The sequence below is a fragment of the Myotis nattereri genome (assembly GCF_964212035.1).
Source record: "Myotis nattereri genome assembly, chromosome: 13".
Lineage (NCBI taxonomy): Eukaryota > Metazoa > Chordata > Mammalia > Chiroptera > Vespertilionidae > Myotis > Myotis nattereri.
The window spans coordinates 15,944,174-17,069,919 of record NC_138088.1 but is presented as its reverse complement, the minus strand read 5'-3'; the positions used below and the strand labels follow the sequence as shown (position 1 = coordinate 17,069,919).

The window sequence follows — 1,125,746 nt, the reverse complement described above, 5'->3', positions numbered from 1 at the left end:
GTCATTTCCATGCGGCACGAGTCTCCTCCACTTTTAGAACTTTCTCATGCAAATTTTTCTTAAACACTTTTCTGTAGCTGATGTGTTCCTTTCCTGGTTGATTGCTATAAGGAAGACAGGTGAAGTCTTCATTTACATCTCCTACCAAATAAACGAATGGTCTGTTGGCCAAATCCAGATTTCAAACCTGTTTCGGTTGACACGCACCATTTTAATCGGAAAGTTTTAACATGAAAGGGAATCTAGCCCAGCCAGGGTGGCTCTGTTGGCTGAGTGTCATCCTGTGTACCAAAAGGTTGCTGGCTCAATTCCTGGTCAGGGCACATACCTGAGTTGCGGGTTTGATCCCCTGTCGGGGCAGGTACAGGCAGCTGATCAATGTTTCTCTCTCACATTGATGTTTCTCTCTCTCCTTCCCTTTCACTAAGTATGTCCTCAAGTGAGGATTAAAAAAAAAAAAAAAGAAACCTAGATTTCAAATATTTCCTTTTATTATTATTATTGATTTTTAGAGAGAGAGGAAAGGAGAGGGAGAGAGAGAACCATCATTGTGAGAGCGAAACATCAGCTGTCTCCAGCATGCCCCCTACGAGGGATTAAGCCAGCAACCCCGGCATGCATTGAACCAGGAATTGAACCAGCAACCTTTCAGTTCAAAGCATGATGCTCAACCAATTGAGCCATTCCTGCCAGGGCTCAAATATCTCTTTCTTTCTTTTTCTTTTTCTTTTTGTTGTTGTTAATCTACTCCAGGATATTTTTTTCATTGATTTTCTTTTAGAGAGTCTGCAAGGGAGGGAGGGAGGGAGGGAGGGAGAGAAAGAGAGAAACATCAATGTGAGAGAGACACATTGATTGGTTGGTTGCCTCCCACACACGCCCCAACTTGGGCCCGAGATCAAACCTGTAACCCAAGTATGTGTCCTTGACTGGGAATCGAACCCATGATCCTTCCTTGCACAGGCCAATGCGCTAACCACTGTGTAACACTGGCCAGGGCAGGATTCAAATATTTCTTAACATTTTTTGTCCTTAGGTTGGTCTCTCCCAGAAGCAGACCCTGAGACAGGCTGCAGTTGCAATTAGTGGATTTGGTAGGTGACCCTAGGAAACTCCAGTTAGGGAGTGGAGAAGTGGACAGGGAAGAAAAGGGAGGAGGGCATTAGAGTAAGTTGTCAAGAAAGTTACCATCTGGGCATCTGGAGCTTAATTCTCCTGGGGATCTTGGGGAAATAGTACTTTGCCTAAGGGCAGACGACACATTTGCCTCCCTCATTGCTGGGTCCTCAGCGTCCAGCGGGGTGCTTACTAGCAAATAGTAAGTATTCAATAGACTTTTGTTGAGTGGATGATGCCAGCTGGTGGGTGATGGAGGAGGGATTATGAGAGCTGTGAGAAGCAGTGCTGTGCAGGATGCCACTGGAGGTAGGCTGGTACTTAATGTGGCTTAGCTGCCTACCAGGTTGGGGGGCGAAGGGCGAACGAAATGAGGTGGCTGAACTGTTGCAATTAGACTGTCTCCCTAAAGGCCTGCACTTCTACGCGTCTCTCAGGGTTTGTTAAGTCTTGCATTCTACTCTCCCTCAAAGCAAGCCCTCTGGGTTCGTGCCGATGCCAACAGTGCAGCCATTGCACTGGGAATCACTGCCCAGGACGGCTGTATCCCTCAGGGCTCAGACAGTGCAGACCATCCGCTGGGCTTCCTAGCCCAGATCCAAACCGCCACCCAAACCCCTACCATGACCCTGCTCAGGACTCCCTCCCTATCCTAGCCCAAACCTTTGCTTTGGCCCCAATACCCATGCTGATCTTGATCACAATTGCTTTTACAGCCCTGGTGCCAATCCCAACTTTGATTCCCTTCCTGACCCTAACCTTAGCCCAGATACATCGAAGCTTCTGATCGGAGTGCATTACACATCTGTACTTTTATTGTTGTTGTTACTTATAAATCTTTTATACATATTATTTTAGTTGACATTTACAACTCTATGTAATTATCCCCATTTTACAAATGAGAGAACGGAGACTCAACGTGGAAAATGCTCAAGGTCACACAGCTAGTAAATTGGGGAGCCCAGATCAGACTGAGGTTTTGCAGCTCTAAATCCAGGACTATAGGAGTCTGGGTTACTGAAGCCCCAGATTTAGGTCTCCATTGCCCTTGTGGCAAAGTGATCCTGGATAATCAAAGACCTCAGGGTACTAATCATAGCGGTGATAATAATAATGGCCTTAACTACTGGGCAATTTCTTGGTGACAAGCAGAAATGCTAAGAGTCATTTCATACATTATCTCATCTAATCCCCCCCACAAGGCTACAGGGCTCTGTAGCCCCATTTTACAAATGAGGAAACCGTGGCTTATGGAGGTTAAGTAAATTGCCCAAGGTCACACAACGTGTAAGAGGCAAGCCAGAGTTTGAACCCAAGTCTCTCTGACTTTAAATGCAGTTCACCTGAACCTTTACGAAGAAATGGCATGGTGACAGGAAGCGGCTAGGAGCATGGGTCTTGCAACCGTGTTCCCACCATACCTTTTGAGCCGTAGTGCCAAATTCCAGGGTATGATGCTTGATTACCAAAACTGGGTCAAAAATGAGTCAAGCCTTGGTCGGACTGACTCACGGTGGTGTCTCTTAGCTCTAAGGAGACAGGAAGCCGGCTGCCAGCTGACCACTGCGGGGGGATGAAGGTCCCAGAAGCACCCACCACAAGCTCTGTGGCATTGACACATGGAAACCCATGCGCCTGCCAAAGAGGAGGCCCAGCCTTTAGACTCATTTGAGAAATAAGACCTGCCAATCCTCACTTATTCCTCCGTACTTAGCTCTATCCCCTAACAGGGCTCTATTTTGATCTCAACTTCTCTGTCTTTCATTTCTGACTCTCACACTATCCCTTTCCTTTGTGAATAGGTTTCTTTGTCTCCTCCTAGCCCCCATCCCCATCTCCGCTCATAACTTTTTAAAAAATATAATTTTATTGATTTCAGAGAGGAAGGTCGAGGGAGAGATAGAAACATCAATGATGAGAGAGAATCATTATCGGCTGCCTCCTGCACACCCCCCGCTGGCGATCAAGTCCACAACCTGGGCATGTGCCCTTGACTAGAATTGAACCTGGGACCCTTCAGTCCGCAGGCTGACGCTCTAACCACTGAGCAAAGCCAGCTAGGGCCGCTCGTGACTTTGAATATCTTTGCAGCCACCTTCTCATGCCCAGTGCTTCTGAGTCGCAATCTCAGCGCCTGGTGGATCCCTGGTGTGATGGGATTCCCACACCCTTCCCTTTTTTTGGCAATTATTTTTTTGGGGTAAAATATATACAACATAACATTTACCATTTCAAACATTTAAAAATATTTATTTTTTTATTGTGGTAAAATAGACATAATATAAAAATCTACTTTTTAACCATCTTTTTTTACTCCTCACATGGGGATATGTTCACTGATCCTAGAGTCCTAGGGAGGGAGAGAGAGAGAGAGAGAGAGAGAGAGAGAGAGAGAGAAACATCGGTTGCCTCCTATACAAGCCCTGACTGGGGATCGAATCTGCAACCTTTTGGTGCACGGGAGTACACTCCAACCCACTGAGCCACACCTTCCAGGGCATACTTTTTAACCATTTTAAGTGTATAGTTCAGTGGCATTAAGTACATTCACACTGTTATGCAATCATCACCACTATTCATTTCCAGAACTTTTTCATCATTCCAAACGGAAACTCTGTACTCATAAAATATAACTTCCCCCCTCCTCCCCTCCCCCTCAACTCCTGGTAACCTCTATTCTACTTTCTGTCTGTATGAACTTGCCTGTTGTAGGTTCCTCCTATAAGTGGATCATATAAAGATCACAGTATGTTAGAGCATGTATCAAACTTGCATTCCTTTTAAAGGTTGAATCATATTCCATTGCATGCATATACCATACTTTGTTTATCCATTCACCTGTCAATGGACAGTTGGGTTGCTTCACCTTTTGGCTATTGTGAAAAATGCTGCCATGCATATGGGTGTACAAGTATCTATTTTCAATTGTTTTGGGCATATACCTAGGAGTGGAATTGCTTGATCATATGTTAGTTCTATTTAACTTTTGAGGATTTGCCAAACTGTTTTCCATAATGGCTGTACCATTTTACATTCCCATTATCAAGCAATGCACAGGGTTCCAATTTCTCCTCATCCTCACCAATACTTATTTTCCATTTTCTTTTGTAATATCCATCCTAATGGGTGTGAAGTGGCATGTGAGTAATCTTCACCTGAGGATATGTTTATTGACTTTAGAGAGAAGAGGGGGCGGGGAGGGGGAGAGAGAGAGAGAGAGAGAGAGAGAGAGAGAGAAAGAGAGAGAGATTGGCCATTTGCCTACTGCATGCGTCCTTGACGGGCTCAAACTTGCAACCTAGGTATGTGCCCTGACCTGAAATTGAACCTGTGACCTTTAGGTTTACAGGATGATGCTCCAACCAACTGAGCCACCCAGGCCAGGCCTGAGATCCCTTTCGAACACAGAGTTCCACAGTCCAAGTGTCCCAGACTTCCAGGGTCTGCTCCTCCCCTGGCTCTGAGGATTGGCATTTCCCTGTGGCAGAGAAGCCACCATGGCTGATCAGCAGCCAGCATGCTTCCTCCTCCTGTACCCTCTGGTCTCTGTTTCACGCTCTGAAGAGCTGCTTTTCTCTTCTTTTTGCTTACGGAAAATTGGACTAAAAAATAATACAGACTCTGGGAGGAATGCAAATTCCATTTCTTTAGTTCTACAATCTTCTGGACTCCTTTTCTTTTTAAAAAATATACTTTTATTGACTTCAGAGAGAAAGGGAGAGGGAGAAAGGGATAGAAACATCAATGACGAGAGAGAATTATTGATTGCTGCCTCCTGCACTCCCCCTACTGGGGGTCAAACCCGCATCCTGGGCACATGCCCTTGACTGGAATTGAACCCTGGATCCTTGAGTCCGCAGGCCAACGGTCTATCCACTGAGCCAAACCAGCTAGGGCTGGGCTCCTTTTCCATGTAATCTTCCAGACTAGAGACAACTGTGCTGACTCTAAAGGGACCAAATTTATGGCTTTGACCTGCCACTGACACCAGAACTATAATAGCATCCAGAACCTTGGGCAAAACTTGGCCTCATCAGGACCCAGGGGAACCACTTATATTTTAGCTACAACCCCCATGCTATTTGAATCAAGCTTCCCTCTAGCCCCTTCCTCTGCGGAGGCTCATATTCAGTGGGTTAGGTCTGTAAGAGAGATTCTGCGTGTGTGATTCACCCCTGCATGAGCCTCATGACTCCATGAGGGGAACTCGGAGACCTGGAATTTTGGTCAGGATTCCCTGTTCATATTCCCAGAATCCAGGCTCTCTGGGGCAACATTTGTTTATCTTGTTTAATACTTACATCCTCTCCACGGACTTCTGATGTCAAGAGCATGGTACGTCAAGCCGGCCCCCATGTCCTCAGACATCCTGGGCTTTGTTTCAGCTCAGGCCTCATCCTTTGCTTAAAGGCGCCTGATATAAATTTCTTTTTCTTTAAAAAAAAATACTAGAAGCCCGTTGCATGAAGATTCGCGCAATAGGCCTTCCTTCCCCTGGCTGCTGGCACTGGTTTTCCTCCGGCACCGGGGACCCGGCCTTTGGTCCAGCCACAGTGGAGAAGCCAAACCTCTTCAGTCTTCAGTCTTTAGTCTTCAGCCTTCACGCCACGCCTGCGTATGCAAATTAACCGCCATCTTTGTTGGGTTAATTTGCATAGTCGCTCTGATTGGCTGGTGGGTGTAGTGGAGTGACACCAGTTTGCATGTTTCTCTTTTTTTAGTGTAGATATATATGCATTTGCTTGAATAAACACACATTATCTCTTTTATTTTTATTTTATTTTTATTGATTTTAGAGAGGAAGGGAGAGGGAAGGGAGAGACAGAAACATCAATAATGAGAGAGAATCATCGATTGGCTACCTCCTGCATGTCCCCTACTGGGGATCGAGCCCGCAACCTGGGCATGTGCCTTTGACCAGAGTCGAACCCAGAACCCTTCAGTCTGCAGGCTGATGCTCTATCCACTGAGCCAAACCGGCCAAGGCTAAGTTTCTTTTTCTTCAGCCACTTTTGTCTTCTGCAAAAGCAGGTGGAAAAAAGTCCCTCTGCATTCCACATAAGAAAAAACAGAGGCCGACAGAGGGAAGTGACTCACCAAGGCTCACAGATGGAGTCAGCAACCAAACGGGGAATGGGGCTCCATTCTCTGACTCCGAAACCACAGCCCTCACCACGGGCAATCACCTCTTCCCCAAGAAGAAGCTCTCAGCTCGTGCTCAGAGATATGGCCTTTGTACTTGACAGGTGCCACTGGGACTGGGCAGTGGAACTCTCTACCCTCAGTCTTCCCACTCTAATCCATGAGACTATTGGCCTTCAAATATGGGTTTCACGGCACAGTCCTTTAATGGAACCTTCTAAGGCTCTTCGTAAAAGCAAAACATCACCCTGAGAGTCTGGGAAAGCAAAGACTCCTAACGAATAGGAACAAAGACAGCTGTAGGAGTACTAATCTCTTCCTGTGCATTGCCACTTCCCCTGTGTCTTCTCATTTCAATTCTTACCCCCACTCATGCACCCAGCCCCAGGGGTTTATCATTCCCCCACCCCCTCCAGCTCAAGCCCAAAATATCTTACTCTACTTTACTCACTCTTCTTGTGGTGGTGAGATGTGATGGTGTGAGATGATACAAAATCTACATGATGAGATACGTGAGGTGAATGACATGGGCATTGTCATGGAAAGTTAGGCTGCTACTGACTGGACCGTAAGGGTTACTTGAACACAGGCACTGTGCTACCTCCACAATCAATCTGATAAGAGGGCTATTAAGTGATAATAGATGGGTAGCATACACAGTGTGGGGACTCTAGACAAAGGATGATTCCCAACCCAGGTGGGATGAAATGGGACTGCCTGAGATGTCATCATGCTACTCAGAATGGCACATAATTTAAACCTCATGAATTGTGTGTTTTTTCAGGATTTTCCATTTAATGTTTTTGGACCATGGTTGACAGCAGGTAACTGAAACTGCACACAGGGAAACTGTGGATAAGAGGGGGACTACTGTACTTTGGTTACCTCTGTATCTAAAGCCGCATGTGGCATCGTACACTGTTGGTCTTTTTGTGACTGGGTTATTTCACTGAGCGTAATGTCCTCCGGATTCACCTATGTTGTAGTATGTGACAAGCTTTCCTTCCTTTTTAGATGGAATAATATTCCACTGTATGTACAGACCACATTTCACTGAGCCATGTATCCGTCAATGGATACGTGGGTTGCTCCACCTCTTGGCTATTGCGTATAGTGCTGCTATGACACGAGTGTGCAAATATCTCTTTGACTCTTTTTCAGTTCTGTTGGATATATACTCCGAAGTGGGATTGCTGGGTCATTTGCAAGTTCTACGTTTGTTTGTTTGTTTGTTTATTTATTTATTTATGTATTTTTAGGAACTGCCATCCTATTTTCCATATTGGTTTGCATCATTTTACATTTCCACCAACAGTACACAAGGGTTCCAACTTATTTTCTGTTGTTTCTTTCCCCCTAAAGTAGCCATCTTGCTTAATGGCTTTTAAAAAAATTATTTTTAATGATTTTCTTTTTTATTGAACTTACTGTGGTGACATTGGTTAATAAAATTATATAGGTTTCAGATATAAAATTCGATAATACGTCATTGTATTGTGTGTTCATCATCCCAAGTCAAGTCTCCTTCCATCACCATAGCTTAATGGCTTTGTAATTGTTTTATGTATAGTCCTTTTGTCTCCTTTATCAGATTTTAAAGTTTTTCAGGGCAGGGATCTCAGGGCCTAGCACAGGGCTAGGCATGCCTTAGGTATTTGAAAGTAATTTTTAGTTGATTGAATAAAATTAACTGTTTGAACTGAGCTCAATCCTTTTACTTTTAGAACTTGGGATAGAATTTTCTTTACGAATAGAAGAGGCTGACTGCTGTGAGGCAGACTGTATACATCTTCGGACACAGTGCATGAGGAGAACGTTACTGTTGCTTTCTTCTTGACTAAAAATGCTAATCGTGGTCATCCCATGAGCAGCTCGGTCCACAGTTGTTGGAGGTCGGTCCCACCCTCCTTGCAAAGGGATGATGCTCTGGAACTCCAGCTCTACTCAGATGGAAACAGAAGAAACTAGGGAACAAATAAGAAGCTTGAGAAGACTTTCTTGAAGCTTGGAAAGGGGCCAGCACGGGAGCTGTGAGGCGCTCTCACAGATAGAAAGGTACTAGCAAGTTCGGGTGTTCTCAGTTCTGCTGGGTTCTCACCTCTACTCAGTTTCTCCCAATTTTCCTGAAGTTTTAGGAAGCCAAGTTCTCCTTCACTGCCATGACTTTGAGCGTTATCTGATTCTCCAAACTCAGTCTCCCTATGGAAAAGTCCCTTGGTTAGCTATCCATTTGGCATTTTAAAAATGAAACTATCGCTAGGATCTAACAAAAGAACAAGTGTAAAGGTGCTGAAGCAATTAACGTTTGGAGATGAGATGCTTTAGAAAAGCCGCCCCAGGGCGGCTGGGTTGGCACAGGCTCTCAGGCGTACATCCCTGACTTGATTCATTCCTGTCTGGGAAGCTCTGCCTAAAAGTTGGTCTTCCAGCTCTGGACCTTTTCCACCTCTATGTTCACCTCGTGGAGTCATGCGGCTCCTACAGGGTGGAGTAGACACCCCAATAGAGAGAAAGTTCCTAATGGCATTGGCCATTCTCAGGTGAAAAAATCAACCAACACTCCTTACATATGCATTGGCTGTGATTTCCCTCACACTTATTTGGTGGTAAGCATCCTGGACCCAATGAACCAGAATTTCTGAGGAAGTAACCTGAAACGCTGTATTTTTTAAACCTTCAAACCAGGTGATTCTTATCATCAGATAAGGCTGAAAAAAATACCATTAGTGAATGTTTCTTATTACAGAATCTGACACCTACCTACTCGACAGGGTACTGTTTTTTCCTCAGGAAGGGGTAAAGCGATAACACTGTCATAGTGATTATCAACACAGCGTGTGGAGTCAGAAACCTGGGTTTGACCATAATCTCTTAGAAACTCAGCTTCCTTACCCATAAAGTGGGGAATGACATTGCATCTCCCTCAAGGAGGATTAAATGAGAAAATGCATCCTGTTACCCAATGCCTGCCCAATAAAATGCATGTTCAATAAGTAGGTGCTGCCCTACCTGGTCCGGCTCAGTGGGTGGAGTGTCAGCCTGCAGACTGAAGGGTCCCAGGTTTGATTCCGGCCAAGGGCACATGCCTGGGTTGCAGGCTCGATCCCCAGTAGGGAGTGTGCAGGGGGCAGCCAATCAATGATTCTCTCTCATCATTGATGTTCCTAATCTCTCTCTCCCTCTCCCTTCCTCTCTGAAATCAATAAAGATAAATTTAAAAAAAAATAAGTAGGTGCTATTTTTATTTCTCCACAGAAGAACCCTCGGGCATCCCCATCATATAAACAAGGGTGAATAATGGTTGTGAGAAAGGAAGACTAGACGTTGATGGTTCCACACAGACATATGAGCATAACCAGAAAACCCAGTGATCACTTCTCTGTCTAGACCCAGCAGACACAACTGTGGCTGGCTATATTAAGCAAAAGGAAGAACGTTTTTCTCAAAGTCTGACTTGAACTGGGCACGCTTTTTAAAAATATATATATATTTTTTATTGATTTCAGAGATGGAGGGAGAGGAAGAGAGAGAGAGAGAAACATCAATGATGAGAGGGAATCATTGATTGGCTGCCTCCTGCACGCCCCACACTCAACCACTGATCCATGTCGGCCGGGCTGGGTCCGCTTCTTGAAACTCACCCTGCGTGTGCACCTGTGAATGTCGACAGTGTATTCTCTGGTCACTGCCTTGCTGATGGCAGGACGGGCCTTCTTTTCCTAGCCACTATTCTCTGCAGGGCCCGCGTTGGAAAGCAAGCTGGTTATTCTCTTTTTTAGTCCCCGTCACGCTTCCCAACAGGAGCCTCCTGGTTAGATGACTTACATCCTATTCCTTCCACTCACTCTGCGCACACACCTATCACCGGGCCCCCTGCTGTGTCCTTGCTCCTTGTATCCACAGGCGTCCATCTATTTGGTCCTACGGCACCTTCCAAAACTGCTTGAAGTAAAAAGCACCTTCTGCAGGTGGGTGGGAAGCAGGAAGAGACGGGAGGTGGGGATGGAGAGTGACCAGGAAGGGAGGAGTGAGGATTCAGAATAGGAGGAGAGAGGGTGGAAATGTGTCATGAGGTTCCTCAAAACCGGCGAACTCCGATTCTCATCATTTTCAGTGAATGAACTCAGATGATTCACTTCCCTGTATTGGCCTTCTGTTTTCCTCTCAGTGTAATGGAAAGGGAAGTGCTTGCACTTGCTTCTTTTATTTTATTTTATTTTTAATTTTTATTGATTTCAGAGAGGAAGGGAGAGGGAGAGCTAGAAACATCAACGATGAGAGAGAATCATTGATTGCCTGCCTCCTGCACACCCCCTACTGGGGATCGAGCCTACAAACCCGGGCATGTGCCCTTGAGGAGAATCGAACCTGGGACCCTTCAGTCCACAGGCCGACGCTCTATCCACTGAGCCAAACCAGCTAGGGCTGCACTTGTTTTAAAGACAGAGTAGCATATAGAATCCAACTTTGGAGAGCCACGAGCACATGAAATTATACATCATATGGGCTATGAATGTTACGTTGGTTTTCTTATGAACAAGTTTTTTAGAATACTAGCTCCTGGCTGAACATATTTCCTTAAACGTCCTTGACTTCTTGGCACTTTTTGGAAATCCACCAGTTTCTGGTTTCCCATCCTAGCCCTTGGTACCCCCTCTACCTTCCAGTTCAGCAGCCATTGCCATCCAACATGGTAGCTTGGGCTCGGAGCAAAAGTTCCAGAGCCTGGGCCTAGCTTTGGATTCTGGTGGGGACTTAGAATTCACAAAGTCTGGAAATCCATGACCAACACTCCTTTAAGGTAACACGTTCCTGACTTAGGGAGTAACTGGGTTTAGGTTAGGGACCAAAAAAAAAAAAAAAAAATTTGACCAAATCTCCAAATATTCGTGCAGAGATCTGGCTAGGAATTGGGTCAGAGATGGTGAGGAAGAGGAGGGTAGGGAGCATGGGCTAAGGCTGGAGGGCTGAGACAGAGCATAACCTCAGGGAGCAGCCCCTGGGGCTCGTTGCTGTCCATGAGTAAGGAGGCAAGTATGTGGCTTCCCCGCCCCACTCTTTCCACAGGCCACTGGGGGCCTAGCAGCTTCCCTATCATGTTACATGCCCAGACCTGGCTTTTAGTGCTGCTGCCAGTGAGAACAGCATCTTCCTCTCAGAACGAAATAGGCAGGGAAAAGGAGTCCTCAGACCCCAGGAAGCTGGGTGACCAGCATTCGGTGCCTTCTTCCTAACCGCAGAGGAGTCTGTCTGCTCCAGGTGTAGGGAGGAGAGAGAAGAGCTTCTGGCCAGTGAGAAGGGAGAGGAGAGGCAGGGAGTAGGAGCTGGGGCTGCGGGGGCGAGCAGCACATGCAGCTGTCCAGTTGCTGGGAACTGTTTGTTAAGGACACAGCATCCCCACTTAATCGGAATCCTGAGGTGGACTCCAGAGAATGCCCCGGGTCTTCTGGGTCAGTATAGCCATAGTCAGAAAGGTGAGGCAGCAGGCACTCGGGGTAGGAATTACAGTTTATAAAGTCCATCCTTCTGTCTCTAGCATCTGGAACGATGCCTGGCACACAGTAGGTCCGTGATAAACATTGAATGAATGAATGAATAAAGGAATGAAGAAATGCTTTCATCACACAAGCCTGATCTCATTTAATCTGCAAAGGAAGGCACAGGCAAGGCAGGCATTGCCTTGTTTTGTGGATGGGGAGCTGAGATCAAGAGTGTAAGGTCATTCATTCTCTCTGTAGTACCACGCGGAACATTCTTGGTATAGCATCCTGTGACTCCATATGAACTTCCTTTTGGGTCATGCTGGTCAGAAAATAGCCCTTCAGGGGAGGAAGTGGAGGGTATGGGTGGGGAGTGAAAAAAAGAAAAGAAAGACAATAACCCTTCAGGGGAGGAAGTGGAGGGTATGGGCGGGGAGTGGGAAAAAAAAAAAGAAAAGAAAAGAAAAAAAAATAACCCCTCAGGGACCCAGTTTCCTGGACACAGCCTCAGGACTAATTTCCGACATCCTCGCCCTCCTTGAACACCTGGCATCTGCCTGTTCTTTTACGAGCAGCTCCGGGAAAGGGGGCCCTCCATTGGTCTCTGTGGCCACATCTGGCTTAGAAGGTCTGGACCTCTGAGAGCCAGGGGACTGGTAGCTTTCCTCTGGGAGTCAGGAACAGAATGAAGTCACACACATTCAGTTCCTTATTCTCTCACTCTTGACAGCAGTGTCAGATAGCCTAGATCACCACACTAGTTCCTGGATCTCAGGCAAGCAACCAACTCACATTGCACACCGCAAGGGCGTCCCGGGAGTCAGAGCCCAGCGTCCCAGGAGTGTTTCTGGAAGGAGCTCTCCAAGGCCAGCAGGAGGGCTCCCCTGAGCTGCAACATCTTTCATCACCTGGCCCTCCCCTGGCGGCATTCTGTCTTGTACCCCTCTCTTCTGGAGGAAGTGCGGTAGCGAGCACAGGAACAAGGATCAAGTTCTAATGATCCTTGCTGGCTTTGCCAGTCATCAACTATATATCTCCTCTCCACCTCATTATTCTCATCTGCAAAATGGGAATGTCTCCTAATACATCATAAGGCAATTGTGAGCTTAAAGAGGATTTGTTGCAAAGTGCTTTTTAGCACAGGACAGAAACAATGCCAGTATTTTTATTTTTTTTTATGGCAAAAAGAAGAGAGAGAGAGAGAGAGAGAGAGAGAGAGAGAGGCAGAAAACTTCCAAAGTGCCCCAGAGCTCTCTGTTTCTACTTGTTCACCAATTCATTCATAAGAAAGCACCTATGTGAACAAGGAATGCACAAATGCCGAGGGAGAGACAAAGATAGTTAAGATGTCGTTTCTGTCCTTAAAGGACTGAAAGACTAGCGCAGACTGTGCACCAAAAGACGGACACAGGGATTTCAGAGAGCTCAAAGGTCACAGAGTGGAGGGGAAGTTTTGTGAAGAGTTGGAGGCCCCAGGATTGTTCAGCCAGGTGAGGAGGCCGCACAGGGAAGGAAGGAGTAGAGGGGTGTCATGCTGGCTGCATAACGGTCTCCAAGCCTCTTTGTTGGGGAGGAAATGAAGTCATCCTGCTCTCAAAAATCAGCATGACAGCCTCCAGCCAAGTAATCTGGAGTCATGGGAGCTGCCGGGGAGCTCTGTGAATCATGGCAGTCTGCTGGGAATTTCCTGATCACTAACCTGAGTTTCGGGGTAAGTCCTAGGGCTGCAACATCCCTGTTTACATTTGATCACGTTTATTTACAATTAATGGACTCTAAATCCAAACAGAACATGTCACCGTCTTCTGGAGGAAGTAGTGAGGCCGCTCTGAGACTATTAGCACTCTGACTCAGTCTGTCTTCCCGGAGGCTGGCAGCTTCGCCCGGTTAGCCGGGCGTGCAGAAGAACTCTCTCTGGAGGACGGTGGGTCACCTGCCTCCCTGTAGCTCAGTGGTTCTCAACCTTCTGGCCCTTTAAATACAGTTCCTCACGTTGTGACCCAACCATAAAATTATTTTTGTTGCTACTTCATCACTGCAATGTTGCTTCTGTTATGAATCGTAATGTAAATATCTGATATGCAGGATGGTCTTAGGCGACCCCTGTGAAAAGATCGTTCGACCACCAAAGGGGTCACGACCCACAGGTTGAGAACCGCTGCTATAGCTGGATGGTTAACTTACACTTTCTGCAGGCAGAGGCTGGCACCCTGAGACCTCTGGCTGGAACAGAGCAGAGAGCTCTGGCGCTGTCCCTGCCCTCCTCCACCTGTCCCTGCCCTCCTCCACCTGTCCCTCTCAAGTGGACCCAGACTGAAGGTCCAGGTTTGCCAGGCAGCAAAATGCTGCAGGTGTAGCAGGGAGAGAAACCAAGTCTTGGGTGTGGTCTTGGGCCTCTAGTGAGTTTACAGGGACTCAGGCCTCTTGTCTCCCATCAGGGGGGACAGTCTTGGTGGGTAGGATCCAAGTGACCCCAAAGCCCAGGTTGGGGGTGTGTGTTGTCGGGGGGGGGGGTGGTGGTGGTGGTGGTGAATGAACCCCAGAGTCGCCACTGTGCTCCTTCAACTATGCCAGAGGGATATGTACGTGTGCATGTGTCTGTGTACAAAACTCTTTGCCTTGTACAAGAAGAGCAGGCTGAGTCCTTTATACCTGGTCAGTCGTACTGGAGGTCAGTCTTACCTGACAAGCAATTACTTTATCTTATTAGAAACAATGCCCTGTGATGAAGTAGAACACTAAACAGACATGCATTTGAAAGTCTGTCTTTTTGGGGAATGGATGATACAAAGATGTGTTTTCAAAAACTTACACAGTGTTAAATAAATCTTTTCTTTCTTGCCCTCTAGTTCCCCAATTCCTCTCCTTACCGGTGAAAACGGAACGTCCTACCCCTTTACAGCTCACTGTCTATATCAATAAGACTTTACTATTCCATTGTCTGTGTTAACTAACTGTACGCTGGCCCAGGCATATACATGGATTGCTCAGTCCCACCGTGTGGTTCAGTGGTTGAGCTTCCACCAATGAACCTGGAGCTCAGGATTTGATTCCCCATCAGGGCACATGCCTGGGGCTCCATCCCCTGTAGGGGGTGTGCAGGAGGCAGCGGATCAATGCTTTTCTCAACATTGATGTTTCTATCTCTCTCCTTTCCTCTCTGAAATCAATCAAAATCTATTTAAAACAAAAGAAAATCAACAAATGGATTGTTCATTACAGGAACTTCCTGAAAGACCCATCAACACTTCCACAGAAAGAAAGCATCACCAGTTTGGGCCCTAAGACTTTGTTTTCACACTCCTACAATCTTGTGTCACGACCCTAATCTAATCCTTATCAAGCCCTCGCTTTCTTTTTCGCTCGCTCCCCCGCCAAACAAGGCCTCACTTCCAAAGAATGCCCTTTGACCAAACTGCAAATCCTCAATAAAACCCGACCTCGCCTTCCCCCTTCCTCATGCACTACCAGACTCGCTCCCGAGGTCTCAGCTTGGTCTTATCCGCTGGGTGTGCTGATAATTTTGGGGAGAGCCGGCATTCGACATAAGCAGCCTCTGTTACCAGTGTTTCGTCTGTGTTTTCAGCGAGGACGTGACATACGCACTTGCACCCTGAGAAAAAGACTCCACAGCCCTGAGACCTGCGGCCCGTGCCCGGTACCCGGGGTCCTCACGCACCCTCCCGGGCAGGTGGAGGACCAGGCGGGGCGGCTGGAGAGGAGCGGACCTCGGGGCCTGGGGGGAGGCATCATGGCTCCCGGGCGCCCCTCCTCTCCGCAATCGGGTGTGTGGGTGGGGGTGGGCTGCCCCGGGCGGGGCCCAGGCCTGGGGATGTAGGTGCCGCCGTATCAATCAGCTCAGACCCGGTGCGTCCCCACCGCGCTGCTGCTCACGCTCCGTCACCGTCGAGGAAACGTGCAGGGTCCGGGCGGCGGGCTCCCAGGAAGGGAGGGGGGTGGGGGGGAAGGGAGTGGACGGGACGAGCCGGGCCGGGGCGGGGCCAGCGCCTGGGCGGGTCTTAATATACAGCCCGCGCCTCACAGCGGGGAGACCGGAGCCCAGAACCCGGCGAGCAGCACCGCGTCCACCTGTCCGCGCCGCCCGACCCGCGCCGCTGCCGGTGAGTGCAGCCGCCCCCGCCGCGGCCGGAGGATGCGCGCCCCGCGCCTGCGGCGTCCCTTCCCCGCGCCCGCTGCCCGGCTGCGCGCCGTCTCCGCTCCGCGTGTCCACGCGTCCCCTGCGGGTGCCGGTCCCGGCGGTGCCGAGCCCCTGAATCCCAGGGAGGGGAGACCACCGCGGGCTCGCCTCGCAGGTGACCCAGGGGCACCACCCTGCGCTGCCGCGACCCGCCCGGCGCGCTTCTCGCTCCTCGGCTCCTCCCTGACTTCTCCTTCCCGCGCAGGCCGCTGCCCGGAGCCCCAGCCTCGGCACCATGAGAATCCCGCGGGCGTGCCTGCTGCTCTGCGCTCTGGTCGTGAGCAACTGCGAAGTAAGCGGCGTCCCTGCTTTGACTCATGGCGGTGGGAGGGGGCTTGCACGACCCCCCAGAACAGCGCCAGGGGAAGGAAGGGGCTGGTGGGGAGCTGGTCCCCCCCCGCCCCCCGCCCCGGGCCATTCCATCCACTGCAGGGCCAGACCCTCCGGGTTAAGGGGACAGGTGTGGCCGAGGGGGCCTTGAGAACCAAGGGAGTTGCAGGCTGGAGAGGAAGAAGCCTTTGCAACGGCCCCAGCCTGTTGTCACCTGATCTGTGAAGCTTGCTTGAGTCAAGCCACTTCTCTTCTCTGGAAACCCATGATCGGCCTTCCATTTGAGGGCTAGTTAGATAGGACCGGGGTGAGGAGAGAGGGAGCTGTAGGGAAGGATGAGTTTTGGGACTGGGGCCAGTTTATCCACACCCTGAGGCCCCCGGGGTGTGGGGCCTTTGGTGACCGTTCCCCTCCCCTTATCTTTTCCAGGACAGCCATGCAGAATCTGGTGCATGTGAGTATCCGTCCCTTGCACAATATCTGGCTGCACAAACATCTTGGAGAAGCCTCGGGAGACGGCCCTTCCCTGTCCCTGATGCAGGGCTGGCTCCCCCGCTTACCTCCTCCCTGCTCCTTGCTTACTCACCCCCGCCTTTGTGATTTTCAGCAAGCTGTGGCTGTCTGAATGGAGGAACATGTGTGTCCTACAAGTACTTCTCCAACATTCATCGATGCAACTGCCCAAAGAAATTCCAGGGGGAACACTGTGAGATAGGTATGGAGATCCTACTCTGTCTGGAAGGAGGAGGGGGCACAAGAGATTTGGGGGCAGGGAGAGATGAGTTGGATGCAAGAGCAGGCAGGGGTAGGAGGTGGAGGTGGAGTGGGGGGGCATCATCCCTATGCAATGTGATAGACACATTGCATCCTGCCAGCACACCTCCCAGGATGACCTCGGACCCTAACGGACCTAGTGATAGACGGCTGCGCCCTCAGCACTGGGAGGGCAGAGTCAAACACATAAACACACATTGTCTTGTAAGCTGTGGCTGCACACATGCGAAGTGGGAGGGAAGGAGACCTTTTCTAGTGTCTTCTGCCAGGCCTGAAGTCACTGAGGCCTGGCAGGATCTCTGAAATGCCTGCCTGAACCTCCTCCTCTTTCTGATATTCTCTCATCCTCAAATCCTTCCATAGATACGTCGGCCACTTGCTACCAGGGAAATGGTCATTCTTACCGAGGAACGGCCAACACTGGCTTCACGGGCCGGCCTTGCCTGGCCTGGAACTCTGCCAATGTCATTCTGAAAACGTACCATGCCCACAGACCTGATGCCCTCCAGCTGGGCCTGGGGAAACACAGTTACTGCAGGTGAGGTGGGGGCAGCAAGCACCTTCCCCATGGCCTCACAGAGCCCTTCTGAACACGCCCTTGTGCTCCCAGAGTGCTGGCCATAACGTGAGAATAGCCAGGCCTCTGGTTGAGTCTTTCTTGGAGGGGAGGATGCAGGAAAGACATTCTGTGTGGAAATGACACCCCTCTCCTGTCTGTGTTGCCAGGAACCCAGACAACCAGAGAAAGCCCTGGTGCTATGTGCAGGTTGGCCGAAATCAGCATATCCAAGAGTGCATGGTGAACGACTGCTCTGCAGGTGAGTGTCACCAACCTGTTTATGATAGTGGGTGAAAGGGGACACATTCATATACCCCCTTATTCCATCACAGGAGGGATGAGGAGGGAGGCTTGCCTGGCCCCCCAAAACTGGGAGGTCAGAGGATGAGGAGAGGGACACTTTATCCTACCCATCTTCCTAAGACACCCCTCTCTTTCTCCTCCAGGAAGAAATCCTCCTGCAAACGCAGGGTTTCAGTGTGGTCAGAAGGCTCTGAGGCCCCGCTTTAAGATTGTCGGGGGAAGATTCACCAACACCGAGGAGCAGCCTTGGTTTGCAGCCATCTATAGGAAGCACCGTGGAGGTTCTGTCACCTACGTATGCGGTGGCAGCCTCATCAGTCCTTGCTGGGTGGTCAGCGCCACACACTGCTTCATGTACGTCCCTCTGTCTCTTCGCCCTGGCCCTCCTGCCCTACCCCAGACACATCCCTTTCGCCTTCCCGGCAAAGGATTTCACTTCAATTCTACCCTCTTAAGCCCTTTCTTATGGCTCAGAGCCTTGGGGACGAGTCATGTTCCAAGGTCACTGTGGTGGGAGGGCTCGGAAGTGACAGGACCTCCTTTCCCACAGTAATAACCCAAAGAAGCAGGACTACATTGTCTACCTGGGTCGGTCAAAGCTTAACTCCAACACACTGGGCGAGATGAAGTTCGAGGTGGAAAAGCTCATCTTGCATGAGGACTACAGCGCTGACACGCTTGCTCACCACAATGACATAGGTGCGTGGAAAACCCTCATCTGCCATCATGATGATGACCCAGAGAGGAGGGGTTCAAAAAGAGACTCAAGTGGGAGGTTGAGGTTGCAGGGGAACTTGAAGACCCTACTTTACACAACAAAGGGAGCAGTGGGCAAGGGTTAGGGTGCTCCCCTGTAGAGTCCCTGAATGTCCAAACAGGTAGCCCTCCCTGGGTGGCAGTGGCCCTGTGGGCAGTGGCTTAGACTGGGATGCCCCTTCCTTTGCTGGAGGCAGACTCTGTCCCAGGATAGAGAACTTTGACGGAGGATGGGGCTGAATTTCAGCCCATCTACCTCAGTCAGGGCTTTTTGTAGGAAAAAAAACCCCAGCACCCTTGTACAGCTGTATGCAGTAGCCCTGGCTGCCCACGCCTTTGCCCGTGGCTGGAACAAAGCCCATGAGGCATGGGACAAGGGAAACTTGTTTCATCCTACCAGCACACCTCCCGGGATGACCTCTGACCCTAACTGACCGAGGGATGGACAGCTGCTCCCTCAGCATTTGGAGGGCAGAGATGGTGACCACCTGACCAGGTGGTGATCTTTCCCCTCTGACCTCTTCCCCTTCCCCCAGCCTTGCTGAAGATCATTTCCATCTCGGGCCAGTGCGCACAGCCATCCCGGTCCATACAGACCATCTGCCTGCCCCCAGTGAATGGGGATGCTCGTTCCGGCACAAGCTGTGAGGTCACTGGCTTCGGAAAAGAGAATACCTGTAAGTGACCTTTGGGGCTGGCTGAGGGGTCCTGGGGGAGTGGTGTCAGCTGGAAGTGAGCGCAGCTTGATTAAGGGAGGACTGTGGAGATAGAGAAGGACCATCGTGGAGGTAGCAGATAGGTCCAGTGTTGGAGTGGGGATCACTGTTTAGGGAATGATGAACCATAAAGGTAAATAAGTGGAGGGTGAGGGGCTATAACTGGGCTAAAAACTCAGATTTGGGTGGAAAAAGAATAGGGGCTTTCCCTGGTGGGAATACTTTTTGGTCCCCTCCCTGGCAGAGGGTCCCATTAGAAGGGCTGGGCAGACACGGCTTAACATAAAAGTCTCCATGTTTCTTCGATCTAGCCGACTATCTCTATCCAGAGCAGCTGAAAATGACTGTGGTGAAACTGGTTTCCCACCGGGAGTGTCAGCAGCCCCACTACTATGGCTCTGAGGTCACCACCAAAATGCTGTGTGCTGCTGACCCGGCGTGGACAACAGATTCTTGCCAGGTGAGAGTTCTAAGCATCTCTCTCCATGATCCCCACCTCTCTCCAGGGCTCCTGAGCCTCGGCAGCCAAAGCCACAAGAAGCCAGAATCAGGGGCTCAAGTTTTAGGTTTAAACCAATTCTTACGTTTTTACCAAACACTTGTCAGCCTGTCTCTGTGCTAGGCACTTCAGGTGGGGGGAGAGAGGAGGACTAAGAAGAAACAGTAGAAAATAATATAGCTCAGTATTCAGAGTGTGGTGTTAATGATAAATGATCAGACGTTTAGTAGAGGGAGCTGAGTGCCAACTAGATGGTCACGGAGGGGAGGCTGTAAAGAGAATGTGGCTCAATAGGGATTTGAGGAGGCAGAGGGAAGCCTGGAGAGCATTTCAGTTGCAAGATACAAAAATGAGAGTGAGCACAGCATATTCCAGGATGGGAGAGAGATAGGGCCTGGGACTATCGGTGGAATAGTGGCAGATAGTAGGGCTTTGAAAGCCAACCAGAGGATTTTGAACTTGATGTGGTAGGAAATGGGAGTCACTAAGGACTATGACTTTGGAAAACTCTCCCGTCTATCTTGGGTATGATTGGGTCGTAGGATCCGATGGCCCCCTTCCAGGGCTTTAGAAAAATCACATTTTATTAATCATTAACTTCTAATTAATTAATCATTAATTTCCAGCTTCTTCCAGGGCTCACTTTTTGTGTTTTTGGCTTAACAGGGAGACTCAGGGGGGCCCCTGGCCTGCCCCATTCAAGACCGCCTGACTCTGACTGGGATTGTGAGCTGGGGCCGCGAATGTGCCATGAAGGACAAGCCAGGTGTCTACACGAGGGTCTCACACTTCCTGTCCTGGATCCGCACTAACACCGGGGAAGAGAATGGCCTGGCCCCCTGAATGGCCTAGCCCTCTGGGGGCCCCCAGGGAGCCAAGGGAGGAGAGGAGCACCACCCACTCCCACGCTGACCGTCATTTTTGCAGTAGCTCCATCTGCACCAGCCACACGTAAGGAAGAGACTGAGGAAGATAGGCTCTGCAGAGATGGTTTTGCTTGTGCTGCCCACCAGGGTGAGCAACAATGGCTTTATCCGCAGGTCCAGGACTGGGTGCTGGATGCCCAGATCCCCTCTGGCCAGGATGGAGGGGTGGTCCTGGTCCAAGATGGTACTGACCAGTAGTTTGTCTTTTTCTGGATTAAAGCCTTCTGGAGATAAACATGACATCTTCTATGCATGGGAAGGAGAGGTAGCTCCCCCAACAGAGGGCATTCATGAGGCCTATTATTGGGAAATGAATCATTTCCCAATTAGGAAGTGTAACAGAACTGAGGTCTCTTGAGGGAGCTTGGTCAATGTGGGAGCAGTGGTTTGGGGAGCAGGAACATTAATAACTTGAGGGTAGGGCTCTGACATTCCATGAATGTATCAGGAAACATTATCTATGCATGTGTATATTTGCACACTTATGTTCAGGCTGTGAGGAGTCAGAATGAGTAAGAGCTGGTGTTCCTGTGTCTAATTGTAAGTCTAGATATTTCCCTAAACTGTATGGACTGTGATGCCACATAGAATGACCAGTCAGGAGAGGTCACGGGTCACTCCTGGGGCCTCTGGGTCTCCCATGATGCCTAGGAATGTATCATTCTGGGCATGGCTCATGACCAGCATTACACTTTCAGTTTCACTCTCACATAAATGTCCCTTCCTTGGACAGTTATCCCTTCTGACCTTTCAGCCAAATGCATCCAATCCTCACTGAGTGGGGTGAGGACCACTCCTGTACACTGAATATTTAATAATTATATTCTGCTATTTTTATTTATATCTATTTTTATAATTTTGAATAAAGGTGATTAATAAAATGTGATTTTTCTAAAGACTTTCGTTCTTTCCCGGTGTTGGTATGGGAGGGAGTTGGGGAGCAGAAAATGATCATGGGGGCATGTACCGCAGAGTTTCTTTGGGGGGCTGCATCTCTGGAGTTAATGAGGCTTTGGGAAGTAGCTAGGAGAGTTCTAGGTTAGGCCCTCCATGGCACAGAGGTACAAAAGGAGTTGTAAGCCAGGGACCCGCAGCTTGGTCAATGGTGGCAGGCTGGGTATCAACCCCCAATGCCCTCCTTGGCCTGATGCTTTTGCGCAGTGCACGTCTTATACATCTGCATGGTGATCCTCTTTAGTATTAGTCTCACCATATTCTCTGCACTCTGCCCCCAACAACCCCAGAGCTGACCTCAACCAAGCAGAACACCTGTATGAGTGAAAATTATTGATCCAAAACCCAGCTCGGCTCGAGTCTGTTGGCATTCAGGGAACAGAAAACATAACTGCCCATTAACTGTGTGGGGCTGGTGCTGAGTTTTCTCAATCTGTTCATGGAGCTCATGACCTGCCATTGCAATTCCTACGATCAGGTGGCTCAGAGTCTGACGCTGGTTGGTATCCTAATGGAGGTGAGCATATATTTTGAACCAAACATCAGCTTCTAAAGAACTAGAGTATAGAAGGCAGGCTGGGAGATCGGGTTGGATGCCCAAATACTGGAGTTTCCAAGCGGTGTTAATGGGTTTGGCAGTGTTTCTTACCCAAGTCAACTGAGAGCCTTTTAAAAAAATATACGTGCCTGTATTCCACCCACAGAGATTGTGATGCAGGTCAGGGCTCGTGCCAGGCTGTGTGGGTTTGAAAAGCTCAGGTGTTTCCGATAAGCACCTGAGTGAATATCTTTTGGGGGCAATTGGCCAGATTATGTGAAGTGCCCAGTAAATTCAAGATGTGGCCAGTGTGTGTTCTCTGCATAAACAGTTTTCTGCGTGGGGTTTGGGGGTGCCAGGTCTCCTGGGCTCCCTAGGGTCCCGGGAGGGCAAGGATCCAGAGTATTCAGCTTTTTGTTTTTGTTTTTGGAAAGTTGGCTGATATCTTTATTGCTTTGGGGGTGGAAGGTGCTCAGGAGCTCTTGGTGGGGCAACGCTTCCTCCTCACCTTCACGGGTTTCTGGCTGCACAGGGTGCAGCTGGCCCTATGCATGGCGGCCATGGGCCGATCTGGGCAGTGATTGTTCCTGTGGATCATGTGCTGGGCCCTGAGTTCTTGTCGATGGTGGTCCGCATGTAGGAGATGGCCAGTTTTCACTACCCGATTCTCCACTTTATGACGACCACACCTTTGCCGTGGGCTGCAGGCTCCACGCCCACCGTCTTGTGGTGAATCACCCTGTTATAGTGAAAGGAGTTGTGGGCTTTCAGATTTTTGGGTTCACATCTGCTTGTTCCTCTTGGTCAGAAGCTGATGGACCATCCACTGCAGGTGGAAGGAAAGCGCCCAAATATTCAGTCTTTAATCCCCATAATCTAGCATGTTGTCCTATTCAGTAAGATGTAGTGGTTTCAGAGCATGGATTTTGGAGTCAGGTGGCCAGGACTGGAATCCTGGCTCTAACACTAGCTGTGTGATTTAGGAAAGAATCTTAACCTCTCTGTGCCTCTGTTTCCTCATCTGTAAAAGAGGTAATACTATTTCCCTCCTGGGATTATTATAAGGATTCATGAGTTCATAAATCTCTCAGCATAATCCTGGCACCTAGTAAAGGCACAAAAATAGTGGCTATTATTGCAAAGCCACTTAAATTCTTGGGGAACTGAATGGACCCCACTCCCCTCTACCACCCTAGGATTGCATTGGTGTGTTTTGGGTGAGCTGAAACACACCAATGCAATGTGAGGAGAGAAAAGGCGTGCTGTGAAGCTAAGGGGCCCAGCCCAGACTGAGTTGCTGCTCAACCTCTGGATTCCCCCCCAGGGGCCAAGAAGATCCTGTTCCAACATGAGCAGCTCTAGCATCAGGGCTCACAGGCACTGAAAACAGGAAGCGTGAGCTCCACTGGTTGGATTGAGCAATGACACTGCTAACTCTCTTCAGACCATTTCCCAGCCACCACCCCGACCCCCAGCCAGCTGCTGCCTCTTCCCTGAATTGTGAACGTCACTCAGGGCTGGCAGACATCAGCGACTCCTCCACAACCAGTTTCATGGCTCCAGATACTACCCTGTCCCTCACTGTGGGGACTGCCTCCTTCCAGCGCTCACCATGCGCTGGACACTGTATTAAGTTCTTCACGTATTGTCTGGTTTAATCCTCACAAAGATCATAGAGGGAAGGTGTTATCATTGGCCCCATTTACAGTAGAGAAAATGGAGGCACAGAGAGGTTGAGGGACTTGCTCAAGGCAATGCAGCTGGCAAGCGGCAGAGCCAAGTGGCTGTCTGCAGAGTATCCAAGCCAAGCACTGTGACATCTGACCTGTCAGCAGGGCCCTCTTTCCAAGATCCCTACTTCAAGGATGTTGGGGGTCCAGGGTAAGTGTATCAGAATTTCAAGCCCCTACCTAGATTATAGTTCTTTCCTCTTAAAGGAGACCACACTGAGCCACCAGTTTCAAAGGAAAACCACCTTCTCGAGCTAACCTCAGCCTTTTTTGTTGAAATCTGATTTCATTGAAGTGGTTTCCGTTTTCACCAGAACTCCTCCTTCTGAAATATTCTGTAGACCATTCCATTATCGGGACTCAACATGATTTCCACTTACACCCTGCGTTCCTCAAACCAACCCTCCACAACCACCACATCCCTGCGTGCACCCCTCCAAACTCATCCCCGGTGAGTCCACCTTCTTCCCTAGCAGAAAACATTTGAGCCTTCCCTTTGAATCAGGCACGGTGAGAGATGTTGCTGAGCTGTTTTTAAAATAACAGTATTATTTTTTAAATTTAAAAATAAATAATTTTAAAACCACAAAAAAAAAACAGTATTTGCCCTGGCCGGTGTGGCTCAGTTGGTTGAGCATTGTCCCATGTACCATGGAGTCCATTCCCGGGTTGTGGCCTTGATCCCCAGTAGGAGGCAGCTGATGGATGTTTCTCTCTCTCCCTTCTTCTCTCTCTAAAATCAATACAAACATGTTCCTAGCCGGTTTGGCTCAGTGGACAGAATATCGGCCTGCAGACTGAAGGGCTTTGGGTTTGATTCCGGTCAAGGGTTGTGGGGGTCTCCAGTAGGGGGCATGTAGGAGGCAGCTGATGTTTCTATCTGTCTCTCCCTCTCCTTCCTCTCTGAAATCAATAAAAATATATTTAAAATAAATAAATAAAATGATTATATTATATAAAAAAATAAAAATCAATACAAACCTATTTGGGGGGAGAAAGTATGTATAAAGTGCGTGGAATGATGATGAGAAAGCAAATAATTTTGCCTTGGGAAGTCAAGGAGGATTTTACAGAGGAGGTGGTATTTTACCTTGGTCTTCAAAGATTCAAAGGAATTTGCCAAATAAGGAGAAGAAAGGCATTCTAGGCATAGGGAAGATCATGAAGATGTGAAAATGCAAGGAGTTCACAAGAAATGATGAATAAATTGCTGTGGTAGATAAAAGAGTTTGGGGAAATGAGCAGGCAGAGAGTGTACGTGTGTGTGGGAGGGTGGGGGTAAGGGGGGTAGGAGATTGCTGGTAAGGATCCTTAGGCAGGGCTTGTATTCAGTAGTAAGCTCCAGCACTACTCAATCACTGAATAGCAGCTGCCCCAAGGTTCCCTCTATGTTGTCCCCTGCCACCCAGCTTCTCTGCACTTCTTTGGGATCCAGCAATCACAGAGTTAGTGCCTGGCAGGGGCCTCTGAGACCCCTCTCTCCTCCAGCTGCCATCAAAGTGTTGGTGCTTCAAAGTCCTGCTAGTAAAATATTTAGAATATCACCTCTTGCCCTCAGGTACTATTTCAAAATCTAGAAAGTTAATTAACGTTAGGAGTCATAAAAGGGTTTTGTTTTTTTCTTTAAAAATTTCCACTCAATTGTAAAAGTAACTATAAATGTACAATGCTTCCACAGCATTCCACAGTCACTGTTAACATTTTTGGCTTCTTGGGTCTCCTTTGCAATCTCAACCTCCTCTGCTTGATTCTAAATATTGAGTCCCCAAGGTTTGATCCTACACTTTGAGGAAAGAGTGAAGAACAAAATGGAGTCACTATAGTCAAGCCGTTAAATTACTAAAATCAAGTAGGCTGAAGCATGAGGAAATTATTCTACTCTTACTGCAACAAGCCTGGAAACTTAAACTTTTAAACTCTCCAATTATGCCTGGAGATGATCTCTCTCTCTCTCTCTCTCTCTCTCTCTCTCTCTCTCTTATCTCTATTTGTCTCTGTATCTCTATCTGTACCTATATGTACATCCATATCTATCTCCTATAGATAACCCTCTGATTACCTTTTCCCCCCAACCAAACATCCTATATAATAAAAGGCTAATATGCAAATTGTCCCCTTGGGAGTTTGACCCACCAGGAGTTCAACCGCTCGCTATGACATATGCTGACCATCAGGGGGTGGCGCGAAATGAAGGAAGGCCCCGTCCGGCAGCCAAAAGGCCCCAATCGGCCCTGATTGCCAGCCAGGCCTACGGACCCTACCCATGCGTGAATTTCATGCATCGGGCCTCTAGTATCCTATATAATAAAGAGCTAATATGCTAATTAGATGGAACAGTTGAATGACCTTGCAGATGACCTTCCAGATGAAGCTGGGGCTGCAAGGGCTGGCTGAGGCAGCCGGGGCTGTGAGGGCCGAGCCCCTTGCACGAATTTCGTGCATCGGGCCTCTAGTTTCATATAAAAACCCATTAATATACAAATTGTAATCACCAACAGCATCCACATAGCAGCGAAGGAACAGGGAACATGGCAGAGTATGACAGGGGAAGGAGGTTTTCAGGGTCCCTACTGTTTCCCATGCCTGCAATCTCTCTATTACCTGTGAGAGCATGAGGTCTTAGCAGAGGGCAGATCAAGGCAGCCAGAGGCAGTGGGGCCCTGATGCCAACACAGACAGAGCACCGTAAGCTGCTCTACATGCCATCTCCCCATAGTGGCAGCCTCCAGGGAAACCCAGATCCAGTAAGGAGGTAACAAGAAGGTGGTTGTGACTGAGAGCAGAGTCAGCATCATTCCTCAGCATCGTGCTGATCACACGTTTAGAAACAGAGTTTTCCAGGGGCTGCTGGATTGAAAAAACATAAAAACTGTTCTGGGAAAAGGACAGAAATTGTATCCGAGTTTACCTTCTAACCCAGATTCCTTGTGACTCCAGAAAGCTGGGTGGATCTACTTAGATGTTTGGGAAGGGAAAGAAATGACCGAGCCTTTGGCCCAACAGGGCTGGAACCATTGACCAGGAAAGCCTCAAGGCAGGCCAGGGAGGTCTGTGGGAAGAGCTCTGGGCCAATGGTGCTTATATGGGAGCATGGTGACACAATGGCCTATGTGTGGAAGAGAGAAAAGGCACAAGTTAGAGAGAATTAAGAACTAAAGTACCTGCTTTTTATAGGCCTGGGCTGTAAAGGTGAGATAATCCTTCTGGACTGAGGCTGGGAGAGACCTGAGGCCCGATCTTTCCTCAGGGACAAGTTTGACAGGCCTGAATGTAGTTGACAGCCCAAGTCCTCCAGATGGCCCCACAGGACTCTCCAGGAGGCCTGACTGTCTCCTCCAGATGTGTCAGGAGACTGGCCATAGTCCTAGCTGGGCTCAGGTAGGGCCTGGAATCCCCCACTTGGACCCCAGTTAGATGCAGCCCATGGAGCTCTCCAGGAGGAGGCCACGGATGCAGCCAGGGAGCCCCAGGCCCTTGACAAGGATACAGTTGATGGGGAGGCTGCTGCTTAGGGTGGGGTCCTGGTTCTCTAAGGCCTCCAGCCTGTCTGTGTCGTTGTCCCAGTTGATATGGAAATGGGTCACCCAGGGATTCGTGGCCAAGATGTTCCTTTGGAGCTGAGAGAAGTCTGGCTTTGGGGGTGGGTTCTCCCGCAACTCTGGGTCAGAGTACTCGTTGACATAGTAGCCCACACCGGTGAACTCTTGGCCACGGGAGGTGCAGGTGACAAGGACCACAGTCACACCAATGGCGTCAGTCTCAGGGATGAGGGATGCCCAGTAGAGCTAGAGAAGAAGTAGGGGCCAGACCCTACCCAAGCTAGCCAGCCAGGAGCACAAGGAGGCATTACGCACATTTGCATTTTCAAAAGATTTTTCATTTCAGGTGTAAAGAAAGGGTTGGTGGTGCTGTGGGGAGGGGTGGAAGGAGAGATCAAATCAGTGGGGGAGGCCAGTTGGGAAGCTGTTGTGGCAGTCCAGACAAACGTTGATCTACTTAGATGTTTGGGAGCATTGGCCTGGAAGAGGAACGTGTCTCCTGGCTGGGATAGGACAACCAGCATGGAGTCTAGGATTTGATCAAACTCCTCTCAGCTGAGCCAACATAAATGATCTTCCACTCTAGGTCTTGGCCATTGCCTCGCCAGGTCCCGGCTCAGTCGAGGCTGGGGCCAAGCCCACATCTGGGTCCTATGGGTCAGCGGACAGCGTTGCCCACGGAACCTCCTGCCGTCTCTGTTGGTGGACTGAAGTGCCTGATGACCTTTAGAAGGACTTGGGAAACAAGGTCACATGACATTTATTATCTAGGCCTTCCGGACAACCTGCAAGATTTTCATCCTGGACCAATTTAGAAGCTAAGAATGCAGGACTGATTCTTCTCAAGAGCGCACCTTTTACTGTAAGAACTCTCAGCTTTTCCTTCTTCCTTGGAACACCCTGGGCACTGCCTAGTTGCGTTTTTGGGTTGCAAACACTAAGGCTTTCGAGCAAAAGCCTCCTGACTCTTTTGTGCTCTGTTGACAACCTTCTCCTCTTTTCACCCTCAACTTCTTCCCACAGTCTCATTCACACCCAGGCTTAAATTACCACCAATACACAAATGCTTAGCTCCAGCCAGACTTTTCCTCTAAACTTCAGACTCTTATTTTTCATCGCCTACTTGCCACCCCCTTTTAGCCGTCACACATAAGGCACCTCAAACTCAGCCTGCCCCAAACTGGCCCTGTCTCAGGTGCCAACCTGATGGACTGCTTTCATCACTCTGTCTCAGGTGTTGACAGCACCTCCATTCACATTCAGAAATCTAGGAGTCATTCTGATGCTTCTTTCCGCTCACCTCCTCGTTCCATCCATTACCAAGTCCTGACAATTTGCCGAACATCTCTTGACGTCATCCATTTCTCTCCATTTTCACTACCGCCGTCAACGTTTGTCCGGACTGCCACAACAGCTTCCCAACTGGCCTCCCCCACTGATTTGATCTCTCCTTCCACCCCTCCCCACAGCACCACCAACCCTTTCTTTACACCTGAAATGAAAAATCTTTTGAAAGTGCAAATGTGCTTAATGCCTCCTTGTGCTCCTGGCTGGCTAGCTTGGGTGGGTCTGGCCCCTACTTCTTCTCTAGCTCCACTGGGCATCAAGCTCTCCCAGTCTTGCCCTGCTCAGCTATTCTCTCCCTGGGCAGTCCCCCTCTCACCACAGCGCCCTGGTTCCTGATGTTCCTTCTGTCCGGGACTTTCTTTCTGACGTTCTTTAACTAGTTAAGTTCCTCCTCTTGCTTCAGAAATCATTTCTTCAAGGAAGACTTTCCTAGGTTGCCCGTATCTATATAGAATCCTGCTATTTTGTCTACAGTCTCATTATAGTATAAGACGATTACCTCTTTGATGCTCTGGTCACTGTTGCAATTTTACCTTTGCTGCATCATTACTTGATTAGTGTATGCTTTCCCTCAGCAAATTGTAACCTCAGTGAGGGATAGTGTGTTTTTCACCACTGTATCCCAGCTGATGTCTGGGGATGGGGTCTAGAATAAGGCAGGCATCAAGTAAATATTTATTGAATGAATGCATCCTGATGTATTTCTTTCCATTTGTTTCCTCTGTCTGCCTATTTTTACATAGCTGTGTTCACACTTTCTAGATAGTTTTGTATCCTGTCCTTATCCTCTGACTATTTTGTCACAAGTGTTTTCCTATGGTATTGCAAATATCTCCAAGCCTTAGGTACACAACATAGTTAATAATAACACTCATCCAACCTACCTTTCTGAATGGAGGCATCATAGATAAAGTATGCGAACGCTCTAGTGCACATATGAGACACTATTTGCATTTAAAAGAAAATGTGGGTGAAGTTTGTCCCTGGTGCCCTCTCCATCCTTGGGCATTTTTTTTCCAGTGCCCTTGCTCTGCTTGGTCACCTAGTTAAGGTCTAAAATAACTCATTAACTTTAATATGCTACCAGTCCAAGGAGGTTTGCATTTTTTTTAAAAGGCTTCTAAAGGAAGGGCACTCATTCCAAGCTGATGAAGTTTGGGGGCTGGGAAAGCACTCAGAATATTAATTTATCATTAATTCGCCCTTCACTCAGTCATGTAACAAACACTCATTGAGAGTTGGTCATGGGCCTGGCACTGTGCTGTGTACTGGGTGTGGAGACAAAAGCCCAAGTCTCAGTGGGCTAAAGGTCAAGTGGGGGAACAGATAACTAAGTGATTACGGTGAGAACGTTGCTATGAGGAAGATGTGCAAGATGGTCATGGAGGGCTAAGAGCACATTCTGCACAGAGAAAACAGCATGTGCAAAGAGGTGATGAGGCTGGTGGGATTGGTGAGGCTACAACCTCAGGGGCTAGAGGACCTGGAGTGCCACACGAAGGACTGTAGACCTTATTGTGATGGGGAGTCTTTCAAAAGTTTGGGGCGTGTGGCAGCAGTGTGAAAGGGTGGTTAAAGGAAGATTCTCAGGCCTAGATGAGACTATGGGCAGAGAATATCAGTTCAGAGACTACTACAGTTAGCCAGGAGCTGAAGAGTGTCCGAGCCTGGGCACTGGCAGGGAGGTAGAAGGGGAGGGTACAGATGTGGGCAGATTTTATGGAGACAGAACAAACTTGGTGCCAGGCTGAGGGTATAAGGAGAGTATCATTTGGTTTAGCCTCCTGGCTTCAGACAGATAGGATACTGCATAATTTTACAGGAGTTTTCACCATAAGTGATTTTCCTAAAGCCATGTCTAGTAGGTCGCTGATGAATCCAGAGTTACTACAGGTGGACTTTTAGGGATCAGTATCTACAGGGCAACCCAGACCTGCTGAGGACCTCAGTGACTCTATCCACTCAGTTGGAGAACTTCCCTGTCACCATAATCACCAAACGACGATGTCATCCAAACTTTCAGGGGTTCATGTTTTTTCTTTTAAAACACCAGGTCTGTGACAGTGGTTCTGACTCCAGGAATTTCTCCAAAACCTCCCAGTTCTGCTATATATTGTCAGTAAATTAGTGGATTGGCCTGTGGATGATAAGGGGATTAGCAGGCACTAGATCTGGTTAATTGGCTTCTGGCTTCCTGAGAAGTGACTTCCGTATGAAAGTGAAGTAGATTTTGTAAGAACTCTGGTGCTGGTACTGGGGAGTCCAGTCCAATCCCTTCAGCCCCCTTTTCTGTGATGTGCAAATTGACTTTAATTTCTCTTACAGACAAAAACTGTCTCTTTAGCCCTCTCTCCAGAGCATGTGTATAAGCTGGTGTCACTGCGGTTGGTAAGCAGGACACAATAGCTCCAGTTTGGCTTTTCCCATGATTAGCTTGGGGACAAGGGTCAGCTCCAACCTCGGGTTTTCTCTTATTCCTCACTCACCTGCACACCCTTTACCACCAGAAGCTGAGAGGCTCAGCCAGGGAAGCTTTAAGCTCTTGAGTGCTGGTGGGTCCTGCTGGGGCTGGATATATATGTGACGCTAACAGCTTTGATCAGATAACTTGTCTTCTCCACTGGAATTTGGACCCTGTCCCTGGCCTTAGAGGGCTATTAGAATTATGCCAGGATGCCCAGTGGTGAGCTTATCAGAAGTTCTTCTTTGACAGCCCCTTTCTTTTTTTTTTTTTAATTGATTGATTTTATTTTTTATTAAAAATATATTTCATTGATTTTTTTACAGAGAGGAAGGGAGAGAGATAGAGAGTTAGAAACATCGATGAGAGAGAAACATTGATCAGCTGCCTCCTGCACACTTCCTACTGGAGATGTGCCCGCCACCAAGGTACATGCCCTTGACGAATTGAACCCGGGGCCTTTCAGTCCATAGGCCGACGCTCTATCCACTGAGCCAAACCGGTTATGGCAATTGATTGATTTTAGAGAGGAGGAAGAGGAAAAGAGAGAGAGAGAGAGAGAGAGAGAGAGAGAGAGAGAGAGAGAGAGAATTTGTTGTTCTTGTCACTTATGCATTCGTCAGTTGATTCTTGTACATATGTGCCCTGACTAGGGATCAAACCTTGGCATGTTGGGACGATGCTCTAACCAACTGAACTACCCGGGCCAGGGCTGACAGCCCCCTCCTTGTAGCTCCTTCAAGTCAGGATTTCCTCAGACACTTACCTCAGCCTTTTCTCCTTGGTTGGACTCCTTCATGGCTAAGAGGATGAGGAAAAAGGATGGAGACACAGGGTGGGATAAATACTTTGTTTAGAACATCAATCGGAAATGGTGATTCTCCAAGTATGTTTCTCCAATGGGCAACTTCAGCATCACCTGGCACTCGTTAGAAGTGCAAATTATCCGGCCCCACGCTAGAATATTAAACAGAAACTCTAGAGGTGGGGCCCAGCAATCTCTCTAACAAGCCCTCCAGTGATCCTGTTACGTACTCAAGTTTGAGAACCACTGATCTGAGTTGATTCTCAGGCTTCAGTATAATTCTGAACCACCCGGGAAGCGTCTTAACCATAAACTGGCTAAACCAAGCTGGATTGGTGTCTGGGAAACTGTATTTTTAGCAAGCTCCCTAGGTTGAGAATGATTGATCTAAGGAATTCACCTTATGCCCTAACTGGTTTGGCTCAGTGGATAGAGTGTCGGCCTGCAGACTGAAAGGTCCCAGGTTCGATTCCAGTCAAGGGCATGTACCTTGGTTGTGGGCACATCTTCAGCAGGAGGTGTGCAGGAGGCAGCTGATTGATGTTTCTCTCTCACTGATGTTTCTAACTCTCTATCCCTCTCCCTTCCCCTCTGTAAAAAATCAATAAAAATATATTTTTTTAAAAAAGGAATTCACCTTATCACTTACCTGAGTCAACCGGGGAGGGCTGTGGAGATGTCTCTCCAAGTTCCAAATGCCACCTGTATCTGAACCTCTGGGGAGCTTGTTAGAAAAGCAGGATCTGAGGATCAGATGTATTGAATCCGATTCTCTGGGCCTGAGGCCCTGGCCTCTACAGTCCGAGTTCTCGGGGTGATTCTTATGCATGTGAAAGTTTGATAACCTGTGAGCAACAGATTGGCAGGTGTTCTTTTTTTAAAAAAATTTTTAATACATTTATTATTGTGCAGCACCAGTTTTCCACTGATAAAAACAACGAATACATAATATAAAAACAGGTAATGAGTCATAGTGAAATAGATTACATTAAAATCAATAAATTTTACCAATGGAAAATGCAAATGGGACAAAGGTTTGTAAGGTGTTCATTGCCTAGAAATAGAAGCAATTCAAATATATTAAGAAAAATTAATACAAATATAGATGTTATAAGTTGAGTCTACCTAGTGTGCAATTATGCCATGAGAAGGGGGTCAATTCTCCGAGTCCAGGGAATGTGATAGGAAAACACGAGGAAGCCGCGAGTCACAGATGTGCACACTCGAAAAGCTCACCCAGTCCTACTGGTGCCAGAGCACATGGCCAGGGGGAGCGTGGAGGCTGGGCTGGGTCCTTGGGAAAGTTCTGGGCAGCAGCTCTCCAGTGGATCCCCACACCAGCAGCAGCTATTGCGCTCCCACCCTGAGAACAAGCAGCGAGGTCACATGAGCCCTACTGGGTGCAGCCAGGACCTCAGAGTAGCCTGAGATTGCTCCCATGTGCGGTGGCCACGAAGGGAGCAGAGCCCAGGCCACCTCCCCAAGGTAGATGCTTAGAGGTGCGCTGACTCTGCACAAGAGCAACTGGCAGCCTGGACGCCACTGACCAGCGCTTCTCGCTCGCACCAGCGTGGGCGCACACCCGGGTCCCCTCTGGTCCCGCAGCATCTGCAGGACTTGGTGGGGACAGGATCCCTTAGAGATCCAGTAACTTGTAGAAGTCCTCATCGCTCTCATCCCAAGGCGTGCAGGAGGAAAAGAGGGCCTCGAAAGGGCTTCCGGGTGAACGCAGCTCTGTGTATCCAGGGGTCACAACAGGGTCGGGAAAGAAATTGAAGGTATAGGGGCCCTGAGGCCCAACTGTGTCCTTGGCTGGAGCTGGAGCTGGAGCTGGAGCTGGAGCTGGAGCAGGTGCTGCGAGGACCACGCTTTGGGCACCCTGCTCAGGGTCCCACCAGGCGTGGATGGAGCTGAAGACTCAGGGTTCTGCTGCTGGGAACTCTTGGAAGGTGCTGTCTGGAGGGGGGCTGCAGAAACCTGGGCCAGCGCGGTGCAGGGAAGCGGCGGGGAGCACTGGGCCGGTGGGGAGCACAAAGTGGGCTGAGAACACTGGCTCCTCAGGGAACACACGTGGGGAGTGCAGCACAAGCCGGGCAGGAAGCACTTGGCGGGCCAGGAGCACAGAGCCGGCTGGGAGCACTATGCCGGCAGGAAGCACAGGAATCTCCTGGGGCGCAGGGCCCGCAGGCACAGGCTCAGGTGCGGGCGCGGGCGCAGGCTGAGGGGCGCAGACTCCCGGTTCCTGGGGCGCAGGGCCCGCAGGCACAGTCTCAGGTGCGGGTGCGGGCGCGGGCGCAGGCTGAGGGGCGCAGACTCCCGGTTCCTGGGGCGCAGGGCCCGCAGGCACAGTCTCAGGTGCGGGTGCGGGCGCAGGCTGAGGGGCGCAGACTCCCGGTTCCTGGGGCGCAGCGTGGGCTCCCTGGTCTTGCTGCCCGCGCAGTCCCTGCAGCCTGCGCTCTTTGGCCCTGCGGTTCTTGAGCCACACCTGCACTTGGTCCTCCTGCAGGTTCAGCCTGGCTGCCAGGGTCTCGCGTTCCTCGTAGGTCCCGTAGGGTTTTGCCTCAAAGAATTCCTCCAGGACCCGCAGCTGTTGTGCGCTGAACGCCGTGCGCTGCCGCCGCATCTTCTTCCTCTGGGCGCGTGGGGACAGCCGGGAGCCGGTGGGAAACCTGGGCTCTTGGATCCTGGATGCTGTGGGGCCCTCTGTGTTTGAGGCTCGGGCCCCCAGGCCTGTATGTGCCGCCTTAAATTCCTGTTAGTCGATTGGCAGGTGTTCTTCATGATGGCTCACCTGAGGAGTTTTAACAATGACCTCGGACGTGCTGGGGCCCCGCCTCCAGAGAGTCTGATTTAATTGGTCTGGGCTGGGGCCTCCATGTTTTTCACCAATCATCCCCCACCTCCACTCAGGTGATTTTACTGTGCCGCTAGGGTTAACAATCATCAGGTAAAAGGATGATGCGGATCTGGGAAGGGTCAGGAAACGGGAGAAAGTGAAGGGGTGCCAAGGAAATAATTGGTGGAAGTCTGTGTGGGAGGCTGGTTAGAAATGTCAAGTTGGAAGTCCAGAGGCGATAGGAGGGGCCCCAGATGGGAGAATAAGTAGGTTAGCTTGAGTGGTGTGGAGCTGGTGTAGGAACAGGGTTAGTGTATCAGTTCCCTACTGCTGCTATAACAAATTACCACAAACTAAGTGACTTAAAATAACACAAATGTATTATTTTACAATCCTGGAAGTCCAAAGTGGATTAGCAGGGCTGGGCGCTTTCTCGAGGCTCTAGGAGAGCCGCTGTTTCATTGCCTCTTCCAGCTTCTAGATTCTAGAATCTAGAAGCCACCCACGTTCTTTTGGCTCATGACCCATATCACTCCAACGTTTGCTTCTATCATTACATCTTCTCTCACTCTCACCCTTCCATTTCCCTCTTATAAGGATCCTCTTATACATCGTGATTACATTGGCCCCACCCAGATAATCTAGGTTAATTTCCCCATCTCCAGATCCTTAACTTAATCACATCTGCAAAGTCCCTTTTGCAATGTAAGCTTAGCATATTCACAGGTTCCAGGAGTTAGGACGTGGCTATTCTTAGGTGTCATTATTGAGCCTACCACAGCCTGCCCTCTGACCCCCAAATATTCACATTTATCTCATATGCAAAATACACTCCATTCCAACAGCCCTCTGAATCTCAACCTATCAGAGCATCAACTCAAGGACTAAAATTTCACCTAAATCCCATCAGCTCAAAAGCTCCAAATCTCGCCATCCAAATAATCTAAAGTATGAGGGAGGCATTGTATGTGATCCATCCTGAGGCCCATTTAAAAAAAAAATCCTCAACCGAGGATGCATTTTTTATTGATTCCACTAGTAGAAAGAGAGGAGTGGGGGAGAGAGAGAAACATTATTGTGAGAGCATAACACTGATCTGCTGCCTCCTGAATGCACCCTGACCAGGATGGAACCCACAACCTGGATATGTGCCCTGGTTGGGAATGGAACCCGAGACCCTTCAGTGCACAGGGTAATGGTCTAACAGCTGAGGCAGACTGACCAGCTGGGCCCACTCTCTCTCCATCCGTGAACCTGTGAAATTAAAGAAACAAGTTATCTGCTCCAAGGGACAGGCATCGGATAATAGATCTAGACATTCTCATTCTCATTCAAAAAGGGAGAAAATGGGAGGAAAGAAGAAGTCATTGGTCCCTAGAAATTTCAAAACACAGCTGGGAAAACTCCTTAGGTTTCAAGGCCTGGAATAATCCTCTGAGGCTCTGGGCTTGCCCCCTTTCCTCTCAGAATCACTCTTCCTTTTTCTTGAAGGGTAACTCCTGTTTGCAGTTGAGTAATTTTATCACCCTGCTTCCTGCCTGTATAGAATGTTGGGAGTCTGACAGCCTTCTTTCACTTTGCCTTCTCTCTGTCCCTTTCAATCCAAGCTGGCAGTGTTTCTACTGCTATAAAATTGTTAAAACCTTGCGGGTCTCCCATGCATGTCACAGGCATTCACTCCCCACAGATTTTTCCTGGATGATCCCATCTTTGTTCCCTGGATTCTGCTGAGATGGCTGTAGGATCCATGAGTCACATGCTGAACCTCTTCTAAGAGCTCTCTGTGTGAATGAATACTCTGCTCTTTTTATCCATACAAGGCATAATCAAAAAGTTGTCCAGCCAGCATGAAGATCTCTCTCCTCTCCCTTCCTTTCTGTGAAATAAATGAAAAAAACATATTAAAAGAAAAAAGTACCAGGAGTGAGGGGTGCTGCCCAACATGACACATCTGTGATTATATTGGGTCCGCCTGGATAACCCAGAATAATCTTCTCACCTCAAGATATTTTACCTAATTTCACCTGAAAAAGTGCCTTTGCCATGTAAGGTAACATTCATAGATCCCAGGGACTAAGATGTGAACATCTTTGAGAGGCCGTTATTCAGCCTACTATCATTAGCACAGCTTAATAGGAGTGGAAGTGGTTGCTACAAGGACAGTGAAGGTCAAACAGAGGTCAAGACCCCCAGTCTAGCCCAGCAGGCATGGCTCAGTGGTTGAGCATGGACCTATGAACCAGGAGGTCACGGTTCGATTCCCAGTCAGGGCACATGCCTGGGTTGCAGTCTTGATCCCCAGAGTGGGGCATGCAGGTGACAGCTGATCAATGATTCTCTCTCATCATTGATGCTTCTATCTCTCTCTCCCTCTCCCTTCCACTCTGAAATCAATAAAAAAAAAATACTTTTTTAAAAAGATCCCCAATTTAGAGTCCAGCCTCTCCCAGGGCTGGGTTGGCCACCTCTGGCCAGCTTCGGGAAGCCCTTTGTATGGCTGAGATGTTTGGTCAACTCAGTCTGCCTTGGGGTCAGCCTGCTATTGGTGCTCCTCAGGCCTTGCGCTTTCCCCTCAACTCACAGAGGAGATGGGAAATACATTTGTTGAGAGCCCACCAAGTGCCTGGGAATGTGGGGCCTTCAACCAAGCCCTCTGAGGAGGGCTGTGGCTTTGTCTACTGAGTTACTGCGAGATTCAGGCCCAGGTGGCTGGGTCCTCATGGGTGGAGAAGGATGAGGAGGAGAAAAGAAAAGCTGTTAGACAAGCAAGGAGCCCTGCACTCTCGGTTCCTTCCCCAAGGCCTTGTTCTAGGACTGGGACTCCCAGGTCCCTCACAGAGCCTGTGCTTCTTAGCACCCAGGGCCAGGGTGGTGGTCCCTGCACCCCAGTGGCTAGCTAACCTCCTTTTGGGGCAGGCAGATGTGTCATGTTGGGCAGCACCCCTCACTCCCTGGCACCTACTTGGTGACTCAGACTCACAGGTAAAGCCCAACCTATGGGAAATGACTAAGCCCTGGGGAGGGAGGAGGAAGCCTGAAGCTGGACCTAACCCCCTCCCCTCCCTTAGATTTCTTAAGGGGCTCTGCAGGTGACAGCGTTCCAGGGGTGTCCCACAGCCTCTGCTTTTACTGTGTGTGTGTGTGTGTGTGTGTGTGTGTGCGCGCACACACACAGCTTAGGACATTTGGGGATAGTAGGCATGCTGGGGTCTACCGGCCTTCCCCCTTGTCATCTCTGTTCTCCACCATCTCCTACTTTGCTGCCTTTGAAGAGAGTCAGAAGTTTGTTTCCTGCCTCAGTGAGTCCATATTCTTCAGTATGGGAAGTGGACTTGGGACAATGGGGAGCACTCTGCAGACTGCACAGACTGGACGCCTGATACTAAATTACAAAGGCTCCATTTAAAATTCACAATTGGTCTATCTGTGGAAGGTTTGATAACTTTAAAAAACATTTTATTGCTTTTTTATTTTTTATTTTACGAGAAAGAGAGAGAGAGAGAGAGAGAGAGAGAGAGAGAGAGAGAGAAACATCAGTTTGTTGTTTCACTTAATTGTGTATTCTTTGGTTGATTCTTGTGTGGGCCTTGACCGGGGATCGAATCCAAAACCTTGGTCATTCGGGACACACTCTAACCAACTAACTGAGTAACTTGACCAGAGCCTAGTTTGATAACTTTTAAACTTTGTTCCATTTGCAAGTACTATGCAAAGTGAAAGAATACTGGGAAAGAAGAGAAAAAGAATCCTTTTCCATGTTAGTTCTGAAGCAGTTCCTAAAGTTAGCTATTGACTGGACAAACGATGGAGTCCCTATTGGACGGGAGGCACTGTGCTAGGTTCCGGAGACCTGGCTTGGAGCAGCACCGTGTCCTTTTAAAAAAAAGCAGTGGAATGACATTGGTTAATAAAATTATACAGGTTTACTCAGGGAGGCCTGCCTGGACATGGTGCTATCCACGCTGAGGCGTGAAGGGTAAACTGGGAGCTAGCTGGGGGAGGGGAAGAAAATTCCAGGCACCGGGAACATAACAACATGTGCAATGACCGCAGGGGCCATAAAAAACTTGGCCACTTCCCTGGCATTGAAAGCAGTCGCTAGGTTCGGAGTGCTGAGTTTGGTTGGAGTGTTGGAAAAATAAAGTCGGAGAGGTACGGTCGGGTCATTAAGTGTCTTACAAGCAAGTTTAAGGTCAGTTAGTGGTCACTTTGAAAGAAGGTGTAGAGCCCTGGGGGACAGGGATTAATAACAACGCTCAGGTACTGGAATCGCTCTTTTGTGCTAAGCACTCTAATCCTTTTACATGAGTTACCTCACTCAGTCCTCCAACAAGCCTGCGAGAGATTTACTCTCATTTTTCTCTATTTTATGAGTGAGGAAACGGAGGCTCGGAGAGCTTAAATTCAGTGGGAAATGCTACAGGGTCACGCAGGAAATAGTACAGATGTCTGGGCACACAGCTAGCCCAGGGCAGAGCGGGTTTGGGAGAGACACCTGCTCGGCCCTCAGGGGAAAACGGTTTGTCATGATTGGGAGGATGCTACTGGCGTCTAGTGGGTAAACAACATCCCACAGTGCACAGCAAACAACGGCCTGGCCCCAAATGCCAATAGTGCCGTGGTTGAGAAATCCTGAGGTAGAGAACAAGCTGAAGAAGGCAGGCACAGGGGGGTCGCCGGGGCGTGTGCATGAGCGTCTTGGAAGACACGGGGTCAGCTGTAGCCAAGCCTGGGATGGACTCAGCACATCCTTCTCCCCGGTTCCTGCCACTCCCAGCCTTTAGCGTACAGAGCAAGCAGTTAATGAGTCAGCCTGGAGTTATAATTCTGAAGAGCTTCCTGTCACTTAGGCCCAGGACTGTCACGGGGTACTTGCCAAGATGGTCACCTCCTTACAAGTGTATTCTGACGGGACAGGGCTCCCAGCTCTGGTCCTGCGGACACATGGTATCTGAGCCCAACATTTTGGGTCCATGCATAATGGCAATGAATGAGAACATCCAGCAACCAAGAGCCCAGAGACCGAGAAGCATGTTGGTAACTCTTATTGCCCGAGTCTGCTGTTCTCACAAGTCCCTTGGTATCCCTCTGCCTGGGCCGGGAGAGGACGTCTGGAGGGCTAGCTGTCTGCTCACTGGCTGAGCACACCAGCGAGGAGCCCTCACTTGCCTTTCTACCTATGATCTCCAGAGCGGGTGCAGATCTCTACAGGAAGTACATAAAAGCTCATCGGATGCGGCACAGGCTTGCCTTAATTTCCAGGATTCATTGCGTGGAGCACTTGGATTCCTGAGTGCTTTCCATTCTGCAGACTTCTGGGTCTTTAGCTGAGCTTTTAACTCTTTCCCTCCTGGTTCTTGTCTGGCTCTCTGGTTTGACCCTTGACACGGGTGTCTCTCCTAATTGGGTTTTTCAGCACGCCCTGTCCTGGGCCCTCATGAGCCATCAAAGTCTTGCCTCGGCCTTCCCTCTTCTGGTGTTTTGTTTTTCCTACAGTCCAAGGCCTGAGAATAAGGAGAAACTGTCCCTAGGGCCTAGGATCTAAGGAAGAGCCAGCTTTTCCTACATCTGTTAGAGTGAAACTCTTTCAACATCCACGTTACCCAAAGTGTCCACATGGACGTTTTGTGAGATGTGAATAGCAGTAAAATGGGACAAAGGGTTTTGTCGCCAAATACGTTTGGGGACTGCTGTGTGAGGTTAGTTTCTTTCCTATAACAGGACTTTCCAGAGCCCTTGAAGTGCTCTGGACGGGATAAATTTCCAGTGAGGGGGTAACCCCTTGGAGCCAGATGTATTAGTAACCAGATGAACTAGTAACTCTTCAGATTTTAATAAGGTGATATGGTGACTATGCTATTTATTCCATAGCATCCCCAGCAAAGTGAGACAGGCCCTGTAATCATACATTTTCTGCAGCAAAACATATGAACATTCGCACTAAATAGGTTAAATAAAGAAAATGAACAAGTACACATCTATTCAGGTCAGGTTTTGCCCTGCAGTTTATGAAAACAAACAAACAAACAACCGAAAAACACATTGTTTTTAGGACTTTTTAGACTTCAACATTGTGGAGAAAGGATTGTGGACCTGTGTATGATATCCCCCAAATATATCTGACCACAGAACCCCTTTACCAGGGGCATCCAGCAGGACTAGCATTCTGTAATCTCTTTAGGACGCCCTGAGCTAGTAGTCTACAATGCAGCCTTCCCAAGAGTTGGAACGCCCTGCAGTCCTCGCCAGCCACCGCATTAGCCTTATCATCTCCCGGGATGAGCAGATGAGATGGGGACTTTGACAGTTGAACAAAGAGGAAGAGGTTGAGAGCACTGAGCACTGACCACAAATAGCCGATCTGGTTGGGGAATCACGATGCTGCATCAGGCCTACGTGCAAAACCGGCCTGAAGGCGAAGAGCAGTGCGCTCATGTGGCTCATTGTTTCCTTCTGAGCTTCTTCACATTTCTCAAGTGTTTTTTTTTTTCCTCCTCTATTGTTTTCTACTGGAAGGAGTTGCCGTGGTGAGTGGTGCTGAGGAAGGGAGGCAGGCCCAGGGGTGATGCTCATCCTTGAGGGCAAGACGCCGAGGCCCTGGGCAGACAGCCTCTGGTCCTGGCCTCGGTGTCCAGCCCAGAGCTGAGGTGGGCTGGGCGGGGTGGGGTGCACGCCCAAGGCCAGTGTCTCCTGGGTCAGGAGGAGGATGTTGAGTTTCTGGAGGACTTCCAGGAGGACTTCCTGCTCTGACAAAAACAACACAAACACAGGAAAACACTCAGGGGCCTACGGGGAGGGAAGACGGACTGAAGGGAGACTCTGGGGATGAGGCTTGTGCAGAGAACAGCCAGGGGCTGAGCGCCTCCCTCCCATCACCCGGCTAGTTCCTCTGGCCAGCGTGGGAGCATTTCTCCACGCGGGGGGAGCGGGGGGGGGGGGGGGGGGACGACAGGTTGAGATCTGGAAGGGAGGAGCAGTAACTTTTGAATCTTCCCTCTTCTTCTCCACTCTGCACTTGGTGTAATATTTCTCGGAGGCCTGGTCCACGGAGGGTAAGGGTTGGCAGTGTGGACTAGGAAGGCCATTTGCAAAAGGCCTCAAATACAGACCTTAATGTTTGGGGTTATGTGTCCATCCCAGAACTCCATAGCCTCACTCACGGGACCAGCAGAAGGTATGCCTCTGCAGCTTGTCCCATTACCAGACCATGCCCACTACAGAATAGAGGGCTATAAGTTATCATTATTTCCATACAGCTTATGAATTGTGCCATGATGTTGCAGTATGTGTGTATGTGTATAGCAGAGGGGTGGTGTTACAAGCTTTAACTTACTAAGTATAGACATTTGAAGTAGACCACAGTTTTAGCAACTTTGTTTTGACGTTAAAAAACACAAACACATCAGGCCCATTAAAAATGGAAGCAGTAACATATTTTTTAAAATAATAAAATGAACGTATTCCTGCCCTATCTGCACCTCTAAGAAGGATAAGGGAGCTCCAAGTAGGAGGCCCAGGGAGCCTGTGTCAGCTGGGTGCTTGGACACAGAGCTTCAAGGACAGGTGATCAGGCCTGCGCTGGGCTCTGTGGAAGCCCGTTCGTGACTCCTAGTAACTCTGGTTTCATATGCATCGCTCTAGCGGCCTCTGCTGGGCTGGGGGTGAAAGGCGATCAAGGATGAAGACCTTGTTGTGGAAAGGGAATCCAAGAAGACAAGCTCAAGGTCATCCATGCCACGCTTTGGGCTTAAGAAATTGTTCTGTTAGTGGTGCTGAGGAAGGGAGACAAGTCCAGGCCTGAGGGCAAGATGGCTGAGCCCAGGGAGAAAAATATATGCTGCTGTTGTGTAGGGATTAATGACCCAGTTTCTTCTCTTCTGCTTCCCGCCTCCATACAGAGGCCATAAAGGGCCTGGCCTCTCCGAGGCGGGCAGTCACCCTCCTCTGCAGCTGGTTGGGTCACGAACTCTCTGAACCAGAGAGAGGGAACAGGAAGGCGTGCTGGGGCCTCCTGTCCACACTCGAGTTCTCGGATCCCAGCTTTTACGAGGGAACCTTGTTCCGGGGGCTGCGGGAGCCTTACCCAGACGGGTAATAAAAGTGCTTCTTCTTGCCCATGTGGCCTTTCATCCCTGTGAGGTAGACGGCAGCACTCAGGCCCCCAAACCCTTCTCCGAACAGATTGGTGACCAAATGGGTCCCAGTGACTCTCTGGGATAAAAATAACCGGCGGGAGCCCACAGCCTGGTGCAGCTGCCATGGCCAGTGGCGGGGGCTGGTCTCAGGTTATTGGGAGAATAGAACTTTTTGGTCTGGCGAAGGCTCTCTTCAGACAGACAGGCTTTAGTTGTCACGAGGAAAGCAGTTTATGCTCCCACGGCTTGCTTTCCCGCTTCGCCCTTGCACAGTTAAACGGTAGGAAAAGCAGCTTAGTTTCATATAGACTAAGAACACTTGTGTTGTGTTGCCCTGGCCAGGGTTGCTCAATGGTTAGAGTGCTGGCCTGTGCCTCGAAGGGGTGTGGGTTCGATTTCTGGGCCAGGGCATGTACCTGGGTTGCAGGTTCGATCCCAGCCCAGTCAGGGCACGTGCAGGAGGCAACCAATCGATGTGTCTCTCTCACATGGATGTGTGTCTCTCTGTCTCTCTCCCTCCCTTCCACTCTCTCTGAAAAGCAATGGGGAAAATATCCTCGGGTGAGGAGTGACCAAGAAAAAAAAAAGAACATTTCTGGGTGAAGTTTGGGGCCCTTAAGTAGCTAATGGTAGCAGCCTCCCCAAGTTCTGTCCCCTTTCTCTTGTTTTTGATGTTGCCAGGCCTGTGGAGGACTGTGGCAGAGCCAGCCTTTAGCTCCCTGAGGCAGGTGTAGGAGTTCCTGAAGCAGGTCCTCCTCCAGTCCGGTCCCAGGCCAGCCTGGCTGGGTGATTGGCAGGTCCTGGTCGTGGTTGTGGATTTCACAGGACAGACATTATGGCTTCACTACAGGAGGGCGGTTGTTTTTTTTCAGTCAACAGTAAAGAGGAAAAGCAGATTTGTAACCATTGGAAAAGCTCGGTCTGTGTTTAGGAATCAGGCTTGCTCCGGCGGAGAGAAACTGGATTTGTTTGAAAAACGAGCTTTGGTCTTGCAGTCAGAAGAGTAGCAGAAAAGTAAAAGGGAACTGAGGGGCATACATGTTTATCTATTTATTGTAAAATAAAACGGAAAACCCCATACAAACAAAATGTATAGCTGATTGATTATTTTAAGGCAAAACTGCCCAGGTTAAGGCATAAATCTTTGCCAGCCTCCCAGAAGCTTTTCCATGTACCCGTCCCAACCACAACCCCTGCTCTCCTCCCAAAGCAACCTCTAGTCTGAATCAAGATGGATATTTGGGAGGACATGGTGGACAGATAAACCCAAGCTAACTCCTTTTAACAAATGGGCTCACAAATAAGGAGATACTTCAATTGTTCTTGGATCGGGGAGGTGACTAAGGCTGGAGAGATTTATCAGAGGATGAGAGGCTGGATCTCAGCAAGTGAATTGCTTTTTTTTTTTGGAGACAGGAAGGGAGAGAGAGAGAGAAACATCGATGTGAAAGAGAAACATGTGCCCTAACCGCGAATTTAACAGGTAACCTCTTAGTGCATGGGACACCGCTCAATCAACTGAGCCACACCGGCTGGGCAAGGTCAGGACTTTTGTTTGTTTTTTCTCTTCTTTCTTATTTGCAGGTGAATTGCTTTGATTCCCTGAGAGTGAGCGCAGACCCAGAAAAGCAGGCCCTCTCCCAAACAGACCGGGAGGAGATATGTGCAATGTCTGAAGTTAGCAAACGGTTACTATCTGGAATGTACAGGAAACTCCTGCAGATCAATAAGAAAAAGACCAGATATCCAATGGAAAAGTGAACAATGGAGAGATGAGGAAAACAGAAAGGAAATCAGAATGACTACCCAGTGTGTAAAGAAAAGCCCAACTTCAGAAGTACTGTGAGCAATGCAAATTAATGCACTCTGTTCATAGGCAAAAGTTAGACAAGTCAGATATTACCTACCAGGCCTCTAGTATATGATACATAAGATGTGTGTGCATACACGTGTTTGATTATATATGTGTGAATTTTAAAGTTTGGAAGAATTTATGCCAGCATGTTATTATGTGTGATTGGTTCTCTTTTTTCTTTCATATATTTTTATTGATTTCAGAGAGGAAGGGAGAGGGAGAGAGAGATAGAAACATCAGTGATGAGAGAATCATTGATTGGCTGCCTCCTGCACACCCCACACTGGGGATCGAGCCCAAAACCCCGGTGTGTGTCCTGACCAGGAATCTAATGTGACCTCCTGGTTCATAGGTCGATGCTCAACCCCTGAGCCACACCGACTGGGCTGGTTCTCTTCTGTATACTTGTTCGTATTGTCTGAATAGTTCACGATAAAAATGTGTGAGTGTTATAATAATGAGAAGACAAGTCACGGGGGCTGCCTGAAGGAACAGGTGCCAGGTTCAGAAGACACCTGACGTCTGGCACAGAGTCCAGCCCCCACTGGGTCCTAGGCTCATCCTCTCCCAGGGCCCAGTTCAAACCCACTCCTGGAGATGAGCAACTTGCCTCTCCCTCTGCCAGGTCCACAGTCAACAAGAATCTGTGGGCCTGCAGGTGCTCAGGGGCAAGCATGGTGCTGCTATTCGTGGTCAGAGAGCTCTGAGTGTGTTCACATGTCTGCCTGTTACTGTGCAGGTGTGCAACTGCACAGCATGGACTCTCTGTATCACTGACAGTGTTTATTTTCCCTTTCCTTTTAATTTTTAATATTTCTTAATTACAAAAGTTATTAATATACTTATTTGTACTGTAACAAATACAGAAGATATGAATGTACAAACAAAATATAGAAATCTTCCATATATGGCTCAAGGACTTTAAAAAAATAGACTTTTTTTTTAAAGAACAGTTTTAAGTTCACAGACAAATTGAGTCGAAGGTACCGAGATTTCCCAATTATTCCCCACCCCCACTCACTCACAGCCTCCCCCGCTATCAACATCCCACACGAGAGTTGCACATTTGTTACAACTGATGAACTTATACTGACGCATCATTATCGCCCAAGTCCTTGGTTTACATTCGGATTCACTCTTGGTGTTGTACATTCTATGGGTTTTGAAAAATGTATAACGTGTATCGATCATTTTCTTATCATACAGAGAAGTTTCACTGCCCTAGAAATCCTTCGTGCTCTGCCCATTCATCCCTCTCTTGTCATTTTTCACATCAGCACTGTATATGTATTTGTCATTCTCTTGAATGGTTACCTAGTATTCCACTGAACTATGTATTATAATACGGGCATCTGCTAAAACAAACGATGCATCCATGAATGCACTTGAACCTATATCTTAGTGCAGTTATGCTATTTTTGTAGGATAGCTTCGTTCAGCAGGATGACTAAGTCACACAGTATTGCATTTAGCATTTTGATAGAGGTTGCCCTCTAAAAGCATTCATTCATTCAACAAATATTTATTGAATGTTGTCAGACGTTTATGAGACCCTGGGAATTCAGCTATGAATAAAACAGACAGGGTTCCTAGTGGCGGACATTATCACTAAACAATCACACAAAACAATATATCATTGCAATTGTGGTGATTTCCCTGAAGGAAAAGAACAGGGTTGTTGGGGTATGTAGACAGAGGGGCCTCATTTACACTGGGTGCTCAGAGGCAGCCTCCAGTAGGCTGGGACTTAAAGAATGAATAGGAATAGGCCAGGAAGACTGGGGGGGAGGGGGGGGGCAGGGGCATGACTGGGAGAGAAGGAGGCTTTCAGACAAAGAGAAGGTGTGTGTGGAGGCCCTGGGCCAGGCTGCCCTTGGCCCTGTGGGCTGCCTGATTTACAGTCTCCCAGAAGAGCAAGGAGGGTTCTATTTCCTGCGCCTGGGAGACCCCCGATACCGAGAGGTGCGTTCTCCCCTCCATTCTATGACTCGGTGACATCCTTTGATTGTGGTCATCCCTTGATTTTCAATAAAAGCCCTTTTGAGACGTGTGGGGAAGCTCACTTTGAGACGGTCAGATTCAAAATGCACATTGCATTTACTTCACAACATTAACCAAATTCCCCAAATCCCCATGCATCCCGGCGTTTCTTCTATTTTAGGACTTGAAGAATGAGAGAAATTTCCTGTCTCTGCAAAACCAATTTGTTCATCTAAAGCAAACGGTGCTTGCTCCATTCAGCTCACATTCCTGGAAGCTCCCTCTGGGGGTCCTGGGTCCTGCCTTGTTCGACCCAGTGACATGCAAGGCCTGGGAGGGAGGAGGGAGGGAGAGTGCGGGGGAGCCGGGCTTTCAGATTCAGGCTTTCCAGTTCCACCCTCCAGGCTGTGGGTGCTGTCACGCGGGACCAGCCCTCGGTCTGCGTGTCTTGTTGGGGCTCCCACAGTATCTGTGACAAAGCTGTCACCGAGAGCCCCCCACTCTGTTCGATTTTTCCTATTTGTGCTCAATAAGTATTTATCAAATAGACAGTGAATGATTATTAGAAAACATCCAAATTTCAGTACAGGATTCAGTGGAATGCTCTGAAAGTATCAAAAGAGAACGAGGTAGATATATATGTACTGATATCGCAAAGATATCCATGAGCTGCTAAGTGCAAAAGGCACGTTACAGAGCACACATAGTAGGGTCCTCTTTTCCTTTTTCTTTTTTTTTCTTTTTATTTTTATTTTTTAAAAAATATATCTTATTGATTTTTTACAGAGAGGAAGGGAGAGAGATAGAGAGTTAGAAACATCGGTGAGAGAGAAACATCGATCAGCTGCCTCCTACACATCTACTGGGGATGTGCCCGCAACCCAGGTACATGCCCTTGACCGGAATCGAACCTGGGACCTTTCAGTCCGCAGGCTGACGCTCTATCCACTGAGCCAAACCGGTTTCGGCCTCTTTTTCTTTTTAAATATTGTATACACACCTATACACATACATATATGGAAGACAGCTGCTTTTATTTACGCGTTTCTGTATGCTCTGAATTTGTTACAGGGCTCCATGTGCTACTTTTGTAATGAAAATGAGTGAAGAGTGAAGGAACAAGGAACTTCTCAGAGTTCTCAGAGGGGTGAATGGAGAAGGAAATTCAGTTCGTAAGTTCCTTCCTCTGACCTATTTCTCAAGTCTGAGACCTGTTCTTTCAACTTATCATCGAACAACCATAATAAAAACATTCCCCCTAAGACAGTGGTTCTCAACCTTCTGACCCGTTAAATACAGCTCCTCATGTTGTGACCCAACCATAAAATTATTTTCGTTGCTACTTCATCACTGTAATGTTGCTACTGTTATGAATCGTAATGTAAGTATCTGATATGCAGGATGGTCTTAGGCGACCCCTGTGAAAGGGTCGTTCGACCGCCAAAGGTGTCGCGACCCACAGGTTGAGAACCACTGCCCTAAGAGTTCCTGGTATAATAAAGAAAAAACAAGCTCAGAACAGGCTGTTCCCATTTTTTTTTGGAGGAAAAAGGTCTGAAAGAAAGTGGCTGATGGGCTAACCCTGGGTGTGCGGTGGATTAGGGAAAACCTCTACTTCTGTTGCTTGACTATTTTACAATATGCATATGTTTCTTTTACTGTCAGACAATAATGAAGGCTTAATTTTATTTTTCACTATTTCCATATGTCCTTTTATTTTATTTCTATTTTTTTATTTTTAATTAAATCTTTATTGTTCAGATTATTACATTTGTTCCTCTTTTTTCCCCCCATAACTCCCCTCCTCCCAGTTCCTGCCCCACCCTCCGCCCTCACACCCCACCCACTGTCCTCATCCATAGGTGCACGATTTTTGTCCAGTCTCTTCCCGCATCTCCCACACCCCTTTCCCCCCAAGAATAGTCAGTCCATTCCCTTTCTATGTCCCTGATTCTATTATGATCACCAGATTATTTATTCACTTGATTCTTAGATTCACTTGTTGATAGATGCATGTTTGTTGTTCATAATTTGTATCTTTACCTTTTTCTTCTTCTTCCTCTTCTTAAAGGATACCTTTCAGCATTTCATATAATACTGGTTTGGTGGTGATGAACTCCTTTAGCTTTTCCTTATCTGTGAAGCTCTTTATCTGACCTTCAATTCTGAATGATAGCTTTGCTGGATAAAGTAATCTTGGCTGTAGGTTCTTGGTATTCATTACTTTGAATATTTCTTGCCATTTCCTTCTGGCCTGCAAAGTTTCTGTTGAGAAATCAGCTGACAGTCGTATGGGTATTCCCTTGGAGGTAACTGAGTTTCTTTCTCTTGCTGCTTTTAAGATTCTCTCTTTGTCTTTTGCTCTTGGCATTTTAATTATGATGTGTCTTGGTGTGGTCCTCTTTGGATTCCTTTTGTTTGGGGTTCTCTGCGCTTCCTGGACCTGTAAGTCCATTTCTTTCACCAGGTGGGGGAAGTTTTCTGTCATTATTTCTTCAAATAGGTTTTCAATACCTTGCTCTCTCTCATCTTCTGGCACCCCTATAATTCTGATGTTGGTACGCTTGAAGCTGTCCCAGAGGCTCCTTACACTATCTTCATATTTTCGGATTCTTTTTTCATTTTGCTTTTCCGGTTGGGTGTTTTTTGCTTCTTTGCATTTCAAATCTTTGCCTTGATTCTTGCGCTCCTCTGGTCTGCTGTTGGGAGTCTGTATAGTATTCGTTATTTCAGTCCGTGTATGCTTAATTTCTAGTTGGTTCTTTATCATAACATCGAGGGTCTCATTAGATTTCTTGAGGATCTCACTACATTTATCGGCGGCTTCTAGACAATTCTTAAGAGACCTTAAAAGTGTGGTTCTGAACTCGATATCCTCCATTGACAGTTTTGTCCTGTTTCTTTGTCTCCGCATTTTTTATGCTTTCTTGGTGCACCCCCTAGTGGTCTTTGTGCGCAGTCTTGTTGTAGTTAAGCCTTGATTGTTGTCGGCAATACCGGGGGTGATTTGACCTCCAGGCTAACTGGCTAAGAGAGTCCGCTGTGTCTGCAGTGGGAGAGCTTCTGTGCTGGATCTCTAGGGCGGTGCTAATCTAGCGTTTGCCTGAGGCTATCTGGCAAATGGCTCTGTGCAGGGCTTGGGCGGGGCGGGTCCCAGGGGATCTACAGGGTGGGCGGAGGGAGCAGTTATGGCTGCTCTCAGTTCCGTCCCTAGGGGCTCTGCCTCACAGAGTCCCAGCAACCGCTGCAAACCTCGGAAAGAAAGCTGCCTTCGAGTTCCGACCGAAGCCAGACAGTCCCGCTTCTCCCGTTTGAGTCTGGGTCCCTAGAGACTCGCCCGGATCTGGAGCTCAGAGTCTGAAACTCCCTCCCGATTGAAAACAACAACCGCGCCCTCCGCCTCCAGCCCGCTCCACGTGCACTCCGCACCTTAGTATTTCACTTCAGCACTGCGCCTCCTCTGAGTCTGGGTATGATATTCTCTTTCTTCCTAGTTGTAGAATTTCCACTCAGCCAGCCTTCCTGTGGTTCTGGATGATGTCCGTTCCGTCTTTTAGTTGTTTTTTGAAGTGGTTGTTCGAGGCAGCAATCTCCGGCGTTAACCTATGCTCCTCAATTAATATTTTCCCATATGTCCTTTTAATTTCAGATTTATTCATTCGTTTAACAAATGTTTATCGGGCAACAGCTATCAGCCTGACACGACATAGGAGCTTTCCTTAAGGAACTCACAGCCTGGTGGGAAGACTCACAAGACACAATGTGATGTAAGAGGCCGTATGCCTCAGGGCAGTCCAGGCATGAAATTATGAGGCATCCCCCTGGCAGAGGAGATATTGCTTATACCCTGAGCCTTGAAGAATGAGAGGAGTTTGCCATTTGGAAGAGGTGAGGAAGGGCGTTCTGGAGAAAGAGAATACCTCGTATAAAAACACCTTTAATAAAAATATGGAGGAATAAAAGTCGGTGTGGCAGAAGCAGAGGGGACATGGGGGGAGATGAGCTGGAGAAACAGACATCCTAGAACTAGCAAGAAGCCTTTGAAGAGCCTTGTATGAGATATAGGGCAGGCATTGTTGCCCCAGCTAATAGTTGAAGAAACCGAGTCGCAGAAAGTTTTAATGACTTGCCCAAGGCCGCAGAGGGGATGAGCCCAAGTTGGAAGATAGTTCTAGGGTGTTTATGCTTCTGGACCAGGCCCCATCCTTAAGAGCCTTCTGATGTGCTGGCTTGAACCCCTCCAAGTTGCTAGCAAAGAACAGGGCCATCCTCACAGTAGGCTCTGACCACACTGGCCGCATTCTTGGCACACTCGTGGACCAAAACCACAGGGGAGCTTCCTCCAAGAGAGCTTTTCCTAGAAAAGGGCATGCACACACTCAATCTTGACGTTGGTGGGCACCCCTCAGAAATGATGGAAGAGGCAGATTCCTGGCACCCACCTGTCCTGGGGAGCCACTTTCCATTCTTGCTGTCAGCATGTATGTGGTACGTGGGCCACCCAGAGATCCATGGAAGTAGGAGGATCCTACATCTTCCAGAGCTTTATGATGCTGCATAGAGGCTTTGGAATCAGAAAGATGACTCTCAAACTCACTCTAATGGCTAAGATGAAAATACTGACAATTCCATGTGTTGACAAGGATGTGGAGCAACTAGAATGTTTGGCAGTACTTTTAAAGTTAAACATATTTCTACCTAAGAAGAATGTCCAGGGCAGTACTATTCAAAATGGCCTAAAATTGGAAACAACCTAAATATTTATCAACAAGAGAATGGGTAAATAAGTTGGGTGGTGCCCTAACCGGTTTGCCTCAGTGGATAGAGCATCGGCCTGTGGACTGAAAGGTCCCAGGTTCGATTCCGGTCAAGGGCATGTACCTTGGTTGCGGGCACATCCCCAGTGGGGGGTGTGCAGGAGGCAGCTGATCGGTGTTTCTCTCTCATCGATGTTTCTAACTCTCTACCCCTCTCCCTTCCTCTCTATAAACAATCAATAAAAAATATTTTTTAAAAAATAATAAGTTGGGTGGTATCTTCATAAAATGGAATACTATTCTGCAATAGAAAGAAAAAGCTGATATAACCATGTGGATAAATTCTAGATACATTGTATTGAGCAAAGGAAGCCAGATATAAGAGAATGACCCCATTCATAGGAAGTTTAAAAATACGTAAAAAGGATCTATGAGAACAGAAGTCAGAATGTTGGTTACTTTGGGAGTGAAGGGTAGTGAATATTTGCTGGAAAGGGGCATGAGGGAAGTTTTGAGAGTGATGAAAAAGCTATAATCTTGATCTGAGAGGTGGCCACGTGGGTGTATACATATAAAGGGTATATAAGCGATAGCTCAATAAAGAACCCAATTCTACCATTGGGCAAATCACTTAACATTCCTGTTCCCCTTGCCTTATCTAGAGAACAGAAATAATAGTACCCCTGTCATGGGTGGGTTTTTTTTAAAAATATATTTTTATTGACTTCAGAGAGGAAGGGAGAGGGAGAGAGAAATAGAAACCTCAGTGATGAGAGAAAATCATTGATCAGCTGCCTCCTACATGCTTCACACCAGGGATCGAGCCCACAACCCCGGGCATGTGCCCTGACTGGGAATCAAACCGTGATTTTCTGTTCATAGGTTGACGCTCAACCACTGAGCCATGGGTAATGGGTAGTTTTTAAATTAAAATTTTATTTTATTGTGGTAAGAACACTTAACATGACACTATGCCCTTAACAGATTTTAAGTGTACAATACAATATTGCTAACTATAGGCACAAAGCAGATCTCTAGAACTTATTCCTTTTGCCTTATTAAAACTCTAAACCTGTTGATTAGCAACTCCCCGTTTCCCCCTCCACCCTGTCCCTGGCAACCACTGTTCTGCTCTCTGCTTCTACGAGTTTATTTTGTTTTTTGTTAATCCTCGCCCAAGGATATTTTTTCCGTTGATTTTTAGACAGAGTCTATGGAGGGCAGAGACAGAAAGAAACATCGATGTCAGAGAGACACATCGATTGTGCCCCTACTGGGGCCGGGGATCGAGCTTGCAACTGAGGTACATGCCCTTGACTGGAACTGAACCTGGGACCCTTCAGTCCGAGGGCCGACGCTCTATCCACTGAGCCAAACTGACTAGGGCTATGAGTTTGTTTTAGATACCTCATATGAGTAGAGTCATCTAGGATTTGCTTTCTGTGATTGGCTTATTTCCTTAGCATAATGTCCTCAAGGCTCAACTGTGTTGCTGCATATTTTTAGGATTTTCTTCTTTTTAAAGGCTGAATAATATTTCACTGTATGTATATAGTATATACTATATACCACATCTTCTTTATCCATTCATCCTTCCATCTACATTTAGGTTGTCTCCACATCTTGACTATTGTGACTAGTGCTGCCATTGAACATAGGAGTGCTAATATCTCTTCGACATCCTGATTTCAATCGCTGGATCGTATGGTAATTCTATGTTCAATTTTTTGAAAAACCGCTACACTGTTTTTGAGAGTGGCTGCACCATTTCGCATTCCTATCAACAGTACACAAGGGTTCCAGCCTCTTTGGCGTAAGGTGACTTTAAGTGTCAAATGAGAGAGTGCACAAAAACCTTAGTCCAAGAACCTGAAAAATGCTAAGAGTTTAGTAAAAGTTATTCTCACCGTGGGCGCCTCACCCACCGCCTACTCCACCAGGAGCAGGCCCTTCCCGCCTGCCTCACCCTGAAGGAGCAGCTCCACCTCTGATTGATGTCAGATCTGCAGGCAGCGCCTCCCGGCCCCGCATCACGAAATGCTGGTCACATTCACAGAATCCACAAGACTCGAGTGACTAGAAAGGAGCCTCATAGAATTCTGAACAGGAAGCAGCAGTGGCAGCTGATAATCTGTGACCTGAATATAGCCATCCATTATCTCACTGTGGTCTCTTGTTTCCCTGACAGAGGAAACGCCCACGACTTTCTTGAAGTTATTCTAAACACTCGGTTCCTTGTTTAGCTCTGGCAGGATAATGTTACCCCTGGGCACTCCTGTGCTTTGGGCCGTGGCCTCCCTGCCAGTCTGAGGTTCCCAGCTCAGCAGCCAACGTGTGGGGTAAATGTCCCCTCTACTGGGGGCGGTGGGGGGGGGGGGTGGCGTGCAGCGACAGGAGCTTACCAGGAAAGAGGCCACCAGTGTCTAGAGCCATTGGACGAGAGAAGAAAACAAACAAGAAACCTTAACGACAACACCCACTTTTTGTTCCTCTTCAAGAAACCAGCCGGGCAGAACTGACATGCTGGAGACAGGGTGTCACCAGTTTTTTCTCATCATCGCTCTCCTCTTTTCCACGCCATCTCCAGTGGCTTCTTTTTTGGTCCTATTCTTATCAGGGAAGCAAATCTGCCCTCCTGATGGATCCGCCCTCCAAGCGAGCGGCAGAGTCCTAGGCCCAGGTCTGAGGTTTGAACAGGAACGCCCTTTGACTCCTGGGCTCGTAAAAGTCAGGGTCCGGGAGGTCTCAGCCAAACTGCGAATTTGCATTTGGCGGCTTCTCTCCCTGGCCCCTCTCGGCCCAGCCTGCTCTCTCGTGATACCATATCACTTACCACTGCAGCTGGGGAATCATTCCTTCTGAAAGACTGAGGATCGCATGTGTTAACCTCTCTCGGAATACTTGTATTTTAAAAGAGAATTTGAGCTAATAATGCTAAATCGAAGGACTGCATCTCTAACTGACGGCTGAGGAGCTGTGTTTGGCAGGGAGGAGGCCTCCCGGCTCTCCCTGGCCCCCTGGTGGCCATCACTTCCCGGTCAGTTCTGCGGAGGAAGATGACACAGCATGACTAGTTTTAAAAGACTGTGGTTTGTGTTTTTCTGCAGAGGAACAGAAAGGTGGAACTCCTGCAATTTGGTCAGAACAAAATGGGGAAGATGTCAACGCAGGTGGCCGCAAAGCCCAGGAAATGTGTTCAAAACCCGCTCTCACAGGCTCAGAGCTTGTGCCCAGGGTCACCCAGGGGCTCTGAGACGCAGTCAACACAATACCAGATGTGCAGGGGCGAAACCAGCCTCTGAGGGCCCGTCTCTGCCACCACCTAGTCCTGAGCAGTCTTGAACCTCTCCAGGCCTCATTCCGTTCAGCTGAACCATTCCAGGCAGGAGGAATGCACTTTGAGATGTTGACAGTGGTCCTCTCTGGGTGTGGATTACAGGTGAATTTGGTTTTCTTCTTAGTGCCTGGATCAGTCAGGGTTAATCAGAGAAGCAGAACTGCTAGGAATGACAAAGAATAAGAGGTTTATTACAGAGCTTTTGTTTTTTGTTAATCCTCACCTGCGGATATTTTTTTTCCATTGCTTTTCAGAGAAAGTGGAAGTGAGAGAAGGAAGGGGAGAGAGAGAGAAACACTAATGTGTGAGAGAGAGACATTGACCGGTTGCCTCCCGCCCCCACCCCCGCCCACTGGGGGCGGGGATCAAACCCGCACCCAGAGTACGTGCCCTCACTGGAGTTGAACTTGCAACTCTTCTGTGCGCAGTCCGACACTCTCTAAGCACTGAGAAAACCAGCCAGAGCTATTACAGGGATTTGACGTTACACAACTGTGGGAGCTGGTTAAATAGCTTGTGTGACCATTGCTTATGCAAGAATGACTTGGTGTCCTCGAGGGTGCCCTGGGGCCTCCATCAGTCTCCCACTCGCTCCAAAACCTCCAACTTCAAAGATGTGGGTGACCCACAGAAGGAGCTGGGCTCTTTGTCACGTAGGTAAACACACATTTGGTCCAGGAGTTAAAAGCTGAAGGATGAGACCTGAAGGTGGGAACTGAAGGAACTATGCCCAATTGATGTCTAATGCCAACAACATGAGCCAGCAGATCTGAGACAATGTGTGTGAGCTGCAACTGTACCTGACTCTGAACTGCCTTTCTGAGCATGAACATGACTGTTTTGCTTCTGCCCCCCAAGTCTTGTGCAAAGTTTCTTGTCGCCAACTCTAACCCAGAACCAGACAAGGAAAGACATAGTTCCAGTTTAGCTAAATTGACATAGTATAAATCTACCATGATTCCTTTCTGTATTTGCCAAACATTTTTCAATTAGCATAAGTTACATTAATAACCATGAAAAGAACTTTAAAATGTTCCTAGAAGATCCAAATAGCTAATAAATATATGAAAAGATACTCAATTCATTAATCATCAGAAAAATGCAAATGAAAAGCACAATAGAACATCCCTACACACCCACCAGAATGACTAAGATGAAAAAGGCAGACATTAAATGTTGGTGTGGACATGGGGCAACTGGCACTCGCATCTTTGCTAGTGGGAGTGTGATTGGTACAACCACTTTGGAAAACTGTTTGGCAATATCTACCAAGGTTGAACATATGTATACCCTGTGATAAGTGATTACATTTCTAGAAAAACATATGTTCACCAAAAGACATTTGCAAGAATGTTCATAGAAGCACTATTTTTTAAAAAATATATTTTGTTGACTTCTTACAGAGAGGAAGGGAGAGGGATAGAGAGTTAGAAACATCAGTGAGAGAGAAACATCCATCAGCTGCCTCCTGCACACTCCCCACTGGGGATGTGCCCGCAACCAAGGTACATGCCCTTGACCGGAATTGAACCTGGGACCCTTGAGTCTGCAGGCCGATGCTCTGTCCACTGAGCCAAACCGGTTGGGGCGCACTATTGTTTTTTAGAAGCACTATTTGTAATAGCTAAAAACCAGAGACCATTCAAATGTCCACCAACAATAGAATGAACAAATAAATCACGGTGTATTCACACAATGGAGTATTATACAGCAATGGGGCAAATAATCCATAATTATATACAACAATAAGGATGCGTATCATCAATAAAATAGCAAATAGAAGAAGGTAGACTCAAAAGAGTACATACTTATTATTCCATTTATGTCGAGTTCAAAAATAGGAAAAATTATAATCTATGCTTTTAATCTATGAATAGGGATTACCCCTGAGAGATTAGGGGCTGGGAGGAATCAGGGGGCTTCTGGGGTGTTAGTGATGTTCTGCCTTTTTCTTTTCGGTGTTGGTTACACGGGGGTGTTTGCCTTTTGAAAATGTATGGAGCTGTATATGTATGATCTGTGCACTTTTCTGTATATGTTATACTTCTACAAAAAGTTAAAAGAAAAAATTAGTAATCCCTGGTTTAAGGAACTTATAATCACTCATTATATCACAAATTGAGGGGATCAGATGCAATAATGCACATTACAGGGCTTGGAGGAGAAAAACACAAGGATTATAGGGTGGGGCAGAAGTAGGTTTACAGAGTTTATTCTTGTATAATTATTTATTGTATTATTTTCCATACAAACAACTGTAAACCTACTTGACCCCATCTTGTATATAGACAGGAATATAGAGAGAGAATAGAGGGGGCTGGGTGCAGGGGGTGAGGGTGGAGGGATTGAGCAAAAAAGAAAAAAAAAAAAGGAAAAAACTCACAGACACGGACAACAGTGTGGTGATTGCCGAGGGAAGGGTGGTGGGTGGGAGGAGCAGGCGGAGGGTATGGGGGGCAATAAATGGCGATGGAAGGAGACTTGATTTGGAGTGGTGAACACACAATCCAATGTACAGATGGCGTATAATAGAATTGTACACCTGAAACCTATATAATTTTATTAACCAATGTCTCCCCAATATATTCAATAAAAGATTTACCAGTTATCATATCTTTTTTTCTTTCTCTTTTTGTTTTAAGAGAATGCATGTGACTGTGTGTATGGCAGGGCAAGCGCTGGTTAGTGGGAGGTGAGAGGAAGGGCAGGTTTCCTGAGTCCCTGTTAGCCTCTGCCACGGTCTGCCTGGAGGTGACAAGCTTTGGCTCTGCTGGCCTGCTTCTCGCATGACCAAGCGGGGAAATGTTACTGTCCCCCGAGTCCGTCCCTTCATTGGCTGCGGGTGATTCTCCAGCCCCTGACAGTCTGGCTGCGCCAGATAACAGGAGCTCCTCTGAGCTACAGAAATGCCATTGAGTCCAGCTCCTGCTCTGCTTCCCTGGCTCCCACAACACAGACAGTCAGCCTTGCCCGTGACTGTCGCTGTCCCCAAAGCTCTCTCCTCATCAGCAGCCGCAAGAAAGACCAGGATGACAAATTCAGCAAGGGGTTACCTGGCAGGCGCAGGACAGCAGGAGCCGCATTCATGTCGCTCTTCAGAGTGATGCCCCGTCTGCACTTCTAGGCTCATCGGGGCAGTTGGTTCTTTTCTTGACGCCAACACCTGCACTAGCACCAGCTGCAGAGGGGAAGAACCCACAGTTCTTAAACACCCGCACTGGACAGAGGCCCAGGATCACAGCAGAATCTGACCCCGATGATACCACCGGGGAGAGTTAATTGAGTGCCTACTGTGTGCTTGGCATGACGCTCCCAGCAAGACACCCGAGCCTTTTGGAGACTCAGGCAGGAGCAGAGGGCTCAGGACTCAGCCAAGGGCAGATTCCCCGAGCTAGACCTTTTCTGGGGCAAGAGAAACCTGAATAAATGATGCTGGATGACTCATTCTCGCTCTTCCTAGAAGCCCAGCCAACCCCAGATTTTACTCTACTAAAATCATGGTAAACCACGCACAAGTGTGTAAAGAGAAGTCTGGAAGAACAGCAACAGGGGGCATCTTTGAGTGGTGGATTGACATTGGTATTTCTCTCTTTCTTGTGCTTTTTAAAGGCAGCATATATTATACTTAACATGGGGTTTTTGAGATCAAACACAGGTTCAAACCTCAGCTTTGCCCCAAATGAACTACGTGAGTTTGGGCAGGTTACTTCACCTGTATGAACTTTAATCTCTGTATCTGTGACTTTAATCTTTATCTGCGGATGGAGTTAAACCTACTCCATAGGGATATTAGCAAGTTTGAATAAAAGGAGTCACATTACGTGTTTCAGCACAGTGTCTTATGGGAAGAAAATACTCCATCAATGGGAGCTGTTACTGTTACATTTCTATACTGTTTTATTTTCAAAGAACACATATTCTAAATAAAGAAAAAAGATTTTTTTAAAAACAAGAAAAAATAAGGCCAGCCATGAAGGGAAAGAGAGTTTGAAAGAGGATATGTGGATCGTCAGGGGGATGTGGGCAGGAGGAGGGAGGGACTCAGCCATGGAGTGGCAGCCGAGAAGTGGACAGCGAGCCTTTTATTTCGGGGTGTGGGGGAACCTAGCTGAGGAGCCATTTCTGTAGGCCTTGGGATACTGACCCCAGCACCCCCAGCTAGGACACAAGAGCAGTTGTCCCAATTAGCTTTACCCTGGCAACATCCCTAATTCTCAGGGCATCCTCGGGCACACTGGCCACTGAGGGTTTCACTGTGACCTGGGTCCAGGGTGATTTGACCAGCTCAGCACAAGGCTGGAGTCCTTTCCTCTCCTGTTCTGACGCTGTGTCTGCGAGCACCACGCGGACGCCTCTAACGGGAGGCCGTTGGGGATGTTTCCCTTTAGTCCCTGGTGCTGGGAATGCCTTTTCCTTTCACTGACATTCACTGCCATGACATCATCGAGGTAACTCCAGAAAAGGGACACAGTCCTCAGGGGTGACGGCCTGTCCCCCCCTTTCCGGGGGTTGTTCTTTTTCCTTTAAGAGGATGCTGGCTCAGCTCCCCAAGCCTGGCGCTCAGCACACGCCTTGGGTTTTGCCTTTGGTCAGGGTGAGCCTGCCTCCTACCACCGCGGCCGGGGCACACATTCTCCCATATTTGGGAGTAAGCCGGAGGCTCAGCCGCATGTGGGTTTCTGTTTAAAATTCCAAAGCCAGCAGGGCGTTTATTATCCATTTCCTCAAATCCAACTTGCTGTATAGCATGAGTCAGACTCGGATAAGCTTCTTCCCGGGGAAGTTGTGTCAGTTGGGTAGTGGATGTAATTAAACAAGGATAATGTTCGCCGGCCTTAGCTTCAGATGAATGCAGAGGGAAACAAAATCTGCATCTTGAGTTTACAACGTTCCTGCCAAGATACAACAACTTCCCCAAGTCTCCCTGCTCAGAGAAAGCACTCCAACATTAATGTCACTCGTGGGGCACAGGGGACCCCTCGATCCACACTCTCCTTCCCCAGGAATGGGTAATGAAGATAGTAGGACTCATGAGGGGAAACGTGTAGGTTCTGTGTATGCAGAAGGTATTTGTGGGAGAGGGGTTACCTGTTAGCAAATATTAATGAGGGTTATTGTATCTGCTTTAGCCACCATCGCCCAGGCCAGGTGGCTGAGGGGAGAACAGGTAAGATTTGAGAAGCGCTGGGGTGGGTGCCTGGCTTATGGCGCTTTCACACCAGGCAGCCCTTTGGGAGGTGGCTCCAGGGAGCCAGGAAGCAACAGTAAGGCCCCAGCTCAGGAAGGGCTGACGGGGTAAAGGTCCCAGCAAGGAAGTTAGGAAATGAGGGGTGAGTAGAGGGGCATGGGAAACCCACAAATTCTATTGCACACTTTAGCCTAGACAAACCCTTTCCACAATCATGGAAATCAGAAAATAGGAAGTTAATTCTGGAAAGGCCATTCAGTCCATCCTCTCCTTAGAGGCAAACAAACTGAGGTCCACCCAGAGAGGTTGAGTGAGTTGCCCAGTTCACCCAGCAGTTTAATGGCAGAATTGAGACTACCAGGCCTCTGTCCAGGAATGACAGGAGTTAACAACACTGGCCCTTCCTGCAAACATCTATGCGGCTGTGCCTTTCAAAAAAAAAAAAAAAAAAAAAAAGCGTTGCCCTGACCGGCTTGGCTCAGTGGATAGAGCGTCGGCCTGCGGACTGAAAGGTCCCAGGTTCGATTCCGGTCAAGGGCATGTACCTTGGTTGCGGGCACATCCCCAGTAGGGGGTGTGCAGGAGGCAGCTGATCGATGTTTCTCTCTCATCGATGTTTCTAACTCTCTATTCCTCTCTGTAAAAAAATCAATAAAATATATTTTCAAAAAAAAAAAAAAAGTGTTGATTGAGTTTAGAGAGAGGAAGGGAATGGGAGAGAAATAGAGAAACACCAATGAGAGAAGCACCCACCCGCTGCCTCCTGCACGCCCCCTACTGTGGAAGGAGCCCACAACCCGTGCAAGTGTCCTGACCAGAATCTTGGTTCCTGGGTTGATGCTCAACAACTGAGCCACATCCGCCAGGCTCTGCCTTTTCCAATATGACCTCTGCTCAGGGTGTGAGAAGCAACGCTAAACCATACCTGAGACAGTATATCCTCCCGTCACTCAGGCCCCTCCCAGCTTCAAGAGCACAAATGATTTCAAAATGTACATTTTCTTAACTCCAGGAAAGAGCGTGCTCAATTTTATATCACTGAGATTCAAAGCTTATTGCTAACGAGCACCGCTTCTGGGTTAAAGGAAAACAGATTTGCAAATGTTCTTTTAACTCTGACGGTGAAGAACACCCCACGCCCCACCCCACCCCTACTGTAACCCGACAACCAAGGGGTCCAGGCTGCCTGTCACCACTTGAGCCAATTAAGCAGAGACAGGGTTAAGTCATACATGAGCCTTTATCTAATACCGGCAGCATGAGAGAGCAGCAGGCCATCCACAAAAATCTGCTCTGCCCACCCCCTCCCCATAAGCCAGCTGCTTATATTGGGTAGAAGGGCAAAGCTTATGTGGGAAAGTAGGAATTACAGGAATGACAAGTGGGCAAGGTATAATGGTTACAGGCAATAGGGCTGGGGGTTGCAACGGGCAGGTGACTCCGGGACTAGATTCTTTCAGCCAGGAGTTTGTAAATCTTTCCATAATGACAGGCAGTTCTTGGAAAAGGAGGATGGACTGCATTCCGATGTTAGCTCCCAGGTCCCAGGGCATACAACTCCCAGGCAGGTGAGAATGTGCTTTCTCCAGTCAGAACAGAAGCATCACCGTTAACAGAGCAGGATTAATATTTCTTACAATTGTAGCTAGTATTCTATTTCTGCCCCCTGACAATATCACCTTCCCCTTGAGCAAAGTATTTGAAATATGTTTAATTTGGGGAGGGCATTTCTTTGTGTTTTTGTCAAGTGCTCCTTCTGATGTAGGTCAAAGCATTTTGTTTTTCTTAAATGTGAGATTGTATTCTTTCTGCCCAAATAGGATGGAAAGGACTTTTCCAAATAAGGAAGTTTTGCTGGAGTGTGTGTAGCCCAGGCAGCAGCGTTGCTGGAGTCCTAACTTAGTCAAACACAGTAGCTCTACTAAGCCTGCAAGCATTTACAGACTCATTAGCCCTCTGCACAGCTAAACCACTGGGGGTCAGGGGGTGCTGCCAGCAAGTAGTTGTGGCAACCAGGGACACACAAAAAAATTTGTAGAGAAGGCAAAGTTTGGCTTTGGCACACCTCTCCTCTCCACATTCCCTCCTTCCCAGCCCCCAAGAATCGGCTCTCTCTCCAGAATAGAATGAGGATGCTCTGATTCTTTGGACTCAGAGAGATTTGAGTTAGAAATCTCAGCTCTCCACACAAAATCTGTGTGACCTTCATTAAGTTACTTAATGTTTTGAGACTTTTTCTTTTTTTTAACAAAAACAGATCCAGAGACAGAGAAGCATCGATCAGACTGTCAAACCTCAGAGGGAAGGTAGGGGACGGTGGGGGTCAGGGGGAGAGATCAACCAAAGGACTTGTATGCATGCATATAAGCCTAACCAATGGACACAGACATGGGGGGCGGGGTGAGGGCATGAGTGGGGTTTGGGGGTTGGGGGGGTAATGGGGGGAGAAAGACACATGTAATACCTTAATCAATAAAAAAAGTTAAAACAACCATCACAGTTAACAGAGTGTTTATCTCATGGAATTATTAGGAGTAAATGATCGAATAAATATAACATAGGTAGTATGTTCTAAATTCCCCTTTTTGGGTTCTAAAATTGCTCCTTTTCTATCCCTCTTTCATTATCCCCTCCATTATCAGAACAATTTAGTTAGAAACAACTGTCCTAACCAGGGGTTAAGAGGAAAGTGTGATATAAAAGTAATTTGTGCTAAGGTATGAGTGACTACAATAAAAATTTATTAGTTCCTATGAACTTCTTACTTATGTAACCAGGATGTTGTAAGCAGGAAGATTTCCTTGTGTTAAAAGGGACATATTTTCTTTTACAATGTCCCTTAATTTATACCACTATGCCTTACTCCACCCATCACCAGAGCCTACTCAGCCTCTTAGGGTGAGAAGAGGTAAGTGTTCCCTAAGAGTCTATAGAATTCTAGAAACTTGCTAAATAAGACCATTCTTTTCTTTTCTAGACAGACGAATGCTAATCATATTATTTTTTAAAAAATCCTCCCTGAGCATATGCTTTTTATTGATTTTAGAGAGAGAGGAAAGGAAAAAGAGAGAGAAATATCAATCAATTGCTTTGCATATGCGTCCCCACCAGGAATGGAATCTGAAATCTAGGTATGTGCCCCAATCAGGAATCGAACCTGAAAACTTTCGGTGTGCGGGACGATGCTCCAAACCAACTGAGCCACCCGGCCAGGGCTAATCGTGTTATTTTAAAAACTGTTGAAAACACATACTCTCTTAGATTGCTGAATTCAGATCATAATATAGTGAGAATCTTTGACAGAAGTTTCTTACCTGAAGGACCAAGTCCTGTCCTCAAGCCCATACCCAAAAAGAACAACACTTAACCCCAGACCAGGAAGATCTTAGGATAACCTTGATGTGAAATGGTGGCATCACTTTGGAAAACAGTCTGGCAATTTCTCAGAAGGTTAAACATAGGGTTCACATGTAACCCAGGAATTTCACTCCTCGGTAGTACCTAAAAGAAATGAAAACGTATGCGCACACAAAAATTTGCACACTAATGTTCATAGCAGCATTATTTACATTAGCTAAGAAGTAGAAACAAGCCAAATGTCCATCAACTGATGAATGAATAAGCAAATGTGGTACAATGGAATTTTATTCAGCCAGAAAAGGGAATGAGGTACTGATACATGCTACAACATGGGTGAACCTTCAGAACATCATACTACATAAAAGAAGTCTGACACAAAAGGCCATATTTATATGATGCTATTTATATGAAATTTCCAGAGTAGATGAGTTTATGGAGACAGGAAATAGGACTGAGGAGAAGAGGGGTGCATTGTTAATGAGTATGAGGTTTCTACTTGGGGTGATAAAATGTGCTAACATTGATTGTGGTGATGGCCGCACAACTCTAAATATACTGAAAACCATTGAATATACTGAACACTTTAAATGGGTGAATTGTATAGTATATCAACAAAGCTGTTACACACACATACGTAAAAATAGCCTTGAGTACAGTAGTTGTTGCCTTGTAGGTACTTACAAGTTGGTTGGTTAAAAGGCCACAGGTCTCCTGAGGTCTGGGAAGTGGCTCTGGTATCCCACCTGCAGATCCCAGTGAGGGGCCACTCGTTGAATCCCAATGGGTCAGAGGAGCCAGGGTGAGGACCTCACAAACCCCTCAGCACTCCTGTTCTGACCAGAAACATGAATAGAGCAGTAGAAAACAGGCCGGAAATGGCTTCTAGAGTACGTTTTAACAATCATTTCTAGCATTGCTGCTGCTTTGTATTAAAAATCTAATTTCTCTGTAAGCCCTATAAATAGAATAAGCCTTCTTGGAGGGATATCATTATTTAAGATTGGAGCCACAAGAGAAACCACGTAATTACTAATTCTACAGGCAATGAATTAAAATGGAATGTTCAAATCAGCTGTAGGGAGATGAAACAGAATCTTTGGCAAGATTCTAGATTATTAAAATAGTTATTTTGCACTAAAACAAAAAGCCCTAAGGGTAAAAAATTTTAGCTAGAATTGTTTTGCTTCAAAGATCCAAATGATCACCCTGCCCAGTTTTGCTCAGTGGATAGAGCATCGGCCTGCGGACTGAAGTGTCCCGGGTTCGATTCCAGTCAAGGGCATGTACCTTGGTTGCGGGCACATCCCCAGTCGGGGGTGTGCAGGAGGCAGCTGATCGATGTTTCTCTCTCATCAATGTTTCTAACTCTCTATCTCTCTCCCATCCTCTCTGTAAAAATCAATAAAATATATTTTTTAAAAAAGATCCAAAATGATCAATGGAATAATAAAGTAACTCTGTGTAGACAAAAAAAATCTAATATTGTTAGTATTTGTTTTAGGATCAATTTTTAAATTTTTTGTATTGATTTCAGAGAGGAAGGGCGAGGGAGAGAAAAATAGAAACATCAATAATGAGAGAGAACCGAGCCCGCAACTCAGGCATGTGCCCTTGACCAGAATTGAACCCGGTACCCTTCAGTCTGCAGGCAGATGCTCTATCCACTGAGCCAAACCAGCTCGGGCAGGATCAATTTTGGTATAAGTGGTGCCACGGTTTCGTGAATTTTGTTGCCCAGGAAATTCTCTCCTGATTTATAAAACAGAAAAGAATAACTATAGCACAATTGAGACCTAAGTCAGGAGTCTCCATTTCCTCAGTTAATCTAAAACACAGACACCATGGAAGCAGGGTCAAATCTCTATTTTCCAACTTAAAGCATGAATTTATAATGTAAGAATGCATTTAAAGTAGTAAACACACAAAATTAAGGTTGACTTCACACATTTTAAATTGTTTTTAAAATTTCAAAAACAATGTATGTTCATTATCCTATATAATAAAAGGCTAGTATGCAAATAGACCGAATGGCAGAATGACCGGTCACTATGACATGCACTGACCACCAGGGGCAGATGCTCAACGCAGGAGCTGCCCCCTGGTGGTCAGTGCACTCCCATAAGGGGAGCGCCGCTCAGCCAGAAGCCGGGCTCATGGCTGGCAAGCACAGCAGTGGTGGCGGCAGCACTAAAGACTTCTTGGCGGACATCCCCCAAGGGGTCCCAGACTACTAGAGGGTGCAGGCCAGGCTAAGGGACCCTTCAGTGCACGAATGTCGTGCACCGGCCTCTAGTAAAAATATTAAAATGCAGCAGTATATCAATCATTAATAATAGTTACTAACAATTAATACTTATCTACAATTCGCCCAGCAAGAGGTTTAATCCTCACAACAATCTTATGAGGTAGGTAGAATTATATTTTCCTCCATTTTTCAGATAAGTAAACTGAAGCTCAGAGAGGTCAAATAACTTGCCTAAGGCCCCACATCTTTTAAGTGGTATAATCAGGATTTTAAACTATGCAGTTACACTTCAATGTCAATGCTCTTAAATTCTTTTATACTTTTTCTTGTTGTTGTTAGTCCTTACCCTCACCGAGGACATTTTTTCCATTGATTTTTAGAGAAAGTGGAAGGGATGGGGAAAGACAGAGGGAATGAAACACCAATGTGAGAAAGACACATCAATTGGTTGCCTCCTGTATGACCCTGACAGGGGCCGGGTGTCGAGCCTGCAACTGAGGTACATGCCCTTGACCGGAATTGAACCTGAGACTCTTCAGCCCACAGGCTGACACTCTAGCCACTGAGCCAAACCTGCTAAGGCAAGTTCCTTTATACTTTGAGTAAATTTCCCATCAACTTCTCTTATCCTCTTCATCCAAATTAACTATTGTTTTCTGTTCCATACATATTAGAAAGATGAAATCTAATAACTGGAAAATAACTGTTAGCTTTCTCATTAAAAAATTAATGGATCCAGGTATATCACAAAACAAACAAAATTGATTAAATATATAAGTATAATTAATTGATCATATAAATTAAATATATAAAATCAATATATTATAAAATATTCATAAACTCAGATATCAACCCAAGAAATGAAAACACATGTCAATACAAAAATGTGTACATAAATATGTATAGCAGCAGTATTTGTAATAGTCAAAGATTGGATTAATTGAAGCGTCCATTGAGCCGCTGATTGATATAATTGATAAAAATGTGGTATACTCACACATTGGAATATTATTCAGCAATAGAAAGGAATGAAGTACTGACACACCATGAATAACCATAAAAACACCCATTGAAAGAAGCCAGTCACAAAGGACCTCATATTGTTTGATTCCATTTATAAAAGAGCTGTCCAGAATACATAAATCAATAGAGTCAAGAAGGTAGATTAGGGATGCCTAGGACTGGGGGTGGTGGTGGTAGAATGGGGAGTGACTGAAAACAGGTAGTAGTTTCTTTTTGGGGTGATGAAAAAATTCTAAAATTGATTGGTGGTGATGGTTATACAACTCGTTAAACATATGAATAACCATTGAATTGTATACTTTAGATGTATGAATTTTGTATTTAAATTATCCTATCTAATAAAAAGAAACATGGTAATTAGCGTACGTCCGCTACCCTTCCCATTGGCTAATCAGGGCGATATGCAAATTAACTGCCAGCCAAGATGGCGGCCGGCAGCCAGGCAGCTTGAAGCTAACATGAGCCTTGCTTGCTTCAGTGATGGAGGACTCCAACATTCCCCGTCTGCCACTGCCGGCCTCTGAGCTTGCAGTTTTAGAAACATTGTTACAAATATAGAAGCTAAACAAAACCCCAGAAACCTGCTTTCAGCCCGCCGGGATCTCAGAGCTGGAGTTGATACAGTGTTCCGATTATAGAACCCAAACAAACCAGATACCTGCTTTCAGTAGCAGAGGCCTCAGAGCTGGAGCCAGAGCTAAAGCTGGCCCAGAATAAAGAAAAAAAGGAGCAGTTGGGAGCTTCCGTCACCCGCCAGCCTGAAAACAGCCCTCAGCCCCTCACCCAGACTGGCCAGGCACCCCAGTGGGGACCCCCACCCTGAAGGGTGTGTGACCAGCTGCAAACAGCCATCATCCCCTCACCCAGGCTGGCCAGGCACCCCAGTGGGGTCCCCCACCCTGATCCAGGACACCCTTCAGGGCAAACCAGCCAGCCCCCACCCATGCACCAGGCCTCTATCCTATATAGTAAAAGGGTAATATGCCTCCCAGCACCGGGATCAGTGTGACAGGGGGCAGCACCCAAACCCCCTGATCACCCTGCGGCTCTGTGTGTGACAGGGGGCGGTGCCCCAACTCCCCTATCGGCCCTACTCTGTGAGTGACAGGGGAGAGCTCCTCAACCCCCTGATGGGCCCTGCTCTGTGCGTGACAGCGGGGAGCTCCCCAACCCCCTGATTGGCCCTGCTCTGTGCGTGACCGAGGGTGGCGCCACAACCTCCCCATCGACCCTGCCTTGAGTGTGACAGGGGGCGGTGCCCCAAACCCCCAATCGGCCCTACCCTGAGCATGACTGAGGGTGGCATAGCAACCTCTCGATCCGCCCTGCTCTGTGCATGACAGGGGGCGGCGCCCCAACTCCCCAATCGGCCCTGCTCTGAGCCCGACCAGGGGCTGCACCTAGGGATTGGGCCTGCCCTCTGCCACCCAGGAGCAGGCCTAAGACAGCAGGTCCTTATCTCCCGAGGGGTCCCAGACTGCGAGAGGGCACAGGCCGGGCTGAGGGACCCCCCCTTCCCCCGGGTGCACAAATTTTTGTGCACCGGGCCTCTAGTAATTCAATAAAGGTGCTGAAACTTCATGAGAGCGGAAGAACATTGTGATAAAAATCCATTTGTTACTTCAACCTAGAGAATTAATAAAAATATAATCAAGAACACCTTCATAAATTAAGATAGGCTGTTTGCTGCTCACATATGACAAGGTTATAATGAGAAGAGCAAGCAGATTTTTTAAAACATCAAGAAACAACCAGCCACAAAGTTACCTATTGATCAGATAGAGAGAAGAGATAACTTTTACAAGAATCTATAGCACAGCTTTAATCTATTTTGCTTTGGTTCATACTTGGCTTTTAAAGATAATTTATTTAATGTGGTTTTAAAATATAACAAATGTCTGGCAGGGAGGCAAGTAAATGAACATTTCCCTCCTTTTTTGTTTTGTTTTGCATCATTTTAACCAATGGAATGCAGTGAAAGTGACATTGGGCAGGTTCTAGATCTAAGCGTTAAGAATACTGTAGTTAAGCTTTTGGGGAGTCAACGTTATATACAGATTTTTGACTGTGTCGGGGGCTGGCACTCCAAGCCTTGTGTTATTCAAGGGTCAACGGTAATTGACAAGTTTTGTTTTTGTGTTTTTGAGAAGAGTCCTGAACTGCCAGGTAAGAAGTCTGGCTGCCTGCTGGAGAGATCCCATGGGGAAATGACAGAGAGGCCATGTAGACTGAATGGAGAAAGGTGCCCTGCCATTCCAGCAGCTCACCGGAGCCCAGCCTTCCAGCCGTCCTCACCAAGGCCCCAGACGTGCACGAGTACCATCTTGGATGTTCCAGCCTCGTGGAGCCCCCAAAGGACTGCAGCCCCATCGGATGTCACGTGGTCACATGGAGCACAACTGCCCAGCAGAGGCCAACCAATGCACAGAATCATGGCAAATACAATGAAGCCACTGAGTGTTGCAGTGGTGTATTATGTAGCCATAAATAACGGAAATGGATATTTTTGTTTTCTCTAAATCTCCTAATCCCACCGGGGTTTGTAGCCTTGTCTGTGCTTAGAGCTCTTCAGGGAAGAAACTGCTACAGTTCTGCATTTTAAAACCTTTTATTTGGATGTAATTTCAAATTTACAGAAAGAGTTGCAAAATAGTATGCAGAGCTTCCGTTTACCTTTCACCTTGATCCTACACTTACCGTTTCAGAATAATTTGAGAATAAATTGTAGACATGATGCCCCATTACCCTTTAATATTTCAGTTTATATTTCTCCAGTGTAAGGTACAGTTCAACAATCAAAATTAGGAAATTAACATTGATCCAATAACATAGCTAATCTACAATCGCAACTCAAAGCTCACCTGTTGTCTCATGACCTTGATAGTTTTGAAGATCCCAAGCAAATGGCTTTGAGAACTATCCTCAATAATGTTTTTTTGCCTGATGTTTCTTTAGAATTTATGCATTTTGTCAGGAATATCACAGTAGCCATGCTGTACTAGCCCCCAGGCATCATCCGAGGAGGCACATGATATCAGTGTGATACATGGTGGTAACTTTGATCCCTTGGTTAAGATGGTAACTGCCAGGCTTTCCATTGTAAAGTAATTAATCATTATTTTGTGGCGAGAATATTTGAGATCATGTAAATATCTTGTTTCTCATCAAACTTTCACCAGTTTTAGCATCCAATAATGATTCTAACCTGAATAAATTATTACTCTGAGATTACCAAATGGGGTTTTCTAATATGATCATTCCTTCTAGATTTATTGGGTAGGATAAAATTTTTATTTCTCCCTAATTAATTAATTAATATCAATATGGACTTAGGATTTCTCTATTACTTACAGGGTTACAATCTGTTATTAACATTATTTATTTTGTTCCAGACGTGGCCAGCCCCTTCAAGCTGCTTACTGTGTCTTGTGTCCCCATCAGTCTTTGAAAACTTCTTTACTTTCTCATGTTATCAAATGTTACAAACTCATCTTGTATTTTCCCTGTTTCCAGTCTGGAGTCAGCCATTTCTTTAAGGAGCCATGGGTCTTTTTAGTGGAGAATAATATCTGGAAACAAGGATCTAAATCTACTCATTCCTATAGGACTACCATTGCTTTTAGACCCTCTCAGTAAACAGAGCTAGAACACACACACACACACACACACACACACACACACACGTGCACAAACTATGTCTGTCTGTCTAATCAGACTATGAGAATGATATCTCCAACTCCTGTGCAAGCCCCAGAGTCTAATATAGACTTCCTAGTTTCTATATTTGTAACTCCTTTATCTGACCGTGAGAAGTCTGTACTTATTTATTTACTTAACCCCCTGACATGACTACCTCCACCCCTGCCTGTGTACCAGTAGAAAAGCTCGGCCCCAATGAAAAGGAAGAGAAAAGGGTTTTTGTGTTTGTTTGTTTTTTCAATGTATCAGAAGCGTAAGCAATATATAGCAAACATTTATGTATATTCAACTATTTTGACCAAGCATTTTCTTAAGTAACAAAAAGGACATGCAAGTTTGCTTAATACTCCATATATTATCATTAACAAAGATTTTAGCAAACTGGATTTCAGGGGCATTTCTGAAAGCAGTGGGAAGGCTTGAGACGGAACTAGAAAGAGCTGGGTTTAATTTCTGTGTCTAAGACTTACGGTAGTGCAGGAACTTTGGGTAAATTTCCTAACTTCTTTGAAATGCAGTTTCCTCTTCTGTAAAATGGAGATGAATGAAAGACATTATTGATTTTAGTATCAAATGAGACAATGTATGTACATTACCATATCAGAGGTAATTATAAGAATCTTTAGAAAATGTAGTAAAATAAAAATAAAACCAAACCTCTTTTTATAAAGCAAAATGTGTAATGGTCACACAATGGAGAGAAAACAAGAGCTCTCTTGGGAAATATAGTAATACTAGAGGCCCAGGGCACAAAATTCCTTCATTGGGGGCAGGGGTCCTTCACCCCGACCTGCACCCTCTTGCAACCCGGGACCGCTGGCTCCTAACTGCTTGCCTGACTGCCTGCCTGATAGCCCCTAACCCCTCTTCCTGCCTGTCTGATTGCCCTAACCCCTCTGGCTGCCCGCTTGATCACCCCTAACCACTCTGCCTGCCTGCCTGATCGCCCCTAACTGCCTCTGCCTTGGCCCCCGCTGCCATGGCTTCGTCCAGAAGGACTACCAGAAGGTCGTTTGGCTGTCCAGTCTAATTAGCATATTATGCTTTTATTATTATAATTATCCATGATACCCCAATACAATACTATGCTGTTCTCAAAATGAGTTTCCAAATAAAAATACTAAATGTGTACCTAATACTGGAGGGTGTGTTTGGGGGTGGTGAAAAAAGAGAAACAACACCCCTCTTCTTTGGGTAATTTTTAAAAAAATTGATTTCAGAGAGAGGGAGGGAGAGAGATAGAAATATCAATGATGAGAGAATCATCAATTAGCTGCCTCCAGCATGCCCTCTTCTGGGAAAAGAGCCAAAACCCAGGCATGCAACCTGACTGGGAATCAACCATGACCTCCTGGGTCATAGGTCAACGCTCAACCACACTAGCCAGGCTTCTTTGGGTGATTTTAATGCCTTGACCTTCTTCCTAAGCTGGTGCAAATCAGTTAGTATAGTCTTTCTTCCCTCTTCTCAGACCAGGGATATAGATAAGAGAGGGGAATAGCAATCAGGGCTCTTCTGACTGCAGATGGATGAATCCTATTTAACTTAACTTATTGGTTTCTATATTTGGATGGTTGAGGGCAAGCTCTGGCTTTAAGCACAAGTGACTCAGGGGCTCAAACAACAGGCCAAATCTTTCCTGCCTTCCCTTGCTTTGGACCCGGCTTCGTTCAGTGGGTTGGCCTCATTTTTTTTCCTACTCTAGATAGGCCTCTGGGGGAAATGGCTCCAACAACTCCAATTTCACATCTTTCAAGTTTTGTAACTCTAATAGAGAATCAATCTCTCTCTCTCTCTCTCTCTCTCTCTCTCTCTCTCTCTCTCTCTCTCTCCATCAATTTCAGGGAAAGAATTTGATTGCCTCTGCTGGGGTTATGTGCCTACTCTTGAATGGTTGACTGTAATTAAAGAGGTGGGATACTATGATTGGTCGATCCTGGGTCATATTCATTCCACTTTGGTAATAGTGAGGGAAATAATTAGAGAAAGAGGTAACAATAATTAAGAGCCCTACAGGTCATATGAAGTAGGAGAGGTATTCTCTAAAGCAAATGGTGTGTATGTTAACAGAAGAATAGAATAAACATGTTGAGCATTCAATGCGGTAGCTCTCAGAAGGTAAAAGGCAGAGCTCAATATAGATTTTCCTACTTTGGTCTTTTCTGTGTTTCAATTTCTTGGGCTAATAACTACAACTTGCTTAAGCTGGTGATATTTTTTTTTCTTTAGCCCCAAACGACATGATAACATCCTCTTTATTATATTTTCCTTACAGTATTTGAAGTTACTGCTCTCTTTCCAGACCCCTTTGGGTTAATTTTAAAGCCCTAATCAAGTTTCTTTAACTTTTCTAAGTAGCAGATGGCTTTAACCAAAGTCTACATAGAAAAGAAATAAGAACAAAGGCAATGATTTAGGCTTCTCTTATTGATTTATTCTTCTTGACCTGGAGAACAGAAAAGAGATAGAAAGGAAGGGCGAAAAAGGTAGACAATGCATTTGCTCTCTCTTCTTTGGCCTGCTTAGTATTGATGAAGAAGAGGAGTGCTCCTTGGGTGGTCCAAGAGCTCTAAACATCTTTTGGCCCAAGGGCAGATAATGATAATACTCAGGTAGAGTATTATTGTTATTGTCTTTACTTTTTCATAATAGCCATGCTAACAGATGCGAAGTCGTATCTCTATTTTGAGGTGCCTTGTTTGGATCTGTTATGCAGTCAACAAAGAATAGCCGCAAAGAACAGAATCTTGGGCTACTACCGGTCTCAGATTCACCCAGGGTTGCAGGGGCAGGGGACCTACCCCCTCCAATCTATCCGTGCGATCCGGTCTTTGTGCTTTGGGCCCCTTCCTTAATGAACGGTTGGACCTTACATAATATGACAGATAATTGCTCTCTGGGTTTCATCTCAATTCCCTATGGCAACACTGTTAGTAGCTTAATTCAACCACCACTCCTAACTAACCCTTTCTCCTTCCTCCTTCCATTTCAGAGGTTGTAAAAGCAAGCCACTCACTTTATAGCCTCCCAACTCAGCTAAAAGACTTAAGTAGAAGTCTCCCGAGGAGCTCCTAGGCAAGTTTTCCCCTCACTGATAGATGAATAGAAACACTTTAAGAAGAAGTCTCCTTGAGGCAATAAACATTAGGATGAAAAGTCCAACTATCAAGTATGGTAGTTTGAAGATTGAAAAGACCTGGAATCCTTGAAGACCAATCAGCTGAATGAAAGTCACCCACTATCGATCTCCAACCTTCCTGTGAGCACAGTAAACGCCTATTTGTGTATTCTTCCCCACATATTTGCTATTTATCATTTTTCGGTTTCTGTGAAGGATTGGTTCCAGTACCCCCATGGTTACCTAAATCCTCAAGTGTTCAAGTTCTTATATAAAATGATGCATATAAGCTACATAACCCTCCAGTATATTTTAATTAACCTCTAGATTACTTATAATGCCTAATATAATGTAAATGTTACTTATAACGCCTAATACAATATAAATGGTTGTTATACTGTATTGTTTAGAGAATAATGACAAGGAAACAAAATCTGCCCATGTTCAGTACAGACACAACCATTGTAGGCCTGACTACATAGTACAGAGCACACATCAGCAACAATGTAACATTCCCCCCCAAAATATTTTTAATCCGTGATTGGTTGAATTGGCAGGACTCAGGAATATGGAGGGCCAACTGTGCTCTTTATTCCTTTGTATAGATATAATTTTCATCTTGTCTGAATGGCTTTTTTTAACATTCCTTGTATGCACATCTACTAGTGAAAACTTTTTCAGCTTTCTATGTCTGAAAAAGTCTTCATTTTGCTTTCATTTTTGAAAGATGTTTTCATTAGGCATAGAATTTGAAGTTGACAGTTTTTCTTTCTTTCAATATTTTAAAGAGATCACTCTATTAATTTCTGACTTTCATTATTTATAATGAGAAGTCTGATGTTATTCTTATTTTTGTTGCTCTCTATATAAAGTTTTGTTTTTCTCTGGCTGTTTTTTTATTTTTCATTATTTTTAAATAAAAATTCTTTATAGTTGAAAGTATTACATATGCCTTCCTTTTCCACCCATTAACCCCTTCTAGCCCTCCTCACCCCACCCTGCCCTCAGGCCCTCACCACCCCATTTTCTGTGGCCATAGGCCTTGCATATATGCATACAAGGTTCTTGGTTGATTACTTCCCACCCACCCACTTTCCCCCCCCCCCCTTCCCTCCATGCTTCTGTTCCATGCTTCCATGTTTTCTCTGTGGTGTTTTTTTTAAGAAAAATGTTTTTATTGATTTCAGGGAAAGAAAGGGAGAAGGGGAGAGGGATAGAAACAGCAATGATGAGGATCATCCATTGGCTGCCTCCTGCACGCCCCCTACTGGGGACTGAGCCCAAAACCTGGGTATGTATCTTGACTGGGAATCAAACTAGGGACCTCCTGGTTCATGGGTTGATGCTCAACCACTGAGCCACACTGGCCAGGCATATTTTTAAACTTTGTAATAATTGCCATCCTAACAGATGTGAAGTGGTATCTCCATGTGGTTTTGACTTGCATTTTCCTGAAGATTAGTGATATTGAACATCTTTTTATGTACCTGTTGACCATTTGGATTTTTTCTTTAGAAAATGCAATCCCACTTCTGGTTATATATCCAAAGGAAATGAAATCTAGATCTTGACGGGCTATCTGAACTCCCATGTTCATTGAAGCATTATTCACAATAGCCGACATGAAAACAACCTAAGTGTCTGTTGAAGGATAAAGAAAATATGGTATATGTATACAGTGGCATATTATTTAGCCTTTTCTTAAAAAAGAAAATTCTGCCATTTGTGACAACATGGATGAACTGGAGGACCTTATGCTAAGTGAAATAAGCCAGACACACGAAGATAAATACTTCATGATCTCTCTTATATGTGGAATCTAAAACAGTCAAACTCATAGAAATAGACTAGAAGGGTGGTTACCAGCAGATGGGATGGAGGAGTGATGGGAGAAAGGGGGGCATACAGGTCAATCAGGTACAAACAATTATGACATGAATAAATCTGGAGACCTAATGGTACAGCATGGTGATTATAGTTAACTAGAGACCCAGTGCACAAAATTCGTGAACTGGGGGGGGGGGAAGGGGGCGCGAGGCAGGTCCATCAGCCCAGCCTGCACACTCTCACAGTCCTGGACCCCTCAGGATGTTTGCCTGCCAGCTTAGGCCCGATTCCCCCCAGGGGTCTCCAGCAGGCGGACATCCTCTTGCAGTCCGGGACCCCCTCGCTCCTTACCACCTGCCTGCTCGCTGCTCTTTACTGCTTGACTTGCTGTATCTCCCCCTGGTGGGAGAGACTGCAGGAAGACTCCAGGGCATGTCCGGCCCATCTCGCTCAGTCCCGATCAGCCAAGCTAACCTACTGGTCAGAGCATCTGCCCCCCTGGTGGTCAGTGCACATCATAGCAAGCGGTTGAGTGGCCTTAACATATCATTAGCATATTATGGTTTGATTGGTTGAATGGTTGACTGGATGACCAGACACTTAGCATTTTAGGCTTTTATTATATAGGATAATAATGTATTGTATACTTGAAATTTTCTAAGAGTAGATTTTAAGTATTTTCACCACACACCCACAAAAAAATGGTAACTATATGAGGTGATAGATATATTAATTAGTTTGACTGTGGTAATCATTTCACAACATATATGTTTATAAAAACATCATGTTGTAGCCTGGCTGGTGTGGCTCAATGGTTGAGCATCAACCTACGAATCAGGAGGTCAGGGTTCGATTCCTGGTCAGGGCGTATGCCTGGGTTGTGGGCTCAATCCCCAGTAGGGGGCATGCAGGAGGCAGCTGATCAGTGATTCTCTCATCATTGATGTTTCTATCTCTCTCTCCCTCTCCCTTCCTCTCCGAAATCAATAAAAATATATTAAAAATAAATAAATAAATAAATATTTTAAAAAATCATGTTGTAGCCCTAGCTGTTTTGGCTCAGTGGTTGACCATCAGCCTAAGGCAGTGATGGCGAACCTTTTGAGCTAGGCGTGTCAGCATTTTGAAAAACCCTAACTTAACTCTGGTGCCATGTCACATATAAAATTTTTTTGATATTTGCAACCATAGTAAAACAAAGATTTATATTTTTGATATTTACTTTATATATTTAAATGCCATTTAACAAAGAAAAATCAACCAAAAAAATGAGTTCGCGTGTCACCTCTGACATGCGTGTCATAGGTTCGCCATCACTGGCCTGAGGACTGAAGGGTCCCAGGTTCAATTCCAGTTAAGGTCACACACCTAGGTTACAGGCTTGATCCCCAGCCCCAGTAGGGGTGCATGTGGGAAGCGACCAATCAATGTCTCTCTCTGTCAGTCTCTCCCCTTCCCTTCCACTCTGTCTAAAAAATCAATGGGTGAGGATTAAAAAAAACACCACAAAAAACCCCTCACCACATCATGTTCTGCACCACACACACACACACACACACACACACACACACACACACACACGTTTTATTTGTTAATTATACCTCAATAAAGCCGGGGGGCGGGGAAGAAAAGAGAAGAATCACTTTGTTTTCAAAGAGGCGGGGGAAGTGGTTTTGGTTTTGGGTGTGGGTGAACGGTGGGGTGTTGTACAGGCAGCATTCGTCGAAGGGAAGGAAGAAATGATTGAGCCACTGTGAGGTTCCGACGTGGGGACAGTGTGGGGAAGGGGCTGGTCAGGGGCCTACATAGAGAGGAGGCACCTTTGTGGTGAGCTGGGGGGCAATACAGCCTACCAGCTGTAAGTTCACTGGGCTTCAGGCGCACTGGAGTGTCCCGAGCAGGTGGAAGTAAATCCTTAGACACATAACCAATATATAGCAGCGCAAGAAGGAATCAGGCCGAGGGCACAGAAATATGGCGAGAAACAGCCTCCCACCTAAATACAGAACGCAGGTCTTATATCCAGCTCTACCCCGGACCGCCACGTCCACAAACTGTACTCACACGGACAGTTGCTACTATGTCTCAATTTCCCCGTCTGCGCAATAAAAGAGGTTTGTACTTCTCCTTTCCTACCTGCCTCAGAGAATTACTGAGACTGAAAAGATTCTAACGTTTCCCACGTCAGGCGGCTTTGTGGAAAATGACGGCCATGGCCAAAACCCTTCCCCAGTTACTTCTGACTGAGAAAGGCTGAAGTTGTGCATATCTCACAACGTTCCCTCTTATGAGTGTGTCCTTCAGACTAATCGCGTGACGAAGACAAGTGCTGAGCGGGCCACACCAGGAGCAAAAGCCCCATAGTCTTCACCCTCTGCAGGTTATCATCTTGGGGCCGTTTCCCTTTTCGCCCTTGTCGTTGAGTTGCATGAATATTTATTTGTGTCTGACTAATTTAATCACTGTCCCGGAACACGCTCCCACCCCCAGGCCTTACTCATTCTGGAATGTCTGCTGTCTTGCCTGCCTAACCAAATATTATTCTTCCTTCGAGGCTGGACTTAGTTCCGCTGTCCCATAAGCCCCTTCTTACCCTCAGGCCCTTGACCGCTTGGGCTTGAACACGGCATTGTGACTTGGTTCCATGATGGTTCTTAGTCTAGTGCAGGCTGTGAAGTGTCCTTTCTCTCTCTGGCAACGTTCTCTGGATGCTTATGATGGACTAAGTGCTTTGTATTCAATGAGATAAAAAAAAAACACCATTATTATCCTCCTTTTAGAGGTGAGAAAACCCAAGCTTTGTAAACCTGTCAGGTGACAAACTGACACCACATGGCTAAGTGCCCAGCTCTGCATCGGAGGTCCCCATTCTGTGGAGCAAGAGCTGCCCAGATACTGAGGAGCACCCCGCCGTCTCTGCAGTAGACAGGAGAGACATGCACAGTGGCCACACACAATAGAAGGACAATCGTGGTAAGTGCGACAAAGGAGAAAGAATTTGTACAAACAGCTCAAGCCTGGGACTGGTGGTGAGAAGACATAAATGACTAGAAGAGGTGGGTCTAGAAGGGAGATGTTTCAGCATTCTATTGTTATGCTTCTGCTGCTTAAATGACCTCTCCCTGCCCACTTATTATTTTACAATTGTACAGGTCAGAAGTTCTGCAAGGCGTGGCCGGGTTCTCTTAGCATCACAAACGAGGCTGAAATCAAGGTGGTGAATGGACTGAGTTCTGGGGGAAACCTGTTTCCGAGATCATTCTTGTTGGCAGAAGTCAGTTCCCTGCTGCTATGAAAACGAGGTCCATTTTTTCCTGCTGTCCGTGATCAGGGACCACTCTCAGCTCCTAGAGGTGCCTTCATTCCTTGACGGGCGGCCTCCTGCATCTTCACTCCTGCAACAGCTTGTCAAACCCTTCTTGTGCTTCTAACTTGTAACTTCCTCTTCTGTGACCAGCTGGAGAAAACTCTCTGCTTTAAATGGGCTAATGTGGTTAGGTCAGGCCTGGCTGGATACTCTTCCCATCTTAAATTCGATAATGTCATCTAATTACAGAAGCAAAATCCATCACATTCACACTCCAGGGGATTGTACCAGGGGTGAGAAATCTAGAGGGATGTCTCAGACTTTCACCTACCACAGCAGATAAGACTTAGACAAGCAGAGAGAGCTTTCCAGTGAGAAAGAGGGTAGGCAAAGCTCCAAAGTGGAACTCCAACAGGGATTACTGGAGATTGTAAGCACGTCTGTCGGTGACTGCTCCGATGATAATAATAATAGCTCCCTTTACACAGATCCTATGAGAGTCATATGTCACTTTTACAAAGAAAGCAGTTCAGGCAGAGAGAAGGAAGCCACTGGCCAGAGGCCCAGCCCAATCAGGTTGTAAAGTTGGGATTATGGCTTGAGCTCTGGGTGACTCTCGCTCGTCTCCTCTGCACGGTTTAACCCACCTGCCTGTGGGTCTGGGTGGGAAGCAGAAGGTAAGTTGGTCAGAGGTCAGACTGTGACGGGTATTGACGTGACCATGTGTAACGGGTGCCACAGAAGATTTCAGATGGTGCATGTAGGAACGGAGGGGGGAGGGGTGGGGAAGCGGGGAAAAGAAGTGGATATGGATATGGATGGAGGGGAACGCATGGTCTGGGTGGGCAATGGGTAGAGTATGTCCTCACTTAACGTCATTGATAGGCTCTTGGTAATTCTGACTTTATGCAGAAGGACCTATAATGAAACCAATTGCACCATAGGCTACTTGATATAAAGTAGAGTTAAGTTTCCATGGCATATTTCTGGTCACAAAAATGTTCCCAAATTTCTAAATAGAGACCCAAACACCTGTAATATTAAGCATTGAAATAAATTTGAATTCTGCATACATTTAAGAAAGATTAATAAAAACAAGTAAGATAATGATTTTCCCACCCATTCATTCCAGTTTAGGTTGCAGGGGGCTGGAACCTATTCCGGCAGCTCAGGTGCAAAGTAGGTACCCACCCTGGACAGGACAAGATCCCACTGCAGGGCGCACTCGCGCATACAGCATGCTCACTCAGACCGGGACAACTTAGACCCGGCAAGTCACCTCACTTGCACATTTTTGGGATGTGAGAGGAAAGTGGAGTACCTGGAAAAACCCACACAGACTCAGGGAGAACATGCCAACTCCACACAGACAGTGGCCCTAACTGGAAATTGTTCCTCGCCCCGCCCCCATCAATGTTGTAACAGAACAACATTAAATGAAATGATGTCATTCAAGGAGGTTAATATGGCCAGGCAGGAGGAGCCTGGATTAGAAGACTGGATATGTTGCAGTTAAAAATACTATCACATAAGTATATGATCAGCAAAGTGGAGGCAGAGTGAGGATTACAGGGAAAAAAAATCACATATAGTTCCATCATTCAAGTGTTACTCCATTGGTCCCCCTTACCCTTGTGTTCTAAGATTGCCTGAAACCATGAATAGTACTGAATCCTCGACTATGTTTTTCTTATACACACCAATGATAAAGTTTAATTTATAAATTACACAAGATATTAACACTAAGTAATAATAAAATAGAGCAATTATAACAATATGCAGGGTGGGGCGAAAGTAGTTTTACAGTTGTTCGTATGAAAAATAATACAATTCTTGTAAGGATACAAGAATAAACTCTGTATTTCACATGTAACTGTAAAGCTACTTTTGCCCCATCCTGTACTGTAATAAAGTTATGTGGCCTTTCTCTCTCTCTCTCTCTCTCTCTCTCTCTCTCTCTCTCTCTCACAATATCTTACTGTATTTTACTCACCTTTCTTCTTCTTTTTATTGTTTAAAGTATTGCATCTCACCCTTCTTCTTGTAATGATGTGAAATAATGAAAGGTACACACGATGAGATGAAGGGAGGGGAATGAGAGGTTATTAAGTAAAATAAGGAGTAGTTGAACTCAAGCACTGCGATACTGTGACAATCCATCTGACAACCTCCACAGCTACTAAATGACAAAGGAGTTGGTAAGGATACAGCTTGGATACGGTAGACAAAGGGATGATTCACATCTGGGTGGGACAGAATGAAACATTGAAAGAATTTTTCACACTGTTCAGAATGTCACACAATTTAAAACTTACAAATTGTTCGTTTTTGGAATTAAAAAAAAAATATTTTGGACCTGCAGTTGACCTTGGGTAACTGAAACTGCGGAAAGCAAAACGGTGGAGAGGTGGGCGAGACTGTTGTATCTCCACGTGAAATAACGAGCAGAGAAGACAAGCGTGGGAGCCGTGGGAGGACGAGGCAAAATTTCTATTAGTTTTGATGAGGGTCTCCACAAGGAATGGAAGTTCCTAGGTAGCTGCTTAGTAATTAAAAGTCGGTCCCGGTCAGACCTCGGTTACCTGCTCTGTCACTAGGGCCAAGTCATGGGTGTGCAATCAGTGTAGTTACGCGGGACCTAGAGCTTCACATTGGGGTCTAAGGCTCTGCAGTCACTGTTTTGATTCTTTATAATTTTATCTTTGAGTATTTCAGAAGTCCAGTGGGATAATGGAACATGCACTTGGAGCCTCATCTTTTGCTTAGTCCTGTCTCCAATCATCTCCCTTGGATGGGTTTTCATCTGCTTGCTTGACCCCACCCCCGTCCAGTGACCACTGCTGCCCTCTGTTCTGTCTGGGGGCAGGGTTCCATGTGTGCTGCCCATGATGTCTAGGGGTGAGGCAAGAAGGGGGCCATTCTCAACCCAAGCTCTCAATGCCCCAGGATGAGCCTCTTGCCCTCCCTCCAGTGTGGAGGTTGCAACACCTTTGGAAGTCACCTATTTGTTGTGGGTTGGGGAGGCAGGCCTGTAAGGAGGGGAGATGCCTGGCTTGGCCTCTTTGTCCCTAACAGGGAACCTCATGTCAGTCCAGCAGCTGGCAGGATGGCTCTTCAAGCAACCAGGCATGGGCCACCAAGTTCCTGTGGGGGGTCTGTATTTACCACAAAGGTATTCCCCTGCCCAGGAAGTGCCACATTAAATAGCAAATAAAAAAAAAATACCATAAAAGCCCTGGTTAGTTTGGCTCAGTGGATGGAGCGTCAGCCTGCAGCCTGAACGATCCTGGGTGCGATTCCGGCCAGGGGCACATGCCCGGGTTGCAGGCTCAATCCCCAGTGGGGAGCGTGTGGGAGGCAGCCAATCAATGATTCTCTCTCATAACTGATGTTTCTCTCTCTCTCTCCCTCTCCCTTCCTCTCTGAAATCAATAAAAGAAATATATTAAAAAAAATACCATGACAGGTTGAGAGAGAGAATACCAAAGAAAGGAACAAGGTTTATACTGTAGTATCTTTAACAGTACCATTTCCCTGCTTTTTGAACAAGCGATCCACATTTTCATTTCGTACTGGGCCCCACAAATTGAGTAGTTGGCAATCTTTTTTGTTTGTTTGTTTTGCTAATCCTCATCCAAGGATATTTTTCCATTGATTTTTAGAGGCAGAGGAAGGGAGAGGGAGAGGTAGAGAGAAACACCAATGTGAGAGAGACACATCGATTGGTTGCCTCCTGCATGCACCCTGACCAGGGCCTGGGAACCTGCAACCAAGACACGTGCCCTTGTCTGGAACCAAACCGGGGATCTTTCAGTCGGAGGGCCACCACTCTAACCACTGAGCAACCGGCTAGGGCCAGTAGTTGGTAATCTTAAACAAGGGGTTTATACAGTGCCTAGAATTTAGAAAGTACCAAATAAATGTTATTTTAAAATAGAGTTATAGAAATACGTTGCCTATAAGGACATGAAAGCCATAACAAAAGAGTGAAAATAAAGGAAAGGAGGGTTGGGTTTGGATGAAAAAGGTAAAGCGATTAAGCAGTACAAATTGATAGTTATAGAATAGCCACAGAGATGTGGATTATAGCGTAGGGAATATAGTCAATAACACCCTTATGAATATGTGTGGGGCCAGGTGGGCACTTGGGCAGTCGGGGGGGGGGGGGGAGGGACCATTCTGTAGGATATGTGATTTTCTGGCTGCTTTACTCTACATCTGAAACTGATACAGAGTGATGTTGAATGTGAATTGTAATTGAAAAATTAAAAAATGAATAAAAAGTGAAGGTATTATGAAAAGGAAAAGTACAGGATTTGACAAATGCACAGCAGAAAAGGGATATATATTACCAGGTAAAAATAACTTCAGAAAATACACAGAACAGCTCACACATAGTTTAGCCTTTTGTGAAATGTGGGCCCTTGAGAAATATTTTCATTTGAATTGAGCATCTTCTGCTTGGAGGTATTAGTGAAAGTGTTTCACTTTGGAATGAGGAAGCAAGGGAGGGAGAGAATTCTGGGCGAGGAAGACATTTAGAAGATGTCTTATACACTGTGTGCTGTGAGAGCAACCTGTAATTTGATTTTATCTATCAAAATGTAAAACGAACATACTTTAGCATTGTCACTTCACTTCTAGGTATCTGTCCTAGATCAATACGACATGTGTATAACATAGAGGCAAGTACAATGGTGGCCATGGAGAATTGTTTTTTTAAAAATATTTTTATTGATGTCAGGGAGGAAGGAAGAGGTAGAGAGAGATAGAAACATCCATGAGGAGAGAGAATCACGGATAGGCTGCCTCCTGCACACCCCACACTGGGGATGGAGCCCACAACCTGGGCATGTGCCCTGACTGGGAATCGAACCCTGACCTCCTGGTTCAGAGGTCAACGCTCAGCCCCTGAGCCACCCGGCTGGGCCAGAATTGTTTTTTAATAGTGAAAAACAGAATCCAACCTAAATGCCAACTACTGGGAAATTGTTTGATTTCATGCAATGAAATACCATGCAAGCCCTTAAAAAAAGAATGAGGTAGAAAGATAACCAGGGTATTTTAATGAAGAGGAAAAAAGATCGAGTTCCAGGAAAATGTTTAATCCCATTTATTTTGAAAATATATATGTACACACACACACACACACACACACACACACACACACACACACACACACACACACACATAGACAAAGGTCTACAAAGCAACCCACCAAACTGTTAATAGTATCCTTGAGGAGGAGAGTGGGTGGAGTGTCTGTGAATGAATGGGACGCTCATGTTCCAGTCTGTGCACTTCTGTTGTTTGCATGTTTTTCTAAAAACGTTTCCACGTCCTGCTAAGAGGGAACGGAGTATTTTGAGGGCCTCTAGTGAAGGGAAGGTTGGGAAGGGGACGACCGGACAGACCTGTGGCTCCCGGGTCTCAGCCCACTGCAGCCAGCGGGAGGTGAGGCCCCGCCCCCTGAGGTGACTCCGCAGAGGGGCGGAGTTCCGCGGAACCCGGCCAGAGGCGGCCCGGGGGCGGGGCCACCGATCCCGCCGCACGCCCGCTCCCACCATGCCCTTATAAGGCGCGCCCGGCGTTAGGGTTTGGGAATCCAGTCGCCATCCCCGCGGCGCAGCCCGATCCCAGGCCCCTCCCTTGGGAATGGGGGCGGGGCTGGGCGGGATCTCGTTGGCGCGGGGACGGGGGCGGAGCATCTCGAAGTCGGACCAATAGGAGTGGCATCCCGGGTCTGAGCGGCGATGCCATTGGGCGCGACGACGCGAGGCGGGGCGGGGCGCCCGTGAGGCTGGTAACGCCGAGGGAAGCCCGGACTCTAGTCGCGGCTCAGAGTCCGTCTGTTCGCGGGTCTCCGGCCCCGCTGTTCCCAGTTAGTTCTCTGTAGCCCGCGGTTCGCCGCCCCGCTCACCGCCGCGATGCCGGTGTTTCACACGCGCACGATTGAGAGCATCCTGGAGCCAGTGGCGCAGCAGATCTCGCACCTGGTGATCATGCACGAGGAAGGCGAGGTGGACGGCAAAGCCATCCCTGACCTCACCGCGCCCGTGGCCGCCGTGCAGGCGGCCGTCAGCAACCTCGTCCGGGTGAGCGCGCTGGGCCTGGGGTGGGGAGCGGAACCGGGCGGGAGACGTTCCCGGTCCGCCTGGAGGCTCCCCTTTGCCCACTCGCAGCCTGTGGCTTTGCACCTGGGCTTTGGAGCCAGACGGCCACGGGTTCGAATCCAGACTCCCTCGCGCTGTGACCTTGAGCATGCCTCTGAGCCTCTCTGGGCCTCAGTTTCCTCATCTGTAAAATGGGGTCAATCATGATAATGCCTGCCTTGGGGGTTCGTTGTGAAGATTCAGCGAGGCGGCATTATAAAGTGCTCAGCACAGCGTAGGAGCCATACTAAGTGCTTAATAAATGGTAGTTATTTGGCTGAGGGATGGCCCCTTTCACGCTGAAGCAGGCTGTCGCCCCTCACGCTGACAGCCGTCCTCTCGGCTCCGTCTTAGGCCTCCCCTGTCTGGCCTAGGGGCTGAGGGGCTCCCCTAACTAATTCCTTCCCTTTCCTTCCTGGGATTCCAGCGCCACGCCGTTCTCCTTTTTAATGCTTCTGCCCCTGACCCGGGGACCTGCCTCACCCACCACCCTTCCTTCCCCCGTGCTCCCTGCCGCCGGCCCTTTTGTCCACTTGTCTTCCTGGCTGCTCATCCGTCTGTCTCCTCCTCCCTTCCCGGGCATTCTCCTTCTGCTCACACCCCTGGCACTCTCAGACCCCGTGTAATTTCTTTACGTAGTAATTCATGGCCACGAACTAATCCCTTTCGCGGAACCCTGCTGCTGCCTTTCATTTCGTACCCTCCCCTGGCGATTTCCACGTAGCTTTACCTGCTGTCAAACGGCTTCCTCCCATTGGGGCCTCTCCCGACTCCGGGCCCTCCTCTCCCGACTCCGGCCCCTCCCCCTGGCGGGAAGCAAGATGGAGCTGCTGGGAGAGGCCTGTGGAGTCTGGGACCTGCGGGGCCCCTGCCAGGGAGCAGGACCGGGGTCCCCGCCCCCCCAGTCCAGGCTCTCCCGGTGGCTGCGTGGCGCTGCAGGGTCTGTAGAGCACAGCTGTGATTCACCGCAGGTGATTCCTGCAGAGGCAGAGCCACCTCCGAAGCAGGAAAAGCGGTGCTGAGACCAGTCCCCTCCTCACACACACCCCTTGGGCCCAGCACCCTTTTCCTTCCCACCCTGGCTGGCGAGTCAGCCTGCTGCTGCCTGTGAACGACGACTTGACCGGCTTTGGGAAAAGTTCAGTCTAGGGGTTGAGCTCTGTAAATAGTGTGTCAGCGTGGCTGGGAGGCAACTGCGGGCCTGGGTGGGGCTTGGTTACTTATCTGATTAGAGCACTTGACTGCACTAGAGGCACTTCAGCAGCTGAAAGTCTTCACCAGTTTTCAGGGGCCCCTCATCTGTCCACGGCAGTTGAGGACACGGGGAAGTAGGAAGACCTGGAGGAGACACTGTTGACCAACTTTCTGACCTGCCTTCTGCAGAGATGTAGCCGGATTCTCTGCAGTAAGCATATGTTCATTCAGAATGTCTAGTTCTACATTGTTCTTTTTTATATATATATATATATATATATATATATATATATATATATATATATATATATATATAGAACCAATTTTAATCTTAAGACTCCAGAGTACATTCCTATGTGGTGTTGTCTAACATGGCTCCATTCCAGGCCTCCATTTTTCAACAAATAGGAGACAATGTAAAGAGACAAGGTAATAGTGTCCCTCCAAGGAGTACTTCAGGAAATGAAAGCTTAAAACCATATGTTGCACTTGGAACGGAGCTATTGTAGTCTAGGGGTTGATATCTGGTTAGGCTATTTAGAGAAAAGTTATTTATGAGGTTCAGTGCATGAATTAATAAGAATTGAGTGTCTGCTGTATAGGGAGCATTGTAATAAGTCAGTGGTTCTCAGGTTGGGCTGTGCATCAGAATCCCCTGTGGGGCTTTTTAGAAATAAAGATGTCTGTCCATCTTCCACCCATTCTTACTGAGGAGCTTTCCCAGGGGGTTGGGTAAAGACCTTTGTATTTTAAAGAAGCTCCATAGGTGGGTTGAGATTCACTTTTAGTCAGGAAACACTGTAATAAATACCGTGAGACAAATATGAAGGAATAAGACTGACCAGTTATAAGCTGAAAAAAAATTACATGTATGTAGTTACATACTTCCAAATACATACAAAATAAAGGACCTGAGATTGGTGGTCGATATGAATTAGAAAGTGGGGAGAATTGTGGTGACAAATAGTCAGTCATGAACAAAAGATACTTGTGAGTAAGTCACTTCCAGGTTACACCAAGTAGATTGTCTGGATTAGCTTCGGAGGCAAGTTGGAGAGAAATTGGAGAGGGTCAGTGCATGACATACGGGCAGTGTAACAGAAGACCTTATCCAGTAAGATGAACAAAGAGTGGGAGAGAGGAGGAGAATAGAGTGAAGGAGATATAGGTTGTGTTCTGGGGAACCAGAGGACCTACCCGTTGCTTGTTATTACCAGTGTCACCTGTGGCCCTTACGTCTGTGCTGCTGCGTATTGTGATGAGTGGTGTTCATGTGTCAACGTCCCAACCTGATCCCAACTTGATTGTTTCTGGAGAACAGGCCTCGTTTGATATTTCTTTATGTGCTCCTCAGTTCTTCCCCACACACAATGGCTTCATAAATATTGTTGAAGGAAAGAAGGAACTGTGGGATAAATTAGGAGATTTTAAAAATTGGTTGATCATAAAGAAAATGAGGGCCTGGATTTTTTAGTATGATGGGGAAGATGGAGAAGGAATTAGAAGTGATATCTATTAGAAACATAGAATAATAAGAGGCATTAATAGACCTTGATAATAGAACTCAGGAAAAAATGTGGTATCACTGTAAAATAATGAAACAGATTTTTAAATAAATATTCTGGAATTTATATCATTCAGGTTTCTTTCAGTTACCTTGGGAGGTTATGTCCTTATTTCACTGCTTCTGTTTGGGAATTCCTTACGGGTTATATACATAAATATGTCAAATCCGTCTTGTTTTATTTTGGTCATGAAAGTTTTTTCCAAAGTGGGCATTCCTTAGCCCTACTTCATGGACCATTCTTGAGTCTAAATGACTTTTGGATATTTCCAAAATTAATATTTATCAGGTGAAAATGAAATTCTCAATTGTTAAGCAATCATCATCCATTTATTAAATAGGTTATTTATTGAGACCCTTTTTAATGTCAAAGCAATAAGTTGATACTGGGCAGAATAAGTATAATATTGGACTGGAAGTCCAAGGTGGCCCTACGGAAGTGAAGGAGCAAGGAAGTTCAAAGAAATGTGACATTACTTTTCAGGAGAGCATGCGGAAGGCTTCATGGAAGATGTAACATTTGAACTGGTCTTAAAGTTAGGTGGGATTTGAACATTTAAAGATGTGATAGCAAAGGTGTTGCAAGTAGAAAGAACTACCCAAATTGAGACTCCGAGGACCAAATGTTGACTTAGGGCACCATTAAGGTAACTCTTTCTTTGGGCTAGACTCATTTGGATTTGTAATTTCATGTATATTTGTTAAACAAAAGTAGTCTGGTCACTTTACTAGTAAATGCATAACTATCGCAGCTGAGTCATTACTTTTACTCCATTCTTAGGGAGGGGATAGGATGGGAATATTTATTTACATGTTCCTTTTTCAACTCAGGAGCCTGAACAAGATCATTGTTTAAAGACAATTATATGTAATTCACGTAACATATAATTTACCCATTTAAAGTGTACAATCAGTACAATCTAATTTTAGGACAGTTTTGTCCTCTCAAAAAGAAACCTCATACGCATTAGCAGCCACCCCCATCTCCACCTCTGGACAACCACCAATCTACTTTCTGTCTCTCCATAGAGTGTGCCTAGTCTGGCCATTTCATATAAATAGAATCATAAAATGTATGTCCTTTTGTTTCTCACTTATTTCTCTTAACACATTTTCAAGGTTTATCCATGGTGTAGTAAGTATCAAAACTTCATTCCTTTTTGTTGCTGAATAATATTCCATTGTATGGAATAAGGCCATTCTAAACACTTGAGAGTGATTCTGATGTACTAATAAAACAATTTTTTTCTTAATACTTTCCCGTCCTAATTTTACAGATGCTGTAGGTCAGAGAAATTAAGCAACTTGCCCATAGTGACACAGCTAGTTAGTGATGAAGTTTAGGCTCAAGAAGAGAAACTCTATTTCTTTTACTGTGAACCCTGTGCTTTGTTCACGCTACCATTCTACATCCACTTAGAAAAAAGTTGTGAACTATTAGTGGCATTTTTCTACCTAGAATCAGAAGCAAGAGGAATGCTGTTGGTGAAAGAGTTTCCATTTGTCTTAGCCCTGGCAAGAGTGTCTGTTTAAAGCCTGGTTTTGGCCTGGCCTGTGTGAAGGGCCTATATGAAAGGAATGATGTGAAGGTAGGGTTCTGTTTCAGCGACATTCAATTTCAGAGCATTTCTTTCTTTTTAATTAAGAAATAAGAGTAGGTACAGGTCAGCACAAAAGAATTTATGCCTGCAAAACAGATAAAGGCTTTTTATAGTGCATATTGCTGCTTAGCTTGAAGCCTACTAGAACTAAATAGCATTTAAAGAAGGTTTGTGGAGCCTTTGGGGAGTCATGAAGTTTCATTTGAAAAACTTTGTCTCAAGATCAAAAGAGATATAAGAATGGGACAGATGTGAACTTTGTTTCCATAATACTTAATATTTATTCATGTGATTGATAGAACAGAAGAGTTTTAGAGATTTTATGTTTCTATAACTATGTTTATAATTTAATGGAACCCTGATTTAAATATTTAATATATCTACACAGTAGAAAGTTGGGCTTTTCTAAAGATGTTTTATTTTAAGTATGTTTTTATTGATTTCTTAGAGAGGAAGGAGAGGGATAGGAAGATGAAAATATTGATGAGAGAGAAACATTGATCGACTGCCTCCTGCACACCCACTACAGGGGATCCAGCCTGCAACCCGGGCATCGAATAATCGGTGACCTTGGTTCCTGGGTCCATGTTCAACCACTGAGCCATACTGGCCGGACCTAAAGCTATTTTATAAGTAGTACTGGTATAACACTAACAGGACAAAATAAAAGGCAAAAGTCCTAACTATCAACCATAATAAGTTGGTTTCTTCTGTTACAGTCCAGGAGTAGGGGGAACATGAATGTAAATACTTTCATGGGTTGGGACTTATTTGGATTTTAATATTTCTTGTATATTTGTTTAACAAGTAGTCATTTTATATGCTTTTAAAATTACTGGTCATTTATATTTGTATAAGATGCTTATGTTTCATATGTATCACAATTGAGAGGGTCATTATTTTAAAAGACTTCTGACAACTTTCTGGTCTTTTATTGCATGTTTAAGAAGGGGGTAGGGTGGGAATATCCTCATCCACAGTCTACAGGCCAGCATACTCTCTTGTGACATTCATCAAATCTGGTCAGCGTTTGTCTTCTCCACTAGATGGTAGGTTCCTCCGTTGCAGGGACCATATCTGTTTTATTCATCCCTCTATTTCCAGTGTCAGGCTGGTCATACGTGTGCAATATAACTCTCTTTTTCTTTTTTACTAAATGAATATATAGTGTTTATTTTTTAGGTACAAAATGTTGTAATAGGAATTTTTGTGCAACAAATATTTCCTGTCCCCAGCTTTCAAACATCTGGTATAGCTGAATTTGAGCAGTCTCATCAAATTTATAATGGGCTTTGTCTGAAACAAGTAGAATATATACTAAGAGGGAGGAATGAATGGCCGACTGCCCATTGTTTGAGATAACAGAAGTGTCCAGGCTATTCTGGGTTGTGGTTCTCTGTTTCAGAGTCATTTCAGCTATGCAGGCCACTTACTAAATTCATAACATGAGAATATGTTCTTCCTGTCTGAAAGTGTCATTAGGATTTTGTCTTTTTAAATTGGGAGTCTCTTTTTACAGTTTAACCATTAGACCAAGCGTTGATATAGTTAATTGAACCCCTGCTGGTTACAGTGTGGTATCATACTATGAGCCATGAATTCCCCATTAAAAGGCCTTTATTTACGTGAACCCCATGGCAGGAAACAATGATATCATGAAGTTGATCCGCTGCTTTTTTGCTTTCTGGTTGATCTGGGCCCAGCCTTTCCTTTGAACCTTATGTCATGGTCATGACAGTGGGGTATATTTTTACATTGTAAGCCAGCATTAGATCTGTATCGAAATAAGTAGTAGTTTTTAATGAGCAAATGTCAGAGATTAGCAAGGTTTCTCTCTAAAACAATGGAAGGACTTGCTGAGGAAGGACTTGTTCTATTAGTTCATGTTGCTTTCAAGAAGGTCTTCCCTTAATTCGTCCCTATATATAGACAAAACTAGAAGAAAACATAAATGTAAGGCTTTTTTAAGCCGTCAGTGCTATGTAGTATAAATACTTCAGAGTGAGCTTTAAGGAGTAAAGTTCAAATCTGTAATAAGACTCTGAAACACCCAGAGAAGAATTTGATATATTGGTGAAAGGACCTCCTATTGGAGGCTTTCATTTCCCTTGTACTCTAAACCTTCTAGAATTCTTGCAATATAGGGTGTCCTGAAAAATGTTTACACATTTTAACAGCTAATAACTCGCCTAATTTTCACTCCTTTTCAGGTTTAACTGATTTGAAATAATGGATGAAGCCAGAGTAAGCTTTGAACAAAGAAAATTTGTTCTAAAGTGCCATTAGACGTTTAAAATATTTTTTTTTATGGGGAAACATAAAAGATAAAGTTTACAGTACACTACTGGTAACAGTCAATGAATTGAGGGCGCACAAACACCGAATGAAATGATTATTGGTGTTTGTGATTCCATTGCTTCGAGTTATCAGCAGTGCCTAGACCAGAATGGCCATTAATTTGAAAACAGGAATTGACAAAAAAATTATTTATTTCTGTAGATTCTTTTAAATTTTGAAAACGAACTATATGTTAATAAACACTGACTTTATAATCCTTCAAAGTGTGTATACATTTTTTTTGGGACACCCTGTATGTGCTTGGGTATATTGGGCCACATAGAAATGATAATATAAGTTTGAATTTAGGTGGCTGCTTCTCTGTTTTATCAGTTATTTTAGTACTTGTTCAGTTTCATTAGGGATGGTTTTGGAGAGTGAGGCTGTCTTACCTGTTTCTTCTTAACAATTTACCAAAAGGTTTATTAGGGAAGGAAGTTGAGATTAATATGTAAGTAGAGAATTTTTGTTCATTTATATTTTTATCATTACAGTGTTTTATCTTTCATATAATACTATAATGATACTAAAATAATACAGTATTTTATTTTTGACTATTATAAAAGTTTACTTAACAAAAAGCTCCCTATGAAAATGTATCTGACCTGATTTTTATATTTTAGTAAAACAGGTGATGTGGAGAGGGGACATGTGGAAGCTGTTGGCTTTTCTGGTGAACACAGCCATTCTTCATAACTCTTTCCAAAGCTTCTAACATGATGATACTGTTTTCTCATATTACCACCCTTTCAATATTGTTCTGTTGGCCACTAGTTGCCATCTCCACAAGATTCATAAAGGGATCATATCTCTTCAATATTTTTTGGGCATGTCTGCCACCATTTAATTTCAATGATAACTTCTTGACCAAAAATATTTTTAACTTGAGAGAGTAAGCTTTGCTTATGGTGTCTATTTAGTAAGCTCAAAGATTCCTCCAAACGTACAGTATTTTATTGAATAGTGTATTGTTAGTAATGACTTTTTGTCATGCTTAGCCTTCATTGTCTTCCAAAAAGAATAAGATTTTACTTGTTACTAACTATTACATTTTCATTGTTGAAATTAGAGAATCTATTTTTAGGCACAGTCTCAGTGTTTCTCAGTATTTTTCAGTGTGTTTGAAGTTGATTTGTCTTTTATTCTCTTTGTCTTTTCTCTCCAAACCAATCTATGTTTCCTTGGATATAAATCCAAACTTAACTATATACAGATGCACTAGCTTTTATTCTTGTTCACCATTAAATCCCTTCCGATGCTCCCAAAATGGTGGCAAAGTAACACTGACACTCTCCCAGGACCAAACTGGAAATACAACTAAAATACAGAAAAGCCACTGTGAAAAATCAGTTGAAGACTACCTGGAGAGAACCCTGATAACCAAGAATGGAAAGTGGAGACGCATAGAGACTGGTAGGAAGTGGGGAGATGCAAAAGGGGTGGCTGGGCTCAGACAGCAGCTGAAAGTCCAGAGGGATATCTCAGCTGTGGGAGGGTCCCAACTGAGAACTCTGGGGTCTAAATCCCAAGCTGGGCTCCCCAGCCCAGAGCACCAGAGCTGAGAAAGGTGCCCACATAACATCTGGCTGTGAAAGCATCAGGGTTGCTATCTGCCAGTGAGAGATGGCTGGACATATAGGAGCCCTCTTAAAGGGCCAATGCACAAAAGTTTGTGTGTAGCCACTTACCTTAGGCTCTGGCAGAGGGAAGGCACAGTGAAGTGGAGCTGTGTGAGGAGAGTCCCAGGTTGGGGGCTCTGCGGTAGGAGCGCAAAGGACAGTCACCCCAGTTTCCTGTGCTGAGTCATTCCCTCATGCTGCGAGGACATCTTTCTCCTATGGACCTTTGCAATCCAGGCGGTTTTGGCCTGGGGGAAAGGCAGTTGCTACACCCTATTGGAAGACCTCTTGCCTCACCCTGTGGTCAATAGCCTGAGGCTACCCAGCCAGCATGGCTCAATGGTTGAGCATTGACCTATGAACCAGGAGGTCAGGGTTCGATTCCCAGTCAGGGCACATGCCCAGGTTTCAGGCTCGATCCCCAGTGTGGTGTGTGCAGGAGGCAGCTGATCAATGATTTTCTCTCATCATTGATGTTTCGATCTCTCTCTCCCTCTCCCTTCTTCTCTGAAATCAGTAAGAAAAATTAAAAAAAAGAGAATAGCTTGAGGCCAATAAAGGCTGATAACTATCAGACTGCAGAGAGAGGGTCTCTGGAGGCTTTGAGTCTTTGCCTGACCTAATCCTGGGCCCAGGGCTAGGAAAAGACAACCCTGGTCCACATCTTATACTTTCCAAAGGCATCTAGTCCCAGGAGAGGGAACTACAAGCTGTGGATTGCTGATAGCCCCAAATAGGGTACACAGGGCCAGGCAGAAACAGCATCTGATTGTCCTGCAGCAGCTTTACCATGTCAATGGCCTGTCCTGGCTCAGGCTTCAGACTTTGCTAAAATCCCTCAAATAAGCAGCAACTGACATCAGTAGCCCAAACTATCAATAAAAGGCCCCAAATTTTATAGCACTACAGGCCTACCTCAAAAACAAAGAAAGAAAAATAAGAAAAATCAACAATAAACTATTTAACCCTACAACTTAAAGAACTAGAAAGAGAACAAGAAAAGCCCAGAGTAAGTACAAGGAAGGAAATAAAGATTAGAGCATAAATAAATGACATAGAGACTAAAAAAAAAAAACCAACAAAAACAAAATATCAATGAAACCAGTAGCTGGTTCTTTGAAATGATAAACAAGATTGATGAACCATGAGCCAAACTCATCAAGAAACAAAAAGGGAGGACCCAAGTAAATAAAATCAGAAACAAAATTGGAGAAGTAACAACTGATACCACAGACATTCAAGGGATTGTAAGAAAATACTATGAACTATATGCCAACAATGTGGATGAAATGAACTAACTCCTAGAAAAATACAGTCTCCCAAAACTGAATCAGGAAGAAACAGAAAGCCTGAGTAGGCCAATAACAACTGATGCAATAGAAGCAGTAATCAAAAAACTCCCAGCAAACAAAAGCCCTGGTCTGGATAACTTCACAGGGGAGTTTTACCAAACATTCAAAGAAGAACTGACACCTGTCCTCCTCAAACTATTCCAAAAAAATCCAAGAGGAAGGAACACTTCTAAGCTCTTTTTATGAGGCCAGCATTATCCTGAGTTCAAAACCAGATAAAGACACTACAGTGCAAGAGAATTACAGGTCAATATCCCTGATGAACATAGATGCTAAAATCCTCAACAAAATATTAGTAAGTCAGATCCAGTAATATAGTAAAAAGATCATACACCATGACCAAGTGGGATTTATTTCAGGGATGCAACATTGGTACAATATTCATAAATCAATAAATGTGATACATCACATAAAGAAATTGAAAGAAAGAAACTACATGATCATATCAATAGGTGCAGAAAAAGCATTCAACAAAATCCAACACTCATTTTTTTAAAAAAAATATTTATATTGATTTCAGAGCGGAAGGACGAGGGAGAGAGAGATAGAAACATCAGTGGTGAGAGAGAATCATTAATTGGCTGCCTCCTGCATGCCCCATCCTGGGATCAAGCCGGCAACCCCAGAATGTGCCCTTAACCGGAATCGAACCTGGGACCCTTTAGTCCGCAGTCCGACGCTCTGTCCACTGAGCCAAAACAGCTAGGGCCCAACACTCATTTTTTATAAAAACTCTCAGCAAAGTGGGAATAGAGGGATCATACTTCAACACGATAAAGGCCATATATGACAAACCTACAGTGAACATCATACTCAATGGGCAAACACTAAAAACATTTCCCCTAATAATAGGAGCAAGACAGGGATGTCTGCTTTCACCACTCTGGAAATACAATTAAGATACAGAAAAACCACTTGAAAATCAACTGAAGACTACCTGGAGAGAATCGGATAACCAAGAACAGAAACTGGAGACTGCATAGAGTCTGGTAGGAAGTGTGGAGATGCAAAAGAGGTGGCTGGGCTCACACAGACAGCAGCTGAAGGTCCAGAGTACTAGAAGTCCTAACCATAGCGATCAGACAAGAAGAAGAAATAAAAGGAATCCAAATTGGAAAAGGGGAAGTAAAACTCATTATTCACAGATGACATGATACTGTATATAGAAAACCCTAAAGACTTCACCAAAAAACCACCTGATTTAATAAATGAATTTGGCAATGTAACAGAATACAAAATTAACACCCAGAAATTGATGGCATTTTTATATACCAAAAATGACTTCTCAGAACAAGAAACTAAACAAACAATCTCATTTACTATTGCAGTAAAAAATTAAGATAATTAGGAATAAACTTAACCAAGGAGATAAAAGACTTATACTTGGAAAACTACAGGACGTTGAAAAAAGAGATAGAGGAAGATATAAACAAGTAGAAGAATATACCGTGTTCATGGATTGGTAGAATTAACAGTATGTCCATACTACCCAAAGCAATTTACAGATTCAATGCAATCCCTATTAAAATACCAATAGCATATTTCACATAACTAGAAAAAATACTTCAAAAATTTATATGGAACCTAAAAGACCATGAATAGCTGCAAGCAGTCTTGAGAAAGAAGAACAAAGTTGGAGGGATCATATTACCAAATATACTACAAAGCCACTGTAATCAGAACAGCCTGGTACTGGCACAAGAATATAGATAAATGGAACAGAACAGAGACCCCAGAAATTGACCCAAACCGTAACGCTCAACTAATATTTGACAAAGGAGGCGAGAACATACAACGGAGTCAAGACAGTCTCTTCAATAAATGGTGTTGGGAAAATTGGACAAATACATGCAAAAAAATGAAACTAGACCACCAACTTATATCACATATAAGCATAAACTCAAAATGGATAAAAGACTTAACTGTAAGTGGTGAAACCATAAAAATCGTAGAAGAAACCATAGCAGCAAAATCTCAGACATCTTTCTTAGCAATATGTTAGGGATACATCTGCTAAGGCAAAGGAAACTAAGGGGAAAATAAACAAATGGGATTACATTAAACTAAAAAGCTTCTGCACAGCAAAATAAACCATCAGCAAAACAAAAAGGGAGCCTACTGTATGGGTGAACATATTTGGCAATGATACATTTGATAAAGGTTTAATATCCAAAATATATAGGAAACTCATACAACTTAACAAAAGGAAGACAAACAATCCAATTAAAAAAATGGGCAAAGGACCTAAATAGACAATTCTCTAAAGCAGGCATATAGATGGCCAAGAGACATATGAAATAACGCTCAAAGTCACTGATCATCAGAGAGATGTAAATTAAAAGGACAATGAGATACCACCTCACACCTGTCAGAATGGCTACCATCAACAAATCAACAAATGACAAGTGCTGACGAGGATGTGGAGAAAAGGGAATTCTAATACACTGCTGGTGAGAATGCAGACTGGTGCAGCCACTGTGAAAAACAGTATGGAATTTCTTCAAAAAATTAAAAATGGAACTGCCATTTGACCCAGTGATCCCACTTCTAGTAATATATCATAAGAAAACTGAAACACCAATCAGAAAAAAATGTATGCACCCCTATGTTCATAGCAGCACAATTTACGATAGCTAAGTTCTGAAAACAGCCCAAGTGCCCATCAGTAGGTGAGTGGATAAAAAAGCGGTGGTACATTTACACCATGGAATACTATGCAGCAGTAAAAAAGAAGGGTCTCTTACCCTTTGACACAGCATGGAGGGACCTGGAGAGTATTATGCTAAGTTAAATAAGCCAGTCAGAGAAAGACAAGCATCACATGATCTCACTCAGATGTGGAATCTAATGAACAAAATAAACTGATGAACAAAATAGATTCAGAGACATAGAAGCATAGAACAGACTGTGGAATCTCAGAGGGAAGGCAGGGGAGGGTGGGTGAGTGGGAAGAGATCAACCAAAGAACTTGTAAGCATATATGCATAATCCATGGACACAGATAAAGGGTGGTGAAAGCCTGGGGCAGAGGTTGGGGCTGGGCTGGAAAGGGTGAATGAGGGGAAGAAAGGGGACATATGTAATACTTACAACAATAAAGATTGAGCCCTAGCTGGTTTGGCTCAGCGGATAGAGTGTCGCTCTGCGGACTCAAAGGTCCCAGGTTCGATTCCGGTCAAGGGCATGTACCTGGGTTGCGGGCACATCCCCAGTAGGGGCATGCAAGAGGCACCTGAATCGATGTTTCTCTCTCATCGATGTTTCCAACTTGCTATACCTCTCCATCTCCCTTCCTCTCTGTAAAAAAAAATCAATAAAATATATTTTTTAAAAAAACAATAAAGATTGAATAAAAAAACACACCCAAACTCGCAAACTCTTTAATTCATGTTCCTGCTCAAGAATTGCAAAGAAGCCCTAGCCAGTTTGGCTCAGTGGATAGAGTGTTGGCCTGAGGAACAAAGAGTCCTGGGTTCAATTCCAGTCAAGGGCACATGCCCAGGTTTCAGGCTCGATCCCCAGTAGGGGGTGTGCAGGAGGCAGCCAATCAATGATTCTCTCTCATCATTGATGTTTCTATCTCTCTTCCCTTCCTCTCTGAAATAAAAAGATATATATATATATTTTTTAAAAAAAGAATTGCAAAGAAAAGTGAGAAAACTCAATCTGTTAAAATACCCCAAGACTTTCTCTGTCATGTGCTGTTTAGGGAGCCGTGGTCTACTTAGTTAATTGCTGTTTTAGTAAGTGTGGAATGAAACAAGCTCAAAATGGGTTAGGTCCTGAAAGAACTTCTAATCTCAACATACTTATTAAAGATATTGGTTTTTTAAGTTGATTAAATCTATTTAACAGTGTGCATTATGTGCAGACAAAGGGATAGAGTATGATAAAGTAATAGATAAAAGAAAGAAACTCGTATAATTACACATAGCAGTTGGGCATTAATTGCCTTCTTTCCAATTCCTCAGTAAGAGCTTTATAGATACTGTGTTTTTGCATGCTGGATCAACAGTTTGGGAATGATTGACTTGATTATGGTTTTTCTTGCCCCTCACTCCCTACTCCCCTAGGTTGTCTCCCTAAGACTTGGTTTCTGGAAGGCAAGGACTGGGTTATATTCTTGATGTTTCTGGTACTGTGCTCATGGAATTCCTTCCACAGGTGTGTTGTGTTTTGCTACTTACCTAACCAGCTAGTCATTCTAGCTGGTTACTAATGTTGTAGGGCCACAACATTAGTAACAAAGAAACAGAATTTCCGGAGGATGAGGCCCAGACATCAGGATTTTAAAAAGATTCCCAGGTGATTCTAATGTGCAGCCAAGGTTGAGAGCCACTGTTCTAGGCTATTTCATGACAGTGAGGCCAGCTCATTAATCTTGCCTCCATTGGAAAGTATGGTGATTATTTTTTCCTGCCCTCAAATGTTACTACTATATGCAAATGTCTAAGTGTTGGTTACATACTTGAACTTTTAGATTTCAAAAAATTCTTTGTTACTTCTGTCAGAAGTCAGTTTATTGGATTGATATGACTGTGGGAAATGTGTGTGTGTGTGTGTGTGTGTGTAGAGGGAGACCGGTGGTGAATCTTAGAACTAAAAATGTTTTACAGATATTGTAAGTTGCAGAAAATAGAGTCTGTGGCCTTTAGAGAATTTCCCACTGATAAGATTTCCAGTTGAATTAGTTTTAAGGGAAAAGTGGCTGAATTTCATTGCAACTGGCCACAATCCAAGTCAAAGTCATTCCTTCTTTAGAAATAAGCTTAACTTATTCCCACAGTAAGCTTTCTGTGAAAAAAGAGCAATGGCACATTTGTTCTTAGAGTTGGGGAGTGAGGGACCTCTATTTAGCTTGCCTATATTTCCAATCTTCTCTCTGTCCTCCTCCCTGCAGAATTGGCTCATCTTTTATTTGTAAAGTGGATAACATGTTTTTATTCATACCATTGAAGTAGATAAGGATATGTGAGTGGGTTAATAAATCTTAACTTGTATGCATGCATATAAGCATAACCAATGGACATAAGACACTGGGGGGTAGGGGAGGCCAGGGGATTGTCAAGGGCGGGGGAAAAAAAAAGGACACATATGTAATACCCTTTGTAATACTTTAAGCAATAATAAAAAAAAAAATCTTAAATAGAAAAATATCTGGGCAAGTCACATGTAAATTCTCACCCTACATCTTTTCTCCTCAAATAGTAACATTAGATATTAAACTCTAGCTATGCACATATCTAGATTGATAGTAAGGTATATAAAATATCTGGCCTCAATTGTTAAAATACAGATGAAATTTATAATCTTACAATGATTTATGTTATTGATATCCTCTCCACCAATGAAATTATTGCAGAATTTAAATTATTCATTTTATTTTACTTTTTAAAGATTTTGTATTGATTTTTTTTTTTTTTTTTTGTTTTTTTTAGAGAGAGAGGAAAGGAGAAGGGAGAAAGAGAAATGTGTGTGAGAGCAAAACCTTGATCGGTTGCCTCCTGCATGACCCCTACTGGGGATTGAGCCCAAAATCTGGGCATGTGCCCTGATCAGGAATCAAACCAGTAACCTTTTGGTGCATGGGATGACACCCAACCCTCTGAGACACACTAGCTAGGGCTAAATTATTCCTTTTATTTTATTTTATTTACTTATTTATTTTAACTTTTTTTTTTTTTTAATTTCAGAGAGGAGGGAAGCCAAAGAGAGAGATGGAAACATCAATGATGAGAGAGAATCATTGATCCGCTGTCTCCTGCATGTCCCCTTACTGGGGAGTAAGCCTGTAACCCAGGCATGTGCCCTGACCAGGAATTGAACCCTGACCTCCTGGTTCATAGATCGAGGCACAACCACTAAACCACGCCAGTTGGGCTAAATTATTCATTTTAAAGGGTTGTGTACGAGTGCTGTAAATATAGTTTTTATTCCTTGGAGCCATGGAGAAAATGTGAGTGGGTCAGCAGCAGAATGAGCAGGTGGTGGGCCCCATAGTTAGGAAAAGACCTCTGAGGGTTGGCCTCAGCTGCCCTCTTCTTGTGGTACTCCAGGCACACGGCGGGGCGGGGGTAGGGTAGAGGGAGCGGGGAGGGCGTTTCATTTCCTCCAAAGCACAGAGCTTCTGTGGGTCTTCACATCTGCTATTCCCTCTGCATGAACTACTCTTCTGTACTTATTTACTTGGGTAATTTCTAACACTCTACTTTCATATTAAATGTTAATTTTCTAGGGACACCTCCCTGACTCTACCTCCAAAACTAAGAGAGGTCGCTCTGTCATATGTTTTCTATAAATGTTTTAATTGTGCCTATCACAGTTGTTAGTTATTACTTGCATGATTGTTACTTGACATCTTTCTTCCCACCAGAGCCCCAGGGCCATATATTGGCTCTGCTGTGTTTGCCCCTGAATTTTAAGCACCCATCAAATGTTTGGTACATAGCAGAGTCTTGAGGAATATTTGTTGAATGAACAAATGGGAAGACCATTTGCTGCTTATTTGGAAAATATCTATCATGCTGTGGATGAATTTTGATGAAATCTAATTGCCCATTAGGAAAGTAGCTATAAATCATTGCTTACCACAGGGCATTGCCTGCAGTAGGACTATTCAATTCATGTTTGCTGAATGAATAAATTCTAGGTAGAGTTCTAAGGTACAGATTGGAATAATTCTTCTTAACACAATATTATACATAGTATGTAAGAATAAATAAAAATATAATGTGGATTTAGAATTCTCTATTCATTTTGATCCTTTGCAAATAAATGGAATAGCCAACTTTGGCAATATGCATCTAGTGTGAGTTATCAAATAACAAAGTCTGACTTTAGATATAGATACAAGGTAAATTAGCCTACAAACATGACAAGAGTTTTGGGAAGCAGTAGAATGTAATGGTTAAGAATAAAGACTGTAGAGCTAAACTCCTTGGGTTCAAATCCCACCGTTGATCGACATCTGCAAGTTATGTAACATTGGGGAAATCATTCAATTTCTATTTCTCACGGTCCTCCTCTGTAACACAAAGTGAGTCATAGTACCTGACTCATAGTTTATTATTGTGAGGATTAATGAGTTCATAAAAATGTTTAGAACTATTCCTGACACATAGTTAAGAGCTCAATCAGTGTTAGACATAATAATATATTTTTCCATGATTTTAAGCCATATTTTAAATGTTAGTCTAATGAAAAGGCAGTGTTGATTTTTAAAAAATGTCTAAGCATAACTTCTAACTTTTATTCAACAAGGCAAAGTGCCAGTGAAAGCTTTCAGTAGGATTCCATATGTTGTGGAATATACAGTTTTACCAACTGCAGGGAAAATATCACTCACAGTTTGGGTGCCTGCGCCTTTGATTGCCAGTTTCTCATGATCAAAATAAGACGTTTAATTCTTTGTGGATAACTCCTTTGGCATAAAAGTGTATCCTTTTTATTCTTTTCTTTTTTCAATTTAGAAGTAAGAATTGGGGACTTAGGATTTGGGATTTTATCCTAAACATTCATTGTTCTATTTTCTAAAAATGAAAAAAGCTCCACAAACAAACAAAACAATAACAGAAAACTGAAGGGGTAGTCACACCACTCACCAATAATAAGAAGATGAAGTCAGCCTTTCAGGTAGAGTTGAGAAGTATGATGCATTTGTGAAATAGAACTCATCTTATTCTGGAACAGCCAAATTAATTGAACACATATTTAATGACTACATACTATGCCTGATCCTGGATGAGCCTGGTATCTCTTGCCTGAAGGAGGGCTAGAATCCCTTTCATGTGTGCTATTTACATAGGAGTAATAGAGTTGAACATGATGGTCAGGTGACTGTACCTACTAGTTTGGAAGGTATACCTATTATTGCTAGCCTTTCAGTGGTTTTCTGGAAATTTTTAACATACATATTGATCTTCAAAGTCTTCAATAAATTAGCATCTTTTTTTTTAATATTTTATTGAACTTTTACAGAGAGGAAAGGAGAGAGATAGAGAGTTAGAAACATCAATCAGCTGCCTCCTGCACATCTCCCACTGGGGAGGTGCCCGCAACCCAGGTACATGCCCTTGACCGGAATCGAACCTGGGACCCTCCAGTCCGCAGGCTGACGCTCTATCCACTGAGCCAAACCGGCCTCGGCAATAAATTAGCATCTTTATTGTCTTCCCCAGTAATACAAAGATTATAAAATATTTCTAATTCATTGTCCCCTTATATATGTTTGTTTAAGATTTTACTTTTGTCTTGATTCTTTCTTCTTTGAAATGTAAGAGAAATGACCTTCCTTCTTGGTACATTTCCTTTCTTCCTGGAGTCCGTCCTTCACTAGTATCTTTAGTGGGTCTTTGGGGGGTACACACTAAGTTTTGTTTGTCTAAAAATATCTTCATTTTCCCCCTTTTTTTGTAATTTCATTGGATATATAAATATAGGCTGATGGTAATTATTTTTCCAGCACTTTGAAGATATTGTTTCAGTGTTTCTGCATTTAAATCAGCCATCAGTCAAATTGTTGTTTTCCTGTAGATTATGACTTTTCTCCCTGGGGTTTTAAAGATGTTATTTATCTATCTTGGGATTTTTTTTGGGCTCCCTGATTTTGAGAGTTGACTTTTTTTTTTTTCAATCCTAGAAAATTTTTAGCCATTATCTCTTTGAATTTTTGACTCATCTCTCATATTTTTCACTCCCTTTGGAACTCTACTTAGAAAAATCTTGGACTTTCTCACTCTCTCTCTCATTTCTCTTAACAGTTTATATTTTCCATTTGGTAATTTCTTCAGCACTTCCAGTTTGCTTAAGTATTTTAATTATGCAAACAAACTCACTTTGACATGCAGGGCAGAAGACCTAGAATCCTTATCAAATCTAAAAGATGTCAGCAATGCTGCTCTTGAAGTTGTATGTTAAACAAGTCATACCCATACCTTTTTGATTTCATATGGAAGAAAGAAAAATTGAATGCAGTGGCTAGTAGTATGGATCTACCAATAGAGATCTTGGAATAAAACAGAAAAAAAAAATAGCAAGTTGAAGCAGGAGTTCGAAGGAAGGTCTATAACAGTGGTTCTCAACCTTCTGGTCCTTTAAATACATTTCTTTATGTTATGACCCAACCATAAAATTATTTTCGTTGCTACTTCATAACTGTAATATTGCTACTGTTATGAATTGTAATGTAAATATCTGATATGCAGGATGGTCTTAGGCGACCCCTGTGAAAGGGTCGTTCGACCGCCAAAGGGGTCGCGACCCACAGGTTGAGAACCACTGGTCTATAAGGAAGGGCTATACTTGTCCTTGAACTCAGGTATGTCAGTGTTTTTTAATCATTCCAATATGTATTCCAAGCTGGAATGAACAGATATCTGTGCTGTTAAGATGTTGTGCAAAAACAGCAGGGGGCTATGTTTAGAATAACCCCATTTTATGTAGTCCTATATGTGAAAGAGCATACACTAAAATGTGGTGGGGTTGAGTGGTGGGATTTCAGGTTAAGTTTTTTTTTTCTTGCCACAATTCACTTTTTCTCCCTACCAATGAACATGTACTACTTTTTTATTTTTTAAATATAATCTTATTGATTTAAGAGAGGAAGGGAGAGGCAGAGAGAGAGAGAGAGAGAGAGAGAGAGAGAGAGAGAGAGAGAGAGAGAGAAACATCAATGATGAGAGTGGCCTGCTGCACTCCCCCATCTGGGGATTGAGCCTGTAACTCCGGCATGTGCTCTGACCGGGAATCAAACTGTGACCTCCTGGTTCATAGGTAATTGCTCATCTACTGAGCCACATTGGCCGACCAACATATACTACTTTTGAAGTAGAAAAGATAAGTCCAGTATTTCTCCACATCCTTTTGTTGATATTATTTGCACTATTCTCATAGCTGGAATTACCCGTCCTCTCTTGTTAAAATGGGCCCAGTGTTTATGTCATCTTCTCAATGAAGCACTTTCCAGGCTGCTCAGGTGCAATTCATCTCTCCCTGTGCTGCGTTTCCATGAGGCTTGACTGTATTTCTTATGAGATATTATCATGACTTAGAGCTACTTGTGTGCATGTCTCTTTGTAGCCCTCCTTCCTCTGACCCCAGCCCACTTCCAAATTTGAGTTCTGGAAGGCATGCTGTGCTCCCGTAGAGTAGGGTTTCTTTTATTTGATAGAGACAGCAATGTTGAACTGCAGCACTGCAGTTTTTCTCTTTGTTAGAGCAAGAAAAGATAGATATAAATTCTGAGTCACAGTCAGCAGAGTTATTTTAAAATTCTGAGGGCAATGATATATCTATGTATGCCAATGAATACTCTTTCATAATTTGAAAAGGTTGCTGAAAATTCTCTAGGGTAAAAGGAGCCATAAATAAGTAAACATCATCTCTAAAACTGCCCTTTCTATTGCATCTCTAAAACCAAAACAATGAATGCTACATATATACCAGAAAACTCTTCTTTTTGAACTGGAAGCTCCAACCTGGGCTGCTTGTTCTAAAGTTTCCATAAAAAGGCAAATTCCTCAATTAGTCTACTGCAGTCATGTACTGTACTGATGGCACTGAGAAATGGGGATGTAAAATAACCGGTCCCCCCTTCTTGTCTGGAAATTGACTTTTTAAAAATTATGTTTGCCAGATAAATAAACCTTTTGTCTTTTGTAAGTTGTGTTCTATTGATCTTTCCTTCCATGTATTCTTTCTTCTCCTTCCTTAAAGCTACTAGATTAGATTAGACTTTAATATTATCCCTCATTGGTAGTTAACTACTAATCTCTCACTCCCATTCATTGCTGCCAAGAAAAATCTTCTAAGTACAGCTCTGATCTCAACATTTTCTTGCTCAGAAACCTGTACCATCTCCCATTGTCTTCTGAATTAATCTAAATTCCATATATTGAATATATTTTACATGTAATATTGTATAAATTTAAGGTATGGTTCTTTGATACATTTACGTATTGTAATATGATTGCCATTGTCGTGATACTTATCATACATAATTATAGTACGATATTGTTATCTATCTTATTCTAGCTCTTGAGGGCTATCAAATTCTATCCTCTTTCTATTCTTATTTCTCCATGGAGTGGAGACATCAGCAGACTATATCTTGTCAAATTTTTTACTGCCTAGGAGCTAAGAATAGTGTTTTCATTTTTAAATGTTTGAAAAAAATCAAAGGAATAATATTTTGTGACACATGAAATGATATAAAATTAAAGTTTCAATATGCATAAATAAAGCTTTATTGGTACACAGCCATGCCCTTTCATTTACATATTTTCTATGACTGCTTTCGCACTACAATGGTGTTGAGAAGTTGTGACAGATCATACGGACCACAAAGCCTAAAATATCTACTGTTTTCCCCTTTATAGAAAAAGTTTCCAACCCTGGACCTAGAATCGTACATTTATAAAATTAGAAATAGACCTCAGAGATGTTCTTTATTTTTTTTAAATATATTTTATTGATTTTTTACAGAGAAGAAGGGAGAGGGATAGAGAAGGTAGAAACATCAATGAGAGAGAAACATCGACCAGCTGCCTCCTGCACACCCCCCACTGGGGATGTGCCCGAAACCAAGGTACATGCCCTTGACGAGAATCGAACCTGGGACCTTTGAGTCCGCAGGCCGACGCTCTACCCACTGTGCCAAACCGGTTAGGGCCCTCAGAGATGTTCTGATCCAAATCTCTCATTTAAAAAATGAGAAAATGTATTCTCAGACATTCTCCTCCTTTGGCAATGGAAAAGCCAAAATCAGAATCCATGGCTGGTCCTACCTCATCATATGGCCCCTCCCACAAAGCCCAATGAGACTGTTTGGTGTTTCATGAACTCTAGTCTGCCTTACTTCTATGCACATATGCATTTCCTTCTTCTAAGATGCCTTCTTCCCATCAGAAATTTCATCCAGGATTTAAGGCTCAGCTCAAATACTAAAGACTGCCCTTATCTCCAAAACTGGTTGAGCTCTCTGTCCACCAACCCTCATTAGTGCTGCTTTACCTCCCTATTGGCACTCATCAGAGTCATATATGTAGGCCTGAATCTATTCCAGGCTGTAAACTTCCTAACTGTGCATCTTTGTGTCACCTGCACATGGCCTTCCACACAGAATTCTCAGGACATAATTTAAAGAATGAGTTCATCTAAAGATGTCAGTATACAAGCAATGCCTTCAAGATCTGTGGTTTACTTTTCTTCTATTAAAAAAGAAAGAGAAATAAAAATACAATACCACTAACATTTTTTGTGTGATCAGCTATACAGAAGAATTCATAGGGAGTTTACCCATACCATACCCACCTAGCAATTGATGAAGTATGTACACCCTGGAGAGAGAACTTGGATTTATCCTAAGGAGGATTACCTAATTGTGTGGTGATTATTTAAGCCTTCACTATATTTATTAATTACTAGGCTTATAGAAACTTGCCTGCTTAGGTAGGAATTCACACTTTCAAATCAAATTCAACAATGAAAACCTTCCACATTCTCAGTCTCCAGGGATTCTCTGCTGTTATGTCTTCCATATAAACTCTAAGTTTGGAACTGTTTCCGTTTATGAATCATAGACTTGTGGTGCTCTGTAATTAATATTAGGATTTAACTTGATATTTAGTAAGGAGTAAAGACAAAAAGATTACAATTACAATGTGTATGTGCTTTGCCAGCATTGTCTTTAATACTTTATTTATTTACTAGAAGCCTGGTGCACAGATTCATGCACCGGTGGGGTCCCTTGGCCTGGCCTTCGGGGATCGGGCCAAAACCAGCTCTCCGACATCCCCTGAGGGGTCCCGGGATTGCAAGAGGGCGCAGGCCAGGTCGAGGGACCCCACCAGTGCACGACTGGGGCCGGGAAGGGACTCAGGAGGTTGGCCAGCCAGGGAGGGACCATGTCCGGCCTGTCCAGGACATGTCTGGTCTGTCTAGCCCAGTCCTGATCAGCCAGACCCCAGCAGCAAGCTAACCTACCAGTTTGAGCGTCTGCCCCATGGTGGTCAGTGCACGTCATAGCTAACGGTGGAACGGTCACTTAGGCTTTTATATATATAGATTTTTTAAAAATATTTTTATTTATTTCAGAGAGGAAGGGAGAGGAAGAGAGGGATACCTGGTAGAAACATCAGTGATGAAAGAGAATCATTGATTGGCTGCCTCCTGTACACCCCCTACTGGGGATCGAGCCTACAACCCAGTCATGTGCCCTTGACTGGAATCGAACCCAGGACCCTTCAGTCCACAAGCCAATGCTCTATCCACTGAGCCAAACCAGCTAGGGCTTTAATACTTTCTTTAAAAATAAAATGAACAAACAGAAAACTAGATGAATGGATTCTCTAGTACAGTGATGGCGAACCTATGACACGCGTGTCAGAGGTGACACGTGAACTCATTTTTTTGGTTGATTTTTCTTTGTTAAATGGCATTTAAATATATAAAATAAATATCAAAAATATAAATCTTTGTTTTACTATGGTTGCAAATATCAAAAAATTTCTATATGTGACATGGCACCAGAGTTAAGTTAGGGTTTTTCAAAATGCTGACATGCCGAACTCAAAAGGTTCACCATCACTGCTCTTGTAATTCCTTCAATTCTGATTAATTCTGTTTCTTCTTTTTACCCAACTGGGAGTCGGTTATCTAAGATGGTGGAGCCAGAATTGATAATGGGTTTAGTTGTCTGTGGCCACTGTTCAACATCTAGGCTGCAGGATTGATATTTTGTATTAGTTAGCAAAGGAAACAAAGGGAAATAAACTTACACTTCTGTAAAAGTCTTTCTCCTGATTATACCAATCCATGTTACATGAAGAGCAGTGATGAAATATAGCCTGTAAAAGGCACATACAACTGGTATTGCTGGGGATGGTTGGTAGCGTTTTGTTTGTTTTGTTTGTTTGTTTGTTTGTTTTCTCTCTACATCTTGGCCAGTTTGGTCTGAATATGCTGCAGCTGTTCTCTTATTTCACTTTCAGCAAGTTTGGAACTGAGTCTGCACTCAGCTCATATGTAGTCACATTGAACTGCTTGAAAAGAAAGTTAAAAACATTAAGAAAAGCCTAACCTGCCCTAACCGGTTTGGCTTAGTGGATGGAGCGGCAGCCTGCGGACTGAAGGGTTCTGGGTTTGATTCCGGTCGGGGGCATGTACCTTGGTTGCGGGCACATCCCCAGTCGGGGGCTTGCGTGAGGCAGCTGATCGGTGTTTCTCTCTCATCGATGTTTCTAATGCTCTATCTCTCTTCCTTCCTCTCTAAAATATCAATAATATAACCTAAGGCAAAACTTATAGGTCTTATTTAGTATAGGTATCATAAAACAAGAGGTTTTCTTTTCTTTTTCTTCATCTGTGAGCAATTTAATTGGCAGTCTTAATCATTTGACAGGTTAATATTACAGAACATTGAATTTCCATTTCTGTGTTTGATTTTGCTTATAGCCCTAACTTAATGGGTTAAGAGTGTCTATTTACAGCCTGGAGCCAAATTATAGTTACTACGCTGAATAACCTCCAAATAGTAAGCAGGATGCTTTTAACATTAGTAACAACACTTAAAGACTTTTGCCATTGGGTTACTTCTTCAAGTTTTGACCACACCTATTGAAAAAAGAAAAGAAAAGTTACATTGTTGATCAGTCCTGGTTGGATTTTAAAAGCTAGTTGCCAGTCGTGGCCAGGTTGACTTAGTTGACCATCCCTGAACAATATCAGTTAAGGAACTGAAGCACCTTAAGCCCTAGTGAGCTTATCTGATACTGACTGGACATCTTCCAGCTTCTGGAAAGGAAAACCAGAACTAGTGGATATCAGTTGGTTAGACTGCGAGCTGGTGGTTTATATTTGCCTTTTGTGAGCTTGAACCTTTTCTTTTCCTTCTTGCCATCTGGCAGTTCCATTGAATTATAGAATCACACAATATTTTAGGACAAACCTTTAGATATCATTGAATCCCTCTCGCCCATATAAAAAAAAAGATACAGTGAAGTGGTGTAGGATTAGAACATAGTTGTGTGCTGAAGATGACACCACAATGTGAGTGATTTTAGGCAAATCAGTTAATCTCTCTGTGCCACTGTTCTTCAGATGTAAAATGAGATAGTAATGGTACTTACAAGGATTTGCCCCTGACTTGTAGCATGTGCTCAAAACAAACAAACGAACAAACAAACAAACAAACAAAAGGCCAAACCACATTTTTTAAAGGAGGAAGTGGAGGTCACAAATGACTCAATGCATTGCAATGCAGAGGGAAAGAAAAAGGAGCTGTTATTTAGCAATCTTCCTGGCCCAGCTTTAGGTGATTTATATATTTATTGCATCCTTTAGTTCTGGGAGAGATTTTACTTTTCCCATTTTACTGATGAGGAAGCTGAGACTCAAAGAGATTAAGTGATTTGCCCAAGGACACAGAGTTTGTAATAGCAGAGCAAGGGAGATACATTTCAGAGCCCCACATCTCTTCCCAACACTCCATGTTACCTTCCAGAACAGGATTCAGGTCTCAGTTATCCTAAGATAAAAATGAGTTGCTTTTTAAAATTCATTTTCAAATTGGTTTAGAATTATTTTTTCTATAGGGACGATGTTACAAATGGTGGTTACACACGCAGGCAAAGCTACATTGTAATTGAAATTCAGCTCATTTGTGAATTAAGACTGTTAAGAGAAAGTGTGTTTGCAATTCTAGCTATTAAAGCAGAGAAACAGGAACAAAAAGAGTACATTTTAAATTCTGTGGCATGATAATGCTTTGAGAAAAGCAGACTTGGTTAGAGGACAGTGAGGAAGAAGATGGAGACTGTTTTGATGCTAGTGGAGCCTTTGGGATACTTTGAGGGACCAAACATTTAAGGTACTTGATGACACTTTGATGGTGTGTCAAGCACATTCGCATGCATTATTTCCTTATATCATGTATGAGATAGATAGGGCAGGTGATAAAGTTGACCTAATTTTCCTTTGCAATATTTAGCTCCCTTTCCGCGCCCCCCCCCCCCCATGTTTTTATTCATGACTACAGGCCTGGTGCACAAAAATTTGTGCACTCGGGGGGTCCCTCAGCCTGGCCTGTGCCCTCTGGCAGCCCAGGAGCCCTTGGGGGATGTCCACTGCCAGCGGGGACCAGGCCTAAGCTGCAGTCGGACATCCTTAGTGCTGCTGAGGAGGCGGGAGAGGCTCCCGCCATCACTGCTGTACTGGCAGCTGTCTGCCTGGCTTGTGGCTGAGCAGAGATCCCACCAGGGGGCAGCTCCTACATTGAATGTCTGCCCCCTGGTGGTCAGTGTGTGCCATAGTGATCAGTCATTCCCAGTCATTCTGCTGTTAGGGTCAATTTGCATATTACCCTTTTATTATATGCCTGGTGCATGGGTGGGGGCTGGCTGGTTTGCCCTGAAGGGTGTCCCAGATCAGGGTGGGGGTCCCCCTGGGGTGCCTGGCCAGTCTGGGTGAGGGGCTGAGGGCCATTTTCAGACTGGCCATAGCCCCTTCAGGGTGAGTGTCCCTGCTGGAGTGCCTGGCCAGCCTGGGTGAGGGGCTGAGGGCCGTTTTTAGGCTGGCCACACCCCCTTCAGGGTGGGGGATCCTGCTGGGGTGCCTGGCCAGTCTGGGTGAGGGGCTGATGGCTGTTTGCAGGCTGCCAAGCCCCCCAGCGGGGACCCTCACCCCATGAGGGTGTGGCCAGCCTGGGTGAGGCGCTGATGGCTGTTTGCAGGCTGGCCACAGCCCCTTCAGGGTGAGTGTCCCTGCTGGAGTGCCTGGCCAGCCTGGGTGAGGGGCTGATGTCTGTTTTCAGGCTGGCCACACCCCCTTCAGGGTGGAGGGTCCTGCTGGGGTGCCTGGCCAATCTGGGTGAGGGGCTGATGGCTGTTTGCAGGCTGGCCACACCACCTTCAGGGTGGGGATCCCTGCTGGGGTGCCTGGCCAACCTGGGTGAGGGGCTGATGATGTTTGCAGGCTGGCCACAGCCCCTTCAGGGTGGGGGTCCCTGCTGGGTTGCCTGGCCAGCTTGGGTGAGGGGCTGATGGATGTTTGCAGGCTGGCCATGGCCCCCAGCCACCCAAGCTCCCAGTGGAGGCTGGCTGGAAGCAGGTATCTGGGATTTATTTATCTTCTATAATTGAAACTTTGTTGCCTTTAGCAGAGGCCACAGCCGGCCAGGGCAGGTGGGAAGCTTGGCTTCCTCCGTCGCCGGGGCAACCAAGCCTCCTGTTTGTTCCAGCTCCATGGCTGCTGGCCACCATCTTGGTTGGGTTAATTTGCATATAGTTGCTCTGTTTGGCTGATGGGCATGGCTTGTGGCATAGCGAAGGTATAGTCAATTTGCATGTTTCTCTTTTATTAGATTAGATTTTTTTCAAAAGCCTGTGGGAGCCCAGCTATTCACCATAATAGAGTTACAAAGGATTCATGCATAGCTGTACAAAGAAAGAATGACAATGAAAGAATGAAGGTCTTTCTGAGTTAATTGTGTAAGAATAGAAAGAATAAGAATGCTCTGGCTGGCATGGCTCAGTGGTTGAGTGTCGACCTATGAACCAGGAGGTCATGGTTTGATTCCTGGTCAGGGCACATGCCTGGGTTGCAGGCTTGAGACTCAGTTGGGGGAATGCAGGAGGCAGCCAATCAATGATTCTCTCTCTCCCTCTCCCTTCCTCTCTGAAATCAATAAAAATATACTAAAAGTAAAAAAAGAAAGAATAAGAATGGAGTATTTAAAGAGTATATGTGGGCAGGTATGAAAATGGTAGAATTAAATGTTAACCTATTTTATTATCTGTATCATTTTACTTATTTCAGTTGGCACTTATTTTCTGAGCATTTCTTATGCGCTAGTCACTGTGTGTCCTAGCTGTGAGGGAAAAAAATAGTTCAGACCCTACACCTAAGGAATTTATTCTCTACCTGAAGCATCTACTAAAGATTACATTGAGGCCGCTCTCCCTGGAGCACGCCCATGCCTTTCTTCCTCTTTTCTTGGGTGTGAACTTTCTTTTTCCTAAACTTGAAGGATCCCCACAAGACTTGCAACCAGGGAAGCAGCACATCCTGTGCTAACCCCCTGAACCGGTCTCCAAGGCCCCCTATTCTTTGACTTTTCAGTGAGCTCACAGCAGCCCCACCTTGGCTCACTTCCGTCACTGTGACTTCTCAGTGAGTCAACACAGCCCCATGTGGCTCACCTCTTTCCTATAATGTTTCTAGAGAGCCAAACAGAGCACTGCCTAGGTTCTCCCCTGTTGCTTCTTCTATCGTAAGCCCTTCCTTTGTCTCCGTGTCCCCAGTTTTAATAAACATACTCTCAAAAAAGAAAAAAAAGAGACTATATTCTGATCATGCAATAATCTTTTCATCTCCACCAGTATTTATGATTATGCAATAGTTATTTAATTATGAAACTAGTGGAACTAATATTGAGTTCCCTTTTAAGTAATCTTTTTAATAACTAAAAAAGTTTTAAAAAGTAAAGGAAATTGAGTGAAAAACAGTTCCTTTATTTTCCCATAATTATTGCTTGAGTTCCTGTCACTGAAGCAGAACTCAAGTATGAAAATTGGGGGACCTCTATGTTCTTTTATGCAGCATTTTCTTATGTATGTTTGAAACCAAAATGGAAATCACTTTAGGGTTTGATATACTGTACACACATGTAGGACTATTTGTCATTTAACAATGTATCACTTGCAAGTTAGGAAGTGTACCTGAAAACACAGGAAGGAGAGTCAAGAGGCTTGGATTAAAATGCAAGTTCTGCAACTTTCTTAGAGCAATAACCTCTCTGAGCCTCATTTCGAAAGTGAAGAATTGGGATTCAATTGCCAAATTCTTTTTCACTCTGAAATTCCCTGTGAAATGGAAGGAGCCATACCTTGTGCTCCATTGGGGAGAATTGGGGAGAAAGTGGGTGGTGGAGATCAGTTCCCTGTGTTGATGACCTGCTTTGTTGTTAAATTGGTGGCCACTCATAGCACAAGTGTAGGTGGCTGTGAAGTCTACAGAAGAATCCCGAGTTGAGGGAGAGAATGAATATTTGCAAGTTGGAGGCCTGCCCGACTATCTTCATAAACAGGGATCTGGTGAGCAAGGCTGTTCTGCTAACATTTATCCAGCCTTAATTGATACACTCCATCCCATGTTGAGTTAGGATAAACAGCTGCTGCCCAGGCAGTTTAACACTAGTTCTAAGGAAAGTATGTTGCATCAAATGAGCTTACTTGACATTAAAATTTGTCACCGACAAGGTTCATCTGCTGTTCAACCCATTTGTGTTCACATTGTTGTACATTTCAATTAAGTTTTAGCAGTTGGTCAAAATTTGAGCATTTTAGGCACTGGTGGTGTCTTATTACTTTACTAGAGTCCCGATGCACAAAAATTTGTGCCCCCCGGTGGGGAGGGGCGGGTCCCTCAGCCCGGCCTGTGCCCTCTCGCAGTCTGGTACCCCTCGGGAGATAACGACCTGCTGGCTTAGGCCTGCTCCCGGGTGACGGAGGGCAGGCCCAATCCCTAGGTGCAGCCCCTGGTCAGGCTCAGAGCAGGGCTGATTGGGGAGTTGGGGCGCCGCCCCCTGTCATGCATAGAGCAGGGCGGATTTGGAGGTTGCGATGCCACCCTCAGTCACGCTCAGGGTAGGGCCGATTGGGGGGTTGGGGCACCGTCCCCTGTCACACTCAAGGCAGGGTCGATGGGGAGGTTGCGGCACCACCCCCTGTCGCTCACAGAGCAGGGCCCATCAGGGGGTTGGGGCTCTGTACCCTGTCACGCACAGAGCAGGGTCAATCAGGGTGTTGGGGAGCTCCACCTGTCACTCACAGAGCAGGGCCGATCAGGGGGTTGGGGCTCTGTACCCTGTCACGCATAGAGCAGGGCCGATCAGGGGGTGGGGCGCCGCACCCTGTCACACACAGAGCCGCAGGGCGATCAGGGGGTTGGGGAGCTACCCCCTATCAGGCACAGAGCAGGGCTGATCAGGGGGTTGGGACGCCTTCCCCTGTCTTGGGACGCCTTCCCCTGTCACGAACAGAGCAGGGCAGATAGGGAGGTTGTGGCCCCGCCACCTGTCACACACAGAGCCACAGGGCGATCAGGGGGTTTGGGCGCTGCCCCCTGTCATGCTGATCCCGGTGCCGGGAGGCCTCGCGGCTCCGCTGATCCCAGTGCTGGGAGGCATATTACCCTTTTACTATATAGAATAGAGGCCTGGTGCACGTGTGGGGGTCGGCTGGTTTGCCCTGAAGGGTGTCGTGGATCAGGGTGGGGGTCCCCACTGGGGTGCCTGGCCAGCCTGGATGAGGAGATGATGGCTGTTTGCAGCTGGTCACTCACCCTTCAGGGTGGGGGTCCCCACTGGGGTGCCTGGCCAGTCTGGGTGAGGGGCTGAGGGCTGTTTTCAGGCTGGCGGGTGACTGAAGCTCCCAACCGCTCCTTTTTTTCTTTTTTTTCTTTTTCTTATTCTGGGCCAGCTTTAGCTCTTAGGCTTGGCTCCAGCTCTTAGGCCTCCGCTGCTGAAAGCAGGTATCTGGTTTGTTTGGATTCTATAATCGAAACACTGTTTCAACTCCAGCTCTGAGATCCCGGCTGGCTGAAAGCAGGTTTCTGGGTTTTGTTACATATTTGTAACAATGTTTCAAACTGCAAGCTCAGAGGCCGGCAGCGGCAGGCGGGGAATGTTGGAGTCCTCCGTCACTGAAGCAAGCAAGCCTCATGTTCCCTTCAAGCTGCCTGGCTGCCGGCCGCCATCTTGGCTGGCAGTTAATTTGCATATCGCCCGGATTAGCCAATGGGAAGGGTAGCGGACGTACGGCTATTTACCATGTTTCTCTTTTATTAGATAGGGTAGATTATTTACCAAGCATATTGTTGATACATTTTATCTATATTTTCCTGATTATGAATGCAATGTGTACTTATTTCTTTTAAGAATCTGGAAAGTACAGAAAAAGATTAAGAAGAGAATAAAAACTCATCTGAAATTCTATTTTCCATGTTGTATTTCCTTCTAGTTATTTTTTCAATATGTTTAGGGGAGAGTGGGATGTGAAATTATTTTTTATTAGTGAAATAGCTGAGACATAAGTAAAATTTCACATGACACTCAAGATATTGGGGACCTTGCCTAATGTACTGTGCTAATTAGGACTGAATCCTTTTGCTAAATCAGGTGGCACAAACTCAGATACCTGCAGGGCCAAATAGGTAATAAATGATTCAGGCCCATTGTAGGACATTGGGGAGTGGTAGAGACTGTGGAAAATGGAAAAATGCAGGCCCTGATTGAAGAAAAATGCTACTATCTCCAGCTTATTGTTGTCATGTGGAAACAAGGCCTAATGTTATTAGATCATCCTGATATTCATTAAAATCTGGAAATTTTTATTTCTTTTTAATGTGAAATTTTCCATTAAAAAAAAAATACTGTACAACCCTGGCCAGTAGGGGGGTGGCACTCAGTTTGTTGAGTGTCGTTCCATGTGCTGAGAGGTCGCTGGTTCGATTCCTGGTCAGGGCACATGCCGGGGTTGCGGGCTCAGTCCCCAGTGGGGGAGTACAGGAGGTAGCCAATTGACGTTTCTCTCTCATTGATGTTTCTACATCTCTCCCTCTCCCTTCCTCTTTCTAAAATCAATAAAAACATTAAAAAATTAAAGAAAAAATACTGTACAGGTCAAACAGAATAGATGTGGGCACTTGTTCAATGCACTGCCATTTTGTCATTCCTGACATAAATACTTCTAAATCTTTCTCATAGTTCTCACAAGAAGAGCACTTTTATAAGAGAAAACATTTAGAGAGGAGTTGGATAAGGGCTTTTTAAGAGAGGCTTCAGGAACTTTTCATTCTGTATAAACGCCGAGAGGGTGGCCCAGTGTAGGAATGACACCCAGACACCCACAGGAACTGGCAGCGACACGAGTGAGTGACACGATCTGGATGTGAAGGGAGTGATGCAGAGAGTATGCAGGGTGGGGCAAAAGTACGTGCACAGTTGTGAGTACTCGAGACAGCGTTTATTCTTGTATCATTATTTATTGTATTATTTTCCATAGGAACAACTGTACACCTATTTTTGCCCCACCCTATATTCCCCCTATGGGACATTTGGGTTCCAGCCAATTGTTTCCTTGTTGGAATGCAGATCTAGTGTGGCCAAATCTTTTGCTATTTCAAGATATGTCAGGAATTTGGATCTCTGTGAAATTTTTTTATTAAAAAAAATAAAAAGGGACGGAGACCAAACAAAAACCACCCTTGGCCCAAATTCTGCACAAAAGCCAAGTTTCCAATCCCTGGCCTAGATCACTGTCTCCCTACGTATGTTGTACAAATTTCATCATAGGTTAATAGTTGTTAAGAAATTAAGAATTCTGGGTCAAATGTATTTAGAAAATGGTGGATTAAACAAAATGAAATAGATTTCCTGACTGCAGGCTATCTTAGATCCTTAAAAGTACTAACATGCCTTGTAAATTCCTATGAGAGAGACATAGTTTATAGACTCGGCAATTACAGAAGCAGCCCTGTCTCCACTCATTTTCCTCACTGCCCCTCTTGTCTCTGAGAAGATGGGGCCTTTCTCCTGGTTAAGGTTAGTCTCTCTACCTGCTCTCCAGATTCTGTCCCTGCCTTTTCAGGAACCTGACTTCACAATTAGTGTCTAATTTCCTACCTTCTTCCCTTCAGCCTGTCAACATGCTTGGTTTTCTTCTGTTTAAACAAAATAACCCTTTTCTTATGCCATATGCAAAAATGAACTCCAAATAGATCATGGACCTAAATGTAAGAGTCAAAATGATTAAATTCTTAGAATAAAACACAGGGATAAATCTTCATGATGTTGGGTAGGCAAAGCCTTCTTAGATATTGAGTCCTGTGCCCCATAATGATGTTTTTTGGTCAATGATGGACCCATAAGATTAAATTTAATGGTGGTTCCATAAGACTATAATGGAACTGAATTGCCTTTAAGAAATGGAAGGATATGTGGTTCAGGAGGAATTTTCTTTTCTGTGGGGCTTGGCAATAGATTGATTCCCTCTCACTCAGCACCTCAATTTTGCATGCACAGATGGTATCCCAGTCAGCCAGCCACTGGCCTGTTTCAGACAGAGGAGCCTGTCCCCCGTGCTACGTATTTAGAGGGCGCTACAGCCTTCCAGATCAGCGTGAGGGTCTTCAGAATATAATGCTGTAAATTCTTGGCTGAGGATCTCAGAAGCTATACAAGGACGCAGGTCCACAGGAGCTGCCTCAGCGAGCATTAAGTGCCACTTTAGTGAAAGCTTTCTGTGGTCGTGTGGAGCTCCTTTGTCCCTGTACTTTGTGGAAGTCTTTGATGGAAAGCACAGATAAGCTTTATTTCTTCCATCAAGTCAATGCCAGACAGGGTCAATGGAACCCAAAATACGTTTCCCAAGTCAAAATATTGAGTTCTCAGTCCCACGCCCTTGCCATGTTAAAGGCTCTTTTGATTTTTTATAAATACCATGAAGTTCCTCAACCTAACCACGGCTGCCATATGCAGCAGCCAGAACCACACTGCCATGACATACCCCTGTGTTCCTTATCTCTCCATCTAAACGTCTTATTCCTGCTGATCCTCAGGCCACCTTTCACTGCCTCCTGACAGTCACGACTAAGGTGATCTACGCCTTACCCCGTCAGGTTCTCCCCGAGATTTCAGCCCACATCCCTGTTCATGGGGCAGCATTTCCAGCTTTGATGTTCCATTCTGACCCTGTCGGGAGGAGGCAGGGGGACGTCCACAGTCGTGCACAGTAATGCCCTACCATATGGCCTAGGTGTCTGCATACGATGAAATCGCCTATGACACATTTCTCGGAAGTATCCCCCTTGCTAAGGGATGCATTAATATAAACCAAAAATTGATAAATTGGACTTCATTAAAATGAGAAGCTCCATCAAAGTGAAAAGACAGCTCACAGACTAGGAGAAAGTATTTGCAAAAGACAGATAACCTAATTAAACTATGGTTTAAGGATCTGAACAGACATTTCTCCGAAAAAGATATACAAATGGTCAATAAGCACTTAAAAAGATGCTCAACATGAGCCCTCAGAGATGTGCAAATCAAAATCACAGTGAGACACCACTGCACTGGAATGGCTATAATGAAAAAAACAACAACAAAAAACATAAGAAAGGACAAGTGTTGAGGATGTGGAGAAATTGGAAACCTCCTGCATTGCTGGTGGAAATGTTAAATGGTTTACAGCCTCTATGGAAAACAGTCTGGCAGTTCCTCAAGCTGTTAAACAGATTTACCATATGATCCAGTACTTGTACCCCTAGATCTAAACCCGAGAGAAATGAAAACATATATCCACACAAAACCATGTACGGTAATGTTCATAGCAGCAACATTCATAAAAGCCAAACAGTGGAAACAATCCATGTCCGTCAACTGATGAATGATGAAGAAAATGTGGTATAACCATACAATGCAATATTGTTTGACAATAAAAACCACTGATGTACTGATGCGTGCTTCAACATGAAGAAGCCAATCACTAAAGACCACATATTGTATGATTATATTTATATCAAATCTATAGAGATATAAAGTAGTTTAGTGGTTTCCTGGGGCTGGATAGGGATGGGGAGAGGTTGGGAATAAATGCGGGGGTGGAGGGGTGCGGGTAGGGGGTGGGGACTGCTAATGGGATTCTTTTGGGGGTGATGAAAACGTTAAAAAATTATGATGGTTGCACAGTGCTGTGAATAGACTAGAAATAATTAACCTCTCTGGCCTTTGACATGGTTGGCGATTCTTTCACTTTCTTGAAACTCTCTATTCCTTTGGCTTTCATAACAGAGTTCTACCATTGCTCCTGCCCCTCTCTCAGACATTTCCTTCTCAGCTCTTCTCACCAGCTTGTTCTTCCACCAGCTGCTTATCCATTCATGTTGTTTGGTTTCCATTTCATTCACTGTCCAAGGCTTTTAGAACTATCTGATTGCTTGTTACTTTTCAATCTATTTCTTTAGTCCAGGCAAGTAAACTGAGGAACATTTACTTATCTCCATCTAAATATCGCATAGGTCTTAAAGTAGTTTGCCTCTGAGATCTGGCTTTCTTTTAAATTGTTTTAAATTGATTTTAGAGAGAGAGGAATGGAGAGGGAGGGAGAGAGCGAGAGAGAGAGCAAGCGAGAGAGAAACACTGATGTGAGAAACATCAGTTGCCTCTGGTATACACCCTTATTGGGACTGAACCTGCAACCTGGGCGTGTGCCCTGAATGGGAATGGAACCAGTGATCTTTCAGTGCACAGGAGGATGCTCAGATCTGGCTTTCTTAAATTACCTGTACTACCAAGTCATTTGAGTCAGAAGCCTGGGAAATCATCTTGATTTCTCCCTCACCCTCCATATGGAGTGAATGTCATGTAGATGATCTCTTACATTTGCCCTCATATCCATGTATACTGCTACTTTAGTTCATCTTTAGTTTATCTTTCACTGCCTCTAAGCTCCTTGAAATGAGGGCCCACGTGTGTTTTCTTCATCACTGCCCGTAATACCTGGCACGGTATGTTATATAGATACAGGGCGGGGCAAAAGCAGGTTTACAGTTGTGAGTATGCAAAACACGGAGTTTATTCCTATGTTATTATTTATTAATTATTGTATTATTTTCCGTATGAACAATTATAAACTTAATTTGCCCCACCCTGTATTTGTTGATTGAATAAATGAACTAACAAGTAAACTTGTCCTCCTAGTTATCTTCCCTCTGGTCTGTTCTTGCTGTATATTTCTTATTGAAATGCAAACCTAATAATATCTTTTGCTTAGAACAATTAAATGATTCCCACTGCTCTGAGAATAACACTTAAGCCCCTGGCATACAAAGCCCTCCTTGATGTGGCCCCTTACTGCTTCTCCAATTTTCTCTCCTTTCCTCGCCTCCTCTTTAACCTGTACCCAGTGTTCCAGCTACATGGATCTGTCTTCCCTGAACTGGCCATGCTTTCACATATGCTGCCTTACTCCTGGAGAGCTCTCCGTTCTTTCATGAATCTCATTACTCCTGGAGAGCTCTTTTTAAAAAGTATATATTTTATTGATTTCAGATAGGAAGGGAGAAGGAGAAAGATAGAAACATCAATGGTGAGAGGGAATCATTGATCGGCTGTCTCCTGCAGGCCCCTTATTGGGGATTGAGCTGCAACCCAGGCATGTTCTCTGACTGGGAATTGAACCGTGACCTCCTGGTTGAGGCTCAACCACTGAGTCATGCCAGCTGGGTGTGGAGAGCTCTTATTACCCTTCCTAGAGTATCTTCTGTGAAACTCCTCCTACCTCACTGATGCAGAGCTGAATCTTGCATGTCACTCTCTTAAGCATGTGTTACATGTGGTGTAACATGATTTGTTTAAGCATTTTCTTGTCTGTGAAGGGCAAGGACTGAATCTCACTTATTTTTGTATCCCCAGTCACACACAGTGTTGCACACAGTGTCTACCCCATAGAAAGTATTTGATTAAGTGAATAAGTTGGAAATCAGAATAGGTTAAGAGTTCTAGTTTTTCTGGATATGTGGCTTTTTAAACACCTGACTTTGGTATACCATCTGTGAATGATACACGAACGGTACCAGTGAGGGAGTGGATGGATCACAAATCCATCATCACTGCAGGGCAACAATCAAAAGTGTTGCTGATGGTGGGTCATATACATTATTCTTGTATGTCCCAGGTATACTACTGGACACAGCTGCATATAAGAATGGCTGTTTAGTATAATGGATTGATCAGCCTAATACTTAATGCCATAAGAAACATTGATTTGAGCCAAACTGAGTACAGGCAGATGGGTGACATTCCCTTATCTGGTCACAATCAATTGGCCTGCAGCTTTAACTGTAAGTTAGTCTTACGTTTTCATTATTTGTATCTTCTTGTCCATTAAGAACTTCTGTTGATTACCATCTCCCTGCCACCCATGTAATATAACACTCTATAGTTACCACTTATATGTACAAATTGGTAACACAAGTCCTCCCTGCTGTGTCTTGTCTTCCTGTTTTCTTACACTTAGTCTAGCTAAGGGAGTCATCTATATTAACCTAAATTTTAGTCTGGATTGTGACTTGAACTAGCCAAGCTTTTTTTGCTGGAAAGAAACCAAATCTCTCTACATCACTGAATCAAATCTAGTAGACTGTGATGAAAGGAGTAACAAAAACATCAGAAGACAAGAGGCCTCTCACATAGAATTTTGAACTAAAGTCACATATGGAACAAAAGATATTTAAATTAACTACTGAACAAAGTAAGAGCTCTTCAAAGGAAACAGGGCTTTCTGCCAAGCCCCTAAAAATGCCCCAGGCCTGTTATTCATTCACACCATTATTTCAGTTTAATGTCTAAGGATGCTTTATTTCTTATCTCATTCTCTTCCCACCACCTAGTGGACACATAGTTGGCACTTGTCCCTTTATTGAATTGAATGGGATTGGGCGTCATGAGTTAGAGGCAATTCTTTGAAGAAGAAAATAAAAGAAATAATTTTAGCAGTGAATAGAACCAAGAAATTTGAGTTTCAGCAATGGAATAAAGTTTGGAAAAAATAAAATATATCTACTATAAAGTCAGATTATTTTGCAAGGGTTATTTTTAAATGCTGACCTGGAAAACTTGCGTAGAACTTAGACTATAATTAAGACCTGTATGTCATTCTTTTTTCTGTATGTGTTTTTCTTTTTTAATATATATTTTATTGATTTTTTACAGAGAGGAAGAGAGAGGGACAGAGAGCTAGAAACATCAGTGAGAGAGAAACATTGATCAGCTGCCTCCTGCACACCCCCCATTGGGGATGTGCCCGCAACCAAGGCACATGCCCCTGACCGGAATCAAACCTGGGACCCTTCAGTCCGCAGGCCGACGCTCTATCCACTGAGCCAAACCGGTCAGGGCTGTATGTGTGTTTTTTTCCAAAAAATATTTTTATTGATTTTTTTAGAGAGAGAGAGAGGAAAAGAGAGGGAGAGAGAGAGAGGAGAGAGGAGAGAGAGAGAGAGAGAGAGAGAGAGAGAGAGAGAGAGAGAGAGAGAGAAACATCTAGGTGAAAGTGAATCATCAATCAGCTGCCTCCTGCACACACCCCACCAGGATCGAGCCGGCAACCTGGGCATGTACTCTAATGGGGAATGGAATCAGCAACCTTTTGTTGCATGGGACTACATCCAATCAACTGAGCCACACTGGCCAGGGCTGGTATTTTTTGTTTGTTTGTTTTTGTTTTTAATCCTTTAACATATACCCGCCCCCCCCCTCCCCCCCCCGCCCAGAGAATCAGATTTATTTTAAGGTTAAAAAAATCAGGCACCTACTTCAGTTTAATTTCACATTCATAAAACATATAGATAGAATATATAGGAAGGGAGATCTTTTAAAATTTGTATTTATTAATCATTTTATATGTCTTGTTCCCCAAAAGAATTTGAGGTAGTAAATGAGGACTTAAGGTAGAAAAGATAAATTTATTTATTTAATCCTCAGACCAGGATATGTTGAGAGATAGAGATAGAGAGAGAGAGAGAGAGAGAGAGAGAGAGAGAGATGGGAGAGAAATATTGGTTGTTTGCCTCCCATACGTGCCCTCATCAGGGATTAAACCTGAAACATATGTATGTGCCCTTACCAGGAATTGAGCCCCTGTATAGGACTACACTCAAACCAACTGAGCCACACCAGCCAGGGTGAAAAGATAAATTTAAAGGTGCATTTCCTTTGTCAAAGAGCTAAATGAAACTTGGCCCACTCACAGTAGATAAGTGAGACAACACCTAAAGAGATCACATAGTGTAAAGAAATATTTGAGTAATTAACATGGTTTATTTACAGTCTCATTGCCATTTAGTAGCTTGGCCAGAACTAAAACCAAGTCACCAAATTCCCATGCATGTGCTCTTAACATGTATGTAGCAAAAACATTTGGCTTAACCAGCCAAGTGTTTTACTTACCTGGTGCTCAACAGGTTTAAGAAGCATTTGTTAAGATTATAACTGACCTGTGCGTTTGCAGAGTTGTAGCCTATTGTAGGGATCATGTCTTCCCCACACTGAGGCTGATCCCCAGGAATAATGTCCTTCCACGAATCATGAAGATTCCTGCTCTCTAACAAACAGCATTTTGTGAGTTAATCCCTTTTAAAACTGTTCTTTTCCTCTTATTTGGAAGAGATGGGTGCTGTGGGGAGAGCGGAGGACAGTGCGTTTGTTGTGATCTGGCTGGTGGCCGAGAAGCGTGAAGCTTTGTTTCTGGCTCTCCTAGACAGGCTTGCTTGCCATTGTTCACAAAAAGAAGAAGCTTTTCTGGTCCTGTGTATATTTAGAAACCCAGCTTATTTGGAAGTTCTTGACTTGATACTTCAGTGCGTGAACACTGATTTGGAAAGAACTAGGACAGAGGATGATAACTTTTGAATAAATGGGCAGGTTAAGTTATGTAATTCTCTCTGCCTTGACTTGGCATTCAGCCTCTCATAGGCTGATTCAGCGTGTCCTTCCCAGCCCTGCCCTCTGCGGAAGCCACACCCACCTGTCTTTCTTGTCAAGTCAATCACATGCTTAAACCACCGGAGCCTTTGCCTGTGTTCCTCTTTCTGCTTGGGCTGTCTGATCTCTCTTCTCTACCTGGCAACTTTTACCTTTCCAGGCCCAGCTCCCCCTGCCCTCCCCTCCCCCCATTTTTGTGTGTGAAGATACCACATAGCAAAGGCAAAAAAGAAGGATAATCTAGCAGCTGTGTGAAGAGTACATTAGAAGGGGGAGGGGTCTGGAGGCAGGAAGATCAGTTTTAGGAGACAAAGTCCCGTAGACCTGAGCTGTACAGTATGGTAGCCTCCAGCCACAAATGGCAATTTAAATTAAAATTAATTGAAAGAAGCCAATCTGAAAAGGCTCCATACTGTATGATCAATTGTATGGCATTCTGGAAAAGGCAAAACGATGGAGACAGTAAAAATATCATTGGTTGCCAGGGGTTTGGGGGCAGGGAGGGGTGAATAGGCAGAACACAGGATTCTTAGGGAAATTCTCTGTATGAGACCATAACGATGGATACATGTCATTATATATTTGTCAAACACTGGAATATACAATACCAACAGTGAACCGTAATGTTAACTATGAACTTGGATGATTACGTTGTGTCGATGATCGGTTCATCAGTTGTAACAAATACCACTCTGGTGGGGGATGTTAATGTGGGAGGCTTTTGATGTATGGGGGCAGAAAGTGTAAGGAAATCTCTGTATCTTCCCTTCAATTTTGCTGTGGACTTAAAACTGCATAAAAGAATGAAGTTTAATTAAAAAGAATTAAAATTAATTAAAATTAAATAATTCAGTTCCACAGTTGCACTAGCATATTTCAAAGTGTTCAATAGCTACATGTGGCCAATGGCTACTGTGTTGGGTAGCACAGTTTAAGTAGAACGTTTCCATCACAGCAGAAAGTTCTGTTGGATAACATTGCCAAAAATTAACTCCCCAAGTGAAATTTGCAGTCATTCCACATAGTCATGTTTTATGTGTTGTGCCTTGAAACCTGGGCCAGTCATTGAGCCTGACCTATTCTAGACTGAGTGTATTGGAGAGGAGAGTGTTTGTGGATACTCTCACTGGAAGTATGAATGCAACTTAGAATAGTAAATCAGATTTAGTTCCCATCACTTGGGTATCTTTCTATTATCTATTTCTCTTTCCCACTTACTGTCACTCTTATAAGAGAGATATAAGGTAGTTAAATAAGACTAAAGAACTTATATGCATAACCCATGGACACAGACAATAGTGGGGTGAAGACCTGGGGAGTGGGGTGCAGGGTGGAGGGGGTCAGTGGGGGAGAAAAGGGGACATCTGTAATATTTTCAATAATAAAGATAATTTTTTAAAAAGTAATTAAATAAAATTCATTCCTTAGTAATTCCCTTAACTGGGGTCAGAATATTTGTTTTCACAGTTCTGCCTGGTATATGATTGTTTTATCAAGAGCTTTTTATTTCTTTCCCTCAGTCTGCTCCCCAACCCTTACCTCAGTCTGTCCAAGAACAAGTCCTATTAATTCTGTCTGCTTCCCAAAGAAGTAATTCTCCATTTTCACTTTCAAGTCTTGTTTTAAGTCACTATCGTCTCTCTCTTGGGTGATTGCAATAGCCTCCTAACTGGTCACCCTGCTAAGATCACTTGTCCATACAACAAGGAAAATGACCATTTGAAGAGAAAAATCAGATCATGCCAACCTCTCCTTTAGCACCCCTGCTTCCTGTTGTGCTTAGAAAAGATTCCAAACACCTGAACCTGGCCTAAAAGTCTCTTTGTGCTTTGTGACCTAGCCTTGCCTTCTTACCCAACCTTGCCACCACACCTTCCTCCTCACTGGCCTCCTGTGGTTCCTTGAATATACCCAAACTTTCCTTCCATGGGGCTTTTTTCCCCCCTCTGGATTGTTCTTTTCAGCCTCTACATGTGTGGTTCCTTCCCAGCTTCAAAGTCTCAACTCCAATGTTACTTCCTCAGAGAAGCCTGCTTTGTCTATTCTTTCTAAGGTAGGCTCCCTCTACTCCATTCTATCGCATCATCCTTATCATTATCTGGAATGATTTTGTTTATTTATTTATTTACTTTTGTACTTGCTGTCTAATACTACTAGAATATCACTTTTATGAAGGCAGGAAACTTATTTTTATTTCCTATTTATCCCAGTACCCAGGGTATGTTTAATAAAACTGAATAACTGAATACTTTCTAAAGAAGACATAAGAAGACCCTTATCTGGTTTGGCTCAGTGGATAGAGCATCAGCCTGCAGACTGAAGGGTCTCAGGTTCGATTCCGGTCAAGAGCACATGCCCGGATCTCGGGCTCTATTCCCAGTAGGGGCATGCCGGAGGCAGCCAATCAATGATTCTCTCTCATCGTTGATGTTTCTATCTCTCCCTCTCTGAAATCAATAAAAATATATTAATAAAAAAAGAAGACATTAGAAAAATTCATTCTCTCTCTCTTTCTCCCTCCCCCCTCTCCCTCCCCATTCCTCCCTCTCTTCCTCTCTCAGTATATGTGAGTGTCTAAAATAAAAGGACCTTCCATGTATCTAAATGTGAATCTCCTAGGCCCTTTGTACTTAGTATGAGCTAGTGATTATTTCTGAACATCATCTTTTACTTCATGAAATCATGGCCCACAGCTTTTTACTATACTTGATCTTAGCCAAAAGGCAGAGAAGCGTTGGTTCACAGCTTTTTGAATGGTTGATTTTAGTTGGGGAATCTAGTGAACAATACATCTGGAAATATTCTGTCATGTTTTGATCTGAAAAACTCTACCGAACCAGCTGCTGATTTAAAAGGCTTTTATTTGTATACAGATAGTCTATTGTCTACAAAGCACTGGCTCTTACACAGTGTAATGTGTGTTGCTCTTTCTGAGATATTAACTTGAGAGAAAAAACTTGTATTTTTTATTAACTTAATGCATGACTTGTACTCTCTGAGAATAGTTTATTGTGTTTTTGCCTTTAGCTGCTTTACTGTGCATTTAGGGATTTATCTTTTCATTTTCATCTTTAAACTCAATCAAAAGTTAAATGGTTAGATAGTAGGATTGAGATACTTTCCATTCTGAGCTTAGAAAATTTTACAGATTTCTGCATTAAAGTGGGGTTTATATTTATGATTTAACAGTCTTAGGTAGCTTTATATTGATAGAATTGGTGAATTTCACCATTCACTATATTGAACTTTACTTTTATAATACTTTACAGTATATGTGATATAGTGAAAGGGAAATGGACATCTAAGTCTTACATAGGGATAATTTTGAAGAAGGTAAGTATGTGTATCATTTGTGGTATAATAAATACATGTGCACAGACACACAATCTGGTTAGTGTGACTTTTAATATTTCAATATTTTTAAATTTTTTGGCCATTAGCACTTAGAACAGTGGTTCTCAACCTGTGGGTCGTGACCCCTTTGGGGGGCCGAACGACCCTTTCACAGGGGTCACCTAAGACCATCGGAAAACACATATATAATTACATATTGTTTTTGTGATTAATCAATATGCTTTAATTATGTTCAATTTGTAACAATGAAAATACATCCTGCATATCAGATATTTACATTACGATTCATAACAGTAGCAAAATTACAGTTATGAAGTAGCAACGAAAATAATTTTATGGTTGGGGTTCACCACAACATGAGGAACTGTATTAACGGGTCGCGGCATTAGGAAGGTTGAGAACCACTGACTTAGAAGATTTAAATAAAATGACATACATCCTAAAATTATTAGGTAGAAAATATTTGTATCTAAGAAACCAAGAATAACATTTTAATATTAGTTTAAATTTTTATATGTTTTTAAAAAAAATTGATTTGAAAGAGAGAGGAAGGGAGAGGGAGAGAAACATCAATGAGAAAGAAACATTGATCAGCTGCCTTCTGCATGCCCCCCACTGGGGATTGAGCCCAACCCCAGGCATATATCCTGGGAACTGAACTGTCAACATCTCTGTGCATGGAACTACACTCAACCAACTGAGCCACACCAGTCAGTGCTTGGTATTAGTTTTTAAACTAAAAAAAGTCTTTATTCACATTCCAGAAAATTAGAAAACAGGAAATATAGATACAAATTCACTAAAAAATTTCACAAGAATTAATAAAACCACTGGTAACAGTATAAATATTGTTTTATACTCTTTCACTGTTTTTCCTTATACATATGGATTTTTTGGTTTGTTTTGTTCATAGTATATTATTTTTTATTTTTCCTTTTAAATAAAATATAATGTCAAATTTTCCCATAGTGCTTAGTCTTAATAACCATTGTTTTAATAACCCCACAGTATTCAAGCTAAAAATATATCTTAATTTACTTAAGTATTCCTTGTTGTTGGATAAGTTATTTTAAAAACATTTTGGCTTTCATAACTAACATGATAATGAATACTTTTGTGAATATTGTTATTACCATATTTGATATTATTGCTAATAGGGTATATTCTCATAAGTGGAACTCCCAGATATGACATTTTTTATGTTCCTTAACACACACTAACAAATGATTATCTAAAGAGAATATACCAACTTATATTTCCACCAGTAGGGTGTAAAACTATTCCATTGCAGCATTTAGCATTATATATTTTTTTCTTTTTAAGTTGATCTTTAAAAAGAATTAGGGGAAAAATCTGCTGATTACTAGTGACGTTGTGTACTAGTATTTTCATATGTTTGATTTCTAATTTCAGAGTCATAATTCCATCACATATTTTTCCCAATCCAATAACATTCCCCCCCCCCCCCCCCATAAACACGTTAGCCTACCCACCTTGATTCAGGTACTTTGTGTGCTTTTTTAGAGACAAAGCAATTTGTCAGTTAAACACACACACATCACCCTATATATTTCAATGAATTTTTTTTCTCTGTGCTCAATGATGCCTTCAAAGTAATTACTCTAGAGATGGTTTAATACATTATGTTTGTACTTCAGATTGTTATCCAAGTGTGTTGTGGAAGCACATATGGGAGAAATCTTGATAATTGTAAAATATTCCAAAATTTTCTTTGAATTTAATTACTATAAAGTATATAAATATAGTATAAAGTATACTATACAGTTTTAAATATGGTTTACCAAAAGTTTTTAAAGTCTGAGAATTTATATTAAAATTGTGGCTCTCTTTCCTCTCTAGGTTGGGAAAGAGACTGTTCAAACCACTGAGGATCAGATATTGAAGAGAGATATGCCACCAGCATTTATTAAGTGAGTAATTAAAGTATTCTTTTGTTGCTAAGAAGAATAATCCTCTTCTTAGGAAGAAAAGTAACTGTTCCAGTTATATTTTAAAATATAATACTGTGTTTAAAATTGAAATTTCAATTTTTCATCTTTTAACACTTAGGTTTCCTACTGCTGATTTTATTCATTTGTGTTAGGCATTTTAAACATTATTATTATTTTTCAAAACCACTGTATTTGATGTTTATTTTAATTTTTTTTATTTTTTGATGTTTATTTTTAATTATTTTTATTTGAGAGATAGATAGATATTTGTTGTTCTACTCATTTATGCTCATTTATGTATTCATTGGTTGACTGTTGTATGTGCCCTGATTGGAGATTGAACCACAGCCTCGGCATATCAGGATAATGCTCTAATCAACTGAGCTACTTGGTTAGGGCAACATAATTATTTTTAATAAAATCATGACTTCTGCGTGTTGTTTTCGAGAATGAAAAGGATTCAGAAGCATTCTGATCTTAGCATACATAATAAGCCTGAATTATATACTGAACACCTTTGCTTGGAGATAGGGAATAAATGTAAAAACCATTATTATATTTCAATAGCATTTTAAATTTGTTATATTTATATATCACCTAATTCTCTTACAAATAATTTTCAGACATTCTGGCCTATCCTGCATAAAAGCAGAGATACTAACTTTTGATTAGTTAAAACTTCCCAGGTTCTTGCTTATATTGGCTTTGATTAATGGCTTTGTTCTAAATGGCAGTCAAGTCCTAAGTAAAAGTAAAGGTTGATGCATAACAGTTATTTTATTTCTTTTTTTAAAGATTTAAAATAAATTTTTAGAGAAAGAGGAAGGGAGAGGGAGAGAGAGGGAAACATTGATGTGAAAGATTGATTGGGTGCCTCCTGCATGCCCCTACCAGGGATCGAGCCCCACAACCTAGGCAGGTACCCTGACTGGGAATTGAACTGGCAACCTTTTGATATATAGGACAATGCCCAACCAACTGAGCTACACTGGCCAGGGCCCATAACAATTTTTTAAAAAAGTAGAGCCTCTGCGAGTCAATAAGAATGAGATAAGTATTCAGTTACAAAAAAGGAAGTCAGACAATATCCGTTGTTGATGAGGATGTAGAGCAATTGGAACTCCTATATACTGCTCTTGGGAATGTAAATTGGTACAGACACTTTGAGAAAGAAGTTTGGTATTAACGAAGGAGAAGATAGGAAATTCCACTGTCAGGTATGTTCCCTAGAGAAACCCCTGCACACTAGGATCGATATACAAAACTATTGATATTGACAGTGTTCATGATGATCCTTTTGGTCTATCTACAATTGAATGGATAAAAACAATCATGGTGTAGTCACAAATTGGAATATTAATCAGTAATAAAGGAATGGGAATTTTTTTCTTTAAAGTGATTGATATTATGTTTATTTCACCTCAATTAGAATAAAAGAGTAAATGAATCTCAAAAACAATTGAGAGATATGAATGAATTATTGATAGCTAGATAGATAATGAGGTTCCATTTATTTAAAGTTCAGAAACATTGTAGAAATAAACTGGCATGTTAGTGATGTCTGTTTATTTGGTAAAATGATAAAGAGGAGTAAGGAAAAATGATCATAAAAGTCAGAGAACTGGTACCTCTGGGAAGAAGAAAGAGGGTTGTACACAGGGAGAAGCACATAGGGGCTTCTAAAATGGTAATAATGTTCTATTTCTTGACTTATAGTATTGAGTTGTTTCGACTTATAGTGTTGAATTGTTTTGGTTTGTAGTGTTGACTTACAGTGTTGGATGGTTGTGTTTTTTTTTTTGTTTTTTTTTTTAATATATTTTATTGATTTTTTACAGAGAGGAAGGGAGAGAGATAGAGAGTTAGAAACATCGATGGGAGAGAAACATCGATCAGCTGCCTCCTGCACATCTCCTACTGGGGATGTGCCCGCAACCCAGGTACATGCCCTTGACCGGAATCGAACCTGGGACCTTTCAGTCCGCAGGCCGACGCTCTATCCACTGAGCCAAACCGGTTTCGGCATGTGTTTTTTTAAATAACTATTATATTATACATATGTTTTGGGGCATTTTTTCTGTATGTATGTTATACATCACAGTTTTAAAGTGAGATGTGTTTATTTTTATCCTCCTTATGTTCTATTATTTTAATTGAACAGATGCAAATTTTCACCCTTATGGATGTCTTCATATTTCTAACTTACTTAAGTGGGTGTTTCTACAGAACTATGTTTCTGTTAATTCTGCAAAATATTCATGTGTCAAAGGTACCAGAAGCATCTGTTTTTTTGTAGAACCTGTTTTGTGGGAGTATCTTTTTTGCGGGGGAGGGGGGTATCTTTTTTTACTTGCTTGTATTGACCTTGGTGACCTCCAATGTTTCTTCTAGTTCTAACCAATGTGAGTGTACTTTGGTTATGTGCCATTGCATCAGCATAGTAATATTAAGAGGAATCCTATGCTGTCAGTAAACATATTATAATTAAACTTGCGTTTACCTTACCTTAAAAACACAGCCCCAGCTTGTACCCATTTGTCTATCACTCTCTGAAAGGTATAGAGCATGGTGAGAGTGTACAGGGGATTTTAATGTCAGATGGGTGGTTGGACTAGAATCTCAGTGGTCGGCAAACTCATTAGTCAACAGAGCCAAATATCAACAGTACAACGATTGAAATTTCTTTTGAGAGCCAAATTTTTTAAACTTAAACTGTATAGATAGGTACATTGTTATTAACTTAATTAGGGTACTCCTAAGGCTTAGGAAGAGCCACACTCAAGGGGCCAAAGAGCCGCATGTGGCTCACGAGCCACAGTTTGCCGACCACGGGTAGATGATCCCACAGAAAGCTCTTTCAACCTTGATATTCAAATCTGAATATCATTTGATTAGTAAATGAATTTCTTTAGTAAACTCATTTCTGCTCACTCCCAGAGATATACCTGTGAAATATATAGTGTACTCTCATAGGCTTCTTTGGGAACTTAGGAAAATTAAGGTGTGTGCCCTAATTGTGATAACATCTTTTACAAACTAGATAATTTTAAAGCAAAATAAATTGATCACCCTTGATGGTAACTAGGACACCAACCCCTTATGCTGGTAATTGGTAATTTATTTTCTTCTTTCTTTATTTTAAAAAAATCTTTATTGTTGTGGGTATTATAGATATCCCACTTTTTTCCCCCATTGCCCCTCTCCACCCAGTCCCAGGACTTCACTATCCTATTGTCTGTGTCCATAGATAATGCATATATGCATATAAGATCTTTGGCTAATCTTTCCCTGCCCACTCCTCCCTTCCTTCTGAGATTTGTCAGTCTGTTCCATATTTCCATGCCTCTGATTCTATTTTGTTCACCAGCTTATTTTGGTCATTAGATTTCTTATTCATTTATTTTATTTTTTAAATTTATTTATTTTTTGTTTATTTTGATTTATAGATTCAATTGTTGATAGATATGTATTTATTGCTTTTTTAATGTTCATATTTTTTATCTTTTTATTCCTTCTTCCTCTTCTTAAAGAATACCCTTCAACATTTTATGTAATACTTGGTTTGGTGGTGATGAACTCCTTTAGCTTTTTCTTGTCTGTGAAGCTCTTTATCTGACCTTCAATTCTAAATGAGAGCTTTGTTGGGTAGAGTAATGTTGGTTGTAATAAGTCCTTGCTATTCATGACTTTGAGTATTTCTTGCCACTCCCTACTGGCCTACAACGTTTCTGTTGAGAAATCAGCTGACAGTTGTATAGGTGCTCCCTTGTAGGTAACTAATTGCTTTTCTCTTGCTGCTTTTAAGAGTCTCTCTTTGTCTTTAACCATTGGCATTTTAATTATGATGTATCTTGGTGTGGACCTCTTTGGGTTCCTCTTGTATGGGACTCTCTATGCTTCATGAACTTGTAAGTATATTTCTTTCAGCAGGTAGGGGAAGTTTTCTGTCATTATTTCTTCAAATAGGTTTTCGGTATCTTGTTCTCTCTCTTCTCCTTCTGGTACCTCCATAATGTGAATGTTGGTATGCTTAAAGTTGTCCCAGAGGCTCCGTATACTATCTTCATATTTTTGGATTCTTTTTTCTTTTTGCTCTTCTAATTGGGTGTTTTTTTACTTCTTCATGTTCCAAATTGTTTATTTGATCCTCTACTGTTGAATCCTTGTAAATTATTCTTTATTTTAGTTAGTGTATACTTAATTTCTGACTGGTCCTTTTTCATGTCTTTGACATTCTCAGTAACATCCTTGAAAGTTTCACTAAGTCCCTTGAAGTTCTCTTTGAATCCCTTAAAGTTCTCATTGAGATTCTTGAGTTACCTTATAATTATTGTTTTGAATTCTGTATCCAGTAGTTTGTTTGCTCCCATTTCTTTCATTTCTGACATGTTTCTTTGTCTCTGCATTTTGGCTGCTTCCCTGTTTGTTTCTATATTAGGTAGAGCTGCTATGTCTCCTGGAATTGGTAGAGTGGCCCTGTGTAGTAGGTGTCCTGTAAGGCCCAATGACTCAGCCACCCCAGTCACCTGAGCTGGGCACTCTGCGTGTGCTCTTGTGTGGGCTGTGTGCACAGTCTTGAAGTTGAAACGTGATTGCTGTTGGTGTCACTGGGAGGAATTGATCTCCCGGCCAATTGGCTGTGAGGACCAGCTGTGACTACAGTGGAAGAGCAGCTATGCAGGAGTCACCCCTATGGAGCAGGACTTGCTTCAGTGGGGTTTTGGTGCTCACTGAGTCTGCCCCTTGAGTGTGTCGCTTGTGGATGTATAGAGTTCTAGTCTGGTATGGTCTGAAGCTTTCCACCAGGTGCATTGGCTCTGGGGCCTCCTGGGAGGTGCAAAGTCAGCCACTACCTGGGGCCACCTGGCAGGAGCTACAGAGAGGTTTGCAGATGGCTGCTACTTGTATTGGGCTGTGAAGTGCCCAGGTGAGGCCCAGTTGAGAAGCAAGGCAGGCTGGTGTTAGTGCCAGGTCTTGGGCCTTTTATTGATAGTTTGGGCACCCTGATTCCCATTGCTGCTTGTTTGAGAGATTTTTAGTAAAATCTGAAGCCTGAGCCAGGATAGGCCATTCATATGGAAAAGCTGTTGTAAACAGTTTGGGTGGGGCTGAAAACAACTTGGTTGGGGCGAGGTTTCAAGGAATCATCAGAGCAGAGTGAACAGTGTGAGCCAGGCTGATGGAGACTCAGATACTAGTATGGCTGCCAGTCAGCTCTGCAATGGGGGAGGTCCTAGCACCTGAACATTAACCTCTGTAAGGACCCCCATCTGGAAGAAAGCCACCCCCGAATTCTTGCCGGGATGCTAGACAATCTAGTTCCTCCCTGTATGTCCCTGGGTCCCCCAAAGCCTCCCGGCGCTGGAGCTCAGAGTGATTGAGTCCGAGTAAGTTTGTGCACAGGCCTTTTAAGAGGAACACCTAGTCTCCAGCAGCCTCTGCATCACTCAGCCATAATCCCCGCTGGTTTTTACAGTCCGAAGTTATGGGTACTTCTCTTCCCAGCTCTGGGAACCTGGCTGGGGGTCTGGTGTGGGGCTGGGACCCCTTGCTCCTCACGGGAGGTGGGGGCCTCTGCAGCTGAGATAGCCCTCCCAATTAAAAAAATGGCACATGTGGATGTTGGACCAGCCTGTTCCGTGCCTCCTCCCCTACAACCAGTTTCAGTGTGCTTTCTTTATTTCTCTAATTGTAGGACTTCCAGTTAGCCAGCTTTCAGCAGTTCTGAACGATAGTTGTTCTTTATTTTAGTTATACTTTTGATGTGGTTGTGGGAGGCGGTGAGTACCGGTGTTTATTTATGCTGCCTTCTTGGTTCGCTGGTAATTGATAATTTAAAGAAAATAATTAAACATTTATCCTGCTTTTCCAAAGGTTCCTCAAAAAATTAAAAATAAAACTACCATATAATTCAGTAATTCCACTTTTGGATATTTATCCAAAGGAAATGAAATCACTGTCTCAAAAAGATATCTGCACCTCCATGTTCATTGCAGCATTATTTACAGTAGCCAAAACATGGACACAACCTAACTGTGCATCAATGAATGAATGGATAAAAATTTTATATATGTGTAACATATACACTTTATATTATTTGTATATATGTGTAATATTCAACCATATTATTATTCAACCATAAAAGTGAAGGAAACCCTGCTGTTTGCAACTACATAGGTGGACCGTGAGGGCATTATCTTAAGTGAAATCAGAGACACACATACTGTATGATCTCATTCATTGTGGAATCGTCAAAAAACCAAAAAAACTGAAACTCATAGATACAGAAAATAGATTGGTAGATGCCAGAGGCCCAGGGTTGGGAGTGGATAAAAGGGTAAAGGTGATCAGAAGGTATAGACATCTAGTTATAAGAGAGATGAGTCTTGGGGGTGTAATGTAATGTGTAATATGTGATGTGACTGTAGTTAACAGTACTGTATTTTAGATTTGAAAGTTGCTAAAAGATCTTAAAAGTTCTCATCACAAGAAAAAAAATTGTGACTACCCTGCCTTTTCTATACAGACTTTATTTCACTATAGCCTAGTAGCTCTAATTGATGGAGGAGAATTCTAATCAACAGGTGTGGAAAAAATGACAGAAAGTCACCATTGTACAACTTCTAAGGAGACTATTGGTTTTGGTAAAGATCATTAATGGATGAAACCATTTAGATCAGTGGTTCTCAACCTTGGCTGCACATTAGAATCACCTGGGAATCTTTTTAAAATCCTGATTTCTGGGCCTCATCCTCTGGAAATTCTGTTTCTTTGTTATGGGGTGGGGCCACAACATTAGTAACAAAGAAACAGAATTTCCGGAGGATGAGGCCCAGAAATCAGGATTTTAAAAAGATTCCCAAGTGATTCTAATGTGCAGCCACGGTTGAGAACCACTGATTTAGATGCTTTAACCTTTATCATTCCATGGGGAAAACCCTGGTCTCCTTGGGAAAACATTGGAAGGGGAAAATTGCGTTATGATAACTGAAAAATTTAAAAATACATAACTTAGTATGCTATACTCTCCAGAGTACAAAAAAACGATATGACTGGTTGTTAAACAAAGTTTGGGGCATATAAATATTCTGCAATTTAAAACATGATCATTGTTAATGCTATTCTTGTTTTTCTTTAGAATGCAAAATAAAGCAGAAAATAACTTAAATAGATGCCGTGACTGGGAGGGGGAGGGCACAGAGAGGGGAAAACAGATGGAAACAATTAATGACATCCTTGGAATTGTTGAGTAGGACATTCTTTTGGGCTGTTTGGTTGATGTTTGAAAGTTTCCAGGGCATGATTGACTGAAGCTTCCTCGGTCATCCAGTTTCACAAGGATTTCTAAGTATATGCTTTGGCAACACTATAGAATAAAATAAGCCCTGGCCGGTTTGACTCAGTGCATAGAGCGCCGGCCCGCAAACTGAAGGGCCCCGGGTTCGATTCTGGTCAAGGGCACATGCCCAGGTTGCGGGCTTGATCCCCAGTAGCGGGCATACAGGAGGCAGTCGATCAGTGATTCTCTCTCATCATTGATGTTTCTATCTCTTCCTCTCCCTTCCTCTCTGAAATCTATAAAAAATATTAAACAATTAAATAAAATAAGTTTGAAACATTTATTCTTAGATCAGTCTCTACTCCTAGAATGTTAGAATGTTAGGGCTAGAGAAATCAGAAGACTTGTGCTCTATCGATAAATTTATACCTAAGCAATCTTATATATATTTAGATATTTTTTAGGGAAAGATATGACATTTTCAGAATTTTTGACATTTTCGGGATTTGGGGGGTCCCAAAATCAAATCATGGTCTATTTGTGTGGCTAGCAATTAAGGGAATGTTTGAATGTTGGAGAATGTTTTAGTATCAGTGAAAGATTATATAGCTGAGTTGTAACCGTTGACGAGGGACTTCCATGCTTGAACAATTCCTTATTGTAAAAGTGAGAGCCATTTTAATATAGAGCAAGATTTGCATTGTCACAGGAAGGTTTCTTGGGGAAGCAAAAGTTGTCTAATCGCTGAGTCCCCTGGCAGATAGAGTTTACAATTTACTAATTTTACCCAAGATTGCATTAATAGCCATACTGTTGCTCAAAAGGTGTAGGGTTGCATGGCAATTGCCATAGAAGTTGCCTCAATCTCCAGACTCTAGGAATACTATACTATTAAAATATTGGCTAACCTTGCCCTATAAGAAGTTGTTTATTCTTTAGAGACTGTCAGCAGGAGATTCAGCTACTGTACTCCTATTTGCCTTTTGCTCCATTGTCGTCTATCATCATCATCATCAGACAACAGCAGTAATATGTCTGTGCAATTGATTGATTAATGGGCTGGACGCACTGTTTAATTAAATATTTATTGATTAATTTCTGTGTGTTTAGCATGCTAAGTGCTACATATAGCAGTTCTTATCTGTATATTATGAAAGATCACTGGTAAGACATATTACAAGTTATTTATTAATAGTAATAAAGGGCCAAAGCTTGTGAATACTTTACTTTTCTGAAAAGTAAATTGAGCATATTCAAAGTCACTTGTATAATAATATCCCTCTCATTTTTGATCTCGAGGTTTTTTTCTTTTTTTTTTTTTCTTTTAACCTTTCCTGAAGTAAAATATATCCACTGGCTTTTATTATGCTTTCTTTTGTGGGAGAGAAATTAGTGGAATTACAGTTATTGTGGTTGGAAATTGTGCATAATCCCAGGTACACTCATGGGGGTATGTCTCATGTGAGTTTTACTCTTCTATGTATCATAGAGGAACAAAGGTGGAAAACTGCTGCTGTAGAGAGATTACTAAAAAATGCTTGAAGAATGTCAAATGAAAGAGCTGCAATCTAGACTAACTTAGAAAGAGTGCTGTCACCGTAGGGAGGAACAGTAGAAAGGGGCTTCATGCAGGAAGTGGGACTTGGGACAATAGGTGTAGGGAAAAGGAAGATGCTTTGTGTGGGACAGTTGTGGGAGAAAGGAAAACACTCCTAGTGTCATGAGCCAGTCATGGGGCCTGTGAGGGGAGGAACAGCCATGTTGGGAGCATAGGAACTAAGCTTAAATCGGTAGGTAGGCTGGGCCAGGTGAGGAAGGCTCTTGGAAGCCAGGCAGAGGAATTTGGAATTGGGCAGCAGAAAAGCTTTGCAGTTTTGTTGTTGTTAATTCTCATCTGAGGATATTTTTCCATTGTTTTTGTTTGTTTGTTTGTTTTTGTTTTGTTTTGTTTTTTTAGAGAGAGTGGAAGGGAAGGAGGGAGAGAGAGAGAAAAAAACATAGATGTGAGAGAGACATATCGATTGGTTGCCTCTCACACATGCATTGAACAGGGAGCCTGCAACCCAGGTAGGTGCTCTTAACCAGCTCTGAAACCCAAGACGCTTCTATAGGGTGTCCCAAAATTCACGCAAGAAGTAATTTTGATAGAAAACACAGGTTTATAATTAAAAATTGTAAATTTTTTATTGATTCATAAAGTATACAGTATAGGGTTATCTATGGAATAGCACATCGGGTAAATGGCCTCCACGGTTTTGCTGGCACATACTCAAAGCCGTGGTCTTCATTGGTCTTCATTGTCCCTGCTCCTGGGCCATAATTGGTAGTTGGTAATGCTTATCAAATTGAAGAGATTGAAATCAAAGGGCAACAGATATTAGAATCTGATTCAATAAACCAAGTAAAATTAGGCTTTTATTTTTTGTTGTTGTTGTTAATGCTCACGCAAAATTCAAATCTTGCGTGAATTTTGGGACACCCTATATGTGCAGGCCGACACTCTGACCACTGAGCAACTCCAGCCAAGGGCGCTTTGCAGTTATTGAGCATTAGAATGACAAGGTGAAAATGGTTTTCCAGGAAGATTCATGGCCAAATACAGGATGAAATAGGTGCTGGTGAAGGAGAGGAGGCCGTATATCAAAACAACCAGATTCATTTTCTGTCGGTGTGGATTTGTGTCAAATTGATTCCTTACAGATAAAAAATGTTTATGGCAGACTATTTGCCTTGGAAAAATTGCTGTTGCAGTATACAGTGGAATTTTGTTATTTCTGCAGAAATGGATAAGGAAGGCAGTTCTTGGATCTCATCCAAGGATGTTCAGTATCTGAACATATGAAAAGGCGTCACTTGTGAGGTAGTTTTGTGGTATGAACTTTTCAAAAAGGGCATAATGCTCTTTGTATGTTGGCAGGCAAATGACAGAACTCTGCCTCAGTGCTGCTCTGAACAGTCTGCTTGAAACCATCAGAACTTTGATTGATTCGCCACTTGGACTATTTTTGAAAAATATTGTAATGTCTAGGCCTATTGAATAAAAGAATGTTCTTAAAATACTCCGTGAAAAGGAGTATGTACTATTGGCAAACTACATGATTCTCATTAATCATATTTTCTAGGAAATTACCTTGTTTTAACCTTTAAAACTTTCTTAGTGTAGCACAGTTACAGCATATATTTGTATGAATTTACCTTGACTGATATTCATGTACGAAAAAGAAATTTGAAAAAGATTAAAACATGTTTATATTTTATTTAGATCTCTTTTGACTTAAACTAGTAGAGCATTTTTAGAGCACCAGTCTTTATATTTAGCTTTTTCTTTGCTTATGATCATTAATGCTCAGAATAATTTGTGATGAAATTTGTATTTTTAGACACTCTTCTCTGTGAAAGTGCCCAGAATATCTTTTTTTAGAATTCATTCTTAGATCATACCCCTCAATGCACTTTGCTTGTCTGGGCCTAATGGGTGATTCTAATGTTTTTGTTTTTTCAACATGAGTTTTTTTGTGTGTGGTCCTTTTCATTGGCTATCTTAAGAGAACTTTGTCTCCTAATGTAGATAAATAAGTTTCTGTGAGACAGTCATTCAGATCTGCCAGCTGACTTGATGCATTTGTGACCTAGAGGAAGCACTCAAAACTTCAGTTAACCTTGAACTTGCCACATTAAACATACTTGGGCACTACTGTTTTTCACAGACTTTCTCTCACAGTTCGGGAGCCCTTAGTGCTGCTATGGAGGTGGGAAAGGCTTCCTCCACAGCCGCTGTGCTTGCCAGCCGTGAGCCCGGCTTCTGGCTTAGCAGCGCTCCCCCTGTGGGAGCTCACTGACCACCAAGGGGCAGCTCCTGCGTTTAGTGTCTGCCTCCTGGTGGTCAGTATGTGTCATGGTGACTGGTTGTTCCACTGTTCAGTCAATTTGCATATTGGCCTTTTATTATATAGGGTATTTCAATATTTCAAGCTTTATGTTCAGTCTTCCTTGTTTTTAAATAAATATATTTTAGCCCTAGCTGGTTTGGCTCAGGGGATAGAGCGTTGGCCTGTGGATTAAGGGTCCCAGGTTTGATCCGGTCAAGGGCACGTGCCCAAGTTGTGGGCTTTGTCCCCAGTAGGGGGCATGCAGGAGGCAGCCAATCAATGATTCTCTCTCATAATTGATGTTTCTATCTCTCTCTCCCCCTCTCCCTTCCTCTCTGAAATCAATAAAAATATACTTTTAAAAAACATATATTTTAGGTTCTTAATTTTGCTCTGAATCCTACATGTTTGGAAACAGCTATAAGTAATTTAATAGTTGTTCAGCCCTAAATATTTTTTAATTTTGATTGCAAATTCCTCTTTAACCATATGCATTATTTAGGAGTGTTTTATAAAGATTTCAAAATTATTTTTACTATCTTTTTATTGTTATACTTCTAATTTAATTGCATTGTGCTCAAAAGGCAATAGTTGGTATAAGAGCAACTCTTGGAAATTATTTTGCAACATAATAAGTGGTCCATTATGATAAATGTTCTATATGTGCTTGAAAAGAAAGTGAAATCTTTTTTGCTTTTGGGTATAGGGTTCTTTTAATATTAATTAGGTCAGCATATAAATATTACTTATCAAGCATTCATAGACTTAACCATTTTGTCTGTTTGAACTCTCAGTTTATGATTGACATATATTGAAATCTATAATTGTAGATTTGTTCGTTTTTCATGTAATTTTCAGTTTTAAACGTATTTCAAAGCAATAAGTGGTTATAAGTTTGTGATTTTCCTGGATCCTAAATTGTGTTAATTATTTTGTTGTTTATTATTCTTTTTTTAGAATGACTGACTATTGATTGATGTTAGCTTACTTGTATCTCCAGATTTTATTTTTTTTAAATCCACATCCTAGTTTTTGGATGTGGTTTTTCCTTATAAGCAAAATATCCTTTATAAGCAAAAATATTCTCTCATTCCACTTCATTTTGTGTTTAGGTATTTATACCTCTAACTCATTCATTACATTCTGTTGTAGAACAGTGATTGTCAATTTTTTTCAGCATAAAGACCTTCAAATAAGAATAGTGAGGTTTTTTTATTATTATTAGTTGATTAAGAATGTTTAAGAACAAAAGATGCAATGAATTTGTAATGTTTTAAAATAAATTTTTATTTTTATTAAGCACAATAGCATCAACATACATTTGAAAAGTACTGGCATCTGTAAAACATGCTTGTTTATACGCTCCTCTGCTTCTGCTATAATAATCCTAGCATGAGGTGGAGGGAAGACCATAGTTGCCAATGGACATGTAGGTAGCAGAGTTCTTGATTGAACCTTCTTCCTTTACAGATGCCAGATTTGAACAGGAGGTGAAGGAAGTAGGAACAAAGACTAGGACTAGTCATTAAGGATTTGAAGGATTCAAAGGTTGTGACTCATACTCTACCTTTCAAATAAGCTGCCTACTAAGACTTGAGGAGCATATAGCTTTGGGCAGCAGTGACACTTTAAACTCTCTCCTTCCCAGCACGCTATTTACCTTTAGGTATCTCTTGGCTCAGGCAGAATCTTGTTTTGTTTCACTGGCTGCATAATCTTCTAACGTCATCTGAAATAAAGAATTTAGTGAGCCTGTATTGTTTGTGTTTGTTTTAGGTTTGTGATCTCAAATGGACATGTCCTAGCATTGCCCTTAAAGGGTTTTGACTGTTTTCAGAATGAGTCATTGTGCTTTTTAATTTCGGTTTGGGGTTTGAAAAAGCAGAGTCCTATAGTGTCACAGAGTTAGGACAGGGTAAGAAATTATTGGTGGATGAGGCCTGTAGGATCCTAAATCTAGGGACATGGAGCTGGAGCCGCACGTTTTGGTGTCATCACGGTGTGCACATGGAGTTGGTGCCTTGCTCTTGCTGCTTGGCACTAGATTAAAGTGGGTCGTGGTACTCTGTTCCTGACTCCCTCCTAAACACTAACTGCTTGTGGCCTTCGCTCAGGTTTCTAGGTGACTAATGGCTGAGGATCCTTGGCCTTTTTCAAAATGGCAACACCAGGAGCAAAGCACATTGACCAGCACCGGGATACCACAGAGTGAATTTACTTTAGCTATTTTAAAGTAAAGTTTGTGCCAAAAGGCAAGTATATTAAAAAACAACACTTTATTTTTACATATCTCTCTAGTCTTTTGACATCTTCACATATATTGTTATTATTATTTTTTAATCCCATGTATAAACATGGTAAGATCTGAGGATAGAATGAATGGATTGCACTCTGGGTTCCGGTACTCCCCATAGAGGCAGGACTTCCTGGTAGAGGGAAGCTGGAAAGCAGTTGCTGATGCTGGAAATTTCACTAGAGCTCATTCCTCAGGCTAACAATTTAAATACTTAAATACTTAGTGAAGGGAGAATTTTTGAGGCTTCAGGAGTCATTTTCACTTATCAGACTGTTGGCTGATGGTAGATTCTAAGTAAAGGGCAGGTTTGAAGGCCTGCCCTTCCCCTCATCCCCTGGCCTCTCTCAGGCATAATACTTAAGTAGGGCCTGGACTTTAATAAAGTCATAGAGAAAAAGAGTGTCTTGAAAGAAGATGTTTATTATGCAATTAAAATGATTAAATGTAAACACACACACCATCATATTTGCAGTGGTTCTCAACCTTGGCTGCACATTAGAATCACCTGGGAATCTTTTTAAAATCCTGATTTCTGGGCCTCATCCTCGGGAAATTCTGTTTGTTATGGGGTGAGGCCACACATTAGTAACGAAGAAACAGAATTTCCAGAGGATGAGGCCCAGAAATCAGGATTTTAAAAAGATTCCCAGGTGATTCTAATGTGCAGCCAAGGTTGAGAACCACTGATATTTGTGACCTGTTTTGGCACTTCATTTTTTTTAAAGATATGTTTTTATTGATTTCAGAGAGATAAAGGGAAAGGAAAGAGAGATAGAAACATCAATGATGAGAATCCCCTACTGGGGATTGAGCCCACAACCTGGGCATATGCCCTGACTGGTAATCCAACTGTGACCTCCTGGTTCATGGGTTGATGCTCAACCATTGAGCAACACCAGCTGGGCTTGGCACTTCATTTTTAAATATGATGGGCTTTGCAAACTTGTAAGTGGTCTGGGCTTCTCTTGATCTATGAGAGACCCTGCCCAGATGGGAAGGGAAGTCTCAACAAGGTTATGGAGAGAGCAGGATTGGACCTTACAGTCAAGTTTGCCTGCCCAATAATTATGCCAGGGCCAGCCTGGTTAGAAATGCAGGTGCTGCCCTTGCCTGGTAGCTCAGTTGATTAGAGCATCGTCCTAATAGGCCAACATTACGGTTTGGGTCCCCAGTCAGGGCACATACAAGAATCAACTAATGAATGCATAAATGGGTGGAATAGAAAATTGATGTGCCCCCCCCCGCACCCCCCCCCCCCCACCTTCCTCCCTCTCTCTCTTTAAAAACAAACAAACAAAAAAGAGGTAATGGTGCTGGGTTCAGTGGCTACAGTGGGGAAAGCCTCACCTTCCAGCCAGTAGTGTTCTCTTTCTTCTTCTGCCTGTTTACTTCCAGTCTCCCGGGTGCTGTCTGGGCCTTGTGTGTAGGATATGCTGGTGGCCTGACCATCTCTCTTGAAATGACAGGTCCCAAGATGTAAACCCCTGCTACTCTGGGTGTGCTCCAGGGAACCTGATGTCCATGGAATCAGATTTTCAGGTGTTCTATTCCAGAGTACACCAGTCCTTCGCTAACAGAATTTTTTTTTTTTTTGGTGTGTGAGATAGTATTTATAACCCAAATGTCTATACTGTCTAAGGTTAGGTTTTATTAATACAGGGACTTTGATATAGGATAGTTACTCCCACCCCCAACATATTTTGGGGGGTGGGGTGAAAGTATTAACTTGTTGACTGTTTCAGAAAGTTTTTCAGATTGATTGATTGATTGATTGATTGATTAATCCTCATCTGAGGATATTTTTCCATTGATTTTTAGGAAGAGTGGAAAAGAGAAAGACAGAGAGAAACATTGATGTGAGAGAAATACATTGATTGGTTGCCTCCTGCATGTGCCCTGACCAAGGGCCGGGCTGGGGAGGAGCCTGCAACTAAGGTATGTGCTCTTGACCGGAATTGAACCTAGGACCCTTTGGTCCACAGGCTGATGCTCTATCCACTGAGCCAAACTAGCTAGGGCAGCTTTTCAGATTTAAATTATGGAGCAGTGTATATCTAAGTAGGTCCATGAGACTGTCTCCTTTATGTTATTTTGTCCAAAGCTCTCTCCTTTACTTGACTAAATCAGTGAGCTGGGATATGCTGATTGATATTTACAGAAGCAGACTGAGATAGTTTGGCTTCAAGGTGAGTTACCTGTATATTGAATAGTAGACTGCTCTCCTTTGTTAAGCCAGGACCATTACTAATGCATGTGTTACTTTTTTATAGAAAGGACTCTTGAGTTGTGGGGGAAGGTGGGACGGAGGGAGGGAACGGGGGGGGGGGGGGCGGGAAGAGGTGGGAGGAGAGAGAGAGAGAAAAAATATTCCATTGGAAAAATAACTCAAAGTGATGCTGTGAAGAGAATGATGTTTATAAGTAGGTCTGAGCTTCTGAGGGCAGGAGCAGTGCTCTCTTCACCTTCTCCATCACAGCTTTCCTAATCTTTCAGGTAAAAATACTACTCTCACTTTTATGTTCCTTCAACACATGCTGAATATACTTCTAAATACTAATTTGTATTTGTTTACATGTATGTCTCTGCCTAAGGTGGTAACCCCTTAAAGCTAGGGACTTAAAAAAATCTATTTCCAGGACTCATAACATGTAGTATGTGCTCAATATGTTAGATGAACAAATACATGAAAGGGCCCTAACTGGTTTGGCTCAGTGGATAGAGTGTTAGCCTGCGGACTCAGGGTCCCGGGTTCAATTCCGGTCAAGGGCATGGTTGTGGGCACATCCCCAGTAGGGAGTGTGTAGGAGGCAGCTGATCGATGTTTCTAACTCTCTATCCCTCTCCTTTCCTCTCTGTAAAAAATCAATAGAATATATATTTTAAAAAATATATATGAAAGGATTAAACTAAATGAATTTAAAATTAGTAACTTATTTCTGGATGCAGTCTAGAAGAATGTTTAAAAATGACTTGTGGCGGCCTGGCCGGCATGGCTCAGTGGTTGAGCGTCGACCTACAAACCAGGAGGTCACAGTTGGATTGCCTGTCAGGCCATAGGCCCAGGTTGTGGGCTAGATCCCCAGTGTGGGGCATGCAGGAGGTGGCCGATCAATGATTCTCTCTCATCATTGATGTTTCTATCTCTCTCTCCCTCTCCCTTCCTCTCTGAAATCAGTACAGATATATTTTTTAAAAAGACCTGGCTACTTCTTCTGACCTTCTCCTTTTAAAATAAAATGACTTGTGGCAATCTTTATCATCTGTAGATTTGTTTTCTGTTTTTAATTTTTTTAAAAAATATATTTTATTGATTTTTTACAGAGAGGAAGGGAGAGGGATAGAGAGTTAGAAACATCGATGAGCTGCCTCCTGCACACCCCCCAATGGGGATATGCCCGAAAGCAAGGTACATGCCCTTGACCAGAATCCAACCCGGGACCCTTCAGTCCGTAGGCCGACGCTATCCACTGAGCCAAACCGGTTACGGCTGTGGATTTGCTTTTCCCCTTGTTTTTCTTAAATAAAAAATTTAGCATAAGGTTGTTTCTTGATTGGTGATCATTGAAGTCACATGGAACTGAATTTGGAACCTTTACATCTCTTAAATTGTATCAAGTTATACCATGTGGTAATTCTTAGAAGAATGGATTAGTGGATTATGAGTGAGCATATTTCGGGTCCCATGAGGCTGTCTTTGGTCCATTGATCTAAACCATAAGAATTTTCTATTAATTTTGGTTGAAGATTCAAAGGCAGAGGGAAGCCTAGTCAAGATATATAATTATTTAGGAAACAGATCTTAGCTCTGCTGTCAGTCTTTAAAATGATTTTTAAAAAATTCAGATTTGTGTTAAAAAGCAGAATATCACTTTAAGAAGTGAGGCAGCTTTAGTGTTTATATAAAATCTCATTTTCCACAGACAACACAGACTCCTTCCTGTTTCTGACTACTGGTTAGTCATGGTGGGATTTGTTTGGCTTTTATGAATGCTATTAAATTTTAATGTACAGATCAGATGTCTTATTATAGGGAAAAAATGGTGCAGTGTCTATTTTGGCCCTATCATTTTATCACACAAGGGAACCATTAGAGGAGAATCAAATTGATTCCTGCAAAGCTTTCATCTTTCTTTGTTGTTTCCTTTCTCTATGATGACTACTTATTTTTTGTTTTTCCCCAAATTTGAAACACTTATGCAGTGACTAGATCAGCCGTGGGCAAACTACGGCCCGTGGGCCGAATCCGGCCCGTTTGAAATGAATAAAACTAAAAAAAAAAAAAGACTGTAGCCTTTTATGTAATGATGTTTACTTTGAATTTATATTAGTTCACACAAACACTCCATCCATGCTTTTGTTCCGGCCCTCCGGTCCAGTTTAAGAACCCATTGTGGCCCTCGAGTCAAAAAGTTTGCCCACCCCTGGACTAGATCCTTACAAATAGGTGTAGTGCAACAGTTGCATTCTATGATGCTTATGTTTGCTTTAATTTCATCAAGATTCCTGTTATCTGGAAATAAAATCAAGTTTGTTACTTTTTAAAGTTAATTTCTATGGGCCAGGTGATTTCATGATTGCCTGTAACCGTTGAAAATTCACTCTTTCATTTAAGTATTTATTGAGCATTTATTATGTGTCAGGCATTGTAGTCTATGAACACATTAAGGAACAAGATAGACAAGGTCCTTGCCCTGCTAAACTTATAGTCTTGTGGGAGATAGTGAAAATTAAACTGAGAGGGTATGATATGTCTCATGGGAGCACATAAGAGAGGTACTCATAGATTTAGGATAGTTTCCTCAAGTATGAGGCCTTTAAAAGTGGAGTCTAAAAGAACAATTAGGGGTTAGTCAAGTAGAAGAGGGGAGAGAGAGGTGTTTCAGTTGGAATGGCTATAAAAAAACCCGAAGCAACAGATAAGTGCTCTCCAGCTAGTGGTCTTTAATGAGTGGTTGGCTATTCTTAAAGGACTTCTGAAATGCTTCTCTGGAATATTTTTAAAGTTTTCATTTAAACATTTTTAAATCATAACTTTAGTTATAAAACATATATTTTCTGCCATATGGTATACTATATACATGTGTTAAAAATGTTTTCATGTAAATTTCGCTCATTAATTTATGGAAAACATCTGCCATAATCATTGTCGAAGCCAGTCCTTGAATGCCAAACCAAATTTACTTTTTTAAACTTTATTTTTTTTTAAGTTCTTGCTTCAGTCAATTATCTCTTAAAGATCTTTAAAGAGTAAGGAAAAAAAAGTATTTTTCTATTTACCCACATAGTTACCACTTTGTGCTTTTTTTTTTTTTTTTTTTCTGTAAATCCAAATTTCCATCCGGCATACTTCTTCTTCTTCCTGAAGGACTTCCTTTAACATTTCTTATAGTTCAAGTCTGCTAGTGATGAATTCTTCCAGCTTTTGTATATCTGAAAAAGTTTTTCTTTCACATTAAACTTTGAAATATATTTTCTTTGGGTATAGATTTTGACAGATTTCCTCTTTCTTTGAGTACTTTGCTCCACTGCCTTCTGGCTTGCATTATTTTCAAAGAGAAGTTTGTTGTTATTCTTATCTTCATTACTTAATGCAGCAATTTTCAACCTTTATTTTTTTTTTAATCTCTTGGCACACATAAATTAATTACTAAAATTCTGTGGCACACCAAAAAAGATGTATTTTATTCTTGCTGATCTGACCCAAAAAAAGGGTATAATTTTGATTCATTCACACCAGATGACAGTTGTGTTGGCTGTTTTTTGTTTTTGTTTTGTTTTTTTGACAATCTAAGGGAAAAGAGGTCAGTGCCCCTGACTAAATAGTCAGGTATTGCATGTTTTAAAATTCTTGTAGCACACCAGTGTGCTGCAGCATATTGGTTTAAAATCTCTGACTTAATGGGTACAGAGTATTTTTCTGAGGTGATGAAAAAGTTTTGACACAAGAGAGAGGTGGTGGTTATTCAACATTGTGAATACACTCAATGCCACTGAATTGTACCCTTTAAAACGACAAATTATGTGTTATGTGAATTTATATTGAGATTCTATTTTGGTCTTGCTTATTGATGAGGGTACATTGTTTTCATTACACACTACGTGATTGAGACTGTGAGGAAACAGGCACTCTAATCCACTGTGCTAGGAATGTAAATTAATAACGTCTGTGGATGGCAGTATGGCATTTGTCAAAACTAAAAGTCTATACTTTTGACTTAGTGATTCTATTTCTAGACTGTCTACTACAGATCTATATATTTAAAAATGATATGTATTCAAGGAGATTCATTGCAGTAGGCTAACAAATTATGGGCTAGTTATATAGCTGTATAAAAGAATGAGGAGGCTTTTTATGTATTTTTATAAGAACATGTCCACTGCAGAGAGTTTTGTGTAGTATAATATTGTTTGTGTAAAAAAGGTGGGTGCCTATATTTTGGTTTCTGTATGCATAAAGTATCTTTTTTTTGGAGACTACAGAGAAAACTCTTAATATTGGTTGCAAGTAGATGGAATTAGAATGCCTAGGAGATTAGATAGTGGAGGGAAGATTTTTTCACTGTATGCCCTTTTATTTTTATATATGTGTTTGTGTTATGTATGTGAACATACCTATTAGGTAATTTAAAATTACTAAACATTTTAATTTAAAAATGAAAGAGGAACAGTAAACAACCAGTTCTCTCTAAGAGTGATTTAAAAGCCACCTCAGTTCACTGATCTTTATTACGTACTGCCTCATGGCTCTAATGTTTGTGACTTAGCTTAGTAAAGTATGCATTTTTGAGAGTCAGAATAGTGTTTTTTGTATCTTTAATATGCGTACCTATAGAGTCCATAGCTCAATGCTTTTTATTTAGTTGACATTCATGTGTTGGTTTAATTTAGTATTTTTATACTTGTGGAATTTCATTGATTTCATTTGATCCTCAAGACCACACTGTGAGTGAGCTTTTATTTGCATGTCACATTTTCTATGTTTTCAAATAAGAATGTATAATTTTGCCCTAACCGGTTTGGCTCAGTGGGTAGAGCATCAACCTGCAGACCAAAGGGTCCCAGGTTTGATTCCGGTCAAGGGCACATGCTCAGGTTGTGAGCTTGATCCCCAGTGGGGAGCGTGCAGGAGGCAGCCAATCAATGATTCTCTCTCATAATGGATGTTTCTATCTTTCTCTCCCTCTTCCATCCTCTCTGAAATTAATAAAAAAAATATTTAAAAAAAGGAATGTATAATTTTGACTAAATATTTTAATTTTAAGAGACTTGTTCCATATCTTTTTAAGTTATAAAATGATAACATAATGGGTTTATTGGATATGAGATTAGAAGAGATGATCTATCAGATCCTTTTCAACTCTGAATGGATGGGTGAATGAATGAATACATTTTAGTAGTACATGAGGGTCAAGGAAAATACTTGGTTTATGTACTTTGGGTTCTTCTTTTAATTGAACCCCTTCTCCTCCCCCCCAAATAACACCCTATGTTTGCCTGATGAGATCATCTATATTATTAAACTATATTAATATTAAGCTATTAAAAACTGGTTCAGTTATTAATGCCAATGACATTTTATTTTATGTTTTAAATATATTTTTATTGATTTCAGAGAGGACGGGAGAGGGAGAGAGAGATAGAAACATCAATAATGAGAGAGAATCATTGATTGGCTGTCTCCTGCATGTCCTCTACTGGGGATCGAGTCTGCAACCTGGCATGTGTTCTTAACCGGAATCAAACCTGGGACCCTTCAGTCCACAGGCTGATGCTCTATCCACTGAGCAAAACCAGCTAGGGCAATGACATTTTAATTAACAACATAGTTTTTTAGAACTGTTTTCAAACAGCCCAGTGGATTTGTCAAACAAATCCATATAGCTGGATGAATGAGAAATTTATGCATCACTTCATAATTTTCCTTTGTGTTTTCTCCTATTCCTTTGCTTTTCTGATTATTAAATTTCACTTAACACAGTGCTTTGAACAATTTTTTTAAGATGCTAAATCTGAAACTGTTGTCAAGGATTTCAGCTCTTGGTGTAGTGTCTTTTAATGGCGGTGTGTATAGGTGAGGAATAAGGAAACAAAGGAGATACAGAGACATAGCAACCTGAAGTAAAAGGTCTGAAACATTTTCTCATCATTTTTTGTTGCCAGGAAATATAAAAAACCAGGCTTAATTAGTATAGTGAATAATAAATGAATGATTGTGCTGCACTTAATGTATATGTAAGCTAAAAACTTCTATTATAAAATAGTCTTGGCTATTTTCCAGGTGGAAAAAAAATGTGAATTTATATCCATTTACATTCTTTGTATTTACATGTGATATTCTCCTGCTTCATTTTGCCAGTGATATTCTTTCTATTTGCATGTGATGTTCTTCTGCTTCATTCTGACTCCCTATTCCTTCCCACAGGGTTGAAAATGCTTGCACCAAGCTTGTCCAGGCATCCCAGATGCTTCAGTCAGACCCTTACTCAGTGCCTGCTCGAGATTATTTAATTGATGGGTCGAGAGGCATCCTCTCCGGCACATCGGACCTGCTCCTCACCTTCGATGAGGCTGAGGTAGGCAATCTTAGGCCCCTGCAGATTTCTTTCAGACAGAAGCCTTGCCTCAAAGATAATAATGGAGGATTGATGCTTGTTTAGAATGAGAAAATGTTGAATGGCTACACATCTGAATGACTATTGTTTTCTACTTAATTGTTCACTCAGTTGACTACTCTGAAATATATTTCCAGGTTCGTAAAATTATTAGAGTTTGCAAAGGAATTTTGGAATATCTTACAGTGGCAGAGGTGGTAGAAACTATGGAAGATTTGGTCACTTACACAAAGAACCTTGGACCAGGTTAGTCATATCCAATTTTTATATTAACATTTTTATGGATTGTCCATGTTTGATCAAGAGGAAAAGGCACTCCACCCTATTTTTTGCAAAAGATAGGTAATGATGCATTAGGCTTTTAGGTGTCTGTGCTTTGTTGTTGGAGCTAATGCTGTGCTTCTATTGAGTAGATATCATTGTCTATGAAAGCTGACTCTGCTTTCTACAAATCCTGGCCCTGTCTAGTGAATTAAACTAGACATTGCAGATGTTGCTGGAGAATGTAGGAAATACTTTTCTATGGCTGTAATGCTTAAGGCCACCCTGAACCCTGGCCTCTCAGTTCCACACTACACAGCATTCCTTCACTGTCTGCCAGCTGGCCTGAAGCTCTTTATGACCTCTTAGCTTGCTAATTAGCCCGCCTACTATTATGAATTCATGCCCTAGCCCAAGGCCGCATAATGTAATCAGACCTAGAAGGAGAGAAGAGCTACTGTAGCTAAATCTCATTTTGAAATGACTGTTTAGTCATCTGAGAATTGAATATTCAAAATACATGAACAGATACCAGTTTTTGATGTTTTAGACATATAACATGAACTTGAAGGTTCTTGGAATGTGAATGAGACCAATGACAAGACACATCTGATGTTTAACTTGTAAAATTCTTGCATCTTCTGTAAAATGATTTTTAATTTGATTTTAGAGAGAGAGGAAGAGAGAGGGAGAGGGAGAGGGAAAAGGAGAGGGAGAGAGAGAAACATTGATGTGAGAGTAAAACATTGATGGGCTGCCTCCTGCACGCCCCCTACCTGGGATTGAGCCCACAACCTGGGCATGTGCCCTGACTGGGAATCAAACTGGCAACCTTTAGGTGTATAAGACGATGCCCAACCAACTGAGCCACACTGGCCAGGGCTGTTAAATAATTTTTAACTAGCAGTATTTGCATGAGGTTCTGGTGCAGTCATTCTGAGAGCTTATGGCAGTTAAAAATGTCTCTGAGCCATCATTGAAAAGATCACCAGGAGATGGCTTTAGAGCAGTCCTCTTTTAACTTTCTCATAGCACCAGAAAAAGGTTTCATTCCTTCAAATGAAATCTTCTGCAGAATCCCAATATATAAAAGACAAAAATGGAGCTACCCTGGATGAAGAAGGGGCTATCCCATCTTTTCCACCCCACCGTTCCCACCTTCCTTTGGTACCCCTTAAAAAGCTGTGAAACTATTTAAGAAATCTTGAGAACAGCTTGAAAAATCAAAGCTTAGAGTCACATCACCTTCAAATAATACCTGAAGTCAACAGAAAGTGCTAGCAGGCTGATTCCAAAACACCAGATGCTTCCAAACGCTGTCATCACTAATATTATTTTTATAATATTTGTATTTCTAATTGTAAAAGTACTACATTCTTATTTTGGACAAATCGGAAAGTACAGAAAAACATAAAGATGAAAACAAAACACATTATTGTAGTTCTTAAGATTTTTTTCAGTCAGTAGATTCTTAGTACCAGGCTCACATGAGATTCTTACCTACATGGACACACTGGGCAGATGCATGGTGTGAAACCTGCATACGTGGTAGCCAGGCAAACTGGTGACTCTATTTTTTACAAATATATATCTATTCACTTGAATACCTTTTTATATTTGTGAATGTACTTTTGCCAAACGTGAAAATTATGTCACATTTAGTTTTACATTAAAAAAACTACTTTTAATGAAAAAAATAAAGTTGCATTAAGTTAGAAGTGTCTTAAAAAATTCTCTACCATAAACGCTAGAGTTCAGCGTAGTGTCTGTTGTTTAAATAAGTGAGCTTTCATAGTAATTCATAGTGGATTTAGGCTCAGAAAGCCAGACTCTGGGTTGTTTCATTGCTCACCCTGCTTATTCCTTATGCCCCAGGAATGACTAAAATGGCCAAGATGATTGACGAGAGGCAGCAGGAACTGACTCACCAGGAGCACCGAGTGATGCTGGTGAACTCAATGAACACCGTGAAAGAGTTGCTGCCAGTTCTCATTTCAGGTATTTTCTGCCTGTACTTTATCTTATGGGGAAAACATTTTATCATATTCTAGACTCTGATGTTTGTTTTCTTTTGCTGCTTATTTGCATGTCCTTCTGCTTGGGGAAGAATGAGACCCGGTGGGTTGGGTATTACCGGAGGGCTGCAGCTGATTATTCCTCTTCTCCAATGCTCTTCTTTTCTCCCTTTGTTTGAAACGGCCCTTTCTGTTGCCTAGTTCTGCTCTCCTGAAGCTCTTTTTCTGGGAGGTGGAATCTCCTCTAGAAACTCTAGTCTTGGATGTTTGGATTTTGACATCTTTATTTGTATTACAATAAAGCAGTTAGGAGATGGATTGGATATTATAGAGCACTATACGATAAGGAAGTAAACCCAGAGTCTTTTCATTGTTGGCTAACACAGGTTTTTTTGTTTTGTTTTGTTTTTAATAGAAAGTATTTAACTTTTCTTTACATTAGAGAGCTGGTGGTCTATGCCACCTGGGGCCACCTTCCCATTGGGCAGAGTCCAGAAATGCAACATGGTGACTCTTCTCTAAACTAGCAACAGAGAGCTGTACTTGTCAAGCAGCTAGTACGTAGCAGGTTATGTAAGTTATCTTAGTCAAGTTGTGGGTTAGTTAGTTTAACTTGCAGAGGGCAGCTTTATTTAACATTTTTTATGAGGCATGCCACTGTGACCCCGGGCTACTGCTTTCCTCCTTTGGCATTTCAAGTAGAAGCTAAATGGGAGATGCGAGTGTAAGAGTTCAAAAGCCCTCACATGAGCTAGAAAACAAACCTTTGTAATTAGAGTCTTATAATCTCCATGGAAATATGTTTTTGAGGCCAATAACTGTTTGATGTAGCAGACAGGCTGTTGGGAAGAGGATTTCTAAGCTGGCTAACTCAATAAAGTGTTGATTAGTCTTTGTTTTTACAATTTTAATTATTTTATAGGAGAAAATTCTTTTCCTCCATTGCTTCCTATTATTATTATTTCTTCTTCACTGTTGGGGGTTAGAAAGTCTCTGCTACATGTTGAGAGAAATCCTGGAAGATAAACTGAACTCCCATTAGTACTGGGGGCAGCAGCATTCTCTAGTTACAATTTAAGTAACTGTTTTCATCTTGTCCCATTAGGTTTGTGTTAGCTGGGGACCGTGCTAGGGCTGGGATGCCAGCTGATTTAGAAGGATGTTGGGTATTTTGTGATTATAGGTCATCAGCATGTGCATGTTAAATTAGTTCCCTGATCAAGTTGTGGTGATGTTTTGTACCTTCAGTTTTCATTACAGTAAAGGTTGTGATATTGGAACTTTATTGGCACATTTGCAGTGTTTTCTTTCTTTCTTTCTTTTTTTTTAAGATCTTAGAAGCCCAAAACATGTGTTCAAGGGGTGGGAACATTTGTGTGAATATTGTTGTACAGCAAAATTCAATTCCAACCTCAGTTTCTGATCTTTCGTTTATTTTTTACAGCTATGAAGATTTTTGTAACAACTAAAAACTCCAAAAGCCAAGGAATAGAAGAAGCTTTGAAAAATCGCAACTACACTGTAGAAAAGATGAGTGCTGAAATTAATGAGATCATTCGTGTATTACAACTCACTTCTTGGGATGAAGATGCCTGGGCCAGCAAGGTAAGTTTTATTGGAGGAGAAATGAGCAAAAGCCCAAATTCTCCCCTCCTGGGGGTTTGTCTCACATTTTATCTTGTAACTATGTGTAACATAAGACTACTCAGATATTATGAAAGTAATATCTTCTTCCCTTTTGTTTCATGGGTTCCTTGCTGCTTTTGTAAATTTCCTTTGTTCCTAGGTAGAACAATAAATAGGTATGTGGGGTGAAAGCTGGTTGGAGGCTGAAATAGGTCGCTTTTCCCTCAGGCGAGAGTCCCATGATTGGGTTTGTGGAGGAATTCTGGTGTGGTGTGTGCTCCCTGGGGTGGGAGCCCTGCCTTTCATGTGGGCGGTTGTTGCTAGGTAACTAAGAGACTTAATGCATCTATGACTGGTTTGTATGGAAAACTTTTCCTAAGCCAACCTTTGACCCAGAGAAATCTACAGAGAAAACTTGGCATTTCTAGGTGTGTGCCTTCATCATTCCAGTTTTCCTCAGGAAAGCTTAATTAAAAGATTAGTTTTCACATTTGTCAGTTCGTGTGAGGGGTCCCTTCACTCTTTAGGATTTAGTCTAGAATTTCTTCTTGGACTCCAAAAGGGTTGGTGGGTTCCCTCCAGAGCCGAGCAGCAGTAGTTTTGTGTGGCTGCTGCTCTGGTCTGCCTTTCCCTATCCAGGGACTATTTTGAGGGAACAGAGATACTTGGGTTTACACTTTCCGTGTAGGAACCCAAGAAACACTGTCTCCAGCACCCAGCTTACCCACGTGTGACCCAGATGTGGTCTCCAGGGCCACCGAGCGGGCTGGTAGCCAACTAAGAGGGCATTTTGTAGTATGGCTTCCATTTGGTGCCCAGTGGGGCTCTTTGTCCTCCAGGTCACCTATGAGGTAAGGTCAAAACTGGGGCCTCAAACTAGAAAGTGAATCTAGATATGCAGAAGAAGCTAGTCAGCTTATCCAAGTTATGGATTTGTTAATAGAGGCACGAAGTTCTTGAACAAGGTCTAAGACTGTATTTTAAATCTGTATGGTAAAAGCATTTTAATTTTACTTAATTTTGCATATTTGACAGCTTTCACTTTCCTGTTATGACATCTTTATGCATCTTTTTTGTTTTTCTTGTTTGTTTTATTCTTTTTTCTCACGTTTAGAAGGTAAGCTTTTTGTTGCCCTCTAGTTTTCTTTCTTTCTTTCTTTTTTTCACTTAAAAGAGAAAAAGCATGTCTGAGGTTGTTTGTGCTGTGTGCCATGCCTTATTCTGTGTGCCGGTGTGTAACACTGTGCTCGAATATGCGTCAGATTGTGATTTAATATGGGACTCAAGGCTGTGCTGGGCAGACTGTTTGACTCGAGCTCATCTTGCGTCTTTGGGGAAAGCAAAAGAAAAGGCATTCCTATGGGAGTCAGGCTTTCTGTGTTCCAGTGAGTGCTTTCATTCTTTGAGCGGGCTTCTGAGAACTGTCCTGGCTTAGTCGTTCCCACTGACTTCATTTGAGGGCAGGCTTCCCCATGTAGCCGGGTGACCCCTACGTTACCTGTGGACCCTGATCTTCGGAAACTTCCAGCTGATGTCATCTCTATCATCAGTCTCCTTTGCAGGCTCCGGCATTTTGCTTTTGGAGATGTGCCGTTATGGTGCTAAGCCACAATGAAAATGGGTAGGCCAGAGAGTTTAGATGGGGCATCTGTCCTTCACAATAATCCTTGTCTTCAAAAGGAGAAAAGGAAGGTGTATCTAAAGTTTTTCCTGACTTCAGTCCATGGCTCACTGCATGTTCTGCTGTCTGATCTTTGAGTCAGTCATCATTCTCCATGACCTCGTAGTCCCATAACCTAATCTCTTTCCTTATTCTCTCTGCTTTGCTTCCGGCAGAAGAGAAATAGTAAAAAGGAGGAACAGGAATTGCAGGCTTATCTGTTTTCAGAGGGGAAGAGCCAGCCATCATTTAGTAAATAAGTGTTACTGAGCTTTTTTTTGTGTGTGAGTGTTGAGAGCTACTTCTTTTAAAAAAAAAAAGTGGTCAGTTGATTGTTTCAGGATGAGGATTAGACACTTAGGGAAATGGGATATACAAGGGCAGTGGGCCTGGGGTCCACCGTGGAGTCTTGTAGCTGCCTCAGTTTTATGCTGCTCTGGAAGGAACCAGGCTGTTAGGATGCAAAACCAGCAGAGTGAAAGAAAAGAAATAAAATTAGTTCAGCCAAAAGAAGCCCAAGTACATAATGACATCAGAACGAGCAATAAATGTTTATTTGTAATTTCATTTTGTCTTTGTTATACATTTACCTGGTTCAAAAAGCAAAATGCTATCAAATGTTATATATGACAGATCTCACTCATAACCCCATTCCCATTCACTCTCCCTCCTCTTTCCCCCTAAGAGTAATAATTTTTATTAGTTACAAGAGTACTTAGGAAAAAGAAATTTTACCTTGAAAATGGAAGTTGGTAACTTGGGTTTTGGGTATGTTTCCGTTTTAGCAGCATTATGCATCTTACATTGCTCTGCTGTAGGCAGTGGATTAATCAGACCTATTGTCTGTCTGCGACCCCTGGCTTCCTATTCTGTTTAATGCACACGGTATCTTTTACCTCCTCTTGCCCCTACCAATAAAGAATTAACTTTGTCTTACCATACTTGTTTCATGCTTCCCTATTGGTGCAGCTTTCTCCCGGAAAGTGATGATTCCTCTAGAAAAGTGGGGGAAGAAGTAAGTGGAAAAAGTTCTTGGTAAAAGCACATCTTGCTAAATAAGTTAAGATTTTAATGAGGCAATAGCTGATCATTTTACCTCCATACCTACATTCAAAATGCGTATTTACAAACTTAAAAATACCTCGACTTTAAATACTTAATTTTATTGTTGTTTTTATTTTTTAAAATTATGTTCTTATTGACTTTAGAGAGAGAGAAAGGGAGAGGGAGAGAGAGAGAAACATCAATGAGAGAGATACATTGATCAGCTGCCTCCTACACGTTCCCCATTGGGGATCAATCCTGCAACCTGGGCATGTGCCCTGACTGGGAATTGAACTGGAGACCTCTTGGTGCATGGGACAATGCTCAACCAATTGAGCCACATCGGCAAGGGCAAAATGCTTCATTTTATTTTGAGAGTAAAAATTTCCCCCTTTTTAAATCAACAATTATCTGATAAGTGATCATTAAAAATTAGTTTAGCATTTTTCCAGGGAATACATTATGAAACACAACAGTTTATGAGTTAAACAATTCTAATTCAACCCCTTTAGCAATCTATATATATATATGTTTTTTGTATTTTTATTACTTGTATCTTGGTGCATGCGGAGAATCAAGAGGAAATGAGAAAAAAATTTAAAACCTTTTTATTACTAAGAATTTTTGAGCCCACATAGGTACTCCTGCAACTGTGCCTTGGGTCATTAGATACTGTTACTCAGAATTAGTTCCTGCGGTGAGGCTCCTCCCACTGAGGGCCTAGGCTGGTGGTGCTTGAATGACTCAGATGTCATACACGGATTACTCTGTTCTTCCAAAGAAGGAAACTTGGTTAGAACATGCAATCTTCTAATACTTGCCCTTACTGCAGAGCATTGGGATTTAAGGGTTGATTTTTATTTCGTTTTTGAAAAAATAAGGCTGCATGTGAGCTTTTTATGAGGCTTCTAGTGTTTTGTTGTAGGAGCTAATACAACAAAAGATTTATCTCTTGGAGTTGGAGATCAGTAATTCATCCAGGCATTTATGATATTTTGTCCCCTCTCTGTGAATAGGAGAAAAGACCAAAATGTTAAAGGAATTGAAGTTTCCCTTCTGATCCAAGTGATCTCTAGTTGGTATTCTGACTGTGTGCTCATAGATGGCAAAGAGTTTTAGAGCTGGGGAGGTACCAGTAGTCTTAGAGATGGGGAGCTCAAACCTGTGAGGGTAGCTTGCTTGAAGTCTCAGGGCTGGACAGCCTTCTGCCATTGCTTAATGCAGTTTGTAAGATTTTATTCTACTGCCCAGTCTCTTCTTTCCAGAAACATCTTTGAGTAGGAAGAGTAGGATGGGGAGGTGTTCATGCCAAAAAGGGAAAGTAGGTTGGGCAGTGAAAGAGAGGGGATCCTTAGTCCTGCATTTACAGTTTTCAAGAGCCTGTGATTGCAGGACCGTACTTTCCTACCACAGTTCCTCTTGATGGTCTGTAAAAGGAACTCAGTGGTTCTTAGTACTATTCTGTGTTACTTAGTTCTAACTTGAAATTAAATTTCAGGACTGTTTCAGTTCCTGGGAATGTATGTAAGAAGGAGCTCTTTTAGGTTGCTCTTCCACCCCTTGGTATGTGGGAGGAGTGCCAAGGCACTGTGGTTTTTCATTTAAAACATGAACTCATAAGAGTTTTACAGTAAAAGGGACCGTGGTGGGAGGGGACCAGCTGTTGCTGAAGCTGCGTGACTAGATTGGCCGTTTTTACACCCACTCTTAAAAAAAAAGAACCAAAGAACTCAGAGAAGAGATCATTGGAGACTTTTCTCTTTCCCAAATTTGAGATTTTACAGAGACGATACTCTAATGAAGGTGCCGTTTTTTCTCTTCTGTGTCATACCCAGATTGTATCCTAGATACTTAGATTTACATGACAAGGTCTAACTGAAGGCTTTGGGTACACAGTATGGTTGACCACAAGGGTTATGATTATTTCCATCCTTTATAAATATATCTTTTTAAAAATATATTTTTATTGATTTCAGAGAGGAAGGGAGAAGGAGAGATCGAAACATCAATGATGAGAGAGAATCATTGATTGGCTGCCTCCTTCATGCCCCCCATTGGGGACTGAGCCCATAACCCTTCAGTCTGCAGGCCGACGCTCTATCCACTGAGCCAAACCAGCTAGGGTTATAAATATATCTTAACAGTGACTTACAGTCCCAATTGTTCAGTGAATTTGCTTCTATCACATCCAGTGTTAACATACTTACGTTGCTTATGACAGAATTCTGTCAATCCCACAATAAACACTGCCCTTCAAAAGAAATATGTATGAGATTCTGGGAGATTTGAATATTTGTTCCCACAGACATTTTTCTTTTTAATGGCTATGGCATTAAATGTATTATGTTTAAAATGATGATTTAAAATTCTTTCCTAGAAAGAATTTAAGGTAGCCCTTTTAGTGACTGTTTTAAATCTCTAAAATTGTCTAAAATTTACGCTACTAAAAATTTTGGTAACTAACTGAAATCCCCACTTTAAAAATGCAACTTCATTTTAAATTTGCCATTGATTCTTTTTAGGGGGAAATGAGCATCTCTTAATTTTAATTAAAAAATATTTTTATTGATTTCAGGGAGGAAGGGAGAGGGAGAGAGATAGAAACATCAATGATGAGAGAGAATTATTGATCGGCTGCCTCGCTGCCTCCTGCACACCTTCTACTGGGGATCAAGCCCTAAATTCGGGCATGTGCCCTGACTGAAAATGGAACTGTGACCTCCTGGTTCATAGGTTGATGCTCAACCACTGAGCCACACCTGCCAGGCTTAACTTTAACTTCTTGATGTCATATCTCCCACTGAGGAGAAAATTACTCACTTCCTGAGAATGAGAGTCTTTCCTTGAAGTGTGGTAGCCATGCACACTTTATTAGGGAGGGGAAAAAAGCAATGATATTTTAGGATAATAGAGCAAGTCCAATTTTTTCCATTGTGTTTGAAATCATTTTTGGGCAATGGAGAATAAAAGCAGTCATTCAGGTTAGTGAGAGTTATTAATTTGATTCTAGAGCTTATTTCCTGGGCAGTACTAATCAAAGTCAAAATCGACAAGGCAAAGATTGCTGAGTATAATAGAAGGTTAGTAGATTCTTTGGCCACTCTCTTTGTTAAAAGAAAAAAAGCCTTGAGCTTCATGTAATAGAAAATAATGACATTTGATGTTGATGAACCTGAGATCAAATTGGCTTTCTAGGACAGAAGAGCCCCTGTTTCTCAATTTGTAAAATTAAATTACATTTAAATTTGAGGTTCTGTGAAGTAATGAGGGAAAAATGCCTCCAACAACCTAGAATGCAGGAAATGCTGAAAGTATTTCCTAACTAGTAGCCCTTAAATGCTAGGATAGACACTAAAAAGTTTTTCTGAACATTGTTTTCTCTTGAATTTAGATTTTTGAAATGTAATAAATATTATTTTCACTGAAAATAGGTGGAGAAATGGTTATTAATAGACTTTAAATTATTTTTACATGGATGCAATATCTCTTCTTCAGAGTGTGCACATACTTTCTAGGTGAGAGCTTGTGAATTTTTTAAAAAAATCTGTCTCTAGACAAAGTCCTATAACTTGTGTTAGACACTAAAGGCTATCTAACTCTAAGGAGATGCCTGAAATACTCTGAAAAGATATTGATTTGGGCCACACTAATTTGGAATTAAGCTAACGTGACCTTTGTCTTACTCTTGAAGGCAGGTTTGCTGCACAGGTGAAAGTAGAACGAGATAGAGGCGAAGCAGGCATTTAAACCATTTAAGAAGCAAAGCACTTTAAAAATGCCACCTGTCTACGTGTATTAATCACAAATGGATATTTGTTATGGGGTGGGGCCACAACATTAGTAACAAAGAAACAGAATTTCCGGAGGATGAGGCCCAGAAATCAGGATTTTAAAAAGATTCCCAGGTGATTCTAATGTGCAGCCAAGGTTGAGAACCACTGCTGTAAGCCTTTGAGTGCTCCCAGCCGTATTTGTGCTAGTGCCTGGTCTTGTTTGAATTGGAAGTGGGGGTGGGGAGGTGCTCCTGGTGCCCCCGTGTGGAAAACAGGTGGTACAACACCTTTAAGAACCCAAGTTTTGCAGGACTGTAAATTGAAGTTAGGGATATGGGGTATTGCCTAGAATCTCAGAGGTTAACTCTGTGGCTTGGTGAGTGAACGAAAGGGAGATAGGCTGTGTTTTAAAGTGTAAGAGACTTGAGAGATGGTTAGTCTGTCACTTGTGAGGATGGATACATGGGTATTGGTTATATTGTTCTGTGCATTTTTCTATATTTTAAAAACGTTATTAAAATATATGTATATTTTTCAAGTGACTAGTCTGTCGTCTCACCTTCTCATGCTATGTCCTGGGAGATCTTATGCTAATTTTGTTAGTCATTGTGAATCGTGTTGTAAATGCCCGTCGAGACCCACTTATTTCATCCTGCCTTTCTTCCAGGTCAGGGATGTAAGGGAGTTAAGGATGAGGAGTGGCAGGGAAGGCCGGAAAAATGCTTCTCTCTTGCATTACATTTAGCGGTTTATTTGTGGAATTAAAACTAAATTGCTTGATTAACAATTTTCATTTATTTTCCAACCAATAATTCCAATTATTTTAGATTAATTTAATATAGTAAAACATTACCCAGTATGTGTGTATTTCAAAACAAGATGTAAAGGACTGTGATTTGTGGCACCACATGCTAATGAGGCTTCCCCTGAGCTGAGCGGGAGGGCCTGGCAGAGCTGCAGTAGGTGAATGTTGACTAGTGGGAAGGCTGATACTGAGGCATGTGACAACAGGGCTTTTTCCTGCTGAGACATTAAGCATTTTTTGGCTTGAGCAATCTTACCAGTTTTCACAGTTTAGCACTAGGGAGGGAGGTCAGCAAACAATAGAATTAACTGAAGAGTTGCATGCAAGATGCTGCATTTTGACAGAAATAAGCGTTATGGTGTGATGAGAATATTTTTAAGGCTTTGTAGGATTACCTTACCTCTAGTGTCTGTTAATGCTGTCACTTCTCTGTCTTACGTTGTGCCATGGTATCTCAGTTTTTGCGAATGAAATAATTGTGGTATTTCTCTTTGAAAGGACACTGAAGCCATGAAGAGAGCATTGGCCTCCATAGATTCCAAACTGAACCAGGCCAAAGGTTGGCTCCGCGATCCCAGTGCCTCCGCAGGTAACCCTCTGGTTGTACTTTTCAAGTAGATACAAGAAAAAGCTAAAAACCAAGCAGACAAAAGACAGTAATCTTCCGAGACTCTCATAATCCCGAGATAACTACTGCAACATTTAGGGGCATATACCATTCAATTAGTTTTGACTAATTGAAGCGTTACTAGGTCTTAGAAGGATGGAGGACATAAACTAATCAACTCTTATCATGGGGAATAAACCGAGCTGAACTGGGCATTCTTCGAAAAATTCTTGATTCACCACTTCGCTGAATCAGAAAGGTAATTATTTTGAATAAAAGCTCTTCTCTTCTTATTCCCTTAGGGCATATTTCCGTTTATGTCAACAAAGTACTTAATTAAGCAGATTAAATAATGATGCCAATAAGAATTGGAAACCAAAGTTAGCTTATATAAAGATAAGCCCCAAATAGTTTATTGAGCTAGGCTTTATGGATTTTCTCATCTAATATTTATTCAGTTTTAGATAAACATTTGAGTGAATGTGAAAAGCCTAATGGAGGTTGGAGGTGCTGAGTACAACTAAATGGTTAGAGCCTATTTTCATCATCCATATTCTTACCACAGGCTGCTTTTTATCTCCAGATGGCTATGGTTCCAAGGATCTTTTTCAGCAGGATCTGTGGTTGTAGGGCACTGCTTGGCGATTAGCTATCAGATGTATTGTCTTCTGTTCATCTTGTCGTTTGAAAGCATCTGTTCTTTCATGAATGAAATGACTTGTAAAGCATCCTCTCTAAATAATTAATGTGTTAACAATGTAGATATTGAATCTCTCTTTATTTTAGGGGATGCTGGTGAGCAGGCCATCAGGCAGATCTTAGATGAAGCTGGAAAAGTTGGTGAACTCTGTGCAGGCAAAGAACGTAGAGAGATCCTGGGAACCTGCAAGATGCTAGGGCAGATGACTGACCAAGTGGCTGACCTCCGAGCCAGGTACAGTTCCTCCGCTCTTACCAGAGCAGTAGTCGGTCATAGATAGTATCTCACTCCTGACGGATGATTCAGAAGCAAGTCTATTAATTTTACTGTGTTGTCTTTGGCTAATAAACAAAATGGTCATTATACTCTATTAATTCTTTGGAGAGTGACGTGAACTTTTCCTTCTTTAGCTTGGTCATTTCTAGGCTCTTTTAAGTTTCTGTTTCATCATTATTCATTTGTTTTCTTAATTCTTTTACCCAGCTCAAGTCTTGGCTTTTAGAACTTTTTCTCCTATACATTAAATATATATACTTTGCTATTAAGAAAACTCAGTATAATATGTATGGGTTTTTTTGGGGGAGCTCATACATATAGTTAATGAAATTCTAAAAGATCCTAATTGTTATGGAATTTTATAGTATGGACATTGGGGAAAAAATTAAGTAACATGAGAAACTAGTATAGATGAAGTTTAATTTTGCTTCAAGAATGTCATGAAATATCTTTAAAAAAAATATCTGTTAATGATTTCAGAGAGGAAGGGAGAGGGAGAGAGAGATAGAAGCATGCATGTCCCTCACTGGAGATTGAGCCCCAAACCCAGGCATATGCCCTGACCACGAATCAAACTGATAGGTCAGGTTGTCATGAAATATCTTGAGATAATTGGAATATGCAGGATTGCCATACAAACAGGCCTCAGAAACACTCTTTGACATATTGCACATCATTACACCCGGTCTCAAATATATTTACATAATAGATTTAAGAATACAGTTCTTAAAGGAGTAGTTCTTAACCTTTTTATGGACCAACATTATTTTTATAATCCACTGAAAGCCATTAATCTCTACCTAAAAAGTGCATGTAAGCAATATTACATATACTTTCCAGAGGTTCACTGATCCAGTGTGGCCTGGAAGCTCCAGGGGCTTCAGGTTAAGAGTCTCTACCTTGCAGGGGGTGGGGGAAGAAACAGCATGAATAAATGGTATTATTGAACTCAGTGAGCCTTTTTCTCCTGCTGCGAAGCAGTCTCCCCTGTCACGAGCATGACAAGAACTTCATAGAAAGGACAAAAAGAAGTTCTGTCCCCATTCGGAGAAATGCCAGCGCATTTGAAGAGATTCTGGCTCTTCTGATTTCTCACTGTTGGCTCTTTTGTCTGCAGCCTTTCACAGTGTGGTAGACAGTTTTCACTTGGAATTCTCAAGTACACAGTCGTATGTGCTCAGAGAAAGATGAATTTGAGCAAGAGAATGAGATAGTTGCTCATGGGATCAACCATTAATCTGTTATGGGCCCAATTCACAGTGGAGCCTACAATATCCTTTCATGATGAAAGACTAGAAAGCTATCTCCCTGTCATTCTTTCTTAAATGTGCCTCACTATTTAACATTTTAATGGCTAAAGCTCAGTAAGTTTCCTCATTCTCTGATTCTGTCACCTAGGGCTTCTAGTTGGTAAGTATATATTTTCCCCCCATGGGGACTCAATAAACTTTTATTTATTTATTTTTGTTAATCCTCACCCGAGCATATTTTTCCATTGATTTTTAAAGAGAGTGGAAGGGAGAGGAAGAGACAGAGAGAGAGAAACATTGATCTGAAAGAGACACATCATTTGGTTGCCTCCCACAGGAGCCCTGATTAGGGCTGGGGATCAAGCCTGTAACCGATGTACATATCCTTGACGGGAATCGAACTCGCCCTTCAGTCTGTGGGCTGACGCTCTATCCACTGAGCCAAACCGGCTAGGCTAACCTTTTAATTTTTAATGAAAAAAAACGATATAGCCCATAAATATTTTTACTTTTTCAAAGTTGGACTCATACCAAAAAGGTTCCTCATCGTAAATTACTGGATTTAAAGAAAAGAAGCAAATTAAATTGTGACCAGTATATTCCTAAAAGTCTTGCACTCCTCTGCCATGTAAAGGGAAGCATCACTTATAAATACAAGTAAAAGGTATAAATGCCTTTTATATACCTTGCAATAAATACTGAGTTTATACTTAAAGTATAGGTATAGATGGAAAATAAGATAAATTTATAAAGTGGATAGAAAAATGAGTGGCAGATTCATACTATTATTAAAGGAAGCAAATATGTTTTGGATTTTATCCTAAAATCAGAAACTCAGGTTAGGACAACAAATCATCCCATTCTACCAAATGACAAATTTGTGACCCTAACACTGAGCTTACCAGTCTGGGTAGATTACAAAATCTGAGCTGGTAAAAAGAGGGAAAGTTTTACTGTGTTATGAGTTGGAAAGTGTCTGCCAAGGGAAAAGAATTTTTCCCTTTTACCAAATAATTTTTTTTTGGTAGTAGTACCATATCACTTCTTAGGAAAATAGCAAAATTAGTTCTTTAGAAATTTGATGGGAAACAGTGGTTTCTCATCACCATGTGCTTTTTTCCCTCAGTACTAACTATTTTTGATATTTATATATTGCATAGGAGTGGAAGGCAGATATTCAAGATTATCATTAGGTTCATTATAATAATAACTAGTGGCCTGGTGCACGAAATTCGTGTGTGTGTGGAGGTGTGGCATGTCCCTCAGCCCGGCCTGCACCCTCTCCAATCTGGGACCACTCGGGGGATGTCCGACTGCCGGTTTAGGACATCCCTCTCTCAATCCAGGACCTCTGGCTCCTAACCGCTCACCTGCCTGCCTGCCTGATTGCCTCTAACAACTGCCCTCTCCTTCTGGCCTGATCGCTCCTAACTGCCTCTTCCTCGGCCCCACCACCATGGCTTTGTCCAGAAGGACGTCCAGAAGGTCTCCCGGTCTAATTAGCATATTACCCTTTTATTAGTATAGATAGAGGCCTGGTGCACGGAGGGGCCAGCTGGTTTACCCTGAAGGGGGTCCTGGATCAGGGTGGGGGTCCCCTTGGGGGGGCGGGCCTGGCCTGGGCGAGAGGCCTGGGGCAGTTTGCAGGCCGGCCATGCCCCCATTGGAGTGGGGGGTCCCCCCTGGGGGGCATGGCCAGCCTGGGCGAGGGGCTGAGGGCCGTTTTCAGGCTGGTCACACACCCTTCAGGGTGGGGGTCCCCACCGGGGGGCATGGCCGGCCTGGGCAAGGGGCCGAGGGCCATTTGGGGGCAGTTTGCAGGCTGGCCAAGCCCCGGCTTTGTCTGGAAGGATGTCCGGAAGGTCTTCAGAAGGTCTCCTGGTCTAATTAGCATATTACTCTTTTATTAGTATAGATGACAATTCAATAATTTAATAGTTATATATGTGTATTGCTCTATTACCAGAATGTTTTCAAATATGTCTTTTTGCTTGAAGCTACTTTGTTTGATAAGCAAGGGCACCCCTCATTTTATAAGTTAGAAAACTGAAGCCTGGAAGGTTACACATCACAAACACGGTTCCTCAGGTACCAGGAAGCAGAATGTGAACACAGTTCTGTTTGGCCCCAGGATGCTCTCAGTAACACTACGCATGCTGCCTCCGGAAACAGTTTCAATGTGTGCTTGCCCATAAATAAGACAATCTAATGCGCTGTTTATTTCTAAAGCACTCATTACTATGGTAACAAAACCCTCCATAGCAATAAGATCGCAGGCACATTTTCCCCCTGAAGTTTAGAGTTGATTATGTAATCCCCACCAAGAGGCGAATCATTACTATCAAAATCTGCAGGCCTGGTCTTTAAAATGGTTATGCAGCTCCACAAAGCTAATGTGTATTTTTAAAAACAAAGGAGAAAGTAGATGGTTTGGGTGGTTTGTTTATCTCTGTATTTTCTTGGGCTGTCTCAGACTTACTGAAGAAAAGGACAAAGACAAGCGTGTTAGCAGAAATGACATGTCCTGTGTTTTTACTGACATTTTGCTGTTAAGTATCGGAGAGGGTGCCATGACAGCATCTGTCTGTTTTGAGTAGAGGACAAGGAGCCTCGCCTGTGGCCATGCAGAAAGCCCAGCAGGTGTCTCAGGGTCTGGACGTGCTCACAGCCAAAGTGGAAAATGCCGCCCGCAAACTGGAGGCCATGACAAACTCAAAGCAGAGCATTGCCAAGAAGATTGATGCTGCTCAGGTAGTAGTGATGATTTTTAAGAGGGGTGGGAATAAAAGAGAAAGAAATGTACCGTAAATATCCTCTATCTACCGCTCCCTTCTCCCCTCCCTCCCTCTCTCTCAGTTACTGTGGGTGGATAATGGATGTTTGTAAGTGATGATTAATTTCCAGCAGTTACCAATGATAACACCTCTCCTACTAACACAGGTTTAGACTAATATTTATGTATATTTTGATAAACATCTTAATTTTGAATACTTCAATTAGTTAATAGTAAGCACTCTGAATACCAAGAGAATCCCAGTTCCTGGTATAGATGACAGTGTATTAAAACTGTTCCTCTCAGAATTCGCAGCTGTATTTGGTCACAGCAATGTTAAGGGTTAAGGTTTTCTGATACTACTGTACTGTAAAAAGTTTGCATTTCATAGAGAAACACAAATGTTTGAGAAACCAAAGAATTAATAAGGTGTGACTAATTCAAAGATGAGATAAAGCTTGTAAGGCTATTTTATTCTAATGACAAAGGGAAAAATTATTTTTTAAAAGATGAGGATTGATTTGATTTTACCTGAGCTAGGAATGTGTGTAAAACAATTATGATCAGCATTTCAAAAACCATTCCTGGTTGCCTTGTGATTGCTTGGGAAATGTTTCTGATGGCCTTGCTAAGTGTGCTGTGATGTGGCTTTTGAGTGGGTCCCATTGTGCTTCTTTTCCACGCCTGTGTGTGTAGAACTGGCTGGCAGATCCAAACGGTGGACCAGAAGGAGAAGAACAGATTCGAGGGGCTTTGGCTGAAGCTCGAAAAATAGCAGAGTTATGTGATGATCCTAAAGAGAGAGATGACATTCTACGTTCTCTTGGAGAAATCGCTGCTCTGACTTCTAAATTAGCAGACTTACGGAGACAGTATGTATTTAATTGTTTAAGTTGCCCCTTTATCTCTCTCCTTTCCCCCTAAGCACATACACGATGCTCTTCACTGTGCTCTCATTGATTCTGTGTTACGTGACTAAGTTAGATATTACTCTGTTTTTGCATGGACACCATTGAAGTTTAATGATTTATTGCTGATCATATAGTTTTAAATTAATTAATGATGGTAAGAACTCCTTTTTTGAGATCTATATTTTCCATTTTTAAGGTAGGACTTTTTCTGCTAGATAGTGTTTGTGACATACCTGTTTCCTGGGTATATTAATTATTGTATGTAGCTATGGAAATTAATTTTTGTATGTAGCTATGAAAAGTTCCCTGGGGTGAGAGGAGAATGGGGGGAGGCGTATGAAGATTTTTTTCTTCCTTCCTGAGAAATGTCATTTCTTAAGCAGCAGTTACAAGAGATCCTTAAATACAGCTTCTGTTAAAGGCTTTCATGGCATCTACTTTTTAAAAAAAAAGTTAGTTTAAAAATATATATTTTTATTGATTTTATAGAGAGAGGAAGGGAGAGGGAGTGGGAGAAACATTGATGTGACAGAAATATCGATCAGCTGCCTCCTGCATGCCCCCTCCTGGGGATAGGTCTGAAACCCAGGCATGTGCCCTGACTGGGAGTCGAACCAGTTACCTTTTGGTGCCTGGGACTATGCCCAAGCAACTGAGGCACCTAGCTAGGGCAATGGCACCTACTTTAATTATTTAAGAAGTGTTGCTTTTTCCTTTTAATAGATGTTTTACTCTCTTAAAAATAAAACCTGTAGCACATGCTAAAAAAACAGATTCAGCGTCAAAAGTATAAGTTGCTTCTTTCATATGTCAGCCCTCCAGCCACTTCCCTAGGGATAACCATAGTCCAGTATCTTGTGAGATTCTGTTTTTCATGTTGCATTTCCTGCTCTTCCCTGAGAGCGTGCCTAACCCTTTTCCAGTGAGAGATGCTTTAGCATTCTCTCAAGTCTCACACTAACTAAGGGGGCACTGTTGGCTGAGAAAGCAGACTCTTGCCTAGGATCATGAGGTAGGACGTGGGTGGGATCAGGGTAGACATACTTTAGGCAGAAGGTTGTGATAGAGATCAATTGAGGTAACAGCTGAAATTTGATTGTATATCAAGCCCAGTCATTTGAGGATCTCTTCTTTAGGCCCAAGTTTTGAATTATTTAGGTTAGGAAAATGCATTGTAATTTGTAAAATACAATGTCTATACAGTTAGGCCAATGATCATTAAACTTAGCCCATTGTTATAGTCTGTTTACATTCATTAGATTTTAAAATATTCAAAATTGGAGACTCTATTCTTAGCACCCTAACACAAGTCCATATACATACATAGCAGGCACTCATTAGTGTTTCTTAATAATAAGGAAAGAATTAACGGTAATGGTGATACAACAGATCTATTACTATGTCATACATAACATACATATATGTGTACATATACATACACACATACACATACATCAACGTGCCTTTATAGGTAATTCGGTATAGCCTGTTGCTGCTATGCTACAAGAGTGTACAGCATATTACTATACAAAACAACGTGAGATTAAATTAAGCACAAGAGGAAATGATACGATTAAGAGATACGGTAAATACGAGATGTATGAGGCTGCTGCCAGCGAAACAAGGCATACTGTTTTATAGCAAGCTTTTTTTAATGCTTTTTTTAAAAAAAACTACTACTAGTTCTATAACTACTTCAACTACAACTACACAACAAGTATGGATACTTGGGCCCACCTAGTTCCTCAGGGAACTAGTGTTTTCAGAGATGACAGGCTGAAGGGATAGCTAACGCAGTGACGCAGTGACGACTGATTGAGCTCAGCTTACCAATGGGTGTTCTTCATTGAGCTAAACTGATCCAAACTTATATTTATTGTCTTTACTGGGACAAAACTATCTGAATTTAGATGATTAATTTCTTAGTTAAGGGCCAAATAGATAAACTACTCTTCTTTCAAACCAAGTTCATAATTATTAGCAATTTGACATCTCATTAGCATTTGTATCAGCAATTACATCATCGCAATGTAAATAGTGTCTGTGTGGGACAGAAAGGCTGTTTTTTCTCTGCAGGGGGAAAGGAGATTCCCCAGAGGCCCGAGCATTGGCCAAGCAGGTGGCCACTGCCCTACAGAACTTGCAGTCCAAAACCAATAGGACTGTGGCCAATAGCAGACCCGCCAAAGCAGCGGTCCACCTTGAGGGCAAGATTGAGCAAGCACAGCGGTGGATTGATAATCCCACAGTGGACGACCGAGGAGTCGGTAAGGCCATCAGTGCACTTAACCATCTTCAGACTGGGCTCAGTGAAGATAGGCAAGTTGTTGATAGAGATCCTGTATCATCTGTAATTAAGTGCAGAAGGGCTTCTTAGCTACTGGTGAGTGAGTCATTCTACAGTAACTCCATTTCCAATGTAGCTGATAAGATGTCTGTGATTTAATCAAGAAGCATTAGTGAATAAGTAATTTTGCTATGGGCAAATAGAAAGGTCCTCAGATTGGAAGTGCAGTTTTGAACTAATTATTTTCAGTCTATGTATACTTCCATTTTATCGTATTTCTGTTACAAGAGTCCTTAGAAACTACCCAGTTAAATATAATTTTTGAAAATAGTAATAGACACTTAACTACCAAGGTTATTTTCAGTTAGGAGGGCTTCTTTATCATATAGTCACTAGTGGAATTAATAACCTGAAATTTTCACTTCTGGGAGATTTTAGGAATGGACTTATAAGAATTTAGGTCATATTATGACAACAAGCGCTGCTGAAGCTGAAAGAGCTGTTTACTTCATTTGCTGTATTCATTGGATAAAAAGATAAATTTTTAAATTGGCGATTCCCAGTGTTGGGGAATCGGGCAGATATATAATTTATTGGTGAAAGAATAAATTGGTTAATAGCAAACTTTCTGAATGACAATCTGATATTATGTGTTAAGAGCTTCAAAAAAGTTCATACCCATTGACTCAGCAATTGGACTTCTAGGAATTTACTCTAATTAGAGGTGTTTCTAAGGAGTTACATACAAGAATGTATATAAACAGAGTAAATGCTAAATAATAAGTAAATGGCCAACTAATTATGGTTAGTATTATAAAATATTACATAGATTTTAGATCATGATTTTTGAAGAATATTTAATGAGGTGGACAATGCTCATCTATATATATAAAAGCCTAAGTGACTGTTAACGACCAAACGACTGGAACGACCGGAACGACCAGATGACTGGCCACTAGCTTTTACGTGCACTGACCCAGACCTTGCTTCTGGGGCCCTGACAGCCCCGAATCTGGTTCACCCACACCCTAGACCCAGACAGGAGGGAAGTGGGAGGAGGGAGCCTGATTCCTTGCAGAATCGGCCCTTGGTTAGCTTGCTGCTGAGGCCAACCTCCCACGGTCCCTCCCCCTGGCAGGCCAGCCCTCCTGATTAGCCCTGATCACCAGCCAGGTGGAGGGACCCACCTGTGCACAAATTCGTGCACTGGGCCTCTAGTGTTAAATAAAAAGAAGCAGCGAATAAAAGTTAATGTATAGTATGACTTCTGTCTTGTAAAGGAGAAGTGTATGTGAAATGTGTATGTGCAGAGGAACATGCAATGCATTAAAAACACCAGATGGATATGTTCAAATATCTCAATCTGTGAGTGATGGATTATGAGTGGTTTAACTATTATTTATACTTTTCTGTACTTCCCCATTTTTTTTCTATTTTTAGAGGGGAAAACTCAATAAATATTATTATTAAAAAATAAACAACTTACCAGATGGCACTGCAGTTGCCCTCTCAGCCTTTGTGAGTTTCAGTGTTTTCCTCTCGGTCCAGGTCAGGCTGCCATCCGAGGGCTCGTGGCCGAAGGGCATCGTCTGGCTAATGTCATGATGGGGCCGTATCGCCAAGATCTTCTTGCAAAGTGTGACAGAGTGGACCAGCTGACCGCCCAGCTGGCTGACCTGGCTGCCAGAGGGGAAGGGGAAAGTCCCCAGGCGAGAGCGCTGGCATCTCAGCTCCAAGACTCCTTAAAGGTAGAACTCAGGATCACAAAGCATTCCCTTTCTTATGCTTGCTTACTGAAAAACGAGGGAAGGAGAATTTTTAAAAATATATAATTCTTTAGTCTAGGGAAAGTGAAAAGAGTGTGACCAAGGAAGTAAGGAAATTCAGAGCTTATTAGGAAATAGCTCACCAGTTGCTTCGTGCAGTGGCAGTATCGTAGCTAATGAGGTATATCTGAGGCGCCATTATTGCTCATTAAAAAGCTCACCAGTGGGTGACAGCAACTAAAGTTGTGTTTACCGTTTTACTCAGTCGAGAGCTATTTTGTAATATTTGCTTTATCCATGTGTCACCTGTACTTTTCAGTCAGTATTTATCTTCAAAGGGACTCCTTTTTTAAACAAGTAAGTTTATTTAAAAGAAAACTTTTTAATCTTGAAATTGTGAGCTTGATGAGCTACTTATATTTTCTCTATGTTTTTATTGATTTTAGAGAAAAAGGAAGAGGGAGAGAGAGAGAGAGAGAAACATCGATGAAAGAGAAACATCTCTCCACTGCCTCCTGCACACCCCCTACCTGGGATCCAGCCCACAACCTGGGCATGTGCCCTGAGAGGGAATTGAACCAGTGACCTCTTGGTGCATGAAACAACACTCAGTCCACTAAGCCACACTGGCCAGGCTTCTCTAATATTCTTTAAAAGAAACACATAATTATTAAAATAAAAATATTATTTTATATAACATTTAAAATTATCTCAGGTATCACCAGCCAGTACATGCCACCCACCTTGAGAAACTGGGGTGATTGAGACTCTTTGGGTAAATATAGAAAACTTAGATTGGACTGTGATAACTGTGTTAAAAGAGCATTTGTTGACTTCTGAGAATTCTGTTCTTTAGAAATGGATACATGCATTGGTTATCGATTATTTCTAGAAACTCAATTGAAAAAAATGTATAAAAATATTCCCATTCTTGATTTCTTTACTCTTAATGTAAGAAAAGGCTTAGAAATTTGACACTGCCTCCACAAATCAATCTTTATAGTTACTGCAGTCCTTATCAGGCCCCTGCAGCGTTGGGAATGGTGAGGAATTCTCTCTCTCCCAAGCCTTTGGGCTCAACCCCATCATTCTCAGTACCATTTCTTAGAGGCCACCAAGAAAGGAAGTAAGATTTCTTGATTGGGTAGAACAGTCTCTAGGGAACTGTGGGCCAAGTTTTACCTCTTCTACTATACACTAATTGTTTAGAAGGCAGGATTCATATCTTATACCTGTTTCATGCTAGCTCAGTATAGTTGATACCCAACAGCTGTTTATTGAATAAAAGACTAAATGAATAAATGAATGAATGTGTCAGTGAAGCGAAGGCATCGGCAGATGTGCTTTTTAGATATTTTTGGAAATTTTGATTTGTAAATAATGTTTTTAAGGATCTGAAAGCCCAGATGCAGGAGGCCATGACTCAGGAGGTGTCAGATGTTTTCAGCGATACCACAACTCCCATCAAGCTGTTGGCTGTGGCGGCCACTGCACCTCCTGATGCACCCAATAGGGAAGAGGTGAGTATCTAAAGTCTTCCATTTCTTCTGTTGCTCAACCCGCCCCCCCACCCCCCCCAACACACACACTTATTTATTAATGATTTGTTTGTAAAGGTAAAATGTTTATATTGTCCATCAGGTTGGGATACTGTGGGTGAAGGGTGGAAGAATAGAAAAGGGAAGGTCCTGCCACCTCTTCTTTCAGTCACCAAGTGTATCAGTTAAGAATGTCTTTAGGACATGTCTTTAGTTGTAAGTAGTAGAAAACCTGACCATCAGAGATGCAAACAAATGGGTTTTTATTTTCATCACATAAAAAGAGGCATGGAGGTAGGTAGCATTGGTATTGATTCAGCAGCTTGACACCATGAAAGCTGGTATCTCTGTGATTTTCTTGGGTCTTTTCTTCATGGTGTGAGATTGCTGTTGCAACCCTAGTCATCATGTTCAAGGCAAGTACGAAATGAGGGATGGGAGTACTCCTGTCGCAACCACCCCTCTCTTAAGGTGCTCTGTTCTCAACACAGAAATCAGGGTGACCTTTTAAATCATTTGATGTCATTCTTCTACTCAAACCCTTTTGATGACTCCTCCCTGACCCAGAATGAGGCCGAAGTTCTTAGAACAGTAAAGTCGGTGATGTGCTGGTAGACTAGCTCTGCAGGGAAAATCCCCCAAACAAAAAGCTCTGATTTGTAATGTTTGTTGTTTCCATGATGTAAATACTCCCATCATGGCTGTTGCAATGTGACGTCACGGGAGGCACAGTTGGGAGGAGATGGGCACATGGTTCTGGTTTGCTGGTGTGAGCCTCAGCACACCACTGCGTCTGGTCCCCCTTCTGCTCTGACCTTAGGTGGTACCACTCTTCTGCCTCATGCTCTTCTGTCAACATTGAGCTCCTTGCATTGTATTCCAGTATTCCTTGTTTATGTTTACATGTTCTAGCTTTGGGGCCTTTGTATTTGTTCTCTCATCTTCCTACATAGATCACTACTATCTGGTACACGTATTATTCATTCATTATTTTCAGCTTTCCTCTGGGTCATCACCTATAATGGCAACCCCACGTCCACTCCTGGGGATTTCCTAATCGTCATATCCCACTTTCCCCTTAGTGTTTATCAGCATTTGACATATTTACCTTATTTTTTGTTTGTCTATCTCCCTCACATTAGCATGAAATTCCATGTGGGCAGGGAGTGTATTTTGTTATTACTTTATTCCCAGTCTTAGAACAATGCATGGCACAGAGTTGGGAACGAATGACTGACTTATTGACTGAATGAATGAATGAAGTAAAGGCTGTCCTAGGAATCTTCCAGGAGACTTTTGCTTATGTCTCATTGGCTAGAACTCTGTTACATGGCTACCCCAGATGCAAAGGAATCTAGGAAAGCAAGTATTTGGTTCTAGCATCTAGTATTAGCAGCAAAGGAAAAGGGGTTAGGTCAGGCACCCAAGACAATGCAGAACTGGTGGGTGAAGGTTTGTGTTATTATTTGTTAATGATCCCCATTTTTTTCTCCAGGCTAGGTTACTGGACGTTTATAAAGCTCATGGTTCCCTCAGGCTGGGATGATTTATTATTATTTTTATTTCAGACATCTCTGAGTTTTATGCTAGTAGATCTAACTACTGTGCCTACGGGTCCTCTCCACCTAGATGTTTCATAGGTACCTTAGCACGTTATCCTTCTGTTCTCTCTCTCTCAGAAATTTGCGAGTCACCATTGACTGTTTCCTTCCCATCATCTTCCCACATCAGTAAATTAAGACAAGCTATTTCGATTTCACAAGTATTTCTTGAATGCTTTCCATTTTCCACGCATGTTGCCACAGCCCTAGTTCTGAACCTCGTCCCCTGCTGCTGTATGGCTGGCGCTCAGCTCTGGTTGGTCTTCCTTGAATCAGTCACTAGGCCACCAATAAAATAAAAATACAGATCTGACCCTGATATTTTCCTGCTTAAACCCTCAGTGGACCTTCCCTTTCACAGAGGAGAAAGCCAGAGCACTATGATCGATATACCGATCTTCTACCAACCCCTGCCTCACAGACCATGCCCCAGCAATGCCTGATGGCTTATAATTTCCTGAATACTCTGCCCTTTCTTCCTTCCATGTCTTTGTCCTTTCTGTCTCTCTGCCTAATTATCTTCTTTCTTATTGTTTTTCAGTTAATTCCTATTTATCTTTGATCCCAGTATCCTTTACTTCATGGATAGATTAAATGCCTTTCCTTTTACTTCCATGATATCAGTGCTTAGCTTTATTATTACTGCACATGGCACACTCTATTATGAATATCTGCTTATGGGCCTTTTTTACCCCACTGGAATGTGAGCTACTTGAGATGCAGAAATTTTGTTTTATTCGTCTTTGTATCTTCAGCACCTACTCCAGTGTCTGGCACATAGTATGTGCTGGGTAAATTTTGATTGAGTGACAAGAACAGCAAGTGAAGCAGTCAGTTGAATCAGAGGGAGCAGCAGACATGGGCTGGGGTCGAGATGATCAACCAACGTTGGCAGAAGCCCTGTAGATCTAGGGTGTGGGAGACCAGCCAAGGAAAGAAACAAGGACTGAGGCCAGGTAAGGAGACTAGGAGATCAGAGATTTAGGGAGAGATTTTGAGCGTTAAATGGCAAGAACCCAGGTAGCTGAGTCCATACAAGAGGCCAGAATGGGGAAGAGACTTGATTGGGTAAACCCAGAATGCTGGCAATGAGATGGGAGCCTGCTAGTGAACCAGGAGACCTGTAGATTGCCTGCCAGAACCAGAGCTGCTCTCCAGGTGTGGGCAGGTAGACCCCAGGGAAGGCAAAGAGGAGGACGATTCTGCTAGGCAATTTCTGACATGCTCTGTGCAGTGTAAACCTGACCAATGACAGAAGATCCTTTGTCCCTTTATCTAAGTTAAATCATCCCCTTCATAGTATGCAACCTTGCATAATATCTGTGTCAAAAGAGAAGTTGACTTTTTTTAAAATGTGAGAGCTGAAAGAACAATTCGGTAGATTGTTTTGCACTTGGGATAATAAAAGTCAGCGTCCTTACCCCTGGGTCAGGCCTGATTGTGAGCCAGCTATCATTTCTCCTGTGGAGGTCAGGGCAGAGTTTTTACAACATTAATGGTAACTGATCTAGGAGGGATGCTGGCCTGAGGCGCTGGAGCTTGGTTTAAGACTCCGTGGATCTTCTTGCCTTTTAATATACCCAGCAGCCTGCACTGGAACCTGGAGTGGGTTTGTCTGTCTTCTTCAAACTAGGATAAGCCTTTTGAGAACGGGGATTATTTAAATCTTTACATTCTGTGAACCCCTCATTACAGACGACACAGCCGAATGTTCTGTTTGTCCTTGGTAAGCACTGATTGAACTGGAATTCACGGGCGTGTGATGTAGCAAGGCCAGGACTTGGCGTTGACTATCGTGTTGCTCACTAGGGTGTGATGTCATCACTGAAGTCTTTGCTCGAGTAGTTGCTGTCTCTACTTAAAGAGAGACTCTTTCTTAGGCTGCCAGACCCATTTTATTTAAATGAATTTTCTTAATGTCTTTGTTTATTCCTCAAGGTGTTTGACGAGAGGGCAGCGAACTTTGAGAACCATTCAGGAAGGCTTGGTGCCACGGCCGAGAAGGCAGCTGCTGTTGGAACTGCTAATAAGTCAGCCGTGGAAGGCATCCAGGCTTCAGTGAAGACAGCCCGGGAACTCACGCCCCAGGTTGACTTTTGCTCACTTTTCATTATTTCAGTCTCACCTTATAGTACTCAGTAATGCAGGTTAACTACAGGACAGTCTCCATACATTTTGAGCATTTACTGTAAAATGTTATGAAGAAAACACATACCCACAATATCACAATTGTTTTTGTATTGCTTGAATTTTTTGCAATGATAATAGATTAGTTTTGAAAGTAGAAAAAATTAATAAAGTCCCCCCCCCCCCCTTCCCTACACACACTCATTCACACTTAGAGAAATATTCGGATAATCTTGGGAACTTAGTTTTGATTTTAGAGCTTATGCCTTTCCGCATATCCCTGGGAGGGACTAAAAGAAAAAGTCATTTGTGTCCATAACTTGTTTTCTTTTTTCTAATTAATCATATAACCAAAATATAGCTAGTATGCTGTAAGCAGTATACTGGAAGAGTGGGAACAAAAGAAAACAAATTGGACAGGAATTAAAGTTCTAACAGGTAATAGGTGTTCTTAAAAATATCAGTTCAGCATCATTTAGTGTGATGTTTGTGTATTTTTCCTTCTAAGCAAATTATAGAAAACTCATTACTAGTTTTTCATTCGTTTACTCAGCAGATATTTGCTGAATGCCTCTGATACATTAGGAGCTGGGCTGGGCTTTGGTGCTAACTTACAGGGAGAGACGGGGAAATAAGCACGTCTTTTAATTGTTCAACTTTTGCCCAAATGGCATGTTAACAAGTTTCATTCTCTTGAAAAGTCACACTTCTCCAACTTTTAAAAAACCTCCCATAAAATATGAACGTCTGATTTTCTTTAAAAGCTTCCATGAGATATGGAATATAAAGCACAATAGGTTTTCTGTATAAAAATAAGATTTCTAAAAAAGAGAAACAGAAAACTAGACTTCAGACACTGACTTTGGAGCAAGGACTTTGGAGACAGATCTGGACATAGAATCTTCTGTGACCTTGAGTTTCCTCATCTGTAAAATGGAGATAATTCCGTCCTAATGGATTGTCCGGGGTTGGGGGGTGGGGGGAGAGGGTGATAAGAGGATGAGTGTGCAGCCTGTAACTTACAACTTACCGCATGCTCAGTAGACGTTAGTCCCTTCCCCCAGTGCCATCAGTGACTGCGTGCGAGCTCTTGAGCCAGTCACTTAAGTTTTCTGAGTCTTGGCTTTTCCAACTATAAAATGAGAAGTACCTGTCCTGTCTCTAGCACGAGATTGTGAGGGTTTAGTAAGATAATAGTTGTGAAAGCACTTTGTTAACTGTAGACAGTTTTTGTGAATATTCATTAATGAGTTTTGAGTAGTGTTTAGTATCTTTTTCTTTCTTTTTTAAAAAAAATGCTTTTATTTATTTATTTAAAATGTTTTTTGGGTTTTTTAAAATGGATTTTTAGAGAGAGAGGAGGGGAGAGGGAGATAGAAATATCAATGAAAGAGAAACATCAACATCAACTGGCTGCCTCCTGCATGCCCTCTGTTGGGGATTGAGCATGAAACCCAGGCATGTGCCCTGCCCGGGAATTGAACCAGTGACCTCTGGGTGCATGGGTCAACACTCACCGACTGAGCCACGGTGGCTGGGCAGTATCTTTTTCAATGGTGCTTTTGAAGATGAAGGGCTTAATAGCCCTTTTGTGTATATTTTGAGGTATCAACTGAACACCCATTTACTTTGTCACTTTTTAAATTTCTTAAAATCAGGCAGTGATAGGAAAACCTTTTGCCTGGGGAGCTATTTATGAGACCAAACCTAATGTGTTCAGGCTGAAGAGACCTCCTGATTTTTGGCTTTATAGTGCCACCTGCAGGGAGAGAGGAGAAGGCTTCGCTGAGGGCTCCTGTTGGAGTGGAAGGGTGCTCTGATGCTTAAAGGTGGTTTTGTCATTGCCAGGTCGTCTCCGCTGCTCGCATCCTGCTCAGGAATCCTGGAAACCAAGCTGCTTACGAACATTTTGAGACTATGAAGAACCAGTGGATCGATAATGTTGAAAAAATGACAGGTAGAGTTGTGTGCAGAGTCCTTGTCTAATCCATGGAGTGAGTCCTGAGCAACCTGAGCAGGACCGGTTGTGTTTCTCGGCTGTAATTGGATAAAGGACGGTCATGTGCTCGACAGTGTACTTGGCCCTGATTAAGGCTGCGCAGCGGCGGCTTCTCATTCAAGCCTTGCAACTTTGTCTGAAGAGAGACTCTTTGAGTCCCTTTTATTTTAATGCCGCCCTCCCGGTGTGATGTTCATTGTTGCAGCTCCTATCTTCTCTTTGAATAGTGTCTTTGCTCGGCCTGAGCCCGAGTTCGGTTTCAGAGGCCGGGAGGCGGTGTTTGTGGATACAGTAAGTGTCCCTGTCATTTTCAGTGGGTTCACATTTCAAGGAACCACAATAGCTACCATTTAATACAACTTGTCTCAGAGTTTCCTCCAACTTATCCACTACGTCGTTTTTGAAAAAAAGGAGACAGCAGCACCTCCAGACCTGTGCCTGCGCAGTGGCAGTGGCACCTCGGAGTCTTCTTCACTCAGTGGAGGGAGGGATAGGCGAGGAGGGAAGGGACGGATGTAGGCTCCCTGCCGCCCTGCAGAGCCTGCTGTGACGGGGTCCGGGTCCGTAGCAGCCAGAGATGAAAGTGGAGCTGCTGAGGTGCCTGAAGAGAGGTAACAGACACGAGAAGCAGGCTGTGAGGGTTATTGGAGTCCTCCCGTGGCTCAGCTGGGCCACTACACGCTGCCAACAAGCAACAGATGGCTGGGGCGTAAGATGGGAGGGAGAAAACGTTAGTAACAGATAATGTGGCGAAGGTTTCCGACGCAGTCCTTGTTTCCTCCCGAAGCCGTCGCAGTTCTGCTCGTCTGCGGTAGACAGGAGGCGGCCAGCGGCCACTGTTGTGTGGATGCCGTGAGTCTAGGTGGCCGCCTGGGCCACATCTCTGGGTTTTTTACTGTGGTATTCACCTGGAAGCTTTGGATTGCGTAAGGAGGACGTTGAGCTGAAGGAGAGGATTCTGGGTATTGTGCTTTCACATAAGAAACTTGGACAACAGGGTTTTGGAGCCTCAGTTCTTCAAAATAGAAACTAAATTGCATTTCTGTTCTCCTGACAGGGCTGGTGGACGAAGCCATCGATACCAAATCTCTGTTGGATGCTTCCGAAGAAGCCATTAAAAAAGACCTGGACAAGTGCAAAGTGGCCATGGCCAACATTCAGCCTCAGATGCTGGTCGCTGGGGCAACCAGCATTGCTCGCCGGGCCAACCGGATCCTGCTGGTGGCAAAGAGGGAGGTGGAGAACTCTGAGGATCCCAAGTTCCGGGAGGCTGTGAAGGCCGCCTCCGACGAACTGAGCAAAACCATCTCCCCGATGGTGATGGACGCAAAGGCCGTGGCTGGAAACATTTCTGACCCCGGTAAGCAGGGTGCGGGGCGGGCCACTCAGCTGAGAGGTTGGTCGGGAAGCAGACAGGTGGTGAGAGGATGGGGACCTTCCTGCCATCACATACAAAGTCTGGGAGCAACACCTACCGATTCTTCGTCTGAGAATGCTGGGTTAATCCTTTCCTGTCTACGATAGTACTGGACAGGATACTTTCTGCAATACTGGTAGTTTTTTTGTAAGCTAGTTTCTCTGCACTTGATAATGTTGCCTGACTAACATAGCGCCTGGCCCTGTTTAGTCATTATTTTGGAAATTTCTCAAAAGATACATGATCACCAATCTACCAACTGTTTAGCTTATGTAACTGGCATCATTTCTCTTCTGCTTCTCTTAAAATGCTTTTTCTCTGTAAAAGGTTCTCTATTTCTGTCAAATCTGGAGGGCTTACTTTGACCTTTGGTTCTCCTGGTTCTACACCAAAAAAATCAGGGTTTTCTTTCGTTGAATTACATCATATTTTCATCACTCCTATGAAAGGTGTTACCACTCCTTTGCTTGGAAACATCTGAATTCCTTTCTGTTCCGAGCATCCAGTGTTTCCAGCCTTGTCTGAGTAGAATGTAGTCATCCCTAGCCCAGGCCGAATCCTGCTGGTATCCTCAACCCAACATCACTACAGACATGCTCGGTTTCCTAAGGGAGTTTCTAATAGTTTGAGTAGATTCCTGAATTCCAGGTAACCGGACACAGTTAGTAGTAGCAACTCAACATAGGGGTTAATCGGCTGAGTGCCAAGTGCAGCAAAGGAGCAGGGAGAAAGGTGAGAAGTGCTGCTGGGAATGTATGCTCAGTCGGACACTGTTATCTCCCCTCGTCTGAGTGGGGCAGACTTATCTCATAAGAGAAGTGACGAACACCAGCTGAGCCGTGTTCACGCCCAGGAATGTCCTGAGTGCGTGTTAGTTGTGCAGGCAAGAAGGCGTCCTGAGCTCTACGGGGAACCGCTGTTCATTGTGACCCTCTGGCTGGGAGGCCCAGGTCGTCCGCCGGGCCTCACCTCCCTTCCCCTCAGCTACTGCCTGCAGGGCTTACTGGCAGCTTGACATCCAGCCTTTGTTCATGGAAACCAGTTCTGCTGCTGGACAGACAGTGCTCCCGGGCGCTGACCTGCCCAGCTGAGAGTGAGGGCGTCTTGTGTTTATAGGCCTGCAAAAGAGCTTCCTGGACTCGGGATATCGGATCCTGGGAGCTGTGGCCAAGGTCAGAGAAGCCTTCCAACCCCAGGAGCCTGACTTCCCACCTCCTCCGCCAGACCTTGAGCAGCTCCGCGTAAGTAACCTCAGAGACGGGAGGGCTGAGCTGCAGGGTGTGGGGCTGCAGCAAGAGAAAGGCAGATTGTGTTCTGGGGCCTCAGTCACCAGGGGCCCTTGTTTAGCCTTTGCTTGAATCTTAGCGGCACCGCTTGGTTTTCACTCCTGAGTCTAGTGGAGTCCTAACCCAGTGCCCCCGCATGGTGTGCGTGGGTGGGCGGGACTCCGGGGGTTGGCCTGCTGCGATGGGGCTTTGCGGGGCCTCACGGGAGCCAAGGAGCTGGCTCGGTAAGTGTGGATGTGTTGAGTGAAGAGTTAGTGGGGCAAGTTAGTGGGTGGGGAAATAGTCTGCACCTCGTGGTGAGGTTTCAGGTGTGCCCAGTTGATAATGGCAAAACTGAGGTGGTTACAGTCTTATGTAGGTTCTTCTTCCAGCGGTTCTCAACCTGTGGGTCGCGACCCCTGAAAATACATCCTGCATATCAGATATTTACATTACGATTCCTAACAGTAGCAAAATTACAGTTATGAAGTAGCAATGAAAATAATTTTATGGTTAGGGGTCACCACAACATGAGGAACTGTATTAAAGGATCGCGACATTAGGAAGGTTGAGAACCACTGTTACTTGACATTTTTAGTAAAAAAGCAATACAATCCTTTTATTATTAAAAAGGTTTTACCCTCCCCCCAACTATAATTTAAAATCTTTTGATGTTTCCCAAAGTACAATGAATTTATTCCTCTACAGGTAAATGGTCTAGGTAGGAGGAGGTTGGCTGGGCATTATCTTGCAGATGCAAATTCTAAAATCAGAAATAGTGACTATATTAGACATTTACTCTGATAGTATTGAAAATAGCTTGACTTTGGGAATAGCTTATCAAGGCATTAATTTGATTTACTTTCCCATAGTTAATGTCAGTAAAAGATATAATTTTCTGAGTTGGTTGAGGACAAAATTGGGTCACTGGGCCCATAGGTCAGGAATAGTGCTTCCCTGGCCTCCAGTGCTTCATTTATTCCTTCCAGCTGGCTGTTGGTGGGTGGTTAGGGCCAGGGATGGCTATTCTGGGATGGCTTTTTTTATTTTTATTTTTTATTAATTTCAGAGAGAAAGGGAAAGGGAGAAAGATAGAAACATCAATGATGAGAATCATTGATTGGCTGCCTCATGCACGCCCCCTCCTGGGGATCAAGCCCATAACCTGGGCATGTGCCCTGACTGGGAATCAAACTGTGACCTCCTGGTCACACTGGCCAGGCTGGGAGGGCTTCTTATGCGATCAATAGAGTCATGACATTTAGAATCAAGAGGTCATTTGGTCTAGCTGCTCCTCATTATCCAAGGAGAAGTTACTTGCCTATGCAGCTTCTCCTCAACAGAGTCAGGGCCAGCTCTTAGAGCTTCCTTGAGAATCCTTAGTCTGACAGTGTTGTGCACACCTCCCTGGGATATGTCCAAAACAGTAGCTGCTAGCTTTTTGTGGAGGAAGAAGAAAGAACATGTGCTTCTGTTGCGATGGAAGCAGGTGGTCACTGTGCTCAGTGTGGGTGGTCTTATGCGGAATGCATGTGGGTGGCTTTTCTGGGGATGCTCTTTAGAGGAAAGGAAAGAATTCCAGGGGGGAGTCGTTCCTGGGGCTTTACTTACAGCCTGGCAATTCTTCCTTAGCTGACAGATGAGTTTGCTCCTCCCAAACCACCCCTGCCTGAGGGGGAGGTCCCTCCGCCCAGGCCCCCACCACCAGAGGAGAAGGATGAAGAGTTCCCCGAGCAGAAAGCCGGGGAGGTGATTAACCAGCCAATGATGATGGCTGCCAGGCAGCTCCACGATGAAGCTCGCAAATGGTCCAGCAAGGTAAGTCCTGAGGCTTTTCTTGTGGAGAAAGGATGAGGAACTGCGCACAACACCCAGAAGAAGAGTCTGCTTGGGAGTCACCCCCTCTCTGTGTTGGTTCCTGTTGTTGGCCATAGTGTGAGCCTCTTCTTCACTGTGGCTTAGGGAGATGCTCCTGGTGCCTGACGGTTTCTCCTTCTAGCAGCGCAAGGGAGAGCGGGGATGCCTGTGGTAGAGGAGACAGTTCTGTACAGTAGGGTGTCAGGTGCCTCACCCTGGGTATATGGCGTCTTTTAAAAAATGCTTTTCTCTCCTGGGATGGCTGAATATTTTAGATGCTCTTGCTAATGATCATCTCTCCAAACATGAAACTGTCTCCTGTGGGCTCTGCTACAGCTGGATGCAATGTTGACATTTTCCCTGTTTTTTCATAGAAGCAAGTAGATTGTGTCTTAGGAGCCATGTCTCTTTCTCAGAATCCTCTCACCCCTCAACTCAAGACAGCTCCAGGCTAATTCCAGCTCAGCCAACAGGAGAGTGCACATATTGATGTGGTTGGTGGAAATGTGGGTGTTACAGCAGTCATGCCCCGTGAATAACTTGGGCCTCTTTCCCCCTAAGTGATGAAAAGTGAGTGGTAGCTTTTCTAGATCAGAGCTAAACGTTGTTCTCACCTTGCAGTGACACGTAGTCCTAACTCAGTTCTTAACTCTCCCTAACGTGACCCTCGATCTTTATTCCAGCATCCATCTGCCTTGTTCTTTTCACGCCCTCAGCCGGCTCAAGTTCTCGTACTGACTGTTGTTCCCCAGGGTCAACATGCAGCTGATCTTGTTTTTTTCAGGCTGTTATTTAACTCTGTATTTTTCTGAACTGTTAGTCTGAGCCCAGGTTCTAAGAAGGAACGGCCTTGCGGGTGTTGGACCTGACCTGTGGCATTATTTGTAATTGTATCTCTGCATCTGGGGCATGCACTCCCCTGGGACCACTCACGGGATGTCCGTGCACATGGGAGGGGGTGTGGAGTGACAGTGAAGGTTGGTTTTACTCAAAGATTTTAAAGCGAATTTAAATTACATTGCATTAAACCCAGATACATTGTGCAACAGAACACAAAGTACGCATGAACTGTAGAGATAAAGATAAAACTTGGGGCCAACAGCATTGGCTGTCACATGTACTGCGCTTTGCCATTTGTGGCCAGAAGTCCTTAGGTCTGGCTGTCTCGGCAGGTTTGGAGCATCAGATCGCTGGCTTTGAGCTGTGTGAAGTCAGGAGCTGCTTGAACTATGTGTGTTTGGGGTGGTGGTATGTGTTTGTGTGTCTGTTTATCTGTCTTTGTTCACGTTGGGACTCTAAGCCCCAGAGCAGTGAGCTGGCCTGACCTCTAAGGCCTGGGGATGGATGCTGGTGGAGACCGAGTTTAGGTGACAGGATTTAGATGGTACCTGAGTCCACGTTTGTCCGGAATCCTCCAACTTTGTCATCACCTATGAGACAGGTTTCCTGTGCAGGATAAGGCCTCAGGAGTGATAACAACCTCAAATAAAACTCCACACAGACTCCTTCTTCCTTTTGTGAGAGATGTTTGATGCAATGAATCTGTGCTCACTGTTTTTCCTATAAGTGGTTCTGCTTGGTTGAGGCAATTCCTTTTCTTCCCCCAGCCTATTGTCAGCATCGGATCTTTCGGACTCCTCCCCTGGCCCTTCAGAATCCCTGTCCCTGGTAGTAAATTCATCCTCTCCCCCTCCTGGCTTCTGTTCTCTCATGGGCACCAATGGTGGGCTCCTCTGAGCTCAGCCTGGCTCAGTTGCCAAGTCCATATATTGTCTTACCTATGAAATATGTAAATTGAGTGTGGAGTGAGTGAGAAGCCTATTTAGCAACAGGAGAGATATAGGCTGTACCCACAGACCGGCTCTCTGAGTCAGTGCCAGCAATGGACGCATGTGAGATTGTGAGAGCATTGCCTCTGAAGGCCTCAAGGAGATAGAGAGCTGGTCTGGAGGGCGGGCTTTCCCTGTGATGGAAGGCTGGACCAGGTGTCTCTGGACAGTAGGGAACTTGATGCGTCCTTTTCACTCACCACTGTGTTTGTTTTCTTGCCTCTTTCCTAGCTTGCTGTTCATAAAAATCAGTTAAAAAATATGTTTTTATTGACTTTTAGAGAGAGAGGAAGGAAGAGGGATAGAAAGATAGAAAAATCGCTGAGATAGAAACATCACTGATTGGCTGCCTCCTGCACGCCCCCTACTGGGTTTGGTGCCTGCAACCCAGGCATGTGCCCTGACTGGGAATCAACCAGCAACTTCTTGGTTCGTGGGTCAATGCTCAACCACTGAACCACACAGGCCGGGCTGATGTATCACTTTTAATTCTGGGACTTTTACCTCCAGAAGGAAATATTAATCCGCATCTAGCAGCTGCAGAGCTGATCCCAGTCACTTCCTGTGTCCTGGAAGATGTTAAACATCACCCATATGGGCCAACAGGGTGTTCACTTCACTCTGCTCCAAGCCACTTGTGTGACTGAATTTACTTTTTCTCTCTGGATTCCTTTTAAAAGCAATGAGCTATTGTTTAATTGTTTGGTTCCTGGAAAATATTCTGACTTGAGAATTATTCTTGGCAAGTTTAATTTCAGTAGTAAGTGTATAAAAAAGGATGCTACTTGCTTTCGTAGTATAACTGTTTCTCTGGAAACCCTTTGCCACTGGTGTGAGTCTCCTTCCTTCACTCATGTGAACAGGGGGCTTGGGCTGGTACTGGAGGCAGGGATTCCCCTTCCACGAGCGTGGTCCACCTGGCTCCTGGAGAACATGCCGTTTCCTCTCCCGTCCCAGGGAAGCTTTGGTTACTAAACCAGCTGCAGCCAGTTCCCCAAGTCCTGCTGCTCTTACTAACACTGTCCCTGTTTCTCATCCTTCCTGCCATCGACAAAGCCGGGTCCCCCAGCCGCTGAGGTAGGTATAGGTGTTGTAGCTGAGGCAGACGCGGCTGATGCTGTTGGGTTCCCTGTCCCCCCTGACATGGAAGACGATTATGAACCTGAGCTGCTGTTAATGCCATCCAATCAGCCGGTCAACCAGCCCATTCTGGCCGCGGCTCAGTCATTGCATCGGGAAGCTACCAAGTGGTCTAGTAAGGTACTGGTTAGCACCCCCAGTTGGGGCTGCTCCCTATGCATCCGGCCATGTGCAGCCTTGACACATTGCATCACTCGTGATCTGTGCGGTCCTGTGAGTCTGGGCAGGGCCAGCATCTGTCTGCCTGCACCTTGTTAGGACTGGCTTCACAAGTTTAATAGATCTGCTAATGCCAGGTTAAGGGGCTTGCATTTATGTCTGAGGGCTAGAGAGAGCTGGGGCACTTTTTGAAAGGATTCCTTTTTTTTTTTTTACCAACCTCCTGGCCACTATGGGAAGATTATAGCCCTTGGGCAGCCATGGCAGCGCCTCTCAATGATTTGCAGGTCAGGAGCCATTGTAGACCATTAAGAGGTCACCTTGCATGTCTCCCCCTCCCGCCACTGGCCTTTCACTGATGCACTGGTGGCTCGGCAGAGGTGGTCACGGTGAGAAGCAGCTTCATTATGGCAGCTCTCTGGGAGGGCTGCTTGCTGCCCTGCACTTGGCTGAGGGGCCGCTCTGGCCTTAATGGGAACCCACAGGGAAAGGGGCTTTGTTGATTGCTTGACCAGGTTTCAGTGGGAGGGGCTGGAGTGGGAACAGAGAGCCCTCAAGGCTACAGGACAGGCAGCAACAGAGCTTTGGCCTTGGAGACTGAACCAAAGCTAGTGTGGGGTGTGCGGGTGTGAGTGATCACTTTTTTTCTCCTTGAAGGTCGCATGTTGCAAGAAAGGGTTTGAAGAGTGGTGGGTAATAACTAACCCTGGCACTGCACTGTCTTCTAACAAGGTCATGGAGTCTTAGAATGACCCCAGGTCTGCTCTGGAAGAGGTGTGCCCAGTCGGCCTTGTCTAACACCCTGTTCTCAACTTCGCATACCTGCGTTCTCTGACCTCAAGTCCTGCCTGAGATGTTACACACCTTCTGGCATAAGTGCTCCTCCGCGCCATGGTGCCTGTGAGGTCCGGCACGAGCACTGCCGTGGCCTGGTTTGTGTATGCCTCACTGCATCGCATAGCGACAGAAAAGCATGAGGGGAAAAAAGAGTACGGCCTGGCCTTTTGGGGAGTTTGAACAGTGCAGTTGTTATTTTTGGTTGTTATTAGCCAAAAGAGAGCCTTTTGAGGACACATAAAATAAATTGGTTACACATTTCTTTATTGACCCAGAGGGTTTTAATGAACCAAAATGCCAAATCTGAGATAAACTGCTGTTAGTTGGAGTGGGGCTTCCATTTACAGCTCGACTCATGATTTTATTTTCCTGATGCCTCCTATGGCATCTTCTTCGCTGAAGTTTTCTTTAGTTGCAGCCACCTACCTGAGGGGATGGAAGAATTGATTATTGGCCTTTCTTAATGTGAAAAGTTAAAATAATATGTTCCCTAGGCCCATGGTCGGCAAACTGTGGCTCGCGAGCCACATGCGGCTCTTTGGCCCCTTGAGTGTGGCTCTTCCACAAAATACCACAAAATGCCACATGTGGGCAAGCATGTACAGTGCGATTGAAACTTCGTGGCCCATGCGCAGTTTGCTGAGCCGCAGTTTGCCAACCACTGCCTTAGGCTAACAGGGCAAACAAGAGGCAGTAGAGGGAGGGTAGGAACAGTCTAGGTCACAAAAGACATCTTTTTTCATCGTGGCCGATCATGGTTACTGGGTTTTAAATTCTGGTTTGGCAGAGACAGCCCTTGGCTGCTCTTTGTAACAAGGGCGAGGATGAATTCAGCATCTGGGATGGCTCCTCTGTATTTTTCCCCTCAGGCCAGTTCTACTGCTTCTCTCCATGGAAAAGGAATGCCTGTTTAACCAACCCCGTGTCCCCGTCCCCATTTCATTGACATGATTAACCTGGAGATGCTGAAGTGCTTGTCTAGTGCTATGCCTGGGGCGCACACGGGGCCCTTTCAGACTAATTCCCAGTTCTTCCCTTTTCAGCCAGGTGGTCTCTCTCCCACTCTCTCTCAAGAGTGCTAGGGTGAGTGCCCTGGCTCGCTCTCTGTCTCTCCTGTGCTATCCATGCCCCTCAAGCACAGTCTCTTTATCTTCTTCTCACCTTCCAGAGGACTGCTGGAGCAGCAGGCTCCCTTCTCTTCTCTCTGTGCTCCTACTGCCTTTCCTCACGTGGCCAGAGTGTGGGCTGAGCTCACCCTGTGTATTTGCCTCTCTCTAGGGCAATGACATCATTGCAGCAGCCAAGCGCATGGCTCTGCTGATGGCTGAGATGTCTCGGCTGGTAAGAGGGGGCAGTGGTACCAAGCGGGCATTGATCCAATGTGCCAAGGACATCGCCAAGGCCTCAGATGAGGTGACTCGGTTGGCCAAGGAGGTTGCCAAGCAGTGCACAGATAAGCGGATTAGAACCAACCTCCTACAGGTACTCAGGAGTGTGTGTGTGTGTGTGTGTGTGTGTGTGTGTGTGTTGGTGTCAGGGTGGTGGGACGTGGGAGGGAGAAAAGCAGGAAAGAGAAAAGTGGGTGAAGGAGGAGGAGGAGGCACGTCAGAGTGGAAAGATGCAGCGGAAAGGGGAAATACAATGTGTGTTTGGGAAAGGCAGATTCAGGGAAGTTTATTTCCTAATCAAATGAAAGAATCTCAATGCTTCCATTTCTGGACAAAGGGACTATACTGATCCTTAGAAGGAAGCAGGTGGCATCCTGCTGCTAATTTATTGAGTGCCTTCTGCACGCCAGCCACTGGGAATACAGAGGTGGACAAGTTTTGTCCTCAAGGAACTTGCAGGCAAGAAAAACACTAACTAAACATTTGTTTTCAGGTGTGCGAGCGAATCCCAACCATAAGCACCCAGCTCAAAATCCTGTCCACAGTGAAGGCCACCATGCTGGGCCGGACCAACATCAGTGATGAGGAGTCTGAGCAGGTGCGTGCCTGCTGCTTCTGGCTTCTGGCCAGCAGTGTCTGTGCCACTTCTTAGCGATGTAATTCTGCTTTGGGGAGATTTTACCTGCGAATTGAGTATTCAGTATGTGGGGTGGAGTCTTCACTTCTCTCTGAAGGGCATCTGTGTTGGAGACACATCAGAAATTTGGAAAGTAAATGAAGCTCTTGTGCGGCTTTGGTCATTTTACAGGTGGGAGGTGGAGGCCTAGGAGGGTTCAGTGTCTGAATCCGTTGCAGTGAGGACTGGACTCATTCTTTTCCTCCCTGGCTCTCCTGAGCCTCCAGTGCCTGTCCACTCTGGCCCCACTGTAACCTTCCGGCTGGAGAGGATGTCTGCTCCTGGCTCCCTGGGGATAAGCACCTCAGGGAGGACGCCTCGTGTAGGCTTGCCAGGGTCCCGTGCTGACCCTGGGGTGACAACTCAGAGGAGGTGCTTTTCTTTGACAGATTGAAATAAGGATGGCGGGAGGGTTCCCTGCAGCCATGCTTCTTGTTTGTATCCTGGCAGCCACTTCTTGGAGTTGTCCTCCTTCCCTGCCCCCTGGAAATGTGGCCCAGGTCTTTCAGAAAGCCCCCAGTTAACACCTTTTTCTTCCTGTATCTCCTCTCTAGTAGGCTCTGCTGTGAGCCAGATCCCCAGCTTCTTATGATAGGTAGCACGTGTTTTGTTGAACTGCTCAGGCCAGCTCATCATACACTGGGTGTGTAGGTGGGACTGAATTAGGCACTGTATAGGGTAGTTTCAAAAACAGACACAAGCCCTCCGCTTGGGGAACTCACAGACAGCTTGGGAGACTGCCTCTGACCTCTAGGCCAGAGCCGAGGCGAGGGAGATGTTAGATGAGACAGTGCCAGGATTCTGCCTTCACTACCATGCCGTAACCCCAGCTCTCCCCTCTCTCTCTCTTCTCCCAACCATGGAGCCAGATCTTCACCCCTAGCTTCCATGTACTCTAGGCAGGTGTGGGCACTGGGCTGTTTCCTCTCATGTGGTCTCTTCTGCCCCAAGAAAAGGAAGGTGAAAAACCAGGGAAGGATAAGGCTCAGAGTTTCAGCCTTATTTAAATAACCAGCAAAAATGTATCTTGGGAATATCTACTGTGTTCTATTAAGTAGTCCAATAAAGAAAGATAGAAACTGAACGAGGTAGAAAAACACAAGACTGCAAGCTTATCCTGTTGTGTGAGATTGGTTGGCAAGTCTCCGACCGCTCTTGGCCTTAGCCTCTTTGTTGACCAAGTGAAAAGATCAACTTTCAAGAATTGCAGCCTATTTTAGTTATGCCTCTCAGAGCCTACGAACTCTGATTGCATGTACAAATTTTGCAGATGTGAGCATTTTTCATAAAATTGCAGGTTCTGTGGCTCAAAAACAGTTAAGAATTAAAAAAAAAAAAAAGAATTAAGGGCTAATGGATTGGTAAGTTCTCTGACTTGCTATGGTAGAGCACCAGTGTGATTGATCCCAGTCCTGTAAGTCTGTGTATGTAGAAGATGTACTTAACTAGATTTTCATGGATTTGTAAGGTAGTTGGTTTGTTCATTTAATTATTTTTTTTCATTCATTAGTTACATATTTATGAAATACCTCTATGTGACAGGCACTGTCCTAACACAGAGGACAAGTGTGAACAAAACTGACACAAATTTCTGTCCTCATGGAACTTAACTTTTAGATAAAACAGATAAAACCACGTAGGTAAAACGTGCAGTACAGCAGTTAGAGATAATGGGTTCCATGGAGGAAAATGAAGAAGGAATTGGAGGATGAGGACTGTTGGGAGTTGGGAAGGTGATTTAAAATAAGGTGAGCGGGGAAAGCCTCACTAGGGTGACAATCGAGTGGCGTCTGAAGGAGCTGAAGGTGAGCCATGGGAGACCTGGAAGAGCATTTCAGTGGAGGGCACAGCGGGAGCTGGAGGCGGGAGCTTGTTGGAAGGTCAGGAAGGAGTATACACTAGAGCAGGGCTCCTCAAACTACGGCCCGCGGGCCACATGCAAATACAAATATTGTATTTGTTCCCGTTTTGTTTTTTTACTTCAAAATAAGATATGTGCAGTGTGCATAGGAATTTGTTCGTAGTTTTTTTTTAAACTATAGTCCGGCCCTCCAACGGTCTGAGGGACAGTGAACTGGCCCCGTATGTTTAAAAAGTTTGAGGACCCCTGCACTAGAGGCCTTTGGAGGGTATAGTGCACAGTGAGGGGCCAGTTTTGGAGTCTTTTTGGTGATTCGGCTATACCAACAGTGACGTGACAAGTACGGGGCCTGCCAGGAGCAGGTCAGGGAAACGGCAGTCCACTCCTGGCTTACGCCGGTCCTGGAGGCAGGGCTGCTGCGTCAGGCACTGAGTGATGGAGAGGTCCTCTTCCCTTGCAGGCGACGGAGATGCTGGTTCACAACGCCCAGAACCTCATGCAGTCTGTGAAGGAGACTGTTCGAGAGGCAGAAGCAGCTTCAATCAAAATTCGAACTGATGCTGGATTTACACTGCGCTGGGTTAGAAAGACTCCCTGGTACCAGTAGGCACCCGATTGAACCTGGTTGGCACAGAAACCCCTACTAAACAGTATGAAAATGATCTGAGCTCCAGGAGCCACCCAGAATTGCTGGGGGGTTGAAAGCCACTTCCTGGCCTGATATAACAGAAAGGAATGGGGCCTCTTCACATTAGAAAGCATTTATTCTCTTGTCATGGACACTGAAATGTGTCTGCATCCTCAAACAATTATACTCCTGCACATGCTCCCAATAGGCAGACTGGGTTCTAGCCCATGGACTTCACATAAGCTCAGAATCCAAGCGTGAACACTAGCCAGACACCCTGCTCTGTCCTTGTTCCCAGGGCACAATGCCCTGCTTCCTTTCCCTGCTCCCTATTCCGCCCCCAGGCTCCAGAGACCCAGGGCCCAGGCAAGTCAGTTAAGAAGGAATCACTAGGCCTCCAAAATTTGTTTTGGGCTTTCCATGTTGCTGCTGACCTGCTGGTGTTCCCTGGCTGTGCTTCCTGGACCCTTCAGAGTGAGCCTCACTGCTGTAGGGGAAGCTGGCCTCTGGGGGAGCCTCAGTGTATGGGTCCTGGATTCACTTCCTACCCCTCCACGATTTACTCCTTCTAGTTTCCCACAGGATAAAATCAAACCTCAGTCTGTCGGGAGGAAATCACAGAATCACGATTGTCTTCTCCGCGCTCCTGAGCAATGTCTGTGCTAGGGAAACCCCTCGTCCCTATCCCCCTGCTATGGCCAGCCAAGGCAGCCACCCCATGAACACACTGTGTCCTGGTGCTCTCTGCCGCGGGAGGGGCGTTGGTGCCGGGAGTCGCTCTGCCCATCGTCCCAGCAGGGCCACTCCCAGGCGCTTCATGCTTTGTCACTGCCGGCAGAGGTCTGTGCTGAGGCCTTATCATTCACTCTTAACTCGTATTGTTCTGAGCTGAAATGCTGCACTTAATTTTTAACCAAATCATGTCTCCTATCCTTGCTTTTATATTCTTGCCCCACCCTGCCTAAACAAGATTTTTAAAGATATATGTTTGTTCTTCTGTAATTTCGAAAAGATCCTGTTTATCCTTTTGAAATTCAGTCCTAAGAATTGGTGCTTGCCCCCCAGGAGTGTTTAATGGACAGGCAGTCCTGTCTGAAGGACACTTCTTACCCCAGGGAGAGTGAGTGGTACTTGCAGACTGCAATTCTGGCGCTTTTGGGGATGAATCAATGGGAAATAATCCTCAGTAATTTCTATCTCCCTCAACCAACTACAACCAAGCCCCTTGCATCCTCTGCCCCTCCCAAGTCCTAATGTTCAGGAGAGTAATGGGTAAAGTATTAAATCATCACCATAAGTTTCCTATTAGCAAATGAGAGAGAAGAGCTTTTCCTCTTTTGCTTTTATTACTGCGGTCTAAGCATCCCCAGCACACGAAAGCATGTTTCTCCCCAAAGCCAGAACTGGGTGAGAAGAGGAGGAAGAACCCTTGCCTGAATCCAACGTGGTAGATCCCAACATGGAATGTGTAAGACCTGGTACTGTACACTCAGGCTTCCTCTATTTCCTATTAACTGATGAAGATTATTTTCAAGGCCCTCAGCATATTTGGATAGTTGCTTACCTGATATAAATGCAATATTAATGCCTTTAAAGTATGAATCTATGCCAAAGATCACCTTTTGTTTTACTAAAGATTACCTAGAGGAAATAAAACTTCCAGTTCTTCCAGTGTTTTGAGACACTCGTTTACCCTTTATGCCAATGTGCTTTTCTCTAATATCAGTGCTCAAGACACAGTGAAGCAAATTAAAAAAACAACACGAAACAACAAAAAACCCCCAAATGATTAGACATCACCACTAAAACTACATTTATAAGCTAGGATTTGTTATATGCAAATATTTTCTGCCTCTTCTTTTGTTCTGTTTAAAACAATAAAGTGCATTTGTATAAATAATGCTTTAAATGATATTTTAGCAAGAACTTTTAGGTCAGGTTTCTCCTTAGTTTTGAAAAACAGCCAGTGGAACTAATCCTCAAGCCTAATGTTGTGCTGTAAGTAGTAGAAACCAGCAGTATGTTTACTTAACAAAGATCTGTGCAATGAAGGACACCTTTGGGGATTATTACTAGGAGCAAAAGTGACAGAGGTTAACAAAAGGAGGAAAGCAGCAGGTGATGCGAAGTAGTCTGCCTCATTTTAGACGATTCTAGCTATCCCTGGAGACTATCACCATCCCCTAAGGAGCTGAAGGTGTTACATGTGCAGGACTGTTTGTCATATTCCTCCTGCGGGAGGAAGCACTGACCAAGAGTAGGAGCCAGGTTCCTGGAGGAGAGCTGGGCCATCACTGTTTTTGTTTGATTTGCTAGGTCTGAAAGGGGTAAATATCATTAAAAGGCTATAGTTAGTGTTGCTTCAGCTTAGAAAAGTTACTGAGTAGGGAGGCAGAGTCTAGCCTGCTTGAGTCCACAGGAAATGTCCAAAGCTACTGAATCAGCTCAGCAGTATCTGAAAACAGTATTCATGGTCTCATTTTTGCAGTTCACCCTGTGTTCATTGGTGCTGCCTTCCTGCTGTATTATAGGTTAGTCATTTTCTCAAATCAGAATACCCCGAGGGCAGTGAGACAAATGTCTTCCAAAGGCTCTTCTCTAGTACCACTTAAGGAACAAACCCATCACATGAATTCCCTTTGATTAAAAGGATGGTGACTCCCTTACACAGAAAATGAGCATCTACTTCATTTGCTCTTAAGATACACTCCTTTAACAATTTAGAAAGCAGAGACATTCTGGGATGAGCTAGAATTCTGAGCTTGAAAAATAGTCCAATACTACTAAGTATTACTGCATCTTTGTTATTAGTACATGGTGGTAGGGAGAAGCAGCTTTGATCAATCTGTGGCCAAAAGGGTGATGGGTGATGTGTAGAGAACGTATGCATGACGGTTAACACACCGAGGTTGAGAGAGGAGCACTGGAAGTGCTTTGTAGCCACCTTCACACCGGGTGCGACAGAACAAAGTCTCATCAGGCTGTGCTTGCTCTGACGCTGCGACCTGCCCCTTTGAGAATGCTCATCAACAGTCAAGCTAAAAAGTCAATTTGTTGCTTTCATCTTTTTATTGACAGTATAGCCAGAGCTGGAGGAAGGATTTACTGGGTTCCATCAAATCAATAAATACAATAATTTAATTGTAAAAGGAAATAGTCTATTTGGAAATTTTACCAGAAATTGCTAGAGGCAAGGGACTCTTGGCATACAATCTGCTTGTATATAAGAGGAGACAGCACAGAAAGAAAATCGGACACCGGGTACAGATGGCTGATTAGGGATTCGGCAGAAAGAAAGCAAATGAACTGATTGTTCTTTTGAGGTATGAACTTTGTAAAACACTAAAAATAAAAAGTAGTTTAACTGGGTAGCCAACATTAAGCAAAGGGAATCAATATTTGGCAACATCTTGATTTTAGCTGCCAAGCTGATGATGCTACCCGGGAAATTTTTTTGTTGTTAATCCTCACCTGAGGTTATTTTTTCCATTGATTATTAGAGAGAGTAAAAGGGAGGGAGAGAGGTGGAGAGAGAGGGAGGGAGGGAGGGAGGGAGGGAGAGAGGGAGGAAGGGGGGTGGAGGGAGAAAGGGGTGGGGGAGAGAAACACTGGTTGGTTGCCTCCTTCATGGGGCCGGGGATTGAACCTGCAACCCTCTGATGCTTGGGCTGACTCTCTAACCAACTGAATAACACTGGCCTGGGCTCTAGAAATTTCAAAGTTGCAAAAAGTGACTTTTCCTGCTAGATGAAAGGTAGGCTGGGTGCCCTAGGCAGGCAAAGGTAAGAATGTTGCTGTATATTGGCCTCCCTGCACCAGCACCAAACACTAGTCCTTGACAGCAGAATTGGATGAGTGTCAGGGCTACCTTTAACATAAAGGAAAGGGAGGTATAAGCTGAGAAGAATGGAAAGAATGGAGTCATAAGAAGAAATCTAATAGCATAGGTAAGGACAAGGAGGAAAATATGAAGAACAAGCACTTATATCTTAACTTTTAGCCTTTCTCCATTCTTCATGTCTAATGCGGCAAAATAACTGGGCAAGGACTACTAAGTCAGTGAAGCTGAGTGGAATACAACTGTAGACTGGCAGCCGGCCATGATGACCAAAGGGTTTAAATGCTACTGAGGATTTTACTTCTGTCTCACTATGTTCTCCTACATGATTTGTCCGTACAGCAGAGACATGTAAGTATTCCAGTGACAATTACATCAATAGTTTCAGGACGGAAGCCATTGACTAATGCTTTGAGAAACACACAATATGAAAAGGGAGTTCCCCTTGAAGACAAGGGACACAGGCAAATTCAACCCTTTAAGAACAACAACACATAGACACAGACAACAGTATGGTTATTTCCAAAGGGAAAGGGGGGTGTGGGAAGGAAGAAGAAGGTTTAGAGGGAATAAATGGTGATGGAAGGAGATGTGACTTGGGGTGATGAACACACAATACAATACACAATATACAGATGATGTAATTATAGAATTGTGCACCTGAAACCTATATAAATTTATTAACCAATGTCACTTCAATAAATAAAAAAAGTAAAAATAAAAAGATGAAAGACCATAGTGAGGCAGGCATATTTTCCTCCTTTTGCTGATCTACAGCATGAGGCCTTTAGGCTAACTATGGTTTAATTGGTGTTGGATAAGCCTTATAAAACATGAAGATGGCAAAGGTTCACTTACATTCTTATTTTACTACTTTAATTTATTTAAAATCTCAAACACTTGTGCTTGCAATAATTTCCTAAAAGCAGTAGTGTTCCCTTATATTACCTTAATAAAGCATTTGCCCCTTTCATACAAATGATTTTTACTGTGCTAACAGCTGAACCAATGGTGCAAAACTGAGATGGTACTTACTGCAACAAGGTCTCTGTAAATTAAAATCTGCGCTTTACATAGAAATCTTATTTATAAAAAATACAATACCAAGTACAGTGAGAATGGAGCGTGGAGCAGCAGTGCTCCTTGCCAGGGCATGTGGAGGTGGCTTCTGCTACAGTGCTTGCTTAATGGCACAAGTGAAAAGCTGAATAAGGCAAACACTTGAAGAGGCAGTTTTTTTTGTAAACTTCTTGGGGTGGAGGGAATTTCCTCTTGGAACAGATGCTGATTTGGGATGGCTAAGATCAGGTGTGATATTTGGCTGCACTTGACACATCACATTACAGATGAAGACAGCTGCTGGCTGAGACCAGTTCACTTGTTTTAGGAGAGAGGTTATCACTGTAGCCTTCTGCCTTTACTGTTACAATGTGCAACCTCCAGCTGGTGCCCCCTATGGAGAAAATCACCCCCAAAATCTTCCTAAGTGAGAGATACAAAACAAGCTAAGTTATTAAAAAATTACCTTAGCTTAAAGCTCCTTAAGAACCCTACATGGAGCACTAAGCAACTCTGTTAGCGGTGTGTAGCTCACACAAATGCTTTAACTAGAATAAGTATTCCCACCCACTTGGTACCTCATAGTAATAAACTATAATGACACTGAGAAAACAAACAGATCTTGAAGGATTTTGGCCTCTTCTCATGTCCTCACTTGGAACTTTCCAGCTTTTGTGACGTATTTGACTCCTTTAAATGGCTTGTATTTCTCCCCATACATGTCCAAGCGGTTTACTTTTAAGCCTGTGTCAAAAAGAACAGGTGGGAAAAGAATACATTATTATCCTGGTCACATCAACCAATACAGTATTTGTTAACAGTGAGCACTACACAGTAAATCTGACAGTAACCATGTCCCTAATACCACTTGGAAACAATATCCCTTCTACCATATACAAATTACAGCATTGTGGGGATATTATTCAGTTCAGATTCCCTTGTGGGCAAGGAATGGCTTTTAAGGTTAAGTCTACTTTCTGAATGCAGAACTCCTTTGGTGCTTGAATCAGGGTTGGGGTACAGGAAAACCGTGTGAAACAGGTGATCTCTAAAATCACTGTCCCTGAGAGGTTGGCCCCATAGCAATGTGAAAGGCAAACTGGAGCTATTCTTTCTAGAGAGGGAGTGTTACCCTTCTAAGCTCCTAGTAGCTGACCTCAGCAAAACTCAATTACCCTTAAACACAAATCAAATTTATCCTTACCTGAAATAGCAAGCTGCTGGATCTTGAACTGTATGTTGAGGCTTGGATTTTCTTCTGGCTTGGGTGCTCCAGACTGTAAATTCACCAGTCCTTTAAGACTTGGGAGCTTTTGTGGAGTAATTTTCCCCACATCCCATGTTAGTACCTTAAAAAGACATGAAAAACAAACAGTCTGAACCATTTAATAAAGACAAATGTTCAAAGACACCATAAACTTTTGTACAAAATGAAGCACAGTGTCTTGGAAACAGGAGGCCTGGGACCTTCACCGAGCTCACCACTAATCAGTTCTGAGAGTCTAAATGGAGAGTCAGCAGAGAACCAACATTAGTTGAACATTGACTTTTGGATATAGCACTGTGCTTAGCACTACCTGTATGTTATCTTATAGAAGCCTGTGATGTAGATTTTGTCTTTTTACAAATGAGGAAATTAAGGCTCAGAGGTAAAATGATTGCTCAAGGTCACACAGCTAGATAGGGACAAGGCTGGGATTTGAATCTAAGGCTATCTGATTTCAAATGCTCTTTCTACTATGTCACATTCACTGTTTCTGTCTGAGCCTCAAGTTTATTTTTGTGTAAAATGAGAAGACTGACCTAAACTGGTATTTTAAACGTTCAGCTGTGGAACCCTTTGTTCAAATGAAATCTATAGCGTGGAAGCTCAGTAATAGATGAAAAAGAGAAGCTGGTTTGTGAAGGGCCAGGCATCTGAAGCCCCCCTTCGCTTCTCAGGCCTGTGTGGTTCTTCAAATCCTTAGGACTACATTAGATGATCTTTAATATTCTATGATTTTATTTAAAAATATGCCTTTTTGCCTGGCTGGTGTGTCTCAGTTGGTTGAATGTTGCCCCATGCACCAGGTCACTAGTTCAATTCCTGGTCAGGGCACATGCCCAGGTTGTGGGTTTGATCTCGAGTAGAGGGTGTGCAGGAGGCAGCCGGTTGATGTTTGTTTCTCTCTCATTGATGTTTCTATCTCTCTCTCTGTGAAATCAATAAAAACATATTTTAAAAAAATATGCCTTTCATTTACCAGGCAGTCCAATGACCCTGCTGTTGAAAATAATATTTTTTTACCCAACAAGGAAGCTGAGAGAAAATCATCTTTTGCAGTTTCTCTGAAGACCCTCTACTAGAGGCACATTTATGTAGGGTGAGGACGCGGTTTTCCTAGCCAACACCCCCTGTGGAAAAGTATAAAACAATGCTCTTAAATTTAAAAAAAAAAAAGAGAAAGATCTAAATGATCAATTTCTACAGTAAATGTAACAATAGCCTATATATCTTCTTATAGCCACACAATGTTTTTCTCTTTTTAAAGAGCTTTTATATCTTCTTCCTCATTAGAGAATGAGTGCCTGGATTATCAATGGATGAGCAAAGGTGTGCACACTCTGAGGGGGACAGAATGAGTCTGTTCTGTTCTGAGCGGCAGACGCAGTATTTCCTTCACAGCCACTGGCAAAAGCACAGCACAGTATGCTCTCTATGTTTTGTTAGGAACTTTAGTTTTAACCAAGACTCTAAGGCAGGGGTGGGCAAACTGTTTGACTCGAGGGCCACAATGGGTTCTTAAACTGGACCGGAGGGCCGGAACAAAAGCATGGATGGAGTGTTTGTGTGAACTAATATAAATTCAAAGTAAACATCATTACATAAAAGGGTATGGTCTTTTTTTTTTTAGTTTTAGTTTGCCCAGGGCTGCTCTAAGACCTTCCCTCTAGCCCCTGCCCCAAATCACAAAGTAAAGATTGCAGAAACACGCTCACTCTTGATTTGAGGTGGTTATACCTTGGTAACTGGATCAAATGTATAGCTGCCTTGTGTTGGCGTCAGGTTCATATTCAGCACAACTTTTGGCATGTGAACTGTCACTGTGATTCCTTCAATAGTTTTTCCCATATTCTGCTTTGGTCCAATTGTAATATCAAATCTGCCACAAGAACTGTTCTCCTTAAAGCTGATGCTATGTTTCACATACACTGGTATTGCCACTAGACTAAAAAGATAAAGACACAAAAGCACAGACACACATAATTAATGATATGAGACAGCTCAGGAAGTGACCTTAAAACCTCAGTCCAGGGTATCTACCCTGCCTCTAAGTTCACTATAAGACCTTATACCCCTAGAAGTGCGGATTCTGCATCTGCACTGGGGGTGGGGGTGCAGTGAGTATAGCACATTGTTCTGGTACCACTACACTAGGAATTATACAATTTCTGAGGAGTAAGTATACAAATCAAGATAGAAATCTGAAACTTAATTATAGTATAAACAATTGTGGCAAATAGCCCTAGTTTAAAGAAATGAATTAAGATCTATAGAAAGATAATTTACCATTATGCAAACTAATTAAGCAGTTTGCATGTGGTAAGAGCCAAGAAACAATTCAAATCTCTGCTTTTGAGTCCTGTCCTGATGCTAGCTAAATAACTTCTGATATTTTCTAGGGACAAACTAGCTACAACCCACAACACTAAATCATTCATTTAAACCCCAGTGCAAATTAATTAATTAATTAATTAATGGAAATAAACCCCAGTGCATAGAAGAGTGACTTGGAGCCAGTTAGTTGGGGAATGTCCTGGGAGCTATAGGTAGGTCTGTCTCCTTCTGTCAGCCATGAAGTGTATAGACCATAGTAAAATTATGGCGTGGGTTCATGGTTTTACTCAAATTATACAGTTATACAGTCCCAAATGCTTGCTCTCAGGTACATATTTTACTATGGTCTCATTTACTACTAGTCTATGCTTAGATTCAAGGTACACTGATTATTTTAGACACCTATTTTCACCAGTTCTTGGTTCTCCTGGTGAACCATGGCTAAAGGCAGCAACGATGAACTCAAGAATCCAACTATCAAAATGAAAAGTCAATTCTATTAAGCATATTGATACATGATGGCGGTATCTGGTTGATCAACATACTTTTGTGAGCTGACCCGATATGATATGAGTCGGAAATTTCCATCTGGAGGAATAAATGACAAAACTCTTTCGGATTCCCAACGTTTGAACCGGATGCAGGGGTGGAAGCTGACATCATCTAGCAGCCTGGGGTTCTGCCAGGAAAACAGAACACAACCACCATATTCATAGAGCAAAAGGAACTTGGCAACTCTATTCAGATATGAGAAATTAATATTCTCCCTAAAGATAAAGCAGTCATGGAAGAGTTTGTTATTACGACCACATCATAAGCATAGTTTTACAACGCTCTCAAGTTTGCAAATATTTTATATAATTATTTTACTTGAATCTTAACTATGAAGTAGAAAATCCAAGAGTTTCATTTCCATTTTATAGATGAAAAAACTGAGGTCCAAAGAACCCAAGGTCAGGACAAGTTAGTGGCAGAGACTGAACTGGAACCCAGTTTTCTTGGTTGTTCTTAGTGGCGTGTCATGCTGAGTCTAAAATGATGCAAAAGATTAATGCCCTTGCACACCAGCAAAACAAATAATTCAATGAAATCAATGCTGCAGAATTGCAGAAGCCAGCTAGCCATTTAAGCTACTTCTAGCACACCTAGGCAAAGACCTCTCCTCAGCCTTTCCATACAGGCCATGCTCATCACGTAAGCTGGTGTCCTGGTAAGCTGTGCTAGGATTACTTCTGAGATAATCTTTTACAATCTAAGATACAAGACTGTCTCAGTGTTTATCATTTCATTTAGTGCTGCATATGTATTAAGCATGCAAGGAGCTATAGGACAGGTGAACAAAACCTACCATGAACCCACCCCCCTCACCCCCCACCCCCAGCCCAAAACAAAAACAAAAAAAAACCTACCATGAAAGAAAGGGAAAGGTCAGGCATTCCGGATAACTTAATGCAAGCATCAATGACCCCCTGAATTTCTGCAAAGACTGTAGATCCTGAAGAAAGAAAAAAGGTGATAACATCATCGGATCTGCGTTTTTATGAGTTATCACTGTGTTGAAGTGATGGAGACACCTCCTGGGTGTCAGATATACTGAACCTCTGCACATCTATTATCAGACCAGTGGACAGAGATCCATTACATTCAGCGTCTTCACTGAGTGCCATGGCCCATACCTGACACAGGCTGGAATACGATAATTCTAAGGAAAATCAAACCTGTCTACATCTCTATGGAGTCAAACTTGTAAAACTGCTGGATATGAAGTTAAAATATTTTTCACAGAATTTTAAAATGAGGCAAGTTTCTCATGAAATGGACTAAGCTACCTGTTCACTTTTAAGAAATAGGAGCCATTATTCTGCAATAATACAGCTATTTTCTGTATGATGGAATTTTATAATGAAAAGGGTACTCACTAAAGAAAAGATACTGGTTATAGTTCACAATAACGCAGTTTCATACCAACTAGCTGTGCTACCGTGAGCAGCTTACTTAACCCTTCTGAACTTCAGTTTCCTTAGGTCTAAAATGTGAGGGTTGGAGATGTTTAAAATGTTTGTGCTCTAATACAGCACTGTTGTTTTGTCTGGGATCTTTACTAGAAATACTGCACAAAAAATAGCAGCAAAAGCACGGTGTATGGTAGAAGGACAATAAACGTTAGAATGAATAAATGGCAAGAGGAGAGGTGTACAGGGTAATAATCAGCTTAATGTAAGACAACATAAGATCTGATTTACAAAGATTGGCCGATCTCAACTAGTGGTTATGAAAATTATATGTAATCTCTGAGCAAAATAAATTTAAACCTTAGTCTTTCCACTGAAACTACACTGCCAAGGGATTTCAATTTTCTCTTCAGCTTATGTCAGCTGAACTGTTTTTCCCCCAATAAGACCACATGCACACAATTACCTGATTTATCTATAATTGCATCTATTTCTTCAACGACATCAAAATAGGCTTCATTATTTGTGTACTTTACTCCTGCCCGGCGCCATGGGATGTTGGACAGCTGCCCAGTGGGGAGTGTGTCCCCAACATTACTACTGCCTAGAAACCGGAAAAGAGAAAGCAAAACTAATGCATAAAATGGTCAACAGAAACGCTATTAGCAGGAAAAAAAAAAAAGAATATTTTAGCTGCTTCTTTAATGTTTGGGTTTTTCTTCACTGAAGTTGTGGATGGTTTCTAGAATTGCTGGAGACATATTCATACCAACATGATCAAATTTCTAGAAGACAGAAATAGGCCGTGTGGTCCTCTATCTGCCAAACCAGCTTAAATTCATTTACTTATCTTTTGCTTCCTGTGTGTTAACAGTAACCTAACCTAATTCCAGTGGCTCAACAACAGACTCTCATCCTGCTGCCACTGATAAAAAAAGAGGATGGTTGTTTCAAAACCTTCTGTCGATAAAATGTCTCCACTGAGAATACAGGGTGATAACTAGGTCCTTTGGTATTCAGCTTGGATTCTACATGAGATGCTGCCAAGCAGGCCTCAGTGGAGTAACTGCAATGAAGAACATACTCTGGCCTTTTTCCATTTTAAGGTCAGCACACCCTTTTGGCTAATGTTCAATATCTGGCTAATTTCCTGGTAAACTGACATAGGTTTGAAAATAAATCTGGTTGTCTTAAACATATATCCTTGAACTTTTAAATAGTTACCAATATGGTTAATTTACATTTCCAATTCAAATGTAGTACATGCTTAACAATAACAACACCTTTCATTATGACTATATCACCTACAAAGTATGTGATGAAACTGCTTTTAAAAATCTTATACTGTTATTTGTGTATTTCAATTTTAATTTTTTTTTTTTCCCAGTTCTCTCCCATCCAGAGTATAAGTTTTAGGAAGGAGCACAGACACGCCATCTTATCTTTCCTTGAATTTCTCCTGACATTCAGCCTTGTACAGAGGATGAATAGGAGCTATGGAATGAACGGTTTCTTATAGGCCTCTCTCACCCACTTTAGATTAGTGCACTTGGCGAGGCATTTACAACGGTGGACAGTAGAGTTGGAATAGCACATAACATTTCATAGAAATCTTTCTCTAGAAGACTTTAATTTTTTTCAAAAGAATATTGTCATCTGAATGTACCTAATTTCTAGCCCTAATGAAGAATTAAATCAAAATTGGAAATTTATAACACAAGTACAAGGTCCACAATGCATGAGATATCATAAATAGACTTAATTTCTTGTCTTTCTGTCTTAACACATCTTTTTCATGTATAAATGAGCTGCCAAAGGGAGCACTTGCATGTATAAAACAAAGACCTGGAGGAGACAGTATATACTCTGTGGTAGCAAGTCTCACATTTTCTACACTTTATTGATTGTAGGGTAGCAGCATATGCCAGTTTTTTAATACTATTTTTATTTTTGTCTGGTTTTATTGAGTTATAATTGACATATAACATTATGTTAAGTTTAAGGTATATGATAGAGTGATTTATGTGTATATATTGCAAAATAACTATCATAGTAAGTTTCATTAACATCCATCATGACATTTGCTTCTTTAGAATTAACTGTGATCATTTATTTAGTCTTATTATTTAGTATTAAGTAATAGTAATATTATTATGGTTTTGTAGAAAAACCTATAATAAAAAGTAATAACCAAGAAGTTCTTTAGCATGTAAGACTCAGCAAAATAAATAGATTTTTAAACATGAAAGGAAATATACATCCATTTTAAATTCATCAAACTTTAATTCTGGCCAAATTGGACTATTTTAAGGATCTGCCAGATCATAAGAAATGGTGTTGAGTTGTTTATAAGGTTTTAGTTGCTCAATTCCTAATAAAGTGTATTTTCGCCTCACCTGTAATAGAGTTGACGACAGAACGGAGAATTGTTGGTGGTTTAATCAGTTCTTTCAAAATATTAGATTCAGTAGCCAGTGGAAATCCATTGTCTAACATTTCTTCCAAGAGCTCATACACTATGACCACATTATCCTTAATTGCAGCCTCTGAACACTCACCAAAGTAGTCCTGATAAAATACCACGGAAGGAATGAAGAAAGGCTTGCTAAATACTTTTTGTTCTGAAGGGTAAACTTACAGTTGCGTAATTCAATGAATGTAAAACAAAGGGGGAAAAAACCCTTTGATAGTTCTATATAATATTTTCTTAAATTTCTGGATTGAATTGAATTTCTATTACATATTATTCCAGAAAGTTCAGTGAAGCATTAAACGTGAACTATAAACTCCCCTTGTCCCGATTAGGTACCCCAAAACACACAGATTAAAGTATTTGGCATATTCAGTAAAACGAAAAAAATAAAATGTGAACATCAGATTTCATGACCAATAAAAATCTTGGGAACACTCAGAGAACTGTGTGTGGAAAGCACCATTGTTTCCTGATGACATAATTTATAATACATATAAAAAATAAGGGTTCCATGCCAATGAGAGTTTTCTGTTCTCCTGAAACAGTGAATGGAGCAGCCATGTGTGCTACTGTATACCCTACGTAAAATGGTTTATGCATGGTTGAAGACAGAGAGAGAGGGACAGTAGGACAGACAGCACAGCAAAAGCTGGATAGTTAAAAAATATAATAATGTGTCCCCCCCAACTATCTTGGGTAATTTAAGTTCAAAGATAATGAATAACCAACCTGAAAAGTGTCAGCAACTCGATGTAGGAATTCAATTACAAAGAGAGGTGGCACTTCAGTCTGTATGACAGACACAAAGAAGAGCTTATCCCTATAGATACTGATGAGGTAGTGGTGAGGTGTTGAAATGACAGGTGGTACATTTTCAACATCAGCAGCTTTCTCTTGAGCTTCAAAGAAGTAATCACAGACAGACTGGCTCACAACACTCTTCCAGTGCTTCTCTAGAAATATGTCACCGGAACAGTTTATGAGAAATAGACTGTGGATCATTTTCTGGGGGGAAAAAGTTTAAATTTAGTATACATCAAAGGTATCTTTATATTATCCTGACACCAAACCCAGAAAAGGCAATACAAGAAACTATAGACCATTATCATTTAAGAACATGGAAGCAAAACTTCTAAACAAAATACCAGCAACTAAATCCAGCATCATAAAAAAATACTATACTGATATACCTTGACCAAGTGCGATTTGTTCCAAGAATGCACAGATGGTTTCAACATATGAAAATCAATTAACACAATACACAGTATCTATACTAATAAAAGGGTAATAAGCTAATTAGACCAGATGTCTTTCAGATGCCTTCTTGACAAAGCCACGGTGGCAGGGACAGAAGTAGAGACAGTTAGGAGTGATCAGGCTGGCAGGGGAGAGCAGTCAGGGGCGATCAGGCTGGCAGGCAGAGTTGGTCAGGGGCGATCAGGTAAGCAGGGGAGCAGTTGGGGCGATCAGGCAGGCAGGGAGGTGAGTGGTTAGGAGCCAGTGGTCCCGGATTGCAAGAGGGATGTCCGACTGCCGGTTTAGGAAGCAAAACTCCTAAACAAAATACCAGTGGGATTAGGCCTAAATTGGCAGTCAGACATCCCTGAGGGGTCTTGGATTGGAGAGGGTGCAGGCTGGGCTGAGGCCCCCCCACCCCCGTGCACGAATTTCGTGCACCGGGCCTCTAGTTAGAAACATAAAATACCACCCAATAAAATTTCCTGCAATGATGTATATGTCCTGTATCTGTGCTGTCCAATACAGTACCACTAATCACATGTGACTAATGAACACATGAAATTTGGCTAATGCAACTGATGTACTGAAGTTTTAATTTTAATTAATTTTAATTATATGTAGTTAGTGGTTACCATATTGGACTGGGCAGCAAATGTGCTGAACTTATAATTAAGAGAAATAGTTGAAGGGTATGCTTCTTGTATAGTTAGAAGCCAAAGTGTGTTCTAATAAATTATTTAGAGCAGAAATTATATTTAAAGTAGCTGACATATGTTCTCTTCTTCAACCATTTATCTTATAGAAAGAATAGTTCACATGTATCTGTGGTATTCCATTGCTTCAATATACCCTAAAAGACTGCTGTTCTTGAAACAAGCAACTTTGAAGTTTTCTTTATTTTTAGAGGCCAGATTCCTACTCATCGTTTTAAGCTGGTGAAAAATTCTTTCCAGGAAAAGTTTCCACCAAAGTTGCTTTCATTGGCAGTAGTTCAGATCTCAGAAGAATACAGCTCGTTAAACTGGCCATCTGGATTTATTGTTATCCTTAGTGCTGAGATGAAAGCATAACACTTTGTAGCTTTCATTAGTGCTTAGCTTAAACACCCATTTTAACCTTCTAATATACGAAAAGAGAGCTTATTTCCTGTATCCATATTATGACCAAGGGCCTAATGCATATAACAATTAAATAAATATCACTTGCAGCCTGTTTCTTCCGCTACTTACTCTTTTAGTAGCTGCACTTAACTTCTTTTATTATTATTATTATTATTATTTTTTTTAAAATATATTTTATTGATTTTTTACAGAGAGGGAGAGAGATAGAGAGTCAGAAACATCGATGAGAGAGAAACATCGATGAGAGAGAAACATCGACCAGCCGCCTCCTGCACATCCCCCACTGGGGATGTGCCCGCAACCCAGGTACATGCCCTTGACCGGAATCGAACCTGGGACCTTTCAGTCCGCAGGCCGACGCTCTATCCACTGAGCCAAACCGGTTTCGGCTTCTTTTATTATTTTTAAAAACCTCCTGGGAAAAGCTACACACACACCACCACCACAACTATCTTTTTGTTCTTAGTGACTTTGAGCCAGAAAACAGAATTCTCCCAGTTATTTTAAAGCCACCTGAGAAACTGTCTTCAGAGGCAGTCCCATCAGAGCTTTGCCTACAGCTTAAATACTTCATAAATCCCCTTTACCAAATGTTGGACATACTCATCCTGATGATACATAATCAGTGCAATTACAATAGTCAAAATATCCTTGGAGGAGAAAAAAGAAAATGTATTCCCTCTATATAGAACAGAATAAAGGCATGGAAGGCAAGAGAGGCCTATCCAAGGTGAGAGAATGAGGCCAGAAAAGAATCTGGCTCACCTGATTCTCAGCCAATATGTTGACTGTTTATACACTCAACAGGTAGTTTTGAATGTTTTCTATATAAATAATGGGGAGACAGGGGTGAACAAAATACAGTCCCTGAACTTAAGTGTTTAGAGTTCAACAAAGAAGGCAAAAAGCTCAATACAATAAGATGTAAATCCTATTATGACAGGGGAAATGCAGTGTACTATAGAAATTTGCGAGGCTTTACGGTGAGAGAGAACACAAGATAAAGAAATCCAGTAAAATTTAGCAACTTTAGAAGGTGAGGGGAATGGTGAGATGAAATACGCAGAGATGGGTTCACTTTGTCCTCAGGGCAACGTCAAATCATTTTTATGGTTTTATGCAGGGGATTCATACAATCCCATTTACAGTTTTAGGAAGATTGCACTGTGGCAAATGCATAAAAGGGAAACTGGCTATTGTGAGACCAGATGAGAGATGAGTTATGGTTGTAGCCTGAACTAGAATGTTGACAGTAGGGATGGAGTAAAATAAAAAGAGAAACATTTTGGTTTGAGCAAAGACTGGGGAGGGAGAAGAGGAGAGTATGAGAGGGAAAATGAGGCATTGAACCCTAGTTCTGTAAGATTAGACCCAATTCTGGTTATATTTGAATCAAATAGACAGATGCAAAAGATATATGGGTCTGGTGCTCCCAAGAGAAGCCGAGTTGGAAATAGATTCGTTTAATAATCATTTTTGTTAATGGGAATTGTAATTCTAAGGAGAATAAAACTACAAAGAGAGAGTGTGAATTGAAGAGAGTCTGTGAAAGGAACTCCAACATTTGAGTAGCAGCTGGGTCAAGGAAAAGTGCCTAAAAAAAGAATATTTGGATGCGCTCTCCCTCCTGGGAGTCAGCCGCACTTTTTCCTTCCCCTTCTTCTTCCCCCCACAGGCATTCATCTCCTAAACGCTAAGGGTCCCCATGAGACTTGCAACCAGGAGAGCAATGGGCAGTGGCACCTCATCCCGGACTAACCCCCCAAACTGTCTCCAAGGCCCTCTCTCTCTGACTTTCCTGTGAGCTGGTATCAGTTCCGCCTCGGCTCACCTCCTTCCCATCTGTTCTAGAGCCAAAGCACCCGCCTAGCCTCTCCTGTTGCTGCTTCTATCCCAAGACCCTCCTCGCTTCACTGTCCCATTTTAATAAACATACTCTAAAAAAAAAAGGATAACAAAAAAGCAGAGAAGGTAATGGTTTTTTAGTAACAATAGTGTGTTAGTGTGTTTCCAGAAGAATGGAGTTTTAAACATTGTAAATGGCACAAAACAGTTCAAGCTACAAGAACTGAAAGTGTTGATTTAAGTTTCTCAACTTTCTTTTCATTATTACCTGCTAAAGGAGCCTTTTCAGACTCCCCTTCTATCATACCCCTCCCCTAGAAAGTTTCAAACCACAAGTATATACTGTATATTTCTTTATGTACTGTTGAGATATCTGTGCTTTATAAAAAGAATATGATTTTTTCTTGTCCCTACTGAGAATATATAATTTAACACAGAGAGGATGTTGATGATCTTATTAAAAGCAGTTTCAGTGACAGTTTAATGGAAAACTGGAAACCAGGTATACTGCAAAGGGCTGAGGAATGAGAAATAAGTAGCAAGAAGTGGGAAAACAGAGATAAGGAGAGCAGATGATACATTCAAGAACTCTAGCTGTGAAGGAAATGAAAGGACAGGCAAATAAATGGGTGTAGCACATAAAGCTAAGGAAGAATATTTTTAAATTGGAAAGAAAAGGTGTGAGCAGAGGGGGGAAGGCTGATGATGTAGGGGAGAGAATAACTAAAAAAAGAAAGAAAACCCTGTAAAAGTAGGAGAGGATGGCATTGGTCAACTAGGTGAAAGGATTTGTTTTCCATAAGGAGAAGGGACATTTTTTCCTCTTTAAACAAATGGGAAGAAGGTTTACATATTTGGTTGCAGGAAGACGATGGCTTTTATTTTCTCTGTGTAACAGGAAGGAAGGTAATTTGCAGATGGAGAGAGAATTCCTCTTCTTTACAAATACCATTTCCTACCCACGAATTGAGATACTACTGAGCACCTTACAAGTATCTACCCTGCAGGGAACTCCAATAGGTGAATGCTTCTTAGAAACACTGTAAAAATCCCAAGATTCAATATGAAAAGCTAATCTGATTGCAAAGAGAGCTTTCCTACTAAAGATACGTTAAATTTTGGATAATTCTTCATTCATCTCATTTCTCCACTTTTCCTATGGTTTCATGTCCTCCCTTCTTTCGAGAACGAACACTTCCATTTGTCATTTTGAATTGTTAATGCTATACATTGGTTAACTGGTTTTCTGCACCGAAGATAATGGTGCAGCCGGGTCAAGGAAATGGTGCCTAAAAAAAAAGAATATTTGGGCCCAAACCGGTTTGGCTCAGTTGATAGAGCGTCGTCGGCCTGCGGACTGAAGGGTCCCAGGTTCGATTCCGGTCAAGGGCATGTACCTTGGTTGTGGGCACATCCCCAGTAGGGGGTGTGCAGGAGGCAGCTGGTCATGTTTCTAACTCTCTATCCCTCTCCCTTCTTCTCTGTAAAAAAAAAAAAAAAAAAAAAAAAAAAAAAAAAAAAAATCAATAAAATATATATTTTTAAAAAAGAATATTTGGACGCATTCCTAAAAACAAACAAACCTCAAGCTTTTCAGGAACCTTGCCTGCCGGGAGCCGGTCCATGCTTGCTGTTTCAAGGGACCTGGCATATATGGCATACTGTTCTTAATATGTTTGCTCACCTTCTTGGCACTATGTGTTTTAACCAAGGTCTCTGAGAAAGGTTGTTTCCCCAGGTAGGGATTTTCCCCTGAAGTTAGGGAGGGAATAAAACCTCTTAACTAAGTGCCAGGCGGGTAATTAATCACTTTAACTATGAACAATCATGCTTAAGCTACATAATCTTTACTCCCTGGAATGGAGATAAGAAACGGCCTAACCTTTGGAATAGAGATTGATAGGATTGGAATCAACTGGTATAAATACAGATGTAACAAGACAGAACTTAGAAGACAGAACTTAGAAGACAGAACCTACACAGAACCTAGAGACAGAAGAACTTCGCTGGAGAGAACATGGCAAAAGATCCTGGACAGAAACTGGCAACAGAACCTAGAGACAGAACCTAGCGAGAGAACATGGCTGAAGAACCTAGAGACAGAACCTGGCTACAGAACCTGGATAGAACATGGCAAGAGAACCTGACTAGAACCTGGTGACTGAACCTGGCTGGAGAACCTGGAGAACCTAGCAAGAGAACATGGACACAGAACCTGGCTGGAGATCCGAAGCAGAACCTCTCTGGAGATCCAGACCAGAACTTGGCTGGAGATCCTGGCTAGGCTGCTGATCAACTGAACGCTGTCTCTGTGTCCTTCCTTCTTCGCGGACTCCGTCTACGCCTTTGGGAACCCCTGGACCTGTTGGGGTTGGACCCCGGCACTTGCCCACCTCCATAAGCGTCTGTTCCGTGCTCCAAGGGAAGAAGGTCACGTCTGCACCGGCAGTCTCTCCATTCAGTAGCCGACTCTCTAACTTCCTAATCCTCAAATCCAGCCACCCGGCCTCAGACTCCCACGGGCTCCTTGAAACCCTGGCAGCATCTCTTGTCCCTGATAACATTCCCCCAAACAAAACCAATACTTCTTACCCTATTACTACACGAAACTCCACCTGCTTTGTTCTCACCTTGGACGTCTCCTTCCGGCTCACTCCCCATGCTTTCTTCCTGTTATCCTTCTACCATCCCTGCCTAAACCACCGTCGCAAACCCGATACACCCCAAGTTCCACAAAATTCCTCCTCCTCGTGCGAGGGCTCCCGATTTTATCGAGGCACCACCTTCTTAACCACGTACGCTCTCAGCTTCGGCTCCAGATCCAAGCCCCATCTACCAAGTGCGAGCAGCCACACTGGCCATCGATCTCGCGTACTCCTCGCCACCTCCTGCTTAGGTTCCCACCACCTGTCAGTCTTCGGGGCGGCAACACCCTCCTCACTGTATTCCCCGCACCTGGCGCCTCCAGGCGCCACCCTCTATCCTAACAGGATGTGCGCTCAGGTCTGTCCCGGGTTTGGTTCTCCTAAGCAGAAGCCTGGGGCTGAGGTCCGAGTCGTCGGTACTCCAGCTCACGGTGGGTGACAAGACCTTCTTCCCGCGCCGGAGAACGGAGGGCGACCCCAATGAGCCTGAGCCGCTCGGGCCTGGAGCCTGAGAACACAGGGCTGTAGGGGCACCGTCCCTTCCGGCCCGGCTGGCAAGAAAGCCCGGAAGGCCAGGAGGGAGATCGCGGCCCCGGCCCGCAGCGCGGGAGACGCTCCCGCAAGCCCAGGATCGTCAGCCTACGCCCCCGTTTTCCAACCGTCCCCAGGACGCAGACTCCCCGCCCCTCACACTCACCCCGACACCTGGGCCTGTCAGTGATTCGGCGCCGGGTCCTTTCCGCACCGGGACTGAGGCAGCGGAGTAGGCTGTGAGGACCCCGCCGTTGGAGTGCCCAGTAGATTGCCTGACTGACAACTTCAAGGAGACCAACGAGGTCTACAGATTTGGAAAGGTTAAGTAAGCGGGAAGGTGTTGAATGAGAAGAAATACATCTCTTGAGTTTTAGGGTTTAGATTTCCCGAGATTTCAGAAGAATGAGGGGGTTTCGCGTTCCTGGACTCAGGCGCTCATCCGCAACCTAACACAATCTGAGGGGGGACGGGTTGGCCCCGTACGAGGAGGGGCGGGACCAGGAAGGGGCGGTACTAGCCGATGGGTGGAGCTGAGGGGTCGAGCCAATGATTGCGGGCGGGAGAGGCGTGAACTGGGAGGAGCCGAGAGGGAGGGGTTTGTAAAAACGGAGGCGGTGTTACGAGGCGGGGGCGGTACCGCAGCGCCGAAGGGGTGGGGCGCACGCTGGATCCTAAGTGGGGTGGGAGCGCGAAGATGGCCACGGCAGAGGAGGAGCCGAAGCCCAAAAAGCTGAAGGTGGAGGCGCCGCGAGCGCTGAGGTGAGCGCTACCTGCGTGGGGTGGAGGGTGGCGGCGCCGGCCTCTAACCGGGGCCTACGTGTGGGTTGCACTGGGTGGTGGCCTGGCTGCCGGTGTGGGGCCAACGCGTGGATGCCGCTCTTCGGGGTGCAGCCCGCATGGCCGCGACCTCTCGCCGCGTGCCCGCCCCATTTGGCGGAGTCGCCTCCTGTCTGGGAGCGGCTCCAGCCGCCCTTGGCCAATCAGAGCGCCGGCAGCGGGGGCCGAGCCGGCTGTGGGCAGGCTGCGGGCGCCACGTGGGAGTCCTCCCGCCTGGGCTGCGGAGAGTCCGGAGAACCGAACCGGACCAGAGCAAAGTCACATGCCGCCGCCGCCGCCTCTTTCCTGGGGTGTGACGTGGAGGAGGCCCAGCGAGTTCCCTGCCCTGGGGCAAAGACAGAATTGTTGGGGGTTTTTCGTAAAAGGGAGACTCGGCTTTGCTTTCCTTACACACTCTGGACGCTGGCGCTTTTGCAGAGTCTGCCAGCGACCCAGCCCCAGCCGCCGAGGCTTGGTTGCGGGGTGAAGGTTGGGGGTGGGAGCGGCATTTAGCTGAACGGATAGGAAAGGCTGCTTTTCCTTCTTTTTTTTTTTTTTTTTTCTCTCTCTCTGCATTTGTTGGCTTCAGTGAGGACAGCCCTGGGCCTAACACCTGCTTCACATGTGATTGATGTTGCAACTTTTACTTACAAAAAATTGTTAAATATTCCTTCGTATAAAGGGCAGCGTGCACAGCCCTTGGTGATTTTGAAATGTTCATTGGAAGGCAGTGGTTTTTCTAATTAAAAACAACCATATCAAATTGATTTAAAACTATCGGGACAGTCCTCATTATACAAGAGGAATCTCATTTCTTCCAACATCATTTCCTTCTAAAAGAATGGATCATTCGTAATGGAAAAAAGGGCACGTACTGGCCCAAATCGAGGCCAGTGCCTTGTGGAGGAAAGGGGCCACGTGCTAACCTGACAAGCGCAGGGGAAGCCTGCATGGCAGTTTTGCAGACTCAGACTTAAAAGTAACCACAAAGGGTGGTCTGAAATTAAACTTCAGCTAAAAGCAGTTACGGTGGGTAGTTACGTCCTAGGCCGGTATCTTCACTGACAAGGTCAACCTTTATCTGTCTTTTTGCATCGACTATAATAACATACCCTTTGAAATGTCTGGGTAACTTGTAACTTCCCTTTTTCTGGACCCCTTGGGGCACAACCTAATGTGCTGGGCGGCAGGACAGATACCACAAATTCCTTCATTGTTATCATGTTAATTGGTCCTGCACCCACCTAAGTATGTGTCTATCATTTTACTTTTTATCCAATCCCAGGGGTTTCCCTGCTCTGCTTTCTCCTGCCTCTCTAGTCTATCACCAGTGGATTTCAAGTAACCCACCTACATCCCTTTCCTTTGATTGCAATGTATAAACACAGATGTAACCAGCCCATTCTTCGGAGCATTATCTCAGTTCATTGAGGTTCTGCTTCCCGGCTCAAATAAACTCACAAAAATTCTTTACAGGTTTCAATGTGTTTTTTTTTGTTTTTTTTTTTTTACGTTAACAGCCTTTAATGTATTTCTACTACCTTCAAAGGGTTAGTGTCCCTACCTTGTATGAAGAAAAGAAACCTTTAAGAAATCAGGATATTCTTTTTTAAGCTTTCAAACTATAGCGTAAAGCAGCGATTTTCAACCGGTGTGCTGCAAGAAGTTTTAAAACATGCAATACCTGAGTATTTAGTCAGGGGCTCTGATCTCTTTTCCCTTTCATTGTCAAATTAAAAAATGACAATAGCCAGCACAGCAATAGCCATCTGGGTGTGAATGAATCAAATTTATACGTTTTTTTTTTGTTTTTTTTTTTGGTGTGCTGCAGAATTTTAGTGATTAGTTTATGTATGCTATGAGATTGAAAATCTCTGGAGTAAAGAAAGCAAGGGATTTTGAATCAGACCTACCTTGGTTCAAGGCCTGTGCTTTCCCTATGTGGTCCATTCCTAGAGTACTTACTGTCTTAAAAGGCACCTCCTCCACAAAGTTTCCTTTTTCCAAAGTGGAAATCAGATGCAACTTTTCTCTACTTTCCTACTGAACATACTGCTTTTAAGTTTTCCCTTAAGTGCATCATTTTCAAAGTGCTTTCCTATTTTACAGATGAGGAAATTAATGCCAAATGAAATAGTTAAGGAACTGAAATATGAACCCAGAGCATGTGGGTGCAAGTTTATTGTTGTTTGACTCCACTGTACCTACTTTTATGAGCCACCCAAGGTGCTTATACATCAATAAAACTAATGATAAACAATGTTTAATACTTAAGTATGTTTGTGCTAGGCACTGTTTAAGCATTTTACCTATTTTTACTCATTCAATCCGCAACAACACTACAAGGTAATTACCGTAATTATCCCTATTTTACCGAGCAAGCATAGAGAAGTTAAGTAATTTATCAAGTCACCTATCTAATAAGTGATGGGGTTGGGATTTTAATCCAGAGAGTCTCATTCCATGTCTGTACTCTGTTACCAGGCTATACTTATTAACTTAAAGCAATTTATGCAAAAACCCTAAATTGTTAACTCAGTTTTTGTTTTTTTGTTATTTTTGCCCCCTTTTTTTTTGTTAGCATACAGAACTTTTTATGTTGAAATAGGTGGGCATCTGATACAAAATAATTCTTAAATATATATATATATGTCATTAGTGTCTATTTCAAATTTGTGAAAGTCCTTAGGCAGCTGAAGCTCATTTTATACACTATGTCCTTAGTGCCACCTGTAGACTTGAAGTTAAAATATTAGACACTTGAGTATTGGGACAAATCTCTTAATTTTGTGTGAAGACCTTTTGGGATCGGCTGCTCCTACTTTTTTTGTTTTTTAAATATATTTTATTGATCTTAGAGAGGAAGGGAGAGCGAGAGAGAGAGAGAGAGAGAGAGAGAGATCAATGATGAGAGAGAATCATTGATTGGCTGCCTCCTGCACGCCCCCTCCTGGGGATCAAGCCCGCAACCCAGGTATGTGCCCTTGGCCGGAATCGAACCTGGGACCCTTCAGTCTGCAGGCCGATGCTCTTTCCATTGAGCCAAACCGGCTAGGGCTGCTCCTACTCTTATTATATTAGTTTGGTTTTAAGTGTCACAGTGTGATAAAGCACTGAGTGATTAGACTGCATGCATTATCTATGATGACTTGTTTGACAGTTCAGGGGCTAGCTGCCACTTTCGGTGGATTTTTAAGGAGAATGATTTATAAAGTTTAAGCATAGTTTAATGTGTAGATCAGTCATTGGGGAACAAATTTATGAGATATATTTTTAGAGATCAGGGAAAGAGGATTTAGGCCTTTGTGAAAATTTCAGTTAGCTCTGAAATAGGGATTTTCAACCGGAGGACATTTGACATTGTATGGAGTCATTTTTGATGGGAGGTGCTACTAGCACATAGTGGGTGGAGTTCCAGGATTTTGTTAAACATCCTATAGCGCACAGAAAGTTCCCTATAACAAAGAATTATCCAGCCCCAATTGACAATAGTGTTGAAATAGAAAAAACTTTGCCCTAGGGAGAACATCTGACAAGTGTAGCCTTTATTTTTCTAAGTTGGGTTGCTTTTCAGGTTATAGCAGCTACTGAAGTTCCAAAGAAATAAACACTCTAACATGATTTCACATTGGGTTTGGGGAACAAAAGGGAACATTAATTGAATGCCAGACAGTATACGAGGGACTTTATGTATACTTTCTTAATTGTTCCAGCAACCTGTGAGGTAGGAGTAATGATCCCCATATTACAGCTGAGGTATTTAGAGCTGAAAGAAGTTGAGAAGCATTTTTGGGAACTGCTCATTAGATGAAGATGTTCCACCAATATTACCTATATTTAGGTCCTCTTAGTTTTCTTTTCTCTACTTTGGAAATCTCATCCAAGTTCACTTCTTTAGCGGTCACCTCTAAGAGGATACGGTTTCTTCCAAGGCTTGTTCAGCACATGCCAAGTCTGTTCTTTGAATCAGTATTTCAAGTGACTGCTATTTTTATCATGGCACTAAACATTAGGGACCTATATATAGAGAGGTAAGACCCAGGTTTCATCCTCCTGGTGGAAATGAGTGGGGTTTGGGAAAATGGTACCCGAGGATAATGAAGGATGACAAAGAGTTAACCAGGTGTGAGTAGGGTGCCTGGCTTTGTAGGAAAGTTTGTTTTGAGGTAGAAATGGAAGATAGCTGCTCCTTGGGAAGCTACAGATGATTTGGTCTGACTTGTAGCAGAAGGTGTATGGAGTCCCGACATTGTACTGGATGCTTTCACATGTGTGAATATCCTTTAGCTCTCAGACCAATTTTACTATTTACTAAATACCTCCTTCTGAGTGGCTTGCTGCCACTTCAAAATCATATATGTCAAACTAAATTAATCTGTTGTCTTACATCTGCACCTTCATCCATGGTTCCTGCATCTGTTAATGGCACCACTAACTTGTCTTTCTCCAAAGTTTGGAACCTAGATACTTGACTCATTTTCTAGTCACACAGAATTTTCTAAGTCTTCTTCAATAATGTCTCAGAAATGCCTTTCCTTTTCAATTTCTGCTGCCACAACGATTTTAGACTTCATCTTGCTTGGACTTTGTATTGGCTTCCTAACTAGTCTCTCTACTTCCAGTCTCAAGTTCTGTCTAATCTTTTTCAGGCACAACTTTACTTACTCATCATCCTATATAATAAAACCCTAATATGCAAATTGACTGAACAGTGGAATGAACTGATCGCTGTGATGCACACTGAAGTGCTTGGAGCCCAAGGAAAATGGGAAGACCTCTAGGAAAAAGAGAGACATTGGAAGCTGTGTTTCTGCCCTGGCTGGTTTGGCTCAGTTGGTAGAGTGTCAGCCTGCAGACTGAAGGGACCTGGGTTCGATTCCAGTTAAGGGCACATGCCCCGGTTGCAGGCTCGATCCCCAGTAGAGGTCATGCAGGAGACAGCCAATCAATGATTCTCTCTCATCATAGATGTTTCTGTCTCTCCCTTTCTGAAATCAATAAAAAAAATTTTTTTTAAAGAAAAAGAAAATAAAAAAGAAAACTTTCTGATTTTAGGTCTAGGCCTAGACTAAATAAAACATGAGGCTGATATGCTCCTTTTTACCTGGAATATGGCTTTACTTCCCTTTTCATCAATTAAAATCCTGTGTGCAAAATGTTCACAGTTAAGTAGGGAAAAAAAAAGAATCAAAATAATAAAGAGCATTCTGGTCAGGATGGAAACCAGCAGAGCAGTGATTTAGAGCATGTCTTTGGAATCTGACATCTGGTTTGACTCTTGGTTTTTATTAACTGGTAATTCTAGGAAGCTTGCTTACTGACCCCATGCCTCTGTTTTCTCACCGATGAAAGGGATGTAATAATAGTACCTACCTCAAAAGATTGTTGAGAGGATTTCATGAGGAAATGGTTATAAAATTGGCACATAGTAAGTCTTCATACGAAATATCTCAGGAGACTTTTTCCACTTTCCTGTTAGCTGCTATTATGGAGTACTGTTTATTCTGCTTTTGGCTCCCCACTCTGCTCTAAATGCAGCAGTTACAAACTCAAAAGGAAAATGAAAAGATGTAGATATTCTCAAGAACAGGTAAATATCTTCAGGGACTGAAATGGAAAGGAAATTTACAGTTAGACGTTGGGTTCAGAGGCTGGTAGAAATAACTCTGTGCAGGGGAACTGGAGTTAGACATTCTGGATGAAACTGGGAGCTGGGCTGGGTCTGAATGAAAAAAAAGCTGAAGTCTTCCACTTCCAGCTGTTGCTTTAAAAAGCTGTGGACCTGAGGTGGTGACACAGTGGCAGAACTGCCAGATGGCTCGGAGTTGGGAACTGTAGTATCTCCACTGTCACCCGGTACAACAGCACCGAGCTTGGAGATAGCGGGCTCTGGAAGAGGGAGGGGCAGCTTACTTCAGGAAAAAGGAAGGGAAAGTTTGAGCTTACAAACATATGAGGAAGACCATTACTTAGACAATAACACAAACACCAGAAGATAAATTCACTCAAAACCTAACCGAATTACTAGAGCAATTTCAAAATGACTTCAAGTATTTTAAATATCTTTAAAAAGATAAAAGAAGTAATAGCCATTAAGGAACAACATGTTATAAATAAAAAATAGGTAGATATGAAGTAAATGGTGATGTAAAAGAAAATAAAAGTTACTGAAAATAAAAAAAGTAAGATGGTTAAACTTTAGACCAAATATATTTGAAGGGAAAGTTAGCAAATTGAAAGATAGTACTGAATAATTCACCCAGATGTAGCACAGAGGAATAAAGAGAAATTAAGAGATGTGAATGTAAATTGAGAGGCTCCAACTTAATTTAACTGTGGGTTCCAAAAAGAGGAAATAGTGTAAGTGGTGGAGAGGTCATATCAGAAGACATGATGACAGAATTTTTCAAAAATTATGAAAGAACAAAGCCCTCATGTTGAAAGGTTATTTTAGGTATATAGGAAGACAAAAACAAAAAATCCACACTAAAACTATAGGAATTTCAATCATAATTATATTAACTGGAGGCCCTGTGCACAAAATTCGTGCATTGGGGTGGGGGGGGGGGAGAGTGTCCCTCAGCCCAGCCTGCACCCTCTCCAATCTGGGACCCCTCGGGGGATGTCCGACTGCCTGTGGGATTGGGCCTAAACCACAGTCGGACATTCCTCTCACAATCCGGAACAGCTGGCTCCCAAACACTCACCTGCCTGCCTGCCTGATTGTCCCTGACTGCTTCTGCCTGCCAGCCTGAGCACCCCCTAACCACTCCCCTGCCAGCCTGATCGATGCCTAACTGCTCCCCTGCTGGCCTGGTCGCCCCCAATTGCCCTCCCATGCTGGCCCAGTTGCCCCCAACTGCCCTCCCCTTCCAGCCTGGTCACCCCCAACTGCTCTCCCCTGCAGGCCTGATCGCCCACAACTGCTCTCCCGTGCAGGCCAACTTGTGGCTGTGGTCACTGCCATCTTTGAGGGTGTGACAATGAGCATATTCCCTCCTTATTGGCTGTGGGCACCACCATCTTTGAGGGTGTGACAGTCAATTAGCATATTCCCTCCTTATTGGCTGTGGGTGCCACCATCTTTGAGGGCGGGGCAGTAATTAGCACATTCCCTCCTTATTGGCTGTGGGTGCTGCCATCTTTGTGACGGTGTGAGCATCAATTAGCATATTCCCTCTTTATTAGATAGGATGTATATAAAAAGAATCTGAAAATTTAGACACCAAAAATTTAATAGTTGCTCTAAATGGAAGGATTGAGGTTATTTTTGTTTTCTTTTTTTTGTGTGTGTGTGTTATCCAATTTCTCTACACAGAATATATAGATTAGGGCTCTTGATTTTAAGCTGGAGAAACTTGATATACACTGAATACATAATTTGGCTGAGTATGAGTGGCTAAATATCATAGTTAAAGAATGTACCTCTGAGATACTAAGTAAATCTGGAACTTCGTAAAATAAGTATTATGATTTTGTAATAGGTTGTAATCTTTTCATTTATACGTCTGAAATTCTAAAAGCTCTGTAAACTGGAAGTTTTTAAAAAAGTGTGAGGTGAATTAATTTGATAGCAAAACTTGAACTGATACAAGGCTCTTTGTAGTATTTGTCTGACACAAATGTATATGTTTTGCTCTAGAAATATTAGTCTGTTAGTGGTATGCAGCATGAAACCCACCTGGGAAGTTTGCAAAATATACAGTATGTGTAGTGTATTATCTTCTTAAAATCAGCAGATTTCTGAATCCCATAAAATTCTAGCCCCAAACACATCTTGCCCCAGTAATTCAACAAAAGGATTGTGGACCTTTATTAAAAATTTAAATAGTCAGCTTTTTACAGTTTGCTGTTATGCAGGAACAACAATTTTTCATTAGAGTCAGTTGCTAGTATTTTCCTACAGTTACCATTATACACTTCTGTGATACTAAATAGATGCTTACTTCAAAGAGCTCTTCTGGCTAGCTCTATCATAGTACTTGTACTGGTTATGTCATTGAGTTATTAGGATTATCTTCCTCTATAATAGTAACTGACTAAGGCAAAAAGTTCTTTTTAACTCTTAGATTTGAAGATTTGGAAGGCTTATTTCACTAAAGTGGCCTCATAAACTGAAGTTTCACATAGTGTTTGAGATACATTTTAAATATTTTCGAAGGCAGATTCAAAGTTGTTGCCCATAGATGTTTTATTTCTGATGTGTGTGTTTGTACCTTTTTGTACTTGTAGCTTCCCACAATTGCTTTAAAAAATGTGTTGATCTAGAAAGCAGTGAAATTACCAGTAGCTTTCAACATAAGAACATCTGAGTTTTTACTTACATTTTTGTTTTCATTGATTGCCTGCATTATAATTTCAGCATATTTTCTAAAATAGAATAAGAAAATATATGTACAGCAATTATCATGTAAGAAATTCTTACCTTCTCAAGGTACATCAGCAAGCCACATTTAGGTTCTAGTAAGCCCTGCTATTTTGCAATGTTATTTGAATATATAGGATAATAGATATGGAGGTAGCCCCTGTGATTATTGATCACTTATAAAATTAGGGATTATCAGAAATGATACTGAAGTGGTTGTTTGCTATTTGCTTTCTAGAGGCGGAGGTGGTGCATCACTAGTAGAAGCATTTCTAAATCTCTAAGAGTCTCAATTACCAGCATGACTGGGGAGTCCAGCCATATATGACTCATTCTAGAAGTACATATATTGCCTCTATTGCCCTCTGGCATTGGATTCATTTCTCACACAGGCCATCCCAAAGTAACAAGGAAGATGGTATTTCTCAGCCCCAGGCCAAAACTCTCATGAGCACAATAGAAGAGATACCAGTTTTGAGAATACTCTGGTCCCACATACTCACCATTGAACCAATTATTGTGTCAGGGGTGGGGATTTGGGTCAGACTTAGATATATTGTCATTGCTCATCCCGTGTGTGTGTGCATGGCCATTGTGTGGGTGTGGGTGTGGGTGCTGGTGTATGTGTGAGCCAGTGGATATTATGTATATGGGGGAGTGGATAGATGTTGAGGGGGGCACTCTGATCACCAACTCCACTGACACCAGGACCTTACAGAGTGAGGGAGGGGGTGTCATTCCCTCAGCAAGAGAAAAGTCCATTATTGCCTGTATAGGAGATGTTTATGAAAACAGTGTTCCCACTCAAACCCTCATTCCTGAAGGTCCAGCCTAAGTCTATCTTTCCTTATCACTTAGTCTGTAAATGGCTTCTTCTCTGACTGTTTGTACTTTATACTTTGCATTATTGCTACATACAGTATTTGCATGTCGTGTCTCAATTGCTGCTGCTTAAAGCCAAGAAACCAGTTGAATAACTCTTAGAGGCTCAAGTAATAATTACTTTATTGCAACATAACAGGCTCTGAATTTTTGTTACAAGAATGAATTCTTAACTCTTTAAAGATGTTTTAAGGTTGTTTGTAGTACTCCTTGGTTCAAAAAGATTTCATGTATTAGCTGTAAATTTGTTTAAGTTTTTATTGATTTTAGAGAGAGCAAGGGAGAAACATCAATTTGAGGTTCCATTTATTTATGCATTCATTGGTTGATTCTTGTAGGTGCCCTGACTGGGTATCAAACCTGCAACCTTAGTGTATCTGGATGCTGCTCTAACCAGCTGAGCCACCCAGCCAGGGCCTAGCTGTAAATTCTTATCAATTCATAAGAGTTGATAGAATCTTATCTGAAAGTACTTCATGGTTCTTGGACCTTCATTTTTCTTGTTATGTGGAGTGAGTGTGTGTGCAAAATAAATCCAGTACTGGAGGACGGTAAAGGCAAAAGATACACTTCAAGATTGCATTTCTGTTCTTGTGAAATAGCTTCTTCTCTCTTTGTACTTTATACTATAGTGAGCATTGCCTATAATAATCATTTCTTGCATTTGTGTTCTCCAACAGCAAGAGTTCAACCACCTGGCACCAGCAAGCCAAACACTAAACATCAAGAATTGCAGTGAAGAAATATGGGCTATTTTATTATGAACCAGAGGCCCGGTGCACGAATTTGTGCATGGTGGGGTCCATTGGCCTGGCTGGTGATCGGGGCTGATCGGAGCCATCTCGCCTAGTCCTGATGGGGGCTGTCGGGGCCAGTTGGCCAGGAGGAGGGACTGCGGGAGGTTGGCTGACCAGTGAAAGGGTCTGCGGGAGGTTGGCCAGCTACGAGGAGGGACTGTGGGAGGTTGGCTAACTGGGGGTGAGAGACTGCGGGAGGTTGGCCGACCGGGGGGAGGGACCGTGGGAGGTTGGCTGGCCATGGGAGGTTGGCTGTGGGAGCACACTGACCACCAGGGGGCAGCTCCTGCTTGAGTGTCTGCCCCCTGGTGGTCAGTGCACGTCATAGCTACTGGCCGGTCGTCCAGTCATAATGGTTACTTAGGCTTTTATATATAGACTGGAGGCTTTGTGCACAAAAATTTGTGCACTTGGCGGGGGAGACGGGGGTCCCTCAGCCCGGCCTGTGCCCTCTTGCAGTCTGGGACCCCTCGGGAGATAACGACCTGCTGGCTTAGGCCTGCTCCCAGGTGGCAGAGGGCAGGCCTAGTCCCTAGGTGCAGCCCTTGGTCACGCTCAGGGTAGGGCCGATTGGGGGGTTGGGGCACCGCCCCCTGTCACACTCAAGGCAGGGTCCATAGGGAGGTTGCGGCGCCACCCCCTGTCACGCACAGAGCAGGGCCCATCAGGGGGGTTGGGGCTCCGTACCCTGTCACGTACAGAGTAGGGCCCATCAGGGGGTTGGGGAGCTCCCCCCTGTCACTCACAGAGCAGGGCCGATAGGGGAGTTGGGGCACCGCCCCCTGTCACACACACAGCAGGGTGGATCGGGGTTAGGGTGCCGCCACTGTCACACTCAGGGCAGGGCCGATGGGGGGGGGGTTAGGGGTGCTGCACCCTGTCACACACAGAGCCGCAGGGCGATCAGGGGGTTGGGGAGCTCCCCCTGTCACGCACAGAGCAGGGCCAATCAGGGGGTTGAGGAGCTCCCCCCTGTCACGAACAGAGCAGGGCGGATAGGGAGGTTGTGGCCCCGCCCCCTGTAACACACAGAGCTGCAGGGCGATCAGGGGGTTGGGGAGCTCCCCCCCTGTTACACACAGAGCAGGGCGGATCAGGGGGTTGGGACACTGCACCCTGTCACACACAGAGCTGCAGGGCGATCAGGGGGTTGGGGAGCTCCCCCCATCAGGCACAGAGCAGGGCTGATCAGGGGGGTGGGGTGCCTTCCCCTGTCACGAACAGAGCAGGGCGGATAGGGAGGTTGTGACCCTGCTCCCTGTCACACACAGAGCCGCAGGGCAATCAAGGGTTTTGGGCGCTGCCCCCTGTCACACTGATCCTGGTGCCGGGAGGCCTCGCGGCTCTGCTGATCCCGGTGCTGGGAGGCATATTACCCTTTTACTATATAGGATAGAGGCCTGGTGCATGGGTGGGGGCTGGCTGGCTTGCCCTGAGGGTGTCCTGGATCAGGGTGGGGTCCCCACTGGGATGCCTGGCCAGTCTGGGTGAGGGGCTGAGGGCTGTTTTCAGGCTGGCGGGTGACTGAAGCTCCCAACCGCTTCTTTTTTTCGTTTTTTTAATTTTATTCTGGGCCAGCTTTAGCTCTGAGGCTTGGCTCCAGCTCTTAGGCCTCGGCTGCTGAAAGCAGTTATCTGGTTTGTTTGGGTTCTATAATCGAAACACTGTTTCAACTCCAGCTCTGAGATCCCGCTGGGCTGAAAGCTGGTTTCTGGGGTTTTGTTTAGCTTCTGTATTTGTAACAATGTTTCAAACTGCAAGCTCAGAGGCCGGCAGTGGCAGGCGGGGAATGTTGGAGTTTTCTGTCACTGAAGCAAGCAAGCCTCATGTTCCCTTCAAGCTGCCTGGCTGCCGGCCGCCATCTTGGCTGGCAGTTAATTTGCATATCGCCCTGATTAGCCAATGGGAAGGGTAGCAGAGGTACGGCTTATTACCATGCTTCTCTTTTATTAAATAGGAAGATAGTGCTACACAGGAGAACGGAGCTTAATGCTGAAAAGCCCAAACTCCCCTGTGTAGGTTACAGGCTATATAGGGCAAATCACAAGACACTGTAGATTAAGAGTTTCAGGGTCATACTGGGAGCTAATTGGTCAGTGGTAAGGTATCCTTCAGGTCTTGACAGTTTTGAGGTCTGCTCCAGTGTCCTTCTGACTGGTTTCATGGGAAAGTAGCCAGGTGTTCATTCCACGTTAAGGCTCTGGAGGTGAAACAACTTAGGTCAATATGTTATCTTTAGCCTTCCAGAGAAGTCCAGTCTTTGTGACCCTTGGTCTGGTCCAGGGTACTGTTTGCTGCTGCCCTGGGGGTTGCTGATTATCCAGGGGAAAAGCTAGATCTCGGAGGGGTATATACAGAGAGACGATTTCTATAGCTAGGCTTTAAAGCTAAATTTAATCAAAGTTAAAAGGATCCTTGGTTTGATTTGACCATGGGAAAATTCCCTCAGAATAAATATACATAAGCAGTAATATTTTATTAAGGCCCCATGGCCAGTATTTTTCCTTTTTTTTATAAAAATAATAGTAGAATTGCTTATTTGGCGGGGGGGGGGGGGGGGGGGTTCCTTAAAGGGTGAGTTTACAAAGATCTTAGTGACATATCAGAATAATGAATCTTTTTCCTCTGAGTTAGCAAGTTCTTAATTAGTAAGGCTATTTGATATGTAATTACAACTCCAAAAGCATTAAAAGTTAGTATTACTGGTCTTAATTTTGTAGTATATTGTGTAACACAGTGTACTATGTAAACGATGGGTAATACTATAAAATGGTCTTTAAAGAAATTTGTTTCTATTGACTCATCCAAGAGAGGTCACTTGAAAACAAAATATATCAAAAGAATCAAATTCAGATGGGTTAGGTTTTCTCGAATTCCTTTAAGTTTGATATAGCAAAATAAACTGTGTTTTTTTTTCTCTGAGCCATAGAGCTGAACTTTGAAGAACCATGTAATTTTTGACTCAACAAATTGAAATACAAGAAAATTATCTCCTTTAAAAATAAACAGTTCAAATGTTTTATCTTTGAAGTTAACCACATTAGAGATTTGAACATTTTCTTGTTTTATAGCTATGACTGAGAAAGTCTTAGATTCTTCCTAAAATAGAGTTTTTCAGAAATTGTTTTTCCTGGACAGAGCTGAGATTTAGTTATCGTTTTGAGTTCTTAGTTTTGTTGAGGATTACAGCTGTTAAACTGTGGAAGTGATGCAGATTTACACCCTTGGTCTGTCTCTGTTCTCACACACTCAGTAAGAACTGATTATATTACATTTTAGCATGTAATAGTATGTTGATAAACATTAAAGTATGCTGACAAAATTCTACTTTGTCTTGTTTGTTTTACTTAGCGCTTGCTTATCCAGATGTATCGAACTGGATTGTTTCATTTTGAAATATTACAACAAAACATAGTTACATTATGAAATTCAAAGTAGTACTAAATTATTGTATTAAAAATAGTATTTTAGAAAAAACAATTTGTCTTTTTTTTTGTTGGGGAGGATAGGTTCTTCTCTGCATGGTAGGTTTGACTTCTTTGGGTATATTCATTCCTTTGAATATCATAAGGATGCTCTGTAGAGAAATATATAAATTTCTAGACTTACACTCATAGATCTTAGAATTGGGAGGGATCTTAAGTTACCTTTGCCTAGCCTCCTACATTAGACAGGGATCCCTTTAGTACTCTTCCCCGATTTGTGTAGCATTCCTCCTCTAGAATCAGCACAAATAAGGGAGGAGGAGTACATTTTTTCATTAATGGAAAAAAAACCCACATACCCCACACACATATCTAAGACCTTTGATCTCATTTCTATGTGAAGCTTAAATAAACTACATTCCTGAGAGAATTGTTGGTATCCTACTAACATGTTAGACTTGTTGGTCACATTCAGAGCTTTTAAAATGATTTCTTGTTGGCTAAGATGTTGCTTCTTTATACTCATAAAACAGGTTAAAGTATTCTTTCCTAGCCGTTCCCTTTGAGAAGCTATTTTGGTATTTCCAATGACAGTGAATGCTGGTGGGAGTGGGGGTAGGAGCAGAGATGGGAGGAGATGGCTAAGAATGTAAATTCACAGGTAGGGTGGGACCTCCCAGAGCTGAGGTTTCCTGCAAATCATGGAGTGAGGGGTGTGAAAACAACAGCAAATTTCAGTATCAGCCAGATGTGGCTTTCTAATGGTAGTTCATAATTTTATAATTTCATGTGATTTTTGAAAACTCTTTGAACATGTTTTAGATTCTTTAGATTGGATTAATGCTTGATTGGATACTAAAAATCAGAATCTAATATTTACATTGCACAATTGAGAAGAGTGAAGGCCAGTGAAGTTAAGTGATATCAATCAGATAACACAGTTATTTAAAGCTATTAGATATCTGAGGTGAGATTTGATCCCAAGTGTATAACTTCCCGTTATACTATGCTCTGGAATGAGAAATGAAGTATCAGTTTTATTTTTTTATTAAAGACTAGAGGCCTAGTGCACGGATTGGTGCAATGGTGGGGTCCCTTGGCCTGGCCTGTAGGGATCAGTGGACTTCCACGCCATAGCATCCTGGCCTTACCTACCACCTCGTTGCGCTCTGGGTCCAGACTGCTGTCCAAGTCTATCCCTCACAGCACAAAGCACAGCACAAAGAAGTGCGTGAAGCAACAGGAGGCCAGGGAGGAGCCTGAGCCCCAGGCACTGTGCCACTCCACTCATTGGGACCCACCCACTGCTGCTGCAGCTACCGCTGCTACTCTGCTGCGGTCTGCATGCGCCCATCCTAGGGTGATACCTGCGCCCATCCTAGGGTGATACCGGCGTGCCCAGGAGCGTGCAGCTGCCACTCGTCATCACAGCCTCGCTCCTCTCCTCCTGTGGCTCTGGAGAAGCAGTCGAGGGCTTGCGCCCAGTCAGTACGCATGCTGGTCCCAATCCAGGTCTCGGTCCAGATGGGGGAGAGGTTCCCAGGGAGAGTGTCCGTGGAGAGGCTCACACCACCACAGCTGCGCTCGCCAACCATGAGCCCAGTGTCTGGCACCCGATGGTCAACTGAGCAGTGCTCCTGCTGTGGGAGTGCACTGACCACCAGAGGGCAGCTCCTGCATTGAGAGTCTACCCCCTGGTAGTCAGTGCGTGTCATAGCTGCCGTCTGGTCATCCAGTCGCTTAGGCTTTTATATATATAGACTAGAGGCCCGGTGCACAAAAATTTGTGCATTCAGTGGGGAGGGTGGTCCCTCAGCCCGGCCTGTGCCCTCTTGCAGTCTGGGACCCCTCTGGAGATAACGACCTGCTGGCTTAGGCCTACTCCCGGGTGGCAGAGGGCAGGCCCAATCCCTAGGTGCAGCCCCTGGTCAGGCTCAGAGCAGGGCTGATTGGGGAGTTGGGGCGCCACCCCATCATGCACAGAGCAGGGCGGTTGCGATGCCACCCACAGTCACGCTCAGGGTAGGGCCGATTGGGGGGTTGGGGCACCGTCCCCTGTCACACTCAAGGCAGAGTCGATGGGGAGGTTGCGGCCCCACCCCCTGTCACTCACAGAGCAGGGCCTATCAGGGGGGTTGGGGCTCTGTACCCTGTCACACACAGAGCAGAGCCAATCAGGGGGGTTGGGGCTCTGCCCCCTGTCACTAACAGAGCAGGGCCCATCAGGGGGTTGGGGCGCTGTCTCCTGTCACGCACAGAGCAGGGCCAATCAGGGGGTTGGGGTGCTGCCCCCTGTCACGCACAGAGCAGGGCCCGTGGGGTGGGAGTTGGGGCGCTGCCCTCTATCACCCACAGAGCAGGGCGAATCAGGGGGTTGGGGCGCCGCCACTGTCAAAGTCAGGTCAGGGCCGATGGGGAGGTTATGGCTCTACCCCGTCACAGAGCAGGGCCCGTGGTGGGGGGGGTTGGGGTGCCGCACCCTGTCACACACAGAGCCGCAGGGCGATCAGGGGGTTGGGGAGTTCCCCCCTATCTGGCACAGAGCAGGGCTGATCAGGGGGTTGGGGCACCTTCCCCTGTCACGAACAGAGCAGGGTGGATAGGGAGGTTGTGGCCCCTCCCCCTGTCACACACAGAGCGGCAGGGCGATTAGGGGGTTTGGGCACTGCACCCTGTCACACTGATCCTGTCTCTGGGAGGCCTCACGGCTCTGCTGATCCCGGTGCTGGGAGGTATATTACCCTTTTACTGTATAGGATAGAGGCCTGGTGCATGGGTGGGGGCTGGCTGGTTTGCCCTGAAGGGTGTCCTGGATCAGGGTGGGGGTCCCCACTGGGGTGCCTGGCCAGCCTGGGTGAGGGGATGATGGCTGTTTGCAGCTGGTCACACACCCTTCAGGTTAGGGGTCCCCACTGGGGTGCCTGGCCAGTCTGGGTGAGGGGCTGAGGGCTGTTTTCAGCCTGGCGGGTGATGGAAGCTCCCAACCGCTCCTTTTTCTCTTTTTTTAAATTTTTTTATTCTGGGCCAGCTTTAGCTTTGAGGCTTGGCTCCAGCTTTTAGGCCTCCGCTGCTGAAAGTGGTTTCTGGCCTTTGTTTACAATGTTGCGATCCTGCTGGCCTAAGCCGGGCGGACTAAAGTGGGTTTCTGGGGTTTTGTTTAGCTTCTATATTTGTTACATAGTTGGTTAGAGTTGCAGGTCAGAGGCCTGCAGCGGCAGGTGGCAGGCGGGGAACGTTGGAGTCCTCCGTCACTGAAGCAAGCAAGCCTCATGTTAGTTTCAAGCTGCCTGGCTGCCGGCCGCCATCTTGGCTGGCAGTTAATTTGCATATCACCCTGATTAGCCAATGGGAAGGGTAGCGGTTGTACACTAATTACCATGTTTCTTTTTTAGTAGATAGGATAAGAATAACATATTTAACGAATATGTCAAGCACTTTAATTACTTTTTCTTATTGGTCCTCACAGGCTAGCTTTACCAAAGGAAATAAACCCAGGGAGGTTGTGTCTCTAAGTAGTGGGCTCCCATTTCACACTTTGGACCTCTGACTCACATTTCTTGATGTTTATATTACACTATGAAGATACAAATTGAGAACTTGTCATAGTGAATTTTGTACATGTTAAATAAGCACACTGTTTAAAGGAAATCTGTGGGAATGTGTTTAGTAGTCATGTTTAGAGTTATGTCTTTCATATTCTTTTATTCACACACATGTAGTTTTCTCTCTCAAGAATAAATATTTCCTTGTGGAATATATTTAACTAGAGGCCCAGTGCACAAAAATTTGTCACTGGTGGGGGGGGGGGTGAGGGTGGGGCGTGGTGTCCCTCAGCCCCACTTGTGCCCTATCACAGTCTGGGACCCCTCGGGAGATAACCACCTGCTGGCTTAGGCCCGCTCCCCGGGTGGCAGATGGCAGGCCCGATCCCTAGGTGCCTGCCCCACCTCCCCGGGTCACGCACAGGGCAGGACCGATCAGGGGGTTGGGGCGCTGCCCCCAGTCGCGCACAGGGCAGGGTCGATCGGGGGGTTGGGGCCCCGCCCCGGTCACGCAGAGGGCAGGGCCATTCCTAGGGTTGGGGGCGTGGCCCCTGTCGTGCACAGGGCAGGACGGATCCGGGGGTTAGGGCCCCGCCCCGGGTCGCACACAAGACACCTGGGTGGGCCGGTGGATCACTGCTGCCCTGCCTGGCCACCCCAGGTCCGGTCACACATGTGACCCCCCCGCCCAGGATCGCAGATAACAGGCCTGGATGGAGGCTGGGCAGGCGGGATGGCGCTGTCCCATCCTGCCTGCAGTATGCAAATTAGCTGCCATCTTTGTTGGTGATTAATTTGCATATTATGCTGATAAGCCAATGGGAGGCATAGTGAAGGTATGGTCATTTACCATGTTTGTCTATTATTAGATAGGATGGTATGTTTGGTAAATGGGTTAATTTATTGAACTTGAACTTTGAGCAGATTGTGTTTTCTAATTAAAAGCCTTGGGCAACCAACCTAGCTGTTTTGACTCAGTGGATAGAGCGTCGGCCTGCGGACAGAAGGGTTCTGGGTTTGATTCCAGTCAAGGGTAGTACCTCAGTTGCAGGCTCCTTTGGGTGCATGCAGGAGGCAATCAATCGATGTGTTTTTCTCACATTGATTTTTCTCTGTCTTTTCCCTCTTCTACGCTCTCTGAAAATCAAAGGAGAAATATCCTCCGGTGAGGATTAAAATAAAGGAAAGCCTTGGGCAACCAATTTTGCTTATATTTAGGAGTTAAAATGTTCCAGTTAAGAGGATAATTTCTAATAAGCTTTAATTTACTTTGGAGATTTTGTACTTTTCCCTGATATTAATATCTTGAACCTTATGACTTTAGCATTATAATAATTATATGAGATAACCATTACTGTTCAGGGAGTTTAATGTACCCAAGATTACACAGTTAAGTGACAGAGGTAGGAGTCAAACCTGAATCTGTCTTATTTTAAGGTTTGTAATAATTAGCTGCAATGCTCAGGTATTGTATAAAAACAACAGCAACAGGAATCAACAGTGATTTGTATGATTAAAAAAATTTAAGTAGGCCCTTTATTTCAAAAAACATTCCTATGTTATACATGAAACAATTACTAATGATCTTCTATACTATTTGTAATTGAAAAGTCCTACAAAAATGTTCTGCCAGATCTGAGATGGCAGAAATGAGAATTTTTTTTTAATTAAAAATGACCTACAGTCACAATTAACCTTGGACCTTATACAAAAATTTTTAAAAAGTAACCTTTTTTTAAAGAAATGATGAAATATTCAGTTAGCCTACTCTTAAGAATAGAACAACAACATTTTATTAAATTCAACTGATATAGGTATCCCCTGCTTTTAAAAAGTTTATACCACTTTGCTTTTATGAAAGATCACATTAGTGTCTGATTTTTGCTAACTGAAAGAAAGCCAAGAGGATTTTTACTTTTACAAAAACAGGTGAAAAGCAAAAATAGCATTCAGGGTTTGTTTTGCAGTGAGCTGTGATAGAGGCAGCATGTGCTCTGAGCAGTGAGAGTGGCCCTATCAGTGTCCTTCCCAGAAACTACACTTAGCATCTCAGCATCAAGCCACCACAGACAGAATCCTGTCTGTGGGCCTCTCTGCTTTCTCTTGATTTATTTTGTACATCCTTTAGCAAGATGTGTCCTAAAGTAATTGCTTCTTCTTTTTAGTCTGTTTCAGCTTATGAAAGATTTCATAGAAACACTCTACTTTTTGGATAGCAGGGAAACCTGTATTTAAAAACCTTACTTTTATAAAACTTGGTAATCACAGGAAAAGAAAGTAGGGGGAGGGAAAGTAGGGGGAGGGGATTTGTGAACAGAAAGGGGGAGGTAAAAGGAAGTAGTAAAAAGGAAAAGACTCAATTCCTCTTAGCTATTTCTGATTTCTATATAACTTTCAATTTCAGGACATCTCCGCTTTTCAGCTTTTTACTCAGCTCTGAGGTGTGTATGTGAATTTGTTGGAAACTTGTTACTATGAGCTGTAATACCCATGGACTTTTAGCGTGGTATAAGAGAAGAGGTTTAGGTTAGGAATCAGGCCACTTGGGCCCTTTTTAAGTTTTCTGTCTAGATATGTGTATGCACTTGTAATCAGTATAGACTAAAATGCTTTCCAAACTATATCATGAATCAATTTTGGGTGTAGCACAACTGGTATTTTCTAAAAAGAAAGTAGAATAGGAAATATCAGTGCATTACATATGGTGAAGGCAAGAATTGCGTTGTGAAACATTGTTTCAGTTATGTAACGATAGAATATTGGATTACAATGAAAAGGTATTTTTCACAGTAATTTTGGTTTTCTATCCAAAAATTTAGTGGCTTCAAATAACCATTTTATTAGAGTTCATAATTTGTGGATCAGGAATTCAGACGTGGCTTGACGAGTTTATTCTTCTGCTCCATGTGATGTTGACGAGGATCACTTGGAGGTATTGAGCTAACAACAGGTTTAGCCTGGAGGGGTCAAGTTGTCTTTACTCACTTGCCTGGTGCTTTGGGGAAGATGGCTGAAAAGCTTGGCTCAACTCACCATGTAGTTTGAGGACCTCTCCATGTGGCTGCTGTAGTTGGACTTCTTATATGGCAGCCCAAGGCTCCAAGAGCCCAAAACATGAATTGGCCGAACTCTTAAATGCTAGCCTGCAATCTGGCATAGCATCACTTCCACTATACCTTATTGGTCAAAGGAGTGACCGGCTAGCCTAGATTTAAGGGGAGGGGTCATGGACTCTTGTCTCTAAGAAATAGTGACCATTTTTAAATTCCACAATTAAGGCAAAATAATTTTGAAAGAGACGACTGAATTATATATCAAACATTTAATTCTTCAATTAGTCTTTGAAAGATGATTACTTTTTTGAAAATCCTCACTCAAGGATATGCTTTACTATAGAGAGAGGGGAAGGAAGGAAAGGGAGAAAGAGAGAGAGAGAGAGAGAGAGAGAGAGAGAGAGAGAGAGAAGGAAACATAGATATAGGAGAGAAACATCTATTGGTTGCCTCCCTTATGTGCCTGCACCCTAGTGGGGGGATCAAACCCACAATCTAGGTATGTGCCTGACTGGTAATCGAACCCGCAACCTTTTGGTGCATGGGCCTGAGCCACACTAGCCAGGGAGAAAGGTGATTTACTTTTAATAATTCCTTGCTCATTGGAAAAGTGTCTATTTTTTAAATTGCATTTATTGGGGACACTGGTTAACAAAATTATACCGGTTTCATTGAGGTGCACAATTCTATAACACATCATCTGTAAAACGTCTGTTTCTGGTTTCAAAGTTCAGTGTTTAATTTAAATATGCATATTTTCCATGAAATATTGAGAGTTTTAGGTTTTTAATGAAAATTATTTAAGGTTTAAAAATTTCTATGGAGTGTTCTGTGGAGTGTTAAGTTTACTACCTAATGCTACCTAGAAAGTTTATTTGGCATACAAAAGGAACTACGTACCTTCTTACATGTCTGAAGATTACATTTGGATATAATTCCTCTCTTTACATACAAGCAAGCTGAGACTGTTATGTTTATGTTGAAATCTGAAAGAGTAAGAAATCTGCTCCCACCTCCCATCCTGCTCTTCAGTAAAGAAAACAAAAACATTATAAGTTTTTGTTAAAAGTTCTCGTCACAAGAAAAACAATTTTGTAACTATGTATAGTGACAGATGTTAACTAGACTTATTGTGGTGATCATTTTGCAAAGTGTGCAAATATTGAATCATTACATTGTACATCTGAAAATACATAATGTGATATATTAATTTACCTCAGTTGAAGAAAAAGAATTCATCTACTCTTACAAAATGTATTCCCTGTGATAGAACCACAAGGATTAAAAAAACAATGCCGATTTCTGAATATCTGCCCATATTTGGAATATTAACAGCAATCTCTTAAGATATAAGCAAAAAAGATGTATCTTGTCATACACCGTGGCTATTGAGAATCCCAAAACTTAAAGCAGTATCTCAGTTTAACCTCTGGCTTTCGTTGGGCTGTTTGTTTGACCAGCTGTGCTGCTGAGTAATTCTCCTTTGCCTATGTTTGCGGCAAATGTTCTGTTTGTTAGGTAAACCACATTCATCTTAAATGTTTCTCTATCCCAAGGTGTTTTCCCCCCCTTTGCCAAGGAAGACATGAAGATAGTGAAGTAATAAAAAATTTTGTCCTTAATGTCTTCATGCCTAATTCTCACATATGTAATGAATCATTAGGAAATCTGCATTTCAACCCACTCCACAGCTAATAATCCTTCTGTTTTCACTAAATACTACATGATCCCATCAAGTAACCACAGAGTAAAGTAATCTCCACTGACAGTACTCCATAATCTTAATTCCACTTGATTTGGATTGTCTGTTGTGCTATCTAAGGAAAGATACTTCAAAGACACATAATCTCAAATACCACAGTTTTGGTAGGCTCTTTGCACATCTTTCCCTCCCATGTTTCCCAGTAAAACAGAGACTACTATCACTACCAGCTCCACTACCATCACCACCACATAAACATCCTAGTCTTTCAATTTTAAGTATCTACTCATTGCAGAAAAACAGTCTACCCTATTTCCTTAGGGCGGGGCTTTGCTCTATATATGTCACTCTAATTCTTCCTGCATCCAATTTAAGGTCTCTTTAGGCAGATTACTCAGTGCCTGTCTTGGTCCTGTCCCACAGATTTTGAGAGAAGATGGGCCTCAACCAATGTAGTAGAAAGAAGATGAGACCTTCAAATCTAGGTTGATCCTCATAAGTGCTGACTATGGGATTGTTGGTTCCTGTTATTACAGTCTTAGAGTAAAAACAAAAATAAAAACATTGAATAAAAAAACTTTTTTAGAATTAAATCGCATCATTTATAAAACAACCCAGTAGGAATGAATATTTCTTAGGACATTTCTCAGATAAAACTATATTCAATTTGAGAGCGTATTTATTTTTACTTCTATTTAGAAAATGGTATGTACTAGGAGTTAGAAAAAGAATATACCCAAACACTATATAAGTAATTTGTTATTATATATATACTAGAGGGCCGGTGCACAAAAATTTGTGCACTCGGCGGGGAGGAGGGGTCCCTCAGCCCGGCCTGTGCCCTCTCGCAATCTGGGACCCCTTGGGAGATAACGACCTGCTGGCTTAGGCCTGCTCCCGGGTGGCAGAGGGCAGGCCCAATCCCTAGGTGCAGCCCCTGGTCGGGCTCAGAGCAGGGCCTATTGGGGAGTTGGGGCGCCACCCCCTGTCATGCACAGAGCAGGGCAGATTGGGAGGTTGTGATGCCACCCTCAGTCACGCTCAGGGTAGGGCCAATTGGGGGGTTGGGGCACCGCCCCCTGTCACACTCAAGGCAGGGTCGATGGGGAGGTTGCGGCGCCACCCCCTGTCACGCACAGAGCAGGGCCAATCAGGGGGTTGGGACGCTGCCCCCTGTCACACACACAGCAGGGCCCATCAGGGGGTTTGGGGCTCTGTACCCTGTTATGCACAGAGCAGGGTCGATCAGGGGGTTGGGGAGCTCCCCCTTGTCACACACAGAGCAGGGCCCATCAGGGGTTTGAGGAGCTCCCCCTGTCACTCACAGAGTAGGGCCGATAGGGGAGTTGGGGCACCATCCCCTGTCACACAAGGAGCAGGGTGGATCAGCGGGTTGGGGCGCCGCCCTCTATCACCCACAGAACAGGGCCAATCAGGGGGTTTGGGTGCTGCCCCCTGTCACGCTGATCCCAGTGCCGGGAGGCCTCGAGGCTCCGCTGATCCCGGTGCTGGGAGGCATATTACCCTTTTACTATATAATATAGAGGCCTGGTGCACGGGTGGGGGCCGGCTGGTTTGCCCTGAAGGGTGTCCTGGATCAGGGTGGGGTTCCCCACTGGGGTGCCTGGCCAGCCTGGGTGAGGGGATGATGGCTGTTTGCAGCTGGTAACACACCCTTCAGGGTGGGGGTCCCCACTGGGGTGCCTGGCCAGCCTGGGTGAGGGGATGATGGCTGTTTGCAGCTGGTAACACACCCTTCAGGGTGGGTGTCCCCACTGGGGTGCCTGGCCAGTCTGGGTGAGGGGCTGAGGGCTGTTTTCAGGCTGGGGGTGACTGAAGCTCCCAACTGCTCCTTTTTTCCTTTTTTCTTTTTTTTTTTTATTCTGGGCCAGCTTTAGCTTTGAGGCTTGGCTCCAGCTCTTAGGCCTCCGCTGCTGAAAGTAGGTTTCTGGCCTTTGTTTACAATGTTGCGATCCTGCTGGCTGAAGTCCGAAGGTATTTGTTATATAGTTTCTTAAACTGCAGGCTCAGAGGCCTGCAAGGCAGGCAGGGAACGTTGGTTTCCTTAGTCACTGAGGCAAGCAAGCCTCATGTTAGTTTCAAGCTGCCTGGCTGCCGGCCGCCATCTTGGCCGACAGTTAATTTGCATATCTTGCTGATTAGCCAATGGGAAAGGTAGCGGTCGTACGCCAATTACCATGTTTCTCTTTTATTAGTGTAGATTTTTTACAGTGGAATCTTTTGTGAATATCTGTGGTTTCAACTTCTGAGTCTTGAAAGGTCTTGATAAATAGTTTGTAATTTCACTGAAGCCTAAATTTGATTCACATAGCTTGAATGGCTGGGGTGTGGGAGGAAATCTCCTTAGCGTGATAGTACATTTAGCCACTTGGTACTTACTCTGTGCTCTTATCTTGCACAGTAGTAAGAAAGATGTGTTTTATTTTCTAGAGCAATAACTTTTTTGATTTTGACAGAAATGAAATGGTTGAAATTTTAAAAAATAAAGGGGTCCAAGAAGTGGTTCTAGGTCATAGGAATCTTAGCTAAATTAAAGGCAATAATGGCAGATTCATTGGCCGATCAGATTTAATCTGTGAATGAGCATATGCTATCTTATATAATAAAAGGCTAATATGCAAATAGACCGAATGGCGGAACTACTGGTCACTGTGATGCACACTGACCACCAGGGGGCAGACGCTCAGTGTGGGAACTGCCCCTTGATGGTCAGTGTGCTCCCACAGGGGTAGCACCGCTCAGCCAGAAGCTTTGAGCTGGGCGCAGCGGTGGTGGTGGGAGCCTCTCCCAGCTCTGCAGCAGCACTAAGGATGACCTAAGCCAGCAATCGGACATCTCCTGAGGCTCCGGACTGCGAGAAGGCTCAGGCTGGGCTGAGGAACTCCCCCCCCCCCTTCCCACAGCATGAATTTTGTGCACTGGCCCTCTAGTATGGAAATAAAAGAAGCAATTTATGAAAGTATTTCATATGGTGCTCCCACTAATCAGAAAGCTGTCACTAAATCATTATATCTTAGTGGGTGGAAGCATAGTGTGGTGTTCTGGAATTTGGATATTTATAGAAGTCTCAGACTTACATCAGGCTATCTTGGACTTACTCTAGTGACACTGTGTATAATGGTAATTAGCCCCAGTTCTGGAGTCAGACTACCAGACTTTAGATTTCTGTTCTGTAATGTATGGCTTTGCAAGTTATTCAACCTCTCTGAGCTTTAATTTTTTCATCTATAAGATGGTGATAATAAAATATCTCCTGATAGGGTTGTTGTAAATTTAAGTGGGGTAGTGCTAGAAAGATATATAGCATGCTGTCTGGCACATATTAAGCACTCAGTAAGTTTTACCTATTTATTCTACTTATATTTGTACCTGCTAGCATCTGACAGCTGAGATAGAATAGTTTGCTTATTAGGGTGTTGTTCAAAGGAAACTGCATATACATTCTGGACACCCATTTTTAATATATCAGAAAACAGCAGGTATGCCGTAGCCAGGTAGCTCAGTTGGTTAGAGGGTCATCCCGATAAACTAAGATTGCAGGTTCGATCCCCGGTCAGAGCACATACAAGAATAAACTAATGAGTGCATAAATAAATGGAACAACAAATCAGTGTTTCTCTCTTCCTTTTTCTCTCTAAAATCAATAAATAAAATTTAAAAAAATTAAAAAGAAAACAGTAGGCACTATAGAGTAAAAAAAACTAGAAAGAAAAACCTGTTTCACAGTGTCTACCTCCATCCCTGACTTCTCTCAGAACTCCAGTCTTCTGAGCCTCTCTGTTGCCTTCTCCATTTATTGCAGTAAATAGCAGCACCATTTACCCAATTTAGTCCAAAATCTAGGAGCTACTCTTGATTCCTTTCCTTCCTTAGTTCCCCATTTCTATTTCATCAGCAGATCCTGTCATTCTACCTCCAAATGTCCATCTGTTTCTATGTCCATCACTATCTTCATGATTCCAACAGAAGTGTTTGTCATCTGTATTATTACAACAGGCTTCTAATTTAGTCTTTCTGCTTTCATGCTCCTGTATTCCATTCTTCATACTATAACCAGGGTGATCTTTTAAAACAAAATTAAATCATGTCATTCCTTTGTGTAAAACTTAATTATGGTGGATTCTTGTCATGGTTATAATAAAATCAAAATTTCTTAGGCTTATAATAGCTAAGATGATCTGCTTCTTGCTCTGACCACAACCTTTCTTCTCTCCCTTGCCTTTTTTCACACTGGCCTTCCACTTACCATTTTAGTGTTGTCTTTTAATGCCCTTCTCCTACCCGGCTCTTGTCATTTAGTTCTCTCTTGCTGGAGGCCTTCCCTGACTACCCAAATCTGAAGGAGAATTTCTCTACTTTGGTCTGCTGGTTTTTATTCTCTGCATAGCACTAATGATCATTTGATGTTCTTATTTGTTTGATTATTCATTTATATCCCTTCAGTAGAATGTAAGTTCTATAAGGGCAGTATATTTAAAAAAATAATGTTTTTATTGATTTCAGAAAGGAAGAGAGAGGGAGAAAGAGATAGAAACATCAACGATGAAAGAGTTATTGATCGGCTGACTCCTGCACGTCCCCTACTGGGGGTCGAGCCTGCAACTTGGGCATGTGCCCTGAAGGGGAAATTGAGCTGAGACCTCCTGGTTCATAGGTTGACACTCAACCACTAGCCAAATCAGCTGGGCTGTTTTTTAATTTTTTAAATCCTCACCTGAGGTTGTGTTTTTATTGATTTTTAGAGAGAGAGGAAGGGAGAGAGAGACAGAGAGAGAGAGAAAGAAGGAGAGAAAGAAACATTGATGTGAGAGAGAAACATCAATTGTTTGCCTCCCATATGCACCCCTACCAGGGGGATCCATCCTGAAACCTTTTGGTACAAAGGAGACACTCCAACCAACTGAGCCACCCAGCCAGGCAGTACACGTTCTTGATTGTTGTTGAATATCTATCTAGTGTCTTGAGTAGTAGGGTAGATGCTCATTAAATATTTGTTGAGATAATGAGTGAATGATTGTTAAAAGCTTGTTTGTGAAGTACCATACATCAGCCCTATGGTGAAGTAAAAAGAAGAAAATCTTTTGTGTAGAAAACATACTTCATAAGATTACCAACAATATTTTGGGAAGGGAGAGGGAAAAGGAAGGAGAGAGGGAGGGAGGGAGGAAGAGAGAGAAAGAGAGAGAGGAGAAAATTGATGTGAGAACAAAACATCTATTGCTTACCTCACACACAGTACCTACCAGGGATGGAACCAGCAACCTTTCCATTGCATATGACAATACCCAACCAACTGAACCACACTGGCCAGGGCCCTTCATACATTTTTTTTTTTATTAAAAAATATATTTTATTGATTTTAGAGAGGAAGGGAGAGGGAGAGAGAGAGAAACATCAGTGATGAGAGAGAATCATTGATTGGCTGCCTCCTGCATGCCCCCCACTGGGGATCGAGCCGGTAACCCAGGTATGTGCCCTTGGCCGGAATCGAACCTGGGACCCTTCAGTCCACAGGCTGACGCTCTATCCATTGAGCCAAACCAGCTAGGGCCCCTTCATACACTTTTTATGTTAAAACTAGTAGCCTGGTGCATGAAATTCATGCACATTAAAAGGGAATTAATTAGAGGAAATATTTTAATATTGCTATTTGCCCTTTTTCTGTAATAGAAATGTGAGAGATGAAATTAATAAAATGTATATGAAAAATATATAAATTTATTAATAAATAAACAATAACAAAAGAATATAACAACAGAGGCATGATATAAAAATGACAAAAACATGATATAAAAACAAAAACATGATATAAAAACAACAGTGATGCAAACAATGACTGATGAAGTGATTAAACTTATTCTAATATCTCCCTGTACACCACATTAAGAGTGAAAACACTTTCAGAGTGCTTGACTAATTTCCCTTGTGCTGATGTATTTAGAACTTTAACTTTAATGTCACATGCTCTTCAAACTCGAGAGAAAGCAACATATAACTGACCATGTGCGAAAATTCGTTCAGGTAGGAATATGCCTACTCTGTCTAGCGTTTGTCCTTGTGATTTATTAATAGTCATCACAAATGCTGGCATCACGGGAAACTGTCATTGAATCAATTTAAATGGGAGGCCAGTGTCAGATGGGGACAAATAAATTCTTGGAACCAGAACAACCTCTCCGTCTGCGGATCCTGTTAATACTTCAGCTTTTTACAGAGAGGAAGGGAGAGAGAGAGTTAGAAACATCGATGAGAGAGAAACATCAATCAGCTGCCTCCTGCACACCCCCTACTGGGGATGTGCCCACAACCAAGGTACATGCCCTTGACCGGAATCGAACCTGGGACCCTTCGGTCTGCAGGCTGACGCTCTATCCACCGAGCCAAATCGACTAGGGCAGGTCATAATCTTTTGATAATAAATCTGGTACCATTACAAAGACCCCATTTACTATTAAGATTTCTCAATAGCATGATTATTGCACCCACTTTCAATTTTAATTTATGACACGGCATTCCCAAAGGAGTAATACTATTAAGAAATTCGATGGGAAAATTTTCCTTTTCAGCATCATCTGTGGAATCAATGGAATCATCACTCAAATATGTGTGAAAATCTCCATTGAGTATATCCAAAATTTCTTCATTTAATTTTTGAACGTGCTCATTTTTTTTGGACAAAGAATTGCACGTTTAGATATATTTTCAATATTATCTATAGATAATATTCCAAAGGAAGCTTCAATAATAGATCCATTGCAAATTATTTCACAGGGGATTTCAATAATATCCATTCCTAAATGAAAACTGCTATCAAGTTTGCCATCTCCAAGTTTTACTAACTATTCACTATAAGCAGAATCCTCTGATCTCATATTTGTTGTAAGAGACAACTTTCTGAAACATCCCCAAACATTGCAGTACTTTACACTCGTTTGTACTATGGCCGATCACATAGCATGCGGTACAATACTGAGACATTGTCGAAAATCTCCTCCAAGAAGGAGAACTTTCCCACCAAATACAACATTCAAATTCATAATTTCTCTTAGTAATCTGTCTATGGCGTTTATAGCATGACTGGATGCCATGATGCATTCATCAATAATGAGAAGTTGGGCATTTTTAATAGTTTTAGCAACTTCACTGTTTATATCTAGTCTAGAAATTGAAGTTTCATTTAATGGAATTGGTCATTTACACTGGGAATGAAAGGTTCTTCCACCGAGAAGTGAATTTGCAGCAATTCCTGTAGATGCTGTGGGTACAACAGTACCACCACAACCTCTAATATAATGTATTAAAACTTTATTGTGGGGAGCCGCTACAGTATTTTGAACAGATTCAAGCCTTGGACTGATGAGAGGGCACAGTCCTCTCATTGCCACGTGCAAGTCCCAGCTTGGAGGGCAGGGCCCTCCCAGCACAATTGTAGCTAACAGCTATAGTTGTAAGCTTGAACCAGTGGTCCAAACACATAGCCCCACATGCCTGAGTGATGTAGGCTTGATAGAGTTCAGGTGCATGTAGTTGAGTAGGATCGAAACCCATGAGAACGTTGTAAACATCTTGGTCATGCCCTTACTTTGCCTCCTGGCATCCGCTATAAAATAAAGACAGGGCTGTGGGCATGGTCGCTGTCTCAGAGAAGCAGCGTCCCACCGAGACCCAGCTTTCATTCTCTTGTCTGTCTTTTCTAAGCCTTTCAGCCACCCCCACTCAGGTTCACCCTGGGCCGTGCTGGCGCAGCACACTTTATAAAGATATGCTTCCACGCTCTGAGGGCGAGTTCCTGCCTCAAACCTCGCCCTTACCGGAAACAGCTCCGGGAAGGGTGCAGCCTTTTCCAAGACAACCCCTGCAGGACTTTCTTCCAGTTGGTCGTGCCTCGGGTTGTGATGTTCCACCTAGGGTTTTTATATAAGTAGTTGTCCTTTTGTAAAATAATAGTGATATTCAGTTGTATAATTTAAAAATATGTTCATGGCAGCATGAATAATTGGGAAGCACTGTTATCCTGTACTTTTAGATGGAGGTCTTTGAGTTTCAGAGATTTGTAGTTCACTGCAAATAAAGAAGTACTGTGTAGGTGTTCCTGGGAGGGAGTTTTGCTAAGAATTCTTACTAAATAAAGTTCAGTCAATCAAATATTATATTCTTCAAATTCTCCTGGTAAATAAATTGTCGGGTTCTATTTAAAGATTATATTCTGTTAAAGTGAAATGTGACATAAGTATCCACAGATACTAATTAAAGGAAGTAAAAATAGTAGACCTCTAATAATGTCTTTTGGGGAAAAGAGTTAATACATTGAGCAATATTTCTGTGAATAACCTTATCCATAATGAAAGCTAACTAAAATTACATATATTTTATTACCTTAGAATTGATCAACTTTAAAAAGAACCCAATATTTATTAAGATATGAGTGAATGTTTGTTTGTTTTTTTTCTTTTCATTGTCCAATAAAACTGAAAGAGACCTGAGATGCCACCTTTACAGACTTCCTGTGTTTCAGATAAGGACACCGATGGTCAAAGGGCATAATGTTTTTGGTAGTTTTAGGATTATAATTTCTATCTCCTTATTCCCAGGCTCCTAAAATTCACACTGTAACATACTACTTATTTTAGGGAGATAAGGCTTAAGAAATTTCTCTTTTTGGAGTATGATTTAGGTTGTTTTAAAATATTATTTCAATCAGTATTTTAATTCACATGAAATGAGATATATTTTTAAATACCATGCAGGGAAGAAATTCCACATTCCGTGTTGTGACAGCTGGCCTCTGAAAGGCTGTGTGAAGCTCTAAAAGTGGCATTTATGCTTTTAACTTTTGTCAAGTTAAGATTTAAAATTAACCAAGAAAATAATAGATATTTTATTTTTGTTATTCCTGTCTTAAAGAATCTTTAAACATGAAAAGACGAGACATTTATAAAGTAAGTCTAATTCCTCTAAAGATGATAGTTTTGAAGGTTTTGATTTTTTAAAAAAGTGTTTTAATAAAGAGTAGGAATAATTTGTGTAGTTTTAAATCATTTCATAGAGATAATTAAAGTTTAATAGTAATTACAAAAATTTGTGCTAATAAAACTAATATATAGTGGAAAATTTATAAGCTAGATCAATTTAAATAAGGTAAAAATTAGACATAATTTCAGTTTCTGGAGAAACCAATAATAACATTTTGGTGTGTTTCTTACCAATCTTTTTTGTGTGCAATTATAGTATGTATTTTTTCTTTTTAACAAAGTCAAGATCATTCTCTATATTCCTTTTGTTTGTTTTGCTTTTTTCATTTCATTGTTTTTTTCATTTTTTTCATTATATCATGAGCATTTTTGTACATTCTTAAAAAGTTTATGGAAAGATTTTATAATAGCTTCATAACATGCTTATGTAATTTATTTAACCGTTCTGTTTTTGGTTATTTAGGTAATAAATTTTTTACTATTAATGCTGAAATGATTAACTGGTTTTACATATCTTTGTTCACATTGTTCTATTTTACATATGATAGTAGCCTAAAATGGAATTGGTGACATTGCTGAGAAGCTTTTTAGAAATGTACTAATTTAAACTCCCACATAATATATGAAAAGGCTGTTTTATTGCACCCTTAACAACAAATTGGCTGTGTTTGAACAGGACTTTGTTATTATTTGGGGGCTTGAAGCATTTGTTGAAAAGATTAGTATGGTGGGTCCACATTTGTTATGCTCTCCAGAGGCACTTAACTTTTTTTTTAAAAGTATTTTTTAATTGATTTCAGAGAGGAAGGGAGAGGGAGGGAAGGAGGGAGGGAGGGAAGGGGAGAGAGAGAGAGAGAGAGAGAGAGAGAGAGAGAGAGAGAGAGAGAGAGAAAGAAAGAAACATATATCAATGATGAAAGAAAATCATAGATTGGCTGCCTCCTGCATGCTCCACACTTGGGATGGAGCTGCAACCCAGGCATGTGCCCTGACTGGAAATGGAACCATTCAGTGGTTCTCGTCCTTCCTAATGCCATGACCCTTTAATACAGTTCCTCATGTTGTGGTGACCCCCAACCGTAAAATTATTTTCGTTGCTACTTCATAACTGTAATTTTGCTACTGTTATGAATCGTAATGTAAATATCTGATATGCAGGATGTATTTTCATTGTTCGCAACCCACAAGTTGAGAACTGCATAGGTCGATGCTCAGTCTGAGCCACACTGGCTGGGCTAGAGGCACTTAATTGTTGAAATTAGCAACCTATTTGTTTTTATAGCGGCAGACTAACCACACAATTAGATAAAGTAGATAGAATATTTACTTATCTTCCCAAGAGCAAACTGTTCTCTTTGGGTCACACTTATCCTGGTTCAATTATTTAAATTGTAAAAAAGTTAATGATGGATAAAAATTTCAATTGACTGCTTTTCCCTAAACTATAGAGAATAGGGTTGAAGTAAATTGCTTAAAAAATTGATCAAAAGAGTTTAAATAGTAGTTGCTCAGTAGGGGCATGTGTGTGTGTGTGTGTGTTTTGGGAAAGACTGGTTGGTAGAGAGGATAGGGAAAGATTAGAAAAAGAACATGACTGAGGAAACAAAGTTGCTGTGAATAAAAAGAACTTCTGCCTTTACCTGGAAAAAAAATGTCTTTACTTTTGTCTGTATGTGATTGACTCTGAAAGAACAATTAATTACACATGAGCCTGTTTCCTGAAATAACATTCTTATGCCTGTACCTATCAAAATGAACTGGTACCGAAATACATTTTAAATAAACATTCTGCAAGTTGTGTTGATTATGTAAAAAATCACTTATAGTTTTAAGTTAAATGTAAAGTGACCCTTAACAAAAATAAGTTTTTTTTTGTTTTTTTTTTACCACCCAGAGTGGCTCAGTTGGTTGTGCATCATGCTATGCACTGAAAGATTGCCGATTCTATTCTGGGTCAGGGCACAACTAGGGTTCGATCCCTGGTTGGGGCATGTGCAGAAGGCAACAGATGCATGATTCTCATTCTCTCTCTCTCTCTCTCTCTCTCTCTCTCTCTCTCTCTCTCTCTCTCTCTCATTTCTTCCTCTCTTTAAGCATTTCCTTGGGTGAGGATTAAAAAAAAAAAGTTCTTTTTTAAAACTTTGAATGTGATATGGCTTTCATTTGATCAAATATTTGAATATTGCAGGTCCTTGTCTTCTCTTAATGACATAGAATTTAGTATGTTTGTTAAAAAATAAAGTTTTAAGTCTAGCTGTTTTGGTACAAAAAAACTTTATTGTTAAAAATCAAAGTGTGAGTTATAAAGTATGTTAGACATGAGCAAAGTGCATTTTAATTTTCTCAGGGCCAAGTTCGTGTTAGCTTTCATGTCATGCTTCCCAGAGATGTAATTTTAACTAGTCTGATAATAAGAAAATAATCACACCATGTGCCAAGAACTCTATTAGACACTTTATTAGAATTAAGTTTTAATCTTCGCAGTGCCCTGAAAAGCATGGGTAAACTGAGGACAAAGTTCCAAAACCAGTCTAAGATCATACAGCTAGTAGGAAGTCAAGCAGGGGTTAAAAAACCACATGTCTTGCTACCTTTACAACCTTGCTACATAGCAGGATCCACAGAAAAGAAGCAAATGATGCGATCTGGGTACATAAAGAATTGCAAAATCTTGGGTACATAAAGAATTGCAAAATCTTGGCCACAGAGATCTGCTGCGTCAAACCCTTGTTTTAACAAGATCCCGCATGTGATGTGTATGCATGTTAAAGTTTGAGAAACACCATACTATATCCCCTATTAAAAGTAATGTTGAAGTTTTGAAATCTTTTCTAAGGATTATTCTTGGTTTTTACTTTTAGTTCCATGGGTTATCAACATTTTCCACAAGAGGGAGAGGGAAACTGTTGAATTAGTCAGTGTCTCTACCACTACAAATTGCTATCCTCTTTTTTTTTTTTTTTTTTAATTTGATTCAGATCCTGTGGAAATCCAGAGGAGCAATTGACTAATTCTGTTTGTGGACAGTTGGTCAAAGTCTCATCAGCCAAATATAGCTCTGTTTTTAACAGCCATTCCTCATGGGCCCAACGTGGCAGATTTAGAGTCCATGGCTTCATTCTGGGAAGGCATTTCCCAAATTAAAGGGAGAAATGCTTAAAAGAAAGCATTTTTGAAAGAAACTTAAGATCTTTTAGAATGTTTCTTACTTTAGATGATTAGCAGACCATCTATACACTGGTATCTCTACTAATTTCATTTTATGAACATAATTATTTGGTCACAGGGGCAATGATAGGTAAAAAAGGCAAGGCTAATTTAGACAGTAGAACAGCACTTTACACTAGAAACATAATGCAAGATGCATATAATTTTAAATTTTCTAGTAGCTACATTAAAAAAGTAAAAAGAAACACTTTAATCTTAGTAATATATTTTATTTAACCCAACATAGCAAAATATTATATCAACATGTAATCAATATTAAAAGATATTTTACATATATTTTGTACTGTCGTGAAAAAATATGGTATGTATTTTACATTTATATTGTCTCAATTTGAGAAATTTTCAAGTTAAAAAGTGAAGTGTAGTCCAGTGAAAACCAAATTGTGTTTAATGGGAAAATATTTTACATTGCTTTGGTTTTAAAATGTAAACTAATTAAAATTAAATAGAATCAAAAATTCAGTTCTTCTGGTTACACACAAGGCACATTTCAATATCACATGTTGAGTTGTGGTTCTGATGTAACTAATTTCGGACCTATGGAATTGATCACCATCCTAATAGTCAGTGAATGAATGCCATTGGGGGTTGGAGTCTGTTAATATAAATATTATTGGAGAATAAAGAGGGAATCAAGGAAAGCTATTTAGGTCAGAAAGCGTTTACTGAGACCACCTGCCCCCTACCCGCCCCGTCCTTCCCGCAGTTGGAATTAATTTAACCTGCCTTTTATTGGTGGTTCAGGATCAGTTTCTGAACCCTTTATCCCCACTAATTGTAAGGTTAGGGCCAGTAGTGAGGGTCTTTCAACTTTTCCTATGGCATCAGAGGGCTGCACACTGTTCAGAAAAGTGAGGTGATCTGACAGTTCAGTGTGGCCAGCAGGATGGTCTGAGTGGGTTGTTTGGTGAAAAGGTTTTAAACTTTATGTGTGTACCTGGATCACCAGGGGACGTTTGTTAAAAATACCAGTGTCCGGGCCTCACCCTCCTCGATCCTAATCACACAGTTTAGGGTCCTGGGCACTTACATGCATATTACAAAAGCAGCTCTAACTGTTTAAGCCCAAGAGCGCCTGGGGACCATCGCGCTCCGCACTTGGCTCCACAGGCTGCGAGTTCGAGTTTAACCTAAGGCGCGCCGCCTGGCCTTCGATTCCCCGCTGAGCTGTCAGGCGGGCTCTGCGGGCAGGTGACCCACCGCCGAGCACTGCCCCGCGGCGCCCCGTCTCAGGTCCGTTAGAGCAACCTGCGCCCGCCTAGGTGGACCGCGGCCGTGACTGACACACCGGTGGCCTTTCGGGCAGCCATTTTTGAGGCGCGCACCCGACCTCACGTCCCGTTAGCTGGGAGTGGGGGGAACGCTGTTCCCGGGGCTCAAGATGGCCACGGCGCCCGCGTGCCAACCGAGCGCGGGCGGGCGGCCCGGGCGTCTGGCCCCTCTGCGGCCGCGGGCCCGGGGCGGGGCGTCCCCTGCGGGCGCGGCCAATCAGCGCGAGGGCCCGGCGGGCGGGGGCGGCGCCGGGGTGTGTGAGGACGCGCCGCGGTCGCTGAGTGCCGGAGCAGGAGCAGTTGCTGTGGTACCTGCTGCTGCTGCCGCCGCCGCGGACGCGGAGCATCGGACGCGGGCGCTGCGCGCGGAGCTGGGACGTGAAGCCATGACGTCCGTCAGGTACGGAGAGGGCGCCGCCCGAGCCGCTCGCCTGCCGGGTGGTGGGACCCCGACTGCCGCCCCTTCGCCCGGGTGGTCCGCCTCGGGTGGGAGGTCCTCTGCACTTTTCATTCGAGCATTTCTGCTTGCCCCAGAAGTTTTGGGGGTCGGTGGCACTTGGCGGGGTCTGTCAGCCGCCGCCCCCTGGCGTGACCCACGCCCAGATCCCAAGGTTGGAGGCTTGCCTGTGTGTGTAGTGACTTTTCCATGAAAAACGTGGCTCCCTCCCCCACCCCCGGGGAAGCGTGGCGTGCTCCCGTCTGTCCCTGCCTGCAGGTCACGCCTGTGACAGAACTTCATCGCGGCCTTGGGCGGACCTGCAAAGTTGGCCCTTCTCCGGGGCAGGTAGATTGCCCCCAGTGATGAAACCGCGCGTCCCTAACGTGTTTGCTTCTGACGGGAACGAGTGCGCGGGGAGGCGCCATCTGTTTACCTGCTGGTGGGAGCCGCAGGTGAAACGCGTGTTGTCAGATAGTAGGTCTACAGTGAAAGGTAAACACATCCCCCGGCGGCTCCCCCGGAGCTCTGAGGCTCTTGTTAATGGCGATGGGGTATCGCCCTGCGTGTATCGCTGACTGAATGTTTAACTTACGCTAATGCAACTATGTCTAAAAGGAGGTAAGTCACGTTATTTGCTCAGTGGTCTGACCTCCCTCTTTTAGAGTAGGCCCTGGCCTTCACTGTCCCAGAGAAGGGGAGGCCCCAGCACAAAAGTGAAGAGAATAAGTTAGTTTGTTGTTTTTGTGTTTTTGTTTTTGTCTGAGCTTCCAGCGCCTAAGTCCTGGCGATTTAACAGTTTCTCTTTGCTTATTGTGACTACACAAATGTAAGAGATGACTCAAGAACCTGACCCTCAGGTAAGATAAGGTAGCATTCAACGGTGCTGAACTCGGATGCAGTTTCTCTTTCTTAAATTGCGTAATTCGGAACTAACATAGGCAGAGAGTACTTCATTATGCAGGAGAAATTCAGGTGCTGAAAGGTTTTGCAGTGCATATAAGGCCAGGTTATAAGGCTAATAGCATTTTAGGATGAGTAAAGGAAGTGCTGTCGAAGCAGATTAATTTCTCCTTTCCACCGCCACGCCCAGCATGGGAAGCTGCTCTTCATTAGGTTGTGGATCAGTGACTTTCTATATTAAGAATCATTTCTTATGTAGGCTCAATTGACCATTGTCTTCCTGGCTACTCTTAATTGGAAAAACTCCCAAATATAAAGCGTCTGCTGCTTGGCAAGTGGCAACAGGCTGCACCTTTTAATGAAGGGTTTAATGGTGGTTGTGTTCAAAAGACTGGTTTAAAGGTTGATGCCAGCCTTATTTGACTTGTGAGAGGATAGGCAACTGCTAATAACCTTACATTTATGCTGTTTCTTCAGCTGTTTGCCTGCATTTTACATAGTGTTGATCTATAGTGACGTGACTTAAAGATTTTCAAGTGTTATCCAAACCACATTTTACAACTGCGGAAACAGACCAAGAATAGTTGAGTGCCGTGTGCAAAATCAGTTAGTGGCAGAGGTAGGAATTGAATCCAAATATCCATGATCTAGTGCAGTGATGGCGAACCTATGTATTCATTTTTTTGGTTGATTTTTCTTTGTTAAATGGCATTTAAATATATAAAATAAATATCAAAAATATAAGTCTTTGTTTTGCTATGGTTGCAAATATCAAAAAATTTCTATATGTGACACAGCACCAGAGTTAAGTTAGGGTTTTTCAAAATGCTGACATGCCGAGCTCAAAAGGTTCGCCATCACTGATCTAGTGCTCCTCATGATGCCTTTATAGACAATATATTATTTAAATTTTCTGAAAAAGCTGCTTCGATGGACAAAAATATAAAGTATTGTGAGAGACAACTGTAGTACCTCTTTTCTTTCCTCTTGTCTTCTAAGGAGCTTGATGATTTAAGTTCAGGCGTAGGCAGGGAGATTACTGAAGTTGAAGCCACTATGTATGTGGTGACAGTTTTGAATGAGTTGATAATCCCTGCCAGTTCCCAGTGAGAACTCATTTAATGCAGTTATGTCATACCTTAGTTTTCACACCATGTTAGGCATGTTCCCATTTTATGTCCAGTCTAATAGCCCAACAGATATATGCTATCGACCTGCTTTTACTGGTAAGGAGAGTGAACTAGGTCACAAGTTATCAAAATCTAACTTCATGTTCAGTGCTCTTTTTTACATCACACTTAAAAATAATTGTTGCTAACTATGTGACAGAATATAGAACTGGAAACCATTGAGGACCAGTGTCAACATACCTGGGTTCTGGTTGAGAGCCTTTTCTTGAATTACTGTTTTTTCTCTTTTTTTCCTCTTCTCTGGACATTTGTTTAATGATATACTCAGTGATGCTGACATTAATATGTATCCCACAGTGTTCTTGAGTAGGTATTCAAGTGCTTTTAAATTTTAAGGCATTTTATAAATGCCTCCTTGTTAAAAGCAATTTGAGCTCTTAGAAATGGTGTCATCTGAAAATAAATGTTGAAATCTTAAGGTTTTTTTTTGTTTTTTTAAATATATTTTATTGATTTTTTACAGAGAGGAAGGGAGAGGGATAGAGAGCTAGAAACATCGATGAGAGAGAAACATCGACCAACGCCTCCTGCACACCTCCCACTGGGGATGTGTCTGCAACCAAGGTACATGCCCTTGACCGGAATCGAACCTAGGACCCTTCAGTCCGCAGGCCGACTCACTATCCACTGAGCCAAACCGGTTTGGCGAAATCTTAAGTTTTTAAACATGAAGGACACTTACCTAATTCCCTGACTTTATAGTTGAAGAAACTGAAGCCAAAATTTGTTTGCATTTATACAAAATAATTGCATATATCTAACTAGAACCTAGATCTCTAGACACCTGGTTCAGTGCCCTTTCCAGGGTAGCACTCAACTATTAGGAATTCCTAAGTAATGATTTAAAGCAAACGAGTTGTGTGTGTGTGGGTTTTTTTTTTGTTTGTTTTTTAAACTTAAGATCTTTGAATGAATTTGGCTGGAGATACAGTCTCTTTGAACTTTTATTTGTATTCTACTTCATCTTTACTAATGAAGAATCCAATTATCATTGAATAACTGTTATACTTTGTTATCAGACTCCAACTGGTCTTAATTTGGGAAATGATAGAACATATTTGTAAATTGATGCTTTTGACATTTTTAATTGGCCCAGTAGGAAACTTGATACTTGAGTTAAATTCAGGAGACAGGAAAACGTAGAATGAGAGGATAGAAGAGAATTTCCTAGTTAGGCAGTGGTAGAGCTTAAGCTAGAATTTATCAGCCGTGGGCAAACTACGGCCCGCGGGCCGGATCCAGCCCGTTTGAAGTGAATAAAACTAAAACAAAAAAGACCGTACCCTTTTATGTAATGATGTTTACTTCGAATTTATATTAGTTCACACAAACACTCCATCCGGCTTTTGTTCCGGCCCTCCGGTTCAGTTTAAGAACCCATTGTGGCCCTCGAGTCAAAAAGTTTGCCCACCCCTGATTTAGGCCATTTAGAATTGAAGGTCAGATAAAGAGCTTCCCAGACAAGGAAAAGCTGAAGGAGTTCATCACCACCAAACCAGTATTACATGAAATGTTGAAGAGGAAATAAAAGGTCAAAAATAGGAACAATAAAATGGCAATAAATGCAACAATTGAATCTAAAAATCAAAATAAATGAACAAAGAATCTAATGAACAAAATAAACTGATGAATAAAATAGAACCAGAGGCACAGAAACATGGAACATGGAATCTCAGAGGGAAGGGAGAAGGGAACCAGGAAGAGATTAACCAAAGAATTTACATGTATTACCAATGGACACAGACAATAGGGTGGTGAAGGCCTGGGGTGGGGTGGGAACCAGGTGGAGGGAGGCAATGGGGAAAATAGGAGGAACATCTGTAATCTCAACAATAAAGGTTTAAAAAAAAGATCTTAGCTCAGCTCTTCTGACTCCTACTTTATGCACTTTTCACTGAGCAACACTATTTCAAAACACCCCTATGCATATTGCCCTTCCCCCCCTAACATCAGTGTCTAGACTGGTTTTGGGCATTGCTTACAGCTTGAGTTTGTACCAGGCAAGACTGGGAAAATGAGGTAGGGAGACAGGGAGAGTGTTTGCTCTAGAGCTGAGGAGCCCTATTCTTTGGCCTGCCCAGACAGGTCAGATTTGGTCAAAGACTATTCTGGGACTCGACATTACTGTGTCCTACACGATGATTCTGGAACCACTTCTGTGGGTTGGCCTACATCGGAAAATTTATGTGGGATGTGGGTGGGGTCCTGGGGTATTTTTCTCCTAACACTCAAGACTTTGAGGTGCATCCAACAAGATCTGCCAACCCACTGAGATGGAGAACATTCCTATGAAGACTAAAATTTGGCTAAGTTTGAAACTGCCTTTATTGAGCTGTTTCTTTAGCGCCTTTAAAACAGAATTTTCAAGCTCATTTCAGGACTTGTGTCTTTTATAAGAAATGAAAATTTCAATTACTGCACAAACTTTTATGTATAGGACTACTTAGTGAGGCAAATGAACTTTTAAAATAAAATGAAATTGTTTTATTTATGAAATACTGTATTTTGAAGAACTAAAACAGGAATCCTTTTACAGAACTGTGCAATGTTGTCAGCTGTTAATGCTTATATTTATAAATAGGTCATCTTTGTTTGAAAAGCATACAAGGTTTTCTAACTCCAAATCTTCCCAGCCACAGTATTGCTACATTAAGCAGAACTGTCAAAGATAAAACAGAATCAAAATGATTGTCTAGACTGAATGTTAACCCTTTCCTGTAACATTGGTTAATAACATCTCTTTACCTCTTCATACTTACTTGTTTTATAAATTGTTATTAAAAAACTATTATAATACCCTCCTAGGTAGTGAAGAGTTTAAACCATTGATGTTACTTTCTAAATATCCCATGAGGCCTATAACTATATACCTAATTACCTCATGGAAAATTATTTCTGTGCCTGTGAATGGCAGACTCAGTGAACAGACTGTGTTTGGGTTGGGGGTGGCATGCATTAGAAATATTTATCTAAAGTAATTGATTATTATAAATGACTGTTAGGTAACTTTTATTTATCTGAAATGCTGAAAAAAAATTCTCTTTTGAATTTTTAATTTTTTACTAACAATATTATGTTTATCACTTTATTTTTCTCCTCTTGAATTTTAACATTATTTTTATGGCCATATTCATTTAGATATTTTTCTAGTATGAGTTACATTAACTGCACAATATCTGATCTTTATTCTGTGGAATGACTTTTCTTTCCTCTGGTCAATTCCTATAAGTTATAACATTGCTTAATTAATGGAACATTCTGTTGGTTTCAGGCATTTAGCTTATCAGTCCAGTGATCACTTTCTAATATTCTAACCATCAATTTTTAATAGCACCAATATTCAAGTGTATCTGACCAGATTTAGAATTGGGTCTCTCCTGATAACCTTCAGCCTTTACTCTCTTCCCCAAATGTGAAGACTGGCATGTTCCTTGGAATCAGAGTGTTCACTAAAAAAAAAATTAAAAAAAATACTGTAATAAACCATAAGCATGGATTCTTATTTTCAAATAGCAAAGCGAGCTTATAAGTTAGATGACCACATGTCCCAGTTTACCCAGAACAATCCTGGATCATACCTGTTACTCTGGCATAATTATAAATAGCTCTTCCTTTACTCTCAAAAGTGTCCTGTTTGGATAATAAATCATCTAGTCACATACTTATATACTATAATCATTTGTTATAGTAGATTTGGGTTGTTGAAATGTTATTTGAAATAGGACCATAAGACAAATATATATATACATATACACACACACACACACACATATGTATTTATCTATAATATACATATACATACATATAATTATATATCATTGGTCATTTTATTGTATTAAGATAGTTCTGAGTGTCTAAATGTAGTATATTGAATAAGAAAGCACGTGCTTTGAAGTTAGGAATCATTTGTCTTCTGACCTTTGGCAGGTTATAAAACTTTTCTGAACTTTTTATTTCTGTTAAACGGAGACAATAGCAATACCGAACCAATAGAATTATTGTAAAGATTTAAAGGTGATAACATATAAAAATGTTTTATAGCTTCAAATTCCTATGTAATTGTGAGTCATTTTTATGCCACACATGTGCTCCTGAAAATTGGATTTAAAATGAATAATTGTATCTAATTTAGGGGAACTTGCTATCTAACAGAGAATAGATAGTCTTTTAGAAGTGTTTTACTGTAATGGGGAGCAGGAATAAGAGCAGCTGGAGATATATGTGGAATTAAGAGGGGCTGAATTTCAACATATTTGTATGCTGAAAAGAGTGATCCAATAGAAAACAAAAAAATAGATGATGCTGGACAGAGGGACATACTCCTTGAGTATGCAAGAAGGCATATGATCTAGAATACAAATGGAAAGATTGGCCTTAACATAATCTAAGGAGCACAAATACGTCTCTAGTCGTTTCACTTAAATTATACCGTTGGCTTTTTTTTATTTTTTATTTTTTTAATGTATAGTAGTGAAATCACGGATCCCAAGTTCACTGAATTTTGGAAAAAAATTTTGTGTAGATACCACCTAGGTTAGCATACAAAACATGTTCATCTCCCCAGAAAATTCTCTCCTGCCTCTTTTTAATCCATCCCACTCCCTGTCCCACCCGGCAACCATTTTCTTTTTTAAAAAAATCTTCATTTTGAAACTATTATATATGTCCCCCACTGACCCCTTCTGGCCCGCCCCCCATTTTCTCCCCCTACCCCAGGTCTTCACCATCCTATTGTCTTGTCACATGTCTTCATTGCTCCTGGATATATGCTTAGGACTGGAATTGCTGGGTCACATAGTAATATTATGTGTTCTTTTTTGAGGAACTGACAAATTTTTTTCCAAGCCGGCTGCAGCATTTTACGTTTCCAATAGCAGTGTGTGAGGAATACATTTTTGCCTATACTTGTTATTTATTGTCTGCCATTCTTTGCTGAGAGATTCTTTGTGCTTGTTGAGGCATATCTTCAACACTCATTCTGCTTACAACTCTGCCTTAGCCTGCATTTCCTGCTTGTGCAGGGCCTTATGCTCAGAAGGTATTGATTAGGGCTCTTTCTGGGCTTGATCGTGCCCATAGTCCTGGGCACATGTACATGGCATTCTAGATAATCAGGAATATGCCGAACTTTTCAAAACCTTTTATGGTAATCTCATGTCCCCACCAAGAAGATGGAGTTTTTAGTAAGATGGTTGTTGATGAGAGAGAAGAATCACACATGAAGCTGAGGTTTCTGGATTTAAAAAGAGAATGATTAGCCCTAACCGGTTTGGCTCAGCGGATAGAGCGTTGGCCTACGGACTCAAGGGTCCCAGGTTCGATTCCGGTCAAGGGCATGTACCTTGGTTGCTGGCACATCTCCAGTAGGGGGTGTGCAAGAGGCAGCTGATCGATGTTTCTCTCTCATTGATGTTTCTAACTCTCTATCCCTCTCCCCTACTCTCTTTAAAAAATCAATAAAATATATTTAAAAAAAAAGAGAATGATCAGTGTAAGAGTTAAGGACACTCGTTATAGTATTTCTTCTAGCACCATAAGTATAACTAAACATTTCTACTGTTCTGAGGGCCAATCAATATTAACATATTAATATATAAGCAATTTATTTCTCCAGGTCTTTTTTTTGTTTGTTTTTTACATATGCATAACTTTATTTATTTATTTATTGGTATTTTATTTTTTTTCAGTCTGCAGGCCGATACTCTATCCACTGAGCCAATGTATTTTATTTTTTTTAATACCTTAAAGTATTACAAAGGGTATTACATATGTCTCCTCCCCCCCCCCCCCCCAGGTCTTTTACTCTAATATTTATTTCAGTGTGCAAAATTTGTTAAGTGTCCAAAAAAGTAATACAATATAGGTTTATGTTGGCTGGAGCCCTGAATTATGAGACTTTAAAAAATTACACCTCCTCTCCACAAAAAAAAAGTCATTGAGAATCTTTTATGCTAGCATATATTCCAGGAAAAAGGCACTGCTAAGATTTGCAACAAAAATAGTAATTCCAGTATGGCTCAGTCATAGTTTTTGGCCATAGTAGACCCCATGTTGTTCACATCTAGTAAAGCAAGAAAAAAAATAAATGCTTATTATATAGTGCCTTCATCATTTAAGAAGGGTAATACATATTATTTACTGGCCTGGACTCTAGTTTATATGTGCTTGCATTTAAGAAACTATCCATTTTAAAGAATTAGTGTTTGTAATAGAGTTCATTTGTCATATTACAGTGAAGTCATACAGTAGTTTGTCAATTATGTACAATGATGGAGAGGAAAACATTACATGAGTAGTTTAAAATCATTTGCTTTTATAAATTATTGAGTAGTTTTTACTTAACTGACTATATGAAGACACCTTTTATGTGCTACTTTAAGTTTAGACCTTCTTAGACAGCCACTGCTTCTGCAATAGTTTCTACAGAGGCTTTGAACCATTGCAGCTTGACAGCATCTCTCTTGCAATGCAGGACAGTAGTTAATGTCTAAATTCTTCTTCTTTTGTCCTTTAGATAAGAAGCTCTGAATCACATTTCATACGGTTTGCTGAAAAGATTGAGCAATTATCATCTAGCAATATATGTTTCTTATTGTAAATTACTAGAGGCCCGGTGCACAAAAATTTGTGCACTCGGGGTGGAGGGGGGCCCCTCAGCCTGGCCTGTGCCCTCTCGCAGTCTGGGACCCCTTGGGAGATAACGACCTGCTGGCTTAGGCCTGCTCCTGGGTGGCAGAGGGCAGGCCCAATCTCTAGGTGCAGCCCCTGGTCGGGCTCAGAGCAGGGCCGATTGGGGAGTTGGGGTGCCGCCCCGTCATACACAGAGCAGAGCGATCGGGAGGTTGTGATTCCACCCACAGTCACGCTCAGGGTAGGGCCGATTGGGGGGTTGGGGCACCATCCCCTGTCACACTCAAGGCAGGGTCGATGGGGAGGTTGTGGCGCCACCCCCTGTCATGCACAGAGCAGGGCCAATTGGGGTTGGGGCATTTCCCCCTGTCACTCACAGAGCAGGGCCCATCAGAGGTGTTGGGGCTCTGTACCCTGTCACGCACAGAGCAGGGCCAATCAGGGGGTTGGGGTGCAGCCCCCTGTCACGCACAGAGCAGGGCCGATCAGGGGGTTGGGGCGCCGCACCCTGTCACACACACAGCCGCAGGGCGATCAGGGGGTTTGGGCGCTGCCCCCGTCACGCTGATCCCGTTGCTGGGAGGCCTCGTGGCTCCGCTGATCCTAGTGCTGGGAGGCATATTACCCTTTTACTATATAGGGTAGAGGCCTGGTGCATGGGTGGGTGCCCGCTGGTTTGCCCTGGAGGGTGTCCTGGATGAGGGTGGGGGTCCCCACTGGGGTGTCTGGCCAGCCTGGGTGAGGGGATGATGGCTGTTTGCAGCTGGTCACACACCCTTCAGGGTGGGGGTCCCCACTGGGGTGCCTGGCCAGTCTGGGTGAGGAGCTGAGGGCTGTTTTCAGGCTGGTGGTGACTGAAGCTCCCAACCGCTCCTTTTTTTCTTTTTCTTTTTTATTCTTGGCCAGCTTTAGCTTTGAGGCTTGGCTCCAGCTCTTAGGCCTCCGCTGCTGAAAGTAGGTTTCTGGCCTTTGCTTACAATGTTGCGATCCTGCTGGCTGAAGCCGGGCAGGTTTCTGGGGTTTTGTTTAGCTTCTATGTTTGTTACATAGTTGCTTGCAGCTCAGAGGCCTGCAGCGGCAGGCGGGGAACGTTGGAGTCCTCCGTCACTGAAGCAAGCAAGCCTCATGTTAGTTTCAAGCTGCCTGGCTGCCGGCCGCCATCTTGGCTGGCAATTAATTTGCATATTGCCCTGTTAGCCAATGGGAAGGGTAGCGGTCGTACGCCAATTACCATGTTTCTCTTTTATTAGATAGGATAATATCACAGCAAGGTAGGGGTGACATGAGGACATGAACTTCCATGTCCTTGACTGCTCCAGGACTTGCTCCATGCTCTTTAATAACTTTCAGTAGTTGCGTGACTTACTAGTTAGAGAGAGTTAATTATTATGTCAATTGAGTATAAAACTTTGTTGTAAGAGGTCTTCTTTTTTTTAAGTATATTTTATTGATTTTTTACAGAGAGGAAGGGAGAGAGATAGAGAGAAACATCGATGAGAGAGAAACATCGATCAGCTGCCTCTTGCACATCTCCCACTGGGGATGTTCCCGCAACCCAGGCACATGCCCTTGACCGGAATCGAACCTGGGACCTTTCAGTCCGCAGGCCAGTGCTCTATCCACTGAGCCAAACCGGTTTCGGCTGTAAGAGGTCTTTAAAAAATCATTAAAATTAATTAGATTGAATCATTGACTGTTGAGTATTAGGGAAAAAAAAATCACAGGATCTGGTTTCTTGTTATATTTTATTTCATCTGATTTAAAAGTCATCATGCTTTCTAAATGGCTTTGTGCTACCTCTAAGTTGTTGTCCTACATGTAATAGGAAAATAAAGGGTTTAATAAACTAGTATGTTAGGTTTATTTTTCATGACAAGGTAAAGATATGTTTATTTGTGTGCATTTTACGCATCACCTTTCTTTCAGAATTATTTCTAACTTGTGCTTGTATTTTGTTTTTTAGTGAAAATATTCTCTTTGGAATGGGAAATCCTCTTCTCGACATCACTGCTGTAGTGGATAAGGATTTCCTTGATAAGTAAGTGTTAAACTCTTCATATGTACTGTGTGAAGCATATCTAAAGAGAAACTGCTGAAAACTCTAGAATTGAATTTACTCTGTAACACCTTTAATTGGAGAAAAACTCAGGTAATTTAAATCTGTTTATTGCAGTTGTACTATCATTATTTGAGTGTTTGACCACAATTTTCCCTGGGAAAACTTGGTACATTTGTTCATCCCTATTGTTATTTTCATTTAAACTTTATTTTTTTTATTCTTTGTGAGGAAGAAGTATATATGATTTATCTAATGATTTAATTTCCGATATTCAAAATTAAAAAAAATTCCCAAAATTTAAAAAATTAATGTTAGTGGATCATTTCACCCCAAAACAGCAGAATATACATTCTTTTCAAGTGCACATTGAACATTTTCTAGGATAGACACATGTTAGGATACAAAACAAATCTTAATAAATTTAAAAAGATTGAAATCATCAAGCATCTTCTCTGACCAAAAGGGTATGAAATTAGAAATTAATCACAAGGAAAAAACTGAAAAACACAAAGACATGGAGACTAAATAACATGTTACTAACAATGAATGGGATAACAATGAGATCAAGGAAGAAATCAAAAGCTACCTTGAAACATGAAAATGAGAACACAACATCCCCAAACCTCTGGGACATAGTGAAAGCAGTTTTAATAGTAAAATTCATAGCATTACAGGCATACCTCAAGGATCAAGAAAAATCTCACTCTAACCGGTTTGGCTCAGTGGATAGAGCGTCGGCCTGCGGACTGAAGGGTCCCAGGTTTGATTCCGGTCAAGGGCATGTACCTTGGTTGTGGGCACATCCCCAGTAGGGGGTATGCAGGAGGCAGCTGATCGATGTTTCTCTCTCATCAATGTTTCTAACTCTCTACCCCTCTTCCTTCCTCTCTATAAAAAATCAATAAAATATATTTAAAAAAAACCCTCAAACTATCTAACTTTCCACTTAAAGGAACTAGAAAAAAAAACAACAAATTCCAAAGTGAGTAGAAAGAAGGAAATAATAAAGAATAGAGTAGAAATAAATGAAATAGAGTCCAAAGAAACAATTCAAAAGATCAATGAAACTAAGAGCTGGTTCTTTGAAAAGATAAACAAAATTGGCAAACCTTTAACCAGAGTCATCAAGAAAAATTGAGTGAGGACCCAAATAAATAAAATCAGAAATGAAAGAGGAGCAGTAAAAACTAAGACCACAGAAATACAAAGGATTGTAAGAAAATAACTACAAACATCTATATGCCAACAAATTGGACAATCTGAATGAAAAGGATAAATTCCTAGAAACATACCATTTTCCAAAACTGAATTAGGAAGAATAAAAGTATTTGAATAGACAGATTACAACTAGTGAAATTGAAGCGGTAATAAAAAAACTCCCAACAAATGAAAAGTCTTGGACTGGATGGCTTCACAGGCAAATTTTACCAAACATTCAAAGAACTAACTCCTCTCCTTCTCAAACTATTCCAGAAAGTTCAAAAGGAGGGAAGTCTCCTAAGCTCATTTTACGAGGCCAGCATTATCTTAATTCCAAAACCAGAAAAAAATACGACAAAGAAAAAAAATTATAGGCCAATATCCCTGATGAACACAAATTCTAAAATCCTAAACAAAATGCTAACAAATCAGATCCAGCAATACATTAAAAAGATCATACACCATGATCAAGTGTGATTTATTCTGGGGGTGCAAGGTTGTCACAATATCTGTAAATCAGTAAACATGATATATAAACAAAATGGAGGATAAAAATCACATGATCATATCAATAGATGTAGAAAAAGTATTTGACAAAATCCAGCACCCATTTTTGATAAAAAACCTTGGTATAGTGGAAATAGAAGGAACATACATCATTCTCAGTTGGCAAAAGCTAAAAGCATTTCCTTTAAGATGAGGAACAAGACAAGGATGTCCACTCTTATTCAACTGATAAATGAATTCAGTAAAGTAACAGGATACAAAATAAATATCCAGAAATTGGTTGCACTTTTATATACCAATAATCAACTTATCAGAAAGGGAAACTAAGAATTCTATCACACTTGTATAATAAAAACCTAGCAATAAATTTAACCAAGGATATAAAAGACCCATATTCAGAAACTTACAAGACACTGAAGAAAGAAATTATAAAAGATACAAATAAGTGGAAGCATATACTGTGTTCACGGATGGAAAGAATTAACATCATTAAAATGTCCATACTTCCTAAAGCAATCTATAGATTCAAAGCAATTCCTCTCAAAATACCAATGGCGTATTTTACAGAATTAGAACAAGTATTCCAAAATTTTATGTGGAACCACAAAAGACCTCAAATAACCACAGCAATCCTGAGAAAGAACAAACTGGAGGAATCACACTACCTGAAATCCAACTATACTACATGGCCATGGGAATCAAAATAGCATGGTACTTGCATAAAACAGACATATCTACACTAATAAAAGAGAAACACGCAAATTGGTCATCACTCTACACCCACCAGCAATCAGGGCAAGTGTGCAAATTAACCCAACAAAGATGGCCCCGTCCATAGCGGCCAGACAGTGCTTCGGGCTGCTGGGGGCCTGATGGGAGACACAAACCCACAGGGGCCGAGGCAGAGGTGGTTAGAGACAATCAGGCAGGCAGGGGAGAGCAGTTAGGGGGATCAGGCTGGCAGGTGAGCAGTTAGGAGCCAGAGGTCCCGAGGGTTCCCAGATTGGAGAGGGTGCAGGCCAAGCTGAGGGGACCCCCCTTCCCATGCGCGAATTTCGTGCACCAGGCCTCTAGTCTATATATATATATAAAAGGCTGAGATCTGCTGGTAGGTATGACGCACACTTACCACCAGGGGGCAGACACTCAATGCAGGAGCTGCCAAGTGACAGCAACTTTGCACAGTGCCCTCTTGCACTCTGGGACCCCTTGGGGGATGTAAGACTGCCAGTTTTGGCCTGATACCCACAGGCCAGGCCGAAGGACCCCACCTGCCGGAGGAACCCCGCTCACTCCGCAGATGCCCTTTGAGCCTCATTGCCACCCCAGGTGTGGCCGGCCTTGGAGGTATCGCAGGAGGTTGGCTCCAGGGTGTGTCTGGTCCATCTTGCTCAGTCCTGCCCCACCGGCCACCTTCTAATTAATTTACTTTCAATGTGCATGAATCCGCACAGTGGGCCGCTAATCTTATCTAATAATAGACAAACATGTAAATTGACCGTCCCACTGTTATGCTCACCAGCCAATCAGGCGGGTATGCAAATTAACCCAACAAAGATGGCGGTTAATTTGCATACGCAGGTGCAGAGGGAAGACTGAAGGCTCCGGCCGGAGCAGTGAAGGCTGAAGACTGAAGAGGCTTCACTTCTCCACTGAGGCTGGAGCAAAGGCCTGGGTCCCAGGTGCTGGAGGAAAACCGGTGCCGGCAGCCAGGGAAAGGAAGGCTTATTGCACGAATGTCTTCGTGCAATGGGCCTCTAGTAGGTTAATAAAACAGAATAGAGAATCCATAAATAAGCCTTATGGTCAATTAATATTTGACAAAGGAGACAAGAACATAAAATGGGGTAAACATAGTCTATTCAATAAATGATGTTGGAAAAATTGGACAGGTACATATAAGAAAATGAAATTAGACCATCTTCTTACACCATGCACAAGAATAAACTCAAAATGGATTAAAGAGTTAAATGTAAGACTCAAAACCATAAAAATCCTAGAAGAAAACATAGGCAGTAAAATCTTGGATATTTTTCCTAGCAATATTTTTTCTGATATACCTCCTCAGGCAAGGGAAAAGAAATAAATGGGACTATATCAGAATAAAAAGTTTTTGCACAGCAAAGAAAACTATCAACTAAAAGAACACACTGAATAGGAGAACATATTCACCAATGATACGTATGATAAGGGGTTCATATCTAAAAATTATAAAGAACTTATAAAACTCAACACCAAAACCCCCAAACTATCCAATTAAGAAATGGGTAAAGGACCTGAATAGACACTTCTCCAAAGAGGACATAGAGATGGCCAATAGACATATGAGAAGATACTCAACATCACTAATCATCAGAGAAATACAAAATTAAAACCACAGTGAGATATTACCTCGCACTTGTCAGGATGGCTGTTAGCAATAATTCAGCAAACAAGTGTTGGGGATAACATGGTGAAAAGGAAACCTCCATGCACTGTTGGTGGGAATGTAGATTGGTGCAAACACTATCGAAAACAGTATGAAGGTTTCTCAAAAAATTAGAAATGGAACTGCCGCCCTAACCAGTTTGGCTCAGTGAATAGAGCGTCAGCCTGCAGACTCAAGGGTCCCAGGTTCGATTCTGGTCAAGGGCATGTACCTTGGTTGCGGGCACATCTCCAGTAGTGGGTGTGCAAGAGGCAGCTGATCAATGTTTCTCTCTCATCGATGTTTCTAACTCTCTATCCCTCTCCCTTCCTCTCTGTAAAAAATCAATAAAATATATTTTTAAAAAAATGGAACTGCCTTATGACAGAGCAATTCAACTTATGGGTATATATCTGAAGAAATCCAAAACACTAATTCGAAATACTATATGCATCCCTATGTTCATTGCAGCATTATTTACATTAGCTAAGGTATGGAAGTAACCCAGGCGCCCATCAATAGATGAGTGAATAAAAAAGCTGTGCTATATATATACAATGGAATATTACTTGGCCATAAAAAAGAAGGAAATATTATCATTTGTGACAGCATGGATGGACCTGGAGAGCATTATACTATGTGAAATAAGTCAGAGAAAAACAAGTGCTGTGTGATTTCACTTACATGTGGACTGGAAAGAACAAAATAAATGAACAAAACAGAAACCGATTCATAGATACTGAGAACAGACTGATGGTTATCCGCGTGGATGGGATTTGGGGGCCTGGACGAAAAGGTGAAGGGATAAAGAAGTACAAATTGGTAGTTACCGAATAGTCATGGAGATACAAAGTATAGCACAGGAAATACAGTTAATATTGCAATAACTATGTATGGTGTCAGGTGGGTACTTGAAATATCAGGGCATCACTCTAAAAGGATATGATTATCTAACCATCATTCTGTACACCTGAAACTAAAACAAAATAATATTGAATGTAAACTGTAATTGAAAAATAAAATAAAAAAAGAATGAAGCCAGACAAAAAGAATACATAGTGTATGAATCTATTTATGAGACTATATGAAATTCATTTTAATCTATACAGTAATAAAACAGGTAATTGGTTTCACATGCATTGACCAGGATGCGGTGGAGGGTGGGAAGGAGAGATTGCAAAGGGACAGTTGAGAGCTCTTAGGGGTGTGTTTCTTATCTTGATTTTGTGATGATTTCATGAGTATATACATGTATTAAAACTTTAAATATACACAGTATATGGTATGTCAGTTTTAACTCAAAGCTTTATAAATAAAAAAAAAATCAATTGAACTTGAGTTCATGGATTTAAAGTTTGCTTAATGTGAGATATTTTTTCCAGGAAGTCAACTAATTAATAGTCACTATTTTATTAAAATTACTAGAGGCCCGGTGCATGAATTTGTGCACCAGTGGGGTCTCTTGGTCTGGCCTGTGGGATCAGGCTGAAACCAGGTCTCTGACATCCCCCTAGGGGTCTAGGATTGCAAGAGGGCGCAGGTCAGGCTGAGGGACCCCACTGGTTCACAGTTGGGGCCGGGGAGGAACACAGGAGGTTGGCCAGCCAGGGATGGACTGTGGGAGGGCTCCAGGGTGTGTCCGGCCAGTCTCGCTCAGTCCTGATCAGCCAGACCCCAGCAGCAAGCTAACCTACTGGTTGGAGCATCTGCCCCCTGGTTGTCAGTGCATGTCACAGTGACTGGTCGACTGTCTGCCCTCTGGTGGTCAATGCATGTCATAGTGAGCGGTTGAGCGGCCTTAGCATATTATTAGCATATTACGCTTTCATTGTTTGAATGGATGACCAGACGATCAGACACTTAGCATATTAGGCTTTTATTGTATAGGATTTATTAAATTTATTCAGGTGACCTTGGTTAATAGGATCATATAAGTTTCAAGTGTACATTTCTATGATTCAAGATCTGTATATTGCATTATGTGTCCACCACCCAAAGTCAAACCATCTTTTATCACCATATATTAGGCCCTTTCCACCTCTCACCTCCCCACCTCCCACCTCCCCAGCCCTCTGGTAACCACCACACTGCTGTCTGTGTCCAGAGTTTTAGTTTTATATCCCACATATAAGTGAAATCATATGGTTCTTAGTTTTTCTGACTTATTTCACTTAGCATAATACTCTCAAGGTCCATCCATGTTGTTGCAAGTGGCAGTATTTCGTCTTTTCTTATGGCCGAGTAATATTCCATTATCACATTTTTTGTTGTTAATCCTCACCTGAGAATATTTTCCCATTGATTTTACAGAATGTAAGGGAGGGGAGAGACACAGACAGAGAAACATCGATGTGAAAAATGTATCTGTTGGCCGTTTGTATGTCTTCTTGGGAGACGTCTGTTCAGGTCCTCTGTCCATTTTTTTTTTTTTAAATATATTTTATTGATTTTTTACAGAGAGGAAGGGAGAGAGATAGAGAGTTAGAAACATCGATGAGAGAGAAACATCGATCAGCTGCTTCCTGCACACCCCCTACTGGGGATGTGCCCGCAACCCAGGTACATGCCCTTGACCGGAATCGAACCCAGGACCCCTCAGTCCGCAGGCCGACGCTCTATCCACTGAGCCAAACCGGTGCTGGCCCTCTGTCCATTTTAATTGGGTTGTTTGGTGTTGAGTTTTATGAGTTCTTTATATATTTTGGATATTAAACCTTAAAATCAAGTATCATATAAAAATACAAAGAGAAAGTACAAAATTTGAAATATGTATAACTAGTGTTACTATTTTGATAACCTTTAGGCATATCTTAGCTTATGTAACCTATTAATATATGTTTGTGTTCATGGGATAATACTATGTTTAGTCTTAGGTAATTCATTTTCACTCTACACTGTGGTTTTGGATGTTTGTTTTTAAAAGTTCATGCAAATGTGATCAGAATGATTATGATCTGGCAGCTGTGTGCTAACACTACTGGGCACTTAAATAGTTTCTTTGTTTTATTAGCTGTTGATCCTGAAATGGCCAACTGAAGTTCTATTTTTGTGGGGGGAGGGAAGATTTTTTTTAACTTTTAACAATGATTTTTACATTTATTACTTGGAGTCTAAAAAGAAAGCTTTTGCATCCTATTCATAAAAGGTAAATGCTTTCCCTAAATTTCTTCCAAAATATGCTTGAAAATATTTCCTATTATTTCAATAAACCATGTTTAGCTTACATTCCAGACAATGTTTAGATAACTGTTTTGCATTTGAAGTCTGTGAATTATCCAGGAATGGTTGCTAGGTATTATAAAAAATGAATTAAATATATGCTTATTAATATCTTACACTATGAGAACGAGTTAACTATCGAAATTCTTCTGAGAAAATATTATTTTGATTCTGATTTTTAATGTATTTGGCATTTCTGATAGAAACTGATCAATATAACACTAGTACTAGTTAAAAAGTAAACTAGTATTAAAGGTTTTTGAAGGAAAAATGTTGGTCTTTTGCTGCATCTTCTACCTCTGCTTTTACATTTACCCCATTCCCCATAAGTGCTGTTTTTCCAGAAGAAACCATTTTAAATTTCTATTAGCTATTTTTTCCTGGTATCTATCTATTTCTAGGTAATATACTTAGACATATTGCTATGGTGTGATTTTCATAAAGGTGATTGATCGGAGAGGCAAAGGATAGAGTTCCTTTAGTGTAAGGAAAGGATACAATAACATGATTCCATTAGGATGACTTCCAGATGAGAGGACAAAATAGCACTTCCTGTGGAAGGACACACTTGGTCTTCAAGTCCCTATGGGATGAGATCACCTAAACTGGGTAATGATAGAGATAATTCCCCCTGACCTTCTGAGAACTTTAGTTTTGTCATTCTTACAGGGATTTTTATATTCTCTTGATGGTTTTTGAGTTTCCAATTACTTACCTTCTTACTGACCAGGTTCTAGTAACTGGTAAAAACCCCTGATCATTCCTGAATGTTTACTGTATGATTAGGTGAATTGAAGGTTAATTTTCCATGTCTGCCATCTACCTCACATTCTTAAATGTAGGGGCAGTCTGAGTACTCTATGTAGCTTTTTCTTGGCTTGTCAATTTTAGATCTTATATATTGACTGCCTATTTTGATACCTAAAGATTTAGCTCTTTCACCTACCACCACTTCTTCATCTTCTCCTTCTTCAACTTTCCTATCTATATTTATAAAAGGCTAATATGCTAAGTGTCCGACCATCTGACCAGTCACTATGATGCACACTGACCACTAGGAAGCAGACACTCAAAACAGGACCTGCCAAGCTGCAGTGACTTGGCAGCGGCGGCTCTCGGGTGACGCACCCTGAAACCAGAGCGGAAGGAGCCCGATTCCTTGCAAGGCTGCATGATTCCACCTTTGTCTGTGGGTTATGTTGTTGCTGGGGCACTGTTGGCCCCGAATCTGGTTTACTGCACACTTGTGTTTGCGTTCCACACCCTGTATGACAGCAACTTTGCAGAGTGCCTTCTCACACTCTGGGATTCCTCGGGGGATGTTGGAGAGCCAGTTTCGGCCCGATCCCTGCAGGCCAGGCCGAGGGACCCCACTCACTACACAGATGCTGGGGAGGGACCGTGGGAGGTTGGCTCCAGGGTGTGTCCTGCCCATCTCGCCCAATTCCGCCCTGCTGGACACCTTCTAATTAATTTCCTTTCAATGTGCACGAATCTGTGCACTGGTTTACTAGTATTATTTATTACATTAAAACAAGTCATTAATCACTGTGAACGAAATTGTGGACTGTGATTACATTATATGTATGTGATACACACACACACACACACACACACACACACATTTGTTTTCCTTACAGTTACTTGCATCCTCTGTTCATTTGCACCATTTTCTATATGGGTTCAAATTTTCAAGCCACTCTTTAAATCTATCACCTGCCTTTCTTCTTCATCCCCTTTCTCTGTTCCTCGAAATCATTAAGTCTATCATCCTCTTTTCCTCAGGTGACCTCCCTTCCAGGATTCTCTGTCTTTGTGCTCTAAACTGAACTCTTTGTGCTGTTAGACTTATATCATTCTTCCTGGAACTTTATTTTGACTTTCTACTGTTTGGATCTCTTGTTTCCTGCATCTCATAGCCTTTTTACTGGTTTCTTGTTTGTGTGTGTAGTATATCCTTCAGTAGCATCCTAAGAAAAAGAGTGCATGAGTACATGTATAGCACATTTTTTTGAATCCTTGTGTATATCTGATGATCCTTTAAAAAATACCCCCTCTCCTCCCGCACACCTTATTGCTTGGTTAGTATAGAGTTTTCTTTGAGAATTTTGAAGGCATGTGTCATTGTCTGCCAGCATGGTACACATCTTGTTATATTGTATATCACCAGTTTTGTTTTGTTTTTTTCTCTATAGAAGCTTGTAATATCTTCTCTCTCTCTTTTTTTTTTTTTTTGGTCCTTGCTATTAGTAAGTTATTATGTAACATTTTGTTCTTGTGTTATGAGTGTAGTTTTTTTTTCTGTCTAGACATATTAATCAGAGATAGTTTTGTTTGGTTTTTGAAGGTTTTTCTGTTTCCTACTTTATATCTTTTCTGTGGATTGCTTCTTTTTGATTGTTTATTGTGGTCTTTCTCATTCACAATGGAGACTTTCCTCCAATATTTAAGGTGACCTTTGACTTGTCACGTGTAAGGCTAAAACATTAAAAAGTTCATTCCATTTATTTGCATAGGAATAAGATAAAGTCTAAGAGGATATGTTTTAAACTCTGTCATGAGAGGGTAGGGTGGCTAGAGTGGGTACTTCTATTTCCACATCTATACATATAAAGAGGTAATATGCTAATTGTCAGTTATGGTGTCCCAGTAATGACCAATTTGCATATTGACAGACCAGCAGGAGGCTGCACATGCAGCAAGGGGCAGGCGGCTGGAACCAAGTTCCTGGGGGTCTGAAGAGAGTGCCTGACAGGAGCCCGGACTGCAAAGAAGGAAGAGGGAGTGGCCATGGGGAGCTCTTCCAATCCCCCTGCATGGACACCCTACTTAAGCCCCTGCACCCCAGTGGGGACTGACGGACACCCTACCTCAGCCCCCGCACCCCTGGGAGGACAGGGAGTCTGACCGGACAGGGATAAGACCCAGCCTTGGGGGTAGCTGCAGCCCGCACCTTCGACTCCCGATCTCTTCCCCTGCTACCCCTGCCAGGGGCGCCCACAACAATAGCATGCTGGCGACCAACTGTCAGTGCCCCTGAGGTTCCCCGGGGCCCACGGCCTGTCACTGCCGGGCCCCCTCCGCTGGGACTGAGCACGCCTCTCCTCCCTACAACTCCAGACCTGGGTGGAGGCAGGCCTGAGCGACCCCCTAGGGTCAGACCCTCCCCGCCACCCCCACAGCAGCAGCGCTGCCTTTGCAGCGGAAGTGCGCTAAACCTCACTGGGGGCACGGCTAAACCCTCCCTCCTAGCCCACCTGGCTCCACCCTAGCTGGCCCCCACCCTGCTCCAGGAGATTGGAGCCCCGCCCTGAGCAGGTACAGCTGCGAAACAGCCACATACAATTTAAAGAATGGCGTCAAGCGGGAAGGTTTGACAGTTACTCCCCCTTTGGCCTCGCTGCCCCCCTAACGCCCTGCCCCCTGCCAGTGCCTCCAGGGACGACCACCGCTACAGGGCTGCTGGCCAGAGCCTGCCTCTCCAAGGTCTGCGGAACCCTCTGCAAAGCTTCCATAGCTACAGTCCCAGGAAACAATTATGCCCTCCTCCCCTAATCAGCACCTGCTACCTGCGAGGGTACCGTGAGCTTAAAAATAACAATCCCTTCCCATTCAGACATCACTTACTTGATGAAACATTGCTAGGTTTATTAGCTCAGAACCTCCTCATGACAACCCAGTGAGGTAGGTGGAGAAGAGATTACAGTTCCCATGGTATATGCATATGTATTCAGAAATGAAGCTCAGAGAGGAAAAGTGTCAAGACCACTGGTTCCCAAGGTGCAGCACATGCCCCAACAGGGGGGAGGGGCAATTGATTTTAAGTGGGGCAATTCGAGAATGAGTTAACAGTGAATTTTTTTGTATTTCTTATGGTTCTAGGGCAGGGGTGGGCAAACTTTTTGACTCGAGGGCCACAATGGGTTTTTAAACTGGACCGGAGGGCCGGAACAAAAGCATGGATGGAGTGTTTGTGTGAACTAATATAAATTCAAAGTAAACATCACATAAAAGGGTACGGTCTTTTTTTTCAATAGTTTTATTCATTTCAAACAGGCTGGATCCAGCCCGTGGGCCGTAGTTTGCCCATGGCTGTTCTTGGGGGCCTCATCTACAGCGTATCCTACATAATAAAAGGCTAATATGCAAATGACTGAACGGTGGAATGACCGGTCATTATGATGCGCACTGACCACCAGGGGGCAGACACTCAATGCAGGAGCTGCCCCCTGGTGGTCAGTGTGCTCTCACAGGGGGTGCGCTGCTCAGCCAGAAGCCGGGCTCACGGCTGGCAAGCACAGCGGCAGTGGTGGGAGCCTCTCCCGCCTCCGTGGCAATGCTAAGGATGTCTGACTGATGGCTAAGCCATCAGTCGGACATCCCCCCAGGGCTCCTGGACTGCAAGAGGGTGCAGGCCAGGCCGAGGGACCCCCCTGCCAAGTGCACGAATTTTGTGCACCGGGCCTCTAGTTTTGTAATATTTAAGATTTTTATAACAATCCTGAATTGCTTTTATAAATTTTAAAAATGCCTTAATAAAGTTATCACTGTGTAATAATAATTATTGTTGAGTAACACATTACCTCAAAACTTGGCTGCTGAAAACAACAAACATTTAGTATCTCGTACAGTTCCTGATGATCAGAAAGTTGAGTGTGTTATAGCTGAGTGGATCTGCTTTAGGGTCTCTAATTAAGTTGCAGCAGTCTGTTGGCCAGGGTGGCGATCATTTCAAGGCTCAATTGTGGCTGATAGATTTGCTTCCCAGCTCACTCATATTGTTTGTTGGCTGGCCTCAGTTTCTCAAGAATTCTTGAACTGAGGTCCTCAGTTTTTTACCTCGTGGCTCCTCTGTGTCCTAAAAACATGACAGCTGTTTGCTGCATTGCCAGTCATTTGAGAGAGTGAAAGAGTAATTTTTCCTAGATGGAAGCTGCAGTCATTTTTATAACCAAATCTTGGAGGTGACATGCCATTATTTTTGCCATAGGCTTGCTACTATTCATACTTTGTATGATGAGGGTGGGCAGTACACATGGATGTGAGAAATGGAGGCAGGGGTCTTTGGGGGCCAGAGGACAGACTGTGATAGCCAACCTTCAAGATAGCTCCCAATGACCCCCTCCTGGTGTTCTCTGAGTAGTCCCCTCCCACATTATACCAAGGCTGATCTAGTACATTACCAGTGACAAATGGCAGAAGTGATGGTATGCTGCTTTAGAGGTTAGGTTGTAAAAGACTGTCTTCCGTCGTGGGTGCTCTTTTACTTGTTCATATACTCGTTCACTCTCTCTCTGTCTCTTTATCGCCTTCTTTTGGGTTACTCGTTCTGGGAGAAGCTAACTGCCACGTCCTGAGGACATTCAGGCTCCCTATAGAGAGGCCCGAGGCTGGAGATAGCAGGCCTCTGGCATGCAGCCAGTGAGGAACCAAGACTTGCCAATAACCATGAAAGTGAACTTAGAAGTGCATTCTCAATCCTCTGCTGAGCCCTAAAATGATTGCAGCAACCTCATGAGAGACTGTGAGCCAGAAAACTCAGTTAAGGCACTCCTGAATTCTTGACCATCAGATACTGTGAGATAATGACTATTTATTAATCTTCTAAGATATGGATGAATTTGTTACAGTGCCAGAGAACATTCATGCATGAATTGAAAGTGTTTTTTGTTTTTTTTTTCAAACACACATTCACCCATCCCATACCTCTCAATATCTCATTGGAAGATTGATATGAATGGGTTGGGCTTATTTACTAATGGGAATTAATTGTGGCTTGGTTACACTAAAAGCCCATTTTGTGTGTGTGTGTGTGTGTGTGTGTGTGTGTGTGTATGTTGACCCCTGATATTAGTGTCTGGAAGTTTATTCCCTAAGTCTTTAATTTCTTTATAGAAAAGTCTTCCAGTTTCCTTTCTGAAGGTATTCTGAAGAATAGAGCCAGGCTGTTTTAGCATTAGAGCTGGCCAGGAAAAGGGGGCTACAGGTACCATAATTAAATTGGCAGTTTCATCTGTCCCTCCCTACTTCTACTGTTTTGCTGGTTGTTCCTTAGTTCAGAGATCCTTTTGTTTGGTTTCTCAAGAGAATAGCCCTCTAATTTATTTTAGGAATTGTAAGTTGTGATGGAGAGATGGTATGCAGTTCCCTCACTATTAGCTCCATGTCTTACCTGTTATTTTATAACTAAAGCTTTACAATAATTCATAAAGTTTGATAGGGCAAGTTCTTACACTTTCAATAGTTTTCTTAGTTATTTTTCATTTTTTTGTACATAAATTTTAGAATGACCTTGTCAAATTCTACAAAAATTCTATAATTTTGTTTAGAATTGTACTGCATTTGTAGATTAATTTAGAAACGTGGAGATTTTTATCATGAGTTTTTAAAATGTGTATATATATATTTCTCCATTATTTTAGGTATTCTTTTATATAATTCCCTAGTGGCCCAGCGCGTGAAATCGCGTGCAGTAGGCTGCCCGCCACTTCTGTGGGAGCTGGTGGAAGCCACTGTATGCCCACAGGGGTGGCGGGAGCGATGCCACTTCTGCGGGAGAGAGACGGAAGGGAGCCGCTCCATGCCCTTGGGAGGCGGAAGCGAGCTGCCACTGCCTGCGGGTGCCGGGAGGGAGCTGCTGCTGCCCATGGGAGCTGGGGAGGGGGAAGGGACTGAGAGGTACTCCATGCATCTCCTGGTGACCGGTCATGCGTGCAGCCCCGCCTACCCACGCATGCTTGCTGCGCACGCAGCCTCCTGCTGATCGGTTGTTATGTGTGAGGGCATGATGACTATTTGCATATTAGCCTTTTATTATGTAGGATTAACACATAGGTGCTAAGTACATTAAACAAAATGGTTAGGTTTTTAAATATTTATATGTCTTCTGTAGTGATTATTGCTAAATTTATTAGCTTCAAAAATTATAAAAACAAATGTTTATTTGAGAAAAATTCAAACCACATAGAAGTGATTAAAGTAAAAACAAAATCTGTTAGTTACTCTATCATCTCTAGTTTTGTACACTAGAATTTTCTGTGATGGTAGAAATGTGTATCGTACTGCCCAGTATGGTAACCTAACCAGTAGTCACATTTAACTTTGAACATTTGAAGTGTGGTTGTGTAACTGATGAATTTAAAATTTTTTTTAAAATTTTAATTAATTTAAACTTAAATAGTCGTATGAGATTAGTGGTTACAATATTAAACAGGGTAGCTTAGGTCTTATTGTATAATTTTATCGTTTTCTTCATATATGTACATTTTTGATTGGTTTATTCTAGGTATTATACTATAAAAATAAAGTTGTTGCTATAGTGAGTACAATATTTGTTAACAACATTTTCTAGATTATTGCTAGTATTTGGAAACAATACAGAATTTTGAATAATTGCTTTAACTTACCTTGTGACCTGCATTAAAAGAAAGATGGTTGTGGGTTATTTTGATTCTCTCTTTTAGAATACTAGAGTCTTACAGTTTGAAATAAACTGATACTTGATTTTGAATCTTTACATTATTTCACATATTAAATGATTAGTCTTGAGTTGCTCTGAGGCTTCCTCCAATAAGACCTAAATTATGGATACTAAATGATCATAGAGTCATTTATGAAGTCTTTGCTTTGCCCTAGATATAATTAGATGGTGGTCATTATAGATTCTTTGTTATTGAGACCTGACTTTGAATATTAAGAAAAATGGTATTCATAAGGCTTACCTAAACATGGATTTTTTTTTTAAACTGATTTTAGAGAGGGAGGGAGGAAGAGACATAGGGAGAGAGAGAAATGCATTAATCGGTTGCCTCCTCCTGTATGCAACCTGACCGGGCATAAACCTGAAACCTAGGTATGTGCTCTGACCAGGAATCAAACCTGAGACCTTCTGGTGCAACAGACAATGCTCCAACCAACAGACAATGCAGCCACACCACCTAGGGCAACATGGATTCATTTTTAACAGTTCATTGAAGCTTAGTACAGATTTTTTTGGAGCACCTGCTTTGTGATAAGCATGTTCCCAAATACTGGAAATACAATGTTGAGTCAATTTCTTGCCTTTAGCATCTAGTAATCTAATTGAGGAGACATAAGTAGAAAGAAGTCACTTTATTACTGTGGCATTATAGAATAGAGGTTAATGATGAGTGTTCTCTGAAGCCACTTACAGTTGTGTGACCTTGGCTGTGTTTCTTAATCTGTGGAAGCTCAGTTTCCTTTTGAATAAATTAGGAATATTATAATAAGGATATTAGAATATGAATATTATAATATGAGGTATGAATGAGATAATTTATGGATTTGCCATATGTTAGCTAATATTATTTGGCTACTAAGGAATTAGAATGTTTCTCATGTCCTTGTTACAGCCAGTAAGTTAAAGTAGGGGGATGATATGGTTGGATTCACATTTAGAATTATATAAATCACTGTGTCTACAATAGGTCAGTGGATTTGAGGAGATAGATTAAAGGAAGCTGTAGTGATAGACCTGTTGAGAGATTTTAGGTAGGGTAGAATGGTTGGGAGAAAGTTCAGTAATATTTTAGTGTTATAAAGATAAGACTTAATGATTGATTTAATGATCAGAGCAAAGGACTAGGGATGATATTCCAACTTTGGGTTTTAGTGACTCAGTAGATGGTGATACTTACAACTGAGGGATTATGGGTGAAGGACATGTTAAAGGAAATAGAGAAGTTGAGGTTAATTTTGTTCATGCAAGATATTGGGAGGGGGTCTGGGTAAAAAAGGTGAAGGGATAAAGATGTACAACTTGGCACTTACAAAATAACCACAGGGATGTAAAGTACAGCATATGGAATACATTCAGTAATATAACAACTATGTATGGTTCCAGGTGTTTACTAGAATTATCAGGGGAATCACTGATTAATTAAATTATACAGTTATCTAACCACTATGTTGTACATCTGAAAATAATATAAAATGACATTCAATGTCAACTGTAATTAAAAATCAAATAAACTAAGTTGAAAATAGATCCTCTAGTCTGCTGTTGGTAGTCTGTATAATATCCTCTATTTCAGTCAGTTTATGCTTAATTTCCAGTTGGTCCTTTATCATAACATCGAGGGTCTGACTAGATTTCTTGAGGATCTTACATTTATCGGCGGTCTCACCAGTCTTTTCGAGGGTCTTACTAAATTTATTGGCGGCTTCTAGAAAGTTCTTGAAAAACCTTAAAAGTGTGGTTTTGAACTCTATCTCCAGTAGTTTGCTTTCCTCCATTTCTGTCATTTGTGTCCTGTTTCTTTGTCTCTGCATTTTTTATGCTTCTCCGTGTTGATAAAGTGGTTTTCTGTGCTAAGTATCCTCTAGGGCCCAGTGGTTCAGCGTCCTCAATTACCTGAAGAGGACACTCTTGGTGCACCCCTTGTGGTCTTTGTGCACAGTCTTGTTGTAGTTAAGCCTTGATTGTTGTAGTTAACACTGGGAGGGAATGACCTCCAGGCCAATTGGCTGTGAGAATCAGCTGTGTCTGCAGTGGGAGAACTTCTGTAAATCAAGTCAACGATTTGAAATACGAAGAAGCAAAAAAAACCAAAACACAAAACACCCAATCGGAAAAGCAAAATGAAAAAAGAATCTAAAAATACGAAGATAGTGTAAGGAGCCTCTGGGACAGCTTCAAGAGTACCAACATCCGAATTATAGGGGTGCCAGAAGAAGAGAGAGAGCAAGATATTGAAAACCTATTTGAAGAAATAATGACAGAAAACTTCCCCTAACTGGTGAAAGAAATAGACTTACAAGTCCAGGAAGCACAGAGAACCCCAAACAAAAGGAATCCAAAGAGGACCACACCAAAACACATCATAATTAAAATGCCAAGAGCAAAAGACAAAGAGAGAATCTTAAAAGCAGTAAGAGAAAGAAACTCAGTTACCTACAAGGGAGCACCCATACGACTGTCAGCTGATTTCTCAACAGAAACTATGCAGGCCAGAAGGGAGTGGCAAGAAATATTCAAAGTGATGAATGCTAAGAACCTACAACCAAGATTACTTTATCCAGCAAAGCTATCATTCAGAATTGAAGGTCAGATAAAGAGCTTCACAGATAAGAAAAAGCTAAAGGAGTTCCAAACCAAACCAGTATTATATGAAATGCTGAAAGGTATCCTTTAAGAAAAGGAAGAAGAAAAAGGTAAAGATACAAATTATGAACAACAAATACACATCTATCAACAAGTGAATCTAAAAATCAAGTGAATAAATAATCTGATGAACAGAATGAACTGGTGGTTATAATAGAATCAGGGGCATAGAAAGGGAATGGACTGACTATTCTTGGGGGGTAAGGGGTGTGGGGGATGCGGGAAGAGACTGGACAAAAATCATTACCTATGCTTGAGGACAGTGGGTGGGGAGTGAGGGGGGAGGGTGGGGTGGGAACTGGGTGGAAAAAAGAGGAACAAATGTAATAATCTGAACAATAAAGATTTAATTTAAAAAAATAGAACAAAACCAACAGTCCAGTGGATTTGACAATGGCATGTCAATATTGACCTCAGCTACGTAAATCTCAGTGAAATGATAGGGACAGAAGCCAGATTAAAATGTATTTAGATTTGCATTTCCCTGATTGCTAGTGAGGTTGAACATCTTTTCATATATCTATTGGCTGTTCTCATGTCTTCTTGGGAGAGGTGTCTGTACAGGTCCTTTGCCCTTTTTTTTGATTTGTTTGTTTGTTTGGTATTGAGTTTTATGAGTTCTTGATATATTTCAGATATTAAACCTTCGTCAGAGCTACTGTTTACAAATATCATCTCCTGTTTGGTTGGCTGCCTTTGTTTTGTAGTCAGTTTCTTTCACCGTGCAGAAGCTTTTTAGCTTGATATAGTCCCATTCATTTATTTTTGCCTTTACTTCCCTTGCCTTTGGGGTCAAGCTCATAAAATGTTCTCTACGACCAAGGTCCATAAGTTTGGTACCTATGTTTTCTCCTATGTGACTTTTTGTTTTGGGTTTTATACTTAGGTCTTTGATCCATTTTGAAATAATTTTTGTATCTGGGGACAAACTGTAATCAAGTTTCATTCTTTTGCATGTGGCTTTCCAGTTTCCCAGCCCCATTTATTGAAGAGACTATCTTCATTGTGTGTTTCTGGTTCCTTTGTCGAAAATTATCTGCCCATTATACATGTGGTTTTATATCTGCACTCTCTATTCTGAACCGTGTGTCTGTTTCTCTGCCAATATCATGCTGTTTGATTATCGTAGCTCTGTAGTATAATTTGAAGTCAGGTAGCATGATACCTCCAGTTTCATTCTTTTTTCTCAGGATTGCTTTGGCTGTTTCGGGGCCTTTTGTGGTTCTATACAAATCTGATGATTTCTAGTTCTATTTCTTTAAAAAAAATCGCATTGAGATTTTGATGGGAATTGCATTAAATCTGTATATTGCTTTGAGTAATATGGCCATTTTAATTACGTTGATTCTTCCAATCCATAAATATGGGATATTTTTCCATTTTGTTGTGTCTTTTTCAATCTCTTTTAATAATGCTTTGTTATTTTTCATATATAGGTTCTTTCACATTCTTTGTTAAATTTATTCTTTTGGTTGCAATTGCAAAAGGACACTACAATATACCACCCCACACCTGTTAGAGTGGCTTTTATCAACAAGACAAGTAACATCAAGTGTTGGAGAGGTTATGCAGAAAACAGAAACCTCATTCACTGCTGGTGGGAATGTAGACAGGTACAACCACTATGGAAAACAGTTTGGCAATTCCTGAAAAAATTAAGAATAGAGCTACCATATGACCTAGCAATCCCTCTCATGGGTTTATACCCTAAAAACCCAAAAACATGTATTTGCAGATATATGCACCCTGTGTTCATTGCAGCATTATTCATGGTAGCCAACCATGAATACAACTCAAGTGTCCTGCGATAGAGCATTGGGTAAAGAAGATGTACATATACACAATAGAATACTACTCAGCCATAAGAAAGGATGAAATACTGCCATTGGCAACAACATGGATGGACCTTGAGAGTATTATGCTAAATGAAATAAGTCAGTCAGGAAAAGCTAAGAACCATATGATGTCACTCATATGAGGGATATAAAACAGAAACTCATGAACACAAACAGCAATGTGGTTGCCAGAGGAAAGGGGTTGGGGGAAAAGGAGGTCCTAATATATGGTGACAAGAAAAGATTTGACTTTGGGTGGTGGGCACATGGTGCAGTATACAGATTTTGTAACATAGAAACCCACACCTAAAACCTCTGTGATCATATTAACTAATGTCACTCCAATAAATTCAATTAAAATGTATTTAGAAATAAATGGGAAGTGTCATAATAAAATGTACTAATTCTCTTGATGTGGTCCAAGAGCCAAGCAGTGACATCTCACACCTACCAAGTTTTAAAAAATTTCTTTAATGAAAATATGTGGCTAGTCATTTGGAGTAATTATCACCTTTTAAAAAATAAAAGCACAGGGAAAGAAGAATTTAAGAATACAAGGAGTATAATTCTATTTGTTTAGGTTTAAATCTAGTTTAATTCTTTTTATTCCCAGCTTTCTCTAATTGCGTTTTAATCCTCATCTAGTTTACTAATGAGAATTTAAGATACTATTTTCATAATCCTTGCTATTATTTTCATTTTAACCCTGAGGTTTACTCTTAATCTGTTTCTTTATAAACCTCTTAAATTTTAGCTTCCGTTTGAAACATTGTTGTGGTGATTAACACTTTGGACTCCCTTTTCTTCCTCCTTAGTATGTTTTAATCAACCTTTATTTTTTAATTGCAAAAGCCAATTAAACAAGTTTAAAATTTTACTGTATATATGCTGTCTACCTAATTGATTCTGCCAATTCTGTACAATTTTGCAGAACACTATTAGGATTCTTGGGACTACGTATTAATGTTTGTAGATTTCTAGGAATTTTTGTTTAATTCTCTGAAGGCAATCTTAATTGCAGGTATTTACGGAATAAATTTTTTCACCCTATTGTATAGCAAGTTCTAGCTTTGCATTAACTACCTGTGTGACATTGGGTAGGGCATTTCAATTATGACTGGGGTGTTTCTGGACTTTATAATCTCATAAAGACCTCCAGCCTGAAATTCTGTTACGTTAATCTCCAGGGAAAAACCACGTTTGAATAACTAGTGTTTGTTTCAGTTTCTTATAAAAGGCCCAAACTTTATTTTATTATACTACTAATGTTCTAGCGTATCATAATAGTTACCTATAATGTATTAATACATTTTATATTTGTTTTCTAATATTAAATTGTAAACCTAAATGACAATAGCATTTTCCCGTTGCCTGTGGTGGGAATGCCATTACTGGATTTTATTCTTTTTTGCTTTAAGCATGTCTTCCCTAAACAGCCCAGGCAGGGTTAAGGAAAGTACTCCTCTTTGTCCTCTCCTCTCTTCTCCTCTCTCTCCCCTCGCTTCCTTTTCCTGTTGCTGTCAGTATTTATTCAATAACGTATTTAAATTAAATTTATTTTAAGTTTTTATTTATTTTTATTTATTTATTTTTTTAAATATATTTTATTGATTTTTTACAGAGAGGAAGGGAGAGAGAGAGAGTTAGAAACATGGATGAGAGAGAAACATCGATCAGCCGCCTCCTGCACATCTCCCACTGGGGATGTGCTCGCAACCAAGGTACATGCCCTTGACCGGAATCGAACCCGGGACCTTTCAGTCCGCAGGCTGATGCTCTATCCACTGAGCCAAACCAGTTTTGGCTATTTTAAGTTTTTATATAAGAAAAGTTTTGAACTACTCTTTGTTGACGGCTTACATGTTAATTGATAAATGTAAGTGAAAATTATATCCAGATGAGCTGATGGGAGTGTATGTGTTTTCCTTCTGGTAAATCCAGACAGAAAAAAGTTTAAGAACTACCACTATCCCTTTTTGCTGTCTCTGTGTTTTTTTGTTTTTTTTTTAGGGACTATGCTCATGTTTGAATCAAAGAAATGGATATAAAAGCAGAACATCTATCTAATCATGTATTTAGGAAATAAAGCCCAACTTAAAAATAGGGTATGCTCTGTATCATTCTGGGAAAGATAGAAAATTGAGGTATACCTTTCTACTTTCTGCTAAGTTTAATTTTCTCTTTGAAGTTTATGAATATAAAACATCGAATGATCAGAGAGTAAGTTAAAGTGATAAAGGGATTCAAAAGGCTCTATATATTCTGTTCTGCCAGCCAGCAGTAAGGTTGGTATAATAGGACATACTAAATGAAAATGAAAACTATAATTATAAACCCACATTTAAACATTTAACTGTATGTTTCAATGAAAAACAGCTCCATTTCATTAGTAAGGATTATGGTCCTGATGGTATATTTACCTTTACATTTGTAATTATAATTTACTAGAGGCCCGGTGCACAAAAAATTTGTGCACTCGGGGGGGGGGGGGGGTCCCTCAGCCCGGCCTGTGCCCTCTCGCAGTCTGGGACCCCTCGGGAGATAACGACCTGCTGGCTTAGGCCTGCTCCCGGGTGGCAGAGGGCAGGCCCAATCCCTAGGTGCAGCCCCTGGTCGGGCTCAGAGCAGGGCCTATTGGGGAGTTGGGGCGCCGCCCCGACATGCACAGAGCAGGGCAGATTGGGAGGTTGTGATGCCACCCTCAGTCACGCTCAGGGTAGGGCCAATTGGGGGGTTGGGGCACCGTCCCCTGTCACACACAAGGCAGGGTCGATGGGGAGGTTGCGGCGCCACCCCCTGTCACTCACAGAGCAGGGCCCATCAGGGGGTTGGGGCACCGCCCTCTATCACCCACAGAGCAGGGCCGATGGGGAGGTTATGGCTCTACCCCATCACACACAGAGCAGGGCCTGTGGGGGGGGGGGTTGGGGAGCTCCCCCCTATCAGGCACAGAGCCGGGCTGATCAGGGGGTTGGGGCCCCGCCCCCTGTCACACACAGCCGCAGGGCCATCAGGGGGTTTGGGTGCTGCCCCCTGTCACGCTGATCCCGGTGCCGGGAGGCATATTACCCTTTTACTATATAGGGTAGAGGCCTGGTGCATGGGTGGGGCCGGCTGGTTTGCCCCGAAGGGTGTCCTGGATCAGGGTGGGGGTCCCCACTGGGGTGCTTGGCCAGTCTGGGTGAGGGGCTGAGGGCTGTTTTCAGGCTGGGAGTGACTGAAGTTCTCAACCGCTCCTTTTTTTCTTTTCTTTTTTTTTTTTTTTATTCTGGGCCAGCTTTACCTTGAGGCTTGGCTCCAGCTCTTAGGCCTTCGTGGCTGAAAGTAGGTTTCTGGCCTTTGCTTACAATGTTGTGAATCTGCTGGCTGAAGTCTGGCGGTATTTATTACAATGTTTCTCAAACTGCCCGCTCAGAGGCCTGCAGTCGCAGGCGGGGAACGTTGGTTTCCTCCAACAATCCTCCGTCACTGAGGCAAGCAAGCCTCATGTTAGTTTCAAGCTGCCTGGCTGCCGGCCGCCATCTTGGCTGACAGTTAATTTGCATATCTCGCTGATTAGCCAATGAAAAGGGTAGCGGTTGTACGCCAATTACCATGTTTCTCTTTTATTAGTGTAGATAGTCTACCTACTTTCAAAATGAACTTTAAGCAGTTGTTTTTATAGCATAACTTTACAATTGTAAGTGTGAACTATTTCTGGTGTACATTTTTTAAAGGTGTTTGATCAAGTTTTTATTCTCTTACAAATAACCATCTGTAAATATGGAGTTTATTTGTATAAGCTTTGGAAAGGTATTTAAATTGCCTGGAAGAATAAATCACCTCTCTCCAATAGTGACCTTTTTCTGATTTTCAAACTAAATCAATATTCCATTTTAAAAATTAGAATATTATTCTTTAAGGCAGCGGTATAGAACAAACGAACATACACATAGGCATGTGTAAAGAATTGGGCCTTGCCCAAAGAAAGATCTTGCCTTTGCTTTGGGCTTCTGGGAGGTAATCTATATCGTCCATGTAGAAGCATCTTTTTGTTTAGGGTAGGGGTTGGCCACACCCAGTAGTGTGACCAGTTATGTGAACTGGGGTGAGGCTTTGGGTGATATGGTATCAATCCACCTGGCGACCTAGTTAAACCACTTGGGCAGTCAATTGATTAACCATGCTTAGGTAATGAAGCTCCAATAAAAACTCTGGACACTGACTGAAGTGCAGTGAGCTTCCCTGGTTGGCAGTGCCATATTATCACATATCGACAATATGCCATGTTGATGCCAAGAGAGTCATGCATCCTGGAAGCTTCGTATTTGGAACCGTCCCACACACGGCCCTCCCTGTATGAGTCTCTTCCCTTGGCTGATTTTGATTTGTATATTTGTATCCTTTCCTTGTAACCTGCAACCATGAGTCTAATAGCTTTCAGTGAGTTCTGTGAGCCCTTCCAGTGAATTATTGAACCGAGGGTGGTTTTGGGAACCACCTGAACTTGCAGCTGGTGTTAGAAGTGAGAACCGTCTTGATTACTGTGTCCTCAAACCTTGCCATTTTATACAGGCTAGATTTCTATGTGGGCAAGAGTCAAGGTAGAGATAAGGAAAATAAAATTGAGAAAAACCTAGTAAAGATGAAGAAGAATAAAGGTAATTGAGATCTGATGCAAGGTTACCTGGTTTGGGGTAGGGGGGAATCAGATCAGAGAAAAAAATACTATCGGAAGAGTGACTGCTTGTTTGAGGTTAGAGAGCTAATTTGCCTAGAGAATAGTTCAAAATGTATCTTGGAAGTTCACTGTTGAGGACTTGGAGGTGTACTGTGTGAATTAGGAGAATAAAATCTTCCTTTTGGTAATTTGATCAAAATCAGGCTATCCTTGCCTGCTTCTTCCCTCTGTGGACCCTTTGTTCAGCCTCCTTCACTATTCCCTTCACCTTCTTATCCTGAAACTTTAAATAGGAAGGCTGTTTATGGGGAAGGAGCAACAAAGGGAGATATTATGGGGGAAGGGAAAGTTGGGGAACAGATAAAAGATGTCCTTTTCTTGACTGACTTATTACTTCCTCTTTTGTATGAACAATATATACTTCAGTTTTTTTGGAAAACTTAATCACACTGCAAACAGTTATTTTATTTTGATTTGCTTACTGAATTGTGAGGTCTTTAAGCCAGACATGTTTGCTATTTCTCACTAGCCAGCTAAAGAAAGAAAGAAATACTGATCGAATTCCTGTTGTATTACGTAAAAATATTTTGATAAAGAAGTACTTTCTGACTCATTAAGTTAATAATTATGACTTTTTATTGTAATGTTAAATAAAACTGACAAATCGCTCTTTTAGTGGACTCTAAATAACATAGTGGGTGTGATACCTATCATCATCCATTTTAAAAAATACATGAATAAGCTTTTTTTTTTAAAGTTTAACAAAACCTTTTTTATATTATTGGGGTGACATTGGTTAATAGGATCATATAGGTTTCAAGTGTAGATTTCTATGATATAATATCTGTATATTGCACTGTGTTAAATAAAACTCTTCTTTAACATTTAAAATTTTATATTTTTTCTGTTTAAATTTGTATTTATGTTATGCTTTTCCTCACCAGATTTTATCCTTATGTAATGTATTTTTATGTAGGAATTATATTTTGCATGTAGTGTTTTATGAAAGTAATATATTTTATGCATTAAAGCCTTTATGCGTATTGATCACCCTGCCATGGCTCTTCACTAAAAATAGGTATGTAGATTGAATTTAAAAAATATCTCCTAGTCATTCAATTATAATTAGCATGTAGTTAGTAAAACAACCTAAATGTATTAAAATGTTGTTAAGTAATTATGAAACAGAAGAAAATGAAGTTATTGGAAATGCGTCTTTTGATGACATGGGTGAAGCTAATCTTTAATTATTTTTAGTTAACCTTTTGTGGATAAATAGTACACATTGCTGCAATAAGACAATGTTCAGCATCATTTTATTTCCCTTTTTCCATTTAGAGGTATAAGTGCTGAGAAAAAAGTTGATATAATTAATTGGAGGGTAATAGACAGATTTTTGTTTCAGCTTTGTCACTTAATTATTTGAACTGTATCATAAAAATTATTTTTATTTATCAGCTGGTAATTTGATTAGGTTCATCCTCAATTTTGTTGGAAGCAAAGTAGGCCCTCCCTCCCACAGCTGCCAGCACCGGCTTCCCTCTGGCACCCTTGACCCTGGCTCCCCTCCAACCGCCAGCAGACACCCAGAACCCGGGCTGCCCTCTGGCCGCTGGCAGGCACCTGGGACCCAGGCTTCCCTCATAGCCCTGGCTTTGTCAGGAAGGTCGTCTGGAAGGACGTCCAGTCTAATTAGAATATTATGCTTTTATTATTATAGATTAGAGGTTGGAAGCCAAGAATTAGAAACCACCTGACTTGGTCATTTATTAGAGTCATTAGAGACATGCAGTTCTGGGATGTGTATCAAAATTGGCTTTATTAAGGCTTTTTAAATAACTAGTAATTATGTCTATTGGTTTTTTCTTATAGTTGTATGCTGACCTTAACAGTTCAGGAGGTGATGGTAAAAGTTAAATATTGTTAATTTTAAAATGCCTTTGACAAAAGGATTCTTTTTTGGATAAAATGTTTTTATCAAGTACCTTAAATTTGTTTTAATTACATTCATTCAGTTTAAGGCCTTGGAACCTTTTTGGCAAAATTGTTCTTCATTGTCAAACCAATCAGATTTATTTTCATGATAGAAAAGGTCTGGCCTCATTTTCCAGTTCAAATTAATGGCTTGATTCTGTTTCTGTGACAACCATCTTTGATATTTAATCCTCGATAGATAAATGGAAGAGCAAGGAGCCTTTTTTTTTTTTTTAAGTTTGTTTCCTAGAAATAAGGTGACACTTGTCTTTCCTGTTTCTTGTTGTTTTTTTTTCTTTTTTCTTCCTGTTTCTTATTGGAAACTGTCTTACATTTGTTTAACAGGATTTTTTTCTGAAAAGTAATACATTCTCTGGTGATGAATATGGGATGAAAGAGAGAAACTGTTTAAATAAAATTGCAACCAACTTCTGCCCCATTCCATTATGTGTCTGCAAATAGAACACACTATCACAGTTCCCCATTTATAATTTCTGGCTTCATTTTTTATAGAAATAATGTATAAAACAGGAACTTTGTAGTCAGTTTGTGGTATTAAAGAAGGCTTTGTGGACAAAGTATGAATCATTCCTAGTTTAGTACTTCAGAGATTTTTACATGCTATGCAGTGAATATAGATCTATTCAGGGTGGGTGATAGATATGATTTTCTTTTTATTTAGTCGGTTGGAGGGGAGCCAGGGTCAAGGGTGCCAGAGGGAGGCCGGTGCCGGCAGCTGGGGGAGGGAGGGCCTCCTCTTGCACAAATTTTGTGCATTGGGCCTCTAGTTTATAGATAAGGAATTTGAGACGTAAAGGGGCGAAATAATTGCTTATAGTCATTAAGGCAGTAAATGGTTCAATCAGAAACTTCAAAACTTACTTTTTCTCCTGTGTCACACTATCTAGTACATAGTCAGGCATACAGTAGATGTTACTGTGTGTTTAATGAATGAGTAACTGCACATTTAAAAATATGTTTTACTGAATTTTTAGAGAGAGAGGAAAGGAGAGAGAGAGAGAGAGAGAGAGGGAGAGAGAGAGAGAGAGAGAGAGAGAGAGAGAGAGAGAGAGAGAGATTGATAGCTGCCTTCTGCACACCCCCTACAGGGGATTGAGCTCACATGCTGGGCATGTGCCCTGACAAGGAATTGAACCAGCAGCCTCCGGGAGCATGAGACGATGTTCACCCAACAGAGCCACACTAGCCAGGGCGAGTAACTGCATATTTTTAATGAACTCTTAAATACTTACCATTGTAGTGGCTTCTTGAATTTGACCTGTTAGATCAGTAACATTATAGATGATTCACTACAGAAGAATATTGAAGATATCTTGTGTTGTCAAAGCATGGTCAAGTCGATTTCTTCAATTCTTGTGGTGTGTGTGGACATGACTAATTGAACAGCAAAGAACTTGGGCATTTTTAATGTTTTACAGATTAAGACAGAGACCTATAACAGTGTGATAGTACTTTTTTGATAGGTGTCAACTATTGGCACTATAATTAGATGTCTATTAGTCAAACGTCTTGAATGTTAATATGACCACTATATTTTTGTTCTGTGTTACAGGTATTCTCTTAAAGCAAATGACCAAATCTTGGCTGAAGACAAGCACAAGGAACTGTAAGTGCATTAAACTTGATATTGTACATAGTTGACCCTGTCAATGGAGTAGATGTATATAAATAATCTGATCTTTAAAATTATATGAACTATAAAGAAATAATTAACACCATGACTTTAATCCTCATAGGATTAGGATATTTATACTACATAAGGGTAACAGGAAATAATTGTTCCTGTATGCACATTCAAATATGTAGTATTGTATTCCATAATTGGGAAATATGTCATTTCATTTTCTTTCCCTAGATAAAATATTAAATTGTCACTGTTAACTTTTGGCTCTTACTTAATTGACTTCCCCTCCTCATGCTTATGATAGAGAAATATATATTTTTTTCTTTTGCTGCCTTATGAAAAAATGCCTATTCCTTATTTAGCATAGGTAAAGCATCTTAAAAGGTTTGAAATGTGAATAAAATTTTCTTTTTAAAGATTTAATGTTCTTAGGGTTCTGTCTTTCAGATAAAAACAACTTTATATATGATTCTGGGATTTTCCATCCCTATTTTGCTGTCCTACAGTGGTATTTTAAAAATTACTATCTCACAGGAACTGTGAAGTTTTTAATTAAGAATTACTAATTTGGGAGTTCTTTAAATTCACCTTACCTTAACCTTTTTAGTATCATTAGACTGTCTGAGAGGGAAACTAAAAATATTTTGTATGTTTCAATTTTCTAGCTTGGCAACTCAGAAATGAATTGACCCAGTGCTGTAAGAAAATTTTGATAATCTTGTTATGCAGCTACCTCATGTCAAATAATACTATAGAATTAAGAATTTGAGGAATTAGAGGCTAACTCCAGATTGAACCACACTTGATAATACTGTAATCCTACCTTTTCCATGGGGGATACATTACTAGACCCGCAGTGGATGCCTGAAATCACAGATAGTACCAAATGCTATACATACTATGTTTTTTTTCATACACACACACACACTTGTGGTGAAGTTTAATTTATAAATTAGACACAATAAGGTTAAAAATAAAAACTAATAAAATAGAATAATTATGACAACATACTATAATAAAAGTTATGTGAATGTGGTCTCTTTCTATCTCATTGTACTATACTCACCCTTCTAATGATGATGATGCGAGATAATACAATGCTTATGTGATGAGATGATGTGAGGTGAATGACGTAGGCATTGTGACATAACAGTAGGCTGCTATAAGGTTTACTTGAACCCTAGCATTGTGTTACCGTGACAGTGGGTCTGGTAACCCAGAGAGCTACTGAGTGACTAACGGGTGGGTAGATCTACAGCTTGGGTACATTGGGCCAAGGGATGATTCACGTCCTGGGTGGGATGGGGCTGGACAGCATGAGATTTTGTCATATAACTCAGAATGACACGACATATAAAACTTATGAATTGTTTATCTGGAATTTCTATTTCTATGACTGGAAAAAATAACAATGAAATAAATTCTAAATTCACTAAATTTAAAGTGTTAATTTAATAGACTTATCTATTACAAGATGAACTTTTTCAACTTTATAGTCATAATGGTGAACTAAGTAAGCAAATATAATGTATGTCTAAAGGTTGAGAGAGCACAATTTTATTTATTATTTTTTTAATCCTTACCCGAGGATATATGTTTTCTTAAAAATTGATTTTATAATAAGAGGGAGAGAGAGAAAGAGAAACATGGATCACTTGCCTCCCATAAGTGCCCTGACCAGGGATTAAACCTGCAACTTAGGTATGGGCCCTGACCAGGAATCTGACCTTCAACCGTTGGTGTATGGCTGATACTCCAATCAACTGAGCCACCTGGCCAGGGCCACAATTTATCTATATCTATATATCTCTATCTCTATCTCTATCTCTATCTCTATCTCTATCTCTATCTCTATCTCTATCTCTATCTATCTCTATCTCTATATCTATCTATGAATGAGAGAGAAAGAGAGAGAGAAACCTCATGAGAGAGAAACATCGATTGGCTGCCTCTTGCACTCCCTCTACTGGGGTTGGAGCCAAAACCCAGGCATGTGCCCTGACCAGGAATCAAACTGGTGACTTATTGGTGCCTGGGCTGATGCTTAACCATTGAGCCATACTGGCCCGGTGAAGTCTTCCTTCTTAATAACTAGTACTTACATAGCAAGGTTGTTATACTTATTAGCATTGTGACTTAATTGATTTGGCATTAGTTGATTATCTTTGTTCTTGTCACTGCTGGCTCTCTGCCTTGTCATTTTTGACCTATACACTAAAGAAAACTCTCAGTTGATTATGCCTGCCACTGCAACACTAGCCCTTCATAAGAGCTACTTATAAATAATCTCATTGTGTCCTTACAATTAAAATAGCCAATATCTCTGTGCTCAAGACTAAGCTTTTTAAAATATAATGTCTGTATAAATAAAATTTAATTCTCCAGTTACTAATTTCATGCTTTATTTTCATAAAACATTATTGCTTCTAAATGCTAATCTGTTAAAGACAGTCTTGATTCATCATGATATTGCAAAAAATGCAGTGACACCATCACATTAGCTGCGTTTTGAAAATGTACCTTAATTCTATGTGTATCAATAAGACTACAGTAACTCTAATTGTCTTGATAATGCTTTATATATTAAATACTAACTGTGTTTTTATTTAAAATATTCTTAGCTTCTGAAACGTGGTGATTCAGATTCCACATACCCTTAGTCACCCTTGCTTTACAAATATACTTGTTATTTGTCTGGGGCAGACGGATGGCATTGTGACATAACAGTAGGCTGCTATAACGTTTACTTGAACACAAGCATTGTGTTACCGTGACAGTGGGTCTGGTAACCCAGAGAGCTACTAAGTGACTAACGGGTGGGTAGATCTGCAGTTTGTATACATTGGGCCAAGGGATGATTCACGTCCTGGGTGGGACGGGGCTGGACAGTAACGACAGTATCAGTTGTCTCTTTAGCAGGAAGGTTTTTCTCAGGTTCTTGTTTTCTGATCTACATACTGATGATCCCAGGGTGATTTTAAGTAGGGAAAGCTAAGCAATTTGTGGTGGGATTAATATGAAACTATGTAATTTATACTGTGCTCTTTATGTGGTCCAGTAATCAACTAATTTCATTAGTCTTCTATAGATTTTCTCAGTCTATTAGAGTTTTAGTTTTTGAATGGAGTAATTTAAAATAAATTAGTAAAACATCACTTTTCATTCAATAAATATTTTCTACCCAGTTACCAGGCGCTATTTAAAGAAAAGATACTGACTTCATTTATAAATGGAGACTAACTCTTCAATTTAATATTGCTTCACATTTAAAAATGTTCATAATTGAAGATTTTGTAATTGTGGGGTCTTCCTATTGGACATATTTACAGTTATGGAACCATTTTGTTTCCATAAATTTCTGTTTGTTTTATGAATAGCTAAATTGTATATTACCTTGAATGAAGATTAAGATAAGGAAAGTTAAAAGTTGGCTGGAGTTAGGGACAAATACCAAATGTAATATAAATAAATTCAGAAGTATCCCTGCCACTTAGCACAGGCTGAGTAACTTGATAGCTGAGGATTTTTTTTTGGTTTGCTGTACTATATAAGGCATGGGGAAGGCCTCTTTAAAAAAGTTTCATGTTTATTTACCTGACTTTTTAAGATAGCTGCCAAGATAAAGAATGAATTTTTATAAGCAGTGTACGCTATTGTAGATATGAGGTGTATTTTCTCTTCAGATCTTGAATGAATTCTCTTTTAAAAAATATATATATATATATTTATTGATTTTAGAGAGGAAGGGAGAAGGAGAGAGAGAGAAACATCAATATAAGAGAGAACCATTGATTGGCTGCCTCCCACACATCCCACGCTGGGGATTGAGCCCGCAACCTGGGCATGTCCCCCAACCGGGACTCAAACCATGACCTGGTTCATAGGTCGATGCTCAACTGCTGAGCCACGCTGGCCAGGTGAATAAATTATCTTTTTTTAATGTCAGAAAGTAATTATTTTTTTCAGAATTATCCCTTTAAGTTTTAAAATTTTCTCTTGTATTATATTACATTTCAAAATTTTGGGGTCAATTTATGATTATTACAAAATGGGAGAAAATAAATGAGTTATGCAAGGGGAATGAATCCTGAGTATTAGAAAGGACACTGTTAGACCTTAATCTTTGGTTCAGTGTAAAAGAATTATAATTTTTTTAGGGAACAGTGCCCAACTTTTAAACTAGCAGGGGAGATTTACAAGTATTTAAGTATGTTAAGAGCAGTTTGGTTTGAGATAATCAGTAACATCTGATATGCTCTTCTATCCATTATTATTAATTTTGTTACTTAGCAGTTCTTTGAAAACCTCAAGATTGTTTTGTAAGAATAATATAAGGACTGATTGCTTGTAAAGATAATAGGTTTTGTTGATGGTAAAATGTATTTGCTTAATCAAAAAAGGGGAAAACAATCTGGCAAGCAGAAAGTCAGAATTGAAGTAACGAACACCTAGTACCAGCAAGGTTAAATGGTTATTATTTTTCAACTAGAGGTCCAGTGCACGGGCTTAATGTGTCCAGCGGGGATCGGCCTGCTGTGGGAGCACCGCTCATCCCAGTCAGGTGAGCGGTGCTCTGACCGTGGGAGTGCACTGACCACCAGGGGACAGCTCCTGCGTTGAGTGACCAGTGCGCGTCATAGTGACTGGTCAACCAGTCATTCTGGTCATTCCGCCTTTCGGTTGCTGTGTGTGTGTGTGTGTGTGTGTGTGTGTGTGTGTGTATAAATGAGATACAGTATTCTAAATATCATAACCATTTTTTAATGGTCTCTTTCTTAAAGGCCACTTTTTCATATCTTTTAAATTACAGAACTTTGAATCTAGAAATGAACTTTAGAACTAATATCTGTAATTTATAGTGAAATTCACAGTAATAAAGTGACTTGTATAGGTTGCACTTTAATGACAAGTGCTGGACCAGAACTCAAGTTTCCTGATTCCCATTTTAGTGCTTTTACTGTTATACCAGCCGTTCCCTAAATATGCAGTGATTTTTTTTAAAAAATACTTTTTTCTTTTTTACTCACATTTTCTTGAGCATTCAGAATCTTTATCATTGACATCTTTGTCACCATTAGAACCCTTTCTTCTAGAACACAACAGTTTTTTTAAAATCTAAGTTGTTTGACTACATGTATGATGTTTTCTTTGGAAATTTAATCCTAAGCTACAAATGCCTTTTATATGAGAAACATTTTTTAATTGATTTTTATATATAGTCTGATCTTACTCTGATCTTTGTAAGATAGCCTTTATATTGCTTTTAAAATTAATCTTTATAAAGCTTTGTATAATAATAATTACCATTTTTGCTAGTGAGACTGTGCCTCCAAGAACTAAATTTGTGTTTGATTTCTTTGCTTCTTTTTTACTAATACCATTACGTGAGTACTGTGAGAATTCCAAACTAGCATTGATTGAATTCATTTCAGGCTTTTATACATATTCCATAAATGGTTCTCAAGTAACCAGAATTCATCCTTTTTGTTGAACTTTTGGCTGTCCTCTCACTTGAAAATTCTAGGATTTCATAGTTTTTTTAATCGGTTATACCTGGATTATAAATCTTCTGAAAGGTTTGCTTCAATATTTTATTGTTTAAAAGAAAAGTATTAACCCTGTCATAAAGGACAAGAACTCATTACAAGAGATAATTTTAGGATTCAACTAGATCTTATATTCATGTATACATGATAGGTGAATGAAAAATATTTGTCATTAGTGGTAAATCTTAAAACCCTTTGAAGAAATTTGTGGTGCCTTGTCTTAGCATTAGAAAAAACTTAGTTTATATATGAGTTTTGCCATGGACTATAACCTTGATGTATCTGTTAGGATTCAATTCTGCTATGAGTATTAAGAAATAAGGAATTTATTATAGGAATTAAACCTTTTTCAATTGTGGGAAAAACTAGAGAAGTAAAGGCCCAAAAAGGATCAGAGAAAACTCACTAACCACTTCTGGTGTAGGTTAATGAATTGGAGCTTTTAAGAAGCAGCTATGCATGTCTGCAGGACCTGTGTTACCACCTGTATGGGTTTTCATTGACAATCTGGTGATAGGCCTGGGCCTGATTGGAAAGGTGAGCTGGAGGTAGAGTGGGATAAGTAGGACAAACTGCCCATCCCTTTATGTCTGTCTTTTACTACCTTTGACAGTTAACTACCTTTGTAGTGAAATGGCAGCTGCTTTACTTGCAACTCCCAAATTGTATACAACTTTATCCTGTGGCTAATCCTAACCTGAAACCATATAGGGAAGGAAATTCTGGGAAATGTAACACAGTATCAAACTATATCGTTTAGTTTAATCACTTAATCTGAATGTAATATCCTTATTTGTAAAATGGTGATACTTCTATTTTATTTCATTAGGGAAAGATTAGATGAAATTATATATATGAAAAAGTTTTGAACTGTAAAGAATCATGCAAAGATTTGTTGTGGTATAGGTGTTTGTGAGTACGATGATGTTTATAAAAACCTCTTGAACTGGCTTCTGCTCTTGGAGAAGATGTCTTTCAAATGTCATTGTGAGATTACATGAGTGCTTTGCTATTTTATTATCCATTTAGCAAATGATTTATTTAATTAGCTGTTTTTCTTTAAGTTAACTCACTAATCCATGTGGGTATAGTTTGAGTTTCTAGCATAAAATTCTTTAGAAACAAAAAAGGATAATGGTCTTATTTGCCGTCTCCCTCTTTGATTTTGTCGGGGAGTGGGAAGGGTAAGGTGTTACCTGGAACTTTATTCAGAGCTTTGCAGTCCATGTGTAGTTCATTGATTTTTTTGCAGTGAACAGTTTACTTGACAGTATTTCACTATGTGATATCTGTGGGGTGAATACTCAGTGGGATCAGTATGGAACGGAGAGAACAGAAACGCTGACTTATTTTTCTCCTGGTTCTAAAACAGGCAGGAATATTTGGAGACTGAAACTATGACAGACATCTGCCTGAAAAATAAAGTGAGGGAATGCTGACACTGTCCCTATCCCCTGAAAGATTGAATTAGACTTTTGGAGGATTATCTGGATTTGGGAGTTTGGGGAAAATTTTAGTATCTATTAGCAACTAATCTAATCCTTGAAAATACTTTCTCTACTGAATATAGTTATTGATTTCTTTTTGGAAAGTATTGAGCAATTAAATAACACTTATGTATTAAAGAACAAGAGAAGAGAACATTATTTTAATTACTTTCATGCTCTAATTTAATTTTCACAGCATCCTTTTGAGGTACATATATACTTCCGTTTTATAGAAAAATTGAGGGTTGGAAAGGACTTTAACTTGTTGTATAGTAGAAAAGGATAGACTGTGATTTAATTTTAGATCTTTTTTGTTGCTTTTTACTTAGACTAAGTTCAGTGACTTCGGAAAGAATATTTTTTACATTTTTGGAGGAATGAGATTTAAAACAAATATACCTACTTCACAAAGTGTTTGAAGGTATTTATGATGGATATTACATTTTATAAGCTTTAATATGGTTTACTAGAACTGTGCCCTAGTTTGTAGGTAATACTGTGTTTTTGATGGCTAAGGTAAAATCTTAGAGGATACTCTGAGCTCACGTTGATGAATCCAGTATTTCCAACAGGCTAGGTCTTTTCTTGAAGTTCTGTGTTCAAAATTTATTCTTTATGGTGCTAGCTCCCTCTGTAGAACTTCATTAAGATTGCAACCTGACTTTTTCAGTTATTTAGCAAAGTGATTGAAACATTATCTAGAATAGATTTTAAAATTTTCTTTTAAATTTTGCTTTTATGTCTTAATCACTTTCTAGTGTTTTTCTTATGAAAATATTATCTCCATAAAAGTGTTTCACTTTGTATATACTAAATGTTAATAGCATATATGAAGTTAGACTACTTTCTTCAAACATTCCTACTACTTTAATGCTTTATTTGGGAATATCAGGGAGACTTGTGATTTCGAGGTCTGTAAGTCTGTGTTGGGTAAGACCACAGGAAGTGGAAAAAAAGCCTGATGGAAAATTTCGGGGAAAAATATCCTTTTGCAGGAGTGTGGATGGTTACTTCTTTTACCATTACTTTATCTCTGTTCTTTCTCAAACTATTTTATATTTAAATATTAAATTGTATAATTAGCTCTTCAAAGATGTTTTCCCTACTAGAATGAAGGCAGAGAAAATGTGATAAGGCTTCCTAGATGGAATTTAGAAACATGGGCAAGCTCATGTCAACCATAAAACTAGGGACTATGTACATAACATAATAATGAGGATAGGCAAGAACTAGGATCATGCATGAATAATCTTTTAAACAATTTTGTAGGATAATTATCTTTAAATCCTTTGTTAATACTAAACATTTATTATATTGTTAAAGTATGATATAGTTTACATAAGCACTGGCATACATTATTGTGACACAAAGAATAAGGATGATTCTTAGTCTTTTTATATTTGTTGACTTTGATACATGAGAATCATTTGAAAGAATGTGATCGAACCAATTTTATTAATATAACAAATCCATCCTTTGTTATTTTTAAAACAAATATTATCCTCTTGAAATAGTAATATTGTTTTCCTATATCAGTAAAATGTTTGTATCAATGCATAAGTATTTTGTTGGGAGTTTTTATAGTTTTTATCTTTTAGTCAGTTACCTTTTCACAATCTTTAAGGATAACTAGCTCATCTTCCATTAGTCTCAGAAGAAATCTGGAGTGGACTTCCTTTACATTGTTATTGGCTACTTAATTCCATGTCATTTTGAATTTGGTTTAACCTATGTGTCACATGGATAGTAGTACTTTCCAGTGTTAATACTTTCTTTGTTATTTATTTAAAGTTTTCTTTATGTTAACTTAAAAATTAGCCTCATCTTATTAATAATGAATTTTAAACATTTACTTAATTATAAAAGTATAAAAATAAAAACATGTTTGCCACTTAAAATTTCTCAAATACAAATTGACATCATGTGCTTTCTGATAAAGGACACACTATCATGTGTGGTATTCCTACCAAAAAAACAAACAAACAAACAAAAAAAACACGGGTCTGTTTGTTAGGGAAAATCAGAAAAACCCAAATTCAATGAAACAGCTGGCCTGTACTCTTTAAAAGAGTCAGTGCTGTGAAATATAAAGACAGAAATATTTCCAGATTAAGAGAAACCAAGGAAAATAACAGGTAAATGTAATCCTGAGGGGAGGGGTGTATTATGAAGGATGTTGCTGGCAAAATTGAATATGGACTATACATTAGGTAATAGTATTGTTGCAATGTTAAATATCCTAAATTGATAAATGTACTGTGGTCATGAAGTGGTCTTATTTTTAGGAAATAACACTCAGGTATTTGGAGGTAAGTGGTGTTAATGTCTGCAACTTACTCAAATGGTTCAGCAATAACTAAGTGTAATAATAAATAGTATCCTATATAATAAAAGGCTAATATGCAAATCGACCCAACAGCAGAATAACTGGTCGCTATGATGCACATTGATCACCAGGGGGCAGATGCTCAGCGCAGGAGCTGCCCCCTGGTGGTCAGTGTGCTCCCACAAGGGGAGCGCTGCTCACGACTGGTGAGCACAGTGGCATTGGCAGGAGCCTCCCCTGACTCCGTGGCAGCGCTAAGAATGGCTGACTGATGGCTCCTGGACTACGAGAGGGCGCAGGCTGTGCTGAGGGATCCCCCGAGTGTACGAATTTCGTGCACCAGGCCTCTAGTATGTGTATAATGAGAGAGATAAGTCAACTTGTATTATAATGCTAACTATTAAGTAAATTTAGGTGAAGAGTATATAGGGATTATTTGTACAATTCTTACAATATCTTTGTAAATTTTAAATAATTTCAAAATAAGTTAACTATGAGTCTGTTAAGTTTGTTTATTTACATTGTTCTTTAGATTTTACATATAATGAAAACATATGGTCAGTTTTATTTTTTTTATATCTAAGTTATCTCTTCATAAATATAATAAAATCTCACAGCAGATTCCTTTAAGAAAATCAGCTAGACTCCTAAGTTATAAAACATTGCCTCTTTCATTATTCTTTAAATATTACCAACTTAAGTTTTTTTTTGTGTTTTTTTTCTTAGCAGAGAACAAAAGGCATTGTTTTTCTCCAACATTTGGGTAGATTTTTTATAAGTGCCTCTAATTCTAGCAGTCTTCTAGTGTTGGTGATAAATTTGGAATAATGTCTGTGACTGCCCTCTTATAGGGGTCTGGATCTGGGAGAAATTTTGGGTTAATTAGAATTTTTTTTTAACATTAATTATTTTTAAATCCTCACCTGAGGATGTTTTTCTATTGATTTTTAGAGAAAGTGGAAGAGAGAGGGAAATATGGAGAGCAATATCGATGTGAGAGAAACACATCGATTGGTTGCCTCCTGCACATGCCCCAACCAGGGCCCAGCCAGGGAGGAGCCTGCAACTGAAGTATGTGCCCCCCCCTTTTTTTTTTTCATACATACATACATACATATATATCCACCTATCCTATATAATAAAGGAGAAACATGTAGGGACCATCCCTTCGCTATGCTCACCAGCCAATCAGGAGTGAAAATGCAAATTAACCCGACAAAGATGGTGGGTTAATTTGCATACACAGGCGCCAGGCAGAGAGCAGAAGCGGGAGAGCCGGCAGCTTGGGGGGATGTCGCTCCCTTGGTCGCTCCTTCAGTTGCTCCCTTGGGGGGATGTGGCTCCCTCGGTTGCCGGGCGGAGAGCACAGCAGGAGAGCCGGAGGCTTGGGGGGGGGTCCCTCGGTCTCTCCCAGCGCGGGGAGCACCAGGAATTCTGGGAATAGTAGTTCTGAAGGCAGCCCCAGGACTGGAAGCAGAAGCCCAGAGCATGGGGAGCACCAGGAATGCTGGGAATTGTAGTTCTGGTGGCAGACGGGTCTCCTAGAACAAGGGTCCTCAAACTTTTTAAACAGGGGGCCAGTTCACTGTCCCTCAGACCGTTGGAGGGCCGGACTATAGTTTAAAAAAAAACTACGAACAAATTCCTATGCACACTGCACCTATCTTATTTTGAAGTAAAAAAACAAAACGAGAACAAATACAATATTTGTATTTGCATGTGGCCCGTGGGCCGTAGTTTGAGGACCCCTGTCCTAGACACTAGAGCAAAGTGAGCCTGGAGCAAGTTACTGTTGCAGTGGCGGATGGAGGGAAAGCAAAGGTGAGAGACATACGTAAAATCAGAGTGTCTAGGAAAAATTAAAGGGAAGATATCCTAAAACTTAAGGAAATCTCCACCAATGAAGCAAAGAAAAAAAAATGCCCCTATTATTCTGTGAGCAACAAACCAAACTGGGTTGGGGGTCTCAGACAATTCGCTCATATGATTTCAAAGACAGACAGAAACTCCCGGATTGGAGAGGGTGCAGGTTGGGCTGAGGAACCCTCTCCCGCCTGCACGAATCTTCGTGCACCGGACCCCTATAAAAGGCTAATATGTTAAGTGTCCTTCCCTCCATCCAGGTAATGATGTCACATAGCAACACCTGGCTTCCTCTCTCTAGCAACAACTAGCCTCAGGTGGAAACACTTTACACTGTAACCAAATGTCTGTGAAGCGTTTTCCTGTGCCTCATCTCATTTGATCCTCTCAGAAATCCTGGAGTAGGTAGATAAGAGACTCAGTGGAATCCTATTTTCTTTTCATTAGCCAGAAAACGGAGATTTAGAAAGCTTAGAAACTTGACCTGACTGAAAAGAAGTAAGAAATGGTGGACCTTGAAAATGACTTCAGGTTTTCTCACTGTGCAGAATATAGTCAAACACTGCTGCAGTTAAATATTTTACCCTTTGTTCTCCCTGCATGATTTACAATAATAATCTGCTTCCTGTTGATATTTACTGTTGTGTTGCTGACAATTACCTGAAAGAGAAGTTGGGGTGTTTCACTGGGCTGGAAAAAGTTTAGCTAAATCAGAAAGCAGGTCTAATTAACACATTGTTTGCGGGTAGTTTTTAATCGCGCTAACAGGTGGCGCGGGCCATTTTTGCTAATTTTTTGCGCAAATGGCAACGTTCAGTAAAATTACGATAACTTTAGTTTACGTATTTATACGTTACCCGCATTCTACCGCTAGTCTATAAAAAACGTATTAATACGTGTCCCGCGCTCTACTACCGGTCAACGTAAAACATACAAGTAAAACGTATAAATACGTTTCCCGCATACAATGTGTTAAGCAAGTTTATTTTATATCTATAAAAGGCTAAGTTGACTCACACATGCGCAATACATATAAAGCTCTTGCTGGTGCCAATCGCACGCGTGTGTTTCGATCTGTCATTGTCGATCGTGAATTTGGTTGGCACTTCTATTATAGGGAAAGGGCAAATAGTGATATTAAAATATTTCTTCTCATTAATTTTCTTATAATGTGCATGAATTTATGCACTGGGCTACTAGAGACAGAGAGAGAGAGCATGTATATATATTTTAGTGGCCTGGTGCACAAAAATTTGTGCACTTGGGGGGGGCGTCCCTCAGCCCGGCCTGTGCCCTCTCGCAGTCTGGGACCCCTCGGGGGATGACCACCTGCTGGCTTAGGCCCACTCCCTGGGGGACCGGGCCCAAGCTGGCAGTCAGACATCCCTCTGGCAGCCCGGAAACCCTCGGGGGATGTCCACTTGCCAGTGGGGAGCAGGCCTAAGCTTCAGTCGGACATCCTTAGCGCTGCTGAGGAGGCGGGAGAGGCTCCCACCACACTGCTGTAGTGGAAACTATCAGCCTGGCTTGTGGCTGAGCAGAGCTCCCCCTGTAGGAGCACACTGACCACCAGGGGGCAGCTCCTGCATTGAGCGTCTGCCCCCTGATGGTCAGGATGTGTCATAGTGACCAGTCATTTCCAGTCGTTCTGCTGTTAGGGTGAGTTTGCATATTATCCTTTTATTATATAGGATACAGGCCTGGTGCACAGGTGGGGGCCGGCTGGTTTGCCTTGAAGGGTGTCCTGGATCAGGGTGGGGGTCCTGCTGGGGTGCCTGGCCATCCTGGGTGAGGGGCTGATGGGTATTTGCAGGCTGATCACACCCCCTTCAGGGTGGGGGTTCCCACTGGGGTGCCTGGCCAGCCTGGGTGAGGGGCTGATGGCTATTTGCAGGCTGGTCAAGCCTCCTCCAGTGGGGACCCTCAACCCATGGAGGTTTGGCCAGCCTGGGTGAGGGGCTGAGGGCTGTTTTCAGGCTGGCCACACTCCCTTTAGGGTGAGGGGTCCCCACTGGGGTGCCTGGCCAGTCTGGGTGAGGGGCTGAAGGCCATTTTCAGACTGGCCAAGCCCCCCTGATGACGGAAGTTCCCAGCCTCTCCTTTTTTTCTTTTTTATTCTGGGATGTATTTACCTTCTATAATTGAAACTTTGTAGCCTTGAGAGGAGCTCAGAGAGGGCCACTGCAGGCAGGAAGCTTGACTTCCTCCATCACTGGAGCAACCAAGCCTCCTGCTCACTCCAGCTCTGTGGCTGCCGGCTGCCATCTTGGTTGGGTTAATTTGCATATAGTCGCTCTGATTGGCTGGTGGGTGTGGCTTAAGGCATAGCAAAGGTATGGTCATTTTGCATGTTTGTCTTGTATTAGATTATATATATTGTTTAGATTATATATATTGTATTAGATTATATATATTGTTTTTTTTTACAGAGAGGGATAGAGAGAAACATCGATGAGAGAGAAACACCCATCAGCTGCTTTCTGCATGGTCCCTACATGTTCCTCCTTTATTATATAGGATAGGTGGATATATATGTACATGCCCTTGATCAGAGTCGAACCTGGGACCCTATGGTTTGCAGTCCGATGCACTATCCACTGAACCAAACTGGCTAGAGCAGAACTTTTTTATTTTTAAAAAATATGTAGTAGATGAGGGCATAAACTTTCAGAACTAATCAGGAGATTTATATACTGTTTGTATTATGATGCCTTTGTAAGTTATAGACACCCAAAACAAAATGACAGTCTATAAATGGAAACTTTTATTTAGCATAATAAATATGGAGGTGAGGGCTGGTTAATTGGTTGGTTAATTCAGTGCTTCAGGAACATCATCAAGGAACCCTGGGTCTTTATGTTTTTCTGCTTCCCATTTCCGTTGTCTTTTAGGCTGAAACTTTTCATGGTTACAAATGGCTATTGCTGTTCTTAGAGCTCTGATATAGTTGAGAATATCTAGAGACTTGCAGAAAAATCTTGTGGTCTTTTTTAAGAGCAAGAAGAGCTTCCTCAGAATTACCTCAGCAGATATTTCCTTAATTTATCATTTCATCATATTCCCATTCCTAAACCAGGGACTGGCAAAGAAAATAGAATTATCATGATTTCTAATCAAGCACCATTCCATAGGCTAAAGCACAAAGCCTTCTATTCTAATAACTGAAGAAAATTTGGAGTTCCTTTGGAAAAGGGAAATGGCTGTTGGTTTGGGAACCAACAGTGTAATACAGTGTTTAAAATAAAGCATTTTATTTTATTTTAAACATTGTAAGTTCTGTCATACAGATTTCCTTGGAAATACAGTGATCAGGGCCACATCTACAAACTGCCTGAGTGAAAGACTTCCTAAAACTATCTTCTGGTGTAATCTTTATTTCTTATTACTGTGCACATTGAAAAAAATTAAAAAATTTTAAATTAAAAAATTTAAAATTTAAACTCCTTCACTGACAGTAACCAAGATATAAAAATGTGTGAAATTTAGTGAATATTTTTTAAAGCATGGAAGATTTTTGTTATCTTCAGATTTGAAAGGGGATATACATACTTAGGTAGCCCCATGGGAAATATTACTTCCTTTTGTCTTGACATAATTTTCAGCTCCTCTTTGATTTTATCCTTAGCAACACAGCAGGGCACTTTTTAAAATAGAATTTTTTACTATCTCTAAACCAAGGAAGGTAGAAAAATACATTCCGAAAAATTGTATGCAGTATAAACAGCTGCTTTGGTTAATGCTTTGGTATTTAAGAGGAGATGTTGCATATTTTTAGGGGATCACAATGAGGAAGCTGGTCACATTTCTACTGCCTCCTGAAAACATTATGATACAGTTGTGCTCAGCATAACAATAACGAAGTTTCCATTGATGATGGACCGCATGCACGATGATGGTTTTATATATTCCCATCTAATAATAGACAAACATGGTAATTGACCGTACCTTCGCTATGCCTCCCATGGGCTAATCAGCATGATATGCAAATTAACTGTCAACAAAGATGGCGGCTAATTTGCATACTGCAGGCAGGGCAGATCAGTGCCATCCCACCTGCCCTGCCACCATCCGGGCCTGCTATTTGCCACCCGGGGCAGTGGGGCAGAACAGCGCCATCCCACCTGCTCTGCCTCTGTCCAGGCCTGTTATCTGCGACCCGGGGCGGCTGGGCAGGGTAGCAGCGATCTGCCGGCCCGCCCGGGCGTCCCGTGTGCGACTCGACCCAGGGCAGTGGGGCGGGACAGCGTGGCTCCTCTGCTACCCTAGCTTCCTCATCATAGCTCCCTTGGGGTCCTAAGCCTTTAGTCGGACATCCCCCAAGGGCTCCCTGGCTGCCAGAAGGATGTCTGACTGCAAGCTTAGGCCTGATCCCCTGGGGAGTGGGCCGAAGTTGACAGGTGGACATCCCCCAAGGGGTCCTGGACTGCAAATGGGCACAGGCTGGGCTGAGGGACCCCCACCTACTGAGTGCACAAATTTTTGTGCATGGGGCCTCTAGTATATATATATAAAGGCTAATATGCTAAGTGTCCCTCCCACCGTCTGACTGCTCACTATGACGTGCACTGACCACCAGGGGGCAGATGCTCAACACAGGAGCTGCTGAGCTACAGTGATTTGGTAGAGGCAGTTCTCTGGTGACTCACCCTGAAACCAGAGAGGAGAGAGCCCAATTCCTCTTGGGGCTGCACGATTCTACCTTTGGCCATGGGTTATGTTGTTGCTGGGGCACTGTTGGCTCAGAATCTGGTTTACTCCACACCCTGTACTACAGCAACTTTGCAGAATGCCCTCTCGCAGGCCAGGCTGAGAGACCCCACCTGCTGGAGGGATCCCACTCACTCTGCCTTGGTGCCGCCCCAGGAGTGGTCGGCTTGGGAGAGACCGAGGGAATTGGCTCCAGAGCAGTCCCACCCCACCGGCCACCTTCTAATTAATTTCCTTTCAATGTGCATGGATCCATGCACTGAGTCACTAGTAACATTATAATGGAGCTGAAAATTTCTATCACCTGGTAACATTGCAGCCATCTTAACATTGTAGCACAACACATTATTCACGTGTTTGTGGTGATGCTGGTGCTAAAAAAACCCCACTGTGCTGCCATTCTTATAAAGGTATAACACACATTGCCCTAGCTGGGTTGGCTCAATGCATAGAGCGTTGGCCTGTGGACTGAAGGGTCCTGGGTTTGATTCTAGTCAAGGGCACATGCCCCAGTTGCAGGCTTGATCTCCAGTAAGGGGCATGCAGGAGGCAGCTGATCAATGATTCTCATCATTGATGTTTCTATCTCTCTCCCTTTCCCTCTCTGAAATCAATAAAAATATATTTTAAAAAAATAAAGGTATAGCACATACAACTATGCACGGCACATAATACTTGATAAGATAGTAAACAACTATGGTACTGGCTTATAGTATAGTATTTACTAGACTATACTTCTTTCATTATTTTATAGTATATTCTTTTTACTTATAAAAAAGTCTTGTAAAACAGTATGTTGTGTTACACATATTGTGTTTACTGCATCTCTTGATTATATTGTTTTCATTGTATGTGAAGGTGAGTGGTGTGCCTGTGAGTGCTGATGTAAAGGCAGCTGAAGAATTTTTGGAAACTGTAGATAAGCATATCAGTAAGCACACACTGCCAGTGTACTACAAGAGCAATAAGAAGTTTTGGATGACCCAGTTTCTCTTTCAGAATGTCCTCTTGAGTTGCTAGGTCAGTGAAATGGAGAAGCACTGTTGTTAGGTTAATAAGATGCCTTTCAAGATTTTGCTTATTGTTGATAATGCTCCCAGACATCCTCCTTTCCATGGTTATCTTCATCCCAATATCAGAGTGGTGTTTCTGCCTCCAGACACCACCTCTTTGATCCAACCAATGGATCAGGAGTTAGAGCAGCTTTTAAGCCCTATTATCTGAGGGGGACCTTTGCCCAGGCTGTTGCTGCAGTTGAGGAAGAAACTGAATACAATTCTTGAATGATTACAACATCGATGACTGTATACAGAACCTTGCTTGGGCTTGGGATGATGTCACCAAGCAGTGTATGAATGGCATCTGGAAGAAGACACTCAAGAGGTTTGTCCCTGACTTCAAGTGATTTGCCAAGGATGAGTGGTTGCAGAAATCAACGAGGCTTTGGTTGAGATGGCAAACAACTTTAGCCTGGGTGTGGGTGAGGATGACATTGAGGACCTCCTAGAGGTGGCTCCTGAGGAACTAGATAATGAGTTGTTGGAACAGGAGTGATAGCTGAAGAAGAGGCAAGAGGAAAGGAAACAGGGGAAGAAAAAGAAGAATAACCTTAAAAAAATTAACAGTGAAGGGTTTAGTAGAGGTTCTTACAGATTTGAAGAAGCTGCTTAAAAAGTTTGAAGTATGGATCCCAACACTGAAAGGTTTTCATTAATAGAGAAATGCTCACAGTGCATTATCTGCTTAAAAACAAATCTATGATGAAAAAAAGAAATGGACACAGATAATAGTGTGGTAGAAGGCCTGGGATGGGGTAGGAACTGGGTAGAGGGGGGAAAATGGGAGGTCTCTGTAATACCTTCAACAATAAAAATAAATTAACACCCCACCCAAAAGAAACAAATGAAGCAAACCACATGGACATATTTCTGAAAAGAGTGACACCTCTTCAAGAAGAGCCTGGCAGGAAGAAGGCAGGCATTGTTATCATAGGAGAGCTCCATGCGTGTTATTGCCCCTGAAGACCTTCCAGTGGGACGAGATGTGGCGGGGGAGGGGGGGGATGCGGAAGACAGTGATATTGATGATCTGTGTAGGCCTAGGCTAATGTGTGTGTCTTAGTTTTTATATATTTTCTATATATTTTTATTGATTTGACTTCCTCGTTCATAGGTCGGTGCTCAACCACTGAGCCACACCCAGCTGGGCTGTGTCTTATTTTTTATTTTTATAAAATATATTTTTATTGATTTTAGAGAGGAAGGGAGAGGGAGAGAGAGATAGAAACATCAATGATGAGAGAGAATCATTGATGGGCTTCCTTCTGCATGCCCGCTACTGGGGATCGAGCCTGCAAACTGTGCATGTGCTCTTGACTGGAACCAAACCTGGGACCGGGCTTAAAAAGTAAAAAATAAATAATTATACAATCAATTATAATTAATATAATTATTAATGATAATTAATGTAAATGTTAATCATAATAATGATACAATTAATTATATAATTAAAATAACTATAAAAATAGAAAAGATGTTATAGAATAAGGATACAAATAAAGATAATATTATTGGCCGAAACCGGTTTGGCTCAGTGGATAGAGCGTCGGCCTGCGGACTGAAAGGTCCCAGGTTCGATTCCGGTCAAGGGCATGTACATGGGTTGCGGGCACATCCCCAGTGGGAGATGTGCAGGAGGCAGCTGATCGATGTTTCTCTCTCATCGATGTTTCTAACTCTCTATCTCTCTCCCTTTCTCTCTGTAAAAAATCAATAAAATATATTTAAAAAAAAAAGATAATATTATTGTATAGCTCTACAATGTATTTGTGTTTTAATCTAAATGTTTTACAAAATAGTTGAAACATTTAACAAATTTTAAAGTTTATAAAGTAAAGAAGTTATAGCAACTTAAGGTTAACTTATTGAAGAAAGAAAAATATTTTTTTATAAATTTAGTGTAGCCTAAGTGTATCTGTTTATAAAGTATGTGGTGGTGTATGGTACATTCACCACTCACTCACTGATTCATCCAGAAGAACTTCCATTCCTGCAAGCTCCATTCATGGTAAGTGCCCCGTATAGGCGTACCATTCTTTATCTTTTATAACACATTTTTACTGTACTTTTTTATGTTTAGACATATTTAGATATACTTACCGCTGTTATAACGGCCTACAGTATTCAGTATACTGGTAGTAACATGCTGTACAGGTTTTTAGCCTAGGAGCAATAGGCTGTACCATATAGCCGGGGTATGTAGTGGCTATACCATCCAGGTTTGGGAATATATACTCTGTGATCTTTGCACAATGATGAAATTGCTCCATGACATGTTTCTCAGAATGTATCTCCATTGTAAACAATGCATGGCTGTATTGTTGTGTTTTGGTTTAAAGTCTTTAATAGTTGGGGGAATTTTATTCCAAACTGTTATAAATTATTACTCAGTTACTTGTTTGGAATTATTTTACTCAGTCACTCAATAACAGTAGCATTAGCTCTTCATAAGATGAAAATATTATCTCCTATCCTAAAAGGTATAGATTAGCAATGGATGAAAGAGATGATTATAGGTCCAATTCACCTTGAAGAAAGAATAAAAGTAGAATTGAGTAATCTCTGGAAAAAGTAAGATTATAGTAGTGTCTAATTTAAAATATTGCTGGAAAATTGGTAATTTTTAGCCTCTCTTCAGTACTTCCATATTGTTTTTAACTCTTATTGTCTTTCGCATCTTTTTTATTTGTTTTCCTTGTTCATTGTAATTATGCTCTCAGGCATTAGCATAGTCTAAATTTATTGTTTTTCCTATAGGAAATCTCATCAGATATTTAAAAATGAATAAACATTATTTAGGGATAGAAACTGTCATTTGTATTCCTAGTACTTAGTAGGCCTTTATATTTGTTGATCAACTTGAGAACTTAATTTTACTGTCTTCCATTATAAATGAGGGGACTTTTGTTGTTCTGAAATTTGTGATCTATAAAAAGTATGTTCTAAAATTACATATATATTTTCATAATTGTTTTAACTGGGAAATATACCTACATTGTAAGCTACAGAGAAAATGGGTTTATATCTTTGAATGTTTGTGCTTGCTTTCCATTGTATACATAGCGTAACATAGTATGTGCTTAACCAGTAGTTATTGGAAAAATATAATTTTAATTATAATTTTAGATAAAAGGGCATAAAAATATACTTTTTGTTGGCTTCAGTATTTTGATCCTGCTGTTCTTCATTTCACCTTTAAGAATCTGTTGTAAAATTTACCAAAATAAATAACCTCACCTTATTTCTAATTTTGTCTTCAGTTTATGTTCCTTTTCATTTGTTATGTTTACTTAGCTCATAAAATTATGACCTAAATTATGTTTTTATCATTATCAAACACACTATTAGGATTCAGAAAGCTTTTATTGTTAATAAACCTTGGGATCAGTCTTGCTGATCATGGTTGATGATTTAGACACACCTATTGAAAGCAAAATCAACCCTAATACAAACATGAATAACAGATACTATCTTTTGTGAGGATTATGTTCATATCTCATCCTCTTCATTGAACAGTATTTATAGATGTAGTACATGAAAAATGTTATTTTTGTATTAAAAATTCACACTTTTTTAAAGCTAAGACCACAAGGTTAAAGTACTGAGGAGATTTTATCCTTAATGGCATTACAAAAATGGTTAACATCACTGTAATAAAAAAACAACGCCTGCAACTTTGGTTCAGTTTTCAAGTATATACTTGGTTGCTAATCAAGATAGTTTTCATTATTCATTCATTCTACTTTATAATAATTCCCTATTGTTGTGCAGTTTTTCATAGATGTACGAGTAGGGTAAATGTAGAATATTTTACAACTTAGGTGATACCCACCAGATGGTGCTATTTCACCTGTTTTGTCTGTGAAAATAAGGAGGATAAATGAATATAGAATTTTTAAAAGGCGTATGGAAGATCTCCTTATATTTTGGGGGCATAATATTTAGGAGGTGGAGGAGCTCAGTGAAAAGAAATATTCAAATGTAAACTTATATTCAGTACTGTATGTTTATCTTAATAAAGATATTTCCCTAAAAGGAATATTGCTAGAGTTAACATGGCAGAAAACCTTCTATTTAGTTTACAAATATTAAACAGATATCATTTTTCAGGTTGACATAATACAAAGCCTATTAACTACCTTAGCATGAAAAATGTAATTATTCATAAAAGGAGATGTGTATTACCAAAATTTATGTTTCAGTTTTCTTTAGATTTTTAAATAAACAATGCTAACATTATTCTCAGAGTTAGTGTTATTTACAGATTAAAGGGAAACAGTTTGATTATTTTATGTGCTCTTGAATATTTCCCAAATAAAGGAGAAAAAATTAGGCCTGAGTTCATTATTTACACAGGAAAAAGATGATTCTTCTAAATTAATTTGTATATTAAAGAGAAAGCAACTATATGATACACTATTCATTTAGATACTGCAGTTGAATGACCATCAATTATATAAAATGTCTAGCTAATGAAATATACTTTTTCAGCGAAGTGTGAAAGGTTCAGTCAGAGTTTCTAAGATTTTAATGTACTTACTTTTCTGATCTTATCACTCTGTTGTGTCTGAGTATGAGATTGAAGAATAAAGGTATTTAGGTACTGTTAAAATTATTTGCCAGAGTCACTGTTGATTCTGCCAACAATGATATTATTGCTATGTGCAAAGTCAGAGGTTAAACTTGCTTTTATTTCTTACATTTGAATTTTTCCTCTGGAAAGGTATGTGTATTACTTTGAATTCAGTTAATGAAACATATCTTTATAGACAAATATATAGAGAATAGATTTTCTTGTATTTATAAATGAATATTTTAATCATAATCATATTAACATTATCCTCATGATACCCTTAAGATTATGAATGACCATATTGCTTTATTCTAACTTATTTCATGGTATTTGCCTTTTTAAAAAAATTTTGTATCATAGTTTTAGAGTATATATCAGGTCTCTTCTGTGAGAGTATAAAGTTCTTCCCGCTTTGCACTTAGCATAGTACTTTACATTTAGTAGATGATCTGTATGTGTTATATAAAAGAGTCATTTTTGTCATGCAAAGTGTTATTACTAGTGTTATGATATAAAGGAAATTATTTAGATAGCCTTTTCTCCTTGTAGGAATTTTCATAGTAACAAAGAGTATTCTACATTGTTTTTATCTTATGCTTCTTTCTGAAATGGCTTTTTATAGTTGGTTTAAAAAAGAACATCTCACTGAAATCTCTTAGAATCATAATAGTGGAGCATTCTTCCTGGTGAAGATAAGCATATTTTCAGTTTTTTTAACTTTAAAAATATCTTGTTATCTGTGTGGTTTCATGTGGATATTGAAAATTAGAGCTGGTCTAGTCCAGCAGTGCTCAAAGTGTAGGTCAGGGCCTCTTTGGCGGAGGACGGAGGGGGTGGTGTGTGACTTTTTCAGGGGGTCTGAGTGGGCAGAGCTATTTCAAATTGATACTTAGGCATTGTTCACCCTTCTCTTCATTCTCTCCCGAATGTACATGGTTTCCAGAGGTTATATGACGTGATAGTTTGACTACCTAAGCATATGATAATCTAGCTGTCTTCTATTAAGCTAGACATTAAAGAGATTTGCAAAAATTATAAAACAATGTGACTCTTATCACTAATTATTTTTTAGTTTGGAAATACAGTTATTTTTCTAAAATGTTATTTATGTTGACATTTAATGGTTCCATTATTTAAAAATAATAAACATTTAAGATACTATGTTTTAATTTCTAATATGGCAACCAGGGATAGATATAAAAGCTCTTTGAAGTACTCAGTACTTTTTTAAGTGTAAAGAGGTCCTGAGATCAAAGCATTTGAGAACTTCTGATCCTAATTCTTTATCTTCATTTAACGGATAAGGGTATTCTGAGGTGGTTTAGTCAAGTACATTCAGCCAGTTTTTGGTTTTGGTACTTGTAGCACTGACTTCTGACTGCTTTGATTTATTTTACTAGTGTTACACTTTTTAGATATTCTCTACCCTAATACCGACTCCGAGCTCCTTAAACTGTCTTTTAGTTTCATATTTTAGCTATATGAAGTATATGAGTACATTGAGAATATTGACCTGATTTTTCAGCTACAAAAAAATGGTGTTTTTCTTTTTAAAACACACACACATAAAATGTCTAGTATAACCTTGCTATAAAGTATGCACTAATCTAGCAGGAAAAGAGAATTGATACATGAATAGTGTAGTCTGAGGGCCTCTTATATTTTAGAGACTTTTTTTTACTGTCTTCTCTACTTTTTTTTTCTCCCTCATCAACAATAAAACATTGGTTACAAGCTTCCCTGGACAATTATGGCCGTCTACTCATAGAAGAAAAGGGTATTCTATTCTTAGGTTTCAAAAATTAAGAAGATAACAGTTCCATATTACTCTTTTGGTTGATATGCATTCTCACGTTGAAACTCATGGTTGGTAGGGTGGATGCTAAAACATTCCCTCCTTTTTTATAATTATTGAAGGAATTTAAAAGCATGCCATGGAGAGGCATTGAAAACCTGGATAGTTTAACTTGAATAAAGAGAATCAGGATATGTATGATAGCTTTCTTCACTTGAAGGGCTTCCTTCATATGGGAATGAAATTAGATTTATTGATTGAGTTGTGAACCGTCAAGGATAGAAGACAAGTAGGTGGATGCCAAAGACTAAATAATTTTAGCTCAGTAAAGGAAAACTTTCTAGTAGTAAAGAAATAAAAAAACAGAATCAGCTTGTTTTGGAGGTATGAGATCCCTTTCTCAAGAAGTGTTAAAGTGTATATCAGATTACTTAGTAGGAATGTTAGGAAATGAATCAATGAGATATGGTTAATTAGGCTAGATCAGCGGTTCTCAGCCTGTGGGTTGCGACCCTTTTGGCGGTTTGAACGACTCTTTCACAGGGGTCACCTAAGACCATCCTGCATATCAGATATTTACATTACGATTCATAACAGTAACAAAATTACAGTTATGAAGTAGCAACGAAAATTTTATGGTTGGGGGTCACAACTTGAGGAATTGTTTTAAAGGGCCAGAAGGTTGAGAACCGCTGGGCTAGATGACCTTTAAGATTCTTTCTATTATTATATATCTGGGTATACTTATTGAAAATAACTTGTTTTACTGATAAGAGTTTATTTTTAAAGGGCAGTGGTTTAGCAGAGATATTTCATTTTTATACCAACTAGTCAATAAACCTGAAGACTTTATGGATCTGCGGACTTGCCATGGGTAGTATAATCGATTCTCCTAGAAGGAGTGTGTGTTTTGTTTGTTCCTTTTCCTGCAAGCCATTTGAAGTGATGATAGATTGGTAGTAGGACTTTGAGGAAAAGGGGATGATACACATTAGTAATGAAAGTATATTTTGAAGTTGTACATTGAATAAATGATATTTTTAACAGAATATTTGCAGAGAAGAGGGAAGGATCTAGTCTAATATTTTAAACTCTTGTTTCTTGGCATGTGAGAGGGAAATACATGTTCTTATTGTTATTACAAGTAAATGGCTTGTAGCAAAATACTGGGATTTATTTTCATTTGCTAGTGGGTGTTTTTTTCTGTGTCTATGCATGTATATATATATATATATATACATATATATATATATATCACTTATATTCTTACTACTTTCAAAAGAATTTGAGCTCTTATAATGTCTTATTGTGTATACACACACACACAGTTTTATTCATCAGATGTTTATTGAAGGCCTGGCATAGGAGTTAAGTTAAATTACTACAGAGTTTAGGTAGGAAATGGATGAGTGAAATGAGCCAAGTTGAAGCAATAGATATGATTAATACATAGATCATACTTCTTTTCAAAATAAGATTCCTGGCACTGTAGACTCTTGCCATCACATACACAGTGTAAATAAGGTTGCTGTATATAGTAATTGAACCAGAGAACTGAATGAAAGGGCTTCCTGGTTAACCAATTATTAAACAAAATTAACTGATTGCCCCATTCTTCAAGTATGCTGATGTTTTAGTTAGAAATTAATTTAGGTATTTATTCATTTAACTAGAATATTTATTGATATTCTACTCTTAAGGCCTTACTATAGGCATTGGGTTCATAGTGGCAGACAGTAATTTCCTTTCACTCATAGAGTTTACGGTCTAATGGCGAAGACAGATTTGAGGATTAAGTTTCTTATTCAATACGTATTTCTAGTAAAATGTAAAGTAAAAAAGCTTAGAACTTGGAGTCTAATAACTTGAGTTCTGATTTTGTCACTATTTTTCCAGTTAATGCTTAATATTAAATGTTTATTGTATATACTACACCGGAAATAGATTTTTTTGAAAGTGGACTTCCTTTTCTTTCTTTTATTTGTTTTTATTACTTTTTTGTTAATCCTCACCTGAGAATATGTTTCTATTGATTTTTTTTTCTTTTCTTTTTTTTTTTTTTAGAGAGAGAGAGAGAGTGGAAGGTAGAGGGAGAGACAGAGAGAAACATTGATGTGAGAGGCACACATTGATTGGTTGCCTCCTGCACACACTCCTACCAGGGCTGGGGAACCTGCAACTGAGGTATATGCCCTGGACTGGAATCGAACCCAAGACCCTTCAGTCCGTGGCCTGATGCTCTATCTACTGAGCTAGTCCGCCTAGGGCAGAAATGTAGAGATTTGTAAGACATAACCCTGCCCTGAAAAAATTCAGTCTCCAGGATTACAGGCAGGCAATAATAGCTAACTGTCATACAGTATGATAACTGCTATGATAGAATTACCTATAAAATCCTACAAGAGCAGTAAATTCCTCTAGCTGTGAGGGATGTAAGAAACTATCTCAAAGAGCTGATTTTAAGCTACTCCTTGAAGGATGTGAAAAATTAGTTGGGAACAGAGTATGAACGTGAACAAAGGAGGAGTTACTTCTATGCCCCCAAAAGAGAGATCTTCATGGACACAGAGAAGCATGAATGGATAAGGTGTATTTGGAGAATGATGAGGTATTACTAGTATATGGTTTGGTTAAAACACTACATATGTCATAAGAAGCTACATGTATAGGTTGGAGCCAAATTGTCAGAGGTCTTATAAACTAGGCTGAAGTTGTTGGGTTTTTATCTAAGAGGTCCTTGGGAACTGTGGAACATTTTTAAGCAGGCAAACATAGTCTGCATTTTACAAAGATATTTGATAGAATACAGGATTAAGTGGAGAGAAATTGAGGTTGGAGGTGGGTATTTTAGTTTGAAAACTCTTCATAAAAGATATCAATAAATTAATGAGGATCTCTTATAATAAAGTAGTAGTGACTATAGAATACAGGGGATTCAAAATATAATTCAGAGGATTTTAAAAATCCTTACCAGAGGATATGTTTATTGATTTGAGAGATGTGAGAGAAACATCGATCGGTTTCCTCTTGTGAGCGCCCTGACTGGGATTGAACCTACAACCTGGCCAGGGCAAATTGACAGGATTTAGTGACTACAGTGGGGACTTGACTTACGAATTTAATTCGTTCTGAGACCGAGCTTAACTCAAATTACTCTATCAACTCAATGCAAAAAAATCGGCCGAGAGACAGCTGGTATCTCAAAAAACTCGTTAGTCGGGACACTCGTAAGTCAAGGCCCCACTGTATTCAGTAATGAGAGAGTACATCCAAAATCCAGGAAGATTTTGAAGTTTTTTCTTTGGAATCTTTATATATAAAGGGTAATGATATTGACTTTGAAAGGAAAAGCAACATTATTGGGGAAAGTCATGAATTTAGTTTTGTGATGTTGAGTTTGAAGGAGTAAATCTAAAGGAATGTTGGAGATATTTATGTTGTAAGTGAAGGAAAGAAGAATTAGGACAGATAGCTGTTAGGTATGTCATTAAATCTCTTAAATTCTCAGCTCATTATTTATAAAATATGGGATGTGGAATCAATTTTTCTGATTTTGAAATGTTTTAGTTATCACAAATTCTAAATTAGTGGTGCAAAAGCCATAATAATTATGGCTATCCTATCTAATAATAGACAAACATGGTAATTAACCGTACCTCCGACATGCTTCCCATTGGCTAATCAGGGAGATATGCAAATTAACTGCCAACCAAGATGGCGGCTGGCAGCCAGGCAGCTGAAGCAAACAGGAGGCTTGCTTGCTCCAGTGAAGCAGAGCCTGCCGCTGCTGGGCTCTGAGCTTGCACTCTAAGAAACAATGTTGCAATTATAGAACCTAAAAAAACCCCATGCTTTCAGCCATCCGGCTGAGCTGGAGTTGCAACAGTGTTTCAATTATAGAAGCCAAAAAAACCCAGATACCTGCTTTCAGCAGCTGAGGTCTCAGAGCTGGAGCCGAGCCTCAGAGCTAAAGCTGGCTCTCAGCTCCAGTGACAGCCATAGAAGGTAAATAAATCCCAGAATAAAAAAAAAGAAAAAAAGGAGAGGTTGGGAGCTTCAGTCACCCGCCAGCCTGAAAACGGCCCTCAGCCTCTCACCCAGACTGGCCAGGCACCCCAGTGGGGACCCCCCACCCTAAAGGGGGTGTGGCCAGCCTGAAAACAGCCATCAGCCCCTCACCCAGGCTGGCCAAACCTCCGTGGTGTGAGGGTCCCCACTGTGGGGGCTTGCTCAGCCTGCAAACAGCCATCAGCCCCTCACCCAGGTTGGCCAGGCACCCCAGAGGGACCCCCACCATGAAGGGGGTGTGACCAGCCTTCAAACAGGCATCAGCCCCTCACCCAGGCTGGCCAGGCACCCCCAGCGAGATCCCCACCCTGATCCGGGACACCCTTCAGGGCAGACCAGCTGGTCCCCACCCATGCACCAGGCCTCTATCCTATATAATAAAAGGGTAATATGCAAATTGACCCAAACAGCAGAAGGACTGGGAATGACTGGTCACTATGACACACTGGTCACCAGGAGGCAGACGCTCAATGTAGGAGCTGCCCCCTGGTGGTCGGTGCGCTCCTACAGGGGGAGCTCTGCTCAGCCACAAGCCAGGCTGATGGCTGCCAGCACAGCAGTGATGTCGGGAGCCTCTCCTGCCTCCTCAGCAGCGCTAAGGATGTCCAACTGCAGCTTAGGCCTGCTCCCTGCTGGCAATTGGACATCCCCCAAGGGCTCCCGGGCTGCCAGAGGGATGTCTGACTGCCATCTTATGCCCAATCCCCCGGGGAGTGGGCCTAAGCCAGCAGGTGGTCATCCCCTGAGGGGTCCCAGACTGTGAGAGGGCACAGGCCAGGCTGAGAGACTTCCCTCGAGTGCACAAATTTTTGTGCACCGGGCCTCTAGTTAATAATAAAAATTGATCACATTAGCAGAACCACTGAATTATTTTTATATTTTCTTAATATTACAAAACTGTTATATAAAGAGGCTATGAAAAGTATGCAGCCAGAAATAGAGCATTATTGAGATTGGTCAAGCAGTTGATAAAGCTTGTAATTGTTATGTATTTTCACATTCTAAATAAATATTTGCTTCATACCTAATTTTGTATTCTGTTCCTGAAGGAGAGTTCCCTAAATTGTAAAAAATTCTGTCCCACAAAACCTAGTTCAATTCCTCATAGGGAACAAACGCTATGATTTTTTTTTTTTGTATAAGTATTGAAATAGGTAAGTCAAATGACAGTGAAGCATGTACCATGTTTCATATTATGGTAGAAGAAGATAGAAATAAAAAATTTGAAATGAACAGGAGGAATTGGAGGGTTTTAGTAGCTATAGAGGGTTTGAGTGATAGTATCTTCCCTTAACACTTTCATCAGATTATTTGTTACATGGCTGTAGTAGTCTTGACTCTATTAATGATAAGTTTCTTCATTAATGTTCTTTAGAAATTTGAATTGTAAAGATTTGATAAGGGGGAAGACGTGTCAGCCAATGAAGAACAGACAGAATCCCCCTGTTGTATAATAAGGAAGTTAGACTGGTTTCTGTCCTGGATTCCTTATACAGAGTTTCCCAAGTGATGAAAGTATCTTTGTTATTCATGAGCTGTTTGGATCACAGGTGCCATGAGTATCATGCTAAAGAGGTAACTGTTGGTGGATCCTTGAAAGCTTCAGGAGGGGCTGGTCACCCAAGAAGATGAAATTATGTGATTAGAAGGTTGCATTTTGGAGCCAGCTCAACTTCTGGGAAGTAGGCTTGGAGATTTGAGTTCTGTCCATCATTGTAATGAAACCCCAATAAAAACTCTGGACACTGAAGCTCAGCAGGAATGTGTCTTGGTCTGACTCCAGGAGCAGAGAGCATGGAAACTCTGTGTGCAGACCTCACCTTATTTGTCTCTTCATCTGGCTGTTCTTGAGTTGTATACTTTATAATAAAACCACAAGTATAGTATTTTCCTGAGTTATGTTAGACATTGTAGTGAATTATTGAACCTGAGACAGGTAATGGAAACTCCCATATTTGTAGGCAGTCAGTCAGAAGTGTGGGTGGTATCTGATGTGATAGAGTCATTCTTGCGGGTCTGTGCTAACTCCTGGTTATTAGAGCCAGAATTGAATAGTAGTACACCAGTTGGGTTTCGAAGGGAATACCCCCAGAAAGACAGGTTTTAAAATTAAGTGCTGAATTATTGAACACAATTTAGGACATGGTAGTTTGCAGTGCTAAAAACAAAAACAAAAACGTTAACAGACAACTCATATTTGAGACAATAGATGTTCAGCTTCATTCATAAGAGATGGATCATTTCATTTTTTGGCCTTCTATGTGTTGCAGTGTTTCATTATCAGGAAATGTTAGTCACCCATTTACATGTTGGAATTAAATTTGCATACACTAGAAAGTCCGAAATCACAGTGACATAAACAAGATAGAACTTTATTTTTTAAATTTTATATATATTTTTTTTATTGAAGGGAAAAGAGAGAGAGATAGAAACGTCAATGATGAGAGAGAATCATTGATTGGCTGCCTCCTGCACTCCCCCCACTGGGGATCGAGCTCGCAACCTGGGCATGTGCCCTTGACCAGAATCGAACCCCGGATCCTTCAGTCCGCAAGCCAACACTCTATCCACTGAGCCAAACCAGCAAGGGCAAAACTTTATTTTCTTTTCATGTAGAAGTTTGGAAGTAGATAGTCCAGGTTGTGTAACAGCTTTACAGGCATTAGGAATCCAAGCTCTATTTTCTCTATGCTGGCTTCCATTTTCAGGGTCATTTATAGTGACTGTTACTTCAAGACATGTTAGGTCTTGCACTAGGTCCTGTCCTTAGAGCAGTCTATAAAACAGACCCAGTCCCTGACCTTACGGAGTTTATAGTGAGTGAAGAAGCAGCTTGTAAAACTGAAGGTTTGGTAGGCATCAAATACTGGCTTCTCTTAGGGAAGGGTGGAGGCAGCTGAGGAAAAGGATGCTTTCTGAATAGACTAGGAGCAAAGTAATGATAATTATGATGAAAATAATCAGAGAATTGTGAGTGAATTTAAACAAACAGCAGTAAGATAATCATACAGTATGCTAAAGGAAAGAAAGGACTCTACCTAAGATACAGAGCTTTCAGATTCCCCGTGTGCTCCTTCTGGATCTCATGCTCCCAAATCCCCTTCAGAGGTAACCATTCTCCTGAATATAGAGCCCTCCCCCCCAAATATTAAAATTTTTTTATCTGTATAGTTTTACCATAAATGTGTTATTTACTTTTGCTTGCTTTTAACCTATATAGTTTTGTATGTTTTCTATGACTTATGCTTCTTAGTATGTGTAATTGTCGTTAATTGATGTTCATTGTTGAGTAACCTGCATTCCATTGCATGAGTATACATCATTTTATTTTTCTACTCAGTTGTTGGACATTTATGCCATTTCCAGGTGTTTTGTGATTATGAACATTCTTATATGTGCCTCCTGTTGTACATATGCAAATGCTTACTTAGGGTAGTACTTATCAAAATACTATCAGCACCATCTCATAGCAATAAATACATTTTACATTGCAGTGCGCTCCACGCGCACACATACACACACACACACACACACACACACACACACACAAAACACATACACAAACACATCCACCCCTACAACTGAAACTAACATTTTATGGAATAGTGCTGAGTCTTACATAGTCTTAATAAAATAAATATATAACAAAGTTAATGACAAGTAAGATTTAAAAGTCTCCAAAATGAAAATAAAAATGAATGTTTTAAAATATTTTGTTTTGGAAAGACATATAATATTAGACATTTTTATGATGGATATTCTTACTATTCATAAATTCAAATCACTGCATACAAGGAGAATGCAACATAAATATTTGATACACTGTTGGCCTATTGTTTTCCTATGTTTTTAAGTAAATCAAGGTTGAAATCCTTGTTCATACTAGTATGTTGTTATCAGTGGTAATATGTCCTTTCAGCTTAGCAATAGAAATTTCTTTCTGGTCCTAATCTAAAAAAATTTTAATCTGTTTGGCCATCAATTTTACTGTAATCATGGATTCAAGGTTAAAAAAATGTATCTTCTAACAATGTTTTTCATTAATATTTCAGATTTCAGAAATTAATCATGAAATATTTTATACAGAGAAATAAGATTTACAACATATCTCATTTAGTTCAAAACTTTTCATTAATAATGTTCTCTTCAGTAAGCTTGGGAACATATAGTAACTAGGGTGTTTACTTCTAAGTGTTATTTACTATAGTATTAATATCTTTTGGCATCATTGGGTATGTCTGACACATTAAATATACCATTATTTGTTCTCTATAGTTTCACATTTATTTCTTTGAAAGTATTGAAATAATCGATTAAATATGCCTATTGTGTTCCCCAGTTTCAACAGTATTTGCCAGGTGAGATTTCGATTCACTTGAATAAAAAAGGATATCTTGCCAGGCAGGGTGGCTCAGTTGGTTGGAGCCTTGTCTCATACACCAAAAGGGGTTTGGGTTTGGTCCCTGGTCAGGGTGTGTATAAGAGGCAACTGACTGATGTTTCTCTCTGTCTCCCCCTTCCTCTCTCTCTCTCAAATCAATAAAAACATATCCCCGGGTGAGGATTTTTAAAAAAGAATATCTTATTCCCACATTTCATACTATTCTGTGTAGTGTTTTCTTAACAAACAATAAATGCACTTTAATATTGTATTTTTTTGTGGGTAGTGTTAGCTCCACTCTCTGAACAAAATATGTTAGAAAGTCGGCTGTTCACTGAGTGTTCTCTCATTACATCAGCAGCTTTTATTACATTTTACCCCTGGGAGTTGGTGGAATTTCTGTGCTAAAGCTTTATTATATAAAAAAGTGATTCTAACCAACTCTTTGTTTTAGTAGTCTTCTGATTTTTCAGAATAATTCCGCTCTTTTCCAGTTATATTTGCTGCTCCATCATTTATAATAGCTGTAAAATTTTTAGTTTAATTATTGCTTAGAAATGCATTTTATAATTATATAACCATATTTAAACCAGTTATATGAGAGGTTAAAGTTTCTAAAATGCAAGAATCTTAAGTTGGTCTTCCCACGTATATCTGACATAAATGGAAATAATTTCTATCAAGTTGGGTCATGAAATTTATGCCAGACTAAAACTGAGAAATACTTTCTTGCTCTTCTGCAAGAGTATAGATTTTACATAATAGTGTATTATCACTGAAAGATATAGCTTTTAATTTATTAGTGCTTTTATTTAAAAAAAAATACTCTCAAGAAAATACATTTTCTGTCTCCACAATGCTCAAAGAAAATGTTCAGTGGCTATGTGAGTCATTTTCATTTGCCATGAGTAAGGCAACTAAAAGATAACAAGGACTTAAGCGAAGAAAAAAAAACCCAAACAAACCACCACTCATAAGTCACCGACAACAGTGTGGTGATTACCAGAGAGGCAGGGGGAGGTAGAAACGGGTAAGAAGGACGAATGATAATGGAAGGAGACTTGACTTGGGGTGGTGAACACACAGTACAGTGTACAGATGATGTATTATAGAATTGTACACCTGAACACTATATAAATTTATTAACCAATGTCAACCCAATACATTCAATAAAAATTTAGAAAAAAGAATGACTAAGAATTGAGCTAACTGTATTTTTTCTTGCTCTGAAAATATTTTTAGGAATGGAGAGCATGGTGTTTTCCCAAATCTTTTTACTTTTGAAGGTTTTAATATTTCATTTTCAAAATACCACTACACTGTTGGTGGGAATGCAGATTGGTGCAGCCACTGTGGAAAGCAGTATGGAGTTACCTCAAAAATTTTTAAATGGAACTGCCTTATGACCCAACGATTCCACTTTTAGGAATATATCTAAAGAAACTCAAAACACTATTTTGAAAGAATATATGCATCCCTGTGTTTATTGCAGAGTTATTTACAGTAGCCAAATTTTGGAAGCAGCCCAAGTGCCCATTGATAGATGAGTGGGTAAAAAAAGCTGTGGTACATTTATACAATGGAATACTACTCAGCCATAAAAGAGAAGGAAAGCTTACCTTTTGCAACAGCGTGGATGAACATGGAGAGTATTATGCTAAATAAGCCAGTTAGAGAAAGTCAAGTAGCATATGATTTCCAATATATGTGGAATCTAATGAACAAAATAGACTAACAAAGTGGAGACAGACTCATGGATACAGAGAACCGACTGACAACTGTCAGAAGGGTGGGGATTAGAGGCTGGATGAGATTGGTGAACAAATAAAGCAAAGAAAAAAAAAGGACTCATGGACAGACAGTTTAGTGAGTGGCAGAGGGAAGGGAGAATGGGGGGGGGGGTAAAGGAGAGATAAATGGTGATGGCAGGAGACTTGACTTAGGGTGGTAAACACATAATACAATATGCAGATAATGTATTGTAGAATTGTACACCTGAAACCTGTGTAATTTTATTAACCAACTAGAGGCCTGGTGCACAAAAATTTGTGCACTCGGGGGGGAGGGGGGGGTCCCTCAGCCCGGCCTGTGCCCTCTCGCAGTCTGGGACCCCTCGGGAGATAACAACCTGCTGGCTTAGGCCTGCTCCCGGGTGGCAGAGGGCAGGCCCAATCCCTAGGTGCAGCCCCTGGTCGGGCTCAGAGCAGGGTCGATTGGGGAGTTGGGGCGCCGCCCCCTGTCATGCACAGAGCAGGGAGATTGGGAGGTTGTGATGCCACCCTCAGTCACGCTCAGGGTAGGGCCAATTGGGGGGTTGGGGCACCATCCCCTGTCACACTCAAGGCAGGGTCGATGGGGAGGTTGCGGCGCCACCCCCTGTCACTCACAGAGCAGGGCCAATCAGGGGGGTTGGGGCTCTGTACCCTGTCACGCACAGAGCAGGGCCAATCAGGGGGTTGGGGTGCTGCCCCTGTCACACACAGAGCAGGGCCCATCAGGGGGTTGGGGCACCGCCCTCTATCACCCAGAGCAGGGTCAATTGGGGTTGGGGCGCTGCCCCGTCACACACAGATCAGGGCAGATCAGGGGGTTGGGGCGCCACCCTCTATCACCCACAGAGCAGGGCCGATCAGGGGGTTGGGGTGCCGCCACTCTCACACTCAGGGCAGGGCTGATGGGGAGGTTATGGCTCTCCCCCGTCACACACCGAGCAGGGCCCGTGGGGGGGGGGGGTTGGGGAGCTCCCCCCTATCAGGCACAGAGCAGGGCTGATCAGGGGGTTGGGGCGCCTTCCCCTGTCACGAACAGAGCAGGGTGGATAGGGAGGTTGTGGCCTCACCCCGTCACACACAGAGCCACAGGGCGATCAGGGGGTTTGGGCGTTGCCCCCTGTCACGCTTATCTCGGTGCCGGGAGTCCTCATGGCTCCGTTGATCCCGGTGCTGGGAGGCATATTACCCTTTTACTATATAGGGTAGAGGCTTGGTGCAAGGGTGGGGCTGGCTGGTTTGCCCTGAAGGGTGTCCTGGATCAGGGTGGGGGTCCCCACTGGGGTGCCTGGCCAGCCTGGGTGAGGGGATGATGGCTGTTTGCAGCTGGTCACACACCCTTCAGGGTGGGGGTCCCCACTGGGGTGCCTGGCCAGTCTGGGTGAGGGGCTGAGGGCTGTTTTCAGGCTGGGGGTGACTGAAGCTCCCAACTGCTCCTTTTTTTCTTTCTTTTTTTTTTATTCTGGGCCAGCTTTAGCTTTGAGGCTTGGCTCCAGCTCTTAGGCCTTGGCTGAAAGTAGGTTTCGGGCCTTTGCTTACAATGTTGTGAATCTGCTGGCTGAAGTCCGGTGGTATTTGTTACAGAGTTTCTTAAACTGCCCGCTCAGAGGCCTGCAGCCGCAGGTGCAGGCGGGGAACGTTGGTTTCCTCCGTCACTGAGGCAACCAAGCCTCATGTTAGTTTCAAGCTGCCTGGCTGCCTGCCGCCATCTTGGCTGACAATTTGCATATCTCGCTGATTAGCCAATGAAAAGGGTAGCAGTCGTACGCCAATTACCATTTTTCTCTTTTATTAGTGTAGATGCCACCCCAATAAATTAAAAACACACACAAAAACAGAATACCACTACAAATACTTGGGGTTTATAATTTTTATTAAATTTTTGCATAGTATTTTCAATATTTACCCTTATAGATTCAGCAACTGAATTTGAATATGCCTCTTTAATTTTTACTTTCTCATTTAGAATAGATGAATTTATTTAATGTCAGTTTGCTTTTCTTTAATGTTCAATTGTTGTGAACTTGAAAAATGTTATTCTATAATGTATTTCAGAAGATTTTTTTTAAAAGCAAAACAGTTGACACTTTTAGGCCCAATGGATAATAGTTGTTTCAAACATTTTGTAACTACAATGAATTATGCTAATATAAAATTACAGTGTATAGTATTAACCCTTTTATTATAGTGATGATAAAAGTTGTAGGACTTCCTTTTAGCTAGATTTCAGTTGATTCTGAAATATGGTTGTTTTATATTTTAATTGTAACTTTGATATGGTTGTGGGAGGTGGCAAGTGCTTCATTTACCCATGGAGCCATCTTGACTGGTAATCCAAACTTTTAAAAAAATATATTTCTTTTTATTGATTTCAGAGAGGAAGGGAGAGGAATAGAGATAGAAACATCAATGAAGAGAGAGAATTATTGATCGGCTGCCTCCTGCACACCCCACACTGGAGATCGAGCCCACAACCCAGGCATGTACCCTGACCAGGAATCGAACTGTGACCTCATGATTCATAGGCAGACGCTCAACCACTGGGCAACACTGGCCGGGCATACTTCTTTATTTTAACAGCCTTAATTTGGTACTTTATTTTTCTAGACATTTGTTTATTTGTCACTGAATGTCTGGTGCTAGGATTTCAGAGGTAAGTAAGACAGCTTATGCTTTTGAGAACTCATAATCTAGTGGGCAACTAATGAACAGTCACAGTGGAGATGTGGAAGCAGTTTTGAGGGAGTAAAAAATTCTTTGGGTCAGGGAAAAGCTTCACAGTGGAGATGGACTTAAGCTGATGATGGAAGAAGAGTAAGATTTCATCAAGTGGAAGTGGCAGAAAAAACATTCTGACATGGACACGAAAAAGACACGGAAGCCTGAGTGCAGCTTATTTATTAGTTTTGTCTCCCTGGAGCATTTTGTAAGTTGTATTGAGTATTCTGAAATGACAGAAAAGCAGGCAAGGGATCACTTCATGTAGGGTGATACTAAGGAGATTAGAGGATTTTAAGCATGATGCATTCAAGTTTGCAGTTTTGATATTATCCTAGCTGTACTTTTGGCAGATTTGGCATGAGCTGATTATTTTGATACTAGAGGCCCAGTGCACAAAAATTTGTGCACTCGGGGCGGGGGGGTCCCTTAGCCCGGCCTGCGCCCTCTCATAGTCTGGGACCCCTCGGGGGATGTCCACCTGCTGGCTTAGGCCTGCTCCCTGGGGGATTGGGCCTAAGCTGGCAGTCAGATATCCCTCTGGCAGCATGGGAGCCCTTGGGGGATGTCCACTTGCCAGCGGGGAGCAGGCCTAAGCTTCAGTCGGACATCCTTAGTGCTGCTGAAGAGGCAGGAGAGGCTACCACCACAACCACTGTACTGGCAGCCATCAGCCTGGCTTATGGCTGAGCAGAGCTCCCCCTGTGGGAATGCACTGAACACCAGGGGGAAGCTCCTGCATTGAGCGTCTGCCCCCTGGTGGTCTGTGTGTGTCATAGTGACCAGTCATTCCAAGTCATTCTGCTGTTAGGGTCAATTTGCATATTACCCTTTTATTATATAGGATGATAGTGAATTAATAGGAAAAGAAATTTGGAATGTTGTCTTCAAAGACCTTCATGAATATTATCTAACCTTTCTTTATAACCTACTTAGTGAAGAAGTTAAAGTTTTGGAGAAAAAAATAGTTTGTGAAATTATTTTCATTTTCAATTATAGTTTACTGTCAATATTATTTTGTATTGATTTCACAAGTAGAGCTTAGTGTGTTTTTGAAAATTTTAAAAATTTAAATTTTTTCAAGGTTTAATTTCCTCAGATAATTGGGCAGAAATGAAATCTGGTTTCCTGGGCCGGAGCGTTTTATTTCCAGTGCAAAGACTGTCCAGGCCTGTCTTTCCATCTGCCATGTTGACTGGCAGAAGTTGAGATGATTGCTGCATGATTTTTGGGTATTGAAATGAACAGATATGGAGAAGAGCCTTTGGATGACCCATGAACAGCTAGCATAAGCTAGAAAAGATCTTATTGTTTTAAGCCACTGAAATTTTGCAGTTTAATGGGACTTTACCTGACCTGCATTCATTGATGCAATCAGCATATCAAAGCAGTTTTAGCTTAGAAATAAAATGATTTCAGAAGGAATTGTTGAAGTGTAAAAATTTATAGAAAAACATTACCTAATTTAGAGATACTGAAACCACAATAGTTCATGTACATAGTAATGTAAAGTTTTCATACGATATATACATTATGAAATGAGTTATTGCAAGTACCTATAAGAAAGTCATTTTGAAAGAATTTAAAATTACCCTTTCTTTAATTTGTTAACATAAATACAGCTAGTGTGACATTAATCCATTACAAAACTGGGTAAAAATTGAAGACAATTCAATTTCATAGGTCACTGAATTTAATCTTACATTTGACATTATTTAAGTATTTACATAATACGGAACCTAAGTGGCTCATTTGTACTTTGATAGTCCAAGTTCCAAAGTAACTATATGTACATTTTAAAATAAGTAGTGTGGTGATATTAATACTTATCTGAAAATATGACTTACTGTCAATTAATAATTTATTGATATCAATTAATAGCCAATATCATTATTATCCAATATCATTAGAATAATTATCCTATATAATAAAGAGGTAGTATGCAAATCTGAAATCATTTAATTCAAAGTTAGTTGGGAAAAACTATAACATTGAGTTCATAATTCAAATTCTTAATTTTGAGGAACACTTAAATCACCACATCGATAAGAATAAAATCATAACAAAAGATCACATTACTAAAAATTTTCAATTTAATCACTCCAACACACAAGATGGCCACCCCCATGTGGTCAAAGATGGCCACCCCATGTGGACACAAGATGGCCAGCAGGAAAAGGCAGTTGTGGGTGATCAGGCTGACAGGGGAGGGCAGTTAGGGTCAGTCTGGCCGGCAGGGAACAGTTAGACGTCGATCAGGCTGGCAGGGGAGTGGTTAGGGGGTGATCAGGCTGGCAGGCAGAAGCGGTTAGGGGCAATCAGGCAGGCAGGCAGGCAAGTGGTTGGGAGCCAGCAGTCCTGGATTGTGAGAGGGATGTCCGATTGCTCATTTAGGCCCGATCCCGGTCCTAAATGGTGCAGGCTGGGCTGAAGGACACCACCTCCCCCCGTGCATGAATTTCATGCACCGGGCCTCTAGTATCACTATAAGTAATTTAATTTTATGACAAGACATTCTCATGGTGTTTTATAATCATAGTTAATTATGGATGAATAAAAATCATACTACAAATATACAAACCAATATATGCTTAAGATTATTATCGTTTACTTATAGTGAATTAGATTTCCACACTAAGTAATCCCTATTTATTTAGGTAATAAATTTAAACTATATAAAAAAAATGCAGTGTAACTTGTACTGTAAATAAACTATTAGCAATGAGTTTCACAGTGAGAGCTGGTAGTATATGAATTATTCACTGCAAACTTATTTTCTATGTATCATTAGCATGTAAGATAATGAACCTAATTACCATGGCTTTAAACTCGGGGGGAGTTAGCAATTTATGTGTAGAACATTCCGGAAGGCTGTAGTTACCACCCACAAGGGTATTGAGAGAACTAAAGGCATTACTTCTTTACTCAGCTTTGTTGCTGCGATAATCTTTCTCCTTACTTGCTTCTTCATTGGTCAGTTTGTTTTTTATTTCTTTTTTATTTTTAGTGTAAGACTTAATGGGATTTTCTTTTCCTTGAATACCTTTTAAAGGAGTTATGAGATATATTTAGTATTTTAATGAGTTATTTTAGTGTAATTTAGTGTTGTAGGTAGACAAAATATTATTGGGAAGTATTTTTTCATTTACTCTCATGAGCTAGCATCAACTATTATAGTAGATTACCATAAATAGTCTAATTACTTGAAAAATCTTGGTTAAAAGGTTAATAATCAATTTTCTCCTTTTAACGGATCTAGACTAAAATGATTTACTTTCAAAGTACTTGGTATTAGCATATGGCCCTTTCTAATTCATAATACTGCATCTCTGTTCTTATTATAAGGTTTTGATTAACTTCTTGCTTCTGTAGTGTAAAATATCTGTAATCTATTCTAATTAAAGTTGGTAAATCTACAACTGCTTCAATTATGCACTAATCAATTATGCACTAATTTAATTCCACTTAAGCAAGGTATAGTACATCATTAATGGATTTCAGACTTAATACAACAGATTTAGCAATAATCAAAATTTGAAGCATTTTATTTAGCTGGGGAAAAGATAAGGATCATAATGTCAAGTAATTCACATATCAACTCTGATAAACTAAGAGTTTCAGCTCTTTAAAAATGAAGGGTTACATCTGCCATTTATGTTCATTGTTGAGTGCTGTAAGCTGAGATGGTACTTTTAATAATATCTTTAATGTATTAGTATCATAGTCTACATTTTTCTTAAATGTTTCATTTTTTTAATGTTAAAAACAAAATTTTTATAGCATGGCTGTTTAACATATATCATAAGGACATACCTAAATTCATTGTTTTTCAACCTTTTCCTTGTCATGGCCACACAGAATATTTAGTAGTAGTTTGTTTTGAACATGTAAGTACATGCTCAAGTGCATTTCCCCAGAATTATGTTAAAGAAATAGATTATTACATATAATTAAATTGAAAATTTTTAGTAATGTGATCTTTTGTTAACGATTTTATTCTTGTCGATGTGTTGATTTAAGTGTTCCTCAAAATTAAGAATTTGAATTATGAACTCAATGTTATAGTTTTTCCCAACTAACTTTGAATTAAATGATTTCAGATTAAATTTCATTACTCTCTTTTAATCCATATGCTTATATTATTGGGAATACTGCCCAGCTTTCTTCTGAATAATTTAGTATTTTTTGTATTTCTTTATAATAATGTTCTAGATGGGGTTTTTCTAGGTTGTGAAGACTGTTAAATGCATTTTAACCTTTTGAGAAAGTTATTTTTGGTAACAAGTTTCAGGGTACCCCATGGACCTGTGATCCATTATATTTCAGGGACCCTTTTTAAAAACTCAAAGGTAAGGTATGCACATGGTTAGAAATCAAGTAGAACAGATGGTCTTGTAATGAAAAGCAAGAGAAATCCTGCCCCACATTTATTTACTTTTGCCACTCCCCTAAAGGTGCTCACTTTTTAAAAAATATATATTTTTATTGATTTCAGAGAGGAAGGGAGAGGGAAAGAGCGATAGATATACCAACAATGAGAGAGAATCATTGATCGGCTGCCTTCTGCACTGGGTATCGAGCCCACAACCTGGGCATGTGCTCCTACTGGAATTGAACCTGGGACCCTTCGTTCCATAGGCCGACACTCCATCCACTGAGCCAAACCAGCCAGGGCAGGTGCTTATTTTTAACTAATTCTGATTTGAATGCTTACTGTGGTTATCTCTAGTAACATAGGATTGTTATTTTTTGATATTTCTGCTTTTCTGTCTATTAGCGTCATATGCTAATTAGATCAGGTGTCCTTCCAGACAACCTTCTGGATGAAGCAGTGGCTGCAAGGGAAGCCTGGGTCCCGAGTGCCTGCTGGCATCCAGAGGGAAGCCCGGGACCTGGTGCCAGATGGAAGCTGGTGCCCGCAGTTGTGGGGAAGGAAGGCCTACTCTTGCATGAATTTTGTGCATCAGGCCTCTAGTGTTCTATAATTAGATGAATCTTCATTTCACAAAACCTTTACCTTTTCTTCACCCTTCCTAGTTTTGATTACTGTTTCAGTTCCAAAATTGGTTATTTTGTTTTTCCAAATAATAAAGGGAAACATATATTTCATGTTTTATTACCTGTGTTCCCTATCCTCTCCTAGAAGCAACTACTTTCAACACTATTAGCTTCTTCCTTCTGATATTACCTTATTTGTAAATAATATGCTTATTCAGTTTTTCTTGATTAAACAACTTTAGATGTTATCTATTGACCTTTTTATGGCAATTTGGGGTTCATATTATATATGTAACTCTTGAGTTTTGAAAAGTTATATAATAATTTTGGTTAATCTATAAACAATCTATACTCAATATTTACATCATAATGACCATCTAAGTATTGAATAACAATGCATTATATTACATTCATTTATTTTAATTTTGTGCCATATTATTAAATGTCTTGCTTATTCATTTGCTTCACTTGCTTATTCATTCTTATGTGCTAAATTGCTAATTTCCCCTTCTGTTTGAACGGATCTCTCAGGTACTGTTCATTAATGTTTTTCAAGTCCTTAAATATAGGTCCAAAAGCTTAATTAATATATTTTTCTTGGAAACTTTTCTCCCTCAACCCTCTATTCTGTCAGAGTTTTTTGTTTGTTTTTAACTCTCCATAGCTCTGATCCTGTGACTTCTCTTTATTGTTCTTTTGTTGGGTAATTTGCCTTTTTTGTTTGTTTTCCTTCTTAGTTTATTCCCTTGTTTTCCTGAAGCATATCCTCCAGGGATTCTTGAAAAAGAATGGGTGGAAAATAAACTTTTAATACCTAAAATGTCTTTATTCTACCTACACATTAGATTGGTATTTCAACTAGGTGTGGAATTGTAAGTTGAAAATACTTTTTCCTCAAAAGTTTGAAGTGTTTGCTTTATTAGTAGCCAGTGCTGCCCATGAGAAGACTGATGTGCTGATTTTGAACTTTTTTATGTGACCTATTTTTTTTTTCTTTGAAAACTCTTAGAAAGAAATCTTCTCTTTACTCCTGGTATTCTGAATTATCTTTATGTGATTTTTCTTGGCTCTTATTTTTATTGTGCTGAGCACATTATTATTACTTATAATCTGGAGTGTACATTTTTGTTATACAGTTTTGGTAATCTTCTCTCTACAATTTTCTCTGTCTCTCTAAAACTGGGAATTATTTTTATTAACCAATTTCATATTAATGAACACATTGAATTTTGCTTGTTTTTCACTACCAAAACTACTCACTTTGACCATCTTTTTACATATGCTTTTAAAAAATTATGCTAGAATGAAAAGGAATACACATTTTAATTTTTGAGAGATGCCAACTTTACTTTCATAAAAATTGTATTAGTTACTTATGATAGGGTATAATAGTGTTTATTTACATAAGTTACCAATGTGATAAGTGGAAATGTGACATTTAGCAGTTCTAATATACTTTCTTTCCCCTGATTATAGCTGAGGTGGAGAACATTTGATTGCACTTCAATCTCATTTGATTGCACTTCACTTTGTTGCATTTCACAGATACTGCATTTTTTTTTTTTTTTTTTACAAAGTGAAGGTTTGTGACAACCCTGTGTTGAGCAAGTCTATTGGCAACATTTTTCCAATAGCATTTTCTCACTTTGTCTCTGTGTTACATTTGGTAATTCTTGCAATATTTCAGACTTTTCCATTATTATTGCATTTGTTATTGTGATCTGCCATTAGATCTTTGACATAACTGTTGTAATTGTTTTAGAGTATTACAAACTACACCCATATATGACAGAAAAAAAAAATCAATAAATGTTGCATGTATTCTGACTGCTCCATCAACCAGCCATTTGCTCTGCTTCTTTTTTTTAAATTAAATATTTATTGTTCAGATTATTACAGTTGTTCCTCTTCACCCCCCCCCCCCCCATAGCTCCCCTACACCCGGTTCCCACCCCACCCTCTGCCCTTACCCCCACCACCAACTGTTCTCATCCATAGGTGTACAATTTTTGTCCAGTCTCTTCCCACACCCCCACACCTCTTCCCCCCGCCCCCCGAGAATAGTCCACTCCCTTTCTATGCCCCTGATTCTATTATAATCACCAGTTCATTCTGTTCATCAGATTATTTATTCACTTGATTTTTAGATTCACTTGTTGATAGATGTGTATTTATTGTTCATAATTTGTATCTTTACCTTTTTCTTCTTCTTCCTCTTCTTAAAGGATACCTTTCAGCATTTCATATAATACTGGTTTGGTGGTGATGAACTCCTTTACCTTTTCCTTATCTGTGAAGCTCTTTATCTGACCTTCAGTTCTGAATGATAGCTTTGCTGGGTAAAGTAATGTTGGTTGTAGGTTCTTGGCATTCATCACTTTGAATATTTCTTGCCACTCCCTTCTGGCCTGCATGGTTTCTGTTGAGAAATCAGCTGACAGTCATATGGGTACTCCCTTGTAGGTAACTGAGTTTCTTTCTCTTGCTGCTTTTAAGAGTCTCTCTTTGTCTTTTGCTCTTGGCATTTTAATTATGATGTGTCTTGGTGTGGTCCTCTTTAGATTCCTTTTGTTTGGGGTTCTCTGTGCTTCCTGGACTTGTAAGTCTCTTTCTTTCACCAGGTAGGGGAAGTTTTCTGTCATTATTTCTTCAAATAGGTTTTCAATATCTTGCTCTCTCTCTTCTTCTGGCACCCCCATAATTTGAATGTTGGTTCGCTTGAAGATGTCCCAGAGGCTCCTTACACTATCTTCTTATTTTTGGATTCTTTTTTCTTTTTGTTTTTCCGGTTGGGTGTTTTTTGCTTCTTCGCATTTCAAATCTTTGACTTGATTCTTGCGATCCTCTAGTCTGCTATTGGAACTCTGTATAATATTCTTTATTTCAGTCAGTGTATCCTTAATTTCTAGTTGGTCCTTTTTCGTAACCTCGAGGGTCTTACTAAATTTATCGGCGGTTTCTAGAAAATTCTTGAAAAACCTTAAAAATGTGGTTTTAAACCAGCTGTGGGCAAACTACGGCCCGCAGGCCGGATCCGGCCCGTTTGAAATGAATAAAACTAAAAACAAAAAAGACCGTACCCTTTTATGTAATGATGTTTACTTTGAATTTATATTAGTTCACAAAAACACTCCATCCATGCTTTTGTTCTGGCCATCCGGTCCAGTTTAAGAACCCATTGTGGCCCTCGAGTCAAAAAGTTTGCCCACCCCTGTTTTAAACTCTATATTCAGTCGTTTGCTTTCCTCCATTTCTGTCATTTGTGACCTGTTTCTTTGTCTCCGCATTTTGGCTGCTTCCCTGTGTTGATAGAGTGGCTTTCTGTGCTAGGTGTCCTATAGGGCCCAGTGGCTCAGCCTCCCCAATTACCTGAGGTGGACACCCTTGGTGCACCCCTTTGTGGGCTTTGTGCACAGCTTGATTGTTGTAGATATCACCGGTAGGAATTGACCTCCAGGCCATTGGCTGTGAGAATCAGCTGTGTCTGCAGTGGGAGAACTTCTGTGCTGGAGACACCCTTCTGGGGCAAGACTTGCTTCAGTGGGGCTTTGGTGCTCACTTAATCTGCCCCCTGAGTGTGTCCCTTATGGATCTGAGTTGTAATCTGGATGGTCCCACTCTGACCACTGGGTACACTGGCTCTTGGATCTCTAAGGAGGTGCTAATTTAGCCTCTGCCTGAGGCTACCCAGCAGGATCTATGGAGTGATCTGCAGATTCCTCTTCTTTGTTTGGGATTTGGAGGTGCCCAGATGAGGCCCAGCTATGAAGCAATGCAAGCTGTTGTGGGGCCTTGGGCCTTCTTTTGGAAGTTCTGAGTCTCTGACCCAGCTGCAGTTTTTTAGGTAATTTTCAGATTGCAAAGGGCCAGGCCTTTCATATGAAAAAAGCCTCTGGGCACAGCTTGGGTGGGGCGGGGTCTCAGGGAATCAACAGGGCGGGGCAAACAGCTATGGCTGATCCTCAATCCTACCCTAAGAGACCCCGCGTCTCAGTGTCCCAGTAATCACTGCAAGCACCTCTGAGAGAAAGCCGCCCTCGAGTTCTGCCTGATGCCAGACAGTCCAGTTTCTCCCCATATGAGTCTGGGTCCCCAGAGACTCGCCCGGAACTGGAGTTCAGAGCAGTTGGGAGCTTGAGACTCCCTCCCGATTGAAAAAGACAACCGTGTCCTCAGTTGCCAGCCCTTTTCCACGTGCGCTTCCGTACCTCTGCACTTTACTTCCGTATCTCCTCTGAGTTTCAGTGTGCTTTTCTCTTTCCTTCTAGTTGTAGAATTTCCACTCAGCCAGCCTTCCTGTGGTTCTGGATGATGTCCGTTTTGTCTTTTAATTGTATTTTTGAAGTGGTTGTATGAGGCAGCAATTTCCGGTGTTTACCTATGCTGCCATCTTGGTTTCTCTCCATTTGCTCTGCTTCTACCCCTCTCCTCTGGCCTCCCTCCCTGAGATACAACAGTAAAAATTAGGCTAGTTAAAAATGGCATTTAAGTGTTAAAGGAAAAGTCACATATCTCTCACTTTAAATAAAAAACTAGAAGTGATTATGCTTATCGAGGAAGGCATGTCGAAAGCTGAGATAGGCCAAAGGCTAGGCTTGAACCATATGGTCAAGTTGTGAATACAAAGTAAATATTCTTGAAGGAAATTAAAAATGCTGCTCCAGTGAGCACATAAAAGATATGCTGATAAGGACCAAGTTTCAGTGGTCTGGATAGAAGATCAAACCAGCCCCATTTCCTTAAGCCATAGCCTAATCCAGAGCAAGGCCTTTTTAACTTTCTTCAGTTCTGTGAAAGCTGAGAGAGGTGTGGAAGCTGCCATAGAAAAGTTTGAAGCTTGCAGAATTTGGTTTGTGAGGTTTAAGGAAATAAGCCATCCCTGTAACAAAAAAGTGCCAAGAGGAAGCAGCAAGTGCTGATGATGTAGAAGCTGCAGCAAGTTATCTAGATCTAGTAAAGATAATTAATGCAGGTAGCTGCACTGAACAACAGATTTTCAATGTAGAACAGCCTCATATTGGAAAAAGATGCCATTTAGAGCTTTTCATAGTTTGAGAGAAGTCAAGGCCTGGCTTCAAAGGACAGGCTGACTCTCTTGTTAGGAGCTAATGAAGCTGGTGATTTTAATTTGAAGCCAGTGCTCATTTACCATTCTGGAAATCCTAGGGTCCTTCAGAATTATGCTAAATCTACTCTGCTTGGGTTCTAAAGATGGAACAACAAAGCTTGGGATGATAGCACAGCTGTTTACAACACAGTTTACTGAATATGATAAGCCCATTGTTGAGACCTACTACTCAGAAAACCCCCCAAAACATTCCTTTCTAAATATGACTGCTTATTAACAATGTGCCTTGTCACTCAAGAGTTCTGAGGGATATGTAAAACAAGATTAATGTTATTTTCTTTCTTAAAAAAATATTTCATTTTAGAGTGAGAGGGAGAGGGGTAGAGATAGCATCAATGAGAGGGGGACTGATCAACTGACTCCCACACAGTCTCACACCCTCCTCCTTCTCCCCTCCCCCAACCCCTCCCTGGGATTGAGCCTACAACCCAGGCATGTGCCCTGACCAGGAATCGGCTGGTGACCTCTTGGTGCATGGGTCGATGCTCAACCACTGAGCAACACAGGCTTGGGGGTTAACGTTATTTTCATGCTGCAAATACAATGTCCATTCTGAAGCCCATGGATTAAGGAGTAAATTTGATTTTCAAGCCTTAATAAGAAATACATTTTGTAAGGATATAACTGCCATAGGTAGTGATTTCTCTGATGAATCTAGGCTGTTGCAGAAATTACCAGGCGACCTGAAAACACACAATCAGTACTCGGAAGATTCAGGAAAAACTCTTTATTTGCAGATGCACTAGTGTGTTGACTCATGGGAGTCATTCTCCAGAGCCCGAGTGATGAATATGGAGGAAGCTTTCCCTCGGTTTCTTTGTCTCCCCAAATATGGACCAAGCCTCCAGACTTTTCGCGGGCTTTGCAGTCCCCCATGGGTGGGGTTACACCCAAAGGCCTGGCCTGGCTGGTGCCAGCGCTACTAACCCCTCCAGAGGTTGTGTATGGTTCATGGTTTATGGCCTCTGTAAAATGGGAGTATTCCGGGAAACAGGTTCTGCAAGGCTGGATCAGCTTTACAGATAAGAATGGGGCTTAATTATACTAGCAAGAATGTGCTTCAGAATACTGGTTATTGGCACAGATTCAGATTGCTAGGCCCCCCTCCCCCAATCGTCTTATATTCCCCCTCCGGCAAAGTAAGTTGAAAACTTCTGGAAAGGATTTACCATTCTAGATGCCATTATGGACATTTGTGATTCACAGGGAAAGGTCAAAATATCAACATTAATTGGAGTTTGGAAGAATTTGATTCTAAACCTCATGGATGACTTTGAGTGGTTCCAGATATCAGTGCTGGAAGTAATTGCAGATGTGGTGGAAATAGCAAGAAAACTAGAATTAGGAGTGAATCTTAAAGATGTTACTGAATTGCTGCAATCTCTTGATAAAATTTTAATGGATTAGGAGTTGCTTTTTATGAATAAGCAAAGCAAGTGGTGTCTGGATATGGAATCTGCTTCTAGTGACAGTGCTGTACAGATTGTTGAAATGACAACAAAGGATTTAGGATATTATATAAATGTAGTTGATAAAGCAGCAGGCAGGTTTGAGGGGAATGACTCCAATTTTGAAAAAAATTCTGCCGTGGGTAAATACTATCAAAACAGCAACTCATGAAATCATTCATGAAAGGAATTATTTGATGCAGCAAACTTCATTGTTGTCTTATTTTAAGAAATTGCCACCCCGACCTTCAGCAACCACTACTCTGATCAGTTAGCAGACATCAACAGTGAGGCGAGACCCTCTACCAGCAAAAAGATTATGACTTGCTCGCTCAGATGATGGTTAACATTTACCAGAAAGTATGTTTTTTAAATACAATGCTATTGCATACTTAATAATTGACTATAGTATAGTATAAACATAACTTTTACATGCAGTGGGAAACCAAAAAATTTGTGTGACTCTTTTACTGCAATGGTCTCAAACTGAACCATTACATCTCCAAGATATGCTTGTATAGGCCATTTGTATTCATATATTTTGAAATGGCTACTTTTGTACTCATTGTACAGGCAGAACTTTTTGGCCATTTTCTCCTACATTCTTACTCTGATATTGGTCTTTACAATCAGCGTTCTAATGGGGAGAGGCAGCATGAGAATCAGTACAAGGGTCAAGGAAATGATCTCTGTTCCTTTCGGCTGAGAATGTCTGGCCGGAACCATTCACTTCAAGCTTTTCTCCTGGTTTTGTCATTTTCAGACAGAAGGATTGTTCTCATGCATAAGTGCACCAACCAAATGGAGCACTGAGAGAAAACCTTGCCATAGACATGAGATTTTAACCTCAAAATCAGGTTTTGACTTTTCACCTTATTGTTTTCTCAGAGAGATAGAGGGTTGGGTGCATAAGGCAGAGGGAGGGAGAAGCTTTGAGATTCTACTACTTGAACTTCAAATTCTGGTATGACACTCCAATATCAAATTAGATTTACTTTTTTGAGAACGTTTATTTCCAGTTTTTATATTATTTTCTCTTACCAAGACATGAAGGATAACAAACCAACATGGAATGCATTTGATACTGATGATAAATAGGTAGTTTCATTCATTGATTATTCATGTATTCATTCATATTGTATTAGTCTTCGTGGATATAGTAGTGACACTCTACTTGCTCTCATGGAACTTACAGTCCCACAGATTGGTAGGAGTCTAGTTGATAAACCATGTATTTTGTACTTCTCAACAATAGAAGGATTGACTGATTCAGAAAAACTTTTGAATCAGAGACAGGCTTTTAAAAAAATTGAATGTGATATTTGCTTGTTTCTATTTTTATAAACACATTTATTAGCTTTTGATTTTTAAAAGTAGGAGAGAGCAAAATGTCTTGGCAGAATGACCTAATATGCTATTCTTATGAGTTCTTCAACTGTTGCAAAACATCAACATTTAATAAGGGGTTTAGCAAAGAAGATTAAATGTTATTTAAAACATATGTTATAATTGACCTCATGGCTAAATGGCCTGGTTCAGGAATCCATGAATTATTCCAGGGGAAATTCTTATATAGCATAAAGTTTTTTGTTTTGCTTTTTCTTCATGCTGAAATACTTGATTGTCACAAATACTTCACAGGAGAATTGAATAAGAATTCAAAAAGTCATAAGAAAAAGGGAAACTTTTCCTTTTTACTGTTTTCACTAGGAAGTAGAATACATTTTTAGTGACTGGCTATGCTTTATCATGGAAATACAGTTGGGTAATTTAGGCCTTCACAAATTTGATTTCATTCTGTTTAGTGATGGATATTAGTAAACTGAATGAGATGGGGGGAAATTAAATAATAAAGGAACTTTCAAACTTTCAAGTAGTTGTGTTCTACAGTTTGTAGCAAGGATTTTCTTGTTTTTGTATTTTCTTATGAGATATTTACACATACATATATGTACACATAAATATCCATAATCAATAGGAAGGATTGATTTGTAGGTTCTGAAACATGTAAATGCTGTTTTACTGTGTCTCTTCTTCATGTTGCTTTTTTTGGTGCAGTGTTAAATTTTTTGAGATTTATATGTGCTAACTTATTTTTTATGTATGTACATAAATTTATTTTCTATTTAATAGCACTGTATGAATATGTCACAATTTATTCTGATAAGTTTTTCATTATTAGAAACACTACTACAATTAAAGTTCTTGTAGTCATCTGTTTATGCCTATATGAAAGATACGCTACGGCTGTTCTGTTCAATACACTAGCTACTAGCCACATGTGGGTATTTAAATTTAAATTAATTAAAAATAATGAAATTCAGTTCCATGCTTGCACTAACCACATGTAACTAGTGGCTAATGTATTGGGTATTGTAGATACAGAATCCTTTTATTATTCTAGAAAGCTTTTTAGAACAATGCTGCCTGGGATTTGTGCCTGTGTGTGGAATTTTTGGTCATGCACATCTTACACTTATTGCTGAATTGTTTTTGCCAGCGGTATCTGAGCCTTCTCTTTCTCAATTGTCTTGATAAGAATTGGTGTCAATAGAAATTTTAAGTTATTTCTGTTTTAATAGGTGTGAAACATATCATTGTGGTTTTAACTTGCACTTTAAAAATGTCTGAAGTTTAGCATATTTTTTATATGTTTATTAGAGGCCTAATGCATGAAATTCATGCAAGAGTAGGCCTTCCTTTTTCCGGCTGCTGGCACCGGCTTCTCTCTGGCACCCGGGACCCGGGCTTCCCTCCGTCTGCTGGCAGGCACCCAGGACCTGGTCTTCCCTTGCAGCCCTGGCTTTGTCTGGAAGGTTGTCCGGAAGGATGTCTGGTCTAATTAGCATATTATGCTTGTATTATTTTAGATTTGCTTAAAAGCTCCTCTTTTATGATTGCGTCTTCGTATTCTTGCTCATTTTTTTCTATTGAAATAGTTAAAATTACTAATTTATAGAAGTTATTTATATTTTATGGATACTAATTATTTGATTGTATTTGTTGCATATATCTGTGTCCTCTGTGTGACTTATATTTAATTTGTGGTGTCTTTTGTTTCATACACATTTTTAAAAATTTGAAGGAATCCAATTTATAAATCTTTTTGTTTATGCTTTATGGTCTTAATGCATTGTTTAAGAAATTCCTTCCTACCCCAGAGTCAAAGAGTTTCCTATATGTGCTCTATAGAGTTCTTTCACTCAATTGAATATAACATTTGTGTATGCTGTGAGGTAGAATTTGAGATTTAATTTCTTTGCATACAGATAGCCTGCAATGTTTTGAATAGTTCACTGTTGTATATTGAGTTTTCTGTATATGTGTGGGTCTATTTCTGGGCTTTAATGGTTCCATTGGTCTGTTCAGCCCTATACCAATGTTTCATCATATACCAGTTTCCTTAAAATAAAAGAAAGCAATGGTAGTTAGGTCTAAGTCCTCCCCCCAAATTACCTTAACTGATGATAAGCTAGAGGAATGTAATTCATAATGAAAAATACTAGAGAATGATTTTAGTACAACAAGCAGAAGTGAACAAGAGCATTTTTTTGTGTGTGATGGTATTTGAGGATATCTTGGCTTAATTTTTGAAGAGTGGAAAAAAAAAGGATGATAACTTGAAAGTCAGACACTTTCAAGAGGTAGATTGAAACTAAAACTTTTATTTTTTAAATTTTTAAAAATATATTTTATTGATTTTTTACAGAGAGGAAGGTAGAGGGATAGAGAGTTAGAAACATCAATGAGAGAGAAACATCGATCAGCTGCCTCCTGCACACCCCTTACTGGGGATGTGCTGGTAACCAAGGTACATGCCCTTGACTGGAATCGAACCTGGGACCCTTCAGTCTGCAGGCCGATGCTCTATCCTCTGAACCAAACCTGTTAGGGCGGGGCTAAAACTTTTAAATCTAATGTTCACTTTAATGGCTTTTGTTTTCTTCTGAGATACAGCTGAATCACTACCAATTTTGTAAATTGGTTTTGTGGTTTGGCCATTGTATGAAAAGAATTATTAGTAGTCATTCTTGTATGAGTAGTAATTAAGCAAGTGGATATTGGAATTGCACGGCCTGCCCAATGATCTGTGATTTGGGGCTTGTGAATAGGATACCCATAGTACCCATCCATAGTAGTAACTTTACAAAGTGCTTGCTACATAAAGCACTAGGTATCTGGCAAAAATTAAGAGCATAGTGTTCCTAAAGTAACTGGACGGTTGTTGAGAGAGGGATGAGAGGAGATGTAGACAATATCTATGTACATATGAATAATAAGGAAATGGATTTTGGAAGAATTATTAAAGACAGAACAATGGAAAACTAGCTTGTGTTCATACAGCAGCAAAAGAAAATGGAAAACACTGTCAGATAGTTACCAGTTTAGAACACTAGGTGGTGCCATTAGCCTAGACTGCTTATTTGATATCTGCAGGCTGAGTAGCCTCAGGGTAGAAAGATAGAAAGGCAAGCATAAATTAAAAGATTGGTTAGGAATTGCTTGTGTATTAAAGTAAGAAAGGGTTAGGTTATTTTATTGAGTATATTTCAAAATATTATAGTTCTCGATATTTTCTCTGTCAATTTTTTAAAAATTTCCTGTTTTAAAGCAGTTTATCAACAAAAATGTTTTAAAACTAACTGTATTTCTGATTTAAAATGAAAAAAAAAGTATTTAGAACCCTGAAGATAACTGAAGTTTTCATGTTAAATGATGCAGTCAGAAGGAACACATTTTAATAAGCTATAGTAGCCTTACCCCAGATCAGTGAATAACTCCATTAAACTTTCTGAAATACTGAAAATAGTGCCTTGATTCCTGTTAATATTTTATTTTTAGATTTCAGATTGAGAATAATTAAGTACATGATTTGATTTTTGAAGATGATTCATGCCATTGAAATTTTACTGATGGGTGCATTGAATAAGTGACAAATCCCCAACTCAAACTAAGTTAAGCAGAATGGGTATTATTGGGTCATATAATTAAAAAGATCATGGTGTGGCCCTGGCCTTTGTTGTTTAATGGTTCGAGCATCGCCCGTGGACCGGAGGGTTGTGGGTTTGATTCCCAGCCAAGGGCATGTACCTCAGTTGCAGGTTCATCTCTGGTCCCTATTGGCGCATGTGAGGGAGGCAACCAATGGATGTGTCTCTCTCATGTTGATGTTTCTCTCTCTCTCTTCTCCTCCTCCTCCTCCTCTCCCTCCCTTTGTCTCTCTCTAAAAAATTAATGGAAAAAGAATTCTTAGGTGAGGATTTAAAAAAAGAAAAAAAAAAAAAAAGAAAGGTCATGGTATGGCTGATTTCTGGTGAAGCTTGATCCAGTGGCTCAAATGTTATTTGGACCCCTTTCAAGTCTTAACCCAGTTTCTCTTAGTATTGGCTCCTTTTGCAAATAGGTTCTCCTCTCCTGGAGGTAGGGTAGCTGTCAGCAGCTATAGGCTTATATCCTTCTCACTTTTTTGCATCTGTTCTAGTGGCTCAAAGAAAAGTTGTGATATTAGATCATATATTAGGTCTGTTTGGCTTGGCTTGGGCTATATACCCTACCCCTGTAATTGGAGATAGAGTTAGCACTGCTGGAAATTTATGGATTAAGAGTTTTGGAGTGATGGTTCCCCAAAAGCAAATTCATTATGGAAATAAAGAATGGTTGTAAAATGACAGTTGTTTCTTTAAGAAAGTTGTCTTAACACTGTTTAGATTTTTTTGATGTTATTTCACTAAAATTTGTTTTTACTTTAATCTCATCTCTGCTGGTTATTGGTTGTGTGTCTTCTCAGAATTCATTTTTTCATTGGCAAAAGTGGGGACATGACACCTATTGATATAGTATTATGATAATGAAATAAGATAATATATGTCAATAGTTAGTATAGTGCCTGACATATATTAGATATTCCAGAAGTGTTAGCTTGCCTCTAAGCATGGGTATTAGCAAGGCACTTTTGAATTTTATCAAACTTGCTGCATGTCCTATTAGTCTATAATCTCTGAATAAGACAAATTTAGTACCTTTATAATGGTAAGTTTTAAAATTATTAATTTAATTTATTGATTACCACTTTAATTGCTTAAAATGACAGTTGATAAATATTGTCCTATTCATGACATACTGGATTTTTATACTTGCACTGAAGGTGCGGATTTAGCTCATGCAAAGTTTTTGTAATTAATCTATGCTGGGAATTATACATTATATTTAAAGACAGAAATAAATATAGTGAAACTATGATAAATGGTTTTATTGTTTAAGGTAATAATAAAAACTGCTTCATATGTTTGAAGAATAGAAAGAAGTTGGCAGCAAGAAAGAAAGATGAATGATTAAATGTGGCTTAAACTTGTTTTTTAATTAAAGTGCTTCATTGCTATGTACAATATTCAGAAATGTATTTTAAATGTAACATTAATTTTCTAATTACCATTCATCTTTATTAGAAAATACTGCTTATATTTATCATATTTTTCACCAACTATAAGGTTTTTAAATCCATTTAGTTGTGTGTAATATCTAGAAGAGAACCTCCATAATGATTTTTATTTATTATTATTGTTATTTTAAAATATATTTTATTGATTTTTTTACAGAGAAGACGGGAGAGGAAATAGAGAGTTAGAAACATCGATGAGAGAGAAACATCGATCAGCTGCCTCCTGCGCACCCCCTACTGGGGATGTGCCCGCAACCAAGGTATATGCCCTTGACTGGAATCGAACCTGGGACCCTTCAGTCCGCAAGGTGATGCTCTATTCACTGAGCCAAACCGGTTAGGGCACCATAATGAGTTTTAAACTGAACATTAGATAGTTGGTAACCCACATTTCCAATAACTAGCAAATCACATGAAACTCTTGATAGTGATGGAATTATCCTATCTAATAAAAGAGAAACATGGTAATTGGCGTACGATCACTACCCTTCCCATTGGCTAATCAGGGTGATATGCAAATTAACTGCCAGCCAAGATGGCGGCCGGCAGCCAGGCAGCTTAAACTGAACATGAGGGTTGTTTACTTCAGTGACGGAGGACTGCAACATTCCCGCCTGCCTTGCCGGCCTCTGAGCTTGCAGTTTAAGAAGCATTGTAACATATAGAAGCTAAACAAAACCCCAGAAACCAGCTTTCAGCCGGCTGGGATCTCAGAGCTGGAGTTGATACAGAGTTTCGATTATAGAACCGAAGCAAACCAGATACCTGCTTTCAGGAGCGGAGGCCTAAGAGCTGGAGCCTCAGAGCTAAAGCTGGCCCAGAATAAAAAAAAGAAAAAGAAAAATGGGAGCAGTTGGGAGCTTCAGTCCCAGCCTGAAAACAGCCCTCAGCCCCTCACCCAGACGCGCCAGGCACTCCAGTGGGGACCCCCATCCTGAAGGGTGTGTGACCAGCTACAAACAGCCATCATCTCCTCATCCAGGCTGGCCAGGCACCCCAGTGGGGACCCCCACCCTGATCCAGGACACCCTTCAGGGCAAACCAGCCAGCCCCACCCATGCACCAGGCCTCTATTCTATATAGTAAAAGGGTAATATGCCTTCCAGCACCGGGATCAGCGGAGCCGAGAGGCCTCCTGGCACCGGGATCAGTGTCACAGAGGGCAGCGCCCAAACCCTCTGATCGCCCTGCGGCTCTGTGTGTGACAGGGTGTGGCGCCCCAACCCCCTGATCGGCCCTGCTCTGTGTGTGACAGGGTGGGGTGCCCCCCCCCCCCCCCCACGGGCCCTGCTCTGTGTGTGACGGGGTAGAGCCATAACCTCCCCATCGGCCCTGCCCTGAGTGTGACAGTGGCGGCGCCCCAACCCCCTGATTGGCCCTGCTCTGTGGGTGATAGAGGGCAGCGCCCCAACCTCCTGATCCGCCCTGCTCTGTGTGTGACAGGGGGGAGCTCCCCAACCCCCTGATTGGCCCTGCTCTGTTCGTGACAGGGTACAGAGCCCCAACCCCACTGATGGGCCCTGCTCTGTGTGTGACAGGGTACGGAGCACCAACCCCCCTGATGGGCCCTGCTCTGTGCGCGACAAGGGGTGGCGCCGCAACCTCCTCATCGACCCTGCCTTGAGTGTGACGGGGTGGTGCCCCAACCCCCCAATCGGCCCTACCCTGAGCGTGACTGAGGGTGGCATCGCAACCTACCAATCCGCCCTGCTCTGTGCATGACAGGGGGCGGCGCCCCAACTCCCCAGTCAGCCCTGCTCTGAGCCCGACCAGGGGCTGCACCTAGGGATTGGACCTGCCCTCTGCCACCCGGGAGCAGGCCTAAGCCAGCAGGTCGTTATCTCCCGAGGGGTCCCAGACTGCGAGAGGGCACAGGATGGGCTGAGGGACCCCCCTCTCCCCCGAGTGCACAAATTTTTGTGCACCGGGCCTCTAGTTTTCTTTATAAAATAGCATAGTGGTTTAGTAAATCATTATTTGATTAAGGCATGCTTAGATGTGGCTAGCTACAAGCAATGATATATTGGTATCTTTTATTCAAAATTGATAAATATAAATGTAAAAATAATAAGTATTTTTGTTTTTAATCATTTTCACTCTATAAAATTTTGTCAGCAAAAATAAATGTATATCATGCCAAAGGATGTTTTAAACTGATTTGGCCCCTCATTTTATTGTTGGTTATTGTATTCATTATTCTGTACTATGTTTGTGTTTTAATTGCAGTCTATTCATTTGTTGCAATTTATTTTTAAGAATATTGTATTACGTAGGTGTAAAAGCATTAAGAATATGAAATGCTGATAAGGAGAAAGGTATTAATCTGATGGTGATTAAAAGTAGAGCAATTTTTTAAAAAATTTAAATGGGTGAAAAATTGATATGCAGCAACAGGAATTATTTTGAAGACAAAACCAGTGATTGAACATAGGTGCCTCTGCCTGAAAGAGCCATTGCTAGTGGATTACACCTATGCATACTTACCATATAAAAAATTAAAGTGGAGACATTTGAAAATATGTATTAACACATTTAAAGATAATTGCAATAAATATATGCTAGCATAAGTAATATATTTTTTGTGAAAAATAGCTATATTTACCAAACCAAAAAATATAGTGAAAAGAGTGGTATTGTTTTACCTTTTTGCATATCTCTTTAATAGCTGACTTGCTAGAAGGCAGTTGGAGTCTCATCTGCTTCTGCATTCAACCTGTTGCAATATATTGTTCTGATTAAACTATACAAATGCAGAATGGCCTCACTCATATGCGTAGCTTATAGCATGCATAGCTAGTAAAGCACAGAAGTACCAAGGACAAATTTAGTTGATCTCTGAAAACACGTATGTTAATATCCTAGATCTAGTACCATAAAAAATGCTCAAAACAGAAATATACAGGCATTCATTCCATTAGTCACCAGAGTGATGTCATTACATGTTATATAACCTCTGGAAAACTTTGCTGTACAGTTATGCAAGAATAACATTGTAAAGGGCACATAGTTTTAACCTGTGGATTCCCTGAAAGAATTTTAAGGACCCTTGTGAGCTATAGACCACACTTTGAGGACTGCACTATTGAAAGTAATCATTAAGAGACATTGGTAGAAAGTCTTTTGAATTTATAGCAGAATCTGAGCATCAATATCAGATGTCTGTTCACCTTATGTTGAAAAGTCCAAGAGTTAGAGACTTTGAAGTCTAAATCAATGCGTAGGCACTGTTGATCAAACTTCTCACAGTCAGAGATAGTTCTGCAGGGTAAGGTCCTTTAAATCCACATAATTCCCAAGTAAGTGGCAGGATGGATAACAGCTGCTAAAAAGTTTCTTATGACTTGTGCAGAGATCATCAAGAAGAGAAATGATCTCTCATGACTCATTTTTAATGTAGAAAAAAATGAAAACATCTTAGAGAAAGAATACCGATGGAGTACATGTACCAGTAAGTTAGAAATAGAGAATAGCAATGTAATCTTCTATTCGATAGGACTATGTATATAGGGACTAGACACATTAGATTAAGGAACAAATGGGACGTTACCAGCTTATAAGTAGTGGCTTTTGTACTGATAATTTTTCTTAGTATAACATATATTTATCCCACTATCAAGTTGTAGAGATTTTTGATACCTTCATATTAGCAGTTCAGGTGAGGCATGGAGATAGGACAGACCTTGATTAATAACTTGCAGTAATTTTCATTTTGAATGTTGGAAATTTTAGTCTAACATTACAGATAAAGCACTTTAGCCGTTTATGTTTTCATGCTTTGATGTTAAAACAATTACTGTTTTTTAGTTTTTATTTAGGCATATTTTAAGGCAATTTTTTGTTTTATAATCTTTTTATTAAATATAGCATATAGGAATTTTTTCTTCGAATGAATATTAATCTTCAGGATTATTTACTAGAGGCTCGATGCACGAAATTCGTGCAAGGGATTCGGCCCTCAGAGCCGCGGCGGCTTGCTTCGGCCCTCACAGCCCTGGCTTTGTCCGGAAGGATGTCCGGAAGGTCGTTCAGCTGTCTGGTCTAATTAGCATATTATGCTTTTATTATTATAGATTTTATTTTACATTTTTAAATCTTCAAGTACATACAGTTTAGTTTCAGGTGTACAGCATAGTGGTTGGACAATCACTTTACAAAGTGTTCCCCCTGATATTTCCAACACCCACCTGGCACTATATATAGTTCTTACAGGACTAGTATTATTGACTGTATTTCCTCTGCTGTACTTTATATCCCCATGACTATTCTGTAACTACCAATCTGTACTTCTCAATTCTTTTACCTTTCTTACCTAGTCCCCCAACCCCCTTCCCCTCTGGCAACCATTAGTCTGTTCTCTGTATCTAAGTCTGTCTCTGTTTTGTTAATTTTTTTTTTAGATTAACATATATGTGAAATCATATGATATTCGTCTTTCTCTGACTGACTTATTTTACTTAGCACAATACCCTCTAGGTCCATCCATGCTGTTGCAAATGGTACAGCTTCATTCTTCTTTTTAGGGCTAAGCAATATTTCATTGTATATATGTACCACAGCTTTTTTATTCACTTGTCTATTGATGGGCACCTGGGTTGTTTCCATATCTTGGCTATTATAAATTATGCTGCAATAAACATAGGGGTCCATATATCCTCTTGAATTAGTGTTTTGGGTTTCTTCAGATAAATTCTCAGAAGTAGAATTCTGGGTCATAAAGCAGTTCCATAGTGGCTGCACCAATCTATTTACATTCCCACCAACAGTGCATGAGGGTTCCCTTTTTTCCACCTCCTTGCCAATACCTGTTTGTTGATTTATTGATGGAAGCAAATCTGACAGGTCTGAGGTGATATCCCATTGTGGTTTTAATTTGCATTTCTCTGATGACTAGTGATGTTGAGCATCTTTTTATGTCTCTTGGCCATCTGTATGTCCTGTTTGGAGAAGTGTCAATTGATGTCCCTTGCCCATTTTTTAATTGGATTGTGAGTTTTTTGGATGTTGAGTTATATGAGTTCTTTAAAAATTAAGGATATTAACCCCTCATTGGATGTATCATTGGCGAATATCTTCTCCCATTCAGTGAGCTGTCTTTTCATTTTGTTAATGCACAAAAATATTTTAGTTTGATGTAGTCCCATGTATTCATTTTTTGTTTGTTTCCCTAAGGCAATTTTGTTTTAAATATATCATTTGTTTTTCTTTCTAATAGTGTTTATCAGAATTATAATTATTTGATATGACTAAGACAGTTGGTATTGTCATATTAGCTTAAAGTTCTCTTTATAAGTCCAGCAAAAAAATACTTTTTTTTGTTTTGTCTTTTTTTTTTTAGTAGAAACCAACTGCACTGCAAATCTATTGATGTTAAATTATTTGCTGAAATTTAACATACAGGGAAGCCTTAATTATTCAGAATATACTTATGCTATGATGTGTAGATGATTTGTTTACTGTCTTTAATGTGACTCAGTCAAAATATTTATAGATATTTGCTTAACTGGAAAGTATTGCTAATATCTTTTGCATTTCTGGATGTTACATATAAAATAATTTTCCTTGGATGTGGAAAGTTTTCCATTTCTCTTTTCTATTTCTTCAGTTTCTATGAAAAATGCAGATATAATCTTTTTATGACATAAGGGGAGTTGAACAAATGTTATGAAGCAGCATTAGTTACTGGAAAGTGTTTGCTTATCAGCATTTACATAATTTTCCAACAGTAAAGAACAGATTAAATAGGAGGAAAGATGATTGATTCATACATTGACACTTTAATTCTTACCTCATATAAGAGCCTTCTTGCGCACAATGCTTCCATGACACTGTTCTGCTCATTCCTACCTTGGGACCTTTGCATATGTTGTTTCCTCTTTCTGGAATGTTCTTTCTTTTAGTTCTTTTGGACTTCTTTCCATTCTCAGTTCAAATGACACTTCTCAGAGCACTTACTGATCCATATCTGCAGTGACTGTGTCCTTGTTTATTATCTGCCTACTCTAACTGGACTGATAGCTCCTTGAAGGCCGGAGCTTTGTCCTTTGACTTCTGTATCCAGCTCCTAGGAAGTGGTTGGCACACAGTAGGACTTTAAATATTGTTGTATGAAGGAAGGTTATATTTAAACTAGAGGCTTGTTGCACGAAAAGATTCGTGCAATAGGCCTTCCCTTCCCCTGGATGCCAGCACCGGTTTTCCTCCGGCACCCGGGACCTAGGCCTTTGCTCCGGCCAGAGCCGCCTTCAAGCCTTCGCTGCTCCGGCCAGAGCCGCCTTCAGTCTTCCCTCCGCTGCTTCGCACCTATGTATGCAAATTAACCGCGATCTTTGTTGGTGGTTAATTTGCATATCTCGCCGATTAGCCAATGGGAGGTGTAGTGAAGGTACGGTCAATTACCATGTTTGTCTATTATTAGATAGGATAGTGTATGATGAAAACACAAAAAATATGCCGCATTTTATAATCCTGATTATAATTAAAAAGATAGTATTATAAATGCTTAATGTTATAGCCCTCAAATAGTGATATTTTACTGCTCCTTGTTGTGTTTAATTCCAACGACTTTGGTAGAAAAGTCTACTACTTACAGAGATTTGCAGTTATATCATTTTGTTAATTATTCCTATGTAATTACTTACTTTATACAGCTTTAGCCAGCAGTTTACAAATAAACTGAGATCAGTAGGGCTTCCTGTTGCTCTGAGTAGGACTTCTTCCACCCATGTCCAACTTTAGTCTGCCCACAGTCTGGAGTGTACCTCTTGTGAGGTCTTCATAGTGTAGATCCTCTCTGCTACAAATTATTGGGCTTTTGCCTTAAGCAAGCACAGTGGTATAATTAGAAGAAGTAGATAGTACAAGAGAGGAGAGGATTTTAAAATGGATGAAACAGGCATTTAAGTGAAAGTGTGGTAATTATGAAGTTATGCAGCCCAGATTCTCCTTCAAGGAAGAATTACAGCCCAGCTGTGGGGAGGTAGGAAGCTTTCAGCTTTCAGCACCTTCAAGATTGGCCTCTGCTGCGTAGAGTCTCCTTGCCTAAGGTCCCAACCTTCCCAGGGCAGCTCTCATCTTGCAGTTTATCAAGCTGGAGCTATAATGGCCCAGCCATTTTGTTCATACCTGAGACAGATTCAGACAAGTAGTGTACCTCCAGCTATCCCTTCCAGGTTGCCTGAGGCTTTGTGAGGCCTGTATCAGAATTTGCCTTCCTGCTTTGCAATCCTGCTTTTTCCCCTTTCTTCCATAGGGGCTGATCTCTAATAAGCATCTTGTGCCCAAACTGTTTCAGTGACAGTGATTTCAATGATTTTGATCAACATTCAAATCAAAGCTCTGTTGATTTGGAAGCATTCTCTCTCCAGTGACACGGCAGTTAACTCCATGACAAAGGCCCCTGGAGCTGGTACTACTTTGCTGCTGCAATAACTCTTGCTTGGAAACTTACAAAAAGTGATGGCTCATATTAAATGAGTAGAGATGATAAGACCCGTATGGCAGATAGTGGAGCAAGGGATCAAAGGCTCAGAGAGGTGAGCATGTTAGAATGGATCTACTGTATAAGACACTGTTTATCAATAACGTGATGAGGAAATGCGATAGTGAGCACCAGCATCATAGAAGAGTCTCAATAGTGACTGCTTACTGTAGATAGGGGCTGATGGTAGAAGATGCTTTTATAAAACTGGACTCTATGGTAGCAAAGTGGCTGATAGGACTGTGGAATAGTAAAGGCTCAGGAACAGCATTTATCTGTCAAGCAAGGAGGGTGTATCATATTAGTTTTCTGTTGCTGCTGAACAAATTTGGCAGCTTAAAACAACAATCTATTATCTCATAGTTCTGCAGGTCAGAAGTCGGTACAGTGTGTCTCACTCAGCTGGTTCTCTGCTTCAGGATTCACGAAACTAAAATCAAAACATTGGTAGGACTGCATTCCTGGGGGGGCGGGGGCGGAGCGTGTCCTAAGGATGAATGCTCCTACTCTCATTCAAGTTGTTGGGCTGAATTCAGTTGCAGTTGTAGGGCTGTGGTCCCTGTTTGCTTGCTTTTGGTTACATGAGTGTGTTTTAAAAAGATCTCTGTTGTACCTTTGCTTTCTGTTTTATAGTTTTGCTCTTGTTTCCTTCCTTTTACTTCTTTGGGTTTCTCTATTGTTCCTTTTCTGATATCTTAATATGAACACTTAGCTCACTCATTTATAGCTTTTTTTTCCTTTTCTAATATTTGCAATTAAAGACTATACATTTTGCTCAAAACACCTTTTGTGTTCTACCATCAAGAGTTTGAGAGATAGTGTTTTAGTTATCATTCATTTCTAAGTATTTAAAATTTTACTTTGGATTTCTTTTTGACCCTTTAATTATTTGGAAATTGTTTTAAAATTTGAAATATGGGTTTTTAAAGAGTTATGTTTATTTTGTAAATGTAATTGCACAATGTGGCTAGAGAACAAGTTCCAGGCGATATCTGCACTTAGAAAAATTTGAAATTATGTACCAGTATATAGCTATTTTTGTAACATTTTTATATGTACTTAATAAGAATATACATTCTCTTATTGTTGGATGAAGAAGTCCATATTTTCCATATGTCATAATGAAGCATGGTGGCATTCATGCTTGGTGGGAATTGCTGTCTAATATTTTAACCCTGCTGACTTGGCTTCTGTCATTATTTTCTTGCTAAAATAATAGAAAAGTTATTTTGATTTTCTGAATTATATAAATCATCCCATTTGATTGAATACCCTATTGATTGTAATTTGAATACCCCATTGGTTGTGGTCATACTGGTTTTAGAAAACACGTTCCTCTGTACCTGGAGGCCAGGACTACACAATTACTCTAAATTGCCTCAGTGGCTCCAGATAATGTGTTTCCGTTGACTCAGTGGTCCCAAGACCCGAGGGCTCCAGATAATGCGTTCCTGTCGACTCAGTGGTCCCAGGACCCAAAACTATAATTGATATTTGTAGATAACTAATCAACTCAATCTAGCTTCAGTAACAAACTGCTTTTTGGCAAACCAGGTTCCTCATTCCAAACCCTGAAATGTAATCAATACCTTTGTGATTTTTGCCTATATATATATCTGGTGTTGGGGCTATTTAAGTACCACGAGATTTGGAGAGCGAATTGCCCCCTCGTAGTCCCGGCTTTGAAATAAATGTGACTCCTTTATTCGACTTCTTGAGGCGTCCTTGTGTGATTTGGGGGGTACATTACAACAGTATGATTCACACGAGATTTGGCTTGTTAATTACTTCTTGAGTATACTTTTTTGTTTACTTGTATTCTAGTTGTGATGCTAGATTTGTCAGTTGCTCTTTCAGATTTATTTATTTTTGCTTAATATTTTTGAGATTATTTTATTAGGTGCATATACTTTTTAAATTACTATGTATACTGACATATCCTTATATAGTGACCTTTCCTATCTTATTTAATATCTTTTTATTTTAAAATAGATTTTTATTGAGTTCAGAGTGGAAGGGAGAGGGGGAGAGAGATAGAAACATCAATGATGAGAGAGAATCATTGATCGACTCCCCCCACTAGGGATCAAGCCAGCAACCCAGGCATGTGCCCTTGACTGGAATTGAACCTGGGTCCCTTCAGTCTATAGGCCAACGCTCTATCCACTGAGCCAAACCAACTAGTGCTTATTTGATATCTTATTTTAAAGTTTATCTGATAATAATTACAGTTAAACTTCTTTCTTTTCATTAACATTTGACCAGTATACCCTTTTCCTCCTTTCACTTTAGAACATTAGATGTATTTATGCTTTTGATATATCTTTTATAATAACCATTAATGGGGTTTTTAATCTAATCTTAAAATCTTTCTTTTAGAATAATTGTGATTTAAATAATTTGTTTGTTCTGCTTTTCTCTTTTGTTCTCCTTTCTTGCTTAAAAAAAAAGTGTCTTTTACCCACAGCCTCATCAACAGAGTTGTTAACTTGTGTGTGTGTGTGTATGTGTGTGTGTGTGTGTGTTTATGTGTGTGTGTGTGTGTGTGTTGCCAGTTTGGTCACTAAATAATAATGTTTCAGCCTACCTCTAATTTGTATATATATTGTTTTTTTAATAAGTGAAGTTGAGGTTCTCTTAAAAACATTTGCTTGCCCGGCCAGCATTGCTCAGTGGTTGAGCGTTGACCTATGAACAAGGAGGTCATGGTTCGATTCCCTGTCAGGGCACATGCCCGGGTTGTGGGCTTGATCCCCATTGTAGGGCATGCAGGAAGCAGCTGATCAATGATTCTCTCTCATCATTGATGTTTCTCTCTCTCTCTCTCTCTCTCTCTCTCTCTCTCTCTCTCTCTCTCTCTCTCCCTTCCTCTCTGAAATAAATAAAAAATATTAAGAAAAAACCCCAAAACATTTGCTTTTTTAAAACAGTACAAATCATTTGAAAAAAGGAAACAAATAAATTGCTTTTTCTCTTTCTATGAAATGTCTGTTCGTATCTTAGTCTTCTGTATAATACTTCCTTTTCTGGGCAGAATGATGTTTTTATTGATTTTGGGGGAGCGTTTTGTACATTAGGAACATATGCCCTTTGATATATGAGTTGTAAACATTTTTACAAGAGTATAATTTTGATTTTTTTGGGGTAATTTCTTTTTTTATTGTTATATAATAGAATTACTTCTTTAAAGACTTTAAAATTCAGATTTTTACTGTTAAACATTTGATCCATTTATAATTTATCCTCATACACAGTATGGGATGTAGATCCCACAGTATATTTTTATAACTGATTATTCATTTATTTCTCTCACCTTCAAAAATATGTTTTTATAGGTTCTTTTTAATGAATTTCCACCACTGTGTCCTCTTGCCACATTTTTTACTTGCTCTTCCTACTGCATGGCAACTACTCTTGACAGAGCTTACAATCTACATTTATAGTTGTTCCATACCATCATTGATTACTACATCTTTTCTTTATTAATTTGCAATGTCTGCTGAGTATATTTGTCTTCGAATTTTACTGAAAGTTAAATGCTATTTTTATTTCCCTTAATTTTTGCATGGTTTCCAATAGGAGGAAGAACGTATTTCATGAACATTAGAAGTTATGGTCACAAGTTTCAAACTGAGAGTTGGGAGCATTTTGAATTAAACCATGCCTTCATTTTCCTTTTTCTCTGTATAGAATTGAAATATTTAGAGTTGCTCAGATTTGAGTGATCTTATTCCTCTCTTGGGGTACTGGCTATCATAAAACCAGCCTACTTAAAGCAGACATTTTTGGGTGCAGAGCTATTCTAAGTCTCAGTAGTGTGTTTCATTTTTGTTTTTTGTCAAAATTGCCTTTGTAATTTCAAGGCAATGTTCCATTGTCTTCTAGCTTTCAATGTTGCTATGGTGAAATCTGGTGTCATTTTGATTCTTGATCTTTTGTTTTAAACATTTGTTTTTTTCTACAAAAAGTTGTAGTCTCTTCATCCTGGTAATGTTTTTGCATGAGTCTATTCTGATCCATTTTGCTATACCCATTGGTGGGGAATTCTTTTGATATGGATCATGTCCTTCAGTTCTGAGAACTTTTCTTAAATTGTGTATTTGATTTTTTCTTATTTTCTTTTCTCTCTTTTTTGTGGGGAACTCCAATTATTTAGATATTGGACATCTTAGATTGGTCCATCTAAGATTTTTTTCTCTTCTACTTTTATACTCTTGAAAAAAATTTATTTCTACTGTCATATTCATAATTTTAAAGGGTTCTTTTTTTATTCTGATACTCTTTTTAGTAGCATTCTTTCTTGTTTCATGGATATAGTATCTTCTCTCATTTTTCTGAGGATAAAAATAATAAGGTATTTTTTTTCTCAAGCTGTTTTCCTGATGTGTGTCTTACTTTCCTCCAAGTTGTTATTTTAAATTTTGGGGGTTTTTGGTTTCTTTCATAGTAGAGATTTTCTTTAAATGTCTGGCAGTATTTGCCGCTGCTTAATTTTGAGAATGGGAAATTGAAAAACAATAATTGCCTGGGTAGGAGTTGTCAGCTGTTTGTGTCACTATTAAATGATCTTACTGGGCTTTTTGTAGCAGTATTCCATGTTGATATCATTACATTGTTTCTTAGACTAGATCAATTGTTAGGTTTCTTTTCCAGCTTTCTGGATTTTGGAGCCAAGAAGGAGAAGAATATTGGAGGTCTCAAAGTTTAATGTGTCAACTTTCAGTTAATCTTTATGTTTTCAATATGTTTTTCCAACTCTCTTTTTATTTTCTCTAGAAAATGGACCTTTGGTCTTCTGCCTGGATGAGAATGTGCAGACTACAGGCAGGATCTGGAAGTCTAGCTGCTTCTTTTTAAAAAATATACATATTTTTATTGTAGACAGTATTATAGATGTTCCCCATTTCTAACTGTTGCTTAAATAAACTTTTATGCCCTACTTTTACTCTCAGTCCTAGAGATTCCTAATACCAATCAGTATGGTGTCTTTGGGAATATAATTAGTTGCTTCCGAACTTTCTTCTACCTTTCTCCACTGCTGTTTAGGATTTAACTTTCTTGAGTCTGTTGAGTTAATCATTACTCCTCACTCTGTTTTCCAGTACCCAAATTTTTGTCACTCTGTTTTGTTTTTTTTCCCCTGTCATTTTTGTCTTTGATAGTAGTTTTAGTGGGGTACAGGAGGAATCAGAAGTTCATGCATGTATTCAGTCCTTTGGGTTTTACTGAAAGTCTGAGACATAGTTTGAATTCTTGCTTTTATATTATTTGTGTATCTTTATTTAGATGGTAAGTTATTGCATTCTATAATTATATTTTCTAGTGAGATATTCAGTTGATCAGAATTGAGATATTAAGGGTTACAAGAAGAGTTTGCCGCCTAACTAGTTTGGCTCAGTGGATAGAGCAACGGCCTGCAGACTGAAAGGTCCCAGGTTTGATTCCGGTCAAGGGCATGTACCTTGGTTGCGGGCACATCCCCAGTAGGGAGTGTGCAGGAGGCAGCTGATCAATGTTTCTAACTCTCTATCCCTCTCCCTTCCTCTCTGCAAAAAATTAATAAAATTTATTTTTTAAAAAAGAGTTTGCCACATTGGTACATATAATGTTCATTTGAAGCATGTAAAGAAATTGATGACTTGTGTATTTTTGTATGCAGTGCATGAAAATTGTGTTGATTTGATGCTTCACTTTTGATCCAGTTGATATTATACTTTATTTTTTAAATTTTATTATTTTTTTATTGTCTAAAGTTTTACATATGTCTCCTTTTTCCCCAATTGAACCCCCCCCCCCCCCACCGTGAACCCTTGAACCATTTGCACCCCGGGCAAGCCCCCACTGCCCTAGTGTTTTGTGTCCATTGGTTATGCTAATTTTATACTTTATTTTTTTAATCACCCATATGCTTTATGAGAAGCTGGATTCTTCTGCACTGTCATAGGCTGAATCTAAGCCAATCATGGATATTTAATTCCCTTTGCCAGTGATTGATTTAGTAATATGTGTCCAATAACACTGAGAAGTTTGGCAATCTGTCTTCTAATCTTTGGACATTAGATAAAGTGAAACTTTATTGCAGGTATTTTAAACTGTTAAGGAACAAAAGTCATCACAGTAAGGATGGCACAGGGAAAACCTGGAAAGAAGTCAGGCCCCTGGTGATGTTGAGTCATAAATTAGCTAATCCTCAAGCTGCTGTAGCTCTGAATGTTTTGTGACATGACATAATAACTCCTTTGTCATAGAAAACCAATCAACTTAACCATTACTTGCAGCTAGTTAAAAAAAATCCTAAGTAAATAAACATCCCAAGGCTCAAATTTCATAAATATTAAAGCTTAAAACTGCAGGTTTTTGAGAAGTGGTTCTTGTTTTTCACTAAAATCAGCTGAATTGGAAATTTATATCATTTTTTTTTAATTCTTGTTGTCTTTGACGGTGACTTGTGTGGATCTGACATTTTAGTTGTTTAGATAAACTGGTCATTTCAATTTTTTGTTTTGGTATGATTCAGGTTGAACTGACATTTTAATAAATCTGGCTCCTAGGACTGATTAAAGAAACAGCTTATTTCTTGAAATCTGTACATTTTCTTCATGAAATAGATTTTTTTTTTTTAAATCTGTGGCTTGTCTTGCCAAAGCTTTAAAAGCATATGTTTTTGATATGGTGTTACATTTTTAATTAATATTTTCTATGCAAAGGTGACAGTTTAAAAGGTTGTTTTGTTAGTGGTTTATCCTTAAAAGTAAAGGGCATTTGGTTTTATTTTACAATAGAATTTAATCTTACATGTTTTTTGTTAAAGTAATGTTAACCAAAAAATCTCTTACTGAACTATTTGTGGTGAGCTTTTTAAGGATGTTTAAGATTTCACATGCAGTTTAACTGATCACAGATGAAGTTGTAAATTAATACCTCATGAGCGTATTTGACTGCAGGGCATTGTTTGTGAATCAAAACTGCTTTGTTCTGTAAACTGTGAAAGAGGTTTAAGCATATGGATTAAAATTGCATGGTGATACCAATGTACTTATGAAAAGACACTGTAGTTGGATCATTTAAAATGTACTAAAATATTATGAAGAGCCATCAACTGTAATAATTCCCTTAAGCTTTTAAAGGTTGTAAGATTTATTTTTATTCCTTTGTTGGATTTAATCACCTTAATAAGAAACTGTTTTGTTATTTTTAAAGCTTTATATAGTAATAAGAACAATCATTGACACAGTATGGTTATGAGAATAGCTAAAGTTTCCCAGAAAACATGTATTTTTACCGAAGTGTTCACAGTTGTGTCAAATATATACATAAGGTTTTTTCTTGTTTACTTTGTCACTCTCTTACTAGAACCTAAAGAATGAATAATTGCTCATTGGTATCTTCTAGTATATGATTATATAAAATTTACGTTGTTTAGTGTAAAATCAGGTTATTTTGCTGTTATTTTTGTTTTACAATATATGAAAGTCACCTGGTGTAGAATGTACTCTTCCAGCCATTATATGTGAGAATTATCTATTGAAACAAAATACCAGATAATAGCTAGGTAAGTCTTGTTCTGGAAGATAGTAAATTAGAGGAAGCAAAAGCAAGCTTGAATTACCTTACTCCATAAGGTGAGTACTAGATCATGCTGAAGAAAATGTTGTTGGGAAGCTTTTGGAATGTCACCCTTTTAAACCTCTTCACATTCTTTGAAAACTTTGGTACCTGTTTTACAAATATTATATTTTCTATCTTCTTAGTTCTCATGCAGAAGACATTTCCAGCACCAGTTTTCACACTTCCTTAAACTCCTCTATTTAACTACCTTTTTCTACATTCCACTTGAGCAACCGTCTTCTCATATTCTGAACCTAGTTCCTGCCCAGAACTACTTTAAATAAAAAGTCTGTATCAGCTTCCTGTTTAGCTCCTTCCTATCCTATTTTCACAGTACTCTCTGAGTGGCATGGTCAGTTATTTCAACTACATTTTACCATTCCCTTCAATTCTCTCTTCTTTTTGACCCTGCCAATTTTCTGAATCTGGGTCAGTTTAATTGTGTGCCTTGCTTCATGACTTTTTATCACAGTTAACTTTGTCATACTAGACATTTTCAGCCATCTTTGATCCTGCTCCTTAAACCTTCATAAACCTCCTCCAGCTCTTATTACCATTTGAAATGGATCTCCAATCTCATCCCTCTTTGCTTTCATGTTTGTTGCCTGAATCATCATCTTTTGCATTAAGTACTACAGCCCTCTCTTAATCTGGCTCCATTTCTCCAGTGGTTCTCTCCACCTTTTTCTATCCCAACCACACTAGAGGGATTGGATCTCATCTAACCATCCCCCCTTTATTTAAGAGCAGTTCCCTTCAGTAGTATTTCTCAATTGATGCGCCAAATCTTCAGGGTCTGTGTGTAGCATGTATTTGGTTTTGAAAACACCCCAAATGATTCTTTTCCTTCTTTCGTCCTAAAGGGCCTATTGCAGGAATTCCTAGTTCCATCCTCTATAGTGCTATAGGAGTCATCTTTCCGAAGTGTGCATTCATTCACTTGACAGATGTATAGTCACTTATTTTTGCCATGGAGTAAGAAAGATGAGTGCTAAGGTATTTGCCTTTGAGAAAAATATTAATGACACAGTACATCTATCACTTACTGGAACTTATTATTAAGTGCTAAGTACTTCCTGTAATTTTCCTTATAGTAGTTCTTCAGTGTGGATACTGTTAGTCCCTGTACAGATGAGTAAAGTGAGTCCCAGAGAATTCTGAGTAGTCACACAGCTAGTAATTTAATGTGATATGTTATGAAAAATACTTGAAAAGCACCTCTGAGATCATAGATGAGAGATATCTTAGTTTGAGATTAAAAGATTGACAGTTAAGATAGGCTTCACAGAAGATGATGCCTTAAACTGAATATTTAAAGACAAACTATGAAGTTAGTTAAACAAAGAAAGTGATGCACATGTAGGAAGCTTGTTTGCAGCATGGTTATACTTGTGGACAGTCTTTGCAAAAGATGTGCAGAGATGTGAGAAATAATTTTGTAAGAACACCAAAATATTACTGAAGTGCATAGTGTGTGAGTTGGGGCATTGAGAGTTATTTTAGTAGATATAAAGGCATTAAACCAGGTTGTATTACGTATATGTATATCCTGTTAAGAAGTTTAGATTTTTTTTAGTAGGTGATGGAAATGATTTTAAGTAGGAGAACTAATTGATTAGATGGTGTAGATGATGGAATAGAGCCATTTTGCAAATGACCTGTTAGCCCAAATAAGAAATGAGGCCCTGAAATGTGGCAATGAAATTGAAGGGGAAAGAGGTAGAATTCAAGGCTATTGGGATGTGGAATCAACTAGACTTAGTGGTGTAAAAAGTGAATGAGAGAAATGATTTTTCAGGTTACTCAGCTGGAAAGAGTGGCTGTATCAATCTGAGATAAAATATATTAATAATGATATAGTACATAATGTAGGACATCCTTACGGCCTTAATAGGCTCTGAATAATCTACATAAGCTACTTCTTAAATTGTCTCCTAGATTTTTATTGAAATGTATTGTTTAAATATCTTGACCAACTATGGGCATTGAGACTTTCATTTATCAGGCCTTAATTGAATGGCCAAGGGCCCACTTACATTCTGGGTCCTGAGAGGAGGTACAGTAGAAGTTCTAGAACTTACCCATCTAGGTGAACCTTTTAGTTTAAACAGTTTCTGAACTCCGAGTTTTCATATTTTCCAGCACTGAAAACAAACTTTTACTAGAGATTCTGTAAATCTGTATTGTGGCTTTAAAAAAAAAAAAAAGTGACCATGATATATAGAAGTGAACTTTTAAAACTTTACTGTAGATTTATTCACCTGAAAGTTGCATTTTTTAAAATTTTTGCCTAAATTTGTAAACTATTAAAATAGTATAGTGAAGTTGAGCTGTACTAGAGGTAAGTAAAGGTATCTTTACATGCCTTTGTAGTGAAACCTTGATAACTAGAGGTTCTCCTAAAAATGTATGCACACTTTAACAGCTGATAACTCACTTAATTTTCACTCCTTTTCAGGTTTAACAGATTTGAAATAATGGGTGAAGCCAGACTAAGCTTTTAACAAGGAAAATTTATCCTAAAGTGCCACTAGACTTTCTCTTATGGACACATAAAAGATAAAGTTTATGGTACAAAACCGGCAACAGTGGGTGAATCGAGGGTCCACAAATACTGAACGAAATTATTCTTGAAGTTTGTGATTCTATTGCTTCACTTTATCTGCAGTGCTGGACCAAAACAGTCATCAGTTTGAAAACCGGCATTGACAAAAAAAAATTATTCATTTCTGTAGGTTCTTTTAATTTTTAAAAATGAACTTTGTGTTAATAAGCACTGATTTTATATTTTATAATCATTCAAAGTGGGTATACATTTTTTGGGGATACCCTGTATTAATATAGTAGTAAATAGGATCTAAAATGGGTAACATTTCTTTTTTTAAATCCATGGAAGTTATTTTGCCTTAAATTATTGAATAAATTATTTATATGAAAAGGAAGTTATGTTTTATAAGCATGTATTGCAACTGATTAGGGGAGGGCGGATACTTTGAAGATTGTCAGTAGGTTGGAAATGAAAATATCAGAGTGAAGCAACACACACTTGATTGTTGAATTGAACCATAATAATGTTGTAGCATAAAGCCTGGATTAAGCCAATTTATTGCAATTCAAACACCACACACACACACACACACACACACACACACTCCCCTATGTAAACAAACATACATTCACTGAAGTCTTTCTTATGGATGCTTCCATAAACTGCGTATCATTTTTCTTATGATTCTTGCTTTACATATTGCAGATATTTGTTGAATTGAACTAAATAAACATTGCACCTCTGAAAAGTATATGAAGATTAAGTCTAAGTAAACATGTCTTTTGAACCATGATGGTTGAAATTACTTAAAATGTACACTTATTTAAAAAGTAGCATTATTCTTATTGATTGATGAAACAATACATTAAAAAAAATGAAAAAGTACAAAGATCATCCAGTAATTCTATCATGCATAGAATACTCCTGTTATCATTTTTGATTCACTTCCAACTAATTTTTCTGTTAAAAATGGCCCTAAAGCCTGGCCGGTGTGACTCAGTGGCACATGCCCAGGTTGCAGGCTCGATCCCCAGTAAGGGGTGTATAAGAGGCAGCCATGGATGATTCTCTCTCTCATCATTGATGTTTCTATCTCTATCTCCCTCTCCCTTCCTCGCTCTGAAATTAAGAAAAATATTTTTAAAAAGGTACTACATTTTTTTTTTTTCAAAGAGATGAGTACTTCAGGAAAGTTGCTATCAGTTTACTTAAATTGGTACCTTTCAAAAAAGTTGGCTCTGAAGTGGTCTCCTATAGTGAATCATATTTTGATGACTTTTAAAAGCCTCCTCTCTGCTGAAAATAAAGGAAAGAATATTCTCCTTTTGTGGAAAAAGGAGAGAAGTAGAATGTATTATGTCATAGTACACCTGAAAATTGATGCATTTCTGTAGATAGATGCACAATTGGTAGTATACACTTTCTTAAAATATTTTTACACTCAGGATTCTTGGTTACATGTGACAGGAAACCTAAATATCACTGCTCAGACTAAAAAAGGAATTTAGTAACTCAAGTCACTAAACTGTACTAGTACACACATACAAGTATGGGTACAGTTGGGCCTTAGGGAATACTAAATCAAAAGACTCAAAAGCTGTCAGGCTTTCTTTCTTCAGTTCTTTCCTTTGTCTGTCTCGGAGAGTTATCTTCAGTTTGCCAGACTGCGTTTTTATACTTCTTCCTTGTTTTACTTTGACTTACTGTGCCTGTGATGGTCTTGTGCTAGCTTTTCTTCTTGCTCATTTGAAAAACTATTAGTACTGTTGATTAGTAATTTTAGATGTTTTTACTTTATTTATATGCAAAATAAATATCCAGAAAAAGATAGTTTGGTTTAATATTTTTATAAAATTTACTATGTATTTCACTGTTTTTCCTCATAAGAATAATCTCAAGTGAAACAACCGTGACTTGATTCTCATTTGTTTAATGGGTGAGAACAACTTTTCATTTTACACAAAGGACCGATAGATAAATTTTAATATTTGTGACCAGTATTTGTATCCTACGGTATTAAAATGCATATATGAAAGAGATTAGTGTTTTACCTAGAGAATGAGAAAAAACTACTTTTATGTGATTTACTAAGTTTACCTCATTTTTGCTGAATGCTTTAAAAAAACACTTTACATTGTTCCAGGTTTTTTTTTCTTGCTGATCACTGAATGTGCTAAATGTGTTTTGTTAAGGTGACCCTTTACGATTGTTCTTATAGACTAAGAGAGGCACTGAATTTCTAATATTGTAGAAGAGATTATATTTAGCTGTTGGTATTTCAAGTTAGAACACTTCATTCTACTGTGCCTTTAGTTAATGAGTCATCTGGAGAAAATGGGCTGCCTCTTGCTTTTAGGAAGAGTGTAGCAAATAGTAAGTTAAACGCTGTGGGAGATTTTCTGCCAAATAAACTTAAAATGGAAAATGTTTTGTAGTACATTTTATTGCCCATATGTAAAATATATGCTAGAGGATATAGAAGCATTGTGCTTATTATTATCTTCAGCTGATAAAAACAAAGAAATAATAATACTGATGTCAGATGTAACAAAAAGAAAGCATTTTCTGTTAAAGCATTCTGTATATTTTTATGAGTTATAGACAAGTGGGAAGCCAGGGTAAACTCTATAAAATTCTTTTATATACAGTTACAGAAGAGTGGTCAAGTCTTAATGATAATTGTCAGTAACTGGGATAAATATTGTGAGTATTAAAGTATTGATTTAAAAAAAATCAATATTACATCTGCTTAATTTTTCTCTAATATTTGTTGTAAAATACACATAAAATTTCCCATCCTGACCATTTATCAAAAATTTTGGCCCACTTGTGTGGCTCAGTGGTTGAACGTTGACCTTTGAACCAGGAGGTCATGGTTCAATTCCCGGTCTGGCACATGTCCAGGTTGCGGGCTTGATCCCCCATTGTGCGGGGTGCAGGAGGAAGCCGATCAATGATTCTCTCTGGTCATTGATGTTTCTATCTCTCTCCCTCTCCCTTTCTCTCTGAAATCAATAATAAAAATATTAAAAAAATTTGAAGACCTAATTGACTTTATTTCATGAATTGAGCAGAATCCCCTCTAATAACTAGAAGGGCACTCCCCCATCTTAACCATTTTTAAGTGTATAGTTCAGTGGTATTAAATACATACATACTAGTAGTGCTGTGCAACCATTACTGTCATCCATCTCATAACTCTTTTCATCTTGTAAAACTGAATCTCTATACCCATTAAACAGTAGCTCCTCTTCCCCCCTTTTCTTCAGCCCATGGAACCACCACACTACTTTTTTTTATCTACGATTTTGACTACTCTACATATCTCATGGAAGTAGAATTATACAGTATTGTTTTATTTTTGTGATTGGCTTATTACATTAGCATAATATCCTCAAGGTTCATCCATGTTATAACATATTTCAGAATTACCTTTCTTTTTAAAGCTAAATAATATCCCATTGTATGTATATACCGCATTTTGCATATGCATTCAACCGTCTATGAACACTTGAGTTGCTTCCACATTTTAGCAATTGTCAGTAATGCTGCTGTGAACATGGATGTACAAATATCTCTTTGAGACCCTGATTTCAATTCTTTAGAGTATATACCACAAAATAAAATTGCTACGTCATATGGTAATTCTATTTTTATTTTATTTTTTTTGAGGAACCACTATACTGTTTTCACAGTGGCTATACCATTTTACATTCCAATCAACCATACACAAAAGTCCCAATTTTTCCATAGCTTTGCCATCACTTGTTATTTATTTATTTTTTATTGTGTTACTTCCCCTGCCGGGTAAGTATTTCCTGGTTTTTTTGGTTGGTGTGTGTGTGTTTTATAGTAGCCATCCTAATGCTGTGGGTGTGAGGTAGTATGTCATTATAATTTTCATTTACATTTTCCTAATGATTAGTGATATTGAACATTTTTACTTGTGCTTATTGGCCATTTGTATATGTGCTTTGGAGAACTGTTTATTCAAGTCCTTTGCCCATTTTTGAATCAGGCTGTTTGGTTTTTTTGTTATTGTTGTGTTTTAACAGTTCTCTCTCTATATTAATTAATGCCTTATGGGGCATATGGTTGAAGTCCAGTTTATCTATTTTGTTGTTGTTGTCTGTGCTCTTGGTGTCATATCCAAGAAATCATTGCCAAGTCCAAGGTGTTGAAGCTTTTTTTGGCTTATGGTTTCTCCGAAGAGTTTTATAATTTTAGCTCTTAAATTTAGGTCTTTGTCCATTTTGAATTAATTTTTGTATATGGTGTTAGGTTCTAACTTCATGATTTTGTGTGTAGATAATCCATTCTCTTCAGTACCATATGTTGAAAAGACTGTCCTTTCCCTATTGGATGGTGTTAGCACTGTTGTCAGAAATCTCATTGAGTATCCATGTGAGGATTCATTGCTGGCTTCTTCCTATAAGCCTGTCTTTATGCCAATGCATACTGTTTTGACTATCGTAGCTTTGTAGTAAGTTTTGAAATCAGGAAGTGTAAGTCCTCAGCTTTGTTCATTGTTTTTTTTTTGTTTTTTTTTTTAAGTTTGTTTTGGCTATTTGGGGTCCCTTGAAATTCCATATGAATTTTAAGACAGGTTTTTCTATTTCTGCAAAAAAAAAAAAAAGTCATTGGGATTTTGATAATGTGCTAAATTTTATGATTGTCTTTGTTACTGAGTATATAAGTTAGTATGAAAGCTTCATAATATTAGAAATATTTTGATCCATAATGAAGGATCTGTTGACCTCAAATGGGAACTGTGAGAAGCTATACAACAGAAATAACTCTCTTCCATTCCTCTCAGATCTAACAGAAGCTCATGGGTTAACCTATATGATTTAGAAGGGAGAAAATCTATACCTACTGCTTAATTTGTACTGAGCTTGAACATCATTCACATGCTGTATGATGTCATCATTACTATTGTAAATAATAATATTTACTGACCTGCTGCTGGTAACTCTTCCCTTTAACTTCTAAGAACTTGCACAGTGTAATATCCTCATCAATGAAATTGAGACCCATGTATTATTTTCTTCTATTTCTACTTGTACTCCTGACCAGTAAGGTATGAAAATAGCAGTGGGAATTATTTGTATTAGGAAAAATGAATTCTGACTTGTGTAGCATCTTCCTTTATTACCCTGAAAACCTTGCCTTTCTAACTTGGACTGACCAAAGTTAGAAAGGATCCAATGCTTATGGAAGGGTGTGGGAAACCACTGTATAGTAGGAAGTGTGGATGGAGAAGAGGGTGGGAAGGGTAGGAGAAAGAGCATAGAGGATACATTGGGATGTTCTCTGTTTCACACATACTGCAGTAAATTTTCCAGGGAATGACTGCATGTCCATTAAAGAAGGCAGGGTTTGCATTAGGGTGAAGAGACCTGTATATCGGGTCCAGCAACATCCTGCCCTTCCACCAATGGATAAGAACAGGAAGGCAGAATGACCTGATATCAGTCTAAGAGGAAAGGCCGCAGTCCAAGAAACCTAATATCTTTATTTCTCAGTCAATTTTTTGTTATCTTTGTCCTCATTTCAAAAAAACAAAACAAAAAACAAATGTAGAAATTATTTGAGAGTTGGCAAAGCATGTGGGAGATACCAATTCTAATTTTGGCTATTTTTTAATATTATATATGTCACAGTGATTGCAAACTTTAATTTTCTCATCTACACAATATTTTGTTCCTCCTTACTTGCAGAAATGAGTTGCACTAACATGAAATAAAGTAAATCATACTGAAAAAAATAGGAAATTTTGAAGTCTTAGAGTTCAAATTTTTTATGCAAGATGTCTATTTGAAGTAAACTTGTCAGGTCTTCCTTGGGCACAGAAGACTATATCGCTAGCACCATGAACTGTGGAATTTTTTCCTTTTTCTCAAATTTATAATAAATAAATTTATTTATTTATTAAACTACCTATCTATCATCCACCTACCTATTGACCTACCTATCTAGAACTATTGTGAGCTTAGTGTTACCTGCTATTCCAAGATACCAGCCCTTTCCTTGTTTTATTCATTTACAAAGATCATATGGAATACTAGAGGTACAGTGTACAAATTTGTGCACAGGTGGGGTCCCTCGGGGTGGCCTGTGGAGATCAGGCCCAAGCTCGCACCTCCAGCCTTGCAGCCCCAGCTCACACCCCCAGTCTCGCACCCCGCTTTGGCCTGGTACCGCCCCCTCACCTGCTCTGCTCCACCATCCCACCTGCGGGGCGATTGATCCGGGCCAGGCCCCCCAACCCTGCTCTGTCAATGCCTGGGAGCTGAGTGGTGGCCCCACCCCCTGCCAATTGGTGGGGCAATTGGGCTCCTGCTCGCATTGGCCTTGACCTGGCACTGCCTGCTCAACTGCTCCACTATCCCGCTGTGGTTCCGCTCTCATCGGGGCCCATCTGGGCCAGCAGCGCCTCCACTGCCACCTGTTGCCAGCACCACGTCACTGAAGCCTGCTGTGTCTGCGCTGCCCCCTGGTGGTCAGCACTCGTCATAGTGAGCGGTCGAATTCCAGGTCGAACTCCCATTCAAACTCCTGGTCAAATGACCGCCCGAGGGGACAATTTGCATATTAGGCTTTTATTATATAGGATACGGGGAGGGGAATTTGAGCTTTTTGGTTTTGCCTTAGTAAAGCCTGTATTTTGGTTCTCCCTGCACATGACAGTGAGGATATAGGCCAGTTTCTGCCATGGGAAGATGGCACCTGTTGTGAAGTCTCTGTCTTTTCTGCGAGTCTCAGAGAATCATTTCTTCGCAGTGAAGTGTGTCCTGTGGCATAACTCTGTGTCCTTAATCATAGAAATTTTGGAATATTGGAGAATCAGTCATGTTTGAGAGATTAATTAATTGATCTCTTCATTCAGCATTTATTTAATGAATGTGCTTATATTTTTGATATCTTAAACTCAAAATTTCCAAAACTAAACCCTTAATCTATCCCCCCAAACTTGCTCCATCTGCAGCCTACTCTGTTTCACCTGACAGCAACTTTACCCTTCTGGGTTGTTCAGGCTAAAAAACCTCAGAGTTATTTTTGATTCTTCTTCTTTTGTCATAGCACATGTTCAGTCTTTCAGACATCTTACTGAACCACCGTTGAAACATATCCTGAATCCAGTAACTTCTTATCTATACTGCTACACTTCTCTGCTCCCCGCTTTGTGCCTTTGCCTGCATTTTTACAGAAGCCTTTTAACTAGTTTCTCTCTTTCCACCTATTATATTCTTTTTAAAACCATCATCCGAGGATATGGTTTTATTGATTTTAGGGAGGGAGGGGGAGATAGAGGCTGGGAGATGAGAGAGAGAGAGAGAGAGAGAGAGAGAGAGAGAGAGAGAGGGAGATAGATAGATAGATATGAGTTGCCTCCCATATGCGTTCCAACTGGGGTTGGAACCTGCAGCCCTGGTATGTGCTCTGACCAGGAATTGAACCCGAGACCTTCTGTGTATGGGACATCACTTCAACTAACTGAGCCACACCAGCCAGGGCCCTATGTTATATTAGCACAGCAGGCAGGTTGACTTTTTAAAAACAAATCGATTATGACTGGTAAAAATAAGTAAGGTACAGATATGGTAAAGAAAGGAAATATTTGCAGTTGGAATGATTGTATTATTATAAATCTCAAAAAATATCAAGGGAAAATAATTAGAAACAAGAACATTTACTTGGTGGGAAGTTATAGATGATAGAGCCAATGTATTTTTTATACTTTTCTTTGTACAAAGAGTCACAAGTGATAAATCAACAGCAGTATAAACAGAATACAACCATATATCAAGAGACTAGTACAAGTGGGGCTTATTCCAAAATGAAAGTATAGTTTAGAATTAGGGAGTCTATTAATATGATTTAGCATGCTCCCCTCAACTGCTTCCCAGAGGGTTTCTATAGTTTGCTTAGCAACTCCAGACCAGCTAAAGTAATGAACTCTCCTATCTGGAGGCTGAACCACACCTTCTCAAATGAGGTCCGATCTTTTATAAGTTCTTCCTTCCTGGGGTTCTCTTTAGTCAGCCCTAGAAAACCATATAGAGCTTTCTTATATCTTACAGATATTCTTTTCACAGTTAAAAAATTCTTATATGTTAAATTTCTCCTATTTAATTTGCTGTGTGGTTTTAATTTTCTGTTTGGACCCAGACTAATATACCATATTAATAGATTTTTTGATAAATTTTAAATGATTATTTTCATAGATACTAAAAATGCATTTACAAAATTCTACATTCATTCTTCTTTTATTAACTTTTTATGAATTGAAGTATAACCACAGAAAAGTATGCAAATCATAAGTGTACAGCTGAAAGAATTACCTCAAAGTAAACATACTTGTTTAACCACCATCCAGTTCTAGAAATAGAACTTGGCCAACAGCCCAGAAGTACCCCTGGGCCCCCTTCCCAAAAGGTATCCACTATCTTGACTTTTATAACACCAGTGATTAGCTTTGCAGTTTTTGAACTTTAAATAAATGAAATCGTAAGTGTATATTTTTTGTCTCTGGCTTCTCTGGCTCATCTTTGTTTGTGTTACTTATCCACATTATTGCATGTAGTAGTAGTGCTTTGTTCCTTTTTTCTGTGTCCTATTCCATGGTATAGATCTATCACAATTCACTTTTATATTCTGTTGATGGATATTTGGGTTGTTTCTAGTTTGGCTTTATTACAAATAATCATAGTAATGAACATTCTTGCATGCATCTTTTGGTGATCATGTGCACACAGTTCTGTTGGAGTTATAGGTAGGAATGGAAATACTGGGTTACTGGGTATGCGTGTCTTAAACTTTACTAGATACTGTCAAAAAAATTTCCAAAGTTTTGTATTCCCATCAGCAGGGCTGAGAATTTCAGTTCCACTGGTTGTATTCAGTTCCATTGATTTTTTTTTTTTTTTTAGGGAGGGAGGGAGGGAGGGAGGAAGGAAGGAAGGAAGGAAGGAAGGAAGGAAGGAAGGAAGGAAGGAAGGAAGGGAGGGAAGGAGAGATGAAGGAAGGAGAGAGAAAGGAAGATAGATGTGAGAGAGACCCAGGCTGGGGATTGAGCCTGCAACTGAGGTACATGTGCTTGAACAGGAATTGAACCCATGATCCTTTGGTACCTAGGCCGATGCTCTAACCACTGAACAAACCAGCTAGAGCTGGATATACTTTCTTTTTTATTGCATGTTTAAATTCTCTTTTCCCATTTTTCTTTCTTTTTTTTAAAATATATTTTATTGATTTTTTTACAGAGAGGAAGGGAGAGGGATAGAGAGTTAGAAACATCGATGAGAGAGAAACATCGATCAGCTGCCTCCTGCACACTCCCCACTGGGGATGTGCCCGCAACCAAAGTACATGCGCTTGACTGGAATTGAACCTGGGACCCTTGAGTCCGCAGGCCGACGCTCTATCCACTGAGCCAAACCGGTTAGGGCTCTTTTCCCATTTTTCAATTCGGTACTTATTTATTTTTTTTTTTATCAATTTATAAGAATTCTGTATATATTCAGGCTGTGATCCATTTTGATTGGTAAATGCCTTCTCTGACACAGAATTCCTTTTTCACTCTCTTAATGGTATATTTTCATGAGTAGATGTTCATTTTAATGTGGATACTCTTTTTGCTGCCCCTATCTGTTTTTACTCTTTGGATAATTTTGTCTATGGTTGGTTTTTATTTCCTTCTTAAATGTTTGATAGAATTCACTAATAATGCTATCTAGACCTGGAGGTTTCTTTGTGAAAATATTTCACTAAAAATAGTTAAAAGGCCCGGCCAGAGTGGCTCAGTTGGTTTAGTGCCCTGTGCACCCAAAGGTTGTTGGTTCTATTCTGCTCAGGGCCCATACCTGGGTTGTGGGTTTGATTCCTGGTCAGGAAGCATAGGGAAAGCAACCAATTAATGTTTCTCTCTCCCTCTCCCTCTTTCTCTCTTTCTCTCCCTTCTCCTCTCCTTCTCTCTCTCCCTCTTTCCCTCTTCTTCTTTCTCCCTCCCTCCCTTCTTCCCTCCCTCTCTCTAAGCATATCCTCAGGTGAGGATTACAAATAAAAAGGGTTTTTTAGTTTTCCACTTATTCCTTTATCAGCTTTGGTAAGATTTGTCTTTATAAGTATGGGTACATTTTGCCCAAACGTTACAATATATGGGCATACCCTTGTTTATAATATTTTTTGTTATCTTTTAAGATGTATGGATCTGTGGAGATGTACTCTTGCATTTCTGCTAATGGTTATTTGTTCCTTTTTTTTTTTTTTTTTGTAAGGGTTCATCAGTTTTATAGCCTTTTCAAAGAACCAAGTTTGGCTTTGTTGTTCTACTGTAGAACATGCTTATTTTCTATTTCTACATATTCATCTCCTCTCTTTGTTATTTTCTATTTTATTTTGCAGGGTTTTTTTTACATTCTTGCAATGGATGCTAGACCATATAAAAACAAATTTTTGATACATGGCCAGAAAGTTTGCATAAAGTCAGAATCCAATTTACAAATTGATAAAAATAATTGCCAGTTACATCAGAGTCCAAGTCCTCCTTTCTTATATGTAAACAGCTTCTAGAAATCAGGAAGAGCAATGATTACATATTAAGAATGAGCAATGTCTGTGAACCGATTATGGATAGAAAAGTTAATAGTAATGGCACTTAAACATATGAAAGGATGTTTATTCTCTCTCATAAGAGGAATTTAAAATAAACATATTATGATAATTTCTATATATTATATTGAAGAGGTTATAGAGAATAGGTACTTCCATAATATGGGGAGGTTAAAATTGCCACAGTCTCTTTTAAGGAACAGTGTGTATGTTATTTAAATCAAAATCATAAATGCCTTTGATTTATGAATTATATGTATGGGTAAGGATGTCTGTTTTCATATTTCCTGTAAAGACAAAACAAAAAAATAGGCAAAACCTAAATGTTTATTCTAGAGATTAGGTTGTAGCTGTACAATGAAAACAATGAAGCCACTAAAAAGAGGTAAGCTATAGGTGTTGGTTGTTATGGAATAAGCTTTGAAAAGGATTGTTTGCTGAAACATATATTTTATTAAAATAGTTTGTGGGTAAAATGTTTGTGTTTTGTATATGCACAGTGAATTTCTGAAGTGCCTAACTGTATAATGTTTATGGAACTGTGTTTCATCATGTTTATGGCATTGTATTGACTTCTGGTGTTTAACATAGGCTATTGACCATTTTTGTATTTTCTCACTTATATTGCAAACTCAGAAAATAGAAGATATGGACCATGCTATATGCACATTATGTGCTCTATACTGCCTGGCATAGTACACACTCAATGTTGTACAATAAATATTTTATGAATGCAAAATAGAATTAGTTCACACACATTTGTTTTACAGTTTCAGAATCTGTTGCCACATTACCTTTGATAATCTTTTTCATAGTCCCCTATGATAGATAGGTACAATCATTATTTTTATTTACATGTTTCAGAAGAGTGAAGTGAGCTCACATGAATAAGTAACTTCTTTTAAGTAGAGGTTGACAAACTATAGTCTGTGGGTCAAATCTTCCCCATCACTTGTTTTTGTATAGTCTATAAACTAGAATGGTTTTTATGTTTTTTAATGATTGGTTAACAAAATAATATTATTCCATGGCATGTAGGTTATACTAAATTTTAATGTCATTGTTTGTAATTAAAATTTGTTAGAAGACACTCGTGCATGTTAATGGTGTATTATCTATGGCTGCCTTCCCACTGTGGCAATGTTGAGTAGTTGCTTCATTCACACTGTCACTTGGCACACTACACATCTCAGTGATATAGTTGTAATTCAGTAATGTTTCAAGTGTTGTATGTATTGCTGTGTCATAACACTTTAGATGTTATTACTAATCTATACCTATTATGTCAAAACAGAAAAGGGGACTTTGAATCTCATAGTGTTAAGGGAGAGTGGACCGTGGGTTATTTTATTACGTTCGATGGTAAAACATTTGGCTTAGTATGCTCTATTAAAAGAATACAATAATTGCCATTACCAAGTAAGCACTTGTAGTATTCCAAATTCACAAACAGCAACTCTCATAAAAATTAGAAAATTTAAAATATACTATCTCATCACAGCAGAATTTTTTTTTCACAAACACAAAAAAAGTGAAAATGAGGCTGCACCCCAAGTGAGGTTTGGGGTGGCCCATTTGTTAGCCCAAAGATAGCCTTTTACCAGTGGTGAGTTAATTATAATGTACTAGAGGCCTAGTGCACGAGATTCGTGCACTTGGGGGGGTCCCTCAGCCTGGCCTGCACCCTTTCGCAGTCTGGGAGCCCTCGGGGGGTGTCTGACTGATGGCTTAGGCCCGCTTCCCGTGGGGAGAGGGCCTGCCGTCAGTCGGACATCCTTAGCCCTGCCACGGAGGCAGGAGAGGCTCCCTCCACTGCTGCTGAGCTCGCCAGCCATGAGCCTGTTTCAGGGCTTCTGGCTGATCGACGCTCCCCCTGTAGGAGTGCACTGACCACCAGGGAACAGCTCCTGCGTTGAGCGTCTGCCCCTTGGTGGTCACCTCGTGTCATAGTGACCTGTTGTTCCTCTGATCAGTCAATTTGCATATTAGCCTTTTATTATAAGATTATATTGTAGTAACTGAAGAAATGTGTTCAGACAATAAATTTAAGACTATTAGCTTTTAAGAATTGAGAACATTGCTGGCAACAGCAGTAGTCAATTAAAGAAGATAATGACTTTGAGTGATTTTCCTTGTCTCTGGATGAGTCCACAGATGTTTACTGGTGCTGCTCAGTTTTCATTTATTCAAAGAGGTAATGCCAAGTTTCAAGTAACTGAAAAATTAGTCTCCATGAAAAGTTTGTAGAAAAACTGCAGGCAATATTATTTTCAAAGAAGTTTAGATAACGCTATTTTAACATATGTAGTCTGAAGTTAAGATGTAGTTAAGGTGAGTTATAACTGATGGTGGTCAAAATATGTGTGGAACAAAGAGTTAATTGGACACATTTACTAAGTTTGTGAAAATGTACATTTTAAGCCTATGATTATTGTATTATTACAATTAAAAATTATAGGAAATATTTGTATCTGTTACTTGTTATTCAACTGGTAATATACCAGACGAGATCGGGCGCGTTCAGGGTGGTATGGCCGTAGACTCAACTGGTAATATAAACTGTGAGCTTCATTTGATCTCATGAAGAGATAGTTCCATATGTTTTTATCAGAAATTTGAGCTATTTGGCTTGCTCTATCACTTATCAGTTTATTACAATTTTTTTGAGCTCATAGTTAAGGTTCAAATTTTTCTAGACAAAAAAAAAAAAAAAAAGCTCCAATAACTTTTTTTGAACATTGAATGACTTTGAAAATTACCTTTTGTTCCTGTCTTTATATTGTTTCTTAATGATATAATTAATAGTGTTTCCTAATTGGGAGGAAAAACAGCTGTTATGTGTGAAACTTACACTATGCTAGTCATTTGACAGCAACTAGATGGAGTTTGAATTACAAGTAATATCAAACTACTTTATATATGTCTCATTCTGTCAAAAGTTAAACAAGAAGTGATCTCTCCCTTCCCACATACATTTGTAACAGATATATATTCCAGGCTGAAACTGCAGTATTTTTCAGACCCTCATGGAAGTGCAAAGGAAACTTAATTTCAAAATCCTCTAACCAGTGCAGTTGAGGAGCCTCCACCTAACCTGTAATTTACAATGTAGTGACATACTAGAAGGCAAATATCAAGAGACTACTATTGTAGAATTCTATAAATGTCTTCTAAGTGATAATATGCTCAATTCAAATCATATGCATGTGGATTGATACCAGTATTTGGCAGTACCTATCTGTGTGAAAAGTCATTTTCAGAGTTGAAACATGTAAAATCTTATTACAAATCAATGTTAACAGGTGAACATTTGTATTAATTTTTGATAGGGAACAGTAACTTTGAACACCAATTAAATGAAATGTTATTAACCCCCAAAGAATTACCCTCTTATCAACAGACCTGAATTACAAAAAACCCTCAAAATTATTCAATTATATTTTAATTTCATCAGCAGTTTTTTTTGAAATTTGTTTTCTCTCTTCTTTTATAACTACCTAATATTAACTGCAAAAGATACATTTTCAGTTTTTAAAAAAATATAAATTAAGCCATTTATTCCTTTCAATAGCTTTCTGAGAGTTTATTATTATCTCTGGAGAATTTAAAGCTGGGGAAACATCTTTCATAAAAGTATATTTGTAATCTGAAGCCATCACCCAGTATTCTTTGGTTAAGCAATACAAAGGATATTGACAGTTGTTATCTGGTTGCTAATATCTCTAAAACCATTGTAGACTCATTATTTTAGAATTAAGTTCTATGTTTTTATAATTGAGCCCTAGTGTTTATTTTTATTTTATTTTTTTATTCCCTTTATTTTGCTGACTTGGGGCTGCTTTTGTGCTTTGTCTAGTTCTTTACAATGCAATGTTAGGTTATTTACTTGAGATTTCTCTTGTTTCTTGAGATAGGTCTGTAATGATATAAACTTCCCTCTTACTACTACTTCTATTGCAGAGTTTTTTTGTTTTGTTTGTTTTTGTTAATCCTCATCCGAGCATATTTTTTTCCCATTGATTTTTAGAAATAGTGGGAGGGAGGGGGAGAGACAGAGAGAGAAAAACGTCGATGTAAGCAAGAGACATCGATTAGTTGCCTCCTGGACCTGTCCCTACCAGGGTTGCGGATCAAGCATGCAACTGAGGTACATGCCCTTGACCATAATTGAACCCGGGACCCATACAGTCCTCGGGATGATGCTCTAACCACTAGGCAAAATCTGCTATGGCCCTAGTGTTTATTTTTGAAGTTTCCTTTTATAGAGCATTTTTGTCCCTTGGCACTTTTGTCCTGAATTACAGTTTCTTTTTTCTTTCTTTTTTAAAAAAGTCTGTTTATATTCAATGGGATTAAAAACACACCTACTTTTAGAGCAGATTTATCATCTACCCTTCAGGCTGTTCTTTAACATGGAGCTCTTAAAAATGAATATCTTAAGATATTTCCCAGATGTTTTAAACTTCAGCACACTTGTGGTTTTCTTTAGTGTAATCTCTGTTGGTAGTATTCAGAAGATGAAAGAAAACATCTCTGCAGTATCTAAACACTTTTCACATTGATTTCAATGTCTTATGCTGCAAAGACATACATAAGATAAAACTTTCATACTGACGAATTTTCAAAATCCTTGCTTTTAAAAGATGTTTTTATAGCTGTAACATTTAATTAGTTGGTTAATGGGTTATGCAGTAGATTTTATTCATAACTTACTAAAGTAGAGATTGAGAGTGTTTTGCACCAGGTATTTTCCTAAATGTTGGGAAGTTTGAACATAAAGTTTTAAAGATGTCAACAATGTAGTTTTTCATAAGAGGATAGGTGAATCGATATTCTCTGCAAAATCAGCAACTAAGTTATTCGTCTACAATTATAAAAATAGTTGGTAACATTTGAGTGCTTATTGTCTTCAAAGCACTGGCATAATTCTCACAACAGAGTGGTATTGTCTTGTATTAAGTGAAAGATCAGGAGTTATTAAATGAAAGAGTGAAATAGTAGTGCACTGCACACACACACACACACACACACACACACACACGAGTGCATGCACACTCACATCCTTTTTCCTCATCTTGAGCCTATTGTAGGGGAAGCATTTAGGAGCACCTCATCTGATCTCAGTTGTTTAGAAACAATTTGATTTTGTTTTTTTACCATGTAATATCATATCTAAGTGTTAACCTAAAATTTATATCTTATAGCTAAGTTTCTAATAACTGTGTTCTATGTTCTTATTTTTTTTTAGTTCTTTTGCCTTCGTTTTTTACCTAGTGTTCAGTAGGTATCGGGACATAGGCAAAATCCCAATCAATGTCAAATTCTTTTTAAAGATATTTGAGAAAAACTAAGGATACCTTAGGAAATAAAAACTCAGAAAACCTAATCTCAAATAATTTAAATTACTTGTCCAATGTCAGACCAAACAATTTGGTGAACATGAAATTTGTCAGGTCTGTCTTGACACAATTAACAAATGCTTTCTACTCTGATGGATTGTAATATGAAATCATATTTTGATCATATTAATATCAAATTTGTCTTATATGTCCTTAGTAAGGAATTTGGCAATGCTGGATATTCCTTCCTTCCTTCCTGAAGTCTCATTTTATCCTGGTTCTCCTTTTTTGGGAGGTGGGTGTTTGTTTTCCTTTCTTTCTGCTAGAACCTTTTCCTCTTACATGTTGATATTCCACCCACTTCCACTCTTTGGGTTCTTCTCCTGGGTCTGGGCATGGATTTCTTTGGGCTTACTTTATTTGGGGTTTCTGATCTTCTTAAGCCTGTAGAAGTGTGTTTAATCAAATTTGGGAGGTATGAAGACATAATTTATTCAAAAAAATTTTTGCACTTTTTTTTCTGTCTTCTTCTGGTACTATGATGTCATAAATGTTAGATCATCTAGAGTTATTCCATAGATGTCTAAGTCTTTGGTTCATTTTTTGAAAATCAGTTTTGCCTGTGATGTTCAGATTAAAACTTTTTTATTGATCCGTCTTCAGGTGTAGAGTCTTAATTCTGTCTTCTCCATTTTCCCACTAAGCCTATCTAGTGAGTTTTTTTTTTTTACTAATTTTTTATTTATTTCTTTTTATTTTTTTAAATTAAATTTTTATTGTTCAGATTATTACAGTTGTTCCTCTTTTTCCCCCCATAGCTCCCCTCCACCCGGTCCCCCCACCCCCCCACTGTCCTCATCTATAGGTGCACGATTATTGTCCAGTCTCTTCCCGCATCCCCCACACCCCTTTCCCCCCAAGAATAGTCAGTCCACTCCCTTTCTATGCCCCTGATTCTATTATAATCACCAGTTTATTCTGTTCATCAGATAATTTATTCACTTGATTTTTAGATTCACTTGTTGATAGATGTGTATTTGTTGTTCATAATTTGTATCTTTACCTTTTTCTTCTTCCTCTTCTTAAAGGATACCTTTCAGCATTTCATATAATACTGGTTTGGTGGTGATGAACTCCTTTACCTTTTCCTTATCTGTGAAGCTCTTTATCTGACCTTCAATTCTGAATGATAGCTTTGCTGGGTAAAGTAATCTTGGTTGTAGGTTCTTGGCATTCATCACTTTGGATATTTCTTGCCACTCCCTTCTGACCTGCATGGTTTCTGTTGAGAAATCAGCTGACAGTCATATGGGTACTCCCTTGTAGGTAACTGAGTTTCTTTCTCTTGCTGCTTTTAAGAATCTCTCTTTGTCTTTTGCTCTTGGCATTTTAATTATGATGTGTCTTGGTGTGGTCCTCTTTAGATTCCTTTTGTTTGGGGTTGTCTGGGCTTCCTGGACTTGTAAGTCTATTTCTTTCACCAGGTAGGGGAAGTTTTCTGTCATTATTTCTTCAAATAGGTTTTCAGTATCTTGCTTTCTCTCTTCTTCTGGCACCCCTATAATTCGGATGTTGGTACTCTTGAAGCTGTCCCAGAGGCTCCTTACACTATCTTCGTATTTTTGGATTCTTTTTTCATTTTGCTTTTCCAGTTGGGTGTTTTTTGCTTCTTCGTATTTCAAATCTTTGACTTGATTCTTGCGATCCTCTAGTCTGCTGTTGGGAGTCTGTATAATATTCTTTATTTCAGTCAGTGTATGCTTAATTTCTAGTTGGTCCTTTATCACAACCTCGAGGGTCTCACTAGATTTCTTGAGGGTCTCATTAAGTTTATCGGCGGTTTCTAGAAAGTTCTTGAAAAACCTTAAAAGTGTGGTTTTGAACTCTGTATCCAGTAGTTTGCTTTCCTCCATTTCTTTCATTTGTGTCCTGTTTCTTTGTCTCTGTATTTTTTATGCTTCCCTGTGTTGGTAGAGTGGCTTTCTGTGCTAGGTGTCCTATAGGGCCCAGTGGCTCAGCCTCCCCAATTTCCTGAGGTGGACACTCTTGGTGCACCCCTTTGTGAGCTTTGTGCACAGTCTTGTTGTAGTTAAGCCTTGATTGTTGTAGGTATCACAGGGAGGAATTGACCTCCAGGCCAATTGGCTGTGATAATCAGCTGTGTCTACAGTGGGAGAACTTCTGTGCTGCACACCCTTCTGGGGCAAGACTTGCTTCAGTGGGGCTTTGGTGCTCACTGTGTCTGCCCCCTTAGTGTGTCCCTTATGGATCTGAGGAGTTGTAATCTGGATGGTCCCACTCTGACCACTGGGTACACTGGCGCTTGGATCTAAGGAGGTGCTAATTTAGCCTCTGCCTGAGGCTACCCAGCAGGAGCTATGAAGAAATCTGCAGATTCCCCTTCCTTTTTGGGGGTTTGGAGGTGCCCAAATGAAGCCCAGCTGTGAAGCAATGCAAGCTGCTGTGGGGCCTTGGGCCTTCTCTTGGAAGTTCTGGGTCTGTCTGGCCCAGGTGCAGTTTGTTAGATAATTTTCAGATTGCAAAGGGCCAGGGCATTCATATGCAAAAGCCTCTGCCACAGCTTGGGTGGGGCGGGGTCTCAGGGGATCAACAGGGCAGAGCAAGCAGCTATGGCTGATCCTCAGCCCTGCCCTAAGGGGCCCCGCGTCTCAGTGTCCCGGTAATTGCTGCAAGCACCTCCAAAGGAAAGCCGCCCTGTAGTTCTGAGTTCTGCCTGCTGCCAGACTGTCCAGTCTCTCCCCGAACAAGTCCGGGTCCCCAGAGACTTCCCGGAACCAGAGTTCAGAGCAGTCGGGGGCTTGTGGCTCCTGATTCAAAAAGACAGCGGCGTCCTCAGTCGCCAGCCCTTGCTGCATGCGCCTCCGTACCTCTGCACTCCACCTCCGCAGCTCCTCTGAGTCTCAGTGTGCTTTTTATCTTTCCTTCTAGTTGTAGAATTTCCAATCAGCCAGCCTTCTTGTAGTTCTGGATGATGTCTGTTTTGTCTTTTAGTTGTATTTTTGAATTTGTTGTGGGAGGCAGCAATTTCTGGTGTTTACCTATGCCGCCACCTTGGTTTCTCTATCAAGTGAGTTTTAAAATTTCATTCATTCTATTTTTATTTGGTCTTCTCTGCATCTTCTGTTTCTTTGCTGATTCTTTCATTTTTTTTTCCAGATATTTCAAGAGTCCCAGTACTTTGTGATTCCCAGAGTTCTCCTTTTTGGTCCTCTAGCCAGAGACATGGCACTTTATTTTCTCAGTTCTGCCAAGATTTCCATGACTGAGCTGATGTCTGGCTAAGTAGTGGGAAGATACAGAGAGAATAGTCTAAATTGAAACTTATTCAGTGAATTCTTAAACTCATATTAAATTATTCAGTTCTAGATGTTTATTTTATTCTTTTTATTATAATTTCAACTCTGTTGAAATGCTTCATTCTTTTATCTAGTTGATGCATCCTTTCCTTTGTTTCCTTAAAAATATTAATTATGATTATTTTGAGATCCCTTTATTTCCAATGTCTGAATCGTTTCTGAAACTATTTCTTTTGTTTTGCCCCTTTTTTGTCTAATTATTTTGCCTCTTTGTATAACTATCAGTTGTTTTGCTTGCCAGACACTGTTTATTTAAGAACTGTAGATCCTTCAGATTTTATCTTCTATTAGAGTGTTCACTCTTTTCTTTATGAGGCAAGTAATCAAGGATTAAGGTAGGTCAAATTTGATTTTCAGTTTTGATAGACTCCTACTGTTTGTTTCTAGAACTTGACCCTCTAGGACTTTTAATTGAGATCACCAGGTCTTGTCTCATCAGCTCTGAAACAGTCCACCAGAACAAGGGCACCAGTACTGCTCCAAGAGTTTACAGCTTAGTTCTTTATCCTCCTGCCCTGCCCACCTTCAAAATTTGGCAAATATCTCAAGTGGGAGACTGACCTTATGTCAGCATAGGCCCTCAGTTTCCAATTTTATCACTTTAGTACTTTGTAATGGCTGAAATCCCTACTTTTTTTTTTTTTTTTTAACCTTGGTCTCCACCCCCATTCTAGTATTCTGCTTATACCAAAATCTGAATTTTCAGCTTCTAGATGTAATCAGTATAGATACATGTCCTCTCTCTCGGTGCTTAAGGGTAAAGTGTCCATGTATCTACACTTCTGCTAGGACTTTCATTTCTTGCCTATTATGTTTTTAGTTCCTTTTCTCCTGGTTTTTGTTTTGTAATAAGCACTGCCTGACTAGGAGAACTTTCTGCTTTTCAGGTGATTTTGGTTAACCTTCTTAGCTTTCCATCCACTTTCAGAATTGAGCAAATGTGTTATTGGGCAAACCATATGTCAAATGTTTGCAATCCCCGATATGTCAAATTTTGTCTCTCTAACCCCACGTTACTGACTATAAATTTGGACAGGTCAAACAAACAGTTGCCAGTTCTGGCCTTCCCTCTAAACAGTTCTCACCTCCCTGGGAATGTATTCATTTGGTCCTTGTTGCTTCCACAGCTCTTTTGTACCTTTAATGATTGTAATTAATATAACTTTTCTAGTTCTTGCAAGCAGGAATTCTGGCTGTGTCCCTCTATATGCTACTCAAAATCAAAAATTCCATATGTTATGTTTTGAGAAGATATTTAAAAGTTTTACTGCCTCTGATTGTGATTTTTTTTTAAGTTTGGTAGAGGAAAAATAATTGTTGCTTGAATACATTTTCTGCATATCTGTTAGCATATGTTTCTAGAATTTTTCTGTGATCAGAGAAACTAAGGCCCCATTACAAACCATGGATTCTGTGATAGGAATAACAGCTGAAATCAAACCAATAATGAAGGAAGGAGGTATAACTTAGGTTTTAGAACTGACTATGGACATACAGATGGCATGTTAGATTTACCAGAAGACTACATAGCTCGTTTTGAAAACCCTTGTCCTGCAATATTTCTCTTCTACTTATATATGGCTTTTTCCTTTATATTTAAATGTAAATGTCAAACAATTTTATTATTTAATGAAAATTGTAAGTTGGTTTAATAAAATTTTGTTGTGTGTTTTTATAATGGGTAGAAACCTAATGCACATATCATGCATCTGAGTTTAGGTATAATTCATTTTATTTTAATAATCTACTAGAGGCCCAGTGCACAAATTTGTGCACGAGTGGGGTTCCTCAGCCTCGCTGGCGATCAAGGCCTATTGGGGTGGGTGACTGCGGGAAGTTGGCCGGCCATGGGAGGTTGGCTGTGGGAGCACACTGACCACCAGGGGGCAGCTCCTGCATTGAGCATCTGCCCCCTGGTGGTGAGTGCGCATCATAGTGACTGGCTGACTGGTCATTCTGGTTGTTCCGACATAAGGGTCGCTTAGGCTTTATATATATACAGTGGGGCCTTGACTTATGAGTTTAATTCATTCCGAGACCGAGCTCGTTAAGGAGCTCATTAACTCAAATTACTCTGTCAACTCAATGCAAAAAATCGGCCAAGAGACAGCTGGTATCTCAAAAAACTCGTTAGTTGGGACACTCGTAAGTCAAGGCCCCACCTACTTATATACAAAGTGCTTGTCAACAGTATTTTTTATTGTCTCGTGCAAAAACTTCATTCATTTTCAGTGTTATAAATGGGAACACTTAAACCTTTTAGTCATTTTAGAATTGAATAAGGAGTTATCTAAGTAACACATGCTTAACTGCTTTCTTATCAAAGAAAATGAAGTTAGAGGTCGGAGCAATACCTTTAAATTACAACCCTTATGAACTAATAGCTTAACCTCAGTTTTGAATGACTGTTACTTTTTCCATCTTTTAAAAATATGCTTAAATGTAAACACATGTGGGATATGTTCTTTTGGCTTTTATCAAACTGACATTTAAGTGAATTTTTTTTTTACTTCACTAAACATTTGTGGTAAAAGATTTCAAAGCTTTGAATCTTACAATTTGCCTATGGATCCCCCACTCCACCCCCGTGTTATTATATTAGCATTTGGTCTTAATAACTATAACCTGTTTAGAATTAACTGATTTTTTTTCATTTATTATTTGTTTAGATAAGTTCAGGAAAGAACTTCATCAAAAACACGACTTGGCAGTTATGAATGCGTTCTTAAGGGAGTTAATTTTTTTTCTTTTAGTTTTACTCTAAAAACTTTACTTATGTCTTATATCTTTCTTTATGAAATACTCAAAATTGTTGATGTTTGTTTCTGTGCTGTGGTGATGTTAGCGCAGTGTGAGATATTCTTTATCTACTGATATATGCTGAACTCTAATTTTCTCCCCAAGACTGGAATAGGAAAGGTTTTTAGTTACTGTGAAAGTGGAAAGCAATTGCCCTAAGAATAAACTAGAAATTGTAGAGGGTGGTTTTGCGTACATTTTCCTGTTCATAATTTTTCTTACATCTTATTTATAAGGACTTTTTGATTTAAGAATTATTGGTGCTTAGTTATAGAGTATAATAATAAAATCTTTCTCATTTCAACTAGTATTTACATAATATCAGATAACTAGAAAAATTACCATTATACTTTAAAAAGCTATTTCTGTTCTTTAATTTTCTCCTTTTTTATTCTCCTTTTTTTATTATCCTTTTCTTATCTTTTTGCTTTTTAGAATGCATCTTCTGAATGCATTAACTTAAAAATTATTAGTCAACAACTCTCTTTTATTAAAAAGTATTTGTTTAGTTTCAGGCCATAAGGTTTTTATTCTAAATGTTCTTATATTTGTTGTATATGTTTTTAACATTTTCTTAATTATTGGCTGGATCTTTTTTAATATGTCCCAGGTCTGCCACTTGTAAAAGGGAAACTCATCAAAAGTCACTTAAACTGGGCTTGGAGAATAATAAATATGAATTTTCTCAACATTCTTGAAACAAGGGACACAAATATAATCACATATAACCTGTACCATTAAAATTGCTAGGAGACAATATACTAAGAATTCAAATTTCTTATAAGTAGAGGAAGAAATATCATATTCCAATAGAACTCTTATTGCTTCTGTCTGTCTGGACCTTAGGAGAGTAGAGGTGAATGGGAGGCTTAAGAGACTGTGAAAAAGAAGGGAGATATGGAGAGTGTAGTTCAAGATCAGACACAATCACTCCTGAAAAGAAAAAGTCTAACACACAGGTCTCAGACTTGTGTTTTGGACATAGAGCAGGATCAGGCAAGCCCTCTTTTCAGTATATTGTCCCCAGTCTACTAGTATTCTAGTTAGCCTGTTTTTTGCCCTGTAAGGAGCTTGTCCAGTAGGAGCCCTGAGCTTTGTCCTGTACAGAGCAAGGGATCTCGCTGGAAGAGAGATACATAATGGAAAAGGAGGTGACAAGAAATGAGGTAAGACAATAGCTTTGGATTGTGTTGGATTAATTGAACATATCAATAGTAACCCCCAAATCAAATGACTTCATAGACATAAACTTTATCTTCTGAGAAAATTTTCACGGAAGTATTACAAATAAAAGCATGTTATATATGCAACCTATTCCAAAATGATTTGGAATAACTAAATATTTATGTATCTATAGAAAAATGAAAAACCTGCAAAAATTGGTGATCTTGGCAAAAAGTGTACAGGTGTTCTCTTATTCTTGCAGCCTTTTCATACTTTGAAACTAATTTCAAAATTCAAAGTTTAAAAATGAGTCACTAAAATTCAAAATTTGTGCCTTTACTTAGAAAATTGGGGTAATTGTTTTGATCTTTAGGATTATTTTGAGTTTCAAATGTGGTTTATGTATGTCTCTGTGTGTCCGTGTTTATGTCTTTCTGTGTAGGTAGAGATGTACATATGTATATACATAAATGCAGAGAGGGACAGATTGTTCTTTGGAATTTCCTTAATTGGTTACCTAGGGGTGTGTGTGTGTGTGTGTGTGTGTGTGTGTGTGTGTGTATGTATTTAAAAAATAAGATATATTGAGGTATAAGCTATATGGAGTGAAATTTATTTTTTTATGTGTACAATTCATGAGTTTGGACAAGTGTATACAATTAGTGTAACCATCACCAAAATAGAATATTTCCATTGCCCCTCAAATTCACATTTCTTTATAGTCAGTTTCTTCTCTCCCCTAAGCTGCTGGCAGTCACTATTCTGATTTCTATTCCTGTAGCTTTACCTTACCCAGAATGTCAAATGAATGGGATCATATTTTATGTAGCTCTTTTATGTCTGGCTTTCTTTAACATAACCTAATATTTCTGAGATTCAGTCATGTTCTTGAATGTATTCGTTGTTTCTTTTCATTGCTTAATAGTATTTCTTGTATGAATGTACTACAATTTGTTTATCCATTCACTAATTGAGGGATATGTGGGCTGTTTGAAGTGTTTGGTGATTATAAATAAGGCTTTTATAACCCGTCATGTGCCTGAGTTGTCTTGTAACTACATGTTTACTTTTTAAAGAGATTGTCAAATTATTTTCTAAAGAGGCTGTACCATTTTCATTTTTATTTTATGAGCATTTCAGTTGCTTTACATCCTTTTCAGCACTTAGTATTGTTAGTTTTTTAAGTCATTCTAATAGATATATCTCCATATGGTTTTAATTTGGATTTCCTAATGAGTAATGATATTAAAAATTTATGCTTATTTGCCATCTGTATCTTTTCTTTGTTACTATTAATATTTTGCCCAATTTTTTATTTTGAGAGTTCTTGATAATATTCTGGATAGTATAACCTTCTCAAAGTTAATAATTTTAGTAAAAAGTATTTCTATAACAATAAGTCTATTTTAAAAATAGTTGATCAATTATGTTTAAGTCAGAAATTATGAACTGTGCTTTTGTATCCTTAATCACTGTGACATATTCAGACTCTATATCATAGGATGTCAGACTTGTCAGGGATTAATTTTATGTAATATGAAAAATATCATTGCTGTTAAGTCAGTGTTTTTTAGGAATGTCAGAAAATAAGTATTTCTAAAATTTCATATTCAATTTCTCATATTTATATAACCTTGCCATTTGTCTTGCTGATTTATGGGTAATTCGTGGAAGGTTTAAAAAGGTATTTTGGAAGAAATTATTTAACCAAAAACCAAATGAAGATAGGAATTCAAAATGCTCTAGATTTTAAAACCTTTAAATCTTACAAATTGAACTAAACCATACTTGGTCCTCAGATTATGGGAGTAAGACTTACTTTTTCATTCAGATCCTTATGTGTGGATCTCAGTCAGTGGAATTAAGAGTCCTGTGATTATTTTTCTAAGGTATGGTAACTATACATGGTTATATTAGCATCTTCCAACAAATATTGTTTTTTTTCTTTTTATTGAATTTATTGGGTGACACTGGTTAACAAAATTACACAGGTTTTAGGTGCATAATTCCATAACACAACAGCTGTACACTGTATTGTGTGTTCACCACAAGTCAAGTCTCCTTCCATCACCATTTATCTCCCCTATTCCTCCTTCTACCTCTCCCCATGTCCCTCCCCCAGGCAATTACCACACTTGGCTGTGTCCATGAGTTTTTTCTCTCATTTTAAAATTTTTTTTGCTCAACCCTTCTACCTTTGTACTGAATTCCTCCCACCCCCAACCATGGGCATCTGTCAGCCTGCTTGCTATCTATGAGTCTGTCTCTATTTTGTTTGTTAGTTCATTTTGTTCATTAGATTCCACATATGAGTGAAATCATATGGTACTTGTCTTTCTCTGACTGGCTTATTTCACTTAGCATAATGCTCTCCAGATCCATCCGTGCAGTTGCAAAGGGTAAGATTTCCTTCTTTTTATACCGATTAGTAGTATCCCATTATGCAAATGTAGCACAGCTTTTTTATCCACTTACCTACTGATGGATACTTGGGTTGCTTCCAAATCATGGCTATTGTAAATAATGCAGCAATGAGCATAAGGGCACATATATTCTTTCAAGTTAGTATTTCTTTGGGTAAACTCTCAGAAGGAGAATCACTGGGGTCATAAGACAGTTCTATTTTTAATTTCTTGAGGTAAACTCTGTACTGCTTTCCACAGTGGCTGCATCAATCTGCATTCCCACCAACAGTGCACAAGAGTTCCCTTTTCTCCCCGTCCTTGACAATACTTGTTGTTTGTTGATTTAATGATGATAGCTATTCTGATAGATTTGAGGTGATATCTCATTGTGGTTTTAATTTGCATATCTCTGATCATTAGTGACACTGAGCATTTTTTTCATATGTCTATTGGCCATCTGTATATCCTCTTTAGAGAAGTGTCTATCCATTGCACATTTTTGATTGGATTAGTTGTTTTTTGTTTGTTTGGTTTTTTTTTTTTTTTTTGGTGTTCGAGTTATATAACTTCTTTATAAATTCTGGATATTAAGCCCTTATCAGATATATTGGTGAATTTATTCTCCCATTCAGTGGGCTCCCATTCAGTGGGTTGTCCTTTGATTTTGTTTATGGTTTCCTTTCCTGTGCAAAACTTTTTAGTTTAATGTAGTCCATTTGTTTATTTTTATTTATCTTATTTTTTATTTTTGCCTGGAACTATATAACAGAAAAAATAACCCTGGTCAGGTAGCTCAGTTGGATAGAGTATTGTTCTAATATGCCAAGGTTGTGGGTTTGATCTCCAATCAGGACACATACAAGAAGCAACCAACAAAGTGGCACAACAAATCCATGTCTGTCTCTGTCTCTGTCTCTCTCTCTCTCTCTCTCTCTCTCTCTCTCTCTCTCTCTCTCTCTCATCAACCAGTAAAACTTTTGCTATGAGAAATGTCTGAGATTTTACTGCCTGTGTTCTCTTTAGGGTTTTTATGGATTCGAGTCTAACATTTAAGTCTTTAATCTATTTTAAGTTTTTGTGTAGTAAGAAGGTGGTCTAGTTTCATTTTTTTTTTGCATGTTATCTGTCCAATTTCCCCAGCACCATTTATTGAATAGACTATCTTTACCCCCTTGTGTGTTTTTGCCTCCATTGTCAAATATTGACATAAAGGCATGGGTTTATTTCTGGGCTCTCTATTCTGTTCCATTGATCTATATATATATTTTTAAATTTATTCCATTTCTTGGGGTGACTGGTTAATAAAATTATCATCTGTATATTGTATTATGTGTTTAACACCTCCAGTAAAGTCTCCTCCCACCACTATTTATCCTCTCTTCTATGTCTGTTTTTATGCCCGTACCATGCTGTTTTGATTACTATGGCCTTGTATAGTTTGATATCAGGTAGCATAATTTCTCCAACTTTGTTCTTATTTCTCAAGATTGCTGTTGCTATTCGTGATCTTTTGTGGTTCCGTATAAACTTTTAAAATATTTACTCTAAATCTGTGAAATATGCCAGTGGTATCTTGATAGAGATTGCATTGAATCTATAGGTTATTTTGGATAGCATGAACATTTTAATGATTTCAATTTTTCTACCCATGAACTTGGCATATGCTTCCACTTTATTGTGTCTTCTTCGATACTTTCTTCAGTGTCTTATAATTTTTTGAGTGCAGGTCTTTTACGTCCTTGGTTAAATGTATAATTAGGCATTTTATTCCTTTTTGAAGCAATTCAAGGAAATTGAATAGCAAAAAATTCTGAATTAAACTCCAGTGACACTTATTTTTATTTAAAAGTTATCCTTAATAAAAATGGTTTCATTTTCAAGGGGGGATAAATGGTGATGGAGGGAGACTTGAGTTGGGGTTGTAAACACAATACAGTATACAGATTATGTATTGTAGAATTGTATACCTGAAACCTGTATAATTTTATTAACCAATGTCACTCAATAAATTGAATTAAAAATTTCTATATTTGATCATTTGATCTGATACCTTTTCTTGTGCACATTACCCCTCTGAGGAGGTTACTGTGTCTCCAGAAATTTAATATTAAACTAGGATTAAAGACTAGTATTTAGTCACAGTTTTGCCTACCACATTAGTGTTTGAAACCTTCTCTACTTCCCTGTATTTTACTTTTCTTATCAAAAGCAAAGCATAAATATAGATATAGATAGATAGATAGCCATCGTATTAATTGTCAGGAATTCTAAATTGTTTATTAGGTATTTAGTAATTTGTGATATGAGAGTGGAAAGCATTACTTAGAATTTAAATTCCCCTATACACTATCAGAATAAATACTAAAACTTCATTAGAAATATACAGTATATTGTTTTTTGCTTTTTTCCATAAGATTAGTCCGCAAGAAATTCTGAATTAAACCCCAGTGATACTCATTTTTATTTAAAAGTTACCCTTAATAAAAATGCTTTCACTATAAATTGAAATAAGCACATGATCAAATTGTAGAAGATTAAAGGGAACAAATCTTGCCTCATTCCAAAAATTCCCTAAGTGGAAATATTTTTTTTGTGTGTGTTTTTTTAAAAAATAATTTTTTTAATTTTAGAGAGGAAGGAAGAGTGAGCGATAGAAACATCAGTGATGACAGAGAATCATGGATTGGCTGCCTCCTGCATAGGGATTGAGCCTGCAATCCGGGCATGTATCCCTGACTGGAATCGAACCCAGGACCCTTTAGTCTGCAGGCCAGTGCTCTATCCACTGAGCCAAGACAGCTAGGGATGGAAATGTTTTTGGTTTGTCAGTCAACCATTTAGGATTTTTCTTTGTTGCATATTATTTTTCTTCTTTCCTGTATCTCCTTTTCAAATACCATCCAACCAGTTATCCAAAGTACAAATCTCAGAATTGTCATTCCTCTGCCATATCTTCTATTTGCAGTTATTTATCACATGCTATGTCTTTAACATCAGAAATGATTCCTTAGCTTGATCACTTTTCTCCAGCTGTTAGCTCAGTGTCTGATCTTTGGTATGAACTATTCTAGTCAGGTGATCTACCTCTTTTTTATTATTTTTTTTTATATAAGTATAGTAGGTATACAATCTTATATTTGTTATATTAATTTCAGGTTTACAATAGTGAATTGACATACTTCCTTTCTTTATTCCATCCTGTCCTCCAAACAGTGCTATCATCATTTAAAAACAAACAAACCAGCTGCCTTTCACACTAGTAGTAAACAGATTTTAATAATTCCTAGTTGTCTTCTGAATAATGTCTAAATTTATTAGCCTGGCAGAGAGAACAACCTATCCTTTCTTTGTCAGTTTTTACTACTTTTATTTTGACCTACATTTTAGTCTGTGTTTAACCTGATTCTCTGAGTATGTCATGTCTTTTTTATTTACCTTCCTGAATAATTTTTCTTCCTTATCTGTCAAATTCCAGTTCCAGATGTTAAACTTTCCTTGCCTGTTTCATTCAGAATCACTTACTTTTCTGCTTTATGCTTTTTGTTTGACTTTGTTCTATATATATATAGTTCTTTTTAAATAATTGTATGGAAAGTGGCTATGTTCTTCCATTATAAAATGAAGTATACTTAAAAATGTTTTTATTACAAAATAGTTTATGTGCTTATTACACATTCAATAAATTTATATAATATTCCTAATTGCTTCTAATTTGGAGCTAACCACTGTTAACACCTTGGTTGTAATCTTCCCGGTTCTTTTTAGTACACGTATATACTGGGTAATTTTGTTTGCAATATACATATGTATATTGTAATTTTGTTGTATTGTATTGTGCAAATATTTTCTCTATGCAATTAAGATTGCAGGTCCTCATCTCTGCACTAAGGCAATTGATCACTCTCTGTTTACTTTGTCATTCTCCCCCTTTCTCCTCCAATCTCTAATGTTACTCTTAGCTGTTACCTAGTTAATAAAGTAATTAGAGAACTTCCTGTGATTACCCAAACCATCCACCTACTAGTATATGTATCTGTGTCCCATGTACTTTGCTTTTCTACTGTTATTACATTAGTAGTATTAGTGGTAGATAAATATTGCTGTCAGAGTTCTGAGCAGGTTTGCTAATTGTGTTCATTGGCATCTCAGGTTTTACAGATGGAACCCCAAGGCAATTTGAATATGCGACTGGCTATAACTCCCTTTTCTCTATCCCAAATCTAACCATCTTTGACTTTATCTTTTTTTATATACATATATTTTAAAGTTCTGTAAAATGTTTCACTTGAATAGCAGGATCTACTACAAGTTTTGAAAATATTTTCAAGTCTGAAATCTTCCTTGAATATTCTACTCACATCCTCGAGACATGTAGTCGGGAATACTGACTTGTGATCCACATTAGTAAATGCCATCTAATGTGACCCTTATTCCAGTCAGTGTCCAAAGTCCCCTGGCTGAGGGTGTGTAATAGGAGGGGTGTACATGGATCCTCTTGTATGAAAAGTTACATGTATATTAACTATGTATATATTTTCCTGAAGAGAAGTTAGCTTTTATCAGATTCCAAAATAATGAGGTATCAAAGCTTAAATCATCTCTCTCTGTGCGTTTATTTGTCAGATACAGAAATTGTCACCAAGCGACTTGCCTATAATCATACAACCCAATGCGGTTTCCTGATTCTTTAAATTATAAACCGTTAGTCCTCATAATATGTAAAACTTTTAAAACTTATTAGAATATACATTTATAAAGATTTTAGAGAGCAACACTTAATGTAGGAAAATATGCATTGCTTATTATGAATTGTTTTTTCTAACTTTAGTTGATTAATAATGATTAATAATGGAAAGCCTATATATTTTAAATTCTTATAATTGTACATTTGTATAATAAATTTCTTAAGTATGGGTAGTAGCAAAGTTTTTTATACAATATTTAATTCATTTATGCATCATAATTATATAATTAAAAATTCCACTAATTGCAATTTAATGTGCTTCTAATCAGAAATTTGCATTGTGACAACTGACATATGCTAACTTACTTTTTCTACTGTGGTTTCCTTACAGGTTTAATGAACTTGTAAAAAAATTCAAAGTCGAATATCATGCTGGTGGTTCTACTCAGAATTCAATGAAAGTGGCCCAGGTTGGTTAATTCTTTTTTTTTTAAAGTTATAAAGAAATAGATTCAGACTGATTCTAGACTTTTGGTCATTGCATAATTGTTCCAATCTATATTTTGTTGCTATTGAATACTTTTGTTAGTTCTGAATTAGGATTTTATAAGTCATTTTCCATCTAATCAACAAAAATTATTTTAATTGGTATTTTTTTGGATACTGGTAAGTTTGCACATCTTTAATGTGTTTATTGTTTATTTACATTTTTTCTTTCTTAATTGTCAGATTCTTTGATTATTATTTTTTGAATGTTCATGTACTTGTTTGTAGAAATTCCTCATTTGATAGCTTTTTATCCTATAAATTGAAAGGATTATTTGTACTTTAACTCTTCTAGTGGCTTTTACTGTGCTGCAATGTTTAGTTTTTTTTAATATAATTAAGCTTTATGGCTTCTGCATTTCATATAGTGCTTAGGAAGGACATTTCTACTTTGTGAGCTCAGGTTAACAGAAAAGGGATAATGTATTAGTTCACTCAGGCTGCCATAATAAAATACCACGGACTGGGTGGCATAAAGGAGAAATTTATATTCTTATAGTTCTAGACTTTAAGTCCAAGATCAAAGTTCCATCAGGGTTAGTTTTTGGAGAGGTCTCCTTCCTGCCTTGTAGATGGCTGCCTTCTTACTGTATTTTTCATGACCTTTCTTCTGTGCCCACATGGAGACAGACATCTCTTGTGTTTCTTCCTCTTATGTAGACACCAGTCCTATTGGATAAGGGCCCTACCCCTGGGACCTCATTTAACTTAATTATTTTCTAAAAGGCCCTATCTCCAAAGAAGTCACTGGTTTAGGGCTTCAACATATGAATTTCAGCGTGGAGACTCAATTCTGTCCATAACTGATACCTTTTTTAAAGCCTCAGTCTATCAAAAACACATTCTAATACCTCTTCAGTTGTTTCTCTTTCTAGATCTGGGAGACTATTAGCTGTCCACTAATAAATTCTCTCCTTTCTTGAGCATTTTCATCAATCTCTACCTTTCCAAAGTTTATTGCTTACATAATTAATATCATGACCTTATTGGATTTCTGGCTGATACTGTTCTCATTAATAAAATAATCATTGTCCAACAGTTATTATTTTACAATTTTTATAATATTCCATGTGCATTGTAACAGTGTACTCTAGTAATGCTTTATTTATTCCTATCTTTAGCAAGGAAGTATATGGAATTCAAAGTTTTGAGTGGCTCATCCAGTATTTTTATCTTATTAGTAGTTGTTTTATCTTATAAAACAACTAAGTAAGTAGTTTTATCTTATTTTTGTAGTTGGCCTAATTGCCAGACTAGCAGTCTTTCTTCGATATCATAGGGAGAGCAATTCAGTTCGGATCAGCTCAGCCAATATGTACAAGAAATGTTCTTTTTTGTTTTTCCCTTTTCTCCCTTTATTTCTTGTCATTTATTAAATTTCTACTGTGTTCCAGGTAGTCTGTTAGATGTTGGTGATGCAAAAGCTAATAATCTACTTGGCCCACACCGTTGAAGCGTTTATTGTAGTGAAAATGTATCTGGGGATGGGGGTATAGGGATGGGGAGAGAGAATTATAAACTATTAAGTATAATATAATGTTGTAGGAGCAACCCTCTCTATCCCTAGAATACAAACAAAAAATTTATAAGAACCAGAATAAAAATATATCTGTACTCACATGATATATATGTGATTTCTTCAGTTTCTGGAAACTTGAAGGCAAAACTGTGTATCTTCCTAAGTACACCTCCAGTGTGATGTTCTAGTCCTAGTTGACTCACAATAATTCCCATTTTCTCAGTAAAATTTTTATCTCATGTCCTAGATTTTAGGAAGTTTTACATTTGAACTAGGAAAACAGATACCCTGAATAACAGTGTTTCTCTACCCAACTTGAACCCCACTCCCCACTATAAGACTGGCTTATCAGTCTATTTCCTAAGATTTTTTTCCCCCAAACTTTTTGTGAAACCTTTCAGAGACTGTCGTAAGGAGGCAAGAGTAATGTTAGATTTGTTCTAGATTTTTTTTTGCTTTAAAGGCAAGCAGTTCTCTTTTTTTTTTCTGTTTTGTATATTAGCTTTTAAAAGTTTTACTGCCCACCACATATCCATTAGGATGGTTTCTATCACATAAACATGAAATACCAAGTGTTGGCAAGGATGTAGAGAAATTGGGAACCTTTATACTGTTTGTGGGAATGTACAATTGTGTAGCCACTGTGGAAACAGTGTGGCTATTTCTCAGACAATTACAAAAGAATTACTATCTGATCCAGCGATTTCACTTCTGAGTATGTTATGGACTGAATGTTTGTGTCCACATATTGAAGCCCTAACACCCAATATGATCGTATTTGGAGATGAGGCCTTTGAGAGGGCTACTATGGCTAAATGAGATCATGAGGGATCCCCTTATAAGAAGAGACACCACAAAGCTTGCTCTTTCTTTGTGTCTCTCCCTCTCCCCCTTTTCCTCCCTTCCTCTCTACCACATGAGGATAGAGTGTTCTCACTAGGGTCTGAACCAACTACACCTTGATCTTGGATTTCTCAAACTCCAGACTGTTCGGAATAAATTTTCTATTGCTTTAAGTGATCCAGTTTATGATATTTTGTATGGCAGCCTAAGCAGACTAAGACAGGTTACATACTCAAAAGAATTAAAAGCAGTATTATTCACAATAGCCCAAAGTGTTCTTCAGTGGATGAATGAATAAACAAAATATGTGTGTGTGTGTGTGTGTGTGTGTGTGTGTACACATATACCCATATATGTATGTATACAGTATACAGACACAATGGAATATTATTCAGCCTTAGAAAGGAAAAAAATTCTGACATACTACAGCCCTGTAAGAATCTTGAAGGCATTAATGCTAAGTGAAATAAGCTAGTCATGAAGTACTTAGTCAAATTCATAGAGCTGGAAAGTAAAAGGGTGGTTGCCAGGGGGTGGCAGGAAGGGGAAATGCAGAATTACTGCCTAATGGGTAGAGTTTCAGTTTTACAAGATGAAAAGAGTTCTAGAAATCGATAGTAGTGATGGTTGTAAACAATGTGATTGTACTTAATGCCATTGTACTCATATAATTAAAAATGATTAAAAAGGTAAATGTTGTGTTATGTCTGTCTTAGCACAATAAAAAATAAAAAATAGATTCTAGAAATGCTTCAGTAGGGAATGATATCAGCCTGATGCATTTATAGATTTCATTTGCTTATTCAGCAATCAGAGAGGCAACATAATGAGAGTATGGGCTTGATCTTGGGATCCTGATAGTCCATTAGAACTGGGTTTAAGTTCAATCTTTGTCACTTTACTGGCTGATCAATTTAGTCAACTTTTTGGGGCCTTTCATATTTAAATGTGGGGTTAAAAGCTTACCTCAGATGGAAGTTGTAAGGATTAAAGAGATAATGAATGTTAAAAAAAATTATAGTACTTTCAAAGGAAAGTTTGGAAACCACTAGGGTTGAAGGTCATGGCCCCCCCCCCCCCCATTTTTTTCTGAGTTTTCTTTATTTTAACAAAACCACATTTACCCATTCATGGACAGTACAACCAGGTTTGTGGCTCTCATCCACTTAAAAATATTTACTAGTATTTCAATCTAGCCCTCAGTTGAACATCTTGTTTAACTTTTAAGTTCTTCTAATATTTTGAGAGTACTTTTCCTTTCCATCTGATTGATGAGCCAACTACATAACTGCCAAATTGTAATTTATGACTAGGATAACCACACAGTTTGAAAAATATTCTTTTAGAAGGAGAATTTCTCAGATTTTTCATTGGCAGTAATTAACAGGAAGAACTGATTCCATTGTACGTAAAGCAGATTGTGCATTGTACATTGAGCATCTGCTATGTTTTAGTCATTGTGTTAGGTAATAACTGGTAACCTAAGCTGTCCTGTCTAAATTTTGAGTAAAGTCTGAAAAAAGTATTTAGAGCCTTAGAGGCAACAATCCTAAAATAGCCTTGGTTGTATCTAATGTGGTGAATGAATGAGGACATTGAAATTGGCTTAAAGCTGTCCAAAAAGTCTAGGCAAATACAATAGAAAGGAGTTGACAGGGATAGCCCACCAGGGATGGTACTGGGTTTTGTTAATGTTAATGTGTTTGATTGGATGTTTTGGAGTCATTCTCTTCTTTTCTTATTCATTTGAATTATCCTTCACCCCAGAAAACAACTGGATTACAGCTTTCCTCTATTACTCTAATTACTGAAAATTTTATCCAAATATTGGACAAAAATATTAGTGCAATAGAAGTATACTAGTTGAGTGTCTGTGAACTGTATATCTAAAATAGAACAAGATCCATAATAAGAATTCAGTCATCATTCAAGTATTCATATAAAATTTAATTCTATAAATTTTGTTGCTATATACCATGTGTAATATGTGTTTTCTGTAATATATATTTAAAAAATATTAAATTCTTATAGAAAGATAAGAAAAACAAACAGGATGGATGAAATTCATAGATAGTAAATGGGTAGCTTATAAGAATTAGGCAAAACTCACAGGATATTATAAGTATATATAATAAATAAGCAACTAGTTTGAGAAACAGGCAAACTTGACAAGATGTGTTAAATATTAATAGCAAGTAAGTGTGTAACCTTTAAGACTGCTAAAGATAGCATAAAGAAAAACTGTTGTAACAAACAAGATTATTACTCATAGATAGAACAGAATGGAAAGATCATATCATGATCATGTACCACTGGGCTGACAGTTACATCACCTTCAAATAGATCACTCATTAGTAACAGTATGTTCTAATTCTGGCCCCACATGCACTGTACCCAGTAAAGGAAATTAAAACCATGACTATTCAGCAAGCTATTTTCCAAGCTTTAACATCCTTGCTTTTGAATCTCTCCCAGAAAGCAAGTGAGTACACTTCTTTGTTCCTAAGCACTAGTTATGTGCCCCCTTTCTCATATTGTGACCCTATTTTCATTACCACACCATCATTATCAGGAAAAGTTGATGAGGTGGAGAAGAGGCAGGACATTTGAACATTCAAGTAGCATGGTCCTTATAGTACTTGATTGCACCCTAAAGTATTAACTTACCCAGCTCTTTCCTTTGCTTCTTGCTGTGTCTTAAGTGGATAAATCTGTGATTTCATATCTTAATTTGGTTGGTAGGCCCTTTCTGTTCTGTGACCTCTAGGATAGCTTGCTTGCTTATGTACATGGAGGCTAACAGGGCTTCAAGGTAATTCCCCCATACCACACCAGGATTAGATAGGTTTCTCCTTGTTCAGTAATTTAACAATAACTACATGGTAGCTATGGAAAAATATGGAGAGATATTGAAAGGGAACATTATTTGAAAAAGTTATCATCTCTATGAAATATGAACTGAAACTAATACGGAAAGTAAAGGTCAACACTTTACAATGTAAAGCTAATTCTATCAGATCTTACCAACAATCATACTTTGATATATTAAGTGATGTGGCAAATTATGTCAGCAAGAATTGTTCCCATTAGCTCGTAGATATTTTTGTTTTGTTCTTTTTAATGAAACCACAGGCAACATAAAATAAAATATTGTGGATATCACATCCAAATACAATTCTAAACTCTTTTTCATCTGCATATTTGACAGAGTACAAATTTAAATTTTGGCAAATTCCATTCAGTGTAAACTTCTTAATGAAATAAAAAGCTATTATCTGCTAAATATCCTGCACACCTTATATACCACAGTGCGGAAAGGGGGTGTGATCTGCTTACCTGTGATATTGATGCTTTCCTAGTGAACGTTTTGGTCACTTTTCAATTTTATCAAAATGTATAGATGTACTTAATGTGATTTTTTTACTTTAAAGATATGGAGGGAGATAGCCTTCTTGGGCATGTGCCTAAACAATGGCTATAGTTGTTGCTGGACTTAGCTAAGATGTTGGCAGTAAGATATTTTTTAAACGTGAGACAAGAAGAATGTCTTTGTCTCATTTGGTAATACATAAAAGATGAAAATGGAGAAAAAGATTACAGTAAAACAAATTTATATGCCATTTCTTCTAAAGTATCGATGACATACATACAACAAACAAATGACTCATTTCTTTGTGTAATATGATTGCTTTATAACTTAAGTGGGGGGAAAGGTTATCACAAAAGGGCAGGCAAGTTAAATAAAACTTTCTCAATTTCTTTACTAGAATTGTAACTTATTTGGAATCCAATTTTGACAGCACAAGTTGAAATTACTAAGGTGCTTCAGAGTGTTTTGAAATGATATTTATTTTAGAGATGGATAGCATATATAATGAATCTATAAACAGAATCTATAAACATGATTGATAAAAAATTGGATACCAAAACAAGCATTTAGATTCATGTTAGATGGTTATTTTGTAGAGCTAGAAACTAATTCTTATATATCTAAATACCAGCTGTTGCTAATAAGTAAAATCCTAAGTATTCCGTGCTTAAATGCTTTGGTTGGAACAAGACTTAGCTTGATGTCATCACATTTGGAGTAAAAGCAAGAATGTAGACTTGATAAGAGCAGAGCTGTAAGTACAAGTGAAATGTACATTTAACTATATTATTTTACCACACATAAAAGAAGGATGTCCTAATGGGTCTAGTCCTAATGGTAATAGTTCAGAGAAATAGTATTGGAAAAGAATCACAAAGAGTAAAAATATTATATTATTTTAAGGGACAAAAAGAAAAATGTTATTTTTTACTAACCATTGGTAATATCTGTTTAATCCAATTGTACTTACTCTTCTTTTCAAAAATCTTACATTTATATATCTTTAGAATGCACATATGGCCTATAAAATTTAAATATCCAATAAAGAGTTAAGTAAAGTTCAAATAAGTTGCTGTATGCTGTATGTATTGTAACAAAAGAAACATTAATAACAATTGTTATATTTTCTCATACTTATTTAATTAGTCCTACTTTTCATTATTAATAATTACCACTATTAATGGTTTCTATTGTTTTGTTCAAATAATAGCATTTATGTAACAGAAAAATAAATAATACAGAATCTATATATATAAAAGCCTAAGTGACAGTTACAACCAGTTGACTGGTTGCTATGACAACACACTGACCACCAGGGGCAGATGCTCAACACAGGAGCTACTCCCTGGTGGTCAGTGCACTCCCACATCCCTCCCCCTGGCTGGCCCCGATAGGCCCTAGTCGGGATTGGGTGAGACAGCCCCCATCATCCCCAATTGCCAGCCAGGCCGAGGGACCCCACCCGTGCATGAATTCGGTGTTGAGCCCAGCTGGCGTGCTTAGTGGTTGAGCATCGATCTATGAACCAGGAGGTGGCAGTTCAATTCCCAGTCAGGGCACATGCCCAGGTTGTGGGCTCGATCCCAATAGGGAGCATGCAGGAGGCACCTGATCAATGATTTTCTCTTCTTATCATTGATGTTTCTCTCTCTCTCTCTCTCTCTCTCTCTCTCTCTCTCTCTCTCTCTCTCTCTCTTCCTCTCAGAAATCAATAAAAATACATTAAAAAAGAAAAAGAATCGGTGTTGAGGTGTTAAGTGTATAAAGATGGCATACCATTGCTGTAAATATGAACATTTACAATAATATATTTCCTTAAATAAATCAGATTGCTTTCCAGTTCTGTAATAATAGTATTTATTCATATTTATTGACAACTAGGGGTTTAAGTTTTATGTAACATTTGTCAAATTAAAAATTCAACTTAAATCAAATGAAATGTTCATCAGATAGATTTAACAGTGGTTCTCAACCTTCTGGCCCTTTAAATACAGTTCCTCATGGTGTGACCCCCAACCATAAAATTATTTTTGTTTCTACTTCATAACTGTAATTTTGCTACTGTTACGAATTGTAATGTAAATATCTCATATCCAGGATGATCTTAGGCAACCCCTGTGAAAGTGTCCTTTGACCCCCAAAGGGGTCGCGACCCACAGGTTGAGAACCGCTGGATTAACATAATTAGTATAATAAACTAATATTTGAGAAATTCCAGATATTTAAATATATTGGGTAACCATAAAGTAACATATTTGTGAAGCATTTATATAAATATGTCATGTGCCTTAAATAATGAAAAATTTTAAAACTTTAAGTATATAGACTAGTACTTATTTAAATTATTTTAAATGGGTCATTTTCCCTTCTCAAAACTTACAGATGCAACCCTACCCTGAGGAAAATTTTACTAAATGTGAAAGATAATAGTCACTAATAATATAGCCAGTGCTACATTTTTTTAAAAGCAGTTACTATCAATTCTTAACCATTTCCTTTATGCCCCTAAGGGATGAATCTTAATTTTATAGCAGCACTGGCTACAAGTAATGTACAGGATTTGGGACAATGTACAAAGCTTCTGATTTGACAAGAGCTTATACTTTTGGAGAGACTGAGTAGCAGGTAGAGAAGCAAACTTTGCTCTTGGACTCTGACACTTAATTAAACCTGACATCTAAGAAGCAGTGGCAGATTTATACTTTACCATCATATTGGAATCAGTAGGACTCCTTACATTTTTTATTCATTTTAATTGTTAAACAAAACACATTAGAAAATTGAAAAATAAAGGGGAAAATGACAATCTCATTTTTGTTTTCTTCCAGTAGTATTTGAGTAAATGTGCATATTTACATAGTTCTAGAATTTTATTTTTATTTATTTAAATTTATTGGGGTGACATTGATTAATAAGATTACATAGGTTTCAAGTGTACATTTTTAAATACATATTCTGTATATTGCATTGTGTGCTCACTACCCAAAGTCAAATCATCTTCCATCACCATATACTTGGCCCCTTTTACTACCCCTCACATTCTTCTCTCTGGTAACTACCATGCTGTTGTCTGTGTCTATGAGTTTCAGTTTTATATCCTACATAGGAATGAAATCATATGGTTCTTAGCTTTTTCTGACTGACTTATTTTGCTTAGCACAATTTTCTCAAGGTCCATCCATGTCCCAAATGGTATTATTTCATCTTTTCTTATAGCTGAGTAGTATTCCATTGTATTTATGTACCACATCTTCTTTAATCATTTATCAAAGGACACTTTGGTAGTTTCCATGTCTTAGTCACTGTGAATAATGCTGCAATGAACATGGTGTGGAGGTGCATATATCTTCACAAATAAATGTTTTAAATTTTTCGGGTAAATACCTAAAAAAGGGATTCCTTGGTCATATGGTAACTCTATTCTTAATTTTTTGAGGAACCTCCATACTGTTTTCCATGGTGGCTATACCAGTTTACATTCCCACCAGCAGTGAATGAGGTTTCCTTTTTTCCACCACGTCTCCAACACTGGTTATTATTTGTCTTGTTGATAATAGCCATTCTACCAGGTGTGAGGTGATATCTCATTGTAGCTGTGATTTGCATTTCCCTAATTGCTAGTGAAGTTGAGCATCTTTTCATATATCTGTTGGCCTTCTTGGGAGAAGTGTTTGTTCAGGTTGTCTGTCCATTATTTTTATTTTTATTTCTTATTGGGAGAAGTGTTTGTTCAGGTCCTCTGTCCATTATTTTACTGGATTTTTTTGTTTGTTTGTTGTTGAGTTGTATGAGTTCTTTATATAATTTGGATATTAACCCCTTGTTGGAGCTGTCGTTTACAAAATAGCTTTTCCCATTCAGTTGGTTGCATTTTCATTTTGTTGGTGAACTCGTTTGCTGTGCAGAAGCTTTTTAGTTTGATATAACCCCATTCATTTATTTTTGCCCTTACTTCCCGGAACTGCCTTTGGGGTCAAATTCATAAAATCTTCTCTAAGTCCAAGATCCATAAATTTAGTACCTATATTTTTTTATATGCAACTTATTGTTTCAGATCTTATATTTAGGTCGTTCATTAATTTTGAATTAATTTTTGTACATGGAGACAAACTAGTCTAGTTTCATTCTTTTGCATGTGGCTTTCCAATTTTCACAGCGCCATTAATTTATTTTAAATATGTTTTTATTTATTTTAATATATTTTTATTGATTTCAGAGAGGAAGAGAGAGAAATATCAATGATGAGAGAGAGTCATTGGTCAGTTGCCTCCTGTATGCCCCCCATTAGAGATTAGGCCCACAACCTAGACATGTGCCCTGACTGGGAATGGAACCCTAACCTTCAGGTTCATAGGTTGATACTCAACCGCTGAACCACACCAGCCAGGCTGTGTGGTTTTTACTGATTTTAAAGAGAGATGGAGAAACAGAAACATTAATGTGAAAGGGAAACATTGATCGGTTGCCTTCCATTATACATGTCCACCAGGATCAAACTTGCAACCTGATTATGTGCTCTGACTGGAAATCGAAACAGTGACCCCTTGTTGCATGGGATGATGCTCAGCTGAGTCACACACCATCTAGGGCCCCAGCACCATTTCCTGAAGAGGCTTTCTTTTCTCCATCCTAAGTTTTTGGCTCCTTTGTAAAAAAATTATTTGCCCAAACACATGTGGTTTTATTTCTGGGCTCTCAGTTTTGTTCCATTGGTATGTGTGTCTGTGTTTCATACCATGCTGTTTTGATTATCGTTGCTCAGTCATGTAGTTTGAAGTCAGGTAGTGTGATAGATCCAGCTTTTTTTGTTTTTTTCTTGAGTATTGCTTTCACTATTTGGGGTCTTTTGTGGTTTCATACAAATCTGATAAGTTTTTGTTCTAGTTCTTTAAAAAATGTCATTGAGATCTTGATGGGGATTGCATTAAACCTCTAAATATGGGTAATATGGATATTTTAGTTGTGTTGATTCTTCCATGAACACGAAATATCTTTATTTTATTGTGTCTTTTTCAGTCACTTTTAATAATGCTTTAAAATTTTTACTATGTGGGTCCTTCACATCCTTTATTAAGTTTATGCCTAGATATTTTATTCTTTTTGTTCCACTTATAAAAGGAACTTTTTCATTTCTTTTTCTGAAATTTTGTTGTGAGTATATAGGAATGCAGTGGATTTTTCTTTGTTGATTTTGTATCCTGCAACTTTATTTCTTTATTGTTTCTAATAGCTTTTCTATATAAAAATTCTGTCATCTGCAAAAAGTGACAATTTTTACTTCATTCCCAATTTGGATGCCTTTTATTTCTTTCTCTTGCCTGATTGCTCTAGCTAGGACTTCTAGTACTATGTTGAGTAAGAGTGGTGAGAATGGACATCCTTGTCTTGTTCCTGATTTTAGAAGAAAAGCTTTCAGTTTTTCTTCATTGAGTATGATATTAGTTGAGGGTTTGTCATATATGGCCTTTATTATGTTGAGGTACTTTCATTCTATACCTATCTTATTGAGTGTTTTAATCATAAATGGATGTTGTATCTTATCAACATAGAACTTAACATTTTGCTGCTTTTTTTTTTTTTTAAGTAAATTCAGTTTGCATCATGTAGTTTTACAGATCCACCAAAACACAGTCTTAGGGAAAATAATGTAAAAATAGTATTCCAAATAAAGGGAAATGGACTAAGGATAGTATATTTCTTGAGCACTTGGGTGTGGTGCTCAGTTCTGGGAACCATATATTTTAGAATATATGACTTTGGGCAACTTCGTTTAGTCTTCCTGTGCTTCAGTTTGCTCATTTGTACACTTGTGGGAGTGTGAGGGTAAAGTGTAAAATAAAGATATGATAGTATGCACTAGTAGGTAAAGTGCTGGCACATAAAAGTGTTATGACAATGTTATTGGGTTTCAGTGTGATAATTAGCATCATTAAAATTGTGATTTAATTTCTTAGTATTTTAATGAAATTTTTATATGAAGTAGGTGATGCGCATTGCTAAATTGCACTGGCCAATTCCAGTTTCAAAATAGTCCTGTATTTGGATTCCCAAACACTTCTAAAGTTATTTTTAGTTGTATATTTATGAAATTGCTGCTCTGCCTACTGTGTCTTCTCAGAAGCACAGAATTATGGTTGGATTTTAGATATCAGCATATGTTCATTTTGTATTGTCATTTCATACAACTTAAATCTCCCAGTACTCTTCATCATCCTTTTGATTAAAGATGAAAGTATGTCTACCACAGAATTGAGTGAATCTTTTGATTTAATATTATAAAAATATTTTTGTTTTTCAAAATGTAACACACACATTTTTGTTAAAGTATGCCCACAAGTTCTTGGACATTTCTTTATTTAAAAGGTGGAGTCTAATTTCCCTGCTCTTGAAAATGGGTCAAACTTAGTGACTTGCTTCTAACAAATAGAATGTGTGGCAATGATGGTATGCTGTTTCTGAGGCTAGATCATAAAAGGCATTGTTGCTTCCACACAGTTGTCTTCTGGAACACCTGTAATGGGAACATCTACTGCTGTGTCATAAGGACAGTCAGCCTAGGGAGAGCCCCAAGTGTGGAAGAACTAAAGCTTCCCGCCATCCCAGCTACAAAAATGCTAGTCATGTGCAGGAGCCAGCTTCAATCAAATCTTCAGATGATTGGAGCCCTGGTCAACTTACTCACTGCAACCTAACCTGGCTCATAAAATCTGCCAGATTATGTTTCTTGTTTTAAACCACTATGTTTGGCAGCAACAGATAATTAATATGCACTGAGTCCAGAATTTTCAATGTACCAGAGAGTATATAGTGAAAAGTCTGGATTTTTTTCCTGTGCCTATATTCCACTTGCCCAGTTTCTTTTTTTAATTTAAATTTTTTTATTGTTGACACTGTTGCAGATGTCCCTCATTTTTTCCCCTTTGCCCACCTCCACCCAGTCCCCTTCCCACCATCCCCACCTCTGGCCCTCCCCACACTGTTGTCTGTGTCCATGCGCCATGCATGTATATTCTTTAGCCCATCCCTTCACCTTCCTTTATCCAGTCCCTCTAACCCCCCTTCCCTCTGACATTTGTCAGTCTCTTCCATGTATCCATGCCTCTGATACTATTTTGTTCATCAGTTTATTTTGTTCATTAGATTCCTCATATTAGTGAAATCATATGGTATTTGTCTTTCTCTGACTGGCTTATTTTGCTTAGTATAATAATCTCCATGTTCACCTATAGGGTTCTTTTTTACAGTGCATATGGTATAAATGTACCACAGTTTTTTTATCCACTCATCTACTGATGGGCACTTGTGCTGTTTCTAGATCTTGGCTATTATAAATAATTTGGCTGTGAACATATTTTTTCTGATTTGCCAAGTTCATTTTATTAGATGTGATTCCTGTAATGGGTTTCTTGTGCATGCTTTCAGAAATACTCTATCCCTTTACAACTCTATCCCTTTATGTGCATATATATATGCATATCCTATCTAATAATAGACAAACATGGTAATTGATTGTACCATCACTACGCCTCCCATTGGCTAATCAGCAAGATATGCAAATTAACCCAACCAAGATGGCGGTCGGCAGCCACACAGCTGAAGCGAGCAGGAGGCTTGCTTGCTCCAGTGATGGAGGAAGCCAAGGTTCCCCGCCTGCTGCGGCCTGGCTCTGAGCTCCAAAAGCAACAAAGTTTCAATTACAGAAGCTAAACAAACCCCAGATACCTGCTTTCAGCAGGCCGTGGCCTCAGAGCTGGAGCGAGCAGGAGCCCGGCTCTCAGCTCCAGTGATGGCAATAAAGTTTCAATTACAGAAGGTAAATAAATCCCAGAATAAAAAAGAAAAAAGAAAAAAAGGAGAGGCTGGGAGCTTCAGTCACCAGCCAGCCTGAAAATGGCCCTCAGTCCCTCACCCAGACTGGCCAGGCACCCCAGTGGGAACCCCCACCCTAAAGGGGGTGTGGCCAGCCTGAAAACAGCCATCAGCCCCTCATCCAGGCTGGCCAGGCACCCCAGTGGGGACCCCTACCCTGAAGGGGGTGTGACCACCTGCAAACAGCCATTAGCCCCTCACCCAGGCTGGCCAGACACCCCATCGGGACCCCCACCCTGATCTAGGACACCCTTCAGGGCAAACCAGCTGGCCACCATCTGTGCATCAGGCCTCTATCCTATATAGTAAAAGGGTAATATGCAAACTGACCCTAACAGCGGAAAGACAGGGAATGACTGGTCACTGTGACACACACTGACCACCAGGGGACAGACGCTCAATGCAGGAGCTGCCCTCTGGTGGTCAGTGCGCTCCCACATGGGGGAGCTCTGCTTAGCCACAAGCCAGGCTAATGGCTGCCAGTATAGCGGTGGTGGTGGGAGCCTCTCCTGCCTCCTCAGCAGCGCTAAGGATGTCCGACTGCAGCTTAGGTCTGCTCCCCGCTGGCAAGTGGACATCCCCAGAGGGTTGCTGGGCTGCCAGAGGGATGTCTGATTGCCAGCTTAGGCCCAATCCCCCCAGGGAGCAGGCCTAAGCCAGCAGGTGGTCATCCCCCGAGGGGTCCCAGACTGCGAGAGGGCACAGGCCAGGCTGAGGGATCCCCCACCCCCCGAGTGCCCAAATTTTTGTGCACCGGGCCTCTAGTATATATATATATGTGTGTATTAATATATGTTTTGTGTATACATATGTTACTCTAATATGCACAGTTTTATATCTTGTATTTATTATATTGTGGAGATTGTTCCATATCAATACAAAATTGATCTGGCTAATTCTTTTTCATGGTTATAATAGTCCATTCTATGACAATATTGTTTGTTTAATGAGTCCCCTAGTTTTGGACATTTAGATGGCTTACAAAGTTGTTTCAGTGATTATTTTAATATACATGTTATTTTTTGTCTGTGTAAATGTATCTTTATAATTTATTACTAGAAATAGAATTGCTGGCTCAAGGAGCACAGGCATGGCAAATTTTTATAGACGTTTCCAAATTTGTTCACATAAACATTTTACCAATTTTTATTTCCACCAGAACTAATGAATGCAGTTGCTTAAATATATTCTCACTAATTTAGATATCCAGTGTCCTTTACCAATATGAAATGTAAGAAATAATATCTCATTTAAAGTTTACATTTACATTTCCCTGGAGGCATACATTTCCCTGGAGGCAATAGAATTACTGGGATTAAGTGAACTATTTTCCATTAGAAACAAATTGCCAAATTAGCTAAAAAGAGATAGAAGATCTGAATGGGATAATGCTCATACAAGAAATAGAACATCTTATCAAATGGCTTCCTCTCCTCAAGAATAATAGATAGTCCTAGATGACTGCACTGGGAAAATACTCCAAACCTATGAAGAGCAGATAATTCTAAGTCATTCAGCATCATAGAAGAATAAAAACTTCTTTTTTTTTTTTTTTTCAAAGTGGTCTCACATTGATACCATAACCCAACAACGGTAGCAGAAAGAAAAATATATAAGCAAGCATAAAACAAATAGGAAAAGTATAGAGTAATACTATTCAGGACTATTGTAAAAATCCCAGATAAAATATTTGGTAATAGAATCTAGTACCACTTTAATAATAATTAGTGACAGAGTTGGGAAGTACGGTTAATTCTGAGAATGCAAAGATAGTTCAATATTATAAAATCTATTATTTTGGTCACCTACCAATAAAACAAGAGACAAATAGGATCTTCACTGAAGATGCCAAAAAACCATCCATTCATGATAATATAGATATATATTTCCTTTAACATGATAGAACCTATTTCTCCAATGCCAGCATCATATTTTATTGATAAAATATGGAAATAAAATAACACTATCTTTGTTGATTCTGTTGTGGAAAATCTCAGTAGAATGAAGTGAAAACTGTTATAAACAAACTATAAATTAGCTGGATTTTAAATTAAAATATTGAGGCACTTAACTTAATAGACTAACCATAAACCTCATTTACATTAAAAAACCAAAAGATAAAATACCTTTTGGACAGATAATTGTTTTTATTCCTGTTTTCTGTAATCTCTGCCCTCTACCCACATTTATATTTTCTGTTTCTATTTAAACTTTTTTTTTATCTTCCTCTTGTTTTTATTTTTCTGTTGTCTTTCTTTATTCTCCCATTGCCATGTAATTTAATATATTCATTGTTTTGAGCTATCATAATAATAATAATAATAATAATACCAGAAACATTATAGATCACAACATTACAATGAATACAGAAAATACAGCTTATTTTACATATTAATATTGTAGCTTAAATTGCAAAGTACAAAAATAAGCTACTTTTTGGCTTACTTGGGCTTTATACAGATGCAGGAAAATGCTTAAAATTTAATTTTATATACCACAATGTGTTTTAAACAATATAAGAATCATGCTTCTAGATTTAAAAACCACTCTTGATTTTTTTCACAATATGATACTCTTTTTTTTTTTTAGTATATTTTATTGATTTTTTACAGAGAAGGAGGGAGAGGGATAGAGAGTTAGAAACATCAATGAGAGAGAAACATCGATCAGCTGCCCCCTGCACACCTCCTACTGGGGATGTGCCTGCAATCCAGGTACATGCCCTTGACTGGAATCGAACCTGGGACCTTTCAGTCTGCAGGCCGATGCTCTATCCACTGAGCCAAACCAGTTAGGGCATAATATGATACTCTTAAATAAATAGAGTGATAAATGATTATACAAGTCATTTTACTTCAATTGAAATAGCAAGGCCAGCATAATTTGTTTCCCAGAAGAATAACAAAATAAAAATCTTGGCAATTCTGTATAATGTTGACTTATATTTTGATCTCTTTAACTTCAAATCGTTTGTTGCCATTAGCTGGGTCATATTTTTTGTTTTGCTTTGATAGTAATTTTGCTAATGTAAAAACCCCTGTACAATGTGATTAGTAATGCTGTAGTCCATTAACCTGATGCTGTCTTAAAAATTATTGATAACAATATAAGATGAGGGGTGTGCGTAGTTATGAAAGGTCCTCCTAACATTATATATCTTTTTATTTAAGTACAGTGTATACTGATGTTGCTTCTATCACCATTTTTTTTTTTAATGGCATAGCACAAAGAACTGTATTATGATGGTGAGACTATGAAAAGGTAAATTTATGGTTAGTTTCCAGATCTGTTTTAGAGTTTATTGCCATCTGGTCTCTTTGGAGACTATTATAATTATCCATGGGAATGTTTTCAGCACACACAAAAAAGCATGGTTTGTGTATTGGCAGAAAGTAAAAAATACCAGTGGTTTAAACCATATGTAGTTTTCTTAGAGTTAGGAAGGGAAATGAACTGAAGAACTAATTGAGAATCAACAGTAGTGATGTGGTTTTTCTCAATTTTGTCAGAATCTGTTCATAATGAACAAAATATTGCACAACAAGAAAAACTGAGGGTAATAGAAATCCCTCCATTTGGCATATTTTATTTTCATTTTAATCAGATAAGTCTTGGTGTGAATCTTAGAAACAGAATGAGGAATATATATGTCAAGTTTGAGGACTTTTAGAGACAAAAATATATTCTTATTAAAATAAATCTAGAGTTGGACATTGGAAGAATACAAACATTATTTTAAATAATTTTATGTGTGTCATGGACTTATTTATATTGCCCTTAAGAAGTAGAAGTAGTTCACAATGTTTCTTAAGCTTAAGTTTATTTAATAGTAAAAGGATATAGACAAATATCTTTTCACTTTCCATCCTAAGAATTGGGGAGAGGTCTATAAAAAATGAGATGATACATAAAAAATTGAAATCACCTATTTTTATTCAGCTGTTTTAAAAGCAAAATGCCTGGAAGGCTGGGAGTTTACAGGAAATTTAAATTTGTGATTGAGTATAAGAAATGCATTTGTGGTTTAAAAAGAAATACCAGCATGTCACATTAAAGTTATGGTATATACAGTATTGTAAAGTTAGCAGGAAAATGTATTACATCAGGGGATATGTTGCACTTTAGAGAGCTAGTGTGGGGATGGGAATGAAGGATAACCCCATGGAAGGCATGAGCATTAATAATCCAGTCAGAAAGGAAGAATTTTGCTGTCTCCCATGTAACATAAAACAGATGTTACAGTCTATTAAAAACCTTCTTAACTAAAATGAATGTTTACATCACTGGTCAATGGGAGAAACATGAACAATGGCAATTTAATGATTTTGAAAATTTATTCTGCTTGTCAGTTAATACTGGTAGTAGGGAGGGTGAAGGGAAGCTTGCCAATTTTTATTATATTTTTTTGATATCTTAATTTAGAAAGCTGAAAGGCAACAGTAAACTATATTAAGTTTTATTTATTATGTTTTACAAATTTAATGTTTTCTTTCTCAAAAGTTGAAAAAAGAAAAACCTCACAAACAAAATGATATTTGGAAACTGTGAGTCCTGGTTTAAGTATATCTTAAAGTATAATTAGTTAACTTTAAATGAATGCTAGAAACATTGTTAAGTGATTGGCAACTGAAAATAGACATGCAGAAAGGGCCACTGGGGATGTTAACACAAGGTCCTAAATATCTTTTCTTTTTTTTTTTAACATATTTTTATTGATTTCAGAGAGGAAGGGAGAGAGGAAGAGAGAGATAGAAACATCAGTGATGAGAGAGATCCATTGATCGGCTGCCTCCTGCACGCCCCCCACCAGGGATTGAGCTCCCAACCCAGGCATGTGCCCAGACTAGGGATCTCCTGGTTCAAAGGCCAATGTTCAACCACTGAGCCAAGCTGGTTAGGCTCTTTTTCTTTGAAGATTTACTTTTTTCAGTATTTTTTCCATTAAAAGATTTAAGTATCATTTACGTACAGTTAAATTGACCCTTTGAATGTATAGTTCTGTAAGATATGACATGCACACAGTCATTTAACCAATAGTAGAAACAAACTAGAATAGTTCCATCACCCCAAAACTTCCCCACGCCCCTTTGGCATTAGCCTTTCCCCCACCTTAGCTCCTAGCCATCACTGCTGTGTTTTTGTTGGCAGAGACAGTCCTCCTTGCTTGATGTGCCAAGACTGTAAGGCTTCTGAGTGTTCTTTTTCCTGGGACATTTCCGCGTGTTATTTATATAGCTTAAGATATGAGGTAACTGCCTCTACCAAGATAAAAAGCACACTTTGTTACTGTTTGCTATAAAATTTGTGGATTCCCTAAGTTTGATGTTCCTCACCTGCCAATGTAAACCCAGTACATACATAGCATCTAAGTGAACCGTATCATCTCACCTCCATAGGACGTGGGGCAAAGGGAACGCGTACAACTATGCTTATGTTCTTGCGCCTTGCCATGAGTAATAAACTCTTTGACCCAGGAGTCTCGTGTCTTCTGTCCTCATCCATGAATTAGTAACAGACTTTTGTTGTTAGATTTTAAACAGAGTAATATCAAATCCCACATGTTCTAGTTTTCTGTCTTTATTATTTTGTCTTTTCTTGTGGTTCACATTGAGGAATCTAGCACCTGGCCAAAAATCTATGTGTGATTTTTTTTTTTTTTTTGTCCAAAGGTTTACTGGGTGGTCTTTATGTGGGAAAGGTGTCTTCCCTACACCAGGGTTGGTGCAAAGCCAAGGCATTTCAGTCTCTGAAAGGAGTTGCAGTCAAGCACTCAGCCCCCCTGGCCAGCCATGCTTTTACTAAACATATGTATGTTCCTAGCCTAAGCATCTTCATAGCTCTGTCCCTTCTACCTTCCTCTGGATCCAGGGTCAAAAAACTGCAAATTTTTTTTTTGTTGTTGGGGGCTTCCTTGGTGGTGAAATAACCCCTACATCTGTGCTGATCCGCCTGATCTTTGACTATTTATTGTGAGGGACCTTGTGGGGAAATGGAACTGTGGGGAGCTGTCACTTTTTCTAGTTTAGCCTCTTATACTGCCACATTTAAGTGTTGACTGTTACTTTCATTTTGGCTTGTGTTCTTTAAAAAATTGATTTGAAAGAGAGGGAGGGAAGGGGGAAGAGAGAGAGAGAGAGAGAGAGAGAGAGAGAGAGAGAGAGAGAGAGAGAGAGAGAGAGAGAATGTGCCCGACTGAGATTGAACCTGCAACCTTTTTGGTGCACGGATGATGCTACAACCAACTGAGCGACCTGGTCGGAGCCAGTGTAGCTCTTTAATCTAGCTTTTTTTAGTTGCCATAAATGCATATGAAATTCATCCATTTTGTTGTGTATCATTCAGTAGTTTGTTCATTTCATGGCTGAGTAGCACTTCATCATATTGATGTAATGCTGCTGTGTCTATCCATCAACAGTAGAGGGATATTTGGAATATCCAGTCTGGGCTATTATGAATACAGCTGCTATAAATGTTTGTGTGTAAGTTTTTGTATTAAAATACATTTTTATTTCACTAGGATAGGGATTGATGGGTCATGTGGTCAGTGTGTGTTTAACCTCACAAGAAACTGCCCAACTGTTGGCCAAAGTGGCCATGCCATTTTACATTCCCAGCAGCAGTTAGTGAGAGCTTTAGTAGCTCTACATTCTTGTTAGCACTTGGTATTATCAGATTTTGTTATTTATCCATTACAATAGGGGTAGAGTTTGTAGCTCATTATTTTAATTTACACTTTTCTAATGATGTTGAATGTGGGGTGATTTGGGGTTGTTTGTTTTGCTATTTGTAGAGCTTCTTTGGAGAAGTTTGTTCAGATATTTGCTTCTTTGAAAAAATTGAGTTGTTAATTTTCATTATTATTGAGTTTTGAGAATTCTTTATATATTCTGGATACAAATCTTTGATTTTTATCAGACCTGTGACTTGTAAATATTTTCTCCTAGTCTGTTCTTATCTTTTCATTTTCTTAACAGTATCTTTCAATGAGCAGAAGTTCTTAAAAATTTGTTTGTTTTTATTGATTATGTTTTTGGGTGATACCCCAAAACTCTTTGCCTAATCTAGGGTCAGAAAGATTTGATACTGTATTTTTTTCTAGAAATTTATGTTTTACTTTTTATATTTTGAGTTAATTTTTGTGTATGTGGGGTGAGGTATGGAGTAAGGTCTCGCATCCCGCTTTGTCTTTGCATATCCAATTATTCCAGCTAGCTCTCTTTCCTAAAGTCTTAAATTGCTTTAATTGCCTTTGTACTTTTTTCAAAAATCAATTATATGGCTGTATTTCTGTACTCTGTATTCTGTTCCATTGATTTGTATGTTTGTATGCTGTCCTGATTAGTGCAGCTGTACAGTAACCCTTGATGTGTTTTTTCTGTTTTTGTTTTTTTGTGGTCTTTATAATCATGTTAAATTGAATCTGGAAATGAAATTATTACATTTCACAGGTTGAAAAATGTTTACATTTATAATCATAGACATCTATACATTTTCACAATTGAATTTTGATATAATGTACATGTTAGAAATTATGTATCAATATGGAGGAAAGTGCTTTTAATTTACAGTTGAGTTTTGAAATAGTAACTAATATGTAGAAAAAGTAAATAGGTGGAAAAAGGAAAGCTTATACATCTCATTGTCACTACATTTTTCTTTTAAATATTTTTATTTTAATGAGACTGTTGTGGTAGGTGGTTTAAATTAAATAGGTCTTCACAGAGAACCTAGGACAAGGATTTTAGAACAAAAGCCTGTTTAGGAGATGTAGGTAACATGGCCAAGGGTAGCAGGGGCTGATTCAGTGAAGACAGTGCAGCTAATAAAAGTTAAGTCACTACCATTATAAGTTACTGGAGCCTAATTAATCTTTTGGGAAAATTTTGAGAAGAATCAGTATCAAATTAGTCTCAGGATTAACTCAGCATAAGTGTGAATTTATTTCCTGTTATTGGTTGTGGATTGCAGTTCAGCGCTCAGGTTGACATAGCAAGTTTCAGCAGTTCAGAGGAAAAGCCCCCAGGCTTAGAGAGGAAGATACTAGCTCAGCCGTGGGCAAACTACGGCCCCTGGGCTGGATCCAGCCCGTTGGAAATGAATAAAACTAAAAAAAAAGAGACCGTACCCTTTTATGTAATGATGTTTACTTTGAATTTATATTAGTTCACACAAACACTCCATCCATGCTTTTGTTCCGGCCCTCCAGTTCAGTTTAAGAACCCATTGTGGCCTTCCAGTCAAAAAGTTTGCCCACCCCTGCACTAGCTGTTGGTCTAGAGACATACAAACATTGAACCAGACTGTCAAACCTCAGAGGGAAGGCAGGGGGGAAGAGATCAGTCAGTGAACTCATATGTGTATATGCATAACCCATAGACACAGACACTAGGGTGGTAAAGACTTAGGGGAAAGGGGGTGGGAGAGGGGAATGGGGAGAAAAAGGGACATATGTAATACTTTCAACAATAAAGATTTATTTTTAAAAAAGATACTAGCTGATGGAAGTAATCTGGAGCAAGGGGAGAAATGGTTAGGCCCACAGGATATGGGAGGGGCACTGACAACATCTGATGCTCTATGACTTTTAAGTGCCTTTCCTGGATTATCCTAAGTAACTTTAATCAAATGTACACTTGAAACTTATATAATCTTAACCGATAAATTTAATAAAAAATTATTCCAGCTATATTTTTTAAATAAATCAGATATTTTCTATACTTATGCTTATCTCTACTTTTTATTCATAAAGCAGCTTTAACTTTTTGTTTATTTACCCCTGTTGTCATGCTATCTAATTACCTAGATGAGCTTACTAACTGCACACTTGGAAATATTATAGGATATTCCTTCTTTAGATAATGTGTTTTAAAATGTTAAATGAGAAGAGAGGCTATATAAGATGGCATATAAGTCTATAAGTCATTTTCAGTATCTTTAGCCATAAGAGAGATGCAAATTAAAATCACGAGAAAACACTGCACATATATTTGAACAGCTAAAATTTAAAAATGCTGACAATAGCTGGTGAGAATGTGGTATGACTGGATCTCTCATACATTGCTGGCAGGAATGTAAAATGACACAGCCACTCTGAAAAATAGTTTGGCTTTCTCATAACATACATTTTTATATGACTCAGCGATCATTTCTGAATGTTTGTTACAGAGAAGTTAATACTTAAGTTCCTGCAAAAACCTGCTACACAAATATTTATAGCAGCTTTATGATTGCCCTAAATGGGTCGACGCTCTAACCACTGAGAAACGCCAGCCAGGCCATGATTTTTTTTTTTTTTTTTAAATAACAAGCAAGGACTTAAAAAGCTAATTGCATGAAATAAATTTGTAAGCAATTTCCCCTCTTCATAGAATTCCAGGATTACAAATATAAATAAAATAATTTTATTTTTAAAATGATCCACTTTGTAGACTGAATTAGAGGACTCCTGATTTCTTCAGAATTCTGTTCTATAAATTGATATTTTTGGTAGTCATCCATTTCATTGGCATAAACAATCTCTTCTGCCTATACTGTCCTTTTCCTTCATTTGACCAATTTGTACTCATTTTGTATGTCTCAGCTTAAAAGTCACTTTCTTAGGGCGGTCTTACCTCTGACACTCTTCTTTTCCCCAAATCTGGGTTTTGGTGCAACTCTGATCTGCTACTATAGAGGGTTGGATCAGTTTATAGATGTACAAAGTGACCAAATAATGGGCAAGTTAAAAACACAGCTGAAGCAGTGTCATTTGGTATATAAAACTTCAAAATACATCCTAGACCTTAAATGTACAATAAATTATTCAAAACATGAGACCACCCAACCTATTCTAGTGATATTTAACAGTGATATATTTGTAACTGGTAGAAGAAGAATCACTCCCTAGGTACAAGATCAATTGCTGTTCATTTTATTCACCTGAAGATAAATCACTTTCACAGATTTTGCAGACTTCTCCTTTTCCTGAAAAAATGATTTATTAAAGTGGAGTTTTCTTTACTATATCAATGCTGGCCTACTCCTTTCATTTATAATATATCTTCTGTATTGAAGGAAGCCAGAGGGCAAGAGTAGTTTTGTCTCTTCTGCTTTTTATTTCATTGTTATTTTTAAATCAGTTGATGAAATTTCTGTTCATTTTGAAGGGCCATTTTTCTCTTACATATGAGGGAATTTAAACTGTTTGAGCTGGTATGAGGGTTTTCTATTATTATAAATTGTCTTTAGTTTGATTTTAAAATACATATTGATTTATATGCATTTTGTAGAATTTTAGGATTCCACTCAGAATTCAACTCAGAAAAGTAGTGTTTTTGGTGGGTGTGAAGGGAAGGAAGGTACAGAATACTGGCTAAACATCTAAGAAAATGTTTTCAATGTTTAATCATCTATCTGCATTTTGTATCATTTATATACTGTGAGAAAATCTCCGTTGTTCCCTATATTTCCATATCCTTTCCTACAGTTTGAGTAGTGTGACAGTTTTCATTTTTGTACCTAGAGCAGGGGTGGGCAAACTTTTTGACTCGAGGGCCACAATGGGTTCTTAAACTGGACCGGAGGGCCGGAACAAAAGCATGGATGGAGTGTTTGTGTGAACTAATATAAATTCAAAGTAAACATCCTTACATAAAAGGGTACGGTCTTTTTTTTTTTTTTTTTTTTTTAGTTTTATTCATTTCCAACAGGCCAGATCTGGCCCGCGGGCCGTAGTTTGCCCACGGCTGACCAAGAGACTTTTCATTTTAAAAATATTTTCTAACCAGGTTTCAAATTATGTATTTTGGGAAATCTGAATGATACTATTCAAAACTATAAACAAATAGATCTTTTATGAAAATGAAGGCATATATACCATTTGCTCTGATGAAATGAATAGAATTCTGGACTGTTCTGGAAAATCTAGGATATATAGTTTCAGCATATACATATAGCATTTGGATCCACAGATAGATCAGAGGATCGGAGTAGTCAAGAAATAGAAATTCAGTAAGAATATATATAAAATTGGGTGAAAACTGAGGAATAGTTGCTATTTGTGGGAGAATAGTTTTCCAAACCATGCACTTTCTTATTGTTTTAATCATATGTATAACTTGCTGTGTAGTACCCACTTTAAATAAGTAATTTTGAAAAAGTAAAATGGCTGGCAAGTTTATACAGGAGCAATTTATTTAATGAATATTTAATTATTGTACAATTACAAAGTATAATTATACCAGGAATAGTATGACATATAGAACATTGAACCTTGCCTTTCAAATATTTTGTAAGAGAAACTTCCACAAATTACTTCCCTAAGAAAAACTTCTTAATGATTGTTAAGACTAATTCTGTTCACTAGACATATATCCTCTAACCCAGTGATGGCGAACCTTTTGAGCTCGGCGTGTCAGCATTTTGAAAAACCCTAACTTAACTCTGGTGCCGTGTCACATATAGAAATTTTTTGATATTTGCAACCATAGTAAAACAAAGACTTATATTTTTGATAATTATTTTATATATTTAAATGCCATTTAACAAAGAAAAATCAACCAAAAAAATGAGTTAGCGTGTCACCTCTGACACGCGTGTCATAGGTTCGCCATCACTGCTCTAACCCATGCCCATTCTGGATCTCTTGCAATTTCTTCTGAGTTTTAGAATCAGCTTGTTAATTTCTACAAAGAATACAGCTTGGATTCTGATGGAGATTAATATGGGTAGCATTGGCCATGTTAACAGTGTTAGGTTAACGATTTAATGATTTATAAATGTTTAATGATATATAAACATGGGATATATTTTTCATTTATTTAGATCTTTAAATTTTTCAACAATGATTTGTAGTTTTCAGAATATATGTCTTTCCTTGTTAAAAATGTATTCCCAATTATTTTTTCTTTTTGAGGTTATTGTAAATTAAATTTTTTTTTAATTTTACTTTTGGATTGTTCATAGTAAGTGTATAGAGAGATACAGTTGATTTTTAAAATATTGATCTGTATTTGCTGTAGCCTCTCTGAACTCATTTAGATGTAATGTTTTTCAGTGGATTCGTTAGCATTTTCTAAATATAAAACAGGTCATCTTCAAATGAGGTGGTTTTATTTCTTTTCCCCCCAATTTGAAAGATTTTTATTTATATATTTTTTCTTGCTTAATTGCCTTAACTAACATCTCTAGTATAATGTTGAAGAGAAGTGATAAGAGAAGACATCTTTGTCTTGTTTTTCATCTGAGGGCGAAAGCATCCAATTATTCACCATCATGTTTACTGTGGGTTTTTCTTAGATGTCTTTTATCAGATTGAGGAAGTTCCCTTCTGTTCTTAGTTTGTTGACTGTTTTAATTTGAAACTATGTTAGTTTTTGCCATATGCCTTTTCTGCATCTGTTGTGATTTTTTTTCTATTCAGTTGATATAATATATTACATTTATTGATTATGAAATTTAAACCAACCTTGCATTACTGGGATAAATCTCACAAGTCATGGTACTTAATCTTTTTATGTGTTGCTAGATTAGTTTTTGTTAGTATTTTATTGAGGATTTTCCCATCATATTCGTAAGAGATATTGTTCTAGAGTTTGTGATTTCTTGTGATTTCTGTGTCTGGTTTTGATATGGTAATACTGGCCTCATTAAGTGGTTTGGGATGTGTTGTTTTTTTTTCTACTTTTGGGAAGAGTTTGTGGAGAATTTGTATTAATTTTCCTTTAAGTGTTTGTTAGAATTCAGTGGTGAAACCACCTGGGTCTGGGCTTTTCTTTATGGGTAGGTTTTTGAGTACTAATCCAATCTCTTTACTTGTCGAACAGGTCTATTCAGATTACCTATTTATTCTTGTGTCAGTTTCAGTAGTTTGTGTCATTCTAGGAATTTTTTTTCCATTTAATCTAACTTACCTAATTTGTTTTCTGTGTCTGTTTAGTTTAATATCAATATAGCTTCTTCAGCTCACTTGTGGTTATTTGCATGATACATCTTTTCCACTCTTACTTTCAATCAATTTGTACCTTTTAATCTAAAATGTGTCTCCTCAAGACAAACATAAATGTCTTCTATGTATAATTAGAATTTTTCATGTAAAAATGTGAAATTCTTCCTATTTTCCTGTTTGCATGGGATCAATGTATTATTCCATAAAACGTCATTTACTCATTATGTAAAATCCAGCTTGAGTTTAGTAAGGTCTTTGAGAAAATCAGTTGAATACGCTTAAGTTTTATTGCATTCAAAAATTTGTTATCTAATGAGTCAAAAGTTCATGTTTACTTCCCTTATTTTTCTGCCATGGTACATACTACGAAAACAAGTAAAAATAGTGATTTCTAGGTCTATGACTGTTTGATTTTAATTGAATAATGGATGTAGTAGTTACGTTTTATAAGTTTATTTTCTGGCATGGGGAAATAAGTATTAAATTTAAACAACTTTTAAATTAAGCTTATATACCACTTAGGTTTTTCTCTGAGATTAAAATGTTATATAGTTTATTGCCATATAGAATTGCATGCCATTAATGGTATTGATAAGGGTTTTACAATTATAAAACAGTGTAATTATAATTTGGGTGGACCTCATCCAATGTAATTGATTAATTAGCTTGTAATTAATACAAGTTAAGTCTAAATTTTCACTGATTTCCAGCTTCTAATCAGTCTGACTTGAGTTGTTTCTTATATATTTTTTCTAATAAAACCTCTTAAAAGTGGGAAGGAAGTACTAAAATAACTTAAATGCAAAGTTAAAGTGTTTCATAATGTAAAAAAGAGAAATTTTGGTTTTGAAATGTTCACTTTATTTGGTTGTGTGTGTAGAGTTCTATGGGGACTTAAAAAAAATGTTTTTCTGAATTACAAAGGGGAAAAAAAGCCATAGAACAAAAATAAAGTTTTAAAAATGCTTTAAGCCCCAGCCAGTGGTTAGAGTTTTGGTTCGTGCCCCAAAAGGTCCTGGGTTCCATTCCTGGTCAAGGGCATATACCTGGGTTGCAGGTTTGATCCCGCCCTGTCAGGCAGGTGCTGGAGGCAACCAATTGATGTCTCTTTCACATTGACATTTCTCTCCCTCCCTCCCTCTTTTGCTCCCCCCTCCTTCCCTCCCTCCCTTTATTTAATTGATTAAAAAATATATATCCTCAGGTGAGGATTGACAACAAAACATGCTTTCAATCCTTCTGCAAGGAAGATTTCTTTTTTAAAGAAATCAATCTTTTAATATATATATTGTACAAATTGGGGTATAAATTGTAATAAAAGCATCTAAACCTTTGTCTTTGGTTAGCGTCTCTACTGAACGCTAGTATCCACCAGAAGTTTCATACAGGAATAGGAAAAAGTGAACTCATCATTCTCTTGAGCATCTGGAATAAGTTCCAGCCAGAGGCAAGATAGTAATTTTTACCTCCTTATTACTAGCACAAATCCTGTGCTGCCCTGACTGGAATCACATGCATAGCCTCATTAACTCTCATAGAAATATTCCAGTATCTGTGAATTTTTTTTTCTGGAAAAATTGCATCATTATGACGCCTCTACACAATTCCTTTATAAATGGTAAAAAACTGTTTCTGTCTTTAGAATGCCTGTTTTTTATTTGTTTCCGTATATACCTGGGAGTTTAATTGCTAGGTCATTGGTAAATCTACATTTAACTTTACAAGGAACCCCAAACTGGTTTCCACAGTGACTTCACTCATTTACGTTTTACCCAGCAACGTAGGAGGGTTAAAATTTTTGCTCATCCTTGCCAACTCTTCCCTCCCTCCCTCCCTTCCTCCCTCTCTCCCTCCCTCCCTCCCTCCCTCCCTCCCTCCCTTCCTTCCTTCCTTCCTTTTTTAATATGGCCTACTTGCTAGGTATGAAGTAGTATTTCATGTACTTTTGATTTGTATTTTCCTACTGAATAATGATATTGAACATCTTTTTAAATGCTTGGTCCTGTGTGTATTTTCTTTAATTGAAATGTCATTTCAACTTATTTAACCATTTTTTATTTGGTTATTAGTCTTTCTGTTTTTAACCCAGAAATACCTTTTAAATGATCAGATCCAGGATTTTGCTTGATTTAATGGTTATTGAAGCAGAGCCACATTTTGACCTTTGAAGTTCTCTATTATTAGTCTCCTTTCTTATAATTACGTGAATATTATCAGCAACTCTGGACTCTCTATAGTTAAAAAGCAGTGTCCTTTTTTAAATCTTTATAGTAAACTATACAGTATTTTATGAAGTATTTAATTTAGAACATTTCCATTTAGTTCTTCATACTCCAATATACAATTGCAAAAAAAAAAAAAAAGTTGAAATTTTCTCAATTGATTAACTAGCTTCATTGGTTAATGCTGAAGTAATTGCTGGTATTTGTTTTCTCTGTTGTTTACTTTTTTCTCTCCTTAAAAAATATTGCTTGCTAGAATTTCACAAACATTTACCAGGTTAATGTGTCAGTTGTAAATTAGATACAAAAGTGTTTCTGACAGTGAAACTTTTTCTTTGAGACTAAAGGGATACCAGATTGCAATCAACATTTTTAGGTATTTCAAATGTAGAGAACCAAACAAAACTTAAGGTTGATATAAATCAATGTGCTAGAGGCCTGGTGCATGAAATTTGTGCACTTGGGGGGGGGGTCCCCCAGGCTGGCCTGTGCCCTCTCTCAGTGCAGGGGCCCCACAATTGATCACCCCAAAGAGGTAGGCCCCTCCCACCCATCCAGGGCTCCTCAATGGATTGCCCCAAAGATGTAGGCTGGAGCCGGGGGTCCTGCCTCAATGCCTTGCAGAGCCGCAGGACCCCCAGAACTTGCCGTGTGGAGGTGCTGGGCCCCACTTCCTCCATGCCGCGAGAAGACGCGGGACTTCCAGGCCTCGCCATGTGGAGCCACCAGGACTCCCAGGCCTCGCTGCACAGAGCCACCAGGACTCGCCTCCACGCTGTGCATGCAGCATCAAGTCCCTGCCCACCCATGCATGCCTCGCCGCTCACGCAGCCTCCTGGTGATAGATTGTGACAGTGTGATGGCATGAGGGCGTGACAACCATTTGCATATTAGCTCTTTATTATATATAGGATATTGTTTTTCTGCTTAGGTTTTGTAGATTTTTAAAAAATAGTAATTCTGCAAGAAAGGCAAGAAAAATTTGCTCTGGAAAATTTGAAACTGCATATGCATTTTACCCTCTATTACATTGTATATTCTATAAATTCTAATTGGTAAACCCCAATTATTGTTGTACTAGGCTGTGCGTTCAGAAAATGTACTAAGCTGATAATAGGCACAGCAATTACTGTCTGTAAATATGAAGAGTTCAGCAGCAGTTGAAATCTAAAATGGTTATCAAAGAATGCTTTAAAAAGTTTTTGCCTGGGAACTCTGAAGCTGGCATTTTTAAACTGTGGTTCACGAATTATCAGTTGGAATGGAGGGAGGATACATTATCTCAAAAGAATTCAAAACTTAAAAAATAATAAAGAAGCATTGATTTAAAATGTTGATAAAGGCCTCAGGGAATCCTACTACATATACAATTGATCCTCATTATTTATAGATTCTGTATTTGCAAGTTCACCTACCCTGTAAAAATTTATTTGTAAATCCCAAATCAGTACTCAGAGCATTTTTGCAATTATTCACAGACATACGTAGAGCAGCAAAAAAGTTTGAGTTGCCTGATGTGCAGATTACCATCTGAGGTCAAACAAGGCAACACTCTGCCTTTTTGTTTCAGCTCTCATACCATAAATAAGTGTCCTTTTGGTGGTGTATTTAGTACCATGTCTTTCTGTATTTTGTGCCTTTTGTGGCCCTCAAGCATAGTGTTGAAATGCTGTCTAGTGCTCCTATAAGGAGCAACACACATAAAACAAAGTTATGAATTGATATTGATTGGTTAACAAAAATCTAACCAAAGGATTACAGGAATTTAATCCTGTATTTTTCTTAGGAACAGTGGTTCAGTTTCACAAATTCAATGTTCATGGCAACTTTGTGCAACACAAATACCATGATAACGAGAATTGGCTGTAATTGGTAAGAGCCAGAGAAACCAATTCAGTTGACCTTTTGAAGTCTTTTCTATTTAAACGTAATATTTCTTAATTTATATTTTTGTAAACATATACTGACATTAAAATAGGCTAGGCATCTTTTATGTCTTAATATCACATCAGATGCTTCTAACACAACCACGATAGATGCTATTGATTTAAGTGTTATTCATATTTACACTTTCTAGCTCTGCAAGAGTTCACTGGTCTACTTCACAGTTCTGTCTTAAATGTTGTTATTGTTCATCATACAGTATATTAGAATATGACATCTATGGCAGTGGTTCTCAACCTTGGCTGCACATTAGAATCACCTGGGAATCTTTTTAAAATCCTGATTTCTGGGCCTCATCCTCCGGAAATTCTGTTTCTTTGTTATGGGGTGGAGCCACAACATTAGTAACGAAGAAACAGAATTTCCGAAGGATGAGGCCCAGAAATCAGGATTTTAAAAAGATTCCCAGGTGATTCTAAAGTGCAGCCAAGGTTGAGAACCACTGATCTATGGGGTATTGATACCATTTAGACTGAGGTTAGCCATTTTATCTAAGGGCATACTAATTCATAATAGATGAAAAGTTAGAAGCGGGTCTTTTTCTTATAAATATGCATACTTGACTGTATTCATTGAATCAAATTATATTTTTTATTATTCAAAACTAAAGGAATTTGAGGTTCCCTCTTTCTAACAAGATGGAGTAACAATACTGGATTTACTCTCCCATCTCAAAAACCACATGATCATTTCTATAGATACAGAAAAGGCATTTGACAAAATCCAACATCTACTTCTTTTTTTTTAATTATTCTTTATTGATTAAGGTATTACATATGTGTCCTTATCCCCCCACTCCCCCACCACCCCTCAGTTTGTACCCTCAGCCCCCCTAGTGTCTGTGTCCATTGGTTATGCTTATATGCATGATATAAGTTCTTGGGTTGATCTCACCTCTTCCCCCCACCCTCCCTTGCCTTCCCTCTGAGGTTTGACGGTCTGATCCAGGGGTCCTCAAACCACGGCCTGCGGGCCACATGCAAATACAAATATTGTATTTGTTCCCGTTTTGTTTTTTTACTTCAAAATAAGATATGTGCAGTGTGCATAGGAATTTGTTCATAGTTTTTTTTAAACTATAGTCCGACCCTCCAGCAGTCTGAGGGACAGTGAACTGGCCCCTGTTTAAAAAGTTTGAGGACCCCTGTACTAGACACTGGGTTAAAAATGTGTTTCCACAGTTCATTAGGCGTGAGTTTTAGGAGAACCCAGTAATCTGCAGGCTCATGGTCTACAGATGATGGCCAATTTCCTGTCTGTGATGGACTCCAAGCTTTGAGCTCCAGGCTCTATGTTGCTTCTCAAGGCTCTCATCCTTCTTAGATCAGATTATGTTCCCATAGGTCAGTGATGGCGAACCTTTTGAGTTCGGCATGTCAGCATTTTGAAAAACCCTAACTTAACTCTGGTGCCATGTCAGATATAGAAATTTTTTGATATTTGCAACCATAGTAAAACAAAGACTTATATTTTTGATAATTATTTTATATATTTAAATGCCATTTAACAAAGAAAAATCAACCAAAAAAATGAGTTAGCGTGTCACCTCTGACACGCGTGTCATAGGTTCGCCATCACTGGCTTAGAGGTTACCCATTTACAAAATAGAAATACATTCTAGAAAGTTGAAGAATATAATTGATAGGTGAAAACACTATATTTTACACTGCTTGCTTATGGAAATGTGTCCTTTTATTTGTCACCTGAAATGATTAACAATAAACGATGTCAAAGAAATTTTGCAGTGAAAATACTACCTTATGAAACAGAAGACTTTTCTGATGTGGGGGACAAAACTTCAAAATATAAAAGCAATTTCATGATTCTGATAATTATTGTTATATAACATGTTAACATTAGGGGAAGCTGTTTGAAAGATATATGGGAATTTTCTGTAGTATATCTTTAACTTTTGTATAAGTATAACTTATTTCAAAATAAAAATTTAAAAATATAAAACAACTAGCTCATTGTTAGTTTTTAAAAATAAACTTTTTATTTGGGATTAGCCAAAGACAGACACAGTGTGGTGATGGCCAGAGAGATGTGGCGTGGAGGAGGTAGGCTGGGTTGAGGTGGGCAAAGGGGCGATTGGGACATCTGTAATAGTGTTAACCATAAAAATAAAGTTAAAAAATAACTTTATTTGGAATAATTTTAGATTTATAGAAAAATTTCAAAGATAGTACAGAATTCCCATATAATATTCATCCAATTTCCCCCAAGTGTTAGTTTATTAATTAAAAAAATCATTTTCAGAGTGCATTTAGAAGCATTGAGTATAGTCTTCATGCTAACTCTATTTAAACAAGTTTTACCATTTAACAATTTTAGTACTTCTTACTTTTGCTTTTATTTTTGGAAATTATTTGACTATAGAAATTGAATAAATGGAATTATATATTCTCTTTGGGAAATCATGTCACAAATATCTTATTAGTATACTGTTTTACATAAAGCATACTTAAAGCTTACATAAAAACTAATTTTTTTCTAGCATTTATATTTTTTATTATCAGAAATTTATTAAGTTTTATACATATTTATTGAGTTCATCTATATGCAGGGCATATTTTCTAGTCATTATAAGGGACTCATCATGTCTACATCTACATTATTTTCAGTTTCTATTCCAATTCTCATTTTCCTTTGTGTTTATTCAGATTTTTCACAATCTCTTATCCTACTTTACCCTAATCTTAGCAAGTGACCTCATATTCTTCTCTGTAAATATAAAGGAAATTATTGGATATCAAGTACTTAACTTCTCTCCCCATTGTCTTGAAACATGTTTACGTAATTTTGCCTTTTTAACTCTATTCCATTTTTTCTTTTCTCTAGAACTTCAAATTTATTATCCTTCCCCACCTTCCCCTCACTGTCAGATGTCTACCGTAGATAGAGTAGAATATATTCATTATTACCAGTGCTGTACCTCCAACTTATTCTTTATTCACTAACTGCCATGTGGAACCTCATCCTTATTTCTCTTTGAAAACATTTTTTGTTGTTGTTGCAAAAGACATTAATAAAATAATTGCCAAATCCAGTGGCCATTTAAAAATCTGGGGCCTACCTGATCCAATTAAGGTTGTTTCATCTATTACTCCCTCAATTTTGAAACTTTCTTCATTAGCTTTCAGGAGAGATAGCACTTTTTCTTTGTTCTTTTTTTGTTTGTTGACTCTTTGAGTCATCCTTTCTCTGTATCCTTCACTGGCTTATCTTTCTCTGTCAATTTCTCATTGTTGTTTTTAATCTCACAAATTTTAAAGATTAAATTACATAAAATGCAAAAAAAGTGGGTAAAAGACATCATAAACAAAAGGTGAAATAGAAGAAAATATCTGCAAGATATATCAAAGAGTTAATCTCTCTAGTATATAAACAGACTTGACATCATTAAGAAGAAAATGAAAACCCAACTGAAAAAGTAGACAAAGGATATGATGAGTAATGATTTACCATATGACCCAGCAATTCTAGGCATATAGCCCAAGACAAATGAAAACATATGTTTACGTAAAAAACTTGCACATGAATGTTCATAGCAGTATTGTTCATAATAGCAAAAAAGTGGAAACAACCCAAATGTCTATCAACTGCTGAATGGATAAACAAATGTGGAGTATTTATATGATAGAATATTGGCAATAAAAAGAAATGAAGTACTGATTCATGCCACAATATAGATGAACCTTGAAAACATTATGCAAAGTGAAAGAAACCTCTCACAAAAGTCCACATATTTCATGATTCCATCTCTGTGAAATGTCCTGAATATGCATATTTATAGCTGCAGAAAATACATTAGTGGTGCTTGTGGCAATAGGGGTTTTGGGGTATGATGGCTAAGTGATGAGGGGTTCTTTTAGTGTTGAAAATGCTCTAAAATTGATGTGGTGATGCTTGCACACTCTGAGAATATATTAAATGCCATTGAATTTTAGACTTTAAATGTGAAATGTATGGTATGTGATTTGTATCTCAACAAAACTATTATGTTATAAAATATATGTGCACTGATTTGTTTAATTCTTTGAGTGGACCTTTAACCCATATGTGAATTTTACTATAATACATTGGTCATTTTGCAAACTTTTTGTTAATTAAATTATGCAGATTTTGCAGATGTAAAATTTTATATCACTACTAATCTCGAGAAAATAATCTTTTATGTATTGGGGATCTCATCATGGTGGATAAGAGTTTTACCCAATTATAATTTTCATTTGAAAGCTCAAATTTTATTATTAGCAATAAATCCTTACAGTTATTTTTGTAAGTGACAGGCTTACTTTTTCATTTTCAATAAAATGTCTGCCAAATACCCAAGTCTGAATAATTGTCATTTGTCTGTCAGTCATTTCTTTTTTTAAATAAAAATAGTTTTTCATTAAAAAAAAGCAGTTCATATAAAAACTCAAATGCACAAGTACTTTTCCTCAGGAAACCATTGTATTTCATTCATACTTCCCATTTCCCTACACAGGGTATTTAAAAGATGTGTATTTAAGTGTTATATTTAATAAAAATCAATGATTTTTGCTGCTTAAAAAAATTCTTAAATTGGTATCTTTTTAATTTGAAAGCAAATGTCAACGTAGTGAAAATGCTAATGACATCTTAATATTATTGTGGAAATTAACTTGACTTTGTGGATCCTCTGAAAAGTTCTCAGGACCTTCCAGGGGACTGCAGACCTTTCTGTAAGGTCAATGCTTTTTCTCTATTCATGACCTCTTTCTGGAACTACAAACTTGTATTTCCAGTGTTTCAGTAGATATCTCTAAAGATTTATTTGCAAAATTCCATATGTTCAAACTTAACTCACTGTTCTCTGGCTTTTTACATTGTACTTGCTCCTATGTTCTTAAATTATCTTTCTCTCTTAATGACATAACTATCCATTAGTCATCCAATTACATCATAGTCAGACTAACCTACACTCTCCCTCACCTAGTTAGTCCCAACTCTTGTCCTTTTTGCCTCAAAAATTTTTTTCTTGCATATTTCCTCCTTTCCGCAAAATTCTTAAGGTTGAGATCCTTTTCTCTTTTTCTGTAATACCACATGGCCGTGTTCTGTCCTGGTCCTCTTCTTTTTTAAGAAGTATTTTTCAATAACTATGAAGTGTCTTGGATTTCACCCCACTTGCAAACTAACCAACTAGTCTGCCACAGTTTTATAGGTGTTGATAGAAGACTGGAACCTACTGTGTTGGAGATAAAGGAATTTTTTTACTCAAGCACAACAAGCAGCACGAGTTTCACATTCCCAATGGTTCAGATTGCATCCCCATCACTCAGGAGCAACTTGGAGGTTGATGCAGGTGGAAGCTGTGCTTACAGAGTTTGCATCACAATTGATGAATCCTGAATCTAGAAAACCTCAGTCTTTAAAGGTGGTTTATTGGAAACCTGCCTAACCTTTACAATGAGATAAAGCCAGTATTTTTAACTAAGGATGTTTGATATATAAATATCCTTAAAAAGAGAAAACAAAATCTGATAAAGATTCACAGAGACATCTTAGAACTATGGCAATTTTCTCTCATCAGTTTGTTTGTTTTCTGAACATTTGTGCCAAAGTTATCTTTGTAAAGTATATTTTGTCATGTAACTCTCTAATCCCAGCCTGATTTTCAGTATTATAGATTACTTCTCTTTCATAAAATATACTATTATGGGCTGCATGTTTTACTGATTCCCTGAGTAAGCCAGGGACCCAGTATCCCTCCGTTTTTGCCCTGCATATTTATCTGTGTATAATTTACTTTTATTTTTCTGGTAAAATATTTAACCTTCAAGAACTGGCCTATTTGTCATTTTCTCTTTGACTTTTTCATAACTCCCCAAACTTCCTGATGCTCTCAGAATATTTTGTATGTATCTCTATTGTAACACTCATTGAACCTGAATTGTTTCTATGCTGCCTCCTGCATGACACTGAGAACTCCTCAAGGTCTTATTCAAGATTGTATCCCTCATAGAGTACTTTAGATGTTAAGAAATTAATAGAAGTGTGTTGGATTAACAAGTGTATAATTTTATGGTGGGTGCCCAGTAACATTTTATTTTGATGACATTGTAACTGAGCCATTGATAAGATTATCCTTGAACTCTCTGAATGTAAATCTTTTTTCCTAAAATAATTCTATACATTTTAGAATTATTGGTCTTTTGCAAACTTTTTGTTCTGATGTTACTGTGTAATTATTTTATGTTACTGTGCAAAAAATAAATGTTTATTGTCCATTGCTGTTATTTCATTGTGAGAATAGATACAGGTGGGCTAAGTATGGGCCCATCAGATAAATATTTGACTAGGAAATTGTCCTTTGAGTCACCTGGCCTCACAAACCAGCACTCAGGACTATGATACAGTTGTGACCAGTTACTTAAACTTTGTGGATAGGAAAGCTCAAAGCTTAAATAAAGTCTCTTACTAGAGTCAATTAGGAGGGGCTATAATGGCATAAGCATCTCAGCAGTATGAAGAGAATGACAGAGGGGGCTTTTTGAAAGACCTTATGCCATCCTCACTATGAACAGCATCAATAATAGCTTCCTTAATGCAGATTTGAAAGCCATTAAAGATTGCTCTTGTAATTGCAAAGTGCTGCAGATTTTCTTTAATAGGTACAGCCCTCTCAGTATTTTAAATTCTTAATTCTTTACTTACATTAAAGGAGTATATGTATGATTGCCTATATCTGTGGACATCACACTATGAAGCATCAGATCATTATGACAACCTTGCCCATCTTTTTCTTCAGATTTTTGAGAGTGCTTCATCCATTAAGGATACTGACTTCCCCCAACCCCCTGCCACATGCTCAACTTTTTTCCTGTATAGTGAGTGATCTTAAGTTTATATCTAGTTACAACTATCAGTACTTCCTTTATATTATTTGGCATTCTTGTCATGGTTAGGAAATCTGTTTTAAAGTTATTAAAATAAGCTGAATTTTCTACCTTTCTGAGTGGTTTATTTTTACATTTTTGGTTAAAGTATGAGGGGAAAGAATACTCCCCTCAATGGCTATATACTTATCCCAGTGCACTCTATTCAATAATTCCCTCTTCTGTCATCTCAATGAAGTGTCATCTGTATTCTATACTCTTTTGTCATTGATACTTGGGTCTGTATTTAAACTTTATTTTTTTCTGTTGATTTCATAATACCTGGTAGTAAATCCTTCACTCTCCCCCCATCATTATTATTCACCTTTTTCATGATGTATTTTCCTATCATCCTCTCAGGTTTAAGGATCATATTGATGTTTTCAAAATATCACATTGGAATTTATAGGTTCATTGAGGAGAAATAATATTTTCATAATAATATTTTAGGATAAATGTCTTTTTGTCTTACATCAAGATTTTAATTCTCCATTTTGTTTATGTGTGTGTATTTAAATTTTTTATTGTAGAAAATTTCAAATCTACATAGAAGTAGAAAGAATAGTGTAATGAACTCCATGTACTAATGATCTAGCTTAAATAATCCTATCTAATAAAAGACAAAAAGGGTAATTAACTGTACCTCTGCTACGCTTCCCATTGGCTAATCAATTTGCCATATGCAAATTAGACACCATCCGGGCTGGGTGTAGCCATGGGCGGCAGGGCTTAGGCAGCGTGATCGCATCACCTAAGCCCCGCCAAAGCCGGGACCCCCGTGTGCCGCCTAAGCCCCGTGCACCTAAGCCCCGCCCCCAGCCAGGACCCCATGGTGATCCCAGAGCAGGCAAGTGCAGAGGGCAAGCGGCCCCCAGGTGGGCCTGCTGCTGGGATCGCCTTCCCAGAGCATACAAATGCAGAGGGCTGTGGGCCCCCAGGTTTGCCTGCTCCTGGGATGCCATGGCGATCCCAGAGCAGGCAAGTGCGGAGGGCGGCGGGCCTGCTTTTGGGATGCCATGGCGATCCCAGAGCAGGAAAGTTCCCACAGGCAGCACCCAGCAGGGCCTGCCCCGGGTCTCTGAAGTGATCCGGTGATCCATGAGCAGGAAAGCGCAGCCTGCAGGCAGCACCCCACCCTGGCCACTGCTCAAGGGAGAGAAAAACACACAGTGGAGGTCAGGAGCCTGAGAGATCAACACAGTTAACATCTGTCATCTCATATACATACAATAAGTGAAATAGGAAAAGAAGTTTTTCCTTGTGCCCTAGCCGGTTTGGTTCAGTGGTTGGAGTGTTGGTTGACCTGAAAACTGACAAGTCACAGGTTCGATTCCGTTCAAGGGCACACATGGACCTTGGTTGCAGGCTCAGTCCCAGGCCCTGGTTGGGGCACGAGAAGGAGGCAACCAATCTATGTGTCTCTCTCACATCCATGTTTCTCTGTCTCTCTCCCTCCCTTCCACTCTCTCTGAAAATCAATGGAGAAAATATCCTCACCCGAGGATGAACAAAGAAAAAACAGTTTTTCTTTATAATGAAAACTCTTAGCATTTATTCTCAGCAACTTTCATATATATAATCATCATGTTGTATATTACATCTCCATATTTTTTGTCTAATAAGTTATTATTGGTATATGAGAATGTTCATTTTAGTAACTGAACATCTTACCTAACAATTATTTCTAGTACTTTTTTACTGTATTCCCTCCAGTGACTATTACAGAAGAGTGGTTCAACCTTGGGCTTTTTTTGTAGAATGTCTAGATTTTAAGTCCTGGGTCCTCATTTACCCTTTCTTTGCATCACTTTCTTCATCTGTGAAAGGGAGAGTAAATGAGTTATTTTCCATAATATGCAGAAATTAAGTATGTTTTTTTAAAAAATTCCCATTTCATTTGTAGACTGTGACATTATGTTTTCGCCTTTATAATATTTTTAGTGCTTTATATAATTGTATAATATAATTATACTGGTCATGCACTGTTTAATAATGGCAGCCATAACATGAATCCTTCAATATTATTAGTAGCTAATATTTATTGAAGTGTTATTTTATTCTTGTGTTATTCTGATTTTATTCTCATTTTACAACAATTAAGTATGTTTTAGGAATATGGTGAATAATCACCAGAATAAATTTTTGGTATCTGTTGATCTCACTTATGAGGTCTATGGGGATGTATTGATATATTAATAAGATGCAATTCATTAAATACATACTGTTATCTACTATAGGAGGTCAAGTGCTGGGGATGCATTGATGAGTAAAACATGAAAATCCCTGCTTTCATGGAGCTCATATTTTAGTGGGAGGGAGAAATATAATGAATGTGGTATGTAAACAAATTAGAAGGTGTTAAAGAAAGGGAGTAAAAAGTAGAAGTTTTGTTGTGGTATTGGCAATGTTGGAACAAAAAGAGCATTTTATTTACAATATTACATAGGGTGTGTGGAACAGTTTTGTTGAGAAAATAAGACTTAAGTAAAGGCTTTCAAGATGAAGGACGAGCCACAGGGTTTAAGGGGATGTCTGGTATAGTAGAGATGTCAGCATTTCCTAATAGAGCACAGGCTTGGCATGTTTCAAAATTTTGCAAGGAGTTAAGTCTGCTTGGAGCAGATTACCAAGAACAACAGGAAATGAGGTTAGAGAGGCAATAGGAGGTAAGGAAGAGTGGCTTGTTTCTGTAGGGCTTCATAGACCTCATAAGGATTTTTTGCTTTTTACTGAGTGATGTGGAGAGCATTGAGGGTTTTGAGTAAGGGGATGATAAGCTCACTGACTTGCATTTTAAAGGAAAATGCCAAGAATGGAAGTAAGGAGATTAGGAAGTGATTGCAACAGTCCAGGTAAGAAGTCTTAATAAGTTGAATGGGTAATATTAGTGGAATTACTAAAAAGTGGATGCAAAAAAGGTTAAAATCTGGAAATAATTTTAGGATAGAGCTACTGGACAAGAAATATTTTTTCTTCTACCCTTCTAGGTTCTTTGGCTGGTCTAATAATTAGATGGTCAAAAAAATAAAAATAAGCTAGATTAACAGAAGAAAAACAAATTTTTAATTCCACATGTATAGGAGCCCTATAAAAATATGAGACCCAAAGGCAAGTCAGGCAGTTGAGGCTTTTGTGCCATCCTGAGCTAAGGAATGGGATAGGGGTCTGATAGGGGTCTGGGGACTTAAAGAGGAGGCGGGTAATTCACAAGACAATAAGAAGTACAGATGTTTGGTAATTAGTTACTTGCCCAGCCATGTAGATAGGTCATTCAGATAACAGCTATCTCTGATAATAGTTCCCTTCCTGAGTCAGGCCCCCTATCTAAATTCTTGTAGGTGGTAGGGAGAGGTAACAGTTTTTCTTGATTTGCCTGGGTCTTGATTGCCTTCTACTTAAACTAATCCACATGCTGAAGGGGCACATTTGGGGTGGTACATTTTGTTACCCTTCAGAGCTAATAGCTTTTTCAAAGGACTGGATGTGTGTGGGGTGAATAATATTTCCCCAACGTATCTCCTTATTGCTTCTTCTTTATTATACAGGATAAACATACCTTTATGTATAGTAACAAAAGTGATCCATATTTAAATTCAGTAATTTCACTTTCTTGTTTAAAACCCTGCAGTGGCATCCTGTTGCACCCTGAGTAAAAGTTACTCTTCTTACCATACCCAACAAGGTATGCATGATCTGGGACCAGCATATTTTTACAAACTTACTTAGCTACTCTCTATCTTCCTCACCATGCCGTAGCCACACTGATTTTCACATTTTTTAAATATGCCAACCCTCTTAGAATCTTTGCACTTGGCTCTTCTTTCTTTTTTTCTCCAACCACAAGCTCATTCTTTGCTTGATTAGCTCATTTGAATATTTTTGTTTGTTAAATATCCTCAGGCCTATTCAAAGTAGACTCTGTCCTTGCACCTCTTCACTCCCCATTGTCCTCAGCCATTTGTTTTTTTCTTCATAGTGCTTCTTACAATTATTTTATTTCTCTGTTTCATGTTTCTGTTTTGTTTGCTTTATATTTTGTTTTGTGTGGAATCTCCATTAGATAGAGACCATGTGTGACTTGTTCAAGACTGTGTTTCAGTGCTAGCATAATTTCTGGTCCATAGAACTATTCATTAAATACATTTAGATTGGATTGACTGACTAAATTAATAAACAAAATATTTACATTACATGCTACAGTAGCAGAGCTGGACATTACATCTTTCTTAGATTTCAGTTAAATCTAATTATTCTTATATTCTCCTTCCTTAATCAGTCATTGCATATTGCTTATTGTAAGATGGCCATAAGTGATTCTTTATCACCAGAAGAATATTTCCTCATTGAAATCCATTCAGCTATTAACATCTAGGTAAATTCTTATTTTTAGCAGATTACCTATATTCATATAGTTATACTACCTGTCATGGAAATGTATCAAAGAAATGTGAAACAGTAGCTTTAAAGATGTCCTCTACCCACACTCTGTTTTTCTCTTAAAGCTATTACCCTAAAGGAAGAAAGGGGGGAAAAAAGAGAAATCTATGTCGTGAGTTCAGGTTTACCACAGTAAGTGTTTAAGATAGGGCCTTGTTACCATGACAACTGATGCATGGATTTTAAGTGGAAATTTTTCATCAGATGATAATATTTTGTAGCATCCCTAGTCTCTTAGTATAAAATTGTTCTTTGTCAAATTAAAAGAATTCTGAAAACCCCTGTTAAAATTAATTTTTAAATGTTTTTATTATAAATTTTTCAAGTCACTTATTGATTTGATAATAAACATTAGTTTTCTAATCTGTACTAGATCTTTGCTTAAATGGTAAATAAAGTGGTAAACAGTTTAATATATTGGGAGTTTTGGGCAATAGAAAACGACCTGCCATTTTATAGATTCCTTTGCCCTACTAGTAAATGCTTTCTAACTCCAGTGGAGGAAGGCTGTTAAGCTTTAAGTGCTCTGTCATATTTGCAGGCTTTTATAGTAGAAAAGAACAGCAGTGAGCAATGATGATGGAAAATGATGGCAGGTAGACTTAAAACATCATAAAGCACAGACGATTGTATGTAATGCCTTGAATTGAATCCTTTTTTCAATGAAATGATGAACCATATGTGCCACCCTTATGGACCCTGTAAGAAGAGGAGAAGAAATGTGCCCTAATGCTAACTGTGCATGAAATTGCAGTGTTAGGAGATATTGACCAGATGTTTCAATCTCAACAAATAGCTTGTTATGTGACTGAGTGAAAATATCTTTGCTGCTTTGATCACATACACCTTGAAGGAAGGGCTAATTTAATAGACGCTGTCATAGTTTATCATTGTCAATAAACTTTGACTTGACCTTTGCCTTATATTTTTGATGTTGCTTCTAATATGTGTGTATGGGCAGATGTTTACTGCCTTTAAGGGATTTTGCTTTTTATAACACATATGCTAAAAACAGTAAAAGAGAAGGATTTTTTTTCTCCAATTTTCTCTTGTTCTTTTGTATTTAATAAGCATGTTTCTTTGTAGATTTTGTAGAATTTCTGGGTGAATGCAGCTGAGTGACATTCTTACTTCTAAAGACCCACTTTCTTACTATCTTCACCTCTATGTCCCAGTTTTATTTGGCCACAATAACTTATATGGTGATTTTTTTTCTTATTTTATATTCTGTTTTGTGTTGTTTTTTTATAGCTTGAACTGATGGATCTCTTACAAAATCATCATAATTTCTTGACTTTTACAATTAAGGATAATGATAGCTAGAGAAACGAAGTTACTTACACATGACCACAGTCATATTTGATGATACTCCTTCCAATATGATTTTCTTTATTTCCCTTTCTTTCCTCCTATCTGGAGTAATGATTGAGAATTTACTTTATAAAACCATACAGAGTTGAGCTCTGCCACTGACTTACTTTCCTCACCCATGAAATTGGAGTAGTGAGTATTTATCTCATGTTTGGTAGTTCAGATTAACTGGGGTAACATAGTAAGTAAAGGACTAGCATAATGCCCAAATTATAGTAAGTACTTGCTAATTTACCTCCTAATTATATTGTCCTTTCTAACTCATCTTCAGCTAATTATAGTGTTAACTTCGCTGAACCTTTTATTTATATTTAGTTTTAGCACAATTTTTTTCTCAAATTGTCAGGGGGAAATGTCTGGAGTATAATGAAAAAATGATAAAATAATTCTAGAAGTGATTTTGAAATTGTGATAAATATGTGGATTAATCATATGTCCTCTAAACAAGGGCAGCCATTGCTACCAGTAAGTTGAAGTTGCTTGAGGGTATAGGAAAGGAAAGTTTTCCTCGACCCTCTTAGTATCTCTGAAAGTTAAACTGACAAAGCATACACATTTGTTTAATGTAAGTTTTATGCAACACAGGAGCCTTCATAAAGAAATGAAGACTCAGAGAAACAATTTGACTTGAGTATTTTTATGCTAGGTTTGGTGAAGAGTGGGAAGTCTTGTAGAAACATGATAGGTCAGCGGATGAGGCACATAGAGTAAAACTGGGTGAACTTTTGTTAGGATTCTCATGTCCCTTTGTCTGTAGGATGAAGATATTCTCTTCCTCCAGGTATGGGGGCGGGGGGGGGGGGGAGTACTTCCCACATGAGGATTTTTATGAGCTGCTTCAAGGGAGAAGTAAAGGGGAGGTCAGAGTACCTTCCTGCTTCTGCATTTCCTCCGTTTGTTTTTTTTTTAACCATTGTGCTATAATTTGGAATAGTGTGTCCTGATCCCCATTAGTATATTCCTTTATATATTAGAGCATTTCACTCTGTAAGGCAATTTAACTGTTTCAAATAATGTGAAAATGGTATCTATTGAACTCTATTTCTAATAAAAAAAAAATTTCTAGAAGGTTGTTTTCTTTTAAAAATAAGATCAGATTTCTCCTTAAGAAAACTCTTTGTATTCCAACCTAAAAGAAAGACTCTTTTTTTGTGTATAGCAAGAAACAAAAAGTTAAAGTTGGCATGATTTTTTTAAATCTTGGGAGAACATAGAAGAAGAAATAGAAGAAGAATGTATACAATCCATTTTTGATAGAAATCATGTTGCTTAAAGGCTTCCGATGAAAGTCGGTTTGAATAAAAACCTAAAGCATATTTGGGTGCTATGCTAATTTTTATCATCTAGTTTTGGAGACCTTTGGAAATATATCTAGGCTACTTATGGTAGATAGCTAAGAAACTAATTGTGTAACAATTGCATTTTAAAAACATAACTTACACAGCATTTTTAAATTTGGATAAATACCTTTAGTTTAAATGGTTTTATTGGTTCATTCGGTGCAATCCTATATACCTGTTAATCTTCTGCTTAAAAGGAAAAAAGGCTTCCTCCCTGGCTATATTCGTGTTCTCCATGTATGTGCCTTTTCACCTTTGTTGTGGGTGCCTTAGTCCCTTTTAGGAATCTGGTGAAATCTATTGAATCCTCTTCTCAGAAAAGTACATCAGAGTTTCCTTATAATTCCAGGGAATTCATGGATTCCCCTGCTTCCTCCCACACATGCCTTGACCTGATAGTGGCCCATAGGTCTCATGCAGACTACAAATCTTCTTAGAAGATAAAATTCAAACTCCTTAGTATTCTAAATATTTAATAGTTTGCCTTAGAAATAACAATAAAATAGTGTTTTTGGTACCCACATAATTGCATTAGTGGTAATTATAACAATAGTTAAAATATATTCTGTACCAACTTTATGCCAGGTTCTATGCTAAAACTTTAACCTGGGTCATTGGTTATATTATTCATATCTCCAAGTGACATATATTCAGTAAGCATTTATTGTGTGTTTTAGAAAATACTCTATTTTTAGAATACAGATTTAAGGAAGAGATTATAGCATTTTGACACTTTTCTTATTCATCTTCATTCATTGCATTTGTAAGGTACCAAAATCCTGTGTGGAATACTGAATTTACTTTCAGTTCTCTAATTCCAATAGCCTCATTTTTTTGCTTCTGAGCCTCTTTGTCATCCTTCTTCCTCTGAAAATTAACTATCTCGCACAAGATCTACCAGGTCCCTTAGTTTCTACAAGTTTCAGCATGGCCACAGTTTCACATATATTCCTTAGGAAATTTCTTTGGCCACTCCCCAAAGTCTAACATATGTGCTACTCTCATGTGCTGATATATATATCACACACCCTGGGAATAGATTAGATCAGATCCAGAAAAATTGTGTAGGATGAGAAGAGCAGGTAATCCTTGGATCCAGGCCTATAGAACACTAAGGGATCAATAAAGAAAAGAAGCCTACAAAAGAGCTAGAGAAATGCTGCTCTTTTTTTAAAAAAAATTTAATGTTTTTAATATATTTCATTGATTTTTTTACAGAGAGGAAGGGAGAGGGATAGAGAGTTAGAAACATCGATGAGAGAGAAACATCTATCAGTTGCCTCCTGCACACCTCCTACTGGGGATGTGCCCGCAACCCAGGTACATGCCCTTAACCGGAATCAAACCGGGGACCTTTCAGTCCACAGCTATCTATTTTTTACTACAATAATATTCAACAAATGGTAGATGATCAGAAAATATTTATGCAGTGAGTTTAATGAGATTAGACTAAAACGTACTTTATATTTTAGTGCCCTGATATTATCATCATCATCAGTACTCTTTAACAGACACTTTGCATACATTATCTTACTCAATTCTTACTATAATTCTACAAGAAATATAATCTCTAATAGACTATGTAATTTACTATCACAGGACAAGATGAACTATCTGTGTCCTAAAGTTTATCTTTCTACTAGACCAAAATTCCCAAAATCTTTTCTGGAAACTAGATGTGAACAGGTATTTAACAATAAAAATAACAAAAGAACCATTGTTGGTATAATAGTAGGAATCTTGGGAACCAATTTTTATTAATAGTATGTTTGCCAACAGGGGAAATGGAGCAGTTTTGGCAGGAAAGGAGCATAGCATACTAGTTATTGAGGGAGAATGGATTCTTAATAATATTTATAAAAATCTTTGTGTTCCACCGTCTCACTTGGGAGCACAGCAATCCTTTGAAAGAACCAATCCTTTAAGCTATGTGATAGATGCTATTTTCCTAACCAACTACTTCACTTACGATTTCCTCACCACCCTTTGCAATCTGTTTGTTGCTGTTATTACCCAGTTTTGACATTTAATCTCTTTCAGTTGTGCTCCAGTTTTTCTGAAACGCCTCATTGGATTTCTGATATAAAATTTCTTACGTTTGGCTTATCTTGCTATTATTTTAGTATCTAGGTACCATTCTTCAGCATTCTATTATGAATTGAATTAAAGTATATACCATTGCTTTAGAAGTGACTGTCGCTTGAGCATCATTGTCAATTATATTGTTCTAAATATTCCATTTAGGTGACAAAGAGGAAATTCATCTGGCAGATGAAGTTAATATTAATAGAAATATTTCCATATGTGGTTAAAGACTCTTGATGTGAAGCTTAATATGATATTTATTTAGCTCCATTTAATTTCAGTTATAAATTATCTTCCTGCCTGCCTGCCTGCCTTCCTTCCTTTTTTTCTATATTCTTATTGATTTCAGAGAGGGAGAGGGAGAGATAGAAACAATGATGAGAGAGAATCATTGATTGACTGCCTCCTGCATGCCCCCTACTGGGAAACGAGCCTGCACCTCAGGCATGTTCCCGTGACCAGAATCGAATCCTGGACCCTTTAGTCTGCAGGCCAATGTTCTATCCACTGAGCAAACCAGCCAGGCCTCTTCCTGCTTTCTTAATGAGGCCTCATCTCTCATTATCTGACTCCTTTACTCAAAAACCTCATTTGTGCCCTTCTACATACAGAATGCTCCCTAATTTCTTAAAGTGTCATTTAATGATCTGGCCTAGATCTACTTTTCACATTAGTCTGTTCCCTCCCACATTGTGCTCTGTCATTATACTCCTAATAGTCCTTTATTTCTCTTTTCATTGTTTTTTGTTAACATTATACTCTTTTACTAGTATTCCTCAACTGTGTGCTAAGACCCTTGGGTGCTTTAGCAAATCCACATTGAGTCTGCAGGTCATGTCAAAATTTCTAGGAAAACATGTGACATCTATTAGGTTCAACATTTGAACCACTAACTGCAGATTTTTCTGTTTTAACATTGCATTGCTACTTTCCTCTTGGTGGTATCAGATACTTTGGAAAACTGGGGTTTGGGTAGCTTCTGTGATTAAAAAAACAAAACAAGTACTACACAAAAATCATTGTGACACAGCAAATAAGAGTGGTGCTGACCAGTCTGATTCCAAGTTTTGAGAATTTTACAGTGCGCAATAGGCTCTCAATTATTAGGAAATAAATACTAGATTGTTTGGAACTAGCTACTTACTAAATAGAATTTATTTTACCTTAAGAACACCATGATAAAATTCCCAACAGGAGAGGAGGCATGTGCTGTGTGCTGTGCCTCTACTTCCAGTTCACAGCTATTTTTGAAAGTTACACCCATCTTTCAGAGACTAGTTGATAATGTCACCCATCTCTGGATGCCTTTTCTGATCTCCCTTCGCTTATATTTAATTGCCCTCCTGAGTGTTTCCTGGTGGTATTCTGCCTTTACTATTGCTTTTAAAGTTGAATTCAACTAATTTCATGTATTTATTTAAAGTAATCAATTATTGCTGTAGTTTTCTTATTCATTAAGTTAGGTGTAGTTACTTACAGTGTAGTGAGAACCCTTTCATTCTCTGTATGAAAGTGACCCAATTATAATAATAGGTATCATTTACTGATCTTAAGTACATTTCTTGTTAGTCTATTTCTAATTCTTAAAACATGCTCCCAAGATCATAGGTTGGATTATCAACATTATATTTGAAGAAATTGGGATTTATCACTGTTGGTTTCCAGAACACTGACACACCTCCTAACCTTTAGCTATTCTAGTTCCTTTTTCTTTTACTCTTGCGTATAGAATCAGCTTTTTGGTATCTTCAGAAATCCTGTTGAGATTTTGATTAGTGTTGCAGTGAATCTATGAATAAATTTGGAGAGAATTGCTATCTTAAGAATATTGAGTTTTCTAATTCACGCACATAGTATCACGTTATATAGTTGGTGGTGGGTTTTTTTAGTTGTTTTTTTGTTTTGTTTTTTGTTTTTGTTTTTTTTGGTAGTGTTCTGTGTATAGGTCTTACACATGTTTTCTTAAATTGGTCCCTTTATGTTTCAATTTTTGATGCTATTGTAAATGACATTGTTTTCCTAATTTTCGACTATTCCTTGATAGTATATAGAATTACATTAGATTTGTGTACAGTGATCTTAAATACTGAGACTTTGATAAAGTCACTTTTTAATCCTAGAAAATTTATGTAGATTCTTATGATTTCCTTAAACACGCACAGATTGGTGTCCTGCCAAAGCCTCAAGAGCTACTTTATATGGATTTCAGCTCATTCCTCTCTGAGACTCTTTTTCACTTTATCTCTGGTCCCTCATTTCAGTGAGAATGCCAGGCTCCGTTTGGTTTCTTCCTCCTGGCACTGTAGCCTGAAAATTGCCTCCTGGCAGATAGCCTGCATGATGTCAGGGCTCACCTTGTTTTCTGTCAGAATCATAGTCCTGCCCTGTCCAGTGTCTGAAAATTCTATAGTTGTTTCCTTTTAGTTTTGTTTTTTAAGTATACACAACACAAGAGTAATTCTGGACCTTCTTACTCCCTCAGGGCTAGGATAGAAGTTAAAGATGGGTATTTAAAGATGTACTCTACATACCTAAACAAAGAGAGGTTGAGCAATTTCTTTTGGCTAAAAGAAGGAACATAACAAGAAGCTTTGAACACGATTGCATCTCTTTCCTGGAGAATTTGAAAATGTGCTTGTGTCTTTGTATTATGGTCACTGTCATTTTCCTCTAGTAGACATGCATTAAGTGTTTATTGATTGGATGTCAGAATGGTCAAAAACAGATTGCTTAGGTGTTGGTAACATACTATGTTGGAGGTAATGTTAGACATGTACTAAAATTTTAACAGAACTATTAGCAGATTAATTTATAAACTTTCAAAAAAGATTTTTTAATCTTTCAACTTTCTTGAAAACATCCTTACTTTCTCAGCTAGGTTATTAAGTGCTTTCAAGCCATGAGCATGTCTTCTACTTCTTTTATGTGTCTGCTTTGGCTTACTAAACTCTTATTTTAAGTTGACTAACTTTTGAGGAGAAATCACTGATTAAGAGTAAAAGTCTCACATTTTGTCAGTGTCCTAGATATCAAAAATAGCCAGAGTATTTAGACTTTCTACATGAACAAAAGTAATGTGTAGAACAAGACATATTCTTGGCTGTTATGTCTGTACTTTTCGTATGTCTTAAAGTATTTAATTTTCAACAACTTTATGAGGTGTATTTATATATATTTTTAAATTTACAGATGAGGAAAATGAGGCATAGAAATGCCCAAGTGACATTCTTACTTGTACAGCTAGTAAGTGGCAGAGGCAAGATTTGAATCCAGACTGTCTCAATATATTGGTGTACTGGTTAATAATGCGGATTTTGTAATCAAAGAAAACACGATAATTTCAAGAGAAACATCAAAAGTGCTTTATTCAAAGTAATGTCCATCGCTAGCTACACATTTCCCCCATCTTTCAGGTAATTTGTGGATACCATCCCAATAGAACTTTTCTTATTTGGGGGCAGACCATTCAGAGACCCAATTTTCCACTTCTTCGTATATTTTGAAGTGCTGCCTCAGAAAGTGCATGTGCCATTGATCAGAACAAGTGATAATCTGAAGGAGCAAGGTCTGGTGAATATAGTGGGTGCTTAATACTTCCCAAGCAAGATCTTTTAACGTGTCTTTAACTGGTTTTGAAGTGATGGTGTGTCATCATGAAGCAAAATTACTTTGCGTGTCTTCTGGCACATTCTGGTCGGTTCACGATTGAAGTGTGGTTCAAATTGATTATTTGTTGTTGGTAGCCATCAGTTTTAACGGTTTCACCTGGTTTTAGAAGCTCATAATACACCACACCTTACTGATCCCACCAAACGCAGAGCAGTGTCTTCTTTCTGAAGTGATTTGGCCTTGCAAAGATGTTGATGGTTGACCTGGATCCACCCATGATTTTGTGCATTTGGGATCCTCAAAATAAATCCACTTTTCATCACCAGTCATAATTCGTTGCAAAAAAGACTTTCTTTCATGCCGTTGAAGCAACATTTTACTGGTGACTTTTTGGGTTTTCATTTGTCTTTCGTTCATTTGATGTGGCACCCATTTTCCTTCCTTTAAAAATCTTTTCCATTGCTTTTAAATGATCAGAAATGGTTTGCTGAATAACGTTTAATCTTTCTGCAAATTGTTTTTGAGTTTGACAGGCCGATCTTCATCCAATAATGCTTGTAATTGTTGGTCTTCAAACTTTTTCGGTTGACCTGGACGTTCTTTGTCTTTCACATCGAAATCATCACTTTTAAAGCGTTTAAACCAGCGTTCACATGTATCTTGAGATGGAGCATGTTTACCATAAGCTTCCCGAAGTATACAATAACTTTTTCTTTAAAATAAAGCAATGAATTAAAACTTCCCGCAAATGCTCTTTTTTTTGGCACAAAATGCGACATTTTTAAGCGTAAAAATATCTATGATGTTAACACCTTCAGCAAATTTGACATATGAAGTTTTGAAGCTTGCTGTCAATACAACAAAATAGCATACGTATCAGATCACTTATATACCAACACATGTGTAACTCCATCTATTTAAAAAATCTGCATTATGAACTGGTACACCTAGTAGATGCTGGGCTTTTAATGATATTGCTATACTACTTCTATTGGGAATTGCTATTATTTTTCTGTATCAAGCCATCATTGCCCTAAGGTCTATTTGACTTTAGATTCTGAGTTTTTAACCACTGTGCTCTATTTCTCTCCCCAAAAGTAGTATAATAAGATTTTATGTGATTGTTATGTCAAATTTGTTATCATAAATGGTAGTACAGGATTGGAATTCCATTCATAACAGCCACAGTTTCTAATAAGGTATCTCTTTTATGCCACTATCTACAACAGAATACTGAACTATGGTGTACCGTTTTCTGACACATTAAAATTATTTATGTTCCTGTTTTTCAGTGGATGATTCAGAAGCCACACAAAGCAGCAACATTTTTTGGTTGCATTGGGACAGATAAATTTGGGGAGATCCTGAAGAGAAAAACTGCCGAAGCGCATGTGGATGCTCATTACTACGAACAGAATGAGCAGCCAACAGGAACTTGTGCTGCATGCATCACTGGTGGCAACAGGTCAGTGTAATTCCCAGGGAAGCTTATACTAACTGGCTATTGCAATACTGGTAAAATCTGAATTCCAATCTAATTTTGGAATTTAGATCTCTCGTTTATAATTGCTTTTAATGTTTGATAAACTCTTCCTTATATCATTTTTTCTTTTTCTTTTAAATTGCCCTTGTTGAACCTGCTGTGGTCTTCATGTGGTATAGTGGAATGAAATTTTTGAGATTATCTAATCTAGCATCTACTCCCTATAATTAGGATCAGAGAAGGAAAACATTTTATTCAATGTCTTATAGCAAGCATTTTGCTAAACTGGGATTAGAAAGAAATGTTCTTTTCACCATATCCTGAGTTTGGATACATGTACATATTCATATGTATTTTTAACGTATACAATATTATGTTATATCCAGTCTCATATGAATTAGGTCACCTAAAGCATTTCTAGCAAATAGTCATTCATCCATATTAAACAACTTTAGTCATGGGTAATGTACCACTCAAGAAACAACCCATTGCATTTCTATACAATTTTACTTATTAAAAATTCTTTTGTAAGTGACCTTTGAATATATACTTCAGTGCCTCCCATGCATTGGTTGTATTTGTGCCTTTTGCAACTACATGGAGGTTTTCTTTTAGTACATTCATACATCGCTGACAATATTGTTACCATATTACTCATCAGCAAGGGAGAAATAAAATAACTTTTCTAACTGTCATATTCTTAGAATCACCAAAGCTGATCTTTTTTAAATAGTGATTCATTGGATATTTTATGTTCCTTATAGCTAGAAGTATTTAGTCTGTTCTCTTCCATTTCTTGACTCCCTTCCTTTCCCACCCTTTTTATTTGCCTCTTTCTCTTCCTTTATTTCTTCCCTTCTCTCTCTTCCCCTTGGTCATTTCCTTTTTTTTAGTTCCTTTTATTTTTGCTCACTCTTTGACTTCCAGAAAATGTATGTTACATATCTGACACTATTATGGCAGTAATCATTAAATAAATAAAATATAACTTTCAAAAATAGAGTGCCAGAATCTTCCAAACCTTCTTATAACTATATTTTTTATGTATAAAAAAGTTATGATTTTGCCCTGACCGGTATGGCTCAGTAGATAGAGCATCGGCATACAGACTGAAGGGTCCCAGGTTTGATTCTGGTCAAGGGCATGTACTTTGGTTGCGGGCTCATCCCCAGTGGGGAGTGTGCAGGAGGCAGCTGATCGATGTTTCTCTCTCATTGATATTTCTAGCTCTCTGTCCCTCTTCCTTCCTCTCTGTAAAAAATCAATAAAATATATTTTTTAAAAAGTTATGATTTTAAGGTTTCAGTGAATAAACCACTATTGTTCAAACATATTTGAAATATACTTATTTAAACCTTTTTGTTTTTTAGTTTTTCTAAAACCAACATTAATATGCAGGTGCAAAGACAGAAATGGGTCAAGTTTTGCCTCTGATACCACTCAAGCTAGAGCAAAATTGAGAAATTATTTTTGTATGCTAAAGAGCAGTATGATAATATTAGGTTTCCCAGATGTTAACAGCTTGATTTATATACTGATATTATAGTTATGTTGCTCAGTATTGTGCAGATAATTTTGGAAATTTGAAACTGAGGGAAACCCTCCCTATCTAATTCATTATCCAAATTGTGGAACCTAACATATTTGGATAAATTGTTTTAGATAGGGGTGGTAACTCTCAGTACCACTATCCAAAACACAGGAATCAAAGAGTTTAGATAATGCAATAATTTTCTTAATCCAAGTTCTCATTCTCCAAACTCTGAACCAAACACATTTGGATAGTAAGAATACTTGTATTTTTCTTTTGGAGAAACTGAGTAGTTTCCTATCAAAGAGTAGTTTTATTATCAAAATAGAGTTTAGTAATTGATACCACAAGTGTTTGCTTTTATTTAGTAACCATTTTTGTCAAAATTTTGCTAAAGACATGATTACTTAAATATGCTGTATAAATCAGGATTAATTATTCTGATTTTGTAATATAGTTATTTGCATATAAATATATTGATGCATATTACTCTTATTTTCATTCATCTAATTGAACATAAACAAATATTCTCAGTAGTCAGTTGGCATATGAACAGAAATATGTTTTGGAAGAGAATTGATTTACTTTTTTCTTAACAAGAGGAACCAATCATATTACCACAATCTTAAGTAATGAGATGATATTTTATTTGTGAGGATTTTTGTACCGTAACTACTATTGATTACAAAAGTGGAAAACTGCCGGGCTGGTGTGGCTCATTGGTTGAGCATCAACCTATGAACCAGGAGGTCACAGTTTGATTCCCTGTCAGGGCACATGCCTGGGTTTTGGGTTCTATCCCCAGTAGGAAGCAGCTGATCGATGATTCTCATCACTGATATTTCTGTCTCTCTCATCCTCACCCTTCCTTTCTGAAGTCAATTAAATATATTTACATATATATATATATATATATACACACACACACACACATATATATATATTTAAAAATTAACAAATAAAAAAGTGAAAAACTGTCAAGTTATTTTCTAAATTCTGAGGAGGAAAAATATTTTTATTAATTTCATATGTAATGTAAATAATTATTAAGTTTAATTGTTGAGCAATAATAAAAAGCTATATGAGGCACTTGTAGCAAGATTTTAAATGTAGTATCCTGCTTAGATTTTTCTACTGCAAAACTGGACCAGGGCAGGGAGGTTTCAACTGTAGAAACTAATTTAAATTTATTCCATTCATTAACATTTAATGCTTGGCAAATTAATTTCACATAGTAAATATAGTCTTTATATGTATTTTGTAAAATTAATCCCATACTTGGCTTTTAAAGCATTAGGTTAAAGAAGAAATGTATAGTGTATTGATACTTAAAAACTGAAGTTTTTATTTGAATTTTTTTATGCATAATGGCATTATAGCTTTGTTTCGTTACTGCATTTTGAACTATTAAAATGTAGACAGTAGATAATCTTAGCATTTAAATATTAAAAAGAAACTTAAATGCCAGTTTCTCAAAATACCAGGTGGTATTTAGAACAAGGATTAATATCTCTGTTTTTCTCACAGGCAACATAGAAGTCTCAGGAGTTCTCAAAACAAAATTCATTTTATTTACATTTATTAAAATCAATATACAACAGTTCTGAAGAAATAAAATATAAGTTGCAAAAAATATTGTTAATTGACTGTATAGAAGTATATGACAAGTTTGCAATAAAAGGAATAAGTTGTATATCTGGGCCAAAAATCTTACTTTGCTTTTTGTTGTTGTTTTAGGTCCCTTGTAGCTAATCTTGCTGCTGCCAATTGTTATAAAAAAGAAAAACATCTTGATATGGAGAAAAATTGGATGTTAGTAGAAAAGGCAAGAGTTTATTATATAGCAGTAAGTATTTACCTAATTCAAATTTCCGGTACATGTTTACACTATAAATTATAGTTGTTAGCTGATGTAAATTTTTAAATAATTGTCTTTTACTTATCCTGCAAATTACCCATCTCAAAGCATATGTTCACTATTTAACATGCAGAATAGTAATATGATCATTCTATGGTAACATAATTTGTATTATTTACCTTCAAGTCTACCTCTTTTGGGATACGTTATACATAGATATTTCTTAACCAAGTATCAAATTCCTGTAAAATCTGTTTCTTAAGGTCTTTTGAAGTAATTCTGTGAATTTACATTTTATATTTTTAGGCTACTTCTGAATAATGCATGCATTGTATGGAGAAATATTAGTATTCTAAATATTCACTGCAAACAGTTTGAGCTTATTTACCTAAAAAAATCCTAATTGCTATTTATTCCATAGTAATTATCATGATACCTTTTAATTTAATATTTCAGAAATATTGATTGTGACAAATCTCTTAAATCTGGGAATAAGGGCAGCATGTAATTAGAATTATTAAGTCTTCTGACATGAAAGTAATTGGTTAAGAATTTATTTCTAAGATAAGACTGATATAAAAATCCTCCTGAATTATTCACCCCATGAATATTTTGTTTTTATATAATCTGAGTTAAATGTGGCTGACCAAAAATAAGTAGATACCTTTGAAAAATTAAAAGTACCTTATAAGCATATAATATATGATTTTGATATAACAGCCTCTGCCACTCACTACCTGATCTGTGAAACTGCTGGTAACACGTGTAAAAAATTGATTTTCTAATAGGAACGTGCTTATTGAAAATATAATTATTTCTTTCAGTCTAGTGTTAATGTCTCTTACAGCATGTTTATGTGCACTGCTGTAGGCTTTACAAGGTTGTTATTGATTCCAGTGTATAGCAAACCCTACCCCTTTATAAATGTCAAATGCTTACATTGAGAGGATTATTTAGAGGAAAGACATTTTACCTCTTCTGCCAGTATATGAGAAAAACATTTCAAAACTAAAAAATTTTCTCTGTTAATCATCTTCTATTTCATTTTATTTTGCAAAATGTTCTCTTTTTTTTGTTAATGTCTTGGTAGCATATTTTTGTAGTGAAGGTTTTTAGGGAGATTTATTAAGTATTTCAAACCACCTTACATTTGAAAGTCTGATTTTCAAAGAGTACATGATTTAAATTGTGACATTAATTATGTTATATTATTTATATTGGCTATGATATATGACAATATATTATGATGGAAAAGTATTTTAACTGACAGTTACAATTGTCTCTATTTAAATGTATAGTAATTGGACCCCAGATCATGAACTAACTTGGAAACAACTCATGTTTTAACAGTTATGCACATGTAAGCCATATTGCCAAGTGTGAGTGAATGGGGAATTTTTATAGCAGCATGGACCTAACTTGCAAACAAGTCATAGTTTCAGCAGTTATGTACTATAATGTATCTAGCTACCTTAGGGTGAATGAAATTTTTGTAAGAGTATTAACTATTTATACAAGTGCTATTTTGTATAAAGTACGGAGTGATTAGTTTGGGACAAGTTAATAAAGAAAATAGAATTATTCTTGAAACGTGTGTAATGTATTAGCCAGAAACAAATATCAGAATGGATTCTGGTTGATATCTCTGATGATAGCTGTTAGCCTTTAGCTTCTATTTTAACAATTTAATAAAAAGAATGCTCTTTTACATTGCCAGGTAAATCTATAAATTTCTCAGAGTTTGGCTATTTTAAAATACTCCTGAAAATAGTAGACATATATTAGATACCTGGGATGCTGTTACTGTTGGTGGACGTTCAACAAATATTTATTTTGCTAACAACTAAGAGCATAATTTTTATTTATTAAAATCTGTGAAATATCTTCTGAAATGTAATATTACTTTCCTGTAGACATTCTGCAGTTCTTTTAAATCTTTAATTCCCGTTGAGCACAGATCATCCAGTTTAGTCTTTTCTTAGCCTATTTTCAAAACAAAAAATTTTAGATTGAGTAGGTGTAGCTGTACTTAATTAAATAGATGGACTCCTTCCTACTTTTAAGTTCCATAGAATCAGCAGTCTTCTCACATCATCATTTTAAACTCCTGAGGTTTTAACAAGTTGAATTTCTGGGAGCCCTTTAATTACAAAAAGTTCTTGATCTAAGGAAGCAACTCAATATGTCTATTCAACAAGTTTCCAAAATTAAGACATCTGCCTGCATTATATAAAACTAGAGGCCTGGTGCACCAAATTCATGTACTCGGGGGAGAGGGGTGTACCTCAGCCAGGCCTGCACCTTCTTGCAGTCTGAGACCCTCAGGGGATGTCCGCCTGCCATCAGTCAGACATCCCTCTTGCAATCTGGGACTCTTGCAGTACAGGACCCCTCACTCCTTACTGCCCACCTGCAGTGGAGGCGGGAGAGGCTCCTGCCATTGCTGCTGAGCTCGCCAGCCGTGAGCCCGGCTTCTGGCTGAGCCGCGCTCCCCTTGTGGGAGCACCTGACCACCAGGGAGCAGCTCCTGCATAGCAACCGGTTGTTCCACCGTTGGGTTGATTTGCATGTTAGGGTTTTATTATATAGGATAAACCAGATCTACATATTCAACAATTCTTCTTCTCCCCACTATTCCAAAAATTAGTAGTGAGCATTAAGATAATTCAAAACTTTAATCATTTTCTTTGTCACATGATGTAGTGAAGCTAAAATGCAGAGTTCACGTCGAAAACTTTCCTGATTTAAAAAAAAAAACTGAAATGGAATGTGCTCCATTCAACGTTCTTCTTTGGTTTAAAATAAAGTGTTGGCATCTATTTTTTTTTCTTCTTCTTTTTTTTTTTTTTTTACCTTTATAACAAGTACACTATTTATGGCATGTAAACTCAGTTTTTTTCATGTTTAAACCAAATTCCTTGTTAGTTGGTGATTAAGGATTACTAGTTATGTGATAGCTAATTACATTTTTAAAAATATAATTCTCAAGATTCTCTTCATCTGAGCAGCAGATTGGCATATATATATATATATATATATTTTTTTTTTTTTTCCAGGAAATATTTCTTATAATAGCCCCCTAAGACTACTATATTTAGGAAAGTTTTATGAACAAGATAGGAAATTAGAGACATTAATTTTTCTAAACTTTGTGTTTCCTTGTTAAGGCAATATTTATGTGCTATGAAAAACAAGAAAATTAGCCCTGGTTGGTGTGGCTAAGTTGTGCATTGAAAGGTTGCCGGTTTGATTCTCAGTCAGGGCATGTGAATTTCAATCCCTGGTAGGGGGTGTGCAGGAGGTAGCTGATAAATGTTTCATTCTCACCTCGATGGTTCATGTTTCTCTCTCTCCCTCTCCCTTCCTCTCTTTCTAAAAAACAATAGAAATCTTAAACAAACAAACAAAAAAATATGAAAATTAGCACTGTGTTTCAACCTCCTCTTGATTTGGAGTAGTTATAATTTTATTTTTGCATTTTCAGTTTTTAAACACTTGCATTCTGTTCTATAACCATAATTCTTACAGCCTCAATTTTACATTTAAATGAGTTAAATGCTTTCCAACTAATTACCCCCATTTCTTTATTGTTTATTTTTATTACCCTCAATTAGCTGCATTTTATCATCAGTTTTTCCCTAAGGAAGGACTCAGAGCTCCTGTGTTCCTGAGTTTTTATTTACTTTTTGTTGCTTTTATATAGGAACTAGTGTCCTGGTACATGGATTCATGCACATTGAAAGGAAATTAATTAGAAGAAATATTTAAATATTGCTATTTGCCCTTTCTCTATAATAGAAATGTCAACCAAATTCACAATCGACAATGACAGATTGAAACACACATGTGCAATTGGCACCAGCTAGAGCTTTCTATGTATCGCGCATGTGCAAGTCAACTTAGCCTTTTATATCTATAGAATAAATTTGCTTAATTAAACCTGCTTTCTGATTTACCTAAACTTTTTCCAGCCCAGTGAAGCACCCCAACTTCTCTTTCAGGTAATTGTCCACAACACAGAAGTAAATATCCACACGAATCAGATTATTATTGTAGATCATGTAGGGAGAACAAAGGGTAAAATATTTAACTGTAGCAGTGTTTGACTATATTCTGCGCATGGAAAAACCTGAAGTCATTTTCATGTTCCACCATTTCTTACTGCTTTTCAGTTGGTTCAGGTTTCTAAGTGTTCTAAATCTCCATTTTCTGTCTAATGAAAAGAAAATAGGATTCCATCGAGTCTCCTATCTACCTACTCCAGGACTTCTGTGAGGATCAAATGAGATGAGGCACAGGAAAACATTTCACAGACATTTGGTTAAAATGTAAAATGTTTCCACCTGGCTATAAAGCAAGTCAGGTTCCTGGGCTGAAGAAACTACAAGGAGGCTAGTCATGGCTAGGGAGAGGAAGCTGGGAGTTGCTATGTGACATCATTACCCGGCACCCACAGCCACCGTTTATCGGTTGGTCTGGCTCTGGGCCGTATTTTATGCCATAGGGTCTTGGCAGCATTGGCTGCGATTTGGTGGGGTGTGGCTCTGGGCTGGTGGTGGGGCCTGTGTCCCACTTGGGAGAAGCCTAGTGTTGGTTTGTCTGTGCCAGATCTGTGGTGATGTTTATTTTTAAATGGCCAGTGTGTGTCATGGCAGCTCCTGCATTGAGTGTCTGCCCCCTGGGGGTCATTGTGTGTCATAGCTACCGGTCGGACGGATGGACACTTAGCCATTTATATATATAGATGACATGTTTGGTGTAATATTTTGTGAAACAAAGTACTCTGTAGGCATTGCTTTATTGTCTTCTAGCATGTTTTATGGGAAATCTAAGTCCAGGTTGATTTTTTTCTTTATTAATCCTCTTTTCTGCTTATTTTGGATTTCTTTTGCTCCTCTTTTAATCTTCTTCTTCCTTTGTCTCCCCACCCCCTGCTATGTGAATTTTATTGAAAAAGGTAAGGTCTCCTTTTTTACCACTGAGTAGTTTTCCTTTTAGCACTGTGTTTCAACCTCCTCTTGATTTGGAGTAGTTATAATTTACTACAGTACCACAGCTTTTTTATCCACTCATCTACTGATGGGCGCTTGGGCTGCTTCTGAATCGTGGCTATTGTAAATAATTGCAATGAACATAGGGGCGCATATATTCTTTCAAATTAGTGTTTTAGGTTTCTTTGGGTATATTTCAAGAAGTGGAATTGCTAGGTCATAAAGCACTTCCATATTTAATTTTTGCGGTAACTCCATACTGCTTCCCACAGTGGCTATACCAATCTGCATTCCCACAAAGAGTGCATGAATATTCCTTTTTCTCCACACCTTTGCCAACACTTGCTGTTTGTTGATTTATTAAGGACAGTCATTCTGACATCCCAACTTAAAGGTTGACATTGTAACATTTTACAAAATAATAAGATCCAATAATATGTTGCCTATAAGACATGCACACAAATAAGTTATGGTAAAATAAATACATACATGTTAAAAATAAATACATGTTAAAATAAAAATATTAGGTTTTAAGTAAAAGGGTGGAAAAAGATATACCATAATATCAATAGTAGAATTTTGCATAGAAATCTATGCATTATTTCTAATAATTCTTTTTTTTTATGAGAAAAAGTTTCCTTACACGTTTCAACTACACTGTAAAGCACAACTTAGCTTGCAAGTTTAGGCTTGTTATAGGAAGAATTTTAAACATTGGAGATGAGTCAGATATTTAAGAAATAGGTTTAACAAAAGCTTTCAGTACCTTGTGACTTATTTTACATAAACTAAGTCAGCTGCATGTGTGTCCTTTTCTTATTCATTGAAAAATTAATTACTACACACCTGAAACCTTTATAATTTTATTAACCAATGTCACCCTAGTAAATTCAATAGAAAGGTAAAAGAAAATGAAATTCCTTGATTTGAGACTTTTCATTTTTACTATAGACTTCTAGTGCTACATAAAGTTTTCTCTAAGCATTGATTTGGCTGCCTCCCACAAATTTTGACATTTCATTTTCATTCAGCTTGTAATACTTTCTACTTCCTCTTTGCTTTCTTTGAAGTGTGTTGTTTCTTTTCTAAACATGGAGAACTTCCTCCTATACATTATAAATTTGTATATTCCTTTCACAGTTCTATCAGACTTTCCTTCTTGTGTTTTGAAACTCTGTTAAGTGCATAAAAGTGTAGGATTGATTATTTGGCCCATTACCATTTATTTATTCCTGGTAATAGATTCTGTCCCAAAATGTACTCTCTGTGTGAAACACTGGTATTAATATAGCCAGTCCAGCTTTCTTTTGACTATAAATGAAAGAATAGTGAATTATAGTTTGTCAATAATTATCTGAGAATATGGGACTTGGAGTTTGAATTTTCCTTTGGTACCTATGCTTGCTTCCTTCTTTCTGTGATTTTTTTTCAGTTCCCATGGTTTATTGTAGATCTTCTTTTTCTCTGTCTGTATTTATGTTGTAACTCCATCTTGGTTTTATCTCTCCTCAGCCTAGAATCTTACCATTTCGTGGAATATAGTTTTTGTGAGGGTATGGTTTCCAAGTGTTACTAGTGTTTGCCTCTGGGATCAAGAAAGGTATGATTACAGGCAGGTGCAGGAATTATAATTTGGAGAAGTATAAAACTTTAGAGGAAAGGAATAGAATTCATACTTGGAAAAAAAGAAGTATTTGTTTATAAAAGACAAGTAGTAATCAGTAATAATTTTTGGGTTTTCTGTCTCTTTGCTCTGGTTGGGTTTTCTACTAAAATTCTTATTGACACCATGAATAATAATTTTTATTAGAACTGTTACTTAGACTCAGTTTCAGTATCTTTATCAGTAATATGAAAGTAATAACTAAAGTACTTAAAATGAAGTGACATAATAAACTGTAAGAAATCTAATCTAAAAAATCATATATTTGAAACTTTACATGTTAAAAAGGTAAAATGTTGAATAACAAATTGTATCATGAAATATACAATTGCTATTTTTTTGGATTTGTTTACCGTTTCACAATATTTACAAGAAGTTATGCTTACACCCCAGCTGGGTTGCTTACTTTTTGGAGCATCATCCTGTACATCAAAAAGGTTGCGAGTTAGATTCCTGGTCAGGGCACATACCTAGGATGTGGGTTCAATCCCAGTCAGGGTGGGTATGAGAAACAACTGATGGATCTCTCTCTCTCTCTCTCTCTCTCTCTCTCTCTCTCCCTCTCCCCCCCTCTCCCTCCCCCCCTTCCCTCTCCCCCTTCCACCTTCTCTCTCTAAAATCAATAAACATATCCTAGGATGAGGATTAAGATATGTGCCTGGCTGGTGTGACTCAGTCGTTGAGCATTTACCTATGAACCAGGAGGTCACAGTTTGATTCCCGGTCAGGGCACATGCCTGCGTTGCAGGCTCAACCCACAGTAGAGGGCATATAGGAGGCAGCCAATCAATGATTCTCTCATCATTGATGTTTATATCTCTCTCCCTCTCCCTTCCTCTCTGAAATTACTAAAAATATATCTAAAGAGGAAAAAAATATGTTTACATAAAACTTAATTAGAAATTATGAAAGATTCTTTTGATTATGCTAAAGAATAATGTGTCATCTGGCATTTTTACCTTTGTCATGAAAAGATTTTAAAGGCTTATAGTGAAAGTGGATGAACTTGTCTTAGAATGTTAACCTATTAGAAATTTGGAATACTATAAAAGGAAATGAAAGATAGCAATGACTATATATATTTGACATTTACTATCCTCCCTCCCAAATTTTTTTTCAGTTAAAGGAATCTTATTAACATATAGACAATTATATAACCTCATTGCCTTAAACCTTATTAGACCATAGAAAAAGCCCTTGTTACATCATCCTTTAAAATTGTGCTATTATAATGAATACTAGTGGCCCGGTGCACGGATTCCTGCACATTCAAAGGAAATTAATTAGAAGGTGGCCAACAGGGCAGAACTGGGTGAGATGGGCTGGACACACCCTGAAGCCAACCTCCTGCAGTCCCTCCCCAGCTGGCCACACATGGGGCGCACCGTGGCTCAAAGGGCATCTGCGGAGTGAGCAGGGTCCTTCTAGCAGGTGGCTCTGCAACATCCCCTGAGGGGTCCCAGAGTGGGAGAGAGCACTCTGCAAAAATGCTATTGCTCAGCAGCTCCTGCGTTGAGTGTCTGCCCCCTGGTGGTCAGTGCACATTATACCTACCAGCTGGTTGGCCAGTCGCTTAGCCTTTTATATATATACTAGAGGCCCGGTGCACAAAAATTTGTGCACTCGGGGGGATCCCTCAGTCCGGCCTGTGCCCTCTCGCAGTCTGGGACCTGCTGGCTTAGGCCCGCTCCCCAGGGGATTGGGCGTAAGCTGGCAGTCAGACATCCCTCTGGCAGCCCAGCAGCCCTCGGGGGATGTCTACTTGCCAGCGGGGAGCAGGCCTAAACTGCAGTTGGATATCCTTAGCACTGCTGAGGAGGCAGGAGAGGCTCCCACCACCACCGCTGTACTGGCAGCCATCAGCCTGGCTTGTGGCTGAGCAGAGCTCCCCATGTGAGAGCCCCCTGACCACCAGAGGGCAGCTCCTGCATTGAGCATCTGCCCCCTGGTGGTCAGTGTGTGTCATAGTGACCAGTCATTCCCAGTCCTTCTGCTGTTAGGGTCAGTTTGCATATTACCCTTTTACTATATAGAATAGAGGGCTGGTACACGGGTGGGGGCCGGCTGGTTTGCCCTGAAGGGTGTCCCGGATCAGGGTGGGGGTCCCGCTTGGGTGCCTGGCCAGCCTGGATGAGGGGATGATGGCTGTTTGCAGCTGGTCACACTCCCTTCAGTGTGGGGGGCCCCACCGGGGTGCCTGGCCAGTCTGGGTGGGGGGGCTGAGGGCTGTTTTCAGGCTGGCGGGTGACTATAGCTTCCAACCTCTCCTTTTTTTCTTTTTTTTTATTCTGGGATTTATTTACCTTCTATGGCTGTCACTGGAGCTGAAAGCCGGCTTTAGCTCTGAGGCTCGGCTCCAGCTCTGAGACCTCGGCTGCTAAAAGCAGGTATCTGGGTTTGTTTGGCATCTATAATTGAAACACTGTTGCAGCTCCAGCTCTGAGGCCCGGCTGGCTGAAAGTTGGATTCTGGGGTTTTTTTAGCTTCTATAATTGCAACATTGTTTCTTAGAGTGCAGCTCAGAGGCCGGCAGCGGCAGGCGGGGAATCTTGGCTTCCTCCATCACTGGAGCAACCAAGCCTCCTGTTCGCTTCAGCTGCCTGGCTGTCGGCCGCCATCTTGGTTGGCAGTTAATTTGCATATCACCCTGATTAGCCAATGGGAAGCATGTCGGAGGTACAGTTAATTACCATGTTTGTCTATTATTAGATAGGATACTAGAGGCCTGGTGCACAAAATTTGTGCACGTGGGGGGGGCTGTCCCTCAGCCCAGCCTGCACCCTCTCCAATCTGGGACCCCTTGGGGGATGTCCGATTGCCAGTTTAGACCTGATCCCTGTGGAATTGTGCCTAAACCGGCAGTCAGACAATCCGGGGCAGCTGGCTCCCAACCGCTCTACTGCCTGCCTGCCTGATTGCCCCTAACCACTTCTGCCTGCCAGCCTAATCACCCCCTAACGCAGGGGTGGGCAAACTTTTTGACTCGAGGGCCACAATGGGTTCTTAAACTGGACCGGGGGGTGGGAACAAAAGCATGGATGCAGTGTTTGTGTGAACTAATATAAATTCAAAGTAAAACATCATTACATAAAAGGGTACGGTCTTTTTTTTTTTTTTTTTTAGTTTTATTCATTTCAAACGGGCCGGATCCAGTCCGCGGGCCGTAGTTTGCCCACGGCTGCCCTAACTGCTCTCCTGCCAGCCTGATTGACTGCTCCCCTGCAGGTCTGGTTCCCCCCAACTGCCCTCCCCTGCAGGCCTGGTTCCCCTCAACTGCCTTCCCTTGCTGACCTGGTCACCCACCTGGTCACCCCTAACTGCCCTCCCCTGCTGGCCTGGTCCCTCCCCAACTGCTCTCCCCTGGTGACCTAGTCCCCCCCAACTGCCCTCCCCTGCAGGCCTGGTAACCCCCAACTGCCCTTCCTCCCCTGCAGGCCTGGTCGCCCACAACTGCCCTCCCTTGCTGGCCATCTTGTGCGCACATGGGTGCGGCCATCTTGTGCAAGGGTGTGACAGTCAATTTGCATATTTCCGCTTTATTGGAAAGGATATATACTTTGTCAGAGTATGGAAACTGATGGATTTTTAACCCTTTGCAGTCCAATTTTATTTTTGGAATTCAAACAGTATAGTCCAAATTAATTGATGGGATTGAATGTTGAAGTTATCTGTCTCACTAGAACTCAGCTGGACGTTGGACCTGCTCCTAGCGCCTGGTCTGTCGAGTCAGCCTCCACTTGGACCAAAGGGGTTAAAATATGAGCTGTTTTATGAATGATGATTTAAGATGTTACAGTTCTTTATAAGACATTTAGATAGAATTCAAAGCAATTTTGGAATTTCTTAATATTTATAATACTCTGACATTATTACATAAGGAGGAGGTAGGATGGTTGAACTTCTTCTGACTTTCCATTTTATCCCTGTTCTAAATTCAATTTTTGAACTCTTGTGTATTGGAATTCCTATTATGTTGGTCAAATCATTGATCACCATTTGACTTTTTCATGGTATTTTTTGCTCAAGTTTTTGATCATCCTGTTCTGAACTGCTTCAATTAAGGATTACCTGTGAATTGGTAATCCTTCATATGAAAAAGTCCTTGCAAGTGACCTTAACTATTGATTTATAAATTCAAAAAATAAAATGAGAAGAAATATATGATTTTTTTCTATATATCTGGAGAATTTCATGTTTGTGTATAATTCCTGACACTTCCTGTACACAAGTCTTCATCATGCATGAGTTTAGAATTTTGTGTGCCAATTTGACACCCCTTTAAGTAAAGCCCAAAACTATGTGATAAAGACATCTTTCTTTAACTCGGATATAATATAGAGAGATATAAGAAAAAGACTGTTAATTATGTTTCTTCTTAAATATTAGCATTAGAGTTCAATTTTTAACTCTAAAAAATTAGCCGTATGTTATTAATGTTCAGTTAGTTACACAAATGAGTATTGTTCTTACTTCTTCCTTTACAGTGACAATCTTTGTTGCTAGAAATTTCTTTAAATGATAGTGTGATTATAGAAATTCGATTTGTATTCATTTCCAATTTGCCTAGAATTGTTTCTTTTTTTTTCCCCCCTCCAGGTAAAGTCTAACAGTATCATTTTTTAGTGATACTAATACTCTGTGATTTTTATAGATAAATACTTTATTCAAGTTGAGCAATTCATTCCTATATTTCTGTAATTTTTCTTAAGTCTTATTTTTGGCAGCTATCTAAAGTAAAGCTCTCTACTAAACGGGAGAGATATGTGGAATATTAAAGTAAGGTTATTTTTAGTTAAGCAGCATAATCTTTCTACTTACTCAGTAGGAGTAAGATAGCATTGGTTAAAGAAGCTTTGAGCTTTAAAGATAAAGATTGGAAGTTTTTGTGTTTTAGACTTGTGGCATTATAATGAAGCCTTGGAATTTTATGTGAAGTTGGAAACCATGCTATGTGCTAATTGCCTTAGAATTTTAAGAAAATAAACATATGTATAGCACTTAGTTGTTAAGACAGTAGGCCCTTATACGGAGCCCAAAATGAATTAACAAACCATCTACTGAAATGTTTCCACTTCATTTATGTTATTTATATATTTCAGACCATACAGCAGTTGCTTGGGAAAATGAACTGTTTACTAAATCTCTTTAATAAACATGATTAAGAGAGGGATAATTTATAAATATTTTGACGGCAATGTACATTTTTACATTCTAGTTGTCATATCTTTGAAATTGTATATAAACTGGACATAAACATTCTAGTATCTGCAGAATTGTATCTATTTTCCAACATTTTACTGTACACATTATAGAATCTCTACAGTTTATAGTGGTTTAACCCATATGTTCTGTTGTCCCTATCCTAAATAAAATTGGATTTAATCTTTTTATAACAGCTTATTGTGATGTCTATTTACCATGAAGTTCACGTGTTTAAAATGTACAATTTAGTGTTTCTCACATGTTTTCTCTGTATCCCTTGAAAATAGCTTCTTGCAGCTATAGGGAACCTTAGGACATATATTATTATTTTCACTGACATTGTCCTAATATAATTAGGAACATTAGTAACTTCTAAATAGTTGAAGACACTCTGAAAGATAGATTGCTGCTTTTACAAATTACATTCTTCTTCTATACATATTTCTGGCACAAGTTTTTCTTTAGTTGTGAGAACTCTTGAATACTTTTCTCTGTAACTCCCATCTTCCCTTATAATACCCTCACCCAAACATCTACTTTTTTGCCCAACCTTCCAACCCTGTTAAACTCTGCTGTCCCGACTAGTCATTTTGTGTATTTTCCTAACTATTCCTTTCTTTTTTCATTTTATAAAGAATTTACAATTACTGTGTATTATTATATTACTGTTATAGGAAGTCCCAATCAAATAAAATATAAAATTTAGAATTACCCACCAAATTTTTAATTTGTTTTTTTTCCAGAAAGATACACATGTAGTAAAGTAAAAGAACACCGTATTCTCTTATTAATTCCTCAAAAATAATTATTTTTATACATATGTAGCTCCTTGTAAGGTTAACATTTATTTGGCAGCTATAATGGAATAAATTGAATTTAAAATATTATTTTACTTGCAAGTGTCAACTAGCATTTCTCAGGTATATTGATATGCTTAGTGTAATGGGTTTTTTTTAATCTATTCTGAGTTTTATACCCTCCTCACCCCCAAATTTATTTACTAATAAAATTTTCCCAAGTTCATATATTTCAAAAAGCTTTTTGCTTATTCATGGAGTCCAGGTCAAGAGCCTCAGTCATTAAAAAAAAAAAAAGAACCTCAGTCATATAGTCCTGACTGGTTTGGGTCAGTGGGTAGAGCATCAGCTTGCGGACAGGTTCGAATCTGGTCAAGGGCATGTACCTTGGTTGCAGGCACATCCCCAGTAGGGGGTGTGCAGGAGGCAGCTAATCGATGTTTCTAACTCTCTATCCTTCTCCCTTCTGCTCTGTAAAATATCAATAAAATATATGTGTGTTTTTTTTAAATCAACAAACTCCTGAATTTAAAAAAAAAAAATACCTCTGTCATACAGTAAATAGCGAATTAAACAGATATATAATTCCAGTTATAGTTCCATATTAGAAATTGTGAAATTTTTGAAAATCCATGCTGGATTTTTAAAACTCTTATGATTGTGAATGTACACTTCCTTTCTTATATCAACCAAGAATTGGTTTTTGTAAAAATGTATTAAAGTGAGGAATCAGACTCAATTGTGAAATGATGTGGTTTAGTGCCAACAGTAAGCAGAATTCTATAAAAATGATCTAAATATCTTTAATTCATTTGATTTCTTCTAAAAATATCTGTATATTTTAACTACTTGAACGTAACCAATGATCTCTTAATGCTTAGTGCTCCTTTATAAATATCTCCTAATGTCATTTTTATTTCATTTTGTAAAGGTGGTCATTGTGATGTGTTCAGGTAGACTGTAGCATTTTCACTTCTTAAAATGAGCTGAATTGGGGCTATACTTTGTGGGAAGTTTTTTATACAATATGTAGGCATTAGAAAGAATTGGCATGTCCACTGATTTATTAATTTCACAGATGCTTCCATAATACTTAGTGTACTCTTGGGTATATTAAATTATCATATCATGACAGCAATCCTGAAACATGCCAGTCTTAAAAAGCCATATTCCTGAGAACTAAAGCAAGGTATCAATGAACCGTATCTGACATGCCATGTTAATTTCCATAACTATCATTACTGGGAATGGTAGTATTTCTAAGGCATGGAGAATCTTGATAAATCTACCAAGTAAAAAGTGGCAAAATATCTACTTTGTCACTAAGTTTCCAGTTATGAAATCTGATTTTTTTCAATCTCAATTGAATCATTTCAGAAATAATGATAAGAACCTTTCCCCCAATTATGGATTATAAAATAGTTATTTAAACGTACAGTACATCACAACACAGTATTTTGAATTCTGTTTTCCTCATGTCTAGTGTCCGTGTTGTGAATGAAAACTTCATTCTGCCATCTCATAGAATGTTTACATATGCACATGATTTTTGCCTTAAGTAGAAAAGAAACAGCTGACAGATACATGGGTTAATTTGCTTTTTAAAATTGCAGCTAAATATTCTGTGATTCTTTGTGCATTTGGGGCTGTTTTCTAGAGAATGAATTTGTCAAGCAACATTTGGAGGACATTGGCCTTTTGTACCCTTTCCTAAATAAACTTAAGCAGAAACCTGTCGACTCAAGAATAAAATATTTCTATGTAAATTCTCACCTGCGAATTATTGATAATGGAAGGAGCACCTTTTTAATCCTTATATCCTCTTTCCCCTCAACATAGCTTTTAGATTGTAGATAAACTTCCCAGCTCAGTAATTAACTGAGCTCAGTCATTGCACCCCATATCATGTGATTTTTTTCTTCAGTGGAATACATTATTAGAGCACTTACACAGCCAGTCTAGCGGCAGCAGCCCAGGCGGCAACAGCAGTGCCATTTTTCACAAAGAAAATGTTGAACAGGAGCCAAATGTTTGGTGGCAGTCTGTTGCTAGGAAATCAAGGTCCTGAGGCGATTAATGACAAAGCAAGCAATAACAAGAAGGCAGAATTACAGATTTAAAAGAGAAAAAAGTGGTTGGTGTTATAATTACCCAAAGAAATCCGCACTCATTAAATTGGCTGTTTTTATGATTGACTTTAATTGGAGGTTAGCTCAGATATTTAGCTCCTTTCCCACCCCTTTAAACACACACAGGCACATAATCTGTAGAACTGCAGACTTGTTTTTCTAAGCATTGAGAGGAGCTTGCCCTGTAATTTGATCCCCACTGACAGATGCATTTTCTATGCTGCCATTTTGAATTAACCTATTGTAGAACAATTTTCTTCAGTCCTGTTGAATAAAACATCCAGTCTGATTACCTAGATGGATTTGAGAGTAAAAGAATGTACTTCTTTTTGAAGTAGATTGTTTGCATGGACTCTACTGATTTTGAACTCTGCCAATAAGCACAATCATTTGTAATAAATTTTCAAAGAAATTTGTGGGGAGAAGGTAATTAGAGTCACCCTTTTATAGTTTAATGTTTGAGCACCTGCATCAAAACAGTATTATTCTTATAAGACAGTGTTATTTTTTCCAATAAGATGTCCATATGCATTAAAAAAATTTTTCTGAATCTTCACTTAGACTTGATATTTTTAAAAATAGAATCTTATCATCAGATGCTTTAAAGCGACCATTCTTCCTCCCCACCTACAGTATTTGTATTACAGGACTCAATATGACTCAAAGCACCCTATTGTAAAAACATTTTTAATATATAAAATATTTAACTAAAATTATTTTAAAATTTGCCTGTTTAATCAATCTTTGATGTGATTTTCAAGAAAAATAGTATTTTATTTGATTTTCTAGGTTTTGATAAAGCATATTAACCAAAAAAGCATTGATTAAGCTTTCCTGTACAATACCTGAGGGAGCATCACAGTTTATTTACCCTTTCAGAAGATTTAAGAATAAAGTTACATAATGCATTGCTCTCCAGATTTCTAATCAAACCTCAGAACAAAAGAGCTAAGCACATTCTATCTGACAATACGCACACACTGCTAATCAGATGCCAATGCCAAGCTGTCTGCTTTGTTAAATACTTAGCTTCCTAGAGGCAGGAAGACAGCTGCTATAAGTATGATGAAATTTGGTAGTTCAATTTATTTTTACTACCCTTGGGCTACAAAGATACTGTTAATTTAGACCACCCCAATTGGTACACTTTAGGGAGTTTTTAAAAGAGTTTGTAATTAAAATGATAAAACATCATTATTACATTGAAGACCTTCTGTAAGTTTTACATTTGGCAGATACCTACTGAGATAACCCCAGCATGTAATTTACAGTGATGTAATGGTTATAATTGCATTTTAGACAAAAAAAAAAAAAGAGGAACTATAGGAGACAAGTGCTTCTTTTAGAAGAGTTTTGAGATCTGCTTCTATTTCATTTAAATCTACTTCTATCCCAGAATTGCCTACCTATAATTGACTGTAGCAGCCATAAACATTAAGATACTATCCTAGTGGTTTTAAAAATGTTATCAATGCAGACACTGCCACCAGGGGGAGAAAGCTAAACTAAAAGTCTTAAACTGCTGGTAATACTTCCACCAAGTAATTGTGCTGCTCAGACCTATATAGTTAACCGCTTCCCCAGATGACTCTGCCTTTGGGGACATGATTCTCAAATTGTATGTGAAATCTGTACAGACTTAACACACTATTTAAATGTAAATAAAATGAAAACTTCCAAGCCTTCTGTTCTGTTGTTTTTAAAGAGAGAGTGCAAATAAGCACTCTAAAGTATTTTATTCTTCTCTTATCTGTCAATCAATTTGAGGAGCTATCCTTCTGAAATTAAATGCTTTAGAATAGATCTAGGATACTGGCCAGCTATATAGCTTAGCTATTAATCACATAGTAGATATAGCATGTAAAGATAGTTTTATTGTCACAACAATGTAGTTTCTGTTTTTTAATATTTCTTTAGTAAACCATTAAAAATTCAGTCTAAACATTTGTGTGAGCAAAGCTTGCAGGTTCCTTCCTTGGAGAATATTTTTAAATGCTAAAAATAGGTGCTTTCTGAGAGGGGTGTTATAAGACAAACAAGAGGGGGCGTGGCTAGAATAAACCCTGTCCTAGCCGGTTTGACTCAGTGGGTAGAATGTCAGCCTGAGGACTGAAGGGTCCCGGGTTCGATTCTGGTCAAGGGCACATACTTTGGTTGCAGGCTCAATCCCCAGCCCTGGTCAGGGCAGGTGGGGAAGCAACCAATTGACGTGTTTCTCTCACATCAGTGTTTCTCTCTCTCACTCTCCCACTCTCTCAAAAAAAAAGGGGGGGGGATATAAAATATATCCTATGGTAGGCCCTGGATTACAGTTGGAGATAATAGTATAAACTTATGTTTAATTTAATATATATAAATGGGTAGATGCAGAAATAATTACAGATATATCTGTATACATGTATTAGTATCCATACATCTATTTTCTGTCTTTGTCCACTGAGAAGGCTTAGATCTGGATTTGTAAATACTATTCTCCAGTAAAAAGATCCAGGGATCCTTGGAGAAATGTCTGATTCTATGGCTGGGGCAAGAAAAATACAACATGAGCACGGACTATCTTGTGTTCTTTACCCAAACGCATAGACTCAATCTAATTATAAGGAAAACATCAGACAAATCCAAACTAACGTTCATTCTACAACATACCTAACAAGTATTCCTCAGAACTGTGCCGAGGTCAAGAAAAGCAAGGAAAGACTAAGAACTGGTCGCTGACAGGAAGAGAGTAGGAAGACAGGGCAGCCAAATGCAAAGTGGTTTCCTGGGCTGGATCCAGAACAAAAAAGGACGTTGGTATAAAAATAGGTGAAATCTGAATTACGTCTGGACTTCAGTGAATAGTAATGCGCCAAGGTTGCTTTCTTAGCTTGGACATATGTACCATGCTAACGTAAAATGTTAAAATTAGGGTAAACTGGGGAGGGGTATATGGAAACTCTCATCATTATGTTTGGAGTTTTTTTCTGTACTTCCAGAAGTATTCCCAAATAATAGCTTTATTTAAAAATAAAATACCTGTGTACCTGTCACCCATATTAAGAAACAGAACATTCGCAGTGTCTTTGAATGTCTGTGTGCCCCTATGATTCCATGTCTCTCTCTACCCCAAAGGCAACCATTTACTTTAATTTTGCAGTTCAGATTTTGATGTCTGTTGTTCTTGCTAGCTCTTACTCCAGCTGCCTTATTTTTGTGTGTGTGTTTGAGCTCATTTTCATTATTTCTTATAATTTCTGAGGCTAAGACGAAGATGGATTTCCAAAGAAAGGATTTCCATTTGAATCTGCCTAAAGCCTGGGGATACAGTCAACCTAGGAACACAGTGAAGTAAATTTTAGACTTAAAGTTTTGTGACCTGCATAGGTAGCATGAGTTCCAGGTCCATAAACTTTCATGAGGATGGGCTTGTAGTTAAATTTTCAGGGAAGATATTTTATTTCCACCCAGCATCAAGTTTGAAACCGGCAAATTTTCTTGCTGATTCTTTCTCCAGCATAATTCTATTCCACTCTTACCCTAAGTATGCAGTTCTTTCAATATTATTTTATATTCGTCTCAGGTGTGCAGCATAGTGGCTAGACCAGCCGTGGGCAAACTACGGCCCGCGGGCCGGATCCGGCCCGTTTGAAATGAATAAAACTAAAAAAAAAAAAAGACCGTACCCTTTTATGTAATGATGTTTACTTTGAATTTTTATTAGTTCACACAAACACTCCATCCATGCTTTTGTTCCGGCCCTCCGGTACAGTTTAAGAACCCATTGTGGCCCTCGAGTCAAAAATTTTGCCCACCCATGTTGGCATCTCCCCTGGAAGACATGTGAGTGTATGCCTACCTCCCCGTATTTCCATTTTTATCATGTTTTAACCAGTGAGTATTCTGTGTCAACCCAATAGATTTCAAAACAAAAAAAGACTATAGACTATTTTGTTTTATTTTAACTCATCATTTGTCGTTTTCAGCAAAAGGACAGTATCATGGTGTCTAAGTCAGTTTCACTGCCGGAAATAGAATCCCTCCTTACGGTTTACAAATATACATAATTTGTTTTTATTTTAAACATAATACATGATGATTACATTAAACTTGAGAAATATAAAGAGGTACAGAGAAGAATATTAAAATCCTCATTTTGCGCTTTTTTGCATCTCTTCGAGTTTTCATGTAATGTGTATCATATTCTATCTTACTATTTCATAATACAATTTTTGTTTCTTAATATTAAATGTTTGCTTAAGTAATTAAATATCCCCCACACTACCCCCACCTAAATATACCTGAGAGTAAAGGTAAAAATCTGCACAGATCAGAGTTATGGTTTATCCAGGAATCCAGTTCTTATGGCATATAAAAATAATTTTGCTAATATTTTTTATTGCAGCATTATTAATAATTGCAAAGTATTAGAAATTATATAAATAACCAGTCATAGGTGTTTTGTTGAATAAACAGATCTGGAGTGATTTCTAGGAGAAAATGTATAAAAAAAAGAAAGCACAAAAGAGCATATATAATGCTACCTTTTATGTAATTAAAATGGAAAAGAAAACATGCGGGAAGGATAAAGCAGAAAACAAATCAGTAATCTACACAGGTTAGAAAAGAATGTGGGATGGATGAGATACGAAAGGGCATGACGCTTCTTGGAATATAGTTTTTGGGATACCATTTTTGAATTTTGATAGCATGTTAATATCCCACTTATTCAAAAGGTTAAATAAAAACAGTACCAGTAAGATAGGGGACTTAAAACTATAAGCAGCCCTAACCGGTTTGGCTCAGTGGATGGAGCGTTGGCCTGCGGACTGAAGGGTCCCGGGTTTGATTCCGGTCAAGGGCATGTACCTGGGTTGCAGGCACATCCCCAGTGGGGGGTGTGCAGGAGGCAGCTGATCGATGTTTCTCTCTCATTGATGTTTCTGACTATCTCTCTCCCTTCCTCTCTGTAAAAAATCAATAAAATATATTTTTAAAAAAAACTACAAGCAGACTGAAACAAATGAACTTTATTGTCAAAAGTAAAAAAAAATACTACAACTATGCTGAAAATAAAAAAGAAGTGGAGGTAAAAAGGAGGAGTAATCCAAGTAATTTATGGACACACTATTGGACTACCCTGTTTGGGGCAGAGTAGGAGAGGAAGAAAGTGTCACAAACAAATCCTGAAGTCTTTTAGTTGGTTTATTTTAGTGGAATGGGAAAACTAATTCTGAAACTATATTGAGCAAATGACTAGTTGGTTGATATTGTGGAAAAAAGGATGTATAAATATAGAATGGGAGAAGACAGGAAAAAACACTGTGGGGATGGATTGGGTTAGACACAGCAGTTCTCAACCTGTGGGTCGCGACCCTTTTGGTGGTCGAACCACCCTTTCACAGGGGTCGCCTAAGACCATCCTGCATATCAGATATTTACATTACGATTCATAACAGTAGCAACATTACAGTTATGAAGTAGCAACGAAAATAATTTTATGGTTGGGGGTTCACAACATGAGGAACTGTTTTAAAGGGCCAGAAGGTTGAGAACCACTGAGTTGGAGGTATCTGTAAATGTATATGTTTATGTGTATCAGTTTATGTGTGTGTGTATATGTGAATATTAATGTGTGTGTGTGTGTGTGTGTGTTTAGCTCTATTGCCAAATGAGCAAAGAAGCAGTCATTCAAATAGTAGTGACACAGCTAGTACCATTTCCCACTCTGTTAGTTTACCAGGGGTGCCATGACAAATTACCGTAAACTTAAAATAAATTCCAGCATAGTTCAGGAGTCCAGAAGTTAAAATGAAGGTGTTGGCAAGGTTGGTTAATTCTTGGAGGGGCAGAGGGAGAATCTGTTCCATGCCTCTCTCGTAACTTGTGTTGCTTGTAATCCTTTGTCTTTCTTGGCTATGGCAAATAACTCTTATATCTGCTTCTATTTTCATATGACATTCTCCCTGTGTGTCTGAGCCCAAATTTCTTCTTATAAGACCACCAATAATTGGATTAGGGCCCACCCTAATCCAGTGTGACCTCATCTTGAATACATCTGCAAAAACCTTACTTCCAAATAAGCCTACATTCACGGATACCAGGGCGTAAGCCTTAAACATACCTTTTTGATGAACAGAATTCAACCTACAACACCCAGTCAAAGGAACCAAGATTCCTCATTGAAATGGCTGGCTCTGGGTGTAGGGCCAAGTAGATACAAGATAGACATCTTATAATGTTACAAATGAAGTACTCAAAACAATAATGGGTGGTTTATCATAACTATATGGGAGCTCACTGGAAGGGTTTCCCACTAGCCAAATCTGGAACAATTTGAGCTTTGAAATAATTAAATACAACAATGAATTATAGACCATTAGGGGGCAAAAAACTTTATGAGACTATACCAATAATAGATGGGAGGGAGAGATAAGAGAAGGTATCTGGCTTACAGTAGAATGCCAAAAGTTGATTGGCAAATGTGGAAGTTGTGCTGGAGTTGGAAAAAAAGTAAAAACAAAGAAAAACATTATTTTGCAGCTACCAGGGTAAAGATTAGGTCTGGCAAAAATCATCAGTGGATACATCTAAGAAGACACATTGATGAGGAACGGGATATTTGCATAGTGTCCCCATAGAACGTTAATCAGTTGTAGAGAAACAGCAGTAATGCAGTGGAGAAGTCAGACAACACCTGACCTGGTGATCAAAATTCTCATCATTACTGAAGGTGAGAGGGCGATTTGTGCTTCTTGGCGAGGTTTCTGAAACGGACACAGCACTACCTATGAAGTATTCTGGCTCAGAATGTATAATTTCAATCTAATCACAGGGAAATAGTAGAAAAATACACACATACATAGAGCAAGACAGTACTAGCAAACACAAATAATAAAGCACATGAGATGAAAACATTAACAGGAAAATCTGTGTAAAGGATGTCTATATATGGGTGTTACCTGTACTATTTTTATTTTGGGGGCTTTTCGTACATTTGAAATTATTTCTTACTAAAAATTTACATAAATTGTCCTTAAGTTGTAAAGGAAAAAATGAGTAGAAAAAATCTTAAAGTGGACTCAGTCTAAGTGACTGTAATTCAAAATATTTAGTTAGGAAAACGATTTTGTGTTCATTGTGAAATGTCATATTACGTTGCCTTTATGCTCCTTACAGCATTAAATTATCTTACTTAGAGTCACCTTGAGACATAACACAAAATTGCAATTTAATATGTAGTTTACACATTATATATAGTTAATATACATTATAAATAGTTATTATAGGTAACAGTTCCATGTAGTTTTTAAATGTATAGTTAATATATAGTTATAACTTGCAACAACAGATCTTAATTCAGTTAATTCTGAACAATTTTTTATATGCATGTAAAAGAATTATTTGAAGATACCTGCAAAATCTTTACACAGGTCACATTATTACTACAATTCATATGTGTAGTAGAAGTAGGGAAGGAGAGAATAAAAATATATCCATCAGCTTTTCTGATCACTTTGAATGCAATATTAATGGTTTTTAAGCCAAAAAAGGTTTCATTAGACAGGAAGAAAAAGGAGGATAAGGAGAACTCACTAAAACAGAGAAAAATTTTTGTGGTCAACCATAATCAATGATACAAAAAGAAAGTTTGACTAGTGGTGTTCTCAAATTTGGAGATTTATAAGAGTGACTTTATTAATACACTAAGAGCAAATACATCTTTTAGGGGCATTCATTTGTTCAACAAATATTAAGAGCTTATCATGTGCCAAATAGTGTTTTAGGCATTCAGTATATAGCTGTGAATAAGGGTCATCCTATAAAATAACGACTGAACGACAAAACGACTGAACGGCGGAACCACTGGCCGCTGTGATGCACACTGACCACCAGAGGGAAGACACTCAATTCAGGAGCTGCCCCCTGGTGGTCAGTGCACTCCCACAGTGGGAGCAGCGCTAAGGATGTCCAACTGATGGCTTAGGCCTATGGTCAGCAAACTGCGGCTCATGAGCCACATGCGGCTCTTTGGCCCCTTGAGTATGGCTCTTCCACAAAATACCACATGCGGGCGCGCACATACAGTGCAATTGAAACTTCGTGGCCCATGCGCAGAAGTCGGTTTTCGGCCTGGGCGAGCCTATTTTGAAGAAGTGGTTCGGAATTGGGGGTGTTGGTCGGGGCGATGGGAGACACGGCGCAGGTGAGCCGCAGGATACACAGTGCAGGGGTAGCGTGCGTGATTCATGCACGAGTTGAGTGAGCCAGTCAGTCTCATTGTGCAGTGGTTAGTGCTAGTCGCGTCTGCAAATCGCGCGTAGGTGACAAAAGTACCTACTCAAAGCATAAAGTTACTTGTATTTTTCCAACCAGCTGCAAATCCTACAGGTATTTTTGTCAATCAATTTAACAATTGTAATTATTTTGTGTTGGTGGCTTTATTATTATAAAATGAAACATCTGCTTAGAGGGGTTTAAATGCCTAACCTTGCTAAATAACTTCTCTTGCTTACAGTTTATTTCCTTCCTTAGCACTCATGACAACTGCAATTATTTGATGTGACTATTTATTTATTTAAAGTTGATCTTCCTCACTAGAATGTAAGTTCCAGAAGGATGTCATGTTATCTCCAGCCTTAGACACATAATAGGCATTCCATAAATATATTAGTGTATTGAACTCATGTTGTTAATACTAATTACTCAATCCAAAATTATTAATTAAGTTAATAACAATGCACCTATACCTATATAGTTTAAGTTTAAAAAATTTGGCTCTCAAAAGAAATTTCAATCATTGTACTGTTGATATTTGGCTCTGTTGACTAATGAGTTTGCTGACCACTGGTCTAGTCTATGGTACATTTATTTGCTTTTATTTTAAGTGGCTTGAAACTGCTGTGTATTTTTGAGTGCATATAGATAGTTTGTAATAATTTTATCACTTCTGGATATGTAAATGTATCATTTTTAAACTCCTTGTTTTCTTATTCTAATTTTTTAGGGTGTGAAAATCTAATTAGGTAGCATTTTTAGAAGAAAAGAGTAAATAAATTGAGTTCTAAATATTTAGACATTTGACTACTCTGGGACCTTTTCAGCTGGTTGTCTCTCTCTTTAAATTGATTTTTTTAGCGAGGCGGAGGGTGGGGGGAGGGTTGGGGTAGGGACGGAGAGAGAAAGAGGGAGGGGAAAAGAGAGAAAGAGAGAGAGAGAGAGAGATCAATTTGTTGTCCCACTTGTTTATGCATTCATTGGTTGTTCCTTGTATGTACCCTGTCTGGGGAATAAACCTGCAACCTTGACATAGTGGGACGATGCTCTAACTGGGCCAGGGCCCTGTTTCTCTTTTATACTCTGCATTCCTGACATTTCCTTTCTCTAAGGTGACTCAGCAATAGCTCCATGTATCTTTCAGTTGGAACTCCTTTGGTTCAATGCAAGCACACTCTGCCCATTAATTAGCAGTCTGACATAGATTAATTCTGCTGATGAGAAAATTAGCAAAATGGATCATTTGTAAGAGTTTATTACTGCAAACAGTGCATCAGAAATGTCATAATCTCATTTCATTAAGAAATTTACATACACATCAGATTTTAGAGTGCTCATTCATGATGAAAGTCTACTTCCACACTGTTTGTGTTTGAAAACATTCAATAGCCAGTCTTGAATTAAAAAATTTAATTAAATGCTTAAAGAATTACAAGTGTTCCTTTCCTTAGCTCTAATGCTAACCAGAGTGCTTTTCTAAACTGCTGAGAATGGACTGAAAAATTCTGCTGAGGGCTGTAGATACTTATCTGCCTAATTGAGCCATCATTTGTTGACATGAGAAAAACCACGTGACCCGCTTTAATGCATTTCTCAGTAACAGCAGGAGGTTAGAATGTAGTTCATCCAAGAGTAAAACCGGCAGCAATATTATTAGACATGTGAAAATAGCATTGGTTATGGAATGGTTTTTAGTAAAAGAAAAATAGTAATATAAAAGCATAATCATATTAACAGTATACGGAGTGACTATTTTTAAAATTATTTTGAGTCAAAATATCTTAATCATTTAAGTTAGTCATTCAATAACTTTATTGATGTTTACAGTTGTTAGGCATGTTTAGGTAATGGTTGACTTGTCAAAATTGATTAGTATAGTATAGGTTAGTGGTAAAATTTGAAATGGATACTATGTCATGGAGTGCTAAAGCAATAAAGTATTACTGACAGTTTTTGAGTAGATAGAAAAGTAATATGATAAAAATTGTGCTGGCCTAGGGTGAGAGAGATTAGTTACAGGGACATTAATTAGGAAAGTGTTAATTCAGTCTAGGTCAAGGTAGGAGAACCTTAACCAAGAAACCAGTAAGAAATCGGGAGAGAAATATACGAGTCTTCGGAAAGGAACGTGTGTGGCAGAGTAAAACAAGTTAGAGGTTACCATCTTGGATGACTTGAGAAAATCAAGGCTCCATTTCCAGAGGAATAAATGATCGTCTAGGAGGTACACAATGAGTTTGATTTAGGACATGTTGAAATAGAAATGCAACTGAGATACCCACAGGTGATCTAAAATGCAATTATAGTTCCTAGGAAGTGAGTCAGAGCTAAAGGTACAGATTTGGAAGTCAGCATATGATGGGTTTGGAAAAGCTTCTAGAGCATTGAGATTACCAAGGAGAAAGAACATACAAAGAATTCCAAAAGCAGCATTTGGGGGAATGCTTCCTAAATGGTGGAGGAAGAAAATAAAATCAAGAGAGGAGATAGAGGATGGTTCTGAAAGGTAAGAGTGCATCACTGAGTGAACCAGCTAATAGACTTGGATATATCACCTGTGACAGTTAAAACAACAAAACACTACAGCAAGATGTGGTCTGGGAAACATTTGATCCCAGTCTTCAATGACTTAAATACTGAAATCTAGAGTAAGTATGTAGAAACTTTTTATCAAGTTGACATTGCTTCCTCTTTGAACAGGGAATTTCAAATGTTGGGAAACATCTGTGGTGAATGTCTTGTGGTACAATTTGTAAACAAGTCTTGGAAAAATAGTACTGTATATGGGTCCATGTTGAACTGAGTTAAAAAAACCATCTTGTCCTTCATGACAGAGAATTTAAGAAGATCTATACCAAAGAGATGGTGATCGTAGGCAGACTACACAGAGTTAAAGAGTGTTGGGCCTGGCCAGCATGGCCTAGTGCTTGAGTGTCAGCCTATGAACCAGGAGGTCATGGTTCAATTCCCGGTGAGGGCATATGCCTGGGTTGCAGGCTTGATCCGCAGTGTGGGCGTGCAGGAGGCAACCGATCAATGATTCTCTCTCATCATTGATGTTTCTATCTCTCTCTGTCCCTCTCCCTTCCTCTCTGAAATCAATAATAATAAGAGTGTTGGATGAGAAAGAAGGTTTGTTTAAAGACATAAGAAATTTTGAGTTATGATAGAGCAGAAGAGTCTGATGGTGCAGTATGAAAAATGATAACTAATGGAAGGAATGAGATCAAAGGCATATAGATAAAGGCTTTATCCTTGGGGGGAAAGTTTTGCTTAATATTTGTGTGTCGTTTTTACTAGATAGCATGTAATTTGGTCCTCACAGGAATCCAGTGAGCTAGGTGAAGTATAATTAATCCATGTAAGAGACAAAAAAAGTGAAGCATCTTATTCCTAATCCCATAGTTAAGAAAATTGAAATATCTTGATGCCTTGTTCTGCACTATAATTATCATGTCTGAAAATAAAGACAGAAAAGATATTTGAAGAAATGATGGCTGAAAACTTCCCAATGTAATGAAAAACATTAATCTACACATCTCATAATCTCACAGAATGTTAACTAGGATAAATGCAAAAACATATAAAGTCAAAATGTAGAAAGACATCGTGAAAGCAGCAAGGGAAAAAAAGTCGTTACGTAATAGCGAACACCAATAAAATTTTTTGCTGATTTCTCATCAGAATCAATGGAGATCAGAAGGCAGTGGGATGACACATTTAAAGTGCTGAAAGAAAAAAAAATTAACAAATAATCTTCTGTCCAACAGAAATATCTCAAAATTGAAGGGGAAATACTTTCCTACACAAACAAATCCAAGATAATTTGTTGCTAACAGGTCTGCCTTACAAAAAGTACGTCCCTGGACTGTGAGAAGGCACAGGCCGGGCTGAGGGACATTCCAAGTCCCCCACCCCACTCCCCAGTGCACAAATTTCATGCACTGGGCCTCTAGTGTTAAATAAAAAGGTTAATATAACAAATTCTATAAATATATATTTCCTCTCTATTCTCTAAAAGACATAAAATTAGTTAACATAGTCCATATAAAAATGTATTGCTGGGTTTATAACTTACATATAGACCCGATATGTATAATAATAGAACAAGAGGGAGGAGGCACTAGAGCTGTATAGGAATAACATTTACATATTTTACTGGAATTAAGTCTATGTGAATCTGAAGTAGATTATTATAGATTAGATGTATATTGTACACCTTAGGACAACCAATGAGAAATTAATTAAAAGTTATAGTTTACTGACTTTTGCAAATAGGTTCAACTGATTTGTGCAAGAGGTACAAAACGTTTCAGTGGAGGAAGGATATCATTTTCAAAATGTTGCTTCAGGAATTGGACATCCATGAGTCAAAAAATGAACTCTGACTTAAATCCCATACCTCATACAAAAATCAAATCAAAAGGGATCACAGAATTAAATGTAAAATAAAGTGCACACTATAAATTTTTAGGGATAAAAACATGGAAGAAAAAATTTTGGACGTAGAGCTAAGCAATTTCTAGTCTACATTGTACTAGAGGTTCTAACCATAGAAATTAACCAAGAAAAATAAAAGGCATCTAGATTAAAAAGGAAGACATAAAACTGATAAGTAAACGTCTATCTGCTGTAGACTGTGTCCCTGCAAATGCATATGTTGAAATCTAATCCTTAATGTTTGGTATTTGGAGTAGGGACCTTTGGTAGGTGATTAGGTCTTGAGAGTAGAACTCTCAGAAGTGGGATTTGTGCTCCTAAAAAAGATTCTCCAGAGAGATTACTTGCCCCTTCTACAACATAAGGACACAGGGAAAGATGGGCATCTCTGAAACCGGAAGTGGGCCCTCACCAAACACTTGATCTTGGTCTTCCCAGACTCCAGAACTGTGAGAAATAAATTCCTGTTGTTTACAAATCACCCAGTCTATGGTATTTTTGTTATAGCAGCCTAACTGGACCAAAACAGTATATTTGCAGTTAAAATTTTGAATATAGAAAATCTTAAAGCATCCATTAAGAATCAAATGAAAGAAGAGAAATGATAAAGATTAGTACAGAAACTAATGAAATAGAAAATGAGAGATTGAAATCTAAAACTTTGCTTTTTAAAAAGATTAAGGAAATAAACTAAGTGCTTATAAGATTCATCAAATAAAAAAAGAAAAGACATACTAGCATTATTAGAAATGAAAAAAATGTTTACTCAGTAAATCTAGGAAGAAATATGGACCAATAAATTTAAAAGTTTGATACATTATGGATTTTCTCACTTATTCATTCATTATTGTCATAGTTGATCTTAGCCATAATCGTGGCTATAAAAATTATTCACAGGGTGATGATTTCCAAATGTACTTTTATAATACACATCTTTTCTGATCTTCAAATGTAATGTTCAACTGGTTACTTGATTATATCCACACAGATATCTTGATGTACATTGTCGACCCTACTTCTCCCTCATGTCTAACACATCTGTGTATATGGCATCGCTGTAGGGTTTGGCTCAGGAATCTCTGGCCAAATTCTAGGAGTCATCCTTGATTATTCCTTTTCCTTCAGGAAGTCTCTAGCTTTACAGTATATCTGGAATCCATTTATTCTTAATTTATAAGCAATTACAATTCTAATTAAGACTATTATTATTATTATTAGAAGGCCCAGTGTACGGATTTGTGCACCAATGGGGTCCATTAGCTGGCTTGCACCCTCTCGCAATCCGGGACCCCTCAGATCAGCCGAAACCAGCAGTCCGACATCCCCTGAGGGATATAGTAGTGTGCGAAGTGGCAGGCAGCCAGGGGGAGCCTGTGCTCGCGCCACTTCCACTCATCCCGGCCCACTGTGCCTGCCTCCACTGCTTAGTGCTGCCGCAGCTGCGCTTGCCAGCTGTGAGCTCGGCATCTGCCACCCCTTGGTCAGCTGAGCGGTGCTCCCGCTGTGGGAGCGCACTGACCACTAGGGGGCAGCTCTTGCATTGAATGCCTGCCCCCTGGCAGTCAGTGCGTGTCATAGTGATTGGTCATTTGGTCACTTAGGTTTTTATATAGATAGATTATTATCTTAATCCTCATCGAGGCTATGTTTCCATATATTTTAGAGAAAGAGAGGAAGAGAGAGAAATATTGATGTGAGAGAGAAACATTGATCTGTTCCCTCCTGCATGCACTCAGACCAGAAATCAAACCCGCAAACTGGTGACTAGGAATCAAACCCACGATCCTTTAGTGCACAGGACAGTGCTCCAACCAACTAGGTCATACTGGCAAGGGCTTATGTTAAGACATTATTTATTTACTCCTGGCCTACTGCAATAACTTGTCTCCTTACTTTTACTTTTTAACTCTTCCCAAGCCATTCTCACCAGAATAACCATAGTGACCTTTTTTTTTTTTTTCTTTAATTCTCACCTGAGGAGTGAGGATATTTTTTTCATTTGAGAGAGAGTGGAAGGGTGAGGGGAGGAGGAGAGAGACAGAGGAGAGAGAAAGATTGAGAGAGAAACATCAATGTGACAGAGACACATTGATTAGTTGCCTCCCACACATGCCCCAACTGGGGGCAAGGATTAGACCTGCAACCCAGATACGTGCCCTTGACTGGGAATTGAACACATGGACCTCCAGTGTGCAGGCTGACACTCTAAGCCAGGGGTCATCAAACTTTTTAAACAGGGGGCCAGTTCACTGTCCCTCAGACCGTTGGAGGGCCGGATTATAGTTTTAAAAAAAACTATGAACAAATTCCTATGCACTCTGCACATATCTTATTTTGAAGTAGAAAAACAAATGTTTTCGGCGGGCCGCAAGTGGCCTGCGGGCCGTAGTTTGAGGACCCCTGCTCAAAGCATTGAGACACACCAGATAGGGCAGGGGTGACCATTTTATTTTCTTTTTAAAAAATATTTATTGTTGAGCACCTTTAGCCCCCATCCATCCAGATCCCGCCCCATCCCTGGCCTTCACCACCCTATTGTCTGTGTCCATGGGTATATATAGATGCATATAAGTTCTTTGATTACTCTCTTAGGGTTCCCCCCTCCCCAGTTCCCTGTGAAATTCATCAGCCTATTCCATGTTTCCATGCCTCTGGTTCTGTTTCATTCATCAGTTCATTTTGGTCATTAGATTCCTTGTTTATTTTTATTTTTAGATTCAATTGTTGATAGATAGTATTTATTGTCATTTTATTGTCTATATTTTTATCTTTTTTCTTCTTCTTAAAGAAGGCCCTTTAATATTTCATGTAATACTGGTTTGGTAGTGTTGAACTCCTTTAGTGTTTTCTTCTCTGGAAAGCTCTTCATCTGACCTTCAGTTGTAAATGATAGTTTTGCTGGGTAGAGTAATCTTAGTTGTAGGTACCTGCTTGTTGTCACTTTGAATATTTCTTGCCACTTCCTTCTGGCCTGCAAAGTTTCTATTGAGAAATCAGCTGACAGTGGTATGGGCACTCCCTTGTAGGTAACTAATTGCTTTTCTCTTGATGCTTTTATTATTATTTCTGTCTTCAACATTTGGCATTTTAATTATGATATGTCTTGGTGTGGTCCTCTTTGAGTTCATTTTGTTTGGGATTCTCTGTACTTCCTGAACTTGTATGTCTATTTCTTTCATCAAGTATGAGAAGCTTTCTATCATTTTTTTCAAATAGGTTTTCAATTTCTTGATCCCTCTTCTTCAGGCACCATCATGATGTGAATGTTGGTACTCTTGAAGTTGTCCCAGAGGCTCCTTTCACTGTCTTCATATTTTTGTCTTATTTTTCTTTTTGCTGTTCTGATTGGGTGTTTTTTGCTTCCTCATATTACAAATTGCTAATTTGATTCTCAGTATTGTGTACTGTTGATTCTCTGTAAGTTCTTCATTTCAGTTAATGTATCCTTCATTCCTGACTGGTCCTTTTTTATGTTGGTGTTCTCACTAAGTTCCTTGAAGTTCTCAATATGTTTCTTGAAGTTTTCACTAAGTTTCTGGAAGTTCTCATTAAGTTTCTTGAGCATCGTTATAACCATTGTTTTGAGCTCTGTATTTGGTAGTTTGCTTGCTTACATTTCATTTTATTATTTTTCTGGAGATTTCTTCTTTTCTTTCATTTGAGACCTGTTTCTTTATCTCTGCAATTTGGCTGCTTCCCTGTGTTTATTTCTCTGTTTTAGGTAGAGCTGCTATGTCTCCTGGAATTGGTAGAATGGCCCTGTGTAGTAGGCCTTTCTGTAGGGTCCAGTGGCTCAGCCTCCCCAGTCACCTAAACTAGGCACTCTAGGTGTGCCCCCTGTGTGGGCTGTGTTTATTGCCCTATTGTTAGTTGAGCCTTGATTGCTCTTGCCATCACTGGGAGAGATTGATTCTCCCAGGGCAGTGGTCAGCAAACTCATTAGTCAACAGAGCCAAATATCAACAGTACGACGATTGAAATTTCTTTTGAGAGCCAAATTTTTTAAACTTAAACTATATAGGTAGGTACATTGTTATTAACTTAATTAGGGTACTCCTAAGGCTTAGGAAGAGCCACACTCAAGGGGCCAAAGAGCCGCATGTGGCTCGCGAGCCGCAGTTTGCCGACCATGGTCCCAGGCCAATCAACTGTGAGGACCAGACTACAGTGGAACAGACGCTGTGCAGGACATGTCCCTATAGAGCAGGACTTGCTTCAGTGGGACTTTGGTGCTCACCAAGTACGCCCCTTGAGTGTGGCAGTGGTCAGGTTGTAAACTGGCGTGGTCTGAAGCTGACTGCCAGGTGCACTAAGTCTGTGGCTTCCCAGGAGGTGCAAAGTCAGCTACTGCCTGTGCCCTGCCTGGCTACAGAGTAATTTATAGATGGCGGCTACTTGTATTGTGTTTAGAGGTGCCCAGGAGAGGCCCAGCTGTTAACCAAGGTAGGCTGCTGCTGCTACCATACCTGGAGCCATTTATCAAGTAGTATGGGCCATGCTGAGGCCAGTTATTGCTTGTTTGAGAGATTTTAGGAAAGTCTGGAGCCAGAGCCAGGACAGGCCATTTATATGGAAAAACAACTGGAAACAGCTTGGGTGGGGCTGCAAATCAGGTGGGGTGGGGTCTCAGGGAATCACCAGGGAACTGTGTGGACCAGGTTGATTGAGACTCAGATATGGTGCCTACCTGTGGGCTTTTTGGGGAGATCTCAGTAAAGGAACAATGATCTCGGCCAAGGCTTTTGCCTGCAAGACAGCTTCCCCCCAGTTCTTGCTCTGATGCCAGATAATTCAGTTCCTCCCTGTGTGTCCCTGGATCCTTTCAAGCTGCTGCCCCAGTGCTACAGCTCAGAGGGAATGCGTCTGTGTAAGTCTATGCATGGGCCCTATAAGAGGAACTGCCTGGGATTCCAAAAGCCTCCTTGTCACTCAGCCACTATCCCCACTGGTTTTTACAGCCCAAAGTTATGGGGACTTCTCTTGCTAGCACTGGGACCCTGGGCTGAGGGGTCTGGTGTGGGGCTGCGACCCCTTCTCAGGGGGACCTCTGCAGCCAAGATATCCCTCCCGGTTACAACCGAGTCTTCACCCCTCCTACCAGTTTCAGTGTGCTTTCTTCTTTAAATCTTATTACCGTGGTCGGCAAACTGCAGCTTGCGAGCCACATGCCGCTCTTTGGCCCATTGAGTGTGGCTCTTCCACAAAAATACCACGTGCGGGCGTGCACGTACAGTGCGATTGAAACTTCGTGGCCCTTCTTGCAGAATTCGGTATTTTGTGGAAGAGCCAGTATTTTGTGGAAGAACCACACTCAAGGGGCCAAAGAGCTGCATGTGGCTCGTGAGCCGCGGTTTGCCGACCACTACTCTAGTAGGATTTCCGTTCAGCCAGATTACAGGTGGTTCTGAATGCTGGTTATTCTGAATGTAGTTTAGTTATAATTTTGAGGTGGTTGTGGGAGGAGGTGAGTGTGGCATTTACATACGCTGCCATCTTGACCCTCCTCTCAGGAGTGACCTTTTTAAAATGCAAGTTGGCATACAGTACTTTGGTGTTTAAATTCCTTGCAAAACTGCCAGTTGCTCCTAGAATAAAGTCCAAACTTCAAGTAAGACTTTCTGGTCACCTATCTAAAATAGCTTCTCTTGCTTTTCCATGAGCTAGTCTCATTGTATACCTTTAGCCCACTCCCAAGCTGTCATATAATCAAGCTTGTTGCCTTAATTATCTTTTCTAATTCCTCCTAGAATGCTAGCTAGATGAGAAAGTCCTTGCCTGTCTTAAAACCATATTATCTCTAGCAATTAGCATAGTGCCTAGTATTTAATGAATGCTCAGTTATGCATCTGTAGAATCTACTTCTTTTTTTGTATCCTCCACAGTGCTAATCACATTGTAAATAGCCAAGTATATATAAATTGATAGATGTTGTATTTCCCTTGATTTTCTTTGTTGTGTTCTTAGTGGGCCTATTTCCTCATTTCTCCTTTCTCTTTTAGATCATATAATGATTATATTTTATTGGCTTTATCTTCAGTTTCATGTGAACATGTTCAAGTGCAAATCTATAGCCAGTGTGCTTTCTTTTGCCCCTCATTATGTGTCTCCTGTATAAAAATTGTCATCTTCATATCATGATCACCTTTTGAAAAACTTTTATATATTGCAAATATTGCCTCATTTAAAAAAAAGTTGGGGGTGGGGAATGTTATGTCTGACTACCCAATTGGATGTAAACTTGATTTTGCTGCCTTGGTACACATTCTGAACCAAAATTTAATTCTAGACCTTGGGGTCAGCATTTTTCCAAATGTGTTAAACTGTAATCCTTTATAAAATGTTATATGTAAAATAATGAGCAATTTGTATGTACTAAAACCTGAGAAAGTTATTACTTTAGCTTTCACCAAAATGACTTAAAGAAAGTGTATCAAAAGGGATTACAGAAAGAACAGATTTATAGTAACTGTCTGATATATGAACAAAATCCCCATGTTCAACTAAAACAGACTTGCCGTAGGCTTTCTAGAGCATAATGCCCTTACCAAGTAGCTTTCAACAGCTTTTTCAGGAAGCAATATTTTCCTTCAGTAAAGGGGTCACTGTACTGTTTTTCCTTTTTACTTCTCCTGTCTTATCTTTTGAGTTCAGGAAGTACTTTAAATTTACAGGCAGCTTTGAAGGCATGAAGCAAGTTCAGCCCCAGAAGTATTTCCTGTTATGGCATTAATCTAATTCCATGAAAGTAGAGCTGATTTTTCATCTGTAAAGTAGATAAAATGCCTAGAGCAGCCGACCATTATTCTGGGTTATCATGATAAAGAGGCTTAGTTTTGACACGAAAGAGTTTATCAGCCTAACCAATGGAAGATTTCATTCTTTTTGTTGAAAGATATATTAATGGATTATAATCTGTCTTGGCTTCCAAAAGAAAGTTCACCTTAATATTGAAAATGTTTACTTAAGTCAGCAAATAAGGGTTTCATATTTATAAAATGTGTGATAGACACTGAGTCAAATAAACATAATAGGGACCTCACATAAAATTAAACCATTTTATGTTTGTTTAATGTTCCAATTAATGTCCGAAATTGAAATAACACATTTGCTTTCATGTAAGCATATATATTTGGTATTAATACTTTTATGTTATTAGGTCATATAAACTCTTCTGTCCACTTATAATATAAAAATAACTTTATCATAACATATATTTCTTTTAATAGTCAAATATCAGAGTTATTTGGGCTTTTTTGTAGACTTATTTTGAATATAATAATATGTACAAACTAAGGGCCCAGTGCATGAGTTCGTGCACCTTGAAAATAACTGTGGGCCACGAGGCTGCAGTTGGCATAGGGGTGGGTCTCGGCCTATCCTCCGTGCCCCCATCTGGCCCCTCCTACCGCAGCCCCCGGTCCCCTGTCTGCTGGCAGCATCGCTCCTGCCATTACTGCTCCCACGCGCTGACAGCGCGGAGCGATTAGGGCCGGCGCTAGCAGCAGGTGCAAGTGGTGGCTGCTGCCACGATTGCCCCTCAGGAGCAGGGTGAGGTGGAGAAGCCCTCAGGGGCGACCAGGGCCAGCAGCCGCCACTCGCACCCACTGACAGCACCGAGCAATTGGGACCAGCACCAGGTGCTGGCAGTGGGTGTGAGCAGCAGCTCCAGCACTGGCAGCGGGTGTGAGTAGGGCTGACACTGGCAGCAGGTGCGAGCATCAGGTGGGACCGCGGCATGTGGGAGCAAAGAATTTTCAGTAACCACCAGAGGCTCGCCCCAATGACAGCTTCTGGCGCCTCCACTCACCTGCTCCACCATCCGACCGCTGCCTAGCCTGTCATGTTCCACGCTCTGCCGCCTGCTGCTGATGCCTGCCATGTTCCACACACGCCCCCTGGTGGTCAGTGCACGTCATAGTGACCGGTTGTTCGGTTGTTCCGCTGTTCGGTCTATTTGCATATTAGGGTTTTATATATATAGATAATATGTAATTCAGAAGATACACATCATCTTTTTCCCATCTCTGTCACCTAGTTCCCCACCAAGCTAAGAAATTAAGATTGCCAAAGCCAGTTTGGCTCAGTGGATAGAGCGTCGGTCTGCGGACTGGGGGGTCCAGGGTTCGATTCTGGTCAAGGGCATGTACCTTGGTTGCGGGCATTTCCCCAGTGGGGGATGTGCAGAAGGCAGCTGATCGATGTTTCTGTCTCATCGATGTTTCTAACTCTCTGTCTCTCTCCCTTCCTCTCTGTAAAAGATCAATAAAATATATTTTAAAAAAAAAAAGAAAAAAAGAAAAGAAAATTGGTATCATTTAAAAAAAAAAAGAAATTAAGATTAATCCTAGTAGCTTGGTATAGGTTAAAGAATTTTTTTATTTGAAAATTGATGCACATTGGACATACACATTGTGGGCGGATCACGAGAATTCTTGTGTTTTCTGTTCTAAGGCTTGTGGCCAGTCACTTATCTGGCCACTGGGTAAAGCGCTAGCAATAAAACTACTGGTCCGCAATGTGTTCACAATGTTTCCTTGAGTAATAAAATTTTAATGCATGCTAATACATTGCATATTTAGTCCCATCAGTATGCCTTTGAGTTAAATGTTGTTATCCAATCATGTTGAAAAATGCAGAAACTGCCCTAGCCAGTTTGGCTCCCTGGATAGAGCTTCAGCCTGGGGACTGAAGGGTCCCAGGTTTAGTTCCGGTCAGGGGCATGTACCTTGGTTGCGGGCACATCCTCAGTGGGCGATGTGCAGGAGGCAGCTGATCGATGCTTCTCTCTCATCGATGTTTCTAACTCTCTATCCTTCTCCCTTTCTGTCTGTAAAAAGCAATAAAATATATTTTTAAAAAATGCGGAAACTAAAGCTCAAAGAGGTTAAATAATTTGCTAAATGTCACCTAACTCAAGTAATAGATTTGGGACTGGAACTCAGGCCCTCATTATGGGTTCATCCAGTAAACATTCATTCTCCAGTTTGTCTCTTATATTTAAGAGAAATAAAAACTTCATTAACCACATACTTCACAATTAATGAGGAAATTAATTAAGCTTTACTATATCCTAATGATAGGATATCTAGTTTCATGTTCACTTCGTTTAACATAATTGAACTACCTATTCATGTTCATATACCAAAGCAAAGACATTGCATTATTATAGATAGGAATATTTTAAAACTTAGATCATCCGAACTTTAAAAATATCTATCCTAAGCAAAGGCATACTGATTACTAAATTTAGAATTAAGGAAACCTGGAGTTTTGTAATGGTTTTACTAATTCAAAGCATAGTTGGATATGATCATCATTTTTCAAAAGAAGGTTGAATACAGTCTGTCCAATCTATCTGAGTGGAGATGTGTGAAGGTAATATGATATCAAATGTTAAATTTATTACTTTAACTGTCATTCATTTAGCGTGCCTAATGTGTGTATCCTATTAATTAATGTGACAGGTACATATCTAAAGAAAACATGGGTGCTGTCTTTATGGAAATGCCAATCTTCTAGGAAGAATAAGATCTATTCCAATATAAATTAGAGTGATAAGTGCTTAGCATTGTGAGGTTTTCCTCAGCTAAGATGTCAAAGTTAACAAGTTAACAGTAATTTCATCACAGTTAATCTTATAGCTTTAAAACTCATGACCTTATATCCACTTTCTGAAAATGCTTACATACACATATACACAAAACAGAGGTGTTAATAAGCACTTGAAAAAAATGCTCAACATCATTAGCCATCAGAGAAATGCAAATCAAAACCACAATGAAATTCAACTTCACACTCACTAGGATGGCTATAATCAAAAGAGAGATAACAAGTATTGACAAGGATGTGGATAAAGTAAAACCCACATGCATGCTGATGGGAATGTTAGCAGCTACTCAAAAGGCTGAGCACAATTACCATATGACCCAGCAGTTTCACTCCTGGGTGTGTGTGTGTGTGTGTGTGTGTGTGTGTGTGTGTGTATGTATGTGTATGTATGTATGTGTGTATGTATATATATATATAAAACGAAAGCCTGTGTCTACAAACATTTGTATATGAATGTTCATAACAGCTCTTACTCATAATAGCGAAAATGTAGAAACAACTAAAATGGCTGTCAACTGATAAATGGATAAATAAAGCTTATTATATCAAAACAATGAGTGTTATTCAGCAATAAAGAGGATGGAGTACTGACACATGTTACAAATGGATAAACCTCGAAAACATTATGATAAACAAATGAAGCCATTTACAAAGGGTGACATATTGTCTAATACCATTTATGTGAAAAGTCCAGAATAATTAATACACAGAGACAGAAGTTACAGTGGTAGTTGCCTAAGGCTGAAATGTTTCTTTTTTTGCGAGGGTCGGCAAGTACTGATGGGTACAAGGTTTCTGTGGGGAGTTAGGAAAGTATTATGGTATTGATGATGGTGATGATTGCATATCTTTGAATATACGTTACTAAAAACCACTGACGTGCACTTTAAATGTGTGCACTGTATGGTGTGTGAATTCAATCTCAATAAAGCTGTTATTTAAACAATCAGATGGTGTTATAGAACTTTTAGACTTTATAGACCACTTTGCACACCTAAGAACAAAGTATCCAAGAAATTGATATATTTATTTGTAGTATTAAACACAGATTTATAGAGGGACACCTTGAAGAAATGTATATAATGTGAAAGTATTATTATTGCTGTTTTACTTATTATTTTCATCAAACACTGGTTTTGTTAGTTTATTCATTCCACTGTAGTCCCTATTGGTTAAATACATTACAGTATTTAGGATGAAACTCAAATGGCAATCCAATGAGGAAGAATCTATATCAGAATGTTATAGATCACCTATCACTTGCCTCTCCATTTCAGGCATATACAACTTACTATCTATTAATATGATCATCTTTTTGGCACTTCATCAGTCCTTTGCCAGTCCATCCAGTGTGAACAAAATGAGCAATATGCCCAAAGTTTATTTATAATTTAGTTATTTAGATCTTAAGACATATTTACCCACAGAAATTAGCCCTTTGTACAAATGCTGTTTAATTTCCTACAATATTCCATACATTTCATGTAGCCAAGTTGAAGCATTAATTAGGTAGAAAGTGGTGGAACTTTAATGAAAGAGGAGGAAGAAAGGTCTCTTTCTTGAGGATAAATCCTGGCCTGAGGTTTTGCAGTTTTAATGGGCATATTTGTCTGTTTTGTGATAATCGCGTACTTGGGAGTTAGTACCCTTGTTCATCTTCTGTTTGATCCCGATCAAACAGCTTATATCAACCTTTAAAGAGTAAAATCTTTAAGTTATTCTCTAGCCTTCCATGTTAAGAAAGAAATGGTTCTCAGTTTCTGGAGTATTTTGAAGTGTTTATTAAAACAAGTAGCAAGGGATGGAGGAAATATACTCTAAGCAGCTTCTCCATCTGACAACAGCTCTCCTATGGCTGTACTATAAACATATGATTTATAATATGAAAAAAAGGAGGTTTGGTCTCTAAAAGAAGCCATTCCATTTAAATCGAGAATTAAGGGTTTTTAGATCCTTTTTCTTCAGCGTCCAGCAGTGAGTTCAGGGGTGATGGTCATTAATATCTAGATCCATCACTTTTCATAAAAAATATGATTTTTTTTCTTGTAATGGTTCATTTGTCTGACTGGTTTATTTCCCACCAGAAATCACGAAATCCATTTCTTGTGACAGTATAATAGTTTTCACAACATCTGATTATAGTGGCACATAAAGAAGATTAAAGATATAGGTTAGAAAAGAAGTATAAGAAGAAATTGAGAATAAACATCCTAGTAGAATTTATTTTTTAAATCCTATAATCATAAATTTAAAAAAATAGATGCAAACAATGGGTTGTAAATAGTTTGTTCAATATTCTCCTAAAGAATTAATTCATTAGATGAACATTTAGTTTTTACACACTTACCCATAAATTTTTCCAAAAAATGTTTTCTCCCTATTCTGACAGGAAACTTAAGGATGTTGTGCACAACCTCTGTTGAAAGACCTTTTGTTAAAATCAGCTGCCCTTAGCTTGCCACACCTTGAGTAATTAGTGATTAACAAGTTAATCACAAGTGTGAATATTATTAATGTATCTATAATTAATTTCTCTATTAACACCTTACATTTTATTATTCATTTCTCAAATTAAGAGTTTTCAAAGTGACAACTAAATGGCAATTATATAATTTTTATTTAATAAAGTAAAACAAAGTGCTGCTGATAATATTGATAATTCTTATATTTACTTATAACATCTTTTCATACCATTCTTTTATACATTTATTTATGTTTATACTATACTTTTTAGATGCCTTTGTGTAAAAGAAAGTGGTTGAAATGTAAAAGAAGCTACTTGGAATGTCTGTAATATCATGTGTCTTCGTATGTTTACACCTGCTTGAAGGAAAGAGTAAATCATTTCCTGAGAACCCCACAGTTGTATAGCTAGTTCCACCTCTGATCTGCTCTGAAGCATTTAACCTCTCTTAACCTTGGTTTCCTTATTTAGAGGAAGTGGCTTTTGAGCCTTACCTAAATCATAAAGTAAGTGCAAGTAATTGTTTACTGCGAATTCTAAGAAAGGGTAATGGAAAATGTCAAGTATAAATGAAAGAGTTATAACTGCTCGGCTCTCTAAGGAATTGCAATTCACTCATTGAACTTCTGTCATTTTTAAAACTTCTACCTTTTTTTTTAAAAGGGTGATTTAAATATAAATACATAAATGAATATATATATATATATATAGTGTTTTGATTTGTTACTTTGATAGCAATTTTGAATTAATTGAAGCATACAGCTTAAACATATTTTTTATTACATTTAAATAGTAGGTTAGCCAAAATCCAGTAAATTTGGGAGTAGATTCTGTCAAGTGAATGCTAAAATGGATGTTATGTACTTTAAAGGGCTTAAACTTTTTCTTATATATTGATTCAAGACTGATAATCTCCTTATTCATTCTAACCACTTGAACTTGGCAGGGTGTGTGTGTGGTGGAGAGAAGAGACAATTGTAAAATTGTTTCATTAACTACATTTGCTCTAATTTATATATAGATTTTGTAAGCCAAAGTATATATGAAAGCTTCCCGTTTCCTCACTTACTGATTTTCATTGAGGAAGCTTTGGGTTTTTGTTTTCTAATGCTTTTCTGAAATCAGATCATCTATCCTTCCAGTAATAATTTCTATCAAACATTCTTTATTATGTTCATGCTGACTATTAAATTAGCATCTATTCTATTTGTATATTTACTTAAACATCCCTTCAGAAGAGGGTAGATTGTCTACAAACTACTCCAGATAGCAGGGTGCTGAATTCAGGTGATTCTTAAGCTTTGACTAATATCCTATTACTGTATCAATTTCCCGACTTAGTTCCCTCATCTATGAAATGGGAATTAATGATAGTACTTACCTTGAAGAGTTGTAAAAAGTCAGTAAAAAAAATTAAATAGCCCTGGCCAGATGGCTCACTGGTTTTGGTTTGATTATCAGTCAGGCACATGCCTAGGTTGTGGGTTTGATCCCCAGTCAGGGTGCGTACATCTCTCACATTGATGTTTCTCTTTCTCCCTCTTTCCTTCCCCCTCTCTCTGGAATTAGTGAACATGAACTCCAGTGAGGATTGAAGAATGAATGAAGGAATGAATGTGCTTAATTTAGTGGTCTAACACATAGCAAATGTAAAAATATAATGATCTAACATAGACCTTAATATCATTTTCTAATACATGGTAAGTGATCAGTACATGATTCACTGTACTTTTAAGGAATCATTTTCTTCTATAAATCTATAGTGCAGAAGAAAAAGTTGGGGGCTTTACAGTTAGATAAGCTTGTGTTCAAATTCTGATTCTGTCATCTTTTATCTATGTGACCTTGGACAACTCTATGTCTCATTTTTCCTATCTGGAAATAGGAATAATAATAATGTTTACTTCATCTTATTAGGAGGCTAAATGAGCAGCATATATGTAATGTCTGGCATATGATAAATATGACATGTCACCACCTCCTCTATATACTTTCTCAGCCTTTTGCCTTGCCTCAGAACATTAAGCAACTTTTGCATAAAACCATGTCCTCTTTTTCCTTGTGATATGCCCCAGTGCCTAGTGAGTGCTCTGTTCACAAAGAAAACAAAGTATATGTTGACAGACTGTTTAGAACTCCTCTTCAGTTTTTTTCTAGAACTAGGCCACTTTAATTGAAAGCTGAAGTTTAAGCCAAGAGTTGTTAAAATCCCTACTCAGGTTTATACCTGATATCACATTCACCCCAATTCAAACTTGTGTATACACTTTACTTTATATACTCACATACAATAATATATACTAACTTCTATAATTGATAAAATGTCCATTTGTCTAATTATAAAGCAGAGGCACACATTCATTGAAAATGTATTGGTATAATCCTCCTACCTAATAATAGAGAAACATGGTAATTAGCCATTCCTCCGCTACCCTTTCGATTGGCTAATCAGGGCAATATGCAAATTAACTGCCAACCAAGATGGCGGCCGGCAGCCAGTCAGCTTGAAGCAAACAGGAGGCTTGCTTGCTTCAGTGACAGAGGAAGCCAGTGACGTTCCCCACCTGCCGCTGCCGGCCTCTGAGCTTGCAGTTTAAGAAACATTGTTACAAATATAGAAGCTAAACAAAACCCCAAAAGCCTGCTTTCAGCCAGCCGGGCTTCAGCCAGCAGGACCGCAACATTGTTTAAATTATAGAACAAACGCAGATCCCTGCTTTCAGCCAGCCAGGATCTCAGAGCTGGAGTGAGCAGGACCGCAACAGTGTTACAATTATAGAACCCAAACAACCCAAATACCTGCTTTCAGGAGCCGATGCCTCAGAGCTGGAGCCAAGCCTCAGAGCTAAAGCTGGCCCAGAATAAAAAAAAAAAAAAGAAAAAAGAACAGGTTGGGAGCTTCAGTCACCCACCAGCCTGAAAACAGCCCTCAGCCCCTCACCCAGACTGGCCAGGCACCCCAGTGGGGACCCCCACCCTGAAGGGTGTGTGACCAGCTGCAAACAGCCATCATCCCCTCATCCAGGCTGGCCAGCCACCCGAGTGGGGACCCCCACCCTGAAGGGGGTGTGACCAGCTGCAAACAGCCATCATCCTCTCATCCAGGCTGGCCAGGCACCCCAGTGGGGACCCCCACCCTGATCCCGGACACCCTTCAGGGCAAACCAGCTGGCCCCCACCTGTGCACCAGGCCTCTATCCTATATAGTAAAAGGGTAATATGCCTCCAAGCACCGGAATCAGCAGAGCAGTGAGGCCTCCCAGCACCCGGATCAGCAGAGCTGCAAGGCCTCCCAGCACCGGGATTAGTGTGACGGGGCAGCGACCAAACCCCCTGATCGGCCCTGCTCTGTGGGTGATAGAGGGCGGTGCCCCAACCCCCTGATCCACCCTGCTCTGTGTGTGACAGGGGACGGTGCCCCAACTCCCCTATCGGCCCTACTCTGTGAGTGACAGGGGGGAGCTCCCCAACCCCCTGATCGGCCCTGCTCTGTGCGTGACAGGGTACGGAGCCCCAACTCCCCTGATGGACCCTGCTCTGTGCGTGACAGGGGGCAGCGCCCCAACCCCCTGATCGGCCCTGCTCTGTGCATGACAGGGGATGGTGCCGCAACCTCCCTATCGACCCTGCCTTGAGTGTGACGGGGCGGTGCCCCAACCCCCCAATCGGCCCTACCCTGAGCGTGACTAGGGGTGGCATCGCAATCTCCCGATCCGCCCTACTCTGTGCATGACAGTGGGCGGCACCCCAACTTCCCAATCGGCCCTGCTCTGAGCCTGACCAGGGGCTGCACCTAGGGATTGGGCCTGCCCTCTGCCACCCGGGAGCAGGCCTAAGCCAGCAGGTCATCATCTCCGAGGGGTCCCAGACTGCGAGAGGGCAAAGGCCAGGCTGAGGGACCCCCCCTTCCCCCCGAGTGCACAAATTTTTGTGCACCGGGCCTCTAGTAATTATATAATTAAAATAATGAGATTGTGTTGGTCTAGGTTCAACCAGAAAAGCAGACCAATAAGTGAGATAGAGACAGAGACAGAGAGATATTAAGAAAGAGTTTAAGAGAGAGATTGAGATTTCAAGGAATTGGCCTACATCATTGTGGAAAATGGCTAAGCAGTCCAAAAACCAGAGGGCATGAAACCAGAAAGGGAAGCTCACCAGCAGGCTCGAACTCCACAGGCATGGGCCAAAGCTATCTCCTACAGATAGAATTTATTCGGTCAGGGAAGGAACCCTCGGCTATGGTTTTAAGGCCTTCCAACTGATTCAATGTGGCCCTCCCCAATTATCCTATACTAGAGGCCCAGTGCACGAATTCGTGCACTGTGGTGTCCCTCGGCCTGGCTGGCAATTAGGGCCGATTGGGGCCGCAGGAGGTTGGCTGGGGAGAGGGGCCGAGAGAGCACACTGACCACCAGGGGGCAACTTCTGCATTCAGCGTCTGCCCCCTGGTGGTCAGTGTGCATCATAGCGATCGGTTGACCAGTCTTTCGGTCACTTAGGCTTTTATATGTATAGATAATAAAACCCTAATATGCAAATCGAACGGTGGAACCATTGGTTGCTATGATGTGCACTGACCACCAGGGGGCAGATTCTCAACACAGGAGCTGCCCCCTGGTGGTCAGTGCACTCCCACTGGGAGGGCCGCTCAGCCAGAAGCCGGGCTCCCGACTGGCAAGCGCAGCGAGGCAGTGGCGGGAGCCTCTCCCACTTCTGCTGCAGGCAGGTGGTGAGGAGCAAGAGCCCTGGACTGCGAGAGGGATGTCTGACTGCTGGCTTAGGCCTGATCCCCAGGGGGAGCGGGCCTAAGCCAGCAGGTGGACATCCCCCAAGGGGTTTCAGACTGCGTGAGGGTGCAGGCCATGCTGAGGGCCCCCCCTCCCCAGTGGACGAATTTCGTGCACCAGGCCTCTAGTCCAGAATACTTCTTTACTGGATGTCAACTGATTGGGACCTTTACCTACATCTTGAAAATATCTTCACAGCAGCGTCTAAATTAGTGCTTGATCAAGTAACTGGAGCCCGTTAGCCTAGTCAGGTTGTCATGTCAAAACATTATCACAGAGGATAAATTTTTATGAAAGAAATAGATAGCAACTTTTAAGTATTTGGTCTTTATTTTACATGAATCGAAATTTTAAACTTTTAATTTTTTAAGAATCTGTTATGTGCCTAGTATCCTGCTGAGAGTTTAAAGGAAATAGAGGTTTGTCTATAAGTTTTTTTCAAATCTTAATATCTTAGGGTTCAAACACTGCCTGAAATTATTGTAAGTATTGATAGAAGATGTAGAACTTGAATTATAAATATGATTTAGATGGACAGAAATGGAGTGATCTGTTCCAGTGTATGATTAAGCATAGATTGAGGCATGGATATGTATGGTGACTAAGAGGATAAAAAAGTAACAATATGAAGAGTACTAGACTATGAGCTTTCTAAAAGTTGTTATTGTATTATTTATCCTTGCATCCCGTGATCTGGCCCAGTAGCTGGGGGAAAAAAGTATTTAACAACCACTTGTTATTTAAGTGGTTAAGTAATGAGCAAAAACAAAATTTAAAATCTATCTGTGTTATAGTGTGATCCATCATAGGCATCCAGATCTGATCGTATTTGGAGTTTTGTAATACATCTCTTTTGAACTAAATCATGTAATTGAACAAGGAATAGTAAATGATTTTTTTTCAGTGTTCTTGCTTTTTATGTATTTAAAATTTATGTTTAGTTATTTTGTGTTAAAGAATTATAAATTCTTTCTGGTTTGGTACCTTTTTTTTTTTTCTTTCCCTCCCTTTTTTTAAATCCTCACCCCAGAATATATTTTTTCATTAATTTTTTTACAGAGAGTGGAAGGGAGAGAGGTAGGAGGAGATAGAGAAAGAGAAACATCAATGTGAAAGAGACGCATGGATTGGTTGCCTCTGCACATACCCATCTGGGGCTGGGGATCAAACCTGCAGCCCTTGACCTGGAATCAAATCCTCGACCCTTCTTTGGTGCACATGCCAGCACTCTAATCACTTAGTAACACTGGCCAGGGCTGGTTTGGTGTCTTTCAGTGAACAAGACATCTTTACACTTTTTCTGTAGAACAAGGCGCAAAGCAACTGAATATAAAAGAAAATTGCTGCCGTTTTATCCTACAGAGTACAAATATTTGTTTGCGAGATTAAAAGTTTATTAGATAAAGGGTGTAAAGATTAATTAACTGTGTTATTTTTTATCTTCCTATCTCATTTGTAGGCTAGTGGTCTATTAATACATAGAAATTGCTTTATTTCCCACTGTTTCCACTTTTAAGTATTAGAAGAATGTCAATGGAACAATTAGACGCCCTTTCTCTTTTATGAGCTTTCCAAAATTTGTAAGAATTTTGGCTCTACTGCTTTTTCCTTTAGTAAAATTAATTTTTCCTGGGATTTTGTGAAAAAAGTAAAATAATAGTTCTAGTGTATGATTTTCTTTTTAATTTGTCCTGATTTTTTAAATATCTAGTCAATTGATGACATGCAGAGATTTCCTTGTGGGGGGTAGAAGGAAGCAAAGAATATCTTACTCTGATGGCTTTTAGTGATTTTATTACTAGAAAAATAAACATTGCTTTATTGTTTATTTTAGTCAGTAAAGTTGTCTGCAAACTAGGTAACAGAATGCAAAGTAGTGTATTTACTTTTCTACTTTTTCCCAAAGAGACAATAAAAGCAGTGTTCCAGTGGAACATTTTTCTGAGTGTTTTTCTTGGGGAGTACTGGTAACTTTTATCACATGACTAGAGCCCGGTGCACACAACATTCGTACACTGGGGGCGGGGAGGGGCCCCTCTCGCAGTCCAGGAACCCTCAGCGGACATCCCCCGAGGGGTCCTTAGCGCTGCCGTGGAGGCGGGAGCAGCTCCCACCACCGCCACTGTACTTGCCAGTTGTGAGCTTGACTTCTGGCTGAGCGGTGCTCCCCCTGGTGGTCAGCGTGCATCATAGCGACTGGTCATTCCACCGTTTGGTTGATTTGCAGATTAGTTTTATTATATAGAATTATAGATATAGTGAAAAATGTTAAGCTGAAATATTAGTATAATTGTTGTTCCTTGAAATGTGACTAAAAATTTCAAAATTAAACCTATTTTTCTGAGGTGACATCCAGATTTTCAGTTCATTTTCATCGAGTGGGATCCCCTTTTTCCAGCATTTAAGCGAAAAGGGTATGTGGGGGTGGAATGGCTAATATAATAGCAAAGCTAGTACATTGACTGTTTGAGTATTTTATTCCATCTGTCAAAGCTTATCTGGGATTAAGAATTTGGCACAAATAGATGTAGTTCTTTTTTTGTTTTCTTTACAAAGAAGTAAATTATAGAACAGAACTGTCCTAAAATAAAGGAGTAAAATGTCAGAAAGATGGAAAGGGGGGAAAAAAACCACATTATTTTTAAAAGAATAGTAATTTAACTCAGTGTGAAAATAATGATTATATTAATGACTATTCACTTACTTTTTCCTGTCTTCGGTACTTTCTGAAAAGGAGCTTGTAAGAACTTGATCAGAACCAATACACTGATTAACATTTTAATGCCTGTTTTGTTTGTTCATGGTAAGCCAGTTATAACTAATTGCTCAGTGTAGATGTGATGTGTTACACAAAAATTAAGCAACATATAATCATGCATGATTAAAAGAAGGATATACCTTACCTTGAACAAATAATCATTATTTTAGTAAATTTCAACTAATAGACTTGTTGACAAGAAAACATGAAAGATATTTTAGACAAATAAATTTAAAAATTTCAAATTAACCTACAATTATCTGCATTTGGAACATGTCATTCGCTAGAATGTGAAAATAGGCAGTCATTCTACTTATCAACAGCTTCTAAAGTACTGAATTTATGATATAAAAGCTTTGTGGTGCTGCCTTTTTCAGAATTGTTAATGATTTGCTGTTTCTTACAGAATTTTTTAACTCAGTTCATAATTGATCAACACATAAATGTGGGAAGAAATGAGGTTAGGCACACAAACTTTATTTTTATTTCAACATTATAAAACCATGAATTTATAAATAGATATGAAAACACACTCCTTTGGATATATATCATGAAATTTATATATTAGAGCTTAATGTTTTTCCAGGACAGTAATAATAATTCTATTCAAGTGTTTTCTAGAACAGTCTCTTGTGGCAAGTTGATTCTGAGAGAACATTTTGATCTTAATTCCAGTTTATGTTATGACTGGCCACAGTTTTAATATGTACATTTGATTTTAACTGCCATATACTATACTTTTAGTGGTTATAATTGAATAGCTCTTAAATAAAAATTTCATTTTGAACAAGTAATAGACAAATTTCTGGTTTGTTTCTTGCCATTGACTATCAAGAACTTTATCCAATTTTTAAGGTTACTATAACTTCTAAAGTTTTCAAAAATGATAGTAGTAATGTCCTCATAAAAAAGGAAGTGTCTAACCCGGCCAACATGGCTCAATAGTTGAGTGTTGACCTATGAATCAGAAGGTCACAGTTCAGTACCCGGTCAGGGCACATGACCGGGTTGTAGGCTGGAACCTCAGGACGTGCAGGAGGCAGCTGATCAATGATTCTCTCTCATCATTGATGTTTCTATCTTTCCCTCTTTCTTTCTCTCTGAAATCAATAAAAATATTTTTTTTAAAAAAGGAAGTGTCTAGGTTTTATGATAAATAAAAATTAGAAACATTTATAAGCCTTGAATTTTAGAGATGTGTATAAATAGATACTTAATAAGATGTACTAATTTTCAAATTGTCCTCATTTTGCAATTATTTTACTTTGATTAATTGGACTACCATATGGACAGGTAATTAGTCTCATGGTAATAGAGATATGTTTAACTAAAATTCAAGCATTCTTATAAATCTTTCTGAAAATCACACAAATTAGGTGATTTCTTAAAGAGTAAAAAAGTTAGTACATTTTAAAAGTATAAACACATGGTATGATTCAGATATTTTATTGAATTTTTTTAAACAAAAAAAGTCTAATAAGCAAATAGCTAATTTGTTCAGCATTTAAGATGCAATTCTATAAGACTAAGAACATGCATCCCATCTCTTTGACTGTGGCTCTAATTACCTCAGTTTGGACTGATCAATATTTGATCTTTTTCCTACTGTGCAAACATGTTACTTTGACTCTGTCTCTTTCTCTTCCTTTTGGATAATTTACAGCTATGTTTGAATGGTTCATTTTGTTTGTTCTCTCTGGCTACAGGCCAGGGGTCTCTTATTAGTATAATGCAGTTCATTGATGTGAATTTGTTGATCTCCTGGGTAGTTTTTCACAAATTTAAGGCAATTAAAAGCTTTTATATGGCATTTCACTTGAAGTTATTAGTGGTCTTTCAGTGATTTTGCTTTTGAAAATTACTTCATCATTTTATGGTTATTTCCTTTCCTTCTCATTTCTCTCCTGTCCCCAACCTATAAAATCCTAGAAAAAAGGATTGAAACAACCATTTCATTGATTAATTTCATAAAAAATAACAACTTATAAACTTGTAATTTAATAACTTAATAATATTTTAATTAACACAATTTTTATAGAACTAATGAAATTTTGGGGTTTGTTTTTATAATACCTGTTTGCTTTAAGCTTATGGATATTCATAATAGAAGCCATAATGAATTTCGAGAACAAGGACAAGAATTGAATCTAAAAATTAGTAATTGCTATAAAACTTAACATACACACATATATTAGACTTTTGGTTTTTAATGAGGCAGAACTCTTTCTAAATTGGAGCTTTATTAATATGTTAAAATTTTCTCATACCTAGCATATGTCCATATTTTTGTTTTGTTTTTTTTAGCTTTTCCAGTGAATGGATCTTTCTTTAGCACATCAGAAATACGAATCCTATCTAATAAAAGAGAAAGATGGTAATTAGCGTACGACCGCTACCCCTTCCCATTGGCTAATCAGGGCAATATGCAAATTAACTGCCAGCCAAGATGGCGGCCGGCAGCCAGGCAGCTTGAAACTAACATGAGGCTTGCTTGCTTCAGTGACGGAGGACTCCAACGTTCCCTGCCTGCCGTTGCAGGCCTCTGACCTGCAACTCTAAGCAACTATGTAACAAATATAGAAGCTAAACCAAACCCCAGAAACCCACTTTAGTCCACCGGGCTTTAGCCAGCAGGATTGCAACATTGTAAACAAAGGCCAGAAACCACTTTCAGCAGCGGAGGCCTAAGAGCTGGAGCCAAGCCTCAAAGCTAAAGCTGGCCCAGGATTAAAAAAAAGAAAAAGAAACAAAGGAGCGGTTGGGAGCTTTCGTCACCCGCCAGCCTGAAAACAGCCCTCAGCCCCTCACCCAGACTGGCCAGGCACTCCAGTGGGGACCCCCACCCTGAAGGGGGTGTGACCAGCTGCAAACAGCCATCATCCCCTTACCCAGACTGGCCAGGCACCCCAGTGGGGACCCCCACCCTGAAGGGGTTGTGACCAGCTGCAAACAGCCATCATACCCTCACCCAGGCTGGCCAGGCACCCCAGTAGGGACCCCCACCCTGATCCAGGACACCCTTCAGGGCAAACCAGCCAGCCCCACCCATGCACCAGGCCTCTATCCTATATAGTAAAAGGGTAATATGCCTCCCAGCACCGGGATCAGCGGAGCCGCGAGGCCTCCTGGCAATGGGATCAGTGTGACAGAGGGCAGCGCCCAAACCCCCTGATCGCCCTGGGGCTCTGTGTGTGACAGGGGGCGGGGCCACAACCTCCCTATCAGCACTGCTCTGTGTGTGACAGGAAGGCGCCCCAACCCCCTGATCAGCCCTGCTCTGTGCCTGAGAGGGGGGAGCTCCCCAACCTCCTGATCGCCCTGCGGCTCTGTATGTGACAGGGTGCATCGCCCCAACCCCCCCGCCCCCACGGGCCCTGCTCTTTGTGTGACGGGGTAGAGCCATAACCTCCCCATCAGCCCTGCCCTGAGTGTAAGAGTGGCAGCACCCCAACCCCCTGATCGGCCCTGCTCTGTGGGTGATAGAGAGCGGTGCCCCAACCCCCACCCCATGGGCCCTGCTCTGTGCGTGACAGGGCGCAGCGCCCCAACCCCCTGATTGGCCCTGCTCTGTGCATGACAGGAGGCAGCGCCCCAACCCCCTGATGGGCCCTGCTCTGTGCGTGACAGGGTACAGAGCCCCAACCCCGCTGATAGGCCCTGCTCTGTGAGTGACGGGGCAGTGCCCCAACCCCCTGATTGGCCCTGCTCTGTGCATGACAGGGGTTGGGGCCGCAACTTCCCCATCAACCCTGCCTTGAGTGTGAGAGGGGGCGGTGCCTCTAGTGTTAAATAAAGACCTTCTAAGTCTTAGAAATGCTATAGCATTGATTAAATTAAAGAAAAATCTTTTGGCTTCATTTATATATATTGGAAATCATTGGTACCATTTCGCTATTCTTTCCCCTTTTTAAAATTGTGTATTGGGGGTTTTTTCCTGGTGTTTGTCAATGGCATAGTTTCTATTACAGTACTTGATTCAACTTGTTTCATTAGTGTACTTAATTATTGTGAAGAAAAATCATCAATAAGAGTACATTTGTGGTAACTTGGAAACAATTTAAAGCATTGGCAATAAGTTTATGAAATGTCATTCATTTATAGAAAGTATTAATGTTTTATACTCTTTATTTTTAAATATTTGTGAAAATAGTGTTTATGAACTTAACTTCATGCGATGTAAAGGCAAGAATATATCATATTGGTTCAGAGGAAATGTCTTGGAATTGAACTATCAGGATATAAATCCAAGTTTTATTACTGACTAGCTGTGTGATCTTGAGCAAGTTAAATTCTAACTTCACTTTCTTCATTGGCAAAATGGGGATGACAATACCTATCTTGTAAGAATAAAATGAGATAATATATGTAAGTTGCTAGCAAAGTCTGTAGCCCACAAGAAACATTTATCAAATGTTTGCTAAGGAGATATTTTTATTATTTGACAGACTCTATGTTAAATTTTATATATGTTTATCCCAAAATTAAGTCAAAGAAATGTCAAAGAGAGAAGCTGAATCGCAATAAAAAATATACATAAAAGAAATAACACATTTAGCAAGTTGTTTATTTGGTTCTTTGTAGAGACAGTTCTTTATAGTTCCTTGGACTTAGAACTATGTACAATGCAACCTCAGAATTTTGAAAAGGTAATTAACTCTTGCATTTATGATTGAGTTATATTGAGTAAATAGCACCTGCCTGTTGCTTGGCTGTTCAGGAACACCTTAGGACAGCGATTTTCAACTGGTGTGCCACAAGAATTTTTAAAACATGCAGTACCTGACTATTTAGTCAGGGGCACTGACCTTTTTTCCCTTGGATTGTCAAGTTAAAAAATGACAACAGCCAATACAACAATAGCCATCCAGTGTGAATAAATTAAAATTACACCTATATTTTTGTCAAATTGGCAAAAAATATATGTTTAGGTGTATCACAGAATTTTAGTAATTACTTTGTGTGCCATAAGATAAAAAAGGTAGAAAATCACTGCCTTAGAAAGCTGACTTATTTATACAAGAAGTATAATGATTTAATTCAAATGATATGGTCAGAAGCTCAAGGTTTGATTTTTGTGACTCATAAGTGACTTTTATTCATGTAACATAGGAAATATTTAACTTTCTTTTTGAAAAATATTGCTTCATCTAAATTAAATGAATATTTCTGAGTGATTTTTATTATTGTGCATTGCAATGACCTGGCTCTGAAATGCACAAAACTATTCTCTGCCTCTTCCTCTAAGCAAATCTTTAAGGGAGAATTTAATTTAAAAATCTTTTTTAAGTCCAAAAAAGGCCTTTTCTTATCTAGCTTCTACTTACCTCTTGCCTGTCTTTATACGGTGTTCTTTGTGTTCCAAAAACACAGGACTTTCAGGTTTATTCTCTGCTAGATCAACATTTCTACCTTCCTTTACCTAGTTATCTCTACTGTTCCACCAGATTTCGTCTGTCATCACTTCCTAACTTGGTCAGTTCCATTTAAAATATTCTCTATCCTAAATCCATGTGGCATTTACAGTTTCAACAACAAATATTAAGTGAGTCCATACTATATGCTAGATGCCAGATATACCACAGGATCAGAAAACCTTGTTTCCAGGAAACTGTCATCCTAGAGAGTCAGGGGAATGGGTAGAGCATAAACAATCCTATCCTATATAATCCTACATAATAAAAGCATAATATGCAAATCGACCAAACAGCCAAACAGTGGAACGGCTATCTGGATGACCATCCGGGACCACGCTATGACATCCACTGGCGCCAGGCCAGCCAAGGCGGGTACGATGCAATTGGTTGGGGGCCCGGCCATCGCCCCACAGAGGGAAGCCCAGGCCACCAACCGACAGGATGCAGCGGATGGGCGGGGTCTCCCTCTGCAAGGGAAGCCCGGGTCCTGGGTGCCAGCAGCCAGGGGAAGGAATGTCTACTCTTGCATGAATTTCATGCATCGGGCTTCTAGTTATATATACACTGAGTGGCCAGATTATTATGACCACCTGACGTTTGTAGGCAAATTAGCTATAATTTCCTGCTGAAGTTGCTAAAGGGCCAGATCACAACATATCTAAGTATCGTTGCTGATCAAGTTCATCCTATCCTGTTGATGGCATATCCCAATGGAGATGGCTTCTTCCAACAAGACAATGCGCCATGCCACGGTGCTCGTATTGTGCAGGAGTGGTTTCAAGAACATGAGGGAGACTTTACCTTGTTTAGGTGGCTCCCACAATCACCAATCTCAATCCAATTGAGCATTTGTGGGATGAAGTTAAAAGAGCCATCAGGGAGCTGGTTCCACAACCATCCAATCTCACAGAACTGGACAGTGCTATTCATCAGGCATGGTGTCAGATTCCTTGCATCACCTTTCCACATCTTGAGGAGTCAATGCCAAGAAGAATCACCACAGTATTGAAGGCAAAAGGTGGCCCAACGACGTACTGATGGGGTGGTCATAATAATCTGGCCGATCATCATAATCTGGCCACTCAGTGTATAGTTCATATATTCAGGTGGCAGTAAGCACTTTATAGAATAAACCAGGGATCGATAAGAGCTTGACTGGCAGGGATTGGGGGTACTCTCTTTTAAACAGGGTACTCTTGGACGGTCTCTTTATTGAAAGTACTTTCGAGAGACGGAAATTATTTCAGGGGTATATCATGCATATATCTGAACCAACAGTGCTAACTGTTCTAGGCAGCTGAAACAGAGAATACAGTATGCTTGATGTTTAGAGGGGAGGGAATGTTTTGTAGCCCTAAAAACAGTGGTTAGCATATAATGTGTGGTCAGTAATTATTTGTTGAATGACAGACTGATATTTGAAACATCGGCCTAGAGCAGAGGTGGGCAAACTTTTTTACTTGAGGGCCACAATGGGTTCTTAAACTGGACCAGAGGGCCGGAACAAAAGCATGGATGGAGTGTTTGTGTGAACTAATATAAATTCAAAGTAAACATCATTACATAAAAGGGTACGGTCTTTTTTTTGAATAGTTTTATTCATTTCAACCCGCGGGCCGTAGTTTGCCCACGCCTGGCTTAGAGCATTGTTTTATTTTCTTTAAAACAAACTATTTATTGCTATTCTTTTGATTGTCTTAAGCCTCTGCCTTTCAAACTAGCTTTAAAAATATCAGGGATATGTCACCTCTTGGACGTAAAATTGTGCAAACTAATTATTAGAGTTTTATCTGAAAACAATTTAATTCAGAAGTCCCATGGTTCTTTAAAATGGATGACCAATAAATTTTAACTTGATTTATCCTCAGACCTCTTGTATTCCCACCACCACCACATCCCAGTTTTGAAGTGATTGCTCTTTTCTGTCATTCAGGAATGGATACTCTGAGGCCTGTTCCAAAGAAAAGTTGTATGTTATCATTCAGTTAGGCTTTGGACATTTTTTATTATTGTCTTATACTCCTGCTAAGGTGATGCAGATCCAGTTTGGTGTATATACCTGTCCTACCAGGCCCAAACAAACAAAAGTAAATAGCTTTCCTTTCCATACTGCTTTCAGAAACACTCATCTACCTCACCTTTATGTGCAGCCCACAGACTAGTGGTTCTTCCCTAACTGCAGAGTTCTTCTGATCAGTTAAGACTTAATGTGGGAATTAAAAGAGTTTTTTTCCTCTTTAAACATACACATATATAGTCTACCTTAACATATTTTATAAAGCAAATTTTCCCAAATTATGTTCCACGGGAAGAGTTTCGTATCCAAATTGCCTAGAAAATGTAAGGATAGGTAATAACTGAACAGATTTTTTGCTGTGGGACAAAACTTATTTTTCACAGGAATTCTTTTTATATCGGAAAGAACAGAACACAGTTTGGAAAACACTAGTACAAAAAGATCAGCTCTTTGCAGTCAAAAGTGAAACATTTTCACTACTACAATGAGGCACACATGAAGTCTGCAAGGTTTTTTGTTTGTGCCTTTTCCTCTGTGCAGTTGTCCCTTCAGGGTGACATGATGTGATGTGGTTGTTCTTTTAATCCTTTTATTCTAAGAATTACGAACAGCTTTAAAAAAAATACTTAAAATAAAACTGTAGTGATTAGTCCTGGTCGTTTCCATTTTACTGAGAATGCCTTTGTCAGAAATTATGTCATCACAATGGACTGTTAGCCAGGAAGTTCTGTCTAGCAGATGAATGAATTAGGAGTAGTGAGTTTCTAATAAAAGACACTATTGTAATATTGAAATACTACTGATGGGGCTGCCAATTTTCTGTCTTTAAATTTATAGAGCATGTTCTGTGATTAAAGTAAGGAATACTTAGAGTAAGTCCTTAGAGTAAACCAACTATAAACTTGAGAAACCAGAAATAGAAAATGATATTTCCTTTTAACAATGCCATTTAACTTCCCAATTTCTCTCGGTTCAGCTGCCAGACACTTGTTCCTTTGTCTCAAAAACTGTTAGCAAAAAAACCAAACAATAAATATACTTTACTCAGCTAACATCTGATTTTATCTGCACATTGATTTCATTTTAAAATTTTTCTCACTGTCTTAGTCTGAATGGTTTATGTAGCCCTCTATTATTATTGTCAGAAGAGAGACTTTGATTTTTTTATTTTGGGAAGGAAAGAAGTCCTGACAGCACTTCATTTAATAGTTTCTTTCCTATTTAAAATGAGGAATATTTCATATACATTTCAGAGTCCTCCCTCAATACTTTTTATTTTTTCTTTTGTAATTCCCATTGCAGTAGCATAATGCCTTGCAAACATGTATTCCCTTTATGGCTGGTGTAGAGCTTTACAGATCCAGTATAATGAATGATGATTTGGGACTCATACATTGTCTAAGTTAAATATAACTCTCCTGCTGTTTCATCTACTTTCTTAGCTATTTGAAGTTACTAATCTTCATTACTCTTTATAATTAATAGTAACTTCAGTATGCATTATCTTATGTAGTAAACATAGAAATGTTTCTGTAATTCTCCCCAAGTCTTAGCTTCCTCACTAATAATAAAATATGTTATCTGTACTAGGGTTTTATTGTACAATAATTACAGCATTTTCTTATGCTATGTCATAGCCTGTTAAGTAAAAATAAATGGGTACTTAGAATGGAAAATGAAATTATCCTGTTGCTTGAAATAGCTTAACTCAGGCTTTATTACAGGTTGCATATGGTATCTGTTAGAACTTTAAACCTATCTTGGTTGTTGAATTATTATGTGGATTAACTTTTGCATTTGAAAGTTCTTGACTTTAAAAGGATATGTCTGTTTTAAATCTTATACAAATACATTACAGGTTTTGAGAACAGACTAATCTCTCTGTAGTGTGTCTTTTTTTATTTGTTGATTGTATTTTTATACCAAAACTCCAAGTTCTGAGCATCAACAAATTTAAAACATTTCTTAGGATTGTATTGTGATATCATTAATATATTTCTTAAATTAGATAAAGTCTGTCTAAATTTTCTTTTAATCCTCACCCAAGGATATGTTTTTTAAATTTATTTTTAAAAACAGAGGAAGGCCTTCGTACCTGAAACTATACTGTACCTGAACTCTAATTGAAAAATTTTAAAAAAAATATTATTAAAGCAAAGAGAGAGAGAGACGGGGGGAGTGGGGGGGGGGAGGAAGGGAGAGGAGAGAGAAAGAAACTTGACGTGAGAGAGAAACATCCATCAGCTGCCTCCTGTATGTGCCCTGACCGGGAATTGAACCCATAACCTTTGTTGCACAGGATGGCATCCAACCAGTTGTGCCATCCAGGCAAGGGTAGTCTGTCTAAATTATTAACCTCTTGTTGGAAACATGAAAAAATATTTTTGACAATTTGGAAAATTTAGAAGTTATACAGTATATTAAGAAAAATCTCTGTTATTATGGGACTCGCAGGAAAAATAAAACTTTTTTAATAGTACATATGAAGAGCTTTTCTAAAATTCTATAGATCAATCTATAGAGTTTAGGGAAATAAAGTTTTGGAAAAGTGTAGAGAGAACACATTTTCTCTTAACACTACCAAATTTTCTGAAAGTAAATTCAATAAGTGACGTATATTTCATATCTAAGTTCAAAAATCCAAATCATTTTGTATTTTGGCCACCAAGTAGTGTGTTATAGTTAAGTCATACTTGAGTCATCCACTTCAGAATGAATGAACAAGATCGTTTCTTGCATTCATAAATGCAACTTTCATAGTATGATTCAAATTTGCTATGATCTTAGGTAGTGAATGTGTCTAATCAACCATCTATCATTCAGTGTGAAATATGTAGTGGTTTTTTACAGCTTACGAAATAGTAGTTGCCCTTCTGAAATGATAAGAATTATTCTTTTTAAAAAATTATTTTTAAGCCCTGACTGGTATGACTAAGTGCTTGGAGCATCGGCCCATGCACCAAAGGGTGGCGGATTCCATTCCTGGTTAAGGGAACATTCCTAGGTTGAAGGTTTGATTCCTGGCCCAGGTAGGTTGGAGCAAGTGTGAGAGACAACCAATCGATATGTCTCTCTCACATTGATGTTTCTCTCTATCTCTATCTCCCCGCCCCCTCTCTCCCTTTCGCCCTTCCACTCTCTCTAAAATAAAAATCAATGCCGGAACCGGTTTGGCTCAGTGGATAGAGCGTCGGTCTGCGGACTCAAGGGTCCCAGGTTCGATTCCGGTCAAGGGCATGTACCTTGGTTGCGGGCACATCCCCAGTGGGGAGTGTGCAGGAGGCGGCTGATCGGTGTTTCTCTCTCATCGATGTTTCTAACTTTCTATCCCTCTCCCTTCCTCTCTGTAGAAAATCAATAAAAATAAATAAAAATAAAAAAATCAATGGGAAAAAAAATTCCTACGGAGAGGATTAACAAAAAAAATTTTTTTAATTGCCTTTAAATGAGAACAGGAGACTAAAACTGATTAACCTTAAGCTTAGAGATAGACATAAAAGAAAGATGATTCCCACATAAAATTTAGGATAAAAACAAGTTTTTATTAGCATATGCATATTTTATGGATTTAAGGATTTGTGATAGTCTCAAAGCTGTCTTTTTTAATTCTAATACAGTGATGACTCAAAATTCATCAAATAAATATGAAAAATTTGAATTAAAAGTCTTCAGAAATTTCTATCTAATGTGATTATTTTATCTTTGTTTATTTTTAAACAAAGAATCTCTATCTACTGTTTACCCATATTTGCCAGTCTTTTGTAGGTTTTCAGTTGTATCAGTACATTTTTCCTTCCTCCCCACTCCCCCAAGGTTATTAGAAGCCTAAATGCAAATCTCTTTGTGTAGTTTATAGCATACATTTAAGGTTTACTGTGTTTTCTTCTTCACCACTAACTTTCAATCCTGGAATAGTCCTTTTTACATCCTTCTAAACCACCTTAATCCTTAAGGAATTAAGAAAAGCATAAATAAAATACTAATAAAACTCAATGAAATGTTCTTGGAAAGAAATTACATTGTTATTTGAGAACATATAGATCCTAAATGTATTTTAAGAGAAAAATCATAAGCAAAACTTCCTAAAAGGATGTTTGCTGAACTTAAAAGGACTGTTGCTTTTATGATTAATCTGAATTGGAGTATTCATATAGACACCCAAAGATTCTTGTACACATGTGTTACTTGGATGCTTCCAAAATTATATATCTAAAGTATTTTTACTAAATGAGCAGTGACTTAAGAAAAATTTCAGGAATATACATAAACTATATTTTATACATGACACTCATCCTGTGTTGTAGTTTTGGGAAATTTTCATCTTTGAAAGAACAGTATGTGAATGTGCATCTGTAAAATAATAATCTACAAACAGTTTAGGGATTATTATTAAGAGAGTTTTACTGTATATTCGTACCCATCATACATTGAATGACTATTTCATGAACTTTTAATCATTTTTATGGAGAGATATAGAAGTTCAAAAGATAACTTACCTTTAAATAAGTACTTATATTTAAATGTCTTGTATGCTTAATTCAGTCCTATTAAAGGTTTAATGTGTGCCTGGTACATTTCTAGGCGCTGAAAATACAGCGGTGACCAACAAAATTAAATTATTGTCTCCAAGGAGTTTACATTTTAGTGGGTAAAGACTTTAAACAAAAAATACAGTATACTAGATAATAAGTGTGGAGAAAAATAAAACAGAAAAAGAGATAAGGAAAGCTGGGGCTGAAAAGAGGGGTTACATTTTCAAATAGGATCATTAGGTAACATTTTAAGTAAAATTTGAAGAAGTTAAAGGAGCCAGAGATTAAGGAGTAAAACAATCTAAACACATGGAATAGATAGTAAGTATAAAGGCTATGCTGGCAGCATAGCATGTTTAAGAAACACGGAGGCTGATAGGGCTGGAATGGAGTGAACAATGGGAAAAGTAGGAGATACCGCTAATGAGAAAGAGCTAAGGGGCATATTACATAAGACTTTACAGGTCATTGTGAATACTATTTTTGCTTTTTTTTTTTTCTATCTTTTTTTTCTATTTTTGCTTTTTAATCATTCTTTTAATTTTCAATTACAGTTGACATAGATTATATATTAGTTTCAGGTGTACACCCCAGTGATTAGACATTACATAATTTACTAAATGATCATCTGGATGTATCTCACGCCCATATGACACAATGCATAGTTATTAGAATATTATTACTATACTAGAGGCCCAGTGCATGAAATTGGTGCACAGGCAGGGTCCCTAAGCCTGGCCAGCAATCAGGGCCCATCAGGGCCTTCTGACTGCCAGCTGAGGCCTCCCTTCCCTGGCTGCCGGCTGGGCCTTTCTTTGTTCCGCACCGTCCCCTGGTGGTCAGCACACGTCATAGCAAGCGATCAATCTCCCGGTTGAACTCCTGTGGGGACAATTTGCATATTAGGCATATATATATTCATATTCCCAATGCTGTGCTTTACATACCCATGACTATTCTGGAACAACCAATTTGTACGTCTTAATCACTTCACCTTTTTATACTCATTTCACCAAACCTCCTCGCATCTGGCAACCATCAAAATGTTCTCTGTGTCTATGACTATTTCTGTTCTGTTTGTTCATTTATCTTGTTTTTTAGATTCAATTGTTGATAAGTATATATTAATTGCCATTTTATTGTTCATATTTTTTATCTTTTTTTCTTCTTCTTAAAGAAGACCTTTTAACATTTCATAAAATTCTGATTTAGTGATGATGAACTCCTTTAGCTTTTTCTTATCTGGGAAGTTCTTTACCTATCCTTTGATTCTAAATGTTAGCTTTGCTGGGTAGAGTAATCTTGGTTGTAGGTCCTTGCTTTTTCATCACTTTGAATATTTCTTTCCAATCCTTTCTGCCTGCAAAGTTTCTGTTGAGAAGTCAGCTGACAGTTTTATGGGAACTTCCTTGTAGGTAAATTTTTCTCTTGCTGCTTTTAAGTTTCTCTCTTTGTCTTTAACCTGTTGTATTTTAATGATGCTGTGTCTTGGTGTGGGCTTCTTTGAGTTCTCTTGTTTGGAACTATTTTTTTTACCCTGAATGAAAAAAAAGCCTTGTGTAGAGGGGAAATGCAACATAACATTGTAGTAGGGTTATTCTGGCTGCTATGTGAACAAGGAGCTTAATGGCTCAAAAATAGAAGTAGGGAGATCAAGTTGGAAACCACTGCAATTATTCAGGTGAGAGATATGGTGGCTTGGACTGGGTTATTGGCAGTGGAAGCGGTGTAAAGCAATCAGGTTCTGAACATAGTTTGCAGATAGATAAAATAGAATTTGCTATTGTATTAGAAGTAAGGTATGAGAGAAAGAAATGAGTCAAGGATGGAACTTCCACTAACTGAGATGGGAAAAATGGGGAGAATCTGGTCTAGTTTTATATAAATTATGGAAAGTATCCTATGGCTAATATAGTCTTTTGTCCATAGTGAGTGAGTGGTAGGTATGATTGACTTAATTTGATATTTCTCTTTGTCTCAGCTTGATTTAGATTTAGGTTTTAATAAACTTATATGTTTATAATGAATGGATTTCTTTTTAAGTTCACTGATTTCATTATTTATGTTTTAAAATGGATTACAAAGCACATAAATGGAAACACAACTTGAAGTTCTTACTAGCATTACAAAAAATAAGCATATATAATGTTTTTTGTCTCACTAACATATTTGTGCACCCTCCCCCTACTTGGCAAACTTGTTTGAAAGTATAGTGTTACACGTTATGTCATGGGTGTACCAGAGCACATGTGTTCAATACAGTTCATAAATGGAAGCAGCTGGTTTCCTGTGCCTTTATGAGATGGTAAGAACACAGTTGAGATCTTCAAACTTCAGAATTCACTGGATTCCATTTCTATCTTGTTTAATCATGCTGTGACTTCAATTAGTACAAATGTGTAACAAGCTACCTGAGTGGCTTAAAATTTTATTTTGTTTTAACAGTTGAAATGCTAAACCTGGTTAATGTTCTTTCCTCCTGCCTTGTCCCAACTCACCCATCCTACCTCTTAAAAAAGAACATTGCACCTTTGGTCTCAGTTTTATACTTGATTCTGAAAAGGCCTTGGCAAGGGGAAAAAAGTTATCATCTCAAAGGGAAAAGCTGAATTCATACACAGGAACTGCAGGGTTACTTTGGCGTTTTACTAGTCCCCTGTAACACTCGCAAGTCCCATAAATACCTAATGGAAAAACAGCAGAAAATGAGATCTGCAGCAGCCTTTTGAGATCGAATTTATGTTGCTGAACAGTTTTTTGAGGCTCAGTGTAAAGGTCAAAAGAAAGTGGATAGATTAAAGTTGCTGATTTTTGCAAACGTAAGGCCACATTTAAAGGTTTCTCTTTCTATAGCAAGAAAATTTCAAGATAAATGCCTTTGCTTCGTTAGCTGAAATGTCATGTCTTTATTTTATATCTGTTACATGAGGCATTTAGTGATTTAGTAGTATTTACATGCACTAAGTAAAATCCTCAGTCCAATTTAATAATTCCAGATAAAGAAACTAATTTATGAATTTAAGATCTTCCCAAGAACCACAAGTGTTAACATGAAGTTATGGGTTATTTAGATCTTCAGGAATTCCCTTGTATCTGATTTTACAGTCCAGATTGCTAGTCATTAATACTTAGAATCATGATGTTACTTAGAATCCAGAAGAATAGAATTCACTTACTATATTTAATGCTGCATTGTATTAAAAATTTTCATGGAAATTACCCAGGTAATTTTATGTTAGAGTAATAATATATTAAATTGATTTTTATGGTAGTTGAGAATTAGTAATAAAACTTAATTTTTATCTCTAGGAAGTGGGATTATGGGCAACTTTTCACTTTCTATTTTATGTTTTTCTCTATTTGAATTATTCATGACAAATATTTATTTCATAAGGACAATATTAATTTTCATTATAAATTTTTGTTTAAAACTATATGTTAAACATTAACTGATCTTGTATTGCCCCAGGTTCACAATTTATATGAAGTTATTGAGTTTGCAATCTCAATTCATTTCCATTTAATATAACATCTTTATGGAACTAGATATAGGTCACATATCGCAGTCACTGACAGCCAGTTCTCAAACCCAGGTACCCCATCTTTTTTCCTTTATACCACATTTTCTCATTATTTCTTACTACACTGTATAGGCAATTTCCTCCACTTAAATTTTTGTATTTTATTACACTGTTAAAGTACAACTATACCTCTCTTCTCAACTGCCTTTTTCCATTCAGTACAGTTTCTACTCAAGGTCCCCAAGTGGTCAATGATTCTGATGGGAGAGAGAGAGAAGGTGGTGGTGTAGCTAGTGGTATTAAAAGGCCCTTAGGAAAGTAGTTAGGGGTACAGTGATGACTCTTACAGAGAGCCTTCTCTCACCTTCGCCTCAAAACAAAGGCTGTGCCTTAACTAACTTATTGCCATTTTTATATTTGAGGCCACCCTTTAGGGACATCTTTGGACTATTTTTGATGTTGAGGTGAAGAATGCAAATAAAATAAACTTTTTAGTTGAAAGTAAATGCTGTTATCTTCAATTACATTTTAAACAATTTTTCTATTCTATTTTATAACTCTAACTTAAGAACATCATGATGTTACTTAGATTTACTTTTTTTTTTAATATATTTTATTGATTTTTTACAGAGAGGAAGGGAGAGAGACAGAGAGTTAGAAACATCGATGAGAGAGAAACATCTATCAGCTGCCTCCTGCACATCTCCTACTGGGGATATGCCCGCAACCCAGGTACACGCCCCTGACCGGAATCGAACCCGGGACCCCTCAGTCCGCAGGCCGACGCTCCATCCACTGAGCCAAACTGGTTTCAGCTAGATTTACATTTTTTAAAAAAATTTTGTAAAATCTGGACTTACTGGAATTTGAAAGATTTTGTGGGTTTTTTTGGAGTTAAGACATTCACTTTTTTGTTTGTTTGTTTTTAATCTTTTTTTAAAATTAAATCTTTATTGTTCAGATTATTACAGTTGTTCCTTTTTTTCCCCCCCATAGCTCCCCTCCACCCGGTTCCCACCCCACCCTCTGCCCTTACCCCCTCCCCCCCACTGTCCTCATCCATAGGTGTACGATTTTTGTCCAGTCTCTTCCTGCATCCCCCACAGCCCTTTCCCCACACCCCAGAGAATAGTCAATCCACTCCCTTTCTATGCCCCTGATTCTATTATATTCACCAGTTTATTCGGTTCATCAGATTATTTATTCACTTGATTTTTAAATTCACTTGTTGATAGATGTGTATTTGTTGTTCATAATTTGTATCTTTACCTTTTTCTTCTTCCTCTTCTTAAAGGATACCTTTCAGCATTTCATATAATACTGGTTTGGTGGTGATGAACTCCTTTAGCTTTTTCTTATCTGTGAAGCTCTTTGTCTGACCTTCAATTCTGAATGATAGCTTTGCTGGGTAAAGTAATCTTGGTTGTAGGTTCTAGGTATTCATCACTTTGAATATTTCTTGCCACTCCCTTCTGGCCTGCATAGTTTCTGTTGAGAAATTAGCTGACAGTTGTATGGGTACTCCCTTGTAGGTAACTGAGTTTCTTTCTCTTGCTGCTTTTAAGAGTCTCTCTTTGTCTTTTGCTCTTGGCATTTTAAATATGATGTGTCTTGGTGTGGTCCTCTTTGTATTCCTTTTGTTTGGGGTTCTCTGCACTTCCTGGACTTGTAAGTCTATTTCTTTCACCAGGTAGGGGAAGTTTTCTGTCATTATTTCTTCAAATAGGTTTTCAGTATCTTGCTCTCTTCTTCTGGCACCCCCATAATTCGGATGTTGGTACACTTGAAGCTGTCCCAGAGGCTCCTTACACTATCTTGATATTTTTGGATTCTTTTTTCTTTTTGTTTTTCATATTTCTTCTTCGTATTTCAAATATTTGACTTGATTCTTGCAATCCTCTAGTCTGCTATTGGAACTCTGTATAATATTCTTTATTTCAGTCAGTGTATGCTTAATTTCTAGTTGGTCCTTTTTCATATCCTCGAGCGTCTCACTAGATTTCTTGAGGGTCTCACTAAACTTATCGGCGGTTTATAGAAAAATCTTGAAAAACCTTGTAAGTTTGGTTTTGAACTTTATATCCAGTAGTTTGCTTTCCTCCATTTCTGTCATTTGTGACCTGTTTCTTTGTCTCCGTATTTTTTTTGCTTCCCTGTGTTGATAGAAAGGCTTTCTGTGCTAGGTGTCCTATAGGGCCCAGGGGCTCAGCCTCCCCAATTACCTGAAGAGGACACTCTTGGAGCACCCCTTTGTGGGCTTTGTGCACAGTTTGATTGTTGTAGGTATCACTGGGAGGAATTGACCTCTAGGCCATTGGCTGTGAGAATCAGCTGTGTCTGCAGTGGGAGAACTTCTGTACTGGAGACACCCTTCTGGGGCAAGACTTGCTTCAGTGGGGCTTTGGTGCTCACTGAGTCTGTCCCCTGAGTGTGTCCCTTATGGATCTGAGGAGTTGTAATCTGATGGTCCCACTCTGACCACTGGGTACACTGGCTCTTGGATCTCTAAAAAGGTGCTAATTTAGCCTCTGCCTGAGGCTACCCCGCAGGAGCTATGGAGAGATCTTCAGATTCCTCTTCTTTGTTTGGGATTTGGAGGTGCCCAGATGAAGCCCAGCTGTGAAGCAGTGCAAGCTGCTGTGGGGCCTTGGGCCTTCTTTTGGATGTTCTGGGTCTCTCTGACCCAGCTGCAGTTTTTTAGGTAATTTTCAGATTGCAAAGGGCCAGGCCTTTCATATGCAAAAGCCTCTGTGCACAGCTTGGGTGGGGCAGGATCTCAGGGAATCAACAGGGTGGAGCAAGCAGCTATGGCTGCTCCCCAGTCCTACCCTAAGAGGCCCCGCGTCTCAGTGTCCTGGTAATTGCTGCAAGCACCTCTGAGAGAAAGCCGCCCTCGAGTTCCTACCAATGCCAGACAGTCTAGTTTCTCCTCGTATGAGTCTGGGTCTCCAGAGACTCGCCCAGAACTGGAGTTCAGAGCATTCGGGAGCTTGAGACTCCCTCCCAATTGAAAAAGACAACCTTGTCCTCAGTTGCCAGTCCTTTCCACGTGCGCCTCCGTACCTCTGCACTTTACTTCCGCACCTCCTCTGAGTCTCAGTGTGCTTTTCTCTTTCCTTCTAGTTGTAGAATTTCCACTCAGCCAGCCTTCCTGTGGTTCCGGATGATGTCCATTTTGTCCTTTAGTTGTATTTTTGAAGTGGTTGTGTGAGGCAGCAATTTCTGGTGTTTACCTGTGCCACCATCTTGGTTTCTCTCAGATTTTGTGTTTTTAAAGAAGTTTGAGGTTCACAACAAAATTGAGAGGAAGCTACATGCATAGCTTTCACCATTATGAAAATCCCCCACCAGAGTGGTTCATTCGTTACAATTAATGAACCTACATTGCCAAGTCATAATCACCTAAAGTCAATAGTTTATATTAGAATTCACTCTTGGTGTCACATTCTATGGGTTTGATCAAATATGTAACATCATAGTATCATACAGAGTATTTTCACTGCCCCCAAAACCCTGTGTTGATCATTAGTCTACTAATTTATTTTGTTGCTTTCATTATTTCCTCAATTATTTTGCTTACTTTACCCCATCCTGACCTCTATGATGGCTTTGTTTTTAGTTTACATTTCTCCTTTGAACCCAGCTAGTTTATATTTCATCTTCTGTTAATACCTTTATCTTGATTATTCTTGGCTTTTTACTGTTCCATGGAAACATGGCAAACTTTGCCAAAATCTGATTTGCATTTTAATTGGTCTGTTGATTCAGTGTAATTCTAGTAAAAGTCCCCTAACAAGGTGTGTGTTTATGTGGTTAGATTGATAAACTGATTCTTAAATGTTTTGGAAATTCAAGAGATAAATAGTATCCAAGACCCTCTTAAAGACAAACAAGATAGAAGAAGTTAAATGCTTGTATATAAAGTTATAGTAATAAAGATATGGTATTGGTGTGATGATAAGTATGAAAGAAAATAGAGAATCCAAAAACACCAACAGATATGATTCCATATTGACTAGTGTTTTAAATTAATGATAAAGGTTTTAAACATGTGCTATTTTCAATAAATGTTTAAAGCTTTATCATACATATATGTATATTCTTTAATCAGAGACAGAGTGATGTGGATTTTTGCTTTGAGGTCAGATCTGAATTTAGGTCCCAGGTCAGTTGTGTACTTACTAGCTAGTTGTCTGAAGGCCTGAAGGCAGTTATTTTTTAACCAATCCAGTTCTTAATTTCTTTATCTGTTACATGAAATAATTTTAATGACAATTAGAAATACAAATTTAATCTGCTAGCACATGCTATGCCCTTGTTATTATGAGTCACAGGAACAATAAATATTCTTTATTCTTTATTAGAACTCATGTTTCACAGATCTGGATATACTAATATTTATATTTAAAACTATGAAATTGCATCTTTTGCCATGGTTGCCATTGGATCTTTTTTTACTTATGTGGAATTCCTATTTCAGAATGGCTTCCTAACCATGACAGTTTGTGTGGTTTTCTATAAGCCCCTGTGTCTTGTTTTCGGAAAGTGGTTTTTTAAACATTGATTATCATAGCATTATGAAAAATTAAAAGCCCTCAAAATCATTAATATTCTTTAAAATAATATAGTTAAGTATATAAAAGGGTTAGCTATAAATATTTTCTAGCAAGTCCTTTTATAGTAATTAAACTAAGTGATTAGAACCTAATTATTGTGCATGCTAAAGATAATATTTGCTATTAAGAATTTTGCTCTTATGTAGATTGATGCTTCAATTTAGGCAGGAATGTTAACTAGAAAAATAGCAAAAATATAGTAGCACTTACTAGATTTTTTTAATATGAAAAACTTTTACATAATTAAAATGATTTTATCCCTAAAATCTGTAGCATTCATTTTATTTATTTTTAAATAATTTTTTATTTTTCAATTACAGTTGCCATACAATATTATATTAGTTTCAGGTGTATACCCCTGTGATTACACATTATGTAACTTACTAAATGATCATCCCAATAAATCTCTCACCCATCTGACACCACACATTGTCATTAGGATATTATTGACTATGTTCCCTATGCTGTACTTTACATCGCCATGACTTATCTATAACTACCAATTTGTACTTCTTAATCCCTTCCCCTTTTTCACCCACCCAATCCCAACCCAGCTCACATCTGGCAATCATCAAAATGTTCTCTGGCCCTGGCCAAGTGGCTCCATTGGTTGGAGTGTCATCCCATACACTAATGGGTTGCAGGTTCAATTCCAAGTCAGGGCACATACCTAGGTTGGGAGTTCAATCCCCAGTCAGGGTGTGTTTGGGAAGCAACCATTCTCTCTCACATTGATGTTTCTCTTTCTCTCCCTCTCTGTCTCTCCCTTCTTCTCTCTCTAAAAAAGGAAGAAAAAAAATGTTCTCTGTATCTAGGAGTTTCTTTTTGTTCTTGTTTGTTGTGTTTTTAGATTCAATTGTTGATTGATATGTACTTAGTACCATTTTTATTGTTCATATTTTTTATCTTTTTTCTTCCTTTACCCCCCCAAATATATATATATTTATTCAGAGAGGAAGGGAGAGGGAGAGAGAAAAAGAAACATCAATGATGAGAAAGAATCATTGATCAGCTGTCTCCTGCATGCCCCCTACTGGGGATTGAGCCTGCAACCCAAGCATGTATCCTTGACCTGAATCAAACCCAGGACCCTTCAGTCCCCAGTCCAACGCTCTATCCACTGAACCAAACCAACTAGGGCTCTTTTTCTTCTCAAAGGAGACCCTTTAACATCTTTATATATAAACGTCTAAGCAACCGTCCGACCGGTAGCTGTGATGCGCAATGATCACCAGGGGGCAGATCCTCAATGCAGGAGCTGCCGAGTTGCGGTGACTTGGCAGCTGTGGTTCTCGGGTGACACACCCAGAACCAGAGAGGAGGGAGCCCGATTCCGGGGTGTATCACCGAGAACCATCCTCTCACAATCCGGGACTCCTCGGGGCATGTCGGAGAGCCAGTTTCGGCCTGATCTCCGCAGGCCAGGCTGAGCAACCCGGGCTGGCTTCCCTCTGGCCCCAGCTTCGTCAGGAAGGACGTCCAGAAGACATCCAGTCTAATTAGCATATTACCCTTTTATTATTATAGATGGGTGGCATGAAATTATGGAACATGTACCAAGTGAAAAGACTCTTGTAGAAAGTACAACCTCAAATTGTCTCCTATTCAACTTTTCTCACCCTACTTTAGAGAATTTATATTGATAGAGGGTCATTTGAGGAACATACAGTCTATCATTTTCTCTAACTCTTTATATTTTAGGCTTGGCCATCAGAAAGCTACTTAGTTGGCCTTTATCCCATCTGCATTACTTTTACTGGGTTGGTTTGATATCAATGTATTAGTTTTTCATTGAAGAATGCTACAATCTATAAACAGTAAATACACTGAACTTGCTATTGAGAAGTTGTTGAGGACAGCATAGTCTGTATTAATCAGTGTTCAACATTTTAAGCACCATATGAGAAGTAAATTTTAGAACCAAATATTTCTCATATGAAAGTGGTATTTTTCATCTCTTCAAGAATGAAAGCCAGGTAACTGGATGTCTTACTTTTTGCTTTGGCTGTCAAAAAATTCAGAACAAATTTAAAGCTAATTCAAGACCCCCCTGTGCTATGTTTCTTTGTTCTCAAAACTTAACTGATTCTGTTATATTCTTCCTGATCTTTTCTTTCTTTCTTTTTTTTTTTTTGTTATCTCATTAATTGGGGAACATTGCAGGGTGTGTATAAACAAATAAGCAGACATACAAGTCAGTGAGCTGGAATTCTAGTGCCTCCTCAAAGCATTAGTTGTGCCCTAACTGGTTTGGCTCAGTGGATAGAGCGTCAGCCTGCGGACTCAAGGGTCCCGGGTTCAATTCTGGTCAAGGGCATGTACCTTGGTTGCGGGCACATACCCAGTAGGGAGTGTGTAGGAGGCTGCTGATCGATGTTTCTCTCTCATTGATGTTTCTAACTCTCTATCCCTCTCCCTTCCTCTCTGTAAAAAATCAATAAAATATATATATATATTTTTTTTAAAAAAGCATTAGTTGTATGACCTTGGACAAGTAGAGCAGTGATGGTGAACCTATGACACGCGTGTCAGAAGTGAAACGTGAACTCATTTTATTGGTTGATTTTTCTTTGTTAAATGGCATTTAAATATATAAAATAAATATCAAAAATATAAGTCTTTGTTTTACTATGCAAATATCAAAAAATTTCTATATGTGACATGGCAACAGAGTTAAGTTAGGGTTTTTCAAAATGCTGACATGCCGAGCTCAAAAGGTTCGCCATCACTGAAGTAGTGCAACCTCTCTGGGCTTTCATTTCTTCATCTGCAAAATGTGCTAATAGATCTGCAGTATGCTGTTAACACGGGAAATAACTTGGAAACCCAATATAGAAACCAATAATAGCAGAATGGATGTGTTCATGCCAATGCCATGGTTGCAGGGAAACTAATTCTACTCAAGCATGTCAAACTCAGACTGTGAGTTTGACATGCATAATCTAGATAGTATTAGAACTAATCTTTTTTCCCTCCACTACAGCAGGGTATTATGTTTTGTAGTGCCCCCCCCCCCTTCGCCATCTTCATAAAGATTTTGAATTTCCCTATGTTGAATAAAAGTCGTAAGGATAATGAATGGATATTTCATTATTCTAGATCAGTGGTTTTCATATTTTCACATGCATCACAATCACCTGGAAGGGTTGTGAAAAAATAGATTGCTGTGTCCCACCCACAGTGTCTGATTCCGTAGTTCTGGTATGGGACCCAAAATTTTTATTTTTAGCAAGTTCCCAGGGACATTGTAGGTGCTGATTCAGGAATTACACTTTCTGAACTATAGCCCGATACAGTGTTAACAATGCAGTTTAGTCAGTTTTCTTACTTTAAAATTATATAAGTTGTAACTTCATATTCAGAAGACAATTAATGTCTAAGTTATATATGATATCTGAAAAATGTAATTAGCATTACAAAGTTTCCAATATTGTAAAGGTTTCATATCTATTGTCAAGGCGTATCTGTATCTTTTTGACTCCTTGTGCTACTGTTGTGAGCAGATAGATGCTAATCCAGCAATAATCGGGGTTGGCTTCAGCAATAAAGAAATTAGTCAAGTGTACAAGCAGTCTTTTCCTTTTGATGTGCTGGCAGCACCTAAGAAGAAAATGTCAAGGTCAATATAAGTGCATTTACTGACAGTTTAGCTCTTTTCTATGACACAGAAAATGGTTTGAAATTTGGATTTTTATCATAGTACGAAACATTGACCTCCGAGAATGTTAAAGCAAAAGCTTTCAGTTTAGTCATTTTCCATTTATAAAGTGACTTGAGGCCTACTGCATGAAATTCGTGCAAGAGTAGGCCTTCCTGCCCTGACCTGTTTGCCTCGGTGGATAGAGCGTCAGCCTGCGGACTCAAGGGTCCCAGGTTCGATTCCGGTCAAAGGGCATGTACCCTGGTTGCGGGCACATACCCAGTGGGGAGTGTGCAGGTGGCAGCTGATCAATGTTTCTCTCTCATTGATGTTTCTAACTCTCTATCCCTCTCCCTTCCTCTCTAAAAAATTAATAAAATATATATATTTTTAAAAAAGAGTAGGCCTTCCTTCCCCAGCTGCCAGCACTGGCTTCCCTCCAGCACCCATGACCCGGGCTCCTCTCCGGCTGCCAGCAGGCACCCAGGACCCAGGCTTTCCTTGCAGCCCCGGCTTCGTCTGGAAGGTCATTCGGAAGGACATCTAGTCTAATTAGCATATTATGCTTTTATTATTATAGATACTTTCATTAAAATAAACAATGCAAACTTCAGAAAGCCAGAACAATTACTCAGAAAAATAGTTGCATTTTTGTCATTCTTGAACTCGGATTTAAAACAACTGTGTCCACCAGTAGATGGAAGAAGTCACTTTTTGCATTCCATTAGTTAACTACTTAAAATCACTTCAAGATAAATATGGCAGAAAAGAACAACCATCTCAGTGTAGGTTCTTAAAGAGCACTTGTGTTCCCTATTACTTTGTTTCAGAGCCTGACCCATGTATTTTATAAACTTTATTATGTTAGACTAGAGGCCCAGTGCACGGATTCGTGCACCAGTCGGGTCCCTCAGCCTGGCCTGCACCCTCTCACAATCCAGGACCCCTCGGGGGATGTCGGGCTGCTGGTTTTGAAAGATGTAGTAGTACGTGAAGCTGCAGGTGGCTGGGGAGGATCCCAAATCTGGCAGGGCGACACGCCACTCCCGCTCATCCCAGCCCCACTGCACCTGCTGCCGCTGAGTCCTGCGTCTGGCACCCATTGGTCAGCTGAGATGCACTCCCACTGTGGGAGCACACTGACCACCAGGGGGCAGCTCCTGCATTGAGCATCTGCCCCCTGGTTGTCAGTGCGCATCATAGCAGCCAGTCAAAGGGTCGACCGTGCTTAGGATTTTATATATATAGATAGAATTTTGTATTTTTAAAGTTTTAGTAAAACCTCATTGAGTTATATGTATCAGAAGGTGTCGTTAGCTGCATTTCTGGCTCACTAAGATTTATCAATTTATTGATGAAAGGGATTCCCTCCTCAGAATATTCCTTCAAATCTATTTTAAAGTAAACTTTTGATATGTACATGTTTATGTTATTAATTGTTTTTATAAATATTATGCAAAAAAGTCAAGTTTGAAAAGTAAGCCAGATGCCCATAACCAGATAGATGGATAAATACATTATGATATATCCATGCAATGGGATATTATTTGATCATAAAAAAGGATATACTACATATTACAACGTGAGTGAACTTCAAAAATTTATGCTAAGTAAAAGAAGCCACACATAAAAGATCACATAATGTATCCTTTCAATTATGTGAAATATCCAAAATAGGTAAATCTGTAGAAACAGAAAAGAGATTGGTGATTGCTTGGGGCTAGGAGTAATGTGGAGTAACTTCTTAATGGGTACATGTTTCTTTTTGGGGTGGTGAAAATGTTTTGAAACAAGATAGAAGTAATGGTTGTACACTATGTGAATGTATTAAATGACATTTTTTCATTTTAAAATGGTTAATTCTATATTATAGGAATTTAACTTTAATTTTTAAAAATCAGTTAATTTAAAACCTAACTGGATTCTAGAATTTTTTAGATGAAAGTGCCTCTCAAGATCATCCACCCAATCTCCTATCTATTTTTCTTTTAGAGAGAGGAAGGGGAGAGAGATAGAGATAGAAACATCAATTGGTTGCTGCCTGCACGTCCCCTACTGGGGATCAAGCCGGCAATCCAGGCATGTGCCCTAACTGGGAATCGAACCGGTGACCTCTTGGTTCATGGATGGATGCTCAGCCACTGAGCCACAGCAGCTGGGCTCCTGTCTATTTTTCATAAATGAAGAAACTGAAGCTCATCAAGATTAAATATATCATTCATGTTTCAAAGTAGTTGTCTAAAATCTAGATCAGAATATGAATATCTGAATTTCTTATCCAGTCATTTTTTAAACTATCACATGCTATTTTTAAATTTTAGGGAGACATGCTACTCCAATTAAAATTTTTAAAATTATCTACAAGAAAATTGCTTTGCACATTTGACCACTTGACAGTTTTTTGTTTCTTCCAACAGACAAGAACACTCAGGGTATAAAAGTTAAATAAATGATCCTGTCCTGCTCAGGGAAGCTAGACGATCTGTTTCAACAGTTGTCTTCAGAGGCATCTAGGAAGACGTATTGAGTGGGATTGAGGGGTGGAGATAGAGAGCAGCAACAATTAAAACAAGAAAATATAGTGCCCTCTGGAAATAGGTTGTCATACTAAATGTAAGGGACTTGTGTTGATTTAGTGCTAGTTGCAGAAAATAGTCAGATGTTGTCATTTCAAGAGAAGATACTAGGAAAGTAATTACATAGTTTCCTTCTCTTTAAACCCACATTAACTTTCCATTTCTCCATGCTCTTTATTAAGAGGAAGCTAACTTTCCGTACCATCTTACATTGGATTTTCTGTTAATATTCTCTCCAACATTCTTTTTGTCTGAGTGGTTGTTTTCATTTCCACTAAGTAGTGTGTGCCTTCTTCTGTACCTTTAATTCAGAGCTCAGAAAAATATGTCCAGTGGCCAGATTAGGCTCACTGCCTTTTCTTGTGAATAAAGCTTTAATGGGATACAACCAAGCTAATTCTATAGCTGCTTCAAGTGCTATAACAGCAGAGTTGAGTAGTTGCAATAGAGATCATATGGCCCACAAACCTAAAATATTTCTTCCAGGCCTTTAACAGAAAACATTTGCCAACCCTTGCTCTTGTTGACTAAGTAGAAGGTGAAGAACAGATTCTAGAGGAGTAAATATCACCAGCAAAGGAAAGGATATAGGCAGATAGAAGATCTGTATATACAAGTAGGCTAGCTAGAAGCCCTGTGTAGTTAGAGTAAGTTTCATGAAGGTCACGACTCATCAAAGAAAATATAGGAAAGATCAATTACCGTCAGATTTAGAGGATTTTTTAGTGCCAGGTCAGGATCTTTAGATGGATTGTTTAGGAAATGAGACATTTAATGTTTTTGAGCAGAGGAGCTTTGCCAAAACAGGAAACCGTTGCAATAGTGTTTACAAAGTAACGAGGCTTGTGTTGATGGGAAATTAATACTAATGATGTATTAATAGGGAAGGTGGCAGAGTTGCAAGTTACTATAGAGTTAAAATTGATAGGACATTAAACATTGGATTTAGAGATAAAGATAATAGTTCTTAGATTCAAACTTCATTGAGCAGAAAAATTAAAATTACTTAAACATATTTGGGAGGTAAAGTGTTTGTTTTTATGCAAAGTTTAAGTTACTAGAGAGGGATTATAATACTACATAGGATCGGAAACAAATGAAAATTGATTGCTAGGTATTAGCAGTAGGAAAGTTGTTAGGGCATGCCGCTGCCATCATCTGGTCAGCGCCCATCTCTTTATGAAATCCTCGCCCCTCTGCTCTCCAGGTTGCCACTCTCTCATTCTCATTCACTTCTGCTTTCTCATGCAGAGTAAATTACCTCTATTTTTTAAATAAAAGAAGCCAAGAAGGGCTTTAGCTTTATCAAATAAAAATGCTTATCAAGGTATTTTCTAGATCCACAGTTCCCAACCTGTGTCCTGAGCCACCCAGGGTACCATTCCAAACTCAGAAGAGTGCTGTAGAATACTTTATCTCACCCGAGTAATGCGCCATTTCAGCATTAAGTTGCAATACATTCCTTTGGGATGATGTCCTATCTTTGAGAATGGTTGCTGTGATTAAAAAGAAGAAGAAGAAGAAGAAGAGGAGGAGGAGGGGGAGGGGGAGGGGGAGGGGGAGGGGGAAGAAGAAAGAAAAAGAGAAGGGAAGGGATGGGAAGGGAGGAGAAAGAAGGGAAGGGGAGGGGAGGGATTGAAGGTAGGAAGGGAAGAGAGGGAGGGAAGAAAGAAAAGAAAGATAAGGCCCTAGCTGGGCAGTTTAGTTAGTTAGAGCATCGTCCCTATATGCCAAGGTTGTGGGTTTGATCCACTGTCAGGGCACATACAAGAATCAATCAATATGAAGATTTTTTTTAAAAAAGAACCAATAAATGCACAAAGTGGAACAACAAACTGATGTCCCTCTCCCTGTCTAAAAGTTTAATCAATTGAAAAAACAAAAAACAAACACCACAAGGCTCCTGTAAAGCAGGTTGGAACAGGAAACAGGGCTGCGCTATTTAATTCAAATCCAAAGCTTGAAGATTTGTGCCATGCCTGTTAGCACATCCCATTATTAAATATTGTGGTTATTTTTTTTAATGAAATAAATTTTTTTAAATTTATGTGTATTATTTTTAAAAAACGTATTAAATTGTTAAGGTTATAGTACTTACTAAGTTGCTTGGACCTGACAAAAAACAGAACTTTTTGGTATTTCTTAGAGCACTATAATAAATTACTTGTACACTAAGTGTGCTGTGAACTGAGAAAGTTTCAGATCCTATGCACTAGAGAGTTGACCAACTCTAACATGAATATACTCTTCCTTTAGCATACGAAAATGCAGCAGTCCTGTTGTTTTCATAGCATGTTAGTTACATGGGAATATATCTAGAGTCTGAATACAAATTTAATTTGATTTTTAAAAAGTATCGGTACACTGTAGACTGTGCTTTGCGCTATAGCAAACATAAAAATAAGGAGTCTTGTCCTGAAGGTTACAGTCAGGTTAGGGACTTAAGACAAATGCAAGTTGCTTATATTATTAAATAAAATGAAATAAATACTTGTGATTATTCATGGCATAATATACATGTTATGTAGTTTCAAAGAGGAATGAGTACATCTGTTGGTGGGAATGCAATAAATCTTTGTGGGATGGAAGTTCGATTTTAAATGGGCCTTGATGGAGGTAAAATTCCAACAAGTAAAAGTAGTGGATATTTCAGATATATATAACAACATAAAGATTCAGAAGATTTATGTTGGGAGAAGCAAATCATTCTATATGATTGAAGCAAGGACATATGCTGTGGAGTAATAGAGGTTACAGCTGGTTTACTATGTAAGTTGGAATATTGTGGAGAGCTTTGAATGCTAGGGTGTGAGGCATTTGGATTTAATTTACTAGGAAAAGAAGAGTGATTAGAGTGATTAATCTGTCAGCAGGATATAGGATGATTAAATCAAGGAGAGAAAGAGGAGGCAGGGAGAGCTTTTGTAAAGGGAATGATGAATTTTGTCTTATGTATTTGTATTTCAAAGGAAATACCAAACTGTATATTGAAATTAAAGAACATACTTCAGTTCAGCATTGTAACTAACAGCTGTAACATAAAACTCAACATTCATGAAAAAAATAAAACTTTCTAATGCTCTTGATATTATTACAGAAAGAAATATTAATAAAATTTCAATATGTATGGGAGTTTATATAATATGCCAGGCATTGCATTAAGCACTCATTTATTTCTTATAATTACCTTGAATAGGTATTATTGTTCCCATCTTTCAGATGAGAGCAATGAGGCCTAGAGAAGTTAAGTAGCCCAAATTCACAGAATTAATAAGGACAACAAGTTTGCCAGCCTGACTTTGACAACCATTAAGATAATGTATTAGTCATTTACAATTACAATGTTATATGATATGTACTACTTCATATCAATGACAGCAATCGAATCACAAGGAGAAAATCAGAACAAATACACTAATGAATGCTGTAATGCTTGAGTAACATGGCAGACTTTTAAAAATAAGTGTACTTGTTTGTTTAAACTCTCTGGTGCTGAGAATTAAGTGAATCCTTCTCAAATCTTTTCATATTATTATAATTTGTCTTAGACATGGCTCTTCCTTTGTTGTTTTTCATATCATTCTTTTTTTTCTTTTTTCTTTTTTTCAGAGAGGAAAGGAGAGGGAGAGAGATAGAAACATCTATGATGAGAGAGACTCATTGATCGGCTGCCTCCCACATGCCCTACCACTAGGGATCGAGCCTGCAACCTGGGCATGTGCCCTGTACCAGGATCAAACCCGGGACCCTTCAGTCCACAAGCCAATGCTCTATCCACTAAGCCAAACCAGCCAGGGCTTCATACCATTCTTGATCTCTGAAACCATTTCCCTCCCACCATGTGTATGCTCCTGAGTTTGATATGAGTCCTATATCCTTGAAAAATGTATCTTGTTAAGAATATGCACTATGTAGGTTGTCCAGTCTAATGGATATATTTCTAATTTATTGCTTTTCAATCTCTAGAATAATGCACATTCACATTTTCCTGATCTTTTCCCCTAGAAATGGACTTCAAGGATACCTCACACTCCCTTTCACTTTCAGCAAAGCTGTGATAAATATGCTCCTATGTGTCCCACCTTCTTTCCACTTTGTCTTGCTGCTGCTTACTACATGCTTTAAGGGGGTTATTTCGGATGGGAGAAAAGCTGACTTCTACATTCATGGTATAGTTAAGATTGCAAGTATTTCAGTCCTTAAAAAGATTAAAATATATGTGAAATGAGTAATTTCATTGATGCTTCCAAAAGCAGCCACATAGGCAGGATGATCTAAGTGAATTATTCTATTCCATTGATGCATTACATTCCATCAGTGGTGACACAAGCGTTACAGCATTCACTGGTGTATTTGTTCTGATTTTCTCCTTGTGATTCTATTGCTGTCATTGATATGAAGTAGTACATATCATATAACATTGTAATTGTAAATGACTTATACATTATCTTAATGGTTGTCAAAGTCAGTATTTTCCTTACAAGCAAATAGAAACTATGTTTTGTCATAATTCGTATTTTATTCCCACTCCTGCAAAAAAAAATACATTTTACATTCTCTGGGAGATTTACAAAACATGTAGACCCATTAAGAGGAAGAATAACTTGCTATGTGGTGGTGTATTTGTTATTTTTGACTTCTAATTTATTCATTCTCTCAACCTCATTCTCTGAGTGGTGTTACTATAGCACCTTTGTTATGGCATGGAAAACAGACTAATTATGTTCTTCAGAACAGACAACTGTGGTACGTCTCAAGGCACGCCATCTGGTACTTTCAGCACTCCCTCATCAGTGCTAGTCTAGGTGTGGTGGGGCTCTCTGGTTGTCCAAATATTTTTTGTTATCACACATTCTTCTTTATTTTCACTTTTGCTTCTATGAATAGTAATTTATATTTACCAAAGTCAGTAAACTCATATTTAGTTTGTTCCTTTTTCAGCCATCTATCTACTTGAAGAATGTAGACTTACTCTCATTAGTTTATCTGCTCTTATTCTCACTGTTTATGCATATCTCTTATTTGTGTAGAGATTTCTTTAAGTGAACAAAATAGTTTTACCTTTAAGCAATTTTTATCAGAAGAATAATTGAACCACGTTACTAAAATTTGAAAAATAAAAAATATTTAAATTATCCATAATTTTTAAACTCAAATTTAACCATTTTTACTTCTGGTGCATTCTCTTCTAATTTTTTTCCTATTGATTTGATGTAGTTTATAACCATATGTTGTACATACTATTTATATATCTTAGGTTTCATTTAACATTGTGTAGCATAAATATTTTCTAGTCTGCAACTTAGTTTTCATAATCAACACTTTTAATATCTTCAAAATATTCTCTTGAGCAGCTAATGGAAATATAATAGAAGCCATGTATACAATTACAAATTTGCTAGTAGCCTAAAAAAAAAGTAAAGAGAAACTGGTAAAATTAATGTTAATAATATATTTTATTTAACTTACCATATCTGAAATATTTCTCATTTCAACAAGTATGATTTTTAACATTTTTAAAATTATACTAAGTCTTAGAAATTGTGTCTATCTTACATTTATAACACAGTTCAATCACTAAATTGACAATGATCAAAAAATAAAATGTAGTCCTACCAAAAAAATAAAATAATGTTTAACAAGAAAAATATTTTGCATTGCTTCCACTTTAAAATTTAAATAAATTAAATTCCTTTTCACGATCATACTAGCCACATTGTATGTGCTTCATTAGCTACATGTGGTTCCTTATATTTAAAGTAGAGTTAAATAAAATTTGAAATTCAGGTCTTTAACACTAGCCACATTTTAAATGATCAGTAGTTAGATTTAGAGTAGGTTTTTATGCCAGTCCTTACTTGACTATTTATTCTTCTATCATTGAATATTTATATATTCCCAGATTTTCAGTGAAAAAAATAGTATGTTGATACATTCATGAATGTATGTTTTCCCATATTTTGGATTATTTCCTTAAGGTAGACAGATTCTCAGAATTTGTTTATGGTTTCTCACGTGTATTTTCAAATTATTTTCTGAAAAAGCAGTGTCAGTTGCACTCCCACCAATAGTATTAAGTTATTAAGTTCATGAACCTTTCTTCACCATTGAGTACTACCATGTTGTTTCTCAAAATGCTAGAGAGGAATATTTGTCTATATATTTATTTCTGTATTTCCCTTTCTCTTTTAATGAAATACTTTTTCATGTTTTTGGCTTATCTATTGGTGTCCTAATATTTGTTTAATTTTTAATCTATTTTTAAAGTTCTTTATAGGCTAAAGTTCTTAACCCTTTGTTATATTTACTATAGTCATTTTTCCTGGGTTGTTGTTGTTGTTGTTGTTGCTCCCCCTACTCCCACTTGTGACTGGAAGACAACCCACTAAAGGTTTTAATTTTTGTATAGTAAATCTTGAGATAATCATCCCCTCCCTAGGCTTGAAAGTCATTCCCACTCCAGAAGTTTGATATTTACTTCTGTTTTATTACAGATTGTCTGTGTTTTTAAAAAAGGAAACTCTTTAATCAAACTGAATTTATGTGGTTCTGTATTCTCAAGGAAAGAAACCAAATTACAAGTTCTTAACCTTCAGTCAAGTCCAATGCTTACCCATTATTTATAGATGAGCCTTAAGGGATTACTGACCCACTCTTGCTGCCACTGCATGTAAAATTTTATGCAGATATGTGTCTAAATAGACCCAAATAGGTTAAAATCCACTGGCCTGAATGTTTCAAAATAATTATCTATTTCTGTCCTATTTTATTCTGATTAGAGTTTTTTCTAAACAAAAGACTTCCCGCCCCCCACCCCCCGCCTATATCACTGTGTATTCACAATTGATCATTTTAAGGCATGGTTACTCTACTAGCTTTATTTTTTTTTGAATTTATATTCTTATACTTCCAAGCTGATAAATATCTAAAATTTATATAGGTGTTTATGTACACACACATACACATCTATTTTTCAGATAATTGTTAATGGAAATAGTTAAAAAGAGTTTGTGCTCTTAAGTAAGGACAACTAAAATGAACCCTAAATGATCACACAGAATTAAGGTAAACACTGGTGAAGAGCAAAATGATCATCTCTCTCCTATTCTTTTAGTATATTAAACAGCTTAATTTCTTCCATTCTCCCTGATAAATCCTTAGAGTGGTTGAATAACAAATCTTTGTATTTGAGATTTCTAAGCATTAGTCTAGCTCTGCTAAAATGGTTCTTTGGCTCTGCCTTAGTCTTTCTCCATCCCTCCTACTCTTGCCTTTTGTTTTGTTTTGTTTTCTATTTCAATGGATAAAATTGTCTCGCTTCGTTCTCAATTTTGATTAACATTATTCAACCTCTAAGTGCTAGAATTCACTCTGCTTTTAGTTGCTCATAGGAACAAAGAGTAGCAAGGTTAACTTGTAGACTGAAATCCCTAACTTTAAAATCACTATATTTTCTTGACTATATAGAGTATTTTTCTAAACTATAACCATATAAACTATTGACCTATTTTTATTGCAAATCTGACACTTGGGGGAAAAATTTTATAATGGTGCTGTTTTTATTTTCGGCAGTACTATAGTTTGGAACATGTGGCCTAGCTAAGGATATAAATCTGGGAAGAAAAATTATGGTTGGCATCAATTTTAAGTCTTTGCACTCTAACAGAGCACAAATCTGAAATTGTTTAAATACTAAATATTTACTTAAAGAAAAACAAGAGACCATTCAAAATGGAATTAATTTAAATTGTGATTTTGCCTCATTTAAAATCTTATAGTTTTTGTATATTGTTTATAAAATTTACAAAATGGAAGTTATACTATCCACATCACAATAATCTTGTGTTGCATTTTAAAGTAAAACACACATACAACATGCACACATTTGGAATGAGGCCAAATTTAGACTCCAGGGGCATACTGTTCTGTACCGTAAATTACAATCAGATGTATTTTAGCACAGATCAAATTTTCAGTCTGAAGTTGGTGAGAAGCCTAATTATTTGACCAGGTTACTATTTATGTAGACCATTCTATGGCTGTCTGTGGTTAATCCACAGCTGGCAGAGAGCTAGCTCTGGGAGGTTTTTATTTCATGCTGGAACAGTTTGGGGAGAGATGTGGGGGAGGGAGACTTTAAACTTTCCTCATTAAATGAAAGACTAAAAAGCAAGTACATACATATTACTATGGAGACAAGATGCTATATAAACTGTTCCTTTTAATTCTCCAAGTGACAGAAATAGCAAAGGAAACAGTTTGGGTGCTCATAGTTTGCAAATGACATGGTAGTTGGTTTAAAAAGTAAGAGGAAAATACTTAAAACATAATGTTACCTAAGACAAAGACTTGTTATCTTTTAGAACAATTGGATATTGGTAAGAATTAATGGATTGGTATTTTTTTATGTTATTGTGATAGGAAAATATTTTATTAGAATTTTATTAGCAATACTTTAAAATAATAAAAGACCATTATAGTAATTTCTCAGCATGTATAAGGGCAATACACCCTTCATTGATAAATCCCAGTACACATGATTCCTGTCACAAAATTAATTTTTAGTATTTGTTTAATATTCAATTTTAAAAATGGAAGTAATAGAAAAACATATTTTTAGAAATATATCCATATTCCTAGAAAAATACAACCTTCCAAAAGTTCAACCAGGAAGAATCAGAAAACCTGAATAGGCCGATAACTACTGATGAAATTGAAGCAGGAATAAAAAAAATTAAAATTTAAAAAAAAACTTCCAGCAAACAAAAGCCCTGCTTCAGACGGATTCACAGGGGAATTTTCCCAAATATTCAAAGAAGAACTAATACCTGGTCTCCTCAAACTATTCCAAAAAATTAAAAGGAAGGAACACTTTCAGACTCTATCTATGAGGCCAGCATTACCCTTATTCCAAAACCGGATAAAGACATGACAAAGAAAGAGAACTACAGGTAAATATCCCCGATGAACATAGATGCTAAATTCCTCAACAAAATTGTAGCAAATTAGATCCAGCAATACATTAAAAAGATCATACATTATGATCAAGTGGGATTTATTCCAGGGATGCAATATTTGCAAATCAATAAATATGATAAGCACATAAACATATTGCAAGACAAAATCACATGATCATATCAATCAATGCAGAAAAAAAGCATTTGACAAAATCCATCACTCTTTTTTGATAAAAATTCTCAGCAAAATGATAATAGAGGGATCAAACCTCAACATAATAAAGGCCATATATGACAAATCTATAGCCAACACCACACTCGATGGACAAAAACTAAAATCATTTCCACTAAGAACAGGAACAAGTGAGAGATGCCCTCTTTCACCATTCTTGTTCAACATAGTTCTAGAAGTCCTGGCCATAGCGATCAGACAAGAAATAGAAGGCATCCAAATTGGGAAGGAAGAAGGAAACTCATTATTCGCAGATGACATAGAAAACCCTAAAGATTCTATCAAAAAACTAATAGTCTTAATAAATGATTTCAGAAATGTAGCAGGATACAAAATTAACACCCAAAAAATCCATAGCCTTTTTATACACCAATAGTGCACTCTCAGAAAGAGAAACTTAAAAAAAAATTCCATTTACCAATGCAACAAAAAAAATTAAGTTACCTAGGAATAAACTTAACCAAGGAGGTAAAAGACCTGTTCTCTGAAAACTACATGATGTTGAAAAAAGAGATAGAGAAAGATATAAACAAGTGGAAGAATGTGCCATGTTCACGGATTGGTAGAATCAACGTCATTAAAATGTTCATATTCACAAAGCAATCTACAATGCAATTGCTATTAAAATACCAGTGCAATTGCTATTAAAATACCAATGGCATATTTCACAAACCTAGAACAAAAACTCCAAAAATGTTTATGGAATCAAAAAAGACCCCCAATAGCTGCAGCAATCTTGAAAAAGAAAAGCAAAGTTGGAGGAATCACAATACCAGATACCAAGTTATACTAAAAAGCCACTGTGCTCAAAACAACCCAGTACTGGTCCAAGAACAGGCATATAGATCAGTGGAACAGAACAGAGAACCCCGAAATCAACCCAAGCCACTATGCTCAATATTTGACAAAGGACGCAAGAGCATACAATGGAGCAGAGACAGTCTCTTCAATAAATGGTGTTGGGAAAATTGGACAGGTACATGCAAAAAAACCACCAACTTACACCATTCATAAGAATACAGTCAAAATGGGTAAAAGACTTAAGATAAGATGTGAAACCATAAAAGTCCTGGAAGAAAAATCTCAGACATGTCTCATATCAACATGTTTGCTGATGCTTCTCCTAGGACAGTGGTTGGCAAACCGCGGCTCGTGAGCCACATGCGGCTCTTTGGCCCCTTGAGTGTGGCTCTTCCACAAAATACCATGTGCGAGCACACACGTACAGTGCAATTGAAACTTCGTGGCCCATGCGCAGAAGTCAGTTTTCGGCCTGAGCAAGTCTATTTTGAAGAAGTGGCGTTAGAAGAAGTGGGAGGTGTTGGTCAGTCGGGCCACGGGAGATGCCGTGCAGGCGGGCCACGGGATACGCAGCGCGATTCATGCAGGAGTTGAGTGAGCCAGTCAGTCAGCAGTCTCATGTGCAGTGGTTAGTGCTAGTCACATCAGCAAATCGTGCGCGGGTGACAAAAGTACCTGCTCAAAGCATAAAGTTAACTGTATTTTTCCAACCAGCTGCAAATCCTACAGGTATTTTTGTCGGCAATTTAAGAATTGTAATTCTTTTGTGTTGGTGGCTTTATTATTATAAAATGAAACATTTTTTTAGGTGCCCTGTTTGACATGACTACAAAGAAGAAGCAAAGAAAAACAGAAGACGAAAACCGTGAATTTAAAGTTGAATTTAAAGTTGAATATAGTTTAAGTTTAAAAAATGTGGCTCTCAAAAGAAATTTCAATCGTTGTACTGTTGATATTTGGCACTGTTGACTTATGAGTTTGCCGACCACTGTCCTAGGGCAATGGAAACTAAGGCGAATATAAACAAATGAAACTGCATTAAAATAAAAAGCCTCTGCACTGCCAAAAACAAAACAAAACCAAAAAAACAACAACACATCAACAAAATGACAAGAGAGCCCACTACATGGGAGAACATATTTGCCAATGATTGATCCAATAAAGGGTTAATTTCCAAAAAATATAGGAAACTCATACAACTTAGCAAAAGGAAGACAAACAATCCAATTTAAAAAATGGGCAAAGGACCTAAATTGATACTTCTCCAAAGTGAACATATAGAAAGCCAAGAGACATGAAAAAACTAGTGGCCCAGTGCACGAAATTCATGCAATTTAAAAGGGAATTAATTAGAGGAAATATTTTAATATTGCTATTTGCCCTTTCTCTATAATAGAAGTGTCAGAGGTGGAAGAAAATTAGTAAAATGTATATGAAAATCTCCCTCCTGTCAGGGAACAGCCTCAGGTCACCCAGCCTGGAGCTGGGAGGGGGGACAGCCTCAGGTCCCCTGGCCCCGGTGCAAGAGCATGACGACCATTTCATATTAGCTCTTTATTATATAGGATGCTCAAATTCACTAATCATCTGAGAGATGCAGATCAAAATCACAATGAGATATCACCGCACACCTGTCAGAATGGCTATCATTAACAAAGCAACAAATGACAAGTATTGTGAGGTTGTGGAGAAAAGGGAACCCTAGTACACTGCTGGTGGGAATGCAGACTGATGCATCCACTGTGGAAAACAGTATGGAGTTTCCTCAAAAAAATTAAAAATGGAACTGCCATTTGATCTAGTGATCCCACTTCTAAGAATATATCCGAAGAAACCCGAAACACTCATCAGAAAGAATATATGCACCCCTATGTTCATAGCAGTGCAATTTACAGTAGCTAAGACTTGGAAATAGCCTAAGTGCCCATCAGCAGATGAATGGATAAAAAGCCATGGTACAGTTACACAGTGGAATACTACACGGCAATAAAAAAGGAGGAACTCTTACCATTTGCAACAGCATATATTGACCTGGAGAGTATTATGCTGAGAGAAATAAGCCAGTCAGAGAGAGAAATATCACATAATCTCACTCATATGTGGAATCTATTGAACCAAATAAACTGATGATCAGAAATAGACCCAGAGACATAGAAGCATGAACAGACTGTTGAACCTCAGAGGGAAGGCAGGGGAGCGTGGGTGGGAAGAGATCAACCAATGAACTTGTATGCATATATGCATAACCTGTGGACACAGAATGGGGTGGTGAGGGCCTGGGAGGAGGGGGATGGGAGCGGAGAGGTTAATAGGGGCAAAAGGAGGACTTATGTAATACTTTCAACAATAAAGATTTAAAAAATAAATACAAAAAAGAAAAACATCTTTTTTTTCTTTTTAAACTTTCCAAAGTTGGCATGAAAGAAGTGCTTAGTCCCTTAGTTGTAAATGAATATTTCAATAGCTTTGTTGGTAACTTTTAAAATAAGTTTCCTTCACATTTTCTAGGTTACTCTTCAGTTTATAAGCTGCTCTTCTCCCCTCTGGTTCCCTCACTTCCTCTGGTTTCGTGCTCTAACACATTGTTTGCAGGTAGTTTTTATCGCGCGCTACCAGGTGGCATGAGCCATTTTTGCAGTTGAATAGATTGATTACCATTATACCTGGAAGTACATACATAATTCACCATTGTATGTGCTAGATACCCAAATTTTGTCCTTTGGAATTCGTATATCTGCATGTTAGCATCCCTTTAGAGCAATAAAAAAGTATAAAAATAAACATATTTATACGTTACCCACATTCTACCCCTAGTCTATAAAAAACGTATTAATACGTGTCCCACGCTCTACTACCAGTCAACGTAAAACGTATAAATACGTTTCCCGCCTACAATGTGCTAATTATTCTCCCTCTCTTGCTTCTTCATTCTTTTTATCCACTAGTTCCTTTTCATTGAAGAGCAAAAATGCTCAAACTTTATTTTGTTTATTTTATAAAAACAACTCTCCCACCCCTTATCCCCACTAAATATATCTTCCTGCTCTTTTCTTCCCTATTGTCTGTTCAAACTAAGAGCATTATCTTCGCAGTCATTTCAATCCAACCAAGTTCCATCACATATAAACTATGACCTGAGGGTCATTTCTTAACTTTCTTATCTTGTCATCTTTGTTCATAAAAGGAGAATAGTAATAGTATCCACCTCGTGGGTTTGATGTAAGGAAAAAATGGTAATAACTGAGTTAATATACATAAAGCTTTTAGTATAGTATTTGGAACACAATAATTCAGTAAGTTTCAGGTGATTTTATATTATTCACCAATAAATCTCCCAAAATAATTTATAACCCTTACTCTTTACTTTCTCATTCCTTCTTTAACAAGTATCTCTTTGTACCTTCATAACATAAGTACATTCTCCTGTGGCTTTTACATCCAATCCCGTGGCTTTTGCTCAGTCCTTTCTCTACCCATTAATCGCATTGCATATCTTTAACTCTCTTCTAGAGGTTTCCCTTGTTCGATTTTTCTTTCATCACTTTTACTGTCCTCATTTGTCTCCTTTCCCCCCTTTATTGTCCTCTTGTTCTCTCCTTTAAAAAGCTATGGGGTCCCAGGTCCATATATGCTGTTGCAAATGGTTGCAAATTTTTTCTTCTATCCCCTAATTTTTGTTCTCCATTCTGTGGTTTGTCCTCTTCTTTTTCTCCATTCTCTTCCTTGGTAATTACAACCCTCTTTACTGTCACCTTCCAGAGCCTTTCTCCTGAGTCCAACTTTCTCATATATATTAGGGGGTCCCTTAACTCCACAAAGAGAGTATAAACACAACTAAACACTCTTTATTTCCATTTAAACCAGGTCTTATTCTGGACATTTTTATTTCTATTAATGGTAGAACCGTATTCAAAATCTCAGTCATCTTCTGACTTTTCCTTTGTCCCTTACATCTTAAACAATTGGAAGTGCAGAATGTTCCCAGGATGATTACCTTTTGCAGAACTAAATGTAGCTTTGATTGACTGTTGCTGAATTTTTGCTGTCCACATTAACATTTCTTTCAATTTTCTTACAAGTTTGTTATTCCATTCTTTCAAGGGAAACTTTATTATCCACGATCCTTTCCCATCCCACCTAACAGACTCCTAATCTGCCCCTCCAGGCCCCTTGTGTTGTTCACATGTCTGGCCTATCCAGCTTTACCATCTATTGTCCGTTATTTATTCCTCCACACACTTGTTCCCCATTCAAACCAATTTCCTATATAAGCATCCACGTCTTTGCTTATGCTTTCTTCATCTAAAATGCGTAGATATATTTTAAAGACTTTTACTAATGTGTCAGCTTTCCTGACATGAAATTTTAATTAAAATATTTTTAATTCAGATCTTCCTTTAAAAAATCAGTTTAGAGCCCTGACTGGTTTGGCTCAGTGGATAGAGTGTCGGCCTGCGGACTGGAAGGTCCCAGGTTCAATTCCGGTCAAGGGCATGTACTTTAGTTGCAGGCACATCCCCAGTAGGAGGTGTGCAGGAGGCAGCTGATCAATGTTTCTCTTTCATCGATGTTTCTAACTCTCTCTCTCCCTTCCTCTCTGTAAAAAATCAATAAAATATATTTAAAAATAAATAAATAAATAAATAATAAAAAATCAGTTTAGATATTAATAAGGTAACAAACTATGATCTTAATAAACTAATCTTTAAATAAATATCATGTTACGTTTACAAGAATATGAAGTGTCTCTAAGAAGTTTGAGGGATCTAATCTGCCTTCATTACTATTTCTCTGATTTAAATGTAATTATTGTCTTGAATGAGACCTTTCAAATATTTTTTCTTATGTAGATATCCAGAAATTCTTTAGTGTTGAGTATACAAATCTAATATGAAATAAGTAATGTTATACTCTGACGTAATGGCACATATCAAACATACAGTACTCATATAATAAACTTTTCTCCTGATCAAATGCTGCTGTTTTCTGCCTTGCATTTTTTACTATATTTTAAAGTGTGTATTATATGGGCTTTTTGTATTTCATGTAGGTTTCTTTTATTCTCACTGAGAGTGACTAGGGAGATTGCATTTCTAATTTTTCCTTCTTTTTTTTCTTTACCCAGGGCTTTTTTCTTACCGTTTCACCAGAGTCGGTGTTAAAAGTGGCTCAGCATGCTTCTGCGAACAACAGAATTTTCACTTTGAACCTGTCTGCACCATTTATTAGTCAGTTCTACAAGGAACCATTGATGAAAATTATGCCTTATGTTGACATACTTTTTGGAAATGAGACAGTGAGTTACTCTTTTTCCTTTTTTTAAGTGCCTGTGCTTTTTGGTTTCTGGTTTGTGTATAAGTTTAGAAATTATATAAATAAAAACCAAAACATTTACATACATATATTTGAGAATTATACAATAGAACTGCCTAATTTTGGAACATTAATTCAATATTTCCAGTATTTCCTTCAGTATATGTTAATTTCTTACATAGTAAAAAAACCTGTTTTTAAAGAGATAGGTTATTGAAGTTTATAATTTACATATAGTAAAATTCACTCTTTTTACCATACATTTCTGTGAGCTTTTGCAAATGCAATAAATCTGACATATAACCATGACCACAGTCAAGATAAAAACCACTGTCATCACTACCCCTTTTAGTCAACTCTTCTCCCCATCCTGAGCCCTTGACATAAACTAATTTGTTTTCTGAACAGTAAAATAATGTTTTCCTCTGAAATTTTCATGGATTAAGGTAAGAGACATCTAGTTTAAAATAAATGTTTTATGAAGTTAAGTAGCTCTTCAAAGTGTGAATCTAATTTAATAAATTATGAGTAAATGCTTATATGTTATACTTTGTATTAAATCTCTTTATTAATAGTATCATTTTTGCTAATATTTATATGTTATATTTGATGGTGATGAATGGAATTGTATTTGAACTTTTGCAGCCTTTTCTTTTTATCAAGAATATACTTTAATTCTAAATTAGTGGAAAATAGTTTTTTTTTCTCACTTAGATTTAGAGCTTTTGTCTAACCTGTATACTTTAATAATCCAGGAAATAGGGAAAAAAGAGAACTTTAGTGTATCTTCATTTGGCCTGGGCAGTATTACTGAAATTTCATGAATCTTGGGGTCTTTATATGTAAAGTAAACATGTTCTTAATTATACCGGAAGTCTATTCTAATTCTAATTCCATGGTTCTAACATAGTTTGGTTGTATTCACTGATTTTGTATCTAAATGAGATCACTGTGTTGTCTTCCTAGAATAACATCAAATTTAACCTGGAAATAATTATTAATGAAATCAACCTGGATGATTTCTAGTAAGAATATGGTATGAATATCTTTAAAAGCACTAACAAGTCAAAGGAAATGCTACATTCTTGATGATTTACAAACTAACTTAATGGCAAGAAGTAGTGGTAAAAGCCTTAAATTCCTATTTATCTCCTAGAAGTCTCATTTGACTAAAATATATCTTTTAGATTTTCCTTATTGCCAGTTTTATTTTCTGAAGGGTACAGGAAGTAACTAGGAAAAGCGCTACTCTAGCCATTTAAATAACATGAAAGAATTGGTCATCAATATGGCAGTCTGAGAATTTGGGGAGAACTTGATGCTTTGACTTCTTCTTCTTTTTTTTTTTTTTTTTTTTTTTTTGCTTTCAGAGAGGAAGGGAGAGGAAGAGCAAGATAGAAACATCAATGATGAGAGAGAATCATTAATTGGCTGCCTCCTACACACCCCCTACTGGGGATCAAGCTGGCAACCCCGGGCACGTGCCCTTGACTGGAATCGAACCTGGGACCCTTCGGTCCACAGGCCGACGCTCTATCCACTGAGCCAGACCAGCTCATTATAGTCAGAAAAGATCAGACTGGCAATACGTAAATAGATGCTCTAGACTAGAGTCTCTAGAGTCTAGACTTTAAGAAGATAAACTTATAAAAACCTTTTAAAAAGCTAAATATGATTCCAAAGAATCAGACTTCAGATGTAAAGACAACTTGAGTGGTTTGAAAACAATCAAAACTTCAACTCTGACTTTCTAATCTCAAATGACCCTAATTAGGGAGAAAATGGGAGGAATATTCAGAAAACATTACAGAGCATGCAGAAAACTTCAATAAGAGCTTCCATTCATTAAACACAGGGAAAAAAAAGAAAGAAAGAAAAGAAAAGATAGAAAGCATTTCTAAAACCAGGAAACAGTGCTAAAAGTTTTACAGAGATATACGAGAATAGAAAAGAATAGAAGCCCCAAAATGATTAGGTTTGCAGAAAATGCTGATGATATAAAAATGGTCTTTACTTAAAAAAAAAAAAAAAAGACTCCAAATGCACAGACAACAACAGAAAAAGTAATTGGACTTCATCAAAATTAAAATGTTTGTGCATCAGAGGACACTTCCTTTTTATGTTTATATATTTTTATTTATTTCAGAAGGGAAGGGAGAGAGAGAGAAAAAGAGAAAAACATCAATGGTGAGAGAGAATCATTCATCGGCTGTCTCCTGCACGCACCCGACTAGGGAGTGAGCCCACAACCCAGGCATTTGTCCTGACCGTGACCTCCTAGTTCATAGGTGATAATGCTGCACCACTGAGCCACACCAGCTGGGCAAAGGACACTTTTAAGAAAGTGAAAAAGACAATCCATGGAATGGAAGGGAAGATTTATAAATAATACATCTGATAAGGAATATCCAGAATATATGTCTTAACAACAAGAAAATAGTCAACCCAATTCCAAAATGATCAAAGAACTTAGTAAACATTTCTCCAAAGAAGATATCTAGCAAGCACATAAAAGATGCTCACCATCACTAATCATTAGAGATATGTATATGAAAGCCAAAATAAGATACCACTTGGCACCCAGGAGGATGACTAATACCAAAAATATGGAAAAACAAATGTTAACAGGATGTGTAGAAATTAGAACCCTTGTGCATTGATGGTGGGAATTGAAAGGCTGCAGGAAAACAATTTAGTGGTTCCTCAAAAAGTTAAACATAGATTTATTCCATTTGATCCAGCCAGTCCATTTCTACTTTATACCCCAAATACCTGAAAACTGGGGTTCAAATACTAATGTTTATGGCAGCATTATTCACAATAGTCAAAAGTTAGAAACAATCCAAATGTTGTTCCTCATTAGATGAATAAACAAAATTTGGTATATACAGTTGATTCTTGAGAAACATGGGTTTGAACTGTGCAGGTCCACTTATATACAGGGGTGGGTTTTTTTTCAATAAATATGAACAGTGCTGCAAATGTATTTTGTCTTATGATTTTCTTAATAGCATTTTCTTTTCTCTAGCTTCATTTATTGTAAGAATACAGTATATAAAACATTATATACAAAATATGTGTTAATCAACTGTTACTGTTATCAGTAAAGCTTCTGGTCAACAATAGGCTATTAGTAATTTAGTTAAGTTTTGGGGAAGTCAAAAGTTATACAAAGATTTTCAACTGCATGGGGGTTTGGTGCCCCTAACTCCCATGTTATTCAAGAGTCACTGTACATACAATGGAATATATTATCTAACCTTAAAAAGGAATGTAATTGTAATACGTGTTACAGCATGAACAAACCTTGAAAACATTAAGTGAAATAAGCCATAAACAAATAAACAACTATTGGATTTTCCTATGGCGAATCTACTTATAAGTGGTACCTAGAATAGTCAAATCCATACAGACAAACAGTAGAATAATAGTTTTAGGCACTGGGGTAAAGAGGACAATAAAAGTTCTGGAAATAGATAGTAGTGATGGTTGCACAACACTGTAAATGTACTTTATGTACTGAATTTAATACTTAAAATGGTAAAATTATATATATATATATATACATATATCACATTAAAAAAATGATTGATTCTACAAACCAGAAAAGTTAAAGTTTGACTGGAACTTGATAGATTATATTAGAACTCATTTTTCCCTACCCAGAAGAGAAAGTGGTAAAATTATAAGCTGCTACATGGCTACAAGTCATGTATGTTTAATTTTTTGGTGGGATTAGTATTCATATGCATTCATTTCAACAGATACATAGTGCTTATTTTGGCAAACCAATAAACAGTGGGTGTATAATATATTTGAGACAATCTGTCATAATATGAATTATAGAATAATAAATATTGGATATAGGGCAATTAGATATATTTGGTGTTTTGTTGAACCAGTTTCAGAAAGCCTGCTGATAAATAGATTTTTAGTAATAAGCCTCAAGGTTTACTCGGAGCTTTCATTCGGATAAAGCTGTATTTACAGATAGTGCAGATTCAGAGAATGCAAATAATGCACCACTTTAACAAATATCAGGTAGGTTCAATGTCAAAATGAGACTTAAAAATTTTAATAGACTGGAAATATCTGTAGAGTGATGAAACTTAATAAGGATAAATAAAAATGTTACTATATTTTATTATAAAAAGCAAGTGTAGTATTGTGAGCTTTATCCCTTTAACCTCATGAAGATTGGGAAAAGAACCACCTGAAAAGATTAGAGGGAATAATACTCAGAGTACACATAGGGCCTGTAACCATTCTTGTTTCACTAGCCAGAGTGGAAAACCTCAAAATTCATGGGGCCTCAAAGTACTTAGAAACTTACAGAGGCAAAATTAGTCTAGAGTAGAAGCTATGTAGTCCTGCCTAACAATATTATTTATATTATATTTTATATAAAGCCTAAGTGACCGGACAACCGGCTGGTAGCTATGACACGCACCAACCACCAGGGGGCAGATGCTCAACACAGGCACTGCCCCCTGGTGGTCAGTGTGCTCCCACAGCCAACCTCCTGTGGCCGGCCAACCTCCCACAGTACCTCCCACCGGCCAGCCGGCCCCTATCAGCCCCAATTGGGACTGGGCGAGATGGCCCCAATTGGCCCAATTGCCGGCCAGGCCAAGGGACCCCACCTGTGCACGAATTCGTGCACCAGGCCTCGAGTTCAAATATAATTGACAGCCCTTATGTAATGGACAAATTCCTTGAAAGACATAAAGTACCAAAGCACACTCACATAGAAATAGGGCTATTTGGATTATGTATCAAAGAAATTAAATTTTTAGTTAAAACCATTCCCACAAAGAAAACTTAAGGACCAGATTACTTCAATGTTGAATTCTACCACTTATTTAAGGAAGAAATAATACCAGTTCTATGAGAGTTATCCCAGAAAGTTGAAGAGGAAAAAACACTGCCCAAAACAAAGAATTAAAAGAGAACTACTGCCTTAGCAGGTGTTGATCAGTGGTTAGAACATCAGCCCATGGTTCCCAGGGTCAAGGGCACATACCTGTGTTGCAGGTTTAATTCTCAGACCCAGTAGGGACTGTTCAGGAGTCAACTAATCAATGTGTCTCTCTCCTCTCCCTCTCCCCCTCTCTACCTCTCTCCTTCTCTCCCTCTTCCTTTCTCTCTTCTCGCCTTCCTTCCACTCTGTAAAAATCAATGGAAAAAATATCCTTGGGTGAAGATTAACAGACACACACACACACACACACACACACAAAACTACTGACCCATATCCCTCATAAATATAGATGCAAAAATTCTTAAGATAGTTTTAGCAAATCAAACCCAACAATATATAAAAAGAATAATGCAGGGTTGGTTAAACATTTAAAAACCAATTATTATAATTCTCCTTAGTAAAACTAAAAAAGAAAAAATATGCTCAGCTTAATAGACACAGAAAAAAACATCTAACAAAATCCAATATCTATTCAGGGTGATAAAACCCTCAGAATACTAGGAATAGAAGAAAACTTGTTTAACCCTATAAAAAACATCCACAAAAATTGTACAGCTAACATTTTACTAAATGATGGAAGACTGAATAGTTTCCTCTAAGATCAGGAACAAAGCAAGGATGTTCACTTTCTTTACTTTTCTTCAGCATTGTACAGTGTGAATAAGGTATGAAAACATCCAGTTTAAGAAAGAAGTAAAAATTTATCAAACACCATGATACTCTGTAAAAAATCCTATGGAATCTACAAAAAGCTATTAGAACTAGAAGTGACTTTAGCAAGGTTGTGGGGTACAAGAAAAATATACAAAAACCAATTATTTTTCTATATATTAGCAACAAACACTCAGAAATTGAAATTTAAAAATACCATTTTTGATACCATCATAATAAATGACATACTTTGAAAGTAATGGATGCTTTCCTTATCTTGATTGTGGTATGGTTTCAGGACTTTATACATGTGTCATAACTTAATCTAATTAGCCTAGCCGGCATGGCTCAGTGGTTGAAAGTTGAGGTCACAGTTAGATTCCGTGTCAGGGCACATGCCCGGGTTGCAAGCTCCATCCCCAGTAGGGGGCATGCAGGAGGCAGCCAATCGATGATTCTCATCATTGATGTTTCTCTCTCTCTCTCTCCCTCTCCCTTCTTCTCTGAAATCAATAAAAAATATATATTTTTAAAAACTTATCTAATTATATACTTGTAATTTGGGCAGATTATTATATGTCAATTACATCACATAAAGCTATTTTTTAAAGTGTATGTACTGTGTGATTACATTTATATAGGCTTAAAAATAGGAAAAATTAATCTAGAGTAGTTCTAATAAAAACTTTCAAAGAACCAATGTTAGAATGAAGAAATACCAACTTCCTAAAGTCATAAAGGGTGTCCACAAAAACTGTTATGTAACCTGCACAGCAATTCTGTGGCTGGTTTTCTAAGGCATTTGTAAAGGGTCAGATTCACTCATAGAAAGTACTCAGTTTTTGTTAGGTGGCGTTAGTAGTTCTATAGGAGTGTTGAGTCCTCTCTTAATTAAGTTCCACTTAACTAACTTGCTTAGATAACATGCAGTCCCATTTGCTTGATAAATATAACAAGTGGGGCCAAGTGAGTGAAGGAAAACTCGTTGCTATTAGGTTATTCTCTGGTATACCACCTTACTTTCCTTCCTACAAAATTGTTTATCAAGAGTCAATTTATTTGTTCCTAAGCCTTTTTATGCAATCTGTCTTCCTTATGTAATTATTTAATTATTATGTAATCTGATAAAATGTGAGTGCAAATAGAATGAAAATTAGTTTAGAGAATTAAGTTTGGGAACAAAACTCAATAAATTCATATTGCTTTTTTTTAAGTTGCTCTTGAATTAGATGTGGGCATGAAAAGTATAAAAGATTAAAGGAAGAAAGAAAACTATAACTGTCTCCACTCATGGAGGGCTTCATGTCTTTAAGTTTTTATTCTGCTGAAACTGGAATTCATAAACTATGAATTATGAATTTAGTTCTACAAGAAAGACACAAACTAAAAGTCTTGAACTTGCTTTAAATATTAGCAAGTTTAAACATTAAACGTTTAGATGTTTTCCCTTAATTTAATCAGTTTGCTGGTTTATTAGCCTATACTGTTCCTTCAGTTTCCTTATACGTAAAGTGTGGGATTTGTGTAAAAATACCAGATGATCTTTCAAATTTTTTCTTATAGTTTAAAAATGATTAAAAACAAAAATTCATTTCCTCACATATTCCATTATTCAGTAACACTAACCGATTTTATTATAAATTAACAAAGTCCTTGTTCTGAAGTCTAAAATAATGTATGGCCTAACATATTAATTTTAGATATTTTTTTCATTGTGAGTGTTAGAGACTCAACTGTAGTGCCTTTCAAGCTAGATTTTTCCCATCTCTCACTCCCTCTATCTCTTTTCTCTGATTTGCCCAGAGTAAAGGATATTCTTCTCTGAAGAATATTGGAAAATATTTGGTGGGGCACATCCTAAGACAAAATAGAATATCACTCCACACGAATATCATTCTTGCATTAATGTAATAAAAACAAATTATTAAATTACGTGATTTACGTTTTTCTTTTTTTTCAATTCTGGTAAAAAAAAAAAATACATACCATAAAATTTACCACTCTTAAGTGTACAATTCAGTGGCATTAACTATACTTACAATAGTTTACAGCCATCACCATTATCCATTTCCAGAATCTTTTCATCATCCCAAACAGAAGCTCTGTATACATATCCTATCTAATAAAAGAGAAACATGGTAATTGGCATACAACCGCTACCCTTCCCATTGGCTAATCAGGGCAATATGCAAATTAACTGCCAGCCAAGATGGCGGCCGGCAGCCAGGCAGCTTGAAACTAATATGAGACTTGCTTGCTTCAGTGACGGAGGACTCCAACGTTCCCGGCCTGCCACTGCAGGCCTCTGAGCTGCAACTCTAGCAACTATGTAACAAATGTAGAAGCTAAACAAAACCTCAGAAACCTGCTTTAGTCCGGGCTTCAGTCAGCAGAATCGCAACATTGTAAGCAAAGGCCAGAAACCTACTTTCAGCAGCGGAGGCCTAAGAGCTGGAGCCAAGCCTCAAAGCTAAAGCTGACAGGGGGCAGCGCCCAAACCCCCTGATCGCCCTGCGGCTCTGTGTGTAACAGGGGGCGGGGCAACAACCTCCCTATCCACCCTGCTCTGTTCGTGACAGGGGAAGGCACCCCAACCCCCTGATCAGCCCTGCTCTGTGCCTGATAGGGGGGAGCTCCCCAATCCCCTGATCGCCCTGCGGCTCTGTGTGTGACAGGGTGCAATGCCCCAACCCCCCCACCCCCACGGGCCCTGCTCTGTGTGTGACGGGGTAGAGCCATAACCTCCCCATTGGCCATGCCCTGAGTGTGAGAGTGGCGGCACCCCAACCCCCTGATCGGCCCTGCTCTGTGGGTGATAGAGGGCGGCACCCCAACCCCCTGATGGGCCCTGCTCTGTGCGTGACAGGGGGCAGCGCCCCAACCCCCTGATTGGCCCTGCTCTGTGTGTGACAGGGTACAGAGCCCCAACCCCCCTGATGGGCTCTGCTCTGTGCATGACAGGGGGCAGCACCCCAACCCCCTGATTGGCCCTGCTCTGTGCGTGATAGGGGGTGGCGCCGCAACCTCCCCATCGACCCTGCCTTGAGTGTGACAGGGGGCGGTGCCCCAACCCCTCAATCGGCCCTACCCTAAGCGTGACTGAGGGTGGCATCACAATCTCCTGATCGCCCTGCTCTGTGTGTGACAGGGTACGGAGCCCCAACCCCCCTGATGGGCCCTGCTCTGAGCCCGACCAGGGGCTGCACCTAGGGATTGGGCCTGCCCTCTGCCACCTGGGAGCAGGCCTAAGCCAGCAGGTCGTTATCTCCCGAGGGGTCCCAGACTGCGAGAGGGCACAGGCCGGGCTGACGGACCCCCCTCCCCACCGAGTGCACAAATTTTTGTGCACCGGGCCTCTAGTATAATAATAAAAGCGTAATATGCTAATTAGACCCAACGTCCTTATGAAGCTGGAGCTGCGAGGGCTGAGGCAAGCCGCCATGGCTGTGAGGGCCAAGCCCCATGCACAAATTTCATGCATTGGGCCACTACTCATATATAATAAAAGGCTAATATGCAAATTGTCCCCTTGGGAGTTCGACCACTCTCTGACGTGCGCTGACCGCCAGGGGGCGGTGCGGGACGAAGGAAGGCCCCAGCTGTCAGCAGGCAGCCAGGGGAAGAAAGGCCCCAATCAGCCCTGATCACTAGCCAGGCCTAGGGACCCTACCCATGCACAAATTTCATGCACCAGGCCCCTAGTTCAACAATAATTTCCCATTCCCCACCCTCACAGTGTCCCTGATTACCACTAATTTATTGTCTGTCTCTATATATTTGCCTCTTGTGGTTACCTCATATAAGTAGTATCATACAATAGTTTTCTGTGTCTGGCTTATTTCACTTAACATAATGTTTTCAAGTCTCATCCATATTATAGCATATATCAGAATTTCACTGTTTATCCATTCATCTGTTGATAGATATTCAGTTTGTTTCCACCTTTTGGTTTTGTGAATAATGCTGCTTTGAACACTGATGTGCAAGTATTGTTTGAGTCCCTGCCTTAAAGACTTTAGGGTATATATTTACAAGTGGAATTGTTACCAGCATTGGAGTTCTTGGGTTCCCCAAGATAGAAATCGAGAAGTTTTGAGACAGATTTTATTAAAGTTAATGCTGGAGTATAAGGGAGACAGCACAGAGGAAAGGAAGATCCTCTGATCTGGCTTCAGGGCTGGCTCTGCCTGGCTGCTTTTATATGCTGGGGACAAAGCGAGCTTGCATGAAAAGGTGGGCTTGTGCAGAAAGGAAGGCTTGTGCAAAAAAAGTGAGCTTGTGAAGGGTTCAGGGAGTGGAATTTTCCATGTCAGGGTAGGGTTACTTCCTCCTTCTGTCCAGTTGCTTGGCAAATATTTTGCCTAAGCTATGGGGCAAAATGTTGGTGTTGCTTATTACCCCCACTCCAGTAAGGTCATATAGTGGCCAAACCTTGATTATCTCTGTGCATGTGGAACAGTGGTTTTGACATCTTCTGGCCACCTGGTCTTAACTTGGCTTCCTGACCACCTAGTATTTTTCCATTCTCAGGTTAAAGTTTCTGTACTATCTCAGAATCACTGGAACATCCTATCTAATAAAGAGGGAATATGCTAATTGACCATCATGCCCTCGCAAGATGGCGGTGCCCACAGCCACAAGATGGCGGCACCCAATCCCCTCAGCCCCGCCTCATCCAGCCTCAGTCCCCCAGTCCCCTCAGCCCTGCAGGGGAAGGCAATGGGGGGCGATTGGGCTGGCAGGGGAGGGGAGTTGGGGATGATCATGCAGGTAGGGAAGCAGCTAGGCGTCAATCAGGCTGGCAGGGGAGCGGTTAGTGGGTTATCAGGCTGGCAAGCAGAGTGGTTAGGGGCAATCAGGCAGGCAGGCAAGTGGTTAGGAGCCAGCAGTCCTGGATTGTGAGAGGGATGTCCGACTGCCAGTTTAGGCCCAATCCCCTGAGGGGTCCCAGATTGCAGAGGGTGCAGGCTGGACTGAGGGACACCCTCCCACCCCCGTACACAAATTTCGTGCACTGGGCCTCTAGTATGATAATCCTATATAATAAAAGGCTAATATGCAAATCAACCAAATGGTGGAACAACTGTTTGCCATGACACACTCTAGCCACCAGGGCACAGACGCTCAACGCAGGAGCTGCCCCCTGGTGGTCAGTGCCCTCCCATAGGGGGAGCTCCGCTCAGCCAGAAGCTGTGCTCATGGCTGGCAAGCACAGCAGTGGTGGCGGGAGCCTCTCCTGCCTCTGTGGCAGCACTAAGGACCCCTCGGGGGATGTCTGATTTCTGGCTTAGGCCCGCTCCCCAGAGGCCGGGCTGAGGAAACTCCCCCCTCAGTATGATAGTAATTCTATGATTAACTTTTTGAAAAACCACCAAATTGTTTTCCACAGCAGCTTCACCATTTTACATTTCTACTGGCAATGAAGGAGAGTTCCAATTTCTCTGCATCCTTGCTAACACTTGTTATTTTCCTTTTCCTTATAATAGCTGTCCTAATGGGAGTGACATAGCATCTCATTGTGATTTTGATCTGTGTGGTTTACTTTTTTGTTGTTGTTGTTAAGCCTCATTCAAGGATATGTTTTCCATTGATTTTTAGAGAGAGTGAAAGGGAAGGAGGGGGAGCAAGAGAGAGAGAAACATTGATGTGAGAGAGACACATAGATTGTTGCCTCATTCATGTGCCCCACTGGGGCAAGGTATGGAACCTGCAACCCAGGTACATAACCTTGACCAGCAATTAAACTTGCAACCCTTTGGTGCACTGACCAACGCTCTACCACTAAGCCACACTGGCCAGAGTTTACTTTTAACTGAAATGTAGAAATGCATAGAAACATACTTATATGTTGACCCAATTAAAAATTCTTGGTAACCTGTTACATTGCATTTTGTACTTTTAAACTGCACATCTGAATTTATTGCTTGGCTTGTTAAAGTTATTTTGAAACTACTTTAGTATATAAATTATTTAGATGTTACATTTTATTTTTAATTTGTTTCTGACATCTTCAACGTTTAAAACATTTCATTTTAGCCACAACCATTTGTTAGCTAGAATCACATGTAATCAGCTTAATAAAGGACATTATAGCCCTAACCGTTTGGCTCAGTGAATAGAGCATCAGCCTGCGGACTCAAGGGTCCCAGGTTCTATTCCAGTCAAGGGCATGTACCTTGGTTGCGGGCACATCCCCAGTAGGGAGTGTGCAGGAGGCAGCTGATTGATGTTTCTCTCTCATCGATGTTTCTAACTCTCTATCCCTCTCCCTTCCTCTCTGTAAAAAATCAATAAAATATATTTTAAAAAAAATAAAGGACATTATACATGCAGGTAATTATATCCATTGATGCCTGCTAATGCAAGCTGCTTTGCAGTCATTACCTGGTAATATGTGACTAAAGAACTTGGTTATTCTTCTTGTTTTTCATTTTTATTAAATTACGTTTTTTGAATAGCATCATCTTGCAAATAGGTTCTTACAAATGGTTCTTAAGAGTAATACCTTTCAAGGTTCCATAATCGCTAGATAATTAACCTGCCAGGATTAAGTACACTCAACTTTGCCTCAGGATGCTTAGCTCTCAAATAAGGTCAATTATCTCATGATAATAACTGCTTTGTCTAGAGTTACCACTTAATTGCACAGTGAAACATCACATCACCAGTACAATGCACTTTAAGATAATTTAAATAGTAAAATACCGCTTGAAAATTAGATAGAAGAATTCAGTTTAATTATTTCATACAGATTAAGAATGATACATTTTAGATAAAACTCCCCCTCATGGACCTAGTATTTTGAATCTCACAGATGATTTCTATTTATAAAGATTATACATTGCTCTGTTTCACTGGTCATTTTGCTGGCAATATTCCCACACTGTACATCTTCTTTCAGGGAAATCAGTTTTAAACCTATTGACCCTACAGATGATTCAGTATGTTAAAAATCTCTACTACATTCCAGGAAAATTGAAATTCCTGGTTCCTTCTTGAGTTGTTTTAACTGTTTGAAAAATATTTATTTTATCAATGAATGAATTACAAAACAATGAACAAATTCTGAAGTTTGTTGTTGTGGTCATTTTTGCTGCTGTTGAGGACAGTGATGTACAGTCTAAAACAGGAATGCTACGTGAAACATCAGGACATTTTGAAAGAAACATAAAATTGACTTTGGGTATTTGAATCCAAGTTTTCTAAACCTGAATAATGGCTCTATCTCCTTATATGTAAACCCTAATCATCTTTTTTTTTAAATATATTTTTTGATTTCAGAGAGGAAGGGAGAGGGAGAGAGAGAAACATCAATGATGAGAGAAAATCATTGATTGGCTGCCTCCTGCATGCCCCCTACTGGGGATGGAGCCCACAACCTGGGCATGTGCCCTGACTAGGAGTCGAACCCTGACCTCCTGGTCGGCACTCAGCCACTGGGCCACACTGGCTGGGCCCTAATCATCTTTTTACAAAACCAGATGGAATAGATTAGCTTTTTCTTCTTTTACATGCTTTTCTGGAATGGGAGAGACTTAATTGACATTTGTTGTTTATACTGTTAAATCTTTCTAATAGCCATTGATTATATTTTAAAAGACAGTATAAAAATGAATAATTTGAAAATAGCAGCAATGCTTCTAATTATAAATAATCATTGATAAACTTTTATCTGAAGTAGTTTGTCAGTTTCTGTACATCAGTTTAATGGAAGTCATTTGCTATTTCAGTATGAAAATCTGTGTAAATCTTTAAATTATATGTGCCCAATATGGATAAGTGCTGTACATACATATATTTTCAATTCAGATATTCTCTCTTTAGTTAGGAGAGTTTCTGTTCTTTGTAAGTTATTATATTGAATTTTTGGAAATACTTTTTTCTCAAGTCTATGCACATTTTATCCTCAAAGAAATTCTTTGAATATTTACATCTTTTTTTCAAATCTAATTCCCTAAGATACATGATTTCTAAACATTTTCAGAGAGCTAGGATCTGTCACTAGATCCATATTCTGACAGAAGAGATGGTTTTTCTTTTCACTGTATTGATACCATTGTAATTAGCTAATCCTAATACATAAAAACCCTGGGACTGTCAGGAGTCAGGACCGGAAGCTCAACTAACCGGAAGTCAGTCCTGCAGTCAGCGCTCTGGTTTGCCGTGGTGACCCAGCACTGACTGTTGCAGCTGCAGGCATGGTGACCCAGCACTGACTGCTGAGGGGGCTGCAGATCAGGCCCAGAGAGAGGCCTGAAGAGAGAAGCAGAGTCTGATCCCTAGCCTCTGTGGCAGCTGTTGATCAGCACTTGCCTCTCTCTTTCTCTTTAGCAGCCACGCCTCCATTTCTCTCCAGGCCTCCATCGGGGCTGCTGATCAGCCCCGCCTTTCTGATCAGGCCCCATTGATAGGCCCAGAGATGCTGACTGGCAGAGAAACTGACCAATCAGAACCAAATCTGGGTGAAGTGTGAGGAGCCAATGGCTGCCTAGGAGGCAGAGCTTTTGACACTGACTGTCATAGAAACTGACCAATCAGAACCAAATCTGGGTCAACTGTGAGGAGCCAATGACTGCCTAGGAGGCAGAGCTTTTGATGCTGACTAGCATAGAAACCGACCAATCAGAACCAAATTGGCCAGCAGGGGAGGGCAGTTGGGGGTGAGATCAGGCTGGCAGGGGAGGGCAGTTAGGGGTGATCAGGCAGGCAGAGGCAGTTAGGGGCTCTCAGGCCAGCAGGGGAGGGCAGTTAGGGGTGATCAGGCCGGCAGGGCAGCGGTTAGGGGGTGATCAGGCTGGCAGGCAGAAGCGGTTAGGGGCAGTCAGGCAGGCAGGCAATCGAGCGGTTAGGAGCCAGCAGTCCCGGATTGTTAGGGATGTCTGACTGCTGGTTTAGGCCCGATCAGACATTGACCAAGGGGTCCCAGATTGGAGAGGGTGCAGGCTGAGCGAGGGACCCGCCCCTCCCCCAGTGCACGATTTTCATGCACTGGGCCTCTAGTCCTCCTATATAATAAAAGAGAAACATGCAAATACCATCCCTCCACTACGCTCAAGCCATGCCCACCAGTCACACCCACCAGCCAATGAGGAGTGAGTATGCAAATTAACCCAGCAAAGATGGCGGGTAATTTGCATACACAGAGCAGAGTGGGAGAGCTGGCAGCATGTGGGGATGTGGCTCTCTCAGTCGGGGAAAACCCAGAGCGTGGGGAGCACCAGGAATTCTGGGGTTAGTAGTTTTGGTAAGAGCCCCAGGACCAGAAGCAGAAGCCCAGAGTGCAGGGAGCACCAGGAATGCTGGGAATCGTAGTTCTGGTGGCAGACAGATCGCCTAGAGCTAGACACAAGTGAGCCTGGAGCAAGTTACTGTTGCAGTTGGAGGTGGAGGGAAAGCAAAGGTGAGAGACATAAGTAAAATCAGAGTGTCTAGAAAAAATTAAAGGGAAGATATCCTAAAACTTCCAGGAAATCTCTACCAATGTAGCAAAGAAAAAAAAAAGCCTTTATTTTTCTGTGAGCAACAAACCAAACTGGATTGGGGGTCTCAGACAATTTGCTCATATGATTGCAAAGACAGACAGAAAGTCCCGGATTGGAGAGGGCTCCCCGATTGGAAAGGGTGCAGGTCAGGCTGAGGGTCTCCCCCTCAACCCCCCCCCCATCCCCCCCGGCACGATTTTCATGCACTGGGCCTCTAGTCTATATAATAAAAGTCTAAGCAACCATTAAGGCGGAGCAACCAGAACTGCCAGTCGCTATGATGTGCACTGACCACCAGGGGGCAGATGCTCAACTCAGGAGCTGCCCCCTGGTGGTCAGTGTGCTCCCTCAGGAGCGCTGCTCAACCAGAAGCCAGGCTCATGGCTGGCGAGCCCAGTGGCAGTGGCGAAAGCTTCTCCCGTCTCCGCGGCAGCACTAAGGAGCAGCAAGCAGGCGGACAGTACGGAGCGAGGGGTCCTGGACTGCGAGAGGATACAGGCTGGGCTGAGGGACTGCCCCTACCCCCACCCTCCTGGTGCACAAATTTCATGCACCAGGCCTCTAGTTATTAATAATAGGAAAGGGGCAAAAGAGGAGGCCAGACATAATAAGCATGGTATTTGGGCAGCTTCAACAGGAAGCTGCAATTCCATACTCCCCAGCTCCATTCCCTACAGATTACTAGGAAGGGACTGAACAAAGGGGAGATGGGCAGTTGAGCAGTGAAGCTGGGGTAAAGGAAGTTGCCTGTCAGTCAAACCTTGGAACAGAGATCATTGTTCAGAGGGGGTGGGCAATGCAAGCTGCCTCGTGGACCCCACCCACAATGGACTGATGGACTAAGCCTGGGAACACAAACTAAACTAGCCTGATACTGGGTTGGACTGTGCCCCGACATGGAGCAAAAACTCTGGACAATAACTTTAATTCTAGTTCTATTGAAATCACAGCTACACTTCTTCCATAATGGACAGAGGGAAATGGGACCTTGGGAACTCGGATTTAATTCCATAGAAATAAAGCTTTCTACAATATCTCATCCTCCCGTGCAAGTGTCAAAATTCTTTTTCTCAGGACATCACAAGAAGCCCACTCCCACCAGCAACCTATGGTGGCGAGGAGAGTTTCCTACTGATAACAGTATCAAGATATTCCCAATGTGAATGTGGGGGATAGGGCTCTATCTAAAATGGTAATTCCTCTTTTTTAAAAAGTGCCTTGTTTCTTTCATTGAAAAATGGACATCACCTTCCTGATACTGTTCATATAGTCCTTTCCATTTTCTCTTTCTTTGCTATAAGCAGTAAGAGAAGTCTATAATATAGACAGATCTGTTTTCAGAGATGATACATAACCCCTCCAAAGAAATAAAAATAAAAACTATGGCACTCTTATAAAATTCTGGCATATTTGTATTATCTGCTGAGGATAACGAAATTTCACTTATTTCGGGTCAATGGCATCATCGGATTGCTGCTTACCTCCTGGATTCAACTTTCTTCTTAGGATCTTTCTGATATACTTTACAGAGAGAGAGAGAGAGAGAGAGAGAGAGAGAGAGAGAGAGAGAGAGAGAGAGAGAGAGAGAAGAGAGGGGAGAGAGGGGAGAGAGGGGAGAGAGAGATTGAGAGAGATTGATTCACTGTAGCACTAGGGAAGCTTGTAAAGTCAGTGCAGTATTGTAAAGATATGCTGCGGGAAGGATTCTGAGCCAAAGGCTCTTTAACTATGTGCTTTGCATCTCCCTTGCTTTCTACTTAACTCTCTCTCTTTCCCTCTTTTTCTCTTCTGATCCTCTCCAACATACCCTTTCTCTCTTACTCCCTTCATGTCCCCCCCCACCCCTTACCAACTACATTGCCTCTCTAAAGATGAAAGGTTTTTAAATCATCCCAAAATTACCAACCATGATTGCTAAAAAGCCCTATAATTTGAAATGGTTTAAATTGCTAGGGAGATAATCCTGTGTTATGCAATAATGCCTTTTCACATTATTTAGTATTTCAATTAATCTTTTTATTTATTTATTTGATTGTTTCAGTTACTGTGCTACAAATTTGTGACTATTTTAGTATAATTTGTCTAGTCTGACATGATATAAAAGTAATGAGTTAATATTTGAAGTTCTTTAATGCACTTAAAAATGTTCTTAATATTGAAATTATTTTATGAATTCGACTAAAACCTGTACATTTACATGATCCTGGAAGGAGCTTCGGTCTATATTTAGAAAATCTGTTTTTTGACTCAGCTCAATTTTTTTCTGTGCTTTTCATCTTTGACATTAGGAGGAAAATTGGCAAAATTTATGTAGGTTCTGTAGATTAGTTAATAGTATTTATCAATAAGTAATTTCTTAGCTTTGTTGATTCCACAATAGTTATATAAAATGTCCACATTTGGAAAACTCCTAATGTTCTTTTTCTGATCCAGATCCAATGCAGTTATCCTTCTGCCTTAGTTTCTTTAATCAGGAACAATTCCTCAGTTTTTCTGTGTCTTTTATGATTAGACACTTTTGAAGAGTACTGGTCATTTATTTTGTAGAATGTCCTTCAATGTAGAATTGACTGATATTTCCTCATAATTAATGTTGTGTTGGCAGGAATATTTATAAAAGCTGTTGTGTCTTTCCTCATATATCAAGATTTCAATTTACTGGTGATATTATTAACTTTGATCACTGGGTTGAGATGTTGACCCAGTTCGTGCACTTTAAAGGTACTATCTTTTCCTTTGTAATTTAATTAATAAGTATCCTGTGGGGAAATACAAGGGAATATAATAATTTTGTTCTTTCATTATATTTTTACCCATACTTTTAGCATGTATTGATGATTCTTGCCTCCAATAATTAATGTGGTATTTGCCAAATGGTGATTTTTCTATTTCCATAATTTCTGCTGTGTTTATTAACTGGAATTCTCTTCGAGGAAGAGCTGGCTCTGGCTCACATTCCTTTATTTTCATTAGCACAAATTAGCAGCAAACTGTATATCTTATATCCTCTTCTTTGTAACATGAACTGTGGCACTATAGGTTCTGTTTGCACCTTAGGTTTTTTTTCTTCTTAAGTATATCTTGGAAATCATTCCACAAAAGCTCATAGAAATCTTCATTTTTTTTATATCTGCATTGTACCCCATTGTGTGAATGTAATATAGTTTATTCAATCACTCTCTTATATATGGACATTTAAGTTGTTTCCAGTTATCACCTTTCCTGAGTTTGGAGAATATCATGAAGTATGGCATCGGGGCTTATTCACCTACATTGGTCCTGGTTTCAACTATGGACAGTAGATTTCCAAATTTTTATCATTTCCACTCAGCCTCTTAAGAGTTAATAGTATAGATGCATATTAATGCTTTGTCTGTATGCTAGACGTAGTACTCTTTAGTATGATATGGTTATTAAAGTCATGGGACCTCTGATCTGTTAGCCAATTAAGCTGTGTGGCAATGACAAGTCCATTTAACTTGTCTAGCCCTAAATTTTCTCATCTGAAAAGTGGTAATAGGCATACTCTGGTTTGTCAGTATTAAGTAAAATATGTGAATATGATTTCAGAAACACAAAGGCTATATAAAAACAAAGCAGTGATATGATTACTCCAATTTTTATTTACTTTTCTCTGTTATAATGCAAAGCAAGTAAAATAGAATCTATATGATCTTGAGCACAGACATAAATATAAAAGAATAAATGTTCTTCACAATTTTCATAATACCCAAATTGTGTGCTTTGGTAAACTAGTCAATATAAAAACAAAATTATTGGGTGATAGATTTTTAAAAAATATAACTGAAATTTTATTTTAGCTTTTTCCTTTTAGTTTAAGGTACTGTCTTAGAGATTTAATGTACTTTAATTTGACAATTTATTTATAGTACATATATGTTGTCAGGCACGGTGCTCTGCACTAGGTATTCTAAAGTCGCTGAGAATGTTAACTTTGCTTTTATATAGTCAGTTAATTATCACAATCTCTTTCCTCTCAATTTTTTCCGGAATAGGAATCTCTAATGTGTTTTCACATATGGAGTTCAGATCCAGACTGGGTATCCCAGCTAATGTGAATAATTTTAAGGGCCTCAATTTTGTGATAACTTTGTACTAATTTAATAAACCCAAGGACTTTGGTTTCTACCAAAAGCATTTTCTCAGCCCTCTTCTTCTCTGGCTTCAATACATAGTGTAGAGAAGGAAAACCAAGGGACTTGAGCTCCCTATTATCAAATTTTGCTACCTAAGAAACAGAAGACTTAAATCTATCTCCTTTTTCTGTATTCAAGAGCTGATCAAAATTTATTTTTAATCCCTTATTCTTGCAAGGGTATTCTAATGTTCATTTAGCAGTATGACTGCTCATAGGATTTGCGTTATTTTCAAGGCCAAATATATATGGTGTTCCCATTCTAGTTTTATTGCTAAAGCACTATTCCTTTTGAGCTATAATGAGTAATTAATATTGAAGCAATGTATGATTTCAGTAATTGACCTGAACAAAATTATTAAACGGAGACATTGGTTAATAGAGTGGATAATAATCATAGTTATTTATTCAAATTAAGATATAATTTTTAATTTGATAATTAGAATTACTTTATTACAGCACCAAGCCAACTTGGATTGATAGTTTTTAGAAAATTAATTCCTTACAACATGAGGAAATATACATTCTCTTTCTCTCAGCATAGTATTAATTCAGAAATGACCTCTTCAGTTCCTACCTCTTCTAGGAGGGATATTCTGAATTCAGAATTCCATTTACTTCATAAATAAACTTCACATTTTTTATGCTGAAGTCAGTATTTATATTGCTTATGTGAAACCCAGAAAAGTACCACAAGGAATACCACAAAATTAACAAAACTTTTTCTCATTGTTGGGGACATTTAGACAGCTACAAAATGGGTAAAAAAGATGGAAACCTAAGCAGTGTTATCAAAACTAAATGGTACTTGGTGCTATTTTTTAAATAACAAATGGAAGTGGAAGAATTATGAGACTGGGTTGTGTTTAAAAATGTGATTTTAATGTGTTAATTTACTGTGCAGCAAGTGGATGGGAAAGCCTTTTCTAGAAATATTCTCACCTCTGTTTCTTTAGGTACTCTCACTTAGATATATATATGAGCTAAGCTCAGGATTTTCATTTATTTTCCTTTTTTCTTTTAACAATCAGGTAAATACCCCTAAGTTGTCACTGATTTGATTATCAAATTCCCTGTAACTCTCTGTGTAGTAGGTAATGTGAGATAGGTTGCTCAGAACTAGATCAATTTCAAGTTAAAGCCTTTAAAAATTACCTGTATTATAAGATAATAGAATGTCTTCAATAAAAAGGTAGAAAAGTAGAAGGGTAGATGGACAAACTGATTTGATTACTTACCTATGGTACCTCTAAATCTTAGGAAAGTAACTAAAAATGTATTTAGTCTTTAATTCAGTGGTTTTTAACCGTTTTTTATCTCATGGCACATATAAACTAATTACTAAAATCCTGTGGCACACCAAAAAATATATTTTTGTCAGTCTGACAAAAAAAAAAAAATAGGTATGATTTTGATTGATTAAAAAAAACAAAAAAAAACAGGAATAAAACAACATAATAGTAATTATCTATTCCTTCTTATTCCAAAGTGACTTTTTAAAAAATCAGGAGCCTATTCTTATATATAAAGATTTCTGTTACCAAGAATTAACCAATCAGAGACAACCTTATTATGCGACGTGACCAGTAAGCTGCAACTTTTTTTTATATAATCTATATATTTATGGTTCAAGACAGGGCATTCACACCAGACAGCTATGTGTTGTTTGTTGTCATTTTCTTATTTGGCAGTTTAGGGAGAAAGAAGTCAGTGCCCCTGACTAAAGAGTTATTGCATGTTTTAAAAGTTCTTGAAGCACACCAGTTGAAAATTATTGTTCTAATTTATTTTATAATGATCATTTAATAAAATGTTAAAAATAATTTATCTTGGAGGTTTATAAGATCTCTATAAATATGGGACATCAAAATAGATAATTTGACAGATTAATGAGTTGTGGATTATGTACTTCAAAGTACCTTTAAGTGATTTAAAAATTTGTGCAGCTATAATAATAATGCATGCTCATTGTAGAAAATGAAAAATAAACATCAAAGAAAACATTAAAATCAACATATTTTGTTTTCTCGCAATTTTTTTCTGTACAGTTTTAACTCTTTATTTTGAAATGATTTCCAACTTAGAGAAGAGTCATAAGAACAGTATAATTAAATTTCTTCCCTATGCTTTGAGCTCTCTCTCTCTCTTTCTTTCTCTCCTCCCCCTTCCTTCTTCCTTTCCTCCCTCCCTCCCATATATATGCCTAACCATAGTACATATTCAAATTTTTCTAGTTCTCTCAAGAATGTACTTTCTAGCCCGGGACAGTGTGGCTTAGTTGGTTGAGCATCGTCCACATGCCTGGGTTGCACCGGGTTGTGAGCTCAATTCCCAGTGGGAGGCATGCAGAAGGCAGCCAATCAATGTTTCTCTCTCTCTAAAAAATCATTAAAAAAACATCTTTTAAAAAGAAAAAAAAAGAATGTCCTTCCTAACTATTTTGTTTTCCTACTCCAAGGTCCAATCCAGGATCATACATTGTCTTTTCTTGTCATAGCTCTGATTTCCTTTCATCTGCAACAGTTCCTTGGTCTTTCTCTTTCATGACAATGGCATTTTTAAAGAACATAGCTAACTGTTCTATATATGTAAAGTTTTAATTAATTGAAATTATTTCTATTATTATAATTTTATATCCTTTTCCCCCACTCACTATTATATTTTTAGCATTTTCTAGTGTCATTAATTGGTCTTCCAATTATCATTTTGGGTGGCTATATAACATTCATTTTCATTATTCTTCTATTGTTTAACATTTTTACTCTTTCTAATTTTTTCAGTATTACAATTGCAGTTGGGCAAACCATCTTTGTAAATAAATATTAATTTTAATTTCTGAATCCATATACCAAGTATTTGCTAAGTGCTTACAACATGGAGCAACAAAAATCCTGCTGAAGACAGCCTTGGCCAGGTTGCTAAATGGTTAGAGCTTCATCCCCATATGCCAAGGTTGTGGATTCAGTCCCCGGTCAAGGCACATACAAGAATCAACCAATGAATGCATAAATAAGTAGAAAACAAATCAATGTTTCTCTCTCTCTCTCTCTCTCTCTCTCTACCTTTCTCTAAAACAAAATCAATCAATAAAAAATATTTAAATTCTACTGAAGAAAATAATTGTCGATCTCTAATTCTGAATATAATTTAGAATGGAAATTTGGAAAATGGAAAATACCAGATAATGAGATTGACAATTTTAACAAATAGAAATACAGGATATCCATTTAAATTTGAATATTAGATGGGACATGTAGTATTCATATTCTAAAAATTATTCATTGCATATCTGAAATTCAAGTTTAACTGGGCATCTTATCTTGTATTTTATCTGGCAATCCTACCAGATTGAGTGTTCAGGATAACATGGGAAAGGTGATGCAAAGGAGTAAAAAAGATGTCTTATACAGAAGGAATGGCTTCATTATGCCATTGAAGCAGGAATGAGTCTAGTTTGTGTGAGTATGCTCCATAAGGATAAAGACTTTGTTTCTTATTTGCTGCTATGTCCCCAACCCCTTAAACATTGCCTATTACTACATATGTAGACACTCAGTAATTATATTCTAAATAAATAAATGAATTTGAATTATGAATAAAACCAGGCCTTTTGGAACAAATGTTACCTGTTATAACTAAGTAGATAAATATCAAATTTCCGTGAGCCCGGAAAACTTGGCAGAAGATTTGGACTTTCTGCTTTCCTTTATTCATTTATTTCATAATAATTCATTGTGTCTACTGTGTGTCAGATGTTGAGGATACTTTAGTGAAAAAGAGCAGACATGGCCCCTACCCTCATGAATTTTAGTGTCTAGTGACAGACATTATTTAATTAAGACAGTCATTAATTTATCATAACAAACAGGTGAATAATACTATAAAGAGAAAGTACTTTGTCCTGAAATCATATAAAATCTATAATAATAAAAGTGTAATATGCTAATTAGACTGGACAGCCGAACGACCTTCCGGATGTCCTTCTGGACAAAGCCGCTGCGGCGGGGGCCAAGGCAGAGGTGGTTAGGGGGGATCAGGCAGACAGGTGAGCAGTTGGGGCCAATCAAACAGGCAGGCAGGCAGAGGTGGTTAGGGGCAATCAGGCAAGCAGGTAGAGTGGTTAGGTGCGATCAGGTAGGCAGACAGGTGAATACTTAGGAACCAGCGGTCCTGGATTGCGAGAGGGATGTCCGACTGCCAGTTTAGGCCCGATCCCTGCAGACAACCCCCAAGCGGTTCTGGATTGTGAGGGGGTGCAGGCTGGGCCGAGGAACCCCCAATATAGTGAGAGTATAATCTTCTATGAGGATGGGGTTATGTTGTGTCTTGAGGGATAGATCCAATTTCCTCTATGAAGTCTTCATTCATTCACCAATTTTCCTCTGTGTTTATAGAACACTTGTTTCTTATACAGCATTGGTTTTTTATTTTTTACTAGAGGCCTGGTGGATGAATTTGTGTATGGGTGGGGTCCAGCCGGCCCGCCACGATCGGACCAGGCCAGCCAAGGGGAGGGGATGTGGGAGGTTCCTGGCCAGTCCCGCCCCCAATCGGGGGGGCATTCATGGTCAGGGCTGGCCCGGGAGAAGGGCCAGCCGGGGGGAGGGGTTGTGGGTGGTTGGCCAGCCAGCCCTGCCCCCTGGTTGAACTCCTGGTCAAGGGGACAATTTGCATATTAGCCTTTTATTATACAGGATGTGGGTGATTGTTTATGTAATAGATTATATATTGTTTGAGAAAGGAGAGATTAGGGTAGGTGTTTAGATTTCCTTTTCTCCCCTGTAGTTTCATGGCTATAACAGGTATAAATAATTTATATGTTGACTCATTGAGATTATAATGGAGCTTTTGATAGCTGTAAAAATGCCATGTACATTTAAGAGACTGTTTCTGGATTCTTTGAGCATCTTGAAGAAGTTTATGATGTGTAGTTGTTATTCTTAGTTTATAGACCTTGAGTGGCTATTTTAGGTCAAGGATAAATGTCCAGTGATTTGCAGTCAGCGAGCTTTGATAACCATTGTCACACATTAACTTCAGTCAGGAGTGGCTTTGGAATCTGCCCTCAATTATTGAAAATCTGACTACTACTTACACCTCACTGCCTTCCTTCTAGTTCATGATGCTGTTGCCACTTGCCTGGTTTATTGCAATAGCTTCATAATTGCTCTTCCCCCTGGCGTTGCCCCTTTGCAGCAACAAGTTATTGGAGATACTAGAGGTTTTTGAGCTGTAGTGGTAACATTACTAGATCCATGCTTTGGTGGCTACCTTGTGTGTATTAGATTTGAATAGGGGCATAGTAAATGTGGGTTGACTTGTTGTAATAGCTAGTAGAGAATCAGGATAGTCCAGCAATCAGTTCTTAAAGACTCTAACTGCCCTTCCCTGCAGGCCTGATCACCCCTAACTGCCTCTGCCTGCCTGATCACCCCTAACTGCCCTCCCCTGCCTGCCTGAACTCGCTCCCAACTGCCCTCCTCTGCCGGCCAATTTCGTTCTGATTGGTCAGTTTCTATGCCAGTCAGCGTCTCTGGGCCTATCAATGGGGCCTGATCAGAAAGGCAGGGCTGATCAGCAGCCCTGGTGGAGGCCTAGTGAGAAATGGAGGCACGGCTGTTGGCCAGGCCGGGAGAGAAAGAGAGGCAAGTTCTGATCAATGGCTGCCACAGAGGCTACAGATCAGACCCTGCCTCTCTCTCTGCAGGCCTCTCTCCGGGCCAGATTTGCAGCCCCCTAGGCAGTCAGTGGTGGGTCGGGTTGCCCGCAGCGGACCCAGTCAGTGCTGGGCCACTACGGCAACCCAGCATTGACTTCCAGTTCGGTCGAGCCTGGTCGTAATGGTCGTTATGACCCTGGCTCTTTATTATATAGATATAGATTATTGTTATTTTCTATGAAAGTTATTTTCAATCTTATCTCATGGCACACACAAACTAGTTGCTAAAATTCTGCGACACACCAGAACATGTATTTTTTTGCCGATCTGACAAAAAGTAGGTACAATTTTTATTTATTCACACTGGACAGCAGTTGTTGTGTTGACTGTTGTCATTTTTTTTTATTTGACAACCTAAGGGAAAAGAGGTCAGTGCCCCTGATTAAATAGTCAGGTATTGCATGTTTTAAAAATTCTTGCGGCACACAGGTTGAAAATCGCTGCTCTATGAAATAACTGAGACCATGGGATGAAAGACACTATTCATTTGTTGTCTTGAATGGAGAAGGAATTATGCGGAGTGAAGATTTATTAACCTCATTTTTAAAAAATAGAAGGCATAGAATTTCATTCTAATAAGTGCAGGCAACAAGGAAATTTAAGTTTCTGCAGCTCCAGGACAGCAATTACTTACATATTGACAACTATACATGTTTTACATGCCCGTTTGCTCTCCTGTTCACTACTGAAATGTAGTTACCATAGCAATGAACACATCACATGGTTCCTGTGCTAGTTCTAAAATAGAGAACAGCAATATGCCATATGAGCTGTGCTTATTTTTTACATAAGGACTGCATATACATCTTGAGGCTATTTCATACCCTTCTCGGTGCAGATAGCTAATCATTGATTTAGAAAATCTTCAAAGTAAAAAGCAATTGGCAGGAGTATATTTCAAGTCCCAAGCCTCTCATGTACTATATTGTGTGCATTCTTTGCCACTGAGCTAAAAGAACAGCTTCACTAGCTTTGACCAGCAGGGACTCTGCTATTGTATATTTAACCAGATATCTTCTATTGGAAAATCAGTACCACTCAGGAGATTTGGCAAGAGGGCATATATAGCATTCATTAAAACATTTTCTCAGTCTATCGACTGATTCTTAACCAATCTTAGTTTTTCTCCTACTGTCTTCTACGTATCAACTTAAACATATATAGTAGTCTGCTTTAGAATCTGAGTAGAGAGGATGCCAGGCACAGCTGGAGGGATGCTGTTAGTTCCTTTTAGAACCATTATTGCTCTGTAAGATTTAAGTGTAGGTTGCACAGCAGTGTATCTATAGAAAAGGACTTCAAATTTCTGTGACTGGTGCTGTCGGTCCCTACTTCTGCTCCACCTTGCATTCTTTAGAGTATGTCGTAGACTGTGAGACCACAAGAAATAAAATAGGAGCTCAGTCAGTCCAAGTGCTATGACATATTAGAGAATGGTGCTACTCTATAACTACTAACATGTATAAAATAAGAAAAATAAACTTCAGTTTGAGCTGCCAGCTACACTACACCTATTGTCACTGGAGCTACAGATTAAAATATCTAAGTATTAACTATAGCATAGAAATAGCTATGCTGTAGATCAGGGGTGGGGAACCTTTTTTTGCCAAGTGCCATTTAGATATTTATACCAACGTTTGCTTAACATAATTCACTTAATATAAATTTATGTTGCTATGAAAAAAACTCCTGGATTTATAGAGTTTCGAGTCCTGCCTGCGGTTGCCTTGGCTGGCAGGGTCAGACCAAATGATTTCCCACCCCTGCTATAGATAGTGGAGGAACCCTGTGCTTCATTTTCCTCATTACCTTCTGTTCTTAATTCAAGTTTATAAGAGGTGAAGCATAAGTCTTCTAATACATGTTAGTAAATTTAAGACACTAAATAAGTACAGATAGATAGATAGATATTTGACTGGCTACTACTCATGGACTTACATGTTGACTTACAATATTTGTGTTTTCCTTTTCATGCCCTTTAGAATTTGGAAACCACGTACTATGGTATTACAAAGTAGAACAAATGACTAGAGATGCTATTGCTATCTTGTACTTAAACCTAATTTCTTGTTTCTTGGTCATTGCTTTAAAATTGGAAATTACAAAAATAGATAATGCAGGAAAAAAATCCTATATAATAAAAGTATAATATGCAAATCGACCAAACGGCAAAATGACCGGTCACTATGACACGCACTGACCACCAGGGGGCAGACGCTCAACGCAAGAATTGCCCCCTGATGGTCAGTATGCTCCCATGAGGGGAGCTCCACTCAGCCAGAATCCCTGAGCCAGGCTCACGGCTGGCGAGCGCAGTGGCAGTGGCAGTGGCAGGAGCCTCTCCTGCTTCTGTGGCAGCGCTAAGGATGTCCGACTGCCAGTTTAGGCCTGCTCCCAGCTCGGGGGAGCAGGCCTAAGCTGTCAGTCTGACATCCCCGAGGTCTCCTGGACTGCAAGAGGGCACAGGCTGGGCTGAGGGACCCTCCCCCCCACTCCCAAGTGCACAATTTTCGTGTACCGGGCCTCTAGTTCTTCCATAATCCCACCATATCTAAAGAGTGAGATTACCATTATTATTAGTTTTGGGTATGTCCTTCTAGATTATTTTTTATTGTAAGAAGTATTTAAAATATAAATGTTAATAAGATCATATTATAATTCTATTTTGCAGCTTTTTACCTAACAAAATACCTAGATCACTTTTCCTGTTAGTCCAGATTCGTTTTCCTTTTGTTTTATAATAGTTGTGTTATTGTATATTTACACCATAGTTCATTCTCCTACTGAGGGCTATTGTGTTTTCTTCTTTTGTTCTTGTAATAAATAGTGCTATGGTCAATATATGTCTGTGTACTTCTGTGCACATTTTCTATAAACTCAATTTCTAGAAGTAGAGCTGCTGATTCTTAGGAAATGAATATTTTAAGTTTTGATAAATTTTGCCAGCTGCAGGTTTCTGGGGTTTTGTTAAGCTTCTATATTTGTAACTATGTTTCAAACTGCAAGCACAGAGGCCAGCAAGGCAGGCGGGGAACGCTGGTTTCCTCCATCACTGAAGCAAGCAAGCCTCATGTTAGTTTCAAGCTGCCTGGCTGCCGGCCGCCATCTTGGCTGGCAGTTAATTTGCATATCGCCCTGATTAGTCAATGGGAAGGGTAGCGGATGTACGCTAATTACCATGTTCCTCTTTTATTAGATAGGATATTACACCGCATCTTTATTATCCATTCATTTATTGCTGGACACATAGGTTGCTTCCATATCTTGGATATATGAGAGGAACTGAATTGTCTGGCTTCAGGGTGACAGCTGGGTGCAGCTTTCTCTGCCATTACAGAGGCCGTTGCTGAGCCCTCCCCCCACAGAGCAGCAGGGAAGCACCATATCTGAATCTCCATCGACCTGGCTAACATTGCAGCCCTGCCCTGGTGATTCCCTGAGACCCAGCTCCACCCAGTTTTCAGACCCACCCAAGCCACTTCCAGAATATACTGTCTGCTACATGATGGGTCAACTGCATGTACAATCTAAGAATGTAATAATATTTGCAACATTGGTTTCAGACCAAATTCTCTAGAATGGTTAGCAGTTACTAGTTTGAATATTGCCATAAAGTAAAAGCAACATGTAAAGTAAAAAGCTACATGTAACAAACAAGAAATTTGTCCTTTCCTGAAATTTAGTCTTTTATGTATCTTTATATTTACTATTGATTTTGTGGGAAATATATGGATATCTTTCCAAGTTATGGTATTATTATGAAAAACATAGCTACTAGAATTTCATATAGAACAGAAAAAATTCCTATCGATAAAAGCCAAATCACAATTTTCCTCATTAGGGTGTCCAAAAAAAATGTATACATACACTTTGAATAATTATAAAGGCAGTGTTTATTAAAATACATTTCATTTTCAAAATTGAGCTATCAGCTGTTAAAGTGTGTATACATTTGGAGGATCACCCTGTATATACTATTCTACAAATTATCAAATCAACAACTACTCACTGGTTACTTGTTTTATTGCTAAGCTCTTAGAAGAAAAAGAGAGAGTGCTAGAATGGTGTGTGTTTTTTTAAGGTACAAATTACTAGTATATCTTCAAAGAGCTTGAGATCTAGCTTGGAATACATGGCATGAGTACATGAACAATTGAAAAATAAAATTAATGATATTTACCTAATGATGTATAAAGACTCCCTCCCAAAACCAAAACAAAACAGAACAAAAAAGTGTCAGTCGCTTCTGTAGTGGTATCATCTGCTAAGGAAATGTTACTGGTAGGGAAGCTTTGACTGTCATCATTTCTAGAGTGTTAAATGAAGAAATCATTTATTAAAAAACTGAATGTGGCCAGTTTACAAGTAGGCAGAATAACTGGTCACCTGAGAGTTTGTGAATTTGTCTGCCGGAATATACTTATTTTCTTATTTATTTATTCCACTGTTTTTGCTAGTTATTTCTTTTTGTTGAAGCTTATTAAAGTAGAATCACCTTCTGGAAATTTTAGCATACTAAATGTTGTCAAATATTAATACACGGTGTGAATAAGCTCCAGATCCTTTCCTCACCTCAGCTTTGGATGGGGAAGGAAAGAGAAAGCGAGGACACAGAGTCTGAGGTCAAGGGAGAAGGTGACCAGTATGAATGTGGGGATAGGGCATCAAAGGTAACCTTTGTACACCACAAAGTTTCATCTGAATATAGACTTTATCTGCCTAATACACATGTGCCTACTCCTCACACCCACTCATTTCACTGAAATTGATGGAAACAGTTAACATATTTTAAGATGTTCACTGTTTATGACTTACATAACATCATATAAAGTTAAACACAGAAGCAAAACCAAGGAATTGGCTTATATGGTTCAGTCAGGAGGAGATGATCATGAGCAGGCTAAATTCTAGAGGTATAAGCTGTAGAGTCTCTCAGCTCAGAGAAAGCCTAAGCTCTCTTTTCGAGGGCTCACCTAATTAAATCAGGCCCACCCTGGATAATATCCCTTTCGATTACTTTAGAGTCAACTGGTCAGGGACTCTAATTACATCTGCAAATTTCCATCGCTGCAGCAACTAGGTTAGTACATGATTGAATAACTGGGGAAAAGAGTTCATCCACACAATCACTAGGGTAAACAACCAATAGTCCACAGCGTAGGCATTGTGTTAGATGATTTCCCCAGCTGTAGGCTACTGTAAGTGTTCTGAACATGTTTAAGGTAGGCTAAGCTGTGATGTCATGTATATTTTACTTAAAATATTTTCAATTTACATTGGGTTTATCTGGACAAGGTTTATCTAACAAATTTTTCTGGATAACTAGCCAAGTTGACATTAAATAAATAAATAAATAAATAAATAAATAAATAAATAAAAGCCATCATGGAGGATTGGGGGACTGGGTGAAAAAGGCAAAGGGATTAAGAAGTACAAATTGGTAGTTACAGAATAGTCACAGAGATATAAATTACAGCATATGGAATATAGTCAGTAATATCATAATGTATGGGGTAAGGTGGGTACTAGAAATATTGGGGGACCACACTATAAAGTATATGGTTATCTAAGCACTATGCTGTACATCTGAAACTGATACAGAATAATATTGAAAGTAAATTGAAAAACTAAAAAAAAACATCATAGCCATTTAGAAATAATTTAAAGTTATTCTTTTCTTAACTCTAATTCACAGAAAAATACTTTCCCCTACAAGTGGTAACCCCACAAATCATTTTCAGTTAATATAATCATATTCCAGTAACCTAGTCACACTCAGAAAGTAAGGTTTGTCACTGGTCATAAAATAGGGTTTAGAACTAGAAGGGTCTCCTTAAGAGGCCATCTGAATCCGTCCCTTCATTTTATAGGTCCAAAATCTGAAGCCCAGAAGGCTGTGAAGTTTATTCTTGTTTGTTTTTATGTAGTAAAAGAAAAGCTCTCGATTAGGAATGCATTTTTATTGACTTAGTCTTTCACCTGAGGCCCTGTAAGTTTTATCTAAGGATGTAGGAGGAAAGCTAAAAGTACTCCATTTGTAGTTCAATTAAACTAGTTGCCACTTTATACTGCTATTATATATGAGAGATCTGGCTATGTAGAAATGTTTCTATATCCAAAAAATACTTAAGATATAAAACTTAAAATCTGGATATTTAATGAACTTTGAAGAGCTGGCTTTATGAGAATGAATTTTGTCCTCCTTGGGGGGTTCAAAACATGTTCTAAGAGGTCTCATAAGGATTAGTGACACAGTTTTACTATTTCTCCATTGCCTTGCCTCCCAACTTTACCTTGTAATTTTTTCATAATGGATCCCTAGAGTTTACCCTCTGGTATGGGGTAGAGTTAGATTTAAGTGAAATTTGGTTGTGAGGTTTTTGTGCTTAATTATTTATACTTGGTGCTTGTGAGAATTTGCACAACCTTCTCTCCAGTAAAGGTCCCTAAAAACTGTTTATTACTTAAATGCCAAGCACTTCTCTTGATACAATGGTGAGCAACATTGTCTAGTAGGAAAGTGAGAGAGGGAAACACCATCCTTAATTGTGGGAAGTGTAAGGATAGTATTCATATTTTTTTTCTTTATGGCCCCTCGCCTGGCACATAGTAGATACTAATAAGTGCTTTTTGAATAAAGAAGGCAGATCTGTTACTTTTAAAGAAATGTGGGCTTTTAAAAATATATGTCAGTAGGACACTTGGTACAGAACTAGGTTAACTGAGACATGCAGAAAATCAGTGAAAGATTCTGATTTGGGGATGGATTCGGGGACTTGAGTATATTGGAATGAGTGTAAATATACTTTCACTGATTAGCGTTTGTTTGTTTGTTTGTTTTGTTTATAGATAACCTTATTTTCCTTGTTCCTCACGTTTAACCTCTGTTTGAAATTAGTGCATCAGTTTGGAATTGCCAGTGACCAAGTGAATATGGCAGATCTATAAAAGAATAGAGAAAATGAGGTCCTTATTATGTTGTTGCATCACTAATTCAAACTTGCAGCTACATGCCAGAATATAAATTAGACCCCTTATCAAATGTGGCACATAAAGTTTTAGGATCCTTTTTAGTATAGTGCATGTGCTTTCAATAAATGCCTGCTTTGGCAAGAAATTAAGTCAGAGTTCTTTGTGTCAAGTACACTTGCATTATATTTTATGCTTTCTAACTTTAAAACTGTCTTTGTGAACCAGGTCAAGGGAAAATTAAATTTGGTTTCTGGGTATGGTTTTACATTTAAGAAATATCTTTTTTTGTTGTTGCTGTTATGTTGTAGGTATTTGTTTTATTTTGTTTTTTCCCTAACACAATTCAGAATCCATACTGTCCTATTTTCCGTCTTTAAAACCATTGAACTCTTTTTCCTACCCACTTAGGCTCTTTGCACATGGTCTTTCTTCTGCCTTGACCTATATTTACCCTATTATTTATATTATTCACTCAGCTAACTCTTAATCATTAAGTCTCAACTTAATATCATTGTCTCGGAGGTTCCTTCTTTGTCCACATCACCAAATTTCAGTAAGATCCTTCTTAGTCTTTTCTGTATTGCCAATATCTAACATAGTCCCTGGAACACAGTAGGTGCTTGGTAAGAGAAAGGATAGTGTAATATATTGAGCACTTAGTATGTTCTAGTCACTATAAAATGCCCTCAGAGAACTTTTTTAAGTCTAATTTTCAAATGGCCATGTTATTTTGTAAATGGTTTCATAGTTTCACTTTAAGGGAGAAATTAGCAATTTTGAATTAAATAAGCATGAAAGATATAAGAATATACATTTATTTATATAAATGTATGTATACATATATCTGTGTGTGGCAAGTTGCAAAGTGAAGTGAATATTTTACTGTGGTTGCTTTCAAGAAATCTTGAAAGCCACTATAACAGCATAATAATTTCCTAACAAGTATGTCTAGAAAACAACCTGTTTCACTTATTGACTTCTCCCAACATCTCTCTGCTGTCTACATCTTTGACTTTTAACAGTTCTTTGCTTAGAGTAAAAAGCCAGAATCTCAGAAATCTCCCAGAAAGACCATTTAAATTTAATGAGCCCATCAAGATTCAGAGGAAAGCCACTTGAAAAAAGAAAACATTGTACAGATGGTCCCCAACTTATGGTGATTTGACTTATGATTTTTTGACTTTATGATGGTACAAAAGCAGTATGCATTCGGTAGAAACCATACTTTGAATTTTGATTTTTTTTCCTGGGTTAGTGATATGCTGTGCGATATATTCTCTTGGGGTGTTGGGCAGCAGCAGCAAGTCACAGCTCACAGGCAGCCATGCGATCACAAGACTAAACAACCAATACTCCACAGCAAGCATGTCAAACTCAAAGGCTAACATGGGCCAAATAAACAAGGTTTAAGTTTATGTGGACCGCAAAAAAACACAAGCTTCAATTTTCATAGAAACGTAGGTTTATTTAGAAAAGTATAATATAAAATAGAACAAGAGCAATGATAAAATTAATGTTTTCTTACATATTGTTATATTGGCTGGGCCGCAAAAATATTCATTGTGGGCCACATGCGGCCCATGGGCCGTGAGTTTGACATGCTTTCTCTACAGTGTAGTTATTGTGTTAGATGATTTTGCCCAACTGTAGGCTATTGTAAGTATTCTGAGCACGTTTAAGGTAGGCTAGGCTAAGCTATGATGTTTGGTGGTATAGGCTGATTAAATTTATTTTCTTTAAAAAAATGTCTCCATGGGTGACATTTGGGTAATAAATTTATATAGGTTTCAAGTGTACAATTCCATAATACATCATTTGTATACCGCATTGTGTGCCCACCACCCAAAGTCTCACATCTCTCTCTCTCTCTGTCACCATATATTTAACACCCTTTACCCTTTGCTACCTTCTCTACCCCCCTTCTCTCTGGTAACACCCATACTGCTGTCTGTGTCTATGAGTGTTTGTTTGTTTGTCTTGTTTGTTCATTTGTTCCTTTCAGTTTTATATCCCACATATGAATGAAATCATATAGTTCTTGACTTTTTACATCTGACTTACTTCATTTCGCACGATATTCTCAAGAGCCATCCATGTTGTCACAAATGGCAGTATTTCATCTTTTCTTATAGCTACGGTAAGTACTATTCTATTGCATATATGTATATCACATTTTCTTATCCAGTCATCTACCAAAGACATTTCAGTTGTTTCCTTGTCTTGGCCACTGTGAATAACGCTGCAATTAACATAGAGATACGAATATCTTTACAAATAAATGTTTTCAGTTTTGGGGGGTAGATACCCAGAAGTAAAAGTCCAGGACCAGATGGCTTCACTATGAATTCTATCAAACATTCAAAGAAGATTTAATGTCTTTCCTTCTCAAACTCTTCCAGTAAACTGAAGAAGAAACAATACTTTTAACATTTTATGAGATCACATTACCCTAATACCAAAACCTGATAAGGATAGCACAAAAAAAGAAAACTCTGATGAATACAAATGCAAAAATCCTAAACAAAATGCATTTTCAACACTTAAATATCTTCAACTAATGATGGCTTTATCTGGATGTTACCCCATTGTAAGTTGAGGAGCATTTTGGGCAGCAGCAGCAAGTCACAGCTCACAGGCAGCCATGCGATTACAAGGCTAAACAACCAATACTCTACAGCAAGCATGTCAAAATCAAAGGCTAACATGGGCCAAATTTTCAAAACCTGAATTTTCAAAACCTGAAAACCTTCTCAAACCCAGGAAAACTAGTAGTATTTCGTCTATTCTCTTTGATAGCCCTGGTGCCCCAGTCCTGTGATTTTCTTAGCACCCTGTAATACATTTTGCTTTTATGCTTTCACTCTGTTTTTCTTCCTAGGATGCTCTTTCAAGGTCCAGCATACAAATCCTTTTTCTCTAACAAACTTCTCCTGACTGACCTAATCACATTTTTTAAAACTCTGAATTTTCTCACCATTTTGGAATATATTTCTCAACTTTTATATACTGTCTTATCATGTACTTGGTCATATGTACATGTATTGGAAGTAGGCTTTTGTGTGTGTTTGTTTTGTTCTTATTCCTTAATTTCATATGTGCCCCACCCATAAAAATCACTTTACTCTTATTTTCCTTAAATTAGATGAAATACACTTTTAAACCTCTTTCCTGCAAAATTAAATATGTCATTATTAGGGTACTTTTCTTTACCTCACCAGGGTTCTTATTGCAAAGTAATACATTCAGGGAATTCCTCTTCCCAAGACCTTATGTCCACAATGGTCTGCTGCATCCTGTGGCATGAGAATCTTGTCCAAGGCTGATAGCTTCAATCTAACTTCCTCTGTTGGATATTTTTCTGTTGTCTCTTCAAGATTGACTTTTTACTCTTTTCCTTCTCTATTCTGTGCCCAAGTATCCTAAGAAAATTGCTAAGTATTAGTAGCATGGAGAGAAAAAGTATATAGACCTTGGGAGGCCCCATATTATTTTTAAAATCCGGTTTTAAAGCCCTGGGAGCCAGAAGGTTGGGTGAAAGTTAGAATGGGAGAGTTAGAGCCTAGAAAGTCAAATCACAGGTCTTAGAATTCAGCCTAGCGACAGTGCTCCAGAAATATTACTGTGTCCTTAACATGTGCTTGTTGAGTTGATGAAACAATGTTGGCATAACTATTACCTAACAACTAAATGAAAAATTATAACAATTCAATATTTCTGCCTACAATTCTGGCAATTTTTAAACAAGTGTATTATCAAGAAAAAGCATAAACCTTGATTTAGCAAGAACAATGTAATTAGACCCTACTTACAATTCTGTTTTTCAGATTAATGAATATGATTAAAATTAAGATGGAATAAAAATTTTAGAAGACAGTTAAGTAAAATCCAAGTTGGATATGGAATAAAGGCCAATTTGTTATTTTAAGTCATGTGGTGCGTATTTCCATATGTTCTAAAAATCCTTAAGAACTTGGCACAAAGTTCTGCTGAAATAATTTCTGCCTTTTAAATGATAGGTGCCTTATCTCTTATTGTACTATTCAGAATCCATCGAGTAAGAAAATGCATAATATAAAAGATAAATTCATAAGCAATTGTCTCCTAGCTTTAGCCATAGAATCATTACTGCAGTACCTTCACTTTCAGCCTAGTTCTATATCCTTCCTCTCTTTCACCTTCTGGCCTCCTTCTGTCTTTATTTCTCCTTTTCATTTTAACCACAATCACTTCTCTATCAGATGGTTCTTGTTTCTACTTCTGAATACATTTAAATTCCATTTATAAAATCATAAATTCTTATTGAATTTATGTTTAAACCTAATGGGATTCAGCAGTAGTTTGAAACTGCAACATATTTATTAAAAGTGGGTTTTAATACCAGTGATGATTCACATTTTCCAACCTCCATATTTTATAATTTGTTTTTCTTGGCAAAGGTTTGTTTTAAGTATCCATGAATAAGGCAAAAGGTTTCTTGAATTTTGGCTTCTAGAAAGAAGGAATGAATCTTTTCCTGTCTCTAAAAAGTTACTTTACCTTTTGCAGAAAGATATAGCAGTAGAAAATAATATACTTAAATCTACTCACTGATTTTAGGCCAGTCATTTTTTTATAAAATCTTTGCATTTTTTTTCTTAAGGGGCCCTCCCTAATAAATAGGCTGTCTGTGGTTGTTAAGGACCTTCCAAAAAATCTTTTTTATGGTGACTGAATTTTAGAGTAGAAAGACTTATGAAAGTGAAATAAGCCTCTCATTTTCAAGTTTAGGAATCTGAGAGAGTTTGTGTCTTGCCCAAAATCACACTAAAACTGAAATCTGAGTTTCTTGATTCAAAGTCCAGGTCTCCATCTTTTTATTTTATTATTTTATGGAACATGGAAAGCAAGCTGATTGTTTGCCTAAAGTTTATTTTGTTTCTATCTTAGGACTTATCATTTGTATAGTACTTTGTTCTTTGAATGAAAATATTTTGTGTTTATCACCTTTTTCTGATCTGCTATCTAAGAATCTTCACCTGTCTTCCTTTTTAAATCCAGTCTGCATACTACTGCTAGATAAATTAATATTTCTAAAGCGTATCCTGATTATGATGCTTCCTTGCTCAAAAAACCTTAATATATTTAAGGTTTAGTTAAATGAGTTAAAATCAGTCTCCTAAGTCATTGCAGACTAAATCTACCTTTCAAATCAATCTTAGTGATTTTCAGTCTGCATAAGATATAAACCTTATGATCCAGCCAAATTGGACCAATTGTTCTCAGGACACACTTCCCATTTTCCATATCTCTGTGTCCTTCTTTATGTACACCTTCACCAAAATTTTACCTGTCTTTTTTGATGTATGACAAATTCCACTTCCACCATAAAATATTTTTTGTTCTTGTTTTCTTTTACTTTCAATTGCAACATCCTGTACCCTGACTTTAATTTTGTTTTCATTTAATTCTTATTTTTTGATTAATCAGATGAGTCTAGCAGAGTGCTATATAACTGTGGATATAGATGGTATCTAATATGTTCATTGGTTGTTAAAATTCTTGAAGAAGATAGAAGGCAACTATTGGTACTTCCTTTAATTGATTTTTAAAAATCTGCCCAGATCATCACAACCAAGAGAAATCCTGCAACTATCATGCCTGTCCAGCACTCAATAGTATCTGACTAATATTATCACAGTGGTTACACAATTTAGGCAGTCCCTATAGAGTAATATATATATATATTTTATTGCTTTGGGGATACTAATAAGAGTGCATATTTTGCCCTGACTGGTTTGGCTCAGCGGATAGTGTCAGCCTGCGGACTGAAGGGTCCCAGGTTCGATTCCAGTCAAGGGCATGTACCTTGGTTGCAGGCACATCCCCAGTGCGGGGTGTGCAGGAGGCACCTGATCGATGTTTCTCTCTCATCGATGTTTCTAGCTCTCTATCCCTCTCCCTTCCTCTCTGTAAAAATCAATAAAATATATATATTTTTTTAAAGTACATATTTTTCTTACACAGTTACACAGAAAATTGTGCCATTTTCTATGGCAGTTGTGTTTACAGATGTTGTGCCTGATAACACCCTCAGTAGTTTAGGGTACAGCTGAAAAACTTTAGATAGACTTGGGACAATTGGCATTGTCTTAGATATGTATTCTGTATCATTTTCTTCTCCAGGATATACCATTGCTTTCTTGAGACTCTTGACTTTCTTTGCCATCCTTTCAAAATAAAAGTAGATTACCATCACCTATTGATTAGCTGGGGATAATGTGAAGGTAGCAGAGCAAAGAGAAGTTACTGATAACTGAAAAACCTCTATAACAACAAAACCACTATGAAGCGTTTGTTGTCCAGATGAAGGTTGTTGACCATGGTAATGTTATAGGGAGTTATTTTGTTTGGAAGTGGAGATGGGAAGCATAGTACACTCCCCTACAGCAGCCCACTCCTGTATCCAGACTCCTCACCTTCTGCCCTACTACCGGGTTCTACTGGGTTGGTGAACGCATCTCATGCCCCCATTGTGTCTAAACCATCTCTACTCTGACTAATCAAGTGGCTTTTCTTGTTTGTGAGGTGCAGTGCATGTTAATTAGAGATGTAACTCATTCCTTTTACAACAGGTTCTCAGAAGTGTTACCACTGCTCCTGACTTCTGTTTCCATGAGGTTCCCTAGATAACTCAGGTGGTTACACTTAACACATGAGATTAACCTATTGTATATAATCCCTCTCTCTCTCTCTCTCTCTCTCTCTCTCTCTCTCTCTCTCTCTCTTTTTGTAATAAGAAAATTTAGTAGTGGGTCTTGAGTTACCCATGTGATGGTGTCTACAGTGTTGTGTACTGCCAGTGAAAAAATGCACATAGAGTACATTGGATATATATTAGCATTTATTTGCTAGAGGCAAAAAAAAAGTTGTGAAAGGACTATACTGGTTATTGCTGGTTATAAGCTCATTTAGACTTATGTTTCTATCCCACATTCAGTAAATTTTCTACATATCTTGCATGTTAGCAAAGTAAAATAGTAGTACTGGTATGTCATAAAATTGCTCTTCGTTGATAACTTACCAAATCCTCAGAGTCAGGATTTTCTGTTTACCCTGTTATTTCATCGATGTGTAGGGTGTTGTTTTATGGTATTTGTTTAGTTATTTTTTTGTTTGTTTTTGCTATTCTTGCTACTTCTATTGAAAATCTATTGGCACTTACCCTTGTTATTATGCTATATTCTATTGTTTGGTATCCAGTTTTGCCAGTCATGTCTGGACTGTATGTATCTTTGAAAATATAATTTAAAAATTCGGAGTAAAATTCTTCCAGGAAAATGATTTCCATGATTATTTGTGTGATACTTGGAAATGAAACAAATGCCAAAATTCTTTATGGTAACTTCCCAGAGCAAAAATATTCTCACAGAGTACATCAGGCCAGCAGCTTACTAAGTTTTTATCCAAATGTTAGATCTCATTCTTGAAAAACCTCAATACTTATAGGTATAAAGATCTTTTACCTTTTTAAATAAAATTCTTTTCAATTAATTATTTTAACGAATTCATAAGAACGTTTATTTAATTCATACTATTGTGAGACACAGTTCTAGATATGATAGAAAACTTAGTTTTCAAGAAGCTCAGAATCTTGGGGAGAAAGTAAACCAGGCAAATAAATTATAATGCATTGTAAGAAATAGCATAGTAGAACACTAAGTTAGTTGACTCTAATCCCAAAATTAAAGTATGAACCACAAGAGATCAAGTCATTGTTAATCTAATGCAGCGGTATTTCTTCTTTGCTTAATGAGAGTGTTTTGTCCTTATCATTTGGTAGATCAGCCAGAATTTATCATCTTCTATGAAGAAAATATGTTGGATGCTTTGAGGATACAATGTGAAAAATGTGTTTCTGCACTAAGAATTTATCATCTAGTAGTAGTAGGGATAAGCTGTCTATACAAGTAACTATATGTTCATAATTGTGATAAGAGAAACCTTTACAAATTGAGCAGAACTCTTCTGTAATGCAGAAAGCCACTTCTGGAGGTAGGGAAAGGAGAGATCATGAACAATTCAAGAAGGCTTTCGTTAAGCAGAAGATGGCTGAACAAACCCTGGAGGGATTGGTAGGATTTTGATAAGGGTAGTTGAAGGATATTGTAATTCACTTAGTGCCTACCATGTGCAAGGCAGCAGGAAGGCAAAAAGCCTGGGGCATGTTTAGAGAATAGTAAATATTCTAGCTTGAGTGGTATCTCATACATGTATGTATAAATATAAAAGCCTAGCCCGGCCAGCATGGTTCAGTGGTTGAGCATCAACCTATGAACCAGGAGGTCACGGGTTCAATTCCCAGTCAGGGCACATGCCCGGGTTGCAGGCTCGATCCTCAGTGTGTGGTGTACAAGGGGCAGCTGATCAATGATTCTCTCATCATTGATGTTTCCATGTCTCTCTCCCTCTCCCTTCCTCTCTGAAATCAATAAAAACATATTATTAAAAAAAAAAGCCTAAGCGACCATTCGACCATCTGACCAGTAGCTATGCTGCGCAGTGACCACCAGGGGGCAGATGCTTCGACCGGTAGCTATGACACACATTGACCAGCAGGGGGCAAACGCTCAACGCAGGAACTACCAAGCTGCAGCGACTTGGCAGCTGCGGTTCTCGTGTGACACACCCAGAACCAGAGAGGAGGGAGTCTGATTCCAGGGTGCATCACCTGAGAACCACCCTCTCGCAATCTGGGACCCCTCAGGGGATGTCGGAGAGCCAGTTTTGGTCTGATCCCTGCAGGCCACCCCAAGGGACCCCACTGGGCATGAATCTGTGCACCGGGCCTCTAGTAAGGAAATAATAAAAGATCAGCCTACAAAGGAAAAGTAGGGGTACATTATGGTGGACCTTTGAAAGTCAGGCTATGGAACTGGAACTTTTATCAAGAAGCAGTAGGTAGCTTTTTGAGCAGAGGCTAATCAGAGTTGATATTTAGGAAGATGAATCTAATGGTCATATACAAGGCTGCATTCAAACTGAGTGACTGGTATCAGAGACTGGTTAAGAGACTAGAGCAGTAATGGAGGCAACAGGTAGTACAGGACTGACTTAGGTTTGTGTTGGTAAGAATGGAAATAGGCTATCAATGTTATAGGCCTTCTGCTTATAAAATGTCCTTGGTAAAACTTGTAAGCTGTTTAATGCATTAAAAAAAAAAAAAGAAAAGAAAGTGTCAAGGTCCTTGGTAAAACTTGTAAGCTGTCTAATGCATTAAAAAAAAAAAAAGAAAAGAAAGTGTCAAGGTGACTCTGGAAGTGAGGCCAAATATCTGATGAGGACATCAAATGAAAGGAGTAAAGAAAATTAACCCAAAAAATGTAAAGGGAAAAGATTGGAAAGTTGATAACTGAATTTCTAGGGAAACACTATGTTTAGGGAACTTAACAAACGAGAAGATAAACAACAGGGAGGTGAAAGAGAAAGGGAAAGAAGATATGCAATTAAAAAGTAGGGAGGAGAGTTTCAAGGAGGGTGGAAAAATTTGAACTCTGGAACATTAATGAAGTCTAATTTCTCATTTATTATCTGTTGGAATTGGAAGTTCCAAACAAGCGAGCTTGCTGTACAGGAGTTAGTAAAATTGACCAAAGAACTGAAGGAGGAAAAATATTTACAATGGAGAATGATTGGCAATACAAAGAAATTGGGAGAGGGATTGAAATTGAACCTCTGAAAGAATAGAAGGAAATGAAAACTCATTTTTATATTTTAAAATAATTATTTTTAAATTTAACACTATGCAGAAATCCTTCTCTCCAAACAGAGATCAAGTCCTATTTAAAAAGGTCAAGAAGAAAGGCTGAGATTGGTAACAAATGAAATAATTTCTGATTTGGATTTATGTATAAGCTAACTTATGATGCTATGTATACAGTAAGTTAAAATTGTTGTTAACAAAATCCCATTTGTTAGCCCAATCACTTTATAATGTTCGGTACAATAAATATGCCAGTATTGATTACTCCTTCTGTGCTTCATTACCTTGAGTTCCCAAAATGTTGATAACCAAACTTATCTTTTGTCATGGAGACTATAAAACACCTATGGGCAAGCACTAGGACTGACTGGATAATGTGTTATCTTAGATTCTAACAAGAGGTTTAAGAGATAGAAAGATAGACATTTCTTGGTTTTAGCTTATAGACTAAGATGATTGGCTCCATTATCAAATGCAGTATGAGCTTTTCAGAAGTATTCAGTATCTTTTCAATTTTATCTCTCTTTCATGCAGCAAGGGGAGGTGAATGATGCTTTCAATTTAACGTTTATTGAGTACCTACCTGTTGGGTGTTTTCTGTCATTCTCTATGATTATTTTTTTAATAGTCTGACTTGTACATTTGGCTGATTTCTTTTTCATGGTCATTAGGTTGTTTTTTATTTGTTTTTTACTTCTTTGTAGTTTCATTGTTTTTGTTTGTTTCTTAAGACACCTGTGTTGATTGTGACTTCCATAGTTGTTCTTGCCACTTCCTTTCCTCTGGATATTGTGAAATTTTAAGTTTGTCTGTATTGGACTTGTTTCTAAATCAGCAGCATTACAACACTGTTCATAATTATTGTGAGTCAACTGTCAAGAGGGAAGAAAATAATACTGGTTACTGGTGATGTTTGGGTAAGACGTGTTATATACATATCCACAGGCTAAAATTCTGACCTGGGAGAAAGTACCCTTTTTTTTCCACTAGAGGTAGGAGACTAGATGCTTTTGTTTTTAATATATTTTGTTATATTAATAAATCACAATATAGACCTGTAAGTTCCTTTTCTAATTTTATTCAGTAACTACTGGCCCAGTGCACGAAATTCGTGCACTCAGCGGGACGTCCCTCAGCCCAGCCTGCACCCTCTCACAGTCCGGGAGCCCTTGGGGGATGTCTGACTGACAGCTTAGGCCCCGTCAGTCGGACATCCTTAGCACTGCTGCGGAGACAGGAGAGGCTCCTGCCACTGCTGCTGTGCTCACCAGCCGTGAGCCCGGCTCAGGGCTTCTGGCTGAGCGGCTCTCCCCCTGTGGGAGTGCACTGACCACCAGGGGGCAACTCCTGTGTTAAGGATCTGCCCCCTGGTGGTCAGTGCGCGTCATAGTAACCTGTCGTTCTGCCGTTCGGTTGATTTGCATATTTGCCTTTTATTATATAGGATATTTTGGACTACAAATGGTACTGGGATTTCCAATTATATTTCCTCTTGTACCTCAAAAGAAGCAGAGACTCAAGAAATAGAGGAGCTTTTGTGATAGGTTCTGAAGTTAGAGTCAAAACAGCTAGAACAGGGGTGGGCAAACTTTTTGACTCAAGGGCCACAATGGGTTCTTAAACTGGACCGGAGGGCCGGAACAAAAGCATGGATGGAGTGTTTGTGTGAACTAATATAAATTCAAAGTAAACATCATTACATAAAAGGGTATGGGTTTTTTTTGTGTTTTTTTTTTAGTTTTATTCATTTCAAACAGGCCTGATCCGGCCCGTGGGCTGTAGTTTGCCCATGGCTGAGCTAGAAACTAGTGCCTTCTTTTTAGCATCTTCTTTTTAGTATTACTCTGCCATATTTCACACCTTATTACCCGTGCCACTTTGCTCACAGCAAAGTTTTTTTTTAAAGCAACAACTGTACCGTATGTTTGACCATTTCTGTATTTTACATATTGTCTTCATTTTGTTTTCACCTTATATTTTTTTAAGAGTTAATTTTGCAAAACTTCCAGAACTAGAATAAGTTAGGGCCATGAGAGTGGCCCCAGAAAATAGGATTTATAGTGTTAGTGATTAGCACACCCTAACAAATTGAGAAGCACTACACATGAAATATCGAAAATATAAAGGATATTGCTGCACATTTGAACTGAGAAAGGAATTATTAAAAAGGCGCTTAACAAGAATGCTGATCTCTCTCGCCTACCTGAAGTCTTCTCTTCCTCTTTTTGTCTTATGTTTGGCACTGATCAGTAATGCTGTTCTCATTGTCCCACATAAACATCTACCTAAACTAATACGAGTTAGTTCTTTATCTTGTCTTTTATTAATATAAATGATATGGGTGGGGTTGTTTTTTTTTTGTCTTGGGGTTGTTTTTTTGCCAGTGAATGAAGGAAGTATGACCCATCAAATGATATACATTTTACTTATCTTAAGACTAGCAGGTTGGAAGGAGTCTGCTCTCCATAGCACCTTTAGTTCTTCATTGGTAACTCCATACAAAAGGAAAAAAGTTTGTTTTGAAACTTATGAACATTCTACTAATACATAACACAGAAGTTGACATCCTTCCATTAGTTTTAAACTTCCTCTGTAAAAGTCCAGTAGTATGATCTCTGTTGAACTATTCAGCTTAAAATAGACAACATATAAATGAATGAGGCTTGGTGTGTCCCAGTAGAATTTTATTTATAAAACCAGGCAGTGAGCTGAATTTGTCCTGCAGGCTGCTGACCCTAGGCATAATGTATTGATCATATTGTAGTAGAGCTTTCTGTTGGTGAAAGTACGGACAAAAAAAAAAGGTAAGATTTTATTTGCTATCTGGAGCTTTCTGGTTGGTAAGACAAAAGACAAGAAAATGTCAATAATATAGGATATGGAGAGTAAAAGAGGGTTTAGAACTGAGCAGAGTTATTCTTCAGAGGGTTTCAAGTATAGATTCCTGGTAAAGTAGAATGTTTATGATTTAGTGCAGCAGCTATGAATAAAGGAACTATATCCTTTATACAATAAGAAATAAAAAGCAGTGTATAGGATGCTTAAGATAAATTGTCAATATTTCTTGTTTTTGGCCTGCTAAGCTTTTTTAAGCTTTAGAGATTGGTTAAATGTGCCAGGATACTTTTGGATCTCTACTGTAAGACAGACTCACACTGAACTTCTGCTAGAAGTAATGTAAGATGGGCCAGATTTATCCTACTTCCTTAAAGAGTGTATAACCAGACAAAATATATAAAATAGCAGTTTTCTGACATTAGACAACAGGTAGCACAGGACAGTGATCCCTGAGAGAAGGGAAACAGATTAGGGAATCCCTACAATTTTCATAGTATTTTGCTTAAACAGGGTTCCCAGTCTGCAGTGCAGGAAGGGGGATCCTAAACTCAGTGGTCCAACTGAATTGAAACAAAGTTTAAAAATGAAGGAGGCCCAATAAAGAATTACTTTTTTTTTTTTAATGAAGAAGGCCAAGATGGCTATAATTTGCAAGAGAGAGTACCAGAGAAGAGACAGAGCACACACACTAGATAATCGGCAGAGGATTCCCTAGCCTCTTCAGCTGAATACTCATCAGCACATGTATGTGAGGAAACTATTGATGGCCAAGGTTAAAACCACAGGAAAATGCAGGTAGGACATCCCCCAAACTCACACAAGGCTGATAATAGTTTGTATCCCCAATAACTAGAGTGGAGAAACCGCTCATAAATGGGACATTTTATTTAGTGTTCAAAAGATATTATATCAGGAGGAGCACCAGGATAGCGCTCGATTAAGGTAGGCTCTCATCTCACCCAACAAAGCTTAAAAATAGCCTGGAAAGGATCAAACTTTCAGGTAACCTAACTGAATTTCAGAATAAACCTCAAAAATATAAGAAATACAAAAAGGAAATTTAAAAAATCTAGTACCCCAAAACGTAAGATTTATAAAGCATCCAGTCAAAAGTTATCAGGCATGCAAGGAACCAGAAAATACAACCCATATGAGAAAAAAAACAATCAATAGAAATATATTTTAAAATGACACAGGTGTTAGAATTATTTGACAGGGATTAGCATTTCTAAACATATTCTGTATTTCAAGAAAGTAAAAGAATGCATAAGCTGGTTAAGGAAAGATATAAAAAATACAAAAAAAAATCCTTCAACTTCTAGAGATAAAAAATGTGCTGGATGAGATTAGACACTGAAGAAGAAAAAATAGTAGTAAGTGATCTTGACAACATAGTAGTAAAAGCTATCCAAAAAGCATTGAGGAGGGAAACCAGCAAACAATAGGACAGCTTCAAGTGACCTAATATACATATTTGGAGTTTAGGGAAGGGGGAGGGAGAACAGAAAAATATTTAAAGTTGATATCGGCTGCAACTGTTCCAAATTTGATAAAATCTATAAACCCACAAATTCAGATGCTCAATGAACACAAGCAGAAGAAACAAGGAAAAAAACTATATCAGGGAACATCATCAAATTGCATGAAATCAGTGATAAAGAAAAAAATTTTTAAAGCAGCCAGTTTTTTAAAGACACATTATATATAGGGAAACAAAGAAAAGAATGACAGCAGTTTTCTCATCTAAAACAATGCAAGGTAGAGCACTAAAAGAAAAAAACTGTCAACCTATGATGCTATATCCACAAAAAAATACCTTTCAAAACTGAAAATGATATGAAGACTTTTTTAGACATATAAAAGCTGAAAGAGTTCATCAGTAGCTGACCAGCATAGACCATTCAAAAACACCTCTGTTCCAAATACTAGCTATAATAATTACCTGCTCTGTGGTCTTGGACATACTTTAATTTCTCTGAACCTTTAGATTTTCATCTGTGAAATTAGAAAAGTACCTATTTTATGGGATTTTTATGATCAATAAAATCAAATGAGTTAAAGAAAATAATTGACATTTGTTGAGTGCCTCATGTGTGCCAAGCACATTATTTCATTATAAATTGAAATAAAATACCTAACAAGAGCCCTGCTACCCTGAGAATGTTCTTATGCTGTCATCTCTCTTCTCTTTCTTCAGTAACTGAAAAACTTGGGTTGTTCTAGAAGTAGCCCAAATAGCTAATCAATCAAATTTTGATAGCGCACTTTTCCTAACTTTGTTTTTCTTCCGTAACCACCGTTAAATATGGTTAAAGGTGGGAATGAACAACTCTTCTTGTGAGGATAGACACATCAGCTAATAAATCACTTTATGAAAGGGTTAAGTATATTCTAAACTAAACCAATTTTTTTGGCTTGTGTTTTGGCTGCTAATGTTTTTTTCCAGTCACGTTTATTGAGGTGTAATTTATATACTGTCTATCTTATTGTTATAGTAAACCTATTGGATACGCTCCATGAGTGTCTTTATAGCTTATACATTGCTCCACAGATTTTTTTGGCACTCAATAAATGCTAAATAATATTTCTATTCAGCATTCTGCAGACGGGAAGCATATGGTAATAAATGTCACAGCCCAGGTTGAAAATCTCCAAAAACTTATGTTATATTCCTTGGAAAAGCCAGTATAGATATTTTTGTGAATGAAATTTATTTTTAAAAGCAGTCTTCATTTACTTTACTTACAAGTTAAAACTTTTCTCACCGAAATAGTACAATATTAAAAATAGTATAATACTAATACAGTCTCCTGAGAAAGTACATAAATAATTTTGTAGATAGCATAAAGAAAAGGTAATTCGTAGTCTGAAGGACAGCATGAGGACATATTTAGAGGTTTAAGCAACATGTCTTCTATGATATATTGTATGAAAAGAAATAAACAGCAGGCAGTTCTTTATGATTAAATATCAGCATGACTTAGAGGTATATCACAGCTACAGCTGTTGCAGACCTTATAATGATTAGATTTTGACTCAATAATATATTTCTCACCCAGGGATTCTAGCACTACTCAAATATCTTATTCTAATCTCAGTAAGGTAACCATTGCTTTGGCATAACGAAACACATTGTAAATTGAAACTAAACTTGATGCCAACAAAGGAATTTTATGCAAAGGATAACATATCCAAGTTTATTTGTGTTGATGAAATGGTTATCCAAAACCCTTTAGATAATATATATCTAAATATTTTTTTCATATTTTGCTCACCCTGTGATTGATCTACTAACCATGCTTGCTTTGATTTGACTTTTATTAAGTGTTGTTGTTTTTAAGAATTAACATCTGGATGAGAAAATATCTGAATTTGGCCATGTTACTTAGGCTCCTCATATATAAAATGTGGATAGCGAATCCAGGCACAGCTTAGCTTGGCGCCTCTGACTAGGAGTCTCTCATAACCACGAGGTCAGCCAGGTCTGTAGTAGTATTGCTGCCGGGAGATGATTCACTTCCAGACCCACTCACAAAGCTCTGTTTTCACTGTTGTTAGCCATGGGCCTCTCCAGAGGGGCACTCACAGCATGGCAGCCTATTTCCCTTAGAGTGAGCTGAGAGAGTGCGGGAGCAAGAGGATGGTTGAACAAAACATTCCATCACTTTTGCCACATATTTGTTAGAAGCAAGTTACTAGGTCCAGCCTACACTCAAGGCGCAGGAATTGTACAAGGATCTGAATACAGTAGTTGGGGGCCATTGGAAGCTGATTTGGAGGCTGCCTACTATACCTATGATCTACAGATAGGACAAATCAGTGAATGTACTCTGGATGCTCTGGAACTCATTTGTTTAAACTACCCAGAGATCTTACCAAGAACTTGAATTCAGTAGGCAAAATGATTTTACAGTTTCACATTAAATATTTTAATTATTCCTAGCAACAATCCACTGAAATAGGTACTGTTGGCCTTGATTTCATTGATATCCTGAGTGACTTGCTCAAGATTACTTAATAGATGAACTGTAAAATTCATTGTAGTCTTTATTGTAGGTCTTCTGATTCTAAACCATTCTGTACCCTTTCCATCTGCCTGTAACTACCTCCTGACCAGTACTATCTGGCACTTAAAGCCACTCAAAAAGAGCATTATACATCTCAATGTGTACACAAACATATAAATTTTATATTACAGAGATATTTTTATACATAGATTTATATGGAGAGAGACAGATAACATTCTTTCACGCCATTTAGGATTTACAGTGTTGCTTCAAATTCTTTAAAATTATTCAGTCAAAGTCTAATACCATTATAAGGTCTGCAGTTGTAGCAGAGGTATAACTCTAAAATAATAGTAACTGTTGGACAAAACTATATTTAGTGGGTTAAAAACTTGTTAGGAGGAGAGATGAACAAAGTAAAACAGCAGAACTGTTTTGGTGGCTCCATTATCCATTGGGTTTTCCCAAAGCTCTGGACTTGTACTGCTTGAGTGAGGACCATGGGGATTCCCAGTGAATTTTCTGCTTCTTCTTGTGTTGGAGAAAAAGTAGTTTATTTTGGATGAATATGTTGCTTTCTGCAGATAGAAGTTACCTTTCTTTGGTCCTGAGTGAGACCATTTTCCCTTTTTATTTCAGTCCATGAAGTTTTAGCCTACTCTCAAGACTCCTGATGTCTAAGATTAAAAAGTAAAGTGGTGCCCTGGCCAGTGTGGCTCAATTGGTTGAGCATCATCCCATGCACCAGGAGGTCACCAGTTCAATTCCTGGTCAGAGCACAAGCCTGGGTTAGGGCCTCAATCCCCAGTAAGGGGCATGCAGGAGCAGCCAATCTATGTGTCTCCCTCATCAATGTTTCTATCTCTCCCTCTCCCTTCCTCTCTCTGAAATCAATAAAAACATATTTTTAAAAAATAACTGGTAACCAATAATTGGAATTGAAATAAGAATACGGATATTATAGTTATAGTTTAATATTGATTACAAATAATTCTACTTTATATATTATAACTGGGATATAATTGGACAAAAAGCAGAGAAAATAGATTTCAATATAATGCAGTAGCTCCCGAAGAAGCAGACTCAGGTTCGGAGGAAGCCGGAACCGGACCCGGCTAGGCCGGCAACATGGAACCGCTGTACCAGCAAACGCACAAACAGGTCCACTAGATCCAGTCTCAAATGGGACGCTGGGAGACAGCAGACAAGCAGTCTGTGCACTTAGTAGAAAACGAAATCCAAGCAAGCGTACCAGATATTCAGCCAGCAAGAATGCCTGGAGATTTTGTCCAGCAAGGAGCCGCCCAACAAAAGACAGAATACCAAACTTCGTGTTGACCAGTTAAAGTATGATGTCCAGCACCTGCAGACTGCTCTCAGAAACTGCCAACATCGGCGATATGCAAGGGAGCAGCAGGAGAGACAGCGAGAAGAGCTTCTGTCTCGCACCTTCACCCCCAACGTGGGATGCAGTGCCCCCTGCGAGGCTGCGACGGCCCCTGCGAGGCTGAGACGGCCCTTGTGAGGCTGCGATGGCCCTTGTGAGGCTGCGACGGCCCCTGAGGGGCTGAGACGGCCCCTGGGAGGCTGAGACGGTCCCTGGGAGGCTGAGACGGTCCCTGGGAGGCTGAACACAGGGACACATCACGGATGGAAATAGCTACATTTTCCATGTGTATGACAAGGCAACAAAAAACGTACACCTATGGATGAGGACAGTGGGAGGGTAAGGGCAGAGGGTAGGGTGGGAACTGGGTGGAGGGGAGCTATGGGGGGAATAAAAGGGGAACAACTGTAATAATCTAAACAATAAAGATTTATTAAAAAAAAAATGGAGTAGCTCCCTCTTATCGGAGGGGAATATGTTCCAAGACCCCCAGTTGATGCCTGAAACCATGGATAGTACCAAACATGCTTTTCTCTCTCTCTCTCTCTCTCTCTCTCTCTCTCTCTCTCTATATATATATATATATATATATATATATATATATATAACGTACATATGTACTATGTACATACTATGTACATATATACTATGTTTATTTATATATATATACATATATATATACTGTTTTTCCCTATGTATACATACTGTGATTAATTTATAAGCTAGTTACAGTAAGATATTAACAAGAACTGATAATAAAATAGAACTGTTATAATAATATTACTATAATGAAAGTTATATGAATATAGCATTATTACGTAAAATAAGAGTAACTTGAATATAAGTACCATGATAATGAGGCAGTCGATCTGATAACCAAGAAGGCTGTCAAGCCCCAGCCTGGTGGCTCAGTTGGTTGGAGTGTCATCCCGTACACCAAAAAAAAAAAAAGGTTGCAGGTTCAATTCCCCATCAGAGCACATACCTAGGTTGCGGGTTCAATCCTGGCAGGGGTGAGTACAGGAAGCAGCTGATTGGTGTTTCTCTCTCTTCCTCTCTCTCTAAAAAAAAAAAAAAAAAAAAATCAATAAACATGTCCTCGGGTGAGGATTGAAAAAAAAGAAGACTACCAAGTAACTAATGGTCAGATAGGATGTACACTGTGATAAGCTGGGCAAAGAGACGATTCGAGTCTGGGCGAGATGGAGCAGGACAGTGCAAGATAGCGCCATGCTACTCAGAACGTCACTCAGTTTAAAATGAATGCATTGTTTAGTTCTGAAATATTCCATTTAATGTTTTCGACCATATGTAACTGAAACTGCAAAAAGCTACACCATGGATAAGGAGGAACTACTATAAAAGAGATAGTTGTCTTTCATACATACACACGAACAAGCACTTGAGTTTCTCCTTTCTTTCCTGCATAATCTGAGGATTATGCTATTTAATAGTGGCTTGCTAATCCCTTTAAATAGCTCTTAACATAAGTATTCCATAGTTTTCATTAACCATGAATTTTAGGTTTTTTTTAAACCTCCATTCAAAAACTGTATTTGGTTGTTGTTTCACTGGAACCCTTTTAGCCTGGTCAGTGAAGCAGTGAGCCTACTGCAAATCCTAAATAGCATGGTGTAGAGGAGCGTCTAAGACTTTAATTATATGTCATTTTATTCACAACACTCAATTCCAGGAAGGAAAAAATGACTTTGTTGTTGTAAAAGACATATGATGTGAGTATCAGTCATTGTAAACCAAAAATGATACTGTATTATAGCATAGACAACAATGGGAACTGATTCTGAAAATGTAACCTGTCTGAGAAGCTGAATAATAGTGAAAGTTATCAAAATGGAAAGAAGTGTTAATGTGAAATGCAGCCTTCCCAGAAATACTCTTCCCTGGCCTGTTTGGTTTTGCTTTTGTTGCTTGTCGCGCATGAATGAAAGTGCTACACTCTCAGGGGAGCAGGGGAGCCTCTGTGTGGGTTGTTTATTTCCTTAGTCCCTCCTCCTCTGTGATTTCTGATGTCAGATCTAAAATGGAAAGCCTGTAAATATAGTGATTATCACATGGATAATCACCTGCATTAGGAACCGCCCTGCTTCTCTATGCTAACCTTCCCTGTTCTCCACGTGACACATCCACTCTGCGGGGGGATTTTAACCTGACTGCTTCATTAGGTTTGTGAAACTCAGTACGTGGCGCCCTGGGGCAGCACAGATGGGGACTTGCTTGTTTTCTTTTCTCACTCTTACTGCAAAGGCACACTACAAAGTCCTTTTCAATTTAGTGTGATCAGTTCACTTGGAATTACTTTTGATATTTGGAATGGGCCTTACTCTGTGCCCACTTCTCCCTCTTCTGACCACTTACTCTTCCATGTCCCGTTTTCTTCCCTACTTTCTGACCTAATGCCTTTTCTTTCTGTCCCTCCATGCAGTGAATCTGAACACTAAAATTCTGCTTAAAATCCTTACTGGGTCAAACTGTTCCCTATGTTGTTTTATTTGTTTTGCTGAGAGGAAAATAATAAATGTTGTTCCATCAATGTATCTGCAGACACCTTGAGATCAGAGGTTAGCTGTGGTGGGAAAGTCGGGGGTGAGATGAGCCATCTGCTTTCTCTAATGGAGTGACTGGGGCACCCGTCCAAGATCAAAGGAAGGTGAGAGGAAGTCAGGAGATAAGATCTTTTTAAGTCATAGAACAAGTGCTTTAGCTTTTCGGTGATAGGGCACAGTTCTGCAAATCTGTGCGAAGGGGACGTTAAGATAGAAAATTGAGTTGACTTTTCTTCAGCATGTCCTTCCTCAGTCAGAAATATGTTAGCACTTGCAATAGTTTACAGATGGACAAGTGTCCTAGTGCCTGGCTCCCTTAAAGAATAATGATCTGACATTTATATGTGTGCCTTGCAATTAGTCAGTTCTGCTATACCATAACAGGTCACAGTTAATTACTTCTTAGGTTTGTATGAGTAAATTTGGACATTAAAAGAGCAATTTAACTACCATATGTGAACTTTGAGTTTTTGTGTCTTAGTGTAATTTTAGTCATACAGATTCTTCATATTTGTCTTGGAGGTCTTTGGGGTTCTTTCATGCCTCTAAAAGTTGCATATAAATAAGTATTTCTAACAGAGCTTTTCGGATATCTTTTTCTAATTTTTTTTATTTATTGAATTTAGAGAGAGAGATATCTATTTGTTGTTCTACTTACCATGAATTCATTGGTTGCTTTTAGTATGTGCCCTGACTGGGGATGGAGGGGTAGAACCTACAACAAGGGCATATTGGGATGACACTCTAACCAACTGAGTTACCCAGCTAGGGCTCAGTTATCATTTTTATATAAGAATTAGCTTGGTGCTCTGGCTGGTGTGGCTCAGTGCTTAGAGTGTCAGCCTGCTCACTGAATGGTCACGGGTTCGATTCCCAGTAAGGGCATGTACCTGGGTTGCTGTTCGCTCCCCACCCCCAGTTGGGACACGTGCAGGAGGAAACTAGTTGATATGTCTCTCTCACATTTGATGTTTCCCTCCCTCCCTCCTTACCTCCCTCCCTCTCTCTATGAAAAGCAATGGAAAAAGTATCCTCAGATGAGGATTAAAAAAAAAAAAAGAATTAGCTTGGTTAATTCTTGGATTGGACAACTTGGAAAAATACTACATTGATATCTTTTGAACTTCATCCTTTTCCTTGATATCTAGGTCAGCAAATATTATTGACTATGTTGTCTACAAAATTCTGTTGTATCATCTACATTACTGAGGCTAAATCGATCACCCTGTGCTTCTCTAGTGAACAGCCTGAGGAGTTATACTTTCAGCTTATCACTTCCTATCAACTTCGGTGTTCAGCTGTAATCGTCCATTTCAAACTTTTTAAACCCTCAAAATGGTTCTTTAACTTTATATTTTATTAATACATGGGACCATCCGTGCATACATACTTTTTCCCCAGTGTTTTCCTTAACATGTAGATAGGACCCAAATCTGTGCTGGAGACATTGGCTGTCTTTCTGCCTTACATGGTTTGGTGCAGCGTTGTTTCAGTTGAGTTGGATCTGCTCACTACTTGGACTCAAATCCCATCCTTCTATTAATATCTCTTGGCAGAGATAATTTTGGAGGAATGTAAGTTAAGATGTAGAGGCTCTTGACAGTTGTCTGCAGTTTTTTTCATTTTCAAGAGGGAAGTAGAGTTGAAAAGTGATATTGCCTCCATTTTCTGTACTAGTCCTAACATTAAAATACATGCACAAAGCAGAGTAGAGAAAGGGAGAGGATTTGGTTGCATAGAAGTGTTTTTGTCATTTGATACCCTGTTGCAACAGCATTATGGTGTATAATAATTGTTCATCAGATTGTACCCTAAAGATGTTTAATTCTAGAAAAACATTGTGTATTTTAATTATATATTTTTAATGTTCAACTTTTGTTACCCTGTCATCTTACATCAAAGTAAAATAGGGATTTATTTGGACTGTTTCTTATAATTTTCAAACAGTCAAAAAAGTAGAAATACTTAATACATCTAGATATAATTAATATGTTGCCATTTTGCTTCACTCTAATTTGTTTAAAAATTCTAAAGTAAATTATAAGTATCATGTCATTTCACCCCTAAATACTTCAGGACTAACTGCTAAAAATTAAGGATATTTTTCTTATCAATTTGTTAATTCTTAATATTATCTAATTCTTAAAATGTTTAAATTTCTTCAGTTGTCCCCAAAATGTCTTTTATACCTGGTTTATTCAAAACAGAATCAAGTTAAGGTCTGTATAGTATTCTTGGTCATTTTCCCCCTCCCACTTTATCATGAAATTGACTTATTGAAGAGACCAAGCTACTTATCCTGTAAAATGTCCCATCTATGGATTTGTCTGTTTGCTTTCTCAGTATATCATTGAACTTGTTCTCCTATTCTCTGCATTTCCTATAGGCAGCAAGTTATATAATTAAAGTTTTGATTAATTCATTAAAAAAAATTTCATCAGGAAACTGTATAGGTGATGCTGGATACTTCATACTGTCTCATAATAGAATATTAGTGACCCCACTATTAATGATAAGTGATATGATCAATCACTGGGTTAAGGTTATGACAGCTCGTTCCTTCCATTATAAATTTATAGTTTGCTCCCCGTGATCAACACATAATCTGTGACATTTTAATTCCATGAAATACCCAGTTCCCCATCATCCTTTCACCTAATGAATTTAGCATCCATTGATGATCCTTGCCTAAATAAATTTCATTAGAGATTGCAAAATGGTGATTTCTCTTAATCTATACATTTACTAGCAGACATTCTTCTACAGAAGAGCTTTCTGAAAGATACTGTTTTAATTAAAAACGTAAGCACCAGGCGTGTTCCATAGGTTTCAAATAATTGTCTTTCTTTGATGGGGTCAAAACACCTGAACTCACTGTGACAGCTACAGTAAAAACATTCACTACATCTTCTTTATTCCAACTTGTGAAGTATGTTGACATAATGTTGCCCTTTTTTTTTTTTTATGCCAAGGGAAAAATAAATCTTTTTTGGTGTAAGAATAAAAATTGAACTATGTGGGTATATTGAGATAATTGTGTAAAAAGAAGACTGTGAATGAGTTTCAAAATGGATTATTTCTTCATTACCTCGCACTTTATAATTAACTGTTCTTTTTTTTTTATTTCAGGAAGCTGCCACTTTTGCTAGAGAGCAAGGCTTTGAGGTGAGTTAACCCACAATTGCACACTAAACAGATCCTAAAGGTTTTTTCTAGCTGATAATGAAGTTCTTTTGGACAGTGATTGATGTGCTATTATACTCTCAGAGCCTCTCAGCAGTTGCCATGGAAACTTGGCAGTCGTCATGGTTTCTTTGTTCTGCCAGCACAGTGTTATGACGCACTCTGCTAGGTCTGCACCCAACATCGCCTACAGATGTTATTTATTGAATTTTGAAAAGCCTCTTGGGAAGCCAAGAGGTTGGGCACGGTTTCAAGCTGCCTCTGCAGATATGGGGCCTGTCAGTTCGTTCAGTTAAAAAGCTACCTCATTAGCTGCATTACATTTCATAAGGATTCACTGCTAAAGTAGTGGTGGAGCAAGACTAGATAGTGGCATGTAATGTCGTTTAAATAACTTCAGCCCTACCCTATGTAGATGATCATTATGCAAATTAATTTCCAAAAGATTATACTTAACAGTTGTTAGGAACTGATTAAGTCCTGCTCATATAAACTTCCTGTTTGAATCTTTTTTCTCCTTCTTTTTTTTTGGGGGGGGGGGGGGGCGCTGGGGATAGCTTTAAAACACATATACATTTTTTTGAAACTAAGTATCGATAATTGTCTTTAATTTTCAAGTCCTGACTCTGTTATCTTGACGTAAGTATTATTCTGTCAAGGTTCAAAATTCCATGTGTTTTTTGTTGGCAAAATTAAGATAATAGACAAGACCATGTTTTTGTCTATAGACTATCCATTTTCCAATCGATGGTTAGAAAAAACTGAACCCAGGTTAATTGACAGAATTTACTGAGTTTATGAGTTTTATGGTTATCATATTTATTGAACCAGAACTATGTAGAATGCTGTGTTCTGTACCACAGCTTGGAATGTTGCACAGCAGTGTAATTTTCAAAAATCTAATCTGACTAGAGCTGGAATATAGAAACTCTTTACATACTCAGTGTTGATTGCTATATTAGTAAGTTCACTTTGAACTCTTTAGAGAAAGGTGTGTGAATTTATGAAGAAACTATTATTTAAATGTACTAAAAGCAGATTCATTACTGAGCAACAAAGTAGTACATGAGCATATTATCCATATCCTAGGACTTGGCAACCATCCTGCTTTCTCTTCTTGGAGGGAGACAGTGAGCATGTGGTATCAGTAGTCTATTCTCAAGGTTCTGTGAAAAAACTGCATCAGAGCAGGAAACTTCACCTTATGATACCTGATTGTTGGGAACTCCGATAGCTTATTGCGAATTTGCTTTTTTTGTTTTACTATATGTATTCTCGTGAATATAGGGGTTGAATCACATGTAGAAGAAAGAATAACGATTTCCAAGTATTTATTTATCTCATTTAAGTTTCGCTTTATAATTTTCCAAACTGCAATTTATATAAAATACTGTAATCAGGAATATTCAATTTAAAAGTCAAATTTTTTAATCATGAGAATATAAGTCAGTGTTTTCAGTCATGTTTTAGAGTTTCACTGATGTTTAATTTTAATAGTAATTAATATTCTCTGTTGTTACATCAAAATTCTCTACTAATGAAAGCTTGTGGAACATAAATTTATATCTTACTTTCTGTACTAACATAAAAAAATGTATTTTGATTCAAGAAAATAAACAATTTTGTAGTTGCTTACAAAGATAACATGTTACATAACAAATGATCGTGATTCTTTAGTGCCTAGGTAATAATTTTTTAAAATAGGTTACTAAGGCTAACTAATTCATACTTTTATTGCCCCCTTGAATTATATGCTTTGAATATGCCTGGTTTAAATTCAATCCTAGCAACAAACTATTTTTTCTATTTTCTACTAACCAGCACCATATTAACCTTTCCATTAGTTTTTACTTTGATTCTATAATTTTATTTACCATAAATGTGCCATAATTGATTACAACATATAAACCAAGTGATGATGGTTATAATAATATACCTTATTACATCTTGACATAGTAAAACCGCTCTGTTGTTGATGCTGACAGTGACATGTTAGATAAAGCACACAGTCTTGATGTGTCCCTTCATGGGTTCTCTAAACTATTATGAGCATTGCAGAATATAGTAGAGCCATGAGTAGAAAAACCTCAAGTAAGTGTTATCAATAAAATATAACCCAAGTACTGGATGCTATCTAGAAAAATTCAGTTATTTTTAAATGCCATTGTTTTTTATTTTTTTAGTTCATTACACAGTCATATGAAAACGGGTTAAAACTTGGTATTTTTAGAGTCAAAAATAAATCACTTTATCTTAGCAGTTTAATGTCTATGGGAGTATGTCAGTGCACTCAGAAGTTGTGTGACACTAGACAAAGTCTGTATTTTATCACTCCCAGCTTAAATTTTACCTCTAAATTTGGGGCATGAATGAGATGAGAAAACTGAAAAGATTAAAAAGAAAGGAAAGGTGACCATTTTTTTCTTCCCACCAGCTCTGCTGCCTACCCTCATTTTCTATTATAAATCCTAATCAGTTCCCAGTGCCATTGAGTATTGCCACTGTGATCTGTCTGCCAACTGACCAATCCAAATGCCTCTAAAAATAACCAGTGTTTATTCATAAGTAAGTATCCTTGGCGGCATTGTTTATGGTATTCTGGTTAGCTTTTCTACAAATTTTAGATAATCTTTCTTTAAAAAAAAATCTTTAATCTTTAAAATGAGTTAGGCATTTTTCAGTAAGAAGAGCCAGCTTAGGAGGGCACTGGAGAATGAGATAAAAAACTGAAGCTGGGCAGAGCACAAAGCAGAAGAGAGCGGAATGAAAAAAAAAAAATATATATATATATATATATATATATATATATATATATAATAGGAAAATTGCACAGTGGCTGATTTAAATGACAGACCTGCTAAGAATTTAAAATGACAATTCTTAAGGTAAAAAGTTTCATGAGGCTTTTATTACTCTAAAAAATCAGTTCAGACTGCAGTGTGTTTTTAAATCTACCTTATCTTGAGCTAAACTGATTAAAGCTTTATATTTTTAGAACCTACATAAAAATAAGGTACTTACAAGCACGTTTTATTATGAAGCCTTTTAAAAGCTGTATTGAAAATTGGGATTTAAATTAAATAAAGTGGAAAAAACAACTCCAAAACCTAAATACAAATATTTTTTGTATTTTCATTCTCTGTACAACAGAGTATGTGCCAAATGATAAACAGAATTCATACCTTCTCTACTGGATCACTCATTTATTTTTACTCTAGGCAACAAATTTTAATTTCCTTGTTTTACATTTCTAAGATATAATACTTCTGATTGTTGAGGAAACAAAGCAATTATTTTCCCTTTTCCAACTTTCCCCACAGCCCCTGACTCTACCTGGAGGTCCCAGCCAGACTTGCAGGCTTTCTCTGACCAGTAGTGACTGTCGTCTTATACCACTGGGAGAGAAAAGTATTGAACTGTGCTATCCAATGCAGCATCCGCTAGCCACATGTGGCTGTTTAAATTAAAATTAAGTAAAATTTAAAATTCAGTTCCTTAGTCTCACTACACACATTTTGAGTGAGACTTCCATATTGGACAGTGTAGATATAAACCATATATATCATCACAGAGAGTTCCATTGATCAGCGCTGGATAGATAAGTCCACACAGAGGATTCAGGAGACCTTGATTCCCAAATAATTCTTCAAGATTTTTCTCAGGTTTCTGTGTTTCTCACAAATATGAAGAACACAGTGAATATTACCGAGAGTTTCTGGAAATAAGACACTAAGTCAAGCGCTGCTCGCTAAGGAGTATAGTGCTTCTTTCCTAGGTAACTGAATCCTGTAAGAGGACAGTTTGAAAACAGATTAAGGGAAAGAGATAAGATGATCTTCTAATTCTCTTTAGTTAATCATTTACTCATTCATCGAATATTTACTGAGCACTAGATACATGCCTAACCCTGAAGGACAAGATAGAAATGACCAGAGAGTGTATTGTGAAGGAGGATGTGGGAGGGGTTTTTATTTTGAATGAGATGGTCATAGAAAGTAAAACTTGAAAAATACAATTATCTAGCCATGACATAAAAAAGCAAAACAAACAGGGAAACAAATTTCAGAGGGAAGAAGAGTACAAAAATTCTCAAACAAGAAAGAGCAGAATGTACTACGTATTGCATTCCAAGAACTGACAGAAGGTCAGTGTCACTGAGCAGAGTGAGTGAGAAGAGAGTCTGAGATAGACTGGAGAGTGCCAATCATGTGAACGCCATAGTTACTATAGGAGTTTCTCTTTGGGAAACAAAACAGAATATGACATGGTTAAGTGAGGCAATCTGAGGGTTACCACAATTGGTATTCTGTAGGAATGGGTAGATCATGATAGTATTGTTTAATGTTTGCATTCCCCGCTTGTTAAAAATAGAATGAAGATAGTATATTCTTTCACTTGAAAGACAGCGCTAAATTTTTTAAATATCTTTTTATTGATTTCAGAGAGGAAAGGAGAGGGACATAAAGATAGAAACATTAATGATGAGAATCATTGTTCGGCTGCCTCCTGCACGCTCCACACTGGGGATGGAGTTCGCAACCTGGACATATGCCCTGACCAGGAATCGAACCATGATCTCCTGGTTCATAGGTCGATGCTCAACCACTGAGCCATACCAGCTGGGCAATGCTAAATTTAAACTGTTAACATAATCACTAGTGAAAATGGAAGCATAATTTAACCAGTTAACTGCCACGCGACCAAAACGGAAACCATCTCCACATGCCATGATATTTTGAAATAATTTAAAAAATCGTTTTGCAATGAATATTATTAAAATAAATATATTACTCACAATTTGGGTGTTCTTGAATATTTTCAGCTGAAAATTCTCACGAAAAATTATTTTAAAGTTGGTCAGGGCTGCCACTTAGGGAAAACATTTTTTTTTATATATATATAGACGCACATGGCGTGTGGGGAAAGTCCGCAGCTTGCATATACGAATGCTTATGGCATACAATGGATTAACATTTATAAAATGCTTCAGCCCTAGCTGATTTGGCTCAGAGAATAGAGCATTGGCCTGCAGACTGAAAGGTTCCGGGTTTGATTCCGGTCAAGGGCACATACCTGGGTTGTGGACTCAATCCCTAGTCGGGAGCATGCAGGAGTCAGCCGATCAATGATTCCCTCTCATCATTGATGTTTCTCTCTCTCCCTCTCTGAAATCAATAAAAAAAAATATTTTAAATGTTTCATAGTTTATAAAACCTTTTCCAACATTTCATTAATACATTTAACATCCACACACACCTTTGAAAGTAGGTAGGACATGTATTGCCATATCAATTTAACAGATAAAAAATAGGCTACATGAATTATATAAGGTGACATAGCTAATACATAATGGGGCTGGAACCAAAGCTCAGCTCTCCAAGTTCCGTACTCTTTACCATATAAACTATAAATCTTTCTCATATTCTAATGATTTGGAAGAGGAGATTAGATTTCCAAATGACTTTGGAAAATAAGAAATATATTGAAATTCAAAAGGGAGGGTAGTAGAGGGAACTAGATGAAAGAAGGTGAAGAGATTAGCCAAAGAACATATATGCATAACCCATAGATACAGACAACAGTGTGGTGATGGCCAGAGGGAAGTGGAGATGGAGGCTGGGTGGAAGTAGACAAAAGGAGGGTAGGAATAGGTATGTCTGTTTCAACAATAAAAAAAATAAAAGAAAAGGAAAAGTTATTTGCAAACCAATAAAAAAGGAAATTTACTAGGGTAAAATACAAGCCAGAATAACTAAGAAAAAAATACCAAACTTAAATACAAGATCAGTGATAATTTGTGAATGTGGCAGAAAAATGATTTAGGATGAACCTGCTATATAGTTTTGTGATAACAGAAAGCACATTGCTTAAATTCATGGACGTAGTATAATCTGTGGATAGCTTGGAGTAGTGATTAGGACTGTAATCCCTGGAGTCTCACTTTGTAAATGCTCAACCTAGCTTCACCACTTAGTATCGTTATGACCTTAGGAAATTACTTAACCTCTCTGTGACTCAGTTTTTTCATCTGTAGTAATAGTATCTACTGCCCAAAGTAGTTGAGATTTAATGAGTACTTTAGAGCTATATACATGGCCCTTGGTTTCAGCATCTGTAAAATGAGGACACAGTAATACCACTGCCTAGAGAAGTTAAGATTTAATAAGTTCTTTTGGAACTCTAAACATGGCTCATAGTTAAATTGTATGAGCTTTCTTCTACCTCTCCTCCCCGCTTTCCTTTTTCTCCTTCCTTATTAGAGAACATAATTGAATTCTCACTACTCAAATCTTGAGGCCCTTTTTGGAGATTTGGAGGGCAACCTCAGGATGTGACAGTTTGGGAGAGTATAAAAATGATTGTTATTAGAAGAAAGAAATTAATATTTATTAAGTACTTAGCATGTGCTAAATGTTGCATTAACCTCTTTCACCTTATCCTCTTTCATCCTCACAATAGTTATTTTTAACTTTTTATTTTGAAATAATTTTAGGCTTAGAAAAATTACAAAAATAGTAGTTCCCAGATACCTTTTATTCAGCTTCCCCTAATCTTAATATCTTACATAAGCAAGGCATAATGATCAAATCCTGAAAATTAACATTGATATAATACCAATAACCAAATTTCAGTCTTCATTCTGATTTCACCAGTTTCCTCTGATTCCCTTTTTCTGTTCCAGAATCTAATCCAGGATGGCACAATGCATTTATTGTCATGTCTCCTTAGTCTCTTTTCTTCTGTGACAATTTCTAAGTCTTTCCTTGTTCATGATTTTGATACTTGTAAAGAGTAATCATCACTCATTTTGTAGAATGTCCCCCAATTTGGGTTGTCTGACATTTTTACATAATTAAGTAGATGTTATGAATGTTTTCCAGAAATATCACAGAAGTGATGGGCCCTTTTCAGTGCATAGTATCAGGGACGTACATGATGTCCCGATGTCTTATTGTTGGTGATGATCACCTTGATCACTGTGTTAAGGCGGTATTTGCAGTGTATCCTCTGTAAAGTTACTATTATCCCATTGTAGTTAATAAACATCTTGAGGGCAATATTTTGGGACTATGCAAATAACCTATTTTGCCCCCTAACTTTAGCATTGCTAAATTTGATCACCAGGGTAAACTTAGGTCTGTCAGTTTCTTTCACTGTAACATAACTATTTTTCCTTTTGTAATGAATAAATATCTTAAGGGGAGGAATTATGAGAATATGCAAATATCCTGATTATCTCCAAATTTTTACCCACCAATTATAGCATACTTCTCTCCCAACATCTCCTACCATAAATATTTTCTTAGTATGTACAAGAGGAAATGGAGCCTCAGAGGGGTTTATTTACCTGCTCAAGATGCACAAGTTCAGGTGTGTCATACTCTAAATCCCTTGTAATTTCATCATTGTGTTAAGATATGTTAGCCCACATATAAGGGAAAATAATCTTCTGGCTGTGACAGCAAAATTAGAAATATGTAGCTTTGGAAAGACAAAATTAAGGTTTTAAGAAAAGTTTTTATACTAGATGGGGAGCAACTCCTGAGGGCAAAGCAGTGACTCCTCAAGGCCTAGAGAGAAGTTCAGTTTTGGTGCTCACTGCCAGTTATCCCAGAGCGACAAAGGAGTTTTGTATGAACTGTGGATGTGGATAGACATAAAGTGTAACCATCTGTAAAGATTTATGTTTTATATTTGGAAAGTTTACTTCAATCTTGAATTGCCAGTTTTATAGGATTTAATTTGAGACATAAGAAAGGTTTCTTTAAAACTCATGGACACAAACAACAGTATGGGGAGTGCCAGAGGGAAGCGGGGGAGGAGAAGGGAGAGGGTAAAGGGGGATAAATGATGATGGAAGGAGACTCGACTTGGGGTGGTAAACACACCATACAGTACACAGATGATGTATTGTAGAAGTATATATCTGAACCCTATATAATTTTATTAACCAATAAATTCAATTTTAAAAATAATAAATAAATAAAAGGTTTCTTTAAGTTAACAAAGCTCCATAAAAAAATTTTTTCCCACATAGTTGGGTAAAAGACAATCATAGAATCTCATTCTTAATTTATTCCTTATACCACCTTGAAGAAAAACCTCTATATAAAAAACATCCAGAACATGCATAAGATGCTGCTCCCAAGATGATAAAGTGAATCTATTCCTGGAGTTTGCCTCTTATCTTTATTAAATATGAACTGTATTCAATCATAAGCAAAAAACCCTATAGTAGTAAAATATATGTGTGGCAAGACGATTGGGAGAATATATGTGAGTCATTTTAATTAAACGTATACATTTATTTGAGAGAGTGAAGACATTGTTATATGGCATTTTTGGTCCTTTCAGCTGTTACTAGTCATTTATAATAGTCTTTTTATAATAGTCTTTCCCCAAAACTGAGGGAATTTCTTTTCTCATCTTATCTGAGTTCAAGCTTAGTTCTGTTCTAAAATAAGCAACCAGAAGTGAAATAGTCAGCATGTTTGAAAGGTCAGCAGCATTGTTATACCTCAAGTGGCTCTTCTTTTCAGAAACAGCCGTCCTCTGGTATTATCATGTTAGGTATAGTAGAAGCCTAACTTTATGCATCATCTGGAATTTCTTAGTATTTAGTGAACAAACAGCATACAGCTATTTTACTAAAGACTGTCATACCTTTAAAAATTCTATGGTTTCTAATGTTGTTTGTAACTATTATGACTTGTCTGCCTTGCTTACCTAAATGTTTCCATCCTGTATATCCTAATTAACTTCCTTTATGCCAAGCAAATATCTTTTCCCTCTGGTTGTGTTTCTCTCTCCATACTGTTTGAAACTTGCACAGTGATGGAGTATAAACCAACAAATGCAAACCATGGGCTGTTTTAGAGGCTCACTGAATTCAGACATGGATTTTGAAATTGTTGAAAGCATGATTCTAAAAATTCTACCTATAGCTTAAGAGTTAGATTTCAGGTCAAGAACATTTAAGTTATAAAACTTCCCCTGGCCAGTGTGGCTCGGTGGTAGAGCATCAGCCTACCAAGGCTCATGGGTTTGATTCCTGGTCAAGAACACATACCTGGGTTGCAGGTTTAATCCCACCCCAGTCACAGTGTATCCAGGAAGCAACATATCTCTCTCTCTCTCTGACCTCCGCCCCAATTCCTCCCTTCCACTCCATTTAAAAAAATCAATAGGAAAAATATCCTCAGGTGAAAATTAACACACACACAAAAAGGTAAAAATGTATGCATGGCTTGTGTGATACGAAAAATAGCATCAGGGTTTCTAGAGTTAATTTGTAATTTTTTTAACTTTATCTCTTAAAAAAAAATTTAAGTCTGTAGGAAACGGTTAGCACCTCTCTCTCATTTTAATTCTTTGAAAAACTTGGAATTATATTAACTGTTTTATTTCCATAGTCAGCATAATCATGCTCTGTACACCCCTAAAATAGTTTAATATTCTCTCTACAAATTTTTATTAGAAATTTGAAAATTGACTGGATATTTGCTGATACTAAGGGATTAGTGTTTATTTTTTAAATGTGATAATAGTTATGGTTATGGTTAAGTTATCTTTCAGAGATACATACTAAAACAGTTACAGATGACGTTATATAGTCTCTGGAATTTGCTTCAAAATAATATGAAAGGCAGGTAGATGAAAGTATAAATGAATAAATTTTAAATGTTTACAATTTGATGGTGGGCTCCTTGGAGGTTATTATACTATTACTAGAGGCCTGGTGCACAAAAATCATACACGGGGGGGAGGGGGTTCCCTCAGCCTGACCTGCACCCTCTCCAATCTGGGAGCCCTCAGGGGATGTCCTACTGATGGCTTAGGCCTGCTCCCTGTGGTTCTCTGCTCTCTGCAGGGCCTGCCTGCTCCACACCACAGCGACTGCCAAGTAGGCCATGCTGGGTGCTGCCTGCGGGCCACACTTGCCTGCTCCCGGGTCGCTGCAGCGATGGCCAAGCAGGCCATGCTGGGAGCTGCCTCCTACCTGCTGTCAGTCTCCAGGGAGTTGCCGAGGTTAATTTGCATACTCATTTCTGATTGGCTGGTGAGCATAGCAGAGGGACGGTCAATTTACATGTTTCTCTTTTATTATATAGGAGGATGTTTACTTTTGTGTGTGGTTAAAATTTTTAAATGATAACTCATAATAGATGTTTAAGTATCTCATTTTTTAAACTTGATAGTCTAAATCCTTAATCTTCTAAGAAAGCTTTGTCTGATTGTACTGGTTATGAGAAATTTTTCCTCTTCCTTTCAATTAACAGACTGAAGACATTAAAGAGATAGCCAAAAAGACCCAAGCTCTGCCAAAGGTGAACTCGAAGAGGCAACGAGTCGTGATTTTCACCCAAGGGAGTGATGACACTATAATGGCTACAGGTACATGTTCAAACTGTATGAGAAAACCATTTTTGTGGAGATTAATCATTTATAACAAAAGTCTATATCCTTTCTAACATATTTAATTCAAAACATGCAAACTGTGTGAGAAAACCAGTGTTATGGAGCTTAATCATGTATAACAAAGTTTACATTCTTCCTATTATATTTAATTTAAAACACCGTACTTTTTTTTTACCACCTTAACTCATTTTGCTTACACAAACACACACTTCTGGCAATCATCAATATGTTCTCTATCTATGAGTTCAGTTTTTAGGTTCCACATGCAAGTGAGATCATACCTTATTTGTCTTTCTCTGTCTGACTGATTTCACTTAGCATATAATGCCTTCAAGGTTCATCCATATTGTTGCAAATGGAAGGATTTCCTTCTCTTTTATGGCTGAATGTAATTTTAATGTATAAATGTATATAGAAAATGTAGAAGTCTATATACATTTTCTTTCTCCCTACATCCATCAAACGGACCACTTAGGTTGTTTCCATGTCTTGGCTATTGTAAAAAATGCTGCAGTGAACACGAGGGTACAGATACCATTCCAAATTAGTGTTTTCATGTTCTTCAATGAAATGCCCAGAAGTGTAATTGCTGGATCATATGGTAGTTCTATTTTTAATTTTTTGAGGAAACTCCACACTGTTTTTCATAGTTGCTACACCAATTTACATTTCCAGCAACAGTGCACAAGGGTTCCTTTTTCTCCATTTCCATCCTTGCCAACACGTATTTCTTGTCTTTTTGATAACAGCCACTCTAGCAGGTGTGAGGTGATCTCATTTTGGTATTGATTTAAATTTCCCTGATGATTAATGATGTTGATCACCTTTTCATGTACCTGTTGGCCTTGTGTATGTATGTCTTTTATGGGAAAATATTCAGCTCTTTCAGATTGTGTTTGTTTGATTTTTTTGTTTGGTTTTGTGTTTGTTTTTTGTTGAGTTGTATAAGGTATATATATTGGATATTAGCTTCTTACCAGATAAGTGATTTGCAAATATTTTCTCCCATTTCATAGGTTGCCTTTTCATTTTGTTCATGGTTTCTTTTGTTGTGTAGAAGTGTTCTTTGTTTGCTTGTTTGTTTGATTGTGATTTTAGTTTGATGTAGTCCCACTTGCTTATTTTGCTTTTGTGGCCTTTGCTTTTGGTGTCAAATCCAAAAAAATTGTCACCAAACCAGTGTCAAGGAACTTATCCCCTTTTCTTCTAAGAGTTTTAAGGTTTCAGGTCTTACTTTTAAGTCTTTTGAAGTGATTTTTGTGTAGGTTGTAAGGGAATGCTGCACTTTCATTCTTTTGCATGTGGCCATCCAATTTTCCAAACACCATTTATTGAAGAGACTATTGTCTCCCCATTGTATGTTCATGGTTCCTTTGTCATAAATTAATTGACCACATATGTCCGGGTTTATTTCTGGGCTTTCTATTCTGTTCCATTGACCTATGTGTCTCTGTTTTTATGCTAGTATCATACTGTTTTGATTACTGTATCTTTGTAATATAGTTTGAAATCAAGAAATGTGATGCCTCCAGACTTGTTCTTCTTTCTCAAGGTTGTTTTAGCTGTTCTTGGTCTTTTGTGGTTCCATATGAAATTTAGGATTTTTTGTTCTATTTCTGTGAAAATGTACCTTGTATAGTTTTTTTTATAATTTCAATAAGTATATATGTACCTTCTATCTCATTAGAAAATATTTTCAAGAAGATAATTTAAGAAAAATCAGTTGAGTAAATCTACCTTGATTTTTTTTACTGTGATATTTTGAAGATATTATCAATCTAGAAATGTCTTTCCTGAAAAACATGCATTTTAATTACCAAATACCTGTGCTACAATAACATAAATATATCCAACTATGAACAAATATAACCCAAATATGTTACTTCATCAGCTTTAAACTTAAAGAAGAAAACTTCACTTCTGTTTTTACACAGTCATCTATTTTCATAGAAATAAAATAGGAATTTTATCTAGTCAACAAACATTTTATCAAATAAAATGATTAATATTGCCCTGGCTGGTATGGATCAGTGGGTAGAGCATCAGCCTGTGGACTGAAGGGTCCCAGGTTCGATTCTGGTTAAGGTCACATGCCTGGGTTGTGGGCTCGATCCCCAGTAGGGAACGTGCAGAAGGCAGCCGATCAGTGGTTCTATCTCATCATTGATGTTTCTATCTCTCTCTCCCTCTCCCTTCCTCTCTGAAATCAATAAAAATGTTTTTTTTTAAAAAAAAAGTTATGGTAGCTTAAACAATTAAAAAAAATGATTAATATTGTCAATAAGATGCTACCTACTACTGAAGCCAAAATACAGACCTTTTCCATTTTGTCTGAACCATTAAGATTAAAATCAATCAGTTAATTAATACTTATTATAAACAGAAGCAATTTTTACCTTAGTGTTTATTCAGTACTCTGCTGAACACTAAAACTTAAGATATGAGATCTAACTCAGAAATAAAATTAATATACATTGATATATGAATACAAGAAACTGTAATTACACTTGTTAATTATTGGCAAAAATTATATGGACTTGTATTGACTCAGAGAAGGAAATCAATAAAGCCTCAATAAAGATTTTATAGTGGCTATGAAGTAAACTTTTGTTGAACTAAATAAATATGCCTGAAAAGGTAAAAGAATAAATTATTGTCAAATTTTGGGGAATAGAGACCCCAGAATTAATTCATTTCAACTTTCTTATTTTAGAATTGTCTAAAGCAAGATTCAGATATTTATTTCAAAATAATACAATACATAGTAAATAATGAAATGGAGTTATAGATGGAGATTCGCCATGAGTCAATAATTGTAATATATGGGGATGGTCATTGTGCAATTACATCCACTTGTATATACACTTAAAATTTTTCATAATTAAAAGTATAAAAAACAGAAGGACAGAAAATTTTTCAAACAAAATTCAGATATATAGTATTAAGTGATTTATTTTCCCCAGATACATTGATATCCTTGCTAAGCCTTGAATTTTAGGAAGTATTTAAGAAAGGAGGGCAATCTAGTCAAAGAGGATCATGTGAGCAAAGACACCACATACTGTATAATCTTTTATTGTTGTGACAGGAAAAGCCATGTTGTTAATTTGTACAAGAGAGAAAATAAATAAGTCATGAAAAGATACCCCTGCGTTGATAATAACTGAATTGCTGTCTTTTTATACTAGTGGCCTATTCCTGTCTTAGCAGTGAACACCGTTTGGAAAAGTGAAAAGCATACCGACTTTCTTACCTCATAAGAATTGTCATACTGCCTTCAGATTCATAAAATGCTATTTGGTTGCTCTTTATAGAGACATTTATTTTAAGGCTTTATTCCAGAGATACATATTGTACGAGTGTCTTGTGAATTAGCACAAATTTCCAAAAATTGAAACCTTTAAAATTAGCATCCTCTTCCTGTGACTGAATTTGTCAACTCAATTTGGTCTTATTAAATATATTAAACCCTCTTAGGAATGCTTACCAGCAGGAATTTATTTGAGGACAGACACTGGTAATCTTTGCTGCTTCTAGTATATGAAAATGAACTTAAATTAGAGGGTGTACTATATCTGCAATGCATGATAAATACAAGATGGATAGAGAATCTGTTCAGTGGTGTCAGCTACAAAAGCAAACATGATAAATGTTAATGCAGTTTTGAGCCCTGGGATAAGCTATTCAGTGCACAAGCATAGCTGAATCTCTTTGCTATGTTGTTATTCATGGCAGCCAAATAAATGTCAATAATAAAAGAGAATTAAAGATTTTCATTTCCCAGAGGCAATCCTCTAATACGGCTTGATCTTTCATTTCATTTGTAATTCGTTCTCATGTCAGGATGCAATCATTCGCCAGGCTCTGGGTGTCATGTTAAGTCATTTAATAATGATTAAGAACATAAAAATGCTTGGCCTGTGGGGCAATCTACAGAAGAGATGCCAATTTGTTATTGTTTTTCTTCCTTTCCTCTTGAATATGGATCAGCTTTTCCCACCTCCTAGCATTAAAATACTAATGGAAGATGGGGAGGGACAGTAGTTCCTTAATTTACCATAAATGACATTCCAGAATGGTGAACACACTTATTATAACACTAATTATGAGTCATTGTTCCTTAAATCTCACACTGTAGACTATTTTTAAATGATCACTACTAAGTTTGTGGCATTTAGCAATAATATAACAAAATTAGGTTCCTTAGTATTTAATTCCAGAGACCTTTCTCCTTTTGCGACATGGTGGCTATAAACCATTTTCTATTATTTTATAAAGGTAATTCTCTGAATTCCTCTACTCTAAGTTGCCTGTGAATGTAGTATTTTTTTGGCCACCTCTATTACAGTTGGATATCCATCCTCTACATCCATCCATCCCAGTGGTTTTGTCACATAGCAGTCATTGTTTCATTGCTTGCAGGCTAATTGAGTTCCAAGTTTTGGAAAAGGGGGTAGGGGGAGGGCAAGGTGAAGGGGACACTGAAAAGTAATAAGAGTAAGAAGTTGGGGATGAAAAACAGGAAAGAAAAGATGATTCTGTTCATTTTTATCCCTTAATAAATGTTGAATGAACTTGTTAGGTATGGTGGAACTCAGGTCAAGGAAATCATTTCTGTATCTATAAAACTTTAGAAAAATTAAGACTACAGATTTTCATTGCCTACTGGACAGCAGGTACTAATAAGGTCTTTGTATATTAACATCTTACTATAGTAAGGATTGTACTGAAAAAAATGAATACACACACACACACACATATGTGTATATAGAAAGTATAAATTTCTTCAAGTTCCTGTACCGTACTAAATATATCACTAAAAATTGGGAAAAACAGTAAGACTTTTATTCTAAATTGAAAATAATGCATTTTATACATTGGCCTTTTTGCAGCCATGAAATGGGTCCACTGAAGAATAAATTGTAGGCTTTTCTAAATACTTTCAGAATTCTTTCTAGGTTGTTTGAGTTATAATATTGCTCAAAGGGAGAAAATAGATTAGGTCAGAGGTTTTCAACTGGAAGACTTGGTGCTACCATATCAGAATCACAGAGTGGGCTTTTGGTAAATACAGTCCTGCCTTCTTAAAAAACACCTTCCCCTCAACCTGATATGTCCCTGTGAGGAGTATTTGAATACACATCCTCATTGCCCTAACCGGTTTGGATCAGTGGATAGAGCGTCAACCTGCGGACTCAAGGGTCCCAGGTTCGATTCCGGTCAAGGGCATGTACCTTGGTTGCAGGCACATCCCCAGTAGGGGGTGTGCAGGAGGCAGCTGATCGATGTTTCTCTCTCATTGATGTTTCTAACTCTCTATCCCTCTCCCTTCCTCTCTGTAAAAAATCAATAAAATATATTTTTTTAAAAAATACACATCCTCAAGAAAGAGGTATGAGAAAGGGGGTGGGGAGGGATGGAGACTAGGGGAAGGGGAGTGTAGTGTAGGGTTGTTTATTTGTTGAGAAAGCTCACTTATGTGATGTAGCAATGCTGCCTATCCTTCATCTCTCACTTTGAAAAACAATTGTATTAGGTGATCTGATAATGTTGACTTAAGTTCTGTGATCCTGTGGTATGATGGAAACAGAACATTTTAGCAGCTAAGCATCTATTACTTCAATAAGTCAGTCTTTGCTGGAGGGTGTTAATGGGGGGGAAAGGAGGACATATATAATATTTTCAACAATAAAGACTTATTTAAAATAAATAAATAAGTCAGGCCTTGGTGAATGCTTCTCTTTCTGGATCAGTCACAAAGTACCAAGGACCCATTCCCCAAAGACAAGTAATCTGCATATTACTTTACATAGTCTCCTGCCCTTGAGGAGCTTATAATGTAAGATAATCACCTCATCGTGCCCTTAGTGATTTCATTATAAGTAAGTGGGATTTTGGAAGTTACTTGTCTTCATGTTATTACATCCTTAAAGAAACTTGTCATCCCATTTGCTAGTTAAGTTTTCATGTTCTTTGAAAACACTCAGTTCTCTGTAAGGTAAGGTCAATTGTGATTTGCAGTTCTGGTAGCACAGAAAGTGGAATAGGAAAATGCCAGCTCTAAAGGAAAACAACCTCAGCAGCTGGAAGAATAATGTCAGCACATCATCACAATTCCTACTGCTACAAACATTATTATAAATCATTTTGAAAATGTTTTCTCTACTATAGCCAAAGCAGCTTTAAATGATGATCTTGTTGGCATAGGCTGGTCATGGTGTGGATAGAACACATTAAGTAGCAATCTTTCAGAATGTCCATGTATGGCATTCATAGAAAAGAGTTCTTACCAGCTGAGATTTTAAAGAATATAGATTTCTTAACTATGGATATAAACAGCTAAGTTATTAACTCCTGTTCCATTTTTAGATTGTTATAACTGCAAAAGATAAAGTTCTTTCATTAGCCAAGAGGTCGAAAATAATTTAGAACAACATACATAGGACTGTCACATTCCTAACAAAATATTTGTGGGCCATGATTTGTATGGTTTAGTAATCTCAGGCCTGTCAAGAAATGAGACTTTTTTCAACTCCCACCTTTCATGTTGCTAGAAAGCAAAATGGAAGACAGCCTACACTAGGCAAATGTTAGCTCTATCATAGCATTTATTTCTGAAAGGACATTTAATTCAGATATTAATTATAGATTACATATAGTAAAATTCACACATATTTTACTAAGAAACAATGAACAACCAACATAATAAAACTGTAGAACATTTTGTATAATATGTCTTTTGGATTTTCTATGTATATAATAATATCTGTGAACAATAGCGGTTTCGTTGCTTCTTTCCCAATCCTTTACTTTTTTTGCTTTTTTTAAATTACACTTAAGTAGCACAATAAGGCTCACTGAATACGAGCACAGTTGAAATGGCTATAGTTTGTAATTTTTTTTCTGCCTAATAACTTCCTTTAGTATTACATGTAGTGTGGGAATTCTCTTGGTTTTTGTTTGTTTAAAAAAATGTCTTTATTTTGCCTTTCAGTGAGTATAGAACTCTACATTGAGAGCTATATTCTTAAAGATGATCTTTCATTATGTTTTGGATTCTCTTATTTTTATTAAGTCCACTGTTAGTCTTACTTTTGCCCTTTTGAATATATTATTTTCATTTTCTCTGGCTGGTTTTGAGAATTTTTCTTTGATTCACCTTGTACTTGGTTCTTGTTTTTCTTGTGTTTATCCTGCTAGGGTTAATTTTAGTGCTTCTCAAGTTTACGGTTGATGCTCTTATCAGTTCTAGAAAATGTCTCAGCTGTTAATCTCTTTAGATACTGCATGCTCTCTTTCCAATTGAGGTACCGATTACATAGGTTTTATGCCTTTTGTGTGTGTGTGTCCCAAATATCTTTTATACTCTTTCTTGTACTTTTCTTCCTCTCAAACTTCAGCTTGTTTATTTTGCACTCACCTACCAGTTAGTTGACTACTTCTTTCCACTTTGTCCAATCTGCATTTCAACACATCTATGAGGTGTTTTTTTTTTTTTTTCAGTAATCAAGTTTTTTATTTTCTAAATTATTTGATTCTTTTTTATTGATCCCAGTTCTGTAGTATAATTCTCTACCTTGTCATTTATTTTCTTTAAACACAGTGATAATAAATTGCATATCCAAAAATTAAAAGCTTCAGTCATCTGTGGGTCCATTTCTTTCTTTTTAATTTGGGTCCATTTCTTTTGTCTTTTCTTTTGGGTTTATTTCTAGGTCTGCCTGATAATTTTCATTAAATGCTAAACATTGTTCATAATAAATTACAGTGTTTCTGCTGGTGATATTGTCTTCCTGTAGAAGGGAGCTATTGTGGCCAGTGTGGCTTAGTTGATTGAGCATCATTGCATGTACCAGAAAGTCTCCAGTTTGATTTCTAGTCAGGGCACATGCCCAAGTTCAGATTTAATCCCCACTGTGGGGGGTGGGGGATAGGGGAGTGTAGGAGGCAGCCAATCGATGTTTCTCTCTCACATTGATGTTTCTCTATCTCTCCCTCTTCCTTCCCCCTCTCTAAAATCAATAAAAACATTTTCACTAAAAAGAAGGCAGCTAGTATAAAGACAGATCAAGGACTGGGCCAACTCAAGCTTGGATTGCACTTTTGAAAGGCTCAGTCTCCTTCTAATTTATCCTCACTCCTATGCTCTAGCTCTCCTGAAATCTCACCTGAAATCCTAGTGTATGGTTTAGCATCCCTACTCTTTGGTGGGTTCTGTTTGGTACCATCGAACTGCCAAAAATACTACTCTGCCTATTAGAGGTCTTCTGTTTTATGTCTTATCCTCTTATCCTGCTACTTTACAAATCTGGCAAATAGCTCAAAAGAGAAAATTGCTGAGTATCAGGTATATTCTAGTGTGTTAAGAGAACTTCAGGATCATTACATCTCAATTCTGACTGCCTTGGCTGCTCCAAATTCCAATTTTTGTCTCTGGAAACTGCCAAAAGTTCTGATGGCTTCTCTGTGTCTTAGTAAGTGCCCATTGTCTATTCTAAATCCTCAACCTTTCACCCAGCACCAAGAATTTACAAATGCCCTGAGGGAATAACTTTTACAATGTCAGCCTAACTCTTTAAGATTTTCTTTCCTCTCAGGGATCTTGTCCTATCAAGTCTTAGCTACCTTGACAGCTCTCTCATACCTTCAATTAATTTTTAAAATATTTTTATTTTGCATATTTTCTAGTTTATGGTGTAGGAGTTGGTTTGTTACAAGCTATGGCATTATTACCTAAAATAACATTGTTATTTACTATAAAATAAAAAATATGCAGCCCAGAAAGTTAAGTGGACTCATCTTTTTATTATATTATATATGGCTGATTTAGCAATACTACCCTCTACCTATTAGAGAACTGCTGGGTTAGATATTTTCTCCAATAACCCAAAGTTAAAGACAAAACAGCTGGGTTAGAACCCAACTTCTTGAATCCCAGTTTAATTTGTTCTATAACATGCTTCCTTATTTACTTACAACAGTGGTTCTCAATGTCGTGAGGAGCAGTTTTCCCCCTCACTTTTGGTTGTCACATTGGGTAGAGGTGGGGGAATTCCACTGGCTTCTAGTGGCCAGAAGCCAGAGATGCCGGTACACATCCAATAATGCACAAGACAGCCACCCACAATGAAGAATTTTATGATTCAAACTAGAGGCCCGGTGCACAAATTCATGCACGGGTGGGGTCCCTCACCCTGGCTGGCAGTCGGGGTCATCGGGGCTGTCTCGCCCAGTTTGGGGGGGAAGGACTGCGGGAGGTTGGCTGTGGGAGTGCACTGACCACCAGGGGACATCTCCTGCGTTGAGCATCTGCCCCTGGTGGTCAGTGTACATCATAGTGACCAGTCAACCAGTCATTTGGTCAACCAGTTATAACGGTTGCTTAGGCTTTTATATATATAGATATCAGTCATGCCAATATTGGAAAAACCAGTGTACCTCAGAATGTATATATTTTTTAAATGTTTTTATTGATTTTTAAAGAAAGAGGAAGGAAAAGAGAAAGAGAGAGAGAGAGAAGCATTGACCGGCTGCCTCCCGCACACACCATGACTAGGGATCAAATCCAAAAACTGGGCACGTGCCCTGATCAAGGATTGCAAGGGTGACCTTTTGGTGCATGGGTTGACACTTAACCAACTGAACCACACCAGCTAGGGCTCAGAATGTATATTTAAAAGATCACTATCTGCTTTCTCATTACACTTAACCATAAGATCAATACCAATAGACTTTAGTAGGATAAATCTTGTAGGACTACAACCAGAGGCTACATGACCCAGAGAATGCACATATGTGAGCTAGGCCATACTTATTTAACTTTCTCAGAGCTTCTGCCAAATAATCTCCAATTCTAACACTTTTCTTTTGTTAGAATTTGTTCAAGCTGGAAAACATTCTGATGTGGAGGTGTATATACATACCTTATAAATGCATTTGTGTATGTGCTTGGATATTCAGATGATAGTTACATTCACCCATACATTTATATACGTACATTAGAGGCTCAATGCATGAAATTCGTGCAAGGGGCTCAGCCCTCACAGCCCCAACCTCTTCTGGAAGGACGTGTGGAAGGTCATTCGGCTGTTTGGTCTAATTAGCATATTACTCTTATTATTATAGATACTCACACACATTTTCTTAAGTGGTTCTTAGAGAATGTATTCATCTTTTAAAACTCTAATTAATCTCTGTAATTAAAAGCTCTTGAAAATATAAGGGGGTATCCAAAATGGTGGCGGGGTAGGGGACATTAAAGTCACTTCCTCCCAGGATCAAACAGCTCAGCTGCAAAGGTGCCCCCTGACGAGCAAGGAGTCTCAGCAACACACTGGGTCTCCTAGCCCAGAGCACCAGTGCCAAGAAGAGGGGCCCATATAACATATGCCTGTGAAAATCAGTGGAGATACTGTCTGCCAGGGTGAAACCATAGATTGTTAGAAACCCAGGTGCCCTCTTAAAGGGCAAACACATAAAACCTCATTTGTGGGCACTCACCCTTGGGCTCTGGTAGAGGGATTGAACCTCAGAGTGGACTGGAGTCATACAGGGTGAGATTGGATTGTGTGGCTTCTGCAAGAGGGCTGAAGGGGCAGCCACCAATGACCTTGTGCTGCCTGCCTCTCCCACGCTGCCTCCAGACACCATCTTTCCTGCATCAATCACTCCACTCCATACAACATCAGCCTGGGGGAATCTACTAGCACCACCCTGAAAAGCGCCCACCATACGGAGGAGTCAGCTATCTGCAATCAGCCTGGGCCCACGTTGCAGACGTTCTTGGAAGTCTCTTGAGGAATTCAAGGCAGATTCAGGGAGTGTCAAACAAGAGAGAATGACTAGAGTGGCTTTAGGGCAAGAACCATTTTTCCTGAGCACCTGACCAGTGCAGTTCCCTCATAGCATCACCTGAGGAGATGCACTGGTCCCACACTCCCGACTCACTGTGATCCTACCCTGATAAGGGGTCTTCGGGCTGTAGCCACCCTGGGCTGTATTGTGGTCTTTCTCAGGAAGCTCTCAAGGAGGTCCAGACGGATAAGGTGTGTCAGAGAGACACATGAGAGACTCAGTGGTGTGTCTTCGGGGCAGAGGCCATTTTCCCCGTGTGCCCTAACTGATGCCACTGTTCGTGTGCAGAGCCCTCCTTGCACAAGGCCACATCTTAATCTGTTTTAGACTGATGAACTCTACTTCCCCCACTCTGAGGACTCCCTGAGACCCTGGCCTTGGTATAACCTGAGACTTTTGCTGAATGGCCTCAAAGCCAGGACTGGTGCCAAGTTTGAATCTGTATCAACCTGGTGAACACCAATCCCACCTACGAGGTGACTCAGAATCTGCCTCACATAACTTGTATTTCACCAGAGCTCTTTAAGTGGCTGAGCTTAACAGGCAACCAGCAGATCTCATGTTGTCTTGGGCCTTTTGTTGACCTGCCCCAGGCTCATCAGGTACTTACTGGTGGAAGACAGCTTCAGTAAGCATCTTCCCACATGCACCAAGGTCCAGCAGAGGCAGCCACCTACCATGGATCATTTTGTAGCTTCTAACTAGTAGCTCAGGGCCAGTCACAGGAAGCATCCGACATTGACCTGCATCAGAGTCCCTCCCAAGAAGCCCAGAACCAACACCTCTAGTAGTTGGCTTCAGGCCTCATCAGAGCACACCCAAAGTAAGATCGCTGCAGGGAACCGTTTTCTGGTGAGTTGAATTTCACATTGTGGGGTCAGCCCTCATTCAACAGCTCATGCACTATAGTCAAGGTCAATCTTCACAGTCAAACAGCCTGAGGACCAACCCCACCCCTGGACAAACCAACAGCAATCAAGACTAAACTATAACAAAAGGGCTCACATAACTCTGCACACAAGGGACATTCCTGGAGCACCTAGTTCAGGTGATCAAGGAGACTGCACTACTAATCCCACAGGACACCTACAAGGTAAGGTCACACTATGAATACTCAAAAACATAGCAGATCTACCTAAAACATAGAAATAAGTACAGAGAGGCAGCCAAAATGGGGAGACAAAGAAACATTCTCCAAATGAAAGAACAGGAGGAATCCCCAGAAAAAAGAACTAAATGAAATGGAGTCAAGGAAACCACCAGATACACAGTTCAAAATAATGGTTATAAGAGTGCCCAAGAAACTTAGTGAGAACTTCAACAAGGAGATAGTAAACATTAAAAAAGGACATAGAAACAATAAAAAATCCAGTCGGAAATGAAGAATATAATATCTGAAATGAAGAATGCACTAGAAGAAATCAATAGCAGATTAGATGAAGCAGAGGATCAAATCAGTGATTTGGAAGTCAAGGAAGCAGAAAACATCCAGTCAGAGCAGCAAAAAGAAAAAACAATTTTTTTAAAAATGATGATAGTTTCTGGGACAATATCAAATATAACAACATTCACATCAGAGGGATATGAGGAGAAGAGAGAGCAAGGGATTGAGAAACTATTTGAAAAAATAATGACTGAAAACTTTCCTAACTTGTTGAAGAAAAGAGGTACACAAGTTCAGGAATTACTGACAGTCCCAAACAAGAGGAACCCAAAAAGACCCACACCAAAACACATCATAATTAAGATGGCAAAGGTTAAAGACAAAGAGAGAATCTTCAAAGCAGCAAGAAAAAGGCAGATAGTTACCTACAAAGGAACTCCCATAAGACTGTCAGCTGAATTCTGTTTTCTCAACAGAAACATTTCAGGCCAAAAGGATTGGCACAAAATATTCAAAGTGATGAAAAAAAAAGGACCTATACACAAGATAACTTTACCCAGCAAAGGTATCATGTGGAATCGAATGAATGATAAAAGAGTATCCCAGACAAGAAAAGAGAAGGGTTCATCACCACCAAACCAGTATTATAAGAAATGTAAAGGAATTTCTTAAAAAGAAGAAAAAAGAGGGAAATTCATGGCAATACAGGCCTACTTCAAGAAACAAGAAAAATCTCAAATAAATGTTCTCACCTTACATCTACAGGAACTAGGAAAAGAAAAGCATACAAAGCACAAGTGAGTAGGAGGAAGGAAATAAAGATTAGAGAGAAAATTAAAAAAAAATAGAATTAAAAAAATAAGATCAATAAAATCAAAAGCTAGTTTTTGAAACAGTAAAGATGATTATTAAACCATTACTACACTCATCTAAAAAAAGGGGGGGGGGGCAAATAAATAAAATCAGAAATTAAAGGGGAGAAATAACAACTGACACCACAGAAATACAAAGGATTATAAGAAAATATTACAAATAAATTTTGCCAGCAATTTGGACAATCTTGAAGAAATGGAAAAATTCCTAGAAACATACAATCTTCCAAGACTGCATCAAGAAGATACAGGAAATCTGGACAGATTTTAACCAACGAAATTGAAGCAGTAATCAAAAAGCTCCCAACAAACAAAAGTCCTGGACCACATGGCTGCATGGGTGAATTTTACCAAACATTCAAAGAACTAACACCTATCCTTCTCATACTATTCTAAAAGTTTCAAGAAGAGGGAAGACTCCCAAGTTCATTTCATGAGGCCAACATTATCCTAATTCCAAAACCAGATAAAGACACTACAAAAAGTCCAGCCCTGTGACTCAATGGTTGAGCATCAACCAGGAAACCGAGAGATCACGGTTTGATTCCTTTCAGGGCACATGCCCAGGTTGCAGGCTTGATCCCCAGTAGGGGGCATGCAAGAGACAGCCAATCAATGATGTTTCTCTCTCATCGCTTTTTGTCTCTCTATTCCTCTCCCTCTTGCTCTAAAAATTAAAAGACACTACAAAGAAAGAAAATCATAGGCCAATATCCCAGATGAACACAGATACTAAAATCCTCAACAAAATATTAGCAAACCAGATCCAGCAATACATTAACAGAGATCATACACCATGATCAAGTTGGATTTATTCTGGGGGTGAGAGATTGGTGCAATATCTGCAGGTCAGTTAACGTGATATACCACATAAACAAAATGAAAAATGAAAATCATATAATCATATCAATAGATGCAGAAAAAGCGTATGACAAAATCCAGCACCATTTATGATTTTTAAAAAGAACTCTCTCAGCAAAGTGGGAATAGAGGGAACATCACATAACATAATAAGGGCCACATATGACAAACCCACAGCTAACATCATACTCAACAGGGAAAACCTAAAATAATTTCCCTTAAGATCAGAATTAAGGGATTTCCACTTTCACCACTCTTATTCAACATAGTTTCTGAGTATTCGTAGTGTGACCTTACCTTGTAGGTGTCCTGTGGGATTAGTGGTACAGTCTCCTTGATCACCTGAACTAGGTGCTCCAGGAATGTCCCTTGTGTGCAGAGTTATGTGAGCCCTTTTGTTATAGTTGGTCCTCAGGCTGTTTGACTGTGAAGATTGACCTTGACTATAGTGCATGAGCTGTTGAATGAGGGCTGGCCCCACAATGTGAAATTCAACTCACCAGAAAACTCCCTGCAGCGATCTTACTTTGGGTGTGCTCTGATGAGGCCTGAAGCCAACTACTAGAGGTGTTGGTTCTGGGCTTCTTGGGAGGGACTCTGGTGCAGATCAATACAAATGGATATTTATCTAAGAGATATATTACCAAATGTTTGTCAGAATAATTATTGTTTGTATATAGTGAGTATTTCTTCTGAAATTTAATCAGGACTCCAAAATTTTCTTTTCAGAGCATTACAACTTGGTGGCAACATTTTATTTTGGCTGAAATACTGCATGCAATTTTTCAGCTCAGATAAAATGTTTGCAAGTGTAGCAGAAAAGTCTGGTTCAGATAATTGAACAGCAAAAATTTTCTTGGTTAAAAGGAATAAAGGATTGCACTTTTGAATATTAAAATATGTACTTAAATGAGGACATATCTGCTTTGCCTTATTCCTTTTAAGCCTTAGACAAGATGGTTTATCCTAATTAAACTTTTTTAAAAGCTCAGAGCATTTTTGATTCATTGATTTTTAAATTAGCCCAATAGAAGCTAGCATTCCTGAGGATTCCCCCAACCCACCCCTTTGTTTAATCTTGGCCCATAAACTTTATCCAGCTTTTCTCAGCTTCTATTAACCTATTTTAATATGTTTAGAACTTTTCTGGTTTAATACTGTTGCCCTTTGCCATCTAGTTATCTATTTGTCTATATAAATTTTTCCTTTACTCAGAATTACTTCATTTAGTTCTAGAACTCTACTTCCTCCCCATCTATAACAAAAGGCAAATTTTTAAAAAATGTTTTGTGAATAGAATTCAAAAGATACAATAATTAGGCTGTTGAGCTGTCTGGTACTTGTGAGGAAGGAAGCAATTTTTTGTTATTAGGATGATCATAAAACTTTTTATCAAAATCCAAATACTTTTGAGAGTGAAAGGGGTGTCATTAATTACACTAGACTCTCCTGGGCAAACTGATCTATATGGTCATGCTAATCATTAAACATATTTAAACAAGCATATTTGGTAAAATGCATTCTTGCATTGGTTGAGGTTTTGGACTATGATATTTCTAATATTTCTTCCATCTCAAGGAATCTTGATCACTTTCTAAGAATATGCCAGGTAATATTGAAGTTGCAGAAATCTAAGAATCTCTACTCTCAAGCAGGACAAGTTGGAGAGCAAGACACTGATAAATAAAACAGTCAGTTAACAGTACAAATGAATTCAAAACAGTATGGTTTTATTAAGTGCCATGTGTCAGGAATTGTGGTTTTAAAGAGAAATAAGACAGAAACTCCTTTTCTTGAAATGTATGAGAGATATAGTCCACTAATACAATATGAGAGGTGGTATACAACTTTTATGAACTGATTTTTATAGGAGAACAGAGGGAACAAGAAGTTGGGGAAAGTTTCACAGGGAAGTGATGTTTGAACTAGGCTTTGAAGAATACTACAATTTTGGCAAGTTAAGATTACAAAGGAATGTAAGTTAATGGAATAAGATCAAAAGGTAAAGAGGCCTTAAACGGTATATGATCTATCACAGAGAATGTCAAATATCAGGAGAGAAGTGTGGGTAGGCATGAAATAGTAAGTTGTGATAGCCTGTGCTGGGAAGTACATGATTAAGTGCTTAAAGTACCATAAAGAGAAAGGAGAGAACATTGGGGCTGCAAAACATTTTGTGGCCAGTTTATCATAATGCCATAAAAGAAAGGAACTACACTTCTATTTGTATATAAAGCTTCGTTTCAGAGGGATCAACAAATACTAAAGATGGAGATCTTTTTTTAAATTAAATACCAAAGAATTAAAGCTGCAATAACCCCTCTAAAAAAATATTAGCAATGAACAATCCCATGGCATTAGAGTGAAACAAATTTGATAAGGTTAGAAAAAAATTATAGACAAAAAGCTATATATAAAATGTGGTAAAGAACTAGAGAAAATTAATTAAGATTGACTTGGTTTAAAGATGATAAGTACTAATGCAAAAGGCTAATGAATTCAGCCATGGAGAAAGTTTGTACTAAAGTGTTTTCTAAAAGAATTGCTGCTGGACTGGCTCTTAGTAAGCCTTTCTTCCCCGCGCCCCCACCCCCTTAAATTTAGGGAAAAGATTAGTAACCTAATAACAAAATTTGCAGTTAAGCCCTAACCGGTTTGGCTCAGTGGATAGAGCATCAGCCTGCAGACTCAAGGGTCCCAGGTTCGATTCCGGTCAAGGGCATGTACCTTGGTTGCGGGCACATACCCAGTGGGGAGTGTGCAGGAGGTAGCTGATCGATGTTTCTCTCTCATCGATGTTTCTAACTCCTTTCCCTCTCCCTTCTCTGTAAAAAATCAATAAAATATATTTTTTTAAAAATTTGCAGTTAATACTAAATTAATACTAAATTAAGAAATACTATAGTGTTAATAAAATTATAGAAATTCTGGAAGTTTACTGGGTAATACTAGAAGTTAAGAAATGGAAGTTTAAAATAGTGTTAAAATGCCAAAACCGGTTTGGCTCAGTGGATAGAGCGTTGGCCTGTGGACTGAAAGGTCCAAGGTTCGATTCCGGTCAAGGGCATGTACCTGGGTTGCAGGCACAGCCCCAGTAGGAGATGTGCAGGAGGCAGCTGATGGATGTTTCTCTCTCATCGATGTTTCTAACTCTCTATCTCTCTCCCTTCATCTCTGTAAAAAATCAATAAAATATATTTAAAAAATAAATAAAATAAAATAGTGTTAAAATAATCTATATTCATCCCATTTTTAAATCCACGTAGAAGTAGCAAATAACATTAGAGAAATGTCTCCATTTCCAGAAGTTATTCTTGTTTTAGGGTTTAAGAGCAGAATGGTAGAGTAACCTAAAATTTAGAGCAATAGGAATATGTCTTCACTAAAGAGTCTACATTTATATTATCTATAATGTGATTAAATTCTGAGTTTCAAAGTAGATTTTTTGTGAAAAAATTCACATAAATCATTATTGAATTTTTTATAGAATACTGTTCCTTCTGAGACACATTTTACTAAAGGCACTATTTGTAAATTATCTTATTCCCTGTAGATATTTAAATAATATCTAGGTCTTAAAGAAGTATGGATGAGGAGCAATGGGTCTAGTTTCCTGGAATGATTATTTGGATTCCTAGCAGGGTTTATATTTCTGTCTCTGCTGGTTAATGTGACTATGCCCATGAGTCCTAACATGTAAACCACAGCCTTGACTGTCTGAGTCTTGCAGTAGAACTTACCATTTTATTTCTACTGTAAATTAGAGATTTTAGCATGATTACTAGGAAAGAGTAACAGTGCTATTTGTTATGATCAAATTAAATAGTTTTGCAATCAGCTATTCTGGGATCTGTTAAAACATTCAGACCTTAAGCCCTCAGAGTAAATCCATATAGATTTAAATTTTTAGAGCCTTGGCTCTAGCTACTTTGAGAGTAACTACAAAGAATAGTCAAAAAAGCTTTCTTTGAAATGCCCTCAGGTTTATCAATTTCTATCTTTATGTTACATTATAAAAGATATCTATGCATATTTCTTTTATTGGGTGTTTTCCAAAGACCAGTTTTGGAAAAAGAGTGAGAAATTCATATATATATATGATAAAACCTTACTGAACAGTTGGCTGCCATAAGCTTTTAGAAACCTACTTGTTGGTATGTCAGCATAAACAGTAAATCATAATGAGGGTCATTAGGTTTCTTTGACACGTGATAGGAAGAACCCAACCCAGCATGCTACTTGTAAGCTTATCTACAAAGCATAGAGGTATTTGTCACCATTGACAGTATTGATATTTAATCTGGGATCTGTTTGTAACTCAGCTTTCCATGTGTGTGTTAGTATGTGTTTGGTGGTCTTAATTCAGCTCCAAAGCATAACTAGCTTTTTCCTTCATATTATTCTGAATTTTACCTAACAGCAAATAGAAATATTAAATAGGTACTTTGGGGATGATAATTTCTCTCCAGCTGAGTTATGCCAACCAAAAGGTTTCTGGGTATTGGCCTCTTATGTTGTTTCTATAGTTCACAAGCCAAAGCTGTGATAAATTAGATTATAGTAAATTAGATTAATGGTCTAGGACAGTGGTCAGCAAACTGCGGCTCTTTAGCCACTTGAGTGTGGCTCTTCCACAAAATACCGACTTCTGCGCATGGGCCACGAAGTTTCAATCACACTGTACATGCGCGCCCGCACGTGATATTTTGTGGAAGAGCCACACTCAAGGGGCCAAAGAGCCGCATGTGGCTCGCGAGCCGCAGTTTGCCGACCACTGGTCTGGGAAGGAGGCATAGTGATTTGGTTAAATAGGTAAGTCAGGAAAGCAGAACCAGCAGGGACTGGGGAAAAAAAACACACAACAGGTGAGGCAGATGCTGAGATATGATGTTCTGGATACAGTTGTTGGTAGCAATAATTTAGATGCACCAATGGGAATTTTAATTAGAATGGTAAGAAGCTGATGAAAAAGAAAGTAATCAATTATTCATCTCATGTATAGGGATTCAGGATCTATTATTTCCAGGCACTGGGTAAGGTACAGTATACATGGTAGTTTCTATATTCAAGGAACTCACAATATATGAAATACAGATGTAAAGTAATAGTCACAGTTTGTTGTAATAAGAGCTATAATAGATGAAAGTTTAAGATGTTAAAGACCCAAGAAGAGGGAGTGACTAATTGTATTGAGGAGTCTAAGAAGTGCTTTATACAAACTTTAACATTAGGTGGGTATTTGAAGCTTGCAAAACAAAGAAAGCAAGAACATGTTTTCATATGTCTCTTGGCTTTCTGAATGTCCTCTTTTGAAAGGTGTCTATTTAGGTCCTTTGCCCATTTTTTGATTGGATTGTTTATCTTCCTTTTGTTAAGTTGTATGAGTTCCCTATAAATTTTGGAGATTAGGCCCTTATCAACATTCTAAGCAGAAGAAATAGCATGTGCAAAGGCATAGACAAGAAAGGTGGAGTATCGTGCACTGGGGGACAAAGTTTAGTATGACAACAAGTGCAAGCTAAGTGTACATTACAAAAAGCTAGAAAAATACAGAAGGATCACTAAACATAAAAGGCATCATGAAAGAAAGTTTAAGGGTAGCAATACTTATATCTGACAAAATAGACCTCAAAGTGAAGGCCATAACAAGAGATAAGAAAGGCCACTTCATAATACTAAAGGGAGCAATTCAACAAGAGGATATAACTCTGGTAAACATATATGCACCCAATACAGGAGCACCCAAATACATTAAAAAAAAAAAAAACACAAAAAAACTTCTGGAAAATATCAAGGGAGAGATAGACAGCAATATTGTCATAGTAAGGGACTTCAATACCCCATTGACACCCCTGGATAAATCCTCTAAACAAAATATTAGCAAAGAAACATCAATCCTAAATGACTGACTAGATCAGATGGAATTAATTGACATCTTCAGAACATTTCACCCCAAAGCTACAGAATATACTTTCCTAAGTGCACATGGGACATTTTCAAAGATAGACGACATAATGGGACACAGGCAAAGTCTCTTCAGATTCAAGAAGATAGAAGTCATATCAAGCACCTTCTCAGATCACAATAGCCTAAAATTAGAAATCAACTACAATAAAAACAATGAAAAAAAATCAAACACTTGGAGGCTAAAAACAGCATCCTGGCAACAAACGACAATGAACACACAACAATCCAAAATCTATGGGATACAATGAAAGCAGTCTTGAGAGGGAAGTTCATAGCTCTACAGGCCTACCTCAAAAAATAAGGAAAAATGGTAGTAAATTAGCTAACCCTACAACTTAAAGAATTAGAAAGAGAGCAACAAGAAAAGCCCAGAGTAAGCAGAAGGAAGGAAATAATAAAGACCAGAACAGAAATAAATGACATAGAGACCAAAAAAAAATACAAAAGATCAATAAAACCAAGAGCTGGTTCTTTGAAAGGATAAACAAGATTGATGAACCTCTAGCCAGGCTCACCAAGAAACAAAGAGAGAGGACCCAAATAAAATCAGAAATGAAAAGTGAAGTAACAACAGACCCCACAGACATACAAAGGATTGTAAAAAAAAAAAAAAAAAAAAAAAATACAACAAACAACACTACTCCAAAAAACTGGCCAACCTAGACGAAATGGACATATTCTTAGAAAAATACAAGCTTCCAAAACTCAATCAGGAAGAATCAAAAAACCTGAATAGGCTAGTAACTACCAATGAAATTGAAGCAATCATCAAAAATCTTCCAGCAAACAATAACCCTGGTCTGGATGGTTTTACAGGGCAGTTCTACCAAACATTCAAACAAGAACTAAAACCTATCTTTTTCAGACTACTACAAAAAATTCAAGAGGAAGGCACACTTCCCAGCTCTTTCTGGCATTACCCTAATTCCAAAACAGATAAAGACACCACAAAGAAAGAGAACTACAGCCCAATATCCCTCCCTGATGAACATAGATGCTAAAATCTTCAACAAAATTCTGGCAAATCGGATCCAGCATTACATTAGAAAGATCATACACCATGACCAAGTGGGATTTATTCCGAGGATGCGAGGATGGTACCATATCCACAAATCAATAAATGTGAAAAAATTGAGAGACAAAAACCACATAATCATATCAATTGATGCAGAAAAAGCATTTACAAAATCCAACACCCTTTCCTAATAAAAACTCTCAGCAAAGTGGGAATAGAGGGATCATACCTCAACATAACAAAAACTAAAACCATTTCCCCTAAGAACAGGAACAAGACAGGGATGCCCACTTTCACCACTCCTGTTTGACATAGTACTGGAAGTGCTAGCCATAGTGATCAGACAAGAAGAAGAAATAAAAGGCATCCAAATTGGGAAGGAAGAAGTAAACTCATTATTCACAGAGACATAGAAAACCCTAAAGATTCTATCAAAAAACTACTAGATTTATAATAGCTAAGATTTGGAAATAGCCTAAGTACCCATCTGCAGATGAGTGGATTAAAAAACTGTGGTACATCTACACAATGGAATACTATGCTGCTATATAAAAGAAGGAACTTTTACCATTTGTAACAGCATGGATGGACCTGCTGTTAGGCCTGTAGAGCATTATGCTAAGCAAAATAAGCCAGTCGGAGAAAGATAAATATCACATGATATCACTCATGTGGGATATAATGAACAACATAAACTGATGAACAAAAATAGATACAGAGACTAAGAAACACCTATCAGACCGTCCAACCTCAGAGAGAAGGCGGGGGTGGGGAGGGGTGTTAGAGATCAACCAAAGGACTTGTATGCATGCATATTAGCATAACCAATGTACACGAACATTGGGGTGGTAGGGGCTTGTCCTGGGAGATGTGAATGGCGGGGGTGGGAGGAGGGGAGTGTCAGTCAGGGAAAAAGGAGATATATGTAATACAATAAATAATAATAACAAAGTAAAAAAAAGAAAGTTTAATAGGATTTAGTGATTATTAAGGAGACAAATATGGCCCTAAGATTTTGAATTTAAGTGACTAGAATAATACAAAGAAATGGAAACTCAGTGTTAAGAATTATATATCAACTATAATTGAAAAATAAAAATTATTATAAAAAAAGAATTATATAGTCTATAAATATGTTACATCTGAGTGCACATAAAATACCTAGGAGGTCTTTTTGTGTATTTGTGAAGAATAGCATTAAATGTGTTTCATTGAAATTCTAAATGTCAAATGTTTATTATAGGCTCTTAAAGCCAGCCAGCAACCTAAAATGGCCATTGACAGTTTTTTCAAAATTACAAATTGTAAAAGAAAAAAATATCACCTGAATGAATTTTTTTCTTAATGCAAAAGAAAAAAAATCTTTGGATACATATAACTGAAGAAGAATCAGTATTGCTATGAATGTTCCAAATATTTGGTTCTAAATAACCAAATTAATTACTCTTTTATTTGTTTTAAAATACTGTTGTTTCAAGAACTACCAATTATCAGCTAATGCTGGAAGTCTGTAATTATGTGTTAATATATGACAAGGCTAGCAATCTCCACAGAAGACTGGCATGTAGCAAAATGCTTGAAGCTACTGTTGGTCCAATGAATCTAGCTCAGAAATGTTCCTAGAAACTAACCTTCTGTTTTTCAAATTACATATCCATTTATGGAGACAAAGCCCACTGAGTATAGGCAGTGTTACCTGAATCATTATAGAGTAATTGGTTAGAATTCCAAGTCAAACTTTGATACTGTGGGTGCAGATGAGCGGTTGCCTGGGCACTGGGAGGCAAGAAAAGACCCAAGAAGAGTTTATGAAGAGTTTATGAAGAAGCATAGGAAATGTTTAGAAGTGGTGGATATCTTCATTATCTTTACTGTGGTGATAGCTTCATGGGTGTATAAACATTCAAACTTATCAAATTGTACACTTTAAATACATGCAGGTGATTGTGTGCCAATCATGCCTCAATAGAGCTAGCAATAAAAGAAATGAATTTAATCTTAGAATGGTCAGATATGATAACTTGATTCCTGCACTATTGCCCATATTAAAGAGTTAGCCATTTAAAAATGAATATACAACAACTTGAAGTAATCTAGGCTACCTGAGCTATGATGAATTGAGTGTAGTGGTTTTAAACTATAGTCTTAAAGTAATACACTTTATTAAGATACAGATTTGTGTATGTGTGTTTGTGATTCTGGATGATTATTTTTCTTGAGAGTTGATATCTATGGACTGGACATTAAACTGGTTTTAAGCAGCTTTTAGAATATCAATACCACATTAGTTTGAATATTTTTTCCTTGTGAGAGATGCAGAAAGATCAATGTCTCAACTCCCCCAGGTCATAATAAGTGCTTTTAATAAAATTATTTTAACCTTTGTACACTTTTGCTTTTATTAATGAACTTTTCTTTTAAAATCAGACTATTATTGGCCTTCTGACAGTGTCGTCTTGCCTCTGGTTGAGACCGTGTGAACTCTAATTATTAAAGAGTAATTCTATAGGTAGAACCTAGAAAGATTAGAAGACATCAAAACTTTTATTTAAAAATTCATATTGGGATATGTGATATAGGAGAATCTTTTTTAAAAATTGCTATTTGATGCTTGGGTGTGGTCAGTCAGATGCCCTTATGGTATTATTAGAGTATAAATAGTGATGGTCTTTATACCCTTTTATATACTAACTGAGGCCCGATGCACAAAATTCACGCAAGGGGCTCAGCCCTCGCAGCCACGGTTTTGTCCAGAAGGTTGTTCGGCTGTCTGGTCTAATTAGCATATTATGCTTTTATTATAGATTTCTCTTCATGGAATTTAATCTAAATAATTAATCAAAATATGGGAGCAACTACATTTGAAGATACTCATGTCATGTTTGTGTATAAAAATAAAAATTTAAAGCAACCATAATGAGTAAAGTATGTTACTTATCATTACAAATAATGCAGCAGTTTGAGACTATATTTATATATTGTTAGAAGAAAAATAAACCAACATAATGAGTTTATTCATTTTGTGAAACTTCAATACTTAAAACTTGAAAATGTTTCTATAAGTATTAAAAATCAGAATATAAAGATGCCTATCATTACTATCAAAATAGCAAGAGTGAGTTAGGGGATAAAATGATAAATACTATGTTTTCCATATCTTACTTTCATATTTTAATTATCAATTTTAAAATAACATACTCCTTTTAATTAAGGGTACAAATTTAGCTGCCCTAAAGTAGCATAGACTACTAGTGGCTGAAGCTCTGGGGTTTCATTAGTACAGTGATGACTTAATTAACAAATCCTCTAAACAAAACCACTTTCCCTAAGACTGGCTTGGTGCAGCAAGCGTGAGGGAAGGATCAGTTTTCTCTGAGCTAGATTGGTGGCAGCAAGGACTAATGAGGCAGGGCCTTGAAAGTGGCTCTCTCTCAGATCTAACTCCTCAGGGGTTGGCTAGAGCTGATGCTGAGGGCACTGCTGCACTCCTGGGACCTCCACAGCCTGGTTACCCAGGTGTTGAAAAAGCAATTTCTGTGCCAAGACCATATGTGGCTTTTAAGAGACTCAGCAGGACTCTTGCTTTAGGCAGAGCATTCTTAGTGTGGAATGAGCAGCTAGAAAATAGCAGAGGGAATCCCATGTGCTAGGAAGCTCCCACTTGTCTTCTGTGTGCTCAGTTTACTGCTTTGTCCGTTCTCTGGGCTTCATTTTATTCAACTGTAAAATGAGAGACTGACTAGAAAATCTCTAATGTGCCTTTCAGTTCTAATGGCTATATGGCCGGATCAAGAGTCAGCAGCCTTTCCGTAAATGGCCAAACAGTACATGGTTTCAGCTTTGCAAGACGTGCATTTCAGCCATAACTGCTCAACTCTGCCTCTGTAGTGTGGAAGCATCCATATGTAACAATATGGAAATAAATGGGCATGGCTGTGTTCCAATAAAACTTTATTTACAAAAATAGGCAGCCACCTAGATTTGGCCCACAGGCCATAGTTGGACAAACCCTGGTCTAGATATTGATGTAATGCAAATATCAAAGAATTCTTTGGGGGATAGGATATAAACCTTATTTAAAAGGGATCATTCTCTTAGACTTTTTTTTAAAGATTAGTCAAATATAAAATTACTAGAGGCCCGATGCACAATATTTGTGCCAGGGGCTTGGCTCTCACAGCCCCTCGCAGCCCAGGCTTTGTCATTCTGCTGTTCATCTAATTAGCATATTAGCTCTTTATTATATAGGACATTTTAATGTCAGGGTTTATACCCAGCCACCATACCATTGTAGTAAATTCTCTGCAATAGGCAAACCCTTTGCCTTTCAATTAAGAAGGAAAATGGTGTCTACAACACTTGTGACTTTTATGTCTTCAAAACTGAACCTAGTAAGAGTGAAGGTCGGTGGCTTGTTAATTTTTCTGATAAAATAGACTAAATCATGCCATTTATGGTAGTGTGTGAGCTGCATTGTGTGTGTGTGTGTGTGTGTGTGTGTGCTGCATTGTGTGTGTGTGTGTGAGCTGCAGTGTGTGTGTGTGTGTGTGTGTGTGTGTGTGTGTGTGTTTTCTCCAAAATGGGTTAACTACCATGGTAGGCAGGCTTCAGATTTCCATCTGTCTTGGGTTGGGCTTGTATCTTGGTCCTAAGTTACCAGGATTCTAATATGGAAATCAGTCTGGCTTCATTTTGGAGACCCTTGTTAGTTCTCCCATGTCAGGTCTCAGCTGGTCTACTTTGTCTAGTGCGTTCATTCATTCATTCATTCATTCATTTTCTCTTTTGCTCAATCCCTCCACCACCCCCCTACCAGAGCTGTCTGCCTGCTCTCTAGGAGTCTGTCTCTATTTTGCTTGTTAGTTCAGTTTGTTTGTCTAATGCATTTATATCAGACTTTACTTTTGTTTGCCATAACAACAAAGCAATCATAGATTGAGATAATTAATTTGGGCCTATTATTGCATAAAGGAATCAACACAGTGGCACTTTATCTGCCTGAAAAGGTCTAAAATATTCTGTTGGCCAGCTTACTTTCATCTAAGCACTTTTGGTGTCTTTATTTTCTAAGCTGCAGAGCATTAACTCTTTATTGGCTTATACCATTAAACACATCTGTAAGCATAGCAGAACTGACATATTCTTGCACTTACAGCTTCTCCAGAGTGAATATGTCAACCATCCCAGCACAGTGACAGCTACGGGGCCCTTTAATGCAGCAGTTTTCAAACTGTGGACCCATTGGAAGTCTCCAAGACTTTCAAGGTGTCTCTTCTATGAAATCAAAACTATTTCACAATAACACTAAGACATTATTTGCCCTTTTGATTCTCTATTTCAGGAGAGTTTCCAGAGACTTTATAATGTGTGATATAGCAACAAATTGAATACTGAAGCAATTATGATACTCAGGCTGTCTTTTTAAACCAGACATTAAAGAGATCACTAAAAATGTAAATGCCACTCTTCACTAATATTTTTGTTTAGAATATATCATTATTTTTCATAAAATATGTTAAAATGTAATGGATTTATTAATAAATATTTTTAAGTTCTCTTTTAATTTCTAATAAAGTAAATATTGGTAAATATAAGTCACATAAACAAAAGCTATTTGGGATCCTCACTTTTAAGAGTATTATAGGGGTCCAACACATTTGAGAATCCGTACTCTAATGTAATATCCTTAGTTGCAATGCTGTGATCACATGATTATAGCATCCTCAACATATTCCCATATATAAAATATCCATTGAAATTCTCCCACTCAGATATAACAAATGTTAACAATTTAGTGATTGTCTTCCAGACATCATTCTACTGAATGCTTGCTTGCATGCATACATTACATTATTTTATATATGTGGGATCTTACTATACTTTCCCAAACTTTTTCTCATGAGACACTTCAGTTTAATTTTTCTCCCTGTTAACTCTTAATTCTAATAAAACCCTAAGGATAGGGATCATTTTATCTCAGTCCCAACTCAATTCAATAATCCTTTCTAAAACATTGACTACAAGCTGATCTATTCATTTCAGTTTTATTAACCCTAAATTGTTAGAAAGTTTTTCCTTCAGTTGAACAGAAATTTTTCCTTCTTGTAACTTCTGTCCATTGGTCCTCATCCCACTTTAGGAACAATGTAGAATGCATCTTCCCGTCTTTACTCTGCTTCATTGTGGATATTTTCTTCTGATCTATCTTCCAGTTCACTAATTCTTCTCTAAACTGTCTATGTTTTTGTTAAACTTATACATTGAATTCTTTTTAATTTCCACTTAAACCTATTGAGCTCTTAATTCCATTTTCTATAGTTTTCAGTTCTCTACTGTAATTCTCAGTTTTATTTTTAACTCTTGATCAGTAAACATAGTTATTTCAGAGTTTCTGTTTGATAAGTTCAATATCTGGAACCACTTTGGGCTACTTTCTGTTGTATAATTTCTGCTGGTTTTAATTTCTTGCTTGCCTCCTTATGTTACTTTTTTTATTGTGAGCATACATTGTATTTGTAAAATTCCTTCTAAAAATAACTTGAAGCATAGGATGAATCGTGTTTGCTTTTGGGAGGCATAGGAATACTGCCAGACTAGTCATCTTGATCTGAGTTTAGGAATTCAGATGATTGGAAGCTAAGTTAAAGTCCGTTGCCTAGGCGTATAAAGATGTCCTGTTCACCCTTAAGTCTCGGTGCAGCTTTTGGTTCCCAGCCTAAGATGAGGAGGTTTTACCAGGGCCATCTGTCTTGACAGGCTCTAGGTTCCCAGTGTTGTCCTCCCGGCAGCATCAAACACCAGGCTCACCCCTCTGGTTTTCATCATCTGTTATATCCTATACTGGTAATTCTTTAATCTTTTGTTAGGCCTCGAATGCCTCAAGCACATTTTTTAAAGCTACATTTTGTCCAGATGTTCTGATTGGTCTTAATGAGACAGTTGGTCTAAATTACCTACTCTGCCATTATCAAAAGCCCCTAGAACCTACTTAAAACTCATATTAATATTTCTCTGTCCTTCTAGGTTGCTTAGAAAGCTGTTAAGGAACAGGGATAATCATGACCAGGGCATCCTCATTGGCACATTTTATCATGTATACCACATTTATCCAGAGGCTCTTTAAGGGCACTTCTTGAATGTTTAATCTAATATTATATTTTGGTTCAGACAAATTGAAGGCATTTCAAATTCAAATAAGCAGTTATTCTATAGTCTTTATCTCATAATTTTGAATTCTGTTAGGATTAAAAATATACCCCTTTTTATATTCATTAAACAGGTAAGGCTAAACCTAACAAATAACCCTCAAAATCTTAATGATTTTCTTTTTTTTAGTATTTTTATATTTTTATTGATTTCAGAGAGGAGGGAAGAGGGAGAGAGAGATAGAAAGATCCATGATGAGAGAGAATCATGGATTGGGTGCCTCCTGCAAGTTCCCCACTGGGGATCGAGCCCACAACCCGGGCATGTGCCCTTGACTGGAATCGAACCTGGAACCTTTCGGTTCGCAGGCCGACGCTCTATCCACTGAGCCAAACCTGCCAGGGCTTAATGATTTTCAATAATAAATATTTATTCTTCACTTACAGGCCTGTTCTTCACTGTGTTCACTGAGGCACTACATGTTTTCTTCATTGTAGGACCAACACTAAAGGCAGCCCCAATCAGGAGCATGCTCGTTGTATTAGAGGGGGAAAGACAAGATGAAAGAACTACACAGTAGCTCTTACAGCTGTTGCATCACTTCCTGTCTCATTTCCTTAGCTAAAGTCAAGTCACATGGCCAAGCCTGATATTAATCAGATAGGGAGTACAGTCCTTATTAACAGGTTATAGTTTTCCCACAGGGATGAGCCCAGTAATGAGGGACAGTGAATACAGTGTACGAGGGGCTCTATTTTCCTTAAGTTTATTATTCTGTAATCTTCTGGAAATAAAACTAATGCTCAGAATGAAAGGTCTCATTGTAATTTAAGATTTAAACCAACTAAAAGCAAAATATCAGACAAACTTTTTTTAAACCTGAATCAAGCTTAGGAATAGGGTTTGTTTAAAAAATGCTCTTGTTGCCCTTCTTTAAAGCATTAATTCTGTGTATGTGCAGTTTCTTTCATCTGTTCTTTTTTTAAATTCCTTTATCCCATCTCTTATCCAGCCAGTCATATGGGAATTTGTTCTTTGGGGAGTTAAATCTTTAATATTGACCCTTAGGTATTACAGGGCAGCCCAATTGTGTTTCCTGTTTTATATTACACGTCCATTAGCATTTCTAGGATTTTTACATGTGTTTTTTTTTTAACTTTAAGTTACATTCTTCCCATTTATTTGCAGTTCTTCTCCTCCTAATTTTTTAATTGTCCACTCACTAGAGATACATTTGTGATATCTTATCCTTTCATTCATTACATGCCCATAAATCCTATACTCAGACCTAGCCAGCGTGGCTCAGTGGTTGAGCATGGACCTATGAACCAGGAGGTCACAGTTCAATTCCCTGTCAGGGCACATGCCCAGGTTGCTTCTCCATCCCCTGTGTGGGGCGTGCAGGAGGCAGCTGATTGATGATTCTCTTTCATCGTTGATGTTTCTCTCTCTCTCTCTCTTCCTCTCTGAAATCAATAAAAATATTTTTTAAAACAACAATAATTTTTTTAAATCTCTAAATTCAAAGATTCTTCATTCTCCCTTATAGGTATGATGTTTTTCTCCTATTACTGTTTAAAATGTTTATGGAATGAACTGGGATTTTCTTCAGTGTTTGAGGTTCTCTAGTGTGTTGTTTTATTTTCATACATCAGAGCTATTCCTACTATTCTTGTATAGGGTCTCTTATATGACAATTTTTCTCATGAGTAATGTATAATATTGAGCAATATTGAAGACTTTATTATTTCTAAATCTAAAGTATAATATTTTACAATAATGAGATGGAAATAAAGGTTTTCTAAAGGGAGAAAGGTGTTTCTCCAAACATAATTCCTGTGTTAAAAAAGCTCCAAGTGCCACCGTTTTGTGACTCCAAGAATGATGTCTGCTTTCTTTGTACTAAATCTAATAGTAATTGATCCTAGAGAGGATCACAGAATTCCCTATTGTTAGCTTTAGAAATGCATTGACAAATATCATGTTTGTTGGGACAAAAGCTTCAATAAGTGATGCCCCCACCTGAGTGTTTAATTTCAAAATATTGTTTGTCTAATACACTGTTGTAGGCACAACCGAACAAGAACTTTTAGAACAGTTGGCCATCCAATAATGGCAAATTTCAAAGCTATGGAAATTGTGCCAGTTCAGCCCAGCTCTTTTCTCTATTATCATATCAATTGAGTCAGTTCATAGTAGACAAAGCAAGGTTATGGGAACCACCTAGAGCATCATGCACCATTTAACATCAATGCAGCATACAGGAACATCTGCAACTTCAGTCTTATTTACAGAGGATAGAATGGAAGGCAGTAAACAGCTTTCTTCATCATTTAATTGCAAAATAGTATTTCCTAATGTTTGCATTGTTTATGAACAGGAACTTCATCAATAACTGTATAATTATGGTTGCCCTCGTGCATCGTGTCATTTATTACAGAGAGGTCTGAATTTAATCTGAATTTGAACACATGATGCAAAACTAATCATATTAAGTCCCCTGAAATGTAAGTTGCATAATTCAGATACTTTGTGTAGTAGGAGAGTGGCAGTTTATGATTCCTCAGTCACTGGGGATTAAGATAACAGGGAAAAGACTGAAAGGCAGTGAAAAATGAGAGGAAGCCACTAGTTAGAGTCAAACATAGACCCATTGAACATGAGAGTCAGTTATGTTCTTTAAAATCAATCATGAGTAATTACATGTTTGCTTTAGGCCAAATTTGGGCTAAATTAAAACAGGATTACTATGCTGAGATCTTCCCCCTCAGTCTCTATATTTAAAGGGAGAAAATGGCAGAAAACTATAAGTATAGTGAGGAGGGAGGGAAAGCTATGGTGGCCAAAGTTAGAAATTCCAAATGCAGAGGAGAAGCTTGACATGTCTGCTCAGCTTTTACCTCTGTTGCTTTTGAAGTCTAATAGCGCTAGTGCTCCTAGCCACGTTAGCATTTACAGTACGCAGCCAAACTCGCTCTTCCGGCTCTGTGGCAGCAGAGAGTTTGTTTTGGCACACAGTGCAAAATATCCAAGAAAAATGAAGAGAAATCACATAAGCTCAGTAAGAGATAGAGGTGTGGTCAGTGGGAATTGCTTCACAATAGAGCAGGAAAAAGAAAATGTGAAAAATGGTGGGTGCATTTAAAGACAGTAGGAACCGGGCTATCTGAAAAGTTCCTCTCTTTTAAACATGAAAATTATATATTGTGACTGAAATCCATTTTATATTTAAGGAAAATGTAAGGCCTATTCATGAAATTGCATTTGAAATATTTTTATTGGTGGTTAAGATTCCTCCCCCCTCCCACCCCAACCAAAATTAAAGGCACTAAATTGAACTGGGCTGTTTCTTCCCAGGTGATGAACATAGTCATTTCTTTTAAAAAAGCAAAAAACAAAAAAAATTCTAGAGTTAGAATATTTTTTCCCATGATTACTCTGTATTTATGTTTTTTTTCTTTTTGGCCAGTTCTTTTTCTTTTTTTAATTTAAATTCTTCATTGTTCAAAGTATTACATATGTCTCCCTTCCCCCCATTGACCTCTCCCGGCCATTCCCCCGCCCCTGTATTTATGCTTTTAATAATTCTCCATGGATTTTCTAGCAGCAAATTTTCTTACCTTCTCAGATTTTTTTTATTTTTATATTTTATTGTTTAAAGTATTACAAATAGTAGTACATATGTCTCCTTTTTTCCCCATTGACTGACCTCCCCCCTGCCTCCCCTAACCCCTGGCACATGCCCTCACCTCCCCACCCCAACCAATGTTTTGTGTCCATTGGTTAGGCTTATATGCATGCATACAAGTCCTTCGGTTGACCTCTTACTCCCCCGCCCCAACTCTCCCCTGACTTCCCGCTGTAGTTTGACAGTCTGTTCGATGCTTCTTTGCCTCTGTATCTATTTTTGTTCATCAGTTTAATGTTCTTTATATTCCACAAATGAGTGAGATCATGTGGTATTTATCTTTCTTTTTTTAAATAAATCTTTATTGTTCAGATTATTACAGTTGTTCCTCATTTTTCCCCCCATAGCTCCCCTCCACACAGGTCCCACCCCACCCTCTGCCCCCAACCCCCCACTGTCCTCATCCATAGGTGTACGATCCTTGTCCAGTCTCCTCCCACACCCCCTCACCCCTTTCCCCCCCAAGAACTGTCAGTCCACTCCCTTTCTATGCCCCTGATTCCACTACATTCACCAGTTTACTCTGTTCACCAGATTCTTTATTCACTTGATTTTTAGATTCACTTGTTGATAGATATGTATTTGTTATTCATAATTTTTATCTTTACCTTTTTCTTCTTCCTCTTCTTAAAGAATACCTTTCAGCATTGCATATAATACTGGTTTGGTGGTGATGAACTCCTTTAGCTTTTTCTTATCTGTGAAGCTCTTTATCTGACCTTCAATTCTGATTGATAGCTTTGCTGGATAAAGTAATCTTGGTTGTAGGTTCTTGCTATTCATCACTTTGAATATTTCTTGCCACTCCCTTCTGGCCTGCATAGTTTCTGTTGAGAAATCAGCTGACAATCATATGGGTACTCCCTTGTAGGTAACTGACTGTCTTTCTCTTGCTGCTTTTAAGATTCTCTCTTTGTCTTTTGCTCTTGGCATTTTAATTATGATGTGTCTTGGTGTGGTCCTCTTTGGATTCCTTTTGTTTGGGGTTCTCTGCGCTGCCTGGACTTGTAAGTCTATTTCTTTCACCAGGTGGGGGAAGTTTTCTGTCATTATTTCTTCAAAGAGGTTTTCAATATCTTGCTCTCTCTCTTCTTCTGGCACCCCTATAATTCGGATGTTGGGAAGCTTGAAGTTGTCCCAGAGGCTCCTTACACTATCTTGATATTTTTGGATTCTTTTTTCTTTTTGCTTTTCCGGTTGGGTGTTTTTTACTTCTTCGTATTTCAAATCTTTGACTTGATTCTTGGGATCCTCTTTTCTGCTGTTGGATCTCTGTATATTATTCTTTATTTCAGTCAGTGTATGCTTAATTTCTAGTTGGTCCTTTTTTATATCCTCAAGGGTCTCACTAAATTTATCGGTAGTTTATAGAAAATTCTTGAAAAACCTTAAAAGTGTGGTTTTGAACTCTATATCCAGTCGTTTGCTTTCCTCCATTTCTGTCATTTGTGACCTGTTTCTTTGTCTCCACATTTTTTATGCTTCCCTGTGTTGATAGAGTGGCTTTCTGTGCTAGGTGTCCTATAGGGGCCAGTGGCTCAGCCTCCCCAATTACCTGGGGTCGACACTCTTGGTGCACCCCTTTGTGGGCTGTGTGCACAGGCTTGTTGTAGTTAAGCCTTGATTGTTGTAGGTATCACTGGGAGGAACTGACCTCCAGGCCAATTGGCTGTGAGAACCAGCTGACTACAGTGGGAGAATTTCTGTGCTGAAGACACCCTTATGGGGCAAGACTTGCTTCAGTGGGGCTTTGGTGCTCACTGAGTCTGCCCCCTGAGTGTGTCCCTTATGGATCTGTGGAGTTGTAATCTGGATGGTCCCAATCTGACCACTGGGTACACAGACTCTTGGATCTCTAAGGAGGTGCTAACTTAGCCTCTGCCTGAGGCTACCCAGCAGGAGCTATGGAGAGATCTGCAGATTCCTCTTCCTTGTTTGGGTTTTGGAGGTGCCCAGATGAGGCCCAGCTGTGAAGCAATGCAAGCTGCTGTGGGGCCTTGGGCCTTCTTTTGGATATTCTGGGTCTTTCTGACCCATCTGCAGTTTGTTAGGTAATTTTAGATCTCAAAGGGCCAGGGCATTCATATGCAAAAGCCTCTGGGCACAGCTTGGGTGGGGCGGGGTCTCAGGGAATCAACATGGCGGAGCAAACAGCTATGGCTGGTCCTCAGCACTGCCCTAAGAGGCCCCGGGTCTCAGTGTCCCACGGTAATCTCTGCAAGCACTTCCGAGAGAAAGCTGCCCTTGAGTTCCGCGCGCTGCCAGACAGTCCAGTTTCTCTCCATATGAGTCTGAGTCCCCAGAGACTCACCAGGAACTGGAGTCAGGGCCATCGGGTGCTTGTGTCTCCCTCCCGATTGCAAAAGACACCGGCGTCCTCCGTTGCCAGCCCCTTTCCGCGCACTCGAGCCTCTGTACCTCTGCACTTCCGCACCTCCTCTGAGTCTCATTGTGCTTTTCTCTTTCCTTCTAGTTGTAGAATTTCCACTCAGCCAGCCTTCCTGTGCTTCTGGATGATGTCTGTTTTGTCTTTTAGCTGTATTTTTAAAGTGGTTGTGCGAGGCAGCAATTTCAGGTGTTTACCTATGCTGCCACCTTGGTTTCTCCTTGGTATTTATCTTTCACTGACTGGCTTATTTTGCTTAGCATAATGCTCTCAGTTTCATCCATGCTGTTGCAAATGGTAATAATTCCTTCTTTTTTACAGCAGCATAGTATTCCATTGTGTAGATGTACCACAGTTTTTTAATCCACTCATCTGCTGATGGGCATTTAGGCTGTTTCCAAATCTTAGCTATGGTAAATTGTGCTGCTATGAACATAGGGGTGCATATATCCTTTCTGGTTGGTGTTTCTGCTTTCTTGGGATATATTCCTAGAAATGGTATTACTGGGTCAAATGGCAGTTCCATTTTTAATTTTTTTAGGAAATGCCATACTGTTTTCCACAGTGGCTGCACCAGTCTGCATTCCCATCAGCAGTGAAGGAGAGTTCCTTTTTCTCTGCATCCTCTCCAGCACTTGTCATTTGTTGATGATAGCCATTCTGACAGGTGTGAGATGGTACCCCATTGTTGTTTTGATTTGCATCGCTCAGATGATTAGTGACTTTGAGCATGTTTTCATATGTCTCTTGGCCTTCTGTATGTCCTCTTTCGAAAAGTGTCTATTTAGGTGCATTTTTTTTATTGGACTGTTTATCTTCCTTTTGTCAGATTTTTAAAATATAAGGAAGAAAAAAAAAGCTGCTATAGTAAACTATCCACATAATAGAGGAAGATAGAGAGTTTTTGCTCCCTTTTTAGTGATTCTTGGGTCTAATGAACATAGCAGAAAGTTTCTTAACATGCTAGTTAACCTATCATTTCCTCTATCTGAGGGACACTAAGAATTGGTTTGTTAGAGGTAATAGTTTGACCTGTAAATTATTCACTATGCTGAAGATTTTTTTAAAGAAGTAATTATAGCCTCTATACTTAAAACTTGAAAAATTCCTAGCTCTGTGCAGAATGAGATATAAGCATATATATGCCTCTCACCTGAATCTCAGGGAGCACATTTTTCTAGGGTAGGGCTTTGCAGTAAATGGGCAATACCAATTCTGATACTTGTACACCTTTGTGTTAAATAATTTATTTGCAAACATTATTCAGGAACCTTTTCTAGGAACTATTTATCCAAACTGCTGTGATGATAACTTTGTCCTAATGAGTCTCAGTCTCTGCTTAGGGAGTAATCGATAAACTACAAATTAATGTTCCATAATTCACATTACAATGCACATGTAATTATTTTGAGATGAGGCAAACCTTATGCATTTAATTTACAGCTGTAATTAAGTAAACTCATTTGATGCTAATTAGGTGAGCCTTAAAGGATCATAGGTTTGTGTATTTAATTATCAAAGTACAATCAACAACCAATTTCTTAAAACTTTCCTGTTTTGAGCTCAACACTGGTCTGTGGCCACGCTATAATTTTTTCTTCTTACATCTTCAATAAATTAAAATGCATTGTGAACTGTGGAGAATCTACTTCATGCGTTAGCCTTTTTTGGTAATTATAATTCTCCAGCTGGAAAAAAAAAATGGGCCTAGGAATACAGAAGTTCTATATCTGACAAAACTGTCCATCAGAAAGGGAGAAAGTAAGACATTTCTGGCTAAACAGAGGCTAAAGGAATTCATTGCAAGTAGAGGGACCTGCCCTCCGAGAAATGCTCAAGGGAATTCAGGCTGAAATGAAAGGACAATAGACAGTAACTCAGAACCATTTGAAGAAATAAAGAACTTCAGTAAAGGTAACTACATAGGTAAATATAATAGCCAGTATTAATGTATTTTTTGTTTGTAACTCCTCTTTTTGTCATACATGATTTAAAAGACAAATACATTAAAGAATAATTATATGTTTAATGGGCACACATGTATTAAAATGTAATTTGTAACAACAACATAAGAGAGAAGGCGCTGTGGGAGCAGAGGTTTTGAATTCTATTAAGCTAAGTTGGTATCAATTCAAACTAGATTTTTATATACTTAGAATGTTAATTGTAATCCTCAGGGTAACCACTACGAAAATATCTAAGGAATACAGAACTTCTCTCTACTTTGTTAAAATAGCATGTAAAAAATAGTTTACCAGAAAATATACTTGATTGCTAGCTTAGGAGTCTTTTAAATTCTACTGACAGTCAGTCACTAAGTATTTATTAAGTACCTAATATAATGGGCTTTCTGCTAGATTTCAATAATTATCCCCATCTCTTCCCACTAACTGTGTAAATGTATAATCAAGAAAATAAGAGTTATCTGATATCTAGTCCAAGACTTCCTAGCCTTGGAATATGCTAGATAAAATGTTAACATTTTCATATTTCCCAGCCACATAATGCTCTAAAGAAAATCAAAGTTTGTGCTCATCACCTTCCCTGAAAGTGTGAAAGATGTTTCTGTCTCCAGGCCTTTATAACCAAGACACCTGATGTAAGGATTAGAAGGCACCTATGTGGTCCAGTATTTGTTCTCTTCACCCTCCAAGTATTTAGGGTATTGCTATCAATGTCAGAAAATGTGAACCTTATCCTCAGATGCTCAAAATAGAGGCTTTAGGAATTAGCTAACCAGATTATGGGGTTTTTTTTCTCTTTGCTTATCAGCAGCCACTATGGTAAAAATAAAAAGTAATTGCTAATAGTTATATATTATAGCTCACATAGAACATTTAGTTATATTACCTGAAATGAAGTTTTTAAAATAGATTTTAATGGGGGTATTAGCACAGTTTGTCAGTACATTAAAAATAGAGACTTTTCTTCTTCTTCTTTTTCATTACTTTGTGTTTTCAAAGAATTAACTAGCTCAGCACAAATTTCTTCCGTCCAGATGTAGCCATTGTCAAAACTTCACATACCTTACAATTAATGACACCAGCCTTGCTGCACTGACTTCAGTGGCCTGATCAGTTTGTATATTGCCTCTAGGTCATCTGAGGAAGTATACATAGTATTGTGGTCTATGAATAGGCCTAGACTAGCAGGTGCCATTTACATAGACTTGAATGTATACTCTAAAGCTATACAATGTGATGTTGTTCCTAAATTGAATTACCTCCCATCTTCTGGTCTCATAAACAAAGATACAGATTCTTGTATTATTTGGTGGAAGAACTATTATTAGTTCAACATAACTGGCAAAGTGTAAGACTTGACCCCTAATGAGCTATTCTTTCTGAGGGTGGGAATTGGTTGGGGGTTTGAGAATTATTTAAAATGCTACTTTGGGGAGGGAAATGGAAGCACCACTTAAGAATCATTACTAGGACCAATTCTTAGAGAAATTACCAGTAATTGGCACAATATTGGATGACAAAGATGACCTGCTCTGGGACAAGTCTTTATCATTTCTTTATAATAGTGTGCCATTCTTCTTAATCTCTGGATAGGCATGAGTATGATCTTTAAATTATTCCTGCAACTTTGTAAAAACTTGATGCTGCAACTTCTATTCATAAAGAATGAGGAGGAGGAATATACCCAAGCTTTAAAAGCAATGCAAAATATTGTACGTGAGTTTTTTTAAGCAGGTAATTAACCATACATTTACACATTTTCATCTACTTTTAAGTGCAAAGAGATTAGCAAACGACTAACGAAAAGTGTTCTGTTTAAATGGATAAAATGGTTACTCACTGGATTTTATCACTGTATTCCAAGTAGTCAAGTGATCTGTGAATCCAATTCAGTTTCTTGGGCGATAATTAGTACTCACAACTTTTATCTGTGTTTGTCAGGGCACCCATTGAAATTAACTCTATACTTTGGGAAAATTTAAATTTATTGTACAGTATAGAATGCTTAAAAAATCTTTTTCCTTCAGTATAAAACTTTGACATTACCTTGAGGCATTATCATCCCTCCAAACCACTAAACATCAGTGATATTTCAGCCGTGCTTTCTTGTTCTAAAAGTTTTTTCTAATCTGAAAGAGAAAAAAGGAGACATTGATCCCCCTGATAGTTAATACAACTTTTCCTTTGTAAGCTTCGTAAATGTTTGCCACTGCCACCATCAACAATTCAAACAGAAATCTTACTGAAAGTCTACAGTTAGATGTAGTGGTGGCAATAGTTTCTTCTTTAATAACAAAAGCATCTTTGTATATCTATTATGAAAATCTTTACTGCTATACTCAGAAGGAAATACATGATTTTAAGAAGGGGTGCACTTAGAATACCAATAATGTCTAGTATCCTACTGCTGCAGTGATTAGGACTAAACCATAAAAATGTCAAGAAACGTGTTGATCTTTCGTCTCAGTTTTTTCTATAATCATGATGCATTATCTAATAAATGCCTCTTTCTGTTCTTCCAGTCCTAAGAGCCCCTAGTCCGGCCGTGGGCAAACTACAGCCAACGGGCCGGATCTGGCCCATTTGGCTGTTCTATCCGGCCCGCGGAGCCGAAAGAGCGGAGGGTTCTCTTGCTCTCCCCTCCGCTCCTTCACCAGCAGCAGTGTTAACATGGCAACGTCGGGAAACACGGCCGCAGCTCCTTCTTCTGAGTCCAGTTTAAGAACCCATTGTGGCCCTAGAGTCAAACAGTTTGCCCACCCCTGCTAGTCTCTTTATAAGGAAGGATCACACACCTATAAATATTAGTTGGATTTAAATATAGTGTCCTCATGAGATAAACCCACCTTTGTCACTAGACCCATTTGATTGCCTTGGTTTGGTCCAGTCCGAGTGTTTACTCAAAGTCCCCATATCAGAAAGCAGGATCTGAACCTAGGTTCATTGAGTCATAAAAGTGTCTTTATTTCTGAATGATAGAAAGCAACTTGCTTGAAGGCAACAATCAAATCATATTTTCATTATTTCTACAGGATGTCTTCAGTAGAGTTAGATCTGGAAAGGTTTTTTTAGGGTAATTTGTGCAAGATTGAATTTATTCACTGGTGAAACAGCACACTACCCTCTGATTTTCAAGCAGGTGTATGATTTCCTTTCACACAAGCATTTATAAACTAGATTTAATCCTAATAACTCTAAAAAGCTAGATGAAAGAGGGTGGATGAATTAACCAAAAAAACGTATATACATAATACAGAGACGGAGACCACAGAGTGGTGAAAGCCACAGGGAAAGGGGTTTTGGGGATAAGGTGGAGGGGAGGAGTGGGGACAGAAAGGGACTTTGCTTAGGGCAATGGGCGCATGGTACAGTGTGCAGATGAGGTTTTATTGAGTTGTACATTTGAAATATGTATGGTTTTGCAAACCAATGTAACCCCAGTAAAATGTTTTTTTTAAAAAGTAGGATTATTGACAATTAGAATCTTTTGTTTACTAAACTAACCTAGAGAAGTATATTATAGTTATACAACAGTTATTCAAGATTATTTTGAAAATATATGTGAGTTATACTCTGCTAGATGAGACAGAGACCAGTCTTAAGGAATTTAAAATCCAGGAGGAATATTCAGTAATAATACCTGTTTATCGAGCACCTGCCATGTAGTAGGTACAGCTAAGAGATGGGAATAAAGTTAAGTCATGATTCCTACCCACAAGGAGTTTGTTGTTTAGTAGAGAAAATCCTTGCACATAAATAATTATAAGTATGATAAGTATTTTCTTAGAGGTGTGTGAAGGTTATAAAAGATGGCATAGAAGAGGAACTAATCAGTTATGCTTCTAACAGAACCCCGAGAGGTCAGGAACTACATCCAAGAAGACAAGACTTACCTGGGACTTGGTAACTTAATAGTGAAAAACAAACTGAGCAGTAAACTTGGTATGTACACAGGCATAAAAAACCTTGAAAAATTATTAGTGTGACAAGAGAACAGTTACAGGTCAGGAAATGGCAAAAGATGAGGTTTGAACAGCAGGCTGGATTCATGCCCTGGAGTTAAAACTTCAATAGAGAACCATCCAAGGATTTTAACAGAATAACATAATTAGATTTGTATTCATAAAAATCACTCTATTCATTCAATAAATATTTACTGAGCACCTATAATGAGCCAAACATTTTGTCTGGGTGGTAGAGATCATCAGACAAATTGCCTTTCCCATAGCCCCTTACCTAAGTAGCCATGTTTTGTGCCATGAGCCCTAGCTCTTTTCCTTGCGTAACCAATTGGATCAAAGATAGGAACTCAACAGGGTTAGATAGTCCCTGGATGGCCAGTGACCTGTGAGCTAAGCCAGCAGAGGAAGCCAGTTTTTATAGATATGAGAATGGAGCAAATGCATAGAAAGAGACAGAGAACAGGTTGAAATGAACTGCTTTGTATAAGATTAAAGTGATATGCTTCATTTAGTGAACCTATTAAAGATATCAGGTGCCTCTTAAAGAATAAATATAAACCAAACAAAGGGGAAATAAGGTTTTAGAGCAGTAATGACATCTTTCATTGTTTTCTTGGTCACTTTTCTATGAAAAATATTTTCATATTCAAAGCAAACACTCATTTATTCTCTTACCTGTGTACATTCAACACTGAAGACTTTAACTGGCATTTACTTGAAACATTTGTGGAAAATTAGAAGAAAACATGAACAAACTAAAAGACATTATTGCAAATGAGAATAGTGCTCAAGGTCAAAACCATGCCTTCAGAAGCAGCAGTTTTAAGTGAGACATGAATTCCTGTTTCCAAAAGTTTCATTTTAAGGTTAATAATACTCATGTGCATGTATTCATTAAATGCTTACTCTGTGCCAATTTTGCTCTAAGTGCTTTAAGTGCATTAACTGATTTAATGCTCACAAAAAACCCTGTGAGATAATTACTATTATTGTCCCTTTTTTACACATAAGAAAATTAAGGCACAGAAGGTTTAACTTGGTTACGAGCAAGTAAATGGAAATTGACTAGTAATTGGAACTATGAACCGAAGCAGTCTGGTCCATATTCTTAACGACAATGTTATACTGCCTCTGTTCTCTGTGGGGCATTTATCTACTCAATTTAGTCAAATTTAGTTATCAGTACAGGGCTTGGGAGGGGAATTTAAATGTCAGTTAACTGCTGTATACTGCTTAATCAAAATCTGTTTTTTTCATGATCACCTTTTTTCAGAAAAACGGTCGCTGGAAATTCCAACTTTGCTGGAATGGCAGCTTTGGAATCACATTTTACTTCTTTTCTCATTCTTTTTGTTCCAAAGTCCTACTTTGCCATGGGACTCTGGGCAGTTGACAGCCTCTGTGAGCTTCGATGTCTTCATTCATAAAATCAGGTCAATAATACCTAATTCATGGGATTGCAGTGAGAATGCATGAGATGAAGTATATAAAACACTTGGTGCAGTACCTGGGCGCACAGTAAGCATTTGAATTTTACTCAAAAATTATAGTTGCATCCCATTGCCTGCCATAGCAAATCCAAACTTTTGTCTGGCTTTCAAAGTCTCCCTAGAGATGGCTGGACCCAACACAAATTGTGTTATTTCTTGCCTTACCTGAAATAATAAACTTTCCTCTTTTTCCATGCCTCCTGGGATATACATCCCTTTCTTTTCCTAGCCTCTTCACTAGCCACAGCCTCAATACCTGGCTTAAGTTCAGTTTTCTCCATGAAACCATTTTCAGTTAATTAAATTCACGTTGTTCTTTTCCTTCTTGAACTTCTGTTGCAACTATAAGGAGTATTACCTTGTATGATACTTCACACATTCTTTCACACATGCTAGATTTCTCTTTCTGGCTAGATTCTAAGTTCATTGAGAAGAAGGATCATGTCTTCATATTTCTCCTGTATATTCCCTAAAGGATCTAACAGACTATAAAGAGCTCATGGCGATTATTCAATGATATTATTATCATTGCCTGATTGAAGAAAATAAGCTCTTAAAAACACCTTATAAATTTTATAGGGCTTTATGTTTGACAGAGTGTTTTTATAACGTTGTTAATACTTATCCGAATAAAAGTCACAGAAAATAGCTAAAGCAAGTGTAATGCTCATTTTCTAAATAGTAAACCTGAGTTTAAGTTAAGAGTGTGACTTACAGAAGGTCTCCTGGTAATTAGCATCATTCACTGCACTCGCCATCCTTACCATTCAGTCCATTTTCTATAAGACTTCCAGAATAAGCTTTTAAAATTAAAGATGGGATCGTATCACTCCCTGGTTAAAACCTTCCAATGGTACCCTGGCTGGTATTGCTCAGTGGGTAGACCTGCAGACTGAACTGTCCGGGTTTGATTCCCCGTCAAGGGCACATGCCCAGGTTGTGGGCTCAATCCCCAGTAGGGGGCGTGCAGGAGGCAGCCGACCAATGATTCTCTCTCATCATTGATGTTTCTATCTCTCTCTCCCACTCCGTTGCTCTCTGAAATCAATACAAAATATATTTAAAAACAAAAAAACCTTCTAATGGTTTCACATTTTACTTGGAATGAAATTCTATCAAAACCCACCTCCCCGTCCTTCACCCCCCCCTCAACCACACACATACACAGTTGATCTCCTCACATTCACTCTAGAGACCTTCTTAACCTTAAACAGGCTAAGCACCCCAAGCTTGTTGCTAGCCCAGGGCCTCTGCACTTGATACTCTAGCCCTGGGTCTTCACACAGCTGTCCTTGCTATGGAAGTCTCAATTCAAACATCACCTCCTCAGTGAGGAAGTAACACCCGTCTAAATTGTTAACTCCTTTCCTCTGTCATACTTCACTATCTCATCCTGTTTAATTTTCATTGTGGCATTTATTATTATCTCAAATTATCTTGTTCAGCTTTTTGTTACTTGTACATTGTCTTTCCTCACTAGAATGTAGGTCCCATGAGAACGGGTTTTTTGTCCTATTCCTATCTGTATTTCAAGTCTCCAATAGAGTGCTTGACACATGATAAGCTCTTAAGTATTTGTTAAATAAGTAGCTGAGCCAAAAGCAGACTAAAATCATGAGTCTTTTGAGTCCTAATCCAGTATACTTGCCACCATTCCATTTATCCTGCCTTTCATGAAAGCACTTATGCCTTTGGAACTACAATAAAAACTGATGTTCAGAAAAATGACATTAACTGTGCTGTAGGATTCTCTATTATCAAAGAAAAATTTCATTCCATTCAATAAACTAAACTAATTAAAGCAGGGATGTCATGGTATATGATTATATTAATACATTTACAAAGATTTCCAACTAAAAAGACTTTCTGCTATTTCTTTAGTTAACCAAAAAATTAAATTAACCCAGAGCTCTTCATTCCCAACAGTCCTTGTTAATTAGGATTGTTCTATAAATCTCTATTATTAGCAGATTTGTCATTTGTTTAACTCCCCTGTTTATTAGGCCAGTCTGAGCAGGGTGTCTTTGCTCACATCCTGGTATGTGTATCCTAGTGAAAAGCAAAGCATTTCCTGGATTCTCATTTTTCCCCTCTTCTTTGACACTGCCATATTTCATGCTATTTGTATAACTTCATTTCCTTGTGTCAGTTCCCTATATAAAGTAGGAATTATATTATTGACTTGGCTATTAAGTAAAATAATTAAATTTAGGATCTATTTAAAATAAAAGCATTAGTACTTTGCAACATTGTTTGTGATAACAGAAGATTGAAAACAACCTAAATGGCCATCAGTAAAGGAACGCTTAAATACAATGAACTATTTATTAGAATGCAGCAATAAAAAATGAGGGCATTCTCTGTTTACCAACATAGATCTCCAAATGATAAAACATGGTCCAATACAACCTGCATATTATGATACTTTTTTTTTTTAAGGAGAACAATAAGAATATTTTGCTTGTATATGCATAGAGAAATCCTGAAAGGAGATACAGGAAAGCAATAACCGTGATAACCTAATTGGAAAGTACTAGGACTAGAAACTGTGAATGGGAGACAAGAGCTGAGAGGGAGTTTTTATAGCATACCTTTTTATACATTTACTAGAGGCCCGGTGCACGAATTTGTGCATGGGTGCGGTCCCTCCAACTGGCCGGCAAGTGGGGCCAATCGGGGCAGTGGGAGGTTGACTGGCTGGAGGGAGGGGCCGCGGGAGGTTGGCTGTGGGAGCGCACTGACCACCACAGGGCAGCTCCTGAGTTGAGCATCTGCCTCCTGGTGGTCAGTGCACATCATAGTGACTGGTTGTTTGGTCGTTCAGTCACTTAGGCTTTTATATATATACTAGAGGCCCGGTGCACAAAAATTTGTGCATTTGGGGGGGAGGGGGGAGTCCCTTAGCCCGGCCTGTGCCCTCTCGGGTCCCTCTGGGACTCCTTGGGAGATAACAACTGGGTGGCAGAGGGAAGGCCTAATCCCTAGGTGCAGCCCCTGGTTGGGCTCAGAGCAGGGCCGATTGGGGAGTTGGGGCACCGCTCCCTGTCATGCACAGAGCAGGGCGGATTGGGAGGTTGTGATGCCACCCTCAGTCACGCTCAGGGTAGGGCCGACTGGGGGGTTGGGGCACCGCCCCCTGTCACACTCAAGACAGGGTCGATGGGGAGGTTGCAGCGCCACCCCCTGTCACACACAGAGCAGGGCCAATCAGGGGGTTGGGAAGCTCCCCCCTGTCACACACAGAGCAGGGTTAATCAGGGGGTTGGGGAGCTCCCCCCTGTCACGCACAGAGCAGGGTCGATCAGGGGGTTGGGGAGCTCCCCCCTGTCACTCACAGAGTAGGGTCGATAGGGGAGTTGGGGCACCGCCCCCTGTCACACACAGAGCAGGGCGGATCAGGGGGTTGGGGCACCGCCCTCACCCACAGAACAGGGCCAATCAGGGGGTTGGGGTGCCGCCACTGTCACACTCAGGGCAGGACCAATGGGGAGGTTATGGCTCTACCCTGTCACACACAGAGCAGGGCCCGTGGGGTGGGGGGGTTGGGGCACCGCACCCTGTCACACACAGAGCCACAGGGTGATCAGGGGGTTTGGGCGCTGCCCCCTGTCACGCTGATTCCGGTGCCGGGAGGCATATTACCCTTTTACTATATAGAATAGAGGCCTGGTGCACGGTGGGGGTCCCCACTGGGGTGCCTGGCCAGCCTGGATGAGGGGATGATGGCTGTTTGCAGCTGGTCACACACCCTTCAGGGTGGGGGTCCCCACTGGGATGCCTGGCCAGTCTGGGTGAGGGGCTGAGGGCTGTTTTCAGGCTGGGACTGAATCTCCCAACTGCTCCTTTTTTTCTTTTTTCTTTTTTATTCTGAGCCAGCTTTAGCTCTGAGGCTCCAGCTCTTAGGCCTCCGCTCCTGAAAGCAGGTATCTGGTTTGTTTCGGTTCTATAATCAAAACAATGTATAACTCCAGCTCTGAGATCCCGGCTAGCTGAAAGTAGGTTTCTGGGGTTTTATTTAGCTTCTATATTTGTTACAATGTTTCTTAAACTGCAAGCTCAGAGGCCAGCAAGGCAGGCGGGGAACATTGCAGTCCATCACTGAAGCAAGCAAGCCTCATGTTCAGTTTAAGCTGCCTGGCTGCCAGCCACCATCTTGGCTGGCAGTTAATTTGCATATTGCCCTGATTAGCTAATGGGAAGGGTAGCGGTCGTATGCCAATTACCATGTTTCTCTTTTATTAGATAGGATACTACATGTATACATTCTATATTTACAAGGTTAAATTAAAAATAAATTAGGACAACTAAAAATAATATTTGATTCTAGACTGTACCCCATTCAGGTTAAAAAAATCTATCTACACTAATAAAAGAGAAAAATGGTAATTGGCATACGGCGATACCGTTTTCATTGGCTAATCAGGGCTATATGCAAATAAACTGCCAACTAAGATTGGCAGTTAACTGCCAACAAGATGACGGCTAATTTGCATATGTAGGCACAATGCAGGGAGGCGAAAGGGAAAGCAGGAAGAAGCCCCCTGCCACTGACAGTGATTGGAAACCCAGGGGGGAGCTAAGAGCTGGGGGGCAGGGCAAAGGCGGCCCTGGGGCCGCCTTTGCCCTGCCCCCCATCCATGATCGGAGAATCAGGCGCCTTTTCCGCCCTGGCCAGTGATAGCAGGAAGTAGGGGTGGAGCCAGCGATGGGAGCTGGGCACGGTCGAAGCTGGCAGTCCTGGGAGCTAGGGGTCCCTTGCCTGGGCCTAAAGCGAAGCCCACGATCGCGGCGCCCCCCGCTGCCACTGCAGGTCCCCGCTGCCTGGGCCGGACGCCTAGGCCAGAGGCGTTAGGCCTGGGCAGGGGCGGAGCCTGCAACCGCGGGGAGCTGGGGGTCCCCTGCCCAGGCCTGACACCTCTGCCGGAGGCCTCAGGCCTGGTCAAGGGGCCGATCCGGTGATTGGTGATCGGAGGGTGATGAGGGTCAACTCCTCTGGCCGAGGCATCAGGCCTGGGTGGGGGGCGGAGCCGGGGATTGGGGGATATGATGGTCCCCTTGCCCAGGCCTGAAGCCTGGGTCAGAGGCGTCAGGCTTGGGCGGGGGGTGGAGCAAGCGATCAGAGGGAGATGGGGGTCCCCTGCCCAGGCATGATTCCTGGGCCAGAGGCCTCAGGCCTGGGCGGGGGCCAGAGCCAGTGATCGGGGGAGATGGGGGTCCCCTGTCCAAGCCTGACACCTCTGGCGGAGGCGTCAGGCCTGGGCAAGGGGCCGATCAGGCGATCGGAGGGTGATGGGGGTCAACGCCTGAGGGCTCCCAGTATGTGAGAGGGGGCAGGCTGGGCTGAGGGACACTCTCCTCCCCCCACCCCCACCCCCCAGTGCACGAATTTCGTGCACCGGGCCCCTAGTATATATATAAAAGCCTAACGGACCGTGCAATCGTAGCTGTGATGTGCACTGACCACCAGGGGGCAGACGTTCAATGCAGGAGCTGCCAAACTGCGGTGACTTGGCAGCTGCAGTTCTCAGGTGACACATCCTGGAACCAGAGAGGTGGGAGCCCAATTCTGGGTGCATCACCAGGAACCGCCCTCTCGCAATCCGGGACCCCTCAGAGGATGTCAGAGAGCCGGTTTTAGCCCAATCCCCACAGGTCAGGCTGAGGGACCCCACCGGTGCACAAATCTGTGTACCGGGCCTCTATATTTTATATAAAAGACAATTAACAAAATTAGAATGTGGAGTATAGGTTAGATACAGTAATAATAGTTAAGTTTTTTAATTTATCAACTATATTACGGTTATCTAAAAGAATATCCTTGTTCTTAGGAAATACACACTGAATTATTAAGGAATCAAATGTATAATATATGCAGCTTATACTCAAATGGCTTGAAAGAATAAAAAATAATATATACATATATATGGGAGGAACGATAAAGAAAATGTGGGGAATTGCTAAAAACTGGTAAATTTAGATAAACATTATGGAGTAGTTCTATGGATTATTTTTCTCCACACTTTTCTGGTAGTTTATAATAATCTCCAAATAAAAGGATGATAGAAAACAAGCAAACAAAAACATTAGTATTCTGGAAATTACCTCAGTATAAGGAATGGCCAAGGTGCAGGAGCCTCTTTAAAGAATCTTAAGAGTTCTGGGTTTTACCCGGTCATGGTTTTCACGGTCTGGTGGAATTTTTGCCATAATTTTTCTGTCTTTTCCATGCCTTGTGGCAGTGGCAGAGGTGGTGACTGCAGTCTACCTTAAGGTTAAAAACACCTGCCTACCAGCCTCTTCATCCTGCTATGTATCCTCTTCAATTATATCTTCCCTACAATTTAGAGGTGACATCAACAAAACAGTAACAATTAACAATTTCCTAGGGATATTATCATGAGGTTGTGTGTCCACAGTACTAAAATATATAGTTAATTTAGGAGGGATAAGGCTACAGAAACATTCAATCTATCTCTCTGGCACTGAGCAACTGAATTTTTTATTTTATTTTTATTTAGATACTAGGGGCCCGGTGCACAAATTCATGCACGGGAGGGGGGGGGTCCCTCTGCCCGACCTACACCCTCTCCAATCTGGGAGCCCTCAGGGGATGTCCTACTGACGGCTTAGGCCTGCTCCCCATGGCTCTCTGCTCTCTGCAGACCTGCCTGCTTGACGCCATCACAGGCCCTGGTGTCTGCTCTCTGTGGGAGCCTGCTTGCCCTTCGCCACCAGGGCCAGGGGCAAGCAGGACCCTGCTGTCTGCTCTCTGTGGGGGCCTGCGGGGGACTGCTTGCCCCTCGCTGCCATGCTAGTGGCAAGCAGCGACCTACTATCTGCTCGCTCGCTGTGGGGGACGTTCCCACCCCACCCCCGGCCGCTTACATGTGCACCAGCTTAGAGCACCTGGGTGCTGGAGATGTTCCTGCCGCCCCCCCCCACCCCCCGCCGGCCACTCGGCGCCTGCGAGTGTAGGCCCGGAGTGGCTGGGGGTGTTCCAGAACCCCAGCTGCTCTGGGCCTACATGCGGGCCTACAGGCTCAGAGCGGCCTGGGTTGTGAGGACACCCATCCCCGGGACCCAGGCTGCTTGGCGCCGGCATGTGCGCAAGTGGCTGCCCCACCCCTGGCCATTCAGCACCTGTGCATGCAAATTAACCTGCCATCTTTGTTGGGTTAATTTGCATACTCCTGATTGGCTGGTGGACATCACAGAGGGACAGTCAATTTGCATCTCTTTTATTAGTGTAGATCAGTGATGGCGAACCTTTGAGCTTGGTGTGTCAGCATTTTGAAAAATCCTAACTTAACTCTGGTGCCGTGTCACATACAGAAATTTTTTGATATCTGCAACCATAGTAAAACAAAGATTTCTATTTTTGATATTTATTTTATATATTTAAATGCCATTAAACAAAGAAAAATCAACCAAAAAAATGAGTTCACGTGTCACCTCTGACACGCGTGTCATAGTTTCGCCATCACTGGTGTAGATTGTCTACTATAATCTACTAATCATCCCTACTATACTGGGCACAGCATTACAGATGTGTGAGGAGTTTTGATTCTAGCCAGTCTGGCCTCTTAAGCCATTAGAAGTGGAGCTTATGTCATAGTCAAGTGAAAAGTAAATTATTTGTTTGTATAAACTGTCTGGAAAATATTTGAATTTTACTATTTTGTATTTTAAATAAGCTAAATCTCATTCAAACCCTGAATGTCTTATCTAATAAATGACATCAAACAAATCTGAATTGTTAGTGTTTGTTTCCTGTCTGATTGGGGTAGCTCATGATTCATCATGCCCAAACCTTTTTCTTCTCACTTTACAAAAAAGTTTGGTTAGAACTGAGAAACAATGGCTCTGACTTACCTTAATCTCTTAAGTACTTCATCAAAACTGTCATTTTTCTATAATTAGGACAAAAAGATAATTTTGCTACTTGATCCCACAGCTATTTCAGGCCCATTTACTAGTAATACCTAAGAAGCTAAGTCCTAATGAGAGACCTGGGCCTCATTGACTGACTAATGCCCATTCTTATCAGTGTGTCTTAAGATTTAGTGAGGTACTTCATATGCTTATATAGTAAATTGTCTAGAAGGCTATGGAATAGGTCATGCTCATGAATACTATTTGGTTAATTGTGTGAGGTTCTTTTTTGATAGCCCTGTAAACCCACTAACCACATTTCAAAAAAGTAAGAATGTACCAAAAATATAATTGAACTTAAATATTATTGAACATTTGCCTAGCTGGCATGGCTCAGTGGTTGAGTATCAACCTATGAACCAGGAGGTCACGATGCGATTTGCGGTCGGGGCACATGCCCACTTTGTGGGCTCGATCCCCAGTGTGGGGCGTGTGGGCAGCAACTAATCCATGATTCTCTCTCATCATTGATATTTCTATCTCTTTTCCCCTCTCCCTTCCTCTCTGAAATCAATAGAAATATATTTTTAAAGTATATTATTGAACATTGTTTAATCCTTTTTTTAATTATTTAGAACACATTTTAGGATCTTGCAAATGTTCATGGTCATTATTTTGAAAGTTCTCATAATATCGCTCTCCAGGTACAGAAAAATAGAGAGTGGACTGTGTCTATACTGATTTAGGACATCTCTTTTACATTCTTGATATTCTTATATTAGCTTGTATTAATAAAGGAAGAAAATAATTCTACCTTACGTTTCAGGAAATTGAACTTCATATGATCCGGAAAAATAAAGCATCTCAAGGTTCTTCACATACATCCAGGAAAACCCGAGTGGTAACACTGCACTCAGAACTTTCAGTGGTTTAGACCAAGAAGTCATGATTCTAAGAGCAAAGTTTAAAATAATCTCTTTTGGGAATTAGGTTCTATTCAGAAGTAAGGATTAATCCAACCAAAAAGCAATAACTTTTTCAAACAAAGAACTCGAGGAGTTATGTCTAATTGTGGCTTACTTACCATTTATATATAATTATTTTCAAATCTGTAATCCAGTAATTCTTATACTACCTAAAATGTTTTATAGACATGTTATATTATTATGTAATGTAACCCTATTATAAATGGCAATGGTGTTATTAACTTAGCTCGTTTTACTTATTTAGTGCTTGTTTGTTCTTAGTTTATAGTTGTTAATTCCCTTTATAGTATGACTTGTACTTGGAAGTAATAAAACTAGATTTCTTTATAAATATTTATGGTACAGACCTTTTCCTAAATCAGACTTAGCCCTTTCCTAATTATTTCAATAAAGTCTGCTTACATCTTTTTTTCCCTGTGTAACAGTATGTCCTGCATGCTCCCTAGAATTTTAATCCTAGGTAACTATGCCTTAACTTCCAATTAATCAAAATCTTGTTAACTGCCATGTAGGTTCTGGTGTTACAGCGTGTGGAAAGTTAGTTACTCAGAGTTTAAGTAGATGCTTCTGGTATGGAGTCTTCTTAGCACCTACAGCCATGTGGTCAAAAGGGACCACTAAGTGAATGAGCCCTTCTTGACTATCAGTCTTTCCAAGACGATCTTTTTTTGCATTTTCAAATCTATGTTTATCTATTATTGAAAGTATTTATTAGCTGCAGGTACCAGAAGGCAGACAGAACATGGTGTTTGTTTGTTTGTTTGTTTGTGATTTTAAGTTCTTTACTAAGACCTTAAGGTTCTCAGGATCTCCTTTTCCCTTCTCTCTTGATCTTAGGTGAGACTGAAGTTTACAAGTCTTTGACCACATTGTCCCCATAACAGATGCAAATTTGTGATTTCAGAAGTTCCAGCCCCCAATAAAGAGCACTATACAATCTTTTGCAGATGTCCTCTGGGCCAGATTTCATCACAAATAACTTCATTCCATTGTCATGTGCCAAGTTTAAAGTACTGTATTAGATTACTCTGTAGTCAAATCAACCAAGCCCTGGTCCAGACTGCTGTGAGACAAGAGCCCATTGTGTCCTGGTGGCTCAGTTGGTTGGTTCATTGTCCTATACACCGAAAAGGTTGTGGGTTCGATTTTGGTCAGGGTACAAACCCATGGTGCAGGTTTGATCCCCAGTCAGGGCACATACGGGAAGTAACCAATTGATATTTCTCTCATCTCAATGTTTCTCTTTCCCTCTCTCTCTAAAACCAATAAACATATCCTTGGGTGAGGATTAAAAGAAGAGAGAGAGGGGGAACCCATTGAGTTGTTCTGCCCATACATTCAGTGGCAGCTTTCCCTTTTGCTAGTTGACATATAGTTTAAAGGAAATAGTGACTCCCTACTAAAGCATAACCAGGTTAGGTTATTGTAGTAAGCCCCTCAAAAAAATTAGTAACCCTTGACCTTGGCACGAAGTATTATAATAGAATAATAGTTGCATTTCTATTGTGCCGTTGTGATTTTCTGTAAAGAAACACCCAAGAGGAATCATTATTTCTACTTTTAAAATTTATAGCCCTTTACTGTATCCAGGATTTCACTTCCCAGAATGCAGTCAAGCTTGAAGCTTTATTAGAGATCCATGATCCAGTCCTTATAAACACTTCCTTTAGCTTATCGTTTCTGTTCAAGTATTTGCACTGTCCATAAAGGTACTGTTACCACGTACAGTCGTTCCCCCAAAAATGAACCACCTAGGTATAACTCTGAACAAAAATCCATCTGTATGCTAAAAATTACCCAAAAAGCCCTGCTTACAGATGCCTTTGCACCTTGGTTCCTGAGTGCTCACATACAGCCTGGAGCTCATGTCTCTTTGAAAGATGAATGATGAAGGAGCTTCAGCTCTAATGGGTGAATTTGTATATTGAATATTACAAAGAGAAGTCAGTCTGCCTTTCTCTGGCTCTAATTGCAGAAAGTGAAGTCACCGCTTTTGCTGTCTTGGATCAGGACCAGGAAGAAATTATTGATACCAATGGAGCCGGAGATGCATTTGTTGGAGGTACTGACTCATTTATTTTATACTTATAAGTTAAACATTTCCTTAACCCTTGTCTCTACCAGATAGCCAAGATTTATGAATTTAATAGCTTTTAATTTCTTCTTTTAAATAATTAACTCCTAATGTTCTTTCCATATCTACTATCACTATAAGTATTAAGAAGGTATTTTACTACAGGGAAAATATGTATTTTTGACTTAAATATAATTTACTATTGTGCTATCCCCTAGTCATTTTCACAAGATTAATTGTGTCTGTCAGAATATTGCACAAACAAGCTGCATCAAGTACAGTGTGTGGTGTATTCATAGCCCTTTGGGCTTAAATGTTAACATACTGTTGTTCTTTAAGACAAATTGTGATAAATATTAAACAGTATGCTGCTAATAGCTAAGGATTATATTATTTGGTTAACATGTATTTCTAACACAATAGTTGGATGTTTATCTTATTAGGAAGAGTTAAATTTTTGTCTGGTTCAGGCTTAGCAAGAACTGGGACCATTTATAAGGACCATTTTATTTTTGAAATGAGTACTCAAAAACAAGATCAAGATAATTAGGAGATTCTTGGCTTCATTACTTAGATTGATCTAAAATCTGATTCAGAGGTTCTTTTGATACATGTAAGCTCCTTCTAGTTAAGTGTAGGTAAGCTAGGTTATGGTGTGTGTAAAGCTGTAGATTTTAGAATGATAACCCACAGGAGTCCCTCCTGATCTGTTTACTTCTCATACCATCAAGCATGACCAGGAAAAAAAAGGCAAGTGGAGCTGACCATTGTCCTTCTTCTCTTGGAAAATAATTTGAATCATGGTAAACATTTAAGATTATATGGTGGTTTTAACTCAGTATCGTTCAAAATATGTATGTATGTATGTATGTATGTGTTTTAATGGTCTTTTGTAGCACCATAAATATTTCATATTTTCTTCTTTGAAGCTATTCATGCTTAGTCTTAAATGAGCAGTTAACCATTAGACTGGTAGCATGCCCCATGCTCTTTTCTTTGCTCTGAAAGGCTTCATCATTGATTAGAGTATTTTGCAGCTATTTTTTCCTATTCCATACTGCTTCAGAGCTGTAACTCCATGCAGGCTAAAAATATCTCATCCAGAATTGGGCCAACTTCTGTAACACATTAAGGAAACACTATTGATTTCCTGGTTAGAAATTGCTTAAAACAGGAATCTTAGTACAGAAACTTTTAAACTTGTCTCCATGTAGTCTTTTTAAGTAAAATATTTAAAACTTTAAGTGTTCTCTATTTTTATATTTAGGAGGGCAAATGATGGTAACCTAATGGGGCTCTGGGCTATCTGGCTCTGCAACACCAGATTCCCTTCCAGACCCCTGGTTACCTGTAGTGCTTCCAGTATTAGGGAAGAACAGAGACTTTTTGAGGGAGAGAGAAATCATTCTTAGGATACTGATGTAGAACAGCTAGCTCCCCATTTGTATTGTGCTTAAGGTGATGCATGGACTGCCTCAGCAAAGCACTTGGGTTCTTTGTTAAGGATTTTCAGCCTCTTTTTTTATCTTATTCTACTTGCCTAGTAGCTTCATTATATATTTACTGTCAGGGTACAGTGAGGTAAGTAAAGAGGAAAGAGTGCGGAACTTTTTGTAAAGGACCACATAGTGGAAATGTTAGGCTTTGCAAGCCAGACACAGGCTGCAGTGCATAGTTTTCTTGTTCTATTTGTTTGATTGCTTATTTTCTGTTTTATTTTTTCTTTTTACACTAAAATGTAAAAACCTTCCTTAGCTGTACAAAAACCGGCCACAGGCTGGATTTGGCCTTCAGTCTGTAGTTTGCTAACTCCTTTTAAAGACATGACAGCCTCCTCACTCTATTCACTTTATCATACCCTGGATCCAAACACTGCATTTCACTACACATTGCTGGAATCAGTACAGACAAAGAAGAAGGCAAGCTGGTGGTACTGCTGGTACCTCAATTAGGGAGCCATTTTTCTCCCTTTAACTCTACTCTGATCAGTTCCCATGATAATGAGATCTTGAAAGACTGAGTCATGCAATGAGATGAATATGCTGTCATTCTGGCAATGGAATACTTATGTCAACATGTTCAGCACATTCTATGTAAGTTAAGCTGTATAGTAATAGCAATAGATAAATTTATATAGCATCTATGAGCCAATTCATACCTTAAGCACTTTACATATATTAACTCATGTAATGTTCATAAGAGCTCCTGGCAGTTCATTTTATTGATGAGAAAACTGAGAATATAAGGGTTAGGTAACTTGCCTAAAGTCTCATAGCTAGAAAGTAGCAGAATCAGGATTCACACCAGGCATTCTGGCCCCAGATGCAGTGCTCTTACTCACCGCACTGTATTTCTCAGAACTTTTAGGGAAATCTCATTAGGATAGAGAACCACAGACCAGCCCTACTAACAAAAGCTGGTTTTGCCAGAGAGAAACTTCCTCTCATCTGAATAGATGACTTTATTTATTGAACAGGAGCTTTTGTTATCTGGTGGGATTCTCAGGACTGTAGGGTAAGATTGTTGCAAAAAAGAGAGGAGAAAGGATAGGGAATCGAAGGACTGTAGTCCCTGGTGAGTTTGAACCAGGAGCTTTTCCTAAGCAATAGAATTGATTGCACTACAGAGATCCAGAAAGCCAGATCATAAACTTGCTTGGTCAGCATACAAGAAGTTATATGAATCATCTGTTTAGTAGCACCAGGCCAATGCATCCATCTTACAATAAAGGAGGTATTGTTAGTTTAAAATACAGAAAAATTCATTGGCTAAAAACCCCTACTCCCATCTCTACACCAAGGAACTCCTTTTCTGCTAGGATTTGAAATAATCCAGCCATGGGAGCAAACTCCTCCACCTTGCAAATGAATGGAGAGGCAATGACAAGTTTTACATTTACTGTGTAGTTCCTTTTTCTTTGTTTTCTTGCCTGATTATTAATATACTAGAGGCTCAGTGCATGAAATTCATGAGCAGGTAGGGTCCCCAGGCCTGGCCAGAGATCAGGGCCGATCAGATTCCCTGCCTCCCTGCCTCCTCCTTCCCTCACTCCCTCAGCGCCCTGCCGCCACTGGTTGCCTGCCATGTTCCGTGCTGCCCCCTGGTGGTCAGCACACGTCATAGCAAGCGATCAAACTCCTGGTCTCCTGGTCGAACTCCTGAGGGGACACATTGCATATTAGCCTTTTATATATATAGATCTCCTTTCTGAGTGACACATTCTATCTTTAGATAGTTAATATGTGCTCCTATTACTTTCAATTTTTGCTGGCTTAAGAGTGTTTCTGTCTTTTGTGACTTTGCATAACAATATATCATTCCCAAATTTAACTTTTTGGATAAAGCATCCCCTCACCTACCTTGTGCTAATTACATATCTCAGTACCAGAGTACCAGGTGTTCCTATTAGCCACATAAAATATATATGGCTACATCATACGTTTTCATGTATAATTTAAAAATGAATACCCCAAATGTATATAAGTTGAATTCATAGTTCCATCTCAAGGGTTTAGTGACAGTGACAAATCCCTTCAGCCTCTACGAGCATACCTCCTTGTTCTATCTGTTTGGGGTTCTTAAACACTTTGTCACATTTGCCCTTTATTTGTCACTAGCCAGCTCTCATGGAACTACCCTTTTCACATTCTCCCTCAAAGCCCAAGTGCTACAATGGTACCCTTGGAAATGGAGACAATTCTATAATCTCTAAGTACGATTTCCTAATTTCCCAGGTCAGGAGGAAATGTCTTCCCGTTGTCCTGCTGCGCTTAGTCACAGCAGGTTTGCCCTTTCATTTGGAACCCTCTTTGTCACTGCCATAGTAACAAATGGAAACACTGAGAACATTTTGTGACAGGCACTGTCATTGTTCCTGATGAAATCTCTTCCCCTGTGTCTTCCCAGTAAGTGAAACTGAGGAAAAAAATCATAACAAGTACCATGAAAGGAGACCTAACAATATGTTTCCAGTAGGCTGTCAATATGAACTTATGTTAATCTAATATGATTTAGTCGAATTTTTTATGGCAATTGTAAGAATATGGTCTATTCTAGACCTACAAATTATCTTTAGACTAAAAATGAGTATGCCTTTGCCAGGCACAGAGATATTACTCTCAGAAAAATGACTAGAGACCTTACCTAAGGACCAACATTCTTAGAATTTAAAAAGCTTCATTAGTCCCACTAGTGTTGCTCAGTGGTTGAGCATCAGCCTATGAACCAGGAGGTTCCCGGTCAGGGCACATAGCCAGATTACAGGCTCGATCCCCAGTACCGGGCATGCAGGAGGCAGCTGATCAATGATTCTCTCTCATCATTGATGTTTCTATCTCTCTCTCCTCTCCCTTCCTCTCTGAAATCAATAGAAATGTGTGAGTTTTTTTAAAGCTTCATTAAATGTGGTTAAGAGCCCTACATAGCTTAGAACAGTTTAGTATTTTGAAGGGTGGTAAGGTAACTGTGCTGCCTCTAATACTTTTTATTTTTAAATTTCTCATAACTTTAGCAGAGAAAGTATATTACCCTAAAGATATTACCTACAATATGCATATGACTCTTAAAGCCACTTAGCAATCACAATGTAAGTAATTATCCTATTTCCCATCTAATAAAAGGGAGCACTATTTCACTTCCTAATTAATGTTCAGAAAAGAATTTTGGTTAAAAAAGAAAAAAAAAGATTTAAGTTAGCAGAACAGGGATGCTATTTCCTTTCCATGTAGCACCTGCCTATACTTCTGGCAACCATTGAGATTCTTTAAATTATCTTCATATTTCCTGTTCTCACTTTGTTTGTTCCCAAACACTTTTAGCTTACTTTCCCATTCTTCGTAATTGCTGCTTCATTGCGCTATGCAAAGAAGTGATGCAGAATTCTTATGATTTATTTTTCTGCACCACCTTCTTCCTTTGCTGTTAGACTCAGAAGAGTAGAAAATTACATGCTGAGTGTTAAATATATCATTTCTCACACTTCTTTGCTTAAAAAACCAAAACCTTGATATGGCCCACTGTATGTAGAGAACTTACTTGCTGATAACTGAGGTTAGATCTGCACACTCCTGCCCCACCCAGAGCAACAATAACCTTTCATCTTTTAACTCTAGTAGGACATCTTGGTGTTTCATTTCTTAAGCAGCACTTTTCCTTAAAACCATCAAATGAAGTATAGAATTGAATTGGTCATTAGGAATATGAAATTTACCACAGACAGTAGCTCAAGTACATGCAGGGGGAAAGGGAATAGGGGCTCACACCTTGCACAGTCATAGGACACTTTATGATGGGCTACTCTAGTGTTACACACTCAGAGATGTAGATAAGCTGACGTTGGAGGAGAACCACATTTCAAGAACCCTGCCTAAGAGTACTTAAGCCCATATTAGTTCAAGAGGCACAGTTGATTCCCAAGCCATGACAGAAAAGAGAAATAACATTGGTTCACCTGGAATACAGGATGATTTTAGGGTGACGTCTGGAATCTCTCACAAGCATTAAGTGTTCTCTCAGAGATCTAGTACCCTGGGTGGCCTCCATCTAGATGCAGTTATAAACAGGTAATGGAATCCAAAGCACTTTATCTTCTGGAGATTTGGATAAGTCAGAGACACTAGGTTATCAGACCCCGAAGCTCAAATATGAACCTTATGTTCCTATATTTGAATATAATTGAGAAAGTTTATTCTAAGAAAACAGAGTTGATATTTATAAAATTTTATTTATTTGCAGAGGGCCAGAGGAAATGTCATAAGCAAAATTTCTGAAGTTAACTTTCTTAGACATGACAAAATATGTGTGCATCAGTTTTCTGGCCTAGAATATTTGTAAGTCAAATGGAACTAATTATAATCCAATAGTGATCCCAGTTGCTATTATATGGATTGAGTCAGTTTTACCTACCATATCTGTCTGATTCATACAACATGTATCAATTAGCTTTTGCTGCATATCAGCACCCCAAAAACTGTTTATTTAATCTAAAACAACAACTGTTTATTTAGCTTCACAAATCTGGGATTGGCATCTGGGCCTAGGCTCAGCTGGACAGTTCCTCTGGTCTCAGAGGTTTGAAGATCAAGTAATTTGCCCAAGGTCACAGTGAAAGCCAGGATTCAAACTCAGAGTTTGACCCAAGAGTTCTTACCCCTAATCATTTTGTTATACTGCATTCCATTAGTATATTGAAATAGCCAAAGTGGTTTTGTATTTTTTTGTTTGTTTTTACTATATTTTATTGATTTTTTTTACAGAGAGGAAGGGAGAGGGATAGAGAGTTAGAACCACCAATGAGGGAGAAACATCGATCAGCTGCCTCCTGCACACCCCCTACTGGGGATGTGCCTGCAACCCAGGTACATGCCCTTGACCGGAATCGAACCTGGGACCTTTCAGTCCGCAGGCCAACGCTCTATCCACTGAGCCAAACCGGTTAGGGCCAAAGTGGTTTTTTAAACACTAGTGTGTAGACTGGTACCAATCTCTGACCTAACAAATTTAATCAATCATTAATAGCGAAATGAAAATAGGTAACAATATAGTAAGTTTTCATAAAACTAAATGTATTCAAGTTTAATTTTGTCTAAGTGATGTTTAAATTTGTTATAGTAGCCCTAACCGGTTTGGCTCAGTGGATAGAGCGTCGGCCTATGGACTGAAAGGTACCAGGTTCAATTCCGGTCAAGGGCATGTACCTTGGTTGCGGTCACATCCCCAGTTGGGGGTGTGCAGGAGGCAGCTGATTGATGTTTCTCTCTCATCAATGTTTCTAACTCTCTATCCCAGTCCCTTCCTCTCTGTGAATAATCAATAAAATATATTTTAAAAATAAATAAATAAATAAACATTTGTTATAGTATATCTTTATTGGCTTTGTAATTCATGTAATCAAAAAATAAAATCACATGTTGGTAATGCTGATGCATAGCCTGGCCAACCTTGGGACCTAGCAGAGTCTTAGCTATGATAAGTAGTCATTAGAAACAATTTTCAAAACTACATACAAATTTATATGAGATGTAACTTCTGATGTTGTAAGGCTGCTTGCTATCAACAGAGGTCTAAATAAAACAAATGAAAATTAGCAACATGATTACTAAATTCATACCTATTTTCACTTCAGATATATGAATTCCCAAATCTGGGGCGTAAACACAGGCTCTTAATTTATTTTGCCTTTAATTATCCAGCTATCATTGACATTTTATAGAGTTAAGATGTGTATATTTTATTTCCAGCCCATGAAATAGATGACAAATTAAAATCAGTTTCTGTCATCAAATGCTCTTAAAATTTTAGAACCACCCTGCTGTCAGGAGTTGTCAATTGATAAAATACGGGCTTTTGAATTGAAGTAAATATTAACAAAATTTGTTATCTTGCTAATGAATTAGGACATAAAGTCACATAAATAAGCTTACTATCATCTCCTTTATCCAGCAGCTAAGACTTTGCATCGATGGGTCTTTAACATATTGCTTAAAATGTCATTGCCGAAAGTGAGTATTTTTAAAGATCATATTTTCAGTTTTTCACGTTTTCAGACTGTTTTCAGTAATGAAACTGTGTTCAAATGAGGTCTTATCTGAATCAGCATGAAAATGAGATTAAACAAATCCCCATATGGCCGTATTCACATTTTATTTGATGGCTCATGAAGCGACTCCTGGGATGGGTTAATGTTAGGCATGAAACCACGTTCTGTTAAAAAGCCCCATTTGATAGATGAGGAAAGCGAGGCCCAGAGAATGAGAGCCAATGGCAAATACTCCATAGGAGAAGCCAGATCTCCTGGCTCATTAATTCATGAGCCAGTAATTACACATGTTCATAATCCAAATGAAGGTTGTCGGTTAAGCAGTCTTTTAGATAGGCCTCTTGGAATTATATAAGTCAAGAGTCAATATCCCAAATGGATAAAAGCCTTTGATGTAGTTTTTCTTGACATGTGGGTATCCAAGATGTTTTGCTTTAACAATAAACAGAAGCATATGCTAAAATTTTATTTTCGGAACCACATCAAGAGATCACACATTAGGTTTAAAATCAGAATGCTAACCTGATCTTGTACAGTTTTGTTCCATGAGGAGGAATGATCTTTACAGCAGTATTTTGGAAGGAGTTGGGGTAGAAGGAAACCTTATCTCTATGAGTAAAACTGTGCTTATGGATACTCTGCAAGAGCTTCTTTCCTGAATTAGGGGCATTTAAAAGATTCTTTGATTTTTTTTTTTTAATTCAAATGCAATGACAAGTTAATAGAATTTGACAGGTTTCCATTTTCAACCCCAGAAAGAGGAAATAAGTTATCCTCATAGTTATCGCACTGAGCACCTACCTACACTAGTACATTACCCCGTGTGGCTCAGTTGCTCACTTTGTGTGGGAGGTGTGTTGGGCTGAGCTGTTATTGCAGAGGAACCTTTGCTCTGAATTGACTTCCTGTCCATGTCAGTCACTGCACCATCTGACACCACTTAGGCTTTGGTTTTCATTATGCAAATGCCTGCTAGGTCAGACCTTAGCCTGGCAGGCACAGTAGCTTTTTAAGTTATCTCAGAATTTAATGTTTGTTGATTTCCTTTTTCCAGAAAAATCTGTGTTGTTTAACATATGGGTCATGAGTTGTTACTTGAAATTCATGACTTGTTGGTAGTCAATATGAAACAAAACAAAACAAAGTTTTACTAACTAGACTACATAGGATGTGAAAAACAAGTTTACATCTGAGAACTTTTCAGCAGGGGGAGGGGGGGAGACCATTACTTTGTCACATCTGGGTAGTCTAAGCTAGCCAAATTGAAGTGGGAATTTCCTGCCAGATGTTAGTTCTTTGAGCAACCTGTGAACATCTAAAAGAGGGTATATGAGTTCTTATTTGGTAGAGCTATAGACACCATGGAGGTTTGCTCCTAATAGGTAGCAGGTATTTTTATGTACTACCACTAGTCAGGAGGTTATGCAGCCTGTCTGAAGCTAACAGTTTGCTCTTGTAAAATGCTTCAGTATGGAAGGCGAGTTTGGAAGATACAACATCAGGTCTCACAGCTATTATAGCAAGAGTGAACAGTGCATTGAAATGACCTCCCACTGCAGATGACAAAATGTTTTGTTTCATTAATAAAAGCAGGTAAGATTGAACCACCACAAGCATTCCAGATAATTTGAATGAGGTCATTTTATAAAGTCAGTGAAGACCAACATAAGCCTCTAAATATGAAGGAAAATAATCTGAAATGGCAGGAAACATAGCAAGTATTTACACCAGCTTCCTGTTCCAGATGCACATGGGAATTAGGAAGCAAAAATTTCACTCAGAAGAATTGTGCACTAAAAGTAGAAATCTTTATCCAGTGAAACAAGAAACATTTTTAAGAGGAAAAAAGACTTTGCACATGATCTCACTGTTTTTGTCATCCTCTGTAAGGGAAAATATTGACATTTACCAGACTGTTTGCTCCAGCTTTCTGATCTCCTGCAGTTTATTTTTATAACAACCTTATCGATGGGCCTCTTACCCAGCTCTCTAGGTTTAACTGAGTTGAGTCGATTTGTTACCACAGCTTCAAGTAGCTGTTACAGAACAAGCAAGACATCCTAATAAAGCTGTAAACGTGTTTACTCAAACAGAGTATTGATTTTACTTGGAGAGGGAGAAGCCGGTGGTTAGCAGTGTCAGGGTGGATGAATTTCGCTGCAGTTTTTCACTGTCATCTGTCAGGCTTGTGAAACACTAAGTAAAGCCATCAGGGATAATTAGAAGTACGAGAAATTTAGCCCCTAAAATCAGTTAACCACTTGGGAGTTTTGTAGCTTAATTAGCTTTTATTAAAAATTTCCTCTAGTTATAATAGTCAAGCACTTTTAATGGTGCTTTCAGGTAGAGCAAGATTTCAAGGTTGTGACTTGTTAAGTATATGAATTTATGGGTAAAGGCTTTTCAGACTCTCACTCAGTAATTAGGCCAACACTTAAACACCAGGTAAAGAGACGGTGATCTTGTACTCGTACCAGCAGCAGTACATGCTTTTTCTGAAAAATCAATTTCAGGGAAGTAGTAAAGCAATTATAAAATATTTAAAACACGTCTTTGTAGAAAAAAAAATCTGGTAAACATCTTTTTTCTTTTTTAATTCTCACCTGAGGATGTGTTTTCATAAATTTTGAGAGAGAGAGAGAGAGAGAGAGAGAGAGAGAGAGAGAGAGAGAGAGAGAACCATCGATGTGAGAGAGAAACATCGATCAGTTGCCTCCAAAACATGCCCCAGCCGGGGATCGAACCCACAACAGCTAGGTACGTGCTCTGACCGGAATCTAACTCAAAACCTTTTGGTGTATCGGATGACATTCTAATCAACTGAGCCACCCAGCCAGGGCTGGTTAGCATCTTTATTAAACTTAAATATTTTTGTAACACAACAGGATCCAAACACATAAAAGTGTTACTGTCACCCTTGTTTTTAAATACCTTCCTTCATTAAAGAAGAATCTAAAATACTCTGTCCTGCTATAAATTAGTCATCATAGTACAGATAAAAGTGAATGCACAGCCGCGCAAAAGATAAGGGTTCAGACAAGGTGAGTTGCTCACCTTCTACAGAAACTGACTTCACTAATGACCTTGACGAAAGGTATTCAAATAAACACTATCTGCCCTCTTGCAAATGGCTAGAAAAACGTCACGTTTGAAAATAAAATCACTCACCCATGATGATGAACGCAAAACTGAAAATTTATTAAAAATAAGTTTGATCATTATATTTAAAATTAGTCTTCTCATATCTTCTCAAAGTTAAGTGAAACCTAGGACTAAAATCAAGAATATAACCTTGTAAACAATATTTATTCAGTGCCTTACAGTAAACTTCTTTTGCCTTCTTGCACTACTGCCCCAGCCCCTGCCTTAATGACTAATAAAAATAACGATATCTGAGGGATGACCAGTTCTACAGCCTTTGAGTAACAGACTCTGTTAAAAAGGACAGTGAAAGATATTGGAGGGTTTTCTTTGCCTTTCAAATGCCATGTAAGCCAAGCAAGTTGTAAAATTGTGTTATGTAAGAGGGAACCACCAGAGCTTTTTCTTTTAATTTTTCAGCAAGTAAAGGAGGAAATTGTTTTTTTCACAGTAGTATTTGGATCTTTATTCTATATTAAAATATTCAAAGACAGTCAGAGGTAAAAGAAAGGATATGGATGTATTATTATAATACTAGAGGCCCAGTGCACGAATTCATCCGGCGGTGGGGTCCCTTGGCCTGGCCTGCACCCTCTCACAATCCAGGACCCCTCAGAGGATGTCAGAGAGCTGGTTTTGGCCCGATCCCCGCAGGCCAGGCCGAGGGACCCACTGGTGCATGAATCCCTACACTGGGCCCCTAGTATGCATATAAGATCTTTGGTTAGTCTCTTCCCACCCTCCCCACTTCCCTCTGAGATTCATCAGTCTGTGCCATGTTCCCATGCCTCTGCATTGAGCATCTGCCCCCTGGTGGTCAGTGCACATCATAGCTACCAGTTGAATGGTCGCTTAGGCTTTTATATATATAGACATCATACTATTTTTATATGCACATTTCAAAATCCCCCACAATACAATAATTTATTTTGTTCTCTTCAATTTTCTTAAGAATGACAAATATGTGAAGGAGCTGTTGGCATGGAAGGCAGGGTAAGATATAGTAGGGCAGTCATGCTTTGGCTTTAAGGGACTTTTCTTCTGACTCCTTTGGTCAAAAGGAACAGAAACCCATTTCATCTAGCTTATAAGGATTTTTTGTTTTTAAGGAAGCACAAAGCATTAAGGGAAATAGTGGGTCAGAAGTCATGGGTTTGAGCCCTGGTACTATCATTAACTAGTTGTGGGACTATGGACCATTAACATCTCTAAGCCTCAGTTTCCTCACCTATAAAAATGAGTATGCCTAGCCCGTGTGGTTCTGGTTGATCATCAACCCATGAACCAGAAAGTCACAACTCGATTCCCAGTCAGGGCACATGCCCATGTTATGGACTCGATCCCCAGTAGGGGGCATGCAGGAGGCAGCCAATCAATGATTCTCTCTCATCATTGATGTTTCTATCCCTCTATCTCTCTCTCCTCTCTCTGAAATCAATAAAAACATTTATTTAAGTAAAAATGAGGGTAATGAGTACCTACCTCATTTGGGTTATTATGAAAGTTAAATGAAATAATGTTTCATAGTAAGGATTCATTATTATAAAAGAAATCTCAAACAAAAGCCAAACTAAACAAGTTTTCACTGAGAGTGGAGACAGATGGTAATTCTAGATTGGAATCAGTTCTAGAGACCCCAACAGCAGACATTCATGGATTGTCATTCCAGTACTTACACATTAATGTTACTCAGCTGCATTGCATGTCTGCTTCTTCCTACTTCACAATCAGTTTCCTGGTCTTTGCTTTCCATTCTGGCTCCTGAAAGAGAATACTAGGCTAGCTTAATTAATAAGTAGGATCCGGGAAGAACTTTAAGTTGTTTGCTCTTGGGTCAGATGCCTTCCCTTTGGTCCAATTAGTTATAAAGGTTGATTTATAGGACAAAACACATCTACTGACTCCTCAGCAATACTGGAGGTGAAGTAATTATTTTTCAAAAGAGTAATTGATGGCTGGGCTCTACAAACATGAATGTTTTCATGCCATGTCTACGCCCTTTTTAAATGTTCCCTGCAGCATGACACAATACACAGAACATCAAACACCCTATATCTCAAGCTTACAACCTTTCAGTGGCTTATAGTTGCACTTAGACTAAAAATCTAAGCTCCTATTGTGGCCTAAGAGGATCTATATGGCCTTCTATCCTTACAAGTGCATTTCATGCCACTCTACCTTTGTTTGGGTCCTCTGGCTATACTGATCTTCTTTCAGGCCTTAGATACTTTTATACACAGAGATCCCTTTGCCTAGTGTTCTCCATCTACTCTTTACATGGCTATCTCTTTCTCTAGCCTCAACTTAAAAGTCACCTCTTCTCTAATCATTGTAAATAACATGGATCCTTTCACTGTTATTCTCTACTGCTACATATAGTCTTTTTCCTTAATAGCACTTAATACTCTCTGGAATTATTTTACTTATTATTTTAATTACTAATTTATTATGTGTTTTTATCTCCCCAATTAAAATATAAGCTTCAAGAGAGTAGTATGTGTCTTAATCACTAGTGTATCCCCAGAACCCAACATGGTGCCTGGCACAGAGTTGCTACTGAATAAATGTCAGTCATATGGGTGAATAAATAAATCACATTACCAGCTGCAAACAAATTTGCCCCCTACCATTAAATAAAAACCATTCTAGTCAGTATATCTAAGAAAGTGGTTTTTGAAGGATTTTATAAAAAAGAATGGAGTCAGGAATTTGCAGGGTAGGCCATACTTTAGTATCAATTCATTTGATTTAAAATTAATCCATGCTAGCATGTATATGTGACTAATCCAGTGACAGAGAAACAACTGATCACAGCTACCTTTTTCTTACTGTTACTTAAAATAGAGATAAATATGGGGAGAACACATCTTAGGAAAGGAGGTAGCATCTAATATCCATTGTCCTAAGTACCTGTAGTAAAAATATTAAAACTAATTCTCAGTATCATAATACTGAACATCAGTTTCTACTGTAATAAACAGTGGCAAGCAGGTCAGAGGCTCCAACCAATATTTCAAAGAATATATTGAAGTTATCCAGTGGATTTCTAAATTTAGTTTGCCAAGAGTAATTTATCAGATGTAGAGGTCAAAGTAGTAATTATAAAGATGATTGGAACGTAGTGAGAACTACAACAGCATAAAAACGAACCAGTCAGAAATGAAGAATACCATATCTGACATCAAAAATACACTGGAAGGAATAAAAAGTAGGTTGGATGAAGTAGAAGATCAAGTCAGCAATTTGGAAGACAGGTAGGAAAAACACCCAATCAGAGAAGCAAAAAGAGAAAAGAATTTAAAAGAATGGGGAGCCTGGCAGGTGTGGCTCAGTTGGTTGAGTATCATCCCATGCAACAGGAGGTCACCGGTTCGATTTGCAGTCAGGGCACATGCCCAAATTACAGGTAGGGGGTGTGCAGGAGACAGCAATCAATGTTTCTCTCTCATAGATGTTTCTATGTCTCCTTCTCCTTTCTTCTCTCTCTAAAATCAATAAAAACATTTTTTTAAAATGTGGATTGTGAAAGGGAACTTTGGGACAACATGAAGCATAACAATATCCATATCATAGGGATACAAGAAGGAGATGAGAGAGAGCCAGGGATTACGAACCTATTTGAAGAAATAATGACCAAAAACTTTCCTAACCCAGTGAAGGAAACATACGTATAAGTCCAGGAGGTGCAGAGAGTCCCAAACAAGAGGAACCCAAAGAGACCTCCACCAAGACACATCATAATTAAAATGGCAAAAATTAAAGACAGAGACTCTTAAAAGCAGCAAGAGAAAAGCAGTAAGTTACCTACAAATGAGCTCTCACAGAAACATTTCAGGCCAGAAGGAATTGGCATGAAATATGCAAAGTGATGAAAAGCAAGGACCTACAACCAAGACTACTTTACCCAGCAAGGCTATCATATAAAATTGAGGGAGAAATAAAGAGCTTTGCAAACAAGAAAAAGCTAAAAGAGTTTGTTACCACCAAACCAGTATTATAAGAAATTTTAAAGGGCCTGATTTAAGAAGTAAAAGGAGAAAAACAGGAATATAGTAAAAAGAACAAAATGGCAATTAATATGTGCTTATCAATAATCACTTTAAATGTAAATGGCTTAAATGCTCCAATCAAAAGACATAAGGTAACTGAATGGTTAAGAAAGCAAGACCGATGGCTGGCATGGCTCAGTGGATGAGTGTCAACCTGTGAACCAGGAGGGCACAGTTAGATGCCCCAGATGTGGGCTTGATCCCCGATGTGGGGCGTGCTAGAGACAGGTGGTCAATGATTTTCTCTCATCATTGATGTTTCTATCTCTCTCTCCCTTTCCCTTCCTCTCTGAAATCAATAAAAATATATTTTTTAAAAATCAAGATCCATATATATATATATATACTGTCTATGAGAGACCTATATCAGAACAAAAGATACACAGAAACTAAAAGTGATGGGATAGAAGAAGATATTTCATGCAAATAGAAATGAAAGAAGAGCTGTGGTAGCAATACTTATATTTGACAAAATATACTTTAAAACCAAGGCTATAGTACAAGACAAAGAAGGATACTGCATAATGATAAAGGGATTGATCCAACAAGAGGATATAACCCTGTAAACATTTATGCACCCAACATAGGAGCACCTAAATATGTAAAGCAAATCTTGATGGACATAAAGGGACAGATTGACAGTAATACGTCATAGTAGGGGGTTTTAACACCCATTGATATCAATGGATAGATCTTCCAGACAAAACCAACAAGGGAACGGTGGCCTTAAGTAATACGCTCAATCAGATGGATTTAATATTTCAGAGCATTTCACCCCAAAGCAGCAGAATATATATTCAAGTGCACATGAACATTTTATAGAATAGACCACATGTTCATACACAAAACATGTCTCAATAAATTTAAGAAGATTGAAATCATATCAAGCATCTTCTGTGACCATAAACTGGAAATCAATCACAAGATAAAAACTACAAAACACACAAAGACATGGATGCTAAAGAGCATGTTACTAAACAATGAATGGGTTGACAATGAGATCAAGGAAGAAATCAAAAGATACCTTGAAACAAATAAAAATGAAAACACAACCCAAAAATCTGTGGGACACACTGCAAGAAGTCCTAAGAGGGAAATTCATAGCATTACCGACCTACCTTAAGAAACAACAAAAATCACAAATAAACAATATAACTTTACACTTAAAGGAACTGGTAAAAGAACAATAGACAAAGCCCAGAGTGAGTAGAAGTAAGGAAATAATGAAGATCAGAGCAGAAATAAATTAAATGGAGTCTAAAGAAAACAAAACAAAAGATCAATGAAACCAAGAACTGGTTCTTTGAAAACATAAATAAGACTGACAAACCATACTCATCAAGAAAAAAGAAGACCCAAATACTAGTAAATAAAATCAGAAATGAAAGAGGAGAAGTAACAATTGACACCAAAGAAATACAAAGGATTGCAAGAAAATATTACACCATACATAAGAATAAGTTCAAAATGGATTAAAGACTTAAATGTTAGACTCAAAACCATAAAAATCCTAGAAGAAAACATAGGCAGTGAAATCTGAGACATTTCTCATAGCAATATTTATTCCTGATATAGTGCCTCAGACAGGGGAAACAAACAAACAAAATAAACAAATGGGATTATATCAAACTAAAAATTTTTTGCAAAACAAAGAAACCATCAATAAAAGACAACACACTGAATGGGGGAACATATTTGCTAATACATCTGATAAGGCTTACTATCCAAAATTTATAAGGAACTTATAAAACTCAACACACACACAAATAATCCAATTGAGAAATGGGCAAAGGACCTGAACACCTGTATAGACACTTTCCAAAGGGGACCTACAGATGACCAATAGGCATGAAATGATGCTCAACGTCACTAATCATCAGAGAAATGCAAATTAAAACCACAATGAGAGATCACCTCATACCTATCAGAATGGCTATAATCAATAATTCAACAAACAACAAGTGCTGGCAAGGATGAGGAGAAAAAGGAACCCTTGGGCACTGTCGGTGGGAATGCAGATTGGTACAACCACTGTGGAAAGCATTATGGAATTACTTCAAAAAATTAACAATGGAACTTTCTAATGACCCAGCAATTCTACTTCTAGGAATATTTCCAAAGAAACCCAGAACACTAATTTGAAAGAATATATGCACCCCTGTGTTCACTGCAGCATTATTTACAATAGCCAGGATTTGGAAGCAGCTCAAGTGCCTATCAGTAGAAGAGTGGATAAAAAAGCTATGGTACTTTTACACAATGGACTACTACTCAGCTGTAAAAAAGAATAAGGAAATCTTACTCTTTGCGATAGCATAGATGTACCTGGACAGTATTATGCTAAGTGAAATAAGCCAGTCAGAGAAAGACAAGTACATATGTTTTCACTTACCTGTAGATCTAATGAGCAAAATAAACTAACAAACGAAGTGGAAACAGACTCATGGATACCGAGAACACACTGGCAACTGTCAGAGGGGAGGGGATTGGGGGCTGGGTGAGAAGGGTGAAGGGATTAAGCAAAGAAAAAACAATGATGAGCGGGGAGGAAGAAGAAGGGAAAGGAGGGATAAATGAAGGAAGACTTGACTTTGAGTAGTAAACACAAATACAATATACAGATGATGTATTGTAGAATTGTATACCTAAAACCTGTATAAATTTTAACCGACGTCACCTCAATAAATTCAATTAAAAAATAATGATAAATTTGACTTGCCATAATGCCCCGTGGAAAATCCAGTGCATCAAACAACAGCACCTTTGTCCTGTCCTATCTAGAATTTTACTGCTATTCCTCCACTGGCAGGTGGAGTGGGGTAAAAAGTTGCTCCTCCACAGAGAAGCAGTTGGACTCTCGGTGAAGAGCACTTGGTGTGAACTGAGCCTGGGACATATTCTGTTTCATTTCCCACAGTTTCCTAAGCTTTAAGCCACAGAATTGCTCTTAAGTTTGTGTGTGTGTGTGTGTTTTCAATATATTTTATTGATTTTCTTACAGAGAGGAAGGGAGAGGGATAGAGAGTTTGAAACATCAATGAGAGAGATACATCGATCAGCTGCCTCCTGCACACCCCCCACTGGGGATGTGCCTGCAACCAAGGTACATGCCTTTGTCCGGAATCGAACCTGGGACCCTTCAGTCCGCAGGCCTATGCTCTATCCACTGAGCCAAACCGGTTAGGGCAGAATTGCTCTTAAGTTTTTAACTTTGATCAGCACCCATGTCAAATCACTAAGTCTGCTTATTCTCTTTGCTAAACTTACTACCCGTCACCTACAACATTGTTTTTCAAACTTGAGAATGCATCAGAATCACCTGAGGGCTTGTCAAAAGACACGTTGGTAGGCCCTGTCCTCAAAGCTCCTGGTTTGTGAGGCCTGATTTGGGCTTAGGAGATGCGACAGCAAGTTGGTGGTTCAGGGAGCACACTTTGAGAAACACTCCTAGAACATTGTCGTCGCCTCTTCTTTGATCTCTGCCAAGTCTTTCCTAGTAAGTTCATGCTGCACACTTCTGCCAGGACTGTTTTAAAGTATTGATGTAACTTTCTCTTCTGAAACTATAAAATCCTCAAGGTCAAACACTATCTTTTATCAATCTTTGAATCCTTTGATGTCTATAGCGCAGCAGCTAGTGATGGTAGGCATTCAATAACTGTTGGTTGATTGAATAAATTAAAGTACTTAGCATTCTAGGTTTTTAGGTTTTTTTTTCATTTGCTACTTATAATAAAAGTCAAGTATAGGAGTGGTAGTGGCATGAGTCTAGTAAATTCAGGATTCAGATTAGTCAAATTTTTAATTTATATCTTATTTCCTTACCTCAAGTAGCTGCAGGTAATAAAAAAAACGCAGCTTTTAAGTTGACTGTTTCATGTGCCATGTGGCAGCATGTACCTGGTAACAATTGGTATAAAACATACATATAGCAGGCCAGTCCTAGAGAGCACATAAATCATCACTAATGTGTAGATATCTAAGGAAGATGGGAAAATGAACAAAGAACTGAAAAATCAAATTGACCCACAAATTACTGAGAGCAAATTTATTAGAGGGAGCAGGACAGTGGGAATATCTAATTCAGCACTGTTAGTTGCTGCAAAATATTATATCCGGCTTGCTTTAATTACATGGCAGTGCCTCTGAGAACAAAGGTAATTATGTGATAACTTATGTTACTACTCACACATTATCTCTTAGTAACTATGTAATTAACTTGTCACCACTGTAACAGTGTATAGTTTGATATTACTCAAGTATAAAGAACATTGATAACTTAAATGAATGATCTGGGGTGGAGCAAGGAATAGAGACAGTAGGGAAATCATAGTATTACGGCAATCAGGAATGCCAATGATTCATTAGATCATGGGCCCACTCTGCTAGGATCTGAGTCAAAGCCATGGAGAATACCAACAGAGTCTGAGATGAATCATGTAGCTCTCTGAAGACAACCAACATACAATAAATAACTTTACCAAGCAGTGGAATAGATAAGTGACTTGGGGACATGATGCTTTAAAAAAAAAAAAAATCCACACCCAAGTATATGTTTTTATTAATTTTAGAGAGAGGAAGGAAGGAGAGAGAAACATTGATTCTAGAGAGAAACACTGATCAATTGCCTCCTGCCCCAACCGGGGATCAAACCCACTACTGGGTATGTACCATGACTGGGGATCGAACCTTTGACCCTTTGCTGCCTGGGACAATACTCCAACCAACTGAGCCAGACTAGCCAGGGCAATGCATACATATACTTTTAAGCAGTTCATTTTGTTTGGGGAGTTTTCCTTTAAGTAAATATTAAGAATTATTTTAAAAATGGAAAAACTATTCTTTCGTCCATATCATTTTACCAATATCTTGAGTTTGTATGTGTGGCCTGTGTGGTGAGTAGGTGCAGCACCAGGAACTCTCATTCATTGCTGGTGGGAATGCAAAATGGTCCAGCTACTTTGGAAAACAGTTTGGCAGTTTCTTAGAAAACACTCTTACCTAGATGAGTTGAAAACTTATGTTCACATAAAAACCTTCATACAATGTGTATAGCAGCTTTTCATAACTGACAAAATTTGACCAAGATGTCTTTCAATAGGTGACTGATTGAACAAACTGGTACATCTATGCAGTGAAATATTATTCAGCCATAAAAATAAATGAGCTATCAAGCCCTGAAAAGACACAGTGGAGCCCAGCTGATGTGGCTCAGTGGTTGAGCATCAACCTATGAACAGGAGGTCACAGTTTGATTCCCAGTCAGAGGACCTGCCTGGGTTTTGGGCTTGATCCCCAGTAAGGGGCCTGCAGGAGACAGCCAGTCAATGATTCTCTCTCATCATTGATGTTTCTCTCTCTCCTTCTCCCTTCCTCTCTGAAATCAATAAAAACATATTTTTAAAAAGACACAATGGAAACATACACACATAGTGCTGTATGAAAGAAACCAATCTGAAAAGGCTACACACTGTATTATTCCAACCATCAGTGGTTGTCAAAGGCTCAGGGTGAGACGTAGGGAGGGATGAATAGGTGGAGTATAAGGAATTTTTAGGGGAGGGAAACTATTCTGTATGATATTCTAATCGTAGATAACAGATAATTATAATTTTCATTCCTATATAATGAACAACACAAAGAGTGAACCCTGATGTAAACAGTGGACTTCAGTTATTAATAATGAATCAATATTAGCTTATCAGTTGTAACAAATGTGCCATAATAATGCAAGATGTTAATGATAGGGGAAACGGTGATAGGGAGGATGAGAGACTATATGGGAACTCTGTACTTCCTGTTCAATTTTTCTGTAAGCCCAAAACTGCTCCAAAAAAAGTCTATTAATTTTTAAAAAGCCAAAGTAGAAAAACCTTTTTCTACCAACTTCTTCAGTTTGTGCTGGAGCCCTATTTTCCCAGCTTTGTCATTATAGGTACGATGGCTTACACCTGTGTCCTAGGTTTTTACCAAAAAGTTTGTTTCATTGACATCACATAATAGACACTCTAAGTACACTGATCCTTTTTGCTTAATTCTGTCAGGAATCCTCCCGGCGATCTCTGCTAGGAAAGCATTGGTCCTTGAGTGGCCATTCCACTGGTGCAGACTGAGTTATTTGGCATATAGCTACTATAGATGAAGCCTTCACTTGGGGAAGACTGTGCTAACGCTCCCCAGAAGCTCTCTCATATGGTGCTTCTAATATTGCCTATGTTTCCCTAAGCCTAAGAGTAGAAAAAGTAGTGGAGATCTTTATGACCTTGAGGAATCGTTTAGAAGACTGACCAGTATCAGTGTATTTACACTGATACTTATACTGATTTTACTTGGTGGAAGGCTCTGTTCCCAAGTGGTTACAATTATTAATGAACTCTAAAGGCATGAGTGGGAAACTGTTTGGAACAAAACATCACTTCGCTGAAATTTTTGAATGAGTTATTCTTAACCATTTTTCTGAACAGTTAAATGTCCCCACATTATTCCTTAAAATAATGCTTATTGGCTTTTTCATTATAAAAGTAAAGTGCTTGCTGCCACTCGGCTGCTAGGGCCACAGCAGGCCTCCTGCTCCCCAAGCCCCAGCACCCTGGGTGCCCATCTGCCCCCAGTGGGCAGCCCTGGGCATAGGTGCAGGAGACAGGTGTGAGCACCAAGACAGAACATAAGCAGCCTTCAGGTCTGTTACTGGGACTAATATCCCAGGGGCAGACGTAGAAATAAAACGTGAAGAGGTAAAAAAAAATAAAAAATAAAAAATAAATGCTTATTGTAGAATATTTAGGAGAAAAGAAAACCAAACAAAATAAAAATCATCTCTGAAATCTGGAAATAATAAGATTGTTTTTTTTAGATACACACAAAATTTTTGTTTTTTTACTATTTTGAATAAACATGTTTCTAAAATGTATTGCATGGACCTGACCAAAGACTAAAATGGAAGGAAACACATGCAGGAATTTACTAAAGTCAGGGTTTGAAATCTTGGATACAGGAGCACACTGTTCTATCTGTGCAACTCTTCTATACATCTAAAATTATTTCAAAATAAAATATTGTAACACAATCGGAACAGGATGGATTAATTAGATATGGCAGTGGAACAAAAATACAACTATATGAGGAAAATGAAGGTTGATCACTACTAATCATCATACTCAAATTCTAGATAAAGAGTTAAATGACCATAAATAAACTAAAAGAAAATATAGGCTAATACTTATCTCATGGTACTAAAGACCTTTCTCAGCCTAAATTCAATGGAAATTTATTTTTAAAAAGATAAATATATCACCCATCAACCTATGAACCAAGGAGGTCATGGTTCGATTCCCAGTCAGTGTATATGCCCTGATTGCGGGCTCCATCCCCAGTGGGGGGCATACAGTAGGCAGCCATTCAATGATTCTCTCCTATTGACGTTTCTATATCTTACCCCCTCCCCTTTCTCTCTGCAATCAATAAAAATATTTTTAAAAATAAATAAAAGGCAAATGACATAAGGGAAAATATTTGCAACAGATATATTCTTTATTTCCTTCTAAAAGTCTTACAGTTTTCCCACTCATCGTTCCTTGATACATCTGAAATTTGATTTTTAATATGAAATGAGGTAATTTTTTTTTTAAGTCAAAACTAGTTGCCCAAACACGATTTTCTAGTAAACCTCCCTTTCCCTATGGATTTACAATGCTAACTCAGTTGTAGCTCAGTTTTCCACATTTTTATAGGTATGTTTTGGGAGTATCTTTTTTTCTTTCTTTTAAATCTATATCTATTTATCTACATGCCAATACTGTACTGTGTTGTTTTATGATGTGTTGAATCTGGTAAGGCAAATCTTTCCTACCTTGTTTTTCTTGAGTAGGAGTGTTTGACTATTCTTGATCCTTCGCTTTTTTATACAGATTTTAGAATCAACTTGTCAAGTTCCCCAAAACCTTGTTGAGATTTTTATTGAATTTCATTAATGAATCTTTTTATCCAAGAACCTGGTATATCTCTCTATTTACTTAGGTCCTTTAGATAGGCTTTCAATAAGGTTTTACAATCCTCTTCACCAGAGACTGTCATACTGTGTTGCTTTTGTATCTTTTTTCAAAATACTTTCATTTTAATGTTGCTATTATACATATGTGTACTAGTATATTAAAAATATTATGTGAAGTCCTAACCAGTTTGGCTCAGTAGATAAAGTGTCGGCCTGTGGACTGAAGGGTCCCAGGTTCGATTCTGATCAAGGGCATGTACCTTGGTTAAAGGCACATACCCAGGTGTGTAGAAGGCAGCTGATCGATGTTTCTCTCCATCCCTCTCCCTTCCTCTCTGTAAAAAATCAGTAAAATATATAAAAAATAAAAATATATGTAAATAAGTTTGTATTTTTCTCTTATATCTTTCCAAACTCTCCAATAATGCAATCCATGCAAAGAATCTATGCAAAGTCCAACAATGAATAGATTCATTGGAGTTTTCTATATACAATCCTCTCAACTAAAAATAATGACAAGTTTTCTTCTTCCTTTATACTTCTGAATTTTTTTTATTTTAGTCTAGTCTCACTGCTCTTGTTAGGATCCCATGCTATATTAAATATCATTGATTATTCTTTGTAATAGACTGCGTGTGTTTTATTTACTTCTTAATTCTACTGGTTTTAACACTTCTGATACAGATGCTAGGTATTTCTTTTGCAATCAGAAAAAAATGTCCCCTTGCTTTCTTAAACATAAACTAAATAGGCTCTTAGTGAAGGCCCGGAGGTCATCGTAGGTGTAATGTGCATGACCATGAAAGCTGCCATTGCTTCAGGTCTCGTATGTGACATATTGCTCTATTTCACAGTGTTACTTTCCTCTGACCTTTAAATTACACACTTAAAATCCATTTTACAACACATATACATGTGTACAGATTGCCAGGTAAACAAAGTGCTGTACTACCAAAATATATAATGACTAAGATTTAGCATAAAATGAGACTTTAAAAGCAAATATATGTATATATGCTTTAAAATATTTGACTCTACACATATATATTGTGGTGTACTGTATACTAAAGTTCTTTGGAGACTATGTAAGAAATAAAGACTTAGTCACTGGTGTATACTTATGGCAGGATCATTGGGAAAACAATTTGAGAATAGCAAGATGCTAACACTTGTAAAAAGTAAATCATTAAAACTTCATTCTTCCCAGTTCATAAGTCAGTGTGGCACAGCTTTCTTATTTGATGACAACCAGAAAAGCTGTCATCCTTTTGCTGTGTATGTTGAATGAACATAATGGAGCCTAAAAGTTTTCAGCCACCATGAAAACTTTCCATTAAGTAACTGTATATGGAAAAGGAAAAATTGTCCTACAGATTTGTTCATTTCCTTTGAAAGTATCCCTAGCTCTTAAGTGTCTCCATTAAGGTTTCCATACCTGACAATATTTCTCAGTTCTCTGTAAATAACACCAAGAAAGTTCTAGACATTATATTTCTTCCACTGTACTCTATGGAATGGGCAACTTAAGTTAGAAAATCCCGTTGCCTTTTGCCCACTCTAAGCATTCCACCTCTGTGTGGTTTGTAGGAACTACTTTAGCACTTCCTCCTCCGCCTCTCTGCACAGTTTAAGTATGTTTCAGGCCTCATCTCAAACACTGGATTTAGTTATGCTAAAATCAGTCACTCTCTTTAACATCAGTAAAAGAAAAATCCAAATGAACTTAACAAGATAATAAGCTGTACCAATTGTTAATGGACAGAGGTTTATCCTAAGAATTCTGGACCTGTAATTATTCCAAGGTTCAGAGTCAGCCAAATTTAGTACCAGTGAGAAGACTTCATCCATCTATGCCTCATCTGCTAGAGACCTAAGGTCCTTGACATGGTCTTAGGTTGGGAAAAGTCTGAGAGGCCCTACAATAAGCCTATCTATAAGAGAATCAGAGAGAAGTTAGAGGTCACAGAGAGAAGGAACCTAAGTAGAAAGGCATGCCCAGCTAGCGTGACTCAGTGGTTGAGCATCGACCTATGAACCAGAAGGTCACGGTTCAATTCCCAGTCAGGGCATATGCCTGGGTTGCACGCTTGATCCCCAGTGTGGGGCGTGTAAGAGGCAGCCAGTCAATGATTCTCTCTCATCATTGATGTTTCTCTCTCACTCTCCCTCCCTTCCTCTCTGAAATCAATAAAAATATTTTTTTTTGAAAGGCAACAACTGCCTCAACATATGAGTTCTTGATTTGGAAACCTGTGTTGATGTTTCTTGTTCTCCCATGTTATGCTTCCTATTCCTGTTCTCTTGGCTGTGCTGAAAGGCATCTATGCAGAGCTTTACCTTTCATTTTCAAGATGATGTACTGACAAGAACTACAAGATAATGGCACCAGCAAAAAGGACTCCTAAGAATCGTTTTCATATTGAGCATATATGCCAAGTCAGTTATTTAAGATTTTGCTTCTTGAATTCTTGGTTGGCCCAAAATCTTTTTAAAAATATATCTGCAAGCCACCTTTATTTCCTATAGTGTTTTCCAGCCATACTTTTTATAATTCACCACAGTGAATGAAAGAAGTATGAATAAGCACTTTGTTTACTTGCTGGTATATATAAATTTATATATATTAACATATTGTCGGTATTTTTTTCTTACCTAAAAAAATACTTTTTTGGAATAATATCCCCAAAATGCAAAGAACTTTTAAAAATGGGTAGTAGACCAAAAATCCTATTTAAAAAATAAGTAGAAGAACAAACAATTCACAGAAAGAGATTGGTTCTTTAAACATAAAAATATGTTCAGCCCTAGCTGGTTTGGCTCAGTGGATTGACCACTGGCGTATGGACTAAAAGGTCCTGGGTTCAATTCTGGTCTAGGGCACATGCCTGGTTCCGGGCTCAATCCCCAGTATGGGGCGTGCAGGAGGCAACCGATCAAAGATTCCCTCTCATCATTGATGTTTCTCTCTCTCCCTCTCCCTGCCTCTCTGAAGTCAATAAAATATATATTTTAAAAAAACAACCTTCTTCCCTTTTAAATAATATGTTCAGCCTCACTCATAATAAGAGAAATACAAATTAAAATTACACTGAAGTATCATTTCTAACCCATCAGGTTGACAAAAATTCAAATGCTTGCCAGCACACTTTATTGGTGTGGTTATAGGGAAGCAAACACGCTTAAATATTACTGGTGGAAATACAAAAAGGTTTGACTCCTATGAAATGTAATTTGGCAATATCTAACAGAACTACTTATGTATTTAACCTTCAACCCAGAAATTCTTAGAAGAAATGTGCCCCAAAGATTTAGACCCAGCAACACAAACATACATAGGCAAAAGGTTATTCATTGCAGCATTATTTGAAATTGCAAAGCATTGGAAAGTATATGAACATCCACACATAGGAGATGGGTGAGTAAACTGGTGTGTCCATACAATCAGGTACTATGTGGCTGTCAAAAAGAATGGAGGAGATCTCTGTGATTGATACACAGTGATTCCCAGGAGATACTTTTTAAATATATTTTTATTGATTTCAGAGAGAGGGAGAGAGAGATAGAAACATCAATGATGAGAGAGAATCATTGATAGGCTGCCTCCTGCATGCCCTCTACTGGGGATCCAGCCTGCAACCCAGGCATGTGCCCTGACCAGGAATTGAACCGTGAGCCACTGGTTCATAGTTCAACACTCAACCACTGAGCCACACCTTCCAGGCTCCAGACGATATTTTTAAGGGAAAAAAGCAAAGTGCAAAAATTATATATACAGTGCTACCTTCTTCTATGTAAAGAAAGAAGAGGAAGTAAGAACATGCACATATATTTGCTTACCTTTATGAAAAGAAACAGGAAAACAAACCAGAAAATAGTGAAATTGGGGCATGAGGGTATAGGGTAAAAGGAAGTAACACTTCTCTGAATATATTGTTGTAGAGATTTACTTTTGGAAACATGTTAATATTCTACATACTTTTTAAAAAATTAACAAGGATAGAAGGGGGAGTACTTAAACTGGAAGTAAACCAAAACCCAACATTTTTTCAATCTTAAGTAAAATGAGCCACCCCAACGTGGGGTGGAAAAGAGAATTAATCTAAGTAACATTCTAAAGACACTAGTTGAGTACATAGGAAACGGCAAACCCAATCAACTCTTTTTAGTAGATTTTGTTTTTTTAGAATTAGGGTAAAGCAATTTTGAAGCAGTTTTAGGTGTGTTAAAACTGAGCAAATAAGTAAATGTGTTGACTTGTTGAAGCTAAAATTCTCACTGTAGAAGAAATTTAATAATGACGATGGAATGGGGGAAGGTAAGAAAGGATCCTGTGAGAACGGATTGGAATTGGAAGTACTAGAGTCAGCTAACTTTCTAAAATGGGTCTGTGTATACACATACGTACCCTCTAACGTATGAGGGAGTATGTGTCTCTGTGTGTGTGTGTCCATGCATACGTCCAGCTCTGTTCGCTAACAGGGTCCAGAAACAAAGCATGCACCTACCACCACCATCTTGGTCTCTAATACCATTCTACCCTAATAGGAACCAAGTATTTTTGGAGAAAATGACTGATTCCAGGGTTGGGGTAGAGTGCATATGCGATGAGCCTGTAACATTGTGCCAGAAAGTAAGTGTTCAAAGATAGTGCGAAGGCATATCCAAGGACACCAGAGCCAGCATGAGGTTGAGAAAAGGTTTTGCTCCCGCCAGCAAAAACTGGGACATTTTGAGCACAAAATTAATTAGAGACTGTAATGAATTATGCACCATTGATGAAGAAAGAATCCATGCCTCCTTCCTGATCATAAATAGATTAACACTAATCAATGTGAGTGGGATAAGCTCTCGCACATAGGAGGTAGCCAAGAGCTGGCTGGTAAATGTGAAAGGAGTGCTGGAGTTGGAAAGTCACCGCAGTCGTAAGTTGCTTCTGTTAAGAATCATGAATGGGCACTAAATCTGGGATACAGTGGGGGCTTTTGATGAAGAACAGAATATTTGCATAGTCTCAAAGTATCTATCAACAGACTGCTTGTTACATGCAAGGGAAAAAATAACTATAGAATGGAGATAAGACAATTCCATCATCAAGTGATCAAAATTAACATCACCAGTGAACAGCAGCTGGACACAACGTGCCTCTAAATATGATGTCCTGAAAAGGACACACATAATTTTTCCAGTTCCAGAATCTGTTCCTTCTTATTGATGATGGAATGCATAATCTAGAGGAAAATTGAATTTAATCAAGAGGAAATATCTGACAAACCCAAAATGAGAATCACTCTATTAAATAGGAGTAGGAGATGACTGTATTCTTCAAAAATGTCCCTGTCACAAAAGTCAAAGACTGAGGAAATGTTCAAGATTAAAGAAGACTAAAAATATGATAAATCCTAGACTAGATTCTATCCTGGAAGGAAAAGTGCTCTAAAGGACATGACTGGTCATTTGCAATATGGACAGTAGATGAGATAACGGTACAGATGTTTTACATAAATGGATGACTGGTTATGTAAGAGAGTAACCTTCCTCTCAGGAAAGACACACTGATATATTTAAAGGTAAAGAGACATGATAAATGCAACCTGCTCAATAGTTAAGGGGAAAATATGTAGAAAGAGAATATATGTGCACAAAAGGAGTAATGTGTTAATAAGAACATCTGGATAAAAGATATATGGGTGCTTTTTGTATTTTTTTATTCTTGCAACTTTTTTCTGAATTTGAAATATTTCCAAAGAAAGTGTTTTTAACACTTTAGACCAGCTAGAAATAAAAAATGTAAACTTAAAAAATTATGTTGGGAAACATTATGCTAAATGAAATACTAGTAAGCCAGTCACAAAAGGACAAGTATGGTATGGTCCTACTCATATGCGGTCCCTGGAATAGACAAGCTCATAGAGCTAGAAAGTGGAAGAGTAGTTACCAGAGGGCAGAGGAGAGGGGGATGGAGAGTTATTGTTTAATGAGTATAGCATTTCTGTTGGAGTGAAGAAAAGTTCTGGAAATGGATAGAGGTCATAGTTACACAACACTGCATGGTATGACTTGTAAACTTTAAATGGTAATTTTTAGGTTATTTATATCTTACACAATAAAAACTATCTTGGGGTGTTTATTCATATTATAAAAGGTTCTCTATGAGTCTTTATACGCTCCCGATGCTTAAACCATTTCACACAGCTCTTGGATTCACATCAGCGACAGGTCCACTTATAATTGATTATATAACATCTGTAGTTCATCTCAGTTGGTTTTTGAAAATAGGTTATTGAAAAACTGATACTCAGTTGGGACAAAGGTCTTCGCTTTTCTCTGCATCCAGGTTTCCACTTGTCAAAGCAAATGCCTCTGCAGAGTCCTCCACGTCAGTCCTCGCTAGCTGCCCTCTTAGCAAGAGGATGCTGGTGCTTATGCTTCACAAAAATATTTCAACAACATGAGCTTCTCTCTTTCTCACAAGGATTATACCAGGAGGAATGAGGAAAACAGATGTTGCTCATAAGGCTCCTAATAGACGTGTTTCCATTGTAAGCTGATCTGACTCTGAATTTGGCATCTGCTCCGTTCGCTGTGGTGGGCTGAGCATTTAGCCTCACAGTTTGGCGGAAAGTGAATAGTGACCTTTGACTGTTACCTGAAAACTCAATGATAAAATGCTCTCACTAAACCTCTCGAGAGGGTGACTTCACATTCTAAGCACATGTCTTCAAAACACATCACTCCATTTACTAAGTTAATTTTATCCTTTGGTTGGGAATACTTATTTTATCTGATACAGAGCATTCCCCAAATCTAACGGGAAAAGCCTGTGTGGTCAGAATGGCAGAGGAGAAAGGACATAAATCTCATATAAGGCTCCCTACAGGTCATTGTACCACAGCTTCTCAATTAACCTTCATCCGCCCCCACGCCCCAGACTGCCGGGGCCTAGGTGGGAATCCTGGAAGTCTGGCTAGGAACAGTTCCTCATTATCGTCTGTTCTTCTGAGGATTTGAGAACCACTACAGCAGCTCAGGTTTCCCCTAGAGGGGAAGGAGCCCCAGGCCCCACCTAATACGATGTAGCTTATTTGTAACTACAACACTCATTTTGTTTTATAGTTTTATGGCAGTATAATTGACATACAGAAAACTACACATATTTAATGTGTACAATTTTACAAATGTTGACGTATGTGTACTCCTGTGAACCCATCACTATGGACACAGCCATTACTAGTATATCCACCCTCTTTTGTAACCCTGCCCTCCTGTCTGTCCCTTCTTATTCCCATTTGGATTGTTTCCAGTTTGGGGCTATTACAAATAAAGCTGCAGCATTTATTTACAATTATTTGTGTGGACATATGCTTTCATTTACCTTGGGTTAAATACCCAGTAATAGAATAACTGGGTCATATGATAGATGTATGTTTAACTTTTTAAGACACTGACAAATGGTTTTCCCAAGTATCTCATCATTTTATATTCCAATAATCAATATATTAGTGTTCCTGTTGACCCACACCCCTTGTCAACACTTGGAATGGTCAGTCTTTTTTCATTTTAGCCATTCTATTGAGTGGGGAGTGGTATCTAATTATGGTTTTAATTTGCAGTTTTCTAATCACTATGATGTCAAACATCTTTTCATGGGCTTATTTGGCATCTTTTTATCTTCTTTAGTTTATTCAATACTTTTGCCCATTTTTTATTGGGTTGTTTCTTGTTTTATTTTTTTATTTTTATAGGATGAAGAGAGAGAGAGAAAAACATCAATTTTTTGTTCCACTTATTTATACATTTATATGTGCCCTGACCGGGGATCAAACCCATAACCTGGGCATATCAGGACACTAACCAGCTGAGCTACCCTGCCAAGACTGTTGGTTGTTTCTTGTTATTGATGTATAAAAATGTTTAATTTGGCAAAGTCTAAATTATATTTCCTTTTATAAAAGATTGTACTTTTTATGTCTTACTTAAGAGATCTTTGGCAAATTCAAAAGCACTAAAATGTTTTTCCAATTTTTTTCTGAGTTTTATAGTTTTAGTTCTTATATTTAGATCTGTAATCCATTTCAAATTAATTTTTGTAGATGATGTGCGGTTAAGAGTTGAAGTTTTTGTTTGCTTTACATACGGCTGATCTAAGACCATTTGTTTAAAACACTGTCCTTTGTCCATTGAATTGCTTTGATATCTTTGTCAAAAATCAATTGACCATATAGAAGTAGATTTATATCTGGACTCTTTGTTCAGTTTCACTAATCTATTTATCTAGCTTTGTGCCAATACCATAGCATCTCCATTATTTTAGTTCTATAAGTTTTTTAATCAAGTAGTCTTTTTCAACTTTGTATTTTGACTAATCTAAGTCCTTTGCATTTCCACATAAATTTTAGAATCAACTTATCTGTTTCTGTAAGAAAATCCTGCTGGAATTTTTATTGGCATTTTGAATCAATAGAAAAATTTCTGCTTAGCTGATAACAATATTGAGTTCTCTGATCTATGAGCACTCTGTGTCTCTTTAATTATTTAGATTTCTTTTATTTCGGCATATTTTGTCATTTGCAGTGTGCAAGTCTTACACCACTTTTGTTAGATTTATCCCTAGATTTTTCACACATTTGATGGTATGGTAAATAGTATTTTAATATCATTTTCTAATTGTTCATTGCTAGTATATACAATTGCTTGTATATTCACACATTACTAGTATGGAAATTCAGTTGGTTTTTATATAATGATCTTGTATCCTGCAACTTGACCAAACTCACTCAGTAATTCTAATAACTTTTTTCTAGAACTTTTTGCTCATAAGATTTTCTACATAGGATTTTTCCAATTTTTAAATTTATTGAGGTGACATTGGTCAACATGAACATATAGATTTCAGGTGTGGGTTTCTATGCTATAAGATCTGTATATTGCACCATGTGCCCACCACCCAAACTCAAATCTCCAGGCACCATATACTAGTACCCCCTTCGCCCCTCCCCCTCACTCTGGCAGCCACCACCCTGCTGTTTGTGTTCACAAGTTTCAGTTTTCTGTCCCACATAAGAGTGGAATCATACGGTTCTTCGCGTTTTCTGACTTACTTCACTTAGCATAATGTTCTCAAGGTCCATCCATGTTGTTGTAAATGGCACTATCTCATCCTTTCTTATGGCTGAGTAGCATTCCATTGTGTGTAGATACCACATCTTCTTGATCCTTCAATCTTAACATTATTGATATTATAGGATATTTAGCAGCATCCCTGGACTCCAAATGCCAGAAGCACCCCCACCCTAGTTATAATAAACAAAATTGTCTCCAAACATTGCCCCATGTCCCCTGGGGGGCAAAATTGCCTACTATCGAGAACCATAGACACAGACAATCTTGCCATCTGCATGTAAAGACAGTCTTACTTTCAGTCTTGATGCCTTTTATGTATTTCTTCTGTGTGCCTGTTGCACTGGCTGGAGTCTCAAGAACAGTGTTTAAGAGCAAACATCCTTGCCTTGTTCTTTATCCTAAGGGGAAAAGCATTGAGTCATCAACTTTAAGAATGATATTAACTGCAAGTTTTTCGTAAGGTCCTTTATCAGGTTGAGGAAATTTCCTTCTATTCCTGGTTTGCTGAAAGTTTTTATTAGTGGATGTTAAATTTTGTGAAATGCTTTTTCTGCATCACTAAGATGATCTTATGGCTTTCGTAGTTAATATGGTAAATTATACTGATTTTTTTTTTAATGTTAAACAAACTTGCATTCTTAGAATAAACTCCTCCTGATCATAATTTATTATCTTTTTAAATATACTGTTGGGTTGGATTTGCTAACATTTTCTTCAGAATATTTGCATCATTTCTGAATATGTTATCAGAATAATTCTGGCTTATGGAATGAATTGGAAATATTCCCTCCTTTTCCGTTTTCTAAAGTATTTGTATAGCATTGATATTATTTTTTTCCTTAAATATTTGTGACACAATTTGGACCTGGGATTTTCTTTATGGGAAACTTCTTAACTACAAAATCAATATATTTTCCTTATTATCCTTTTAGGTATAGATTCTATAGTGATATCACCTCTCTTATTCCCAATATTGGTGGTTTATGTCGTCTTTTTTTTTTCCTGACCAGTCTGCCTAGATATTTAATTATGTCCCATTTGGACTCCCACTTCCATCTTCTCAATTCAGTGAGACTGTTGAGCGCTGCCTGGTGTTTCTCCTTGTGTCATGGCTGGTACCCCCAGGCATGAGCTGGAGCTGTTGTACGGCTTTCCTTGTATGTCCTTTTGTGGATCATTTGTGGCTGATGTGCAATATTTGAAAAACTTTTTTTCATGTATATTGTCTTTATCTTAGTTTTTCTGGAGAAAGGTAAATCTGGTTCCTTTCATTTCATTTGGGTCAGAAGCAGAAGTCCTCAAAACTGTTTTCCACTCTATTCTATTTATTTTGTTATCAGCTGATCCATGGTACTTAACTATAGAAATTATCTTGCTCTTACTTTGGGGATGAAAGGGAGATGTAGGGTCCTTCCTAACTTTTCAACTCTCAAACTTGTACTTAGAGAGACATCCAGATGGTAGGATTTTGTCCAAAAAAATATGCTAGGAATAAAAGCACTGAGGAAATCCAGGGAGGCGGGGAGGAGGATAAATAATAACGCCTCAGCTATAAAGACCCAAGAAAATATTATTTGGCCAGTATTTCTTATTCACAGTCACCTCAGAGCTAAAGGAAAGAGTGATAGTTTAGGCTTAGAAAGTTAGTTGCCATCCCACCTCGAGCTCTTTAAAAGAAATATCAGGGGCAGCTCATGATGCTTGGGGGAAGGCCTCCCCACCAGGCTGAAGAAGGGTGTAGGTGTCTAGACTGTTTTCTGGTCTGACCCAGTGACATTTCTGATGCTGTTGCCTGGTACTCACGGTCTTCCCCTTTGTCTGTGTTTCAGGTTTCCTGTCTCAACTGGTGTATGACAAGCCGCTGACCGAGTGCATCCGTGCTGGCCACTATGCCGCAAGCGTCATAATCAGGCGCACTGGCTGTACCTTCCCTGAGAAGCCCGACTTCCACTGAGGAGGCGCAGGAAGCCCAGGCCAGGGGCACAGACACTGCCCGACGCTTCCTGAGAATCCCCAGCGTAACACAGAAGGAAATGATCTGCCACCTTTTCCTACATCATAATGGTCAATCTTAACTTAGAATGTGTAGTAATGCTCAGTAGAATCTTTATTCTCTCAACAAACTCAAAAATGATTGTTTATTTCCATAGTGTGATAGTGCCACTTAAATGTCAATTAAACAGGAATATAACATTTCAATAGAAATTTTTATTTCATTTTCAATTACTTTGTAAATTCATGTGTATTTAGCAAATGGATCAGGTTTTTTTACATTTCTGCTTTGAATGCAGGTGCAATTTAATATAATAGATATTTTTAAAGGAATTAACCCTAACACATCAATCTTTAGCTTTTTATACAAGTATATTTAATTTAGGGGTGTGTGTGTGTGTGTGTGTGTGTGTATGTGTGTGTGTGTACACACATTCATACATATATGTACCACATATACACACAATAAATAGCCAAATAAGGTACAGAAATATTTACCTTGCCAAGTTATGCCAAATCATCTCTTCAGTGTATAATCAAATATATCATAAACTTTGGATAATTAAATAACTTGCCAAATTATAAATTATATTATAATATTCAAATCATAATCTTATATTTACTTATGGTACTCTGTAATTTGATACAAATAAAAGCTTGTGATATGGGAATTTTTTCTGTCTTTGCTCTGTGCTCAACAAACTGAGAAAGAAAAATCATTATTTAATATTGATCCCTGAAATGATATCGAATTTGTTACTGGAGATAGAAGAACAATATAACACATTGAAAAATAATAATAGTGGAGACCAAAACATCACTGTTTTAAGGAAGATGAAATGGTACAATAGAACCTCAGGAGTCAGACTTACCTTCCCATGATCTTGGGAAAATTACTCAGCCTCTTTCAGCTTCAATTTCTTTTCTGTAAAATGGGATAATAGCACCAATGTACAAGGTTACTGAGGTGATCTGAGAGAGAAAACAAAGTATAAAATGCTTGGTACAATGCCTTAATAAGTGCTTAATAACTACTTACTATTTTTATAATGATGATTGTTGAAGGAAAAAGGATAATATTTATAAAACTGAATTAAATCATAGAAAAAGGTTCAAGTTTTTGTTTCATGTTTAGGTAAACTTTAAGGTCTCCAATGCCTGCTTGTCCTTTTGGAGTATTATTGAGATAATTAATGTACCAGAGAATCTTCCATTTAAAGGATACAAATCAGTGGTTTTAGTATATTCACAAAATTGTGCAGCCATCACTGTATCTAAACCAAGCACATTTTCATCACCCCAAGAAAGAAACCCTGTACATCCCAACTCACCCCATTCTCATCCCCTGGCAACTACTAGTCTACCATCTGCCTGTGTAGATTTGCCTGTTTTGGACATTCATAAAAATGGAGTCATATAATGCATGTTCTTTGTGTCTGGCTTCTTTCACTTAGCTTATTTTTAAAGTTTATCCATTTTGTAGCCATGTATCAGTACTTCATTTCATTTTTTTCTTTTTGCCAACTAACATTCCATTGTATGGATATACATTTTGTTTATTCATTCATCAGTTGATGGAAATTTGGGTTAACACTTTTTGCCTATTGTGAATACTACTGCTATGAACATTCACGGACAATTTTTTTTCAATTTTGGGGAGTATATACCTAAGAATAGAGTTGCTGGGTCACATGATAACCTTATGTTTAAATTTTTGAGAAACTGCCAAACTTTTTTCCATTCTTACCAGCAAGGTTTGAGGGTTCCAGTTTCTTTCTGTCTTTGCCAGTCTTGATATTATCTGTTTGATTATAGCCATCTTAGTGAGTGTGAAGTGATATCTCACTGTGGTTTTGATTTGCGTTTCCCTAATGACTAATGACATAGAGCATCTTTTCATGTGCTTTTTGGCCATTTATATTTTCCTTTGGAGAAATGTCTATTCAGATCCCTTGCCCATTTTTTAATTGTGTGATTTGTCCTTTTATTATTGAGTTGTAAATACCCTTTACATATTGTAGATATGTCTTTTACTAGATATACTAGAGGCCCTATGCACGAAATTTGTGCAAGAGTAGGCCTTTACAGACCTGGCTGCCTCGGCCCTCGCAGCCCCAGCTTCATCTGGAAGGACATCAGGACAGTCCTTCTGCTGTAAGCCATTCGGTCAATTTACATATTACGCTTTTATTATTATAGATGATTTACAAATAATTTTCTTCCATTCTTTGGGTTGTGTTTTTACTCTCTTGATAGTATCCTTTGAAGCACAAATGTTTTGATTTGTTTGAAGTTCAATTTATCTATTTTTTTGTCAACTGGGCTTATGGTTTCATATCTAAGAAATCATTGCTTTATCCAAGGTCACAAAGAAAACAACCTATGTTGTCTTCTAAGAGTTTTTGCTCTTATGGTACATTTAAGTCTTCAATCCATTTTTAGTTTACTTTGTATGTGTGTGTATCTTGCATGGGAATGTTCAGTTGTCCCTGCACTCTATTGTAAAGATTACTTTCTCCACTATTGAATTGTCTTGGCACTATTGTCAAAAATGAATTCACCATAATGTAAGGTTTTGCTTCTGGAATCTTGGTTCTATTCCACTGGTCTACATGTCTACTTCAGGCCAGTCCAGGCCATCCTGATTACTGTAGCTTTGACCAGTGTTGAAATCAGGAAGTGTGAGTCCTCCAACTTTGTCCCATGAAAAAATTAGTTCAAGCCTTAGCTGGTCTGGCTCAGTGGATAGAGTGTCGGCCTGGGGACCACAGGGTCCGGGTTTGATTCCCATCAAGGGCATGTCCCTCGATTGCAGGCTCCTCCCTGGCTCATGCCCTGGTCGGGGCTCGGGCAGGAGGCAACCAATCAATGTGTTTCTCTCACATTGATATTTCTCTTTCTCTCTAAAAATCAATGGAAAAATACCCTTGGGTGAGGATTAAAAAAAATAATTAGTTTGAGTGCTAGGGTATCTTTATCATATTAAAACTACTACAGAATGTATTTCTCTTAGATAACTAGGACGGACACTGAGAAACCTTTTCCTAGTTGTTTTTTTCTTTTTTTAAGAGAAAATATCTTACCCCAAGACTATTGATCAAGTACACTCACCAACTAGGCTTTTCAAATAGTCACTATTTTTAGAAGTCCAAACAACCTTGGCTAGAAGCTATTATTCTTACCCAATTTGGGGGAGCAAGCATTGTGATTTTTCACTCTTTCAAACCAGAGGTGCATAATATAAAGATTGTTTTTGGACATACACAAGCCTGCAAGAGAGGCATGTGTTTGGCTGATAGTCTAAAAGTACTGCCAGTGTTGAAATAAAAATATGCTCATTTAATAATATTTCCCCTGGATAAAATAGGTTTAAAATGTTAAATCTTTTATGATTCAGCAGTAGCTCTGTGTTCAAGGCCTTAGCTTTGTGTCCTCCTGGACAAGCTTCTGACCTGCTCTGAGTCTTGGTTTTCTCAACTGGAAAACATATCCAACCCCAGTGATATATGAGGGAATGTTAAGAGAATGTATGAATAAAAACAGTTTATGTGAACAGTAAAATAAATTTAAATATGAAGTAGTTTGATGTTTTACGAAGGCACCAAAGCAATCTAATAGGAGGAAGTCTTTTCAATAGACAGTGCTATATAACAACTTGATATCTCTACGGGGGGTGGGTGTGGGGGACAAATTAGACATGGGTCTGGCCATAACATAAAAGCTAAACTATTATGCTTCTAGAATAAAGCATAGGAGAATATTTTCACAGCTTGGGGGTAGGCAAAAGTTCCTTATAGACGAATTTGATACACTAACAATAAAAGAAAAAATATTGATGAATTGAACTCCAAAAAACAAGCTGCAGTCCAGGATAACATACTCACAACACACATCTGATAAAGAGCTGACATCCAGAACCTACAGCAAATCCTCTGTTGTTGAGAGCTTCCTGAAAACGGCTACGCTAACCAATTTTGCCATGGGTTAACTGATGCACAGACGTGTGCCTTAGGAACTTAACCCTACTTAAATCAGTCAGTCTATGGTAAAATTGTTAGTGTGGCAGTTTCCAAGAACCTATCAACAACGTTAATTGAGAACTTTCTGTATTAAAAACTCTTACAACTCAATAATGAAAAGATAAACAGATGACCTTACAAAGGAAAATACATGAATGGCCAATAAGCACGTGATAAAGTATTCAACATCATCAGTCACAGAGAAACGGGATATTACTGCACTAGAATGACTAAGAGAAGTGACAACACCAAATGTTGGAGAGGGTGTGAAGCAACATTGCGAGTGGACGTGTAAGATGGAACGAGCTTTGGAAGAAGGCCTGGAAGTTTCTTATAAAATTAAGCCCATCTATTCTTTGATCCAGCCATTTCACTCCTGCTATTCACCCAAAAGAAATGAAAGCACATGCCCACTGAAAGACTTGCATTAGACTGTTTCGGACAGGGCTCTTCATTGTTGCCCCAAACTGGGAACAGTACAGCTAACAGTAGGAATAGGGATTAAAACTGTGGTACAATCAAACAATGGAATAATACTCAGCAAAAGAAATTACCGATGAAATGGTCTCAAAAACATTTTCCTGAGTGAAAGAAGCCAGATATGAAAAAGCACAGGCCACAAGATTCCATATATATGAAGTTCTAGAACAAGCAGAACCAACCTGTAGTGAAAAAAATCAGAACAAGGGTTGACTTTGTGGGAGAGGGAGGAGTGGAAAGTGACTGGAAGGGAAATGGGACTTGGAGTTGATGGTGATGTTCCAGCCACAATAGGGCTTACACAGATGTATGAATTTGTCAAAACTCGGGGAATATTTCACTCAAGTTGCGTGATTTTTTTAATCTGACGCACACATAATTGAATTCTAAGCAAATAATTGAATTCTAGTTAATGATATGCACACTGGTAAAGTGTATTTATGTTTTAAACTTACAGTAAAGGGCATCAAAAATGAATGGAATGATGAGAAGATAAAGAGCAAAATGTGCCGAAACTGGTGTGGCTCAGTGGATAGAGCGTCGGCCTGCGGACTGAAAGGTCCCAGGTTCGATTCCGGTCAAGGGCATGTACCTGGGTTGCGGGCACATCCCCAGTAGGAGATGTGCAGGAGGCAGCTGATCGATGTTTCTCTCTCATCGATGTTTCTAACTCTCACTCTCTCTCTCCCTTCCTCTCTGTAAAAAATCAATAAAATATAGTTTAAAAAAAAAGAGCAAAATGTTAATTGTAGAAAGGTAGTCAATAGATGGATGTTTGCTACATAATATTTTTCAACATTTCTGTCTGCTTAAAGTTTTCCCAATGTTGGAAAAATATGAAGTACTTAATTAGAAAAATCTATTAAACTTGACTGATAGTATCTCACGAAGAAAATAAAACAGTAGATAACAAAACCATATGTATTATTTACTTCAACATGTAACTTTGTTCGTGAGTTCCAACACAAAACTAGCCAACCTTGTGCTGCCACAGGGTCTCTTGGGGCCACCACATCTCCAGGCTCCTGTCTGAGCATGGGACACCTTCTCCTCATCCCTAATCTACCTGGCAGTTGGAACATTCGTGAACCACCCCTGCAAACACCAACCAGACATCTCCCAATCCAGACCCTGAACTCACTGACCACAGGAAAACTTCGATTGTCAAATGCAATAACCGGTTTTCAGTCGTTACCCGACCTCACCTTTTCTCAGCATCTGACTTAGAGGAAGGACCACACTCTCTTGAAACTTCTCATTCCCTTGACTTTGACACTTCTCCTCCTCCTCTTGCCACCTTTGCAGCCTCTTTGGTTTAGGACACCTCCTCTGTCCTCCTCCGTTGACACTCTACACCCACAAGCCTTTTCTCTCCATATGCTCCTCCTAGGTGACCAATTTGACTTCCACGAATTCATCTCTCACTTGATAACTCTCAAATCTGTTTCTGACCCTAATTCCCTCCTGAGGTTTAGGCTTGAAACTCACAGGTCAGCCCCTAGGGATATCCCGCAGGCCCACTGATTGTCAAAACAGAACTCGCCTTCTCCTGAACACCCAGGTCCAGTAAATTCCCCCTTTTTCTATCTCCATTAATAGAAATAATTCTTTCTGACTTTATCCCTTTCTCACTCACACAGCTAATTCATCACCACGTTCTCTCAGTTCTCTTAAATCTCTCCTGCCTCTTCATCCCCTCAGGTATCATTAGACCTTCATCACGTATAATTTCCCCAACTCTGGCTCTTCCCCTTCATTAGGCAGTCCCCCTCAGCATGGGGTGCCTTGCTAAAGTAGAAACACAATCAGTTCCCTGGTCTTCCAATTCCTCAACATTCCACTCCCAAACAGCCTTCCTACTGCCATACTCCTTATAACGCTGCACTCTGGCCCAAACCAACCTAACTTATAAGCATGTTTATGCCTCCATCTAGAGAACTTTTCCTTCTACAACTACTCATGTTTAAAGATTCAGTTCAAAGTCAAGCCCTTTAAAAAGTTTTCTCTAAACTTCCCAGGAAGTTAGTTGCTGCTCCATCCTTTTCTCTCTCAAAATACATTGCATATTTCCTCGTCGTAATTTATACAATCAGAATGTATCACATAATTGTTTATTGGGTATATGCTTTCTCTTAGGAGATGCTGAATGAATGTTGGCTCAATGAAGTCCTTTCACACTCCTCCAGTTCTCTGCAGTGAGTCAGACTTAGGAAGGGCAGGTGACCAAGGATCTTAGCTGCCACAACAGCCATAATTGCTCATACTGTCTGAACTCTTCCTTCTCCATTCTTGGAAGTCAGTCCCCTAAGTGGGCAAGAGAAAAGGGTACCCAGGTTGCCACAGCTGGGCCCCTTACATTCCCCGTCTCTAATCACATAATCTACATGCAAATAAATGAAATGTGATCATGTGATATGGTGTAAGCTTTTATCCTTTGTGACCTTGATCCTTTTTCAACTCAGAAAAAGCTATAGTGTAGGGGACCTGGAATTTGAAGATTGAGTTTTTAATCACTGAACTAACCTCTCAAGGGGGAAAATGACTCCATCACTCTGAGCGTCAGTTCCTCCTCTTCAGCATGACTTGGGCCTGGCCTGCGTGGCTCAGCTGTTGAGTGAACACCTATGAACCAGGAGGTCACAGTTATTCAATTACCAGTCAGGGATCATGCCAGGGCTGTGTGCTTGATCCCCAGTGGGGAGCATCCAGGAAGCAGGCAATCAATGATTCTCATCATTGATGTTTCTATCTCTCACCCTCTCCCTTCCTCTCTGAAATCAGTAAAAAAAAAAAAAGTTAAAAAAAAATGACTTGGCATGCCCTGGCCAGCGTTGCTAGGTGGTTAAAGCATCGTCCTGGGCACCAAAGAGTCGGGGGTTGGATTGTTGGTCAAGGGTGCGTACCCAGGTTGCATAATCCATTCCCCACTCTGGTCTGTCTGTCTCTCTCCCCGCCTCGCCCTCGCCCTCGCCCTCTCCCTCTTTCCCTTCTTCCCTTCCACTCTCTCTCTTAAAAATCAATGGAATAAATATCCTTGGGTGAGGAACTATAATAATAAAAGTGTAATATGCTAATTAGACCAGACAGCCTAACAGCCTTCTGGACGACCTTCCGGACGAAGCCCGGGCTGCGAGGGCTGAGCCCCTTGCACAAATGTCGTGCATCAGGCCCCTAGTTAACACATTGTGTACCGCATAGAAATCTCTAAGACATACGCCAGGGACCGCACGTTTTTGGGCAAACTGCACGTTATTTAAATCATCATAATGCACTTTAGGTGTTGTTTTTCAATAATTATAACATTTTTATTTACAAAACAAACAATTAAAGTTCCTAGTACTTTTTTAATGTATGGTACTGAGTAAAACATTTTCCTCTATGAAGAGGGACCAAACAAAATTTACATAAGTATCTAGATTCGCTCCTTTTTCCATGGGCGTGAAAAACGAGAACACCCGTGAGCGGTCCTTCACAGATGGCGCGCGAAACAGGAGAAAACTCCTGAGCGGTACGAAATGTGTTAATAAATTAAGACTTGGAATGAGGCCTTGGTAAAGACCTAGCACAGTGGCCCTGGCCGGGTAGCTCAGCTGGTTAGAGCAGCATCCCGAAAGACCAAGGTTGTAGGTTCCATCTCCAGCCAGGGCACATACAAAAACCAAGCAATGAATACATAAATAAGTGGAATAACAAAATTGATGTTTCTCTCTCCCCCTTCCTCTCTCTCTAAAATCAATAAATCTTTTAAAAGACCTAGTGAGCGCTATGCACTCACTAATAATGTGAGTTTGCTTTCTTGCAAGTGTGCTTTGGACTTTCTAACGTTTTTAGTGTTATACATAGGGCTGTTTCCCTCCCCCGTTCTCCCTGAGCCAACATAAATTTTCTCTGAGTTTCTCCTGTAAGGACTGCTAAGTAGCATGTAGTGATGGTTAACAGCCTGGTTTTAAAGCCAGACTTTCAAGGTTTAAGTCCTGGCTATGCAACGTTTTAGCTGTGAAACATTGGGTCAGTTGCTTAACTTCTGGATACTTTGTTTTCTGCATTTTTAAAACACAAGAGTACCTGCCCCATTAGTTTGTTGTAAAGAATAAAAATGCTAATACATGTAAATCTTAAAATGTTGCCTGGCATTAAGTAAAGTGCTTGAGAAATGGTGGTTATTATATGATACCTACAGTTAGTTCATAGACTGCTTAACCTTGCCATGAAAATCAATTCTAGCCCAAGTACAAGAAAGCCATTAGATTAGAGACTTCGTTTCTCATTTATATTCATTTAAATAACTGCTTGGATTTTTTTTTTTTTTTTTTGAGAGAGAGAGAGAGACAGACCTGCACTTTCCAATATGGTAGCTACTAACCTCCTGTGGCTACTGAGCACTTGAACTGTGGCTAATTGGAAGAGTAGTATTGTATGTATAAAGTAAACCAGCTTTTAAAGACTTACAGGAAAGACATTAGTGAAAATTACAAAGTAAGGAACACCAAAGTGTGCCCCTCTAAAAAAGCAACTGAAAACTGGCAAAATCTGTTAGAACCAACTTTTTCAGACTTCTTGTCAGTAATCAAAAGCTTAAAGCAACTTGGGAAGCATTTTTTTTTTAAGAGAAACAGCTGCATCTTGAGGAGATTAGTGAACTTTGTGACACTTTAACTTACCCTAATGCCATCCCCACACTCCAAGGAATGCAAGCAACAAGAAAGCATGGCCCAACCTGGAGGAAAAAAGAGCAACAATTAGAAAACTGCCCATGAGGAAGCCCAGGCATTGGACTTACTAGACAAAGACTATAAATCAACTATTTTAAGTGTGTTCAACAGCTAATTGAAAACATGTCTAAAGAACTAAGGGACTCTAGAAAAATAAAAAAGAGAATGAACTCATGGGCATGTACAACAGTGTGGTGATTGCTGGAGTGGGGGGCCAGGAGGTGGAGGAGGATATGGGGGAATAAATGGTGATGGATAGAGACTTGACTTGGCATGGTGAACACACAATACAGTGTGCAGATGATGTGTTGTAGAATCGTGCACCTGAAACCTATATAATTTTGTTAACCAGCGTCACCCCAATAAATTCAATTTTTAAAAAAGAACTAAGAGAAAGCATTTTGTCTCACCAAATAGAGGATATCAATAAGAAAAAATATTTTTTTAAAAACAGATACACTGGAATTGAAAATTATATTAACTCAAATGAAAATATTCATTAGAGGGGATCAGCAGCAGATGTGAACTAGCAGAAGAAAGAATATGAGACCATGAAAATAGATCAATAGAGATTATCTAATCTGAGGAACACAGAAAATAAGAATGAAGACAAATGAACAGAGCCTAAGAGAGCTATGAGATACATCAAGCAACCAATATACACATAAGAGAAATTCCAGAGGTAGAGAAGAGAGAGAAAGAAGCAGAAATATTATGTAAATAAATAAATAATTTCTGAGAATGGCCCAAGTTTGATGACAAATATTAAACTACACATCCAATAAGATCAACAAATCCCAAGTAGGATAATCTCAAAGAGATTCAGATTGAAACACATTAAATCAAACTGTCAAAAGACAAAGAATCTGAAAGCAGCAAGAGAGAAGCAACTCATCACCTACAAGGACTCCTCAATGCGATTACCAGCCCATTTCTGGTCAACAGAAAACAAGCCATGGGCTGGGAGAAAATATTTGCAAAAAATACATCTGATAAAATATTGTTATCAAAAATATACACAGAAGTCTCAAAACTTGAAAATAAGAAATCAATTTGATTTTTTTAATGGGCCAAAGACCTGAACAGACACTTCATCAAAGAAGCTATACAATTGAAAAAAATAATTGTATGCTCAATGTTATATGTCATTAGAGAATTTCAAATTAAAACAATAACTTCACACCTGTTACAACGGCCAAAATTTAGAACATAAAATGCTGGGGAGGATGTGGAGCAACAGGAACTCTCATTGCTGATGCGAATGCAAACTGGTACAGCCACCCACTTTGGAAGACAGTTTGGCAGTTTCTCAGAAGACTAACCATACTCTTACCATGTGATCCAACAATCACACTCCCTTTATTTACACAAAGGCGTTGAAAACTTATATCCATACAGACAGATGTTTATAGCAGCTTTATTCATAATTGCCAAAACTTGAAAATGACCAAGATGTCCTTCATAGGTAAATGGATAAATAAACTGTGGTCCATCCAGATAATGGAATATTATTCAGTGCTAAAAAGAAACGTGCTATCAAGCCATGAAACGACATGAAGGAACCTTAAATGCATATTACTTAGTGAAAGAAATCAATCTGAAAAGGCTGTATACCGTATGATTCTAAATATATAACATTCTAGAAAAGGAAAAACTATGGAGACAGTAAAATGTTCAGTGGTTGCCACAGACCTATATGGCTTCACTCATGAGTCCTATCAACCTTTAAAGAAGTCTAGTATATAAGTGCTCCACTTCAAACACAGAGTGGTCAGTGTTGCTAAGTGGTTAGAGCATCAGCTTGTACACCAGAGGTTCGCAGGTTTGATTCCTGGTCAGGGGCACGTATCTGGGTTGCAGGTTCAATCCCCAGTCCCAGTCAGGGTGCATGCAGGAGGCAACCAATTGATGTGTCTCACTTACATTGATGTTTCTCTCTCTCCCTCTTTCTCTCCCTCCCTCCCTTTCACTCTGTCTAAAAAACAAATCAATGGAAAAAATATCCTCAGGTGAGGATTAACAAGGACAGAAAAGACATAGGGTGGCTGAACGGATTTAAAAAACAAGCCTACATGAGACTCCTTCAGGTCAAAAGACACACACAGATGGAAAGTAAGTGGATGGATGGAAAAAGATATTCCATGAAAATTGAAGTGAAAAGAAAAAGCTGGGACAACAATACTTATAATAAGAGACAAAGACCCAGCAATTCCACGTCTGGATGCTTACCTGGAGGAAACAAAACACTAAATCAAAGAGCTATGCACCTCTGTTCATTGCAGCATTACTTACAATAGCCGTGATATGGAAGCAGCCTAGTGTCCATTGATAGATAAATGGGTAAAGAAGTGGTACACACACACACACACACACACAGAGGCACACACACACACAATGGAATATTAGTCATGAAACAAAATGAAAGCTTGCCATTTGCGACAACATGGATAAACCTAGAGGCTATTATTATGCTAAGTGAAATAAGTCCATAAAAGACAAATACTGTATTATTTCACTTATATGTGGAATCTATAAAACTAAACATATGAACAAACAAAACAAGACAAACAGAGTCATAGATATAGAAAACCAACTGAGGTTTCCAGACCGTTGGGCAGTAGGAAGATGGCCAAAAAGATGAAGGGGATTAAGAGATACAAACTTATCAGTAAGTAATGGGAACGTAAAGTACAGCACAGGGAATACAGTGACTGTTACCGCAGTAACTCTGTGGTGGCAGATGGTGACTCTCATGGTGATCACTTTGTAAGGTCTGTAAATGTCCAGTCTAGGTTGTACTCCTGAAACTACTATAATATTGTATGTCAACTATACTTTAATTAAAAAGAGCTTTACATTCCAGAATGGGGGAAAAGTATAGTATAGTAAATAAATCAGAAACATAGGCATTTATTATCATTAGCAGGTACTATGTACTGTACATCACTGTATGTGCTGTGCTTTTATACGAGTGGCAGCACCGTAGGTTCGTTTACTAGGTGTACCAGTTAATAATGCGAATTTTTTTTCAATAGATGGAGTTACACATATGTTGATATATAAGCGATTTGATATGTATGCTATTTTGTTGTATTGACAGCAAGCTTCAAAACTTCATATGTCAAATTTGCTGAAGGTGTTAACATCATAGATATTTTTACACTTAAAAATGCCGAATTTTGTGCCAAAAAAAAGAGCATTTGCGGGAAGCTATAATTCATTATTTTATTTTGAAGAAAAGTGCTGCTGAATCATGCTGCATCTCAAGATACTTGTAAACACTGGTTTAAACGCTTTAAAAGTGATGATTTCGCCCTGAACGGTTTCACTCAGTGGGTAGAGCGTCGGCCTGCGGACTGAAGGGTCCCAGGTTCGATTCCAGTCAAGGGCATGTACCTTGGTTGTGGGCACATCCCCAGTAGCAGGTGTGCAGGAGGCAGCTGATCGATGTTTCTAACTCTCTATCCCTCTCCCTTCCTCTCTGTAAAAAATCAATAAAAAAATATATTTTTTAAAAAAATGATGATTTTGATGTGAAAGACAAAGAACGTCCAGGTCAACCAAAAAAGTTTGAAGACCAACAGTTACAAGCATTATTGGATGAAGATGTGTGTCAATCTCAAAAACAACTTGCAGAAAGATTCAACGTTGCTCAGCAAACAATTTCCGATCGTTTACAAGCAATGGGAAAGATTTTAAAGGAAGGGAAATGGGTGCCACATCAACTGAACGAAAGACAAATGGAAAACCGAAAAGTCATCAGTAAAATGTTGCTTCAACGGCACGAAGAAAAGTCTTTTTTGCATCAAATTGTGACTGGCGATGAAACGTGCATTTATTTTGAGAAACCCAAACGCACAAATCATGGGTTGATCCAGGTCAACCATCAACATCGGCTACAAGGCCAAATCGCTTTGGAAAGAAGACACTGCTCTGCGTTTGGTGGGATCAGGAAGGTGTGGTGTATTATGAGCTTCTAAAACCAGGTGAAACCGTTAATACTGATCGCTACCAACAACAAATAGTCAATTTGAACCACGCTTTGATCGTGAACCGACCAGAATGTGCCAGAAGACACGGCAAAGTAATTTTGCTTCATGGTGATGTACCATCGCACACTTCAAAACCAGTTAAAGACACGTTAAAAGATCTTGCCTGGGAAGTAGTAACCCACCCGCTGTATCCACCAGACTTTGCTCCTTCAGATTACCACTTGTTCCGATTGATGGCACACGCACTTTCTGAGCAGCACTTCAAAACATACGAAGAAGTGGAAAATTGGGTCTCTGAATGGTTTGCCTCAAAACAAGAAAAGTTCTACTGGGACAGTATCCACAAATTTCCTGAAAGATGGGGGAAATGTGTAGCTAGCGATGGACATTACTTTGAGTAAAGCACTTGTGATGTTTCTCTTGAAATTATTGTGTTTTCTTGGATTACAAAATCCGCATTATTAACCAGTACACCTGGTACACCAGCATCACCACAAACAGGTGAGGAACGCACTGTGTGATGACAGTAGGAGGGCTATGGCATCACCTGGCGATACGACTTTTCCAGTTTCATTAAAATGTTATGGGGCCAAAAAAAAAAAAATGTTATGGGGCCACCATCCTAGATGTGTTCTGTTGTTGACCAAAATGTCATTATGTGGTACATGACTGTAAGTGACTTTAACAAGGTTGAAGGATACCAGATCAACATACAAAAAATAATTGTATTTCTATATTCTAACAGTAAAAATTAGAAAATGCCATTTGTTGAAGCATTAAAATATCAAATACTTAGGGATAAAATGTGACAAAAAAAAATATGTGAAAGTCCTTTACACTGGAAACTAGAAAACACTGCTGAGAGAAATTTTAGAAGTTGTAAATAAATAAATAGCTACACCTTCTTCGTGGGTCAGAAGACAACAATGTTAAGATATACATTGTCCCCAAATGGGTCTATAGATGCATGCGATCCCAATGAAAACACCAGTGGTGAATACTGACAAGCTGATTCTAAAACCCATATGGAAGGTTTACATTACCTGATTCAAGGCATACTATAAAGCCACAGCAATTAAAACAAGGTGGCACTGACATACAGATAGATAAGCGGAACAGACTAGCATGTCCAGAAATAGACCCATATATATTTAGACAAATGACTCTTTTTTTAAATAAAATCTTAATTGTTGAAAGTATTACATATGTCCCCCTTTCCCCCACTGACCTCTTCCAGTCCGCCCCGACCTCAGGCCTTCACCACCCTATGTCTGTGCCCGTGGGTTATGCATGGGTTATGCATGGGTTATGCATGGGTTTAGCATGGGTTATGCATGGGTTATGCATGGGTTATGCATACAAGCTTTTTGGCTGATTTCTTGCCACCCACCCACAGTCTGCTCCATGCTTCTATGTCTCTGGATCTATTTTTGTTCATCAGTTTATTTCGTTCCATAGATTCGACAATGAGTAAGATCATGTGATACTTATCTGTCTCTAACTGGCTTATTTTGCTTAGCATAATGCTCTCCAGGCTGTTGCAAATGGTAAGAGTTCTTTCTTTTTTATAGCTGTGTAGTATTGCATTGTGTAAATCTACCACAGCTTTTTTCCCCACTCATCTGCTGATGGGCACTTGGGCTGTTTCCAAATCTTAGCTATTGTAAATTGTGCTGCTATGAACATAGGGGTGCATATATCCTTTCTGACTGGTGTTTCTGATTTCTTAGGATATACCAGTATTCCTAGAAGTGGGACCACTGGGTCAAATGGGAGTTCCATTTTTAATTTTTTTAGGAAACCCCATACTGTTTTCCATAGTGGCTGCACCAGATTGTAGATTCCCACCAGCAGTGTCGTATGGTTCACTTTTCTCTACAGATAAGTGATTCTTTAACAGCTTTGTAAAATTTAATTGACAGACCATACAATTCACCTACTTAAAATGTACAATTCAGAATTGGAAGATGGTGGCATAGGTAAACGCCTATACTCGCCACCTCCCGCAACCATCAAAATTACAGCTGAAATACAGAACAGCCATCATCCAGGGTCACCGGGAAGCTGACTGAATGGAAGTCCGACAACTAGAGAGGGGAAAGAAAGCACACTGAGCCTGGTGTGCGACAGCCGAGGGGTGAAACAGGCTGGACCGGCACCCACGTGCGGCTTTTTTAATTGGAAGGGAGATCGTCTCTGCGAGGCCTCCCAGAAGAGCAAGGGGTCCCGGCCCCGCACCAGACCCCCAGCCCAGGCTCCCAGAGCTGGGAAGAGAAGTCCCCGTAACTTTGGGCTGGAAAACCAGCAGGGATTGGGACTGCGTGACAAGGAGGCTGCTGGAATCCCAGGTGTTCCTCTTAACGGCTCGCGCACAAACTTACAAGATCCTCTCGTTCCAAGTTCCAGCGCTGGGGGACCCACACACATATGGGGAGGAACTGGACTGTCTGGCATCGAGGCAGGAACTTGGGGTATCTTTCTCCCAGAGGGGGTGCTCGCAAGGGTCATTGTTCCTGTGCTGGGATCTCCCCTGTCGCAGGACTGACTGGCAGCCTGATCTGAGACTCAGTCTGGAGCACGCTGCTTTCCTGAGACCCGGCCCCATTCAATTTGCAGCTCCACCCAACCTGTTTGCAGCAGCTTTCCCATATTAATGGCCTGCCCTGGCTTCAGACTTCGCTGAAATCTCTCAAAAAGCTGCAGGTGGTGACGGTGACGGCGTGTCCCAAACCTGTCAATAAAAGGCCCAAGACCCAGCACTAGCACCAGCCTGCCTTGCTTCACACCTGGGCCTAGCCTCCTGCACAGCAGCTCTCCCACTTTAGCCACAGCTGGTCCTCACAGCCAATTGGCCTGGAGGTCAACTCCTCCCAGAGACGTCAACAGCAATCAATGCTCAACTACCTACAAGACTGTGCACACAGCCCACACAAGGGCACACTGGGCCCTACAGGACACCTGCGACACAAGGCCACTCTACCAATTCCAGGGGACATAGCAGCTCTACGTAATACATAGAAACAAACTCAGGAAAGCAGCCAAAATGTGGTGACAAAGAAACACGTCACAAATGAAAGAAATGGAAGCACAAAAACTACTGGATATAGAGTTCAAAACTGTGCTTGTAAGGTTACTCAAGGATCTTCCTGAAACTTTCAAGGATCTTAGTGAGAATGTCAAAGACATGAAAAAGGACCAGTCAGATATTAAGCATACACTAACTGAAATAAAGAATAATTTACTATGATTCAATAGTAGAGTAGAGGATTCTGAGAATCAAATCAATGATTTGGAATATGAGGAAGCACAAAAAGAAAAAAGAATCCATAAATATGAAGATAGTGTAAGGAGCCTCTGGGACAACTTCAAATGTTCCAACATTCCCATTTTGGGAGTGCCAGAAGGAGATGAGAGGGAGTAAGGTATTGAAAACCTATTTGAAGAAATAATGACAGAAAACTTCCCCTACCTGGTGAAAGAAATACATTTACAAGTTCAGGAAGCACAGAGTCCCAAACAAGAGGAGTCCAAAGAGGCCCACGCCGAGACACATCATAATTAAAATGCCAAGGAGAAGAAGTGAAGGAGGAGGAGGAAAAATAAAAAATATAAACAATAAAATGGGAACAAATACATATCTATCAATGATTGAATCTAAAAATCAAAACAAACAAGAAATGTAATGAACAAAATAAACTGGTGAATAAAATAGAATCAGAGGCATGGAAGCATGGAACAGACTGATGAATCTCAGAGGAAAGGGGGGAGAGAGGGCGGGAACAGATTAACCATAGATCTTATCTATGGACACAGACAATAGAGTGGTGAGGCCTGGGGTCGGGTGGGAACCAGGTGGAGGAGGCCAATGGGGGGTGGGGGGGAACATGTATGATACTCTCAACAATATTTTTTTTTTTAAATTTTTTGAAGCCCCAACCGGTTTGGCTCAGTGGATAGAGCGTTGGCCTATGGACTGAAAGGTCCCAGGTTCGATTCCGGACAAGGGCATGTACCTTGGTTGCGGGCACATCCCCAGTGGGAGGTGTGCAGGAGGCAGCTGATCGATGTTTCTAACTCTCTATCCCTCTCCCTTCCTCTCTGTAAAAAATCAATAAAATTAAAAAAAATTTTAAAGAGAAAAAAATGAAAATTAATACAAAGGCTATTGGAAAGAGTTTTAAGAGCCCTTTGTGCTTTTAAGGTTTTTAGTCAAAAAAGATAAGGGGAAGGATGCTTATATTTAAAAATTGGGCCCAGCCAGGTGTGGCTCAGCACTTGTGTTGACTCAGGAACCAAGAGGTCACCTGTTCAATTCCTGATCAGGGCACATGCCTGGGTTGCAGGCTTGATCCCTAGTAGAGGGTGTGCAGGAGGCAGCCAATTGATGATTCTATCTCATCATTGATGTTTTTATCTCCCTCTCCCTTCCTCTCTGAAATCAATATATATATATATATATTTACTTATTTTAGAAAAATTGGAAGACACATTAAGGAATATAAACAAAAACATAATGAGGAGGATTATATCACAGAACCAGGGCTTTAGACTCGGTCAGCCCTGACATTGGGCTGTGCAGCAGGCAGGGAACTGGCCCTGGTAGATTTAGCTGCCATTGTACAAATTCAGAAAGAAGCACAGGAAGAAGGCAAGAAGTGGGAGACACTGACTCTTATTTGTGTCGGATGTCGGCAGGTCCTATGGGACAGGAACAGCAATGATGCTGCTGTTTGCTCCCCACTTAATGTCACCTCATCCAAAGCCACCCAGTCACCCCTGCCTCAAAGCATTCGTCCTGTCTTGTACTGGCCAAGAGCAGAGAACAGGTCTAGGGTGAGGGTGTGCCCCCTAGAAAAAGAGCCAGGCCTTTCAAAGTGAACATATAAGGCTGCTATTTCCCCGGAGAGGGAATAGGACCAAAAAAAGAAATACATTCCTTGTCATCTGGCTTATTGTTGTATAAATCTCCATTCTGTTCCATTTCCATAAATTCTTTCAAAGGTCTGAGATCCAGGAAACCTGGGGCCTTTTCTCAGTTCTAGTTTGAACTTATGATTTAACGTGATTGTCAAGGAATAAGAATGAAACACTTAATTCCAATGCTATACAAACTATAGAAAAATGGCAAGGTTTCCAATTTATTTTACAAAGCTAACAAACACACATGTGCACACGTGCCAGGCCAAACTAGTCTCACTCAAGCTATTTGTATGCAGTTTGTAAACAGACATTGTAAATAGAATAGAACCAAATCTAACCTATCCGAACAATATATTAAAATAATAATATTCCATTACCAAACAGGGCCTGGGCCAGAAATGCAAGAATGTCCAATATTTTAGAGTTTATTAATACTCTATATGGACTGTGCCTGTTTGGTACACTAACACAGTCCTGATCCTCACACAGTAAATAAGTACGTGCTGGATGACTAAATGAATATTCACTGTCAATATTCCATTTGAAAATAAAATGAGGAGAAAAAGATCCCATTCAAGTGGCAATTATAGCAATTTTATTTAAGTATATAAAAATGTGAATGTGTGTGTGTGTGTACAAGTATATATATTCCCCAGGAATAAGTCTTTACAAATGTATGAAGATTCACATGAAGGAAAGAGCAAAATTTTACCAAGGTATATAAAAGGTAAATACATGTACAACAATGTAACTACAGGTAACAGTACTATTTCATATACTTAAAATTTATTAAGAAAGTAAATTATACATGTTTTCACCACACAAAAAAAGAAAAGAAAAAATAAATATGTGAAGTGATGGACATGTTAATTACCTTGATTGTGGTGATTATTTCACAATGTATATGCATAGCAAGTCATCAGGGTGTACACCTTAAATATATGCCATTTTAATTGTCAATTCTACTTCAGTAAGGCTGGAAAAATAAAAGAACATTTTTCTAAAATGTTCCTGAAAACAAAATAAAATACATTGTGGGTTTTTTTGTTTTTTAAGGTAAACATTCCTGCATTAACAACAAAACAAAACATGAAGGTCAAGATGGCAGTGCAGGTAACAGCAGTGCTCACTTCCCCCCACAACCACATCAAAATTACAACTAAACAACAGGACAACCCCACTGAGAACCTCCTGAAGTCCAGCCAAACAGAAGTTCTATAACCAAGGGTAGAATGAAGCAGCCACGTGGAGACTGGCAGGAGGGGCAGAGATGCTGAACAGGCTGGTCCCACACCCTTGGGTGGAGGTTAAAAATGGGAAGGATGCCTCCGCTGCGGAGGTGCCCCTTGAAGATCCAGGGTTCCCAGCCCCACACCAGACTCCCCAGCCCGAGGCCCCAGTGCTGGGAAGTGAAGTCCCAGCACTCCTGGCTGTGAAACCAGTGGGGACGGTGGCTCAGTGAGACGGAGCACTGCTGGAGTACCGGGCATTCCTCTTCAAGGGTCCCACATGGACTTACTTGGACTCGCTCCTCAGAGCTCCAGCCTGAGCTCCAGAGCTGGGGCAGCAACCAGAAAGGCGCCAGGGACACACAGGAAGGCGCTGAATTGTCTGGCCTCAGGGTGACGGCTAGAGGGGCAGCTTTCTATCAGACAGAGAGCTGGCAGAAGTCATTGTTTCCTGTTGAGTCTGTCCACCACCCAGCACAGGCAAGCGCCATATCTGAGTCTCCATCAACCTGGTTAACACTGTTCACCCCACCCCAGGGGTTCCTGAGACTCCATCCCAACCAAGCCATTTCCAGTGGCTTTTCCATACAAATGGCACAAGTGGCAACCATCTATGGATCACTTTGTAGTTCATACCAAGTGGCTGACCTTGGCCTGCACCAGAGCTCCTCCCAAGAGGCACCAGAACCAACATATGCAGTAGCCAGCTTCTGACCACACCAGGACATCACCCAACCACTCCCACAAACAGCACACCCACCGGGTGGACTCAGAGGCACCAGAGTCCCACTAAAGCAAATCCTGCCCTGTGGGGTCAACCCCTGCACAACAGCTCCTCCACCGCGTCGCAGCCAGTCCTCTCAACCAATCAGCCCGAGTGTCAATCCCTCCCAGTGATGTGCCAACAGCAGTCAAGGCTCAACTACAACAGGAGGGCACACAGCCTACACAAGGGACACACCTGGAGCACCTGGCTCAGGTGGCCAGGAGACTGCGCCATTGGGTCCCACAGGACACCTACCACACAAGGCCACTCTAACAAGACCGGGAGCTATAGCAGCTCTACCTCATTAATGCACAGAAACAAACACAGGGAAGCAGCCAAAATGAGAGACAAAGAAATATGTCCCAAATGAAAAAAAGAAAAGAAAAAGAACAAAACTCCAGAAAAAGAACTAAACAAAATGGAGACAAGCAATCTACCAGATGCAGAGTTCAAAACACTGGTATAAGGATGCTCAATAACCCATCTCTTCCCAGATTTATGTCATAGGACAACCTCTTTAACCTCTCTGTACCTCAGTTCCCACACCTGCCATGTAAAGTTGCTGTGGGGATTAATCAATCAAATCATTTTATATGAAGTGCTTATAAATAGTGTCTGGCATTCAATGAACATTCACCACTCTTTTCTGTAGTATGATTGGACTCTAAGTCTTAAAGTCAGTGATGCTGGCATACAAGACATTTAATAAGCATCTCCAAATAAAGAAAATATGATGACTATGATGAGGAATTTAACTGAGAGGTTTAGGTAAAAAAGATGTGACTATAAAGTAATGAAACCTTGGGTTTATATGACTTAATTGAAGAACTCAGGAGGAAATGCCAAAAGAGAGCTTTTAAAAGTATCTTGAACAAAGCAGAACATTGAAATAAATGCATCTAGCCTCAAAAGGTGAATTATTTGAAAGATAAGACTCATTTAGAAGTAAATATTCTGTTAAAGTGTATGTTGTTCTTTATGCTATAATTTTTTTTAATTATCTTTATTGTTGAAAGATTACAGGTGTCCCCGTTTATCCCCACACTGACCCCCTCCATCCTGCTCCCACCTCTACCCAGGCCTTCTCCACACTATTGTCTGTCCATGGGCTATGCATTTATGCATATAAGTTCTTTGATTAATCTCTTCCTGCTTCCCTTTTCCCTCTGAAATACATCAGTCTGTTGCATGCTTCAGTGTTTCTAGATCTATTTTGTTCATCAGCCACTATCTACATGGTCCACCTTAAAGCACTCTCCTACTCCAGTCACTCAACGAATACTTTCTGAGCACCTAGTATGGGCTAACACTGCGCAGGCTCAAGGTCTTTGCCCTCGGCGAGTGTTTCATTGCGGTTGGACGGTGTAGCCATTCCTTCCCCAGAGCCTGCGGAAGGTCCCCAGTGCTCTAGGGGCCTGGCGCTCAGTGCCCCTGGACACCCCAGGCTGAGGTCCTGGGGAAGGGGGCTCTGCCTGCCGCATACCCAGCTGTGTGGCCCTGTGCACCTACGAGGTGACTGTGGCCCTCAACCTCTTCACCCATAAAATGAGTGTTAGAGGCCTGTCTTCATACTTTTTAAAATAAATACAGTACTACAAGCAGAAACACACACACACACACACACAATGCCAAGGCCATGTCCGGCTCTGAAACGTCTGTTTTCCTAGTGCAGTGATGGCGAACCTTTTGAGCTCGGCATGTCAGCATTTTGAAAAACCCTAACTTAACTCTGGTGCCGTGTCACATATAGAAATTTTTTGATATTTGCAACCACAGTAAAACAAAGATTTCTATTTTTGATATTTATTTTATATATTTAAATGCTATTTAACAAAGAAAAATCAACCAAAAAAATGAGTTCACATGTCACCTCTGACACGCGTGTCATAGGTTCGCCATCACTGCCCTAGTGGGAGAAAGGTCTGGCAAGGAAGCCAAAGCCCTGGCTGCTGGTGGCTGCCAACCTTTTGGGATCTTAGGCAAATTCCTTGACCTCTTCAGGCCCTTCTTTATGAGATCAGTTTCTTGGCCTAGCCCATCTTTGAAGTCCCTCCATTTCTAAAGTCCAGTTTTGTAACCATTTCATTTTATTCAACAGTCACCACTGAGCACCCCGTGCCAGGCACCTGCTAGGCCCAGGACGACTCATAGACACCACCACCGGAGGACCCACTGTGTCGCTGAGTGGGACAGGCTCTGCAGCACAGAGACGGACATGGGATGGGGTGCATGCTGTCCAGAGGTCATTGATAACATGCTCGCAGGCCCTTTATGAAAGGCCACGATCTCTGCCCGTCTCTCACCTGGGCCTCAGCTAGCTCTGTAGTCCAGTAAACGGGCAATGACTACACAGGGAGTCACCGAACACACACTTGCACATTTCGATCCCCTGAGGGAAAGGGTTTCCCAGGGGAGAGCCTCAGTCTGCTCTGAGGCCAGAGGCAGCTGTGGCAGCTCTGGTGACAAGGACAAACGCTGCATGTGACGCACATTATGAAAGACAAGTGCAGAGCAGCATGTAGCTAATTGCTGAGTTACCTTACTGGAGTCTAAATGTTCTCTTTCCCCCTCCATCCCCCCCCCCCCACCCTGTGAGTTGTTTGCTTTTATCAGTTGGAGTTTTTAAATCAATGTCACGCAAAGCATAATTATATTCATGGCAATCCAAAAATGTTCTCTCCTTGAAGACCCACGGCCATATCCCTCTGACCACTTTCCATCAGAAGATACTGTGAACTGTCAGCTCAAAAGCTCCCCCTGCCCAGCGAGGCCAAATGCCAACACAAAAGCCCTCCGAGCCAGCCGAGTTTCTTTCCGATGCCAAGCGCCGCTTTGAAAGACAGGTTTCGACAGCACGTGAGCCGCTGGTGACTAATTGCTTCAACAGGATCAGCCCTTTAAGGGCCAAAGGAGCAAACATGATCTTCCACGAGGATAAAGTGCCACGGCTGAGCGTCGAGGAGGCATGGCACAGGCTTCCCTCCAGCTGCGCAGGCAGAAGGAGCCGCCGTCCTTGCCTGAGTGTGAACGCCCATCGGCAAACAGCCTAACAGCTCTGCGGGGCCAGACAATTGGGCCATTGAAACGGGGCAGGTAAGTGCTCCCCATTTCCAGGGGTTGTTCTGCGCGGGCAGGAGAAGTGGGCACTTTGTTCCGCTTCCCCTTTCTGTGAGTAAATGTCTTGCTCCTCTGGAGGCCGGGCTCCTGTTCCCAGTCTCTCGCTGTTATTGTTTAACCTTCGCAGCAGGAGAAGGCAAAAGGCAGAGGAGCCGAACACAAAACCGCCATCCCAAGGCCAGGAGGGCAGCGTTCTCGCTCAAGCAACAGCCATTTGGCTGAAACCCATGACTCCGAGTGACCTCGGGATGGTCTGGGACGTCGTTTTCCTGGGAAGCCAGAGAGCCATTGGGACTCAAAAGCATCCATGGTGACTTACCTTCGCCCGCCGATCCCAGGCCCGGGGAAGAGGCCCGCTCCCACCACCACGTCCCTGCTCCCAACCAGGCAGGCGTGGTGGTAATTACATGGCGTGTCAGGTGGTGCTCAGCAAGGAGATCACGCAGGACCCGGGGGAAGAGGCGGCCCTGGTGGGGCTGCTCGGGAAGCTTCCTCTGAGAAGGCAACAGTCCAATGGAGAGGCTGAATGAGGCACATCTGAGGCAAGAGAGCTTCAGGCGGAAGAAATCAGCCAGAAGAGCCCGGGTGGGGGCCTGCTTGGCATGTGTGAAGACCCACAGGGGGCGCTTCTGAGGAGCCTCTGACAGGAGAGTGTGGGTTCAAGGTGAATAAGGGGCTTCCTCCTACAATTGCTGCTGCTGATTTCTCCGTGTGAATGAAGGCAGAGCCTGCCCCAATGGGAGCGCCTATCTTCCAATCTCTCCATCCAGTCTCCTCAACATGTGTTTTTTTAAAGGGTCAAAGGGCTGAAATCCAAGCAGTTTCACAGGCAAAAGCCACAGCAGGATAAAAAATAATTGTCTGGCCCGAGCTGGTTGGGCTCAGTGGCTAGAGCATCCGCCTGCAGACGGAAGGGTCCTGAGTTCAATACCAGTCAAGGGCACATGCCCAGGTTGCGACTCCATCCGCAGCAGGGGGTGGGCAGGAAGCAGCCTATCAATGATTCTGTCCCATCATTGATGTTTCTGTCTCCTCTTCCTCTCCCTCTCCCTTCCTCTCTGAATTTAATAAAAATATATTTTAAAAATAATAATAATTGTCTGGTCTTAAAAATAATTGTAAAAAACAAAGTCTTGGGTTCTTTTCTGTTGGTCATTTATTAAGTTATAAATACATTGCATATTGTCTTGTATGTTGGTGTGATTATCCTCAGTCTACACATTAGTAGCCTGGATCAGCATTTGAACGCAGGCTGGCTGACTCAGAGCCCATATCCTTTCCCCCGACAGAGTCTCTCTCTCTCTCTCTCTCTCTCTCTCTCTCTCTCTCTCTCTCTCACACACACACACACACACACACACACACACACACACGCACACACAGAGTGTGCTGGGATCACGTGCACCGGATACTCCTGACCCCCTGCTCACCCAGCAGTTACTCAGTGTGGCCAAGGAGCAGACCTCAAGATTTGGCTTGAGACCTCACAGAGACCCCAGTAAACGCAAGCTGTTTGTATGTACTGGCTGTCACGCAATTCCTCAGAGCCTGTGCTTCTCCTGAATGGGTGCCATGTCTCCACTGAAAAGTTGGCAACGCCACAAGCCTAGGAGGTGGAGCAAAATGCCATCTTCAGCCCAACCCATGTCTGGAGCACCATGGGGGGCCCTCCGAGGGTGAGACTAGGCCAGAGTTCCCAGCTTTCAGAGCTACTGTCACCAGAGGCTTTCATGGTTAAGCAGTGCTTGCTCCCAAACTAGGGCTGTATGTGTAGCTCTCACACAGGAAACACACAGAGGCTAATACTCATTTCCCTCTCTCCAAAGAGATTTCAGTGCATGGAATCCTGGAATGGGGGGTGGGGGGGAGGTGTCAATATGGACCTGAGGTTCTTTAAGACCAATCACCCTCTGACCGTTCCCGTCTACCCCTCCACGTTTTCTGCCAAGGGGTCATCCTGCTTCCAGGGAACACATACCTCCTGCCCCCGGGCAGCTCTGGGCAGCTTCCTTACGCTGTGCCAATGTCTGTCCTCCCTCAGACTCTACCCTGGAAATTAATCCCTACTTTTCCTGGAGGTAATGCAGTATACCTCGAATCCAGGGGTGGGGAACGTCTGGCCAGGAGGCCGTAGAAGGCCCGCGAAATCATGTGGTCTGGCCCTGCCAAGCATTAGGGGTGAGTTCATTAAATGTCTGATCAAATATAACAGGCTAATTTTTAAGTTGATAATTTTGTATGGCCTGCAAATTATGTTATAAATATCTAAATGGCCCCACCTCTGCCAAGGAAGCAAAATGCTTGCTATTTACTTGTGTTAATATAGCCTAAAGTCACAGCTTTTTTGACATTCACATCATACTGTTGATTTATATTGAGGTTTTCATCAAATGAAACTTGTGTGGGAGGGTGTTTATTACTTTTAAGCCATATCTCTGTATCCTCAATTGATTTAATGAACAATTACAAGACTTTACATTTATCTCTATTAAACTTTTACTAATTGCATATCTGTTGACTAGATCTTTCTGGATCTTGATGTTATCCATTTTCTTGCTATTCCTCTCACTTTCACATCACCCGTGATTGTTAGGGGAAGCATCTGTCAACAGAGTCTCAGAATCAAATACCTCTAGAGACCAATAGGTAACATGAAAGGATCAATGGGGCTGGATGTAAGTGCACACTTTGAGTGAGTGATGAGGGTCTGTGAACAGGGGAGCAAAAGCCCTTTGGCATGGGGGCAGCTGCCACTTACTCCAGCTGCCTGTTGCTCGGAAGAAATGCAAACGCATTATTGACAGATATCTAGCTTCTGAAAGGGTCTGGAATTCTGGATTTTTAAAAAATCACCTGCTTTTAAACACTGACTTTATGTTTTCTTTAATAGCATGCGGGACAAAAATATGGGGGAAAAATGTCAGAGCCCGAGACTTGCACTAGACACCTGGAAACCACTCCATGAGGCTGAGTTCATTCTCCAGCGCCCTCTGGATGTAGCCCTCCAACCGCCTACCAGTGACGTCCAGCCTCCCCGGGAGCTGCTCCATAGAGGAAGCGCCCGGTCTCGGAAGGGGGGATATACAGTGAAAAAGGGCAAAGCTCTGCAGTCCCCGTGCTGGGCTCTCATCTTCCCCCTGCTACTTCCTGGTTGTGTGACCTTCCTTCTCCGTGCTTTCGTTTTCTCATCCATAAAATGCGGATAATCACAGTATCTATTTCATAGAATTGATGTAAGTATTTTACAAAATCATACATATAGAGTGCTTAGCTCCGGGTCTAGCACATACTCAGTAAATGTTACCTATACTTGATACTTCTGTGATTATTATGATTACTAGAGGCCCAATGCACGAAATCCATGCAAGGGGTTCAGCTCTCGCTCATAGCCTCTCACCGCCTCGGCCAGTCCTTGCAGCCCCCACAGTGCAGGCTTTGTCTGGAAGGTCGTCCGGACGGTCGTTCTACTGTTCAGTCTACTTAGCATATTAGCTCTTTATTATATAGGATTATGAATCACATCATTATCTCTGACATCTACTGCAGATGGTAACTGTTTCCAGAACAGCCCACTGAGCACCCAGCAAGCACAGAAGAGATGATCTTGGGAACACACCCAACCTTCTTTCTTCACTCATGACCCCTCAGCCTGGCAACATAGGCACTTCGATAAAACTCGTAGAGAAAACACCTCCGACGGTGAGAAGGGAAAGCCCAATGTTGCCTTCAGTGATACGAACCAGATCACACCACTCCTCTCCTTTAAAACTTTGCACGAGGTTCCTGTTTCAGATTCCCTTGCCCGTCATTCAAGGTCCTCTCCTATGTGGCCTCTGCCCACACATTCAGCTCTTCTCTCAGAAGAACCTCCCCAACAGCCTGCATTTGAGGAACTCCATACCTACGACTTCCCTGGATCTGTCCTAGGCCCTTTTGTATCCATCCTGTGAGCTCTCATCCTGTGAGCTCTCATCCCAGGTGAGGTGCCCTCATCTTGCTTTTCACCGACTAAGTCCCATTCATCCTTCAAACCCTTATGAAATTCAAAGCCACTATGAGAAGTTCTTCCTTTGAAATTCTTTAGCATTTTCTCCTTCTACTTATTTAGCAGGTTCTGCTTTCTATTGTTGCTTGACTGATAAGCTACAGAATAGGGCCTGGGTCTTGTTTTTTTGTGACTCTCCCCTCAACACATCTACACACACACTACACACACACACACACACACACACACACACACACCACATAGCACAGGGCTGAGAACACTGAGAATGCTCAATAAAGAAACATTTTTGGCCTGACTGAATGGCCTGGAGGACTGTTCCTTTCAACAATTATGGCCCAATAAATTATACCGGCATTGCCTCCTGGAGGGAAAGGCCATACCACGGCTCCCACAGATGGGGAAACTTCTCTGTCTGCCAAAACCCAGATGCAGGGCAGCCTTGGCCCTCTTGACTGTCTACCTGAATCTGGGTTTAACAACTTGGCCTGCAGTTTTACAGCCTGAGTCACCAGGATCAGCACAACAGCATGAGTTCTTTGTCCACATGCTGGTGCCAGGTGTGAAGGGAACTGGTATGATGGCTCACCGGCTTGGAGACCTACAGGTAGGGGGGAGGGGTGCCTGCGCCCCAAGCTGTGAGGCCAGAGGACTTGTCTGCAAAGGGAGCCTTCATCTGAACCCTAAACAAGAAAAAAGAAATGAGCAAAGTTTACAGCATGAGGATTCTGGGCTGGATGCTGCAGGGGGATGTGCAGTGGGTTGGAGGTTGAGGGGAAGGAGGGCGAGACATAGAACAACCTTGAAGGTCATGACCGAAATGGACCAAGCTGAGAAAGAGGGCCTGCACTCAGGTTTTATCCATGGTTATGAGAGATGCATGGTCCTAAGAAGGTGAAAGAACGCAGAAATCCATCAAAGTTAAGTCTTTAGCGTTGCAGTTATATATCTTAAGGGCCAAAGAAATACAGAATCCAAACAAGTGATATAAGGATTGAATACTTCTGTGAGTAGAGGTTAAAAGGGTCTCTGGCTATGTAAACATTCCCTTTTGGGTGATGAAGTCACTGGTATAGCAATTATAAATAGGGGTCATGGCAGTGGTGTGCTGGTTAAGGTCAAAAAGCTCTGACTTGTAGCATTTGCAGATTTCCTTGGTGTAAATACACCCACCAAGCCAATTTCAAATTACTACTCTGAATCCCAGAATGTTGGATTGGGAAGAGATTGCACAGCCGGCTCTTGTGAGCCTGTGTGACTGGATCTGGCCCCGAATCCTGGCAAGGTCACCACCAAGAATCCGAGGCAGCCCACTCCTCTGGTAGACTTGCAACCTTGAGTAAGTCAATGAGGCAACTTTAAAAATTATATGAGAAGATAACTCCAAAAATTGTGTGAGATAATCTAATAATTCATTAATGGTTAGGTATCTTTCTAATGTGTTATGCTTTAGAATTTAACATTGTGACTTCAATTTTTTAAAATTAAATGTATTGGGGTAACATTGGTTAATAACATTATATAAGTTTCAGGTGTGCAATTCTATAATACATCATCTGCATATTGCACTGTGTCTCACCACCCAAAGTCTTGTCTGCTTCTGTCATCATATATTTGACCCCCTCCTCTCTTTTCATCCTCCCTCTACCCCCTTCCCCTCTGGTAACCACCACACTGTTGTCTGTGTCTATGAGTTTGTTTGTTTTGTCAGTTCATTTGTTGTTTTCTGTTTTATACCCTACATATGAGTGACATCATGGGGTTCTTGTCTTTTCATGTCTGATTTATTTCACTTAGCGTGATACTCTCCAGATCCATCCACTGTGACCTCAGTTTCGAATGTGCAGTCAACCACCTCCTCTCTCTTCCCTTCCCTTCCCTTTCCATCCTGGTCCATTCAAAAGCCATTAAATGAGGCAGAGCAGAGGAGATTCAGTCCTTATCATTTGTGGATTCCACATTTGCAAATCCTCCTATTAACTAAAATTTATTAGGAAATCCAAAATCAATACCCATGACACCTTGCTCATTCACGGACATGCACCGAGCAGCAAAAAAACTGAGTCCCCCAAGTGCCCCTTCCTGCTGAGGCTGCACAAGGCGATGCTCTGCCCTCTGGTTGCAGCTCCCATACTGTAAACAGGTGTCCCGTTCTGGGTCTATTTAGTGCCATTTTTCACCTTTTTGTCCTTTTTGTTTATGATTTTGCCACTGAAATGGCTCCAAGTGTATTCCTGAAGTGCTGCCTGCTGTTCTAAGTGGAACAAGGCTGCGACGTGCCTTACGGAGAAAACATGTGTATAAGATGAGCTTCACCGAGGCATGGGCTGTAGTGCTGCTGGCTGTGAGGTCAGTGTTAGTGAATCAACAGTACCTGTTCAATAAGGTGCTTTGAACAGAAATGCACATAAAGCCAGGTACGTGCTGTGGTGATTGCTTGACAAAAATGTTGTGACCAGAGGCTCTTAGGAAACCAGGTAGACCATCTAGCAGGGGCAGAGGACAGACGACTCAGTGTTAACTTCCTGGCCTTAGTGGCTGTGTTGTGGTTATATAGGAGAAATTAGTTTCACCACATCTATATGTTTAATTTATTAGATTTATAAAAATTATTTGAGTACTTGGAAGGGTTTGCCAGACAATTGAAGTACTTCGAAAAGGAAATATATTACATTTCAAATGGTTGAAGGTATTTAACTGAATCTGTAAATGGGACCAAATTGTTATTCAAAAAGTCCTTTAAAATAATTGCTAAAGTTTTCTAGACTTAGAATAGAGCTTTCAACTGAACCAGCGTAAATGCAAATATTTTTTTCTGAGTAATATAGATTCAACAATTAACTAGCATTGCTTCAGCACTAGTTTTGTGCCTAGAGCGGCCGCTAGGATAATGAAGAAATGGAAAACAACCTCTTACCTGCTAAGGAGATCACTGCTAATCAATGATGGGAGATCAACAAAAAACGATAATGTCTAAAACAACATGGCCGGCCTGGCTGGTGTGGCTCAGTGGTTGAGCGTGAACCCATGAACCAGGAGGTTAAGGTTCAATTTCCGGTCAGGGCACATGCCTGGGTTGCGGGCTCTATCCCCAGTGTGGGTTGTGCAGGAGGCAGACAATCAATGATTCTCTGTCATCATTGGTGTTTCTATCTCTCTCTCCCTCTCCTATCCTCTCTGAAATCAATAAAAAAATATATATATTTTTTAAAAACACAACATGGCAAGTGTTGGAAACTGAGATTATGTGGCACATCCTTGTGTATAACCCTAGAAGGCAGAACTCCAATCACGAGGAAAATAAATGAAGGCAAGTATAATACTCAGCTTTAATACTCAGGGTGTACACTAAGAGAACAAACCAAACTTGAACTCTCAGAGGCTTAACACATAAAAGTGTGTACCTTGCTCATGCAAAGTTAAATGTATGCCAGGGCAGCTATACGCCATGCTGTGACTTAGGGACCCAGGCACCTTTCATCTTGTAGCTCACCATCTCCAACCATTACTTCCAGGGTTGCTGCAACAGGGGAAAAGGAGAATGGGGAACTCACACTTGCTCTTAAAAGCCTCAGCCTGGAAGTTCCACTCACAGACAATTGGCTGGAAATCGTAATGTAATCTCATGTAATCACAAAGGTGCTGGAAACCTGGTCCTCCTGTGAGTCCAGAGAGGAGAAGGGAACCAAATCTGTTTCTCTACCACAAGAGCATATTTGGAAAGGGTGTGGTAGCCCTAACCGGTTTGGCTCAGTGGATAGAGCGTCGGCCTGGGGACTGAAGGGTCCCAGGTTCGATTACGGTCAAGGGTAATATACCTTGGTTGCAGGCACATCCCCAGTAGGAGGTGTGCAGGAAGCAGCTGATCAATGTTTCTAACTCTCTATCCCTCTCCCTTCCTCTCTGTAAAAAATCAATAAAATATATTTTTTGAAAAAAAGAAAGGGTGTGGCAATTAGAAACACAGGCATTAGAGCCCAATAGACCTGGTTTAAACCTAGATCCACACAGTTAAATTAACAGTATGTGACTGAACAAATAACTTTCCCTGTGCGTCTCTAAAGTAGATGAATAATAACTATCTCAGATGGTTGCTGTAAGAATTCAAAGGAGATGATATCTCTAACCACAATATAAAGGCTCAAAAAAAAAGTGGTAAAAATGGTTGTTGTTGTTGTTGTAATTATTATTACCAAACCATCTACTAATTGATCTTACTGTTTAGAAAGTAGTGAGTTACTCTTACTCAGAGGTATCTAAAGAGAGAGAGGGCAGCAATTTAGCCAGGATCCTGTGGGAAAGATTCAAGCTTCAGAAAGTGGGTCAGCTACTCTGGTCATGTGGCCCCAAAGGAAAATGGAGCCAGAGCCTTAGCTGAAGAAGCTCTCTTCTGCCTCTTTCAATGTAACATTAGCTCCTTCATTAAGAGTCTGTGTGTTGCCCAGCCAGCGTGGCTCAGTGGTTGAGCATCGACCTATGAACCAGAAGGTCACGGTTTGATTCCTGGTCAGGACACATGCCTGGGTTGTGGACTTGATCCCCTGTGTGGGGCGGGCAAGAGGCAGCTGATCAATGACTCCCTGTCATTGATGTTTCTATCTCTCTCTCCCTCTCCCTTCCTGTTTGAAATCAGTAAAAAATATATGTATTTTTTAAAAGTTAAACATAGTTACCATGTATGACCCAACAATTACACTCTTAGGTATATAACCAAGAGAAATAAAATAAATCATATGTCCACACAAAAACTTGTACACAAATGTCCACAGCCACATTATTCAAAACAGCCAACAAGTGGAAACAACCCCAATGGTCACCAACTGGTGAGTGAATAAACAAAATATAGTGCACCCCTACAAAGGAATATTATGTGGCCATTAAAGAAATAAAGTATTGATAAAAGCTACAACATGGATGAACCTTAAAAATGTATGCTAAATGAAAGAAGCAAGTCACAAAAGATCATGTATTATATGACCCCACTTACATGCATTGTCCAGAATAGACAAATATATAGAAACAGAAAGTGAATTAGTTGTTGTTAGAGCTGAGGAAAATGGGGAGTGACTGCTAATAGCCATGGGTTTCTTTTCGAGGTGATGAAAATGTTCTCAGATTGATTGTGGTTACATTTGCACAACTCTAAATATACTAAACATCATTGATTTATACACTTTAAAAGGGTGAATTGGCCTGGGCACATGGCTCAGTGGTTGAGTGTCCATCTATGAACCAGGAGGTCGTGGTTCCATTCCAGTCAGGGCATATGCCCGAGTTGTGGGCTCAATCTCTAGTGTGGGGCATGTGGGAGGCAGACGATCGATGATTCTCTATCATCATTGATGTTTCTATCTCTCTCTCCCTCTCCCTTCCTCTCTGAAAAAAATATTAAAAATAAATAAATAAAATTAAAGGGTGAATTATATAGTGTGTGAATTATATCTCAATAAATCTGTTATATTTAAAAACATTGCAAAACACATACCTGATAAAGGAATTATATCCAGAATATACAAAGAGCTCTTAAAACTCAACAATAAGAAAACAAAAACCCAGCTTAAAAATGGGCAAAAGATCTGAACAGACCTTCACCAAAGAGTTTATGCAGATGACAAGTAAGCATATTAAAAGATGCCCTAATTACATACTTGGGAATCGCAAATGAAACAACTACACACCCATTAGAATGATTCAAACCCCAAAAATGAAAAAATACCAAATGCTAGCAAGGATGTGGAGCAACAAGAACTCTGGTCATCGCTGGTGGGAATGCAAATGGCACAGCCACTTTGGAATACAATTTGCCAGTTTCTTACAAAGCTGAACATAGTCTAAGCATCCAATGCACATGGGGCTCCAAGGTATCTACCCAATTTATGTCCACACAGAAACCTGCATATGAATGTTTATAACACCTTTATTCACAATTGCTATAAACTAGAAGTCACCAAGATGTCCTTCAAAAGATGAATGGGTAAACAAATTGTCATACCCATACAATGAAATTTTATCCAAGAATAAAAAGAAATCTATCAAGCCATGAAAATACATAAAGAAACCTTAAATGCATAGTGCTTAGTAAAGAAGTCAGTTGGGGAAGGCTATCTATATATATAAAAGCCTAATACAGTAGGTCCTTGGGTTACATCGGAGATCTGTTCCTACGGCATGACATAACACGATTTTCACCATAAGTCGGAACCCACCTACATAAGCACCTGCATCACTCACATGGAGCACATACACAGCAGTAATGAAGTGAAACAGTAAAAAAAAATTTAAAAGAAAGAACAATTTCTGACCTTTACTTGTGGTAAATAAGTAATAAAAAACATAAAGCACATATGTACATACATTGAAATGACAGAACTTTTTTTTTATAATAAATGGGAGATGGCAATGTAACCACGAAACAATGTACATCAAGTCTGACGTAACCTGAGGACTGTCTGTATGCAAACAGACCGAACGGCAGAACAACCAGACAACCAGTCACTATGATGTGCACTGACCACCAAGGGGTGCGCGCGGAACATGGCGGGCATTAGCAGCAGGCAGCAGAGCGTGGAACATGGCGGGCATCGGCTGCGGCAGGATGGTGGACCAGGTGAGCAGGGGCGCCAGACCAAGGTGGGGTTCCGGTTGCTGTCCTCAGGGCAAGACTCTGGTGGTTACTGAAAATTATTTGTTCCCATGTGCCGCGGTCCTGCCTGGCGCTCACACCTGCTGCCGGTGCCCCACTCGCACCCGCTGCTGCCACCAGAGCTGCAGCTCACACCCATTGCTGGTGCCCAGCACTGGCCCCAATCACTCAGCGCCGGCAGCAGGTGCAAGCAGCGGCTACTGGCCCTGATTGCCCCTGAGGGCTTCTCCACCTCCCCCTTCTCCTGAGGGGCGATCAGGGCAGCAGCTGCAGCTTGCACCTGCTGACAGCGCCAGCCCCAATCGCTCCACACTGTCAGCGGGTGTGAGTGGCGGCTGTGGGAGCGGGGCTGCCAGCAGACAGGGGACCGGGGGCTGTGGTGGGAGGAGCTGGACTGAGGTGTGGCGGATGTGCCAAGACCCGACCCTGTGCCCACCACAGCCTCACGGTGCACAGTTCCTTTCAAGGTGCACGAATTCGTGCACTGGGACCCTGGTATACTATATGATTCCAACTATGAGACATTCTGGAAGATCAGTGGTTGCCAGGAGTTTGAGGGAAGGAGAGAGAGATGACTAGGGGGAGTATGACAGATTTTTAAAGCAGTGAAACTATTCTGTAAAATACTGCACTGGTAGATACATGACATTATGCATTTTTCAAAACTCATAGAAATTATACAACACAAAGAGTAAACCCTAATGTAAATTATAGACTTTAGTTAATAATAACATATCAATATTGGTTTATCAGTTTTAACAAATGTGCCACAATGATGCAAGCTGTTAATAACAGGGGAAATTGTGTTTTGGGCGGACATATATGGGAACTCTCCCTACTCTCTGCTCAATTTAGTGTAAACCAAAAATTGCTCTAAAAATAATCTACTGATTAAAAAATTTGAAGGAAAAGAATATAGCAAACAAAAGGCTGATAAAAAAATGTACAAGACTGTAACACAAATTGGGGAAAAATTATGAACAAATGGTTCTCTTTATTATTTTTTAATTGACTTTAGAGAGAGAGAGAGAAACAATGATGTGAGAGAGAAGCATTCATCAGCAGCCTCCTGCATGCCCCCTACTAGGGATCAAGCCCACAACCTTAGCATGTGTCCCAACCAGGAATCAAACTGGCGACCTCTTGGTGCATGGGACAATGCTCAACCAACCGAGCCACACCAGCCAGGGCAACACATGATACTCTTTAAATAAAAATGTTTTAAAACATTTACGAGTAGGTGTGCTTGCCAACTATGACGTGTCCTCTCTTGCAAAGAACAAATGAAGCCATGTCACTGAGTCTGCCGGTGGCCACTCCAGTGGTCAGAACAAGACCGTAGGCATCCAGATGCTCTCCTGGCGGCCACAGAGAGCCAGGGAGACTTCTACTCCAAAGATGTAATTTGAGAAAACAAGTGTCCTCCACTCCTATCCCAAATTTAATAGACCCTAAAAATTATTCTGTATCACCATGATTGGTTTTTCAGCATGTGTCCACTTAGAATATGAGCACTTATGGAAGCAGCCGCCATGGGCTCACACAGGAACCAACCCCGCTTCCTTGCTCTGTCACTGCTTGGGGATGCTGCGCCTGACAGGAGTAAAGCAGAGCACACTGGGTCACTTAGGTCCACGCAGAGAGAAAGATCTACACACCCCACCAGTGGCCCCGGGACTTGGGGCAGTGGCTCTCCACCAGGCTCTGCTTGGAATCACTTGGGAGCCTGTCAAACCACAGAAGCCTGGCCGCACCCTGTTCATTCATTCAATAAATATTTATTAAGTCTCTTTTCGTGCCAGGCACTGTTTACGTGGGACACAAGACTGACACAAAAAGGGACAAAATTCCCTGTTTTTGTGGAGCTCGCGTTCTAGTGGAAAGAAAATCAATAAACACAATGACTGAGTAAAGGAAACGGATGTTACAAGGAGTGAAGTGCTATGGAGGCAAAACATGCAGCAAGGAAGACAGGGTGTTAAGGAGCTGGTTGCAATTTTAAATGTAAAGGGCACGGTAGACCTTAGAATAGAGACCTGACGGTGGGGAGTTAGCCACCCACCTCCTGGCAGAGGGAGCAGCGTTTGAGGCTGAGGGAGTGAGGCCTGGTCTATTGTAGGGTCTGTAAGGACTGGCATTGGCTGGAAGCCAGGTGTCTGTCCTCTGCACTTCTAGTTGATCCCACCTGGCTTCCTTTCTCTAACCTGGGGTTTCAGAGGTGTGTGTGCATGACATCTGGGGGCTCTTTCTAACCTGAAACTCTGGTGGCAGGTTGAAACAGGGATGAGAAAGATCAGAGGGTTGGACACCAGTAGAAACACCATTCTAGACTTTTCAAAGGGAGTGCCAGTGGAATCAAAGGGGCTCCAGGCAGCCATGTGCCGGGTCCTGCGGACACAGCGTCAGAACTGAGTGGGCGGATGGAGTGTGTGGTGACGACAGAAGCAGCTGTGGTGTGAGGTGAACGCAAGGGTAAGTGTGGTCCCTGCCTAACTCATTAAGCTGGAACCTGCTCTGACTTCACAAAAGTTAGGTTTGTGTAAAATAATGCAATATCAACGTGTATACATTTTCAAGCAATGTTTAAAGAGAAACCTATTGTTTTGGTGAATTTTATCTACAAAGTTCATGGAAATAGATATGTCAGCTATTTACTTCTAAGGATCCAATGCAGGTTTGAAATATAAAAGGAGCTAAATATGACTTCACTTCACACTAGTAGGGTGCTAGTCAGGATAAGATACGGTGAAAAGAACCCAAACCTTATGGTTTATAACTGTTAACAAAAGCTTATTTCTCACTGGAGCTCTGTGTCTGTCCAGAGCGCCTGGGGCCACCACTCCACGTCTCCTCATTCTGGGACCCAGGTTGAGGAAACAGCTGTCATCTCAAACATTGCCAGACACCATGACAAAGGGAAAGAGCTCCCGGAAAAGCCTTGCACTCGCAATTAAATGCTGCAGCCCAAGCATAGTACTTCCACTCAGGACTCATGAGCTGGAACGAGTTATGTGCCCTCACCCAACCACAAGAGGGCAAGAAATGCAAGTCTGCCATGTCCTGGGAAGGCTGAGAGCTGGAAGTATTTGGTGAATAGTAGGGATGACCACCCTAAATTATCAGGGTTGACTACTATTCAGACAACTGACCACAAACCCAGCCAATCAGAGCTCAACCACAGCACCCCCTTGTGGTTGATGTGAGAAGTAAACCAGGGCTACTTCTTGAGGTAGCATGATAGAAACAATTACCTGTGAATAGAGGCAAATAATAAAATAATGTGGCTCTGCTTGTCACAAAAGAACATCTCTAGACGGGCGAGAACAGGACCAGAATAAACTTTGTCTCATGTGATTGAAAAAGACAAAAGCAAGTGACAGCCAAGCTCCTATGGGCGCTGAGGGTGGCCATGACTACCTCAATGTCTCAGGAGGGGGAACTCAGAAGAAAAAAACCCGTTCTGTTTTGCATGTGACAAATTTTGAGGAAACAGTGGAATGTCTATAGAAGGCTGGATCCAGTAGGCAGGTAGCAATGTACCTCAGGTGAAAAGATGGGGCTTAGAGACACACTGAATAGTCATTGGCATCAAGGTGAGAGCCAAACCAGGAAGGACAAGGAAAAGGTCAACAACAAAACCTTGCCAATGCAGCTGCATGCTGGGAAATGTGAGGGCCAGGAGGGCGGGCCATCTTGAGAGCTGAGAGAGAAGACCACCTCCAAGGGAAAGGCTTGGAGGGGAGGGGAGCCACGTGGAGTTGGTCCCAAGGGTTAAGGGGGCACATCCAGGCAGAGGGAATATATATGCCCAAACGCCAGGGGGCTCAATTGGACATCGCAGCCCTGGAAAGCCTCTGACTTCCCTAAACCCTATCCACAGCCCTTCCCTCTTCCCTGCCCTCCCCTTGGACCATGGGCTTCTGGGCACCTGGGACAGTGTTTTATTGACTGTGACCTCCCAGTCCAGTGCCAGGCGCTTGGAAGGCACACCCTGAATGTTTGTTCAACAAATGAAGCGTTGAATGATTAGAAAGAGATGGTAGATCCAGAAACGAGTGAAGGATGAAGCTAAGGGTTCAAATGGGAGGAAGTATAGATAATAAGGCAGCAAAGGTGGATTCCGTTTGCTTTCATTCAATAAATAATGTGCTCAACCCTGCTGGGGCGGTTGGGCGGGTGGGGGAGGGGGAGATACAGATGGTCAAATGTCAAAGGTCCTGTTTTCAAGATGCACCAGACCACAGGCCACACCTACCTCTCACAGCACAGAGCGAGGGAAGGTTCTAGAAGAAATGCACGAATGCTGTGGGAGTCTGAAGCAGGGAGAAATGGACCAGCCACCTGGGCGAGATGACATTGTGAGACGGGCTTTCCAGGTAGCAGGTGAAACAGAATGACAAAAGCAGGCTCTCCAGCCCAGCAGGTGGGCAGCTGAGTTGAGAGAAGCGGACTCACTGGGGTGTTAGCAAGCGGAGAGCGACTTCTTCGTGGGAATCATTGTGTGTGAACTCGGACATGAGAGCACAGGGGGATGACTCAGACCGAAAGCAGAGTCTCTGTGTCCTTTGTGTGGTCGCTGAGCTGCTGTCACCGAGGAACAGAAATACTCAAAAGGACAAATCGAAACAGAAGGTGTCAAGAGGCACCTTCCCCTCCACACCCACTCGAGGGGACCTACCCAGGGAGGCAAAAACCACCTCGTTTTTGCACGGCAGCCGGAAGAGAAAAGCTCTTCTGGCTGCTATTCTTTCAGAGTCTGGGTGGGATTTGCAGACTTTGTATTTCAAAATGTGTGACACTGACTTATTTGCCACAGTAACTGGTCAGTTTAGGACAATGGCAACATAACCAGCCACAGAGATGAGCCAGAGGACCTGTCCCTCTCACAAGCACCTTTACAGTCCTTCCAACCAGTCTGCAGGAGGCGAGGACCAAGGATGCTGACACTCCTGGTCACTTCATGCCAGAGCTGAGCTGTGGCGCCCACAGCCAGGGAGCAGGGCCGAGCCAGGCGGGAGCTCAGGGGCCTCACGCACAGGACAATGGGCGCCCAGGTCTCTGCCACCTGCGGCTATCAGCATCCCAGGAGAGGGGCTTCCAGCTTCAGTCATCCTTCCCTCCCATGTGAACGAAGGCAAACGCTCCAGTTTCTTCTTGTAAAACAGCTTTCTATAGCTGTGCGAAGTGGCAGGACCCAAAAGTGTCTGTACCCTCTCCAAAAACAGACCGAAATCCCTCCTCAATCTAAATAAAGTGCTTTAACAAGTTTTCACTTAATTTAGAGAGCGGATTTGCATCCAATTCAACAATCTACCTGCCAAAAAGGCGCTTTATGGAACTAAAGCAGAGTTATGAAACCTCTCAGCAAACTTGTTTATAATGGAAATCACAAATCAGCAGCTAGGATACAATTATGAAGGATATTTTATAAGAAAGAAAATTCTCCTAGCATGTTTACAGGCACTTTACGTTCCATCACATAAAATACGAATCCTGGGCTCATGGAAAACAACAGCATGGTATGTAATAATGAATGACACCTTCCTTTTTCCTGGTGGGTCTAAGTATCCGCCTGGACCCTTCTCCTGATCTTCCTGGATAATCAGATTAACAAATCATAAAACTCTAATGCCTGTGCTCAGAGGCAGGTCATGCTGGCCTCCCCCAAGGTGGGCACGGAATGCAATAAAACAAGAACGATCAAGGACCAAACCCTCGGGCAGCAGAGGGCACACTTGGCATCAAAGCCTGATGGGCCCTGCTGGGCCATCCTGAGTTGACCCCAAGTAAATTCAAAGTAAGTGAAAGCAAAGAAATCACTGCTTTCTCCATTGGCTCCCAGAGCATCTCAGCTGTGTCCTCTGGAAAGGAAGGGACGGGGGAAAATTAGAAATTCCCACATGTCAAGTAAATGACCAGGGTATTATGTGGGGAAAGTGCCGAATGAAGAGTCGTTTCCTGCCCTGGCTGGTGGCTCAGTGGTAGAGTATCAGCCTGAGCACCAAAGGGTTGTGGGTTTGATTCCTGGTCAGGGCATGTACCTGGATTGCAGGTTTGATCCGCAGCACTGGTCGGGGTGTGTGCAGGGAGAAACCAATCAGTGTGCCTCTCTCACATAGGTGTCTCTCTCTCTCTCTCCTCCCTCCCTCCCTCCCTTCCACTCTCTCTAAAAATCAGTAGCCTCAGATAAGATTAACAAAACAAAATAGTGATTTCCCAAAGTATGGTACCCAAGATCACTTTAGGGCAGCGGTTCTCAACCTGTGGGTTGTGACCCCTTTGGGGGTCAAACGACCCTTTCACAGGAGTCGCCTAAGACCATCAGAAAACACATATATAATTACATATTGTTTTTGTGATTAATCCCTATGCTTTAATTATGTTCAATTTATAACAATGAAAATACATCCTGCATATCAGATATATATACATTATGATTCATAACAGTAGCAAAATTACAGTTATGAAGTAGGAACAAAAATAATTTTATGGTTGGGGGTCACCACAACATGAGGAACTGCATTAAAGGGTTGCGGCATTAGGAAGGTTGAGAACCACTGCTTTAGGGGATATGCAAAGGAATCTTTTTTAAATTTGGAACATTAATATAAATATGTTAATGGATAAAAGACAAGTGATACTGGTTTTCCTACTTATGATATTGATATAAAATTGCCCTTTTTGCCCTGACCGGTTTGGCTCAGTGGATAGAGCATTGGCCTGAGGACTGAAAGGTCCCAGGTTCGATTCCGGTCAAGGGCATGTACCTTGGTTGCAGGCACATCCCCAGTGGAGGTTGTGCAGGAGGCAGCTGATCGATGTTTCTCTCTCACCGATGTTTCTAGCTCTCTATCCCTCTCCCTTCTCTGTCAAAAAATAAAAAATATATTTTAAAAAAATAAATTAAATTGCCCTTTTGACCATGTTTCAGTAAAACAGCAAGTTCATGTAAATAAAACTTTTCATAAATAATAGCACAGTCTGCCCTCAGGTAATGGTAAAACAATGATCCTGATACCTCACTGTGTGGTTAGGGACACACTGAGCAGAGAAGGTGTCCCTGGCCTCTGGGCACTTCTTTCTGTCCCAGAGTGGGTCCTTCCTTCCTTCCTTCCTTCCTTCCTTCCTTCCACTTCCAGTGAATGTCCAAGGCCCTGGTATCTGACGGTGAATGAGACATGGCCTTGCCCTTGAGGAGCTACACATTAGCAGGAGAAACAGACCACTAAAGAGACAGGGACTGTATGCCACAGTAATTAAATCTTGTTATCGTCACGCCGTAACCAGTTTGGCTCAGTGGATAGAGCGTCGGCCTGCGGACTGAAAGGTCCCAGGTTCGATTCTGGTCAAGGGCATGTACGTTGGTTGCGGGCACATCCCCAGTGGGAGGTGTGCAGGAGGTGGCTGATCGATGTTTCTCTCTCATCAATGTTTCTGACTCTCTATCTCTCTCCCTTCCTCTCTGTAAAAAATCAATAAAATATATATTTTATAAAAAGTTATCTTCATAAGAAAAAGAATTCTGTACCTATGGATGGTAACATATGTTAACTAGACTTACTGTGGGGGTCATTTTGTTACTAATGGAAACATCATATCAGGTTGTACACCTGAAAATAATATGCCTCAATTTAAAAAAAAAATTCATCTTGAAAAAAAGAAATGAGAAAAAGAGCAAACTAAACTGTAAGCAAGCAGAAGAAAATAAAAATTAGAGCAGAAATAAATAAAATAAAGAATAGAAAAATAATAGAGAAAATGAACAACCCAATTGTTGGTTTTTAAAAATAAATCAACAAAGTTGACAAACATTTAGCTAGACCAATCTAGAAAAAAAAAAAAAGAAATGTTACTCAAATTATTAAAATCAGGAATGAAAGGTAGGATATCATTATTAATTGTATAAAAAAAAGTGTTCTGTGAACAGCTGCATATCAATAAATCAGGAACCTAGATGAAATTAACACATTGCTAGGAAAAATAAATCACTGAATCTGATTCAAGAAGAAACAGAAAATCTGAAGAGACATAACAAATACCGTAAAGAGATGTAATCAGTCATCAAAAACCTCCTAACAAGGAAAAGCCCAAGACCAGATGGTTTCACTGGTGAATTCTCCCAATCCTTCCCAAGCTCTTCCAAAAACCGGAAGAGGAGAGATTACTTCCCAACTCATTCTATGAGATGTACCCCCTACCAAAACCAGACATAAAGGTAACTACAGACCAAAATGTCCCTTAAAAACAAATGCAAAAATCCTCCACAAAATACCAGGATATCAAATTTAGTGACATATCCGAAGGATTATACTCCACAACTAAGTAGGGTTTTTCTAGGAATCTAATGTTGGCTTTACAACATATTTATAGCCTAAAGGACAAAAAACAAATGATGATCTCAATAGATGCAGAAAAAGCATGTGACGATATCTGCCTTCCTTTCATGATACAAATACTCACCAAACTAGAACTTCCTCAACCTGACAAAGGGCACCTATGAGGATCTCAGAGCTAACATCATGCTTGGTAGTAAAAGACTGAAAGCTTTCCCTCTTGCATCAGGAATAAGACAAAGATGTATGTTCTGGCCACTGTACGCAACACTGTATTGGAGGTTTTAGACAGGACAATTAAGCAATAAAAGAAATAGGAGGCATCCAGATTTGGAAAGGAAGAAGTAAAACTAGATTTTCACAGATGACATGATCTTGTATATTGAAAATCCTATAGAATTCCTCAAAACACAATTAGAACTAATAAACAAGTTCAGCAAAGTTTCAGGATACAAGATCAGGAACTAAAATCAATTGTATTTCTATACACTGGCATTGACCGATCCAAAAATGAACTTCAGAAAACAATTAAATTTACAACTTACAATTTTATTTAAAAAGAATAAAATACTTAAGAATAAATTAAAAGTACAACCATGATACATTAAAAACTACCAAATACTGCTGACTTAGTGAAAATATAAATAACCTAATTAAAAATGAGCAAAGTAGCCCTGACCGGTTTTGCTCAGTGGGTAGAGCATCGGCCTGCGACTGAAGGGTCCTGGGTTCAATTCCAGTCAAGGGCACATGCCCAGGTTGCAGGCTCAATCCCCAGTAGGGGGCATGAAGGAGTCAGCCAATCCATGATTCTCTCTCATCATTGTTGTTTCTATCTCTCTCCCTCTCCCTTCCTCTCTGAAATCAATAAAAAAAAATATTTTTAAAAAGTTAAAAAAATGAGCAAAGTATCTAAATAGACATTTCTCCAAAGAAGATATACAAATGGCAAGTAAACACATGACATTAGCCATCAGGGAAATGTGAATGAAAACCTCAGTGAGATATCACTTTATCCTTACTAGGATGGCTCTAATAAAAAAGGCAGACAATAACAAATGTTAATAACAAATGTTGGCCAGAATGTGGAGCCGGCCGGGTAGCTCAGTTGGTTGAGTGTCGTCCCGGACTCCAAAAAGGCTTCGGATTCAATCCCTGGTCAGGGAGCATACAGGGAGCGACCAATCAATGTTTCTCTCTCACATCGATGTTTCTTTTTTTCTCTCTCTCCCTTCTTCTCTCTCTCAAATTAATAAACATATCCCCAGGTGAAGATTTTTTTTTAAAAAGGAAAAGAATGTGGAGATATTGGAACTCTTGTACATTGTTGATGGGAATGTAAATGACACAGACACTTTAGAAAACGGTTACCATATAACACAGCCACTCCTAGGCAGATATCAAGAGAAATGAGAACATACATTCACGTAAAAAACTTGCATATGAACTTATAACAGCATTCTTCCTTATAGCCTAAAGCCAGTTAATGTATTTAGTGTACAAAACAGTGTCCTTTAGGTGAGTGTTTCATTAGCACTGCCTATGGAATAAGTCTGTAAGCCCATAAATGCGGTACCGTGTCTGATTTTGCTCATTATTTTATGTCCTGCACAAAGCAGAGGGCTCAACATAGGGGAGACAGCCGATGAGTAGTTGTTGAATTAATGAATGAATGATATGCAAAGAAAAGAACACCCAAATAATAGGGCTAGCACTTTCTCTCCCTTAAGAAACTTAATCCTGCCCTAACCGGTTTGGCTCAGTGGATAGAGCGTCGGCCTGCAGACTGAAGGGTCCCAGGTTCAACTCCGGTCAAGGGCATGTACCTTGGTTGCAGGCACATCCCCAGTAGGGGGTGTGCAGGAGGCAGCTGATTGATGTTTCTCTCTCATCGATGTTTCTAACTCTCTATCCCTCTCCCTTCTCTATAAAAAAATCAATAAAATATATTAAAAAAAGAAAAAGAAACTTAATCCTATTTGGAGAGTTGGTTGATGGAATAGGAACAAGGGAAGTTAGTTATAGAAATCAGATGTTGCCCTAACCGGTTTGGCTCAGGGCATAGAGCGTCAGCCTGCAGGCTGAAGGGTCCCAGGTTCGATTCCGGTCAAGGGCATGTACCTTGGTTGCGGGCATATCCCCAGTAGGGGGTGTGCAGAAGGCAGCTGATCGATGTTTCTCTCTATCCCTCTCCCTTCCTCTCTGTAAAAAATCAATAAAATATATATATTTTTAAAAATCAGATATTCTATTGAAAAATTTTAAAATGACATATGACATATATACAGGATTCTCCTTGACAGAGTGTAAACTAAAGTTGGAACAAGATGGAGATTAGCATCATCCCTGTTAAACTCAAGGAACATACATACCAGTGTCCCAGTGCATATAAATGTGAAATGTATTTCAATGCATTGTCACAAAGCGAGCATAACCTTGGGAATCCATGACCCCTCCCAATGACTACCTTCTCCCTCCACCCCAACCAAACACTTTCATGGCTTCGATCACAACTTTATTTTGCTGGGTTTAAATGTATTTAAATGAAATCATGCAGTAATTTTTTTTAGTGTCTGGCTTTTTTGGTTCAGCATTTATCTGTGATTCAAGTGGAGCTGTAGTTCATTTATTTCATTGCCATATAGTACTCCAACATGAATACCCTGCAGTGTATGTATCTGTTCTTCTCTTGATGGGCATTTGGCTCATGTCCAGTTTGGAGCTATTATGAATAACGCTGCTATAAATATTCCTGTGCATGGCTTCTGAGGTCTTTCATATGCATTTCTGTTAGCTCTGTCCCTGAGCGTGGAACCGCAGCATTTCAGGACACGCTCTGTTCAGGTTGAATAATACTGACAGACAGTTTCCAGCCTGTATGAGGATGCCAATCACTCCACATCCTCCCCAGCACTCAGTGGCTTTTAGTGGCTCCATATTTAGTAGCTGATGTCTCCCTTTCAGATAGGAGGGTCTTAGCTACAGGAATGGCAATGGTTTCCTGCTTGGACAGCTCCTCTCCAGCACTTGTCCGTATATAGCTCAGCCCAGCCAACCTAATTTTTGGGGGTTCATTTCTTTCTTCTGATGTTACGAAATATTACAAGGTTACACAAAGAACAGAAAATAATAGAATTGATGCCATATCTCACCTCTCACATTTGCCAAGTCTCAAGATTTTGTCATTTGTTTCAGATCACTTTTTAAAAACAAAACATTACAAAACAATTGCAATCATCCCTTCACCCCCAAAACAGATGTAATTACTGTCCTAAATTTATCTCTTTTAGTTGTTATAATTTTACTATATGTGTATGTATATATAAACAATATATAGTATTGTTTTACATGTCTTAAAACTTTATAGATGCCCTGGCCAGTGTGTTCAGTGATTAGAGCATCAGACCATGCACCAAAATGTCATAGTTTAATTCCTGGTCAAAGGCACATATCTGGGTTGTGGGTTCGCTCCCTGCCCCCAGTCAGGGCGCATGTGGGAGGCAACCAGTCCATGTATCTTTCTCACATCAATGTTTCTCTCTCTCTCTTCCCCTCCCTCTCTCCTTTCTACTCTCTCTGAAAAGCAATGGAAAAATATCCTCAGATGAGGATTAAGAAAAAAACTTTATAGATGATATCATCCCGTAAGTGTCCTTCTGCATCATGATGTTATTGGTTAATGTGATTTTGAGATTTGGCCATGTTTACTCATTCTTGGTGTTTGGGATATACTAGTAAACAAAGCTCACAAAATCTCTGCCCTCATGAGACTTATATTCTAGCAGGGAAAGACAGTAAACATTAAATATATGTAAATTATACCGTATGTTTGAAGGGAGATCATGCTGGAGAGAAAAGCAGAGCAGGGCAGCTGGGCTCAGGAGCATCAAGGGGAGAGGCACTTATGATTGTAATTTGTAAACTGAGTGGTTGAGGAGGGCCTCATATTGAAGGTGATACCTGAGCCTAGACTTTTATTATTATTACTAGGGGCCCAGTGCATGAATTCATGCACCTTGAAAGGAACTGTGCGCTGCAAGGCTGCAGTGGGTACAGGGTGGGTCTCAGCCCATCCTCTGTGCCCCCACCTGATCCCTCCTGCTGCAGCCCTCAGTCCCCTGTCTGCCAGCAGCCCCATTCCTGCTGCCACTGCTCCCACACACTGAAGGCACTGGCCCCGCTCGCACCCGCTGACAACGTGGAATGATTGGGGCCGGTGCCAGCAGCAGGTGCAATAGGGGCCGGCTCCATCAGTGGGTGCGAGCGGTGGCTGCTGCCCCTATCACCCCTCAGGAGCAGGGGGAAGGGGAGAAGCCCTCAGGGGAGATTGGGTCCAGCAGCCGCCGCTCACACCCGCTGATGGCACCGAGCAATTGGGACTGGTGCCAGGCACCTGCAGCGGGTGCAAGCGGTGGCTCCAGCGCTGGCTGCAGTGCAAGTGGGGCCCGCGCTGGCAGTGGGTGCGAGCGGGGCTGGGGCTGGCACTGGCAGCAGGTGTAAGCGCCGGGCGGCACCGCGGCATGCAGGAGCCAAGAATTTTCAGTAACCTCCAGAGGCTCACCCTGATGACAGTGACCAGTGCCCTGCCTTGGTCTGGCGCCCCGCTCACCTCCTCCGCCATCCTGCCGTGGCCAACGCCCGCCATGTTCTGTGCATTCCCCGTGGTGGTCAGCACACGTCATAGCGACCAGTTGTTCAGTTGTTCGGTTCTTCCAGTTGTTCCGCTGTTCAGTCTATTTGCATATTAGCCTTTTATTCTATAGGATTATTTTTAATGCTCACCTGAGGATATTTTTTCCATTGATTTCTAGAGAGATTGGAAGGGAAGGAGGATGGGAGGAGGACGTGGAGGGGGAGAAGGAGGAGGAGGAGGAGGAGAGAGAAAGAGAAACATCAATTGGTTGCCTCCTGCACATGCCCCAAAAGGGGCTGGGGAACCTGCAACTGACTTATGTGCCCTTGATAGAGATTTGAACCCTTGACCCTTTGATCCACAGGCGAATGCTCTAATAACTGAGAAAAAGTGGCCAGGGCTGAGCCTCGACTTAATGAAGGCAAAGGAGAGAGCCAGAGAGAGCACTCCAGGTAATGTCAGAAAAATAACAGGTGGGACGGAGGATGCCAATAAAGGAGGAACTTGTAGTCCATTGTAAGGACTTTGTCTTCATTGGAATGAAATGGGGAGCCATTGAAAACTTACTTAATTTTTAAATGTTGATACATGTAACTCTGCTTCATTTTTTAAACTTTGGCATAGTGTTCTATTGTATGATCATACATTTATTTATTTATTTATTCTCCTACTAGTGGACATTTAAGTTTTCTTCATTTTTATTATATACAATGCTGCAGTGGACATTCTTGTATTTGTCCCTTGGAGCACATGTGAGAGAATTTTTCTAGGAGGGAATTACTGGGTTGTGAGGTATTTTCCTCTTAAATGTTATTAGCTATGGCCAAATTACTCTGCAAAGAGTATGTTCCATTTATACTGAGAAGTTTCATTTGCTGCACAGCCTCACCAGTCCTTGAAATGTCTCTTTGTGGTTTTAAATTTTTAAATTAATTTTAGAGAGAGAGAGGAGGGGAGGGGAGAGATAAAACATCCACTTTTGTTGTTCCACCTATTCATGCATTCATTGGTTGATTCTTGTATGTGCCCTGACCAGGGATGGAACCAACTGAGATACCTGGCCAGGGCTCTCTTTGTGGTTTTAATTTGCATTTCCCCATTCCTGGTAAGGCTGAACACCTTTTCATGTGTTTATTTGTAGTTTGGGCTTTTCTTCTAATTGCTTATTCATGTTTTTTTATCATTATCCAATGGAGATAGTTCTTATTTTAAGTTAATTTTTAGGAGTTCTTTATACTTTATTCTAGATCAGGGTGGGCAAACTTTTTGACTCGAGGGCCACAATGGGTTCTTAAACTGGACCGGAGGGCCGGAACAAAAGCATGGATGGAGTGTGTGTGTGAACTAATACATGTTAACACTGCTGCTGGTGAAGGAGCGGAGGGGAGAGCAAGAGAACCCTCCGCTCTTTCGGCTCTGCGGCTGGATAGAACAGCCGAGCGGGCCGGATCCGGCCCGCGGGCCATAGTTTGCCCATGGCTGTTCTAGATACTGATCTGTTATTGATTATATATCACTAGAGGCCCGTAGCAGGAAGATTCCGCAAGAACAGGGCTTCCTGAGATGGGAGCGAAGCAGAGAAGGGAGCGAAGCCCACCGAGGCGGGCTTCGCTCCCTTCTCTGCTGCCTCGCTTCCTCCCTTCGCCGCTTTACTCTTGGCTCCCTCCCTTCCCCGCCGCCTTGGCTCCCTCCTGTGCCCTCTGCTTCGCCTCTCTCCCTTCCCCGCCGCCTCAGCTCCCTCCCTTCCCCGCTGCCTTGGCTCCTTCCTGTGTCCTCTGCTTCATCTCCCTCCCGTGTCCGCCGCCTCGCTCCCTCCCTTCTCCGCCACTTCACTCCCTCCCGTGTCTGCTGCCTCAACTCTGCTCCCATCTCAGCTACCTCCGATCTGTTCCCTTCTCCACCACTTGGCTCCCTTCTACACTGTCTTCAGTCTTCGCTGGGCGCCTGTGTTTGCAAATTAACTGCCATCTTTGTTGGATTAATTTGCATACTCTTCTGATTGGCTGGTGGGCATAGCGAAGGTATGGTCAATTAGCATCTTTGTCTTTTATTAGTGTAGATGCAAATATCTTCTCTCCTTTTGTGGCTTGTCTTCATTTTTAAAAGGGCATCTTTATTGTACAGAAGTTTTAAATTTTTATATAGTTGAATATTGGAATCCTTTTAAGGCTTGTGCTTTTTGCATCTTATTTTAAAAACTAGAGGCCTGGTGCATGAAAATTCATGCACCTGAGGGGAGGTCCCTCAGCCCTGCCTGCCACCTCTCACAGTCCGGGAGCCCTCAGGGGCGGGAGGCAACCCTGCGATCAGGGGAAAGCGATGACCCATCACACCTCTGCTGCTGCCACTGCCAGCAGCGCAAACCTTGGCCGAATCTAGTTACCTGTGCATAGGGAGGCCCTGGGCAGCTGCCATCCAAGGCTTGCCTGTACCTCGGGCCGACCCTGGGCAGCTGGGGGGCTGAGGGGACTGGGGGACTCCAGAGGCAGGGCTGAGGGGACTGGGTGCCACCAACTTGTGGCTGTGGGTGCTGCCATTTTTGAGGGCGTGGCAGTTGTATGCATATTCCCTCCTTATTGGCTGTGGGCACCGCCATCTTTGCGATGGTGTGAGGGTCAATTAGCATATTCCCTCTTTATTAGAATTAGATAGGATGCTCCTCCATGCCAAAGTCATAACATTTTCTTCTATTCATTCTTCTTTTATATTTGCTAATACCATCAGTTTGGTTAGTGTTAAGAGGAAAGGGGAAGACTGATCTGTCCCTTTAATGGTGGCATATCTTGCCTGTCTTCTTTAATATTTTTAAATTCTTTAATGCTGATTTCATGGTTTAACTCTCTGTAGGCACGTGTATTTTCCTTATTTCCAGGTTCCAGAGAAAGCTTTACTAAAACTTCCAAATCCTAAGCAGATATTCATTTAATGGGACTAATGGGACTGGGGTGGGGCCAGGAATCTGCATTTTGATACAAAATTCAGGTGATTTTGATGCAAGAGGTCACCTTTTAAACTACTAGGTAGTGTTTAATCATCCTTCCAGGTGCTTGCCTGCTTGCGAGTAAACCCACGTTTGCTAGGTGATGATTTAGTTGCAGTCTGCCTCTGGTTCCTCTTTGATGAAAGTCCCGCCCTGGAAGAGTCCGTTCCCCCCTTCCCCCCCAGTAGTAGTGAAGTCCATGGTGAGTCCCAGGTATAAAGGCTTCGCTCAGGCCTGGCACGTGGTAGGGCTCTAAATGGAGGATGTTCATTAACCCTGAAGGTCTCAGCTCTGGGGTGACCCCTGCCTCCCTTCTGGACTCATTTCCTACCATGCTCCCCTTCTTGGGCAAGTCATTAATTCCTCAGCACCTCAATTTCTCCTCTGTAAACTGGTGTTAATAATCTCTGCTTTACAAGGTTGTTGTAAGGATTAGAAATGGCGTATAGAACGCCCAGGACAGTGCCGGCATGTGGTGCTGTGACAGGGTCTGTGCGAGCTGAGCAGCTGTGTTTTTAATTCTGGGGGAGCTGAAACTTGAACTTCAGAAGCGGTTCTCACGGGGAGCTATGGCCCCAGGCTAGTCTCCTTGTTCTCTCCCAGTGCATAGAACAACCATGGACCAACAGGCTTTCAGTGAAGTTTTGATAAATTAATGTTTCTTTCAGTGTAATACACAATTCTTATATTTCATTATCACCTCCAATGAAGCCATAAAACTGGAAAACATTTTTTATTATTTCACTTAACAGGTTCTTATACAGAGCTTACAATATGTCAGGCCTTGTTCTAAGTGCTTCATTGTAATTAACTCATTTAATCTTCTAACGATCCTATAAGGTAGATACTATTATTAGTCTCATTTTATAGATGGGGAAGCTGATCTAAGGAGCAGCCTTATACAGAGTGAGCGGAGCCTTCCGAGTGTGCTGCATTCAGCATCCTGGGACTCTATACGTGGAAAAAAGTAATTCAACTGCTGGTCTTTCCCGAAGCTTCTGCCTCTGATTGCAGTGGTTTAGTATGGGGCAAAGAACCCTTTAAATGGAAAATCATATATCCTTGAGCAATATTAATTGTATATAAATTTTGTATTTTAAAACCCATCCTACCACTTCACACCCATTAAGATGGTTACTATAAAAACAAAACGAACAACATAAGTGTAGTCAAGGATGTGGAGAAATTGGAACCATTGTGGTACGCTGTTGGTGAAAGTAAAATAGTGCAGTTAGTATGAAAAACAGTATGGCAGTTCCTCAAAATATTAAGAATAGAATTACCTTATGATCCAGCAACCCCTCTTCTGAGTATGTACCCAAAGACTTGAAAGCAGGGATTCAAAGAATATTTGTACACCCATGTTCATAGCAGCATTACTACAAGAGCCAAAAGGTGGAAGCAACCCAAGACAATATGGTGCATATAGTTGACCCTTGAACTACACTGACCACCCCCCCACACACACACACGCACAGTTGAAAATCTGCATATAATTTTTAATCCCCCCAAAACTTTACTAATAGCGTACTGTTGACTGGAAGCCTTATTGATAACATAAATGATTTTATGTTATATGCAATATGTACTATATACTTACAATAAAGTAAGCTAGAAAAAAGAAAATGTTATTAGGAAAATCATGCCCTGGCCACTGTGGCTCAGTTGGTTGGGCATGCACCAAAAGGTTGCTGGTTCCATTCCCGGTCAGGACACATGCCTGAGTTGTGGGCTCAATCCCCAGTAGGGGCGTGCAGAAGGAAGCCAATCCATGTTTCGCTCCCACATCCATATCCATGTTTCTCTCCTTCTCCCTTCCTCTCTCTCTCTCAAAATCAATTTTAAAAATCTTTGAAAAGAAAATCATAAGGAAGAGAAAATACATCTAGAGTATTGTATGTATTTATTGAAAAAAATCCACATATAAGTGGACCCGTTCAGTTCAAACCTGTGTTGCTCAAAGGTCAACTATACATACAATGGAATATTAACTCTGCCTTAAAAAGGAAGGAAATTCTGACACATGTTACAACATGGATGAACCTTGAGGACAATATGCTAAGTGAAATAAGCCAGGCACAAAAAGACACATACTGTATGATTCCACTTATATGAGATACCTAGGGTAATCAATTTAGAGACAGGATGAATAGTGGCTGCCAGGGGCTGGGAAAGGGGTAGAACAGGAAGTTATTATTTCATAGGTACAGTTTCAGTCTCACAAGATACAAATGTAATTATTTCTACAAAACTGTACACTTAAAAATGGTCAGGAGGATAAATTTTGTTATATGCATTCTGCCACAATGAAAAAATATTTTAAAGGAGAAAACAAAAAAAACATAGCTATTTATATGATGGTGGAAGAATGATCTATATATAGGCTTTAGGAAACCAGTCATCTGTCTATTCTATTCATTATTGTGTGTACTCAAACAATGTGTGGGCTTGTTGTAGGTACTTGAAGATATTGGATGAATAAGTGAACATACTGGTAAATTAAAAATCCTCCTGCTAACTCCTATGGCCAAATAGAGAATCCTACAAGAAATGGAAAATGGTGTTGGGAGGAACAGAGGAAAAAGAGGTAGAAGTCATTGTCCAAGCCTAGTTGACTAGGCACAAGCCAGCGAAAAGGCAACCACAGAAATCTGAGGTGGAAACCATTGGAATGTGGCGCCGCTCAGGAATCTTGATCTCTGTCTGGGGCTGAGAGTGGCTACACCAGCCTCCCAGGTCCTCTGAAGAAGGATGAGATGTTATCTGGGACTCCTCTCTCACCTCCCCACTACCCAGCAGTTGCCACGACTTTTGCATGAGACCTCCATCCCACCTCTAACTGCCCCCTGCTCTCTACCTAACTGCTATTGACCTTAGGAGGAGGACTTCCAGTTGGTCTCACCCTTGTTAACAAATCCAAAAGGCACTGGAGCAAGGAACAGTTTGCAAACCAAGCAGACATAAGCTTGGACAGAAGCCGAAAGTGTGTTTAGCCAAGACAAAGACAAGGTCACCTTTTAGAGTTCCCATTTTGGCTGGTTTCATATGAATGAGGTTTCCAAATTGGTCTAAATAATGCAGTTCTGACTGGTCAGTATAGATGCAAACAAGGATATAATTTGCATAGTTCTGACTGGACAGTGCATGTCTCAGTCCATTAGTCAAAAGACAAAACCAGCACTTCCCTACAGCGGTTGACTCAGACAGCACAAACCTGCAGGACACAGTGCAGGAAGCAGAGCTCAGTCTGAGGTTCTTCCTGGTGTACAGAGTACGGGAGGGGCCCCTGCCAGCAAATGGCCACGTGGCTCTCATGTATACAATTTGGTGAGTCCATCCCAGCAGATAAATTCCTGCTCGAGGTTCACATCAAATGAATGTTCTTGGGATCCACATTCTACTTCTTCTCTCTTCCAACCCAAATTATACAAAGTAATCTTTCTAAAAATCAGTTTTCATACTTGTAAGAAGTCCATAATGAGCCTCATTCTCTACCTACTACAATCTATACTTAGAAGTTTAAAGAATCCAAAGTATTCTGTCCTCTCACAACTGACATACAGACTGTGCTTGCTCTTCCCCTACATGTCCTAGGTTTTATTATACTTTGTTTTTTTGTTTTTACATATTATTATGAAATAATATATACAAAAATAGAGAATACAAGGGACCCCTATGTACTCCTTCCATAGCTGAGAGAGAGAGAAACATCAATGTTAGAGAGAGACAGAAACATCAATGTTAGAGAGAGACACATTGATTGGTTGCCTCCTGGCACGCGCCCTTACCAGAGTCAGGCATAAACCTGCAACCCAGGTACATGGGAATCGAACCCATGACCCTTTGGTGCACATGCTTATGCTGTAACCACCTAGCAGCACTGGCCAGGGGAACATATGGTTGATCTTTAAAAAAAAATTTTTTGCCCTGGCTGGTGTGGGCAAAAATATATATTTTTAAATTGATTTCAGAGAGGAAGGGAGAGGGAGAGAGAGAAAGAAACATCCATGATGAGAGAGAATCATTGATCGGCTGCCTCCTGCACACCCTCTGTTGGGGATGGAGCCTGCAACCCAGGTACGTGCCCTTAACCTGAATCAAACCTGGGACCCTTCAGTCCGCAGTCCAACGCTTTATCCACTGAGCCAAACTAGCTAGGGCTCATATGGTGTATCTTGCTGCATCTGTACACCTACCAACTCCTTGACCCCACACATACTATTTTTTAAATTATGTTAGCCACTAAATCCACTCATTGAGTCAACCACTGTTTCCTGAAGGTTTCCTGAGGATTACCAGGTGGTGTTGCTAGAAACAGATACAGAGGTGAACAAGAGAGACTTGGTCCAGAGAAAAATACATTTATATTTCAAAATAAAGCTGAAACCGGTTTGGCTCAATGGATAGAGCGTCGGCCTGCGGACTGAGAGGTCCCAGGTTCGATTCCGGCCAAGGGCATGTACCTGGGTTGCGGGCACATCCCCAGTAGGGAGCGTGCAGGAGGCAGCTGATCGATGTTTCTCTCTCATCGATGTTTCTAACTCTCTATCTCTCTCCCTTCCTCTCTGTAAAAAATCAATAAAATATATATTAAAAAAAATAAACTGTTAATATCCAAATATTATAAACAGAATCAAAAGAACAGACCTGGACTAGCAACAGAGACTCCCTGATTTGTGTTCAAAAGAATAAACACTAAATGCAAAAAATTATTTTACCATGTTTACAGATGACCAAAGGAGATAGTATTAGAAAGTAGCTGCAAAAGAATGTGAACTAAAGAAAAAAATCTGTTTCAAAATATGACTCATTTGATCATTTAGTTATAATATACAAGAATCCTGAGCAATTGAAAGTACTTTTACCAAAAATGCATAATCATGAGGAAACATCAGACAAACCCAAACTAAAGAAATTCTACAAAAAAACTGGCCTGTAATCTTTAAAAACATCAAGTCATAAAGGCCAGAATGAGGGAGGGCCCAGAGCACTATCCCTCTGCTCCACCTTTCCCTTCCCTTTCTCTTCCCCCACCCTCTCCCCTCCGGCTTCCTCATTCTCAAGCTCCAAGGGCCTTCCTTTACCTCTCTAGTATGTTTCCTAAGCCCATTTCTTCTAGAAATTACAGTTTGGGTCTTGGCTCTGAATTCTTTCCTAGCCAGAACTCCAGTACCAAAGTTGCTGAATCCAGGTCCAGACTGACCCCCCAGGTCTAACACTCATTGCAGTGCCTCGACCCAGATTGTTCTTCCTGTGACTCAGATTGTTTCAGCACTAGCTACAAGCCCTACTCGCACTCACCCATACCATCTCTAGACACCATCGCCACCTCCTTCTGTGCCCAGGCCTCATCATCCCTCAGACAGAGAGCAAGGATCTCTTGACTCTGAAGAAAAACATCACCCCGCTTTAGCAGGAAACAGCTACAGAAGAGACCTGTACTCCTTTCCTCTGCAAGAATTCAGAGCCGAGATCCTTGAGGGGGGATGTGGTGGGCAGTGAGACAGATGTGAGCAGAGCAAAGATGATGGGCCAGGTACGGAAGGTCACCAGGGTGGAAAGCCCCAGGTGCCTAGCAATGGACAACTATAGGATGGAACCTCGCCTCCAGGATGACCTTTTATCCCCTAGCAATATCGCTGGTGATGCAGTTTGGACCTCCTGACCTTTCCTACCTAGAGATAACATCTAGGCCTCGGATGTATTTCAGCTCCAGGCCCAGAAAAGCAACAAAACCAGACCAGTGAGGCCATGGCTGCCCTCTGGACCACATAGAAAACTGCTGAATATTCTATTGAGATCTTCCCCTGGGATCTCCCCTAAAATCCACCCTCAAAAGCCTTAGGAGGAGGACCCAGAGCGCTCTATCTCCCAGAAGCACCCCAGCCTTTCTCTTTCCCTCCCCCACCTCCTGCTCCCAGGAGGATTACCATTAGCTTCTTCACTCCCAAGCTCCCAAGGGCCCTTCCTTTACCTCTATAACTTGTTTCCTAAGTCCAGTTCTTCTAGGAATTGTTTATTCTATCCCTGTGATTTACCAAATCTTACAAAAAAAAAAAAAAAAAAGATTGAGGAACTCTTTCCGATGAAAGGAAATTAAAAAGACAAAACAACTTAATGGTTAGATCCTAGTCTGGGAAAGAAAGCTTATAAAGGGATTTATTGAAGTAATTAGTGAGATTTGAATATGAACTACAAATTAGATAACAATAATTTAATAATATTACATTTTCTGAATTTGATCATATTTTATAATTTTTAAAGAGGATTCTTTAATGTTAGCAGCAAAAATGGAAATATTTAGGGGTAAAAGTCTACAATTTGCTCTCAAATAGTTCATTAAAAAGGTAATAGGCGAGCATACAATGGAGTCAAGACAGTCTCTTCAATAAATGGTGTTGGGAAAATTGGACAGATATATGCAAAAAAATTAAAACTAGACCACCAACTTACACCATACAAAAAAATAAACTCAAAATGGATAAAAGACTTAAACATAAGATGGGAAACCATAAAAATCTTAGAAGAATTCATAGGTAGCAAAATATCAGACACATGTCGTAGCAATATCTTTACCGATACAGCTCCTAAGGCAATGGAAACTAAGGAGATGAACAAATGGGACTACGTCAAAATGAAAAGCTTCTGCACAGCAAAAGAAACCATCAACAAAACAAGAGAGCCCACTGCGTGGGAGAACATATTTGCCAATGTTACATCAAATAAGGGTTTAATCTCCAAAACTTATAGGGAACTCATACAAAAGGAAGATGAACAATCCAATCAAAAAATGGGCAAAAGACCTAAATAGACACTTTTCGAAAGCCAATATACAGAAGGCCAAGAGACATATGAAAAAATGCTCAAAGTCACTAACCATCAGAGAGATGCAAATCAAAACGACAATGAGGTACCATCTCACACCTGTCAGAATGGCTATCATCAACAAATCATCAACCGACAAGTGCTGGCGAGGATGTGGAGAAAAAGGAACTCTTGTATACTGCTGGTGGGAATGTAGACTGGTGCGCCACTGTGAAAGACAGTATGGAGTTCCCTTAAAAAATTAAAAATGGGCCCTAGCCGGTTTGGCTCACTGGATAGAGGGTCGGGCTGGGGACTGAAGGGTCCCAGGTTTGATTCCGGTCAAAGGCATGTACCTTGGTTGCAGGCACATCCCCAGTAGGGGGTGTGCAGAAGGCAGCTGACCGATGCTTCTCTCTCATCGATGTTTCTAACTCTCTATCCCTCTCCCTTCCTCTCTGTAAAAAATCAATAAAATATATTTAAAAAAAATTAAAAATGGAACTCCCATTTGACCCAGTAATCCCACTTCTAAGAATATATCCCCCAAAATCAGAAACACCAATCGGAAAGAATATATGCACCCCTATGTTTGTAGCAGCATAATTTACAATATGCTAGAAACAGCCTAAGTGTCCATCCGCAGATGAGTGGTACATCTACACAATGGAATACTACACTAGTGTAAAAAAGAAGAATGCTTACCATTTGTAACAGAAGCGAAATAAGCTAGTCAGAGTTAGATAAATATCACATGATCTCACTCATTTGTGGAATATAACCAACATAAACTGATGAACAAAAATAGATCCACAGACATAGAAGCATTGAACAGACTGTCATACCTCAGAGGGAAGGCAGAGAAGGGGGGGCGGGGAGGATTTAAGAGATCAACCAAAAGGACTTGTATCCATGCATATGAGCATGACCAATGGACACAGACAGTAGCGGGGTGAGGGAATGTGTTGGGGGTGGGGGCAGGTGGGGAGAGGTCAATGAGGGGAAAAGGAGACTTATGTAATACTTTTAACAATAAAGAATTTTTTAAATAAAGGTAATAGGCCTGGCCAGTGTAGCTTAGTTGGTTTGAGTGTCATCCAGTGAACCAAAGGTCGTTATCGCTGGCCCCAGGACAGGTCATCAGATATGGCCTGGGGACTCCCAACACCTGGGGGCCTTCCTGTAAGCCCACGAAAGGGGGCAGAACCATGTCTGCAAGACAAAGACCCCAGAAGGTTATAAAAAGTGAACCCCTCTGTGTGTTACTTGCTCTGATTTGGAAATGATTCCCGGAGTCCACTAGTGTTAATAAACGTTCCTTTCTTTAGGAAGCATGCTTGGTATTTCTTTGGTCTTCTGCAACACCACAAGCAAATTGTTTTTGACACTTTTCTGTAAATTTGATGTTTTTCAACATAAAAAGTTGTAAATAAAAAAAGGCTTGAAGATATATAGTCTGTCGACGAAAGAACATCCAGCCTAGAAAAAGGCCTTATGAGTGTATTTGAACCAAACTGACAATTGTGGGAAGCAAAATCTCAACAGATTGAGAAAATGCTCTGGAGAATGGCAGTTTTGCAATTTATCTTATACATTATAATCAAAGGAGGAAACGTAAGAGTGGGTGTTACATGAAATTCATTGATAGTAAACTAGGAAGGCGGGAGAAAGCAAAGTAGGGGAAATCTCTGAGATTGGGTAAAAATTAAAACCGAGAGACACATACTTCCTTTACATAGGTAGCTAAAGATAGTTAACATTTACAGTGCATAGAGATTATATGTGGGCAACAAGATACCAATACAGTCTCTTGTTCTGATGATGGTGGTTGTGCCTTCAAGGGGTGTGGAGAAGAAAGTTACTCTGATTTCAAAGGTATGTTATCTTATATTCATAAAGACAACAGACAATTTCAAAGGTAAAGGTTTACCTTTGTCACGGAGGCCCAGGTCAAGGGTGTGACTACTCACCATGACCCGCTTTTAGTTAGGAATTTTTACTTTCAGACCACCCTGTGTGGTTACTTTGATTTGTATGGCCCACTGAGCTTGTCAGGGTTAATATGTGGCCCCTTTTTCTTTCTTTTTAAAAATATATATTTTATTGATTTTTTTACAGAGAAGAAGGGAGAGAGAGGGATAGAGAGTTAGAAACATTGATGAGAGAGAAACATCGGTCAGCTGCCTCCTGTACACCCCCTACTGGGGATGTGCCCGCAACCAAGGTACATGCCCTTGACCGGAATCGAACCTGGGACCTTTCAGTCCGCAGGCCGACGCTCTATCCACTGAGCCAAACCGGTTAGGGCTGTGGCCCCCTTTTTCATCCACAATATCTCTGATGTCTGGTGTGGTTGGAGTCATTGTCCAGAGTGGCTCCATCATGCTTTCTGGGAAGAGTAGAGCAGTACTGGATGCTGAACACAGCCCTCCTACTGTCATATCGACTTCCCTTGCTCATGGAATGTGGCTCTTAGGAAAGATTTACCAATGACTAAGCTCCAAAATGAAATCAGCTTTGGGGACAAGGTTTAACTTTGTATTACTGCCCAATTTTGCCCCTGAACAGCAAGCAACATATGAGATCCTGATAACAATAGCTATACTGGCCCATCTCACTAAAGGATGGAAGTTGTTCTGTACTCTCTTCTTTTTCCTTTTCTAAATTTGAATATTTTTTTTAAAAAAATATATTTTATTGATTTTTTACAGAGAGGAAGGGAGAGAGATAGAGAGTTAGAAACATCGATGAGAACGAAACATTGATCAGCTGCCTCTTGCACATTTCCTACTGGGGATGTGCCCGCAACCCAAGTATATGCCATTGACCGGAATCGAACCCGGGACCTTTCAATCCGCAGGCCGACCCTCTATCCACTGAGCCAAACCGGCTTCAGCAAATTTGAATATTCTTGCCTCTTCCTGGTGAGGCCAGGAATGCTCTGAAGTTCCCATCCATTAGAGTTAGTCATTTGCATGACACAATCTGGGCCATCCTATACCTCGCTGTTAGAAAGGAACTTTTCATTTCCTTTTAGGCCCCTGAGCAGACAAGTTGAGGATCTTCTGAAGCTGCCCTCACCCTGTGGATGGGAGTTTGCCCGTCGGCCTGCTGAATGGGGAGCCAGAGCGCAGTGAGTCTATGAGGGGCCGAGAGGGTGTGTCAGACGTGGAGCTGGAGGGGGACTTGGCAGGTGGGAGGTCGGATGAAGGTGGTTTTCTTGACCCTCACATGCCCTTGAATGTTGAGACTGCTGACTTCCGAGGCTGGGATAATACCTTGAAATCCACTACATTTTTGTCACAGTTGAACATGACTGTTTTGTGGCAGAAGTTGATAGAACTCGAAAATGTTTTTTCCTTGTTTACTATGCACATTTACCTACGAGGCCACAGGTTTGTGGCATTCACTCGCAGAGTGGAACTAGTCACTGAACTATTGGGTGCTTCCTGGGGGTTCAAGTAGTGAACTAGATAGTCAAAGTCCCTGCCCTCAAGGATCTCAGAGAGCAATATAACTAGTGTGTCACAACACAGGAAGAGCAGTTGCCTAGAACCTAGATAATATGTTTGTTTTTGTTTTTTAAGCTGAATGGCAACACCACCAAAAAAGTTAGAAGATGAGTGGGAAACTGGAGAGGGAAAATTTGCATGTGTATCAACTGGAAGGCTAAATCAATGCAAAAAACAAAACAAAACAAAACAAAACAAAAAAAACACTACCACACAATAGAAACGGAGGCCAGAGGGACTTGAGCAGATAATTCAGTGAAAAGGAAACACAAATGGCTCTTAAACATATGAAAAGGTGCCCACCCTCCCTCACAATAAGAGAAATGCAAAATGAAATTTCAATGGGATACCACTTCAACTTGGCCAAGAACAAAAGGTTGATAGCACTGTTACGGAGAGCTGGGGAAACAGACTCTCCTGAGGTATCTCTTAGGAGGAGTGTGCATTGGAATAATGACCCTGTGGCCTGAGCTGTAGATATTTAAAATGCATATCCTGTGACCCAACAATCCTAATGCTGGGCACTAATCCTGCAGACACACTTAAAACTTGCAAAATGGCATACTGTTAAGTGAAAAGAGCAAGGTACAGAACAGTGCATACTGTATGCTATCAATTGAGTTTAAATATAAAACATGTGGCAGTACGATTAATTTCCTTAACTTTCCCTCTGACGCTGGCTTTGTTGTTTCCCTGTTTTACGATTAGAAGTAATGCTAGATAGACATCTTTTGTGCATGAATCTTTGTCCATATCTCAGGTGATTTCCCTGTGACAGTCCAGATTACTAGGTCAAGAGACTATGGTAACAATCACTGCAGCGACTCTCACCATTTGTTAAGCAGACTACTTTTTCTCTTCATCCTCACAACAGCTCTGTTAAGTGGGAGAAAGACCCCCATTCTCCTCGTACTTGGAGAAAGGGGCTTAAAGAAGGCTTAGTGACTTGTTCTGGGGCACACAGCTGGGATGTGGGGGTCAGAACTCACATCTACTTGGCTCCTGAGCCTCTGCTTTAGAGCCCACTCATCTGCATGGGGCATTGTTAAAGCTCTTGTCAAATTACTTTTGTGGATGAAAAAAAAAGGGGGGGCATATGGAGAGTAACCTCACAGGGTGATCTGATCATAAATTCCTAACTGGGCAGGTCATGGTGGGCAGTCATGCCCAAGCATATACCTTTTTTTTTTTTTTTTTTTTAATGGAGAGAGAGCAAGGGAGGGAGAGAGCTGAGACAGAGACATCTCCGCAGGCACCTTAACCAGGGATTGAACCTGCAACCCCAGGATGTGCCCTGAACAGGAACCAAACCCCTCACCTCTAGGTGCACGGGACGACGCTCCAACCAACTGAGCCACAGGAGCCAGGGCAAGCATATAACTTTTTAGTAAAAGGTTTATCTTTGCTCTAAGCAAGCCCTGTACGTTGTTTCTGTACATGTAAATTAACACACCTTTGAAATGTCCCCTTTCCGACACCTCCTTTATTACCTGGTCACCCTTTCAGCCTTCTTCTAAAGCTTGAATCTACTGTCCTGTGATCCAACCCCTGCCTTGCTTTCCCCACTTTCATGTAATCTTCCTCATAGTCCCTCCTCAATCTCAAATGCAAGGAAAGAAACTGCAAAACTGGTTTTTTTTCTGGAGCATTTAAGATCTTGCTCCCCAAAATATGTGATCAGTTTGGCTCAAATAAACTTACAAAAATTCTTTACAGATTTAGACATTTCTTACATTGACACTTTCCAGAAACCTCATCAGTTTACACTCCTCTCCCTCACAAAAGTGCCAAACTTGACCACTCTGGGGGAATTTCATATTTTCATCTTCCTTATTTGGAAGGGAAAAAAATAGCAACTTACTACCTGCCCATAACTAGTGAATCTGAACATTTTTCATATGTTTATTTAGCTGTTTGTACTTTTCTTCTTCTGGGCTGTATATGTTTTTAAATATATAAAATTTTCTTTTCAAGAAAACAAACAAATATACAAATAAAAAAACTTTCTTAAAAATGTAACCTGTCGCCCTGGCTGGTGTGGCTCAGCTGGTTGGAGCGTGGACCCATACACCGAAAGGCTGCGGTTTCGATTCCTTGTCAGGGCACATGGTTCCAGTTTGGGGCACGTATGAGAGGCAACCAATTGATATATGTCTCTCACATCGATGTCTCTCTCTCTCCCTTTCCCTCTCTGGAATCAATTAAAAAAATTTTATTTTGTTTTAATGTCAATTCGTATCTAGTCTCAGTAAAGCCGCTGGCTCATGTGGACAAAAGCAGCAGCCCAGGCAACCAGATGGGCTGTTCTGGCTGGTGTGTCCTTGGCTGGGACTGCCAGGGAGAAATCAGGGTCATTTACTGAGAAAAAGTGGCAGCAAGGGGTTGGGTGTGATGCCTAAACAAAACCAACAAGAAGGTGTATTGCTCTGTGCTAGAGCAACAGATGTGGGCCCTCCTCATTGGAGTGGCCCTTTCCTTCTGCTGGTTGGTGACATCAGGCTGCTGGCTGGGGCAGCCAGAGACAGGCGCATTTCCAGTGCCCCGCAGAGCTCCTGGGAGCGAGCCTGCCATTTCCAGGTTCTTCTGCCTGATTCTGGCTTCCTTCCTCTCAGGCCTTGGGTGTCAAGCCCGGACAAGAGGAGCCAAGGGAGCAGGCTCCCGACTCCAGAGCGCTGAGGCTGCCCGGGCCCAATGGTTGGCAGTGAGCCAGAGCTGCCCGAGGCCAGGGTTCCGGGAGGCAGGCCCGGGAGAACCTGGCGGGGGAGGGTGAGCAGGAGGCCGCTGTCAGAGGCTGCTGCTCACTGCCAGTTCTGTGCGCCGGCCGCGGCCCTTCAGCAAGGTGAATGGTTTCAGAAAGGGTCTCATTCACACACTGCCAAGACGTCCACGACCTATTCTTGAATTCACAGAAATTAAAAGCAGAACAACAGCCGGGCTAATTTAGCTGCTTGCGAGATGCAGCTGGTGCTCCTTTGCGCGCAGAACCCGCCGGGCCTTCCGCCCCCGCCCGGCCTGCGGAGGTCTCCTCGGAGTTATTTTGTACCCTGCAGCTCCAGGCCTGACTGTGACAGCTGAGTGACTTAGCTGGCACCGTGGGATGCGGAATGACAAAGGCGCAGAGCATAGCCGGGTGGCAGGGGATGGCGAGGGCTGGCGGGGGAGGACGCTGGGGTGCCAGGTTTGCCCTGCTCCACAGCTGCCTGGGGGAGCGATCGTGTTCTTCCATCCCTCTCTCTATAAAATATTCTCGTAGCAATTAAGTGAGAGGTTTAGCAAGCCAAAAAGTGCTTATTCCGGTGTCCTCGCATCCTGGAAGTGGTGGGGCCTCAGTCGTCCCCAAATCTGTCACTGCCTCGGAGGTCGCTTCGTCCTCCCTGGGCTGCCTTCCTGCTTTCGGGTCCTGGGTGGCGGCACCTCCTCTGGGGCCAGGGCGCCAGGGTGAGGTCCTGGGCGCTGTGGGGTTGCTTCTGGCCCACAGACACCATCTGGGCAAGGGTGAGGATGGCAGGATTGGACTTCTGAACAGCCCCAGGGGCCACCGTCAAGGAGCAGTGGCTTTAGGCCTGGGCTTGGGTTCAGATCTCAATGAGGGGCAGGTAAAGGGTAATGATGAAGTTGGGTGGAAATTCTGACCTGTGGCCAACGGCCCAACACCTCAGGGCCCCAGTTTCCTTGTAGGAAAATGGGGGATAAGAACAGTCTTTACTAGTATAAGGATTTTTGTAAGAATCAAATGAGCCAATTAAGGGAAATCACTTGGCATTGTAAGTACTACATAAGTGGAAGCTATTATTAATAATGCTGCTACACCAGCACTCCAAAGCCATGTTCAGCAAACATGCTCCCTTAGTCCACTTCAACATCCTGACTTCCCACACTATTTATTCTTAGAGGTTTTGAGTGGAGCTACAGAATTACACAACACGCACAACATGAGTCCCCTAGTCTTTTAATTGACAAGAATAAAACACTTCTCCTAGCCACCTTGCAGATCAGCGCCTAGGTCATTTGTCATTTCTTAGCGCTCCATGATGAGGCTGAGGAGCTGCAAAGAGGACACTGAATGGACTGGGGCAGAATCTTTCTTTCTTTCTCTCTCTCTCTCTGTCTCTCTCTCTCTGTCTCTCTCTCTTTCTCTTTCTCCTTCCTTCCTTCCTTCCTTCCTTCCTTCCTTCCTTCCTTCCATCCATCCATCCATCCATCCACAAATATTTATTGATTTTAGCAAGGAAGGAGAGAGAGATAGAAACACCAATGATGAGAGAGAATCATTGATCAGCTGCCTCCTGCACATTCCACACTGGGAATCGAGCGCCAAACCCAGGCATGTACCCTGACCAGAATCGAACCGTGACCTCCTGGTTCATAGGTCAATGCTCAACCACTGAGCCACACCGGCTGGGCCAGAATTGCTTTCTTTTAAGAAGCAGCCGTATTTCCAAGAAACACTCATTAATTCCAAAATATAATATTCTTGTAGCAATTAAATAAGAGGTGAGAAAGTTAATTATTTGGAAGCCAACAAAGTCATGATGAGGTACTAAGGTGATTCTGACTTGCTTTTCTCCCCTTTCAGGGCAAAGGACAGTAGATTCTATCTAGCCTGAGAATGACACTGTTGCCCCAGGCTTTCACAACTTTTATTCACATGGAGAAACTGATTCACTTTTTAATTCTCTCCATCCCATCAACAGTTTTACTAAGGTACTATAGGGAAAGTTCCAACATAACATGCTATCTATACTAATAAAAGAGTAATATACTAATTAGAGCGGGAGACCTTCTGGAGACCTTCCAGACGTCCTTCCGGACAAAGCTGGGGGCTTGGCCAGCCTGCAAACCACCCCCAAATGGCTCTCTGCCCCTCACCCAGGCCAGCCACACCCCCCAGCGGGGACCCTCATCCTGATGGGGGAGTGGCCAGCCTGCAAACAGCCATCAGCCCCTCACCCAGGCTGGCTCTGCCCCCCAAGGGGACCCCTTTCAGGGCAGACCAGCTGGCCCCCACCATGCACCAGGCCTTTATCTTCTATACTAATAAAAGGGTAATATGCTAATTAGACCGGGAGACCTTCCGGATGTCCTTCTGGACAAAGCCATGGTGGCGGGGCCGAGGCAGAAGCAGTTAGGGGCAATCAGGCCAGGACGGGAGGGCAGTTGGGGGTGATCAGGCTGGCAGGGGGGGCAGTTGGGGGCAAGCAGGCTGGAAGGGGGGGCCAGTTGGGGGCGAGCAAGCTGGTGGGGGGGGGCAGTTGGGGGCAAGCAGGCCGGCAAGGAGGGGGCAGTTGGGGATGAGAAGGCCGGCGGGGGGGGGGGGGGGCAGTTGGGGGCAAGCAGGCCGGCAGGGGGGCGCAGTTGGGGGCGAGCAGGCCAGCAAAGAGGGGGCAGTTGGGGACAAGCAGGCCGGCAGGCAGAGTAGTTAGGGGCGATCAGGCTGGCTGACAGGTGAGCGGTTAGGAGCCAGCAGTCCTGGATTGCGAGAGGGATTGGGCCTAAACTGGCAGTTGGACATCCCCCAAGGGGTCCCAGTTTGGAGAGGGTGCAGGCCGGGCTGAGGGACACCCCCTCCCCCAACCATGCATGAATTTTGTGCACTGGGCCACTAGTATCTGATAGATCCATGGCAGCATTGGCCAACGGGTGGTCAGCTAGGGAGCTTGGAGAAAAGGGTTAGTGAGGAGGGAGGTGCTTTTATCTCATGATATAGTCACTGAGATTTTAAAAAATATTTAGGAAATATATTAATTTAGGTTATGCAACACTACTATCTACTGTAGTAGACAAATTTCAATATCTCTTTGGCTTAATACATCAGAAGTTATTTCTCCTGTTATATGTCAAAGCAAGTGGCAGGTGGGAGGAGTCTGCTCCATTCAGTCACTCAGGGGTCCAGTCTAATAGTGGCTCTGCCAACTGTAGTTCCTCATCTGGAACACATGGCTTCTGAGATGCTTTGGAAAAGAAAGGGATGGAGAATAACCACCCTGTTTCTTTACTTCCTTAAATTAGAAGTAATACATACTATTTCTGATCATTGTCTGTTGGCTGAAACTAGCCACATGGTTCTATTGAAAGGAAGGCTATGAAATGTAGGGGAGGTGAACACTAATCTTCCTGCCACAGACTGAGATACTACAATAAACTGAACTTGGAGCTGTTATTTTAGGTTATCAATTATGTAGGAAACAAAGTCTTGGAGCCATTATAAACTTTTAAAAAAATTATTGATTCATTGATTGATTTGAGAGAGGCAGAGAAAGAGAAACATCAGTTTGTTGTTCCATTTATTTATGCATTCACTGGTTGATTCTTGTATGTGCCCTGGCTGAGGATTGAACCGTAACCTTGGTGTATGGGACAATGCTTTAACCAATTGAGCTACCCAGCCAGGGCTATAGACTATTTGCTAAAGGTTATCACTTGATGTGTAGCATTACAATCAAAAGAAAACAGCCCTGGTTGGGGTGGCTCAGTTGGTTGGAGCATTGTCCTGTGCACTGAGAGGTCATAGGTTCGATTCCTGGTCAGGGCACATGCCTAGGTTGTGGGTTTGATTCTTGGTAGAGGTAAGGGCTTCAGGCAGTGGATCGATGTTTCTCTCTCACATTGATGTTTCTCTCCCCCTCTCCCTCTCTTTCTAAAATCAATAAAAACATATATAATAAATAATGATATAAAAAAAGAGAGAAAACCGAACATCTCAGTACCAGCTAATATACATGCCAACTCACATCAGCCACTGAAGTGAGGCTCATGGAGCAAATTAATAGGCCACAAACTCCAAAAGGGCAGCTGAAACAGCTGTGGGAGGAGAGAGGAGCTCCTAGAAAAGTATGGTACTCTTGATCTTACATAGAAAAACAGATGGGAGTGGTTCCAAGTGTATGTATATACATATATACACAGTAGGAAAGAAATAACAAATGCATATAATAAATAAAAGACACCCATTGGTCAAATGCTAAAATGTTAAATGTTTTAAAGACACTCCCCAACAAGCATACATAGTTTAGAAAAGTGGTTTTAGAATGGATAACAGGAAGTACTATGTTACAGTGGTTAGGAAATGTATTTATCATGCCTTCATCATATTTCATGAATGCCTATAATGTATAAGACACTATATAAGAAATCTTTAAGCTATGAGCTTTACAGTCTAATTTATGACTTTTAAAAGGTAGGCGTTATATAAGTAGATAGTTAACCTTTTATTTTACTCAGCATCATTTACTGCTACCATGTTCAAGGCGATTTGCAGCATATAAAAATGAACTAAACCTAATTCCAACCCTAAGGAGTTTTTGGACAACGTTGTTATGATCAAGCTCAACCATGTTCTCCCACCAGTCATGTTTACTTACTAATACCAGGAAAGGTATCAAGCTGGTAAAATGGCTCACCAGGCTGGTCCGTTGGCCTTCTTTGGGTTGTTTTAGACTTGCTAATTTGAATGATGGATGTTGATGGCATTGAGCATCTTATAGCTGGAAAGGTTAATTGAGGCCCTCTTTCTGCAATTCTGTTGAAAAATTGAAAAATTTTCAGAAATGGAATAATTAGATACATGCAAATCTTCTAAGTTCTAGTGTTATTTTTTTTAATATTCTAGCTTCCTTAGCTGAAAGTTTTATCTCAACCTTCAGTCATAATAGAAATATTAACTGAGATTAAAAAACAAAGTTGATGAAGATTTAAAAAAAAGCCAAAAAACAAAATTGACTGAAAACTACAGTATGTGCCAAAATATTACCTTTTAGTGTCAGGACCTACAGCTAATTTTTCTCCTTTCCCCCTTTTTCTTTATTATCCACACTTCCTATGACAAATATAATTAAAGAATGCATTAGGGAAAAATAAGTTCATTCAGAAGTTCCTCTCTTTCATAAATTCTTTATTATTTATATACAAGAATGATGATTATTTGGGAACCACAGAGAGATTTGTAGTTTACTATTTAAATAAACTGTAAGATTTGGAGCTTGGCTAAGACTTTATTGATGATGTAAAACAACTCCCCGGATTTAATCTATTCATTGATTTAACAAATGTTTACTGAGCATCTACTATGTACCAGGCTCTGTGTTAGGCTCTGAGGACCTAGCTGCCCATGTGGGCTTACTGTCTCATAGAAAATCCAAGTTTTGAGACAATGCCACTCTGTGACTTGCCCAGGGATACACATTAGTTGGCAGCAGAGATGTATGAAAATCTGGTGTCCTACTTTTTCTTTTTTAAGGCATCCCCTTATTAGAATTTTTTGTTTTGTTTTATGAGTGTTTTCTTTTAATATGTTTTTATTGATTTCAGAGAGAGAGGGAGAAAGAGAGAGAGGGATGGAAACTTCAATGATGAGAGAGACTCATTAATCAGCTGCCTCCTGCATACCCCCTACTGGGGATTGAGCCTGCAACCTGGGCATGTGCCCTGACCGGGAATCAAACCACTTAGCAACACAGGCCAGGCTGGTATCCTACTTTTAATTTGGGCTCTCTTCAATATTTATTTGCCACTGACCTTCTTAGCTGTGTATTATCTTTCTGTAGTGAAGATAGAATAAGAGAAAGCCATCTTTGATTAGTTGAGCACCTGAGGGAATACTGGAGAAAGTTTTAGTGGTTAGTTGGAACATAATCTACACTTCCTTAATCCTGGAAAAGTATAAAATAGTCCAGTGGTTCCTAAATGTACTCTGATCAGGTAGCCAAACTTAGAGATAAAGTTTCACTGTCTGCATTAAACTAAAATAAAAAAGAGGGAGAAAGATAATGTACATGTTGATGTAAAGTCTCCCACTTTCCTTTTGTAGGAGGGGCTATCCTTTATGCAGAGAGTATATTCTTACTATTTTGGGAGTTAAAATGTCCTTTCTTCTTGAAATAATTCAGATAGTGGGTGGCAGTTAGTTCTTTCTTAAAATGTCCTGATCATCAAAATTTGAAGTTGACATCTCTGTCAGTTTCTCCCAAATTTAAAAATCCAAATGACTGAATCACTAAATTAAATATTGGGGTAGTTCAAATTTTCTTTGGGATAGCCTGGTGCTAGAAACTGACTCTTAATACTCTCTTATGACAATTAGTGAAAGGCCACCACACCTTTGAGTCTCAAAATAAAAACAAAAAGATCTCTAAGAACTCTGATCTCTCAGCAACACTTTTGCTAGTTTTATGATCTTTTACTACCTTCCTTTGTTCAGAATTTTTCTCTTGATGCTGAGGCATCCTCTTGATTTATATAAATCAATGGCTTCTCTATTCTGCACAGGGTACTTTAAAAAATACTGATGAATGGGCTCTGCTCCCAGATATTCTTATTTAAGTGGCTTCAGGTGGGAATTAAGTGCTAGGATGGTTCAAAAGTGCCTTTGGTGATTTTAATGTGTGGCCTGGTAGGGATGGCGTTCCTTTATTAAACAGCTTCTATGTGTCAGGGACTAGGACAGTTACACAGATGAACAAGCTGGTCTATGCAGTAGACAAGCTAATTAGGAAAACAGACAGGCAAAATGTGACAACACAGTGTGGTAAGTGCTTTTATTTATTCTGTAATTCAACCACTATTAACAAGTGCCATGGTGGAGTAAAGGTATGCCCAAATCCTGTGGGCTCCCTGCAAAGACCCGGGGAACTTCACAGAGAAGGCAGCAGCCAGGCAAGGATTTGGAGGAATCCTTCTCCCAAGTCTTCATCAGATAAGGTAAAAAGGGCAGGCAGTGCTGCTGTGGGAACAGTGTGTGCCCGGCATGGAGGATGTGGTGGGCTGGCAGAAGCTAGAGATACTGGTTGGCTACAGATGTGCACAACCTTATAGGTAGACTGAGGAGTTTGCATTGAAAAGACATTAAAGGTTTTTCTGCAGGAAAGCACAAGTGGGGTGTAGGTGCAGAATACCTGCACTTAAGATAATACTGGTTGTTCATACACAAAGCTATCGCTTGGATTTGCTCCCCTGTTTAAAATGAATGGTTTGGCCCTTGACGGTTTGGCTCAGTGGATAGAGAGCCCGCAGACTGAAGGGTCCGGGTTCAATTCCGGTCTAGGGCATATGCCTGGGTTTCGGGCTTGGTCCCCAGTAGGGGGCATGCAGGAAGCAGCTGATCGGTGATTCTCTCTCATCATTGATGTTTCTCTCTCTCTCTCCCTCTTCCTCTCTGAAATTAATAAAAATATATTTTTTAAAAAACAAACAAATGGTTTGGCTTATAATCTCCACCACCTCTGCCATTGACTGATGCAACCAAACTGTAACCTTGAGAGAATAATTTCCATCAATGAAGAGAGAGGATTCCATGTGGCAGTTGGAAAGGGGACGGGAGGGTGGGGCGGAGGGGGAGGTGTAGACTGATGTTTCCTAAGTGACTCATTGTACATAACTTATCATGGACTGAGGCCTGAACAAATCACTCAGGGTCCCTATCTGCTGCTTCCCTACTGAAATTATTCTTCAGAAGGACTTGTTAGCACATCTGTGGACGTGATACCCCTTATCAGGCTGTTCTTGACTTGCTTCAGAGCAAATGAAAAAACCCAAAAGATCAAACCCTCCAGGTTCCTTCAGCTCCTAAAGCTACTCTGGTTCACAGGTCTGCACTCAACCACAGAGCCACGCCTCAGGCTGCATTTTTTTTTTTTTATCCGTACTCAGGACTAAGGACAAATAGGTCAGACCATGGAGTCATCCCAGTGCCAGGAACTAAAACCTTCTGGCTAAAACACTCACAGAAGAAACATTCCTTTCCAGTTGTGGAAGAAGAGGATTCAGCCAAGCCCAGTGCTTCTCAAATTCAGTGACAATAAGTTTCAAGTAAAATCAAGGACTGAGAAATGTAGATTTGGGAGCCCCACTCCAGACCTACTGAATCAGAATCTCGGGTTAGACCAAAGAAACTGTTTAAAGCACTCATTCCCAGATCGTTCTGATGCCAGAGATCCGTGAACCACACACCAAGCAGTATAACTGTAGTTGTCAGTAGTTCTGGCCAGTGGTGGACATTGGCAGATGTTTTGGGGGAGGGAGCAGGACTGGTCAGATAAGTCCCTGAATTCATAATCCTTCAGCACAGACAGCATGCAAATTATGCATGATGCTTGGTTTTCAATTCAAGTTATTTCTAGGTTAACTTCTTAATTGAGCTGTTTGGCTCAGCAGAGGACTTGCGATACCACAGATAAGAGAGAGGTTTAGGAGTAAGCATTAAGTATCTCTGGCTGTGTCTCTGTTATCTTTTCCAGTCCCACTTATCTGAAGAGCCAGGATTTCTCAAAGGACAAGTAACCTTAGAGGGGAGTATCAATGGGAAAGCAACACACTCCCTTTCCTTGCCATGCCCGTTAGAGAACTTTATTTATTAAGAAAAGAATGTCAGAAAACACATCCAGATATTAGATAAAGATATCTCTGTCTTCTGTGTTGGCTAGGTCCCGAGGTTACAGGAGCACAAGCTCAGGCAAACGAGTTCCATTTCTCTCCAAGGTGCCTGTCTCTTCTTCATGCACTGGAAATCCGTGTGGCTAACTCATTAGTGATAACGAGTATTAGATGCTCATAAATCTCCCACAATTCATTGGCTGAAGACATCTTAAATGTGGACTTTTTCGTTTTTATTGTCTCTGGTTGCTTCTTTAGCATGCTTTAGTATGAGTGTACAGATTTGGGGTTTTGAAACTTGTTTTTAATTAAGGCATGGCTTATTTTCAGTGCTTGAGATAAAATGCAGTCTGGGGGGCTCAAACCCATGTTACAAAATAAAGTGCATCTGGGCAGACCATGGGAGTGGGGGAGGGAAGAACGTAAAGGCTAAAGTGTCTGCCAGGATTCTTAAGTTTACTTAGTAACTTCTTGGAAAATAAAAATTCCAGCACCTGCACTATAAAAAAAGCACACCTTATAAATGTCCGTCTCTTTGAAATATCTAAATGAACTAGAATGAATTATGAACTAATGGCTTGTAAAAATTCACCTTGAGCCAGCTACTGAAGATACTAAATAAAAGAGGTAGAGAGAGGCTGTGAGGAAACCCAACCTGCTGTTTGTTTGTTTTATCAGTAATGTAACTCAAAAGTAGCCAAGCCCATGGCGGGAGGGGGATCTTTCCCTGTGTTTTGTTTCCCTGAACTGAGCCTGTGAATGCCAAGATTTAATCTAAAGAGGTTTGTGTTTTAAAAACTAACAACCAAGTAATAAAACACCTATAAAGGGGGTTTATAATGGACCCGGTGACAGTTTTCAGTGTACTATTACCACGCTATCCTTTCATCCAACTCTGTGCCCTTTGTCTCAGCTCCTTTCTCACCTTGCTGCCAAGAAGCAAAGAAGTGGGGGCCACTCACACCCCGAAGGAGCAGCCCATCTTCAGCAAGTGATGTGTGCCTTGTTGCTCTGCATCTGAGGACCAGGCGGTGCTGCTTGCTTTGTCTGTCTGAGATCATTGGCCCTAACAGAGAACCTACCTACCTAGTTGGTGCAGTGGCTCCTAATGGGGAGTGGAAGGTGCTAGGGCTGCAGGGGCAGTGGCATCAGGATTCCAAGATGTCAACCAGGGCAGGAAGCCGGGGGCCCCCTCTCCCTGGCACCTGGCATCACCCCGCCAAGGCTCAAGCTGTCCTTGACTCCGGGGACGGACTTGGGTCAACAGGTGGTTTCCCACCCAGGCCACCACGCCTGAGACCTGGTCCTGTCACAAAGCCATCGTTCTCCTCCTCCTCTCAAAGAAATGGCGCCTGGGAAGGGAAACTTCGTACTCCAAACTCTAAGAGCCATTGCTCGAGTCCACTTTTCCTATTTTCTTAAGTCTCCCCTGCCAGCATCCCACCCATCTCCGGGTGAGAAGTCTTCGGAGTCTGGAGGGCGCTGGGAGGCATGCGGGCAGCGTCAGAGTGGCCCAGCCTGGGCGGCCAGAGGAGCCCCCCGCCCCCCTCCTGTGGCCTCAGGAACTCGGGGGGCCCAGGGGAAGTCTGGAAAACCGAACTTCGCCATCAGCTCTCCTCCGAGCGCCGGCTACAGGAGCGGGGGAAGGGCCCCCCGCGGTCCCCGCCCCCCCCTCCCCCAGCACCCCTGCCATCCGGCCACACCGCCCTAGAAAGCGCTCGGACCGCAGCTCAGCTCCCTGCGCCCCGCAGGCCGGGAGGGCATCTAGGGGGGCAGTTCCCCTCGCCAGCCCGCCTCTGACATCCCCACTCCCCCCAAGGATGCCGCGGCTGTGCCCTGTCCGCAGTCGCTGAATGTCACTGCTCCCTCTTCCTCCCGATCAGGGTAGACACCGCTCCCGAGGCATCCCCCACCCCAAAACTGTCGCGACCGCCCGAGGGAGCCAGGCCCAGGCGGAGGACGAAGTTTGGGGCCCACGGCGGCGGGAGGGGGGGCGGCTTGGCGAGGACCGCACCTCTCAGTCCCCGTCCGACCGTGCACACTCCCCGCCCCAAACGGCCCAGGCGTCCCCATCCTCCCGCGGACACCGGCATCCCTGCCCTCCCCCGAGGGCGGCGAGCGGAGCCCCCCAGGGCGGAGGCAGGTACCCCCGGGGCGGGGACTGGGGCGGGCGGGGTCCCGGCTGCGCCCCCGGCCGGGCCGGGCGGGCTAGCTGGCGGCGCGGGGGGAGCGGGGCTGGGCGGCGCTGCCTCGGGCTCTGTGCGCTGCAGCCCGGAGCCGAGGAGGAGGAGGCGGAGGAGGAGAAGGAGGCGGCGGCGGTGGGTCCCGGGCGGGGGGAGCGCGGCGCTGCGGACCCGGGCGGCTGGCAAAGGACGAGGCGGAGGCTGAGGAAGGCAGCGGGGAGACCCAGGCTGCAGCAACAAAGAGCAGCCAACGATTGGCCGGGCTGCAGGCGAGGTTAGTCGGGGACCCGGGTGGCTGGAGGCAGCGGCGAACGGTACACGTGCTTGCAGACACGGGCGAGTGTGGAGCCGGGGGGTGCACGCCCGGCGGGGTAGGTGCTTGCTCCCCCTCGGCATGGGATGGGAAGGAGGCTGCAGTGACATCGTCCTGCCTGTACTCGGCCTGGGACTTGCAGGTTAGGGGGTGTGTGGGGGGTAAGGATGCGAGCCAGGGGGCGGGCGAGTAGTCGCCCGGGACGGGACGGGGTAGGGTGGAGGAGGGGGCGGGATGGAACGCTCCGGGCGGCGCGCCCGTCCGCGCGCTCCACCGCGGGAGTTGACGATGGAGAACCTCGAATTTTAACTTCGCGTGCCCGCCCGCGCGCGCCCGCCCGCGCCCACCCCTAAATCCTGCGGCCGCCGCCAGCGATCAGCTCTCACACAAACTTTAGCTGCGGGGCTAGGGGGTTTGGGGTTGAGTGGGGGAGGGGAGAGGGAAAAAGGCCCTCTGATTGGCGTTGCTTGCAGCCAATGAGGCCAAACGCCTTTCCTGCGAGTAGACCCAATCCATTTCTAGAGGTAGAGGGGGCGGGGAGGTGGAAGTAGAGGTGGCGCGGCGTCTGGGAGAGAGAAAAGGGCTGGACCAATAGGTGCTCAGAAGAGGCGGGCCCAGAGGTCTGTCGATTGGTACTGGCAGTGAACCCTCCCCCGGGGTGGTGCCGGAGGGGGGATGCTGGGTCGAGGGGTGTGTTTATGCGGAGCCAAGATGACCGGCAGGAACCTGCCCCAATGGGCTGCAGCGTGGTTAGTGTGTGGGTGACGGACAGATATGTAGGCCAACGAGTGGCCCTAAGTGTCTGCGGTCTTGCCCAATGGAGCAGCGCTGGGGCGGGGCCGCGGCTCGGGTTTAATGAGACTCCATTGGGCTGTAATCAGTGTCATGTCGGATTCATGTCAACGACAACAACAGGGGGACACAAAATGGCGGCGGCTTAGCTCCTACCCCTGGCGGCGGCGGCAACGGTGGCGGCGGCGACGGCACCTCCTCCAGGCGGCAGCCGCGGCTTCTTTCTCAGGCAGCGCCAGCGCCCAAGGCAGGCGCGGTGGCGGTGGCGCGCGGCCAGGTCTGTCACCCACTCCGCGCGTTCCCAGGGGGTGGAGACTGAGCGGGAGGGGGGCGGAAGGGGGACAGGGGGCTTGTTAGGCCCCTCCCACAGGCCTCTGCGCGAGGGTCACCGCGGGGCCGCTTGGGGTCGGGCTGCCCCTGAGCGTGACGGTAGGGGGCGGGGAAACGGGAGGAAGGACAGTCCCCGCCCCTCAGCGGGGCCTCCAGGGCAAGGGGCGGGACTAGGAGTGCAGGGGGCGGGGCGACCTAGGAGTGGGTGGGACTCGGGTGGTCGGGAGGCGGGGGCATGGAGTGGTTTTCAGAGTGGGAGGGACTTGGCAGGACAGGAGTGGTGGGGGGGCGCTGGTGTCTGTGGAGGACTGGTGAGGACTGGTGAGGGCGTGGATGGGAGGGGGAATGAGGTGTGCAAACTGGTGCAGATGGGAGAGTAGGAAGAGATGCAATATTGGAGATGTGAAGGGGGACTGAGGGGTATGTGAGGGCAGGTGAAAGGCTGCAAAAGGGTGAACTGCTGCAGCAGGGTGAGATTGCAGTGATCTGGGGCCAGAGTGGGTTTGGGTGTGGCGGATGTGGAGTAGAGTCGAGAAAGCGGTGCAGAGTAGATGTTGGATTGGGGCAAGTATTGGGGAATGTGAAGAGCAGGTGCAGTTGTGGGAAGGAGGTATGGGGATGAATCGGCACGTTGGAATAGGAAGGTTTGCTAGCTTAGGTGTCTATGAAGCGTTAAACATGGAAGGATGGTTATGGATATGCTTGGGAGAGTCTCAGAAAGATGGTAAGATGGCAGAGCTGACATAATTGTAAAGGGAGGCTACTTAGAAGTTGTAAAATATACCTATGGCAGAAAATCTCATGGGGATAGAGGGTTCAGGAGGGTGGAAAGAGGCAGGTGTGAAGAAAGATGGGTGGGGCTGGGCACTAGTCTGGGGGAATGTGATTTGGTGGACTGCCTAAGGAGTTAGGATGGGGCAAAGAAAGGTGTTGGCTTGGGAGACAGGGTTGTTTGATAGGCTGGATTTCTTGGGTGAAATGTGAGCTGGAGTCTTCAATGTGGGGCAGGACAAGGGGAACAAGGTGTCTGTCTCAGGAAGACTGCTGTGGGCAGAGTGCAAAGAGTTGTGGGAGCCTAGGGGCAAGGCAGAAGAGGGGCTACAAATCCCCCATGAAGGCGTTTAAACCCTGTAGTTGGGAGAGGGTGTTGGGATATGCTAAAGAAACCAGTGAACCAAGAATGTTTGGGGTGGAGGTACCAGAAAAGTCAAGGTAAAGAGTATATGAACACTCTTTCATATGGACAGGGGATGGGAGTATAGCATATGGGAATTAGTTATGGTGGGAGAGAGTTCTGTGGCTCTCAAAAAAAATGGTGTGTGTGTGGTTTGTTTGTTTTTGATGTGACTATGAGTAAAGTACATTCTACCGGTTTTACTGTGTACCCTAGATTTTCTGGGATAGCCCTGAAATAAAACACTCTATTATTTTGCTATACATAAATTCTTCACACATGTATCAAAATGGATTGGGACAATCCTTTTATGTTTTTGAGAAGGAAAGATTGCATGTTTCAGTAAAGGATAAGATTCTTATCTGAGATCTACTTAGGGTTGAAAGTTGGAGAGGCAAAGTGATGGTTAAAAAAAAGAAAAAAAACAGAAGCAGAAGGAGGTTTTAACATTAAAAGAGGAACTTAGGGGAATGACTGGCTGGTGGTAATGACAAATTTTGCCTACTAGCCATACCCAGGCCTCCGAGTAGCATGGATGTTGTGTCATTGCCGTTATACCAAATGTTTCTGTCATGCGCTGCTTGTGAAGATAAGGTGGAAACTGTCAGGTGTAATGCATAACATGAAGGAAAGCAAAATAGGGTGAGTATTGGAAGGTAGTTGAGGAAGTTTGATAATTTTAATGCACTTAAGGAACTTTCATATACTGGTTAGAAGATTTAATTTAACTAACTGATCTGGTTTTGTTAAATGCCAGGATTCCTAACAGGAGACTGTTTAGTCTCTTAGTTCCCTGCAAATACCTTCAGTTTTTCTGGATATAGATGCCTGTATTTGTACAAGGTGAGAGAAAAGGAAATTGTTTTATGAAAGTAGGGATGTGTGAGCTGTAGTGATCATTTCTTTGCTTGCAGAATAGGAAATGATACATGGATGGGAGAAGTGTGATGAAGGGCTATTTCTTCCCTATAATGCTTTTTTCAGAAAATTAATTTTATTTTTTAATCCTCACCTGAGGATATTTTTCCATTGATTTTTTAGAGAGGGTGGAAGAGAGAGGGAAAGACAGACAAATATTGATGTGAGAGATACACATCGATTGATTGCCTCCTGCAGGAGCCCTGACCAGGGCCCAGGCTGAGGAGGAGGTACATGCCTTTGACCGGAATCGAACCTGGGACCCTTTGGTCCCCAGGCTGAACTCTATCCACTGAGCCAGACTGTCTAGAGCTCTTTTCTATAATGTTTTAATTCGCATTTCCAAAGCACCTCTATATATAGGACTCCCACAATCCTCCACAACTTTTGTATTATCCTTTCCACCTTGCGAGATGTTTAAGTTGTTTCTGGTCTGGAGAAATTGTGAACAAAGCTGCTATGAGTGTTCTACCATCGTCTGGTGCACATGTGTACATGTTTCTCTAAGGTGTACACGTAGGAATGAAATTGCTTGTTCATAGGTGACCATTTATCATGCCTTATGCCTGTTGTTCCTCTGTAATCAGTATAACACCCTTATTTCTCAAAAATGTCTGGATTTGGATGATGACTTGTACAGTCTTCCTAGTCATGGGGTTATGCTTGTCTTCAACTTGACTAGGTGCCAAACTGTTTTCCAAAGTGTTATATCAGGTTACACTCCTTCCACGGATATATGAAAGTTCCCATTGGCTCTCCAACTCTGTCTTGTTAGCTTTTCAAATTAGCCAATCTGGTAAACTTTGCATTTACCTGATATTAATCAGGTTGAACAGCTTTTTGTTGGCTGTTTGGATTTCTTCATTTATAAGGTTCCTGTTCAAGTCTGTTCCCTATTTTTTTTTTAAATTCTTTATTTACTCTGGAATCAAAGCCTTTTCGTGTGTATGTTGCAAAATGCTTTCGTCCATTCTGTGGTTTGCCTTTTCACTCTCTTTATGGTGTCTTTAAGTGAACCAAAGTTCTTAATTTTAATGGAGTCAAATTTATTGGTCTTTTCTTTATGATTAGTGCTTTTTGTGTCTTGTTTTAAGACTCTTTTCCTACCCTTAGGTCAAGTAGATATTCTATATAGTATTATCTTCTAACAGCTTTATCGACCTTAAAAGATGTGTGATTATAAGTAAAATAGTCTTCTTGATCCCATCCTCACCTTTATAAATCTGTTTTTATTTTTCCTCTTTCTTCCGTTTTCTGTCTTGACTTTTTACTTCTCTGCAACTATAACTAAGAACCAGGTGCTGACTTCTCCTGTCTCTTAGGAGAAAGTGGTCATATAGACAAGTTCAGCCAGATTAGATTTTACAGGTCTCCAGCTGACTGTATTGCCCTTTTTCCTTTTATGAGCTAGCATTTTATTGTGTTCCTGCTATGTGTCTGTCACTATCCTTGGCTCTTTCATATTTGTTATCTCAAGTATTCCTCTTTACAGTTCTACAAAAAAGAGATGAGAAAACTTAGACTGATTAAGTAACATGTCCAGTATCCCCCAGCTTGGGTAGCTAGCAAAGTGAGGACTTGATTCCTGAACTCTCTAGATCAGGGGTAGGCAAACTTTTTGACTCGAGGGCCACAATGGGTTCTTAAACTGGACCGGAGGGCCGGAATAAAAGCATGGATGGAGTGTTTGTGTGAACTAATATAAATTCAAAGTAAACATCATTACATAAAAGGGTATGGTCTTTTTTTTTTTTTTTTTTAAGTTTTATTCATTTCAAACGGGCCGGATCTGGCCCGCGGGCCGTAGTTTGCCCACGGCTACTCTACATACATCCCATCATAGCACACCTTATTGAATAAGATTTCAGAAGCCTATTTGATAATATCTCAAAATGATGAGAATAACATTACTTTTAACATCATCCTAACTAAAGCATATAGAGACAATTATTGTGAAACGAGATAAAATTATTGACTTCTGTGTATAAAAAATAAAATTTAGAATAGGTAAAGTTGGAGCAGACAGTGGACCTTAAGGGGTCCTTGGATGGGCAATAGAGGTTTCTCTGAAGGCCCTTGAATTTGTATGCAAATGTCTGTATGTACAAGTATTCATTTAAAAAAATAGATCTTTAATTTTCTTGAGATTCTCAGAGGGGAACCCTACTTTGTTTCCAGGCTACCCTGGATACCCTGTTTGAAGACATAAAGTGATAAAGTTAAGTGGTCTGTGTTTTCAAGATAATCTTTTACAAATTTAGATGTTCGATTTTTTTCTTGTCATTAAAATACGCTGAAGCTAATCTGTAATCAGGAAGAAATCTAGGATTGAATAGAAAAATTTTAAAGGCCAAGAAAAAGACACTCTAAATTCAGTTGATTATTTCTAAGTGAAAGTGCTTAGTTATATACATCATTACTAATCAGTGTATCCTGGCTCCAAAGGCCCGACGACTTCAAGTGACTTTGCATCTTGTCTCCAAAATCCTGTTTTACAAGGGATCAGATTTCCTACGAGGCTCTTTGCAGTGTGATTAAAGTTTACAGACTGAAACTATTGAGCACTTCAGTGCAGGGGTGACTGTGCAAACCCAATTCATGGGCTTCACCAGGAGATTTGGGACATGTCTCTACTAATTGATGATGATGATGTTGAAACTAATCTTTGCGAGGGATTATGGAAGCCATAATAATTTATTGATGGTTCAGTTATTGTTTGTTGAAGCAGATTTACACAATTATAGTTTAATGACATAACAAGGATATTGTCAACTAGGAGAGCATGGCATGAAAAATTAAACTTCTAATTAATATAATATTAGTTGAAAAGATAATTTTCATGGTGATTTAGCCTCTTAGAAATCCTTGGAAAACATTATTAGCTTAAGAATTAAAATCTCTCTATGTTAATGAGTAGTGAGAAAGAATTTAGTAGTAGTATTCTAAAAAGATGGGGAATTAAATATTCATTTAAACTAACATGTATCGAGTACTTACTCTGGGCTTGCTGCTTAGTTAGATAAATAAATATAAGTTGAACCAGATCGATGTTTAGAGAAATGAAATACTCCATTGCTTTTGTTTGTCCCTTCAGTCATCCTTGCCTCCAACCTGTACTGGATGGATACTGTTCCCAGAGTGATTCAAACATTTAACAATGTGTGCGTGCACGAGTTCGAGTGTATGTGTGAGCTTTTAGAGCAGCGGTTCTCAGCCTGTGGGTCGCGACCCCTTTGGTGGTCAAACGACCCTTTCACAGGGGTCGTCTAAGACCATCCTGCATATCAGATATTTACATTACGATTTATAATAGTAGCAACATTACAGTTATGAAGTAGCAACGAAAATAATTTTATGGTTGGGTCACAACATGAGGAACTGTATTTAAAGGGCCAGAAGGTTGAGAACCACTGTTTTAGAGAGTGGAAAAGAGAGAGAAAGACAGAGAGAAATATCAGTGTGAGAGAAACACATCAATTAGTTGCCTTCTGAACGAACCCCAACCAGGGCCCAGGCTGGGGAGGGCCCTGCAACCAAGGTATGTGCCCTTGACCTGAATCGAACTTGGGAACCTTTGGTCTGCAGGCCGACGCTCTATCCACTGAGCCAAACCGGCCCGGGCTCCACTATGTCTTATAGGGTCACTATTCCTGCAGTGGCTTCCCATTACTTCATCTGTCATGTTCACATGTCTCAGCCTTGCTTTTGTCACAGCCAACTTTATTTCTAAAATATATATATATATATATATATATATATATATATATATATTTTATTATTGATTTTTTTACAGAGAGGAAGGGAGAGGGATAGAGAGTTAGAAACATTGATGAGAGAGAAACATTGATCAGCCGCCTCCTGCACACCCCCTACCTGCCCACAACCAAGGTACATGCCCTTGACCAGAATCGAACCTGGGACCCTTCAGTCCGCAGGCTGACGCTCTATCCACTGAGCCAAACCGGTCAGGGCTCAACTTTATTTCTTATTCCTCTTTAACACACACTCTCTAGCCATGCACATGGACTTGGTGTCACTTTGTCTGACTGCTCATTCTCAGCTTCGGTGCTTTCTAGATTACCTTCATTCATTCACTGATGCATTCATTTAACAAATAGAAATTAAACCCCTCTTATGTTCAAGTTGTGGTCTCGGGAAATCCATGAATCCTGTTGTTTTGTTAATCCTCACCAGAGGATATTTTTTCCATTGAATTTTAGAGTGAGTGGAAGCGAGGGAAAGGTGGAAGAAAGAGAGAGAAACATCAATGTCAGAAAGACACATTGATTGGTTGCCTCCTGCGTGTGCCCCAATCAGGGCTGGGAAGAACCTGCAATCCAGGTATGTACCTTTGATGGATTTCGAACCGGAGACCCGGTGGTGTGCAGGCCAACGCTTTAACCATTGAGCACATAAGCCAGGCTGAATCCTGTTTTTATTTATTTTTTTAATGTTTTTTATTGATTTCAGAGGGAGGGTTAGAAAAATCAATGATAAGAGAGAGAATCATTAATCAGCTGCCCCCTGCATGCCCCCTACTGGGGATTGAGCCTATAACTCAGGCATGGGCTCTGACCAGGAATTGAACCTTGGGTTCCTGGTTCATGGGTCGAAGCTCAACCACTGAGCCACTCCGGCCCAACTGAATCCTGTTCTTAAGAATGTTATAATCTAGTAAGGGAGAAGAGGTCAGTACACAAATAAGCATAATGCAAAATAGAAAATGAATGCCAAAATAGTAAGAAAGCAAAAAGCTTTCCTGTTAGACAAAGAACAGTATGGCTTCTAAGGATTTGAATTTGGGTGAAGAGACCAGGCAGTGGTCCAAGTTCTTCAAGGTTCAGTTAAGGCCCATCCATCCAAGGGTTGTTCTACCTGTCCACATTACGCAAGGTATAGTCACAGTTTTTTCCAGACTTCTTTTCTTCTGTAATCAGGGGAAACCTTTCTTTTAAGTGAATCTTATATATGGAGCAGTTAAGGTGGAGGTGCTTTTTTTGGTGCAAGCGGGTGGTGGACCTAGTGTTTAACACACAAGGGGCAGGTGATATTCAAGGCACTTTTTCACAAGAGATCCAGGGAGCCCAGTTTGAAAACCAGTGGAGGGAGGGGAAATGTTTTGGTGTTAACATCTGAATTAAAATCCTTCTTGATTTAGTGGTCTGAGGTCTTGACCAGATCAGGTCTCAGTTTTTCTTTGGCTACCCTACAGGGTTGTTTTAAGGTTTACAGATAATCTGTGTAAAGTGCCGGGCCCATAGTACTTGTCAAAAAATGGTTGGTATTATTATAGTTTAGTGCTTTGTTTCTTTCAAAAAAAATAATTTATTGAGGCAAAATTCAGATAACATAAAACTAACCAGTTTAAAGTGAACAATTCAGTGACATTTAGTATATTCACAGTGTATGTGGCCACCACCTCTACCTAGTTCCAAAACATTTTCATCAATCCAAAATACCCCTCGCCGCCACAGGCCCCACCAATCCATGTTCTGTCTATATATTTATCTATTCTGGATGTGTCATGTAAATAGAATGATAGAATGAATGATAGAATGAATGTAACCTGTTGTGTCTGGCTTCTTTCACAACATGTTTTTAATTTTTAAAAAAATATGTATTTATTTTAGAGAGAGAGGAAGCAGGGGGGCGGACATCAAGGTGACTGAGAAACATCAACTGGTTGCCTCCTGCACCTGCCCCAACCAGGATCGAACCCACAGCCTGGGTATGTGTCCTGACCAGGAATGGAACTGGCAACCTTTTGATGCGTGGGACAACACTTAACCAACCAAGTTATATTGACCAGGGCCACAAGATGTTTTTGAGGTTCATCCACATTGTACATTGTAGCATGCATGAGTACCTCATTCTTTTTTTTTTAAATTGACCACAGAGAGAAGGAAGGGGAGGAGGGCGGGAAGAGAGAGAAAGAGAGAAAGAGAAACATGGATTGGTTGCCTCCTCCATGCATTCATTCCTTTTTATGACTGAATAATAGTCCAGTGTAAGGATAGATACCACATTTTGTTGATCCATTCTTTGGTTGGTGGACATTGAGCTGTTTTGGATTTTTGGCTATTGTGACTAGTGCTGTCAGGAATTTGTAGATGTTTTCTATTTGAGTACCTACTTTAATTTCTTTGGGGTATATACCTAGAAGTGTAATGGTGGGGCCATATGGTAATTTCATGTTTAACTTTTTGAGGCACCACCAAAGAGTGCTTAATTGCCTCTTAACCCATAGCACCTACCATCGAAGAACACCACCTCCATTAACCCCTAGAGTGCCGGGGAGTGCGATCGCGCTCCTCTTGTCTTTCGCCAAAAGTGCCGGGAGCTCTATCAAAGCTTCGAAATGGCGTCCAGTTCTAAGTCTGCTTTTATTAGTGATGCTGATATTGCTAAATATGTCAGTGTAGTAAAGGTTTCCTTAAGTTTTTGAATATGTAACTTCATTTACTTGCGATTCATAATTTTTTTCCTAAACTGCTGTAAAATCAGCAAAAATGCCTTGACAATTTTAGCATAGTTGCTAGGATATTGGTTGGCACTCAAAGGGTTAAGTATTTGTTGGTTGTTCTTTGATTAGTATTTTTTTTAATTTTTTATTGATTAAGATATTACATATGTGCCCTTATCCCCACGTTACCCCCTATCCCCCCACTCATGCCCTCACCCCCCTGTTGTCTGTGTCCATTGGTTAGGCCCATATGCTTGCATATAAGTGCTTTGGTTGATCTCTCTTTGATTAGTATTTATAATCTTACCGCCCAATTCCTATGTTTTGGGCCTCAAGCAGTAATTTTAGGGAACATAGTTGCATCCAGGACTTGAAAGTTAACAAATATCACCATATGGATGATGTTGGATGTTGTCAGACAGCAGATATTTGTTAACCGAGGAGACTATTTTGAGCAGCTCTGCCAAAAGTCTGTTCTGGATGGTTATAGAAGAAAAGAAGTTCATGTCCCTTCCCTTAAGCAGTGTTATGTTCCGTTTCAGAAGATACTGTTAAGATTTGTGGATCCTTGTTCAGTTACATAATAGGCCATGAAAAATTCCAGGAGCATATAAAAGTGAGAGCTAAAAATAACTTAGCAAGTAAAACTCTAGATGACAAAAGAGTAAACTCTATTATTAATCTTTATTTTTTTCTACCACTGTTTTTGGCTCATCTATAATCTCATGACTCCAGTGTTATGACATTGATTTTTGAAACAACACACAGCTTTAGTAAAAGCTTGGAGGAAGCTTCACATAATACTTATGATCCAGGGTATTTTGACTCCTCTTACGTTGACATGAATATTTCTGAACAGTGCTGATATTTATATAACACTAATGAAGCCAAAAACTCAGTGTTGGATTAAGCATTTCTCTAGATCTGTTTAGAATAGTTTGTAATGAGTGATGCAAAGTGTTTTATTATGATTGTATGATACAACCATATAATTTACTGATATTATTTTGTAGTTAAAAATAAAGAGATTCAAAACCTCAGAAAGTAGAATAATTTAATTTGATGTAGCAGGAGTCTCTAAAATTAATTTGAAATGATTCAGTCCTGTTTTGATAGCCTTTTAGTCCAACTTTCAAGTTTTTATACAATACAATGAAAAGAGAATAATGATTTTTAGGGTTGCACTGATAGTGCATATAAAACAAATCCTAGTGCTCTGAAAAAGAGAAGTGGTACGGGTAATTCCAGATCAGGAGGGAAAAAAAGCATTTCTATTTGGCTTTTGAATGAATTATGCATTTTCTTTGCTATGGATTTGTCTTTCTAGTTAGATACTGCTTAGACTTAAATTGATTTTCAATCTATTCTCTTAGGGTATACCAATTTACAGTGGGGCCAGTGGAATCAAACAAACCAGCCTAAAATTAAAAAATTTCCCGTGGATAATATACAAAGTGGATAATATACATGTGTTTAGTCAAGAATTGGCTACAGATAAGAGACTTCTGATTTTGCTCCTCTCCTAGCTATGTGTGTGTTAAAAAAACACTGATTCTGCTTGTAGCGAAGAGCTGCTGAGTTACATCTGCTTCTGCGTAATTAACTCTGTTGGTTGGTGTCAGATGAGAGCTAATTTTGAGATTAAATTGAGGAGCCGGGTGTGTATATGTGGCTGGGGGAGGGGTAAGGGGGACCTAAGGTTCCTTGGTTGTTTGTATAAGATGCAGTTATTCACAGTGTTGTTTTAAATTTATTTTTTGTCTTTGAAGTAAAAATGATCAATACTGTCCTAAAATATGACCTGTGTAAACACATCCTTACTATCGTGAAAACTTGTACATCCCTCTTAGGTGCAGGTAATAGGCCTGATCTTGATACCAATCAGTGCCAAGATGCCAGGTGACCTTTGGGACAAATAGTGAAAATTGCCTGGGAAAGTTAATACTGACTTTTAAACAATGTTTGATTCTTTTATATTTTTTTCCCCAGAGGAAAAAAACGTTATACCTGCCTGGCTGTTAGAGTAATAGAATTTTTTTTCCTTCCTTGATGAGATTATTCCCTATCACATACCTGATTTTTAACATTTGGAGAACAGGTGTGACTTTAAAGAAGAGCAAAATTTACCTTTTTAGTCACTTGCTTTAGGACTTCTTTCCTGTCCTGAATCCTCTGTTCTTAAATACTTGTTAGTGATGTGAAAGAGTGAATGCATCACCAAAGGTAGTGTACTAATTACTTAACTCACTGCAGCTGTGTGTATTGAATAGCGAGGAGAGTCTTAGCTGGTTGCTGAATTTAAGGGCTGTCCTTGTGCCCAAATTAACATTTACTTTTTTTCTTTTGGCAGATTTGCCTGAAGATCTGGACAATCTTCTTTTTTTGTCATGGACTATTAAAACATTCGGAGTCCCAATTCTGGTATTTTCCCTTATTATATTTTTAAGATATAAAAAGTCAGTCTTAGTGAAATGTGTTGGTAATAGATATGAATGATTCTTTTGATTGTGGGTAAGGACTGTGGTAACAGCTTGTCATGAAGGTATATTTAGGGCATTTATTAGTTATGAAATACGTTTTGTTTTAAAAATGTATGCTCATCTGCTTGTGTAATCAAGATGCCTGAAAGCAACTTTGCAGTATTGGATACTTTTCTGTGGTCTCTTTTCCTGCTTTCTGCATTTGTATTTTGTGGAATCAAATTAAATTAGTTGATTCATCTTGAATAAATGATGAAAGATGAAATAATTACTTGGACACAGTAAAATGTCTTCTAATGAAATTTTGCCCCAAACCATTTTACTTTGGAAAGGTCAGCTTCCTGTTCTAAACTTCCTAACACAGAACGATTCTTGTGTTCTATCGTGAAAATGATTGCACTATGATTGCATTCTTAAATGCACCATGTTACAAGTCTTAACATTTTTGTCAAAGATTTATATAATGACACAGAAGGACATGCAGATGACAGATGACAGAATCAAGCAAAGCAGTCTTTAATAGGTTGGAAGATAGCCTCAAACCAATAAGATTAACTTGAACTATAGTGAAATTTAAATCTCAGCATTTAATTTTGCACAAAAAAGGGCATGGAGATTCAGCTTGAGAGCATTTTTGAAAGAAGATTTGAGATTTTTAGTTGGACTGCATGCTTAGCATAGCCAGTGTGTGGCACGGCTGCTAAGAAAGTTCACGTAACCTTGGATTGCATTTATAATTGGATAATGCCCAGACTGCCAGTGAGCAGTAAAGAAGGAGGTGCTTGGAAACCATGTGGTATGTGGAGGTGTTCAGGCACTGGGATATGAATGGTCTAAAGTGGGGCTGGAGGTAGAATGGGGTTTGATTGCAGTGGTTTTCAGTGTTCAAACATTAGAAATCCTGTCTTATTAAAGAACTAATAAGAATTTCTTGAGATTGTTCCAGGGACAGTAGGACTAGTATGTTAGAAATTATGGTGAGGCAGAATTTGGCCCCTTTGAATAAGAAATATGTTACAGTTAGATCCGTTCAGTGGCGTGAGCTGCCTCAAAAAGTGACAAATTCTCGGCCTAAATGGTTTGGCTCAGTGGATAGAGTGTCCACCTGTGGACTGAAGGGTCCCAGGTTTGATTCTAGCCAAAGGCACATGCCCAGGTTGCAGGCTTGATCCCCTATAGGGGGTGTGCAGGAAGCAGCCGATTAATGATTCTCTCACATCATTGATGTTTCTATCTCTCCCTTCCTCTCTGAAATCAATAAAAATATATTTTTTGAAAAAAGTGACAAATTTCAAGTACCGGAAGTATTTTGAGACTTATGGCCCATGTGTTAGGATATTAAACAAGGGATATTAAACAAGGGATATTAAACAAGGGACCTGGATGACCTCGAAGGTTCCTTCAGCTACAAGTTTCTGAAGCTGAGGGGGGAAATGGAGTGAACATACTGTTTACTGATTGCAAAGAGGACAGTTGTGTTTTTTTTTTTAACTCCTCACCTGAGAATATTTTTTTCCTACTGATTTTTAGAGAGAGTGGAAGGGAGGGAGAAGTGGGAGGGGAGAGAAACATTGATGTGAGAGAGACACACTGATTGATTGCCTCGCATGTGGCCGGACTGGCCAGGGGATTGAACCTGCATCCTAGATACGTGCCCTTGACTAGGAATCGAACCCACAACTCTTAGGTTCTTGGACTGATGCTCCAACCACTTAGCCTGCAACCTAGGCATATGCCCTGTCCAGGAATCGAACTGTGACCTCCTGGTTTATGGGCTGACATTCCACTACTGAGCCACACCAGCTGGGCGAAATTTTCTTATGTGTGAGGCTTAAGAAATAGAATATCTAGCTGAAATAGAAGAATCAGGATTATTGCTTTTTTTTTTAAGCTTTAAGATTTCTTAAAGTAAGTTTAATGTACTTCCATCAGATTTTTTGTGAAGACAATCCTTTTTCAAGTGTCTCTTTCAAGCTGACTAAATAAGTATAGGTCACTGGCCCAACTGTTTTCAGCAACAGAATCTTTGAGAGCAAATGTTATATTTTCCAGGATATCTGGATAAAGTTTTGAGGAAAACATTAATTTCCTTTTTTTTTAGGCACACTAAATCTTTTTTAGGTACATTAAAACTTTAATTTTGTATTTTATGAGACATTTTTCAGTGTGTAGACATCGCATTTGGTGGAAGTGATGACTATATATTGAATATTAAGTAATGTGTTCACTTAGTTCTCTCAATAATTCTGTGAGGGATATATTATTAGTGCCCTAAAAATAAAGTGACTGCAACTGAAGTCACTTTCCCAGGGTTTCTCTGCTAGACATTGGTGTAGCTGGCACTCATAACATTGGCCTGACTGCAGAGGCAGAACTAGCTGGAGCGGGCAGTTACGGCTCAGGTGAAGGTTGTGCTGGACTTAGATGTTAGAATGTGGCATTTGAACCTTAAGTTTACTATTGACTATTACCTTGAGTGAGCCCCATCTTCCCCTGAACCTCAGCTCCATCTTCCCCTGAACCCAGAGTTATCCTAGAGATTAAATGACAAGTTATATGTGAGCACAGTCTTAAACTTAGAACTATAAAAAGAGTTAACATGTGGATATTATCAGTGCAGAAGTAAGATAGAGGCCAGATTTGACCCAACTCCTAGGCCAGGAGATCTTTGCAGGTGTACTTAATACCAGATTAGAGGTTCAGGGTGATTTTTGTACACCAGGAGGAACTCAGAGAGCAATACATACCACTGTTTCCCTGCAGTCAGATTTGTATGATCCTTCCTTTTATTGGACAGTTTCATGAGTTAACTGGGTAGTAAGATACTTAGAATGCTACATTATTTAAAAGATAAAGGGTTATGCTACTGTATTATTATTTTTTTTATTGACTTTAGAGAGAGGAAGGGAGGGGATAGAGAACTAGAAACATCAATGATGAGAGAGAATCATTGATTGGCTTCCTCCTGCACATCCCCTACTGGGGACCGAGCCTGCAACCCAGGCATATGCCCTGTCCAGGAATTGAACTGTGACCTCCTGGTTTATGGGCTGACATTCCACTACTGAGCCACACCAGCTGGGCGAAATTTTCTTATGTGTGAGGCTTGAAAAATAGAATATCTAGCTGAAATAGAAGAATCAGGATTATTGCTTTTTTTTAAGTGTAAGATTTCTTAAAGTAAGTTTAATGTACTTCCATCAGATTTTTTGTATCATAGACATTCTTTGATGTTGATTTTATGATTATGATAGACATATATCTTGAACCACTTTCATGTATTTTTATTACTTTCAATAAAGGTTATCCATTAAATATATAACTTAGATGTGATCTCTTAAATGCCCCGTAAGTGACCTCATTAAATAATAAGTGAAAAATTCCAAAAAAAAGAAAATTATTTCTCAGACTGAGACCCAATTTCTGGTTGGAAAATATAGTCACTGAGACTTTGTTAGATAATACTTTCCTGTTATTACTTTTGGGATCATTTTGCATTGGAAAAAGTCATACTAAAGAGTCTTTTAATTTATTTTCAGAAGTTCTTTATTAAGAGCCTTCCCCCCTTTTTATCCTTCAAGGTCTTGACTTCCTACATAAAGATGTTTTTCGCCCGAATGCAGTCTTTCCTGTTGGTTAAATAAGACATCTATCAACATTGCCTGTTGGTCCTCTTTTTAATCAATTAAGGATGGATGTTTGTAAGATGTTGCTTAATATGTTTTGGAGTACTCTACCCGTTTGTTGAATTGTAAATGACTTTTAAATGTGCAAGTTCTGTTAAATACAAGGAGAACCTCTATGGGTAACTCTTGTATTGAAGAAGTCATTTGTCAACCATGGTAAAACTTGCAAACCCACTTTACACAGAGTGGATTCTTGAAGCTATACAGAAAATAAAAAAGCAAAAGCAAAGGCCGTCTGAAGAGCGAATCTGCCATGCGGTCAGCACCTCCCACGGGCTGGATAAGAAGACGGTCTCCGAGCAGCTCGAGCTCAGCGTTCAGGATGGCTCCGTTCTCAAGGTCACCAACAAAGGCCTTGCCTCCTACAAGGACCCAGACAACCCTGGGCGCTTCTCAGCAGCTAAACCAGGCACTTTTCCCAAGTCAGCCAAGGGGTCTAGAGGACCATGTAATGATCTTCGCAATGTGGATTGGAACAAACTTTTAAGGAGAGCAATTGAAGGACTTGAGGAGCCAAACGGCTCCTCCCTGAAGAACATAGAGAAGTATCTCAGAAATCAAAGTGATCTCACAAGCACCACCAACAACCCAGCCTTTCAGCAGCGGCTGCGGCTGGGGGCCAAACGCGCAGTGAACAATGGGAGGTTACTGAAAGATGGACCGCAGTACAGGGTCAATTATGGAAGCTCAGATGGCAAAGGGGCTCCCAAATACCCCAGTGCTTTCCCATCCTCGCTTCCACCTGTCAGCCTTCTACCCCATGAGAAAGACCAGGTAAGTGAAGAGAGAATGTTAATGCATTCTACATATTGCCCGTTCAACTTGTATAGTTTCAGTTAAATTTTTTAAGGACAAAAGTTCTGAGTCAAGTTTGAATGTTTTGCCTTAGAGCAGGCTTTTATATTTTAAAATGTATATACTGTCTTACAATATAAGTGTTCTGTATTGTTTTACAATGTATTGAGGGCTTTCTTGTTGGTTGTTTAAGAATTTAATGTGGTGATTTTGTGATGTGTGTTTTTTTAAAAAATATGTTTTTATTTATTTCAGAGAGGAAGGGAGAGGGAGAGATATAGAAACATGAATGATGAGAGAGATTCATTGATTTGCTGCCTCCTGCACACCCCCTACTGGGGATCAAGCCCGCAACCCGGGCATGTGCCCTGCTGGGAGTCGAACCTGGGACCTCTTGGTCCATGGGACGACGCTCAATCCACTGAGCCACCACAGCCGGGCTGTGATTTGTTTTTTAAACTCTAATTGCTAACCTGCTAACTGGTGAGCTCTTGAAGGGACCAGGATAGATAACTTTAATCCTCCTTCCTCAAGGCAGGATCATATATATTTTTAAAAAACCTAAGAAAGGCCACTGTATATTTTTCTCTTTTTATTATTTATTATTTATTATTTATCTTTAGTTTTGGCTTTATTGAGGCATAATTGACATTTTCCTCTTATTATTTTCAGAGAAGAAGAATTTATAGACCAATTATTTTAATACTGATAGTGTATGCATTCCTAGAATTGTTTTAATATGTGACCTAAGTCCCGCCTATTTCAATTTGAAGTCATTTATTATTGCCTTCTTCTTAGAGATTGAAAATGAAAATTTTGTCTCATAAAGTTTCTTTACTCTTTGGTTTCTCTGGGCCTTATGTTATTTCTGTAGTATTTATACATATATGGCAGATTTCTTCTTAGTTACTGCTATACTCCTGCTCTTTGATTGAGTGGGATTTTTCTTTGTTTTGTTTCAAAGCAACTGAAATTACTCCCCAAAATAAACCAAAATAGAGCAATAGCAAAATTGTCTATAATAATCCAGGCCCTCCAGTTTTCAGGCTTGTTGTCTGCCCTTTGGGCAAGTGGATGCATTTATATCAGTTGACGTTACATCTTATAAAACTTTAACCATTGGATAGAAAGGGTGGCTGTAAATGTTAACGACATTTTTAGAAGTGATGGAAATAGTACTGTTAGGAAACATTGTGCTCCTGGTGGGTATTTTTTCTCTTTGGATACTGCCAACCCTTATGATTGACCTTGCTGCCCTCAGTGCTTTAAGCTGATAGGGACCCAGCTCTAGAAACTGGGCAGGACCAGGTGGTTTGCCTTTCCATGGACCAATATGAACCCTAGAGTTTATATCTTAACTATATTTTTATTTTATTAGTTTTCCTCAACATTTATTTTACCCTTTGCTGGTATTTGTGTTTGTGTAACCAACTCTCAGTTCTTTGTGACAGAATGTGGACATAAAGAAAGAAGTAAACCTAGGGAATTTTCTTTTAAATAACACTTGTTTAAAAAAATTACAGCAAGTGACTCAAATCCTAATTCCTGTGTCTGACACAGCCACACTAAGCACTTCTGTTTCTCATTAGATATTTTTATAAAAGCTTATCCCTTGAGGAGATTCCTCAAGGGAATATAGAGCCATTTCTTGATGGATTTGAATCTCTTTGGTTTTAAAATATATACATCACCCTAAGGTATATTAAGGTTTTATAATGATCAGGTATGTGGACTAATTCAGGCAGCTTTAGGCAATTTAATATGTTTCAATAATTTTGTGATCCAGAGGATATTTTTACTTGTGATAGAGAAATGACTTCAAATTTTCCACAGTCCCTTTCCTTCTCTTTCACCTTGCCCACCATTTCTTGGTAACCTTATCGTACTTTTTTTTTTTTTTTTACAGCATCTGTACTGAAGTATTTTTAGTCTAAAGGAAAATTCATGTCTGAAAGTGTCTCGGATTGAGAGCAATTTATTGCTTAGCATGCAATTGTTACTGCTTTTTTTGTGATGCTGATCTTTAAATTGTCCAGTTGGTACCATCATATAATAAGGAAAGCTGAGAAAATGTGTCCTAGAATTTTTGCTTGATGAGATTTGGAGATCAGTTGTATTCAGTAATTATAACCTAGTTCTTAAAAAACACACACACAAATAAGTGAAAATCAGGTCAAGTCATTTTGGCCACAATGTATTATATTGTTTGTGTTGTGTATTACAATAGCATAATAAAAACTGCATCACAATTGCCCTTTGAGATTGCTAGTGGTAAATATTTAAAACCATGTAAACTTGCTAAGTAAGTGTAATAGAAATTCTTAACCTGGGTCCATGAATGAGTATGGGGAAGGTATACCACTAATACCCTGAAATGGAACAGTTATGTTTATCCACATGTTTTTCTAGGGTCAGGGTCTAGAGTTGTTGTTTTTTGTGTTTTTTTAAAATATATTTTTATATATTATGTATTATTTTTTAAAAATATTTTTCTTATTGATTACAGAGAGGAAGGGAGAGGGAGAGAGAGAGATAGAAACATCAGTGATGAGAATCATCGATCGGCTGCCTCCTGCAAGCCCCCCACTGGGGGTCGAGCCCACAACCCTGGCCTGTGCCCTTGACCGGAATCGAACCTGGGACCCTTCAGTCCGCAGGCCGATGCTCTATCCACTGAGCCACACCGGCCAGGGCAGGGGTCTGTAGTTTTTATCAGATTCTCAGAGGGATCCAAAATATCAAATAGCTAATGTGGACAGTTTTTGTACTGTAGAAAATATTTTGAGTTTCTTACCTAAAAGAAACTAATGCTAATATTTTTCTTGCTTCAGCTGCTGAACTTGGATCTCTATTAGTTGTACTGTAGTTTCTTGTATATGGGGCTTTTAAAAATATATTTGAAAGACAGATTATCGCTGTTCTTGTGCTAGTAGTCTGTAGAGTTTGCATTGTGGGAGGACATTTCTGATATAAATAGCAACTGTTTGTACAGAGAGAAAGTAATCTCAATTACAGTTTAGTCAACTGATGTCTTTCAAAGAAGCTGTTATTCTAGTTACTTTTGCTGAGCAGTTTCATTTAACTGTAAAAAAATAAAATTAGAAAATAGTAAAAATAGTAACTAAAAATTCTTAAGGGTTAAATGCTGGTACTATTCCAGGTGCTGTGCATTTATTATCTCCTATCACAATAACTGTGAGGGCTATAGGTTTTAATCCTTACTGGACAGATGAAAAACTGAGGCTCAAAGCCTACGTAATTTGTCCAAGGTCACTCATAGAGCGGATGAGAGGTGAAGCCAAGATTCTAACAGCCAGTCTGACTCCAGACCTCTTTACTGCTGGGCTGTCTGTTGGTCCACAGTAGTGACCTTTCATTAACAGTAAAAGTATCTCTTCCAAGTTCTGCAGCTACTAGAAGCCATTTTCCCCCAACAAATAGGTTTCTGGCATTTTAAATTTGGTAGTTGCAATGAACCTATTACAGTTTTTAAAGCACATACTATTTATAATATTAGCAATATGGGAAAGCAGTAGGGAAAACAGTAAATCTGTGTCTAATTAGATTTAACATCATCATTCCTATGCATGTCTGCTAGGAAGAGTACAATGCAAGTTAAAATAGAAGGGCTCCTTTCCTTTCTGAAATGTAATTGCACATCTTCTGATAGTCTAGAATTCAAATTGGATATTGCCTCACTGGCTTCTTAGCATGACTTCTTTGTATTTATTTAAGAACGCTCTCTTTGGTGAGGTGGTATGGAAATGAATTAAACCACTGAAGATAACACTTTATCTTTGACTTGGTGAGGGAACTCCTAAAGTATAGTATTAGTGTTTCTCATTAAAAGTGGTAAAGCTCAATTAGGTCAGATTATGAGGACTTTGGAAAGTCAAATATTCTCAGAGAGACTTCGGTTATCACCACAGACTTTGTAGCATTAAGATTCCTTTTAACATTTGGGCTTTAGCATTTTTATAAAATCAGCTTAGTTCAATTTTAAACAGAGTCCTTGGTATTTCACTTTATTGGGAATAACTTCCTAAACTTATTAAGGACCAAATCTTGGTATATTTCTAGTATAGTACATAATATCTGGGACCCCTCATTCTGGGCTACATGGTTGGAAAGGGAGCTCTTCTAATATCAGGTAGGGCTTTGATTTTTTTTTTTTTTAAGCAATGAAATGACTATTAGAATCTTACAAAAATAGTCAAATATAACTACAAAACAGTTATGCTGTCAATGAGAAAATGAGTTTTAAAAGGAGCACACATGATCAGAAGTATGGTCTTGGCTTGTTCAATTTATTCTAGTTGTCGTCCCCCCCCCCCCCCTCCCCGTTTAGGGAGATATTTTGTTAGGGGTTTTTGGCAGTGATACTAGTATGAAGTATTTACATAAATAGAATATTAATGTACATCATACATCAGTTTCTTGCGTTGTATAAATGTCATAAGTTAAAGAACTTTATTTTTAGAAATTCTTTTCTTCACTTTTCTCCATTCTGTTCTCTAATCTCCCGGCCTATTATCTTTGCCTAGAGGACCCTCCTCATCTCTCTGGGACTTTTCCAATCAATCGCCTGTCCTTTGTGAAGCAACATTCACTTGTCCACATTGTTCTAGATGGGGCAGGCTTCCAGAAGTCTCTCAGCCCTAGGGGAATCGTTCATAGTCTCAGACAAGTCTGCCTCTTTTTTGGCAGAAGTATGTGTATTTTTTATCTGCTAATTATGTAGAGTCCAAATGTCCTCCTCTCTGTTGTCCTTCCTAGTTTTCCTTTGAATTTGTCTCCTTTGTATTGCAGATGTCACATTTCTCAAAAAATGCTTAGCTAAGTGTATTCAACTGAAAGTTGGATAAAGCTCTAAATGTTACAAAATATGCTCTTCCATATAACCTGAATTTTGGAATTGGTATGGATGAAAGTCAGCTATAGAATGAGTAAAGTCAGACAGAAACCTTTTATAATGTGAAAGAATAGATGAATCAAAACTTGCTGTTCCAGGATCAGGGCAGGAAAAAGACTGTAGTTCATATTGTTAATTAATCTTCTGAAGTTCTTCGAAATTAGAGATCTGAGGACAACTTTTGTGAGCAGTTAGTACTAGTTGTTGAGGTATTGTTGAGAGAGCACTTGGATTGTCTCAAACTAGTTAGTTGGGATAAATGAAAGATAGAATGAAGAGTGAATGGGTCTTTCTATTGCACTCCGGGGCATGACAGCTTGTTCCACTTTAGAGCTTTTATCAAGATGGGACTTGTCTAGAGTTCTAATGAAATAGGCTTCAGGTTAAGGGGGAAACAATATCAGAGAATTTTTTACTCTTAAAATGAGTGTTAAATATTCTTTTTTATTCTTTAGATCTTAGCTGTATTTGATACTTCCAGCTGTCTTTTCTACAGCATGTGAGCCTGACATGAATGACATAGATCAGTATTTTCTGATTTCCTAATGGTATTTTCTTCCAAGCATTAAGGATGTGAAGGATATGGTTTCCTGACTAATTTTGGATATTTTCAGGAATTTACTCTTGTATTCTGTATGCCTGATTACTGCAGCTGTATTTGTTATACTTTCAGCACTAAGAACATCTCTACTATATAGCTTTGACGTTATGTAACAGTTAAGTGCTATTTGCTAGTTTATTCTGATTGGATTTGGGGTGGCAAAGATGTTGATTCTTTAAAAATTTATTTCATAAATAGTACATTTAATGTTTCTTAGAATGAAAGTGTGTTCTTTTTATGTATTTTAACTTTGCATGTAATAATGTATGAGGGATACATGAGAAAATGTGATTGTTTTATCATTGCAATAGCAAACTTAAGTTGTAGTAACATTTATGACTTTTTGTTTTGTTTATAAACTTAATTTTCTTGGCCTGCACATTAGACTACAGTAGATTTGATGGAAACTGTTCTTCTCTAGTTACACCAGTATGTAAAATGTGAATCTGCGTCTTCTCAGGTACTTTGATCTCTGCAATCTATTAATGTTTCTACGTACGTAAACATCAATTAGCTCACTAAATTAAAGTTAGCAAATGAGTCAGCTATATAATTTGTGACATTTTGAGTTAGAAGGGCCATGAAGAATATGTTTTTATTTGTATGTGGGTGCTCTTATCTCATTGTCTTCACGTGATGGGGACTTTATACATTAAGACAAGGAGGTATGGCAGTGCACATTGTGAAATGCTAATCACTGTTATTATGCTGCTGCTTGGGACTGGACTACTTTCCCAAAGAAGTCTCCAGGAGTTGCAAAATGTATACTGTTGTTTTTTCTTTTAAGTGAACCTTTTAATTAGCAGGATGTTAATGTCGACTGTAACTTTTTGGATTTGTTTTATGAAAGGTAATATTTTGAAAAATCTGCAAAATGAACTATATAGACAAAGTTCTGGAGTGAGTGAAATTCGATTTAAACTGTGAGGCTGGGCTCTACAAAGCTATAAAATAAATACTAATCAATGGTCTAAGTAAAATCCAGGAAGGATTTGTGTTAATTTGACAAATGGGTTTAGAATTCTTTAGCCATTATTTTTTAGAAACCAGCTTTGTTCATACATCCTTTCTCTAATTTGCTTCACTTTTGATCTTTGATAAAACCAGCTGCAATTTTGTTTCATTAACAAACTTAACTGGTTAACAGATGTTTGTTTTGGCTTGATTGTGTCCTTTCTATTAGAAACAGCATAAGCATACATAGAAACCATGCTGGGCCTTTTCCTGTCTGCAGTGACACTGGTGTTTCAGAAGGGCAACTTAATTTTATTTACAGGTTCAATTTTTGTTCCTCTGTACTATTATTGTAGGTATATTGTCGGTATATATATACAAACATTTTAGCTCTTGTTTCCCCTGTCAGGGAGGTCTTTTGTTCTTAATCCTCCATCTGTTAGTTTAGTATACCCCTCCCCCTCTTTTTCTAGCATTGCAGAATCTTAGCATGCAGGGAAAAGGTATTGCAGAAGAGGTAATTGAGATATCAATGACTCTTCCACAGTTCTATGGGACCAGCCTGGTGAATTTAGATAATTTCTTCCATCTTCTTTGATGTCGGTACACTACCATATGGAAAGCAGTGAGGCCTACAGGAAGAAGGTGAGCCTTGGTCTGGGCTGCCTGTGATACTCAGAGTGATGTGGGCTGGGAGCCAGAGGCAGCACTTGAATGTTTCTGTAATAGTTTCTGATGCGGCTGGTCCTGTTTTTCGTCCACGGTTTACTGCCAGGCTTTGTGACCCTCTCAGATCATGAATGGGAATGATGAAGTTCAAAAAACAGAGGAAACATTATATGGGGTAAGAGAAAAACAATAGTAAGAGAAGCAAAGAATGCCCAAGTTAAAATTCAGTATTAAGGACATCAAATGATGATTCCTGTTTGATATTTGATCCACTTGCTCCCCAAATTGGTATTTTAATACCATGGAGGAGCTTCTACCTTATATCAAAACCCAACCCTAACTGTTGAGCTTTGAGATGTGAGTAAAGCAGCCCAAAACAGTATCTGCTAGTAGAAGAGTGTGGGCTATTTGAGGAACATAAGCTATTTCATCTAATTAGGCTGCTGGCAGGATGTGAGGAGACTGGGAAAGGCAGGCGATGGAAGGAGCCAGGAAGATATTCCCCCCCTAACTTTGTAATTTAAAAGATTGTAATATGTCCAAAAGTTGAAAGGGTAGTACAATTAGTGCTGTATTTCTTTCTCCTAGATTCACCAATTGTTAACATTTTGCCATATTTCTTCTCTTCCCTGGATATATGTGTATATGTTTTTATATGTGTATATATTTACACATAAGCATGCACATACTCAATTTGTGGCTGAACTGTTTGAAAATAAATAGCAAACAATGATATTAAGATATCATAATATTAAGTTATAATAATAACTATATATCAAGGATTATTCTCCTATATAACCACAATACTGTTTTCTCATGTAAGAAATTCAACAGTGAAACTAGAAAGTTATCTAATAGTCCATATTTTCCCAAAAGGCTCCAAAATGTCACTTTAAACTTTTGTTTGATCTAAGATCCAGTTAAGGGTCACACATTGCATTTGATTGTCTCTTGTATTTGGTTGTCTATCTCCTTTAATACAAAACAGTTTCCTTCTTTATTTTGCTTTTCTCATCAGTCATATTTTTGAAGCATTTAGGCCAATTGTCTTGTAGGATGTTCTACAATTAGTGTTTGTCTGGTTGTGTCCTCATGATTGGGTTCAGGGTAAACATTTTGGCAAGAATACTGCACGGATGATGTTGTCGTATAGGATACATCTTTTCAGGTTATCTTGTTATTGGTGGTGCTTTTTCATCAGATCTCTTACTAAAGGCACCTTTTTCCCTTTTGTAGTTAATAAGTAATCTATACAGAAGGCATGTCAAACTCGCGGCCCACAACAAATATTTTTGCGGCCCAGCCAATATACCAGTGTAAGCAGTTAGTTACAATTATGAAAGAAAATAAGTCTCCTGTCAGATCCAGAATTACTGACATTCACCTTGGGTCAATTTTGAAAGTAAGCACTGCGAACAAGATGTCCCCCAAAGTAGGAAAGATAGTAGCAGAGAAGAGATGCCAGGTGTCAGGAAGAAACCATTAATTTTATCATTGCTCTTGTTCTTTTTTTTTTTATACTGTACTTTTCTAAATAAACCTACGTTTCTATGAAAATTGAAGCTTTTGTTATTTTTTGCAGCCCACATAAACTTAAACCTTGTTAATTTGCTCCGTGTTAGCCTTTGAGTTTGACATGCTTGCTCTACAGTGATACTTTGAGGTGTGTATGTTTCCTATTTACTGCGGTAACAGATTACCATAAACAAGTGGCTAAAACAGTGCAAATTTATTGTCTTATAGTTCTGTGGTCTAATGTCCACCCTGGGGCTCATTGGGTTTAAATCTAGGAGAGAATGTTTCCTCACCTTTTCCAGCTTTTACAGGCTGCCTGCATTCTTTGGTTCATGGCCCCTTTCCTCCATCTTCAAAGACAGCAACATTGCATCTGTCTAGTTTTTCGTAGTCACATTTTTCTCTGACCAGGGCCTGGACAGCTTTTAAATGATTCATGTGATTAGATGGGGCCTACTTACATCATCCAGGATACTCTCCCCATCTCAAAGTTCTTAACTTAATCACAGCTGTAAGGCGGCAGATTCACAGGTTCTTGACATTTGTATGTGTGTGTAGGGGGAAGGGGAGTGATATTTTGCCTGCCACACAATGGTTTCAGTATCCTCACCTAAATCTTTTTCTTTTTTTTTGCATTGGAGGTTGCAAATCTTTGAAGCTTTGGTGTACACTGTCTAAGTCTGCTTAGAAAGGAATGAATCACAGTTTATGGGAGTAATGCTAATTGAAGGCTGGGAGTCAAGAGAACTGAGTTCTAGCTCTGATGGTGCATCCTGAATCATTTCCATAGGGGCAGACGCAGGACTGCCTTCTGCTTCCATTTCGTGTTTATTTACTCACCAGTCGAAGAACTGAAAAATGGATTTGGCAGTAATTGCTTGAGAGTTTTTAGCAATTGGAGATTGGATATCCAAAATGTTTTCTGAGAAGTGCACTTAAAGAGTAGAGGAGGATCTTTCATTTAAAATGCCCATAGATGCATGAAAAGATATAACAATATATATATATATATATATATATATATATATATATATATATAGTCACCAGGATAGGCTCTTTGGTGACATTTTAAAGATTAAGGAACATAAGGAACATTTGGAGAATTTTGTTTTGTTTTGTTAACCTCACCTGAGGATTTTTCCATTAATTTTTTTAGAGAAGAGTTAGAGAGCCACATCAATTGGTTGCCTCCCTCACGTGCCCTGTCTAGTGGCAGGGATCGAGCCTGCAATTGAGGTACATGCCCTTGATTGGAATCACACTTATGAGAACTGCCTTTAGTCCAAGGGCTGATACTCTATCCACTGAGCAAAACTGGCTAGGGCAACATTTAGAGAATTTTATGTCTATTATTTAAATGTGAATCTTAACTCTAGATAGGCTGAAAAGTAAAAACTTACTTAAAAAAGAACAATATCATGCTTACAATGCATATGTCAATTATCCTATATAATAAAAGCTTAATATGCTAAGTGTCTGACTGTTAGATTGACTGTTCGACCAGTCACTATGACATGCACTGACCACCCAGGGGCAGATAGTCCGACTGGTAGGTTAGCTTGCTGCTGGGGGCCGGCAGATCAGGACTGGGCGAGATGGGCCGAACACACCCTGGAGCCCTCCTGCGGTCCCTCTCCAGTTGGCCCACCTCCCACTGTCCATTCCCGGCTTCTAAAATATTTCTTCTAATTAATTTCCTTTCAGTATGCACGAATCTGTGTACCGGGCCTCTAGTATCGTAATAAAGTTGGGCAAAAACATGCAGGTGGATGCATATTCTTTCAGGTCTTAGTAAACACTCAGAAAACAGTAATCAAGATTTACAAAGGCAGTTAACCTTAGGAATCCTCCATTTCCTTTCATTTTACAGTATTTTAGTAGAATCTTTTGCAGTAGCTGCAGTTAGTTGGAATGCTTTGGAAATACTGACTGTTGCAATTGTTAAAGAATAACTGTTTAGTTATCAGCCTATAAATGTGCTTTTTAGAGCTGATAAAAAAGATGATCTTCTCATCTGATGAGCTCTGACCTTCTGTAAACCTTCCATCTTATCTCATTTTCCACCAGCTACTGAAATATAACAAGATGCCAACAATTACATCCTCACAAAGCATACCAACTTATAAAATCACCTCTTTATTGGAAAATTGTGTAACATCTTGATTTCAATTTAACGTGACATGTTGGTTAGCAATAAATCTTGTTTGGGTATGAACACAAGCCTGCAGGCAATTTGCAGAACATTGATCAGGTGCAAATTGTATGTATTTTTCTAGCTTCTAAAGATTTTAGAGCAAAATGCAATGAATTGTTATCATTGAGACCATTACTTTTTAGGTCGTTTTAAAATCTGACATCATAGAATATCACCATCTATCTTATGAGAAGTGCTTTGACTCTCCTGAAATCCATGATTTGTGTTTTGACCATTTAAGTGCCTCATTTCCTCTTTTGTCATATCAGGTGATATGATATACCACAACAGCAAAAGAACATGGTTAAAATATGTACTTGTGCCTTGTAAATATGCATAATAAACAGCTCTACATAAAACGTGCAAGAAGAGAGATTAGTATCCTCTTAACTTAGTCTTTCCTATATACCAGGTAATGTTCTAAGTATTTAATATGTACTAAATAATGTTACATGAACCCTGAAAGATCGTACTGTTATCAGTGGGATTTTACAGGTGGAGAGACAGGCCAGGTAAGGTACCTGGGCCAGGAGTACACAGCCCAGGAGCTGTGTTTCACTCCTGGCACACAGGTTGGAGTTCAGCCACTTCACCCCCACCTAGGTGTCTCATTTACTTGGATGAAACCAGCACGGTATCTATTGAGTTCTTGTAACATATAAAGCACTGTACTGAGCACTCTAGAAGTTACAGAATATAAACCATATTCAAGTGGTAATTAAAATTACCAGCTGAAAAATGCCAAGACACACGGCTATGTGATTCCTCCTCCAGTGAGCAGTGCAGTGATCTTTTTCAGAGTGATTGCAGTGCTCTTTTCTTCAGCAGTGAATAAGAACAGCCAGCATTTACATATTGCTTACGGCGAGTCAGGCACTACTTAAAGTGCTCTGAATATGATAACGTGCCTGTGAGGAAGTACTTCTTTTCACTGTTAGTTTGCAAAGGAGGGATCTGAGGCACCTGTGGTAAAAGGACTTGTCCAAAGTGACATAGTTATTGTGTGGTAGAGCCAGAATTCAAACCTAGGCATCTTGGTTCCATAGCCTGTACACTTAAACCATTATATTATGCGGCCTCTTACTTTCCTCATGAAGAAAACCTTTTGTTACACACAGGTTCTTATAAACCCGGACCTCTAAGTGACTAAAAAGTGTTTATAATAGGAGTAATTGAAAACACTTGTTAAAATTCATTTCAGGTGGCTTTTCCTAACCTATGTTCTGAGGTAGAAGGAAGTACAGTATACTTTAAGATGTTAATGGTGCCGATAATGTTCTGAGATTTAAAGTCCCTGAGAAGTTCTGAAATTTATTGCTTAGCCCTCAGTTTCCCAAGATGATTCGATGATGGGCCTTCCTCTCCTCTCCCTTTCTCACAACAGCCATTCACTTGTCTGGAAATTTTTGCATTTGGTAACATAGTTTGAATAGTGCTGATGTAAGGTTATATACTGCTAATCCCTTTCCTCCACATACACATCCTGAAGAAAACCAGTGAAGAACTGAACTTGGAGTTTGTGTTTCAGAATAGAAAACCAAAAGTCAATCAAATTCATTCCTTGTCTCTGCCCTAACGGGTTTGGCTCAGTGGATAGAGCGGCGGCCTGCGGACTCAAGGGTCCCAGGTTCGATTCCGGTCAAGGGCATGTACCTTGGCTGTGGGCTCATCCCCAGTGGGGAGTGTGCAGGAGGCAGCTGATCGATGTTTCTCGCTCATCGATGTTTCTAACTCTCTATCCCTCTCCCTTCCGCTCTGAAAAAATCAATAAAATATATTTAAAAAAATTCATTCCTTGTCTCTAATGAATTAATTTATTTTATTTTTTAAAAGTATATTTTTATTGATTTCAGAGAGGAAGGGAGAGGGAGAGAGAAATAGAAACGTCAATGATGAGAGTATCATTGTTCAGCTGCCTCCTGCACGCCCCTCACTGGCGATTGAGCCTGCAACCACGGCATATGCCTTGACCAGGAATCGAACGGTGATCTCCTGGTTCATAGGTTGATGCTCAACCACTGAGCCATGCTGGGCAGGCATGAATTAATTTAGTAAAACTGTTGTGTAATAATTTTTTAACTGTTGAATAACATTTTAGAGTTGCAGGCAGTTGTTGAGATCACTACATTCAGGGATTTTTAATTGAGGTCCAAGGACTCCTTTCAGGGGTTTGTGAACCCCTTAAATTGTATGCAAAATTCTGGGCTCATATATGAGTATTTTTCTGGAGCCTCTCGCCTCTCCCCTCCTTCAACAGGTCATTTGACTATTCAGGCCAGCGGTTCCCAGACTTTGCTGCACATTTGAATCACCTGAAGAGCTTTTGAAAGTTCCGATTCCCAGATCACCCCTCACACCTATTAAAGCAGAATGTTGGGGGTGGGAGCCAAGTATTAGAAGTTTTTGAAGATCTCTGGTAATGCCACTGTGCAGCAAAAGTTTGGGAATCACTGCCTGAGGCTAACTTTCTTCTTTTATAGTTGAGTAAACAGGGTCTGCTTATGTGGTCCAGGAAACAGTCTAGATGTGTTAATTGGGCAGGGCCTAGTTCTTACTAAAAGAGATCTTAGAGGTCATTGTGAAGGAGTCTTGTGAGGAAATAGGTCTGGAGCCAGAATTCTTAGGTTGAAATCCTGACTTTTCCACTGGGCAAGTATAGTCTATGCCTTGGTTTGCTCAGCTGACAGACACATGGAGATAACAATAGCACAGACCACATAGGGATGGTTTGCTACAACCACATGGCCCTGGGATAGAGAGTAGTGAGCCTTTCCTGGGCCCTGATAGGAAGGGCAGCTGAGCAGAGTCCAGGGCACCGGGAGGGGCAGTAGCCCCTGGCACCCCTCCTTGGCCACCCTGCTCTTGAGGGAAAAGTGTCAATTGATGTCCTTATCACCTTCTAATGAAGACCTCCTCTCCAATTGGAGACTTGCTCTAGTCAGAGCCCATGAATGGCTAAAATCTACATTTCTGTGCTTTTTTCCCCCTCCATTATTTAAATGGTCAGTAAAAGAATCTGTTTTCAGAGTAACACATGCTCATTGTACAGACTTTCACAAATACAGAAAGGTTCAGGAATGACACACTATGACTGCAAATTTCACTCTAAAGATAAATACTGTTAGAAGTTTGTATTTTTTTCCAGGCTTTCCCCGTACATGTATATACCTGTATTAGTTATATTTAAATAAGAGGAATATCTTAGCTATATAATTTTGCTTTCTATATTTGTATTTTGCTTTCTACATTTAAAATCTGTTGTAAGCCTTTTTCCATATTCTTGATTATTCTTTGAAGTGTGACATTAAATGGCTGGTAGTCATTTCTCATGTTTTTGTTTAACATTTAGGATGTTTCTACTTTTTTTTATTAAGCTATTACAAATAATGCTGCGACTAAAAATTTGTGTATGCATGGGTAATTATTTCTTCTAGGGTAGATTATTAGAGGAGTTATACTGGGGCATAAACATGAGTTCTTTTTCTAGGAACATATTGTCAAAAAGTGGTCCAAAAGGAAGTACCAATTTATACTCTTGGGCAGAGTATGAGAGCCTTGGTCATCTACTTGCTTCCTAGCCCTTACTCCCCCCCACCCCCCCTTTTTTTACATTAAAAATCATTCAGCTTTATTAATAAAAATAAAGTTCACACATAGACTAAAGAAAGCATTGAAAACTAACTGTATGGTTCATGGACAAAATACAGATTATAAGCAGGTAAGAAGCATTCTGATTCTTTTGAGATAATGATATTAGAGCTCTGTTTTATGAGATTTAAGACTGAGGCTAATGTAGAGTTTTGTATTTTTATTTATTTATTTATTTATTTATTTATTTATTTATTTATTTATTGTTAAGCCTCACCTGAGGATATTTTTTCCATTGATTTTTAGAGAGAGCGGAAGGGAGGAAGGCAAGAGGCAAGTGACCTAAATGGTACAGCATTCCTATTCCCAAGGATTTATGGAATGTCTAGATCACTTGAAATCATTTGCCCCTAAATTCTGTGGGTCTCTGGACAGTCTTACCCAGCTCTATAGGTCAGCCTGTGTTGCACTAAGTTCTTATCATTTTGTGAACCCGAGGGTTCAGAAAAGGGTTTATTTTAGCTGATTAGCTATTGCTTTAATGACATAAAAGTGCATTTGTGAGCGAGCCTTGCTGTATTAAATCTGACACAGTTGGAAGAGAGCGGGTTACCTTTTGGGCATGCCTTAAGCTGCTGCCCATCAGACTTTGGCTTCTACTCTGTTATCGGACCTCTCCAGCCACCTCGCTGTCATCAGTATTGCCCAAAGGTTTACACTGGGCTATGAATGTCCTAAATTTCCTTCTGTTACTGATTTCTAATTTCCTTCCATTGTGGTCAGAGAACAAAGTTTGTATGATTCCATTCTTTTTGCATTTATTGAGTCTTGCTTTATGGCCTAACATACGGTCTATCCTGAAAAGTGTTTCATGTTTATTCTGTTGTTGGCTGGAGATATCTATAGATGTTTGTTAGGTCAGTTGGTTTGTAATGCCATTCAAAATTTCTATTTTCTTTCTTTTTTTAAAAAAAAATATTTTTTTTATTGATTTCAGACAGGAAGGGAGAAGGAGAGAGAGATAGAAACATCAATGATGAGAGAGAATCATTGAGAAACATCAATGATGAGAATCATTGATCGGCTGCCTCCTGCACGCCCCACACTGGGGATTGAGCCCGCAACCTAGGCATGTGCCCTGATTGGGAATCAACCATGACCTCCTCGTTCATAGGTCGACACTCAACCACTGAGTCATGATGGCTGGGCTATGAAACTCCCGAACTGCTTTCAACGGTGGCTGAACCATTTTATATTCCTATCAGCAATGTACTAGGGTTCTAACTTCTCCATGTTCTCACCAACATTTGTTTCCTTCCCCTCCCTTTTTTAGTAGACTAATGCTCCCTTGTTTTCTTTTTCAGAATCTTTTTGGCTAATTGTGCTTGCTTGTTTTTCCACATAGATGTTAGAGACAGACGATTAGTAATCAAATGATCTTAAGATTTGATTGGAGTTTTCAGTGTATAGATTGGTATTCTTAAAATAGTGAGTCATATATTGGAGAACAGGTGTATCTTTCCACTTTTTAATCTATTCTTTTACTTACATTTCTTTATTGTGGAACATTTTAAACATGTGTAAAAATCAAGAGCAATGCTCACCTTTACCAGCTATGGCAATAATTACCTCGTGACCAGTCAGCCTCCTTTCAGTTATATCCCTACCCACTCACCCAGCCCCTGCCACTACTGAATTATTTTGAAGCAAATCCCAGACATTATCTCATTTTATCTATAAATATTTCTGTAATATAACTATTATCATCCATTAAAGTCTTTTGTATGTGAGTACAGGTGTGTATAGAGTGTGGGTAATGTGTACTGAAGGATTTTAACTCTCTGTTAAGTTAATTCCTAGGTATGTTTTTTTTGGATTGCTCTTGTAAATGGAATCTTCCATTACACTTTTAATTGGCTCTTTTTTTAATACAGGAAAGTTACTGATTTTTATATATTAATTTTGTACCTAGCCACCTTAATGAATTCCCGTTTTTGTTTTTTTTAATATATAATACATTTTAGTTTATTATCTTGGGTTTTCCAGGTATATAATGCTGTGATCTGCAAATAATGATCATTTAAATTTTACTTTTTCCTTCCTTATTTATATACCTTAAATCTTTCTCTTGTCTGAGTTTTATCAGTTCTAGTACCTCCTTAATGATGTTAAAGAATATTGGTGGTAGTGGATATATTTTGGGGGAGTTCCTTAATATCTCCCCATTAAACATGATGCTGGCTTGTGTATTTATCATGAAAAGAAGTTTCATCAGGTTTGGGATTTTAATTTTATCAAATGTCTTTTCATCATTTATGGAAATATTATTTTTCTCCTTTGCCCTTTAATATGATTGATTATAGTAACTGATTTCTTAATATTTAACCATATTTACTTTCTGAATTTGAATCCCACATGTTCATGGTGTATTATTTATTTAATGAATGACATTCCTTTGAATAACAAATTTCCCTAGCATATTTAAAAACTTTAGTCTTAATAAATTCACCGACAACATTTTAGAAGCATGTCTATTCAGTAAAGAAGTATTCTTATTAGTGAGTAATAAGAATTAGAAATGAGCTTATTTCTTGTTGCCCATCTTTTTGTTATGCTCATCACATTGGGAATCCGTGTGTGTGTGTGTGTGTGTGTGTGTGTGTGTGTGTGTGTGTGAGAGAGAGAGAGAGAGAGAGAGAGAGAGAGAGAGAGAGAGAGGAGAAGGGAAAAGAGAAAGGAGAGAGGAGAGAGGGGAAGGAGGGAAATAGAATACAACTTTGTGCAAACAAGATAAGACACAGACACATTATTGGGTTTTAGGAGTATGATGTAGTACATTATAGTGCATAGTATACTCAAATTTTTGTTGTGACAAATTATAATAAAATGAATTTTTATTAAAACAATTTAAATTAAATATTTTTTACCATTAAATTAAAACCAAATACGTTGAATGAATGATAGTACCTGAAATATACTGGTAGCAGCATAGAATGATTGAAAGAATATCGGCATTTTAAATTTTAAATTTGCATTTTTTAAAATTCTTTATTAGTTAAGGTATTACAAATGTGTCCTTATCCCCCCACTAACCCCCCCCCCCACTCATGTTCTCATCCCCCTGTTGTCCATGTCCATTGTAAATTTGCATTTTTTGTTTTTTTTAAGAAGTTTTAAGCCATACATACCTAATGTCAAAAATTTAAACATATAAAGTGAAAAGCATAAGTTGTTCCTCAATAGCCCTGCATGTTCGTCCCCTAAAACAGCTTTCCAAAGACAGTTACATTAGAGATTTGTATGTATTCTCCCAAGCCCCTTTAAAGCAATCCTATATAATATAATAAAATAATAAAAGGCTAATATGCAAATAGACCAAACGGCCTTCGCTATGACATGCACTGACAACCAGGGGGCAGACACTCAATGCAGGAGCTGCCCCCTGGTGGTCAGTGTGCTCCCGCAGGGGGAGTGCCGCTCAGCCAGAAGCCCTGAGTTGGGCTCACGGCTGGCGATCCCAGTGGTGGTGGTGGGAGCCTCTCTAGCCTCCATGGCAGTCAGATTTCCCCCAAGGGCTCCCAGACTGCGATAGAGCACAGTCCAGGCTGAGGGAATTTCATGCACCGGGTCTCTAGTTGTAAATAAATATCATACAGATATTTGTAAACTTTAAAAAAAACACATTTGATCACCTTTATTTATTTGTTTTTGTTAATCCTCACCCAAGGATATTTTTCCATTGATTTTTAGAGAGAATGGAAGAGAGAGGGAAAGACAGAAGCATCGATGTGAGAGAAACACATCGACTGGTTGCCTCCTGCAGGAGCCCTGACCAGGGCCCGGGCTGGAGAGGAGCCTGCAACCAAGGTACATGCCCTTTACCAGAATTGAACCCAGGACCCTTTGTCCCGCAGGCTGATGCTCTGTCCACTGAGCCAAACCGGCCAGGGCTGAACATATTTTAACAAAGAAGAGATTTATACTTTTGGTACTTTTTGTTCTTTTGAAATTAATTTTTTTAGACATAAAAGAAATGTATGAGTACATTCTTGAAAAAGTTCTAATGGAAAGAAAACAAAGGCTCACTTAAAATACTTGAGCCTCCATCATCTCATCTGTAAAATAGGAATAATAAAATATTCTTCATGGGGCTATTAATTAGGATTTAATGAGAAAATGCATTTAAGCACTTTAACACAGAGCCTATTTAATAAAATAGATGGGCTAGTTAAACGCTGACGCATGCTTTGGCATGTATCTATATGGCCTGACAGTGATCTTTGACTTACTCCATCCTCTTTCAAGGCTCTATGAGTATTTCCTTCATACTTTGTGTGCTATAAATGAGTTTAATAGCAGACACTTTTTTTCTTTTCTTTGTTAATTATTTAGATTATTTCCCCTTACTTCCTTCAAACCTTTGGTTAGTTTGGTGTTTTTCAAACAAAAGTGTGCCTCCCTCACAATTTTTGTCAGTTTCATATAATCTCTGTATTATTTTCTTTCAGAATATTCTACTAAAAAGGCATAACAACCAAATGTCATGCATGAACCTTGGTTGGATTCTGTACCAGAAATTGGGGGATAATTAGGTACATTTGAATTTGGACCAGATCTTAGGGGAAATTAAAGCATTAATGTTAATGTTTTTCGTATGGTGATGGTATTTTGGTTACCTATGAGTATGTCCTTGTGAGTTAGGAAATGCCTTTGGAAGTACTGAATGGTGAAGTGTCATGCTGCTGCAGCTTGCTTTCTGATGGTTCAACAACAAGCATGACCAAAGTGTGTATATGAATAGATACAGATTGATACAGGTGTAAAGATAGGAGGCAGAAGAGTGAACAATTGGTAAAGCTAGGTGAAGAGTTTATATGCGTTCATTGTACTACTTCAGCTTTTCTGTAGGCTTAAAATTTTTTCAAAATGTAAATTAATTAGACTACTGTACATTTTGTAAATGTAATTAGACAACTCATTAAAAATGAAATTGCCTCACTTTCTTTAATAGATCTACCGAAAAGAAACTATATCAGTACCATAAGTGGGAAACAAGTATCCCTTGTCATAAATAGGAGGTATCTGTAAAGGTTATTTTTAAAAAGCTGTATTAAAATGTGGCTGGACACTGTTATCTGCCAAGTTTTGAGCCTGAGGCCTGCTCTCTCAAAGGAAGATTAACAAACATTAGAGGGGTGTTAAGGACATGTCAGTTCCAAACTGAGACTCTCTCCTTGACTTAATGGGAGGGTCTGAGAGGAAATTGAAAAGAGAACAGCTTTCTTACTCGCTTATTCAGATCACCTCAAATATCTCACGTCTCACGTCAAAGCTTCTTGAATCCCACACTTTGGGAAATACCTGCATCTGTTGATTTAAGTGTAATGTGTTAGCAAGAAAATAAAATTCTATAGTGCATATTTTAATAGTGCCCATTATGTGTTTTTTTTTTACCTTCTATGTTGAATTATCATGATCATCATTATTATTATTTGGTAGTTTGATCAGTGCAGATGCATGTTAAGCGGAATGATATCCTGGCCTAAGGCAGATGCCAGATTTTGCGGTGTAAGTTGTTACTCCTTTCTTGCTCTGAAGTAGCTCTTATAGTTGGGTTTTTGCTGTTGTTTTTTTCCCCCCTTTCTCTTTTCTTTTCTGCTACATTGTTCCGGCTGTTATTTGGAAGCCACTAGGTCACTTTGCCTCTTGAACAATGAAAGGATCCAGATCATGTCTGTCTCACGTTTTGTTATCCCAGAACAAGACTCAATTGAATAAAACATATAACCCATCTGGCCTGGAAATCTCAGTGGCACTAAAAATAACCTACTAACAAGTTGTTGGATCAGGATATCTTGAAATTTTTTGAAAGTTCAGCTTCTTTTTAGCTGTTGCTAAGAGAGAAATTTCATTGACATGAGGGACATTTCATTGACATGAGGGACACGAGGACATGTCTGTATGCTGCCAGTTTTATAGGCATTTGGCTCTGCCGCCTTGCAGATGGTTAGACTCTGGGTGGTGGGTAAATGTGTGCTGATTATCTTATTGAATTAAGGTAACCTTTTGTCGTTTGGTGAATTCTGCAGACCAGTTGGTCAGTGAGCAGCTGCTCCAAGTGGCTTCGTTTGGGTTTTGAAGTACACAAAGACTGTCTTAAGGGGTGGTCAGTCTAATCCAGGTATTCAACAAAGCAGTAGTGACAGCCTCCTTCCTCTTTTGATACTGTTTTCTGTTCTGATGGAACTGAGTTAACAAAAACGTTTTTACTTTTTGCTCACTCAACTAAATGATTTAAAGGAGTGATTTATTGACTATAGATGAATGCTTGAATTTTTTTTTTTTTACCTAATGTTTTAAGTTAAAGAAAATATCCTATCATAAAATTCACATTTTAAAGCAGAGTCTGTGTTTGAAGCTGTAAGATAGACTATTGAAGTTGTTTTCTTAGTTTATTTTTTTATAAATACTCTGGAAACTAAAAGCATGCGTTAGTGATATGACCTCTTGGCAAATTTCAGCTGTATAATTTTTGTTTGTAGGGCTATTTTGTTTTGAATCTGTCATATTTTTGTATGGATTCTATCTTAGTTCCTGGAAACTGTTTCAGGAGGCTTTATTTTTAATAAAGGGATTCTTAATTGTTTTCAGTAAATTGCCAAAATTGTGTGGCTCACTCCTCCTTTAGCAGAATTGTTCTTGGGCTGATCTTTTTGGTTTTACTCTTGGTACAGTGTAGATGGCCTCAGAGAAAATGACTGTAGCCACCAGTTGATTTGCTTATTGTGAAGAAATCATTTAACAGTGATTGATGAGGAGCCATCTGATTTCTCTAGTTTGGTCATCTGTTTGTCTCAAGAGACTTTTGATTCAAAGCCCATTTTTTTTTATCCGGATTTATATGCTGGCAGTGATCAAATGTTTACTTAAAGTTATTAAGCACATATTCTGTGCTGGCAACTGGATTTGGCCCTTCACATATGTTCTTTCATTTTATCCTCACAACAACTTTATGAGGCAAGTCTTATTAGCTGCATCTCAGAGATGATAAAACAGCCTCCCAAGTTGGGTAAGTAACTTGTCCAATATCACACAGCTAATTAGTGCCTGGGCTGTATTGGAGCCCAGGGCTCTCGGTCTCTAAAGCTCATGCTCCATTTTGCCGTGCTGTTATTTTAATGAAGATCAGCCTTGTTACTAAGCCACAGTTCTTTAGTCAAGCTTACGAGTAAACTGAAAGTTAAGGGGTTCATATTCTATGTCTGTGCTTGTCTTAATTGGAGTAAAAATAACATAACAGGCAGTTGGCTTCCTTGTACACCTGATTTACTTTAGATCTTCCTGATAATCAAAATACATCTCATGGAGTTATGTATGATGTACACTCTCTTAATCAAACTCTAGCCCAAGACATCAGATTCTATGTCTATACTTATCTTAATTATGGTAAAAAATACTATAACAACGTTAAAGAAAAAATTTGAAGTATGACCAACACCGTTCATAATTTTACCACCTTAACAACTGTTTTGTTTTTATTTTTCTCTTCCAGATCTGTCTATGTGCATGTCCTTTATATTAACTATAGTCTACAAAGCATACAGATTAAAGCATAAAATATATAACTGAAAGCATATCTGTAGCTATACATTCTGCTTTTTAAAAAGCACACTATTTCCTTTTTTAAGAAAATATATTTTTATTGATTTCAGAGAAGGGAGAAGGAGGGAGAGAGAGAGAGAGATAGAAACATCAGTGATGAGAATCATTGATCAGCTGCCTCCTCCCACAATCCAGGCATGTACCCCAACTGAGAATCCAACCATGACTTCCTGGCTCATAGGTCCATGCTCAACCACTGAATCACACCTGCCAGGCAAAAGCACACTATCCTCCTATATAATAAAAGTGTAGTATGCAAATTGTCCCCTCGACTGGAGTTGTCCGGGAGTTCGACCAGGGGGCAGGGCCGGCTGGGAAGAGAGGGAGGCCCCGGCAGGTAGCCGGCAGCCGCTAGGGACTCTACCAGTGCATGAATTTCTTGGTGTCTTTGCACTGGGCCTCTAGTTATTTCATAAATATTTTCCATTTTAAATGTGATTCTTCAAAAAGGCTTTTCCTACTCTCCTTGAATCTTCCAATCTAAATGATGCCCCTTTAGTAATTCCACAAAATACCCTATACTTTTTCTTAGTAGCACTTATTATAGCCTATAATTATATATTTATTATCTGGTTATCTTTTAACTTTCTTTGTCTCTTCTAGCTGGAAATCCCCCACAAAGACAGAGAGATCTTATCTCTTTGCTCACATCTGTTGAATTAGTGCAAGTAGTTATGTTATTTATTAGCTAAAATTAAGTTTTCATTTGTTACTCCATTGCAGAAACACACACTCTGTCCAGAAACCACTGGACAGATTTTCCCCAAACTTGGAGAATTTGTGGATGATCATATGTTTTCTGATCCTGTGTCAGAGGTAATGTACAGAGATTTTAAGCATGAGGCTGAAGTTGAATGTCCTAAGGACAGGTTCTTGAAATTCAGACCTTGGTTTGCATTTTGGAGATGTGTAAGCTTGGGCTACTCCATATCTGGATCTAGGATGAGTGGCAGCAGGATCTACTTAATGATGACTGGTGAATCTCCCACTAGTTATCAGCTAACTTCAAATAGATCAGTGGTTCTCAACCTTCTGGCCCTTTAAATACAGTTCCTCATGTTGTGACCCAACCATAAAATTATTTTTGTTGCTATTTCATAACTGTAATGTTGCTACTGTTATGAATCGTAATGTAAATATCTGATATGCAAGATGGTCTTAGGCGACCCCTGTGAAAGTGTCGTTCAACTGCCAAAGGGGTCGCAACCCACAGATTGAGAACTGCTGAAATAAATCCACTTGATCTTCTCATTTTGCTTGTTTAAACATAAATTATCTATTGAAACATCGTTTTGATTGCTCTTTCTCTTCTGTGAAACACTTTTGTGAGTAGCCACATGCTTTTGGAGCCTGTGGTGGATGTTGAAGCAGTAATTAGATGGGCCTCCTGTCCTGGAGATGTCAGTTCATGGCTGTAAGTCGAGGCCAGAACCAGCAGCATGAGAAAAGTACCACAATGTTAATTAGCAGAGGATACACTCTTCAAGTAGCCATGGTATGTGGCCTTCACATCCTAGCGCAGTGGTCGGCAAACTGCGGCTTGGCAAACCGCGGCTCGCGAGCCACATGTGGCTCTTTGGCCCCTTGAGTGTGGCTCTTCCACAAAATACTGGCTCTTCCACAGAATACCGACTTCTGTGCATGGGCCATGAAGTTTCAATCACACTGTACGTGTGCACCCGCACGTGATATTTTGTGGAAGAGCCACACTCAAGGGGCCAAAGAGCCGCATGTGGCTCATGAGCCACAGTTTGCTGACCATGGTCCTAGCGGACTTTTCACCTCTTTGACAGCCTCTTGGCCTCTAGCAATTGCTCCTCCTCTGAACTGCTACAGCATTATGATCCTTATTTGGTGCTATCTGCAGTTCTTCAGTTCTGTGGGTCTTGACAATCTAGGCTGCTTTTAAGTTTCTATGTCGTAAAGTTATTTATATCATCTACACTGCCCACTACAGGGACATACTTAATTCAGTTAAAAAAATTATAGAATCTCAGAGTTGAAAGAGACCTTATGGGCCACGAAGCTGAGCCCGTGCTTGAATCGCTTCTGTGGAACCCTCACAGTGGTTGTGCAGCCTCTCCCTCAGCCGCCGCAAGGTGGGAGCCTGTGTGCCCAGAAGCAGCTGTGTCTTTGGGTTCTGGTAGCAGTTATTTGCATATTTTGAGCTGCTCTCTGCTCTGGGTCCAAATAGGGCTGACCAGGTGTGAGAAGGGAACTGGAGAGTACCTGGTCTGTGCCAGACAAGATGCCTGGCATTTTGCTTAGGTTTTGGTTAACAAAGAATGATGGGCTATTGCTCAATTGGACGCCATCATTTATCTCCTCCTCACTTCTATTAGGATCCTGTGTTTCTTTCTGTTCTAAAGGGCCTGTCACCACTCTCTTTCTTACAGCAGTCTCCCCTCTTAGATGGGTTAAGGAGTCGTCATTATCCTTACAAAACAGATGAGGAAATTGAGGCCCAGGAGAGTTAGGGGCATACAGATGGGAGTCAGTTCTTTATTATACTGTGGACCTCCCCCTTTTGAGCTGAGGTGCGTGTCTTTCAGGCACTCTAACCACCTTGCTCGGCATGCTAACCATCTTGTTCTTATTTGTTTGCTGTAGCCTTCACTGTGCTTACTTCAGGGTGAGTGTTAATGTTGAATGCCCCGGCTGTGACTGTCCTGTGGCGGTGACGGTCTTACTGACTTGTACCTGTCACTCTCCAGCCTTATACAGTGATGTCATTGACATGGCCACTTTTTGTCTTTACCAGTTTATTTATTTACAAATTATTTCATTTATTCATTCATAAACATTTATTGAGTGCCTGCTCTGAGCCAAGCACTGTTCTAAGAGATACCCCTGCTTTCATGGAATTTATATTCCACTGGGAGAGATAATGATAAATGAATAAACCAACAAGGTAATTACAGACTGTGTTAAGTGACATGAAGGAAATCAGGAGTAAAGTAAGAGAGAGAAAAACCAAGGAGTGGACTATATACACTGTGCTCTGGAAAATTCCTGAGGAGAGATAAAAGGAGAAGGGGTCAGCTGTGGGAAGAGCTGAAGGACTCAGGGAGGAAGGGCTACAGCAGAGAGAGCCAGGGAAGAGCAGCAGAAAGCTTAAAGCTGGCGAACAGCACAGTCTGATTTGTGTTTTTTATTTTTTGTTTATTTTTTTAAAATTTCCAAGTGGTATATTGCCCTGTGATTAACCTTTATTTAATTGGTCCTAATTTACTTTTCTCTCTCCCTCTTTTTTTTTTTTAATCCTCACCCGAGGATATTTTCCCTTTGACTTCAGAGAGAGTGGAAGAGAGAGGGAAAGACTGAGAGAAACACATCAATTGGTTGCCTCCTGCACGAACCTTGACCCTGAACCTCCCAGGCCAGGGAGGAGCCTGCAACCCAATGAAGTACATGCCCTTGACCGGAATCAAACCCGGGACCCTTTGGTCTGCAGGCTGATGCTCTATCCACTGAGCCAAACCTGCTAGGGCGATTTGTGCTTTTTAAATCACAGACATGACAGTTAAAGGAAATGTTTGATCCTGTATTGGGAAAATAAAAAAGTTGCTATAAAGAACAGTATTAGGATAGATGGCAGAATTTGAATATGGACCGAGTATTACATAATCGTATTGTATCAGTGTTACATTCCTGAATTGATAACCCCTTGTGGTTATGAAAAGATTGCCCTTTTTCTTAAGAGGAGTGAAGGCTCAGGATTTTTGCAGCTTCTCAAATGGTGCAGAAAAAAGAGAGAGAAATAGAAATTGGCAAATTGTTGAGGGCATATGGGTGTTAATTGTAAAATTCTTGCAACTTTTCAATAGGTTTGAAATTTTTTCAGAATAAAACTTTCAAGGTCACTGAGGCTGCTGTGTGTGTGGGACCCGGGGGGGGGGGGGTAGGGGGGGGGCGGCTGGAGGGGGCCTTTGGGAGGAGGCTTTTGTCCCCGCTGTTGCTTCTGCTTGGGACACTCTTCCCTGAAGCAGAGCTGCATCTTCCGTTTCACTCAGGTCTGAACTCTAACGTCACTGTTTCAGAGAGACCTTCCCAGCCCAGCTCTTTAGAGCACCTATCACTTAATGAACTGAAGGAATCCTATGGTTTCACTTGGTAACATGTTTAAATGTAAGCTGTTTGAGGGTCATGTCTGTTCTACTCGCTGCTGTTGCCTCAAACAATGCCTGGCACGCAGGAGGCATTCAGTATCTTGTCGACTGAAGTCAATTAAGAAAACCTTGACCAATAGCCCATCAATCATTAAAGAAATAAAGAACACAGGACAGCCCCCAGTAGCCACCCAAGTGGTTTATCTTTCGCTTTCTTATTCCCATGGGGACTGTAAGACCTCTGTTTATAATAATCCTGTGCACACATGTTTTTCCAACTTTTGATGGCAATTCAAAATAAATAATACATTTTATTTTATTATTATTATTTTTAATCCTCACCCGAGGATATTTTTCCATTGAATTTTAGAGTAGAAGAGACAGTGAAAGACAGAGAGAAATATCGATGTGAAAGAAACACATCGATTGGTTGCCTCCTGCACGAGCCCCGACCAGGGCCAGGGCCAGGGCCAGGGCCAGGGCAGAGCCTGCAACTGAGGTACATGCCCTTGACTGGAATCAAACCTGGGACCCTTTGGTCTGCAGGCTGACACTCTATCCACTGAGCCAAACCAGCTAGGGCTAAATAATACATTTACATCATGACCTAGAATATACATATGTACATATTTAACTAAAACAGAAGTTTCATGTAGAGTTGACTCTCTACTTTTGAGTCCTGAACCTACCAGTAGTAAGTGAAGTTACTTATCTTGAGAACTTCTCTCTGTGCAATATATGTGCTTTAATTTTTCTATTTGATAAATTGAGAATATTAGTACTCATTTCACAGAGCTGTTTGATACATTAAATTAGTCGATACACATAGAGCGTTTTGAACAGTCCCTGGCACATAAGAACTCAATAACTGTTATGTTTGTGGTAGTGGTAGTTATTATAAGAAATCAATTCAGGCTTAGGTTATAGATTCCAGATTAGTATAGAAGTAACCAGTAGCAGTGGCTGTGCCCCTGTATGTGCTATGTGATGATCAGTTTTAACTAGTTGTCTGAACAGTATATTAAAACAATGAGGGGAACTTGTTACTAGCTTGCCATTATGGTGATATCAAGTGACCCTAAAATCAAAGTAATGAGAAATTGCCTTCCTTTTTCTCAAACATTTAATTTGCTGTTTCTTCATCATATATCATCCTTCCTTTCACAGTCAGGGGGTGGTATTAACTTTTGCTATAGTGCTACATCTTCACACAAATTACCATCTGAAGGAGCTTCTTAAATTGGATAAGTGAAATCTCTTTTCCTTCCCAGTGGGAACTTGTTAAACCAATAAATTCAAAATTCTAATTCCCATTCTTTTCTGGAATGCACCATTTTATTAATCTTGAATGAACATACAACCTCAAGCATCCTACAAGGCAAATAGACTCATTTTTAATCAGTGGCTCTATATACAGGATTTTATCATCATGAAACTTATAAACCAAGGAGGGAACAAATATTTGCACTTGCAACTTCATGTCAACATTGCCCACTATTTGAAGAGCTCTGTAAATGTATATCACATTTTTTTATGATGGCAGTAGAAAAATAGTCTTCAACTTCTTAGGATCACATCTGCTCTGTTATGTATGGAATGTGGAAGATAAGTGTTCTTTCTTTGTGACATGACTTTTTTTCATGAAAAGACTTGTTTTTGAAAAGCTAGCCTTCATTTTTTGTGTGTGCTTTTTGTGGTACCATTTCTAAGGCATCTCCAAGTTCTAACGCAAAGTTTTATTTTGAGGAGTTACTGCTTTGGTAGTTATCATACAGAATTATTTCTCAATTTATGTAGACCTTTTATTCCAAGGCAAAATCTAGCCAACCACAAGGGTGTCTGGGAGCAGAATAATGTAGAGTTAAAGTTTTGTGTGTCCATGTGGGCAATCTATAATGCTTTACAAAAGAAATTTTTTTTAAAAGATTTTTAATGATGCTTAAATATGTGATGCTTTAAAGATCCCAATTGAAATAAAAAGCTCATTAAACTCCATTGAAATAATTTAGAAAAGGAGGAGGATTTGGCCATGAGTGGGAGATACATACATTTTTTCAAGGCTTTACTGCTGTTTTGGTGCTGCCAAAAGTGGCTCTCTCCAATTTCAGCCACCAGAAGTGGTTATACTGTGTCTGCATCAAAAATGCTTTCAGGCTACTTAGGTTATTAGAATATACTTAATATAATACTCATTTTTTCCAAAGCAACAATAATAATTAAGATGAAAGCACACATAAACTCTATGTCTAGAATGAATAATTTAGTTCTAAACATCATAAAAGCCAAGAAGAAAAGAGAAAGTTTGGTTTATAAGATTCTCATTGTTAGCCCTGGCCGGTTTGGCTCAGTGGATAGGGCGTCAGCCTGCGGACTCAAGGGTCCCGGGTTCGATCCGGTCAAGGGCATGTACCTTGGTTGCAGGCACATCCCCAGTGGGGGGGGGGGGGCATGCAGGAGGCAGCTGATCGATGTTTCTGGCTCTCTATCCCTCTCCTTTCCTCTCTGTAAAAAATCAATAAAATATATTTTTTTAAAAAAAGATTCTCATTGTTAGATATAGAAACATAGATGTTTCAGGAGAGAGGATTTTTTTTTTTTTTTTTTTTAAAGAGAAAGCATTTATTGATTCAAAACGGAGTATCTCCAAGAAAGCTACATGAGATTTTAAGAGGCCATTTTAATGTTGTAGACTTGACAGTCGCAACTATTCCCCATTTTGGAAAACAAACTATTAACCTTTCACCTATTAAAAGATAACCTAGTTGTATATCCAGCAACACCCATTCCATATCTGCCCCAAGCTTTACTCCATCCTTGAGCTTTTATTTTATTTTTTTGTGAAATACATATACCTGCTATAAAAAAGTACTTTAAAAAATGAGAACAATATACCCTCTTTAAGTTGTTTCCCATGACTAGCTTTAAGCCTGGAGTGGCCTGCTGGCCCTTTCTTAAGATGTTTCACAGATAACATGAGGGCTACGTTCAGATAATAGAGCGCTTCAGTGGCGATGGAACATAGGGGTTCCTTGTCTCTGGCAGCAGTCTGGGGTAGGCTCTCCAGGGCTGGTGTGGCCAGCTGCCCATGGTGCCACAGTGCCATCAGGACTCAGCGTCTCTGCATCTTTTTGCGCACAGAAGCCTTCATCATGCTCTTCTCATTCTCACAAAATCGCTTCTTCATGTCTAGGCATCATGTCTTTTTTCCAGGAGGGAAAAGAGGGAACCTGCTGTGGGTGGGCAAAAGCCTTCTGGTAAAGCCTTTTCTTTCCTTTTTTTCATTTTAAAATGTGTTTTTTGTTGTGATAGTATTCCAGATATCTCCTCCCCCTCCTCTCAGCCCCTACCCAGCCCCCAGGTCTTCGGTACCCTATTGCCTGTGCCCAGGGGCTATGCATATAAGTATGTAAGTTCTTTGGTTTATCTTTTTTTTCAGGAAATGAGGCAGCTCCATTCTCCCAGAGGCTTCTGCTTATGTTTCATTGCCTTGAGCTGGGTCACATGGCCTCACTGGCTGCTAGTAATCTGAGAGGCCAAGAATTTAGTTTTGCAGTCTCTTTGGTTAGGAGTCAAAGGAGAATGTGGTGGGAATGGGTTTGTATCAGTCAGTGTCTACGCTTGTTAAGGCACCATCTTGGTGTAGTTACCAACTTCGTGGTCTGATCTCGGATGACCAACTGTCTCAGTTTGTTTGCAACTGTGAGCCTTCCCGGATGCAGGGCTTTCGTGCTCTAACCTGGACAGTCTTCTCTCCTTTCAAAACAAAAATCTGTTGCCATTCACCGCTTCTTTTGATTGAGTGATTATACTAAAAACAATTGTATGTTATCTCAGAATTTACATGTTGAACCCTATATTGCTAGCATGACTAGTGGCACACAGGTGGGGGTAGAGTTTTACAGAGTCCCTCCTGTCACAGCAGGCTTCCTGCTGAGGAAGCAGTCTTGACCTTGAAAGCAGTCTTGATGCAGACCCGTGATGTGGGATGGCATGGGATGGGAGAACAGGGTCAGAAAGAACCTTCTCTCTCCTCCCCGCTCCTTTGCCTGAAGCTGAGACCTGGGCTGTGGGAATCAGGATCCTCCTCTGCACTTCACTTAGAGCCCGGAGCCCTGTCCCTTCTTCCAGATTGCCTCTTCTGACCCCACTTCCCTTTTTGAACAGAGATTCCTCTTAGTTCTCTTCTTTCTGTTAAATTAACCTGGCTCACTGCCTCTTTTCCTTAACCTCATCCTAAAGCTGTCTGATGCATATTTTATATTTTCTTGCATGTTTGACTTTCAGTTAATATTTAACAGTAATTGCATTCTGCAGCTATCCTCTTATCTGATACCCTGAAACTCATCCCTCTGCCTCTCAATTCTAGTCTCTGATAATTAAGTTTTGTAAAAAAAAAAAAAAAAAAAGAAGAAGAAGAAGAAGAGTGATATTTGGACATATTCTCTTATTAGTAAAGGTATTTCTGAATATGAAACTAAAGCTGTGCATCTATAACAAGTTGTTCCACTTTGTGAATACTAATGTAATTTAGAAAGAAACCTTTCTTTGTTAAAGATTTTTTTTTTTCTACCTGGGCCACATGTTTCCAGACCTATTTCATAGTGATTTGTGGGTTTTTAGGTATGTCAATAGAGATGCTGTAGCCAGTATGCCTGGATTCTGTTAGATAAACATTTTGTAAGATTGCTTACTTTAAAAAATTATCTTTGTTTAAAAAGTTTTTCTTTTTAATGTCCTGGTAAAGAATTTTTTAGTAAAACCAATAAATTCTAGTTAAAACATTTTGTTTTTAATGTTTTAAATCTTTTAACCTCTTTTCTGAGGATTGATATATTAATGATTTTTTGGTTCACATACTTTCTTCTGAATTTTAAGAAATCTGTACCAGAATCTATAACATGCTGATAGTACCTTTTGATGATCATATGGGTTTTCTTTATTGCAAACAGCTAAATGAAAATTTCAATGAATTATAGAGTGCATATGGAAATGCATTCCTCGTCCTTTAAATGCTATTGAGAATGACTAAGGCACTGCTTTCTTTTGAGTTCCCGAGAGTTTATTAAAAAACACAACAATAAGCAATTGGCGATGGAATTGAATGTGTGAATAATAAATGTGTAAAATGGGAGGGAACAGTTTTCTTATTTGTTGTTCTTATCTTGATGAAAGTTTTACCACTTAACGTCTTCTAGTAAAGTCAAAGTCAGTATGTGAGCCCATATGATTCTGTCTACTATGCTCTAAGGGTTTCCTGTCTTATCACAAAACATGTGTGTTCCAGAAGGAGAAAATACAGTTTGGTTTCATGATGATAAATAGCTCTTCAAGGACACTGGAGTCAGGTATAAAGAGATGTTCATTGTTTTAGGACTATGAGATAGTGTGGAGGGGTATAGGATGACATCACCGAGCTCCCAGTCGTTGGCCGCTCCTAATATTCCAGCGCCCTCCTGGCGGTTTGTAGGGATTTATTTTCTTTGACCTTGTCATTAGCGGGAAGTCTTAGGCTTTAGGATTCAGCAGAAAACAGCCTAAACAAAATAGAGTTGTGTGTGACCCACTTGAATGTCTGCCTGAATAGGTATAGCACATCTCAGTAAGAACTGGTGAATGACTGCAGGTTAATTAAAGCCCAACTTTTTAGAAGTGTGGCGGATAGCCCAATTAGAAAGAACATCACAGATACCAAAATGTGTAAAATTCAGATCTTAATGCACTATTTTATACCTTGACACCCCTGGATAAGTTATCTTTATCTTTTACCTCCAGGCTTCTCCTCTGTTCATCATCTACCTGGGTTATTTATTTATTTTTTATTGTGTACTTATTGTCCCTCTCATTGCCTCACTGTTGGGGAGGAAAACTTTTCTATTGCAGTGCTGGAATTTTGCTATGTGGTACTTTCTTTTTTAAAACATATTTTTATTGATTTTAGAGAGAGGGGAAGGGAGAGGAAGAGAGAGAAACATTGATGTGAGAGAAAAACATCGGTTGACTGCCTCCTGCACACACGCCTACTGGGTGTCAAACCCAAAACTTGGGCATCTGCCCTGACTGGCAAATTGAACCGGCAACCTTTTGATGCATGGGATCATGTTCCAAACAACTGAGCCACACCAGCCAAGGCCTGCCTGGGACTTACACCTTGAAGTCTCACTGTTTCTAGAAGTCTATAATAGAATAGAAAAATCCCTTTTCTCTAACTCCTATGTGTGTGTTTTATCTGTTAAGGAATGTTGGCATTTATTGAGGAGGGAGGGGATGTCCCACATAGAGGTTTCCTTGTTCTCATTTACATACTTAATATATTCATTGCAACCCTTCTCCTAGCTTCAAATTCTGAACTCTTAGAAGACTTAGTTAAATGTTTTGGTTTTGTGTGCATACATTTTGAAATCCCTGGGTTGAAAAGTTTCTAGATGTTTACACATGCAATTTAAGGGTTGTATAACAGTTAGTTCCCTGAATGACAGTTAACCAGAAATTTTATTTGTCCAGAAAGAGGATCCATGCAGCTACAAGTATGCATTGCCTTCTGCAAAGCATATTGATTTTAGTGACCAGCGACAGACCAGAGAATTATGCTGCGTTTAAATTTTTCATTGTGTTGAGACAAATCTATAAAAGCTCTACTCATCTGTGAGAGTGTTTCCTTTGTTGTTTTAAGTAAAGGAGTAGTGCATTTTTAAATTTAATTATGGCACTTGGATGATCTGATATTTACTGGCTGCAAGGTAATAATTTTGGGGGTTTTGAAGATTTATAATGCACCTCAAGCACTGCTGACCAAAAGAATGATGGAAATGTTCCATATCTATACTGCCCAATATGGCAGCCACATGTGGCTGTTGAGTACTTACATGTGGCTAGTCGGGGAATTAAATTTTAAATTTTCTTTAAAATAAACATTTAAATAGTTACATGTGGTTAATGGTTACTATATTGGATAGCACAGATCTAGAGCATGTAGAAAATTTCCACATACTGTAATGGCATCCTGGGCTCTCAAGGTTTCTTGTTTTGGGCTGGGAAGTTGAGGCTGGTTAAATTTGAAGTAGATAGTGGATAGTATTGCTGTTAGCCATAGGGAGAAACTTCTTAAACAGAGATGTAAGTTTATCAGACTGAAACATATTAGAAATGAACTTCTTTGAGAAGGCAAGTATTCATTCCAAAAATAATTCCTGTATAATTTGTTGAACAAATATTTAGAAAACGTTTCCTATGTGTAAAGAACTGTACTAAATGTGGAGGCCAGAGGTGAATGGAGCTTAGGTTGTCACTCAAGGAGCTTTCTATTTGCTTCTTCCTTGGGGTGCTTTGATAGTCCATGGGGCGAGCTCTGTCCCAGGGGGTACCTTCTAGAACACAGAATGCTGAGTGGGGAATTATCATCAGGCTGTTTTGGGGTTGTTTTATTTTGGGGGGGAGGTGGGGGTCCCTCAGCCCAACCTGCACCCTTTTGCAGTTCCGGAGCACTCGGGGGATGTCCACCTGCCGGCTTAGGCCTGCTCCCCCCAGGGGATCGATCGGGCCATCCCTAAGCTGGCAGTCAGACATCCCACTGGCAGCCCGGGAGCCCTTGAGGGATGTCCACCTGCTGGCTTAGGCCCGCTTAAGCAGTCAGTCGGCTTAAGCCATCAGTCGGACATCCTTAGCACTGCCGTGGAGGCAGGAGATGCTTCCTTCACCGCCACTGTGCTTGCAGCCATCAGCCCAGCTTGTGGCTGAGTGGAGCTCCCCCTGTGGGGGCACACTGACCACCAGGGGGCACCTCCTGCATTATACGGGTGGTCAGTGCATGTCATAGTGACCGGTCATTCCAGGTCGCTCTGTCGTTATGGTCAATTTGTATATTATCCTTTTATTATGTAGGATGTTTTTATTGATTTTAGAGAGAGAGGAAGGGAGAGGGATAAAAACATCATTGATTGGTTGCCTTCTACACACTCCCTACTAGGGATTAAGCCCACAACCCGGGCATGTACCCTGTCCAGGAATTGAACTGGTGACCTCTTGGTTCATGGGTTGACACTCAACCACTTATCCACACCGGCCAGGCCTGGGGTTTGGTTTTGCCAGGTTGGAGATGCAGTTCCAAAGGCAGTGTGTTGCATCCAAAACTGAGGAAGGCAGGGGGATGATTGGCAATCTTCACACAAGGTGTCCAGGCACTTATGACTCAGGATCTCAGCCAAGGCTGGTGGCATGCTTGCCTCTCAGTGTGCCTGGTCCTCGGTCTCTGGTCTTGGGCCACGATGTCATGCTGACCAGGCTGGTTGTTATACCTAGCTTGGAATGGATTAGGCTTCTGCCCAAGACAATAAGGAGAGAACTGGCTAGTCCTTTTTTAACCACAAATGTGAATTTTTTTGAATTTCTTTTTTCCCATCAAAAAGGTATCTGAGGCCCTAGCTGGTTTGGCTCAGTGGATAGAGCATCAGCCTGTGGACTGAAAGGTCCCAGGTTCGGTTCTGGTCAAGGGCACGAGCCCAGGTTGTGGGCTCGATCTTCAGTTGGGGATGTGCAGGAGGCAGCCGATCAATGATTCCCCCTCATCATTGATGTTTCTATCTCTCTCCCTCTTCCTTCCTCTATGAAATCAATAATAATAAAAAAATATATAAATATATATATATATAAATATATATATATATATATATATACATATATACATATATATGTATATATATATATATATTTTTTTAAAGGTATCTGAGGGGGGAAAAGTTATCCGGGGAAGTTTCCCATATCAGTTGCATATAGATCTACCACTCTTTTTAGGTACTGCACGATATTCCATATGCTGACTGTACCATTGTGCATTTAGTTATCCCAATTTACCATTACTACCAATGTTGGAATATGTGTTAGTAATTATATTCACTTGTTGTGTAATGAAAATTTATCTGTCTGTCTGTCTCTCTATCTATCTATCTGTCTCTGAGGAGAGAGTTGCCCTGACATCTGTATCATCTGAACGATTTCTCTCCCTCTGCTATTATACTTGACTAGAGGCCTGGTGCATGGATTTGTGCACATTGAAAGGAAATTAATTAGAAGAAATATTTTAATATTGCTATTTGCCCTTTATTTATAATAGAAGTGTCAACCAAATTCATGATTGACAATGAAAGATTGAAACATACGCATGCGATTGGCGCCAGCGAGAGCTTTATATGTATCGCGCATGTGCAAGTTAACTTAGCCTTTTATATATATACTAGTAGCCTGGTGCACGAAATTCGTGCACATTAAAAGGGAATTAATTGCCCTAACCGGTTTGACTCAGTGGATAGAGCATCGGCATGGGGACTCCAGGGTCCCAAATTCGATTCCGGTCAAGGGTATGTACCTTGGTTGCGGGCATATCCCCAGTGGAGAGTGTGCAGGAGGCAGCTGATCGATGTTTCTCTCTCATTGATGTTTCTAACCCTCTCCCTTCCTCTCTGTAAAAAAATCAATAAAATATATATATATTTTTAAAAAGGGAATTAATTAGCAGAGATATTTTAATATTGCTATTTGCCCTTTCTCTATAATAGAAGTGTGAGAGATGAAGGAAATTAGTAAAATGTATATGAAAATAATATATAAATTTATTAATAAATAAACAGTAACAAAAGGATATAACAACAGAGGCATGATATAAAAATGACAAAAACATGATATGAAAACAACAAAAATATGATATAAAAACAACAGTGATGCAAACAATGACTGATAAAGTGATTAAACTTAGTCTAATATCTCCCTGTATACCACATTAAGAGTGAAAACACTTTCAGAGTGCTTGACTAATTTCCCTTGTGATGAAGTATCTAGAACTTTAACTGTAACATCACATGCTCTTCAAACTCGAGAGAAAGCAAATATATCTGACCATGTGCAAAAATGGGTTCAGGTAGGAACATGCCTACTTTGTCTAGTGTTTGTTCTTGTGATTTATTAACAGTGATCACAAATGCTGGCATCACGGGAAACTGTCGTCGAATCAATTTAAATGGGAGGCCATTGTCAGATGGGGACAAATTAATTCTTGGAATCAGAACAGCCTCTCCCTCTGCAGATCCTGTTAATACTTCAGCTTCGATAATGTTATGTCATAATCTTTTGATAATAAATATGGTACCATTACAAAGACCCTATTTACTGTTTCTCAATAGCATGATGATTGCACCTACTTTCAATTTTAATTTATGACACGGCATTCCTAAAGGAGTAATACTATTAAGAAATTCATAGGGGAGGCTAGGGGACTGTCAAGGGCGGGGGGGAAAAATGGACACATATGTAATACCCTTTGTAATACTTTAAGCAATAAAAAAAAAAAAAAGAAGAAATTTGATGGGAAAATTTTCCTTTTCAGCATCATCTGTGGAATCAATGGAATCATCACTCAAATATGTGTGAAAATATCCATCAAGTATATCCAAATTTTCTTCATTTAATTTTTGAACATGCTCATTTTTTGGACAAAGAATTGCACATTTAGATATATTTTTAATATTATCTATAGCAGTGGTTCTCGAACTTGGCTGCACATTAGAATCAGCTGGGAATCTTTTTAAAATCCTGATTCCTGGGCCTCATTCTCTGGAAATTGTTTCTTTGTTATGGGGTGGGGCCACAACATTATTAACAAAGAAACAGAATTTCCGGAGGATGAGGCCCAGAAATCAGGATTTTATAAAGATTCCCAGGTGATTCTAATGTGCAACCAAGGTTGAGAACCATTGATCTATAGATATAGTATTTCCAAAGTTAGTTTCAATAATAGATCTATTACAAATCATTTCACTTCCATCCTCCGTTCCAAGGGCAGGTTCCTGCCTGAACCTCGCCCTCCAGGAAACAGCTGGGGGAGGGTGCAGCCATTTCCAAGACAACCCCTGCAGGACTGACTTCCTTCCACTTGGTCGCCAGACCGGTCGTGATGTTACACCACCCAGGGTTTTTATATCAGTAGACTAGAAGCCCAGTGTGCGAAATTGCGTGGCCCTGCCCACCCACATGCGCCCTGCCCACCTGCCCACTGAGCTCGCAGCCCCGCCCACCTGTGCTGGTCTTTGGTTACCGCGTTAGGGCCACAGGCTTTCTATATATATAGGTAGAATAAACTTGCTTAATTATACGTGCTTTCTGATGTAGCTAAACTTTTTCCAGCCCAGTGAAGCACCGCAACTTCTCTTTCAGGTAATTGTCAGCAACACGGCCCTAAATATCAACATGAAGCAGATTATTATTGTAGATCACGCAGGGAGAACAAAGGGTAAAATATTTAACTGCAGCAGTGTTTGACTATATTCTGCACAGTGAAAAAACCTGAAGTCATTTTTAAGTCCACCATTTCTTATTTCTTTTCAGTCAGGTCAAGTTTCTAAACTTTCTAAATCTCTGTTTTTTGTGTTTTTTTTTGTTTTGTTTTTAAAATATATTTCTTTATTGGTTTCAGAGAGGAAGGGAGACGGAGAGAGAGATAGAAACATCAGTGATGAGAGAGAATCATTGATCGGCTGCCTCCTGCACACCCCCACTGAGGATTGAGCCCGCAACCCAGGCATGTGCCCTTGGCCGGAATCGAACCTGGGACCCTTCAGTCCGCAGGCCGATGCTCTGTCCACTGAGCCAAGCCGGCTAGGGCTAAATCTCTGTTTTATGGCTAATGAAAAGTAAATAGGATTCCATTAAGACTCCTGTCTACCTACTCCAGGACTTCTGTGAGGATCAAATGAGATGAGGCATGGGAAAATGCTTCACAGACATTTGGTTAAAGTGTAAAATATTTGCACTTGGCTATAAAGCAAGTCATGTTCCTGGGCTGAAGAAACTCCAAGGAGGCTAGGTGAGGAAGCCAGGAGTTGCTATGTGACGTCATTACTCGGTGCCCACAGTGACCATTTCTGGGCTGGGCTGGGCTGTGGGCTGCATTTTGTGCCATGGGGTCTCAGCAGCGATTTGGTGGGATGTTGCTCCAGGGTGGTGGTGGGACCTGTGTCCCACTTGGGGGAAGTCAAGTGTTGCTTTGTTGGCGCCAGGTCTGCGGTGCCATTTCTTTGTAAATGGCCAGTGCGCATCACAGCAGCTCCCACGTTGAGTGTCTGCCCCCTGGTGGTCAGTGTGCATCATAGTGACCGGTCGGATGGTTGGAAGGACACTTAGTGTATTAGCCTTCTATATATGTATACTCAGGTTTGTCTGAGAACTTCAGAGCCTGGATGACTGAGAGATTGTTTAGCTCCATGAAGAAGTTAAGTAGCTGTGAAGATTCAGTGGGAGAGAATTGATTGCTGAGGCCCAGGAAAAGGGGGAGTGGGATTCTAGACCCCAGGGCCAGTTGCTCCATCATTCACTGTCTGTGTGAAGAGCTCGAAGGGCTCAGTCAACAAGGGGGCACCAGGTCAGCCAGGGGTAATTACTGCAGGTTTACCAATGCACCAACTTGGTGGTGTCCCTTCAACTGTTGGGATAAGGGAATTACATGGTGAGGCAGAAGATAGATCCAATCAAGTAGCATTACCCAATGCCATTAAGAGTAAAGTGCATCATTGTCTGGGTAGAGAACTAAGTCCAAAGGAATAGATGAGCTTTTAAATCTGAGGGCTTTACCAAAGCAGGTAGGAGATGACCTGCCTTAGGTTGGAGACTGGGTCTGCTTTGCTATGAGGCTTGACCAGGAGATTCCTGTATGTAAACAGGGCCCAGTGTGGGTGTGTCTCCATAAGTAAGAGTGCACTGTGAAGGTAAACATGGAGTGTTTACTAGTGATGGTATAAACAAGGATAACTATTAAAAAGGTACAGGGTTTAGCTTATTGTAAGAGGGCTGCCAGGTCTGTGGGAGGCAGAGGAAGGAGAGAGCACTTCTTGGGAAACCCAGGAAGAGTTCTTGACTAATGTCATTGGGAGAATAGAATTTGGACCTGTAATTTTAAGGAGGGACATGGAAGGAAAGGAAGGAGAATTCACCTGTGAACAAAGGCACAAAGGACTGTATGAGGAACTGTGAGCAGTACAGGCATATAAGCAGGTTTCTAGAACAGATGTAGAAAAGAGAAGTATGATTTAAAGAGGTGGCCCTAACCAGTTTGGCTCAGTGGATAGAGCGTCGGCCTGCGGACTGAAGGGTCCCAGGTTCGATTCTGGTCAAGGGCATGTACCTTGGTTGCGGGCACATCCCTCGAAGGGAGTGTGCAGGAGGCAGCTGATTGATGTTTCTAACTCTCTATCCCCCTCCCTTCCTCTCTGTAAAAAATCAATAAAATGTATTAAAAAAATAAAATAAAGAGGTGGGTTATGGTCAGACCACGAAGAGCTGAGAATATCAGGTTTAGGATTTGACTTTGATTCAGTAGACTCATGTTTTGTGTTTAATCACTTGGTCACCAAGTATTTTTGTGCCATCATTAGTTTGATTTATTTTCAATTTGTCACTTCAAGTTTATTTTCTATGATATACTAGTTTTTATGATATACTAGTGGCCCAGTGCACGGATTCGTGCACATTGAAAGGGAATCTGGTGTGGGTGAACCAGATTTGGGGCTGACAGGGCCCCAGCAGCAACCTAACCTACCAGTCAGAGCGTCTACTCCCTGTTGGTCATTGCACGTCATAGCTACCGTTCGAACGGTCACTCAGGCTTTTATATATATAGGTAGATATTCAAATCTTTTGTTAAGTATATAAAGCACAAGGTGGTTGTTGTGTGCATGTGTGTTTTTTTTGGCATATAAATGTTTGAATTTCAAAATTACATTTGTGCTACAAACTTTGTTTTTACTATTTGCCTGACAGCATTTGCAAATAACTACTTCTCTTTCAGAGGAGATCAGTAGGAGGTCCTATACTTATCACCATTCAATGAATGTAAAGAACAGAGCTTGTTATGAAGAGGTGTAATTGAACATGAAAGATTTACTGAGTAAGATTAGTGGGAGGTGAAATGGGTGAATTGTTTAGGGAAAGCTGTGATCCTTTTACATTTTACAGTAGACTTGGAACAGCTTTTCTTGCCTGGCCATTCCTCACAGCCTTGCTTTTAAACCGGGCCACCTTTCATTGCCAGCTAACTTCAGTGTGAGCTGGGGCCTGAGTGCTGCCTTTGGCTGAGAGCCTCCAGTCAGCTTCTAAATTCTGGTTTGGCTCCGCAGGTGCCTTTCTGAGCTGAGCTGACCTTAGGACTCTAAAATGTAGAGGGTCGGTTTGGGATAGGGAAATGTGGCAATTCCTGCCTTTTCTGTCATGATGTAACTTTGCAAATCCTCTTGTTTTTCCCTAAATGGTATGAGGGATTCCACTGAAATGGTTATGCAACTGTGTCTTGTGATGCTTTAAGATGTAATAATTTCACTAATATGTCACAACAAGTATTATTTATTTTTTAGTAAGTGTATTTTTAAACAAGTAACTTACAGATTTAAACATGACAATTAACATGATTTGACATAAAGAAATTAAATAATCTCCTGGCATCTGTCATCAGCATTGCATTAATGATTTTAGCCCTTCTGGGAGCTTTCATTTTCTTTTGTTGATTCTGACTGATGATGGCAGATTATGGTGGTGATATGCCTTTATAAATTATTTTTTAGTTGGGATGATATTGACATGTAATGTGGACTGGCAGAAATAACATTGTTTATCATTGTCAGTATTGTTTTGGCCTATATTCTGAGTTCTTTATGGGAGATGATAGAGAATGTCTACAAATGGACATTGCTGTTCACTGTGGGTTGTCCACTGGTGGGCCGTGGTGGAGTCTGCCTTCTTGTTGGAAGTTGGTAGGTCAAGTGGGCATTTCTTGCTCTTGCCTCCTAGGCTTGGGCTCTACTTAGCTCAGCTTGCTGACTGCTTTCACTCTGGAATTTGAATCTGGAGAGGATTTTAAATGCAGGAACAGTTAGTAGTGGCAGTAGGGTTACTAAAATTACCCAGATTTCTTTCTTGGGTAGTCCTCGTTACACACACCAATATTAATACAGCTGGGCTTAGCCTTTACTTTTGTGCATTTTAATTTTACACTTACACCCCTAAGCACCTTTTGTGCACATAATCAGAACTTTAAGCATTGAGTGACAGAAACTTCAAGCTATTACATGGTGATGCTGCCTGCCAACCAACAGTTTGGGTTCAGCAGTGTTGACACTTTTTCTGTCAGGGCTTATTTGTGCAGTTATTTAAATACCAGAGGCCCGATGTACGAAATTCGCACAAGAGTAGGCCCTCCTTCCCCCAGCTGCCGGCACCGGCTTCCCTCTGGCACCCGGGACCCGGCCGGGCTTCCCTTGCAGCCCTGGCTTCGTCCAGAAGGCCGTCTGGTCTAATTAGCATATTATGCTTTTATTATTATAGATTAAATGGAATTGAATTTCAGATGAACCTTGAGGAATATTAGACGTTGTGGAGGTAGCTTGGGCACCTGATAACAGTTTGATATAGTCCTCATTATTTTTCTGGGAGTTTTCCTGTTGTCTGAAAGTTTGACCATGTCCCAAAGCTCAGGACAATAGGTGGTAAGTACCCACCCAGTCTGAAGAGAGGTTCTAGAAGCATCTATTGCAGGGCTTGTCAAGAGGTAGCCACATGGGTGGGGGGGGGGGTCTAACAACTATTACACCTTCCACCCTATAATCAATCTGTATCAGGAGAACTAGAAATGGATTCCATGCAAGGAATTCCTAGCAGTAGAGCGTGCTCTTCCCTTAGGGAAGTAAGAGTGCCCCCCCCCCCCCCAATCCTTTGAGAAAGGCTTCAAGAGAATGACACATAGATTGGGATTGATCGCGAGAGGAGAATGACATCTTTTTGGACCGCAGTCACCAGCCAGGTGCTGCTATGGTGGGATTAGAATGGAATCCTGAGAACGAGTTCTCGAGCGTGTAGTGTGTCACTTCTGGAGCCTGGCGATGTCTGTGCACACAGAGAGTGGTGTCTGTCTCTCACCTAAAAGCAGCTGTGTGGTTGGGGGGGGGGGGGCATTGTGTGGAGAGGGGGCAGCAAATGTTTGACATTTCCTGCCGGCCAGCCGGTCTGCCTGGAGGGCAGCAGCTGTGGATCATCTTGACTTTCCCTGCCTCTGGGGACTGGCAGCCAGGTGTAGGACTCCAGCAGAAAGAGGCTGTGGGTGAGGCAGGAGCTGAGAGGAGGCTGTGAGACCAGCCAGAGGGCCCGCAGCAGGCAGAGGGGAGGTCCCAGTGAAGGGGACTCACCAGAGGGAGCCAGCTATGGGACACCTGTAATTGGCAGATGTTTTACAGGCCAGAGGACCAGACAGGTGGATAGTCTTTTCTGTTTCCTTTGCCTCACATTTGCCTCTTTTTATACTCTTGCCCCTCAGTCTGTCTTCATTTTTGGTCTCATGGGGGAAGTTTCACATTGGATGAAATTAGTTTTGATATGGGCTTAACAAAATTTTATTTTATTTTATTGAGAGGGAGGAAAAGAAGGAGGGAGAGGGAGAGAGTGGGAGAGAAGGGGAGGTGGGGGAGAAAGAAAGAAACATTGATTGGTTGCCTCCCGCACACACCCTGAACAGAGATTGACCCCACAACCTCGGTATGTGCCCTGACTGGGTATCGAACCCATCACCTTTTGGTGTATGGGACAATGTTCCAACTAACTGAGCCACACTGGCCAGAGCATTGATATAGGCATCTTTAATACCTGAAAGTTTGGCTTTATTTATTTAAGATAATTTTTTTAAAAACCTCTAGCTACTTATGAGTAGTTCCAAGTTATTGAACCCTGAAAAATCCATGATCAGCAATCTCAGCACCAGTAGGTTAGAGCTGGTGTTTTGTTTATTTTTTTAAAAAAATATGTGTTATTGATTTTTTTACAGAGAGGAAGGGAGAGGGATAGAGAGTTAGAAACATGGATGAGAGAGAAACATCTATCAGCTGCCTCCTGCACATCCCCCACTGGGGATGTACCCACAACCAAGGTACATGCCCTTGACTGGAATTGAACCTGGGACCCTTCAGTCCGCAGGCGGACATTCTATCCACTAAGCCAACCAGTTAGGGCTAGAGCTGGGTTTTATAATTAAGTGCAGTTTCACTTATTTTGTATCCTGCAGATTTCAAGTATACAACTTGCCGGCAATTACTATGTTCACAGAAAAAGGAAATTTCACTATAAACTGAACACTGTAAATTTGCTAACTCAGTATACAGCTAATACAGGTCATGTATCCATATTGGCATTAGGGGCCTCTTATGAATTAGCCTGAAACTTTGCAACTTTTCATTGTAATTTTTTGGTTTTGTTGTTAGTGGTTTGTTTATTTATTTTGAGAACAGAACTTACTATCTTAACCTTCGTTAAAGTGTGAAGTACATGGCACAGGACATGTTAAAGTGTATAGTACAGTAGTGTTAACTATGCACATTGTTGTTTCTCCATTCCCTCTTCCCATCCCCCAAACTCCTAGCAACCACCATTCTACTCTCTTTTTCTAAGAGTTTGATTACTTTAGATACCTCACATTAAGTGGAATCATGCAGTATTTGTTTTTTTGTGTGATTGGTATATTTCAGTTAGCATAATATCCTCATGGTTTATCCATATGGTAGCACAGGACATGATTCCTTCTTTGTTTAAGGCTGAATAACATTTCATGTATGTATACATAACATTTTCTTTACTCATTTTTATCTATTAATGGACATTTGGGTTGCTTCTACCTCTTGTAAATAATGCTGCAGTGAAGTGTGCAAATATCTGTTTGAGATTCTGCTTTTAGTTCTTTTAGATGTATTCCCAGAAGTGGAATTGCTGGATCATGTGATAATTCTATTTTTAATTTTTGGAGGCCCCCACAATGTTTTCCATAGTGGCTGTACCATTTTTCATTCCCACTAACAATGTACAAGGATTCTAATTTCTCCACATCCTCACCAACACTTACTAGTTTCTGTTCTTTTTGATAGTGGCCATCCTGATGGGTGATTTTTCATTGTAGTTTTGATTTGCATTCCTCTTAGGATTAGTGATGTTGACCTTATTTTCACATGCTTGTTCACCATTTGTATATCCTCTTTGAAAAAATATCTATTAAAGTCCTTTGCTCATTTTTCAATCGGATTTGTTGTTGTTGTTTAGTTGTAGCAGTTCTTTAAATATTCTGGTTAACTCCTTATCAAATACATGGTTTGAAAATATTTTCTCTCATTTGTAGGTTGTTGCCTTTTTACTCTGTCTTTTAATGTATTTTTTTATGTTAAAACATGAATTGTAATTATCAAATACTTTGAAATACTGAAAAGTCTAGGAAATAATATGACAAATTTTGATCAGGTTTACAATATCTTCCCAGTAGGCTCTGTTGTATAAAGCATAAAGCTTAAATTAATTCCATAGTGTGACTGAAATGTTATTCCACAATCTTATTCCCATAAACCTTTCTAGCTTTATGTACCCCATCATCATTCCTCCTTGTGCACCCCCCACCCCTCTTCTGCATAAAGACTCCCTATTTTGTTTCATCCCCTTGTACTCTTTCACACACTGTTGGTGTCTTTATTTATATATATGTTTGTTTGCTTGTTGATCCTTACCGAAGAATATTTTTTCCATTCATTCATTCATTCATTCATTCATTCATTCATTCATTTTGAGAGAATGGAAGGAAGGAGGAGGGAGGGAGGGAAGGAGAGAAACATCAATGTTAGAGAGACACATCAATTGGTTGCCTCCTGAATTCACCCCCAACTGGGGCCAGGGATTGAAGAACCTGTAACCCAGGTATGTGTCCTTGACTGGGAACTGAACCCTCAACCCTTCTGTGGCAGTGGTTCTCAACCTTCTGGCCCTTTAAATACAGTTCCTCATGTTGTGACCCAACCATAAAATTATTTTCGTTGCTACTTCATAACTGTAATGTTGCTACTGTTATGAATCGTCATGTAAATATCTGATATGCAGGATGGTCTTAGGCGACCCCTGTGACAGGGTCGTTCGACCGCCAAAGGAGTCGCGACCCACAGGTTGAGAACCGCTGTAATCTGTGTGCTATGGAATGCCTTATTTTCCCTCTTGCTTTACCTTGTTTTTCAGCCTCACTCTCCTTCTTCTTTAAAAGACTCAGTTCAGGTGTGAACATTTTCCAGTCAGCCAGCAGCTTCTTTCTCCCATAGCTTCTCACTGCCAGCCAGGTTAGACCTCATGTCTGGAGGTATTGTGAGGATTTTTATAACCCTCTTCTCCTCCACCCCAGCACTGTAAGCTTCTGGTGCACCCAGCTTGGTCTTCTCTTATTATTCCTTCATTTCTGTGGACCTACCACAATATCTGGCCCATAGTGTTTGTCTACTTTAAATAATTATGGCTAGAAAGGAAGAGCAAGTCCCTTTTTAGAATAACAGAACTTTTTTCTTCTTTTTTTCCAGTTGTGCTCCTAAATATCCTTTCTCTTCTAATTTTATCGGCTGAGATTTTGGCAGCTAATTGTAGATTTTATGAACTTACATTGGGTTGCATTTGTCTTCTGTTATAAAAGCAATAATTAGAGGAAATGATCCTTTTGAGAGGTTGCTTAGTGAATTCTTCTTTTAAATGTGCCGCTTTAAATCTTATTTCAAGTAAACTGTACTAATGCCCAAATAATTTCATGGTGGATCAGTATTGAACCAAAGTATTATGATGATTAATTTTCTTCTATTAAATTCCTTACAGTCTTTTCTTTGGTTGTGGTGGTGGGGCAGGGGGCTCAACAATCAAAAAAGAATTTATTGACTTTACATTTAGTATGATCTACTCTACTTAATTATATTGTTCAAACGTGAATTTGTATGTAGTATAAGATTGTGCAGTATTGGCATTCTATTTTCTGTTAAACAAATTGCTTTGGGTTTTATTAACTACTGGTGTTTAAATAATGGTTTAGGATTTCAAAAGCCTTTTTTCATAAGTATTGAAATGCTTTTATTATAATCCTGCAGCCTAACCTTCTGGTTTTACTGCATCTTTCTCCACCCTTGAAACAAGCCCAGGCACAGACATACGCTCTGGCACGCACCCCAGTGAGCCTTTCCTTCCTCCCCCTACTCCTCACCCAACATGACATGAAATATCTGTCCCAGAAATAATCTGATGTGTACCTGGTGTATTGCACCTACAGTTGTGGCCCAAGTCTATTAGCCGTTTTGTTCAGCTGCCCTCCACACTGTGGTGGCCCACAGGCATACGTTTATCCCTTAGTCCCAGTAGGTTGATTAGTTACTTTTACTTACATTAATCCTTGTGGGCAGGGGAAGTCCAGTAAGACATGACTCCCTAGAGCAGTGGTTCTCAACCTTCCTCATGCTGCGACCCTTTAATACAGTTCCTCATGTTGTGGTGACCCCCAATTTCATTGTTACAAATTGAACATAATTAAAGCATAGTGATTAATCACAAAACAATATGTAATTATATATGTGTTTTCCGATTGTCTTAGGCAACGCCTGTGATAGGGTCATTCAACCCCCAAAGGGGTCACGGCCCACTGGTTGACAACCTCTGCCCTAGAGACTTTTTTTGTTTCGTTGACAACTAAATAAGGCATATGCTTGCCTCCTACAGAATATAAAAGATGGGCCTGCCTGGTCAGTGTGGCTCAGGGGTTGAGTGTCGACTTATGAACCAGGAGGTCACAGTTCAATTCCTGATCAGGGCACATGCCTGGGTTGCAGGCTCAATCCCCAGTGGGGGGTGTGCAGGAGACAGCCAATCAATGATTCTCTCTCATCATTGATGTTTCTATCTCTCTCTCCCTCTCTCTTCCTCTCTGAAACCAATAATAATAAAAAAAAAATTAGCCAAACCAGTTTGGCTCAGTGGATAGAGCATAGGCCTGTGGACTGAAGGGTCCCAGGTTCGATTCCGGTCAGGGGCATATACCTTGGTTGAGGGCACATCCCCAGTAGTGGGTGTGCAGGAGGCAGCTGATGGATGTTTCTCTCTCATCGATGTTTCTAACTCTCTATCCCTCTCCCCTCCTCTGTAAAAATCAATAAAATATATATTTAAAAAAAAAGATGGAGCTAGCATCTATTTTGTGTCTAGTAATCTTCATCCAAGATGGAATTGATTTTTAAGTGATTTCAGCTTGCATCATAATCTAAATCACAAGTCAGGAAGTTTCAGCTTTTCTATTAAAAAACAACAACACTTATTTAAAATTTAAATGTGCCCTGGCCAGTGTGTCTCAGTTGGCTGGGTGTCACCCCGTCCACCAAAAGGTTGCTGGTTCGATTCCCGGTCAGGGCACATGCCCAGGTTTTGTGCTCAAATCCTGGTTGGGGTGCGTGCAGGGGGCAGCTGATCAATGTTCTGTTCTCACATTGACGTTTCTCTTTCTCCCTCTTCCCTTCTTCTCTTTCTAAAAAATCAATAAAATATATTTTTTTAATTTTAATGTAATCATCACAGTTTACATTCAGTAAATGAACACTATAAAACTATAAGCAGGGATCTATGTTGCTATTTTGATACTAAATATTGAAAATTTGGGGGCTATTTTGTTTCTTAGAACTTGAAAACTCCATAGGAAGTGCACTATAATCCAATTGCAGATATTTTTGCCATGTTAAATTAGGATTTTAACTGTACCAAGCATAGCAGACAGACACTTTAAAATTATTTTGCTCAACAAAAACAATAACCCCTTATGTATATTTGCTGGACTTTTTCTTTATCAAAAATAAATCTGTATGTTTAGTCAAAAAAGAACAACAATATAAAGTGCTTATAATAGAACTTTTATCTTTTTAACAAATGTAAAATGCATTTGTAAAAAAGGCAAAGTCACTTAGAGTTTTTATCCTCGTGAATCAGTGTGTAGCTCCTTGTCCTTTAGTCACTGGAGTCAGGTTGTGATGGGAAGACTGGGGTGTGGACTGACCTGCTTCTTGTGCCTGCTCTGTGACTGTGTGTTAGCTTTAACCCATTTGAGCTTTGTTTTCTCATTTATAAGACTGGAAGATTAAAGAACATGCTTGTACACAGTGCCTGATATTGACTAATTTATTTTCTCCAGACAGCAACTTGTGTATTGCTTTTAAATGATGTAATTTTTTAAAAACTCATCTCATTGGGTCTTTACTACCCACTTATATGGTGGGTAAGGCAGGCATTGCTCTCGTTGTGCAGCTAAGAAACAGGTTCAAGCCCTAAGCCGGCTTGGCTCAGTGGATAAAGCCTTGGCCTGACCCCCAAAGGGTCCCGGGTTTCATTCTGGTCAGGTGCACCTACCTTGGTTGCAGGCTCCTCCCCGGCCCGGGCCCTGGTTAGGGCTCATGCAGGAGGCAACCAAACCATGTGTTTCTCTCACATCGATGTTTCTCTCTGTCTTTTCCTCTCTCTCCCACTCGGGTGAGGATTAACAACAACAACAAAAGAAAACAGGTTCAAGAGAAGTTTTCTGCCTTGTCTGTTTTATCTTCACATGGCCAGTCACTGGCAGAGCAAGGTCTCCAGCTTGAGTTTCCTGGCCCTGTGTCCCAGGGCTTTCTCACCGAAATGCTATTTAATGCTGCACTGTGGCGAGAAAGAAACATAAAACAGTTTTTCTGCTTATAATCACCTTCATTTTCCAATGTAATTGTATCTTTGGGGGAAAAATGAGCCTTTGATTTTTCACCTCTGAAATTATTCCTTTATTTATAGTCAATTAATCCAAAGAAAATGTTTTAATATATTCATGGAAGCAACTGCTATTTCTATGAAAAGTTAGATAATATATTGCCATTCTAAGTGGATTTTAATAACTTCATAATCCAACAAATGGTTCTTGAGTAATTTTTCCTCGGTCTGAAGTATATAAGTTTGATCATGAAGGTTTTATCGCTTGGGTCTGTGCACTGTAATCACACTTCTTTGGGTGTGAAATTGACCTCTACTCCGGAGTGAGTGATCATTTCTTTTCTAGAACATAAACCTGATTATATGAGTTATGGCAGTATTGCAATGAAACAGACTCCACAAGTAACACATCCATACCAGCAGTGATATTTGTGGTCAAATACTGCATAGCTAGAATTTATCATCCTTATTCTGGTTACATTGAACTAATTAAAAATATCTTAGATTTAAGCTGCCTTTATATTATTTTTAGTATATAGCAACATGAGATTTAAATCTTTAACTCAGTTATACATATGAAATAATAGAAGCCTATGGAAGATAAAAATCTCTAAGTAATGGAGAAGTTGAAGTTCTGTAGAACTTCAGAAACTAGACATCAGTTGGATCCTTAGAGGAAATAGGAGTTTAGTTGCACCTCCTATTGTCTTATTGCTAATATCTAACCACAGATAAGTCTGACATTAACTAATGTTAATATTATCTAGAGATACATAATGCTCACAACCGAAAGTAGAGGTGGATTAGGCTCAATTGGCTCCACTTGCTCAGAGGCTGTGGTCAGGGCCGTTTTTCTGCACCTTGAGCTCTGCTCCTCCTCTGTATATGAGGTTGGTTGAGATATTGGCTTGTCCCTTGAGAATGGGAAAACGGCTGCTCATACAGCCTACTAGGTGAGCAATGCCAGCCCCCAAAGAATTTTTTTCTCCCTACCAGCGTATAGAAACAGCCTGCTGGGGGCATGTGCCCACCCCCTAGACCAGCCACTGTCACCAGAGGCCTGGGGTCTGTGGTTTGGAGGATGTGCCCATCCGTCTGGCTAGGGAACAGGGCACTGTTACTGACATTTCTCCAAGACCAGAAGAAAGGGGGTGATATACCAAAGGAAGAGTTGAAATGTGTTCAACGGCCTCCAAAAATAGCTATCACAGCCTGTAACACAGATAGTATCACCAAAACAGTTTCTAATTGTTCACTGGGTCCAGGTATTGGGGCGTTAAACACAGAGCAATGCTCTTAAGTAATTCTAGATTGCTTGTCCAGGTATCATTCCCTGTTATAGGAGTTTTTAAAGTCCCAAATTTTTAACTACTCTTTTACCTAATATACCATGAAAGTATATATTCTGAATGTCCCAAGTGTTTGGGCTTTGAAAGACTTACATGTAACTTTTATATTTGTGCTTTTGTAAGTAAAAAGAAAATGCAATCACTGTGGCCATCTATTTCGATGTGACAACCCTCCATTTTATAAAGTAATTACTGTTGAATCAAAATTTTTGCTCAAAGTGTGATATCAAGTTACCTATCAAAGCCAGCTGAATGAATGATTAAAAGGTTCGGATCAAAAGCAACTGGCTCAACTTCATGAAGGTTTTCATCCTTTAATTTAAAACGTGTCTGTGTCTAACTGATTATCTCTCACATCTTATAAAGAAATATTGACGTCCTGGAAAGTGTGCAGTGACCTCACTTCTGGCTGTGTGGGCAGGCTTCACTGCAGGCCTCTGAAGCATTGATATTCTTGTAACCTTTGAGGCAAGATGTGTGTACAGTGTATTAATGAGCTGGTTGGAGTGATGTACAGTAATTTCATCCTTGGGTAAAAACAGATGTGAAAGATTCTGTTTTAATATTTAATCAGCCTCCAAGCCTCTGTTGGCTTGTTTAAGTTGACCTGACAGCATTATACCTGGAAACACTTTGAATTAAACCCTTAAGTGCTTGACCTTGTTCAAACAGTTGTAATTTAATAAGGCTGCTGTCTTGGTGGAGATAGCGTGGCTAATAGGCAAATCCTTTTCTGCCTAGGATTGTTCTGTTTGTGAATGCTAGAGGTGGGAAGATTTCCAGATTCCCACCAGCTTTGGGGAGGAACTAGATCTGAGGAAGGAAAACGAAAAATCTAAATTAAGAAATCACCTTTTAGAAGAAGACCCTTAAAAACCTGTCTTTCGTTTTAATTTTTAGCCTTATGAAAGTAATGTTTTTAATGTCATTTTAGTTGGGCCCATTTTGATCAAAAGGAATGAAAGATTATTTATTAAAAATGGGGGCTGGAAAATTATCAGAAATCAGAGGAGCCCTAGGAGATACTAGCTCTGGCTCTTTGTCCATTTATTCCTCCATTCACTCTTCTGCCTGTTAACCAACCAGCCCATCCACCCATCTACTCATCCACTCTCCTCTTAGCCCTTCTGGACTCTCTGTCTTTGCTTCCTCAGCTCTCTGTGCTCATTTGTGGCTTCCTCACTCTCCATGTCTTCTCTTCTCCCCCATTGCTGCTGTAAACTAATAAATTCTGTTCTCTCATGCCATCAGTCTGTTTTAGCCCTTATTAGTTTCATCTTTCTTGTTTCTGCTGTTAACAATTTGTTTCCTTGTTCAGATTCCGGATAGCAGGGTCTTTACTAATCATTTTTTGTGCCATGTCAACATTGCCTGTGTTTTCTTCGGCAAGGGGCTGTTTGTGCACAGAACAGGTTTTGGTTTGACGGAAAGGTTAGTTGTCCCCATACCATGACTTGCCTAATAGAAATGCATATGCATCTGTATAATTATTTTTCTGGTTATAAAAGTACTACATGCTTATTGGAAAACTTGAGAAATGTTTAGAGTTAATAAGAATGCAATTAAAGTCTCCTGTAATTCCACTAGTCAAATAGCTAACCACTTGGGTATATTTTATCTTATATTTTTTCTTATTTACACATAAAAATATATATGCATTAAACACCTCCAAAACTAAAAAACATATTGGTAATACTTTCATGTCTACTTTGGCTTTGAGACTTGAATTAAAAGCTGTGCCGTTTGGTGTGAATATTTTATTAATTCTTGGCCTTCTGACTAATATTAAGTATGGTATCATTACTCATTTTATATTATCTTCTCTTTGACTTGCATTATTTATCAATCCTTTCAAGAGTTGACTTGTATATATTTCCATCTTTCACAGTGCTTAACACAGTGCCTCATACTAAGTAGATGTCCAGTAAATATTTGATCTATGCTTTTTAAAAACAATTAAATCTTTAATGAAAGTATTACATATGTCCCCATTTTCCCCTATTAAACCCTTCTAGCCCGCCCCCGCCCCCCGCCCCAGGCCTTCACCACCCTATTGTCTGTGTCTTTGTGGTCGATCCTTGTTGCTTAATTTTTATGAAACCTAATTTTTATGCACTCAGAATACATTGATAAGGTTCCAGCTTAGGAGAAATAAAAAAGTAACAATATGTAGCTTAAGGATATGGAAAGAAATAGGGACATATCCTAATTGCTTTAAAACTAATGTGAATTTTGACAGGCTATGTGGTATATGAGTGTCTCCTGTAGGAAGCTGGCTGGTTCTTCTCTTTCAGGAGCCCTTCCCGGGTAGCACTCATTATCTTTTTGTGTATGTCATGTCCGTGCGGTAGGCAGAATTCTGAGAATGACATTCGATGGATCCTTGTGCCTTGTACCAGTATATAACCTCCCTCCCCTTTGAATATGTGTGGAGCCTGCGAATATGTTGAGACAGTACTCACTCCCATGATGATATTACCTTGTATGCCTAAAGGGGGTGTCCAGATGGGCTAATCTAACCATACAAGCCCATTAAAAACAGATTTTTTTGCTGCCTAGTGGCAAGAGAGATTCAAAGTATGCGTCAGATTCGACTCAATGTATTATTGCTGGCTTTGAAGATGGAGGGGGGACCGTGTGCCAAGGAATGCGGACAGTTTCTAGAACTGAGTGTGGCCCCAGCTGACCACCATCAAAGAAATGGGGACCTCAGTTCTATAACCACTAGGTACTGAATTCTGCCAACAACCTAAATGAGCCTGGGAGTAGATTCTTCCCAAGAACCTCCCTATAAGAGCCCAGCCTGGCCAACACTTTCATTTTGGCTCTTCAAGACTTTAAACAAAGGATGCAGTCAGGCCTGCTTGGACTGCTGACCTGCAGAACTGTGAGCTAATAAATGGGTGTTTTTTTAGCCACTGTGTGTGGCAACAGAAAACTGATACAGTCCAGGGTTGGGCTGATTCGTAGCTTGATCAGATTTTATCCTGGTTTCCTCTGGATTCAAGGGCAGAGCTCCCTCAAACAGACAGTGTCACATCAGCTTAGCTAAAGAAACTTGATGTATGAAGTCAGGGGACCAGTATATTTATTTGTTTATTTGCCTGAGAAGTAATTATCCTAGGGACTGAGATCATCAGTTTGAATGGTCAGTGTAACGTCTCCCTGAAGGCAGACCAAGGTAGAAAGCGAAGTTTATATTAGTGAGGCTGGCATCTTAACAAAGAAAGTTAGGTGATAACAGTTTTTCTGTCTCTGAACAGGAATGGCCTTCCCTATGTCCTGGACAGTGTTTAGACTCAGTCTCCAGATATACTGTATTAGTTTTCAATTGTGGTGTTAACAAATTACCATAATTTAACAGCTTAAAAACAACACATTATCTCGAAGTTAACGGTGGGTCAGCAGCTTAGTCTGAGACCGCTGGGTTAGTTGAGTCCCCTGCTCATGACCTCATCAGGCTGAAATCACGATGTTGGCTGGGGCTGTGCTCTCATCTGAGGGTTGGGGTCCTCTTCCAAGCTCTCTGGCTGTGGACAGAGTTCAGATCCTTGTGGTTGGAGGACTGAGGCCTTCTGACCTTAGAGGCAGACCTGCCACTTGGCCCTCTGCACAACATAGCTTTTTGCTTCTTGAGAATCTCATACATTTTCCATCTTTCCAATCTCTGATCCTTTTAAAAGCCTCCATCTGATTAAGTCAGGTCCACCCTGGATGATCTCCCGTTTGATGGGTTCAGAATCAATGGATTTGGGAACATTTACATCAGTAAAATCTTAACTTTGTCAGATACCCTAATCATGGGAGTAAAGCCCCATATTCTAGGTCCTGCCACATTCTAGGGGAGAGAATTATATACTAGCGGTCATCTTAGAATTCTGCCTACTGTGCTCACCTTAGTCCCTGCAGCCATTACTGACCTTGCTCTCTGACCCCTTCATTAGCTGTGTTAATACACCCAGCATTTGGAAGTCCAGGCTTGGAAGCTGTTTTGCATCTCTGTAGTGACTATAGTTCTACCCACATTTTAAGTATGTGTTGATTTTAAAGTTTCAGTTTTGAAGGCAATTTTATTTTTCCCATCTTTCCCCCTTTAGTAGTTGGGGGATGGAAATGTCTTCACAGTGGTTTGCAAGGTCCTGACAGCAGTGGCCTCTGTTTATAGTTTTATGGTCTAAAGATTTTAGATTATGAGAGAAATTCTACCCTCACTGAACTTTTGAAGATTGTAACAACATTCTACTTAATAGATGGAGAAAGTGAGCAGAGGAAATGAGTTGTTTGCACAGTTGAATTATTAACCATGGAAGAAATGCACTTGTTTCTTACTTATTTATATCCCGCATTCTCTCAGTATGACTTTCAGTAAAAAGCATAGCCTAAAATTAAAGCAATTAAGAAAAAATCTTCTATTATGGGGATTTTGACAGTACATAAACATATATGTCCTTGCTCATTAAATTGAATGCTAAGGAGTCCAGACTGTCTTTATAAGGCAGATTTTACCTTTGCCCATCTCTTGTGAGAGATTGTTGCCTCAGGCCACAGTGGCCAAGGATGTGGCAGAGTTAACCTGCCCCGCTCTCTAGGGAAACTGTCAGGAAGGAGGCAATGAATTAATAAGTAAAAAGTGTTCTCTGAGCTATAGGCAGTCAGTTGTTGATTGACTGATGGAAGAGGTAGGAGGTAGGCTAATGGAGGATGACATTCAAACTCAGCTGTTGACTCTCTCAGGTGAGCTGAACTGGGGCTTTCTGCTGCCTTTTGCTCATTTTCCTTGAGTGGTAGTAGCTTGTAGATTAAACCTGGGAATCAGGCTGCCTGGGGTAAATCTTCATTCTCCCATTTACCTTAGTCTCCCGAGCCTCTCTTTTCCTGTCTGTAAAAGGAGGGTTAAAGGGAGGAGAGTCTCTGTAAAACACTGAATATAGTGCTGGGCGCTAGTACCAGTGGTGGACCAAGGAGAGGTGGCTGTGATGGGAGCCATCAGCCTCAGCAGGGAGGAGTTAGAATTGTTTAGAATTGCCACTGCAAAGGGATAATAAAAAGCAGACTGACTTTTAGTCGGTTTATTACTGTTTTTAAATTCTCTGCAAACAAGGTACCCCCTTATTGCCTGCACCCTGGGTGGACCACTCCTTCTATCCCATGAAATGCCACTGCCTTGCATGTAAGTGCTCAAAAACGTATGCTGTTATTGCTCACATTTGAGCTGAGGTGTATGTTTTCATTGGAGAGGAAATACTAGGTGAACTTGGTCTAATAACATTTGTGATAAAGTGTGTAGAAAAATTGGCATAATAAAAATAACAAGACATTTTTAGCATGGTTTGTACAATGTAGCAAAATCTGACCTGAAAAATAGAAAAATGAAGCAACAGTGATAAAATTAAAAATGTTTCTTGCTTTTTTCTTTGTCTGGATCCTAAACATTGTGATATTTCAAACACGTACATGAATACTTCACTTACTTCAGTTTTTTATTTTGTCTATAACTACTCTTGAAAGACCATAGTGAACAAACTTACAGTGTAAACCTGAGCTGGGTAATCAAGATGATTCCCAGCCCTGGCCTCAGCCCACTTTCCCTGACTCATCACCCAGAACCCTCTGTTCCAGCTACATTGATTGTCTCCAGCTCCTGCTGGCCCTCATCCCTGGAGTGCTCTCCACTCTGCCTGTTCCAGACTGCCCACCCAAACCTACCTGGTCGAAGTTCTGCAATTTAAGTCCCTCTAGCTCAGTGAAGCCTTTCATTCTGGACCCCTTGGGTGCATTTGAGCGGTGCTAGATCCTTCCTTTAAATGTACAGCACTTACACGTAGGGCTCGTACTGCCTCCTGTCTGCAGATGTTGGCTGAGATTTCACTGTGATCAAGGCACGATGAGCTCTAGATTCTGCAGAGAGAGGGTGGGCTGAAAGTGGCAGAAATGGTCATTTTTTTCTTTTTTGCCTTCCTGACTTTCTCTTGTCCCATTCTCTTTTCAAAATACATTTCTTTCATATCTACTTATCTTATTTACAGACAGACTCAAGCCCACTAGAATCTGCTTAGGCTAAGTGGTCAAGAACTTTCAGAATATTTTAGAAGGGGATCTTAGAGACCACTCACTGCAGAAATCTTTTGAGAGGGGGTTACCCTGTTTGGTTTGCACACCCCCAGTTCCCATGTTGGCCGCCCTGTTTTTCAGAGGTGCATCCTTTGTATTGAGCCTAAAACTTCTCTTCCTTCTGGTGTTCTCAGTTCAGTAACACCGAGTCAGTCAGTCTTTTCCAGTGCAGAGCAGTAATAGTTACTCATTTGAACCTTATAAAATTGCTACATTTGATGGTTTTTGACCTACAAAAATGGCAAGTTTATGTGGGTCAACCTAATATATTCCTCTTGATTTTTCTCTGCTAGTTAACATATTCTTTTAGTTTCAGTAACCTTATTACATACATCATTAATAAAAGTTGTTAGTTCCATATATATATATTTTTAATTTATTTATTATTATAATATGTTTATCTTTACCCTGGTAGGCCCAAGGGACTTGGCCCTCTGCAGCTCAAACTCTGCTGTGCCTCCGTTTCCCCAAATCGTCTGTGAATTCTTCCCCAACTTCTCTCCTGCGTGGACTCTGATCCACGGTTTCTTAATCACCGGATGGACAAGTATATGCAAATGAGGTTGTATGTTTGGGGGGTGGGGTGGGGGAGTAAATGATGGAGACATGAGAAATCTGAAAAGTAGCAGAAGATGGTCATCTTGGCCTTTTTAATGTTAATGTTCTCTAAAATCAGTTTTAGAGTTTGTCCTCTTGAATGTGCAGAAGGATTGTTCCCTGTCCATCTGTTTATTGGCTGGGCACCTGGCTGAAGTACTCAGATTTGAGTTAGCCTCACACCAGAACTGCATTCCCATGTCTGTCCAGGACAATCCTGTCTCACCTCCTCTCATGTGTGATTGTGTGCTTCTTCTTTTTCTTGAAACATCAATGATGAGAGAATCATTGATTGGCTGCCTCCTGCACACCCCACACTGGGGATGGAGCCTACAACCCGGGCATGTGCCCTGACCAGGAATCAAACCGTGACCTCCTGGTTCATAGGTTGACGCTGAACTACTGAGCCACGCCATCTGGGTGATTGTGTGCTCCTTTAGCTGTCTTGGTTTCTGTATGGATACTGGCTTCTGGGTGAGAATGGGGTTCTATGGCCAGGGGTGCTTTTTGACTTGAGTTTAGGCCAGCTTGGGTCTGCAGCAGACCCCAAGTTCTTTGTATATTTCATGGAGTGCTCCATGGTCTTTACCTGTTCTTTGTTTTGTAGGAAATTTTGTGTAGTATTTTTAGGATGAGCAGAATGCCCAGTTTTTAAGCCTCACCCCAAACCACCTATATCCCAAACTACTTTAAAGGAGGAGGTTATTATTCTTTTCTTTCCTAATGTTCTCAGTATTTTACTCTCCTGCTTTATTGAGGTCATGTATCTGTTGGTCAGAGTGGGACAGAAGAAAGACCTTCCATTATTATTGCTCTATTAATTCCTCTACTCTGGTTATACTGTAGTTTTTAGTCAATTAGTGAATTCACCTGTCTTTAAACTAATTTTTCTCTCTTCTCCATAATTATAGCATGAGAAGAATTTGTTACCTTCCCTTTTTTTGTCTATGGCATTTTCTGTGACTAAGTGTCCAACAACCTTATCAAGAAGAGAATAAGCGTAGTTTTTGAGGTTTAGTGCTTGGTGACTCCATCTTGGCTTCTAAAAATAATTCACTTGTGGGTACTCAGAAATAATCTTTAAATTTTTTTTTCTGAAGTTTTTGCAGAGGGTAAGTGCAGTATTGTCTATTATTTTCTGAATTTTCTTTCTTTACTTTTGTGTGTGTGTGGCATTCAGACTTCTCAGCCACTCTCCCTGACTTTTCAGACTTAATGATCTGTAGATCTGCAACCTCCCTGGAAAGTCCTATTGGGTTTAAGAGGAAGTTTGTGTAGGCCTGGAAGCTTGAACTTGTATAAGACAGATATCACCACTTATCTTTTATGGACAAAGGCAGGGAGTACATACATATAAGTAGACACAGAAGTGATGTCCTCTCTTACCATTTCTTCTTGATCTTGGGCTTGAGTTGTTTATATTGTCTAGCCTACCCATTGCCATTTCCAGGATCCTTTTTTCTTTGACTCTTGTTGGAGGATCTTGTGTATTTTCCTTCATTCTAGAAATATATTTTTTAAAATAGATTTTGAGATTGGGTACTTTATTTATCTTTCCTCTAAAATCTTTAAAGTGACTTTATTTTCCTTTGCTTTTTGTGGGTAGTCTAGCAGAGTATGGTATATATAGGATATTTGATAAACACTGCATTCTTCTAGGGTTCTTTTGTAACGAGAGAATATATGTGTATGTGACTGTGTAGTCATGTGAACATATTTTTAAATTTATTGAACATAATTTTTAACTTTTTTCACTTATTTAGACTCTATTCCACCGCTGTTCCATGCCTTTTTTATAGAACCATATCATTGGTTTCTCTTGATACCATTCCTGTCTTCTCATTATGATTTTTATTATTTTGTAATATTTGAGATTCTTACACCCACTTAAAATTAGCTTTCCTTTAAAGATATTCTGATACATTTTCTAGAATGACTGTGTGTTATGTCCATAATCTGGGGAAAAACACATTAAGTGTTTTAAAAGCAGATTCTGTTTTCCAAAATTATATTTCCTTTTATATTACAAAGTGTTTCTAGACTGGTTTCTTTCTAAGCATATGTTTAGTAGCTATTGAGTTCGGCCTACAAATATCCTAATTTCTAGGCTGTTTGGGTGTGTTACTCAACTATATTGCATACATGTGTGATAGTTAAAGGTTGAAGGGGTTAGGGTTGGAGAAAGAGTTCCAACTTCTAGTAGACTTTCTATTAAGTAGTCATACAGATATGAAACTCCTATATTGTGAATCTATTTATGCATAAAGTTCAGCCATGTGTCTTGTATTTAGCTCTCTGTCTGTATTGAAAGGTTATTTTTTATGTGAGCACTTTGCTTTCTCCTATTTCTCTTGAACAGCAGTTATAATAGCTCTGAATGCAGTTTATAATATGGCCAGCCATAGCCAATTGTTAGGCTTTCAAAATTCCAAGTACAAAGGAAGCTATGATATATTGTTCTGTATTTATACACACATAGGGACGCTGTCCTTCATTTCTTATTCTGTGGTAGTGCCTAATTACAGTCAAGTTCATTAATGACCCATGTAATTTAGTGTTCTACCTGATATCCGTGTCTCTGTGATGGAGCAGAGTGATCTTGTCACATTGGGCCAGCCTGGCAGAGCTCTACCATGGTTCCCCAACATCAGCCCCAGGGGAGCCAGCAGCTGGGGCAGCTGTCTGCTTATGACAGCGGAGTGTCCTTGTTGCTATTGATTGGGTTGTTCAGTCAAGTGGGAAAATATGGGTCTAACCATAATGGTAGTTATATGATAATCCTGGAGATAAATAAGTGTCATGTGAAGTATTACTTGAATTTAGGGTGAAGAGAGGGAAAGAGATAGGCGAGTAGTTGGAGGGAGAGGTTTTGATTAATAAGCTGTTCAGTGTAGTCTGTATGTTAGGGAACTCTGCAGATATTTTTGTTAGGGAAATCTGAAGTTAAGCATCTCCCTGGTAAACTTTGAAATAGGCTTTTAAATATTCTCATAAATGTTAATTGCTTCTAGAATTCACAAGGATTGAATTACACTGGGATCTTGCTAAAGAAGCACATTACCTGACATTAGTCAAGCAACAGCTTGTATTTTAGAAATTAGCCCTTTGGAGAGAGAGTGCACGAAGCTGAAAGAAAACGTGTACTCCCAAGGCCCACTAAGAGATCTGCTTCCGCAGACATGAAGCAGCCTGACCTGCAGGAATCTCTCAGGGCTTTCCCAGCAGAGAGCTGCACCCAGTGCCTGCACCTCCTGCTCATCCAGGTCTCTTGGCGGAGCGAGTACGGTCGGCCGGTCCTCAAGCCAAGCAAGAACTTTAAGTGTTATTTATTTAGCAAGTTCTGTAGCATTTTATTCACATAGTGGATATCACTGTGCTTCCTCAAAGTATGATTAGTTAATCCAGAAATTAAGTCTTGTGACAGAAAACAGATGCTGTTCTCAACAACAAAAAATGAGAAATAAAATTCAATCAGATTTATTATTTGAATGAATTATTTTTAAATTGAAGACTTGTTATGTGGGTAGCTTTCAGCATAATTTTCTCAGTATTTGATGCTTAGAACTAATTTGACTTTAGTTAATTTCATATTTATGGTGTTTAATTCTTGTTTACTGCAAAGGTTAAAGTAATTTATTTCTTCTGGAAATTTTTAGGATCTTCTGAGTAAGGGACTTAAGCCAGCTGCTTGAAAAGGTTGCCAATTTTGGCTAAAGAAATTAGGAATTTTTTAAATAAGGAACCGTCCTTTTAAATTCAACACTTTAAAAGGCCTGCATAGCTAGTTAGGTTATGATTCCAGTGTACACACGGTGCAAATTGATTTTTTTTTCTGTTGACACATTCTATTTTGTTTTCATAGTCTAGTTTATACAGTTTCCTTAAAAGTAAGAAAAACGGCCTTTAATAATACAGTTTTTCATTAAAATAGTAGTAGTCACAATGGTAAACTATTGTTATGTGTGATCTAAGGGAATAATTGTTTAAAGCATCCATGTAAGTCTGTATGTTTTAAGGATCATGCTACAGGCTGGTAAATGCCTACTCTACCCATCCCACTGTAGTCTAGCATTGGGAATTTTCCTCACTTCCTTGAATATGCCATGTTCCATGTACTTTCAGATCTTCCGTCGCACATGGTATCTCACCTCCCTAGGGTCCAACTTTCCACCTCCACTCCCCTTTTCTAGCCCACTGTCTCCCTCATCATTTAGATGCCAGTGAATGGGAGGAGAATCTGGGAGGCCTTCCCTGACTCAGCTCTGCGCTTGCATTACCTCCTGTTTTCACTCAGATAACCTCATCACATTTACTGGTATTGTCTCAATGTAAAACCCCAGTAAGGTGTCTTTCTGAGGGCATGACCATAGTGCCTGACAGACATATTAAGCTGCAGTGAGCATCTGTAGAATGAGTGTTTCCTCATAGCCTTTCAGATAAAGAGTTATCTAGTTATCTTTATCTTAAATTGAAACAATTCAGTGTGCTGATGGATCAATTCAAATCCACCCCTCCAGTATGGTTGTGTGTTGTCACTATTATCGATGTTCCAAAGATGATTTAAAATTCACTAATATTGCTTATAATGGTGGTATTTAAAATCTATAATTTTTTATACAGGTATTGCCATTGTAGTGACTCTGCGAGACATCATAATGGCCAATGGTAACTTTTTGTTTTGTAGATCACTTTTACACTTTTCACTTATATCTATAATTCTGAATTTTTTTTAAAATATATTTTATTGATTTTTTACAGAGAGGAAGGGAGAGAGATAGAGAGTTAGAAACATCGATGAGAGAGAAACATCGATCAGCTGCCTCCTGCACATCTCCTACTGGGGATATGCCCGCAACCCAGGTACATGCCCTTGACCGGAATCGAACCTGGGGCCTTTCAGTCCGCAAGCTGACGCTCTAGCCACTGAGCCAAACCGGTTTCGGCTATAATTCTGAATTTTTTATTATATTTTTACATGGTTTTATTGATTTCAGAGAGAGGAAGGGAGAGGGAAAGATAGAAACATCAATGATGAGACAGAGTCATTGATCAGCTGCCTCCTGGACGCCCCCTACTGGGGGTTGAGTCTGAAACCCCGGGCATGTGCCCTGACTGGGAATCGAACTGTGACCTTCTGGTTCATGGGTTGGCATTCAGCCTCTGAGCCATACTGGTTGAGCTGTGTTCTAAATGCTTTATTGGATGGTGCTTTCTTTAAAATTCATATTTTTTCTAAGTTAAACTGACCTCTCACATTTGTATTTTTACAATCTTAACAGTTCTATCAGGGACATATTTTTCTATTCTATTCTGTAACATGTCACAGTGCTTTATATAGAGCTTGATTTCATGTGCAGTGATGTGTCAGAATGAAATACCTGCCAATAGCATATTGGATTTCATGTATTATGATTTACACATTCTTGTGTGTGTCACCAAATTTTATATTATCAAGAGAACACTTATAGTGGTGGCTCAGAGCCGTGTGTCTTTATTGACTACTTTGGCCATAGGTGCATTTGCAGGTATATTAAATTTGCTTTGTACTCTTCACATAATTTATTTTCTTGGCTTTGTTTTTTAATTATACTTGATGCATGTGTACATGAATTCATTCTTGGTAAAAATCAGATTCCTTTGTCTCATTATTTATTTCATTGTGTATCTAAGCACTTTATATAACACTGAACATTTCTTTGTGATGTTTCTACAATTTGATAAAATAATTCAATCTAAGCATGTTTTAAAAAATTGTTTTGAAAATAGTAACATTACGTACTTTTTACTCAGCTTCTCCTACATTTATCCACTTAGATAACCATAGTACAGAAGTTAGAAACCAGAAATTCATTAGTACAATTATTTATTAAACTATAGTCCTTACTTGAATTTTACCAGTTTTTCACCCACTGTATTTTTTTCTTTCCAGGATATAATCCACAATCCCACATTGCCTTTAGTTGTTTCTTTTCTATTTCCTACAGTCTGTTCTACTTCCTCATTCTTTCTTTGTCTTTCATCATTTTAGCCAACAGGTTTGGATATTTACTACGTTCCAAACATCACTAAGATTGGTGCTTGAGGGTAGGGAGATAAAAGAGTGGAAGACATGGCCCTTAACTTCTAGCTCTAATGAGGTAGACAGCTTATATATAAAGAATGTTAACACAATGGTGATCCATTCTGTAAAAGTCCTTTTACTATCTGAGCAGAGAGGAGAGTGTTACTAACTCACTGGGTGACAGGGTTGAGGCAGCCTTTACAGAAGAGATGACATTTTATCTGGCTCTTAAAGAATGAGAGATTTAGTTTTTTGAGAACTGGGGTGGAAGAGCAGGACACTCAACAGAGGGGCCTTGACTTACAAGTTTAATTCGTTCCGTGATGGAGCTCGTAACTCACATTACTCGTATGTCAAATCAAAAAGTGAACGAATGAGACACGTGATGCTGGGCTGATGTTGTGATGTTCACTGTGACGTTCGCTATGCCAACTAGCGGTGGGGTATCTGAAGCTGGCTCGTAAGCCGAATTTTAGCTCGCAACTCAAAGCAAAAAATTGGCTGAGACGGCTCGTATCTCGAAAAAACTCATAGTCGGGACACTCGTAAGTCAAAGCCCCACTGTACCAGTATTTGGCATGAAAGCATGAAAAACTGGTGACATTATAGAGTGGCCAGTTGCTTAATAGGAATGGAGAGCATAGTGAGAGATGAAACTAGAAATGTAGTTAGAAATCACATTCACTCATTGCTTTTTATAAATACATCCTCATATTTATGAGTTATGTTTGTTTAGTTTCAAGTTAACCATACTTGTGAGCATTTAATTTGTATTGTTTCTAATTTTAGAATGTACAACATTAAGATTTTATTGTCTTTTTGAAGAAACAAAGGGAATAATTATGTTCAACTGTTATAGTAGCATCTAATGGCTTTTTAAAATTCTGTTGATAATAATGAGAATATGAATTTATTTTATACTATCTATTGAGTACTTGTTATATGACAGACACTGTTTAGTTGTGGTACAAAGCAGCAAAGAAAACAGAAAAATTCCTGCTCTTATTCTAAAACATTCTAGTTGTAAATATATAGGGTGTCCCCCACCCAAAAGTATATACACACTTTGAATAATTATAAAGGCAGCATTTATTAAAATATATTCAGAAGGAAGGTGAGGGTAGGTGGGTGGGAAGGGGTCAACCAAAGAACTTGTATGCATATGTCCATAACCCATGGACACAGACAATAGTGTGGTGAAACTGGAGCTGGGGCAGGAGCGGGCTAGAGGGGTCAATGGGGAAAAAAGGGACTTATGTAATACTTTCAACAATACAGATTTTAAAAAATAAATAAAATACATTTCATTTTCAAGGTTGCGCTATCAGCTTATTGTAGAAAACCAAAGAAACCCAAGCGACGCTTAGAGAAATGGAGTTACACGGCTTTATTACGCCAGTGGTCTCAGAGGAGTTGCCTCCAGAGTCTGAACAAACCAATATGGTGGAAGCCCTCCCTTTATACCCCTTTGGTTTCTTTGTCCCCCAAATGTGTGATGGGACTTCCGGACCTTTCGTGGGCTTTGCAAAAAGCGCCGTAGGTTGGGATGGGGGTCTTGAGATCATATCTAAGGGCCTGGCCTGGTGCTAGCGCTGATAACCTCCTCTGGGTGTTCATGGTTTATGGCCTCTGTAAATGTGAGCATTTAGGTAACAGGTCTTGCAAGACCAGATTGTGGAGGAAAGAGGCAGTGACTTAATTATAGGTTTCAAGAATGTACATTAGGTTACCGGCACAGATTCAGATTGCTAGCCCCCCAAACATCAGGGTTACATTGGAATTAGCCTTTTAGCCTTCTCAAGCTGTTAAAGTGTGTCTACATTTTTGGGAAGACATCCTGTGTTTGTGTTAATATGGCAATTCAGTTCAGTATGCATTGTATCTAGGTGCTCAGAGGATAAAAAAAAATGAATAAATATATGACTGGGTCTTGAAGGAGGAAAAGAATTTCATTGAGTACAAGTTTGCTTGCAAAAATTTATCTTTATTTCATATTCATGTTTGAGGATTATTTTTGCTAGATATTGAATTCTGGGTGGTTATTTTCTCTGAACACATTGAAGATATTTCATTGCCTTCTGATTTCATTTATCAGTCTAAGGCAACTGCCTCCGGCAGCTTTTTAAATTATTTTCTTTGGTTTTTATTTTTGAAGTTTGCTATGTTATATTTAAATATGGATTATCTTTTTATTTATTCTGTGAGGGAACTGAGAATTGGTATCTTTCATTAGTTCAGGAAAATCCTGAGCCCTTATTTCTTCACCTGTTATTTCTGCTTTATCCTCTTCTCTCGTTTTGGGTTCCCACCTAAATATATGCCTCTTACCCTGTCTTCTGTATTTTTTATCTTTCTCTCTCTCTGAGCTATACTCAGAATAATTTCTTCTCAGTTGTAGTTTACTAATTTTCTCTTCAGCTATATCTAATCTGCCATTAAATTCATTCATTGAATTTCTAATTTCAGTTATTGAATTTTTATTTAGGTACTTTTCAAATTTGTCACATTTTTTTAAATTAAATCTTTATTATTCAGATTATTACAGTTGTTCCTCCCCCCCCCCCCCAATAGCTCCCCTCCACCTGGTTCCCATCCCACCCTCTCCCCTTACCCCCTGCCACTGTCCTCATCTATAAAATTTGTCACATTTTAGTTGACAGTGTCTTGCCAGATCTGTAAGCTTGTTTTATTTTAAAAAAATCTCTGAATATAGTAAACATGATTTTAAAAAAAATCTGTGCCTATATTTTCTTTTTGTTGTTGTTTGTTTGTTTGTTAATACTCACCCAAGGATATTTTTCCACTCATTTTTAGAGAGAGTGGAAAGGAGGGGGAGAGAGAGAGACATTGATGTGAGAGAGACCATCAATTGTTGCCTCCTGCACACACCCCAACCAGGGCCGGGGAGCCAGCCTGCAACAGAGATAGATGCCCTTGACCGGAATTGAACCCGACATTCTTCAGTCCACAGGCCGACACTCTATTCACTGAGCCAAACTGGCTAGGTCATCTTTGCCTATATTTTCAATATCTGAAATTTCTGTTGGTTTGATTCTGTTGCTTATTGTTTCTGCAACTTTTGACTCAATGTCTTTTCATGCGACTATATGTTGGATATTGTTTTTTAAAAAATATTTATAGAAATAATTTAAGGTCTAGAATTTTCATGTGCTTCTTTCTGTCTTCTGCTTAGTTGAGTAGCGTAAAGCCTCTCTAAGCTGGTTCATAATTCAGGTGTTGTGAGTTGGGCTGCAAGTCCATGTTACTTCCTACTTTATGTGAGGGCCATTTTATAGTAGGAATTGGCTTACTAGAGGGCCCGGTTTATTAGGTCACAGAGGCCACCAAAATTTCAGCTCATCTTCTCTTCCTGGGGTATTAAATAACCTCAGGAAAGATGTGGCTCTGAGTGTTAGACTTACCTCTCGGGCCTCTGTCGTCACTAGTCTACAACAGATGATTGAGCCCTATCTCATTAGCTCTTTGGTGCTTGAGTGGAGATAGGCTCAGCGGTCAACAACCGGTGGTCAGCGGACCACTGGTGGTCCATGAGGTCCTAAAGGTTGGCGACCGCTGGTTTCTATTGTCAGCCTTTTACCATGTTCCACCCCATGGTGGGAGAGCCCCATTCAAACTACCCACTAAAACCCTGGCAGAAAGTGGTACCCAGGGAACTTTCCTTAATATTAATGTGTGTATATTCTAAAAGGAAAGATTATTTGGATGTTTTAGAAATCCAAAATTTTGGTAATGAAAATATTTATATGATTTATTTTGAGCTTGATTTGCTGTGTATTTATTTTTGTTTTTTTCATTATGCCTTAAGATTAAATGGCTTTCTAACGTAAATGGATTGTCAGCTAAGTATTTTTATAGTGTAATTTCCTAAAGCTTTTAAAAAGCAGTTTTAAAAAGGGATTCCCAAGCACAAACTGCCACTTGCTCTTTTCTGTGCATCTATCAAGTATGTTCTCATCACTGAATACGAAAGGTATCACCTAGGAAGTTGTAAATGTGCTTCTCTTCTTTTTATCTTTTGTTAATAAGGTAACTGCCTGCCTGATATATTAAAAATGGACTTTCTTATTATGTTCTTGCTTTGCAGGGCATGGGGGTAGGGGTCCTCCAAAGGACCGCAGGACCCTTATAATCCTCCTCACTATTGGTTCTTCTGTATTTTTGGCAATTCTCTAGTGGCTGCTTGAACTACTGGTTGTCAGACTGACCTGATTTGTTTCACTCGTAAACAAAATGGCCTAAGCCACTGTTGATTTTTGTGGCGGCTCAGTTGCTTGGAGCAAGGTGCTAATGAGACACGGGTCATAGGTCCAGGCTCTGAGTGGGCTGGTAAGCTTTGCTCTGGCCCATGGCCACAGACCCTGACTCCCCCTTGCCAGCTGTCGTGCACATTTATGCCATGGCTCATTGTGGGGACAGAGCAGGGGGTATAGATAAGACACGGCAAATCTATCATCTCTGCCAGAGAAGACAGTTCCTACTGATAGGTCAGTAACCTTTGCGTTGGAAGAACAGCACATTAGTATTAGCTTGTGTAGATGTGTCCATCTGAGTCTTTAAAAACAACAAACCAACACCCTCCTACAGTTAGTTTAGAATACTGCTCACATTTTAAAACATGTTTGAATATACCGATGGCCTTTTAGTTTATAAAAGATCATTATTCTTAGAGAGTCTTAAATCATTCTCTAAAATAGAAAAGTAAGCTTTAGAGGTCAGATTTGATAAATAGAAATAAACTGCAAAATTGCTATTATGAAGAAAGCTATCATGTTTAAGAAATGTTTCCCAGGCCCCTTCACCCTAGCCAACCCTCTCTTAAAAGAAAGGAAAGAATAAAAGGGAGGGAAGGTGGAAAGACTATAGATAGATATAGACAGATATAGATATAGATATAGATATAGATATAGATATAGATACAGATGGAATGGTGCTCAAAAAAAGAACTTTTCTAGAGCACACAAGTTTGCTTTTTACCGTAGCATTTTAGCTGATAATATCTTGCAAAAGAACCCAAAGAGAATTGAACAGATTTTTTCCTTTAAGAACTTAGTTTTGGTGGTCTGATGGGAGATATCTGTAATACTGTCAACAATAAAACATATATTTAAAAAATTGATCTGACCAAGAATTTAGAAACTTCTTATCAAACCTTTTGAATTCACAGGGGATCTGATTCAATTGTGACTTGAATTCCTAACTTACATGGTGTAAAGCAAAGTGTGTGTGTGTGTGTGTGTGTGTGTGTGTGTGTGTGTGTTACTTTGCAGGCCCCATGGTAAACTTTTTGGCTTATATCAATCAGTGAATCCTTGGGGAGGGTATTATACCACTGGTGGATTATGCGAAAACATTTCATTTCTATAGTCATGCTTGTATTTTAATACTTATTAGGGGGGAAATGACCGCTTCTAACCTTTCATTTCATGGCTATTAATGCTTAAGCTGAATTTTTTAAAAGAACAAATATGAGCCAAAAAATTACTTAAAAAATAATAGCACAGATTAAGCAAAATTGCTGAGGATGGTCTGGGAATGATTGAGGATTGGGAAACACTATCTTAATTGTACACTGTGGCCAGAGAAACTACAGGCCTTCGGAGGCAGGCAGAGATTATTGGAAAGCTTTAGCTAGAAGTTAAGCTGACTTCGTAAGTTCCTGTTTACTTATGGTTGCGGGCTCAGGTAGGATAATAAGAGTTATGTTTAAAACAGATCTTTGAAATATAAATTCAATACAGTTTTACTGATGGGTCATGGGCAAATAATTCTATTGTTAGCAATAGTATGGAGAAAGAGAGAAAGATGTGGAAAGGAGAAGTATGGCATTCATTCATTTATTTATTCATTAATTCAATCAATATTTCCTGAGCCCTTGCTGTATGTCAGGCACTGTTGTAGGCATGGGAGATATAGCAGGGAACAAAACAGACAAGTCTCTGCTCTTATGAAATGAATTTACATTTTATTGGGAGGAGACAGATAATAAACAAGTGAATATATAGCATATATTCACTGGTGATAAATGCTTGGAGGTAAAGCAGAGTCAGGGAGTGACAGAGTGGGGAAAGCAAGGTTGCTATTTTAAATAGCTGGATTAGGAAAGGCCTCCTTGAGAAAGTGACATTTGATCCTAAAGGAAGTAAGGAAGCATGCCATGCATGGGGAAGGAGTGTCATTATGTGAGGACAAAGACCTGATGGATGAGAGTGTGCTCTGACATGGTTGAGAAGCAGGAGGCCAGTGTGGCAGGAGTGGAGTGAGAGGGGAGAGTGTAAGAGGCGAGGGCAGGGATGGGAAGGAAGGCCCCAACTCCTGCAGGACCTCAGGAGCCAGTATAAGGTCTCTGGCTTTGCTGGGAATAAGATGAGAAGTCTTAGGGAAGGTTTTGACCAGATGACGGACATGAGCTGACTGACTTAAGTTTCAACAAGATGTTCTGGCTGCCTTGTTGAAAATAAACTGTAGGGCGGCACCAAGGAGGCCAACAAAGGAGGGTGTTGCTATAAATCAAGCAAGAGATGTGATGATTTAGTGCGACAAGTGGACAGATTCTGGATATATTTTGAGGTAGAACCAACAGAACTTAGAGATATACTTTGATGTACAGTGTTAGAAAAAAAATACTTCCAAGGTTATTGGCCTGAGTAACTGGAAGGATGAAATTATTCTTTACTCAGATGAACAGAGAGAGTAATAGGAGAGTAAGGGGAGAGATGGCTTGGTAGGAGGGGAACTGTAGCTTATATTTCAAATAGCCCAGTCGCCTGCTCCAGTGCACACAAAGGAGCTGTACTTGCTTTTATTCTGAATTTGTTACTGTTGATTTCCTGGAATACTTTTTTAAAAACTATAAATAAAGTAGTCATAATATAGCCCATTTTGCTCAGGTTTTTCTTTTTTAAACTTCCTTTATAAGCGTGGCTTCCAAATAGCAGTGTATTCTGCCAGTTTGGTGACTAATTGGGTTATAGGTTAAGAATAAGACATTCTTATAAATATCAATAGGAGTGGTGAAAGCTTGTATTAGGCAAAGAGTCAAAGAATGAGAATGACTAAAAAACTTATTCTAAGCCAAGGGAATATTAAGAGTTTTAATTTTGAAAGGAAGGGACATTACCCTTGGAAATAATTTTCTTAATTGGATATTTCCTACTTTAGTCTCATGATTGGTTTTTAAAAATGAAAAGGTATCATTACCATCAAAACATTACTTCTTAACCATGAAATTGACACTTAAAAACTAGAAATTCTATGACTTGCTTCCTACTGTGTTGATTTATTCCTCCTTTTGCCAAAGAAATAGAAAGTTGGATTTTGTGCCTTCCAGCCTAGGGAACCCTCTTGTATTTCTTCATCAGCCGATTAAGTGCTTCCTACTGCTCTGTGATGAAATCAGATGATGGAGTCTGCCAGTTTACTGTATTGAATTATTATTTTTTTCAACTTGTTTTAATTGAGCCTTTGGGGCATCAACTATTTCTAAACATCTGAAAGTTAAAGGTCTAATGTTGGAATTTGTGGGATGCTAGAGGAGATCTTGAAGCCTCTGTATTCCAATCAAAATGTAAAATTTCTTTGTTATTGTGGGAGAATCATCCCATACTTCCTCTCTCCCTTAGCATCCCCTCTCTCCCCATCCATGAAACTTTCAATGAAGAGGATTTCCTAAGAAGGTCTAGGATTAGTCTTAGCCTAGTCTTCCTTTATAATAACACTAGAGGCCTGGTGCATGAATTTGTGCACTGGTGGGATCCCTCGGCCTGGCCTGCAGGGATCAGGCCAAAACTGGCTCTCCGACATTTCCTGAGGAGTCCTAGGTTGTGAGGGTGCAGGCTAGGCAGAGGGGCCCCACCGGTGCAGGATCAGGGCTAGGGAGGGATCGTGAGAAGGCTCCAGGGCGTGTCCGGCCCATTTTTCCCAGTCCCGATCAGCCGGACCCCAGCAGCAAGCTAACTTACTGGTTGGAGCATCTACCCCCTGGTGGTCAGTGCACATCATAGCGACTGGACGAACAGTTGAACGAACAGTCAGACATTTAGCATATTAGGCTTTTATTATATAGGATGTCTTTTTTTGTAATCCTTACAAAGTCACTAGTAATCACAGTGATTGGCAAAGAATAAAGTATTTTGTGAAGCCTTATTTTGAAATTGAGTCAGTTTTATTGCTTAAATTTCCTTCGCAGAATAACATAGGTTCTGTTGGATGAGTATTGTTATAAAAACAATTGGTGAGGAGTAGAAACTGTCTGTGTAACCAGATGTGTAATAATGTATCTGAACTGGATTATTTGCTCCTTTGTACTTTCATAGCTCTTTAACAGTAGCTCTTACAACACGCACTGTGTGGTATTATTATTAATTTTTAGGTGTCATTTTATTCTGTAGAGTGGGAATTTTTTTGTAACACAGTGCCTGATATAGTACATTCATGTAGTCATTGAAAGAATGTTTTGAGTGTTCATCATGTGCTGGGCACAGACATGGTGTATGTGCACGAGATAAAACGGTAAACAGAACAGACGCAGCTCTTACCACATGGACCTTCTAGCTCAAGGCAGGGTGGAGGGTAGGGGAGCCAAAAAACAATAATCACACAGATAACCATGCAATTACAGTGGCCATGGGTGCAGGGCGCAGTGAGTAACTGGGTATCTAATATGCATATTAATATGTATTTTGTGAGCACTCAATCAATAATTATTAAATTTGATTTTGAAATTGGATAGGCATGTGATGTTTTAGACTAGTCAAACATGAAATGTGTTTTTTTTAAAATTATTGTATCAATATTGCCTATAGAGATCATGTTGACTACTTGTTTTATTTATATATTTTTAATAACCTGGCCCAGGTCCTTTCCTGGGTCCATGTCTCCATACATATTGCACTTTTTCTAGTTCTCCACCTAGCAACACCCACTCACTCTTCAAGACCCAGCTTAAATGCCACCATGTTCCTTCCATGTCATCTCACAGAGTTTGGTCCACCACTTCGCATGGAGGCATCAGGCAGAAGTTTGTTTAGTGAACGATGAATGTATCTGTTTGTAACCTTCCTCAGTACACTCTGGAGAGACCTCTGGTGTGGCTTTCCTAGGAAGGAGTGACCTCGTCATGTCAGTCCTGTGTCCCATTCCTTCATTTTGGGGTATTTATCCTTCCTCTTCTCATATAGGATTGTAAGGAACAGATGTTAAACTGAAGTAAGAGTTAAACATATTCAATAAATGTAAGGCGGTGGAATCACCATAATCATTATGACACTACTATTGTTCCTTAGAATACACAGTCCAGAAGTACAATCACAAAATCTGACTGGAGGATGCTGCTGTTCCTAGGTTTGACCTAGATGTTGATGTAATGAGCAATTCCCTACCAATTAGTGTGATGGCCCAGTATAGGTGCTTGACAAGGCCCCTTTCAGGCTTCTGTATATCGCTTCCCCCACACACTCCACAAGTATAGACTGCTAATGATTAATAGTCACATCTGTCTACAGCAAGGGACTGCCTGGAGCAGATCCCTGGAAGCAGACCTCCCTGGGGTCTAAAGAAAACCTCTCAGGAGAGCCCGAATGATTCAGGCAATCTAACTGGAGAGCCAGGAGCTCAGCAGGGGGCACCTCTCCTTGGCCGACTGCAGCCTGCTGTAGTAAGAACTATTTGGGGGGTCTCTGATGGACTTGTTGGGGAAATGGAAAATCTCCTTTGTATGAAGCAGATCATTTAAAATTCTGATTCAGAATCTCTGGTGGGACTGGGGAAGGGGGAAGTCTCAGGGAGCGCTGGATTCATTCAGTAGCCCATCTCCCTAGCCTCAAATCTCTCACCCTTCCTCGGGTGTCTTTCTCATGACTTGGAGTGGGTACTGCTTCTCCTACCCACTTGCCTTTGTTGATGTCCTTTGCCATTTACAAGCATCCAGCACCACTGCAGTGCTGTCAGACAACTGTCGACTTCCACGGTGATCTTTGCCCTTGGGTGCTATGCTGTCCAGCCTAGGAAGTGTGCAGACCATGCACTGCTTTCCATGCTGGTAGCTAGAGGAGACCCTCTTAGCTGTCCTACACTTGGGAGGATGCCACAGGCTTATGCAGGCTAACTCAGGTCATGAGTCAGACACCTGAACTTATCAACAAAGAGTGCTCTAGGAAAAAGGAATGGTCTACCTGGCATTTTATTATTTGGAAATTTCTCTTCATTGGCAGTTCTCTTTTTCATCAAGTGTAAGGATGTACAGTGCAAAATTCAAGGAAAAGCAAATTGTTTTTTGTATAGCTGTAGTATCAGATTTTTTACTCTGCTCACAATTTGTGAAATTGTTAATCCTGTTCTATAAACAAGGATATTTGAATAAAGCAAGTATTGGTTGTCTGTGCCAGGTGAGAGGGTTTGCTTTCTTTCTCTGGTTAAATGATCACTTTACTTGATAAATAAGTAATTTTTTGAAGGTCTCTCAAAGCCCATTGGTACATTAGACCCTAAAGAGGGTATAAAAAAGTGTAAGAACTTCTCTCAAGAAACTAGTGGTGTGATTGAATGGTTAAGACTTATGTATGTGGAACAGAGAATGCTAGATATTTTGAGTAGTAAACAAGTATAATAATAAGATTTCAGTTTCAAGTGCTATGCATGTAGGGAAGTAGATAGATGAAAATAAATATTACTTAGTAAAATCCACTATTACAGAAGAAATATGTTTGCAATATTTTCTATTCTGTCAAGAGGAAAAACTTGAATCACTGATTTAATCGCTGGAGAAGAGCCTGTATTTATTTTATATTTTAAAATTCTTAGTTCATTTATGTCACCTTTTTGGAGAAAGAAAACATAGTTGTTAAATTTTTAAAGGTTTCATAGCTCTTTTCTTGAAAAATTAAGACATCAAGTCAACAAGTATTTATTGAGCACACTGACCTGGGGCCAGTGCATGCACATTTTTTCGTTTTTAGACAACAGTAAAGTAACCCTGGAATAATGCCTCTTAAGATGACTTTGATAAGTACAAGATGGTGAGCTGAGCTTTTAGCCAAAAACCTTTTTTACCCCCTTGATGAATATTTTTCTCCTTTGTTGTGTAGTTTAGAGTTAGAAATATTCAGACGGTCTAAGCTGCATTTTCATCACTGTCAGGATTTGTTTAGTGATTTATAATTAATTGCATAAAAATTTGCAAAGCTTTTGGGGCTCTATAATGGGTAATGCTACATAGTATGAGGTAGTGGTTGTTTGGGCCTCATCTCTTATATCTGATTTGTCTTTCAGGATTTTATTCCTGTATCTCTATTACACAGAGATTCTTTCCTCTTAATGGAATTTGAAAGTAATCATTTATCTTGAATGAAATTGGTTTCTTCTACCTATTGCTGGGGAATTTAGTTTTCTAACCAGAATGTCTGATCTATTTTATGTGCCTGCCAAAAAAATCCCCAAATGCTGGCCGCCTGAGTTCTGGCTAATGTTTCCAGGCGCTCTGTTTTGAAAACATTCCGTTTCTACCCTGTGTTACAGATGCTCTTGCATACAATGAAATCCTGTGATAAATATTTTTCAGTGAACATAAAGTATGTGAAAAATAAACGAATGGCAGTGTTATCATTAGTCATACATTGACTGAGCGCCACCAGTGTATTCATCATGTACGGGACATAGTCCAACACACAGTCCCTATTTAGTGGTTTTATAGCCTAATTATTTGTGAAATGGTCATGTCAGAAAAACCAAGGAGACATCAGTTGGGCAAATTGTTTGCAATTATGATTAATAACCTGCTCTGGGTAATTAATGGGAAGATACAGGTGGCTTCTACTGGACTGCTAGTTTCAGATATATAAACAGTAAGTGTGTATTCAAAATAATTCACAGTAAATAAAGTAAGTCTTACTAATACATCCTAGGTTCAGTTCTTACCTATGTTTTAACCCAGTTGAGAAAAAAATGAGCATAAACAAGTTTTATTTACCATTTTTTATACTATTATTTAGGTCTTAAAATTGGTCAGTAGTGACTTATTTAGAAAATGATTTAAGTTTTGTGGGCAAAATAACAAATTTTACATTTACCTTTTATTTTGACTCATAGACTTAGCTGAAATGAAACATAGTAAATATAGATATTAAAATTTATGTATTTGAACATGTATTTTCCACCTGTATGCAGGTGTAGTTTTTAGTCCTTTTGTTCAAGAATGATTAAGTCCACATGATTTTATTATAGTAGAAGCTTTTTTATTTTACGTGATAAGAATTGATTAATTTTTTAAGAATTGATTAATTTTTAAAAGTTGCTTAAAAGTAAGGAATAAAAATGACATAAAATTTTTTTTAATATTTTAACTTATAAGATATATAACATGCATATACATGCCAGTTGTTTGTTGAAAGCTCTATGAATTTTTTTTTTTTATTTAGCATGGATTGGAGTTTCTCATCATTTTTCTTAACAATTTTCAGTCTCAGTTTCTTAAAGGTACTTGTGAAACATTTGGAATGCAGAATTTTTCTAGGTTGTAATTTCTCCAAATCTTGTATCGTTCTTGTTTTTTTACTATTAGTCAAGTCTGTCTACTAGTAAAAGCATCCGACTAACTGTCCATAGAGACTACAACTCTTTTTGTACACATTTTAGTGGATGTTGGATAACAGTACAGTATTTAATTAAGGTACTTAATTATAGTAACAGGCGTAACTGACATAAACAGTTTAGAAAACAAACACAATTAAGCACAGAACTCAACAGGTGGAAGCAGAAGTTCCCCGGGCGTCCTAGGCAGTAGCTTATTAGCTGCTAGTGGTGAGCGTTTTGTAGGGGAATAAAGAGCTCTGGACTGGTGAGGGTGTTTGTTGCCTGCTGGTCAGCTAGGAGAGCCTTGTTCTTTTTTTTAATTTGAGGCTCTTGCCAAGTTGGCTCTCCATCTAAAGGACCTTCGTTCTTTTCCTGTTCCTGCAGGAATCCCTGCTCGAGTCCATATATTTTAATGGTCATAGTCACCACCCCTTCCCTTCCCCTCATGCCTATTGCCCTTAACCTCTGTTGTTTGTTTCTAATTGAAATCTCACTCATCTTTCATTTTGAAATTTGCATCAAAATTTACTTTCTTATGGCAGCCATATGGATTGACTACCCAACTTTTACACGTCTGTTCATACTTTATGTTCTAATTATACAGCTTTAAGGAAATAAAACTTCAAAAAACCCAAATTTTAGTATCTAATATAGCATCCCTGTACATAAGTGCTCTTATTTTTTAGCCATGTGAAATCATAAAAGAAAATAAGACAATTCTTTTTTCCCCATTTTGAGATATAATTGACATTTGACAATTCTTGAGACGTTTAATTTTCAGACCTGTTCACCATAACCTTCTAATAAGTTTTTTTTTTTTTAATAAGTTTTTTTTTTTTTTTAAATATATTTTATTGATCTTTTACAGAGAGGAAGGGAGAGAGATAGCCAGAAACATCGATGAGAGAGAAACATCGATCAGCCGCCTCCTGCACATCTCCCACCGGGGATGTGCCCGCAACCCAGGCACATGCCCCCGACCGGAATCGAACCCGGGACCCTTCAGTCCGCAGGCCGACGCTCTATCCACTGAGCCAAACCGGTTTCGGCCATAACCTTCTTTTAAAAGGGGTAGAGGAACTGGTATTTTAGAATGTGAGTTGCCAACTTTTCACAGAATATGCTGTTGAAGAAAGCAAGTAACACAAGTGCTTATGGGATTCATTATGTTGTCTGAAAATATATTCTTGAATTGTATGTGTATACTCTGTCCTCATGTAATTTGTAAACTCTTCAAGGCATGGGTCATATGATCTCATTCTTTGAATCTTCCATGGCGTAGTGGATAGTGAGTCTGTGAAATAAGTAGTAGGTGCTCAAAGAAATGTTGATTGGCCAAAATATCTACATCAAATACAACAATAAACTCAGAGCTGCTAACCTGTTTATGTTTTTCTAAAGAAAATATTTTATTGATTTCAGAGAGGAAGGGAGATGGGGAGAGAGAGATAGAAATATCAATGATGAGAAAGAATCATTGATCAGCTGCCTCCTGCATGCCCCACACTGGGGATGAGCCTGCAACCCGGGCATGTGCCCTGACCTGGAATCGAACTGTGATCTCCTAGTTCATGGGTCATTGCTCAACCACTGAGCCATGCCGGCCGGGCTGCTAACCTCTTTTAGCTGTTACTACATGTTATATATAGTCTCAAGTGCTTTAGGTATGTGATCTCATGTAATTTGCACAACTATTATTATTCCCATTTTACAGATATAGAAACTAAACGAGGAGTCAAAGCATGACTAAGGCTACACAACTAGAAAATGGTAAAGCTAGGAACCAGACCCAGGAAGTCAGATTCCAGATTCTGTCCCTTAATTTCTTAATTGCTGCAGTTGAGTCAACAACCTTTTGGCAACTTTCTGTAACAAGTTCTGGAAACTTAGATGAAATATGAATTTTCTCTTCATCAAACTGAAAGGAAAACTAAAAAATAATTCTTAGGCTAAGTAGATTTATGCTAAATAGGAAGCCTTAGGAAGGCCTCATTAGAAAATGAGAGAGAGATCAGGAGACCAGCAGACCAGCATGGTATTGTCTGCTACTCAATGAGAAGAACACTTACTTATGCTGTGAACCCTGCATTTTATGCAGGTAACACCTGAATGCGAATGGTACATTTATCAGGCTCTCACATCGCATTGCTGGGCGACATCAGGGAGCTCTTTTTTTCCGGATGGCTGTCCATCTGTTCTCCTCCAGGAACTCCTGGATCTGTGCCACTGCCACTTGGCTGCTGGCTTCGAGAGAGCCCAAATCATGAGCTGCTCACACCAGGGAGAACAAACAGGCTCTTCTCCTTAAAGTGTCTGTAATTATATGACCGTAATTAGAAATAAAACCTTCTTTATATAACTTGCCGCTCACGAGGAAAGACTTTCTGCTTACACACCATTTTCCCCACTATTGTTTCACATGTTGATCGGAAACCACTTACTTGGAGTAACAATGGACCATTGAATCCAGTGGAGAGATCCAGAGTCCCGCACCCCCTAGTTTTGCTTTTGGGTCTTGGACTTAACCCCTGTCCTTTCTCAGCTTTTGGGTCATGTATGATATGGCTAAAACAACAATACAGGAAGTGTATGTGACAACCTTAATTCCTGCTATTAGTGCCTTGGGAAAAAGAGATAACCTAGAAATAAATAACTTGTGAATAGAGACACTGGTTTTGGTGCTTGTGGTTAGGGTTTGAGTTTGTCGTCCTCGTGAATGATAACATTGTTTGGGTGGTTCTACAATGTCCAAAGAGATGTAGGTCACTGTTGATTTTTGCCTGATTGTTTGAGACTGAGTAGATGTTGATTAATTCATGAGCCTCAACTGCAAGGTAGATGTTCGTTATTGACTAGACACATCCTCCTGGTTGTACACTATTTAAAAGGATTCAGTTGTGAAATGCTCCTAAAGCTAAATCAATAAAGAAGCTACTAAAGTTGTTTTTCCCCCATAAATGTTTGTATTTTATCTCTTTAACTAAATGAGAAGGGCTGTTAATAATTTCTGTGATCTGAATTGTTAAGAAAACTAGCTGTATCTTTGGATAGTATGCTCATATGTTAACCATTCCAGGTGAGTATAAATTATTCATTGTACCCTTTAGCTGATTCATATGTACATCTTGGCTTAATGAAGGAGAGTAAGTTTTCTTTCGAAAAGTATCATCTTTATTTTGGTGGTATAGGTAGAGAACTTTGCTTAGAACATGCCCAAATACTGATAAAAATTGCACAGGTTTTGAGATATAGTTCCTTACAATATAAGAGTTTTAAAAATGGCTACAATTTCTTTTATGATCATGGCCAGTAATTGCTAAGCAATTAGCTGTACTGGCAGAGTCACTAGGAAGTTTTCTGCCTTGGCAATTTTTTCTGAAGACTTTATTGAATTTAGGACAATTTCTGGCTTTTCTCCCTTAACATACAGACTTGCCCAGAATAACATTAGCCTTTATGAAATCCACTAAATTCAGTAGCTTCTGGGCCTGTTATTTTCCTCTCCTTGTATTCTCTTCCAAGGTCCGAATGGGCTGTTGCCTCCTGCTGTGTGGACTTCCTGACCATGCCACCGCCTTCCGTAAATCTTTACAGTGCTTTCTCATTTCCTTTTGCATCTACTCTAGCTATTCACCCCATACATCAAAGCCAGTCACCAGCAGGCTCTGGATTATCTCATTTCCCTCATCTGCTGCTTAGATCCCCTGCTAGCATATTCTCTCTCTCTCTCTCTCTCTCTCTCTCTCTCTCTCTCTCTCTCTCTCTCTCTCTGTCTCTCTCTCTCTCTCTCTCCAGTCGTTTTAAGTTCCTCTAAGTAGCACCTTCCTTTTGAGCTATCTCCCAAGCACTATCATTTTCTTAGGCTCTCTTCTCAACAAATTGTCCTTTTTTCTTCTGTTCCAAATCCCTTCTGAAATCCCATCTTCTGTGAAAGTCATTTTGAATTAATTATTATTATTAAGCAGAGACTTGCTGATGGTCTTCATGCACTCTGACATAATAGACCTCCCATCACTTCTTCCTCTCATATCCTCCCGTTATACACTCACCACTTCCCACTTCCAAAACGACCCTTGCCCTCGACTTACGTGCAATAAGAGTATACCCCATCCCTGTTCTGGTTACTGTCCCTAATTTAGAGACCCACACGGGGGTAAAGAAAGCAGGTTCCGAGGTCAGTCCTTCAACTTGGAATCTGAGTTCTGCCACTTGCAGCTATGCCCCTTTGGGCCCATTATGTAACCTGTGTCACAGTTTCCTCCCTCATGAGACTCAGACAATAATAACACCTACCTGAGATTGTCAAAATAATTCAAGCACTTCATACAGTACCTGGCACATAGTAAGCATGCAGTAAATATTAGCTGTTATTATGGGGGGAGAGAATGAAATTCAAACTCATATTTTATATATATACACACATACATATAGATATACACACACATGAGCACTCACATCTGTATACACATAGTTTGGAAAAACATTCATATATTTCTATTTTAGAAAATGAAAAAAATGTATATCATTAAATGCAATACAGTAAAGTTGAACAAAATCCTGGCTATTGAAGCAAGGGTTTAAACAAAGCTGGGAAGTAATGAACCAGTTGTTTCTACATACTTACTAAAGATCTGGCACTAGTGGCTTGGTCTTTGTTTCAAAGCACCAAAGCAGTTGTCCACCCAATTTAAGTAAATGAAAGAGAAATTTTTTCAAAAGGGTAGTGTGAAGAATGACTGTAGAAGGGAAACTACCCAGATAAATCTGTCGTGAGTGTCTTTAAAGTCTGATCTATCTTCAGTACAGCGTGAGGATAATTAATTGCTTTTGTTTTTCTAGTTTTTTTTTTTTTTTTGCTTGCAAATATTTTGCTTGCTAAGGAATTTTATAAACATGTTGAAGGTAATCCTGGGCTGATGAGTTTGTTTTATAAATAGAATACTTACCAGGTTTATGTTGATTATTTATATTTAAAAATGTTGACTATAGATATTGGTGGGTTGTTTCAAATTAGTCACATATTCCTGATTTTTCAGGGATGTGTCAGAGTAACATTTATCTAGAAAATAGAAAAAATTTTAGGTAGGAAATGAAATCATTTAAAAATAATAAGTGACTTAATATACCAATGGTTTTTTTTTTTTTTATACCAATGGTTTTTGTGTGTGTGATATTAGAGGACCCAGAAGTATGCAGTGTGCATGTGACTTTATTTCTTACTAGAGGCCTGGTGCACAAAATTCATGCACTCGAGGTGGGTGGGGGAGGGAGTCCCCTCAGCCCAGCCTGCGCCCTCTCAGTCCAGGAGCCCTTGGGGGATGTTTGACGGTTTAGGCCTGCTGCCCAGAGCGGGGAGCAGGCCTAAGCCATCAGTCGGACATCCTTAGCACTGCCGCAGAGGTGGGAGAGGCTCCCGCCACCACCGCTGAGCTCGCCAGCTGTGAACCCGGCTTCTGGCTGAATGGCGCTCCCCCTGTGGGAGTGTACTGACCACCAGAGGGCAGCTCCTGCGTTGAGCATCTGCCCCCTGGTGGTCAGTGTGCATCATAGCAACCGGTCATTCTGCTGTTCAGTCAATTTGCATATTAGCCTTTTATTATATAGGATATTTTTAGTGCCATTAGTCATATCTTAGAGGTTGCTACTCTGGTAAATGTGAAAAGTACTTGGGTTTTTCCTTTTTTTCATTTATTTATGTAATTTAACAGCTTATATCATTTTAGGTTGTTTTACTGATGCCAGTTTTGTAAAATAAAGTTATTAGAAATTATAAGGGAGGGTGGCATGAAATAGGTGACTAGCGTTATACTGTTTTATGTTTGTAACTTTCATTTCTTTTCGAGTGTAGATTTATTCCTAGTGATATAAATTGCTGTTTTCTTTGGCAGGCATTAGAAGCAAGTCTATGTGAAATTATGTAATGTCTGAAAAGTTATATTCATGATTAATTGGCCTATCCTAGAATGGTATTTGTATGTGTGGAATAAGGCGATCATGCTTTTTATTTGGCAGTGAGTTAAAGTGCCCCTGCTCGGATCAGGTTACTCTACAGGGCTTTTTGACTGAGAACTGTGTGTTTAGCTTGATCTCTAAAAAGCATAAAATGTAGCCTCGAAGCCAAATACATTGGAATTAATATTGTAACCAAACTTAGTCTTCAGATAACTTCAAAAGCAGGCTATTCTACTCTAACACACCTTAGTTAATAAATAAAGCCAAGAGATTTATAACAACAACTTTTCTGTGGCCTCTGAACACACACAGGTCCTGATTAGCTAAGGGTAGATTGTTTGTAGTGTCAAATAATATTAAATTCTGCCTGACCTTGACCCAGACTGATCAGTTACAGTGGTCTGTCTATTTATCTAAGCGGGACTTTACAGGAGCTAGAAAATAAGGCTTCTAAACAATTACCCCTCCTATGTGTCATTGAAAAAGGATGACATCAATTAGTACAAACACTACAGTGATAGTGAACTTGATAAGCAGAGAAAGAAAGGGTGCCGCAGTGGTCCTGGAGCCTAATGTTTTCGGAAAGTTAACCTCAGTTTTCTCATCTGTAATGTGAAGATAATAGTAACTACCTTCTGGCATCTTAATGGTTAATTAAGTTCTTACTTGAATATCATAATAAGTGCTCTTCAAATGTTTGCTGTTACTGCAACTACTAACTATTAGAACTGTTACCATACTACTCTTAATCTGGTAACAGCTCTTCCTGCAGGGCATTGATTCCAGGGTTTTGCTCTTTGGTAAATCATCATATTAAAATTGTAAAGCATATCCCAAAGTTGAATATGGGTAATTTGGGGATTACTTTTTTTTTTTAAGAGAATACAGTTTTGTTTTGTTTTTTAAAATATGTTTTTACTAATTTCAGAGAGAGGCAGGGGGAGGGAGAGAAATAGAAACATCAGTGATGAGAGAGAATCATTGATCAGCTGACTCCTGCACACCCTCCCACCAGGGATCATGCCCCCAACCTGGGCATGTGCCCTGATCAGGATTTGACTGGTGACCTTTTTGTGCATGAGATGACACTCAACCTACTGAGCACACCAGCGAGGGCCATCTGTACATTTTTGTAGAAGCAAAAGCATGGCAATAACCTCAGTATCTATGAGAATGAAAGTGGTTTAGTGTACCTGAATTTGTTTTTTGAAAAGGTGTAGTATGTTTATATGTGCCAGGTCTATCAATGAAAATTTCTCAACGAACCTTTGGGAAAGGGATTTGAATGTCCAGGAATTATACATAGAAGGGAGACTTATTTTCCATTTGGTATATCTTTGTACTATTAGATTTTTTTAAAAAAAAACATGTATATATTATTACTTTAAAATCAACAAAATAGCCCTTGCATTGAAGAGATTTAAGCCATGTCTTTTACACTCATGTTGTTTTTTCTTCTTCTCACTTTTAAAGTATATTTATGCATGGGTTATCTCAAAAAAATGTATACACATACTTGGAATAATTATGAAGTCAGTGTTTATCAAAATACATTTCAATATCAAAATTGAGCTATCAGCTGTTTAAAGTGTGGATACATTTTTGGGGGCTACCCTATATATAAACTCACTTGTGTCTCTGGAGCCCTCAGACCCATGGTTACTAAGAGTAAGCAACAAGTTCTTTAAAATGCTCACTGCTCTGTATTTACTCTCCTTCTTCTCAGACTCTCCTATGCATAAACTGCCTGATGTCCCAATTACTCACAGCTATGATTCTCAACATGGGGTAAAACCAGAATGTCTCTGAGGTGTTAGAAACATTAAGGTGCCTAAGCCAATTCCAGATCTATTGAATCAAAATCTGTGGGTGTGACTTAGGCATGTGCATTTAAAAATAGGTGATTCTGATGTTTATACCTGATTAAGAACCACTGTGTAGAGAGCAGTCCTTGGGAGGCATCTTCTACTCAAATATCAGCCGTTACTCCCTACCTGCCCCCAGGCCCCAGGAGTGATATAGATATGGCACCAGAGTAGATTTTGGACCCTATAGTCCACATCAAAGGCATAGTGTCACTCTGAATAGCCATATTGGCTGTTGTATTAGAAAAATAATAATGATAGTGATGATGGTAACAAATCAGGTTTCCGCATCAGAATGAACATTTTCTGTAAATGAAGAACGTTGAAAGTAAATAGGGGAGATCAAGAGCCAGTTCTTTGAAAACTTCAGTACAATTCAGAAATCTTTAGCTAGACTGATTTAAAAAGGGCGAAAACCAAAATTACTAATACTAGGAATTGGAGAAGAAATAGCATTGAACACATAAAAAGAATAATAAGGAAATATTATGGCAATTTTATGCCAATAAGGCGGGTAATTAAGATGAAATGGAAAAATTCCTTGAATGCTCAAATTATCACAACTGACACACACACACAAGATAATCTGAATAGCTCTATATCTTCTAAAGAAACTGAATTCATAATTTAAATTGTGCTACAAAGAAAACTCCAGGCTCAGGTAGCAGACAACTTTAATGATGAAATCTACCAAAAACTTTCTAATACAAATGTTAGATAAATTGTTTGAGAAAGAGGAGAAAACACATCCCAATTCCAAAATTAACCAAAGATATTGTAAAAAAGGGAAACTATGGAGCAATATTTCTCCTGAATATAAGCATAAAAATCTTTTAAAATATTATCAAGTCCAGAAACAGTATAAAAAGAATCATATATTGCAAGTTTATCCAGAGAGGGGTTTATCTAGAAATGCAAGCAAGATTGGTTTGTTTTGTTGTTGTTAATCCTCACCCGAGGATATTTTTCCATTGATTTTTTGATAGTGGAATGGAGGAGGAGAGACAGAGAGAGAGAGAGACACCAATGTGAGAGACACGTCAATTGGTTGCCTCCTGTACTTCCCCCCACCAGGGCCAGGGATGCTAGGGATCGAGCCTGCAACCTATACACTCCCTTGATCGGATCGAACCCAGGACACTTCAGGCCACAGTCCAATGCTCTATCTATTGAGTCAAACTGAGTAGAACTAATTTTTTTTTAATTGATTTTTTAGAGAGAGACATCAATTTATTGTTCCACTTATTTATGCATTCATTGCTTACATCTTGTATCTGCCTAGGGATCGAACCTGCAACCTTAGCATAGTGGGACAATGCTCTAACCAACTGATGATATACCCAGCCAGGGCAGCATTTTAATACTTTTTTATTTTACATTTATCTAGCTAGAGGTTTCTAATAAAGTTACACCTCTATTTACCTTATGACCCAGCAGTTCCACTCCCAGGTAATTTACTCAAACGAGATGTGGAAACACATATCCAAAAAAAACTTCTACAAGAATGTTTAAAATAGTTTTAATTTTAGCCCTAAACTGAAAACAGCTTAAATGCTGATCAACTATAGAGGGAATAAACAAACATTTGCATATTTTACAATCAAATACTGCTCTAATCAAAAGAAATGAATTATTGATATACGTGACAATATGAATGACTATGACAACATGACGAGTGAAAGAAGCCCTACACAAAAGAAATCAGTGTCTGGTTCCATTGATGAAATTTTAGAACAGACAAACCCAAGTACTAGTATGGTGGCAGAAATGAGAGTGATTACGTGGGAAGAGAGTGAGCTCTCTTGACTGGGAAGGGGCAGGAGAGAACTTTCTGGTTATGGAATGTTCTTGGTAGAGATGTGGGTTACGTGAGTATATGCATTTATTCAAACTCTTTAAAATATACTTTAACTTAGTGTATAACAGTGTGAATGTATTTAGTGCCGCTGAACTTTACACTTAAAAAATGGCTAAAATGCTGGTACAGTTTATGTTTATGTATATTTTATAATTTAAGAAATGTAAGTAGGCAAACTAAATGGGCAAACATTTAAAGTGTTTATTTCCCCCTTAGCCATATGGTGTTCTATTATTATCTTTTTATTTACCATTTATATACTTAGAATGTAATTTAGAAAATGATGAGAGAGTACCAAGCATGAGAAATAGTATTACATTTATATATTCAACAAATATTTATCAAACATTTAAGGTCTGTGCAGTTCTTTATTATGTGTGGTAAAGATGAACCAAACAAGTATCTCCTTCAAAGAGCTCGCAGTGTACTAAGCTTTGATTTAGAATATGCCCCCCAAATTGATTTCACGAAAATAAAGAGCTTTCTTTCACCTTCTGTATACACGTTAGTAGGCTTCTGTAGACTCTGAAAGCTCTGGGAAATTGAGCGTAAAAACCCTTGCCGTGGGGGGAAAGCATGTCACATCTGGTGTTTCCCTCCCTGCCCTGCTGTAGCTGGCATTGCACTGGTCGGGGCGGGGCTGGTGTTTGTGCAGTCCCTGCACTGCCTGCAGTGATGCTGGAGCACCCAAGAGCAGTGGCACCAGTGAGGTTCATTTCAGTGCTGGGAGGGTGCCTGGCCTAAAGCATTCATGGATCTAGAATTGCCACCACAAAGAGGTTTAGGGCAGAGTCCAAACAACAAGGTCAGAGCTCTTGACATTCTGGTGGTAATTATCCAAGCAATCCTCTTTTCCTAATGCTTATGACTATTTTAATTGAAAGGGTCAAAGGTACTCTGAAAGGGAGGAAAACAAAAGCAGACATATCAAGGGCATGGAGATTCTGTACATAATTGCCCACAGGGCAATTGCGAATTGGGAGTGGTAATGGAATTATACTACTTTTGTTGGTTCTGGGAGGACAAGCACCTGGAGTACCAATTATATTCTACTTGGCATCCTTGGGTGCCAAGTAAATATTAGTGACTAATCTAATAGTGCAGAGCATTTCAGCTGCCATGTAGATCTCGGTGAATGCTGTCAGGGGTGGTGGTGGTGATATTACTGAGAAAGTGACTAATATATGACTTTTCTAACTTGTTAATATCCATCTACCTATGTCTCAATGCTTTATATTCTACTTCTATGTTTGGATCTAATTGCAATCAATTCAGTTACCTGTGTCTTCTCTGAACAGTTAATGCAGGTTTCTCTTGGTGGAGTTGGTAATGAGAATGTCTAGGTGGGGTTGCAGGCACCACATTTAGATCAAACAAATGCCTCGGGGCAACCAGGGAAGCCAGCTGTCTGATCACAAGTATATGACTTTCTGGAAAAGGCAAAACCCATGGATACGGTATAAAAAGGCCAGTGGTAACCAGGGGCTCGAAGGGGAGGGAGAGATGAATGGTGGAGCACTGGGATTTTTGTAGGGTAGTGAAAAATGTGTCCATCATCAATTTGTCCAATCCGATAGACTGTACAATGCCAAGAGAGAACCCTAATGTAAACTGTGGACTTTGGGTGTCAGTGTAGGTTCATCATTTCTAACACATGTACCACTGGTGAGAGATGTTTGACAGTGGAGGAGGCTCTGCATGCGTTGGGGAAGGGGGTAGTATATGGGACATTTCTGTGCCTTTCTCTCAATTTTGCTGCTAACCTAAAACTACTCTAAAAATAGAAGAAAGGAAAAAACAAACTATTACAGATTTGTGACACTTGGATATGAATTGTTTTACAATTTTTATTTTTCAAAATCTAGAGTAAGGTTTATATTATTTGCTAATATTGTGACATGCTTGCCAAAGAGAATAGTTGGTAAATCCTAAACAGACTTACTGTAACCATGTGTTGAATTTCCAGCTGTGTTGAATCAGACTTTGATCCCTCTTAAGAAGATAAATGCAGTATCTGCAATTTCAAATAGTAGGGGTGGAGGAGAGATTTTCAAATGAAATCTTAAAAAGCCACGTCCCTGTCCAGATAAGAAATTAAAGACCCTGGGAAGGTAGTTTTGTTTCATTATCTCTTCTCCTCCTCCCCCTCACCAAAAAGACAAATGAGACGCTATTGTTAAATACAGTGAACAGGCTTAGATTTGTTTCCTTCCAAAAGCAGAAGCGCTTTCCTTAATCGGCACTGGTAAATGGCACACCTGCCTAATGAGAACAAGTTCTAGACCACAGGACACAATCTAAGCATTTCAATTAGCTCCACACAGTTGATATCTGTGTGGCTGATGTTCTCGGAAAGTCTTCCTCCTTTTCTTATTCCTTTGTGGCTAAGCTTTTATTATTTGGTACCTCTGAACCAGCCTTTGATTGTGGGAATTTCCCAGCAGGTGGTCATTGATATTGGTTTTGCTTTCAAGTTATTTTTTAAATGAAAAAAAGATTATGGGGTTGGAGAGGGATGCTTTTAAATATTTTTATTTTATTATATTTAATTTACTTGTTGTCACTCTTAAAATACAGAGAACTCTCTTCACTGTGACAGGTGGTAAAATACAGCGGTCACACTCAAGATCTCCATACATCAGCAACAGTAAATCCTTTTGCCCAGAGTAATACAGAAACTCAGTCCCGAGCCAGTGGGAATGATGTAGTGCTCGCTCCCTCACAGAACCAATTACCCACAGAGAAGTATAATGAGCAGCAGAGGTGATACAATAAAAATCTATATGGCAAGAGTAAAATTAGTGTAAAATTGTTGCTTGTGAAAAGCCTTATAATAAGTATACATCTCCAGTTATCTTCTGGGAGAAATTATTTTGGCATCTATTTAGGTCAAAATTCATGACAGGATTGTAAGACTAGCCTCAGAATAAAATGAAAGGGTACGTGAGTGTAGAGAAAATGGCGATGGGCATGTAGTGAACAGTCTGCTGTGCCCTCAAGGGCCTGCGGGAGCCCTGGTGCTGCTGCGAGGGCACCAGACCTTCCTGGGAGGGGTGACTACACTGACCACAGTCACAGCTCACGCCGATGGGAGCAAGATAATGCTTTTAAAAAACAAGACCACTTAGATCATCACAGGAAGTCTCTGCTCTTAAAGTTAGTGTATTTCCAAAGACCACATCTGAGCAGATTGCTATAAAGGAAAACCTGAGTGTGATCTGTGTCCTCATTAGGAGCCTGCTTGATCTGTGCAGACTGACAGCAGTTGAGTAAGTGGGTTAAGTGGCAAGAAATGAAGTCTGGTTCTTTATTAGATAAGTGTCAAGTAGAGTGCTGAAGTGGCAAAAAACACACACAAAGTGTGTTTCCCTGAAACAACACGAACAGTTTTCAACCTCTGTTGTCCCACTGGTGTCAGTTGTGCAGATTGTGGAAAATATTCATTGCTAATAAAGCACCAAAGTTCATAAGATATTAAAAAAAAAATAGATTTAGCTCTAAATGGTTTGGCTCAGTGGATAGAGCATCGGCCTGCGGACTGAAAGGTCCCAGGTTCGATTACGGTCAAGGGCATGTACCTTGGTTGTGGGCACATTCCTAGTGGGAGGTGTGCAGGAGGCAGCTGATCAGTGTTTCTCTCTCATCGATGTTTCTAACTCTCTATCCCCCTCCCTTCCTCTCTGTAAAAAATCAATAAAATATTTAAAAAAATAGGTTTAACAGATTCACGCTCTTGTTATCATTTTGCTACTCTCACTGCAGTGTATTTATCTTCCTTGACTTCTTTATTTTTTATTTTTTTACCCGTAGAATTCTTTCTTGAGAGGGAAAGAAGGGGGTCACAATTAGGTACTGGCAACCGGGCGTGGCCCCAAATCTGCCTTCCCTGCAGCTTACAGTGACTATTACTGACTGAGCCTTAATAGTTAGTACTTGTGGTCAGATAATTTTCCTCCCAGCTGATTTAAAGTTTTTCGTTCTGTTTTGTCAGATTATACCCAGGGAAGGACAGTTATTTCCGGTGTCAATCATTATAAATAGCCAGAATAGAACAAAGGCCTTCAGATTAGACGGTGATGGAACCCACCGTGCCATCAGTGGTTGCTTCGCATGTTGTCGTGTAGTCATCGAGGACATGTATTAAAGTAAAGAAAGTAGCCACTATTTTGGGACCTGTTGAACCAGAGGAACCAGTTGCTAACCTGAAAACAGTCAGTTTGTTCATTTGTTCATTCATTTATTCAGTGTGTACTTTGAGGCTGCAGCTACAGCAATGATCAAAGTCTCTGCCCTCCTAATGGAGCTTTTATAGTTTAATTAAGTGAAATAAAATAAGACAAATAAATGACACATAATATGTTAGCTAGTGATGATTGTTGTGCAAAAAAATAAAGCAAGGCCTGGAGGATCCAGAGGGGCCCTGGTGGAATGCAATTTCAGAGAGAGTAGTCTGGGATAGCCTCTCTGATAATGTGATATGTGAATCAAGCTGCAAACAACATGAGGGACCAACCAGGGGGGCAGTGAAAGAGCAAAGGGCTAGGAGCCAGCAGGCTTAATAGCCATGTGACCCTATGGAGGCCTTTCACTTACCCGTAAAACGAGACAGAGCCACCAACCCTGGCTCACAGGGTTTGTGTTCAGCACAAGTGAGATACTTGAGAAAAGCATTTCAGTAAATGGCAAAGCATTACTTAAACTTCAGATTTAAGTACAGAATGACAAAGGGGTGCAAATTAAAGAGAGACATAAAGAAGAGTCTTAAAACAGCCCTTTCATATAACTCGTTTTGGAGTCACTGAATGAGTTGTCTGAGCTCAAGTGTAGGGCACACTCTCCAAAGATGAACTGTCTGATACTCGGATTTATAAATCCTTTGTTTGTTTTGTGGTATTGTTCATTTACGATTTTATATTTGTTTGTGCTTTTCTTCCTTTGACACCTTTTTCTTTCCTTTTACATTGAGCTTTCCTTTTATTAAATCAGTTACAGGCCTCTTGGTTCTCATGGAGGCACTTTATACCCTGCTCCTGAACTGCCTGATTAATTCATTAAAAAGAAAAAGCCCTCTCAGATTAATATTTATCATGGGAGCTCACAGAATCAAAGTCTTTTATGGAGTAATTCTAAACTCCAGAACAATTCATTTGTGCTGATCTTTATTTGTTATGGACTTGAAGTTGTTTGCGCTTTTTGTTTTTATAGCTAAAGTGAATTTTGCAATAATCATAACAGTATTTGAGTAGAATTTTATAGTTTACACAGCACTTCACACACACTCACCTTTGAACTTCAGCAGCCCTGGAGCTAAACAACATGGACACTAACTCTTGTGGCCTTTTACAAACGAGGAGACCTGAGGCTAGGAGTACAGAACTTACATCTAGGTCTTTCCATGATATAAGGATGAATAGATGAATGAAAAAATGCTGAATTATTTCTAACACTTACAAAGACTAAAATGGTATGTTTTATGAGTAGATTCAAGAAAGCTGCAGATGACTGGAGGAGATGCACCTGTAGGGAGGACTATGGAAAGAAGGGGCGATATCCCTGATCACTGTGAATAGAGACCAAACCCCTGTTTTGTGTGTTTGTTAGAAAGAGAATGTGAGCCTGGATACCCTGGCTCTGATTGAGTGCAGGAGCTTTCATTTATTTTTGTCCAATTACTTAGATTAACAAGACTAACAAACATGTTTCCTTCATGGCAGAAACAAAAGTAACCATAAGCAAATATAAAACTTCTTAAAAATGCCTTGTCTTGAAAGGCTATTTAATTTTGTGGTCAAGGGTCCTGAAGACTCTTAAAATGTCTTTTAAGTATAATAGAATCAATAAAAAATTACAGCTGAGCTGGGAAAGGCCTTAGAGATTATCCAGCCATGAAACCATTAAAATGTTTAACTGGAAAGGACCTTTGAAGGGTCCAGATCCCCAGTTTGTGTGAGGCTCCTTGGCTGTGGCATCCTCACCGTCTCTTCTTGGTCTTCTGATTACTGGGGCCTCCAGCTGCCTCAAGATAATCATTCCACAAAGACGGTATGATTTCACTTAAAGGAGGCACCTAAAGGAATCAAACTTAGAGACAGGAAATAGAAGGGTGGTTGCCTGGGACTTGAGGGGAGGGGGGATGGGGAGTTAGTGTTTAATGGGGACAAGGTGACAGTTTGGGAAGATGGAAAAGTCAAGGAGATCGGTGGTGATGATAGTTGTAAAATAAGGCGAATGTGCGTAATGCCACTGAACTGTGTACTTAACATTGGTGAAGGGGGTAGCTTTTATGTTATCTATATTTTGGCTGCAATTTAAAAAATGAAATAAAAAATACATTAATAAAGGCAACAGAAAAAAATCTACACAGTCTTTTCTATTGCTGGCCAACTCTTGAAAATTTAACTCTCTGCAATCACCCCTGTTGGTCTAAATTTTGTGCTCATAGAAAACAAATCTGAGCCTCTCCCCTGCATGAAGACACCCAGCTGCCCCTCCCAACAGGTTCTTCCAGGCCAACTAGCCCCAGGTCCTTCAGCAGGTGATGCAATTTTGTTTAGTTTTACAATTTACTTTGTAAAATCATGATCAAGATAAGGAACATACGTTGTGATTGGCTGAAAAGCCTTGCTTACTCACTGTCTCCCTTTTAATTTCTTCGTTGATGAAACTGAGTCATTTGTCCTGGAGAGTTTGGGTACTTGCATCCCTCTGCTATATACTAGATCGACACCTTCCTCTGTCCTCTGTATTTTCTGTGACTTGGTTATTAGATTGATAGATTTTATTTTATAAATGCATGTAGTCCAGCTGTATAATAATTTATTCTAGATCTTTTTTTGAGAATGGAGGGGGTATTCTTTCCCCTTCAACTTTTTGTTTGGAAAATTGCAAGCATGCAGAAAAATGGAAAGAATGCTATAATGAAGACACCCAAGTGCCCTTTATAGAGTCACCAACTGTTGGCATTGCGCCATGTTTGCTTTCTCTCTCCCTCTCTGCATGCACACACACACACACACACACACACACACATAGGTTTTCCCCTGCGTCATTTGAACTGAAATTGTAACCATTATGGCACTTTAAAGTATTTTAGCACACAACTCCTTTAAGAATGCTATAGGATGCTCTCCTATATTATCACAATTCTGTTGACTCAATATTGTTATATCTAGCTTATATATTGTTTACTATTTAGTGCATGTTTCCATAATTATCCAAATTATGTCCATTATAGCTGTGGGTATTTTTAAAATTCAGAATCCAAGCAAGGATCATGAATTGTATTTGGTTTTCTTGCCACTTTAGTTGCCTACATTGGTTCTGCCCTTTTTTGGGTCTTATATGACATAGACATTTTTTGAAAAGTCCTGGCCAGTTGCTTTATAGAATGTCCCTAAGTTTGGAATTGCCTGATTGTTTCCTTATGATTAGATTCAGGGCAAATGTTTCCAGGGAGAAGACTGCATAGGCAGTGCTGTATCCTTCAGCGTAATGCTCGGGAGGCACATGGTGTCTGTCCCATATTGGTGATGGGTTCAGTCACTGGGTTAAGGCAATGTCTGTCATATCTCTCCATTGTAAAGGTATCTTTCTCCGTTGTAATTAATAATCTATTGCATGTTAATGGTTGCTTTTTAAATAATTTCCAAACCCCCCGTGGTCGGCAAACTGTGGCTCGTGAGCCACATGCGGCTCTTTGGCCCCTTGAGTGTGGCTCTTCCTAAGCCTTAGGAGTACCCTAATTAAGTTAATTACAATGTACCTACCTATATAGTTTAAGTTTAAAAAATTTGGCTCTCAAAAGAAATTTCAATCGTTGTACTGTTGATATTTGGCTCTGTTGACTAATGAGTTTGCTGACCACTGCCTATGCCATTGGTAATGGAAGAAATTAAAAGGAAAAGGTTTTGAGCATATTTATAAAGAGTTATTGCCGCTGATGGAAAGATAATATCTGTTTTCCTGAGAGGAGAAACGGGGGAGTGGAGTGATGGGTAGTACAGGTGAGGAATGGCCTTGAGAGAAGATAGATTTGTGTTTAAATCCTAGCTCCACAGTTGAACCTGTGCAACTTTAGAAAAGTTACCTAACTTCTCAGATCCTCAATTTCCTGCCTAAAATGAGTGTGCAATAGTATACATTCATGGCAGGGTTGTTAAGATGATTAAATGAGATAGTGTGTGAGTGGCCGCTACCCTCGCCGCTTCCCCATGGCCATTACATGAGAGATACAGAGCACGTGCTTCCTAAGCAGTCTGCAGAGTTTAAGCCTTTTCATGGGTGTTAATTCTCGAGTTCAGCTTGAACTATTCAGGCATGTTGATAAGAAAATGTGATCAACAGGTTAGGCAACATTGTGACATTTCAAAGAAAGGAATTAAGAATTGGGAGATATTTTCAGGCTTCTTACATATGATTTGTCTGCAGTGGACTCGCATAGAATCGAGTTGCCTTGTATTCAGACCTCTTTCTGATTGCAGTTCATTTTAATCTATTACCAGGGATTATTTTTGAAACAGTTTATATGTAGTCTGATTGAGAATAGTGAATCATAATAATTCTGTGACCCATTTACATGCATTACTGTAAAAGTTTCATTTCATACAAGTGACAATTTTTTAAAGTTAATTAGACTTGGCTATACTGAGGTTAGCAAAAAGTGCTTTGAATTATCAATAATTCAGCAGGGCAGACATTTCTGTATAATGCAGTGGTTTTATAGAGTATTGTGAGATAGTTATCCCTAAAATAAATGGCGGTGAGCATTCATCAGCATGGTGGGTTCGCTTGAATGTAGCGTGAAGTGATAGCATCTATGCTTTCTATTATTGGGCAGAGTGTGGGACATCAGTCTTTCTGGCCATGAACTACTAGCAACCTTTGTCCTTTGTGTTACCTTTAGTTAAAAACGAAAAATGAGCATGAATGCTGGCTGATGGCCATGTCTTTCTTGCAGCTAAAAATTCATCTGGGAAAGAAAAATGGGATGGCAGGTTTGGATTTGTTTCATTGCATGAATGATATGTGACATTTTGTAAATTATTTATCACTGCAAGGATGGCAGCAATGGCTTGAGCATTGTTATATCAAATGAAAGCAGGAATCCCATTAGTACAAGGACTGGGTTTTAGCTAGAATCTATCAGGGGAATGTTGTCATTTTAAAACCAGATTGTTCTTTTAATTGCTATTTAAAGGAACAAAAGTGTTCCCAAGGTACTGCAGTTGAGCAGTTGCAAGTAATAACTATGGATCCATAATTATGCAGTGCTGATTATCTGGCCTTTAAAAATTTGTGGCTGGAGTCAGTGACCAATTTATTGTAGCTTGTCTTTTTTTCTTTTTCTAATACAAACTGTTTTATACTCTTTTTTAACTAGGGCCTCAAAGACACATTTGCATAGCTACCTCAGAAAGTAAAGCCTGTGCATATTAAAAGAACACATTAAACTGAAAATAAGGGCAAAATGATGAACACTGATATTGTAAGATAAAATTAACAGTCATATTCAACAATTTTGTAGATGCTTGGTTATAAGATAGATTCTGGTTTTTGAAGACATGTTGTCACAGTGAACCAGGACATTTGTTGGAATCATTGTAAGCATTTGAAATATTTTCTTTGAGATGAGCGTTGTTGTTTTTTTGTCAAAGTAAATATGTTTTTTTGTCAAAGTAAAATATGTTTCTTTTATTTATTCAGTTAGCAAATATTTTTTGAGTGCCTACTGTGCATCAGGCAATGTATTAAGGCATTTGGGATAGAGTAACTGAACAAATGATGTTTATTCTATGCTGATGTATATTTAGAAAGACCTAGCAAAATCTTGTTTTAAATTTACATTAAAAATTATGTGATTATACTAAGTTTTCTTGCCTTGAATCTTTGATTCAAGAGATTTAAATATAAATACATTATAGTTGCATTCAGATGGCTGGCACACATGTGTGAAGGCTTGGAATATGCAAAAAAATTTTTTAGTTTTCATACAGTTTTGGTTGTTCACAATAAATGTGACCAGATCTGTAGGCACAGTCAACTATTCATATGCATGAGAATAATAGCATTGCTGGTAGTCATAAATAACAGTGGAGACACAAAATGTATGCAGATTTATACATTGTTCAAAGCATTTTCCTTAGTGAGAGTTAAGGGTGCTAGGGGGTTAGACAAATGTTTTGTTATTTCTTATATTAAAGTGGGAATGTCATAGACTGAGAGTTTATTTCCTTTATGTGGCATTATGTGGTTTACTTTTTAAAAATTGAGTTTAGGGGGGGGAGAGAGAGAGAGAGAGAGAAAAGAGAAGAGAGGAGAGAGAGAGAGAGAGAGAGAGAGAGAGAATAACAGTAACCTGCACTAAAACATTTGATAAAGTTCAGCTAAATAGACCTAAATACATGATATTTGTAATCTCGAATACTGAGTACATAGATGAATCAACTTATTATAGGCATGTAGGTTATGGGAATGATACAAGATTTCACATGAATCCTCAATGTTCATTAATGGAAAGTTATATGACATACTAGAGGTCCGGTGCACGAATTCGGTCCCTTGTGGGGAGGGACCACAGGAGGTTGGCTGACCCGGGAGGTTGGCTGTGGGAGTGCACTGACCACCCGGCTGGCGGGGGGTAGGAACCGTGGGAGGTTGGCCAGCCATGGGAGGTTGGCTGTGGGAATGTACTGACCACCAGGGGGCAGCTCCTACATCAAGTGTCTGCCCCCAGGTGGTCAGTGCATGTCATAGCGTCCGGTTGTTTGGTCGTAACGGTCACTCGGGCTTTTATAAATATAGATAATTTCATTGGTTTAATAAAAATTACTTCTAAATCTTATGTATTACACTTAAAAACATTCAGGCAGTAATTCTTTAGTATCAGATAATTTTAAAGGTTTATTTTATTAGCAGAAAATGCTGATTTGGACACCTTATTGAGCAGTTTTTCTTTGTTAAAGAAATATGTAAGCAGCTTTTGACTTTAATGTGTTGTTCTTAATTTTTAAATGGAAGACTAACAATATTTTTTCATTTTAATTATTATAGCCCCGTGCTGATCCCATTCCAATATGTAGCTTCTGTTTGGGGACTAAAGAATCAAATCGTGAAAAGAAACCAGAAGAACTCCTTTCTTGTGCAGATTGTGGCAGTAGTGGTAAGTTGGTGGTTTTTTTGTATATGTATAATGACTCCCCATTATAGCTACATACTATTTATCTCTTTCAAAACTGTATTTATTTCTTAAAATAATATTTTTTTATTTATTCAAGAGAGGGAGGGAGAGGAAGAGAGAGATAGAAATGTCAATGATGAGAGAGAATCTTTGATCAGTTGCCTCCTGCATGCCCCCTACTGGGGATCGAGCCCCGCAACCCGGGCATGTGCCCTGACCTGGAATTGAACTGTGAACTCCTGGTTCATAGGTTGCTGCTCAGTCACTGAGCCACACCGACCAGGCAAAACTGTATTTGTTATTTAAAGCAATTATTTGGTAATAGCATACATTTAAACATTTTATGAGTAATTACAGGTGGAGGGGAGAAAAGTGTGAATATATTAGCATTGACATAAAGTTATATATATTTATATAATTTACCTAGTATATTAATATTTATAATTAAGCTTTGAATTCATACTAGCATTGGTAATTCAATGTAAAGTATTCTACTTTGCAGGCAGATTCAACGAGGAGAATTCTAAGTTTTCAAGCTGGATACAAATAGAAGCAAGTGTTTTCTATAACCTGAAGTCTCAATTAAGAGATATTTGAGTTAGGATATCTAGTATTTCAGTTCATGACACCTACTGGTGAAATATAGTATTACATCACAGCTCTGTGTGACTGAAAGGGACAGTATTCTGGAAATTGCAATGATAGAATCAAGAAATCAGGCATGAAAGAAATTAAAATTGCCTAGAATTAGGTAGGAAAAGAATGGTCTTTGTAGAAGGTGATGTTGAAATCAAGGAATGCTGGGCAGGGACGTGGATCTCTGGCAAATTGCAGGACCCCCATCTGCTTTCAAGATAACTGTCACTTCTGCCTTTTTCTCAACATTTGAAGACCATATCTCTAGTTTCATAATAAAAACTAAAAGTCAGATTGCTTACATTAAAATAATTTGTCTTACATTAAAAGCCAGTCTTCCTTCTTCAGCAGGTGACGGTTGTCTGAGATATGTATATGCTTATATGTTATGTATTCACATATACACATACTTAAACACATGTACATACATATCAATAGGTTGAGTGGCATTTATTAGATTTTGAAAATTAATCCTTGTGTTAATCTTTAAATTTTCTTCCAGCTTACTGAAACTCCCCCCACAAAGTGTTATTTTAAAATTCATAACCAACTACTATTTCTGTAGTTATAGTTATCTTTAAAAACAACAAACACCATAGCATGTTTTCTTTTAGGAAGTCAGTGTCATGTAGTGGTTAAGAGCAAACTGGAGAGCCAGCAATAGCCTATCTCCTCTTCTTTGAGGTAATTCCTCAACCATTCTGAGCCTCAGTGTCCTCGTTAGAAAATCGGGTAATATTAGCACCTACCTCTTGGGTTTTGTGGGAATTAAAGGAAAGGACACAAGTAAACAGTCTAGCAGAGGGCCCACAATGACTCTGGTAAGTGTGCTATAAATGGCTACCATTGTTATAATTGGGCATATTTGATATTGTTGTCCTTAATTGCTGCAAGTAATTTAAAATCTCATCACCACTTTTGGCAGCTGCTCGATGCTTGGTTGGAGGAAGTGTTTCACACCAAGGCATGGCAGTGTTGTGCAATGACGCTTCTTCCCCTTATGAAGGTTGAACTTGATGGGCTCGATGTGATTCAGCAGCTTCAGGACCTCACTAGGAGGGAGAGCCTTGGAAATAAGATATTTCAAACTCTGCTTGAGAAATGCATTCTGACAGTCTTTTTGATGGGCTCTACAGATTCATTAAATCCTTTTACTGCCCATGTTATCATGGATAGTGACAAAGGGCAGGGAAACATTATCTGTATGTTCAGTTTAATAAATTTCAACCCTACAATCTCTCTGTTTTAGCCTGGTGAGGTAGTGCCTCACTCATCAGTTCAGACTCTTTAGTTATCTTTTGGGTTTCGCATGAGGCTCATTCTGAATGAATTATTCTTTTGTTTCACTGCCTGATCAATTCAGTGGTGTTCACTTGTCTAGGGTCTACCCTTTGTGGTTTTTAAGGTGGTACTTTAACAGTACCCTTCACTATTTTATTTCATGAGTATGTATTTGTCTGGGCGTCTAGACAGATTAAAGACGCACTTAAGTGTGGGAAGAAAAGTTCCCTTCATATATTTCCTTACCCCTGGTGATACACTTACTTGAGTTGATAAGGAATTCGAGATCATTATCTTCTAGATCATAACTTCAAGGCCTCCTTCACAGGGTATAAAGGTGTAATTCTAAACAGGCAGATCTTAGATTTTCTGATGTAATCAATCTCCCTTCGTGTTTCCCAGATTGAAGACCTGCCAAAGAGAGTTTTGATCTCCTTTATACTTTGAGGTCACTGAAATTTTTTTCCTCCAAAGCTTCTTACTTTTCCAGGGTGTGTGGGTATAGTGTTGTTTTCTTTTTTCAAAAATACTCTCTTGTTTTCTCTTTTAACACACGGAGAAGAATGAATTGAGGATACTGTCAAGAAGGCTTATATAGTTAGAGTCATTTTGTGCACCAGTCTTTCCCCCTCCCTTCAGGTAGACAGAGCCAGAGGCTTTGGAGTGGAGGTATGGGTCATGGCAGAAATTCAAGCCCTGGGGTCATCATGTTCCTTTGTTTAGGACAGAGGATGGCTCAGAGTGCTTCTCTGGACTCTGCAATGGGATCCGGCTCTACTGTTGAGGTTCACTTAATCTTCCCTTGAGTATTGTGCCAGTCTGGAGACAGCTATGTTGGTCAAAAGAACCATTGTTCCTAATTCGGGGAGATGCATTGTAGGCATTTACTTCAGCTGGTAGATCAGATGAGTGGACTTTGTTATTTGCTAGTCTTCAAATAGAAGGCTCAAAATAAAATATGGCTCTTCTTAGAGAGTTTGGGAGGACGGGATCTTGTAGTTATAATGCCCTGTTGGGACCCCTTGATTATTATAGGGGGAAAAAGAATAAAGCCAGCTGACATGGCTCAACAGTGCCCTATGATAATGGTGGGAGCCCCTCTATCACAGTCCAGTTCCTTGAGTGGGAATTACAGATTGGTGGTACCCCTCGTTGGTCTCATGGAAATGGCCACTGTTTCACACTCAGTTGAGTCCATTGGTTCTAGGATTGAATTGAGACCATTTGTAGTGTTCAAAGGAATCACTAATGTAAGATGTTTATGTGAAAAAAATACCCATAGCAGTATAAAACCAGGAAAAGGAAATGTAGATGGCAGCCCATATGGAGAATCGTTCTGAAATGTTTCCCACATGTGCATGTTGGTTTTTAGCTGCCTCTATCTGAAGTACCATTTGTATGATGTCACATTTAAACTCTGCTTAGATTTCATAGACATGAGTAATAAATGTTTCCTTCTGCTTACATCATCAAGACAATTAGAAATTTTTCTCTATTTAATATGATGCAATACCACAAATGGCCAGTATTTTCTTTAACTATGTTTCTTTCTGCTTAAAGTTCTTTTGAAAAAAATGATTCGGGTTTGCAGGTAGTAAAAATGTGAGGCGGCCCAGCCAGCGTAGCTCAGTGGTTGAGTGTCAACTTATGAACCAGGAGGTCACGGTCTGATTCCCGGTCAGGGCATATGCCTGGGTTGCGGGCTCCAACCCCAGTTTGTAGTGTGCAGGAGGCAGCCAATCAATGATTCTCTCTCATCATTGAAGTTTCTATTTCTCTCTCTCCCTCTCCCTTCCTCTCTGAAATTAATAAGAATATTAAAAAAACAAACAAACAAAAAAAAGACATGAGGTGACATATATAGTGCAAGGAGCCCCAGATGTGGTCTTCCAGTTCTCTTCTGCTTACCAGCTGTGCAACTGCAGTTTTCCGTGTCTGTAAAATGCAGAAGGGGACATCTGTACCCTATATCCATAGGGCTGTTATGAGGATTTAGTGAGAATGATACGAAAATTATCAGTGACTATAAAACATTCCACAAATGTGAAGGATCATTGTAACCACTGGTAGGAATGTGGGAATCATCCCATAGTCTTCATGTCTAGGAAATGTTGGGACTAGAAAGTGATTTTACTTGACTTTCATGGATCAGCCTACTTTGAAATTAACACTGTTATATTCTCTTTGCCTCATTAAGACCAAATTATCTTTAATTAGCTTCACATAAGTATTAGATATTATACCAAATGAAATTTTGTGTCTGCTGCTCAGATTGCTGGGTGGTTAAATCTTACTTACAGATGAGTTGTGTGCATGTGTGTTTTCAAATTAGCAAATCTAAGATAAGTGTACAGTTCAAAATTACAGCATCATTCTAAGTGGAAGCTCATTGAAACTAGACCCAGAGAAAGGCTGCTGTGACGTAGCTGGGAGAGTAAGAAAATCACCTTTGTACAGTAAGGGGGTCGAATATCAGCCCCCCTCTCAGGAGACCTGAAATCCCTCCTGGGTTTGTTGCCTCCATGTAGTGAAAATCTGAAGGTCACTTTTCAGTCTTTGTCAAAATCTAACGGACATCTTTCAGTCCACACCGAATCCTCCTCTCAGCCATGTTCGACCTGTTGAGAGCCTTTTTCCTTGAAGTGTTTTCTTTCTTTGGCTCCTGTGATATCATATTCTCTGTATTCTCTCCCTGCCACTTCCTTTCACGTCTTTTGTCAGCGCCTTGGCCTCTCTCCATCCTCTAAGTGTTTCTCCAGACTTCTGACTTTGGCCCTGTTTTTCCCTTTGCTTCATAGTGTCTCCTCAGCTCCAGACCCTTAGATATAAATGCTTCCAGAACCTCTCCATTTGGAGGCCCCACAGGCTTCTCAAAGTTAATGTCCAAAACAGCTTATCAGCCTTGCCCTGCTCCCTCCACCCAAAAACAACACGCATAACAATAACAACAGAAATATCAACGAACACCCACACCTTAATTTGCCTACCATTTAGCCAATGGTGTACCTCTGGCTGGCTACTCCTTCAGTTCCACAGCCTGAATTTGGAGTCATGCTGTTCTCTCACACCAACAAATCCAAAATTCTATTGATTCTGTGTCTTAATATATATCCTACATCCTCAATATGTCCACACACCCACGAAACCAACTCAGATCTGCTATTATAATAATTACATCTAATCTGGACCTTCTTTCCCCTCCTCCATTTTTTATACTGCAGTTTAAGTTACTTTTTAAAATTGTAAATCTAATCACAGAACTTTTCAGTGACTACCAATGATCAGTAGGAAAAAAACCCAAAATTTAAAAAATAGCCCAAAAATCTCTCCTGGATTGGGCTCTTAACTGTATTCTACATCACCATCACTTTCATGTTATGTGCACCTCCTTCCTCCCCTTGAATGTATCATGTTCTCCTCTCCCTCTGCACATGCTAGCTTCTCCCACCCTGCCCCTCCTGTGGTCCAATCTAATCTCACTCATCCTTTGGGTCTCTTCCTTAGGAAGGCCTTTGTCTAACCCCCTGCTAGATTCTTTCATGTCTCTGAGCCACCCCATTGTCATGTGTTACCCTAATTCTTGTTTAATGCTTGTCTATCTTTCCTGCTAAACTATATGATCAGAAATGTCTGTCCTTTTCCTCACTGTCTCAAATCGACAGGTGGTTGGTCAGAGAGCCAGTCCAAGGGACCCAGTGTCTGAGTTTATATTAGTTTTCTATTTCTGCTATCCCAAATTCCCACAGGGTTGTTGATAGGATTCAGTTCCTTGTGTTTGTAGGACTGAGATCCTTCCCCCCACCCCCTTTTTTTTTTTTTGCTGTCTGTCAAGTAAATGGCATTCCCTGCTTCGAAAGGCCACCTATATTTCTTGTCTTGTGCCCCCACCCTCCTTCCATCTTCAAAGCTGTCAAAGTTTGGTGGAGTCCTTCTCCCACTTTGAACCTTTCCTCCTCCTCCTTTCATCTCATCTTATTAACCCAGCTGGAAAAGATCCTCTGCTTTTAAGCACTCATGATTAGATTTCGCCTTCCCAGATAATCCAGGATAATCTCCCTATCTCAAGTCCTGGACCCTTAGTCTCATGTGCAGAGTCCCTTTTGCCATGCCAGGCCCTGTGTTCACAAGTTACAGGGATTATGGTATAGATATCATTGGAGGCCATTATTCTGTCTACTACAGAGCCCAGTTTTTCTGCCACGGTACTTCCTCCAAAAATCATTTCTACTGGTTTGTGGTCTCTTTGGTACTTATTCCTTTGGTTTTGCTAGATAAAACTATTATAAGCTATTAGTGCTTAATATGTGTTTGTAATAAGAATGTTGAGTGAATGAATGTATATTATGATCTCAAACCTGATAAATTGTAAACCACAGAAGCAAACCAAATTCCAGAAAGACAAACCACCATGAATTGTGTCAGCAGAGAGAGCCTGAATTTTAGAGGAAATTGTTGAGAGGAATGGCTATATGGGAGGTAGGGAATTACATTGCTGTCTTTTATCTAATTACTATAGATTGTATATTAGTATATCAGGACTCCATTACCGTCTTTTGTGTTATTTTAAAATTGGCCATGAGAAAATAAAGTGGAAATATTTCTTTGTCCCTCAGCATTCTTTTCCAGAATCATAGAAATTTAGAGCCAGCAGGGATCTATGGCCAATTCTCTTGAGCTAAATAAAAGTTAGATTGCTGCCTAAGGGAAAGATAGGCTGAAGATTTTAGCATTTGAGTAGTTTAAATGGTAGTAATTGAGAAATATTGCTTAAAGTGAGTGAAAGTGATAAAAGGGAGAATATTCTGTACTCTTGATTGAAAGTAGCTGAAATCCATTAATTTTCAAAATATATAATTTTATTATTAAAAAGTATTTTTCATAGGAGATCTGTGAGAATAGTAAGCTATAAAATGATGTGAATTACCTTAGTTGCTGAATATTAAGCTACAAAGAACAAAAGCGGATTTTAATGTAGAAAAAAATTTTGTGCATGAAATTGAGGTCATATGTGCTAGTGATGTATGACTTACAGGAAGTAATAAAAGGGGGGGGGGAAGAGAAGTAAATGGTATACTTTTAAACTGATGGGACCCATTTTAAGGGTGGAATTTAAATTGCTGTTCTTTAAAACGTGAGTTTTTACCCCCACTATATAAGGTGGCGGGGCGAGGGTGGGGCGGGGGGAGGAACCTTGATCAAAGTAGACCTCTTCCCTCCCCCTTCAGAGTATACTTCTTAAAGTCGAAGAGCAAGCTGTCTTTGTTTGCTGTTGCTGCAGAAAGTGGTGATTGATACCATTTTTATATATTTAAACTTTCCCCCCACGTTTATTTGAATGAGAGAAGCCCTTGTAAAAGAATGGTGTCAGAGGTTAAATGCATCTGCCCGGGTGTCTCTCCTGCCTGAGGTCATTCTCCTATGACAACATTTTATTTGCTCAACATCTTAAATACAGATGTTTAGATTGTTTTTTAAAGCTCAGGAATAGTGTGCTTTTATTAACAGTATTGATGATTGATTTTGAATGTTTTTACTTCAAAAAGCCAAATCTCCTGGTGGGTGGAATTTTATGAAGCACCTGTTAAGCTTTAGGGAGGAGGACCTTTTTGGCAGCGACCCAAAATACATATTTAAACAATGAGCCTGCCAAAGTCAGGAAATTATAAAACAGTTTTGAAATTGCAGAATCTGCTTCTTCTTTTTTTTTTTTTTTATTACCCTTCAGGTTTCTCTTGCAGCTTGGTTATAAGTTCTTTCACATGGGATTTACTAATGTTCTTACTATTTTAAGACCAGATTTAGAAAAATAAAATCAAGCTTGGAGATCTCAGGTTTATATGAATAAAGACCATCAGATTTTAAACTGAATTGCCTTCTCCAGAATATGGGCTCCCACTCCCCAAACCTTGTGGTGGAATCTATTATTGATTGTTGAGCGCAGCCAGCTGGCCTCCTTGAGTGGTGCTGCCCCTTGGGGTCTCAGGTTTTCCTCTGTGAAGTGAGAGCTGCTAGGTAAAAAGTGTGCCCAAAAGAGTGTGGAAAAGCTGAACACGCACGAAAATGGGGAGACCTGTTGAGGGTATGCTTCTTGGTGAATTCCATTTGACCTTGATCTTTCAACATTCTAACTCTCAAATTTACTATTTCTGTTCCTACTTCTAGAATTTAAATTCAGAGACTCGGTGTCAAGATGGCCACAGTTATCTTTTTTGTATATTCCAGCAATGGGATATTCTTTGTATACTACTGGATTTTTTTTTGGGGGGGGGGGCAAGAAGGAGGCTTTGTAGTTGTATTATGTTAAGCAGCACCAGTTTTTTAGTTAGCTAACTATTGCTTTATGTTTTATGATTTCATTACACACATAGAGTAGGAATTGTGTGAACTTTGGCACTGCCGTCACGGTTTGGCAAACCAGAAAACGTTGGGCAAATGATGGTTTATGATGATGGTGAGGGCAGGAGGTTTACCAGAAGGCACAGGAATAATCTAAGTATCTATCATCTTCAAGTTCTCCAAGACTTGTGATTAGAATTGGTATAAAATTAACCAGTTTCTCTTAGGGAAAACATTTGTACAGTCACTCTGTTACATACAGGGGTAAAAGGCAGAAAAACAAAGTATAATTTGCATTCTTTGATATTTTTGTATTTTCAAGTTCTTAAGGATCTTTGGTTGGCATTATCACTATTTTAAGTATTAGGGAATGGTAGTTTAAAAACATCTAAGGCACCATTCCTATAAAACAATTTACTTTTTATTCTTATAGGACACCCATCTTGTTTGAAATTTTGCCCTGAACTAACAACAAATGTAAAGGCCTTAAGGTGGCAGTGCATCGAATGCAAGACGTGCAGTGCGTGTAGAATCCAAGGCAAAAATGCAGTAAGTACTGCTCTCCATGCTCCATCTCCAGGAAAAGTGTTAGTTTCCCATGTCTAGGTTCTTCTTTTCTGCAGACTGTTGCTATGTTCCTTTAAATAAACAGATGGCAGGTTTCAGCATTGATCATGGAGCTCCTTTATTGTATTTTCTTACTGTTAATTGGATAACATACGAATCTGTGGTCTTTTACAGTTGTTTTCAGTCTCAATTAGTCTCTAATATGTTGCATTACAGGATAATATGCTTTTTTGTGACTCCTGTGATAGAGGATTCCATATGGAGTGCTGTGACCCCCCACTTTCCAGAATGCCAAAAGGTGAATTTTTAAACCATATTTAAGATGTGTTTTATTACATGCTCATTAGCCTTGTCCTGCTCTCTGACAGCTCAGAGGTTTACAGGTTCCTTAAGCATTTTTTCATCTCTCATCTTCCAGTACTTACGGGTTTGGCACAGACTATGACCAGAGGAATGTAACAGATTAGTTTGAGGGTAATGTATATGATAAAGACTAATTCAGATATAGGGATAAAAAGACTTCCTCTCCTGAAACTATTTCTTTACTAGAATAAGTTTAGATTAGATAGGTCAAAAGTTTCAAACCACTCTCCCTATTATTCAGTACTATGTTCAGAGGCAAGAAATTACCTATTTTTGAGATGATGGTGATAATGATGACTCAAAGATCCTGCAACAGGAGCCATCACCATTTTCTTGGCCATTAGTTGATATTTTGAACAGAAGCATCTGAACTTTTATATGGTTGTATCCTTACGGGGTAAGGTTTTCCATCTCTATTTATTGTATAAGTAAAGCCTAGCTCAGTTCCTTTTTCTCATTTTATATGTTAAACATTAAAATAACTTTGCCTTCTTATTACAAAATTTGTACATTTTCATTGTGAAAGATTTAGAAAACACAGGTTGATAAAAAGAAAAATCAATTAGAAATTCCTTCTTGCCCCACATACTGTTTTAAAAAGAAATGGAACATTCTATATATGATTTGTAACTTTATGTTTTTTCCCACCTTAATAATAGATCCTAGCATTTTCACATCATTAAATGTTCTCCTAACATAGTTTTTAACAAGTGTGTAGAACTCCATAATATGTAGGGCAGAGACTACAGACCTGGTGATTGTGGGCCACAGATATGCTTTGTTGGCGATATATAAGTATGTATAAATATTTACAACTTCTCTAAATGCATTAAGAAGAGCTGCTACAATATTTTTAAAATTTTTAATTTGAGTTCTTTAGGTAGAGTATGCATGCTCCAATTTACCCCTGTCTCACTAGTCCCTGTTGTGTTACATTCCAGCTTGCTTCAGTCACATGTATTATACCTGGGTGGTTCCTGAACATATTTGATTTTGCAACCCCTTGTATAAAAAAACCCATTACTTATTTAACCAGTCCCCTATGGTGGACATTACAAATGTTTCCAATTTTTTCCATCCACAATTATTGCCTTAAGATAAATTCCTAGGGGAGGAATTGCTGGATCAAAGGCTATGTACATGAAAGGTTGTATCGGTTTTCAGACCAACCACCTATGTATGAGAATACCTGCTTCCCTGTATTATGACCTGCACTCACCATTACTTTATTACATTGAATCTAAGGCACACTTTTAAAAAAAAACCAAACATTTTAACATCTTTGAAATCAGATGCATCTTTTAGTCAGCAGTGTATTACATTCAATGAAATATAGTGTCCTTATTTTAAACTTTTACCGATTTGATAAAAGAAAAAAGATGGCTGATAATTATTTTCTTTAAGTAGTGAGAGCGAACATTTTTTGTGTGTTTGATTATTGGCTGTTTGTACATAATCTTTGTAAAGTGCCTGTTTTATCCATTAATCAGTTTTCTATTGGGATTTTCACCTTTTTTTCTGATTTGCAGAAGCTCATATTTTTATGCAGTTAAATCCATGAGTCTTTTATGGCTTCAGTCTTAAATGTCAGTAATGCTTAGATTATACAAATATCCATGGATTTTTCCTGATACTTGTAATATTTTATTTTGTCATATTATAATATTTACCTACCTAGAATTTATTTTGTAAAGGATAGGGAATAATTTTTTTCCTACCAGTTAGATAGCTATTTGGTCCATTACCACGCATTGAGTCATTTTATCTGATAACTCGCCACTGATTTGAAATAAAACGTGTCTAATATGCTAAACTTTTCTCTAGCTTGCGGTATTCTGGCTTTTCAGTTCTTATCCTTGACCTCGTTCCCTATGCCAGGTGCATAGTTTTAATAATTGTAGCTCGATAGTACTTAAACGTTTTAAGTTTTAATTTAAAAATTATATTTTGTACTGATAGTTTTTTTAGTGTGGAAAATTTCCAGAAAGAGATGATAAAATAAATATTTTTGTCTAGATGTTCCAAAAACTGATTGACTTGAAAATATCTTCCTCAAATCAAAAGACATATAGTATCTGACAGGCTCGGGTTGTCCTGTGTGTGTATGTGGAGGAGGGAGGCATGGTGACATGTTGGGAAAGCCTTATGGGAAGGCTCTGAGACAGGGGCTGCCCTCTGCTCTCGCCACCTTGACGGGGAAATTGACTTTTAACAATGGCTTCCTGAAGAGACTGACAGAAGGGAATGAGCCACCTTTCGGAATCACGTTCTGCATGCAGGCATCCTTACAGCTACAGTTTATATTTAATGTCTCTCCTAAAATGAAACATTAAAATGTTTTTCTCATATATGTATTAATTCAGGGATGTGGATTTGCCAAGTCTGCAGACCAAAGAAAAAGGGAAGAAAACTACTTCATGAGAAAGCTGCACAAATAAAACGTCGATATGCAAAACCCATTGGACGACCGAAAAATAAATTAAAGCAACGATTGTTGTAGGTTGAGATCTTATCAAAAAGAAATCTTTTATGTTTTGCTTTAAAATATAGGTGATTATAACCCCCTTAGGTCCCATTAACTTTTTTACCATCAATTTTTGCAAACTCAAGGGATGGGGTATATTTCTCCTTTTATATAAGCTGTGGAAGTTTTTTGAAAATAACATTTTTTAATTGCAGTTGGCATTTTGGGGTCTTCTGTTGGCAGGATCTGTGATGCTAAGTGACATTTTTCAAACAGCAGGATGGAAGCAGAATGTCAGCACAGGAAACAGTCCTTCGGCCTACTTTGTTACTAGCCGAGCATTAGAAGACCTTAATTATACAATAGTTATGTGGGAATTTTAAAACGTGAGGGATTTGTCTCTAGTGAATCTATTTTGTCACTCCAGATAACATTTTAGAAAAATACTTATTTTTTCTGGTGCTAATTTAGTATTGTAACTTTTCAAGATCCCTTTAATGAAATATGACCATCTGAGGAACCTGCAAATGGCTGTCCTCATGTTTGCCTCCAAAGAGTTAGACAGGACTACTTGGTATGTGCATATGTGTGCAGACCTATAGTACATACAGAATAACAATTCGCTGTGGCCTCCAGCTCTACTATGAGAAACCCATTTCTACTACCTTTGCCATATGGTTGCATTAAAGCCCAGTAGAACATTTGCAGGAATTACTTGGAAAAGTAGAGAAAAGATAAGAAGTGGAATGCATGTAGTTTTTAAAACCTGTATAGAGTAGGGATTTGACTCTGAGTATTAAGTAAGGTGTTTAGAAATGAAATCAGCAGACTTGCATATCTGAAGCAGTTCTATTAATAAGCCCATTGTCTAGTTCCTGAAATGGTCACTGTGATGTAAAAATGAATAAGTGCGCTCTACACAAACCCTGAACAAACACCAAGTATCTGACTTACTTACTCTTTTTGCCTAATTTTATCTGAAGCAATTCACTATATTACCTGCTTTCAGAAAAAGTGTCCTGCACCTGTATCCATCTCTCAGAGAAGAAATAGAAAATGTGTGATCTTTTCTAGAGTTTTCTGTGACTCTTTATGAAAACCCTTTAACTGGTAGACATTTTTAAATGGAATTTTTGTTAATTTCTGGAGGCAAACATAAAATAAAAATAAAATCTTTCATATTAGCATCAGCTGAAGTAGAAATTATGTTTTTGCATTCATCCTGTGTAAGCATTGTTCTTGAAATGGGACTGTATCCTCAGGGCCCAATTAAAAAAACCAAATTAGGATATAAACTTTCTAAACAAAGGACGCAGCTGAAAATTGCATCTGGCACCAATCCTAACTTTTTGTTTGTCCAAAATTGTCCTTTGAGCTTAGGAATTTTTAAGACAGTCTAGGGAGTTTTCCTTTGTACATGCTTTATAAGCATATTATCCTTTCTGGGCAATCGATTCCAGATACAGTCCAAATGCACGTGCTAATGCGAAGCATTGAGCCTGGATGAGTTGTTTATTGGTAGCCCTCACCGTGACACTAGAGATCTCCAGCGTTAACCTGATTTGGCTGAATAGGTGGCGCCAGGCACAAGCTGGGGTGGGTGAGCCGCCCTAGATGAGCTTGTAGCTGCCCCGTTGGTCTGCACCAGCTCCCCTTCTGCTGACTGCTGAAATTGTTCATCATGTCTTTATGTACAAAATGACCCCCCAAATGTGGTCTTCTACTTGTGATTACTTAAAATATTTTTGTAATTCTATATCATACCATTTTCAGGCTTCCATTTCTTCATTATTATCCTTCAGCTAAATTGATAATTTTTAAAGTGCATTCTTGGGCCCCAGCGCAGCCATAATTCACATGCAAATGTTTCCATTGTATGAAATTCTGCTGCAAAATGGGTAGCTTTCCAAGCCCTAACCTGAGGTGAAGGCAGACAGCTGCCCTTCCTGTGCGCAGCTGTGTTAATGGAGTGACCTCCAGTCTCTGTTGACCACACAGCTGTATAGGCGAAACCACCAGATGAACCGCAATAGCAGTCAGAACCCGTGTACAGAGATTCTGACGCCAAGTGTCTGATAACGACCATGGTAAATGTGCTGCTGCTTCACCAGACTTTCCATGTCATGTCTGACCTGCCGTAGCTTTTCTTTAATCATTCCTTCGGTTTTTTGCTATTGTTGTCATTTTTTCAGCAATATTTTATGCTGTAATTAATTGTCTCCTTTACTTAGAGAGTATTATTGGTTATCTTGTCATCCTAAGCATAAACTGCTGAGAGGAAAAGGGTATCTTTTAGTATTTTCTTTAAAAACAAACAAGAACACCACACATAAAAACCTACTAATTTATAGACATAACCCAAATTCTATTTATATAAATTTTCCATTTGAGTTAAAATTGCTTCTAACTAGAAATTAGATAAGCTTATTCTTTTGCTTCTAGATAATATGACTTATTTCCTTTAATATTTTAGAAAAGACATATCAGGAAATCATAATTACTCGGTGACAACACAAGGGTAACATTTTAATCTAATTATAATGAAAGCATTGGGTTTTCTCAGTCTCTTCAAAAATTTTCTTACTTATATTGATTGCCCTTGGGTGCACATGGCTTCTTCCAGCACCTGTTGGATGGGCCCTGGGAGAATCGTGACACACAGGTGTAGTTGCTGCTAACTTTCAACAGAGAAACATCTAGGTGGAGGCACACACATAAAAACAGTCCTTCGGGTTGCAATTCAGCTTCTGAAGTTTAAGCACATTGAATGCAACTGGTTGCTATAAATTTGTTTTGGATACCTTTATAATTCTATTATCAAATGCTGATACTATTCTCTAAATTTTTGCCTAGGTCTGTAACCAGTGATGAAGGATCCATGAATGCATTCACAGGAAGGGGGTCACCTGGTAGGGGTCAAAAGACTAAAGTCTGTACCACACCTTCATCTGGTCATGCTGCATCTGGGAAGGACTCGAGCAGCAGATTGGCTGTTACAGACCCCACTCGGCCTGGTGCCACCACCAAAATCACCACCACCTCCACCTACATTTCTGCCTCTACACTTAAAGTTAACAAGAAAACCAAAGGGCTCATTGATGGCCTTACTAAGTTTTTTACACCATCACCTGATGGTCGCAGATCACGAGGTGAAATAATAGACTTTTCAAAGCACTATCGTCCAAGGAAAAAGGTCTCTCAGAAACAGTCATGCACTTCTCATGTGTTGGCTACAGGTACCACACAAAAGCTAAAACCTCCACCTTCTTCACTTCCACCCCGAGCCCCCATCTCTGGTCAGAGCCCCAGTTCACAAAAGTCCAGCACGTCCACTTCTTCTACCTCTCCCCAGAGTTCCTCCAGCCAGTCCAGTGTGCCCTCCCTGAGCAGTCTCACTAGTAACAGCCAGCTGAAGGCACTCTTTGATGGACTCTCTCATATCTATACCACTCAGGGACAGTCTCGAAAGAAGGGACACCCAAGTTATGCACCACCCCAGCGTATGCGTCGTAAAACTGAATTCTCTTCCACAGCAAAGTCTAAAGCCCATTTCTTTGGAAAAAGAGATATTAGAAGTAGGTTTATGACTCACTCCTCCTCCTCTAGCTGGGGGATGGCTAGAGGACGTATTTTTAAAGCAATTGCTCACTTCAAGCGAACAACTTTCCTTAAAAAGCACAGGATGCTAGGCAGATTAAAATATAAAGTGACCCCTCAGATGGGGACCCCCTCACCAGGGAAGGGGAGCTTGACAGACGGAAGGATTAAACCTGATCAGGATGATGGTAAGCAAAAGGTCAAAGCTCCAACCAAACCTGCGTCCCGTCCCTTTCTCCCCAACCCCCCAAAAATCAATCAGTCAACTCCTATTTGTCACATAGGTCTTAGCTATTTCTCTTGTTCTCACTTCACTTTCATACAGAAACAGTGAAACTTTGACCTTTTTCTAATGCTGACTAAACTTCCAAAATGTTGTGTTTCCAACTAATACTCTCCTACCTTTTATTATGTATTTCCATTCGTAGTGACACTAGGACCCCCCAGATGCCTTCATAGCGTTGCTTATGGCTTTGTAGTCCCGCATGAGTAGCCACTGTCACGCTTCTGCCATGTCCTTTCCCGCGCGGCCTCTTCAGCCACAGTGCTGTTCGGCCGCACGCTGTCAGCGCCTCCAGCGGGGTTTTCAGCTCCCACTCCCCTCTGCTCCATTGCTTTCTCATGACCAAGTTCATCCTGCTTCCTTCTCAACAAACTGATCTGTGGTTCTGTGAGGTGTGCTTTTGGGTGTGAGTGTGTCTGTGTGTGTATTCACCTTAGGGAGAAAACTGATTTCAGAATTTCATTTAACAACTTGGCCCGTTACATGTGCTACCCTTTATAAAAACAAAAACAAAAAAATGTGTCATTTGGACATAGTGGTAGATTTTACTATCTCAGAAGTGGTAATGGGAATTCTATAACTAGACTTCTAATCTTGGTTGAAAAATCTGATTTTGTTTTGTGTTGCTCTTACTTTCCCTCATTTATGTACTGAAGCTATAAGAAGATGACAGTGATTATTCAAATAAAAATTGGGGTACAGCAGGGGAAGGGTACTGCTGGATCTTTGAGCAGTGCTTAGCTGTAAAAGTTTATAAAGCTTTACAGAAAATCCCGATTTGCCCACTATGCTAATTTGGTACCATTTTGGTAATATACGGTGGTCACTAGTGATTCAAATCAGTGAAGACACTTTCTGCTGGTTTTAAATGACAGATACTGAAATCAAAATAAGCATCAAACAAGAAAGTACAGATATAAATGTGATTGGGAACAAAGATACTGTCACCGAAGAGGACTTGGATGTGTTTAAGCAGGCCCAGGAACTCTCATGGGAGGTAAGGCTCTGCTACCATTATTACAACAAGGGTAACATGTGACTTCTTAAGTTATGACTATTATGAAGTGACTGCTTTGATTTTATAGAAACTCCCCCTCAAAATCCTCTTTGGTTCTTTAACTATGACCAGATTATTTTTGTTGCCTGTCCATTCAAAGGCAATGATGTTGTAGAGGTATCTCCACTCTTAAAAGTTGGCAATGCTCAGGTGGTCTCACAAAATAGACCAGAGTTGCAGTGGTTGAGTCTGATTTTGAAAAACACCTAGTTTTAAAGGAATAGAATTCTAATTTTTTTTTCTTCTCAAATATAGAAGATAGCAATTTTAAATCATTAACAAAAAGGAAGAACGTTGTTTTTAAGTTTACCAATGCTGCTGCCAACACAGATGGCCAGCCATATGAAAAATGTCTCACAACCTTAACTCTTTGGCATTGATAAAGGCAATATTATGTTGTATGATCAGTTATAGTCCCTTTTCTTTTTATTGTCCAGGAATTTTTTTATATTATTCCACTTAAAATGTTAACTCTACTTAGCTTATTGTCACCAAAACATTGGAAAGTAAAGCTATTGGACTTCTCAAAGACAAATTTATTATGGATTGTGACTTTTTTATGTCAGTAGACCACATTCAGTTGGCACAACACTCACGGATAAGCTCCCTAACCCAGCTCACTTCCTTTTTGAGGGGGAGGAGGCTATCTATAGGCTCTTAAACTTTATTTTCAGTAGCAGTCACTTGGGCTAAATACTTTGATGGTTTCTACTTTAGGGGCTATTGGATATTTCCATTTGTCATTCTGCCCCAGCAGTATGCTTTGTGTTGTTTTTCCTTTGGCTAAGATAAATGTCAAAATTTCCCCCAATCTTTGAAATTTGAAGTCCTTAAATATTATAATTTCTTTAGCCTATTTCTGGCATTCATAGATAAACAGAATGAAAGCAGGCATTGTCTGAAAGATACTGTTAAGTCTAAAGCCCTTTCTTTCCAACATGCTAACACTGGCTTTTTCTTTCAAGAACATTTCTTGTCTGTGTCAGGCACCGTGCTAGACGCTGAGAATACCACAGTGAATCAGGCAGACAATGTTCTTAACCTTGTGTATCCTACTGCACAGGAGTAAGGGGAGTAGGAGGAGACTTCATAATTGATTATCCTATCGAATAAAACAACATGCAAATTGACCATACCCCTGAATGCTTCCCATTGGCTAATCAGGGCGATATGCAAATTAACTGCCAACCAAGATGGCGGCCGGCAGCCAGGCAGCTGAAGCGAACAGGAGGCTTGCTTGCTCCAGTGATGGAGGAAGCCAACGTTCCCCGCCTGCCGCTGCCAGCCTCTGAGCTGCAGTCTAAGAAACAATGTTGCGATTATAGCTAAGCAAGCTCCAGATAGCTGCTTTCAGCCAGCCGGCCTCGGAGCTTAGAGCGGCAGTGATGGCAACAGTGTTTCAATTATAGAAGCTAAACAAAGCCCAGATACCTGCTTTCAGCAGCCGAGGCCTCAAGCTGGAGCCGGCCTCAGGGCTAAAGCTGGCTCTCAGTTCCAGTGACAGTCATAGAAAGTAAATAAATCCCAGAATAAAAAAAAAAAAATGAAAAAAAGGAGAGGCTGGGAGCTTCAGTCACTTGCCAGCCTGAAAATGGCCTCAGCCCCTCACCCAGACCGGCCAGGCACCCAGTGGGGACCCCCACCCTGAAGGGGGTATGACCAGCTGCAAACAGCCATCATCCCCTTATCCAGGCTGGCCAGGCACCCCAGTGGGCACCCCCACCCTGATCCGGGACACCCTTCAGGGCAAACCAGCCGGCCCCCACCCGTGCACCAGGCCTCTATCCTATATAGTAAAAGGGTAATATGCAAACTGACCCTAACAGCAGAAGGACTTGGAATGACTGGTCACTATGACACACACTGACCACCAGGGGGCAGATGCTCAATGCAGGAGCTGCCCTCTGGTGGTCAGGGCGCTCTCACATGGAGGAGCTCTGCTCAGCCACAACCCAGGCTGATGGCTGCCAGTACAGCGGTGGTGGTGGGAGCCTCTCCTGCCTCCTCAGCAGCACTAAGGATGTCCGACTGCAGTTTAGGCCTGCTCCCCGCTGGCAAGTGGACACCCCCCGAGAGCTGCCGGGCTGCCAGAGGGATGTCTGATTGCCATCTTAGGCCCTATCCCCCCGGGGAGCGGTCTTAAGCCAGCAGGTGGTCATCCTCCGAGGGGTCCTAGACTGCGAGAGGGCACAGGCCGGGCTGAGGGACTCCCCCTCCCCCACCCCCCCCCCCGAGTGCACAAATTTTTGTGCACTGGGCCTCTAGTTTAATTATAATTGAGATAAATGTTACTTTATGGAAGAAAGGGGACTGAAAGAGTCTGTATAATAGCCTCATCATCTTTTAATTTCTTCAGTTTAAATACATTGCAACAGATCATTGAATTCAGTTCAAATGACATTTGTATTTATATCATGCTCATCCTATCTTGGTGATACTGTTTTTTAGAGTATTAGTTTGTTTATATATAAACCTTATACAAAGTTGATTATTATTTCAAGGCCTATACTGTTTTTCAACAACATGAAAATTCACAATTAAGATTAGGGTTCTGGTTTGATAGGTTTTCATATCCACCAGTGAAAGAACCAAGATGTAAGTGCAGAAATCTCTTTCTAATACTTACGTTTTATTTCTTTTCTTTCTTTCTGACAGAAAATAGAGTGTGAGAGTGGAGTGGAAGACTGTGGCCGGTACCCTTCTGTAATAGAATTTGGGAAATATGAAATACAAACCTGGTACTCCTCACCTTACCCACAGGAATATGCAAGGTAATGGAATAAGCCTGCAGGTATATAACTTTAATGTCATATATGTGAGGAAGGAAAAATCTTGATTCTAAACCAGGAATATATTATTTTCAGGACATAAATTTTGATGGTAGATTTTAAGTGCTTCCAAACGATTACTTTTGCCGGTATCTTTTTATAGTACTTAATGTCCTATTTAAGCTCCTAACGCTCCTTAGTTACACAGGCATCATAAATTTTGCCTTTTAGCTTCTAGATCATGCTTTTTCTCTTTGGTTAATTGGGTAAATGTTATTTGTATATGAAACCAAGTCAGGAAAAAAATAGCCATTATAAAGTATTTGGTAGTTTCTTCTACGTTGCCTTTTTCCTAGTTAGTTTAGGAAACTAATTCGTTAGTCTCATCTCTGATTGCTAGCAATTTATTTTCAAGTTTTTTACTGAAATGTAGCAAAAGAAGGAAAAATGGGGGAATGTAGGTCAGAGAGAGTAGCCTTAAAGACCTTTCCCCATAAATATTTGGGGAATATTTAAAGCCATCTGTGACTAACTTGTTAAAAGTGAAGAGAAAATAATAGTACTAGAGGTTTCATTTGTCTTGAACTAAGATTAACTGAGATTGTCTTGAACTAATGTATTTTAAAACGGGTACCTTGTGAGCAGATATCTTCCTTCAGGTACCTCAGGGTATGCTTTATTAGTATCTTCTCAACTTTTGTAGCCTGCAGAGTGTCTAATTAATCACACACTTGCTTTTTGTCTACAGTAAACATTGTCCTTTTCTCTACCATGGGAGTGTCTGGCCAGTCATCTAACTGGAGAGGATGGGGAGGGTTCTAGAAGTTCAGTAGCAAACTATCGGGAGTCTTGGTTTCTCTTCCCAGGTTATATCACTTGGCTCTGTGTTCTTAAACAACTTTTTAAAAACACCAATGAGCTTTAATTTGTATGGGTAATCACAAGTCATGTGTTCAGAGAGCTTTGAATAAAATTTGCATATCAGTTCAAGATTTGAAATTACTATTATCTGAGTCTGTACCTAACTCTACTCAAAATATTTCTCCCCTTTTTTTATTTTTATTTTTAATGAATGAATGAAGTTGGTTTTTTGTGGGGTTTTTTAAATTATTATTATTGATTTCAGGGAGGAAGGGAGAGAGAGAGAGAGAGAGAGAGAGAGAGAGAGAGACAGAAACATCAATGATGAGAGAGAATAATTGACTAGCTGCCTCCTGAATGCCCCTCACTGGGGATCGAGCCCACAACCCAGGCATGTGCCCCGAACTGTGACCTCTTGGTTCTTAGGTTGAGGCTCAACCACTGAGCCTCGCTGGCTGGGCAATTTATTTTTTATTGTTGACAGTATTATAGATGTCCCCCACTGCCCCCCCCCACACACACTTTGCCCCTTCCACCCAGCCCTGCTCCACCCTCACCTCCCCAATTCTTATACCCCAAAGACCTTGAAAGTGCTTGTGAACATTTGTTACGTAAATGCTAGCAACGCCCATTTAAGTGTGACAGAGTACAATAAAATAAGGTGGAGGAAAAGTCAGCAGGGAAGAGAAAGCTATTTGTCTAGTGTTACTCAAAAGAGTCAGTGGAATTGGTAGAAACAAACCAGATCTTTTGACTTTCTTACACTTAGCGCTTTAGACCATATGTAACTATGATAGTAACTTTAAAGTCATCTCACCCCTAACTACAATAGGAAACAATTATATTCTAGGGCTCTTCAGCCTTATAAGTATGCAGATTATTTTTTAAAATAATGAATTCACTTCTTTCTGAGTAAAAGATCATTATAATTATACCACTGACCACATATACTATTGAAACTATGACATTAAATGAAATTTGAAAAATATACATGGTTACATGACAGGATGCTGTCCTTATTGTTGATTTTTAGAATAGTGGTTCCAGTTCTGAAAACCTTTCTTTCTTTAGGGCATTTCTAAGAAAAGAAATGATTTATTCATAGATAAGGCAACAAATATTATGTGGAAAAGTAATGTAAGGTTTGTCAGTTCTCTTTCCTACTGGCTTGTTGTTTTGCTTTTTTTTTGAAACTACTTTTTTGAAATGCAACAACCTTGACATGATTTAGAGATCATTGAACAATATTTATTCTTTCCCCCTAAACAGTATAATCAATCTGATTCTCTGATTTTAAAATTTTAACAGATTACCAAAGCTTTACCTGTGTGAATTCTGTCTTAAATATATGAAAAGTAAAAACATTTTGTTGAGACACTCAAAGAAATGTGGATGGTTTCATCCTCCAGCAAATGAAATTTACCGAAGGAAAGACCTTTCAGTATTTGAGGTAAGCATGTGTAAATAAAAAACTCAGCTTTTGAAACTTAGCATTTTCAATTGTTGACTATGTATTGAATTGTTTGTAGACATTGTAAAGTCTACTCAATTTTGGCATTGAAATTCAGACTGCTCTTTAAAATATCTCCATGTTTTGGAATGTTTATCTAACCATATTAAGTAACCATTTAGATTGATAATGAATTCCTACTTCATCATATTAACTTTTTTTCTTGCCCCAAGTCCCTGTCTGCACCAGATATGCTCACCAGTGAATTTATGATCTCCTCAGCTCTTTGTAAATTCTCCTTTCTTTGGCAGCAGAAATGAGCTTTGTTCAGCAGCTCCAGCCAATGTCTGGCAGGTGCTCACTCTTCCAGGGAATTGAGCAGCTGTACATATCTCCTCAATACACAACCACCTGTGTTTCCATCCATTTCTTGGCAGAGTTGATAATCCTTTTGGTGAGCCCCCAGCAGATGTTGGGACTCCCCCCCATCTGGGAGGATGACCACCCCTGGAGAACTCTGCAATTCACAGGAACCCCTTGTGGCTCTGTCTGTCATTGTGGGTTCTTGAAGATATTTTGTGTTTTCAGAATTGATTTAGTAGCAAAAGGTCTTTGCCTCTATATCATTTCATTGTTTATTCATGTTCTGTCAGTTTCAGGGATCCAGCTTAGCTGAGGCAGCTGTACCTTGAGGAAACCATGCTTTTTTTTCATGTTGTTGCCTTTTCACAGGGTTTCTTTCTGTCCTTTATTCTCCCTATTCCAGTTGAGCACTTCGATTGCCCTGCCTTATTTTCTTCTCTGTTACCCATTTTGGTTCATTATTTTTTGGTCCTGGGTACTCAGTAGATGTGATATTTTCTCTCTGAAATACAGTTTTACTTTGGATTCTTTTTTCTGAATTGTTCAGACTGGAATGTATTGTTCTGCCCCACGTTTCTCTTTAGCTCTGGTCTATAATGTCTTGCATTGTATTTGACACAGGGAGGGTCATACATAGGTTTCTGGCATGGGTCAGTCTTCCCCTCTCAGACTAGCGGGGCCCACTACTTTTTCCCAAGGCTGAGCAAAGAACACCGGTAATTCCAGCTGTGTCTTAGGAATTTTTAAAGCCCCTCTCCCTGGGTATATCAGGCTCTTCTGGCAAGCTTGACGGAAGAAGGGTTGTGTTGCTGAGAAGACTGGATGTTAGTTATTACTAAGAGTAGGCACAGGGTTTCTCTACCTGGGCACTATTCACATTTCAAGCTGGATATTCTTTGTTGCAAGAGGCTGTCCTGTGCATTGTAGGATGTTTAGCAGCATCCCTGGCCTCTACCAACTAAATGCCAGTAATACCACCATCCCTCCTGATGTAACAACCAAAAATGTCTGCAGGTATAGCCCATGTCCTCTGGGGGCAAAATCACACCCAGAGGGAAAGCTGAATGCAAGTTCTTGTCCTTCCTGCTGTTAGTCTTGGGATGCGACCCAGCCAGCCCCTGCCAGATTGAGACAGCAAAGCTGTCCTCACTTGAGGCTTAACTAATGCCACAAGTTCAACTTTCCTTTTGGCTCCTTCCTTGGTGCCTTGTTCCTTTCTTTTAACTAAAATAAAGTGAAATCACTGTCTCACTGTTTCCAGAAGGCAGAACACATCGTTGGCTTTTAAGTAATTGTTAAATAAATCAGCATGAATCCGCCTGTGGGGCTGAAGCTTTCGTAAATCCAGGGGCTTCCTTAAGGATAAGAGAGTCAGTGTTTCCAGGTGCTAGGCTGGTAAGAGTGTTCTGCTGTTTCAGGGCAGATGCTTTGGGACTGCACAGAGATGAGAGAGGTTAAGTCAGAAGCAGATTTGTAAAGTTTATTCATAAAAATAATTGAAAAAATTTCATTGGATAAGGACCAAGGTCCCTATTCTAGAATCTGAGTTAATACATAGAGTATAGCACTCGGAAATTTCTCTGAGCAGTTTCCTAAGTATCTTGAAAATAAATAAAGAATAATCACAGATGACTGCTTTCCTGTCTTTTCTATCACTCTTGAGAACATGCCACATCAAACCTTTCACATCTGGTAAGATTTGGCTTCGGCATTGTCATCTCTGTTTTTCTGGTTCACAGATGCACCTTTGTCTGTCCTTTTTGTAATGTACTACCATTTCCAACAGGACTACATTCCCAAATACATAAAAACTTACTTTAATTAAAGAGAGAATTGTAGCCTCTGTACCCGTTGCCCATATTTGATTATGTTGCTATGTGTGGGACCTAGGTTTCATCCAAGGGAAATAGTTATATGAAGTCTAAAAATAATTTGTGCAATATGAGAACCTGTATGGTCCACAGGAGACTCAAGAACAGTGAAGTTCATTGTTAAAGAGCTCTGGTTAGCAAATATCCATTTCCCCTAAGAGAAGTGCTGGGGAAATTTTTCTTGAATCTGCTGTGATTTCTGTTTTCAACAAGTAACTACATTTGATCAAAGAAATTGGCATCTGTGCTTAGCCTCCTGTCTATAGCCATCAGTATCACAGCTTGATTCTTTTATTTTGAAGGGAAATAGACTGTAATCATTGTACTTATTGTAGGTTGAAATTCATCTCACTTTCTCTGTAAGTATTCCCAACACAGAAATTTTATCTTTTCCAATTATACTTAAAATGATGCTTGGGATAAAACCAAAATGGAAGCCTCTTTTGCTAATCCTCACTTCTGAAGAATCAGAGTAATACAGTTCATTTATTTTATTTTTATGTGAAGCCCTTTTGTAAACAACATAAAATTTAACTTACTTGAACAGTATTTTGATCTGTTTACATTTCTTTAGTTCAGGTTTACATGCTTCAAACAGAGAGGACATGCCTGATCATTTTTTACTCGTAATAAATGCAAATAAAAATTGCTCCTTTGTTAGTGGTTTGGCCTTTCTTCGGGTAGCTTGAAGAGAAATTTAAGCTATCTTATACCATAATTTAAGAGAAAAGGTGGAATTCTGATTTGCCAAGTGACACATATTCTGTTTAACTTTATGCTTGTTTAATGGAGTGTTTTAATCTCTCAATTTGGGTTTTGGAAATAAAACTATGTACTTTTCCAAACACCATATAAAAGAAACAATTTTATATTGAGTGGTATTTTTATGATAAATAATGTTGTCTGTTTCTCTTTGCTAGGTTGATGGGAATATGAGCAAAATTTATTGCCAAAACCTTTGCTTGTTAGCCAAGCTCTTCCTGGACCACAAAACGTTGTATTATGATGTCGAGCCATTCCTTTTTTATGTCCTTACAAAAAATGATGAAAAGGGCTGTCATCTGGTTGGATACTTCTCTAAGGTAAAAACAAGAGCCAGTATGACCTTCATTTTCTTTTTCAGAATGTTTTTGGTAGAGCCCAGTTCTTTGAACAGGGCTTTTTTATCACTATAATTTGAATAAGTGACACATGTTTCTGAAAAGCTCAGGTTCTTGTTCATAGCTCATTTAAAAAAACAACAAAAACAATCAACATCATGCCTAGGACGTGTGTAAAGGACCTCAGCCCTGCTTGCTGTCCTGATTATCAGCATCCACGTAACATCATAATTGCAGCTGTAGACCACCTCACATCTTTAATTTTCTGAATGTTACGCTTATTTTCTTTTTCCCTCTAAGTGGTGTCAACATGAAGATTTCAGTGTAATTAATGTAGCATTTAAGAGATAATTCTCATCTCTTTTCATTGCATTCCGTCTGTGGTTATCAGTATCTCTGTGAATGGGAACATTGGCATTTGGATAGTCACGCTGATGCAATGACTGGTGGCACTCTTTCATCTCTTGTTCTCTGTACTATTGTTTTAAGATCTAAAACAGTGTCGCCTTTAAAAGGCCCGAGTATCTCCAGTTATTAACATAGGGAAGCCTTGCTCTATTGAGTGGATGTCATTTGTCTTTTTCACTCATTCAGAATGGGTTTCTCACATTCTTCTTCCCAAAGACTTCTGAGAAACAATTCATATACAATAAAGGAAAACTGAGTTTGGAGATATTTACCAGGCACTGACCTGAACTATTCTTAGGCACCTCTGAAATAGTTTAATGTGCCAGGATGGTAATATGAGACTTCCAGCCAGAAGCTAGAAATGATCAAGACCCTGTGTTTTTGTTTTTCTTTATAATATATTTTTTCATATTAGGTGATAAGTGAATTTTAATGACTCTGCTCTTATGTGGAATCCTTTATAGAAATGTTATTTTCATGGAAAATAGAATATATATAAAGGTCCTTTACAAACTGTAGATTTTCTAAATTTAAGAATCAGTATAAAGACTATAAACAAAAATGCTAGTAAATGACAGCACTCATAGGAAACTGCCTTGATGTCTTCATCCACATTTTTGGTAAAGCTCTAAAATGAAAAAGAAGGAAGTTCATTTGTGCATTACAGATTCAAAAGATGACAGAATCAACACAGAACTTTAAATAGGAAATCTATTTATATAATTTCTAAAACATCCTATCTTTTCTATAGTTAAGTAAAGATATTTTTCTCTGAAAAGTTAAAAAGAAGAGTGGTGATGATTGTCCTTCCTATAGAACAGCGGTTCTCAACCTGTGAATCGCGGCTCTCAACCTGTGGGCCGCAACCCCTTTGGGGGTCAAACGACCCTTTCACAGGGGTCGCCTAAGACCATTGGAAAACACATATATAATTACATATTGTTTTTGTGATTAATCACTATGTTCCATTTGTAACAATGAAAATACATCCTGCATATCAGATATTTACATTATGATTCATAACAATAGCAAAATTACAGTTATGAAGTAGCAACGAAAATAATTTTATGGTTGGGGGTCACCACAACATGAGGAACTGTATTAAATGGTCGCAGCATTAGGAAGGCTGAGAACCACTGCTATAGAACATGGTGTTCTTTCAGTATATTTGTTTAAACGTAGATGCTTAATGTTGCCTGTTGCCCCTGTCCTGCCTTGTCACAGACAGGCCTCTGGATCTACGGTTGGGGGTGACTCTTATTGTTTGAGTCTCTGCCTCTTCCTCCAGGGCCCTACGTTTTACTCAGAACAAACTAAACTTTTCGCATTTTGTCACAGTTTCTGTTATAGTATAGCAGCAACTACTGTCATTTCTTATCATCTTCGGAATACTGGTATTTCCAGCAGTGTAGTGAAACAAAAATTCATCTAACAATAACCATGTTGCCCGGCCAGTGTGGCTCAATGGTTGAGCATCGACCCATGTACCAGGAGGTCACGGTTGGATTCCCGGTCAGGGCACATGCCCTGATTGCAGGCTTGATCCCCAGTAGGGGGCATACAAGAGGCAGCCGATCAATGATTCTCTCTCATCATTGATGTTTCTCTCTCTCTCCCCCCCTCCCTCTCTCTGAACCTTAAAAGACTAGCTACAAATCAAACCATATTCTAATGTGTCACTGGAATGTGAAGGACTATGGCCCTTTGGAGTTATACTTAAACCAAATTCCAGAGGTTATGGCCACAGAATGGCCAAGATGACCTAGAGAAGTGCAGGGTAAATTATTACATGCATGTGACTGACTATCCAAGCACCTAACAGATGGCTCTAAACAGGAGAGAACAGAGGTGCAGTTATTTTATCTAAAGATTAGGATTTAGGTGTACTAACATGTATTGGGGTGTGGGGATTATTCTTGAGTTGGACTTCAAGAAGTCTGCTAGGAATAGGAAGGAATCCAGCATAAAGAGAAGAATGACATCAAGGGTAAATTCTTTTAATCCAGTGTACATCTTTTTTTAGATAGAATGACCCATTTGTCTAACTTTGCAAAATAGACTAATTATTTGAATCTTTGCCATTAATGTTCACATTCAGAGATGGACAATTCTGCTTCTTAGGAAAACTGACACATATTATTTCTTCCTCCTCCTTTCTTAGACTCCACAGACAGCTACAAATGTGCAAAAGTTGGAAGCACATCTTTTTCACAAAGAAAACTTTAATTCTGCCCTGTAGGGGTTTTTCCACAACCATTTCCTGTGATCTTTCAAACAGGTTCATTAAAGATCTGGGTGTTCTGAAGCAATTCTTTGATGTGGTTAGTACCATTTGTGGTCAGTCTTATTTGTGGCTTATATTTGGCCAGAGCATTCACAACCTCAAAAGCCTTTTCCAGATCTTCTCTGTGTAGGTCTTGGTGGCTTCGGTGTATGTACTCTGCGTAAAATACTGCCGCACTGAGGCCACATCCCGTGAAAACTGCAAAGCCCTCCTTAGCTAGAAACATACTCTTCCCAATCTTGCGCTCGGTTTCAGGCCTTTGGTGATATTTTGCCCTCATTTTGTTTGGAGGCTTTGGGGTTTCTTAGTCCTGCTATCGCTTTTGTTTTATATTTCTGGTTTGAAATGCAGATTAATTCTTTCTCTAACTTCTTTGACTTGTTATTCAAAGGAGAAATGTATTTGTGCAAACCTACCCACACACACACTATTTCAGTTTCACTGGGGCATTTGCTCAAAGGCATGAGCCGTATTGCTGTTGCGGAACTGTTCATTAGTTAGCAAGCTGCCTGGCTAAGTCCTGGCTGACCGCGCCGGCTGACTGTGGATTCCCCCCCATCTTCTAAGTTGTTTTGAGCAAGGAAAGCATTTCTTCCATACTGTCTGTGTCATTTCATTTGGCTCATATTTCCTTGGATGCTTTATTCACATTTTATGGTGCTGGCTTCCAAGAATAAAGACATGATTGAGAAACACGCCTGGAGTTGATGGTTTGTCGTTAGTTGATGGTTTGGTTGAGTAACAGTAGGATTATTCTGCTTGATCCTCACCTGACACTTTGGCTCACCTTCATGGACTGTTGTACAAGGCCGGTGGCAGGTGCAGGGAATGGCCCACTTCAGCAGAGTCTGACATACTCGCTCTGTTCCTCCCTCCCTCCCGCAGGAGAAGCTTTGCCAGCAGAAGTATAATGTCTCCTGCATAATGATCATGCCCCAGCACCAGAGGCAAGGATTTGGACGGTTTCTCATCGATTTCAGTAAGTGAAGTGCTTTCTTTACTTTCATGACCCAGCGAGCTGATGGCTGTTAAAGGAAGAGTAACATAAAACTTTGTTTAACCTTCGTTGTTTTTATCAATAGATAATGGGTTTTCTATTTATATTTACATAGGTTAGAAAAATCTTCCTCAAGTGAAAAATTTACTGCTGCTCACTTATTGTACTCCAGGAAATTGAGACTAGATCTCTCAGCAGTGCCGCCCGCTCACAAAGCCATTACCCCGAATGAACCGGCAGAATTGCATTCCATTCCATGGTGTTCATGCTCATTAGCACCAAAAGAGGCAATTATTTGCGATTAAAGCTGAAGAAAGTGTTATTTAAAAGGATATTGAGCTTTCTAAAATTTTGCCTATAATCTTGTACAGTACAGAGCAGGGGAGGGATATTTCTCCTAAGAAAAACAATTCTTTAGGTAGTCTGTTCTTTGAGCCTCCCTAGTAGAAATAATGATCTTGTTTTGTTCACTTCTCTTTTCTGTTAGGGAAATTATTAGTGTTTGTATCTAGAAGTGGCCCAAGAAATATTTTTTATACACATTCGTATCTTTTGAGTCCCCTCAATTAAAACTGCAAAAATATATAAAATTGTGCACAGGATGATGTAAGAAAAATGTAGTGTTTTTCTCTTTTATATTATGTTGCTTGTGTAAATGTGGTGTTAAGGCTACACTTGGTGAAATGATTCAAAATATCCAGATAACACAAAGGCCAGGGATGCCGTGATAAAGTTATTTCTGACAGCGTAAAAATTGGTCATGGCAACTGTGTGCTGCTTCTTTACAAGATTGCAGTTTGTCTGATTTTGAACTGAAAGAAGAAAATTTCAGGAAATTGTATAATCTTCATAAAGTACATCAAATGCAAAAACCAGAGTGTAAATGTGCTCAAGAAAAATTAGGGAGAGAGATAGGTTGAATATATATCTACATTATTAGATATTGATGCCCTAACCGTTTTGGCTCAGTGGATAGAGCATCGGCCTGTGGACTCAAGGGTCCCAGGTTCGATTCTGGTCAAGGGCATGTACCTTGGTTGCGGGCACATCCCCAGTGGGGAGTGTGCAGGAGGCAGCTGATCGATGTTTCTCTCTCATCGATGTTTCTAACTCTCTATCCCTCTCCCTTCCTCTCTGTAAAAAATCAATAAAATATATTTTAAAAAAATAGATATTGAAATATTAAAGTTTGGGTGTAAAATAATGGTAGAGCAGTTTTGAACTGATTGTGTGATGTATTGACATTGAAGGATATTTTTTGAAGTATTTTTTATTGATTGTCTTTTTATTTTGGGGTGACATTTCTGGTTATTAATTCATTACCCTCATCTTATCTATTCTTTCCTGATCTAGTCTTCCCAGGAGTTCACATGTTCATTTCACAGAGTCCTAGCTGTAAGCAGTTCAGAGAGTAAACCCAATGGTCTTGTTCTGGAGCTTTGTGGCCAGCATCCATAAGTTGTTCATAAATATTAGAATTTCTGGTATGCGTAGCAGCCATTCAAGACTTAAACTGTTGATAGTCTGCGTGCCTAGCGAATAAGGCAACTCCTTAGTTCAGTGTTCAAGGTCTTCCGGCATCTAGTCGCAGCAGGTGGCTTTTCGTCTACTCCCTGGCTCCTCGAGTGTTCTCAGACTCTCCCTCTTCATCTCTGCAGTCCCTTCCCTGGAATGAGCGCGGCCACCCTGAGAGCCTCTTCCTTTTGACCCCACCTAGTTTCATCTCATCGCCTCCTGGTTCCTGGCTATAGTATGGCCCTTAGACACAGCCCACCCTTTTGTCCTAATTATGGATGGGTTATCCTTCCAGTTTTCTGTGAACTCCTTGAATACCTTCTTCTTTGTCTCCAGTAGGACAGTGTACACAATCATCTGCATTAGTTTTTGGATGCTTGTTGATTTGAATTAGATCTCAAAGTGATAGAGTCACTGCCCACAATAATTTTCTACCTAAAATTGAAAAGGGACTGGGGCTTACCAGGTAAACATGCACGTCTCCAGATACAGAAGCATCTTATTTGTACAACATGGTCTGCTATCGAGGCCTTCTACATAAGGAAACAACCCAGGAAAAAAGACATTACTGTCAACTACTAGATCTCTATGTCAGCCATTTTTGTGAAAACTCTATTAGAGCTTACCCTGTATTTTTAAATGTGAACTGTGAAACACAATAGAACCTTCCTGAGTGGCTCGGGGCCAGCATGATGAATGCCATCCGTTAGGGCGTGTCCAAGCAGTGCAGTGCTGAGGGTCTAATTTTAGATTTTCTCTTTTCTATGCCGTTGGCATTGCCCCTACGCTGGAGTGGATTAAGGAGTGTGGTGAATGATTTGAATAACGTTGAGAGGGGATTGGTGTTATTCCGTCAGAGAAGAGGAGATCAGGGGAAGAATTTTATAACATTCAAAGAAAATTGGAAGTAGTGTAAGGCCAATAGAAATCTAATTTAAAACAAAACAAAATGCCTTGCCTACTAAGGTTTTAAAGAAGATAAAGTAGGCTGCTGAAAAAATGGATAGCATCGCGTGCTTTGGAGTTTCTTAAAATAATAGTAGATAAATATCTTCCTGGAACAATTTAGATTCAGTCTTTTGCAGAAGAAGGTTTAAACCCCATGACCTCCCATAATCCTTGTCAGCCTCATAATTCGGAAATCAGGGCAAAACAGATTAACCAGGATTATGGGTTTTCTAAAATCTGCTGTTAAGGGACCTTTTAATGGTTATATTTATTTTATTTCTACTTTGTACATAAGCCTGAGGGTCTGTGATCAGGGGATGTGTTTTCAGTAATTCAATAAAAGTTGTAAGGCAGGAAAAATCTTATTGTGCCTATAACAGCTGCTAGTTCAGGAAGCTGAACTTGCCACTTGCACACTGACTCATAGGCATCAGTGAAATGCACTGTGTGTCCATAAAGAGCTGTGAATCCCTGGCTTTGAACGCTTCTCCAGGCCAGTCAAAGAGGTGGAATGGTCATCTGCCAGTCCAAATGCTGCCCTTGGGTAAGTTGTCTCTCTCTTCCTAAGACAGCTTTTCCCGGATTTGCAGAGTTTGGCCAGAGTGACTAGAGGACACCAACTCCCAGCCTGCTCAAACCACCTCATGGGTTTTGTGACTCATGGCCCAAAACTTAAGTGGGTTGAGGAAGGTGTGACTGTCATGGGTCGAAGCTGATATCACATCTCTTTCTCCTGGATCCAGAGAGTCCCTCTTTGTCAGTCAGAAATTTTTAAGGTTCTCCCGTATCTGTTTTCACACGCACACACACGCCATCCATGTACACATACGTATACCCTACCTTTCATCCCCAGCAGAGAAGACTCCTTCCCACGAAACCTGTGGTCCCTACTTCGAAGTCTCCCAAAGCAAGTAGCTGTCCTACTGCTGGGTACTGGGCTGCCAGCGTGCTCCCTGCTGAGCTGCCCAGCAGTGCCCTCTCCAGCTCACTAATTTTCCCTTTAATTTTGAAATAATTTAATACAGACAGATGTTACAAAAACAGTACCAAGAATTCCCAAATATTCTGCATCCAAAGTTCTCAGATGTTACCATTTTATCATATCTGCTTTCTGCTTTATTATTCTCAACCTCCCTCCCTCTCATTCCCCATCTCCTACATCCTTTAAAACACACACACACACACACACACACACACACACACACACACACATTCTTTATCTGAATCATTTGAGAGTAATCAGCAGACCTGTTGCACCTTTAGGCCTAAATGTTTTTATAAAAACAGAGATGATGCTGTCATGCAAAACCACAAATTATCAAAATTAAGACATTAATGTTGACTCAGCACTATTATCTAATCTTCTTCAAATTTCAAATTGGCCAGTTTTCATGAATACCCTTTCAAGGAAAAAAAAAACGTTTCTGCATCTAGGCACATGTTGAGTTTCATTATCAGTTGTTAAGTCTCTTGAGTACTCTGGAATAGTAAGTCAGTCATTTTTGGGCGGATTTTGTGGTAGTGGGTTGTTGTTTTTTTACCTTGACATTGTTACCTTGACTTATTTTCTACAATGTCCCTCAGTTTGGTCGTCTGATATTTCCATGATTAGATTCAAATTACACATTTTGGGGCAGGAATGCCACAAAAGTGATGCTGTGTCCTCAGTGTGTCTTGGCAAGGTCACATAATTTATTTGTCCCATTACTGCCTTAAGCTGGTACCTGTTAGGGTTCCTCATTATAAAATAACCTTTTTCTCTTTGTAATCAGTAAATGGTTGGTAAGAAGACACATTGGAATTTACTATGGTAGTTACCAAACGGTGACTTTCAAATTCCACTGTTTCTTCTACTTACTAGTTGACATTTACTGCAAGGAAGAGCTTTCTTCATTAATTTTTTAATTCAATAACTACTTTATCTAATCATTTATTTATATAATTATAGACTCATGGATTTTTTACTTTATTCTAAGGTTTATAACTTGTTGCTGCCATTATTTATTTTGATATTCAAATTGTTGCAGATTTATTCAGTAGGAACTGTTTCGAGCTGCCTCCTGTGTCCCTGACCTTTGGGTACTTCCTTACTTTGCAGTGCAGCAAGATCCGGATCATCTTGTTCTTTTCCTGACCGAGCCGTGGAATCACCCATTTCTCCTAAAGGCCTTGGTTTTTTATCGTGGAAAACAACATAGAAACCAAGATCTGGGCATTTAGATGTGCTTATTGCTATTGCCATGTCACTATGTATAGGCTTTCTTAGGGGGCAAAAGTAGGAAATTGTGTGTGTGTGTGTACACACGTGTGTGCTTACACCTGTACATATACACACAAACACACACTCACACCTATCATAAGTTAATACTGTAATGCTGTATTCCAGACTAACGCCACCACAAGGTTTTATTCTATTCTCTCCTGATCCCATATTTGTAACTCTGATAGTGAGAAACCCAGCTTCCGTTATCCAGTCTATTTGCATGCATGCTCAACCCTAAAATACAACATTAAGTCGTTCCAGAATTGGTAACTCATACCGCTGCAAAAAACAAACCTCCTAACTAACTACTGGTCAGCATTTCTATACAGATGGTCTCCGACATAGTGATGGTTCAACTTAGGATTTTTTGACTTGACGGTAGCGGGAAAGCAGTCTGCATTCAGTAGAAAACATACTTTGAATTTAGATCTTTCCAGGGCTAGCCATATCCTTGCTGAATGATACTCATGGTGCCGGAAAGCAGCAGCGAGCTGCAGCTCCCAGTCACCCGCACAGTCAGAAGGACATGCAATCGATATTCCGCAGTGAGTGGGTTGCCAGCATCTTTTTTTGGATATTATGTTCTGAGCACATGTAAGATAGGGCTAAGCTGTGATGTTCAGCAGGTTAGGTATATTAAATGCACTTTCAATTTATGATATTTTTAATTCACGGTGAATTTATTGGGACGTAGCCCCATTGTAAATGCAGGAGCATCTGTAAGTTCTTTTTTACTTTACCCTGTTTGTATTTAGTCAAAATAACTGTGTTCAAATGTTACTTGGAGTAGTTCTTTTTATTTTTAATATAACCCCTTCTCAGTGCGCTTAGTATTCATTTGAAATACAGTTAGGCTTATTTGTTTCTGTTTGTTGTCCATTTCAGTTTTTTCTCTATCCTTGTTGCTTTTTTTTAGGGTATAACACATTAACATGATTTTCCAAAGTTACAACTGTATTGAAGACTATACTTAGAGAAGTGTCATCCCCTCCTCCATTTCCCCCACCCAGGGCCGTTCCCTGCTCCTTCGTGCAGGTTGCCAGCCTGCTTGGTTGCGTCTGTGTGTAGATGTGCATTTTCTAAATTCTTTCCGTCCCGCACAAAAGGGTAGCATGCTGTAGATAGTGTTTTACATTTTGCTTTTTTCCACTTAACAATATGTCCTGGAAATCACTCCATAGTACTTCATCGAGATCTTCTTTACTCCTACAGCTGCGTAATACTCCATTGTGGGATGCCCATATTTATTCACTTACTCTCCCAAGTATAGGCGTATGGTTTGTTTCTAATATTTCACACTTTTAGAATTAGAAGTGCTGTAGTGAGTAGTCTTGGGCATATGTTGACTGATATATACTTAGGGAGCAGTTATAGTCTGCTTGGCTGGGCAGTGGGTGAGCAGATAATGAATTGTTTTTTACCAAAGCCTGCAAAGCCAGAAATCTGCCCGAAGAGGAGGGTGCAAAACCCATCCTCCATGGCTGATCCAGGGGACACCCAGGAGAGGCAGCTGATGGAGCAGTAGGCTACAGAACACTGTGCCAGGTCGTGGTGAAAGAGGCTGGCATCATCACTAACTTGTGAGTTTTTGTAGATGCATTTATCCAATTCTAAAGGAGATAATGCAGGAATATGAGAATAGTTACTTCATTCGTTTTTTTACCTTTTCATCCAACCTTTGTTGATTGGAGCACCCTCATCTACACTCTGCTAAGCACCAGTGACAAAAATGAAGGAGACACAGCTCTTGCTGGGTGGTCAAGTTCACTGGCAAGTCAACACTTGCTGGACAGGATGTTGTCACAGGAAGGTGAAGCGAAGACATTCCAGGGTGAAGGAACCAGTGTGACCATGTGAGGAAAGATGTCAGGCACATAGTAGAAAGTTACTGCAAAAGTAACTCCAGGTAATTTAAATGCTTAGATATTAACAAAAAATAAACACATAAGACATTTAAAAAGTATGAAAGATCTACAATTATTTATCTGATCTTTGGATGGTCACATCCTAAGCATTCAAAGCAATGAAAGAAATCACAAAAGAATATACAGATGGACTTGACTACATAAAAATGTAAAACTTCTATGTAGTATAAAGTATTAATACGTAAAAGCAAATACGATGGGAAAGATGTTTGCAAGACATATGCCAGGCAAAGGTTTGATATCTGCAGTATTTAAACAAATATAAAAGGAAAGATCTGATAGTGTTAAAACAAATCCTAATAGAAAAATGAGTAGAGGGCGTGAACGCAGAATATGCAGAAAAGAAAATCATTGATGGCAGCGACATTGCTGGCATTTCCTGCGTGCCTGATATGTGCCAGCCACTTCACTGAGAGTCGAGCCCACTCCCTCCATCCTCCTAGTAGTGGTGGAGAAACTGAGTCACAGTTACCTAAATAACAAGTAGCTTGGCTGCAGCTAATCCCGAGCACTTGGACTCTTAGCTACAACACTAGTCTTTCAACTACAAATGGCCAATTAAAATGTAAAAACATGATTGGTGATTTAAAAATGCAGATTCACATAATTGCAGGATTACAATTTTTTGCCTACCAAAGACTTTAAAATTTACCCAGATCTAACCAAGCTGACGTAGATAGGCACTGCTATATTTATACTAGAGAAAGTATAAATTGGTAGAACTTCAACAGTCTGTATCAAAAATGCTTAACACTTATTTTTGAAAAGAATTTATTCTTTAATCAGTAATCATACTTAGTATAACAACACTGTTTTGCATATTTAAAATAAATATTTAAAAAAAATTTTAAATAGTGGACTTTCCTTCCTCCCCTCCCCCAGTTATAGCAAGATAAGCTCATAGTGGGAAGTTAGAGAAACATAGCTATAATACCAAGAGAAAATGAAATCCCCCAAGTGCTGCCACTCAAGAGTTAATGTTTTGTTCTTCAGTATCGTTAGTTACAATTTAAGAAAAAATTGAGACAGCCTCAGTGTTCAAAGGTAAGAGAGAACCACTCCCCTGAGAAAATTATGGTATCTCTATATAATGTAACATTATTAGCCATTAAGAATTACATTCTGAAGGATTTTTAATAAAATAGGAAAATGCTTATGATAAATAAATGGCCCACAAAATTGTATATATAATATGTCCTCAATTATGTAAAAAGTATATGCAAAGAAAGGAAGGGAATACATTTCCAGATTATCTGTAGAATTAGAATTACAGGCAATTTTTATTTTCTTCTCATTCATACTTTTTGCTGTAACTTGAAAGAAATTGAATTTAAGAAGCAAGAGTCTATGAAGGCCTGGCCCAGGGCGGAGGCGGTAACAATGCATGGAAATAGGAACGTGTTTCCTGTTGTTCTGCAGCAGGGAGAGCTCTGCCTGGTGCTCAGTGAGCTCTGGTTACAGAAATGAATGAACTGAGCGAGGAAAGGTAGTGAGTGCAGCTTTGGTCACGTTGCCTTCACTGATTTTAGACACCACCATGCAGCTTTCAGTGGAGGCCAGAGCTCAGCCGGGGTCTGAATTGGAGGGAGCTACTGGGAGTCATGGGCATGCAGTGGTGATCAAAACCACAGGTGGATGAGGACAGCCCAGGGATAGTGTAGGGAAACAGCGCTGAGAATGGAGAGCTTGGAATTCCGGTGTTCAAGGGAGTAATAGAGGAGGAGGAAGTCACCAAGGAAATTGGAAAGTCACCAGGGAAGTAGGAAGAGAATCAGGAGAGAACTGTGTCAGGGAAGCAGTTGTGTCAGGGAAGCTAAAAGGTCATCATTTCAATAATAGTTATAGTCGTAGCAAACATTTCTACAGCACTTGCTGTGCGTCAGGCACTGGTCACCTGAATTATACACATTAACTCATTTAATTGTCTCAAAGACCTTGGAAGTAGGTTATTGTTAATCATCTGGAGTGGAGGGGCACAGAGACATTAAGAGACTTGTCTAAGATTACCCCCCAGCCAGTGTTCAGGGCCTCGGAGAAGAAAGTTAAGATAAGATGTGAGCAGTATATTTTAGAGGAACTATGGTTTAAGTGGAATTTAAAGAATTGAGTTCAAAAAGCTCCACCAACCAGATATGGTTGTTTTTATTTTTAAGCTAGAGAAACTGGAACATTGGTGGGAAGAAGAGAGGAAAGTAGTGATGGAGAATGATTAAGGAGAAAACAAAAAGTGATATCCACATGGTATTACAAACTCCGAAAAGGCATTTGATGAAATTCCTCATTCCATCCTAATGTAAAATAATCAAATATACTACCTAGATTTATAAGAATTCTAAATCTTATATTAACTTTTTCTTCTTTGTTCCAGCCTTCGATTAATCTTGGGTAGATGACAATAGGTCCAAAAGTCTACAAACTCACAACTCTAGATTTTTGTGACTAGCATGCAAACAACAAGCTTACCAATTACATAAAATGTCCAGTTAACTGTACATTCAGGCATTTTAAAAATTAGTGCCTATTTATTTGTAAACAAATCATAACATTTTGTAAGCAGCTTCTTAAATTCAGTATTAAAATGTGCAGTGTCTGGGGTTATCCTTCCTGGAGAGCTACTGGAGGAAGTAGGAGTAATTGCATGAATTAGGCACTCGTTTCAGGCATTGCCTTTGTAGACGTTTCCTGTGACCTCATGTTGAGGGGTTTCACCTTGGCTTTCATGAGGTCTGTTACTGCTTGAAACTTGAGTTTGTAATTAGTGTGTGCTGCTAGGTGGGTGCACATGGCTCAGTGTTGTGCCTACAAGTTATGAACTTGGTCATGTCCTAAGTGTGGTTAGCAGTGTCCTTCCATTTGTTCTCTTTTCTTAAAAATGATTCATGTGCGCACAACTGCATTTAAGGAAAGTAAGATATACAATAAACTTTTAAAGAAAGATGCTTCTGGGTACAATTTAACATCGTAGTTCCTTTCTCAATGAGAAGTAGTAACTGGTCTAATTTTCAGCACCTTCATTCTTCCCCCCTTCTGGTTCTAATGACTAATTTAATGTCTTCCCCTTAGCCTCTTCATAGCTCTTGGCTGATTTCCTGAGGAAGCACCACTTAGAAAGAGAAAGCATCTTCTCTCTGGTGCCTGTCCCCTTCTTCTCTGCCTTTTTAGGTCCATCAAGCAGAATTAGAAGGAATGCCTCATATGTCAGCTGTGCCTAGAACAGTGGTTCTCAACCTTCTGGCCCTTTAAATACAGTTCCTCATGTTGTGACCCAAACATAAAATTATTTTCGTTGCTACTTCATAACTGTAATGTTTCTACTGTTAGGAATCATAATGTAAATATCTGATATGCAGGATGGTCTTAGGCGACCCCTGTGAAAGGGTCGTTCGACCGCCAAAGGGGTCGCGACCCACAGGTTGAGAACCGCTGACCTAGAAGGATGTGATGTTAAGAGGCTCACTGTGTCCATTCTCTCAGAGCGAAGACTTCTTCCTCCTGTCTTAGATGCTAGGCACTGGTGCCATGATGATATCTACATAGAGGGGTACACTTCACAGTTGTTCAGGTGGCTAGGTAGCAACTTCCAGTTTTAACAGCCTCCCTTCAATAGACAACTTTAAAAGAGTTTCCACCTACAAACTTTTCAAAACATAATTTAAGTAAAACTTAGAATACTTATCTGATCCCTGACCGGTTTGGCTCAGTGGATAGAGTGTCAGCCTGGGGACCAAAGAGTCAGTCCCTGGTTCGATTCCAGTCAAGGGCACATGCCCAGGTTGAGGGCTCATTCCCCAGTAGGGGGCATGCTGGAGGCAGGTGATCAATGATTCTCTCCCATCATTGATGTTTCTATCTCTCTATCTCTCTCCCTCTCTTTTAATATATATTAAAAGAACACTTATTTGAAAAAAAAATTTTAAATAAATATTTGATACTGACTGGCCTGACTGCTATAGAAAGAAGGAGTTTTAATTTAGGGATTGGATTGGTCGGGTCCAACAAGCCATGTTTTTCTTGTTGGTAAACCAAGGCTACAGGAATCACTAGCTTCTCGCAGAGGGCAAGTTGTTTATAAATAATATCTGGGTAAGCAGATTCTTCCAGGAGCTGGGTCCCAGCCTGACAGGCCCTGGGGAGACACCCCATTTCTCTGGCCAGGGTCTCTGGGCATCTCTGCACTGTTGTGGTTGACTTAGGGCTGCACTTCCAACGGGTGACTCAAGAATGGGTACAGGTGGGCCTAGATTATGCCACCTTCAGCCCCAGGGTGGCCAGAACTCTGGTGCCTGTCGCCCTGAGCAGCCTCATGCTTTTACCCCAGCAGGGCATGTGAATTCTGCCTGATCCCTGATGGAGTGGATGCAGGATGCTCTCACGTAGGGCATAAACTCCCTCTTTGGATGAGCTGCAGGATACATGTTTCCCACTTATGAGCCCCATAGGCCAAGCATCACAGGTGGGTTTTGAGGACATGCCACCTATACTCCCATGAGGAGCTAAGCAAATTGAATGAAGCTATACATTTGACGTGAGGTATTTACCTCCTTGTGCAATTTTTATTTAATAGTTTTGTCTTTTTCCAGTGGCACTGGTCATAAAAATAATGCTCTGGACTGAGAAAATGCTAAGTCATTTAGAAAGTGGCTCATGTCCTTTATATATGTACTAGAGGCTCAGTGCACAAAATTTGTGCACTGAGGGGTTGTCCCTCAGCCCAGCCTGCACCCTCTCCAATTTGGGACCCCTCGGGGGATGTACAACTTAAACCGCCAGTAGGACATCCCTCTCACAATCCGTGACTGCTGGCTCCCAACCTCTCGCCTGCCTGCCTGCCTGATCACCCCCTAACCACACCCCTGCCAGCCTGATTGATGCCTAACTGCTTCCCTGCCAGCCCGATCACCCCAAACTGTCCTCCCCTGCTGGCCCCGTCACCTCCAACTGCCTTCCCCTGCTGGCCTGATCCCACAACTGCCTTCCCCTGCTGGCCATCTTGTGGCTGTGGGCGCTGCCATCTTTGAGGGCATGGCAGTCAATTAGCATATTCCCTTCTCATTGGCTGTGGGTGCCACCATCTTTGAGGGCATAGCAGTTAATTAGCATATTCCCTCTTTATTGGTTATGGGCACCGCCATCTTTGCAGCCTGCTGCTCAGTCATTTGATCGTCCCTCACTAACCCCCCTGCTGGCCTGGTCACCCCATGCAGCCTGTTCAGTCGTCTGTTCAGTTGCAATGGTCACTTAGGCTTTTATATATATAGATTGTTCCCTGTCCATCTCCATCTCCAAAAAAGAGCTTCCTGGGGTAGAGACTTTGTTCTCTGCTTCAGGCTCACTTCCCGGAAAAGTTTGCACTTAATAGGTTCTTATTATTTGTTGAACAAATATTAAATGAATTACCATGGGAAGAGCTTTTTTAATGTACTCTCTCTTCTCACATGTGCTTCTTAGGAAAAAGAATTTTATTTTCTTAGAATATAACCAATGAGCTGGGGTTTGCTTCCTTCCAAATGATGCCGGGTGTGCCTGCCTTCTTTAAAGGTCTGGCATTTTTGCTCACATGCAGCCTCTGTCCCAGGATCATTTAAGTCGCAATCAGGAGGAAGGTTGTCATTATCCACACACCTCGGGCAGAGAAAGGAGAGCTGTGACAGAATTCACATTTACACACTTGGTTGAAGAGACACTTACTTACCTTTTCCTAGTTTTATCAGACAGTTCATTTCCTCATGCATTTATTTGGGAAGGAAAATTCTAGCTTCAGTCTTAAGGAACTGTCAAGGAAGCTGCTCCCTGCATAGCTTTCCCAGCAGCTATTCTCTGGATGAGCGCAGCCGAGGCAATCATTAAAGAATAATGAGCTCCGCTTTTGAAATGGTGCTGGAGTCCTTCACAGGCTTTTCTGCTCTAGGAGCCCCTCCCCCAGCGCCACCATGACACTTGTTGGAAGATGGACTGGCAGCTGTATCCTCAGACTTTCGCCGGGTATTGGAAGACATGTTTTGACCTGTGTAATCAAGTGTAATGATGACATATATTTTAATAGAATTCTAGTTTAATATAATAAGGAAACTGGCTATTTTTCCTTATTTTCTTATTATAATATGTTGTACTAAAAGCCTTGTCATCGCTGTTTTATTACATTGGACTGAAGAACAATATATTTTAATATGATAAAGATAACATCAAGTTGAAAATTGAGCATTCAGTGATTTATTCAGAGGTTGACTGTTACTGAATGCATTGAAGTGAGTTATATGAGGCAGTGTGGCTAACGATTTATTCATGTGTCTTCTTTTTTAACTAAGCTTGTCATAAATAAGAGCAAATAATAGCTCTTATAGTATAGTTTGTATTCATTGCTTCAGTGAAAACGTAACTCTGAAACGTACAGTCTGCTGCTACAGCTCTGCCTTGCATAGCTCAGAATTTTTTCACATTTTGGGATGCAAGTGGACTCCCCCCCCCCCCCCCCCCCCACACACACACCTTTTGTCTGCTTGGATTTCTAACACTGACCAGAATTTGCAATGAGCCATTTTTAAACCCACTACTGGGCAAATTTCATTCATGCAATTAGTCTGAGAAAACCTAATCTTCAGCATTAAATGGAACCTTAGCAATGCCATCATGAGGGCCAGGTGTTCACTGCTGAACTCCAAGCCCTGAGCATGGTGCCAGGCATGTAGTGGGTATGCCCAAAAAAAGGTTTGGGGAGGGAGTAAATGAGTGCCCAAATCTAGTCAGTCCTCTTGTTTGTATCACTGACAACACCTACCAGGTTCATCCCAACCAGTTTATGGCAGAATTGGTGCCAGATCCCAGATCTCATCTGTCTTCATTTTTTCACTTATTTATTCCTTTGCCCCTTCCTTTAGTAAACACAGACTGTGCCAGGGTCAGCCTAGGGGATGAGACCATAAGGATACACGGTCCAGTCCTTGCCCACAGGCTAGTGGACAAACATGGAGGATTCCTCAGTGAGCGGGACACACAGGGCTCTGCCAGTGCAGAGGAGGGAATGCTCCCAACTCTCTCCCCTTTTCCTGGGCAGGAAAGCGTTTTCCCATTGTCAAAACAAGATCAAGAAACGCTTGTTCTGATTGGTGGAATTAGTGCAATACTTGGTTTGGGAACTATTCCCCTTCAACATATTTCCAGCTTATTCTGAAGTAGAATATTCTAAGATAAAAACCTCCTCTCATGATGGCATTTCTGAACACGTATAGAATTTCAGCTAGTTGTAAGGTTTTTAAAAAATATTTTGTTTGGGTAAAGCAAAAGATTTTCTTCAGTTTGTTTAGAATTATGTCAGGAATACTAGTTAGGAATCTGACTCTTTCCTTCCCACAGGTTTATGGTTAACATACTTTCACTCTACTATTAGTGCTACATTTTCATGTTTACCAATATAGAAACCTCTGTTTTGTAATTATTTATATTGAGTGTTGCTCTGGATTAACATCATATAGGAGCTCCTTTTTCAATAAAATTGTTTTAAATGAATGTTTATAAAGTACTTAAAACAGTTGAGTGGATTAAAGGCAACTCAGTTATGCATGTAACCCATTTGTCCATATTGAAAAAAAATATGCAGTGTGATTATACAGTAGAAAGTATTTTTTTGGGGGGAGATAATAATGGCAGGTCAATTTTTATTGTGTGCTTACTAAGTGCCAAGTACTATTCTAAAGTGATTTATATGTAGTAATTCACTTAACTCTCATAATAAACATCTGAGGTATAGAAACTTGAGACACAAGGAGATTATGCAGTTTGCCTGTCAGAGATTATGCAGTTTGTATCCCAGCAGACCGGGGAATTCAGGTCCCAGGGCTTAACATTTATGGGGACACTTATGTAGAGGGGACGTAAGACTGGAACTAGTAAACCAGTTGTAATGCTATTGCAATATTCAGGCAAGATGTGATGGTGGTCTGAACCGGGCAGGTGTCATAGGGCAGGGAGGCAGGGCAGTGATCACTTCATTCTGCTCTTAATTAATACGGTAGTCATATACAGTAGAAAGTATTGGAAAAAGTGTTGCTGAAATCTTGAGACAATGTAATACAGGTAGGTCTCACTTTACACAATATATTTGCATATGCCCTTTGAGGGGCAGGAATTAAATTATTTAAAATGAAGTAGCGAACTTGTTCAGTAAAAAGGTGCATTTCTTTTCATACTAGGCAGCAAAGAGGCAAAAATGATTAGGGTCTTGTCAAAAGGATTCAGGATTCAACTTGAAGAGGCTCCCACTGGACAAAAAACATAATAGATAAGAATTACAATTGATTGAAACTCATCAAATTTTTAAACTCACATGTTCATAATGATATTTAAAGACAAATTTATGGGATGATAGGAACCAATTCATTACCCTGAAAACTGCTAAATGAACCATTTAAGCTGCTTTTCCTGTATGGACTGTACCACTAGGTAATCAAATAATCAATGAGGGGAGGTGTTTTAAAATAAATGTATTCCAGCTAACAAATGAAATCAAAATGATAGAATTAAAACATCACCATATTGTAATTCTGCCAATGAATTAATGGATCTAGAGCAGGGGTGGGCAAACTTTTTGACTCGAGGGCCACAATGGGTTCTTAAACTGGACCGGAGGGCCGGAACAAAAGCATGGATGGAGTGTTTGTATGAACTAATATAATAAATTCAAAGTAAACATCATTACATAAAAGGGTACGGTCTTTTTTTTTTTTTTAGTTTTATTCATTTCAAACAGGCCGGATCCGGCCCGCGGGCCGTAGTTTGCCCACGGCTGATCTAGAGTATAGACATTGAGCATCAATAGCAGCAAACATTGCAAAAAGGGGACAGCCCAGAATTGTGTGCTTCCTGGTGAAGGAGCGTACCACACCTGTAGTCTTGCCAAAGGATCAACCCGAGTCTGGTCAAGCCTCTGGATCCAGCAGCTGTTTTGCAGGAACACAGGGAAAGGGAGCAAATTGCACTGCATTGTGAGCATGCAATCAGCATATCCAGACTGTGGAAATGCTATATGTCAAATGGCCCTAGTTCATCAGCAGAGATATTATAAGGAAAAGAAAGGGGTGGAGGGGAACCCATAGGTGAAAAGAGATTTAAAAGATATATACTGTAGTGCCTGAAGATATTTTGATGAAAAAAGTCAGGATAGTGGTTACTTATGAAAGAGAAAGGAGGGGTGATTGGGATGGGACAAATGGAGGGTTTTCGGGGTAGGTAGATGGCAAACTTCTATGTCTTGATCATGGGTGGTGATTATAGGATAGTTGCTTTATAATAATTAAGCTATACATATATATGTTTAGTGTAGTTTTCTGCATCTGTGTTTTATTTTTATTGTGCGTGGGGTTTTTTTAACAAAATGGTGGTCACACCCTACGTTATCTGACTTAGAACTTAGATTTTTGTAACTCTTAAAACTGGAAAATTTTGACTCATTGGTGGTATTATATTATATTATTAAAATTCGTGCACTCGGGGGGTCCCTCAGCCCGGCCTGCACCCTCTCACAATCCGGGAGCCCTCAGGGGATGTACTACTGATGGCTTAGGCCTGTTCCCCACAGCTGGCTTAGGCCAGCTCCCCGCAGCCTCAGTCTGGCCTCCTTCAGTAGAAGGTGACCAGGTGGGCCGATCATGGGACGGCGCCACCCCCCCTCCCCCATTGCCGTCCCCTCCCTCTGCCCACTGGCACATGTTTTGGCTGGCCTGGCACTGCCTGGTCACTGGCCCCGCCCTCCGCCTACCGGTCATTCTGCCGTTCAGTTGATTTGCATATTATGCTTTTATTACATAGGATTATATTATATTATTTAAACAACACAAATTTAGTGTCTTACAGTCTGCACACTAGAATTCTAAAATGGATCAGCAGGGCTGGTTCCTTCTGGAGGCTCTAGGGGAGAATCTATTTCCATGCCTTTTTCAGCTCCTACCTAGAGGCTGCCAGCATTCCTTGGCTCACAGCCACTTCCTCTATCACTCCATCTTCTTGCTTCTATGGTCACATCACCTACTGCTGACTCTGACCCTCCTGTCTCCTCTTGGGAGGACCCTTGTGATTACCTTGGACCCACCTAGATCTTCCAGGATAGCCTCCCCATCACAGAGTCCTGAACCACATCTGCAAAGTCCCGTTTCCCATAAAAGGTAACATATTTATGGATTCTGGAGATTAGAAGCCGTTCTGTGAAGGCATGCAGGTAAAGAAAGGACTGTTTTGTTGTTGCTTAAAATATATTTTATTGATTCAGAGAGGAAAGGAGGGGGGGGGGAGAGATAGAAACATCAATGATGAGAGAGAATCACTGATCGGCTGCCTCCTGCACACCCCCTACTGGGGATCAAGCCCAAAACCCCAGCATGTATCTTGACCGGGAATCAAACCATGATTTCCTGGTTCATGGGTCAGTGCTCAACCACTGAGCCATACAGCCAGCAGGAAAGGACTGTTAATTCTCCCTATACCCTCTCATGGGGATTTTCACCTCCAGGAATGGGGAAAAGTTAGGCAGGGACCTTTTTCATATGCAAAAGGTGGGTTTTTCCTCTGCCCCTTCCACCACAATATCTACACGCTGGCCTTACATCTGGGCCTGGAAGATCCCACCTCAATGACATCAGGACAGGGATGGGAGGGAGAGGAGCTACATATGCCTACTTGGCTGTTGTTGGGGACGAATAGAGCAACCACAGAGGGCTTCATGATGACCCCAGTTCCACCGAGTGCTTTGGCCTCCACACCCCTCTCAGAGCTATTTAAAGAGCTCTTGTCTTTGTGATTTACAAACACACCCAAACATCTTCAGACACCTGCTTTAAGATCAAATGTGAGTACATGGATATTTGATATACTGGCACCAACTCCAGGTCAGACTTTGCAGAACCAATTCTATGTGAAGTAAATGTACTGAAACTTACTAGAATCATATCCTTTCAAGTGTTGAGTCTAGTCCATTAGAAAATAGCATTCCTGCAAATTCTGTGTCCACTCCTAAACCTAGAGAAACATAATTGAAAGGTTGTATGTTGGCAGAATGGCAATAAATTAGAGGATTCCGACAAGGATTGTTCATGCAGAATTGAGGTGGACTGAAGAGAAAATACGAACAGAGGCCAAAGAGATAAAGAAAAAATGCTGCAATATTGGCACTTTTCTTGTTTGTTTTCCCCTTCCTTCCTTCCTTCCTTCCTTCCTTCCTTCCTTCCTTCCTTCCTTCCTTCCTTCCATCCTTAATGAGAGAAAGCAAAACTGGCAGATACTGTAAGTGTAGGAAATTGCCCTTCCTTCTTCCTAGAATGGTGAATATTCAGTTCTAATATTTGGAATAGATCATTAGACACTAAAAACAATGCTTATAGAAGAGATGGTAGAAGTTAGATTTTAAGAAAGGGAAAGAAAAAGTATAGAGTGTCTTGGAATATGCTGAACTGAGATTCTGCTGATTATTTATTGCAAAATAGGCTTCCTTCTGCTTAAGATGATTCTGTGTTCATAGATTAGAAGTCCTGTCCTGCGGTTTGCCCAGTGTTGGAGCTTTCCCCCCGAATTTAAAGAACTTAATGAGATTTTCCCCTACCAAAGCAGAAGATGCATTGGAAGTCTCTGACAGCTCCTGGCGCTGCTTTTCCATTGCATCCAGTTAAAAACTTGCAGACCCATAATGAATGTTTCTAGAGAGGAAATAAAGTGAATGACGCCTGCGAATTTGTTTTAAATGTTGTTTATTTTACCAAATAATTTAGGTAAATCATTCTTGACAAATAAGAGGACTCATCAGTTTTTGTTAATACTTCGGAGCTTTTCAGAGGATTACTTTGAAATAGCCCCCTGCCAACTTTTCATAAATTAGGCATAACCTTTCTTTGACCTCATCACACATAATTAAATAGCTGTTGAAGGTTTAGGACCAACTAAAAAGCGACTCTGTATCTCGTTCTCCATTCTCTTGCAAAATTATACAGGAAGTTTCTTTTGGTTCTCAAGCAGGGTAATTACAAGAGACAGTTACATAATTTACAGTTTCAATCTGCTCATCCATAATCACACACTCCCACTGAGTGGTATTTGCCCCCATGAGTATCTGCGTTGTACTTTGATTTGTAAATGATGATTACAGTGTGATTGATTGCTTGCATGTAGCATATTGAATTGATTCTTAAAAATGAACTTTAGCTGTTAACATGTCTATTTGAGTTCCTGTTATTTACGTAGTTTGTGGTTCTTGTGTTTAGCAGTTGCATACTAGTTAACAAATTAAACTCCCAGAGCTTTTTTTCTTATTAAATTTGGAAAATAGAGTGTGTATATATATATATATATATATATATATATATACACACACACACACACACACACACACACACACACACAACCTAACTAAAAAAGTGCCTATAACAGGGTAGGCACTCAACTGTAGAACACATCACTAAACCATTGCGATCCTTTGAAAGTTGAATGCAGATTCTTTGACTAACAGTGACCACACAGTAAGAAAGCTCACAGGGATAATGTTAGTATATGGTGACAAAAGCTGTACTAATATTAATGTATCGTTACTGAAGTCTCAACTCTAAATACTGCCAGTATCAGGGAGCCTGTCTAAACGGTGGACTTCGAGAAAGGTACAGTATCACCTACTAACTGAAAGGGAGGTAATTGATACTTTTAATATTTGCTAGTGGTGAACCTTTATGTGATTTTGTTTTCCCAACAGCTAACATCTAACTGTAGCCAATTTGGACCTTAAGATTCCTGCAGGATTCAAGGCTAGGTACTCACACCTCTGTAGCTAGTCACTACATTGAACGCCTCATTTCACCCAGCCTGCACGTGTGCTGCACGTCCATCAAAGTGGCCTCATCGGCAGCCCTGTGGGGACAGCACCGTTTACTGCCAGAGGCTTTTTGCCTCAAATCCTGCTTGAAAGCTTATGGGAGATAAATAAAAAATAAGTGAAAAGAGAAGTTTTCTATTTCTGCAGATAAGTGGAATAGGACTGTTTGTCTAGATGACCCGAGGACAACTAGAGGTAGTTTCTCTACCTTATATTTTCAACATTAGTTGATCAATCAGATTGGGTGATGGAGCTGTTCTTTGATGTTAGAAAGTTATGTCAAACACTGACAAATTTCCTTTTAAATTGTACTTTGAAAACAAAGAAAAATCTTAGATTTCTATTTCTCCCTTTTTCTGTCTTCAGCCTTGCCATGTGAAAGCTCATCACCCAGGATTGGAATGACAGCATACTTTGTCGTATGTTTGAAAATCATAGCTGGTATACACACACACACACACACACATGGGACTTGGGCGGGGGGGTGGGGAGAGTACATGGAAAGGCAAGTTGCTCTTCTAACCATCTTGTCTTCCAAAGCTTGGTTCTGAGGTCTGAGGCAGTGTCCACGCTGGCAGCCACACTCCCGCTCCCGCTCTCTTGGGTGGGGTTAGACCCAATGATGAGGTATTAGAATGAACTGTCTCAATTACCCCCACAGAACCTCAGACCTATAAAACTGGGCAAAAGAAACTCCAGTTTTTGCTTTTAGTAGTTCATTTAAGGAGAAAGTTGGTTGTATTGTTTCAGCAATAGGAGAATAGTCTTCCAGGTGAAGCATGGTAAGAGCACGCAGCTAATTGCTTGGAGCAGATGCTTTATTTGAAGTGTGTATGTGTTTAATGCAGTGTTTGAACTCTTATAACTTTTTAATGGTTAATTCTTATTACCAGGATTTTGTAACTTAAATGTGAAATTTTATCCAGGTTTCAACTTGGGAAAATTAAATTAGTTTCTGAAATAGCGTTTCAGATGGAATCTTCAATATTTATAAGAGAGAGAATAATTGTAAAATGCCACATTACTTCATCTTAAAACATTTTTTGGTAAATTTGTTTTTCCTAAAGCTTTCCAGAATTTAAAAGTGGCTTGAATTGTGGAAAATCAAAAAAGGTAAAAGCAGAGGGCATTATTCTGACATGTTTTTCTAACTTCTGTCACTTCGAAGGCCTTGGGAGTGATATTTTACCATTCATTTCCTAATTAGGAGTCCCTCTGAGTGAATCAGAGCTTTGCTTAGCTTTGTAATAGGCAGTGGGCTTCATGAAGAATCTTGGTTACTTTGCAAGTATATGTAAGGAAGATATTTTTTAAAGTTCTTGCCTTCCCCAAATGATTTTAGTTTGGGGATAAGTGCTATTGACAGAGTATAACATCTCTCATTCCACAATCATTTTATCCTTGTCAGAGGTGCTTCATTCTTCTAACAAGAAAATTGTGAGAGACCAAATCTATTTTATACGTGGTCATCTTCATAGAAAGAAAAATGCTATTCCTCTACTACACCAGGCCAGGACTTGGCTGGTGTGGTGACATGCCACACATAAACAAATATTCCTTCATTAAATGTTTAAATAAACCTCTGTGATGTCTATTATAGAGCTGTTTTCTGAGTGACCACGTCCTCCCCAGCCTCAACTCTTAGACCTCTCCATTTCCCCCAGGACTCACCTTCTACTTGCATCTTTCATGAGCACCACTGCTACCACCACAGCCCTTTGGGGTGGCAGAAATGGAGAAGTGGGATTAGTGTTGCAACCCCACTTAATATTCTGGCCAAGGTATAGTCCCCAAGACCCTTTGCTTGATATAACCCATAATACATCTGAACCCAAACTGGCCTGAGATAGGCAAGAGTTGAGAGTGGGTGGGATACAGACATCCACAGTTTTTAAAGGCCCCTAACTGATTTGAATGTGCAACCAGGGCTGAGAACCATTGGGCTAGACTAGAGGATAGAAAAACAGAGAAATAAAGAGGCATTCTCATCAGTTAATTATAATTATAAAAATACCATTGGTTCATCTTTAGCCTGTGGTATCTCACAGGGGTCTGTCTCTGGCCCTGGTCACTGCCAACTCAGGAGGAAATCATATACAGATGTTCACTCTCCTCAACACAAGGTTGCCACCGAGCGGGGAGAGCCCTTTCCTGCCACTTGAGGCGCTATTTGTGAATTCATTTTTATGAGTTCATATGAGCGCCTAACCTTTTCTCTGGGTGACTAACACACAGCATGACCACCCCCTGCAAGGGAGTCCACACCCATTCACAGAATCATGAATCTATCTGGTAAATGCCGGTGTGGTCTGTAGGCTTGTCAATATAAATATATATCCCACAGTGACAGGGGAGCCATGCCCCTGCCATTCATCTTGTGGGGAGGTAAAAGAATATCATTCCTCTCCAGAGAGGACTTAGGGGTTGGGGTGAGAGGATGGAGGAGTGGAAATTCAGTAAGAAAGACCAGTGACCCCTGCACATAATTGAGGAAGAGCTCAACACTGGAGCCAGGAGCTCATGGGATCTTTGAGAAGGGAGATCTTGAAAATGAAAAGAGGCTTAGAGAAACAGACAGTATGTGATCCAGGGCAGCCAGCCTTCCTTCCCCAAAGACCACTGTCTCCACTCTCTGGGTTTGACTGGCGCAGGCCTTACACATTTGGGTCCTCTAGAACATTTGGGTCTTTGTTTCATCTGTCCTGGGACTGTCTCTGGTTCTGAAGAAGCCCTCAGGCAGTCATTGTTATTGTGGTTTGACGGGCTTGCTGTTTCCCGGGGACAGTCCTTGAAGTTAAGGACTTAAGGACCAAAGGGAATTTGTGGGGCACAGAACTGTGCTTGCTGGGAACTTTGTCGCCAGTTTGTTGAGCTCATTCCTGAGGCACTATATATGTATAATTTTTGTCTTTAATTAAATTTATACTTGGGTGGTTAGCTGGGGGCTGGGGGGTGAAGAGAACTATCTGAGGCAGTGGAATGAGTGGAGTGGTTTTCAGGTGCCTCAGGCAAAAGTAAGAAAAGCAAGGTAGCTCTTTTCAATCAAACTCTGTAGAGCGTCTGCCTCTTTTCTTCTGTCCAAATTTTATTTCTTTCCCATACATAAAAGATATCTAGTCACCCAAAAGATCACCTTGAGATTTCATTATTCAATATGTTGAATAATCGTACCTATCTCTTAGGGTTGTTGTATTACATAAATCAAGACAGAGCTTGAACAATGCTTTGCATATTATAGAAACTTTATACACTTATGCCAAGCACTGTTCACTCTCTGTTTTGATTCATTTAATACAACAACCCTAAGAGATAGGTATGATTATTCTCCACATTTTATGGATGAGGGATCTGAAGCACAGAGAGGTTAAAAAACTTACCCAAGCCCTAACCGGTTTGGCTCAGTGGATAGAGCGTCGGCCTGCGGACTGAAAGGTCCCAGGTTCAACTCCGGTCAAGGATATATACCTTGGTTGCGGGCACATCCCCAGTAGGGGGTGTGCAGGAGGCAGCTGATGGATGTTTCTCTCTCATCGATGTTTCTAACTCTCTATCCCTCTCCCCTCCTCTGTAAAAATCAATAAAATATATATTTTTAAAAAAAAACTTGCCCCAGGTCACACAGATGGCACATGGTGGACCCTGGATTCCATTCCCAGCAGTCCAGCTCCGGAACCGTTCTCTTACCCAACTTATAGTGCCTCTGATCTGCCATACTCTATTCAGTACATGCCATATTGTTTCATAATACCCATGGCCTTGTTGTCCAACTTTTAAATATTATCCTTATGTTTTATTTAATGTAGATAATCTTAGAGTATGGTCCAGGGACCCGTGGAGATCCCCAAGGCCCTTTCAGGGAGTCTGCAAAGTCACAACTATTTTCAAAGTAATACCGGGATACTTACTCTTTGTCCTTTTCATTCTCATCCTCTCGTGAGTGTGCAATGGAGTTTTCAGGAAATTTCATGACCTGTGATATCACAACAGACTGAGTACCAAAGCAGATGTGAGAATGTAGCGTTTTCTGTTGAGCCAGATATTAAAGAGATTCCCGGTCAGGGCACAGGCCTGGGTTGCAGGCCCGATGCCTGGTAAGGAGCATGCAGGAGGCAGCCCATTGATGTCTTTCTCTCTCCCTTTCCCTCCCCCTCTAAAATCAGTAAAACCTTTTTTTTTTTTTTTAAGAAGAAAAACAATGGGAAAGCTAAGGTTCAGCTTCCTTTTTAAACCAATTGCAAAATCACCACAAAACTTCAGCAAGGAGACATAAATCGCTGTGAACTTCATTTATCACTATTTAAACTGATGACATGCCATTCATCCACTTGGTCACAGAGCCAGATACTAGTAACAGATGAGTGCAGACCAGTGAATTTCCATCCCCAATCATGAGATACATGGTTAGAGCTATTGGATTTCCTCTGGTCAAGAGCTGCCATAAATCCCTGGCTTGGTGTCAGTTCCCAGGCTTGCAAATCCACTGCTGTCTACTGATACGAACCTTTCAGCAGGGTTTGCTGAGCTAAACAGGTGTCTGATGAAAGGTGTATAATCCTTGAAGATTATCTTCCTCCTAAAAGCAGCTAGTTAGCCCAAACACAATTCAGACAGATGGGAGTTGGGAGTCGCTTGCCAAAGTCTACACTTTTGTATTTGAGGAAGTTCATCTGGTTTGGTTCCAGATGGTAGAAGATGAAGGTGTGCAAGGCTGAGGGGGTGGCTGCCTTTGTGGGGGTAAATCCTTATCCATGTCCACACCTTGCCTATGAACATTATTTCACTTCTGGTCCAGTCCACATTTTTGAAATCTTACTAGTTTAAAAGGAAGGAATGTTTCATATTTTAGGAGGGTTAACCTTGAAGCTAATATGCTAGGAGTTCAATTAATTTGGGAATTTAGGTCTGCAAAAAACTGATCTTGACCTTGTCTAGATAGTTCCTTCCTTATCTTAATGGATCTGTCTAAGGGAAGGCAACACTCTACCACTGTTTTTCTCTCTCTAGGAGGGAGTTAACCATTTCAAACACAAGGGGTCGGGGCTAGTTAACATGATAATTGATTCTCTTACTACAAGTATGTCAGCCTTAACAGAGGTGAGGTGAATGTGGGTCCCCTGTGGTAAAGCTGAGAAATGCTTACCTTCTGCAGACATCCCATTGTTCTTACCTATCCTTCATGCAAACACCCTGATAACCTTTTGAATTCAGTGTGTGGTCCATGCACGAAAACTGACCTCACCTTCCACTGGAACAAAAGGGGAAGCCAGCTTTCACTAGTATCCAGATAGCTGCTGGGGGTGAGGCGTTTCTGGGCCAGTCGGCTTGCAATTACAAGTCTCCCGATTGCAGAGTAAGTGCTGCTCACCAGCACCTCTGGCTCACAGACAATTTAAAGGGAATAATTTCACCAGCGATTAATTATACTGCAGCTACTGGGGCTTATCCTTCAAACATCATTTTGCTTTCAGTCTGAACAGCCAGGCTCCCCCAGGGGGAGCCCGGGTTTTCGGATTGAACTACCCTGAGGTAAGGAAAGGTGTTAGAGCACCATGGGAATCTATTCACCAGGGTGTATTGTACTTGTTTCAGATGCTTCAGGATAACACACCCGCTTCCAAGATAAGTGCTTTTTATTTCCCTGCATCTTAGACCAATTTTTTGGAATCTTTTTGGTAAGTTAAATTTAAGAGCTGTAACTTAAACCACAGCATCTCTGTAATTCCTTAATAAATAAACATTCTTACCAAAAATTATTCTATCCGTGCGCCAGCTATGTAGTAATTATGATTTGAGAAGCCAAGAAAAGTAGAAGGAAACAAAAGATGGCAAGAAATTCTGTAAAACATTCCATGAAGGTCAAAGTGGTGGAGTGCCACCACCAGCTACAGCTTTTTTAAGGAAAAGTGCCTGTCGTGGGTAAAATTTAAATTACATATTACATCAGCGAGTGCACAGATGGAGTAGACATGACACAACTTTTTCTTCTCAACTATGCAGTTCAGTGAATTACAAGTGATTTCACTTACCTCGTCAGAAATGTATCCTTGGTCTTTCTGGTTGTGGAACTATTCCGTTTAAACCCAAAGTCTCTCTCCTTCAGGAGGAGATTTTGCGGACTTGCAAATGGCTCTTGGTATAAGTTCCTTTCATTGTCGCAAGCTCCTGGAGAGCTTCACAAAGTCAGAGAGGAGAAGGAAGGGCTAACTATAGGCCACGCCGTGAGGTCGGTCGTGTGGTCCTAACGTTGGTGTCTGTCACCCCTGACAACCTGCTGATGCTTTTGCTGGTGCAGTTGGAGGTGTTTGCTCTGAGTGCGGGCTGCTGCCTCCTTGGCCCCCAAGGGCCAGGACTCTGCAGACTGTGTCCAAGGGAGTGCCCCCAAGACAGCCACTCGTGGTGGGAGTAGCAGGTGCTGGCAGGTTTATGCCTAAAGGCTCTCCACAGACCCCAAGTAACGCTCGTCAGCCCAGGCCCTGGCTCCGTGCATCTGTACTGCTCAGGGTGTAGCAGCATGAGCAGCCGTGTGAAATATGTTTTAGGGAGGTTTGGGCTGCTTCCTCTTGTCCTAGAGTATAGACTGTGGGAAGAGAAGACAGAACAAAGAGGTTGCTCTTTGTGGGGTAAGGTTGCTCGTGGTGGGGGATATACCACCTTGTGACCATTTGCATTATACAGAAATCTTTCTGCTAGACTGGGGCGGGGGGAGTGGGGGGAGGGGGTTCTCTCCCCAACTCTGGGGTTCAGCTAAGAATCTGTGAGGGGCTAGAGAATTTGGCAGTCACTGCAGGGGACTTTTAATTGTGGGATCTCATGGACAAAAGGGGGATAGTTCCATATCCATGGCTCTGTGGTTCTCTCCCTCCAGGAGCACAGAGTACCTCCAGCTGACTGAGTAAATTTCCCAGCATGTTCCCAGCACTTAGGAGGCAGGTGACGGATGTGCCAATTATCTGTGTTCTGTGATTCGGGAACCCTTTGTACTCTGGCAACAGAGAGCTTTTCTCCATATTGACAGGGCACGAACGATAGGGGCGGGACGGACGCAGCACAGTGGCCGCACTGTTAGCATTCCTGACACTGCTCCCAAAGCCTGTGCGGAGCCGCAGGATGTGTGATCGGTGGTCTGACTGTGAAATTGTGTGGTGCTTGTTTGCATTCAATCAAATTCTTTGCACTTAAACATGTGTTAAAGAGACAAATAAGTCAAAATACTGGAGCAAAACCTAAAGTTAAATATATGCCTGTTCTTTATAACGGCATTCAGATTAAAACCATCAAAATGCAAAATGCTATATATGTTACACCCCTCTAGGCTCAGGTTGGATTTCTTGTTCTGTAATTTCTCAGAGTCAGGAAAATGCATCAGAAGCTGATCTCATTGTAACAAAACAAAACAAAACAAAATCCCAAGTCGAGAAAATTCTTGAGAATGCAGCCATTTTGGAAATGTAGATAAAGAAGAAAAATGCTGAAGATTTTGGGTGGTTTACAGAGACTAGCATGGTTTTGTAATTGCTGCCACCTACTGTATGTCGTTGATGTTTGTTTAAATGTAGGAAGTTCATGAAGGTGAGGCTGTTGAAACAGATAATTAGAGCAAGGTAGACACCATTAGTTTTTAGCATTTCTTCTCTCCTCCATAAGTGGCTCTTAATTACCGAGACAGCCACAAGCTTTCATTCATTACCTTCAAGTGGATTTAAAGTTTTTCTCATTTAAAGTTCCTTTGCCAGTGAACCTTCACAGTAATGCTGTGAAATGCACACTCAAAAGCTCGCCCTGCTCAGGGATTTTCTGAGTATGCATAAAGCAGTTTGCTTTAAGCGAGTTGTTTTGTTTTAATTCAAAGGAATAACGTTCTGGATTTGGATTATAAATTAATTTGCATGAAAGAGGTGAAATTAGAGCTGGTGCAGCTCATGTGAGTTGTAGCAGTTGACTTAAAAGACATTCTTTCATTAGTCTTAAAACAAAGCTTCAGATCAGCCGGCTAGTTAAATGTAACAAGCAATATAGCATCTGAGTCCACAGAGGCCCTGCTCTTTTATTAAGACCCAGCTGTCAAAGGGTCATTAGGTCCTTCCTGCGGAAAACAACTTCCCATTAATGTTTGGGGTCGTCCCTCGACGGGATTTCTGAGTAAGTGCCTGACATTTACTTTCTGAAAGAATCTAAAGCTGGTGTGAGACTGGACTGTTGAGACTTCGCAGGAGCAATGGCTTCAGCCCTTGGCGTTGTTAAACATGCTGCAGTGTGTTTGGAACGCTCCCGCTCGCTGTGTGAGTTGACGTACGGTGCCAGTAGAAAAGATTCAGAAGCATAATTCAGGGAGACCAAACCACTGAAACTTGAGGGAAGAGTCTACATACGTAAACTTCGTGCACTTCTCATGGGTGTTTGTACCTTATTGTTACTTACGTTATTTCAAGTGGCCCCTGTTCCAATGTCTGAAAACACCACCGTGAGGTTGACTTTGCCTTTTCTGCCCCAGGCTATTTGCTTTCTAGAAGAGAAGGCCAAGCAGGGTCTCCTGAAAAGCCACTCTCTGACCTGGGCCGCCTCTCCTACCTGGCCTATTGGAAGAGTGTCATCTTAGAATATCTCTTCCACCACCACGAGAGGCACATCAGCATCAAGGCCATCAGCAGAGCTACGGGCATGTGCCCACATGACATCGCCACCACGCTGCAGCACCTCCACATGATTGACAAGAGGGATGGCAGGTGAGTCCTGGTGCCTTGGGCAACCCCAGCTGCCTCTCAAGCATCTTGCACCAGGAAGGACCCCTGGAGTCAGGCAGATTCATTCCAGTTAAAGGTTCCCCCACAGTATCATTAAAACCTTTCTTTTAAAAACAAAACAGGAAATGATACTTTTTTGCTGGTCAAATTTCAATCTACTGTACCTTTGCATTGATGAGCTTTCTGATTTTTCCTCACCCCGGTAATATTAGTGCTAGCATATGTCATTAGATGAAGGTGAAATGAAATTTCAGCTTTTGATTGCACTTTGTTCTGCCTCATCACATTACAGATTTGTTATCATTAGAAGGGAAAAGTTAATACTGAGCCACATGGAAAAGCTGAAAACCTGTTCCCGGTCCAATGAACTTGATCCAGAGAGTCTGAGGTGGACCCCAATTTTAATTTCTAATGCCGCAGTTTCTGAAGAAGAGCGGGAAGCTGAAAAAGAGGTAATGATTGGCTTCATCAACCTGAGTTGTGTAATTTCAATCTTGGAGCATTCTTAAACTAAGAAAGTCATTAACATCATTGTCAAAAGCTTGGTTATGTAGAGAGAGCTTGTGAAATGATATGGCACTAATTTATCTAACTGAGGTTGCATGGTAAGACATGATAATTTTATTGAATTGAGTATGAAAAATGAAACATTTATCATTGATCACAAAGCAGCATTTTTCACTACTGACAGCATGTAATCAGATCAAATTTGGTGCTGAGCTCCAAGGCTGCAGTGTCAATCGATTCTTTGTGTTTATGAACTTGCTTAAAGTGCTCCATGCCAGTGAGCATGTAATGTACTGATAAAGGACTCAAATCAATTCGCTGCATCATTAATACTGCTAAATATCCCATGAAACCCAATCTCCTTTGATTTGTTATCCTAACTGATGTCAGAGTCCTGAGATGATGCAGCTGGAATGTTGCTTGGCTGGCTGACTGTCCTGAGCAGAAATGACTTAGCTTCGCCTTTGATCCATAGAGGCTCTGCCTGCCTAACTGCCCTCTCACCGGCCTGCCATTTCCACCCCCTCTCCCCCCTTAGGCTGAGCGGCTAATGGAACAAGCTACCTGCTGGGAAAAGGAGGAGCAAGAAATCCTGTCGTCTAGAACTAACAGTAGGCAATCACCTGCAAAAGTACAATCGAAAAATAAATATTTGCATTCCCCGGAGAGCCGGCCAGTGGCAGGGGACCGAGGGCAGCTGATGGAGCTGTCCAGAGAGAGCAGTGAAGAAGAGGAGGAGGAAGAGGAGGAGGAGGAGGAGGAGGAAGAGGAGGAAGAAGAGGAAGAGGAGGAGGAGGAAGAAGAAGAAGAAGAGGAAGAAGAAAATATTCAAAACTCTCCTCCAAGATTAACTAAACCACAGTCAGTTGCCATAAAGAGAAAGGTATGTGTCTGTTTAGATTTTCAGTCTGTGAGTCAGCTTCAGTCAAATCCGGGCATTGCAGACATTCTGTTAGTATTTGTTTCATTCTCCATTCTTTAGATGTAGTGTGTTTGTATCCAGCCCCACTGATCATGTGTCATCATCGTTTATCTTACGGTCATGATTGTGTTTACTTTTTGAGGTTTGTTAGTGCTGTGACAGGAAACCAGGAGCAGCCTGGCTTTCTAGTCTAGTGGTTACTGCCACCTGCTGGTGTGTGGGGCTAGAGTAAGTCAGCCTGAGGGAACAGAAAAGGACCTTCAGCAAATTTTGATAAAAATACCAAGGCTTCGAGAGGCCAGGAGATTTGTCCGAGGTCACACAATTCATCAGAGATGGAGCCAGAACCAGGTGAGTGCTCGACTCCAGCCCAGCGGCTCCCGATGCTATTTCTTGTGCTAGTTCTTGGCATAGAATGTTTAGAAGCTATTTTAGGCCGTTCATTTGGATGCTGGTATTTTGCATTTGTGGCCAAGTACACATTACTGAAACTTCTCATAACTTACTGGCCTGGTGGTTTCTCTACCTGCACCTGGGCAGAAGGTAAAAAACTGATTTTGTCCTGAGACTCAACCCGGATCTGATATCGTTGTCTTCAATCTCCATCTGTGACATAGAGAGGGGCCGGATAATGTTAGTGTAGCCAAGACCAATGGAGATAACACAGTACAAGTTAAGACACCGCCCCAAGGCCAACCTGTGTGGTGTTTGTCAAAGAACCTGCTGTTCTAACTCCCAGCTCAAACCGGCCATCTTCCCATGGAAAGGCAGCCGTGGGGAGGAGGTGGAGGGAGCACCCCTTAAAGTGGACTTCAGACTTATGAAATGTTTTGGTTTCTTACAAGGAAAATGTTCTCATGTGTTATGTATATAAACAAAATTGTTTTAAAAACTGCAAAAACCAGAATCATCCAGGCACAGTATGGACTGCCATTATGTAAGTGGGCTCAACCGAAGAAAACCAGCTCTTTCTACTAGCTTTCCCCATGATGGGAACATTCTAGTGGATTAGGGAGGGCTGGCCACTTGGGAAATTAATAACCATAAATGTTAAATTATAGGATATGATTATCAGACTTATATGTGCATTTTGGTGAACATTCAAAGAGTTAAAAATGTAAGACACAATAATTCTTGGGTACTGGTTACCTAGAGTTTGAATTTTAACCATGCATATTGAACCCTTCTTTGCAATGTATTTTCAATAATTTTTTGGACCCATTACTGACAGATTTACATTTTAGCAGCCAATCTTTTTGTTATTCCTATTTTTAAATTTTGTATCATTAAATTCTTTTTGCTTGAGAAACTATGTTTTATGATTGCAGTTACAGGGAGTCATTTGTGCCGATCTTTAGTGCAGTTAGAAAAAAAAAGTTTGTATCTTATATAAATAAGGCAGATCTCATGTCTTTTTTAAGATTTTTCTATATTAAAATATTTTATAAAATTATCAGTTGCTGACATCCCTGCAGCCACCAATAAATGACTCTATTAACATTTTAATCCTCTCTTTAAGGACCCTCTTCGTTGTTCCTGAAGTTATGAAATGGAACAAGGGGGCCAGTCTTGTGCACCATCCTATTTCCTAGGGTGCTTTGAATGTAGTAGGCGCTCCCTGAGCAGTTATCAAGTATTCAGTGAGTGGCCCAGTGACTAGTTAATTATTGCAATATTTATAGGAAACTGGTATCCACAATGCCTTAAGAGCTATGATGTACAGGATATGTGAAGCCAGCAAGCACCATTGGAAAATATGTGCTAGAAAAACAAACCTTAGCTTTTAAAATCTACAGTTAAGCTTCTAGGATGTTCTCTTCTCAAAGCCTCTGCTTGAGTAAACAACTGTTTTATTTGGAAAACACTTGCCTGTGTAGTTGGAGCCCAAGAGGGATGTTAAACATCAAATGGAAGGTTAACTACAAAGGCAGCACAGAAGCCTTTATGTGTGAGAGTCTTTAGACTCGCGTGTTTGCTGCATATCGACTCAACCATTTAATTTCTCATGAGCTCTATGTATTCTGTTTGGAATTCATTTCAGAGGCCTTTTGTGCTAAAGAAGAAAAGAGGTCGTAAACGCAGGAGGATCAACAGCAGTGTAACAACTGAGACCATTTCCGAGACGACCGAAGTGCTGAATGAGCCCTTTGACAACTCGGATGAAGAGAGGCCGATGCCGCAGCTGGAGCCTACCTGTGAGGCTGAAGTGGAGGAGGACGGCGGGAGGCCGGTCCCCAGGAAAGCCTTCCAGCATCCGCCCGGGAAGAAGAGACAGACAGAGGAAGGGGGCGGAAGAGACAATCATTGCTTTAAGAGTGCTGACCCTTATAGAAGTAAGTGGAGGGATTATAAAAAGCTTGCCCTTGTGGCTCTGTCCATTACTGCCAAAAAGCAGGCACCCGGGGGCCTGCCCCAGGGCGTCCCTCAGGATGTGTGGGCCCACGGGAATTAAGTGCCCACCTGTCCTTTCTCACGCATAAAGGGTTCTGGCTCCTCTTCCTGGAATTGGGTTTTATGTTAAACAACTTTTAAGGCCCAACATTCCTGTAGATGGGTTCATCTTACGTTCCGGAAATTGACTTATCCCCGAAAACTTTGAAGTATGTTAGTAAGAAACACACTGCATTTCCGGATTCTAATATGTATTTTCCCCACATTTAATATTTCTGAAATCAGGGCATATATTATATCAGTGTGAGCACTGAACTCAGTAGCTTTCTTTTTGTCTTGGGAAACAAATATTAGTAGATTGATGATGCATCTTATAATCAGTGGTGTCTTAAATTATCAAGAATCAGCTAAACTTACACCATCACTAGTAGCTTTGATAACACAGGATAATGTCGAAATCAGGACACTGTCTTTCCTTTTAAATTACTGTTTTACAATTGCTGCTGCCAGGGACACTCCACCCCATCCTCTAAAAAAAGCACCCTAAAAGTGATGTCCTGTTTAAAAGCAACCATCCCTTGCCTGTGGGTCCCAGCCGAGTCATGAGGGTCTGTGGGACAGGCTCTCTACTGCTGAACTATTCAAAAACTCACTCCCCTCTAGGGAACAGGCCATCTCGTGTCCCTGGGCACCACAGGCTGTCACTCTAGCATTTGAAAAGCCACAATTTTAAGACTATGACCAAGCATCTTCTTGACTTTCTGAATTAACAGGATACAATATTTTGCTGAGAGAATGGCATCATACCCTGGGTATAGAGAAACCAAGCCTTGTTCTTAAGTTTCTTTAAACAAACAAACACGTAAACAACAGCAGCAGCACGCTGCAGCAAGTGATCATTTTTGTGTGGAAACTGAGCCTATTGCCAGTTGTCAACTGTCTTCTCAGGAGCTTGTAAATGAACGGACACTGACTCCATTCTCCACTTGGTGCGATTTGCCTTAGAAATGCTAAGTGGCCTGGTCACACCCGATTCCTTTCAGAATCTTCTTCTTTCTTAAAAAATGATTATGAGGAAACTCATCTTCTGATGTAGAGAGGTCTTCCTATAAAAGCCGGTAGGTCCAGTAGCACGTGCAATAAGAACGTAGAAACCAGGGCACTGGCGTGGCGCTCACCTGCCCGTGTGAATAGAAATGAAGCCATTTGAACATCTTGAGACGTCAGTTAACTAGGTCTTGTACTTTGTGCTTCTGAAGGATCTGTCCACATGGCATATGTGTTCTCTTCAGCTAGCCAGTTTGAATGTAGTACTTGCAGGTAAGTTTATGTGTAACTTTTTTATAATATAAATGATCCAGAAGTTCACCCTGCTCTGCACGGATTGGATTAGAAATCATTCCCTCTGGCAAAAGGGCTCTCTGTTCCACGTAGGTTGTTAGATCTTATTTTTGGTCCCCAAAATAAGCTCTCCCACGTTCGTTCTCCTAATGCTGCTGTTTCTCTTTGTAAAGTTTTTTCTTTACATTGACCAGAAGATCAGCATGATCTGTAATTTTCTAAGACTTGGGTGTTTTATATCTATATTTATTCATTTGCTATATTTTCTTGTTTGCTTATATCTATAAAAATATACTTACATATTTATATTCATGTGCATGCAGGTACAGTAGAAATAAAATCAGCTGAACTAAAATGAACTTGACAATTATGGTTTGTTTTTTATTTACTTTAGTATTCAAACCACACATTTGAGCAGCAGATTGATCCAAAATACTGTCTGGACAGAATTAGTGATAAAAGGAATACCTGTGCTTTAAATGCTCAATAATTTTATGCTAAATACATTATAGTTTATGTCATGCAAAAATGATGATCCTGTAGTAGATTACAGATGTGTTTAGTTATTTATTCATTTGTTTCAGAGGTACACAGTTTATTTTTATGTCAGAGAGAACATTTAAATCAAAGTAAATAATGTCATCTGAGATCATTTAAATTCACTAATTGTCCACAAACCTAAGTTCACTTTCTTAGGACGGATATGTGAAGGAGGCTTCTCTTTCATTTCTTTAGTGCACTGAGGATGTGGACATGGGCTGGCATTAAACCATTCCCCTGTATTTCCTAGTTTGTAAATGTCCCAGTGAATTGTGTACAGTGTGCAATTCCGGGCATCAGAGAATATCTTGTTTGTTAAATCAAATAAGTTTATTATTGTTGCCTTTATCCATGTGCTTCCTATAAAAAGCACAGCTTTGTTGAGAGAGAATGCACGTGTCTGTGTATGGCATATATTATTTTCCCAGACCTGGGTGATTTACTCAGCTTATACCACAGTATTATTCTGTATTAGTCTTGATTATGTCTTTACCATTAAGTCTTAAAATGCTAAATTGAAAGCAGTGCTTGCTAATTAATTTAGAGAATGAACTCAAGTTGTTTGTGGTTATGCTTTCTAAGACTTTGTTTTTCTTCCTCCCCTTTGTCTCCTCGATAAGACAATATGGATGATGCAAATAACTTGAAAGAAGGCAGTAGAGACAATCCTGAACCTCTAAAGTGCAAACAAGTGTGGCCAAAAGGATCAAAGCGTGGTCTCTCTAAGTGGCGGCCAAGCAAAGAAAGGAAGACGGGATTTAAACTGAACTTGTACACCCCTCCAGAAACACCCATGGAGCCTGATGACCAGGTGACAGTGGAAGAACAGAAGGAGGCGCTGGGAGACAAAGGCAGCCCCAGTCCCACCAGGATTGAGGAGGAAGTCAAGGAAGCTGTGGATCCCCTGCTGCCTCGGGACGAAAACAGAAAGGAGGACACATGTGCACCTGTAAGTCCAACTAAATCACCAGGCGAAACACTGGAAGACGATCCGGTCAAACCTGAGGAGGAAGAGGAGGACGAGGAGGAAGAAGAGGAGGAGGAGGAGGACGAGGACGAGGAGGAAGAAGAAGAAGGAAATGTAGAAAAAGACCCAAGTGGTACTAAAAGTCAGGAAAAAGAGGAACCAGAAGTCTGCCTGGACAAAGAGGACCCTGAGCGTTTGGATGATCATGAAGAGGAGGAGGAGGAGGAAGAGCCATCTCACAACGAGGGTCATGATGCTGATGATGAAGACGACAGCCACACGGAGTCAGCAGAGGCGGAGAAGGAAGAGCGCCCCAGGGAAGCTTTCAGAGAAGTACTGGAAAACCAGGAGGCTTTTTTAGACCTTAGTGTCCCCCCTAGTCATTCAGACCCAGAGGTCTTAATGGACTGTGGTGTTGACCTTGCAGCTGCGTGTAACAGTGAACCCAAGGAGCTTACTGCGGACACGGAAACTGCGCCTGAGTCTGATGAGGAGCCACCTGACGAACAGGCACAGAAACAGGACCAAACGAACAGCGAAGAAGCAGATTCTGAGTTCAAAGAGGCAAGTACAGCAGCCATGGAAATCGACTCTGAGACCGTCCAGGCCGTGCAGTCTTTGACCCAGGAGAACAGCGAACAGGAGGACACCTTTCAGGACTGTGCCGAGACTCAAGAGGCCTGTAGAAGCCTACAGAACTACACCCATTCAGACCAAAGTCCACAGATTGCTGCCACTCTGGACGATTGCCAACAGTCAGACCACAGTAGTCCCGTTTCATCCGTCCATTCCCACCCCGGCCAGTCCGTGCGTTCCGTCAGCAGTCCAAGCGTCCCTGCCCTGGAGAACAGCTATGCCCAAATCAGCCCAGATCAAAGTGCCATCTCAGTGCCATCTTTGCAGAACATGGAAACCAGTCCAATGATGGATGTCCCGTCGGTTTCCGATCACTCACAACAGGTCGTTGACAGCGGATTTAGCGACCTGGGCAGCATCGAGAGCACAACGGAGAACTACGAAAACCCAAGCAGCTATGACTCCACGATGGGCGGCAGCATTTGTGGCAACGGCTCCTCACAGAACAGCTGCTCCTATGGCAACCTGACCTCGAGCAATCTGACGCAGAGCAGCTGTGCTGTCACCCAGCAGATGTCCAACATCAGCGGGAGCTGCAGCATGCTGCAGCAGACCAGCATCAGTTCCCCCCCCACCTGCAGCGTCAAGTCTCCGCAAGGCTGCGTGGTGGAGCGGCCTCCGAGCGGCAGCCAGCAGCTGGCCCAGTGCAGCATGGCCGCCAACTTCACCCCGCCCATGCAGCTGGCCGAGATCCCCGAGACCGGCAACGCCAACATCGGCCTCTACGAACGAATGGGTCAAAGTGATTTTGGGGCCGGGCACTACCCGCAGCCGTCAGCCACCTTCAGCCTTGCCAAACTACAGCAGTTAACTAATACACTTATTGATCATTCATTGCCTTACAGCCATTCCGCTGCTGTAACTTCCTATGCAAACAGTGCCTCTTTGTCCACACCATTAAGTAACACAGGGCTTGTTCAGCTTTCTCAGTCTCCACACTCCGTCCCTGGGGGACCCCAAGCACAAGCTACCATGACCCCACCCCCCAACCTGACTCCTCCTCCGATGAATCTGCCACCGCCTCTTTTGCAACGGAACATGGCTGCGTCGAACATTGGCATCTCCCACAGCCAAAGACTGCAAACCCAGATTGCCAGCAAGGGCCACGTCTCCATGAGAACCAAATCGGCATCTCTGTCACCAGCCGCTGCCACCCACCAGTCGCAGATCTATGGGCGCTCTCAGACCGTAGCCATGCAGGGTCCTGCACGGACTTTAACCATGCAGAGAGGCATGAACATGAGTGTGAACCTGATGCCAGCCCCAGCCTACAACGTCAACTCCGTGAACATGAACATGAACACTCTCAATGCCATGAATGGGTACAGCATGTCCCAGCCGATGATGAACAGTGGCTACCACAGCAATCATGGCTACATGAACCAAACGCCCCAGTACCCGATGCAGATGCAGATGGGCATGATGGGGACCCAGCCATATGCCCAGCAGCCCATGCAGACCCCACCCCATGGTAATATGATGTACACAGCCCCCGGGCACCATGGCTACATGAACACAGGCATGTCCAAACAATCTCTCAATGGGTCCTACATGAGAAGGTAGGCAACATAGGCAGTCACAAACCCCTGGGCGTCACTATCGGATTGATCTGCACAAATACCTTCGAAGAGTACGATTTCAAAACCAGCAAATTGGTGTGAATGCAAAAATATTTGTTGGCACCATTTATTTTAAAAAAAAAAAAAAGCTGTATGCAGCAGAAAGCCTTATACAAGTTGTTTTTCCTTTTTTCCTTTTTCTTTTTTGGTACCTTTGTTTCTGTTCCTTTTATATGAAGTTCTCTGCAGAGGAAGGCCTCTCTCTGGACTACACTGGAGGCAGCCACTTGTTGTGCCTGCTTCCATTAAACAATGTGGATATCAAGCCCCGCACTCCCGAGTTATCTGTTTTAATACAGAACCTAGAGCTTTTTTTCCTTCCCTGTCCACTCCATGTAAATGCCTTTAGCATTTCAGTTCTTGTATATTTTGTTTAAGGTGACACTTCCGCATGCCGCTAATGTCTTTGTTAGTGACAGTGCATTTTGTAGTACTGTACAAGTGTTGTGCTAACAGTAAGCCATTTCTTAAGTTTTTTGCCTTGATTAGGGTGCCCTAATTTGAGGGTTTTAAAAAAAACTATATTTTTGTTAATTATAAAACTGTAAAGAGCTATAAAAGCTATTACCATTTGGTTAGTCAAAAGGGTTTTATTGCTAAATGTTTGGTGTAAAGTTGAGACCCTTTTCCATTTTGGTGACAGATTTCTTTGGGGGAAAAAGGCAGCTTTCTGTTTTATAAATGCAGACTTCTGTTTATTGAATGAAGCATATTCTCAGTGTTTATCTGTCAGGTTTTGAAACATTTCATATATGTCCAAATACTTGGCAGGATTTAAAAAAAATAGTGAATTTGGTGTAAAGTTGCTATTTTATGGAAATGCCTCTAACTTTACATTTTCATTCCATCTGTAGATTTTTCTATCTTTATAAAATATTGGAGTTATTTTTTAAGGAAAAATAGAGAAGTAGCTTGTGAATAGCTCAAACTAAGCTTACAAATCGCATGTAAAAAAGCAAAAAAGTTATTTGTGTCTGTTTATATTGCTTCCTTTTTTGTAGCCTTTGTACCTGTACAGGTGACTGTAAGGGCCAAGCAGGAGAGGCGCAACCCTTGTATAAAATAGCAGCCAGCGACACTCTTGGATTTATCTGTTCTCTTTTTAGTCAGTCACTTCAAAAAAAACCACAAAAAATAAAAAAAAGCTGTACATTTTAACATAAAATAAATTATGATGAGCCATTTTTAGCCTCTTGTGTCCTGTCATATTATGATTGATAGAGAATGACCAATGGAACTGTATCATGTGTCACATCTCAGAACACATACACATTTTGGGAAAATAAATTATTTAGTGTACATTGGAGTTAAGAGATTTTCTGATTTGTTTTGACTTTGGGGGAGGGGGTTGGCAATAAATAAGAGTAATATCTAATAAAACCATCACATATACCAAATACCTATTTAATAAGTTAATTTATAATGGATTTTAATGCTTTACATGAAAGTTTATTTTATGCTAGTGCATACCTTCTGTATGCCAATCATTGTCTTTAAAATAAAGTGAATTTGTTTTTTTCTTTTTGACTTTGATCTTCATTTGCAAAGGGATCCTGCACAAATACCAGTTACCTCAGTGGTTCTGTCTGTGTCAACTCCCCTCAGGGGTGCAGTGGTGGCCAACTTCGTTCCTTAAAAGAATAATACAAAAAAAAAACAACAGTTTGGGAATGTATGTTCGAAGAACCATTTTCTTAAAAAAAAAAAAAATGTGTGAAAGTTTTGCTCTGTGGTGAATGAGTGATTGGATGTTTTATTTAATGTCTGGAGTTCAGACAAAAAATGTTTTCAAATATTATTTTATGGAATCCAGAGAAAGTTGTGTCTTTTGAAACAGTATTCAGCTAACAAGCCTAGAAATGTATGCGTGGCTTGGCACCCATGTGGAACTGGCCCAGGAAGCTCTCCACGTGTGTAAACGGGTGCTCACCGCTCCTGTGAGGCCAGTCACGTTCAGGCCTCTCGGAGGGAGAACGTTGCTTTTCCACCAGTGGCTCAACCCACACAAAAACCAGGCATTGTACCGATCAGACACAAACTTTCAAGTCGATGCAGAACAGAACTCTGAAAAGGCAAGATGGCGCACACCCCCCGGGATCACGCCCTCCAGAGGGAGGCTGCCCGCGGGGTTTGCCGTGCACTCTCGCCCGTGGGTTTCTCTCGCTCATAGTTACAGAGCTTCAGGGCTGAGTGTCAGGAGTGTATGTTTTGGCCCCTTCCATCCACAGCTGCACAGTCAGTGGGGGAAAGTCTGTAGTAGCTGAGGGAGGGTTTCCAAAACCACTCTGCAGGGGCTGTCATCACAGAGGGAGGAGAGAACCTTCCAGATGCTGTGCTGGTTGGTGGGAAGGACACCAAGTCCACCTGCAGAGTGGTGGTGGTGGGGCGGGGCGGGTGACTGTGCTGCTTGTTTGACTCAGCTGCTGTGTCATTTCAGGAACAGCTCAAGGGTCCACCAGAGCCTGCCTGAGCCCGGGAGATGGGGGGTGACGGGTGGGGTGGGGTGGGGGGGCTGCTAACAACCTGATGGAAGCCACACAGAGCTTCCCACAGGCCTCACCTTGAAACCTTCACTCATTTGGTGCCTTTCCTCTCGTGCTAAGATTGTTTGGGACTGAGATTTGCCCTCGCTGTTCCCTTAGGCAGTGGCTTGTTAATCACACCCTACGGGGTCTATGGATACCCAGGTTCCATCACCCCCCGCCCCCGCCCGCCTACACACACCGACACACCTCCTGCCTGCCTCACAGACGCCAGGGAGCTTGTCCACAAGTCCCAGACCTGCCCCACCAGAATCTAAGAACAGGACTGGGACTCCATGTGCATCCCAGGCTCCCTAGGGACTGCAGCGTAGCCAAGTACGGGGAGCCCCCTGCTGGCCCAAGGCCCTGGGTTCATCGACAAACAGAGGGTCTCAGCGCAGGTGAACTGCTGACCCGAGGTGGTCCCAGGACACCCTGCACGCTCCTCACTAGCCCCCCTCACTAGAAAAGTCAACTCGGACCTCAGTGTGGCCCCAGGGCGCCTGGAAAACGGGAACTTGGATTTATCAGGACTGAAATGTCACAATCTGGTTGAGATCCGTGAACAGGCCGCAGCTTTTAAACCCAGTAATGTTCTTTCCTTATAAGAGTTTTAACAAGTGGTTGTCAGTTCCCAACCTTTACTTTTTAATGAGTCCAGTGGTGCCTGCCCATGTGTGAAGGCTTCGGACCTCCTTGCCAACAGTCTGTTTCAGAAATAGTGACTCACGATCTTGTTCCAAAGCTTTCACCACAGTCCTCCCACGTACCCCACACACCCTGCGCAGGAAACGGGCCAGCACAGGGGCTCCTCAATTTACAGATGAGATTGAGGCTCAACAAACAGTTCTCTCAGAAACTCAGCTTTTCCTACAGTATTTTACTCTGTGAAAAGACCATCACTTGTCTAATAAGCACACGCTTTAAAAACTGTTAAGTGATGTGTAAGTACAGTTTACCCTGTTACAAGCAAGTGTTGGTCTACAGTCGATACGCAGAGTCCAAGTACAGTTACAGTTACATTATGAAGCAGTGCCTTCTATTTCTTTGTACCCAGGCTTCCATAATTCCACACTCCAGCTTCCTTCTCCCTTCTTCCTTCTTCCTGTCTCCTTTCCTGGGGTTCCTCTCTCATCTCACTCAGTACGACTTCAAATTACACCTCTATAAAGATAACATCCACAATCTTTAAAAAATATCTTTTTATTGATTTCAGAGAGGAAGGGAGAGGGAGGGAGGGAGGGAGAGAGAGAGAGAGAGAGAGAGAGAGAGAGAGACATCAATGATGAGAATCATTGGTTGGCTGCCTCCTGCATGCCCCCTTCTGGGGACTGAGCCTAAAACCCCGGGCATATGTCCTGACCGGGAATCACACCGTGACCTGGTTCATAGGTCAACGCTCAACCACTGAGCCACACCAGCTGGGCAACATTCACAATTATATCTCCAGTCAGAGCTCTCTCTATATTCAAGGTCAAAGGACATGGGACACCTTTTATTTGTCTTAATAGACGTAAGGCGATCTTCAGCCCCCTGGCCCCATTTCCACCCCATCGACCTCATCTCAGTATTAAGGCACTGCCATTGCCTTAATACTGAGGTGGAATTGATACCTTCCATTTCTCCCTCCCTCAAAGTTCTGTGGTTTCTCCAGGATAACCGTTTCCCGGCACTGCCTCATCCAGGTCACCTTCCTCTTTCCTAGCAGCAGTTCCAACAGCCTCCTACCTGGTCTTCTCGCCTGATTTTTAAACTCCCTACAATCCAATTTCCACACTGCAGCCAGTGGTATTTCCCCCAGAGTGAGTTCCTGAGAACATAGGTAAGACCATCCCCTGCTTAAAAACCTTCAATGTTTTCCTTTGCACTTGGAATAAAATCTAGCCTCTCTACCTCTCTCCTGCCACTCCCCACCTCAGCCACGAACCCTGGCTTCACTGATGGGCAGTTCCACAAACACGTACCTTGGGGGTGTTTCCTTAAAAACACACTTCATTGCCAGCTCAGAGCCTCCGCCTGTGTGTTCCCTCCTCATTTGGAAGGTGTGCTCCTTCAGGACTCAGCTCACCCGGCCTCCACAGAGAGGCCGTCTTCACCACCCTTTTAAAGTGGGTTTCTCCCCGATCCTGTCCCTGGCTGGTCACCTTACTCCTGTTTCTCTCATGGCACCTGATCATAGATAGCATGCAGTTTTGTTTTTACTTGTGGCCTCTGAACCCCACTTTTTGGCAGGTGGTAGGTTCTCAAATACTTGTTGACTGCATGAATATTTTACTTCTGTAGACTTGAAACGCTTCTGCAAAAACTTCTGATCCTCCTTTCTTCTACCTCTAGCTTCCAGGAACCATCTTGACGAGACCAGACTCCAACGTTAAAGTTCTCTGCTGTCCTCAGCAGGACTCAGCCCCCAAGAGGTGGGGCATGTAGGAAGGTGCAGGGACCCAAGAACACCAGCAGTGGGACTCAGGGGTTCCATACTTTCTGCATATGGACTCATTGAAAAGTATATATTTTATTGAAGTGGAAATGCTGAATTCTCTCTGGACAAGGAATAGATCAGACCGAGGAGGTAAATGTGTTTCCAGGGAATTATGAGGCTCCTGTGATGGAAAAGTCTATGTAGGGGCCACTATGATCATAGAGTCCTTTTTGGTGTCTCTTTTCCAAGAGCCTGTGTATAGCTCCCCTCACACCCCAATCTGGGTCATTATGAGGACCTGATTCCTCTTAGGCCAGAGGTCGGCAAACTGCGGCTCGCGAGCCACATGCGGCTCTTTGGCCCCTTGAGTGTGGCTCTTCCTAAACCTTAGGAGTACCCTAATTAAGTTAATAACAATGTACCTACCTATATAGTTTAAGTTTAAAAAAATTGGCTCTCAAAAGAAATTTCAATCATTGTACTGTTGATATTTGGCTCTGTTGACTAATGAGTTTGCCGACCACTATCTTAGGCCAACGTCACGCAACCAGAGCAGACCGTGGGCAGTTCCAGGAAGGCTAACCAGCCACCAAGCCCAGGCCACAAGTCCTCCCCTCTGGTACAAAGCAGGGCAGCTCGCCAGAGCTCACAGGGTTACCCTTGGGTAGCTTTTCACATTGTCCTTCCTCCATCAAGAACTTCCTCTTTCATTCTGCTGAAAACCACAACCAGGTTGGAGAACTGGGCCCCTTTTCACATTTCCCCCACGGCCTTTATCACACTCTGCTCTCTCTAGGCAGCTGGGCTTCTATCAGTATCTCTCTTTGGGTTCTGTCTGGTTTATGGTGCCTGGTTCCAGATGCCATCTCTACCTGCTGGGTGCCTGCTGCTGTTCTCTTCTCCGGAATGAAAATCTGAGAGTGATGGTGACTGGCTTAACCCTCTAGGAAGGGAACTCACCACCTGAACCTGCATGCCTGTGCTCCCATTCCAGAGCAAACACATTTGCAAATACGTCCTGGTGTGACTGAACAAAAATCGAAATGAAAGGGGCTCGCCCTAACTGGTTTGGCTCAGTGGATAGAGCATCGGCCTGCAGACTGAAGGGCCCCAGGTTCGATTCCAGTCAAGGCCATGTACCTTGGTTTCGGGCACATCCCCAGTAGGGAGTGTGCAGTAGGAAGCTGAATCGATGTTTTTCTCTCTCCTCGATATTTCTAACTCTCTATCCCTCTCCCTTCCTCTCTGTAAAAAATCAATAAAATATATATTTTTTTAAAAAATGAAAGGGGCTTCCTTGAGTTCTTGTTCCCTAAGAGTGTCTCCTCCCTCTTTTCCAAAATTATAAAGTCAAACTCTTGCGCAAATTTACCACAATTTATTGAATTTTTCTGGGTAGTGGCAGCTCTGGCTAAACATTTGAAGAGCCCTGGCTCCCTGAGGAAGGTGGGGGAGCCCAAAGCAGGGCCTCTGTACAGGGGCTCAGGATCCCCCTCCCCCAACCCCCACCCCCACCAAGTGAGCGGCAGCATCTCTAGGGGACCTGAGTCTAGGGATCCCGTGGAGAAGAGGATGCAGGAGGCAGGAAGGAAATACAGACACCTCAGAAGGGGACTCACTCCCGGGCACGTTCTGTGGTTAGAAAATATATTTCTATTTTAAAATTATTTTTTAAGAATGTGACTTTCAGACCAAGCCAAACATTTAATCACAGCGCAATGCCTACACATTTTTAAGTCCTTTTCTTCTCCCATCTTACAAAAAATAAATAAAAAATATAGGCGCCTTTATGCAGAACGGTGTGTCCATCTGTAACCAATTCTGCTGGGAGGCCTGTCGGCCCTGTTCCGCTGCGAAGCCAAATACTGGAGTCCGGGAGGCAGCCCTGCATCCTCCCTGTTCATCGCATGCACCCGGGAAGGTTCAGATGACTTGGAAGAAGTCAAGCTTCGGTTTCACAGTCCCTTCTCCAGAACAAACGGAGTCACGGACCAGAGCCCTATCAGCCTCCTCTCTCCCTTCCCAAGGGGGGGGCCCTACAGCTCCTTCTCACTGGCCTTCTCGCCGTCGTCGCTGTGCGGGGCCTGCTGCCTCTGCTGCACCAGCTCCTTGTCCAGTTCCCGGAGCTGCTTCAGGAAGCCCCAGTTGGGGAGGACACAGCGGTTCTTGGCCACTTGTTGGATGGCGTCCACCAGGGTCATGTTCCTGTGGATCATCAGGTAGGCCAGGACCAGGGTCGCCGAGCGGCTGCGGCCCATGACGCAGTGAACCAGGATCTTATCTGAAATGGAGTGGGGACAAGAGGCAGCAAACTAGCTAGTCATCATGGCATTCTTCACCACCATGCACTTGGGGGGGGGGGGGGGAGGGGGCAGAGGGGGATGGGAAGGCGGGGAGAGCTAGTTTCACTTAAGAAAATCCCTGATGGGCCGTACAAATTAATTTATCAAATTTCAGCCCTTGGTTACACTTCTTAATATTCTGTGTGATGACATGGGAAGCACACACAAAGCACTTGGCCTGCATACCGAAGCGCGATAGTTATCGTGGGAGAAGCACCAGGGAGATTGAGTTGCAAGTTGAATTGGCCACTGTTTCATAAGACACCCTTTTACTTAAAAGAATGGATGACAGGAAAACCATGGCCATTTAAACTTGGGTATTTGGCAGACTTTGGCTCAAAAGTGAACACAGTCAGTCTGCCACATCACAGAAAACAACGGATGGTCTTTATTGCCAGTGATAAAATGCAAGCTTTTGAGCAAATATTAAGAGTTTTGGAAAACTTGTATCTATCACTGTGAAGCTGATGGTTTCCCAATACTCTGAAGATTTTTGTTAGGATGAGTGATGAAGTTAACAAATCTGTTTTTGATAACGTCTAGTGGAAAGTGTCAACATTTGGAGGATCTGCATAACTGAGTAAACCAAATGACCAAATACAAGATTTTACAGAATCATGCAGAGGTAAAACATCCATTCAAAGACAGACCAGTGGATTTTCATGTAACTGAGTATGAAGTTTATTGATACGGCATCAGATTCCACATCACAGCTAGCCTTTAAGAAGCTATCATTTGCCCGGTCGGTGTGACTTGGGAGTTGAGAGCGTCGACCCATGAACCAAGAGGTCACCAGTATAGTTCCTGGTCAAAGCACATGCCTGGGTTGTGGGCTCGATCCCTAGTAGGGGATGTGCAGAAGGCAGCCAATTGATGTTTCTCTCTCATTGATGTTTCTATCTCTCTATCCCTCTCCCTCTCTCTCTAAAAAAAAATAAACAAAATCATATACTTTTTAAAAAAAGAAGCTATCATTTGTCAAGTGTGGGTGTAGTATCGAAGAAGAATACCCACAATTACCTGAAAAGGCGATTAGAGCATCCCTCCCTTCTCCAGCTACACTGCTGCTGAGTGAGGCTGGATTTTCTTCATCCGCGCCAACCAAAACAATGTACCACAACAGATTGAATGCAGAAGCTAATCAGATTCCAACTGGATTCTACTAAGCCTCGCATTGAAGAGATTTGCAACAATGTAAATTAGTACCACTCTTCTCCCTAACTGTATTGGAAAATGTAATTTTTCATAAAAATATGTTATGTCACTATCCAATGGTGTGTTTCATCCTTTTAAAATGAGTATTCAGCTTTTCAGTTTTTCTTTCTAATAGGGTAAGTGCTGATAGGCACAACCTGTGTAAACAAAACTCCCTTTGGCCACTGCCATGGCAGTGTCTGGGCCCCGCTGCGAAGCCTTGATGTGAAGCTGTGGCCTCTAGAGCTCACGTAGTGAGTGTCCCCCGTGTTATTCCATCCTTAATACAGCCTTCAGGGTTCCAGTATCATCCTCCCTGCTTTACAGAGAGGGCAACGACTTGTCAGAGGTACCTCAGGAACCTGGTGCCAGCACTAGAAATAGTTCAAAACAACATGTTATTGAGGCCCTACTGTGTGCTGGACACTGGCCACCATGCTCTCGGGACAGAGAGAATACTGAGATCAGGGTCTCTGGCTGTACCCACTACTGCCAGGCCAGTGCCACCCTCCCTGGGTGTGCGATCGCTCTGCTGGCGTCAAGCTGGCTGAGGCAGCTCGAGCTGTGGGACCCCAGTGTTGTCCCTGTTCCTGAGTCTCGGGCCTGAGGCCGGGAAAGATGACCAAGAAGACATTCATGGACAGCCCCGGGTCTCTGGAGCATCGCCAGGACATGAGAACAGCTTGGAAAGAACACTTCTGAATGGACATGGCTCTCCTGTGTCCCTCCCATCTTCCTCAGGGGACCATGTCCGGGACAGTGGGAATGGCCAGCAGCCATGGCAGCCTGAGGACTCCAAGAGGGTTGAACCCCAGGCGCCAGGATCCCCATCCCACACCCCCACCTGGTCAGAGAGGCCGGCACACCCTGCCTGACAGTAAGGACTCTACTGATGGCCTCTCCACACATCGCGGGGGCACGGAGAGGTGTTCCATGAAGAGCCATTCACTTTATCACCGTCCATTTTCACGGAACCCCACAAGCTAACCCGGCGGCCTCCGGTCCCAGCCTTCATGCTGCTGAGCTACACGAGCCTAGCCTCACCGCCCCTGCCTTGTGCACCTTGGCCGGAAAGGAGGGCGAGAAGCAGGGCCACGCCCTTCCTGCGGCCGGGTTTGGGGAACTGGGCCCGAGGGACGGCTGGAGTGGCATGTCTACCTCTGGCATCCTAATCCCCACACCCTGTTCCAGAGGCTGCTGGCCCCCCGCCAGCCGGCTGATAACTAAAGCGTTTCTTCCTCTCCTGGCAAAAAGGGTAATTCTTTCTGTCATGACTAAATGCTCCGAACAGACGAAAGCTGTAGTTCATTAAGCCTTTTGGGAGCCTGAAGTCTGCTGAGTGGGAGGAGGGGGTGGGAGAGGAAGGAGAGGGGGTTTGGTGGGGGTGCAGTGGGGGTGGTGCTCAGCCCCAGCAGGAGCTCCTGGAACTAAATTTGTTTTTATGATGGTGGCATTAATGCCACCAGCCATGTGAGCGTGGTAGGTCCCCCTGGAGTCAAGGGCCGGCCCCAGTCCCTCAGGGCCCTGCTCCCTCTTTGCTCTGGGGCTCTGCTAAGCACCACCCGCTGGGGCCCAGCATGGGGTGGTGAGAAACTGCTGTCAGGAGGGAGAGAAGGCCAGGAAGGCTGGCCTGTTCCCAGCAGGGGCCTGGCCAGAGAGAGCAGGGGACTCTCTGGGAGTTAGATACCAGCCGGGGTCAGGCCCTGGGCGGAGGCAGCATTGTCAGGGTTTGGCACTTTCTGCGTCAGCAGCTTTCAAACCCTTTGGTGTGGCTCCCAGAAACACTATATAGAATTCATCGCTAACATGAACATAGCCTCAGCTCACGCCACATCCTCCAAGTATGTTGTTAGGTATTTTTACTGTAGCCAATCCTCACAACCTGATGAGGCCGGTGAAAGACCGTCCCCGTTTTTTCAGGGGAAGCAGCTGAAGTGCAGAGAAGGGACTCCAAGTCGCCCAGCTAGGAAGTGGCTGAAGTGTGTGTGGCTGGGACCCAGCCACCTGCCGCCAGGGTTGAAGCTCTTAAACGCTAAGGGGGGAATCGGAATCACAAGTGTGTGTGTCAGACGAAAGTTTCACAAAGTAATAAGCACTTTTCCCACGCACAATGCTTGCTGCTATTTTCTATTCTAATCTATTCCATTTTTTAAAAAAGAAATGCTGGTTGTACCCACACTATAGGTCACAATCTTAATGTTTGGGGGAAAATGGTGATTTCAGTGAAATATTTCCCCTTAGGCCTTTACCAAAACTTGAATTCCCAAAAGTTGAATCTTATGAAGAAAACCCAAATCCAGAATCTCTGCGGCTTCCCAATTGCATATTTCCCTTCTGACCAGGAGGTAGGCCTCTGCCACTCAAATCAGACATACAGGCCAAGCCCCCCAACCCCGCACCCCCTCACCTGCACCACCCGTACCCCCACCAGGTGTGCACTCCCTAAACACCTCCTGTCTGGGTTTGGGGGATGCCCTTTGCCTGTCTCTCGCTCAGACCTTGCCTCCTCAGCGGCGTGCAAAGCCAGAGTTCATACTTCTTCCCAAACCGGTCAGGCTCGAAAAAGTCCTCAGACAAAGGGGGCACGGCGGGTTCTGAGCTGCCAGGCAGGCCCGAGTGTGCCGCAGAGGGAAGACTGTCACAGCCCCTGAGAGTCGCCCTGCCTACAGCTCAGAGGCACCAGGGATCCGCCTCCTGCTCAGATGCAGCCTTCCTTTACTGACTCACACCCACCTTAGCCACAATGGCCTTTAAGCTGGTGTGAAAGCAGGCTGTGGATCGTCCGTTAAAGAAAAAGAAGGAAGGAAAGGAGAGCGGTGATACTAAGACCCGATCTTTAGAGCCTCCTGGTGTCTGCCCTGGGATTTTTCCGACGATTTCCTTAAATTAAAACCACCCCACGTCGCGCCAGGAGCGGTGAAGACAGCCCAAGCGGGGTCCCCATGGCAGGCTTTTGTCAGGACTTGTTTTTCTGATGAGGAATGACAGGTTCCGTTGTTTCAGATTCCCATCACCAGCTGCCCTGCCTCATGTGCCATAATATTTGGTGACTTGTTACACAGCAAAGTCACCGGATGCTCAAAATACGGGCGGAGGATTCTCCCGTGAGGCCTGAGTGACAGGCGTTCCCACCACGGGCCCCGGGCACCTCCCTTGGCTCCCCTGGGCCGCTGGGTCCCCAGCTCCTGGGGCGGGACACTGGGCTAGATGATCTCTAAGATTTTTCCAGGGGGACAGATTGCCTGCGGGGTTCTCTCAGAAAGAGCAATCAGGGGAGGGTCGGTGGGAGTGGGCGCCCTGGGCTGACTCCACAGCTCCAGGAGCAGTGCTTTTCAAAAAGAGGGAGCGAGACGAGCTGTGGGCAGCAGAGGGAAGCCGTGTGCCCTTGGCAGACACTAGCCAAGGAAGAAGAGGAAAGATAAGAGGAAAGAGAGACGCCTTGCCTTTTGGCCAGGCTGTCCATCAACACCTCTTACATCAAGAGTATAATAGGAAACATGCGCGTGGGCCTGGCTCTGACATGCTGTAGTCGCGTCCCTTGGTTTCCCAAAGCCCGACGAGGTGCAGCCGCCCAGGGCACGTGGCCGGCAGGCCGGGCCCAGGCACCGCCACTGCGGGGAGTCCGTGGCAATGCCGCCCGGCTGGCCAGCCTTTTATTGTGTTCCTGTGACTCCTGGGGGCACAGGTACCCACTGACAGCCGGTGGGTTTCTTTTGTTTGGCCTTCGCAGCGTTTTAAGAAATTTTCAATGTGTTGCCAACACTTAAAAATCGAGTGATTTTACATTAAATCCCAGATTGGAGACATTTCCTGAAAAGTCGGATCTACCACATTTGCGCTGGTTCTCACAAAACAAACGTTGGCTGGGACTGGGCAGCAGCTGCCCCTTGGGAAGGGGTATGAGCTCTGCACTTAGCCACAAGCACCCCAACCACACCCCACGGCGTACACACAGCCAGCTCCGTTCACTCCTGCACGCTGCCTGGTCCTGAGCCGGTAGGACTTTGAGCCTTCAACTCAAGGAAATCTTTAAATAAGTAAGCACACAGCCCTGGCCGGTGTGCCCAGTGGTTAGAGCATTGGCCTGCACACCAAAGGGTCACAGGTTCAATTACCGGTCAAGGGCACATACCTGGGCTACAGGTTTGATACTGGCCCCAGTCCTGGTGGGTGTGGGAGGCAATCGATGTTTTTCTCTCTCTCCCTCCTCCCTCCCTCTCTTACACTCTCTCTAAAAAAAATCAATGGAAAAAATACCCTTGGGTGAGGATTAACAGCAACAAAAAATGTAAGTGGACAAGGTACTGAGAAGGGAGCCCAGCCTCCCACCTGGCAATGCAGCCATGCCCTGGTCCCCATCCCCAGCCAACAGTCTAGTCCCCACCCCTGCATACTCTCTGGCTTTGGTATATACTCCCCCCCACACACACTTTTTTTTTTTAAGAGACTGTTTTTTGTTTTTGTTTTTAATGATGTTTTATTGATTTTTAGAAAGGAAGGGAGAGGGAGAGATAGAAACATCAATGATGAGAGAGAATCATCGATCTGTTGCCTCCTGCATGCCCCACACTGAGGATGGAGTCCACAAGCCAGGCATGTGCCCTGAGGGGGAATTGAACTGTGGCCCCCTGGTTCATAGGTTGACGCTCAGCCACCCAGCCACGCCAGATGGGCATATACTTTTCCCTCTTGACCCTTTCTTTGCGAGGTGCTTTCGACCATCTGGTCTACCAGTCACTATCCACACCAGCCTGACCTCTGCATTGAAACTCTGTGATCTGCCCAGGCCCAAACAGGACTTGAGGGTCCCATTCTCTCCGGACTCCGCAGTGTGGGCAGACTCCAAACTCATGTGCCGGGAACCAAAAACAAACTGTCGTACGAGCATATCACACTAGTTCAAAGTTGGAATGTCTTTTTTTCTTTGGGGATTGGAAACTTTATGATGATGATGTGCGTGTGCTGGTGTGGCTGTGTGTTTCACGGTGCACGATCTCTCTCTATCACACACATCTGAGAGCCTGCTGCGCACCAGGTTCTGTGCTAAGTGCTTTATGTCGGTTGTTGCGGAGGTGCGGAGCCTCATTATAATCTTTCAAGGTAAATATTTTTATCACCAGATGCAGAAACTAAGGCTCAGAGAAATCACATTGTTACTAAGCTGTGATCTGAACCCAGCCCTGTCTTCTCCAAAGCCTGCCAGCCCCCTTCCGTTAAGGGGAAGGCCAAAGGTAGAGTCATGGCAAGTGAACTGAAGGATTGGGTGGGGGTACTGTAGCTTTTTGTTGTTGTTGTTGTTGTTGTTTTTTCATGTCAAATATGTTTTCAATTAACTTCAAATATTCCGAGGCGAATTTTACCTCATGGTGATGAGTCAGAGTCCAGTTGCTTTTTGATCCTGCTTGGAAACCCAGATTGTGCACAACACAAAAGGTGGCCCATAAATAGACTCATAAAAGAGTGACTTTGAAATGAAGCATCCCCGAATACAAGCATTTCAGTTCCATGAGTTTCTTTTTCATCATGACATTGCTGTGAACCAAAATAACAACCAATTGTTGGTGCCTATGGCCGGCTGTGGGCCAGGTTCACCTTGGGACGGCCGTCAAGGCCTGGGACTGCAGCAGGCATGGCCCCGACCCGGCCACAGGTTGCAAGTTCCTGAAGCAGGCCATTTGGTCAAGCGGTGAGCCTTGTGCTCCCAACCTCTTGTGCTAAGAAAGCTTTCAGTACAGTAGTCCCCCCTTATCCGTGGAGGATGTGTTCCCAAACCCCCAGTGGATGCCTGAAACCACAGGTAGTTACTGAACCTAAGCAACTTCTTCAACTCTGCCGGAAATGTGGCAGCAGCTGTTTTATTGGCAGACGCAGCCTCTCCAGTAATTTTATTATTTTTCAGTCTAACCTACTCCTGAATCTGTGCAACCATCCCTTACAAATGGCTTGGTGGCACCCATTGCAGGGGGTTCCTTGCTGAAATCATTGTATAGGCTCCATGCTTTCTGGTGCAACAGGTTGCATCAATCACAACCCATTTTCTGTTCTGTCTTCCACCTACAAATGTAATGCTTTTTCTATCTTAACTAAACTTGTCATGCGCTGTGGCCATAATTTTTGCAGTTTAAGGTGAGACAGCAAAACTAGCACGAATTTCTTTTTCCTTCGTCACAATTTCGGGGATAGAAGATTCCTTTACAGTAAGATCTTAGCAACCTCAGCAGACAATTTTCTTCTTTCGTATTAATTCCAGAACTTTCACCTTTTCACTTACAGTTTCTCCTCGGTGTATCTGAATTGCCAGCATCACTACTCTTGCACTTTGGGGCCATTAAGTAACGTAGGGGAACTTGAACTCAAGCTCTGCGATACCGAGGCAGTCGATCTGATAACCGAGATGGCCACTACGTGACTAATGGGCAGGGAGCATATACAGCGTGGACATGCTGAACAAAGGGATGATTCCTGTCCCTGACAAGATGGATCAAGACACTGCGAGATTTCATTACGCTACGCAGAATGGCGTGCAATTTAAAACTTATGAATTGTTTATTTCTGGAAATTTTCATTTAATATGTTCAGACTGTGGTTGACTGGAGGTAACTGAAACTAGGGAAAGGGAAACTGCAAATGAGGAGGGGCTACTGTCACTGGTTACCCCAAATTATGTGATGGTCCCCTAAAGGGTTGTGACACATGCGGCTGAAGTCAGAACAGAAATTAGGGCCGTGAAGTCCCTGTGGCCTCTATGGAATGCCACCCTGCAGCCGTAACTGCATATTGTCTTACCTGACGCATTCCTAAAGTGTGCCCTTCTCTCCAAAATAGCCTGGTAGCCTTTCCCTGGATTAGGGCAGCTGAAACTGCAAGGACCAGCACTGTGCCTTCAAATTAACCCCGGGAAACTCAGACATCACAGGTGCAAAGCTCAGTCTCAAATATAGTTTGCCACTTATAAAGGCTAGGTGGTCACTAGACGGAGTGTTACTGGACTTAGGGAGGGTCAGGTGGATGAGCGGGTAAGGAGGCCGTGGGCTTGGCTGGTTGGCAGGAGAATTTGCAGTCTTTCCACAGATTTTCCACTCAAGTCAGCTGCCTGAGGGTTTTCTGGCCTCAAACCTTTGACTATTCGTCGGGTTTGGGCACAGGCACAATTGCATCCCAGCTGTGAGGGTTCCCAGACCCCCCCTCCTTTGGAAGGATGGAGGAGGTGCCTTAGGTAGGAGAGCTTCAGGCCAAAGGCCTCCCCTCTGAACCCTCCCCATGCCGATGCCATCAAAGCCTGAACTCCACCAGCAGGCTTACAGCCTCCGGGGGCTCAGCCTTTTCCAGCTCATCCACATGGAACCCTCGCAGGGTCGGCTTTGAACCCTCTTCCCACGGGGCGGGGGCGGGGCCGTGAGGGGGCGCGGGGCTCTTACTGTGATCTGAGTGGAGCGCACCGTCGATGAAGGCGGCCGCCGAGTAGAAGAAGACGCTGAGGTCGAAGGTGGGCACGTCGTCGGCCTCGACTCCGTGGTACTCAATGTCCATGCCGCGGTAGTAGTCGGGCCCCGTGTCCACGTTCCGGCGGCCGTGGGCAGCGTTCAGCACGTGCGTGAAGCCCGCCTTCTGCAGCCTATAGCGGTCCAGCGCCGTGGCCCTGAGCGCACAGGAGAGAGGCCGTGGGCTGTGGGCTCCTTAGCCTGGAACTGGGGCGGGGTGGAGGGGGGGGGGGGGCGCGGAGCTAGGAGGCAGCCCACTGGTGTCTGCTGGGGATCCTGGCTTCCAAAATAAGGCCTCGTCATTGCAATGCAGGACTTCCTTAGTCCAAAGCCCTGCTCTCATGGACCCCTTGGACACCTGTGCCATTTCTCGTTTCTCGTTAGGATGCTTCGAGAAGGGAAGGGGGCTGCTCATTTGTGCGTTCATTCTTCCCTCACTCACCAAATGCAGAAGAGCTGGGTGCGGACACTGGTGGTCCAGGAGTGGACTGTCACCAGCCAACTCCCTCCCAGGTCCCTGGATAACCCGTTCATCAAGCAGAGCTGTGTGGGGCAGGGGCCACCTGCGCACAGCCTGGGGAGGCCCTTGAAAGCGGCCTCTTCTCTGAACCCTCGGCTGCTTACAGGGTTTGGAGGTTGGGGCTCAAAGGAATGGGTTAAGACGGGGCTTTTAGTGGAGGATCTGATTGGGATGGGGCAAAATTGCTGGTACTGATGCTCACGGGATTGGTGAACACAATGCGAAGCCCTTGCTTTGATAAGGAGTCATTGCCTAGTTGGGCAAAGCACTGTTCCGAGGAGAGATACTTGGGCAGTCTGGTGTTTGAATCGATTTGGGGAAGTGCCTGAGGCCCACAGTGAAGTTATTTTCTGGTTTATAGCTTTCTCTTTCTCTGCAAGAAGTTCCAGGACCAGGGTAAAGTCATGGTGAAGTAGGTGGCCTTGGAATATGGGGCAGGGGACACAGGGGTTACTTCTGCTTAGAGCAGTGATGGCGAACCTTTTGAGCTCGGCGTGTCAGCATTTTGAAAAACCCTAACTTAACTCTGGTGCCGTGTCACATATAGAAATTTTTTGATATTTGCAATCATAGCAAAACAAAGATTTATATGTTTGATATTTATTTTATATATTTAAATGCCATTTAACAAAGAAACATCAACCAAAAAAAATGAGTTCGCGTGTCACAGGTTCGCCATCACTGGCTTAGAGCGTTCAGGGGAGACTCTGGGAAGGGGCTTTTGAGCCCGCCTGACTTCACACGTCGATCGTAGGCCATGGGCGGGGGGGGGGGGGGGGGGGGGTAGAGGGAGGCAAGGGCAAGCCAAGCCAAGAAGACAGCACAATATAAGGAATGGAAGCTGGAGATAATGAAGGCCTTCCAGGAAATGTTTCTTATTTCTTGTATCCAATCATTTATCCCCAAATAATGATTTAGATTCTATAATGTCCATGCATTGTCCTGGGTACTGATGCTGCAGCAATGAACAGATTAAAAAAGGACCCGTAGGAAGCTTAGATTCCCCTGGGGAGAACAAATTAACAACAAAGGAATAACCAAGATAATTCCAGATAGCAGTAAGAGCAGCATGAACCTCTGTGGTCCTGCTCCAGGTAAGTGGGTCAGGGACGGCCTCTGCAGGGAGGTGGCGTTTCAGCGAAGACTGAGGGATGAGAAGCTGGTGGAGGAAGAGCTGGAGGAAGAGTATTCCATCCAGGTAGAGGGAACAGCAAGTGCCACAAACAGGAGGCAAGCTAGTGTGGCTGTGGTAATGAGGGAAGTGGTGGTGCAAGAGGAATTTGGAAAGGTGGGCTGGGACAAGGTGGGCCCTGTAGGCCGCAGGAGAAAGAGTTTGGATTTTATTTTAAGTGTGATAGAATGACACGTGCCACAGAGGATCTTAAGGAAGGGGTGAGCATTGTTTACGTTTTTAAAGATCAGTTTGACTGATGTGCGGAAAAGGATTGGAGAGGGGCAAAAAATTAGAAGCGGGGACCTCTCTTGGAGGCGGTCACAGTTGTACAGCCATGAGAGGACGGTGGCTTGGACTAGGCTGTTGTCACAGGAGACTTGCTGTTGGGTTGGGAATGGGGACAGGGAGGAGGGGACTGGTTTGACCAGAGCATAGGATGTGAGAGAACTTTTGGAGAGGGAGTGTGGGGTTTGATCATGGAGGTGCTTGGCTGCCCGGGTCTGTATTTGGGGGTCAGGGAGAGCTTTTGATAGTATTTGAGAAGGGGGGGGGGATCCCATCCGGGCTTTAAGAGGACATCTCTCTCAATAGGACAGAGACCAGTTCCACAGCTCAGGGAAGAGGTGACGAGGGTGTGGAACCATAACAGTAAGAGGCCGAAAGTGGCATTGTGCTCCAGGTGAGGGCTCATCTCGAGGCCACTGGTAAAAGGAGGTGGACATAAATGGCCATAATGGACGCCAACGTGGATCAACACCCTCGGCCGCGAGGAGCCCTGCAGGAGAAGCACGTGCCATGGCCCCTCGCTGAGGCCCCTCATCAATCGCTGGCTTCCTGGAGCTTCTTTGTTTGCCGTGAGAGGAGCTATGGTGGAGTTCAGTGTTTGGGAAAGAGGGAGCTAAACACAGGCATTAGCTTTTAGGAACATTTGCCAATAGCCCATTAGAACTGAGGCATAGGGAGGTGGGGACTGCAAATAAGCCCCCCTCCACCCCCCGCCCCACCCCAGTTGGCCTTTGTGCTGCCATCCTGATTAGGGAACACATTCTGCTTTCAATTTTTTCCTTACAAAGGTCTGCTTTTCATTTTTCCTCTTGTCTCAAAGTATGTATACAGCAAACATTATGCTTTTGGGATATAGATCTGCGCTCAATTAAAGGCTCCACTAATGCAGTCCATCTTGCTGAGTAGCAATCAACCTCACTTTGAGGTTGAGCTCAGTGGAAAAATGAAAATTAACTGTCCTTGACAGGAAGTTTCTATCCACGGTAAAGACTGTTCTCTCTGGGTTCAGCAGCTGGGTTTCAATATAATCAAATGGCAGTTTGAATAAATAACTCTTTGCACTTTGCTGCCTTGGGGGTCGAGGATCTGGGTACAGATGCAACAAGATTCACTGCATGCCATCTCTACATTCACCCCAAAGAGCTGGCTTTGCCTGGTGTCCAAGAGGGAGAAAAGGGTCGGCGGGAGGGTTAGCCCTGGTGGGTGTGTGAGGCCCACGGCAGGTTTTCAGGGCTCTGTGGCTACCTGGGCTGGGAAGCGGAGGTGGTGTCCTCACACACCGCTCTGGGGATTTCCCCCTAGCTTGGTGCACTCAGAGTCCAATCAAGGGCTCAGAAGAGTACCAGTGGCAGAAGGGAGACCTACAAACCATCAGAGTGAGTCAGGAGACAGCGGCTGTGATGGAGGCAGATCCCCAGTTGTCCGGGATGCCTCGCTCAGCAATTACTGGGAGTGGAGGTAGGGGGTGAGAGAGAGTGCTGTCTGGCATTAGATTGTTTTCTGTTTTGTTTTGGTTTGGGTTTTGTTTTGTGTTAAGGCCACCTGCTCAGATATGTGGTGTGGGAAAGAGACTAAGAAATGTGCCTCTGTTGAAGGAGAAAAGCTCAGAAGAAAAACAGACCTAGTCACTTACTTCCAGAATCTAGATGCTGCCAGAGCCTTTGTTTCTGGTTGTTTAAGAAAAATCCTAGATGTAAGCAATCTGTTCACTTAAAAACGAATGTTATCTAATTACAAAAATAATACATGATCAATGCAGAATGTGGGAAACATACCCCCTCGTGTGCGCACGCGCACAAAATCGCCTGTGCTTCTAACCCCCAGAGATAAGGATTATTTGCTGTTTGATACACTACCCTCCAGTTGTTTTCCTAGGCATAGATTCGTATAGAGATTTGCCTGGGGGTATAACACTATATACAGTTTACCCCCTTTGACATGGGGATATATTGTAAACATCTTGCTAAGTCAACTTATGAGCTTCAATAGCTCTGTGCTATTCCATTCTATAGGTAAGTCTCAATTCTATCTCACCAAGCCCCTATTTCGGACTTTGTCTTCCCTCTTTCTCTCCCTCCCCCTCTCCCTCTCTCTCCCCATCTCCATCTCCATCTCTACCTCTATCACTATTCTGGAAGGGGTTTGGTGGGTATTATAAGAAACACACTATGAATGAACAACTTTGCTCTGCTTCTTTGAGCACATCTCTGATTATATCCTTAAAAGAGATTTTTTAAAATGGCATTGCTGGGTCAATGGGTATGAGCATTTTTAATACATGTAATACTCACTACTAAATTATCCTCTAGGAAGATTGCTCAAATGATTCCCATTTTTATCTTTTGCTATTTGCTAATTTCAAAAACAAAACACCACTAACAAAATGGTGCCTTGTTTTCATTCATTTATTTTGCACACGAGGTTGGACATTTTCTCACACATCGGACTCAGGCAGTGCCTTTGTGAGGTTGTTGTCATATCCTGTTTTTGACCCATTTCTCTAACCTGGCCTACCTCTGGATTCTGATACCAGATGGGCAGGGCCCGAGGAAGTGACTTCCTTCTTGCAAAGCCCAGTTGCCTCCGTCAGAGACCTTCCCTTCCTCCCTCCTTCCTTAGCCTGGCCCAGCTTCCTTCCAGCCCCTCTGGGGATCCTCTGGGAAGCTTGCTTCAACCCCCCACCCTCTAAGAGCACTTCACGTGGGGCAGTCTCCTTGGGCAGCACTCCCGTCATCCACCTTTTCAGACCCCTTGGTGCGCTCTGATTCCCAGCCTACATACCTCAGCACCTGCCTGAAAGGCCATTTTCCCCAGGTGTTTGCTCTCGCGCAGAAGGGAGGCGGGACATGCGTGTACATAGCTGTACACGCCCTCCACCAGCTTCCTGGCAGGAGAAACCAGCTGGTCCCTTGTTGCCAGGATTCTGCTATGAGCATCAAAGAAAGTCCACTAATAATCGGGTGGCTCTCCCCACCCTCGTGTCTGTGAGGCCCACTGATTTCTTTCTTGTTTAAAAAATATATTTTTATTGATTTCAGAGAGGAAGGGAGAGTGAGAGAGTGATAGAAACATCAATGCTGAGAGAGAATCACTGATTGGTGCCTCCTGTGTGCCCTCTACTGGGGATCGAGCCCACAACCCAGGCATATGCCCTTGACCAGAATTGAACCTGGGACCCTTCAGTCCACAGGCCCATGCTCTATGCACTGAGCCAAACTGGCTAGGGTAGGCCCACTGATTTCTTGCACCTAATTATGGACTCCTGGTGCTTATGGCCTGTATCCTGCAATCTGATTCTGATGCATGCAACACTGTTGTGGTCTCACATCATTTCATGGACGTGACCTTGTGGTGGTATTCTCCTTGACCACACCTGTTCCTTGCAGGTGGATTTAATACACCAGGCATATTCCCAGCTTTTCACTTCAGTCAATTCACCTGATGTGAACTGACAGTCAGTGGTTTTCTAGTTCTTGGGTGCTCTTATTATTTGCCGATGATGAAGCTGTTCAGTTTTGAGGCCCCTCAGAGAATACAGGCCTGGCCGGTGTTGTTTATAAGCTTAAACTGCTGCATGAACGGAAACAACCGAAGCTTTGGACCCTCAGCTTTCTCTTTTTGTTAAATAGAATGAATTACACTGGCAGCCCTTTCCTTAAAAGAGTTTTGTCAAGTCTAGTGATGCACTATTCAACAGGAAAGGTTAAATGATACATGAGGGGAAATGAGGGGAAAGAGCCACAGGTAATGTATAGCAACACGTGATCCATGGTTGTCTCTGGGTAACGAGATTATGATTAATGGAAACTTTAATTGCCTTCTTTTTTCTCTGTTTTGTAAACTTTCCATGATGAAGATGTCATATATTCACTTGATAATGTAAATGTTTACCATGATTTTTATTGATGTTATTTCCTTAGTTCTCAGGAGTGACGGGCTCTTGCAAAGACTTCAGGTGGCCTTGGCCTTCTTAACTCTTGTTAGAAATCTCTCCCCACTCACCGTGCCCGAGGCTGGTGCCCAGTCTCACCTAGGTCACCTTCTGCATTTGGAGGTTCCGAGTCCAGGTTTCCTAGTTCTTCCGGGTAACATTCAGGACATAAGGGGTCAGTCGAGGCTGTGTTTTGGCTGCACTCCATACTAGCCATGGCCCCCCCTGGAAGCAAGTCAAATCTCAGCCCTACTTGGTGCCTTGAGGCTGCATTAGTTCCTTCTTTGGGGGGAGAGAGGCTATGGCTGTCCCGGCATCCCAGTGAGAGGCCTTGTCTCAGGCTGAGGACTGTCTCAGCTGATGGATTTGCCTTCACTTCACTTCCTGACCTTCTCGGGGACAAACCAGCCCTGGAGATGCCTCTGTTTTTTTGAGGGAGTTGGTCCGGTTGGGAGCAGAAACGCAAGAAGAGCAAGAGAGACACCTGGGAAGCAAGCTCAGGGTGGTGGGGGCTGGCCACTGGCATGTGAGGGGTCAGGCTTTATGCGGAGGGGCAGCTATAGATGCTGATAACCCTCAAAGCCAGACCTTGGCAGCAATTGGAGTTTTAAGAAAAACGGGGAGCTGCTTTTGGCCCCCACCATTCAAGCCGTAGAGCAGCTGAACAGCGCCACGGTGTTGATGAGAGGGAAGGGATTTCTCAATTATGGTGTTTCAGCCGGGCTGTGCTACCAGAGGCTGCCCTGCCTGAGAATTTGCAATCACTTTGACAGTAGCCAGGATATTTTCCCTCCTGCTGACTACGGGGGAAAAATGAAAAAAGGTTTTGCTAAGCAAATGAAAGATGTCAATGAGATTAAAGTGAGAATATTTAAATTACAGAAATTTAGTGCTTTCAAGCATACTCAAGCACTGCGGAAGCTCCAACGTAGGGACTGCTGATTGATAAGAGGTAATGAATTATTCTTATCTCATCATTGACGCCAGTCCCTGGCTCTCTGGAGGGCAACACTTGGTTAACCTAATTTGAATCTAATTTAAATGGCTTAAAAGTAATACAACATGTATGTGCTTGAATCTAATAAAGCCTAATTTATTTAATAGGACATTTCTTAAAGAATTTTATCTTAGCGCTGGAAGGGGCCTTTGAAATCATCCCTGTATTTTACAAATAAAGAAACTGAGTCCCAGAACAGGAAGATGTTTGAACTCTGGGCCCTGAATCCTGCTTGATGGCTTCTGCTCTCCTCCATGCTGACCTTGCAGCTCTTACTTGTGACAGAGTCAGACTCCCACCAAGTTTTGGGGAATGTGTGGGGAGAGGGGAGCTGTGGCTTGGCCGAGATAGACTTCCCCACGAGAACATCCGAAAGGTGACTGGTTGGCTTGGACCCATCCCCTCTACTGGCCCCGCACCCTGAACTCCAACCACTTCCCCTCCTATCCGTGGCCTCTCCTTACTGGGTTGTGGTAGTGGAGCTGGTGAGCAATGGAGAGTTGGAGTCACCAGGCACCCCACTTGCCGAGTCCCCTTGGAATAAGCTGGGATTGAGAAAATGCTTTAGAAATTCTGAAGCTCACAGGCCCAGAGGGCTTTGCTGAGGCCATGCCTCCTTGGCCTTAGGTCGCCTGGGTCCCTGGAAGGCCAGGACAGTGTCTGTGGGGTGAGTGGGTGCATGGGCTGGAGAAGGCTCATTAGGAGGGACCTTCCTTCCAGCCTGGCCTTGGATTCATGATAGCATCTCATGGGAAAATTTAACCAGGGGGTTTTCTTAGCACAGAGGGACTCTTAGTGGCAAAGCATAGTAACCGTTTACCTTCCTCTCACACTGTGACTCAAATGACCAGAACTTACCTGACCTATAGTAGTTATTGGGTGTGTCAGGCATGCACTAAATGTCATATGTATGAGCTCATGGAATCCACATATTAGAGGTGAGGAAATTGAAGCTCAGAAAGTTTGAGTGACTTGTTCAAGGCCACGTGGAAACCAATATTTGACCCAGATATTGTGGCTCCGGAGCAGATGCTCAGCCATCTGCCTCTCTCCAGAAAGAAGCCCTTGGGGAGAGAGGACGGGGAAAGAGTGGGCTGCTTTGTGGGAGTAAGTCTGGTCCCCAGCGGGTTCCAGGCATCACTGGTCTAGGTTCCAGGAACAGCCGGAGGCTCTGGCTGCCCTGGGATGTCCATCCTCACTCCTGGTCCTGACCACCCTAACTTCCAGAGCTTGGCACTCAGCTTTCAAAAACCTTGGGTGCTTTAGGGGAAGGAAGAACTCAACCTAAGTGCAAATATCAAATTGAAACTGGGGCTTTGTGCCTGAGGAGCCAGCGCTGAGCTTTCCCCTGGTTTAACTAACACCTATAAAGAGACCAAGGAGCACAGGCCGCCATGCCTGCCCTCAGCTGGGCTGTAACCTCCCTGTGGTGGCCTTGGCAGTGGAATCAACTGCTCTCTCACTAAGCACCTGGGAGTCTCATTCACCTTGTTAAGTGGGCATCTGGGCGGGGCCCTGGACAGAGATGGACAAGACCAGTCATGCTGACTTTGGCTCCTCCCCACGCGTGCACGCAGGTCACACACTGACTGTGGAGCTTGCCCAGCCTGTGCATGCGCATCTGGGGCTCAGTTAGGCAGAGCTGGATTGAACTAAAGGGCAGTGACATTTTCCTGGTGGAAGGAGGAAGCGTATCTTACTGCATCAAAGCCAACTGTCTGGCACTGTATTGACTACAACACGTCTGTCCTGCTCAGACACTCAATTTAACTTCCTGCAGAAAGCACCGCGCTGGCCTTCAGCCTGCCACAGGCTGGCCCTGACCTATCTTCCCGGGTTTCTTTCTCACTAAGTAACAGTAATAGTAATTTTTTTCATCTGTCTAGTACTTTATAATTTATAAAATGCTTTCATAGTCCATATTTCTTGGACCCTTCTCAGTAACCATTTAAAAAAATTTTTTTTAGTCAGCTACCTCCTGCACACCCGCTACTGGGGATCAAGCCGACAAGCAGGGCATGTGCCCTGACCGAGAATTGCACCAGTGACTGCTTGATGCATGGGTGGACACTCAACCACTGAGCCACACCACCAGGCTCAGTAACCATTTTTAGAGATGAGGACATAGGCCCAGAAAGGTAAAAGGACCTGCCCAAAGCCACCGCCCCTGCAGTAGCCTGTGGCTGTGGTAGATGGTGTGCTATCCTTTAGAATATTTGCTGCCCCTCCCTAGGGGAAGGTTACACTTTTCTGCCCTGTTGATGTGAGGCTTTGGCACGGACTTGCTTTGGCCAATGAAATGTGGACATCAGCCTGGGTCCCGAGTCCCAGAGTAAAGTGGACATGCAGCACCGTTAGGACCTGCCCACCGTGGATATGACATGTGAGTGAGACATAAGCCATCATTGTGTGGGCCACTGAGATGTTGGGGTGGCCTGTTATTGCAGCACGGCTGTCTTAGCTGACCACGCAGTGGTAGGATTTGGCTTCATCCCAGGTCTTCTGAAAGTGCCCTTTCTACCATATCCATCCCCTAAATTCCAGATAAATTACCTTATTTCTCCTTACCTCTATGTCTCTTCTCATCCTGACCCATCTGCCTAGAATTCTGTTGAAATACGACCCATCTTCCAGAGTCAGCCCTGGAATTGACCTCTTCTGTGATGCTTACTCAGACCCATAATGCAGGGAACTTAGTGAGCATTTGCTATGTGCCAGCTGCTACTCTAGCACTTCATTTGTTCTCACTCATTTAATCTTCACCCTGTGAAAAATGTTATGGGCTGTGAATTATACCTTAATAAGGCTGTTATTTGAAAAAAGAAAACAGCCTGGCCAGTGTGCTAAGTGGTTAGAGCATTGGCCCATACACTGAAGGGTCATGGGTTTAATTCCCAGTCAAGAGCATGTACTTGGGTTGCGTGTTTGATCTCTGGCCCAGTCGGGGTGTCTGCGGGGGGCTTGCACTCTCTCTTCTAAAAATCAATGGAAAAAATACCATTGGGTGAAGATTAACAAACTAACAACAACAAGAAAAGAAAACAGTATAGAGTCCCTGTATACCTCTCACTTAGGTTCTCCTAATATTCTGGGAAATGATTGGATAAATTGTGGTGCAACTATACTATGGAATATTAAAGTGCAGAATAGTGTATATATAATATGATTCTTTTTTTTCTAAAGAAATTGTTGAGAGAAACAAAAACCCTTTCTATGTGTGTATATGTTTGCTTATGTTTGCAATTGTATACATAAAGTAGTAGACGTATACAAGTAAATGTAATACTGGCTACTCCATGGTAGGATTACGAGAAACAAAGGGTGATTATGCAGTTTATTTTTATAACCCTCCATTTAATTTAATTTAGTACAGAAGGGCATGTAATTTTTGTAACTTTTTCAATTTAAAAATATTACGAAAAACCAGACAAGGGAGGCTGTCCCTGGATTTTCCCTGACTACTCGGTTATCTCGAAGTTTTAAGCAGCATGATGTGTGTGTGTGTGTGTGTGTGTGTGTGTGTGTGTGTGTGTAAATCGCACATGCAGAGGCCCTGCACCATCTGCTCCTGGAGAGATGGAGCATGAGCCGGAATCCTGGGGGTGGAGGGAGGATTTAAGATGGAAACTTCTGGATTGGGCAAAACTGCATTCGAATCCCAGTTCTCTGTTGCCTACGGGGCTGTGCACCTTGGGAGAGTTAATGAACTGCTCTGACCCTCAGTTTCCTTATCTTTGAAATGGGATAAGTAGATGACCTCTTTCATTGGGCTTTAGTGAAAATAAAGTGAGATAGTATATGCAAGATGCTTAGCACAATGCCTGGCACAAAGTATTTAGTAAGTCATAGGCATTATTATTATTAATACTAGTGGCCCAGTGCATGGATTCTTGCACATTGAAATTAATTAGAAGGTGGCCAGTGGGGCGGGACCTGGGGCGGCGCCACGGCAAGAAGGGTATTTGCGAAGTGAACGGGGGTCCCTCCAGTAGGCAGGGTCCCTCAGCCTGGCCTGCGGGGTTCAGGCTAAAACTGGCTCTCCGACATCCCCCAAGGGGTCCCAGAGTGCGAAAGGGCACTCTGCAAAGTTGCTGTTGTACAGGGTGTGGAACACAAACGCAAGTGTGCAGTAAACCAGATTCAGGGATGACAGTGCCCCAGCACAACATAACCCACGGCTGAAGGTGGAATCGTGCGGCCCCACAAGGAATCAGGCTCCCTCCTCTCTGGTTTCGGGGTGCGTCACCCGAGAACTGCCGCTGCCAAGTCACTGCAGCTCAGCAGCTCCTGCGTTGAACATCTGCCCCCTGGTGGACAGTGCACATCATACCTACTGGACGGTGGGATGATCGGTATATATAGCCTTTTATATACATTGATTATATACAGTATGAGCTTCCCAATTATTTAAGGAATGGGGAATGGTGGCTATAAAAATCTAGAGAAGGGGACAGCAACCTGAACTTTGCTAGGCTTACCTTTTTCTTCTCCACACATAGGTTGATGTACCTCTTGTGCGTGTTATACCCAGCTAAAATAAAAGACTACATTTCCCAGCCTCCCTTGCAGCTAGGGGCAGGGGAAGTTTTGGGTGGGACGTCTGTTTGGAAAGACACCCTTTTGCTTTTACTTTCCCTCTACCTCCCTGCAGTCTGGATCCTACAGATGATGACTGGAGCCCTATCAGCAATCTCAGCCCATGCAGCAACCTTGAAGAAGAAAGCCTTACCCTCAGGATGGTATGGCAGACACACAGGAGCCTGAGTCCCCAATGACCCTGGAGACCCATGCCAGTCCCAGCTTGCCTTCCTCTGAACATTGTTCATGTAAAAGCAAAATCAACCTCCATCTCACCTGGCCAGCTTGGCTCAGTAGTTGAGCATCAACCTATGAACCAGGAGGTCACGGTTCGATTCCCAGTCAGGGCACATGCCCAGGTGACGGGCTCAATCCCCAGTGTGGGGCGTGCAGGAGGCAGCCAATCAGTGATTCTCACTCATCATTGATGTTTCTATCTCTCTATATTCTCCCTTCCTCTCTGAAATCAATAAAAATATATATTTTAAAAATCTACCTTAATCTTGCTTAAACCCCTTTTCTGAGTTTTCTGTAATATGAAGAAATACCCAGCCCTAACTATTAGAGTCACAGAACAACCAACCTTAAAAGCAAAATGTCATGGCCTGGAGTTGGCAAGAGGTGTGACCTGGGGAAGGGCCTGCTACCTTCTCCTGGGCTTGGCCAGGTACTTACTCATCCCCGATGTAGAGCTTGGGCCAGACCTCGTTGACGTGGGTGTACTGGGGGCTGCCCTTCCAGAAGAGGCGCTCCAGCTCGAAGGCTCCGGGGGTGCAGTAGTCCTCGGCCTCCAGCTCCTCTGCCTTAGGCAGCAGAGTCTTGGCAGATGAGTAGGCACTCTTGAGGCTCGTCCTTGGTTCTCGGGATGTCATCTTGGAGCCAATGGATGCTCTCCTTTCTGCAGCTGGTCATGAGAGAAGGTCAGGACCGGGATTAGCAGGGGACAGAGGTAGGGAATGGGCTTTACGAAAAGAGGTGGGAATAAGCTGATGCCGAGATTTGGCAGGTATTTCCCAGGCTTCCTTTTTCCAGGCCCCAAAGGCAGGCACAGTGGCAACAACACGTCCCTCATTCCAGTCTCTCCAGGGCAAGCGTGCTGGGGGCCTCCAACCCAGGCTGAGGTGGGTGCAGCAAACCCAGGACAGCAATCCCTGCAGGCAGCCAGCCCCTGGTCTCCTTTCCTTTCCAGTGGTTCTCAACCTTCTGGCCCTTTAAATACAGTTCCTCATGTTGTGACCCAACCATAAAATTATTTTCGTTGCTACTTCATAACTGTCATGTTGCTACTGTTATGAATCGTCATGTAAATATCTGATATGCAGGATGGTCTTAGGCGACCCCTGTGAAAGGGTCGTTCGACCGCCAAAGGGGTCGCGACCCACAGGTTGAGAACCGCTGCTTTAGACGTTACCCCTTCTTTGGGGCCTCCTTTTTCCTTTATCTGCCCGGAATCTGCTGACTTGGGCCATTTTTAACTCAAATAGGTAGGCCCAGAAGGTCCTTGGCATTCCAGGCTGTGGTGCTCGACATCAGCAGGGAGCCGGTGCCCGTGGGAAGGGCACACCTGTCCATCCCGAGCCTGTGCCGCCTGGGCAGCCAAGCACATTCTCGGGGCTTCAGGAGCCTGCGGGTGGAAGGAAACTTGGCTGCGTGAGTGTTCATCGACTTGTTAGGACAGTTGAAGTCAATGTTTGCAGCTCCGACGCTAGGAGGCTGGCAGGGTGTTAACTGATCAGGGCGTCAGGAGAGATGCTCCTGGCTGGAGAGCTGGGGGCGCAGGCTGCACCGTGTATTTGGAGAGCTTGTCGGGCTCTGCGAGTGGAGTGCTGGAGGCGAGTTCCCGTCCCCAAGGAAGGGCATTCACTGTGGATCCCTGAGCTGAGTGACTGATGCCCCTACACTCAGTCTGGGGAGGGCACCTCGAGCTCTGAGGCTGGAGGGAAGGAGGAAAGGGCGGAGTGGCTGAGAGACGTGGAGATGTGTGAGGGCGAAAGGATGTTATTTACTAACAAATACGTATCTAGCACTTACCTTCTGTCAGGCACTGTTCCCGGTGCTTTATGATTATTAAGTCATTTAATCTTAAGTCAATTCACAGCCCTATGAGGTAGGCGCTGTTATTAGCTCCATTTTACAGATGAGAAAAACTAAATTGAGAATGTTTATAACATAGGGTCTTAGTCTTCTGAGAAAAATAATCGCAGAATTCAGTGTGAGGAGGGGCAGGCCAGGGGTTTGAAGAATGCAAAAAGGGTTGGTAGCTTCAAAGACCACCGGCTCTGTCCAAAGGACTCAGCACACCCCTGGAAGAGGCTCCTACTTGTCAAAAATGGGACAATTTGAACATGAAAAAATAACTGCAGTGGATTGAAACACGTCGAACATTCATTTTTTTAAAGTTTATCTTTATTGTTGATAGTATTACAGATGTTCCCTCCTCCCCCCCCCCCATTGACCCCCTCTATCCTGCACGCCCCCGCCCCAGGCCTTCACCACACTATCATCTGTGTCCACGGGCTAGGCATATATGCATATGAATTCCCTGGTTTAATCTCTCCCCATCACCCATTTACCCACCCTCCCCTGCCTTCCCACTGAGATTTGTCAGTCTGTTCCATACTTCTGTGTCTCTGGGTCTATTTTGTTCATCAGCTTATTTTGTTCATTCGATTCCACAAATGAGTGAGGTCATGTGATAGTTGTCTTTCTCTGACTGATTTATTTTGCTTAGCATAATGCTCTCCAGGTCCCTCCATGCTGCTTCAAAGGGTAAGAGACCCTTCTTTTTTACTGCTGCATAGTATTCCATGGTGTAAATGTGCCACAGCTTTTTTATCCATTCATGTACTGATGGGCACTTGGGCTGTTTCCAGATCGTAGCTATTGCAAATTGTGCTGCTGTGAACATAGGGGTGCATATATTCTTTCTGACTGGTGTTTCAGGTTTCATAGGATATATTCCTAGAAGTGGGAACACTGGGTCAAATGGCAGTTCCAATTTTAATTTTTTGAAGAAACTCCATAATGTTTTCCATAATTGCTGCACCAGTCTGCATTCCCACCAGCAGTGGACTAGAGTTCCCTTTTCTCCACATCCTCTCCAGCACTTGTCATTTGTTGTTTTGTTGATGATAGCCATTCTGACAGGTGTGAGGTAATACCTCATTGTCGTTTTAATTTGCATCTCTCTAATGATTAGTGACTTTAAGCATTTTTTCATATGTCTCTTGGCCATCTGTATATCCACTTTGGAGAAGTGTCTATTTAGGTCCTTTGCCCATTTTTTTAAACTGGATTGTCTTCCTTTTGTTAAGTTGTATGAGTTCCTTTTTTTTTTTAACCCGTTAGCAGATGTATCATTGACAAATATGTTCTCCCATACAGTGGGCTCTCCTTTTTATTTTGTTGATGGTTTCTTTTGCTGTGCAGAAGCTTTTTAGTTTGATGTAGTGCCATTTGTTTATTTTCTCCTTAGTTTCCTTTGCCTTAGGAGATGTATCAGTAAACATATTGCTATGAGAGATGTCTGAGATTTTGCTGCCTATGGTTTCTTCTAAGATCTTCATAATTTCAAAACTTACATTTAAGTCTTTTATCCATTTTGAGTTTATTCTTGTGTAAGTTGGTGGTCTGGTTTTTCTTTCTTCTTTCTTTCTTTCTTTCTTTCTTTCTTTCTTTCTTTCTTTCTTTCTTTCTTCCTTTCTCTGTGTGTACCTGTCCAATTTTCACCATTTATTGAAAAGACTGTCTTTACTCCACTGTATGCTCTTGCCTCCTTTGTCCAATATTAATTGAGCACAATGGCTTGGGTTTGCATCAAACATTTGATACACAAAACAATTCTTCACTGTTGGAAGGTGCTAGGGAACCAGCTCATTATTTTGAAGACAGATGAGTAAAGGGAAAGAATCTAGCATTATTTATTGTACCTTTCTGATATAAACTGTACTACTGGGCCTCTTTTATAAAATATTCCAGATAATAAAAAAGGAAGGAAGCACCATTTTACAACATCTGATGAGCTAATGGTTGTTGGCAGTGACCAGTAACTGCCAGCAACATAAGGAGAGACGATCAGCCATTATGGGCCTTTGGATGGAAGAATATGCCACCACCACACAAGTCGTCTCGCCAAAGGAAAACGTGAGTCTTTGACCAGAGTCCTCAGAGTCTAGATCTAACACGCAATTTGTAGGAGATTCAGAGGACAGTTAAATTACACCACAGGGCTTTGTCTGAGAAGCACAAATGAAATATTCACAGACATAATATAACATCTGAGATTTACTTCAAAAATAATATAGTTGGAAAAATAGAATCATCTGTTGAGTGTGGGATGGAGGGTGAAGGTGGGGGTGTGATGAGGCTGGATTGGCCATGAATGTTGGTGGTTGGGTTGGATCATGGCTGCAAGATAGTTACTGTTTTTCTTTATGTGTGTTTGAATTTTCCATTTTACAAAGTTTTAAAAATAAAAGGAAAGATCTGAAACCACTGCTCTGGGAAATTTGATTCACCCCATTTTATAGCAGATGAATTTAAAGGGTCGAGAGCTAGCAGGGTGTGTCTTTGGGGATCACAGGAGGCCAGAATCTGTGACTTTCTCCTGCAAAATCCTGAGTTAGGGGATAGGGGCAATGGACAGCAGAGGTGACCCTTCTTTGGAGTCTGTCAAAGTGAGATCTAAAGGCCGTCTCCCGCAGAATCATTTGTCACTTGCTAAAAATACAGATCCCTGGCATGCACCCTGACCAGAGGGAGGGGGCCTAGGAGTCTATACTTTAACACGCTCCCAAGTGAGTCTGATGCTCAGAGAAGTCTGATAATAATTGCCCAAGAGTGTGGCTCAAGAGTCAAGGGGGTGTTGCGTCAAGAGAAGGGCCTTAAGGATGCTCAGCACGTTTTCCATCTTCTCATTGCAGTGGAGGGCAGGTCTTAGACCACAATTAGGGTGCAGGGTTGGGAGGAGAGAGGGGCTGGACCTTACTCTGGGCTCCTTGAAGATGGCTCCTTCGTGGTATTTATCTCTGTAGCCTTGTTGTCTGACATGGAGGAGGTGCTCAGGAAGTATCTGCTGAATGAGGAACTGGCTTAGTGAGTGAATGAATGACTCAGGGGGTGAATTAATAAAGGCCCGTGAGGCCTGTGCTGGGGACTCAGCCAAAGCTGAGGAGGCAGGGCTGAGCCTCTGGGCTCATTTGGAGGAGGAGTGAAGGTGAGCAAAGTGCGGACTCCAGGGTGGACAGACCCCGCAGTGGCTGGTAGCTCAGGCCTGAACTCCACCTGGGGCCGGCCTGCTGGCATTCCCAGTCACCAACGAAGGAGTTGTTCGTGGGATGGCCAGAAACTTCTGTGGCGGAACCAGCAGACACCTCCGTCTCTAAGAGTGGAGTTCTTGCTCTCTTTGCTTCAGGCCCGCAGGCCGCTTACTTTGGGGAGGTCTGTGGCACAGCCCATCCATGGCACCGACTCTTCTTATTTCAAAGTGAATACAAGAAGCCGGGTACCATATACCTAAATTTGGAGGTGCAGGCTGTTTTGAACCCTGCTTGCCACTCAAGGAGGCTTCAGCAGAGGTGGTTTCGGGGAGACGCTGGAGAAAACGGCATTCCGAAATTCCTGCCTGCTCCTTTGATCACTGGGGCTGCCCACCCCCTGGTGGAGGCCCTTCCTCCAGCCTCCAGCGTCCTGTGGAAGGAGCCATCCCATCCCCATCTCTGCGCTGAAAGCCTCGGCTGGATTTCCAGACAGAAGAGGAAGTGGTGCGGTCTACCCAGAGCAGCTTGGCACGCAGAGGAGCTCTGGGAACTATTATCCTCCCGCGCGCAGATCTGATGGGGGAAGAGAACGAAGTGCAGAGCCAGCCAGAAACCACAGACCTGTAATCTTTCCAAACCCTGAAGGCGGCTCGTGTGCATCCCTCTCTGCGTGGCGCCCAAATCTCCGAATCTCAGAGAGGCCGGGGGCGCCTGTTTCCCAGATCACAGCCGGGGTGGAAAGGGAAGACAAATCTGTTCTGTTTGGTTTCCATAGAATCGACCCGGAGATTAACTGCCAAGGTCTCAGTGACACACAATATCAATCACCGGCTAAATGTCATAACGAGAGCTGGGCAGGTTGTCAAGAGAGGCCTCCAGGTTGCTCTTACAGCTTCATATTTAAAGGGTTGGTCCCAGGAAACCGAGCGCCAAGTTGACGGCTACTTGGCCCATGTGCAGGATCAGCCCTTCTCTCCCCCGGGGTACCAAACCCGGCTCCTCCCTGAGGGGCCGGCCAGGTTACAGAGAGGGGGGACATGGGTTGTGTGTTCAAGGCACACACACACACACACACACACACACACACACACACACACAAACGAACATCTAACTGTTGACCTCAGGGAAGAGATGAAGGGAGTAGTGGGGACGGTGGCACGCTGGAGAGCGAGTGCCCGCTCTTGCATGCCCATGTGGTTTTCAAATGTAGGAGCTACAGCAGATGCTCTCCTTGCCCTGCCCCAGTCCTCGGCTCAGATCACCGCAATGTAAAAGGACAGTGCCCTTCCCCGCTCAGGCCCCTGTATCTTCCTACTTGAGGGTATTTTCTGGCATTTGCACTGGTCAGGCCTAACACAGGGAGAGTTACTCCCAGAAGTCATTGGAATGAGGGGCAGGAGTTGGTGGATAAACACCCCAGCTTCTTCCTCCCTGAGAGGGACCATTGTGAAGTCTGTTCTACACCGTCTCCTGGAGGCTCGAGCCCCCCCACCCCCAACTCGCCCCCTCCCACCCACCCACCCACTCTCACCCCCCATCCTCCCCACCCCCCCACCCTCCCCCACCCCTGTTCCGCCCCGATCTGCCCAGAGTGGCAACCTGCTCGCTCACACGTCCTTTGCTGGCTCCCTCCCCTCCCAATCTCACTTGTCCATTTCTTGCTGTGCTTCTGGAGCACCTCTCAAATAGACCACCTGCACCAAACCCTGGTCTCAGGCTCTGCCTTCAAGGGAACCTAAATGAAGATACTGTTAATTCTAAGACATTTAAAGACACTGTGACAGCAGAGAGTGCAGAGGCGCAGTGCATTGGACCACTACGGCCTGGAGTGCCATTTCCCCTGGGAAACGGTGGCCTTGCCTTCGAGGCGTTATTTCCAGGAATAACACAGGGACCCCTCGTTAATTCTGACCCCCTTTCAGAATTTTCAATGGTACAGCTTGCATTTGGTTAAAGGCTTCCCTTGCCCAATGAGGAAAGGTTTTGATCTGAATTCAAAATGATAATTTCAACACCATGGTAAAAAAAAAACCAAAAAACACCTTACATAGTTTTAATTTTTTAACTAGGAAAAAAATCCACCCAAATGTCAATACTGTGGGCAAGTGTCAGGACTCAGATTTTTTTCCTGTTTTCTGTTTGGGGGTTTTTAAAATAAATAATTATAATTTATAATGAATAACCGTGTCTTGTTTTTTAACTGTGCTAGCCACACAGAACAGTGTGGGCAGGAAGCTGCTGTGACTTCTGAGGTGAGATTTCCACTCTGTCCTCCTTGCTCCTGGGACCTGGTGCTTTCTTGGGGCTCCTCCCCCTCCGTCCCTCTCTCCCTACATTCATGGTCTCACGGGCCTTCTCTGCTCTCACAGCCCCAGCCATCACTGAGGACTCCCAGGTCTACACATCTCATCCTCCCCCAGCTTCACTTGCTTTTTGATAACATGGCGCTACAACAAGAGGGATGCAGGTGCTCTTTCAAACCCAGCCTGAACCTTTTGCTGGGTGGAGAGATGCATCATTCATTTCAGTGGGACAATTAAATCGCTAAGTGGACCCCTTGAGCCTGCAGAGACTGGCCAGGTAGTAGCCACCCCCAGGAATGTGAGCCACAGAACAGGCCTCCTGCTTAGTAAAAAAATATCCTTTGAAGATACTTTTGATGAGGAAAAGATAAGTCCTGAAGCATGACTCAGAAAAGAGGAGGGAAACACAGGGAGCTAAGCTTCTGTATAAGAAAGCAAGGCCAGTTCTGAGTCTGCTAGGCTCAGGGGTATGAGGGGTCTGGCTGCAGGTGGAGGAGGGAGGCCTTGAGGCCAGAGACAGCCAGGTGAGGAGAGTCCAGGGGACATAGCCACAGACTAGGAGGCACAGGGATTCCCAATACTCAGCTTTGCAGTGCCCCCTAGCTATGTCAGCTCTCTCTCTGTCACCCTAGTCCTTGGGTGAAACTGCTAAACATGACAGACAGCCCTGTTTAGGGTGGTTTTGAGAAATCAAAGGGAAAGAAGCTTGCGCCAGTGGAGAGAAGAAAAAAGTGAAATGTATGAAGCAGCGTACAGTCTGCTTCTGTTCTTATACAAAAATCCATTTCGCCAGAATAGTAACACTTATTTCAAGATGATGACATTATATGTGGTTTTTCTTCTTCTTCTTAAGGAACTCTCTTCTAAAATTTCTGTGACGGACAGATATTGAGTAGATGGAGGGGGAAACGAGGCTGCGGAAGTTCTACTTCAGGATTGTTCTGGGCACGGTAGATGCTCACCCTCAACCTGTGGGCTGAGGCACAGGAAGGTGGCCTTCAGGACAAGGCCTGACCTGTGGTCCTTTGGTCTTGAGAGGCACTGAGAACTCTCCCAATGAGCGTGCGCTCCCTGAGGGCAGAGATGCGTCCTCCTTGAGGTCTCCGATGGCAGCAGCCAGGCCCAAGTCATGTCAGAAGGTCCCGCTAGTCCCTCAAGACTCCCAGGAAACCAGAGGAATCAGGTTTTGTGGGGCCTGAAGCTTCCACGGTATCTTTAAGAGAAAGAAAACCAAGAAGCCACTGGGACATGAAAACCCAGAAAGAGGCCAGCACAGGTGCAGGGTCCGGAAGCTGCAGGGTGAATCCATGTCTGAGGGCAACTCTCTTCCCCTTTGTGTCAGAGGAAGAGGGCGGGGCTCCTCCTGTCCCCCGTGATGTCAGAGCCAGGGTCCATGTCCTTGACTTGCCTTAGCCTGGCCTTAGGCTACCTCAGCCAGCATCGGGTGCTGTGGTGGGTCACGAGTGGGGGTGATGGGCAGTGGCCTCGGTTCCTCTTTGACTTCACCTCAGAAGTCAGGTCCACCCCCAAGTTCTGCTCACACTTCCCTCCGTTAAGAGCTAGAGATGGGCTAAGCCAGAGAGGTCTCTGTCTTCTAGAAGCTTTTGGTCTAGTAGAATCATTTATAATCTAATCTTTCAAAGCATTCTCCTCTTCCTTGAAGGCATTCTGTATCTGTGCACATGTGAACACTGTATGTTTATGTCCATAGTGCATTGGGATCACGGGGGAATGTCCGTCTGTGTTTAAATGCATGCATATTGTGTTTCTTCCATGACACCACCCCAGGTGGGCTTGCAACATGCCTGGAACGGAGGGGGACTAAGAATGTTATTGTGGTTGGGTCAATTACTCTATTAGGAGAGCGATGCCTACTGCCAGGGTCGGTGAGGAATGGAATTTGGCAGCAGTGTACATACAAAAAAAAGACATATTTTTAATTCACTACAAGTCAATGCTTGTCTTTCACATCTTAAATCTATAGAAATGATCCCAACCAGGAAATAAAAGTTGTGGAATTTTTAAAAATTAAAACTTGGACGTGAAAACCCAGGAATTTTTTTGTTGCCTATAATTTAATTCTTAATGTATCAGACATAATCCAAGTTTAACAGATTTTTTTTTTTTTTTTTTGGATTCTGGCAAATATGTTAACAGGAGGCAATTATGTGAATTAATATAAACTTCTTTTATTAAAAAAACAAAAGCCCTCATTTAAGGAGGTAATTTAATATTCCTTCTACGATGGTGTTGATGTCATTAACTTGTTTGATTAACTCTTCAAATGGTTTCAAAGTGCTTCAGGGTGGTAATTTATGAAGTCCTAATTGATGTCCCCAATCTTGGTTTGGCAGGGTTGGGCCTCCCGGAAACCGTGAGGAGGTTGGAGGCCCACACTCGGCTTCCTTCGCAGACAAGGCCCGGCGGGCCGGCTGGGATGGGCTGTACCTCTGTGCCGGGCCAGGGGGGGCGGGGGGCTCTGGCACAGGAGCTGAGAGGCTATGACGTCCGAGCGGGCCAGTTGTGGTTCCTGCCACCCGAGCCCCTGAGCCCTGGCTTCCTCTGAAGATGTGTGGGAACGCTGCGGCAGTTTCACAGCGTGAGAATGCAGGGCTAGATGGCCTTGGGTTCAAGTCTCTCAAGAACCATTTCCCGCCGTGCATCGCCTCAGAACATGAGGCTCTTTTGTGCCGGGGAAGATGGAGGCGGGGAGAGGACGCAGTGCCGCCCTCACCATGGGCCCACCACCCGTCCAGTCCAGGCCACTGTTCCTCACTAGGCCTGCCTCCTGATGCTGCACGGAGGCGGCTCTGGGCCTTGGGAAGGCTGGGGGCCAAGTGCCCACCTCTTAAAGCAGCCACAAAAGTTCACTGTGAATTCCAGGGCCTGGCAGGACTCAGAGAAACGATCATGCGCTTGGTTACTTTTACCTCGTGCCCGGCGATTGTCTACTCTCGAAACCTCTAGACAAGGAACAGCTGCCCCCACTTTACAGCTGAGAAAATGAGGGTCCGGGAGGTTGTTAGTAACACGACACCAGGCTAGAGGGTGGTGAGGCGAGGACTCCACCCCAGCAGCCAAGCATCCTAAGCCATGTCAGTGGATGGGCCCCTCTATTCCTGGTCACAAAGTGTATGCTCCTGGGGGCAGGCCCGGGCCTCTCGGTGTGTGTCCGTCCTGATGTGCAGCACAGAGTGTGTGACGTCTTGGAAAGACTCTCACTGCCTCAGAGTCCCATGTACCTGGGCTTTAGCTTCCTCATCCCTAAGTGGGGATAATGGCCACCTTTCTGGTGCTGAGTTAAATGAGACGATACAAGTGCTTGGCACATTGACTCGGGCTCAGAGAATGTTTCATGAAGGGGAAACAAAGAGGCAGGATCAGGGGTTGGGGCGGGGGGGGGGGTGAAATTCCCAGCTCTGCTGGGGAGCTAGATTCTGAGTCGAGTGGGAAAGAGCGAGAAGAGCAGTTTGACTGGGGCCGAGGGTCGCCAGGGGTAGTTGTGGCAAACGGATGGGCGTGAAGAAGCCTGAACGGTCTCGGGTGATGGGCTCAGTTGCCCTGTATGATCAGCAAGGCTTTGGGAGGAGGAGAAAGGACTCTCTCCAGAGTGTTAACATCTGCTGGCCGTACCAGGCTGTAAGACTTGCCCCGGTAGTTCCTGTGGAATCGGTGGGCCTAAAACCGTCAAGGTCACCAGAAGTGAACATTCAATCACCATCTGCTCAGGAATCGGGCTGCAGAGGGCCAACGGAGCTGTTTCCTGGCCCGGAGCTGACTGACCTCCCCGACTCCTCAGACCCTATCCCCCATCGCACCCCTCTCCCCCTTGCCCAAGGCTCTTTCCTTGGACAGGACTTAGCAGCCCTTCAAGTGTTGTTTCTAAATGTCATCTGACAGGACCACAATGATTTTGCCTTGAAGAGAACCAAGACGGGGCCACGAGGGAAAAGTCAGGGAAAAAGAAGAAGCTCCCTCGCTGCTGAGGCCTTGAGGGAGGCGCCTCTGTACGTGCTCCCCTCATGCCCCCTTCCTTCTTCTCCGAGTGTTTCCCTTGGAATGTTTTCCGCTTTCCTGAACAGTAAGAGCCGCCCACTCCCAGCATCTCTTGGGTCCCAGGCCCATGAGGCGCCTCTGGGGCCACAGGACCAGGCACCAAGGTTTAATGGGAGACGCCTGGTCTCAGACACAGGATACCGTCCCACCCTCCTACCCACAGGTGCGGCTGTCTTGGGCCAGTGGTTCTGTCCTTCCGTGATTCAGTCTCCCCATATTTACCAGGGCGTCATCCCAACCTCATCCCCCTCCCTCCCCACTAGGAATGGGAAAAGCTTTAACAATAGTCCCTCTGTCCAGATGGTGCCAGTATTATTCCCAGGACACAGGGAGAATTCTCAGCCGTGGGATCTGAGTCCTTCCTTGGGATTTGTGTTGCTCTATACATGATGTGGGTCACTCTGGTGTCTCCAGCTACCCCTCCCGCTGAGATTTTTCCCCTCCACTGGCTAAATGGACAAACGCAGCCTTGCTGGAATGTGATACAATGCCTCCAGAGCCGCCGGGGGGGCCCGCGGAGCTTTAACCCGCCCCATTCTCCTTTAGAAACGGGCATTGAACTGGAAGCACAGATTTGGAGGGAGGGGAGTGGAGAAAATTCCAGGGAGTCTCTAGAGAAAGATGGGTAACAAGAAACCTTTCACACTAAAAGGATGTCAGCTGTTCTCCGTCTCTCCAGAAAGAGGGTGGAAAGAGGGTTTCTAATCCCTACACCCAGGCCCCCAAAGGACATTTGACGGGACCCAAGAGATGTCAGCCCCACCACCCCAGGGCCTTACCTGTGCGCTGGGGCCTGGCTGGGTCAGAGGGTGCTTGTCCGTGGGGTGTGCGGTGCCACACACCCGGCCACCCAGACTGGCATCCGAGAGCCTATTTTTAGGGTCAGATCTGCTGACGCTGACCTTGTGTGCCACGCAGTCTGAGAAGAAACCCGAGGCGTCTGCTTCGCCAGTGTGACCTGAAACCCCTGACTGTGGGAGTCCTGTACCTGGAGCCCACACGCCTGTCCCTGGCTCCACCACCGAGGCGGGTCACGTGGCTGCGGCGGTGAGGTAGGGGCACAGGCCGGGGGAGTGCCCAGCTTTGTTTTCTTGGGACGGACGAGGCCAGGTGTCTGCGGAGCCCTGCCCGGCTCTGTCCTGGAACAGGGAGAACAGAGGAGGTTTGCGAGCTGGCCCCGGGCCTGTGGGAGCCTCCAGAAGAGCTCTCCATTCCACTCTTCTCTGGGAGTTTGTGGAGCTACCTCTGGGGAGTGGATGCCATGGATGCAATGGACGCCGCATCACGGGAGGCAATCAGTGAATTGCCCCCAAGAAGGACCGTAGGCTTGCTCCGTTTTCAGTGTTGCTTCCTGTGAGACCTCCGGCAAGTGTCCCACCCCTCTGGGCTTCAGCGGGGAAAATACTCATAATGCCATCCTCTGATGCTGTTTTGTTGTTAGGGTTAAATGACATAAAGGAGGAAAAGCACACAGTGCCTGGCACGGGCTGAACATTTTAACATGCTAGATGGTATTAGGATGCCAAAAATATCTCCAATTCAAGTCATTCCCAGGTCTCTCTGTTCTTGGCAGCTCCTTCTCTCCATCTCCCGCCTCTATGGCTCCAGCTTTCTTTCCTCCATGATTCCCCACCAAGCCCTACTGCTGCAGCCTCCTTGTCAGTGTTGTGTGCTGTAGACCTCTCCAGGCTTCCCTAATTTTTTAGTAAAATCTTTCCAAGGCTTCCTACACTTCTTTCTAATGAGTGATGAGGTTTTCGGCCCTTCCCCATCCTCGTCACCCCCTTTGTGGAACACACTGATGTGTGAGGGACTGGAGGGCATGGGAATGGAGTCAGCAGTCTCCCCTCAATCTCCACTTTACAGGGTCTTCTTGAGTCGGGTCATTATATTGTCCTCTGCAATTTTGTTTTCAAAGAAACCAAAGATCTTCCTCATACTTTGCTTGTTTAGCCTCTGCCCGTGTTATGTGGAGTGATTATTTCTACTAGTATTTTTCATTGTGAAACTGCTCAGAGCCTTGGATTTTATTGACTTCTTGGCACAAAGAATATTCACAAGGCAGATTCTCAGGATCTAAGTGAACAAGGAGGTCCAAGTGTCAGGGCCATGTGTCGTGCTGTCCATGCTGGAGTGAGAGCAGCAGGTCAAAGGCCTTCTGCAGTTACCCCAAGAAGTAAAGGAGTCCAAGCTGCTGGAACTGACAAAGCCCGAAGAAAGATTCCCATCGAGGTGGGAACCCAGCCCCATCCCAACTCCAGGGCTAAGGGGGCAAGAGGGGCCTCTGAAGATGTTGGTTCAGCAGGGGGCCAAAAGCAAATATCTAAAGACATCTGAGATAGTAGTAGATAGATGATTGACAAGAAAGGGAGATCTTTCACCACACTGTCTAGGAGGATATTCAAGTAAAGAAAGCCAGTAAAAGCCTTGGGTGGGTTGCTGGATGATCACTTCTATTAGAGCAGACCCTCAATGTGGCTGACCAGAAGACTGGTGAGCCCCTCTCCACATCCTTTGATCCTTCACACAAGGATGGGGAAGGCTGGAAACCATATCATTAATTATGAGGAACTGTAGGAAGCCCTGGAAGACTTTATTAGAAAGAGTAGTGGTGGTGACATGAGACTCCTGGTCTGTTTTCTAGCAGCTGAAGGGCTGTGGGTAGGTACCCAAGAGCTTCCTTGTGTGACCACAGCGAACGCACCATTGTGCCGGGATGGGGGAGAACCAGGTAACCATAGGCTGTGCTCAGAGTATCTCCAGTTATTTCAGACTCCAAGGATAGCCCACCAGGACTCCGTGCAACAGCAGGCTGCACTAGTGCAGGTAAAGGATGATCTGCAGAAACACCTGCTGTTTTCATCTTGGCTTGTGTGGAACTTACCTGTAGCAGCATTTCAGTTTTCTCCCTCCCGCCACCACCTCTCTGACCCATGTTATTTCCATTAGCAAAGTCCTTCCCCCCCAGAATCTCCCTCTACTTTTCCCATTTTCAGATACAGGTGGAGATTATGTGGATGCTGAGTCTGGCTGGAGCCCAGGAGAGAGGGTGCCCTCCCAGATGGAACCCAGAGGGCCGAGGCTACATCTCTGGCAGAATGTGTAGTCCGATGGCTGTAAGTCCTCTTCACTCCTAGAGGTCTCTCTTTTCTTTCATATTAAAAAAACAAAAAACAAACAAACAAAAAAACACAGAGCTAACGGAGGCCCTTGTTCTGCAGGAAGCCCTGAGCCCTCTGCCGTGTGTCGAAGGACTGTTCGTGGGAGAGGGGTAGGCAGGGTGCCTCTCATTCCTCCCGAGTCTGTTCTGATATAGTCTTTATGCCTCTTCACCCTCGAGGAAACCCTTGGACCTCTCACTCCTCCAGCTTCACCCCAAGCTGGACACTACCCTCTTCTGTTCTTCCTCCAAAGCTCACCCACCTAATGCCACAGCACAGAGCAGGAGACAACTCCAAAACCAATGTCTCACCTCCCTCTTCTTAGAAAATTATTGGATGGACCTCACGCCTGGGGAATTTCTTCATCCAGAGACGTCTGTCTCTGTACCCACCACATTCACCAAGCTCCTCTCTGTCTGTACAATCATCATCGCTTCCCTTTATCTACACCCTAGACCTCCCCCCTCTCCTCCAGAGCTGAGTCCCTCAAGAGACTCTGGATTCCTCTTCCCTCTGATTCTGTGGAGCAGGTCACTCCCTCTTAGCCTCTACCTCCCAAGCAGACTGAAGCTAGGGCCTCCCTTTCTTATCAAAAAAGCCCACCAATGACTGCATCAAACCAATGAGTTTTTGCACAGCAAAGGAAACCTCAACAAAACAAAAGAACATCCTACTGAGTCGGAGAAGATAGTCACCAATGATACATCCCTTAAGGGGTTAATATTCAAAATATGCAATATGTGGTATTAAATATGCAAATATTTAATACCACACACACACACTTCAATTAAAAAATGGGCAGAGGACCAAAATAGACATTTCTCCAAAGAGAACATAAAGATGGCCATTAGGCATATGCAAAGATGCTCAACATTACTAATTATCAGGGAAATCAAGTTAAAAACACAATGAGGTATCACCTTACACCTCTCAAAAGGGCTACCATTAATAAATCAACAAACAGCAAGTGTCAGTGAGGATCTGGAGGAAAGGAAACCCTCGTGCACTGCTGCTGGGATTGCAAATTGGTGCACCACTATGGAGAACAGTATGGAGGTTCCTTAGAAAGTTACAAATAGAACTACCATATGGCCCAGCAATTCCACTCCTGGGTATTTATCCAAAGAAATCCAAAACACTAATTTAAAAAAGACATATGCGCCCCTATGTTTCTTGCAGCATTATTTACAATAGCCAAGATTTGGAAGCAACCTAAGTGTCCAGTGATAGAAAAATGGATAAAGGAGATTATATATATATTACTCAGCCAAAACCAAAAAAAGGATAAAAACCTTGCCATTAGCAACAACATGAATGGGCCTAGAGAATACCATGCTAAGTAAAATAAGTTAGGCAAAGAAAGACAAATACCATATGATATCACTTACATGTGGAATCTAAAAAACCAAATAAACAAGAAAAACATAAAGAAATTCATACAGAGAACATTTTAATGGCTGCCAGATGGGAGGGGGCGGGGCGATCGGGGAAGAAGGGAAGGAATTGAGATGTACATATTGCCAGTTATAAAAACAGTCATGGGGATGACTGTACAGCACAGGGAGCATAGTCAATAATACTGTAATAACTATGCATAGTGTCAGATGGGTACTAGATTTATCCAGGTGATCACTTCATAAGGTATATAAATGTCTAATCACTATGCTGTACACCTGAAACTAAAATAATATTGTATATCAAGTGTAATTGAAAAACTAAAATTATTTTTTAAAGCCTTTGAGGACATTTTCTTGGATAAGCCACAAATCCAAGAGGGGAATTTATTGACTCCCCTCCAGTGGTTGGCAAACTCATTAGTCAACAGAGCCAAATATCAACAGTACGACTATTGAAATTTCTTTTGAGGGCCAAATTTTTTAAATTTAAACTATATAGGTAGGTACATTGTTATTAACTTAATTAGGGTACTCCCTAAGGCTTAGGAAGAGCCACACTCAAAGGGCCAAAGAGCCGCATGTGGCTCACGAGCCGCAGTTTGCTGACCACGGCCCTAGACAATATCACCCATAGGCCCTAGAAACAGGAGCCCCTGCCCTGAGCTTCTTTTGTGGAGTTCCCCACATATCACAAACATACACGCAAATCTTGAGAGACTGCTGCACCCCTCTTAGGGTGGCTAAAAACAAACCAAAGCCCAACAATACCAAACCCTGGTAAGAATTTTGGGAGCTGGTGGAATTGTTCTGAATGTTGGTCATGGTGGTGATCGCACAATTACACACATTTGTCAGTAAAACCAAGAGGAGTGAATTTTGCTGTGTGTAAATTTAAAAATTATTATTTTTAAATTAATAGGGATGCCTGGCCCCTCGTCCCCTTGGGATCTGGCTTTCGGCACAGGCAGAGTGTGACCCATAACTATCGCCCTTGGTGACTAACAGCCTTTGGGCCACAGAGAATGTGTTTCCCCTTGTCTTGTTCTGTGTCCTCAGACAAAAGGTAACGGTGTCTGAATTCGTGAGCGTTGGTGGGCTGTGTTGCTGCTAACCTTGGAGCACAGGGAGGATCTGAACTGTGGAAGTGCTTAGGGGAGAGACAAGACAGCTTATGCAATTCATCCAGCCATCGCTCAGATGGTAGGAAAACCTGGTCTTGCTGAGTGCCCAACTCAGACAGCTCAGGTCTGGATCCCTGACAATGAGACAAGTCAGTGTGGTGATGGGAATTGGGATGGGGGCTTCCATTTGTTCCACTGCCCAGGCCTGACCGCTCTCCTGCCCACTGCATGACCACAAACCTTCTCTCTCCCTCTGTCTTAAATCCTGGGCATGGGTACCCTGGTGGTTTCCGCGGCCCGCCTGGGAGTGTGCTGGCAGCTGGCCAGGCTAGTCTGTGGTGGAGCTGTCACTCTCGAGTGATAGCCCAGCGACTGAGGACATTGTGTTGGAAGAGAAGGCCCAATGTTCGAAGGATGTTTCTCTGCAATCGATACCTCTGTGTATCTCCCTGTCTGTCAAAACACCCGGAATGCCTGCTGCCAGCCTCCTGCAGGCTGCTCAGAGGCCTGCAGGACCCAGGCCTGGGCTGTGGGCAGGGGTCCCCTCCACATCCCCCTTTCCCAGGAGGCTGAATGCTGTCTGAGCCCCGCTCCAGCCTGTCAGTGATCTCAGCAAGTGGATCAATTGTGTCTCTATTAGCACCTCCGTCTTCCTGCCAGGACTGTTTATTTTACAGATAGATAGCTATTTCCTCTTCACAGGCCTCCTAGTGCATCAAAGTGACATTGATGAGGCTTGACAGGGTGATTAGTTGTGTGGGTGGGAGGCAGGAGACCAGAGGAGTGAAGGGAGGGTGCTTTTGAAATATAAGGACTTAGGTTCAAATCCAGAATCTGCCACCTAGCTCTGAGTTGGTACAGGTCTCTTAACTTCTCTGAGCCTGTTCTCTCCTCTGTGCCTTGGGAGTAAAACCAGCATCTACCTGTAGCGTTTTTGTGAGGAGTAAACGAAACCGTGCATGTATGCTCCTGGGAAACTCGCAAAGGAGGCTCTTCTAGTTGTCCAGGCAGAAAATGCTGGTGGCCTGGCTGAGGACGGTGGCAGCAGGTGTGAGAAGTGGGCCAGATTTTGGATATGTTTGGATGGTAGGTGATGAATTTGACTTTGAGGGGTTTGTACGTTCAGGAATAAATGAAATAACATAAAGTGCTTAACACAGGCCCTCGCAGCTAACTACTAGTATTATTGTTTTAAAAAAGGCTTTCTGACCCTGATGACGTAACTTTTCCCCACACAAGATACTGATGGGTTGAGTTAGGAAAGCAACTCACATGTTATTAAGCAACTCACCACTCTGGTGCCTGTGCACATCGTCTCAGACTGTCCATGAGTTTGGTCTCAGGGAGGGAGGTCAGGACCCAAAGAGGCCCTTACCGTTGCAGTTGGTCTGGCTTGGAATGGATGGCAATTCACTCACGCTGCCTTCCCTGCGCAGCACCTGCTATGTGCTAGGCAGTATTGTAGAAACAGCATACACTATGTCACTGCCCTCTTGTTGCTGCAATTCTTGTCACTGGGAGGTACAAAAAAAGGTCTTTCTTTTTCTTTAGCTTTTCTCACCTTCCCCACTCTGCTGGGAATTGAGGACACATACATTTGCTGAATAAGAATATCCCAGTCTCTTCCCAGTTAAAAGCTTAAGCTCTCAGAATCCTCTTCTCTTGCCCAAGATGGATTATGGATGTACATCAGGGTTTATTGCAAGAGCCAACTTGGGGAGGGGCCTTGATGCTGTGGGGCCCCTTAAGCTTGGCTGCTGCTCATGTTGGATAAAATGACCTCCTTCCAGAGCCTAAATGGGTAAAGAGCACCCCTCTCCCCCCCCACACACACATGCACACGCACACATGCATGCACATGCACACACATATGCACACACACATGCACACACACACACGCACATGCATACACATATGCGCACACACGTGTGTGCACTTTTTGGTTTATCCCACATTATCTTAGAGAACAGAGGTCACCACCCTAGACCTCATTGCCAGCCGCCACAGCCCCCCTCTATCCGCTCTTCCCCTTCCACCATCCACTTCCTTTTCCTTTACTACCAGCACGCCCCCTGGGCCTCCTCCTACTGGATTTGGCCTCTTTTTCCCATTTCTGTGGCCATAACGGCAGAATGACTGGCAGGTAGGATTGACTGGTTTACAAATACATTTTTAGCGTAAGTGTGTCCTCTGAAATATTTGGTACATATTTATCTACAACATTACTTGTTTCTTAGCTGAAATTCAGTGTCCTATATTTTATCTGGCAGCCCTTCTTCTAAGGAACTTGGTTATGAGGGAAAGGAATGAAAAACACAGCCATTTCGTATTTTCAAAATATTATGCCTCTACAAGGCTCAGCCCCCGCTGGCCTCTTGGCTGGGCAGACGTAGAGGGGCTTCAGGAAGGAGGCTGCCCCCACCACCGGTCCCTCAGAGGAACCCATCACGTGGGCTGTGTTAGGGGCAGGGGTGGTGGTGAAGGAACCCACTTTGGCTTCCTACCCTTCTTCCCCCGATCACACCAGGCAGGCCTCCTTGGGCTGTGGGCCGCCCCATTTGCTGGCAAAGCGATTGCTTACCTAGAACTTTTATGAGGACATTTTTATTGAGCTGTAATTGAAAAGAGAAAAAAAAAAACCTCCAAGACATTCCAGATTTTTCTCATAAGCTTGCTTCGGGCATGTGTGTGTGTGTGTGTGTGTTCATAGACTTTGGCCAGACCACACCAGAGTTTTCATTGAAAAAATGAAGAGGTTATTGTGTGTGAGAGAGAGACATTTAACTTTTCTCTCTTTGTCCCGAAATTAAGGACCGGAATAAAGATGAGCTGGGAGTCTGGAGAGCTTGTAAAACCTCTTTTCATTAAACAAATATTCCAGTGTGTGTGGAGAGTCAGGGTTTTATGTAAGAGGGCTGCGTTTGTCATTACAGCCTAATATCCTAATGTGAGTTTACAGCCATATTTTAAAAACCTGTAATAGAATGCAGAGCCTCTTGTGTATGTAAAACTGCTTGGCAAAAGTTTATAAATCGTACACATCCATTTAAAAGGATGTGAAAGTAGATCCAGATGATGGCCTTTTAGCAACAGGCTGGTTGTGAATGCCCTCTTGTGCCCTGTTGCTGTTCCGAGGAGCTGTAGGAAAAGACCAAGCCTCTCCTGGGGTCTGTGTGACCAGTTGTTCCCCGCCTCAGCCCACCCCCCAACCCCCACCTCGCCCCACCCCCCCACCCCCACCCCGCCCCAGATCTTCCTTCCCAAGCCCCTGGTTGTCTCAGTGGAAAAGAAAAAAAAACTCGAGCTTTTGTTGAACACCTACCACGTGCCAGGCACTAGGCAGTTTCTCTATTTCCATTCCCACAACAGTCACAAGCAATGCTGTGACCCTTCCCATGTTTACACTTGAGACACATGAGGGTCAGAGGAGCCGACCATCTGCTCAGGCCCACACAGCCATGTGAAGGAGGGAGTCCGAAAGGGAACCGGCGTCCCTGTGTGTCCAAGGCTCTTGTTCTCCCTGCCACGCCATGCCCACCCCGGCAGCTCGGCGTGGTGGTGGGGACAGTGGGTATGTTATGGTCTCCTCGGCTAGGGCCGGATTGCTACTTCTCGGGAGGGACAGGCTGGACTGAGAGCGAGGCAGGTGAGGCCGGGCCAGCCCTTCTGTGCGGTGGCCATTCCTGAGGCAGACTGCATCCACTGGCCCATTGTCCTGCCAAGGGGCTCATTCTTGACAGGCGATGCCTGTGGTCTGGTTGAAGTTCATGAAATGAAAAATGAGTTTTTCCAGGTGCCAAAAGATAACTCACAATCAAGTGATCTCAGAAGTTCCTTGTAAGAACACACTTGAAAGCAAGGAACCCCCTGGGGGGTGGGACTGTCTCCCAGGATGCACTGTGATGCCCAGGAGCAGGCTAAGGTGGGTCTCCCCAGGTGCAGGCTGCTCCTCTGGCCAAGGCTCTGCTCTGCGGGGACTCGGCTCTTCTCTGTTCCCGTCCCCGCCCGCTGCCTCCCTGTGCTTCTCCGCTGGGAGATCTCTCTGCCTGTGGCTCCTGCTTCCCGCCTTCTCTCTGGGCACCTCCCCATCCATCCTGCCACCTCCAACTCCGTTTCCGCTCAAACTCTCTAAGGCAGAGAACCTCATCGGGTCCACAATCTTGTCCAGAAAATAGCACAATGAAGAGCAGCCTTTCACGTTAGACCGCCCACCGGCCTCTGGCCACCCGAGGGGCAGGAAATGTAACAGCTAAGACCACGTTTGGCTGCAGGTAACAGGTACTTGAAAAGTAGTGACTTGAACAAGGAAGACTTTTTTTTCTCTCTCATTGTAAAGGAAGTGGAGGCAGAGGCAGTCCCGCCCCCGCAGGGAGCTCAACCAATGTCATTCACACTCCAGGCCGCACCATGGAGGGGGATCAAAGGACACATCCCTTCCCCTCTAAAAGCCTTATCAGAGGCCCAGCTGATAGACCTATGAACCAGGCGGTCACGGTTCCATTCCCAGTCAGGGCACATACCCAGGTTGTAGGCTCCATTCCCGGTGCAGGAGGCAGCCAATCAACCATTCTTTCTTATCATTGATGCTTCTATCTCTCCTCCCTTCCTCTCTGAAATCAACAAAATGTAGTTAAAAGACTTATTGGAGGTTCCACATAATTGCATCTCATTGTCTAGAACAGCCGTGGGCAAACTATGGCCAGATCCGGCCCATTTGAAATGAATAAAACTAAAAAAAAAAAAAAAAAAAAAAAAAAGACCGTACCCTTTTATGTAATGGTGTTTACTTTGAATTTATATTAGTTCACACAAACACTCCATCCATGCTTTTGTTCGGCCCTCTGGTCCAGTTTTAGAACCCATTGTGGCCCTCGAGTCAAAAAGTTTGCCCACCCCTGGTCTAGAACATAGTCACTTGGCCACATTTCCCTGCAAGGGCAGTTGGGAGAGGTTCTACTTTAGCTGGGAGCATTGCCAAAGGTCCTTTACCAAAGCAACAGGGGAGGATGGATACTGGGAGCGAGTAGAAGTCTGTACCCAGGCGCCCATCCTGATGCAGCCATCTCTGGGCAGGGCAGCAGAGAATATGGTAAAGAGTGCGTGCCACCAAGAATTCCTAAGAAAGGAGTGCTGGCACGGTGGGGGCCTTGCAGGGATGCGACAGAGTGAATATCACGTGTGAGATATGGTCTCAGAGGAACCAGAGGGTCCCCTCACCCCACCCCCAAGTTTCCCCTCAGTAGTCCTTGCCTGTAAGTTCATCACTCAAGTGCAGCAGCGCCTTCCCCGGTGCCCCTTGTAAAGCACACACATAATCCTGGGGAAATGAACTGGTCCTCAGCTCTTTGCACTTGTGTGTGTATTTTCTCGTGTCATTTTAATCAGCAACCCTCCTCCCCTGCCCGCTTTAAAAGTCAGGATGGCCCCAGCGGTCAACGGCACCAAGTGGGAGCCCTGGGAGGCTGGAAAGCTAGTCTGACCGGGTCCCAGTTGTTGATCCCAAAAGCCCCTCTGTAGGCCCAGAGGTTGCAGGAGGCCAAGCCAGGATGCCTGTACAGGGCTGCGAACAGGGAGGGAGGGCTCAGGTGCGCTGATGGAGTTCTGACGTAGCAGCTGGGGTGCAGGAATTCTCAGAGAAGGGGAAATTCTAGCAGCTCCCAAGGAGAGAGGACCAGACTGATCAGACATCAAATGGCTCAGGAAGCGTGGATGAAAAGATTAACGCATACACCTGGCGGAATAAACTGGGAAGAGCAAAGAATAATGGCAGCTGGCTCCTCCTGCAGGCAGGGAGGGCAATGCCTGGGTAGGTAGGGGTGGGTGGGATATTTCCCTTTGAGTTTCCCTCAAACCAGCGTTCCCTAAGACCCCAGTGCCTACAGAGTCCATACTGCAGCTGCTCACCCCACTCCCGAGTGGAGGAGGCAGCTGTCAAGACCAGGCTGGGAGCTCAAGGCCAGCAGACCTACAGGGGGCTCCTGGTGGCTGGGAGTCCATTGGCCTGGAAGGTAGGGGGGGCTGCAGCTTGAGACAGAGCTTGGGAGGGAGGTGAGGAGTCGGATGTTCCCTTTCCGGTAGCATATCTAACCTGCCCACCTCAAGACCGTTGCCTCCAATATTTCCCTGAGAACCCTAACCATCTTTCGACCTCCATACAGGCCATGGCTCCTCTGCCATCTTTATTCCTCTGTAGATGTGGAACCTCGTCGCCATGCATTCAGCCCGGGGTGGAGGGATGCAGCTGCTCTGTTCTTTTCTCGTTCACCCGTCCCTCCCACGGCTCACTTGGTGGTTAAAGCCCGGGCTTTTCATCAGAACTGCTCTGCCGCTGTGCTGGTTGCCTACTGGGGTAACAAGCCACCCCAGAGTTTAGTGACTTAAACACAGGAGTGTCTTCTTACATCCCATGCCTTTGTGGGTCCTTGATGCAGGCAGGCTCGGTGGATGGTTCTTCTGTTCCATGGGGCGTGGACGGCGGTCGCTCAGCGGGACTCAGCCGGCAGGTGTGCTCATCCGGAGGATCCGAAAAAGGGGTCACTCCACTGTCTGTGCCTTGGCAGGGGGGCTGGAAGGCTGGGCTCAGCTGGACTGCCAGCCAGCTCGCCTCCCCAAGGCCTCGCTAGCATGGCCGCTCAGGGGTAGTCAGACTTCCTGCACAGTGGTCCGGGCTCCAGAGAGAGTGTCCCAGGAAACCCAGGCAGAAGACGCAGGGCATCTTATGACCCAGCTTCAGAAGTTCCTGACTGCCACGTTTGTCCAGAACCTCCTGGTAAGCAAGTCACCAAGGTCAAGCCAGAATGAAGGCTCAGGGAGTGTTGAAGATCACAGGCTTGCCTGGCCAGTGCTGAGCATCGACCCATGTCACAGTTCAATTCCCGGTCAGGGCACATACCCGGGTTGGGGGCTCGATCCCCAGTGTGGGGGGTTCAGGAGGCAGCCTATCAATGATTCTCTCTCTCTCCCTCTCCCTTCCTCTCTGAAATCAATACAAATATATATAAAAAAATAAACTCTGTGAGCCTTGGTTTTGATTCATATCTGTAGGATGGGAATATTAATAATAGTATGACCTCTTATGGCTTATGAGAATGAAATGATTGTTTATGTCTCATGTCAACACCTGCTGTGGGAAAGCCTGCTTATGCTCACCAATATTTGCAGTTTCTTTTTCTTCCTGGGCACCCTGCTAGACTACATTTCCCAGCCTCCCCTGTGGCTAGGTGTGACCATGGACTGAGTCTAGGCCAGCCGTGGGCAAACTACGGCCCGTGGGCCGGATCCGGCCCGTTTGAAATGAATAAAACTATTGAAAAAAAAAGACCGTACCCTTTTATGTAATGATGTTTACTTTGAATTTATATTAGTTCACACAAACACTCCATCCATGCTTTTGTTCCGACCCTCCGGTCCAGTTTAAGAACCCATTGTGGCCCTGGAGTCATAAAGTTTGCCCACCCCTGGTCTAGGCCATGGAACTGCAAGAGAAGTGATCTATCTGGCCTCTCATATTCCCTCCATGTTCACTCCCCCACATCCCATCAACCTGTGTTGTGAGGGAGAAATAAAGTTTTGTTTGTCAGAGCTATTAGCTACCCTGATGTGCACTGGTACATACTAAACTCTCAGTTGAACTCAGCTGCTATCTGCTCTAACCTCTCTCTGCACCACTGAGCCATACCGGCCAGGCAAGATGTTTCTAATTTTAAAAATTAGTCAATTTGTTTTTATTTTTTAAATTAGAAAATAATTTTTAAAAAGATAAAACGCATACTCCCACACACAAAAAAGATAAACGCATATTCCCACAACTCAATGTGATCAAATCTTAACATTTTGCTATATTTGTGGTTTTTTTCCTAAAGAAATAAAGCATTATGGATGAAACTGAAAAGAAAGGAAAAAAAGGACATGATGCATCTAAAGCACTTAGCATAGTGCCTGGCATATGCAAAGCAGTCAGAAATGGTCAGTAATTCCTTTGAAGTTTTATTTTGAAATATGTTTAGTTACAGAGAGTTTTAAAGTGGAGACATTTCTTGTATACCCATCACCCAGCTTTCTCTAATGTTAGCTTCTTACTTAACCATGGTGTAGTTATCAAAGAAATTAAAATTAGTGTAATGCTATTAGCTAAACCACAGATTTATTTCAGATTGCACCAGTTTTTCTACTTACGTCCTTTTTCTGTTCCAGAATCCAATCCAGAATACCATGTTGCATTTAGGTCAGCTAATTTTTTATCATTCATTCATTCAACTACCAACGATTAGTCCAAGACTGGTGTTCTGAGTAGCAGACAATGCCAGGAGGCCCCTGTACTATGACAATAATCACAGATCTCATTTTTGATAGCTTGCCACCTGTCGTACAAAGAACTTTCTATTTTCCCCACTTAATTCTTACAACGATCCTACAGGTTGGTTATTATTACTCCCATTTTGCAAATGGGGAAACAGAGGTTAACTGAGATTAACTGAGGTCACACACCTGGTAGAGGGCAGAGGTCGGATTTGAATCCAGGTAATTTGCCCAAAGTCATGCTCCTGACAATACTCCATGCCTTTCATGAGGCTTCTCTAGAAAAGAGGGGAAGTCGATGCATGAGCACAGACTTTCTGGGGCAAGTGTAGCAGGCAGGAAGGCTTCCTGGTGGAGGGACCCGTCAGGAGTTCAACCTCTTGTTTCCTGGGATGTTCTGAAAAATGTTTGGCTCTCTCACCACCTGCTTTCTCAGGGCTTCCCTCCCTCTTTCCCCTGGAGCCCTAGACTAAGTCTAACCTTCAGAGCCCCAAGAAGGTGACCTGCAGAAACTCAAGCCCCAGGGTGTGGCTCTGCCTCAGCCGCTGGGCATCCTACCCCAGCCGGCAGAGGCAGGTGGCTCACACTCAGAGACCCAGATGTTAATTTAGAGCCACTATTTTGGTTCCCGCTGACAGTGCATGAACAAGAAATAGCAACAAGGGCTGAGTTGTCAGGCACAAGGGGGATCCGAGAGAATTGGGGTGGGCAGATTGGGCTGCCAAGTGGGGACTAGTGCTTTGTCTGCTCTGGATAATTATGGCCTCAACAACCTGAGGATGAACTGAGAATTATTTTTAGTCCCTCGGCTGGAGAGGAGCTCTGCCTGGTTGGGCATAGCAGCAACAGCCCTTCTGCCATCTTCCAGCTTTGGAAAAGGCCCAGAGAGCACCCAACAGCCAGCTGGGACCAGGGCCAACCAAATGCTGCAGGGAGAAGAGCAGAGGAGCTGACTGGGCAGTACCTGCCCTTTGAGGCCAGAGCCCAGAGAGCCTACCCAGGACGCAGTATTTCAGTCTCATTTCATCTTCTCTGAGCCTCAGTTTGTTCATCTGTAAAATGGGGGTATTCATCCCTACATCCCAGATCAGGCAGCCTGTGTTTGTACAGTTTATAAATTGCAGGAGTGAATGGGGGCTGAAACACAGCCTGCGCTCAGTCCCTCAGTTGAGCACCCTGACTTGCAGCTCTGTCTGCTTGGAAGAGAGACCTTTTCCTTGACCAAGCCCAGGAGTGCTTCAGCCTGGTTTGGGTAGAGGGGCCACCTTTTTCTGATTTGTACAAAGAAAAAGCACTTGCCTTCTGGAAAGAGACCAGATGGCAGCTAAGGGGGAAGGCCCCTGAAGCCTCCAGACAGCCTTGGTGAGGAGGAGGGAGAGGGAATCCGAGGTGGCCCAAGGGGACAAGGTGAACTGAGAAGGGAGTGTCAGGGTAGCCAGACGATGAGATGCAGCAGGTGGAGCTGGGAGGAGAGCAGGTTCCCTCTGGAGGAAGGCCCAGTCCAGAGCAGCTGGGATCCGCTCCTCCTGGTGGCTCTTCAGAGAATGCTGAGTGGCCGTGGCGCCATCCTGTGGCTGCTGGCCCACGGAAACACAGCTGTACCTAAGGCAGGGCTATAGCCAGAGAGGGGGAGCCCTGGGGACGGGCACCCAGCCCAGGGAAAGCCTGGTCAGAGACCGCAGCTGGAAGAGGAGGATAAGGCACAGGCGATTATAATCCAGAGCGACAGGAGACATCAGAGGTGGAAGGACATGGTGGTGGCCGTTGAGCAGCACTTCTCTCAGGTCGGGGGTCCAGGAGAGCTTCCCAGGAGAGATGACTAAGCTGAAGCCTCGAGGAGACCGCAGTGGGGGGAGTGGTGCCTTCAGGGATGCAACTGGGAGCGGGTGCAAGTTAGCAGAGGTCCGAGAGTGTGGTGCATTCTGGGAACTGCAAGCAGGTTTACTGTTTCTTAATTACGTGGTATGTATGAGAACAGAATTGAAGAAGATATGGCTGGAGGTCTGAGAACTTCTCAGATAATGAAGCATCTTTATACTTCGCCAAGGTCTTTGTCCTTCGGGGGCTGTAAGCAGAGGAGTGACGTGGTCAGATTTTTATGTGGGTCAGATGTTGGCATGCCACATGGAGACTGGGGGTGCCAGGCTGGAGGCAGAGGTTGTCGTAAGAATCCAGGTGAGAGGTGAGCTTGGCTTGAACTAGAGTAGCCACAACAAACATGAAGTTAAGTGAGCAGATCCAAGTTGTATCTGGGAGGAGGAATCGATAGGCTGATGGATGAGAGGTAGGAGTCCAGGTGACACCCATCACTGACTTGAGTAACAATGGCTGTCAGACCAAGAGGAGAAGTGGTCTGGGTGGAGGGGTGATGGAAAGTTCAGCTGAGTTTGAAGTTCAAGGGCAGTATCCACATGAAGGTGGCCAGTGGGATACAGAGGCTCTGAGCTCAGAAGAGAGAACTGGGCTGGCCACAGGGAGCTGGGAGTCATCAGCCCAGAGATGTGAACTGAGGCTGTGGGAGCAAGAGGACCCGTCCCCCCGCATCCCCCAAGGAGGGCAAGGACACTGAGGGGGAGATAAGGCAGAGGACAGAACCCTAAGAAACTGTGGCCTTTATGAGTCAGCTGGAGAAGGCAAGGGCTAAGTAGGAGCAACCAGAGAGGAAGAAGGAAACGCAGCCCAATTAAAATCCTCATAATACCTTGTACCACCTACAGGTGAGGAAACTGCAGGCTTTCGTATTGTTTTATTAGGGCACAAGTACAGAGAAACTCATGCTAAATGTCTTGCTCCGTCATATAACCACCCTTCGCCTAGGATTTTTGGGGTATCTCCTCCTCAACCCCTGTCCTCCTGTTTAACGTCTCTGTTTTCCAGGTATTGTGATTTTGAAAGTAGAGTATAAATGAAAAGATTGACAGGATTCAAGAGGTGCTATTTGCACACAGTGAGTCGTGGAGGGGGTATTTTGTTTGTTTTTATTTTTTATATTTAGAGAGGGAGGAAGAGAGAGAAACATCAAGCAAGAGAGACACATTGTTCAGCTGCCCCCACCCACGCACCTGACTGGGGATCGAACCCATGACCTTCCAATGCACAGGACGACGCGCCAACCAACTGAGCCACACTGGCCAGGGCCTCATAGTGAAGACAGTGATGCCTCGAACTTTGGTCTTTACTCAGACAACCTCGCTCTTGGTGATGGCAGGAGGAGGACAAGATGAAGAAAGGTCAGCTAATTCTCAGCACCTGTGCTCCACTCCTTCCTCTTGCACCCGAGGTCGGCATCACTAATGGATCCTCACCTGCCCTCCTCCTTCATGAAGCCTTGACAGGGACTCAGACCCCGTCTCTAGGCTGCCAGCACACTGAACCAGAGCCGGCAAGCCTTCTGGAATAGCGTGGCCATCCCTGGAGTGAGCCACCGCCCCACAAACCACCAGAAGGCCTCTTTATTATGATGAACCTTTTATTATAGAGGGAGACTGAACTCTTTTGCATAAAGAATCTCTGGACTGGGTCAGGGGAATCCACCTGCTAAAAGGGCACCAACCAGCTCTCCCCGCCTCTGCCTCCGCCAAGCCCCACTTGCTATGTTCATCTCAAGGTCACTGAAAACAGCAGAGGCTGCTGTCCCCAGGGCCAGGCTGGTGGGTGGGGCCACGCTCACCAGAGGGGCAGGGCTCCTGGCTGTCCACCAGGTCAGAGTCGCCCCGTCTCCCGCCCCAGTCGGTTGTCCAGAACCTGGAGCTGCCGGAGGAAGCCCGAGTTGGGGCAGATATCACGGTGGGACTGCACCGTCTGGATGGCCTGCACCAGTGTCATGTTCTCGTAGATCATGAGGAAGGCCAGGACGACAGTGGCGGAGCGGCTCACCCCCATGGCGCAGTGGACCAGCACGCGGCCTGCAGGGAGACCCGACCCAGTGTCAGTTACCTGCCCTCGTACTACCCACCCATTTGGGATGCAGAAGTCCTTCTGGCCCTCCTTCAGCCCACCTGTCACAGCGTCCTAGAATACTGACACGGGGTCCGGTGTCAGGTGGGGCAAATGAGGCCCAGAGAGGGAAAGGAACCGGCTCAAGGTCACACAGTAAGTTAGCGGAGGAGCTAAGGTTAGCAGCTGGGATTCCCCTCTCCTGGTTCAAGGTGCTTCCTCTGGCCTCCCTGAAACCCTGGGGCGTTGGTGGGGAGTGCGAGAGGAGGGTACTGTGGGAGTCCCCTGGGCTTGTGTCTCTCTTTCCCCCCAGTTCTGCCCTCCCCCCTGTCCCTGCAGCCCTATGCCCAGGCTTCACCTTAGAAGCGACTGCTCAAGAGCCTTTGCTAGGTCCTGTGCCTGCTACCCACACCTGCTCTCTCACGGAGGGATATGGTTATACTGATGACTGGACCTTGGTTCTGTCTGTGATGGTTGGGGCCAGGGAGCCTCTGAGGGCACGCTCACTAAATGGTAGTAGCTATTTGCACCATGGGTGGGAGGGGGCTGGAGAGGTTTGGCTCAGGACACACTGCCTATCAGTGCCGCTGGAAAATGGACAGCCCCGGCTCTCGCCCACCCCACCTCCTCCCCACCTCCTCCTTCCCCGGAGCCCACCTTGGGGAACATTGAGGGCGGTTCGGATGTATCGGGCGACAGGCAGGAAGTGGACACTGAGGTCAAAGAAGGGGTTGTCATCAGCCTCGATGCCATAGTACTCCAAGGGCATTCCGTGATAGAACTTGGCACCTGTGTCCACTTGAAACTTGCCCGCGGCAACATTCACAACATGGGTGATGCCCAGCTGGGCCAGCTTGCTCTTGTCCCGGGCTGCGTACCTGGAGGGAGGGCACAGGGGAGGCTGGGAATTGGGAGGTGGGGGCAGGTCTCCCTTGGGGGGTCAGTTCTGGCTGGACTGGAACTGACCCCTTCCCTCCTCTGCCACTGCCATCAAGGGGAGAGGCGGCAACAGCGAACTGGTCCCAGGTGAAGGGTCTCCTCTAGTTAGAGTTCACGACTCCCTTCCCTCGACCAACTTTTCTGGAGAGCATTTTGGCCACAGGCATCAAAAGCCTTTGCCCAGCCGATGTGGCTCAGTGGTTGGGCATTGACCTATGAACCAGGATGTCACGGTTCAATTCCTGGTCAGGGCACATGTCTGGGTTGTAGGCTCGATCCCCAGTGTGGGGTGTGCAAGAGGCAGCCAGACAATAATTCTCTCTCATCATTGATATTTCTATCTCCCTCTCCCTCTCCCTCTCCCTTCTTCTTTGAAATCAATAAAAAATATTTTTTTAAAAAATGTTCACATACTTTGTCCAGCAAGTCTCCTTCTAAGGACTTAAAGAAACTGGGGAGAAATCACGAAATATCCTCTAATAGGTGGCTGAGTATGTAAGGTAAATGACAAACTATGCAACCACTGAAATAGAGTAGATACAGGTGAACAAGGAAGGGTGTTCATTAACCAATGCCACCCCCATAAATGTAATTAAAAAAAAGTGCTCATGCTATACTGAGAACCTATGGAAAATGCACAATACAAAGCAGAACGTTGTTTAAGAAGGTTTTAAAAATATGTAGTATGATTCCATTAAAAAAAGCTTTCTATATAAAGCAGGTTACAAAACAGGATTATAAAGTGATACCATTTGCTGTAAAAATAAAAAAGAAATGTGAAAAAGCATGTGTGTGTGTGTGTGTGTGTGTGTGCACTTTTAAAAGTCAACAAGGATTTTATTACTGGTTATCTGTAGGGAGGATAGCATATTTGCCATATTGTTAACAAGAACCCTATTCTCTAAATATTAAGGAAATTTTCTAAAATCCACATATATTGGTCCATATGTTTAAATTTTAAGGAAAAAAAATGAGAAACAATGACTGAGTTCTACTCTCTCTATGTACCCTATGTAACGCGTGTGTGTTACCAGGACACGTGTACCAGAATGTTTCTAGGATCACTGTTCATAGTAGCCAACAAGTGGGAACAACTCAAGTGTTTGTATACAATAAAATGGATAAACTATGTGGTATTTGTACAATCAAATATTTTTACAGCAATAAAAAAAATGAACTGTAACCACACATAACAACATGGGTGAATCTTACAATTTTGCACAAAACACACACAATATGATTCCATTCATCTAACTTTAAAAGATAGGCTAAACTAATTATATAGTTAGGTATATGAACAGTAAAAGTATAAGTAAAAGCAAGGAAATAATTATTTCAACTCTTAGTGATTGTCCACAGGGAAACAGTTACAGCAAGAAGGGTTCAGAAGGTATTTCTGAGGCACAAACTAATGTCCTATTTCTTGACCTGGCTGGTGAAACTGTTCACATGCACTCTATGCACTTTTCTTATGCGTGTTCTACTTCCACAGTTAAAAAAGTAATTTCTATCAAAGGGAAGAAACATGTGGAAAGAGATGATGGGAGGCCCCTGGAGGGCTCTGGGAGAGGCTCCCCTTCTGCTCCCCACTCTCCCACGTGGGTCGGACTTACGCATCTCCCAGGAAGAGGTTGGGCCAGACCTCGTCGATGTGGCTCAGCACGGTGGCCCGACGGACCCACAGCAAGCGCTGCAGTGAGGACAGCGTGGGCGGCTGGTAGGGCGACGCGGAGACTGTCCCGTGGATCTTGGGTCTCCGGAGGTCCTGCTTCTGCAGGGAATTCATCCTGGAACAGGGTGGACACCGCAGTGGCTAGAGGCATGCTCCCAGAAGGTGGGTCCGGCTGGCCCAGAGGCCCAGGTGGTACTGGGATGGTGCGGGAAGGGCTTCAGCTAGTTCGCGTGAGGTTACTAACCAACTCTGCTGGGCTGAGGCCGAGACCGTTTCCCCAGGAACGAGGGAATCAACCTCTTGCTACCCTCTCTCCCACCCTCTCCAGAGGCCCTTGAGGCCAGAAACTTTGGCCAAGGGGTCCTTGGGGCTCCCTGTTTGTGGTGATGAGCCAGTGCAGATCCGAGCCCTTAAGCCGCTGGTCACTTGGGACTTTGTAGGGATGGAGGCCTCGGATGGCTGTGGCCCCCTCAGCCTGGGCAGCCCATCTCAGCCCCCTCCTCTGCTACCTCCAGGGCTGATCTCCATGTTCAGGTGCTTGGAGAGCAGAGTCCATCTCTGGAGTGAGGGGCCTGGGCTATGCAGGACATCTGTTGCATTTCCATACGGAATGAGCTAATGCCTCTCAGGGGCCTGGGACCTCGCTGTGGTAGGTCCCTATTTCACTTGGGAGAAAGCGGAAGGTCAGAGAGAAAAATTGTAAGTGCCACCCACAGCCATAGGGCTGATGTGTAGCGAGACTGTGGTTTCAACCCAGTTCTCTGACCCCGCAGTTCAGTCCCCAAGTCTTCCAGTTACTACCTCTGGGGACTCCGGAGAGTGGTCAACAGCCCATTCAACTCTACAGGGAGCCCGGCGCTGCGGGTACGCCTGTGCCTGTAAGTCCTGGGACTTGCCTCCTTACCCCGATGACTCGGGCCAGCGCTGCGGGTCAGGCCTCACCCAGTTGGGGTGAGTTGTCTCAGGAATCAGCTGGCCGAGGGGGTCCGGGCCCCTGCTGGGCTGAGTGGTCAGTGGCACCAGAACATGGGTCTGGTGTCGTCCTGGGAAGGAGTGCCTCTCTTGGCTAACTGCCCCTGGCCCTCTCAACCAGTAACTAGGGAAGGTACAAACTGGAAAAATCATCTTTTCTCTTCGGCAGGCGGTGCTAGGACCAGAGAGAGAAATAGGCACCCAGGAGGCCACTGGCTTGGCCAAGCTCACCCAGCGGGCAGCCGGTGGGCAGGGTGGAAGGGAAGACCCAGCTTTCCCCTTCATCCCCCACTGAGACCTCTCAGGGCAGGCTGAGTGGCCTGCCACCTACCTAGGGCATGGTCTAGGGCCGGGAGTGGGGGAGTGAGGGCAAGGACAGAGCTAAGCACATGAGCGGAATGGGGCTGGGGCAGGTTCCGCCCAGAACACCAATGCTGTGAAGCGGCTAGAATTCCAGGCCCTCCTCTTGCAGCCCACGGCGGGGTGGGGGTGGGGGGTTGGGGGGGTCTGAGAGCAGACCTAGGCCCCTGCAGCAGGGAGCACAGTCCCTCCAAACCCCAGGCCTTCTCCATGCTGGGCATCTCTTTCAGTCTTGTCCACATTTCTCTTCCCATGTTAAGTACCCTGGTGTTGCCTGACTGAGGGGTCTGTAGGGGTCTGACCTGAGAATGACAGGAGTGGCTGGGTGCACAGCAACCATGGGGTAGAGAGTGGGGTAGTGTGTTAGGATGGGGTAAGCCCCCGGGCTCCAGAATCATCCAAAAGCCACACTGGTCTGGAGCCGCCAGCTGGTGCTTGAGCCCCAGGCAAGGCAGATGGGGCCTGGGGAAGTCAGGCAGGCGCGGGCTCAGGCCTCTGAGCTTGGCGTGGGGTAAGGCTGCCCCCCAGTGGCCAGTGGGTGCCTCGCAGCCCAGCTGTGTCTGGGAGTAGGCAGCCAGGCCCTGCTCCTCCAGAGGCTCCTGGGCAGAGGAGGAGACAGCAGAGGGATCAAGGATCTGGGGTTCCTCCGGCACAGCCCCGCCTCAGCCTCCTAGGGAACCCAGGCCCAGGTCTCAAGAATGGCACCTTTCGCTTGGACTAAGGGGTACTCCTCGTCAGACGCCAGCTAGGGCCTCCCTCCTGATGCTCATGGATGGATCCCCCACCTGTCTACCCATCCCACTTTGCCAGCGCAGGCAGGCCCAGCCCCTGTGGGACGTGCCTTCCATGTGTTACCTCGCAGCAGCCCCACCGAGGACACTGGCTCAGAGACGTGCACACAGATGCAAGCACCAGGCCTCGGAACACTGCCCACGTCTGCCCTCTTCCAGGCTGGGGACAAACCCACTGGCAGCTCACCGTGGGCAGCCCTTGCCCAGTGACACATTCTTCATGCTCCAGGCACAACCACAGACAGGGACTTGGTGGCTGCAGCAGCTCCCCCGGTTTCTGCCACCCACAGACCTGGACTGCCAGGGACCTTGCCTAACACTTCCTCCCAATCTCCTCGGCCACCTGAGGGTGGCACAGGGCCCAGCTCCATCAGGGACAGGGCCGGCTTGGCTGCTCTCCCCATGCACTCCAGGCCTCCTTCCTGCCTCTCCCCCTAAGCTAACAGATGCCTGTGTAGGCACCAGCTCTGCCTGCTGTTGTGTCACTGCTGATTACAAGTTCACACACTGTTTTCTGCCTTTGCCTCTCTCCTCCTCGCTATGTTGCTTTCCCGTGGCCTCTGTCTCCCACCCTCCCCAGGAGCTGGGCTGCTCCACAGCCTCCCAGCAGCCCTGCCTGCTGGTGGCCTCAGGCCAGGCCCGGCTGTCTCAGGGCAGCAGCTGTTTGCCACCCACCTCCTCGCACAGCCCCAGGAGCTATCTCCCCTGCTCTCCCCTGCTGCTCACTCTCTCTGCCCTCCTTCCCCCACAGGCAGACCAGGTGAGACTGCGGCCTCAGGACAGGTGGGGCGGGAGATCTCTGAGGAGGCTGGCGAAGGAAGCCTGAGAGAGGTGTTCGTGGGCTGCCAGTGGTGAGCGGCCGGTGGGTTTGTCCCCAGCCTGCAGGCCTTGGAGGAGGGCACACCTAGGCCTGGTGCTGGCATCTGTGTGCACGCTTCTGAGCCAGTGTCCTCAGTGGGGCTGCAGTGAGGACCCCACGGGGTAATGAATGGAAGGCAGGTCCCACAGGCTCTGCCTCATGGTAGCTGCCCAATAAACGGGGCATCTTACTGTTGTTATCACCACTATTATTACCGTTACCTATTCAAGCCGGAGCCATATCCCGGCTAGAGGGCGACTTTCCCAGGGGTCTTCCTCTGTGTTTCCTGATGTCTCTTTCTCCGTCGCGATGATTATTGTTACATTCACCTCTCACTAAGGATGCACTAGGTACCAGCCAGAGCTAAGTGTTTACATGTTCTCACTGAATCCTCACAGTACCCTAGGAGGCAGGTAATATCATGATCCCCATTTTACAGGGAAGGAAGCCGAGACTCAGAGAGATTAAGCGATTTACCCAAGGTCACACAGCCAACAGCATGGGAGCCAGGATTCAAGCGCAGGTCTTTCTGACTCTGCGAGGCTTTGTCTGTGCCTTTATTTGACCCGTCCATCCCCCAATCTAACCCAGTCCCTCTCACCCCTGCAGCAATACACGCAGGCCCAGGTGCCCTGGCCCTCACTACCCAACAAGCTCTGTGCACCCCCTGAAGGAGGGGCACTCACCCACCTGTGGGGGGATCTGGCCCAGGCTCTGGTCTTGTCTGACAGGCACGTTGTGCTGCTGACTTCCAGCCGCTTGTCTCTGCGCACTTGCTGCTGTTTCTATTTTTGATGTGAGTTTAATTATAAAGCATGATGTGCTGCTCCCCTCTCCGGCCTCTCCTGCCACTCCCCACTCCCCCACTGGCCCCACAGCACGGTCAGTGCCACACCCAGCCAGGCAGCCAGCAGGGGGATGCCTGCGGCATGCGTGGATGTGGATGTTGGTTGTGGGCAGGGAGAAGGAAGATCAAATAAGCCATTTTAAAAGCTTCAAGGGGGGTGTGGAACATGGGCAGAAAGTTGAAGCTGGAAGGATCCTCTATGGAGGAGGATGGGGAAGAGAGCAGCCAAAATCACACACAAACCAGCGGGGTTGCCAACATCAGGACCCAGGCCCAGGGCTTTTAGTTGGGGGCTAAGGATTACATTAAGATCTAGAAGACGTGGGCTGAGGGAAGTATGGGAAGACAGACAGACAAAGGGGTCAGTGGGGTTCAGAGCAGGTCTTCTGACGCCCTGGCGGGCTGTCAGAAGCTCTGTCCAGAAGCCCCTCTGCCCTCTGCCAAGTTCCTCCTTCCCCCAGAGGCATTCTGACCCAGGTTCCACTTCCGTGTGGCCAGGGAAATGGTCCTTAAGGCTCCTCCTAAGGTTAACTGTGATCAACTTGAGACCTTGGATTCGGGCCTATTAAGAACCCTCCCTGCTCTCCAGAGACCCTCCTCATATACCCAAACCTCAGTGGTCTTCCCACTCACTCTCAGGTACCATGCGCACACACCTGTGCACCCCCCAGCCACACCTGCAGGGTCTCTGAAGTCTGGGCTCCAGGGAATAAGGCCCAGCCCCTGCTGGGGCTCCCTGAGCCCAGGGAGAGCTGGTGGATCTCCTCAGATCTCGTCCCGTCCTCCCCCCCCCCACCCCCCAGGGCCCATTCCCCACCTGTGGGGGCTGAAGACAGTGGCTGAGAGAAAGTGCAGGCAGCCTGAGGAAGCGGAAGGAGTAGCAGGCTGTAGGCCGGACCCCACACTGGGCTCTGATCATCTTCTGGGTGTCCACCTGGGCCAGAGCCCCCAGCAGCGCCAGCAGGGCCAGTGCCAGAGTGGCAAAGTGGCAGAGCCCCGTGGCAGGGAGCAAGGACCAGCTCTGGGGGAGAATGAGCTCCACGTTACAGGCAGGAAAGCCAAGGCCAGATTGGCTGGGGCCACATCCTTGTGTCGGGATAGGAGCTGCCACCCAAACCTGCTTCTGCTTTGAACCCCCTGGGTAAGGTCAAGAGGGCACCGGTGCTGGGAGAGATGAGGAGGCAGGTTTGGGGCCCAGGGCTCACAGCCCCTCATTTTGCAGAGTGCCCAGCCCCAGGGCTGCGGGGTATGGCTTCATGGGCTGCACAACATACAACACCCAGGGGCTCCAGTTGCATAGACTATTCGGGGGATGCACCCCCAGGAACTGTGCAATGCTGTAGTTCAGGTGACTCCCCCAAAGCCAGCTGCCTGATGGGAAAATGCTGAGGGTTTGGGTCAGGGTATTTGAGAGCCTCAGGCCTAGGAAGTGGGGTGACTGGGCATGATCAGAGACCTGCTGCTCTGCCAGGCTCCTGAAGCCTGTTTAGAGGAAAGAGCAGGGCGGGAGCACGCATTCCAGCCCTCCTCTTGGCTCCCCGTGCCCGCAGAGCTCACCACAACAGCTTCCCACTCAGCTTAGCCCCCGGCCTAGGCCCAACTCCAGCTATAACCCTCATTTCCTCCCATTACACTCACCCCCTAATTCCAAACCTAGCCCTCCATCCTGCCCTAATCCCCATCCCCAAGATACTCACCCTCCTGACAGCATGTGTGAAGGGGTCAAATTGCTAATGTGCCCCTCCCCACACTTGGTTGAGCTGGCTATGCATTCAAAGACCAAGACAGCTCTTCTGAGTGGGGGCCGGGGAAGGATTGAGGCCGTGCTCTTGGCAGGAGGAGAAAGTTGTTGCTCTTCCAACTATCAGGAGAGCCTAGGCCAGCCACCCACCCCCACTGGCAGCGCCTGTGAGCCAGTGGGTGGTGCGGCACAGCCAAAGTCAAGGTTGAGGAGAGCTGAGGGAAGGAGCTGGCTAGCAGGAGCTAGAGGCAGGCTCAGGGAGTGGACAGCAGCTCTGGAGGCCTAACCCCCCAGCTGATGGCACCCACGGGAGATGTGATGTGGGGGAGGCGGGCTGCTGGAACCGGCTGGGGACAAGACCCAGCCTGGGCGTGGTGGGAGAAGGGCAGTGGGGAAGAGCTGCTTCCTCTGCAGCTCCCTCACAACCCTGGTAGCACCCAGGAAGAGACACCCTGGCCTCCTTCCAGTGAGCTGGAGGAAAACCCAGGGCTGATGCCAGAGAAATGGAGGCAGCGTGTTGCTAGGGTAGCCCGACTCTGTCCACTAGGCAGCTGGGGACGCGGGCCTCCAGCAGGAGGGGAGGGGCTTGAGGAGGGAGGTGTTAGGGATCTGTTCCCCTTGTGCCATTGCTCCAAATGCATTGAACACAGAACAGGAGGCAGGTACATGGAAGCAGGAAGGAGTCTGAATAGACTTCAGTAAGACCTTTATGTCCTATAAGAGTCCCAGAGCCAGAGAGGAGGGAGGTTAGGGAAAGTCCTTCTACTGATCTGAGATCAGATTGGGGGGGCGGGGCAGGTAAGGCACGGGGTGCTGGGTCAGAGGAGAGGATGGATTGGCATGATGACAGGAGAACGTCACATCAGCAGGGCTGGTGGCAGCACCTGTTCTCCTTCCCCACGTGGGGACGGTGAGTCCGGGCTGATGTGAGAATTCGCTAAATTTAAGCAATAGCTGCAGCCGCACTTTCCCCCAGACCTGAAGCTGTGGGAAGATTCAGACAGACCATGGTTCCAGGACTGGCTGGCTGCTGCCTTGGGCGGTGGGGGGTGGGGGGGTAAGAGAGCCCCCACAGGCCTTTGACCAAGGAGACATCGCAGGTCAGCATCAAGACCAGGTAGGAAGGCCTCACCTCTTCCATTTTAAGCTTTCCAACCCTTTCTTTCCTAGTCTTTCCATCCTCTCTGGGGTCTGAAGAACCTGGGTAGGCTGGGAGAGAGAGGCTTATCTCGGCTGCGCCCTGATAAGGCCTTGGGTTGGTGAGGGGAGCCCAGCAGGTTGGAGAGTGGGCCAAGCCCCCTTCCAGCCTCAGTTCCAGCCAGTCAGCCCTAACAGCTACTCTCACTGTCCCCTCCCATGTCCCCCACCCACCCTCCCCTGACCTTTCACTTCCAGCCCTCATTGGCCTCCCCTTCCTGTTCCCTGCCCAGCTCTCAACGCGCCTCTCACTTCTAACTGCACCCAGCCTTGCCCCCTCGTCCCCTCCCCCTGCCCAGCCCTCACCTGGCCCCTCAGCTCCGGCCTGCACCCCGCAGCTTCTGGTCCAGCTGGCAGAGCTGGTGGAGGAAGCCGCGGTTCGGGAAGACCCATCGGTGCTGCCTCACGGTGATCACTGCCTGGCGCAGAGACATCTGCTGGCGCAGCATGAGGTAGGCCAGGACCAGAGTGGCGGAGCGGCTCACGCCTACCACGCAGTGCACCAGGACCTTGGCTGAGGGAGACATCCTGGTGAAAGAAGACCCTTTCCCACCAGCAGGCCCACCCAGGGGCTGGGGTGGGGGCCCAAGATCCTCTCCACGCCCTGCCTTGGGTGTACTCTGTGACAAGCCCCGGCCAAGTCATTCAACATTTAGGGACCTCAGTGTCTTCATCTGTCAGATGCGTAGACCAGCTCCTACTTAACCTCATGGAACTTGTCATGATGGTTGGTGGGACGACGGTCAAAGTGGACCCCTTGGGCTGGGGCCCAAAGTCTTATAAGTCATGGCTCATAAGACCCTCCATGAACTGGCCCCCCTGATCCTGCAGCCTCATCTCAGGCTGTCCCACCCCAACCTTCAGCTCTAGCCGTGCTGCGTAACTGGCAGCTCCTTGAAGCTGTCATGGTCTCTGGCCTCCAGCCTTAGCACATGCTTTTCCAACTCCTTGTAACCCTATCCCCCTGCTCTCGGACTGACTAACATCTACTACTCATCTATCAGGGTTCAGCTTCTTTGCATAGGCGTTCCTGACCACTCATGGGGTCGCCTGAATCATGGAGCAGCTCATCCTTTTTGCACATGGCCCAGTGACTACTGCTGCAGGGGGGAGTCACCCTGCCTCCCTGCTCCTCTGCGCCGAGCACCCCTGCCCTGCGCTCCCTCAGCTCTTCACATTCCCCCACTCCGTGCGTAGCACTCGTACCACTTTACACTGTGACTGCCTTCCCTCCAAACATAATGACAAGGTCCATGAGGGCGGGCACCCTGCCTTGTCTAAGTGTGAATTCCCAGCATCTAGCTCAGTGCCTGGCACAGAGAAGATAGTAAATAGCTGGCCAGTGGATGGATGAAGAACAAATGAATGCCAAAGTGTTTTGAATATTAAGAAGTGCTGTGAGGCATAGTCTTGTCTCTCCCGTTGCGCAGTTGAGAAACTGAAGTCCAGAGAGGGATGCTGGCTCGCCCAGGTCCCAGTGGCAAAGGCCAGAGTGCTCACCCAGGATAAACACAGGATAGGGGCCCAGCTTCCCCCGGGGCCCTTGTTGTCCCCTGGGTGCTAGAAGTTTTGTGGGGTTTTTTTTGTTTTGTTTTTTCCGTTTGAAAGTACTTTGTGGCATAAGCCAGACATCTAGGTACCGAACGGCGATTTCTGAAGGCTGCGTGCTACAGAGAAAGAATTGCTTTTGCTGTTCGGGAGGCCTGGCTTGCGGGGCTGCTCCTAACCGTGGCACTGTCTTGTATTCTAGGCCCCAGTTTCTCCGTGTGTGAAGCTACGCAGTTGGATAAATCACTGGAGCACTGAGCAGACATTATTTTTTTTTAAAAAAAAGCTGATGGCTTTTTAAAAACTAGGGACGGTTGGGGTCCTCCCCTGAGGCCTCCGGGAGGACCCAGTGCGGCTCTCTCTGTGGCGAGCGCAGCGCCTCCTCTTCCCTTTCCTCCGGGTGCCTTTTCCTTGCTCCCTCCTTTTCCTGGGCTCCCAGGGCCCTTCTCTGGCCTCTGTGGCTTGTTTCCTGAGCCCATTTCTTCCATAGCTCATTTCTACCTCTGTGACTTTCTAGATAAACCTTCTCTTACAGTTTAGAAAAAAAAATTGTTTTAAATAAAAACGAGGGATGGGAGGGCACTGATGTTTGAAGGGAAACTGGACATCCCCCCAGGACTGGACAGGATGGATCTGAGATCAGACCCCGAGTCCTACCCCCGGGTGTGCTGAGGCCGCGGTGAATGAAGTCAGCTGCAGAGGAGAAGTAGGCACTGATGTCGAAATCGGGGAGGTCGTGGGCTGGCACCCCCAGATAGCTCACGCTGCTGCCGTAGAAGTCAGGGCCGCCCTGACAGTAGAGGCCTCCATGGGCGGCGATCAGCACGTGGGTGATGCCCAGCTTCCAGAGCTCAAAGCGGTTATTGGCTGTGGTCCTGGGGAGCGGAGGAAGGGGGCTGGATGCTGGCTGAGCCATGGGGTCCAGGAGGGAGCCCCCTACGTCAGGCCCCCTACTTCAGAGGGATGGAGCCATTAGGGTCCAAAGGAAGGTGGAAGGAACCCAGCAAGCTAGAGCTGGATCCACAGCTCCCAGGGCCACCCTCAGAGCTTTCGGTGGGAGAGCTGGTGGGAGAGGAAGTTATCTGTAGCCCCGCTTTGCTTCCTGAGGCCATGCGCCCCTGCTGGCTGGGACAGAAAGGAGAGGATTGCCTCACCCCTGGGACCTAGCTGCCCCGCCCTTCCTTCCTGCCCCATGCCTTCCCACGCGCTTCCGGCCTCTGCTGGCCACTACCTCATACCTGCTTCTACTCTGCAAATGTTTAGAGGTGACAACTTTCCTGATTCACCTTTAGTCAGGCTTCCTCGCCCACTGTGACCCAGGAGAGAGGCTGGGACCAGGAAGGGAAGCTCTCTGTCCAATCCATTTTCATACCCCACATCACCATTCCCCAGGCCTCTGCCCCCGAAACTCCCCCATTTTCCTGGATATGTCAGCAGACTCCAGGAATTTCTGGGAGCTCCCCTCTTTCCGGCAGGCAAAGTCCCCACTCCCCCTGGTGGCCGCATCTGATCACTGCACTGTCCCCAGCACACAGGACTTCTGGAGAAAGTCCCCGGGGCCTAGAATGCTCAGTGCAGAACTAAGTCTCCTTGTTCCCACCCCGCTCCTATCTCTGGTAAAGAGCCCAGGAACTGTCTGTTCTTGTTCCCAGCCCTACACCCCTTAGGCCAGCTACTACTCACGCATCTCCTATGTAAAGGTTGGGCCAAACTTCATCCGCCCGGTTGCAAGAAGAAATTTTCCCCGCCCGCAGGAGCTCTTCCAGCTCCACAACGCTGGGGCTAGGTGTGGCTCCCGTATCTCCCCACAGCTCTGGGAGCGGGGCCTCAGCCATGGGCCAGCCCACCCACTCCCCTGTCTCTGCAGTCACTCCTCTCTGCCTCTCCAGGGTCATTTCTCCGACCGGAGATTGGCAGGGACAGGTGGGACAGAAAGAAGTGACTCAGCAAGTCACCGGGGCCTCCAGAGGGAACAGGACATTTTCTTCCCCAAGTCACCCCCGCCAACCCCCAACTCCATTGACCACATGGAATCAAACATACCTCTGCAAACCACTTTATCTCTGCACCTCCGTTTCTTCATCCGCAAAGTAAGGATAATTGCACCTACCTCAAAGAATTGCAAAGATTTGCCCTAGCTGCTTTGGCTCAGAGGATAGAGTGTTGGCCTGCGAACTGAAGGGTCCTGGGTTCAATTCTGGTCAAGGGCACAAGGGCATGTACCTTGGTTGCAGGCTCCTCCCCAGACTGGGCCCTGGTCAGGGCTCCTGCAGGAGGCAACCAATCGATGTGTTTCTCTCACATCGATGTTTCTCTGTGTCTTTCCTTCTCTCTTCCACTCTCTCTCTCAAGATCAATAAAAAAACATCCTCAGATAAGGATTTAAAAAAAAAAAAAAAAGAGAGAGAGAGAGAGAGCCCTAACCGGTTTGGCTCAGTGGATAGAGCGTCGGCCTGCGGACTGAAGGGTCCCAGGTTCGATTCTGGTCAAGGGCATGTACCTTGGTTGCGGGCACATCCCCAGTAGGGAGTGTGCAGGAGGCAGTTGAATTGATGCTTCTCTCTCATTGATGTTTCTAACTCTCTATCCCTCGCCCTTCCTCTCTGTAAAAAATCAATAAAATATATATTTTTTAAAAAGAATTGTGAAGATTTAATGAAACAAAGGATGTTCTGTTTCTAACACATAACAGATGCTAAAACATTTTTGGACAGGTTAAGAGGCCCGAAAAGGCTGCTCCATCCTGAGGACTGAGTTAAAGTGGAGACCCAGGGTGGAGAGGGGATGGTTGACTGTAAGGATGAACGAGAGGAAAAGCTCTGCAGTCTGGGTCAGAACTGTACGGCTGTTGGATGAGTCCCCAGAGTCTAGGACTCAGAAGACGTTTCCTGAGTTGCTGAGTCAGAGAACGATGGAGAGTCGGCTTGGAAGACCTCATCTGAAGGGTACCCACAGGGTTCACCAGTGAAGGTTTGAACAGTGGTTTTGTCATGCAGATGGCTGATTTATCAAAAGAGAAGGCTGAAACGGGCCATGTATGTCAAAGGGGAAGAAAGAAGGAACTTGAATGTTGCCCTAGAGCAGTGATGGCGAGCCTTTTGAGCTCGGCGTGTCAGCATTTTGAAAAACCCTAACTTAACTCTGATGCCGTGTCACATATAGGAATTTTTTGATATTTGCAACCATAGTAAAACAAAGACTTATATTTTTGATATTTATTTTATATATTGAAATGCCATTTAACAAAGAAAAATCAACCAAAAAATGAGTTCGCATGTCACCTCTGACACGTGTGTCATAGGCTCGCCATCACTGGACTAGAGTCTAAGGGCCTGTCATCAGAAACATTTTTTTGAGTTGGGAGGGAGAGTCTCCACCACAGAAACTGAGAAAGGTCTGTATCTGTCCTTCTGCCAGAGCTAGTTATTGGCAAAAGAGATGAGATGTCTTGCTGGCTCTCAGATGACTTCATGAAGGTCCTGACGGGGCAGGGGAAGCACCAGCTGCAGTAGGAAGCCTCCCTGCTGTCCTGGCCTTGAGGCCAGCTTGAGGGTAATGTCCACACCAGGACATCCCACGTAAGCATGTCCACCCCGGAACCTGTCCCCACCCCCATCAGAGCCACTGAAGTCTGTCTTGCACTGGTTGGGAAAGTAAGGCCAAGGAGGGACTGGAGCCCAGGTCACAGATGGTTTTGGATTTGGTTGATGCCAGTGCTAAGCAGGGCTGAAGCCGGGGGCTGCCGAGGACAGGGATCTGGAGCGGCCCCGGGAGATGGTTGAGGAGCCCGGGAGTTCCCACGGGGCAGGGTAGTATAGTGGAGAAGAGCATGGGGTCTAAAGTTAGACAGATTTGAATAGGAATACTGGCTTTGGCACATATTAACTGCAATAATTCAGACAAGTTTCTTGGCCGTGTAGAGTTGGCACAAGGATTAAGTGAGATATTTATATGGCATTTGGCATCCCTGTCAGAGAGTAAAGGGGCAATAAATGGTAACAAGGATCATCATGAGTTGGCTCTTGGAGAGGAGCTGGCTCCCTCTAGAGCAGTGGTTCTCAACCTTCCTAATGCCGGGACCCTTTAATACAGTTCCTCATGTTGTGGTGACCCCCAACCATAAAATTATTTGCGTTGCTACTTCATAACTGTAATGTTGCTCCTGTTATGAATCGTAATGTAAATGTCTGATATGCAGGATGTATTTTCATTGTTACAAATTGAACATAATTAAAGCATAGTGATTAATCACAAAAACAATATGTAGCCCTAACCAGTTTGGCTCAGTGGATAGAGCGTCAGCCTGCAGACTCAAGGGTCCCGGGTTCGATTCTGGCCAAGGTCATGTACCTTGGTTGCAGGCACATCCCCAGTAGGGAGCGTGCAGGAGGCAGCTGATCGATGTTTCTCTCTCATCCATGTTTCTAACTCTCTACCCCTCTCCCTTCCTCTCTGTGAAAAATTAATAAAATATATTTTTTAAAAAATATGTAATTATATATGTGTTTTCCGATGGTCTTAGGCGACCCCTGTGAAAGGGTCATTCAACCCCCAAAGGGGTCACGACCCACAGGTTGAGAACCGCTGGTCTAGAGGAATGAGGGTAATTTCCCCTCGTCCTCAAACCCCATTTACCCACCTGTCGGCCCCTCCCCAGCTTCACCAGCCTGATCTCCTTTGGCCCTATCTTCTCGCTTTGGGCCTGACGCATGCGCTCCTGGGTTTTCTTGCGAGGCTCTCGCTCGCATCTTGAGCCCCGCGCCTCTTCCGGTTTTGGCCCCGCCCCCACCATGGGCTCCGCCTCCCGTCAGCGGGGCCCCGCCTCCTGAAGCAGTTCCGGTTTGGTTTAAGAGCAGTTGCCCGAGCCGCGGAGACCTGGGCAGGAGCAATGCCTGCGCGCAGCCGCCACCGCTCTCGCCTCCACTCCGGGTCCCCTCCCCGGGCTCCGCCCCCGGCGCTCGGGGCGCTCCACTCCGGCGAGGCTCGGAGGGGCCCGGACTCCGACGGCGGCTCGGACGCCGACTCCGAGGTGGGTCCGGGCAGCCCGACTCGGACCACAGAGGTGAGCGGCGGCTGAGGCTGCAGCGAGGGGAGTTTGGGGGCACCTGCGGCCAGGGGCGATCGGGGTGTCGGGGCTGAAGCCGGGGGGTGCCGAGGACAGGGATCCGAGGGGCCCCGGGAGACGGTTGAGGAGCCCGGAGAGTGGCTCTAGAATGGAACCTGAGGGAAATGGAGGTGGTGAGCCGAGGGCCCGAGGGGGATGACGATGGCCGGCGCGGAGGGGCAAGTAGAGGCTGAGGGGCGAGAGGGAGCGGGACGCGGAGGGAGAGGCAGCTTGAGAGGCGAGGGCTCGAGGGTTTGAAGGCGGGTGGTGCGAGGAGATAGAGGGCAGGGCCCCGCGGGCTGGGGGACGGAGGAGAGATGCTCTGGGATTTGGCCGCGGAGGGCTCGGGCTCGGGCTCGGAGGAGCGGGACCTGGGCCGAGCGAGGACCGCGTGGCCGGACCGACGGAGCCGGCGAGGACGGCGAGACAGCCGGCCGAAGTGGGGTGCTGGTGATGAGGGGGAGCGTGCCGGTTCGACTGGAAGGGGAGCGGTCTCTGGGTGGGAAGTCATCTGGCCCCAAGGGCCCGAAAAAGAGCAATGGACTTAGGAAAGGAAAGGAGCCCCGGGGGTGTGATTGAGGGCTTCGGCGTGCTCGCGAGTGGCGTCCGCGGCGTCGACGGCGACCAGGGCGGTGGACGTGGCCGCGGGGCTGTGCGGACAGTGGGTCCTTTTGAAACCTGGGCCGGGAGGGGCGGCGTTCAACACTGATTTGCCGAAAGGACGGGGGGAAACAGCGAAAGGGAAGTGATGTTGGGAAACTACGAGTATAGTGAAAGGAGTGATTCTGAACATAGATAACCCATTTGGATTTCTTCTAACAGGACGCTTCTTTTTTTTTTTCCTTTGTACTTCTTTTTAAAATTTAAGATTATATTAAATACGAGAGACGTTTGGATCTTAAAAAGATTTAATGCGTTGCTTTGAAATGAAAACATTAGACTTGAAACAAAAATTGGGACCCTGAGGTTGTACAGATAGTCAGTATTGAGCGGGTCGATCCCACTTTGACAGCTGGAGTTGGCACATGTGTTTGCCACAGGGTAAAAAGATGGTCAGTGCGGGTGTCTGGGTTAAAAGGGTCCATAAAACTGTGTGTGACATCACTGCAGGCCAGGAGCCCACCGGATCTTCCCCTTACCCATAACTCGAGGATTCGAGTTTTCTTTTGAAAATTGGAGGGGTACGTTTGATTGAGTTGCAGTTCCAATATTAATGCAATTTTGAGATATTGTACGAATAATATTTTTAATATAGTGATCTAGAAAAATATTAGAGGATGTTTGAGGTGGCAGTTAACAGAACGGGTATAGGTGGGTACAGATAGGTGTTTTTTATAGAAGAAATGGTACCAAAATCATAATTGTGCCAGAAAAATAATGATCATAATATTTACATTTACTTTAGTATAAATAAATTAATTTCCTTTTGTAGTTGTTAAGTTATAACATGACTTTATGAAATCTTTGACTTTAGCAAAGTCTCACATGTTTTACAACTTCCTATCTGATTATAAGTTTTGCAAAGTTCTTGTCAAAGCAAACTTTTCATCAGGTATTTCTACTCTAAATGCTTATCAACTGTTTATTCTTCAAATTTACTTGTTGCAACAAGCTTTTAAGTTAGTTTATGTATATATGTCATTTCTTCAAATGCTCAGTGGACTAGCTAGTAATTATTTCCTCAAAGGAGAGATGAATTCTTAGCTTTGCTTTTATTTTTTATCTTTAATATATTTTTATTGATTTCAGAAAGGGAGAGGAAGAGAGAGATGGAAACATCAATGATGAGAGAAAATCATTGATCAGCTGCCTCCTGCACACCCCCTACTGGAGGTCAAGCCAGCAACCCAGGCACATGCCCTTGACAGGAATTGAACCCAGGACCCTTTAGTCCACAAGCCAACACTCTCCACTGAGTCAAACCAGTTAGCTTTGCTTTTAGCTGTTGTCAAAAGATTAACTCCCTTTTCTTTAACTGTTCTATAGAGTTGAAGGAGTTTACATAGTATTTCTCTTGTTTATGTTTCAGCTTGTCCTCACCAGACTGAGGTCCTATAGAGACCTTGACTTCAAACTTAACTCTGAATAGGTATTGGCATATACAAATTTAGGTAACATCTATTAAGTAACATCTTAATGTTACCTCAAAATTAAAGAAAGAAATTGGGGAGTTGTACAATTAATATATCAGCATACCTAATAGTTATTTTTGTTTCCCTTTGATAGTTCTCACAATCACTTAGCAGTTTCTCTAAGGCAAGAAAATGTATATTACTCCAGAGGAAGCCATCATGACTGTGATGGTAGAACATGCAGACATATTTAGAAAAATCAGTTTTGATTTCAGTAGCACTCATTCTGTTCTGCAAAGATTCTCATTCACGTTGACTTATGCATGGAAAATTCCTGTCTTCATTCTTTATATGGTGGTATATTGTTAGTGAAGGTTGAAATCATCTTTTAAATTTAAAACTTCTGTGACTTTGATTCTTTTTGTCCATCAAACTGACTTATATGAGATATGAATACAAATCTGTATACTGCTAAATTACTGACGAAGCTCTTTTTAAAGATTGTGTTATTAGTGGGAAAATACAATATGATCTGAGTGTAATTCTTTTAATGGATTTAGGTTACAGGGAAGGACTATACTATCCTGCCCAGCTTAAATGTTTTAATTTTTGCAGATTGGGGAACTTAATTTTTTTTCACTTTTCTCTCATGTGTTTGTATTTGCTTACAAATAAGGTATTCTTACTTATATAATGCTGTATCTTTGTGTTTTAAAAATCATATATGGGTGTTTATTCCAATAATGCTGGCAGTATCTTTGTGTTTTTTAAATTTTTGCTTGCATGTGGTTTTGAAAACTTTTGAAATCTAGTTTTGTTTGTTTTTTTTCTCTAAGGGTATGATGTAACACATTGAGGGATAATATTTGGGCAAAAACAGAAAGAACCACTTGACTAAAGGTAATCATGACAGTCATTCTTACTTTAGGTCTTGTGGTTCCCTTGGCTTTGAGAAATCAAGAAGTTAATTAAAAGTAAGAGAGCATGGGCCAGGCACACTTAGAGAACAATTCAGTGTTTACATGCTGCCTCTGGTTAATTTGCCATCTAAATATGTGGCTATGGATTTGTGACAGACCTGTGGTGTGAATATTCCTGCACTCCCTCCTTCCCTACACACAGCACCATCACTGGATCTTAAGCTAAGCCTGGACTTCATGTTTCCATATCGAAATATTGTTACTTCATCACACATTGAGCCCTCCTAGTAATCACTTCTGTACAGAATGTAACATAAAGTGAGTCTATCCTGGCTCTTGCATAGGATGGCAGAAACTAGAAACTAGGAAAACTTGGTTATAATAGCTTCATTACAGTGTGTGTGTGTGTGTGTGTGTGTGTGTGTGTGTGTGTGTATCTCTAAGTGACCGTCTGACCGTTCAACCAGTAGCTATGACACCACTGACCACCAGGGGGCAGATGCTCAATGCACAGGCATGGAAACATGGAACAGACTGATGAATCTCAGAGGGAAGGGGGGAGGAGGAAGAAGGGGTGTGGGAAGAGATTAACCAAAGATCTTATCTGCATATACTAGAGGCCCGATGCATGGATTCGTGCACTGGTGGGGTCCCTTGGTCTGGCCTGTGGGGATCAGGCTGAAATCAGCAGTCCAACATACGCTGAGGGGTCCCAGATTGCAAGAGGGCTTAGGCAGGCCGAGGGACCCCACTGGTGCACGAATCCATGCACTGGGCCTCTAGTTTAATTACAAAATAGTATTTTATGATATGTATCTCAAAAAGGTGTTGTGGAGTCAGTGACCTATGTTTGCATTTGTCTTAAGCTTTTATTGTGGGTTTTTGTTAAGCTTTTGAATTATGGCAAAGGACAAGAGAGGTGGTAATATGTCTATTATCTATTATCTTGACCCTTTTTCTGTTCTCTTAAAATTCTAGGTAGGAAATTCTAGTATGAGGTGAGAACCATGCTAATTTAGGGTCTTCCTATAAGTTAAACTGTATCACAGAGTTATTGGAAATGCCATCTAATTGGTTTTAGTTTGGAAACTTTAAGACTAAATTAAATTGATGTCAGTTTCATCAATAAATTGTTGGGATGAAAGTCAAAGGCTGCCAAAACCATACATTAACTTTCAGGTTCAAATCCAATATATTTTCACAATATTGTAATGGAATTTGAAGTCTTGAGCCAGTTTCTCATTTTCCATTATGTTGATTTGATTTAGGGGTGTAGCATATTTAAAAATAATGATTTTTACCAATCAATATGTCAAACTGTTAGCTTGCCCAAATATTATTTCAGTGATTAGAATAAGAATTATAATTTACATATTTGGCTTTTTTACTGGTATGCTCTGGCATGCAGCCTGGTCAAGCTCTTCATCAGATTTACCACTAAATTTTGATTGTTGTGTTTGCATAACTGAGGATGTAAACTGGACAATGTTGTTTATTAGATTCTTATTCGTTGAGTTGAGACAGTTCTAGACTGGTATAGACTTAAGTGCAACCTGATAGCGGGAGTCTTAAAGACAAATTGGAGCCAGAAAAAGTTTGTGCTCATTGGTATGCATGACAACTTTTTAAAAAATGTAGTATATTGAGTGCATGGTCCTGGCAGCAAAACAATGTCCCAGAACGGAGGTGCGGTATGATGATATAAGTGAGGAGGCTATTTGACTTCAAATGTGCTGTCCCAAATTCTGTTCAGAAGTGGGACACAACAAAGCAGAAGAAAAATCACTGCTGGAGTGTCAAAAATGGATGGTAGGAATTGGTTCAAAGTCTTAGAAATTGTTTTGTAATTATACAGATTTCATAGGTGTTTTAGGAAAGATGCCCCGTGCTTACTAAGAAAAAGTAAACAGATACATCCTCTGTATTCTAAAGGTCCTCTTGATAAAGATCAAGAGAAAAGAATAGTTTTTGTTTGCTCACTGAAAATATTTTAATTTAGGATTGAATATTAAAAATGGGGTTTAAAAAGCTAGATAGACCCAAATACTACAAACTGTAGAGCTAAATGCCCAAAGTAAATCTTATCCTTCTACATTGTAGTTTAGGCTTTTTGCTTTCATAAAAATTACTTTTATGCTCTGGTTTGTGGATCTACAAGTTACAATCAGTTTGTCTCTATTGGGTGCATATTAAATAAGCTTTAATATGGTAAAAGCTTTTAGGTAAAAGTGAATTTTAAGCTTATTTTAGAGTGAATGCAACTATAATGTATAATTTCCCTAAGGAGAATATATTGACACTAACTTTGCATAATTATTAATAATCTCTCCTTTACTGGCTTTGGAATATGAATATTATTCTTTAGGTTTCATATGTCACTTAGAAACAAAAACTTAAAATTTTTACTGTATACCAGATCAGTAATAACTTCCAAAAACAGCACATTTTGCATATGTGAATCAAGTTGCATCACTTCTAAATTCCTTTAGGGACATTTGAATCCATGGTTTTTAAAGTCAGTATATGGTTTTTAAATTGTTTCAGACAGCTATACTCTAGAACTTTAGAGTGTTTTGTGTACATACACACACCATCAGGTGAAACTACAAGAAAAATACAGCATATTTAAATCACTACAATCACCATCTAAACATGGACATTGGTTCTGTAAACCTTTACACAGAGAGAGTAAAGGTTTCATTTTGTTGATATATCCTCTGCATTCTAAGGGTTGCCTAATGATAAATTAGAAGCCATTGGTCTCTTGTGTGTTTACATAATCTAGCCCTTAGAACAGTTTGTGTTTTTCCACTTATTGGAGCCTGTCACTTTAGGAAATTACCCCAATTTCTTCCAAAATTATTGTGTATGACATACTTTAAAAAAATGCTCCTATTGAAATTCTTTTATTTAGTTATATTTTATATTAAATAAGTCTTTATATGAGAGACTCATGTTCATGTGTAGAATTCTGCATTAGTTAACTGGAATCACTATTGTGTTGCTATTCTGTTTCTCAGTTAATGTTACTTGATTACATTGTTGTTTTGATGAAAATTGATTCCACCCTAAGCAAAACGTTTATAAGATTTAAAATTTGTTTTCAAATGCTCCTATTTATTTTTTATTAACCAAAAGATTTCCAGAATTAAGAGTAGGTTTGACTATTAGTTGACAGATGACACTCCTAATGATTTAATTTTAGCCTTAGGACAACTGTCAGAAAGAGGAGCTCATAATGATGGCAATACTAGCTTACATTCACTGAGCAGTCTATTTACCAAGCATTATTATAAATGCATTGCATGTATTATTCTACGTAATCTTTACAACAAGCCTGTGGTGTGGGAACTAGTAGTCCCCTCACTTTACAGGTGAGAATAATGAGGCCCAATGAGGTTAAGTAACTGCTGCAAGGTCACCTAACTGTAACTGAAAAAGCCGCAGTTTGAACCTCAGCAGTTTGATTCCAGAGCCAGCACTCTTAAGTACTGTGCTTTCTGGATGTTATATCAGATTCTGTTGTGGAATAGCTCTCTAGCTATTTAACTAAATTTAAAGTTATGTAACTCTTTAGCCTTAGTTTCTTCAGGTGTAAATTAAGGAATTGTACCAGATCCTTCCACAGTGCTTCCAATTCTAACATTGTCAGAATTCTAACATTGTTCTAAATTACAAAATGAGATGGTTTAATGTTTCTTATTAGTTTCTGTTTGTCATCTCAAAGTATAAAGGTTAAGTCATTTTCCAAAGTCACACTGTTTATGGGAGCGGGGAGTGGATCTATAATCAGATCTTTTCTTGGATTTATTGGTCTTGTTAGTTGCCTCACTGTTTCTTATCTTTTATTTAGTATGTATACTCGTACATAGGTTAATAATTGAATTTAATTGATTGTCTTAATTTTCTATCCATCTCTATTTAAGTGTGATGTGCTTCAAGCAGTGAAAAATATTTTCATTTTCTTAAAAGGGCTATTTCCTTCTGATTATTAAGCATTTTATGCTCATTTGTAGAAATATTTAATTTAGAGAATGAAAGAGTCCATCAGAGGAGTAACTGTTAATAGTTTGATTTTTTTAAATTTAAAAACTAGAGGCCCAATGCACGAAATTCGTGCAAGAGTAGGCCTTCCTTCCCCCGGCTGCTGGCACCGGCCTCCCTCTGGCACCCAGGACCCAGGCTTCCCTCACGGCCCCAGCTTCGCCCGGAAGGTCATCCGGAAGGACATCTGGTCTAATTAGCATATTATGCTTGTATTATTATAGATATGTACATATACTATTTTCAGGACATTTTTCTCCTTTAAAAAAAAAACTTAAAACTTTTTATTTTGAAATAATTAGAGGCCCAGCCAGTGTTGCTCAATGGTTCAGTGTCAACCCATGAACTAGGAGGTCATGGTTCAATTTCCTGTCAGGGTACATGCCCGGGTTTGGGGCTCAATCCCCAGTAGCGGGTATGCAGGAGTCAGTCAATCAGTGATTCTCTCTCCCTCTCCCTTCCTCTCTTTGAAATCAATAAAAACATATTTTAAAAAAGGGATAAATGAAATAGATTCACAATTTTGTAGAGTAAAAGTTTTTAATTTTGTTGAAGTCTAATTTATCTTTTTTTGTTTGTTTATTTTGGATTATGCTTTTGAATATTATGTTTAGGAGCTCTTCACCCTAGCTCCTGAAGATTTTCTTCACAATTATTTTGAAACTAGAAGCCTGGTGCACGAAATTCATGCATGGGTAGTGTCTCTAGGCCTGGCCAGTGATCAGGGCCAATCAGGACCTTCCAGCTGCTGGCAGGGGCCTCCCTTCCCTGGCTGCCAGCTGCCAGCCAGGGCCTTTCTTCATTTCGTGCCACCCCCTGGTGGTTAGCACACGTCATAGTGAGTGATCAAACTCCTGGTCTCCCGGTTGAACTCCTGAGGAGGTAATTTGCATATTAGGCTTTTATATATATAGGTAATTATAGATACAAAGATAGAACAGAAAGATCCCATATACCTTTTACCCAGTTTCCCACAATGATTACATCTTACATAATTATAATACAGTATCAGGACCAGGAAATTGACATTTGTTTAATGTGTGTCTAGTGGTATGTCCTTTTATCATGAGACGATTTGTGTAACCATTGCCTCAATCAAGATATAGAACTAGTCTATCACTATAAACATCTCCCTTGGTCTACCCCTTTATTGTGGCCCTCTCACCCCCCAACATATACTACCTCTTACCACAACAACCTCTAACCTGTTTCCATCTGTATTATTTGTTATTGTGAGGATGTTATATAAATGGAATCATACTGTATATGACCTTTGAGATTGGCTCTTTTCACTCAGCATGAAAGCCCTTGAGACCAATCTAAGTTATTGTGAGTATCTATAGTTTATTCATTTTTATTGCTGAGTAGTATTCTATGATGTGGATGTACCACAGTTTAACTCTTCACATACTGTGGGGTATTTTGTTTTTTTTACACCTTTTCGCTGTTACAGTTAATGCTGCTGTGAACATTTGTGTAGAGGTTTTTGTGTGGACATAAATTTTTATTTCTCTGGGATAAAATGCCCAGGAGTACAATTGCTAGGTTGTGTGGTAAGTGCACGTTTCTTTTTCTTTTTTTTTAAAAGAAACTGTCAAACTATTTCCAGCATGGCTGTACAATCTTACTTTCCCACCAGAAACATGTGAGAGATACAGTTTCTCTGCATCCTGGCTGCCATTTCAGATTGTCATAGTTATTTTAGCTGTTCTAATAGGTGAATAGTGATACTTCAGCATAGCCTTAATTTGCATTTCCCTAGTATGTGGTATTGAAACATTTTTTTCATGTGTATTTTTGCCATTCAGATACCTTCTTTGGTGGCATGCCTCTTTATGTCTTTTGCCCATTTTCTTAATTGGATTTTTGGCTTTTCACTGTTGAATTTTGGGAGTTTTTTAAAGTATATTCTAGATATATGTTGTTTCTCAGGTATGTCGTTTGCAAATACTTTCTCCTAGTCTGTAGCTTGTCTTTGCTTTCTCTTCACAGGATCTTCTGTATAGTTAAAGTTTTAATTTTGTTGAAGTCTAATTTATCATTTTTTTGTTTTGTTTTGGATTGTGCTTTTGAGTATCATGTTTAGGAGTTCTTCACCCTAGGTCCTGGAAGATTTTCTTCTATGTTATCGTCTAACAGTTTTGTGGTTCTACACTTTACCTTACATTTAAATTTATGATACGTTTTGAATGAAATTTTACATAAGGTGTGAGATTTGGCGAAGGTTCATTTTTGGCCCGTGGATATCCATTTACTCTAGCACTGTTTTTCAACTACCCACCATTGAATTGTTTTTGCAACTTTGTCAAAAATCAGTTGGCCATACTTGTGTAAGGCTATTTCTCGGTAGTCCTTTTTGTTCAGTTAATCAGTGTGCCTGTTCTTCTACCAGTATCATATAGTCTTGATTGCTTTAGCAACATAATAAGTTTTGAAATTGTGTAGAGTTATTTCCTCCACTATATTCTTGTTCAGAATTGATTTAGCTATTCAAATTTCTTTACCTTTCCACATAAATTTTAGGATAATCTTGTCTATATTGCTGGTATTTTCATAGGAATTATGTTAAATTATATATCAGTTTGAGGAGAATTGACATCTTTATTATGTTGAGTCGGTTAACTCACGGATGTGGAATATCTCCATTTATTTAGGACTTCTTTGATTTATTTCATCAGAATGTTCAATATATAGATCCTATACATGTTGTTAGATTTAAGTATTTCTCTCTTTTTAGTGATAAGTGGTATTTATTATATTTTAAATTTCTTTATCCATGTGTTCATTTCTAGCATACAGAAATACAACTGAATTTTGTATGTTGCTCTTGTATCCTACAACCTTACTAATTCACTTATTTGTTCTAGGATGTCTTGGGTTTCCTTTTTGTAGATTCCTTGGATTTTTCTATGTAGACCGTCATGTCACCTGCAAATAGGAATATTTTTATATCTTCATTTCCAATATGTACACTTTTTTTATTTTCTTCCTTACCTTATTGTGCTGGCTAGAACTTGAGTACTATGTTTAATAGCAATATAAAGAGTAGACATCCTTGCCTTTCCTCATCCTTAGGGGAAAGTATTCAGCTTTCACCATTAAATATGATGTTAGCTGTAGGTTTTTATACATGTCCTTTACCAAATTTAGAATTTCTCCTGTATTCCTATTTTTTTCTGAAAGTTTTTTTAAAATCATAAATGAGTGTTCTTGATACATTTTTTTGTCAGATGCTTTTCCTGAATGAACTGATATAATCTTGTGGTTTTTATTCTTTATAGCTGGTTAACATGGTGGTTTACATTGTTTGATTTTTGAATATTGAACCAGCCTTGCAACCTTGGAATAAACTCCACTTACTCATGGTGTATATATACATAAATATGTATTTATATATTGCTGAATTCTATTTGCTAATATTTTGTTACGGATTTTTCATCTGTATTCATGGAGGATATTTGTCGCTCATATTGTAGTTTTCTACAGGCGCTACTTCCTTAGTGCCAGGTAAGAGGTTCAGGGTTTCCAGTCTGGTGGCTGAGAGAGGGTGTGGAGGAACCTCATTATTATCCCCTTGATGGGAGGAGTGGGAAGATGAGAGTTTGTGCTTGGCCTCCTAACCCCTGGACACATAAGATGTGTTATACATAATGCCCAGGGAGTAACAGGGAAAATGCTATTTTGTTTTTCTTTATGTACCTGTCAGAAAGTTTGAGCGCAAACAGTGGCATCTTTTCATCTGCTGTAGTATTTCCTTCAACCTGTGTCTCTACTTTTTGGAAGTTGTTTTATTCATTCTGTCAGTCATTACTTTTCATGCTAGCACCAAGTTTCACTACCTGTTTTACACTCTTCTGATAATTATTCTTTTTTGTTTGTTTGTTTTGTTTTTTTTTTCCAAGCCAAAAGCTGCATCCAGCTTTGTTAGAGATACTTTTCATAAACAATCATGGTATTTCAGGCAGGACATGGGCAGATAATTGTCAACAGTATACAACAGCTTTCAAACTCCCTTCTTCAGTGAACTACCAAAATCAGAAAGCCACTATGAAACCCAAAGAAATCTTCTTCTGATGCTCTGAACAGGGAAAGTTTAGAGTGAGGGTTGACATTTCACATTAAACATGTTGTTTAACAACTTTTCACAAGCTGACCCTGATTTTCAAGAAATGAAATGAAAATGGCAAAGAATATCAATCTGTAGATCTACAATCTACAAAGGAACTGCTGCTCTATTGAAAGATGCCATCTCAGTGGTGACACTGGGAAGTCCAGATTGCCCAACATACTGGAAACCAATTTTGGGGGGTCAGGTATCAATAGGTCTCTGGGCTTAAGAGAGTCAAAGTCTATGCTTAAAGTGGAGAGGGAGGAAAGGACATAAAAACGAATTTTAGTTTTCCCACTTGATGGGAAAACTAAACATCTTGTTGTCCTTTCACAACAAGATGTTTGTGCCAAGGTGGCTAATGTGTGTCAACATCAAGAGTTCCCCTCCTTCTAGGAACCAAGAGGAAGTTTCTCAAAACTAGAAGGGAAAGGTATTCCCCACCCCATGTCAGTCTAGCTTTGGAGACATTCTATTAGTGCTATATGTCCTTCCCCAAAAAAACAATGAAGTGTTCTGTATGCTAACAACATAACTTAAAAAAAAATTTCTGCATATTTATAAAACTTGATAAAAAATAGTATTTCAAACTGTACAGTCTCCAGAAATACACAGCTATCAAAAATGCACACACTTCACTTGGCACCTCCAGCACCTTCAGCTTTCTGTGCCTGTGTGTTTTGGCATCTCCATTTTCTGCAGGGTTATTCCTATCCTTGCCAGCATCAGCTTTCTCCTTTTTCCCTTTCAGTACCTTCTCTCCCTTCTTTGCCAAGGGCCTTTTTAAGCTTTGGAGGAGCAGGTTTAACTGATAACCTGGCAGATCTTCTCTGTGGTTGTCCTTCATCTTGGCTTTATCTCCTTTACCATCCCCTTCAGCCTTTCTCCTGGGCATGATGGTGATGGTGGTGGGACATCAGGGCGGGATGTGGGGATATAGCAGTGCGCAGGCTTAGCTCAGTCCGGGGCTTGTTCTCTCCTCCTCACACTGCTCCTGACAATTATTCTTATATCTCTATCTTTGTCCACAGTTTCACCCCTCCTTTAAGACTTAGCTCAAATGTCATTTCCAAGCACTCTTCTCTAATCTTACCAACTGTCAATAACTCTTTTCTCCAACTCCCTTAACTTTCCAGTTTTTTTTAAACAAGTTACAAAAGCAAAAGTTTTATTAGTGTTGTTTTGAGGATTGAGTAAGCTAATGTATATTAAGAACTAGCAGCTATAATTTCTTTTACTTTTTTGGAATCTCTTTAATATCTCTTTCTAGACTGTAAAATCATTATGAGTAGGATGTTTCAGATTCACAAAGTAAATGTCACGTTGTCTAGTGTAATATCACTTATATTATGTGCACAATGAATATTTAATGGGTAAATAAATATAACCTGAGGGCATCTTAAGACTGTCACTGGGGAGTGCCTTTAGTGTCTGACATCTGCATATAGCAGTCAGTACATGTTTGAGGCTGAACAGTGCAAACCTATGATTCAGAAAACCTTCATTAATAGGCAGCTTCACTGATGTAATCTTTAATAGAATTTAAGACTGATGATAAATTCCTTTTCTCATAACTAGAAAATATGTAATATTTGTGAGATTCATCCCCTACAGAAGTACAAGAGTACTTAGCTCATGTGAGGTGATGTGGTGTAGTGAGTAAGAACATGGACTTTGAAATGAGATTTCCTGGGTTGAAAACTTAACTGTACTAGTTACTAGGACAAGTTCATCTTGGGCAAGTTACTTAACCCATCTATTTCAGTTATCTCATCTGTAAAGTGAGGAAGATAATAGTACCTACTTTATATGGTTGTTGTAAGATTATTTGAGCATACAAGTAAAATACATAGAATAGTTCCTGGCACTTAAGTGTTAACTAATCTAATAATTACCTTTTATTATTTCCTGAAAATGCATAGTTCAGAATTTAAGGATTGTGTGAGTTAGGATATATATTCTTTTAAAGGAACAGCACTCTGCAGATATCTTATACCTGCACATCCTGTTTCCTGTATTCCTACACCAGGAGGTCTTGATTAGATAGCTGATTATCCTTGTCACCTCATTGTGCTTATCATACAAAAGTTAAACAAGTCCTCCTGGAATGTTTTAGTTTAGAAAGGATTAACTAGTTCACACCAAGGAAGAGTATATACTCTTGTCTTTTTCCTTTGAAGGCTATGATAGCAAACTTATTAGTACTGGTTGAATATGCTTTCCTATTTAGTGCAGTTAACTCTTCCTACCTGATATACCCTTTATTTTGTCTTCATGAACAAATTAAAATGACAGTTTAACATTTTTTAAGTCTGTTTTCATTTTTAAAAAATTAGTTGCAAATTTATTCTTGTTTTAATGTTCCTATTTGTCCCTAGTTGGCAATCCTATATCAGTCCTCTAAATAGATTGTTTATGGAACTTTAAAATTTTGTTTTGAGCCCTAACCGGGTTTGCTCAGTGGATAGAGCATCAGCCTGCAGACTCAAGGGTCCCAGGTTCGATTCCGGTCAAGGGCATGTACCTTGGTTGCGGGCATATTCCCAGTAGGGAGTGTGCAGGAGGCAGCTGATCGATGTTTCTCATCAATGTTTCTAACTCTCTATTCCTCTCCCTTCCTCTCTATAAAAAATCAATAAAATATATTTAAAAAATTTTTTTGTTCTGTCCCAGCCAGTGTGGCTCTGTTGGTTGAGTGTCATCCCATGCACCAAGAGATCTATGGTTTGATTCCCAGTCAGGGCATATGCCTAGATTGCAGGCTCACTCGGTCCCCATATTGATGTTTCTCTTATCAATATTTTTTTCTCTCCCTCTCCCTTCCTCTCTCTCTAAAATCAATAAAAATACATTTTAAAAAGTTTCTAAATTTTAGTTACAATTGGTATTCAATATTATAATAAAAATTATTTAAAAAATTTTTAAATATTAGTTACAGTTGATATTCAATATTGTATTAACTTCAGGTGTACAGCATAGTTGTTAGACATTTGTATAACTTAAGAAGTGATCCTTCCTTCCCTGGCTGATTTTGCTTAGTGGCTAGAGCATCAGCCCATGGATCAAAGAGTTGGGGGTTTGATTCCCGGTCAAGGACACATACCTGGGTTGCAGGTTCGATCCCAGCCCCGATTGGGGCACATGTGGGAGGCAACCAATCAATGTATCTCTCACACATCTGTGGTTCTCTCATTGGAAAAAATATCCTTGTGTGAGGATTAACAAAAAAAGAAGTGATTCACCCCAATAAGTCTAGTACCTCCAAAACCATACATAGTAATTACAATATTATTGAATATATTCCCTATGCTATACTTTACATCCTTGTATCTATTTTATAACTGCCAATTTGTACTTCTTCATCCCTTCATCTTTTTCACCCAGTCCCCTAATCCTCGTCCTACCTGCCATCAGTTTGTTCTCTATCTATGAGTTTATTTCTGTTTTATTTGTTCATTTATTTTATTTTTTAGGTGCTACATATAAGTGAAATCATATGGTAATTTGCCTTTCTCTGTCTGAGTTTTTTCACTTAGCCTAATACCCTCTAGGTTCATCCATGTTATCACAAGTGGCAAGGTTTTGCTCTTGTTTTTCTGGCTGAGTAATACTCTATTGTATGTATGTACCACATCTTTATCTATTCATCTATCAATGGACATGTAGGTTGCTTCCATATCTTGGCTATCTATAATAATAAAAGTATAATATGCTAATTAGACCAGACAGCCAAACGACTTTCCAGAAGCCAGTGCCATGAGGGCCGAGGCAAGTTGTCACAGCTGTGAGGGCCAAGCCCCTTGCATGAATTTCGTGCATTGGGCCTCTAGTTGTAAATAATGATGCAGTAAATATAAGGATTCACATGTCTTTTCAAATTAGTGTTTTGGGTTTCTTTGAATAAATGCCCAGAAGTGGAATTTCTGGGTCCTTTTTCTCTTGTTAACTTTGTCTTAAAGTCTATTTTGTTTGATAAAAATATTACTACCCCAGCTTTTTTTTTTTTTTTCATTTCCATTTGTATGAGCCATCTTTTCCATCTCTTTACTTTCAGTCTGTGTGTCTTTGAATCTGAAATGGGTTTGTTTTTGTTTGTTTTAGTTTATTGTATAAAGTATCATATATAGTATTATATATGTCTTCTTTTCCCCCAATGAGCTCCCCCCAGCCACCCTCACCTCCCTAGTGTCTGTGTCCATTGGTTATGCTTATATGCATGCATACAAGTCCTTTGGTTGATATCTTATCCCACCCCTAACCCCTCCCCTGCCTTCCCACTGAAGTTTGACAGTTTGTTCGATGTGTCTTTGTCTCTATTTTTGTTCATCAGTTTATAATGTTCATTATATTCCACAAATGAGTGAGATCATATGATGTTTATCTTTCTCTGACTGGCTTATTTCGCTTAGCATAATGCTCTCCAGGTCTATCCATGCTGTTGCAAATGGTAAGAGTTCTAAAATGGGTCTTTTATAGGCAGCATATGTATAGGTCTTGTTTTCTTATCCGTTCAGCCACCCTATGTCTTTTGATTGGAGCATTTAATTCATTTACATCTAAAGTAATGATTGATATGTATGTAGTTATTGCCGTTTTAATATTTATATTTTTTATCTTTTTTTCCCCTTCTTCTTAAACAAGTTCCTTTAAAATTTCTTGTAATACTGGTTGGGTGGTAATGAACACCTTTAGCTTTTTCTTATCTGGGAAGCTTTTTATCTCTCTTTTGATTCTAAATGATAGCCTTTCTGAGTAGGGTAATTTTGGTTGTAGGTCCTTGCTTTTTATCAGTTTGAATATTTTTTGCCAATCCCTTCTGGCCTGAATGTTTCTGTTGAGAAATCAGCTGACAGTTTGATGGGAGCTCCCTCGTAGGTAATTAACTGTCTTTCTCTTGCTGCATTTAAGATTCTCTCTTTGTCTTTAATCTTTGCCATTTTAATTATGATGTGTCTTGTTGTGGGCCTCTTTGGGTTCATCTTGTTTGGGATTCTGCACTTTCTGGACTTGTATGTGTATTTCCTTTGCCACAGTAGGAAAATTTTTTTTTTAAATGTATTTTATTGATTTTTTACAGAGAGGAAGGGAGAGAGATAGAGAGCTAGAAAAATCGGTGAGAGAGAAACATCGATCAGCTGCCTCCTGCACGCCCCCCACTGGGGATGCGCCCGCAACTCAGGCACATGCCCTTGACCGGAATTGAACCCGGGACCCCTCAGTCCGCAGGCCGACGCTCTATCCACTGAGCCAAACCAGTCTCGGCAGAAAATTTTTAATCATTATTTCTTCAAATAGGTTCTCAATCCCTTTCTCTCTCTCTCTTCTCCTTCTGGTACCCCTGTGATATGAATGTTGTTACCTTCGATGTTGTCCCAGAGTTTCCTTAAATTATACTCATTTAAAAAAATTTTTTCCCTTTATTTATTTTTAGAGAGGAAGGAAGAGGGATAGAGAGATAGAAATATCAATGAGAGAGAAACATCATTGATCGGCCACCTAATGCATGCCCCACACTGAGGATTGAGCCCGCAACCTGGGCATGTGCCCTGACTGGGAATCGAACCAGTGACCTCTTGGTTCATGGGTTGACACTCAACCACTGAACAACACCAGCTGGGCTCATTTTTAATTCTTTTTTGCTGTTCCAATTGTGTTTTTTTTGCTACCTTGTCTTCCAAATTGCTGATTTGGTTCTCCATTTCATCTAATCTGCTATTGATTCTTTCTAGGGTATTCTTCATTTCAGATATTGTATTCCTCATTTCTAACTGGTTCTTTTTAATGTGTTTCTATGTCCTTTTTAATGTTTACTGTCTCTTTGTTTACATTTACAAGGGGTTCATTTATTCTTCCCCTAAGTTCCTTGAACATCCTATCACCATTGTTTTGAATTCTGTATCTGTTACTTTGCTTTCCTCCATTTCATTTAATTCTTTTTCTGAGGATTTCTCCTGTTCTTTCATTTGGGGCATGTTTCTTTGTCTCCCCATTTTGGCTGTCTCTCTGTATTTGTTTCTGTATATTAGGTAGATCTGCTATGACTCCCTGTCTTGATGGGGTGGCCTTATGTAGTAGGTAGCCTGTGGGGCTTAGTGATGCAGTCTCCCCAGTCACCTGAGTTTGGTGTTCCAGGTACGTTCTTTTTGTGGATTATGTGAGTCCTCCTATTGTAGTTTAGTCTTGATTGTTGTTGGACTGTCCATGGGTGGGATTGACCCTTGGGCTGGTTGACTGTGAGGATTGACTCCGACCAGTGCTCGAGTTGCTGTGGGGAGCTGACCCCAGGAAGTAGAATTCACCCCAGGAGGTTCTTGTGCCTGCCAAGATCTCCCTTGGATGTTTGGCTTGTAGAGTTAATTGGGTCATGCTCTGATGTGATCTGAAGCCAGCCATGGGGTGTATTGGTTCTGGGGCCTCTTGGGAGGGACTCCAGTGCAGATCAATATCAGATGCTGCCTGTGACTGGCCCTGGGCTATGTGTTAGGATCTACAAAGTGATCCCCTGTTGGTGGCTGCCTCTGCTGGGTCTAGGTGCACATGGGAGGGGCCAAGCTATCTACTGAATTTCAGCTTCCACTGTACTGAACCAGGGTCAGGACAGCAAAGGGCCCAAGGCTCCCCAAGATCCGCCTCCACCTGCCAGCTGCCTGTTAGGCTCAGCCTCTGAATGAGTCTCTAGTGAATGTGAGATGTATGAGGTGTTCTGAGTGAGTCAGCAGGTAGGGCCGTGTGGTGGTCACCAGATTGATATAGGCTCAAACTCTACATCAGTGCTGAGTTTGAGGCCACTCAGCAAAAGTCTCAGGTTATACCGTGGCCAGCAATCACCCACCTGGGGCTTATGGACCTTTGGGGTGGGGTGGGGTTCAAGGGAGTTGTCAGGGTAGGGCCAGTAGAGTCCATCAGGTTAAAACAGATTAAGATTTAGCCATGTGGAAGAAGGGCTCTCCACAGAACCAGTGGCAGTGGTTGGAGCATGTGGAGCAAAAATGGCCCTCGCCCAGAAGTCACACAATTCAGTCTCTACCTGTGTGTCTCTAACATCTCCTTTGTCAGCCCAGACCGCCTCAAAAGCCTTCCAAGAAAGACTGCAGCAAGCCAAGATTGGGCCCAGCCATCTTATTTCTCCCCAGGGTGTGAGCTTTGAGAGGTGGGGCCATGGGCGTCTGGAGGATGGGTCTAGTGCAGTGATGGCGAACGTTTTGAGCTCAGCGTGTCAGCATTTTGAAAAACCCTAACTTAACTCTGGTGCCGTGTCACATATAGAAATTTTTTGATATTTGCAACCATAGTAAAAAAAAAAAGATTTATATTTTTGATATTTATTTTATATATTTAAATGCAACTTAACAAAGAAAAATCAACCAAAAAAATGAGTGTCATAGGTTCGCCATCACGGGTCTAGTGTATGCCCATGGAATGATGCCTATTGGAGTGGAGTGCTCGACCCCAGAAAAAGTGGCATCTGGCATTTGTGGGCAAGGTGCGAGAGGGACTCAGCACTCAGGGATAATGGCATATGTCCCCCTATACTTCTTCCCAAAGCCACCCTACTCAATTTCTCTCTGTATGACTCCTGTCTGCTCTGAGCCACCTTCCCTCCGCTGGAACCCAGGGTGAGTGTCTGTGAATAAGAGTTTGTACACTGGCTCTTTGAAAGGGTGTCTGGATTTTTAGCAGTCTCCCATCTCACCCTGGCAGATAGCATCCCCCCTGATTTTCACAACCGCATGTTATATAGGCTCTTCTTTCTGGCACTGGTATTCCAGGCTGGGGCATTCAATGTGGGATTGAGACCCCTTACTTCTCAGGAGGGACCTTTGCAGCTGAGATATCCCTCCCAATTCTCAACCACCGCACCTGGGTGTAGGATCAGCCCTTTTCACGTCTCTGCCCTTCCTACCAGTCTCACTATGGCATATATATTTAGTTGTAAGACTTCTGTTCAGCTATTCTTCAGTTGGTATTAAGGTTCATTGTTCTATAATTTAGTTATAATTTTAATTTCGTCCTGGGAGGAGGTGAGTGAAACTTTTACCTCTGCTGCCATCTTGTATCTCCTGTTTTGTTTTTTATTTTATCTTATTTTTTAATTAAAGTTTACATTTAATATTATTTTATATTAGTTTCAAGTATACAGCATAGTAGTTAGACAATCGTGCTTTGCAAAGTGGCTCCATATTTCAAGTACCCACTATATTCCCTATGCTGTACTTTACATCCCCATGACTATTTGTGACTACTAACTTTTATTTCTTAATCCTTTCACCTTTTTCACCCAGCCTCCTAACCTCTCTCCCCCCTTTCTGGCAACCATCAATCTATTCTCTGTATCTATGAGTCTGTTTCTATTTTGTTTGTTCATTTATTTTGTTCTTCAGATTCTACATATAAGTGAAGTCATATGGTGTTTGTCTCCTCTGACTTTTTCACTTAACACATTACCCTCAAGGTCCATTCATGCTGTCACAGATGGTAAGATTCTGTTCTTTTTTTTATAGCCTCCTGTTTTGTTTAATGATCCTGTTTGGAAGGAGATTGGGAAACTGAGTTACTAAATTATTTTGGTTGCTACTTCCTTTTTGCACATTCATTTAATAATGCTTATTGAAAACTTATTATGTGCTAATCCTATAGGCCTTAGTGATCTTAGTAATCCCTACTATCTTCTCTAAAAATAAAACAAAATAACCTAATAAAACCCACTAAGCTCTCGGGCTGCCTTATGTGCTAGATACATTATTTTTTCTTTTTTAAAATATATTTTTATTGATTTCAGAGAGCAAGGGAGAGGGAGAGAGAGATGGAAACATTAGTGATGAGAGAGAATCATTGATCGGCTGCCTCCTGCACGCCCCCTTCTGGGGATTGAGCCTGCAACCTGGGCATGTGCCCCTGACCGGTATCGAACCTGGGACCCTTCAGTCCGCAGGCTGACACTCTATCCACTGAGCCAAATCAGCTAGGGCGATACTTATCCTTATTTTCCTCTCCCCCTGCTGACGTCCCCCCCCCCCCCCCGCTTTTTTTCATTTGTAGTGTGGTATTTGTCTACTTTCTTAATTCTTGTTACTGTTGAACCTACTTAATAGATGCAATGGCCAGTTAATAGCCTTTGTTTTGTTTATATTATTAATGGGACAGTTTACAAAATCTTTTTCCATTGACACAGTGTGCTTGGTTGAGAAAAAATAGTTGTATAACTTATTGAAATAGAACATATCACTCATTCTAAAGGTAATCCAAGAACATATATATTTAATGAGAACAGTGGATAAAAAACATAGTATGCTTAATTAATTTCCCAGGAAATTCAAGAAACATCATAAAGTTACTTTGCCTTACTTAGAATGGAACCAGAATGTGGACTCTATGAGAGAGCTTGAAGCCTTTATTTTGGGTACTTCACTGACTTTGAAAGACAGCAACTTGAAGGGCCTATACTGGTATATTCAATCAGGGTTCACTTGCAAGAGACAAGCTACTCTAGACTCTGGGCTGGGCTACTAGGAATGACTTATAGAACAAGAACTGGTATACCAGATGAGTGCTACTTTTCCATAGTCTGCAAAGGTATTATTTGGGTGTTAGAAGGCCAGCATGAAACTATTAGTCTAAGAACATATCACCTCAACAGCAAAAAATAACCCAATTAAAAAATGGGCAAAGGACTTAAATAGACATTTCCCTAAAGAAGCTATACAAATGTCCAATAAACACATGAAAAGATTATTAATATCACTATCATTATGGAACTCAAATCAAAACCACAATGAGATACCAATTACTATTATTAAAGCAAAACAATAAAGAAAAAATAACAAGGCGAGGATGTTGACAAGGACATAAAAAAATTAGACCACTTGTGCACTGCTGATGGGACTGTAAAATTGTACAGCTACTTTGAAAAATGGTATAGTGATTCCTGAAAAAATTAAACAGATTTCCTAATGGCCCAGCAGTTTCACTTTTGGTAATATATCCAAAAGAAGTGAAAGCAGGATTTGAAGTAATCCAAATGCCCATTGATGCATGAATGGGTAAACAAAATGTGACATATACATAAATGTACTATTATTCAGCCTTAAAAAGGGAGGAAATTCTGACACGTGCTACAACATGGATGAACCTTGAAGATATTAAGCTAAGGGAAGTAAGCCAGACACAAAAGGACAATTATTATATGACTAGGGGCCCGGTGCACGAAATTCGTGCACTGGGTGTGTGTGTGGGGGGGGGGGGGAGTGTCCCTCAGCCCAGCCTGCCCCCTCTCACATACTGGGAGCCCTCAGGCATTGACCCCCCATCACCCTCCGATCGCCTGATCGGCCCCTTGCCCAGGCCTGACGCCTCCGCCAGAGGTGTCAGGCTTGGACAGGGGACCCCCATCTCCCCCTGATCACTGGCTCTGGCCCCCGCCCAGGCCTGAGGCCTCTGGCCTAGGAATCATGCCTGGGCATGGGACCCCCATCTCCCTCTGATCGCTTGCTCCACCCCCCGCCCAAGCCAGATGCCTCTGACCCAGGCTTCAGGCCTGGGCAAGGGGACCATCATATCCCCCCAATCCCCGGCTCCGCCCCCCACCCAGGCCTGATGCCTCGGCCAGAGGAGTTGACCCTCATCACCCTCCAATCACCAATCACCGGATCGGCCCCTTGACCAGGCCTGAGGCCTCCGGCAGAGGTGTCAGGCCTGGGCAGGGGACCCCCAGCTCCCCGCGGTTGCAGGCTCCGCCCATGCCCCTGCAGGACGCCTCTGGTCTGGGCGTCAGGCCCGGGCAGCGGGGACCCGCAGTGGCAGCGGCCCTGCGATCGTGGACTTCGCTTTAGGCCCAGGCAAGGGACCCCTAGCTCCTGGGACTGCCAGCTTCGACCGTGCCCAGCTCCCATCGCTGGCTCCACCCCTACTTCCTGCTATCACTGGCCAGGGCGGCAAAGGCACCTGATTCTCCGATCATGGCTGGGGGGCAGGGCAAAGGCGGCCCTGGGGCCCCCAGCTCTTAGCTCCCCCCTGGGTTTCCGATCACTGTCAGTGGCAGGGGGCTTCTTCCTGCTTTCCCTTTCGCCTCCCTGCATTGTGCCTACATATGCAAATTAGCCGCCATCTTGTTGGCAGTTAACTGCCAATCTTAGTTGGCAGTTAATTTGCATATAGCCCTGATTAGCCAATGAAAACGGTATCGCCGTACGCCAATTACCATTTTTCTCTTTTATTAGTGTAGATTCTGGTTATTTGAGGAATCTAAAATAGTCAAATTCATAAAGACAGAGAGTAGAGTAATGGTTGCCAGGGGCTGGAGAGGGGACAATGGGAAATTATTGTTTAATGAATATAGAATTTCCATTTGAGCTGATGAAAAGTTCCTAGTAATGGATGGTGGGTAATTATGGTTGCAAACAATGTGAATGTACTTAATGCCACTGAACTGTACACTTAAAAATAGTTAAAATAGTAAGTTTTCTTATATACAGTTTAATACACATACACACAAAGAATGTACATAATATAAGGAAGCCAGTACTGTTCCACAACTGTAACTGATTCCTGACATTTAAAAAATTAGTGGCTTAAAATGGAAAAGTACATGTGTGTGTGTGTGCGCGCGTGCGCACACACACACACACACACACACACACCACTTTCGCATTCTTCCTTGTGGATAACCAAAACTTTTGTAAAATGGCCACAACTTCACCTCACTTCTACTTTCCGCATCTCATGTCAGCAAATCTAGTTGGCTGAACCCAATTCACATTTAGAATGCTCCTTGCAAGGGATTCTGGGGAATCATTTTTAGCTTTCAACCTCTGCAGTAGCAGAAAACAACTAGAGAGAGACTGGAAAGAATGCTACGTGCCAATGCATATTTGTCACAGACTCTGAGTCAGTGGTGATTCATAGCAGTCACAGGTAATGCTCCTTAAGCCAAGCTGTCATTTCCAGGAGTAGCCAGACTGTCCTGGCCAGTGCTCAGCCACAGAGGTAGGGTGGAGCAAACAAATAACTTCAACAGGCCGGGTAGGAAAAGGGTTTGTTGATAGTCATTATCTCCTTTTGCAGTTCTGGACTGATTGTGCTTAGTTTATTAAACCTGACATACAGTACTTAATACTTTTAATGTTGCAGACCACAATTTGAGTTATTTATATTATTGTGAAGAGATTTGGGTCACTCTAATGGGATGCACTAAAGGCTCATTGATTGAAGAGTAGTTAGACCAATGTTAAGGAATACCAGATTTAAAGTTCTTATATTTATGGTAAGCTCTTTTCATTTTGTTAAGTATGGAGATAAGAACATCATAAATATACTGAGTTTTTTTACTCTCAGGCTGCTGAAATCTCTAATTAGTATTAACTAAATTTGGAAAGAAAAGAAATAAATTCATTAGTAAATAAAAGGTTGATGTGCTAAAAATGCATTTTTTAAATCATTTTCAAAAATTTCTAACTATGGTCCACCCAAAAGATAAGATATCTTTTGTTCCACTTAGTACAGAACAATCAATGGCTTTTCTTTATCTGTTATCTATGACTTGGAACTAAATTTGATTAATGATTCTGCCTGAATGCACTTTTCTCTTAGTGCTTTGATAATATAGTACTGACCTTTTATAATTAATTTCTTAATTGCTTATATTTCAGAATAAACTTTAAAAAATTTTATCTCAAATTGAAATGTTTCCTTTATACATACCAATTAACATTTTGGACAAGTACCAAGTTTTGCATGCATTATTTCAAAATGTGGATCAAGTTTTAATGACGTACTTGGGAGTTTAGTTGTCTAAATAACACCTCAGATTCTTTGATATAGTTTTCCACTTGCAGAAAGCTAATCTAAGGTACTACAGTACTATTTGTAATAGTAATAAAATTGTGAATAATTGCCAACAATGAGAGATGGACAAATTTTATTATTGTATAGCCATGCAATGGAATGCCCTTTTCAGAGGATAATTTAATACCATTAGACAGGACTCAGATAGTAATGTTAAGCTAAATGACACAGATTATTTATGGTATGATTTCTAATTCTAGAACATTCTATACGAATGTATATATAACAAATTACAAGCAATAGTTCTCGGGGGGGGGGTGATTTAAAAATATTTTAAATGTTCTTCAATGAATATGTACTGCTTCTATGTATTTTTTCCTTTTTATTATGAAGATACATGAAAAGATTTAAACAATGCAGAAATTTGCAGACTAAAACCATAAAAGTCCTTTAGTCCCCTACGCAGACAAATGAAATTCAATTTATCAGCTTGTTCTTTGATAGATTTTGCTTTTGGTATCATGTAAGAAATCTTTACCTAACCTAAGATCAGAAAGATTTTCTCCTGTTTTCTTCTAGTCTAGAAGCTTTCTATTTTTAGGTTTTACATTAGGTCTGTGATCTATTTTGAGTTAGTTTTTATATGTGGTGAGAGGTATATATTGATGCTTTTAACATATGGATATCCATTTGTTCCAGTACCATTTGATGAAAAGAATGTCCTTTCTCCACTGAATTGCCTTTGCACATTTGTAGAAAATGAGATATCCATGTAGGTCCATTTCTAGATTCTCTATTGTGTTCTATTGATTTGTTCATCTTTATGCCAATACTACTTCTTGATTAGGGTACTGTAGTGTGATAGAATTCTAAAATGCCTCCAATGACCTTTGTATAATGGGAGGAGCCTATAAATGTGATGGGCTGTCACTCCTGTGGTTAGATTATGTTATCTACCATAGTTGACTAAGAAAGGGATGTTGTCCTCACTGGGCCTGACCTAACCAAGCAGCCCTTAGAAAGGACTGGGCTTTTCCTGGAGAAAGAGATTCTAAGCACAAGAGGGATTCAACACTCATGTGTCACAAAATGACAGTTTTGGTCAACAATAAATTGCATATACAACTGTGGTCCTATAGGATTGTAATGGAGCTAAAAAATTCCTATTGCCTAGTGACATTGTAGCTGTCAAAACCCTGTAGCGCAACACATTACTCACATGTTTGTTGTGATGCTGGTGTAAGCAAACCCACTTTGCTGCCAGTCATACAAAAGTATAGCACATGCACTCAGGCCAGTTAGAGTGCAGGCCTGTGCACCAAAGGGTTGGGTTCCTTCCAGGTCAAGGGCATGTACCTGGGTTGCAGGTTCGATACCTGGCCCCAGTCAGGAACATGTGGGAGGCAACCAGTTGATGTGTATCTCACACATCTCTCTCTCTCTCTCTCTCTCTCTCTCTCTCTCTCTCTCTCTCTCCCCCCCCCCCCCCCCCCCGCAACCTCCTTTCTACTCTCTAGAAAACAAAAAATCATAATAATGGAAAAAATATCCTCCAGTGAGGATTAACCAAAAAAAAAAAAAGTATAACATGATTATGTGCAGTACCTAATACTTGATAATAAACAACTATATTACTGGGTTTATGTACTGACTATGCTTTTAATTGTTATTTTAGAGTATTCTTTATACTTAAAAATAAATTTGCTACAAAACAGTATGCCATTGCTACACCAGCAGCAGCCTCATATATCTCATGTTTACATCTGATTGCATCATTTTCTTTTATGTTTTATTTAATCTTGTTCTCTTGTTTTTAACCTTGCCCAAGGATATGTTTCAAATTGATTTTAGAGAGAGAGAAACATCAATGTGAAAGAGAAACATTGATCAGTTGCCTCCAGTATGCTCCCCAACCAGGGATTGAACACACAACCTTCTGGTGTATGGGACAATGCTCCAACCAACAGCCACCCGTCCAGGGCTAATCTCATGTTGTTTTATAAATGTAGTGTGGCCTAAGTGTACAGTGTTTATAAAGTTTACAGTATGGTACGGTAATGTCCTAGGCCTTCATATTCACTCATTCACTGACTCACCCAGAGCAACTTCCAGTCCTTTGGCCTCCATTCATATTAAGTACCCTACACAGATGTCCCATTTTTATCTTTTATACCATATTTTTACTATACCTTTTCTATGTTTAGATACACAAACACATACCATTGTATTGCAGTTGCCTAAAGCATTCAGTACGGGATTGTAACCGTGGAGCTGTAGGGTGTACCATATAACATAGATGTGTAGTAGGCTATACCATCCGGGTTTATGTAAGTGCACTCTGATGTTTACACACGAAATTGCTTAATGATGCTCAGGATTTATCCCGTCATTAAATGGCACACGACTATAAATTTATCAATATCTACAAAAAAGCCCTTTGGTATTTTGATTGGATTTGCAGTGAATCTATAGGTCAGATTTGGGAAGAATTGACATCTTGACAATATTGAGTCTTCTGACCCACTCATCTATCACTATATAGATCTTTAATTTCTCTTAGATGTGTTTTATAGTGTTTAGTATACAGGCCTTTCCCATGTTTGGTCAGATTTATCCTTGAATATTTCATATTTTTTATGCTATTATAAATGGTATTGTTTTATAAATTTCAATTTTTTATGCTCCATTGCTAGTATATAGAAATACGGTTGATTTTTGTCTGTTGATCTAATATCAGGCAATCTTACTAAACTAACTTATTACTTCAAGTAGCTTTTTGTTTAAATTTCATTGAATATTCTACATAAATGATCATTTTTGTCTTTATTCCTATGTACATAATGTGTCTATTTTCTCTTTTTTGCTTTTAAGATTTTCTCATTGTCACTGGTTTGGGGCAATTTGATATGTATTTATGTTTGGAGTTTATTAAACTTTTTGGATATGTGTATTTATGGTTTTCACTAAATTTGGCAAATGTTTGGCCATTGTTACTTCAAATATTTTTCTGTACTCTCCCTCTTATCCTTTGGGGACTACAGTTATACCTCTTTAGGCTGTTTGAAGTCCCACCTCTCACTGATGTTCTTTTCATTTTTTTAACCATTAAGTTCAGTGGCATTAAATACATTCACATTGTTGTGCAACTATCACCACCATCCTGCTCTAGAACTTTTTCCTCATCCCAAATGGAAACTCTGTACCCATTAAATAATAACTCCTCATTGTTTCCTGTGCCCAGTCCCTGGAAACCACCATTCTACTTCCTGTACCTATGAATTTGACTACTCTAGGTATCTCATGTAAGTGGAATCATACAATATTTGTCTTTTAGTCTCTGGCTTGTTTAAATTAACACACTGTCTTCAAAGTTCCTTTTAAAGGCAGAATAATATTATCTTCATTTTTCAAAAGTCCTTTTGCACTGGCCCGTGTGGCTCATGTGGTGGGCATCATCTTGTGCCCCAGAGGTTGCTGGTTCGATTCAGGGCACATGCCCAGATTTTAGGCTCTTAAAACATCGATGTTTTTCTCTCTCTCTCTCTCTCCCTCTCTAAAAATCAAACTATTTTTTTTTTTAGTCTCTTTTCTTCTTGTGTTTCATTTTGAACTATTTCTATTGTTATGTGTTCGAGTTTATTATTTTTATCTTTTGCAATGTCTAATCAGGTATTAATCCTATTACATGTGTTTTTATTACATATATTGTCACTTAATCTGCAGAATTTTGAGTTGGATCCTTTTATGTGTCCATGTCATTATTTAACCTTTTGAATATATATAATACACTTTTTTATAACAGTTAATTTCCTTGTCTGCTAATTCTGTTATCTGGGTCAATTAATTGATTTTTTATTCATTATAGATAAATTTTTCAACTTTATTACATGCCTGATCATTTTTGATTGGATGCCAGACATTATGAATTTCAGTATACTTTTATTGATTTCAGAGCGGTAGGGAGAGGGATAGAGAGAGATAGAAACATCAATGATGAGAGAGAATCATTGATTGGCTGCCTCCTGCATGCCCCCTACTGGGGATCGAGCCTGCAACCCGGGCATATGCCCTGACCAGGAATCAAACTGTGACCTCTTGATTCATAGGTCAGTGCTCAACCACTGAGCCACATCCGCTGGGCCTGAATACTTTTCTATTTCTACTAATATTCCTGAGCTTTGCTGTGGAATGTAGTTTAATTACTTAAAAATAATTTGATCCTTTTGGGTCTTGCTTTTAAGATTTGTTCAACTGGACCAGAGATGTGGCGAGTCCAGGGCATGGTTTCTTAATATCAACACTATAACATTTTGGGCCAGATAATTCTTTGTTGTGAAAGGCTGTTCGGGGCTTTGCAGAAGGTTTAATAGCATCCTTAGCCTCTTTAGGTGACCCCTAATTGTGACAACCAGAGATCTCCAGAAATTGCCATATGTTTTTATAAATTGCACCCCCCTCCATTGAAAATTACTGCTTTAGGATTAATTTTGCCTCAGTACTCTGACAAGATCTTCCTGTATAATCTACCCAGTGTTCCATGAATCATGAGATGTTGTTTTTCAGTCTGGCTGTTTGTGAAAGGCACTGTTATTGGCCTTGGGTAAGTACTGGGCACTGTTCCCTCTGATCTTTTGGATGGTTGGTTGTTTGTGGGGTTTTTTTCAGTCTTTTTTTTCTTTCGTCACATACATGCACTGATCAGCACTCAGCTTCACATTCAAGGGAGACGCTCTGCAGATCTCTGGAGTCCCATCTTAAATCTGTTTGGCTGCTATAGCAAAACTACCAGAGACTGCTTAAACAACACACATTTATTTCTCATAGTTCTGGAGGCTGAATCCAAGATCAAAGTGCCAGCAGATTTTTGTCTAGTGAAGTTCCACTTCTTGGCTAATAAATGGTCCTCTTCTAGCTGTCTTTACAGGGCAGAAGGATGAGAGAATTCTCTAGGGTGTCTCTTATAAGGTCACTAATTCCATTCATGAGGCTTCTGCCCCCTTGACCTAATCACCTCCTAATACCATCCCACTAGGGGTTATGAATTTTTTGGGGGGGACCAAGACTTATTTAGTCCATAACAAGTTCTCTGTGCATCTTTCTGCTCGCCAGTATTCTATCCCATGATCACTAGCCACCTTGATCTCTTCGGACTCTCAGCTCTATCTCCTAACTTAGCAAGTCTGCCAGGCCTCGTCCACTTTCTGTCCGGTGCCATTCTGTATAAAAACCCTCAAGGCAGTAAGCTGGGGCAGTGGGGCTCACCTAGTTAGTTCCTATCTCTTGGGGATCTCTTCTGTTGTCTGATGCCCAGTGTCTTGAAACTGTTCCCCCATCTCATATATTTTGTCTGCTTTCTGGTTCTTTCAGGTGGGAGGTTAAATCTGGTCCCTCTTAGAAGCAGAAATTCCTTTAACTGATAATTAATTCATATTAATTATTGATTAAAGCCGAAAGTGTTCTTAAACATTTACTAACCTAATTTCTTCATTTTATGGATTTGTATGAAATCTATAGCAGTCATATTCTTCGTTTAAAGCCTCCTATTTCCTGTAGTTCTTATGGCACAACATAAATATTAAATTGGTCCTAAGCCTTCTATCATCTTTTAATATACCTCTTCAATGCAGGTTTTCACAGTGGTAGCTAAATATGGGCCCCTAACTATATGCAGTAGCATACAATTAAAGGACATGCCCCAACCTGATGAAGCACAACAGTGGAATGCGTCATGTTTTTAGGGCTCTGCCACAGCAGACTTCCAGGAGGCTTCCTTGTATGATAACTCATATTTTCTAGTAGCTAACACACCACCACCGTCAAAGCTTGGTCTGTTAGCCCGACTGAGGGTCTAAAGAACTGGTGATATAAGAAAGAAAAAACAATGAAAAAGAAGATCATTTTGAGCAGATTATGATACAAATCTATACTGAAAAATAATGCTACAAGGATGGGAGTGACTTGGAACCCATTGATGGTAAGCTGTTGGAAAGAGGAGAAAGGTAGCAAAATAGAAATAAAATAACAGAAGTCAAGCCTTGTTTTGTGTGAATGAGCTTCACAAATTTGCTGCGTTGTAACTGCTGCAGAAATTGTAGCATGTGCTTGTTGGATTTTCAAGGATGAAGTAATTTATTCCGAGCGGTTGGGGAAAAGGTATGTACATACCTTAGTGGGCAGGATGAAACCATCTGGCTATGTATATAAATAAAACAGTGAAATCATACGTTAATGGAATATTATGTATATTTATGTATTCAGTGATATGCATCAATGTGTATAAATTCCATGTGTTAAAGTGAATAAATCATAATGCTTTGGCCTTTGGGACAGGTGATTATATGCTCTAGATAAGAGTTGAGAAAAGAGTTTTTTGTAGTTCTTCAGTATATAAGAATTAGATAGCCTTTTAAAATGTGCAGATAACTTATGGATGGATATGCTGTTAATTTTCCAAGACTGAAAAGCTATTGTGTATTGATAATATTAAAATCTCTGTTTGGAAACAAAATATGATTTAAGGCTTCCAAAAACTGGGATTGCTTTTTAGTAAATATTTATTAAGAAATAAATATTTAGCCGAAACCGGTTTGGCTCAGTGGATAGAGCGTCGGCCTGCGGACTCAAGGGTCCCGGGTTCGATTCCGGTCAAGGGCATGTACCTGGGTTGCGGGCACATCCCCAGTGGGGGATGTGCAGGAGGCAGCTGATCGATGTTTCTCTCTCATCGATGTTTCTAACTCTCTATCTCTCTCCCTTCCTCTCTGTAAAAAATCAATAAAATATATTTAAAAAAAAAAAAGAAATATTTAATCAGAGTATTTCTTGTTTGCTGAATATTTTTGATGGTGTCAGTGGTGCTCATGTAGTTAAGTATCTGCCTTTTTCAAGAGTGTGTGTGGGTAGGGAGAGAATTCAGAACAGTAGCAGCTTTTTACTTTCCTCAGCATAAGGCAGCATAGAAGCTGTTTCATAGCCAAAAATGCATGTTCTAAGGGAATGCTAAACACCAAAATCAGGAATTATTTATTACATCTGGGAGTAGAGGAAGGGGATGCTATCAGGAAAGGACATTTACTTGTATTTATATTTGGTTTTGCTTTTGAAAGCAAACTTTTTAAATAAAATTTAACATGTAGAGAAAAGTGTAGATCGTAAGTATATATATAGCTTGATGAATTTTCACAAAGTGAATATATCTGTAAACTAATACTCATATTAAGAAACAGAACATTTGTATTGGATCTGGGTAGTGGCCACATGGGTATTTGTTGTATCATTCTTTTTTAAGTAATTTAAAGTTTGCCTAATATGTTTTATAAATATCATCTCAGAAGGAAATATGGTTTTGAGAGATCTGGAAAATGTCAGAAAACCACAGGCCTTACTAGTTGAGAAATTTTAGGGAAATAGGTTTTTCCCATGTAGGCCTTTGTCTCCCGTGTATCTGATAAAGTTTATAAACCTGATACTGGTCCAAGTTACTGAAAGTTTTAAAATGGAAAAAGAACATAAACAGTGCTGTGTGGGATCAACGTAATAAAAATTATTTGTACTTTTTGAGACAATACATTCTTAGCCATTTATAGTTTGCAATATAAAGTTTGGGTCCTCAAATTTATGGATTTGTTGAAATGACAGTTTTGGTTTTAAATTTTTATCACTAAAATCTCGATAGTTTAAGAAGGAAATTCCTTATTCAGTTCTATAATGGGATACTCAAAGTATAGAAAAACTGAGCTAATAAGATAGTTATAAATATTTATATCTAGTTTAAAAGCTATATATCTGTTATAGAAATTGTTATTTGTATAGTACACAGAAATATGCTTGATCTAAATGGTTTCCTGAAATTAGTTATCTATCTACCATTGTGGTGTGTGTTTTTTTGTTTTATTTTATTTATTTATTTATTTTTTAAAAAAATGTTTATTGTTGAGAATATTACAGATGCCCCTTCTTTTTCCCTCCATTGTTTCCCCTCACCTGGTTCCTGCCCCACTCCTGGCCTTCTTTACCCTATTGTCTGTGTCCATAGGTAATGCATATATATACATATAAAATCTTTGTTTAATCTCTTCCTGCTCCCCCCCATCCCTCTTCCCTCTGAGAATCGTCAGTCTGTTCCATTTCCATGCCTCTGATTCTATTTTATTCACTAGTTTATTCTGTTCATTAGATTTCTCATTTGTTTATTTTGATTTTTAGATTTAATTGTTGATAGATATGTATTTAGTACATTTTTATTGCTCATATTTTTTATCTTTTTTTCTTCTATTTCTTTCACCAGGTAGGGGAAATTTTCTGTCATTATTTCTTCAAATAGGTTTTCAATATCTTTCTCTCTTTTTCTGGCACCCCTATAATGCAAATGTTATTACACTTGAAGTTGTCCCACAGGCTCCTTATATATCTTCATATTTTTGGATTCTTTTTTCAATTTGCTCTTCTGATTGGGTGTTTTTTGCTTCCTCATATTTCAAATCATTGATTTGATTCTCAGAATCCTCTACTCTACTGTTGAATCCCTGTATGTTATTCGTTATTTCAGTCAGTGTATGCTTAATTTCTGATGGTCCTTTTCCATTTTTTGGCATTCTCATTAAGATCCTGAAAAGTCTCACTAAGTCTTTGAGGTCTCAAGAAGATTTTTGAGTAACATTATAACTGTGGTTTTGAACTCTATATCCAATAGTTTGCTTTCTTCTATTTCTTTCATTTGTGACATGTTTCTTTGTCTCTGCATTTTGGCTGCTTCCCTGTGTTTGTTTCTATATATTAGGTAGAGCTGCTATGTCTCCTTAATTTGGTAGAGTGGCCTTGTGTAGTAGGTGTCCTAAAGGGCCCAGTGGCTTAGCCTCCCTCACCTGAGCTGAGCACTTTAGGTGTGCCCTTTTGAGGGCTGTATGTACAATCTTGTTACAGTTGAGACTTTATTGCTATTGGTGTCACTGGAAGGAGTTGACCTCCAGGCCAATTGGCTGTGGGGACCAGCTGCAACTACAATGGGATAGCTGCTATGCAGGAGACACCCCTATGGAGCAGGACTTGCTTCAGTGGGGCTTTGGTGCTCACTGAATCTGCCCCTTGAGTGTGTCACTTATGGATGTCTAGAGTTGTAATCTGGTATGGTCTAATGCTGACCACTGGGTGCACTGGCTCTTGGGTCTCCAGGAAAGTGCAAAGTCAGCCATTGCCTGGGGCCACCCAGCAGGAACTACAGACAGATCTGCAGATTCCTCCCCTTTGTATCCGGTTTGGAAGTGCCCAGGCGAGGCCCAGCTGTGAAGTAAGGCAGGCTGGTATAGTGCCAGGACTTGGGCCTTTTATTGATAGGTTTGGGGCTCCCTGGCGCAGCTGCAGCTTGTTTGAGAGATTTTGGCGAAGTCTGAAGCCTGAGCAAGGTCAGGTCATTCATATGCAAAAGTGGCTGCACACAGGTTGGGTGGGGGTTGCAAATTGGATGGGGGAGGGTCTCAGGGAATCACTAGGACAGAGCAAACAGAAGTGGCTGCCAGTCAGCCCTCCTACCGAAGAGGTCCCAGCATAAGAACAATGACCCCTACCAGCACCTCTGTCTGGGAGAAAGCTATCCTCAAGTTCCTGCCCCAATGCCAGGTAGTTTAGTTCCTCCTCATATGCGTCTGTGTCCCCCAGAGCCTTGCCCTGACACTGGAGCGCAGAGGAAGTAAGACTTTGTAAGTTCAGTTTGTGCACCGACCCTTTAAGAGGAACAGCTGGGTCTCCAGCAGCCTCCATATTACTGAGCCCCAATCCCTGCTGGTTTTTACAGCCTATAGTTATGGGGACTTATTTTCCCAGCTCTGGGAGCCAGGGCTGGGGGTCTGGTGTGGGGCTGGGCCTCTTGCTCCTCATGGGCCTCCACAGAGATGATCTCCCTCCTGATTAAAAAGTGGCACAAGCCGAAACCGGTTTGGCTCAGTGGATAGAGCCTCCGCCTGCGGACTGAAAGGTCCCAGGTTCGATTCCGGTCAAGGGCATGTACCTGGGTTGCGGGCATATCCCCAGTAGGAGATGTGCAGGAGGCAGCTGATCGATGTTTCTCTCTCATCGATGTTTCTAACTTTCTATCTCTCTCCCTTCCTTTCTATAAAAAATGAATAAAATATATTAAAAAAAAAGAAAAAGTGGCACATGTGAGTGCTCATCTAACCCCGTCTGCAACTCTGCCCCTCCTACCAGTCTCAATATGCTTTCTTCTTTTCTTCTCTGATTGTAGGACTTCTATTCAGCCAGCTTTCAGGCCATTCTGGATGATGGTTGTTCTGTATTTTAGTTGTAATTTTAATATAGTTGTAGGAGGCAGCAAGTACAGGCATTTACCTACACTGCCATCTTGGTTCTCCTGTGGTGTTCTGTTTTGTTTTGAAATATATTTTTATTGATTTCAGAGGAAGGAAGAGGGAGAGAGTGATAGAAACATCAATGATAAGAGAGAATCATTGATTGGCTGCCTCCTGCATGCCCCCTACTGGGGATTGAGCCTGCAACCTGGGCATGTACCCTGACTGGGAATGAAACCCTTACCTCTTGGTTCATAGGTGATGTTCAATCAGTGAGTCATACCAGCCAGGTTTTTTTGTGTTTGTTTTTGTTTTTTAATGTGGTGTTTTTTTTCTTTTTGGAAGAGGGGGCAATACTTATTCCATGAACATGAAGATTTCTGAAATTTATTTTTTACATATAATAAATCTTTACATCTCATTTTATGAAAAGTATTAAAATGGGATTTTCTCCATTGCTTTCAATAGTAGGCTTTATATAATTAAGTTATGGCTGCTATGGTGTGGAAAAGTCATTTATAAAATAATTTTTTGTAAAAATGTTTGGTCATTAGCTTCCTTTATGTTAATAGGATAATAGGCATAAAATTATTAGAATTTTAACCTATTGAAAACCACTCATTATTGAATACTTGTTTCTTCATTCTAGAAGCCAATAGGGCAGTATAGGTAAATTACCGTTTCTGGTATGTTTATGCGTATTTGGTCTTCAAAGGAGTTGCTAAGACACACTGAAGATTTTGTTTTGTTTTTCTGTTTTCCCTTGACAGACAGTGGAGGAGGAAATGGCTGGTCCTAATCAACTCTGCATTCGCCGCTGGACAACCAAGCATGTGGCTGTTTGGCTGAAGGATGAAGGCTTCTTTGAATATGTGGACATATTATGCAATAAGCACCGACTTGATGGAATCACATTGTTAACATTAACTGAATATGATCTCCGGTCTCCTCCTCTGGAAATCAAAGTCTTAGGGGACATTAAAAGGTTAATGCTTTCCGTCCGGAAATTGCAGAAAATACATATTGATGTTTTAGAAGAGATGGGATACAACAGTGACAGTCCCATGAGTTCCATGACCCCTTTCATCAGTGCTCTTCAGAGTGCAGAGTGGCTCTGTAATGGGGAGCCTTCACATGACTGTGATGGACCCATCATTGATTTGAATTCTGATCAGTACCAATACATGAATGGTAAAAACAAACATTCTGTTCGAAGATTGGACCCAGAGTACTGGAAGACCATATTGAGTTGTATATATGTTTTTATAGTATTCGGTTTTACATCTTTCATTATGGTTATAGTCCATGAGCGAGTGCCTGACATGCAGACCTACCCACCACTCCCAGATATATTCTTAGACAGGTAAGTTTTGTTTCTAGTTGCCAAATTTGTAGAAGATTGCTATAACAGCAATGATAAGTACATATTTATAATAACTACTATTGTTCTTTTGATTGATATATACTTTTCATTTGCTTTATCTGATAATATAGAACGATAGAGGCAGTTAGGGGCAATCAGGCCAGGAGGGGAGGGCAGTTGGAGATGATCAGGCTGGCGGGGGGAGGGGGGGACAATTGGGGGTGAGCAGGCCAGCAGGGGGGGCAATTGGGGGCGAGCAGGCTGGCGGGGGGGAAGTTGGGGGTGATCAGGCCAGCAGGGGGTGGCTGTTGGGGGTGAGCAGGCTGACAGGCAGAGTGGTTAGGGGCGATCAGGCAGGCAGGCAGGTGAGTGGTTAGGAGCCAGCGGTCCCAGATTGAGAGAGGGATGTCCCAGATTGGACAGGATGCAGGCCGGGCTGAGGGATAGCCCCCCTCTCCCCCCGTGTATGAATTTTGTGCACCGGGCTACTAGTATATATATATATATGTGTGTGTGTGTGTGTGTGTGTGTGTGTGTGTGTATGAAAAATAACACTAGAACAAACCTCAAAACTGTTGGTTTTTATATTTGTGATTTTTATTTTTAAACTAAGGGGGTCCACACATCGACATTTTTATTTTTCTTGCTTTTAAAGATTTTAAAATTAATTTTTAGAGAGAGGATGGCAGAAGGAGAGATGGGGGGGGCGTGGAGAGAGAAACATCAATGTGAGAGCAACACATTGATTAGCTTCCTTTTGCATGCCCCCTACTGGGTATTGAGCCCATAACCCAGGCACATGCCCCGATTGGGAATTGAACTGGCAATCTTTTGGTGCACAGGACAATGCCCAACCAAGTCACACCAGCCAGGGCTATATTTGTGATTTTTAAAAAAGTATTTTAAGTTTGTAGTGCTTTCTTGTTTATTTTTATAAAATGGTTACACTTTTGAAGATGCCTAATAATTCATGTTTTTTAGTCAAATGGATTAAAATGTCCACTTTGATGGCAGGATGACATATATATCCATATTCAGTCCCCTCTCTAACCCCTACTAAAAGCATAATATAGAGGTTTTTAATGTTTGTTTGCTTTAAGTTGTACACCATAAGAATGGGTCAGATAAGAGAGGAGAAGACAGCCATACATTTTTGGAAGTTTGAAAAGCAGATGAGTGGCAACTAGCAAATCTAAAATAACCTAATTCTGAAACAAGTAGTCAAGAAAACTAAGAACCGCCCTGACCTGTTTGGCTCAGTGGATATAGCGTCGGCCTGCAGACTCAAGGGTCCCAGGTTTGATTCCGGTCAAGGGCATGTACCTTGTTTGCGGGCACATACCCAGTGGGGAGTGTGCAGGAGGCAGCTGATCAATGTTTCTCTCTCATCGATGTTTCCAACTCTCTATCCCTCTCCCTTCCTCTCTGTAAAAAAATCAATAAAATATATTTTTAAAAAAACAAACTAAGAACCAACCCAGTCTATGTTTCAGATTTCTAAAAGCTATGGATATTGGAGGTGAAAGGGTGGTAGATACTAAAATAAGAATTAGTGGAAGCTGTTCAAGACGCTTGTTAGATCCCTGTATCTCTTCCCCTATTCTATACAGTTTTCCCAGTTGAAAAGGAAGGCCCCCAAGAAAATAAGGAAGAAAGCATGTGGCTATCTGGGAATGAGTACTGTAAGGAGAGGAAACAGCAATGTGCAGAAATCTGAAATTGGTAGTATGCTTTAGCATGTGTAAAGAACAGCAAGTGAGAGATTGGGAGAACAGTTGCACATGAGGTCTAAGAGGAGACAGGAATCCAGATTGTGTAGGGACCAATTGTAAGAGCTTTAGCTTTCATTTTGAGTGAAAGGGAAGCCTTTGGGAAGTATTTAGAAGTATTTAGAGTGAACTAACTTCCATTTTAAAAGGTCCTTCTAGTTGTCGTATTAAGAATAGCCTGGGGAACTGGGAGTAAGAAAGCAGGGATTAGGTAAATTACTGAATTCATCTAGGTAAAGATGAGGTGGATTGGAGAGGATAGTTGTGGTAGAGATGGTGTGAAAGAGTCAATCTCTCTCTCTCTCTCTCTCTCTCTCTCTCTCTCTCTATATATATATATATATATATATATATATATATATCTACACTAATAAAAGAGAAAAATGGTAATTGGCGTACGACGCTACCCTTTTCATTGGTTGATCAGGGCTATATGCAAATTAACTGCCAACAAAGATGGCTGCTAATTTGCATATGTAGGCACAATGCAGGGAGGTGAAAGGGAAAGCAGGAAGAAGCCCCCTGCCACTGACAGTGATCGGAAACCCAGGGGGGAGCTAAGAGCTGGGGGGCAGGGCAAAGGCGGCCCTGGAGCCGCCTTTGCCCTGCCCCCCAGCCATGATCGGAGAATCAGGTGCCTTTGCCGCCCTGGCCAGTGATAGCAGGAAGTAGGGGTGGAGCCAGCGATGGGAGCTGGGCACGGTCGAAGCTGGCAGTCCCAGGAGCTAGGGGTCCCTTGCCTGGGCCTAAAGCGAAGCCCACGATCGCGGGGCCGCTGCAGCTGCGGGTCCCTGCTGCCCAGGCTGGACGCCTCAGCCAGAGGCGTTAGGCCTGGGCAGGGGTGGAGCCTGCAACTGCAGGGAGCTGGGGGTCCCCTGCCCAGGCCTGACACCTCTGCCGGAGGCCTCAGGCCTGGTCAAGGGGCCGATCCGGTGATTGATGATCGGAGGGTGATGAGGGTCAACTCCTCTGGCCGAGGCATTAGGCTTGGGCGGGGGGCTGAGGGTCCCCTGCCCAGGCCTGATTCCTGGTCCAGAGGCATCAGGCCTGGGTGGGGGGCGGAGCCGGGGATTGGGGGGATATGATGGTCCCCTTGCCCAGGCCTGAAGCCTGGGTCAGAGGCATCAGGCTTGGGCCGGGGGTGGAGCAAGCGATCAGAGGGAGATGGGGGTCCCCTGCCCAGGCATGATTCCTGGGCCAGAGGCCTCAGGCCTGGGCGGGGGTCAGAGCCAGTGATCGGGGGGAGATGGGGGTCCCCTGTCCTAGCCTGACACCTCTGGCGGAGGTGTCAGGCCTGGGCAAGGGGCCGATCAGGCGATCGGAGGGTGATGGGGGTCTACGCCTCTGGCCGAGGCATCAGGCCTGGTAAAGGGGCAGAGCCAGCAATCGGAGGGGTCTGGGGGTCCCCTGCCCAGGCCTGATTCCTGGGCCAGAGGCATCAGGCCTGGGCTGGGGGCAGAACCAGTGATGGGGGGAAATGAGGGTCCCCTGCCCAGGCCTGACGCCTCTGTCAGAGGCGTCAGGCCTGGGCAAGGGGCCGATCCTGCGATTGGAGGGTGATGGGGGTCAACGCCTGAGGGCTCCCAGTATGTGAGAGGGGGCAGACTGGGCTGAGGGACACACACACTCCGCACACACACCCAGTGCACAAATTTCGTGCACCAGGCCCCTAGTGTGTGTGTGTATATATACACACACACACACACACATATATATATATATATATATATATATATACACACACACACACACACTAGTGGCCCGGTGCATGAAATTCGTGCACGGAGGGGGGGGGGTGTCCCTCAGCCTGGCCTGTATCCTCTCCAATCTGGGACCCCTTTTGGGATGTCCAACTGCTGGTTTAGGCCCAATCCCAACTGCTGGATGTCTGGCAGTCGGACATCCCCTCTTGCAATCTGGGACCACTGGCTCCTAACCACTCACCTGCCTGATTGCCCTTAACCACTCTGCCTGCCAGCCTGCTTGCCCCAGTTGCCCCCCACTGGCCTTCTCACCTGCAACTGCCCCCCCCCTTGCTGCACTGATTGCCCCCTACCAGACTGATCGCCCCCAACTGCCCCCCCTGCCTGTCTGCTCACCGTCTACTGCCCCGCCCCCCGCCGGCCTGCTTGGCCCCAACTGCCCCCCATGCTAGCCTGCTCGCCCCACACTCTCCCCCGCCGGCCTGCTTGGCTCCAGCTTATACCCCTGCCAGCCTGATTGCCCCCAACTGTCCCCACCCCACCCCCCCACCTCCGCTGGCATGCTTGCCCCAAACTGCCCCTCCCACTGGCCTGATCACGCCCAACTGCCCCCCACTGTTGGCCTGCTCGCCCCCAGCTGCCCCCGCCAGCCTGCTTGGCCCCAACTGACACTCTTGCCGGCTTGATTGCCCCAACTGCCCCCTCGCTGCTGGCTGGCTCACCCCCAACTCCCCTGCCCCCTGCCGGCCTGCTCGCCCCCAACTTCCCCCACCTCTGACCTGATCACCCCCAACTGCCCTCCCCTCCTGGCCTGATCACCCCTAACCGCCTCGGCCCTGCCACTATGGCTTTGTCTGGGCAGCGGCCACAGAGCCAGCTGGGGTGACCAAGGAAGCCAAGCTTCCACCTCCCACCCGCTTCAGCCAGCTCCATGGCTCCAGCCGGTGCTGCCATCTTTGTCACATCAATTTGCATATTCCCTCCTTGTTGGCTATGGGCACCACCATTTTTATCACAAAGTGATGGTTAATTTGCATATTACTCTTTTATTAGGTAGGATACTAATATATAGAAGGTATTGCCAACAAGATTTGCTGATGAATTTCATGTAAAGTATGAGTGAAAGAGAGAAGCCCTAGCTGGTTTGGCTCAGTGGATAGAGTATCAGCCTGTGGACTGAAGGGCTCCGGGTTTGATTCTGGTCAAGGACATGTAACTCAGTTGCAGGCTCAATAATCCCTAGCCCTGGTCGGGCCCTATGTGGGAGGTAACCAATCAATGTGTCTCTCTCTCTGTCTCCCACCCTCCCTTTCATCTCTCTAAAAATCAATGGAAAGATATCCTCAGGTGAGGATTAACAACAAAAACAAAAAACAAAAAAAAAAGAATTATCCCAAGATTTTTGACTTGAGCATCTGGAAGGATGGAGTTGCCCTTTACAGAAAGGGGAAGACTGTAGGAGCTGACTTGGAGAGAAGATTTAGGGTCTGATTTTAGACATGTCAAGTTTGAGCTATCTTTTATACCAAATCAACTAAGAGATGGAAAGATGAGTTAGAATCCAGAGAGATCTAGGCTGACTCGGAGAGTTACCAGCATAGGTAAAGCTATGATGCTTAGATAAGATCTCCTAGGGAGTGAGAGGTAAAATAAAATTGAAAACTGGGCCAAAGAACATTATAACAGTTAGAGGTAAGAGAAGTAACTGGCAAAGAAGATTGAGAATGTCAGGGCAGAGAGAGAGTTATGTATCCTGTAGCCAAGTTAAAAAAAAACAAAACAACAGTTTGAGAAGGCAAGAATGATTAATAATTAACTATGTTAAGTGCTGCTGAGGGGCCAAGTAAGATGAGGGCAATTGATCGTTGGATTTAGCAACATGTTGGTCATCAGTTACCTTGACAAAAGCTAATAAGGGCAAAAGCCTGATTTTAATGGAATCAAGAAAGAATGTGAGACTTGCTGGAATTTATATAAAAGTATGTCTCTACAAATATGAAACAACATATGCACAAAGTTATTCATTGTGGCATTATTTCTAATAATTACATATCTATTGGAAATAATCTAAATGCTTATCCATGAAAAACTACTTGAATGGTACATCTACACAGTAGAGTACTATTTAATCATGAAAAAGAATGAGGGGCCTGGCCAGTGTTGCTCAGTGGTTGAGCATCAACCTAAGAACCAGGAGGTCACAGTTTGATTCCCGGTCAGGGCACATGCCCAGGCTTCAGGTTCAATCCCCAGTGGGGACATGCAGAAGGCAGCTGATCAAGGATTCTCTCTCATCATTGATCTTTCTCTCTCTCTCTCTCTCCCTTTGTCTCTGAAATCAATAACAATATATTTAAAATACATATGTATATATATTTATAAATAATTAATAAAAAATGGGGAAGATTTCTGTGAACTAATATGAAAGATTTACAGGAAAAACTCAGTAGCAGTATTCAGATCATGGTTTCTAACTACCAGTCCCTCCTAAATGGAACCCCAGACCAAGATTCCTTAGAGAAACGGCCGATGTTAAGTCTGGGGCAAGGAAAGTGAAAAATGAGCCTGAAGTAGATCTTGTGCCATAAAGCAAGGAACTGTACAAAACCACTGGAAACATGTCAAAAGAACATAAGAGCTGGTGTGAAGGGGCTCCCACTGACCAAATTAGGACAATTGGAACATCAAAAAGAATAGTGATGGTAATGAGTGTGGAAAAGTAGGCTTACAGTTGTAATACAACAATTAATAAATTATATAAGAATAAACTTTCATGTACTCACAACTGTAAACTTACTTTTGCCAACCCCTATATTAAGAAAAAGAATCTATGAATCTATAGTGATAAATAAAACAAGCAAAAAATGGTAGGGTGCATGTGACAATTTTTCCCAAAAATATGTATCCTAAATCTAATCCTGAGAAAATTATCAGACAAATCCAGAACATGTAACACTCTATAAGACAACTAGTTGACTTAGACTCTCCAAAAATGTCAGTATTGTGGCAGACTAAAGCCAGACAGTGGGAATTGTAAGGGAAATTGAAGAGACAAACCAAGAGCAATGAATGAACTTTTAAATTAGATCCTATGTCAAGAAAAAAAAAATACTGCTATAAAGAGCATTTTGGGTTAATTAGGAAAACTTGAATATGAACTTCATATTAAATGATGTAGTATAGCACTAAATCAGTGTTACAGTTTCGTGGGTGTAGTGTATTGGGCTATGAAAAGGATATCCTTGTTTTTAGGAGATACATGTTAAAGTATTTAGGGGAAAAGTGTCATAATGTCTGCAACTTATTTTGGGGGGAGTTCCGTCTCCTCCAAAGAGTGTATGTGTATAGGTGTTTAGAGAAAGAATGAATAGAGCAAATATGGAAAATGTTAATTATTATAAACAATTGATAGATTTAAGTGAAAATATAAACTATTCTTTCAACTTTTCTTTTGGTCTGATCAGAAGTTTTCAAAGTAAAAAAAATTGGGGCAAAGAAATGTAAAGAGAGGAAGAGAACGAGAAGGAAGAAATTGGAAATAATCAAGTCTCATAAGTTTTCTTTTAAGGGTAACAGAGAAATGAAGCTGTAGTTTGAGGAAAAGAGAAAAAAATATGGAGTCACCAGGGTTTTGTTTTGGATGGGCTATATTACAGGAATTACCCAATTTCAGGGTGGGAGTTGATGCTGGAGGAAAGAGAGGGTAGGATTTTTGGAGTCATGTCCTTGAAAAGGGATGGGATCCAGTGAATAGGAGAGGCTGGTGGTAGGCACATGGACTGTTCATCCATAATAGAGGGGAACGTAGAAAAGAATGAAACAGGAAGAAGGTTGCTGTTTATTTTCCTAATGTTCCATTATTTGATTGTTTTTGTTTTCTCTGCAAACAGAGAGTTGGGATGGAGAAGAGGTTGGTGGTTTGAGGAGAAAGGATGATGTGTAAAATAGTCATCTAGTGCCGGGAGCCTGTCCATGCTTGCTGTTTCAAGGGACCTGGCATATATGGCATACTGTTCTTAATATGTTTGCTCACCTTCTTGGCACTATGTGTTTTAACCAAGGTCTCTGAGAAAGGTTGTTTCCCCAGGTAGGGATTTTCCCCTGAAGTTAGGGAGGGAATAAAACCTCTTAACTAAGTGCCAGGTGGGAAATTAATCACTTTAACTATGAACAATCATGCTTAAGCTACATAATCTTTACTCCCTGGAATGGAGATAAGAAATGCCCTAACCTTTGAAATAGAGATTGATAGGATTGGAATCAACTGGTATAAATACAGATGTAAGAAGACAGAACGAGGGAGACAGAACCTAGGCACAGAACCTACACAGAATGTTCTCTAGCGACAGAAGAACTTCGCTGGAGAGAACATGGCAAAAGATCCTGGACAGAAACTGGCCTCAGAACCTAGAGACAGAACCTAGCGAGAGAACATGGCAAAAGATCCTGGACTGAACCTGACTACAGAAATTGGCAAGAGAACCTGACTAGAACCTGGTGACTGAACCTGGCTGGAGAACCTGGACAGAACCTGGCTGGAGAACCTAGCGAGGGAACATGGCTACAGAACCTGGCTGGAGATCCTAACCAGAACTTTGCTGGAGATCCAGAGCAGAACTTCTCTGGAGATCCAGACCAGAACTTGGCTGGAGAACCTAGCAAGAGAACATGGACACAGAACCTGGCTGGAGACCCTAAGCAGAACCTCTCTGGAGATCCAGACCAGAACTTGGCTGGAGATCCTGGCTAGGCTGCTGATCAACTGAACACTGTCTCCGTGTCCTTCCTTCTTCGCCGACTCCGTCCACACCTTTGGGGACCCCTGGACCCGCTGGGGTTGGACCCCGGCAATCTAGGAGAGTGAATAGATTTGTGTGATATAATAGCAGCACTAAAGGCCTCTTTTCAATTAGTAGCTGTGTTGGCATTGTGTGTTTTACCACAGATACAGGCATGGAATAGGTGGAATTGGATTTAAGCAGGGTTGAAATTTTGTTAGGCAGTACAATGAAGGAAAAAAGGCAAGGGAGTGATGATAATGACTGTCCATGGACTCAGGTGGGTAAGGAGGGATGTGAGGATATGAGGTAGATGAAGGACAGTGAAAATGTTATAAGATCAGTGGACTTTAGATCTCAGAGTTATTGAAGTTGTAGTCTGAAGGAATAAGCTGGAAAGATAAGAGGTGTTGGTTAGTATATGATTCTTGAAGTTAAGATTATAAAAAAAAATCTTGGTAATAATAAGATCCATGTTATAACCCTTGGTGTGGGTCTCCGAAGTAGAGTAAAAGACAAGGTCATAAGAGGAGAAGTTAAAAAAGAAGTGAGAAGAACACAAATTATAACAGGTGCAGTTTGGGAGAAAATGACAGTGAAGCAAAAACTGTAATCTTCTAGAAATGATATAATGGATGCTGCAGGTCTATAGATGACCATAACAGGGAGAAAATAGTCTGGAAGAGTAATGAAGACTTTAAAGTGTACAGTTTTTTAAGATTCATCCACATAATAGTATGTGTCAGTATTTTATTTCTTTTTATTATAGAATAATATAACATTGTATGGATATACTACCATATGTTTATCCATTCATCAGTTGATGAATGTTTGAGTTATGTATCCAATTTTTGCCTACTATTAATGCTGCTGTAAACATTAGTGTACAAAGTTTTGTATGAACATATTGCAAGTCACAATGGGGATTTGAAACCAAATTTTGCCTAACTCAGTAGTGTCATTCACTACAAAGCTCCATGCTCTTAAGTATCTAAACTTTATTCATAGGAGAATGGTAGCAGGTGCTGTCAGTGTTCTTCCTCAGGTCTGGTTTCCATTTTCTTGCTCACTGGTATTCCCAACATGCAGCAAATGTGTCTTTGTTGGAGAGCTGCTCTTGGACTGCTGGAGCACACTTTGCCTGCTTTAAAAGAGAGCCAGACATGCTTGGAAATGTACATCTCTCCCACAGCAGCCCTTAACCAATGACTGGTGAGGTAGGGTATCAATATTTCATTTGTCTTTGGCCTGATTGGGACAACTTTTAGGTTGGACCTACACCAAATGCCCTACAGGACTGAGCCAAAGTTATGTTTGCCTGAGTTCCACCTGGGATTGTGCTTGATGTCTCATACTCGCCTTGCTTCCTTGCCTTCCTGATCTCATTTCCCCACCGCTATGGTTTTCCCTTGGGAACACTCCTAATCACTTTCACACAGATCTTTGTTTCAGAATCTGCTTCTGAAGCTTATTTGACACAATTCCAAGAGCTTCAGCACAACGTAAACAAAATTAGAAGGAGATAGGTATGCTTCTAGCGACAGACCCACTTACAACAATGAGAGGGGCTAGCTGATAACCATAACAGCAAGGGAGGACACAGAAGCACTATCAAAAGAAAAAGTAAATAATGGAAAAAACACATCAATCTGGGGCTTAACTGCCTTTTATTTCTCAGTAGTCCTTGAAATTATTATTGTGTTCTATTGTGTTCAAGGTAATAATTAGTGCTCACAGTGATGACTGAATTACCAAAGAAAATTAAATTCTATCCAGGAAAAAGGCATATACATGTGTAATGCATTTTAGAAAGCTTTGTATTATGAGTATGAGATATTGAGTACATAGTTGACAGTTTTCTCACAACACTCCACTAAAATTACAGTAAAAGGGAAGGAGGTGCCTTTAATCCCATGAAGGCAAAAATAGTGATAATAATGAAAAAGTGGAAAGTGGAAACTTAAGTGCCTGTTGTGAGATTGGGAGTAGGACTAGCAGTGCCCAAAAGGTGAATTTATTTGTACTATAGAGCTCTAGAAAAACTCAAAATAGGAGGCACCAAGCGTATCTCAAGACCAGATATCAATAGGAGCTAAATATGGGAGATTTCGTTAAAAACCAATTTAAGAAATTTTTAGACCTGCTCTACTCCAATAGAAGACAGGTAGTATATTCTCCAGAGTAGTTGAATGTGAGGGACTCTGGACTTGGAGACACCAGGCCCACATGAGAACAAAGGTGCATGTTTTTCAGTATGTTTTCAAGAGAGTTAACTGGAAATTTACATACTGATCACTGAGACTTCTAACTCCCTTCCCCAAGTAGCCAGGCTTATTTCCCATCTCCACTCCCACTGAGTCCCAGTCCTCCAAGCAGGAGAACAGTCCTCTCCTTGGAAAACCTACGCGAGAGAAAACTGTAGAAACGGTGGTAGGAAGATGGCCCTATCTCATTTACCAGACCTCTGCTCAATTACTCTACAGTGAAATCGACAGCTTGACAAGCTCTGTCCATGCACACAGAGCGTCAGATTTTTGTTGTTTTTTAGTACTTCACTATCAAATATAAATGGTCAGTAAAGGATCACTAAGTATTTGAGGAAAAGAGACCAATGCAAACAGAAAAAGCAAACTGGGAACACAAATAGGGAAAGAAGAACACTTCAAAACAATACTGTTCTCACAGACAAGAGATGTCGCATTCTATGAGATAATAACAGTAGCCTATAAAAGAAGGAAAAGTCAGATAAAAAGTTTTTGGAAAGCCCTAGCCGGTTTGGCTCAGTGGATAGAGCGTTGGCCTACGGATTGAAGGGTACCAGGTTTGATTCCGGTCAAGGGCACATGCCCAGGTTGTGGGCTCGATCCCCAGTAAGGGGCATGCAGGAGGCAGCTGGTCAATGATTCTTTCTCATCATTGATATTTCTCTCTCTCTTCTTCCTTCATCTCTGGAATTGATAAAAATATATTTAAAAATAAAAGTTTTTGGAAAATAAAAAATGGAAGTAGCCCTAGCTGGTTTGGCTGAGTGGTTAGAGCAAAGTCAATGGAAAAAGTATCCTTGGGTGAGGATTAACAAAAAAAAAAAAAAAGAAATTTAAAATCTAGCAAGATAATTGGAACATAGGTTTGATGAAATTACCCAGCATGGAGAACAGAGATGAAAAGTAGCAGAGCCCTGGCTGCAAGGAAAAATTAAAACTGATAGAATAGATTGGAGATGAATTCATGATAGGAACACAAGAGAAAAAGAGTTACTAGGCCCTGGCCGGGGAGCTCCGTTGGTTAGAGCATCATCCGGATACACTGAGGTTGTGGGTTCCATCCCCAGTCAGGGCACATACAAGAAGCAACTAATGAATTCATGGAATTCATGGAACAACAAATCTCTCTCTCTCTCTCTCTCTCTCTCTCTCTCTCTCTCTCTCTCTCTCTCTCAAATCAATAATTAAAAAAAGAGTTATTAGCTACAGAGTAGTATAAGAAGTTGTACAAACCCTAGTCAGTACAGGGCTCAGTTGGTTGGAGCGTCATCCTATACACCAAAAAGGTTTCAGGTTCAATTCCTGATCAAGGCACATACCCAAGGTTGTGGTTTAATCCCCAGTCGCAGTGCGTATGGGAGGCAACCAGTTGCTGTTTCTCACTCCCTCTCCCTTCCTCTCCCTCTAAAATCAATGAAGAACCATGTCCTTGAGTGAGGATTTAAAAAAAAATTTTTTTAAAAGCCCAGCTGCTGTGGCTTGGTGGTTGAGTATCGACCTATGAACCAGGAGGTCAGGGTTCGATTCTCAGTCAGGGCACATGCCTGGGTTACAGGCTTGATCCCCAGTGTGGGGGGTGTAGGAGGCAGCTGATCAATGATTCTCTCACATCATTGATATTTCTATCTCCCTCTCCCTTCCTCTCCAAAATCAATAAAAATATAGTTTCAAAAAAGGAAATATAAAACAAAGGGGAACAGGGGGATATAAAGGAGTAAAATAAAACAAAAACTCTACTTACTGCCCCAATAATAAACCAAATATAGCAGTCCCCTCTTTTCCAAGGTTCGCTTTCCACAGTTTGTTACCCTTGGTCAACTGTGATCTGAATTTATTAAGTGGGAATTCCAGAAATAATTCATGTGTTTTAAATTGTGCGCCATTCTGAGTAGTGTGATGAAATCTCTCACTCGCCTGCTCCATTCCATCCTGGACATGAATCATCTTTGTCCAGTGTATCCACGCTGTACATGCTACCTGCCCATTAGTCATTTAGTAGCCGTCTGGGTTATATGATTGACTGTCATGGTATCACAATGCTTGAGTTCAAGTAACCCTTATTTAATAATGTCTCATTTACCTCACTTCATCATGTAGGCATTTTATCATCTCGCATCATCACAAGAAGAAGGTAGAGTACAGTATTATAAGATACTGCATAAGAGAGAGAGAGAGAGAGAGAGAGAGAGAGAGAGAGAGAGAGAGGAGGAGAGAAAGAGAGGCGCCACATTCACATAACTGTAATTAGAGTATATTATTATAACTGTTCTATTTTATTATTAGTTATTGTTGTTAATCTCTTACTGTGTCTAATTTATAAGTTAAACTTTATCATACCATATATAGAATTTGGTACTATCCACTGGAAGTCTTAGAATATATACTCCACCATTAAGGGGGACTACTGTATACTAAAAAAAGAGGAGTCAAGGACAAGCCCTGCTTGTCTGGATTCTAAAATGAGACCATCATGCAAAGAGTGAGCCTACATCCCATTGTCTTTTGTGGGCAGCCCTATATCCAGGTCTACGATGCTATAAGGAGGGAGGAAAGATTTGTTGCTGCTTCTTTTTTAAAATCCTTACCTGGGGATGTTTATTGATTTGAAGAGAGAGGAAAACATCGATGTGAGAGAGAAACATTGATTGGTTATTGCTTATATCCACCCCAACTGGGAACTGAACCTGCAACATAGGGATGTGCCCTGGCCAGGAATTGAACCCATGACTTTTTGGTGTCTGGGACAGTGCTCCAACCAACTGAGCCACACAGGCCAGGGCAAGGGTTGTTAGGGTTGTTACTTCATATCTATATATCTATATCTATATTTGTATCTATATCTATCTATCTATCCATTCTATATGATAAAGAACTAATATACTAATTAGGCTGAACAGCAGAGCAACCATCTGGGGCTGCAAGGGCTGAGCCCCTTGCACGAATTTCGTGTATTGGGCCTTGTGTGTGTGTGTGTGTGTGTGTGTGTGTGTGTGTATTTCAGAGAGGAAAGGAACGGGAGAGAGGGATAAAAACATAAATGATGAGATAGAATTGTTGCACGCCCCCTACTGGGGATTGAGCCTGTAACCCAGGCATGTGCCCCTGACCTGGGACCCTCCAGTCCGCAGGCCAGCGCTGTATCCACTGAGCCAAACCAGCTAGCGCAGGGTTGTTACTTCTTAACAGAGAAACATGCCTGGAATCACAGACAACAAAGAGATTCTGGTAAGTGGGGTACTTTATGAAATAGTTTCCCCACCCAGGTTCTCCAAATATCATCTCCTGAAAGAGATAAAAGTTATAGAAAGCAATTTTAAGGTCATTATTAGAACAGTATCATATTGAAAATAGTGGTGTCATTTATGAGCATATACTTAAGCCCAAAATTAACTTTTTCTGTTCTAGCGTTCCCAGAATCCCATGGGCCTTTGCCATGACAGAAGTATGTGGCATGATTCTGTGCTATATTTGGATCCTGGTTCTTCTTCTTCACAAACACAGGTACTTCACTTCATTAAAACACTGAACGTGTTCTGACTGTCTTGTGTAAAAGTCATCAAACCAGTTTCTCCCTTTGCAGTTTCCTTATTAATTTCCTTCTCTAGACATTGTGACATTATAGTTATTGACATAGGAAAATGTTTTGGTTTTGATCAACAAAGGAGTCAGCAGAGGTAATACCTACACATTTAGTAATATTCTGAATGTATTTTATAGGGAAAGAACAGTAATAGTGATGTTCAGACTTGGGCCAACCATTGACAATCTAGCCATTATCTTTCTTTGGAAACAAATAAAAAATGTCACTTTCTGTAGAAGGATAGAAACTCCTCTAAGGAGTTTGAGTGGAAGAAATGGTTCTCTGTTTGGAGGAGGCCTATGAAAAAAGAGATTATTTTGCCGTAACCGGTTTGGCTCAGTGGATAGAGCGTTGGCCTGCGGACTGAAGGGTCCCAAGTTCGATTCCGGTCAAGGGCATGTACCTTGGTTGCGAGCACATCCCCAGTAGGGGGTGTGCAGGAGGCAGCTGATCAATGTTTCTAACTCTCTATCCCTCTTCCTTCCTCTCTGTAAAAAAATCAATAAAATATATTTTTTTAAAAAGAGAGAGATTATTTTGCACATACCGTGCATGCCTAGTCAGTGTGGTGTACTTTAGATGGTAGAGGAAATTGCTGAATAGGGAAAGTGCTTCTTTGGCACTTTCACCAAGAAATATAAAGCGAATTTTTTTTTTTCCTCATTAGAAAAAGAAGAGAAGGATAAAGGGAGGCTCCTATCCTACCTTATGAGGGGAAATTACTTGATTTAAGTAAAAAATAAGGCATAGTGAAGAAAAAATTAACCAGGAAGTTGTGGATATCTTATTCATTGTCGTTGGACACTGAAGAGGAATAGCAACACTTTCTTGAATGTTTGCTCCTTTCTTCTCATTGGGGAGTGCTTGCGGGAAAGCACAGTGATGGGCATTAGGTCCTAAGCAGTGATTACCAGTATTTCATTGCTTTGAAGGTGAAAAGACAGGTTGATGATTGCTGTTCATGTGACACTTTTAGGCCATATTGCACCTCATTTTCTCCTGTTTTGTAGCAATATTGCTTAAAACCAGAGGTGGTTTAAAAACATGTGTATCCCTGCTGCTCTCTGGTTTAGCTTTGTCTTCTAAGACCCTGTAGATTTTAATTTTATCAACTCTTCAAAACAAGAAAGAGTTTACTTTATAGGAAGCCTTTGTAGATTTAACAAAGCATAGCAGTGGACAGTTAAATGCAAATTTTGATGTTTCATAATCCAAGAAAGTGTTTCTCAAATGTCTTTGTGCCACTTTCACTAGAATCACCTGAGCTCTTGTTAGAATGCAGAATCCTAGGCTCCATCCCAGGTGTACACACTGAAGTTTAAAACTTACCTAATCTTATGTTCAGTGTTTGTTTGTTTTTTAGGATGGGGGTAGCATTTTGAAAACATGTACAGCATAGTCCCTGAATTTAAGTATCTTATACTCTGATTTGGTTTTAAGACATTTAAAAACAATAATATAACAGACAAGTGGTGTCACAATGCAGCACTTTAAATTTTTTGTTAGAGACAGACATAATGTAAAACTTAGTATTTAAAAAAAAGTATTTTTTTTCAAATATATCTTTATTGATTTCAGAGAGGAATGGGAGAGGGAAAGAGAGAGATAGAAACATCAATGATGAGAGAGAATTATTGATTGCCTGCCTCCTACACACCCTACACAGGGGACCGAACCAGCAACCCATGCATGTGTCCCGATGGGGAATTGAACCGTGACCTCCTGGTTCATAGGTCAATGCTCAACCACTGAGTCAGCCAATAGCTAAATTTAAGTTAGGGAAGATAATGTTTAGTAGATAGCTACTATCATTAACAAATTTACAATGCTATTAATGAGCAAAAAAATTCCCTAGAACCACGTATTCAACTTTACCTCTCATTAAGTAAATAATTTATGAGCAATATATGAGTAATAGGACTAACACCAAGCTGAGTCAAGCTAGGTACTAGTCTTCTCTTTTATATAACTCTCTTGCTTTCTCTTAGCCATATTTTCTTATCAATGAAATGATGCTCTTAGGTCTGCACTGTCCAACATGGCAGGTGGTAGCCACGCGTGACCATTTGAATTTACATCAGTGAAAATGAAATAAATTTAATATTCAGTTCCTCACTTGTACTAATCACATTTCAAATGTTGGACAGTGCAGTTGTAGAACATTTTCATCATTGCAGAAAGTTCTATTGGACAATGATAGTCCCTAAGATTTCTGTCCTCTTCCAAGAGGCTAGCGGTATTCCTGCTTGCTCTCCCTTTAAAGGAACATTTGAAGTCTGGGTTATTTTGGTTTGTTTTCTTCTGATCTTTCTCCCCTTTTGGTCGCTCTGTCCACAGGTCAATACTTCTGCGAAGGCTCTGTAGTCTGATGGGCACTGTATTCTTGCTTCGCTGCTTTACCATGTTTGTGACCTCCCTCTCCGTGCCAGGACAGCACCTGCAGTGTACTGGAAAGGTAGCCTGCTACCTTCTTTATCATTCTTTCTCCTCTTCTTCTTGGTGGGTTGATGGCACCATTTATACAGTAGGGCTAAGACTTTGCTTTTACTATTAAAATGTGCTTTTTAGTATTTTCAGTATCTGTAATAAACCTCTAGAAATGATTTGGTAAAAATTTTAAGCCAGAATCTGCCTCTCTGGTACTTCTATCCATTGATCTTCTGTAGAGCTATAGAAAGTTTCTTTGGATTAATCATGTTCCCTTCCCCACTATCCTCAGCATCTTTAGTTCTTCATATTACTTGACTAGCCCCTTCACTGTCCTCATCTCTCCTTTTTTAAAAGTTGCAATTTGATTATATTCCATTTAAAATAGTATCCACTGCTATAAACTTTACTCTTTCTGGGATATACAAAATAATGGCTGATTTTTTGTTTTTTATTTTATACTTTGTAGCTTTTTTGGTAAACTGTAGACATCTTTTCTGGTTAAATTGAGAGAGAAGCGATTATGCAGCTGGGAACAAAAAAACCTGGGTAATAAATAGCTTTAAAAATAAAAATATCGTGAAAAGCACCTGTACTTTATATATAATTGTGACTCATTAAGTTTGGCCTAAAGAATTTATTACCCTAAGCCTTCATGCTTTGGTTGTGTTCCAAAATATTCAAATGAATATATTAACACCTTTGTTATTTTCATGTTTGTAAAGTGTTAAACAGAATTAAATGTCAGTTCTTCTGCTGCAATCTAAATAGCTGAAATGTCAACAAGGGAAGATAAGGCAGCCAAAGGCGATCAAGAGCTAAAAATAAAGCCCTGAGCTGAAGGGTGGCAAACTTTCTCCAGGTATTAGGAGACTGGCCAGTAAGAAAGGAGGAAGGGTTATATGACAGTTAGGAGTTAGTGTAAAGGAAATGTTTCGTTTTTAAGGTAAAAGCTGTTTTTGTCCCAAAAAAGGGAGAGTAATATTTTCTAATTACAGAGTTACATAAGTTTATTATAAAAATTCAAATTTTAGCCCTTGCCGGGTAGCTCAGTTGGTTAGAGCGTCATCCCAGTACACCAAGGTTGTGAGTTCCATCTGCAGTCAGGACATATACAAGAATCAACCAATGAGCCCTAACTGGTTTGGCTCAGTGGATAGAGCATCGGCCTGCGGACTGAAAGGTCCCAGTTTTGATTCTGGCCAAGGGCATGTACCTTGGTTGCGGACACATCCCCAGTAGAAGGTGTGCAGGAGGCAGCTGATCGATGTTTCTCTCTCATCGATGTTTCTAACTCTCTATCCCTCTCCCCTCCTCTCTGTGAAAAATCAATAAAATATATTTTTTTTAAAAAGAATCGACCAATGAATGCACAAATAAGTGAAACAACAAATCAATATTTCTCTCTCTCCTTCCCCCTCTAAAATCAATAACATTTAAAAAATAATAAAATGCTTTATTTTAAAAATTCAAATTTTATAGAAATGTATGAGTTAAAAAGTAAAAGCGGCCCTGACTGGTTTGGCTCAGTGGATAGAGCGTCGGCCTGCGGACTGAAAGGTCCCAGGTTCGATCCCGGTCAAGGGCATCTACCTGGGTTGCGGGCACTTCCCCAGTGGGGGATGTGCAGGAGGCAGCTGATCGATGTTTCTCTCTCATCAATGTTTCTAACTCTCTATCCCTTTCCCTTCCTCTCTGTAAAAAATCAATAAAATATATTTTTTTAAAAAAGTAAAAGTGCACAATTCTTCTCTTTCACTCTACACCATAAATAAACTATTAACCGTCATGTGGGTAGTCACATAGGCTATTTGTAAGCATGCTTATACATTAAATAAGTTTATCTGGATAGATACTTTAAAAAAAAAAAAGATAGGATTATATTACAGGCATAGTTTTTTTACCTTATGTTTTATTTAATATTATGTTTACTATTATTTAGTATTATGTTTACTATTGATTTTTTGCAGAGAGGAAGGGAAAGAGATAGAGAGTTAGAGTCATCGATGAGAGAGAAACATCGATCAGCTGCCTCCTGCACATCTCCCACTGGGGATGTGCCCGCAACCCAGGTACATGCCCTTGACCGGAATCGAACCTGGGACCCTTCGGTCCGCAGGCCGACGCTCTATCCACTGAGCCAAACCAGCCTCGGCTATGTTTACTTTTTTTCTGAAGAAATACAAATAGCCGTACTTCATCTTTTCAGTAGCTGCATAGTATTCCATTGCATGATTTACCAATCTCCCAAGTGGTGCATATTTAGGTTGTTTCCAAATCTATGCTTTATAAACAGTGCTGTGATAAATATCTGTGTACATTTATGCTTTTTCACTATTTAATCATCTCCTTAAGACAAGTTTTTGAAAGTGGAATTATAAAATCAGAGAACACACACATTAAAAATTATGACGTATTGTTCAAATGTCTGCTAGAGAAAACAAGTTTTCACTATTTTCAACAATGTATGCATGTCAGTTTTCCCACCACTGTGTGCCAGCACCATTTGTTGTTAATCTTTTGATAATCTATTGAGCTTATTTCTGTACGTGATATGAAGTAGGGGTAGAACAGGTTCCTCAAATAGTATGCTAATTGATTAAAAGAGGTTTAAAGAAAACTTATTATACTGAAAAAATAATTTCCTGTAGCTAAAGGATTTAATTATGGGTCAGCCACTAAATATATGTGCATTGGACTGCAACATCCTATATAATAAAAGCATAGTGTGCAAATTGTCCCCTCGACCGGAGTTCTTCCAGGAGTTCCACCAGGGGGTGCAGCAGATGGTTGGGGAGTACCCGACTGGCAGCCGGCAGCCGCTAGGGACCCTACCAGTGCACAAATTTTGTGCACTGGGCCTCTAGTACGCTATAAAAATAAATTAAACCCCATTCCTCTACAGTATGGACAGCCCTTATACTGTCTCTAATTACTGTTTTTCATGATCAGTTAATTATATATGGAGCTTTCTATTCAAATTGTGCCCTAAATGCTGTTAATTGCTTTGAATTATAAGATAACCTACTTATTGACCTATATTATTTGCAACAGTCATTAAAAATAGAAAGTTAAGGTGATATTAGCTAGCAATCAAATCCCTTACAGTGAACTCTTTGGGGCATTTTCATTGTAATAAATTAATTGCTTAAACTCTCATTCTCAGAAGTAAGAGGTTTGGGCACAGAACCAAGAACATGCCTATTTTTAAATTAATCAATGGAATTCTTAAAGCAAATTTTTACACCTTGTCTCATCAGATCATCGTACTCATTCTATTGTGTGGTTACAACTTTATTTTTCTGATATTTGAGATTGGAAAGGATAGGGAGACTTGAGTAATTGAGCAATAACTTCTTTCTTTCCTTTTTTTTTTTTTTTGGACAGGCATTACTTGTTTCCTGTCCATGGCTGAGATTTTTTCCTAGTTCTTCACTGCCTGATTTTTTACTTTCATGAGAGTAACGTCTCTAAACCTATTCTCATTAGAAGTCATGGAAGAACCAAATTGTGTACTTTAGTACCTTCTCTTTTATTTTCTCTATTAATAAATTCTTCTTCCTCTCCTGCCCTCAACTATGGCAGAGAAAGCTGGGTAGTATATAATCAGCAGATGAGCTTTGTAATGAAATTGTGATTTCTATTGAAGATGTTTTATTACCAAACAAGGGGATCAGACCACTCGCTCTACACGCAGCAAAGCCAAACGCTCAACACTAAGTTTTGCACTGGAGAAATTGAAGCCATTTATTGCCATGGGGCCAAGCCAGGAGAATGGGAAGCTATTGCTTTAAGCCCAAACTCCCGATGGCTTTTGAGCAAGGGTTTTTAAAGGCAAAGATTGAGGGTTGGGAGATAGGGTCTGAGGATGAAGCAGATCAGTTAGTTCTTGTGCAAGCTTTTGTGGTTTTCCTTAGTCTGATTAATTCAGTTCCTGACAGCTCATTTGGTGTCTTTGTCACTCTGATTGGTTGATCTATCTGGTTAAGGAACCAAGATTCTGCAAAATATCTCATAATTGCATGTCAGTGACATCTTTAAAGCAAAAAGCAGAAACTAAACATCTCATGACCTTTGTTATTGTTTAAGCTATCATTGTTTTGTGCTTAATTAGCAATATTTTTCTATTATCTAAAGCAAAGTGTACTTTTAAACTTTTTTTTCCTGGAACTTGCTTTACAGGCAGGTCTTCAGGCCATGACTAAAGTACTTTATAATCTTTGACTGTAAGTGATAACATATTTTCTTAATCTTTGACTAAAAGCTACGTGACAACCAGAGAGGGAGTAGCTTGCCTAGAAACCTTTTACACTTTCATAATGTTTTTTTTACAGCATTTAGTCACATAGCCTCACCTAGCTGCAAGGGAGGCTGGAAAATACAATGTTTCTTTTGGTTGAATTCATTGTCACTTCAAATACATTTGAGATTTTGTAAACAGTGAAGAAGGGGAGAATGGATATTGATTGGTAGTCATTGTCTTTGTCACAGCCTATTTCTTATTGGCAAGGAGAGCCGAACAAATACTACTTAATTATTGGATTAAAAACTTAGAAATACTTTTGTATTTTGATCACCTTTTTTCTAACAAAGAAACTCCTAGTAGAGAAGTTTAAATTATATTGGTTTTATTTATTTAATTACCGAAATATTTCTGAGTACGGCCAAGCTTGACCACCCAGTCTTGATAACTGGAGTTCATTAGACTGGGAGTCTTCTGGTTGCTTTTGCTTAGATCTTATTTCTAAGTCATTCAGCATTTGAATTTATTTTTTTTAATTTATTGATTTTAGAAAGAGAGACATCGATTTATTGTCCACTTATTTAGGCATTCATTGGCTGATTCTTGTATGTGACCTGACTGGGGATCAAACCTGCAACCTTGGTGTATGAGGACCACGCTCTAACCAACTGAGTTACCTAGCCAGGCAGCATTTGAATTTCAATGGGAATGGATGTTCAGATCTCTTAACCTCCTTAAGCATTTAAAGCACTAATTCATAGCTTTCTTTATAGATATATGGCAGTGTGTGGGAGAAACTACGCCGGGCCTTTGCCATTTGGAGTGGCTTTGGCATGACCCTAACAGGTGTTCACACTTGTGGAGATTACATGTTCAGTGGCCACACAGTCGTCCTAACTATGCTGAACTTCTTTGTCACTGAATGTAAGTATCTGGTTATGCATATTAGATGACTAACTGCAGAGGAGGCAGAGGGAAGGGTGCCAAGTTCTATGAAGAATGGGAGACTAACCTAAGAAACATGTCTAAGAAGCATTGGAAGGAATGTGGTTTTAAAATGATCTTTCTGTCCTTTTCCCAGATACACCAAGAAGCTGGAATTTCTTGCACACTTTATCCTGGGTTCTCAACCTCTTTGGAATCTTCTTCATTTTGGCTGCCCATGAACATTATTCCATTGATGTGTTTATTGCCTTTTATATCACGACAAGACTCTTTTTGTACTACCATACTCTAGCTAATACCAGAGCATATCAGCAGAGTAGGAGAGCAAGAATTTGGTTTCCCATGTTTTCTTTTTTTGAATGTAATGTTAATGGTACAGTACCTAATGAATATTGTTGGCCGTTTTCAAAGCCAACAATAATGAAAAGACTAATTGGATGAAGACTACCTTTGTTATGGGTTCGTGATTAAATATACAGTAGTTCTTGAAAGTGAGTAACTTTGCTTTCTCCCCTAGGTTGTACCTGGATGCCTTGCTTTTTGGCTTTTATGTTGACAAAGTTCCCTGTTCTGAGCAAGGCTGTGATTATAGAAAGCATGAAGGAACATTAAGAGTCTTTCCCTATCTGTTTGAACAGAAAGCTTAAGTAGATGTTTTTTGCCTTTTCTCTTTAGGCAGAAGTAATGTGATTGAAGTCAGGGTGTTACCCTTACCTGTTGAGTATTTGCATTTTGAACTTGCTGGTTGAAAGATTTTTTTTTTTTTAATTTCAAGTTGGATTCCAGTCAAGAAATAATATTTTTTGAAGTTTCTTATTATTTTCAAAGGAAAAATCCCCTACCAAATGAACAGTACTTGTTCTTTGAGATAATCTCTGTGTCTTTTTAAAAATACAATTCTGGAAAGTAATCAGTTTTATTAACATAATTTTGCCTTTAAGAAAAGTATATTGAACATACCAGGATGCCTGAAACAGGAAGAGAAAGGAGCCATACATGTGGTGATAGAGTACAAATATAGTACAGGCATTTTTCACCAAAGATGCAACGAAAGATGCAGTTCCTGTTTTGTTCTGAGGGTTCAGTATGATCATAAACTCATGAGGGAAAATAACTGCATCCATAAAAATAGAATTGGCTGAATTTTAGTGATGCAGCTACCTGGAATAACTTTGTGCTATAGCTGTTAGTAAGATGGCAGTCCAGTTTTATGCTTTTTAATGATGTTATTTAATGAGCAAAACAGTGGGGTGTTTACCAGACATTAGATAAATTTCTTATGTCCTTGAGTATGGAGATATGCATGCAAAAATATTTTTTCTCTTTCTGAAAAGAAATTTATAACAGGTTGTGAGCATAGTATAACTTTTTGGGCTTTGAAATGTCTCATTCTTGGCCACAGACATATTTGGATATGAAAGGTTTTATTGTTTTTTTATATTTTAAATACAATTGTGTACATACATTCTTTCTATTTAGTCTTAATTTGGCAATTAGGAAGAGATATAACTTAGTTGCTATTTACAACACTAGAAATTTAGTACCTTATATAATTTGACCTCAAATAACATCTGTCACTTCACTTTTTAAACGATTTTATAGAGTAGTTATGACAGTAGGATGGTTGTGGGGTTGGAATTGATGAGCTTAGCCACTTAGAATATTAATTGTGTAGTTTTTACATTCCATTTTAAAACAAGGCGTTAGAAAAGGTGCTGGCATCTTGAGGTCTAAAATTAGGCTACTTATCAGGAGCCTGGTTCTTATTGGTTGAAATATCTTATTTTTGCACTTTGAGTTATAATCCCACCTTGTATAAGCTACAGAGGATCCCAACTGGATTGGGCAGGAAAGGAATATTATTCGAACAAGTTTTAGCCAGTGCTGCATGATCCCAGTTTGAGTCTGCTCTGAACATAATTTTTTATTCTCACTTGAGAAACAGCACAAGGCAATTTATTTTATTGTGCTTTCAAATATCATTCAAGAGAGTCTTATAATATCTTAAATTGTTGATTCTATTACATGCTAGGGACAAAAATGCCAATATTTCATCTAAGGAAATTGCATAATTATGAAGGTTGAAGGATGTGTCCTTTGCCAGTAGGGGAATTTGACCCAGTCAAAAGATGTGATACTGCCATTTTTTTCTTTCGCTTTGGAGGGACTGATATGGCTTTTGAAAAAATGTTTGGAAAAAATTTGTGGCAACATTAAGTCAAGAATGTTAAGTAGCTACTTCATGGTAAGTTTCCTACCATCAGTCTTATTTCCTTCATATGGATTCTATTCTAGAACAAAATAGAAAGAATAAATTGCAACTGATTTGCAGAGCTCTAGACATTGAGAGTGCCTAACAGCTGATGGCAGTAAGGATTGTAAAATAACTTTAGACCTTGTATTTATCAAATCTGTTTTGAGGAAAAGGTAAGCTAAACTTATAATTTATTTCTATAACTATTACAAGGCAGTGTTTACATAAATCAGTCATCTCCAAACCTCTTTCTTGGAAAACTTTGTGACAAAATTCTTTTCCGTGTTTTTTCCTCTTAATATGAAACCTGTATTTTTGAAACTTTTTGTTTGTCCAAAAATTTCCAGATTTTTGTCCTTTTTTTTTTTTCTTGGTAAAATCTAAACTAGTTGAGATGGTATTTACATTTACATGTTAGTTGTGAATGTGGCTAGGTAGAGAAGCTACATGCTTTAGATCTACATATTTTTTTTTACCTTTACTAGGTTCTTCAGTTTTAGACTAGTGAGAGGCTTACATCATTAAACACTTGAGACCTCAGTGTAGAAGGAACCAAGAAAGTTTTGGTTTGGGGTGCAAACTGGAGGTATATGCGAAGTCTTTGATGCATTTCCTATGTTCCTGGGACAGCATGATCTACCTTTCTTTTTTTTTAAAGTCTATACTGGGCAGTGTTACTGAAAAGGGAATTGAAGTTCATAGGGAGTAGGATAATTTGAAGAAGGCAAGTTTACTGTTATCACCAAATAATTTGGGAGGAACCTTTGTTGATATGCTGCAGAACTCTCAATATGCCTATCCTCTCCATAGTTCTCTGTGGCCAGAATGGCTAGGGTAAAAACAACTTTCATATGCTGGGTCGGTTATTAGTCGTATCCTTTTAAACCAGAAGGCACTGAGTTTAGCCTTAGAACCAGTCAGCTGGTAAGTGTGAACTGTTCACATGAAAGAAGCCATTGACTAAGAGCTCTGTTGGTAGTGTAACCAACACGGCAAGTGGCATTCTCTACCCTGTACCTGCCTGGTTGTTGTTAGAATTCCAAAATCTTGTGATTTGTAAATGGAGAACAGAGGAGCCAAAAGCTTTTATAGCTGCTAGGAAACAGTCTGTTTTAGGAACATCTGTTTGGAAAGTGTTTATGTATTCAGAGTCATATTCATAACACTAACCTGCTTTAACTGGATTCAGCAAAAGGCAATTTCATCATTAGTTGCATAGTAAACTTTATTTTAAGGATTCTAATTCCAACATGCTTGGGAAAATTAACGATATTCTTGTTTTAAACACTCTGATCTAATAAATTTAATTCTTTGATAGTCTTTTTGTAGACTTAAGTTATCCCTTACCAAAGGTAATTGTAGTGATAGTTCTTTAAGGTATGCAGGCATTTGAGACATGAAAGCTCTCTTTTAGAATAGTTCAATCGCTTTCTTAAACAGTGTTTGTTTCATTTAGATAGTTGCAAAGCCAACAAGGCATGCCAGTTTTAATGCCATCTGTACTTGGCAGTTAAGACAGTTTGCAATTGTAAAAAGGTTAGCCCAGATTTCCCATGTACTATAGAGGAGAATTGTTGGTAACAGCAAAGTCAGGCTGCTACAGGTGACCAATGAAAAAGGAAAGAGGTTAAGATTCCTTTTCCCCCCTCTCTGTCTCTGAGTGGCTTTGAATGGCTGACATTACTATGGAAATTGGTTTTGGTCCCCTTCTTGCCTACCCCTCACCCCCAGCAAATGCCACTAATTTCAAGTAGCTAAACCATGGCCGTTACTTTGCATCAAGTTCAATAAAAATATCTGTGAAATTTATAAGCCATAATTCAGCTACCAAAAAAGTTGATTGTTAGAGTATGTTTTACCCTAAATTAACCAAAGGACTTTTTATTCAGTGTACTCCATGTTTAAGCATATGGAGAGAGAAGGAGGACTCTTTTAATTTCATTGTTATTTCAGGTCTGTTTCAATCTGAACTACTGAGTTGTCTGAACATAACCAAGCAATGTTATCAGTAATGTCATCTTAAAAATGCTTAATTTTAATAATTTTTTATTCAGAGAATCTATGGATTGTTAGGACAATTAAAGTATTTCTAATATGAAAAAAAAGGAAGTGGAAACTGGTACATAACGGGGGGCACAAAATTAGCTTGAATTAAAGTGAGCATGTTTTGTTTCAAGAATTCTACCTAAACGTCACCCTACCCACAGAAAAACTAGTATTACTTGAAGATGTGAAAATTCCTGTGGTAGCCATACCTTGAAGCACAGTATTGTATATAAGTAAATATCTTGATTCTAAATTAAATCCAGATTTAACTAATATATATTATTTTATATCTTTGTTCTATTAAAAAGTTTTAAAACACTAAAAATAAAACATTTGAAAGTTGAATTAGTCTCTTCTTTGTCTTTGCATTGTTAATGCAGCTGGCCTATTTTCTTATACAGTGAATTTTATTTTTGCAAATGATTGGGCCCTGCAACTTTAAATCCTAATGTATCTCGTCCCTGACATTTTCTAATTGTTAGTTGTTCATTAGATAAGCTGTTTTCCCTTTCCCTTTTCTTTTCTGTACACTAGGAAAGAAAAGTGATCGTCCTGAGGGTATTAGAAAAATTGTAGATTAAGTTGAGAGGGAGGGAAGGGAAGCAAATATCTACTTATTCCTGGACACATGAAAGTTTTTGTTTTTTATTTGATTTAGATGAGATTATATAGGAGGATACCATCATCCCCTCAGGTCAGCGTTAGAAAGACAAGGGGAAAGTTGTTAGGGATAGCGCTATAGCCCACAATCATGGAGTGGTTGGGACGCTAAGCATTGTACAGGTCCAGGACCATATGAGCTTAATCTGTGATTGAACTTGTCTTCATGATTACTACTAACTGTAGCCTCTCTGGTCTTCTCTAAGGAACTCTAGAAAAGAATAGTCCAGAACAGACCTAGAGGCTGTTTGGTGGAATAGAAAATGCACTGGAGTCTTTTGCCGGTTTGGCTCAGTGGATAAAGCGTCAACTCTCGGACTGAAGGGTCCCGAGTTCGATTCCAGTCAAGGGCACATGCCTTTGTGGTCAGGATGCATGCAGGAGGCAACCAATCAATGTGTCTCTCTCACATCAATGTTTCTCCCCCTCCCTTCCACTCTCTCTAAAAATCAATGGAAAAAATATCCTCGGGTGAGGATTAAAAACACAAAATGCACTGGATTTAGACTCTTGAGGACTTGGGTCTGAGTTACATCTCTGCCACTGAGTAAACTGGGCCATTTCTTCCAGCCCCACTTAACCTTATATGTGAAATGGTAGGTAGTGAGATGCCTACCTCAGAGGTATTAAGGGGCAAATTATAAAAGTACTGTAGCTTTAAAACATGGTATATCCAACACAGTGGAATATTATTTTGCTATAAAAAAGAACAAGGTATTGATATATGTTACAACATGGATGAACCCTCAAAACATCATGTTAAGCGAAAGAAGTCAGGCACAAAGGCCACATATTGTATAACTTTATTTCTATGAAATGTCCAGAATAGGCAAATCCATAGAAACAGAGTAGCTTCGTGCTTGCCAGGGCCTGAGGGAAGTAAGAGTGGGGAATAACTACTTAATAAGTACAGCCTTTCTCTTTGGAGTGATGAGGTATTCTGTGATGGTTGCACATTATAAACGTACTAAATGTTACTAATGGTAAATTGTATGCTACTTACATTTTACCACAATAAAGAAATGATTCTAAAAAAAATAAAAAAATAAAAGTACTGTAGCTTTAATGGCCTAGTACCTGGGGCATGTTGCTGAAATCGTAGTTAAATTTAGGTCAATAAAATAGTGCCCTCAGGGAATTAATAATCTAGCCAGGAAGATGACATAAAAAGGTAGCTAACAACATTCATTGATGGAATAGACCAGTAGTTCTTTTGTTTGTTTTTTATTAATTTCAGAGAGGAACGAGAGAGAGAGAGAGAGAGAGAGAGAGAGAGAGAGAGAGAGAGAGAGAGATACTTACCTGGCAGGGGAGATACCGAGAGAGAGAGAGAGAGAGAGAGAGAGAGAGAGAGAGAGAGAGGAGAGAGAGAGGAGAGAGAAGAGAGAGAGATCAATGATGACAAAGATTCATTGATTGGCTACCTCCTGCACACCCCCTACTGGGGATAGAGCCTGCAGCCCTGGCATGTGCCCTTGACAGGAATCAAACCTGGAACCCTTCAGTCCACAGGCTGACGCTGTATCCACTGAGCCAAACCAGCTAGAGCTAGACCAGTAGTTTTTAAACTCCTTGGTTAAACATCTTTAGGGGTAGGGTAAGGGAGGTGGAGCTTGTACCATTTTCTTCTAGAGTTGGTGTTTTACATATTTGGCTTTCCTAATAAGCCTTCCCTTTGGGGGGGTGGGGGTGGGGAAGATTGAGGGTAGGGGAAGGAAATGTTTGGAAACAACTGAGGCAGTAGACAAATTTATTGTCTTCACTGTACCTGGAGAGATTAAGGGAGGCTCACTGGGAACTGAGGGTCCAAGGAGAATTCACTAAACTCATGAAACTTAAGCTGAGCCCTTCCAGAAGGATAATTCATGAGGACACTGAAAAGCTTAGAGAACTCTAATTTTCATGCAAAAATTTGGTTTATTTGTGTATGTATTAAGGAACTGTTGATGGAGTATGTGTTTGATTATATTATAAATAAAAGCATTGGGAATGCCTGTTGCCAGGATCTAAATTATAGAGACAAGTATAAGTAGTTCTATAAAACAGGAATTGGTAAAGGGCAGAAGCATAAGTCAGAGAGAGAAGATGGTGGAAAGTACACAAAAGATCACTGGAGATGAAGGGAAAGCTAGAGACCCCAAGATAGTAGGTCAAGGAACCAGGACTAGGAGTAGCTTATAGAGGCCTTTGCCCCCAGTCGAGGAAGATCAAGACAACATAAATGAGCTGCCACCTGCTACTAGGTGGTGTTATGAATCTAGGACATAGAGCATACCTTGTATCCGGCACTGTCTCTGTGGTTGTGCACCTAGCCCACCTGTTGGAGTGCTGGGCTGCCAGGCATGAAGTGGGGTGGGAGCCGGCCCTGTTGGAGACTTGAGGAGGATGTTGGGGTAATATAATGCCTCAGAGGAGCTCAGTTGTATCACCCTCAGCTCGCTCTAATTTTGAAGAAGGCCAGATGCTAGCTCAGAGGCCTCTGAGCGTGATATTTAAATGCTATGTGCTCTCAGCTCACAGAGCTCCCGTGAGAGCCAGAAATACAAACGACCATGGCCTGTTCATTTTCCAGCCTGAAGAGTCCTAGATCCCACTCTAAGGGGAATACCTATACCTAATGGCTTTTTGATACAGACTAATCAGCAGCCTTCATCAATAAGACGTCATAGTACATGAAATTTGATTCTATTTTTCCACAAAGACTGATTTTGGAGGCTTAGCTGCAGAGCATTTTGGCAGTGGTAATGCAATTTGATGGACTTCAACACAGTTGAAAATCTCACATGCAGAAATTTGATAAGCCTAAGTGTCCAGGCAGGATTCTGGATTTTCTTCTCTATTGATTCCACAGTGGTGCCTATGATTATTACTCCTTTAAAAAAATTGTTAATTTTTAAAAAAATTTTTTATTGATTTCAGAGAGGAAGAGAGAGATGGAAACATAACAAAGAGAGAAAATCATTCATCGGCTGCCTCCTGTTACTTTGCATGTGTGCAAGTTTATATACAGAATAAATTGCTAAAGGTGGTTGTGGGTTCGATCCCTGGTCAAGGCACATACAAGAATCAACCAATGAATGCATAAAGGAGTGGGACAACAAATTGATGATTTTCTCTCTCTCCATTACCCTCTCTCAAATCAATAAAATTTAAAATAAAATAAAAATTTTTTGTCAGATTGACTTCAATAGAAGTTGTACCAATTTATTTTTCCACTAACAATGTATGAGTTTTCCTGTTAATCCACATCACTGTCAAAATAATGTATTACTGAATTTTCTTATTTTGGCCAATCTTATAGGTTTTAAAATGGTATCTTAATTCCCTTTCTACATAAGTGAGTGGAATATTGACAACTTTATTGGTATGCGAATGTTTCAGGAGGTTTAACTGAATAGCAGACTACTAGTATGTCATACATTTTGTTAAAAACACATCTGACTAAGATGTCAAACGGAAAAGGAAGATAACGGATCAAGAATGTTTCTCCCATTTTATTCGTGGTATAATCTTTAACTTGGCCATTCCTTGCCATTGGAGAGTAGTGGTTTTGGGGTTTTTTTCTAATTGTCTTCCCTGGCATTTGAAGGAAGCTAAGTCCTGTCTAGTCTACTAGTAAGGGAGAGTCTGGAGGACTCAGTTGCTCTCCCTGTTTAAAGTTCTCTGAAAGGTCTGCCCACCAGCACGCTTGGCTCTGCCATCACCTCTGAAACAGTCCAAGGATCTGATTTACCTGTCGCAGATATAGGGCTCCATTGTGGATGTGTAGGACTTGAGGTTGAAAGGTGTTTTGAAAGAATGTTTAGCAAACACTTATTGAGCACCTACTGTATGCCAGGCCACCATTGGTGCATCGGTGGTAAGCGAATCCAAGTCCCTGCCCTGAGAGCTTACTTTCCAGACAATAAACACGAGAAAGGAAAAGCATTCCTCACAGGCGCTGAACAGTTGGCCTCATTGCAGCGGCGGTCCCTACGGACATACACAGTGCTTTAGAATGTCAACATCAGCTGAAGACTACATGACCGTGAGGGACCACCTTCATGTGCATCAGCCTAATCAGATACTGCCAGACAAAAATAAGCATGCACCCCTCTCTACCAATTAATGCATGGAACTAAGACACTGAATTGCCACAACTTTCTGAAAATACCCAATCAGAATAGCACCCACTTCTTTGTTTTCTTGAACCCTCTGTAAAAATCACCTAACACAAGCCCAAGACCTGGACAAGCCCATGCTAATACCCTCTTACTGAGATTCCCCACTCTTCTCCTTGGTGTTTAGTTTTTCTTGCTGCAAAAAGTTTAATTTAAAAAACTTACTGTTGCTCCTTTGGGTTTCTTTTAAAAATATTTTTTATAATTGATTTTTAGAGAGAGGAAGGGAGAGAGAAAGAGAAACATCAATGTGAGAGCAGAACATCCATCTGTTGCCTCCTGCACACCCCCTACCAGGGACGGAGCCAACAACCTGGGCATGTGCCCTGACTGGAATAGCACCACAACCCTTTGGTGCACAGGATGAGGTCCAACCAGCTGAGCCACAACAACCATGTCTTCTGGTGATCTTTGGCTGGTGGGAATTGACTCTTTAGGTAGACATAAATAGTGTTCTCTCTCTCTCTCTCTCTCTCTCTCTCTCTCTCTCTCTCTCTCTCTCTCACACACACACACACACACACACACACACACGGATAGAGAGTGACAGGGAGCACTTGCTACCTGACAGTACTAAAAGGCCTTCTGCAGAAGTGACATTTGCCCAGGGGCCCGAATGAAATGAGGGAGAAACCATGTGGATATCTAGGGATGGAGGGAATAGCAAGTGCTCGGGCCTTTGGGATCGGTTTGGCAAGTTCCACAGACAAGAAGCCACTTTGGCTTAAGTGAGCAAGGGAAAGTGTGATTGGACAGTGAAAGGAAGTAGCCAAGCCTCCAATCATGCAGGCCTCACAGGTCCTGATAAGGACTAGATTTTGCTTTAATTGTTATAGGAAACCACTGAGAGATTTTGGTTTTGTGACTCTCCATTGCAGCTAGACTCTAGCTGCACACACACACACACACACACACACACACACTAGCTGCTAGACTAGAGTAACAACATGGTTAGGCTAAGGCGCAGAAGCCTTACCCACTCACTTCCTGTGTGGGGGCCCTGGCCTGGCCTTAGAGACTGTTATCCCTGAACGCTTCATCAAGCTCTTCTGGGCTCTTTATTTAGGAGCTTGGAAGAATGAAGGATGAACAAGGAAATGACAGCTGCCTCGGAGCCAAAGAGAAAGCACCATGATCTCAGAAATGCTGTGGTGGAGGGAGGCAGCTGTGGATGTAATAGGAAACAGGGTTTTTTCTCAACTTTAATTGACTTGTAAAAGAAATCCACAGGCTGGCAATCCAGTTAGAGTTTGGGGGGCGGGGGGGCGGGGGGTGGGGGGAGGCGGGTTTGTGTGTTTTTTATGTTGTTGAAGTTGGCCTTTGTAGATGGGCACCAGCAGAGGGTGCTATAAGCCTCCAGCAGCCTGCATGCCTTGGTCACTTGGGCACTACACCAGTTGCCCTTTGGAAAAAAGCATAGTGTGCACATCAGAATCACCTGGACTGTTCCAGCATAGCTCCAAACCCTACCTCCTGAGTTAGAGTCTGTGGGTAGAAGGAATTTTCATTTATAACAGGTTCCCGGGCGACGCTGATACCCCCGTCAGATTCCTTCTCTATCCGGAGGTGATCAGAACCACCTGAAGAACCTTTCAACGTGTCTGAGGCACCTTCTTTTAAGGGCGTTTCAGAATGGGGTGGAGTGAGAATGCAGGCGTTTGTTCTGGCTTCTGTAGAGGGTTGGGGAAGTACTCTGTAAATTAAGCTTTACACAAATAATTACCTGAGTATCCTGCTTAGCTTTTTTATACACTCCCCGCCCCATTTCATCTTTTAATTTTGGTTTCCAATTGCACATAGCTAGTATACAGAAATACAGTTGGACTCTGAGCTTTTATCCTGTGACATTGCCAAACTCATGTATTAATTAGTTCTAGAAGTTCTTTTGTAGATTCCTTGGTATTTTTTACGTAGTTGTAGACAACCCCAGGATTTTTTACATTGCTGTAGATAATCTCATCATCTGTGAATAGGGACAGCTTTTCCCTTCCCCCACTCCATCTTGAACTCTTGCTTCTGTGGTGGCCAGAACTAGATCTATCAAGAAATTCAGGAGCAGATAACGCACCAATTCACAAAGCAGTTGGCAATGTTCTGAATCCTAAGTGACCACTGGTCCTAAGATGAGAGAGACCTAGCTACCCTGATGAAATAGTTTGTTCTCATTGATCAAGGTATCCCAGCTGAGCCCAGTCCCCAGCTGCCCCACCAGCTGTGTGAACAAGCCCAAGGAAGACCAGGAAAAGAACTGGCCGGTCCATGTGCAGAATCATAGACATAAATTGTTTTCAGCCACTACGTTTTGGTGTGGTTTGTTAGGTGGCAATAGGTAACTGATATACCTAACATTTTTATTTCTAAAACCCCTTCCCATTGGTCTATATATCGTGAAAGGCCTGGCTGTACTTCTTTAAGAGTGAGAGTGTTGTTTTCCAGCCTTTTTGGCTAATATCCAGCTCCATACTGTCCTGAGTCTGTTTCCATGAGTCTGGTCTTGGCTCTGAGGTTATTGTATTTTACATGCAGTCTCGCTGGTGAGTCACTGGTGCATTCTCACTTGGCTTTGCCTAAGACTAAGTGGACCAACACAGAGGCTTTCAAAAATGTTCAGTTTAGAAATCACAACCTGCCCTGTTGGGCGTGGCTCAGTGGGTGTCATCCTGTGCACCGAAAGGCTGCAGGTTTGATTCCAGGTAGGGGGCAAGCAGGAGGCAGGCAATTGATGTTTCACTCTCACATTGATGTTTCTCTCCCTCTCCCTTCCTCTCTCAAAATCAATTTTAAAAATAAAAAGAATAAAAATCACAGCCCTGGCCCGGTGACTCAGTTGGTTAGAGCACTGTCCCAATACAACAAGGCTGTGGGTTCGATCCCTGGTCAGTGAATGCATACATAAGTGGAACAACAAACTGATGTTTCTCTCTCCCTTTCTCTCTCTCTCAAATCAGTTTTAAAGAATGAGTAATCTTTATTTTTTTAAAAAAGTGATCATAAAGTTAGCCTTGTGCCTGTGGCCAAAATGAAGGACTAGGGACCAGATTTACCCCACCCCTTCCACTTCACTGATGTCCCCTAGTTTGTCACCATCGTCCTACGTAGACTCCAGCTGTGGGCCCAGTACTGAGGACAGGCAGCCCATGGTCCCCTTGACCTGGACTCTACACGATTATCATGTTATGCTTGTAATTTCAAGAAGGAGGCAGAACCTGAGCAGGCACAGTCGGTGGTAGGTTGTGATCTGGCCTCAGGTGACCTCTGCAGCCTGGCCTTGCTAGGTAACCTCTGTCCCTGCTACCTCCTCCCCTAACATCCATCTGTTGTCATTTCCATTCTTGCCATCTTTGCAGTTTGCGCAGCATGCCATGCTGTAGGATGCCTGGCATCTTTCCTATGTGCTGCCCTTGCCCTGGCCCTCCTTGTCTGCTGCACAAACACCTCCTCCGTTTTTTTTTTGTTTTTTTTTTAATTAAATCTTTATTGTTCAGATTATTACATTTGTTCCTCTTTTTTTCCCCCCCCATAACTCCCCTCCTCCCAGTTCCCGCCCCACCCTCCCCCCTCACTCCCCACCCACTGTCCTCATCCATAGGTGCACGATTTTTGTCCAGTCTCTTCCCGCATCCCCCACACCCCTTTCCCCCCCAAGAATAGTCAGTCCATTCCCTTTCTATGTCCCTGATTCTATTATAATCAACAGTTCATTCTGTTCATCAGATTATTTATTCACTTGATTCTTAGATTCACTTGTTGATAGATGCATATTTGTTGTTCATAATTTGTATCTTTACCTTTTTCTTCCTCTTCCTCTTCTTAAAGGATACCTTTCAGCATTTCATATAATCCTGGTTTGGTGGTGATGAACTCCTTTAGCTTTTCCTTATCTGTGAAGCTCTTTATCTGACCTTCAATTCTGAATGATAGCTTTGCTGGATAAAGTAATCTTGGTTGTAGGTTCTTGGTATTCATCACTTTGAATATTTCTTGCCACTCCCTTCTGGCCTGCAAAGTTTCTGTTGAGAAATCAGCTGACAGTCGTATGGGTATTCCCTTGTAGGTAACTGAGTTTCTTTCTCTTGCTGTTTTTAAGATTCTCTCTTTATCTTTTGCTCTTGGCATTTTAATGATGATGTGTCTTGGTGTGGTCCTCTTTGGATTCCTTTTGTTTGGGGTTCTCCGCGCTTCTTGGACCTGTAAGTCCATTTCTTTCACCAGGTGGGGGAAGTTTTCTGTCATTATTTCTTCAAATAGGTTTTCAATATCTTGCTCTCTCTCATCTTCTGGCACCCCTATAATTCTGATGTTGGTACGCTTGAAGCTGTCCCAGAGGCTCCTTCCACTATCCTCGCATTTTTGGATTCTTTTTTCATTTTGCTTTTCCGGTTGCGTGTTTTTTGCTTCCTCGCATTTCAAATCATTGACTTGATTCTTGCGCTCCTCTGGTCTGCTGTCGGGAGTCTGTATAATATTCGTTATTTCAGTCCGTGTATGCTTAATTTCTAGGTGGTTCCCCAATATAAGATCGAGGGTCTCATTAGTTTTCTTGTAGATCTCATTAAGTTTATCGGCGGCTTCTAAACAGTTCTTGAGAGACCTTAAAAGTGTGGTTCTGAACTCTATATCTTCCATTGACAATTTTGTCCTGTTTCTTTGTCTCCGCATTTTGTTATGCTTCCTTGGTGCACCCCCTAGTGGTCTTTGTGCGCAGTCTTATAGTTAAATCTTGATTGTTGTAGCTAATTCCAGGGAGGGTTTGACCTCCAGGGCAAGTGGCTATGAGAATCAGCTGTGTCAGCAGTGAGAGAACTTCTGTCCTCTAGGGAGGTGCTAATCTAGCCTTTGCCTGAGGCTATCTAGCAAATGCCTCTGTGCAGGGCTTGGTCGGGGCAGGTCGCACAGGATCAACAGGGTGGGCCAGAGAGAGCAGTTATGGCGGCTCTCAGTCCTGTCCCCAGGGGCTCTGCCTCTCTGAGTCCCAGCAATGGCTGCAAACCTCGGAGAGAAAGCTGCACTCGCTCTGACCGAAGCCAGACAGTCCCTCTTCTCCCGTTTGAGTCTGGGTCCCTAAAGACTCCCCCGGATCTGGAGCTCAGAGTCTGCGACTCCCTCCCGATTGAAAACGCCAACCGCGCCCTCCGCCGCCAGCCCGCTCTGCGCACTCCGCACCTCAGAATTTGACTTCAGCACTGCGCCTCCTCTGAGTGTCCGTATGCGTTTCTCTTTCCTCCTAGTTGTAGGACTTCCACTCAGCCAGCGTTCCTGTGGTTCTGGGTGATGTCCCTTCTGTTTTTTGGTTTCACTTTTGAAGTAGTTGTTCAAAGCAGCAAACTCCGGCGTTAACCTATGCCGCCATCTTGGTTCTCTGGTCTCTTCTTATAAGGGCACTCTCCTCCGTTTTTAAAAATCTGTTCAACTATGAGGCCTTTCTGATGCTCTCAGATTGAACTGATTCCTCGTAACTCCACCGTCCTTCGTTGGTTTAGCAATCCTTGCACCAACAGCACTTTACGAGACCTGTTTATGTTTGCCTCCCTTTCTAGACAGGGAGATTGTTGATATGTAATTAGTCTCCAGGACAGTGTCTGACACATACTAGTTGCTCAATAAATATTTGTTGAAGAAAGTGAGAGAGGAAGCAACATGTGTCACAAAATCTGAAAGAATGGGATTGCCCCTGGCGGGAAGAATAGTCCACACAGAACCTGATTGCTCCTTCTGGGTGATGAGTTCAGGGACTTGATTTCATGCTAACAGAGCTATTGCACCGTTCACTGGGACTTCACTCATTTTGAAGGAATGACAAGTTGGATAGTTTTTTTTTTTATGCCATTTATAAATACAGGGTTTGTCCAACTAAGATACTGTGATATAAACAAGAGTAAGCATTTCAAGTAACTAAGCACCTGACAAGTAACCCTTCCCATATAACCAATTGATGGACTGAATTAGAAAATACTCTCATCTGTTCATTAAAACGGATTTCCCTTAAGACCTCTGCCGAGGAGCAATTTATTAGTAAGTTCCACTAGATTCCTGAAGGTAATAAAGCTGGATTTCTTTTAATGTGCTTTATGATTTGGTCAAACCAATTCTTGCCAGTTGGATCTAGTTCATCTGCATTAACTTGAAGTCGTCGGCAGTGCAGAGAGCAAACTGATTCATTCAAATGGTGTGTCTTTGTAGCTTGTCTCATAAAACTGCTGGAAACTCAGAGAAAACTGATGCTGTTTTGGATGAGAGGAAGGAGGTGTTCCCGATGCAGTTTAGCCTCTAGATTTGAACCTCATCAGCGTGGTAGCTTTCTTACTTTTTGTTGGGGAGGTGTAGCAACAGCCCTGACTGACTCTTAACAGGCACCCCTCCAAAACTTGCCCTCAGAATATGCACATATCATATCCCATGGTGTTTTCCTGTGGTATAAGGGCCTTAAATGAAGGAAAACACAGACTGGTCATGGAGGGTCATCCTGGTAGAAAGAAAGGGTGTTACCTGGGGAGGCCACCTTGCTGACCACGAGCACACTTGCCTATTGGGTGAGCAAAGAGGTTATCAGCGTTCTGGTCTGTGCCACCAACCAGGGCCCTAGGCATCTGTTTCAGTGACGGCTCTAATACTCTTCGCTAACATTTCCTGGAGCTGGGGTGTCAAGGAACTAACGAGGCTTTGGGAAGAGTGTGAAAGTCTGTCCTCCCATTGGAGAGCGGGGTCAGGCTCCTGGGACAGGCGCCATCCTTTCCTGAGCCTCCCCAGAGGCAGAGCCATGGGCATGTAGGCAGAAGACCTAGGAATTCCTGTAGCTTCCTCCTGCAAAAACCACTGCTGTGCTGTGTTTCTCCCACCAACTCAGACTCCATGGGAAACCCTAAATCCAAGGTGGCCTGACCCCTGAACTGAGCTTGGGTCTAGGTCAGCCGTGGGCAAACTACGGCCCGTGGGCTGGATCCGGCCCGTTTGAAATGAATAAAACTATTGAAAAAAAAAAGACCGTACCCTTTTATGTAATGATGTTTACTTTGAATTTATATTAGTTCACACAAACACTCCATCCGGCTTTTGTTCCGGCTCTCCGGTCCAGTTTAAGAACCCATTGTGGCCCTCGAGTCAAAAAGTTTGCCCATCCCTGGCTAGGTTTTCACTATGAAAATAGCTCTTCCAGGTTGTTTTGACAGGGCACTAGTGCCACCTCTGCAAAGGGCCAGAGGCACCTTTGGGATTCCTGGCCCTCCTCTAGGCAGTTATTTTTGAAATCATGGTTCTTTCATATATTTAAGTACTGTATATGTATATGTATATGTATAGATATATACACACATATATATAACATTTTATAAACATTTTCTGGTTTATACATATATATTTTAAATACTTACATTGCCTGTACCACTGGCTGGCTCTCCTGATTGGCTCTTCTGGCCCTCTTCTCTGAGATGCCCCTTTCCTTCTGCAAATGGCCATTACACTGTCCACCCTCAAGAGTGTATAATGTGATGGGGGGAGGGGAGTAGAAAAATACAAATGACTATAAATGTTCATAGTCATTATGTTTATTGAGCACCTATTACATGCTCTGTGCTCTACATGTAAAATTTCATTTAATTCTTACAAGCCTTGCAAGATGGTGGCATCATCCCCCATTTTATAGCTTGTTGAGAAACCTCCTTAGGGTTATACAGCTATGACAGAGTTGGGCTTCAAACCTTGGGATTCTTCCAGAATCCATGAGCCTCCCTACAGTTCCAGGAGGCTTCCCAGTGCAGACAAAAAGTCAGACGCCATCGAAGTGATGTGAAGCTCCTAGAGGCACTGTATCGAGAAAGGCTTTGGAAACACATCTGAGATAGGTGCACTAGTTTACGTTCTCTGAGCAGTGGCAGCTAAGATGGAATTAAATGTGCAAGAGATGATTGAGGATATGCCTGTGGTGGGCAAAGGGGAAAAGGCGGGAGAAGCTTCAGATTTTGATACAGGAAGGAGGCAAGATTGGGTACAAGGAGTCTCAGGTGAGATGCAGTTGTAAGAAAGTGTCGGCCAAGGTCACCTGTCGAAGGAGTCCCGCGTTTTGCAGGGATGGGCCTGCAGGAGGACCCCCGCCATGCTCAGCATCCGCTGGGAGCAGCCTGTGTGGCTTTCCTGGGTCCAGGGACACAGCCGGAGTGGTGGGTGTGGTGTGCTCCTCACAGCAGTGGGTGTGAACATTGCATTTTCCTGGCTGCCATAATAGGCTTAGAAGAACGGATTAAATTTCAGGGTGGCCATATTGAGAATGACATTTGGGCTAGCACACTTTCTATGGAGCACTAGTCTCAAGATCCATCTTGAAAAAATTGGAGCATATTGCATTCTCCTCTCAGAGATTATCCCTGGACAATAATTCAAAGCTCTGAGAAGTTCCCCTTAAAGAAACGGGTTAGCCTTGGTTTAACCCAACAGTTCCCAGACCTATTTGATTATAGAGCTCCTTGTATACATGTGAATTCTATTAATGCCCTATGGCCCAGTGGTCGGCAAACTCATTAGTCAACAGAGCCAAATATCAACAGTACAACAACTGAAATTTCTTTTGAGAGTCAAATTTTTTAAACTTAAACTATATAGGTAGGTACATTGTTATTCACTTAATTAGGGTACTCCTAAGGCTTAGGAAGAGCCACACTCAAGGGGCCAAAGAGCCGCATGTGGCTCGCGAGCCGGAGTTTGCCGACCACAGCCCTATGCAATCAGTATTCAGTAAAACTCTGTGCTTAGAACATTGGGCTCCCTACTGTGGGGGCTTTAACCGGTATTTAACCCGGTGCATGGGTTGCTTTATGGAGGGTTCTGAAGAGGGGAGCCATGCACTCAGAGTTGTGTCTCTGGCAGCGATGCGTCGTGGAGACTGGAGCAAGAGCGTGCCCCTCAAAGTTAATCACTAATTACCTGCAGCCATAACCAGCCCTAGGATTGCCCCAAGCTCCAGATATTGTATATGAATCATTTGAAAACCAACTGCTTTGACTTCCAACTAAGGTCCAGGAGAATTTCAGTTTCTGGGAGTGACGGTAGGTCACCCCGTATCAAACTGACCAACCTCCTACGGCCAGAAACAATGGCCCGTTGTCCCTCTGGCTTCCTCATCAGCTTCCCTCTGTACTGAGTGTCCAGGTGGCTGCCGGCCAAGCTGCCCTTGTGACTTCCCAGGCCTCAGAACTCTCCCGCTCCCTCCTTCCACCGACTCCCACACCGGCCCAGAGACAGGGCAGCCGCACAGCAGACGCAGGCAGCCGTGGGATGTGCGTCATGAGACATTCTCAGCTGTGACCCTGTGACGAGTCTGGAGAAGCCAGCTTCCCTCCCCTCATTTACCTGCATTGTGGAGGCTCATGCCCTCACCACAAGCTCACAGGGAAAAGTTCTGAAGTTCTCTGCTAATGGGCCATGACAAGAATGGTTCAAAGCAGGAGACTCTGTGAATGGTCCATAAACATGATTAGTCACCCTCAAGGCTCAATGGGGAGGCAATGTGAATGGTGGGGAAGAGCTTGTGCCCTAGACTCAGACAAAGCTGGGTTTCCATGTTTTCTCCGCCACTTAAAGAACTAGCTGTGCATCCCGGGCCAGTCACCTAAGCTTCGTAGGCTTGAATTTCTTATCCAACAGGTATAACAGGTATCTTTATAGTAACTGTTTCATAGGATTATTATAAGGATTAAATAAAGCAGATGAAGCGTTTAGAGCAGTGCCTGGTGTGTGTGAGTCAGGATTATTTGTATTGTGTTTGTCATCACCAGTGGCATCATTGTTAGATACTGTGTGGGGAGGTGGATGGGGGTAGAAATGGTTCTCACAATTAAGCATTTGAGCCCTGGATGGTGTAGCTCAGTGGGTTGGGCATTGTTCCGTGCACTGAGAGGTTGCCAGTTCAATGCCCTGTCAGGGCACAAGCCTGGGTTTCAGGCTGGATTCCCGGTGGGGAGCATGAAGTGTTTTGTTTTCATGTGGGCGATTCTCCCTCTCCCTTTCTCTCTCTCTCTCTCTCTCTCTCTCTCTCTCTGTCTGTCTCTCTCTCCCCCCCCCCCCCCGCTCAAAATCAATAAAAAAAATCTTTAAAAAAGAAAAAAGAAAGTTTGATAGAGAAGGTAGAAGGCTTTTTAAAAAAAAACATATGTTTCTCTTTCTCTCTACCTCTCTCAAATCATTAAGAAACAAAAACATGACATGTATGTAAATTTTACTTTAAAAAACCTAAATATTGAGCTTTAGTTAATGATAGCCATGCTGAAGTATTTAGGGGTGAAGTGTACTGATATCTGTGACTAGCTTTGAAATGCATCAAAAAAGTAAGATGGATTGATGAATGGATACATAGATAAATATGGGATAAAGCAAATATAGAAAAATGGTAATTATTGAATCTACTTAGTAGATATATGAGTAGATACACAAGTCTTTCAACTTTTCTGTATATTTGAAAATTGTTGTAATAAAACATTGGGAAAATAGGAAATAAACCCCACAAATGAACAAATGCCATAGAAGTTCAGAGGCGGTAGAATGACTGTGTAGCTGGTGAGTCAGAACAAACTGTGGTGGGAGTACATTTCAGATGGGATTTAAAAGGATTCAGAGGACTTAGCTCAAAACGATGGAGTCGGTGGCATTCTAGGTGGGAGGAGTGGCACAGGCAGAGGCAGTGACACCAACTGCCTGGGGGTTGGGACTAGTCTGTGAGTCGACTTAGCACAGGTGGCAAGCGGGAAGCATGGCTGACATGGCAGGCAGCGGAGGGTCATGGGCCCTCTTCCTTTTATCAGGGACCTTGTCCCGTGAGCGAATGGGAGCCACTGAAGTTTCCTGAGCAGGAGCTTCTCTGCATTTCCCCATCACTTTGGGCTGAGCTTTCCCACAGATGGGGGCGTGCGCTTCTTCAAGGAACAATGCCACGTTTCACCAGTGCTGTTACAGGTGACTAGACGATAAATAGCTGTATCTCAGAATCTGCATCAGCCCAGAATCACGCCACTGGATTGTCAATTGAAAGGAACTGCATGGCGCTTGCACTTCATTTGTGTCCTGTTAAAGTCTAACTCCACTATTGGTTTTAATCATCACATACAGGGTGTCCCCCCAAAATGCATACACGCTTTAGCAGCTGACAGCGCCATTGGTGTTTCTTCCTTTTCAGATTTAACCCATTGGAATGAATAAGTGTTTATACATTTTTGGGGACACCCTGTATTAAATACTAAATCAGAAGGGAGTCCACCCTGCATGTGATCTGGAGAGCTTTAAATGCTCCTCCTTCTCCCTGGTCACCGCTGGGGTTTGACAGTCTAGAGCCGTGGTTTTCATGCTTCCTGTTCCGAAGAACGACAGCTCAAAGTTGCACGCGCACAGCCAGGCGCATTGTCCTTTATGCATAATTTGAGGGATTTTTCACTCGTACTGGCTTGATTTTTGAATCCAGTTGATCCTAGGATGCCTCCCACCCCCAGCCATGGGTCCCAACTCCCCCAAATACAGTTTAAGTCCCTGAATTCATCTGTGCTCTTCTTAGCTTTCACCCCAATGCAGTCTGTGCTTCCTTCTCCCTGGGTTGTCCTCCTGCCGCCCTTCCTGCCACCCAGTCCCACGGTGCCTCTAGAACCCCGTTCTATTGTAAACAAACTACCCCGCGTTTCACCACTGAATGCTCTTCCACTCTCCTCACCTTCGCAACAGCTACCTTCCCCTGTGGATATGGGATCCCAGGGAAGACTGGTCATTCTCCACGGCCTCCCCAACACCGAGGCTGGACCTGGGAATGGGAAGGGTGGCTGCTTTCACTCCTCCACGCTCCTATAAAGTCACTTCCTCTGAGGTTCATGCCATCCGTTCTACCATCCTCTGCTTCAGGGGTGGGGAGTGTCTGGCCCACGGGTTGTATAAAGCCCATAAAATCATTTGGTCTGGGCCTGCCCAGGCACTAGGGGTGAATTCGTTAAATGTTTGACCCCATATAGCAGGCTAATTTTTAAGTTGATTATTTTGTGTGGCTCCCGAATGAGGTTATAAATATCCAAATGGCCCTTGGCAGGAAAAAGGTTCCCCAGTCCTTGTTGTCCTCCTTTATGACTAGCTTCCTGGTCACTCCTGTTCCCTGGGGACTTTGGCACCTGACTCACAGTCTTCCTGTCTACCTGTTATCCTAGTGACTGCAGGATCCCTGGAAACAACCAGGGCCTGTCCCACCAATGTGCGTGCAGGAGGCTGCTGCAACACCCTGGCCCCACCTGTCGTCCCTGAGCATTTCAATTCCAGTGAACTTCACTTCGCCTCCACCCTTCCATGGTTACTCACCACCCAGAATGCTCCACTGCTAAATCTTACATCCCAGAACCCCACATTCTAACCATAACCATGGCTTACAGTCCCCTCGCTCTCATCTCATCTGAATGTTTGTTTCATTTGCATGAAGATTCCCAGGCCCCAGATCCAGTATTGCCCTTAGACCTGGGGAAGAGGGCCCCACTTTAACTCTTCTCAGACTTTGCCTATTCCTACAGGGTGAGGAGTCTGCAGGGCCAAGGGAGCCTACACTCCAAGGCCCATGCCCACCTCTCCATATCTGGATGTAGAAGATCTGTCTCCCCTTTTGAAGCAGTTCTTAAGTATATATATTTATACTAGAGGCCCAGTGCATGCATTCATGCACCGGTGGGGTCCCTTGGCCTGGCCTGTGCCCTCTCGCAATCCGGGACCCCTTGGGGGATGTCAGAGAGCTGGTTTCGACCTGATCGCCGCAGGCCAGGCCGAGGGACCCCATCGGAGCATGAATCCGTGCACCAGGCCTCTAGTATGCATATAAGATCTTTGGTTAATCTCTTCCCGTCCTCCCCCCTCTCCCCTTCCCTCTGAGATTCATCAGTCTGTTCCATGTTCCATGTTCCATGTCTGTGCATTGAGCGTCTGCCCCCTGGTGGTCAGTACGCATCATAGCTACTGGTCACATGGTCACTTAGGCTTTTATATATATGTTGTGCAGGAGGCAGCCAATTGATGATTCTTTCTCCTCATTGATATTTCTATCTCTCTCTCCCTCTCCCTTCCTCTCTGAGATCAATTTTTTTTAAAAGAAACTACACCTGAGAAGCCTCTTGCTGATGCTATAAAGGCTGGAGATTTTGGGAGAGAGTTAGTGTATTTTGGGAGAAATGTAAATAATGTGACTAGAGAGCACCGACTGTGGTGATTTAAAATATATCCACAAATTCTTTGACACTCCTTTCAAAAGGCAGAGCCTAATTCCTCTCCTCTCGAATGTGGGCTGGTTTTAGTAACTCACTTCTTACCCGTAGAATGAGGCAGAAATGCTTTCTGAGGCTGGAACATAGGAGACATTATGGCTTCAGTCTCTCTCCGGGTCACCTGGTCTGGGAGAAGCCAGCTGCCATGTCCTGAGGACCCTCCAGCAGCCCTCTGGGGAGAGCCACGCGGTGAGGAACTGCAGCTCCTTGCCAGGAGCCATGTCGGGGAGCCACCTTGGATGTGGACCCTTCAGCACAGGTGACTGACCCTCCAGAAGACTACAACCTCGGCCAACATCTTGACTGCAGCCTCGTGGGAGGCCCTGGGCCAGAGTACTCAGCTAAGCCACACCCTAATTTTTGGGCCCACAGAAACTTTCAGATAATAAAATATTTGTTGTTTTAAGCTATTAACTAACAGTGACTAATACACTGTCATGGCCTCACTTGACCGCTCCTCAGGATGTGACGCTGTTGACACCCTCCTCCACCCACTGCGCTGCCCCTTGGCTTCCAGGAAAGTACTTCCTCCTGAGCTCTCTTTCAGCCTGGGGCCCGTCCGTCAGTTTTCTTCCTTAGCTCCTCTGCTGCCTGCCCCTAAAACACCAATGCTCCTAAGGCTTCTACTCTTGTTTTCCTACCCCATCTCCATCGACTTCAATCAGACCCATTCGTCATAATTAAAACTAAAATTTTTATGCCAGTGTCTCCTACCCAGACCTTTCTCTTAGGTGTTATAACTGCCTATTGGACAACTCCATTTAGATTTGGTCCTGGCCCCTCATACTTACCTGAAATGGAATCATCCTCTTGACCCCACACCTGTTCCTCTTCTGGTGGCCCTTCCCACAGTGAGTGGAACCTTTGTCCTCCCAGTAGCTCAAGTTAAAAATGTTGCTAAAAATACCCCCACAAAAACAAAAACAAAACAACAAAAAAAGAAAGAAAACCAAATAAGCAAACAAAAAACAAAAGAGAAAATGTTGCTCCCAGCCATCCCAGACTCCCCCTCACTTGCTATTTTCAGGACCTTCAGGATTTGACTCCAGTCAACATCTTTAGACTAATCTCTCAACTTTTTCTATAGGTTTTTCCATCTTAATCACTCGTGGTTTCCAAATGATTCTTGCCACTTCAAGCTCTGCACATGCCTTTTTCTAGGATGTTGCCTTTCCATCCTTGACCTATTGCCTTTTTCGTTTTGTCAAGTCCTTCTTTCAAACGGTAGTGTCTCCTCATTCTGATTGTGCCTACATTTAGCATTGTACTGGCAACTCATGAATTCCCCAGCCTTTGCTGGTGGACAATTCTCCATGGTGTTTCTGCAGGTCTTGTCAGTTTTGATCTCAGACTGTCTTAGGAGCTAGGGGCAGTGTCTCCTCTGGGGCAAAGGGCAGATTTTATTTCCTGACAAGTATACGACTGTCTCCCTCTGAGTCACAGGCTGGCCTGCATCCCCCTTGTGGGACGCAGAGGACAAGGGGAGCTGCTTTGAACATGAAGCTTATGCTCTCTGCTAGTAATACAGTCACTGGTGCCACTAGTAATACAGTCCTTTGTCTCTGACCTTCCAGTCTCATATCTTCTGCCAGAAAATCTATGAGCCTGTGAAACCACGGCAGGCTTCCTTGCTAGCTTGCAAGCAGGGTAAAATCTTAGGCCCTTCCAAGTGCTTGACACCACACAGTTGAGTGTAAGTGCCTTGAGAGCAGGAACTGCATCTGAATGGACTTTGCTTCCCCTGTGGGTGATGCAGATAATGCTGCATTGGTCTAAGGGCTTTGGAGATATTATATATATATGCACACATATATATTCCAACTTTGAAATAAATTGCCATGATTCTTTTCCTGGTTATTAGGAATTATGTAATTATGTACATTCCTTGGGTTTGTAGAGGGTGAAGCCTCAGATCAGTGTTCTGTGGCAAAGTGAACTTCTCTGGGGTTTAAAAATGCTACAGATAGCCCAGCCGGCATGGCTCTGGTTGAGCATCAACCTATGAACCAGGAGGTCATGGTTTGATTCCTGGTCAGGGCACATGCCCATGTTGCAGGCTCGATCTGTACAGGAGACAGATCAATGAATGATTCCCTCTCATTGCTGATGTTTCTATCTCTTTCTCTCCCTTCCTCTCTGAAATGAATAAAAAATATACGTATAAAAAATGCTACAGATACAGTAGTCCCCCCTGTTGACTAAGAACTTCCAAACCTGTAGTGAATTTCTATGAATTTATTTGAGCAAAAACTGATGACAATGACTAGGAAGCAAGACCTCAAAAGCTCTGGAGAATAACAGTTTTGCAGTCTCTTTTAGGTATTTGAAGTTAAGGAGAATTTAATAAATTTTTTAATATATATTTTTATTGATTTCAGAGATGGGAGACAGAAACATCAATAATGGGAGAGAATGATTGCTTGGCTGCCTCCTGCACGCCCCCTACTGGGGGTCGGGCCCACAATCCAGGCATGTGCCCTTGACTGGAATGGAACCTGGGACCCTTCAGTCTGCAGGGCGACACTCAAGGATAGAATTTAAGAAAGATGACATGAAGGTGGGAGAAAGTAAGGCGGGGATTGGGTTACCGGCGAGTTCATCTCTTGAAGGCGGTTACTTCTCTTGAGGATTATTGCTTCGGTCATTGCACAGGTGTGGTAACCTAGATGTGCGAGAACAATGGACAAGGCTTGCCGAGGCAAAGATAAACCGTTTCCTCGGGAATTTATGATCAGATCACCCTGCGAGGTCACTTCCCAGAGAACCCCTTTCTCTCCCTTCCTCTCTGAAATGAATAAAAAATATACGTATAAAAAATGCTACAGATACAGTAGTCCCCCCTGTTGACTAAGAACTTCCAAACCTGTAGTGAATTTCTATGAATTTATTTGAGCAAAAACTGATGACAATGACTAGGAAGCAAGACCTCAAAAGCTCTGGAGAATAACAGTTTTGCAGTCTCTTTTAGGTATTTGAAGTTAAGGAGAATTTAATAAATTTTTTAATATATATTTTTGGGAGAATATATATTATATTCCTCCACACCCCGTACCCCCAGGGGATACGTTCCAAGGCCCCCGGTGGACGCCTGGAGCCACAGGAAGCACTGGGCCCCACAGACATTTTTATCGCATACAGACGCCCATTTTACAGCTTCTCTTCGGCATAACCGAGTTGCCAGCATCACTCTTGTAGTGCTTTGGGGTCATTATTAAGTAGAATAAGGGCGAGTTGAATACCAGCACTGCTCTGCCCTGGCAGTCTATCTGGTAACCAAGAACCTAAGCATGACCAGGCAGGAAGAGAGGATGCACACCCAGGGTGGGGGTGAGCGAGGAAGGAGCCTGATTTCATCATCGCACTTAGAACAGCACACAGTTTAAAACACGTTCATTCCTGGGACTTTCCATTTAGTATTTTCGGATCGCACTGGACCACAGGTAACTGAACCCGGAGAGCCAAGCCGCCGATAAGGGGGGCACCTGAGTTCGCAGTGTGAGTCCTCCTGCAGGTGGTGGGGGCGGTTCGATGGGAGGTTCATCTCTGCTGTTGGCCTCAGCGTAGCATCCAACACCGGCCAGGCCCATTCAGACCCACCTGTCGGAGCCTGACCGAGAATTAGGACCCCCGGTGCCCGCACCCTAACCCTTTACCTGGGTAATCCCTACCCTGACAGGCCGGGCGGCGGGCGGGCTCGCGAGGGCGGGAACCCGCCCTGGCCGCTGCCACGGTTTGGATGGCGGAACCCCGGCGGCATGAGCAGCGGTGGCTTTCAGGCCGGAGGAAAAGGAGGAGGAAATGGGGGATCTTTCCTGGGCCACGGCTGAATGGCTATTAGAAACCACTGCACCTCGGGGCAAGGAGGGGACATGGGAGGCATCTGTAACACTGTCAACAGTAAATAAAATGGAAACCACTTCGTCTCCTGTGAAGTCGTCATTGTGTAGACGAGAAAACTGGGGTCCGGAGAGGATGAACTGCCGGGATTGGAGGTGGACTCTGGAGCCCCGCGGACCCCACTTCTCTCCCCTCGGAAGGCTCGGTGGTTCCGGTCCCCCGGCTCCTCCCCCCTCCGCACACCGGGCGGCGGAGGCAGCCTTCCCCGGCCCGGGCCGCGGGATCCGTTCCGCAGCCGGCGTGGCTCCCCGAGACCGCTCTGGCCTCGTCCGCGCGCAGAGCAGTCCCCTCGCTAGACGGAGAGGCTGCGGCAGAAGAGGAGCCCCGCGGCGGCAGCCAGAAAAGGGGGCGGGGCACCCCGAGACGCGCCCCAGTTTGTTCAGGGAGGGGCAGCCCCGGAGAGCCTCTCCCGCGGAGTCCGGCCGGGCGCCGGCATTGCAGGGCCTGGGGAGGCGGAGGAGGGGATGGCGGGCGCCAGGGGCTGGGACGACGTCCCGGCGCCCACTCGCTTCTCCCGGGGTCTGGAGAGAGAGGCTGTTTCAGAAGCGCACGTCGCCCTCGCTTGCCTCAGGGCCACGGGGACCGCGCTCACTGACCCCCGGCAGACGCCCTACCCGGGGGCGGGCTGCAGGGTTTGGGAGCCACCGCCCGGAAAGGGAGTTGGGGAGCGTACGTGACCCGCAGGGTGTGCAGCCGCGCCCAGTCGTTCCCGCGCGCACACGCGCCAGGCGCCCCGCCCCCGTGACGAGCGCGCGCGGGGCCTTCGCCCCTCCCCCCCCGCGCGGCGCCCGCCGCATTACACCCGCCGTTCCCCGCCCCCTCGCGTCGGGGGCTGCCCGCGCAGCTGCCTGACCGGAGGGCCCGCGGCGTCTGCCTCTCCGGCCCCCGCCGACGGATCGAGGCGGCCCACCCAGGGGGCGGGGGTGCCGTTGGTGCCCGTGGCCGTTGCGGAGCAGGTTGGAGCGGGCGGCGGGCGGCGCCGTGGGGACAGGCGCGGCAGACAGCCCGGGGCTGGCGGCGGGGGCCTGGACGGGGAGGACTGGGTTGCGGCGGGCGGAACGGTGTCTCCTTCACTTCGCCCTCCACCGCGGCAGCCGCAGCCCGACGCCGAGCGAGCCAAGCGGCCTCAGCTGCGAGCGGAGCGGCGAGACGGCCCCCCCAGGAGATCACTAGGTACCGCGGCGCCCGCCTCACTCCGACCGGGGGCCTCGGCGGCCAAACGGGAGGCCCGAGCGGGGCGGGGGTCGGCCCGGCTCCCTAAGATGGCCGCGCGGCCCCGCGGCCCCTCTTGGTCTGAGCCCCTCTGGCCCCTCCGCTCCCTTGTTACTCCCGCTGACTGCACTTCTTGTCCTTCCGCAGACCACCTCTTCCCGCGGCCTCGCCATGGCGACCTACGGACAGAGCTGCGCGCGGCGTACGTAGAGCGGGCTCTCCGCGGGCTGGGGCGGTGGGTTCTGGGAGCCGAAGCCTGCGGGCCAGATAACCGCAACTCCTCCGTCCCCCCGCTCCCCGTTTCTCCGGGGCCTTGGTTACTCGCCCTTTGCGGTAGCCACTCCACGGGCCCAGACCCCCGGCTCCGCGGAGGAGGGCAGGGCTGCTGGGCTTCGGATAAAGGGACTAGGCCGGGGGAGCCGGTGTGTGGCTGGCTGCATTCACCTGCAGTTTTGGGGTGTGCCTTCGACGAACTCTAAGGCACAAAGTTATTGTGGGGTTCGGTTTTTGGGGGGACCGGATCAGTCACTTTTCTAGAGGAAGTAGTAACTCCCTGCCAGAGCGCAAGGTCATCACACGTGCTCCTAAGGGCGTGGGCGCCCCTTGCAGAATGAATGAGCTGGTGTTCGCTCCCGTTGCCTGCCCTTAAACCGCGTGGCATTGGCCGAGGAATTTCACATTAATGTGTTTAAAATGCCACTTAATACTTAGTGTAGACAGTTTTGACTGGAACATAGACGGCTGTATTATTTCTGAGTTCAGTTTTTACATTCCCAAAGTTTAATGCACCTTCCTCTTCCCACTCCCGAGTGTGTTGATCTCGGCGCGGGTACTGAGGGGCACGCGGAGGAGAGGCCCTTGTCTGAGGTTTTCACTCTGTCTCTTTTGGTTAAATAAGTGAGCCCATTGCAGTGAGTTTTGGCAGATACATCTGGAAGGATCGATGTACATGTATATGTGTTTGGTTGTACTGGTCCGGTCCCAGGAGGGGAGGCTGTAGGCACTGCAAATTTAGGAATAGAAAGTCTGTGTTTCTTTCGGAAGGAATTTCCCAATTTGTATAGTCACTTACTGTGGTTATCCATTTTAGAAATAAGCCTTTGTTGGAGATTCCTCTTTTATAGAGCTAGAGGGTAGTTTATTGCAACTTCTGGTGGTGTCAAACACACATCAACACGCTCCGGCCGCAGGACTCCCGGGGGCCCCAGGCCTGAGGCCGCCGCTGGGATCGCGGGAGTAGGGAGACTCCGCTGTCCTCTTTTTTATATTTATCTACTTAATTTATTTTGTCCTTGTTCCAGTGTTTGAATAAAGCTGTTGGTCTAACTCAAAAAGTACCCCACATCAACAAATTGGACTGCTTCAATTTATTTTCCGTATTTTTTTATTGGACTGTTTGAATTTGAAATAGCAGTGGGTCATCAGCTAGTTCTTGGGCGGAAGTGGAGAACAGAAACATTAACACTAATGTTTTCTTCCACCAGCAATGTGTATTCCTCCATCATATGTTGACCTTGGGAAAGCTGCCAGAGATATTTTCAACAAAGGATTTGGTAAGCACTTAAAATTGTTTTTTAATTGGAGGTGAAAATGTGTGTTTGGATTGCTTAGTGAAATTATTAATTTCTACAAATTGTAAATATCTTGCTGCATTAATTATTCTTTGGATACATTTTAGATAAAATTTCTGTTAAAATAGTTCTGTAACAGTCCACATCCCCCTCCACCCCAATTTCCACCAATATTCTTAAAACTGTAGTTCAAGGATTTTACCTTTAAGAAAAAAAACAGCTGTATTTTCATTTCTTTCAGATGTAGTTTAAACCTTGGTTGACTAGAATTATTCTTGTTATTATATATTACTGTTTTGGACTTTTTCAAGGGAATTTGTTAAGTGAATTTGTGTTGTGTTTTTTTGTTTTTTTCTCTTAAAGAGTTGGGTCCACAACCCTCCTCCCCCCCCCTTTTCTACTTTAGATTATCCCCCCAGTTATTTAGATTATTAATCCCAAGGGGGGAGATAACCCCTTTGCCATAAAAGTTCTAAATGTTTATTGTAATAAACTATTGCTATTCTGAGATTTGAATTGATTCTCATTTTAGGTTTTAAAATGGTTTGAAAACTGTTTTTTTTTTTTTTTTTTGTGCCAGATAATACACCAAAACGCTAGGCAAAGATGCAGAGATGTTCCGTTCTTTACATGTCAGTTTACTTAGAATAATTTAAAATTTTTCCTGAAGTGTGCTTCAGCGTATATTTTTATCCCTCCCAAGATGTGAATTGTTGATTCCTTTTTGAATGTATAGTCAACTGTTGTTATAATTTGCTCTCTAAGGTTTTGGGTTGGTGAAGCTGGACGTGAAAACAAAGTCGTGCAGTGGCGTGGTGAGTGTTAGTTACCCACATCTGAGTTCTGATGAGCCTTTATATTTTGTATCCATAAAATATCAAAACAAAGATGTCTACCCATTTTATTGTAAAGGAAAGGCAGAAGTTAATCGTATTTAAAGGGATTTATTTTGGCTTTGGCCTTTTTTCATGTGGTCTTTTGCGATACTACTTTGTATGCACAAGGAGCTCAGTAAATACTGACACTGGCCACGTGGGACTCTATGCAGTAAGATTACAGGCTTGAAGACCGGGAACCTGTTACGCATTTTCATAACCCTCTCTTTCAATACCTATTACAAGCATTAAGAATTCTGGGCATAAAAGTATTCAGTGACTTAAATTGAGTGTATTAATTCTCTCCTTTGGGGATATTTTCACATGTGTTTTATGAATTCAGAGAATCTTGATTTGAATATTTTAAAAAAATACATATTTTTATTGATTTCAGAGAGGAAGGGAGAGGGAGAGATAGAAACATCAGTGATGAGAGAGAATCATTGATTGGCTGCCTCCTGCACACCCCCTGCCTGGAGATCCAGCCCATAACCCAGGCATGTACCCTGACCGGGAATTTAACAGGGACCTTGATGTTCACCCACTGAACCACACTGGCCAGGCTTGGTTTGAATATTTTTAAAGAGGTTAATATTTTGGTATTTGATGTCTTGATTCTGCCTAACAAATTCCCTCAAAGGGAGAAAGGTAAAATTTTGTGTAATTTTTTTTTTTCTCCTTCTAAAATTTGTTTTGAGATTGTTTAGGGGATGGGGTATAGTGTGCATATTGAAATTATTGGTCATTTTGATGAATTCTTGGTGTACGTATTAATTATCTTAGTTCATTCATGTAGCTGGTTTTGAAATTAACTGTGTTATAGTTTCTTAATGCCTAGACTTGAGTTTCTGGAGTTTTATATTTGTCATGTCTGTCAATTGGTTTCTTTGGTTTGAAAGGAAGCCTGAGTATTCAGTGTGGTTCAGTGACTTATTTGTTTAAGATAACCTGTTTCAGAGCAATGACTTAGGGTTTATTTTCTTGTTTTCCCACTCTTAACCTCTTATAAACACTTGCTGCACATTTGTTGAAACACAGAAGGCCTCCTCAAAAAAAAAAAAAGTAAAGACAGTGTTTGTGTTTAAAAACCTATTTGCTTTTTAAAGAAACAATAAACTTTAAACTGGGGAACAATTAGAGAAGTATATCTAGTACTAGATGGTTTGATATATGAAACTCTTTGTTGGAAAGGAAGGGCTTACTGTGGACAGGGTTAAGGAAAGTTTTATGAAGTTAGGTTTAAGATCATGAATATAAAGGAGCTGGATTATATACAGTATACTATAGTATGTTTCTGTTGCCATTTACTGTATGTAATTCAACAAGTATGGTACTGATCTTGTACTATGTACTTGGCTCCAAACAAGTCCCATTAATGGCTGGTTCTGTTTTCTCACCTGAACTGCAGAAATGTCCAGGCCACCCCAGAACGTAGAAGCCTAAATACCTGGTGATGAAGTGAAGGTCTAAGCTCGCCAGTCGTGTCACATCTGGCCCAGTTTTGGTTCCACAGTGTGCTCTTGGTTTTGTGTCTTGAGCTCTTAATCTATGGATTGATGGATGGTAGTGGGTGGGGCCTTAAGAATCATTAATCATTGTCACTCAGGAGTAAAAATAGCTACTCATACACATTCCCCATTTCAGGTACCTGCTACAAGAACTTGCTCCATATAGTTTTAATAATGCTTTCCTTTTGTGTAGAGCATGTGAAAATGCAAAGTTTTCACAGTGTCAGTTCAGTGTAATCCTCCAGAGGATTATATTGTAACTATTGGCCAATGCACGAAATTCGTGCAAGGGGCTTGACCCTTCGGGCTTGGTCATCAGGAAGGTCTAGCTGTTTGGTCTAATTAGCATATTAGCTCTTTAGATAGGACTGAGGAAGCTGAGTCCCAGAAAAGTTAAATGTCTTCCTCGGTGTTTCATTTAGTGAATAACAAATGCATGCTGGGCCTCCTAATTTTACAGCCAGTGTTCTTTACTAACTTACCAGTGCTTTTTAGTATGGACATTGAGTACCAAGCTTTGACTTGAAATTCCTGTTTATGAAGACATTTAATTTCAGGAGATTGTGTACAAGACCTGAGGCTTTTGAGTCTATTTTACTGCAGAGCAATTTAGGCAAATGTTTCTCCCACTGCACAGCTTTTTATGTTTCCCCTGCAGGTATCACAATTTCAGGATGAACTTCTCTTCTTAGTTCAGATGAGCTGTCTTTTTTAGAAGTGGCTTTCCAGTGGCCAAAGCCATTATTATCAGACAAATTGTGAGTCAGTATCCTCAGAGGGCTTTTTAAAATATTTTATCTTGGAAGATTTCAATTGCCTGCCTACATACTAGCTCTGAAACATTACTAGATTTCTGGGTTATCAGTGGCAGATTTAAAATCTCAGATAAACCCTCCTCCATATTATGCCTTCCTTTTTAGTTGGTGTGCAGTTAGGGATTTGCACCTTATTTATATTTGCTATAACCATAAGATTATATAATGTACTTCAAATTGATTCCTGTATTAGATTTCTTCTGCTGATACCTGTTGTTCATAATAGAGTTTATATTATGCATGATATAAACCAGTTGTAGAGCAAATCTATAAATCCTTTCCCCTGCTCCCCTCCCCCCCCTTTTTTTTTTGTTAATCCTCACCTGAAGATATTTTCTATGATTTTTAGAGAGTGGAAGAGAGAGGGAAAGACAGAGAAATATCATTGTGAGAGAAACACATCGATTGGTTGCCTCCTGTGCGCCCTGACCAGGGCCTGGGCCAGGGAGGAGCCTGTGACCAAAGTACATGCTTTTGGCCGGAATCGAACCCAGGACCCATCGGTCCACAAGCTGATGATCTATACACTGAGCCAAACCGGCTAGGGCTTTTCATCGACTTTGGGGTTTTTTTTTGTTTTTGTTTGTTTGTTTTGTTTTTTACTGATTTCAGAGAGGAAGATAGAGGGAGGGAGATGGAAACATCAATAATGACAGAGAATCATTGATTGGCTGCCTCTTGCACGCCCCGTACTGGGGATCGAGCCTACAACCCAGGCATGTACCCTTGACCGGAATCAAACCCAGGACCCTTTATGCCGCAGGCCGACACTCTATCAGCTCTATCACTGAGCCAAACCAGCTAAGGCTTTCTATTGACTTTAGAGAGAGTGGAAGGGAGGGGGAGAGACAGAAAGAAACATCAATGTCAGACATATCAACTGGTTGCCTCCCACACGAGCCCAAGCAGGGCTGGGGATTGAGTCTGCATCTGAGGTACATGGAATCGAACCTCTGGGACCTTTCAGTCCATATGCTGATGCTCTATCCACTGAACTAAACTGGCAAGGGCTCCCTTTTTAATGAGAATGTGAAAGATGGTTGGAAAGGCATGAAACCTGGTGAAGATCCTTTTTATCTCACAGAAACAAAATATTGGGATTACTAAGAATTTAGAAAAAAAACATTTGTTCAGTGTGTGAATTCCTACAGTGGGATACTTTCCTTTAAAGGACTTCCAGGAAACAATTTGTAATAATTGCAATATCTGTTGTTACAAATTTTTATTGTAATGATGGAATCTGTGATAACCATAGTGGCTTATTTAGTTTTTTATTCAATATCAAATATATTGGATATAGTGCCAAAACATTCTCTCTCCTCCCCCACTTCCTCCCGTACTGATTTTTTAATCCCAAATAAAAACACCTTAGAAGTTTCCTTGAGAGGTGTACAGTTTGTTCATTTGAGAATTAGATACAGGTTAACTTATCATTGGTTGGAAATGTCAGCTGTAAGTAAGGTAGCAGTTATTCATTTACAGGCTTATTTTTCACTCTTGTGTATACTGAGTAGTAGAAGGTAGGAATATTTGGCAAGCTAGAAAAAAAGGATTAGTGAAGCTAGTAAGTGTTTCAGTGGTCTCTCTTTGTGTGTGTGTGTGTAAGGTAGTGAGTGGATTCTTAAATGCTTATGAGGAAGTTCATGAAGTTATTTATTGTCTTAATAGGAATTCTCAACATCTGGTTCATCTAATACAGACACTGGTAAAGTTACTGGGACCTTGGAGACCAAATACAAATGGTGTGAGTATGGTCTGACTTTCACAGAGAAATGGAACACTGATAACACTCTGGGAACAGAAATCGCAATTGAAGACCAGGTAACATTTTGAAAATGTGTTTTAATATTAATTATTTTATTTTTGTATTTAAAAAAAGAAATAAAGCTGCAAACATTCTTTTTCTTTCAAAATAGATTTGTCAAGGCTTGAAACTGACATTTGATACCACCTTTTCACCAAACACAGGGTAAGCATGGACATTTTATCTGCTTTAAATTCAAAAGCATTCCTCTTCTGTATATTTAGGAATGATGCATATTTACTGTTTGATAGCTTACCCAGACCCCCTGTGGCAAATTTCTGTTTCTGCCTTTGGAGCATGAACACTATGGTTGCCATCACTGGCTTGCCTTCAACTATCTGCCTGTTTTCATTGTGGTAGTAACTTAGGTAATTAACGTGTTTCAAATATATGTTTGTGATGGATTGTCAGATATGCAGAGTAGCCTTCCTTTGGTGGTGGCAGTCTAGTTATCCCATGTTTGCCTTTGTCTTTTAATTCGTGAGCTATATATTTTTTTAATTTTTATTTTATTATTTTTTAAAGGCAGAATTTGTTTTTATTAAAAAACGCTCAAGAGACTTTAAAAAGGCCCAAAGATGTCCTGTTTTTTTGTTTGTTTTTTTTTGTGTTTTTATTTATTTCAGAGAGGAAGGGAGAGCGTGAGAGAAATATCAATGATGAGAGAGAATCATTGATTGGCTGCCTCCTGCACACCCCTTCCCTTCCCTCCCCCTTACTGGGGATGGAGTCCGCAACTAGGCATGTGCCCTGACTAGGAATTGAACCGTGATCTCCAGGTTCATAGGTTGATGCTCAACCACTGAGCCACAATAGTGGGGCTAGATGTCCAGTTTTAATAGAAGGTCATACTAAGGTGGTGTCTGTTGGTTTTCCATTACTAAGGCATCGATTTGATCCTTGCTAATGAAACCCTGATAATTCTAGTTGGGTGGTGGTGATTTCCTGATTCCTGACATCTTTCATAAAGTGGCCATCAGCTCACCAACGGTGAAAAATGTAATACCAGAAATAATCACAAACGCTTGGCAGATTCTACTTGAATATCCTTTCTGCATCATTCTTCTAAACCGGTTCTAATGATATCAGTTTAAGTATTGTAGATCCTGATGGGTGTCATCTGCAGAGACTGGTATTAAATGCAACTCTTTCAGGACAGAAACCAGCAAACACCCTTCAAGATAACACACACACACACACACACACACACACATATATTTTGCCTCTTATATGACTATCCTGCTACTTTTTTTTATTCCAGTTATACTGCAGTTTACCTAGTCTGTCTTAACCACTCTATGCTGAAGTTATGTAACTCTTTCCCGCTGGCATCCGTTTTAAGTCCGTTTGTTCTTTTTCCAGAAAGAAAAGTGGTAAAATCAAGTCTTCTTACAAGAGGGAATGCATAAACCTTGGATGTGATGTTGACTTTGATTTTGCTGGACCTGCAATCCATGGCTCAGCTGTCTTTGGTTATGAGGGCTGGCTTGCTGGGTACCAGATGACCTTTGACAGTGCCAAATCAAAGCTGACACGGAACAACTTTGCAGTGGGCTACAGGACTGGGGACTTCCAGCTACACACTAATGTGTGAGTATTTCTTTGTGGGATTTTCTGATGTAAGATCTCAGGATGACATTGATGTCTTCTGTCATTTCTTATTAACCTAGGTCAAACCTAAAGGATTTCTTTTAGCATATAAAGAGATCATCCTTGGGCATTTCTAGGGTGCCCATCAAAAGTGAATAGTTAAAAATGTTAGAAGAGGCTAAGACATTGCCAGATTCTACTAGTGCATTTATTTGGCTTATTTGTCCATGATGTGTGAGGTGCTGATTTGATAGGATTATCTGAAATGTATGGTGTTTTTACCTAACCCACATTAGATGTATATGTCAGAAGGACTGAAAAATAGTTTTCTCCCTTATGACAAAATAATGCATTGGTAAGTAATAATACAAAGAAGAAAACCAAAGTTTTCCATAATCCTATCATGTAGGTATGTAATCTTTGTTAATTGTTAATGTTTTACCTTTTTATACCAGTATGTGTATACATAAAATACATACTGAAAAGGCTGTTTTATAACCCTTTCTCTTCTTAATACTAAATATATTTTGATCATTTCCCTATAGCATTATGTATTCTACAACATGATTGGTAATTCCACTGGATTTATTTGACCAATCCTTGTTTTTGGACATAGGTTGGGAAAAGACCTTTTAAAAGGAAAATTTTCAGTGGAACACTAGAGACCCATGTGAGCAATGGCTTTTATTTAAATGTAATGCTACTACAATATCAACCTAGTGTCTTAGACATTACATTGTCTGTTCTAGATTTATTAATTTAAAATATCTTATAGCAATGATGGGACAGAATTTGGAGGCTCAATTTATCAAAAAGTATGTGAAGATCTTGACACTTCAGTAAACCTCGCGTGGACTTCAGGTACCAACTGCACTCGCTTTGGTATTGCAGCTAAATATCAGTTGGATCCCACTGCTTCCATTTCTGTAAGTACTAGTATGGGCTTAGAACATAATGGGTTTTTTGATTATGGAAATTAACCTTTGGGTCTATTGAATTATGTTGAGAATATGAACTGTGGTTCACAGTATCCCCAGTTTACACACAGATTGGGCTGAGGACTTTGAATACTGCTTTTTTATGGAGACTGTTAGAAATTTGATAATCTAGGCCACAGTAATCCTCAAAATCATGTAACTAGTAACCCTGAGCCCCAAGGCTGTCTAAGCCCAGGGAAGCCAGTGTTTTGGGTCCTGGGTAGTTCTCATTCCTGCTGGGGAGTATATACGTCAATTGACACTCTGACTTTATCTTTTTATTCTTTGCAAAATATCTTCAGAATTGATCTCAGTGTTCAGTAGTATATATGCCATTTTGTAGTCGAAGAAACCAAAACTTGGAGAAAGGACTTAAACCAGTACTAAGAAGCGATGGAAGGGAGGAGTAGAGCCAGGATAGGACTGCATGTCTTGATTTCCTTCCTGTCTAGGGTGACCAGCTAGGTCATTCTGCTTTGCCTGGGCCTATCCTAGTTTTATCACTGAAAGTTCTGCATCCCAAGGACTCCCCCCTCATCCCAGTTTACCTGGGTCAGATGGCCACCCTCATCCTGTCCTTAGGCTCTTTCTTCCTTCAGTCACAGTGGGCTGGAGTAGGAGGGAGTGCAGCATCTCAGGGCGTAGAGGGGCTGGCTCCAATTTCAGGCAGATCAGCAACTGCTCCTCTATCAGTTGTTTACAGGCCAGGGACTGCCTGTACCCAATGTCCTGGGAATGAAAGCAAGTTAAACCTTTCATGAGAATTATTTGTTACATAAAGTAATCTTCATTTCTGAAGACAACGTTGTAATAATTTAGGCAGTTAAGTTTTAGCCCCATTCTTGTTTTATTTTAGCACAGTTGAAATCAGAGAGAATGAGAAGGACCCAGAATGCTTTCCCATTGGCAAGGCAGTGGTTCATTGATTTTCCCCATGTTTCTAACTGCACTGTAGCAGGATTCACACAGCACACTACTCTGTGATAGCTCCATTGTTACTCTCTTCAGGCATATGCCTATGGCACCACCACAGATTTAATGCCAGCAAAAGATGCAGCTCTCTTACAGTCTGAAATGGGAAGGGAATTGGGGACCTGTGTGCCATTGAGTGGCACACGGGAAATGTATCTACCATTTCCCACCTAAGTAGTGCTGCTGTTGCCCCAGTCAGGCATCACCCGAACGAAGTATTGCTTAATGCTGCATCACAGTTCCATGGTTGACTCTAAAGTAGTAGGAACTTGAATCTGATTTCTGAGGCTCTTAAATTTGTTGGGCACAAGATGGTCACTGGTGGTCCATTTCTTTCTGAGACAACTCACATGGTTGTTGGTGGCTCATGAGAACTTGGCTGTTGTGTCAACAGAATATAAGTGCAGTTTATGTGACAGCTGCCTGTATAGTTACATCATTTCTGTCTCTGGATTGGGCTGTGGTTTTTTTGGGGGGTGGGGTGGGGGGTGGGGGTTTAACTTTATTGATTTCAGAGAGGAAAGTAGAGGGAGACAGATAGAAATAGCAATGATGAGAGAGTAATTATCAGCTGCCTTCTGCATGCCCCCTACTGGGGATCAAGTCTGTAACCCTTGTTCCCTGTCCAGGAATTGAACCATGACTTGCCTGGTTCATAGGTCAACATTCAACCACAGCCACACCAGCTGGGCTTGGACTGGGCTAGTTTGATGTTACACTTTGTAAAAGAGTATAGACATCAAATAATTTCTAAGTCTGTTTTGAACGCAGAGGCTGTTCGTTATCTTTTACCATAGCGTTCTTAGGCCCTAGAGATGGCTTAATGATATTCGTGGGAGAGGATGCAGCTACTTCTTACTGTGTCTTGTTCTCCAAGGTTCCTTTCAGCCCTTGAAGGTCTGTGACTAAATCCTAAAATAATGAATTGTGCAATCCATCATTACCTGGATTGGTAATGATGCTTCATTGATACGTCTTCTCACACCGTCTGGTTAATCCAAGACTCGAGTGTTAATGAGAATGAGGTAAAGGATTTAGTCAGTCGTATTCTTAGAGGAAGTACTTAGCATTTGGAGATTTTGAACATCGATGGTTTTGATTCTTTTGGACGACTTTTGAAAGTGCCGTGTCAAAGTTATACATTTAAACTTCACATCCCACACTTTGAGACTGTGTGTGTCATATAGCTGGTGAGCCCAGTGGACTTCCATTTACCGCATTTTGATGTTTATTTTTGCTAGCTTAGACAACAAGGATGATTCTTATGAGAATGCTTAGGTTCTTATGCTATATGGACAATTTGGGGTCTGTAGACACATTCCAGTAGATAGGTGAGTGTTGTGTCCGATTGGCAATTTGACTTTGAGTTTAATGGAAAAGAATTAAGTGTTACCTGGTTTTTGTTTGGCTTAATAACTAATTACATTTTATTATGTGAGTAAAAAGGCTGAACACTAAAATTGCTTGATAGGGAAACATGTAGGGGCTTTGTCTCCTTTCAAAAGTTTTTCTTAATAGTGTTTGCATTTTATTTTAGGCAAAAGTCAACAACTCTAGTTTAATTGGAGTGGGCTACACTCAGACTCTGCGGCCTGGTGAGTATTCTTGATAAAGTAGGGTTTTTCTGATAGTGTTACAAAAGCTAGTTTTCATTTCTTATTTTACAAACCTTTCAATCACACAAAATTGACAAATGAGTACAATGAACGCATGTTTACTTTTGGCCAAAGTTTTGTATTTTCTTTTTTTTTTTTTGCTGGGCTGTTTGGAAGCTGCAGCTATCATGACGCTTCCCTAAATGCTTCAGCATATCTCCTCAGAGTAAGAACATCCTCCTGTTTGCATCATTCAGTGCCGTTTTCAGTGATGCCATATTATTATCCATTCTCTAGTCATTTTCCACACTTGTACCTGAAATGTCTTATAGTAATCTTTATTTCTTCAATCAAAGTTCACTCATTGCTTTGGTTGTTCGGTCTCTATAATCTAATTTATTTTACATTGTATTTTGAGCCTTGCTGTATTCTCTCAAGCATTACTTCTCAAACTTCAGTGTTTGCATGAATCACCTGGGGGATCTTATTAAAATGCAAATGCTGTTCTTACAGCTCTGAGGAGTTCTGTTTTTCTAGTAAGCTTTTAAGTGATGCCAGTGTCCCTGGTTCTTGAACCCCCATTTGGGTAGTAAGGTTCTAAGGCACTAGGACAGCGGTTCTCAACCTGTGGGACGCGACCCCTTTGGGGGTCGAACGACCCTTTCACAGGGGTCGCCTAAGACCATCGGAAAACACATGTATAATTACATATTGTTTTTGTGATTAATCACTATGCTTTAATTATGTTCAATTTGTAACAATGAAATTGGGGGTCACCACGACATGAGGAACTGTATTAAAGGGTCGCGGCATGAGGAAGGTTGAGAACCACTGCACTAGGAGCTTTTGCCTCCAAGTAGGGCTTTGCACTCACTTCCCGTATCCACATTCACCACATTTATTTTATCTTTCCATGTCTGTATATATAATCCTTTTTTTTCACATGCCCTTATGAATTATTTAAATGTGTGTTTTATAGATATGTAGACACGTCAGCCCTAGTGTGTATATCCCGTGTAAGACATTTTTCTTTAAAACTACAATACCATTCTCACAGCTAAGAAGATTAACATTAATAATATTTGATATGTACTGTAGTCTATTCAGATTTCCCCACTTGTTCCCAAAATGTTTGTAGTTTTTCCTTTCTAGGATTCAATTATGATTTTCTTTAGTCTGATAGTATGTTGAACATTATTGCATCTTCTAGAGCACTTTGTACTTTATAATTAACATTTTTATGTTCTGTGACTTGATACCTTACCCCGGGATGGTGCCAATATAATTCTCTCTGCTAGCTCAGGTATTCACAAGTGCCCTCTGGTGGCTGGCACTAACATGTCATCTGACAGGCTGAGGAAAGTGATAGGCAGACGATGGCACAGTAAAGACTAGATTCTCATGAGGTGTTTCATGCATGTCCTGGTTGTCTGCTTCTGTTTACAGGTGTGAAGCTTACGCTGTCTGCTCTGGTAGATGGGAAGAGCATTAATGCTGGTGGCCACAAACTGGGGCTTGCCCTGGAGTTGGAGGCTTAATCCAGCTGAAAGCAACCTCTGGGAATGGATATCAGAAGATTTGGCCTTAATATATTTCCAGTGTGACCAGCAGGCTTTTCTCCCTCCAAGAAGGTGATCAAAACAGGATGAGCTAAACAAGAGCTGTGTTTTAAATATGTATGTAGACAGTTACTTGTTAGCTGGTTTCTAGTTGAATTGGTTATCTAGTTACCAATGCGGCAGTCCTGCAGTCACCTATACATTATTTAATGTATTTAACTGTTAAATGCGCTACCCACCAATAATGAAATAGACCTTTATGAAAACTGTACAATTGTGTGCATGTTGTTTTTATGTTCCTTTTAACATTGAATATTGCCATTGAATGAAATGGATCAGCGGATTTAAGATGAGGTTAAATTTTTCTTGTTAAATTCAACTATTAGAATAACTTTTGGTATTCGAAAATATGACAAATTATGAATAAAATAACTATACGTAATTAATGACTCCAAGTATTTGCAGAGTTAAAAATTTGCTAGCTAGGGTTAAATCTCCCTGGTTATCTAGCTAATAATTATTTTTTTTCCAGTGAGCATTTTGCTCTTTACCAAAACCTGTGCCACAAACTTCTGTGTGTCCCTAGAGTAACTCCCTGAGCTTTTCAGATCACAATAAAGTAAGAGGATACATGCCTTTTACATCTTCAGCTTGTAAGTTTGTGCAGAATTACATTGGATCATTGTTAACCCCAGGAGGCGGTGGAGAGGAAGTGATGAAGGGAGGTGCTAGAAGTTTTATACACACACCATACCCCTGTGAGCTATTGCTATGGATAATGAACTAGGCCCTAAGTTAGGTGGGATGAGACTAGGTGTAGGGAAATGAAATAAGGTGTAGACAGGATCTGGATCCAGAGGGACGGTGAGAGGAGGATATAAGCCCAGTGAGAGGTCATTACTCATTTTCCTGACTGGAAAGCTTGGGCCTGAGTTTGGGACCAGAGGCAACATCTTCAGTCTATGTCAGCCGTGGGCAAACTACGGCCCGTTTGAAATGAATAAAACAAACAAACAAAAAAGACAGTACCCTTTTATGTAATGATGTTTACTTTGAATTTATATTAGTTCACACAAACACTCCATCCATGCTTTTGTTCCGGCCCTCCGGTCCAGTTTAAGAACCCATTGTGGCCCTCGAGTCAGAAAGTTTGCCCACCCCTGGTCTATGTGGCCCATGGCCTTCATCTGGACTTGTGCTGCATAATAGAAATTAATAGGTAATTTTGGTTGGAAAAGTACGTAAGAAGTTTTTTGATGGGAGGATTAGTTTGAAGGATGGGTATAAAAGTTAGAGAAGGGGAGATTTGTTCAACAAATTCATTATACAGACCTGAAGTACAGATAAAGAACAGATAAAATAGAGTGCTTTGAGACTCATTACCCAAAAAGTGATCGTTGCTGAAAATTTCCTGGTTAAGAAGAATGCAATGAGGAGTTAGAAGCCTAAGTTAACCCCTAGAGTGCTGGGGAGCGCGATCACGCTCCTGTCTTTCGCCAAAAGTGCCGGGAGCACTATCAAAGCTTCGAAATGGCGTCCAGTTCTAAGTCTGCTTTTATTAGTGATGATGATATTGCTAAATATGTCAGTGTAGTAAAGGTTTCCTTACGTTTTTGAATATGTATCTTCATTTACTTGCAATTGATAATTTTTTTCCTAAACTGCTGTAAAATCAGCAAAAATGCCTTGGCAATTTTAGCATAGTTCCTAGGATATTGGTTGGCATTCAAAGGGTTAAACCCCCCTCAGGTGTGCTGGGGCACAAAGACTCCTTCTGGTCTCACTGTTTGTCCTAAGGGACTGACTATAGAATGGCCCACATGAATCAGACACAGATTCTTAATGGCAGAAAGCTGGAATTTGAGCCAATTTATTTGAGTCAGGACCTATTGCTACATAAGGAAGAACTGTGGAAGCACCTCTTGTGCTTTTGGGACACATACATATGAAGCAGCCTGGCCAGCGTGGCTCTGGTTGAGCGGTGACCTATGAACCAAGGAGGTTACAGTTTGATTCCTGGTCAGGGCATATGCCCAGGTTGCAGGCTTAATCCCTAGTAGGGGGGGTGTGTAGGAGGCAGCCAATTAATGATTCTTTTTCATCATTGATGTTCCTCTCCCTTCCTCTCTGAAATCAGTAAAAAAATAAAGATTTTTAAAAAAGGTATGAAGTAGATCAGTAAAGTCTCAAACTGCTGGTGGTGGTCGGGTGGGCGGGGAGAAACCGGGTTACTGGGCCTGGCAACACCTGCAGCCCCTGCATGGCCTGTTGCCCCTTAGCTTACAGGTGGCCCTTCCTCATGCTGAGGCTGTTCACCTGGTCCAATACTCTGGACTGGGGTGCAAGCATATGTTGTGAAGTGTGGCACAAATGAGTTACCAGTTTGTCAATGGTCTATGTACAGAAAATTAGACCTATCCACCAATGTGCACCTATGAGTGGGAGAGAGGATGGACTTGTAGCCAGGGGGCTGAGAGTTGTCTGAAACACAAGGAATATTACAGGGCCTGTAGGATTATGAAAGCTGCCACCTGTGGGCTCCTGTGGCTTCTAGCCTCCTCCAGTGCTCCCACCGTCCTGGCCTAACCAGGTTGTAGCAAAACCTAATAGTATTCTAGGCTGAAAAGAACACTTTCTAGCTGAACGTGCCTTCATCTGTGGCCTGGACAGCCTACAGGATTGGGAAGGTTTAAACAAAGTCACCGGGCTCCCTTGCCACCTCCTGCTCATCGGGGCTGGTGCTGCAAAGCCTGCCTTCCTCTGGGCACTTGTTAAAAGCTGCCGTACATACAGCTGGTCTGCTTCACGCCTCTGGCCAGTGGTCCCACCCAGTCCCTAACCTCTGAGTCCTCTTGTCTAAGCCCAATGGCCTGGTTTGCAGAGGTGAGGCCGAGCTGACATGGCAAAACATGGGCAAGTGGCTGGCTGCACTGGTCTCACCTCGCCGGCAAGGCCTGTTGTCAGGTCCCAGATACGGTTCCCCACTGGTCCCAGCTGCGCTGCGATTGAACTTCAGCCACGATCCTTCCTAGGAACGTGTCAGGGAGACCAAGGTGGCTGCACCCATCTAGCCCTGAGCCCGGAAGTAGAGGTGGACCTGAGGAGCGGGGTCCTCTATCCAAATGGCATGTGGGCAGGTCAATGAAGACTTGTACCGCCCAGGCTCTAGTCAGCTGGAGGCTCCTGTGCCTGGGCCACATCCCTGGTGCCTGGGCCGCCAGGACCGCCCGGAGGTGAACTGACCTGAAGGCGCCCTCTAGCTCAAGAAGCCGGCTGTGCTGGGCCTTCCCTTCCTACCCCACTTCAGTGGAAGCTCAGAAGGTTGTGTCTAGGACCCACTTTATTGACGGATTTAAAACGGGGTCGATGGCTGGGATTCCCAGGTGCCCTCCATCGAGGCCGTGGCTAGGGGCAGCCTTAGATTTTGAAGGCTAAGGTGAGGCCGTCGCCCAGGGGCAGGAGGCTGATGTGCACCCGGGCGTCGCGCAGGATGCGCTCGTTCAGGTTTCGGACGCACTGCGTTTCCAAGTCTTGCGGTTGGGGTTGCAACACTTGTCCCCGCCACAGGACCTGCGGGGGGGCGGGGCGTCACAGGGCGGGGCCTCCGGGGGAGGTACCCGAGCAGGAGGCGGGGCGTGAGCTGGAGACTCAAGACTAGAGCCTGGAAAGGCCTGGGGACTCGGCTTGAATACCTCGAGGGCGGGGCTTACCTGAGCACTGGGCGGGGCTTTGGGGCGGGGCCCAGGGAGGGGCCCACGGGAAAGAGACCCCCAGCCCGAGTGTCCTCCCGAGTCTCATCCTTACACTGAGCACAGCGAGGATGCCTCCGGGGCGCAGCAGCTGCAGGCACCGCTCGTAGTAAAGGGTGCAGTTCTCCTTGTCGGCGTCCACCACGGCTACGTCGAAGGTGCCAGCTTCGCCCGCGTCCAGGAGCTCATCTTGCGGGGGAGGAGGGAGGAGGGCAAGGTGGCTGAGTCCGCAGTCCCAGTGGCCAGAGCCCTGCCCGGGCCAGTTCTGCTGCTGTGACCACTCGGGGACTCCGGCCTCGAGGACGCCAGCATCGCCACCCTGCATGTGGCCGCGTACCGAGGCTGGGCAGCGGGGCTGGCATTGCCCCAGGCCCGTCCGGAGGGCCCGGTCACTAGCTGGCACCCGATGGCCCTATTTGGGAAATGGGGCCAAGGCCCTTTCACACCGGTGCTCACCCAGGGTTTCCAGGGCGGGCTTCAACCGAAGGTCAATCTTGTGTTCCTCTTCAGCCTGCGGATGGAGTGGGGTCAGGGCCAGCCGGTCCTTTCTGCCGGTGCTGGCTCCCGGGGGCCTGAGAGGGACACTCACCTTCCGCCATAGGGGCCGCCCCAGCTCCGGGGGCCCCGGGTTCACCTCGCAGGTCACCACGCGCCCGGCCGGGGGCAGGGCTAGGGCCAGTGCTAGGGCCGAGTAGCCTGTGAACGTGCCTGGGGACGGGGACATGCATAGGCTCAGGCCACCGTGCGGAGATGGCCGGTGACTTGGACCCCCAGTGGTCGCGGCCGCGCGCCCTACCCAGGTCCAGCGCCTTCTTGGCCTTAATGAGCCGCGCCAGGTTGGCCAGAAGCTGGGCCTGCTCACAGGTCATCATGGACTCTCCCCGCGGCTGCTCCAGCGTCAGCTGTGTGTGTGGTGGGGAGAGGGTCGCACCAGCTCTGCTGTCCCCCCAGGTGGAGGCCCCCACTCCGCTGGGGTAGCTGTGGGCACCGCCCAGGGAGCGCCTTCCCAGGGAACGCCCACCGCGCACCGCGCACCGCGCACCGGCAGAGGAGCGCGGAAGCCGAGTGGGTCCCCGCCCAGCCCAAGGTCATGCAACCACGTGGGACCCGCGGGGCTGGGGTGGGCGCCCGTCCCCGCCCTCGGCCCCGCTGACCAGCCGCAGGCTCCGCAGCGCTGGGTGCTCCCGCAAGGAGCGGCTCAGCAGGTACTGCCACAGGGGGCTGTCCTCGGGGGGCAGCAGGCGCTTCTCTCGCCGGGATCGCCGTGAAGAGCACCGTCTCCCTGCCGGGCGGGGTGCTGGGTCAGGGCCTGGGACTCCAGAGCGCCCGGGATGAGCCTTAGCCGCAGCCAGCCCCGGGGACTCGGCTTTGCTCCCGCCCCGCCCCGCACGCGGGACCTCTGCAGAGGGAGCCGCTAGCTCCTTCCGACTCACCCAGGAAAAGGCCGGTAGCGAAGGCAGCGCCCAGAGCAGCCGATCCCAGGGCCAGCGCGGCGGGCACAGAGAGCCGAGGCATGGGCTGGATCATGGCGCGGGGAGGGCGCGGGGGTGGCAAAGTCACTTGTGCTGGGGCTGCCGGGGCCGCGCTCGGACCCTCGGGCCTTCCTGTTCTGTCTCGTCCCCCGCACTGCTCGCCGATCGCGGCCTCGAGCACCATCTGGCGGCCGCACAGCCTTACTGCAAGCCCTGTCCGAGAGAGCCGGTCGCCATCTGGTGGCTGCGCTCGGAACTTCGCCCGGCGGGGAGCAGGACTGCGTGCAGGGTGTGGGAGCCTGGGTCAGGGAGGAAAAATTTGATACGCTTCTGCCTCATCACTGCCATTTCTGCTGAGACCCTTGGAGCACATGTGGGAGGGTGAGTGCGCCGTCGGTGTAGCAGGATGGTAAGGAGTAAAAAGTGAGGGAAATTAAAGTTCCTGAGAGAATTAGAGGAGGCCTTTGGGAGAGATGACCAAGGGCATCAGGTTGAAGGAGTGAAGGACCGGGTTTGGGGGTACACAGCGAGAGGCCGATCGTAGAGCTCTGGGCCGGGCAGGTTGATGGGGCGTGGAGATGTCCTTATTTAGAATCCTGGGTGCCAAGGAGACATGAGTGTGAGGTCTTGGTGCCCATCAGTCTCTCTAAGTCTGTTTCCTTTGTGAAAACGGGAACCACAGTCTTTTTTTAAAAAAATATATTTTATTGATCTTTTACAGAGAGGAAGGGAGAGGGATAGAGAGCCTGAAACATCGATGAGAGAGAAACATCGATCAGCTGCCTCCTGCACATCTCCCACTGGGGATGTGCCCGCAACCCAGGTACATGCCCTTGACCGGAATCGAACCTGGGACCCCTCAGTCTGCAGGCCGACGCTCTATCCACTGAGCCAAACCGGTCAGGGCGGGAACCACAGTCTTATTGCAAATGGCACCAGATCCCACGGCCTGTCACACAGTAGGTACTCAATAAATGCCAGCTGCTGTTGCAATTATAGGTTGGAGTGATGACATTTTGGGGAGGAAAGAGGTGGGAGGGCAGGTGAGGCCCCTTGCAGGCTGTTCTGCAGGGACACTGTCTAGTTAGCATTGGTTGAACACCTGCTGTGTGCCAAACTCTGGGAGAGGTGGGAGAAACTGCCCTGGCTTGTATTAGTGAAGTTGGGTTCGGAGGCTACAGCAACCCCAGCTTCACAATGTCCTCTTCTGTGAAATGGGTTATTAATAGTCCCATCTGGTAACACCACAGGCTAATGTGGCCACCTGGGGCTTGCGAGGGGGGGCTCAGCGCCAGCAAGGCCCCCAGGCAGGCTTGTTGGGGGAGGTGCAGTTAGTGAGAGAGACTTGGCTGAGGCTGAAGAGCGGGCTCAGCTGGAGACAAACTCGGAACACTGGGCTGACCATAGCGGTGGGGACCATGCAGGGCCCCGTTCTGGGGCGTGGCTCCAGTTAGACGCAGCCAGAGGTGCTGGGGGCCCACGTGGGGCGGTCCAGCTCCTCCCAGTGCCCTGTCACCAGTCAAGCGTCCTGCTCAGAGCTGCTTCCCCATGGATCCTCTGCATCCTGCGTGTCCCTGTGACCTGACTACGCGTCTCATTTCCCAGGGTCAGGCCTGAGGCTGCTGGTCCCCTTTCCCGGAGCTGAGCACACAGCAGGTGCTAAATAAATGCTCTGGATTGTGTGCTGGCGGTGCCTCGGGCTCCTTGCAGTCTGAGCTGCCAGTCTAGACAGTAAGCCTAGAAGCAGTGGGGGCTTTTATTGAGCCCCGGGCGTCCCTGTGAGGCTGTGGCACTGCTCCGTTTTCCAGAGGAGGAAACCAAAGCTCAGAGACCACCTCTCCATGCTTGCCCTCCAGGCCCTCTGACCCCACCCAGAGCCAGGACACACAGACAGCGGCTCTGGCTCCATGGGCCTCAGCTGGAGCCAGCCTCCCTGGCACCGCGGCCCGCGCCCCTCCCAGGCCAGCCGGCGAGCGGGCACTGGGCTCAGCTGGGGCTGCAGACCCCATTCTCTCCCCTGTCTGGGGTCCAGGTGTGACAGGTCCCCTTCTCACACCAGAGCCTCCCTCTCTGGCCGGGCTTCAGTCTGGAGCCTGGGAAGGGGGGGGAGGGGGCGGGGGCCCAGGGGCGGGCGGGGAGGGGAGGCATGTCACCATATATCCCCGTCAGATTAAAAAACTAATTTGAAAAGATTAATGTATTCCATTCTTGTTACGCTGGCTCTGATACCTCTGGGCCCGCGGCCGCGCTGCCTCCTGATTATTGAATTTTTATGGCCTGGTAATTAATTGCAGATTCCCTGTTTTGTTCTATTTCTTTTTCCCTGACATTTTAATTTCAACAAAAAGCAGTGGTCTCCATGCAGGTTCTCTCTGGAGATCCTAATGGTCTATAAAACAGAATGACTTATAGACGTGGCACCCACTTCAGTTGGCGAGCGATTGTTTGAAACCTTGCTGATCATGCAAAATTTAATTTTTCCACCTCCCTCCCCCATTCACTCCTCATTTCTTGTCTCTTCCATTGCAGCGCCAGCAACTCAGCTCACAGCGAGGGCGGCTCAGTGTCGCCTCCGAATCTGTTACAGGGCCGTTTCCTAAAGGCCAGGGGCCCGGAGACAAAGTGGGTTTTCATTTTTTACCCGAGAGGTGGCCCCAGAAGTGGGGGAGCTGGGCCTCCCCCCGGGGCCATGTGGACGCGGGCAGCTGCCCCAGGGAGGAGGCGACCATTTCCACCTTTCTCAGCTGTTCCTTTGCCCAAGCGCAGCTGCTCCATTAGGCATCATGGCGCCCACAGGCTCATGAAGGCAGAGGAAATGGGGTGCTCCCCTTAGGTTCATAGCAGGAAGTCAGGGATATGACCTGGTCAATTCTTAGCCAAACCAGATCGCTGGGAACAGCTGTCCACAAAGGGGTCTGGAAGAGGCACCTGAATTTCTATCCTGATGCCCCCAACTTTTCTCCCAGCCCTGCTAGCATCACAGAGGCTAGGCCTGATCCTGGAAGGTCCCCCGGGACTGGGAGGGGCAGGGGCAGCAGAGAAAGGTCATAGATCAAATTGGCCTTGGATTGGAGCTCATGTTTTCAGGGATGAGGCAGGTAGGAGCAGGGAGGGCGATAGAGAGCAGTGGGGACTGTGGTGCTCCAGAGCTCATGCCCATCAGAAGGCATGACTTCAGCCCATGCTGCCACGTGGAAAGATGGGCGCAGGGTGCCCAGAATGTATGATTTCTCAGGGAAGGTTGGAAATCTGGCTTTTAATGAGAAATTTTTTAAGCACTGTGTCAGTCGAATTGAATACATCTTTTTTAAAAAATATATTTTTATTGAAGGGAGAGAGAGAGAAAAACATCAATGTTGAGAGAGAGTTATTGATTTGCTGCCTCCTGCACGCCCCCCACTGGGGATCAAGCCCACAACCCGTGCCTATGCCCTGGCTGGGAATCAAACCGTGACCTCCTGGTTCATAGGTCGATGCTCAGCCACGCTGGCTGGGCTGACTACATCTTTGATCTGACTCCTGGAACAACTGTTCCCTCCGATTTAGAGCTTCGATCAGAGAAGTCGGGACATGGAAGTGATGTCCGTTGGGCCAGAAGGGCCTCAGTGGCCAGCCCCGCCCGTCCCGGCCCCAGGAATCCTCTTCCTACCGCTGGGCCCGGCAGCCCCTCACACTCAGCGGGCTCCTCCTCAGCCGCTGAGGTGCCTCTGGGTCTCCCTCCAGCGCTTGCCTTCTTTCAGCCTCTTCCCTCCTCAGGGAAGCCGAGGCCTGGAGTCGGAACATCTGGGTGAAGTCTGCTGTGTCCGTCCCCCCGCACCCCCTGGAGGACGGCATCTCTCTGCCTAAGTCTCCAGGGCCCTAGGGCGCCATTTGGAGCTGAGCTGATGCAGGAGGACCGCGAGTCAGGGGCTCCTGGGGCTCCTGAGAGGAGTTGGGGGCCCGCCGCCTGCTCCCCCTCTGTGTGCTGAGATGCTGCAGAGCTGGCGCAGGCAGCGCCCAGCCTCTACTGCCTCCGTTTCCTCATCTGGACAGGCCGGATGGGCAGGGACAGCAGGGGCTCAGGGCTCACCGGGGCTTGGATCACACATTGGTCCCACCACTCCCTCTGTGGCTGTGTGAGCTCAGCGCTCCTCACCTAGAAAATGGGGCTGACACTTCCGTGTTAGGGTTCTGTGCTGGGCAATGAGCTGCCACACACTTGGTGGCTTAACACACCCACTTACTACCCCGTGGTTCTGTGGGTCCCAGCCTGGCAAGGTGAGGTCTGGCGGGCCAGGCCCCCTTCCACGCTCCCTGGCTGTGGCAGATGCAGGTCCTCTCGGGGCTCCTCCGTGTCCAAGGCCAGCAAAGAACCTGGAACCTTCCAGATGCTTCAGGTCGCTCTGCCTTCCCCTCTGCTTTTAAGAGCTAATGTGACTGCATTGGGCCCTCCCAGACAGTCCGGGGTCACCTCCCTATTTGCAGGCGAGCTAGTTAGTAAGTTACCTTAGTTACACCTGCAAAGTCCCCCCTTGGCAGTGACATTGGTGGTGCACATCATGAGACGAGGGCGAAATTCTGCCTGCACAACCTCCAAACTCTCCGGATGGTCGCATGGATTAAGGTACCTCTCCTGGTTCCTGTGCCCCCGCCCCCAGAACCACGGGGTTAGATATTTAAATACTAGGACTCCCTGCTGTGGCACCCACAGAATGGGAGGGGAGAGCCTTCCTCCTGGCACCCCTCTCAGCAGCTAGCACTGTCTCCATTTTCCAGATGTTTAAACCAAGGCTCCCAGGTGTCAGGTGACATGTAAGTGGCAGAGCGGGATGTGAACTTGTCTCTGGCTCAGCTTCCATAAAAGCTTGTCATCTCATCCCTGGGCCCCAGCCCAGAGCCCCTGGGTCCTCTGGAAATTCATTCAGCTCTTTGGGGAGGCACCCGCCATGTGCCAACAACTGACCTGGGAATCAGTTTATCTGGCTCAACCCAGGTGCTTCTGGGAGTCCCCAGTGCATATCGTGGGTGTGTTTTTCATGGTGTCACATGTTTCTCTCCTTCTTTCTCATTGGGGTGGTTCTGACGGACACCTCGGCCCATCCTCAGAAGTCTTCCAACGGTAGACTTCATGGGGCCCTTTGCGGACTGGCTGAGAACGTGTCCCTGGAGCTTCTCTCCTCCCATGGAGACCCTGGCCTCACGGTGAGTCCTTCCTTCCCCCAGAGAACAGGCACACGGACTTCCCAGAAGGCCCAGGGCCCGCGTCCACCCATCAGATGGGGGCACAAGACAACGCAAATGCAGGCCGTGGGCGAGCGCTGCGTGTGGGAATGGCGCTCAGCAACCAACGTGCGCGTGGCGGCCAGTTTCTGCCGGTGGTTGGCGCGGCCTCCGGCCAGCGGTGGGCTGTGTGGTGGGTGGCGCGGCCTCCGGCCAGCGGTGGGCTGTGTGGTGGCTGTGTTCTCACCAGAACGGTCCTGGATGCGGTGGGTGGGCTTCCAGCTGCGCAGCTCCTGCTCGCGTTGCGCCAGGCCTGACTCTGGGGCCTGACTCTGGGGCCTGGCAGAGGCTGCTGCCTACAACAGAGTGGATCTGTTTTTGCCACAAAGTAAAAGCTGCTGTTTGCAGGGAGCAGCTTCCCTGGTTTGCAATGAAGGGCCCCGCCTGGCACTGCTCCCCTCCTCCAGGAGGGACCGATGCCCCCTCCTCCAGCTGGCACTGCTGCTGTCTGTCCCTGAAGCGTCCCTTCCCTGGCCTTGCCAATAGGGGCCTGACACTCACTGTTCAGGCAACAGCGTGCCCAGCCCTGGGGGGCGAAGTGTGATCCCAACCATCCCAGTCCTCTTTGCAAGGGTCTGCTCTCGCCCGCCCCTGCAGTTCATTTCTGGCCAGAGATGAAGGGGTGCCTCTCAGGACATTTTCCTCCCTGATAATAAGAAACCCCTGTTCTTGCTTAGCCTCTGTTACCTTGAATGGGGTTATGTAAGATGAAATGGTTGGGACCATAGCAGCCATCTTGTGGCCATGAGGCAACAAGGTTAAGGCTTAAAACACCAGCCCTGGCTGGTGTGACTCAGCTGGAATGTCATCCCTATATGACAGGTTGTGGGTTCAATCCCCGGTTGGGGTGTGTACGAAAGGCGATCAATCAAAATTGATGTCCTCTCTCACATCGATGTTCCTATCTCTCTCTCTCTCTTTCTCTCTCTCCCCCCCCCCCCCCCCGCTCTCCTCTCTCTCTCCCTTCTCCTCTTTAAAGTCAATAAGCATACCCTCAGGTGAGGATTAAAACAAACACACACAAAACCCCCAAATCATGCCCCCCAAAGTGAGGATGGCAAGAGGAAAGGTGGCGTGTTGGTCCTTGAAGACACCACTAGCCATTGAACCACCACCAGCAACTGTTTCCCTCCAGACTACTCGCCACCTGAGAAAATGGAGCCTTTGTGTTTAAGCATTTTTTCCATTGATTGTTTTTTTAGAGAGAGTGGGAGGGAGAGCGGAGAGGGTAGCGAGAGAGAAACATCGGTGTGAGAGCGACATCAATCGGTTGCCTCCTGCTCCTGCCCCGACCAGGGCCAGGGATTGAACCTGCAACCAAAGTACGTGGTCTTGACTGGGAAGCAAACCCGAGACCCTTTGGTCCTTGAGCCGACACTCTACCCACTGAGCAGCCCGATTAGCTGCATAATGTTTTACTTGACGCTCAGAGTGTTCCTGGCTGATACAGGCCCTGAGCAGGCCCGGCCTGCGTGGTGGGGAGGCTTAGAGTTGGCACTGAGGTAACCCTGCTTGCTTTTCTTCAGGCACAGGGCCCGGCTCTTGCCTGAGCTTGAGATCATGTCCTCAAAGCGAGGCCTCGTTTTCCCTGGGAGCGAGCGTTCTCGCAGGAGACGCCCCATCCAAAGACTCCGGGCAGGCCAGCCCTCCCCACCCGGCGCATCCACATGCCTGCGCTGGGCACCCCCTCTGTCCTGCTGGGGCCCCCCCTCTGTCCTGCTGGGGCCCCGCGGCCTCTCCTCAAGCCCCATCCCTGGTGAGGAAGGGGCGCGCCCACACTCCACAGGGGGCTCTCAGAGGAAGGGACTCACCCAAGGCCCCACAGCAGGACGTGGGGTCGGCTCCAGGTCTGCGTGGCCCTCAGCCGGGGGTCTCACCCCTCCCGGGGGCCTCCATGTGCCTCAGAGCCGGGGGGCAGTGGACCGCCAGCTGGGTGGGAGCTCCGGGCAGCTTGCTGGGGACAGGGCTGGGGAGCCCGTGTCCTCCTGGCATCGTAGTCGGGGCCGTGCCATGGACATGCTGCATGCCAGCCCCACGTTTGGCTTCTAGAATAAGCACCTCATTTTCTCACTCGTGGCTCAGAGGCCAGCCGGGGTGCTGCTGCTTCAGGTGGTGGGTTCAGACATTCCAACCCGGGATGCTCTTGCCCAGCGGACAGTGCAGGTGCGAGGGGCCCACCACGCGAGCTTTTAAGGCCACAGCACCACCTGGCCAGGGTGTGTGCTCTCCCCTCCGTGGGCTGGCCCTGAGAGGGCGCAGGGCTAAGGGTGGGGACGCGGAACCCTGCTGCTGGTGGTGGAGTGCAGTCGGGGGCAGCAGGCCCATCTACACACAGATCCCAAGGGCCCCATGGTGTCCCCAACGCTCAGTGCAGAGACCCGCCCTGGGCACGCACGGCCTCTGCTGGGGCAGGCAGGCCAGGGCGGCTGCCAGATGCAGGAGCTAAGATTTTCCCATCAGCTTAGCCTCAGAGGAAGAGCCTGATGCTCGGGAGTGTTGCCCGAGGTTGCAAGGCTCCCCCGCCTCCACCTACCTCCCTGCCCCCTGAAACCAGGCAGGAGAGGGAGCGGAGGGGTCAGGCTCAGCCTCCCTGGGTCCAGCCCCGAGCACCTGCCTCCCGGGACAGGAGAAACCCCAGCCCTTTCTTTCTCCAGCCGCCCTCGGCTCAGCACGCGCCCGTTTCCCCAGGACAACAGGGAACAGCCCGGGACTCAGGTCTGGGGCTCAGGCTGCGAGCAGGGGACTGCTCAGCGCTTGTTTACATCCGCAGCCCCAGGCTGGCCTGGGGACATACTTTGTTTTGCTTGATGAGTGTTTGGTTTGTTTGCATGGAGCCAAAGCTAAACAGTCGGAAAATTTCACAAAGAATTGAGATTTGATTTCCATTTCTGTTGAAAACGCAGAATATTTGACAAAACTGGACCCATTTTGCTGCATGGCGAGTCTGCCAGGACTGACTGCATGTTCCTGCCCCCATCCCCACCCCCACACGGGTCCTGGGCTCATGCCCCAGTCCCCACCACTCCCTGCTGCCTCCAACAACGGATTTCACTCATATTCCTTATTGGTCTTTGTGCTGCTGGCACAGGAGCTGTAACCTCTGATTTAATCCACTCCCATCGAGGGAGAGCCCAGCGCCGAGCGATACCAGCCCGGGGTACGCGGTCAGGGGGTTTTATTTCCCTTTTCTCTTCCTCAGTCAGAACTTCATCTGGAGCCCAGAGAGCAGTCCTCCCGGCCCCCACACCAGGAGCCCCATCTCTGCCG

At 40.9% G+C, this 1,125,746-nt stretch overlaps 10 protein-coding genes and 3 pseudogenes across 18 annotated transcripts; 6 read left to right on the top strand and 7 right to left on the bottom strand.

The window, feature by feature from the left end:
- The first annotated feature begins 15,789 nt into the window (after positions 1–15,789).
- Positions 15,790–21,691, top strand: PLAU (plasminogen activator, urokinase). The gene is made up of 11 exons (XM_081104973.1): positions 15,790–15,859; positions 16,142–16,228; positions 16,696–16,720; positions 16,874–16,981; positions 17,404–17,578; positions 17,767–17,858; positions 18,046–18,256; positions 18,453–18,601; positions 19,195–19,335; positions 19,686–19,834; positions 20,540–21,691. Exons 2-11 carry the CDS (start codon positions 16,172–16,174, stop codon positions 20,714–20,716), a joined length of 1,284 nt encoding a protein of 427 aa, XP_080961099.1. The 5' UTR covers positions 15,790–15,859; positions 16,142–16,171; the 3' UTR covers positions 20,717–21,691.
- Positions 21,692–27,431: 5,740 nt separating this feature from the next.
- Positions 27,432–34,796, bottom strand: LOC308529177 (histone chaperone ASF1B-like; annotated as a pseudogene). The gene is made up of 3 exons: positions 34,706–34,796; positions 28,053–28,160; positions 27,432–27,806 (listed from the first exon to the last, which is right to left on the bottom strand). The product of its transcript is annotated as a histone chaperone ASF1B-like (transcript).
- A 57,511-nt stretch (positions 34,797–92,307) lies between these two features.
- On the bottom strand, positions 92,308–98,862 carry LOC308529176 (small nuclear ribonucleoprotein G-like; annotated as a pseudogene). The gene is made up of 3 exons: positions 98,847–98,862; positions 93,377–93,444; positions 92,308–92,571 (listed from the first exon to the last, which is right to left on the bottom strand). The product of its transcript is annotated as a small nuclear ribonucleoprotein G-like (transcript).
- Positions 98,863–100,604: 1,742 nt separating this feature from the next.
- Positions 100,605–195,527, top strand: VCL (vinculin; the record flags this gene model as incomplete). Its single annotated transcript, XM_081105192.1, has 20 exons — positions 100,605–100,615; positions 151,368–151,518; positions 151,695–151,803; positions 153,694–153,816; positions 155,278–155,438; positions 163,240–163,330; positions 164,135–164,282; positions 168,172–168,325; positions 169,044–169,219; positions 171,335–171,525; positions 173,094–173,293; positions 174,703–174,831; positions 178,389–178,538; positions 180,426–180,534; positions 181,634–181,936; positions 183,110–183,234; positions 184,891–185,076; positions 190,359–190,562; positions 190,962–191,066; positions 193,466–195,527. 20 exons carry the CDS (start codon positions 100,605–100,607, stop codon positions 193,610–193,612), a joined length of 2,973 nt encoding a protein of 990 aa, XP_080961318.1. The 3' UTR covers positions 193,613–195,527.
- Positions 195,528–197,124: 1,597 nt separating this feature from the next.
- Positions 197,125–214,149, bottom strand: AP3M1 (adaptor related protein complex 3 subunit mu 1). Its single transcript, XM_081105248.1, has 9 exons — positions 214,101–214,149; positions 207,283–207,558; positions 206,477–206,648; positions 204,547–204,684; positions 203,538–203,623; positions 202,674–202,807; positions 201,532–201,739; positions 199,735–199,879; positions 197,125–199,274 (listed from the first exon to the last, which is right to left on the bottom strand). The coding sequence occupies exons 2-9, from the start codon at positions 207,553–207,555 to the stop codon at positions 199,174–199,176; spliced, it is 1,257 nt and encodes a 418-aa protein (XP_080961374.1). The 5' UTR covers positions 207,556–207,558; positions 214,101–214,149; the 3' UTR covers positions 197,125–199,173.
- A 439-nt stretch (positions 214,150–214,588) lies between these two features.
- On the top strand, positions 214,589–688,804 carry ADK (adenosine kinase). 2 transcript variants are annotated; one of them, XM_081105246.1, is made up of 11 exons: positions 214,589–214,696; positions 261,134–261,208; positions 288,728–288,781; positions 391,510–391,588; positions 443,396–443,568; positions 446,855–446,963; positions 535,500–535,670; positions 591,313–591,348; positions 601,647–601,761; positions 654,208–654,294; positions 687,973–688,804. In XM_081105246.1, the coding sequence occupies exons 1-11, from the start codon at positions 214,632–214,634 to the stop codon at positions 688,095–688,097; spliced, it is 1,089 nt and encodes a 362-aa protein (XP_080961372.1). In that variant the 5' UTR covers positions 214,589–214,631; the 3' UTR covers positions 688,098–688,804. The 2 variants fall into 2 exon arrangements, with proteins under 2 accessions (XP_080961372.1, XP_080961373.1); XM_081105247.1 differs by lacking the exon at positions 214,589–214,696 and adding an exon at positions 250,235–250,411.
- Positions 688,805–762,821: 74,017 nt separating this feature from the next.
- On the top strand, positions 762,822–942,472 carry KAT6B (lysine acetyltransferase 6B). The gene is made up of 18 exons (XM_081105245.1): positions 762,822–763,210; positions 774,169–774,239; positions 777,880–778,758; positions 874,977–875,085; positions 883,790–883,905; positions 884,140–884,221; positions 886,650–886,782; positions 889,604–890,535; positions 891,506–891,627; positions 894,343–894,458; positions 896,625–896,766; positions 899,921–900,082; positions 903,678–903,771; positions 931,773–932,004; positions 932,315–932,474; positions 933,068–933,412; positions 935,493–935,784; positions 938,344–942,472. The coding sequence occupies exons 3-18, from the start codon at positions 778,138–778,140 to the stop codon at positions 940,887–940,889; spliced, it is 6,204 nt and encodes a 2,067-aa protein (XP_080961371.1). The 5' UTR covers positions 762,822–763,210; positions 774,169–774,239; positions 777,880–778,137; the 3' UTR covers positions 940,890–942,472.
- Positions 942,473–947,922: 5,450 nt separating this feature from the next.
- Positions 947,923–969,300, bottom strand: DUSP29 (dual specificity phosphatase 29; the record flags this gene model as incomplete). The annotated part of the gene is made up of 3 exons (XM_081105066.1): positions 969,064–969,300; positions 956,841–957,061; positions 947,923–948,167 (listed from the first exon to the last, which is right to left on the bottom strand). Exons 1-3 carry the CDS (start codon positions 969,258–969,260, stop codon positions 947,923–947,925), a joined length of 663 nt encoding a protein of 220 aa, XP_080961192.1. The 5' UTR covers positions 969,261–969,300.
- Positions 969,301–997,439: 28,139 nt separating this feature from the next.
- On the bottom strand, positions 997,440–1,010,731 carry DUSP13A (dual specificity phosphatase 13A; the record flags this gene model as incomplete). 4 transcript variants are annotated; one of them, XM_081104396.1, is made up of 5 exons in its annotated part: positions 997,440–997,887; positions 998,576–998,796; positions 1,000,471–1,000,644; positions 1,004,202–1,004,296; positions 1,007,603–1,008,725. In XM_081104396.1, 5 exons carry the CDS (start codon positions 1,007,939–1,007,941, stop codon positions 997,685–997,687), a joined length of 1,032 nt encoding a protein of 343 aa, XP_080960522.1. In that variant the 3' UTR covers positions 997,440–997,684. The 4 variants fall into 4 exon arrangements, with proteins under 4 accessions (XP_080960522.1, XP_080960525.1, XP_080960524.1 ...); XM_081104399.1 differs by lacking the exons at positions 1,004,202–1,004,296; positions 1,007,603–1,008,725 and adding an exon at positions 1,010,528–1,010,679; XM_081104398.1 differs by lacking the exons at positions 1,004,202–1,004,296; positions 1,007,603–1,008,725 and adding an exon at positions 1,001,434–1,001,801.
- A 2,991-nt stretch (positions 1,010,732–1,013,722) lies between these two features.
- On the top strand, positions 1,013,723–1,072,709 carry SAMD8 (sterile alpha motif domain containing 8). Its single transcript, XM_081104727.1, has 6 exons — positions 1,013,723–1,013,906; positions 1,048,944–1,049,536; positions 1,063,456–1,063,551; positions 1,065,968–1,066,085; positions 1,071,074–1,071,224; positions 1,071,382–1,072,709. The coding sequence occupies exons 1-6, from the start codon at positions 1,013,733–1,013,735 to the stop codon at positions 1,071,684–1,071,686; spliced, it is 1,437 nt and encodes a 478-aa protein (XP_080960853.1). The 5' UTR covers positions 1,013,723–1,013,732; the 3' UTR covers positions 1,071,687–1,072,709.
- On the bottom strand, positions 1,025,728–1,026,025 carry LOC308528869 (non-histone chromosomal protein HMG-17-like; annotated as a pseudogene). The gene has a single exon. The product of its transcript is annotated as a non-histone chromosomal protein HMG-17-like (transcript).
- A 25,658-nt stretch (positions 1,072,710–1,098,367) lies between the features above and the next one.
- Positions 1,098,368–1,112,640, top strand: VDAC2 (voltage dependent anion channel 2). Of its 2 annotated transcripts, none has more exons than XM_081105243.1 (10): positions 1,098,368–1,098,477; positions 1,098,881–1,098,935; positions 1,100,218–1,100,286; positions 1,101,070–1,101,119; positions 1,105,171–1,105,323; positions 1,105,419–1,105,471; positions 1,106,669–1,106,896; positions 1,107,672–1,107,822; positions 1,110,383–1,110,440; positions 1,111,887–1,112,640. In XM_081105243.1, exons 2-10 carry the CDS (start codon positions 1,098,905–1,098,907, stop codon positions 1,111,976–1,111,978), a joined length of 885 nt encoding a protein of 294 aa, XP_080961369.1. In that variant the 5' UTR covers positions 1,098,368–1,098,477; positions 1,098,881–1,098,904; the 3' UTR covers positions 1,111,979–1,112,640. The 2 variants fall into 2 exon arrangements, with proteins under 2 accessions (XP_080961369.1, XP_080961368.1); XM_081105242.1 differs by lacking the exon at positions 1,098,368–1,098,477 and adding an exon at positions 1,098,538–1,098,694.
- A 402-nt stretch (positions 1,112,641–1,113,042) lies between these two features.
- On the bottom strand, positions 1,113,043–1,117,387 carry COMTD1 (catechol-O-methyltransferase domain containing 1). Its single transcript, XM_081105244.1, has 7 exons — positions 1,117,182–1,117,387; positions 1,116,903–1,117,030; positions 1,116,545–1,116,650; positions 1,116,338–1,116,456; positions 1,116,205–1,116,259; positions 1,115,804–1,115,937; positions 1,113,043–1,115,569 (listed from the first exon to the last, which is right to left on the bottom strand). The coding sequence occupies exons 1-7, from the start codon at positions 1,117,273–1,117,275 to the stop codon at positions 1,115,417–1,115,419; spliced, it is 789 nt and encodes a 262-aa protein (XP_080961370.1). The 5' UTR covers positions 1,117,276–1,117,387; the 3' UTR covers positions 1,113,043–1,115,416.
- Positions 1,117,388–1,125,746: the final 8,359 nt, after the last annotated feature.

Coding starts and splice junctions, on each gene's coding strand:
- PLAU (XM_081104973.1), top strand. CDS start 16,172: ATGAGAATCCCGCGGGCGTGCCTGCTGCTCTGCGCTCTGGTCGTGAGC. Junction 16,229..16,695: donor TGGTCGTGAGCAACTGCGAA/GTAAGCGGCGTC, acceptor TATCTTTTCCAG/GACAGCCATGCAGAATCTGG. Junction 16,982..17,403: donor GGGGGAACACTGTGAGATAG/GTATGGAGATCC, acceptor ATCCTTCCATAG/ATACGTCGGCCACTTGCTAC.
- AP3M1 (XM_081105248.1), bottom strand. CDS start 207,555: ATGATCCACAGTCTATTTCTCATAAACTGTTCCGGTGACATATTTCTA. Junction 201,740..202,673: donor TATCGGGTCAGCTCACAAAA/GTATGTTGATCA, acceptor TTATCTTTTTAG/TCTAGTGGCAATACCAGTGT. Junction 199,880..201,531: donor CATTTGATCCAGTTACCAAG/GTATAACCACCT, acceptor TGTCTTTTTAAG/GTACTAACATGGGATGTGGG.
- ADK (XM_081105246.1), top strand. CDS start 214,632: ATGGCCACGGCAGAGGAGGAGCCGAAGCCCAAAAAGCTGAAGGTGGAG. Junction 261,209..288,727: donor GATAAGGATTTCCTTGATAA/GTAAGTGTTAAA, acceptor TCTGTGTTACAG/GTATTCTCTTAAAGCAAATG. Junction 446,964..535,499: donor CAAGAGTTTATTATATAGCA/GTAAGTATTTAC, acceptor TTCTTTACCCAG/GGCTTTTTTCTTACCGTTTC.
- KAT6B (XM_081105245.1), top strand. CDS start 778,138: ATGGTAAAACTTGCAAACCCACTTTACACAGAGTGGATTCTTGAAGCT. Junction 890,536..891,505: donor TAAACCTGATCAGGATGATG/GTAAGCAAAAGG, acceptor TTTAAATGACAG/ATACTGAAATCAAAATAAGC. Junction 891,628..894,342: donor CCCAGGAACTCTCATGGGAG/GTAAGGCTCTGC, acceptor TCTTTCTGACAG/AAAATAGAGTGTGAGAGTGG.
- SAMD8 (XM_081104727.1), top strand. CDS start 1,013,733: ATGCCTGCGCGCAGCCGCCACCGCTCTCGCCTCCACTCCGGGTCCCCT. Junction 1,049,537..1,063,455: donor CCAGATATATTCTTAGACAG/GTAAGTTTTGTT, acceptor TTTCTGTTCTAG/CGTTCCCAGAATCCCATGGG. Junction 1,071,225..1,071,381: donor GAACTTCTTTGTCACTGAAT/GTAAGTATCTGG, acceptor TCCTTTTCCCAG/ATACACCAAGAAGCTGGAAT.
- VDAC2 (XM_081105243.1), top strand. CDS start 1,098,905: ATGGCGACCTACGGACAGAGCTGCGCGCGGC. Junction 1,101,120..1,105,170: donor CAAAGTCGTGCAGTGGCGTG/GTGAGTGTTAGT, acceptor TTGTCTTAATAG/GAATTCTCAACATCTGGTTC. Junction 1,106,897..1,107,671: donor TTCCAGCTACACACTAATGT/GTGAGTATTTCT, acceptor AATATCTTATAG/CAATGATGGGACAGAATTTG.
- COMTD1 (XM_081105244.1), bottom strand. CDS start 1,117,275: ATGATCCAGCCCATGCCTCGGCTCTCTGTGCCCGCCGCGCTGGCCCTG. Junction 1,116,651..1,116,902: donor CGCTGCGGAGCCTGCGGCTG/GTCAGCGGGGCC, acceptor CCACACACACAG/CTGACGCTGGAGCAGCCGCG. Junction 1,116,457..1,116,544: donor CAAGAAGGCGCTGGACCTGG/GTAGGGCGCGCG, acceptor CCCCGTCCCCAG/GCACGTTCACAGGCTACTCG.